This window comes from Tribolium castaneum, chromosome 2 (assembly GCF_031307605.1).
Source record: "Tribolium castaneum strain GA2 chromosome 2, icTriCast1.1, whole genome shotgun sequence".
Lineage (NCBI taxonomy): Eukaryota > Metazoa > Arthropoda > Insecta > Coleoptera > Tenebrionidae > Tribolium > Tribolium castaneum.
The window spans coordinates 15,146,126-16,275,585 of NC_087395.1; the positions used below are offsets into that span (position 1 = coordinate 15,146,126).

General features: G+C 34.1%; 96 protein-coding genes, 4 long non-coding RNA genes and 17 other non-coding genes across 232 annotated transcripts; 55 read left to right on the forward strand and 62 right to left on the reverse strand.

Moving 5' to 3' along the window:
* The first annotated feature begins 4,190 nt into the window (after window positions 1-4,190).
* Window positions 4,191-5,287, forward strand: LOC655957 (uroporphyrinogen-III synthase). The gene is made up of 3 exons (XM_962512.4): window positions 4,191-4,675; window positions 4,724-4,989; window positions 5,034-5,287. Exons 1-3 carry the CDS (start codon window positions 4,300-4,302, stop codon window positions 5,142-5,144), a joined length of 753 nt encoding a protein of 250 aa, XP_967605.1. The 5' UTR covers window positions 4,191-4,299; the 3' UTR covers window positions 5,145-5,287.
* mino (minotaur) lies at window positions 5,137-16,533 on the reverse strand. Of its 4 annotated transcripts, none has more exons than XM_008199419.3 (8): window positions 16,382-16,533; window positions 11,969-12,137; window positions 11,802-11,912; window positions 10,974-11,539; window positions 8,332-8,755; window positions 8,124-8,280; window positions 5,507-6,319; window positions 5,137-5,461 (listed from the first exon to the last, which is right to left on the reverse strand). In XM_008199419.3, exons 2-8 carry the CDS (start codon window positions 12,125-12,127, stop codon window positions 5,283-5,285), a joined length of 2,409 nt encoding a protein of 802 aa, XP_008197641.1. In that variant the 5' UTR covers window positions 12,128-12,137; window positions 16,382-16,533; the 3' UTR covers window positions 5,137-5,282. The 4 variants fall into 4 exon arrangements, with proteins under 4 accessions (XP_008197641.1, XP_008197640.1, XP_967684.1 ...); XM_008199418.3 differs by lacking the exon at window positions 16,382-16,533 and adding an exon at window positions 15,460-15,698; XM_962591.5 differs by lacking the exon at window positions 16,382-16,533 and adding an exon at window positions 12,185-12,402.
* LOC103314189 (uncharacterized) lies at window positions 15,834-16,208 on the forward strand. The gene is made up of 2 exons (XR_010333266.1): window positions 15,834-15,940; window positions 15,994-16,208. It is a non-coding gene; the product is annotated as an uncharacterized LOC103314189 (transcript).
* A 33-nt stretch (window positions 16,534-16,566) lies between the features above and the next one.
* On the reverse strand, window positions 16,567-21,419 carry Vha55 (Vacuolar H[+]-ATPase 55kD subunit). Its single transcript, XM_962751.5, has 5 exons — window positions 21,279-21,419; window positions 20,691-20,978; window positions 20,134-20,639; window positions 17,453-17,791; window positions 16,567-17,403 (listed from the first exon to the last, which is right to left on the reverse strand). The coding sequence occupies exons 1-5, from the start codon at window positions 21,367-21,369 to the stop codon at window positions 17,137-17,139; spliced, it is 1,491 nt and encodes a 496-aa protein (XP_967844.1). The 5' UTR covers window positions 21,370-21,419; the 3' UTR covers window positions 16,567-17,136.
* A 75-nt stretch (window positions 21,420-21,494) lies between these two features.
* l(3)87Df (lethal (3) 87Df) lies at window positions 21,495-22,280 on the forward strand. The gene is made up of 2 exons (XM_962830.4): window positions 21,495-21,819; window positions 21,904-22,280. Exons 1-2 carry the CDS (start codon window positions 21,766-21,768, stop codon window positions 22,216-22,218), a joined length of 369 nt encoding a protein of 122 aa, XP_967923.1. The 5' UTR covers window positions 21,495-21,765; the 3' UTR covers window positions 22,219-22,280.
* A 253-nt stretch (window positions 22,281-22,533) lies between these two features.
* LOC103314191 (uncharacterized) lies at window positions 22,534-26,517 on the forward strand. Of its 2 annotated transcripts, XM_008199421.3 has the most exons (3): window positions 22,534-25,533; window positions 25,583-25,774; window positions 25,866-26,183. In XM_008199421.3, exons 1-3 carry the CDS (start codon window positions 22,719-22,721, stop codon window positions 25,952-25,954), a joined length of 3,096 nt encoding a protein of 1,031 aa, XP_008197643.1. In that variant the 5' UTR covers window positions 22,534-22,718; the 3' UTR covers window positions 25,955-26,183. The 2 variants fall into 2 exon arrangements, with proteins under 2 accessions (XP_008197643.1, XP_008197642.1); XM_008199420.3 differs by having other exon boundaries at window positions 25,583-26,517.
* On the reverse strand, window positions 26,173-27,125 carry LOC656456 (xanthine dehydrogenase-like protein). The gene is made up of 4 exons (XM_962986.4): window positions 26,832-27,125; window positions 26,559-26,782; window positions 26,337-26,507; window positions 26,173-26,289 (listed from the first exon to the last, which is right to left on the reverse strand). The coding sequence occupies exons 1-4, from the start codon at window positions 27,106-27,108 to the stop codon at window positions 26,239-26,241; spliced, it is 723 nt and encodes a 240-aa protein (XP_968079.1). The 5' UTR covers window positions 27,109-27,125; the 3' UTR covers window positions 26,173-26,238.
* Window positions 27,126-27,987: 862 nt separating this feature from the next.
* Window positions 27,988-28,939, reverse strand: LOC658886 (xanthine dehydrogenase). Its single transcript, XM_965237.5, has 4 exons — window positions 28,648-28,939; window positions 28,374-28,597; window positions 28,152-28,322; window positions 27,988-28,104 (listed from the first exon to the last, which is right to left on the reverse strand). Exons 1-4 carry the CDS (start codon window positions 28,922-28,924, stop codon window positions 28,054-28,056), a joined length of 723 nt encoding a protein of 240 aa, XP_970330.2. The 5' UTR covers window positions 28,925-28,939; the 3' UTR covers window positions 27,988-28,053.
* A 5,486-nt stretch (window positions 28,940-34,425) lies between these two features.
* Window positions 34,426-48,559, reverse strand: ry (rosy). 6 transcript variants are annotated; one of them, XM_064355261.1, is made up of 10 exons: window positions 48,416-48,518; window positions 46,564-46,713; window positions 42,409-42,466; window positions 41,013-41,109; window positions 38,561-40,943; window positions 36,054-36,362; window positions 35,086-36,004; window positions 34,813-35,036; window positions 34,590-34,760; window positions 34,426-34,542 (listed from the first exon to the last, which is right to left on the reverse strand). In XM_064355261.1, the coding sequence occupies exons 1-10, from the start codon at window positions 48,467-48,469 to the stop codon at window positions 34,492-34,494; spliced, it is 4,416 nt and encodes a 1,471-aa protein (XP_064211331.1). In that variant the 5' UTR covers window positions 48,470-48,518; the 3' UTR covers window positions 34,426-34,491. The 6 variants fall into 6 exon arrangements, with proteins under 6 accessions (XP_064211331.1, XP_064211332.1, XP_015838749.2 ...); XM_064355262.1 differs by having other exon boundaries at window positions 46,564-46,724; window positions 48,416-48,495; XM_015983263.2 differs by lacking the exon at window positions 46,564-46,713 and having other exon boundaries at window positions 48,416-48,559.
* A 146-nt stretch (window positions 48,560-48,705) lies between these two features.
* LOC656875 (transport and Golgi organization protein 1) lies at window positions 48,706-54,655 on the reverse strand. Of its 2 annotated transcripts, none has more exons than XM_008199427.3 (7): window positions 54,478-54,655; window positions 52,654-54,405; window positions 50,935-52,099; window positions 49,772-49,873; window positions 49,533-49,723; window positions 49,056-49,487; window positions 48,706-48,996 (listed from the first exon to the last, which is right to left on the reverse strand). In XM_008199427.3, the coding sequence occupies exons 1-7, from the start codon at window positions 54,581-54,583 to the stop codon at window positions 48,926-48,928; spliced, it is 3,819 nt and encodes a 1,272-aa protein (XP_008197649.1). In that variant the 5' UTR covers window positions 54,584-54,655; the 3' UTR covers window positions 48,706-48,925. The 2 variants fall into 2 exon arrangements, with proteins under 2 accessions (XP_008197649.1, XP_008197648.1); XM_008199426.3 differs by having other exon boundaries at window positions 49,044-49,487; window positions 54,478-54,654.
* A 217-nt stretch (window positions 54,656-54,872) lies between these two features.
* LOC656964 (transformer-2 protein homolog beta) lies at window positions 54,873-61,145 on the forward strand. 7 transcript variants are annotated; one of them, XM_008199428.3, is made up of 8 exons: window positions 54,873-55,032; window positions 55,244-55,350; window positions 58,268-58,363; window positions 58,650-58,914; window positions 59,148-59,323; window positions 59,646-59,684; window positions 59,739-59,842; window positions 60,405-61,145. In XM_008199428.3, exons 1-8 carry the CDS (start codon window positions 55,018-55,020, stop codon window positions 60,428-60,430), a joined length of 828 nt encoding a protein of 275 aa, XP_008197650.1. In that variant the 5' UTR covers window positions 54,873-55,017; the 3' UTR covers window positions 60,431-61,145. The 7 variants fall into 7 exon arrangements, with proteins under 7 accessions (XP_008197650.1, XP_064216117.1, XP_008197653.1 ...); XM_064360047.1 differs by having other exon boundaries at window positions 61,059-61,145; XM_008199431.3 differs by having other exon boundaries at window positions 58,761-58,914.
* A 196-nt stretch (window positions 61,146-61,341) lies between these two features.
* LOC657044 (probable serine hydrolase) lies at window positions 61,342-62,505 on the forward strand (the record flags this gene model as incomplete). The annotated part of the gene is made up of 3 exons (XM_064354774.1): window positions 61,342-61,363; window positions 61,423-61,526; window positions 61,571-62,505. Coding segments are annotated over 3 exons (969 nt in total), but the record flags the coding sequence as incomplete, so codon positions are not given.
* A 2,067-nt stretch (window positions 62,506-64,572) lies between these two features.
* On the forward strand, window positions 64,573-74,374 carry LOC657123 (WAS/WASL-interacting protein family member 2). 4 transcript variants are annotated; one of them, XR_010333265.1, is made up of 7 exons: window positions 64,574-65,035; window positions 65,749-65,940; window positions 65,986-66,248; window positions 69,194-69,446; window positions 69,496-70,098; window positions 73,127-73,212; window positions 73,428-74,374. XR_010333265.1 is itself a non-coding variant. In XM_008199434.3 (6 exons), the coding sequence occupies exons 2-6, from the start codon at window positions 65,766-65,768 to the stop codon at window positions 73,505-73,507; spliced, it is 1,374 nt and encodes a 457-aa protein (XP_008197656.1). In that variant the 5' UTR covers window positions 64,573-65,035; window positions 65,756-65,765; the 3' UTR covers window positions 73,508-74,374. The 4 variants fall into 4 exon arrangements, 3 of the variants coding, with proteins under 3 accessions (XP_008197656.1, XP_008197658.1, XP_008197655.1); XM_008199434.3 differs by lacking the exon at window positions 73,127-73,212 and having other exon boundaries at window positions 64,573-65,035; window positions 65,756-65,940; XM_008199436.3 differs by having other exon boundaries at window positions 64,575-65,035; window positions 73,127-74,374.
* A 4,107-nt stretch (window positions 74,375-78,481) lies between these two features.
* Window positions 78,482-105,826, forward strand: LOC657211 (diacylglycerol lipase-beta). 2 transcript variants are annotated; one of them, XM_064354771.1, is made up of 11 exons: window positions 78,482-78,690; window positions 81,793-81,903; window positions 92,338-92,447; window positions 92,548-92,876; window positions 95,550-95,927; window positions 95,972-96,264; window positions 99,862-100,210; window positions 104,590-104,744; window positions 105,072-105,218; window positions 105,266-105,378; window positions 105,493-105,826. In XM_064354771.1, exons 3-11 carry the CDS (start codon window positions 92,353-92,355, stop codon window positions 105,662-105,664), a joined length of 2,031 nt encoding a protein of 676 aa, XP_064210841.1. In that variant the 5' UTR covers window positions 78,482-78,690; window positions 81,793-81,903; window positions 92,338-92,352; the 3' UTR covers window positions 105,665-105,826. The 2 variants fall into 2 exon arrangements, with proteins under 2 accessions (XP_064210841.1, XP_968775.1); XM_963682.5 differs by lacking the exon at window positions 81,793-81,903.
* A 2,437-nt stretch (window positions 105,827-108,263) lies between these two features.
* Window positions 108,264-115,011, forward strand: Miro (Mitochondrial Rho). 4 transcript variants are annotated; one of them, XM_015983210.2, is made up of 11 exons: window positions 108,264-108,475; window positions 108,606-109,013; window positions 109,060-109,212; window positions 109,265-109,593; window positions 111,508-111,836; window positions 111,888-112,018; window positions 112,070-112,285; window positions 112,339-112,535; window positions 112,583-112,621; window positions 114,521-114,592; window positions 114,824-115,011. In XM_015983210.2, the coding sequence occupies exons 2-11, from the start codon at window positions 108,612-108,614 to the stop codon at window positions 114,954-114,956; spliced, it is 2,001 nt and encodes a 666-aa protein (XP_015838696.1). In that variant the 5' UTR covers window positions 108,264-108,475; window positions 108,606-108,611; the 3' UTR covers window positions 114,957-115,011. The 4 variants fall into 4 exon arrangements, with proteins under 4 accessions (XP_015838696.1, XP_015838697.1, XP_008197659.1 ...); XM_015983211.2 differs by lacking the exon at window positions 114,521-114,592; XM_008199437.3 differs by lacking the exon at window positions 112,583-112,621 and having other exon boundaries at window positions 108,265-108,475.
* Window positions 115,012-115,304: 293 nt separating this feature from the next.
* Window positions 115,305-116,254, reverse strand: LOC657360 (small ribosomal subunit protein uS8A). The gene is made up of 3 exons (XM_963824.5): window positions 116,095-116,254; window positions 115,486-115,786; window positions 115,305-115,434 (listed from the first exon to the last, which is right to left on the reverse strand). Exons 2-3 carry the CDS (start codon window positions 115,782-115,784, stop codon window positions 115,341-115,343), a joined length of 393 nt encoding a protein of 130 aa, XP_968917.1. The 5' UTR covers window positions 115,785-115,786; window positions 116,095-116,254; the 3' UTR covers window positions 115,305-115,340.
* Window positions 116,255-116,680: 426 nt separating this feature from the next.
* On the forward strand, window positions 116,681-177,794 carry sdk (sidekick). Of its 6 annotated transcripts, XM_064355149.1 has the most exons (24): window positions 116,681-117,189; window positions 146,616-146,711; window positions 154,427-154,603; window positions 155,486-156,233; window positions 158,784-158,911; window positions 158,969-159,064; window positions 159,229-159,348; window positions 159,436-159,588; window positions 159,666-159,792; window positions 159,848-160,149; window positions 162,346-162,546; window positions 162,654-162,680; window positions 162,820-163,452; window positions 165,879-166,540; window positions 166,588-166,816; window positions 169,319-169,621; window positions 169,671-169,854; window positions 169,911-170,126; window positions 172,210-172,603; window positions 172,659-172,898; window positions 172,944-173,289; window positions 174,443-175,042; window positions 175,098-175,402; window positions 177,025-177,794. In XM_064355149.1, exons 1-24 carry the CDS (start codon window positions 117,069-117,071, stop codon window positions 177,259-177,261), a joined length of 6,645 nt encoding a protein of 2,214 aa, XP_064211219.1. In that variant the 5' UTR covers window positions 116,681-117,068; the 3' UTR covers window positions 177,262-177,794. The 6 variants fall into 6 exon arrangements, with proteins under 6 accessions (XP_064211219.1, XP_064211220.1, XP_015838693.1 ...); XM_064355150.1 differs by lacking the exon at window positions 158,969-159,064; XM_015983207.2 differs by lacking the exon at window positions 162,654-162,680 and having other exon boundaries at window positions 158,784-159,064; window positions 162,361-162,546; window positions 175,101-175,402.
* On the reverse strand, window positions 177,781-179,435 carry AIMP2 (aaRS-interacting multifunctional protein 2). 6 transcript variants are annotated; one of them, XM_064355159.1, is made up of 4 exons: window positions 179,299-179,435; window positions 178,487-178,651; window positions 178,207-178,435; window positions 177,781-178,161 (listed from the first exon to the last, which is right to left on the reverse strand). In XM_064355159.1, the coding sequence occupies exons 2-4, from the start codon at window positions 178,628-178,630 to the stop codon at window positions 177,800-177,802; spliced, it is 735 nt and encodes a 244-aa protein (XP_064211229.1). In that variant the 5' UTR covers window positions 178,631-178,651; window positions 179,299-179,435; the 3' UTR covers window positions 177,781-177,799. The 6 variants fall into 6 exon arrangements, with proteins under 6 accessions (XP_064211229.1, XP_008197665.1, XP_001811380.1 ...); XM_008199443.2 differs by lacking the exon at window positions 179,299-179,435 and adding an exon at window positions 178,921-179,279; XM_001811328.3 differs by lacking the exon at window positions 179,299-179,435 and adding an exon at window positions 178,939-179,277.
* On the forward strand, window positions 178,756-194,705 carry E(bx) (Enhancer of bithorax). 6 transcript variants are annotated; one of them, XM_015983206.2, is made up of 18 exons: window positions 178,756-178,841; window positions 181,442-181,724; window positions 183,156-183,364; window positions 183,419-186,376; window positions 186,426-186,561; window positions 186,626-186,873; window positions 186,929-186,985; window positions 187,098-187,379; window positions 188,758-189,224; window positions 189,275-189,752; window positions 189,863-190,125; window positions 190,488-190,683; window positions 191,190-191,472; window positions 192,585-192,774; window positions 192,829-193,250; window positions 193,302-193,497; window positions 193,929-194,013; window positions 194,066-194,705. In XM_015983206.2, the coding sequence occupies exons 2-18, from the start codon at window positions 181,447-181,449 to the stop codon at window positions 194,269-194,271; spliced, it is 6,954 nt and encodes a 2,317-aa protein (XP_015838692.1). In that variant the 5' UTR covers window positions 178,756-178,841; window positions 181,442-181,446; the 3' UTR covers window positions 194,272-194,705. The 6 variants fall into 6 exon arrangements, with proteins under 6 accessions (XP_015838692.1, XP_015838690.1, XP_015838691.1 ...); XM_015983204.2 differs by lacking the exon at window positions 178,756-178,841 and adding an exon at window positions 179,601-181,175; XM_015983205.2 differs by lacking the exon at window positions 178,756-178,841 and adding an exon at window positions 179,601-181,175 and having other exon boundaries at window positions 189,863-190,074.
* A 45-nt stretch (window positions 194,706-194,750) lies between these two features.
* On the reverse strand, window positions 194,751-198,012 carry LOC656992 (4-aminobutyrate aminotransferase, mitochondrial-like). The gene is made up of 4 exons (XM_961250.5): window positions 197,846-198,012; window positions 196,020-196,294; window positions 194,953-195,967; window positions 194,751-194,907 (listed from the first exon to the last, which is right to left on the reverse strand). Exons 1-4 carry the CDS (start codon window positions 197,898-197,900, stop codon window positions 194,789-194,791), a joined length of 1,464 nt encoding a protein of 487 aa, XP_966343.1. The 5' UTR covers window positions 197,901-198,012; the 3' UTR covers window positions 194,751-194,788.
* Window positions 198,013-198,227: 215 nt separating this feature from the next.
* On the reverse strand, window positions 198,228-200,123 carry LOC100142469 (4-aminobutyrate aminotransferase, mitochondrial-like). Its single transcript, XM_015983213.2, has 7 exons — window positions 199,976-200,123; window positions 199,806-199,924; window positions 199,587-199,754; window positions 199,460-199,540; window positions 198,755-199,416; window positions 198,438-198,706; window positions 198,228-198,394 (listed from the first exon to the last, which is right to left on the reverse strand). The coding sequence occupies exons 1-7, from the start codon at window positions 200,010-200,012 to the stop codon at window positions 198,255-198,257; spliced, it is 1,476 nt and encodes a 491-aa protein (XP_015838699.1). The 5' UTR covers window positions 200,013-200,123; the 3' UTR covers window positions 198,228-198,254.
* Window positions 200,124-200,873: 750 nt separating this feature from the next.
* On the reverse strand, window positions 200,874-202,834 carry LOC100142274 (4-aminobutyrate aminotransferase, mitochondrial). Its single transcript, XM_001811535.4, has 6 exons — window positions 202,580-202,834; window positions 202,367-202,534; window positions 202,228-202,308; window positions 201,518-202,179; window positions 201,205-201,473; window positions 200,874-201,157 (listed from the first exon to the last, which is right to left on the reverse strand). The coding sequence occupies exons 1-6, from the start codon at window positions 202,760-202,762 to the stop codon at window positions 201,036-201,038; spliced, it is 1,485 nt and encodes a 494-aa protein (XP_001811587.1). The 5' UTR covers window positions 202,763-202,834; the 3' UTR covers window positions 200,874-201,035.
* Window positions 202,835-203,895: 1,061 nt separating this feature from the next.
* Window positions 203,896-206,210, reverse strand: LOC100142071 (cullin-4A-like). Its single transcript, XM_064355152.1, has one exon. The coding sequence runs from the start codon at window positions 206,066-206,068 to the stop codon at window positions 203,921-203,923; it is 2,148 nt and encodes a 715-aa protein (XP_064211222.1). The 5' UTR covers window positions 206,069-206,210; the 3' UTR covers window positions 203,896-203,920.
* LOC100141861 (uncharacterized protein) lies at window positions 206,070-206,976 on the reverse strand. The gene is made up of 2 exons (XM_001811633.4): window positions 206,602-206,976; window positions 206,070-206,560 (listed from the first exon to the last, which is right to left on the reverse strand). Exons 1-2 carry the CDS (start codon window positions 206,777-206,779, stop codon window positions 206,070-206,072), a joined length of 669 nt encoding a protein of 222 aa, XP_001811685.2. The 5' UTR covers window positions 206,780-206,976.
* A 5,139-nt stretch (window positions 206,977-212,115) lies between these two features.
* On the forward strand, window positions 212,116-217,841 carry Doc (dorsocross). 5 transcript variants are annotated; one of them, XM_015983143.2, is made up of 5 exons: window positions 212,342-212,736; window positions 212,795-212,993; window positions 213,047-213,149; window positions 216,825-217,233; window positions 217,294-217,841. In XM_015983143.2, exons 2-5 carry the CDS (start codon window positions 212,960-212,962, stop codon window positions 217,690-217,692), a joined length of 945 nt encoding a protein of 314 aa, XP_015838629.1. In that variant the 5' UTR covers window positions 212,342-212,736; window positions 212,795-212,959; the 3' UTR covers window positions 217,693-217,841. The 5 variants fall into 5 exon arrangements, with proteins under 5 accessions (XP_064216115.1, XP_064216113.1, XP_064216114.1 ...); XM_064360045.1 differs by having other exon boundaries at window positions 212,116-212,736; window positions 212,896-212,993; window positions 216,825-217,841; XM_064360043.1 differs by having other exon boundaries at window positions 212,117-212,736; window positions 216,825-217,841.
* Window positions 216,655-226,839, reverse strand: LOC135265506 (uncharacterized). Of its 2 annotated transcripts, none has more exons than XR_010333232.1 (2): window positions 226,262-226,839; window positions 216,655-217,198 (listed from the first exon to the last, which is right to left on the reverse strand). It is a non-coding gene; the product is annotated as an uncharacterized LOC135265506 (long non-coding RNA). The 2 variants fall into 2 exon arrangements; XR_010333231.1 differs by lacking the exon at window positions 226,262-226,839 and adding an exon at window positions 221,979-222,280.
* Window positions 219,192-251,483, forward strand: Arms (Ankyrin repeat-rich membrane spanning). Of its 2 annotated transcripts, XM_015983238.2 has the most exons (19): window positions 219,192-219,436; window positions 230,263-230,510; window positions 230,794-231,612; window positions 235,540-236,020; window positions 236,076-236,586; window positions 238,846-239,341; window positions 239,401-239,601; window positions 239,672-239,686; window positions 242,615-242,824; window positions 242,876-243,285; window positions 243,335-243,513; window positions 245,303-245,565; window positions 245,615-245,788; window positions 245,839-245,968; window positions 247,046-247,125; window positions 247,307-247,312; window positions 247,369-247,531; window positions 248,044-248,229; window positions 250,611-251,483. In XM_015983238.2, the coding sequence occupies exons 2-19, from the start codon at window positions 230,274-230,276 to the stop codon at window positions 251,375-251,377; spliced, it is 5,328 nt and encodes a 1,775-aa protein (XP_015838724.1). In that variant the 5' UTR covers window positions 219,192-219,436; window positions 230,263-230,273; the 3' UTR covers window positions 251,378-251,483. The 2 variants fall into 2 exon arrangements, with proteins under 2 accessions (XP_015838724.1, XP_015838726.1); XM_015983240.2 differs by lacking the exon at window positions 239,672-239,686 and having other exon boundaries at window positions 219,195-219,436.
* Scgalpha (Sarcoglycan alpha) lies at window positions 251,383-255,709 on the reverse strand. Of its 3 annotated transcripts, XR_010333230.1 has the most exons (6): window positions 255,060-255,709; window positions 254,828-255,005; window positions 252,044-252,267; window positions 251,924-251,986; window positions 251,536-251,825; window positions 251,383-251,490 (listed from the first exon to the last, which is right to left on the reverse strand). XR_010333230.1 is itself a non-coding variant. In XM_064355156.1 (5 exons), the coding sequence occupies exons 1-5, from the start codon at window positions 255,605-255,607 to the stop codon at window positions 251,591-251,593; spliced, it is 1,248 nt and encodes a 415-aa protein (XP_064211226.1). In that variant the 5' UTR covers window positions 255,608-255,709; the 3' UTR covers window positions 251,383-251,590. The 3 variants fall into 3 exon arrangements, 2 of the variants coding, with proteins under 2 accessions (XP_064211226.1, XP_064211227.1); XM_064355156.1 differs by having other exon boundaries at window positions 251,383-251,825; XM_064355157.1 differs by lacking the exon at window positions 251,924-251,986 and having other exon boundaries at window positions 251,383-251,825; window positions 255,060-255,704.
* On the forward strand, window positions 254,286-269,023 carry Suv3 (Suv3 helicase). Its single transcript, XM_001811865.4, has 8 exons — window positions 254,286-254,556; window positions 257,304-257,621; window positions 257,672-258,063; window positions 258,109-258,220; window positions 258,267-258,488; window positions 264,555-264,777; window positions 264,827-265,641; window positions 268,702-269,023. Exons 2-8 carry the CDS (start codon window positions 257,327-257,329, stop codon window positions 268,869-268,871), a joined length of 2,229 nt encoding a protein of 742 aa, XP_001811917.1. The 5' UTR covers window positions 254,286-254,556; window positions 257,304-257,326; the 3' UTR covers window positions 268,872-269,023.
* LOC100141722 (octopamine receptor 1) lies at window positions 268,892-418,599 on the reverse strand. Its single transcript, XM_064355155.1, is given in 8 exon segments — window positions 268,892-275,361; window positions 275,363-275,837; window positions 281,553-281,644; window positions 282,113-282,296; window positions 289,076-289,304; window positions 289,351-289,636; window positions 327,297-327,335; window positions 418,358-418,599. Coding segments are annotated over 6 exon segments (1,413 nt in total). The 5' UTR covers window positions 289,625-289,636; window positions 327,297-327,335; window positions 418,358-418,599; the 3' UTR covers window positions 268,892-275,202.
* Window positions 388,894-419,289, forward strand: LOC103314209 (uncharacterized). The gene is made up of 6 exons (XM_064355154.1): window positions 388,894-389,025; window positions 392,529-392,720; window positions 399,820-400,035; window positions 414,044-414,398; window positions 414,586-415,123; window positions 419,095-419,289. The coding sequence occupies exons 2-6, from the start codon at window positions 392,536-392,538 to the stop codon at window positions 419,226-419,228; spliced, it is 1,428 nt and encodes a 475-aa protein (XP_064211224.1). The 5' UTR covers window positions 388,894-389,025; window positions 392,529-392,535; the 3' UTR covers window positions 419,229-419,289.
* A 3,412-nt stretch (window positions 419,290-422,701) lies between these two features.
* LOC100142416 (hypothetical protein) lies at window positions 422,702-451,775 on the reverse strand. The gene is made up of 9 exons (XM_008199463.3): window positions 451,636-451,775; window positions 444,338-444,511; window positions 437,073-437,205; window positions 435,159-435,474; window positions 431,302-431,761; window positions 428,717-428,870; window positions 428,452-428,661; window positions 428,220-428,399; window positions 422,702-424,057 (listed from the first exon to the last, which is right to left on the reverse strand). The coding sequence occupies exons 2-9, from the start codon at window positions 444,396-444,398 to the stop codon at window positions 422,797-422,799; spliced, it is 2,775 nt and encodes a 924-aa protein (XP_008197685.1). The 5' UTR covers window positions 444,399-444,511; window positions 451,636-451,775; the 3' UTR covers window positions 422,702-422,796.
* An 8,605-nt stretch (window positions 451,776-460,380) lies between these two features.
* LOC100142216 (uncharacterized protein) lies at window positions 460,381-472,793 on the reverse strand. The gene is made up of 19 exons (XM_008199466.3): window positions 472,659-472,793; window positions 472,411-472,541; window positions 472,246-472,362; window positions 471,926-472,194; window positions 470,583-470,712; window positions 470,394-470,533; window positions 470,069-470,338; window positions 469,230-469,667; window positions 468,965-469,181; window positions 468,716-468,914; window positions 467,696-468,667; window positions 465,592-465,766; window positions 465,250-465,538; window positions 464,958-465,200; window positions 464,566-464,910; window positions 464,200-464,515; window positions 461,420-461,697; window positions 461,206-461,369; window positions 460,381-461,154 (listed from the first exon to the last, which is right to left on the reverse strand). The coding sequence occupies exons 1-19, from the start codon at window positions 472,687-472,689 to the stop codon at window positions 460,422-460,424; spliced, it is 5,457 nt and encodes a 1,818-aa protein (XP_008197688.1). The 5' UTR covers window positions 472,690-472,793; the 3' UTR covers window positions 460,381-460,421.
* A 245-nt stretch (window positions 472,794-473,038) lies between these two features.
* LOC100142008 (mucin-4) lies at window positions 473,039-481,511 on the forward strand. The gene is made up of 12 exons (XM_008199467.3): window positions 473,039-473,241; window positions 473,293-473,510; window positions 473,561-474,060; window positions 475,195-475,367; window positions 475,415-475,525; window positions 475,575-475,717; window positions 475,767-475,995; window positions 476,040-476,214; window positions 476,266-476,456; window positions 476,509-480,756; window positions 480,801-480,923; window positions 480,972-481,511. The coding sequence occupies exons 1-12, from the start codon at window positions 473,158-473,160 to the stop codon at window positions 481,434-481,436; spliced, it is 6,660 nt and encodes a 2,219-aa protein (XP_008197689.1). The 5' UTR covers window positions 473,039-473,157; the 3' UTR covers window positions 481,437-481,511.
* Window positions 481,512-482,185: 674 nt separating this feature from the next.
* sud1 (sudestada1) lies at window positions 482,186-488,102 on the forward strand. Its single transcript, XM_001812146.4, has 5 exons — window positions 482,186-482,282; window positions 482,332-482,517; window positions 482,561-483,219; window positions 485,329-485,838; window positions 487,813-488,102. The coding sequence occupies exons 1-5, from the start codon at window positions 482,267-482,269 to the stop codon at window positions 488,074-488,076; spliced, it is 1,635 nt and encodes a 544-aa protein (XP_001812198.1). The 5' UTR covers window positions 482,186-482,266; the 3' UTR covers window positions 488,077-488,102.
* cwo (clockwork orange) lies at window positions 488,087-502,788 on the reverse strand. 2 transcript variants are annotated; one of them, XM_008199469.3, is made up of 7 exons: window positions 502,499-502,788; window positions 497,450-497,515; window positions 497,323-497,401; window positions 497,061-497,263; window positions 496,569-497,015; window positions 488,398-488,808; window positions 488,087-488,325 (listed from the first exon to the last, which is right to left on the reverse strand). In XM_008199469.3, exons 1-6 carry the CDS (start codon window positions 502,561-502,563, stop codon window positions 488,433-488,435), a joined length of 1,236 nt encoding a protein of 411 aa, XP_008197691.1. In that variant the 5' UTR covers window positions 502,564-502,788; the 3' UTR covers window positions 488,087-488,325; window positions 488,398-488,432. The 2 variants fall into 2 exon arrangements, with proteins under 2 accessions (XP_008197691.1, XP_008197690.1); XM_008199468.3 differs by having other exon boundaries at window positions 488,087-488,808.
* A 3,288-nt stretch (window positions 502,789-506,076) lies between these two features.
* On the forward strand, window positions 506,077-511,719 carry mor (moira). Its single transcript, XM_001812282.4, has 3 exons — window positions 506,077-506,907; window positions 506,956-507,189; window positions 509,101-511,719. Exons 1-3 carry the CDS (start codon window positions 506,791-506,793, stop codon window positions 511,597-511,599), a joined length of 2,850 nt encoding a protein of 949 aa, XP_001812334.1. The 5' UTR covers window positions 506,077-506,790; the 3' UTR covers window positions 511,600-511,719.
* Window positions 511,720-511,756: 37 nt separating this feature from the next.
* On the reverse strand, window positions 511,757-520,602 carry LOC100142080 (calcium homeostasis endoplasmic reticulum protein). 5 transcript variants are annotated; one of them, XM_064355204.1, is made up of 9 exons: window positions 520,447-520,602; window positions 520,289-520,320; window positions 520,039-520,160; window positions 519,597-519,987; window positions 516,718-516,789; window positions 515,578-516,394; window positions 512,845-512,978; window positions 512,357-512,716; window positions 511,757-512,306 (listed from the first exon to the last, which is right to left on the reverse strand). In XM_064355204.1, the coding sequence occupies exons 1-9, from the start codon at window positions 520,594-520,596 to the stop codon at window positions 512,009-512,011; spliced, it is 2,376 nt and encodes a 791-aa protein (XP_064211274.1). In that variant the 5' UTR covers window positions 520,597-520,602; the 3' UTR covers window positions 511,757-512,008. The 5 variants fall into 5 exon arrangements, with proteins under 5 accessions (XP_064211274.1, XP_064211273.1, XP_015838688.1 ...); XM_064355203.1 differs by having other exon boundaries at window positions 511,757-512,309; XM_015983202.2 differs by lacking the exon at window positions 520,289-520,320 and having other exon boundaries at window positions 511,757-512,309; window positions 520,447-520,553.
* A 10-nt stretch (window positions 520,603-520,612) lies between these two features.
* Window positions 520,613-521,671, forward strand: Theg (Testicular haploid expressed gene). Its single transcript, XM_001812379.4, has one exon. It carries the CDS (start codon window positions 520,679-520,681, stop codon window positions 521,579-521,581), a length of 903 nt encoding a protein of 300 aa, XP_001812431.3. The 5' UTR covers window positions 520,613-520,678; the 3' UTR covers window positions 521,582-521,671.
* On the reverse strand, window positions 521,583-533,114 carry AP-1gamma (Adaptor Protein complex 1, gamma subunit). Of its 2 annotated transcripts, none has more exons than XM_001812711.4 (12): window positions 532,972-533,114; window positions 532,316-532,377; window positions 531,940-532,270; window positions 531,655-531,893; window positions 531,531-531,607; window positions 528,356-528,997; window positions 524,858-525,204; window positions 524,574-524,808; window positions 524,252-524,525; window positions 524,040-524,203; window positions 522,085-522,177; window positions 521,583-522,035 (listed from the first exon to the last, which is right to left on the reverse strand). In XM_001812711.4, the coding sequence occupies exons 1-12, from the start codon at window positions 533,025-533,027 to the stop codon at window positions 521,934-521,936; spliced, it is 2,622 nt and encodes an 873-aa protein (XP_001812763.1). In that variant the 5' UTR covers window positions 533,028-533,114; the 3' UTR covers window positions 521,583-521,933. The 2 variants fall into 2 exon arrangements, with proteins under 2 accessions (XP_001812763.1, XP_008197694.1); XM_008199472.3 differs by lacking the exon at window positions 532,972-533,114 and adding an exon at window positions 532,430-532,953.
* Arfrp1 (ADP-ribosylation factor related protein 1) lies at window positions 533,100-533,991 on the reverse strand. Its single transcript, XM_001812421.4, has 5 exons — window positions 533,850-533,991; window positions 533,635-533,805; window positions 533,510-533,591; window positions 533,294-533,465; window positions 533,100-533,249 (listed from the first exon to the last, which is right to left on the reverse strand). Exons 1-5 carry the CDS (start codon window positions 533,940-533,942, stop codon window positions 533,159-533,161), a joined length of 609 nt encoding a protein of 202 aa, XP_001812473.1. The 5' UTR covers window positions 533,943-533,991; the 3' UTR covers window positions 533,100-533,158.
* A 247-nt stretch (window positions 533,992-534,238) lies between these two features.
* On the forward strand, window positions 534,239-535,498 carry LOC100142550 (leukocyte surface antigen CD53). The gene is made up of 4 exons (XM_001812464.4): window positions 534,239-534,380; window positions 534,432-534,620; window positions 534,672-534,842; window positions 534,978-535,498. The coding sequence occupies exons 1-4, from the start codon at window positions 534,324-534,326 to the stop codon at window positions 535,332-535,334; spliced, it is 774 nt and encodes a 257-aa protein (XP_001812516.2). The 5' UTR covers window positions 534,239-534,323; the 3' UTR covers window positions 535,335-535,498.
* On the reverse strand, window positions 534,432-545,669 carry Mi-2. 2 transcript variants are annotated; one of them, XM_001812504.4, is made up of 7 exons: window positions 545,487-545,669; window positions 544,962-545,044; window positions 544,785-544,910; window positions 542,221-542,508; window positions 541,852-542,166; window positions 536,605-541,519; window positions 534,432-536,039 (listed from the first exon to the last, which is right to left on the reverse strand). In XM_001812504.4, exons 1-7 carry the CDS (start codon window positions 545,521-545,523, stop codon window positions 535,903-535,905), a joined length of 5,901 nt encoding a protein of 1,966 aa, XP_001812556.1. In that variant the 5' UTR covers window positions 545,524-545,669; the 3' UTR covers window positions 534,432-535,902. The 2 variants fall into 2 exon arrangements, with proteins under 2 accessions (XP_001812556.1, XP_008197696.1); XM_008199474.3 differs by having other exon boundaries at window positions 544,785-544,919.
* Window positions 534,881-534,960, forward strand: TRNAL-UAG (transfer RNA leucine (anticodon UAG)). The gene has a single exon. It is a non-coding gene; the product is annotated as a tRNA-Leu (tRNA).
* A 136-nt stretch (window positions 545,670-545,805) lies between the features above and the next one.
* Window positions 545,806-546,758, reverse strand: LOC100142133 (macro domain-containing protein CT2219). Its single transcript, XM_001812546.4, has 3 exons — window positions 546,375-546,758; window positions 546,161-546,329; window positions 545,806-546,116 (listed from the first exon to the last, which is right to left on the reverse strand). Exons 1-3 carry the CDS (start codon window positions 546,741-546,743, stop codon window positions 545,824-545,826), a joined length of 831 nt encoding a protein of 276 aa, XP_001812598.4. The 5' UTR covers window positions 546,744-546,758; the 3' UTR covers window positions 545,806-545,823.
* A 305-nt stretch (window positions 546,759-547,063) lies between these two features.
* On the forward strand, window positions 547,064-557,467 carry LOC100141936 (fibroblast growth factor receptor 4). 8 transcript variants are annotated; one of them, XM_008199476.3, is made up of 16 exons: window positions 547,065-547,548; window positions 547,599-547,673; window positions 548,008-548,035; window positions 548,246-548,524; window positions 548,572-548,661; window positions 550,417-550,689; window positions 550,748-550,843; window positions 550,911-551,101; window positions 551,150-551,421; window positions 551,466-551,641; window positions 551,687-551,861; window positions 551,908-551,965; window positions 552,017-552,176; window positions 552,232-552,457; window positions 552,505-552,596; window positions 556,574-557,467. In XM_008199476.3, exons 2-16 carry the CDS (start codon window positions 547,608-547,610, stop codon window positions 557,254-557,256), a joined length of 2,865 nt encoding a protein of 954 aa, XP_008197698.1. In that variant the 5' UTR covers window positions 547,065-547,548; window positions 547,599-547,607; the 3' UTR covers window positions 557,257-557,467. The 8 variants fall into 8 exon arrangements, with proteins under 8 accessions (XP_064211269.1, XP_008197698.1, XP_064211270.1 ...); XM_064355199.1 differs by lacking the exon at window positions 548,572-548,661 and having other exon boundaries at window positions 547,064-547,673; XM_064355200.1 differs by lacking the exon at window positions 550,748-550,843 and having other exon boundaries at window positions 547,069-547,673; window positions 550,417-550,479.
* Window positions 557,468-565,282: 7,815 nt separating this feature from the next.
* On the reverse strand, window positions 565,283-654,586 carry EcR (Ecdysone receptor). 7 transcript variants are annotated; one of them, XM_008199411.3, is made up of 8 exons: window positions 654,405-654,584; window positions 632,277-632,415; window positions 597,091-597,600; window positions 573,631-574,058; window positions 573,436-573,570; window positions 573,226-573,378; window positions 569,450-569,672; window positions 565,283-565,693 (listed from the first exon to the last, which is right to left on the reverse strand). In XM_008199411.3, the coding sequence occupies exons 3-8, from the start codon at window positions 597,548-597,550 to the stop codon at window positions 565,443-565,445; spliced, it is 1,650 nt and encodes a 549-aa protein (XP_008197633.1). In that variant the 5' UTR covers window positions 597,551-597,600; window positions 632,277-632,415; window positions 654,405-654,584; the 3' UTR covers window positions 565,283-565,442.
* Mir11633 (microRNA mir-11633) lies at window positions 584,159-584,217 on the reverse strand. Its single transcript, NR_161873.1, has one exon. It is a non-coding gene; the product is annotated as a microRNA mir-11633 (primary transcript).
* On the forward strand, window positions 618,914-619,850 carry LOC103314194 (uncharacterized). Its single transcript, XR_010333017.1, has 2 exons — window positions 618,914-619,448; window positions 619,504-619,850. It is a non-coding gene; the product is annotated as an uncharacterized LOC103314194 (transcript).
* Window positions 654,587-668,207: 13,621 nt separating the features above from the next.
* On the reverse strand, window positions 668,208-668,291 carry TRNAL-CAG (transfer RNA leucine (anticodon CAG)). Its single transcript has one exon. It is a non-coding gene; the product is annotated as a tRNA-Leu (tRNA).
* Window positions 668,292-675,342: 7,051 nt separating this feature from the next.
* On the forward strand, window positions 675,343-702,381 carry Ptr (Patched-related). Of its 2 annotated transcripts, none has more exons than XM_008199482.3 (11): window positions 675,343-675,499; window positions 692,302-692,575; window positions 692,634-692,848; window positions 696,310-696,491; window positions 696,542-696,726; window positions 696,787-696,945; window positions 696,990-697,190; window positions 697,238-697,369; window positions 697,517-698,043; window positions 700,823-701,032; window positions 701,173-702,381. In XM_008199482.3, the coding sequence occupies exons 2-11, from the start codon at window positions 692,302-692,304 to the stop codon at window positions 702,235-702,237; spliced, it is 3,150 nt and encodes a 1,049-aa protein (XP_008197704.1). In that variant the 5' UTR covers window positions 675,343-675,499; the 3' UTR covers window positions 702,238-702,381. The 2 variants fall into 2 exon arrangements, with proteins under 2 accessions (XP_008197704.1, XP_008197703.1); XM_008199481.3 differs by lacking the exon at window positions 675,343-675,499 and adding an exon at window positions 679,514-679,801.
* LOC103314210 (general odorant-binding protein 72) lies at window positions 702,367-703,667 on the reverse strand. Its single transcript, XM_008199562.3, has 7 exons — window positions 703,541-703,667; window positions 703,413-703,488; window positions 703,307-703,359; window positions 703,220-703,255; window positions 703,061-703,175; window positions 702,943-703,013; window positions 702,367-702,892 (listed from the first exon to the last, which is right to left on the reverse strand). The coding sequence occupies exons 1-7, from the start codon at window positions 703,598-703,600 to the stop codon at window positions 702,875-702,877; spliced, it is 429 nt and encodes a 142-aa protein (XP_008197784.2). The 5' UTR covers window positions 703,601-703,667; the 3' UTR covers window positions 702,367-702,874.
* Window positions 703,668-705,090: 1,423 nt separating this feature from the next.
* Window positions 705,091-705,860, reverse strand: LOC103314196 (general odorant-binding protein 72). Its single transcript, XM_008199486.3, has 5 exons — window positions 705,709-705,860; window positions 705,586-705,661; window positions 705,440-705,528; window positions 705,202-705,387; window positions 705,091-705,148 (listed from the first exon to the last, which is right to left on the reverse strand). The coding sequence occupies exons 1-5, from the start codon at window positions 705,766-705,768 to the stop codon at window positions 705,131-705,133; spliced, it is 429 nt and encodes a 142-aa protein (XP_008197708.1). The 5' UTR covers window positions 705,769-705,860; the 3' UTR covers window positions 705,091-705,130.
* A 124-nt stretch (window positions 705,861-705,984) lies between these two features.
* LOC657827 (protein SCO1 homolog, mitochondrial) lies at window positions 705,985-707,357 on the reverse strand. The gene is made up of 5 exons (XM_964262.5): window positions 707,105-707,357; window positions 706,876-707,053; window positions 706,629-706,826; window positions 706,373-706,581; window positions 705,985-706,208 (listed from the first exon to the last, which is right to left on the reverse strand). The coding sequence occupies exons 1-5, from the start codon at window positions 707,183-707,185 to the stop codon at window positions 706,059-706,061; spliced, it is 816 nt and encodes a 271-aa protein (XP_969355.1). The 5' UTR covers window positions 707,186-707,357; the 3' UTR covers window positions 705,985-706,058.
* Window positions 707,358-707,414: 57 nt separating this feature from the next.
* Skp2 (S-phase kinase-associated protein 2) lies at window positions 707,415-709,395 on the reverse strand. The gene is made up of 7 exons (XM_008199483.3): window positions 709,147-709,395; window positions 708,783-709,099; window positions 708,512-708,735; window positions 708,176-708,459; window positions 707,999-708,126; window positions 707,792-707,951; window positions 707,415-707,745 (listed from the first exon to the last, which is right to left on the reverse strand). The coding sequence occupies exons 1-7, from the start codon at window positions 709,203-709,205 to the stop codon at window positions 707,553-707,555; spliced, it is 1,365 nt and encodes a 454-aa protein (XP_008197705.1). The 5' UTR covers window positions 709,206-709,395; the 3' UTR covers window positions 707,415-707,552.
* Window positions 709,396-709,526: 131 nt separating this feature from the next.
* On the forward strand, window positions 709,527-713,194 carry ppk23 (pickpocket 23). The gene is made up of 9 exons (XM_964403.3): window positions 709,527-709,920; window positions 709,964-710,164; window positions 710,213-710,357; window positions 710,402-710,547; window positions 710,591-710,693; window positions 710,752-711,164; window positions 711,210-711,310; window positions 712,675-712,937; window positions 712,986-713,194. Exons 1-9 carry the CDS (start codon window positions 709,754-709,756, stop codon window positions 713,064-713,066), a joined length of 1,620 nt encoding a protein of 539 aa, XP_969496.1. The 5' UTR covers window positions 709,527-709,753; the 3' UTR covers window positions 713,067-713,194.
* On the reverse strand, window positions 713,043-738,275 carry Pkcdelta (Protein kinase C delta). 5 transcript variants are annotated; one of them, XM_015983275.2, is made up of 13 exons: window positions 737,730-738,275; window positions 732,542-732,732; window positions 732,378-732,493; window positions 732,239-732,324; window positions 732,060-732,189; window positions 723,206-723,307; window positions 716,483-716,709; window positions 716,260-716,433; window positions 716,053-716,207; window positions 715,161-715,299; window positions 714,922-715,110; window positions 714,737-714,877; window positions 713,043-713,471 (listed from the first exon to the last, which is right to left on the reverse strand). In XM_015983275.2, the coding sequence occupies exons 1-13, from the start codon at window positions 737,814-737,816 to the stop codon at window positions 713,322-713,324; spliced, it is 1,887 nt and encodes a 628-aa protein (XP_015838761.1). In that variant the 5' UTR covers window positions 737,817-738,275; the 3' UTR covers window positions 713,043-713,321. The 5 variants fall into 5 exon arrangements, with proteins under 5 accessions (XP_015838761.1, XP_064211168.1, XP_015838762.1 ...); XM_064355098.1 differs by lacking the exon at window positions 737,730-738,275 and adding an exon at window positions 737,356-737,382; XM_015983276.2 differs by lacking the exon at window positions 723,206-723,307.
* TRNAA-AGC (transfer RNA alanine (anticodon AGC)) lies at window positions 717,057-717,129 on the reverse strand. The gene has a single exon. It is a non-coding gene; the product is annotated as a tRNA-Ala (tRNA).
* Window positions 717,201-717,273, reverse strand: TRNAA-AGC (transfer RNA alanine (anticodon AGC)). Its single transcript has one exon. It is a non-coding gene; the product is annotated as a tRNA-Ala (tRNA).
* TRNAA-AGC (transfer RNA alanine (anticodon AGC)) lies at window positions 717,345-717,417 on the reverse strand. The gene has a single exon. It is a non-coding gene; the product is annotated as a tRNA-Ala (tRNA).
* On the reverse strand, window positions 717,489-717,561 carry TRNAA-AGC (transfer RNA alanine (anticodon AGC)). Its single transcript has one exon. It is a non-coding gene; the product is annotated as a tRNA-Ala (tRNA).
* On the reverse strand, window positions 717,633-717,705 carry TRNAA-AGC (transfer RNA alanine (anticodon AGC)). The gene has a single exon. It is a non-coding gene; the product is annotated as a tRNA-Ala (tRNA).
* TRNAA-AGC (transfer RNA alanine (anticodon AGC)) lies at window positions 717,778-717,850 on the reverse strand. Its single transcript has one exon. It is a non-coding gene; the product is annotated as a tRNA-Ala (tRNA).
* On the reverse strand, window positions 717,922-717,994 carry TRNAA-AGC (transfer RNA alanine (anticodon AGC)). Its single transcript has one exon. It is a non-coding gene; the product is annotated as a tRNA-Ala (tRNA).
* On the reverse strand, window positions 718,950-719,022 carry TRNAA-AGC (transfer RNA alanine (anticodon AGC)). Its single transcript has one exon. It is a non-coding gene; the product is annotated as a tRNA-Ala (tRNA).
* On the reverse strand, window positions 720,004-720,076 carry TRNAA-AGC (transfer RNA alanine (anticodon AGC)). The gene has a single exon. It is a non-coding gene; the product is annotated as a tRNA-Ala (tRNA).
* Window positions 738,276-738,377: 102 nt separating the features above from the next.
* Window positions 738,378-740,045, forward strand: LOC658148 (large ribosomal subunit protein eL37). The gene is made up of 3 exons (XM_964557.5): window positions 738,378-738,537; window positions 738,721-738,856; window positions 739,769-740,045. Exons 1-3 carry the CDS (start codon window positions 738,535-738,537, stop codon window positions 739,900-739,902), a joined length of 273 nt encoding a protein of 90 aa, XP_969650.2. The 5' UTR covers window positions 738,378-738,534; the 3' UTR covers window positions 739,903-740,045.
* On the reverse strand, window positions 739,968-741,084 carry Nf-YB (Nuclear factor Y-box B). 3 transcript variants are annotated; one of them, XM_964632.4, is made up of 5 exons: window positions 740,830-741,084; window positions 740,632-740,783; window positions 740,356-740,553; window positions 740,238-740,307; window positions 739,968-740,153 (listed from the first exon to the last, which is right to left on the reverse strand). In XM_964632.4, the coding sequence occupies exons 1-5, from the start codon at window positions 740,915-740,917 to the stop codon at window positions 740,050-740,052; spliced, it is 612 nt and encodes a 203-aa protein (XP_969725.1). In that variant the 5' UTR covers window positions 740,918-741,084; the 3' UTR covers window positions 739,968-740,049. The 3 variants fall into 3 exon arrangements, with proteins under 3 accessions (XP_969725.1, XP_008197711.1, XP_008197712.1); XM_008199489.3 differs by having other exon boundaries at window positions 740,620-740,783; XM_008199490.3 differs by having other exon boundaries at window positions 739,968-740,186; window positions 740,620-740,783.
* Window positions 741,085-741,724: 640 nt separating this feature from the next.
* On the forward strand, window positions 741,725-743,329 carry LOC658303 (glucoside xylosyltransferase 2). Its single transcript, XM_964705.4, has 7 exons — window positions 741,725-741,986; window positions 742,038-742,185; window positions 742,238-742,369; window positions 742,418-742,610; window positions 742,656-742,805; window positions 742,855-743,027; window positions 743,076-743,329. Exons 1-7 carry the CDS (start codon window positions 741,817-741,819, stop codon window positions 743,220-743,222), a joined length of 1,113 nt encoding a protein of 370 aa, XP_969798.1. The 5' UTR covers window positions 741,725-741,816; the 3' UTR covers window positions 743,223-743,329.
* A 368-nt stretch (window positions 743,330-743,697) lies between these two features.
* 140up (upstream of RpII140) lies at window positions 743,698-744,894 on the forward strand. The gene is made up of 5 exons (XM_964768.4): window positions 743,698-743,932; window positions 743,981-744,146; window positions 744,196-744,284; window positions 744,333-744,466; window positions 744,514-744,894. Exons 1-5 carry the CDS (start codon window positions 743,763-743,765, stop codon window positions 744,741-744,743), a joined length of 789 nt encoding a protein of 262 aa, XP_969861.1. The 5' UTR covers window positions 743,698-743,762; the 3' UTR covers window positions 744,744-744,894.
* On the reverse strand, window positions 744,741-748,021 carry twf (twinfilin). Its single transcript, XM_964840.4, has 6 exons — window positions 747,844-748,021; window positions 747,678-747,755; window positions 747,357-747,631; window positions 747,072-747,309; window positions 746,763-747,025; window positions 744,741-745,058 (listed from the first exon to the last, which is right to left on the reverse strand). The coding sequence occupies exons 1-6, from the start codon at window positions 747,866-747,868 to the stop codon at window positions 744,903-744,905; spliced, it is 1,035 nt and encodes a 344-aa protein (XP_969933.1). The 5' UTR covers window positions 747,869-748,021; the 3' UTR covers window positions 744,741-744,902.
* Window positions 748,022-748,147: 126 nt separating this feature from the next.
* On the forward strand, window positions 748,148-755,411 carry LOC658526 (PR domain zinc finger protein 15). 4 transcript variants are annotated; one of them, XM_008199493.3, is made up of 8 exons: window positions 748,148-748,299; window positions 748,385-749,218; window positions 749,265-749,520; window positions 749,566-749,778; window positions 751,608-751,931; window positions 752,007-752,335; window positions 752,383-752,817; window positions 755,117-755,411. In XM_008199493.3, exons 2-8 carry the CDS (start codon window positions 748,385-748,387, stop codon window positions 755,246-755,248), a joined length of 2,523 nt encoding a protein of 840 aa, XP_008197715.1. In that variant the 5' UTR covers window positions 748,148-748,299; the 3' UTR covers window positions 755,249-755,411. The 4 variants fall into 4 exon arrangements, with proteins under 4 accessions (XP_008197715.1, XP_015838757.1, XP_008197714.1 ...); XM_015983271.2 differs by having other exon boundaries at window positions 749,569-749,778; window positions 751,995-752,335; XM_008199492.3 differs by having other exon boundaries at window positions 748,149-748,299; window positions 751,995-752,335.
* LOC107398616 (uncharacterized) lies at window positions 755,241-755,736 on the reverse strand. The gene is made up of 3 exons (XR_001575415.2): window positions 755,514-755,736; window positions 755,434-755,448; window positions 755,241-755,379 (listed from the first exon to the last, which is right to left on the reverse strand). It is a non-coding gene; the product is annotated as an uncharacterized LOC107398616 (long non-coding RNA).
* Window positions 755,737-755,750: 14 nt separating this feature from the next.
* On the forward strand, window positions 755,751-772,084 carry Nuak (Nuak family kinase). 4 transcript variants are annotated; one of them, XM_015983269.2, is made up of 14 exons: window positions 755,751-756,012; window positions 756,652-756,753; window positions 760,370-760,569; window positions 760,618-761,088; window positions 761,142-761,365; window positions 761,416-762,917; window positions 765,518-765,676; window positions 765,722-765,946; window positions 765,994-766,246; window positions 766,302-766,435; window positions 766,488-766,532; window positions 768,145-768,290; window positions 769,150-771,505; window positions 771,551-772,084. In XM_015983269.2, the coding sequence occupies exons 2-14, from the start codon at window positions 756,656-756,658 to the stop codon at window positions 771,639-771,641; spliced, it is 5,904 nt and encodes a 1,967-aa protein (XP_015838755.1). In that variant the 5' UTR covers window positions 755,751-756,012; window positions 756,652-756,655; the 3' UTR covers window positions 771,642-772,084. The 4 variants fall into 4 exon arrangements, with proteins under 4 accessions (XP_015838755.1, XP_015838756.1, XP_008197717.1 ...); XM_015983270.2 differs by having other exon boundaries at window positions 766,006-766,246; XM_064355015.1 differs by lacking the exon at window positions 755,751-756,012 and adding an exon at window positions 756,091-756,113.
* Window positions 772,085-773,355: 1,271 nt separating this feature from the next.
* Window positions 773,356-782,381, forward strand: iav (inactive). Of its 2 annotated transcripts, XM_064355016.1 has the most exons (12): window positions 773,357-773,691; window positions 773,736-774,494; window positions 776,546-776,704; window positions 776,750-776,996; window positions 777,042-777,147; window positions 777,195-777,346; window positions 777,392-777,608; window positions 778,773-779,126; window positions 779,170-779,890; window positions 779,939-780,224; window positions 782,061-782,177; window positions 782,222-782,381. In XM_064355016.1, the coding sequence occupies exons 1-12, from the start codon at window positions 773,553-773,555 to the stop codon at window positions 782,379-782,381; spliced, it is 3,417 nt and encodes a 1,138-aa protein (XP_064211086.1). In that variant the 5' UTR covers window positions 773,357-773,552. The 2 variants fall into 2 exon arrangements, with proteins under 2 accessions (XP_015838710.1, XP_064211086.1); XM_015983224.2 differs by having other exon boundaries at window positions 773,356-773,691; window positions 777,195-777,608.
* Window positions 777,409-783,149, reverse strand: LOC135265462 (uncharacterized). The gene is made up of 3 exons (XR_010333141.1): window positions 783,045-783,149; window positions 782,919-782,991; window positions 777,409-777,512 (listed from the first exon to the last, which is right to left on the reverse strand). It is a non-coding gene; the product is annotated as an uncharacterized LOC135265462 (long non-coding RNA).
* LOC103314198 (hypothetical protein) lies at window positions 782,361-783,057 on the forward strand. Its single transcript, XM_008199498.3, has 3 exons — window positions 782,361-782,554; window positions 782,599-782,746; window positions 782,794-783,057. The coding sequence occupies exons 1-3, from the start codon at window positions 782,449-782,451 to the stop codon at window positions 782,957-782,959; spliced, it is 420 nt and encodes a 139-aa protein (XP_008197720.1). The 5' UTR covers window positions 782,361-782,448; the 3' UTR covers window positions 782,960-783,057.
* Window positions 783,150-783,234: 85 nt separating the features above from the next.
* omd (oocyte maintenance defects) lies at window positions 783,235-791,841 on the forward strand. The gene is made up of 10 exons (XM_008199497.3): window positions 783,235-783,462; window positions 783,508-783,700; window positions 783,746-784,107; window positions 784,157-784,292; window positions 784,340-784,561; window positions 786,517-786,913; window positions 786,960-787,204; window positions 787,254-787,459; window positions 787,509-788,114; window positions 790,016-791,841. Exons 1-10 carry the CDS (start codon window positions 783,235-783,237, stop codon window positions 790,244-790,246), a joined length of 2,826 nt encoding a protein of 941 aa, XP_008197719.1. The 3' UTR covers window positions 790,247-791,841.
* Window positions 790,258-798,142, reverse strand: LOC658962 (uncharacterized protein). 3 transcript variants are annotated; one of them, XM_064355019.1, is made up of 7 exons: window positions 797,578-797,705; window positions 796,632-797,466; window positions 796,433-796,531; window positions 795,621-796,345; window positions 791,563-791,832; window positions 791,349-791,513; window positions 790,258-791,303 (listed from the first exon to the last, which is right to left on the reverse strand). In XM_064355019.1, exons 2-7 carry the CDS (start codon window positions 796,669-796,671, stop codon window positions 791,028-791,030), a joined length of 1,575 nt encoding a protein of 524 aa, XP_064211089.1. In that variant the 5' UTR covers window positions 796,672-797,466; window positions 797,578-797,705; the 3' UTR covers window positions 790,258-791,027. The 3 variants fall into 3 exon arrangements, with proteins under 3 accessions (XP_064211089.1, XP_064211090.1, XP_015838713.1); XM_064355020.1 differs by lacking the exons at window positions 796,632-797,466; window positions 797,578-797,705 and adding an exon at window positions 797,748-798,142; XM_015983227.2 differs by having other exon boundaries at window positions 796,632-797,716.
* On the forward strand, window positions 795,250-795,310 carry Mir3876 (microRNA mir-3876). Its single transcript, NR_038730.1, has one exon. It is a non-coding gene; the product is annotated as a microRNA mir-3876 (primary transcript).
* Window positions 798,143-799,832: 1,690 nt separating the features above from the next.
* Window positions 799,833-804,187, forward strand: LOC100142621 (uncharacterized). 2 transcript variants are annotated; one of them, XM_064355017.1, is made up of 6 exons: window positions 799,833-800,136; window positions 800,185-801,072; window positions 801,126-801,177; window positions 801,233-801,988; window positions 803,479-803,665; window positions 803,722-804,187. In XM_064355017.1, the coding sequence occupies exons 2-6, from the start codon at window positions 800,191-800,193 to the stop codon at window positions 804,041-804,043; spliced, it is 2,199 nt and encodes a 732-aa protein (XP_064211087.1). In that variant the 5' UTR covers window positions 799,833-800,136; window positions 800,185-800,190; the 3' UTR covers window positions 804,044-804,187. The 2 variants fall into 2 exon arrangements, with proteins under 2 accessions (XP_064211087.1, XP_008197723.1); XM_008199501.3 differs by having other exon boundaries at window positions 799,838-800,136; window positions 801,230-801,988.
* Window positions 804,188-804,221: 34 nt separating this feature from the next.
* Window positions 804,222-809,536, forward strand: Dgp-1. 2 transcript variants are annotated; one of them, XM_965523.5, is made up of 11 exons: window positions 804,222-804,300; window positions 804,518-804,780; window positions 804,825-805,005; window positions 805,373-805,567; window positions 805,618-805,781; window positions 805,830-806,068; window positions 807,658-807,802; window positions 807,852-808,034; window positions 808,082-808,217; window positions 808,271-808,575; window positions 809,255-809,536. In XM_965523.5, exons 2-11 carry the CDS (start codon window positions 804,604-804,606, stop codon window positions 809,465-809,467), a joined length of 1,938 nt encoding a protein of 645 aa, XP_970616.1. In that variant the 5' UTR covers window positions 804,222-804,300; window positions 804,518-804,603; the 3' UTR covers window positions 809,468-809,536. The 2 variants fall into 2 exon arrangements, with proteins under 2 accessions (XP_970616.1, XP_064211088.1); XM_064355018.1 differs by having other exon boundaries at window positions 804,247-804,300; window positions 804,505-804,780.
* On the reverse strand, window positions 809,520-810,183 carry LOC135265201 (protein YIPF3-like). Its single transcript, XM_064355023.1, has one exon. The coding sequence runs from the start codon at window positions 810,181-810,183 to the stop codon at window positions 809,572-809,574; it is 612 nt and encodes a 203-aa protein (XP_064211093.1). The 3' UTR covers window positions 809,520-809,571.
* On the reverse strand, window positions 809,520-810,446 carry LOC103314199 (uncharacterized protein). Its single transcript, XM_008199503.2, has one exon. It carries the CDS (start codon window positions 810,444-810,446, stop codon window positions 810,189-810,191), a length of 258 nt encoding a protein of 85 aa, XP_008197725.1. The 3' UTR covers window positions 809,520-810,188.
* MED9 (Mediator complex subunit 9) lies at window positions 809,520-813,358 on the reverse strand. Its single transcript, XM_015983232.2, has 3 exons — window positions 813,217-813,358; window positions 813,055-813,160; window positions 809,520-810,588 (listed from the first exon to the last, which is right to left on the reverse strand). Exons 1-3 carry the CDS (start codon window positions 813,315-813,317, stop codon window positions 810,451-810,453), a joined length of 345 nt encoding a protein of 114 aa, XP_015838718.2. The 5' UTR covers window positions 813,318-813,358; the 3' UTR covers window positions 809,520-810,450.
* Window positions 813,359-813,457: 99 nt separating this feature from the next.
* On the forward strand, window positions 813,458-817,442 carry Mrgn1 (Mahogunin ring finger 1). 2 transcript variants are annotated; one of them, XM_008199502.3, is made up of 9 exons: window positions 813,458-813,591; window positions 813,637-813,769; window positions 813,818-814,077; window positions 814,125-814,312; window positions 814,361-814,512; window positions 815,818-816,057; window positions 816,110-816,322; window positions 816,378-816,705; window positions 816,850-817,442. In XM_008199502.3, exons 1-9 carry the CDS (start codon window positions 813,509-813,511, stop codon window positions 817,104-817,106), a joined length of 1,854 nt encoding a protein of 617 aa, XP_008197724.1. In that variant the 5' UTR covers window positions 813,458-813,508; the 3' UTR covers window positions 817,107-817,442. The 2 variants fall into 2 exon arrangements, with proteins under 2 accessions (XP_008197724.1, XP_970810.1); XM_965717.5 differs by having other exon boundaries at window positions 813,462-813,596; window positions 813,651-813,769.
* Window positions 817,443-817,494: 52 nt separating this feature from the next.
* On the forward strand, window positions 817,495-818,880 carry RpL10 (Ribosomal protein L10). The gene is made up of 4 exons (XM_965782.5): window positions 817,495-817,610; window positions 817,734-817,762; window positions 817,814-818,119; window positions 818,510-818,880. The coding sequence occupies exons 2-4, from the start codon at window positions 817,740-817,742 to the stop codon at window positions 818,838-818,840; spliced, it is 660 nt and encodes a 219-aa protein (XP_970875.1). The 5' UTR covers window positions 817,495-817,610; window positions 817,734-817,739; the 3' UTR covers window positions 818,841-818,880.
* Window positions 818,834-828,027, reverse strand: LOC659540 (acylamino-acid-releasing enzyme). Of its 2 annotated transcripts, none has more exons than XM_015983225.2 (10): window positions 827,886-828,027; window positions 822,845-822,873; window positions 822,588-822,796; window positions 822,393-822,544; window positions 821,941-822,348; window positions 821,750-821,895; window positions 821,531-821,705; window positions 819,747-819,998; window positions 819,045-819,693; window positions 818,834-818,995 (listed from the first exon to the last, which is right to left on the reverse strand). In XM_015983225.2, the coding sequence occupies exons 2-10, from the start codon at window positions 822,854-822,856 to the stop codon at window positions 818,899-818,901; spliced, it is 2,100 nt and encodes a 699-aa protein (XP_015838711.1). In that variant the 5' UTR covers window positions 822,857-822,873; window positions 827,886-828,027; the 3' UTR covers window positions 818,834-818,898. The 2 variants fall into 2 exon arrangements, with proteins under 2 accessions (XP_015838711.1, XP_008197729.1); XM_008199507.3 differs by lacking the exon at window positions 827,886-828,027 and adding an exon at window positions 822,970-823,107.
* LOC659671 (uncharacterized protein) lies at window positions 823,082-839,837 on the forward strand. Of its 10 annotated transcripts, none has more exons than XM_015983230.2 (7): window positions 823,086-823,221; window positions 827,384-827,503; window positions 834,334-834,570; window positions 836,751-836,860; window positions 836,915-837,390; window positions 837,439-837,623; window positions 839,033-839,837. In XM_015983230.2, exons 2-7 carry the CDS (start codon window positions 827,423-827,425, stop codon window positions 839,141-839,143), a joined length of 1,200 nt encoding a protein of 399 aa, XP_015838716.1. In that variant the 5' UTR covers window positions 823,086-823,221; window positions 827,384-827,422; the 3' UTR covers window positions 839,144-839,837. The 10 variants fall into 10 exon arrangements, 9 of the variants coding, with proteins under 9 accessions (XP_008197735.1, XP_015838716.1, XP_971050.2 ...); XM_965957.4 differs by having other exon boundaries at window positions 823,156-823,454; XR_010333140.1 differs by lacking the exons at window positions 823,086-823,221; window positions 827,384-827,503 and adding exons at window positions 831,211-831,506; window positions 837,856-838,985.
* A 1,450-nt stretch (window positions 839,838-841,287) lies between these two features.
* On the forward strand, window positions 841,288-864,164 carry LOC135265353 (uncharacterized). The gene is made up of 11 exons (XM_064354775.1): window positions 841,288-841,447; window positions 841,498-841,583; window positions 841,640-841,828; window positions 841,879-842,049; window positions 844,464-844,682; window positions 844,735-844,796; window positions 860,057-860,129; window positions 862,685-862,873; window positions 862,921-863,100; window positions 863,152-863,562; window positions 863,612-864,164. The coding sequence occupies exons 2-11, from the start codon at window positions 841,521-841,523 to the stop codon at window positions 863,675-863,677; spliced, it is 1,623 nt and encodes a 540-aa protein (XP_064210845.1). The 5' UTR covers window positions 841,288-841,447; window positions 841,498-841,520; the 3' UTR covers window positions 863,678-864,164.
* Ubc2 (Ubiquitin conjugating enzyme 2) lies at window positions 845,475-849,940 on the reverse strand. Of its 2 annotated transcripts, none has more exons than XM_966080.5 (3): window positions 849,791-849,940; window positions 848,867-849,333; window positions 845,475-846,312 (listed from the first exon to the last, which is right to left on the reverse strand). In XM_966080.5, the coding sequence occupies exons 2-3, from the start codon at window positions 849,327-849,329 to the stop codon at window positions 846,215-846,217; spliced, it is 561 nt and encodes a 186-aa protein (XP_971173.1). In that variant the 5' UTR covers window positions 849,330-849,333; window positions 849,791-849,940; the 3' UTR covers window positions 845,475-846,214. The 2 variants fall into 2 exon arrangements, with proteins under 2 accessions (XP_971173.1, XP_015838774.1); XM_015983288.2 differs by lacking the exon at window positions 849,791-849,940 and adding an exon at window positions 849,413-849,708.
* LOC659876 (uncharacterized protein) lies at window positions 850,055-853,111 on the forward strand. The gene is made up of 6 exons (XM_966143.4): window positions 850,055-850,201; window positions 850,256-851,213; window positions 851,254-851,405; window positions 852,571-852,760; window positions 852,809-852,948; window positions 852,996-853,111. Exons 1-6 carry the CDS (start codon window positions 850,170-850,172, stop codon window positions 853,075-853,077), a joined length of 1,554 nt encoding a protein of 517 aa, XP_971236.1. The 5' UTR covers window positions 850,055-850,169; the 3' UTR covers window positions 853,078-853,111.
* Tsp29Fa (Tetraspanin 29Fa) lies at window positions 853,292-856,782 on the forward strand. Its single transcript, XM_966207.5, has 5 exons — window positions 853,292-853,492; window positions 855,818-856,006; window positions 856,056-856,232; window positions 856,275-856,505; window positions 856,555-856,782. The coding sequence occupies exons 1-5, from the start codon at window positions 853,421-853,423 to the stop codon at window positions 856,618-856,620; spliced, it is 735 nt and encodes a 244-aa protein (XP_971300.2). The 5' UTR covers window positions 853,292-853,420; the 3' UTR covers window positions 856,621-856,782.
* Window positions 864,165-893,042: 28,878 nt separating the features above from the next.
* Window positions 893,043-895,197, forward strand: LOC660066 (uncharacterized protein). Its single transcript, XM_008199514.3, has 2 exons — window positions 893,043-894,052; window positions 894,918-895,197. The coding sequence occupies exons 1-2, from the start codon at window positions 893,154-893,156 to the stop codon at window positions 895,102-895,104; spliced, it is 1,086 nt and encodes a 361-aa protein (XP_008197736.1). The 5' UTR covers window positions 893,043-893,153; the 3' UTR covers window positions 895,105-895,197.
* Window positions 895,198-895,254: 57 nt separating this feature from the next.
* On the forward strand, window positions 895,255-900,389 carry Sf3b1 (Splicing factor 3b subunit 1). Of its 3 annotated transcripts, XM_966391.5 has the most exons (7): window positions 895,255-895,399; window positions 895,454-895,722; window positions 895,772-895,898; window positions 896,541-896,620; window positions 896,734-896,922; window positions 896,971-900,087; window positions 900,140-900,389. In XM_966391.5, the coding sequence occupies exons 1-7, from the start codon at window positions 895,372-895,374 to the stop codon at window positions 900,296-900,298; spliced, it is 3,969 nt and encodes a 1,322-aa protein (XP_971484.2). In that variant the 5' UTR covers window positions 895,255-895,371; the 3' UTR covers window positions 900,299-900,389. The 3 variants fall into 3 exon arrangements, with proteins under 3 accessions (XP_971484.2, XP_064211210.1, XP_008197738.1); XM_064355140.1 differs by lacking the exons at window positions 895,255-895,399; window positions 895,454-895,722 and adding an exon at window positions 896,276-896,336 and having other exon boundaries at window positions 895,833-895,898; XM_008199516.3 differs by lacking the exons at window positions 895,255-895,399; window positions 895,454-895,722; window positions 895,772-895,898 and adding an exon at window positions 895,904-896,336.
* Window positions 900,390-901,314: 925 nt separating this feature from the next.
* LOC100142079 (uncharacterized) lies at window positions 901,315-903,168 on the forward strand. 2 transcript variants are annotated; one of them, XM_001815192.4, is made up of 4 exons: window positions 901,315-901,513; window positions 901,727-902,058; window positions 902,214-902,410; window positions 902,462-903,168. In XM_001815192.4, exons 1-4 carry the CDS (start codon window positions 901,440-901,442, stop codon window positions 902,876-902,878), a joined length of 1,020 nt encoding a protein of 339 aa, XP_001815244.2. In that variant the 5' UTR covers window positions 901,315-901,439; the 3' UTR covers window positions 902,879-903,168. The 2 variants fall into 2 exon arrangements, with proteins under 2 accessions (XP_001815244.2, XP_015838847.1); XM_015983361.2 differs by having other exon boundaries at window positions 901,501-901,642.
* On the reverse strand, window positions 903,057-904,751 carry LOC660194 (hsp70-binding protein 1). Its single transcript, XM_966448.5, has 2 exons — window positions 904,304-904,751; window positions 903,057-904,241 (listed from the first exon to the last, which is right to left on the reverse strand). The coding sequence occupies exon 2, from the start codon at window positions 904,143-904,145 to the stop codon at window positions 903,135-903,137; it is 1,011 nt and encodes a 336-aa protein (XP_971541.1). The 5' UTR covers window positions 904,146-904,241; window positions 904,304-904,751; the 3' UTR covers window positions 903,057-903,134.
* A 2,031-nt stretch (window positions 904,752-906,782) lies between these two features.
* Window positions 906,783-931,431, forward strand: corn (cornetto). Of its 2 annotated transcripts, none has more exons than XM_966557.5 (8): window positions 906,783-907,017; window positions 925,162-926,491; window positions 929,108-929,471; window positions 929,518-929,701; window positions 929,747-930,475; window positions 930,529-930,693; window positions 930,739-930,894; window positions 930,939-931,431. In XM_966557.5, exons 2-8 carry the CDS (start codon window positions 925,186-925,188, stop codon window positions 931,119-931,121), a joined length of 3,087 nt encoding a protein of 1,028 aa, XP_971650.1. In that variant the 5' UTR covers window positions 906,783-907,017; window positions 925,162-925,185; the 3' UTR covers window positions 931,122-931,431. The 2 variants fall into 2 exon arrangements, with proteins under 2 accessions (XP_971650.1, XP_015838832.1); XM_015983346.2 differs by lacking the exon at window positions 906,783-907,017 and adding an exon at window positions 924,877-925,019.
* Window positions 931,432-933,070: 1,639 nt separating this feature from the next.
* On the reverse strand, window positions 933,071-938,092 carry Bre1. The gene is made up of 8 exons (XM_966617.5): window positions 937,684-938,092; window positions 937,452-937,638; window positions 937,216-937,404; window positions 935,777-936,258; window positions 935,553-935,726; window positions 935,058-935,504; window positions 934,284-934,489; window positions 933,071-934,236 (listed from the first exon to the last, which is right to left on the reverse strand). Exons 1-8 carry the CDS (start codon window positions 937,831-937,833, stop codon window positions 933,141-933,143), a joined length of 2,931 nt encoding a protein of 976 aa, XP_971710.2. The 5' UTR covers window positions 937,834-938,092; the 3' UTR covers window positions 933,071-933,140.
* A 75-nt stretch (window positions 938,093-938,167) lies between these two features.
* Window positions 938,168-945,618, forward strand: LOC103314200 (zinc finger protein 91). Of its 2 annotated transcripts, XM_064355266.1 has the most exons (8): window positions 938,168-938,309; window positions 938,369-938,549; window positions 938,598-938,684; window positions 938,740-939,204; window positions 941,936-942,091; window positions 942,141-942,339; window positions 942,390-942,527; window positions 942,605-945,618. In XM_064355266.1, the coding sequence occupies exons 4-8, from the start codon at window positions 939,061-939,063 to the stop codon at window positions 945,409-945,411; spliced, it is 3,444 nt and encodes a 1,147-aa protein (XP_064211336.1). In that variant the 5' UTR covers window positions 938,168-938,309; window positions 938,369-938,549; window positions 938,598-938,684; window positions 938,740-939,060; the 3' UTR covers window positions 945,412-945,618. The 2 variants fall into 2 exon arrangements, with proteins under 2 accessions (XP_064211336.1, XP_064211337.1); XM_064355267.1 differs by lacking the exon at window positions 942,390-942,527 and having other exon boundaries at window positions 938,369-939,204.
* A 2,624-nt stretch (window positions 945,619-948,242) lies between these two features.
* LOC659063 (protein Tob1) lies at window positions 948,243-968,432 on the reverse strand. The gene is made up of 3 exons (XM_970761.4): window positions 968,291-968,432; window positions 953,571-954,465; window positions 948,243-949,389 (listed from the first exon to the last, which is right to left on the reverse strand). Exons 2-3 carry the CDS (start codon window positions 954,332-954,334, stop codon window positions 949,011-949,013), a joined length of 1,143 nt encoding a protein of 380 aa, XP_975854.1. The 5' UTR covers window positions 954,335-954,465; window positions 968,291-968,432; the 3' UTR covers window positions 948,243-949,010.
* Window positions 968,433-983,641: 15,209 nt separating this feature from the next.
* LOC107398605 (uncharacterized) lies at window positions 983,642-985,035 on the forward strand. Of its 3 annotated transcripts, XR_010332999.1 has the most exons (4): window positions 983,642-983,722; window positions 983,982-984,166; window positions 984,321-984,626; window positions 984,679-985,035. It is a non-coding gene; the product is annotated as an uncharacterized LOC107398605 (long non-coding RNA). The 3 variants fall into 3 exon arrangements; XR_001575403.2 differs by having other exon boundaries at window positions 984,321-985,035; XR_010332998.1 differs by having other exon boundaries at window positions 983,682-983,722; window positions 983,852-984,166; window positions 984,321-985,035.
* Window positions 985,036-1,018,290: 33,255 nt separating this feature from the next.
* LOC660622 (uncharacterized) lies at window positions 1,018,291-1,029,382 on the forward strand. Of its 2 annotated transcripts, none has more exons than XM_064354656.1 (16): window positions 1,018,291-1,018,438; window positions 1,018,491-1,018,558; window positions 1,018,607-1,018,685; window positions 1,018,728-1,018,894; window positions 1,018,941-1,019,037; window positions 1,019,081-1,019,251; window positions 1,019,302-1,019,528; window positions 1,023,775-1,023,895; window positions 1,023,943-1,024,072; window positions 1,024,124-1,024,565; window positions 1,024,612-1,024,900; window positions 1,025,167-1,025,312; window positions 1,025,369-1,025,628; window positions 1,027,707-1,028,085; window positions 1,028,136-1,028,440; window positions 1,029,154-1,029,382. In XM_064354656.1, the coding sequence occupies exons 1-16, from the start codon at window positions 1,018,409-1,018,411 to the stop codon at window positions 1,029,246-1,029,248; spliced, it is 3,006 nt and encodes a 1,001-aa protein (XP_064210726.1). In that variant the 5' UTR covers window positions 1,018,291-1,018,408; the 3' UTR covers window positions 1,029,249-1,029,382. The 2 variants fall into 2 exon arrangements, with proteins under 2 accessions (XP_064210726.1, XP_064210727.1); XM_064354657.1 differs by having other exon boundaries at window positions 1,025,396-1,025,628.
* On the reverse strand, window positions 1,019,544-1,019,616 carry TRNAA-AGC (transfer RNA alanine (anticodon AGC)). Its single transcript has one exon. It is a non-coding gene; the product is annotated as a tRNA-Ala (tRNA).
* Window positions 1,023,238-1,023,310, reverse strand: TRNAA-AGC (transfer RNA alanine (anticodon AGC)). Its single transcript has one exon. It is a non-coding gene; the product is annotated as a tRNA-Ala (tRNA).
* A 132-nt stretch (window positions 1,029,383-1,029,514) lies between the features above and the next one.
* On the forward strand, window positions 1,029,515-1,039,579 carry LOC659291 (armadillo segment polarity protein). Of its 6 annotated transcripts, none has more exons than XM_008199519.3 (7): window positions 1,029,515-1,029,639; window positions 1,029,980-1,030,033; window positions 1,033,617-1,035,241; window positions 1,037,888-1,038,200; window positions 1,038,253-1,038,404; window positions 1,038,549-1,038,645; window positions 1,038,818-1,039,579. In XM_008199519.3, the coding sequence occupies exons 2-7, from the start codon at window positions 1,030,000-1,030,002 to the stop codon at window positions 1,039,015-1,039,017; spliced, it is 2,421 nt and encodes an 806-aa protein (XP_008197741.1). In that variant the 5' UTR covers window positions 1,029,515-1,029,639; window positions 1,029,980-1,029,999; the 3' UTR covers window positions 1,039,018-1,039,579. The 6 variants fall into 6 exon arrangements, with proteins under 6 accessions (XP_008197741.1, XP_008197742.1, XP_015838814.1 ...); XM_064354658.1 differs by lacking the exon at window positions 1,029,515-1,029,639 and adding an exon at window positions 1,029,675-1,029,763; XM_015983327.2 differs by lacking the exon at window positions 1,029,515-1,029,639 and adding an exon at window positions 1,030,086-1,030,148 and having other exon boundaries at window positions 1,030,000-1,030,033.
* Window positions 1,039,580-1,040,767: 1,188 nt separating this feature from the next.
* Window positions 1,040,768-1,048,172, forward strand: arm2 (armadillo-2). Of its 2 annotated transcripts, NM_001170653.1 has the most exons (7): window positions 1,040,970-1,041,072; window positions 1,041,232-1,041,274; window positions 1,041,323-1,042,293; window positions 1,044,702-1,045,605; window positions 1,047,165-1,047,310; window positions 1,047,412-1,047,508; window positions 1,047,625-1,048,172. In NM_001170653.1, exons 2-7 carry the CDS (start codon window positions 1,041,241-1,041,243, stop codon window positions 1,047,843-1,047,845), a joined length of 2,373 nt encoding a protein of 790 aa, NP_001164124.1. In that variant the 5' UTR covers window positions 1,040,970-1,041,072; window positions 1,041,232-1,041,240; the 3' UTR covers window positions 1,047,846-1,048,172. The 2 variants fall into 2 exon arrangements, with proteins under 2 accessions (XP_015838639.1, NP_001164124.1); XM_015983153.2 differs by lacking the exon at window positions 1,047,412-1,047,508 and having other exon boundaries at window positions 1,040,768-1,041,072; window positions 1,047,625-1,047,859.
* Window positions 1,048,173-1,049,938: 1,766 nt separating this feature from the next.
* On the forward strand, window positions 1,049,939-1,062,345 carry LOC660740 (uncharacterized protein). The gene is made up of 8 exons (XM_966947.4): window positions 1,049,939-1,050,087; window positions 1,053,298-1,053,556; window positions 1,056,839-1,057,025; window positions 1,057,095-1,057,901; window positions 1,057,960-1,058,166; window positions 1,061,068-1,061,281; window positions 1,061,331-1,061,476; window positions 1,061,526-1,062,345. Exons 2-8 carry the CDS (start codon window positions 1,053,497-1,053,499, stop codon window positions 1,062,236-1,062,238), a joined length of 2,334 nt encoding a protein of 777 aa, XP_972040.2. The 5' UTR covers window positions 1,049,939-1,050,087; window positions 1,053,298-1,053,496; the 3' UTR covers window positions 1,062,239-1,062,345.
* LOC660794 (pyridoxine/pyridoxamine 5'-phosphate oxidase) lies at window positions 1,062,317-1,063,591 on the forward strand. Of its 2 annotated transcripts, none has more exons than XM_966998.4 (6): window positions 1,062,317-1,062,457; window positions 1,062,625-1,062,808; window positions 1,062,863-1,062,965; window positions 1,063,014-1,063,085; window positions 1,063,135-1,063,337; window positions 1,063,385-1,063,591. In XM_966998.4, exons 1-6 carry the CDS (start codon window positions 1,062,433-1,062,435, stop codon window positions 1,063,506-1,063,508), a joined length of 711 nt encoding a protein of 236 aa, XP_972091.2. In that variant the 5' UTR covers window positions 1,062,317-1,062,432; the 3' UTR covers window positions 1,063,509-1,063,591. The 2 variants fall into 2 exon arrangements, with proteins under 2 accessions (XP_972091.2, XP_015838748.1); XM_015983262.2 differs by lacking the exon at window positions 1,062,317-1,062,457 and adding an exon at window positions 1,062,535-1,062,557.
* On the reverse strand, window positions 1,063,526-1,064,817 carry LOC660847 (syntaxin-1A). 2 transcript variants are annotated; one of them, XM_008199522.3, is made up of 6 exons: window positions 1,064,664-1,064,817; window positions 1,064,554-1,064,607; window positions 1,064,008-1,064,496; window positions 1,063,824-1,063,961; window positions 1,063,675-1,063,779; window positions 1,063,526-1,063,628 (listed from the first exon to the last, which is right to left on the reverse strand). In XM_008199522.3, the coding sequence occupies exons 1-6, from the start codon at window positions 1,064,694-1,064,696 to the stop codon at window positions 1,063,560-1,063,562; spliced, it is 888 nt and encodes a 295-aa protein (XP_008197744.1). In that variant the 5' UTR covers window positions 1,064,697-1,064,817; the 3' UTR covers window positions 1,063,526-1,063,559. The 2 variants fall into 2 exon arrangements, with proteins under 2 accessions (XP_008197744.1, XP_008197745.1); XM_008199523.3 differs by having other exon boundaries at window positions 1,064,554-1,064,604; window positions 1,064,664-1,064,788.
* Window positions 1,064,818-1,065,773: 956 nt separating this feature from the next.
* On the forward strand, window positions 1,065,774-1,083,384 carry r (rudimentary). Its single transcript, XM_967097.4, has 9 exons — window positions 1,065,774-1,066,100; window positions 1,066,621-1,066,759; window positions 1,066,799-1,067,075; window positions 1,067,122-1,067,435; window positions 1,067,488-1,070,623; window positions 1,070,670-1,070,774; window positions 1,077,692-1,079,629; window positions 1,082,730-1,083,113; window positions 1,083,162-1,083,384. The coding sequence occupies exons 1-9, from the start codon at window positions 1,065,995-1,065,997 to the stop codon at window positions 1,083,357-1,083,359; spliced, it is 6,597 nt and encodes a 2,198-aa protein (XP_972190.1). The 5' UTR covers window positions 1,065,774-1,065,994; the 3' UTR covers window positions 1,083,360-1,083,384.
* Window positions 1,070,642-1,077,653, reverse strand: LOC103314202 (uncharacterized protein). The gene is made up of 3 exons (XM_008199526.3): window positions 1,077,325-1,077,653; window positions 1,073,109-1,074,807; window positions 1,070,642-1,071,395 (listed from the first exon to the last, which is right to left on the reverse strand). Exons 1-3 carry the CDS (start codon window positions 1,077,582-1,077,584, stop codon window positions 1,070,853-1,070,855), a joined length of 2,502 nt encoding a protein of 833 aa, XP_008197748.1. The 5' UTR covers window positions 1,077,585-1,077,653; the 3' UTR covers window positions 1,070,642-1,070,852.
* LOC103314201 (hypothetical protein) lies at window positions 1,083,375-1,088,250 on the reverse strand. The gene is made up of 3 exons (XM_008199525.3): window positions 1,087,956-1,088,250; window positions 1,083,798-1,083,939; window positions 1,083,375-1,083,641 (listed from the first exon to the last, which is right to left on the reverse strand). Exons 1-3 carry the CDS (start codon window positions 1,087,993-1,087,995, stop codon window positions 1,083,485-1,083,487), a joined length of 339 nt encoding a protein of 112 aa, XP_008197747.1. The 5' UTR covers window positions 1,087,996-1,088,250; the 3' UTR covers window positions 1,083,375-1,083,484.
* Window positions 1,088,251-1,091,323: 3,073 nt separating this feature from the next.
* sing (singles bar) lies at window positions 1,091,324-1,092,525 on the reverse strand. The gene is made up of 4 exons (XM_967199.4): window positions 1,092,227-1,092,525; window positions 1,091,999-1,092,181; window positions 1,091,811-1,091,951; window positions 1,091,324-1,091,551 (listed from the first exon to the last, which is right to left on the reverse strand). Exons 1-4 carry the CDS (start codon window positions 1,092,371-1,092,373, stop codon window positions 1,091,474-1,091,476), a joined length of 549 nt encoding a protein of 182 aa, XP_972292.1. The 5' UTR covers window positions 1,092,374-1,092,525; the 3' UTR covers window positions 1,091,324-1,091,473.
* A 2,793-nt stretch (window positions 1,092,526-1,095,318) lies between these two features.
* Window positions 1,095,319-1,097,175, reverse strand: LOC659624 (uncharacterized protein). 3 transcript variants are annotated; one of them, XM_008199527.3, is made up of 5 exons: window positions 1,096,984-1,097,175; window positions 1,096,483-1,096,607; window positions 1,096,141-1,096,323; window positions 1,095,974-1,096,096; window positions 1,095,319-1,095,926 (listed from the first exon to the last, which is right to left on the reverse strand). In XM_008199527.3, the coding sequence occupies exons 2-5, from the start codon at window positions 1,096,594-1,096,596 to the stop codon at window positions 1,095,852-1,095,854; spliced, it is 495 nt and encodes a 164-aa protein (XP_008197749.1). In that variant the 5' UTR covers window positions 1,096,597-1,096,607; window positions 1,096,984-1,097,175; the 3' UTR covers window positions 1,095,319-1,095,851. The 3 variants fall into 3 exon arrangements, with proteins under 3 accessions (XP_008197749.1, XP_008197750.1, XP_967142.1); XM_008199528.3 differs by lacking the exon at window positions 1,096,984-1,097,175 and adding an exon at window positions 1,096,891-1,096,981; XM_962049.3 differs by lacking the exon at window positions 1,096,984-1,097,175 and adding an exon at window positions 1,096,655-1,096,948.
* Window positions 1,097,176-1,100,746: 3,571 nt separating this feature from the next.
* On the reverse strand, window positions 1,100,747-1,116,388 carry LOC661069 (uncharacterized protein). Its single transcript, XM_967257.4, has 4 exons — window positions 1,116,101-1,116,388; window positions 1,101,496-1,101,663; window positions 1,101,242-1,101,355; window positions 1,100,747-1,101,194 (listed from the first exon to the last, which is right to left on the reverse strand). The coding sequence occupies exons 1-4, from the start codon at window positions 1,116,248-1,116,250 to the stop codon at window positions 1,101,111-1,101,113; spliced, it is 516 nt and encodes a 171-aa protein (XP_972350.2). The 5' UTR covers window positions 1,116,251-1,116,388; the 3' UTR covers window positions 1,100,747-1,101,110.
* Window positions 1,116,389-1,118,923: 2,535 nt separating this feature from the next.
* LOC661118 (uncharacterized protein) lies at window positions 1,118,924-1,127,632 on the forward strand. 2 transcript variants are annotated; one of them, XM_008199531.3, is made up of 3 exons: window positions 1,118,924-1,119,146; window positions 1,122,953-1,123,627; window positions 1,126,375-1,127,632. In XM_008199531.3, exons 2-3 carry the CDS (start codon window positions 1,122,966-1,122,968, stop codon window positions 1,127,564-1,127,566), a joined length of 1,854 nt encoding a protein of 617 aa, XP_008197753.1. In that variant the 5' UTR covers window positions 1,118,924-1,119,146; window positions 1,122,953-1,122,965; the 3' UTR covers window positions 1,127,567-1,127,632. The 2 variants fall into 2 exon arrangements, with proteins under 2 accessions (XP_008197753.1, XP_064211095.1); XM_064355025.1 differs by having other exon boundaries at window positions 1,122,957-1,123,627.
* Window positions 1,127,633-1,129,460: the final 1,828 nt, after the last annotated feature.

The following is a 1,129,460-nucleotide window of genomic DNA, read 5'->3' on the forward strand; positions in this document are numbered from 1 at the left end:
CCTGCAGAATGACTGATTATAAGTATAAAGAAAGCTAAAGAAAAATTTTTTTTAATTGCTGAAATGATTCAAAAACACATAAAAAACATAGTTGATTGCAACTTCCTTCTTAAATATTTTCGTTGAAGGGAGCTAAAGGATTACATGGATGGAACATATGAGTACACTTTGTTTAAGGCTAGACTTGAGCTAAGAATTTGTTTTTTCACTTTCAGAAGATTTTTTTCTGATAAAGACTGCGATGTGGTCGCATCCTTTAATAAGCGTATTTACAAAGAAAGTTTTGCGCCGTTTTCGTCGTAGCGAGCGAATATAATTATAATAGGTAATTAATAAATCGGCGTCTCAATTAGGTAAGAGCACTTAATTAACTCACTAATCGGATCGGGAAGAACGGACATGCTCCACTTCCGTTTTCCGGCCGTCGAGCCGCCCTGGGGATCAACAAAACACTATCAGGACGCTCTCCAACTTTTTTAAAAGCTTATTATCGGATCCCCTCCGGCAGCCTTTTATTTTTCCGTGTCCTTAACACTTTTTAAAACTGTATTATACTTTTTTATCTCGCAAATAAGAGGAAAAAACCGCTTTACTCCTTTTAAATTTAATCGAACAAACTCCGATATGACCCCACATTTAACCCAAAACTCGGCAAAACTATTACCAATCAAAGGGCCGAATATGAGGTTTCCGATCGGCTGAAGAGCGCGAATAAAGGGAAGGAAAATATATATGTAGCTGGTGGAAGACTGTGGGAATTAAAAATCTGCTGTTTTTCAAACAGAGAGGGTGGGATTGGCGGCGACTTGGCGATAGAAAGAGCCAGAAAATCGCTACTTAAGAATTTAAAATTCTTTTACGTAAAATCCGGCAAGTGTAGCACTTACAGGAAGGCGGATGGAGTCGGATCTATGAAATGGCATTTTAAGTTGGATTAGGTTCAAATTTAAAACACTGCCAATAATACGCAGCCAAAAGGAATGAATACCGGCAAATTTAACGGCTTTTTATCTGGCGGAAAACTTCTTTGCATGAGCGCTTCTTACTTCTTTCATTTCAATATAGATAAAAATTCCATTAGGGCTTACTCTTACTTGAGATGCAGTAAATGGTCGACGCCGGGAAGATATCAATCTCCAAACCGAAATTATAACATCTTCAAGATCCTAATCCGAAAATATAAATCCCGACAGCCACCAATTTACAAAGAAAGGAAACACAATTGACGCATTTCCGAGGCCGAGAATTTAAACTAAATACTGCATTATTATTGCAATAATTTCATTATTTAAGCAACATTGTACACAGAAAGTTTTTATGAAATTTATGAAACTGTAAACTACGAAAAAACAATAATCTTAATAAATTTAAACGTGAAATAAACATATAAATATCTGAGGGAACCGTGAGTGTGTTTTTGAAAAAGAAAACAAAAATACGAGTACTCGTGTAAATACAAAATTTCAAATTGTACATGCATTTTCTATTAAATTAACAATATTTATTTCTTATTTCTTATTTATTTTCATGTATTTTTTTATTACAGCAAAAATAATGATAATGAAAAAAATAATTAAACCGACTTTTTTCGTACCATTTTGAGGCACGTCAAAAATTACCAACCTACAGTTCAAAAGTGGTTTTTTTCGCGTTTAATATTTTTTAACAAACCTTTAGTCTGAAGTTGTTTTGCACTTTTTTCTTTTAATAAATTATAAAAGAAATATAAATCGAATTAAACAAAGTCTCATTGACTTTTGGCCACTTTTTACTGCAAACTTTGTGACCTCATAACCTTTGTGCCTTTTTTTTCTAAGTCTCGAACCTGAATAAGTCTTTTGCATCCATTTTTGCTTATTTAATGAAAATCATTTTTCATATGAACAAAGATGTCAAGTCAAAACCTTGCTTTGGATATTTGAGAGTACCTACTGTACGATTAGAATTAATTTTTAAGTGATTTTATAGTAACAAAGAATAAAAAATCACCTTTTTACCACCAAATAAACTTTTTGTAATATTTTTTTAACTAACATTTTTTTTTAATTTGTCACTTATCGTTCACTTTGTTGACTTGTAGGGAGTCTTTATTTGTTAATTATTACTACGAATTTAATTTTACTGATAAATAATAATTACACTTTCAACAGTAAAATTCTTAAAAATTAAGTGAAAAACAAGTTACTAACACTCCGCGAGTCAAGTAGTACCGGACCAAATTTTAGTTTTTCCTTTAAGACGTTTCATTTTTCATTTTGATGAATCACAATGTTTAGGATTAAACACCTATTAATAATCAACTAGGAATATTTGCACTTACCTGAGAAAAATTGTAAAAATTCTTCAAAATCTTCGTCTCGTGAATTTCTTTAAATGGCCAAAAACAAATGCACTATCAACAATAAATAATTAATAGAACACAAACTAAAAACGATTAGAAACACTTTACACACGTTCTTTAACGAAATTAATCCTAAATCTTTAGCACAACACGTTTTGAATTAGGATTTGACAGGACCATAAAAAACATAAAACATGACAGGTGGAATACCGGCGGAGGATTACAAGCGCGGGAATACTACCAACTTAACAGTACGCACTAAACACCCCGCTCAAACGTAGATCCCAGTGATTTTAATGTCTTCAGGTTATTTAAAAATGTCGAATCTATTGTTGGAAAATGTCTGAAATCGTATATTTATACAAAGGGTTTAGAGCAAACGAAAAAAGGTGTTTTTCATAGGTAGGCAAGCGTAAGTAGATTTGTAACTGCATGTTCCACTTTGTAAAATTATTAACAGAGCTTGCAGGAAAATGCGCAGGTTGGGTCTTTGTGTCTACGTTTTCAGATTTTGGAGGGCAGGTTGTTTAGATCGGGATATCTGGCGTCATCTTCCGCCTTCGAAATTGATTGGTGCAAATTTTCCGGTTCATTTGGGGCAATAACCCTAAAAACGTCCGTTGTGTAAAATATGTCCTGGGAATCCCCGTTTATGCATTTCTAATGGCGGCCATTTCTCCGGAAATGATGGAATGTTCTTTTGTCACCACAGGAGTGTTCATTTTCCGGTTGGATTGTTTCCCGATAAAAAAAGGGCGAGTGCAAAGAGCATGAAAACGGCCTCTCTGTGTGCTGCTCTGCTGCTACAGGAACAGGACCACTTTGTTACTTGTTTTGGGTCATTTAACAGATAAACGTTACCGAGTGGCCTTGTCTTAACGACACCTTACGGCCCTTAGCGCACTGCTTGCTTAAACGATACCTAAGACGGGCCCGATTTACGACCCTTCACGCAACAACGCCAATAAAAAACGCCTTGCCCTCACAATTATTATTACATTGCGGGAAAAATCAGATGTGTGTTTGGAAGAAGAGAGATTTTTATAAATGTGGGTTTGTAAGGAGAAGAAGTTGTGTCGGTTCAAAAGTAGTGTCTAAGCTCGGAACGATTCAATTTGCCGGTCCCTTGGCCACCGTCGGCGGCGAGCTCCTCATTAAACGCTCCATTACGCACCCAGAAACAAATTACTCTAAATGTCCTAGTTGAAAAATGGCTTTATGATAATATCGCAATTGATCAAAATGATGGAATGGTGCGAGAGCGGCGATCACATCGACTTTTTCCATTGCACTGATTCAAACGAATTAAATAAACGACTTGGGTTTTTTTCCATACAAAACGTATTGGTAATGTTTTAATCAATTTTTTTCTTTAAAAAAGTTTTTTTAACATACTATACCATTAATTTTTTTTAATAATAATTATTAATTTTTTATAGTCTTTAAACAAAGCAAAAGTTATTATACAATTATTTAAAATTTAAATTAATTAAGAGCAATTCTCATTAAATAAATTATAATAAAAAACTGACGTAGGCAACTGCCTATGCACAGGTGATATATTGGTTACATAACATTAACTTTTCAATTCTTTTTAATAATTAATTAATTAATTAAACTAGGCTAAAGAGGTAATAAGATATTATCAGTATTCGATTTTTTTATGTTAATTGTGATATGTGAAAGTGGTACCGAATGAAATAATGTTACGTCCCTTGAATTAAAAAAAATGTAATAATTTGAACGCACTGTTTGCAGTATTGCAAATTACTGTGTAACAAAAATCTTGCTTTCAAATCTGATTCAGAAACAGTTTATTTGAAATCACTTTTTGTAAACAAGCAATACAGCGTCACCAACCCAAACATTCATAGCAAACATTTGATAAAATGAAAAACACTATGAGTTAAAGTTTTTGATGAGTTTTAACAATTTGCTTATTAATTAAACGTGTTGCAATGACTGTGCTGAAAAATACAGTGCTTTTGCTCAAGTCTGACACGACTGACGACAAATATACGAAGTTATTGCAAGCCAGGAATTTTAAGGTTATGGCTGTCAAAACATTGGTCTTTGAATACAAAAATGCGGCTATTTTGCGAGAGAAATTGCTAAGCGCTGATAAATACAGTGGAATTTTGTTGTCTAGTCCCCGTTGTGTAAGTGCAGTAAGCCAGGCTTTGGAGAAAAGGCTGGTACAAGAGTTGTGGGGCCCCAAATCAAACTATACAGTAGGCGAAAGTACGTATAAAGAGGCTCTGGATAAGTTGGGGGTCGAGTGTCAGGGGAAGGAGAGTGGTAATGCCAAAAACTTGGCACAACTTATCATTCAAAGTATGTAATAAAATGGTTTTGTTTACCATTTTTATGTAATGCTCGTAGGTAAGGCACAATTTACGAAACCTTTTCTCTTCCCTCATGGAAACTTAAAGACTGATACTCTCAAGTTGGAACTAGGGAGGGAAAACCTGCAAATTGAGGGCGTACTTGTCTATGACACCCTTCCGAACCCAGATATTGCGCAAGAATTGTCCGAGTGCACAAACAATTTTACAGATATTCCTGAATTTGTGATATATTTTAGCCCCTCAGGCTTGCACAGTAGTATCGAATACTTGCGTAAATTGCTTACCGACCGGGGTGTAAAGGTATGTTGCAATATTTCACCCCAATTATTTAATTCTTTTTGTAGATTATTGCCATAGGACCTGTGACTGAATTAGCCCTGCAAGACCTAAACCTCACAGTGCATGCCGTGGCCAAGAGCCCCACCCCCGAGGAAGTAATAAAAACCCTCACGTGATAAAAATTTATTTCATTTATAATTATCACAGTTGATAAAAAGTTATGAGCAAGTCTAAACCTCACAAGAAACTAACATAAATCCTATAATACAAAACTTATCATTTTAGACACAATAAATAACAACACTTTGGTATACCTAAACAGATTGTCTAAATTTGTTGATCCTTTGATACAGCGTCTTGACAGCGTCGGAATTGTCTTGGCTTTCCTTCAGATAATAAAGTCTTAGTTTATTCTCGGTATGGCACTCCAGAACGTCCCACTTCTGGTACAGCTTCAGCGCGTTCTTGATCGGGTCCACGGACACACTCTCATCTGGAAAAAACCCTCAGAACCACCCACAACCGCAAAAATACCCACCATATTTCACCGTCCCCTCCGCTATTTGCAGCTTAATCTCACTTAAAATATCGCTAATCAGTTCGTTCTCAAGCAGAGACCTCCCAACCAACTTCTCCAACGTAAACGCAGACACTGCGTACGTCTCCACCAACGGCATTAGCAACCCCTGCATGAACCTCAGCCTCTCCACAGCCCCCTTTTCGTTGCTCAAAACGTACGGCTTTTCAGTCGCAGCCTCGTCCAAATCCTCGTCCTCAAACTCCTGCGCGATCTTCTTACTCCTCGCCACCTGCTCATCGTCCCGCACCTCCTCCACGAAAATCCGGTACTTCACGTTCAAATCGTCCAAACACCCGATCACCACGTGCTCCAAATTCTGACAAGGCTTGCACAATATAAACTCGTACTGCAGCACGTTGCACAAATCGAGTACTGTTTCGATTAACTCCAAGTGGGACACGGTGCCCGCTTTGGTGGCCACCATATTCAGCGAGATTGCAACGATCGACTCGAGTGCGTAATGCGTGACTAAAGTGTTGCTGTAATAAGTCAGTTCTATGACGTTCGGGAGGATTGCCATTGGTTTAATTATGTCTTCGCCGTTGATTTTCTCCTTGCGGACCAATCCTGGCCCTAGTAATTCTATCGCATAGTTGACAACATCAATTGAATCGCCGGTGAAACCCAAATCTTTTCTGGCGACATCTAGTTCATGTCGGAGGGAATCTAGCGCTGCCACTAGTTGTTCGATAGTGGCGCCCTCGCGGAATTTGGTCAACAGGAGGAATGCTAAGGCGTTTGTGGACATCACTGACGTCGATCTGGCACAATCTATTTATTTTTACAATTAGTAATTTATTATAAATAAATATATACTAGGCATTTTCTAGGTAAAATATTGTATTTAAACTTTGTTTTAGTTAATTTCCACTCAAGAAAATCCAAGAAGTAAAATATTGTGAATGCTTGGTAAAATAATTGCAATTTTTGACTTGAAGTTCTTTCTTAAAGAGGTTACAGATTGAATAAAGCTAATGGAGTATTTATTAAGGGGAAATAATAAGTGTAGTTGCCCTTCTTAATAGACAAAAGGATTTGCATTGATATATTTTTTTCTTAAAAATAAATAATATTTAGTACAGCCATTTCATTTAACGGAGGGACACTGCACAAATTCTTAGATTTTGTTTTCAGTTTTTATGAACAATATTAGTAGAAATGGATTTTTTTATAAGAACTTAGTACAAATCATAATTAGAACCACATTTGTAAAATGTAAAAGACGAGTACCTAGGAAAAAAGAATGCAAATTGATAACGGACGGGACACAAAAAAGACTTAACATTTTTATTTCATAATAAAATAACAATTATTATAAAATTCTGCAATTTAAAAGGAACTAATTAATTCTAACAAATATTTTTGAAGTAAAAGGTAGAACTTGTAGAAACTTTTGAAACCACGAAATCGAAGAACAAGGCAATGTGTAACGACTGGTGATTTGTTTACACATAACGGATGGGACAAAAAATACTCTGTGTAACAATAACTTAAAAAAATATTCAGGCAGATTTTAATTACACTAGTTTACATTTTTTCTTCTTTTACTAAGAGATAATTTGTACTGATTTTGTTTTCTCCTTACTTACCGATAACAGTGATAACTAAAAAACATGTCACATTTGTCTATCATGTCTAGTTTTTTTAACATAATCACTTAAAGTTTTTAAAATTTGTTTCTGGTGTCTTGTTTGGCATTCATTGTTAATAGTTATTAATAATACGAAAGTGAAAACACAAGCTTAAAGTTCGAGGGCTGTCATTATGCAACGAGCGTATGCGAGTTTCCCATATCGTGTTTTAAATTATAGTGTGCCAACAGCAAAAGTTACGAAGATAAAAAATATTACTAATTAATTTACTTACCAATTTCCATTTTCTAAACTACCAGAAATTAGAAAAACACACTTTAAAAATTATTCAACAGTTGTAGTCAGCAGTCAACAGTATTTTATGTTATCGCCTACAATCCAATGTATGTGAATTTTAAAACCCAATAAACTTCTTTAATTAATTTAAATGATTATCCTTTCCCATTTTAAATCCACAATAACAACAAAAAACTCTTTTATCGCAAAATACATTTAATATAAACCGAATCGAATTACTAAAATTATATTCAAAATTCGGAGTTAGGTTGCAGCTATACCTTTTTTCCTAAAAAATTATTAATCTTTTGTAATATTTGTTGTTTTCACATTGTTGTTGTTTTTTACTTTGTACTTCACTGTTATGTTAATTTATTTTCGTTCTGTATTTTCTCTTCTATTCATTTTATGAAGTGTTTTATTATTATTATTAATTTTTACCAAGCGGTTACGATTTTTACCTAGAAGTTACTATTTTTACCTAACAATTATTATTATTTTCACTTAGACTTTAAAGGCCGGTTACTAGAAAGCTTTGTCAAAATGTAATTCGTTGTTAAACAACGCCAATGGACCAAGCAAATCTGTTCAATTTGGTCCCGTGATCTAATTGCAGAATAATTTAATGACGCTTCTCAAAACCGACCATTAGTATATTTAGCGTTTATTTTTTTCCCTTAATAGTTTAATACTTGTGAAAAACTCACCATAAATAATGTGTTTGGAAATACTCTCGACTACACTCTTGTGTTCGTCTGACACCACGTCCGTGCCATACAGACTGGTGGTCGAGGGATTCGATTTGAGCATTTTCTTGAACCCGTTTTGTAACTTCTTCGAGGCGTTGAACGTCTTCACCAACTCCTAGCAATCGCAATGTATTAAAAGCCCAATTTTTGACCAACCTTAACTTACCCTGAGTGAGAAGGGTTGGTTAAAGTCGATGCGCATCATGCCATAGTCGCTGTTTAGCACGTGCCAGATGCCCTTAATGGCAGCTCCGAATGTTTCCATTTCTTTGGGTTGTCCTAATTGTTCGCGTACGAAATTTCCATCGACTAATTTCTCGTAATTGACACTGACTGGAACTAATAAAGCATCCTCGATGGTACCATCCATGAACGCTTCAACAATTACACTAAGAATTCCGTACTTGGGCATACAAGGTTTGCCGGTTCTTGTACGGCCGCCTTCGAGGAAAAATTCCATGTTATGGCCGGCTCGTAGACATTCGTTCATGTATGTGTGTAAGACGGCCTTGTAGAGGTGGTCTTTACGGCCCATGACCGGGTCGATGCGGCGCTTTATGAAGAAGGCGCCCAGCCCGCGCAAGAGGGACCTAAACCATAATGACATTAGAAAAATAAAACAATTTACGGGACGTAGACTAGGGCCCATTTCATTGCGTTCAATAAATGTATGGTCAAAGTGACTGAAATTAAGTATTCAGAATATTTTTCGAGAGGGTTTTAGGACCATGTTACCTAATTTATATTTTTTTAGTTCAATATTGATAACGGAATTTTCGAGAATTAAGCACTTTTTTGTACTAAACGATAGCGAAATAAGGTCAAAAGTTTTTGGATAAGGTCTTGTTTTTTAAATTGTACAAATAATTACCATATTACGTCGAAAATAATACTTATTATTTTTGCCCATTTCCCGAGTTTAACTGACATTAACGCGATTATTTTGCGAAGTTTGTCAAATCAAATGGAAAAATCACCCCACTGGGACACTTAAGAAAGTTTTTCCGCTAAACCCGACCATAAAATACTAAATTAAACCCAAAATGAAATGATTCATTGCTTTGTCGTGTATTTCGGTACGTTATTGAGACATAAAGGCATTTATTTCGCGAAATTCGGGCAAAAATAAGCAGAAAAATCACCTAATAAGGCCGAAAATGGTCTTAATTTTGTTTTCAAGGATTTGATTCTTGACTTGGAAACATGTGTTTTACGTAATTTCTGCTAAACCGAACCGAAATATCTCAAGTTATATCAACAATTTAATTATTTTTACCTTTTTCGTATATTTTTCCACCAAAAACGCATTTGTTTGGGTGCTTAAGAAGGGTTTTCTTGCTAAATCGGACTGAAAATGTATTAAATTTTGTCAAAAATATTCGTTTCGTTTCTGGAGCGTTTTATTATTAATTTTTTTGAACCAAAAATGGAAATAATTCGCGAAATTTCATAAAACTAGACCGAAAATTCATTTTTGTCTATTTTGTCTCTTTGGAGCGTTTAAGAACATGTGTCGTCTAACCGGGCTGAAAATCCACTAAGTTATGTCAAAAATGATATTTTTTGAGCGTTTTAGCACGTTATTTAAACAGAAACACAATAATTATTTCGCAAAATGTGTCACCAATCGTTCTACTCCTTAATTCGAGTGTTTAAGCAGAAATTTCTAGAAATAAAATTTTTTTACAAAATTTCGCTAAACCGGACGAAAAAAGTAACTAAATTAAATTTAAAATGAAACTATTTTTGTCTTCTTCGAGTGTTTTGGACGTTTAAACACGAGCACAATTACTTCCATAAACTTTCGTCAAAAATAAACCGAAAAATTTGATTTAAAATTGTGTTATTTTTGTCGTTTTGGAGTGCTTAAAAATTATATTTTTTCACTAAATTTGATTAAAATACTGTTACTTTTGTCGTTTTAGGCGCTTAAGAACATTTTTTCGCTTAACTGGACTGAACACCCACCAAATTAAAAAACAGAGATTATTCTTTCCTTTGTCTTTCAGTACGTTATTTAGCCAAAAACGCAAATATTTCACAAAATTTAAAAATAGTCGAATTCGACTTTTACCTTTTTCGAGTGTTTCTTGAGTTAGAAATGGCAAAAACGCATTACTTTGCAAAATTTCGTCAAAAATAATTCGGAAAGTCGTCTAAATAGAATAAAATGGTCTTAGTTTTGCCTTTTTCAAGCCTTTATAGCTAGAAAATTAAACTTATTTGACAAGAATCGCTAAATTATTAATTTTTTGTCTTCTTCGAGTAGTTTAGCATGATTTTTGACCAGAATCGCTATTATTTCGATAGAATCTTCATCAAAAATAAGCTGAAAAATCAGCTGACACTTTATTTAAAAGGGTTATATTTATCTTTCTGGACCATTTACGAATATTTTTTTCACTAGCAGGAATCGAAAGTTCGCAAAGTTATGTCAAATATAAGATTATTAATTTCTTTCCTTCGCGTTTTCAACAAAAATAATCGGAATACGTCTAATTGGGTCTTAAATTTGTTCTTTTAAGCGTTTAAGGGCATTTATTGCACTAAAAAAATTTTTTTCACGAAAAAACTTTTTTTTGGGTTTTAGGGAGTTTTCAAACAGCACCACCACTTTTGCGAGAAGTCTTTGTTAAAAATAAACCGAAAAATTTATTCAGTGTTGTCAATATATTTTTTAAACATTCAATGCCTCCAACTTAATATCAAAGCCATTATTATTAAAAAAATTGAACGCATGAGCCACTAATTTGTATTTCTACAAACTTTTATGGGAAACAACCTTAAATTCTATCTGAAGGAACTTACCCAAAAAACGGTATCCTCAAATTATCGCCAGCTGCCACGAGAGGTGACCGTACATTATTATTCAACAAAATAAAAGAAATTAAAATATAATCTAAATGTGACCTATGCAGCGGAAGGAATATCAAGGGAAGACTAGTTTTTCCTGCCTCTTTCAGCATATTTATCTGTCCAGGATGTGCAACCACACAGCTCAAAAAGCACGGCAACAACTTGTACAAAACCCACGACGTAAATCTTAGTAGAAAATCAGAAAGTGTGGACCTCATCCCGTACAATAATTTCTTGGCTCTTTTATGATTATTTTTCAGCAGTTCTTGGTAAAACTCATCATCGTTCCGCTCGGAATCTTGGTACTGCTGCAACGCCGTCTTCTCGATGGCCTTTTTCAGCCGGTCGTCCTTCAGGACGATTTCAGCCACTTGTGGGTAGTCAAATTTCCTCAGCTGATACACCTGGTTCAAGTGGGAGAAAGTCCGTTGCAGGAACCCATTCTTGTCCAGCGAGGGCGTATGGTCCAAAATGTTGTTCAACGCGAACTTTTCGGTTGTCTTATTGACCAACGATTCCTGAAAAAATAAGCGAGTTGATAAGTTCGCCCACGTTCCAATTTAGCCAATTGAACTATTTTGCAATTAATTTGGTCGTGTCAAGATAACAAGGACGACGCGAGATTAACCAAAAAATAACAAAATTACGTAAATTTATTTATTATTACCCGAGCGTCGAAACCACGCCACTCCATTCCTGACACAACTAAACTAAAAATAAACCCATCGGAACGAGCGCTTTCGGCGCGAATTTCGCACCAAAGCGCTCGAGAAAACTCACCCTGCTGGCACTGGTGCAGTAATCGCAGCTCAGGCCCATCAAGGGCCGGCTGGGCGGCAGCTCGACTTCTGCGACATTCTCCTTAATGTCGTAAAGGTGGCTGTCGCGCTCCTGCAACCAAATCAAATTAATTTCAATTCAGGAAATTTTTTGCCAAGGCAACAAACCTTAAGATCATCCTTAAGAAAATTCCTCCTCCGGAGTTCGTTACCTTTGGAAAACCGTTTCAGGTGTGAAATGGTTGTGAGAGATTCAGTCTGGTGGTTTTCTTTGGGCGAGAAACGACTAAAGCTATCGAAGATTCGATTGGTCACAATGTCCACCATTTTGTTCACCCTGAGGAAAAAAATTAAAGAAAAGAATTACATAACAATTGTTATCACCATTTCAGCAGCAAGATAAAATAGACGAAAAACAAAACAATGGTCAACTGCAACGACCCGTAGAATAAATTAAACAGATCCATCCTCTTCACGACGAACAGAAAAATAACGAAAATATTTAAATACGCGATGAGACTGAACAGGACAGGGAGAAGCATTTTTGAACGCGTCAGGTCACCACGACTTCGATCGACACACTGACGATTTTATTGCTTTAATCAAATATAAATTACTTCAGACCGATTAAAATACCGATAGGACATAAAAAGAAAAAAATATTTACTGACAGATAATCCCCACCGTTTCAAAACCCTAATCGGTTAAATTTTGATCGGCTTATCTGATCCCAGGTCGCGCCTACCTCAACGCACATTACGCACATCTTTATTGTTTTTAGAAAATAACACTGATGTCCTTAAATTACACTCTTTGTCGATGAGTAAACGAAAACTTTGTACGGTTATAGGTCAAAAATCACGTGAACGCCAGAAGATTTTGCAAAATGATTGAAACATTTGTGTATCATTTATATTCCATGGAAAAATCGCTTTACTTTCTCTAAAATCGCAACGTGCCATCCATAATAAAAATAAACAAACAATAATTGCCAGTCTGTTGCCCGATTTATTGGTCAATAAACGAGTTATTAGAAATGCTACTTTATGTAATTACAATGCATTACAATAAACGTAACATAATAGCGAAATATCGCGATAAAGTTTTGCCAGTCATGTGTAACAGTAGCCATCAAGGAAGGGAGAAGACAAACAATGTAACAATTTGATACCCTGAGTGTGATTACTGATTACTGATTAGGGAAAGTTAGCAATTAATAAATGCGGAAATTGTTTAATTAATTGCGGATAAATATGCAACTTGGGTTTCTATTGTTTTAATAAATTAAAAAACATACCAGAGTATTATATGAAACCATTAGTATCATAATCACCGTCCAAATTTGAATTTATTGTAACGAACTATACATTTAAAGCGTCTACTTAATTTTATTTTGACGCACTCGTGTTCGTGCGGAAAAACTATAAGAATTTGAAAAAATGGGAAAATTGTATGCTTTTATTTCATTCCTTGAAGTACAACAAGCAAAACGTGTTTACAAGATTCTTATTCTAGATGTGCATCATTATTTTTATCATTATGCCCCAACATAAATTTTCCAACAGCTGGTATCCTTATCGCTATCGGTCCAATATGATTAACGGCCGCTAAAAATTCAATATGTTCGTTAAAAACCAAAATTACAAAATAAAATCACAAAATGTAGACATGTTTTACTACCGAATTTGCAATTTTGATATTAGAAAAACAAACCAATTAAGTTGGCTGTGGAGTAGGTACAATAAAAAAATACAAATATTGAGATAAAATTTTATTTTTATGCTGAGATGAAACATGCTAGGGGCAAAGTCAAGAAGTCTCGTAATGAAATTATAGGGAATGACTCTTCGCGTTTGAAGAAACAAAAGTAAAACTGTTGAACTTGACTAACCTTGTCACACTTATCATGAATGAGTGATTTATTTAAATACAATAATCAGGGCCGTATTTAGAAACTTGAAGCGATTAGAATCTGCAAAAAGTCATTTCGTACCACGATGATAAAATTTTATCAATTCGATCAGAAAATTATTTATATTTTTAGATGTTGTCACTATCTAGGTAACTGTCTTAGTTAAGCCAATAAAAACAATACACTTTAACTTCCGTCATTCGATTTTCAATATTGAAAAACTGTTTTAATTACAAAAACAAGACGTGTTTTTTAGACTTTAATTCTTCAATTGTTTTATGGTCCCCACCATCGAACTTAAACTTTAACCTCATCCTTTGATACTTATACCAGTCTTAATTGGAATGCGTTTTTTACATAGAATGTTATTGTGAGAAAACTAGCAACAAGTAAGTAAATAGAAGTTAATTAAATTTTGTAACGATCGTAAAAATAAACAATACAAAAAAACACTTCTCGTTTTACCAGATGATAATAATCATTTTGCACCTAAAAACAAAAATACAACATGCGAATGAATATTTATAGTATAACTGTATGAATAAATAAACAAACGATAAAACTAAAGAAGTGTGTAATAACCACGTTACATGGCAGTGATTACAACAGCCAAACAAATTAAGGCAACCTTTCTTCCAAGAGTTCAAATCAAAAATAAATTATTTCGAACACGCAAGACGCAGGAAATCCATGGAGAAGTACTAAAAGACGACACAAATGACTGGCATCAAAGTTTAACTTCCGCAAGATTAATTTTTATCAAATGTATTAACAACACTACAAAGTACAGTAATTAAGTGGGTAATTATGTTAATTTCGTCTTCTTGACGCTAACTGTGGAATCCAAACAATATCAATAGTATTAATAGTTAAAGGACCGATAACTCTAAACATTTTGCTTCAATTATTCCACTGCGGAAACGTTTGACAATTTTTATAGCAAACACAAAACTGTTTCCACTACATGGCTTCGACAACCGTTAACAATTGCATTACGAAATAGGAGAAGACGTGTCATTAAGCGAGAAATAAGTTCAGGGTTAATAACAAAAATCAAACAAAATTGTAGTGTTGGTAAACACCACAAAACGGTCAATTACCTACTAGTTATTAAAGTTTTTCTTTGTTTGGCTAATCGAGGATTGTTTATGCTTCTGTCTGATAATGGTACTCGACTTGCACCTCGAAATTCATTACTTTCCACTTGAATCCAAGGAAAACTCTTGAAAATCTAAATATTCCTAATTTTCCGGGGCAAGGCTTTCGCCTTCGAACGAAACATTGAGCAAAAATTTGCCAACAGTGTTCGCATACAAATGATTTTATTGCAAGGTGTAATTTGTACCGAACTTTTCTCGGTGGTTAAATTCGCCCGTGTAAGGTTAAAATAATTTTTGAATTTATTATCGTGTTATAAAAATAGAGTCAACTCGTCGTAAATCAATGCCAGAGATAAGCAAACAGTGAGTACATTTCAACATAGCATTTGACAAAGAAAGGCTCCACTAATAATCATAAACAAATGGGTCAATTGCAAAATGAAGCTACAACAATGATGAACTTTAACAGTTGCGGGAAAAAACCGATTTTGATTGATTTAATTACCAGCCCGCCTTCGCTATTTACAATTTCCTCGCGCATTGAAGAAAAGAGTTGCGAAACAGTAAGGAGGTGAACGGACTAAATTCTTAACTGTTATTACTGGCACAAAAATTTGCATACTTTCACAACTTGTTACAAATTTTACCTGGAGAACCCCTCTGAAAAAAAGCTGGGGAAGGCCCAGTACATGAACCCCATCAGAATGACGCACTCGATAACCCCCTCCATGGCACCACCGCAAAATCACATCCGACAATTAAAAATCCGACCACGCACCGAGCCGACGTTACTTTAGTGAATATATTTAGCACAATCGAGACATATAGCCCATTCTTACTCGGGGGTAAAGCTCTCTTACGCACGTACTAATCGACAATGAAATTCTGTTTCTTTCACCGGTAGTCGCTGAATGCTTGGGGGAGCGCGGCTCAATGTACCGTTTTTAAAACAGAGGCGTACCAGCAGTTGCCCCTTCCCCGGTGCTGTTTTTGCCCGTATTGTTTTTATTCCGGACCTGTCCAATGAACTGCGTGTCATTTTGAGTGGCGTGATCCGCAAGAAAAAATTCGAAGAGTTACACTCGGTACGTAATTGGAAAACAAGGTCGCTCCGGGAGCTAGATAATGGTCAGCTAAATTCATAAATTACTCAATTAACTCCCAATTCAAACACAAAGCAGATGCGGGGCCGGCATATGTTGCAGCGACGCTTTTCGAGAAAAGTGGCCCAACTTGCGTGAAAGGTGCACCGCTGGACACGTCATGTGACGGGCGAATATCGGGCGGTGGCACCAGATTACATAAACAATAATCGATGCACGATTAAAATACAATTCGATTTTCAATTTATAAATAAACATAAGGCTATTTTTGAATAAAATGCAAAAAACATGAATATCCTGAAACATGTAAAACAACAAATGCAAACTGCGCTATTTACGTTCTAGAAAGCCAAAAACATGGCTTGGGCCCCTTTGGAAGCCGCCAACTTGTCGAATTGAACAAATGAGGTTATGGTATAAATTGAGGTTCAAATTGCGCAAATGTGTAAACAGATAATTAACTTACCACGATTAATTTGTGCTAATTGAGTTTGGCTTGAAATTTTCCACTATTTAATTCACAATAACCAAAATCTGTGCTAAAAATAATAACACCAACTCAAAATTAAAATTTGGCTCCGCCTACTCCGCCTGCGACATTTGAACTACCGGTCCCGGTTTGGAGCTACTGGGGTGCAGTCAAAGACAGTCTATTTGTACAGCATTTATTCAACAATATTTTACATAAAACACGTGACTTCATTCTAATAAAACAAGGCATAGAATATGACAAAATCTAAAACTGTAACATCATACATTTATTCACATTTTTTACACTAGTCTAGACATAAGGTTGTTTACTTATAGATATTAACACCGAAAGAGTTGTCGAATGCTAGCAATTTCCATTCACCGCGTAATGTACAACTAAAAATAAAAATACTGAAAGCTGGTTGGTGTATTGCTTTATACAACATTTATAACAAGAATTATAGTAATGGAATGTCGCGCTTCCACTTTGATTTCTTAGCAAAGAAAATGTGCTTCATATTTAACAAGGGTAATATCAATGCCTATCGTGGTACTTTACATATTGTCTTGTACTACTGTTTAAAATTATTGTTAAGGAGTAATAATTTCAATTTACAATATACAACAAATGAAGGAAAAATGAAGTACGATACGTTTTTTGGTATTTACAAAATTGCACCATAATGGCCCAAAGAAATGGCTAAAAATAAGTGGATTTTTAAAACAAACCTATCAGGATCGTAACAAAAACTAATGGCGTGAGTCCCTTGGGTAAAACTCGGCCAAGGTGGCTGCAGGAATACGCTTCAACATCTCCTTCGGGAAAATGCGGAGCAATTGCCAGCCAATGTCCAACGACTCGAAAACGGTGCGGTTCTCGTAACTTCCCTGCGTGATGAAATTCTTCTCGAACTTGGACAAGAACTCCAAATACAGGAGATCGTCAGGCGTGAGGGCCTCTTCACCCACGACGGCCTTCATGGCTTGCACGTCCTTACCGATGGCGTAGCAAGCATACTGGAGGAACAAGTCAGAAAAAATCGACAACACCTTCGAAACCCCTTACCAATTGATTGGAAACGTCGGAGTGGTCCTTCCTGGTCATTCCTTCGCCGATGGCAGATTTCATCAGACGCGACAAGGAGGGCAGCACGTTGATTGGCGGATAGATCTGTCTGTTGTGCAACTGACGGTCGACGTAGATTTGTCCTTCGGTAATGTAACCAGTCAAGTCGGGAATAGGATGGGTGATATCGTCGTTAGGCATAGTAAGGATAGGAATTTGGGTGATTGAGCCGTTTCTGCCCTCGACACGACCGGCGCGCTCGTAAATCGTGGCCAAATCGGTGTACATGTAACCGGGGAAACCACGACGGCCGGGCACCTCTTCACGGGCAGCGGATACCTGTGATTTTGCAGAAAAAAAAGCGAACGATGACGCATATGCAACTGAATTCAAACAAGTCTAATAACTAAATAGTACAATTTTCGTGAAATTAAAGTCATCAGAATTACTTTAGTAAAAACCCTGGATTTCTGGAGGTTACTTACAGACCTTACAGATAAAAAATGCATTTTATTTATCTGTATTTTATTTTATTTTATGTATTTTATTTAATTCATTTATCTTCAGGATTTCGGCAAAGGATGGAAAGATAAAAGTAAAATTTGCTTGTATTTTCTTTGCTGTAAAGGTAACACTTTTCAATAAAAACGTGTTTTTAGTTTTGAATGTTTGGCACTTTTAGATGACATAGTATGTAGAATAATCAAAATAAATCTGAGTTTTTTTAAAAAATTTCGTCTTATTTTGTCAATTTTGAAAAAACTTTACGTTCAAATTGAGATCCTCTAAAGTCTAAAGTTTTTTGGTATTATCTTAAATGCACTACTGTTTTTACGTATTAAAGTAACAAGAAGTTGAGGCAGAAATCTTTTTTACCGAGTCTTTTACATAGTTTCTTCTTGATTCCGTAAATTATTGTCATTAAATGCTTAAAATGAATCATAATACAGAACAAAGATTCAATTATCAAAGAGGCGTTTGATTACACTAAAAATGTTGCGAAATGTAAGACAAAGTTTTGAAAATCGATTGTACCATTGTATGTATGGAAGTTGGGGGGTGGACATTTTGAACAATACACTCGTTAAATTAAATTGTTTTTTTTATAACAACCTTTATTTCCTTTCACAACAATCTAGGTAATATTCTATAAAAGGAATCGGATAAAATTGAGAAAAACACCCTAGAGTTTTCCATTCGATCTCTCTTACTATTTGAATTTCTGAAAGGGTGGTTTTGTATCTTTAAAAAGAAGAAACATTATCCCAGATAATATTTCTAAATCAATTTATACCAAAAAAAAAATATGTTATAAGACATCTAAGATCTTACCATTAACTCTCTCAAACACTAAAATCTTTCACAACTCATAAATTAATTTTCTTTTCAGCAAAATTGTGTACTGAACTCACACAAACATCTGAAAATTTGTTAGAAAGCAGCTTTAAGAAAAAATATTAACTATTAACCATTTAAAAAAAATTTATTAGCACAATCATTTAAAACAAAGTTGCTTTTTAATTTGACCTTTCTCACAGTGTGAGATCGTAAGAAAGACAGTTAAAAAGCCAGTTAATAATTTAAGTACAGTTTAAACATATTCCTAATTTCCAATAATTATAGAAAAGTAGTTAAAACGGTTTCAGCTAGAATCCGAAAATTTAAAGGAAATTTATAACTCAAAATAAACTTGTTTACTAATATTTTTTTGAACTTTAAAAAGCTTAATTTTCTTTGAATTGAATGCTATAAAATAAAAAAATGCAAAAATTAATCACCCATGTCTCCATTAAAAAAATCAAGTTGGCTTTCTACGAAAAAACTTATGGGGCAAAAAAAATTTAAAAAAATAGTAAGGAGTCCTAGATTTAAAAGTTCATAAAGTTAGTCTAAACACCAATTAATATGACCTCAAACGATAAAACCTAAGAAATATTCGTAATTTCGCATTTAATAAATTATTTAGCAATTCTGCTTGTATACTGTTAATCTCTTACATTAGAGAGATTAGTTGTCTTTGGTTGTGCGGTTTTTCGTGAGTTTTGTTGAAATTTTAAAGCGTAAAAAAGATTTTATTTTTTATTACAAAGTCTTAATAAAACAATTGCGTAATCAAAGACTATAAGTATTGGATCATAGCGCATAGCGAACACATGTTGGGCTCAAAAAAATTGTAAATGTGAGATTAGAATTTTTCCACTGAAAGAAATCATGAAATACTTCGGTGATTCTACAAAACTGCAACTGAGATTAACAACTGCTGATACATTTAAGCATAAATTGTTCCAAAAGTTAGGCTTTTGATTGTCTTTTTACAAATTTTACAAAGTAAATGAACAAACAGTAGCAGTTCATTTTCACGGAAAAATCCGAATGGTTTCGAAGATTTAGCAACGAATATTTTATATCTATTAAATTAGTCTTCTTGTTGTTAATAACGTAATTTTTTAATGACATTTCGTTGCCGTTTGTAATAAAACTTATCAAATACCCACTTGGCTATTATTTATTTCCCGAGTACTTTTAGTCCTCAAAGGAATTACAGCCAGGCAAAAATCTAAGTTCAATTAGAAAATTTCTCAGCTGTCAACCACCATAATGCGGTGAAATTTAATCATTTTGCGGCCAATTTTATTAGTAGAACGATTTTTTTATACTGACAAGAAAAAATTAAAAATTACCTCACGCAAGGCCTCAGCGTACGAAGACATGTCGGTCAAGATCACAAGTACGTGTTTCTCGCATTGGTAGGCCATAAATTCGGCGGCTGTGAGGGCCAACCGTGGCGTAATAATTCTCTCAATGGTTGGATCATTGGCCAAGTTCAAGAACAAACATACATTCTCCATAGAGCCGTTCTCTTCGAAATCTTGTTTGAAAAATCGGGCAGTTTCCATATTAACACCCATAGCGGCGAAAACAATAGCGAAATTATCTTCATGGTCATCCAGTACGGACTTCCCGGGCACTTTAACAAGACCAGCTTGCCTACAAATTTGGGCGGCGATTTCGTTGTGCGGCAGACCGGCGGCAGAGAAAATCGGGATTTTCTGCCCTCGAGCGATCGAGTTCATAACATCAATGGCAGAAATACCGGTCTGGATCATTTCTTCAGGGTAGATACGCGACCAGGGGTTGATGGGCTGCCCCTGGATGTCCAGGAAGTCCTCGGCGAGGATTGGGGGACCTTAAGTGGGGAAATACGTGGTTATGGGGCGCTGGGAGGCCGTTTCGTTACCTTTGTCTATGGGCTTCCCCGAGCCGTTGAAGACGCGCCCCAGCATGTCCTCGGACACGGGCGTCCTCAGGATGTCGCCAGTGAACTCGCACACGGTGTGTTTGGCGTCGATCCCCGACGTGCCCTCGAAGACCTGGACGACGGCTTTGGAGCCGCTGACTTCCAGCACTTGCCCCGAACGTATGCTCCCATCGGACAGCTTGAGCTGGACGATTTCGTTGAATTTGGGGAACTTGACGTCGTCCAAAATAACCAACGGTCCATTTACACCAGTTACAGTTTTATAAGCTATAATAAAATTGGCAAAATTAGGCCTGAGAGGAGTGGCTGTCATGAGATTCGGTCACATGACAACCCAAACAGCTGATTTCGCCCCAAATCGGCCTAAAATAGACGCGCGGGTCCACCGCCTAGTAAATTTAGATCCCCCGTGTTTGTCTTAACAACATCTTCAGCGAAATCAAGGAAAGATTGCGAAAATTTTTGGTCATATGACCCGTTTTGTGTCGTCCATTACAACTCGAACCCACCCAATTTTCACGGTTTTTGGGCCGATTTCGCGCAAATTAAGCCAAAAAAAACACTTACTGAGTCTTGGTTGAGACACGAAATCACGGGAAACCGCCAAAACGTGCTCCCGAGCGGCCTGTTTTGAGGATATACTATTTTGATAAGACATCTTTCACAACACGTCTTCCACAGCCCAACCAAAATCAGCAACTGCACAAGTATTGGATTCACGTGTCGTCACGTGACGGCGAATTATGCGTACCCACCGAAAGGTGCCGCCCCAACTTGCAGGAATCTACAAACGAAAATCGAAAGTTCCACGCACAATTTGCCAATTTCCAAAATCTCCAACACCCAAATACGACAAGGTTCACGAATTGCGAACAAAACGGCGGATAATAACACAGGTCTGGCACAAAATTGGTGCTTTTCCCCAAAATTAAGAGCGGCCTCTATCCGGCCACAGCCTTACTAAGACATGAAGGACCTTAACCTAAAAACGCCGTCAGTAACGTGATTAATTCTAACAATTCTAAGCAACTATTTAGGCCTCTAGACAGGCAGAATGTCGAACGAAGGTACAGAAAACAGGGAGGAAATACCTGAGCCTGTAAACAAGGTACGTAAGTTTACAAAAACCGTAAACCCAACTTTCAATGCAATCGATTTGACGTTTGTAATGTGGCGCTATCTCTTGTTTTAGAGTTTGATGATTTTTGGGCGCGACGTTTCAAAAATTCCTTGTTTTCGGAACAGCATCCTGTATGGGATTTACGGAGGACTTGGGATGGGTTTAGCCCATTTCATGTTCAGGAGCCACCCTTTGGGTGCGTGCAATTTCGCGGTGTACAGCTTTTCCGGTGTTACGTTAATATACTGGATCCAGTGCCGGTACAAATATTCACAGATGAAGTTTCAAATGCTCCAAATGCAAGAATTGCTACGGAGACAGGCTATTTATGAGGGTACTGAAGTGGAGAAAGAACTGGAGGAGAGCGAAAAACCGAAAGTTACTTGAAACATTAGCTTAAATCCCAATTAGTGTAATAAATCTAGCCCCAATAAATTGTTTTATACGTTTTTTGTGTTTTATTGATTTTAAGCCTCTTTTTAATATCTGAATCCTAAATTATAAACACTATTTTAAAACACGCTTCCGATAGCAACGTATTTTAAAATGTTACAACAAAAAATGAATAACACTCATACGAACACCCCGGGTGTCAAGGTATGGTACTCGCATACGCTCGTTGCTTAACCACAGCCCTCGAACTTAAAGCTTGTGTTTTTGCACTCGTATTATTTATAACTAAATTCAAGTAGGTTTATGACTGTAGCTAAACAAAAAAAATACAATTCCTGACAGTAATGAGTTTTCAAATTTTTGTCGTGACTGAACTTTGGCGACCGCTTAAAATTATGTAATGGAAGTTGGAGCTTTCCACATCACCTAACTCATCGTAACTCATCATAAAGTCCATCGAGGCGAAGTGAAGCTTCAGATTACGATGCGTTATTATGCAGAAGCAACTTCAAAAGTTTGGATTTTTCGCTTCAAAAACTTTAGATGAAGAAGCAAGCAGAGTTAATGACAAATTGGTTAAGTACTTGTACAAGAAGGAAACTGGGGCTTCGTATAAACGGAAAATTAAAAGTGCCAACGATACTGACACCAGCCCGAAGCACACTCTCAGGCGACAGCCACCGGACGAGGACAAACATCGCAGGAAAAACTCTCCCGACTCTGTGAGGAGACACAGAAGGGACGCTTTCGCGAGCGAGACTGAAATTTTTTTCATATCACCGGAAGACATCAAAAAGCACCGCAAAAAAGCGACCAAACACCGCGAGAAATCACCGGAAATTTCGACCGAAGCGCGGAGACACCACAAAAATCATGACTACGACCCTGAGGCTGAAAAACGGAGGAGTCTGAAGCGGGACATTGATATTGCGAAACTGATCTCACCTCAGAAACACAACAAGGACAACGACTACCAGTGGTTGACTAAGAAAGAGATTGTTAAACTGATTGCTAACAACGATGCGAAAGAACTGCCGAAGAAGACGTCCACCACGTCGAATTTTTTGAAGAAATTTTTTCTGTTCGAGAAACACGATGAGTCCGATTTTTCCAAAGACAAGCCACGGAAGGTCAATCGCTACGCTGAAGACAACACCAACATGCTCTTCACGCCGTACAAGACCGGGGCCGATGGTCCAAAAAAAAACGAAAAAATCAGCAAACTGCACGAGAAGAAGCACAAGGAGGACCCGGTCGATGTTGTCTACACGCGTGAGGCTAAAAAACACCGAGATAAACACAAGTCGGAGGACGGCCGAAAACCAAAAATTAAAGATAACGGGAGTTTGGTGTTCGAAGAACTCAAAATTCTCCAAAAGGCGAAAGAGAGATTCCACACGACTGATAGTTTCGAGAGCAGCACAATAAGCTCGAAACCGAAACGTAAACACACCTCCAAAGAATGCGACTTAATTTTCGACGACCTGAAGACCCAAACTAACGAAAGTGGGAGTCAAGGGAGCGACAAAACGAAGCAAAAATCAAGGAAAGACGCACATAAGTCGATTACACCAAGCGTTGCCACCGAAAGTCAAGTGAGCAGTGTTGTAAGCTCGAAGAAAAAGCACAAAATCAATCAAGATCAAGAAACAAAGATACGCAAAAATGTAACTGAAACGATTCCCAAACTGGAGAAAAAGAAGAGTAAGATTAGAAGTCGGGAAAATAGCATGAGTTTGAGACCTAAACCCAGGGAAACAAGCCAAAGTCGTGGCCCAAGCACCGATCGAGGAGAGTCTTCAGATACCAGAAAAAAGATAATACCAGAGAAAAAGGAAAATATTTCGCGGACTAATCCTCTGCGTCACCAGACTTGTTTAGTCGGAAGGACTTTCCCGGTTGTTGATATATCGCCGTGGGTTGTCCGTGAGAATACTTTTCTCGAAAAGAAGAAAAAACACAAAGCTTTCAAGCGATATTACAAGTATCATAAAAATCTTGACCGGGATTGTGACCTAACTTCGAGTGGTACCAATCACGCTTACAGCGACAGTCACAAAATGTACCAAGGGACGTCTGAACACTCAATTGAGGATTCCTCGAGGAATCGGCGCAACAAGCGATCAAAATTCAAGGTTGAAACCCACATTTCTGCAATTGTTATTGACCCACAACCACAAAAAACCCACAAAGAGGCTGATAAGAAAATCCGAAAATCCAGAAAGTCGAAAATACCAGTTTTGAGCAACATTTGCAGGATGGCCGAAATGACAAGAGAAAAATCGTACACTCAAGGCGACGAAGAGGTGGAAGTTGTCGAAAAGACAAGGCTTTCAAGATCGCCATCGCGTGATCACCAAGTGGACAATATCGCCGTTGAGCGAAATAAGGAAAAAAAGACGAGTGAAAATGAGTACCACGACCATTCTCTCAGAAATAAGCACAGAGGGGACTCCAGGTCCTCAATGATGTCCAAGCAAAGTAAAAAATCGGGGCTCAAATCCCGCCGAACTCCCAGCAAGAGCCCCCTTCGCACTCACCGCAAACCGTCGAGTGCCAAGCTTCTAAAATCGAACGCTTCCAGTACCTGGAGCCGAAGCAGCAAACACTCGTGTAAGGGCTCGTTTAGTTCCAAGTCCGACACCAAAATCCGAAAACGGGGTAAAATAACCACGCCGAAAAAGAAATACAACACTTTGGCGCGGACCTCGGCCAGCAATAGCACGTGTGGCGACAAATCGATGGAGTCCTCAAAAACCGGGACGTTTTTCGGGACCAAAAGCTTCAAGGACGAGGAGAAGCTAAGTCGCTGGCAACGAAGCAAGCTTTACTCGGATTCTCTCCGGAAAAGTGTTATTAACAAGAAGAAATCGCCGGCGATTCCACCCCAAGTCATGGAAGTTAGGTATCTGAGTGTGAGCAACCAGAAGTTCCAGTCGGAGATGTCCGTTCCGGGAGTTGCCGAAACGAAAACTGAAGTTATAAGTATTGAAGACGTTCCCGACATGAGGGCGGATTTTTATGATGAGCTACCACATCCTTCCTTCGATGATAAAATTAAAGAGGTGCTAGAGTTGCCTTTCGACGAGATTTTGAACGAAAACGACAACTTTTTAAAGAAGGATTTTACACTGAAACTGGACAAATCCACGACTGATATAAGTTCGGACGATTTGTCTCTGCCAGAGAAACAAATCACCGATTGGTATTCCGAGTTTCCGAAGCGGGAGACCGGCAGTTTGAGTGAATTGTCGTGTCCGATAAACAACCACCAGGATGTGGATTTGGGGAGTCAAGACCACATTATGGGTAAGTGTGGCCATGTGGGTAATTTTCCCAGTTAATGGAAACTGTTTAGATTCTCTAAGTGCCCCCGGGTCTGAGGAAAGTGGCTATGCCACAATCAAGTCGCGCCAACTTTCGCGCACTTTTTTCCAAAGACCGTCGATAAAGGCGCTTTTTGAGCCGCCGCTCGAAACGACGTTCTGTGTCGAAGTGCAAATTGAGTCGAAAAGCTCAAGCGGTGGGCTTGAAATACGTTCCATCGAAAGTAAGTCGTTGCAAACATCGTTCGAATGTTGCCAAAAATCGGTTCAGATTAAACTGTCCGAAGAAGAGTTACTTGAAAAGCTCAATTTCAGCGAGACGAAGGAGGAAAAGGCTGAAGAAGACGGTTTCGTCGAGACTCTCAGTGAAGAGGAAGAAGAAGAAAAGACGGAAGAAGAGTTAGAAATAAAGAATGTAGAGAAAAAGTTGACTCTAGTGTTCCAAAAACTGGACTGTGTCAATATTGAGTCTGATTATTCAATCGCCAAGGAGGAGAATAGCGAGGAAATTGATGCTTTAGAAGTGTCTCGCGTTAAAACGCCAAAAAAGAAGACCAAATTTTGTCTGAATTTCTTGTCCTGCCTTAATTGCGTGTCTGACGATAAATAAATTTCTGTCACAAACGTACAAAACTCTTTATTCACAGTAAAAACCATAAAAATAAGACTAAAACTAGATAAATATCACTTAAACGTAGACGTTCCACGGTTTGAAACTTCCGGGTTCGGGATCCTTGAACTGGAACACAGTTGATATTTTTTGACCAATCAAATTAAAATCGTTACCTTTGAAGTAATGTTGTCCTGACAGGCCATACGTATCCTTGCAGCAGTGGCAGGTGAGTCTAACCTGAATTTGGTTGGTTCGTAACCATTTTCCCTCCTTGCGGCCTTTATGGCGTCTTTAATAGCGTACAGGACTGAACTACCCAAAAATAGGGGAGGTTCACCAACGGCCTAAAACCCATTTTTAGCACTTATTTCACTTTGATTTTTACCTAAACCAACCTTTGACGAGAAAACAGCCCTGGGGTTCGACACTCCCTTCAATAGAGAGACGTTAAACTCGCCCGGAATGTCCCCAAACCCGGGCAACTTATAAGTACCAGGCCCCCGTGTGTAGTTAGTTCCCGTGGGCGAATAGACTAGTTCCTCAAGCACGAACAGGCCGTACCCTTGCATGAAAGCCCCCTCGATTTGTCCAATATCAATGGCCGGGTTGAGACTCTCACCTGATTTCCATTTTTGAGTTTGGTTCAAGTCCAAAATTGTGTAACTTACCCAAATCCATGACAATGTCAATTCTTCGGACTTCGTGGTCCCCGGTCAGAGTGTCAATCTCGACCTCACAACACGCCACCCCGTACGTGAAATAATTGAACATGTTGCCTTCCCCCGTCTCCCAATTGTAGCCAATATCTGGGGTTTTGTAAAAACCGGTCGCACTTAAACTAACTCGGGAGAAGTAAGCCTTGCGGACCCACTGCTCCCAAGTTCCCTTGGGATTGGCTTCCTTGAACGGTCTTAGTCTCTCCTTGATCACTTTGCACGCTTCCATGACAGCTATCCCGTTCTGGTCTAAGCCGGAACTGGTAGTTTTTGAACAAAAACAACTTTTCAAAGAAGGATTTTACATCGAAACTTGACAAATCCATGTCTCATACAAATTGAACGAATTATTTTGGCCCGAAAAAAAATATCGATTGGTATTTCGGGTTTCCAAAACTGGAAAACGGAAATTTGAGTGAAGTATCGTGTTCTAGTTCGAAAACAACCATTGTGTTGTGGATTTAGAGAGCCAAGACCATATTATAAGTAATTCTCCGAGTGAATGGAACACTATTTAGATTCTCTAAGTGCCCCCGGATCTGAGGAACGTGGCTATGCCACAATCAAGTCGCGCCAACTTTCGCGCACTTTTTTCCAAGGACCGTCGATAAAGGCACTTTTTGAGCCGCCGCTCGAAACGACGTTCTGTGTCGAAGTGCAAATTGAGTCGAAAAGCTCAAGCGGTGGGCTTGAAATACGTTCCATCGAAAGTAAGTCGCTGCAAACATCGTTCGAATGTTGCCAAAAATCGGTTCAGATTAAACTGTCCGAAGAAGAGTTACTTGAAAAGCTCAATTTCAGCGAGACGAAGGAGGAAAAGGCTGAAGAAGACAGTTTCGTCCAGACTCTCAGTGAAGAGGAAGAAGAAGAAAAGACGGAAGAAGAGTTAGAAATAAAGAATGAAGAGAAAAAATTGACTCTAGTGTTCCAAAAACTGGACTGTGTCAATATTGAGTCTGATTATTCAATCGCCAAGGTGGAGAATATTGAGAAAATTGATGCTTTAGAAGTGTCTCGCGTTAAAACGCCAAAAAAGAAGACCAAATTTTGTCTGAATTTCTTGTCCTGCCTTAATTGCGTGTCTGACGATAAATAAATTTCTGTCACAAACGTACAAAACTCTTTATTCACAGTAAAAACCATAAAAATAAGACTAAAACTAGATAAATATCACTTAAACGTAGACGTTCCACGGTTTGAAACTTCCGGGTTCGGGATCCTTGAACTGGAACACAATTGATATTTTTTGACCAAACAAATTAAAATCGTTACCTTTGAAGTAATGTTGTCCTGACAGGCCATACGTATCCTTGCAGCAGTGGCAGGTGAGTCTAACCTGAATTTGGTTGGTTCGTAACCATTTTCCCTCCTTGCGGCCTTTATGGCGTCTTTAATAGCGTACAGGACTGAACTACCCAAAAATAGGGGAGGTTCACCAACGGCCTAAAACCCATTTTTAGCACTTATTTCTCTTTGATTTTTACCTAAACCAACCTTTGACGAGAAAACAGCCCTGGGGTTCGACACTCCCTTCAATAGAGAGACGTTAAACTCTCCCGGAATGTCCCCAAACCCGGGCAACTTATAAGTACCAGGCCCCCGGGTGTAGTTAGTTCCCGTGGGCGAATAGACTAGTTCCTCAAGCACGAACAGGCCGTAGCCTTGCATGAAAGCCCCCTCAATTTGTCCAATATCAATGGCCGGGTTGAGACTCTCGCCTGATTTTGCATTTTTGAGTTTGGTTCAAGTCCAAAATTGTGTAACTTACCCAAATCCATAACAATGTCAATTCTTCGGACTTCGTGGTCCCGGGTGAGAGTGTCAATCTCGACCTCACAACACGCCACCCCGTACGTGAAATAATTGAACATGTTGCCTTCCCCCGTCTCCCAATTGTAGCCAATATCTGGGGTTTTGTAAAAACCGGTCGCACTTAAACTAACTCGGGAGAAGTAAGCCTTGCGGACCCACTGCTCCCAAGTTCCCTTGGGATTGGCTTCCTTGAACGGTCTTAGTCTCTCCTTGACCACTTTGCACGCTTCCATGACAGCTATCCCGTTCTGGTCTAAGCCGGAACTGGTAGTTTTTGAACGAAAACAACTTTTCAAAGAAGGATTTTACATCGAAACTTGACAAATCCATGTCTCATATAAATTGGACGATTTATTTTGGCCCGAAAAAAAATATCGATTGGTATTTCGGGCTTCCAAAACTGGAAAACGGAAATTTGAGTGAAGTATCGTGTTCCAGTTCGAAAACAACCATTGTGTTGTGAATTTAGAGAGCCAAGACCATATTATTGTTGGGAATTACATTGTATTCAGACGCGAATTTGTGCCCTGCGAGTGCTTGTTGTTAGTGCGCATGTTCGGCTTCAGATGAAGATGAAGGATCCTCGAGAGAGAGTAAGAGTTGATGTGCAGTCGCCGACGTATAGACTCGCAACTCTCGGTTATTGTTTCCAATTCTTTCCTGCCCGTTCCATTAATATATTAACCGTATTATCAACCGTGTTTCAATACTACCTACCACTGCTCGACCACCACCACAACAGGTTATGGGCCCAGGTCGCAAGGGTAGTTTTAGTTCAGTTTTGTCTACAGTAACGTTCGAGTGAAACACGCGTTCGGGCGATTAAAAACTGGTTCGTGCGGTCAAAACCAGTGTGTCGGGTGATTCACAGACAAAAACGAGTGTCGTGAAAACAAGAATGGCAGACGGAATAAATTTGTCAGCAATAAACAAATTCGACGGAAACAACTACAAGCAGTGGCGGTTCCAGCTAAAATGCGCCCTAAAGGCAAAGGGGGTGTATTCAATAGCAATAGGCGAAATAGAGAAACCGTCAGCGAATAGGGTTGAAGAACTCAACACCTGGAACAAAAAGGACGCCATAGCAATGTGCGTAATAACATCTACGATGGAATTGTCTCAAATAACGATGATAGAAAGCTGCGATACGGCTAAAGAAATTCTCGACAAGTTGGATGCGATCTACGATATAAAGACGGAGACAAACAAGATGCTTATACACGAGGAGTTTCATCAGTACAAAATGTGTTTAAATGATTCCATTGCACAACACATTTCAAAAGTCGAGAATCTGGCAAGACGAATAAGAGAATCTGGCGACAATATAAGCGAAGTGGCCATAATTACAAAAATTCTTGGTACGCTGCCGGCGAAATACCGCAATTTTAGACAGGCATGGTTGTCTTTAGCGGAAGACAAACAAACACTTAGCAACCTGACATCAAGACTCATCGACGAAGAGCGTAATTTAACAACTGTGGAAACAACAGAAAACGCGTTGGTCACCACTACACGTGTCGTACCAAACAAGAAAACGATAAGAGGAAAACCACGCATTACGTGCTACAATTGTAATAAAAAAGGGCATATTTCAAGAGAGTGTCGTGCCCCACGAAAAACCCATGTGACTCAAGGTCACAGTGGAGCATTCTTAATCGAAGATGTCAACGAAATTGCTACCAAAATCCAAGAAGATGAAGCATGGATCCTGGACAGCGGCGCCTCGGCGCATATGACGTCACGACGCGACATGTTTTCAACAATACAAGAGGTCGATGAGTTCAGTGTGAAACTTGGCAATGGCAGCGAACTAAAAGTAAAAGGAAAGGGTACGATTGAAATCGAATGCTGGCTAGAAAACGAATGGATTAAAAACAAAATGACAGATGTTTGGTATATTCCAAATCTAAAGAGAAACCTCTTCTCGGAGGGTCAAATTACGAAAAAGGGAATGACAATTACAAAAGAGAATAACAAAGCCAAAATAGTTTGTGATGGTGTCGTAAAAGCCTGTGCAGTTCGGCAGTCAAATAATATTTATAAATTACTGATACGTTGTACAACAAAAACAAGCGAGGTTAATTTGACAGCGACAAGAAGTCTACAAACTTGGCATCAGCGCTTAGGACACATCAATATGAAAACAATCCAGGAGATGGCGAAGAGAGGCTTAATCGACGCACATGGAACAACTGATGACGAGGTCAATCAAATTTGCGAGGGTTGTCGGTATGGTAAGCAACACAAAATGCCATATCATAAAATCGAGAAAAGAAATTACAAAGCCGGTGAATTAATTCACACAGACGTGTGTGGTCCAATGTCAGTAGATTCCGTCGGCGGATGTCGATTCTTTATACTTTTCAAAGACGATTCGACGAATTTTAGAACCGTTTATTTCGTAAAACATAAATCAGATGCTCTCGATTGTTTCAAACAGTTCTATTATATGTGCAAAAATAAATTTGGTCACCCAATTAAAACCTTGCGTGCGGACAATGGCGGGGAATACGTGAATCAGGAATTTCATAAGTTCTTAAAAGATAGAGGCATAATTCTCGAAACCTGCGCCCCATATTGTCACGAACAAAACGGAAAAGCTGAACGCGAAAATCGGACTCTAGTTGAAAGCGCCCGATCTATGATCTTTACGAAGAATTTACCATTATATTTGTGGGCGGAAGCCGTAAACACGGCGGCATATATTTTGAATCGAACGACAAATTCGATCAACCAAGAAGTGACGCCATACGAACTTTGGACAAACAAGACACCTGATCTAAAACACATAAGAATCTTTGGTTCTGACGCGTACATGCACGTACCTGATAACTTAAGAAAGAAATTAGAGCCGAAAAGCAAGAAACTGATCCTTGTAGGGTATGATAATGACTCGACAAATTACAGACTGTTTGATCGAGCAACTCGAAAGATTAAAATCGCTAGAAATGTAACATTCGGCGAAGATAATGAACTGACTTTACCCAGAGCAAATAAGATTGTAATCACGGATGAAATTCACGACGATGAAAGAAATTTAGAGCATAATAACCAAAACGATCAAACTAAAGAACCCGAGGAAGAACCCGTACCAGAAACTGAAGATCGAAGAGGGTATAATCTGAGACCACGTGAAATTTTAAAAACACCAAACAATCTTGATGATTATGTGATAAACATAGTTGAGGGCGATACCCCAAATACATATGACGAAGCAATCACCAGTAGCGAATCCGAAGAGTGGAGAAATGCAATACAGGAGGAACTGGACGCTTTGAAGAAGAACGATACTTGGAATCTTGTCAACCTACCAGTTGATAAAAAGGCAATTGGATCTAAGTGGGTGTTCAAAATTAAAAGATCCCCCAATAATAAAAATATTCGTTATAAGGCACGATTATGTGCAAAAGGTTTTGCCCAGACCGAAGGCGTAGATTATAACGAAACGTATGCACCGACAACTCGATACGACACGATAAGAATTCTTTTGGCCGTCGCCGCAAGAGAAAATTATCAAATGATACAGTTCGACGTCAAAACAGCATTCCTTCACGGAGAATTAGAAGAAAACATTTACATGCAACCTCCTCCCGGGTTATCTGTGCCACCTAATTCTGTGTTAAAATTAAAAAAGTCATTGTACGGACTTAAGCAATCACCTCGCTGCTGGAACAGGAAATTCAACGAGTTCCTCGAACTTTTCGGACTTAAACAATGTGAAAGTGATAAATGTGTTTACACAGGAAAATTCAACGAACAATTAATGATCCTTCTACTGTATGTAGATGATGGTCTAATTTTGGCAAAGGACATGGACACTCTACACAAAATGGGCAACAAATTAAAAAGTGCGTTCGAAGTGACCATTTGTGAACCAGAATATTTTGTGGGACTGGAAATTAAAAGACAGAGTGATCCTAAAGTTGGTAAGAATTCGATCTTCATACATTTATCGAACTTTATCGATCGTATTATTGACCGTTTTAATATGAACGATGCGAGAACATGTAATACACCAGCTGATCCAAACGCGATATTGTCGCAATCCGATCCAAACGAACCCAAGAACAATGACGTGCTATTTCCTTACCGAGAAGCAATTGGATGTTTAATGTTCGCCGCAATTTCCGCGCGTCCCGATATTATGTACGCGGTAAATGTAGTGAGTCGTTACCAAAACAATCCAACAATCGCTCACGTAAACGCCGTGAAACGGATCTTCAAATATTTAAAAGGGACTAAGGAGCTGGGAATCCTCTACAACAACTCCGGTAAACTCATCGGATACTCGGATGCCGATTATGCGAACGACATCGATTCCAGGAAGTCGACAAGCGGCTTCGTTTTCAAACTGGGAGACGGCGCCATCACCTGGTGTAGCCGTCGTCAAAGGTGCATCTCCCTATCTACAACGGAGGCCGAGTACGTGGCAGCTTCGGAAGCTACCAAGGAAGCAGTGTGGATAAGTGGCCTCTTAAGTGAAGTGGGTGAAAAGTGCGGTGGTGTCGCTTTGTGCGTTGACAACCAATCAGCGATTAAGCTTGTTAAAAATCCAATGTTTCATAAACGCACTAAGCATATCGATGTCCGATATCACTTTGTACGTGAGAAATATGAAAATGGAGATATTGTCTTGAAATATGTACCATCGACTGAACAAGTCGCCGATGTGTTTACTAAAGCATTATGTTATGCGAAATTTAATGTTTTTGTTTTGAATTTGGGAATGTTGTTCATTAGTCCCACTGTGTAATTTTTGTTTGTTTGCTTCTTGTATTTTGTTCTGATGTACTCTAATTAACGTAAGTTGTTTAAAAAAAATTGTAACAAATTCCGGCAGAATACGGGGGAGTGTTGGGAATTACATTGTATTCAGACGCGAATTTGTGCCCTGCGAGTGCTTGTTGTTAGTGCGCATGTTCGGCTTCAGATGAAGATGAAGGATCCTCGAGAGAGAGTAAGAGTTGATGTGCAGTCGCCGACGTATAGACTCGCAACTCTCGGTTATTGTTTCCAATTCTTTCCTGCCCGTTCCATTAATATATTAACCGTATTATCAACCGTGTTTCAATACTACCTACCACTGCTCGACCACCACCACAACAATTATAAGTAATTCTCCGAGTGAATGGAACACTATTTAGATTCTCTAAGTGCCCCCGGATCTGAGGAACGTGGCTATGCCACAATCAAGTCGCGTCAGCTTTTGCGCACTTTTTTCCAAAGACCGTCGATAAAAGCGCTTTTTGAGCCGCCGCTCGAAACGACGTTCTGTGTCGAAGTGCAAATTGAGTCCAAAAGCTTAAGCGGTGGGCTTGAAATACGTTCCATCGAAAGTAAGTCGTTGCAAACATCGTTCGAATGTTGCCAAAAATCGGTTCAGATTAAACTGTCCGAAGAAGAGTTACTTGAAAAGCTCAATTTCAGCGAGACGAAGGAGGAAAAGGCTGAAGAAGACGGTTTCGTCGAGACTCTCAGTGAAGAGGAAGAAGAAGAAAAGACGGAAGAAGAGTTAGAAATAAAGAATGTAGAGAAAAAGTTGACTCTAGTGTTCCAAAAACTGGACTGTGTCAATATTGAGTCTGATTATTCAATCGCCAAGGGGGAGAGTATCGAGGAACTTGATGCTTTAGAAGTGTCTCGCGTTAAAACGCCAAAAAAGAAGACCAAATTTTGTCTGAATTTCTTGTCCTGCCTTAATTGCGTGTCTGACGATAAATAAATTTCTGTCACAAACGTACAAAACTCTTTATTCACAGTAAAAACCATAAAAATAAGACTAAAACTAGATAAATATCACTTAAACGTAGACGTTCCACGGTTTGAAACTTCCGGGTTCGGGATCCTTGAACTGGAACACAGTTGATATTTTTTGACCAATCAAATTAAAATCGTTACCTTTGAAGTAATGTTGTCCTGACAGGCCATACGTATCCTTGCAGCAGTGGCAGGTGAGTCTAACCTGAATTTGGTTGGTTCGTAACCATTTTCCCTCCTTGCGGCCTTTATGGCGTCTTTAATAGCGTACAGGACTGAACTGCCCAAAAATAGGGGAGGTTCACCAACGGCCTAAAACCCACTTTTGCACTATTTTTCTTTAAAAATTTTTGCTCAAACAAACCTTTGATGAGAAAACAGCCCTGGGGTTCGACACGCCCTTCAATAGAGAGACGTTAAACTCGCCCGGAATGTCCCCAAAACCAGGCAACTTATAAGTACCAGGCCCCCGTGTGTAGTTAGTTCCCGTGGGCGAATAGACTAGTTCCTCAAGCACGAACAGGCCGTACCCTTGCATGAAAGCCCCCTCGATTTGTCCAATATCAATGGCCGGGTTGAGACTCTCACCTGATTTGCATTTTTGAGTTTGGTTCAAGTCCAAAATTGTGTAACTTACCCAAATCCATGACAATGTCAATTCTTCGGACTTCGTGGTCCCCGGTCAGAGTGTCAATCTCGACCTCACAACACGCCACCCCGTACGTGAAATAATTGAACATGTTGCCTTCCCCCGTCTCCCAATTGTAGCCAATATCTGGGGTTTTGTAAAAACCGGTCGCACTTAAACTAACCCGGGAGAAGTAAGCCTTGCGGACCCACTGCTCCCAAGTTCCCTTGGGATTGGCTTCCTTGAACGGTCTTAGTCTCTCCTTGATCACTTTGCACGCTTCCATGACGGCCATCCCGTTGAGGTCTGAGCCGGAGCTGGCGGCTGTGGGCGAGGTGTTGGGCACTTTGTCAGTGGCGGTCTCAACAGTGTGGATTTTGTCGACCGGGATTTCGAGCATCCGACTCGCCACTTGTATCATTTTCGTGTACAACCCCTGGCCCATCTCGATACCTCCATGGGAGAGAAGCACCGACCCGTCGGCGTACACTATGAGCAAACAACCCGCCTGGTTCAGGTGCGGCGCCGTGAAGGCGATCCCATATTTTGTGGGAATCACGCTCAAGCCGCGCTTCTTGTACCGATTTTCCCGGTTAAACCGCTCGACTTCCTTGCGCTTTTCGTGGTAGTTTGACGACTGGATGCACTCGTGCCAGCACTTATCCAGCGTGCAGTTCACCAGTTTTTGGTTGTAGTGCGTGAAATCGCCTTCTTTGTACAAATTGAGCTCACTGAGCGTCACCGGGTCCTTTTGGAGGTAGTCGGCCACGTCCTGGAGGATGCACTCGGCGGCGTACATGCCTTGGGGGCCTCCAAAGCCCCGGAAGGCGGTGTTTGAGGGCAGGTTGGTCTTGCACATGAAGCCCTCCACCCGGACGACCGGGATTTTGTACGAGTTCTCAAAGTGTGTCATTGCACGTTCTAATACCTGAAACTCGGGGTCTAAAACCGCCCAAAATTTCGAAAAACAAACTTACTGAAGGCGATAAGTCGGTTGAGTATCCGCAGTTGTTGTAGAGTTTAATGTCGGCGCCGAGGATTTTGCCGTTGTCGTCAAACGCTACTTTGTACTTCATCAAGAAGGGGTGGCGACCCCCTGTCATGACGATGTCCTCGTCGCGGTCTAGCATGCACCGGATCGGGCGGTTTAATTTAACAGCGGCTATAGCGACAGGGATTGCCACCATCATGGCCTTGGACTCCTTGCCGCCGAAACCGCCCCCAAGGCGCTTCACTTTGGCGGCGATTTTGTTCTGCTGAATGCCCAGGACCTCAGCCAACATGGCCTAAAAAGCGATTGTTTTTACTGTATCTCGAAAAGTAACTCTAACTTTAAATTTAAAAAAAATATCGAAATTCTATTATTTCTAGTGTCATCCTAAAACAAATGTTTTGTGCAACAAATTTATACGTAAAAAAAAATTTAATATTAATTATCACTAGTTGCCTCTGCTTTTTTTCAGCTCTAGTGATTATAACATAGGTAACTCAATTTGGTATTTATTTATAAGCAGTACATAACTTTTAATAATTTACTTCTCAATTATCTTATTTTTTTCTTTTCTTGAGTGAAATCATTAAAAGCTGATTTCAAAAGTACCAACAGATTTTTTCTATCACCTCTAGTTTTTAAGCTAAGTTTTTACAGCTAACTCATGTTAGTATTTATTTAGAAATACCCGTAGGTGTACACAGCTTTTAGTCATTTACTTATTTTATTCCTACTGATTTTTTGCTGTTGAGTAATTGTTGGATGCTGATTTCAAAACTGCCAACAGATTTTTTTCTACCAGCATTAAGTAACTCATGTTAGCTGTTAGCCTGCGAGCTCTTAAATAGAAACTTGAGCTAATGACCAAATTTTGACGTCAAATTAAAAATCTACGCTCTAATAGTATGCAGGATGTTAAAAAAGAATGTAAAATATTTAAGGAAGTAATAGTATAAGCCAAAATAAACAAAAAAGTCTTAATAATTTTGGAATAATAGAGTATTATTTTTTTAAATATTTTAAACAAGAGCGGATCCATAATATAAAAGCCTAAAGAACAAATGTTTTTTTAGATAATCACATTAGAAGTCTTTTCAATAATGCACATTTATTAATAAATATATTATTTATTTCAAATGGTTTTTGACCATTTTTTGTTTAGCTTCAGCATAGGGAAAGGTATTTGGTGTTTTTAAGGCAATTATTCAAAAAATACAATTATAACGTATCGTAATGTTCTTAAACCGCTCATAAAAAACTAGTGACAGCTTGAGAAAATTAAATTAAAATCGAAAAGTTGCCGACAAATTGTATTTTTTTTTAGTGATAATCCACAAAACACCAAATAAGTACCTTTCCTTCTTTTGAAAATAAATTATGATGATCACTTATTAAAATACTAGCTATAGAAAGATTCTCGAAAATTAAAACAAGGACGTGATGTTGCTTAAGAAGTTCTTTTTTCGTCCAGAAATTTTTATTTTTATTAACATTGCCTGTTGTATTTTATGTTTTAGTTTCTTTAATTATTAAAAAGAGTGTATTGTTTTTATCAATGATAACAATTATTTCAAAAACTTAGCAAAATCTACTAAAAAAAAACATTATGATTAATAACTATGAACAAAAATTTGCGTTGCAACATTTTTTGTATAAAAAGTTTTTTTTGGCTTAAATTTTGTACAAATTTATTTAAATACTTTAACATTCCGACAGTAAAAGTTTCATTCAATAACTTCATCTACTCGTATCTAAAAATTTTTGGAAGCCCCCCCCCTCAATTATTTTCTGGATCCCTGCATTTAAACACCCTGTAGCACTGTTTACAATAAACCGGTATCGGTATTTTAGTCCATACTATTACCTGTCCTTAATATTTTACATTCTTTTTTTTAACAAGCGGTATAGTAGAATCAATTCCAACTACATTTGAACTTTTTAGTTTTTGATTAGTCAAAAAGTCAGCGACATTTTTAAATGCAAACCCATATTTTTTAGTTTATTCGAAAGATTTTTTAATTGTTGAATTGGCAATAACGTAAATTTAAAAACTCACTTAAATTTAAACAACCCAAGTATAAATGTTTTCCTACAATTCGTTTTGAAAAATTAGATAACAAATGAAGTAAACAGTAAAATAAATCATTAAAAACAAAGTTAGCAGGTCTGATTTTCCTACAATTCCACATTAAAGTAAGCATTTTTCGCAACTTTTATGAGCTGCTGCATCTTAAATAAAAAGCAATGATTTTTTTATATTATTTTTTTAGCGGTCAATAAGGCAACTATCTAGTATCCACTCCCAATAGCTTATCCCCGACTTCTGACACACCCGATATATTAGTGCAAGAGGCATATATTTGTCGAGAGGATTGTTGTTATATAAATGAAGAATTAACTTTTTTCTTGTTGAATTAATTTTTTTTGTTAAAAAATTAGGACTTCTTTTAAAAAAATACAATAGGAGATAAACTTTAAATCTTAAATACTTACTGCGACTTCGGTCGGATTCTGCGTCGAGGAATAAATCTCCATTTCGCAGTCCTCCTTCTTGGGCACAGCGAGCACACACTGCGTCTCAAGATAGAAATGTTCCTGTCCTCCCATCTGGCACTCACTCTCCAGAACATGGGGCGCCTCCCTCAAAACCTTCTCAATATCGCCCTTAACAATGAGCTTATGCCGCCCATTTCCATGATACGAATTATACTTAATAGCGTCCGGAATCGTGACAATAACTGGCTCAATATCCTCATACACCACCTTAACCTTCCTGGCAGCACTTTGCGCTGTACTCTGATCGACTGCCACAACCCCGCCAATGATCTGGCCCTGACTTGTCACCTTCTCGTTATAGAACACTCTCTCATCGTGCACTATAGACCCCATAGTGTTGTGCTTCTTATCAATGTCTTTAGCCGAGACGAAATAGTGCACCCCTTCCATTTCCAGCGCTTCCGACGGGTCAATCGAGAGGATTTTGGCGTGGGCTTTGGTGCTAGTGACGAAGGCTAGGTAGAGTTCGTTCTCGAAGTAGGGAATATCGTCCAGGTAGATGGCTTCACCTGTGGCTTGTTTGTAGGCCGACATGTGGACGATGGGTCGCTGGAGGGCGTCAGTTTTTTGCTGCGTGTGCGGTACTACTGTGAAGTACTGCGAGCTTTTGTACTCCTTCTCGTGGAAGCCTTCGATTCCGCTCAAGTCGCGCTGGTCGACTGTGACATGCGGGACGTATTTTTGCAACTCGAGGGAAATCGCCAGAAAGGCTTTGAAGAACAGGCTGAGGGTTAGGGACCTCCGGTACTGGATCATGCCGCCTGGGGCGCCGGGGTCCAACGGCAGGTCTTCCTGGAGGTAGTCGAAGGCCCGTTCTAGGGTCTGCCGGTTCCAGGGGAGTCCCTTCAGATTAGTGCGGGTTTTGAGCGCTGTGACCGTTTTAAAAGACACCCCACCGAAGGCGATGTTGATATCGGAGATAATATCAGTCTGGGGCTCGAAAGTCACGTTCACGGCGGCGTTTACGATGGCAATGTCGTCCTCACGCCGCCTGGCTTGCTTGTAGGCGTAGCAGTACCTGTCCCTGTGCGTGTAAGGGATGTGAATGGCCAGGAGGATTTCGTCAGGTAAGACGATGGTTTTGCGATAACCGGTGAAAAAGTGCGAGTCCAGGCGAACTTTGCGCACGCCCCCGTCCGCGCTTTGCAGCTCCAGGACCACTTCGTTGGCCATCAGAATCGGGAGCATGTCCGAAATTGGACTCCCCGTCATTATGTTGCTCCCAAGCGCGCCCACACTTCGGATCTGTTTGCCAGCAAACCAGTTCAACATCTTCGTTATAGTCCTAAAAACCCTAGTCTTCTCCTCCGGGAGTCGCTTCATCTCGTCAAGCAAATAACCCTGGACGTCCATCAGCGTGACCGAAGCCCCGACTCGCACGCCCTCCTCCGTGTTCTCAATCCGCGACAGCTCGGGGATCAGCACAGGCTGGACAATCACCGGGTACACCATGTGCTTGAACTTGACTTCGACCCCGACTTCGGTGTTCCCGACGACGATTTTGGCGTTAGGGTGTTGCTTTCGCAACTGTAGGAGGTCGCACAGTTTGGTGGGGCGGTACCAAGTCACCGCCTTGCCCTTTATAACGAGATACTGCCGGTCATACTCGTCTGAAAGCTTGAGTTCCGGGGGGAAAATGGGCTCTTGGGTGCAATCATAAGGCGTGAATTCGCTCGTTTTGAACAGGACCTCCTCGTCGGGGTCCTTCTCGTCGGTGTCCTCCTGCTGCAACTTGCAGCACTTTGAGCCCATGGCGCAGCCGTTGGGCTTGGTGGTGCCGCCTCCGTTGACTTCCCCGGAACCGTTGTCCATTTCCCCGGAGGCGCTTTCCTTCTCGCAGCTGTCGTCGCTGTCGTAGCCGTTGTCGGAGCCGTTTTCGTTGCCGTAGCCGTTGTCGGAGCCGGTGTCAGAGCACTCGGAGACGCTCTCCTGGCGAGTGGGGTTGTCCTGGCAGCAGCCGTTTCCGCCGCCGCAGCCGGTGCCTTCGTTGAGTTTGCTGTTGGCTTGCATGAGTTCCCACTCTTCGGTGAAGGTTTTGTAGCCTTCGATGATGGGTCTGTAGCCGGTGCAGCGGCAGAGGTTGCCTTGGAACGCGATCTCCATGTCGTTCATTGTGGGTTTTGGGGAGTTTCTCAGGAGGGTGTACATGGACATTACGATTCCTGGGGTGCAAAACCCGCATTGTGAGCCGTGAGCTTTAGCTATGCGTTCTTGGACTGGGTGGAGTCTGGTTCTGGTTGAACCGATTCCTTCGACGGTTGTGACGGCTTGGCCGTGGACTGAGCATACAGGGGCCAGACAGGCATTGACTGGGAGATGACTGTCTTATGTAAGGATTTTCCGGTTCAAAAATTTTTGACGATTGAAATTGTTAAATGAAAAAGGATACATCACTTTTTTGTTGATCCTGTCGTATTTTGAGACCATCACGGTGCAAGCACCGCATCCTCCTTCCCCGCAACCTAGTTTGGTTCCACATAGTCTGACTAGGCATAATTAAGGAATAATAACAAAAAAAAAGGAATAATAACAAAAAAAAAGGTACATATTTGTGTTTACGACAAAGTTGAAATGATGTTATTGGATCAAAGAACCAGTTATATCTGGCTCACTGAAGAGATAAAGTGATTACGCAACTAGTATTTTGAAAAATTTCCAAAAAACGTGTTTATCTCTGCCGTGGTCAAAGTATAGCATATTAAACAATGTCAATATTTTTCTTTTCTTTTGGCAAAAATACAATTTTTATGGAGTTTATCAAGCTGTGGTGCGTCTGATAGTTCATACATTTTTAAGGTCACATGATCCCAAATAAAGAGCCGCGATTTGCTCTTCCATTTTATTATTCTGTATTCTACACAATGTATGCAAAATGGCGCATAAGCTGTTCAGTACGCTATAGCGTTTGTTCCAACAAATCCTAGAAAAATTCCTTCTCAATTATTCTTAACAGTATTAAGAAAGTGGAGATTTTTTCTCTTAATTTCTTAAGTTATTTAATCGGTGATAACCAAGGAAGAGACGAAGTTCCTTTACTCTTCCACGTCAACGAAATTAAAAATTATTTAGAAAAATCAACAACATTACATTTTAAAACTGTTTTTTTTATATCCAGAAAACTAAAAAATTGACCTAGCAACATATTAAAAAAAATCCAATTACAATTGTAATTACTTCACAGCAATTAAAGAGAAGTACTGCGAAAACACTCATGTACTAATAATGGTACCAAAGTGTGTTGTATTGATAAATTCGTTAAAATGACAATGGATTTTTTATTAAATTTTTTAGAGGTTTCCTGAAACAATTTGTATACACCCTGTATAATCAAGCGGGTTTTTAAATCAAATACTCGTATAATCGGATAGTTAATTATGTAACGAGAAGAAATGTTAGAATTATGTTTATTATCACATATCAAATAATTGCATTGCTTTGAGAGATTAAGGCGATAAATTATATAGATGTAATCATCTTAATCTTTTAAGCTTTGTTATGACAATGAATGAATGAATGGAAAAATCATTCAAGAGAGGAAGCTTTTGAGTCTCTTGACAAACAAAATATGTAGCTGCTGGATATTCGGACCAGCCTGTACCGCAAATCGGTGCAAAATTATTAATATACTGCGTAATAATCGAAACCGAGTTTATCAGTTGCTATATTTAGAGGTTAATGGGAATTTTTATAACACAGCTGATTAGGCTATTTTGAAATAAAACATGCAAGATATGGAAATTATTTTTGGGCAAGTTACCGCCCCATTTATCATCATCAAAGGATACGCTTATTTCGCAGATAATAGAGAAGCGTCCACTCAGGGTCGACCTGGTTGTCGATTATCTAAAAAACAACAAACTTCTCTAAATAAAAGATAATGTATGATAAAGTTTGAACAATATTGTTAAAACTAGATCTGACAACCGGAAAGGTCAAAGTACAATTTAATGAGGCAATCTCGTAAAATTCCATGAAAACATTTACATATTTTGCCATAGGCGCATGCAAGGGGGGGAATCCGGGACACTTGCCCCCACCCCCGCTCGCCACCCAGATGATTTTTTTGAGATTTTTGAACCCACAAAGACTGACAAAAATCGGGATAAATATTTTCTACAATTAATTTTATTCAGCCCCCGTTGTGAAATTCTCTGATTATATCCAATTGCCAAATTCTTGATTTCGCAAAAATGTTTTTAATTAAATTTTGGACCCGTCAGTGCAGCCTAAAAACTTCCATAGACCTGACCTGACCGAAATTCCGCGGACGGCACTGTCAGTTGCATTTTGGGATTTTTGGGCCACCCATAAATTTATTTGTGTCATCGTGATATTAGTTTAAAAGACGCATTATCTCCGAGTCATTGTAACTGATTATTTATAAAGTGGGTTCAATAAAATCTGAGAAAAAATGATAGTCATTGGTGGAATGCCCGGCCGTTACATAATTTTTAAAAAATTGATATGAATTCGTAGAATTGTAAGGGATGCTTGGGAGGTCCGAATGGTTAGTGTGTGTGAGGGCTTTTAGGGCGAGTGTGAAAGATGGGAAACATGTGTTAAAGATGAATGCCGAATGTCTGGATTTTTAGAAAATAAGTTAGTCTGTAACTGGCTTTTGTAGAGTAAAGTAAAATTAAAAGGTCCTGTTGAGAAGATCGTAGTTTATTTACCCTATAATCCTGACGTAATAAATTATAAACTATAACAATTTATCAGAAGTGGGATCGTGAAAAAAAAAATTATTCGTGGAGACTTAGTTTGGTTTTATTAGTGTTAGTTTGTTAGTGGTCAAAGAAATAAAGGAAAATGACGGACGATAAGAATAAAGAAAGCCCGAAGGAAATCATCCCTCAATCAGGACAGGAATTTTTGAACTTAGAGACAATTTTACAATTAGTGAAGGCAGCGGTGAGCGAAGCGTTACAGGCTCAGACAGGGACAGTGGCGGCGGCGGCGGCGGCGGCGGCGGCGGTTGACCAGGAGGTAGCAGGGTCGCCAGACATACAGGAGTTGTCCAGAGATAAGGAGGCGTCGGGGACGCTGGGGTCGTCTGGAAACGGGGTGGTGTCGGAGACAAGTGGCCTGCAGAACAGTCTTCCGTTGGGCCGGGTGGAGGCGCCTGGGGCGTCGAGAAACATGGGGTATTGCGTAATGCCCGATTTAACGCAAAGTTTACGCGTATTCAATGGAAAAGGAGGTGCATCAGACGCATTACAGTGGTTACAGGACATCAAAACCATGGCGGGACGTCAATTTTGGGGTGATGCAATTTTGTTGGAGGTGGCGCGTCAACACCTCGTAGATAGCGCGTTGTTGTGGTATCGATATCACCAGGATACCTTAACAACGTGGGCAGCGTTTGAGATGCGATTCCGCGAAAATTATACGGATCGAAGAACGCTCGCCGAAAGGTTTAGAGAGATGTCGGAGAGAAAACAAAGAACCAGTGAAAGCGCGGAAGATTATTTTTACGCAAAAATGGCGATGTGTCGCGATTTAAAATTGTCGTTCGCGGAAACGAAAGAAATGCTGCTCACGGGGTTGAAGTCCAGGGAAGTTGCGAGATCTCTGCTGACTGTTCGACACGACGATGAGTGGCAGCTTCTTCGTGATTTGAGGAACAATGAACGGTTGGATTTAATTTCGGTTCCAGAGAGGCGTATTTTGCCAGAGAAGAGAAAGTGTTTTCGCTGTGGAGCAGAGGGCCACATTTCTAAAAACTGTAACACTCCGAGAGTGGAAAATAACACCAAATGTTTTCCGTGTTTTAAGTGCGGGAAAATGGGACACTTCGCGCGCGAGTGCCAAGTACCGGGTCGCGATTCGCGAGAAAGACAAGTAGTAGGGCGAAACGAAAATTCGCAACGGGGTGCTACTGCAAACGAAGTGGCGGCGCAAGTAAAGACAATAAATGCTCAGTCGGACAATCTAAAGTATTTTAAGGACGTGAAAATTAACGGGGTGGAAGTTAGGGGTTACGTGGACATGGGAGCGGAAGTTTGTGTCATCCGGGATGATTATGTACCCAAATTAAAACTTATGTGTGACTGGGACAAGAAGAAGGACGTTACGGGCTACGGCGGTGCAGTTACAAGTGTTTTAGGAGCCGCACAGGTGGATGTAGAAATCGACGGCATCAACGCCCAGATCGAACTCCTGGTGGTGCCGAGGGAAACCCAGGAGATTCCAGTGATAATCGGGCATCCATACACCGAACAGCCGCACATCGAAATTGTAAAAACACCTCACGAACTTATAATAAGAAAATGTGAAGAGAACGGTGCGAATAATGCTCCAAGAACGGTTTTGTGGGCGAGTGAGGCGTCTGTAATTCGAAATAACTTCCTGGGGCACATCACAGTCAGGACACAGACACCAGAAAGTACCCTTTGTGTCGAAGGTGGACTACGCGAGTCGGGAGAGTGGGTACCACGATGTGTAATAAGCACAGACAGGAACGGTGACACGGTGTTACCCATTTTAAATATAAGTGGAAAGGACATAAAAATTGTTGAAAATCAAAGTGTTGCGCGAGGGGACGTGTGTCGAGAATATACACATCGGCGAGATGTTAACACGGAACCTATTGACGCGTGTGAAATCAACACTGATTTGGCCGGGAAAGACGCGGAAAAAGTGTTGGAACTTATAAATGATTATCGAGATTTAGTGGCCCGAAATGTTAAGCAAATTGGATGTACGAATCTAGTAGAAATGGACATTGAATTAACAGACGATAAACCAGTTGTCTATCGACCGTATCGTATGTCGTTTTCCGAAAAAGAACAAGTGCGAAATATAGTGCGCGAATTGAAAGAGGCCGATATAATTGAAGAAACTGATTCTCCATTTGCAAGTCCGGTAATTCTCGTAAAGAAAAAGTCCGGGGAAGTGAGGATGTGTGTCGATTATCGAGCGCTCAATAAGAAAACAGTGAAACAGCACTACCCCTTGCCGTTAATCGACGATCAGCTGGATCGACTTCGGGGCCAAATCTACTTTACCTCAGTGGATTTGTCCATGGGATACCACCAGGTACCAATGTCGAGGGACGCGCGAGGTAAGACGGCTTTCATTACCCCTGATGGGGTCTACTGTTTTAAGAGAATGAGTTTTGGGTTAGCGAATGCGCCCTCGCAGTTTCAAAGATTAATAAACATAGTTCTTGGGAATTTGCGATATGACACTGCGATGGCGTATTTGGACGATATTATTATTCCGTCCAAAACTGTAGAGGAAGGATTAGCTAAGTTAAAATTGTTATTTAATAGATTTAGATACGCGAACTTGACGTTAAACTTGCGAAAATGTTTTTTCTTTATGACAAAAATTGATTATTTGGGTTTTACAATTTCAAAAGAGGGTATTGAACCGGGAAGGGATAAACTTAGGGCAGTGGCTGAGTTTCCGGTACCTACAGACGTACACAAGGTCAGATCGTTTTTGGGGTTGGCTAGTTATTTCAGGCGTTTTGTCCGGAATTTTGCAATTATTGCCCGTCCTCTCAGTGACTTATTAAAAAAAGGAGGTAGTTTTAAATGGGGGGTAATACAGCAAAACGCGTTCGAGTCGTTAAAGAAAGCGTTAATGAACAAACCAATCCTTTGCGTTTTCGACACGGGCGCCTATACAGAACTTCATACAGACGCGAGTTCAACGGGGTTAGGTGCCGTGCTTCTGCAGAAACAGAATGACGGAACATTGCGACCGGTGTCATTTTACAGCCGAAAAACGACACCCGAGGAAGCGAAATACCACAGCTATGAACTAGAATGCTTAGCAATTGTAGCGGCACTAGAGAAATTTCGCGTTTATTTGTTAGGGATTCATTTTGTAATTCGTACTGATTGTAACAGTTTAAAATTGTTGGCAAATAAAAAAGATATGCATCCAAGAATAGGGCGTTGGTTTATTAGGTTGTCAGAGTTTGATTATACCGTTGAGTACCACCGGGGCGAAAACAATAAAGTAGCAGACGCCCTTAGCCGAAATGCGGTAGAGGCTGGTCGGGCCGTGCCAGTGGGTGGACTTCCAGATGTCATGGGGATAAAGATAAATACGGATTGGGTAGCGGCATTACAGCGTACCTGCAATGAAACTAAAAGCGTTTTACAGAAATTAGAAGAGGGCGATCAGGCAACGCACTCTAAATTTACGTTATGCAATGGTCGTGTTTATCGGGTAAAAGATGGAAAGTGGCGATTGTATGTACCTGTCGATTTAAGATTTGATATAATTAGTAACGCTCATAGAGAACTTATGCATTTGGGAATAGATAAAACGTTGGACAAAATAAAAGAGAGCTACTATTTTCCAAAAATGCGGGAAGAGGTAGGAAAATATATCAATCGATGCATTAACTGTTTGTATAGTAAGACACCGCGGGGGAGGCAACCGGGAATGCTGCACCCGTTAGACAAAGGCAGTACTCCGTTTCAGGTGGTGCATATCGACCATTTGGGCCCTTTTCCGTCAAGTAAAACAGGAAACAAATACGTATGCGCTATTATAGACGGCTTTAGTAAGTACACAGTATTAAAAGCGCTGCCGGATGTAGGAGCCGAGGGAACTCTTAGTTTTTTGAAAGAATTCGTTTCTAATTATGGAAAGCCCAATAAAATAATTAGCGACAGAGGTACAGCGTTCATTTCGAAGTTGTTCGAAAAATTTTGCGGTGATTGTGAAATCCAACACGTAAAAATTGCAACAGCAAGTCCTAGATCGAATGGACAAGTGGAGAAAGTAAACGACGTGATAATAACATGCTTAAGTACAAGTACGGATGACATAGAAGGTAGTGATTGGGACGAAAAATTAAGCGAAGTACAATGGGCTATTAATAATGCAACCCATTCGGTCACTAAAAGAACGCCTTTTAGTTTGGTCCGGACATACACGCGAGACGGGTTCACTAATAATCCGTTAGCAGCCGAAATACGCGATTTAAATACACGCTTAAATACGGAAGAAGAGCAAAATTTAGTTGCGGATCGGCTGAAAAGAAATGCGGATCGTATGTGCGCGAATTTTAATAAATCGCGGCGTCAGGCTAGGGTTTTCAAGCAAGGGGATTTGGTGTTGGTACGGGCTGAGGTACCGTCGACCGGCCAAAGTCGTAAATTGAGCCCTAAGTATCGAGGACCCTATGAGATTGTTAAATTTATAGGGAATGATAGATATTTAGTGCAAGATATAGAAGGCGAACAACAAAGTAGTCGCTTCTATAAAGGAATTATTTCTGTAGACAGATTAAAATTAGTTAGTAATTTAGAGGAGTAATAATTAAGATAAAGTAGGTTGTACAAGTGTTAAGGGTAATGTTAAATTTTTATCGGAATTTTATTATTAGAAAAATTTGGGGACATAAGTAGAGTGTTTAGTTTCGTTATTTTAAGTTATGGTAAGTGTCATTAGGGGAATGAGTGATTAGATGGTTGGGATGTGTTCTCGAGGACGAGAACATTGTCAGGAAAGGCCGAGTTGATATGAATTCGTAGAATTGTAAGGGATGCTTGGGAGGTCCGAATGGTTAGTGTGTGTGAGGGCTTTTAGGGCGAGTGTGAAAGATGGGAAACATGTGTTAAAGATGAATGCCGAATGTCTGGATTTTTAGAAAATAAGTTAGTCTGTAACTGGCTTTTGTAGAGTAAAGTAAAATTAAAAGGTCCTGTTGAGAAGATCGTAGTTTATTTACCCTATAATCCTGACGTAATAAATTATAAACTATAACAAAATAGTTAAAGGCCTTCTGTGGAATCTTTCAGTAGCCGGAGTGCTGGAAAAACTTACCTTTTTTCCGTTAACGAAAAACACTAAAACGTTGACACTGCTCTCTTGCGACATCGTCTCTGGTTCATAGCAAGTAGACACTGTTTTTTCAACTAATACTCACATTGATAACCACTTTATTTTTAAATGCAGAAATCAAGAAGCAATCACGTGACCACGTGATAACGAAGCAATTTATTTTCAGGATAAAGAAATGCGTAAATTTGCGAAACAAAAAAACGTCATATTATTACTTGCAACAATCACGTGGTTGATTGATTATAAGCGAGACAGAAAGAAAATACCGAAACTTTTCCATAAACATTTTATTATACAACAGTACTTTATACAAGTTTATACATACTTTTTAAAAACAAATTCAAAAATGTTAGAGTAGACAGAATCTTGTCACGTATTACACCAGAGATTATTACAAAGCACTATTCACTTCAGTTCACCTACGCGACGAAAAATTTGGACCGCTGAAAATTTCAAACACAAAAACTAATAATAAAAACAACAGGTGAACCGCTAGACTTTCGACTGCTGTCTATTTATCTTCTCTAACGATTCGTTCGAATGTCCCGACCCTGAACTACCACCTTAAAAAAACCGGATAAAAACAACCCCTTCCGAGACACCACCTCACCTTTCATCATACTCCTCCCATTGGTCCTCCCCGGGGGAGGCCTTTTGTAATCCCGCCTATCATCCCCTCTGAACGGACTGTACCTGCGATGTGGAGGGGAAGTACCGTATTCGGAATCGGAAGGCGACGAACTGTTCCGATCGTAAGGCGAATATCCCCGACTACTCGGCGAATATCGGGAATTTAGTGGAGGGGACGACATCCTTCCTAGTGGAGGGGGGCGGTGATCACCCGGAAACATGTTAGGTGGCGGGGGCGGGATAAAAGGGGGGACACCCGGAAGTGGCGGCGGCATGAAGGGAACTCCGGGAGGGGGCGGCAAGAAGGGAGGAAGCCCTGGAAGGGGAGGAGATTTGGTAATGTGGTCACGCGTGCCAAATAAAAGAGGAGGGGAGGCCGGGGATTCGGGGATGTCCCCGTTTTGCTCAAGTGGCGATTGCAACCCTAATTAAAAATTAATCGCTATAATTTTCCAGGGGAAAAACTCACTTTTATCTCGTTCTTGTAACGTTAGTCTATGTCGCAGTTGTGCCGCCTCTTGTTTCGCTTCTTCGAGCTTCCGTTCAGCTTGTCGGGCACTCACCCAATTTTCGTGCGCTTTCTTCTCCAAAACCGAAATTTGACTCTTCAGTTCAATTTCTTGAGACATTATTTCTTGTTTAAGTGACTCGGTCTGGGCCCTAATATTTTTTTGTTGTTAAAGCTTTTAATACAGTGGTTAGACTCACTTGTAATTCTGTAATTGTTCCTGCATGAATTTAATTCGTTCGCTGGTTGAGGAAGCTTCTCCTTCTTTCTCGGCCCAAAGCGCCTCATGCTTGCTGATTTCCCTTCGAAAAAATCGAAAGCTCGTTACACCAAATGTCGAAAAATAAACAAATTGACTTTTTGGCTTTATGACACATTTGGTGAAATTGGAAGTTTCAAAGTAGTAAATATGAAAATGCTGAACGATAAGCCACGAAAAAAAGTAGCGAAGAGGAAATTCTACTCGGTTCCCAACCTGCCAACGAATGAGAGACAAGGCAAACAAAACGAAATGCTCGTGGTCACCCCAGAGGACCTAAAAAAATTGAGAAAAAACCTGGACAAAAGCAAAGGCGAGGCGATAAAGCCAAAACCCACCAAAGCCAGTTCAAAGAAACTCAGCGCCAAAGAACTGAACGAACTGTTAATGACGCCCGCGAAAAGCAAACCAGACAATGAACCAAAAACCGAAGACTATCAATGGCTCGTTAAAAAGAACATCATCGAACTAATCGACGCCGCAAAAAAGAAAACCGAGAAAATAACCGAAAGCAAAGCGCAAAACTTACCGAAAACAAAATCTGAAAACGTGAAACGTCGCCCCGTCCCCAAGACAAAATCCGAGGAACAAAAACCTCGAACTAAAGAACTGAAACACGAACTTTTACTGAAGAAAACCAACACTTTGAATTTGCCGCGGCGGGCCGCCAATTTCCCCAAAGAGAAGACTTCGTCCATGCACTACCACCCCTCGTTTGTCAACCGACCGCCAACCACCCTCCTGCACCCGGTCACCGACCGGAAAAAAACCGGAATGGCCAAACTGAAAGAACTCTTCCGGGTGTTCAAAACCGGACAAGAGGGCCCTCCCAAAGCTAGACGAAGCAAAAGACTCGAAAAAGTGTTCGAGCCCAGGGCAAGCCAACAACCGACTCAGAAAAAACCAGTGAAGAAAAGCAACAAGATTCCGGAGAAGGTTTCAAAAAAATCCAAACAAACGAAAGTCGAGGAAAGCAGTTCGGTGGTGAAGTCGGATCCGGACAAGAAAACAATCGGGGGAAATAGTCTCACAGTAAGGAGACGAAGGAACAGGACGTCGGGGAGCAAAATGTTAACAGGGATTGGTGTCTGAATAAATACTCACTTCTGCCATTGTGCTTCCCTGTCTTTGAAGTAGTTGGACAAGACCTCGAGTTTGGTCTGACTCTCGACGCGCAACTTGTCGGTTTCGTCGTATTTCTCTCTTAGGACCCGGAGCTCGTCTTCGGCGCTCTGTGCCTTCTTCTCAAAGGTTGATTTCAGGTCTTGTTCCTGTCGCAACTTTTGGCTGAACCGTTCATTCTCCGACTTGAGGACCTCCAGTTCGGCCTTGATGTCAGTCACTTCAAGTAGGTCGCGTAACGTCGATTCGTTGTTTTTGAGAGACTTGACTTGCTTTAAAGTGTCTTTAAGTTGGTCGTATTCCTTTGTTTTCAGTTCTAGTTTACGCTCAGTTTGGTCTAATTGATTTCTCAACTGTTTTATTTCCAGACTGTGGTCATTCTCCATCAGTTTGAGTTTGTTGCTAACTTGTTCGAATTTCTGCCTGTAGTTGGCTATTTCATTTTCCAGCGTACTCTGTTGAGTGTCCTTCTCTTCTTCGATTTTGAGAATATTCAGTAATAACTTATCCAACTCGGCTTGTAAATCTAAAACTTTCTTATTGCTCAATTCCAGCTCCAACCGAAGTTCGTGATTCTCGGTATTCGTAACAGCTAAAGTTTCGTTAACTGAATTAATGGTGGCTTGTTGCTCGACAAGTTGCCGTTGTAAATTCTCAACGTTGGCCTTAAGGACATCGCTACCGCCCTCGGAACTTAAAATTTCCGTCAGCATTCGATTCAGTTCCATTCCGACTTCGGTCGAATTTTCCAGTTCCTTCTCCAGCGACTGCACCTGTTCCTCGAGGGCATTTTTGACGTTTGTCACGGCCAAAAGGTCCTGTTTCAAGTTTTCAACGACTTCGCTTGGTACGCGATCATTGGTTTCGTAACCGGAATCAGTCGATAACTTTTCTTGTAAAATCTGGTTTTCTTTGATTATTATCAACAATTCTTTCTCGAGACTATTAATTTTAGCAATGAGCGGGCCTTCTCGTTTACTCTTATCAAGCGCAATGTAGCCAAACAAGAAAATAATAACAGAAATCGCTGTTGTTACCAAATAGAGGAGTATATTTGAGTTGAAGTTGAACAAGTCGAAACCGAACGCCTCCATGGCATCGTCACTTAGCTCATTTTTCGGACAAGAACCAGACTCACAAAACGATTCTACAAAAAAGCGCTCTTAGTGACACGAAAACACGCCAAAACTACTAAAATAATTGCGATTTTTTTAGAACGTGGCAGAATCGCAGCCAAATTTTAATTAAAGTAACTGTGCAACACAAATGTTAAATTCATAAGCGCCGGAATTACCACCTTTAGGTTCAAATTAATTGAATAAACATTAAGCTGAATTATGAAATGTGATGAGTGTTCATTCTTGGCGAATCCGGAAAAAACAAAAAAAGCTGATCTATGGACAGCATTATTACAACAGTGAGTCCTTTTATCGTTTAGGCATATTTTCAATTATGTAAATAAGAGTATTTTTCCATACGTTATGGAAATAAACCACTATCACAATCAAAAATAAGGCGAGAGATTAAAAAATCGCACAATAATTAATAGTATTTTTAGATAATAATGAATGTACAAACTCTAAACTGTCAAAACATTTACGTAACTTTCAATTATTCAATACGTAAATAGCGCGTTTTGCAGGGTTTTTGACTCTTATTTGAAATAAAAAATTGTTTACGTTTTGTTGTTAAAACACTTACCTTCACGCACTTTGGAAATTACATCATCACTTGGCATATGTTCTTCGGAAGGAATAAATTGTTCCATTATGCGTTCCTCCTCCGTGTTTTCTTGCGAACCCAACCCCATAAAAGCCAATATTCCCGAGAAAAACCCAGGATTGTCATTTTCTTCAACTTGACTATTCTCCGTCACTTCATCGATTTTCTCTTCACTATTTTGTGGTATTTCTTCAATCGTCTCTTCGCTAGTCTGCGGCCGAATTTCTTCAATTTTCTCTTCACTGTTTTGGGGCATTTTCTCTTCAATACTTTGGGGTGTTACTTCAATCGGCTCTTCGCTATTCTGCGGTTGAGTTTCTTCAATTTTCTCTTCAATATTTTGGACTGGGATTTCTTCAAGTTTCTGGAACTGTAGTTCTTTTTGCGTTTCTTCCAATGGTGTGTTCAATCCCAAATCAGTTTTTTCCGGTTCTGGAGCTACTTCTGCGTTCTGGACTGGTTCTGGATTTGGACTTCCGAAAAGTCCAAACGGTGGCAGTGTTGGGATTCCATCCATTGAAATTTTAGGCTCTTCTGGAACCGGTTCGACAGGGTTTGGAGTTACATCAACAATACTGTCATCAAAGGGTTGAGGCACTTCTATTTCTGGACTCAAAGTGGTGGCTTCAATACCAGGAGGAATTACTTCTTTCTTTGGACTTTCAAGGTTTTCTTCCGCTCCGGGAACATTTTTTTCTTCTTCAGTGAGTGCCAGAGGCTCGTTTGGAGCCAAAGTAGGGGCTTCAGTATTAGGAACTGTTTCTTCCTTTAGACTTTCCAAGTTTTCCTCCGCTTTAGAATCATGTTTTTCCTCTTCAATTGATGCAACAATAGTTTTAGGCTCTACAATTTCTGTTTTTGATTCTGTCACCACTTCTGGTGGTTCAGATTCTGGCATCTTTGACCCACTTTCTGCTCCTAATTGAATTTCTTCCTTCTGTTCTACATTTTCACTAGAAACGTTTTCCTTAATTTCAGCTGGAACTACAGTTTCTGGAGTTGATACATTTTCTTCATCTTCATCATCCTCATCATCATTTTCGTCATCTATGTCGATCTCGGCATCATCTTCTTCGGACTCTTCGTTTTCATCTGCACTTGAAGGTGCTTCTTTCTGTGACAAATTTTCTTCACTAATTGGTACTGGATCCGTTTGTATTTCTATTTGCTCCTTTGAAACTTCTTCACTTTTGGCTTGTTCTTCTATAGATTCGCTTAAATTATTTCCTTGATTTGTGCTTTCGACGTTCACTTCGTTTTTGGGAGATTCCTTTTGTCCAGCTTCTGGCTGTAAAGGCTCATTAGACAAAATGGTCCTCCCAATAAATTTGCTAGAGTCGTCTTGTGATGGTACAAGTGTTGATTGGATTGGGCTCTCGGTGGACGACGGACTGATATCATCTTGCGGATTTAGGTAAATGGTCGTACCATCAACAACTTCGTAAGGTTCCTGAACTTTGTTTGGTTCAACTTGTGAAGGCACTTCTTTTGAATCGGTCTCATTACTGAACTCGGTGTCGACTAAAAGAGTCGGCTTTTGAAGAACTTTCGTTTCTCGGACCATATGTTTGGGGACATATCCCCTTTTGCCATTAATCTCGCCCCCCCAAAGGTCTTCTCGAGAACCAGCTGATTTACTGTAAATCGTTATGTCGACGTTGGGGGCGAACGACAGGATCCTCGAGTCGGGACTAGAATACCTCAAAAGAGTCTTGGCAAGCGAAATGGGGACTAAAAACGTAAATATGTCAGTTTTTGACTGTCAAAATAAACTAGGTTAGGCGCTGATTTCCAACTTTTTACCTTTACATTCTTCGTCCACGCATAATCTCTTATCGGATATTTGGGCTTCTACTCTATACAAGCTTATTTTAATTATCACAAAAAATAATAACTTAAATCTATTCATTTTGTCATACTTTGACAAGTCGATCGCAAAGCCACATCACTCTTTTGAAAAGTGAAGCGCCCTCTATCCCTGCATAAAGATCCATTCGCGAATTATGCAGTAATAAAGCAAACAGCATCAATTCCTCTTTATTGCACAATAATTCTGGCTAATTGGAACTGATTGTTATGCTAATTTGTCGACAGAAACGCGAAAAATCGCAGTAAAATTCAAATTCCGCACACCGGAAACACTGGAAGGGGTAGCGATCTAGACCAATCAGGAGCGAGTAAACAGAAGAACTTCCGTGCGACAGCAGCGCCTCTTTGCCATTCGCCGCCATCATTCCACAAGTTTTGTTTGGCGTGTTTGTGGTCAAGTTGCGTTTAAGACTAAAAAACTCACTAGTTGTCCTATTTTCTTCCAATTTCCTAGTATTTATTTTATTTTTTACTATGAGTGATAGGGAGGTGAGTAATAATAGCTTAATTACCGTTTGGTTTTAAAAATAAACTGCTTCCTTGTGGTCGCGTCGGTTGCCGGCTTCGTTGCATCGCCGTCTCCGATTACATTTATTACGCTATTAAGTGCAATCTTGAGCTGGAATCTCGTTCAAATTTGTAATTAATTTGTGTTTATTTTGTGCAATAACTCTTTATTGAGGGAAGGTTCCGTTTCTAGGGGAGCCGCTCGCCCATTGATCGTAAAGCAATGATCGACCGAGACCACTCTCCACACGCGAGGCGGGAAGAGTCTCCAAGAAATCACAAGGCCAAGAGTTACTCAAGGTGAGGCTTATTTTTATTGTTGCCGAATTGTTAAGTAGTTGCAGAATTGAGTGGAATTTTAAGGACGACAGGCGAAAACTGAAAATATGTACAAGCAGGCTTTGCTTCTGTTTGAACAAAACGCTATTTTTTGATAAAGGGAAAACCGGATTTAATGCTGATATAGTGGCGGTCAGCTCGGTTTGCGTGTGCGTCATCAATTTCATTTTTTCATTACCAACACAAAGCTATAAAAAATTATCAAAAACAATGCAAATTTAAACAGCTAAGGGCTATCTAAGGGTGGTATCCTTGAACATTAATTTACATGTGCACTTCGACAACACCGTCAAGTGTCACGAATTTGTCAAACTGACATTGACAGTAAATTATAGACGTCGTCGCATGGTTGTCGAAAGTGTTATCGGTGTTAATCGCAAGTATTTTCTGTTCGTTTATTGTGTTTTGTGATTTGCGTTTCGTTAGGATTTTGATTCTGCGTTTATTAGTTCTTGTTTTGTGAAACTGTATTTTTGTAACAACTCATAATTTAAACACTTCGTAACCTCAAAAAATATTTGATAGTTTGTCACCGCTATGCCCCTGCTATGTAAACGTAGTGACAGAAATGTCAGATGACGCACACGCAAATGGAGCTGAGCGCTACCATAGTAAAGATTGCAACATTGTTGATTACCATGCAATTACGTATTTTCAACAAAAGAAACCATTTTGAAATAAGAATGTTTGATTTTTTTTTTCAAAAATTTGTCATATTTTAATTGTCCATTTTTATGGATTACCTATTATGTATTTTCGGTATTTTCTTAGTTAAAGCAAGGCCACATGACAATAAACAAATTTACCTTATTCGGAATTTGAATTGGAGGCGCCACTGGATTGGATAAAAAAGGCGGGAAGTACGCTTATGTTCATGTATATGTTGCATGAATTTTGGAGCTTTTCAGTTCACAATTAAGTGCTGCATTATTTGTAATGCAATAATAAATAAATATTTTATCTCTAGCGCAAGGTAAGAATATTGTCAGCTAAGGTACAACCAGAAAAACATGATTAAAGATTGCTAGATTGGAATCTCTTAAATCACAACACTAGGGAGCGCCCAATTAATTGTAATCCTAAGTTAAATTTATAAAAGGTTGAGAAACTAAGACCGTTTGAGATATTTTATTTAAGTCTAACAGAAATCTGGACCAGAGTCAGATTAAGTCAAATGAGCTCAGGTCATACACAGGTGCATTTTAACCACAACTTCCTTGATCACTGAAGGGAAACTTCTTTCATTGATCTAGGAAGTTTGTATGTAATAGTATGTAATTTTTTGTTTTCAAAATTTCTTCAAGATTCGTTTTTACATTCAAAAATCTCGGATCACCTCTACCCAAGGGTAGAGTTGTTTGCGTCTTTTCACGAGATACAGGCTGTCCCAGAACTCGACAAATTTTAACAACATTTAAAAAAACACCTACTTGCTTCTTATGGTATTCCAATATTCCATAAACCGTCTATTTAACGGACGAGACACTTGTACACATTTTTAGTTTCTATTTTCAATTTTTATGGACAGCATCAGTAGAAAAAAAAACTGAAAGTAAAATCTAAAAATTTGTGCAGTGTCTCGTCCGTTAAAATGGAATGGTTGAAATATGACCGACAAGGGAATTTATTTAAAAAAAGGGTTCAAAAGGCTCTGTCAGTTGCCTTGGTTAAATTAAATTTTATTATTTTGAAATTAGTCAACTTTAAAAATCACGGATTGTTTGAAGGGAACAATAGATGATTTGTTATTGGTAAGTTAGGAAGTAAGTTTTCAAATATGGATCGCTTGAAAGGTGAAATGCATATTTCTCATTTAGTCGTTTAACACCATCCTGTGATATTTGAGAGAATCTGGCTTTCAGTGCCTATTTTCTTGATGCGCACAGGAAGAACATAGATAGTGTCCCGTGCTGACATTTTTATGCTCCTAAATGCTCAGCTCCGTTTACACTACGACATTTTTTCTTCAGTGAGGTTTTTTTTATTAGAGTTTAAGAGGTTGAAAATGAAGACACAAAAATCAGTCGTATTGCACTTTTGTAACTTCAGTTTTTTGTGTTTAATCTCTAGTAATTTTCATTTTCTGACTAATATTGAATTTAATTTTTTTTTAATGTTAAAATTACCTCGGTTGTATAATGCCGTAATAATGTATCTTTATAAAAAAATTGAAAATTAAACAAAATTAAATTGCTTTTATTAGTCGTAATTTTATTTCTGTTTAGTATTAAACAAACATTTGTATATTTTTTACTCTCTCACATCCTTAAAGTGATACGAAAAGTATCATTTGGTAAACGGGATCCAGTATAAAATTATGTATGATATTACATAACCCAACAGAGTCAGAGCTATTTTTGACTCATTTTAATTATGTATTAATTAAGCGAGAAATTATATCTTTTGTTTGATTTTTTCACACAATATCAGTGGCCTTTTAATGTAGTGTTAAATAAAGCTGATTTTTCAATTTGCTTTTGATAAAAAGAAGTAAATAATAAATATATAACACTATGTTAGGTAATTCACTTCGTAGAAAATCATATATTTTAAAAAAGATATCGGTAGGTTTTTTCATAACGTAATAAGGATGAATGAATCAAAGATAACAAACGCTAACCTACATTAATTTTATCTGTGTGTTCTATAAGTGTTCTGTTTAATTTTACTTGCTTGTTGATTTTATTTTGTTTATTAGGAAACTTACATAACCATGAGAGTATACCAGGGTGAAACATATATTTTTATGAAAATGTCTTTTAATTTTAACTACTATTGCAGATATTAAAGGTTTTACTATTTTCTGGTGAAAATTTTTATTTTGGACTGTTTAATTTCAGTACATTCGTAAAATAAAACTATGTATTGTATATTTTAGGAGTCCAAGCCGGAGTAGAAAAATATCGTATCGAGATGGCGACAGAGACCGAGAAAGGCGCCGCGACGACCGAGACCGAGAAGATCGCAGATACAGGTAAGCTTAAAAAAGTATCCCTCCCGTGTGTACGTGGCACATGTCGCACATAATCGGACTAAAGCGTTGTCTGGGTTGGAGACGATTTTTTGTTTGAATCACAGCGAGCTTTCCTCAACTTTTACTTTAAATAATAAATGTACGTATGTTTTATTTTTTTTCTAATTCTTTTTTTGGCTTCACGTGAAACGTACCTCGAGTCGACGAATTTTGCACCAAAGTTTTTGACTGTCGTACGTATTTGGTACAACCATGTCATAGATCATTTTTTGATTTGGCCTTTCAGGTCGCGCAGTCGATCACGCTCAGACAGACGTTACAAGTCCTCGAGATATTCACGTAGTCACTCGCGTTCCCCCGGCGACCGGCGGTCGCTCTCACATAGCCCTATGTCTAGCCGCAGGCGCCATTTGGGGACCAGGGACAATCCAAAACCTTCGCGGTGTCTTGGCGTTTTCGGATTGAGCGTCTACACGACAGAGGACGAACTATATCACATCTTTTCCAAATATGGGCCGCTTGAAAGGGTGCAAGTTGTCATTGATGCAAAGGTAAAACACATACTTGTAAATAGTCAACACCACCCTGTGATATTTGAGAGAGTCTGGCTTTCAGTGCCTATTTTCTTGATGCGCACAGGAAGATTATAGATAGTGTCCCGTGCTGACATTTTTGATACTCCTCAATGCTCAGCTCCGTTTACACTACGACATTTTCTCTTCTTCTTTAATACGTTTCTTGTTTGGTGAAGCCTTGAAACTCATTTATTATTTGTTTTTGTTAGACTGGACGCTCACGAGGCTTCTCGTTTGTGTATTTTGAAAATACGGACGATGCGAAAGTAGCCAAAGATCAATGTTCTGGTATGAAAATAAACGGTAAAAATATTCGAGTCGATTATTCTATCACAGAAAGGGCGCACACACCGACGCCTGGAATATACATGGGAAAACCCACCTAGTAAGTATTCTTTCCTCGTTTAAATAACTAAGACAGTATTTTAATATTGTATTCTATGGTGCTACTTCTTTCTACTATTGTATGTAGGACAAAAAGTGTGTTGCAGAATTTTTCTAATATCCAAGAATCATTTCCACATGTTATGCGTATCCGTATCATGTTTTACTGATTCTTGGTAGAAAAAGCCGAAAGAATTTCAAGTTCGAGTAAGTTTGAAGGGAATAGAATTAGTGTCGTGAAGTGAAGACACTCGTAAAGGCTCCTTCTCACATTTTCATTGCAAATCCATTTCAGATGTGTGATTTTTGTCTCTTTTTTGCAGTAAATATAATGATCGTTACGATCGACGCCGGGATAGAGAGTAAGTTTAGCGATTTTTGCAAGTGATGTGGTTTTGAATTCGTTCTCTTTTAAGTGATTATTATGGCCGTGGTTCGCGCTACAGCCATAGACGTTCTCCATCGCCGTATTACAGGCGACGTCGTTACGACCGTTCGAGATCTCGCAGTTACTCGCCTCGTAAGTACCCTTTTAAAGTTTTGCCACGCCGGTGCAATTTTAAATTTAGCGATAAAGTGTTTGATTCTAAGACGGTTTAAAATTGCATTAAAATAACATTTTCGTTGATTTATTTTGGTATGTGGTGTTGCTTTGTTTTAATTCGTGTTTATTTTAATGTTAATTTCAGGTCGTTATTAAACTTCGTGGGGGCACTGCATTTATTGGAGAGATAAACCGTAGTTGTAACATTTCGGTGGAGTTTATGCCAGTATTGTAGATGTATATTTTTTACATTTGGTTTTTAATGTATGATGTTCCTGGTGTAATCTCCATGCGTTATTTTATTGGTTTATTTTTCATATTCGCGCGTTTGAGAGAATGTCGGCGGGTTTTAAGCGCCATCGTGGATTTTGTATAACTGATTCGAAACTTGATGCCAATCGAATGGTTGAAAGTTTTGATATGTAGTGTAGTTTTTGTTTGTTCTTTCTTGGTTTTCTTGAGTTCAATCTGTGACACTTAGATAAGCTCTAATAAATGATTGATATCAACACTAATATCGTTTTCTTTGTTTAAAAAGGGATAAGAACAAGAGGTTTGGGATGAATTATGAAGTTTATATAAGAAATAGAATTTTCTCAAGTTACCTTAAATCACTTCTCTGAAGCTTATTTCAATGAATCAGCTAAACACACGAAATGAATTGTGAAAATACATCCATCAAGAGAATTGAGAAATTTTTAACAACTCTCTTGAAGAATGAAAAATTGTTTTCTTTTTTTAAGTAGAAGACACCTCTCATTGAAAATCAGCTCTTAGTCCCACCAAGGCGATTTGCATTGTTCACTCAGACCGAAAATCTGCTCCCAATTAGATCAAAACTTGAAATTTGAAAATGTAGGAGTTTGGTACGTAGAACGCCAAATATACAAACTCAAGACTTTCTTATCTACTCTGTTCAACAGATTCACAGTAACAGTTTTCACTTAATCTATATGTATTTTTTGAATATTGTTAGACATAATGCATGTCACTGTATTCTTTCAGATTCATGTTAAACAGCTTATACTAACTTTTTTAGTCATTTACTAATGTGCACATTCAGTTGTTTTAGTATAAGGTGAATTGGATTTTTTTAGAGTTAAGCCTTCATCTACTCGTGGAGTAGAAATACATATAGATTTTCGCTGTAACCCTCCAGTTGCAGTTACATAAATTTTTTTTTCCTCAATAGGTACCCAGAGAATTTGAAGATTTGCAGCGAGTTGTACAAACGTCTTATTGTACCAATAGCAGTAATGAATAAATTGTCCAAACATAACTGTGTTTTTATTACTTAATCTCCCTTCTATTTAGATGTTGGAATGCAAATTCATGCTACATTGCACGATGTGGGCTTGGAACTTTGCCCGAATCGTCCAGCTATGACGTAAATAACCTCAATTTTTATTACATCATGTTTGTATATCATAAAATGTGAACTCCCAATTTCTCATCTAGATTATTGAAACAGTTAAAAATGTTCTCTCGGAACAATCGGCAAGTCTTGAAGCAAATTGTACCAAAATTGGAGATTTTACTTAGAAATAAATCAACAGTTAATTACCAGGAAATTAGGATCCCTGTACCGTGGGGCCACGTTGCAGGCAAGTGGTGGGGCCCCACAGACCGGCGGCCGATTCTCACCGTCCACGGGTGGCAGGTAAGTCACGGCCTTTTCTCCCCAAACTATCATTTTATTTCAAGGACAACTGCGGCTCATTTAACCGATTAGTCCCGCTTTTGAACAAAAATGTGGGCTTTCTGGCCATAGACTGGCCCGGCCATGGCCACTCCTCGCGAATTCCCAGCGGCCTCTATTGCCACTTCACAAATTACCTCATCCTGGTTCAGTATTTGGTCAATTACTTCAACTGGCCTAAAGTCTCCCTCCTTGGCCACTCCATGGGGGGCATAACGTCCTACGTTTACACCATGGTCTACCCCAAAAACGTCGACTTCCTCATTTGCCTCGACGGCGCCAAACCCATGATTTCCGAAGACAACATCCCCCGAATCGCCCGAAATATAACTAAGTTTTCGAGATACGAACAGTTCGAGCGGAGCAATGTGGAGCCCCCCAGCTACACGATGGAAGAAATCAAGGAAAAGGTCTGCGCCCCGAATAACAAATCCGTGGCGTACGAACACGCGCATCATTTGATCGAACGCAATGTTGCTCCCTCGAAAAATAATCCGGGGAAGTACTACTTTACGCGCGACCCGCGATTAAAGGCGGGGGAGTTGATGAATTGGCCGCAGGAGGAGTCGATGAGTCTTACGAAATCGATGACATGTCCGGTGTTTATCGGCAAAGCCATTAGTGGCTCGTATTACGAAGTTAAAAAGAATTTTTACGATGTGTTGGAAGTGCTTAAGAAAAGCAGTGTGGACTGCCAGTATCACAGGCTGGAGGGCACGCATCATTTCCATCTGAATAATCCCGAGACGTTGGCGGAGTTGATAACCAAGTTTATTGATAAGCACAATGTGGAGAGTCGGGAAATTGGAGGTATCAAGGAAGAGATGAGACAGATGGCGACCGCATAATGCGTTCTTTGTATTATCTGTTGATTTTTTTTATCTCTGTTGATCGGAGATTTTTTTATTTAAACTGAATAAATGCGTTTGTTGTGTGCTTACATTTCTATTTGCGAAACTTGGAAGACTTTTTGATATTAGATTAAAAATTTCCGATAGTTATTATACATAACCACTACAGTCCAACGTACTGTGGTAAAACCCCTGCAATAGTTTAAAACTACACAGTAAACACGAAACGTATGAAACATACACGGATTACTTATTTCTTCAAAAATGAAACATTGTCCCAGTTAAACGTTTTAAGAAAGTTTACGTATTATGGTTTTTTATGTTTTATGTTAACTGAATATAGTAATTTAAATGATGCTTTTAGCTTTTAAATTTTTATAAACACAATACAACTGCATGAAGTCTGTGTTGTGAATTTAGCTTAAGGATGATTTATGAATTTTATGATTTTATACCTATCTATTTCCACAATAATAAAGTACTGATAAGGATTGATTTATACGTACAGTTGACCGATCAGCAGATGTCTTGGTGTTGTTCCCGTGACCGCTACCATCGCCAGTAAACCATCATTATTGCATCGTAAACTTGAAAATACACTCGGGGAAATTTGGCGACTTTTGTAATCATAAATTCTCAATTGCGAATAAAATTATTATTTAATGAATTCGTGAATGTTTAAAAAAACTCATGGAAGTATTGTTGTTAACGTAAATATTTAATTAAGTGTTCAAAAAATGTTTAATTCTTGTAATAAAATTTAATGAATTTAAAAATAACGTTAATAAAATAAAAAAATATTAAAATTTCTTTATGTACTTGTATAGTGTCTGTCTAATTCAAAGGTGTATAGTGCTTTAAGCAAAAAATTCTGAATATTTTTTACTGACTTTATACAAAACGATATTTATTTAAATGTGTTAATTACAGTTAGCTATCCATAACTATGTGTAATTGTGTAGCACACTTAAGTATCGCGTGTTTTAAAATAACATAAGAAATAATAATTTGTCCATCAGCCACTTCATATTTATTTTTTTTTTATTTAATTAATTTTAATTAAACAATAAATACGAAAATGCTTACATTTTTACATTATAGTTTACTAACAAGGGTTTGTTATTTGCACCAGTAACATATCCATATAATATTGTTTTGTGCAAAAAGTCCATGCAAATTTTTCATTTAGAAGTTTTTCCTTAAAGCATTATGCACCGTTGATCTAGAAACAACAATATTTTGATTAATCAAATGTTAATATTTTTTATTTTATTTAATAGTTTTTTATATCGTTTTTGGTTGTTTAATTTTGGGAGAACAGCTAAATTTGTAGGATTCTACCCTGTTTTTTCATGTGGCCAATTGTTGGTGATCTGATATTTGGGTATTTTTGGGGTTTATTAAAATTAATGCGTTTTTGAGGGATTTTAGGTTTTTTCGGTTATTTATTTTTGCTAAATTGGTAGGATTCTATTCTGTTTTTTAAGACGTCAAACGCGATGGTCCAGAAGTAACATTTTACATGCAACTTATCAGACATTACCCACTATTGACACACACTGTATAATTTACAATGGGCAAAATACTTGAGACCGGATAACATCTGTGCCGGTTAAAAAAAAATCAAAGACAATATTTTTATTTGGTGGATTTATTTATGCATTACCGGCTGTTTTACGATGAAAAAGAAAAAAAAACAGTTTGGACCAACTAAAAAACGAAACACTGATTTATCGCAATTTACAACTGATGATAACCATGATGTTTTATAAATGCAATAAGCATAGTCCGTGACAAAGATAATAGTCATAAAATACAAAAATAGTAACAATAACAAATATTCATAATTATCCCAGTTGTTGACCCATAGAAAAGACGCGGTGCAATGACTCAAAAATATAACTAAACCGTTTTCAAAAATTCATCTGGTTATACCACAAAATAAAATGAATCATGAAACGTCGTGACTAATGCAGTGTCTACATAGCAGGAAATGTTGCAAAATTCCTTCAAACAGTTGTGATAAATTGATAAAATATCTATTTAACGACCGCAACGCATGGGGAAATCTCTTATTTAAAGAACTCCGGGTTGGTCTCTAAAAAATCCAACCAAGTGTGGGGCCGCTCCCCTTCTAAATTACCCACATTTGGCGTTTCACAAAGGGATGTACGGTGTAAACGGCAAATTATCACGCTCATTGCTAAATTTGTTTCGTAATTAGTTTTTTCCGCAAATTATCTAACTTTCGACAATTAGAAAATTCCTTCACTCAGTGTGGGACTATCTTATCTCCAGTGATAACACAAAGTGGATCAAGTGATTAGAAAAAAAGTAAGCCCTTTGATCACGGGTTTGTTCAATCAAGGAAGCTGTGGGATTGTTTAACCTAGTGCGCTGAATTATCCACAGAGCGCGCGCGCAACACATGTCAATCCTCCATATTTGATGATAGTGGTTTCCCAAAAACGTCTATCAGTGGAGAAAGTTTGAAAAAATAGAAACATTCCTCCAACTTGCCCGAAATAATGTGTTACAAACTGTATTTAGTGATAAAGTGATGTGAGATGTGGTGAAGGCCAGGCCACCAGCCTTATTTTATTTATTTATTGTCAGTAGGTAGGTTTTGTGGATACGTTGTCAACTTACCTATTAAGAGGTATTTACTTGAGATAAATAGGACGAAAAAGTAAACATTTCGTCTACGTGAACAGGCCAAATTATCTCCTGGATTCACTTGATCAATTTTATTTAGGGCACTGCGACTAGTGACAGACCTGGCAAATTTACCATAAATGGGGCCCCCAAATATGAATCGACAATTAATCACACCTTTGATTCACCACAACTAACAATAGATAAATTATCCTTAATTTTCAAAAAATTTGTTTAAATTTATAGTTGGCTGTGCCAAACGTCAGGTCAATTAATAATTTTTGGTTATGTTTTTCATTAATAAGGAAATGAGCTAAAACAGCAAAATTACTCCATTATTCGCATGCAGCTATTAATTACTGAAACTAATAAAAGAGTGCAGTTTGCCATTACTACAACCGTTCGTAGCGAATTGCACCTGCAAAAAATGATCTAGGTTTCTTCCGTGATTATTATATCGAATTAGGGCGATTGAAACGTCCTTGATTACGCTCCGACCGCCTTGTCCAATTTGCATAATCTATCGGTACCTTTGATTGAAAAAAGGGGCGGTTGTTGAACCAATCGTTACTTCATCATGCTAATGCGTGGTAAATGATTCAACCGAAAATAATTACATTAATGGGCGTACCATACATTAGCATGTCTAAGCAGCTGCGATTTAATTGGAATTCCAGTTTGTAGTTCAAGAAGCATGCCGGGGCCGCCGCCACCGCCGCCCCCTGGCATGATGCCGCCGCCGCCGCCGGCCCCGACATCCTTCCCCAAGGCGGGAAAGCCGGACGATCGGGCGGCGCTGCTAAAGTCGATCCAGAAAGGCACCAGGTTGAAGAAAACGGTGACGAATGACCGAAGTGCACCGGTGATAGGTCAGTGTGAAGAAAATTAGTTAGGGTTCTAAAGTCGCTTTTCAGGGGGGAAAACGAGCAATTCGAACAGTTCGAGTCCGTCAGGGGGCACCCCAGCGTCGACGCCGAATGGGCTAAATTTAGGCGGCTTGTTCGCTGGAGGCATGCCCAAGCTGAAGCCGACAGGGAAACTGCCAGCGAATAATGTTAACAATGGGAAAGTGGGGCTTCCGGTCAAGAATTCGAGTAGTTTGCAGAATGAGCTGAAAAAGCAAATGGCAAGTGATAACAAAAACCGGGGGCCGCCACCACCGGCTCCGGTCAGAAATGTAAGTGGAGACGATTATGTATCCTTGATTTTTGCGGCTATCGTTGCAAATTTCCGCTGTCCGTGACTTTTTCTTGACGCTCAGGACAAGATTAACTAATGGCATTTATCTACTGAACGTTTATCTTAAAATTAATAATTGTGAGTAAACACTTCAGTGTTTCGAGCAAGACTAAAAATTCTGTTTTTTATTGACTTGTTTGTGATTATAATCGAAAAGCACAACTTTGCCATTATAATAAATTAATGAAACTAGTCTTGTAAAACAATAAAGAGTCGAACAAACGACTGTGGTTTGCAAGTATGAAGTGGACATAATTTTTGCCAAGGACGATTGGAATAACAATATCCGATTGAAATCATTTCAAAATTTTATGTTGTTTTTTCATATTAATTGGTAATTTTATGGTTTTGCGGAACTTGATTTTTTGTTTGTCTTGGTAGAAAAATTGTTTCTGCAACAAAGTATAGTTCCTGTTTAATCAAAGAATTGCGTTAGGTTTTTTGTAACCATGCTTTCAAAATTTATGTTATGCGTTCGCCAAACGTATTATTTTTATTTTCATCTTTATTAAGTATGGTTGTCTTAAGTTTAATTTGCCAAGGTTGATTGGCCATAAATTTCGTAATCTTAGAACAACCTGGTTATCATTTTTCCAGTTTTAACGATCTAGTATGTGCAGATTACTCTAACAATGTTGGGAATGATAATATCGTTTTTTAAGTATTTCGTGAAAATTTGATGGATAAAGTATTTCTGTTTACGTAATTGGCAAGACAAAAATTGCGTAATTAGATTGTTACTGTTGTTAGATATTGCAACATGACCAGTAAAACGGTCACATATTTTTGTGCTTGTGTTGTAGCACTTAAAAATTGTTTGATTTTGTTGATTCAGCGAAATTGATTCAAAGTTTTTGCTAAATTTTTGACTAATTTCCTGAGATTAAAAATTCTTAATTTTTTAAAGGGTGCTTTTTTAATAAGCACACCGAAAAATTTAATGTTGATTTTTTCGAAATTTGTTTGACTGGAAAATTGTTATTTATTGAATATTATTTTTCTGAAAACAGTACCTTGTTTTTTCTGTCTGTACCTCTTGTTCGTAATAATCGAATTACGTATAATCCAGAAACTTTGTGTTTTTTTTTTTACATAATACACTGGTATTTATACTGCATCAGCTAGTATGTACTATCTGTTTCAAAACTGTTGCTAGCAAGTTTATTTGTGATGGAGGTTCGAATTCCATTTTTGGCACATTACTTTTTCTTGTTTTTCGTAAAATTTAATAAAAATACACAAATTGACACGGAGTGGACCAAGAAGTTAATTTAGTTCTGTTGTTTTGTCATTAATTTATTAGTTTTAAAGGACACTCTAATTTTTATCATCCCAGTTCAGCGGTTCTCAAAATTTGTGACTATAAGTTCAAAACAAATTTTTGGGAAAACTATTCATTTTCGATGTACACATATTTTACTTGTAATTTTTTTAACGGACGGGAGACTTTGCACATTTTTTTAGATTTTATTTTTAATTTTTATGAGCAATATCAATAAAAATTAATCTTTCTTTATAGGAACTTATGTATGAAAAATCTGATGAATGAAAATAATTCCAAAAAAATATTTAAGCAGGTTTTAATTATTAAAACTTTAACAGTATCAGAATTAGACAGTGGATATCAAAAATTTCTTGTTTCACGACGTAAGAAATGAGAGCGATATTTATATGCTTACAATAACGGATGTGACATCAAAATTTACGAAGATAAAAAATTTATATCACTAATCAATTTACTTACCGATTTCCATTAAACTACCAGCAGTTAGAAAAACACTTCAAATCCTATTCTACAGTTGCAAAATTGGTTGTAAAACATGAGCTGTCAACAGTATTTTATGTTATCGCTTACAAGGCAATGTATGTAAATTTTAGAACTCAATGAATTACTTCAATTTAAATGATTAACCTCTTCTATTTAAAATCTTCAATTTAAATAAACCGAATCGTGTATTTTGAAAGAAAGAAAGAAACTTTATATACTAAAATTATTTTGAAAATTTCGTGTTCAAGTTGCATTAAAACTGTTGATCGATTTGTTTTGCCATTCTTTATCTACCTTTAAATTTTTGCTTAACCATTCCCTAACTCCTGTATAAATTTATAGTATTGTTCACGGGTGTGATTTCATGTTTTATATAAAATTTTGACAAATATTTAATTAATGTAATCAAAATAATTTAGTCAAGATACTAAAAAATATCAGAATAACACTACTTGTATCTAATATTTCGTGGACTTACTGCAAAAAATGACTAGCAAAAATTAAGCCTTTTCACAAATTCAGTTTATAATGTTTTTTTTATTGTGTTTTTTTTGTTGGAAATATACGTATGATACACTTTTGAATAAGAAATATAAAAAATCACTGTATCTTATTCACGTTTTATTATTTTATTATATTATTTACTTTTCTTTACATTGGACAAGAAGAGTAACAAAACAAAGATTTTTAAACTTTGAATAAACTTTGTTATCATAATTTATTGTTTTCAAGTTTGTGGTTTGTTTATAACTTTTGAAAATAAACATCAAATAACTAAAATTAGTGAATCATATTGATATTATTTAGTGCATTTGTACTTTTATCTACGCTTTGATTTAATACGTAATTAATAATTGCTTAAACGACTTGATGACTTATCGAATTTTTTATCGTCTGCTTAATGGTTCAATTTTGTTATTATATGGGCAACCATTAAAGCACTTTATTACTTAAAATATGTCCATTTTATCAAGTAATTTACATATTTCATTGTAATTAAAATCTTTATTTAAATTTTGACACGCCATTCGCAGCTGATTTTTGCAATCAACATTTCCCACAAGTTGGATAATTCCATCCATTGTTTATTAAAATTTTTTCACATCGAATTGCAGACGCCCGAGGAAAACGGTACACGTCAACTGTCTGCATTAAAAGTCGGCTCAACGAACGGTTTACACCTAAATCAAAGTTCTCTCCACTCAAACCTCCAACAACAAAACAGCACTCTCCATCGAAAAGTCAAAAGTAACGCCAACCTAAGCACATTAGATAGTCCCGACTCGATAAACGGTTTCAACCAAACCAGCAAACCTGTGATCAGTCACGGAAAACCAAACCTAGCTCCAAAACCGCCAGTACTCAACGGTATGTCACCAAACTTACAATTTTTAAAGTATTGACGGAGAAATTTCAGCCAAACCAGTGGCCCCACCGAAGAAACTCGTCATCAACGGCAAGCCCGTCGGCCGCGCCCACAGCATGCGCAGCCCCCGGACGCCCTCGCCCCAGAGCCCCGACGCCAACGTCGCCATGAAGTTCGGCACAGTTCGCAACCTGTCGTCCGTCATCGGCCAATCTCTGGCTAACTCCACCGGAAACCTAAGTCCCAGGCAAAGGCCGGCGCTCAACGGCCGGCCGAACGCCCCCCCACCCTCCATACCGTCGCAACAACCGCCCCCACCTCCTCCCCATGGCAACCACCTGCCGCCGCCACCGTCGAAAACCGGTTCGGTTAAACCGCCGAACCATGCGCCGCCCCCACCTCCTTCCGTGTTACCTCAACCGCCCAACCATACGCCGCCGCTGCCGCCCCATCGGATGGTGCCGTCGAGGGCGCCGCCGGCGGTGCCGAACAATTTTGCGCCGCCGCCACCACCGAGAAATTCGTCGATGACGTCAAATAGGAAGATTGTGATGGATTTGGAAGAGAAATATAAGCATATGTTTAATGACCCCAGTACTTTTCCCAAACCGCCGCCCTATAGGAATGTTTTTAAATTTTACGGAAGCAAGCAAGGTTGGTATTTGAAGGAGGGAAGTAGTGTGTGGGCTTGGAACGGGATGGTGTGTATACAGAAATTTTTCTACAACTCTTGTGAAGTTTACAAAGATTTTATCGTTGTAGTTTTGCAAACGAATGGAATTATGCACTGTTGACAAAAAAAATAAAACTAATGGTTGTTACTTGTTAAGAATATTGAACTTTAATGGCTTACATCAAAAGTACGTAATTTTTCACAAAGTGACAGTTCAATCTGTCTGATCATTTCCGTATTATTCTCATTTATCGTGAGTCTGAATAAATAAGAGCGTGGTCAAGAGAGTGATCTGAAACTTTTATAACCTACGGTGGCGAGCAAATAATTTCGGGCAGCTTTTTCAAGACAGGTATTTAAAGTTTCTAATTTTTGTTATTGCCTATTTTCTAGTGAAAATTTCTGATCTTATGATATTTGGTTGAAAAAAATAATAATAATAAACGGAAAACGGCAGAGCCTGAAGATGACAAATTTTATGTTTTTATTCTTCGACATTGTCAAAATTTACGGTTTTTCAACTGTGTAAGAAAGTTTTGACTACTGTTTGGCATTTCAGTACGAAACGTCAGATTATTTTTTCAGTTTTAAGTCTTGTTGAGTCTAATTCGGAGAATAAAATATTGTATTCAACTGTAAATGTAAACCACTCGCTTTCTATAATTCAGACGTGGAATTAAACGTCTGATTTACACTCAAACTTTTTAAATAAATAACTATTCCATACTTATTGGAACATGGCTTATAAAATATCAAAGCATTCACCATTGTCTAGGGCATTTAAAAAATTGTTTGAATGTAACAGATGACAACATGATAAAATCTGTCTCATTTTAAAGAAAATTACCTTTCTGTTTTTTTTACAAACAGTTGTAGTTAGTTTTTTGAAAAATTTATAGTGGATTTGTTTTTATAAAATGCAACATAATTTTAATAATTTTGTCGAGTTAAGGTTGGTGTAACTTTTTACCTGGGAAAGTCTAATTCAAGTTATCTTTAAGTTATTTGAATTTATAAAAGTGCCTCTCTGAAAGCAAGAAACTGACAAACAACTCTCAGAAAGAGTGAGATGAGCAATAATTGCTAGATATTGTGAAGAAAGAGTACTTAATTTAGACAAAAAATTTACAAAATTTTGTGTTCATTGGGTTTTTTGAAAGTTTAAGTAAATCCTAAACAAAAATGCATTTTATTTTTATCCAACTGTACTTTCTAAATTATTTAGTAAGTACAAAAAAACACCAGGTAAGTACACGATTTCAAAAAAAAAAACGGATGATGCAAAGTTTATTACACGGTATTATTACACTAAAAAAAGAAAAGTTAAGACATTTTCTCTTTTACCATACGAAAAACAACATTTTATTCCACATAAAAATAAACTCAACGAAAATGGCGTGCTTTCTACTTTTTTGAGAGCTGAACTTAAAACCTTTCACGAGATTTTTCTAATGCGGACCGAAAAATAATTAAATTTCGTCGAGAATTACATTTTTTTACTTTTTTTACTAAATTGTTTAGCGAAATTTTGTTTGAAATGTACTGAAAACTAATCAAATTATCTAAAACATGAAAGACTTTTTTTAATTTATGGTGTTTAAACCTATAAGGTGTGTTTTTACGTAACTTTGCTAAATTGAACTGAGAATCGTTAAATTATATGAAAAATGACGTTATTTTGTTGTTTTTTTTGCATTATATTATTAAAATTTCATCCAAAAAATAATTAAATTTGGCCAAAAGTTAATTTTTTTTTGCTTTTTTTTCAGTATTTCAGCGTGTTTTTTAATTAGAAACAAAATTGTTTAGCGAAATTTTGTTTAAGATGTACAGAAAAGTAATCATATTAGCTAAAACATGCTAGATTTTTTTAATTTCTAGTGTTTAAACAGATACGTTTTTTTTTTTCACGAAATTTTGCCAAATTGCACGAAGTCGTTAAATTATAAGGAACATGACGTGATTTTGTTTTTTTTTGTGCACTATATTAACACAATTGCATCCAGAAAGTCAGTCACTTCGCCAAATTTCTTTAAATTTCTCGAAATTGATCGGAAATGGCATTTTTTACTCGAGCGTTTTCTTTTTATAAACTGAAAAGGGTTCCTTATGGTATTTTCAAAATTAAATACGCAATACGCTCGCGTTAGTAATTGTTGAAATTTGTTTTCAATGTATCTTTTTATAAATTTACCTATTATTTTTCACATGCTTTGTTCGCCTTATCCTGTTTGTGTGTTGATTATTTAATCTTTTTATTTACCAAGCGTAAGAAATCGTTTGTAAGTACGTTACTTAAAGGTGTTACCTCAGCCATTACCTAGTACCCTGTTGCTCCATATTTAAAACCGTTATGAATTTACCTTTTTCAAACCGGTTTTTCAATGTCTCGTCAATTTTTACTCTATTCTTTTGTTTTCTTTGTTTTGCGTTTCATAATTGTTTATTCGTCATACCACAATTAAATTTCTGTACCTGACTCGGCATTTAGCGTATTTCTTGGAGGTACTAATTGTCTCCATAATTACTTGTACGCCAATTGGTTTTTTCTGTTATAAAAGTACTAAAAATGCCGAAATCATTTTATTGCTTAGAGTTTGGACAGTACTTAGGTCGATAAAAAATGTTTTACATTACACATTTTTGTGTTGAATTTGTAATAAATCGGAATTGACAATTACTATTTTTAGTAAATCTTTGGTTTTATTTTTTGCAAAAGTATCAAGCGTCAAGTCATTCGATTATTTAAATGCGTCTTTTTGCCTCATTATCGCCAATTAACAGATAAAAGAAATTAAATGGCATGTAATTTAATACAATCAAGCATGTGTGCATGAAGTGTTCTTCACTTTTTTTATCGCATGAATTATAGGTGTTGCATTGAAATGACGTATCTTGGTTTATTATTGCAGACACAAATCAAGATGACACACCATCTCGTTTCAACCATAGTTGGGGTTTTTCGATTTTGTATATTTTTTCATTTTTGGCGTTTTCTATTTGCGACAGGCTCCAGTTGCTAAACGGACTTGCAGCTGCATGTTCACCATTGCCATTGCATGAATTCAGTCGACTACTAACAACATTATTTACTGGTGACTTTTGTTTAATTCGAACACTTTTTTATTTTTCTGTAAATACGTTTCATTTTCTTATTTCCATAATGTTACTTAATGGGAATGTTTTGTTTGTGTTGTTTTGTGCAATAGTTGTATATTGCTTCCTACGCTAACATAAGCTTATTGCGTAAAATGTGGCAAATGTGATTTTGTCGCTTTTTGCCGAAAAATAACGTTGTGAATTATTGTAGCTGCTAGCAAACAACAGGCGCCACAACCGCCCAACTTGCAAGCAACAACTCGAACTTGGGACGCCTCATCGGCCTGCTAGCACCAAATTTCCTAAAAAATTATTGTTGCTCAAGTGTGTGCAATTGTCATATCAGTAATTCGTTTCCGGTGGACTCCAAAATATAGCTTTATATATTATAATAAAATTACGACTGGATTGTTGAACAAAGTGCTTTATGTTTGAACAGGCAAGCTGTTGATATGTTGCGAAATGATTGAACAATATTGTTAGTCTCGTTGGCTGTGGATTTTTCTGTAGGGTGATTTTTGTTTTTCATTTTCCATTGTCGAGAGTTGTAGCAAGACTGCCTAGAACGAATGAGATATTTTTCTAGCAGTATTTCGAATTGGAAGAATTACCACGTATTGAAGACTTGACCGTACCTCCATTTACGTTTTCTAAGTGGTCAGGGATTCACTTTGATCGCAAATTCAAATAAAGGCACCGTATTAGTCAAGTGACCGGTTTAATGTATTTTTTATTAGTCATTTATTTGTTTAAAGTAACACTTGTTATAGTTTTCACGTATCTGTTAATAATTTAAAAAACCAAATCTAATATAGTAGGGTTTAAATCTAATAAACACTAAATTAGGTACTTATATCCTTAAGTATTGTGCTACTTTTGAGGCGAATATGACCGACGTTCAAACATATTTGCTCTTTTAGCATTTCATTTTTTATTAATTTATTTATCGTTTGTATTTTATTTGTAGCCTTATCTTCTTATTAGTATTTTTTATTATTTCGTATTTTACATACTTTTCTCTAGATTTTAAAATTGTTATTGCTAGTCACAATAATATCTTCCATTAGCAAATATTTCAGTCAGTGCCTAAATAATCTTTAAATGTATATACAGTTGTAAATATAATGTACAAAATTATAATAAAAGAGTAATATTCTACCGACGTATTTTATTTCACCTGCAGGGCCTATTCCATTACTAATAAAAATATTTGAGCGTACAATTTTTGCCTGGTCGTTGAAAATGAATTTCATTTCAACTGTATGGATGAGGAAAAAGCAGAACGCAAACATTTTGCTGCGTTGTTGCTTGTTATTTAAATTCATTCCTTGTTCTGGTCGCGAAACAAGTTCGGTTGGAACACAAGGGATAAATAAATGTTTGCTATATTTGTAACACAAGAAACATTTACATGCCGCCGCTTTCTACAAATAGACTGCTATTTGAGAATTCCTATTCTGTCTCCCGTAATAGAATAATTGAAAAAACTTTCGAGGATGTAATTACGGAAAAAATCTTGATTAAGATGTTTGTTATTTAAATACATTCTTGGAAGTTTTGGCATAAAACTATTGCATTAAACATTTTGTAAAAGCAAGGGACTTTACGTTGTCCAAAATTAGTAACAAAATATTGGTATTTTTTTATAACACCATTATTATCTTTATTTATTTATTTTATTTATTATATTATGTATCTTCATTATTTAAAGCGATTTTATTGCATATTTAATGCCATTTTATTTGGAATTGATAAAGTTTTGTTACATACAAGGTGTTTTTTTAAATCGAGCCACCCTGAATATATTAGAAAATAAATAAAAAATTTAAATATCCCGAGTGTACTTTTGAAAGTTGTAGCAACAACTCTTCAAAGCCGATTTTGTTAGGTATATACTAGCTGTTTCAAAACTTTAAAAACGTCTTTTACCGATTTATTGATTTTTTAATAAGATTGATAAAATTGTAAAATGGTTATTAGTGATTAGATCTCTCATTGAAAATATAAATTAGCTGTTATTTTTTTAAAGTGAATTGCTTGAATAATTTATAATAGCTAATAGGTATGTATGAAAAAAAGTATTTTTAAAAATACTTTATGTTTATCCAGAATCAATAATAACAACTAAAATGTACCAGTTTATTTAGGTACAAAAACAATTATGGTAATGAATTATGCAAACATTTTAATATGTTATGGTCTCTAGTTGTACATCTGTGTTTACCAAAAATGCATATATTGTGTTGTACAAATTATTTTTCTAGAAATAAGAGGTAGGGGAATGAAAGGTTATGAAAGGTCATCTTTGATCAAGAATTAAAGACGCTGTACATTCAGTTTTGGCGTTGCTGACTATATTATAATACAAACCGCTTATTAGAATAATAAGATATTATTAGAATTTTTCGAAGCAGAATACCGACGGAAATGCTTTTATAATAAATGTAAGATAAGCAAAAGCGAAAACGGTAGAGGATTTTATGTAACTTTGTTTTATTTTATTTTTTAAATAAAATATCTTATTCTTTCTCAACAGGTGCTGCTTATTTAATTAAAACGCAGATTCTCGCGAAGTGTTTTTTAGTTTAACAAGATTTTTTAATTTTGTACATCACAGGAAAATTAAAAATTCAAAGAATAACAGCGCTCATAAATTGGGACAGTAATCAAAAACAATTGTTTGCCTATTCTAAAAAAGACAAAGCAATTGAATTCCATTATTAATAAGAGGATTCATAATTGTGGTTACAAGAAATTTTTAATTACAAGTGAGTGATTGGCTATTGTTATATTACAGTACGTTCTGTCCTACATTACAATTAAATGGAAAATCTTGAAATTTTCTTAGAAAACAGCTGATTTCCAAATGGTTTGGCGGGTGACATTTACAAAATAATGAAACATGATTGGTCGGGAACAAATTAAACACTTGCAAACAGGTTTTAGGGTCGGACTTTGTCAAAGAACGAAATTTCGCTTTAGGTGCGAATACATTGGTCGATTCTGCTTAGTTTTTGTTTTTTTTTTTGACGAAAAGACACTATATATTACACAAAAACTAAGAATACTAGAAAAGTTTTTTTTTCACACAACTAATTAAAATCTACACTGTCAGTTTGGAAAAATTAATAATGACAATTATAATAAACAATTGGAAAACATTGCGATTTTGATACTTCTACGTAAATTATTTTTTTATTCAAATATCAAGACTGATACAAAGAAATTTAAAATTAAAAAATAATTTTTTATATAGAATTAGAGTTTGTTATTTTCAAAAATCAAAAGACAATCTAAAGAATTATAGAAAAGGGAAAGAGAAACACAACATTAGATTTTGAATAAAAAATCAATACACTAAGGGACTGAAAAGCTACGTTCTGTATTCTACATTACAATTTATTGGAAAATCCTGAAATTTTCTTAGAAAACAGCGGATTTCCGAATGGTTTGGCGGCTGACATTTACAAAATAATGAAACATGATTGGTCAGAAACAAAGAAAACACTTGGAAACAGGTTTTAGGGCCGGAATTTGTCAAAGAACGAAATTTCGCTTTAGGTGCAAATATATTGGTCGATTCTGCTTAGTTTTTTTTTTGATTTTGTAATGACGAAAACACTTTTTTTATTTATTATACAAAAAACTAAGAATCCTAGAAAAGTACAACTTTTACACAACTAATTAAAATCTACACTGTCGGTTTGGAAAAATTAATAATTACAATTATAATCAACAATCAAACAAACATTGCAATTTTTATTCAAATATCTGATACAATTTTTTTTTAATTCAAAAATTATTTAGTATATATAATTAGAGTATGTAACTTTCAAAAATTAAAAGAGAAACTAACGAATTATTAAAACGGAAAAGAGAAACACAACATTAGGGACTGAAAAGTTAAAAAAGTTAAAACTGAAATATAAAAAACTAAAAAACAGTAAGATTCAAATTCTGTATACCTAAGTGATTGAAAGAGTGATAATTGAAACTATGAAACTACAAAGTAAAAACATTAATATAAGACTGTAAAACCATGAAAAACTGAAAAATTGGGGAAATTATTAATATGAAATATGGGGAAATTAAGAAATTAAAAAGCTGAAACAGTGGAAGCTTGAGAAACAAAAAATCTTTAGATTAAAAATAACTTATAAATTATAAATCTGGTGTATCTATTGTTTTTAAACTAAATACACGTAGAAATAAAAAAATTGAAAAATGTGTTTTATTTTAAATTAGGAAGGTTAAACGCAACTAACTGCAGGATGTTTAAAACTCATTTACGATATAATTTAGGAATGATGGAGAAATAATCAACAATTGGAAAACATTGCAATTTTTATTCAAATATTAAGCCTGATATAAAAACAAATTAAAAGCAAAAAATTATTTAGTTTATAAAATTAGAGTACGTAATTTTCAAAAATTAAAAGAGAAACTAAAAACTATAGAAAAGGAAAAGAGAAACACAACATTAGATTTTGAATAAAAAACCAATACACTAATAGACTGAAGAGCTAAGAAACTTAAAACTGGAATATAAAAAACAGTGAGATTCAAATTCTGTAGATCTAAGTGACTGAAAGAGTGATAATTGAAAAACTATGAAACTGCAAAGTAAGAACATTAATAAGATAAGACTGTAAAACCATGAAAAACTGAAAAATTGGGGAAATTATTAATATAAACTATGGGGAAATGGGGAAATTAAGAAATTAAAACGCTGAAATAGTGGAAGCTTGAGAAACAAAAAATCTTTAGATTAAAAATAACTTACAAATTATAAATCTGGTGTCTCTATTGTTTTTAAACTAAATACACGTAGAAATAAAAAAAATTAAAAATGTGTTTTATTTTAAATTAGGAAGGTTAAACACAACTAACTGCAGGATGTTTAAAACTCATTTACGATACAATTTACGAATTTAGAAAAAAAAGGTGTTAAATATTTCGAGTTTTAAGAAAAGCTCTTAAAAATTGCGTGTTGGGAAAGTTTCCTAAAATCCGGTCTGTAATTATGCCTGGATTTCGGATTCACTATCTAATTACGCGGATTCAGATTATTAGCCCTCCTTCCGGAGATTCCCTCGGGACGAGCTGGTTTCGCTCCTCATCGCATTACATCAGGCCCTTCGATTTACCCTTCCCGTACCCACATCCTCAAATCATCAGTTCATCCCCGACCCTTCCAGGTAAAGGGGTATCTCTTTTCCCACACGGTGCGCAAGTAAAATCGCGCAACGCGTGCTAGCGGCCGGGGAAATTTTCAATTCATTTAGTGCTCCAAGAGTCGAACAGGTGGAATGTCGGAGTCCGGTTAGCTAAGAACCTCTTTCGAAATCGTTACTTTGTTATTAAATGGATTTTGTGTTTGTGTTCGACGATGTGACGCGATGATGTGCTTGAAAGCAGGACGAGTTCTCAAGGAATAAATAGTTCAGTCGTGGCAATTTGCATTTTACTAAAAGGTAGTTGTGCATTTTTACTTGAAAGTTGTTTGCGTTGTTGTCCTCCTTAATTTCAGGTGTGGTTTGTTATATTGAAATAATTATTTTGTCGGTGCACACTGATAGACACCGAATTTAGTTTTTTTTGTCACAAGTTAACTTTCTTTAATGTAACTCTCACCTGGGCGAGAAATCGGGCTTAACTGTATTATTATATAAAAATGATTCATCTGAAATTCACGTGGAATTATTTTTGTTGTGTAATCGTGTAATTATTGCTATTTTACCTTCTGATATAATACCACAAACAAAACGCGCCATTATCGACCAATTGATAAATCAAATATTTACGATTAATGATTTTTACCTTTGAATCTGTGGGGCGTTTGTTAATTATTCGTTATTACCTAACTTGAAAACTTTTCAGTTTAGTTATACTTTGTTCCATTTGTACAACAAATCAGAATTGGGTTAATTAACGCAAATGACAGTGTAGGATATTTTATGTCTATTAATATCACACTTCACACATAAATTCACTTGTCTAATAAATTGTCTAGGATTTATTTTTCCTTGTGAAAATTGCGAATTAAAAAATTTTTTTGCGTTGTATCTGATTGTTAAGTTCTAGAAGTAGTTAATAACACGAAGTGTTTTTTCTGTCAGATATTTATGAAAAGAATCTCTCATATTAAAGAAGACACGTTTTAATAATTTAAAATTAATGATTACAAACTTTATTGATTGCTGAGGTTTTTTTTGCTGAAAAATTACATATTTGTATTAATTTACAGTCGTAATGAATAATGTATCTTTCAGCTTGTTAAATCTGGTATGCATATCACTTTTGCAAAAAAAAAACATTTTTAATTCTGTTTTTTATTTACATTCGTTTGGTTTTAGTTTATAAAGTGATCGTTTTAAAAATAGGCGCTTTGAACGTGTCAAATGTTTTATAACTTATTACGAAAAGAATATTTTTTCTTAACCGGTTCAGGTATCCTTAAAGCTATTTTTAACATTTGATACTGGAAAAGTTATTGAAAAAAATGTAGACCAACCTACAAATAACTTGTTTCAGTTTTTTAAGCTAATTTATTGGTATTGGTATTAAAATAAGTAAATAATTGGAACAAATAATAGTTACTAATAATACAAGTGCAAAAACACAAGCTTAAAGTTCGAGGCTTGTCGTTATGCAACAAGCGTATGCGAGTGGCATACCGACAACTTTAAGCGTTTTCGTATCTTTTTTGTTGAACATTTTAATTTAAAACACGTTGCCATGGGAAGTGTGTTTTAAAATACTGAAAACACGTTACTATGGAAATGTATTTTAAAATAGTGTTTATAATATAGGTTTCAAGTATTAAAAAGAAGGCTTAAATTGTTACCAAAAAAAGAAAATTATTTATTGGTCGGATTTTCTAAGATCGATGTTACCATTCATTCATCGTTTTATTTTTTAGTTTTTTCTGTAACTTTTAATTTAGTTTTAAAGTCTAACCGGTTTATGGGTATTTTGGATAAGTTTTTTTTAAATTTTAGTCGAATTTGTTGCCTCGAAATTAAGAATCAAAAGATTCTACAAGGTGAGACTGCTGAAAGCATATTTTTACTGTATTTTGAAAATTAGTAATTTCAGTTACCACACAGAATTTAGCTTTGTTTTTGCTTAAAACATCATTTAATTTTTAGAAATTAATAAATAAATATTAATAATAATACATAGTTTTAATTTTATTAATATTAATTTAATTAATTAAATTTGAAAAATTCGAACAAGTATTGTATCGTTTAAAAAGTAAAATAAATGAATGAAAAAGCAAACTTTGAAATTTTTTATGAAAGAAATAGATAAGGAAACATAAACATAACTCTTCAACTCTTCAATTATCGTAAAAAATCGGTTTAAATTAAGTTTTTTTATTACAGGATTTGATTTGATCCTTTAAAAAAGTGGCGGTTTGAACGTGTCAAATGTTTTATAATTTATTACGAAGAGAATATTTTTTCTTAACTGGTTTAGAAGATATTCTTAAAAGCTATATTTAACATTTGAGACTGGAAAAAGTATTGAAAAAAATTTATTTATTGGCTGGATTTTCTAAGATGCATGTTACCATTTATTGTTTTATTAATTACTTTTTTCTGTACCTCCTAATTTAGGTTTAAAGTCTAACCGGTTTATGAGGATTTTAGATGTAAAATTTAAGTTAATAAACATCTTAATACCCATTTTTAATTTTATTAATATTAATTTTTAATGAATTAACATTTCTTGTTAGGGACTGTAGAAAAATTTTGGAAAAATTCAAACAAGTATTGTATCGTTTAAAAAGTAAAATAAATTAATGAAAAAGCAAACTTTGAAGTTTTTTATGAAAGAAATAAATCAGGAAACATAAACATAACTCTTCAACTCTTCAATTATCGAAAAAAATCGGTTTAAATTAAGTTTTTTATTACAGGATTTGATTTGATCCTTTTAAAAAGTGGCGGTTTGAACGTGTCATATGTTTTATAATTTACTACGAAGAGAATATTTTTTCTTAACTGGTTTAGGAGATATTCTTAAAGGCTATATTTAACATTTGAGACTGGAAAAAGTATTGAAAAAAAATTATTTATTGGCTGGATTTTCTAAGATGGATGTTACCATTTATTGTTTTATTAATTAGTTTTTTCTGTACCTTTTAATTTAGGTTTAAAGTCTAACTGGTTTATGAGTATCTTAGATGTAAAATTTAAATTAATAAATATTTTAATACCTATTATTATTTTTTTATGAATTAATATTTTTTGTTAGGGATTGTAGAAAAATTCCGAAAAAAATCGCACATGCATTGTATCGTCCAAAAAGTAGCACAAATGAATGAAAAAGAAAATTCCAAAGTTTTTTACTAAAGAAATAAAGGAAACATAAGCACAACTTTTCAATTATCGTAAAAGTGGTAACAATAAAAACCGAGATATAAAATAGGTCTTTTGATTAGTTCTAAAACGATACAATCTGTGAAAACAATCCAAGAACCTTTTTGTTCTAAGTAGCCACACAATAATTTAATCATAAAAAACAAACCTATTTCCCATTTCAGTTCATAGTGTATTTGAACTTTTCAGAGTGAAATAAAGCACAAATTGAGAGCTTGTGAATTCATCGACAAATTTTGAGCCAAAAAATGCAAGTGCGTTATTGCAAAATTCTACTAGGAACTGAAATGGGATTATAAGGTAAGGTAGGTTTTAAAAAATAGTAAGTTTAATTGATGCCATTGACTGTTACAGCGCCACTCCCGCCTTATTTAACATATAATTTCTTTTAAGGTGTGCATCGTCTTACATATCTCGAAATAAATTTGAATAACTCGAAGTTGAGACCACGTCTTTGACATTTTGGTAACACAAACAAGCCGTCCAACCTTCTGACCCATGCGAAACAGGTGTTATTTTTCCCGCTTTGAGCCTTTTAACCTTTCAAAATCCGCGATTTTCAAGATCATCCTAAGAAATTATTTGTCTTGTAAAGTAATAAAATTGCTCGTAATTAATTAAAATCGGCCACGTCTGAGTGAAGGTCTGTGTACTCGAGAATTAAATTTTGAATACTAATCGAGAGACGTCAACAAGAGATATTTGTTTACTTTCGCGAATTTTTAAAGGTTCATTGTATCCCGTAATTGGTGACCAAATACGGCGCAAAAAGAAAATCCTCCATTATCGCAATCAAGGACTCGCAACAATTATTCAATTAAACCCGCTTTGAAAATTAAGAAGACAGACCGAATGTAAACAACATGTCGCAATAATACCATATCTGGATTTTTATATAAAATTTTCGCTAATTTCATTATTTTCGTTAATAACACATTGTTTTGCGAATCTCACGGTCAAGTCTTCCATTGACGTCACACGCCGAATGCTTTTGTTAGTAGAGCAAGGTGAAGTGAATTTTTGCTCAATCTATAAAATTGTGAAGCTATAAATTACTGTGTCTGGATGAGGAAGGATCGTTATTCATGGCTAAGGCCGCTTAATATTTTGTTATGGGGCCGGAGTTTGTCCATGTGGGTGGACCGCCACCTACGCCGCGATACTCCGCTGAAACTCATCCCTTGTGACTTCGTCATGCATTCGTTCATACGGTCTGTTTGCGTCACTGGAAATCTAATTTGCGAATTTCCTCTGAAGCGCCCCAGACGTGTCTTCGGGGCCGTACTTGTGTTATTTTTGTTTCGTTTCGCTGCTTACTTGCCTTGACCAGTGGAGGATTCCGCTCTTGAGAGCCCAAGAGCCCGGCTGGTGGAAATAGTCACAAAGTTAGAGGTCAAAGCTCAAGGAGAGATTTCGTCTGTGATGTGGCTTGTGTGGGCCTGGAAACCCCATAAAGAGCTAATTTGATGATATGAAGGAGTTTGCCTTCGAGTACTGTGGCGAAATTGACTCGAATAGAAGTTAGAAGGATAGCGAGCAACAAATCCGACTTGTGGCTCTCCTCGAGAGTAGTTCGGGAGTTTTTAAGTTGATTAGTTCTGGACTAAATTAAATGGAAATGATTTTAAATATTTGGGTTTATTGAATGCAATTTTTGAACGTCGATCCAGAATTTTTACCAAAAGCGCAGCATGAAACGTTAATACGTTATGAATTAATAATTTCCGTGTTGTGGAAACAATAGGCTTTGTCGTCCAAACCTGATACAAAAAACACGCTATACAGTGCTACCAGCCGTAAAGTTTTGCTATAAAACCTTAAAAATCGCAAATCGGTATGTTTACATGACATTCTAATGTTACTAAAGTATTAATTATCTTCTCCATGCAACTGTTACAATGTTTTGTTTAATCATAATCTTCAGATTAGCAAACCGGTTCTGTGATTTTATTCTTAAATATTTTTCTTGATAGCGTTATTGTTCCACTAGGTTGACCACAGCTGAGATTTTAAAACGGGAAAAATTTAAATAAAAAAGGTAAAAGTATGTATTATTAACAATATCTATAGAAACCATCTCCTAAATACCCCTAGGGTCTTTCTTAATTTTTTATCTCTGCAAAATAATTGGCATATTCACGTGATATGTTGTTTTCAATCCATGCCTATTTTATTTATTTATTTATTTATTTTTGTTGTCTATTTTTTAAATACAGAATGTCTGGCGAGGAAGTTCAGTATTTTTTATTTTTTTGGAAACGTTTTTTTCTGGAATTCTTATTGATTTTTCTATTTAAAAATATATTTATCTATTTTTTTAAATAATTATTTAACAGTGCAAATTGCAAATTAAAGGGGGTGCCATAATTTTTTTCACAACTCTACAGTATACACTGGTTTGGCTCTGGTGCTACTAGAATTGGAAAGCCTGTTTGATTTAGAATTTTTTTCTTACTTAATTTTTTTTTGTAAAATATACCGCTTACGAGTAAAATAAAATGTGAAAGATGTAGTTAAAATATTTGCACTTTTTTTGATCAAAAATTAAAAAAATAACATTACTTGTAGGTACCATTTAGATTATTTTTCCTAGTAAATGACGACTATATACAGGGTGATTCTTTTAGGGCCTTTTAACTTTTAACTTCTAATAAAACTAGAGCTTTAAAATTTTTTAACCGATCCAAAGCGACCATTCCGAGTTCAACTAAATTATTTTCAAAATGGCTATGCTTCCGCAACTACGAGAAATTGGCTTCAATTTTGAAATTTTAAATAGTAACTAAAATTTCGAATTCACCTTCTTAAACTGAGTAAAATTTACCCAAGTTGTTGATTTTTTTTGCATTCGATAATTGAAGTTTCGAAGAGCCTTCTAGAATTTTCAAAATTGTCAACTGTCAAAATTCAAGGCTAGTATGATTTTTTCAAAATAGTTATCAAAAATCAGCTATAACTCAATTTTTTCAAATGGATCGACTTTATTTTCTTAACGGCAATCGTAAGAACAATAATATTTATGGTGATATTTATCAACTTATCCTATACCTATCTCTTACAGTTTTTGAAAAAAATTACAAAAAACGGATTTTACTTTTGGCTTGTGAAAAAAGTGGGCAAAACTATCCATTTTTATATTGATATGAATTTGTAAATCTAAAAAATTACTACGTCTACGTCTAAATCGGAAAAATAGTTATTTTAATGATAACATTTTCTTATCATAAACCGCAAAGTAGTAGGTGTTTCAAAACGTCCAGAAGAAAAGAATAAAAGAAAATAAACAGGGAAAAAGTAAACACTTGGTTATTAAATTAAATGAATTAAACAGTCGACGCTAGATGAAAAAAATTAATAAAAATAATTTTCGAAAATAAAATTTTAAGTTTTATTTAGGAGTGGTTCTGATTGACTGATTTAAGACAATTTTTGTGATCATGAAGATGATTGACAATTTTACTTTTTTGCAGTTATTATTTAAAAATTTCTACTTTTACGACTAGCGAAAAGTTGAACCAGGACATAGTTCAAATGTTACACCCTTGGAAATTATAGCCAAAAAGGGAAATATCTTAGATAAAACTGTCCATGTTGCATAAAACTATAACAACTGAAAAAAATACATTAGGTACAGTACAAACAAGACAAGTTATAAGAACACATAAAATTTGAATCTAAGAAATTTTTGACTTGCTTCATTTGTCTTCTCTGGTTAAATCAACCTCCCAGACATTATTTTTTAATCATAAAAGCAGTAAAATAAAATTGAAGTTTTTCATTATTTTCAGTACGAAAAATGCACCTTAAAATAGCTTGTGCCTTTAATTGTGATAAATTATAACTACAAGTCTGAAATTTTTCCAAATTGGTGACAAATTATCGGAAAATCGAACGGAAAGATATACCGGAATGATTGATTACTTCTTGATGAAGAGAGTGACAGGTTTTCAAGACATAATCAGGATCGAGCTTAATATAAACCCTCCAATTCATCAAATTAATGTGAAGTGTTATTTCTAAAACGGCAGACATTTCACTTTCAAGCTTTCATCTCTGGGAATGAAAAATAAATTCTGTTATAATTTTGAAAAATCATAAATGCTAGATTGAATTTAGATAATGAACAAAAGCACTAAAGCTTATCTAGTCTTGTCGTAAAATCAACGAACCCAATTCTGACGCCGAATGCTGACTATTCATTTTATTGTCAATAAAGTTAAATTATAAAGTACAACTATTCATAACTCTAGATAGGTATAAAATGAAAGTTGAAAATTTTATGAGCGTTCACAATGAAAATTCTAGAACGATACCCATATACGTTTTTTCCAACAAAATCGGACAATTATCATCAAACATAATCGTCAGAGCACATTGATTTCAATGTCAGAATCAAAATATGCATAATAAAGTTAAATTAAAGTACTTTTTCTTGTAGTTTCTTGACGTCAGTGCCATTAAATTAAAACTGGCTCGTACCCGTACGTAATTTTCAAATGTAGGAAATAGTCCAAAATAGAAGCGCATCCAATTAAGAGTGAAAGTTGTGTGTTATTGTTTCACCGGTTATTAGATTCCTGCAATGGCATTAAAAATGAACAGAAAATCACCGATTTTGTTAGTTAGAGCTGGCAAAGTGAAACAACGGTCAAATTTTCGCAATCAATCTCTTCAATTCCTGATTCGGAGGCGAAAAAGTGCGTCATGTTTTCAATTACAGTTATCTGAACCAGATTTGCATTTAGTGGAGTGAGTAAAGCGAATTCTGAGCCTTACATCAGCACTTTCTAAATTACAGAATTGCACTTATTGTTTTATCTCGACATTTCAGAGAAATTTCAACCTGTTTATTAAAGTCAATATCCTCGAGTTTTGTTTGATATTTGCTGACCTTAACATATGGCAAAACGACTGCTGGACTGATTTGAAACAAATTACAGCCGGCCACAGGTTAATTTCTTATTACCCTAATAACGATCTTGATTGAAGGAAATTGTGGCCGGCACGCAAGTAATAATATGCACAATAACAAAACTGGAAACAATTCATCGAAATTTCGGGACAAATGATCACAGCCAACCGTCTTGTGATTGAATGAAAGAAGGGAAAAAACGCACTATTCAAAGGCAATTGGACTTGGTGGGTCAACGGACTCAGGCCCACTTGCGTATCATTTTGTTTATTGACTCCTGAACGTCCTATAAAAGTCCGGATATGTACACAAGTTACAAAGACGGGAATTTAGCACGCCCACGAATGCGGAACAACCTTAAATCGAGGCGTGATGATTGAAGATGCAAATAAAAATGCCGGTGGCCTGGGGCTTCCGTCTGTGTGATAATGAAACTGTCTCTGATTACGAATGGGAGACAGTGGGTAGTGCGCCTGTTCTTTTGTCCGTTTATCATCAGAATCGAGTTACGAAATACATTTGCTCGTGGGCGTTCGGCAAAATATTGGAGCACAAAAATGAAAATTCAACAGCGATCAGATTTTCCGACACTCTTCCGGGGCTCAACTTTGACCTTTGGGGGATGGCTGTGCCATCCTGGGGCTGGAAAACACTTAGGTTTTTCTGGATCTATTGATTCAGTTCAAACGCATTTGCGAGCACATTAAAATTTTCCACCGCTCTTTTTAATTACCTCCATTTAATTATTTCCAACATTTAATAATAATTGTAGGTTTGTTGTTTAATTAATGTTAGTGGTCGCTTTATGGAATTATTTGTGTTGTTTCATTTTGTTGATCTCGCAAAAAATACATAAAAATATTTTTCTATCACGGGAGAACATTTTTGCTCACAACCTGTTGTGTACAATGTTTTTTTTATGTATTTATGAATTTTTAATAAAGCGACTTATACGGATTTTTTTTAAAAATGATTCACGAATTTTGTGCATTACTTTTGGTTTAGTCTGTATAGTGCAAAGCATGACATTATACTAAAAATGTTGAAAAAATTATACACGCAAAAATATTGGAAATTACAAGTTGCAATTTGAAGATGGCCACATAATCAGCTTTATGTGAAAAATCAGCTAAAATAAAGAAGAATGTGAATTGTTACTACACTGTTACATAATAATATCTCTCAAAAATGGACCAACATTTGAAATATATTAAAATGTTGTGTTTTGCGACAAAAGAATTTAATAAAATAATGTAGCTCTTGTTTACGGAAATCTAAAGATTAGGATATGAAACGACGTACAAATAAAACGTTCCCGTTCTCCATGGTTCCGTTAATGTCGCCAGAGAGCGCAGTTGTTTCACTACGGGAGTTTTCAGAGCAATCAATTTGAAAAAATGGTTGTATTTGTAAAACGGTTAAAACATAACAAACAAAAAATACAGGCAGATAGAGCATTAAATTCTCGATAGTAAGACATAAACATAATGCAAAAATTTTATCGTAAACTGTATTTAAAAAAATTTCAAACTTTTACCAAATTGCACTCGGTCCCATATTTTCCAAAACGCTGCGAATACGGTTACAGATACAAGAAAAATGTTAGGAAGAAAGTTTTAGAGAATTAAATTTCCTACAAAAAAGTCCGTGAGACCATATCCCAATGTTTAACCGTTTAGGCCCCAAAGTCGTTCAAAGACACTGAAGCGACGGATTTGCTTCATTTCGCCGGTGGTCAAGTATTTGAAAGTTAATTTATACCTAAACCGTTGAAGATAGAAATATGGTGTCGCGAACTTTTTTGTAGAAAATTTAATTCTCTACAACTCTGTTCCTTACACTTTTTTTGTATCTTTAACCGTATTCGCAGCGTACGCAAAAACATAAGGTCGAACGCGAATTGATAATTCTAAGCGATAATTTTTTGCGCACCGACGCATATTTATCAAAACGCTGGGAATACGGTTGAAGATACAAAAGAAGTTTAAGGAACAAAGTTGTAGAGAATTAAATTTTCTATAAAAAAGCTTGCAACATCATATTTCTATCTTCTACAGTTTATATATAAATTAACTTTCCGTTTCTTGACCACCAGTAACATGAAACGAATCCGTCGCTTCAGTATTTTTGAATGTCTTTAGGGTCTAAACCGTTGACGATAGAGATATGGTGTCGCGAACTTTTTTAAAGGAAATTTAATTCTCTACAAATTTCTTACTAACATTTTTCTTGTATCTTTAACCGTATTCGCAGCGTTTTGAAAAATACGGGATGAAGCGCAAATTTTAAATTTGAGTTTTTCTCGGTCTGTTAAGAGTGCAAAGCTCAAAATTTCTGCATTTTTTACGAGTAATTAATGAATTGGTTGTAAGCGCCCTCATTTTTACTCAGCTGTACTATTTTTTGGGTTCAGAAAATCCTGCGATTTTGTCCTCCTAAGTGATAGTCTTCCGTAGTTTCATCAAACATAAAAATCAGAAAATTAATTGATTTTGATTGATTACAAAAAAAGGGAAAACACTCTTTCGTTTTTCTCTTTTCTTATTTTTTATTTAGATATTTGTTGTGGACAACATCCGGTTTATTTCCGCTGATTTCGGCGTGTAGAAAAAACACAAACGGTGAAAACACTTTTATTACAATTTTATGTTAATTGTGGCTACAATTTAACCACAAAGCTCGCTTAATTGTCACCTTTCACTGTTATTTTTCCGAGAAAAATGATCAATTCTTGTAAACACTTGTAAAAATGAATTTAATTAATTCATTCACTGGTTTACGTACGAGAAAATTTAGATAATTTTTACGACTGTTCGTAAAACGTAGGTGTGTACATTTATTTTTTGAATGTGAAGTAATAAAAGTTGAAGGTAGTCCGATAGTTCTAAAAATAATTTCGGAAATAAACTTGTAGGAGGCTGGAGTAGTAAGATTTTCTGAACTAAATAAATTTATTCGCCGATTTTTCATTGGAATGTCATTTGTTTTGTAATGCAGCAGCCATGAGAGTTTAAATTGTTATTTCCAGTTAAAGAATGTCTGTGATGTAATACCAAGCATATATTCGAATCGTACGACTGATAAGCGAAAGTGAAACATAACAGAAGCATCAACGTTGAAATTTACGGAAATCGACTGAATTAATTAAAAAAAAAAAAAACAAAGTAGTGACATAAAAGTTACGCTAGATATTTTAGCAACACTTCCATGGTCAGGAATTGTTTTAAATGAGTTAAACACCCAAACAACTAATTAAAATGTATGAACTCTTCTTCCTTGGCATTACCAATTCAAATTACCCAACACGTATATTTTTCTAAGTCGATTTTTTCGACATTTTTGCCCTGTTTTAAGTGCTTGGAGCAAAAAGTGGCCCCATGTGCGTCAATGGAGGCACGGGATTTCCAAGCCAACCTGTTCTTGGGGCAGCTGGAGCCTATGAACTCCAGACAGGGATGGACCTTGAATTTTCGGTCACTTACGGAAGACACGGAAAAATTTCTCTCAATCATTTTGTAATTTCAGGCGAAATGTCAAATGTAAAGCCGAGACGTAATCAATTTTTTGGTGGGTAAAACCGATGATTTAGCGCAGATTTTCCAAAATTTAGTCATCCCGTGATGGGAGTAATTTAATTCTTGCGGTAATTAATCTGGGTATTGATTCAAGTTGATGAATAGTGTGTTTGTTATCCATTTGTCAGGGATCTGCGGTCTACAACTATAACTTGTTTGTGTTTGTTAACACATATTATGTTTCGAGTAAGGTTTTGCGGTACAAGCACAAAATCTGACCGCTAACATATGAATACTTTACTTGTTCGTATTTCCGGCCATTTTTCTATAGAAGATGTTAAATAAATGGAATTAGAACAGTGAAAACGTTGACAGAACTCTTAGAGGATTTTTTAACCATAAGAGAAATTTTTATGCAATTAGACCGAGATTCAAAAGAAATAAATAATATCTTAGATAAAATCAAAAAAGATATTTCAAATAAAGTTATGCAAATATAAAAAAGGTTTTTTTAAATCGGATAAAAGAAAAAAGAAAATTTTTTCGCCATTGCAAAAGGCGTACACGTAAAGGAGAAAAATTTTAAGATTCATTGATTAATAAAAGGATCAAATAATAGTTTAGACTACGGAGGACTATAACTTAGGAGACGAAACGAGATACACAATAGTACGGCAAAGTAAAAATGAGGGCGCTTCGAGCGTTATACCATCTCAGCGCCAAATCGTTCTAAATTAATTTAATTCCAACCATTTACTAATTACTTAGAAAAAAATGCATAAATGTTGAGCTTTGCACTGTTAACACACTAAGAAGATCTGACAGCTAAAATTTTCATAATAAACTTATTTAAAATTTAAAATATGCGCTTCGTCCGGTATTTTTCAAGACACTGCGAACACGCTTAAAGATACAAGAAAAATGTTAAGAAGAAAGTTGTAGAGAATTAAATTTTCTTTAAAAAAGTCCGCGAGACCATATCTCTGTCGCTAACGGTTTAGGCCCCAAAAATTTTCAAAGACCCTGAAGCCACGGATTTGCTTTGTTTTGCCGATGGTTAAGTTACGGAAAGTTAATTTATACCTAAACTGTAGAAGATTTCTACATGGTGTCGCAGACTTTTTTATGGGAAATTTAATTCTCTACAAATTTGTACCTCACATTTTTTTGTATCCTCAACCGTATTTCCAGCGTTTTGGTAGAAACTTTAGTGAATTCTTTCATTCTAGACCTTCTAGTGCATTCTTTTAATACAAATTTAAATGTTGAATTTATTCGCTTTTGAAGAGTATATAGTGTAGAGGTTTCAAGAGGATTTTTTATTTTGCATTTTTTTTATCAAACAAAATAAATAATTTTTCATTATTCTTGCAAACAGAAAATCTTTAATATTTGTTATTTATTTTATTTTATTTTTATGTTATTTATTTGTTGTTTATTCATTCTAATTTGAAAAAATGATAATCCGGGGAATCCCATGCAAAAATTGGTTGGGATTATGGAGGTTTTACTGTAATTTGTTTGCTCTTTTAATTAGTTTTGTATGCAGGTATTCAAAGTGAGCCTTCTGTAGAAGTATAATTTACTGTACTATCTCAAAAATGTATGTAATTTTTTCAGAATTTTTCTACAATTTATTATAACTAATAAATATTGAACAAAAAAATGGCCAAAAAATTGGTTGTTTCCTGCCTTAAGATGTAAACAATTGTTTTTTAACTGTTGTTAAACTGTTTCTTTTAATTAAGTTTAATAAAAAATTAAAATTGGTAATAACCGTTTAGTGTATCATTACAAAACGAATCGATTTAATGAATCGAAAATGGTTTTAATGTGTCATAAATAATATAAAGTTAACAATTATGGCCCCATAATTAGGTTATGGCGATGTTAACATTTAATTTTTTCTCTATTTGAAACCAGTTTATTTCCTAATTACGCTCAAATGAAAAAGTTAAATAATGGTTAAATAACACATTCTTAGAACCGCACATTTAATTAGTATAACTCAAATTAGCCTCACTTCTAGTGCTTCAATTCGATTTATCAATTTAGTTCAATTGCTACCATGAAAAGACATTAATTAACTTTTGCCAACCGAATTTTATGTAAATTTTTTGTGTCGGTGTAATTAATAAAGTTGTCGGGGAGCATTCCAGAACCCGGCCGAACGTAAAATGAGCAAAACTTTTCGTTTCGATATCAAATCGCTCGTAGTTTCCTTTCCCGGAAACTTCTTCGTGACGCATTGCAATATGCAAATAGTCGGAATGGATTTCTTATGTTGGGTAATTATTGACGTTGCAGGACCTCGAGCACGGTATGCCCGCTCTTCGCCTGTTCGGCAGGAAGTGGTTAGCCGCCTCGGACGACCTGGTTTTCCCCGGATTATTCGAAATTTTCGTCAGGACACTATGGTAATAAAAACTGTCCAAGTCCAATTCAGTTTTGAGTTCAAACCCAAATAAAATAAAATTTGGACAATTTTATCATCTGTGAACTGTCGATTTTTTTCAGGCTGATATTGATCGTGGTGGTGCACGTGAAATACTACGAAGACACTTGGGAGTGCACACGTGGGGGCGATTACGTCCGGACTTACATCATTGGCATGATGGCCCTCCTTAGCCTCGTCATAGTCGTCCTTGTGGCTCTAGTCAACCGGAGTGCCAAAGGATCAATCACGGATGAAGAGGCTCGGAAGCTAGTCCCGCCGATCCTACTCCTCAAACTGTTCCTTATCATTCCTGAAACAGTCCTCAATGTTTTCGGGACGATGTGGGCGTTCTGCAAGGACCTAGTCGTCTGTCCTTACGAAGGACACTTCTCCAGGACTGTCATTGAAGGTTTGTCCAACAATTTGTTCCTTTAACGCGAAAAGAATTATTTTTTGGTTAAGTAAATATTTTCCGAAAAACATAACTGTTATATCTTCGTTTTTAGTTGCTAGTTCTTTGAACATTTTTGGCTACATAAATTAATCGCTGTAATTTTTAAGTAAATCATTAACTGATAAATTTTACAGAACTCGAATTAGCAAACAGTCTAATTGTTTTTTTTTTAATTTTATTTTTTAATTATATTAAACTTATGAAACTTATTCCTTTTTAGAATTATAGTTGACGGACTTGGTGGTGTAAAATTTTTTTGAAAATTGTTTTTTTTTTAATTTAAACTATAAAAAGTATTATTTTCAATTTTATGGATAAAACAGTAATTTACACATTTAACTTAATTCTAACTGAGGCTATTTTCTTGTTTAAATCCTACCTAACATGATTGCAAATCTAAAGCTATTTTTCGAAATAAAACTTTGAAAGCGCGTTGCGCAAAATTTTGTTTTAGGCACATTGCCTCTTCATCCATTAACCTTTTTAATTATTAGTAAATAATTCTAAATTTTCTCTGTGTGTTTGAAGCTGTGTCGAGAAATAAACAGAAAATGTGTAAAAGCTTTTCGCAATTCATCGTCAGGAATAACATTTTTTAGAAACACTGACTGTTTGTTTAGCATTTCATTAATTGTGAAAATATCAGCTTAGAACTGTAAGAGGCACTTATCAGTTTATGAAAAGAGAAATTGCGCTACATAGGTAAGTATAGCACTAGTGGAACAGCGTTTAAATAGGCAAAATAACATACCTATATCCATTTCGAATTTCGACCAAGTTGAGGATATTTAGACTTAATTTAAAGGAAAATTCTTCAAATAAGACTTGAAAAAGTGGAAAATAATCATGTTTGATCTCATTAACAGCAGTCACCTAGTTGTAACTGTAGGGTGTAGGGAGATCATTAAAAAAACTGAATTTCTAGCTCAAAACACTCGAATAAATGTTAAAATACTAATTAAGAAATTTTTCAGCTTATTTTTGGTGACAGTTTTCAAAAAAATTAAAATTACACCATTTTCTACTCAATTTAATGATTTTTCGGCTTATTTTTGACAAATATCTGCCAAATAATTGCTCTTCCGGCTGATAAACGTGTATAAATAAAGCTGGAGAAAGTCAAAAATCGTATTATTCTTGACACCAATAATTTGTGTCGGAAATTCTCGAATTAATTATGCTTTTAAACGAAAAACTTGTTGCTTGTTGAAGTAGGTACTCGAGAAAAGGCAACACTTATAGTATTTTTGACACAATTTAGTGATTTTTCGGCCTATTTTTGACGAATGGTTGCAAAAATATTTGCGTTTTTGTCTGGAAACACTCCAGAAATACAGAAAAACGGCACAAAAACTTATTTTCGATCTCTTACTGTTGAGTGTTTTTTGACTTAGTTTAACGAAATATAAAAAATCCTGTGAAAACCACTTGAATAAGGCAAAAATATAATCAATACGCTGATTTTTCGGCTTTTTTGTAAAAAGCAAAATGGTTTCATTTATTTCGGTATAAAAAATTCTGCAAAAACCACTCGAATAAGGAAAAAATATAGTCATTACGCTGATTTTTCAGCTTTTTTGTGAAATGCAAAAAGTACACTATTTTAGACCAAATTAAGGACCGATTTATTGAAGCGTCAATAATTTAATTCACAATTAAATTGGTGATAAACTGATCACGTGACCTAATTAAACAAATGTGATTGGTTCATTTGCGTTGTTAACTTTTAACAACGAATTAAATTTTAACAAAGCTTTCCAGGAATCGGCCCTTAGTGATTATTAGATTTATTTTTGACGACTACGTATCTTCAGATAATTATGTTACAATTTATGGTATCTGTATAAAAACTTAAGAAAATTAAGAATGTTGTATGTATAATTTTCGATCTCATTGAATTTTTTTTTTGACCTAGTTTAACAAAGTTTTGCGAAAAATTTGAAGCTGCAGCTTAGAGACCGTTTAATAAACGTTAGAATAAAGACGAATAACACTAAGTTTCCGACAATTTTGTGGCGTTTTTTTATGAACATTTTTGAAACACATAATTACGTTCCTACATAAAATGATAAAACACTCGAAAAAGGCTCAAATTACATCAGTTCAATTTGTTTGGCTTCCATTTGCCGAATGTTTTTGCATAATACGAGTAACAGCGTTTCGGAGTAAAACGTCTTACAATACATTAGAAAATGGCAAAAATAATATGATTTTCGACCAGATCGAACGATTTTTTGGCATGTTAAAAAAATTCAAAATTTTAGCGCAAAAGTCCTTCTGTGCAGGACATTGGTTTGATAAATTATTAAAAAGTTTGCTCCTAGAAACTGTTATACTGTGTAATTTTTTAATGATCAAAAATTCGCACAAAAAATTGATTATTTATTGCTACTAAAATAACCACATAAAACAAAATCCAAACAGAAAAATGGCTTGCTTAAATTCCACTTTTTTAATAAATACAATTAGAAACAGAAACATCTTGTTCGATACAGTATTTGGAAGAATTTCTTTGCTTTTTTTTGTTTCAATTCTTCAACCTGAGACTAAGACGATGCATTCACTTAAACTTAGATATTTGTTATTTCTGTTCGGTTATTAGTTTTTCTGTGAACCCGCATTTTGCAGCTTTAGTCGTTTTCAATTGGGCTCTCTTCGGGCTGGCCATCTTCGGGCTGGCCCTAGTGTTCGACCCTTTGGGCTCTCGCCGGTACCACGAAGTCCAGGAGACCCCCAGCGCTGGGGAGTCCCTCCGCCACCGGAAAGTCACCAGTTTGTGGCAACGGCGGTTCCGATGGGCCTTCTGTTGGGTGAAATCGGACGAACACGGACACGAAGCCTTCCAGCAAGTCGCCGCTCTCCTCAGTGCTCTCTTCCGGAGCACAGACCTTGTCCCTTCTGACATCCTGGCCGGCTGTGTGCTCCTCAGAGTGAAGCAAAAGCGGGAAACGCGCGAAATGAGGCGAATTCAAATGCTGTCGGACGATGAGCCCAAATATAGCACAGGTTGGGGGAAATTTACAACTTTCAGGTTTAACGATTGCTTGCAGACTTGAATCGAATTTTCGCAATCGCTCCTCGTTGGATGAATCTGGAAAATGCACGGCATTTCCTGCGATTGTCAATGGCGGCCTATGGCTGGCCCTTTGTCATGTATAGGTATTGCGGGACTGGGCTGTTCCGCTTGATGCGGGAGGTTACGTGTTGTTCGTGTTTCCGACCGAAAAGGACTTTAGTAACGGACGATAATTGTTGTTTGTGTCACTTAGCAGGAGTCAAATACATGTCCAAAATCCGGGAGGATGACATCCTGTTTGCCTCGTTCAGAAACCACGTTTTCGAGGTACGTAAATTTTTATTTTTTTGCTGTTTGTTAATACAGTCGAACTTCTCTAACTCGAATCGTCAAGGGGAACGAATATTTGTTCGAATTAGAGAAATTTCGAGTTACAGAAACTGAAAATATTTTTTTATTAGAAATGAACATTATTAAAGATTTGTATGAACATACATATATATTTTCTTTCTCAATGCATATAACTTGTGATCAGATTTTGACGTACAGTTTTTTTGATACAATTGGTTTCATAAAATCGCTCGATTTTATTTAGTGAATTATAAACAATATCAGTTGTCATATTGGCAGAATTTCCAATTTCCTGAGCAAACTGTACCGTTGACGCTCTGTTTTTAATAATTCTAGATAATGTATTCGACGGAATTTCATATTTTTCAGCTATCTTTTTCTTTTTCACCCCACTGTCCACTTCTTTCAGGATCTCCAACTTTTTTTCAATAGTTAGACTCTTAAGTTTACGTTTAGATGCCATTTTTCTAGAAAATGTGCCAATTTTTGCGAAACTAAAACTTCACAAAAACAAGACAAGCTTTGACACGCATTCGAGGTTAGAATTGTGGGTATTCCAGGAAATGCATAACACTGCTCCAAATTACGACGAATATTTCCGAAAATAATTTCGAGTTAAAGAAGTTCGCGCATGCTTTGTTCATTAAAATAATTTTGAGTTAGAGAAATTTTCGAGTTAGAGAAATTTTAGAGTTAGAAAAGTTCGAGTTAAAGAAAGCTAAACACATGTAAATAAGATTGGCAATGCAAGGGAAAACAAAAATTTTCGAGTTAGAGAGAAATTCGAGTAAAAGAAGTTCGACTTAAAGAAGTTTGACTGTAAATGATTTTGTCAAAAAAAATTTTTTATAAAGTAATTTTTCTGTGAATTCTTTCCCGCTTTAGGGGATTTTGATTCTTAATAATCGCTTTACACTTTATCTCTCAGGTCAGCAAGTGCTTAAATAAATCATTTAATGATTTATCTATTTATTTAATAATATATTTAAGCACCGTTGTTTTACTACAGGGTGAGTGTACTAAAGTATTTTTTCATTATATCTCTGAAACCAAAAATCGCACATAATTCAGCGCTTGCTAGTAAATACTTTATGTTTTGCTCTAGGCCTGTGAACTTTTACTGAATTTTTCTACAATTTTTTAAATAATAAATATATTAAGTAACTATAAAAAATTGTTATTTCTTGTGTCATCTAAGCAATGCCATTTTTTTTGCCATCAAAGTGCGTCGTAAAAAACTGTCGCTAGTCCCAAAAAATAATCAATGAAGTAAAAATGAGACATTCAAATCAACGTAATTTTGGTGCTAGTAAGAACTTTATTAAAAAATTTTTGCCCCAAAACATCGTTTAAGCATCGTTGTTTTAAAAAAATCAGTAAGTAGAGATCATACAATTTCGTTTAATTAATATTTTCATATTTTTTATTTTATTGATGTTAGTATTTTTAATTAATTTTATTTATAAAGATGCGTAGACAATTCTAAAAAAAATGCATGTACAGGTATTTTTCTTATTATTTAATTAGTTTTTGAGATACAGAAAAATTTACTTACTTTTTGGAGACTCACGATATTTAAAAATCGGAAGATTTTGATTAACTAATTGATATTTTGATATTTTAATTTTACTAATTTTATTACTGACTTTTATTGGGAATTGTAGAACAATTCTGAAAAAATTACATGTATAGATAAAACAATAAAAATAATTAAACAATGATTGCTTACTAATTTTTACTATAATTTTGCGAGTAAAATAAAAGGAAATTAAGAATAACTACGATACTCGTAATTTTTGTTACAGTTTATTGTTGTAGTTTACTAACGGTGGCTCTTTCTTTTTAACATCAGTAATATTTATTCAATGTAATTCTAGTTTTCAGGTACTTTACTTAATTAAAACAGCTAGTCCATTTCTGGACGATTCGGCATAAAAAATGCCATCATCAGCTATCTATTTTTGCATAAAAACTATTAAATTAAGCTCACCATTGCATTATTTTTGTTCTTTTTCAAGGTTTTAGTGCGTTTTTCAAAATCAAAAAATACCATATTGGGTCGAATAAGACACTTTCTCTCCCTCTTTAATACGTTTCAGCACATTTTTAGCCTGAAACGTAATTTTTTAGCAAAATTCAGTGATCATTTTGAAGCTAAAAATTCATTTATTTTGCTAAATGTTCTGAAAAAATATCCAAAAACCTCAAATTTAATGTAAAGTTTACAGTCTGAAGTCACAAATACTTTGTTGGTTTAACTCTTCAACAAATTCGATATCGGATTATATTTATTATAAGTTAGTATATATTTTTTTAATTTGGTAAGATATTCTAAAAAGGCAGAAATGTGCTAATATTTTGTATTCCCACTGTCTAAAAAAAGTTTTTTTTTCAGTTCTTTTTCGGATTGAAATAAATGAGTCATTTAGTTTCGAATATTTTTTAATTCAAAAAGTTATCTAACTTTTCTAATAATTTATTTAATAATCAAGCTGATTGAACAATATTTATACCTTTTATTAAGATGTGGTTTTAGGTTTAATATTTAGCGCCTTCATGCATTATTTTCTTGTTTCTGTTTTCTTATTTATATTTACATCATATTTTACTTATTACTACTAATTTTTTTATAGAAAAATTGTGTCAGAACTGATTCGGGCTTGATTTCCCGCTTTAAAAGTGACGGTTTTACCACTTAAAAAACAAAATGCACTTTTTTTAATAAAATCCACATTATAAACTGTAGTTACTTTGCATAAATCAGTTCATAAGTCGACAAATTAAGTCGAAAATCACAAAACAATTTTATCAAAAAGCATTAACTTAAGGCAAAGAAGACATTCTTTTGGAATTTGCCAAGCTGCTATCTTGATTTTTCAATTCGAAAATGTCATATTTCGAGAAATTCTGAAAAAAAGTCAAAAACTTCAACTTCAAAAAACGTTTTTAACATTTTTATAAATTTCTTTTCTCAGAAACCCGAACCCGTAAGTATTTTTTATATTTTTTGGTTGAAAATATTAAAAAATATCCAAACTATCGTCAAATTTGCATCGTTTTTCAAGCATTTTTCCACAAAAACTTCTAAATTAAGCTCATCATTGCATTATCTTTGAAATTTTCAAGGGCTCAGTGCATTTTTCGGTCAGAAACTCACTTACTTTGTCCATAAATGTACTAATTGTTTTAAATAAAGGATCTGGAAGCCAGAATTGCATTGAATAACAACATATACTAGAAACTTGATCCAAAATTAAGGTGGCGCTCAGCGAAAATGTGCTGTTTTCGGTCAACTTTAACTTCATATATCTAATAAACTATAAAAGGTACGACTTTGATTTTTGTATATGTTACTGTTGGTATCCTTTACTAATCATTTACCAAATTTCATTAATGCACATAAACATACAATTTACATAAAAAAATTCACAAAATATCCTTGTTTTCAACACTCAAGTTGGATTTGGCGTTTGTCTTGTTTTTTTTATTTTGCCACCAGAATAAAAGAGTTTAACAAATAAGTTTATTAAATAACTGTTAGGTAAAGTAGTTAGTTTTAATTTGTCTGCCTAGTTGCCCTTCTGCGTGATCGCCGACCACAAAACCTCGAACATTGTGATAGCCATCCGCGGCTCGATTTCCCTCCGCGATATGTTCACGGACCTGACGGCAACCTCGGAGAAGTTCGAGGCCGAGGGCCTGCCCCCGGACACCATGGCCCACAAGGGGATGGTGTGTGGGGCCAACTACGTGGCCAGGAGGCTCAAAGAAGTGAACATTCTGGACAAGGCGCTCGAGAAGTACCCCGAATACGGACTGGTTCTGACGGGCCACAGTCTGGGTGCCGGCGTTGCTTGCCTTCTAGCTCTCAAAATCCGACATAAATATCCTGATCTCAAAGTGTACGCTTTTTCAACGCCAGGTGAGTTGGTCTATTTGTGGCGAGATTAAAGCGAAATTGAATATAAAAGATTCACGTTTCGGTGGCTTTTGTGCCAAGTGAGAAATGCAAAGTGGGGTTTCATTATCAAATATGAAAGTGTGCTTGAACGTTATTTAAAATGAAGGCGAATAAAAGTGATAATACAAAGGAAATGACGGCCGGAACGGCTTCAGCGTGGTTTCACTTTTTGTGGTAATTTTATTCAAATACGGGATTTTTTAGAGTTCAAGGAGATGCTCTTACTTTTTAACAAGTTTCTTAATTGAAACGAATTATAAAATTAAATTAGGAAAAAACAGTGTAGTCGTAAAAATGTCCATATAAAAATGTAAAAGTTATATTATCGTCTTCTCAGGGCTAAATGGACTAGCACTCACAACAGAAAAATGTGAATTATTAGACAGATATTTAGACCAAAATTTTTAAGTTCAGGAGCTTTCAGGGAACGGTGATAAACGCCATCTGTTTCATTTGATAAATTAATAAAAGTTGAAATTTTGTGGATACATTTTTCAGGCTTTCAGTTGAATCCTTCGTGTTTTTAAATTACTAACTGTGTTTGTATATTTTATTTTTTGGTTCGACTTGATTTAAATTTTTTAGCATTTAAAATACCTATTTCGGGTTTTTTGCACATTAGTTAACCGAACTTCCGCACTATTTACAAATGTCGTCGAAGTTGCATTGAATTTAATATTTATTTATTCGGTTTTGTTAAAGTAAATTAAATTAAAATATCTCGAATTATTTTTTTAAGGTTTGTTGTTTATTATTTTTCAAGATTATTATTTGGGTTTTAATTTTATATATTCGTATGATGGTGTTACATTTTCTGGTAGATTTTTCTCGTTGAGATTGAGAGCCGTAAAGTTTTATCACGACTTTGCGACGATCAGAACGAGAGAAAATGCGTTAAAAGATCGGTTTTATTTCATGAAAAATCATGCCGTAGAGGTAAAAAGCCGGAGAGTAATTTATAACTTTGCGATCGACTGAAGTGAACTGAAAGACGTTCATTTAATTGGCGAAGTAAATGGCGGGATAAAGTCAATAAATTAAAGCAATACTTTCAAAGGATCGAATGATTCGATTTTCGTCACTTCGGAGTGCACAACGTTTGCTTAAAACATTATGTTATTAGTAAAATCAATATTTGGTCATTGGTTTTTACATTTCGCAAGTCATTTTGCAATTTCAAATCGAAATAAAATAGTTGTGAGAAAAGTTTTGCACAGTTATTTAATTCCGACAAATTCGCTTCTTTTGCTGTTTTTGCCAAGGTTACGTTCATTCATTCTATCATTGATGAAAATACAAGCGATTCGAACACAGGAACAGAAACGTAATCAATTACTGATTATAACAACCATTCAGAAATGCTTTAAAACGAATTAAAGTTATCAGGAAATGGTCTGCATTCTTACCCACTGCGAGACTTTTATTAAAGTATTTGTGCTTGCTGTTGTTCCAACAAAGCATAACGTTTGCGTTAAAAGTTTTGCACATATTTTCTAAAATCAATATTTAATATTTGCCCGTATTTCCCCCTTTTCGGTTCTTCAAAACCGGTATTAATATAAACGAAAACAAATTTCATAAAACAGACAATGCCACAAGGCCAAGGTTGTGCTTTCTGAAAAAGAAAATACATTGTTCTCTTAGGAATTTTGTAATGTCTCTAATGAAATTTTAATTTGCATTTTTCTCAATTTCTCATTTCGCTTCACATTACGGTTACTTGCGAGAAATGGCTGTGTTTAAATAACAGTGAGCACAAGACAAATATAAATATTATAGGCAGATGGGGTAAGATTTACTACAGGTATTTACAATTTTTTTTTCAAAACGTTTCAAATATAATAAAGTAAGGGACAAAATTGTAGGGAATAAAATTTTCTTAAAAAAACCCTACTTGACCATCGGAAAAATTAAATGAATCCTTGGCTAATTGAGCGTTTGTGAACGTCTTTGGGCCTAACCGGTTTTTTGTAGGTAACTTAATTCTCCACAACTTTCTTTCTTACATTTTTCTTGTATCTTTAACCGTATCTGCAGCGTTTAAAAAATATGGAACGGAGCGCAAATTATTTTTTTCTCATGTCGTTAGTCGTGAAAATTTTAGTCGTCAGTTCTTCACAGCTTATAACAATTTGATGCTCAACATTCCTGTCATTTGTCCGAACAATAGTGAACTCGTTGAATTGAAATGAATTTGTAGGCGAGACGTTCGAAACGCCTTCGTCTAAATTTTTGGGTACAGAGAAACCGTTTTATTTTGGCTTTTTTTAGATTTTCCGATGCAATATATAAAAAAAACACGAAAGTTATGTTTTTTCAAATGGAACACCTTAAATTTCATTGCCTTTTTGGACATAACTTTTAATACTGATAATTTTGATTTAAACTTGTATTGGTTGATTTTGCTTCGTTTTTAAAATAATTTGATATTTTTGACGAAAACACGTTTTATATAAAAATTTATTACACAAAAACCAAGAATCGTAAAAAAGTAGGACTTTTAAAGGGCACTATTTTAAAGAGAAAAGTTGAAACTTAAATCAGTTCCAATTGTTTAGCGCATTGCAATTAGAATCGTAAAAAAATTAAGAAGTTTGTTGAAAGTTGAATAACTTGAAAAAGTTTTAAATGGAACACCCTATTTTCTGTTCCCGCTTGTTAAATTGTCTATCTAAAAACTTAAATGCCTAAAGTTAAAAACTAAAAAGAAATTTGACTTTAAAAGTTAATTTCAGCAGCAATGCACATTATTCACCATAAGACAAATACAAATGAAAATAGAAAATAATCACAAGTTTTCAGTCTAAAGCAATACTTGAGAAGAACGTAATACATAACTGATAATCTTCTCCAAATATGATATTAATCTTGAGGCAAAAAACTCAAGACTTGTTGATAAAAGTAACATAGTAACTCCACCAAGGACCATTTTTTGGAGTTTATAAAGGATTAAAAAATTTGGCAAAAATTTTAGTTATCTCACTTTTCGACTACTGGAACAATAGTTAATATTTTTTAATGATTAAAGTTTAATATTTTTTGAGTAATCCTAACCAGCAAGGGAAACTTAACTGATGTTTTTAGAGAGACAATTTAACGGTTTTTAGATCCAAAAATATTTTTTTAAGTTATTTAACTTGCAACAAACCTTTTAATTTTTTATATTCTTGACTGCAATATTAAGGTAAAAAAAATATATCCTTTAAGTTTGAACTTTCTTTTTCAAAGTGGTGACAATCCTACTTTTCTGAGATTCGTAGTTTTTATGTAATAATTAAAAAAAGTCTGTTTTTGTCAAAAAAATTAAATTATTTCAAAAACAAAACAAAATCGGCCAATAACAAACATCGGTGTTAAAAGCTACTTCCAAAGATGTAAAAAAATGTAGGTTGTTCCATTAAAAAAAACATAAGTTTTGTAGCTAATTTCGGAAAATCCTGCATATTTGTAAGAAATAATAAATAATTTTAGGTGAGTCAGGGATTTAGTATCTATGGCTTTCGTAAAAAAAAGATTAATTTTGTAACATTTAAAGGTCAATATTGGATTTTTTCACATCCTGCATCTAGTTCTCCGTATCTCAAATTCGTCAGAAGTCTTAATTTGAACCTTTTAGCACAATTTCTAAACCTTGCATTAACGGTATTTTCAATAGAATCTTGTTTGCAATGCAGTATTTATTAATTAGTAAAATACTCAAAACGAGCGCTGAAATAGCGATTTTAGCACTCTGGTTATACTGTGTGCGGAATCAGAAAAATGAATTATGCAATTCAGTTGATGTTATATTAATGCATGAAACAGATTTCTTATTAGAAGCAGTTCCGTCAGCTGCTTTAAAATTTATAGGACATGACTTAATCAATAATTTAATCGTTTTATTAGTAAACAAGCCAAACATTCTTTTATCATATTTTGCGAGAAAAATTGCTTAATAAAAATGCGTCCGCATTCGTAATGCTGGAGGCCTGGGCGAAAGTGGCATTCTAGTTCGGTTTTATTCTTCGATTGTCCATATGGCCACATTTTAATTACACGCTGCGATCATGAATCAGTAAAAGTAATTATTATAGTATTGGGTTTGTTATAAATGAACTTGGCGCAGATAATTAAACCGCTGGCGACAGTACCAGGGAAAGCGGAACACTTTTTCTTCAAATTTGTTATTAAACAAACTAGTCGGTGTATGCGTGACCGAAATGTCACAAGCCCCAATCGATATGTAAAACCTTGCCCAATTCGGAGAAATTTAACGATAATCCTCGGAGTTCATGCGCTAACTAGGTGGAGGCCACCTCTGCGTTTCCTTCGAGTTTTCCCACTGATTTGCATTTTTACAGCCGGCCTCCTGAGCCGTGATGCTGCAAGACTGACTGAAAACTTCGTCTTCACGGTGGGCGTCGGCGACGACTTCGTGATGCGCCTTGGAGTCGACAGCATCGAGAACCTGCGGACGGGCATAATCCAGACCCTCCACGCCAGCAGGCTGCCGAAGGTTAGCCAAGAAAGGCCTCACACCTTTCCAACAATAGAGAGCGCGTTAAATTCTAATAACTGGAATCGTAAATGTGGCTAAATTGTTGGGTACATTTCCGTGTTTACGCGTTTTTGATGATCGCGTCTGCGAGATAATAGCGCATTTGCGTGTTTTTGCGGCTTGAACGTTTTTTAATTGACTTAAGTGCCCCGTGTCTAATTAAAAAGAGAGAAAATTACCGTTTTTTGCACATCTTAATAAAGATTTATGTTGGTTTTGTGTTTATCTGGACGTCACACGGTTTACGTGTGAGTTATTTAATGACAGTTTGTTATGTAATTGCAGTACCGCATTCTGCTGAACGGGTTCGGGTACGCGCTCTTCGGGGTGCCGTCGCGGGACCTGGAGACCACCTGGAGGGACGAGATGGCCACGGCGCCGGGGCGGTCCCCACTCCTGAACCGGTCCATTCCCACGGTGGCGGCCTCGACGGTACTGCGCCCCCGAGTGACTTTCCAGAGCTTATTTTTTTGTTACAGGAAGCTGCGCTTTTGTCGCGGGATATTTGCGTGCGGAGGTTTTCCAAGACGCGGCTGTTCACCGCCGGCCGCATTTTGCACATAGTTAGTAGGAAAAAGACCAAAGCTGAAAGGTAATGCAAATTATTTATACCTGTTTTAAATGAGGTCAAGGATAGTTGTTTGTTGCGTTGTTAGTTGCATCATGCAATGGTATTTTTGAACGGTGTGATTTTTGATGGTTTTAGGAAAGCTGGGACCGGGGGACCAAGTTACGAAATGAGGTGGGCCACGGCTGAGGACTTTATGGAGCTTAAAGTTATGCCGAGGATGTTGCTAGACCACTTGCCAGAAAATGTTTATAAAACTCTAGACACTGTCCTTAGGGAACAAAGAGATGATGTTAGTGAGATCATTTAGGACGAAACCTCGATATTGTTGAATTTTCTTCTATACGTTTCTTAATAGCTTCTAAACATTCCCAATGAACACTTATTTTTTCGATTTTTTGTATCTGTTGATCGATTCTGTATTTATATATTTTTTATATTAAGATTATTGTAAATAAAACCTATTTCTCTATCTAGCGTTTTATTTATTCATTCAAATAAGTCCACTGGTATTGGACCTGACCTGACCTGTTCAGGTTCCGTGAGGCTTTTTTACTTTTTTTTATTATTTACGCATATTATTATTAAACCAAGAGATTTAAATTCCGGGTTATTTAAACTAACATTAGACAATTATTACTTCTGCATATAAAAGTACGACGAATCGTGGACAGAAAAGTCGATTCTAAAAGCAGAAAGATGAAAACATGAACATGCGGATAAATTAAACGACACCAATTGGGTGCAGTGTAACATATCTTGCTGACATTTTTTTCATTTTCAATACTACAACAAATATTTTGGAAGCTGATAGAATTAAAGCAATGATTTTGAATCTATAAAAACAGCCTGTTCTTTAAGTTTGAACTTTCTTCTTAGTTTTTATGTAATAAATTAAAAAACATGTTTTTGTCAAAAACATCAAATTATTTCAAAAACTACGCAAAATCGACCAATAAAAATTTGTGTTAAAAACAATGTGAAAAGCTACATCTAAAAAACACAGTATGTTTCATTTAAAAACCATAACTTTAGTGTTTTTTAATATTGTATATATAACGCATTATTTTTAAAATATGCAGCAGAAACGCAGCTATAAAAAAAAAAGAAAAAGTCGATAAGTTATGGAGGTGTTTCGGTTTTGGCCGTCAAAAATTCATTGTAGAATGTAGAACTTTTAGAGCATTTGCAGAAATTATAGATTATTTTCCGTCAACTGAATTGTCATGGATTAAAATTCATTTAAGAATTTAAATTTAGAAGAAGTTATAATGATCTACCGATTAAAGAACAAGAATTATGTATTTTATACAGGATGTTTCGCATATTTTACGAGGCCTGCGTCTGTAAAATGCCACCGACATTACACATTCCAATACGAACTGGATTACAATATACAAATTTTAAAAAATTGGATAGTCTTTTCTAGTTTGTTCTCCTTTTCGAAAAATTACAACGTTTTCAGTTAGTTAGCGTTTAAGATAAATAGATTAGAAGAATATGCCGTCACTTGATAATTGTTTATAAAAACATAAATTTATGACTATCAATTAAACAGTCATTAGTCTGACAACTGCTGTCATGGGTTTCCAAAAATTGAATAATTAAATATGTATTTTCGTATCTAGTGTTTTGTGACTTTTGTATATTTGGCTGCGAACATTAGGCGCAAGCCTCCTAAAGTTATGTCAAACAAAACACCTGTACATCACCAAATTTTTACTGATTTTAGTAGAATAACAGGTTTCAGATTTTTGTTTTGGGGTCCAAGAAAATTTAATTTAAAATGTAAGGTTCCGCACACATAATAAAACATAATAAAAGCACTGCTGCAAAGTTGCATGTTGTAATTGTAATACAGTTTTTTTATAAAGCAGTGCTTCATAGTAGGTATCTATCTGCCTTTGAATCACTTGCAAGAATTGTTGAGCGAAATGTTGGCCTTAGAAGTAGGTACTGAAAAATTTGTTTAGGAATATAAGTTGGAAATGGCGTAATTTTGACCAATTAAACAACGATTTTTGTCAAATTTTTGCAACCGAAAGTCAGTTATTGGATACATTGTTATTAAGTCGCTTGGAACTGTTTGAAATCACATTATTTAATTATTTTAAACTAAAAGAATGATTTTTGAATGTCTGTTGCATTAAAGTTTAAGCTTTCTATTTTCATTATTTTTAAAACGTCGTCGATAACATGAGTTTTTTTATTTAGAATGGGACGTTGTCTTTGCTGAATCACTCTGCATATCTAAATATATATTTGCAAATTATAAAGTGGTAAATAAATGCAAAGACATGCACTATCCAAATTACTGTTTTTTTACACAGAGAATGTGAGAAAAGTGTTTTAAATGCGGAAATAAACTACAATTCATTTAAATTCTTAATTGCACTAAAAAAACTAATAAATCCAGTTAGATATTCATTGTCAACTAAATTATTTCTAATTGGCTGGATTTATTTTAATGACTTAAGTCTTGTGTTTATTTTAGGTTTTTTGCTGGTTATTTCCCTGGGGTGCCTGAAATGGCTGAAATAAAAACAGAGCTACGCCACTGTGTTGGCAAAATTTGCATTCAATAAACGTGCCGCAAAGCGAGATTCTCTCCCAGCGTATAATAAGGCGAAGAAAACAGTTAATTATTCTATTCTGGACCATAAAAATTGAACCCATTCCAGAATTTTATTAATAGAAGTCGTAAAACTAAAAAAAGTTCAACAACTTTGCGGGAGTATTAGAGATGCGTTCGGTGCCACAATGCTCGACCCCCTAATTAAAACAAACAAATTTTGTTGTCAGGAAAAAACCTTCCCACTATGTTGGAGGTAACAATAACAAACAAGGCAATCTCCGCTTAATTGAATCCTCTTTGAAACAGACAATTCCTGTGAACTTGCGAGTAATTAAATTCCGTGCCAATCTCGCCACGCACGCGTCAAATTTGACATTTGTTCATTGAGGTTTGGGGTTTCGGTAAAATTGTTTACAAAAAGGGGCACAAGAGACACCCGTTTGTTTGGACTTTGAGTGCCCTTGCTTGTGTCGGTAAATTTACAGTAATGTGGGCGTCGGTTTGGGTGTGAGTGACAAAGTGTCCCAATCCGGCCCTGGTAAAAATGTGAGTATGGTTTTGCGGTTTGCTGTGATTTTATCAAGATAAGAGGCGAAAATCTTCCATTTATAAATTTGAACGTTATCTAATAACAACAGGCAAAGGCCAAATAGAGATGACATAACCTCATTTCCAGTCTAAGATGGTTGTTAAGATCCAGATGAAGCGCAACGTTCGCATCCTCCTAGTCGGGGACCGCGGCGTCGGCAAGACCTCGCTCATTCTCTCGCTGGTCAGTGAAGAGTTCCCGGAAAATGTGCCCAGCAAGGCGGAGGAAATTACCATCCCGGCCGACGTCACCCCCGAGCAAGTGCCCACGAATATCGTCGATTACTCGGCGGCTGAGCAAAGCGACGAGCAGCTGAACGAGCAAATTAAGAAAGCCAACGTTATTTGCGTGGTTTACGCCGTGGACGATGACGACAGCATTGACAGGATTTCCTCGCACTGGATGCCCCTCATCCGGCAAAACCACCCAGACAAGCCCTGCCCTGTGGTCCTCGTGGGCAACAAGATCGACCTGGTGGACTATTCCACGATTGACGTACGATTTCCACCAAAAACCCCCTTATCTGAAGTCATTATTTTAGGGCGTTTTCCAAGTCATGGACGAATTTTCCGAAATAGAAACATGTATAGAGTGTTCAGCTAAAACTTTGAAAAACATCTCGGAGATGTTTTACTATGCACAGAAGGCCGTGCTTCACCCAACGCCCCCTATTTACTCCGTGGAAAAGGCTGATGTAAGGTGGCGTTTGCCAGGCTTAGCCCACTTTACGTATTTTTTATTTGTAGCTGACTGACGCGTGCAAAAAGGCTTTAATTCGGATTTTTAAAATCTGCGATATTGATTGCGACGGACTTTTGAATGATATTGAACTGAATAATTTCCAAAGTCGGTGTTTTAATGCCCCTTTACAGCCCCAAGTCCTTGATGACGTCAAAGCCGTCTTGAGGAAAAACATCGACGATGGGGTTAGTCATAATTGTGTCACGTTGAAGGGCTTCTTGTATTTGCACACGCTGTTCATACAAAGGGGGCGAAATGAGACCACCTGGACAGTTTTAAGAAAGTTTGGTTACAACGACAACTTGAATATGTGTAAAGAATATCTGTTTCCAAAGTAAGTAAATTCTACTGATGCAAAAAAATGATTTTTTTTAATTAAAAAGAAATGTGCTTGAAAAAGGCATTAATATTTTCTGAGGAAAATTTTTGCAAAAATTTTTTATCACTTATTAAACGAGATCACAATGACGTTATTTCGAATCTTTATTAGAAAATTTTCACTTCATTAAAGTATACCTATTTGATGTAAAGTTATCTAACAATTCCAAATCGGTCATTATTTTTGTTTTACGATTCATAGTTTTGGAGGTAAATAGTATGTACTTGTGAAAATATGCTCGATTTTGTTTTTCTAAAATTAAATTAATAAAAAACAAAGAAATTAAATTGCTCTACATCGACTTATAAGCCCTTTTTATTAGGTAATTATTTATGTCTAGGCAAAATTTTGTGACAATGGAGTTAAAATTATTTTGCAAATAATTCGAATAAAACATCTTTGGCAGAATTTTTACTTAACCTGTCGTTAAAAAAATATATTTCAAGATTAGAATGACTTAATTTTTTTTTCAAAACTGTGCTTGTGTCCTTACTAACCACAAATAAAAAATTTAAATAAATTGATCTTAAAATATTTGTAGTCTCTTTTTACAAGTTATCAATTTCTGAGTAAAATTTTGTGGTAATCGAGTTAAAATTGTGCCAAGAATTTGAATAAAAAACTTGGTCGAAATGTTTACTTTATCTACTTACAAATAAAAAAATCATCAAGATCACAATAATCGGAAATTTACGTCAAAAATGTTTTTTTAAAATGCAATAATTGGTTGTAACAGATTGGTTCACTTTAATGTTGTTAAACAATTTTTTGTTGAAAATTTGTGAACATAATAAATATTCCTAAATAAACTAATAATCAAGACCATCTCAATCATTTTTAAATATTTTTTTAATATATTTCTAAATATAAAGTGTTTATAAAGTAATATAAAAAATTATACATTTTCCATAAATTTGAAGGCATTATTTTTAAAGGGGTAGTTTTTATTAAACAAAACGTTGAAATAGTGATTCGTTCTGATTCTTGGGTTTAAAAAATGTTCCACTTAAAAACAATTAAAAAAATATATTGGTAATGCTTACGTCAAAAATTATTATTTATTATTATAATAGAAATTATTATTTCGTTATAATATTGAACACCCCATTTATTTATTTATTTATTTGTATTTGTTAAATGGGATGTCTTATTTCTTAAATTTTAAAATAACATTAATAAAAACCTCAGTAAATGCATTTTTCAATAGACGTTTTTTTATAAACTAATCTGTTTGGCGAACTAATTATTTTCATTTTTAACGTAATATACTCTTATAGAACAACACTAAGAACATTAGTGTGTTTTATGTAACACTGGACATTGTAACAAAAGTCCTAAAAAATTAACATCCCACTAATTATGAATTCAGATGATTGCATGGTATTTTTACGTTTATGAAAGTTACTTGTTTTTCATAATAGGCGTTTTAAAATAAAAGAAATTGTGCTCTGAGAGCCAACATCTATTTTTTTTTGGGCTGCACCACATGAGTAGAAATTCAATGTTATTAGTATAACAACCAATTTCTGACAATTCTAATGGGCCCTATAAATTGTATCAATATAATGTTATAAAAACCAAGAAAAACTAAACTTTGATGCTTGAAAAAGGTAACATTAAAAAACTTGTATGTGTTTATCATAAAAAATAATTGACTAAAATTACCAAAATCCTTAAGAAACCATTGACATGTAAAAGTAATTTTCAAACGCCCATAAGAAAACCATTTAGCTTTAATTTGCGACCTACCTCAATAACGCGTGGTACTTTTAGAATTATAAATTGGTACAAAAAGTAAATATTGTCACCAGATGGCCAACTTATTAAATTTTTTTGCGGAAATTTGAATATGAATTTATTAAATTACAGTTTGAAGGTACCGTCTGGCTGTACCACGGAACTGTCCCATAAAGGGTACCAATTCCTGACCCACATATTTGAAAGGTTTGATAAAGACCGCGACCATGCGTTATCACCCTCTGAATACACTGAACTTTTCTCGACTTGTCCGACCCCTGCGTGGCCCCCCGATGTGAGTGCAATGGTCCCAACCAACGAAAAGGGTTGGATCACATACCAGGGTTATATGTGTCAATGGGCGCTCATGACTTTGGTAGACCTGCCCCGAACCTTCGAGTATTTAGCTTACTTAGGTTACAACATTTACGAGAATGAAAGTCAGGTATCAGCTGTACAAGGTATTACAGTTTCGTGTATTTTTGGAGTCAAGTTGTAATTAATGTTTTCAGTAACGAGAGAAAAGAAAATTGATTTGGCGAAAAAACAGTCGAGTCGAAATGTGTATCAGTGTCACGTGATTGGACCAATGGGGGCGGGGAAGTCCAGTTTCTGTCGGAGTTTTATTAGATCGCCTACTGAAGTAAGGACTGTTGTAATAATATTGTTTTATTGCCAATTTGTTGTCTTTTAGCAAAAAAGTCCCCACTTGGAAAATACAGGAACGCCCACTTGTACAGTTAATGTCGTGCAGGTCTACGGTCAGGAAAAAATAATGGTGCTACGTGACATTAATGTGAGGAACGTGTCTGACCCCTTATTGCCTCATGAGGTTCAGTGTGATGTTGCTTGTTTGGTCTATGACAACAATAATCCAAAGTCGTTTGAATATATCGCACGTATTTATATTGTAAGTACGTCAAAGGAATTTTGAGTTTGTTACTTTATTTTTATTTTATTTAGAAATATTTTGCCGAGAGTAAAATACCGGTTTTGGTAGTCGCATGTAAAAGCGATTTGGAGGAAGTAAAGCAGGAGTATTTATTACAACCGCTTACATTTTGTCAAAAATACAAAGTACTGCCACCTCAGAATTTTTCAGTTAAAGGGCACATGAGAAAGGATGTGTTTGTCAAGTTGGCAACAATGGCTGCTTTCCCGTAAGTATTTTGGGGGGGATGTTGGGTGATAATAAAATTGGGGTTAGTCGGTTTCAAGCAGCTTGGATTTTGTTCTACAAACACAGGTTGGTTGTTTAATTGAATTCTTAATTAAAAACATTGGCGTAATTTACGGCGTTTAAATGTTTAAAAATGTAAATTGTGGTCGTTTTAATTGGCTCATTATTTTTTGTTTAGTAAATGCAGCAAGTCATCCACACTTATTTTTTATTCATCGGTTTCTCAAAATTTCTGTGTTACTCTGACCTATCGTAATTTTGATTACGCACTTGTAGGTAGAACTTTGGCAACAGCATTTAGGAAAAATACAAAGCTATTAGAATTAAAGTGTTTATTGCAAGTGATAACGTAATCCACGTAATTAGTAGTTACTCGAGTATTCATCTCGAATTGCATTGATATCGTCATTTCTGAAAATAATAAAAAATATAGATTTGTTACAGAGCCGGACTTAGATACATTTTCCTTGAGACAAAAGGGTAAATGTTAAATAAAATATGTATTAAAAAATGTATAAAAAAATATAGTTTAGTGTGTTTTTTCCATCGTTGGTCAGTTAAAAAGCCATCATCCAATTCTAAAGAAATCATTGTTTATATTCTCTATCCTTTTTTTATGTAATTAGATTTCAAGTCTTTTTTTTAAATATTTGAACCTTAGATTAACAACACTATTTTAAAACAGGTTTCCGAAAGCCACGTGTTTTCACTATTTTAAAACACGCTTCCCATAGCAATGTGTTTTAAATTAATTAATGTTTTCACTTATTTAAATGTTTTTAAACGTGTTTTAAATTAAAATGTTTCGACAAAAAGTTTTTGAATAACACTTATGCGAAAACGCTTAAAGTTCTCGGGTGTCTAGGTATGCTTGCAACTCGCATACGCTCGTTGCATAACGACAGCCCTCGAACTTTTAAGTTTGTGTTTTTATGCTCGTATTATTAACTATAAATTTTCACCAAGAAGTTATTAAATTTGGTCGAGAATCATATTATTTGGCGTTTTTCGAGCGTTTTTGTAAATAAAAAATTGAACGAAGTTTGCATAACTAATATTTAATCACATTTTTGCGATAAGCGCGCCTCGTTTCTTAACAAAAAAATAAAAAATTGGCTGTACTTCAAATACAGCCAGAAAAATTATGCATGTCGCTCTGGATATTTTTTGTTTTATTTATAATAGAAACAACAAAACCTGATTTTGATTCCATTCCAAAAATACAACTTTGATATTAATTTTTTTTGTCAAGTGTTAAGATTTTCTGAAGAGGTAAAATCGGGAACAGCATCTCAAAGAAAACATATTTGCGTTTTCTACCACCCTATACGCAACACTTTTGAACCACTGTGTATAATTTTTTTTATTTGTAATCTGATGATTGAAATACAAACGAATGTATTTTTTATTATCGCAGGCTATTCAGATTTAACAGATTTAACTATCACTTCCTATTAACTTTTCATTTGCTAATGCACTCAGATTACGATTTCATATCCTTGAATATTTCCACGAGAGTGAGTAGTGACAATATTGATGGAATCTTTAAACAAAGGGAGAAAATTATTAATGAAAATGGAAGGAAATTCATTCAAGTTTTAATACCTGTTTGAAATTAATTAGTTAATTACCAATACTGTTACAATTAAGACTTTTATTAATTTATGTAATTAATTAATTTGTTGATTTTATCTTTAATAATATTCTTCAATAGATTTCATACAAGAAATTGAAATCTAAAATGGCCTTTTTTGTCTTAGAATTTCAGCAAATTTGTATTTGTATTTTTTACACTTCTATTTTTATTGTTTTCTGGTTGAACCTTCCAGGTTTGTAAAAGAGACACTGTCGTAGAGAAGTGTTTTAGTGTTTCCTCGTAGTCACTTTAGCCACCGATTAAGGGCTTAAATGGTTGCGATTGTCCATTATAATACAAGTTCTAAAAGTTTCTTTTATTTTTTGCAGTCCTTTACGCCGCATGGTTCATATGTTACTGTTGCGCCCACAACCATCAGAATGGTTTAATCAGTTTTACAGGTTGCTACAATTTATACATTTTCGAATGTTTTGTTTACTTACTAATCAGCAACCATTGTTATACTAATAAAATGAAAAAAAACCGTATTGTTGTGCTAGCTAGAATACATTTTTGATGCATTGTCCAATTAACAATTGTCGCATGTTGCTTGTTTTTCATTTCCAGCTTAGTGCATGTTTTTGTGTGAAAGTTTGCGATTTTAGTAATCCTCCTATTTGTGTTTTTCTTAGGAATTTGAGAGAATTCGGAATACTTCCTACGGATACGAGGACGTGGTGGAAGGCGGGATTGAGTCTAGCGGCAGTTACGGCAGTCGGTCTAATTGTCGCGAAAGTTTTGCATAGTTCTGATAAAGTCAGATAGTTTGAAAGGCACGAATATTTTCTTGTACCAAATAAAGGCGGAAATGATCAGTGAAGCATTTTGTTTATTTTAGTTTTGTGCGGATGCAAGAAACAAATTAGTTACAATAGTGTGCGTAATCATTTACAAGTACAAGTTTGTATAAATTGTTTGTGCAATTTTTCTCAAGTCAAAAGTTCGTTTGTGATTCAGTATTGATCTTAGTAAATCCAAGACTGTAAATAATAAAAATAGAGTGTATTTTTAGTAGCTTAGCGGTAAGGTTTTAATATCTTTTCCCTGTTTTTTAGATAGCAACTAATGTATTTTCTTTTAAATAAAAGTAAAGGCTTCCACAATAAAACCACGTTTTATAAAGTTGTAACTTTATTAAATAACTTTACTTTAAAAGAAAAATCCAAGGATTTTCCCTCCCAGATGTTTCCTTCTGGCTTCCTCGTGATCCATAATACCCCCGCTTGTGGTCAACACAACATATCTGACACAAACAAAGTAAATAAAACCCCACAATCGACCACCAAAGACTCACCCAAACTGACGTGACGGTAACAAATTGTTCGTCCACTTTTCAATATGTGTAATTGGAACGTCGAATCTTGGCGAAATAACTCCACACTTGTTCAGTCTACCGGTCAGATTCACCACAATTTTTCCGCTTCTGTGGTCGTCAACGATTTCAAATTCACCAATATACCCGTGCTTCATCATCACAGTTAAAAATTTGATGATGACTTTGGAGCACGGGCGGATCAAAACCTGCCGTTTGCCCCGTTTTTCGGCATTGTTGATGGACTTGAGCGCATCACTCAATACGTTCATCCGCACCATCTCTGCAACAAAAGTGAGGTTAGGCCACAAATACTCGCTCCTCCTAATCAAAAAAACTAAAAGAACGGAGTTAAATGTAGGTCTAGTCAAGTCCATGAAGCTGAAATTTAGTCAAAAACACCCAAATTTAATTCAAAACTGGGCTGGTAATGTCAATGTGAGTAACCTGTCACTTGGTGTCAACCAACACGATTTTTGGAGTTTTTACGCCAGAAAGGGCAATAATATGAATCGTGAGGGGTTCTACAAGATTTGGGGAGGATTTTAGACAAGTTTTAAACATTGGATGATTTCAGGAAACGTAGATTACCTGTGGTTTATTTTGTGTTTTCAGCAGAGCTGCTCACGCTCATGAAATACACACGAAAAGGAAGTGAAACCTGTATTACCGGCCGCGCGAGCGGTCTTTTCAGGCGCCAAACTTAAACAATTTATTCTGATTCGAAATAAACTTTTCAGTTGTGTGTTACTCGGGGCACTCATGTTGTCCCAATTCGTGAATAATTAATTACCTATTAAAAATTAAGAAAGTGCCGTGGAAAGTTACAACTTTTTTCATGTTTAAATATTCATAACTTTTCGAACTATGGAAGCAACAAAGCTCGCATGAATTATAAATTATGAAAAAAACGCACGCAATCAAGTTAAGTAGTTTTTAACATAGCAAAGAGAGGAGAATATTAATTTTCTTATCATTTTATTTAATATTAAGTGCTCTAACAACAATTTCTTTTGGGTTAAATGGCTGTGGTCATTTCGACATTTGATGTAAGTTGGCCATGCTGTGGTGTATCGATAAATTACCGATTTTTTATCAAACTGATAAGGAAGCCGTAGTTTTTCTGCTATTGGCGACCCTGCCGCCGTCCGCTGGCGCCACCTAGCGGGCGTTACAAACTAAGAGCGGGGATTATTTCCGTAAAAGTTTTGTTGTGTGTTTGTGCGGTGGTGTGCGTGCACGTCGTTAAATGTCTTCGTTCGAAAAGACGCGCACAACAAAAAGTTCAACTCGCAACTTTGGCAACTTACGCAGCGAAGTCTTTCGGTTAATGGTCGAAAAACCAGCGAAATGGTTTAGTACTTGTGCTCATTAGGAGAGAGGGGACGGCTATGTAAAAGTTAACGGTGCGTTTGTTGCTGCATCTACAGGTGGTATCGTGAGATGCCGATGCCGTTTTACGGTCCGTGGTGTTAAAAATGAAGTGAAAAAGTGCATCACGATGTAAAATCCAGTGAGTTTTCCAACTTTTCACCTGTTTTGTGAGACTGAACGAAACTGCTAAAATGTTGGTGAAGAGGTGCACCATGGAGGAGAAGGAGCGGAAAACACGACACATGTTTTTAGGGATTAAAACTTATTTATTTATTGTATGTTTAGCCAGTGTTCCTCACGATGCTTTAGCTGGTGAGTAGACTTTTATTGCTCTTTCTCTGGTGTTAAATCCATGTTACTATGGTTTTATTGCTGCACGTTCGTTTGTTATTGTTACCACTTGATTTCAATATGCCAATCGCTCTCTTTGTTGACTCATAATTATACAAAACTAATTGGCCTTAACTGAAGGCAATTATTAGTTTGGGTGAGATTTTGCCCAATCAAACAAACACCGTAATAATATGATCGAGAAGTTCCGTCTCTAGAAGCCTGTAGCTAAATATTTCGCATTGTTCTAGCTTCTAGCACTGCTGCTTACACATTTCTTAAATATTTAGAGAATTCTGCGAAATTATCAATATGGGTTCAATAAAAATACTTACCTTACCTGTCATGCCCGATTTTACCTGGACTTGGTCACGAAACTGATGCGGATTCCAAATAAGAAAGTATTTTTAAGTTGCCAGAAATAATTATGGTGGGTGTTGTAATAAGGCCAGAAAAAATAAAATTTCTTCTCATTTAAGGTAATTCTTGGTAATTGGCGACCTTGCCATAAGTCAGTGATACCTCACTGCACTGCCCCATTAAAAATGCAATTACGAGAGAATTGCATCGTCAAGTTTTTAATACTTTTGCGGAATGGTATTTAGATGGTTTTAATGCAGTGGTCTTATTGTCTTATTTGAGTTTAGTTTGGATAAATACCGAAAATGTCGTTTAATTATACAGAGTGTCCCAGCGAGTAGGTGAAGTCCATTGTTTACCTTTAAATGTTAGAATAGTAAAATGTTTCTAAAATTAGCTACAATACAAACTTATGTTTTTTTTAATGGAACACCCTATATCTTCTTGCATTTTTGGATGTAGCTTTAGTAGATACTAATGATTTTGACTTAAACTTTTATTGGTCGGTTTTGTTTAGTTTTTGAAATATCTTATTTTTTTAATAAGAACACACTTTCGCCACTTAAAAGAAGAATATTTAAACTTAAGCGACAATTTAGAAAAATGATGAAGTTGTTAAAAGTTGAATAGCTTGAAAACCTATTGGGACACCCTATTTTTTGTTTTTGCTTTTCAAGGATTATTATATTGTCAATCTACAAACATAAGTTTCAAATGCCTAAAGTTAATAATTAAAACGATATTTGTCTTGCTGTTACCACAGTAAACCATACCTTAACTATAGCAACTCCACCATGAATTATTTGTTGGAGGTTATACGGGGATTTAAAAATTTGCCATAAATATTAAAATTTTAATTATTTCACTGTAAAAAATAATGAAAACTGGCCTTAACAAAAGTTATTATTAGCTGAAAATTCCCCTTTTGTACTACTGAAACAATAGTTAATAATTTTTAATGATTTATTTAATGTTTATTTATATTTAATATATTCTGAGAAATCAGCAAGAGACACTTAACTGTTTTTAGATAGATAATTTAAAGGTCTTTAGATGCAAAAATAAAAAATAGGGTGTTTCATTTAAAATTTTTATGCCATTCAACTTTTAATAAACCTCTTAATTTTTGGATTTTCTCAGACAGTTACAAAAATATCTTTAAAGTGGTTAAGGACTCACTTATCTAAAAATATTATTACACTTATCTAAGAATCTTAGTTTTTGAGCAATACATTTTTAAAAAGAGCGAGTTTTTGTTAAAATAATTAAAATTATGTATTTCAAAGTTTAGGTCAAAATCATTAGTTTTAAAAACTGTATCAAAAAATGCAAAAACATAGGGTATTCCATTGAAATAAACATATGTTTGTATTGTAGCTCATATCCGAAACACTTTGTTTATTTGAAAATAATTTAATTTTGGGTAAGGTAGGGGGTTAGTATCTACGACTTAGGGAAAAAATGTTACTTTTCTAACATTTAAATGTGAATAATGGGCTTTACTTACTCGCTGGGACACTCTGTAGATACAGAAAAGAAAGTGTATTGCATAATAACAGTCAGCGGTACCGTACAGAAATTTAAACTTGCGTTCTAATTTTAATTATCACAAATCTGCGTTTAATCTATTTAACTCGTTTCTCGCCTTCACGCGGCTAAAAATAGAAATTGAAATTTTTTGCTTTGGTGTTATTTTTCGCGTAATATTTTAAGTTAATAAAAGTCACATGTAATAATGAAAATCTCCACATCAGCTAGCTGTCGTTTAAATCTTTTTAAATTGCTGGTGGAGGTGCTGACGGAATAGTTCGTCTTTTTGCCTCTGGTTTTATAGTCGACGTTCTTAGTTTCACCAGCGAAATTATAAATGAATCCTTTATAAAATAAATGCTTACGGGTTTTCATACAGGTTACATAGGAATATTAATTATAAACACAGTAGAACCTCGCTATAACGAAAATTCAAGGCACTATTTTTTAACCAATTGTGACTGATTTATCGAACTTCTAACTGTGCTCTTAATTAATAAGTAAAGAAAAAAACAAATAAAGACACATTTTTCCAGGCTACGAGTTATTTTCTGTGAGTCTTTGTGTGGACTTTGGTATTGCATTCTACTCCACTTACAAAGAAAATGAAATAAGGAAATTAAATTTTCAGGTACCCTTCTCATATGTATGTAAACGCAAACCACAGCAACACCATACTGATTGTCGCATAATCACAAGTTTAACCACAAACTACTGGCGAAGTAATTTCTTTAATTTAACACATTTACTAGAATCTTTAACAATATTTTACTGCTGAGTTTATTACAATCCTTCGTTTTTGTTTGAAGTAAGTTTTTATTCCTGGCGAGAATATTGACCCAGAAATTGCAATCTCACGAATTTGGAATCTTCCTTCGACCATAAACTAATTATATCGAATGTTAATTAAGGAATAATTTGAAGCTACGTTGCTCCTAATCGCTTAATGCACCTTATAAACAATTTATGACTATTACAAGAAAGTACTAGTTCTCTCAATCGTACTTTTCTTCCAAATTGGCGCTATTGGAATTGTTTGTTGATCTATTAATCATTAAAAAGTTAGCTTGTGTTTTACGGAATTAATTTTTCATACCTTTGCGTGCCACTATTAATATTTCTATTTATAAGTGTTTAAAAATTTCAGAAGCAAAAATAGCGACTGCAAAAAAAATGCAGTTATTTTACTATTACACATACAAGAACAATAAATAAACATGTTATTAAACAATTTTTCCAAGACTATTTTTCGTGCAATAATTTAATTTAGCTTTGAAACAAGTAGGTTATCGGGGCGAAATGTAGTGGCAGTGGATAAAACAAATCCGTTGTTTTACACAACGTTCTACATACAATTATGCAGATATGCATTTTGATTACAAAAACCCATTACGCTCCAAAGTTGAAAATTTAAATTACTTTACTAACATCGAACAAATCGAGTTAAATTGGTCGTCGATTGTTTTTATGTTTTGTTAATTTATGACGAAGTTCAGGGTGGTCGCCCTAAACAAATCACGCACATGGCTTAGTTCGTAATTTAAAATTTATTCGTTTAGCGATAAATAAAAATAAACGGTTAGGTATATGTGGAAGAGTAATTCCTGTTACAATCGACTTGACGTTGATAAGCTAACCTTGTCTGGGGTTATTTATTTGAAGTAGAGCAATATTTTTAATTTCGCAGATGTAGGATATCGTGGCGTGCTCCCGAATGTTTATTTTCCTTCGCTTGAGATTGGAGATATGCCGAAAATTAACGACATGTAAAATTTAAAGACATGGGACAGATATTCATGAATGGGCTTTTAATTGGAATGTGGCCAAAATTATCTTTATCTGGTCCTTGAACTATTATTTGTATTTTACCATTCTATTTACTTTTACAGGTAGTTGAGATAATATCGATCGAAAAATGCTTCAAAGTTGACATAGTAATAATTGCTTAAATATTTCATTACGAATTCTTTTTAGCTTTGCTTTTGTGAATTTCGAAACAATTTTAGTTTCACACCGAATCGATAATCAATTCACAAAGCGGAAAAATCGGGAACACCCAGAAGCATAGGTGGGCCGGAAATGAATTAAAACGGATGACAAAAGTACGAAACAATGCCCAAATGAAAGTAAGCTAATGGACAACTCGAAAACTTTTCTTTTATGATGGTTGAGTCACAACGGTGCGAGGTCACTTTTATTAAAGTAGTGCATGTTGGAGCAAGGACGGACAAGATGGCTTAATTGATTGAATTGGATTTTTAAAATTGAGCTCATTTCAGGTAAAATAAGCTTTTCGATCAAGTGTTTGAGACAGTTTCGTGATTAAAGTATCGAATAATCGTTTGAGATGGCCAAAGGATTGAAACGAAAAGCAAATTAACGTCAGATGCACTCCGGATTTTAAGTCGTCGAAAAGTGCATATGACCTTTGCATAATAAAAGCCAGTGATGTGTCAGACTGTGACGCTACATCCGCGTTATCTCGGGTAGTTAGCACAGCCTAAGAGCCGAGTAAGCGGCCACAAAGGAAATACCTGTAGCTTTGGAATGTGACCAGTCACCAAGTTAAATCCAACAAGGATTACTTTTCTCCCATCAAACGACGTTATCTTTTTTTATTACGATATTACCCATTTATTAGGCCAACTATGAAGGGCCCATAAATGTCCAGGATGTGGTTCATACATGAGGGGTTTATTTTTCCAATCGATTTGTTTGGTATTCAAACGTTTATTTTAAATTTGAACGGGTCCATGTGTTTTTCATATTTCATCAGCCTGAACACCTTTATTGCAAAAATACTCAGCTGGAAATAACCGTGTGGACTCATCGATTAAGCGCCTATTAAAAAACCGTATTAAATATTTTACAAGGGTGTTAAAGGCCAAATTGCGTATGCTAATAGAATTTTAACCCCGGCATTTGTGGTGGCGCAAACGTTACATTTTATTTTATTGTTAAGTACTCGAATAACAACAAGATTGACATCTTGATTCGAATTAGTTTCGTTACAGTTGAAATTTGGATTCATTGCTGGTGATTATTGCCGATAAAACATGGAAAATTAAACACAACTCACGGAAATCAGTCGTGTTGTGAGGCTTTTAATTGATTTTTCGTTACATTTTGAGCGAAATTCATATTTTGAAAGCAGATTAGAGATTGCCCAGTGCGTTTTTTCACACGAATTGACTGACAGAGTGATAGAAGAGCCATTTTTGTTTTTATTTGTATATTTTGCCAAAACCTGTGCAATACCTGTAATTTATTTTAATTATTATGTAGTCGGTTTTAGTAAAATCTGACTTTTGAATTATTAACTCAGCAATCAATAGATAGTGTTGTGGGCACGAAGCTTTTGGTTATTTATTTACAAGCTGTCGTACGATATAAGTTGACATCTTTGATCTCTTATCACTAATGCATATGCCCACTTATCAAGTGTCTATTTTTATGAATTTATTTATGGATCAGAGGAGAGTGGAAAAATCACAGAAGGGTCCCGATTTAATATTTACATTGGCTTGTGTGAATAAAATTTTCGGGTTATGTCGTAGGATTTTGCGGAAATATGGGTTCGTGCATATGCGCTTTATTTGTAAAGAAATTAATTGGGAATTTTTTGCTCATTGCTTTTAAAATTAGAGCCAACAAAGCTCGGATTTGCAGCAGATAATTTGCAGAGATTGGCAATTAATCCGGCTCAAAACGGCCATAATGAAGAAGTTAATTATGAAAATAAAAATTATTAAGGGTCATGCGAAACGGCCATAAAAATGAAAATTCCGCAGAGCGGTAAAAAATCGGGTCTTCGGGCAGCGAGGCGACGTTTGTCACGAAAATAACAACCTGCTGAAAATGAAATATAAAACGTGAATTTATTTCGGTTAAACTGACTGTACGAAGTTATCTGTTGAGTTTTCGGATAGATGCGCTTTTCTACATAAACGAATTTATCCAGATAATGGGTACGGTATAGATTCATACAACCATTTTCCGTAAAATGGAATTTCCTTATACAAATGTACTTCCACTCTACTGCTTTATAATACCTAACTTCTTTACACCGTCCAGACGAAATCGATCATACATCCGTTTTTCTTTCTTTCATTCTTTGGCTGGCAGGTAAATCAGGGGTCGGGTCGCCAGGTGCAAGTGAAAGAATTTCATCCTCTGGACCAAACGGTGGCAATTGTCTAAATGTATCCTCGGCGAATTTAATATAATTGAGACACGCCAGGTGAACATTTAGATTAATTTACTTAAGTTCAGTAATTTGAGTATATAGCCGGGATCGAATAAAATAAATCGATGCTAACTTACGGGCGCAATCAATTCGAACGTCTCGTTCGTCGAAAAAAAGTGCAAACAACTGAAAATAGCGTAAAGGTCAGCGGGAAATTAACAATTTATTGTTCTGCATGCGGGATGTGTAACAGTCACATCTAGCGCGCGAAATTAGTCGACCCTATATCCTCGCCCAACCCTTATTATTGTAATAATAAATTCGCCCTAAAAATTAAACCTTTCTTTCGCTGAAAAAATCTTTTGTTTGATGGAACGGTCTGTCGTTTACTCCCGGAATATAATAATTCACTTTCTTTTGTGTACTGTTATCTCTTAATTATCCATGATTTTAATTAAACTTTATCCCGGGAAGAACGTTTATTAAAAAAGGAAGAGTCCGATTATGTCGTTATTAAAAAAAGTTGCTAACGTATTAGTTCCCGGCGGTGGTAATGAGACAAAGCAATTACCCTAATGACCCTTTTCAACTATTTAAAATCCTAGAGGATTTTTGTAGTAGGGAAGTGCTTTCAACTGAATTATTTAACAACGTGAAAAAAATCGGCATCCCTATTTAATCCTTCTGATAAAATATGGAAAACTAGTTCTTGGATTTTGTAAAGCTTCGGTTAGTAACTTACACCCGTGCTTTGTTTTCATTAATCCGATTTGTAAAAGAGGACTATTGTAAAATTAGAATGGAAATTTAATATGTCTGCAAACGGGGAAATAACTCGTTGAACATAATTTGCGATTTTTCTAAACGTTCTATTATAACAATTCTCGAGTTTAATTAACCTCTGAGATACGCTTTTGAAGTTCACGATCATTACAAATTTAAATTAAGTCTCGCTATTTTTGCAACGACTGACTCATTTGGGAAACCTTTCGATTTTATTTATACAATAAACGGAGTAATTAAACGCTAAGTGAAAAATTGCGAAAGTCGAATTCTTCACTTACTGGCTGTAAATATTTACACACAGTGTCAATTGAATTGTTGCCTCGTCTGTATTTTTATTCGAACATCTGGACTGTATTTATTATGCTCTAGAAAATTGGGAAAATTGTGTTAAGTGAAGTGATGGTCGATTTACGAGTATCGGTGAAAAGGAGCTCAGATCTTGATTTAAACGAAAAGCTAATTTGGGAAATGAGAATTAACTCATCGACCGCATTTTATAATCGTTGCCACATCTTACCTAATACCTGCAAAAGTAAATATAATGTTAATTTTGCTGAAAATCGAGAGTACCCAAATGTTTTTTTTAACCAGTTGATAATTATTGACCAGGAATAGCATACGAAAATAACAATAATAATAAATTGAAAATAAAAGGTTCGAGCAACAATTGAATATTTTTGTTTAATTTGTTTTATTCCCGTTTTTGCGAATCTGGAGCGCGTAACAATTTATGTGTTAGTTCAGCATAATTGCGTTATTAATAATTATTTTAGATTGGTGGCAGAATATAATAAAAATAAATTATCTGAGTGGTTTATGGGGGAATTTTTAATGACCGTTACTCATGTTTATAGTTAAATGTGATTAATTTTGCGTTACATTTTGCTGAATTTTTGTCGGACAGGTCTGCAAATTTGAGCAACTGAATCTATTAAGCAATTGCCACCTCCTACTCGCTATTAACGTCCAGTGTCAACGACTTTTTGTGTTGTTAAAAACGAAACTTACAAGAGTTTGAATCTGTCCAAGACCGGGCGGGAATGACTCCCTTTCGCCCTGTTTTCCACTCTTATATATTGAAAGAGGAAAAGATTGGTCAACAGTAGGTCCACCTAGGAATTCGCTGCCACTTTATTGACCTCACTGGATGGAATTTGAAATTCTTTCCAATTTCGTATGATCAAACAAATTCCACGTTTTGGAATAAAACGCGGGTGTCACGATATGTCCATATTTTTTAAAAAAAGTGACACTGAGGGCTTTTATTATCGACGATTACGCTTGTGCTATCATTCCATTTGCCTTTTTTTGTATTGGTGCTTACAATAGGGCGTAATTAGTTCACTTCGCACCCCAACACAATAGTTTATTCAATTAATACTTAATTTGTCATGAATAGTCTATCACGAGGATATTGAAGTCTCATGTATGACTCCCTTAGCATGCGTGAATTAGTTATTTCAGTCGCAGGATCGAGGATCACGTCTCGCACATGACTCGATTCTTCCAATTTGAGTGGAAAATCTGGAGCTATTATCTAATTAATGCATTTTATTAAACAAGACCACAAGTGAGCGTGACGTTCGGTGGTTTACCGGAACAATAGAACGAGAGGATTGTGATCGTGTTTTGTCAGGCATCGTAAAGCCTACTCAGATCTAGCATACGCAGATGTTCACGTAGGGATGCACTTTCGCAGCTCGTAATTGGATTATTTTGCGATTCTGAGGGTAAATCTGGAGGTATCGTTTGTTGACTGTTAACATCCAGACGATTGACGAGCTTTGACTGGTAATTAATTCCTCAAACAGCGCTCGTTTCCTGTCGCTTTTTAATTACAAATATGTTATTAAGTAACATTATTGGTATAACCTGGAATGAGGGGCTCTCATGTTTACACGACGTTCATGTTTGTCATCTAAACAGAATTATGATGAAGACATTTCGAATGCTCCAGAAATACAGTTTGCAGTTGTGGCGCAACTCGAATACAAACATATCGTTCCCGTAGAGGACTGAAAGTTTCATGTACAGAAAACACTACTTGATCTATTTTGTAACAAATTAGCTCAAAAACAAGAGAGTTTTTCTCCCAGACGTCGCTCACGCGATACCAAGACTTGAAGGAAGCCAAGAATTCCGTAATTTTATATGGAGCTGTCATAAAGAATTAGCGAAGGTTGAGCGAAAAAAGTGAGGCTTCGTATACTCAAAATTTTGTGAAAACTTGTTTTCACATCTGTGGATTTTTCCAGTTGAATTTTAACACAATTAGTTTGGCTTCATAAAGTTCGTAAAAATTTACCAATTAATTTCGTTTTTAATTTTTTTTTAAATTCATAACATCACAATTAATTGCAATTGATTGAATAAAATATTAAAAGGGCTAGTTGTTTTTTAATATGCTACTCATTTTATTCGGACTACGGAGAACTATAACATAGGAGACGAAACGAGATACAAAAATCGCATTATTTTTGGAACCCAAAAAAAATCATTTTAAATTAATTTAAATCTAATCAGTTGATTAATTACTTGGAAAAAATGAAGAAATGTTTAGGCTGACAGTCTTAACTGACGACTAAAATTTTCATAAGAAACTTGAAAAAAAAATTACGCTTCGTCCCGTATTTTTCAAAACGCTGCCAATACGGTTAAAGATGCACGAAAAATGTTAAGACGAAATTTGTAGAGAATTAAATTTCCTTTAAAAAAGTCTGCGAGGCCATATCTCTGTTATCAACAGTTTAGGCCCCAAAGACGCTGAAGTAAGGGATTCGTTTCATTGTACCGGTGGTCGAATAATGGAAAGTTAATTTATACCTAAATTGCAGAAGATAAAAATAAGGTGTCGCCGAATTTTTTATAGAAAATTTAATTCTCTTTAGCTTTGTTCCTTATACTTTTTTTGTATCTTTAACCGTATTCCCAGCGTTTTGATAAATATGCGACGGTGTGCAAAGAATTATCACTTAGAATTATCAATTTGCGTTCCATCTTAAATTTTTGCATACGCTGCGAATACGGTTAAAGATACAAAAAAAATGTAAGGAACAAAGTTGTAGAGAATTAAATTTTCTACAAAAAAGTTTACTACATCATATTTGTGTCTTCAACGGTTTAGGTATAAATTAACTTTCCAATATTTGACCACTGGAAAATGAAGCAAGCCTGTCGCTTGAGCATTTTTGAACGACTTTGGTGCCTAAATGGTTGAAGATAGAGATATGGTCTCGCGAACTTTTTTGTAGGAAATTTAATTCTCTACAACTTTTTTTTTTACCTTTTTCTTGTATCTGCAACCGTATTCGCAGCGTTTTGAAAAATAAGTGGCATGTTGCAAATTGGTAAAAGTTTGAATTTTTTTAAATACATTTTACGTTAAAATTGACGGTTTTTAAAAGGTATGTATACGAGTTATAATGGTACTTAATGACGTTAAAAATAATTTTTGAAAAATGACCATTAATCGAAAATAAATTAAAATTAGGTACCCCAAGAAAGTTGTTGGTTGAATTAGGTTTTATTAATAATTATAATTATTGATCAAAAAATACTTTAGAACTTCTACTCCAAGAGGTTCGTTTCGGTTATTGCTATTTTTATTTTTACAAACTTATGTTGTCAAGTTTCAGTTATCGTTACCATATTTCTTTTTTTTAATTTGTCTTGTGCAAGGAAATTAGAGTATGTACATTAAAAATTGTGAAGAACTGGGCCAAGTTAATTAATTGTATTAATTGCATTAATTGAGGGTCGTGTTTGTCTGAAAGAGAATATTAAATGTGTTGGAATTCGGCCCAGTTGCGAGCTGCGAATCCATGGGCTTGAGGGTGCGAACAAAGTTTAGATTGCATTACTTCATTTACGAATTTGTGTAGTAAACCGAGTTGGATTTGATTTCGCCCTGGCATTAGTCCAAGTATTATTACCGTTCCGTTGCAATCTGCATGTGTTGATCACTTTTTGCCTTGAAGTTGGTTGGAATTCGTTACAGATCGTTGAACTACTTTAGTTGTAATTAAGTAATGGTAGCACGAAACCACCAACTAAGTAGCAGAGCATCACCGCGAGTGAATTATCGACGAGGAGACTATTTCATACGTGAAAATAAAATGCTAGACCAAAATGAAAAATGAACTTGCACCAGTATTGAATTGGTGCAAAGTTTGTCCATTTACTGAAATTAGCAAAGTGTCAGGTGTGTGCTCTGCTCAATCAATTAGGTCTGGACGCAAGTTAGACGCTTCATTATGGTAATTGCACGTTCTTAGGAATCCCTCATCTGTTGAATATGTAACTTTGTTGCGAAATATGTTTGAGAGTTGCAAGCTCGGAGATTCGATTCATTGTCAATGATGTAATGCATTTTCCTCGCGTTGAGTCGCTGGACCTGTTCCGGTGACATAACGCAACTTTTTGCCATTCGACCATATGAGTTCATCAGCAATCTCGTCTTGTTCTTCAGGTGAAAGAGAGAGGAGAGCAAGACCACTTTTTCAGTTAGAAGATTGCATTTTCAAGATGCTTGGGATCGAGTTCGGGGCTTATAAGGTTCGGTTCGGTCACCAAGCCACTGTAGAAAAGAAAAGTAAATGCAATTTTATGCTCGGATGCGTTGAATAGATAAAAGTCGACGTTGTACATATTACCTCAATGATAATAGAAGGTTTAGCTTCGATGCATGCTCTATTTCCGCTTTTTCAGCTCATTTTGGTCACGGATTTTTAAGCGTGGAGAAACCGTCACTATTTTAAACCTTCTCCTTTTTATTTAGAAATCAAAATTCATCACAAGTCTCGTCGCCACGTGAAAGAATGACCGTTGACGAATTTGTCGTTTAGTTCTATCATCATTCAAATCAAGAAAATTAGACGGAAGTGGGAGGGAAAGGGAGGCGCAGATGAATATTGTAATTTGGGAGCTTTGTGCATTACTAAGACATCAACTTGACTGCAATTTCCCTTTGATATGTACCTACATATGCATCACATATTGGTATTGGGACCACAGTTGAAAAATTACATTTCGGTGCTTGAGCTAAATAAACATACAGCCCGGCAAAATGGAAATTTTAAACTCTAGTCGGAAAATTAAACATCCATTATTAGTTTAATTGATCTTGCTAATGCGAAACATTTTTAACAATCCGCGTAATTATCACAATTATTTAAGTATTTGCAGTAATGGCACAACAAGAAAAGGCAATTAGGAGATCGAATAAAGCAGGCAAACCGTGTCAGCAATAAAATTTTCGCCTCAATTAGACAATAAAAAATTTAGTAATACAAGAACGTAAAAAATTAATGCCACTTAATGCACTCAATTACGGTGGCTTTCCACACCAAACCTGTGCGAAACGTTGACCCATTTATTAAATATGAATGCATCAGGTGTGTAATAAATGAGGCAATGTATTGACAAGATAAATGATAACAGTGATAATAAAATGATCAATATGGGAATGTGAAACCGAACTTTTTGATGAGCGAACATTAAACAAGTGATTATCGCGCAACATTACCAACATTCAAACGCCACAAAATATTTTTAATCCTGATAAAAAATAGCTAAATTGCGGAAAATTATTCCACGAGGGGGCTATTGTTTGGGTTAACCGATGCAAATTTCACACGTCTGGTGATTTCTTTGATAATAATGCTAATCCGGCGCTGTATTGTATCAGCCAAATAAAGCTTTCCATTTCCAAAAAAGCTCAGCCAAGAAATTATTGCCAGCTTTAGAATCATGCATTACAGCAATCGCGCGAAGTTATCTCCAGTGTGATCGTTAAAAGTGTGCAAAATATCTATAAATCATTTAGCAGTTTGTTCGTTTGTTGTATGAACTTTTGCGCCATTTGCATAATGCGGGGCGTTTTTGTTTGCAGTGATATGCAGAATGTAAATAAATTTTCGTTTTATTTTTCGGAAAAGTCAGCCAGATAAATGCAATTTCAAATTACAAATGGATAATTCGATTGTGGGGTATAACGTCCAGTCTTTATTAAATTAACTCAATGATGCGCTTTTTGTTGATAAAATGCCAATATCGGCCCGAATTAAATTCTGTTATTACGTTGCATTCGCCCGTTTTGATCTTTTTATCGATAAGGGGGCAATGAATTAATTGTTGGATAGCCTTGAAAGGTCAAACACTCCTCACCAGCGACCGCATCGGCCACAAGACTTCTTTTTCAACGGCTTATTTGTCGACAAATATGACAGGATGTGAGTAAATAGAGGCGATTTTATCTTACGTAAGGGAACTGTAACAAAAGTTGTGCTCTGTTTTATTAAAACTCTTCAGATTTGGAAGAAAGGTTCGTTTTAATATCGTTAAGTACAAACTCGGTCCTCTATTCAATTTGAATAAAAAGTATTGTATGAAAATGTGCCCCGTAACGTATATCCATTACGAATAAAATTTTCTCGAAAACTGATAACACTATTCACGAGTGTCATAATGGCCTTAACTACTAAAAACAACGGTCCTCATTTAACGCTGCGATAAATTTGAATGCCCATGTACCAGTGACAAGGTCAATGCGATCGTTAGAAACTCTAGGTTTTAACGGTTTTAAAATTAGTCACAGGTAACGTTGAGATGTCTCTATTTTTAGACTCAATCAAGATTTTTAATAAAAAATAAGTTTCCTGGAAATTGAAGCACTCGCCAGTTAATTCAAGTTTAATTATCATTATGGCCGCCTAAGTGAATTTAACAAGTTTTAGATTGAAGGTGTGTTGTGTCTATTTTTGTGTTTTCATGTAAGACCTCATTGTGTCTATTCTTAGACATAATTAAGCGATTTGTTATGTAATAAATTCGCGATAAAAATATTAATTTGAATGCAGCGTTCCGCGAAGACTTGCATCAATTGATATGCAATGTCACGCAAATGCGCACAAATTGCAAGGTAAGAATAATTGGCAGTGCTCAAACGTTATCTTGTCCCGAGATTTTCTTTTCCAAAGGTGGTAAACACAAGTCCAGCAGAGGAAATGGGTAATTTTCAGCAACGTATCTCGTGACAAGGAAGTCCTTTAGCTTAATTTTTGACCTTATTGGTCTTATCGTTGCCATCGGGGGAATTTCTGACCATGTTTATGCATACGTTACACCCAACTCCCACAATTGGCTGTTACGACCAGGTGTTCAAGCCGTTTGAATTGTTAAACAATTTGCAATTAGATAAATAAAGTGATCTGGTGTCCTGTTTATACTCACCCTACACATGGCAACCCTGCCAGGTGTGGGGCTACTTTTTCAGGGGTTGTAACGTGGCGGAATAGCTAATTTGAATGCTTTTTCTGAGCGGATCGAAGCTTTATTATAGTCGGCATAATATTGTTACTACTCCATTTATTGATTGAGGGGAAATTTGGACTATTCTTTTTCTCGTCGCTTTGATGTTACGAAATTATTACGCTAAAAGTAAAATTTAATTGGAAGTTTGCAAATTAAAAAAGTCAACTGACATCAAACGATTATTCATCTCTTGAATTAATTTTTTCACATTCAGACGTTATTGTGTCTGGTGCAATTTAGGCAAATGAATGTAAATTACCACTTGAACTTGCCAGTGTCAAAGTGCAATTGGGCTTGATTGGGGTAAAAAACGTAAAACAATCGTATACTGATTTCAATGACTAGAAAACCGTTGCTGATAGTAACATTCTGAGCTGGCTTGTTTGCAGTCATTTTACCGGAAATCCGCATATAACAAGGCAAGGTAAATTCATAGCATAATTTATCGTAGAGAATGCAATAATTTATTTTTATTTATATGTGAGATTGCTGTTTCGCATTGTTGTCACTACAGGATGGAAAAATGGGAATAGGGACGTTATCTTTGATAAAAACACCGTTTAATTGCGTTTGATAACCAAGATAAAGTTCTCGGAATAGAGATTCAGCCGTATCTTGATTGGAAAAAATGATCGTGGATATTTCTGTGTTTGTCCAATAAATCATCGCGGATTGCGGCTTTTCTAATTGTTTTTTATTACACTGCATCACCCAGCCTCCTCATTATTCCTCCCCGTACTTAAGGTGGGCGTAAATACTCCAGTCACACTTTGCAGAAAATGAAATTTCAATAAACACGTCTTTGCTGTAATAAAATTGCATTCGTATGAAAGCACACACGGTCGTAACTCAATTGCATGTTATCAGAATGTTCTCGTGGCTGTATTTAAATTTTTCCGGAGAACAAAGACTTGGGGTCAATCTGTATCAGTGTTATGGGCTCGAAGTTCACAAATAAAAAAATGGTTTGTTTCTTTTTGATAGATCGTCGCTCGTTTCCAGCCCAAACACCGAAATCTCTCGCCGAAACAGATGGAGTATCGTTAATTTAAACGTTAGTGTTAACGCTCTACCGGTTGCTAAAAATACCGCTGCTAAACTCGATCAGTTAATACCACTAAGTATCTTGTAAATATTGCACGCGCTGACTGAAACAATCTCGTGGGCTGAAAAAAGCTCGTGCTTCCATTAACTCTCCATAGGGGGAGTTTATAATTAATCAAGGAATAGAGGGAATAGAGCCGAAGTTTCTTGGAAGAATAGTTCAGGAGCTTTCGTAAATTCTCGATATGGGACAGCTGGTATAAATGACTGGATGATCTTTGTCATTTTTATTACGGTGATTCGGCTGTAGCGCCGCGAAGCCAACGCCAGTTTCCGATTATTTTACCTACATAAATTCTCCTTACATTATCAACTTCAAATTTTCTGAAAAATGCCGCGGAAGTAATTGAGGAAAAATGGGATTTTTCCACAAGTTTGTAAACAAATGCTCTTCCAAATTGAAATTTTAATAATGGAAACGCGTCAATACATTCTTTAACAATGCACTGCTTATTTGCTCACAAAGATAAGAAATCTTTAATAAGGAAAAGAATATTAAATTAATTTGCTTGCGACTGAAAGCTCACATTTTTTGCAGTTTCTTATCCAGTGATAAAACCATGTTGAGTCAAAGAACTACTAATTAAAGTAGGTCGATTTGTTTAGGTCGTGGAATAATTTTAACAAATTGCTTGTTGAAAAATAAAAAAAAACAATAATAATAAAAACACGCACTCCCTGAATTAACAGGTATCAGAAAGTGAATATCGTTTATTAATCAAATTAAAAATTCAATCCATCAATAAATTCATTCGGAAAATTACCAGCAATGCAATTTTGAAATAATGATTTTTTCCTATGATAAAACTACGAGCATAATCTCATAAGACCTCTAGAATTTATTAAAACATTTGCATATGATGCCAAGTGAAGCCAAATATTTACACAGTAGCAAAACCGATCGACTGATAGTAAAATAAACAAATATCCCAAAACTTCATAACACTTGTTCTCGTGTCAATTGTTACGGTTTATTGAAGCAGAAGTGAAATAAATATTGGGAGTAATACATCACGAGTTGTGCTATTTTTATTGGCATTTCTCGCTCGAAAATAACACTTTGAATGTGGATTATGGAGGAAATTAAATCAAATCAGATAACCCTCCCTGCTTGAAAATTAATTGCCCAAACAATTATCTCTTCATGGGGAAAATTAAGTGCGCAACGACGTGAAAATATACGTTGATAAAATAATAAAAAGTGGCGCTCAATGGACTAAATTAAACAAAATACAATAATTCACAAATTATTAAATAATATTGAAACGTGGATAATTGTATAATTGTTTGAACCATTTCACGATTGTGCGATTTTCGGACAATACGTATTTTGGGTTGTAATACCTGATCCATTGATTTGCTCCGAATTTGGTAACTTGTAACGCCGGTTAAAGTTGGTTTGGTGTTGTGGTTTTTTCCCGATAACAATCCAATTTTATCTCGTTAAAATTATTCCCCCGCACCAAATATTAACACGGCACAACACTAAAATGTCCTAAACAAACATCGACAGTAAAAGTATAAAGTCGTCGACATTATTTCAGATTTTTCTACATCCCTTTCCATTATTAACCGAGTTTCTGTGTTTGACCGTCTGCATGTTACAGTAAATCATTTAACTAACAAAATCCAGGGGAAAATAACCGTCCCGCTTAATAATAACAGATATCGGAGGGCATTCGAATCGATGGGTCACAAACCCGTGACGTGCTGTGGACTTTTAAATCATGAAATATTTATACGGGGGCAAAGACTTACATCATCGATATCGGTGCCAATTATTTATAGTTTTGTACCGCACATAATTGCGGGATTAATTCGGACGTTAATTAGGTTTACTATTGAATTCATAGCAAAAGCTTGTCATTGGATGCGGAACCATTGATTGACAATTACTTTAAACAGAACCCTTCGATGTGTTCTATAAACAAGCACAAATGGCCTCATATGCATAGAGAATTCCCATTTACATAATGCACCACTCATTATGCGCCGGAAAATTTGCTTTCGAAATTTTACAACCAAGCTGGGAGGAAAGTTTGTGGTTTCCGATCGCTGTCAGACAAGGATGCTTTAATGCTTATTTTTACACAAAAAAAGAGAGGAAATAACGGCCCTTGTGTATTTTTAATTCGCTTATTCAGCGGCTTGACACCCCATGATTAGCCACCCTCTGCACGTGCCCCCATAAAAAACGAACGGCCGGTGCATGAACTCTGCATTGATAGTGTTACCATATGTGATGCACTTGCGTTAAAAATAGGATGGGTTACGACATATCCGGTGTACATACACCCCCAGACTCCACTTACGACCCTTAAATAAAGTCGAAGGGATGACAATAGGTGATTTAGAGAGGTAGGGTGGATTTGTGGCTAAAGCCCTTGTATAAATTTCAGATATCCCGTCGTCAATTAAAATCTTTTTAAAAATTTATTTTCATTGCGACTATCGGGAGCGGTGAAAAATTCCATGTTTTGTTCCTCCTTGGGGGAATTATTCGCTTTGTGAAATAATGATGGCCTTTCCGGTGCGATCTTAAACCGTTTTTAGGTCGTAGAGATGAGTTCATTACGTTTTCGCGGAGTCTGTTTGAAAGTTTGTTCATATATAACACTTCAATTAAGTTTATCGTGTCTGTGGCGCGCTAGGTCCCGACTTAAAGAGTAATTTAATTTAATATTTTTCTAGGTAGAGCCGGGTTTAAAAACGTTTGATGGCCGAGTTTGTGAAATTCCTTTATTCCGCCCTAGATTACAATTGGCACCGACTCTTTGAAATGTAAATACACATTGCATGTGTAAATCTAATATGCATGATAACCATTGTCGATAACATCATTCCAATGACTTTTCTTCACTTTAACGGGAAAATTAACGTTCTTGCCGCGACTTGAAACGCACCTCGACGAACTTCCACATTTGCATATGAAATGCATTCGCAATTATAAATTTTAATTATAATAAATTGCGCTGAAACACACAATCGCAGGAGCGCTCATTCCGCCCCCATCGCACTTGTTTAAATAATAGCAGCGTTCGAAATTGGGTTAAATCAGACGGATACAAGGATCCGAATCCGTGTATACGTCAAACAGGATACAACATTGGGGAAATTTAAAACAATGCGGTTTTGTCTATGTCGAGCACAGTTTCTCGCGAGCTTTGATAAAATTCACTAAACTTTTCGCAATCGGGTCGTTGGTTGTACACACGAAGGAAATTAATCAGAATTACGGTAAAAAAAAAATTGACACAAATGTGAACACTTGGAGAATGTGATAGTAAAAGGTTAACGTGGAGAAGGGTAATCACCACAAACATTTGTTTACTTAAAAGGTTAACAAAAGTGGTAAAATGAGAAGCTACAAATGGAGTCACGTTGATTAGCTCGGAATACGAACAGAAAAGTTTGTTTTTCTGTGGAAAAATTTAAAAATAGAAATAGAATCGATGAACTGTTTTAGTTTGACCTGCAAAAGGTGTAAAGTTTTTTTGGTCGAGTCAATAAAAATGTCAGTCAGGTGACGGCGGACACCACTTGTGTTTGCAAAAATCCTGTTTTATACAGGCTGTTCCATCTGGTCGTGGTCGAATTGGTTCCCGTTAGTCTTTATAAGTATAATGTTGGTTTAAAAAACTTTAATTTCTTAATTTTTTTTCTCTCGTTTTTGTGGCCCATGTTTAATGAATTTCTCAATCCCAAAAAAAGTTATTGTAATTTGAAAACTATTAAACATAAGTATAGAGAATGCTAATACAGGTCGATGCAGAATTAAATTCTCTACGATTTAATGAAATAAAATGAGATTTCATTTGAGAAAAATAAGTTATAGTTAACTTAACTTAAGGCTAAACATTTGGGGTTTGTTATTCAATTTTAGAAATTTGAAAACACCGAATGAAAAATCTGGGCTTTGTCTTTCAAGTGAGCTAAAAAATATTTCCGAATTTTTAAAAATGACAGAGTTATCGATTTTTGAACTGGAAGGTGCAAATTGAAAATAAAATCTCTAAATGTTTCGTAAACGGCTAAATTTAGTTTAAGGGAAAGCTTATAAAAACTACCTTAAAATAACTCTAGTAATCCAAAAACGCATTAAAAAATGTAGCTTTCCATTTAAAATAAGGAAGATGATAGCGACCTCCGCTATAACCGGAAGTGTCATCACCTTGAAAATATTTTATTGAGCAGGACCCAAGAGATTATGGTCATATACAAATTTTCAGACCATTTTAAAAACTACCATTACTTCTAATGTGGGATTTAGACGGAACACCTATAGAATACACTTTGAAAATTTAAATCATTTATTATTATTTATTCCTTGGAATTAAATTGAAAGTAATGATTATTTGAAAACTGAAAGCTCAGTTTATGTCTTGGAATTTGTTATTTTTTTGTCATGAAAGCAAAGCTTTTGCAGGAAATAACAATTTCAAAAAAATCATCGCAAGATTTTATGAAATATGAGTATTTATGATTAATTAAAAAATTGTTTATTCTTTACTTTGTTAATTTTTTTCCGATTTATTAGTCTGTACTTAATTATTACATTTTGTTGCTTATTTAAAGTCACCTTAAATTATATTTTTTAAATACTTCTAACATGAACCGTTACATTATAATTGGCTACTGTGTAAGTAACTTCTCCTAAAAAAGAACAAGAGCGATGACTACTCACTTGAGATGTAGAAACGCGTAATCTCACCTTCGATCTTTGAACTTTTAAAGCCATAACCAGGAGGGGTCACTTTGAGAGGATAAATAAAAGCAACCATTTTGTAGAATTAGGTTTAATTAATAAGGATCTGTGCATTAATATTTTATTGGATGTAGTTTGTGCAAAATTTATTGCAATGTTTTCGAGCAGCACCGATGGAAGTTTATTTATTTCTCTGGAGTGCATTAAGCCGAAATTATGACGATAATTAAACACAATGCTTGAGCATTAGTATTAATCATGTCAGCTGTTGACTGTTATTCAAGTTATTGCTCGTGGTGATTGAAAATCCAATTTGAAATTGAAATCAGTTCGATTTTGAACTATTTACGTACTTAACGTGTTGAATAATGTAAATATTATCGAACTGTGTAAAGATTTTAATCATTGTTCCGGTGCATCTGGCGATCTAATGTTCGTTAATGATCGTGATGTTCTGTGATCAATACCAGACCGTTTAATCCTGTCTTATCAAGCGGCTTAAGATCGCATAACAATCAATTTCAGGCGAGGTTGCATGCATAAGTTTAATTTATTTCAAAGCTAGTTTGCCTAATTCATGCATTACTCCTGCACTTATTCGTTATTAGGAGCCGCAAAACTTTCATTACGTTCCACTTATTTGAGCTATTAAGCTGAAACAAAAAGCTCCATGTAAAGTCTAATTAAAAGTGGTAAATCCTTCTTTTAGCAACTTGTGGAAACTTACTTGGTGGTATATTAGGGCTGTATATCATGTTCGCTTGCGAATTAATGCGAGTTTGTTGCGATCGGGCGATAAAAGAAGTGTAAGTGGGGGCGGTAATCTTTGTGAATCTCTTAGCACTGGCCATAAGACGAAATTATGTACTTGTGGTGGAAACAATGCGGGAGTTCTCGACCAGCTTCTTTCTATTGTCTCGGTGTAACCGGATGTGTTGCGCCATTGTTCCTCCACTTTTCCCATCCATTTTGGAATAAATAATAGTCAAGTTACTTGGGTGTTTTCTTAACGATTTTTCAAATTTACCGACGCCAAACAAAATTAAATTTCATTCGTAATAATGAAATCAAATGTTTGCCAAAATAAATTGTGTGGAACAGATGGTGGTATCAATGTACGGTTCACACCATTTCGACAAATCGTTTAAATTTAGCCGTAGAAGCTTGCGACGGGATTAATAAGTTGGAAGTAATACTGGAATGTGTTCGTGAGAACCGTGTTTTGAGAATTTTCGATGGTTTTATTTCCGACTATATAAATAAATAGTAAATGTTTGCCTTAATTCGCTGTTTGAGCGCACGAAAAGTGGCGAACCGTCTAGTTTTGTTTTATTGTTTGCTGTAGATTAGCTGCAGACGGTTTATGACCCGAATGACGAATGACCAAGGACTACAATTTTAAAATAAGAAACAAAAATTAGATCATTAGAGATTTTTTTATCTAATGGTTTTATCGAAAATAAACAAAATGTTTAAAACACGATTATAATGCCGAGACATAAAATAACAAAAGAAAAAATGAATACTAATTTCGTATAATAGAATACATAGAAATGATTAATTTCTCTTTCTGTCAATAATCAGTTGAGTTGTTTTTGATGACTGAAAATAACGATACAGATTTAGATAAATACGACCCCAAGTTTGTATTTCTATTTTTGTGGTTGAATTTATTTATTTCAATATTATTATTTTTTAGTAATATTAATAAACTCGCTCTATACGTCCCTTTTTTTTAATGTTAAATTTTAATTAAACAAATAGATATTTCCTACAATTTGCAGAGGAGGAATAACAATGGTAAGATAACTTACTTAACTATCATTGAAATGTCTTAAAATATACATTAAAAATTTGATTTAAAGAATATGTAGTAGGTACAGGACGATTGGTGTATTTCTGAATTTTTCTTGGATAAAAATATTTATTTTAATTTTCACTAGGTCTGTAATTTTTTGGAAAGTAATCCACGAGTGCATTGTTGTCATTATGTTGACTCAATTTATTCTATTGTATTTTCGACTTCCATAAATAATTTCTCGGTTTCTTTGAGAAAAACTTCGCCAGAAAAGTTACTAGATAACAAAAAAACATTAATTTCGTCTTTCACTTGAAATTTTTTGACATATTGAAGGAAATTTCGCAAAATAAATGAGTTTTTGGCTTAAAATTAAGCAATTTTCGACGTACTCTTAGCTGTTTTAAAACTATAAAAACGCCAACGTCGCATTTTCTCTCAAAATTAGCTGTTATAAATTATTCAAGCAGTTCAAAAAAATAATAGCTAATATAATTTATAATTTCAATAAGAGATAATAATTTTTATAATTTTTTTTTGTTGATAACATTTTAAGTTTTTTTAATATCTAATTTTTGACAGTAACGTGTTTTCACTATTTTAAAACACGCTTCTCATAGCGTTTTAAATTAAAATGTTCCAATAAAAAAACATTTGAATGATACGTATGCGAAAACGCTTAAAGTTCTCGGGTGTCTAGGTGTGCAACTCGCATACGCTCGTTGCATAACGACAGCCCTCGAACTTTAGGCTTTTGTTTTTGCACTCGACTTTGCACGACTTTGCATTTTTATGATGTTGAAACAGTTAATAGCGGATTTTTTAACTTCTATTTTCACACTTTATATTACATTTGTCATTTTCTTGACTACTTAATTTGACCTGACGTGACCTTGCTCAAAGTGCAAAGCTTTAATCTCGTTGCGTCTTAGAAAACGAGCTTTTAATTAGAAGCACAACGAATATATTTAAACTTAACTCAATCCGAGAAAATTTTTCTCGAACCGCTCCGCACGTCTAATTATGATTTTGCATGTCTGCATAGCGTGAATGCAGTGATCTTAATAAACAAACAGATTTAAGACTTTAAAGTGCGGCTCGGGTTGTAAATAACTTACCGAAACAAGTCATAAATCCGTTACCCTCAACTCGCGTGGCGAGATTAACCGTTTTGTAAAATCGCGTTTTTTTAATCGAATTAAAAGCGGCGACGAAAAAAAGATGAGTTAATTTTACACTGTTCTTTGGCGCGTCTTGTCTTAATTTACTTTGAAGTTTTAGACAGTCGCTTGTCACTGTTGAGCCGACTTTTTCTTTCCATCAATTGTTAAAGTCGGTGTAAAGTGTGAAGTGCGATCAGTTTTCTTAATGTTCAGACTTGGAGTTAAAAGTTTCATTGATTATGATGGCCCGGAAATGTCGCTCCGATAGGGGATATTTTACCGACTGACACTGTGGGAATTGGGAAATTCAACCGTAATTATTCCCCGACAGCGCCGGAACACGAATTTTGATAACCAGACAGTTTGGTGACTTGTAGTGTATTTTTTTAACGGTTAAAACCTAGTTATGGAAAAATAATTTTGCATTTTTATCCCTCAGCTGTGCTCAACTCAAATTCAGTGTAATACCCCTTATCTCGAACTACTTTTCGCTACACTATTATTATAGTTATCTCTCGCTCTTCACCAGAGGGCATTATCCGTGCATTTAAATATAAATTGCAGCACAAACTTGGATGCGTCCCTTGGAATTCGTCGTGTGTTTCGGATAAATACAAGTCCGCACCAATAATTAGCCACAACGTGTTTAGCATTCCTTGATTTTGTTCCTTAAATATTGAAAAGTTTTGTCACTGCAGATATATTAGCGTTATTCAGAACTAAACGAGCGGTTGTAGCTCAACCTGCCAACCGTTTCGGTCCCCCATAAAAGAGTTTTTTGATTTACTTTTGAACGACTTTACAAGATCCGATTCGGTGTGTAAGCACCTGAAAAGAAGAACGGCCTTTTCATACTTGATGTAATAAAAGGCTAATGCAATTAGTGGACATTAAGTTGTTGTGCGGTTCTGTTAATTCTAATTTAACTCAATTGAAACGCGCTTTGTTTCAATTACGGGTGTTCGGATTGAATGTTTGGAGTGTTCTTTTAGCGGAATTATGGAAAGTCGGGGTCAAGCGCGTTAAATAAGTCTAAACGATAACAGAAATGTAGTTTTGATTTTATCGCAGCTTTTTATATAAGGTTGCGTGACCTTTGCTGGGGTTAATATAGTGGCTTAGGATCCCTTTAAACTGCCCTCAGACTTTGATTTTCCCGTAATTATTGGGAATACTTCAAGTGACATTCTTATGGAAATTGTTCGCGGTGCGTGTCGAAGCTTTTATAATAATAGCGTTGTAATTTAAGAAAATATTTTCTTTGTGCTTGGAATTGTTAATTAAGAATGTTGAGTGCAAGTAAATTTGTCGTTTGAGGAATTTTTATCGATTTGTAATTACCGCTGAGTCGGCTATCAATCACCATCGCCGAAACACGACTCAATAATTTGCAATGAAATTGTGACGTTCCAAAATCACTTTTTTCGGCTCAGTAATTTATGAAAACTTTTCAGCCTTAACCCTCCACATCCATTTGTAATGAGGCGGTTTTCCCTTTTTTCGCTCCACTATCCTGACAAAATTCTCACTTGGTTAGTACATTATTAATACAAGCGAAGACAGGACGGATGCCATTTTTCATTGAAACCGCTTCAGATTTAACTTGTCGAATCAAAAAAGTCCCTTCACTGTTTTACATACATGGATTTATGTTACCCGACACAGTCTACTGCTAACATAAAATTCGATTTAGGATAAAATGCTCCGTTTACATTGTATTTTTTTATTACGGTGCCACACGACAAATGGGGGTCTTTATTTTTACAACTATATCCTGTGCTCTTCGTTTTATCTAAAGCAGTTGTTTCGGAATTTTCACTCAAGTAAATAAATCTCACGGTTTATCATCGAACACGAAGGAAGTCCACACATAACATATGCAAGCCGCGTTCGTGATAACATTTTAATTAATCGAAGGAGAAACATAGCGTGTTTCTAATTATTGTCCCCATGAACACAAAATTTTACAATTGAAATTTATGTCCATCCTAGACTTTATATGTACGCTCACATCTTTGTAATATTTTTAGTCTTATTTATGTTCGAGGAGTGTGCTTATTTATTTATAAAATGCTAAAGTTTCTATTGCCAGTACACAAAATTACAAAGTTACGCCCGGAATGTCATTAAACGCGTCCGGAAAATTAAAAATAAATTAATTTTGTGTTATTTTAAGGCTCGTGTGTGTTGATAATTAATTTTTTGCTGGGAAATATTGTGTTTGCAAATAATGTGATAAGTCACGAGCGAAATGGAAATTATTTTACTTTGTTCCATACTCAATTTTGTGTTTGAGTGGAAGACGGCTAAGAGGATGAAATAAAATTTCTTGATTGAACAATACAAACCGCAAAACATTATACAGAATTGAAAACGGGAATTTAAATATTTAATTTTAATTTAATGAGGTTTGGTGAGATGTTTAATATTTTTAAGGTAAATAGAGGGTTAGGAAAAATCAATAGACGCGAAACACTTTTTATTATCGCGGTGAAAATCGTATTGATCACTCGTTTCATGTGTAATACTTGAAATGCATAAACAATTTATGTCGGGCAAATATTTTCATTACATAATTGCTCAACCATTACGAAAATTTGATTCGGGCGATAACACGTCGCATTTTCTGGTATTTTCAATCCCTGGTGTAATTTTCTGTTATCTGAGATTAGAAGCGTTCCTCCAGCTGATGAATAATTTCCCCAATCCCTCCTCGAAACACCCAATTTATCCCGGCTCTTTATCATTCCGCAGTTTATCCGAATTGCATCCCGTCTAGGATCTTTAAACGTTTTTCACGCGCATGATTACCCACATATGTTTGTAAGTTGCTTATTTATAGGGAGTGGAAGTCGTCTTTCTTGCGACTTTATTACACTAAACTCGTTACTTCATTGTGCACTTTACAAATAATTTTATAATTCGTCGAGGAACTTTAACACAATAAAAGAGATGCTTCATAAAAGCTGCACTGCGATAGCGCACTTTTATGCATTGTACAAACTTGCAGTGTTTTCAGCGATATATTCACAAAGTTGTGACAGAAAACACAAGACGTGACAAGAAAACGCTCTAATTGGAATCATCTCCAGCTTGCAGCGAATTTTCAGTTACACTTCTGGTTTGATAAGACATATCACGCGGCCTTGGCACCTGGCTTTATCGATTGTTAGTTGAACCTGTCACTATTCAAATGCGGATAACAATAGATAAAGTGCTTTGGCAAATATAAGAATAGTTAAAAAAGGAATAATGCGAGAGTCACGCCAAGCAGCACATTATGGTGCAAATTGGAAAAACTGGCTTCGAATCGAATCGGGCCCAAGTTTGAGGCAGAACGGCATTATTTAGCCGATGTATCTATTGTTAAGAGCGCATAATAATTAACAATAGATCCAGGTTGTCACAGAGGATAGGCGGGCATTGTTGGCACAAGGTATACTTGCACAGGTGGTGTGCGACAATGGCGAAAATTCACCGGAATCGAAGCGACTGTTGAAACTCGGAAAAAGCCCCAATGGAGCAAGCGTCCTTTAAATAGTCCAATAATGCGAGGAAAAAATTGTATATAAATAGTGTTTTTGTAGCGAATGGAATTGCAAATACAAATTAAAACACTACATCACGTTTACCTCTTTTGCACAAACACAATCGAATTTTAAATCAGGACTGATTAATCGGTTTAATTTGTACGCATAGAAATCTGTTGCTTTGCAAAATTTTTAAATTGAGTTCTTTCACCGAGAATAATCGCGCTTTAAAGATTCTGACGAGGGTTCGTCAAGAAAAAGTCATTTACTTACGACCCTAAATTACTACATGGATTACACTTAATTTATCACGATGTCAAATGCTTATGGCCAAGGATTTATCATTTTATTATGCTTACATGTCATAATGGCATTTTTGCGCCATAAATGTGGTAATCTCTTCAAATGACCCCAAACTGTTTGTTTTCTCTTCGAAGCCATAAAGTGATTTGTATCGCATCATTCATGCAGCAACAAAAGTGAATTTTTAAAAGCATTACACCAACTTTAACCTCAACTAATTTGGTAATAGGTGCGGAGCAACAAAAACAAGTAACAAGAGCTTTAGATTAATTCAAGTGAATTATAACTTTTCCAAAATTCTTTCAAAAAAAAAAAAAAAGATTGAACGAATCATGATGTACTTTCTTATTTTTGCCTAAATTGAGCAATTTTTTCTTAAGCGCTGCAGATCTTGTGAAAAAATAAGGTAAGTTAAAGAAATTACATATTATAATAAATTACTGAACAATACAAAATTAGAGCTTGTTTTGTGATTTTCTGAGTCCACAATCCTTGAAATAAGAATAGTTTTCTCATTGAAAAATAGTTTAAGTTGCCAAAATATTTTGAAAAATTAATTTTGAAATTTGAAAAAATTAAATTCAAGGAAATTATAAGTTTTCCAAAATTCTTTCAGAAAAAGTAAAGATTGAACGAATCAAGATATAATTTCTTATTTTTGCATAAATTGAGCAAATTTTTTATTAAGGGCAGCTGACCTTGTGAAAAAATAAGTTAAGTTAGAGAAACTACATATAATAATAAATTACTGAACAATACAAAATTAGAGCTTGTTTTGTGATTTTTCTGAGTTCACAATCGTTGAAGTAAGAAGATTTTTCTCTAACAAACTGACCTATTTAACCATATCTGGTCCTATAATTTTAGAGAAAAAGACCAATTTAATTAAAAAAATTAAATTGTTATAAATACAACAAACTTTTTTTAAGAACCGTAAAACCGATTCTTATTGCAAAGTAGGTTAAGTTGCCAAAATATTTTGAAAAATTAAATTTCGAACAGTTTCTGCGATTTTCTGATTTAATTAAAATTTTATTATTGCGACTTTTGTTACATATTCAACAGAATAAACAATTCTTTAAAAAACTGGAGTGCACAAAACAAGCCAAAATAACTCATTTCTGCATAAATTGAACTTTTTTTCGTTAAAGAATAAGTTTAGTCAAATGATGAATCATGTCGAAAAATACACGTAAATATGTGGACTTCATTTAACTGACAAGAGGACAATAATTTAAGTATTAAGTAACTTTACTAAAAAAACTCCGAATTTTTGCATAAATTAACATTTTTTATAAACGAATTTTCTTTAAATCGAACGAAATCCACTAAAAAAATGTTTTTTTTTCTGGTTTGTTAGCACTTTACTTATTTTTCTAACTTGGGTGGTGTACCTATTGAAAATTAAAAAAGTCGGCGCCCATGGTAGAAATGACTGCAAACGAGTAAAAAATAACTAAAATTAAAAATTTTCGTGATTCAATTTTGAAAGCTTAAAATTGGAGCTTGAAAAAAAAATTGAGTGATATTGCTCTGAGCGTCATTAGAACGTTGTTTTTGTTATTTATTTATTCAAATGTACATCGCCAATGTTTACTTACAATGTTTACGTTATTAATGAATTTATTAATTAATGAATCGAAACCTGCGAGCTACGGAAAGAATAATAATTAGCAAAGAAGTCATAAATAATTGGGACTCGTTATCAAAGTATAGTTCTGCAAATAGACGAGCTGAATTAATTGAAATTTGTTTTTTGACTTTTTTAAACGCGAATTTTCAACAATGGACTGGCGGTGCTCCAGTGTATCTACATTTATTCAAGTATGTTGTAATTGATAATAGTCTTAACAAGTTCCTCTTTGATGTGAAATGAAATATGTACCCGGAGTTTAAGCTGAGTTTATATTTCTTAACAAATCTTTTTCCGGGTCAGGGCGTAATTGTGACATCCCTTGCACGTCTTGCATTGTTTCACAATTCATTAAAACGCATTTGCGAACCCAGATTTCGATGAAGTTGTGAGCTTTTCATTTCGTCGATGGCATCCCGTAATTCAGAATTTCCAATTTAACTCTTAGCTTTTACAACTACATTCCCCCAGTTTAACATGTCACAAGCATTACATATGCAAATTTGAAATATGTAACTTTTATGGGCGACCGTCACAATTGCACAAGACGTATATACGGTGCGGAGTTTCGCTATAACGGGGAAAAACTATTAGATTTTATACTGACACCATGATGAGTTTCATTGTCGTAAAAAAAATATAAAACATTTACTATGGGTGCCGTGATCAGACTCGCATTCCGTGCCATTTGTCAGGGATAAAGCGGAAAAAATGGGTTCGGTGGTGTGTCGAGAAAAATTATACTTTGAGGAAAATTATTTGAAATAATCGAAGATTTGTCATGTTCCAACTTTCCGTTTGGTAGATTTCCTATGAATTGCTCGATTCAATTAGATTAATATATGAAAGTTTAAACCGATTTTTCTTGGCTTTTGTGCATCCAGCAACAAAGAGAGCAATTTTTCTAATATAAAGCGCTGGACAGGTTATTACGGCGTATTGCCTGCGACTTCCGCTGGACAGATCGATCAAGTATAATAACAATTGTTTTTTTTTCAGAAAATTCACTGCAAGCTCCAAGATTCACGACGTCGTCGGCTAGCAGTAGTATTATTAGATTAGGAACGACAAAAATTATCCAGTGCCAAGCCTTTGGTGAGTATTTTTCCGCAGAAAAATCTTCGTTTTGTCTTATGAAAATTTCATCGCGCTCGTCGGTGGGGTTATAAATGTTTGTTACGGAAGCTTTGCAATAAAGCTCATCTTTTACAGCACATATTCGCCGGGACATAATTTTTAAAATTCAACAACTAGCCCGCATTTGCCGTAATGGTGGCCCGAACTAATCCTGAAAACTTTATCGTTACATGAAATTGCGTCGGTACCGGCAATTTATAAAAGGTTAAAAGCTCCTATTCATGCAGCGCCATACTCATTTACACTGACTCTTTATACGTATACTTTTTTTCTTTGTCGCTTTATGCGGCGACGTTATAAAATATATGTGGGTTAAAAGAGAAAAAGGACTTTCAATACAGGGATTAGAAAACAAAGGCAAATGATGCAAATACAGCCGAATGTAAAAGTTGGACAGGTGTAAGTTTCAGGCAACTTCTTCCTCCACCAAGATTGATTGGTGTTCGATGCAAATACTTATTTATTCTTCCTCGGGACGCTTCGATGCCGAGTTTAGGCAAATTTTGAACGAATTTTGGCCGTTTGGGACGCCAACAACCGCGCTTCCGCAACAATCGATAAAAATAATCTTATTTCAACTAATCTGTTAATTTTCTATTTAAAGCGTTTTATTGATTTTATTGCCTTATCGAGTGGTGTAATTGGCTGTTATTTCTCCAACTAGGAACAAATATTGCGTCTTTGTTAACCAACAATTACGCTTATTATTATTTTGCATGTCGGATTCCATTAAACTTTCAAATCCGATTGGCGACAAATGATTCTTTATTGAAATGTCTCCAGAAAATATGTCTAATTTCCCTTGGTTTGGAACAATTTTCTTTTGTTCTTTGCGATATGAATTATTTAAAGAACTACCTATTGATTCTGGGGAAAACTGTTTCAATCAAATGCATTGTTGAACAAATATCGCGTTTTACATTTCCTGAATTACGTTTTGGACCAAATATATTTATGCAAAAAGGTTTCGCACAAAGCGGTTTATTTATGAATTAGCACAAATGTTATGTTATAGTGTTGAATGTAGTAATTTTATAAATGCTGCAAAAATGCTGCAAACTGAACAAATGTTTTGCCATTCAACAAGCACATTTTTACACAAAATTTCATTCACATGAGAGTATCATAAAAATCATTGGTTTCATCTTGGTTTTAATACGTAGATAATTAGCTACTTCTTTTATTCTATTTTTTATTTATAGTAATATTGAGGGTAATAAGTATTCCACTAAGTGCCAACATTATTTTTATTTGAAATCATCATCATAAATTAAAAATGTGTGCTTCATTGGTAAAAAAGACATTAGCGGAGTTTATTTATTCGGAAATAAAAATACAAGTATGAGCAATGAATAAATAAGTGAAATGTGATATTTTCTCGAAACTCGTCTAATTAAAAACCCTGAGCGTGGGAGGAGAAGCCACATTTGTCGATATGTTGCTGATAATTTTCGATAATTACTCTCAAAGAATCTAAATTTAGTCTATTTACGTACAATTTCCTTGAATGTATTTAAACACCAAACATCGATCGCAATGTCACAATTACTTTAAAAGTGGAAACTTTGCCATAAAAAGAAATAAATAAGAAATGGGGTAAACTTTTCGAAGCTAGGCATTAGTCGAGTGGATGTTGTTTTTTAATTACCGATGCAACAGCTGATTTATTTTGAAATGAAATGTTAAGGGTGCAACAGGAAGGACGATTTTTTCGACAGGAAGGGAAGTGTCTCGTTTTACATGTGGGAATTTTTGCGCCAACATTTTGGTGTTATAAAGTGAATTACAAGCGAATCAATAGTGCACCAACACTGGATTATTAAAATGTGTTAATAACGTTTTAATTAAGCAATCCAAAACAACACGTTATAAATATAAATGAAAAACCGAAAATAAAAGCGTTTTTTGTTAATACTGAACGCGGATTTACAAAGTTTTAATTTATTGAAAAACTGACAGTTATTAAATTCTACAAGCAGATATAAATCTGGGAAATTCGCCCCGTGCTGTATTCACTCGTAACTTACTGTTACAACTTGGCCCTAATAGTGCCTTAGATTGGAGATAATTTTATAATTAGTATTTTATTGTGTAACTAACAATGAAGGTAGATTAAATCTTATGAAATTTGTCGACAAAACCGCTACACTGACGCGTTTCTAACAAGCAGCCATAAAAGAAGCCTTGCAAGTGTCGTACTTCCGTACGATGTTAGTTAATATTGCCTGGACTTTGGTAAAAACTCTTGGGGCAACTAGGAACTATTCCGTGCTCTTGGTAGCAAAATTGTAATCATGCGTTAACGACAATAAAATCTGCGAGACGCAATGAGGCGTCGAATATCGAACGCAACCGTTAAAGTAATTGCCATGATAGGAAGTCTCTTTGATTTCCTGTTTGGTCTCCGAAGTACGTAATCTAGCGTCTTCGAAGACGCGAACTTATTAACCCCTCCTCGAGGACGGCTTCCAGACATGCTATTTCTGTCGCATCGACAGTCTCCAACGATATTATTAAAATCTAAATGTTTGCACTTGTACTATAAACATAATTTAAATAATCGTCGTAATACAGACCGGGGCGGTTTCGTCATGTAAATATTTGAACGTCTGATGTAGTTCTTGTAGAAACACCCAGCACGTGAACGAAGATAAAACACGGGAAGAAAGATGTGTTTACGCATATGGAGATTTTAATTAAAAGGATTTTTCTTTGGCTGGCAGATCATAAGGATAATATTTACAACCAGTTGCTATAAATAGGCGATTTTATTGGTTAATAATGCGCCAAGTCAATATTATAAATTCTTGGTGTAGTTACTAGTGTTTTAGTTAAATTGGGAAAGCGAGTAATGATGTTATAAATAAATCCACTGTTAAATTTAATTTCGTCTGTCACTTTGTCAAACTTACCGAGGCAATTATTCCCCGAAACGGATCGATAATCCCAAATAATTATTACGGTAAACTCGTAAAGAGTAAGTTATTTTTCTGATTGATTTTTGGGATGAAACTATTGTTGGGCCGATCTGTGCAAGAAACGGAAATTGCAGCTGTAGTCGGGTTCAAAGGAAATTATTCTGCCAATTAGACTGCGAGAGACCGTTGTATTGAAAATAAAATGAATTAGAGGCTAAAACAGCCGATAATTGCGTGTTTTCAATCAGATTACAGGCGCACAGAATTGAAATTAATAATTTGAACCGTTCAGTAGTGTTGAAAAAACGTGTATTATTGCGCCACAAACACGTCAATGTGCAAGACGTTAAAGTTGAGAGGTTTGGGACTGGAAGCGGTCTCAAGGGAGCTCACGCGAACTGGAGGAAGTGCAGACGAATGATGAAATTATATTTTCCCGTTGAGTACTTTATTAGACAGTACTGGCTATGTACATTTTCCTGACACTTGCTCGGTTGTAAAAATACCACCTTCGGAATATGGACAGGAGACTCTAAAGGCGACCCTCATTACCAACTTCCTCTAAGCTTCACGTTTCCGAGGTCCTTTGGAGGAAGTTCAGGACAACTAATAGCTTATTTTTCTGTTACTCCTACTCTTCTAGTTTTACACAAATTGATAAAAATCGCTTCCACAATTTTGATTTGCATGTGTAGTGAGACGAAATCATTGGATTGACCTTTTTACTATTTAAAAAATAAATTCGTCTGGAGCAAATGCAATTTTTCACTTTTGCATCTAACGGCATAGTGCTAAAAAATTTATAAAACCTGATATTTCGCTCCTTTAGGGACTAAAATATGCTCTCAAAATAGGTTTTTCTGTTGGGGAATGATGGCTCACATTTACTCCACAGCTCGAAATTAAAACTAGAACAGAGAAGGAATCGATGTTTTCCTCGTGTTAAAAAATAAATGTTTAACGATGTAATTATATTTTTTGCAAATCTTGTTGGTCTCTCGGTGAGTTTGAAGTTTTATAGCTTTTGGACAAGATTTAAATGTATTTTATAAAACAATAAAAGTACGAGTAATAAAATCAGAATCGTGGCTTTGTTGAGGATTTTTCCTTCTCTCGTTGCAACAAAAATGTCTTTATTTTTATTTATTCATGCACATATAAAATCCATGATTTATTGTTTCGTGTCGAAAAAAACCTGTAAATCAGGAAAATTGTCTGTAACTTTTAGTGTAATTATTTGAAAGCGGTTTATGAAATAAAGAAAACTTTTTGTGGCCAATTAACATCGCTGCCATTAATGAAAATAACTTTCGATTTCTTTTGTAAATACCCATTTGAACAAACTTCCGAACAAATATTTTTGTTTGTGTTTTATTAATACAAACAGTATTTTTTCCACGTTTCCGAAAATACACTTGTCTTATTAAAATTAATTAATTGTCATTTTTTCTATTCCCGGACCCGGACCCATCCACGTGTAAATAATCCAAAGAATATCATAATTACGACAGCTGTGGTGCACATTTAATCCAGGATATTTATTGTTATTGTTGAGTTAATTGTGGGTTTATTTATGAACTCGGCCCGATCTAATGAATAGTAAACAAACCCGAATCTTCAGGTGGGCGCCACTATTTACCTGTCATTTCTCGAATTCTTTTCATTCATTCTTCTCCCTAATCCCCCATAAAGCCACTCGATGAAGGCATTAAAAAAATCCTGATTTATGAATTTTTGAAGACGGAAGGTACTAGCCTCCAAGCCTGAAATATCAACAAAAGGAAGTTCACTCATGCTTATCAAGTTACTGAAGCAGTACACTTTCCTTGGGTCTTTTTCGGAGTCATTGGTGCACCACATTACACATAATATAACGGTCAAGTCGGTCGTTACACTTAACTAATTTTGAAACAAAACTTTGGGTTTTAAACGCCGACGCTTCATTATTTTTACCGAAACAGAGGAGAATGAGAGTAAGACGAGACGCAATTAAATCTCGTCCGCTTTTTTATTTGTGAACACAATTAAATGTGGTATTATGAATTCATACATTCTTCGGTTATCGTGCAACATCTGGACAATGAGCATTCTTCTATTGCGTGCAGGTATAATTAGGAGCCTTCCTGTCGCTTTTGCAAGCGTATACAGAGACGCGACAAAATAATTTTGCGTTAATTACGCGATCGACAAAGCGGAAAAAATGCAATATCGGAGGCAATTAGCTCATTTCTCGGCCTGGGAAACCGTATATGTGGAAAGTAACTCAATATTTCCGTGATTATGGCTGCCGTTCTTCATTCGATACTTGAGAGTTTTAATTCGTTGGAGAAATTTTCACGGAGCGTCACCGGAATCGATGTTCACGCACTTGTGTCAAGTTGTTGTCCGGATTTATGTGCCGTACTAATTATTCACTTTGACTAATCTGGAGTAATCACATTGCTTTAGTGGAACATGTCTCCATTGAACTTGGTCCATTAATAATAATAATAACAGGTAACAACCAATTTGAATAAATCAAATTTACATTAATGAAGCCAATGCATTAACAATTTTGCCCGTGTCCGAAGGGTTTATGGCCGTGATCTTAGACGCACATTATGCCAAAGGTGTCCTGAAATAATAATAATAAGAACGCCCTTGTCCCATCTAATATTTACAGATTTCACTGTTCAATTTGCTTCACTCTTAGTCTCAACGAACAGTTAAATTTTAAAGAGTCACTCTGTAATTTAATTCCTCCAGCACATAATAACAAAACTTTTAAAATAAAATTGGCCGGCTAATTTCGTCCGTCGTGTGTAATATAAAACTTTCGGGTAACCCGCCCGAGAAGTCCTGCAAAATTCAATTCTAATTGCTCGAATTTATATTTTAGCGAAAACAACCCGACATGTACTACTTGCCAAGTATACAGGATGCGGCAATTATATCGTCGACAATACTTTAATTAATTTTTTTATTTCTTAGTTCGGTATTTGGCAGATTTTAATTTTTTCTTTCTTGGAGTCTTGAAAATGAATGCCTGAAGTCGGTATCAACTTCTTTATTTCAAATGGAAAGCTATATATTTTAATGCGTTTTTGGATTACTAGGGTTATTTTGGTATAGTTTTCATAAGCTTTTCCTATACCTAAATTTAGCCGTTTACGAAATATTTAGGATTTTTGATTTTTTTTAATTTGCACCTTCCAGTTCAAAAATTGATAACTTTACCATTTTTTAAATTCTGGAAATATTTCTTAGCTTATTTTAAAGAGGAAGTTTATAACTTTCCTTTGGTGGTTTCAAATTTATAAAAAAGCATAACAAATCCTAAATGTTTAAAGTTAAGTTTTGAGAACTTTAAGCCCTCATAATTCATTTTTTTCAAATGAAATGTCATTTTGTTTCATTAAATCGTAGAGAATTTAATTCTGCATCGATCTGTATTAGCATTCCCTATACTTATGTTTAATAAAAATTTTCAAGTTACGATCTTTTTGTTGGAATTGAGAAATTCATTAGCCATACCTTTGCTCATAGGTTGCCACGGAAAAGAGAAAAAAATGTGACAAATTAAAGTCTTTTAAACCAACATTCAATTAAATTAATTTTGTTTTCACAGGACGGACAACATAGTTTTGAACAAAGATTCTCGTTTGTTTAATCAGAAATGTTTTTATGGCAAACTATGCAAAAATAGCTGTGGTTAGTAATAAATTTTCTACAATGTCAAAAAAACCAACATAACTTGAAAATTATCACAGATGGGTATAGGGAATGGTAATACAAATCGTTGCAAAATGAATTCTCCTTCATCTAGTAATATAAAAATTTTGACATCACATTTGAAAAAAATAAGTTATGGGTACTTGAAGTTGTTCAAACTTAACTTTTTGGGTTTGTTAACTTCTTTTCCAATTTTGAACACACTGGAGAACCGATAAAGGCCTTCTTTTTTAATTCTCCCAATGTGATTTTAAAATCTCTAAAACTAAGAGAGTTACCGATTTTTTAAGTGACAGGTGCAAATCCAAAAATTTTCAAAAAATTATAAATATCTCAAAAACGGTTAAATTTAAGTATAGGGACACGTGACAAAAACGGCCTTAAAATAATACAACTAATCCAAAAACGCAGTGAAAAACATAGCTTTCTATTTAAAATAAGAGAGTTAACATCGACTTACTGTATAATGTGTACCAACTTTTAATACATCTATCTAATGTGGAGTTTAGAAGGAACAGGCTGTAGATACCAATCATAATTACCTCATTTATGTTAAGTTTTCAGTTTGAAACGTTTCTCTCGATTCTACAGAGTGACCTGAAGTAAAAAAAAGTGTGGAATGTTTTATTTTTAATTTTTGGAGAGCTCGTAAAGCATTCGCTGTGTAGATGGCGCCTATAAATCGCGGATTCAGAAAACACCCGTTTGAATTTATTCTCGTAAATAGAAACAAACTCGGAGTGTTTGCCGTTGCAACAAATAGCCTCTACACTAGAATTTACTAGCATGAATCCGGTGCAAATATAAACTTAATCGATTCTGTATATTGCCGTTTTATAGTTTAATAAAGCCGACATTAACATAGTCGCAAACCTGCACGAAAAGCGGGTTATTGTCAATCTCTCATTTTTACGAATTGGCGTTGCACCTGCGTCAACAATACAGATATTTCACTTTTGCTAGTTATTTGTGAAATATGTGGTGGAAATCGGCACGAACGCGAGCTTAACTTACTTAAAATGTGTGTGTTTTTTCAATTTTCAGGCAATCCCTCGCCGCAGTTTAGGTGGCTGAAAGACTGGGTGCCAATAACTGAATTTTCAACCGATGCTTACTACAAAATCATCTCCGCTAGTCATAAGGATGAGGGCAGCTACAGGTGTATAGCAGCCAACAAAATCGGCTCAATACTCAGCGAGGAAATGAAGATTCTCGTAGCGTGTAAGTGCAGAAGTTGCATGATAGCTTTAGGGAGTGCGTTATTAACTGACACGGTTATAAAGCGATGAAGGCAGCATCCAAAAAACGTGTATTATAAACGTGGGCGCAAGAATGAAATGCACGAGTGAAAGAAAGGGCCACAGACCGCAAAAGCCCCATTTTTATGTCTTGGTCTCTTGGAATCAAGTAGCTCTTTTGTTACAAATCTCGCTATTGTCCGAAAGCTCACAATGTGTGTAAGAGGATAAGGTGATAACGTTGTAATTTGGGCTTCCAGTCACACCTTACACAAGGATTAGGATTATAATGTCAGCACTTTTTACAATTAGATAATCGATCTCTCCAATTGTCTGAAAACAAAGCGTGGCTAATTAGTTCTTGGCCAACAAAATCATTTGCACTTTTACTTTCACCAAACTTTTTATCGAGCTTCGGGACACAAATTGTTCACCTTGAATCAAGGAAAATTTACTTTGTCCGTGCTTTGTACACTGAACATAATGTCGAATAAATTACAGTAATTACGAGCGTTTACCTGGCTGTTACTACTGACAGTTGTTTTTCTTTATTGTCGGTTTTCATTTTTTGTAAAGTTTGATTCATGTCTGATATCCTAGATATCGTATCGATTCTAAATTTGAAACTTTTCGTGGTTTTTGCAAGAAACCATTTAATTCTCTCGTTATTTCCGTTAAATCTCATTTAATCTCGATGAGTTCATTGCCTCTTGAAAGAGCTTTATTTCAGGCTTAAAATATTTAAATTATTAGTTGTGAAGAGTATGCAATACCGTTGAGGAATTTCTCAAGATTTTGCATGATTTAAACAAATCACAAGAATTTCTGGCCGCTTTCACACGCCTGTTAAATTGTTGCTCCACAGACATGAAGGTTTTCGAAGACCAGACTGAAAAGAGCGAGTCCGTCGTCGAAGGGCAAGCTGCAATTTTAAATCTTCCGGAAATCGAGTCGAAGCCTAAGCCTGAGGTGACCTGGCACACCGAAAGCGGTCAATTACCATACGCTCAAAAATACGCCAAATCGAAATCCAACCAGCTTATCATCCTATCGACTGACAAGTCCGACCAGAAAGCGTACAGGGCGCGTGCAATAAACACCCAAGAGGGCAAGGAAGAGAACAGCGCTTTTATAAGACTGACCGTGCAAGAATCGAGCGATCACAAGGAAATCGCGCCGCAAATTATTGTCCCTCCCGAAGACGTGAAAATCGTCAGAGGGACAGCTCAGACAACTTTGGATTGCATCGCCAACGCCAGGCCGCTGCACGAATTGGAGACGTTGTGGTTCAAGGATGATATTTTGATAGAGAATGGGGGAATGTACTCGCTGAACGATATTTGGAACAGGAGTTTGACGTTAATTTCGGTTAACACCACCCAAAGTGGACAATATGAATGCCGTGTTAGGCTGAGATCGGAACGGTTTGATACTGTCACAGCTAAAGCGATTGTTACTGTACTTGAAAAACCGAGATTTGTGAGCGCCACAAGGGCCGAAACGTTGGGCGAGTACGGAACACCCATTAGCCTACCTTGCGATGTGGTTGGAATACCGAAACCCAATGTTACGTGGTATAAAAACAGCCAAGAGGTTGATCTGACCGACAAGAGGTGAGTGATTTATTATTACACGATGTCTTCCTAGTCACTAATAAAGTTCTAAAAAGTCGCTTATGATCCTCGCGTATTTCTATGAAATAGTACGTTTTGTTTTTGCTGAAATTACATCACAAAATTACCTGAGAGTCTAATGTTAATGCATGCTATTATCAATGTTTTATATCCCGTGAAAATATGTTTTCCGCTGGATGTTTTATTATTATAATGAAAAAAGAAAATGCAAAAATGAGGTAGATTTGTGAATGTTTCAAAATGAAAATGACAACATCGTGTTTTTATCCTTTGATGAAAGTTGGAAATTGTCTTTTTAAAGGAGAGTCAACAGTTACGTTGACCGAAACTGGAAGTGTGCTAATGCTTGATTATGATTTTTTTTATTTTAATATGTTTATTCACTCTTTGGTAATACATACTGCAATGGATTATTGCCCAAGGGCGAAAGGAATTTTTTCTCGCATTTTTCCAATATTTTTCTCTCAATAGGTATGCTTTACAAGTAGCAAATTTAAAATATTTCTCGACATTTTCAAAGAATGTTTTTATTATAAAAGAGTTATCTTAAAATCTAAAGTCAAAATAAGGGTTATTTATTTTTTGTTGTCTGCGCATGTGACCAATTGCATCAGTAATCTTATTATTACTTGAGAAATAAATAAATTTCACTCTTGATACACTACAGACTGAACCAAAAGTAACACATTTTTGTTGTGAATTAATTTTCAAAAAATCTTCGAACAGGTCGATTTTATTTTTTGAAGGCGCTACATTTCAACACCTTATAGTGATATTTCTGACCTCATTTTAACGTCATTTTTAATTTTTTTAAATGACAACTGGCTTTTTTCATTTGTGTCATTGATACATAGTACATATTTTTCTTTCTTTTTTTTTGGTAAGTGTAAGAAATTCAAAAAATTAAACCAAGAAAAAATTAAATTAAGAAGAAAATAAAATAAAAAAATTATAAGTTATTGTGCGTATTACACAAAGAGCTTTATCTTTTCGTTCTTACTTTATTTTATAAGGGTTGATTGTTTTTTGTTTATTTTTTGTGTTTCGGTTACCTATTACGTGTTTTCATGCTAAATTAAAATTATTAAATTAAATTAAATCTATATTTTTTTTACTTTTTTTCTACTTATTTTTTTTCTTATTGCCAGAAAAATAAAGATGTGTGCGTAGTGTAGTATCTAAAGCAGTAAATAAAAAATGTCGGTTGTCATTTAGAAAAATTAAGAATAACGTCACAACTCAACAAATCATATATGTCAATTTAATGTCAAAATGCAGCATTCAAAAAAGTAAAATTGACCTGTTCGATGATTTTTTTGAAAAGTGTCTAATAACAAAAACATGAATTCAATTTGTTATAAAATTTTGTGTTTTTTTTTTTTTGAAAAATTTATATTTGTTACACGAATTGAATATCATTAAAATCATCATTGAGATATCCAACTTTTTGGCGGTTTGACACACCTATACATTATCGACTATTTGCTAAAATTACAAGTTTTTCTTATTATTTCAAATTTTTGCTATTGTTAAGAATTCCTTGCCATAGACTGATTTAAAAGTACCGGATAATCTCCTATGACAAAAAATTGTTTAAGACTTTTTTCACGAGATATATAGCTCTTCAAAGTTAAATTTTTAAGATACGTTTTTTTATCTTCAAATCATATTTTCTGGACTTTATTTAGCGGAAACGACAGCTCTTGGAACATTAAGCAAATCCCTGTTGAAAAAAAATCAACAATTAATGTTTTATGGTGTACAAAACAATAAAAAAACTTACAAATTAGACAACAAATTAAATTCGGCTTCATAGGAAATAAAAGAGCGAAAAATCAAGACCGTCGTTAAGAAAAACAAATTAAAAAATATACATATTAAACATACCATATTAGCGTTAGTCTGACACTTTTTAATCACCCTGTAAAGGTTTTACTTGAATTGACTGGAACAGTCAAAAGAACAGTTTTATATAGTTTCTTTCATGTTCAAATATGATCTTTGCCAATGTATATCTTCTAACTTTGCTAATTTTTTGTATCTAAAGTAGCGCACTTAAAAAATTTGAAACTGATAAAGATTAATCAAGAAATTTAAAAAAATACATTATTTTAAAGTTTGAGCATAAAGCACTGTTGATAATTATTTTCTTTTAATTATTTAGTTGATTGTTGTTTTATTTTTGAAAACAATGCGTCAGTTATCCTTTCGTGTAACCCGCCATTTGAACAATTTTGTTTATCACATTTTAGATTTTTTACATTTTAATTCAATTTATATTCAATTATATTGTTATTATTGTTGTGTCCATTTGGAAAATGACAAATAATTATGTTTAAAATCGATACCATTATTTTTACCACAACACAAAGGTTTCTTGTTAATCAGCCAAACAATTAGTGCCAAAAATAAAACACATCCAATTTCAATTTCCCCCTTTTCTTAATAAAAAAATCATAAATCACGTTACACAAAACGGCTTTTGTCTATCCATTTCCCACCTCTTTATTCGAAAATTTCGCATTCCAGGTACGTCCTCGAAGAAGACAATTCATTACGTATTAAAAAGCTGTTAATAAACGACAGCGGCATGTTTCAATGTTTTGCCAAAAGCGAGGCAGGGGAAAGTTCAATTTCGACATGGTTAAAGGTGAAAAGTAAGTATTGGCATAAAACTCAAACCCGAAATAAAATTTTTCACCACTATCATGCAGAGCGGAGAAAAGTGAGAAGTTTAGCGGCTAGATATGCCAGATTGAGAAGTTCCGGCGAACGCCATAGCAAAAAGAATTTTGTTTTTGTGACACAATGTAAGGGCAACTGAATTGGAATGCCGACACTTTGCACTTGTAGTTTGAAGTTTTGTGGCATTGTATTGTTTGCACATTTTTTTTTTAATTTGTATAAAGCATGAAGTGATGAATTTTTTTTGCACCAATGCTAATACGTGATTCTGATAACATGTATATTGTAGCTGCGGGTCCCGTGATGGAATTAGGGCCTCAAAATGCCACAGTTCTCGATGGTAAAGACGCAACTTTAGCTTGCCGAGCTGTAGGAGCCCCAACACCCAATATCACCTGGTTTTACAAAGGTATGGTCGGTTTTATGTTGAATTAAAGTGAGGCTTTGTGACAAATAACGCCTTCTGCATGGTTGTGTGCATTACTAATGTTTTCAGGGGATCTTATTGAGACCTCAAGCCGCGTCCAAATTCTCGACACTGGAGACTTGCTAATAGCTGCTGTTAAGGAATCAGATGTTGGAATGTACACTTGTTTAAGAGCCAACGAAGCCGGCGAAGTACGAGGCTCTGCACATTTGGGAGTCTTGGGTCAGTAAAAACGCCTGCATGTTTCCGTCCCAAAATTAAAAATTCCTGCCCGGTTGTAACTCCGTTTTTGTTTACAGTTCGCACCCAAATCATCCAACCTCCGGTGGACACGCGGGTGCTCCTCGGGCATACGGCCACTCTTCAGTGTAAAATCTCCTCCGATCCTGCTGTCCCTTTCGACTTGCGGTGGTACAAAAATAAACAGTGCGTAGTTGTCGTTGTTTTAGCGCTCGGTTTGATTTTTGTTTTGTGTGTTTAGAGCTTTAAATCCGAAAGCGAGTTCAAGGATAAGTATTTTAAAGGATGGCACTTTGGAAATACAAGCAGTTCGAGCTGCGGATGTCGGTCTCTACACATGCTCGATTAAATCACCTGGTGGTAACGAAACTAGATCGGCTAAATTGAGCGTTATCGAACTACCATACGCCCCTACTAATGTTAAAGCCGAAAGACTGGATACGGCCTCGCAAAGGGCGGTTAATGTCAGTTGGATACCTGGATTCGATGGAAATAGTCCGATAAAACAATTTATTATACAAAAAAGAGAGTTGCCTGAACTTGGTATGTATGGCTTTTTTCAACGGAAAAGAACGAACTATGTTTTTGTGTTTCATTGGTGGTTTAAGGGCTCATGCGCTTGGTTTGTAGGTGTAAGGGCTTGCTTGGGACAGTTTTTAATATCAATCTTTTCCATTTATGCATGATTTGTAGGCATTTTAATCTTTAAAGTTTTTAAAGTTTTATTTAACATCAGGTTTGGGCTTTAGGTATATTTCTATAAAACTCTTCCGGTTGTTTAATAATGCAAGACTTGGGCAAAATAAATGTTATTTGGCAGATTTGATAATAGAAACTTATTAAGTAAATTAAAAACAATCTAGAAAGAGGTAAGTGCCTTGTTTTGTCTAGGGAAGACTTTGTTTAAAAAAAAAACTCCATAATTTCCATAAAAGTAACGCGTCTTGGTCAAAATAGAATTAGAAATAGATAGAATTCCTATGTATACAACACCGTTAGAAAAACCTTTAGAAAAAAAATAAGACCACATCAGCAACATACAGTAATTTTTTTATAAAAAAAAGATTTGAGTCTCTTACATCAGCATGGAGTTTTTGATAGTAGTTAATTTAAAAAAATTAAAATGCTTCATTTTTATTTTTATTTTTTTTGTATATGTTTTTGGAATTAATGGATTATTTCAATATTCATTATGAAATGTGTAATAGTCGTAAACAATAATAATGTACTATCAGAAGAGGTTTTTTTTTTACTGAATAAAACTCATTAACAGCTTAATACTACATTTTTCCACATTATTTTTGATGTTAATTTTATAAAAAGCTAAATTACGTCTGTGTATTATTCAATGTTTTTCGGAAATATTTAAACAAATTTTGAAAATTTTGAGGATTTAGAAATAACTGGTTTTGTCCAAATTTTGAGATTTTAAAATTAATAAAAAATAAACATTAAAAATATGCATTTACATAGAATAGATCCCAATATGTTTTTTTCACTAATTGAAATAAAGCAAAACACAAACGAAAAGGTCTTTATCTTTTGAATATTTTTTGTTAGCTTTAACAATACACTTGCCAAAAAAAAGCTACAACATCCAGTATTTTTGAATGAAGAAAGAAAAAAAACAATAAGTCTCCTTTACATCAGCATGGAGTTTTTAAAAAATGCTATTTTAACTAAGCACATTTTCATTTTTGTTATTTTGTGTTTATTTATTTATTTATTTTTTGAAATTAATTGAATTAATTGATTATCGTATTATTCATTATGAAATAATGTAATATCAGAATAGGTTTCTTTATTTAGAGAAACTCATTACCTTTTTTATTCCACATTATTTATGATGTAAATTTTATTAAAAAACAAACAGTAGATATAAAACATCTTGTTTACTAATTTTAGGGAACATGGGAAAGTTCTAATTTATTTACCAAATCTTAATTAAAGAAAATATTTTTGTTTAATGTTGAACAAATGAGTTTAAAAAATTAAGAAAGAGCAAAAATGTAGTAAATCCATACATGTTTACATGAGTAATTAATTACTTCATTACTTTCTCCCCCAACTATGGGTTTTTAGAATATTGGTAGTTTGGAGAAATGTTTCAAAAAAGTTTCAAGGAAATTAACTTAAATTTTGCAGTTTGAACATTGGACATTTTTTCAGAAATATTCAAACAAATTTTGAAAATAATTTGGATTTAGAAATAACTGCGGTTTTGCCCAATTTTTAAGATTTGATAATTAATATTAATAATAAGATGTCCATTTTTCTTATAATCTGCTGAATAGATCCCAATATGTTTTTTTTTCACTTATTTGATTAAAGTAAAACATAAACGAAAATGTCATTATCTTCTGAATATTTCTCGAATACGTGGTGAAGAGTGGTGTAGTCCCTTATGCCTTTACATTAAGGTCTGCCAAATATTTACCTTGTGTAATGTGTTTTTGATAGTTTTTAATTTGCGCAGTTTTAATTTAATTGCATTACGCAGTGTTTTTAACAATCGCTGAATTCAATTAAGAACCATGATATGGCCAAACCTTTTCTTTTCCGCACGACTAGGTCATAGCGAACACAAAAACATCGTTTGAAGCATGAGCATGTGGCTGGTGGTATTGTAAACCAATTTGTTATTTTTATTGTAAATACTGATTGGTGCATGCTCATCGAAAAGTCGATTTTTTCTCTAACCCGACCTTTATGAAAAACAGTTTTATTTTGTTCCATTAGTTCCTCCGATTTCAGGCCCAATTCCAGATCCTTTACTCAATTGGGTAACTGAACTCAGTAACGTATCAGCCGAACAAAGGTGGATTTTATTAACAAATTTAAAAGCAGCTGCTGCATATCAGTTCCGAGTTAGCGCCGTTAATAGTGTGGGAGAAGGAAGTCCGTCCGAACCCAGTAACCAAGTCATGTTACCTCAAGAAGGTTGGTGTTGTTTTATTAAAAGTGTTACTTTATCGTAAGCGATGACTATAAAACAGTTGTGATAAATGAAACGTACATTGTTTGTTGTATTAATTTTTATCGTGCAGGCAGCTCATATGAATTTCTATTTAAAGGTGGGATCAATGTTTTATGCATGTCGTCAGTTTTGTTACTGTCCGACTGTCTTTCTGTACATACACAATTTCCAAATCAATTTTTTTCACTTCAGCTCGGTTAAAGTGAATATTTTTATCAAACAATTCGTAATTTTAGCCCCTTCTGGACCTCCTGTTGGTTTCGTGGGTTCAGCCCGAAGTTCCTCCGAAATCATAACACAGTGGCAGCCACCTCTCGAAGAGCACCGTAACGGTCAAATCCTCGGTTACATAATCAGATACAAATTATTCGGTTACACCAACAGTCCTTGGATCGTTCAAAACATAACAAACGAAGCGCAAAGAAATTACTTAATTCAAGATTTAATAACTTGGAAAGATTACATCGTCCAGATCGCCGCCTACAACAACAAAGGCGTTGGGGTTTTCACCGAAGGCGCCCGAATTAAGACCAAGGAGGGCGTCCCCGAAGCCCCCCCTATAATTCAAACGGTGGTCCCCCTGAACTCCACCACAATCCAAATCACGTGGAAACCGCCAGATCCGCAAAAAATCAACGGAATCAACCAGGGATATAAAATCCAAGCGTGGCAAACCGACAAAAACGGCGACTTATTTGAAGCCAAAATGATAACAGTTCACCCGAATTTACTCGACCCGAACCAGGAACAAACGGCGCTTATGACGGGCCTAGAGAAGTTCACCGACTACAATGTTACGGTCCTGTGCTTCACCGACCCTGGTGATGGCGAAATCAGCGAGTTTGTCCCAGTGAAAACAAAAGAAGATGGTTAGTAAACATATTTTTTACTCTTTTACACGCAGGGCCGGATTATAGTTGTGGGGGCCTTTAATCATTCCACTTCTAGTTTTTTTAACTAAGATAAACACATATAAACAGTAAATAACTTAATAAAATTAAAAACAAAACTTATAAATAACGAATGAAAAAATAAAACAAAGTATCCTTTACGTATTCTAAAACTGAATTTTACAATTTATACAAAAAATTTATTAACAATATTGAAATTAGGATTCTTAACTAAAGAAAAAATATGACTCGTATTACACAAAACTAAAGTTTAATTAAAGTGTGTCCTAATTTTTTTGTGGTTTTTATTGTAAACGAAAAATTTTGTTAAACAAGTACTACTTGAGGTATTTCCGATCAGTATAATTTTTTGTGCGTATATTTATTTTACAGTAGTACCAGAAATCAGCGTTTTCACTGTGCATGGGATTTTTGTTCAGAATTTTTCTACATTTTCCTTCTACCAAAAATTATTCAAATAGTAAAAAAATATTATCTTTTAAATTGTCGCTTTAAAAAAGAGCTTCACTGTTGGCCTGAAGATGTGTGATGTTTAAAAAATAAAGATAGAAGTCTAATCATAATTTTTAATTATGTCTGATACCATTCTCTTTACGACAGGATATAAAAGAATATATTTCATAGACGTTTTTTGAAATTATTTTAAGTCTAAGTTTGATTTAAATTAATTCAACAAAACAGTAGTTTTCTTAAACTAAATAATAAAAAAAACAAAAACGTGTCTAATAAAACAAAAACAATTTTCTGTGTTACTGTGTGTTACTTATAATAAAATTTAAGAGATTGTAAGAATTTGTGACAAAAATCTGGATTTTGTTTCAGGTAATTTATACCTCTCTCAATTTTTTTTTTTTTTCAATCGGCATGTCCATATTTCGAGACCTGTTTGTCAAATTTTCCTAAACATGAATTCACAAATTAACAAAATTGTAAAACATGATAAAAAATACAGCATAAATTTTAGGATTTATGTGTTTATTTCGAGTTGAAGTAAACCTTCCTTAAATTGTTCCATGGCTTTTCCAAAATTGATATTTAAATTGTTACTAAAAAGAAACTTAATAACTATTTAAACATTGAACACATTGTCTAGGGCAAATTATTTGTAGAACATCTACATAATTTAGAAAGCTGCAACCAGAAAGAATTTCTTTTGAATAAGTGTATCCAATCTGTTAAATTGTAAATAAAAAATGTGTTTTTTTTATTCAATTTGAATCATACTTAGTTTTCGAAAAACGTCGATGAAATATTTTCTTTTATATCCTGTTGTAAAGGGATAGGTTTCAGGTTTATTTAAAAACTGAGATTAGAGTTGGACATTTTTATCTAACAAGCCATCTTCAGACCTAACTTGAGCGATGTTTAAATATTAGTTTATACGAAAAGTTTGTCAGAAATGTGTTGCTAATCTCAACATTTATTTAATAAAATAAAAATAAATAAACTATTAACTATTCTAGATAAATAAAAATAATGTAAAGAATAAAACTTTCTATAACAAAAATAAAAAATTAAAATAAACGCAATTTGGGACTAGCAATGTTTTTCTTCAGAATTTTTTGCTTAAAACACTGTTTGAATGACAATAGAAATTACAAAATTCCGATTCGTGTATTATTTCAGTGTTTTTAATTTTATTTTATTAATATATTTTTTTTTAATAATTAATTACCTGATCGGCCGCTTTATACGAGAAGTTGCGCAGTTTTGTGTACACTAAGTACCGTATCTCCTAAACCAAGAGAGATCCCATTTTGCGACTCATGGTGTAAAATCTATATACTTTAAGCTATTTTTTTTAATAAAAATAATTAAAAAAAATGGTCCAAGTTATTTAAATTCGAATTTGAAACTTCATTTCCTATTTTCTACACGAAAAAGATTTTAAATTTCGAATCTGATTTCAGAATTAGAAAACAGTGAATTTTCTAGTATGGTTTATATTTATAAAGCATCATCTTAAATATTTTGTTCCGCATTAGCTATTTGAATAACAGTTTCTCTTATACTTCGCCAATTTTTTAAAAGCCAATAACTTTGCAAATAAGTCTTATACAAAGAAATTATACTTTCTAGGAGAACAATTATTCCCGATACGATATGTGATATTATATGATATGATGTGATATTTTTTTCGTTGTCCGCCCCATTTTTGAAGTTTATTAGATTTATTTATAAGTCTGAATATGCTAAAATTTTTCTTTAATTTGTTTTCATCTAACAATTTTAATGGACAATCCGGTCCTGTTTACACGAAAAATTTGTTATTTTAATTTTTTTGGTGGGTTTAAAAAGCACGAAAACGTGCCCCTTTAGTAAAAAATAAAACAATTTTCAAACACTTTTTGGAAGTGTTAATTAATTAACTAAAACTTGAACAGTACCTGACGAAGTCAGCAACTTGCAATTCGACGACATTAGCGACCGCGCCGTTAAAGTCATCTGGCAGCCCCCCAAGCACATCAACGGCATCTTAACGGGGTACCAAATCCGGTACCAAATTCGCGACAAGCCCGACACTGTCAAAATCAAGAACCTCACAGCCGATACCCTCAGCCTCAAAGTAACCGACTTGCAAGCCACCACTCATTACAAATTTGAGGTCACGGCCTGGACTGCAATGGGGGCAGGCCCCCCTAAAGTGGCGATCATCCAGTCGGGGGTGGAGCCCGTCTTGCCCCATCCCCCCAACAAACTCGCCTTATCCAACATTGAGGCCTTCTCTGTAGTTTTGCAATTCACCCCCGGCTTTGACGGCAACTCCTCCATCACCAAGTGGACGGTGGAGGCCCAAACTGCGCGCAACGCCTCCTGGTTTGTCGTTTTCGAAATAAGCGATCCAGACGCAACTACGATTACTGTTACGGGACTTGTCCCTTTCACTGTCTATAAACTGCGGTTGATTGCGAATAATGTCGTGGGGGCTTCCGAGCCCTCCGAAGCCTCCAAGGAGTTCCAGACGATCCAAGCGCCCCCAGCACACCCCCCGAAGAACGTCACAGTGCGGGCCATGAGCGCGACTGAAGTGAGGGTTCGCTGGATTGTAAGTTTTAATTTGTTGGATTTTCGGATGTTTTACCGCTTTTGCAGCCTCTGCAGCAAATCGAATGGTTCGGGAACCCGCGAGGGTACTCGATTAGTTACGTGGAGGTGCGAACGGGGGAAAAACAGACGGCGACAATTGACGATCATACGGCCAATTCGCATGTGATTACCGGATTGGAGGAGTTTGCGTTGTATGAAGTGTCCATGCAGGCGTGCAATGACGTGGGGTGTTCCATGGACGGGCCCGTGGCTTTGGAGAGGACCAGGGAGTCAGGTAAGGGATTAAATGAATTGTTTCCGACTTTGGGATTAAATAATGTATGCGATGTTGAGGTGTAATTAGCGATTTTAACATGCGGAAGTGAGGTAATTCGGATGTAAAGTGAACGTAATCGGGGAGTAATTGGTTTAGGAAGATATACGTTTGAAAAATTAATATGCGAAAGGAATGGTGCGCGAATGCGGTTTGGAGTATTCGCCGAGAATGATTTAACGCGTTTCAAACACGGAAATGTGAACATTTAGTTTATTTTAACGTAATTACAGTGAATAAAAATTTGAGGTTTTTAGTTTCGTATTTTAATTACGTCCGCAGCGAGAATTTAAAAAATCTCGCTAGAGCACGGCGACAGTTTTTTATTATTAACACGTAAACAATAAATTATTTAAACAATTATTTAAAACCCGAATAATTCACAAAATTAAGAGGAAATACTTAGTTTGAACAAAAACAAACAACAAAAATAGGATGTAGAAAAAATTGTATATTACACTCCTTCGTTGTGCTCTAAAACCATTCGTGCCACAACAGAACGTCTTATAAAACTCGTAAAATAATATACTATTCCGCCTAAATATAATTTTTTTGATTTGTTTCTGTTATCAAAAAAAAAATTCGGCCGCACTCTGTGTATAACATGGTACATACTAACAAGGAGTACAAAAATAACCTTGTTCACTCATATTTTGATTTAATTGCTAATTAGTAATCACCCATCTGTGATAAATCCAATGTTAAACTTTATGCGTGCAATTGTATTACATTTACTTCTGTTTAGTTTGATTGCTTTAATCTCTGTTTTCTACACCTGTCTCGCGAAATAAAACATTGAAATATCTGATGTAAACATCGTAATTCTCAAAATTTCCTAAAACTACGTCTGTTTTGTTTCGTTTAGATTAAAAGATGATATATGACATCAATAAAATACTTTTTTATCGTTGTCCAATTTGATAAATTGTTGAAAATGTTTGTAAATAGTATTTCCAAAGAAATTGTGGGAAACAGTGTTTACTTATTCTTTCATCTGTTCATATTACATAAGGAAACTTTTTTATCTCTTACAGCGTATCTTGCGGTTTATATTTCTGGTACTTTTTACCTAATTTGAAGTAAAGTTTCTTAAGGTTGAACTATACTGAGAACGTCGGAAGAGGAGCTGCTCAAGCAGCACGTGAACGCATTTTCTTATTTTATTTATTTATTTTTTTTGGATTTATAAGTAAAGTAATAAATAAAATGCTTTCTTTACAATGGAATGTTGTTCCTAAATTGAGTCATTACCTCATAGGTCAGTTTGTACCTCACTTTAAGTATTTCTTACCAAGTTTAAACGGATTAAAAAGTCGATTAATTCATTTTTTCCTATTAAAAAAAAATGCGTTCAAATCGCATGAAAACAATATACTAACTTTATGGGGACCTTAGGAACAATATACATAAATTTGAATAAAAAGATTGTGTCATTTAAAAATAAAATGAAAAAAGAAACACATTTTTTGGCCATTTTATAATTTCTTCTTTTAAAAAATGGTACCCAATGTTTTGATAATTTTTTATGGGTCTTGTATATGACTTAATACTTTATATTTTATGCAGTTTGAACATTAGGTTTTTCTATAAAAACATTAAATTTATTGCGCTGTTATTAAATTATTAAATCACAGCTAAGATTGATACGACTTTAACATTACACAGCTGATTATCTGCAAGCTCCAAAAATGCTAAATATAAAAAGATGAAATATGAAAATAAAAAAAATACATAAAAGTTCAATATTTTCAACCATATTCGTAAAAGGTCATCTTATCGATAAAATTTTTCATCTCTTGTGTAATTTTTGTATGTGTCTTGTGTGGCATCCTAGTATTTAAGTATCTGTGTGCAGCCTTAAAACAGCGAAAAAAAATACTGTTTGATAATTTTTCTACTGATAAAAGCCCAGCTTTTGTATAGGTTTATTCAAATGATGATTAGTTTTCAAAAAAAAATTCTTGCTTCTTTTTCATTTTGCGTCGAACGTAACGATGCCGTGTGGCGGAAAATAATAGTGGCAACCGAGATATTTATAAAGAATGAAGTGCAAACAAAGAGTCGGTTCTAGCTGAAAGTTATTCACCTACTGCAGTTGTACCAGATTACGGAACATATTAATTGTTGTTCATTCGCACTGAAATACAATAACTCTTTTATTCCTAGTTGCATAAACAATGTTTCTCTGTTTTTATATAAATTGAATAAATATTTTACGAAATTATTGAATATCCGGGCCCATCACTGTTCATTGAAATTGTACTATCAATTATTACATTCGATCGCAGCGAAAAAATCCAACAATTTATTTATTAACGTCCACTGTCCACTCGAACTGATGAAGTGCGAATAGGCTGCAGCGCCATGAATACGTTACACTCCAATTTCACACCTAGTTTCCTCTCAAAAATCCAGTTTTTCATAAAAACAACGTTGTAAACCCCGCACAATTGCAATTTGCAGTACCATCGTTCGGGCCGTTAAACATCGAAGCGAACGCTACCTCTAGCACAACAATCGTAGTGAAATGGGGTGACGTCCCGAAAGAACACCAAAACGGCCTAATTGAAGGCTACAAAGTTTATTACGCCGCCGAATCAAAATCGCCCGTACAGTACAAGCTAATCGCCAGCAATTCCACTTTTACAACCACTTTGACCGAATTGCGGAAATTCGTCGTTTACCGCATCCAGGTCCTGGCGTACACACGGCTCGGCGACGGCGAGCCCAGCAAACCGGCCGTCAGCGTGCGAACCTTCGAAGATGGTGCGTTTCGTGTCAGTTATCCGGCCCGAAATTGAGTTGATTGTTTCAGTCCCGGGCCCCCCCTCGAATGTGTCATTCCCGGACGTTTCCGTCACTTCGGCCAGGATCATCTGGGACGTCCCGGAAGAACCCAACGGCGAAATCCTGGCGTACAAAGTCACATATCATATCGACAACGTGAACGTTAATAATAAATACTCGAAGGAATTTCCGCCGTCTGATAGAACGTTCAGGTGCGGCGATTCAAATGGATTTGAAATGTGTAATTGGCATTAATTGATGATTATAGGTTTACGCAGTTGGAGCCTGAGAAGTATTACATGTTTTCTGTGACTGCTCAGACCAGATTAGGTTGGGGCAAGACAGCTCATGCTTTGGTTTTTACAACGAATAATCGAGACACACCACAGTCACCATCTATGCCACAAATCAGTCGCAGTCAGGTACAGAGCAAGCAGATCACTTTCAGCTGGACACCGGGCAGAGACGGATTCGCACCGTTGAGGTAACAAGAAAATTTAACAAAACGGCCACTTTTTTGGAAGTTGGGATCAAGCATTTTTTGCTTAAATTATTATTTAATAGATTAAGTAATTTTCTCAAAAAGTTCTATTTCTTTGTAGGTGGAAAACCTTTAGTTGAATTTATTTGTTATTTAAAACATGAATGGTTTTTATGAAACTCAAAATTCTGGTTAAATCTGAACTAAAAAAACTCATCAATGTCTAAAAAATTCTAACAGATACTCAATTAGAAAGCTGAAAAACTTTCTTCTTTGAAGGGCTAGAATGATTAGAATCCAATCAAAGTTGACAATTTAATAAAACTTTACAATGTTGTTAATGAAGCAATGCAACAAGTTATTTTTTCCTGTTTTACATTGCTAAAGACTAGTCAAAAAGTCCCAAAAGACGTAACTGTGAAGTCATTGAATTGAATTTCTAAAAATTTTGAAAATTGTCGAGAACAAGGCGCGAAGAAACCTAAATATACTCTAAAATCTCAGTTAACCTCTAACCGCTTGGAAGCCCATCAATTGCATTAATATATGGAAAATCCGAAAAATTCGAAGAAATACCGCATGAGTAGTTTGAAAAATGTGAGGGAATGCAAATCCCTTATCCAAAAAAAAAATATATATATATAATCGGATGTTACACTTAAATAACAAGTTTACAAAGTCGATAATGAGAGATAATTTTTCTTTCTCGTTTTATAACATATAAGTCATAAGTACACCATAAATTTTAGGCATTTTTAGCTAAAAAAAATCAGTTACACCGAGCTTTTTAAATGGAAAATTACATAGATGTCTGAAAATTTTGTAAACTAAAAACAGCAATGAGCTCTGAGCTCTGAGTAATATTTGAACTTGAGAATCTCAAAAACTCAAAAATGACCAATTTGGAAAACTGTGGAAAACTGAATAACCAGAGGAAATACGAATCTTAATCGGACAACCTAGAGGAACTTTAATTAATCTGTGATTTTTCAAAAAAATCTACGGACAGGTCGATTTTAACTTTGAAAATTCTACATTTTGACACCACTGTAAAATTTGTAACGTCATTGGTTTTTAAGTAATGACGTCATTTTTTTTATGACAGCCGACATATTTGTTTATAGTTTTTCATAGTATTCTTCTGTATCTTTCAGGCAAGAATAAAAACATTGAAAAAAATAATTTAAAAAAATTCATAAACGAATGAAAATAAATAAAAAACTTCTTGATAATTATTAATTACACAGATTTTACCTTTTTTAATTTTCTTTTATTTTAAAAGGGGCGGTTGTTTTATTTTTCTTTTGAGAAAAATTATAGTAGTAAAAATATGTATTTTGTGCATAAAAGTTTACAGGGTCTTTATAGGCAATTTACGCAATGCACAACACAATGTAATAATAAGCCTATTTTTTATATAGTTTTATAACGCACTATTAGAAAAAGAACTGCAGTACTTATTATAAAATGTAAACATTAGAACTAGCAGTACTTATATCAATAAACCCAAACTTGAAACTTATCTTATCAGCAAAACCCACATAAAATTCTGATTTCATAAAATTATCTTATATAAATTCCTGAAAAAATAACTCGAAAATCTTAATAATAAACCTCCCGCTTCTGAACACTGTATTACTGTTTTATTTCTGAGGACGAATTCTTTACCTAAAATCTAGAAAAAACAAAATATACATATTTATTACAAGGCTGACAATGAGGTATTATATCAAGTGACTTTTTTCTCTGAGGTTTTGTAACACAGTATTAGCATTATTACTATTAACAATGAGCATTAGTTTGGAGCTAAAAAAAAATCAGTAAATCTAAACTTCGAAACATGGAAAATTCTAATCTTAAATTATGTTCCAATTTCTCAAAATTAGTCCATTTGGAATCTTACAAAAAACGTTGCTGAAAAAATCTGAAAAATTCGAAAAAAATACCAAAATTACACTGCATTTGCAGAAAAATTGAGACCATTGACAAATTTTACCTATATTTTCTCTAAAGCAATGTTGCAAAAACGAATATACGAAGCTATTTTTTGTGGCGTACAATTTTGCATGCAACCCATTTTTTCTAGATATTATACGGTCCAAAAAATGGAAAATGGGGGCCCTTGGCAGTCCCTTCCCGAACGTGTGGACCCTCAACTCACCTCATACACCGTCTCTGACCTCAAACCCTTCACTTCATACCGCTTCAGAATCCGCGCAACGAACGATATAGGTCCCAGCCCCTTCAGTCCCGAATCCATCGAAGTCCGCACTTATCCAGCAGCCCCCAGCAAAGGCGTCATGAACTTAAAAGTAGTTCCCATAACAACGACAAGTGTCGAAGTCTATTGGGACCCAGTTGAGGAGAAGTACTGGAACGGGGACGTCAAAACAGGGGGCTATAGAGTAGTCTTTCAACCCGTCTCTGACTATCCAACTGCACTGCAGGCAACACCCAAGGAGGAAATTTTCGGAATCAATGTAAATTGAGGCATAAATAATATTTAGCGATGATTAATTAATTGGTTGATTCCAGGCCAAAAAAATGGTTCTGAGCGAATTATTGCAAGACAAGAATTATGAGATAGTTGTGGTGCCGTTTAATTCGCAAGGGGAGGGCCCCGCAACGCCCCCTGTCACAGTGTATGTAGGGGAAGCCGTCCCAACTGGTGAACCAAGGGACTTGGAGGGCGAAGCTGTTTCCTCGACGGAAGTTCGCTTGAAATGGAAGCCGCCACAGCAGCAGCAACAAAACGGCGAATTGTTGGGATACAAGGTAGAAATTTCGTAAAATCGCACAATTATTTACACTTTGATTTAGATATTTTATTTGGTGACAAACTCGCCGCAAGATTTTGACGAGGGCCACAAGTTCGAGGAGGAAATCGAAGTGATTGCAGCTACGATGACCTCGCACAGCCTTGTCTTTCTCGACAAATACACCGAATATCGCATACAAATTCTGGCGTTTAACCCAGCAGGTGATGGACCACGATCGCGCCCCATCACAGTTAAGACCCTTCAAGGTCTCCCTGGTCCACCAGCCAATCTACGCTTTTCTGACATAACGATGAATAGCTTGCTCGTGTCGTGGGATCCCCCGAAAAAACGCAACGGTGACATAATCGGATACCTTGTCACGTATGAGACGACCGAGGAGAACGAACGTACGTAAAAATTTGTATCTACTTATAAGTATTAGCATTTGCTTAAAAGTATCAGTCTAAATTGACTGATAATTGACTGTAAAATTCGAACAAGCTAACGATCGTTAGTTAACAGCGATAGTTTTCAAGTTATTGACGTATTTACAAAGTTTATCTAGGAAAGAATTAACCGGTTTTTGTGAGCCTGGAATCACCTCCGAAATTAATAGAATTCTAAGTAGAATTGCTTGGAGAATCCGAAAATTTAAGGAGTTATCTTTAGAGTAATTTTCTTAATAGAAAAATTTCATATCTCAGCCAATGATTTCACTGTGTCTCTGATCAAAGACATGAAGCAAGGTTTGGACGCCACAACACGTGTGGATAAAAATTTAAATACAATTAAACGAATTTAAAAAGGTTAAACGTTTAATAAAATTCTTTTAAGTGCTTTACTCATCTCACATGCACTTTCGTTAACGAAGTTTTGTATGGTTTTACATCGTTCTTGTGAAATTGACTTTGAAGTTTAACAATTAATATTTTGTCGTGGAAAAATAATTTTTGGATTGAATTTCAGCTATAGGCTTAATATTCCTTACAACTTAGAAAATAATTTCTAATGTGAAAGCTCTTGATTTTGCGCACGTATAGAATTCTTTAGCATTATTAATTATTATTTTCTTTGAACGAACTTCGTTACAAACTAATCTTCTTACTGAACGCAAAAGTTAAAAGAAGCAAGGATGTCATTTTTTCATTAAAAAATGAAGTTTTGGAGGATGTTAACAGATTTTTTATAACAATAATTCAGATCAAAATTTGTGCGAATATGCGAAACTAGCTGACTTTTCGTAGTTTATTGAGAAATTTAATGGAAATAAATAAGTAATAAATAAATTTTAAATAATTGCAGAAAACAAAAGCAATTTATTTAGAAAAGAAATATGCATTTAAAAGTGGGGAATCTAACACAAAATAATATGTAATACGAAAATACTCTTCTTTTTAAATAATTTTTAGTTTGTCATATGTATTTTACACTTTGTAGTTTTATTATATTGTCCGATTTTCAATTTTTTGAAGTTGATCACCTTAACAAAAGTATATACTTTAATACTTAAAAAAAAATATGCCTAAGCGTGTGTTATTTGTTACTCATCGTTGCGTTTAGGTTTTAGTAAACAAGTCAAGCAGAAAGTGACGTCGACGGAACTCTTGCTACAAACTTTGGAGGAGGAAATCACTTACACGTTCACAGTGCGGGCACAAACCATCGATTATGGGCCCTCTATTTCGGATAACGTCACCACAGGGCCACAGGACGGCTCCCCAACGACGCCAAAAGAACTCACTTTGATTAAAACACCGTCAAGTGTGGAGCTGCACTGGGTCAATGGCTTGACCGGAAAGGGGCCAATTCTGGGCTACTATATCGAATCGAGGAAAAAAGATGACCAGAGGTGGCAAACAGTCACGAAATCGACAAACGGGCCTTTGCAAGAATTTACAGTTTCGTACCAAAGTCTCCTCCCCTCAACCTCTTACTATTTCAGAGTTTTTCCTTACAATAAATTCGGTATTAGTTGTCCCGCGTACACCAAAGACCCGGTCGTAACACCGTCAAAACTGTACTTGGAATATAGCTACTTACAGTATGAACCCTTCTACCGACAGACCTGGTTCATGGTCGCCCTGGCAGCGACCTCCATCATCATTATCATAATGATAATTGCGATTTTGTGCGTTAAGAGCAAAAGTTACAAATATAAACGTGAGTTTTGTGTTGTAACTGACGAAAATGATTTTTGTTAATCGTTAATTTACAGAAGAAGGTGCCCAAAATAGTATGGGCGAACTCATGGCAATGTCACGCGACGACATGACCGCTGACTATTACCGAACTCGCAACGGCACAAGTAACCTAAGCTCGACTCTTTCAAAACGTAGCACTTTATCCCGCAAGCCGGTCCATCAACAACCCCCTCCAATGTTGGGGAAATCCCCTCCGAGACCATCGCCGGCTTCAGTGCCCTACAACTCAGACGAGGAAAGTCTCAAGGGCTACGATGAGAATCCCGACGATAGCAGCGTGACCGAGAAGCCGTCAGAAATGAGCTCTTCTGAATCCCAGGTGACTGTCATTTGCGCTTTGTTTCATATTTCATCTCTTTTTTCTGCAGCAGAGTTAAAGCGCGCTCTATTACGCTCAAATTAATAGAAAAAGTAGCTTTTAACCGCATACTAAAACGAATTAGATGTTAATTAATTGATATTGATTCATTGATTTAGTTTAATTCTGATATAAAAAAATAATTTTGCACACAAGCCAAAATCATAGCTTGTTCGTTTTTTCAAATATCTTTATAAAATTTGCATGCAAAATTTTGAAAAAATGGAAAAAAGGCAAAAAAAATTCTTATTAAAATAATAATTTGCGTTAATGCTGCTGCAAGTAATAATCATATATACAGGCTGCTTCAGACAATTTTACGTGGCCTGCGCATATAGAAAACAACCAGTAATGTCTAGTATTTCTAGTAATGTCTAGTATTATCTAGTAATCGAAAAATTTGTACACAGTCATAATTCGTTTTTCCAAGTGAAAGTGTTTTTATAATTGTGGCACTTCCGGTTATCAACTTTGTTAATTTAATTGGAAAGCTGTTTTGTTTTTAGATAACTCCAGTTATATATGCGTTATACCTTGTTATTTGATTAGCTGTCTACACATTTCTTGTTCTTTTTCTTTTTTTCGAATATTCGTTATGTATAATTTTTATTCTATTATTCGTTTTTATTTTTTACTTATTTCCTTTATTAATTTTGTTGACTGCATTGTTATTACTTTGTTATATTTTCAATATTAATTCTTTATTTTGATTTTGTATTTCGTACTTTTCACAGTTTAAGCCGTTTTTTCAAAATATTTCACGTTTTTTGCAAACATTTGGATTTACAGATGTTTCTTCAAAAACTGGTAACTTTTTTAAGTATTTTGATATCATAATCGGGTACTATCATGGGCATTAATAAACTAAAAGCACTGCGAATTGTATTCATTTACGTTAGACTCAGTCTTTATAATAATTGAACAATAAAAGTATGAGCTGAACAAGTAAATGATTTCATTTATTATATAATATATTATTTATTGTACGTAACATAATTTATTAGTATTTGCTAAAAAAAAAACCTACTACAGATCGCCTACAGTTGGCTGCCCTAAGCAAAAAGACAGTATCCAACAGTTGTTTTAAAAATATTTTTTTTTGCGTATTGGGCCTTTTTTGACGCTTAGATTCATGTAAATACTCAATTATTTGTCTGAATCAATAAACAAAATTGTTTTTTTCATGAACATTATTTGCAATATGTGTACCGTGTTCCTTTTCGCAAGGTAAAACACCGTATCTACAAAATATGTTTGGAATGTTCACGTAAAAAATAACTCAAAAAAAACTATATTTTATAATCTGATTATCAGAAAATACATTTACACAATGATATAACTTTCAAACGAACTTTTAGTTGTTACTTAGATTTGCCACATCTCTGTCTTGGCTTTTACGTAAATTTATCTTCATAAATATTAATATTTATACTATAATTATTAATTAATTACTTTTGTACTGAAAACTGTTTGAAACTGTAAAGTGTCCGTAGGTGGTACGCATTGTGTACTGCACTATTGTATAATTGTACAGTTTGACAAATTCATACAATTCAATGCAAAAATAACCGTTTTCGTTGTAGGGTTCGGAAAGCGAAAACGACAGTGTCCTCTCGAATTCGCACTCGTTTGTGAACCACTACGCCAATGTGAACGAGCCATTGCGACCGTCCTGGAAGCGCCAAAAGCCGGTCAGGAATTTCTCGAGTCACACTGATTCGGAACCGGAAGGTTCGGCGAGTTTGAATGGAGGACAGATTATCATTAATAACATGGCGAGGTCAAGGGCGCCCCTACCCGGATTTTCGTCGTTTGTTTAATGATAGCTGAATTAAGAAAATTTGATAATGCCACTGTTACTTAAGTATCAGATTTTCGTGATCTAGGCAAAGACTTGACATTTTTGTACATATTTTTAATTCAAAGTCTATTAAGTGATTAGAGTCAGACTTACTATTTGTATATAAAACCTGTAGGACTTTTTACTGTAGATAACGTTTCAAAGCGCATCTATTCACATTACCATTCATTCCTATTTATATTTTTATATCTTGATATCTATTTATTAGCAATTCTCCCTCGACCATGAAGCTCAAGACGCGTTCGATTTTTTTTGACATGACGGTTTATTTAGCTTTTGATGTTATGGTCTACAGCTTTTTGATGTCGGCAATATACAGTGCGATATTTATGTTTTGTGGATATTCGCTCCAAAGAGTGTCTCAATGTATTGTTTTACGTTTAGTATCCCGAGAGCGTTATCAATGTACTGATAGTATTTACACTGCCTAAGTTTAATGTAATTAAGTGTAACAAAATTTTAAATAAATCTGTGATCCTCTAATTTAAACAAGCGTTTTATTGACAAGCTACACATCTTTGCATCCACTTTCCTAAATTAACATTAACTTCACTAGGATTGGTCGCCTGTTTGATGGCTGAGTAGGCGGCTAAGTCGGCAATACTGATTTGACTCCTGTCACCCAACCACTGACTCTTCCCCAACGACTTGTTCAAAACTTGCAACAAACTCGCCCTTTCAGTCTTGGTCTTAGACTTTACAATATTGTAACAAACATCAAGTAACGCATCGATTTCGTGAACATTATTACAAGTCTCGTAGTTCAAGTAGTCCGAAGTGACCCTAGCTAAGTACCTCAGAATATTGACTTCGCCAAAAATGCGCGAGTGTGCGACCACCAGTTCCGGATTAGCTCCAACTGGAAAAGTTTGTTACAAAAATACAAAATCGCTTGAATAATTACCATCTTTCCAAATGAGCTTTACGTTGATTTTCGGGACGTTTCCCGGCTTGAAACTTTCCAAGGTTTTGGTCAATTGTTGCGCATTTTCAGTCAAGGAACTTAGGCTAGAATGGGTGTAACTTTTTACAGATAGAAACATGTAGTTTTTCCACAACTTCTGGACGAGTTCTAGCGAATAAGGCGGGTTTGTTGGACTCGCGTTGATTATGACGTCGGGGAGACTCGGGGGCTGAAATCAATCGAGTGATTGGGGGGCTCCCTGTGGAACAATCGAACTTACAGGTCCTTGTTTGGGTTTGATGATTTGGCTCGTAACGGCCGCGTTTTTGGAAATTTGTAAGTTGTTCCTGATGTTGTCCATTTGTTTCTTCAAATCAGCAAGTTGCCGGAGGATTTCCTCTTGCCTCAGCTCCAACGCAGCCATCTCAGGCAAATTTTGGTTATTCTGTTTAGGAGAGCTTAAATAAGTACGTTTTAATCACACTTTGCAACATTGAGGATGGTTAAACTAAAATAATGCCCTCCCTCTGACTGTGTTTAAATAGTAACCTCGTTCGTTTTCACTTAAATTTTTGACAGTTGTTCACAAAAATTGATAACTGTGTGTCATGCAAGTGAATTAAGCAGAAATAATGGTGAGTTGGGGCTTTTAAACGCCTTTAAACCTACTTGTTAGTCGACTGAACAATTGAGTAAAATGCAGATATATTAAACCTTTAAAAACTGTTTAACCTGGTCGCAAATATCCACTTTTTTCGGGGCCGATGAAACGTGATCTGTTCGTTGTTCAACCATACCATTTCTTGCAGCGTGGATATTTTTCAATTTGTACATACAGTCAGGGAGCTGCACTGCAATGTCGTGGCGAACGACCTGTCTCGTGCGGTACATCTTCAACGGGCCGTTCATTTTACCAACAAATTCGCAATTTTAACAAAATATCGACTCGTTTTTATTAAAATCGTTCGGACAGTAAGGGGGCAAGTGTCAAGCAGGGGCGCACGTCACCCACACACCAAACCAGGCGCACAAAGCCAAGCTGCGACCATTTACCCACGTTTGGGCGATATATGCGACAGTGAGACACTTAACTGTAGTCAAATCCGGGCGGTGAGAGCGTTATTGGGGCCCGTGGCGGTTAAAATCGATAAGTGACGAGTCGCCTATGCTGGGTGCGTGGCCATCTTGTCGAATGTTGTCGGTGGTGTTTCCGGTTGACCGGAACTGGCGTTGTCATTTTGAAAATGTGAAAAAATTCGAAGTGTTTTTGGCAAAAACCGGTGTTTGGTGAATTGTGGGGTGTCTTCAGGGACGGGGTGTTTTTTTAAAAGGGGTAGCGCTTGTTTTGGTTGTTTTTAGCGGGCGCCATCTGGTGCGTCCGCGCCGAATTGTCGTCATAGTGCGCTTGGATTGGATGCAATGTCCGAGCGAGAAAATCAATTATCGACATAATTAAGTGTTTGTGGTGTCGAATTGTTGACGAATGGGCCTTTTGTGGCCTTCCGGTGGCTTCGTTTGAGCAAAAAGTGATAAGAACGTGGTGTCGGTGAAATTTTATTTGCAAGTTGTCATGGCGGCTGAAGCGTCAGCCAATGGGAGCGCGCCGATCGTCGGTTGTTAGGTGTTCTTTTTCGCTTGTGGGATACGCGTCATCCGAAGAATTAAGTGCGTCCTTCTGGTTAGAGGAAGGATTTGTTGGTTCGATTTGGGGCTGATTTGCGGCATTTGATGGCTTGAGCCGAGATGGGGCTTCAGTGAGTGGTCAATGGGCGCGTAAAATGTGTTTAATGTTGTTTGTCACGTGACGTAGCCGATTTAGTATGGCGAAAAGATCGACTGAACGACCATGAATCGTTTCGAGCAACATTTTTGACATTCGCATTTGTATACAAACGTTTGGGTGAGCTACCACGTGCATTATTGACAGTTGCACCTCGCGATGTCAACCCGAGGCCTAAAGAAGCGGGGGCGGCCCCCCAAAGTCCAAGTCGCCGAAAGAACCAAGAAATTCCAGTATCACCTCCTCAAAAAGCCGAAATATCTCCTGAATTACAACAAGGGCTCGGACTCGCAGTCCAGCACGCCCAACGCGTCGCGGGCGTCCTCCCCGCAGGGCAGCGACGCCGGCAGACGCAGCAGCAACCGCATCAGGGGCAAGGACGGGCACAGAGCGGGCCGCAGGGCCGGCTACTCGGGCTCCAACTACCAGCGCCGGGGGTACAACACGTCCGGGGCGGAGTACCACGACTCCGAGTACCACTACGGCTCCGATTTCGGCGACGATTCCAGTGATAACAAGAGCGAGATCGAGGATGAACTCGGACTCAGTGAAAGTGAATCGGACAACTCGGTCGGGGACCCCAGCAGTGATAGTGACTTCTCGTTGAGTAGTTATAGTACGATGAGCGGCACCCCGAGACGGGCCCTCACGGGGGCCTCGCGCCCCATCACGCCGGAGCCCCTGTGGCTGCAGAACCGCGACATACCCCCCTTGACACTCCCCAAGTCATCCGACGACTTGCTAGTACCTAGAGAACACGTCATGTCGATACTTAGTATTTACGAGGTTTTGAGACACTTCCGCAATTTAGTGCGGCTGTCGCCGTTTCGGTTTGAGGACTTTTGTGCGGCGATTATTTGCGAAGACCAGAGCAGTCTTCTGGCCGAAGTGCACATTATGCTGCTCAAAGCGCTGCTGAGGGAAGAGGACTCGCAACAGACACATTTCGGGCCACTGGACCAGAAAGACAGCGTCAATATCTCACTCTATCTAATCGACTATATTACATATCCGGAAGTTTTGCGGAGTTACGTAGAGAGCGACAAAAGTTTCGATCAGAAAGTTCTGCAAATTTTGACAAACTCTGATTATCCCTTTACCTCTTTGGACGACAGAATTGCAGTCTTGCAGTTCTTGACAGACCAGTTTTTAACAACTAATCCCGTCAGAGAGGATTTGCTGAGCGAAGGTAAAACAACAAAAATTACATAAGTTGCACAAGGTTTTGTAATCACTATTTTCATAAAAACATATCTTTGTTGAACCGTTATTGAAATCGTCCCAAAAATGACCGAGATAAGCCCATAAAGTGTGCACATTTGTAACTTGTTTGTATTACTTTTCAATTTTTTATAAAAAAATTAGCAACTTTAATGCTTTAGCGGCGTACAAATAATTCTATTATGACCGAAGTGGTAATAATTATAGAGTTTTAACAATATGGGTTTGTTCCAGTTCCCATGCACTATGATGACCATTGCCGGGTGTGCCACAAACTGGGCGACCTTTTGTGTTGCGAGACTTGCCCAGCGGTGTACCATCTGGAATGTGTGGATCCCCCCTTAGTCAATGTACCTGAAGAAGATTGGCAATGCGGAATTTGTCGTTCTCATAAAGTTTCCGGGGTTGTCGACTGTGTTTTAGACGTGGAAAAGCAAGGGCAGCTCTCTAGGCAAGAACATATTGGATACGACAGACACGGACGGAAATACTTTTTTTTATGTAGGAGGATTTTCGTGTAAGTTGATAAAATTTAATTAATAATTGTTAGATAGTATTTAATCGAACATAATTGCTATTGTGTGTGATCATAAAATCTTGTCTAGCTACAACACGATCTGTAGATCACATTTTGTACAAATAAGAACGCCAAACGTGCCAATTGTATAATCTGACTAACAAACACTTTATTTAAAAGCATCTTTAAAAGACTACAGCATCGAAATTTATGATGAGTATGTAATAATTTTAAAAAAAATTGTAATATCTTACACAAACTTTTACATAATTGCGCTGCTTGCAGAATAATCGAGAACAAATTAAACGTTTAAAAAAATTTATACAATACTTTCATTTTAAAAGAAGTCAGTCCTAATAACTTGATTATGAGTAAATATATTTCCAAGAAAAACAGGTCGATTAGGATCGCAAGGGAATTTAAAACCAAAGTTACATTGAAAGTTTCAGAATTTAAAATTTTAATAGCACGCTCTACTTTTTAAAACATTTTTGGAAAGAGGGAGGAACAAGTTTTGGGTCTAATCGCTTTTTTTTTGTAAGGGGTGGTTTTACTTTTGAAATTTTTAGTTCTAGCTTTTGGCTACACTTGTTTACGGTATATCTGTAGCCTCAAATGATTTTTTTGCTGTTAAGTAATTGTTGGACGCTGGATTTCAAAACTGCAAATAGATTTTTTCTATTAGCTCTAGTTTTCAAGATAAGGTAACTCATATTAGCATTTATGTAGAAAAATGCACATTGCTTTTTTAGTCATTAAAATTTCTGTTGGCTCTGTTGAGTAACTGTTGGATGCTGATTTCAAATCTGCCAAAGAATTTTTCCTACCAATGTTATCATCCAATTTAATTAAAACAAAAATAATTCAAAAGTAACATAAAATGCATCTAAGAATTTTTCTTCTTGTCGCCTGTCACCTTAAATCCACATCCTTCTTTGTTAAATTAAATTGGCTTAAATAAAATGTTACTAAGCCTTTAAAACGACTCCTAATGCATAAACCTATCAACAAAATTTGTTTATTTTACCACGAATGCGTAAGATTTTCAAAAATGTTTTAAAAAGTGAGAGAGTAAGGTCGTTAGCCATTAAGGGTTGAAACTTAAAATATGTTTTAAGTTGGTTTTGAACTCTTCTCTTATAAAAGCGTGCTGTGAAAGAACAACTGACAAATATTGGGCCTTTTTAGACGGGCCACAAAGGAAAAACTTACAATTTTTGGGCTTTTGTATAGGGCTTAATATGGAAATTAGATACTCAGTCAATATTCTCAATGCCTGAGTTGGAATAACTGTTGATTACTTTTGTTGTCATTTTTAAATTACGTATTTTGTTTTTTACGTTATTGTTTACCGGTTGTTTCATTTGATATACGAGAGCAGATAATTAATTTGCTGCTCATTTAAATATTTTTCGTATTTTTTATTTTTAGAGAAAATGACAATGGAGAGGTGCATTATTACACGACCAAGACGCAACTTGAAGAACTCCTCAAAGTGTTGGATAGTAACGACATGGAAGCGGCACTTTGTCGCGAATTGAATGAGTACAAAGAGGAAATCGTAAGACAAATGGATCTTACAGAAAAATTAACAAATCAGTTGAAAGGCAATAAGAAAACTTATCTAGATGCGGAAAATGGTCAGTGTGTTTATTCTAGATTACATAAATTTTAACACAAAATTTCGATTTCAGCTTTAATAATCAAAACAAATAAGGAAATTGAGGATAAACTGGAAGAAGAACGCAAAGAACGAGTGCGCCAGAACGCCGAAGACATGGTTGCGAAAATGCACGAAGAGAGTTCAGATGCGTTTCCGCCACCCGTGTCTGAGGAAACAGTTGAGACGCCTACTGACGCTAACCAGTCCACCACCTCTGTCGAAGAATCAGAAAAAAATGAAGCTACCGAAGATGAAGATAAAGATTCAAATAAGTCACGAACTAGCACTCCGGCTCCAAAAAACGTCAGTTTAGTCGACGATTTGCGTAAGCGAACATCTGCAGTTTTAAATCGAGACGACGATAAAAACGGCGATGCGTCTCGAATGACTCGACTCAAGTCCAGTCAAATCGCGAACGGAACTTACTTATTTAAACTCGGGATGGAAAACACGTTCAAGTCGTACGTCAATCAATTCACTACAAACGTTATAGCTTTAAACAAACCGCAAAGAAATGAAGAGAGGGATAAGAAGCGACATCTCTCGCATAAATTCTCTCTAACGCAAGCATCAGAATTTAAATGGGTGGGAGCTCTGAATGGCAACCGCACGATTTTGTTAAACACGTTACGACAGACGTTTTTACAACTCGAACAGTCGATTCAGGCGTCTTTTATGCACCCGAATTGGCAACTGTTGCGCAAACACTGGTTGAACATCGTCGGTGGATGTCAACAACCGAAAGATTTCGCGAGAGCTTTGATCGTACTACAGGCTTGTATCAAACCCGTGGTGTTCGCGAACGTTTGGCACGAACAACTGGGTCACATTAAATTATCGAGGATCACTGCTGTCGAACGTGAAGAACGAAAGAAAATAGAGAAACGCGAAAAGAAGGAACGTGAGGAGGAGGAGGAACGCAACCGGATGTTGATTAGTGGTTACGTGAAATACACGATGGGGTTCAAGCACCAATTGTGGAAACAGAAAGGGGAGGAGTATCGGATACACGGCCGTTGGGGTTGGTTGTGGTTATCCACTTCGAGGAATTTCAAACATGTCAATTGCAACGAGATGGGTTTAGCGGCAGGGCCTCTGAAATATATGGTGCAACTTGCCGATGAGAGCGATACCAAAGTTGTAGGTTTAGAGCCTGAGATGTATAAGTACGTTTTGAGTAAATATGGTAAAGATAATGAGACTAAAGACGATTGCGAGTTGAAAAATTTGAGAATTGTGCCTGCGCCCGATTGTTTCGACGAATTGGACGTTTCTAAAGCTTTGCAAACTAGTAGCCGTCTATTATTTCCGAAAGTTGCGAAAAAATCGAAATTGGATGACTTGTTGGGGAGACGCACTCAGTTGAAAACACTGGAGGAGCATAAAATATCGCAAACGAAAAGCGAGGACAATCAGAAAGAGGACGAGACGGTTGATGTTGAAGGAGACGACAATGATAACGATTCAACCTTAGGTTTAGATAAGCAATTGAATAATATGTTAGTCGGCAAAGTCACGTTACCAAATAACACGCCACAAACGAGCGCCAATCGTGAAGTACTCAATTCGATAGCTAAAAAAATACATTCGTTGCGTTTGCAATACACGGCGATTTCGAAGTTGGCGAAAGATTTTCAATGTTACTCGAAAGGTTGTAATTCGAGCGGTAGTACCAACATTGAGACAAATTGCTACTCACCGTTGTGTATGCAAAGGATTAAAGTACGACGCGAATTGTTGGCGCTTTTGCGTAAAGCGAATTTGGCAACGAATTCGAATGCCATGAAATTGACAAGTTCGCCGGTTCCAACGAATAAGAAACCGTCGATTTTGGAGCAGACGTTAAAAGCACCACAGCAAACACCAATCAAGGAGATACCAAGCGAGTTTGTGAGTCTTTTCAAGTCTGCGGCGAATTACGTCGACGAAATGGACGGTGTCTGCGTTCCGGGAGTTCCAGTTGTTAAAAAGGACGAAATCAAGGAGGAAATTGACGAAAAGAAAGAGGCGAAGAAGGTGGAAAGTGGCGTCGATATTGTTACTTCGGTTGAAAATGACAGTTTTGAGGAAAGTCCTCCAAGGAAGAAGTTTAAGTCGGAGGAGAGCGACGTCGATATGGATGATATGACAACCGATGATATCAACGAAATGATAGTGGGAGCTAAAACCCCCGTGGACAAGAAGAGTATAACTATAACGACCACCACAACGGCTACAGTCACCACACAACAGACTATCGTAGATGGGGTTGTTAAAAGTGTGTCGGCTAGTGAGAGTACCTCCGATACTGTTACAGTTTCCTCGAGTGTTAACGGAAGTACAATCCAGACAATGAATGCCAAGACATCGGTATACAGCGCCCAACAAAATCGCCGCTTTTGCGCCTTTAAAAACATGGTCAAACGGGAGGAGAAAACCGTCAAGACCGAACACGCAGAAGACGGTACCGAACGAATCTACAGTACCGTATCAACCGAAGGTAAAATTTACCTCAATCGGGTACCCAACCACGTGGAAACCAAGCGCAAGAAGCGCCAAGTAATCAAATACCCTGTGTGTTCGACTTATCGCACGAAAAAATGCAAAAGCTCGCTCTTGGTACTACCACAGCACGAGGTGCGAAAACTAGCGCGCCATGCGGGTCGTATCCACATTAACGGATACCATGCGTTAGCCAAACCCAACAATAGTGTATGGCCATACCCTTGTGCCCGTCCATTGTTTAAAACTTGCTGGGTTTATCGGACCGGAATCGTTAGATCATTGGCCGCTGTAGCGCTACAGTTGCGGATCTTGTGGTCATGTTTGAGGTGGGATGACATGCAGACGAAGCCTCCGAATACCGAAGGCAAGCACCAGGTGACCACCGAAACCGAGATTTTGTCGTTGGAGTTGTTGAAACATCGACATGTGGGCCAGTTTTTGGAAAAGACGCAGTATTTGCGCCGGAAGGTTGTTATACCCTTGGAGTTGCCCAAAACAGTCAGAGGTAAACGAATGTCTAAGTGGTGGTTGTAGTGTTTCATTGTTTCTTGTAGAAGTTACGTCGATTCGTAGCGGTTTGCGCAAACGTAAGCGTCCGGAGTCGCCCCAAAGCACCGACCCCCAGGTTAGCGAGGAGTGGGTGGACGAGGATAAATTGGAGCTTTGGGAGATCAAGCAGTACGGCGAAAGGTCGGTGTTTGTTTGTTGCTTGCATGAATTTTCACTAACTGCTTGCTCGTGTGTTATTATACAGGATAGAGAAGGCTAATGCACAAGTTATAACTAGGAGTCGGACTGGAAATCTGCCGCCGGCGAAAGCCGTCGTCGATTCAAGCGAGTTGAATAAAGTGACAGTTTCGGGTAAAGCAAGTGCTGAGGAGATTAAAGAAAAGATGGAGCAACAGTTGAGAATACAACGCGCCGCACATCAACAGAAGCGGGCGTTGGAGATCAGGAATTCGCCGGGGCAGATAATCAAAATGGTCGGAAGTACTGCACAAGGTGAGTGTTCGTTTTTTTGGTAAATTTGCGTCAAGTTTAATTATTTCTTCAAAAGCTGCCACTACTACAACTACAAAACCGAGCACCACAAACACTCCAATACAACCGAAAGGTAGGGTTTTAAGTGTTGGATGTGTGGTTACTCACGTGGCGCTTAGCATGATTTTTATTTCTATTGTAGTTTGATTTTAATGTTGATTTTTACTCTTGTTTGTTTTGTTTAGTGACGACAACGCCGGATGGACAAATGAAGATTGTGAAAAATATAGCCAATCAAGCCGTCGTTAGTGGTAAAACAACATTGACTTCTTTATTGACGTCAAATAGTAATAAACTAGTCGGTCGTCGGTTGCTGATGACTAAAGCAGCTGATGGGACGACACGAGTCGTCGCCAATGCAGCCAGTATCTTGCCCAAAAATATACAGAATACTCAACAATCGCTTATTAAAGTTCAAACAACCGGAGCTCAGTCAACTCTGCAGACGGTTCAGATTCAGCAGCCTGGTAAGTGATGTTACTTTTTGTTTTTGTTTTTTTTTTGTTATTTAGATTAGTTGCTTTTACCAAATACGTGGAATTTTTTTATTATTATATCTATTTTGTGTTATGATCAACTGTTAAAGATCCGTTAGATTAACATTACTATAAATACGAGTATAAATAAATAAGATGCTGGAGGAAGAGTTTAAGTAAAGATAAGCTTCCACCTTAGATACTTAAAATTTATGAAATATATATCATCTGATTACCTTGTATTAAGGTGATTTTCGGTACGAATTTAAGTTGTGACAAGTTTGAAGTTTTTAAATACAAATACTTCGTTACATTAATAAAAATATAGTGCTTTTTATGGCTTTTTATTTATTTATTTATTTTGAATGATTAACAGAAACACTAATAACACATAATGATGGCATTCTGTTAACGAACTTTTTTTTTTCGAAAAGTTATTTTCTATTCCGGGGTTCTGGCAACCTTATCAGTCTTATCACACATCTAAGAAAATCACGATTTCTAATAAAATAATTTTTTTTTACTTTTTACACGCCTGGCTGTATATTAAAAAGGTATCTTCTAACTTGTGGCCTCGTAAATTTTGGTGACAATGTGAACTGTTATTAGGGTAAGATTGTAAAGATTTCGTTGAGATATTCAAATACAGACATCAGTTTTTGTCAATTTTATTACGAAACTGTAAATAAGGGGCTTTAAAAAGGTTGACAACTGGTAAGTGATTTTCTTGTTGGCAAATTATACCATCTTCTAATAAATCACACATCTGATTTGCGTTTAAGTGAAAAAAAAAAAACACGATTATTTAACCAACCAAGTTAAAATTTGTAATTATATTTTGATTGATGATTCTCTTAGTGTAAAAACTTTATAGTTAAATTAACAGTTAGTATCACAATACTGATACGACTTTATTTATTAACAAAAAAAATTATAAAAACTGAAAGTGGTCTTTATCCATGTAGTTGTATAAAATTTCAAGAATTTAATTACATTAAAAGCTGCGATTTTCTTGGATGCGCGATAAGGTCGCCGGAGTCCTAAGGACTAAACAGAATGAGACGACCTCGCTTCTGTTTTTTTAAAGATGCTTTTCCAATCCTCGTTAATTTGTTTTTACAAAAAATTGCTTACAAAATAATAAATTTCGTACTATTGGTGTAGGCAGTTTTATTGATTTGGAATATTTATTTTACTATATATTGTTTTTTTTTCTCTATTTTTTGAAGTAGTGTTGTTTTTATTTAGTGTTATCTATTCTTTTTTCGCGTTGGAGAACGAGATTAGACATTTTGCGTTCAAAGTAAAGTAAAAATTGAAGCTGCTTTGTGTTGTTGGAAAGTGAACTGATTTTTCAATTATCACGCAGTCACCAGCACATCGACGCCGGTCAAACAGACCGAGACCCCACAAAGGGTGCAAATAATGCGAACGCCTGACGGTCGCATTACCGTGAAAGGTCTCTTACCCGGTCAACAATTGGTCCAATACCCGGATGGTAAACTCCAAGTGATGACCAGTGCCCAATTACAACAATCTGGATTAACCGTTAAAACACCAACACCTACTCAAACACCCGCCAAATCAACGATTAAACCGTCAACGAATACTCCCGTAGGTAAGATGGTTGTTCAGGGAAATCAACTGAAACCGGCTAATCAACAACAAACTGCGAGTCCGGTTAAAACGCAACAAGTCATCGTTAAAACACCCGGAACTCCGGTCGTTCAAAAAGTTGGCACTCCAAATACGGTCGTAGTAAGCGGCGGTCAAGTCATACAACAGCAAGTTGTTATTAGCGGAAATCAAGTTATCGGCACACCGTCTGGTCAACAGGTATTTGACCGTTTATGTTTCCTTTCGTTTTATTTACGCCAAATGTTTAGGTTATAACGAATCAGATTGTGGTTAACAATCAGAGTTTGGCTCAACAGATCGCTTCCGGTAAAGTACAAATGGCGACGATAAACGGCCAGCAAGTTTTAATCCGGCCAACCGGAAACAATCAAGCTCAAGTCGTAGCTCAGTTGACTCCGGGTAGCTTGACTCAGTTAAATTCAGGCCAGACTGTAGCCACACCAATCAAGCAAGCCGTATCACAACAGCAAACAACTGAGACTAAAACACCACAAACTACGGCTAAGACTCCGGTGGCGCGCGATAATGCAAATCAGACCGATCAAGCAACCATTGAACAACTCTTAGTGGGACAACCGCCCGGAACTGTTATCAAATGTGTAACAGCACAGGTGATACAAACTGACTACGGGCCGAGGATAGTTTTGCAGGGGTTGCAAGGGGCCGATTTTACGGCCCAGCAGTTGGCAGCAGTGCAGCAGCAAGTCAAGCAACAACTGCTAAAGGGTGAGTCATTTTACTGTTAATATAGTGCTAAGAAATTTTGACTCAAGTTGTAAATTATTTACAACTTATTTTCTCTGGAGCTTGTGTTAGTTTTCGTGATGTTTGTTTAGCGCAAGCTTCAACCGGGAAGCAGGGTGTTTTGGGACCGACTAAGATCTATCTTGCCGTGCAGCCGAGCAATTCCGAAGGACAATCCGAGGGTGTTTCGAGTCAACCGCCTCCGCTAGCTCCCGTCCAGCAGTCTGTCGTACAGTCGGCGGCGACTCCAGCCAAAGGACAACAATCGAACATCGTCAAACAGACTGTTTCAACAGTACAGCAGGTATGCAACGTAACCCCCAAGCCCAAGGTGATAGTGCAACCTGCTAATCAGGTACTTTTGACTTGAGATCAATTTTAACCAACCTTGTTGTCGCATGGTCTGGCCTTTGATTGATGTTTTATTAATATGTAAGTGCGTCTTTGTTTTACTCTTTCGTCTACATTTTTTCGACGGTGCTTTTGCATGTGTTAATTTAAGAAGAGATTAAAGTGTGAGAAGCATGTAACTTATTCTTGTTTTTGTGGTGGGTGTGAGGCGGCTTTGTTCATGGCTTCACATCATTTGTTTGTACTAACACGTGTTGGAATAAAAGACTGATGATGAAACAGCTTTTTGTTTACTTTATGGTCCTACAAAAGTATAGTGCACGGTCGGTGGAAATTTTTCTCACTAAGTCTTGACAATCCTTCCAGACGAACGAAAATGTGACAACTTCGGGTCGTCAAGTGCTTGTCAATGGGCAGCAGTCGCAAACTTCTGCTCTGCTTCAAGCCATGAAAGCGAATATGGAGTCTAATCAGAGTGTCACAACGTCGCCACAGCAGCAACAAACCGCTTCTAGTGATCAGAATAAGCAGTTTGTCGTCACGCCTGACTATATACAACAAAGTATGTTGCTATATCAACCATCTGTAATTGTGTACAATCCTAATTGTACCACTTACCCATTGCAAAACGACTTCGTCAATCGGTTTTAATTAACTTAAACAATCGAACAGTATTTAGAAGAGCAAGGGTTCCTACTCGATCAAAAGTTTCCCTATTGTGCGTATTTTATTTCTGTGATATTTTCGTGTTTTTGTTCCCTAAAAAAGACTGATTTTTATACATTTGTTCGTTTTCGCTTATTTCATGTGACGTTACCGGAAACTTTTGAGGTAAATAAATTATTATAATCTAGTTGCAACAATTTCCATGCGATGATGTAAGCTGTACCTAAATGTATCCGAAAAATTGTGTAATAAAACTGTTACAAAAAGCGACCAGGAGTTTCCTTGCCAAAAACCTTGCACTTCTTTATTTTCAAGTCGTTTTGCTTTGGGTCTCCTAGTTATTACCAGAACTTCCCTCTTTTATTTTGTATTTTTCATATTTTTTTGTCTGAATTTATGCAGCTATTAAAACTGCACTTAAACAAGAAAACCTTAATCCCGAGATCGAAGAGAAACTGTTGCAACTCCAACGATATCAAGAGAAACAAATGAAGCAAGAACCGGACATTCCCACGCCAGTAGCCAAAGTTAACACTCCATTACCGGTCAGTAACACGCGCTTTAACGTTTCGCGCAAACGGACCCCGAGTGCCAGCAGAAACGACGACAGCGACTGGGTCATGGAGACGCCGAAGCGCTCGAGGCCCAACAGAAACAGCGAAATTAAAAAAATTGACGATATACAGTAAGTACAATTTAATTAGTAAACGAATCAATTACTCAAGCAACAGCAACTAAGTATTAAAAAAATGCAGTAACAACGGAATATGTAAAACAGAAAACCGATCGGTTTTGCCGTGTTTGGTAAATTGTTTTAATTTTAGAGTCTTATTCTGCCTCAAAATGTTACAGTTTGGATTAAAACGGCTTATTTCGGACGATTCTTTGCTTCGAAACGCGGAAACTTTTATAAAACAGATTGAGAACGTCTTATACTGTCTCAAAACAACGATTTATCGTACAGTTTAACTAAAAACGGCTTATTTTGGACGATTCTTTGCTTAGAAATTGGTTAACTTTTATATAACAAACAGAACACGTTTCAATCTGTCTCAAAAGAACTATGTTATAGTTTGCATGAAAACGGCTTGTTTTAGACGTTTTTTTGCTTCGAAACGAGAAAACTGTTATTAAACAGACTAAACACGCTCTATATTCTGGCTCAAAAGAACGAATTAAGTTACAGTTTGGATGAAAACGGCTTATTTTGGGCAATTATTTGCTTGAAAACGAGTAAACTTTGATAAAAGAGAAGGAAACCGTCATATTTTGGCTGTAAATCTTGAACTAATAACCACAAAAATTTGCGTTTGCTAAAGATGCTTTATTTTTTCGACAATTTTTTGTAATAAATATTAATGAATTGAAAATACTAATATTCATAAAACAATAAACATTAATTATATTAACCGAAATTTTGAGGTTTCTCTGTCATGCGTGTGGTCATTCTTAAATGTTTTGTTTAAAAAATACGTAAAAAAAGTAGAAACGTAGCATTAGCGCTTTGTTAAAAAATAATAAGAATTTTTTTAGTTTCTTGGTCGTATCATAACAGTGCATCATTCTTCTACACGTTTCTTACAATATTATCAATATTTAAGATTTTAATAAAAAAAATATCAAGTAATTTTATGTTGGCGCAAATTCTAATTATGTAAAAATAGAAAAATTATTTTTAGTATAGTTGCCTCTGTCGCACACTTTGTGTCTTTTTTAGCCTTAAAAAATTAATTGCATTTGCTGCTCTATTTTGGTATTGTTAATTTAAGGGCGCGTGTGATTTATTTTTTATTTTAGTGAATCCAGCAAGGAGAAATTAATTTCGCCCCGCGCCCGCGTAAAATTAAAAGAGGCGGCTGAACCCGATCGAAAAGTAACCCAAAGAACAAAAATATTGGTCAGTTTATATCGCCAGAAGGAATTTCTCAAGAAAGACATTTTACGAAAGCGGGCCTTACTTGAAAAGGAATTACAATACGAGATTCAGGTAAATTGAATAAAAAAATTATCTTATTTTATATTGATTGTGTTGGGATTGTAGAAAGAAGTAGCAGAGGAATTAGCTGCCCGGACAAAGATCGAACGAACCAAACAAGATGAGGTTCGCACTGGTAGCAGTAAACGAAAATCGGCAGCGACGGCCACCACGGCGGTCATCCCTCAAGCCTCCAAAACTGCTCGTCACAAGAAGGGCCAAAAACAGACTCATGCCGTCCCATCGACGGCGGCACAAAGAAGTGGCATTAAAAAGGAAAAATTGTATTGCGTTTGTCGGACGCCGTACGACGAGACGAAGTTTTACGTCGGTTGCGATTTGTGTAATAATTGGTTCCACGGGGATTGTGTGGGAATCACCGAAGAGAGTAGTCGAACGCTGACTGAGTTTGTCTGTGAGGAGTGCAAGCAGGCCAAAGATACGGAAAAATTGTACTGTTTGTGTCAGCAGCCATACGACGACTCACAGTGAGTTGGCTTGGGTGAAGTTGAGTTCAGGCGTGATTCGTTTGTGTTTAGGTTTTATATCTGTTGCGACCGGTGTCAGGATTGGTTCCATGGCCGCTGTGTGGGGATTTTGCAGTCGGAAGCCGATAATATCGACGAGTATGTGTGTCCAAGGTGTCAGAGGAATTCGTCGGTGAATTTCGCAAATATGAAGGATTTGTCGCAGAAGGACTTTGAGGCGTTGAAAAAACTAATCAAACAATTACAGGTGAGGACTTTTTACTCTAGTTATAAAAACTGCTTACAAAAAATTCGAAATAATTGTTCCCATTTTAAATTTTTCATGGCAGTTATAGTGCATTCTATTTTGTTTACCTCAACACTTTTTTACCTGAACCGAAAACTTGTGCACCGTAGATTTCTGCACAATGTAAAACGTTTTCGTACAGCCTGGTTTCTTATAATGCTGTTGTCATTTGTAATATCGAAAACCATTTGAATTCAAAATAAAGGTAAAATATTTATTACTTTAGTAATCGTTCTTTTGTTATTTTTGTTTTTCATTCGTTATTATTATTTTTATGTTTTTTAATATTATAGGAACACATACTATTCTTATCGTATTACTTTAAAAAATATATTTATATTCATCTCTTTACATTTTTTAATAAAGGTTTATTATTATTTTTGTTTGTGTAGGCTCATAAAAGCGCTTGGCCGTTCATGGAGCCGGTGGATCCGACTGAAGCTCCCGATTATTACAAGGTGATTAAGGAGCCAATGGGTAGGTCCTTATGGTTTGGTTTTGGCGGTTTAGTGATTGTCGCTTGTTTCAGACCTCCAAAAAATTGAGAATAAAATCAATGATCAAAGTTACACAAAGTTGAGTGAGTTTATAGGGGACATGACGAAAATATTCGATAACTGTCGATACTACAATCCAAAGGAATCTCCGTTCTTCAAGTGTGCAGAGTCTTTAGAAGCTTATTTTGTGAATAAGATAAAATGCTTAAGAGATAAATTTATGGAGACCAACAAATGATTCGTTTCTTAAATGAGCTTTTTTAATTTTAGGCAATAAGTGCGTACACGGGATTTCAAGTTGATTGGTAATAGATCTCAGCGTAGGAATTGTGTGACCAACTTGAAATCTTGACTTTTTTGTATATAAGTTGTGAATATATGTACGAATGCGATTTAAGTTAGATTTAAATAGTTACGACATATTTTTAAAAGCTCTGTATTATTTATATTTAAATTAATAAACTTGTTTAAGTTTTTTAAATTATTTTCGGAGTTCATGATGTAGTGTATTTATATAAAACGTGGATATATAAAGCATCTATTCAGATATAGTTAGTGCCATTGTAGATATTGTGTTATTTAACAGAGTCTTCTTATGTTTGCACATATGAAATTTTTATATTTGGTCGGTATTATATCGACTTGTAACAGTAAATATAATATTTACATTAACTGCGTTTCATTCCCTAATCGCTGTTTTAGGCGAAAGAAGAGGACTGACGCAAGTATAATTTTTATTTTGTTTAATTATTACATTAGTTTTCCCTCAGGACCTGTCTGAAGCGCTCCAGGAACACATCGGCGTGGCGTTCCTGGAAAATGAGCGACGGTCTCAGCCTCAAAGAGTGATCCCCACAGCCCCCCATCAAAACACCTGAAACCGAAACATTACCCAGTCCTCAAGCAAACAAACACTAACCTTTCTGCTTCATTTTCGCAATAATACTGTCTCGCAAAGCGGGCGTGTGCGCATTCACGGCCAAAAACGTGCCACGTCCCCTGGTGGAGTTAATTTTTTCAGGAAATTCAGCCTCCAGTCTCAACAAGCCTTTCTTCAACTTATCCCCGACTTTATTAACATTATCCAGGAGATTCTCATTTTTGATAGTCTCAAGACACGCCTCCAACAGGGCGATTTTCCCCGGATCCCCCATCCAGGTATTGAAAATCCTGTAGGGCTGTTTGGGCCTCAAATCAACCGAATGGTAGTACCCCCCTGTCAGCATTTTTTTGCTGAAGGTGACGATATCAGGGGGCGATTCTAGATTGAAGTGTTCGTGTGCCCAGAACTTCCCTGTGGCCCCACACCCTGTCTGGACTTCGTCAATGAGATAACTGGCGCCGTATTTCTTGGCGATTTTCTGCAACTGTTGGAAGAATTCCGGCGAGGCCTCGTTGTCGCCCCCTTCCGACTGGATGGGCTCGATGACGATCCCCGCCACGGGTTTGCCCTTCTTATTGTAAGTCTGGATCAAGTCCTCGACCGCTGCGAGACACCTCTTGTCTTCGGCCGCGTTCTCGCGCGCGTGTTCCTCAAGGGGGTACTTGTACTGTGGGAAGGGGGCGATGGGCCAGTCGAACGAGGGCACGTCGAGCTTGTGGATGGCTTTGGAGTGCGTGGTGGCGAGGGCCCCCAAAGTGCGGCCGTGGAAGGCCCCATGGAAGGACAGCAGGGACAGGTCGGGGGCGCCGGGTGGCTTGTTACTAACGCAGCTCTCTTTCTCCAGGTCGGTGAAATCGACGTTTTCGCCTCGTTGGTGCCGGCGGTAGGCGATAAACATGGCTTTGTACGCGTTTTCGTTCGAACACGAGCCACACATCATTGTGGTGACGTTTGGGAGCCGGGGGGCCACTGAGAGTAATACGCTGCGGAGCTTTTTCGGCCAGTAATCGCCCGGGAATACGCCCAGGGCTGGCCGGTTGACTAGTGCTTTCTAAATTTTTTGAAAAACTATGATTAGGTATTTTTTTATTATTTGAACTAACCAAATTATCTTCATTTTGGAATACTTTGAGTAGGGATGGATGGTTGTATCCTATCGGGATTGACGCGATTTGGTTGTATGTGTCGAGGATTACGTTCCCGTCAACATCCACGATGTAGTTCCCGAGGGATTTGTTGTAATCGGCGAAAAACTGAACCGCTTCGCTCTGTTGGATGGCATTGAGTTCGGCGTGAAGTTTTCGGGAGTTCGGACCCGGAATTTCGGTTTTTAGCTGGGGCCCCGTCGGTTCGCCTTTGACGTAAGTCCTAACAGAGCCTACAAATTTTGTTTCCACTGAGCGGTTTTAACATATTTGCGTTATCTGTTGTGAAATAATAGAACAACAGATATGAAAACATTTTTATCGTGAACGTAAGTCAACTGTTTTTGCATTTTCTATTAAGGGAAAGAATTACTCCCACAAGTCATTTGCCGTCACATATTTTTAGGGGACACACGTTTTTTAAACTGATTCTTAATGGAGAATGTTCTGCTCACTGCAAATTCGAAGTTCGATAATCTGTTTTTGAAATCATGTTCGTCATAAGAAAAAGACGTTACTTTGTTCGTTTTAAGAGTTTGATGAGTTAACGATTGACAATTTCAAATTAAAACAAAAGCCAATTTATTTTTAAGGGTCCACTATTGGTCCAAAAGTATTTCATTTTTTCTTTAATACCCTAATGTTGAAAGGAAATAATGTTCAAAGAACACCCAATATTTTTTTCTGTTTTCAGGATTTTTTTCTGATTTAAATAAAGCACTGATAGCATTTTAACAGACTTTCGCCCCTACAGCCCGATTAGAAGAATGTATCCTGTAAGTTACTTTCAAAAACCTAACTTATAACGGTTGTAAAACTCCGAGAAAATTGACTGAAATTCGACCCTTTTTAGCGTTGGTATTCTCTTAAAAATATCCTTTATTTTTAAGAGAATTTAATTTTATCCTGTAAGTTACTTTCAAAAACCTAACTTACCTAACGGCTGTAAAACTCCGAGAAAATTGACTGAAATTCGACCCTTTTTAGCGTTGGTATTCTCTTAAAAATACAAACAATTTTACATTCAAACCTGTCCAAATATTGGAAAATGGTTTTCTTTTTTTGTGCTTACGTCGATGTTAAGTTAAAAATAATATCTGTTATGAAATAATCAGTAAAAACATCAAAACATTTTTATCGTGAACGAAAGTGAGTGTGATGCACTGATGAGTAAAGCACTTGCAATGGATTTTATTAAACGTTTAACCTTTTAAATTCGTTTAAATTGTATTTAAATTTTTATCCACACGTGTTTATGGCGTCCAAACATAGCTTCATGTCTTTGATTAGAGACACAGTGATAATAGAGCTGAAAATGTCAAATCACGAAAGTGCTCCTCATATCTTATTTAAACAAGATCAAAATATTTATTTAAAAATTGTGGCTATTTACCAAAATACGTAACCTTGATTTTAATAAAAGCAAATACATGTGGGATTATTTTTATAACTATCGAGTTATTTTTCTCTTTCGAATGTAGAGCGTACCACTAAATGAACATTATTATCCAATTTAATCCTGTTAAAATCATTTGTAAACATCTCTTATATAATTGAGCTGCATTACTTTGTTTATCAACATTTTTCTTTCTATTGTTGCTAACTTTTATTATTTAAGAATTTAAGACTTGATGATTCGTTAACCAATTAATGAATACACAAAAATTCGAGTCGTTTTATGATTTTAAACAATTTTTATCAGGATGATTACTGATTAGAAAATTGATTTGTCTTAAAAAAAATCTTAGATAATCGGCGTGACCACATATTTCTTGTTAACTTACTCGTTTTTGCGACATTTTGAAGGATGGGACTCACTGTTTTCGACCACAACTGCATGTTTACAACCGCTCTGCTCTCACCAAAATACGTGTTCACTCTCTTGTTACCTTGAGTTCAATAAAATAAAACGAATAGTTAAGCGGCTGGCTTTCAGCGGAAATATTTAATATGATATGATAAATGGTATCAAGATTTTCAATTGTGTTAATAAAGGTCAAGTTTAATTCTGCATTTGATAAACAGTTTTATCTAAATCTTCACACGATATTGGAAAAAGTTAAGTCACTAGAATTAAGTGACCAGCAGGATTTTACTGCTGGAATTTTTCGATTAAGAGAGATAACAGCCCTTGTAAAAGTCAAGGTCGCGATTTATCACAAGCGATTACAATAATTGTGGGTACTTTATTTCTTACAAACGTACACAATCATTATTAATTTCTTTCAATACTTCTCTGAACTTGTCTAAAAATATATCGACGTGGCTTTCGTCGAAAGTTAAAGCGGGCCGAAACCTAATGCCTTTGTAACCACAATTCCCAACCAGGACACCTGAAATCATTTTTCAGACAATTTCAGTTTTCACAAACCATACCTTTATTTAGCAGTTTCTTCATAAATTCATTTCTCATGTTTTCATCTTTGGCATCGAAGGCAAGAAGAGTTCCAACCCCTCGTACTGAATACACTAAATTAGGAAATTCACTTTCGAACTGGTGGAGACCACACTTGAGTCTTTTTCCGGCTTTTTGTACAGTCTCTAAAAGATTTTGCTCCCTCATGACTTTAATAATCACTTCAAGTAACATAAGTTTCCCCGGATCTCCCATCCAGGTGTTGAAAATACGATAAGGCACATCCGGCCTGCAATTAAATTCAAAAGGCGGAAACAAGTAAATAATTAAAAATTACGTCAACTCCTCCGAATGGAAGTAACCCCCAAGTTGAAATTTTTTCGCAAAAGTGATTACATCGGGCGGCGTCTCTAGGTCAAAATGTTCGTGAAACCAAAACTTCCCCGAGGCTCCGCCCCCCGTTTGCACTTCATCGAACAACAAATACGCGTTGTTCTTCTTCACGATTTTTTGTAATTGTTGGAAAAATTTCGGGGATGCTTCGTAATTCCCCGCTTCTGATTGTAAAGGCTCGACGACTACTCCAGCAACCGGTGTTCCTTTCTTCTCATACTTCGCCATCAAGTCCTCAACTTCGGCCAAACATTTCCTGTCTTCTTCCTTATTTTCCCGCATATTTTCCTCTAAAGGATACTTGTATATTGGAAAATGCGCAGCGGGCCAATCGATGGACGGGAGGTCAACCTTTTGGATAAATTTCGAGTGCGTTGCGGCCAAACAGGCAAAAGTCCGGCCGAGAAAAGCGTTGTGGAACGACAGTATTGTTAAGTTGGGACAACCTGGGGGTTTGTTAAGCACGGCGGAAGTTTTCTCTTCTTCGGTAAAGGGGCGGCCGCCTCGTTTTTTGAGCTGGTAGCTCACAAACATGTGTTTGAAGGCGTTTTCGTTGGCACACGCCCCGCACATCATGAGGTAGATTTTGGGCAAACAGGGCGCAATCTTAAACAAACAATTATTTGGTGCCAAATAAAGTCTTCCTTACTTGACTGAACACATTTTTCACTCTTTCGGGATAATCGTCTCCGGGGAATAACCCAAGAGCGGGTCTGTTAATTAAACGTTTCTGTAAATATTGTGTAAAACTTTGAAAGGCTTGACTCTGCACTCACAAGATTGTCGTCGTTTTTGAACACTTTGAGTAATTCGGGGTGGTTGTAGCCTAAGGGGGCTGCGGATATTTGGGTGTAGGTGTCCAAGATAACATTGCCGTCGGCGTCGACCAAATAATTTCCAATTGATTTTACGTAATTAATAAACAGCTGGATTGTTTCTGAATACTGAAAATTCGTCAAGCTTGTGTTTATTTTTAATAAGCTGGTGCTACTAACATGTATTTTGTGCAACTCTCCTTGGAGTTTTTTGGAATTGGGGCCAGGTATTGGCGTTTTGACAGAAGGGCCTTTGGGTTCTTCTACCGAAGAACAACATGTACGAGTTTGATACTTGTCTGAAGTTTAAACATTAAATTTCCAGAGATTTATCTCTGGTAAATACTCACTCAGTTTTATGCAGTTTTTAAAACGTCTGAATAACATTTTTGCGTCCGTTTTTTATTACAATAATCAATGTAAATTGTGTGTATATAAATGACAAATGTGCCAAATGCTAAATTAATTAATTAGTGTCAATCAGCGCAAACGACGTAATTAATAATTAATTTTTTAGCGATAACAAAAATTCAACATTCGATTATCACGTTTTCTGCAATGGTGAATGTTGGAGGTACAGTAAAATAAATTACATTGCGATTTGATTATAGTGGTATTTATCATGTCTACCTTCCTTATTTTATTGTTAGTTCAAAAGTCATCCAAAAATGAAATAGGTGGAGTGATAATAAAAATAAATTTTCTAAACACGTAGGGTAAGTGGATTCACCCTCCAATTGCTTTAAGATTTTCTTAATCTCATGTTAGTTAATTCTTTTTTTAAGGAAAAAAATTCGAAGAAAAAAAATAGTTTCAGTGATTTTTTATTTTTTAGCATAGTAATTAAGTTCATGAAATCGAAAATGTAGGCCATTTTTTGTTTACTTCTTTTTGAAACCTTCATAAAATGTATACCATTTATGAATTACTTCTTTGCTTTGCTTTAGCCTCGATAACAATTTATGGTATTGAGCAAATGAATTAAATAAAAAACAGATCAAGTTCGGGAAGGGGTTGTTTAATACAATTTTCGTTATTTTAATACTTTTTAAACATTATTTGAAAGGTAGAAAAATCTTATCTAAACGTGGTAAAAACACTAATTCCAACTGTTTTTTTAGTTATTTGTTTATTAATTTAAAAAAAAACATTTTTTAAATACTCCACAATGTTTATTTCTGCGTTTGGGCTGTATATTTTTTGTTTAGATAACGTCTCAAGGCGTAACCATGCAGTGTTATAATACCAATTTTTTTTTAATAAAAATGTCAGGTTTTTAGATTGTCTTAATTTATTATCACAATCACACTAACACACCTCATATATTTTTAAATTCACATAAAACACAATTATTACATCTCTTGGAAGACATGACGGAAGACATTCTCATTGTTACCAATCGACAAAATATTAGTTAATTTCCTTCAACACTTGTCTAAATTTATCCAAAAATATATTTGCGTGATGCTCTTGGAAAATTAAAGCTGGTCTCAATCGAACACTGTTGCTGCCACAGCCACCAGATTGGATACCTAACGACCAAACCAGTCACAAAAAACAAGTAACGTCAAATTATTACCCTTGGCTTTCAACTTCGTCAAGATCTCATCCCTCAACTTTGAATCCGTCGCATTCACTGCCAAAAACGTTCCTCGCCCCCTTGTTGAATTCAGCAAGTAACAAAACTCTTTCTCCAACTCCAGAAGCCCGATTTTCAGCAGTGTGCCCGTGTGCAGCACGTTATCTAGAAGTTTTTGCTCCTTAATAACCCTCAGGACCGTTTGCAAAATTATCAGTTTCCCGGGGTCACCCATCCAGGTGTTGAAAACGCGCGCCGGTTGTCTCGGCCTGTAATTTTTCGTTAAATAAAAACGATGGAATTTGCAACTTACGTCATTTCCGCCGTGTGGAAATAGCCCCCCAACTGCATTTTCTTGCTGAAAGTCACAATATCGGGGGGCGTCTCTAGGTTAAAATGTTCGTGGCACCAGAATTTCCCAGTGCAGCCCCCGCCAGTTTGGACCTCGTCAATCAACAAGTAGGCGTTATTCTTCTTTGCGATTTTTTGCAACTGTTGAAAAAATTGGGGCGAAGCCTCGTTGTCGCCCCCTTCAGACTGGATGGGCTCCACGATGATTCCCGCAACGGGAATGCCCTTCTTTTCGTACTTTTCGAACAACTCTTCAACTTCGGACAAGCACTTCTTGTCTTGTTCTTCGTTTTCGCGCTGGTTGTCTTCTAAAGGGTATTTGTACTGGGGGAACGTGGCAATGGGCCAATCGAACGACGGAATATCGATTTTGTGAATATATTTCGAATGGGTGGTGGAGAGGGAGCCCAAAGTGCGGCCGTGGAAGGCGTTTTTGAACGACATTATTGAGAGTTTGGGGGCACCTGGGGGCTGGTTTAGGACACACGAGGATTTTTCCTCCTCGCTGAAGTCAACGTCACCTCGTTTTTTGCGCTGATAAGCGATAAAAATGTTTTTGAAGGCGTTTTCGTTTGAACATGAGCCGCACATCATTGTTGTAATGTTTGGCAATTTTGGCGAAATCTGGAATTTTTATCTCACAAAAAAACCGGGTGATCGGAAACTTAATACCTCACTAAGAATTCCATTCAGGCGTTTGGGCCAATCTTCCCCCGGGAAAACACCAAGGGCCGGTCTGTTAATCAAACATTTCTGAAAATTGATTGTTTGAAAATCAACAGTTTTCCAGTAGAATTCGCTCAAAACGCACCATGTTGTGTTGGTCATTGAACACTTTCAGCAATTCCGGGTGGTTGTAGCCCAAAGGGAGGGACGAAATTTGGGTGTACGTATCCAGGAGGATATTGTCATCAGCGTCCACTAAGTAATTCCCGATTGATTTATCATAATTGGCAAACAATTGTATTGTTCCAACTTGCTAAAAATTCCGATTTTTATGTTATTTCACAAATGGTTTTGGCACCTGTAGTGATCCCAGTTCCTGCAAAAGTTGCTTTGATTTTGGCCCCGGAATGTCAGTTTTGACAACCGGCCCTTCCGGTTCTCCCTCCACGCAAGTCGAGGCTCCTCGTATTTTATTTTTGAAAAAAATGCAAGCCTCAGACTTACTCAATTTTAAATTACTCCTCAACGCTCTGGACCACATTTTCACCACACCTCAGATATTGACCCGCAATTCTGACACAAGCGCACTCAGAAGCCCAAATTCGAGCCGATTAAAGTGTTCAGTTTAATTAAATCAATTTTTTCATTTTGAAACTTGCATCCTCAATGTTGTAGACGAGTACAAAAAAAATAATAATTTTTAACCTGGGTTTTTATTGATTTTTTCTATATTTTCTTTTTCTTTTATTTCTTTTACTCGTATAATATTGTATCAAGAAAATTTTACACATAACTACAAACGAGCCAATGCCAAAATATCTTGAAAAAAACAAAGAATTCATTAAGAACAAAGAAGTAAGTCAGTCCGGCAGTCGAAAGGTCTTTGATACGCTTTGTTTTCTGCAAAAATCAGAACGTTACTGATGATTTCGCCTTAAATATTTTTACAAGGAAAAGTAGTTCTTAAAACCAGTTTGAACTACATTTTTGTATATTTTTAGGAATAAATATTTTTTGGTTCCAGATCAATGTTTCGAAAAGAAAATATCGAGAGAATTATTGATGCTCCAAGTGCAATAATTTAGCCATTTCATTTTAACGAACGGGACATTTTGCACAAATTTTTAGATTTTATTTTCAGTTTTTACGAACAATATCAGTAGAAATGAATTTTTCTTTATAGTACCAGAAAAAGTACTAAGAAGAAGAAATACACGTTGATGACGGACGGAACACAAAAAAGACCTCGCATTTTATGGTTGAACATTCGTGTTAAAAAACTGTTAATTTAAAAGGCACTAATTCTAACCCTAATTTTAAAGTAAAAGGTGGAACTTGTTGAAACTTTTGAAGTCACAAAACCGAAGAATAAGGCAATGAGCTACAACTTCTGATTAATTTATTTTTTATTTACACATGACGAACGGGACAAAAAAAATGTGTGTGAAGATAACTCTTCAAAAATCTTTAATGGTTGTATTACTTCGGTATTTTATGTTATCGTCTCATTTTAAGTGATTATCCTTTCTCAAACATTCTTTTGGTGCAAAATACATTAAATATAAACCGAACCGTGTATTTTGAAAGAGACTTAACATTACTAAAATCATTGCGAAATTTCGGGGTCAGGTTGCATTTTTCCTGGAATGCCTGTATTCTTGAAATAATACTCAGTTCAGAAAAAATAACAATTTATTAACTAGGCAATATAAATGTAAGTGGATTTGTTATCTTTATCCCTCTCCATGTACTCCCGTTCGATCAACAACTCGATCCTCTTTTTCAAATCGGTCTGATTGACTGGAATATCCAGCACCTTGTACAACTCCCTCACTAGCATATAGTGCTTTATAGTCTTTTTACTCTTCATAATCCTGACTATAGCCGCATCTATCTGAAACTGCCGATCCACCAAAACATTTTTCTCGGTTTCTTTCTCATCCTCCGGCGAGTCTTGCAACTGAATCTGGTTGATCTTCACCCTAAACAACTTATCGGTGAACTTATTGTTGAAAACGAAAACATCATCGTCTTCGATTTCCTTAGTTTTGGGCGTTTTGAGCAAAATTCTGGCCTTGCCATAAACCAGAGACAGGAGAGTTCGCTTCAACTCGCCTCCGTCCAAACTTGTGGCTTCTTGTATCTCCTTGAAAGCAATCTCTGGCGATGCATTGAACAGTAAAAGGACGACAGTTTGGAATAAGGACACTTGTAACTCCTTAACACCACATTCGAAACTTGCTTTCAGTAGACAGTGAGTCAGGCTTGGTTGCCAGAGGAGTTTCCTTCCACTGTGGTTACTCAAATAAAACTTCTGGAAGCTTTGCTGATACGTCACCAACTCACAAGGCAAATTGACCGCATAGTTGGGGTAGTTTGGCCAATAGCTGCTCGTCAAGACATTGACCGAAAACTCGGACGTGAACCCGTTCTCCTGATTCCTCACTTTCTGTTTAAACGAGTTATTTATACTCTTGCTCAAGTTGATATCCTGGAACATGCCTTCGATATTGGACGTGAAGGCGCTCCCACACTCGTCACGTAGCTTCGAAATCATGCTATTTTCAGCGTCTTGATTGGCCGACTTCCCCAGAAGCAATCTCTTGGCCAAAAGTTTCTTATAAAACGCCTCAAAAATATCCTTGCCTTGGACGTGTTTAAACAATTTTATCACTTTGGTCAAAACCACCTCCAGCTCCTCGTCGGTGATGTCCTTGCTGCGCAGCTTAACATCGAGGTATTTGGCCAAAAGTTGGGCACTTTTCGCGTGAAAACTATTGATGAAGTTCTTAAACGCAAGACGGACACACTCGTGGAACTCCTTCCGGTTCTCGAAGGACAACTCAATGATCTTGTCCAGATCGTCCTTGAAGTCGAGCAAATCCTGGATCATGTTCTTCTCGTTTTTGGCGTCGGTTATAGTTGTCCCTTTTTTGACAATGTAGTCTTTGAAGTAGCTGATCAGGTGTTTGGTACCGTTTGAGATTTTTTGGAACAGTTTGTAGATCAGGACCAGCTCGCTGTGCATGTTTTTATCAATCAGTTGGTCGAACCCTTTGTTCAGAATCTCGGTGATCTGCTTCTCGATGAGTTGGGTGTAAACGATATCCAAAAGTTGCGCTTCTGTGTTTTTATTCAAATAATTGGTAACGCGTTCCTGTTCTTGGGTAATTCGCTTGTTGACAAGCGACAAGTACTGGGGCACTTCCATGGTATTAATGTTCCTGGAAGCTTCATCCTCGTAAAAATCGTGAGTCGACTTCAGGAAATCAGAAGTGAAGATGTCCTCATAGACTTGGAGCACGTTCAGCATGTTTATTGTTGATTTTAGAACAGTTACATGATCGGTGGTGAGAGTGCGTCTTTCGTCCTCAACCTTCCGAAGAATTTCTTCAACTAGGTTTTTCCTAACCACAGGATTGAGAATCACGACACTGGTGAATAGCCCCAAGCTGATGCTTTGCACAGTGTTGTATTTGAAAAATTTGGGGGAGCGGTCATAGTACAGGAAAATGTTTTTAATAGTTTTGACGTGTTGGCAAAACTCTTTCCAAAACTGGTCGACCACAAACAACACGTTACTCACATTGGCAACGATAGATTCCAGTTTTTGGGTCAAGTAACTTTCAATCAGAACTTGAAGGTTGTACAACAAGGGGGCGTACTTGGCAGTGTACAACTCCTCGGCTATTCTGTACAGTTCTTCCAAATTCGTGTAGTTCGAAGTATTGAAGATTGTGACGATTTCTGCTTCGAGGTGTTGCCATTTCTTTTCGATGGTCTCCGGTGGGGTGGGCGTAAGCCCCCGGAAATTCCGGATTGTGATCACGTTTTTCTTCGTTGACATTTTACAAATGCTGGCAACTAGATGCGTCAGCGAATTGGATTTTTTTGAGCGAGGTCATGACTTCCAGCTTGAAGTCCATTTTTTGCAAAGGTGTGAGTTTTCGGATTGATGGGAGGAGCGACAGGAGAAACATTTCGTCTTCGTCGATGTCTTGTCTCGAGGGATGGGGGCTTTCTTCTTCGACGAAATCAGGAGGAAGATCGACGTCTTCCGACTTGATTGTAGTTTCTTCCAACTCTTCGTGTTTGATGGCTGGGTTTTTGTCATCTTCTGTTGTTGCCTCCTCAGTTAGGTTCAAATCAGAACTATCGTCCTTCCAACTCCCAACAAGTGTGTCTTCTTCACCGTCGAATTTAGCTTCCAAAAACCGCAACATGTCGAAATAAACATATTTTTTCCGCTTGGACCCGGTCACCAACTCTGACTGAAGCTCCCTCCTTTGCTTGGTGTAATAATCGCGCACCGACTTCCATTTCTTTTGAATAAACGCAACTGGACAATTTTTAGCATCGTTAAGTGAGTCATATACTTACTCTTCGATTTTTCATCAGCACTGTTTCCAACAGTGCGCGGATAAATCGCCTGACAAATTGCTTTCCAAGCTTTCACTTTCGCCGGTTTATCACTGTAACTAGGCAGATGCACATTCCACAAGCACGGTTGTTTTTGTACTTCTGTTATCAGTTTTTGCATTTTGAACGAAATCGACATAGTTTTTTGCGATTTTCTTGAGTAACCGAATTCCGTCGAGTTGTGCGTCGTGACCGACGGAACATAGCGGAAAAGCAGCTGAGGTCGCACGTGAGCGTTGGACGAAATCAATAGTGAACGGAAACGGGGGGAAATTCCGTTCTGCTTTCGGTCTGTTCCAGTGTGTGAGATTACATTTTACGTCTCTTCACGATAAAAATAATCAGTATGAGAGCTTGGGTAGTGAATCCTTGTTAGTTTATTGATGTATTATGGGTTGCAGAAATTTGTACAGTAAAATCATTAAGAATTGATATTAATGATAGTAGTGAAGCCGTTTTTATTAGTAAGAGCAAAATCCAATTAATTGATTTTAATTTGTTATAAATAGGAGGACGTGTTCTCTTTTAAACAGTCCTTGATGATATTTTTTTATTTATTTTTATTATAAATCATATAATATTTGAGATAACAGATAACATACACGGAATTTACATAATATGTAGTTGCTTTTTTCTTTGTAATACATGATATTAGAAGTCAGCAGGTCTGTTTAATTTTCAAACAAAAATTCATATCGTACGTGTTACGGCTAAACTAAAATAATTACTCGTAGGATAGGGAGGGGCAGCTTCGGACTACATTTTTTGGAACCTTTCAAAAAAATTTAAAATTGTTATTTTAGTTTAAACGGTTATACATTTGAAGAGACTATACAATTGACCTATTTACTACATTTGTAAAAAATGTATTAACTTAAATAATAATGCATTTGTCTGGATGTGCCCTACGGTGGGGCACATTTTTGACATAGGTGGGGTAGGTACGAACGGAAGCAAACTAAAAAAATATTTGTACAAAAAAAAATTACAAACCCATGTGCAGTTATTGTCACATGCAGTTTACAGATTTTAATGAAGGGAGTTAAACTAACTTTCATATTGCGTAACATCTCCAAATAATGTTGAGTATGAAAATGTACCTTAAGAAACTTAAATCACAAACTAGTTAACAAAAAATGCAATTATAGTGAGCTTTTAACTTTTTATCATAGACATTGTTCCGAACTACTTCACCCAAAAGATTTTAATTTCACAATATCTGGAGCAGTCCCACGTCCATAACGGCCCTACCCTACCCTATCCTACCTACTTTACCTGTTTTTTTTTTGATTTGCTGAATCTTATCAAGTTTTGCGAACTTGGGTTAGCTTTTCAGCTTAACGATAATGACATAAACTCCCTAAAGTCTAATTAAGAGGTTATTTTTACTTTCTGGAATCTACAAAAAATATCGCCAAAATTTATATTTTTTTAATTGAAATAGTATTTTGAAAGTTTAGTGTAGGTATTACTTTCGATTCGATTGTTTAAATTTATTAAACAAATGATACATTGATTTGGTATATTTAACATTTTACTTTAACAAAAGTATTACAATATATAAGTTAGTACAAACACACCATACTCTCTATTTGAATTAAACATCGACAAATGTAAAGTATAATAATTACGTCATTCGATGGTATTTATATTAGTTTAGGTTTTTTCGTTATAAGTACCTCTTCGTTCCAATTTCAGTCCCACAGCTCCCAGCTGTTAAAAATTAACAACTTTTCAAAGACTATAACCACGACTTCAGGCCATAAAACAACCAACAGACTTCAAATTTTAACACATCTTTAAATTCCAACGATATTACAGTAAAAGCTTTCTTTGTTAAGATTGAGAACAGACTTCCATATTTGTCTAAATACATTTTTGTGTTTTGTGCTTGCTACTGTTTTGGAAATAAACTCACTTTTTCTGTGTTTTACCACAAAAATTTTAGTTGAATTACAACATCGGTTACTCGCTGAAATAGCAAAATTTTACTCAGAAAAACCAACAGGAATGCCAATAATTTAATGGTACCAATATATTTTTCGACACAATCTTTTATAGTCACCCGATACTTTAATATAAATTAGGAATGTATTTATCCAAATGTATCAGGGCTTCTTTACATATTCAGTTTATTATCGGTGTTTTCCAACTGCTCATAAAAAAGACAAACGAGGTTCTACCTTATTTAACTTTAAAAAAAAACTATAAAGTACGTGGGATAATTTGAAAAAAAATACCTAGTTTGCAATATTTAAGCCTTTAATCCTTTAATGTAGTCCTTCAATTCTTGGGATACGTTAGCCTCACAGCAGGACTAAATTAATGTTAGAAATTCTAATGCCGCTTAAATTTTTTGTCGAAATTATCCACGATTAGCGTATGCAAATTGGGTCTGACGTGTTGAGCGGCTTCGCCCCCGGCTGTGGCGCTCGCACCCAATAAAAGCTCATCGAAAAGCTGCAGCAGGTACTCATCCTACAATAGCTCCCATAAACATTTTACCGGTATCGATGACATTTCCGGTAATGTCGTAGTCGTCTGCCAAAGCAACCACTTGACTTTTAGCTCGAAGTGTTAAAAAGCAGCGGGTGACAAGGCGCCTGCAAGTGCCCACCCTCTTTCTGTCTCGCCCAGAAACCCTTTTAAAAACTCTTGTCGCCACCAGGATTTGCACTATGAGACAATTACGACGTGAAAGTTCCACATTCTTCGACAGATAACTTGCGTGCGAGCGGACATTAGCTAATGATGCAACAACTGGCGCTAGACCAGACGACGAATTTCCATTTATCAATGTTTTAGACAAGCTTTTAAGAGTTACATGTTGTTGAAAATTTTATTAAAATTAAATTTAGTGAAGAAACAACCAGAATTAGCAAGTCCTACCTGGAATTGGCGCCTGACTTTGACTCAGACTTTTGCTAATCCTGATTCCGAGCTTAGCATTTCATTGACATTTAGTTCATATTTTCCGAAATTGTTACAGTTACAGTTGCTGTTGGTTTCTTGAAACAGTAGTTCATTGTTTTCGCCTGCGCCTGCAGTCTGCTTCAAGTAGTGCAAAAGGGCGCCACTCCGGTACCAGATTGCCACCCTCAAATGGCTCGGAAAAAGCACGCTAATTGCCGTGTTTATTTCGACGGCTTGTTTCGAAAACAAAGTCAATAAAGGAGCTGAGATAAATCATAATGGAAGGCAGACGCCAGTTTATGGTGCTCGAAAACCGATTTACATTGTTCGGGTTATCTCTGGAAAATATCTTTGGAACGGCACTCGCTGATAAAGACTGTGTACTCGACCGATTCTAATTGCTAAAATATTTCGCTAATATTTATTTATCGGACGGCCAAACAGGAAGCACAGAGATGTTACTGTAAATAAGAAGCGAATTTTAAACATAAACATCCCAGCGATATGTTTGCCCCTCGCCACGTATCGACATCGTTAAAGTGAAAATCGAGGGAAAAGAACGATTTTATCGGTGTTTGGACGGTATTAGCACCATCAATTTATCGTTAGCTTCAAGTGTTTGCTTATTACCAAGTATTACTCATTTGCACAAACACAGCATTATGAATAATAACAGAAATGGATAGTAGACAGATTAGAATATTTGGTCGTACCAAGAAATTCACAGGAACGCGACAAATGTTTTAGAAGCCTGATTATGGACTACGCAACTTTGTGCGAAGATTACATGTATCAACTCGTCAAATAATTAATTAAAATCATTATATAACGTTTTTATCTGTCTGACGATTTCATTTTTTCTCGCGTGTGATAACGATAACAGATTTTTTGCCTCAGATTTAGATTTAAATTTTTACTCCTCAATCTTATAGTATTATCCACTTTTCTGCTCATTTACTCATTTAGTTACATTTTTAACAATAAGTTATTAGATTAGAGATCGGCCGTTTTGTAGGAAGAGTTAAAAAAGAATTAAAAAATTAGGTAAAACTCGTAACTTAGGATCAAGATGTTTTTAGAAAACTTGTCAGAACAAAAAACAACGTAGATATTGTAAAAAATAAAAAAAATTACTACACAAAAATGCTATAGTCAAGTTAATTAAGTTTTTTGTTTGTTAAGAAATTAAATAAAATCCTCTAATTTTGCGGTAAAAATTTGTACTCGGGATTTTCGTAAAAAAATCAAATAGAAATTAATATAATAAATAATAATCTATCAGCGGTTTATAGAATAGTCGTTAATTTAATCCGGAATTAAATGCGTTATTAACTGATCACGTGACCAAGTTGAACCAATTTCATTGGTCTATTTGCGTTGTTAACTTTTAACAACGAATTAAAATTTAATGAAACTTTCTATAAACCGGTTCTTAGTATCGCGAGTTGTCATATTATTTTCCCTCACAGCCTGGAGTATTTTTAGAGAAATATACACTAAAAACTAAAAAAAACTCTTAGGATGCTTAATACATTCAAGATATAACAAGTCAGTTAAGCAAAATAGTACCTAATATTTTCATTTTAACAAAACGAGTTTATTTCGAATTTCAACAAAAGTTCTTAAAAACTGCGGGCGTGTAAAATCCGGTGAGGAATTCTCTAATTTTTCATTAGTTATTTGAGTGTGTAAAAGGACGATTTTTCATTTTCACTTCAATTTATAAAATCTTGTGTTTAACTCGTCAGGAAAACTGTTTTTTCCTATCTTGTTGTATCTCGTTGCATAAATAGCTGTTTTATTTTTGCCTCCATTCATTTGTATTTTTATAAAAAAAATGAATTAAGCCATTTGCATAAAATTTCGACATTGACCTCACCTGACCCAGTTTATTTATACAGAGGCTTTAATTGAATTTTTGATCAGAGTGGCCTGTTATTTTGAAATACCAAATTTGACATCGTCTTTGTCTAGTTATTGCCACAAGTCATTCGAATAGGAAATTTAATTGTAGGTACGATAAAAAATAAAAAAGCGACACTTTATTTCGTACGTCTATCAAATTATGAATTTGAAGAAAGTATTATTAAACAAAATATTAATCTATTTCAATGACTTCTTAATAATTCAAAAAGTTCTAACGTTTTTCTTATTCTTCTTGTTCTCGCCTCTCGTGTTTTACTTCTTCATCTCTCTTCTTCTAGAAATGACCTCCATCACTTTCTTCTCCAACAATTGTTCCTTTTTCATCTGTTCATCAGTAACTTATACTTTATTCTCTTATTTTATTTAAAATACAATCGTTCAATTAGAAAAAAAATTGAAAAATAATTATGTAAGTTAGAAGAGATACTATAAAATAGAAGATTAGAAAGAAGAAAGTGCATGTAAAAACTATATTTTTTATGTTTTTCTAGTTTTAATGTTTTAAATTTAACAAGTATTGGCCCAAATAAAATGTAATTATATTACTTAATTTTAAATTAATATTGGATTCATTTTGTTTGAATCTATAATTAATTTAATTTTTTTTTAATTGTAAAGTTTTCCACAACTATAATACGATTTTGTTCAAGAAAACGGTCTTCTGATGATCTACTGTAAAAATGAGCTTTATTGCTCTGTGGTATCCATTCAAGTCAGCTGCATTTTTCACTTAGTATATTATTCGAATTTTTTAGAAATTTACAAATTTTTTAACTATGATAATAAGAGAACTAAAAGGGCACCTTTTCCATTTTTTAATATATCAACAAGTGAGACTTCTTGATATTCTCTTTTATAAAAGTGAAGTTGATTTCTCTTTCATACTTTTTTTAGTTCTTTTTTCGAAAAAAAATTTTTTTAGTAAGACTAAAACATCACTTCTTATTCTGGCGTATTTTTTCTTCTCTTGTTGAATAAATTTAGGGTTAATTTTAAAACACTTGTCATGGAACAATGAATGAAAAAATAAAACGTTCCCTTCTGCGCGACAATTTCCTGTAATAATAATTAATTATCGAAAAACGCGCTAATCTACATAAAACAACACGACTAATCACCACTCTTCAATTGATACGATTTTGAAAGCGAAAACATAAATAAATACGAAATTAAATTGATAACCCACTAGTGATGACCCAGAGTGCCAACCAAATCCATTAATAACCAAAAACCGTCTTTTTCCACTAGGAAAAAGGGGTAAGTTGCAAACAAGATTACTCAGGTAGAAAAATTAATCTGTAATAATTCACCCCAGTGGGGGTTGTGATGATAACAACTTTGAAGAACTAGTGGTACCACCACCACGTGCTCATCCCCTCTCAAGTCAAAAACTAAACTTTTAAATGCGTATTTAAGGGGTGGGTGACAGTAATTTGCTCATTTCGGACGTTGGTGCTGTGTGAATTTTGAGTGCGAAATTATGGAAGGCCCAATGGTCAGTGTGTACAACAATGGTAAAAAATCGAAATTTTGGCAGTGACAATTGGAAAAAACGCAAATTTTGCAGATTTTTACCCGATTGAGAAGACCAAGGCCCAGTTGGCCAATAAGGAACTGTGGGACCAGTTTCACGACCTGCAGACGGAGATGATAATCACCAAAAGTGGGAGGTGAGTACAATTGTTGTTTTTTTAATCAGTGATTATCTCGGTGCAAGTCTAGTCTAGACTAGAGGAAAATTCCGGAAGAGTTATTTATTGGCACTTGACTTTGATAAAAATGAATAATTTTAAGCCCAGGTAAAGTGGAGATTTCTCGTCATAAATTTGCAAACCGCACTTGCATTCAACTTTCAAGTGGTTAATTGCGCCCTAAAAGCAGGTACTTGACTTTTCGCCCCGAACCCCCAATTTAAATATTTACGACACCCGAAGTTGTTTACCCGATTTTATTATTTTAGGTCGGACAGTAACGGGAAGTTATTATTTTGTTTAGGCCCCCGAATCAAATTGTTTACTCTAGTTTGATATTTCGCACTCGACATGTGGTAGCTCTCGATTCTTTTTAGCATTTCTTTGTCAATTGCTTTGATGACAGTCTTGTTTGTCTGATGGTTAGGGCGCCACAAAACTTGGCTTGATTTTCCAAATAACAAGCCTGGACAGATGCGCCCCCGCCTCTTTGTTTTCTTAATTATAATCCTCCGAAATCAGTCACATGGCACGTTTCCGGAAATACCGAATTGATTTTTGATTACGGTGATTTGGACGGCGTTTCCGGAAAAGTGTGAGAACTTTTCATTTCGGGCGGTGCTTTTGTATGTCTCGAGCGGTGCTTTTGACGGAGGCTTATCCGGGGTGGTCACTGTCTCAGTTTTGCGGTTCTGCGTAGCACAGTCTGGCGGTGGCTTTGGGGGCAAGTCGGGTGTTAAATGTTTGCATAATCCAACAGGCGCCTTTTTGTGGGGCTTTTATGCCTTTGCTCCCAATTGCAAGGCAACAATAAATTCGCTTCTCCCTTATTATTTTACTGATTAGGACCCCAAACTTAAGAATATCAATTTTTTTTTAATTCTATTTAAATTTTATATATTTATCAGTTGGTCAATTTTCATATGACAACCCGAAAATATAATATATTTATTTTTATATATCGATAAAAATTTTATTGGTTCAAACCTTAAAAACGATCCTAACAAACGTTAGTGATTTGTCTTATTTTGTTTACTAGAAAGGACCTTAAGCTGATAGATTTATTTTGACTTAATTTTAAAAAATGTAGAAATTATTTTTATTTTTATTATTTCATGCTTTTATTTAAAATTATTATTTTAAACTCGGCTCTGAATTATAATATTTGGTAGTCTTTTTTCTTCTTTCTTTAACTTTAACTTATTTTATGTTTTATGCTTTTCTCTCGGCTTTTTATGTTTTCTGAAACATTTTTTAAATACAAAGAATTTGGAAATATCGTGATGGCTGTAATCTATAATATCTAAGAAAGTGTCAAGAAATTTTGAGAAAAGAAAAAAGTCATTATAAGATCCCAAGAGGGTTTGTTTTTTGCAGTCGAAAGCTCTGTCCATGGACTGTGTTTGATGCAAAAATGAATAATAACGCGCTGAAAAAGTTACGTTTTAAATTGTGGTGCTTTTAAAATAGCTAAACGAAAACTGTTGTAAAAAAAAGTTAATTCAAGGTGATTATGCTGATGGCAACAAACATGTAATTTATGTGACGTTGATGATGATGATATTTTCACAAAATCATTAGTCGAAAAGTCGGTGGTTTTTGAAAATTCTGTCTTAAGAGACATGGATGCTTATAGTTATGCAAAGGGTAAAAAACGCAAGCGACAACTTATAACATGAAAATGTACTAATTAGAGCAAACTTTGAAAGTGTAACCTTAGCCACATTTTTTTTCAAAACATTGGGTCAATAGAGCACTGTTAGCAAATAATCGTTTAAAAAATTCTTAGAGAAATTTCTCGCGAAATTTTGTTAAGCATTCACCAATGGAATGGTATTTCCACTACCCATTTATTTTTTCACTTGTTCGAAAGTAGCATTTTGTAATGAAGGTTTTTTTGGGAATAAACATCTTTCGGAAAATTTTTGATTAAGCAAGAAATCATTTTTTTAATTGTTTTGTTTTAAATTATTTTTAAATTCACTGCTTGCTCTAATTGAGTTTATTTTCGATCTCTTGTTACTTATTAAAAAAAGTCTTATGGCCTGGTATATAAGCATCATTAATTAAATCCGCAATTAAATGCGTTCAAATTAATTATTTGAAAGTTGAGTGCACTTGATTTTATCGTTGTATACCTACAGGTGCGGAACAATTTTTTGCCGACTTTTAATATTTAAATTTTGTTACTTGTTAGAAAATGACGAGAGGTAAACTGTTACCCAAATTTTGTACACCAGATTTCCCGTTTTGCTTTAATTTCTACTGCTTTCCTCAAGATTTCTTCTAATTTTTTTAATGATTTCTCACGAATTCAATAATTACTGCAGGTTTTCTTGATTCATTCGCATGAAATACACTTTCGTAATTTGTGTAGTAATAAATATTAAACAGTTGGGTAAGGTGTTTATCTTATTAAAATCGACAGACAAGTTATTAAATGCAGAAATTTTAGTATCAATCGATAGCACTAGTTTACACGATTTATATACAGTAGTTATAAAATTTAATTAGGATTTACAATGTTTTATATCTTCTTATATATCTTATATTATATAAATGAACATTAAAGAGAACATAAACAAAATGAGTTTTGTTAGTTTGTTTTTTTATATCAGTTTCTTTCATAGTAGTGAATTTCCCATCTAATAATTCTATTAAAAAATAAACACTATGGATTTACTTTTGTAATTTTATCCTAATCTAGTGTTTTTGCTCAACTTTAACAATTTTTCATTCATTTTGACTTTGGTTTTGAGTAAGTCTTCCAGGTATTTGTCAAAAAACTCTAGACTGATCAAAACAAGCTTATAACACATTTCGTGTTTTGCATTTAGCATTTAAACTTTTTTTTTGGGCGAGTCACTGTCAGTTTTTTACTGAAAAATGTTTCTCAATTAATAAAAAAATATTTGTTTTATTTTTTTCACTCGTTTTAACAAATCTTGACAAAATATTTCTATTTTAAAATTTAGAAAGTCACTAAGAAGGTTTTTAAATTTATAGAAAATTTGGGACTTAATTTACCAATGATTTTCCACTTTATTTTGTTAAATACTCGATTTTTTTTTAAATTTTTTTCTGAAAATGAGATTTTACATTTCTGATGTTAATTTAGGATTTTTTTGCTTTTTTGCAGACTCTTCCAAAAGTAGAAGTGAACACCTCGAAAAGTACTCTGTGTTCTAATCTAAAACAATTACTGAAATCACATAATGCAATTTATTTGTGGAAGTTTATTTTAATTTACTGAGTTTCTCACAAAAAAATGCTCCAAAATTCACAGCAAATAATACGCTAGAGACCTATTTCAACATTTTCCTACTTCGTTTTGGCAAACAAATTTAACAACAAATTATTCGAGTATTGAAATCTGTTCCTAAATTGATTTCCCAGATTTTCCTTGATTTCTTCTGATGTTTCCTGACCTCCTCACGCTTTCCTGTGCAGTTTACCTCGGAAAAAATAAATAAAAGACGGGAAATTGAAAATAATCAATTTATTTATTTATTTCTGCTTTTTACATTACGAACGAACAATTTAAAGAAACGAGTGCCGACAAGCACAATTTTTTTAAATCATTAATCAGTTAATAAGTCAGAAACATTAGTTTATCCTTTGTGGTCCTGACGCATGTTTTTTTCTTTTATTCAGGCGCATGTTCCCGGCCTTAAACCTCAAAATCACCGACTTGGACCCATCCGCCGACTACTGCCTCTTCCTGGAGATGACCTTAGCCCACCACTGCCGCTTCAAATTCTCCTCTTCGGTGGGCTGGTCCCCCGCAGGCCACGAGGAGGCCCAGAGCCCCCACCGGATCTACATGCACCCGGAGTCGCCCTCTAAAGGCTCGCACTGGATGAACCAAGACATCTCGTTCTCGCGAGTCAAACTCACAAACACATGTTCGCCCCCTCAAGGCCAGTTGGTTTTATCATCCATGCACAAATACCAACCCCGCATTTTAATCGTCAAGGCTTCCACAGCCCAGGCTTTAGGCTGGGCCCCCACGAACGTTTTCACCTTTCCTGAAACACAGTTCATTGCAGTTACGGCCTATCAGGTTTGTTGTTTTTTGTGGTTGGTTGTTAAATCGTTAATTGTGTGCGTGTGTGTGTTACAGAATGAGAAAATTACAAAACTAAAAATCAACTACAACCCTTTTGCGAAGGGTTTTCGCGAAAATGGGAAATCGAGTGCGAAGCGGAAACAGTTAGTTTCCGAACATCCCGACTCTCCCAATAGTAAGAAAAGTGCAACTCCTTCGCCACCCCCACAATCGGAAGTTAATGAGCGCAAGGAGAATCTGACGTGTCAGCCTGCGGTGCCCTACGTGCCCTTTTATAGGTATTGTTACCGCCCTTATCCTGTTTATAATCAGTGGTGGAGTGGCCCTTTACCTATGTATTACCAATATCCGTTTGGGCTTCCTGAGTACGAATACTCGTTTTACCAAGAAGTCAAAAAGCCGAAAAAAATCACCGATTTCTCGATTAGTGCCATTATGAAAGATTGTAAGTAGTTCTAGGTTGCGTATTTACCAAGTCTGTGATATTAGATTGTAATAAATATGAAAATTTATCTAAACGTTTTTCCGTTCAGTTCGTGTGTTTACTGATTTCTAGAGCTTTTATTTTTATATTTAAGTGCAATAAATAATTATTCGCAAAACTGCCTTCAATTATCCCGACTTGTCCTTATCTGAATTATGGCACTCAATTGAGTGTCGTAAAATGCTCGTTTTAACCGGAATATTCCATGTTTGAAAGTTGGCGACAATGAAAGCTATTCCAGCAGTAATGCAACTTCACACCGAAGTAAAATTTCATTCAAAATACACATTGTATTTGAATTAAAGTAATTCATTGCGTTTTAAAATTCACATACATTGCCTTGTAGGCGATAATATAAAATACTGTTATCAGCTGACGTACTACAATTGTTGAATAATTTTTAGTGTTTTTCTAGTTTCTGTAAGTAAATTGATTAGTAGTATTACTTTATTATCTTCGCAAATTTTGCTGTCCTGTCCGTTATTGAAAAATATAAATGTTCTTATTTCTTACGTCGTGAAATAGAAGCAATAATTTTTAATTTCCACTGTTTAATTTTAATATTGTTAGAGTCTTTAATAAATTAAAACCGGTCTGAATAGATTTTTTAGAGGTATCTTCATACACAAGATTTTTTTGTCCCGTCCGTCATATGCAATCAAAAAGTAAATTAATCCAAAGTCGTTTATTGCCTTGTTCTTAGGTTTGCGGTGTCTTTTGCTCCATAAATAATTGTTAGAATTACTGTTTTTTTATTAACAGAATATTATAACGACTGTTCAACGATAAAAATGTGAGTTTTTTTGTGTCCCGTCCGTCATCAATTTTTTATTTCTTTTTCCGCTCGTACTTCAAATTTTGAAAATGTGGCAGTGACCCGTCCGTTAAAATGGAATGTCTATAAAGTGTTTTAGCCCGTTTTATTTGCATTTTTATTTTCACTTGTCGCTGGATTTACGATTAGATAAAAATGTTTAGCCGTGTGTCCGGTGCTAAGTGGTGAATTGGGTGCGTATCAGGAAGGAATTCCGGTCTCAGAGGGTGGTATTGTCCCTGTCTAGACTTCAGTCGGTGGCATACAATTTGCTTGTTTGTAACGAGAAATATGATAGCACTCGGCTAGCGCCGGCGCCAACTGTTAAAACCCGGTACATTAGGTTAATTGCATGTTTTCGGACCTTTTGACATCCCGACTAAACGAGATAAGGGCGTAGAAACGACCATGAAATCCGGGCGAGTGTGACTCATTGTTTCGTGTGATGAGTTTTTGACCAAATTTGGAAAAATTGCTCCACCACCTTGAGTCTTTCACGCATGAATGGCTCTCAACTATTATTTATTACTAGTTTTTACTCGTTAAAAAATGTAAGAAACGTGCTAATCATTGATTAACTTATTTAATATATTTTTTAACATATATTTTTTTCATGACATTCCGTGAATTGTGTTTTTTTAATTGTTTAAATTTTTTTTTGTGGTACGTTTTTATTGTCCACTGTATATCCTTGATTTGCGTCATGCTGTATATTTGCATTTTGACGTTTGTGCCATCAGCTGATCAAACATCATTTGTCATGAGTGGAAGTGTCCCTTTGGCATGTTTACAGTAACAAATTAGCAAAAATTTCGATAATGTAATTTCCAACAACGACACAAAAAACCACCATCACAGCCCGAGATTTGCCAAGAAGTCAATTTTAGCGTCTTAACTAGGTGAGTCAACATAACCTCAACATTCTAGCAAATGTGTTATTTTTATCACAATTTTCCTAATTATCGCTACTTGTTGAAAGATTTTCGGTGTATTTTTGTTTAGTTTCGCGGTTAGCACAAATTAAACGATGAAAGAAACAGTTATTGGTGTTTTATTGCTTTTCAACAATTGCGGTTTCAATATTTGCACAATTCTTAGTTTTAGTCATCGTTCAGCTTGCATAAAATTTTATTTGACGTGAATGGGGTTTGTAGGTGTTGTTGTTCCACCAGAGTGTAGTTTCGAGTTGATTTCATACTCAGAGGTGGTGTTTTACGTGATTTAATAAGTGCAGATGAAAAAGTACATACACGATGTGGTTCAGGTGATTTTGCTTTATTTTAAGTGCTGTTCGTAGGCAGCAGAGGTGCTTTTTTTACTCACTTAGATAAAGTGAAACGCAATACGCAATAACTTTAGTTAAATAATCATTAATTTGGAATTTTAATTAGTGTAGTTAGACAACCAGTTATACATTAGCACCCGCATTTGTATTTTTGCACCCCCTAATTTAGTCTTTTTAGAGTTATCTGGAAATATTTTTATGCAATGCACGTTAAGTAATTGAGTGCAATCTTATCGACATACTTTTTCATTTAGTCATGCTTTGTAATTCAGTTTAAAATTCATCACCAGCGTTCAATCTAAAATCTAATAATTTTTATTTTAGCATCGAGTTTTTTAAAATTCATTAGTTCCGTTTTTCGTGTTTTTAGTTTAATTAATCTGTGTTTTTTTTAATTTACTTTTTTAATTAAAATGTAATTTTGTCGAGTTAGCTTTTAATAGAGAATTAATTTTTAAGCGGCCAAACTATTTGCGAATAACTTTCATTATAACTTTATTCTGTCCTAAAAGTACGATTTGAATACGGGTTTCATTGAAATTCATTGATTTTCAATAACTTATCGCTTACAAATGAAACAGAATAATTCATTGGTTTTGTCGAAAGTTTATTTTAAAATTGATGATTTCTTGCTTAAAAATGAGCCAAATCGCTTGGAATTTTGCGAAATGGCTTATTTTAGACAGAAATGACGATTTACGTGTCCATTAGTTTTGTTGAAATCTCTTGATTTCCAGCGATTACTTTCATAAAAAAACTAAATTGCTTAAGAATAATAATACCTAAGTTTCTTAATACTACAGTTTTTTTTCAGGGTTGTTTAAAACACCGTGTTTTAAGTGTTTTAAACAACAGATTATTAAAACGTTTAAAACTTCGTTTAAAACATGTTTTTTATTTTCAATAGCTTTAGAATAATACATGTCTTTAATGCTACAGTTTTTGAATGTTTAAAACTTATTTGATTAAAACGTTTAAAACTTTGTTTAAAACATGTTTTTTTATTTTCAAATTATTGTTTACAAATTCCAACTAGACATCACAATGGTGTATTTTTTTTATATTAACATTTATTATTTTTTTCACATATTAATAAAAGACAAACAAAATGTTAATACATATTATTTACTATTAGAATGAAATAAAAATTAGATGGAAATTAAAATTAATCATTATTGATTAAATTTAATGATTTTTTTATGCTGTCCTAGCCTATTTCTTTCTTTAAAATAGCCAAATTTATGTTGGAACACCTTTTTCTTAAAAACACCTTTTATATTATTACGTTTAAAACAGTTTTAAACAAATAAAACGGTATAAAATAAAAAAACTGTTTAAGTAAAAAAGAAACGTGTTCCTAAAAACCCTGCAGTTATTCATGACTTGTTTTTCATTGAACTGGAATATAGAGTGTTCGGAAAAAGTATGGATTGAAAAAACTACTTTGTGATAATTTTTCAAAAATATATGTTTTCCAAAATTCGTTTTAGTTTTCGGCCAAGTTCGAAAAACATTTGTAGTGCGCTCTGATTTTGAAATAAAATTGGCAACATTGATATTCAAGATAATCTAATGTTACCAGTAATTCAGTTTTACCAACATATTTTCAAAGCTTAGTTCTTTATAGGCATTTAGATAACAAAGTATATTTCACAATCGTATCCATTGTATACTCTTGTATTGTATTTACTTTCTTTGAAATTAAATATTTATAAGATGTTTTTTACCGGTTTTTACGAAAATAGTTGCAGTCTGTGCAAATTATTTATTTACACAAATAAATATTTTCTCCAAACAACAAAAGGTCAACTAATGATGATTCAACAATTTTAGCAAAAGCACAATAACACCGTAAATGTCATCATTAGTGGCATTTATCCGACAAGCCGTATTCAAAAATTTGGCATTTCCGGCTCTTATCTATTGAGTTTCCTTCAGATACGTCAGAGATAAGGGAAAATTTGTATATTTTTATTAGTCAAAGTCGTGACAAGAATTAATGTCGCAAACTCAAAATGTATTATTTATCGACAGTCGTTAGGTATTCTGGTTTAAAAATAACATTTAGGTCATAAGAACAAATCTAAATATTAAATCATGAAGAGAATGAGACGTAGTTTTATTAAACCGAGCTCAAAATAGTGGCTAAAACTCACCAATTTTTGCATATTGCATCGTACGACACTGAACGCATCACTTATCAAGTTATCACAAACGTGTCTGGGTGGTAATCACAAGTTACCCAATGTGTACCCACCTAATTGATAAAGTTGATAAATAAAATCAATAACATCCGTTTACCTTTAATTTACTATGCAACCACGAGAAATAACTTACACGTCCCTAATGCCTCCATAATTTATTCCTATTTACTTGTTTATTTTTTTACGATTGCATTGATCTAATTAAACCTTTATCTCAATATTTGCCCACCGGCTAAAGCAGAAAAATCCTTATCACCGTGAATTACCTTTGCAAGGCATTAGTCTTATCTATCAGTGTTTAAAGCACATGAAACGATCCCAAAGTCGAAAAAACCGAGCCAAAACAGTAAAAATGTGGTCCACGTGTTGAAACCGATAATTGAAACGACTTTGCATCCCGAATATCTTAATAATTAGAGATCGGATGCTAATGTCAGTCGTCCGTCGCGCTTAGTGCAGAATGTCCCACCGGCGCGCCGTCTCCCGCGCCCACAGCGTCACCTACAGCCCCATCCCGAGCGTCTTCAGGGAGCTGAAGGGCCGATGGAGCTCGGACGTCGGCCAGCGGGCCGCAGAGGTAAACACATCAGTAAATCCTTGAACCAACTTCTTCGATTAAAAACCTCGCGATAAGCGGCGATAAATCGCCTCGATCGAGACCAATTCCAGTGTAAAATACGCGTTCGTACAATGAAACGGAAAAAATGATCGGTTAGCGGCACGTGATATGTCGAAAAGCGTCGAAAAATTGCCGCTTCTGGTGACGCCGCCCCGCAGGTACGGCTCCGTCTTTCCCTACTACGAGTTTTTGCGAGCGAAAGTGCAAGAACAACAGGTAATCGGAGGATTAGCGAGGGATTAAGGTGATCGATTGGGATGAGAGGATTCGAGGGACGATATTTAAACAAATCGGGGTTTTATTAGGTGCAGATGTTTGCTGGCGGTTTAAATTAGTTTATTGCTGCTTGTACACAGTACAATTAATTTATTGTTAAGTAACTATTAGAGATGAGAGGCGGTTCGCGCTACTTTATTTCAGTGGGACGTATGTAGAGCAGTGGTGTGAATAACATGTTTAAAACGGGGCGGCTTTTTCCGGCACAGGTATTTGGTTTTTTTCGTTCGATTTTTTTGTTTTGGGAAGTTGGTAATCATGACAAATTTATTTTCACGAAACGGTGAATGACTGATAATGACTAACTTGTTGTAATTTATGATATTTCTTTGTTGTTATTGTGAGGCATCTTTCTGTGTAATTTATTTATCATCTTAAGGTTATCCAAATTTTTGCAGATGTCTGACACACTAATTTATTCAGCAAACCTTACGTTATTTCTTACACAAATTACTCTAAAGTTGTTAGATAATTTCTAGGTACAAATTGTTTTGGTAGATTCGAGAAAATAATTTACATAAATCAAAAAAAAAACTCATGAATATGAACTATTTCGAGTGTTTTTTGTATTTTTCTAATATTACGACTATATTTTTAACACCGTATACCTACAGGGTGTATCAGAAATACGTGCGTTAATTTTAACAGGTAGCAGAGCTCAACAAATAAAACATTTTTTCAATTGTAATTTTTCACAAAAGCTTTTGCAAATTTATTTAAAATTTCGAAAAGATAACATACAAAAATAAAAATAAACAATTTAAGGCAACAACCAAAATTGTTGCTGTGAATACAAAACGATTATTAAACATTGAAGTAAATAGTAAAAATAATATTTAAGAATTTTGAAAAATGTTATACAGAAAAGTTAATGTATTTGATGAGTTTTTATTACGTGGTAAAATTAACACACGTATTTCTGATACACCCTGTATACATACTTGTATAACTTTTAAATGATAACAAAGTTACATTCAAAGAATGTGGAAAAAAATCGTAACAAAATAACAATCACAGTCAGCGTAACACTATAGATTTTATAGAGTTGTCCAATTTTATACATTGACTTTTTGAATTATTTTTTTTTCGTAGATACTCTCTGTTACACAGAAGGCTTGCAACAAATACTTCTTTCATGTGGAATAATCCTGTTTGTTTTTTTATACATATTTTTCCGAAAATGTATGTCATTAATTTCATTAGATTTTTGGTATAAAGAATGAAGGAAACCATTTAATTGCAATCTAGACAAAAATAAGAAATGGATAATAAATTACGCTAATCAGAACATGAATTTTTCTAATTTCATAAACTGAAAGTGACAAATTCTCGTATGATATAAGTTTGCATATTTCGCGCGATTCAGTAAAAAAATTGCTCAAATTATGCAAAAATAACCTTTGAAATGCTAACTATAAAATCGTAAGAAAATAGCATTTAGAACAAATACAAAATTTAATAAATGTTATTAGAAATTTTAACAATAATTTTCAAACAAATAATCTAACACTTCCAGCGTCCGCAAGATAGGGACTTGTCCGCTCAAGTTAACCCAGATCTGATCAGATGAAAAGCTACTAATCACTGACTTTGACAATACAGGGTGATTAAAAAATGTCGGACAAACTACCGTATGGTTATAAAAGACGTTTAATTAAGCACATAAATGACAAAAGATTTTTTTTCCAAGCAACTCTTTTATATATTTTTTAATTGCTTTCTTCAGCAATGGTATTGATTGTTGTTCTTTTGTTTCCTAAGATCTCGAATGTAATTTATTGAGGAATTTACAAGTATTTTAATTGTTTTGCACTTAATTACACATAGTTTTTTTTTCTAACATGATATTTGTTTAATGTTGCTGTCGTTTCTGCTAACTAAAGTCAAAAAAATACGATGTGAAGCATAAAAAAATAACTATGAAGAGCTTTATCTCGTGAAAAAAGGCTCAAACAATTTTTTGGCATAGGAACTTTTTATTTATAAGCCTTTATAAGCATTCGAGAGATTGTACGATATTTTTGCATCACCCTGTATTTATTTATGGCAACGTAATACCTATCCAATAATTAATTGGTAATTGTCCATAAATTATAATAAAATGCAATAAAAGTGGGCAATAAAATTTAAATGTTTATTTTTTAAATTTACTTTGGACTTTGTAGAGACAGTACTATTTATTTATTGTTAATTAAGCTAACATTTAAACTTTACTTTTGTGACATTTGTATTTAACATTTTTAAATAACTCAACAAACCTTTCGTTAGCGACGAGTTTCAGTTGCGAATGAAAAGAAAACCTTTGTTATCAACTAATCACGTATTTCGAAAATTGGTTTTTTGATATTATTGGCTGGTGACTGACGTATTTATCGTAGATTATGTCTTTGATGACAGCATACACAAGGCAAATGTAGCGACAAATTACATTCACTTTTTATAGCTAATTTAAGCCACAGATATTTATAGTAGTTGCGGTACTTTTCTATAAAACAATCCGCTTTGAAAATGTCTTTTAATATCTATATCCCGCGAAATCTTTCGTAGTTATTATTTATTACCAGCTAATACTTTTGATCCTTAAAATCAGGAGTAAAAACTGATCACTGATTCTACACCTAATCGCTTAAGACCTAGCTATTTTCAAACGATTTAATCCTTATTTTTTGTCTCAGAATAATCCGAGCCATGAATCGATTTTTTAACCAGATACTTAAACCCGATTTTTTTTGAAAATCACAATTTGCGAAACGTTTTGCAATTTCAATAAGGAAAATCTAGATTTTGCAATATTCTTGCGCGAAATTATCTGGAGTGGTTGGTGATAACACTATAAATGTGGTAACACTTTAATAAGCCCTGTAATAGTTTCGTTCGAAAAAAAGTGGAGTGTATTTAAATCATAGTTTTATGTAAATTACTTGTGTGTTAAAATGATTTTATCAATCACAAAAAGTGGCTTTTGCTCTAATTTCAGACTTTGGACTAGATAACTATTAATTAATAGACGTTACGTGAAAATATGGTTTGGAGAGTACCATTTTGTACTTTTAGTTGTTTCAGGCTAAGTAATGAAAAGGTGAATCGAACCGTTATTTTGTGAATCTCATAATTTTTTATTGAAATTTATTGCATTGTCGAGGAAATGAACCTCTTATTGCTACGCTTCGATAACGATTTTTTATTGTTTTCGATGGAAAATTTACGCAGATGTAGCTTTATTACAGTTTTGCCATGATGTAGATCTGGTAAATACAAGTTTAATAAACGATGTAGTGGTGTTGTTACCCTACATTTAGTCTCAACAATATCCAATTTTCTCAAATTAAAATAATCGTACCTGTCATCATTATTTTTCACCAAACTCGACTATTTTTTTCAAAAACTTGAACACACCTTGAGAACTGAATAATAACTACTTTAATGATGCAAGTAATGTCTCGACTCCTCAATGACCTTCATTTATTTGATCTGAGTTAGCACAGGAAGAAAATATTTTACGCCGTACAGTCCGCTTTTCATGTGATTTATTTGTAATTTTGTCACTCGTCTGTAAATTAATATGTAACCAAAATTTGAATAAAATCGCACTTATAACAATCCACCAATTTCCTGCTTTGTCCAGTTACGATGCAAAAACGTGTTCCTGTCCACATTGTTCCTTTTTTCAAAAAAGGATCAGCTGCAAATGTAGACCGCGACGCTTACAAGGTATTTCCTCATAGTTACGTTTTCCTTATCAATATTTTGATGATTTTCCAAAAAAATTTTAATCACTGCTTAAAGAGGTTTTTTGGGCTCGCCTTTCCTCCAGTTGACAACACGATAATGTGCCTTTATCAAAAATCGAAAATAATTTAAGTTCATTTATATGTTAAATAAGTGTATGACCATATTAACAATATAATCTGATTTTATCTATTTCACAATAAGTACTTGATTTCGATGGGATCTTCACAGTAGTGATTTTGATTTTGATTCTTCAGTTACGATATGAGTTTTTTCACATCATGAAGCGACGCGGCTTCCAGCACTATGTTTATGTGAGTAGTTTTGTCAATTTTTGCAATTTCTGGAGGACATTTAAATAATTTAGTATAATTAATTATTTCTCGTTCTGATTTTGTTTCCAAATTAATCGACTTTCCAAAATACGGGAAAAAAATTAACTACTTGAAATCTTCTTTTTGTAAGGGTTTAGTTATGCAAAGTCATAGTCGTAGTAAGAACAATAACATTATCAAGTGCCCTTTATCAGTTGTTGTTTCTATGGAATCTGCATATTCGGGGAATTCTGGAATCTTCATTTCCTTTAAACAATCTCAGCCACTGTTGTCTCTGCAAATATCGTAAATTGTGTCCCGATCTGTATCAGGACATCGATTTGACGTCAAAATACCCATTTTGAGTTCATTGTGTCAACAATTTTCGTCATTTCTGTTGATAATTTTTACAAACAACGAAATAGAAAGAAATTGCAGGTTCTGACTGCCTTTAATCAATTGAGAATTGATAATAGGCAGTCCGAAGTCTCTATCTTAATAGAACATCTAGAAGTACCAATAATGAATTACTACCTTTTCTATTACTTTTGTACTCTGAGAATGAGTCGTAATTATTTTAATGTGCCGTTTTTTAGTCTTGATAAAAGGGATTTGAGCATTAAAAAAGAAGTTTCACACACATAATTATAAATAATCTTATTTTTTTTCAAAACATTTACGCCCAGTTTACAGAAAATGTTTTTGTTAAAATTTGTTTCAATTTAATTCGTTATTAAAAGTTAACAACGCGAATTGACAAATCAAATTTGTTCACTTTGGTCACGTGATTACGCATTTAACTTAATGACTTAAGTACTTCCAACATTCTTTTTTCTCTTTTGGTTAATGTTTTTTTTTTTGGATTTTCTGGTAATAGTTCTAGTTTATTATTCAACAAGATGAGCAGTTTTGAGTAATTCAGGATGAATACATTATAGTTATTTTAAAAACGCCATAACTGTGACTATTCACCCTGTTTAGTTTGAAAAAAAGTTAACTGAATATTTTTTAATTCTCTTTCTTCATAATTGTTATTGTTTTCTTAAATGCGGAATATTTATTTCTGTTATCGCCACAGTGTTTTTTATTATTATGTTTTTAATACATTATCTTTGACAACTTGTCAAATAAGTATGTTTGCCATCGTTAATCGAAATTGTTTAATAAACATCTTTTACTATATTTTTTGCATCTTTGTGGCAATTTCGTTCTTACTTCTGCAACAGACTTCACTTACTTTGTTCCTTAACGTTATCAAAATACAAAAAAAAAAATAATTTAAAGATTAATTTTATAGAAATATTATTCGGAAGTAAAGTTACCGTTGGGGGCGCCACTGAGCTAGGTCGAAAACAGTAACCATAAATGGCGGGAAAATGTTTATTCGGATATTCTGAACGTTGTACGAATTTTGAGGCTTCACAATTATTACATTGCCTATGAGGAATGACTGTTGCAAGAAACGAATGTAAACAAATTAGAGATGACGAGGAAAACACGAATAACGATGACTTTTTGGTTCACTTTCTTTATTGGAAAATTATTACAAAGACATTGAAAAGCCTACCTTTTGGCATAATTTACGTTTAAGTGTATTAGCAGTTGTTAATCTGAATTGTAGTTTTGTTGATTTATCGAAATATTTCATGATTTTATCAGTGGAAAAATTCTAACCTAAAATTCACAAACTTCTTGAGCCCAACTTTGTGTTCGCTGTGATCCATTACTATAGTCTTTATTTAGACAACTGTTGGATAACACTTTGTAATAAAAATTTAAATCTTTTTCACTTTTTATCCACTTTCAAATTCCAACAATAAACACTTTATACCACGAAAAACCGCAGAACCAAAGTCAAAGCTAGTATTTACCACCACGTACTTTTAAAATGATTCCCTCTAATGTAAGGAATTATTACTATTCGGAAGTAAAATTACCGTTGGGGGCGTCACTGAGCTAGGTCGAAAACAGTAATCATAAATGGCGGGAAAATGTTTATTCGGATATTTTGAGCGTTGTACGAATTTTGGGGCTTCACAATTATTACATTGCCTATGCGGAATGATTATTGCATCTTTGATGCAAGAAACTTATGTTGACAAATGAGAAATGACGAGGAAAACACGAATAACGAATGACTGTTTGGTTCACTTTCTTTATTGGAAAATTATTACAAAGACATTGAAAAGCCTACCTTTTGGCATAATTTACTTTTAAATGTATCAGCAGTTGTTAATCTTTATTGTAGTTTTGTAGATTTACCGCAGCATTTCATGATTTTTTCAGTGGAAAATTCTAACCTAAAATTCATAACACTTCACTAATTTATTGGTTTCTTGAGCCAAACTTTGTGTTCGCTGTGATCCATTACTTATAATCTTTAATTAGACAACTGTTTGATAACACTTTGTAATCAAAATTTAAATATTTTTCACTTTTTATCCACTTTCAAGTTCCAACAATAAACACTTTATACCACGAAAAACTACAGAACCAAAGTCAACGCTAGTATTTACCACCACGTACTTTTAAAGTAATTCTTTCTATTGTAAGTAATTAACACTATACACGCAAAATTGTTGAACAATTCATTAAATGTCAGTTAAATGTGGCATTACGAAAATTTCTTTACTGTTTTCGACATAGTTCAAAAGTCATCACCAGAGGGCGTCTAGTTAATTTTATTTCCGAATACACGCAAAATTGTTAAACAATTTATTAGATGTCAATTAAATGTGGAATTACGAAAATTTCGCTACTGTTTTCGACATAGTTCAAAAGTCATCACCAGAGGGCGTCTAGTTAATTTTATTCTCGAAATTCGGAAATAAAATTAACTAGACGCCACTGTTAGTGACTTGTCTAGTTTTTATTCATTTTAAAAAATATTCCAGTATTGAAAATTTTTTATTGTTTCATCAAATGTTAGGAAGAAAGTTGTAGAGAATTAAATTTCCTATAAAAAAATCCGCGACACTATATTTGTTTTCTAGTTTATTTTTTTTTATTATTTATAATGGTAGTTGTCTTTGCACAATAATTGTTTGTCCTCAATTCAAAATGCAATTAAAAAAACGGTTTTATAGGGGTCTTGTAAACTTCGTGATTTTAACTAATTTTCTGTAATTTTTTCGAAAAACAGTTTGTGAGATTTTTTTGCATTCGTCTAAACTGTTCATCGTTTTTTTTATTTCTTAACAAGAGCTTCTCTCTTTAGCACGTTTCAAAGTCGCTCTTGTTTCCCACTATCTTAATTAAGAAATTGCAAACATAAACAAAGTCTTACATTTTCGGCCAGCCCCCTTCACAATGTCGGGCCCCTCAAGTAGCCCCAAACAGCGTCACAGCATCGCAGGCCCCCATCCAGCTGTCGAATCTTCTCGCCGTCGCCCATCATTTCTAACTCTTCATATTCCCGAAACGAACTGGAGAGGTTCTCTAAGTCAATTACATTTACCAACTTTCACCCTCACAGCACCCGAAGGCGGCGACCAAAGTAACAAAAAATTCAGCTTCGGACTTGGAATCAGACGACATTCGCATACCGTTAGTTAATGCATGAGTTCGATAAATTAACTCCGAAATAGCCCCCGAAATAACGCTTTGTTTTATGTTCATTCTAAATTTACAAACTTAATTCCGCTATAAAGTCGCCAAATTATTTTCGTACCGTAAGGTTGTGTTAACAATTATCATTGTAAAAGGTTTGTTCGTTGTTCGTTGCATTAATTTTGCCAAGTATGCGTTTTTTGCCACTAACACACGTAACAACATGGAGGTAGAATAATTGAGGGGTTTAGTGTTTTTGACTTGATTTTTTCTTTGACAGACGCTGCACCGCAGTGAGTCGATGGTGTCTTTATGTTTCCGGACACTGTCAGGATTCATCAACGAGGACAACCTCCAAGGCCTTAAAAACCTCCTCGAAAGCAAGCAAGTCCAAGTCGATGACCGCGACGAGAATGGCACTACGGCCCTTATGCTCGCCGCCACAAAGGGCCGTTCGGCCTTCGTCCGCGAGTTGCTGGCCTACGGCGCCGACGCCAACGCCGAGGACTGCGACTCCTGGACGGCCCTCCTGTGCGCCTCCAAGGAGGGGCACGCGGACATCGTCCTGCAACTGCTCGAGCACAACGCCAACATTGAGCACAGAGACATGGGCAACTGGACGTCTCTGATGTGGGCCACGTACAAGGGGCGCATAGACGTGGTGCACCTCCTGCTCGAGAAGGGGGCCGAGGTCAACGCCCACGGGAACTACCACATCTCGTCGCTGTTGTGGGCCGCAGGTCGGGGCTACACGGAGATAACCGAGGCTTTGATCAGCCACGGGGCGAAAGTCAACGTGGGGGACAAGTACGGGACGACGGCCCTGGTGTGGGCCTCCAGGAAGGGGTACACGGAGATTGTGGCGATGCTGCTGAAGGCGGGGGCGAATGTGGACACGGCTGGGATGTACTCCTGGACGGCGTTGTTGATGGCGACGCAAGGGAATTTTGTAGAAGTTGTGAACCTTCTCCTGGAGTATAAGCCCAATGTCAATGCGCTGGATAAGGATGGGTGCAGTGCGTTGACCATTGCGTGCAAGGAGGGCAATAATGAGATTGTTACGGCGCTAATCGCCGCCGGGGCTTATATCAATATACAGGTTAGTCAAATTTTAATTTAAGATTTTAAACTAGAAAGGTTTATTTTTAATAATAAAAAAAATGTTGAAGCGTTGTAACGTTGGTTGTGGCAACGTAATCGGGTTGTTGAAAGTTAAAAATTGTGTCTTATAGTCAGGTTAATTACAAATTTGAGATTTTTTTCGAATTTGAAATGTTGATATGAAAATTTTATACACAAATGTCATTCACTTTCGAGTGGCAACCGCTGGCGTAGCCAATATTTTATTCGGAAATAAAATTACCGTTGGGGGCGCCACTGAGCTAGGTCGAAAACAGTAACCATAAATGGCGGGAAAATGTTTATTCGGATATTTTGAGCGTTGTACGAATTTTGAGGCTTCACAATTATTGCATTGCTTATGCGGAATAACTATTGTATATTTGATGCAAGAAACTTATGTTGACAAATGAGAGATGACGAGGAAAACACGAATAACGAATGACTGTTTGGTTCACTTTCTTTATTGGAAAATTATTACAAAGACATTGAAAAGCCTACCTTTTGGCATAATTTACGTTTAAATGTATCAGCAGTTGTTAATCTTTATTGTAATTTTGTAGATTTACCGCAGCATTTCATGATTTTTTCAGTGGAAAATTCTAACCTAAAATTCACGCACTTCACTAATTTATTGGTTTCTTGAGCCAAACTTTGTGTTCGCTGTGATCCATTACTTATAATCTTTAATTAGACAACTGTTTGATAACACTTCGTAATCAAAATTTAAATATTTTTCACTTTTTATCCACATTCAAGTTCCAACAATAAACACTTTATACCACGAAAAACTACAGAACCAAAGTCAACTCTAATATTTACCACCACGTACTTTTAAAGGGATTCTTTCTATTGTAAGTAATTAACACTATACACGCAAAATTGTTGAACAATTCATTAAATGTCAGTTAAATGTGGAATTACGAAAATTTCTTTACTGTTTTCGACATAGTTCAAAAGTCATCACCAGAGGGCGTCTAGTTAATTTTATTTCCGAATAGTCACCCGATGTTTTTCTGTTTAAATTCCTACTTTTTTGTTTCACTGTAAATCCTATGACAAATTATTAGCAAAAAAGGCAATGGCGTATTTACATTTTGGTAAAAATGAACTTACTTTTGTGACATCTTCTGCAGTTCTGCTACAATAGCAAGACATAAAAAATAAATCAAAATAAAATTAATAAAAATAAAATACACTTATATTATTTCCAATACCTCACTCATTGTCAATGGCAATAAATTGAAAAAAAAAATAGATATTTATTGTTATGGCATCTTCTTTTGCTACAGTTTTTAGCAAGATATTAAAAATAAAACAAAGTCATTGAAAAAGTGGGCTGACTTTTCTGATATTTTCTGCTACAGTTTGTAGTAACTTCCATCACATCATGTTCTTAAATAATAATTAAATTAAAACCGATGAAATTACAGCAATGTGCTATTAAATTAGTTGAAAAAATTACAGATTTAAAAAAATATAAAAGGAAAAATTGCAGACTTACCCTTTAATCCGGATTGTTTTTTCTTTTTGTCAATAGATTACTATCAATGGCAAACCCTAACCGCGAACAATCACGTTCAGTCAATTTAAAAATTTTAAATGACAAAATTCTGATTTTATTTATGACTTTGCGTTCGCGATAATAGCAAGTAACAAACTGAATAAAATTAAACAGCATAACAAGAATTGTGTAAGAATGTGGATAAAACGTCACTAATAAAAAATATAATCTGTGAGATAATTCTAATTAACTATTGCAAAGTGGGAAACGAAGAGGTTTGTCTGATTGATTGATTTTTGTTACTTAACGTTTTTTTTGAGGCATCTGTCAGAAAAATATAACAGAAATGGAAGATCCAATTGCTGAAACTTTTGAGTAAATATTTGTAATTTCAGACAAAATATTCGGTATTCTATTAATAGAATAAAAAATTTATTTATTTATTTAGAATAAAAATTTTTAAAATGTAGAATAATGTAGACATTTATTTTGGCAATTATTTATTTAATTAGAGTAATATGACAAGTTTGGTTTAAATATTTTTGTATTTTGATGTAAATAAATGTTAATTTAAATTAACAATTTTTAAAAATAAGTGACTGCTAATTTGATAATGTTTATTAACGTATCTTTGCAAAAAATAAATATGTAATATGTATTAGGTAAAAAATAGTAGACATGATACAACAAATAAGAAACAAATGTGCAGGGTGTCCTTAGTTTTTGGCTCGGCACAAAAAATAGTTATTTCTTCTTGAATAAAAAACTGAATGAATAGCCTAAACGATGGAGAATTAATTACACTACAATATGATGTAAGACAGAAAAGACTTTCTTACCAGACACTTTGTATAAATAGATCAGTTTCAATTTTATTTCAGTGATTTTTACTGAACCATAAATCAGTTACGACAGTTTTTTAAAATATTAGCTTACGAAAATTTAAGATTTTTTTTCCAAAATAAAGCTAATTTTTCGAGAATTTTTCGAGGAGAATAATAATGTAAATAAATGTAAATGTAAATTTTTCAAAATGTAAGTTTTATTTTGGAGTAAAAAATCTTAAAATTTAGTAATTTTTGTTTGATTTAAAAAAAAATACGAAGATTTAAGATTTTTTTTTTCCAAAGTAAAGCTAATTTTTCGAGAAATTGTTTTACATTATTATTTTCCACAATCATGTACACCATAAATAACAACAGACACTGAGATTTTTTGCCTGCATTTGAAGAAACCAATGTATCTTTGTGGGGAAGTCCCGAATATTTATTATTGTTTTAATATTTGGACTAGTGAAGTGATTCACTAATCACTACAACGCTCTGAACTCGGAATTCGCTAATTTTGTAACACGCTGTCCTATTTTACATTCGTTTTTTAACAGCCTCTTATAGAACTTTGACTTTTAAACTGAAATATGAGGGATATTCTCTTTCCGATCTTCTTAGGTAGGCTCCTAAGATGCCATGATTTTTTGATACATATTTTTTTCACAAGTTAGCCTCACATTTTGTAACTTTATTTGAAAAAATAGAACAAAGACATCAATTTTCATTGTCAAGTTATGAATTTTCAAACCAAAGCATTTTTCAAAAAATCAAGAAATTAAGTAAAGAGCACATTTGTTTCATTTTTTTTACAATTCTAAATATTGACTGCTGTTGCTGAAGAAATTGTGCGGTAAGTGATACAGAAATATCGCGCCCAGGCTTAGGAATAAGCGTGAAAATAATCAGCAGCAAATTACAGAAAAAAAATCCCACTTTGTCGATTTACTCTTGATCGATTTGCAATCGGGACTTCAAATTTGAAATATAACATTATATAGATGATAATAATAAAATAGATAATAGTGGAAAGTAGGATACAGTGTCCGTTAAGAGATACGAGGTCGGTTAAATTAGAGCAAAGTTGCGCATTTTTATGCTGAACAATAATTATCTTCTAGAAAATTTGATGTGTTTTTTTTGTTTTTGAATTATTGAAAAAAAAAACGGTAATTTTTTTACAAGGAATCTACTTGTCATCGCGCTTAACTTTAACGCTTAACACTTAACTTTGATTTTTCTTATGGAAGGCATATTCGCTTTATCTATTTTTGAAATGTGTTTTTATTTGTGATCATAACGATGTATCACATGATATGATCGAATCTTACATGCTGATCAAAATTGAGAAAATGCAACATAAACACCCCGTATATTCCTATGATAACGACAAAAAGCAGCAGTTGACTGTATTGGTAACTCAAATTAAAAAAAAACTAGAAAGAGATATGTTTATTTTATTTTTTGCAATAAACTACCAAAATGTGAAGCTAACTTTAAAAGTTTTGTCTAGCCTTTGAGTGAATTTTGACAATAATTGTTAGAAAAAATGGACATTTAATTAGGTGCTTTCCAGGACCGTTTCGGCGATACCAACTTAATCCACGCCGTCAAAGGCGGCCATCGCGCATGCGTCGAATCCTTACTCAAGAAATACGCCGACGTCGACATCGCCGGCAAAGACCAAAAAACGGCAATTTACATGTCTGTCGAAAAAGGCAACATTGCCATCGTCAAACTCCTCCTCAGCGCAAACCCTGATCTCGAAATCGCAACCAAAGATGGCGACACTCCACTTTTGAAAGCCGTACGTTCACGTAACGCCGAAATCGTGCAATTACTCCTCGACAAAAAGGCAAAAGTTTCGGCGGCGGATAAAAAAGGCGATACAGCGTTACATATCGCCATGAGAGCACGATCTAAAGGAATTGTCGAGATTTTACTGCGTAACCCCAAACACAGTCAACTGCTTTACCGGCCGAACCGGGCCGGGGAAACCCCCTACAATATCGATATTAACCACCAGAAAACAATCCTCGGCCAGATTTTCGGCGCCAGTGAGTTGTGCCAACAATCTCAAGTTAAATAAATTCTTGTTGTGTGTGTTTTCAGGGCGGTTGAACACCAACGAAGACAATGAGAATATGTTAGGGTATGATTTGTACAGTAGCGCACTTGCTGATATTTTGAGCGAACCCTCGCTCTCGATGCCCATTACAGTAGGACTTTATGCGAAATGGGGGAGTGGTAAATCATTCCTCCTTAATAAATTGCGTGAGGAAATGAAGAATTTCGCACGGGAATGGGTGGACCCAGTGTTTCAGTTCACAAGTCTCATGTTTTTGGTTTTGTTGCATTTGTCGCTAATTGTGGGCACGATTGTCGGACTTTCGGTGCAAAGCTGGATCATTGGACTGTCAACAGCAGTAGCTTTTCTTCTAATTTCGTACATTTTTCTCGCTTTGGTTTGGTTCGCCAATAAGAGGTATGACTGGGACTGGCCTTACAATTTCAACGTGAAATTGACCCGAAAATTGAACAATATTAAGCTGATTTTGCAAGTTTTGTTCTGTAATCCACCAGGGGCGGTGCCCTATGATGGAGTTTCCGCCAATCCCATTAGGTGAGTGCTTTTAAACAGGGTGGCAAGCTAAGCAGCCAGGAAAGTTTAGTAAAGTGCTTCGATTAATAAAATGAATTATATGAAATTTCGGGCGAAGTTTAGCATTTGCACAACGTTCTCTTTAATAATTAAAGATTCCAAAGTTGCAAAGGAATTTTCCGTAAGGTGTTTGATTTTGTATTTTTTATTTCATTTGCAACTGTTTAGATTTTCTAAGAGTTCTACAAATTAATAATAATAATACAACATTGACATTTACACTTTGTAATTCCAACATCGATTGTTTGAACACTTATCATAACAATTATCTTGGTTAGTTAGATAACACGGTAAAATAACGAACCAACAAAAAAAAGTCTTGTGTAAATTATAATTGTGTTTATTAATTGTTATTTTTTATGCAAACGTGCGACAGAAATTGATAATTTAAGAGCTATGCAATTTTTTTGAGCAGCTCAAAGATTATATTTTGTAAACATTTTTTTGTATATTTAAACCTTTACAAATTATTTGCTACGCCAGAAAATAACTCCACAAGGAGAGTGTTTTTTAAAGATGATGTTTTTTTGACCTTTTATAACTTCTAACAAATGTATAAAATCTGGGTTATAGTAGAAGGCTGAAGTAAAATCTATAGATCAGCCCTAAGTACCTAATTCAAAAAATAGAAATCTGACAAGATTTTAGAACTCAAACAAATTTAAATAATTTTTTATTTTAATGTTATGTTATTTCTTGTAATGTGGTATTTTTATTAGGTGTATAACCAGTATAAGTAGTGAGATATGCCACTCAAGGCAAATATTTGTATACTAATTTTACACAATTTTAACCAAACAGTTTTATTTAAAAAGCCGAAAAATATTATGAAAAATTATCTATTAAATACCACAAAAATTACATAATATAAATAGAATTTTGTGACACAATTCTGTTAGTATACCATTTGAGATTTTTTTATTACTGTCTCGTTGACAATTATGATTTAAAGTGTCTTGTTCTGACCTGACTGTATACAAGGTAAGTCCTAAAAGTAATTTTTACTATATCTCAAAATTAATAGTTGCATAGAAATCAGCTATTGCTCTTTTTTTATTTTTTTATAATATACCTACATTATTTAATTAAAAGATTAAAATGTTTTCTTATTTCTGTTTAAATCGGTTGTTGCTACTCTTAGACAGGTGGAGAAACTAATTACTCATTACAAGTGTATATGTTGAATTCTGGTAAATGGTAATCTAAACTTTTTGAAGTTTCTTGTATAAATATGCTTGTACAATGCTCAGAAAATTACTACTACGTTGGAATTTGGCAAGAAACATTATAATATTTTTTGTAATGAGCTTCTGTGTCTTAGAGTTCTTTTAAAAGGACGCTCTTTATATTAAAAACAAAAAATGAAACATATTTTTCATTATGTAATTTTTTATAGCTTCCTAATCACTAAACTATCTGTTAATCCTGTATTTGAACAGAATTATAAATATATAACTTTAGCCTTATATGCGTTAATTAATTTAAATTTTCGGATATCTAGCGTTATTTTAAAACAAACGATGTTTAAAGGATATTTTGAGCAAAAAATATAATATAATATCAATATAAATTGAGCCCAAAGTAAGGTGTTTTTGAGTTTTTAATTTAAATTAATTGTTTTTGGAGATCTTCACATTTTTTACGAAATTTTTGCTAAAAAAACATTTAAACCCTGCTTTTTCCAAAATGATAAAATAAAAAATAATAAATTAAAATATTAATTATTATTTTATCCTAAATAATTTTATCCTATTATTTTTAAATTTTATCCTAAAAGTTTGTTTCAAAATAATTTCCTGTCAGTGGCTACAATATTTTCGTACAAGGTGTCGGGAATTTAGAATTTTTAAAATCAAAATTTTTAAGTTATGTTTACCTGCTAAATCCGAAGAGCGATCTCAGCAGTTGCAAGTCTTTATTTAGGATGATTAAATAATATGGCATCAAGTGTTCAAACAAATGATAACATAAGAAAAAAAATGCGATCATTTTTCAAGAGTATTTTTGTTTTGTTTTTGACATACGTATTTCTTTTAATTTTTTGAAATTACAATTGCACATTTTTTGACAAAAACTACGACATAAATTAAATCCAATGTTTATCAGCAGTTTTAAACTCAAAAACATGATCAAATGACCGCATTATCTTAAAAAAATAATTTTTGAATAGGCAATTTGTAATTTACACAAAAAATTTGTTCCAACTCGAAAAAATTTCAGATTTTATTTCACTGACCAGACCCGGGTCAGTAGTACGGCCGGAGGCGAAAACTCAGTTGTCCAAATGATCGGCTCCTTGTACGACGCCATAGAAAACGATTACGGAGCTTTAGCCACTCGCCTGTACCGAGCTTTCAAGCCAAAACCAGTGAAATCATCCTCGACTTGGAAGCTACGCAAATTGTGTTGCGTTCCATACGTTGCTGTTTTTGAGATAATTTTTCTCTGTGTATTAGTCGGAACTTGTGCCTTGACTGTGTACTTAGTCCACGTCAATTCTGATGATAATAACTCACACGAAATGGTCCGTTTTACTCTTCAAATTGTTTTAATCACGGACGCGCTTCTTTTGGGCGTCGCTGTCGTCGCCAATGTCTACACTTGGAGCAGATTGTTCAAATCTGTGCTGTTTTCGCAACGGCGTCATTTGCAGCGGACCATCGCCAGGCTGGAGACGCTGAAGTCGGAGGGGTTTTTGCAAGCTTTGAGACAGGAGGTAGTACGATGACCACTTGACCGAATTTACTAAATAACAGTTTTAATAAATAATTATAGGTGAACTTGATGAAGGATATGGTGAAGTGCTTGGACAGTCTGAGTTCGCAGCAGACTCGTCTGGTCATAGTGGTCGATGGTTTGGACAGTTGCGAGCAAGACAAAGTTTTGTTGATTTTAGACACTGTTCATATGTTGTTCTCAGACGCCAATAGCCCGTTCATTGTGATATTAGCAATAGATCCCCATGTTATAGCAAAGGTAAGTTGGTTGAAATCACGACACGATTTTGCAAAGTTTCTTTTTAATGCTTTTGTTTATATTCAAACAGGTGGCTTGGGAACAGGTCAGTTTAAAAAAATGAGTCCGGTCATTGTTTTTTATTCTTACCTAACCTGTGTCAATGTCTAGTCGTGTTGTGCTTTAACCTTTCGTTAATTTTCCAAATGGTAAAATTGTGCTCTTGTTCAAAAATATGACAATAGAAGAATCGCAAAACTCTTTTACAGGGTGAATACGAAATTATTTGCTTTCAGAAAAAATATTAGAGCAATATAAAGTGCTTTTATTGCTACAAAAGTGGGATTTTATGAGATATTTTTTTTACTATGAAATTGTTTTTCTGTTACTTTTAATTTTTAGTCTTTCTCGAAAAGTATTTTCACAGTATAAATTATCTAGGATAAATTGGAATAAGGGTTGGCTGTGATTTGTTTTTTGTTTCATGTTGTACGAACTGTAGTCAGAATCCGTGTTCACCGAATAATATTTTTTAATTTTTTCATTAAATTACAGCATTCTTAAACATTTTTTACTACAAAACTGTGAAAGGGCTAAAACAGTTCTATTAAAATAAGTAAATTATTGTAGTAATTTCAGCGTTTTATCACAGTCTTATTCTAAATAAGTTGGAAAAAATGTCGATAAAGGCGTATTCTGTCTTTTTTTTTAATGTTCAAGCTAGTTTTTTAATTAAATCGCACCAAAAAATTTTATCCGGAAATAATTCCTTTTTCAAGCATCGTTGCAATACAAAATTTCGTTGAAAATAACCTGAAAATAATTGTTTTCTTTTTTAAGGAGTTAGACATTTTTTAAAGCACTTTAGTTTTGAAATAAGCCAAAAAGTCATTAAATTTTGTCGAAACTTCATTGTAGTAAAGACAGTAAGTAACAAAATAAAGTGATTATCTTCTTTTTCTTTCCAAAAATATATTTTTAACTATAAAAGTTACAAATGTCTAAACAAACACAAAAATTTTGAGTCAGAAGATGCAGTTAGGGCAATAGAAAGAGAAAAGTGCTCACTTCTCATTTGTTATCTACTTATCTTTTCTTGCATCACAGTTTTTATTTGTGTTATTTTCGTCTCTGTTTCGAATGTTCAAACAGATTTTCGAGTTAAATTTTATTTTCCCTGGGAATTTACTATATTGGCTTGAAGCATTACTAAATTAAGTCAAAGATAACATTTCTTTTTTTTTTTGAGAATATTAGCAAATAATTCAATAATTGTATGTAATTTCTTCGAAAGCAAGCCGATAAATTACAAGTCGGGTCAAAAATAGTATTATTTTTACCTATTTTAGTATTATTGAAAAACAACTATTTATCGCTGTTTTAAATTGGTATTTTTAAAATCTCTCCACTGAAAAATTTTGAGTCATATTTAAAAAAATTCTTAGCCTTAGTGTAAAAAGGAATGAAAAGAATCCTCTAAAATAACAGTCAATAAATAAAGAAAAGAAAGAATTAGATAACAAAAATAAAAAATTAACAAGGAAAAAAACGCGAACATGAAGCAAAAGTGAAAAAAGAATTTCCTAAGGGTTTTTTGGATTTGTGGTGGCATTAAAGAAGTCAAACAAAAATCACTGACAAATATGCACATTTTTGAAAATTATTGATAATTTTGTAAAAAAAATAATTGCTGAAAGAGATTACAATTACAATTATTACTCAAATGTAGTTTCTGGTTTTTCCTCTCATTTTTTTATTTAATTGGTGGATGTAAAACAATAGGTTTTCGTTCATGCTACTGAAAACATATTAAAGCAGTATATTTCTTAAAAAATTAAAATATATACAACAATGTACTATTTGAGTACAGTATAAAAGATGAAGTAATAAATTAGTTTTTCTCACAGTGTGATAATTTTTTTTCCTGTACTCTTTTGTACAGAAGTTATGGAGCATGAGTTTAAATACACATTTTTTTAAATTTTTTGATTAAATTACAAGCCAAATAAAAAATACACATTTTTTTAGTATTGTAATTATTTATGATTAGTTTTTTCCAAAAGTAAACAGTTGAAGGTACCAAGAAAAAACAAATATGGTTGCTTTTTTGTTTATATTTTATAGAACGTTTTATAGAAAAAACTATGTAACTCTCTGTATATTCACTGCTGAGTGAAACTTTACATACTTGTATACAAAGCCGAGCAATTGTTTAATTGTGTTTACACTTGGGTGCCTTGTTTCTCGATTTTGAAAAACAAAATGAGAATTTATTATATAACGAGAAGGAAGAAGGAGAAGGTTTATGAGTTAGCTAAAAAAACTAAGTATAATTAATGAGCTTAGATACTCCTTTTTTTTAATTCATTGATAAAGTTGTAAGCTAATTAAAAAAATACACATTTTTTCAGTGTATTAATTATTTATCAATTAGTTTTTTTTTCCAAAAAGTAATGTTTTGGGTACCAAAAAAAACCAAATATCCTTGCGTTATTTTCTTTGTTCATATTTTTTTGAACATTTTATTGAAAAAACCATGTAACACTCTGTATAATATACTACTGACTGAAACTTTTAGGATACAGACTTGAATACAAAGGCGAGCGATTGTTTACGTGTGTTTATACTTGGGTGCCTCGTTCCACGATTTTGAAATCCTTTTTTTTTAATTTATTGATAAAGTTGTAAGCTAATTATAAAAAAATACAAATTTTTTAGTGTATTAATTATTTATCAATTAGTTTTTTCCAAAAAGTAAAGTTGTAGGTACCAAAAAAAAACACAAATATCCTTGCCTTATTTTTTTGTTCATATTTTATGGAACATTTTATTGAAAAAACCATGTAACACTCTGTATAATATACTGCTGACTGAAACTTTTAGGATACACACTTGAATACAAAGGCGAGCGATTGTTTACGTGTGTTTATACTTGGATGCCTTGTTTCTCCATTTTGAAAAACAGTTTTTGAACCAACAAGAGCCCAATTTTACTTTCTCTTGTAAAAACGCATTACCATATGTACACTTCCAGGCTGTTGAAATGAACACGCGCCGATTATTTAGCGAAAACAACATCGGCGGCCACAATTACTTAAGCAATATGGTGCACCTACCCTTCTATTTGCAAAATTCCGGGCTACGCAAAGTCAAAGTAGCTCAACAGACTGCGCAGGCGCATCGTAAACAAACGGGTGCTTGGACCGAAAACGAGGAGAGTCTTAGTAACTTCTTGGCACGTTCTGTATGTTTTCTAATTTAAAAAAAAAAACGAGAATTTAGAACTGAATTTTAGTCGTCGAGTCGCCGATTATCAAGCGAGAGTGCCCTCATGTCAAGTCAGGAGAAACTAAAACCCCCAGGCCGCAAAAACTCGCGCAAGCTCAAACTATCCGAATCGGTGGCGAGTTCAATCGGATCGAATTTGAACAAAATTGGCGGGGCTCAAGACTTGACCAAGATGCTGCTCACTGATGATTATTTCAGTGACGTGAATCCGCGCTCGATGAGGAGGCTCATGAACGTTGTTTATATCACGGGGAGGTTGTTGAAGGCGTTTCAGATTGATTTTAATTGGTATAGGTTGGCGTCGTGGATTAATATCACCGAGCAGTGGCCCTTTAGGACGTCGTGGATTATTTACCATTACGAGTTGTATGAGGATGGTTTAGATGACAATACTTCACTTAAGTCAATTTTTGATAAGTAGGTTTTCGTCAAATGAATTAATTAGGGGTTAATTAGTTTATTGTAGAATTCGACCCCACATTCCTACTGTTAAAGACACCGAACCTCTCCTCGAACTCGACAGAGACGAGAAGAAATTTGATATTTTCCTTACTTTTCATCGCTCAAGCTTGTTGGTTAGTGATTTGAAGATATTCCTCCCGTTTACGATTAACTTAGACCCGTATTTGAAAAAAGTGATTAAAGGTATGTGCATTTTTAATTGTTCACTGCGGTTAAGCGAAATTTATCGAAAAATTTTGGTTTAGCAATTAATTAAGTTCATAAGACAAAAACAAAACAATTTATTTCGACTTATATTTAAAATAATTGACTTTTTGTCGAAAAACGTGATAAGCCACGGGAAAAAGAGAAAACAATGTTATTTTAGATCTCGCAAAAAATAGCCTTCTCAGCTCCAAAACGTGTTTAAACAAACAAAAAAACATAATTTTCGATCTGATTTGCTTATTTTTCGATTCAGTTTTGAGGTAACATTTGAAATATGGAATAAAACACTCGAAAAGAGAGAAAATAATGAAAATAATGTTATTTCAACACAAATGCAGTGATTTTTCGATTCCATTTAGCGAAATCTTGCTAGACTTTTTTTAGCTCAAAATAGTGCTTAACCAAGCGTTACTTACTACACAATTTGTTATTTTTCGTACTTACTTTTGAGGAAATTCTTTAAAAGAATTACTGTGTTTCACTTCAAAAACATACTTAAGTTTTAAGAAAGGGAAAAACGCGAAAATTTTATCATTTTTAACATAAATTGTTTGAGGAAATAAATATCTTGAAATGTTGAAAATACGGTATAAAACACTCAAAAAGTGAGAAAATAATGTCGTTTTAAGACGACTGCAGTGACTTTTCGGTTCTGTTTAGCGAAACTTTACAAGAATTTTTTTAGCCTCAAAAAAGTGTCTAAACAAGCGTTACTTATTACATAATTTCTAATTTTTCACTTCAAAAACACACTTAAGTTTAAAAAAAGGGACGAAAGAGAAAATTACAATTTTTGACCTTAATTGGTTGGTGTTTCATCTTATTTCGAGAAAAAATAATTGTATTTCTGGCGGAAAATTTTGCTAAACCATTCGAAAGAGACAAATATATGTTATCTAATTAGTTTTTCTTGAAGAAATTATAATTTTGGCTGCAACACATCGTAAAATACTCAAAAAAGCAGTAAATTTTGATCTAATTCTGTGATTGTACAGTGTGGTCTAGCGAATAAAGTGTGCAAAAAACTGTGTTTTTGACTCAAAAATGTGTTAATACGTTTGAATAGAGTAAAAACAAAACCTTTTTTTTCAATTTTTCTAACTTATTTTTAATAAAATTTTTGGGAATAATTGTTTTTTGCTGAAAAAAAATGCCACATTTTCACTTAATTTAATATTTTGGTCTAGTTAGCGAAATCTCGCAAAAGAGTTAGCAGTTCAAAAAGGTGAGTAAACGCGAGTAGGTGAAAATAATACCATGTGTGACTTTTTGTTGACGAAATGTGTCAAAAAAAAATACCTATACTAGCTGAAAGTTGGCAAAAATATTCGAAAAAAGGAAAAATAACCTCATTTTTGACCTACATTTGTGGTTTTTTGGTTTTGGTTTAATGTGAAAAAACTTAACTTATTATTAGCTCAAAAATATACTGAAAGGCTCGAAATAAACAAAGTATTAAAATAACACCATTTTTTCTCTTTTGCATAAGGACGTTACTAAACGTTCTTGATTTTGTGGTTTTTTGTTTAATTTTTGACGAAATTTAGCGAATTTTTACGTTTCTCACTACAAGAGTCACTAATTGGTAATTTCTCGACCTGATTTAAACTTGAATTTTGAGTCAAAAACCCGCTTAAGCACCCAAAAAAGGCAATTACATTACTTTTTTTTGACATACTGCGGTGATATTTCTGATTTTGCCCAATATTTTCTGAAAAAGGAATGTGGTGACTCATTAAAAAAATATTTTCCGTAATTTTATTAGAAGAAACTCAGTCTTTGGATGACGATGGTTTACTGATGACAACCCCACGCAACTTATCCGTGCTTCCACCAACCATGCCATGGTCAAATCCAGCAAACCCAGAATGGATCTCACCCAGACCAGGTCTAACACGCCGCAATCGCCCATCTTCCAAACCCACAATGTACCAACAACCATCGGGACTTATTGGGTGGTCCCCCTACGAACCGGTGCAAGTTACCAACCCACAAATGATACCACTAGCACCAGTAACATCACTTGCGGTAAAAAATATTTCTAATCAATATTAAAATTAATAAATTGGTTTTATAGCCGGAAGTTTTTGAGAAACGGCTATCAACGTTAAGTGTGGATGGAGTGTGTAAATTGTTGGGTGTTACCGAAGATTTGAATTCGGCCGCAGTTCCTGATTATTGTAAAGTGATCAAACAGCATAATATTAGTGGGAAGGTTTTGCTACACTGTGATTTAGATGAATTGAAAAAGGTACAAAAACTTGGTTTTTGGAATATTATTTTGTGACTGTTGTTTTCCAGTTGTTGAATATGTCATTCGGAGATTGGGAAATGTTCAAAGTGATGTTAATTTCGTTACGGGAGCATGAAGTCAGTAATGTTTTCAGGCACGACGAGACGACGAAACGAGTGCCTAAACCCGAGCGTAAAAGTGAGTTTTTATTTGATTTGCGGTTTTTGTTATTTAATAACTAAATGGCACATATTTTATCAATAAAATCGAACACAAATACATAAAAAAACATGAATTAAATCAATAGTATCGATTGATTTTAGCAAGGAAAATACTATAGCCAGTATATTAGGCTTGACATTAACTGTGTTTAAACCTTTACCTGCTGAAGTTCATAAAGTAAACGCTTTGTGTGGAGATTGCAATTTGGTATCATCTTTATTCATACAAAAATGGAAAAGCAGTACATATTTTACGGATGTGTTAAGTAAACGCTTCTATTTGTAAAAAATAGACATAATTTATATTTTATCTGAACTTACTTATAATTACAAACTGTTTACAAGAGGGCAACGTAAAAATTAGACTCTATTAATAAGTTATTTAACGATATAAGGCTCTTGTAATCTAAACTATTTTCTCTAAATCGCAGGAAGTCAACTATAATTAAATAAAAATTAATTTTTAGTCCAATATTATTTTCTTTATTAAATTTTTATTATGATTACCCTAAACTGCAAGGATCCTTACAGCTAATCACTCAGGCAAGGCAAGCTTATTGTGTGATTTATTGCAGACAGGCTGTAGTCTTTCAGACGAACTGATCGGTATCGTAAATATTTTAAGGTCACCATTGTCAAAACATCTTATTGTGAGCGTAAACACCATTATCTGTTGTAAAACTTTATGGTGTACAAAGAAAATGTTTCTACAATAATTACATTTATTTTTGTGAATACGTGATTTTTTTATACGTAAGTTTTTTTTATAAATATACATGTACAGATTCCTGTACTACGAGAAAATTCCATACAGTAATGTAATAATTAATGTAAATCCTAAAATCAGATGAATTCATTCATGAACGAATAGTTTTTTAATTATTATCATATGTGCTTAAAAGATGACTAATAAATTTCCAATATTTATAAAATTAAAATATCTAAATTTTTTTGTTTGATTTGGTGCCATTTTTATTACAGTAGCATAATATAAAGCCTTAAAGCTATTTGTACTGATTAATGATTCAGTATAATTAAAAAAAAACATTTTCAGCTAGCGTCACTAAAAACAACCAGACTGAAAAAGACAGTAAAGAAATAAGCCAACGCAAACAGACCGTAATGGAAAAACAGGTACATAGTTTGTTTACTATTTTTGTCATAATTTTACCAGCGATAGATTGGATTTTTAAATACCATAAAATTACCAATATTAGTTAAAATAGTTGTCCGTCTATCCAGTCTATCGCTAGAAAAGTCGTTTAGTATACTTTTAATTAACAAACTTTTCGTAATTTGCTTCCGTGTTGTACAGTACCAGGTGAGTTGGCTTTCCGCGTGTATTTATTTAGTGGTTTGATTAATGCCGTCCTGTAGGTGACTCTCGAGGAGCAGATGATTTGCGGCGCCCTCCAGACCTTGAACGAGGAGGCTTGCGAAGACGTCCTTGAAGAAACGGAGGAGAAAGAAACGAAAATAACAATCGAACCCGACGTCCCCCAAACATCGGTGATCCCTCCCAGCCCCGACTCGAATCAAGGTGAATCTCTCGTTGCACGTAAACGAAGCACAGAAAAAATAAAGAAAGTCAGTTACGACGAAAGCGTAACGAAGCACGATGGTGCCGCACTTAAAAAGAAAACTAACACTGAGGCTTCCGCTAGTGGTGGGGGAATCAAGCGAGATTAAATTACGCGAAGCAATAAATCAGCAGTATTATTTTAAGGGCCATTTTACGTTAAGTTTTCTACCGACTTCTTCCAATTCTAGTCTTGGAAAATTGGATATTTCTTTTATATGCAGTTATTGAATTCACGGTTGCATGTTGCTAACTGTACCATCTTTTGTATCTACCTCTAGCACTATTTATTTATTTTGTAGATTGTGATTAATGCCATACCTACAATAAAGTATTTTATTACGGTGCATGTGTTTTGTTTCTTTTCGTGTGTTTGTGTTGTACATATGTTGTGAATTCAATAGCTGTGTATATTGCTGGTTGGTGGCGGGCTTGTGTGGCGTTAACACTGCTTAGTGGCTTCTTTTGTTTAGATTTTCCACGAGATTACCGCTCTCGAACGAACAGCTCGAGCGGCGTAGGTGAGACTGAGTTTGTTTTGTTACAATCCTCGCCAATAGGTCACATGCATTGGCAGCCTATAAGTATCTCAATCGGCGGCAACTCGGAGAGTCTGAGCGAGCACAGTTCCAGGTGCAGCTCGCAGCTGCCTTCACCCGGTAAGCCTATAACTTGATACAAAATCGCAGGATTTTCTGAAAAATGAGGGCGCTTAAGCCGTCTCGGCGCCAAATCGTTTTAAATTAATTTAAATCAAACCAATTCACTAATTATAGGAAAAAAATGCAGAAATGTTGAGTTTTACATTTTTAACAGACAGAAAAACTGACGACGGGACTTTGTCCCGTAGGTGACCAATTTTTTTATTGTTTAGGAAAAATACGAATTTTTTTCTTTTGCTCCAACAACGCGATAAAAAAGAACTTTTAACATTAACTTTGCAGCTCCTTTCAAATAAACGATGGGAACGCAGAAATAATTTTGGAAAATCTTTGGTTCAATTTAGAAAAAATGTATAGTGCGTGATTTTTTATATTTTCTAATTCAATTTTTTTTCTCTAATATATTTTTATAAATTACCTGATACACTTTACTAAAAAATATTTTTATTTAAAGCATGCAAAAATCTTCTGATTTTCATAGAAGTTACGAAAATATTTGTACTAAAATATTGCTTCCAACGATATTTTTTTTAATGAATGCTGAATAAAAAGCTGTAATTTTTGTAAAGAAAAAATGACGGACGGCACTAAGAACTTTGAACCCCGACGGTTGTAAGGGTAGAGACGGTCCTGTAGATTTTAAAACTAATGATTTCGACAACAAATTTATTTTATAGGTCGATTTTGCTTATTTTTTGAAATAGTTTAATTTTTGTTAATAAAAAAATGCTCTTTTTTAAAATGTACTTCTCAACAACTAAGATTTCTAGAAAAGTTGGGCTCTCATCACTTTGATGATGAATCTTCACACATAAATACTTAACAATTGATTAACGCATGGCAATTAGAAATGTAGAAAAATTATAAAATTTGTTAAAAAATGGAATAACTTGAAAAAGTTGAATGGAATATCCTATTTTTTCTTTCTGTTTTTTGAAGATTATTAAATTGTCTATTTAAAACATAAACTTTCATATGCCTAAAGTTAATTATTAAAGACTGAAAACTTTAAAATTTAATTTTAGCAACAATGTAAATTATTCATGAACATTTTGCCGTTACAAGTCTATCATTTGTTGGTGTTTATATAGCAGGGATTTAAAAATTTGCTATAAATATTAAAAAAATTTTCGCTGTAAACATTAAAGTTATTATTAGCTGAACATTTCATTTTTCGCCTACAGAAACAGTATTTAATAATTTTTAATGATTTTATTAATGTTTAAATTTAAATATCTTTTGTGTAATCAAGAGACACTGTTCTAAATATTCAAAATTTTTAAGTTATTCAACTTTTAACAAACCTCTTAATTTTTTTATTTTATTGAGTACAGTGAGGAAAAAAAATCCATCCTTAAAGTTAGAACATTCTTCTTTAAAGTGGTAAAAGCCACACTTTTCAGGGAATTTTAGTTTTTGAGCAATATATTTTTCAAAAGAGGGCGTTTTTGTTAAAAAAGATAAAACATTTTAAAAACTAAGACAAAAGTTTAGGTCATAATCATTGCTTTTAAAAGATACATCCAAAAATGCAAAAAAAAGGGGTGATCCATTTAAAAAGTTCGAAAACACCCTGTATATTTAAAAATAATTTTAGATAAGGCAGGGTGTTAGCATCTACGGTTTAGAGAAGAAAATAGCCCGAACCTCACTACCTCGCCCAAATAGGGCTGGCGATTATGATTTTGAGTAACCGATTAATCGAGTACTAAAAATAGAGGCGATTATAGATTATTCTGATTAATTTATTGAAGCATATTTGTGCAGACGACTAATTTTTTGTACAAATATTGTAACTTTGTCCGTATAAGTTTAATATGTCCTGCTCAAGCGTAATGGAAATTGATAATGATTGCTGATAATCACGTTTGAAAAAAGTTGTTGAAAATAATTTTCAAATTTATTTTCCCATGTGTGATATTCTAAAGACTAGTTTTTGACTAGTTTCTGTTACGTTTGTCATACTTAGAATACCTGTTTTGTCAGAATTTGGTGGTTTTGTTCTACAGACATCATCTAATAACTTTTACACAAAAAAACATCAGAATTACAGCAAAAATTACTGGTATATATTAAGTAGAAAATTACCACTATAATATTGATTTAAACGTGCGGACGGCTAACCACGACCATTATTTATTAATCAGTTAATCGGTTACGTCGACCGTTAAAAAAACACAATTATTTGTAAAATGTTTACCTACCTTTAGACACCTGATTCAAACTGGCAACAAAAACAAAATATGCGATATAGGTAAATACCATATAGGTATCTACGAGTATATGGATTTGTAAAATAAAAATAATAACGATTAATTGATTCTTTGATCAATTGATTAATCTATGAATCGAAAAATCAGTTACTACGGCTGTCTTAGTTACAGAACGCCGTTTCTCGAACGGAATCAAGCTATCGAATCTAAAATCGAGCGACGACGCTGCGAAAAAGGGCCGTCACGTGGTCATCAAAACCGACTGTGGCGACCCCTCGCACATAAGCGTGGTTTTCAACCAATCAGACACCAAAACTCCCCTCCTCCAGGAGTTCAACGCGAGACCAAGCTCGCTCCAATTGGTCAAAACTGACAAGCCGCAAAAGCCGGTCATGCGCAACCGCTCCAAGTCCATCGACTGTCAAAAGAAGAAGCTCCACCGCTTGAAAGAAAAGCTGCTGCACTCCAGCCCCGAACTGAACGAGAACGCGAGCGACAATGAGAGCACTCCGCTCGTTTCGGAAGTTTCAACACCGTCAAAGTCGGGCCAAAGCTCCGAAATTAACTCGAATAGCTTTCCTCTGTCTCCGGTTTCGCAGAAAAGTCTCTCGCCTGAGATCAAGCATCGGCAGACGCGAAGCGAACAAAATCTGACTGACACGACTGACGTCAGCCCTGTACTCTCATTCCATGACAACTACTTAAGCAATGTTGGTGGGGGCAGTAGTGGGGGGAATAGCCTGTCCCCTAGAGTAGCGCTGACGAGGACCATGTCCGAATGCACCTCGATTTCGGGGATGATCAGCTCCTGCAGCAATGTTAGTCTACGTAGCAGGAACTCGCAGAGTTCCGGACACCTCTCAAGGCAGAACGCGCTAGATTCCGAAGAAAATCTTGCCGATTGTTATTGTGATCCCAGTAGAGGAGGGTAAACACCTTTCTATTTTTGAACAGTATTTATTTCGAATAGAGCAATAGAGGTCTATTTATATTTTGTGATTGTTAACTAGACTTCCCTAATAAATCTGTTACATTTAATCTACACCTAACGTCAATTCCACCGGGTGACTAGAATTTTTTTAACAGTCACCCGGTACGTAGCTTCCAGCGCCCTCTACTTAACAGTACCACGTCCTTTCCTTCTGTCACAACTCTGGCCGGTACTTCGGGCGCACGTAGGGCGGGGGGTTGGGGCGGCAGTGCACCCCCCGGTTGATGGTGGAGGTGGGGCTGTTGGTGTGGCTCCTGGACAGCAGCATGGGGTCAGGTGACAGGGTCATTTCGCGGTTGTTCGACAAGCTGCGCAGTGATTGGGTGGCGCGGTGGATGGTCGCGTATTGGTTGAGTTCGTCGGGGGGCGTGTCCTCCATTCGTTTCGATCTGTCAAAAAAACAACAACTCAGGTTTTTTTCTACAACCAATTTGGGAAGCAATTAGTCAAACCACCCTTCACGCATGATTAAAGCCAAACCAGTTACCTGTAATAATCGACACAAATGTGATACAAGTTATAGAAAAAAGCTTCGCTCTCGGGGTCTTTTCTGTAATTCGTGTGATTTTTGTGTGTATTTTGAACGTAAATCGGGGGAAACACTCACATCCCTTCGTGGTGGAAGCACAGAATTAGGGAAAGCACCAAAGCGAGGAAAATCATCACGAACATGGGGACCAGGATTGTGAAGAGAAATTCGTGAAGGTAGCTTCTTTGAGGCACTTCGCTTTTTGTTACTGTCTCCCAGCGGTCCTCGTAGGCGTTCTCGACCGAGTTTAGGAGCTTTTCTTTGGACACGCTCTGGTGAAGCGCCGAGTTATTGTCGTCAATCTAAAAATTCAAGTAAGTTGGTCATGTCCTAATTTTTGTTTTATAAGGGTTTAGAAATATTCCCATCGCCAAATTATAAAACCTTTGATAATACAGGGTGTCCCAATTAAAATTTGCATCCCCTGAAATCTCCAATCTTGTAAAAGTTTGAGAAAAATGCTGATACGGGTCAATTTTAGCTAAGGGGGACCAAAATTTTATCTTAGTTTCAAAGTTATTTGTGCATTTCTCTTGAGCCCAGACCTACCCCTTCAAAAAATTTAAATGGCAAGAAAGGACTAGTGAGCGATCATTTTGAAGCTGCTTTCATTGTCTCTGCAGCCATGCCTTTTTTTTTAATTTTGTACAATTTGTTGTGGAGAATTTCGAAGTTTAAGTCTCATTAAAATTTTCAGTCTAAAATGCTCTCGCTTAGATTTTGGAGAAGTTTTTTGGTATAGATAGACTTAGAAATGCTATTTTATCTGGTTTACTGTTTATAAAAATCGATTGTACCATTTTTTTGGAAATTGGGGGTGGACATTTTACCAATACATAATACATTAGTTAAAATGACTTGTTTTCTCATAATTACTTTTATTTCCTCTCACAGCAATCCAATCAATGTTTTCTAAAAGAAATTGTTTAAAATTGAAAAAAAACATAGTATTTGCTATTTAAATTTTTCAAAGGAGTGGGTTTGTCACTTTAAAGTAACAACATTAGCGCAAATATGTACTATTTCTGATTTCGTTAATGGCAAAAAACGTTCAAATAAAATAAACGACAAAATAACCCACCGACAAAAAAGTCCCCGACAAAATAGCCTAGCGACAAAACAGTCCATTAATAAAATAGCTCATTCCAACCACAGTTGGACATTCATCGCATAAAAAATTATACGATTAACAAACCGACTAAAAAATTGTTTTAAATTTTAAATGGTGGAAACAAATAAATTAAAAATAAAAAAAGACAAAAATTTGTAGTTGTTTAGCTGTTTCCAAACTATGTAAACGCCAACGTCGCAGTTTCTGTCAAAATTAGTAATTATAAATTATTTATGCACTTCAAAAAATTTTATAGTTTTAAAAGTTTTAATAATCATTACTAACTATTTTACATTTTTATTAATTTATTTAAAAAAATAATTTGATGAAATGCGACGTTGGCATTTACATAGTTTTGAAACAGCAAAAAGTAAGTTAAAATTTCAAACAGATAAAAAATTAGTTGAATGAAAATTCAATTCTATTACGTAATCAAATAAAAACTAAAATTTACAATTTTGATAATGACGTTTATAAAAATTGTTCTTAATCACAATGTTTGAAAAGTTTGAAACATTTATAAATAAATTCATAAATAACATCTGTTAAATGTCTTAATTATTTAAAATTAAATTCAAATGATAAACAATTATAGGGCAGACTATGAGCACTTTTTTATATTTTATACATATTTGACAAAGCTGACTTAAATGTTTTTGTGAACATACCAAGAAACACTACCAGGCCTAATCGTTTGTCTAAATACTTTGCAAACATTTAGACTTATTTTTTTATTTTAGTTCATACTATTACCTTTTTAAATATTAGTGGTGGGCTGTTTTGTCAGTGCGCCTAAAATTTGAACCCCCTTTAAACTAAAATTTTTCAAAATTGTTGCAGCATTTTTTCCAAACTTGAACGAGAATGGAGATATCAGGGGGTGCAAATTTTAGTTGGGACAGCCTGTATACATTGGGACTGACAACGTTTGCGTTGCCATTTTCTAACTAAAAAAATGCGTTTTGAAAAGTCAATTTGAAGACCAAACAAATTCCCTATTCAATTTTTTTTTTTGCATTTCCCCTCCCCCCCTCATGATTTTCATGAGCCATTCACTGCGTCTCTCCTTGTCAGGTGCAAGTAAAATATCAGTAAAAATAAATTGCGGAGAACGTTTTTATGCACAAAAAGAGATAACTTTATGCACCAAAAAAATTATCAGGTGTTTGCGCGTTCGGTTAGTCAGTCGCAATCGGGCTTTCGAGTGAATTCAAACGTGTGAGTTTGAAATTAAATCATTATGGTCAATCATTCAAACGCCGAATTGAATGATATGATCCTAATGTACGAGCTAGTGGGAACATCTCCAACGAGTGCAGGCTTTCCAGAATTCAATCCGTGTAATTTTTTGTGGGCTCACATGAAACAACTAGTGTTCAAATGGTGCTCCAATTAATACCGTCAAGGAGCTGACCGTTCACAAGGGGATGTGTGCAAGTCAGCAAGATTTCCTACCCTGAAGGGTTCAAGCCTGCATTGCGTGAGAATGAATCACTAACCCTGATAAGTTTTTTGCCTTTACGGTGTTTACCTTCCATAGCTTTTTTGCATGATTGAATTAATAATTAATAATTAGTAATTAATTAATTAATTAATAATAATTAATACCGTAACCAGATACAGGCGGAGATAGGTTTTCAGTTTCAACTTATTTTTAATTTTTTAGTCAGAAATGACTCACTTAAGGTGATAATGATAAAAATTGTTCATTGGGACTGAATCGAATTTCAAAATTTGTATCACCAACTTACAAGTCTAAAGGAGCACCAGTCCATGTGAAACCCCGAATTTCGGAACAGCCTCTCGACTTTAGTTCGCTTAAAATCGCGAGGGCACGGGTACGCGGCCTTCCATAAGGGCCTAACTTCTTCCTGAAGTTCGGTCAACTCCGGCGAAAAGGCTGATTGGCTCCCTAGCCTTAAAACGACCCTAAAAATTTCACTTTAGTGAAATTTGCGTTCTAGTTATTTGTAATCGCTGTACCCTTCGCCCTCGGTCGGGTTTAGGGGCTTCCTGGCCCCCAGTTTAATCGCAGACGAGAGAAACGTAACGTAAAGATCATTCTCACTGTCCTTCCACAACACCTTCCTATAAATATCCTTCAGACTCTCCATTCGCTCAACCTCAAACATATTATCGACATTCAAGTTATCAATCTTCATATGCACTTCATATTTGGCGGGATTTAACTTCTCGGAGACGTGGATATTGATGTGCTCGTGCCTCGTTTCGTACGTTTTGCGGTTCAAAGCTATGATTTCCAGCTGGATATTTGCATTGTTGTGGCTCGGGGGTACCCCGAATAAGTAGCCACAGTGGTGCAGGGGGCTGAAGACGTAGTTTATCCATGAGGGTAGGTCAGGGGCGTTTAGGAGCGATGGTTGGTAAACAAATTGGTCGGTTTTGCCCTCGTACGTCCAGTTGAACATTGGGGGGTTTACGATGATTTCGAACACCTCGGTCATTAGGACATTTTCGTCTTTTGCTGAAACGACACTCAGAAAGGCAAAAATTAAGGGAAATAGGAGCATCTTTGGAAGCGAGTGGAAAATCGATAGATGAGAGGGTTTATTTTTAAAATTGGGCCAGTGGCGCCCCCGGTGGAGGCAAGCGCGGGATAGTTTACGATTTGAAAGAATTATAACAATTTTGGTTAAATAATACAGTATTTATTTTATTTTAACCGTTTAAGACAATCTTTAATGAGTTGTATTTTGAATTTTGGTCATTTCCACAAGCTCCCAAAGTAATGTTGGTAGTGCTCGGGAAATTCATAGATACACACCCTCCAGTTGCACTATTTAAAAATTCTATTTGGTACATACATATGTAATATAGAGTGTAATAGTTATTTAATCATTAAATAAAAAACATCTGTTTCGTCCTTTCAATGTTAATACGAATTCGTAAATTCTCAAATTCTGCAATCCCGAATATCGGTGAAGTCAGCACCATGAACATTACAGTCGACCGGACAAACCATTCTCGTTTTCTACAGCCAAGTTCACACCAGGAAAATTATCAAAATAATCGTAAATCATCAATAAATCGTAAAAAAATCATGTTCGGACAAACACCCCTTGGGACCTTAACGAATTTTTTAAATTTTTATTTCTCGATTTTGCAAACTGCTTTAAAAAATTCGTTAAAGTCCCCATGACCTTGTTTGTCCGGACTTGATTTTTTTACAGTCTAAGGCCCTATTGAAGGGCTTAATCTCCTACAAAAATAAAGAAAATTGTGGAATATAAAGGGGATGGAAAAAAATGTTTGCAAAATAGAGAAATTTTTTAAAAATTAAAAAAATTCGTTAAGGTCCCAAAGGGTGTTTGTTTGAGCATAATTTTTTTTAAAGTCGAGGGCCCTACCGAAGGGTTTAATTTCCTGCAAAAGTTAAGAAAATTGCGAAATATAAAGGGGGTAAAAAATAAAGTTTGGGAAATCGGGAAATCTTTAAGAATCTTTAAAAACTCATTAAGGTCCCAAGGGCTGTTTCTTTGAGCATGATTTTTTCACAGTCGAAAGTCCTATCAAAGGGCTTAATCTCCTGCAAAAATAAACAAAATTTCGGAATAAACAGGGGGTGAAAAAAATTAAATTTGCAAAATAGAGAAACTTTATAAGAATAAAAAAAATCTTTAAGGTCCCAGGAGGTGTTTGGTTGAGCATAATTTTTTTACAGTCGAAGGCCCTACTGAAGGGCTTTATCTCCTGCATAAATAAAGAAATTTGCGGAATATAAAGGGGGTGAAAAAAAATAAAGTTTGCAAAATAGAGAAACTTTATAAAAATTAAAAAAAGTCGTTAAGGTCCCAAGGGGTGTTTTTTTGAGAATGGTTGTTTTACAGTCGAAGGCCCTACCGATGGGCTTAATCTCCTGCAAAAATAAAGAAAATTGCGGGATATAAAGGGGGTGAAATTGAATTTGAGAATAAAAAATGCAGAAATAAAATGCAGTTAAGTTTTAATTTGTATTAGAAACACATTAGAATGTCCAGGAGATGTTTTGCAAATGTGATATGCAAGTCAACGTAGCAGCTTATTGATGTTTTTATAATGATTTACGATTACTTTGATAATTTTCCTGGTGTGAACTCGGCTGTAGAAAACGAGAATGGTGGGGAAATGGTGCTCCATGCGCACAGCGATTGTCTGGTCGACTGTAATTTTCATCGTGCCACCACCATTTTTCAGGGATGACAGTTATCTAACCTTAAATTTTTTCAGTTAACCTTGCTTTTATACGCAACATGTTGCAAAACGGGCGACGCCTCGGAGCCCTCTGTACCGCGGTCCAAAATTTATCGTTAAATCGGAACCTTTTGGCCCGACATAATTTAAAATTATCGCAACGACGGTTTAAAAAAAACGATAGTTCCATATCATCCCTGTTCATTCCTGTGCCTGTGAAACCAAACCCTGACGATATAAATGTGGGGGCCGAACTGACTGGCAATTTAAACAAAGCCGATTTGCTCAAGGTCCTCAATAAGTTCTACCAAAAGAAGGAAATCAAGCAATTACTTACGGAAAATGGGCTTGATAGTTAGTAACAATCCGACCTTAAGTTGTCTAAGTAAAAAGAATTTTTCTAGACTATCTGCAACACCAAGCGTACGTTAGCTTCCGGCGGTACTGTCTCGAAGCGCAGACTTTACCTGTCGATTTGCACGTTGTTGTGAGCGATGTTTTACAAGGAGCTGGGAACATTACCGATATTTTCCCGTATTTTTTACGCCACGCCAAGCAAATGTTCCCACATTTGGAATGCATGGACGATTTAAGAAAAATCTCGGATCTGCGAACCCCAGCTAACTGGTACCCCGAGGCCAGGGCTTTGAACCGCAAAATTATTTTTCATGCGGGCCCCACTAACTCGGGCAAGACATTTCACGCGTTAGAGAGTTTCATTACTGCCAAATCGGGGGTTTACTGTGGCCCCCTTAAACTACTAGCCGCCGAAGTGTACAAAAAAAGTAATTCAAGGGTAGGTGTCCAATTTTATTGAATAAATTCGAGTGCTGGGTTTTAGGGCACTCCGTGTGATTTGGTAACGGGCGAAGAACGGAAATACGCTGACTCGTCCGGACAGCCCTCGACTCATGTTTCTTGCACTGTGGAAATGGCTTCGCTAACTGCACCTTGTAATTATTTGGTTTGATTTTTTGTGGTCGTTTAATAAATTTTTAGATGAGGTTGCGGTTATTGATGAAATTCAGATGGTGAGGGATCATCAGAGGGGGTGGGCGTGGACTAGGGCCTTTTTGGGGCTGGTCGCTGAGGAGATACACCTGTGTGGGGAGGCTGGTGCCATTGATTTGATAAGCCAGTTGTGTTTGACGACAAATGAGGATATTGAAGTGAGGCATTATAAAAGACTGACTGATTTAAAAGTAGAAGACACAGCTCTAGGTAAGTGCTTTAAAAATAAAAGCCATTTATAAAATTTTTCTAAAAATTAGCGCTTTTTTGTGTGAATCAAAAACGATTTCCATATTACACAGATTATTTCTAATTATTTTTTTCTCTAAGACTGTGGCCTGAGTGTTGGTACAGTCTGTACTCAGTAGTTCACTCTATAATCACACTATCATTACAAATTATAAAGAAATAAAATAATATGGATTATAGTTAAGGTTTTTAACAATTTTACTTTTCAAAAAATTCCATAAAAAACATTTTTATCATTTCTTAGCTTAATTGATTTGTTAATGAAATTTACCTTATTCTTATTATTACGAGTATATACGAAAGCATTACCTCTTTATTTTTTTATAATTATAATAAATATGAATTAAGTACCCAATATCTCAGGGAGAGAAGAAGCTTAATTTTTTCGACGGCTTCATTTGAAAATATCGTTTTGCACCTTCCAAATATTCCATCACAGAACGTTATTTCTACCTGTTTCTTCCTATGGAGAGAGGAAAACACCATACTGTCATGGGGTATTTGGAGGTTGGCTACTTTTGCTATTTCGCTGACTAATTTTTTTGAACAATATACGAGAAAAATTGGTGAAATTTGGCGCACGCAAGTTGGTTGTTACTAACCCAGCAATACTTGGTATATTTTAATTTAGTTGAGGAAAACAGTGGCTTAGCTGGAAGATTATTTATTTATTTTCATTCATTTTTGTTGCTTCTTTTTCTGCGGATATTAACATACACTTGCGCTTAATCTTAAGTTTGTTCGTAAAGCTAAATGAACGGGAATTAAGGCGACTTCAGAATTGCTTCAATTATGTTTATTACAATTTACAATAAAGGTGGATGTGAGTGTTTTACTGCTTTATTGTTTTTATTATTCCTACTCACGAAGGAAATAAAAAAAGGCGAATAATTGCTTTAAATTGCTAGATTTAGAAAATGTAGAAGCAATGTTGGCACAAAATTCAGGTCTACTAGTTACAGTTATTATTATTATAGTCAATAAAACGAAAAATAATTATTTTTTATTTTAGTAATTATAATTTTTGTAATAATAATAATAATTATAGAAAAATAATTATTTTTTGTATATTTTTTTAATTATTTTTTAAGTGTAGGAATTTAATTACACTACAGGGTATGTCAATAGTGGGTTACTTTTGCAAAATAGAGAAACTTTATAAAAATAAAAAAAATTGTTAAGGTCCTAAGGGGTGTTTGTCCGAACATAATTTTTTTACAGTCGAAGGCCCTATCGTTGAAGAATCTTTAAAAATTCATTAAGGTTTCAAGGGGTGCTTGTCCGAACATGATTTTTTTACAGTCGAAGGCCCTATCGAAGGGCTTAATCTTCTGCAAAAATAAACAAAATCGCAGTATATAAAGTGGGTGAAAAAAAATAAAGTTTGCGAAATCGGGAAATCTTAAAGAATCTTTAAAAATTCATTAAGGTTCCAAGGGGTGCTTGTCCGAACATGATTTTTTTACAGTTGAAGGCCCTATCGTTGGGTTTAATCTCCTACAAAAATAAAGAAAATTGCAGTATATATACTGTGTGGGTGAAAAAAAAAAGTTTGCAAAATGGAGAAACTTTATAAAAATTAAAAAAATTTGTTAAGGTCCCAAGGGGTGTTTGTCCGAATATGATTTTTTTACGGTTGAAGGCCCTATCCGAGGGCTTAATCTCCTGCAAAAATAAAGAAAATCGCAGTATATAAAGTGGGTGAAAAAAAAAAAGTTTGCGAAATCGGAAAATCTTAAAGAATTTTTAGAAATTCATTAAGGTTTTAAGGGGTGTTTGTCCGAACATGATTTTTTTACAGTCGAAGGCCCTATCGTTGGGTTTAATCTCCTACAAAAATAAAGAAAATTGCAGTATATATACTGTGTGGGTGAAAAAAAAAAGTTTGCAAAATAGAGAAACTTTATAAAAATTAAAAAAATTTGTTAAGGTCCCAAGGGGTGTTTGTCCGAACATGATTTTTTTACGGTTGAAGGCCCTATTCGAGGGCTTAATTTCCTGCAAAAATAAAGAAAATCGCAGTATATAAAGTGGGTGAAAAAAAAATAAAGTTTGCGAAATCGGAAAATCTTAAAGAATCTTTAAAAATTCATTAAGGTTCCAAGGGGTGCTTGTCCGAACATGATTTTTTTACAGTCGAAGGCCCTATTGAAGGGCTTAATCTCCTGCAAAAATAAAGAAAATTGCAGTATATAAAGTGAATGAAAAAAATAAAGTCTGCAAAATAGAGAAACTTTGTAAAATTAAAAAAATTCGTTAAGGTCCCAAGGGGTGTTTGTCCGAACATGATTTTTTTACGGTTGAAGGCCCTATCCGAGGGCTTAATCTCCTGCAAAAATAAAGAAAATTGCAGTATATAAAGTGGGTGAAAAAAAATAAAGTTTGCGAAATCGGGAAATCTTAAAGAATCTTTAGAAATTCATTAAGTTCCAAGGGGTGCTTGTCCGAACATGATTTTTTTACAGTCGAAGGCCCTATTGAAGGGCTTAATCATCTGCAAAAATAAAGAAAATTGCAGTATATAAAGTGAATGAAAAAAATAAAGTCTGCAAAATAGAGAAACTTTGTAAAATTAAAAAAAATCGTTAAGGTCCCAAGGGGTGTTTGTCCGAATATGATTTTTTTACGGTTGAAGGCCCTATCCGAGGGCTTAATCTCCTGCAAAAATAAAGAAAATCGCAGTATATAAAGTGGGTGAAAAAAAAAGTTTGCGAAATCGGAAAATCTTAAAGAATCTTTAGAAATTCATTAAGGTTTCAAGGGGTGTTTGTCCGAACATGATTTTTTTACAGTTGAAGGCCCTATCGTTGGGTTTAATCTCCTACAAAAATAAAGAAAATTGCAGTATATATACTGTGTGGGTGAAAAAAAAAAGTTTGCAAAATGGAGAAACTTTATAAAAATTAAAAAAATTTGTTAAGGTCCCAAGGGGTGTTTGTCCGAACATGATTTTTTTACGGTTGAAGGCCCTATCCGAGGGCTTAATCTCCTGCAAAAATAAAGAAAATCGCAGTATATAAAGTGGGTGAAAAAAAAAATAAAGTTTGCGAAATCGGAAAATCTTAAAGAATCTTTAAAAATTCATTAAGGTTTCAAGGGGTGTTTCTCCGAACATGATTTTTTTACAGTCGAAGGCCCTATCGAAGGGCTTAATCTTCTGCAAAAATAAACAAAATCGCAGTATATAAAGTGGGTGAAAAAAAATAAAGTTTGCGAAATCGGGAAATCTTAAAGAATCTTTAAAAATTCATTAAGGTTTCAAGGGGTGCTTGTCCGAACATGATTTTTTTACAGTCGAAGGCCCTATCGAAGGGCTTAATCTTCTGCAAAAATAAAGAAAATTGCAGGATATAAAGTGAATGAAAAAAATAAAGTCTGCAAAATAGAGAAACTTTGTAAAATTAAAAAAATTCGTTTAGGTCCCAAGGGGTTTTTGTCCGAATATGATTTTTTTACAGTCGAAGGCCTTATCGGAGGGCTTAATTTCCTGCAAAAATAAAGAAAATCGCAGTATATAAAGTGGGTGAAAAAAAATAAAGTTTGCGAAATCGGGAAATCTTAAAGAATGTTTAAAAATTCATTAAGGTTCCAAGGGGTGCTTGTCCGAACATGATTTTTTTACAGTCGAAGGCCCTATTGAAGGGCTTAATCTTCTGCAAAAATAAAGAAAACTGCAGTATATAAAGTGAATGAAAAAAATAAAGTCTGCAAAATAGAGAAACTTTGTAAAATTAAAAAAATTCGTTAAGGTCCCAAGGGGTGTTTGTCCGAATATGATTTTTTTACGGTTGAAGGCCCTATCCGAGGGCTTAATCTCCTGCAAAAATAAAGAAAATCGCAGTATATAAAGTGGGTGAAAAAAAAAAGTTTGCGAAATCGGAAAATCTTAAAGAATTTTTAGAAATTCATTAAGGTTTTAAGGGGTGTTTGTCCGAACATGATTTTTTTACAGTCGAAGGCCCTATCGTTGGGTTTAATCTCCTACAAAAATAAAGAAAATTGCAGTATATATACTGTGTGGGTGAAAAAAAAAAGTTTGCAAAATAGAGAAACTTTATAAAAATTAAAAAAATTTGTTAAGGTCCCAAGGGGTGTTTGTCCGAACATGATTTTTTTACGGTTGAAGGCCCTATTCGAGGGCTTAATTTCCTGCAAAAATAAAGAAAATCGCAGTATATAAAGTGGGTGAAAAAAAATAAAGTTTGCGAAATCGGAAAATCTTAAAGAATCTTTAAAAATTCATTAAGGTTCCAAGGGGTGCTTGTCCGAACATGATTTTTTTACAGTCGAAGGCCCTATTGAAGGGCTTAATCTCCTGCAAAAATAAAGAAAATTGCAGTATATAAAGTGAATGAAAAAAATAAAGTCTGCAAAATAGAGAAACTTTGTAAAATTAAAAAAATTCGTTAAGGTCCCAAGGGGTGTTTGTCCGAACATGATTTTTTTACGGTTGAAGGCCCTATCCGAGGGCTTAATGTCCTGCAAAAATAAAGAAAATCGCAGTATATAAAGTGGGTGAAAAAAAATAAAGTTTGCGAAATCGGAAAATCTTAAAGAATCTTTAGAAATTCATTAAGGTTCCAAGGGGTACTTGTCCGAACATGATTTTTTTACAATCGAAGGCCTCATCGCAGGGCTTAATTTCCTGCAAAGTTTGAAAAACGTTTGGTGTGTCGAATTTTTAAAACTGTGTTTTTGTTAGTCATGCCAAGAAAATCTAACAAGAACTAGCTTTTTTCTTCTCCGATCCTTCTATTCTCTTTTTTTTTCTTCACTAGCTCTTTTTTTATAGCTCTTCTTATCTAGTACTTTTCTTCTCTAGCTTTTCACTTTCCTAATTCTTGCCTTCTCTAACTCTTTTCCCCAGATCTTCTCTACTCTAGCTCTTTTCTTCCCCAGTTCTTCTCTTCTCTAGCTCTTTTTTTTCCCAGTTCTTCTCTTCTCTGGCTCTTTCCTTCTCACTTAATTGTACTGAGCTGTATTTTAGTTTCAATTCATTCCAGATTTTGCTTGCTTGGACCTCATAATAACCTTTTTAAATCAGAATAACATCTGGACCGAAAAAAATCACATTTTTTATCGTTTTTTCTAACATAGGTATTTTCATTAAGCTCATCTTGCATGTATTATTTCTACATTTTCTGGCGTAAAATTAAAGCATTTATTAGATAAATAACATGCTTGTTTTTTGTACCTAATTTTGTAAAAGTTTTTATCCAGCATTTAAACACCGTCACAGTTTTTAATTTTGTTCTTTAATTTTGTTTACTTGTTCATTTATTTGTATTGTTCAATGTATGAATCCGTAATTTTTACTAAAAATTTCCAACGTAATCCAATTAGCCAATTGTTAACAAAACAGGCTAAACTTTTACTCAAAACAAAAATACTACAACATTTTTACACATTTTTGTCGTAGAAGACAAAAACTTTAGTCTAGTTTTTTTAATTCTTTTTTCATTTGCTCTTCTGTAGTTTACGTACGATTTACGTACATCAGTAGGTAATACGTAATTCTAATTATTCAAATTATTTGTCAGTTGCGATCGTGATTACGATAAATTTATTGATAGATTGATAGATGTCTGTTTTTATCTGTTGGTAATTGTTTTTACAAATCAAATAATGGTAACACCTGAAGTCATGTTGAATTGTTAAGTGTTCCCAAAAATTAAATCCAGTGTTTTTTTCTTCTTTTTTTGTATGTGAAAAATTGAGAACTAATAGTTTGCTCCACAAAGTACAAAAATATTACATTTTTTCCTTAACAGTAATTATTTTAGCAATAATAGTAGAGTAAAACAGATAATTATTTCCGTCAAATAAATTTTACTCGTATTTGTTGGTTGAAACTTTTATCTTTTTGTTGTTTATTTACCAGTTTGTTCAAATAAATAAGTGTATATGTATGGGAGAAATGAGTCATACACACATTCAGTGTGTGTGCAGACATTAAATTATAAAATTAAACTTTATCATTTTTTTTATTTGTAAAAACGAAATCGCAGTTCCAACACTTGCTTTCAGGCAGTTTGGACAACGTGATGCCGGGCGACTGCATCGTCTGCTTCAGCAAAAACGACATTTACTCAGTCTCACGCGGCATCGAAGCGACCGGTAAAGAAGTCGCCGTGATATACGGGGGCCTCCCTCCCGGCACCAAGCTGGCCCAAGCCGCCAAATTCAACGACCCGGAAAACAGTTGCAAAATTTTGGTCGCCACCGACGCCATCGGAATGGGCCTCAACTTGTAAATACCCCCCTTTTGATATTTATAAAAATAATTGTGCCCCCTACAGGAGCATCCGCCGCGTTATCTTCTACTCACTCATCAAACCCACGATGAACGAAAAGGGCGAGAAGGAAATGGACACGATTTCAGTCTCAGCCGCCCTGCAAATCGCCGGAAGGGCTGGCAGATACGGAACGCAATGGGAGCAAGGTTTCGTCACAACCTTCAAGCCTGAAGACTTGAAAACATTGAAGACGTTGCTGGAGTCGCTCCCCGAGCCCATAACCCAGGCGGGGCTCCACCCCACGGCCGAGCAAATCGAGCTCTACGCCTACCACTTGCCCAACTCAACCCTTAGCAATTTGATGGACATTTTCGTTAGTTTATCAACGGTTGATGATTCCCTATATTTTATGTGTAACGTGGAGGACTTTAAATTTTTGGCCGATATGATCCAGCACGTCCCCTTGCCACTGCGGGCCCGTTATGTCTTTTGTTGCGCCCCCATTAGCAAGAAAATGCCGTTTGTGTGCACAATGTTTCTGAAATTCACTCGGCAGTACAGCAAGAATGAACCGATTACTTTCGACTGGCTTTGTCGTAATATTGGGTGGCCCTTGCAGCCCCCGAAGACAATCATTGATCTCGTGCATCTGGAGGCTGTGTTCGATGTGCTGGATTTGTATCTGTGGTTGAGTTACCGCTTCATGGATTTGTTTAACGAGCCTGATTTGGTGCGAGATATGCAGAAGGAGTTGGACGTGATTATTCAACAGGGGGTGGTCCAGTTGACGAGGTTGCTGCGGAATTCCGAGACGGGGGCCCGGGGCGCCGATGAGGAGCAGTTTGCGTTGAATAGGCAAAAGCAGTCGTATTTGAGAGGTATTTATTGACTTTGTTACAAATATTTATCTACATCAGGGTTGGGCATAATCAGATTATATTGTAATGAATATAACAATATTGTTGTTATTTTCGTCACTGGTAATCTACCTCTGCATAACACATATTTTTGATTTTTACAAAAGTTTTCCGAAATCTATCTAAATTACACTAGAAATTAATTTATTTATTGTGACTTGTGTTTAACTAAATTTTTTAAACGAGCAAATTATTTTTACTTCCTGCGTTATTAGGTGTAGGGTTTCTGGTCAAGACTTTACTTTTTCGCAATAAGAATTTTTGGTAAATCTGGCCTTACTTGAGACAAAAAAAAGTGTTCAAAAATCGAAATAAATTGAAGGGTTTTTCTCATAATGTGGAAACTTTATTCTTTGTTTAATTAACAGTTTTATGTCATATATTTAAAACCGAGACATTTGGGCTTGTCTGTATCAAATCAGAAAATAAACATAAAACAGGACAAAAATAAAAATATAAACCTGTGGTAGGTTTTAGGTAAATGAGGAAAATTGGTCACTTTGCTGTACTATGTTACAAATTATTTAAATTGAAAAGTCGTCGGTTATTTAAATAGCAGTGTGTCCGGTTATAACGAACCTAGAAAATGTATCAAAATCAGATTGTTATATCCGAGGTTGGTTTTAAGTGGAAAATTAAAAAAATGTCTTTAGCAGTAATTTTTACTTTACATATGAAATAAAACGAAGTAAATAAGCATTGTAAAAAAACAATTATTCAGAGTGATTCAAAAGTGTCGAATCAACTTTCATACGGAGATGAAAGAAGTTAAACTAAGCATAAAAATTATCAGATTTTTGTTTCAAGAAATTTTTTCTAATTTTTTGTTTTTGTTTTATTTTTTTCCTTTGGATTCGTGTTCATTTGTTGCTCTTTTCTTTCCCATGTTTCCATTTGCTAGTTTGGTAAATATTTAATATCGCAATGTCAGCTATTTCCGAAAAATATGATCTGAAATGCTTAAATCTTAACATAAAAATCTAAGTTTAAAGAGATATGTTTTGTAAAAAAAAGACTCAAATAATTTTTTGTCATTTGAATTTTAACTTCATTGAATGGGTGTGTAAGGAGTGGTAGTAGTGCTCAAAATAACTCAACTTATACTATCCGAATATTTATAGTTTCTGACATATACAGTGAAGATTTTATTTTGCTGAACATAGTCGTTTTTATGGAATTGTTTGTCTGCATTGACATGGACTTTTTAAAACGAAACATAGGATAATATAATGAATAATTATGTGTGTTATGTAATGTTCAGCGAAATAAACTCTATCATATAATACAGAAGATCTAAGAACTCTAGTAATGCATTGATATGATTTTTTTTTAAATAAACATAGGATTAATAGTGCTGTGAGTTTTGGTCGGCGATTAAATTTGGCATCAACAAAAATTTTAAATAAATATGATCTCTGGGCTTTGTTCTTCAAAACCTATTACATTAAGTTAAAATTAGCAAAAACAACCACTGAAAAACGAGTCCGTCCTTCCATATAAAAATATAAACATTTTGTATCGTTTTTTTTACAAAAATACCACCAAATTTTATTCTCTTAAATGTCACCGCCAATTAGTCATGTAAACTTTACAATAAAGTTTTTAACTTTTTGTCTGTTTCATTATAATTATAATATAATAAACTAATTTTTTACGAAATTGCTTTTGAAATGTCGAACAATCTTTCAAAATTCTTCCGAAATTATTATTGTTATCTTTTTCTAATACTATTAGCGCATTTTTCAGTTGATAACTCACTTTTCTCACGTAATTTTGCGTAAATAAAGACCAAAAGATTACTAATGAAAGTAGAAAATTACTTTACTTCTGAGTTTTTCAAATGTTTTATCACATTTTTTACATTTTCGTTAAATATATCTAAATTTTAGCAAAGAAACTCATTTATTTCCTACATTTTTTGTCAGAATACAAAAAACTACATTGAATTGACGTTCTTTTAACCTGTTTGAAGTATTTTAACTTATTTTTGAGCGGAAAACTTACTTTACTTGCGAAATTTTGTAAAAACACACCGGAAATTTATCTAATTACATTGAAAATTACGTTATTTTAAATCTAAACACTTATTTTATTCTCCGAAATTTTTCATTTTCTTCTGCGAAAATACCACTGAATTTCATTCCCTCAAATGTTACTGCGTTTTTGATACGAATTTTTAAACACAAAGTGGAGGTTGTCTTCTCTATACAATCTCAAAAAGTAGGTAAAAACATTTGGGTAAAGCAAGGTGATTTATTTTGACTTCTTTTGAGCTCTACTATCATAAAATATTTGCACAACTAGCAAATTCATACTGTAATTAAGATAAAAACACACGTTTTCACTGGTTAAAATGTTTTCAGTTAGTTATTTAATACTTTGTTCATCAGTTAATTTTCTACTTTGTCATTATCAGCAACAACATATTCCTCAAAATTCCGTGAAAAGTTTGTTAAAAACGGAAAAGTGCATCACATTTTAAGTCCATTCAGATTCGTTGTGTTCGAAAGTTCGTTGTAAGCGAGTTTGCTATAACTGGGTTCGTTATAACCAGTCTCCACTGTAATTACAATGTAACAGAATACTTTATAGGTCTATGTTACGATGACCTACAGTGTAAATTTCGTAAATATTATAACTGTAAGTAAAGAATATAATTTATTATTTACTTATAACAAGAATAAGACAATAAATTTGAAATTTTTACCACGAATGCACGAATAATTACAAAGTTTAAAAAAAACTTTAATGTTGGGATGTGTTACTGCAACCAACAAAAGTGGGATATTCTGTATTAAACAATAAGGAAATTAATCGGTCCTTAAAAACTATATACCTATTTTTGAAGAATAATACTTTTAACACGAAATGTATCTCAAATAATTTTCGAAGATTGTTAATGTATCAAATTACTTTAGATTAATCTGTAATTAGTTATAATACTTTAGTAACCTGTGTAATTACAAATTACATAGTTAATGTATAACTATTTTTGTCCAAACCTGGTCTAATGTTTTACAGAGTCGAAGGCGCTGCTTGGGAGGGGTAGGTTGACTGAGAGGCTGCTGGCGCAGGGGATTTTGACGCCGCACATGTTGCACGAGCTGAAGAAGGAGTGGAAGGGCGGGGATGAAGAGGGCGATGGTGATGACGAGCCGAAGAAGCCGACGAGGAGGAAACGGAAGAAGTAGGGTCCGAAATATACAAAATCTATTTTTACAAACATCTATTTATGCTAGAGAGAAAATTGTACATTGATTTGTGCTTAATTACGTTCGGAACATTGAATTTGAACGGGTTGTTAAGCCACTGTTACAATAAAATATAAAAATAGATACAAAAACATGGTTTATTTTTTCAGTTATTTACAGGGCTAAGCGATGGGTCTACAAAGGTAAAAAACTCAATATCGACTATGTACAAAAATATTAATATCTTAGGTTTACATTCAAATTTGTACTAAATCTTCAATCATAACGTGAAGAGGGATTCAAACAATTCGTTAAAATTCCAAGTACGCATTTTTTGCTTCATTTTTTGTGGCTGCAGTGATTTTTTGCGCTATTTTTTGTTGAGACGGAAATTTTTTGCGCCATTTTTTGCTACCCCAAGCGATTTTTTGTGCCATTTTTTGTGATCGAAAATCAAAAAAAAATTAATGGAAAATTTTACGATTTTTAAATTTTGGCAAATTTTCTACAAATTATTTTTTATGCTATTTTTTGCTGCATTTTTTGTGACTGCAAAGATTTTTTGCGCCATTTTTTGTTGAGTCGGAAATTTTTTGCGGCATTTTTTGCTACCCCAAGCGATTTTTTGTGCCATTTTTTGTGATCGAAAATCAAAAAAAATTTTACGATTTTTAAATTTAGGCAAATTTTCTACAAGTCATTTTTTGTGCAATTTTTTGCTTCATTTTTTGTGACAGCAGCAATTTTTTGCTCCATTTTTTGTTTAGACGGAAATTTTTTGCGGCATTTTTTGCTACCCCAACCGATTTTTTGTGCCATTTTTTGTGATCGAAAATCAAAAAAAAAAAAAATGGAAAATTTTTCGATTTTTAAATTTATGCAATTTTCTACAAGTTATTTTTTGTGCAATTTTTTGCTTCATTTTTTGTGGCTGCAGCAATTTTTTGCGCGATTTTTTGTTGAGACGGATATTTTTTGCGGCATTTTTTTGCTACCCCAAGCGATTTTTTGTGCCATTTTTTGTGATCGCTGTTAATTTTTTGTTTATTTTTTTGCAAACAAATTATTTCCACAAAAAATCCAACAAAAAATAAATGGCATATTTTACGATTTTTAAATTTTGGTACCAAAATTAAGCAATATTTGCCCCACTTTCATCTTCTGTTATGTTTTGTGGAATTGTTTGTTAATACCTACCATTTTTTGCTTCATTTTTTGTGACTGCAGCGATTTTTTGCTTCATTTTTTGTTGCCACAAGCGTTTTTTTGCTCCATTTTTTGCTAAGGCGAGCGAGTTTTTGCGTCATTTTTATAAAATAATAGAATTTATTTCCAACAGATTTCTTGGTCTATAGTGGACCATATAATAAATGAACGAGTAGTCCTGACAAATATAACAATATAATATATAAAAAGAAATACTAAAGAAGAACAAAATTGACAAAAATTGAGACAGTCAATATACAAAACATTATAAATTACGAAGAAAAATATTCTAGTAGTTTGATCTTTACAGTTTTAGTTTGGAAATTATTGAAGAAAATATCTAAATCTATTGTAATATTATTATATAATTTAAAACATTTAAAAATAAAAAACATTTCTGTCCACATCCCATTTTTTACTCCATTTTTTGTAGAGACCAGCAATCACAGTTGATTTTTTGTTCATTTTTTTGCAAACTAAATATTTCCAAAAAAAATCCAACAAAAAATAAATGGCGTATTTTACGATTTTTTAATTTAGGTGAAGATTGGGACAAAAAAAGTTTTTTTTGTGGAATTGTTTGTTTACTTACACAAGCAATTAAAAAAATCGTGGTTAATTTTTTTAATTTTTAACTGAACATTTCCACAAAAAATTAACAATTGTAGTTGTTGACAACGTTTTACAACTGATGGACAATAATTAGGTCCATTTTGTGAATTTGCTTTTGGTAATGAAATTTTCGCGTTAACTGTACAAATAGGATTTTTCCCGACGAAAGATAAATATTTACTAACGCCATAATCATCTATCCGTGAATATTATCACGATTTTCACTACTTCCTAAGCTACTAAATTCACACGTCTACGTTACATTTTTATTTTGTTAAAGTACACACCGAAGGAATTCAATATCCTAGAGGAAACGTTTTAGTTGTACCTCATAAAATTTTATGAAGATTCGCTTGGTTATGGAGGGTGAGATCCAACTCCCCCATAAATAGTTTACGGTTATTCCAGGACTAAACATGGGATTAATCGTCCTTTGCGGAAAAATTAAATCAAATGTCCAGACATTACACATTTTCAAGGGAAAATTCGTCATTTTGTAATTTCAGAACAGTGAGAAAGGAAAGCCTAAGTTACATGCTTATGTTTACCACTTGTATTAAAAAGTTTAACGTTTTTGCTTTTCCCCAAATTGTTTTCAAAATATCGGTACAGCCTGTATACAAATCTAATATTTACAGAATCATATCACAATTTTTCATTCCAAGGAGATATTTTCAAATGAGATTTCCTCAAAATTTATTGAAAACAATGTCACACGATTGCACACTTCATCTCCACATACTTTACTTATTTTAAAAATTTAAATCAACAATGTGTCAAACTTGGACGTGCTTTCCATAGTCATAGCTCACAAGCCCGTTCTGTACATTTTCTTCGTTTTATACACCGAACATAGTGAGCATATAAATGCCACGAATAAACCCAATCCGACATTCGTATTATTTTTATTATAAGAATTTTATTACTTCCTTTCGGATGAGCACACAAAACAATAAAAAATTTGACAACGCTTCCGCTGCAAAATGTAGTTGCAAGCCCAATTTTCGGCATGACCGATTCAATTAAAAACACTTCTCGTTGCCGTTTTGTCGTAAATAAATCACATGATAATAGACAGAGAGTGAATTGAATTCTGCTGCGAATTTTCCAATTACATCACAACACATTTAACAACTAGGTAATTAATGCTTATTAAAAGCGTGATAAACAAAACTGAAAGCTGCCACGAAACGAATAAATAAAATTAGCTAAAAGCAAAATCCAATTTTTAATTAAACGGAAATTTTGTCGGAATCACTTGCAGGTTGAATGTTTGAGGAATGTTTTTTTGTTTTTCTTTTAATTTTTCTGTGGTGAGTTCTTATCTCTTTATACAAGGTGAATCATTTTTTTATTTCTTAAATTCTATAGATATGCAACCAATAATACTGATTGTAACTGACCAGATCGGTAATCGTTAAAAAATTAATTTAACCCTCAATATATTGTCCTAGGAAGTGTTAAGTTTGTCTTAACAGTTTTGCTAAAATTTTATTATGGACTATTATAATTTAAAAAAATTAGGTTAATTCAATTAAATCAAACGAAGTGTCCAAGTGGTAAGTGCAATGAGTATTTTTGGTTGCATCTTAAGACATGTCAGAAGTAACCCACTATTGAATCACCCTGTAGCGCTTATAAGAGTAGTTATAAATTCATTTTATTATTTTTCTTTTTAACGGTATTAGTGGGTTAAATCGGGATACCTTCTTTCATACAAGTCAGTAAAGTGTTCTACACTTTTCCTTAATTTCTTATTATACTCCTACATGTTTGAAGTTATTGTTAAGTAATTAATGTTTTTGTTTTATTTATTATTTTTTGTATGTGTTTGTTTTCCTCATATTTCTGCTGCCCATTATAGATTAACGTCTGTCGGGAATAAATGAATTATTTATTTGTAATATTTATTTACAAACACGAACATATGAGTAAAACAGACAAAAAATGATCTAATTACGTCGAAAATTACCAGAATTTGAATGAAAAGCTCTCTCTATTTTGCGAAATTTTCTTCCAATACGACAAAAAATTTACGAATTTTCTAACGAATTCTCAAATTTAGCTCTCATTTTACAAAAGAAAATCTAATCTTTTTTGTGTAATTTCCATAAATAAACACAAACGCGAAAAAACATTCAAGCAATTATTGTTTTGGCGTTTTGCAAAAGCACGTTTATAAACCGAAACTGAAACATTTTCCGGGTAATTTTACTGAAACGAATTAAAAAACTTGTTTTGTATAACACATCAAAAAATCAGAAATAAAAATTACTAAAACTACCGTAGTTTTACCTAGATAATTATTTTTGAAAACATAGGGACGGTTTATAGAAGCGTCTTTAATTTAATCCTTAATTAAATGCGCGACTAACAGATCACCTGACCAAATTGAGCCAATTTGATTGGTCCATTCGGGTTGTTAACTTTTAACAACGAACCTTAGAGTCGGGTTACATAAAGTGAAATTAAAATTTAATTCAAAGTTAAACTAATTCGAATTAAGTTGCCAAGTTAATCGCGATTTTTTTTAAACTAAATTTTTTTAGTTGCAATTAAAATGTTCTGTAAACCGGCCCTTAGAGCGTCATTAATTTAATCCGCAATTAAATGCATGATTACATGACCAAATTGAACCAACTTGATTGGTTATTCGTGTTGTTAATTTTTAACAACGAATTAAAATTTAATGGCCCTTTCTATAGATCGGTTCTTAGTCAAAAAATCATTAGATTAGATCTAAATTAGCATACGACTTTTTAGCCGGTTTGAAATTATTTCTTGAAAACACGGCAAAAATCACGTAATTACGTCTATAACTTTTATGTGACTTATAATTTTGAGCTAAAAACTTTTATTATGGAGAATTTCCCCAGAAAAGGTCGAAAATGACATAGTAATGAGCCGCATTCAAATACTTCGGCACATAATATTCAGTTAAAAAGTCATTTTTTCATCAAGAAAGTCAATTATTTTGTAAAAGTTCGTTAAAAAATGATAAAAACTAGGAGGAAATTGACGTTCTTTTGGCCAGTTTAAAGTGATATTTAGCTTATTTTTTGTGAGACATTCACACGCCTAAGAGTCATAAAATTACACCGAAGATTACGTTACGTTATTGTAAGATAAACACTTAATTATTTTCCGAAATTGTTTTTTTATATTTAAGTACAGTTTATAAGTGAGAAACTACCAAACAGTCATGTAATTAGTTATATCTTTGCCTTTTTCAAAGACTTTTCAGAACCCATACTTTTCGCGCGTAATTTTGCTTAAAGAGACCAAAAGATACCATTGACGGTAGAAAATTACGTTGCTTTGTGTTTTATAAGTGTTTTACTACATTTTTCGTCTTTTTTTTATTTATCTTTCTTGTTATTAACAACCGAACTCGTTCTATTGGTAAAGTTTCGTTAAAATTATAAAAACTCGCAAAAAATCATGCTTTTTGATCTCTTTAGAGTGATTTAATAGCTCGATTTTGAATGAAACTCACTTTACTTGCGTAATTGTGTTAAAATATGTCCAAAAAACATCTAATTACGTCGAACCTTATATTATTATAAGCTAAACTCTTACTTATTTTTCGAGTTTCTAAAAAATCGAAAAATTTCCAGTGAAGTTCGAAATTGACGGCATTTTAATGTTTATTCATTTTAATTTCTATATTGATTGTAAGAGTGAAACTAATTTTTTTTTGATAAGCCGAACAATAGATTAATTAATTCAAAATTATCTTCGCTTTTTTTTTCAAATAATATTATACTCATTTTTCGGAAAATAATTTACTTTTCTTGCAAGAAAGACCAATGGAGTATTTTGGGATATTTTTGAGCTTTTTCGTTAGATGTATCTAATTTTTAACCAAGATTCTCATTTATTAAAATTTAACCAAAAATATTTTGGCCCTAATTAGAGTGATTTAATTCTTTTTTTTTTTAACTAGAAACACATTTTTTTTGAAAATTTATTAACAAATACCATACAATCATTAATAACATCGAAAATTACGTCATTTTGGGCTAAAAACTCGAATAGATCCTGAAATTTTGTCAAGAAGTTATCAAATGAACGTTGGCTCTTTAGTGTGATTTTTCGTTAGAACATGTCAGAGCTAAAAACTCACTTCTTGCAAAATTTTTCGCTAATAGGGCATGAAATTTTTGTTAACATCATTTAACATAACCTAGATTCTTCATTTATTTCCGTTTAATTAAAAAACAGATTTTATGTAACTTAAAATCTTGTGTAAATTGATTGATTTCAAGCTGGAATTATAAATCAATCGGTGAACTTTCAAGAGCATAGACTGTTTAACAAACATAAATTAATATGTGTATTGGAAAATTGGATTTTCAACTGAAATAATTCATTTATGAATCGCAGTCATAATTGCGTATTAATTACCATTTCCAAACAATGTCAATTACCGTAATTTGCTTCATATTTTATTTTGAGTTATTTTAACTGTGTACTTACCAATCCCTCTTCACCTTATTCGTAACAAAACCCGTCAACGCGCGACCATTCGCTCGCTCAATAATCGCAAGCATTCGCCCGCCGTCCGCGAATAAATTACAATAGTACAATATAAATAACAACTATAAAATACTGTGACTAGAATCGAACGTGTCCGGCGCCGGCCCTCACTTGTGCTGAAAGGCGAAGTCGGCCCTTCGTGTCTTTGAAAAATGCTTAACAGTCAGTCGCCAGAAGGCTATCCTGAAGTCGGGGCTGTAGAAGGCGTAGATGAAGGGGTTGATGGCCGAGTTGAACCAGCCCAGCCACGTCAAGTAGGACATGATCAGCGAGTTGACCTGGTTGCTGGGAATGAACGGCGTCAGCAGGTAGAAAATGAAGAAGGGCAGCCAGCAGGCGATGAAGCCGCCCATGACGATGCTGAGCGTCTGTGCCGTCTTGGTCTCGCGGCGGAAGGAGGAGACGCGCGTCGCGGGCTCGAAGTTGAGGGACTCGGGCCGGGAGCGCTGTGGCGTGAACGGCTGCGGCCGGTAGAGGCTGGCGGAGCGCTGCGCCGTCAGAGGCTCGTGATTGAAGGAGTAGTTCAACGGCGAGCGGAGCGAACGAGTGCCGAGAGATTTACGCTGCTCGTGGTTGAGGCTCTGGTTGAGGGGCTCCGCCGACTGCCCGCTGCAACAGGGACAAGTGCGGTCATTCGGTGGAGGTGAGGGCGAAGTCATGCCATGCGAGAGACACATTTTTTTTCTTTTTCTTTATTATAATAATTTAGTACACTGTCCAGTACCAAAATCTTACTTTAAACGTGTTTTATTGGAGGGATTTTCAAAACTTCTGAAAGTGGCAATTTTAAAAGATGTTTTATTAACTTCACCTATGAGCACTGAGCACTCCTTGTTCTTTAAAGGAGAGGAAAAATGTAAAAATTTGTTACATACTTGTTGACTTGTGGTCAACACAAACGCTTGTGAAACTGATTTATTTTACTACACAAAAAAAATTAAATAAATTATGTTTCCTGTTTGTATGAGTAGAAAAAGCATAATATACGGTTTCTCAAAACTGGCGAATTCCGAGTTCAGAGCATTGTAGAGAATCATTTCAGTAGTCCAAATATACAGATTTGTCTACGAGTAATAAATAATGAGTCTGAAAAAATTTTTGAAGCAACTAACATTACATTTCTTAGATAACGTGGATAATAAAATATTTGGTTTACTTATTACATTAAACATTAAAATTGTTTTTATCTTTTTGTGACTTTCAGCACGTTTTTGACTGAAAATGGACATAATATCTCCAAAAATCACCAAATTTGTGTATTTTCTAGTCAAAAATAGTGGACGTGCGCAAATCTTACTGTATTCGCAGTGGCCATGATTTTTATTAATATGTTTTTCGGGACTTTACTAAACAAACTCAGTTGACTAAAAATTTTTAGACATAAATTAAATATTTTCGTTTAATTTTTTTATAATTTAAGAAGTAAGTCATCTAAGGATTCAACGCTAAAGTTTGAAGTAATCTTTCACATTTACGTTCATCTCTTTTTCTCTTAAAACAAAAGGTATTTTTCCTTTGTTAGGATGTGCTTTTACGTTTAGAATTTGCCGCCTTTACGTACTTTTACCTTTTGCCGCTTTATTTTCTTTATTTCTGTCAGTTTTATGCTCTTATTTTTGTTTACGTGTCGTTTTACATACCTTTTTTACACTTGTTTTCATAGAAAAATTGTTACCGTGATCCGGGTTCGAACCCGCGACCTCCCCCGTCGTAAGTGGCGCTTATACCACTGGGCCACCGGGCCCCAGGTACTGACCGGCTTTTGCAGATATTTTAACACAAACTTTTTAAATAAATCAACATTACAAACTATATAATTGCAAAAATTCACCTAAAACGCAAATACATTCAGTTCAAAAGTGGGCGAATTAGCTCGAGAAAACATTTTCTTCCACTTTTTTTCAATTTAATTCTCAAAATTTTCACCAGATTTCATCAAAAGCTATCGGGCGTATAAGTTGATTTTACAATTTTAAAATTGTTTTTACTTTTTTGTGACTTTCAGAACGTTTTTGACCGAAAATGGACATAATTTCTCTAAAAATCACCAAATTGGTGTATTTTCTAGTCAAAAATAGTGGACGTGCGCAAATCCTACTGGATTCGCAGTGGCTATTTTTTATTAATATGTTTTTCGGGACTCTACTAATCAAACTCAGTTAAATAAAAATTTTTAGGCATAAATTAAATATTTTCGTTTATTTTTGTTATAATTTATGAAGTAAGTCAACTGAGGATTCAACTAAAGTTTGAAGTTATGTTTCACCTCTACGTTCATCTCTTTTTCTCTCAAAACAAAAGGTAGTTTCCCTTTATTAGGATGTGCTCTTACGTTTACAATTTGGCGCCTTTACGTACTTTTACCTTTTGCCGCATTATTTTCTTATTTCTGTCAGTTTTATGCTCCGCTTTACGTTTATATGTCTATTTGTTCTCCCAATCTCTTATTTTTGCTTATGTGTTGTTTCACATACCTTTTCTACACTTTTTTTCATAGAAAAATTGTTACACCTGATCCGGGTTCGAACCCGCGACCTCCCCCGTCGTAAGTGGCGCTTATACCACTGGGCCACCGGGCCCCAAGTACTGACCGTCTTTTACAGATATTTTAACACAAACTTTTTAAATAAATCAACATTACAAACTATATAATTGCAATAATTCACCTAAAACGCAAATACATTCAGTTCAAAAGTCGGCGAATTAGCTCGAGAAAACATTTTCTTCCACTTTTTGTCAATTTAATTCTCTAATTTTTCACCAGATTTCATCAAAAGATACCGGGCGTATAAGTTGATTCTACAATTTTAAAATTGTTTTTACTTTTTTGTGACTTTCAGAACGTTTTTGACCGAAAATGGACATAATTTCTCTAAAAATCACCAAACTTGTGTATTTTCTAGTTAAAAATAAATGATTATTTTTTTTATCATTTATTTCATAAATGATTATTTCTAAGAATTTGAGGAAAAACAAGGTTGTCCTATAGTAAAGTATTCAAAAGAAAAAATATCTAACAAGCAAATTAACTTCTGGAAATCTTTTAATAGAATTATTTGATCCTACGATAATCTAACTCTCTCTCCAATACAAAGTCTAGATTCAATGGGTTTTTGTTCCAATAATCCGCACATAAACTGGATTGAAAAAGAAAAGAAGTCGTATTATTGTGGTTATATATTTATATCAAACTGCGACGATAAAAATGGTGGAGGCGCCGGGATACTACATATTATAATTCAAGAAATGTTTGTTTAACTGTAAAGTATCTGTAGACAAATTAAATGTAAAAACTTTGATACAAATCGATAGCCCTTGAAATAAAAACACACCCGCGAGCACTCTTTCTTTATTTAAAGGAGGAAAAAATTTGAGGTGGTCTACACCAATTATTGTTGTGTAACATTTGTAAAAAGCATGGCCTCCTAGATGTATTGAGACAACTTCGTTGTTCAGGCCTGGCGCATCGCTAAGTTCGGCTGATTCTCCACTGGCGCTGCATTTAGCGGACTGACGTTTATTTGACAAATACCAATTTTGAGGTTAAAGACTAATAAATTTGAAAGATGTAAATGTGCATTCGTGAAATACGTAGGAAATGTGAGGATAATTCTAAAGTTGTGCCCTGAATGAACGTTTGGATAGTGTAACTCTTGCAGGAAATCATTTTACGATCATTAGGATTTTTTATTTTCAGCTTCAGAAGATATACAAATTATTTTAGGGTGAATTGGTGGTTCGTCATCGTTTATAAATATTAAAGAAAACGATGTTTCAAAATACCTTTCATTTATTAGGCATACTATATGGTTTTACCAATGGTTTAGGTAGAATGCATTACAAATCTGTGATTTTTAAGACATGGCTTAAGTTTTCTGAAAGGTATTTGCAACCTTTTAACCAGCAGATATTTGCAATACATTGTTTAGGCAAATGAAACTATTTTGCACACACATATTTTCAAAACCTGCTATTGTTAATTTAATTTTAGTAAAATGTACAAAGACAGTCGTTTTTTTCAAATGAAATGGTTTGAAAAGCTCGATCCAGCGTTCCTCTGCTGCGTTACTCTCTGCTGGAGTATCTCTGGACCGTCCGTTCCAAAGACTAGCGGCTAGCCCCTGCCGGTCTACAAATGTTCGCTCAGTCGAAATGTTGCGAGCGGGGTCGAAACAGTACGAACGGAGACCATAACGGACTTCTCATTTCAGCTGGGCATATTGGAATAGTGGTTTTTATGGAAATATGTTGCGCGTGGCTGGGGCTTCGCCCCAGTTAACTAAAAGGAAACAAACCCCACGACCAATTAAACTCGAAAACGTGGAACTCGAAACGTGGAATAGTGTTTTTTTATGGAGCTAGGGTGGCGTACAGTTCATAAACATAAACAACACTATTCCACGTTTCGAGTTCCACGTTTTCGAGTTTAATTGGTCGTGGGGTTTGTTTCCTTTTAGTTAACTGGGGCGAAGCCCCAGCCACGCGCAACATATTTCCATAAAAACCACTAAACCAATATGCCCAGCTGAAATGAGAAGTCCGTTATGGTCTCCGTTCGTACTGTTCCGACCTCGCTCGCAACATTTCGACTGAGCGAACATTTGTAGACCGGCAGGGGCTAGCCGCTAGTGTTCCAAAGTCCCTGCCATAGATTATAGATATTTATAGTTCCTGTCTGGACCTCTGCTCACTCTCACGCACCGCTCGTGAATCACCAAACTCCCGAAAAAAATCTACTACTTTATTAATTTTTTTGAGTTTTTGTATTTAGAATTCATCAATTACATTGTAAGCTCTTTTTCACCTTCTCTTCTGCTGATTGTACTTGTTAAATTCAATTTTTTGTCGGATCTAACCTCACAAATGCTATTTGTCAGATAAACGTCAGTGCGCTAAATAGGGCGCCATCTACGGTCTCGAAAAAACCGCTGAAGCTTATCGATGCGCCAGGCCTGAACAACGAAGTTGTCTCCATACATCAAGGACGCCATGGTAAAAAGGATGGCTTGTAAAACTAATTTATTAATCATTAATGTAACATTAACAGCAATTACTTCGCGAAAATTCTGCACAAATAAGCCGAAAAATGGTCAAATTTACTCAAAAATAGTGTTATTATTTTTTGCGTTATAGATGCGTTTATAATAAAAAAACTCAACTACTTCGCAGAATTTTGTCAAAACTTCTCAAAAAATCATCGAATTGGTTAAACCGTGATGTTTTAAATGCACTTTTCGAGCCTGTAAACACGTTTTTGAGCTCAGAATCTCAAGTTTTACAAGGTTTCCCTAAAGCGGCACGTAAAATCACTGTTACATACTCCTAGACGAGAAATGGAAATCAAATTATTTTCCCATTTTTCTAGCTTCTTAGCATGTTATTCGGCCCAAGCAGAAATACAATTATTTTCAGAAATGTTATTTAAAACAGTTCCTACTTTCCTAAACAGAAAAATACTTCTTGCTATTACGAATTATATTATTTTTATTTAACGCCACGATGTTTGTTTTAAGGTTATCTTTTTATTATTTTTCATTAATTTGATACTTTAAACTGTTGTTTGAGTCTCGGGTAAAGCCTAAGCTAATTAGGAAGCTTCAAAAAGATCGACTTTTAGTGATTTTGTTCCTTTTGTTGGCAAAATTACGCCTTTTCGCCATAAATCATGGGTGTAATTGCGTTTAGATAACAAAAGCGATTATTTAGGATAGCAAACTAACTCAAAATTTGTAACTATGATGATAACAGAGTTTGATACCTTATCACGTTGAGATTCATCCACAAAATGCAAAAATTTTATACGTTAATTAACTGTCACCCAAAAATTTGCTGCGGTCCTATTTATTAACAAAAAATAATTAATAATTAATTTGTTAATATTTAATAATAATAATTAATTATAATAATAATTAACATCGTAAATTTTGGAATGAAAATATTTTGATTTTTGAATATTTTTTGGAAAATTATTTGAAAAAAACTCGCTTGTATTATACAGAGTGGACCATTGTTTTGTAACTTTTGGACCCAATTTTTTTAAACTGAAGAGTGATAAATGTAACAACATTCTAGAAAATAGTTAATTGCTCTTCACATTTTCTACGAGTAAATATGGTTGTAAGTTGTTCCGATAATCAAGATTTTTATTTATTTTTGTACAACTTCATAGGAAGAAATAATGCATTATAAGAATTATTTTTGAAACTTTCATCCATCGCATGACTTTCGCCTTGTTTTAATTTTACACCGACTTGCAAAACAAAACTTGAACCAAATAAAATAAAAAAGAACATTTACCATGCATCACTTATCTGACGAAAATACCTGGGACATCTCAAGTTTTGGTCCTCACATTCAGAGGAAACTCGATCAATGTCAGACTCTTCCTTAACGCTGATGACGAGTTTTTGGCTTTTCTGTAAAAAAAAACGCATTTAGGTAATCCAATCACGATGTTAAATCTAAACGGGTAATTAAATTTTCCACCGAGTTGCGGACTCGATTTAAACTTTATATCGAATATATTAATGGAGTTACATTATTTCATTGACCTGCGGTCCAATCCTGGCCACGGTGGAAGCATCATAAAAGACATTTGCGCGGTAATATCTGGCCATGATACGCAATTCAATAGAGATTTGTTCGCAAACTGTATTAACCACATCATACGTTCGAAATTGCGTTAAACACCACTCAGATAAAGACAAGCAGAAAAACAATCGTTACGTAATTACACACCCACCCAGTCGATATTAAAATAGTGTCTAATAAAAACTCCCATAAATCTTCGTCCGATGACGCATTTGTCGAGTAGACTAATCCGCGCACTTTATCACCGCCTGTATTAAATAAACCATCGCTCAAGTCTTAATTTCTGAACTCACCCTCGAATGGGTGTCGATGTGTGCGAGCTGGTCGTGCCTCTGGGCCACCACACAGGATATCCGCACGTAGACGTAGAGCATGACCATCATGGGTATGAAGAACGAGCCCATCGCTGAAAAGATCACATAGCCCGTGTTCTTATTGTACCTGCAGTTCTTCTCCTCGTGCCTTCCTGGCTCGTACCTGCAACAAAGCGAGAACTATAATTGGGCGCTCAATTAATTAGGTCTTTTCAGACGGAACAATAAGCAGGCGCTGTTGAAATGCTTTTAGGGGATTAGGGGTTGTAAAATCGCCGCTTCGCTATTGTTTTGATACTAAAGTGGTGCGCTCTTTACTTATTATTGGAATTTATGACGTTGTAAAAATACGTGGACTCGAGGGAGAGAGAATGACACTTTTACCTTTTATTTTCTTTAGTGTGGTTGTAATAGGGGATTTTTTATTGTTGAAAGGGTGAGTAAAAACAGCATTAAAGCGGGGTTTCAGATTTGCAAAATGGGGAGAAATAAACGAAATGGGCCGTAGGCAGCGACTTTTGTGTTCTGGCATTATCTACAAAAGTACAACACGTGCGAGAAATAAAAAATAATTAGCATGTATAATTACTTTTTCGGCATGAAAAATAAGACGCACGCATTGTGTATTGTGTTATTATAATTAATAGAAAACTAATAAATCTTCGCCCACTGAAATTAAGATCAGCAGCGTCGATAATTTTTTTTGTGGACACTTGTGTTCATAAATCATTTTGGGAATAAAAACTGATACATCCGAAAGCTTTAAACCTATTTCAAAAATATAACCATGAAATATGAGGACACTAGGTTAAAAAATAAAATAACACAAATCCTTACAGAGAAATCGGAAATAAATTGTGTTTTTGAAAGGCAGCTGAAAAATATTGTATGTAACTCAGTTGCGTTTAACATTATTTTAGAACATTTGAGCATGTTTTTTATCTAAAAACACAAGTCATTAGTACGTATAATTTTTCAAAAATATATAGACTAAAGCGGAAATCACTGAATAGGGCCGTAAAAATAGTCAAAAGTACTAATATTTTACAATTTTTCAGTGTTTCTGCACGTTTTTATTGTAACGTTAGCAATTATGTGGTAAAATTTTGTGAAAAATCATTCGAAAAATTATTAATTTAAGCCAAAAAATGATAGAACTGTGTGCTTCTTCAACCGTCTAAGTTCATTTTTGAGCTAATAACATTTTTTGTAATATGTTGCTAAACTCGTCTGAAAAATAATTCAATTTTGTCATTTTTGTTTTAGCACATTTTTACGCAAGCAATTTATATGAAGCTATTTCATCAAAAATTATCAAAAAAAACACGAGATTATGTAAAGAATTTTATTAATTTTGCGTATTTTCAGAGTTTAAGAATATTTTATTCAGTCAGACACCCAACTATTTCACGAAATTTTGTAAAAAAAATAATATGTAAAATAGCCGAATTGGCTTGAAAATTTATTACAGCACCTTTTTGGAGCTAAAAAGTCGTAATGTTTTCCGAAATTTCACTAACTCTGTCGAAAAATCACTTTAATTTAGTATTTACATGTTTTCCAACTTGTTGGTTGGTTTTGCTAGGATTTAAAAAATAAAAAAGTGGCCATAAATATTTCACTCTGCATATTATGTAACTAACGAGAAAACAGCTGTAATTTACAATTTCATAAACTATAGCTTCAATGATGTATGTATTAAAAATAAAGGTATACCAGAGTTTTTTATACTATTTTTATTTTTTTTTTAATTTATTTGTCTACATTTCGGGAGCAAAAAAAGGATAAAATAAAAACATCACGCCAAAAATTATTTTAGTTATAAACCAAATCGCTAAAAATAAGTTTAAAAATACATTAAGACTGCAAAATATAACAAAAATTTTTGGCAAAATTTGTTGAAATAAATTTATTGAAAGCTTTTTTGGTATTCTAGCTTAAGTATTAGTTAAGTAATTATAAAAACGCCAACGTCTCATTTTACTAAATTAATTTTTTAAATAAAGTTGATAAAAATGTAAAATAATTATTAATGATTGAAAATTGTTTTCTTTTTTGTAAAATTTTGACTTATTTCGACGGAATCTCTTGAGCTAAATCATTGGCTAAACGCTAAATCATTCGCAAAGTTCGTTAATTAGCCATTCCAGGCATAGTGCAATCTGGCACAGAAATTTTCAAAACACATTTAGTATATTGTAAAATTTCTATCAAAATATATTTTTTGTTGTGGATTTAAAATATAAGAGTATATTTAAAATATTTATTATCCAGAATAATTTTTTTTAGAGTTATTTTCATAATACGAATACAAATACATAATATGATATAATACAAATTTTGTCCCGTCCGTCATGTGAAAAAAAAGTAAACTAATAAGAAGTTGCTACAAATTGTTGGAATTAGTGCCTTTTAAATTAATAGGATTTTATAACAATTAATCAGCGATAAAAATGTGAGGTCTTTTTTGGGTCCCGTCCGTCATCAATTTGTATTTCTGTTTCCTGATACTCGTAATTGTAGGTTGCAAATAATTTGACTAGTACTAAAAATAATTCACATCTACTGATAATAATGTACATAAAAATTGAGAATAAAATCTAAAAACTTGTGCAGTGTCCCGTCCGTTAAAATAGAATAGCTTTAATACACTGTTCAGAAGAAAGATATTTTCCATTTTATTATGCTTTGAAAAGCTTAAAAATGCAGTGCGGGGTCAACAAACAAAAAATGAAAATACACTGGGTGTTGCGTTAAAGCAATCAAATGAGGGAGCAATCGTTCGTTCTGCATTAAATATTCAGTGCTTTTTTGGACTTATTATTAATGCATTAGCTTTGAGTCGGCTCACAGCCCTTTCTTATTCTATTAGTCACATCCTGACAGTGATATACCTAATTTCATTATTTTGATATTTGGCTGACTTTGTAATTTGAACGAGATGTGCTTACGCCATGACATTGACACACATAAACTCATTATTGGCATTCATCTGAAACTTTAGAGCTGGTGTAATTTAATTTTGTTTCAAAATCATGTTCCTGCATTCATTATATTAATTTCTAGACAAAAAAATTACGAACCTAGCAGACGGTGAAAATATATGCTTTGTAAAGGAGAATATTAATCTTTGTACAAGTGTTTACACACTTTCTAACTTTTTAATTCGATTATTTAATGTTTTTGATTGTAATTAGGAAGTAAACAATTTTTTGTAATTACAGGTTCGTTAAAAGCGCTTAACTAACCCTTCTCATATTAATTGTCATACCATTGTGTTATCATTTGGTAGTTTAGGGTTAGTTTCTGTCAATAGATCTCCAAATTAGGCCGTAAGGCAGGCCTCACGAGTTTTCCTAAAGATATGGCTATCTGGCGTAATTAAAACACGTAATAGAGGGAACGTTGATGTTGGTATTGATAAACGATGGTAATGTGCATACATTACCTTAAGTAAAGTTATTTGCTACGTTAATTCCATTCAAACTGTTTCAATGAAAGGTAATATTCGCGTGTTCACTGCGACGTGGTTGAAATGCTGATTAAAAATTATTTCAAACGGAACTAAAAATAGAACAATGTGATTAATATCGGGAAATGGCTTCAGTGGAAGTATGTTTTCTAAAAATAGCAGCATAGACGCGTTACCACAAAAATCGGCAGCGAAATAATTCTGAAATCTACTTTTGCAAAAGCAAACGAGGAAAGCTTTATAACTGGATAATGGTGACCAATGGCACGATTTGACCTTTACCTATGTTCCGGCAAGTTCAAATCCATTGGGAAAACCGGAAAATTCCGGGTGCGTTGGAGGCTATTAACGCATTCATAAAGCATAAAACACTAACTGTAAAATTGCTCCAGGTGAAGGAAAAAATAAATTCGTTGGATTAAGTCAATTTTTCTGTTAATTTATTTTCAACAAAGTTTCTGCACTTGCTGCATATTAAATTACTGCAATTTTCACTAGTTAGCTTGCGTATTTTACATAATACAACTTTAGACAATGGACCTCCTGTTTGGTTAGCGGGCTCCATTTAATCAGTGCACTAGCGTTACAAAAGCCAAATCCTGTACGACGGCAGTGAAAAACAAAAAGTTACAACATGGCCAAAATTTTATACAAAGACTCAAGAACACACATTTTGGACAATTATTTTCTGGTTTTGAATCCTGCAAGTATTATTTAACGAATTATTTTTTAAATTGTAAAAACATTAATTAAAGTAGAACAGCCATTGCATTTTAACGGACGGGACACTGCACAAATTTTTAGATTTTATTTTTAGTTTTTGTCAGCAGTATTACTAGAAATATTTTTTTTAAGGGAACGTAGTATCGTTCAAACTGTTTGCAACCTACATTTGGAGCCACATTTTTTAAATACGCACAGGAAAAAAATACAAGTTGATGACGGACGGGACACAAAAAAAGTCCTCACATTTTTATCGTTGATCAATCTTTTTAATTCTGTTAATTTAAATTATCAGAAAATACCATTTTCCACCTTCCAAATATTTCACGAAAGTACGTCATTTCCTCCCGAGGGAGAAAAATTTTTTATATTACGTTTTAAGAATTAATTAAATACAGTAGACACCTACCTCCAAATAGAAGCAAATTGGTCTTGTTATTTTATTCAAGAAATTCTTCAGAGAAAAACTTGATAAAAGTATGGAAAAGATCCAAGCATTGAAGAAAAAATTGGTAATAAAATATGCCTGTTTTCCAATATTTCAAGATTTTTACTATATTTTTAATAATAAATACGAAGCTATCTAAACAGCCGTTGCTTAATGAACTTTTTTTTTATTACGAAAATATCGATTCGGATAAGGTTACGAGAAATGTAATAACTAATAATATATCTTAAAATAAAGGAGAATCCTGTAAAATTTTAATCTTTTTTATTATAAAATTCAAATTGTTATAAACTTTGTGTGCACCAAAACAAAAAAAATCAACAGATTTTCTGGAACGCCTGCATACTTTTACACCACACACTTTCTTTAAAAGACCGGTTAGAAACCATATTTTGGATTTTTCTTTGTAGAATAACAGTTGTGAATAATTGTGAAAACAAAACAAAATTTGGGCTACGTTCCAGGAAGTTCGCGCCGTTCAGAACTCCGGAAAGTTCCGGGTAGATTCGCTGTTATTAGAGTCAGCACAAAACACCTTTATTTTTGCAGTTACAGAAACCAATCAACAAAAAATCCTTACCCAATTGTTTTAAACAAGTATTTGCAAATTTGTCAACAAAAGTTTTAAAAACAAAAAATCCACCACCTCATAAGACTTTAATTTGATAACTCGTTGAGCGCAATCCCGGAATAATGTGCCTTGCACAAGTTCGTGTTTATGTAGAACAATGCAAAAGTGGGGCTTAGATTCAAAACCTCGTCTAACAAATGCAAGCTTTCTGCCCCAAAGTTCGGCTCATTATATGAAACGGCTCGAAATTTATAAACCCGTAGAACTTCAACGTAATAAATGACGACACGTTTCACCATGTTGTCCCACGACCATATTTTTGCGACTGTTTTTAATAAATACTAATAAACTGATAGGTAAATAAGTGTCATTTTCCATTACCTAGCATTTACTATTTTTACCTAACAATTATTATTTTCACCTAGAGTTTGTTTTTGGGGAGTAATAAAGCGATCAGTAATAAACCCGATATTGATTAATAAAAAATAATAAATGGTCAATATTTGCACTCATTTGCACAGTAAAAAATTTAAGTTACAAGAAAACCACGTTCAGTACTTTTTGCATAGTTTAAATAAACGCTCAGAAGCTAGGGATTCTAGACTCTCTAGTTTTGGAATGCTATTATTTACTGCGCATTTACTATTTTTACTGTGCATTTATTTTTTTTAATGTGCAGTTATTATTTTCACTGTGCATTTATTATTTTTATTGTGCAGTTATTATTTTCACTGTACCATTTATTATTTTTAATGTGCAGTTATTATTTTCACTTTGCATCTATCATCTTTACTCTGCATTTATTATTTTTACTGTGCATTTAATATTCGACTGTGCATTTATTATAGTACTGTGAATTTACTATTTTTACTGTCCATTTATTATTTTGCTGCGCATTTATTATTTTTACTGTGCATTTATTATTTGACTGTGCATTTATTAGAGTACTGTGCATTTATTATTATACTGTTTATTTATTATTTTTACTGTGCATTTATTATTTTTAATGTGCAGTTATTATTTTCACTGTGCATTTATTATTTTTAATTTCCATCTATCATTTTTACTCTGCATTTATTATTTTTACTTTGCATCTATCATCTTTACTCTGCATTTATTATTTTTACTGTGCATTTATTATTTGACTGTGCATTTATTAGAGTACTGTGCATTTATTATTTTACTGTGCATTTATTATTTTACTGTGTATTTATTATTTTTACTGTGTATTTATTATTTTACTGTTTATTTATTATTTTTACTGTGTATTTATTATTTTACTGTGCATTTATTATTTTACTGTGCAATTATTATTTTTACTGTGTATTTATTATTTTACTGTTTATTTATTATTTTTACTGTGCATTTATAATTTTTTTGTTGGTAACATTTTAAGCCTTCTTCTTAATATCTGAATTCTAGATTATAAACACAATTTTAAAACACGTTTCCAATAGTAACGTGTTTAAACAAATTTAACAGACGCTTCTCATAGCATCGTGCTTTAAATTAAAATGTTCCAACAAAAAAAGTTCTCTGGTGTCTCGCATACGCTCGTTGCATAATTTTCGCGTTCGTATTAATAATATTATACTATACTGTGCATTTATCATTATTACTGAACAAAAATACTTATCATGCATTTAATTTAATTTGTCACCTTTGTTTACGATTTATACTTAGAATGTTTACTTAGCGTTTAATTTTTTCCGTTTATTTATCACTCACCATCCAAACATGGGCGGACAGGTGATAAGCGCCGAGCTCATCCACACCACCAGGATCATGGTGAAGGCCAACCTCTTGGAGCGCCTTCGCCTGGAGTAGCTCAGGGGCTGAGTCACGGCCAGGTATCGGTCCACGCTGATGGCACACAGGCTCAGGATCGATGCCGTGCACAGGAGGATATCGAGCGAGACCCAGATGTCGCACAGCACCCAGCCGAGCTCCCAGGCACCTGGGGGAAAGGGTTAAATGGGGTTGGAGCGGTTGTTGGGGTTTACCCATGAGGGTGTTGGCGACGGCCGGAGGCATCACAAAGACGCCGACGAGCCAATCGGCGATTGCCAGCGACATGACGAAGCAGTTGGTTACTGTGCGTAATCGCTTTGTTGTTATCACAGCCAGAATAACGAGAGTGTTGCCGATGATCACCACGACGATGACCACGCTGAGGAGGCCGGCGAGGGCCAGCTTTTGGATGTGGGTGGTGGAGTCCTCCACGCTGGAGTTGGTCGTCAATGGGGGGTCGCGCAGGCTAGACGACTCGTTCGACATTCTTAGTCATTTCTGGAACAAACAAGCAAAAAATTGGACAAAGGAGAAAAAGTTGAATTAACATACAAGGACTAAGGTCGAAGACACGAAACTGGTCTATTTTATGTAATGCAACAAAAATATTGCGTAAACTGCAGAAAAACGAGGCATAGATTAAAATGACTGCGTTTACTTTAAAATCACCTAAAATTGGTTATTTTATCACTCGGCCTTTTTGTTTAATAATGACTTAATTTTATTCCTACTATATTTTTCGCCCGATTTAAATATGAAACTACTAGACTGATAATAGCACAAGCTTATCCCCAAAACATATCCCTTTTAACTAAATAAAGAAATTCTGTAAATGTGGAGTTGACTTTGGTCACATCTGTTCCTGAAATCTTCCTACATCTACTTCGAGAAAATATGGATCGGGTTCACCACTTAAAATTGAGTTACTACGAGTGGTAAACTGTTTTTTTTTTAGTAGAAATAATTTTTGTATGTTTTTATTTACTTGATGTTGTGCCATATGTAAAATTATATTGTCTAAACCAGTGGTTCGTAGCTTTTTATCTGATCAGGTCTGGCTTGACTTGAGCGGACAAGTCTCTATCTTGCGGACGCTGTAAGTGTTTGATTTTTTGTTTGGAAATTTCTAATGCTATTTTCACGATTTCCTAGTTAGGTTAAAAAAACTATCAAAATAAGCTCATAAAAGGTTATTTTTTGCATAATTTGAGTTCTGTATAAAAAATAACATAGGGAATAAGGAATTATTACTGAAACGCCCGAAATATACAAACTTCGAACTTATCTGTGTATCGATAAAGAGTCTTAATAATATTAACAATACATTTTTTTGTAACGAATTACTCTATTTTGCGATTCCTGGTACCATAGTTCAACAGGAAAAGACCATTTATTTAAAAAATACAAATTAAGAAATTACACTCGAACAAAATACGCTAAAAAATACAAAAGGAAATAGAAATTCTTATTAAATAAATCACGGTTCTATTTAACTTATGTCCTAACATAGCCCACCACATATCTTATCTATGGTAGGTACTTAATACAACACAGAGAAAGGCCAATCACTAAAAAGGCTAGTTTGAAATAACTCCGTTAAAAAATTTACAAATTTTGCATAAATTAACTTTTTTTTTACATATAGAAGATCTCTAAGACGGTCACTAGCAGTGGTAAATGCGCCACTTTTGGATCAAGTCAGACAATTTTGTTATTAAAAAAATTATAAATAATTAAGTTAGACGTTTTTTGACAAAATTTAGGGAAACAAATGAGTTTCTAGCTTAAAAATGGACAAAGATTCACTAAATTTTAGACGAAATTTGGCTGAAAGGTTTTAAAAAGGTAAAAAATGTTTTTTTTCGATTGGATCTGGTATTTTTTGGTTTAGAAATTCACGGAATACGTGAGTTCTGACCGAAAAATGCAATGAAACCTTGAAAAAGTTCAAAAATAATGCAACGGTGAGCTTACTTTAATAGTTTTTTCGCAAAAATACTTGGAAAACAGTGCAAATTTGACGATAATTTGGATATTTCACATCATTTTCGACTAAAAAACTATTACAAAAAGACACAAATTCGGAGTTTTTGCGGTAGATTTGTGATGAAATTACGCAAAAATTCCGGATTTCTGAGAGATAAACTTTTAGGTTTCAGATTGAAAAAGTGCTGAGGCGCGCTTTCGATTCAATTTCGTATTTTTTGATTTTGAATTTTGCGGTATAAGTGAGTTCTAACCACAAAATGCAATGAAACCTTAAAAAAGTTCAAAAATAATGCAATAGTGAGCTTAATTCAGTAGTTTTTTTGCAAAAATACTTGAAAACGGCGCAAATTTGAAGGTAATTTGGGTATTATATATCATTCTTGAGTAAAAACTCTTACAAAAATACACAAATTTGGAGTTTTTGCGGAAGATTTGTGATGAAATTAGGCAAAAATTCCGGCTTTTTCAAACATAAACTTTCAGGTTTCAGATTGAAAAAGTGCTGAAGGGCGCATTGAAAAGGGTGAAAAATGTTTTCTCGATTTAATGCAATGAATCCTTTAAAAAGTTCACAATAATCCAATAGTGAACCTAATTCAGTAGTTTTTGTGCAAAAATGCTTGGGAAACGGCGCAAATATGACGATAATTTGGATATTTCATATCACTTTTGACTAAAGAACATTATAAAAATAGACAAGTTCGGATTTTTTTTTTGGTAGATTTGTGATGAAATTAAGCAAAACCAAAAATTCCGAGTTTCTGAGACATAAACGTTCAGGTTTCAAATTGAAAAAGTGCTGAAAGGCGCTTTAAAAATGGGGAAAATGATTTTTTTGATTCAATTTGGTATTTTCTGATTTGGAATGTTGCGGAAATATGTGAGTTCTGACCGAAAAATGCAATGAAACCTTAAAAAAACTTCACAAATAATCCTGTAGTGAGCTTAGTTCAGTAGTTTTTGGGCAAAAAAAAAACAGCGCAAATTTGACGATAATTTGGATATTTTATATCATTCTTGATTAATAAATCCTACAAAAATACACAAATTTGGAGTTTTTGTGGAAGATTTATAATGAAATTAAGCAAAAATTCCGGGTTTCTGCAACAAAAACTTGCAGAAAATCATAATAAGACGTTATTTTAAAATTGTGGTTTGATTTTTTATTCAGAATTTCTCGAAATACTTATGTGAATTTCGAACTGAATCATCAACTTACAGGCTTGGAAAATTCCAAAGTAATGTCTTTTTCACCTTAATTTGGTGTTTTTTGAAAAAAATGTGGCGAATAATTAGACTGTCAAATAAAAAATAAGTGCTAAAACGCTAAAAGAAAATGTTTTTTTTCGTTTTTTTTTTTTAGTTTACTGTTTAGAATTTTACGTTTTTTGTCTTAATTTGGCGGCGTACGAACTAAACGAAAAAAAAGTAGAATTAAGTAAAATATGACGAAAACATTGGGATTGTTTAAATAAAAAAATTTAAGAACATAAGAGCAGTGAAAAACAAAGAACCAGTAGAAAAAAAAATGTAGCAAAAGGTAGGCACTTAAGATAAAGGCGCTAAATTGTAAACGTAACCACTTAGTTTATTAAACAATAAATACCGTTCAATCAACTTGAAAATAAAACTGAAGAAGAGAAGAACTGAAGAATAAAACTTTTTTTAAACTTTGTTTTTTAAAGAGTAGCAATACAAGACATTAATTTCTGTCTAATTTTCAAGAAAAAATACCAATGTAATGTACTACAAATTTATATTTATTTACGTATTTTGCGAATTTAAGCGATGTTCTTTAGTCTGTTAATTTTTGTCAACAGGTAGTTCGACTTATAGAGGTTCCACTGTATAAAGATTTTTATTTGTGTAAATCAGCAGGTGAAAATATTTTTTTACTGTCTAAACGTTTGAACAAAAAGTAGATGTTCCTTTTGCAACAATAAATGACTTGAAATTGTTTTTTTAATAAGAAAAGTAATAAAATTAATAAAAGTAATAATAAAAATTTTAATAAAAAGACAATGTGAAGCACTGATTAATGCATCTTGCATAAAATAATTGTGAAAAGTGACTTTGAGAACACCCTGATCTTGATTATTTTTACAATTTGAAGAGGTGTCAAAAAACTTTGTCACCGTGAGAGTATTTCGGAGCTCGAGGTCAAAGTTCCTCACAGTCCCTAATTGATCTTTTTTTAATATTTAAAAAGTTTTCGTATTTATTTTGCACGCGGGAATGGCAACAGCTCAAACTTTGGAAATGTATCCTTCATTATAATTTCCAGTAGCATATCTGGCGGCTAAAATGAAATTTAATCTCTCCACACAATTAATAATAATTCTCGCCTCAACTCAAAAACTGTTAGTTGGATTAGCCACTACACGTGAACTCTGGTTAAATAATTACACACTTTAGCGGGGATTGCACTGAGTTATTATGCAAAGCCGTTCAACGCTTAGGAAAACAGCTGCTCATTATAATTCCAACTCAATCAAAGTTTATATGCAGGTAAGTACGAAGCTAGAGAACCTGAACGCAATTTAGAGGAAGAAAATTCCGGATGGCGCACTAATGATGAATGTTGAAGGAGTTGAAACAATACCCACTTTTCCAGGTAGTGATTAAAAAGCAATCGAGCTGTTTTCCTTAAAATGCAAAGTGCTGTTGATCAGTTTTGGATCGAACAACGCGCTTGTGCTTGTTTTGCATAACCCTTGATGCCCGTAAATAACGAGTGGCACAGCCGACAGATTTTATTTGCATTTTTTACACTCCAAACTTACTAAAACAATGAAAGCTCCACTTTGAATGGCAAAATTCATAATCTGCGATTGGTAAACGATTCGAGAACAATCCCAAAAATGCGATTATTTCCGGCGCAATTTAATAAGGAGCTTCATTGCCCGCTTTCCCCGAAATTGGCGTCATTTCATTCAACACAGCTGATTATTATCAAGCCGACAATAAATTTAATTACCCTAAAGAACCCGGGTCATGCATATGGTGCAGACATGTGTGTTATAAATTTTCCCGTTACACACATTGAAATTTTAAAAATAATGCCAAAATCAATGCAAGGGACTAAGGTAAGGGAAGTAATAACAAGGATTCAGTCGAGTCTTCAGTAAATCGTCTCTCTAATGACATTCGTCTTGAAGAAATCCGGAAAATGTATATTTCTGACGTTTGCGTGCCTTCGGATTACGACGCATTTTTCATTTAAACATTGGGACCTTCAAGAAGGATTTTACAGCGATTTTTTCAACGAATGTGGTTGCTGCTGCAATTTCTCTTATTGTTTCTTTGAGTTTAAATCTTTCTTTGCTATTCAGTGACGGATCTTGATAACTACTGTTTTTTTTAACAAGAGAGAGTTTATACTAATTTGTTTTCTGCTTACTGACTCGTTATAACTCTAAAATATACAGGGTGTTCTGTCTAAATACCACATTGGAAGCATTGAATCAATAATGATAGTCATCTGAAAATTTGTATACAACTATAATTTCTTAGGCCCTGCTCAATAAAAATATTGTCAAGATGGTGACACTTCCGGTTATACCGGAAGTCGCTATCAACTTTCTTATTTTAAATGGAAAGCTATATTTTTTAATGCGTTTTTGGATTACTAGAATTATTTTAAGCTAGTTTTCATAAGCTTCCCCTATATCTAACTTTAGCCGTTTACGAAATATTTAAGGTTTTTAATTTTTTTTTGGATTTGCACCTTCCAGTTCAAAAATCGAAAACTCTGCTATTTTTAAAAATTCGGAATTAATTTTTAGCTCATTTAAAAGAGGAAGCCCAGGTCTTTCTTTTGGTGTTTTCAAATTTCTAAAAAAGAATAACATACCCCAAATTTTTAAAGTTAAGTTTGTAGAACTTTAAGCACCCATAAGTCTATTTTTTCAAATGAAATTCCACAAGTTTTATTTCATTAAAGCGTAGAGAATTTAATTCTGTATCGATCCGTATTAACATTTCCTATACTTATGTCTAATAGTTTTCAAGTTAGAATAACTTTTTGTTAGAATTGAAAAATTCATTAGCCATAGGCTAATTTTTTTTCATAGATTGCCACGGAAACGAGAGAAAAAATATGAGAAATTAAAGTTTTTTAAACCAACATTCAATGAATTTATTTAGTTTTCACATACAATTTTGAACAGAGTTTGTCGTTTGTTTAATCAAAAATGTTTTTGTCGCAAACTATGGAAAAATAGCTGTAGTTAGTAAGAAATTTTTTGCAATGTCAAAAAAACCAACATAACTTAAAAATTATCACAGATAGGTATAGGGAATGCTAATACAGATCAATGCAGAAAAAAATTCTCCTTCATCTAGTAAAATAAAAATTGGGACATCCCATTTGAAAAAATTAAGTTATGGTTACTTGAAGTTGTCCAAACTTAACCTTAAAATTTTTGGGTTTATTAACTTCTTTTCCAATTTCGAACTCACTGAAGAACAGATATAGGCCTTCTTTTTTAATTCTCCAAATATGATTTCGAAATCTCTGAAACTAAGAGAGTTACCGATTTTTTAAGTGACAGGTGCAAATCCAAAAATTTTTAAAAAATCTTAAATATCTCGAAAACGATTAAACTTAGGTATAGGGAAAGCTGATAAAAACGGCCTTAGAATAACTAAACTAATCCAAAAACGCACTAAAAAACATAGCGTTCCATTTAAAATAAGAAAGTTGATAGCGACTTCCGGTATAACCGGAAGTGCCGCCATCTTGAAAATATTTTCATTGAATAGAACGCAATAGATCATGACTGGATACCAATTTTCAAGTAAATATCTTTACTACAACTTTTATTACTTCTAATGTGGTTTTTAGACGGAACACCTTGTATAATAAATATTTAAAAAACTAGACGTTCCATTTTTTTTCGACTTCAATTTCAGTATTCTACCGATGCGCATTGGTTTCACCTATTGGTACAAAACGTTGTAAATTAGTGTAATTTGAAGTTAAAAAACTTTTTAACGAATTAAATCCCAACGAAAATGTATGTGTGTTGTGCTGTCTTTCTTTATAATTTCCAGATTAGATGAAATAGAAATAAATTTGGTAAAATCGCTAGTTCTGTTATCGCCTTTGGAACTTACCTCTAGTTAGAATTCGAACTTTTCCGTCTATAAATCTCCCGAAAGCTCTTAAACTCACTTTCGAATTGATAAGTCTCTGTAGTAATGTTGCAAAAATAAAATTTCAAGAGGTTGCTACATAAAATATTGTCGAAATTGAAAATACTTTGGCCATATATTATGGAAACTTCTGGACACTGTAATTTATGGCGTCCTAAAAAATGTAAAGCGCTTCTTGAAAACACTCCCTCTGAAATTTTTATGAAACGGAGAAACTTAATTTTTTCGCACACCGTCGTTAACAGCAATAAAAGGCCTAGATTACCCTAATAGTTTCCTTGTTAACAAGCATTGCGTGCCGGGGCTTATCGCAGGACTTGCCAGAACCTTGTAACAGTTTTGTAAAAGGTGGATTTGGGACGCGGCACATTTCGTATTCATTTTGTTTCCTTTCATATGTCGCTACTTCTTCATATTCCCGACGCGGCCGAATTTTTTTCTAATCGGACATTTACATTTCAGACACGGAAGTGGCTCACGCCCTTCCTGCTTTTTCTCCTTTACTTTGTATCACGCGTGAGATTAGATCATTCTTAATGCAGTGATATTTCACAATTGTGACACGAACGAGCCACACACAGAGAAGTTGTAAAAAATGCACAAAAGGGGAAAATCAATCAGGTGCATAAATTTGCACAAGCTGATCGGTGTAGTTGGAAAGTGGGCTTGAACGGGAGAAGTTTAATCAAAGTTGCGAGATTTACTAGGAACCATTAACCAGATATGGATTTTTGCGGAAAATGAGAGACATAATAATTTTTAATTTTTTTTTAATTTCTAATAACTTTATTGTAACTAGAAATTTTCTGGGATCTTTCACTTCACAGCTTTTAACACGTAACGATTCACAAGGTTTTTAATTTGACAAATGCCGTTTTTTCAGATTGAGTGATCTCGTAATGAACAATTCCAATATTTAGTAATGAATGCAGTTTTTGTCTATTTACATGATTTATTTACTTATCTCGGAGCAGTTATGCGTTTATTGATTTGTAAACTGAATGCGAATTATCCAAATATTTGCAAATTTATCTCTATTTCGTGACTGCTGATAGCAACTTTATTTAAAACGTACGATAAATTTGGAAAATTGTTTTAGATAAAAGTATAAAAATCAATGCGTTCTCATTTTATTTATTCGATTTTTTGCAAAATTATTTTTATTATACTTATAAGAACCAATCAATCCACAATATAAATGCCACTTATTACGTAAGTTAAAATTGAAAATAATAGTTTTATTGATTGTACTTTGTGTTTAGATTAAAAAGTTATTAGTACTTCCTAGTATCCTAATATGTAAACGAATGTGTACGTATGATATTCACAAGTTTACCAGTTAATGATTTTATGTAATTTTTCACTTAAATTATTTTACATCTGATCTGATAATTGCATGAATTACTGAATGTGGCTTCAAACTGGAGCTGTTTTTCTCAGAAAACAACAATTAACAAAAAATAATTTAAAAAAATGTAAAAGGACTCAGCCCTAAATAAATAATTATCATCAAAGTTTTAGTTTAGTTTTTTTTCAGATGTGAAAGTTAAACCCATAAAGAAGCACGTAACTTATAATAACTCACCTTTATGAATAAAATTTTCCAAGTTCGAGCAAGTATTTGCTGCTTGATTACGAAAAAATAATAAAAGGATGTAAAAATATCTCATCCCTGAATAAAAACCACGAAAGTTTCAGTTTATTCAGTTCTTTTTCAAGAATAAAAGTAGAAATCTCACAAGTACAAGAAATCTGTACTCATCTTTTATGAATAAACATTTCAATTTGTTATCTGCTTGATTAACACATCAATCCACTGATTATAAGCCTTGCTCTTGATTTAACAAATATAATAAAACAAATTTTTATTTTTTATTTTTATTTTATATTTCTCTTTGAACTTTGAAAGCAGGGTTATAACCATATGACAAAATACAGAATACAAAAAAAATTGTTGCAGATTTAGCGTTTTAAGACAATTTTGTAACAAAATTATTTCATTTAATATTTGTTTAAGCAATTATAAATTCTTATTCATTCTTCTTACATATTTCACTTATTAATTGTCTTGGTTAAGAAAATTTGTGACAAGATTCAACATGACGATAACGAACGTGGCTCTGGGTAAACAACTATGTTACTGTGATTAATGAATTTCATCTACATATACTCCCATTAAAATACGGTTATGCAAACAAACTACTCGAAACATTTAAACCAAACAGTTAACTGAGGGGCCCAATCTCCATTTGATAAAAAAATTTTGCAATTTCTAACGCAGAATTTAAAACTAAAGTTACTTATTTAGTAAAAATGTTAATCTCCAGTCTATTTTTTACATAGAAAATTGCAGTAGAATTAAATTGAGCAAAATCATCCGTTTCGTTTTTTCTTATTTTTGTTTATTTCTTTCATTATTTCAAATATTTTTGCCAACAATTTTTGCAAAAAATGGTCTTTGTACTTTTGAATTTATCAAAGACATGATAATGCTAACTCATCCATCACATGTTTAAATTTTGAAAAGAAAACTTTGTTAAAACGTGAGAGGCTTTTCTCGTTTCCTGAAAAGTTAATAAAGCTTGAACTACACCGCTCTACTCGTCTTAAAAATGCTATAATTTGTAATAATTTAAAACCTCGATAATATTCCATTCCCCCACCAGACTACCCATTTTACGGCGATTTATAATTTATAAACCACAGCCAAAATATTCGAATATTTTATTATATTTCAGCATAATCCTTTTCTCGTTTATTATACGTGGGAATTAACCGCGCTCCAAAATTCGGCATTTCGATCACGCTTCAACCAAATATATTATTTAGGTCGTGTCTCATTGTTGCTAAAAGTGAAAAAACCGAAGCTCATATTACGTTCTAATTTAGTTAAGGCTCTGTCTCTGAACACGGAAAGCAGTGGCGTCTCGCAGTGGCTGATACACAACCAAGTGATGTATTTTTTTATTGTAACTCAAAAGCAGAAACATGAAAGTACATCTCGTTAATATGTAGGTAAAAATGTAGTTACTTTGCGGAATTTTTTCTACGGAGAAAAATGTACTAGTTGAGGTGATTTAGCCCGTTTTGTAAGTGAGAAACTAGATTTTTTTGTGGAAAAAAAGTATAAATAAGTAGGTATTTGGTATCTTTTAATTATTTTTGCTTTTTTCAAATGCCTAAGCTAAAATCCAACTTTTCTAGAGATATTTTTGCTCAAAACAAACAAGAAATTGTCTATGAAACTATTTTCCAGCATTTTACTTAAATTTCAGTTCAAAACTCAGTTTGCCTAAGCTAGGCCAAAAGTAACTAATGAAATGACATTGTTTTGAACCTTTTCCTTAGAGTTAATAATAATAATACTTTTAACAATATACAACGAATAAAGAAAAGAACCCAATTTTTCTTTAACCAAGTGAATATCGTTTCCATTAAATGAGAACCATTATTTTACGAAATTCTCCCGAAATTTTCTAAATTTTTTTTAAACTAAAAGCTCACTTTCCCACATAAAATATTGTTCAAACAAACCGAAAATTTATTTGTAAAAGCCTTTAACTTAATTATTTTATTTTTAAGTATAGGTGGTCAAGAGCTAAAAAGTGCAGTTTACTGCTAATAAGGAAAAAATTTAGAATGAAGATCGAAGAATTAAATAATTTTGAAGTGAAAACGCCCTTATTTTGAGGAATTTTTCATTTATAAAGATAATAGTTTTTATTAAGTGGCATTATTTTGATTCATTTTATTATATTCAAGGGGTTTAAATTACATTATTTACCTCCTTTCCTTTATATTAAAAAAAAACACACTTATTATGCAAAATTTTTCTAGGTAAACTACTAAATTAGATAAAAATTGAGTTTAGAGATTTTTTGCAAAAATAAACCAAAAAATCATGTAATAATACGCAGAAACTTAGGTGATTTTGAGCTAAAAACTTTTTATTTTATGAAATTTTTCTTTAACAAGGAGAAACATAAATTCCATCAAATGATGAGAACCATATTCTTTTTCAAAATTACCTCGAAAAATATTGGATTTTTTTATAAGTTAAAAACACCTCTTCCTTCCCGAGAAAATGTTCAAACAAACCAAAAAAATATTTGTAAATGCCTTTTCGGACATTTTAGTTAATACGTTCTTTCAGCCAACAACTCAAATACTAATTCTTCGCTCAAACAGGCCAGGACATTACAAATGAGCCCCTTCGATAAGTTTATCTTATTTTTAAGAGAGAAACGTATTTATTCTTCATAATTTCGTTCAAGAAATTAGTAACTTAAATCGGAATTGATGTTCCATGTTCCATGTTCCATGTTCCATGTTCCATGTTCCATGTTCCATGTTCCATGTTTTATGTTTTATGTTTTATGTTTTATGTTTTATGTTTTATGTTTTATGTTTTATGTTTTATGTTTTATGTTTTATGTTTTATGTGTTTTGTTTTATGTTTGTTTTATGTTTTATGTTTTATGTTTTATGTTTTATGTTTTATGTTTTATGTTTTATGTTTTATGTTTTATGTTTTATGTTTTATGTTTTATGTTTTATGTTTTATGTTTTATGTTTTATGTTTTATGTTTTATGTTTTATGTTTTATGTTTTATGTTTTATGTTTTATGTTTTATGTTTTATGTTTTATGTTTTATGTTTTATGTTTTATGTTTTATGTTTTATGTTTTATGTTTTATGTTTTATGTTTTATGTTTTATGTTTTATGTTTTATGTTTTATGTTTTATGTTTTATGTTTTATGTTTTATGTTTTATGTTTTATGTTTTATGTTTTATGTTTTATGTTTTATGTTTTATGTTTTATGTTTTATGTTTTATGTTTTATGTTTTATGTTTTATGTTTTATGTTTTATGTTTTATGTTTTATGTTTTATGTTTTATGTTTTATGTTTTATGTTTTATGTTTTATGTTTTATGTTTTATGTTTTATGTTTTATGTTTTATGTTTTATGTTTTATGTTTTATGTTTTATGTTTTATGTTTTATGTTTTGTTTTATGTTTTATGTTTTATGTTTTATGTTTTATGTTTATGTTTATGTTTTATGTTTATTTAGAATATGAATATACTTTTAAAACAATATTGGTGATTTAGAGCTAAAAATCTTTTATTTTCTGCAGTTTACCGCTAATAAGGAAAAAAAATTCGAATGAATGTCGAAGAATAGTGATCTGTTCTATAACATACATTTGTTAAAATGCGCCAATCACCTAATTACATCGAAAATTAGGTGGTTTTGACTAAGAACTAACGTATTTTGTGGAACTTCTCTCTACTAAAGAGAAAAAAATTAATGAAAACGTTGTGTTACCCTGTTTGATTACATTCTGAGAGTTTATAATTAAATTCGATAGATTTATAATAGATTAGATAGTGTTCGAAATTCATCTAAACATACCGAACAACCACGTAGTTTTTCCTTCTTAAATTGCCTGCTTTTTTCAGTAAGAAACACACTTTTCCCGCAAAATTTTGTTCAAATACATAAAAAAATATAAAATTAAATTAATAAAAAACGTTATTATTGTATTTTTTAATTTTAGCATAATTTATTGGAGTTATTACTATTACTTTAGAAAGGGGATTCAGGTAGCGAGCCGCCACTGTTGTAAAGTAAATTCATTAGGTTCGTTTCCAGCGTCCCACGGAATACGATTAAAACTTGATGCAGCATTGTTGGGCCGCTTTTTTAATAAAAAAACGCTGAAACGCGGCGGAAAAATGCAGCCACTTTCGCCAAACTTCGAAGCCTATGAATACAGGGTGAAGGCTAGAGATTATTCCAATATTAGATACGTCGCGCAGTGTTGTTTCCGACAAACAACTTTTTGCGGCAACAGAAATTCACCTGACCATTGAACCATTTCGGTCATTATTAATTCTTCCGTCGCCACACTTCATTTAATGAATCGATTCAATGATGGACAAGACGATTAAACGTCATTTCCGTTCGGTTGACGGCAACTTTACTGATGAGTTCCGGACGTTAATTAATCCGAATAACGAGTCGGACGATTGGCCTATTCCGACATTCGGGGTGCTCCCAAAATGCCGACTTGACACCGCACCGAATTTGCCAAATTGTTCCGCGGTCGGAACCGATTATTTGCAAACTCACTTAAGATGTGGTTTTAAAGTAAACGTTTGCGTATGGGTTTTGTTATTTCAGTTTCCAGTCTATTCGGCTTCCTTCCGGTGGCGGTAGTTTTCATTTCCTTTGACTGATGCACGGACTGCTTTCCTTTCAGACGTCTGCACACGCTATAATATTTTCTTCTAGTTTTTCAACTCAGTGTGCAAAGAACAAATTAAAAAACATAGATTATTCATAATGGGCCCAATTTAAAATTAACCCGGTTTTACGCCCCCTGGAGGTCACTTTACATGAAATTTTCAGCGATGAATTACCTCATCCCTCTAAGCAAGTGGATTTTTTTTGTTAATTAATTTTTAATTTCGGCCTTAAAAATGAAGACTCGGTAATAACGCGTATAGATGGAAGTACAGACAAAATTCAAAAAGCGTTACTTGTAAATTAATGGTTAGATTTAATTAAACGTCTTTATAACTCCTGTGACGGGGTTTAAAGCTATGCCCCTTTACTTATTGCTGTCATAAATTTGCGTGAAGCTGTGGTTGTCCCTAAATTTATACCTACTGTCGAAACGTTATTATAAAATTTGCTGCTTCTATTTTTAGCCAGTGACAAATGTGTCAAGTGCTAGAAATAGACACAATTAAAATAATAAATAAATAAACAGTGTTCGGTTACTTCCTTGGAAAGTTACTGAAAGAGTCAAGATCCGGTAACGTGTCGTGAAATGAAGGAATATTTTATAAATTCTTTAAACACACTAAGGATATAATGTATTATGCACTGCTCTAGGTGTGCAAATTTAAAGTGAAAAGGGAAACCATTATTTATTCAACGAGTTATAAAAGTTTTCTTTGCCGGCGCTTTGGTTCTTTGGAAATTGATGGACGACCTGGACAGAAATAATATCGGAAAACTTAAAAGAATGATGCACTTCTGACAATTTCAATTTTAAAAGTACTAGTTTTACAAAAACTAGGGAATTTGGAAAGGGATTATAAAAATATCGTTTTATTATGCTTTCAAACCATTTATTTATTTTTGTTTTAAAGTATTTTAACACTAAATAAAGATTAAAAAGAAAAAAAATAATGCAAAAATATATACAGGGTGTCCCAGCTAATTGATAAAGCCCAACATTTACTTTTAAATGATAGAACAGTAATATTTTTTTCCCTAAGTCGTGGATACTAATCCCCTGCTTTACCTAATTTTTTGTTCAAATGTACAGGGTGTTTCCGAAATTAGCTAAAATGCAATCTTATGTTTGTTTAAATGGAACACCTATATTCGTTAACATTTTTGGATGTAACTTTTAAAACAAATGATTTTGACCTAAACTTTTATTGGATGATTTTGCTTAGTTTTTGGAATATTTTAATAAAAAAAAACACTAAAGAAACTAAGATTTTTAGAAAAGTGGAACTTTCACCATTTCAGTGAGAAATGTTCAGCAACAATGCAGATTATTCATGAACTTACCATTACCACAGAAAATCATCATAGTATACAAGAATTTAAAAATTCGCTATAAATATTGAAATTTTAATTATTTTACTCTAAAAAAAATTACGAATAATGACCTAAGAGTAACATAAAAGTTATTATTGGCTGAAAATTGAAAAATGAAACAATAGTTCATAATGCTTTAATGCATTAATGCTTTCTTTAATGTTTCAAGTTAAAAAAACGCAACTGTTATTGTTCTTTTTTTGTTGGTAACATTTTACTTTAAAACACGTTGCTATGGAAAACGTGTTTTAAAATAGTGTTTATAATCGATATTATCTATATAATCTATATTTTGTTACCAATTAAAAAAGTTATTATTGGCTGAAAATTTCATTTTTCGACTACTGAAACAATAGTTAATAATTTTTAATGCTTATTTTAAAGATTAAAATTAAAAATCCTTTGATAATCAGGAAGAGACACAACTGTTATTGTTTATAGAGAGAAAATTTAAAGGTCTTTTAGATGAAAAAATAAAAAAAAATTTGACTGAAATTATATAATATAAAAAATAATATAAAAAATATACGGTGTTTCATTAAAAAAAACATCAGTTTGTATTGTAGCTCCTTTCCTAAAATCCCCGTATATTTGAAAATAATTTAAGGTGAGGCAGTATCTACAATGTGTTCAAAAATCATTGTACATCAGGACACCTATGAAATTTAAACGTAATGTGCCGCTTAATTTAAATTGTGAATGCCGTCAAAGTGACAGATCCGTCAAAATGATGCAAAAAGGCTTCGAATCTAAAAACTATGAAAAGTACATAACAAAAATCGCGGAAACATAAAATACAAATGAAGACAAACCCTAGACTTTGCCGAAAAAAGTGAGTAAAAATTAAAATTTTTTACAGAAATGACAATAGTCATTTGAACAAAGCGGCACACTGAATTTAAATTCCATAGTCGACTTGAAGAACAACCATTTTTGAACACATTGTACTATCTATCTAAGAAAAAATTATTCTCTTTCTAACATTTAAAGGTTTAAAGGACTTTAACTACTCGCTGGGACACCCTGTATTACCAAAAAGGACTCGATGTGTTGTCTAAATTATTTCGGTGGAATTATATTTAAATCAGTGAACAATTTTACCCACACTTGTCTTATCTAAAATATTTATTTTATCTCTGTCTAATTGTACTACAAAAATGAAAATATTTATTTGGAATTTTAGATCTTATTGTTTTCAAATCTCACAAATCAGTGACGTCAAAAATCCAATAATCTCCAAGTTCTCTAGCCTTGCGTGATCCACCTCTTAAAAAGATTCCCCGAACTATTTTCCGCCTAAACCCATGCAAACAACTTCCATCAAAGTTATTTTTAACCGTCATTTATAAAAACCAAAGTTAACAAAAGGTTTTGTCGTTGCAAAGTGACGTTTCATTTGAATATCCTCTCGGTTTAATTTGTCCTTTCATGAATATGTAGTTATTTGCATTATCGACTGGTGCAATTCCTTTGAACTGTTCAAATTCATTTTGCCTTTTGGTTGAAATTCATATTACGATCGAAAATAATAACAGATTAGATGAAAAACCGTCCCGCTGTTTGGATTATTTTTTAAGAGGATGAAAAAACAAACAGATCTGTTTATTTGAAACGAATTTATCTTTCCTTGAGACTGCAGACAATTTTTTCAGTCGTAATTATTTCTAGTTACTCGCCCTGGCCTCTCACATAGCATTATTGCTTATATTTTTATATTACACAATTTATTGCGGTCGGAAACTGTCGTACATTATTGTGCTTTTATTTTCAAATTTCGTTTCCACAAATTGCGTCTTTATCGCCCGTTTTACGACTCCTGTCCGCCCGTAAATTTTGTTTTTGAAGTTGGCGCCAATTATCGCCGTGAGAAGCTGTCGGGGGTTCCCCTGTCAATTTTTGCGTCTCTACGTTTTAATATTCATAGCTGTATTAACGCTTAAATAAGTCGACATGCACCACCTAAATCCTCTTCCAAGCTGGAAAAATCAATTTCCGCCACCTCAAACTTCTTAACCCCACATTAATTATAATGGAATTTGTCACACTGGGGGAAATACGCATTTTCGGGTGGAAAAATGAGATGCTTTTAGAAGAGAACACGCGATTTTGCATGCCTTCTATACAGACACGTTTCAATTAATTTACGTTTGTAATTTCTCCAAGGCTTCGCGGGGTTAATGAGATTGGGGTGGTTAACGTGTAATTCGTTGTTTAGGGCTGTAGTAAGTTTCTTAATTATTGGGAAAATAAGAAGTGGGACAAAAACCTGCAAAGCCAATTTAAAACGTTTGCTTCGGACTGCATGTCACTGCGAATTAGGGTAGCCGCTTGGAATAAACAATTGCCAAGTTTTAAATGGTATTTAAGAAAAGTGTAATGTTGCGACAGTAGTTGAATGGTGTAATGAATAACGTGGGTAATTGTTGGAATGACATGTCGTTGGTTTTAACAAGCCGAAAGTCGTTTATTTCAAATAAAAAGACTTGGCAGCTGTGTGATGAACGTTTAGGAGCTGGAATAAAGGCCAAATAAACGGGCAGAATGGTCAGAAACGGCCTTGTTTTTATGCTACCGCTATTACGGTCAATTCCTGTTCGCACGAAAAAGTCAGGCGTGATTTTTTGACCAGCATCCACACGTTTACAGTGGAAAAATGAAAAATTACAATTATGTTAAACACTTTCTTCTGTTGTATTTTTTAATTGAAATACAGAGTGTTTTAAAAATGACGAATCAAGGACAATAAAATGCTATTTTCACCGCAACGCAAGGGTGGTTTTTTGGCCCGAAAATTTTAATTTTTCCAATAGTGTATTGTTTATTTTCTGACAGTGTTTGTGGTAAAGTCTTTATAACATTCTAGCAGCTCTGTTTACACATGTTGTTGAAATATCTTGCAATAAATACTCGACCTGTAGATTATTTTATGTAAAGTGTTTTTTTTGAAAAAAATGTCATTCAATATCAATACGCAAATTTATAGACAAGACAATAAAACAAATTCGGTAACAGTTTGTTGGAAATTTGGAGGATGAAAAAAAAATCGAAAAAATACCAATATTCTTTACTTTTTAGCAAGAAAACAATTAAATCTCGCTGTCTAGTTGGACCGCATTCGGTGAAATAGTCGAAAATGTGTCAACTTCAATCTAAAACTGAGCTCGTTTCAAAATTTATTGCCAATCTTCAACTTATAGGATTGTAATCCTCCGCAAAATAAATGTTTGATGTATAAACAGCCTTTTTCGTTTAACTTGGTAGAGAGAACTCATTTTTGCGCATAACAATGATATGATAACCTGCAGCATATTTCTATCAATAAATGATAACAAATCACAAAAATATTTCAAACATCTAACAACAATTACAGATTTATCCTAACTGTAAATTAAAATTTAAAAATTTTCGCACTAAAAATAGTCAGACAGATAGACCAGAGATTAATTACAAACTGAAAACAAACTAAAGTAAACTAAAAAATCAATAAAGCCAAAAAAAAACAAATTTTAAAGTTTGAAAAATTTAGTAGATTTAAACTAACAAAAAACTATTACTAAATTTCTGAAAAATTAAACTCAAAAATCGAAAAAGCCAAAAAAATCAAATTTAAAAGTTTGAAAAGCTTAATAGGTTTAAACTAACAAAAAAATATTTATCAGATTCTGAAAACTTAACGAAAAAATTAGAATACCATTAAGAGTAGTAATAAAGCGATTTTTAATAAATCCGATTTTCATCAGTATAAAATGATAAATGATCAGTATATAATTAATTTTTGTACAGTCAATCATATATGCTTGGTATCTAATTCTGTTGGCTAGTATTTACTCAGCATTTATTATTTTTACTGTGCATCTATTATTTTTACTATGCATTTATTGTTTTACTGTGCATTTAATATTTTTACTGAACAAAAATACTTCTCATTTAAATAAAATACTGTAAATTTAATTTGTGCTTTACTGTCAATCAATAATCATACACAATATATGTATTACCAACTTAAAAACATAAAACCCAAAACGTAAATTAAAATTTAAAAAAATTTACGAGACTTAAACCATATATGTACTCGAAATTTTACAGAGATAAGAAACAAATTTGAAAGTCTGAAAAACCTAGTAAGTAGATTTAAACTAAGAAAAACAATCATTAGATCCTAAAAAAAATAAGAAATACTATACTTCTTAAAATCACAAACACTCGAACTTAATTTTGGAAATTCAATAAATTAAATATGCCAAAACCTTAGATGAAAATTTTTAAATTCGAATTTAGAACCCCTGTTTCTCTGGATTCTAACACTCTAAAATTTTTAATTATTAAATTATTTAAATATAAAATATTATTTTTTTTATATTTTTCAATATTATTATTATTTAAATATTATTTGCAATTAAATTATTAAACACCTTATTAATTATTAAATTTTTATTTAATTTGCCAGTCAAGATACAGATTTGTGATATGTAGTTATATTTCAAAGTTTTAAATGTGTAAGTACAGTACACAACACACAACATTGTTTTCTGCAATCTGTATTCTCTAGGTACATAACAGTGCTCTAGTACTAATTCACAAATAAACTTAAACCTATATAACTAGGGAAATTTCTAAAATCAAAATTTAAAACTCGTAGGACTCGAAATAAAAATGAAAAACTTATAAAACCAAAAAAAAATCTAAATAGGTACTTAAAATTCTGAAGAAATGTAATATAAACCTGAACTAAAAACACTTTCGAAACACCAAACAACTCCAAAAATTACCCAAAAAAAGCGAAATCTCTAGAAACCTCAAACTAAAAATTCATAGGTATTAGAAGTTAATGAGAAGTTCAAAGCGTAAAATTAAATAAACGTAAAAATAAAAATAAAAAATAATAATAAATAATAGAAAATGAAAAACTTGAAATCTTGAGTAACTACAGTTCAAGATGAAAGTTATGCAATTTATATTTTGCGATTTATGGTCGAGGTCAGATTTTGTGGATTTAATTAAAAATATTGTCATTACACTGTTATTTATTAGACTTATTACAGATACGAGTTTTTAATATTTCGTTTTTATTTTACAGTTTTTTTTAGTTTCAGTTTTTTAGTTTTTTTAATTTAAATTTTATTACTCGAATTACATTTCAGTGAACAATTTTAACAAAAACACACCATTAGTGTTCAACAAAATATTCGATAAAATATAAAATTCAATGCAACTTTTACGTCATTTCTAAAAGTCCAGAAATTTGGATAATAAATGTGCTGAAAGATTAAAGATAATCCCGAAACAACTATAAAAAAATTCTAAAAATTTAAAGTAAACTAGAACCAAAAAATATAAATGGAGTCAAACACAATTAAATTGAGAAGCCGAAAAATTATTTCTGGAAACAAAAATATGTATTGAAAATTCATAAAAATCTAAAGTTTTTAAATAATTTCCATTGTGTTTATCACAAATAATTTGGTCTACCTAATAACATCTCGTGAATTTGAAATTTTGAATTTCAATTCGCTCTAGAATATTTTTCGAAAATTCGGATTTTTTTACAATGTTATTTATAATGAAAAACATATTGCTTTAAATTAAAATCAGTTGCTGTGAATGCATTCAGATGCAGGTACCGATTCCACTAATTAAACTTGTCCGTCAAAAGCCCAAAGAATCAAAAATTTTCCAAACGCCATATTTCCTGTCGTAAACCCAATCCTCGTGACAAAATAAGAGAATTTTCATTATCTACTAGCCCATTTTACGAGTGTATGTTTACAATGCTGAAACCAGCGCGGTAAAAAGGGAAATTAAAAATGATTACCGGGGAGTATAAATAAACGAGCAGTTAAAAACGGCAAAGTAATTTCCTGAAATAGTGTATCGCAAAATTCGTCAATAACTTTTTTCACCGTTCCGTGTGACACAGCTTTCGCGAAAATGTCATCTGAAAATTGCAATCCGTGAAATTTATCTTTATGACAACAACGAGCAGGTACGAAATAAAGTATAGATAAAAATAAAAACCGATAAGTATCGCAACTACTTTAAAATAACATATTACCCGGTACCACACAATGCTGTTATTGTCCATAACTTAGCTTTATAGCTGTCATGGAACTATTGGCGCGCATCAATAACAATAAATTTTTACCTTATTGCATTTGCGTAGAATTTTTGCAACAAAGTAAGAGGCATTGAGCCGGAACAGGGCTCCAAGGCCGATCGCTTCCCCGATTCGAAAACCAAAATTCGCCTTATCTTATCATCACGTACACTCCATGCCTAATGATCGGACTTGAACTACTCGCACAAAACTCGCGGATCACCGGCTGGTTCGAACGATTCGGTTCAACTGAACCGATCTTGAGCGCAAATATGATATTGAGTAACTCGATGATTACTGACAGAGAATAGTGCGTACAAGGTTGCCCGACGCAACCCCAGCAGATAAAAACTTATGCAAATTGGGGAATCTTAGACGAATTGCCCCGGTCTGCTGTCTCTCCAAACATGGCTCTGGAAGCATAACAGACCGGACCGCTCCAGGTGCAAGATCGCTCCTGTTTTTCGGCAGAATTTATAGTGCAGTCGAACACGGGCAATTTGAGTAAACGCAGTGGGTGTCACATGCGGTAAACATACATAAACTACAACTATCATTAAAATTCATTCTGCATGTAAACTGAAATTTCTCGCGCAAACACGTGTTAAATATCGAAAAGTTTGTTATAGAACGACAATAAGGAGAGGTATTAAATTCCGGTTAGATCACTGTCACCGACACCACATCCACTTCCTATATGGAGTGGTCTCCTTTTGTGTTTTTTACTCATGAACCTCTCACCCACTTCAATTTCTTTTTTCCTTCCGTTGTGATAAAATATTTGCTCGATGTCGCTGAATTCGCACCTTTTATTTTATGTCAGTTTTATCGGTTTATAGACTTATCATAAATTTTGCTTCATCCATTAAATTTGTAAGGGATGTTTGATTTGTAGGTGCGAAACCTCTAAAATCTCGCGATTTGGATAGGAATCTGTCACTGCTAAAATATGGATTTAACATTGTGAATGCGTATTTTATTAAATTATTGGCAATTTACGTTTTTTGTCTGCTTACAGAATAAAAAATAAAACATTTAGTTTACAATAATTATATAAATGAATTTTCTTGCCAAGCTGTTTTATCTTTGCTCCAGCTTTTTTAAGATAAATGGACTCTACTATTCTTTTACGCAAATTATAAAATTAAAAAAAACTAGTAACAACACTCTTTTATTGAAAATTACTCCCAAATCCAAATTTTTCAACAATTTTTTATTAAGTTAATGCACCGTGTCTTACTACCGTCACACACAAAATAAAGCTTCAAAAGCAGTAAGATTTACAAAAAAAAAAATTGGCACAAGAAATTTTTGTATAAACTTTTTTTACAATGGCAAGATTAAAGCCAAAAACTGGTTTTGTATAATACGCCGCCAAGTTTGGTTAAATACCACCAAATCTGGACTTTGATGCGATGATTCTGTGAAACTATTTCAAAAAATTTATTATCTGTTGTTTGAAGTGAAATTAAAAAAAAGATTGATTTTTTATAAAAATGAGTTGAAAAATTTTAATTTACTGACTGGGGGTTTATTGTCTTTGATTGTCACATTTCTAAAAATACAATGTGTTCAAAAATGGCTATTCATCAAGTCACCTATGAAATATTAACGTAACGTACCGCTTAATTTAAATTGTGAATGCCGCCAAAGTAACAAATGCGTCAAAATAATGGAAAAAGGCTAATTCAAAAACAAAAATATACAACAACAAAAATCACGGAAATATAAAACGCACAAACTTAAAAAACTGCCGAAAATGCCGAAAAATGCAAAAAAATGAGTAAAAAATTAATTCAAAGATTTGACAGAAAGACTATAATAGTCATTTGGACGAGGCGGCACACGGAATTTGAATTCCATAGTCAACTTGATGAACAACCATTTTTAAACACATTGTACTTTAGAATTGCAAAAATCTGCCTTTGTTAGATTTTTACGAGATTTTTAAATATTTTCGCTCGTTCAGTGTCAAAATTACGATTTCTCCTTTGAGTCACTTCATTGATATTTTTGGTATATATTTAATTTTTTATCTTGAGTCAAAGATTTATATAGTAATTATTTTCTTTCTTATAACAACCATACCTGAGCTCCAGCAATTTAGAAATAGTTACAATAAATATTCCAATTGATCCCAGTCGATTTTTCACTTGTTTTTTAACCGAAATTTTGTTAAGAAGAACCCAAAAAACACATTCGGTCAAAATGGTGTTATTTTCACGTTTCAATGTTTTTGCGAGATTTTGCTAAAATTAACCGAAAAATCACAAAGTTAAATAACAAATTACATTATTTTTGCCTCTTTCTTGCAAACGTAGTTACTTACTTCGCAAAATTTTGATGAATACAACCCAAAAAATCACCAAACTACGCCAAAAATGTTTTAAATATGTTTTTTTCTTATATTTTCTTGTAATTTGTTCGAAGTACTCTGATAAAGTTTGGTGGAAAATCATTGAATTAGATCGAAATTGACTTTATTTTAATTTTTGTTTCACGCGATTTCCTTCGTTTTTTTGGCACCACATTCACATTTTTAGTCAAAATACACTAATAAAATCGGAACTACAATTAGAAATTTGTGGTATGTAGTCCGTTTTACTTGATCTAGTTCGTTTTTAAGCAAAATTTTGTTTGGAATAAGCCGAAAGTACAAAAATGTTTTATTTATTCGAACATTTAAGCAAGTTTGAGAACTAAAATCTTATCAGGATTTTGATAAGATTTCAGTTAACGGACTGATAATTATTAATTAAATTAAATTCAAAATTACATTATTGTAAGTAATACTTTTCCGTGCCTTTTGGCTCATTTTCAGTCAGAAATCAATGAATTCCAAAACTACATTTGGTAAAAATGGTGTTATTTTCACATTTCAGTGTTTTCACAACATTTTACTAGGACGAACCGAAAAATCACAAAAGTATAAGTACGATATTATTGTACATTATTTTTGTCTCTTTCTTGCTCTTAAATACAAATGCAAAATTTCGATGAACACAACTCAAAAATTTACCAAACTACATAAAAAATGTTTTAAGCCTTTTTTAAATTTGTTTTTTCTTTTAATTTATTTCGAAGAACTCTGATAAAGTTGAGTGAAAAATCATTAAACTAGATATTTAGCCTGTATTTTAAATATTTAGCCTGTTTCACTTGATCTAGTTTGTTTTTAGGCGAAATTTTGTCAAAAATATACCGAAAAACCAAATTTTTTACCAAAACGGTATTATCTTGAAGTTTTTTGAATTTTTAAGTACGTTTGAAAACTAAAATCTCATCAGCATTTTCATGAGATTTCAGTACACCAGACTGTAAAACCATTAATAAATTAAATCAGTAATTACATTATTGTTATAACGTATCTTGTCCAAGCCCTTGTGGCTCATTTTTGGCCAGAAACCAATGATTTTGCAAAATTTCCTTAAAAACAAGTTCAAAAACCATTAAATTAAGACGAAAATTGTTACTCTTAACTTTATTTTTCGACCGTCTAAGCACGTTTTTCAGCTAAAAATTTAGTTTTTCCGCAATATTTTGGTAAACTGGGCTGAAAATTATTTAATTATTACCCTATGTTTTTACGCAACTTAAATTCTAACATGTCAGAAAACCTATTGCATTCTTGGAAAAATTTGAATGATAATTTTTTAACTCTCAAGTCTGGTTAATTTAATTTAATATTTCTGGGATGGCGACACTAAAATCTAGACTTTACACCCTAAAGTAATAAGGTTTTTATTGATGTTCCGAATCTTACCGATGTTTACATTAAAATTTTCGAATCTTCTTAAAAGAATTCTGAAACTGTCCATACGTAGTAATTCGGAAGTAAAATTACCGTTGGGGGCGCCACTGAGCTAGGTCGAAAACAGTAACCATAAATGGCGGGAAAATGTTTATTCGGATATTTTGAGCGTTGTACGAATTTTGAGGCTTCACAATTATTACATTGCCTATGCGGAATGATTATTGCATCTTTGATGCAAGAAACTTATGTTGACAAATGAGAGATGACGAGGAAAACACGAATAACGAATGACTGTTTGGTTCACTTTCTTTATTGGAAAATTATTACAAAGACATTGAAAAGCCTACCTTTTGGCATAATTTACGTTTAAATGTATCAGCAGTTGTTAATCTTTATTGTAGTTTTGTAGATTTACCGCAGCATTTCATGATTTTTTCAGTGTAAAATTCTAACCTAAAATTCATAACACTTCACTAATTTATTGGTTTCTTGAGCCAAACTTTGTGTTCGCTGTGATCCATTACTTATAATCTTTAATTAGACAACTGTTTGATAACACTTTGTAATCAAAATTTAAATATTTTTCACTTTTTATCCACTTTCAAGTTCCAACAATAAACACTTTATATCACGAAAAACTCCAGAACCAAAGTCAACGCTAGTATTTACCACCACGTACTTTTAAAGTAATTCTTTCTATTGTAAGTAATTAACACTATACACGCAAAATTATTGAACAATTCATTAAATGTCAGTTAAATGTGGCATTACGAAAATTTCTTTAATGTTTTCGACATAGTTCAAAAGTCATCACCAGAGGGCGTCTAGTTAATTTTATTTCCGAATAGCAAGCGTCATTTTGATTCCGTTGAAAGAAAATTGAGAACAAAATAAATATAATACTCCTTGAGACAGGACATATAACTAAAAATTGATACCAGTATGTTTCGTATTATATCACTGAACATAAAGTTAACTCATTTAAAAGTTTGTCGAATTTTCTGCTGAAATATCTCTTGTATAAATCCCCAGCTATTTAAATCCCTATTTTCAAGCAAGTGGTTGCGGAAGTGCAGCAGCATATGCAAGGAATTGAATTTTGCGGCCGGCCGTAACTCCAATTTAGATAAAACGCTCCATAAACCATTTAAATTCGTAATAAAAATGAAATTATGTGAAATGAAGAGTATAAAGCAAGAAGTTCATGCCCGACCGTCGGCGACAAATAAATTCCTCTGCAGGTGGAACGACGAAACGGCGAAATAAACCCACCGTCCTGTTTATTTTACTCCAACTCCCGGAATTATTCCCCAAATAAAAAACAAGCCCGGATTCCGTGCGTAACCGAACAATTTCTTCATATTTTTTATGGTTCGCGAAATCGTGCCCCCGTAAAGTGGCCACATATCATCCGGCGGCGTTTTGATTTAAATTTGGGGGTAAAAATATTTTCTTTCACAATAATATACGCTTATCCGGGGTCGGCGAAAAACCCGTTGAAATATCATTTTAAATTCGGAATCGCGGCGTGCTATGAGGGTCTAAACCCATTTCCGATCATAAAAGTACCATAACAGCGCTTATCGCCGATTGAATGAAACAAATACAAGCTCGGTGGAAAAATAACGTCTTCGAACAGGTAGGGAAAGCGCATAAACGAGTAATAATCGGGAGATCGAAAATAATGACGCGAAAAGTCGGGGAAAGCGGACAAAAACTGGGGCACGATATATAAGCCACTAATTGCGAGATTAGGGCGGGAAAATAGAGGGAAGACAGATTGGGGAGACTTTGTGGCGAAGAGGAAGTTACTAATAGGAGACTTAAAGAAGCGACGACAGCATAACGAATAGGTGCTACAACAAAAACGGATTTTTAAATGGTAGATGTCTCGGAAATCGAAACTCATTTTTAGATAAATCTTGTCAATATTTGTACCAAATTGTCGGCAAATGAAAGTTCGCAGGTTTATCGGCCTCTCAAAGACCTGAAACTGACATCAATCAATTTTTTATCGGACGAATAAAATATTTACACAGTCATAAACGAAGCGTTTGAAAATAAAAGCTGGGATTAAGCGAGATTAGAGCTTCCGTGGGTGAACGCAATTAGTGGTTGATTATGACAATTATGGACTATTATCGAAATTGATCGAAGGTAAATTTTGCCCACATGTTATGTAACGAAAAAAAGTAATAAAGACTGTCGACAAACATACTTATTGATTTATTAGGTTATCTAATTTTTCTTGGTAAAATAATCAACATTTTATGTAGTTACCTACATACATTTCTGAAAATAATTATACCAATAACCCAGAATTAATCTTTCAACGAAGCGTGGGCCTGTTTTTTTTCCTCCAATAACTATTCAAGTATTTTAGTTTTAATTTATTGTAAAATTATTATAACATAATCTAAATAGGAGTCCTAATTTTAGATCTAGAGTCTCTAGAACCTCAAGAAAAATTTAAAGTATAGAACGAATAAGCCCATGATAAAGAATAATCTAGAAAATTTTTGTACAAATCTTGATAAGATACAGAGTGGAATATAAAATAAAATTTGGAGACTGTAGAAAAAATTTTGGAAAAAAGTTAATTTTAAATAATTTTGAGTAGTCTAGAAAATAGCTTTCAAAGAACGATTTGGAAATGGGTTTATAAAAAAAATGTAAAGAAGAGTCTCGATTTCAGATCTAGAGACGTCTTTATAAAAGATTCAGAAAAGAATTATTTATAAGAAAAAAAATAAGAATACACAACTAATGCTAAAAAATAATCTCAAAGAGTGCTAAAGAAAACTACTGTAAAGGAGTTTTCAACCCAAGCAGATTGGAATCAAAAAGAAAATTTGGAGAATGGAGAAAAAAGGTAAAAGGGTTTATAAAAAAAAATGCATACAGTCTACAAAATAATTCTAAAGAAGTTCTAAAAATGTTCTAAAAAGAAGAGTCCAGATTTTTGATTTAGAGTCGGTTTTAGAAAAGAATCAGAAAAGAATCTTAAGAAAAGTACAGAAACAATGCAAAAAATTGATTTAGAAAAACTGTAAACAAAACTATAGAAGAGTTTTGAACAGACGCCAGAGTAGTTTTAGAGAACGTGGAGGAAGAATTTAGAGAAGAATTTATAAACGAATCTAAATATGGATTTATAACGTAATCTAAAGAAGAGTCGAGATTTCAGGTTTACGACTTTAAAAATGCTCAGAGTAGAACCTCAAGAAAAATTTAGAGAGGAGGATGAAGGCTAAGATAAGGCTAAGAGTGGAATCTAAAAAAGAATTTGGAGACTGTAGAAAAAATGTAAAAGGGTTTATAAAGTAGGTAATTTTGAATACAGTCTACAAAGTAATTCTAAAGAAGTTCTAAAAATGGATTTATAAATGATCTAAAAAGGAGAGTCTAGATTTTAGATCTAGAGTCGGTTTTAGAAAAGAATTAGAGAAGAATCTTAAGAAAAATTTTGAGAAAAGTACAAAAACAACGCAAAAAAATAATTTAGAACCTCAAGCAAGAATTAGAGGGGATAATGCAAATCTAGTAAAATTTTATACAAATCTGTTGAAGAATTTTGAAAAATATTGAAAATGGAATCTAAAAGAGCATTTTGAGACTCTAGAAAAAATATTGAAAAAGAGTTTAAAAAATAATTTTGAGTAGAGTCCAGAAAACAGCTTCTAATAAAAAAGGATTTGGAGATGGATTTATAAAATAATGTAAAGAAGAATCCCGATTTCAGATCTACAGACGTCTTTACAAAAGATTCAGAGAAGAATTATGAGAAAAAAATAAGAACAAAGAAAAAATAGTACATAACTAATGCTAAAAAATAATCTGGATAAATGCTAAAGGAAATTGTAAAGTAATTTTGAAACGGAGCAGATTATATTTTAAAAGATAATTTGGAGAATGTAAATAAATAAAAGAATTTTAAATACAGACTACAAAATAATTATAAAGAAGTTTTAAAGATGGATTTATAACATAATCTAAAGAAGAGTCCAGATTTAGAAGTAGACTCGGTTTTAGAAAAAAAAATCAGAAAAGAATCATAACAAAAAAATGGAGAGAAGTACAGAAACAATGCTCAAAAATAATTTGGAGAAATTGTAAACGAATTGTAAAAAAGGAATCTAAAAGAGGTTTTGGGGAATGAATAAAAAGAAGCAGGATTTATAAGAAGAATTTATAAAAATCAAAACATTTAGATCTACAGACGGTTTTTAAAAGACAATCAGGATAGAACCTCAAGAACAATTTAGAGAAGAATATGAAGATAATGGTAAAAAATAATATTGAAATTTTTTATAAAAATTTGTAGAAGAATTTTGAGTGGAATCTAAAATAAAATTTGGAAACAGTGAAAAAATATTGAAAAAATACTAAGAAATAATTTTGAGTAGAGTCTAGAAAATATCTTCTAAAGAAACGGCTTATTTAGAAAAGAATCAGAGAAAAATATTATATTAAGAAAAATCTAGAAAGGAATACAAAAACAACTAAAGAATAATCTGGTAGAATTCTAAACGAAATCTATAAAAAATCTATAAAAGAAGATTTGAGATGTTTGTGTATTATGTATTTTATTTACGTTATTTTTTGTTAATAGTGTTGTGTGCAACAAATAAAATAAAACAAATAAATGTCTGTTTCTGTTTCTTATTACAGTGTGAAAATACGACCTTTTATTCAATTTACATTTCTATTTTGGTGGTATTCTTTCAATGAATGTTTTCTTCAGTTCTTTACTGGAATTTATTCAACCTTTTTTAGTTAGTATACAATGAGTTAATTAATTACGAACATTTTACTTCAGTTGTTGAGCAGCATATTTAAGATCGGCAACAGACTAGACTTTGTAAAAAGTAAAAGCACTAAAATACTAACATACTATAACACAAAACGCTTTGTGTTCAATATTAAAAAAAAATTAAAATTGAATTTTTTACTAAGCTATTACCTCTTCTTAGAAGCTAACAATATACGTGTGTATTTGAATTTGCGAAAAAGAACGTGAACCAACTTTATTTTTATTTTTTTCATTAGAATTCTTTTATTTAGCCTTCTTTCGTTAGTAATGTATTCAAATGCTCCTGACAATTTATTTCACATTCTGTTACGATGAGATCGTTCATTTCGCTCATTCAAATTCAAATTCCATATTGCAGTTTCTTACTAAATCTGGAGCGGATTTAAATAAAAAATTTCAAATGTGATTCTCTTCACGAAAAATCGGATAAATCATCAATCAGTACCTCCCAACATTCCATATGAAAATTCCAATAGATAGCGACATGCCGCTGAAACCAAACATTTTTCTCGCAAAATTGCTCCAATTTATTACGAATTCTCGAAATCTGGTCAATTATTATTACATATTCAGATGTGTTTTGCTAAAAAAATTAATTATGACAAATAGTAATAAAATAATAGACTGCGACGATAAGCGGCACTGTTTGAAAGTAATTAATTATATTCCCAAGATAAATAAACACGTTACAGACAAAACACACAATAGGCCCGTAAAAACAGATTAATTGGCCAGGAAATGGAATAAAAATAGACAAAATCACAAAGTCATTGCCATTGAACGAAGAATTCAGTTTCAGATAATGCTCAACAAAAATGTTTTTGTTTAAGCTCATGTCAAAACATAGACAATCGTACAAACACCCCATCCATATGGCGGCACTCAAGCGATATTTCAAATTTGCAGCAATTAATTTCTACCAATATTTACAGTTATTATCGCTTGCACAAACAGAGACACCATGCCTTTGTGGTTGTGATAACACATTTCAGGTGCGTCACTACATCATTTAAGTATGAAAAATGGGTAGTTTACACTAAACGAAAATCGAAGCCTGGCTTCATTTTCGTGCACTCCGGGACTGCGAAATAAATATCATCGAGTCTAAACGACTTAGGGCAAATTGCCAACGCGGATTACCTCTGACCCGCTTTATTTTTTTCATTTCAATTGTCATCCGTCTTGATCAATACTAATGGAAGACTGAGGTAATCCCGAAAAACTTAATCTTATTTACTCGGGAGATAATTATGAAGATGCAACGACGCATAGAATCGTCTAAGCTCGTTCCGGGAAATAAATCCGGCATCAAGCGGCAAATGGCAGTGAATATCACGGTGAAATAAATCCAAATGTACGAAGTAATCACACATTTTTTCAGTTGTTTCCGTTATCTCCCGGAAAATTGAACGAAATTGATATCTTTGCCATTTCAAAAATCATTACTGCACAAGTGAGTAAAGGTGGGGAATGCTGCAAGAGACATTAGCACTAACGAATGCGTTAAGTGGCTCAAAAAGAGTTTTAATGATCGTCGAGTTTGCTTTTCCTTCGCTCATTATTTATAAAGGAAAGATCAGAATTGGAATGAAAGTGATGAGATGAGCTAAGCGGTTTTATTAAATTACACTCATTTATTATTCTTCACTGAATATTCGAAAATTCTTGTGTTAAAAATTGCGAAAAATGCTTTATGAGGATTACAATTCAATTAGGAAATTTTGAATAAAGACTCGGCAAATTGTCCCGGTTGGAATTCATGATTCCGAACACAATTTTCACGCGATTTAATTAATCCAATTACCGGGAAACATTTACATTAAATCAAGAGCTTTACACCAAACTCGACAAGTTTAACGTTATTCTTCTCAAAGAACAATGTAATTGTTTGATCGTTATCGCTTTTCAGGATTTACTTTCGCATTTACCTTGATTTCGCAATGCGCTGCCTAATCGCCTAAAATATTGCATTATTTCAAAGCATTTAAATTAATTGGAGTCCAATTATTATTTAATTAATTGTTGCCTATTTTTTCAATGAGGACTCTTACTAAAAAATATGTTATTTCGCTTTTGTTCGATTGGGGTCGAGAAGATCTAGAAATTATCAATAGTTTTTAAGTTATTGTTTTTTTTTCAGTATTTGGAATTATTTGCAAATTTCTACAAAACTATTAATTGGAGAACAATGATCCTTCTTGGAAAAAATAGATTATTAAAAGAGCTTTCTAATGATAAAACACTTAATAGCGTTACGTTTATTAGTTCTAGAGTTATTGCTTAATGAATGTCAAAAACATGTTAAAATATTCACACTCACTTTTCAAACGTCGATTACTGCAAAGCTATTTAAAAAAGTTGAACAATGTTGACGTAAGCCTATGTAAAATGATCCGGGAAATTGACTGGCGCCGAGAAAATGGCCAAATTTACGATAGTTTTTAAGTTATGATTTTTTCGATATTTGTTTTGTTTGCAATTTTTTCGAAAACTATTTATCGGAGAACGATAAACTTTACTGATAAAACATAGGATATTAAAAGAGCTTTCTAACGCTAAAAAATTTAATAGCGTTACGTCTATTAGTTCTAAAGTTATTGTTATTGTCCGATGAATGTCAAAAACATATTGAAATATTCAGATACTCACTTTTCCAACATCAATTACGGCCAAACCATTTAAAAAAGTTGAATTATCTTGATGTAAACCTATGTAAAATTATCCGAGAAATCGATTGGCGTCGAGAAAATGGCCAAAATCTCAATAGTTTTTAAGTTATAATTTTTTTTCAATTTTTGTTTTGTTTGCAATTTTCTAGAAAACTATTTATCAGACAACAATGACGCTTTTTGGAAAAAATACATTGTTAGAAGAGCTTTCTAACGTTAAAAAAAAATATAGCGTTGCGTCTATTAGTTCTAAAGTTATTGTTATTGTCCGATGAATGTCAAAAACATGTTGAAATATTCAGACTCTCACTTTTCCAACATCAATTACGGCAAAACCATTTAAAAAAGTTAAATTATCTTAATGTAAACCTATGTGAAATTATCCGAAAAATCGATTGGCGTCGAGAAAATGGCCAAAATCTCAATAATTTTTAAGTTATATTTTTTTTTCAATTTTTGTTTTGTTTGCAATTTTCTAGAAAACTATTAATCAGACAACAATGACGCTTTTGGAAAAAATACATTGTTAGAAGAGCTTTCTAATGTTAAAAAAAATATAGCGTTACGTCTATTAGTTCTAGAGTTATTGCTCGATGAATGTCAAAAACATGTTTAAAATTATCCGAAAAATCGATTGGCGTCGAGAAAATGGCCAAAATCTCAATAGTTTTTAAGTTATTTTTTTTTCAATTTTTGTTTTGTTTGCAATTTTCTAGAAAACTATTAATCAGACAACAATGACGCTTTTGGAAAAAATACATTGTTAGAAGAGCTTTCTAATGTTAAAAAAAATATAGCGTTACGTCTATTAGTTCTAGAGTTATTGCTCGATGAATGTCAAAAACATGTTGAAATATTCAGACTCTCACTTTTCCAACATCAATTACGGCAAAACCATTTAAAAAAGTTGAATTATCTTAATGTAAACCTATGTAAAATTATCCGAGAAATCGATTGGCGTCGAGAAAATGGCCAAAATCTCAATAGTTTTTAAGTTATATTTTTTTTTTAATTTTTGTTTTGTTTGCAATTTTCTAGAAAACTATTAATCAGACAACAATGATGCTTTCTGTAAAAAATACACTGTGAGAAAAGTTTTCTAACGTGAAAAAAAAATTATAGCGTTAAGTCTATTAGTTCTAGAGTTTTTGCCCGATGAATGTCAAAAACATATTGAAATATTCATGGACTCACTTTTCCAACATCAATTACGGCAAAACCATTTAAAAAAGTTGAATTATCTTGATGTAAACCTATGTAAAATTATCCGAGAAATCGATTGGCGTCGAGAAAACGGCCAAAATCTCAATAGTTTTTAAGTTATTTTTTTTTTTCAATTTTTGTTTTGTTTGCAATTTTCTAGAAAACTATTAATCAGACAACAATGATGCTTTCTGTAAAAAATACACTGTGAGAAAAGTTTTCTAACGTGAAAAAAAAAATTATAGCGTTAAGTCTATTAGTTCTAGAGTTTTTGCCCGATGAATGTCAAAAACATATTGAAATATTCATGGACTCACTTTTCCAACATCAATTACGGCAAAACCATTTAAAAAAGTTGAATTATCTTGATGTAAACCTATGTAAAATTATCCGAGAAATCGATTGGCGTCGAGAAAACGGCCAAAATCTCAATAGTTTTTAAGTTATATTTTTTTTTCAATTTTTGTTTTGTTTGCAATTTTCTAGAAAACTATTAATCAGACAACAATGATGCTTTCTGTAAAAAATACACTGTGAGAAAAGTTTTCTAACGTGAAAAAAAAATTATAGCGTTAAGTCTATTAGTTCTAGAGTTATTGCCCGATGAATGTCAAAAACATATTGAAATATTCATGGACTCACTTTTCCAACATCAATTACGGCCAAACCATTTAAAAAAGTTGAATTATCTTGATGTAAACCTATGTAAAATTATCCGAGAAATTGATTGGCGTCGAGAAAATGGCCAAAATCTCAATAATTTTTAAGTTATAATTTTTTTTCAATTTTTGTTTTGTTTGCAATTTTCTAGAAAACTATTTATCAGACAACAATGACGCTTTTTGGAAAAAATACATTGTTAGAAGAGCTTTCTAAGGTTAAAAAAAATTATAGCGTTACGTCTATTAGTTCTAAAGTTATTGCTCGATGAATGTCAAAAACATGTTGAAATATTCAGACTCTCACTTTTCCAACATCAATTACGGCAAAACCATTTAAAAAAGTTGAATTATCTTAATGTAAACCTATGTAAAATTATCCGAGAAATCGATTGGCGTCGAGAAAATGGCCAAAATCTCAATAGTTTTTAAGTTATATTTTTTTTTTAATTTTTGTTTTGTTTGCAATTTTCTAGAAAACTATTAATCAGACAACAATGATGCTTTCTGTAAAAAATACACTGTGAGAAAAGTTTTCTAACGTGAAAAAAAAATTATAGCGTTAAGTCTATTAGTTCTAGAGTTTTTGCCCGATGAATGTCAAAAACATATTGAAATATTCATGGACTCACTTTTCCAACATCAATTACGGCAAAACCATTTAAAAAAGTTGAATTATCTTGATGTAAACCTATGTAAAATTATCCGAGAAATCGATTGGCGTCGAGAAAACGGCCAAAATCTCAATAGTTTTTAAGTTATATTTTTTTTTCAATTTTTGTTTTGTTTGCAATTTTCTAGAAAACTATTAATCAGACAACAATGATGCTTTCTGTAAAAAATACCCTGTGAGAAAAGTTTTCTAACGTGAAAAAAAAAATTATAGCGTTAAGTCTATTAGTTCTAGAGTTATTGCCCGATGAATGTCAAAAACATATTGAAATATTCATGGACTCACTTTTCCAACATCAATTACGGCAAAACCATTTAAAAAAGTTGAATTATCTTGATGTAAACCTATGTAAAATTATCCGAGAAATCGATTGGCGTCGAGAAAACGGCCAAAATCTCAATAGTTTTTAAGTTATATTTTTTTTTCAATTTTTGTTTTGTTTGCAATTTTCTAGAAAACTATTAATCAGACAACAATGATGCTTTCTGTAAAAAATACCCTGTGAGAAAAGTTTTCTAACGTGAAAAAAAAATTATAGCGTTAAGTCTATTAGTTCTAGAGTTATTGCCCGATGAATGTCAAAAACATATTGAAATATTCATGGACTCACTTTTCCAACATCAATTACGGCAAAACCATTTAAAAAAGTTGAATTATCTTGATGTAAACCTATGTAAAATTATCCGAGAAATCGATTGGCGTCGAGAAAACGGCCAAAATCTCAATAGTTTTTAAGTTATATTTTTTTTTCAATTTTTGTTTTGTTTGCAATTTTCTAGAAAACTATTAATCAGACAACAATGATGCTTTCTGTAAAAAATACCCTGTGAGAAAAGTTTTCTAACGTGAAAAAAAAAATTATAGCGTTAAGTCTATTAGTTCTAGAGTTATTGCCCGATGAATGTCAAAAACATATTGAAATATTCATGGACTCACTTTTCCAACATCAATTACGGCAAAACCATTTAAAAAAGTTGAATTATCTTGATGTAAACCTATGTAAAATTATCCGAGAAATCGATTGGCGTCGAGAAAACGGCCAAAATCTCAATAGTTTTTAAGTTATATTTTTTTTTCAATTTTTGTTTTGTTTGCAATTTTCTAGAAAACTATTAATCAGACAACAATGATGCTTTCTGTAAAAAATACACTGTGAGAAAAGTTTTCTAACGTGAAAAAAAAATTATAGCGTTAAGTCTATTAGTTCTAGAGTTATTGCCCGATGAATGTCAAAAACATATTGAAATATTCATGGACTCACTTTTCCAACATCAATTACGGCCAAACCATTTAAAAAAGTTGAATTATCTTGATGTAAACCTATGTAAAATTATCCGAGAAATTGATTGTCGTCGAGAAAATGGCCAAAATCTCTATAATTTTTAAGTTATAATGTTTTTTCAATTTTTGTTTTGTTTGCAATTTTCTAGAAAACTATTTATCAGACAACAATGACGCTTTTTGGAAAAAATACATTGTTAGAAGAGCTTTCTAACGTTAAAAAAGTTATAGCGTTATGTCTATTAGTTCTAGAGTTATTGCCTGATGAATGTCAAAAACATGTTGAAATATTCAGACACTCACTTTTCCAACATCAATTACGGCAAAACCATTTAAAAATGTCGAATTATCTTAAAGTAAACCTATGTAAAATTATCCGAGAAATCGATTGGCGTTGAGAAAATGGCCAAAATTTCAATGGTTTTTCAGTTATAATTTTTTTCAATTTTTGTTTTGTTTGCAATTTTCTAGAAAACTATTTATCAAACAATGACGCTTTTTGGAAAAAATACATTGTTAGAAGAGCTTTCTAACGTTAAAAAAATTATAGCGTTACGTCTATTAGTTCTAGAGTTATTGCTCGATGAATGTTAAAAACATGTTGAAATATTCAGACTCTCACTTTTCCAACATCAATTACAGCAAAGCCATTTAAAAAAATTGAACTATTTTGGTGTAAGCCTATGTAAAATTATCCGTGAAATCGATTGGCGTTGAGAAAATGTCCGAATTCTCAATACTGTTTAAGTTATGATTTTTTTTATTTTTCTTGTGTCTGTTATTTTGTCAAAAACTATTACTCGAAGAATAATGATTATTTTTGGAAAAAATAGAATGTCAAAAGAGTTTTCTATCGATAAAAAACTTAGTAGCGTTACGTCTATTAGTTCTGGAATTATTGCCCGATGATTGTCAAAAACATGTTGAAATATTCACTCACACACTTTTCAAACGTCAATTACGGCAAAACTATTCAAAAAAGTTGAACTATTTTGATGTAAGCCTATGTAAAATGATCCGGGAAATCGATTGGCGTCAAGAAAATAACCAAAAATAAATTATCAAAAAAACTTAATTTTTTTATTAGCTGTCTCCGGAAAAGAGACCTCATTATTGTTATTTCCTAATTTTTCTTGAACAAAAAACGAGATTCTGAAATGGCCCTTTGTTTACATCTTGTTTATTACTCTAATTTGGAAGTACATCCACTTGAACCAAATTCCTGTGCCTTTAATTCGCTCCCTTTTTATTTCCATTGCCTAGAATAAAATTGACACCTCCCTGGTCTAGATCTGTGCCTCCGAAATTTAATTAGACAAGTAGCACTTTGCTTACTTGAGCTTACTTCCAATGTGACAGTTGGTAATGCAATTCCTAGACCCTTATCGCATGAGTTATTGCCGCACCGACTTTAATTAAATGATGTAACGAAATCACAGAACAGACAAATTCATTTCGGGCTAATAAAGGCAATATGATAGTGTCCTTTTATTGATGCATTGATAAAAGCGCCTCGCATCCAAGATACATTAGCTTTTAACAGTATAAACACTACAAACTATCGCTCCACTCTAAAGTGAACACAGGGCAAACAAGGCGACCCAACACGACCAAAAATAAAAATTTTAAACCACTGATTGGATTAACCATTCGGCATTTTGAATGATGCATGTCGCGAACGATCGGCCAAATTAGCAGATAATGCCAAAAGTAACAGGAAAAATGCTTTCAGACTCGAGTGCCTCTGATTCCCTTATCGCTAATGGGACGGCGTGCGTTGGCGGGAAAACTCCCAAATAATTCGAATCAGCGCCTAATTACATCATTCCAATTAAGCATTTGTCAGTGGATGGATCCGTGTGGGGGTGAAATTTAATTCACGACAGGAGAATGACAGCTTGAGGCGGTTATGGACAACTGTTGCAAACTAAATCCAAACTTGACTTGTTTCAATTTTCGCAAAAAGACGCCTTTCCTTGGGCTATTATTTGATCACCGTGTCTCGCATTATCGTTTAGTTTGTTTCTGGAAAAAAATCGGGCGCCGTATTTCGAGCGTAAATTGAAAAAAACAGATATTACTTCGCGGAATTCAATATTTTGTCGTGTTCATGTTATGGATATAATGTTAGCCTTGAAGTGACAGTTCTGAATGAATTCTTCCCGTGTTTTACGTATCGCTGTTCAACCGTATCCAGTTTGAAATTCAATTAATATTACATAAATGGGCAAAAAATACTTACATTTCTTTTCGGCGATTAGATTTAATCGGATTCCCGAGGCTGGAACAGAAACAACACATTAATTTGGCTGAAAGATTTTTTACAGGGGTTTGTTTCATTTTTGCTAGAGCTTAATCGGGTTTAAGGCGGGATTATGCGGTCGTCTTTATGAACCAAATTTGCAGTTTATAATCCGACGATTGGAACTTTGTTCAATATCCAGTGCGCACTATCTGCAGTCTCTGCAGCTGCAAAGTTCCGATTACCATTAGTTATATTTTTATGCAAAACGATCCCCGATTTTCCCTCCAATTTTTACGAAGAACTACCTTATAAATTATATTATAAAAATATTGCAAAATGGGGGAATGACGTACTTTCATGGCCTATTTAAAGGATGGAAAATGATATTTTCTGATGAAGCTGGTCTCCAAAAAATTGGTTTTCTTCCGTCTTATTATTATGCCTTGTTATTATAAATTTAATCCTTTTGAATCAAGATATTATAATAAGAAAAATCATGTATCATATAAACTGTGTATAACAAAGAGGGCTGTGGGATATTAAGATATCATTTCAATCATTTAAAAACACATTGTATACAATATACAATGTGTTTTTAAATGATTCTCATCTACTCAACTTTGAAGTTGGTTTACATGTAAAAAAATTTGTGCCGCTTTGCTCAATTGAATCCTCTGTCAGTTCAGAAATTCAATTATTTTTTTTTTAAATTCGTTAAATTGCTACACCGTGCAAAAATTTTTTTTATTATCGAAGCTTATTTCCGAATTGGAGACTTAATAAATAGAGAATGCTTTGATGTCTAAATGCCTATCATTAGTTATATAAAGTGGCATTTTCTGATTTTAGTTGAGAAATTCACAGATGACTAGATGAGAATCATTTAAAAATACATTGTATAATATTAAGATATATGATATATTATATTAAAGTATCTATATTTATCGATAAAAATATGGGTATTAATACTTGTAATACTAGTTTTTTTTTGTTAAATATAACATATCTAATTTATTCAGAGAGATCATAAAGTTTTGTATTTACTTATAGTTATGTACCTAATGTTTTTGCAAAAAATGCTCGAACCCGTCGATTTTTTATTTTAAATCGTCATCGTTACACAACAAATTTTGTTAGTGACTTAATTTATTTTTGAAATATATCATCCTCAATTATTTGGGTTGCCAATCCTCAACTGTTTTTGGTTTTTATTACAATTTTTCAGTTTCCTATTCAACAGTTATTGCAGAATAAATAAAATCTTGTACGATATTTTTTTTCTTTGTAGTTTTTTTCCATTAAAGTTTTAACCAACCACTGATTCTAACGATCTTGTAATATTTCTTGATAAAACCTTACTTCATTATATATCGATACTACGCTAAGATTTTTGATCTAATCAAAAAAAATCTAAATGATAATAAAATATATTAATTTTTGAAAAGACATTTTAGAACTTTATAAGAAAACAAAAAACTGAAATCATTTTTGTGTCTAGTATACGTACAGATAGCAAAACACAAAAAAAAATATTTTACGAAATTAAAAAAATCATTAAAAAAATTATACCTACGGCAAAAAACTGAAAGCAGCGTTTAAATTTCCATATTCATACTAATTTTATTGAAACGCGGATTTCATTACAGTTATTTAATTACTAGGTATAACAATGGAAAAAATCGAGTTATTGGAAAAAATATTTTCCAATGGATTTAATATCAAATTTTCAGTTCAGGAGCTTTTAGGGGTCTTTAAAAAATTTCAACAAATAATGAATTTTTTATTTAAATTTAGACTTTTATGCATTTCAAATGGACTTTCTCAAGTTTTTAGAACGAATTTAATTGTGTTTGGGTTTGAGTTTATTTAATTTTTTTAGATTGTAGTATTATGTTGATAAAAACGAAAGTACAGTGATGTGTTTTTAAAAATAAGAATCGAAAATAAAACAAAAATGAGAGTAAATAAGAAACCGAAACTAAAAAATGAAAATGCTACACAAATAACTGAAAAACCCGTCTAGATACAATTCGATTTTACGTGATATTAAAACTCTATCAGAATTATTAGATTCAGAATGTTTGAAATATTTTTTCGATAGAAACAGGCTGTTTAATAATAAAATAGTAACGTAATGTGAGCACAAATAAGCTTCTCGCTACAAAAATTTAAAAAATTGGAGAAAAACTTATTTTGCGGAAGATTATTGAAGCAACGTTTTCTTTGTACCCCATAAAATTTTATAATGATAATCCCAAACCGCAAGGACTCTTCAAACTAATCACTCAGGCAAGCTTATTGTGTGATTTATTGCAAACAGACAATTTTATTGTGAGGGTTGCTATCTTAAACACTATTATCTGTTGTAAAACTTTATGGTGTACAAAGCAAACGTTCCAACCATGAATATTTTGAAGAGTGGAAATATATTTTATATATTTTTTTTGAAGTGAGGTTAAAGTTAATATACTTTTTAAGTTCGTCAGCTTTTCAGAAAATTGCCACATCTTTGGCTTAAAGATATGTAATTGTTTCGTTAATAAAGATTAAAGAACAACAGCCAAAAAACTGCGGTACCTCTTTTAATCATTCATTTTGTGTTTTTATTTATTATTTAAAAAAAATAGAAAGACGCATTGTTAGTAGCCCAGATTTACTCAACAGACACACTGTATACACGAAACTAATAACAGCAGTATTGTGCACAAGTGCACCCTTTGAGCGAACCGATATTAAAGCCAGGATACGTTACAAGTTGTTTGAAAAGTTGTGTGTCCGAAGATTTTCAACAACTTGGAGCAATAATTCAGAATAGAAAGTACAAAATAATGATTTATTCTTCTTAATCGCCTGGCCATCGGTGCGAAAAAGGGTTAACATTAAATTGGTTTGAGCGGTTTTCCGTTCGATTTTCCGCCTGAATTAGCGAATCAGGGCGAGCGAAATGACCAGAAATTTCTTACGTAAATTCATTCGATTGGGGGTCATTATTGCACATTCCCATCGATTTCTAATTAAAAACCGTCATCGTCCGAATTAATTTCGCAAAGTTTTGTAACCAATTTAAAGTTGGCGGAGTTTTATTGGTGATTTGTTGAAGGCTGCGTCATACATTGCAAAATGATCACGTCGTGAGCGAAACCTGTAAACAACATTATCGCCCTTAAGGTAAATTCAACTCCACGTATCCAAATATACAGCCAAGATTGATATGATAGAGCTCAATCCGTGCCGGCATATGTATGTAAATACCTTTAATCTCGAGCACGTAATTTAAGATTCGATATGCAGCAGCAGGGCGGCAGGAAATGCAAACTCGAATGAAAAATTTCAGATTTTGCAAGTTAATCTCTGGTAATTAAAATTAGGCAGTTCACAGTCACGTTAATCATGTTTGTAATTTTTGGTGGCAGGCGCGAAATTTCCTGCAATTAATTCTGCGAAAACTTAATTTTGCTGCCGCGTGATGAAGAGCCCCAGTGATAAACAACTAGCCATTTGTAAAATATTCGTCCAACTGTCCAAAAATTTTAGTTTCGGTTTCAAAGTACAAATTTGTATCTATTTGGAGATAAGAAACAATAACAGAGCTTGAAAGTTTTGGAAAGCACTTCGGTATTTAAAGTTATTTTATTAGGGAACTTTTATTAGCTAAATGGCGCTCCCGCCGAGCCGGTTAGCAGGAGGTAACTATTTATCAGCGAGTTTACTGTTTTAATAAAATCATTCACAAAAGTAAGCACATAAAATCTACGAAATCCGAAAGTGAAGCAGTTTCATAAATAATTTATTATTCTAATTTCCAAGTTTCGTGAAATGTGAAAGTTTTACATAAACGACGTAAATGACAGGATAAATCCACTTAAAAGACCTTCCTCTGCATACCTAATTGGGCAGATGTTTGTGTTTGGGGAAAAATTATTCAAATCAAGATGTAAACATTCGGTGATTGATGAAAAAACCCCGGAAATGAGAATTTTTCATTTCCGATTGGCGGTCAAACTTTTCGCAAAAATTAGGTCTTAGGTTATTTTTCCGATTAGGAGCGAAACAATGCCCTTGATTAAAATGTAATGCGATTAGGGTGTAATTTCCCTTGCGCTGATGAATACGGTTGGCTAATTTTTTGTGTTGTTGAATTCCAGCGTCAGCTTATGATATACGATCCAGTGAAACACTTGAAACGCCGAAAAGTTTCCTGAGAATGGCCTTTTTTTATTATTATTAGCTAGGATAACTCGCAATTGCACCGTACTCGTGGTTATTTATACGTTTTTGCGGTGTTTCCTCGGATTTAGTATAAACGAGAATTTATGGTCGAGTCCACCGCTCTAAAATATTGAACTAGAAGGGATTAAAGGCTGCGCGATCCCATTGAAACCGACTAGAAAATGACCCCAAAACAGTGGGAAAACTCCTCCACCGCCGAATTTTACTCAAGGAGATTAAAGGAAAGGAAACTGAGTTAAATCGTGACGCCCTTATTGTCTTTTCTCATTAAATAAACATTGCTTTTCGACTAACGGCCCGTTATTTCCCCAATAATCATGTCTCATTCGCGAGCACTCAAAGGGCGTTTTGACGACGTTATTACCGAACAAACTTTTACAAGACTTTATATTGCACACTTTCATTCGGGAACGCATTTATAACAGCAAATATTTTGCCCGAAAATTGTCTCGGCGTAATTACAACTGAGCCCCTAGTATATAACCATTCAAAACCACACGCTCCCAAATGTAACGATTTTTAAGCTATCTGCTATAATAACCACCTTTCTGAGTCAAAAACGTGCTGAAAGTTACAAAAAAGGTAAAAACAATTTTAAAATTGTAGAATCAACTTATACGCCCGGTATCTTTTGATGAAATCTGGTGAAAAATTAGAGAATTAAATTGAAAAAAAGTGGAAGAAATGTTTTCTCGAGCTAATTCGCCGACTTTTGAACTGAATGTATTTGCGTTTTAGGTGAATTATTGCAATTATATAGTTGCAATGTTGATTTATTTAAAAATTTTGTGTTAAAATATCTGCAAAAGAGGGTCAGTACTTGGGGCCCCGGTGGCCCAGTGGGTATAAGCGTCACTTACGACGGGGGAGGTCGGGGTTCGAACCCGGATCAGGTGTAACAATTTTTCTATGAAAAAAAAGTGTAGAAAAGGTAAGTGAAACAACACATAAGCAAAAATAGGAGATTGAGAGAACAAATAGACGTATAAACGTAAAGCGGAGCATAAAACTGACAGAAATAAGAAAATAATGCGGCAAAAGGTAGAAGTACGTAAAGGCGCCAAATTCTAAACGTAAGAGCACATCCTAATAAAGGGAAAATACCTTTTGTTTTGAGAGAAAAAGAGATGAACGTAAAGGTGAACCATAACTTCAAACTTTAGTTGAATCCTTAGATGACTTACTTCTTAAGTTAAAAAAAAATAAACCAAAATATTTCATTTATCTCAAAATTTTTTAGTTAACTGAGTTTGTTTAGTAAAGTCCCGAAAAACATTACTAATAAAAATCATGGCCACTGTGAATCCAGTAGGATTTGCGCACGTGCACTATTTTTGACTAGAAAATACACAAATTTGGTTATTTTTGGAGAAATTATGTCCATTTTCGGTCAAAAACGTGCTGAAAGTCACAAAAAAAAGTAAAAATAATTTTAAAATTGTAGAATCAATATATACGCCCGGTATCTTTTGATGAAATTTGGTGAAAAATTAGAGAATTAAATTGAAGAAAAGTAGAAGAAAATGTTTTCTCGAGCTAATTCGCCGACTTTTGAACTGAATGTATTTGCGTTTTAGGTGAATTATTGCAATTATATAGTTTGTAATGTTGATTTATTTAAAAAGTTTGTGTTAAAATATCTGCAAAAGACAGTTAGTACTTGGGGCCCTGGTGGCCCAGTGGTATAAGCACCACTTACGACGCGGGGAGGTCGCGGGTTCGAACCCGGATCAGGTGTAACAATTTTTCTATGAAAAAAAGTGTAGAAAAGGTAAGTGAAACAACACGTAAGCAAAAATAAGAGATTGAGAGAACAAATAGACGTATAAACGTAAAGCGGAGCATAAAACTGACAGAAATAAGAAAATAATGCGGCAAAAGGTAAAAGTACGTAAAGGCGTTAAATTGTAATCGTAAGAGCACATTTTAATAAAGGGAAAATACCTTTTGTTTTGAGAGAAAAAGACATGAACGTAAAGGTGAAACATAACTTCAAGCTTTAGCGTTGAATCCTTAGATGAATTACTTTTTAAATTAAAAATTAACTAATAACTATAATTTTATAATGATATAACTCAGTCAAATTGTAGTACTACTAGGGAAAACACAATACTTTCCTCTTCAGATCGAAATTATTTTGGTTAAATTAGATAAAATCCCAGCAATTCGGCGTCTTGGCCTTTTCGCAATCTTTTTGTCCGCTTTATTGTGATTGGAGGCGATGCCTCAATAGAAAATCAAACCGCGCCACCCGGATTAAATCGATACCATCCTTATCCTGCAGGACGTGATAACGTCCATCGAATATTTAACCCACCTGAATCAACATTCGTGTTCATTTTCGTCCCAATTTGCTCAAATCCCGAATTTCGAATGCGCCGGAAACGCCCCGGAACGATAAATCGCGGTATTGTCGTATTTCATCCCGGAATCTCCGAATTCTGATCTGTGTTTATACGACATCACATGCCATCTCTTTGTTTTGCCGTTTCGGGACCACCCAAAATGTGCATGTGAGTAAATGTTGTGTTTTAATCAAAGTTCGGAATTTCGCAGAGATAATCTCGCAAAAGAGCCGAACTTGGGCGGCATTAGCATTCCATGTTTTAATAACTAAATCAACTTGGAAAGTTTTTCGGTGATTAAATTTTTTCGGCCCATGACGGCGCTGTTATTAGCTTTGACAGTGGAGACGAATCGGGCTGCGTGTTTCGATAGTAATTAGTCAAAGTGTACTAATTAATATTAATAGAAATCGGCGGGTAAAAATAGTTTTGCGTCTGCACAGTCACGTGTGGAGGCGTTTAACGACTCGGGGGAATTGAACACACCTGGGATAGTTAAAAGCAATTGAATTTACCATCGACCCACAGAGAAAGGAACAATAAATAAAGCTAATGTTCGAGCAATTAAACAAATATAACACGTACGTCTCTTATTAGCCAATTACACGGGATCGTGCACATGCATTAACAAATTGTGGCCGTTTTTTGCCTCATAACACCGTTTTCCAATAAACTAATTGAACTGTATTTTGCATACGCCTGTATTAATAAAATTACGCGCATAGAAGAGCGAAAATCAACACGTTACATTTGAACACGGATTTGCTACAATAAACACACGACTTTATCTCTGCATGTTTATTTAATGTAATATAAATAAATTCAATTGGAGGAGAATGAAACAAAGTAACAGCACATTTGTGGAAATAAAACAACGCAAAGGCGGAGAGTTATTGAGTTGTGTGGAGATTTACGGTGCAGTGGAAATAAAAATTTTAAACTCTTGGACCATAACTTGGAATCTGAAACTGATTAAATCAAATCTTTGTTTAGTTTAGCTCGCTCATAAAAGTTTTGCTCTCAAAATTTATCTCATGTAGCTAAGCCAAAGGAATTAAGCTATCGATTTTTTGAGTTACAAAGTTAATTACAACACATTTTATCTTTGTATCAATCCCATTATGCGGCAGTTGACTCAGCAGAAATTATTATTATTTTGTAACCGCAGAAAAGCATTACGAGCTTGAGCTTTCCGGAACGCTTGTGATCGCAAAATCAGGTTGGCAACAATGCAGATGAGAAATTGGCGCTTTTCTGTCATGGTTATTAATATAATTCTTTTTACATCTAATAGCTAAGAGTTCGAAAGGTCTATTTAAATCTTCAGGATTGTCAGCTGTGAAATTGCAACTCTACTATGATTTTTTTTAAATCATGATTAATAATGATTATAAAATAATGATTATAAAACAGTTTTTTCAAATGAAATGACCTTGTTTTTTCAATGCCAATCAAAAGAGCATCAATTTTTGTTGACTTTTATAAACATCTTCTATATCTAACTCTTACAGTTTTTGAAATAACCGCAAAAAACTAAATTTTAGCTTACTATTTTCATTTTTAATCAAGTAAACTGTCGAAAAATACGATAGAATTGTGCTATTGTTAAAAGAAATGTTCGATTTGTCTACCATTTTCATTAAAAAAAGTTCAAAATTTGATGGCAGACTGACTTTACTTTACATAATTCACTAAGTTATAATAAACCATATTTAAATATTATTATTTTACTGCTTATTCGATAATGAACTAGCTAAAAACTTAATAAAATGTTGAAGTTTTACAATTGTTGACCAATTTGGCAAGGTTTATTTGATTACCTACGAAAATTACGAAGTAAAAACCGTTTTTTGTGATTTTTTTCAAAAACTGTAATAGGCATAAGACGTATTGATAAAAGTCACCAAAAATATCAATGTCCTTTCCATTGCCGTTAAGAAAATAAAGTCAAAACTGAGTTCTAGCAGTTTTTGATAACCATTTTGAAAAAATCATACTAGCTATGAATTTTGACAGTTGACAATTTTGAAAATTCTAGAAAACTCTTCAAACCTTCGGTTATCGAATGCAAAGGGTTCAAGATCTGTGATATCTTAGAAAAACTCTTGCAAATAATAATTTTAACAAAAAAATTGATATATGCCTAAACCATGACAGATAAGTACCAACAACTTAGGTAAATTTTACTCAGCTTAAGAAGGTGAATTCAAATATGCAATAAAAATGTTTGGTTACTATTTATATTTACAATTTCTAACTTGGCGGCAATTTTTTGTAGTTTCGGCAGCTCAGTCATTTTGAAAATAATTTAGTTGAACTCAGAATGGTCACTTTAAAGCGTAAACAAAGTTTTAGAGCTCTAGCTATATTAGAAGTTAAAAAGTTTCTAATGTAGATCCTAAAAGAATCACCCTGTATACTTTTGCCAGCTGACGGACTAGATATAACTGCTGAATAATTTTTGAAGAGTGTTTTACTAGTTTCTGGTAGTTTAGAAAATGGAAATCGGTAAGTAAATTGATTAGTAATATTAATTTTTTATCTTCGTAAATTTTGCAGTCCCGTCCGTTATTGCAAACATATGCTGCTCTTATTTCTTACGTCGTTAGTAAACAAGACCAAGAATTTTTAGTTTCCACTGTCTTATTGTGATATTGTTAAAGTCTTTAATAATTAAAACCTGTCTGAATAGATTTTTTTAAGTTATTTTCATACACAAGATTTTTTGTCCCGTCCGTAAAAAAAAGTAAATTAATCATAAGTTGTTACACATTGCCTTGTTCTTCGGTTTCGTAGTTTCAAAATAATTGTTAGTGTTAGTGCCTTTAAAATTAACTGAATTGAAAACATGAGAGATTTTTTTTGTGTCCTGTCCGTCATTAATGGTACAGTGAAACCTTCCTTAATGGACACCTCTTTACAACGGACATTTTTGTAGAAGCTTAGCACAACGTACTTTAAAATTTACATCTCCCATTAGTGGACACCTCTCTACAACGGACAATTAAAAATTTCTCATCGATGTCCGTTGTTGAGAGAATTTACGGTATTTCTTTTTTCCGCTCGTATTTCAAATTTTACAAATGTGGCTCCGATTGTAAATTGTAAACATTTTGACTGGTACTAAGTTTCTATAAAGAAAAATTCTACTACTGATAGTGTTCATAAAATTGAAAATAAAATCTAAAAATTTGGGTAAAGTGTAGGTAAAGTTAAAACGGAATCGCCGGCTGACTAAGGAATATTGACATAGACGCCAACTTAGACAAATGCTGTCATTGATCAAAAAAATGCTATTTTTTGATAATTCTTTGCCAGAATAAAAGTGTTGTTTTCAAATTTGTACAGAATTCGTCTTATATTTTATTCAGAAAATTCAAGGCCGCAATTGAATAACGAATTACAATATTGATTATTAATTAGTTAAAATTATTTGCGGAGCGGCGAACATGTTGCTCCCATCAATCGGGTATTGGAACATGCATTTGTAATGAATGTTCAAGTACGTTTAATGAATAAGACTCGTGAAATCAACTATTTCTAGAGCAATCAAATAACTCAAAACGCCAAATTCCCGGTTATGCAGGACGATTTATGGCCAATTTATTCCGAAGGCTTGACATGAACACATCACTCCGGCATTTGGCGAACAAAGACTGGAACAGTGAGACGATAAACACTACAAGCGAAATTAGAATGAAAACGAGCCGCTCGTGAACAAAACAAATCGGAATTACCTACGATTTCAGGGAGAGAAAAATGATCTAGCGGATCTATAACACGTTTCCGTTTTCTTTCACTAGTAACACTCATCTTCATTACCAAGTGAGGATTTCTCCCGAGTGTTTTTACCATTTGGCTCAGGGGGACGCTAAATTACTCGACTGATTCGCTTCCTATATATTACCGGAAGCGCAATCTCGGGTAAATGATGTATAAGTTATGAGCCAGATGACATTAGAAACACCGATGCCAAAAATACTACGGGAAAATTATTAATCCGGTCCATTAGGACCCCAGTCTAAATAAAAAGTTAAGTGGCGCAGTTAAAGAGAAATACGGCCAACACAAAACGAACAAAAGTTTAATAGGGTCAGAAGATAGAGTAAAATTTCCAGTTTTCTTATCTCAAGACATGTGACTGTTTCTAATTTTCAACTAACCTTGTTTTTGAAGGGGTGAAAGTGTTATTTCCGCGACTATTAGTAGGAACAGGATGGGGATTTTGTTGAAATACCGGTGATGATGATTTAAACAACGCACACAAAGGTGTACCTAAATTTATCATTGGGGTGGGCCAAGCCCATGTTAAATATTCACATATTTAGGGTTTGCTCTAACTAATTTCTCGGTCAGTAAATGCAGACATGCGTCTAAGACGATTTAAAAATAGTTCTCAAAGATGTGAAATCGTGCACGGAGAGTTGTTTATTTTGTTTGAAAAATTTTAATAACCGATTTGTTATCCTTAACAATGTGATGAAAGACAAATACCAAAAGCAACAAGAGCACGTTCCGACTCTAATTACGTTTTAGGCAGGGGGTTATCCGGACATAAACTCATTTTTAATTGTATACAGCGGTGGTCTGCCGGAAATTTGATAAAGTTTTATTAATATCAGAGCTGTTTGGAGGCACACACTAACCATAAATATTTATCTTTTTGTAAGTTTTGTAGAAAACATCAAGGACTACACAAACTATACAGGAAGCAGAGGAAGTAAAGTTATAAAAACAACAATTTAAAAAACTTTGGGGCTATTCTGCGTAAAAAATCACCGAAAATAGGTTCAGAAAAATGTGTTGGGATTTCATTTATAGAAATTATTTCAATATATATACATTGAGGTTTTTGTTTTAATAACAATATTAATCCTAAGTTCAATCAATGTATTACTAGAATTCGTAGATCATCTGGTAAAGTTATCTTAAAGTTTATTTCGCTGAACATGAGTTAACGCACATAACAATATTAATTGTATGATCTACGGAGAACTATAACTTAGGAGACGATTTTCTGAACCCAAAAGAAATAGTACGAGAGAGTAAAAATGAGGGCGCTTCAAGCATTATACCGTTTCGGTGCCAACTGCCAACTCATTTTAAATTAATTTAAATCCAACCAATTCACTAATTACTTGGAAAAAATGCAGAAATGTTGAGCTTTGCACTCTTAACAGACTGAGAAAAACTAACGTCCAAAATTATTATAAGAAACATGAGAAAAAAATTATTTAAAATTTAAAATTTGTGCTTTATCCCGTATTTTTCAAAACGCTGGGAATACAGTTAAAGATACAAGAAAAGCATTAGAAAGAAATTTGTAGAGAATTAAATTTTCTTTAAAAAAGTCCGCGACACCATATCCCTACCGTTAACGGTTTAGGCCACAAAGATGTTCAAAGACGCTGAAGCCATGGATTTGTTTCGTTTTACCGATGGTCAAGTAACGAAAACTTAATTTATACCTAAACTGTTAAAGATGGAAATATGGTGTCGCGGACTTTTTTATAGGAAATTTATTTCTCTACAACTTTGTTCCTTACACTTTTTTTGTATCTTTAACCGTATTCCCAGCGTTTTGATAAATCTGCGACGGTGCGGAAAGAATTATTGCTTAGAATTATCAATTTGCATTCCGCCTTATATTTTTGCGAACACTACAAATACGGTTAAAGATATAAAAAAAGTGTCAGGAACAAAGTTGTAGAGAATTAAATTTTCTACAAAAAAGTCCGCGACACCATATTTCTATTTTTAACGGTTTAGGTATAAATTAACTTTGCAATACTTGATCACCAGCAAAATGAAGCAAATTCGTCGCTTTGGCGTCTTTGAACGGCTTTAGGGCCTAAATAGTTGAAGATAGGAATACAGTTTTGCTGACTTTTTTGTAGGAAATTCAATTCTCTACAACTTTCTCTTATATATTTTTCTTGCAACTGTAATTATATTCGCAGCGTCTTGAGAAATATGGGGCATAGTGCAAATTGGTAAAAGTTTTTTTTTTTTTTTAATATAGTTTACGATAAAATTTTTGCATTGTATTTATGTCTTACTATTAAGAATTTAATGCTCTATCTACCTGTTTTTTTATTTGCTGTGTTAACCGTTACACAAATACAACATTTTTTTAAATTAGTTGCTCTGAAAACTTAGATAGTAATGGAACAACTGCGGTCTCTGGCGACGTTAACGGAACTATCGAGAACGGGAACGTTTTATTTGTATATCCTAACCTTTAGATATCCGTAGTATGATCCTATGTTCAGTTTCAAAAAATCCATGTCAATGTATTGTAAACAGTTCCATAGAAAATGTTCAGAAAAATAAAATCTTCACTGTAGAGGTTGAAACTACGTTCATTTATTAAACTGATTAATTAATTAATCAACGAAATAAATATTTGAAGACTTTTTTGTGGTCAGGAGATCATAAATTTGGATAATTGAAAACGTGCTTTGTTATACAAAACGCAAAAATGTGCTAGAATATTGTTGCTTACAACCTGCAGCTCAAAAGACAGAGCGTTCAAATATCCAGCCAGGATCATGTAAACAAAGCACCAAAATGAATTATTTATTAAAAGCCTCGCTAATATCCGTTCGCCTTTCACAAATAAACAACTTAGCGGAAAATCTGTTTTTCGTTTTAGTTTTTGTGTAAATTTGTCCGAGTGTTGACACTGTGTCAGAAATGTGCAGTAATTAGAGGTAAAGTAAACACAAAGTGCCACAATAGAGGACGATAATGCTGTTTATCCGTCCCAACTTTCGGCTATTTCATCTTTATCAAGGTATCCAAGTGCCTCCTTGTTTGATAGCGTAGCTGTCAACTCTGCAATTTCGGGAACGGTTCCAAATGAAAGTCTATAACTTTGCTCCGAAGACAACTAATAAGACGTAAACTTTGCTAACAGGATCGAATGTCAAGATTGTGTCGTGACACAAAACCGCAAAACTTAGCCCGGGGAACATCTCATTGATGAAGAATCGTTTACCTCGAGTTTCACGTGAATTATTAACACTCTGATTGATGGCAAATGTTTTAATTTGTTCGGATGAATTTTTCAAGCTGAATGTTTCCCTGATTATTTCCCGTTTTTCGTTATTGATCCGCATTTCCTTGCTCAGCTCTATTGTTGCAGTTTAATTTATTTGTCCAAATAGTAGTTCACTGTAAGGTATAATTTTCAACAACACAAAACTAATGATTCATTTCTTATTCACATTTTAGACAGGGTGATATTCATAAAAAGTAGAACAGGCTTATACTTTTTGAAGTATATACTTTTGTAGTAGGTAAATGCTTATATTTATGTTATAGTATTTGCATATGCTTAAAATCATAAAAAATAAGTATCTACGTGTAAAGAAATACATAGTGTACCATTAAAAAAAATGAATTATTCAACTTTTTGCGTTTTGGCACACCCTGTACATTATTTCCGGGTTTCAAGTAAAAATCGACTATTTGCTAAAACTACAGGATATTCTGAGTTTTTTTGTTGCAAATTTATCGGAAAATATTCATAGGCAACTTTGCAATGATTTTTCAAAAATAGGTCTTTTTTATAACGAAAGGTTTAATAATTTCGGAACGATAAGAGATTACCCATAATAGTATATATAAAGTTACATAATTTTTTTGCGTAGAATCTAAATGTGCAAAAATATATAGGCTGTGCCATTTAAAAAAAATATAACTTTGGTTCCCCACCCTGTATACAACCGGGTATATCACCGTTCACGATTGTTTTAAATTCGGACTATCTATGAAAATCTGACATTTTATTTGGCAGTACTGTGAGTTGTCATAAGAAATTTATTTTGGGTAATTCGGATGTAAAATTACCGTTGGGGGCGCCACTGAGCTAGGTCGAAAACAGTAACCATAAATGGCGGGAAAATGTTTATTCGGATATTTTGAGCGTTGTACGAATTTTGGGGCTTCACAATTATTACATTGCCTATGCGGAATGATTATTGCATCTTTGATGCAAGAAACTTATGTTGACAAATGAGAGATGACGAGGAAAACACGAATAACGAATGACTGTTTGGTTCACTTTCTTTATTGGAAAATTATTACAAAGACATTGAAAAGCCTACCTTTTGGCATAATTTACGTTTAAATGTATCAGCAGTTGTTAATCTTTATTGTAGTTTTGTAGATTTACCGCAGCATTTCATGATTTTTTCAGTGGAAAATTCTAACCTAAAATTCATAACACTTCACTAATTTATTGGTTTCTTGAGCCAAACTTTGTGTTCGCTGTGATCCATTACTTATAATCTTTAATTAGACAACTGTTTGATAACACTTTGTAATCAAAATTTAAATATTTTTCACTTTTTATCCACTTTCAAGTTCCAACAATAAACACTTTATACCACGAAAAACTACAGAACCAAAGTCAACGCTAGTATTTACCACCACGTACTTTTAAAGTAATTCTTTCTATTGTAAGTAATTAACACTATACACGCAAAATTGTTGAACAATTCATTAAATGTCAGTTAAATGTGGCATTACGAAAATTTCTTTACTGTTTTCGACATAGTTCAAAAGTCATCACCAGAGGGCGTCTAGTTAATTTTATTTCCGAATAATTGATGACAACCAAGGACTGTTGTCAGTTTGCTTCGTTTTTTGAATAAATAATTGAATACGTTTTTATTGTTATTCTACTCATTATCACTAGGTAAAAAAGTCGGGTCTGTCTGTTTTGCATCCTTCAAAGCATCTTTTGAACACACAACAGAAATTATTTTCGACATTTTAAATTAATAAGCAGTAGAACTGACAACACAGCGAATTTTTGACAAGACAACGTCATAAAGACAGTACCTGACAGGACCTGAGGCCAACCTAACAAAAATATATCTACGCCTGCTGAGAATTTAAAACAATCGTGAACGGATAATAATAAAAATATTTTTAATTTGTTGATTTTAAGAACCAAAAAGTAATAAAAACCGATTACGCATTCCTGGGTCACCCTGTATAAGAATAAGCATGTTTTTATGAATATCGATTCAAGTATTTACTTTATAGGTTTTATAGGCTGAACTGATACTTTTAAGTATTTACTAATTTTTATGACTATCACCCATTAATTGGGATCTGAGTTGGGACACTCTGTATTTATCGATTTAAAATTTCGCACACATGCTCATGCGGATCGTGCTTTTAATCTCTACTTAGTAAGTTTAAGTTGAACTTTGTTCCAGCTTGTTACGCGTACGCTGCTCCAATTTTGCATAAAGCGAGAAAAGTGTAATTAAAAGCACTGCCTTAAAAAATGTAACCGAACGTCTCAGCATTCCGTATCGATCCCCCGCGCCCATTTGGCTTTTTTGGACGGTTTGTTATAAGTCGTAAGTTCTTCCGACAATGGATTGTTTAACAAAGGGCGTTTGCCGGAAAGCATGATCCTTGGCAGTTCGCACCAATCCAAGACGTAATTCAAACTTTCCATTTATCTGAAATAGTTTCAATCTCTTTGCAAGTATATTACGCTTCCGGATGTAGTCCCGTCGGTGTAAATTACAGCACATCGCCGACCGAATATCGCACAAGAGGAAAATCTACAACTTTTCATTTAGTGGCGCTTTTTCCTCCTTTCATTTGATTTTATGAAAGACGGAACGAAAGAATACCGAACACTAACTCAATTTCCAATCGGAGAAATCACTAGTTCTTGTCGAGCTTTGACGGCTGTCCGCGAATATTGCCAGAAATGCTTTATCATGTATACAATCCAGTTTTTGTCCCATTCAAGCCATGGCATTGACAAGTCACCCACCAATCACTCGTGATGGATTTCCAGACGAAATATTTCGGGACAACGCGTTCACTCAGATTAAATTAAAACGCTCCCAATCCACTCAAAAGTGGACACAGCTAAATGACCAAAATCCGAGTGACTTAATGAAAGTGAAAATGCCCAGCATGAAATTAGATAAATAAGAAAATTATAAATGATTTAATTGCCTTAGAGTGATACACAATTCACAAGCATAGTCATCAATTACATCGAAATAAAGTAAGTTAAATAAACTAATAAATGCAAATTACAAGTTACATTTACAAAATTGTACGTTACAATGGACACAATTTACTAACACTAATTAAAATCTGATGAATATGACTGACATTGTTAATACAATATAATGGGGACTTTAAAAGTTTTTCATCTTTAATAATTTTTGAAAAAACAGGTTCGGGAAGTGTAGCAATCTTGGTGGGTAACATGTTAAAATAAGTTAGGCCATAATAATTTGAAGTATTTCTGCTCGTAATGGTGCGAGTGTAATTCAAAAGGATTTTATTATTTTTTCGTGTGATTTTCATGATGGATTCTATAGGAACTTATATCTTTTTTAAGGCATAAACATAATACATTGCTGGAACTGTTAGTTAATTTTTCAAAAGATTTTTTGACATCGTCTCGATCTTTTAATCCCTCTATCGCACGTATGGCTTTACGTTGGATTTAAAAAATTCACCTGATGTGGCTAGTATGAGCCCAAATAAAAATTACTAAGAGAAGCAGAAACAGAGTAAAGTACAACATTTTTATTATATCCAGGTTTACAGACAATTTCAAAAATTATACATTTTTGACTAATTTAGTGTTAATTACGTCTATATGGTTATCCCAAGATATATCTGCGTAGTTTTACGGGGTATACTTGCGGTAAGATCGTTAATAAAGAATAAAAATAACAAGGGTCCCATAATAGACCCTTGTGGAACACCAATATTAAATAACTAATTTAATAATGATAGTGATGTATTTAGAACTCCAATTCTGGATAATTTCTGCTTAATAAATTAAAATTAACACAATCAAACGCTTTCAAAAGATCACAGAATGTTATACCGTAACAAATTTTACAAATTAAGTCATTTTATTACTCGCCATTACATCAGAGCTGTTTTTCCTGAAACCATATTAAGCTTCTGATAACATGAAATGAGACTTCAAGTATTTCGAAAATTGCAAGAATAATACTTTTTTAAATATTTTGCCTAGAATTGGGAAATCGGTCTATAGTTACCATATTTATTTTATTGTTATTTATTTATTAATATAGTAAGAGGCTATAATATTATACTAAGTATGGATACAGTTAAATATTTCAGAACGGTTTAACAGAGAACCTTAAAATTTGGGAAACAGTTAAGTGTTCAAATTCTATCATTCGAGAGCATTTTCAAATTTTTATCGTCATTTATTTTGAAAATACAAGGCTTGATTTTTTTAATGGCACGAAGGGTCAAATTTAATCGTTTTTAAAAGAGAATTTTTTTCTGAATTCAATGATCTAGCATAATACCCATCGTTATTTTCATTAAAAAGTAAAAAAAAAATAAAATTCAAAAATTTTCTGGAATAATAAAACTAAGTTAGCTTTCAAAATACTGTTATTAGCGATATCTGTCACTTAAAAAAATTAAACTTGTATAATAATAATGGTACATTTAAGTAAAAGTGAGCGAAAAAAATTCTCATGTTGGTTTATTATGGAGACAGAAAGCCAAAAAGTTTATGGAAATCATTTTGAACATTTTTTATAGCATAAAAATCAAATATTTTATGTTTAATTTTTTTACTTTAAACGTGTTCTTTTTCAGTTAAAAATATTATTTCAACAATTATTTTTAACTTTTACTTATTTTTGGGTCAACATTTAAACAGCAAAGAGCTAACGACAGATAAAGACAACATTTTCAGGGCTAACAAAATTTTACATTTTTCAAAATTTTCGAATTCTTTTTTAAGTTCGATTAAATTAAGGTATGCCTGTGTTATACCATAGAACTCAGAAAAAAATGCTCTTCTAAAAAATATTAAATTTGACCCTTGTTGCTATTTAAAAAAAATCAAGTTAGCCTTGTATCCGAAACAAATGGCGTTAGAAATTTAATAAACATCTGAAACGGTAGAATTTGTATACTCTTAAGCATACATCAAGTTTCAGTAAGTTTTGATGAATAGTTTTTATAACATTTAACTGTATCCATACTTTTTAGCGACCCTGTATATTTAATCATAATAATAATATATTCAACCCATATGTTTTCTTAGTTGGCTTATTATTAAAAGCACCGATTACATGTCTCATGGCAACGAAGCTTATTTATTTTAAATTGAAAAAATTTTTAATATTAATTTAAACATTATTAAAACGTAAAATAAAATCCAAAAATTTTCGGGTATAATAAACTAAGTTAGTTTTGAAAATACTGTTATTATCGATATCTGTAACTTGTATATTAGCCAAAAACTAAACTTGGGTGCAATAATTAGTTAAATAATGGTACATTTAAGTAAAACTAAGTAAAGAAATTCTCATGTTGGTTTATCATGGGGACAGAAAGCCAAAAAATTAGTGGAAATCATTTTGAACATCATTTGTAGTATAAGAAAAATATATTTTGTGTTTAAATTTTTTAATTAAACCGTGTTCTTTTTCAGCTAAAAATATTATTTCAACAATTATTTTTAACATTTACTTACTTTTGGGTCAACGTTTAAACAGCAAAGAGCTAACGACAGATAAAGACAACATTTTCAGGGCTAACAAAATTTTACATTTTTCAAAATTTTCGAATTCTTTTTTAAGTTCGATTAAATTAAGGTATGCCTGTGTTATATCATAGAACTCAGAAAAAAATGCTCTTCTAAAAAACATTAAATTTGACCCTTGTTGCTATTTAAAAAAAATCAAGATAGCCTTGTATCCGAAACAAATGGAGATAGAAATTTAATAAACATCTGAAACGGTAGAATTTGTATACTCTTAAGCACACATCAAGTTTTACTAAGTTTTGATGAATAGTATTTATAATATTTAACTGTATCCATACTTTTTAGCGACCCTGTATATTTAATCATAATAATAATATATTCAACCCATATGTTTTCTTAGTTGGCTTATTATTAAAAGCACCGATTACATGTCCCATGGCAACAAAGCTTATTTATTTTAAATTGAAAGAATTTTTAATATTAATTTAAACATTTAAATAATTGTTAATATTATAGTTTTTATTTCTCCCGAGAGTTTTTTCAGAAAAAGCAATATTTGCCTCGTTTATTAATAACGTTGTGTTGGATAAAAAATCGTGACATAGTCGCCGCCGAAGCCTTGAAACCAAATTTTTCTGCCTACTCATGACCCAGGTCATTGCCTTTGTGAAAAAGGGCCGCGCCGGCAAACAAACGGAACTAAATCACCTTGGACGTAATGCGGAAAATTTGCGATAATTATTTAAAAAGCTCAAATCCGGAGAGCTTGCAGAGACATTGCGCCACATGTTACTCCCTAACTTAGTGCAAGAATGGCTTATAAAGTAGGTAAATATGGGGGAACTTTGCAAAAGCGACTTTTATTGTTTTTGAGAGTAAAACAAAGGAAATACGTTTTTTTATCTCATCTGCAACGCTCTCAGTAAGTAAATTTCTCGTCCAAATAAAAATGACGTTATAAAGAAGATAAAGCAGAAAAAGAGCACATTTTAATTAAAATCATTTCGCTATGTTTGCTTTTTGAATAATAAAAAACTGAAAATGTCACAAGAGCGTGACATTATCGCGCAAGATGTTAACCCCGAGCTGAGCTTGAACCAATTGCACTCGGAGCAGCGATCAAAGCTGTCCCGGCTCTCATGTGCTCGAGGAAATGAAATGTTCGGCCAAGTCGCGAAAAATAACAAGTCATCAAACTTTGAAATTACTCGAGAATTTAACAATCTCAGGTAATTATTTCTTTTATTATTCGGCGGAAATGAGCGTCACCTCCCAGCATCAGTGTCATTTTCGCTTCCGCGAGATGATGGCAAATAAACAATCATGTTTCGGCGGATTTTTCTCGTGAATATTCAACGCGACAATTTCCCAATTAAAACCCTGATGCTTTGCCATTACGTTCTGATTGTTCCTCGCAAACCTATGCATATTTACAAATTTAATTAACGTCAAAAATACTGATTTGCGACTGTTCTATTCAGGCGAGACAAGCGTTCCGCTAAATTGTGGCTAATGATGCGCCCACATCTCTCGGATTAAGAGACGAACGAATCGAAAAATTCTGTGCTGAATATTCCGTACACATACGTGGCAAAAAATCATTCGTTCAATGTCTTGGAGCAAATTCCCCCGATTGGGTTAATGAAAAGGCTGAAATTTTATATTCGCCTGAAAAAGATATTAACGCGCGGGAAAAGTGCTCGGATTTAATTAAAAAATCTTCAGAAGACGTATTAACGACGCCATTAGTGGTTTAAGTTAAATTTTGTATCAACTTAACACAATAAACGAGATTAAACGGTCGTAAAAGGAAAAGCGGGCTTTATTTTTATTTTATGTACCATTCAGTGAAATTGAGACAAAACTGTGAAAAAAAATTGTAAGTAATGAACTGAAACCAAGTTTTTGAAACAGTTATAATAATTTAGAATATAATTATACTCGTAGTTATAATTTTTTTGTGTAATCTATAAAAGTTTTCTCGTTTCTAAGCCAGGAATTGTTTCCTGCCAAGGTAAGCTGTTTTCAGCTACTTTTAACAAAGTTATCAGTTTTTTTTTTAAGCAATAAATTGACCAAAATAAATTGTTTTCATCTAAATTAATGCATAATCTGTTGTTTTGAGCAAAAATAAGGCTTTCTCCGTTTGGCCAATAAGAGTTTTTTTGTTTCAAAGCAAAGAATTGTCTGTGAATCGATGTTTTCGGTAAAAAAAAACGTTTTCAGAAAATTCTTAAAATGTTATCAGGTTTTTAAGCAAGACATTGTCCAAGATTAACAATTTTATTCCAAACTTTGGGCCGATCGCAGTGTTAATCAGTTTTTAACTGCGTCTAAAATAATAATAATAGTATAATTATAAAATAAAAATAGTATAATAATAGTAATAATTATAATATTAAGATTAATAATAATATTTGTAATAATAAAGAAAAACACATTTCGAATAATATAAGCTGTTTTTGAAAACTTTTTAGAAAACAGTCTCGTATGGTAGCGCTCAGCTCCATTTGCGTGTGCGTCATCTGACATTTCTGTCACTACGTTTACATAGCAGGGGCATAGCGGTGACAAACTATCAAATATTTTTTGAGGTTACGAAGTGTTTAAATTATGAGTTGTTACAAAAAATACAGATTCACAAAACAAGAACTAATAAACGCAGAATCAAAAACCTAACGAAACGCAAATCACAAAGCACAATAAACGAACAGAAAATACTTGCGATTAACACCGATAACACTTTCGACAACCATGCAACGACGTCTATAATTTACTGTCAATGTCAGTTTGACAAATTCGTGACACTTGCGGTTGTTGTCGAAGTGCACATGTAAATTAATGTTCAAGGATACCACCCTTAGATAGCCCTTAGCTGTTTAAATTTGCATTGTTTTTGATAATTTTTTATAGCTTTGTGTTGGTAATGAAAAAATGAAATTGATGACGCACACGCAAATCGAGCTGACCGCCACTATACTCAGCAAAAAATTGCCAAAAATCGATGTGAAAATATTTCAACATGTTTTTGACATAAATCGGGCAATAACTTCAGAAAAATAGACGCAACACAATTTATTGTTAGAAAGTTTTTTGATAACTTTTTTTCATTGTTCTTCGATTATAAGTTTTCGAAAAAATTGCACATAAAACAACATTAAAAAATATATAATTTGAAAACTATTGAGAATTTGGAGATTTTCTCGAAGCCAGTCGAATTCATGGATCATTTTACAAAAGTTTACATTGAAATAATTCCACTTTTTTGAATATTTTTGCCGTGTTCTGACTCAAGCGAATGAATTATGTTACAGTTTGGATGAAAACGGCTTACTTGGATGATTCTTTGCTGCAAAACGCAAATTTTCTCGCAAAATATTAATCAAAAAACGTATCTTTTTTGAAAAAAAAACTATAAAACTATAAAATTTTCGACGAAAATAAACCTAATACTAGCTATTTCATAATTATAAAAATGCCATTGTCGCATTTTCTCTCAAAACTAGCTGATATAAATTATTGATGCACTTCAAAAAATAGTACTTACCTAATGTAATTTAAACTTTCAATGAGATAACTGTTTTACAATTTTCTCAATTTTATTTAAAAAAATAATTCGGTAAAATACGACAGCGGTTTTATAGTTTTGAAACAGCTAATAATAGGAAAATACTTATTGAGTACCGGAGTTATGGTTTTGCTGAATGAATAAAGTTAAAAACATGATAAAATATTCATACACTAACATTCAAACATCAATTGCGGCAAAACTATTAAAAAAAATAAAATTAGTTTAATGTCTGTTTATGTAGAAGGATCTGGGAAATCGATTGGCGTTAAGAAAATTGCTAACTTCTTCATAGTTTTTAAATTATAATCAATTCTTTTTTTTGTTGGTAACTTTTAAGCCTTCTTTTTAATATCTTAATCCTAAATTATAAAAACTATTTTAAAACACGTTTTCACTATTTTAAAACACGCTTCTTTAGCAACGTGTTTTAAATTAAATTAAAAATGTTTTATTTAAATGTTTAAATTAAATGTTTCAACAAACAAAAATTGAATAACACTCATAGGAAAACGCTTAAGGTTTGAGGGCTGTCATTATGCAACGAGCGTATGCGAGTGTTTTCGCTCTCTTATTATTAATAACTATTTTATTTTTTGTCAGAACAATATCTTTTTAGAAAAAACAAATTATTAAAAGAACGTTCCTACTATAATAAATTTAATTCCGCTAGGTCTAATAATTTTAGAGTTATTGAACAGTGTGTCTCAAAAACATGTGCAAAGTATATTGTCTAAAAAAAATATAACTGATTTATTTTTAGGATGCAACAGTTTAGACATCATTGAAGAACAATGATTTTTTTCAGAAAAATAGATTGTCAAAAGAGTTTTCTAATGATAATAAACATAATGGTTTACTGCTAACAGTTGTATGTCAAAAAAATTCGAAAAACTAAAAACTAAAACAGCCAAAACTATTCGAAAAGTGAAACTGTTGTGATGCAAACTTATGTAAAAAAATCAAATTTTACGTAATTGCGGTTAAAGAACCGCCTAATTTTTATAGTGTGTTAATTATTTCTTATGCATTTGTTTGCATTTTTCTCAAAAACTATTAAGCTAAACATTTCTGCATTTTTTTCAAGTAATTAGTTAGTTGGTTGAACTTATAATGTAACCGAATTTTCAGCGAAAACTGAAAGTTTTATGAGCAAAGTTTGTGCGAAGTTTGAAAAACCTTTAAGTATTATTTATTTTATCTTAATTTTCGGTAGTGGTTTCAAGTTATCTCGACTAAGATTTTCAGTTAATATCTGAAGATTTCTAAAATGAATCAAATTAAATAAGTTTCATGAACATACTGAAGAAATTAAAAATCCTTAACGGACTGGTACAATTCAGGCTGAAATTAGGTGCATCTAAATAGCCGATTTATCATTCCGTAAGAGGATGTGTCCGTGCTCCCCAAAGACTTCGGCAAATCTCTCACAATAATTAATAGCTTGGCGCAACCCAATTTTCTGATAGAAAATCTTCTCGGTCATGAATCCAATAATTTTCCCTTTTAATATCCGACAGTTTCAATTCGTCGCAAAACCCCGATAAGAATCGTCATAAGGTCCCCGCCGACATTAAAATACAAGATACCGTTACAGGCACGTTTATTAAGAAATCAATAAAACAATTTAGTAGTCCGTTGGCCTCTCGACAAAAATAATTTACCACCCCATTCATCGGCTGTAAGTTAGCCTAATTTGATCACGAAAGTGGAAGTCATCATCGCGTTTTATTAATGCATTGTAGGTTATATCCTCGCCCACGAACCGTCGTTATTTTTCGCAAAATACTGTAATTTCACACCTTGTGAAAAATGCGCTTGTACTCACGCCTTGTCTTAGATTAATAAGTGTGACGTCAAGGGGTGTATATCGGTTTCCGAGCAACCTGTTTCTGACGCTCCGTATAACAATTTATTAATTAGAGGCTCGCACAAATCGGTTAATTATAATTAAACGCGGCTATTGACTGGGGAGGTGACTGGCCCGTGAAAGGATCCTCAGTTTTCCCTTTCTGATTCTGCAACTGTGTCAAAGTTCCAAACTGTAATTTATGCCGAACTCAATCTAATTTATAAAACAACTTGGCAAGGGGAAGGTCAGGCCAAGGCGGGCAGGTTCAGTCACAAGGGACAAGCGCAAAATTCCGATTTTCATCGGGATTTTTCCCAGTAAAACTAATTAAACTAATCACATTTACCACGCCTCTAAATGCGTAATTTGGTCCAATTTTGTCTCGGGTTTGGGACTCCATTGTCTTAGTCACAAATTAACTGAGATTTTCCTTCGAACTTTACTTCTTTTCATGGTTGGAACCAAAATTTTCTATTTCAGATTTATTAAAACAAATTTAGAAGCTAGTGGTTCTTATTTTATTATACCCCAAATAGTTTTCGAAATAGGTATTTATTGGACTATTTCAAAACACCTCTGTGCCCCTTGGTGCTTCAATTTAAGTTTATACAGCGGGGAAGAAGGAGTTAAAGGTTAGTAATTTTTCATGAAAAAAGTTTAATTGATTGTATCAATTGTAATATTCAAATGGATTATAAAATTATAAAGTATAAATGCTATTTCCAAAGGTATCAGTTGTTTATTGAATTACCATTACTTTTGTTATAAAGAAATTAAAGAACTGAAATAATCAGATATTTAAAAAAACATATTAAGAAAATTTCTTTAATTTGTTTAAAAACGCTTCTGCTATGTAATACGACTACTTTACAGTTTTATATTGTACCTACTTTGTGTACAAAAAACTAAACCTTTCTCATTAAAATAACAAGTTATTGAAGCTACATAAGTGTAAAAAAATTTTCAAAAATGTGATTTTTGTCAGCAGATATCTCAAAAACGTTTGAGATACAAGAAAACAAAAAACACCATCTTGTAGGAAATTTTATGGGTTATTCATTACTTGTTTTATTATCGTAACACGCATTTACCGTTTTCTAGATATAGACGAAAACCATAATTGAAAGGACACCTTATTGGTTTTCATTTTTATTGCAAGATATGAGTCTGCTAAAAGTACTACATTTTTGCTCTACCTCAAAAACTAATAATTACACAGAATGATATCAATGTTAGCTAATGAATGCTTATTATACAAATGATTTTTTTTTTCAGATTTTTTCGATAATTATTAGCTGTTTCAAAATTAGAAAACGCCAACGTCGCATTTTACCGAATTATTTTTTTAAATAAGATAAAATTTTAAAATATTATTAATGATTAGATCTCTCATTGAAAGTGTAAATTACATTTGCTATTATTTTTTTGAAGTTTTTTTTAAGAGCTGATTTTACGAGAAAATGCGACGTTGGCGTTTTCATAGTTTTGAAACACGTAATACACATCTTGATCTTTCTCGCATAAATTTAAAAAATAATAAAAAGATTAACTAAAAATAAAAAAAATATAATTCAATAAAATAGAAAATATTTTGGCAATTGAACATAATTGACTTAATCTTATTGTTCTTAACTTATTATTTTATATGCTGCAATTATTTTTTAATTTTTTTTCTATAATTAACATGAAAACGCTTAATATGACGCCTAAATACAAAAAAAATAAAAAAAAACAGAACGGAAGAACAGAAAGATAAAGCTCTTTGTGTAATACTTCCAATAACTTTTATAACTTTTTTATTTTTTTAATTTTTTTTTGCTTTTTTTGAATTTATAAAATATTTTTCCCAATAACTTTTATGACTTTTTCTATTTTCTTTTTTATTTTTTTTTGCTTTTTTTTAATCTCAGATACCACCTAGAAAGATAAAAATGTGTACTTTCTGGAACACGAATTAAAAAAGACAGTTGTCATTAAAAAAATTAAAAATCAACCTGTTCGAGGATTTTTTTGAAAAATAACTCATCACAAAAACATCTATTGTGTGCGTTACTTTTAGTTTAGTCTGCATTATTATTCCTTATATCATTCAAAAATAAACGATACTTAAATATTTTTTGTGCAAAAAACTAAAAAAAATCTCAGAGAAAAAAAATTAAGAATTTAATAAAAGAATTAATTTAATAGCAAACGCTGTTTTTTGTTTGATTATTACTATTTTATTAGTTTTTGAGATATTATGCTGTAGGCAAAAAATACTTTTACAGACTTTTATTTATCTAGTACAAAGCCTTGTAGTCAAAATTTTTTTTCCGACCATGCATCCCAATCTAATTATAAGTTCTTTTTTTCAGCATTCATTGAGTAAACTCGTAAAAGTTGGGAATTTCCAAAGGGAATTTAAATATATCTTAACTCAAAAATTTGAAACCGTTCGACAAATATTGCTGCCTTGTAGCATCGATAATTTGGAACTACATTGTACAGTGTTACTAAAAAATAGTGTAAAAATTTTTAGTGATTAAAAATTATTGTCTAAATATTCAAAGAAATATGAAATGAAACCATTTACTAAAAATATTATTTAATTAATACATTTTAATTAGTGCCCAGATCAAGCAAATTTAAACATTAGAGGTACGACAATGTTGATAACTTAATTTAAAAATTCTCAGGTCAATTTGACTACAAATTTAATTAAACGCTTGGTATACGAACAATAGGTACAAAAACTAATTTTTATGTTTTCACCTCATAATTGGATTAAGAAAAAAAATGTTTATTTTATTAATTATGTTTGTCTTTCGTGTCGTATCGTAAATATTAATTTTCCAATTTTCGGAGTTGTTTTTTCATATTTAGCAATTATTTAATCACTTATACAAATTTAATTTGCCCAGTGTTTGATTCTTCCAACACTTCTGCAAATTCTAAAACGAAGGGAAAGAAAAAGAGCCTTGTATTTTCATAAGTAATAAAAATTAATGTTTGTTGGAGCAAACTTCTGTGGACATCTAAAAATTTCCCTTGTCACTGCAATAATTTATATTCATTAGCCGTATTTCCCAACAAAACCCAGTAATTACTTTTACATAACGATAGTCCAGTTCATTTGTTTAAAATAATTTCACGTGGGCCATCAACTTGATTCCATTTATCAAAAATAATGATTGCAATAGAATTTAGCTTGGGTTTTTACAACGGTTAGTTCTAGCCCGGCAATAATGGAGTTATCGATTGATTTTTTAATCCAAAACTCGAAACAGATTTCGATGACATTTTCGAGCGAAAAACCGCGTCCATTAAACTAAAATCAGAACGCCAAACCCCCAACAACATATTTTTCTAACGCTTGATCAAATCCTCGGACGTAAAACATCTGTGCCGATCGACGTTCTTTCGCGCGTGAAATTCAGCGGCAACGCGTTGAAAAATTTTGTCTTAAAATGACAAGTCGAAGCTTTTACGGCCGGGATTTGGCAAATCCCAAATAATATCCCAGGAATTGTGCTTAGATGACAAAACTACCTCCACGACCATCAATTACCTGAGCTTTCGGCCAACGTCAGCGCCAAAGCTCGTATTTATAATATTTTAAGCACCATCAACTCCTGTGGCAATTGTGAATAGCATCTGCGCCAAATAGGAATCCATAAATACGCAGCTGGCACAAGGTGACCCGGCTTTAGGGCTGATATTTAATTTTCAGTGCTGTGTACCGGAGCCGGAATAAAATATTTGTGGTTTCAAGCTGCTACGACCTGACGAGCACTAAATTTCTTACAACCCAATTACATAGTTATAGTGCAAAGCTCGGTTCAGGCGCAAAAATCGTCTTTGTGACGGCACCTTTTCAATCTTTTGATGTTGATAATGGGATTAGGTGCTCGACCGAAAGCATTAACGGCTTGCAAACAAAGCATTTGCGAATTAATGCGTTTAGTTTCAATTTCAAAATTAACTGCCGTCAAGGTGGGTTAGAGTCGTTGGACCCGAGGATATGCGTGCTATCGGTCAAAGACACTGGGGCGAGCCTAATGGAGTTTTCATTTATTCCGAACACATCCAGAATTTTTAATCAAAGTTAATAGTTTTGATGGGATTATGACAGGGCTGGAGGTGTGGACGGCGTCGGAAAACTAATGACATGAAGTTGTTCATTAAGCAGATATTTGGTAAATTTTACGTTTGGCTGGACTATACGGAGGACTATAAGTTAGGATACAGAAGCGCAGAATTTTGTGAACCCAAAAATAGTAAGGCAGAGTAAAAATGAGGGCGCTTCGAGCGTTATACCGTCTCCGACACCTAATCATTTTAATTACTTGGAAAAAATGCAGAACTAAAATTTTTATAAGAAGCATGGGAAAAAATTATTTAAAATTTGCGCTTTGTTCCGTTTTTTCCAAGACGCTGGGAATACGGTTAAAGATACAAGAAAAACGTTAGGAAGTAATTTGTAGAGAATTGAATTTTCTTGAAAAAAGTCCGCGACACCATAACATTATTGTCAATGGTTTAGGCCCCAAAGACGTTCAAAACGCTCAAGTGACCGATTCGTTTATTTACCGGTGGACAAGTAACGGAAAGTTGATTTTTATCTAAACTGTAGAAGATAGAAATATGGTGTCGCGGACTTTTTTATAGAAAATTTAATTCTCTACAACTGTGTATAATGCATATTTTTTGTATCTTTAACCGTATTCCCAGCGTTTTGATAAATATGCGACGGTGAGTAAAGAATTATCGCTTAGAATTATCAATTTGAGTTTTAGCTTATATTACGAATGCAGTTGAAGATACAAAAAAATTGTAAGAAACAAAGTTGTAGAGAATTAAATTTTGTATAAAAAAGTCTGCGACACGATATTTCGATCTTCAATGGTTTAGTTATAAATCAACTTTTTAATACTTGACCACCGGCAATATGAAGCAAATCCGTTGCTTGAAGGTCTTTGAACGACTTTGTCTTTGTTTCGCGGACTTTTTTGTAGGAAATTTCATTTTCTACAACTTTCTTCTTTACATTTTTCTTGCATCTGTAACCCTTTTCGCAGCGTTTTGAAAAATATGAAGCAGAGTGCAAATTTTTTTGAATATAGTTTACGATAAAATTTTTGCAATATTTTTATGTCTTACTATTGAGAATTTAATGCTCAATCTGCCTGTATTTTTTTGTTTGCTGTTTTAACCGTTATACAAATACAAATTTTTTTTCAAATTCATATCTCGGAAAACTTAGTAATGGAGCAACTGCGCTCTCTGGCGTCATTAACGGAATTATCAAGGACGGTAACGTTTTATTTGTACGTCGTTTCCTATCCTAACCTTTCGATATCCGTAGTCTGGAGATAATTATTCTGTTTTTTGAACGTTTGAAGGAATGAGATATTTGGTTACACCCTTGATTTCCCCCATGTAATGGAGTTAAAATAAGGATCTATGAATGATTGTAGTCCCGTAATAGGCTGTCAAATCGTATTTGTCTTTGCCGTTTCGCCTAATGTTAAACGATTCCGGGTGACGTTACAAAAGAGCCAATTTAGAGGAGAATTTATGTCTGGCACTTTGCTAATCATTATGTTTGCAGGATAATCGGTTCAGGAAATTGTAGAAAACATAGCAGTTTAGAAAAGTGCGAAACGATTGTTTGAAAAAAGTTGTTGTTTATTAGTTAACAATATTTTTGCGTAATAATATGTTAGCCAAAAATCTACAAAATATAAAATTAATGAGCAAGAAGAGTTTTAAACAAGGGCGTCTAAATGTATTGAGTAAACTAATATTTCTGATAAATGGGAGTAGAAAAGTTAAAACTTGTCAATTCTATAATTTCGTAATTGTAAAATCACTATTATCCAACATTAAGTCATTAAAATAAAGCCAACATAAAAAAAGAAATGATGCACTTTAAAGTGGGACTGATTTTTTTTTTAATATTTTACCTTATATAACATTTAGCAAAATTTTTGAAAACCAGTACAATTAAATAAAATTATAATAAATTAATAGTTAATTCCAAAGGATCATCATTTAATGCAAAAAAATTGTGGTACATTTCTAGTGGTAGCATTTTTTTCCTGAAAAAATACCTTCTACATAAATTGTTTATGCTGCTCGACAATTGTAAAACAAAAACAAAAATTAAAAAACAAAACATACTTGGATCTTTACCACAAGTTAGGAGATTTCTGAGTAGATGTGATTATACTTATTGTGGAAAATGTTTCTTTTCCTGTTTTAACTCTGTGTCTATTCATATGTTTGAAGAAAAATTGACATTATTCTGCCTAAATCTGAACCACAAGTGTTACCAGAGCTCACTAAAAATTTTTTGATTCAAATAAGACCGCCCAGAAAAAAACAAGGAAGTGTTCTGATCGACACGACCGAAGAATTGAGACAAAATTTCTCTGCTGAAAATCTAATGTTGGTTTCTAAAGTAATATGAGGAAAAAAGTCAAAAAAGTAATAGCTGAAATAATATATTTTTATATTCATATTTTATATTATATATTTTTCTAGTTTGTAGGATGATATTAAAGTAATTCTTAATTTGCTATGTTGGTGAAAATATTCTTATCATATCTTTAAAAACGAATAGGATGTTTAATATTTTTCACAGTTTATCGACTTATATTTTTTGAGAAATCGCTCTGAGAAGAAATCAAGAAACGATATAATGTCGGAAGCTGTGAACCTTTTATTTAGCTCTATAAATGTAGAAGCAATGATTTTGGATAATTCAGAACTGGAAAAGGTATAGTAGTAGTTTCTCTCGCCACGACTTTATTTAAAAAAAAACTAATCCCATAATTTTAAGACAAACGAAATTTTGACAAAGTGTTTGTTTAAAATGTCATGTTTATTGCAGTTTTGAAAACACTAGCTGTTTTTTTTTAAACGAACAGTTTAACCAGAGTTTTGCAAAATGTTTGTTAATTTTTTACCCAAATTGTAGTGTCAAATGATTATAAAATACGACCTTATTACGAGTTTTCAAGCTTGTTTTTTTAGTAAGATAATGTTGGACGATACAAACTTTTTTTTGAATCTAGATGTATTTTAAATTTTGATAAAATAGCTTTACCTCCCTCTTTCTCGAGTCACAAATTATTATTGAGAAAATTAGGGGTAAAATGGACCCTAGGGTTAAGTTCTCTCCTCGTAAAAAGATATAGGATACTGTTTTAAATCTTGCCGTAAGGCGCCAAACGACCAATAAAAGTTTTATTAAAATTTTATAGCCACTCATCGACTCATCCTTTACCTCCACGTAAGATTTCTTTACAAAGTATAACAAATAAATTTTCCTTGGATTTAAGTTCTGTTCAATTCTTGGATAAAAATCGTATTAACCAATAACAAAGTGCACGCTGCGGGCACATTATTAAACATAAAATATGAGTGGCGGTTATGGAAAACAAACAGTGAGGGGATGGGCAATTTGCACGATTGGCAATAATTTAAACTAAACCCTCATCCCTCACCGGCCTCCCCCAGTGCGTTGTAAATAAATTTAAATAATGCACACGCTGAGGAACAGAAAATTTCGACGTTGCAAGTTTAATAAAAGTAGAAAATAAAGTTGTCTGGAGAGAGATTTGATATACACGAGTAGTGGAAGCAGCACACTATCAAAGAGCTCAAAGGCTTATTTTGTTTTGAGTTTGGATCTGTTAAAGTTCCCAGATAAATTCAGCCCAAGTCGGTCGAAGATAAACTCGAAAACTAAGTGTCGGTTATTAAATTTCGAATTTTCTTTATTACCTTCCAGTCGGGCTTTATTGAAGGCGAATAATTGGTTCGTAATCTAATTTGGAAATCTCCCGTACATAAATAACATTTGAACGAAAACAGGGAAAATTAGAATTCCAGTCCGGTCAGCCGTCCCAGAATCCGATGAGCTTTCGCTGGAATGCACCCCGGATTGAAAACATCTCGAGACCATTAAATGCTAGTCATCTGCTTCCCAGCGTGGGAGACAATTTAGCGCAATATTTTATTAAGCCAGTGTTTATGTGTGACATAATTGGGTACTTTTATTGCCTGTAAAATATCGGTCGATAAACAAGTTGATTCAGCCACGACCCTCGGGCATATTATGTTTACAGTGTGTTTACAGCGACTTTTTCATACAGACCGCCACAATGAAACTCTCACGTGATTGATTACAAGATTATAACTCGTCTCGATGATTAACATCGATGCAAATTTTCCAATTACATGCGAAGCATTTGCATTTCTTTTGCGTTAATTAAAAAATTCCAAAGGAACAGAAAACAGATTTCCTATCGAGTCACGAGGCATCAATAACACCGGAGTCTATTTCTTGAACTCCGCTTCGAAGGGATGAGCAGCTGGAGTTGCTCAACTCGAATTGAAATGCACCAACTGTTGCCCAAATGGGATTTGCCAATTCGACATTGTAAAAGCCATAATTGAACAATGCTACCAGTGTATGGTTTACAAGATAAACAGATGGATACGGCAACGCTCACTTGAGGCTCATGCGCGATTTTCGGGCGAAATCAGTCATGTGAGAGAGCAGTGAAACTTTGAGGGAATCTAATTAATTACCGAACTTTTCTATAATTAATTCCCGCCAGCGTAAATAAACTTGTTATTGACTTGGAGTAACCTCTTCAAAACGGACACTAATAGATCACTTATTTTCACACTTTGCTGCCGTTTCGAGCTGGGAAAACATGCTTTTTTAGCAAAGTCAATTCGTATTTTTGTGCCTTTTTTTCCTACTGGTATGAGTATAAATAGTGGAACATATTGATATTTCAGAAAAATCGTCATGTCACGAATTAATGCGCTTAATTCTGTAACATCCTGTGCACTCGAGTTGAGATAATTGTCTAGATACACTAGCTAACTTAAATCTACTGAGGACTATAAGTTAGGAAGCGAAACGAGATCGCACGATTTTCTGAACCCAAAAAGTAGTACGATAGAGTAAACGTGAGGGCGCTTGGAGCGTTATAATGTCTCGGTACCAAATGGTTTTAAATGAATTTAAGTCCAACCAATTAACTAATTGTTTGAAAAGAATGCAGAAATGTTGAGTTTTGCACTCTTAACAGACTGAGAAAAACTGACAATTAAAATTTTCATGAAAAATATGAGAAAAAAATCATTTTATGTTTGAAATTTGCGCTTTATACCGTATTTTTCAAGACGCTGCGAATACGGTTAAAGATACAAGAAAAATGAAATTAAGAAATTTGTAGAGAATTAAATTTTCTTTAAAAAAGTCCGCGAGACCATATCTTTATTGTCAACGGTTTAGGCCCCAAAGACGTTCAAAGACACTCAAGCGAACGATTCGATTCATTTTACCGGTGGTTAAGTAACGAAAAGTTAATTTCTATCTAAACTGTAGAAGATAGAAATATGGTGTCGCGGACTTTTTTGTAGCAAATTTAATTCTCTACAACTTTGTTCTTTACATTTTTCTTATATCTTCAACCGTATTCTCAGCGTTTTGATAAATATGCGACGGTGCGCATAGAATTATTGTTTAGAATTATCAATTTGCGTTCCACCTCATATTTATGCGAATGCTGCAAATACGGTTGAAGATACAAAAAAACTGTAATAAACAAAGTTGTAGAGAATTAAATTTTCTACAAAAAAGTCCGCGACATTATATTTCTATTTTCAACGGTTTAGGTAGAAATTAACTTTTCAATATTGACCACCGCAAAATGAAGTAAACCCGTCGCTTGAACGTCTTTGAATGACTTTGGAGCCTAAATGGTTGAAGTTAAGGATATGCTCTCGCGTACTTTTTTGTAGAAAATTTAATTCTATACAACTTTCTTTCAAACATTTTTTGTGCATCTGTTACCGTATTCGCAGCGTTTTGAAAAATATGGAGCAAAGTACAAATTGGTAAAAGTTTGAAATTTTTTTAAATATAGTTCACAATAAAATTTTTGCATTATGTTTATGTCTTATTATCGAAAATTTAATGCTATATCCGCCTGTATTTTTTTGTTTGTTATGTTTTAACCGTTATACAAATACAACCACTTTTTTAAATTCATTGCCCTAAAAACTTGGTAATGGAACAACTCCGCTCTCTGGCGGCAATAACGGAACCATCGAGATTAGGAACATTTTATTTGAACGTCGTTCCTTGTCCTAACCTTTAGATCTCCGTACTTTAATCTAGAAACAAACGGCCAATTCGGTAAATGTCCCCATAAAGCATTATCTGATTTATTTTTTTCGGGAGATTGAACAAATTTCCGTGACATTTTTCCAATCGAAAATGCGAAATTAAAGAGAATCGCAGTACATATGTAAATGATGGCATCAATATTCGTTTTTTGAGGATTTCCCCGATTGCGCTCGTCTTGTGCAATATATGGAGCATTTGTAGTGATATTTTATTCAGCCTGGGAAGTTATTTGCAATTCTGTGGGCGTTCAACGGTTACAATTTAATGAGATCGTTCAGTTGTAAATAATATTATTTTCACGATATTGAATTCTCTCCCCATCTCCGAAATTAAACCGGAATTTTTCTTCACAAAACGCATGAAATTAAATGTGGAGGTCCCACACTGGGGGATCATACGTTATTGAGTTACAAGGCAATTTAATTTATATTTTTGTCCTGTCCAAGACAGATTTCGTTACAGGCATATGTTATAGCGTTCCGAGTATCTGTAAAAAATGCAGGATTGTAGTTTCCCGTTCAACAGTTTGTTTTCTTGGTAATAAAGCAGGGGTCGGCGGCCATTAGCCTGGCTGTCAGCATCAGCTGTCATTATTCAGAATTTCTTGCTGAACTTGAATGTGTTTTCTGTGTGCGTTTTCTTCGCGAATTGTTTGAACAGTTGTGAAACTTTTTTTAATCAAACTCGCTAGACGCTGCTAATTTCGGATCTGCATGCTGATTAATGCTATTTAAAACAAACGAATCACACAAACTTTTTCAGTAAATATGTAATGAAATGGACCGTCAGTTCATTTCTGTAAAATCTCATAAAAAGTTCCAAATTGGTTTTACCTAATTCCAGTAAGGTAAACCCTTCTCCAAATGGAAATATTTGTTCATTTATTTTGAGTTTATTTCAGACAATTATTGAATTTGGACTTGGTTTTAAACCCGAATATTTCACAGAGTAGAATAAAACAGTTGATTCAATTCAATGGTATAAACAAATTTGGACTTTTTCAAAAAAATAATGAGACTTTTCCTTATTTTCCCCGAAATTCAATACGTACAAATAATACTTTTTCCGACTAAGGAGATCAAAGTGTACATCCAGTTCATTCGGGAAATACGAGGAAAAAGAAGTAGAAAATGAGGCACAGCTTTATCTTGTAAGTACATTATTAGCATATAAAATGTATTCTTCAGATTTATGAAACGAATTAATACCTGGAAGAGAAAATGCAATGGAGCCGCGAGAAAATCTCAAACAAAGCGTGTCTCAGTATCAGAAAAAGGATTAAGAGCGCCCTGTAATAGAATAAAAATCCAATAAGGAAAAATTGGGTTTTGATAAATCAATCTGAGTATTTTTGGCGTCTTTTGGGTGTTTGCTCGCGTGACTGCGCCAATTTCTAACAAAAGTCTCCGACGTTATTAAAGTTAGTCTAAAAAAATACTGAAAGGCAATCAATTGCCTTTGTATCTAATACAAGGTTTCGGAGCATTTCGGTGGCTTGAAACAGACAAACGGCTGCGGTTTCAATTCGTTCTAGTGAGCACAAATAAAGCAAATCGCTTCCTCGGCTCGCAAAAAAACGAAAATTGTAATTAGACGGCACGCTCGGGTGCATAATTAACCCATTGTTCAAAATTAATTTAATCAATATTTTCTCCGCCCTGTATCTTATTTCACGGCTTGCTTCGCAATGGCAACTTGAGCCATTATTTGGAGACAGATAGTCCGAACAGTAAATTTCGCGAGGTGAGATTTCACGGCGCGTTATAAATACAATCATTTTTTAAAATGACAAGCTGTTCCATTAGCCCGTTGTGATCGCGAGGGTTCAACAAATCACACCGAAAAACTGCAATTTTTCGAGTATTTTTTTAGCGAAAAAAGAAAAGGGGGAAATAGTGAGGGCGGTAATCAACGAGGGAGATTTTACAAGGATGGGCTTTTGTGATTTACGGTAGTGTTTTAATTTTATGTTCTTGAGTAAAGTTACATAATAGGTAGTCAAGTACCGGAGTTATAAAGGCTGTTATTAGAGCATTGCGTTCACTTTTAGAGGCCAGTAAAGAGGGCTCGGGCTGCAATAACCAGCGCACACTAAGAGAGGGGCTTTAATAATATCAAGATAGACATTAATGTGCAATATTGATCATGAACAGCAAAAAGGCTTGAAATTGCAATCAAAATTAAATAGAAAAATTTCTAGATAATAATAATGTTCAATTTTCTGTTTGCCGTAACAAAAGGTCAATAAAAGGATAACAAAATAATGTTTTATCACAGGCATTTTGAACAATTTAACACAATACGTAATAATAGAGTGGGTGTATTTTGATCATGTTTCTAAAAGCTTTGAACTTTAGCTTTACAAACTTTTTGTGTTATTTATTATAAAGCTTATACAAAAATATTCACTGCAAATACACATTGTTGTACTTTATTCAATTTCTCTTAAAATTACTCACTCTAATGGTGTAATGTAAAATATAAAAAAAAAATCTCAAAAAAACACAAGCGTAGAGTAAAAATTAAATAATAAATTAAACAAAGGTTGGTTTCTGTTCTAGTCTGCCAAAAGTATATTTTTATTACGTGTATCTTAAAAGAGAATATTTCCCTATCCTTGTGAATTTTTCCATAATTTTTCTATATTCCATAAACAGAGTGAACTAAAAGTAACGCACAAAATTCATATTTTTGTTGTTAGTCATTTTCCAAAAAAATCCTCTAACAGGTGGATTTTATTTTTTTAATGCTTCATTTTGACATCATAATGACATTTATGAAGTTATTCTTAATTTTTTTAAATGACAACCAACATTTCTGTTTGCTGTTTATGATAGTACATATCTTTATCTTTCTGGAATAAGAAAAAAAAATAAAAAATAAAAAAATATTGACAAATAATCATATAACCAGCTTTATCTTTTTATAAAATAAAGTAAGAACGAAAACATAAAGCTTTTTGTGTAATAACTTTTACAACTTTGTTTACTTTCTACTTTTTTAAATGTTTTTTGCTTTAATTTTTTGAATTCTTTTATACTACCACAAAGATAAAAATGTATACTATCTAAATCTCAGTTGTCATCAAAAAAAATAAAAATGACGTAAAACATGTCACTGTGGTGTCAAAATGTAGCATTTAAAAAAATAAAATTAATTTGTTCAATGATTTTTTTGAAAAATAAACCATAACAAGGATATAAATTTTGTGCGTTACTTTGAGTTTTTTTTAATTAGTGAACATTTTTATTTCTTGTCATTTTTGAACAAGCGATGATGTTGTTTAGTGTAAAAGAATATGTAAAACAAAACATCATTAAAACATAATTTGTTTGTTTTACAAAGATAGTCTAGTTAAAGTCATAAAATTTTGATTAAGTAGGTAATATTTTAATTTTATTAATATTTTTTATTAAGGAATTGTAAAAAGAACTGAAAGAAAAAATTAATATCAAAAGTGACTGAGCCACTTTTACTTTTTGAAATATCCCACCTTGTACAGTCACGTTCAAAAAGAATGACACGCTAAATATTTTTGCTCATAATTTTCACCAAACAGCTTCATTTACAAACTGTCCAACTATTTTACACAATATTCAACTAGTTTATAAACAAGCCAAACGTACATATTAACTGTATTAAATCAAAAAGATTTGTGGCTGTGGTTTTAGAGGTGTTTTTTTATCCTGACTGTACAAAAATAATTTCAGCAGACTCACCCTGTATTTTGAAGTTGCTGCAAAAAATTAAAGAGTTGCAGTGTAAAAATTATTCCCAATGCGAATTAAATCAAAGTTAAATTTAATTCACCGTTTCTTATGATAAATCTCAAGCTTAATTGTTTTTCAATTTGGACTTCGTAAATTTGTTCCCCGACAGCTGAAAGTTGAAATTAATGTTTTTTTTCTCTAATTTCAATTTAATTAAAGGAGTTGTCTCAAAGGATTAATAAGGACATTTCGTTTTTACAATCTAACAAGCCGAAGAATAAAAGTTTCATCACTGTAAATTAAGCGAGTTTTGTAAAATAGCTTTTCACGGCATATTTGCAGCAGGAATTCCAAAATAAACCGATTGTGTTTGCAGTAAAAACAATTTATGTTTCGAATTACGATTGCTATTTTTATAGATTAATTACGTAATGAAATAGAAGTGTTAAAATGATACTACTCCGAATTGTTTGGAAATGCGGAGAAATTTAAAACATTGTTGTCTAAAAATAAACCCAATAAATGGAAAGCATGATTACGAATATATTTTCCCACTCTTCATGTTAATTAAACGAAAAGGAATAGTTTTTGTTTCATTACCGCTTCTACGAATTTTTCCTTGACATTTTCAAATTAATTTCAAGTTCTAAAGAATCATATCGAGTCCTCTAATAATTCCGTGTCAGTGAAACAAAACAGTTTGTATTTCTATTACAATAAATTACAGCTGAAGTGTTATTTCCGTTCGCAGCAAAATACGACTTCTCATGAATTATTAAAATAGAGTAATGACCCGAATTCACTCAATAAATAAATAATAAATTTATCAAAGACCTGCTCACTGTCTTGAAAATATTTCCATAACCCTTATTTTTAATTTTAATTCCGCAACAGCCGGCAGCGTCTCTTTCGCACTTTTTCGCCTCGAAACAATATTATTTCGCTTACTTTGACTCGAAAACGAAAATATCCACACGATTATTTCGAAACACCACGAGAGCCAATTACCGTTGCGCCATTGAAGTCGTTCACGCTAGCGTGAGCTGCTTGTGCTTTCCATGTCCGTCCTGGTTATCCGGAAAGAACGTCGAAAGCTTCTTTTGATCGAGACGAGTTGAGTGGTCGCACGCATCGCACAAAAGCCCCCGCGTTTGATGTTCAATGTACACATACACACAGTCGTAAATCACAAACCGAAAAACAATTCAAACAAACATCACTGACATTTATCGGGGATTTCATGAAATATGTATCAACTTCTGGACTGGATTTCGCAGATTAGCGCCCAATTCCGGCCAAATTTTTCAAAAGCTCTCATTTAACTTGCTCTCTTGTCTGTCTGTCTGTTTCATATTTTCGGAGCCAAATTTGAAGGGGTTCCCGTTGTCCGAATGAATTGAAATTTGGCACACTTACGTAATCTGCGTGACAATGCAATCCTATGGAGTTATTTAACTCCATGGTTAAATAAATTTTATAAATATAGCTTTTATAAATTTTAAAGTCCTAATTTGTAAGCAAAAATATTCTCCTCTGATGGAAAAAGATTATTTTTTTCCTTTTAGTGCATTTTTTAAATAAATGCTTTTTTCAATATGAAAGTGCATGTCTTAAAGGCCAGGATGTGCCTGGCTAAGTGGGTCGTCCGCCGCCGTTACAAGAAGGCGTGCATAAAAATAACTTTACATTGCATTTGCAAATATGTTGACTCGTCTTGATAATAACAGTAAAAGTTCATGCATTCGGGGCAGACTGTTGTTTACCTTCTCCCTTAGTTTTCGTTACATTTGAATTTTTATCGAATTTATTTCAAACGCAGCAAATAATAAAAAGGATGTAATTGAAGCAGATAAACGACACAAAAATTGATTTTGTGCCAAACCAACCTTGTTCATAGTTTAATTGAACGGTGATTCCAACTCGTGTGATTTATTGATTTAACTAACGAGAAGGAGTCATTAATTTCAGGTTTCTTCAGTTGATTGGATTTTTAATGAAATAAAACGCTGCAACTCCGGCAAACATATTCTGCATGCAGTCACTTTTTCTCGTCATTTTGTTAAGCAAACTGAGATGCCACGTTCAACTTTCAACCGCAATGGTTTATGATAGTTAAAACAAACTTTGCTTGAAATTATGATTACGATCGTTAAATTTAACACAAAGTGCTGGACTTAATATTTGAGGGATTTAAAATAATTATCTAGAAGTGGCTCGCAATTTTATTGTTTCGGATGCTTCGTAATTATTAGAAGAAGTGATACAATTCAGTGGAATTCATGAATTGAAAATTAGTTGGTTCTAGAGAATTACCTTCGCTTTAATTAAGCGGATTTATGAGTCAAACTTGCGTGCATTACTTTATTGATCATTAGAGACCGAACTTTTAGGAAGCTGAAAACCTTATTTAGGTGCCAAAATTTTTGCTAATTCCATTACAAAAACAAACAAACACGAATGATTTGTTAAAAACTTAAAATTATCTATTACAAAAAATGCCATAAAGAACTTAATTAACTGTTGGACCAAAATATTGTTCTAAATTTGTTGTAAAAGATCTACTGCTTATAATTTTTTACGCTAATTATTAAAACTTTAGAGTGAGAAAGTAAGCCATTTTTCAAAGTGGATTGGCTAAAATAATATGGGCTTGTGAATATCTTCAGAAAAACAGAAACACTAATAAACTGAAAAATGACGTTCTGAATAAAAAATCAATACACTAAGAAACTGAAAAGCTAAAAAAAAAGAAAAACCGGTAAGTATAAAAAAACAGATTAAAATTCTGTAGATCTAACAGATTGAAAGAGTAATAAATTAAAAAGAAATTGGAAAGACAGTAGAACTACGAAAAACTGAAAAAAATAGGAAATGATTATGAAATATAGGAAATTAAGAAACTAAAAAGCTAAAATACAGAGTATGTGTGATTTTTAAACCCAAGTGTAATAGAAAACTCGAAGTTTTCTTAAAAAACAGCGAAATTCCAGATGGTTTGTTTTATGGTTGGGAGTGCGATATACAAGTAGGAGGTGATTTTAAAATTGGTATTGGTCAAGTTCTCATTCCTGGGACAAATGAGACTCCATTGAACCGGTTTAAGGCCGATCTTCCTAACAGAACGGAATTTTGCCTTAGATGCGAATAAAATAATTTAATTTTTTGTGACTAAACACACTTTTTGTTAAATTTATTACACAAAAACTAAGAGTTCTAGAAAAGTAAGACTTACACACAAATAACTAAAATCAACACTGTCGGTTTGGAAAAATTAATAACTAGGATTATAATAATTAAAATAAATAAAATTTTAAAAGCAAAATTAACAAGCAGCGTAGGTACACTGCAATTATGACACTTCTGCGTAAATAATTTTTTAATTCCAAAATCGAAAAATTTGTAAGACACAAAAAATGTTTGAAATTATAAAATAATTTAATAATGAAACACTGACAATGGAACTAGAACGATGAAAAACTAAGAACATAATGAACTAAAAACTATTGAGAAGAAATTCTGAAGAAACTAAGCGACTGAAAAGTTCAAAAATATAGTACTGGAAAAGAAAAACATTAAAAAATTGAAATAATAAATTTTGAATAAAAAACTTATACACTAAGAGACTGAAAAGCAAAAAAACTTAAAAACTGGAATACAAAAAAATTACAAACATAGGAATAAAATTCTGTGGATCTAGGTGACTGAGTGATAATTAAAAAACTATGAAACTACAAAGTAAAAACATTTATAAGATAAGATAGTAAAATCGAAAACCGAAAAATTGAGGGAATACATAATATTAAATACTAGGTATGACAAAATTAAGAAACAAAAAATCTTTAGATGTAAAATAAAATAGCTATGAGATGGAAAAACTAGGTGTAATAATTTTAAACTAAACAATAATAAAAAATGAAACAAATATCTTATTTTAAATTAGGAAGGTTAAATACGTAAGCTACAACAATTGTATCTGGGAATTTAGGAAAAATAGGGTGTCAGATATTTCCATTTTTTACAAGAAAATTTTATTTCGAATTTTGGGAAAAGCCCTTAAAAGTTTCTTAAAATCCGGTCTCTGTTGACCATTAGTTAACGTCGGGACGGTTTACATTTCACTTTTACTTACATTGTGTCAAAATGCGAATCGATTAATATTTATGATTAACACTTGAGCTAATGTGGAGCTAATCCGCATTCGATACAAATTACAATGAGAGATGAGTTTTATTTGAGCAGTTCGCCGAAAAGCTAATATTTGGAATTCTTTTTATAGCGAAATCGATAGCGGGGCTGTTTTTTCAGAATGGAACTTCCAGTTTGATTTATGCGTAGGTCACAGGTGGTGCCTGTATGAATAAATGGTTTCTTAATTTCTCCAAAGCATAATTTAGCATAAATGGAAAAATTTAAAATGTCCACTGCAAAGAATCCGAAAGCAATTAAGTTTAATGACCAGAAAGGCACGCAAATTATGAAAGCTAAATGGTTTGTTCCTCAAGTAGAATATGATCCGTATAGGAAAGTGGATTTGTTGCTAATCTGCGCAAAAATGGACTAAGCTCCGGCAAAAGCTGACAAATAGTTGGATGCATGCCTGCGCATGAAGAGCAACACCGGATTAAATTACCTTTGAACTTTTGTTGCGATTAAGGAATAAGGCATTTAGTGAATTACCGAAATTAGAATTCTTTGTGTGGTTTAGCGCGGCTCCTTTCAATTACGTTTATTGTTCGTTGGTGATTCTTCGTTTTGTTCTGAAACTGTCATTGAAAAGCACTAATCCACTCGCGATGTGCATTAATGAGATTAAATTTGTTGCCTGTAGTGAATTAATGAATTTATTGGATGTCTTGTTTCGGGATAAAGGTGCGCCCCATTATTCTCCACAGACAAACAATGCACTTTGGAAATATAAACACGAAAATACGGGAAACGTTTGCCGCTTCGCTGCTGAATATATCCAATGATTAAAATACGGGGATGAGCAGGTAAATTTGCATTTTGCCGGGGGTTTGCACCGTTTATTGCCCTCACCTGTTATACCAAACACTGGAAATAATTTTTATAACGAGGGTTTTATCGCAGAAAACGGAAAATGTTAGTGGTTCGGTCGTTTAACAAACGCAGCACTAGTAGCTTTCTTTTCGTTAAAAAATAACTTCCCGATTATTCTGTTGTGTATGTAACATAAATTAAGATTAACATCTTTACGAGCTGATAAGGAATTATCAGTGAGTTATTTCAGGTTTTTGCTTTTAATGGTCACAAGAGAATCGTTTTCTATTCGAATTTTATTTACGATAGACACGCTAAAAGTTAGAAAGACACTGCAGTTACTGACCCTACAACTATTGTGGGAAATTTGTTTTTGTTTGTTTCGATTTATGGTACGTAAACAACTTTGTAATTAATTAATTACTGCTACATGGTAAAAATAGAAGCCGCTAGACCGACTTCAGAGCGAATCAATGACTCTGGAACACTTAATTCAGTCCTGATTAAGTTTTTAGAAGAAGTGTTGGTCAGCGCAGAAATTTTGACGGTTTGGTACATTTTTTAGATAATAAAACTGCTTACAACATTTTTTACCATTCGATGAAACCAATTTGTATAAGTATTCGTAAAATAATTAACCCTAAGCCTGATACTGAAGTGGAAAAATTAGAACGTCAAATTTTTTGAATATTCATTATAAAGTATCAGAATTTGTTAATTTTTTAACATCAAAAATGTTACAGACTGCTTCCTCTTTCGTAGTATCAGGGTCAGTTTATCTTAATGAAGACTAGTATTAAACTAATAACATATTTTTATCCCAAAAAACCTTAATACCTCTCTTGAAAACGTTTACCATTAAACCATTAAAGCACAATTAAAATTAATTGCACTGTTAAAAGTTAACAACTCGAATAGACCAATCAAATTGGTTCAATTTGGTCATGTGATCAGTTAATCACGCATTTAATTGCGGATTAAATTAATGACGCTTCTATAAACCGTTCCTTGATCATTTAAGGTTGCCAGGTTTTATTAAAATAATTTTACCACAAACAAAACAAAAGTTGTTTGGGTTTAATCTACATTCACTTGACGGTATTTAAAAAGTTTAACAATTAGTTTATCACTGTAACAACAAATGACAAACAAGAAACCAGAAACAAATTTTCAAAAATTGTAATAAACATATAAAAAAACTAGACGTGATAAACAAATGTGTTAGGTATTTTAGTAACCGAATTATCTTTCGGTGAAAGAAAAAAAATTAAACTATACTGTGCAATTGTTCATTAAAAATCGATGACTCACTACACTAGAAATAAATACAGAGTGATGAAAAATTACTGATTCAGAAGACAACTGAGAGATTTTTTTTTTGGTTGTTTGCAACAATCGTATACAAGGTGAGTTTACTTAAAATATTTTTTCCCAAAACCGTCACGAAAATAAAACTTTTCTTGGTTACTTGGAGTCAAAGAAACCAGGTTTCTTTGACAAACCAAGAAAACACTTTCGTGCCTTGTCAAGAAAATATGTACTTTATCTGACCCATGTGAAAAAAATACAAATTTCAGTAACAATTTATTTATGGAACAGTTTTATTTACTGCTTTTCAATATTGAAATTAAATGTACAATAACTATTATTAGAGAAATTAATACTTGGCAAATTAGTCACTTGTTCAGACGTTGTAAAAATTATTTTAAATTTTTTAGTTATTTAGTTTCATTTTAATCGGTTTCGGGAAAAATCGTATACATGACACATCAAAAAAGTGTCTTACGAGGCCAATAGAAAGTTCCACCTTCTTGACTTGTTATGCAATATGTATTACTATATCACAAAAACTAATAGTGACCCAGAAATCAATGTTAATTTGCTATTCTCACTATTAAACAGTTTCAATTAATTTATAGCCTTCATTAACAAATTGGTTTATTAAACAACTATATTAAATGTGTGATTATTAGATTTTGAGATACACATTTGGCCGACTCACTTTGTATACAGGGTGTCCATTTTTCTAACTCCTCCATGGGGATCTCAGTTATAAGTTATAAGACTTATAAGAGATACGAGGTCGGTAAAATTAAGACGAAGTTGCGCAATTTTATTCCCAACAATTATCTGTATGGAAATTTGATATGTTATTTTTGGTTTTTGGATTATTGAGAAAAATAAAAAATTATTAGTAACTTTTGTTTTTATTTTTTTCAAGCGAAAACCAAGAGAACAAAACGTTTTCAAGAAAGACAGTATTTAAGCAATTTTTTACAAGAAATTTAAATGTCAACGTCTTTTCCAAGGCGTTCTTGATGTCAGAGTTACAAGACTTAATTTTGGTTTTTCTCATGGACGCCATATTTGATATTTGTATTTTTGAAAAATCTTTTTGTTCCTGATTACAATGATGTATCACATGATATGATCGAATCTTACACGCTGATTAAAATATTAAGAATAAAGCGTTTTTGCAAAGAGTGCTTTGGAGAAAACGTCAAAAATGTTGTTTAACAATGTAAATTTTGACAGTTCTATTAAATATGCGAATAACTTTCTCTTGTTTTGTTTTACGAAAAATAAAATTCTAGCTTACAAAGTTTTTAAATACTTAAGCTTGACGAAAATGTGAACGTTCTAGATCCAAATTCAATTAAACTTCCAAAATCTACTTTGTTTCAAAATAAAATGGTTGGCGTTTTTTCCAAAGCACTCTTAGCGAAAATGTTTTTTTTGCTATTTTAATCTGCACGTCAGATTCGATCATATCGTAATCAGAAATTAAAACATTTTTCAAAAATACAAAAACCCGAATCTTGCTTCCATAAAAAAACAAAGTTGATATCAAGGCACCTTGGAACATACGATGTCAGATTTACATTCCTTGTAAAAAATTACTTGAAGAACGTCCTAGTTAAAAATGTCTGGTTCTTCGGTTTTCGCTTGAAAAAATTAATTAAAACGAAAATTATAAATTCCCGTTTATTTCCAATAATTTGAAAATTAAAAATAACAAAATTTTTTGCAGTTAATTTTTTAGCATAAAAATGCGCAACTTTGCCCTAATTTAACTGATCTCGTATCTCTTATAGTAGCTCGAAAGACGGACAGCCTGTATATGGACAAATATTTATTTGAATGCAAGTTCTACATCAAATTTAAAATTGCCAACTCGACGAGTTCTTTTGTTTCACATTCCAATGTGGGCGCTTTAAGCAAAAACCCGAACACAAAATGTGGAATGCGATGTTTGACAATTTGTAATAATATTCGGCGCTTGTTTAATTTTGCACCCACGCACTCACCTTCGCAAAATCATCCAGATTACCAAAAATAAATTAACATTCGTAACATTTGATTAATAAGCACGCAACAGCCTCACCATCATTACCACCTGTCATGATGTCATTTTAATGGCAGGTAAGTGGCAACACCGTGGGTGGCACCTGGAGAGTTATTGTAGCTAATGATAATAAATCTCCGCCAATCAAACTCTCGCCGAAAGCAAAAGTTATAACTAAATATTTTGCGCCGTCTTCCACTGATAAAGTTTCCAATTTAACTTTAGTTGGTAAAAAATTTGCTCGTCGAGATTTGAATCTTTGCCTTAATAATCATCCGAGTTATGAAGTAAAACACAAAGAGCTCACGCCCGGGCTTTGAACGAAAAGCATCAAATCTTAAAAATTCAAACAAATAACGCAAATTGAATGGAAATAAATCGGGACGGAATTGATTCATTTAATTTATTCACTCCAGTGGGTTCATTTCATTTAATTTCATTAAAAATTCATTTCAAAGTACGCGCGCGTGTTTGCAAGTAATTAAATTTTTTGCATCGGAAATTTAAAATATAAAATTCAGCCCCCGACACAGACGCACAGACTTCTGCAAATTGAGACGCGATTAATTATGAATTGCTACAGCAGGTGTAATTAAAGCAAAGACGATTTCTTAATAAACCGAATGATTTTTAAGCATTGCAGCAATTAATTGGTCTAATGATTCGAGTCTGAAATTCGACAATCATGTCTAAAAATAGTGACAACGATTGGCGCATTTTATTACAATTTTTTCCATTTGTGGAACTTTTGATGAGTTTATTTTGACAAAAGTAACGAGCGCTTTTTGATTGAATCGAGTATTTTCGAACACACGGCGTCCTGTGGGAAATCTGTATCACTGTGGCATTGTTGATTTAAAGAATCGAAGTCGGAATAAATTAGCCCCACTATGGCCCGAAACTTGAATAACAATTTAATAGTAATTTGCGTCACATTACCCAAAATCCTGCACAATCTGTGTTTGCCTCTCCAAGAAAACTAACCCACTGGAAAGTGTCTTAGTTGTACATTTTCACAGATTTCACTGCTCGTGTGAAAATTTTACACACTTTTGAAACTTCGCCCATTGTTGGAAGACGCGTAAGCTTCAGGATACGCGCGGCGTCCGTTCTATGGAAGAGTTCGACGGCGACTGAGCGTCCTCGGCGTCTAAATAGCATGAATAATGTCGGCTATGTACTGCCACATTGATACGCTTATGGGCAGATAGCACCTGTTCGAAAATTTTAGCCGGGAAATTTTCCGTTGCCATAACGCTGGAGGACGTCGACGATAAATTTACGGCTTAAGACCACCCAAGAGTTTTGTTTTTTGATAGTGCGGAATATTAATTACGAGGAAATTAAACCATTCATGAATAAAAATGCTAGAGAAACGTAATAGAGTCTTCTTAATGATTTCAATAAACAACTCGTTTCAAGCATCCACTTTTTCCTCTTTAATTTAAATTAAAGGGAAATACCGCAGCTTTTAATTCGATTAAGTTGAAATTGAATCTTTGATCTCTATCGCATTTCGCATTAAAGAGTGACTGCACTAACAAAGGGCGAATTTTATTTCGCGAGATATTGCGTATGAAGTCCGCTTGCGTATTAATAATTTCGCGAATTAAATTATTCAACAAGCTTCTCTACACGAATTACGAAATTTTATGCATCAATGAGCGAACGTTTCGCGATCTCTGGCTCATTCCAACTCGAGACAAAAATGCACTTTAATCAAGTGAGACCCATTAAGAGCTTTGTCAAAATGTCAATAAAAATTACGTGACTAGGAATAAATAACTACCATCAGCTGAAAGCCGGAAAAAATTGTTTTAATAATTGATGGTAAAACTCGCAACGCACAACAACACCAAAAACAACAAGATGTGCTAATGATATAAAGCGATAAAGTAAATTTCAGCGTGGCAAAACCACAACACACGCTGTTCTTTAACGTTAAAAGCGCGTATTTTATGATAATTAAACTAGCAAAACGTTGTAGTGGACGTTTTTTAGCGGCAGCACTGAGCTAAAACTAAGTTTATTCGCCTGGGGTAGTGGAAATGTCGCGATCTATATTGAATAAAATTAAACTGAAGGAATAAATGCCGACATTAACTTTATCGAGTTTCGGGACGGTATTTTGAAAACAAACAAAATAGACGTTTGGATAATTCTAGGTAATCATAAATTAGAAATTGGAGTGGCTTTTAAGGTATAAAAATCAATAATTTAATTCTTAGTTTTTATATAAAATTACAAAAAACTGCTAAACTGCCATAGATATTTATTTTCCCGGCGCATCCACCATTTTTAATTATTACTTATTTTTTAAAAAAATTATACTCAAGTGGCTATTATGGATAAACACTAAAACATTGTACAAAAATATGTACAATTTTAACAGATGTTTCAAAAATTATAGCTTAAAAATGTGTTTGATTTAAATTTCAGAATTTAAATTATTTCCGACATTGTTATCTCACATTTCACGATAGCTTTTTCATATCTAGATTTTGTAAAAGCTTTCACTAAAACATGCATTGAAACAAATTGTACAACAAAAGGCTTAGCGACTGTCAGGTCATTGATAGTAAAAATTGGTGGATGCGCCAGGATACCCGTATTTATTTCAAGATAAAGAGAACAATGAGTACAATAAAAATTAGAGCAAATATCACCAATTCAAAACAGTAATATGCTGCATATTGAAATTACGTATAATAAACCATTGCTGAAATAGGTAAAGATTGTTATTTGCACAATTATCAAAAAAGAGAATTTCGGATTATGTGTTTTGTGATTCAGCTTTTGATTTATAATCAACAAATCTTGTGTTTTTAACGGTAACAGGTATAAAAAGTTTGCGTTTTTCAGATTTGTTAATTAACTTCCCAAACCCAAAAAAAAATAAAAATAAAAATACTAATATAATATTGAGTACAAAAATTTAGAGATTTCACCAATGGTTCATTTAATGATCACAAGAAAATCGTTTTCTATATGAATTTTATTTACAATAGACCCGCTAAAAGTTACAGAGGTACTGTACTGTAGACCTACTGCAGGAAATTTCTTTTTGTGGTTTTTATCTTTCGTTAACTTAGTAATTAATAATTACTGCTAAGTAATTAGAAGCCACTAGACCGACATCAGGGTGACTCTGGAACACTTAATTCTACTCTGATTGCGTTTAAAAGAGGAACATTAAAAAGATGTTGCAAGCAAAAAAGTCCTCAATTTTGGCAAAATTTTAAAATAAAAAATTATTGCACAGTCTTTTAGAAATTGCAAAGTTTGCAACAGTGGAAATAGAAGATAAATACTTCTATTTAGCTACTGAACATTAAATTAATACATTTTTTATGAAACAAAAGGTTTAGCAACTAGCAATTCTGGTAGTAAAAATGGTGGATGCGCCGGGATACTAGTATTTATTTCAAGATAAATAAAACAAAGTTCGGAGTCGCATTTTGTGAATGAGGTTTTCAAGCCCATTGTTTGCAAATAATATTATGGAATTAATTAAAATTTTAATAACATTTATTAATAAAAGTTTAGGAACCGGAAATGTTTTGTTGAAAACGGAAAATAAACAAAGTAAGGTCTGTACCAATTGGTTTCAGTTTCAGAAAATTATAATTCTGGCAGAACATTCTGTTGATGTAGAATCAACAATTCTTGTCTATATTTACGGTAACAGACACAAAAGTCCATGTTTTTTCAGATTTGTTAATTATAATTAATTTTTAAAATTCAAAAAAATAAATAAAAACACTAATATAATACTTCATCAATGGTTCATTTAATTTAATCTTTTTCTATTTGAATCTTATTTACGATAGGAACTATGGTAGGAAATTTATTTTTATTTGTTTTGGTTTATCTTATGTCAACAACTTGGTAATTAATTAACTACTGCTATGTAAAAAAAATATAAGCCACTAAACCATCATCGGGGTGAACCAATGACTTTGGAACTCTTAATTCTGTTCCGATTACAATACGTTTTTAGAAAGAATGAAAACAAAAAAAGATGTTGCATAATTGTAACACGTTTCACAAATAAAAGATATAGCCCTCTCTTTTAAAAATTACTAGCTTTAATGCAGCAGAAGTGGAAACATTACTTTTTAGCGAGTGACCATTAAATTAGTAGTAAAAATGGTGGATGCGCCGGGATACCGTATTTATTTCTAGATAAATAAAACAATGAGTACAATAAAAATTAGAGCAAATATCACCAATTCAAAACAGTAATATGCTGCATATTGAAATCACGTATAATAAACGATTGCTGAAATAGGTAAAGATTGTTATTTGCACAATTATCAGAAAAGAGAATTTCGGATTATGTGTTTTGTGATTCAGCTTTTGATTTATAATCAACAAATCTTGTATTTTTAACGGTAACAGGTATAAAAAGTTTGCGTTTTTCAGATTTGTTAATTAACTTCCCAAATCCAAAAAAAAATAAAAATAAAAATACTAATATAATATTGAGTACAAAAATTTAGAGATTTCACCAATGGTTCATTTAATGATCACAAGAAAATCGTTTTCTATATGAATTTTATTTACAATAGACCCGCTAAAAGTTACAGAGGTACTGCAATCGCTGACTGTAGACCTGCTGCAGGAAATTTCTTTTTGTGGTTTTTATCTTTCGTTAACTTAGTAATTAATTAATTACTGCTAAGTAATTAGAAGCCACTAGACCGACATCAGGGTGACTCTGGAACACTTAATTCTACTCTGATTGCGATTAAAAGAGGAACATTAAAAAAATGTTGCAAGCAAAAAAGTCCACAATTTTGGCAAAATTTTGAAATAAAAAATTATTGCACAGTCTTTTAGAAATTGCAAAGTTTGCAACAGTGGAAATAGAAGATAAACGCTTCTGTTTAGCTACTGAACATTAAATTAATACATTTTCTATGAAACAAACACTTTAGCGACTAAGCAATTCTGGTAGTAAAAATGGTGGATGCGCCGGGATACTAGTATTTATTTCTAGATAAATAAAACAGAGTTCGGAGTCGCATTTTGTGATTGAGGTTTTCAAGCCCATTGTTTGCAAATAATATTATGGAATTAATTCAAATTTTAATAACATTTATTAATAAAAGTTTAGGAACCGGAAATGTTTTTTTGAAAACGGAAAATAAACAAAGTAAGGTCTGTACCAATTGGTTTCAGTTTCAAAAAATTATAATTCTGGCAGAACATTCTGTTGATTTAGAATCAACAATTCTTGTCTATATTTACGGTAACAGGCACAAAAGTTCATGTTTTTTCAGATTTGTTAATTATAATAATATCCCAAATTCAAAAAAATAAATAAAAACACTAATATAATACTTCATCAATGGTTCATTTAATTTAATCTTTTTCTATTTGAATTTTATTTACGATAGGAACTATGGTAGGAAATTTATTTTTGTTTGTTTTGGTTTATCTTACGTCAACAACTTGGTAATTAATTAACTACTGCTATGTAAAAAAAATATAAGCCACTAAACCATCATCGGGGTGAACCAATGACTTTGGAACTCTTAATTCTGTTCCGATTACAATACGTTTTTAGAAAGAATGAAAACAAAAAAAGATGTTGCATAATTGTAACACGTTTCACAAATAAAAGATATAGCCCTCTCTTTTAAAAATTACTAGCTTTAATGCAGCAGAAGTGGAAACATTACTTTTTAGCGAGTGACCATTAAATTAGTAGTAAAATTGGTGGATGCGCCAGGATACCCGTATTTATTTCAAGATAAAGAGAACAATGAGTACAATAAAAATTAGAGCAAATATCACCAATTCAAAACAGTAATATGCTGCATATTGAAATTACGTATAATAAACCATTGCTGAAATAGGTAAAGATTGTTATTTGCACAATTATCAAAAAAGAGAATTTCGGATTATGTGTTTTGTGATTCAGCTTTTGATTTATAATCAACAAATCTTGTGTTTTTAACGGTAACAGGTATAAAAAGTTTGCGTTTTTCAGATTTGTTAATTAACTTCCCAAACCCAAAAAAAAATAAAAATAAAAATACTAATATAATATTGAGTACAAAAATTTAGAGATTTCACCAATGGTTCATTTAATGATCACAAGAAAATCGTTTTCTATATGAATTTTATTTACAATAGACCCGCTAAAAGTTACAGAGGTACTGCAATCGCTGACTGTAGACCTGCTGCAGGAAATTTCTTTTTGTGGTTTTTATCTTTCGTTAACTTAGTAATTAATTAATTACTGCTAAGTAATTAGAAGCCACTAGACCGACATCAGGGTGACTCTGGAACACTTAATTCTACTCTGATTGCGATTAAAAGAGGAACATTAAAAAAATGTTGCAAGCAAAAAAGTCCACAATTTTGGCAAAATTTTGAAATAAAAAATTATTGCACAGTCTTTTAGAAATTGCAAAGTTTGCAACAGTGGAAATAGAAGATAAACGCTTCTGTTTAGCTACTGAACATTAAATTAATACATTTTCTATGAAACAAACACTTTAGCGACTAAGCAATTCTGGTAGTAAAAATGGTGGATGCGCCGGGATACTAGTATTTATTTCTAGATAAATAAAACAGAGTTCGGAGTCGCATTTTGTGATTGAGGTTTTCAAGCCCATTGTTTGCAAATAATATTATGGAATTAATTCAAATTTTAATAACATTTATTAATAAAAGTTTAGGAACCGGAAATGTTTTTTTGAAAACGGAAAATAAACAAAGTAAGGTCTGTACCAATTGGTTTCAGTTTCAAAAAATTATAATTCTGGCAGAACATTCTGTTGATTTAGAATCAACAATTCTTGTCTATATTTACGGTAACAGGCACAAAAGTTCATGTTTTTTCAGATTTGTTAATTATAATAATATCCCAAATTCAAAAAAATAAATAAAAACACTAATATAATACTTCATCAATGGTTCATTTAATTTAATCTTTTTCTATTTGAATTTTATTTACGATAGGAACTATGGTAGGAAATTTATTTTTGTTTGTTTTGGTTTATCTTACGTCAACAACTTGGTAATTAATTAACTACTGCTATGTAAAAAAAATATAAGCCACTAAACCATCATCGGGGTGAACCAATGACTTTGGAACTCTTAATTCTGTTCCGATTACAATACGTTTTTAGAAAGAATGAAAACAAAAAAAGATGTTGCATAATTGTAACACGTTTCACAAATAAAAGATATAGCCCTCTCTTTTAAAAATTACTAGCTTTAATGCAGCAGAAGTGGAAACATTACTTTTTAGCGAGTGACCATTAAATTAGTAGTAAAATTGGTGGATGCGCCAGGATACCCGTATTTATTTCAAGATAAAGAGAACAATGAGTACAATAAAAATTAGAGCAAATATCACCAATTCAAAACAGTAATATGCTGCATATTGAAATTACGTATAATAAACCATTGCTGAAATAGGTAAAGATTGTTATTTGCACAATTATCAAAAAAGAGAATTTCGGATTATGTGTTTTGTGATTCAGCTTTTGATTTATAATCAACAAATCTTGTGTTTTTAACGGTAACAGGTATAAAAAGTTTGCGTTTTTCAGATTTGTTAATTAACTTCCCAAACCCAAAAAAAAAAAAAAATAAAAATACTAATATAATATTGAGTACAAAAATTTAGAGATTTCACCAATGGTTCATTTAATGATCACAAGAAAATCGTTTTCTATATGAATTTTATTTACAATAGACCCGCTAAAAGTTACAGAGGTACTGCAATCGCTGACTGTAGACCTGCTGCAGGAAATTTCTTTTTGTGGTTTTTATCTTTCGTTAACTTAGTAATTAATTAATTACTGCTAAGTAATTAGAAGCCACTAGACCGACATCAGGGTGACTCTGGAACACTTAATTCTACTCTGATTGCGATTAAAAGAGGAACATTAAAAAAATGTTGCAAGCAAAAAAGTCCACAATTTTGGCAAAATTTTAAAATAAAAAATTATTGCACAGTCTTTTAGAAATTGCAAAGTTTGCAACAGTGGAAATAGAAGATAAATACTTCTATTTAGCTACTGAACATTAAATTAATACATTTTTTATGAAACAAAAGGTTTAGCAACTAGCAATTCTGGTAGTAAAAATGGTGGATGCGCCGGGATACTAGTATTTATTTCAAGATAAATAAAACAAAGTTCGGAGTCGCATTTTGTGAATGAGGTTTTCAAGCCCATTGTTTGCAAATAATATTATGGAATTAATTAAAATTTTAATAACATTTATTAATAAAAGTTTAGGAACCGGAAATGTTTTGTTGAAAACGGAAAATAAACAAAGTAAGGTCTGTACCAATTGGTTTCAGTTTCAGAAAATCATAATTCTGGCAGAACATTCTGTTGATTTAGAATCAACAATTCTTGTCTATATTTACGGTAACAGACACAAAAGTCCATGTTTTTTCAGATTTGTTAATTATAATTAATTTTAAAAATTCAAAAAAATAAATAAAAACACTAATATAATACTTCATCAATGGTTCATTTAATTTAATCTTTTTCTATTTGAATCTTATTTACGATAGGAACTATGGTAGGAAATTTATTTTTATTTGTTTTGGTTTATCTTATGTCAACAACTTGGTAATTTAACTACTGCTATGTAAAAAAAATATAAGCCACTAAACCATCATCGGGGTGAACCAATGACTTTGGAACTCTCAATTCTGTTCCGATTACAATACGTTTTTAGAAAGAATGAAAACAAAAAAAGATGTGGCATAATTGTAACACGTTTCACAAATAAAAAATATAGCCCTCTCTTTTAAAAATTACTAGCTTTAATGCAGCAGAAGTGGAAACATTACTTTTTAGCGAGTGACCATTAAATTAGTAGTAAAAATGGTGGATGCGCCGGGATACCGTATTTATTTCTAGATAAATAAAACAATGAGTACAATAAAAATTAGAGCAAATATCACCAATTCAAAACAGTAATATGCTGCATATTGAAATTACGTATAATAAACGATTGCTGAAATAGGTAAAGATTGTTATTTGCACAATTATCAAAAAAGAGAATTTCGGATTATGTGTTTTGTGATTCAGCTTTTGATTTATAATCAACAAATCTTGTATTTTTAACGGTAACAGGTATAAAAAGTTTGCGTTTTTCAGATTTGTTAATTAACTTTCCAAACCCAAAAAAAAATAAAAATAAAAATACTAATATAATATTGAGTACAAAAATTTACAGATTTCACCAATGGTTCATTTAATGGTCACAAGAAAATCGTTTTCTATATGAATTTTATTTACAATAGACCCGCTAAAAGTTACAGAGGTACTGTACTGTAGACCTACTGCAGGAAATTTCTTTTTGTGGTTTTTATCTTTCGTTAACTTAGTAATTAATAATTACTGCTAAGTAATTAGAAGCCACTAGACCGACATCAGGGTGACTCTGGAACACTTAATTCTACTCTGATTGCGATTAAAAAGCAACATTAAGAAGATGTTGCAAGCAAAAAAGTCTTCAATTTTGGCAAAATTTTAAAATAAAAAATTGTTGCCCAGTCTTTTACAAATTACAAAGTTTGCAACAGTGGAAATAGGAGATAAACACTTCTATTTAGCTACTGAACATTAAATTAATACATTTTCTATGAAACAAAAACTTTAGCGACTAAGCAATTCTGGTAGTAAAAATGGTGGATGCGCCAGGATACTAGTATTTATTTCTAGATAAATAAAACAAAGTTCGGAGTCGCATTTTGTGATTGAAGTTTTCAAGCCCATTGTTTGCAAATAATAATATGGAATTAATTAAAATTTTAATAACATTTATTAATAAAAGTTTAGGAACCGGAAATGTTTTGTTGAAAACGGAAAATAGACAAAGTAAGGTCTGTACCAATTGGTTTCAGTTTCAGAAAATTATAATTCTGGCAGAACATTCTGTTGATTTAGAATCAACAATTCTTGTCTATATTTACGGTAACAGGCACAAAAGTTCATGTTTTTTCAGATTTGTTAATTATAATAATCTTCCAAATTCAAAAAAATAAATAAAAACACTAATATAATACTTCATCAATGGTTCATTAAATTTAATCTTTTTCTATTTGAATTTTATTTACGATAGGAACTATGGTAGGAAATTTATTTTTGTTTGTTTTGGTTTATCTTACGTCAACAACTTGGTAATTAATTAACTACTGCTATGTAAAAAAAATATAAGCCACTAAACCATCATCGGGGTGAACCAATGACTTTGGAACTCTTAATTCTGTTCCGATTACAATACGTTTTTTGAAAGAATGAAAACATTAAAAAGATGTTGCATAATTGTAACACGTTTCACAAATAAAAGTTATAGCCCTCTCTTTTAAAAATTACTAACTTTAATGTAGCAGAAGTAGAAACATTACTTTTTAGCGAGTGACCATTAAATTAGTAGTAAAAATGGTGGATGCGCCGGGATACCGTATTTATTTCTAGATAAATAAAACAATGAGTCAAGCTCAAATTACTAATTATTATTAAAAAAAGAGAAGTTCGAATTACGCGTTTTGTTAATTGACCTTTTGAGGCCCATTATTTTCAAATAATTTTATGGAATTAATTATAATTTTAATAAAATATTTACCAATAAAAGTCCATGACGCGAAAAGGTTTTGCTGGAAAATAATTACATTGAAATTAACATTTAGCAAAGTAAGGTCAGTAACAACTCAACACTAATTGGTTTCATTTTCGTAGAATTTTAATTTTGGCAATTTATAATCAACAAATCTCGTTTAAATCAACAACACGGATAAAAAGCTTGGCGTTTTTTCAGATTTGTTAATTACAATAATTGCCCAAATTCAAAAAACCAAATTGAATAAAAAAAAATCTGTTTAAAGAGCTTCACAGAGTTCATCAAACTACAGTCCTGTCAAAAGTGTTTTTCACAATATAAATTAATCATTTTCGGTTGACGGGAAACACGGGACTTTATTTATCGTTACTTATTCTGTTATGTCACGTGTATTATTTTCGGCATTGTTGTCGTGTTGCGAAAAAGTCATTTATAACGAAACAGCGTTCAAAAAAGTGGGTTGGATGCGCGGTCACGCGCCTCATTAAAGTTGCATCTTTCGTAAGAAATGTAATCTTCTTAGATGTATTCAATCAATTAAACTTTTCAGCTCGGTTCCGATAAAGCGATTAATTGCGAAGTACCCTCTTAACCGATAATATCAATGGCAATTACAAATTGACTCGGCCTCACAATAATACGTGAGACCGAATTTGTGTGCTTTGGGGATGATCAGAATCATTAATTCACTAAAATGGGGAAACGTAATATCTTAGTCCTACATAGTCAATTAATCAACGAGTTAAAGTCCAATGCTGGCTGGGTGTTATTATTGTGTGCCTAAATTGTTTAGATTTGGTCAATATTTATCCCACGCTATTACACTCTGGAGCCAAACACAGACACCATTAATTATTTTTGCGCAAAATGGACGGAATTAAAAAAATATTAAGAAGGTTTTACGCGCTTTTGATGCGGTTGAAATGACGTTATCTACTCAAATGTTCCATTTATCGTTCCATTACAACTTATCAATCTCTGGCTCCCCAAATCATTACCGAATAAATTCGGCGCGGGATATCTGATATTTTACCATTTAGAACGCACGGTTTTTGCATTCCCAACTTTTCACCTCTTATCGTCATAATTACACATTTCACCAACGTAGTATTTCTAACAAAACTAGTATTACTTCATATTTGATGTTTATCTTTTCAAATTTTCTATCTTCTAAAAGAATAGTTGAAAAATGCACCAGATTTCGCTCAAAATGAACCTCCCTTTTCTGTTCTAATTTATTTCGCTAAATGTAAAACTGGATTGTAATTATTTTCTGCTCTCAACAAAACATTTTCGCTTGTTAATAAATGTTTGATTAAAATTATAATTAATTCCATAACATTTGCAAAAACAAGCCTCAAAAGCTCCGTCATGAAACGTGCAATCAAAACTTCTCATTTTTTGGGAACATGAGTTACATTTTTTTCTTTTTTAGTCTGTAAACTTTTATTAAAATATATACCACAATACATAATTAATAACAAGTAAGCAATGAATTTCATCTCAATGTAATACTGGTTGCTTCAAAAAAAAATTCAGGCTTATTATTACTCGTAGACCCCCCTATATAGTTTGTAATGTTGATTTATTTAAAATGTTTGTGTTATATATCTGCAAAAGACCTGGGGCCTGGTGGCTCAGTGGTATAAGCGCCACTTACGACGGAGGAGGTCGGGTGTTCGCACCCGGATCAGGGTGAAAATTTTTCTATGAAAAAAAGTGTAGAATAGGTAAGTGAAACAACACGTAAGCAAAAATAAGAGATTGAGAAAACACAGACGTATAAACGTAAAGCGGAGCATAAAACTGACAGATATAAGAAAATAATGCGGCAAAAAGTAAAAGTAGGTAAAGGCGCCAAATTGTAATCGTAAGAGCACATCTTAATAAAGGGAAAATATACCTTTTGTTTTGAGAGAAAAAGAGATGAACGTGGAGGTGAAACATATCTTCAAACTTTAGTTAAATCCTTAGATAACTTACTTCTTAAATTATAAAAAAAATTAAACGAAAATATTTAATTTATCTTTAAAAATTTTTAGTTAACTGAGTTTGTTTAGTAAAGTCCCGAAAAACATTGTTAATAAAAATCATGGCCACTGCGAATCCGGCAGGATTTGCGCACGTCCACTATTTTTGACTAGAAAATACACAGATTTGGTGATTTTTGGAGAAATTATGTCCATTTTCGGTCAAAACCGTGCTGAAAGTCACAAAAAAGGTAAAAACAATTCTAAAATTGTAGAATCAACTTATACGCCCGGTATCTTTTGATGAAATCTAGTGAAAAATTAAAGAATTAAATTGAAAAAAAAGTGGAAGAAAATGTTTTCTCGAGCTAATTCGTCGACTTTTGAACTGAATGTATTTGCGTTTTGGGTAAATTATTGCAATTATATAGTTTGTAATGTTGATTTATTTAAAAAGTTTGTGTTAAAATATCTGCAAAAGACGGTCAGTACTTGGGGCCCGGTGGCCAAGTGGTATAGCGCCACTTTCGACGCGGGAGGTCGGGTGTTCGCACCCGGATCAGGGTGACAATTTTTCTATGAAAAAAAGTGTAGAAAAGGTAAGTGAAACAACACGTAAAGAAGAATGGGAGATTGAGAGAACAAATAGACGTATAAACGTAAAGCGGAGCATAAAACTGACAAAAATAAGAAAATAATGCGGCAAAAGGTAAAAGTACGCAAAGGCGCTAAATTGTAATCGCAAGAGCACATTCTAATAAAGGGAAAATACCTTTTGTTTTGAGAGAAAAAGAGATGAACGTGGAGGTGAAACATAACTTCAAACTTTAGTTAAATCCTTTGATAACTTACTTCTTAAATTATAAAAAAAATTAAACGAAAATATTTAATTTATCTTTAAAAATTTTTAGTTAACTGAGTTTGTTTAGTAAAGTCCCGAAAAACATTGTTAATAAAAATCATGGCCACTGCGAATCCGGTAGGATTTGCACACGTCCACTAATTTTGACTAGAAAATACACAACTTTGGTGGTTTTTGGAGAAATTATGTCCATTTTCGGTCAAAAACTTGCTGAAAGTCAAAAAAGGTAAAAACAATTTTAAAATTGTAGAACCAACTTATGCGCTCAATATCTTTTGATTCAATCTGGTGAAAAATTAGAGAATTAAATTGAAAAAAAGTGGACGAAAATGTTTTCTCGAGCTAATTCGCCGACTCTTGAACTAAATATATTTGCGTTTTAAGTGAATTATATAGAATAATATTTTAATGCCAAATTTGTGATTAATTATTTGATGTTGTTTCCTCGACCTGTTTAGAAATAATTCTAATAATGAATGTATAATTAAAATTACTTCCATAATATCATTTGCCAAAAATTGTGTTTGTCCGATTTTCAAAATTCAAATTAAATGTTTACGTCTACATGGGCGCAGTTCACGTAATTACAACCGGATTTTATTAAAAATCCCGGCGCATAAAACGCATCAAATAAAATCGTTGTGAGGTGTGCAGTAAACAAACTCGTTTGTTTGTGTGATTTATTTCATTCACTGTTCACATAAATTTAGTTCATACTTTCATCGTGACTAATTGGCTAAAAGCACACATTATTAAACTGTATATTTTAATCTGAAACAGTTTTATCACTCACATGACACTCGTTATAATAAGGTTTCATTATAATTAATGGCTCAAATCTGGAATTTGGCCAGTTTGCATGACAAACTACTCCTTGCACCGAAAATTGCGACAAATCACAAATTCAGCTTAATTATTCGAGTGTTGGAGGAGCGGCTCATATTTTCGCAGAACTGAAAGAATTTCCAACAAACCTGATATCTTTTGTTCGTTTATTTTACAAACTTCTGGCTACGAAAGTTGTTTCGTATTCAGTCCGTATCTTGATATTTTAGTAACTTTTTCATTAATTATAGAAAAAGTTTTCCGCAATTTTATCCTTCGTAAATAAAATGAATATTGGGTGAGATAGATAAGGTTCGAATTTGCAAATTTAATTCTTGAGAAAACTGTAAAAACTATGCCACACAAAGTCACTGATTGAATTTCCCCTCGGAAATGTTGTTGTTCCGCGTAAAAACAAATTAAATTTCCCATCTAATAAAATAATTGCTTGTTTCTCTGCTAATAGCGTTTAATCCAATTTAACAAAAAGGTACCCTAGCCCTAGCCTCGTCCTAATCCGCCCTTATCTACTCCCAGGATTAATATAATCACGTCGGTGGGTGTCACGTCTCTACTTGTCATTATTTTTGTTGTCGCACATTTTTTTCTCTCTTGAATGTTAATAAATGAAGCAGTGCCCGTCAATATCCAGCTCCAGCTCTTGAGTGGTCTCATTAAGGTAAAGTAGATTAATTTCGCTAAAACCGCATCACGTCCTGTCAACCGAAATCACAAAGCATTAAAAGTTTTACGCGTCTAATCCGCATTTGGCCAACAATAAGGTCCTGCACTCGACAACTTGTCGACGAAGATGCGAATTAAAAAGTTTTGTCCCAACATTGTGCCAAATGGAATTCGGATTCAACCGACTCGATCAATTTAAGTTTTGTGCGCTTCATACATTAACATCACTAAAGTCTCAAACACGAGATGAGATGAAACGGATTTTTGGGATTGCGGCTCCTAATTAGGCAAAGAATCGATGGAGATAAAGCGGAAACACAGACATACATTGCCAGGTGTAGAGTTATTTTTTCATTCAATTTTATTTATTATACAAATAAATACGTTACATTTTTTAATCAACGAGGAGGTTAAAATTAAAATGCTGATATTTAAAGGACAGACGTTAAAAATTACGAGGTATCGTATTATATTATTTATGGAAGTTGAGAGTATAAAGTATGGCTTTCACAAATAATACAGGCGGAAATCAAGTTCGATTTTATGATGCATTTATGATCGTAATTCCAAGTCTTAAAAATTTACGGCTTTGGTTTTGCGGAAGTACTCGTAAAAATGACGTAAAGTTAAATTGCTGCCAAAATTGGTAATTGATTTTTTTTCATTTGCGACGTTGTGCCTAACACATTTTAATCTTTATCATTGATTTAACCAATCAGTGTCATTTATTAGTTATTACATTGCATTAAAATACAAAATATTATCGCACTGTTGCCCTGCTGGTTCGGTATATATTTTTTATATTCTACTATAATGTACGCTCTGACTTGTTAGATAAAATATTTGTAAGTCTTATTATTTATTTGCCTTCATAAATAAACACTAATTTTTAATTTATTCTTGGAGTATTAAATGTTATCCCGGCGCCTCCACCATTTTTATCAAATAAAGATCAAAGGATTCACGATAAAGTAAACATAAATGTTGCATTCAACGTAATGAAAACCACAAATATTTTTATGATTGAAGGATCAATGACTTCATATAAGTGTAAATAACAAAGAAATTATAGTTTTCTATATACCAAGAGAATTATAAATTATAATAAGGGTCTTAAAAGTACACTAACTCAGTTTATTCTTGAGTGAAAATGTTGAACAAATAGAACATTTCTTTTATTAATAGCACAACTGTATCGTATTTTCAAAAGTTTACTGGATTAAAAATGAAAATAAGTATTAAGTTAAAATTCCGTTGTTTGTTTGTGATTATTTCAAAAACTGTAAGAGATATATATAGTAGATGTTGATAAACGTTTCTATCTTTTGATTGCCATTGAAAAAAACAGTGTCATTCTGTTTGAAAAAACTGTAATAATCATTTTTTTTTCAAAGTCCCTTCGAGCCTTTGGTTATCAAATGCCAAGACAACCATTCATTTATTGTAAAGGGTTCAAGAGCTACGATATTTGGAATAATTAACTGCAAATAAAACTTTTCTTAAAAAACTGAAATATATTTTTATATTTTTCCCTAATTTACGCTTCTAAGAATGATTCTATATAAATTATATTGCAAGGTTTCATTATTTACGTGCTTCTACTATTAATAGAAACGAATTTTTAATTTATTCTTCTACTTTAATAAGTGTTCTCCCGGCGCCTCCACCATTTTTATCGAGTAAAGATACAAATCTAAATAAGGAATCCACGATTAAATTAACATAAATAAAGGATCAATGACTTCCGGTAGGTATAAACAACGAGTAAAAAATATTAAATAATGTAGTAAAAAAACTAACTAGTTTTATATTAATAATAATCAACGATGTTCTTGTTTTGAGCGAGTGTTTGTCCAGAATGCTGCCTGAATTTAATCATCACTGACATTTATAAAGCGTTGCGTCAGACTGATAAATTTGCCATCGTATAATTGTCTCAGTCAACTTAGCCATTGCCTAAATGGTGATTACAATTAATTATTATTAAAAATTAAGCTTACTAAAAGTAACTAAAACAATAAATAAAACTTTCATTAAATTCAAAAGCTTAAAGAGTCCAGCTTTTTAGATAATCCTTTCAAAATCAAAAATGTTTCAATTTCTTTTTTCCAAACTTTTATATTCCTAGCTTCCAATTTTTACTTCCGCATTCACGTAGTTTACCTAACTAAAGATCCAAGTTTATAATTAACATCATCCAGGCGTACAAAGCAGCTCTAATGAAATCGAAATAAAATAATCAAAGTGTTTACAGCGGACTTGTATTTTTCCAGCCTTTGTACATTTTCTGTAATTACTATTCTGTTTTATGTAATTAGGGCCTAAAATGTCCCGGCGCATCCACCATTTGAAAACTTCCGATTTTAATCAATGAAAATTCGATTTCATTGTAAATTGTTTAGGCAATTTCCCATTAACATCTTCAATTATAAAGACTAATTAACATCATCTCAGTTGATAAAAAAACTTGTGAGAAAAAAAAACTGAATTCTCAACTTTTTTCCCATGTATAAAAAACTGTATCAGATCTTGCTCCACCTCCCCTTTCTCTCGCATTTTTCTAACTCCTTAATTTTTTGTAAAGCAAGTGTTTTTTTACTTTAGCTTAATTTATCAGTTAATTAATGTAATGAAAAATCCGTTAAATTCCTGGCGCATCCTTCATTTTAGATACTGAAATGAATAATGAGTTATTTGTTGCAAGCTTACTATGCAAAATATTAAATTTGATTGAAATAATTTTGTTATTATTCGATGGCTTATTGATAAAAAATTTCATGAAAAATTATTACCTCCAAATGGCTCCATGAAAAACACTCCAACTTTCCAGACAATCTAATAAAACACAAAAATGTTTCAACCCTTTTATCGCGTAATTGGGAGATAGCCGTGAATCTCGTACCCGTATTTACATTCAACAGCTCTAAATTTATAACTGGAAAAAAACCCAAACAAAACGGAACGATGCATTAATATAATGCAAAAAATTCTGCGACACGAAATCAAAAATTGCAGCAAACGTTTGCAAACACTCTGCAACTTTAATGACTTCAATTCATTACCAAATTAATACGAGTTTGTACAACTTGCACGTAGTGCAATGTCTCAAACTGTTAGATATAATTTAAATTAAGGCGTTTACCAGAAAACTTACTAATGCACAATTTGCGCAATTAAGTATAATATCAAGAAGATATTGTCTCGAAACACAAGCAAAAAGTGCAAGCAAGGACTGGGGAAGTGGAGATGTGTTTTCCCAGTCACGTCGTACTTAAACTAGTTAGAACTTTAAAATTGTGCGAAATTTCTCGACGAGATCATAAAAATTCATAGAACACTAACTCAACTCGTCCGATAATTTAAAATTAAACACAGTTAACATAAAATAACAATTTACAGCAGAATTATAAAAGGCGTAACCAAAGTAAAAAAAAAATTTTTCTGTAAAAAGTTTAACTATTTTCGTTATTATAATTTTTTCGATTTTTGCGTTTGCAGGTCCAAGATGTCTTACGGTTACGTCCCCCAGTACGTAACGGAGGAGCCGGAGTCCGAGAGCGAGTGTCCCTCTGACGACCAAATCATGCAACACGTTACATCCGACGTTACCGAACTGTACCGGAGGAAACATCAAACCGTAAACCATCACCGGAACTCTGCCGGAACATATTATCACACGCACGTGCCCAAGTAAGTAGTTACGGCCACAACCGAAACTTTTCTGATGGAAATTTGAGCACTTGACTGTTTGCAACGACAAGACAGAAAGAAAATTACGAGGGAAAGCGCATGAAAGGGCCAAATAAAACGGTCACTTTATTACATAACATTGGAGGCAAATTATTTCATCCAAAGTAAATATAATTTAGAGAGAGGCAAACTTCTGCCGAGGACAAGAATGTTAAATCCTTTCAGAAACTCAAACCGGAACGCAAATTAATTAAAAACTTTTAATCTCTTAATAACAATACACGTACAAATAACTAATCTTCATTTCCATTGCAAACACGGCCCGGTTTGCACTATACAGCCATCTGATAAACGTTAAACCGCAAATTTTTAACGTTTTCCTGAAATTAAAACATAATCTCACGACTGGTTTTGTGAAATGTGATAATTACACAATGTTGGTGACATGCGAATTTACGAATTGGAAAACATGAGTGAACACAAGTTGGCAGAGCTGAGCTGTGTGTGGGCAAGACATTTTTTTAGTTACGCCTCCTAATAAATCACCCTAATTCGATTGAGAGCACAGTTTCGGAACTAAACTGACCATCTGTGACAATAACAATGCTTTTAGTCCGTTTGACTGTTTCGAATGGGTTTCTATTAGGGTTTATGGCGGAGACGTTAAATTAAACGCAAACATAGTCAAAAGGCAAATTTCGATCATTATAAAAAAATAAAAAAAATTATGATGTACCTTTAAAAAAACTACGTTTTTTTTTAAACATCCCACTAAATGTGCCTAAAAAACAGATCAGAGTTGCCCGTTTCACTCACTTATTTCCTTTCTAAATTTAACCCATATTTATTTTACAAAATAATTCACATACGACTAGCAACTTATTGGTAGTAAGAATTGGTGGATGCGCCGGGATAGCAGTATTTATTTCTAGATAAAATTTCTAGTAAAATAAAAGTTACACAAAATATTACCAATTCAAAAATACCACTACTACGCTGTAAACAACTTATTCGAATTAGTAAAATATTCTCATGCAGATGTAAAAATTGTTATTTGCACAATTATCAAAAAAATGATTATACAAATTATAATTATAATTTTAATAAAACGTTTATTAATAACATTCAAGCAAGCGAAAATGTTTTGTTGGAAACAGAAAATAAGCAAAGTAAGGTCAGAAACAACTAATTTCATTTTCAAAAAATTTTAACAGAACATTCCGCTGATTTATAATCAACAATTCTTGTTTATAGTAACAATAATAGGTATAAAAAGTTCACGTTTTTCAAATTTTATAATTATAATAATTTCCCAAATTAAAAAAATAAATAAAATACTACTGTCATTTTGAGTAAAAATTTCTGTTTAAAAAGCTTCTCAGACTTCATCTGTGACAATAACAATGCTTTTAGTCCGTTTGACTGTTTCGGATAGGTTTCAGTTAGGGTTTATGGCGGAGACGTTAAATTAAACGCAAACATAGTCAAAAGGCAAGTTTCGATCATTATAAAAAATAAAAAAAATTATGATGTACCTTTAAAAAAACTACGTTTTTTTTCGAAACGTCCCACTAAATGTGCCTAAAAAACAGATCAAAGTTGCCCGTTTCACTCACTTATTTCCTTTCTAAATTTAACACATATTTATTTTACAAAATAATTCACATATGATTAGCAACTTATTGGTAGTAAAAATTGGTGGATGCGCCGGGATAGCAGTATTTATTTCTAGATAAAATTTCTAGTAAAATAAAAGTTACACAAAATATTACCAATTTAAAAATACCACTACTACGCTGTAAACAACTTATTCGAATTAGTAAAATATTCTCATGCAGATGTAAAAATTGTTATTTGCACAATTATCAAAAAAATGACAAGTTCGGATTATACAAATTATAATTATAATTTTAATAAAACGTTTATTAATAACATTCAAGCAAGCGAAAATGTTTTGTTGGAAACAGAAAATAAGAAAAGTAAGGTCAGAAACAACTAATTTCATTTTCAAAAAATTTTAACAGAACATTCCGCTGATTTATAATCAACATTTCTTGTTTATAGTAACAATAATAGGTATAAAAAGTTCACGTTTTTCAAATTTTACAATTATAATAACTTCCCAAATAAAAAAAAATAAATACAATACTACTGTAATATTGAGTAAAAATTTCTGTTTAACAAGCTTCACAGACTTCATCTGTGACAATAACAATGCTTTTAGTCCGTTTGACTGTTTCGGATAGGTTTCTATTAGGGTTTATGGCGGAGACGTTAAATTAGACGCAAACATAGTCAAAAGGCAAATTTCGATCATTAAAAAAATCAAACAAGTAGAATTTAAGATCAGTTAAAAGTAAAAATACGCCCACCTTATTCATGCCTAAAGTGATTCTGAAGCTGATATAAGATAATTAAAATTCGTACACCCACGAAGAATTTTATACACTGGTATAAACCCATCAAAGGAGCTTTTCAAAGTTCAAAGTTCATTATTTTAAAATTTGTGGACTAGTACAAGATAATTCTTTTCCTTTTTCTTTTGCTCCATTTTTACGGAATAAACACGGATGAAAAATGTACAACGTGCATCCAAGTTGGAGAATAATTGCTTGCAAGGTTGAGTCAAACAAATCAAGAGATTACATTGTTCGAAGTTTTTGTTTCGAATCGATTTTCAAGTCAATCCAAGATATTTTAAATATATTTTTTTGTTGATAACATTTTAAAACTTCTTTTTAATACGTGAATATAAACACTATTTTAAAAATTTTAAAACACGTTTCCATAGCAACGTGTTTTCACTATTTTAAAACAAGCTTCCCATAGCAACGCGTTTTAAATTAATGTTTTTACTACTTTAAAACACGTCTGAAATGTACAAACAAAAAAAATTTTGAATAACACTTGTGTTTTCGCTTTCGTGTTATTAATAACTATAAATTTAAATTTTGAGTAATGACACGTCCTCCACAAAACACATTATGAAAGATTTTAACATAAATGAATATTTGGTCCGTGCCCATTAAAGCATGCATAAAATTGTCGTCGGACGGCCAATATTAAACCCTCCTTCCTGCGACAAGAATTTCGTAATTCTTGCGAGCCGTTCGAGTGCATTTGCTTTTTGTCTCACTGTTGTCATTGTTTTCGTCGAGGAATTCAGCGTGCTTTTTTCCGCTTGACGGAAACAAACCTACTTTAAAGTTTGCAATTTTCACGAAGGTCTGTTCTCAACTATGTTTCGGGACCGCGCTTGGAGTGAGAGAAGGGAGTTCCGGTTTTTGTACCGGCTACTGTCAGAGTTCGGTTTCAGTTCGGTGTAATAACAATTCGAGCACTAGGTAAAAGAGCTTTCCAATAGAGAGAAAGCGATGGTTTTTCTTTTTACGGCGGCCGCCGCTTGCAGCCGTTCCGTACGATAAATTCACGATTAAATGCACTCGGGGTGACTTTGGAAACAGGGGCAATTTTCTAATTGTTAATTGGATTTTCGACTGAGGCACAGTGGTTTATTATCCATAAGGTGCACCAAATTAATATAAAGCCAAATATTTAGTTTCGATCGTCGTGTTATCAACACTTCAAATTTACTAGAAGCTATAAGTAAAGCTTTTCGATACATTCAGTGTGACCAGAACTCGTGATTTTGAATTTAATATTTTTGTGGAAAATTGCAGGTAAAAATTCGAATATTTGGTTTATTTTTCATTATCTTCGGTTACAACAAATTAACTCGTCTTAAAAATACTTTTTATAAATCAAGTACTTATGTGTTTCCGCAAACAAAATTTGTTTTCTTGATAGTTGATACACTTATGTAGTAAATAAAATAAAATTAGGTTGAAACTGGTGTTACTTTTGCCTTTTACGGCCATTTAACCACGTTTTTAAAACACAATATTCTTTGTAAAAATCTTCGTAAATTAAAAACATCATTAAATAAAGTTGAAAAAGACGCTTTTTTACGTTTTCAGCCAAAAACTGAATAATTTCAAATTGAATTTTGCAACTAAATCAGAAACAAATGAGTCTTCTGTAATTTTCTCAAAAACTGAATTATTTTAAAAGTAAGAATGTGACTTAGTTTTCATTATTTTGTAAAAATAAGTTTGGCAAAAAATACGTCAAAAATCACTAAATTAGTTTTATTTTTGTCCCTTTTTGAGCATTTAATCACTTTTTATTGCAAGATTTCAAGGCCGAAAAGTCACCAAATCGAATTGAAAATGACAATATTTTTGCCTTTTTCGAGCATACTGTCAACTTTTTTTTAATTAGAAAACCAAGAAACTATAACCAAAAAATTTGTTAAAAATAATTAATAAAATTAACAAGTCAGTTTTGTTTTTAGAGACTTCACTGAATCGAGTCATAGAAGCCATTAAACTATTGGTCTAACTGACAATGTGCAGCATTTTTTTTTAGTTAGTAACCTTATTATTTATTTTGCAATATTTCGATAAAAACAATAATCAATAAATTAAAGGTCGCAGCTAATCTTGCTTTAGTCTGTTTCGCTCGATTTTTGATTTTAAGATTTTTTTAAAACGCCGCAAAAACAATAAAATAGAATTGATGTATGTTTCTTTGATAATTTCACTTATGGTATATGGCTTTATATTTCAAAGAATTTTGTCAAAAATAGATAGAAGACCAAAACAAATTTTGTTAAAACAGACGGAAAAATCGCCAAACTAAGTCCATATTTACAATATTTGTTAAACACTGAACTACCACCAAATCTGAATGAGAATGACCATATTTTAGCCTTTGTTGAGCATTTTGCAAACGCAAGTACATCCCGAAAGTTAGTCAGATATAAGCCGAAAAATGAACAAATTAGCTAAAAAAGTATGTCTGTTTATTTTGCAAGATTTCACCACAGTCCTAAAAATACTAAATTGAATCGAAAATGACAATATTATTTTTGCTATTTTCATGTTCCTAGCAACTCTTTTAGTTAGAAAGGTAATTGTTTTGCAATATTTCATTACAAGCAAGCCGATAAGTTACCAAATCAAACCAAAAATTATGTTAAATTTGCCATTTTGAGCCTTTTATGATGTACCTTTAAAAAAACTACGTTTTTTTTCGAAACATCCCACTAAATGTGCCTAAAGAAAAGAACACAGTTGCCAGTTTCACTCAATTATTTCCTTTCTCAATTTGACACATTTATTTTACAAAGTAATTCACATGCCACTACCAACTTATGGATAGTAAAAATTGGTGGATGCGCCGGGATAGCAGTATTTATTTCTAGATAAACGTTCCGGTTATACATTTTGTGATTGAGCTTTTAAGGCTCACTGTTTTCAAATAATATTATAAATTTAATTATAACAAAACAAAACATATATTAATAACATTATAGCAAGCAAAAAAAATGTTTTGTTCGAAACAGAAAATAAGCAAAGTAAGGACAGATACAACTGATTTCATTTTCAGAAAAATTTAATTTTGGCAGAACATTCCGTTAATTTATAATCAATAATTCTTGTTTATGTTAACAGTACTAGGTTAAAAAAGTTCACCTTTTTCAGATTAATTATGATAATTCCACAAATTTAAAAAAATTAATCAAAATACTAATGTAATAGTGAGTAAAAATTTGTGTTAAACACAGATTTCATCAATGGTTCACTTAATGATCACAAGAGTATGTTCTCTATTTGAATTTTATTTTAAACTTGCCTTTTTGCGTCTTTATTTAAGTACCTTTTCAAACATTCTAAAATTCTACCAAAAGTTCCTAAGAAACAGATCACAGTTGAAGTTATTTTAGCTAGTTTTACTCGCTTACTTCCTCCCTCCCTTACTTCCTCCCTTACAAATTCAAAACTCGCCAAAAAATCACAAAAATAAATAAATTGAAGTGAATGTTATTCTGATTCTTTTATATAATTTAGCTCCTTTTAGACGCAGTTTAGTCAAAAATAGGCCAATAAAAAATAAAAATTTCTCTAAAATAGATCCCAAGATCACCAAACTAAAGGGCATAGGTTACATATATTTCAATAAATAATACTTCTGTGCCCTTTTTGTGTTTTTCAGCCAAAAACACGCAAAATTTCACGCAAATTAGGCTACAAGTTAACATTACGAGCATTTTTTGAGATAAAAATTCAGTTATTTGCTTAGTTAAATTTTTATCCATCTCTAAACTCTAAAATCCTTGATTATGTTATTCTCTAACTTCTATTACTATGCCATTGCTCAATTACTGTAAAAATCACAGTTAAATTCGTAAGTATTCCGTCAATATATTTTTTTGTCCTCCAATGATAATTTTCTTTTTCCATTTTTCTTCCTTCTATTTTACGTATAAGTTCTCTCAAGCACAGAATAAAATAATTTGGATCCAATTCAATTACCTAATCCAACACGAGATGTGACAGAAACTCTTGCACTCGCTTTCTTTCACGTTTTAGGAGAACTTTTTTTACGATACCAAGGTCAAAATAAAAATGTTATGTAAACTCAAGATATTTTCGAATAAAATTTTTGAAACAAGTAGCAAGACATAGGTCAAAATTGACTTACATTATCCCTGAAATTACATTTTCAAACAAATGGGAACACTGTTACCCTTATTATTTTAACATAGGCAGTAAGAGAATCGCAAATTAGACAGGTTTGTTAAGCGTAACAGAGTAACAGAGATATTTACAGAATACCACCATAAACGTACAGTGTTAGGAAGTTTTAAAGCAAATTTGATAAAATGTTCAAAATAAGTGTAATTCTAGCAGCTTTTTGAGCTCATATCTAATGATTTTTTTACAGTGTCGTGCAATTCAGGTTAAAATCTGCATTTTCTTTTTGTTAATTATTTCATTTTCTATACTAGTAGTGATTTTCTGTTACTTCCTCGGGTATTCCCTAGCAAAAAATTGAATGTGTGCATCGAAAATGATTAGGCAGAATTTAGAATAGAATAGAAAGTGACCAACCAAAAAACCAAAATCGTTAAATATAAACTGAAAAATTAATCTCCTGGTCAGCTGAAATAAATCTCCGTGCAAGAATTCAGTTCGTTTTGAGGTCGTCCTTTTAGCCCTTAAGCCATTATAAATGTCCTTTTATCTCCTTGTAGCTGTTACGAACAACAAACCCGAATCCCGGCGACTTGTGCGTGCAACCTGCCGCCGCTTGATCCCAGATACTGCTATTATAAAGCGGTTCCTCAAGCCCAGGAAGGGATATTCAGAAGTTCTACAACTGTCTCACCGAATTTGCGGACTTGTCAGGACACGAAAGCCGCCTCAACGGCCACGTTCAAGAAATACCCGGTCACGGCAAGGACACCAAGGTGGGCGTTTTTTTTTCAGCTTTGTTTTGTTGCAAATAATAATAATCTCTCGACCGTTCATGCATTTTAAAAGTAAGTTATTGTTGGGCGTTTGTGGCTAATGCCAGTCGGTAAATCATGAGGGCAAATCCGGTAAAATTTCATGCATTATTTAGTTTTGTATTAGAATAAAAGAAAGAAGGAAATAATCGAGTATTGCTTAATGTTTCTCTAATCTTCCGGATTGCTCTCCGAGATGAAATCGTCAGCAAAAGTCGATCTAACGCTCTTGAGATTTGATCGGGGAGTGCTTTCGAGGCAAATCAGCTTCTAATGGTAAATAATGTGCGCCGGTTGGATGGTTATTATTGTTAAAATCGTCGGCAGCTTTGAGATGCTGATGGAGATTATGACAATTATAGGGAACAGTGTTCGAACTGAGCTAGTTTCGCCGGAAGAGAGTATTAGGTGATAGTTGCACAGGTGAACAGGTGCTCCATTATTCAGTCGGTTGAGTAGGTTGTTGACGAAATTATCGGTATTGCTAATTGCGTGATCTGTTTTCAATGACTTGGTAAATTGAGTAATTATAAATTGTAGAATGTGAGATCGTAAATAGGTCATAATGAGCCAATAATACAATTTTATAAATTACTTTCCGTGGGCTTTACGTGTTTACTGAATTAACGCACAATGTGGAGAGATTAGTTCTGCGAATGCGTAGCAAAAAATAACTTGAGCACACAGGCCTTGACTACCTGACACAATAATCAATTAAAATATAGAATAGATTATCCAAACATTTTCATTAAAGTGGACTAAAAATATCTCGAGGGTTTTTGACTGAAATTATGTTTGCCGACAGCTGGCAATTGAAATGATATTTAAACATCAAAGAATTAACCACATTTTAATACCTATCAGCGCTTTACAACAAATCTAAACCAGCCACAGAAAATTCAAATTCAGGTTATTATTAAAAAGTGAAACCTCCGAACAACGGACACCTCTTCACAGCGGACATTTTTATGGAAATGTAACAAAAATTGTAAGAAATGTAAGAAAATATCTCTAAGGAACCGTCTGATGTATAGCGGATAAAAAAATCAATTACCATATTAAAAAAACAATTATAAAGTTCTCGCATACGCTCGTTGCATAACGACAGCCCTCGAACTTTAAGCTTGTGTTTTCGCTCTCGTATTATTAATAACTATAGTGGCGGTCAGCTCGATTTGCGTGTGCGTCATCAATTTCATTTTTTCATTACCAACACAAAGCTATAAAAAATTATTAAAAACAATGCAAATTTAAACAGCTAAGGGCTATCTAAGGGTGGTAACCTTGAACATTAATTTACATGTGCACTTCGACAACACCGTCAAGTGTCACCAATTTGTCAAACTGACATTGACAGTAAATTATAGACGTCGTCACATGGTTGTCGAAAGTGTTATCGGTGTTAATCGCAAGTATTTTCTGTTTGTTTATTGTGTTTTGTGATTTGCGTTTCGTTAGGTTTTTGATTCTGCGTTTATTAGTTCTTGTTTTGTGAAACTGTATTTTTTGTAACAACTCATAATTTAAACACTTCGTAACCTCAAAAAATATATGATAGTTCGTCACCGCTATGCCCCTGCTATGTAAACGTAGTGACAGAAATGTCAGATGACGCACACGCAAACGGAGCTGAGCGCTACCATATAAATTTAAATTTTTTGTAATGACAAATTGAAGATTTTAAGTAAAAAAATCTTGAAATTATTTTGATTTTACTTTAAAATGATTTTTAGTTATAATATATAACTAACAATAAAAATATCAATAAAAATAAGAAAATATTTATTCTGTCACGAATCTTAGAGATATTAAAATGGTCAAAAAATTGGAAGAATGTAAGTTATACAAAACATAACATGAGACCGAAAATATACTCAATTAGAGCAAGCCTTGAAAGTGAAGTGTAATTTTAGTGTAAAACCAACATAAGACAGCATAACTTCAAATGTGTAAGTAAAAGGCTAAAATGTGGCTAGAGTGTAAATAAATGGCTGAAATGTGGCTAAAGCTCTGCAGACACAGCTTGCTCTAATTGAGTATATTTTCGATCTCATGTTATTTAACTTAAGTAACTAAAGAGTTTCTGCGTACGAGTAAAACTTTTTTTTTGTAAAAAATACAACCATTTCTTTATTAAAAAAAACATTAAAATTGCCCACCTCCCATTAGTGGACACCTCTCTACAACGGACAATTAAAGATTTCTCATTGGTGTTCATTGTTGACAGGTTTCACTGTAATAAAAGTAATCAGAATAAAATTCAGTTTGGTTACAGTGAATGATTTTTAAATGTTTCTGCTTTCAAATGTGTTGATTAAGGCAATAAATACAGTAATTTAAAAAGAAACTTTTTGAAAGACATATTTGAGTCTGTTATGGAGGAACTGAATTAGTCAATTATTTGTTATCTAATTTTTTAACAGTTAGGCTTGTTATGTGTATCACTTTGCGTGTTTGAGTTTCTAAATAACATATTATTGATTTATTAAGTCTTTTATAGTGCGTATAAAGTGTTTAAAATTATGAAAGAATAAAACAGCAGTTACAAAATAATATAATGAAACTAAAGAATCCATTTGAATTAAGCGGCGAAAAACAAATATTAAAAATGTTTCATTTAACTAAACTTTTGGCTCGCTACTTTAATTCAACTTCTAGAACCTTTGATGAGAGCAAATTTCTAAGCTTACCTTTAATTTAAAACTCGACGATAAATAGGTACACATTTATAAAAAAACTATGTATTTAAGTATTTATTACGTTTCTGGAAGATGACTGAGAAGTAAATTGAGTAAAACAAATTGGGTTTTTTGAAGGTTGTTGATGTACAGAAAAAAATATTTAAAAAAAATTACTTACATACATGGTATAAACCAACAATGTTTAATTATTTTGTATAATTCATAAAGCATAAGTAACTTTTTCCTAGTTTTGTTTCTCCCCTTTCATACTGCTAAGATTATTTTATTTTTTCACTATTCCTTCTCGGCATCTTTTTGGTTAAAAGGACACAAACTTGCGACTTATTTCAATCATCAAAAATTAATTAAAAAATAATTACAATTGAAATATGAACATAACAAAAAAACAATTGTTTTTTGTAAAAAATTTCGTTGGAAAAAACGCTGCTTTTAATGATACAGAATCTTCTTGAGATCGTCGAAGAAGGTTTTAATAAAAATATATATTTTCCTAATAACTCAATGATTCAAGTAAAAATAAGTCTTCCTCTAGTCTGAAATTATTCATTACTGACAAACGCCAATACTTAAAATTTTTCAAGATATATTCGACCAAATTACTTAAGAATTATCATTTTCCAGTCACATCCCACGAAAAATCTTGCCTCAAAATAGACGAGATGTTTGAAAAAGCAATTACCGAATCGTTAAACTCCGCTGATAGTTTTTTCGTGTGCAAGCCTTGACAAAATCTCCTTTCACGCCGTCTCATTCGATCTAAATTTAGCTTCAGGTGTCTGTACAAAACTTTTCAAGTACCAACTCAACAATTGGCCCTTTTCGCGTGACACAACGATCGCTTTTCCGAATATAACGATTGATGAAGTAAACCATCAAAGGTGAAATTTCTCCGATCGTTTCCTTTTTACAAGTCATCGCTTTTCATCTTCTCGCGAACTCCTCGCCACAGTGGACTTTCCGCGTGCGACTTTTCCACCCTCGTTAATTTATCTCTCATTTCACGTCTGACACTCCGCCGGGACAACGTTGGTCGTGACTTGTTTATTTATTCAGGTGCGTGGAAGGGTCGCTGAGATACAACATTACAGCTTAATTCGGGATCTTCATACACGCCAAACACTCGCACAACAAGTTGCCAGACTCGGGGAAGCCCCATCTTAGATAATTATGCCAAAAACGTAACACTAATCCGAAGCGATTTTTAATTGCGCTTGTTAATAAATCGTCGAGTTTAATTGCTTGCGACGCTGATTCAATTGTGTTTTCCGGGCGACGGCGGTTATTCCGGTTACCGGAGCTTCCGGACGTCACGAGTCCGGTTTTCACGTCGTCTAATGCCGCATATTGGATCAGTTATTCGAGTGGAAGTTTCGTGTTTGCCGCAGGCGTCGAAGAAAACGCATTTGTGACACTTTCGACAATATAAACTCGGGACTTCTTTACACTCGAGCTTGGAAGTATTGCGTATTTGTTGCTTATAGTCAAGTATACCCTCCACATAATAACGATGCTGCATATTGGCGTACCTAGTTTGAATATTCAAGTAACTTTAATTGCGTGGCTTCGCAATTTTTAATAGAAAATTTCCGAGAAATCTTGTAACGAAGGAAGTAACAAAGTGGAAAAAATATGCAAGGGAGTTTTGTGTCATTTGTCAGTGATTGCTAAGTTTTCGCGGGAAAGAAGTCAGTAAGGACTTGTACAGAATTTATCTTCAAAGCTATAATAGTAGAGTATAAAAAGTTACTTGTAAGAACAGATCGGATTGTAGTCGGAATGTAAACGGGGAACGTTTTGCACTTATTTTTATTAATTCTGTAAATATTCTGAATCCAAGATTTATCATGAAAGCATAGTCGAATACTGGGGTGCTGAAAACCGAGAGATTTGAATAAAAATTCTGTTTTTTATGGTCTGCTTTTTAAAATTTTACCAATTATTATCCTGGTCCAGAAATAGAAAGTCATTTTGGAGTATTTAAAAACAAGAGCTTTTATTTGTTTAATATTTTTACCGGTCGCCACCCCGACCGGTGAATTTTTTGCATATGCCAATGCTTTCTCCAGAAGTAAAAAATCCATTTTGGGGTGTCTCAAAACAAAGAATGCTCTAAGGTTTTTTTAGGTGCTTTTAATGTAATTTAGTTTGATTTTGGATAATTTTCAACAGTTTTCCCATGTGCTCATTTTCTGGTGGTCTATTGATTTCCGAGTATTTATTGACGCATAAAAAATTATGATTTTTGAAGGAATTTTACAACATTAGTTTGTAAGGCGCCAAATATACCTCCTTGAATTGGTGTTATTTTTCTCTTTTTTTTTGCATGCGTCAATTGGTCTGGTCCAGAAATAAAAAGACATTTTGGAGTGTCTAAAAACACGGTATGTTGTAAGTTTTTTAGAATGCTCGTGAGATAATTTTTCATGATTTTGGGTGATTTTCAACGGTTTTTTCATATGTCCAATTTTTAGTGGTCTACACATATTGGGTACTTTTTGGGTGGATAAAAATTAATACTTTTTGAGAGGTTTTAGACCTTTTTTGTTTTTTGTTGAGTTTTGGGAAAACAGCTAAATTTGTAAGATTCTACCTTGTTTTTTAAGACGCCAAATGTCCTGGTCCATTTTGGGGTGTTTATAAACAAGGCATTTTGTAAGTTTTTTAGATTTTTTTTAGATGTTTACTTTAGGGAAAACACTAAATTTGTAAGATTTTACCCTGTTTTTCGTGTGCCCAATTTTTGATGGTCTACACATATTTAGGTAATTTGGGGTGGATAAAAATTTTGACAGGTTTTACGCCTTTTTCAATTGTTTACTTTTGGGAAAACAGCTAAATTCGTAAGATTCTGTCTTGTTTTTCAAGACGCTAATTGTCTTGGTCCAGAAGTAAAAATCGATTTTGAGGTGTGTAAAAACAAGGTATTTTGTTAGTTTTTTAGGGCCTTCTTGAGGTAATTTTGCATTATTTTGTGAGATTTTAACGGTTTTTTCGTGTGCCCAATTTTTGGTGGTCTCAAAAATTAATGCTTTTTGAGAGGTTTCAGGCCTTTTTCGGTTGTTTGCTTTTGGGTAAACAGTTAAATTTGTAAGATTCTGCCTTGTTTTTTAAGACGCCAAATGTCCTGGTCCAGAAGTAACTTTTTATACTCTACTTATAATAACCAGATGCGTACAATTACCTCCGTGCATAATTAAAACACTTCCCTCTTGTACAAGGCTAATATTGCCGCTTATAAAATGTTACGTCCCAGCCAAACGTGTTCAATGTTGGAGTTATAATTTCAAATATTAGTACGTTTCAAGCTTTCTGCCGCTTAAAAGTGTTTATGAAGATATCAAATTTAAAAAATTAACTTCAAAGTTTCTCTCTAACTTGTGCTGCTTTTAAACTTCGTTACTTTAATGAAACGTTCACTTTTAAGGTTACAAGTCAGTCGCTGGAAATAAAACAAACAAACTAAAAGTCCGTCTAGAATAAAGAAGCGATCGTTAACCTGCTAATGTTTTTTCTCAATGCATTTTCACAAGTGTTTGATTGTGTTCGTTCAGTTCTTTAAAACGGATAGTTTCCTGTAATGACTTCCAATTACTTTAAAGACGAAGACTGCGTGTAATCCCCTTAATGCGATTTATTTCAAACCGTTAAGTGTCTGATTAGCCGCTCGATTACGTTTTTTTAGCGTTAGTTGTTCGAAAAGACCCACAAACGGAATTATTTTTATTATTGCACACAGTAGTGGACTAATTTATTTGACGTTTGATAAAATATTTAAATAAAATGCGAAAACAACACTAAAATGCCAAAATTACACAAACAACAAACCAACAATACATTAATTGTTTAAATTTGGTATTCAATTAATAGGCTTAGTATGAAAATTTTCAAAGTTATTGTAAACATATGTTCACCATTGAACTAATTAATCGAAGCTTCGGGTGTATTAAAAGCCATACAACATGTAATTCTAGTTGAATGACAGGTTGATTATCAAATCCAATTCATATAAACAAGTGTGAAACGTTGATGTTATTCATGAAAATAAATGGTATATTATAATTCTGATTAAAACTATCAAAACAATAAAAAATCTGTTGCAGCTTTCATTTTGTAACATTTTAGGAACCAAAAAAATTACTTTATTTTAAGCTTATAACACACCTATTTTGCGGGATTTCTCACTAATAGGCGAAAAATTTCGACCAGTTTTTTTAATTGAGAGACTACTTCTTTGCGAAATTATTCTAACATTTTTGTCAAAAAATGAATCTTGTTATTACTTATTATTTATTTCACTTATTTGGCCTAAATTCGCTAGAATCGGTCTTTTTTGATAAATTCATCATTTTTCAGTAACAACACGCTAACAATCACATAATTACGTCCAACGTAATTAAAACGTCCAACTCCACTTGAAGATAAAAATAAATGTAATTTTTTTACGCGATTTTATTTTTAAAGGTTTTTATTTTTTTTGAGCAACCGTAATAATTGTTGTTCTTTTATTTCCGACGTTTTAATTTCTTGTTAAATTTGCTAGTTTGTTGAAAGTTTTGCACACCAACAAGTTTCAGTCGGTAATTATTTTATAATATTTTGCTATCTGCAGTAATTGCTAAGTAAGGGCCAGTTTCATAATCATTTTAAAGTTACTTTAACTTTTAAAAGTAACTAAGTTATAAAATCCGTTTTAAAATACATTTTTTCTACCTTGGTTTCACAAATTGTTCATTGTGAAATTATTAATATTAATTAATAATTAATTAAAAATTAAATAAAAAATTAATAAAATTAATATTGATTTTAAAGCCCGGATAATCTCGCTTTAATTCGTTAAAGTAGTTTTAACAAGCGTCAAATTTTTCAGAGTTGCACAAAATGAAAATGTTCACTGATTCTTTTAGCTTAATTTCTTTGTCTGATTAAGAATATGTATCGCAAAGACCAAAAATTTGTAGAAAATAGTATAGATTTCTAAGTTGTTTCTTACACTGAGGTTTTATGCACCGGGTACTTTATTAATAACAGTGGTAGATTTTGGGGGTATTTCAAAATCATCTGTACGATATTTCGCTTTATTTTAAGAAGGACCGATGGTTTCAAATTCGTTTAACACATTTAATTTTTTATTTCTGAAATTAGTTAGTACATATGTTACAATGAGTTTTATTAGGTAAGTACCTTTTTGGTAGTACAGATTAACAGATTTCTTCTTCTTTTGAAAAATTTCAAATTATTTTCATAACGTGATAAAGTTGAATAACGTAATTTTTAAAACGAAAAATTCGTAACCCAAGCGTACGCAAACATAAAAAAGCTCTACCAGCTTTAACAAAGCCTCTTTCACTAAAGTTGATATATTTTTCTTTTATGAAACGGAACAACTTTAAAGAAACTTTAATTAACTAAAGGCACTTTAAATATTATGAAACTGGGCCTACATTCAAAAATATAAATGATCTGAACGTCCAAAAAAGCTATATCTTGCGAAAGACGGGTCAAACAATTTTTTTGTCATGGGAACTTCAACTTAGCCAGGAAATTGTCCGAGAACTCGAGACTTTTGAATCACCCGACATTGTTTCTATTTTTAAATTCAACTGCTGTAATGTAACTTTTTCTGATAAATTTGCTTAAAGTGTAGAAAGTACACATATAATGACAACCGATTGGCTAATTCAGATAACCTTGTGTGTGAAAGCTGGAATATAATTAACAGTCATCGAAAAAAATTTAAAACCAACAACATTGAATTAGTCGTTAAAAACAATAAAGTGATCAGTGAACCGTTGGATGTCTGTAACTTCTTTAAAGATTATTTTACTGATGGTGTCCAATATACCCAAAGAAGTGAGTCAGTTTTATCACAAAATTACTCCAAATCTACTTCAACTGTTGTAAAAAGTTTCTATTTGGCACCTTCATCACCGGAGGAAGTGATTTCAATCATAAATAAAACATGTAACAAAAAAACACCTGGCATTGATGAAATACCTGGGACCTTACTAATTGCTGTCAGAGATCTAATATCTTCCCCATTATCCCATTTAATCAATGAGTCCTTTTCAAAAGGTGTTTTTTCTGAAGCTTTAAAAACTTCAAAAGTTGTCCCAATATATAAAAATAAAGGTTCCAAAAGTGAAGTCTCATGCTATAGACCAATTTCAGTCCAAAATCAATTTCATAAAATCTTTGAGAGAATATTCTCTGATCGCTTGGTAAGGTTTTTGGAATGTACAAATTTGATCTCTTCTAGTCAGCATGGTTTTAGAAAAGGTAAATCTACAATGACTGCTATAAATGAAACAGTTTCTGCGTTATATGATTCATTAAATAATAAGCAACAAACAGTTGGGCTTTTTTATGATCTGACGAAAGCTTTTGACTCTGTGAATCACGGTCTTTTGTTAGAAAAGCTGCACCATTGTGGTATTCGTGGAATTTCAAATAATTGGATTAAAACTTATTTACATAAAAGAAGACAAATTGTTGCTCTGAATGATCATATGTGCGAACCAGCGTATGTTGAATTGGGTGTGCCGCAGGGATCGGTTTTGGGTCCCATTCTTTTTTTAATTTTTATTAATGATTTACCACCTTTGTTAGTTACAAATCCAAAATCTAATAAATTAATTATTTATGCAGATGAAACAAATGCAATATTAACTAACAACAATCATGAAGACTTGGTTGAATGTGGAAATTACGTGTCTACAACTATAAATAACTGGTGTTTGAAAAATGGGCTGGTATTAAATCTGAAGAAAACCTATTTGGTTAAATTTTTGCCTAAAAATGTGACGCCTGATTACAGTGTTCTAATTAAACTATGTGGAATGTCAATAAAAAATGTAAATGAAATTAATTTTCTTGGGATAACGTTGGACTCTAAATTAACATGGGAAGGTCATATAAATAAATTGTGTAATAAGTTAAGTGGAATTTGTTTTTTAATAAGAAATTTAAAGCCCACTGTGTCTGGTGACACTCTTAAAATGTTATATTTTGGGCTTGTCCAGTCTGTACTTACTTATGGAATTATTTTTTGGGGGTCCAGTAGCTTTTTGAATAATCTATTTGTAGTACAAAAACGTATTCTAAGATGTATGAATAGTTCGGAGGCAGTAGTAGCTCACTGTCGTCCTATCTTTCGAAAACTAGGTATTATGACCCTCCCATCTTTATATATATTTCACTTACTTTTGTTTATTCGACAACATGTAAGCACTCTTAATAAACGAAGCGATATTCACGCGTACAATACAAGGACAAAAAACCACATTGAGTTGCCACATTCTAGGTTGGCTATTGGTCAACATGATCCTACATATGCTGGAATCAAATTGTACAACAGCTGGGAACAAAAAATTAAGGAATCTAAGTCTTTTAATATATTTCGCAGTCGCCTGTCATTCTTCTTACAAGACAAAGCTTTTTAGTATTGAGGAATACCTCAATTATTCCAAATTCCCTACAAATTTCATATATCTACAAATTAATGAATTAAAAAATGGTCCGAACTACAATGTAAAGTTGGATAGCACTAATTTTGAGGAGATCTTACAAGAAGTTAGTGAGCGTGAAAAAAGGAAACGTAACATCATTGTATACGGTGTAAGTGAGCAACCCAAAGAGGTCACCAATAAGGATCAACGTATAATTCAAGACAAAGATTTTATCAGCACTCTTTTACATACCATCAAGCCAAATTTACAAACAGATAATATTTAGGTTCATAGATTAGGACGTTATTCTGGAGAAGGTGTGCGTCCACGAGCAGTTAAAGTGGTTCTTAATAATGAGGATGAAGTTAAAGCCGTAGTTTTCAATGCTAAAGAACTGAAAAATCACGCTAATTATCGCAATATTTCACTATCTATGGACAAAACACCTAGACAAATTGCTTACTACAAACAACTTCAACAGGAATTAAACGACCGCACTAGCAAAGGCGAAAGTAATTTGAAAATTAAATATGTTAATGGATCTCCCAAAATTATTTCTTTAAACCATTATGTCACCCAATTGCATTTCTTGTTTATATCAAAATGTTCGAGGATTAAGAGCCAAAACAAATGAGGTTTTCCAATACATGTCGTCTTCGTGTTATGACATTGTTGCTGTAAGTGAAACTTGGTTATCTAAGGATATATATAGTACTGAGCTGTTTCCCAATAATTTTTCCGTCTTTCGGTGTGATAGGAATTTTTCCGCTTTAAATGTTAAAAGGGGAGGTGGAGTGGCAATAATTGTAAATAATAATATCGTTTCATCCAAACTTGACTTAACAGTCATCAACAACACTGTTCCTTCCATTGACTTAGTTGGGGTTTCCCTAACATTTAACAATAACTCAAAACTAACGGTTTTTGTTCTATATATACCCCCTTCAGTGTCATTTCACGATTTTCAAATGTTTCTTGATACATTCACTAATATATGCGCTGACATTAACCACAACTACATAATATTAGGTGATTTTAATACTCCTTCGTTTATTTTTGATCTCAACAATAGATTTGCTTCTATTCTCTCTACATTTAGCAATATGCTAAATGTTAATCAGCTTAATACTATTTCTAACAGTTACAATAATTCCATACTAGATCTTGTTTTTTCTAACTTCAGGTGTCTTCTAAGTAGATCTATGTCTCCACTTGTTCTAGAAGATAATTTTCACCCGGCGTTGCACATCGAGCTTTTTCTACAAAATAAAACGTTAACAAATTTCCCGCTATGCAATTCTGATACGTTTAATTTTAGAAAGGCAAATTTTATTCTACTGTATCAATCCCTTTATTCTATTGACTGGTCTTTTTTAAATAATTATAGTGACATCGAAAAAGCATGTTCCCTGTTTTATGACACACTAAACATCATCTTTGCATTACATGTGCCGAAGTACTCATCTCAAAAAAACGGCAAATATCACTATCCTTCATGGTTTAATGGTGAGATTATCAACTGTCTCCGTAAGAAGAATTTTTACTTCAAGAAGTACAAAAAAACTAAAAGGGATGATATTCTTAACCTCTTCAAACACTATCGTTCTTGCTCCAAATCACTAATATCCTCTGCCCACAAAACGTATATCCGTGTAACTCAAGAATCTTTAACAAACAACCCTAAAAATTTCTGGAAATTTGTTCAACAAAAGAAAAGTGCAACCAAGATCCCAGGTCTTATGAAGTACAATAATCAAGAATTACATGACCCGCTCTCCATAGTCAATGCTTTCAGTAACTATTTCAGTAGTGTGTATAATCAGTCCAAGCAGACTGTAAACAAAAACGATGCTTCCTCACCGATTAATAACATCACGGTCTCTATAGATAACATTACTGAAGAAGAAATTTTCCAAGCGTTAGTACGGTCAAAAGATTCGTTTACCTCTGGTGTTGATGGCATTCCAAGTTTCCTCGTCAAAGACTGTGCTCATATTTTTGTCAAACCTCTTTTTTATTTATTCAATCTTATTGTTAAAACCTCTACTTTTCCTGCAGTTTGGAAAAAATCTATTATTTGCCCGGTATTTAAAAAAGGTGATATTTCTGATGTTCATAACTATAGACCCATCGCACTGCTATCTAACTTTGCCAAAATTTTTGAGACTGTATTATACAGAAGAATTTACCCAAACATCAAACACATTATAACGCCTACTCAGCATGGTTTTATGGAGAAACGGTCTACCGTGACAAATTTGTTACATTTCACTCAAGATGTCGCTGTAGAGCTAGATGTAAATGGGCAAGTCGACGTAGTGTACACGGACTTTCAGAAGGCGTTTGACCAAATGGATTATTTTATACTTCTCGATAAATTACGGCACATAGGTTTCAGTAGCTTCCTGCTTGATCTCTTAACTTCCTATCTTGTTAATCGTGAACACTTTGTTAGATACAGGAACTGTTTATCTTCTAGCTTCGTACTAGCAAGGCTCAAATTTAGGTCCTTTACTTTTTCTATTATTTATAAACGATATTACTGCAGCAGTAACTTGTAACAGTCTTCTATTTGCTGATGACCTTAAGCTTTATAATATCATAAAAACCGATAATGATTGTCAAGTCTTGCAGAATAACATCAACAATCTCCTCCAGTGGTGCGAAGCTAATAGGCTAAACCTAAATATATCTAAATGCTTTATTATGTCTTACACAAATAGGAAAATTCCGATCATGTATAGTTATAATGTTAGTGGTCACATTTTACAAAGAACAGACACATTTAAAGATCTAGGAGTTACCTTTGATAACAAACTTTTATTTGTGAATCATATTACAAATATTATTAATAGCGCGTATAAAACTTTAGGATTTATTTATCGCAACTGTAGAGAGTTTACTAATTTAAGAGCCTTAAAAGTCTTATTTTTTGCCCTTGTACGCTCCAAGTTAGAATATTGTGCAATTATTTGGTCACCTATATATGCCACACACATAAATGGTATTGAATCAGTCCAAAGAAAATTTTTGAAACTGTTATGGTATATTTCTTTTAAAAATTACCCCGATAGGGGATGTGACCAACTAGTGCTTTTAAGGACATTTAATATCAATTCTCTAGAAGTTAGGAGAATTATCTCAAGTATTGCATTTTTACATAAATTACTAAACAACAAGATTGACTGTATTGCTCTTGTTAATAAGATAATTTTTCTGGTTCCTAGAATTAACTCACGGCATCCCATGACTTTTTACAGTTGCTGTTGTAATACGAATGTTCTATTAAAATCACCTTTATATGTAATGTGTAGTAATTTTAACAAAATTAGCAGTAGTTGTGATATTCATTTTCATTCATTTAATTACATTAAAAATCATATAATTAGTTACTTTAGTGGCTAGGTAAAATTTAATTTTAGTTCTTGTTTCTTAATTTATTATTATAGTATTATTATTGGTTTGTTTTAGTTTATTTAAATTATTAGTTTTTGCTTGCAGCACGATCATTAAGTTTAAGTTTATTTTCTGTAATTGGGTGTTTCACCTGTTGAAAATAAAATAAATATTATTATATTATTATATTATTATTATATATTGACGAGTCCGATAAGAAGGTGCATGGCATGCTCCATGACTGATGACTTGAGGGACAATTACATATTATTATTATTATTATTACTAATCCTTGTAAGCGTTCGCATTTTTAAGTACCGGTAGTTCCCTTTATCCTTTTCTCTCGATTGAGCAAAATATTTGTGTAATGGGTCGGAGTGTACTAGTTCAAGCATATTTAATAAGCTCTCTCGGTTCGATTTGCAGATATTATCGCGGCGTCGGCAGCCAAGTGTGTAAACGTCCTTCAGCCCTTTGTCTTCCGGTAACGTGTCAGCCCGATCCTGCAGCAGCGTGCCATCGTCCTCGAAAAGCGGCTCCAACGCCCACAGAAATTCAGCATTATCGCGGTCAAGAAGCTGCCTACGCAATTAACGACTACGTCATGAGAACGACGGCGGTCAAGAGAACAGACACCCGTCCTGTCGATTCCGAAGGAGACGTTCATTCCAGATTGAACGACCTGGAAAATTTCCTCACCAGATTCGACGACCAGGCCGAAGACGACGGCGACGTCGAGATCGCCGGCGTCAGCGAAATATCGAAGATTTTGAAGCCGAAGGTGACACTAATTGGCAAAAGCACGCCACCACATAAATGCGTTTTTTTTGCCTAGAATTGTCACAACCCCCACTAAACATCCAGATATCTAAATCACCCGATCCCCAGCGCAAAATATTTCGCGTTACACTATCGCTCCTGCCATGTCATCTAAATAACCCCGCATAAAATAAATTTATTTCGCTCAGGTCCCGGCATCGGTCAAGGCCAAACACCAGGACAAAATTATCAAACTAAGGGCTGTTAAAACGAACGTAACTGAAACAATCACAACCCCCGAGAAAGTAAGTAAATTAGAAGTAACGGAAGCGCCCGAAGAACCCCTAAACGTACTGTTACAAAAACTGAATAAAGACAGTCCTAAGCCGAAAGAAGCGAAAAGCGAGAACGAAGTGAAACGCGAGTCGAAGTTTAAAACGGTAATGGGGAAAAATCGGCAGTTTTGCATCGAACAGAAACCGCCACTGGACGATAACTCGGCCCTGGAGTTGCACAAATCGAAGAGTTACATCGTGAGTCTGATTGACAAAGCTTTGAGTCGGGAGCTGGGCACTGTTCCTGGCGACAAGTGTACGAGAAAAGAGTTTATGACAATGAATCCGAAGAAGGCGATCGATTTGGTCAATCGACACAGGTCCGCGAGTCAAGGTGCAGAAAAATCGATCAATCTCGACGTCACACAGGCGAGTTCTTCCAAGAAGGACGATCAGTGTGTTTGCAAAAACGGTACGATTTACACACAACGGATCATTTTAAATTTATAAAGAGAGGCCGTGTTTCATTTGTTATTCTTAAATTAGCCACTCGGGAACGATCGAGTAAGAAAAGAGAGTTTGAAATGATATTTACTTTTACGCTGACGCTTCACTTTTGAGATCAACGCATAAAAAATGTCTAACATAATAAGATCAGGAAACCGGCCTTTGCGGCTTTGTTTACTTTCTGCCAATCAGGCTTATGCCGAGGAAAAGCGAGAGGTGGGCGAAATCCATTCTAGTAGGAGACGGCAAAATAATGTTCAAGGAAAATAACACGAACGTGTGGGCTTACCGTCTATTAAAGAAATTAAAAAAATAATAAAATTTAATTTCTCATAGTCAAAAATATACTTAGTTTCGAAAGATTGATATAAAAAATAAGTATAGGAATTTAATTAATAATTATAAGACATCCAAAAAATTAAAAATCAGATGTTGTGAATTAAATGTACGCTCGTTTTGCATGATTTATCAACATGAAGAAAATTAGCCCGATATTTCGTCAATTTTTTGTGTTAATTTTTTTTCCTTCAAAAAACAAGAAATGGTCAAACTGTAAACACATTACAGTTACCCGAAACTAAGTTATTATTTTATCCAAAAACGTACAAAAGATACGGTTCATTGCTGTCTTCATCTTAAAAATGTTATTCTAAATAAACAAAATGTTCAAATGTTCCTTTGCTACCTGACTATCATTGTTAACTGAATTTGTTAGTTACATTACCGTCATATAATCTTTGCTGTATTCGTCGGACATGACCACGGTTAGAGATAACCGAAATTCCATCAGAAACATGACTGTCTAACCGTAACATAACCATGGTTATATACGCTAAATATAACCGTAGATAGATAACCGTTATATAAACTGGGTCTAACATAACCAATGGTTAAGTTTGTGTACTGCGGTTATACAATATGTGCTAGAATGATTTTCGTCAAGTCGTCTGTGAATTTCTCATGTAAAATCAGAGATGCCGCTTTATAGACTTATATATACTATATATACTGTACTAATGACAGGCATTTAGACACTAAACATTACCATTCTTCATATGTTAAGTCTCCAATTAGGAAATAAGCTTCGATAATAAACGTCTTTTCCAGCACAGTGTAACAATTTAGTTGCATTTTAACGAAATTTTTAGAAGAAATTAATTGACAATTTGTGAAGTTCACAACTGACAGTTTTGACATTTATTGACAGAGAATTCAATTGGGCATAGCGGCACAATTTTTTTTACATGTAAACCAATTTCAAAGTTAACTAGATCAAATTAACTTGATCATTGTATAACGTACTATAGGCACAATGGGTTCAAAAATGGTTGTTCGTCAAGTCACCTATGAAATTTGAACGTAATGTGCCGCTTAATTTAAATTGTGAATGCCTTCAAAGTCAAAAAAAGGCGTCAAATCCAAAAACGAAAGAATTCACAACAACAAAAATCAAGGAAATATAAAACTCAAATCAAAAAAAAAACCTGCACTTGAACCAACTTTGCCGAAAAATGCAAAAAAGTGAGTGAAAAGCTAATTCAAAGAATTGCCAGAGAAGCTACAATAGTCATTTGGACGAAGCGGCAAATTGAATTTGAATTTCATAGTCAGCTTGATGAACAAACATTTTTGAACACATTGTATAATCGCCAATAATTCAGTCAAATTGTACTTCTTATGTCCAGTTTCTGGAAACATATGTAACGGAGAGATAAAAAAACCTCAACTAAAACATAGCAACGCCATTCAGATACGCGCTACCTTGGCAACTATCGGAGAGACAAAACTAACTGAAAAAATCGGGCCTTGATAAGTTAAATGTTGACGAAACAAAAAATTTACTTACTTCATTGTTTTTTGGCAAGACAACAAAATTGAATGTTTGTCTTTTTATTATTAAAATTTGTTATTGCAGAACATTTAATATTTTGTTTTTGCCAATTCGAATTAAAACATCTATCAAACCGGTGAAAAAACTGTCGGTGATACTACTACCCAAAAAAAGAAAGCTGAAAAAATTAAATTTAGTTGAAAATTTTCTTCTCGGTGATAACCGAAAGAGTAGTCGTACTTTAAAACGATTTTTTATACCTAAACTGTTGTTATTATTAATGAGAGATATTATGGTCTCGCGAATTTTTTAAAAGAAATTAATTGACAATTTGTGAAGTTCACAACTGACAGTTTTGACATTTATTGACAGAGAATTCAACTGAGCATAGCGGCACAATTTTTTTTACATGTACACCAATTTCAAAGTTAACTAGATCAAAATCATTTAAAAAACACATTGTATAACGTACTATAGGTACAATGTGTTCAAAAATGGTTGTTCGTCAAGTCACCTATGAAATTTGAACATAATGTGCCGCTTAATTTAAATTGTGAATGCCTTCAAAGTCAAAAAAAGGCGTCAAATCCAAAAACGAAAGAATTCACAACAACAAAAATCAAGGAAATATAAAACACAAATAAAAAAAACCTGCACTTGAACCAACTTTGCCGAAAAATGCAAAAAAGTGAGTGAAAAGCTAATTCAAACAATTGCCAGAGAAGCTACAATAGTCATTTGAACGAAGCGGCAAATTGAATTTGCGTTTCATAGTCAGCTTGATGAACAAACATTTTTGAACACATTGTATAATCGCAGTATAATTCAGTCAAATTGTACTTCTTATGTCCAGTTTCTGGAAACATATGTAACGGAGAGATAAAAAAACCTCAGCTAAAACATCGGAGAGATAAAACTAACTGAAGAAATCGGGCCTTGATAAGTTAAGTGTTGACGAAACAAAAATTAGTTACAAAAAATTTACTTACTTCATTGTTTTTTGGCAAGACAACAAAATTGAATGTTTGATTTTTTTATTATTAAAATTTGTTATTGCAGATCATTTAATATTTTGTTATTGCCAATTCGAATTAAAACATCTATCAAACTGGTGAAAAAACTGTCGGTGACACTACTACCAAAAAAACGAAAGCTGAAAGAATTAAATTTAGCTGAAAATATTCTTCTCGGTGATAAGTCGTACTTTAGTCGTACTTGAAAACGATTTTTAATACCTAAACCATTATTATTAATGAGAGATATTATCGTCTCGCTGATTTTTTTAAAAGAAATTTAGTTCTTTTCAGCCGCTAGCTGAATGATGTAACTTTGTCTCCTACTATTAGAATTTAATGCTTTACCACCTACCTGCGATTCTGCAGATTCTGCTTCCATCACCTGCAGGACATGGAGATTCCAACAGTCACGCACTTCATATTTTCACACGAATTTTTATCGTCATTTATTAATAATTTTTTGAGAGAACCGTCCGTAATCCATCACGCACTTACAACAACTGGTAAACAAGGCATGTGTCTGAGAGCAAAAAAGTGGTGAAAATTGATAAGCGCTCGCAAAAAACGGAGCATTGTAATGAGAAGCGATGAAAACGAATCAAGGTTATTTTCAGTGCGCTGTAAATAATAATTATTCCCCAGTTAAATGCCCTCATAACTTTCTGCATAAAACAATTTTTAGGGGAGACCTATGTTCTTGCAGTTACGAAATTATTTAACAAAATAAAAAAAATTAATATTACATAACAATTTGTTAGTTTAAAAAAATCTAATGTAAAATGTAAAAATTGGTTTGAACAAGGAGAAAAAAATGTCCTTTAATCGTGGTCCCGAACCGCGGTCGCAACAAAGAAAATTTAAATCCACGTATTAAATTCGCAGTGTAGTGTGAAAAGCGCCGGTTGGTAAACTCACGGAGAGAGAATTGTAATTCGTCCCCGGAACTAAGTTTGCGTGTATTCTTACCGGACTCAGTAGCAAACTTCATTTAAAATACATAGTTGTTGAACCGGAATTCGAAGTTCATAAGTGCGCCGTGCGGCAGCAGAGACAGCGAATTTCCGAAAATTAATCAAATCCATTTTTCAGAGGAGCCGTTGTACTTGAAGCAACTGAAACAACTCCGCTGGAGTCACCTGAGACACATTCAGCGCGAAGCCAAACGTCTCGCCGACCTGGAACGCTTCCTCGACTCGTTCAGCGAAGGGGAGAGTCCGCCGTAAAAGTTTGATATAATTTTTATTTACAAAATTTATACAATAAACAGCAGTCGTGTAAAAAATCCATCGTTGTTCCGGGCGCAGACGCAAACAATTTACGAAAAGTGTCGCGGAAATATTTTTTCCGCGGCTGATTTATGGCATTGAAAACAATCCCTACCTCTCGTCGGGCTTGGGAAGCACTTCCCCGAACGGAAATCTTCGGCGATTCACAGGGGAACGCGGAAAATGACATCGAGGCGATACCGAGCCAGTGAGGAACTTATAGGCCGTCTATGGTTACAAAGCGATCGTCCCTCGACACATTTACCACAAATACAAAGCTTATTTCGCGAAGAAACTCGCACAAAAAATAAATCGGGCCGAATTTTTTTGATCAGAAATTAAGGCTAAAGGGAACGACAAAGTGCGTCAGTATTTGTCGTATTTGTAATCTAATTTTAAATCGAAAAATGGAATTGAGCATTTTAAACAATTAGAATTTGCGCCAACTTGACACTTTTTTGGAAAAAAATTATTTGATATTTTTTTGTTAAAATTTTGAAGAAATATTTATAATATTGTAAAAAAGATGCACTGTGATGATACGAATAGAAGGCGACCAAGAAACTAGAAAAAATATGATTAGTTTTGAAAGAAATGCAAATATTCATTTTACTTTAAAAACATTTGCAGCCGAAAAACTCCCATAGTCAAGTGCGAGCTAAGAGGAAAAGAGGGCAAAATAAACCTCGATCAACTAAGACTGGCAGATGTGTAAGATGATATTTCTGTATCTGCTGGTATTTATGTACAGAATTATCGTATTAATAATTCTTTGAACTGAGTTTAGTGATGTTTTTTTCTTTTTGAACTAATGTTTATTTGTTACTTTTGTTAGTAATTTTTATGTGTTCCTTTTTCATTGCTCAAAAATGGAAAAATGGTTAAATGATCAAAAGTTTAGAACACGTCAAAATCTACTTTTTATTTTGGAAAATAATAGGTTAAAATTTAATTTGATTATTTTTAGTAAAAAATCAATTTATAATGAAGGTTTTTAATAATGGAGATTAAGAAAGCTGAGAAGACAGCAAGTAATGGCAAATAAAGTTTAATTCGTATTTTTGTGCAATTAAATTCTCTGAAATACATAAAAATCTCTCTGAAGATTTTGGAACTACAAACAAAGCCCAAGTACATCTGCTTCCTATTCCAAGAAAAAGCTTAACAAAAAACTGAAAGGGATTGAACAAATCGACGAAACAAATAGAAACTACTCCAGAATTCAGCGTTTGCTATTAAATGCTTTTTTTTCTGTATGAAAAAACTCGCACGTGAATTTCTGTCAAATTTTTTTGCACATAACATCATCGTCTGTTTTAGAACGACAGTTTGGTCAATTAATGTTTTCGTATTTTAATTTTATTAAAATACACCTATTAATATTTTCAATTCATTGATAACATTTACTATAGGGAATTGTAAATAAAAAATCGGATGTATAGAGATACAGAAAAAAATACATAGTTCTATAACATCTGAAAAAAAAATGTATAAAAAAAGGCAGACAAAACTAATCCTTCTAACTTCTAGATATTGGGGTTAAATTTTTAACTAATAGATACAAAATTTAATGTAGGAAGTAAGAACTTAAAAAAACACCTGTTGAAAAAAATCAACAATTAATGCCTTATGATGTACAAAACAATTAATGGTGCGTTTACATCTGAGATTTCTCTCTAGACATTTATGTCAAGTGTCGGACAAAAAATTTCCATAACTGTTTACATTCCCATAGAAATTTCTAGCAATTTCTTTCATGGAATTCTGTCAAACCTTTTTCAAAATATATTTTCAGCACTAAATATACGTTTTTTAACAAATTTTTCTAGTCTTTCATTCTGACTTTGTGTCACAAGATAATCACAAAAGTAAACTACTCGTCAATTCTCGCAGTTTCTGTGAGACACGTCAGAACTTTCAAATCCGTAGTACATCTGTCACTAAAAAATTTCTGACAAATTTTGCCGATACTTGGAATATTTGTGATAGGTAAAGTCCGTCTTTATTCGGAAATAAAATTAACTAGACGCCCTCTGGTGATGACTTTTGAACTATGTCGAAAACAGTAAAGAAATTTTCGTAATTCCACATTTAACTGACATTTAATGAATTGTTCAACAATTTTGCGTGTATATTGTTAATTACTTACAATAGAAAGAATCCCTTTAAAAGTACGTGGTGGTAAATATTAGCGTTGACTTGGGTTCTGCAGTTATTCGTGGTATAAAGTGTTTATTGTTGGAACTTGAAAGTGGATAAAAAGTGAAAAATATTTAAATTTTGATTACAAAGTGTTATCAAACAGTTGTCTAATTAAAGATTATAAGTTTATAAGTAATGGATCACAGCGAACACAAAGTTTGGCTCAAGAAACCAATAAATTAGTGAAGTGTGTGAATTTTAGGTTAGAATTTTCCACTGAAAAAATCATGAAATGCTGCGGTAAATCTACAAAACTACAATAAAGATTAACAACTGCTGATACATTTAAACGTAAATTATGCCAAAAGGTAGGCTTTTCAATGTCTTTGTAATAATTTTCCAATAAACAAAGTAAACCAAACAGTCATTCGTTATTCGTGTTTTCCTCGTCATCTCTCATTTTTCAACATAAGTTTCTTGCATCGAAGATACAATAATCATTCCGCATAGGCAATGCAATAATTGTGAAGCCCCAAAATTCGTACAACGCTCAAAATATCCGAATAAACATTTTCCCGCCATTTATGGTTACTGTTTTCGACCTAGCTCAGTGGCGCCCCCAACGGTAATTTTATTTCCGAATTACATTATGAGTATGACACTTCAGTGCCTGACATAAATAACAGGTAATAAGTGTCCAGCTGTAACTGCACCATAAGAAACTTGCAAATTTGACAATAAATTAAATTCAACATCATAGGAAACAAAAGAGCAAAAGAAAAACAAATATGTCAAAATTATGTTGCTTGAAAAAAACTCTGACTTTATTTTTGTGTTTAACTGAACGTCTTTTACCATCATACGAGAGTTTGTCCGTCACTTTTGGATCACACTGTATATATCACTGAAAATATCGTGCTGGTAGCTAATATGTAAGTAGTGCCTTTTACACTAAGATGATTGTGGTAGGACACAAAATTTTACGAAATTCGCGTTTCGATAACTTTCCTGTTATCGAATTTTGAAAACAAAAATACATTTGTTATCAGCAAGTAATGAAGATTCGTCGCCCTACCTTGGTTTTTCAAAATATTTTTGATTTAAAAAAATTTTTCCAAAATAAGTCAAAAATAAAAAAGTGTTACGTCGGCGCAAATTTAATTACGATTCTATTATCAAAACTTTTCGCGAATGTATAAAAAGATAATAGAAAAATAAATTACGCGTCTCTGACGGCTTAGAAACACACTAAAACGTGTTCCCTTTAACTATAATGAAAGCCCATCAAGTACTGATATAGTTTTTATTTTACAAAATTTATACAATTAACAACAGTCGTATAAAAACATATTTACAGTCATTAAATAAAATAAATATATTACATCTAGCTGGAGTCTTTCAAGGGGATATACTTCCTTTGCGGATTAGTTTCGAAAACCGGTAAATCAACGTAAATCGCTTTGGGTTTTTTCGAGGCGTCTACGACTAGGTCGTCTTGCGTCGCCTCCAGTTTCATCTCGAGGATGTTTTTACGCACATGGACGTCATCACGGGCCCTCCGACTCCCTGCACTCGTCGTTTCCGCCCTTGGAGTCGTGGTTTTCTTCCTGATTTTTTGTATATGGGTGTAGGGAGTGGTCGAGGCTTTGCTCGTGCTTGCCTCTTCGAAGGCCGGTGGCGGGTCGAACTGTTTATTATCAAGGTTTCTTTTCGCGCTCTGCCGCGGCGTTTTCGTCGTGCTCTCCTCCTCCTCCTCCTCCACCACCTCCCCCTCCTCCTCCTCGTAGGTCAAGGGCACGTACTTGGGCTTCTCCCTCGGGGTGATTATATCGCTGATGAACTTGGGGGTGTAGGTGCTGACCAGGGGGAGGATCGTCTCCCTGGCGTACTTCTCCGCTTGTTCGAACATCTTGGCGAGACGCTGTGGCAGGAACTGGACGGTCGTGGCGATCACTTCCAGAGGGTTCTCCTCCGTTTTGATCGCCTTCGAGCCGTCCTCACGTTTCCACTTGGCTTCTTTGGGCTTGGGTGACGGTATCGAAGGGATCCACTCGTTCTGGTCCTCCACGTCGTAGAAGTTGTACGAGATTTCCTTGTTGGTGCTCGTGAGACGCGACAGAAAGTCGTTCTTCACGGCCGGTTCCAGTTTGAAAGCGCCGAAGTTGCGCGAAGTTGTGGGCCCTAGAATGGGCTCCGTGATTTCGGGTTTGTCTCGGTCAGGGTCGTGTGAGCGGCCGATTTTGTTCGGGTGGGGCTTCAAAATCGGCTCGACTATCTCCTTAATCGGGCTTTCTTTGCCCTTGTCTGGCTTAACAACTTTGGTGTTGAACGCGCGACTTGACTCAGCTTCCTCGATGTCGGAAACTCTGTTGTCTTCATCGCGTTTCCAGTCGATCGAATTTCCGCTTTTCGCTTTTTTGTACTCTTTTTCCAAGTCTTCGGGGCCGATGCGCACCACCGGAGTCGGGATGAAGTTCTTCACTTTTGTTGCGTTCAAGGGAAGGTTCAGAGGGTTGGGGTCGTGGACACGATCCTCTGCCTCCTTCTTGGGGTAATGTCCGGGCAAGTTGCACTCGCCGGGGTACAGGGGCAGGGTCACCGGCACCCCCGAGTCCAGGATTAGGTTTTTCTTGCACACAGACGACCTGGAACAACAAGTTTCGCAAAATATTGAGTGAAAATCTACCGACTACTATACGAGTAGCTTAGACGAGGATTTTCTGAACCCAAAAAATAGTACAGCAGAGTAAAACAAATTGTTTAATAAATATAAATTGAAATATTTAAATTATCTTTCTTTCTAAAAAAAGAACATTGTTCTCCGACTAATAGTTTTCGAAAAAATTGCAAATAAAAGCAAAATAAAAAAATCATAACAAAAAAACAATCTAAATAGTTCCACTTTTGCTAATAATTTAGAAAATAATTTATGTATTTATTAAATATACAGGCTGGGCTAATATACGCAACCCAGCTAAAAATTTTGATAAGAGTATACAAATGGGATAACATATTCACTTCCAAAAATTTTTTAAGCATTACACAAAAGTGAAAAAAAGAACCGAAAGTGACCCAGAACCAGCACTCCAGGTGGGATATTGGTAATACTACCAATGTTACTAAGGACACATTAAACCCCTCAAGTATCAACGTCAAAATTTTAATTCAGAAATAAAATTAACTCGACGCCCTCTGGTGATGACTTTTGAACTATGTCGAAAACAGTAAAAATTCCACATTTAACTGACATTTAATGAATTGTTCAACAATTTTGCGTGTATAGTGTTAATTACTTACAATAGAAAGAATCACTTTAAAAGTATGTGGTGGTAAAAACTAACGTTGACTTTGGTTCTGTAATTTTTCGTGGTATAAATTGTTTATTGTTGGAACTTGAAAGTGAATAAAAAGTGAAAGAAGTGAAAAAATATTTAAATTTTGATTACAAAGTGTTATCAAACAGTTGTCTAATTAAAGATTATAAGTAATGGATCACAGCGAACACAAAGTTTGGCTCAAGAAACCAATGAATTAGTGAAGTGTGTGAATTTTAGGTTAGAATTTTCCACTGAAAAAATCATGAAATGCTGCGGTAAATCTACAAAACTACAATAAAGATTAACAACTGCTGATACATTTAAACGTAAATTATGCCAAAAGGTAGGCTTTTCAATGTCTTTGTAATAATTTTCCAATAAAGAAAGTGAACCAAACAGTCATTCGTTATTCGTGTTTTCCTCGTCATCTCTCATTTGTCAACATAAGTTTCTTGCATCAAAGATGCAATAATCATTCCGCATAGGCAATGTAATAATTGTGAAGCCCCAAAATTCGTACAACGCTCAAAATATCCGAATAAACATTTTCCCGCCATTTATGGTTACTGTTTTCGACCTAGCTCAGTGGCGCCCCCAACGGTAATTTTACTTCCGAATAAAAAACTTTGACGAGTAAAAAATTTCGGACACTTTTGTCATTTCATTGTCAAAAAGGATAGGGAATTACACACGTTTATGTCAGTAAGATGTCAAAAATGTCCGAAATTTTTTGATTGCCACTGTACCTAAAGAACTAAAAAATAATAATAAGCAAATTTTTGAGAGTTTTTATTTCATTTTTGGGTAAACTATAGTATGTTATTTATAACTGACAACCTAAAAAACAATTATTATTAATTAATGCAACAAGTAGACGAAAATAATTTTTAGTTGCTGTTGACATTTCCTACAAAGGCTGGATTTTACACTCGTCAGATAAACCCCGGATAAGTTATTCTAGAGTTCCTATATTGAGATAGAAATCAGTGGTGTTACACTTGAAATTTGGCAAAAAGTCAAATAAATTTGTCAAAAAATGTTTCCATTTTTCGTCGACTAACTGCGTTTAGAAATGGTTTAGACTGGCAGTCGTCGTCAATTCACTGTTTTTTTATATTAACTCCAAATTTTAAAAGAGATTTCTTTGCAAGTACAAGAATTTTACGTCTAAACTCTTTATCATAAACATTTTTTCCTTAACTTTAAGAAATGGTAATCATCGATTAAAGAGAGAGAAATTGAACCTTTCCTGACAAGTTTTACGTTTATTATTAACAAGCATTTGGAAAAGTGGATTGTCTAAATAATGTTATGTACAAAATCTATGAGATTTTGGGAATTCGTCTATGCATTTACAAAATACGTAGCTACTTGAACCCAAAATTGGGTCCAATTTTTAGGAAAGTTGAACCTGTAGCTGCTTGGCCGCCTTTAGCATCTACGTGAACTTTAGATTCTGTTTCATATTATAAAGTTATTAGGAATTCACGATTTTGTTACGTTTTTCATACGAGAACACCTTCAATATAATTTTTTAGAAAATTTAAAAAGACAACAGGAAATATGAAGGGTTTCTTGATGACCAATTTTTGGGACGAGATGTTTAAAAATTGTGGCTGAATAAAAAGCATTTTTAGCATTGAAGTATGTTTTAAGTTATGTATTTAATATTAAAATAAATATCGAAAATTTTCAGAAATGTGAACATTAATATTGGTAGGTATTCAATTATTTTCTTTTTTTTAAATAGTAATCCCAAAATTTCTACGTTTTCTACGTCCCTGGTTAAATTTGACGTAAAATTATGTCATTTTTTGCATTTGACAAAAATTATTACCTTGAAATTATTTTCGACATAAACCTCTGACATAAATTCGGAAGTAAAGTTACAGTTGGGGGCGCCACTGAGCTAGGTCGAAAACAGTAACCATAAATGGCGGGAAAATGTTTATTCGTATATTTTGAGCGTTGTACGAATTTTGAGGCATCACACTTATTACATTGCCAATGCGGAATGACAATTGTATCTTTGGTGGAAGAAACGAATGTTGACAAATTATAGTGGCGGTCAGCTCGATTTGCGTGTGCGTCATCAATTTCATTTTTTCATTACCAACACAAAGCTATAAAAAATTATCAAATACAATGCAAATTTAAACAGCTAAGGGCTATCTAAGGGTGGTATCCTTGAACATTAATTTACATGTGCACTTCGACAACACCGTCAAGTGTCACGAATTTGTCAAACTGACATTGACAGTAAATTATAGACGTCGTCGAAAGTGTTATCGGTGTTAATCGCAAGTATTTTCTGTTCGTTTATTGTGTTTTGTGATTTGCGTTTCGTTAGGTTTTTGATTTTGCGTTTATTAGTTCTTGTTTTCTGAATCTGTATTTTTTGTAACAACTCATAATTTAAACACTTCGTAACCTCAAAAATTATTTGATAGTTTGTCACCGCTATGCCCCTGCTATGTAAACTTAGTGACAGAAATGTCAGATGACGCACACGCAAACGGAGCTGAGCGCTACCATAGAAATGCCGAGGAAAACACGAATAACGAATGACTTTTTGGTTCACTTTCTTTATTGGAAAATTATTACAAAGACATTGAAAAGCCTACCTTTTGGCATAATTTACGTTTAAGTGTATTAGCAGTTGTTAATCTTAATTGTAGTTTTGTTGATTTATCGAAGTATTTCATGATTTTATCAGTGGAAAAATTCTAACCTAAAATTCAAAAACTTCACTAATTTATTAGTTTCTTCAGCCCAGTTTTGTGTTCGCTGTGATCCATTACTATAGTCTTCAATTAGACAACTGTTTGATAACACTTTGTAATGAAAATTTAAATCTTTTTCACTTTTTATCCACTTTCAAGTTCCAACAATAAACACTTTATACCACGAAAAACAGCAGAACCAAAGTCAAAGCTAGTATTTACCACCACGTACTTTTAAAGTGATTCTCTCTAATGTAAGCAATTAACACTATACACGAAAAATTGTTAAACAATTTATTAGATGTCAATTAAATGTGGAATTACGAAAATTTCGTTACTGTTTTCGACATAGTTCAAAAGTCGTCACCAAAGGGCGTCTAGTTAATTTTATTTCCGAATTACTAACAAAAAAGGATAGAAATATATACCTTATCCACATAATACAAAATTGGCTCGGTTTGACGTTTAGTGTCCCAACTCTCGTAGTACAATTACTATAGTTACAATTGTTACAACAAGGTATATTTCAAAATTTATCCCCAGGATGCAATTGTGAAATCCACCCTAAATAAAAAATAGGGTAATCCTACTATTGAGAATGTAATGCTCTATCTGCCTGTATTTTTTTATTTGATGTGTGTTAATCGTTATACAAATACAAGCATTTTTTCAAGCTCATTAGACGGTTATGGAACAACTGCGCTGTCTGGCCACATTACGAAACTATCGAGGACGGGAAGGTTTAGATATCAATAAGAAAAACTCACGTTTTGCCGAAACTATCACTGATGGTGATCTTGTCCATCCTCCACTGGGTCAGCCCAGACGACAACCAGCCGCTGTACGCAGTGTACAGAATCTGGACGCTTGTGGGTTCCGATAAAATTGGGTGCGGGACCAAAATCCGCGAAATGGATTCTCCCAACTTCATCTCTTCGTCTTCTTTCCTAATTTCATTATTAATTTATTGTTGTTTAAAAAAATAATGTTGTGCCAAACCTAGTCATCATAAACGTCTCGTTAAAGGCCGAGTCCCCGATTAGAGTGATTTGAATTTTCCCGTAAGAGACGATCGGGACCGGACTATTGGACGTTTCAATTTTGACATGATACTGGTGGGCGCAGAAGGGCTCTTCATCTCGTGTGATTAGGTATAATTGTCCTCGACCTTTCGACCTGTCAGCGTAATAGCCCATATTGCCGCAGTTTCTTGAAATTAAAACAGGAACATAACTTGTTTGTTTTAAATTTTGATCGTGTTTACCTCTCATCGGTGCACGGAAAACACTTCCCCGAAAGGAAATCTTCGTACGATTCGCAAGGGAATGCCGGGAAATGGCACCGAGGCGAAACTGAGTCAGTAAAGAACTTATAGGCTCGTCTATGGTTACAAAGCGATCGTCCCTCAACGGCAGACGCTAAAAACCCAACGCGTTCACCACAAATGCCAAGCTTGCGTATTTGTTACAATGGTGTAAATTTAAAGCAAAATTACAATGGCTTAACAACAAACTGATTCAAAAAAACATTACAAAATTTGTTTCCTTATTCAACAGTGAATTGAAATCGTGTTAAAAAAAACGAATACCTTAACATTAAATGAATAATTTTGGTAATTCGTATTCGTTGGTTAATCTACTCGTCCTAAGCAATGTGGCGAGAAAATAAAATTAGAAATATACCTAACTGAAAAAATAATTACAAGTATGGCTCAAAGAAACGGAATCGTAATCTCATTTGTTGAAAAGGAAAAAACCTGTGGTGAATTTTTTCTTTAAAGGTTTTTTTCTAAGAAAACTACAGAACAAGTTAATTAAGGGTAACCACAAAATCTCTGGTTTAAAGTCGACAATTTGCTCTAAAACATTCCAAAATAGTTATTTAATAACCCAATTTGTTAATGTGTTAATAATAATACTAATTTACAGTAAGCTGTTGCCTTCGATTTTTTTGATAACTAATTTTTGAGGTATAGGTAACTCAAGTTAGCATTTCTTTAAAAAGGACACAACTTTAAGAAATTTCTTTGCTGTTGTGGAATCATTGCTAGATGGTGATTTCAAAACAGCAAACAGTAATTTTTTTCTATCAGCTCTAGTTTTCGAAAAATTTAGTAATTCATATTATTATTAATTTAGAAAAACAGCTTTTTAAGTCATTTACTTTTTCGTTGCCTCATATTTTTTTGCTGATGTTGAGTAACTGTTGGGCGCTGATTTCAAAACTGCCAACAGATTTTTTCTACCAGCTCTAGTTTTTGAGATATAGATAACTCATATTAGCACTTTCTGTACTTTTCATAAAGTCTAAAATGAAAACTCGAGCTAACGGCCAATTTTGGACGTTAATTTGAAATCTAAACTCCTACAGTATATTGAAGGAACTGTTAAATTTACGAAAACAGACAAAAAGTAAATTTTGGAAACCAGTGTAATCGATAGAAATGAGTTGATTACATCATATTTTCGAGTTAAATTCCCGGGAATTATTAAAAATACGAGAGTATTTTTAGACATTTATGATGGTATTATACGAAATAATTGTGTCCATGTCGAAAAGCTCCACATATTAACAATAAATATTTACTCCTGGTATATTTAGTTATTCGTTAATTTGGACCTTTGATCTTTTAGTAGTCGTTTGAAATAAAATTTTCTCTATTGAGATTAAAAAACATCTTTAATCTTCTTTAATCCTTTTTAACAGCATTTTAAATCTCGCAACGTTTGTAGCTTGAAGCATCTAACATATGAGTAATATAAATTTGACATCACAACTCTGCTATTAATTTTGGTAAAATAAATCATAAAAAGAGATAAAGTTCCAAATAAAAAACAAGGTTCCGAGTAACAATAAAACGTGAATGGCGCCAACGTTATGTGACAAGGGGTTAAATAATTGCATTATGCTAAAATAAATAATAATCGCTTTGATCACTACTTAGAAAATCAGTTCAAAATTATCTCTGCCTTAATGTATTTTTTATACTATCATTCATTAAAATTTGTTAAACTTTGAAAAAATAAATAAATATAATATATTATAATATAAAAATATAAAAAATATGTAAATAACTCCCGTAGCATCATTATGACCCAAGACAACAATTTTCGTACTTGTTTCGCCAAAAATCTCTTTAATTAGTTAGTTTAATTAAATTTTAAAGGAAGGAAAAGTTGCTCTCCCTTAATGCAAATTTCTGACGATGTGATCGTTAGTTATTCAATAAAGATTCGATATTAAGTAAAATAGAAACACGTTGCAACAGCGCAGATACTATATTGAAAGTTTTTTTAGAAACTATAAATTTGTGCCAAATAACTATGAAGAGCTGTTTCTGCACAACCCTTGCACTCACCATCTTCACTAAGACCGATTACGTGCATGTTTTTTCAGTGTGTTAATAGTAGTTAAAAAACTTGATGGAAACAAAATTAAAAAATGAAATGTTTGTTAAGGTATTCAATTTTTTCAAAATAACAGCCAACGCTTTATTAACTTTAATAATATTGAAGTGATCCTTTCGTAAGTGTACAATTTCGCCGACCAGCGTTGTTTCTTGTTATTAATTACGCTTTAATTACACCTTGAACATGGTTGTTGGCTTGTAGGTGAACCTTACAGCACTTGCCCAACTTCCGCAAAATAGTGGATTATCTGTGCATAAATCACGAAACTGGCAAAAAATCGCTAAACTAGCGAACTTTTCTCGGAAGTAATTAATTAAGTAAAAATTTGTTATGATGCGGAAAACGGGAATAAATCACTTTTTAATTAAGTATCTGGCTCCGAAGTTTCCCGTTGATTGGAAATTGCCCGACCTCTGTCTGGCCCGGAAGCCCAACTTACACCAAATGATATCGCTGACAGCCCCCACAAACAAATTGCTGCACCCTTTCTGCATGCGTCCGCCGTTGGGGTAGAAGTCGACGTGGCCCATGGGCTGATACGACCCCAGCCCCCCTAGGATGAGGTTCTCCCCATTGCTGTGGATAACGTCGACGAAGTCGGCGTCGCTCTGGTCCAGCCTCGCCCTCGGGTCCTGCGACTCGAAGAGGGGCCCCGCGGGGTCCAGCCCCGTGATGCGGCTCAGGTTGCCCAACTCGGCCCCGGCGAAGCCCGCCACGTGTGCCCCCAGGCTGAAGCCCACCAGATGGGTGGTGCGCAATGACAAGCCGTTATTATCTACTAATCCTCGGAGGAGCATCGCCAGTTGCTTGCCGACGAGGCGAGTGTTTGCGGTGGCTTTAACGTAATTAGGCAGGATTGCCCCCTTCTCCCAATCCACGCAAATCACGTTAACCTCCTCCTGCGATACGAATCGATGCGGTTACGAGGAGGAACACGCGAGGGTTGAAAATATTCAAGCCCTTCTTTCCGCGAGAGGAAAGCAATAAAAATTAATTTTAATTTACAAAGTTTTATATTATTTTATTTTTTAATAATTATTAGGCAAACTGAACGAAAAGTAACACACAAAATTGATATTTTTGTTAAGAACCAGTTGTAAAAAATAATGGAAACAGGTCGATTTCATTTTTTAAGAGCTACATTTTGATACCATAGAGACATTTATTATGACATTTGACGTAATTTTTTATTTGTTTAAATAACCAAGATTTTTATTCACTCTTTGCGATTAAAGGATAAAGGTGCATAGTTAGCAATAGTTACTTCAATGTAAAATTCTATGTGAACAGCGAAAAGATTATTTATTTAACAAACTGGTCTTGTTTATTATTATTATCTATTTATCATGTCGTTCGTTCGATACATTTTATTCTGTCGATTAAGCCAAAACTCAAAAATAGCCACAAATGTGCAGATGCAATGCCAAGAAATGAAGTCAAAAATGTTTCTCTGTGTCTTTGTCCTTTGTTGTGACTGTAAAGTCTAAAAGGATTTTTAAATTTGTTTTCAGAGTAATTTTTTATTTTGAAAGAAAATGTTAATACGCTTTAAAAAAATTGTTATTCTGTTATAGAAAATTTGTTATGTTTATTTTTTATCTTATATTATTCGGAAGTAAAATTACCGTTGGGGGCGTCACTGAGCTAGGTCGAAAACAGTAACCATAAATGGCGGGAAAATGTTTATTCGGATATTTTGAGCGTTGTACGAATTTTGGAGCTTCACAATTATTGCATTGCCTATGCGGAATAATTATTGCATCTTTGATGCAAGAAACTTATGTTGACAAATGAGAGATGACGAGGAAAACACGAATAACGAATGACTGTTTGGTTCACTTTCTTTATTGGAAAATTATTACAAAGACATTGAAAAGCCTACCTTTTGGCATAATTTACGTTTAAATGTATCAACAGTTGTTAATCTTTATTGTAGTTTTGTAGATTTACCGTAGCATTTCATGATTTTTTCAGTGGAAAATTCTAACCTAAAATTCATAACACTTCACTAATTTATTGGTTTCTTGAGCCAAACTTTGTGTTCGCTGTGATCCATTACTTATAATCTTTAATTAGACAACTGTTTGATAACACTTTGTAATCAAAATTTAAATATTTTTCACTTTTTATCCACTTTCAAGTTCCAACAATAAACACTTTATACCACGAAAAACTACAGAACCAAAGTCAACGTTAGGATTTACCACCACGTACTTTTAAAGTAATTCTTTCTATTGTAAGTAATTAACACTATACACGCAAAATTGTTGAACAATTCATTAAATGTCAGTTAAATGTGGCATTACGAAAATTTCTTTACTGTTTTCGACATAGTTCAAAAGTCATCACCAGAGGGTGTCTAGTTAATTTTATTTCCGAATAATAAAAAATGTTTCAGTAAAGAGATTGGTAATTTTCGTCTAATATTTTCGTAAAAAAATATATTAAGAACTTAGAGAAATAAATAAAATACTCGGTGTTTCACATAATTCTACGAGGCCTGCGCCTGTAAAATGTCAGCGACGATACGAACTCAATTACAAACTTTGAAAAATTGCAGTCTTTGATGGTACACCCTGTATTTTTTACATTTTTCGTTTAAGCTAACGAGTTCCGCCTTTCAGGACCTTCTTAGTTAGTCTTGGACTAAACATTCAAGTTCCTTTGTTGTTTTTATTTCAGTTGGGTTCGGTATATTTTTTTGTTCAAATTTTCGAAAGAAAAATATTTTCTATGGATTACTTTACTGATTATGTATAAACACTTGTCAAAGAATAACCTAAAGAATAAATTTAAAAATTGTGAAATTTGCCAGATGTTACTATTTTATGACAAATTTGAGTCATGAACCTGCCAGGCCATGGATAGAATCAAGCATTTATGCCGATATCTGCGCTAAACTACTTGCAAAATTTTCAAATATGACATTTCGTTTAATAAAATTGATCCTCAAGAAGGGAAACGCACAAATTATTTTAATTTTTCTAGTCGGCTACACAATATGTTTGCAACATAATATTTTGTTTTAAATTAACAAATAAAATGTCTTCTAAAAACCCAAACTATGTGTGTTAATTACTATTATTTTTTAAAGTAAGAATTAAGTTTGATATGAACATTTTTTTAAAGTCGTACTTTTTACGACAAAAGGCTTTATCTTTTTGTTCCTGCCTTATTTTATGAAGGAAAATGTTTTTTATATACATATTTCTCTAAATAATAATCATAAAAACACTAAATAAAAGGCCTGAACATAAAAAAACAATTACTCTACATAAAATAAAGCAAGAACAAAAAGATTTGTATAAATTTATCAATAACTTATTTTATTCTTTGTTTAATTTTATGACTTTCTTTTTTATAATTACCAAAAAGATAAAAATGTGTAGATTCAAAAGTAGCAAAAAATCATTATTTAAAAATCAAAGATGACGTTAAAACTCTAAAATGCATGACATTATAAAAGTCATTATTAATATCAAAAGGTAGCATTAAAAAAAACAAAATCAGGTATTTCATTTCTATGCATGTGAATCGTGATTAGTACTTATTTCAAAACTTTTAAACTATAAAAAATGGCAACAGCGCACTTACATTTTTTTATTTATATTATGTTTACGTGCAATTCTCTTTAAATTACATTCTAGTAACAAATTTAGTGGCAAAAAAACCCATTATTTAAAATATAAAAAAAATTGTCAAAAGAGAAGAAAAAGAGATTAGAATCTACCAAAAGAACATATTACACCAGCAAAAAAATTGCTCATTTTATTTTATCCACATTTGAAAACCGAAAACTGATTCTTCTGCAAAAATTTCTACGAAATTCGAATGCGAAGGTCGTTTTTTGATTTGAAATTGCCTTCATTTTGGAAACGACAATTTTGGGAAAAATTCTGAAAATCTAAAATTGGACAAATTTTGTGTTTATGTTCTCATAACTTTCTTCTGAATAAAGCTAGAACCGCAAAAAGTTCTTGAATGGATGTAGATTCTAACGTATACGAGTGTAGCTCCAATTGTTACAAAAAAGCAGAAGAAATTACAATTTTCTTGTAACATGTCGAGTTCGAGATTCTTTTATTTTAAATGGAACCTAACTGAGATGAAATGAAGCTAAAATAGTTCCTCGGCCAGAGACAAGCTTCGGCTCGTACACGCTGACCTCGGATGTTATTCCTTGATATTTAAATAACAAACCATATAACTCAAACCACAAACGTATTTCTATTACTTTCCTCTCACGATTTATAAAGAAGTGCTCGAATGAGAGTCACTTTATGGTCTAAGACTTACCACCGCCATAAGGGCGCTGCGCATTTCGTAGACCCATATGTGGCTGCAGTCGCTGCCGAAGCCGTGGATGAGGACCTTCGTGGGTAGGCTTTTATTAAAGCCTTGCTTGGCCCATTCGAAGGCTTCTTTAATGGACGAAAAAGGAACTTCAGCTGGGCTTGTGCCGCTGCGGCGACGGCCGTGTCCAGGGTAGAGCAGAAACTTGGTGTCGATTTCCTCCGGCTTGCTTGGCAACATGTCCAAGTAACCGAAAGGACCGGAGGCTTCAAAACACCCCAACTCGCCATAACAAACCGAGGAGTCCTCGCGTTTGATTCTGGAAACGACTCGGGTTTATGATCGTCGATGCACTTCAGTGAGTTTGTTAGTACGGAACGATTCACTCCTTGACTCAATTTTAATGAGCAAAGCAAAACCAACTTTATTGGTTTGATGTCACTGATGTGCATTGAACTAACGCAAAAAATTGTAAGCCAATAGTTTCTTTATTTGTTTGTTAAAGATACAATCTCTGTTCAGACAATGCATTTCCGATAAATAACATTTCCACAAAGCCCAGACAAATCCCTCATAAGAATATTGTGGCAGTTTTTGATTTCACAGGATCATAGATTTTCCGGGTTATTTTTTTTTAATTTCAATCGAAAACTAATACTCAAAAGAAATCAAAACAACATTTTGTTGTTTTGAATAAATTATGACAAAATTTCGACCAAAAAATTTTCCAGTACGAATCAATTCAATCAACTGAAATATCTGATTCTTTTTAGAAAAAAATGAGTTTTTCAAAAAATACTTAGCTATTGTAAGATCTAAATACTCTTGCTGTATCACCTTATAGATCGTCGTAATTAAATAGTACCTAGGTACTCACGAAATATTTCTGAGGTTATTTCTCAGTTATTACTACCATGGCTGAAAGCTATTGATTATATCGAATTATTCTGTATTGAAGTTGAATTATTGAATTATTAATAAACCACAGCAAACTGCATTAATAGTTAATTCTAAACAAAATATTGAAGAAAATTTGTCCACTTGATAAATTTGAACGAATCAAAGACTCGTCTCCTTGATGTTTGTAGAAAAACAGCGAATTTTTGAATTACCTTACAAATCATACATAAAGTGAACAAAAACCAATGCAAGTGATTTTTACATTTCACGTACAAACAAATTCAAGTAGAAATTTTGTAAGACAATTGAATGAATAACAGATAAAAATCGCTGAAACCTGATTTATACATTCAACTATAAAGTAGAGAATGTAATAATTAAATAATTAGCTGACAGAATTTTAAAAAATTACAAGGAATGTACAGAACAAGAGAACTGCCACTCAGACACAATTAGCGGCAACAATTTCACCACAAAGGTGTGCATTTTTGCTAAAAATAAACTAAATAACTCCACAAAATTACAATGCTGGCTTTGTCTTTAGAGCCAACCTTCGTTAGTTTTAAATTCGAAAAACCGTGAACAAAATAATATTCCCAACGTTCTGATAAAAAATCTTAAAAAAGCGATGTATTGTAAATTGTATTTGATGTTTTCATTAAAAATGTTGTTGGTCACACGTTCTTTAAAATTTTTAATTAATTTGGAAACAATCAAAATACAAAATTAACATATAGATTGAACAAAAAGCCACATACACACACAAGTGTTGCAACAATTTCACCTTCAAGGCAAAATCCAGCCTCGTTTTAATTTTTCACTGAGCTCATTTTAATTAAATCTTTCTTCATTCACGCAAAAGAAAAATGCGTTCGCTCGTGACTATAAACCACCATTCTATCTTTGCCATTCAAGTCATTTCCTTAGCTTTGGAGAAAAAATCGTAGTGCAATCGAGCCGACACCATTTGAATAATGAAAACAGTATACAAAGCAACGATAAAAGCAAAATACAAACCTGGCATTAATTTTCTTAAGCTCCTGTCTTTTCTGCCATTCATTTATAGATGTAACAACGGATTTGTAGATTTCAGCGTCGTTGAGCTCGTCTAATGCTTCCAGGGACGGGCTGAGCCAGGGCACCGGTGTTCCTTCAATAAACCGAATGCAAATTATTCGAGCAATTTGTTAACCGACATGTCGCAACGTTAATTAAAATTTCGGTTGTAATTATGTACGGTACGTTAACTCCCATGGCATAAAAAATATGTTTGTTAAAGAAGCCTTGATTTGCCGCTGGCGCAAGACTTTGCAATTCTGATGCATTAGGGAAATGGGTTGAACGAAAGAGCGAAAAATAACTATTTGGCATTACGTTGTTAGCAAATCCACCCGCATGACCCAGTGTTTTTAACACTAAATCTACTTTTAAGTGGAGTGACGCCCCCGCGGATCCACCCAATCCTCATTTAGAAATTGTGGAAATGGGTCTCAAAATCCATAAAATACGCAGTAGAGAATAGAAAGTTTTCAGATAAAATCTAATACGATTATAAATATGCACTTGCTGCACGATATTGACAGATTTCTTACTTATTTGTATTTTATTAGTCAAGGTTAGCAACGAGCCTTTGACAACCTCTTGGAAATAATTGCGTAATTTATCTTTGTTAGCCTCTATAGGCACACAATACCTCCATTAAGCAAACCTTTGATATGAGTTGCAGTGGTGCAAGGTTCCACTTAATTTACTTCATGTTGAAATAATTTAGAGTTAGGAAGAACTAACTTTAAGTAAAAGTTATGTACGAGCGAATTTACTACTTAAAATAAATGCAATAACATTGACATGTTGACACAATTTGATCTATTGATGTTAATGGAAATGTTGACGGCAATAAAAGTCAGGTGTTTGTATACAGCGTGTTGAGGAATGGTTTAGCAAAAATTTAAAGGTAAATAGAGAATGGCAAGACAAATAGATTAAGCAAAGTTTATACAGGGTCGCTAAAAAGTATGGATACAGTTAAATATTATAAAAACTATTCATCAAAACTTATTAAAATTTGGTATATGCTTAAGAGTATATAAATTGTATCGTTTCAGATGTTTATTAAATTTCTATTTCCATTTGTTCCTCAGATACAAGGCTAACTTGATTTTTTTAAATAGCAACAAAGGTTAAATTTAATATTTTTAAGAAAATTTTTTTTTCTGAGTTCTATGGTATAACACATGCATATCTTAATAAACTTTAAAAAAAATCGAAAATTTTGAAAAATGTAAAATTTTATTAGGCTTGGAAATGTTCTTTATCTATCGTTAGATTATTAACCAAAAAATAAGTAAAAGTTGAAAACAATTATTAAAATAACACTTTTAACTGAAAAAGAATACGCTTTAATTAAGAAATGTTAAACACGGAATACTTGATTTTTAAGCTACAAACGATGTTCAAACTGATTTCCACTAACTTCTTGCCTTTCTGTCTCCGTGATAACCCAACATGAGATTTTTTTTCGCTCAATTTTACTTAAATGTACTATTATTAAACTAATTATTTAATTTTTGGTTAATATACAAGTGACAGATTCGTTAATAACAGTATTTTCAAAGGTAACTTAGTAACTTAGTTTCTGGAAAAAAGAAAATATTTGAATTTTTATTTTTTTACATTTTAATAATAGTAAAGGTGGGTATTATGTTAAATCATTGAATTCAGAAAAAAATGCTCTTTTAAAAATGATTAAATTTGACCCTTCGTGCCATTTAAAAAAAATCAAGTTAGCCTTTAATTTTTAAAATAAATGACGATACAAATTTGAGAAAGCTCTCAGACTGTTCCCCAAATTTCAAGGTTTTCAGTTAAACCGTTCTGAAAATATTTAACTATATCCATAGCGACTCTGTATAAATCAAAAAATTTTCCCAAAAAATCGTTCTGAAATTAATGTCCCAAATTTTGAGAACCGCTGAACTAGAATTATAAAAACTAACGTAAATTTTAATATTACTGACAAAACAGCGAAGGTGAATTAAATTAAAATGTTAACCGCAATTTTGAAAAATTCTCAAAACGCCAATGCGCCACTATCTTCATTTCTCCAACAGTGGCTCTCAACAGGTGGGTTAATAAGAATTTCTGAAAAAAGTAGGCACTTTTTGGAATATAAAATTAGGGTTTTTAACTCATTTGATCATAACAAATTCACATAAGAAATATCGCTAAGCCATTCCCTAACGCCCTGTATAATATTTGACCAACAGTTTACCCCAATTTGCACCAATATTGAAAAAATCAAAAAAGCAAACATTAATCGCTCTAGTTCCCACATTTGTGTAAAAAATAAATTTTCCCCACAGTGCTAACAAATAGCAAAAGGCGCTGTTTAATTAACTGTCGATCCTGATTCAAAAATTGCTAACATGAAACTTAAACACGAAGATGATGTTGCTACAATTCCTAACTACTTCCTTTAATCCGTTACAAAATTGCTAAATCATGTTAACAAATTAATTAATAATATCTTTCAAAGTCTATGTAAATGAAATCGTAGGCTCCGTGGGGGCACTAAAGTTTATATTTTGAGTAAACTAGAAATTACGGTCTAAATATTAATTAATAAGCTTGTTTTTACACCGAAACCGAAGGCTATAGCGTTTGTGGTGGGAAAAGTATCCGCAAATAAGGTGTTTAATTAGCGGAGATTTTTTAATTTTGGGTCGTTTATTCCAATTTAGAATAATTCTCACTGTACGATGCGGTAATAGAGAAATCTAAATCAATTAAAAAATTAATTATATAAACGGTCGTTTATGGGTTATATCAGATTGAATCAAATAAAGTACAGGTTTTACCACTGCACTCGATTCAAATAATTCCGAATCGAAAATTGCAAAACTGTTGCTGTTATTTTTTCAACACCCAATTAATTTTGCTTTAATCACTAGTGGATAACATTCTTACCACTGATGCTTGAAATTGTCTAAAAAATATTTATTCGCTGGCTAAAAATTATCGCAATTTCTTGAGCGTCATTCAGTTATTTATTAGTGTAATATTTTTAAATTTTATTTTGCATTTTGAAAAAAGTAAAGCACTCAAAAACATAAAACCCAAAAGAATCAGAACCTCGTTACAGTAAAATTTTCTAGTTTCCTATTTTTAGGCCCGTTTTAACAATTTAGCACGGCATTTGTCAGCTGTGATATAACGCATTTGCCACTTTTGCATAATTCGAAGAAACATCTGTTTGTAAAAATTTTGTTGCTTTCTCGTGACCAACATTTCTGTGAGACACTTATACAAAAAAAAAATCGTAAGATTTCAAAATCTAACATCGGTTTTGGAGCTAATTTAATTAAAGTTAAAAAAATCTCCCCACAAATCCCCGTCTGCTGATTGCTCCTTACAATATTTGCTTAATGAATTTCTTCCTTGTTTAGATTTTTGTTCTACATTGCAAGCTTCGTCGCGTGTTAATGAAGAGTAAACACAGACAGTGAAAAAATTCAAGCAAGCGTCTTTGCTCGGCAAATTTTCTACTTTCTTTTTAAACGAATACTAATAAAAGCAATTAGCGCTGAATCTTTGCATAATAGCTGTTATTTCCTTTTTCGCCGTCTGAGCTAAAATCATGGCCAAAGGTCACTGGTTTAAGTGATTAATCATGTCTTGGAAAGTTCAGACTGCACACTAAACGTAAATCCCTGTTCGGCTCGAACAAGCAAAAATTCGGAAACTTTCTATTTGCTAATTATATTATTAGTAGCACGTTCTAATTGCTGTGTCCAATATTTAGCAATATCTGCGCATATTGCGGAAGCTCCTTCCGGTGATTCCTAATTATCGTGAACGGTTTAATGACACTTTGACACGCTTTTGGTCAAGCTCCTTCGCAATTTAACTGATTTTGGTGTGTAGAAAGTGATGAGTACAGGTGTCACATCAACTAAACAAACGGAAAGTACAAGACCGAACTGAATTTCAATCAATAGCCGGCGACTCAATTCAGGGAGGGCTTTAAAGGAGATCAAGGGTGAAAAATTGAATTTCCGGTCGCGATGAAAATTTTCGCCGCCAATCGATAACTGACCGCACAAGAACCTCAATGAAATTTTTACTTTTTTTTTAATATCCATGCCATGAAAATTTTATTAGGCCATAAATCGGATATCAATTTTTATTAGTAATAAGTTTGGAAGCATAAAAAATTAATATTCTTAACCGTGAAATTGTACGAAGCAACCCAGATTCGAATTATGCAGAGATTCAGATGAGTGCGTGCCACCTGTTGGTGTGTGGCGGATTTACGGTCCTTGATACCCTCTCAAGGACCGGCTTCAAGAATTTTGCTTCCACAAAGGAGATGATTAAAAGGAAAGGAACACTTTGCAATTATTCATGGAAAAGAAAGCGGTTATTGGAAGAAAACATCTTAGATAAAAAATAATTGCTCGTTGTTAAAGCGGTGAAAAATCATCTAATTACAAAAATTACTATATACTTTAAAACATTACAATTGATACACCTATTATTTCTACCTAAGTAAAAGCTACGAATATTTATAAACAATTCTTTTAGTTTTTAATTACTTTTTCCGTCCACCATAATCTTTAGACTTCGAGAGTCCAATTACTTCAAAGTCGAGCCTAAACGGCCCTTTGGACAGTAAACCTGTTGGCCACGGTCATTAAGACCCTTATAATTCCCTTGGTATATAAATAACTATTAAATAATGATACTCCAGAGCAGTGCTGCCGAATATTATTAGGTATTTTCGTTAATAACACGAAATTAACCCAAAAGTTTAGCGGACAAACAATTTTGCACCAGAACAAGACTTTTAAATCCATCAAAAATAGTAAAAATCACACTAAACAGCAATGTAATTACAAACGATGTCCATTGTCTATTAAACACGTGTCAAAAGTCACAACATACTGTAATTATAAACTCATTAACTTATTCAAACCAAGCAATTAATAAAAGTGACGAAAACAGAAATAAAATATTCTGCGACACAATTAATTTAACCACAAAAAATTTTACGTATAATATTTATTTTCGATTTTATTATGTATTTGCATGATAAATTCTGTTCGTACATAACATAGATTTTATGTTAAAATTTTAGTTGAAATTACTAAAAAACGTTATGAAAAAAATAACAATTTTTATTTCACATCCACTGATTTTTCCCAGTCCGTAAGAATTAATGAGTGCGGTTATTAAATTGAAAAAAATTCGGACAATTATTAGCAATTTTTTATTTCAAGTCGACGTTATATAATTTTTGTGGAAAAATGATGAATCCAATTATTGGTTGCGGGATTTCATTGTGTAATAATGAATAAATGACAAATATAATCCAAAATCTGATAAACTTTGCTTTCTGCGAAAATCAGGATAATTTTACGAGTTATTCGCTTTAAAACGAGTCAATGCCAAAATATTTTGAGATAATCAAGAAAATTTATAGCCTCAAACCCTAATTAGTTATCGGTTCACTATTTTTTATCGTCAGAGATCCTTTTATTTTAAAGATTTTTACAAAAGCAAAAATCATAAAAATCGCTGCACGAGTTGACAAATAAGATACGTACTTATATTTGTTGTCAAGTCCATTATTTTTAAGCTTATTTTAGTTTTTTTCTATAAAAGAAAAGTAATTTTTTTTCGAAAAATTGTTTTAAAAACTTGCTTGCACAAACTAAAGCGACTAAACGAAGCTCAATTAAAAAGGGACTTTCAAAAATAACTTCAAGATTCATTTTCATTTTCTGTTTGTATTTTTTTAACCAAATCCTTTTCTTTTTACAAAATATGTAATTCCGCGTACTACGGAAGTCCTTATTATACAGACAGAACCAAAAAGTATTGCACAAAATTCATATTTTTCTTATTAGTCATTTTTCAAAAAAATCCTGGAACTAGTTGATTTTATTTCTTTCTTTAAATGCTACATTCTGACATTATAATGATAATTCTATTTAATTCTTATTTATTTATTATGTCATTCCTAATTTTTTTAATGACAACCGAGATATTTGTTTACTGCTTTTAATACTTATTCTAAACATCTTTATCTTTCTGTTAATAAGGAAAATATACGTAAAATAAAAATAAATAAATTTTTAATAAAATAAAAATACTACTATTGACAATTAAATAGGCTTTATCTTTTTGTTCTTGACTTATTTTATAAGCGGCTATTGTTCTTTATATTTTTTTGTATAACTAGCATGGAAACACCTAATATGACACCTACACACAAAAAATAAACAAGAAGCGATCATCCCTTATAAAATAAAGTGAGAACGATAAGTCTTTGTGTAATATACTCTTAATAATTCTTATAATTTTTTTATTTTACTTTCTTCTTCTTTTATTTATTTTTTGGTTTATATATTTGAAGAGAGCTAAAAATGTGTACTACATGAATCAAAAATGTCAGTTGTTATTTAAAAAAATTAAAAATAACGTCATTACTCAAAAACAAGTGACGCCAGAAACGTCATTATGTAAAAATATAACATTTAAAAAAACAAAATCGACCTGTTCGAAGATTTTTTTACTATTTTTTTTTTAAATAAAGATATGAATTTTATGCGTAATTTTTGGTTCAGTCTGTATACAGAGTGTTCCAAAACGCAATTCAAACCATTGTATCTTCGTGGGCAAGCCCCGAATCTTTAATTTTTTTATATGGTATATGGCCTACTGAAGTAATTCTCTACAATGCTCTGAACTCGGAATGTGCCAGTTTTAAGGCACTTGGTACTATATTAAGTTAATCAAACTTAATAAACCCAGATTTTACTACAAGAACAATTTAAGAAAAATTACATTAAACACGTTAAAATTCAACAAAATTTTGCCATCTTTGATAACCACAAATAGAATAGAGAATAGAAGTATTAAAACCCCTTTTTGGTCACGTAAATGAAAAGCACTCTGAATTGCATTTCTCCATTGATAAGATGTTTATTACTACGATTTATTTTATGACACTCCTTTCATACAAACAAACAATTTGGCTTTCACTGTATCGCTGAATTTTTAAGAAAATCGCACTTGACTTCAATTAAGAGTCGGTTTTGTAATAGGAAAATTTTCCCAATGCTTGGATAAGAAACGTAGCTTTTGTAATGAATTTTGGCCAAGGCCTTCAACCGTTTAGGAGTGATTCCTGTATGTCATGTTTTTTTGTGCTTGCGCCACAAGTGTTGCAAAATTTGGGCATTTTTCGGACGCATCCTCGGCGGTCTAGTTTCACTTACCAGCGCAAAAAAATCCGATCAGAACCCACACACATGTCTGAACGTACATGTAGGACGGCATCGTTCATCACAAAAGTTTTTCACAATCATTGGTCTAGATTTAAGCAATCACTAATTCTCATCACAAAGCACTGCACTGAAACTCGATGAGCCAACTCATGGTAATGGATTCCCCTGCAACAAAACGTCAATTTTCATTGTTGTGATATAATTCCACGATGACTTCCTTGAAGTGAACGTACGAAATGTGGTACAACTAATACGTTTCAGAGTTTCACTTCTTAAACTTGAAATTGATTGTTTCATCGAAAACGGCCTGGAGTGTCATCACATGACCCACTTCAGGCCCCGAGCCGAATCAGGTGTTAGGAAAAATTTTAGTGATTATCCTCTTTGCGAATTAGCGTGACCTATGACCCGAATTGGCAGCTGTTTGATGGGCCGTTAAGTTTTTTTTTTTCTCACTCTCTCGCTAATTCGGATTTATTAATGAAAGGGAAATGCACGAAACTGATCTAATAGTAGGTTTATGTTTCAAACAATTTTCGCGAAACGCTTGACCTAGAAAAGTGTATCAATGCACTTTTGATGGTTCTCACCTGGTTAAAATTAGGCACGACTTTCTTGATTCGACATGCACTCAACTTTACAAATTGTGTTGCGATTCAATAAACAGAAATGAATAAATCAGATCAAGCTCATTCCAACATTTCGAAATCTATCTATGTTGATAGATTTCGAAATGTTGGAATGAGCACCAAAACAAAGCTTACCTATTCATTTTTTTCTGTTCTTAATTAGGAGCATTAAAATCGTGCTGAACTTGTAACACTTAACAACTTAATTTAGATTACTTATTGTCATACAAAACTCAGCTTAATTACCGTCTACTTAGGTACTTAAACTGCGTTTAAAAGTGATGTTAATACACTTTGACATAAGATTAATATTAAAGTCTTTATACTTAATTAAAATAATTACTTAATTAGAATATTTAAATTGCGCTTAGTTTAATTTGGAATTCGCTTAATAATTGTCAAACTAATTTTTACTTCTTTTTGTACTGTGCCCTTTTTATGACTAAGGAAAAGAACAAAAAATTTACAAACTTAATTAAAACATCGAATAAATTTTGTATTTTGCTTAGATAATTCTAAAACAAAAAAATATGTATGACATCTATTAAAAATAAATCAAAAACAAAGAAACAAAAATAATGAATTAATGATTCATGTTATTTGATTTTTTTAGTTTAACTATTTGCTACGGATATCTAAAGGTTAGGATATGAAACGACGTACAAATAAAACGTTCCCGTCTTCGATAGTTCCGTTAATGTTGCCAGAGAGCGCAGTTGCGCCATTACCATAAGACATAAATGTGAAAAAATTGTATTTGTGTAATGGTTAACACACGGCAAACAAAAAAAAAACAAGCACATAAAGCACTAAATTCTGAATAGTGAATCATAAACATAATGCAAAAATTTTATCATTAACAATATTAAAAAAAAAAATGTAACTTTTACCAATTTGCACTCGGCCCCATATCTTTCAAAACGCTGCGAAAACCGTTACAGATGCCAGAAAAATGTTAAGAAGAAAGTTGTAGAGAATTAAATTTCCTACAAAAAAGTCCGCGAGACCATATCCCTATCTTCAACCATTTAGGCCCCAAAATTGTTTAAAGATGCTCAAGTGACGGATTTGCTTCATTTTGCCGGTGGTCAAGTATTGGAAAGTTAATTTAATCCTAAGTCGTTGAAGATAAAAATATGGTGTTGAGAACTTTTTTGTAGAAAATTTAATTCTCTACTCCTCTTCACACTTTTTTGTATCTTCAACCATATTCGCAGCGTTCGCAAAAATATAAGGTGGAACGCAATTTGATAATTCTAAGCGGTAATTCTTTGCGCACCGTCGCATATTTATCAAAACGCTGGAAATACGGTTAAAGATACAAAAAAACTGTAATGAACAAAGTTGTAGAGAATTAAATTTCCTATAAAAAAGTCCTCGACACCATATCTCTATCTTCTACAGTTTAGGTATAAATTAACTTTCGTTACTTGACCACTGGTAAAATGAAACAAATCCGTGGCTTCAGCGCCTTTCAACGTCTTTGGGGCCTAAACCGTTAATAATAGAGATATGGTCTACAGACCTTTTTAAAGGAAATTTAATTTTCTACAAATTTCTTCCTTACATCTTTCTTGTATCTCTAACCGTATTCGAAGCGTCTTAAAAAATATGAGACAAAGTGTAAATTTTAAATTCTAAATAGTTTTTTTTTCATGTGTCTTATGAAAATTTTAATCATCAGTCTATGAGTGCAAAGCTCTACAGTAATTAGTGAATTGGCTGGAATCAAATTACTTTATAATAATTTGGCGCCAAGACAGTATAACGCTCGAAGCGCCCTCATTTTTACTCTGCCGTACTATATTTTTGGGTTCAAAAAATCTTGTTTCGCCTCCTAACTTATAGTCCTCTGTAAATTTTGCGAAGGAAAGGAAAACGATGTAAAGGAAATTTATTACTACTGATGTAACAAAAAAATAATATAAGCAGTTAGTTCTAACTCAGCTAACAGTTGCGTAGCTTGTAGTTTATAGTTTATCACGATTTATTATTTGTACCTAGCTAGTTGGATTAATTTCAGGTATGAGAGAAATACAAACAAAAATGCCAGAAAATCCAATTCCTTCAGTTGGTATAAATTTCAGTTCAGTAAGATTTAAATATGCAACTCAGCTGAAAAGATTACTTTTCTCCTTTGATGCAAACTCTGAATCTGCAAAGGCAACAAATAAACAAAGCAAACCACAATTTATTACGCCCTGTGTTTGACGTGTGTACTAACATTTCATGACTTTTACTTTCTCAACGTAAATAAAAGACGAAAATGCCATTATTTACAGTAACAGCTATTACCATGATTTAAAGCAAGAATAATAAATGCCGACAATTAGAATTTTTACAACCTTTCAAAAGCAGTATGAGATCATTTCATAAATATCAAGGAATCGCTCATGCGAGAAGCTAATCCTAATTTAGTTACTCTGCAATTTTATCTCCTCCACTTAGTTGTAAAACTTAGATTGTGCTAATTTCATAAACTTGGTAAAAACTCAACTCCAGTGTCGCCTTAATTAAACACACAACTTTTTCACAAAAAACCCAATCTTTTTCCAATATTAGTTTTACTTCTCTTAATTAATAAAATTAGGTTATTATTACTACTTTCGTAGGTGATATCAATTTAAAATTCTAATTAAGTGTAGCACAATCTCTTTACATTCACAATTTAGCATAAAGGCCTCAAATTTTGACTAAAAATGATTTAATTATCAAGTTGCGGTAACGAGTGTCTAATCAGCTACTTGTGGCCTATAATTCCTAATTGTTGGGGTAAATTACGTAAAAATGGGCTCGATCATCAATGAAATTACGCTTAAATTGCATTGGTGGAGTCGGCGACTTATTAATTTAGCAGAGAATGTCCATGAGGTATGAAATTGCCCCCAAGTGCACCTGAAAGTCTGTAATCGTTTTCGGTTTCTCGTTCGTGCAACAGTCGGTGATTACTGGGAATGGTTCTGTAATACGTATCATAAAAATAAATTCTAAGACATGAGGAACGCTCCTAGACTGTTAATTCGCGTTTCATTTCAGGTGTATCATGTCAACAATCGTCATAATTTCATATTTTAATTAGCTGTCTGGTGCACTAAGTGAAACGCATATCGCTGTTAATTGTGCAAACCGAAACCTATAATTTAGTGTTGCTTCGATCAAAATTCCATTAAAGCAGCATCATTTATCACATGGACTTATTTATTTAGAGAGGTGGTGAATTCGCACATCATTTTATTGTGTGAGGCGTTATTACACGTGTGATGGGAAAATTTGCAGTGGATTGCACAAATTCGAGCTAACTGTCCAGTCAGTAGCAAATACAAAATGTAATTTATCGTGTAGTACCGTAAGTACGGTCAAAATAATTTCATAATTCAGTCTACCGTAAATGAATTCAGTTGTCAAACGATATGTTATGTGGTTGGCGACAAGATTAGAACTGTAAAGCCTGCACTTAATGAGAGGTTAGCAGGAAAGGTTTTTAATAGTTGAGAAATTACAGTGCTTCCTTCATGCGGTAATTTAAATATAAAAACACAGCTTTTCCCATGAAAATTGTTAAAGGATACAACTGTCAAGAAACAGAAAATGTAGCTCTGTTTTCGATCTGTGAAGCACTTAAATAATTAAAGAATATTTCCACCAAGCAAATTAAAATTTTAATCCTTAGTTAAACAAATCTGAATTTCAGACAAAGTTTGAAAAAATTTAAATGCATAGAGAAACATATGGTGTAAAAATATAAATATAAAACACCTGCACATTATGCATGTTAATTTTTTTGCAAACGTTGATTTCTGTGTGATTATGAGCTTGTGAAATATAGTAAAAAATACTGATAGCAGTCTCAATAGGGTTTTGATATAATTTTTATCACCAGATTAGCAAACAAATTTAAATAACCTTTACTATCAAACATACTAATACTGATACTAACTTGTAAATTGATTACAACAATCCAGTGTTCTCAAGAAATATTTGCAACAATTGTTAAAGCTTCTAGTGTCTTAATAAAAATTTATCAAAATTCTTAAAATACAAAGCTCTTTTATTTGTTAAACAATACAACTTTCAAAAACTTTAAAAACATGCAACATTTTATGAAGTCTTTAATCTAATAGGAGGGTAATCTCTTTAAAAATAAACCGTTTAAATATTAATAAAAGTAGGTAATTAAAAATATACAAGGTGACTGTATATTGTGTCGAATAAGCTCTTGAGTAGTGATAAAATACATTCAGTTAATTTACAGATTTAAGATTTTTTTTCAAGCAACTTATTTTTATTTTTTTTTATTTCTTAATTTGTTTTCCTCAGCAACGGTATCGATTGTTGCTCTTTTGTATTCTATGATGTCGAATTTAATTTAACAGTTGAATGTGCAAGTTTTTAAGTGTTTTGTACATCACAGAACATTAATTGGTGTTTTTTCACGAGTATCTGTGTTTAATATTGCAAGAGTGTTCGTTTCCGCTAACTTAAGTCAAAAAAATTTAATCTGAAGCATCAAAAATTTAACTTAAACATTTAATTTTGAAAATTTATCTCTTGTGAAAAAAGACTTAAACAATTTTTTGTCTTAATTTTTTGTTTTAATAACACCTCTCAAAAGATTGTTTGACATTAATATATTTGTTTAAAAAGAAAAAAAAGGTTCTGTAAATGAAAAAATAACTGAATATTTTGAAACTGAATCATATTCGCCATTTTTTAATGAATTAATGTTTAACTAAAACAACGAACAAAAATGGAGCAAAACATCTCGAAATAATTTAAATCGTCAAATTCTTGGGTTTATTTCGATCAAAAAACATAATGTTAAACTATTACTTGCTTACGATGAGTCGTAAAAACAAGCCACAATACCTGGAAATACCAAAAAATCACTTTATTATAGTACTTATTTATTTCTGGATTTACTCCCATATTTATATTTTATTATAAATAAATATTATAAAATACTCTTATTCAACCAAAATTCACACATCAGACAAATATAATTATTTCTTTTTTTTTTTATTAAATGCATTATTTTATTTTTTGTTTTTTTTATTATTTCACAATTTCCCCAGATGTTTTTTTTAATTTTAAAATACTGTTTTCAAACTTTGTAACGAAATTCACATACCAAAAATATTTATTTTAATTTTTTTTTTGTTATTTATTTCACGATTTACCCCCATATGTTTTAATTTTAAAATACTGTTTTTAAATTGTGTAACCGAAATTCACACACCAAAAAAACCATACATAATTTATTATTTCTTTTTTTAAATAAAAAATATTAATTTTAATTTTGTCTTGTTTTTTCATTACTTATTTCACGAGTTACTCCCTTATTTTTTTTAATCTTCAAATCCTGTTTTTCAACTGTGTAACAGGAATTCACACACCACAAAAACAATACATAATTATTTCTTTTTTTAATAGAATATTAATTTTAGAACACACCAAGTAACCGTAAATGGTGTACCGCTTCGAAAATTGTTAAAATTTGTAAATTTTGTTCAAAATAAAAGAGGCAAAACGGTATTTTTATGGTTTATTTATATTTACAGTAACTTATATAAAAACCACTATGTGAAATTAAATTTAAAACCGCAATAGACTTTAAATATCAACTAGATTGACTCACGTCAGTGTGTTAGAAAGTTCACAATTTATTATATTCTAAAGAAGCAGTCTTCTTAGAATTGAATCAAAAGATTTCATAACAGTAAATTATTGCAAAAATCGTTAATCCACCTGGATACCGTTGAAGAAATTGACCTCAAACTCGGCTTAACCTTTAAACTCCAACATGACATAATGATTACATAAACCCGAAATTTACACTAATCTCCCGAGCTCCTTTTTTGATGAATGCAATTTTAATCAAACCCTCCACTTTTACATAATCCAAATTGGTCGATAACCCTCACCGATAAATAAATAATGACCCATTACACGCTTCCTTTACCGTCCTCGCCACTTGTATTATTAATCGGCTATTAGTATAATTAAATTCCATAATTCTTGGAGAAATTGCAAATATAATAACTTTCACTCGGACATCCAGGAAACGGGATTTTTCATCGGTGCATCCTCGCGGAACAATCACCAGTGTCAAGGCAAACCCCGAATGTCGAAATCCATTGTATAACTCTGTTATTGTTACAAAGCACGTAAAAATCACCACTTTCTAGTCAGAACACGGGCCCGAATCGATTAACACCCTGTATGCACATCGGCTATTTTATGTAACGAAAATAACGGCGGTGCGATCGCTGCACCGATATTACGCAATTATTTGGCAATAATAAGGCATGTGCACAACGGTTATTGCAGGAAATTCATGAAGGTGTGTTTGCAGCAATTGACCCGAAGCCTTTTCAGGACACTCGGAGCTTAACGACATCGTTTGCCCGATAGGGGCGTCCCCTAATAGAATAATCGCCTCTAAACTATTCTCTAGCAAATTTTGCATAAGCAATCAATGCGGACAATTTCAGGAAAATATTTTTCAGGTCAAACGTTTTAATTATAACATCCTTGTTGATTAATTGGTTTAATTGAAAAAAGTTAGTGTAATAAAATCAGAGGATTGTGAATTGGTTCATAGTTGCATGTCGCAAGCCCGTGGTGCAAGAGAGCATCGAACTTGTAAAATCGGCTTTTTACCTTGAGTGTGTGAGTGAGTATCCGAAAAGCACTACACGTGTGTTTGTGTTTTGGAGGCAAAGTGACGTGCAACGGCCACAATTCACTGCATTAGACTGGCGATCTAAAGTAGCTGCTTGAAAACCGCTGTGGTAGAGAGTGGTATTTCAGTAACCTACTAAATGTTATACCAGTTTCCAATCCGAGTCTAAGTAGTGACCTCAATGCGACTGCAGGTGAGCATCGCAGGACTTGTCGATATTGTCACAACTGGATCGGGACAGTTAAATAAATCGGAAAATTTGCATAAGAAAAAGCGACGTCAAACAATTTATTAACACTCTCGTGGTGCTTATCAGTAATGACGGCTAATACGGCCGTAACTTTCTATTTTACGCACGTTTCGTGTGCTAAAATCAAGCGACACTCTATTATCTTGTTTCAATATTTCACTCGGATTCTGAAAGGCGGGTTTGCCAACCTCGGAGGGATTTTTCATCGTCTAGACGCGAGAAAGCTGTAAATTACCAATAGGTGATGGCAGGAGTTTCCCGCTTACGTCACGGGATAGCAATGTCTGTCGTAACAGTTTTTTACAATGGAAAATGGAAATTTCCGGCTCTTTTTCATTGTTGCGTCCTTAATGTGGGACCTAGAAATGTAAGGAAGTGTCTTTGTTATGACAATTAAATAAATCTTCCGCAAGAGATTTTTACCACGGAAAATTTCACTGAGTGAGGAGTTCATAAAGGTCGCAATGTCAAGTTCGTGCACCTGTAAATTTTACTGTTGTGCATGAAAATGAACAGAAAACGGGGTTTTTACCTATCACTTGTAAAAGCTTAGGTTTATTATTATTTCATAGAAAGTACGCTTTTAATGCCCAAACAGTAAAAGTGAAGTACCGATACTAAGTAATGATCTGGTCGATATCACCTTATAGTGAAATTGAACGCTAAATTCAATTTATAAAATAAAATATGTTAATCATGTGTTAAAACGCTTTCTCAACGAGATACGAATTCATGAGTTTAAAGCTGTAATTGCGCCTTATTCCCAACTTAGCCAGTCAGCATGAGCTCAAAAAAATCTTAAAGATTTTCATCGTTCTATCGCAACTTTACAACTTTTGACGGACTTGAAGATGTATAGACCGTACAAATGAGTCAAGAACTATTACCAATAGGCAAGAAAAAAACTAATCCAAAGTACGTAAGTGCGCTAAAAGATTTGGGTACTTTTTTTAAAGCAGCATATCTAGCAGTTTTTGAATTTAAAAAAATCGGAAAAAATTAAAATTCAACAAAAATCAAAATTTATACAAATTGCTTACATATAATGGTAAAAATAGTAAAAAAAATCTTTTTATTAAAGATATTGATAAATAACGAATTTTAAATAACGTTGTCTAACAGTCGTGATCGCAATAGAATTTGATCAACAATAAAAATAAATTATTTTTGAAACTGTTTTCTAGGAAATAATTCCCAGTGTTAGCACATCTACAAATTGTAATTTTTTTGATCAATTTTAATTTTTTTTATTCAAAAAAACTGCTAAAGTCTGATAGTAAATTTAAAAATAATTATTCATCGTTTTGTTAGGAAACGATTATTTGGTGTAAAACATAGAAACTTTAAAAAATAATGAAAACTCAAGAAGTCAACAAAATAAGTTTGTAACTCCAGATTTTTTAAACAACGGCTTAAAATTTTTTTTTTAAGATTTTTCCCGTAATATACACATGCTTCTCAACAACGTACCACTGAGTTGGTGCGCTAGTTTTTGAGCAGCCTGTAGATCTGACAACAGTGTATATTAGTTTTCTAGGAAGGTTTAAAAAATATATAGTTATTTTTATTATTGTGGATAAAATTCTATTGCGATCACGATTGTTACATAACTTTGCCACATATCATGACTCAAATGCGTGAACACGTTATTTTCTTTTAAAAAATACATTATTTTCAAGTTGATTGTAAATTTTATGCTTTTTGCATTTTAAAGTTTTTTTTCCATATCAATAAAGATTTCGAATAAAATATAGGTATTCATAAAGTGAAAACGTATAGATTTTAAAACTAACAAAAACAAACATAAAATTTTAATAGAAAAAGAAACAATTCTTCTTTTAAATAAAATGTTCGAACCTGCGTCTTATGACAATGAATACCTAAGGACCCAATCTTCTCCATTATGAAAAAATAGAAGGACCATTATTTTTCAAATCAATCAATTTTTCAAAGATTTTGCTTAATTTTGTGGTTTTAGAGATGTAAGATCACTCGATTAAATTTGGCTAGTTTAATTTTAATTTACATTCTGAACCCCACCATTGAGATTTTTCTCCGAATTTTTCGATTATTTTCAATTTAACAGTGAAATAAAGGCTTTGAACAGTGAATCATTTTTATAAATTGTGTCCTGAACTCAAGCCTAAATCTAGGACTCTCAACAAAAAAAAAGCATTTTAAAGCTCTAAAAACAAATACTTTGTGCACCGGCACTAAAAATACCAAACTATTTCTTCCAAGTTTTCAAAATCTGTTTGTACCAACGTTTGCATGAAAAAAATATAGAATTTGTAAAATTTAAACGTCCAAAATAATAGTCGTAATCCAAATTATCATTTTTTCGCTATTATGAATGAAATAGTGATTTAGTGGTTGAAATTTTTCCTTCCAATAATAATTAATATGCGGGAGCTAATAATAATTTTTTCCACTGAAGATAAAACCAGATTCCTTGACACAATTCTCTCACTTTCAAGGTTCAATATCTTTGAATAACCCCCCATTTTTTAGTTAGATAAATACCGATTTCTCTGCTTTCTGAAAATAAAAGATACCCGCAACAAAGCTCAAAATCAGGGAGAATTTATGAAGCAATTGCGATAATACCCATAATATCGACAGCTTTAGGCACTTTCGAAGTGTGAAATGAAATAATAGTCATAATCCTTGAAACAACAAACTACTAAGTAATTCTTTAATCACGCATGCATTGCATACATTGTCGTTATTAAACTTTCTAATTGTTTGTATACTTCACAAAAAATCGGAAGATTATTACTTGAATTAAAGACACAAATAACAACGATTACAGTACGTGAAGTGTTCCGGCTTCCTAAAAATTAAACCAACAGTCAAATTAAAGATTCCGTTCGACATTGTATGTTAATTTTATTGTGCGGTAAGTAAAGCAGTGCCTGGAAATCGGTCATTTACAGCGGCCACAAAACATTTAAAACCAAGACCTCCCACCTCCAAAACTACTCAAATATTAATAAATAAATCGCAAACAGAAACTTGAGTGAAAATGAAAAGTCAATCAGCATAAAAACCCAATCGTCTCGGATTGAATGCTTAATAAAATGTATTCTAATGTCTGAGATGTTCATTCATGGAATTGTGAAAACGTGTAAGCGTCGCCGAACCGCATAAATTAAAAAATCCTTCATTCAAACCGTGTATTTAATTTAAATAATAAATCCGACAATAAACTTTCCCAAACTCAGATAAGTGTCTTTTGAGACGTAAGAACCCTTCAGCCGTCCGATAAATTTTTGATATGCTCTCTCCGGAGTGCCGCTTCAGTTCAGATTCCGCAAAAAATATAAATTTATTGTTTGCGCCGCGAGCGTCTCATGAAACTTTAACACAAACCGAAACAATATTGCATCAAGCCGAATAACAGTAAAAATTATTTACATAGATGCAAGGCTGCACACGCCTGCTAATTAACGTGAGATCATTTTGAATCGGGCCGGAACAATGCGTAAGCATTGTTATCACTTAAACTAACCGATCGCCCCGAGCTTACTGGCAAATTAAAAAGTGAAATTGCGATAAAAACCTGCTCAAAATCGTCGCAAACTCTTCCACTTCGGACGCCATTACCTTGTCGATCTATTCAAGTTTCAGCGCCTTGCAGTTCACAAAAAGCCAAGGATTTATGGTAATTAGTAAAAGTGCATATTTGTAGCAAGCGATTATTGAATAAAACACATTCACTTGCATTAATGCGTCTGTAAAATTTCTAGAAACAATGCGAAAGCCAAATTAACGCAGACCCTAATGATGTGAGCTGTGCCTACATGTGCAGACTTGACCTCCTACAAATTTTTCTAGTTTAATTGAGGAAAATGGAACAAACGGTATTGTTAATAACATCAATTATGCAAAATCATCTTGGTTAAGGTGTGAGGCGATATCACGAAAAAATCATCAAACAACGAAGAGATTTCCCGACGCTGGCACATTTACACACTAGTTACGTAACCATTTTTAAACGGTCTTTAACTGTACTGGGCAAATTAGAATCTTAAATCGACCTGAGTTTGTATAATTAAAGCAGTAACCTGAAAAGGCATTTCCTGGACTATAAATTGGCCATTATTTCAGTTGACACTAAAATGTCCGTCAGGATTATGGCACAAGTCGTTTGCTCGTAATTAATTAGTATTTAGTGTGTGAACGACACATATTCCATACTATTATGATAGCTTAAGATCTGGGACTATAACATGTTACATGATAAAACCGAACCATAAGTCCGCTGAAAATTTTGTTTCAATAAAAACATCGTTATTGACATTTACTTTCTTTTTCAGAATTAATTCCGAAAAGAGACAATGAAATTTCTAATTGAATTCTATTAAAAATGCTTAGCATAAAATATAGGAAAAAGTTAGGTTTTTATGTTGTGTAGTTTATTTTACAAATGTTGCAAGTATGCGATCATGGAAAAAATGTGAATTTTCCGGGCCTACCGGAAAAGATATTTTTATGCAAAATAATTTTCAAGCTTTGCAAGAGAAATTGTGTAAAGCCCTCCCTAAATCTTGTATGTGTCACTTCAACATGTAGTCGCATTACATCCTTGTAAGAAAACCAATTTTACACTAGCTTTCTCGCCACTTATTCTCAAAGGTCTAAATCACTCGCACCAATCTTTCTTTTAGAATTACAAATGTGTCGGCGAGATCAAACTGCTTCAGTATACCATTAACACTTTTTTACCAAACCTACGAAAACACCAGAGAAAGTGTGCATTTTTATTGATAAAAGATGTTCCGAATGTAACACATCAACCCTTGATTGTATCTCGGCGCTAAGCACACAGTATCTTATATTCTTTACTTCCTTTATCCGCTCGTATTTCCGGCGTTCAGTGTCAAATATTTTTACACCGTCACTTACAACATTTTAAAAAAGCCACCATGGAAGTAACTCTTCCTTTCGCTTCTTTTATAAATGGGGCTAAACCCGTGCATACAAACCGGCTTTCAATGAACATTCACTCTTTACCCGTATGTACCACATTTTCATTATTTTGCTTTGAGACACTTTCTCTGAAATGCACAAATTTCGTACACAAAAATGTGGAATAAGAATGCAAATTTTCCAGCGTAAAAACTGACCCACTTCGGACTGCATTAATCCGCGAATAATAGCAATTATATAACGCGCCGGTGATTAAATCTAAATTAATTAATGTAACTTTCCAAATTTTGTAGGTGCACACAATTCCAACTCATTAGCATATAAAAATGCCAATATGAAAAGATGCAATAATTGCGGCAACGAAAAATGCTCATTTGGTAATTGCACATTTTGTAGCCCGATTACACCACTAACCACGTAGTTACACGTAAGAGGTTTTCGTTTCAGTGGAAATAAGCCACCTATGTAACTTGAAATAAGTAACCGTGATCTACTTTCGTTTTTTGTTATGAGATACGACTATACAAAGACTTGTTCAAGACCAATTGTCTTAAAGAGTTGGGACAGGTTTATTAAATTAGCAGGTGAGATTTTTTAAAATAAGATACGATTAAAATTGCAAAATAATGCTCGACTTAACCGCAACTAAAATAAAACTGTTTTTACGGTTCGGTAGTGAGTCGGCATTTAACTGTTGAAAAATATTTCTCAACTGAATGAATAAATAAATAAACAGCACCGTTTTAGCAACTTTTGTGTGAAAAAATCAGTATCCGTTTGAGCTCATATAGCAAGCTGGTAAAGTTTTTTTTAGAACAGCCGTAGATACTAATCACTTGCCTTACGAAAAATTATTTTTAATTATTATCAGGTATATGTACACACATGTGTCTTAGAAAAAAGCTGCAATACAAACTTGTGTTTTGGACGTAGCTTTAAATACTGATGAATTTGACATAAACTTTTCAATTCAGCTTAGCTTTTGAAACTTTTTTTTACGAAAACACTCTCTTTCTAAAATTTGTTACACAAAAACTAAGAATCCCAGAAAGGTAGGATTTTGTCCAATTTAAAAAGGAAAGTTTTCTTGAATCTTAAAGAATTAAATTCCCTACAAAAAAGTTCGCGAAACCATATGCCTATCTTCAACCATTTAAGCCCCAAAAAACTGAAAAAACTGAAATCGACCGTATTTCGTATAATATTACCAAAACTACGAATTGTGGTACAAAAATGAGAAAAGATTTTGAATCCTCAGACAATTTTACGTCAGATACACGTATTTTTGACCTATATTTTTAGTTATTGTGATCTTGATTAATTTTTTATTGGCAGATAATCAAATCAAAATTTTGACAAGTTGTTTTATTCATTTTATTATTTGCACAATTTTGAATCGATTATTACTAAATTTTGCACAGAATACAGATAATTGATTGGTAAAAAGGACTACTAGTCATTTTTCGAGTAGATCTCTTTCCATTTTTTTTATTTTTTGGTAGATTAGAAAAATGGAAATTGACCGTATTTCGTCTAATATCTCCAAAACTGCGAATCTTAGAACAAAAATGAGGACAAATTTGGAATCCTCAGACAATTTTACTTTAGATAGACATATTTATGACCTATATGTGTGGTTATTGTGATCTTGGTTAATTTTTTATTGGCAGAAAAGCAAATCAAAATTTTGAACAAGTTGTTTTATTCGAATTATCTGCACAATTTTAAATCGATTGTTACTAAATTTAGCACAGAAACAGATAATTAATTTGTAACAGGACTACAAGTCGTTTTTCGAGTAGATCAATTTCCATTTTTTTTTAATTTTTTTTGGTAGATTAGAAAAATGGAAATTTACCGTATTTCGTCTAATATCTCCAAATCTGCAAATTTTAGAACATAAATGAGAACAAATTTGGAATACTCAGACAATTTACGTTAGATAGACATATTTTTGATCTATATTTTTTGCTTATTGTGATGTTGATGACTTTTTATTGATAGATAAATAAATTAAAATTTTTACCACGTTGTTTTATTCGGATTGTATGCATAATTTTAATTCGATCTTTAATAAATTTTACACAGAAACAGATAATTAATTAACAAATGAGGGCTACAAGCTGTTTTTACAAGTAAATAAAGGAAAAAAGAAGTAGTTTGTTAAAAGTTGAAAAAGCTGATGAAAAATCTAATTTTTTGTTTTTGCTTCTTAAAGATAATTAAATTATATCTTTCTAACAACAAAGTTTCAAATGTCTTCAGTTATAACTGAAAAAATATGTGACCTTAAATGCTAATTTTAGTGACAATGCAGTGACCACTGTTAGGTACCATATAATCCACCAGGGATAAGTTAATCAAGTTTTTATGAGAATTGAATATACACCATAAATACAAAAATTTGAGTTATTTCGATGTAGTAAATAATGATAAATAATGGCCTAAACGGGACATAAAAGCTGTTATTAGCTATATATTTCGATTACTGAAACAATAGTTAATACTTTTTTTAATGTTGAAAGGTAAATAAATACCTTTTGAATAAGCAATCAGTAAGACACTTAACTGCTAATGATTTTTTGAGAACATTTTAACTTATTTAACTTGCGACATATTTCTTCATTTTTTTATCTTCTTGACAGCGTTGAGCTAAAAAAAGTTCGAACTTTTTTTCAGTGGATTCTCAGTTTTTGTATAAAAGCGTACTTTCGCCAAAAATTAAATTATTTCGAAAGCTACATTTAATAAGGAAAAAAGGGTGTTCCATTTAAAATAATTTAGTCAAAAATAGGCTTGAGTCATTCGCTGGTGCACCCTGTATAAAATGCATTTCTTCCGCGTTGAGGATTTGCCGTTGAAAGTTTCCCAGCGAATGCACTCTTCAATATAATAAAATATTGCATGCGGTACAATAGCCGTAAGAGTATAATAAAACAATTATTTTCATTTTCACAACAATGTTCACATTGTGGTGCAGCTTTTGCTTCCTCGAGTTATCAATAGATATGTCGTGGTTGCAACAATGGGTAATAAGACGGAAATTGCACCACAGAACTAATTACTCATCTAACTCCCAATATTAATTTTTCTCTTGCCCAATGGGACTTGTAATAATTAATTTCCTATCGTGAAAGTTATCAATTAAAACAAAATTGCAGTAATACGAATAAGGTCCGGCCTAAATCTAACAATTAAAGAGAAATTTTAACGACGACACACCAAGCTTTTCTGTAATTATTAATTTTCGCACCGCCTGGGGGTTTACCAGAAATGTGCCAAAAGTCGAAAAAATCAGGTTTATGGCTCGAAAGCTCGCTTTCTCTCAACCGCCGGTTTATCTCTGAAAACGCCAAGTCCCTCAATCAAGTTCACTGTAATTAACCGATAATTTAAGGCGAAGTAACAATGAAAGTTGAACCAATTAAGTAACAAATTATGAATAGGACGCTAATAAATGGAATTGAAAGAAAGTGCCACCTTCAATACGGTCACAATTTCACTTTCTTTCATAATTGCTGCGGGAAAATGAAAGAAGGGGGTCGAAAAATTCGTTTATTGGCAACTTTACAAACTTAAAAATTAATTGGTCTTCAACAAATTTTTAATATCTGTAAGTCTCGACTTGATTTCCGGTTGATTATCGCCGGAAATGTCGACCAAGGCCTGGTCGAACATTTCACGCAGTTTTTGGAACTCCTCCGCGTGGTTTTTCTGCTTGAGTTTGTTACCCATGCAGAACACGACGTTGAGCGACTCCTTGCGGAGCCGCGTGTGTTTCGATATTCCCAAAGCGTATTTAATCGCAATTATGATTTTATCGACGATTCTGCCCAACTTTTTCTTATCGTCTGCGGCCAATTCCTCGTTTAATAAGATCAGTTTATCGACGTAATTGTACAGTGCTGACACTACACTGACTTGCACGGAGCGTGTAATACACGGTAAGCACTTAACGCAATGCTCGACGAACATTTCCCCGTATTTATCTTGGGTGAGTTTGCTTTTTGCAGGCCATGTTTTACCCAAAGTTTCGTAAGCCGTTTCTTTCAATTTAATGCTATTCTCGCGTTTCTTCACCATTTCCTCCGACGAAATATCTTCGTCTTCTTCCTTCACCGAGTTGTCATCGGTCAAGATCGACTGAATTATTGCATAGACCTCGTCGAACTTGTCCACTTCTAGAGCCGATAAAACGTCCCCTAAAGACCCCAACGCTTTTATTTTATACCCGATCTCGTCTTTACGACTCTCTTTAATCACAGCGTCTATTATCAAGTCGACGTTAACACCTTCATCCTCCTTGATTGAATCCCTGTAGTGCGTTTATTAAAAAACCGAGATTTTTCACGCGCAAACATCTCACCTGCAATTTGAACAAATACTAGCGAGCGCTTTTAACAATTTATCTTTCCCATTCCATGTCCGTCCTGATAAACCATTCAATAGAATATTTATAAGGGCATTCCTATGTTTGGCATCCATCGTCGTACCTAATTTGCTTGCCACCGTCGAAACGGCACTCGCCGCCTGATTCGACCGAATTAAATGTGAAATTAAAGCATTTTTTTATTACTGACCTGGGCCTTCATCGTCCACGAAGGTGATTCTAACGCCGTTTTCAGGATATCGCAGATGACTTCGATATTTTGCCGGATTCCGGTTTCCGTGCCCGGACTATGTTCCGACCAAATTTCCGTCCACACCTCAAGAGTGCTTTCCGTCTCCGGCGTTTTCTCGCAATGCATTGCAAAAAACACCAGGGGCAGAATCACCTCCGAGTGCGATTTTAGCACTTCCTGGTTGTGGATTCCGATCGACTGAATTGTGTAAGCGCATGCCGAACGGATCGAATCGTCTAAAATGCAAACAGAAATTAACAAATAAACAGAAAAAAAATTTGGCTTTAAGCAAAATACCTTACCAACATGCTAATAATTAACGCAAATTCTATGACAAATTTCTTTCACAGAAATCCACGACACTTTTACATTTTTAATAATTTCGTGATCCAAGAAAATACAAAAATAAAATAACACGATTTTCGACAGATTCGGTATTTTTTGCGTAATTTTTAACAAACTTCGCAAAATAATAAGCTCTCTGGTTGAAAAACGTGCTTACTTAAAAAAAAGGTACAAATAATACCATTTTCGACCCAATACGACAATTTTTAGGTTTATTTTTAACGAAATTTTGTGAAATAATTGCGTTTTTGGATGAAAACGTGCGAACCAATATTCGAATGTTGATAAAAGACGTTCAGCTAGGCATAAAAATAAATCTTTTACCGAGCAACTTAATTTCTACTTTTTTTTCTCTCATAGCACTTCTTTTGTTTCAATCAATGTTGTTGTCCGAATTTGTTAAATAAATATATCTCGTGAAAAATTCCTTAAAAAAATTCTGTTATAAGAACTGTTAACTCTGGTGGATAGCTACGAAATAACAAGATTTCGCAAATAAATGCGTTTTCATTTCATAATCGCGCTTACATTCTCCAGAATGTAAAAACTGCTCAATTTTTAAACTGAGTTGGTAATTTTTCGGTAAACAAATGCGTTCTGGCTGAAAAATGTGCTAAACTCTCGAAAAACGACAGTCCATGACTGATTTGATGGACAATATTAAAACTAAAATTAAAACAAAAATAATTATATTTTTTTAAATATATATTGTATACAAATTGGCGCATAAGCTCTTCAGTACGTTATAGCACACGCTCCAACAAACTCTAAAAAAATAATAAAAAAACTCCCTCTTAATAGCAGTATTAAGAAGTAAAGTGATTTTTATTTTTCTCTTAATTTCTTAACATATTTCTAACCGGTAATATAATCAAAAAAGAGACCAAAAATTCTTTACTTTTTCACGTCAAAAAAAAACTGAAAATTATTTATTATAATTCGAGGAATCGATTAGCATCAAGGACATCGCCTAATTCCCAATAGTTTTTTGGTTATATATTTTTTTAATTTTACCTATTTTTGCTTTTATGAACAATTTGCGAGTCTCAGTCGGAGAACAATGATCTTTTTTGAAAAAAAAAACAGATAATTAAAAGAGCTTTCCAAAGATAATAAGCTTTATATTCTAGCTTAGAGGAACTAAGTAAGCTCTGGTTTAGAAGGAAATTTATTATTATAATTACTATTATTATTATTTCTAACATTATAGTAAAAAATCCACAGTTACACAAGAATAACTACTCAAAAACAATTAAAATAGAAGTCCGGCAAAAACATCCAAGTACTGACGATGTTGTCAATTTTACCAAACAGTCTTGTGGTGATAAACTACAACAATGATGATTTTTTTATTACATTTTCAGAGGATTCCTAAAACATTTCCTATAAGGCACTAGAGAGTTTAGGTGTTATTTTATATACACCTTGTATTTAAAATATCCAAATTCTGAATCTAGTTTTTAGAAAAAAATACAGTCAAACCAAACCAAAAACCACAAACCAAAAAAATATTTTATTTTTTAAACAAAATTTAGCTAAGTTTCAAACCAAAATATACAGTTTTCATTGGAGCCCGGACTTGTGGCTCTCTAAAGGCCGTTATACTGACATTCGACACACTTTACCACAGCCTCCTTCAAGGACGGAGAACTTCGTTTATAAAAACAAAACGAAATTCAACAACAAATGTGTAATTTTTTACGTTTCACTGCCACACGATGTAAAAAACACGATGTAAAGAAACATTAACACATTTAAGTAAAAAGCGCATCAAAAATCAATTGTTGGCGTTATAAAAATTTGATTTTGTAACCGTAATTTTCGTAACCGAAAGTTTTTATTTTATGAAGGGCTGTCAAGCTTGGAATAATCCAACTCTGAATAAAACAGTCGCAAATACCCTCATTTTGCTTGAAAATGAAACAAACACAAAAACTGCGTCAAATTAAGCACAAATTGTTTTTTCGTGTTGTCTCTAATAACTTAAATGGCGTTTTTCTCGCATAATTAATTACGCAATTTTGTTACGTCTTCGTAATTTGTTCGCTACAAATTGGTTAAATTAAGCGAAAAATCATTAGAAAATCAAAAACCTTATTAAATAAACCAATTACCACCCAATTACACACTTTTCACACACAAAAAAACACTGATAAATTAATGACGCTTAAATGACATTTCTGGCTCACAGTCGACTACGTTATTTTTCCGTGCCATCTTAGTCTTGTGTAAATGGTCGAATTTAGTATTAAAAATTAATAAAAACCAACAACAAAGTATTAAAGTTAATTAAAGACTCGATTAATAAAATTCTAAACAATTGTTTTTCATTAAATAAAAAAATTCTTCGATTTTTCGTTTGGTCAAAAATAAATGCAAAAAGGCATAAATACCTTCACGCTCAAAGTACCAATGCTGCAACTTGGCAAACAACTTCTCCAAACTTGATTCTTTGGCCGTTGAAACCAAATGCCCAATAGCACTTGCATAATGCTTCCTTATTGCGGCATTTCGATCAGTTAACCCATTTACAAGTGCTGCTAACAACTTCCCAGTATAGGGTTGCAAATCCTGTCCCATCTGCACCACCAAAAGTGTCACAAAATGCGTACATGCAATCCTCGTCCCCAACCCAACCGAACCCTTCAACAATTCAACAATTTTCGGAACCAACTCCTCCAAAATCGACGCATCGGCGTACTGTAGACTCTAAAACCCCCCAAATAAATAAAACAAACACAACCCCCCAGATTTAATACTTTCGAAACTGTTTCCGTAGTGAAATGCGATTTGGCAAAAGAAGCCCTCGCACTGTCCACAGCCTCCTGGGCCTGGCTTTGCGCCCCCAACATGGTGCTCAAATACGACAGTTTCGTCGATTCCAACTCGCCCGTGGCTTGCAAAAGCGCCGGAATTAACTTTGGCAAGAACGGTTTCAGCTGCGAGCCGGCCGAACCGACGAGTTCTGAAATAGTCTGAAGACTTATCAGGCGAATTTCAGCGACCGGGTTCGTGATCCCGTTATTCAGCAGCGGAGGCAGAATAGCCTCGACCATTTTAACCCCGGCTTTGCCCTGCCCCACGTCACACCCTCGGATACACAACTGCAAAAAACCATCAACTCTGAGCAAAACCAAGCCGAATTATTTACTTTGCTCAAAACTCTGGCGGTTTTATTTGCTGTGAGTCTCGTGGCTTCGTGGTGGTCGTCCATGACACGGAACAGTTTGCTCCAGAGTTCGTCCATCGAGTTGACACAGTCGTGAATCGAGCGGTTTCCCGCCCCTTTTAGGAAATCCTGCAAGGCGAGACAACACGACTGGCGCACTCGATACTGGCCTGAATTTAAATTTTCCAAAAGATCGGCTAGAATTTGGTCGTAATATTGGTCCAACTGAAACAAAACGATAGAGAAAAAAACTCACTTCGAACACACTGATTACAGTTTTCTGCGGCTCTGAAACCAACACCCTCCAAATGTTGTGCATGGACGCTTGAATATTGGGGGTTGGGTCAAATTGGTATCTGTACAATTTTGGGATGATTAAAGGTAGGTGTGCTTTTAGGTCTTCGCCGCAGCGTTCGGCTATTGACGAGAAGCCGAAAGCTGCGCCTTTTTTCGAACACCAGATTGCGTTGTGGTTTGCAAGATGCATAAATTGGTAAATCAAGTCGGGTTTGTTTAAATCGGATGCCAATGAGCACAGTTCTTTGTACGTTGTTAAGTTACCCCTAAAATTAAATGTTACCCCCAAATTTTTATTATTTTTTTGACAATTCAATACCCAGTTGGAGCTGTACCTAACTGGCCCTCTTCAAACAATTTTGTATCGTCTGTGACTTGGGTCACTTGGCGAGTACCCGAAGTCAATTGTTTTACCAGTGCTGTGAGTAATTCCTCTGATTTGTACGTGTCGTAGACGACACATAAACCCTTAGAGGCGGCGTCTTGTACAATATCTGAAACCCTTTACTGATGAAAATACCGTAAAAACAGTGCCGGACTCTTCCAAATTTAAACAAAAAAAGCAGTACTCCATCCAATTAAATAATTATTATTAGGACTGTACCGTAGCTTTACTTTTTCTGCAAAAAGCAGAAAAATTTTACGAGACCAGTAAATGCCCAAATATTTTAAGAAAATTTATTGAGGCCACGAATTCTGCACCTGAGACCCACCACAGCCAAATCTATTTTGTTCAAAAAATAAATAGGTACGGCATTATTTACAAAAATTATAGATATTTAAATTTTTTAAGTCTAGCGTAATGTCAGAGCAATTTATTTCAGCTTTTTGCATAAAAAAGAATTTTAGAGGTTTTGAGCATTAAAGTATTAAGTCCATTTTGTGCCCTAAGCCAAATAAAAACAAATAATTCTTTATTAACCTGTTAGATCCACTTAGAACAAAAAATTCCATAACAAAATAATTGGACAATAAGAACAATAAGAATCCAAATTTCCGCAAAACTGAGTAAGTAAAGTTGTAGCAAATTATTTAAATAATTACGCCACAATTAATGAATAAGCAAGGAAAAAGAAATAATTCTCAAAATTGAAAACTAAGGTGAAAAAAGACGTAAAACACAAATCAATAAGTTACAATGCTCTAAATTTTTCAATTTATTAACCCATTCAGAGCACTTCCAAGTGGTAATTTTGAAAATATAAATTGACTTTTTGTGAATTCGGAGTCACCAGAAGTCCGACGAAATCGACACCGTCTTGTGTAAAACTGTCCAAAAAAATTTATATGCCAAGCGTTTTTATCTGAGGCGGATAGTTCTCGAGTATTCACTTTGAGATTAAAAAAAGTAGAAACTATGATTTTGATTAACTTAGTTCTCGCTGTTTGATAGACAATTAAACGCCAATTATTCCAGTGATTCTTTTAATTCTGAGATAAATTATAGTGTTCAATAAAACACATTTAATATCACCTAAGAAACCTTTGAGAAAAATTTCTTTATACGTATTTAGCTCATAATAGATAAGATTTATTGCACAATAATAATCCAAATTTCTGAGAGACCGGAATTGTAAAGCAAGAAAAAGAAAGTATTTTGTTAACAATATTTACAAAAACTTCCAAAATTCTTTAAATTTCTATACACGTATCTTTAACAGGAGCTTATCACCACACTCTTAGAACTATCAGAAAATAATCGCAGATTATTGTAACCGACGCATCAAAATCTTCCAAAAAATAGAATATTCGAAACCCATTCTAAAATATAAGAATATTTCGTAAAAATATTTTGTACCAATAAAAGTGGTTTCATTTCGTATCTTTGGTTAAACTCCCTCTCCCTTAAAGTCCCTCTAGTTGACTGGTGGCAAAAAAATTCCAAATAGTTCGCCTTTTGCAGTTAGCTCCCGATTATATTTGAAAGGATTTAAAAAAAGGACTCTTCATGCATTTTTCAACAAACAAAACAAAAAAAAGCAAAAAATAAGAAAACCAAAAAATTCAGAGCAATTTTGTTATCAAACACCAAACAAAATGTAAAAAAATAAAATAGAAAATACAAACTGCTGTCTTTCAAGACAGTATATTCATGCATAAAAAACAGCCCTTTCACACACTGAATCTAAAAATAACTAATTTTTTGTAAATATTTTGTGAAAGTACAAGTAGGATTATATTTTAACGGAAAAAAATCATTTTTAAAAGTTATCAAACCTCAATCTTTAATAAAAGAGCCACTTAATTAAATTTATGATGAATATTACAAAACTGAAAATAAAACAATTACAGAACTTACAGCAACTGGTATTCCCAGGCAATTGTTTTCAGTTATCAAAAATCTCAACAAGTTCGTAACCACCTTGCCAAATTTTTACTTAATTCGCCTTAACACTTTTGGGAAGAGTCCGACTTCCACTTACCGTTATTTTCGCACAGCAAATCCATGAACGTATTTTGCAACATTTGTAACTTCTTCGTAATCGGTTCCCTCTCCCCACACCCTTTCAAAATCGCCAACAACCAAATACACGACGCTTGCTTCGAATTCGGATGCGGCATTTTCGCCAACTTCAGCAACTCATCCAACAAACAATCCAAATTATCATCAACCATAGCTTCACTCGTATTCGGAACATAATCCTTCGGAAGCGTCGTCCACGCATTTCGCGCCTCCGGCGACCACACACTCTGACAACACATCACCAACGACTCCCCGATCGTAAAATGCACCTCCACGTCTTTGGTGTCCTTCGACGTGTTAACAAGCCCTTGGATTATCTCCTTAGTGTGCGGGAACTTCTCCCCCACACACATCAGTCCGAGGGACTTGGCGGCCTTTTCCCGAATTTTCGCCGACAATTTCGTGTTGTTCATCACGTCCATTAAGCGATTAACGACGTCCATTTTCGTTATGATATCGTTAGCTGGGCGTTTGGCGTCGGGACTGCCTATTTCTTTGGGCTTACCGTCATCGAGAGGTAATGCAGATTTCTGTACTATCAAACCGAGACTACTACAAGCAGCGCCAACCAGTTGCGGGTTCTGGTGCTTCAAAAACGTAACTAGTGTTGAGACTGTTTTTTTGTGCACGTCACGACTGACTGAATTATACGTCAGTGCGAACTGTACACAAGCACCAAGCGCTAAAAGGGCCCCATGTTGGGCCTCCAGATTTTTACTTTCGGATTGTTTTAACAAAAAATTAATGGCACTTTCAAACTCCTTTGAATCGGGACTAAGTACAAGGGAGTAAAGCGTGGAAGCGTATTCTCGGACTTCTTCCTTGGTCGAGTTCAACTGATCTCGGACCCATTGTGTGTCTTTGAACAACACTGAACTTAATTGGGGGACGCAACCGATTATTTCAACCATGCAACTTAGGGGCTCTACAGCTGGAAGTGCGTTAATTGTGCCACATACTTATTTTTTCTACGACTTACAAGGATTTGCTAGTAGCAATTGCTTGACTAGTGAAGTGTACTGAAGGATTGGATTAGTTTCGATTGACTTGTTTGGGTCGTAAAGACCTTGAAGGTACTCTCGAATGACCGGCGTGTGCTCACACGGGTGGTTCAGAATATCACGAGTTAGAGGGACTTCCAAATTTCGGACCAAGCAAAGTCGCAAATAAATAATCAACTACAAATAATAAAGCAATGCAAAAAACTCTTTGATTGTAATTCTCAAACCTCAACGTATGTTCGTAGGTTGAACGGTAGAAAGTGGTTTCCAACCGAAAACCTTTTTGCGGTGTCTTTGACTAAACTTTCGGCCTCGCTGTGGACATAACTCACAATTTCCGGAAACTGCGGTGTGATAATTTTATTCTTTTTCGATAAATCTATTTCTGTCTTTCGTGACGTTCCATAAAGCGCCTTAAAAGCTTCAGCAGACACGTCATCTTTGCTAAATAAATATTTCCCAACCAACTCACAACTCAAATTTTCTACTTACCTATCACCCGTCAATAATAGTAACAAATACTTGGACGGGACGTGTTCAGGTGGAAAAATCGTAGCTAGAGTTCTGACCGCCACAAACCTCACCATTGACTCTTCGGAACTCATCCGAAATTTGATCAAAGCGAAGAGGATATTCAAGCGACCGTCTTTATCGGCTTCCTCCAAACAAACATCGAACTTGTATGCCAGAATTAGATTAAGGAGGCCTTCACGAATTTGCAATTTTAAGTCGGGATTGGCTGATTCCAAATTTTTGAAAAACATCTCCAAAAGGTTGATATCGTGGTAAACGATTTTCGGGAATCTCTGTGCTAGGGCCCCTATCAAGACATAGGCTTGGCCTTGGTGCGTCTCTTCGCCTTCCTTGATCAGTTTTTGGAGGCCTGACAACAGCACGGGGGCCACTTTGCTCAAGGGGCCCTCGTCAGCGCTGGAGAAAATAATTAAACAGTTGGTAATGGAACGAATAAAAAAAAATATATTTTCAGGTGTTTAAGTTTAGCTATTAATAATACGAGACCGAGTTATGCAACGAGCGTATGCGAGTGCTATGGGAAATGTGTATTAAAATAGTGTTTATAATCTAGGATTCAGATATTAAAAAGAAGGCTTAAAATGTTACCAACAAAAAAAAATAAATAAAAAAAAAATCACGCCATGTGTTGACTTCATCCTCTACATTTAAAGAAAAAAATTATAAAAAGAACAAAGAGTAAACTTTAACTTGTACAAAATACTGACAAGAAAAAACCACTACTAACGTAATAAACTTTTTTATCGGACGCTGTTATTACGAAATAGAGTTGGAAAAATGAGCTATAATTTACTCACTATCTGACGAGATTCATGGTGAAGTTCAGGGCCAAAGTCTTGAGCCTGGTGTTGGTGTTACTGCCGTACAACGAGTCAAAAATCAGCTGAATGGAAGCGGGAAATGCGAAAGCCTTTCCTGTGATTCGGCACAAATAAGTCAAAAGTTTAAGCCTTATCCTGGTACTAGCAGCTGATTTGATCTGATCCTCTTTTAGATTTTTCGATTGTGAACCTAAAAACATGGTAAATAGGGGCATAACGACACTTAGGGAGCCCCAATCTACAGAGCTAAAAAAACACATTTAATAAGAAAAAATAAACGACAAAGGAGCAAATCAATTACCCGACGACTTTTTTCAATTCCATGTCGGCTAAATTAGCTACAGTGAAACGCGTATCGGCGGCTGCTACCACGAGGTGAATTAAAATATCCTCGTCTTTGAAAACACCATGTGCTAGAAATCGTACGATTCCCAGTTTGATCTACAAATTAGTTTCTGATTGATGAAGGGAAAAAAATTCGAATGTGTACCTCTTCCAGTTCTTCTGGTTTCAAGGGGTTGTTTAAAGTTATGCGTTTAAAGGAGTGAAGGCTCATGCAAGGGGGCACAGGGAGGGATACTGATCTTTGCTCATTTTCAGGCGTTTGAGGTGAAAGCGCCCTACAATTCAAGTCTGACTTGATATCTTAATTAAGTTTACGTTGGACTAAAATCAGGAGGGGACAGTGGGCAAAAGTCGAAGAGAAACAAAAAAAATACCAAAAAATATAAGAGAAAATAGCATTTTTTAGCAATTTATTTAAACTCTACGAATAGTGCGAATACGATTAAAGACATAAAAAACATTAAGAAAAAGATACATAATTAAGTTTACACAATTCTCTACAAATAAATTACTTTTCCTTGTATTTTACAAGTGGGTAAGTAATATTTTAATAATTAAGGTATTTTAGATGTTGCAAATCGTAAATAATGGCTTGAAAATATTTGTAGTTAGAAATACCAAAGACTTTAGATTTGATAACGTTAAAGATATCAAAAATTTATGTAAATATTTTGTTGTTAAATAAAAATTAGAACATGCTATTTGCTCCAACAAATAAATTAAAAAAAAACAAATAAATAAACAACTAAACTACACTACAAAAAGGAGATTTTAATAAATGCATAGCTAATTTTAGTGACTTGAAAGTGTAGAATTTAGCACTTAAACTGCAAAGTTTTCGGGCTTTAAAGATATTAATTTGTTTTTTTTTCAAGCCAATGCAATCATGAATTAATTTTTTAATTTTCAAACAATTACAGATTTTAACATTTGGAGAAAAAATCAGAAATAAATTTCTTAAATAACCACTTTGTATTTATTTCAAATTACAATCAACTTTTCGTACACATATTTGTCGATAGTTAACCGTAATTAACACATTTAAAAAATTAAGATTGTGAACTTTTCATAAAAAAAATATTCAACACAATTTTTTGTAATTTTTGAAAATTTTTATGACCCAATGTATTTTTTTTTATTTGATTTAAACCTATTATTAAGTTTCATAAGAACAAAAACTATTAAGTTTTTTTAAAACGTTAAAACTCAAATACTATTATTTAAAAAGAGATAAGACCTGACCTGTGAGGTAATGCTTTAATATCTAATGGTAAAAAACGATCTTTAAGTTTTTTTTTTTTTGTTTGAACTGTTTCTATTTAAGGGAGTTCAGTGTTGTTTCAACCTTAAGGAAACTGGATTCTCTAAAACTTTGCTAGTTTTTTGCTATTTTTGGTACTGTATTCGTAACTTTTTTAAAAAATATAGAAAGAAGCGTCAAATTTTCGCCCCCTAGTTTTAGTCCTCCGTATGTTTCATCATAATTACCCATAAGGCAAGAGAAGCATATCCAAGAGCATGTCAAGCAAATGTTTGGCAATTTGCGGCTTCTCATTCAAGCCAAACAAAGTCGCCACCTTCTCAGGCTCAGTCGGGACCTTAACTTTACCCAACACCAGTACAACCAACAAAAGAATGCTGTCCAAATGAGCAACAGGTTTCTGCTCCAACGCATTCAAAATGACTGGGACAAGTTCGGCCTGTCTGTCAGCACTCAGTCGTGGGAACCCCAGTTTAATATAAATAATTGTAAAATTCTAATTTTGGAAAAACATGAGTGAGGGGGCGTTTCAGTAATACAACCATACCGTGACAAATGAGGTAGATGCCGGGTCTTGATACTGTTTGATCAAATCTTCCACAGGCAGCTGGATTTGAGGCCGCGTTTTCACCCGTTTATTTACATGTATTAGCAGCTCCATCACCTTAAAATCAACAGTCAGTGCTGCATTTTTGATGAGTCATTATATTACTTTCTTGCGAACGCTTTCCTCAGGGGATGCCAGTTTTAGTAAAACGGGGGTCAGGAACTTAGAAAGGAGGTTTTGGAGCTGCTCGTCACTATCAGCTGAGCCCAAACGCAAAAACACCCGCTCCAGGAGCACTAAAACACAAGTAACAAAAACATTACAAAAAATATTTAAAAAATGTGTGTTTACGTTATTAACACAGCGCACACATGCTTTTAATACGTAATTTGTTTTTTATTTAAAATACTCACTCAATTCATTTGCAGAGTCCGCCATGGCCATATTTATTTATTTGGCAGCTCCTGTCAAACAAATGTAGCAAAAAATCCCTAACACAAAAATTCGAAAACGTTGCAAAATTACAACATTCATTAAAATTACAACGTGTGAACGTGGCAAATACTCAACTAGTTCATAAAAATGTAATTAATTGGATGTGTGAAATAACATTTTCGGCCACAAGAATGTCGGGAGCGGGCACGAGTGCACAATAACACGATTTTCTTTAAATTTTAAAATTTAAAGAGCTTTCAAGTTTCAATTAAATCACGTTAAATCGTTCTTTGGCTATTTTTTGATAATTATTATATTTTTTTTTGAAAAATTGTCGGGGTAGCCAACCGCACCCTACCAAACTTCCCTATCGCGGGGCCATGACACAGAATTCCCGCGTTGACATTGAGACGCTAAGTTTGTGATCGATGTGTTTTAAATAAGTTTTCGGGCTCTCTATGTTAGTAAGGCTTTAAAATGAACGAAATAGTGTCCCAAGTGCAAAGCGGGAGCTTTGATCTCATTGAATTATTTAACGAAAGAACAAATGAGATTGCTGAGGTTTTTTTGCACTTGTGGTGTAAACTCTTACTAAAAGCGGTTGTCTTCCAGATAAAGGCTGCGGTTAAGAGGCTAACAAGTACTCTACCTAGAGATAAGTGCATTGATGTTTTCGTAACGAAACTTGTACCGGCTATGTTTGCCAAAAATGTAGATGACTGGATTAGAGACGAGCTGATTGAGCTTGGCTCTCATTTCGTCCAGTTTGTTACTGTTTCCACGTTAGATACCAAAGACCAAGAGGAAGTCTTCGCTGCGATTGACAACACGTGAGTCAGTTACACGAGAAATGAGCTAGTCACAATGTAACGAATTTAAGGTACATTAAAGTTGTCGGCCAGTTGCGAGACAGTAACTACCCGCATTGGGACCAACTGTGGGAGTTTTTGATTAAGTTAAGCAACGAGAAGCTCCACTCGAGGCAAGGCACCGGTAACAAACTGCTGAAAGAGGTGGAGGTTGCGTTCCGAAACTCCTCCTCAACCGAGCAGAGACTGAAAGCGTACGACTGTTGGAAGGAATTGATAAACAACAGTAGCCTAAACATGGAGTACATGTGCAGCGCCAAACAGCTCAAATTACTGGTGACCCCCATGAAGGCCAAATTTTCGAGAACCCCAACCGTTATCATAAAGCGTTGCGACACCTACATCTATTTGTTGGAGAAGTTGCAAGACAAGGCCACTTTATGTCTGAAGGAGTTTCTAGAGTTTTGCTTTGGACCGTTTGATGAGAAAAATGACTCGGAACGGACGAGGCAAGGGAGGAGCGTCCCGGAAGTTTGCTGCAAAAGTACCAAAGTTTTGCTTGAGATTATTGGTAAGGGTATTGTACTCGTAGTAGTTAAATTGTGCTTGTTAACAGATCTTATACAAATAAGGGATACACAAGCATAAAAACTATAACACAGCTTACTTAATACAACAAAAGCTATGAAAAAATAAAAGACTTATTTTAATAAAACAAAAACTATGATTTTGAAAGATCTAAAACTAATTGAAACTAGCATTCGGAAATAAAATTACCGTTGGGGGCGCCACTGAGCTAGGTCGAAAACAGTAACCATAAATGGCGGGAAAATGTTTATTCGGATATTTTGAGCGTTGTACGAATTTTGAGGCTTCACAATTATTGCATTGCCTATGCGGAATAATTATTGTATATTTGATGCAAGAAACTTATGTTGACAAATGAGAGATGACGAGGAAAACACGAATAACGAATGACTGTTTGGTTCACTTTCTTTATTGGAAAATTATTACAAAGACATTGAAAAGCCTACCTTTTGGCATAATTTACGTTTAAGTGTATTAGCAGTTGTTAATCTTAATTGTAGTTTTGTTGATTTATCGAAGTATTTCATGATTTTATCAGTGGAAAAATTCTAACCTAAAATTCACAAACTTCACTAATTTATTGGTTTCTTGAGCCCAACTTTGTGTTCGCTGTGATCCATTACTATAGTCTTTAATTAAACAACTGTTTGATAACACTTTGTAATGAAAATTTAAATCTTTTTCACTTTTTATCCACTCTCAAATCCCAACAACAAACACTTTATACCATGAAAAACCGCAGAACCAAAGTCAGTGGTAATATTTACCACCACGTACTTTTAAAGTGATTTTCTCCAATGTAAGCAATTAACACTATACACGCAAAATTGTTAAACAATTTATTAATGTCAATTAAATGTGGAATTACGAAAATTCCGTTACTGTTTTCGACATAGTTCAAAAGTCATCACCAGAGGGCGTCTAGTTAATTTTATTTCCGAATTGCAACAAAGTCGAACATCATTCAAGGTCAGACAAAACACATGATTCTAACTAGCGATTGATCAGCTCAGACAAAGCGCCTGAATCAAAACGTTGAATCCTGAGTGAGCCAGAACCAGCACTATTTAACTACTCATTGTATTTTGGGAGGGTGAGGTTAATTCACGCATTCTAGGCCACTCGCACGATCCCGCGGCAAAGTGCCTGAAAAGTGACGAGTTCCAGCTGTTCAAGCCTTTAATCACGAATGAGAATTTTCCCAGTTTTGCCGAAATTTTAATAAATTCTGTCATGGAATGCTGTACTTTGCTTCATCACTGTCAGCAGAACAAGATCATCAATCGTGTTGTAAGAAACTCGGCGAAAACGTGGACTTGTCTCATGCTCTTTTGCAGATTATTCAGTGCCTTTGGCAGTCACTTCTTCGGCTGATTCACCAGAGTAGCGACGAAGTTAAGAAGAAATGTTGCGCCCAAATCAATAGTCTATTAAACAAAGTGCTGAGGGTAACGGCAGTGATTTCGTTAGTTTGGCGATAAAACCAATTATTTGCAGCACTCCGGTCAGAGCGAATTCTTATACCTGGTGCTAGGGAACATAGTGGAGTTGCTAGTCCGTGACAAGCTCGTGGACGAGTTCAAAGACATTGTGTTCGCAATTGCGGTGCATCTGCTCTGGATGATCAATTTTCAGACTTGGTAAAAGTGCACCAATTGGTTGTTGCTCGCTAACTGTGGGAATTTTCAGCGCTTTTTTGGAATTCTACATTTTGAAATTCGTCAACTCCTGCCTGGACTCGGACAACTCCAGCAGATTTCACAAACTCGTCTCGAATTATTTCAAAAACAACTCCGAATGCCAAAACCCGAACCAACTGAGCAGTGTTTGGTGCAAGTGTAATATTTCAGTCACACCGGAGAATTCCCGTTCGTTAACGTGGCCCGTCCGTTATCTCCACGAGCTGAAAGACTCAAAAGTATTATTTTGGGCGTTGGGAACCAGTCTAATTTTTTATTCCAGACCGTCACATCCAAGTGGATCAAAATATTCGTCGGTTGCAAGTCGGAAATTATGAAAAATTTCGTGATCCAAGGACTTGTGACGCTTTTCTTGGATAATCCGACTCTTGGCTCGAATGTAGTGCAATTTTTAGAACACATTTCGGCGGCCGAAACCAACCCCAACAAAGATTTCGGTAATTCGAGCAAAATTTTGCGAAATTTGCTTTACTTGGGTTTTGTTTCAGTGACTAAATTTATGAGACTTGTTGAGTTGATCGTCACTTCGCCCAGCTTGTCCAAGAGCGATGTGAAAAAGCTTAGCTCGACTATTCTGTGTTACTGCCACCAAAACTTGTACTTTTATAAGTCTGATGGTAACGATGAAGCAATTGACAAGTTGTGTAGTTGCGTGGAAAACATTGTTACAATTCACAAGGTGGGTGTTTTTTGTTTTCGAACAATTTTTTGATTTTGTTTTGGTTGTTTAGGAATATTCGGTTCTGGCCGAATTGGCCACGCATTTGAAAAACGGCCATACGAAAAATTTGGAAAAGTTCGCCAAGCGTTTGATTCCATTCCTAGAAGCGCTCATGTTAAATGACGACAATTCCATTGCTAATAATACGAGAAAATTAATTGGGCTGTTGGAACTAAAAGAAAACGGACGGGAACCTATGATATCTGCAACAAGATCTTTGCGGATAATGAACATGACGAATGCGAGCCCAAAACTGGGGACCAAAGCCGGCAATTTTAGGACTTCGCCCCTGGCGTCCAAAGGTAAAGGGGCTTCGCCCAAGGTCAAGAAAGAACCAGTTTTGTCCATAAACGAAGACAAGTCTTCCGATTATGTCCCAATTGACACAAAAGTCAGCCTCAATGTGGACAATCTCAACAAGCATCAGAAAGAGATGTTGAGGAGAAGACGAGATGACATACCTGCATTGTATGAAGACTTGACTCGAAGTCAAACTCCAGACATGTTCAGGTCGAATGATGAAACCGAAACACAGACTTTTGATGCTTTGGAAGAAATTAAGGAAGAAAAGTCCTTGAATTCGCTCGCTTCTGAATTAAGCAGTCTGTTTGATAGAGAGAAGAAGACTGAACCAACGCCTCCAGACACAGTGGATAAAAAAATAGAATCTCGTCGTAAAACGACACCGAAAAAACTACGGGCCGAGATTTACAACGCTGTACAAAAACAACTGGAGCAATCGCAAACAACGGAAGTAAATCAAAACGTCGTTCGCAGTATTGAAGATAATTTCAAGGTGGTGGACGAAAGCGTCCAAAACACCGAAGATACACCCGTTCGTAAAAGCCAGCGTGTCAACAGACGCGAACTTGATTTCTTACCAACTACATCCAGCACACAAAATGAGGAAGAGAGCGTGAAAGCTGAAGTAAGTTTGGAAGATCTGCTAGCACGAGTGGACAAAAGAGTCGAAGATTCGCGAAAAAATGAAGAAGTCGCCGATGACAATCAAAAGAAAGTCCCGGTTATAACGATTCAGAAATTCGTTCAGAGTTCTGCTAGGACTCGGAAAAATCCTAAACCGATGAATAAACCCAGTTTTAAGATCAAGCTGAAGAAACGGACCGCTCTCGTCGAAAAAAAACAACAAACAAAAACCGAAAATACTGAAAGCGTTTACGACTTTAAAGCCGACGAGGACACTCCGTCAGATAAGGCGAAAAATAAGGTGAAGAGAGGGAAAAGGAAGATCTACCTAGACGGTAGCGATTATAGTACCAAGAAACGTAGAAGAGTAGCGAAAAAACAAGTAAGTCACGTCACGGCGGAAACATCCCCGGACCAGAACAGTAACACTCCGACTCCGGGCCCGACAGCTAGATGCCCAACTCCGGTTTCGACAAGTAGATGTCCAACTCCAACTCCGGTTACGAACAATAGGAGTTCGAGAAGATGTCCGACACCACTTCCGACAAACAGTGCTTTAGAAAGTGAAAATTCCGTTCCGACAAGCCCCAGTCCGGATTCAACCATTAAAAGTTCGGTTTCGAGGAGAAGATGTCCGACTCCGGTTTCAATGATAAGTTCCGTTCCAACAACTTGTCCGGCCCCGGAGCCGAAAAACACGAGTCCGACTCCGGTTTCGACAAGTGCTGAACCCACTCCGGTTTCAACCGGTAAAAGAAGAAGATGCCCGACTCCGGTTCAGACAACTAGTTCCACCCCGGAGCCGGCTACTGTTTTGACCAATAAAAGTTCCGGTCTGAGAAGAAGACCTACGACTCCGGTTCCGGATAATAAAAATTCTGATCCATCAATTAGTCCGACTCCGGAGACGATAATTACCGTTCCGACTCCGGTTTCGACCAGTAAAAGTACCGGTATAAGAAAGAGATCTACGACTCCGGTTCCGAATAGTGAAAACGCAATTCCGTCAAGTGATTCGACTCCGGAGCTGGAAAAAACCACTTCGATAAATACTGATCCCACTCCGGTTTTGACCAGTAAAAGTTCCGTTTCAAAAAGAAGACCTACGACTCCGGTGCCGTCAAGTAGTTCGCTTCCGGAGCCGAAAAATACCAGTCCGACAAATTCTAATCCCACTCCGGTTGCGACCAGTAAAAGTTCTGTTTTAAGAAAAAGGCCCCCGACTCCGGTTCCGCCAATTAGTTCGGCTCCGGAGCCGGAAAATACCAGTCCGACAAATTCTAATCCTACTCCGGTTGCGAGCAGTAAAAGTACCGGTTTAAAAAAGAGATCTACGACTCCGGTTCCGAATAGTGAAAACGCAATTCCGTCAAGTGATTCGACTCCGGAGCTGGAAAAAACCACTTCGATAAATTCTGATGCCACTCCGGCTTTAACCAGTAAAAGTTCCGTTTCAAGAAGAAGACCTTCGACTCCGGTGCCGTCAAGTAGTTCGCTTCCGGAGCCGAAAAATACCAGTCCGGCTCCGGGTTCTACAGCTTCTAACCCCACTCCAGTTTCGACCAAAAAAAGGTCCATTTTAAAAAGAAGATATACGACTTCGGTTCCGTCAACTAGTTCGACCCCGGAGCCAAAAAACACCAGTCCGACAAATTCTAATCCCACTCCGGTTGTGACCAGTAAAGGTCCCGTTTTAAGAAAAAGGCCCCCGACTCCGGTTCCGCAAATAAGTTCGGCTCCGGATCCAGATAATACTAGTCCGACAAATTCTAATCCTACTCCGGTTGCGAGCAGTAAAAGTACCGGTTTAAGAAAGAGATCTACGACTCCGGTTCCGAATAGTGAAAACGCAATTACGTCAAGTGATTCGACTCCGGAGCTGGAAAAAACCACTTCGATAAATTCTGATGCCACTCCGGCTTTGACCAGTAAAAGTTCCGTTTCAAGAAGAAGACCTACGACTCCGGTGCCGTCAAGTAGTTCGCTTCCGGAACCGAAAAATACCAGTCCGTTTCCGGGTTCTACAAGTTCTAACCCCACTCCAGTTTCGACCAAAAAAAGTTCCATTTTAAAAAGAAGATTTACGACTTCGGTTCCGACAACTAGTTTGACTCCGGAGCCGGAAAATACCAGTCCGACAATCTCTAATCCCACTCCGGTTGCGACCAGTAAAGGTTCCGTTTTAAGAAAAAGACCTACGACTCCGGTTCCGAATAGTAAAAACTCCGTTTCGTCAAATAGTTCGACTCCGGAGCCGAAAAATACCAGTCCGACTCCAGCTCCGACAAATTCTAGTCCGAGTCCGGTGTCGAACAGTAAAAGAAGGTGTACGACTCCGGTTCCGAATGATAAAAATTCTGTTTCGCCAACTAGTCTGACCCCAGATTCGACCAGTTCAGTTCCGACAAGTAGTAGTCCGTCTCCGCTTGGGCCAGATGATGTCAAAACTCTTTCAGTGATAATAACACCATTGGATCAAAAGAAAGAATCAAAGGAAAATACTGAAACCGGTAAAACCCAGGCCCCATTGCACAGACGTAGTCGTAAGCAATCTTTCGAAACTCTCAGATGTTCCGAAGACGTGATTGAGAGTTCGCAAGCGACTCAGAATAACCATTTCACGAGATTCCAGTCTCGATCTCGCCAAAATCGAACTTTGAAACAACAAACGATTGACGAAATCCTCGCAACTCCCAACAAACCCAAGCAACTGGTCACCATATCGGTGATATTACCGAAGGAAACGCCCAAAAAAGCTCGCCAATCGCTGCCTGAAGTCATTACGCAAAACACCGACCCGGTCGTGCGCCTCGAGCGCAGCCAATCGCTGGACAACTCCGAGCAAAAAACCACCGAAATGGCCAGTGACACTGAAACACTGACCCTAGAGTCGGTTACAACCGACGAGAAAATCCAAGACACTGACACGTTGACTTTAACCCCGGTTAAACCGCCAACCCCTGACGACTTGCCCGGATCGCCGGTCACGTGTGACACTCCGGACCGCACCAGCGAACTGCTGAACAACACTTTGGACATCTCCCCCATTAGTTCCGAACAGGAGGCTCCGCCAACGCCCGCCCCGATCCCGAACAGACGGACGGCCCGCTTGCTACGCATGGCCAACTCGAGCCTGCAGATCGCGAACTCGGACCGGAAATGGTTCGGTAAAAAGCCTCCGTCGCCCAGCGTGTGCAAGATGAAGCTGCGCAAAGAGGAGACTTTGGACCTCCTGACGTTTTCGCGGGAAGTACCGAGTCCGATGACGGTCCCAGCCAGCGGGATTTTGAAGCGCAAGAGCGAGGACGATAGCGGGGCCCCCGTTGCGAAGGTGGGTGACCAAGGTTTGAAAAAAAAATTAAAGTGTGGTTTTAGCGCAAACGGGTGAATTTCTCCGACCCGGCGATCACCGAAAGGAAGATTTTTATCCGGGATTCCGAAGAGTTTGAGGATCAGAATCAGACTGAGAATAATACTGATGAAGAAGAGTCGGAAGAGGTTGTGTCGTCTATTGTTATTATTGATGGTTTTAATGTTCTGTTTCAGAAGCCGGAAACGAGTGTTCTTGAGATTGAAGAATTGATTTTAAATTGTAAAGAGTTCTGTGATTCTAATTTCGAAGATAGTGCTAAAGGCAAGCAAGCACTTAAGCTTCTTATGCAAAATTTGAAGGTTCCTGATGTTGTGGACGTGATTTCGTCCCCGTTGGTGGACTCTCTGGTTAATGCGGTTGATGACCGGTTGGCTACTCCGATAAAGGAGGCGCAAAACAACGCAGTTGTTAAACAGGAAATAACTCAAGAGCAAATTGAAGAGCACGTTGTTAAACTTGATTGTGATAATATGAAAAATCTTATTAAGAATTATTTGACGAATTTGGAGGACCAGGAGAGGAATAGGTTTTTAATTGATTTGATGAGTTTAGCCAGCAATGAGCTTCCTGTCAACAAGGAGTTTGTCAATTCTCACGCGGCTATTTTACAGAATTTTGTTAAGAGAATGACTGAGTAATTGTTAGTTATTAGTATTATCACAGTTTACGTTGTATTATCAATATCTGTACCTTATTAAAATTTTGTATATCTAGCTTTAACTCTTTGTCCCCATCACGTTCCTGTTGAATTTTCCTTGATTAGTTAAGTAAAAGTTACACTTGGTTCAGTTTTAAAATGTTTGCTTTTAATTATTATCTATCTTTTTCAAAAAAGATCATTGGTCTCCGATTACGGAGACGAAACGATATATAAAAGGGCAGAGTACCTAAAAAAATAGTACGGCTGAGTAAGACTGAGGGCGCTTCGAACGTTATACTGTCTCCGCGTTAAATCTTTTATTCTCCAATTTATTCCTTTTATCTTAAGACGAACAACTGCGTTTAAAATTAAAGATGAATAAAATTTTTATAACAACACCAATGTTGCTAACACCAATGAATAAAAAAAATAACAATTTATCATTTTGATTTAGATTTGAGGTGGGTTTACCAAGATCGAATTAAAATTTACCAAAATCAGAATTAAACTAATTGGAATCTGTGTTGGAATTAAATTACCATTTAGTTTTAGCTTAAAATGTTCAAATTAAAATTTAATTGCCATTTAAAAACGCCTCATAAAATAAATGAGCATTTTATTAATAAAAACCGCTTCGTGCGGTATAACTACTTTTTTTGGTGGACATAACTCGTCTTTACCCACTTTTACCACTGCTTTTATGGCTATTATGCTCATTAATAATAATAATTAATAAATAAAAAAATTAAATTCTTAGGCAGCCAGCAATACACGACATTCTGTATGCCCTTGGCTACATAACCTATTTCTTTATTTTCTTCACAAAAAATGGGGGAAGAAGCAGGTCAGTTTTACTGTTTTTGTAAATTAATGAAATAGCGGTAGCATTTTAGGCGCCAAGCGGAAACTGTCGGCTTCCATCTCCAGCGATGGGGACGAAGACGACTTCCGCAAACTTTTCCAGTTTGAAGAAGAAGCCGAAGAAGGAGAATCGGATAGTGAACCAGAATTTGACTGTGATAAGTGGGATAACGACTGTAGAGTCATCACACTGAAATCTGCCAAAAGTGTAGCTGGCTGTAAGTAACTTAAGCCACTTTTTGTCTCTTCACTTAAGTGTAGACCATTTAATGCCCACGTGTAGCAGAGACCCTGAGGAGAACCCCAGCAAAAGAATCAAAGTGTCGCCGGAAGTTAGGCCACATTTACTGGACACGAGTTACAAAGACGAATTTAAAGCCAATTGGACACGGAATAAAGAATTCCAGTTGGATAACACTGAACTCATTGTACAGCCGTTTAAAGTTTGTGTTGTCAATAATTTCCTCGAAAATCCCAGTTTTCTGGATGAGATAAGGCAAGAATTTAACGAAATTGATTGGAACGTGAGGAGTTTGGACTTGTATGAGTTCTTCCAATCGAAAGATTTGAAACATTTGACTGACCTCCCAAATATCAATTTATTGTATAAACTGCTACAAAGCGATGTCATGAACTGGGTCGCCGAAATCACAGGACTAAAATTAACCCACATATCGGCAACTTGTAGTTTTTACTCGAATACTGACTACCTATTGGTTCATGACGATCAAAGGGAGGACCGAATGGTGGCTTTTATTTTATACCTGACCGGAAAAAACGGCTGGCTTGAGAATAAAGGCGGCGCCCTGCAGTTATTAAACAAAGACAATGAGGGCCAACCTGCCGAAATCGCCAGAAATATTTATCCCGCCAATAACCAGTTTGTGTTCTTCCCCGTCACCAGTGACTCCTACCATCAGGTAAACCATGCTTAAAAGATTCTATAAAATCACAACTGTGACTGTAATGGGGTTTTGTCGCTTTACCTACTGCTTTAAATAAAATGTGGAAATATTTCAAAATTCGAAGAATGACAAAAGGGGGCAATGTAATGCAAAGTCAGTCCCAAAAGTTTAAGCGCAGATTTACATAAGAGTGGCAAAGTGCTTTCGAGGCAACCGTCTCATCATCAATGCCTTATAATTGTTGTAAAAATAGAAATTATAAGAAAAAAAACGGCAAAACAAAAAAATAAAAAGTAAGTTTTCTTGGAGTCTTGGAGTAAATGATGATTCCATCGAATTGAAGAATTGAAGAATTTACAAGAAATGAAGTATGAAATTACGCTCTTGTTGCTAGAACTACGTTGCTCCAATAATTTTTCATGCAATTCATTATTTTTCTTAAGATAAAATACTGAGGTGTCTTATACAAAGTGTTCAAAAACCGGCTTGAAAAGCATGTGTAGATTACAGAAAAAAAATCTTGAAAAAATTCCTTAAGTCATATTTTAAAAAGTCTGGAGCTACAAATTTATTTTGTTAACCTCTTCAGGTTTCATTATTTTTTTATGTTTGTATCTTTCACGCACTAAGTAATCGTTCCATAACAAAACGATGGATAAATATTTTTAAATTGACTTTAGCAGTTTTTTAATTAAGAAAAAATAAATTCATAAAAAATATCACAATTTCTTTTTTTTTTATTGCCATTCATTAATTTTATAACAATCAGATTTGGTGTTTATTTTACTTATTGTACGAGTATATTTTGTTTTTTATAAATATTGCGTCTGAGTAGACAATTTTCCACCTTTAACTACCATTTTTTTATATAAACATGTTATAAATAGTTTCTTTTGCAATTAAAAGACATTGAAGCAGCGAAAGATATTATTTTATAAATCTTTCTAAGACAGCTTTCCAGTAAATAATTTAATTGCAAAATTATTGAAATTGAGGAGTAACTACAATGTTCCATTTTTTAAATCACTACGATTTAGGGTCTTAATAACTGTAAAAGTAACTGTACTTTTCTTTTTCTAACATAGTAAAAAGAAAAAAATAATAAATTGAGATCTTAGAACATAAGGATTTACTCGTAATTCTGATTTTCAGCAGTTTTTTTATACGTGGGGAGAGAAAGCCGCGAACGATGGTCTTTTTAATATAAACTAAGAGTACTGCCGGCGGTCAATTAACCAATGGCTTTTTGTAATGACAAATAAATGTTTCTTAATTTTTCCAACATTTAATAATAAATCATTTATTTCCAGACAATCAGGTTCCGTTGTCCATAATCTTAGTCTTTATAATTATTGTAATCGTAAAAATACCTATAAAAATTCTAATAATAAGGAAAACCTTATTTTTTTATACATAACTATTTAAAAAATTTTCACTCGTTTACGTTAATTAACCAATGAAAGTAATAATTTGTAGTTGCCAAATTATTGGAACAAAGAAGTAACTGTAATTGTAATAAACCTAATAACAAAACTAATTATAATAATTGTAATTGATAAGATTATGGCCAGTTGTAATAATTATTATGATTTTAATAAATAAATGCGTAAAATAGCAACCTAAAAAATTTCAGCCACTGAAAGTTATGAAGAAAAGCCATCCCAACATTTAACTGCAACTACATATTCAGGGGCATTGCAGCAAACGTTACTTTTTTCCAATAATAGACATGTAGTTTTACTATAATCTTGCCATGACACTTGATTTACGTTATTACCAAAAATTTGCATATTGTCTCAAGGGTGCAGGCCTTTTATCAATCTAGGAGGCCGTGACTGTAAAGGACAGTGCTGTAAACTAACACTGCTCGCGTTAAAATTTCAAAGAGATAACTATGTGACAAAATTTAATTATAATTTTTTTATGGATTTTCGAAAGCAAACTGTAGAACTTATTTTCTTAAAAAGCTAAAAAAATCATTCTTTAAACAAAAAATAATAAATAACTTTATTCACAAATGAATTTTTGTGATTTATTTGAAAACAGGTGAAACCCCCATTCATAAATTTGAAGCGTTTGTTATAAACTTTAACATTGTTTTTCTTTAAAAACCGTGGGTTGCAGGTGGCCGAGGTCACGTCCCTTGAAGACACGAGACTTAGCATCAACGGGTGGTTCCACACCGACAAACCCTCAACGTTCACCACCCCCAAGTACAAGCCATACCCAGACGGGTTATTTGGCGAGAAGCAAAACCCGCCCATTGAATTCGACAGTGAGTTGGCGTTGTGGCTCACTGAGGGGTATCTGGAGTGCGATATAATCAAGGAAATTCAGGAATATTTCGAGGACCATTCGGAAATCTCGCTCAAGAATTTCTTCAAAGTGGAGCCGTTTAATGAATTGAAGTTGATTTTAACCTCTGATTTGAGTTGGGTGAGGATTGGGCCGCCCAATAGGCATTGCTACGAAGTTGCGAAAATTAAGGACTTGCCAGTGGTCCTCGACCGGTTTTTAATGCTGTTTCAAAGTAAACAAATGTTTGATTTGTTGAAGCGGTTCACAGGGATCGAGTTTAAGGCGAGCTCGACTGTGAAATTCGAGCTACAAAAGTGGACACACGGCTGCTATTCTGTAAGTTATTTAGTAAGCTGTGTTATTTAATTTGGAAAATTATTATTAACAATAATAAACAGCAAGGAAATTCTAAAGAAGGCTGCTGTTATGTTTTTGCTTATTTTTTAAATAAAATTTTGCCTTTTTAGGGCATTTTTAGTACCAAATTAATTCGATAAATTACTTAATTACGTCGAGAATTGTTGTATTTTAAGCACATTTTCGAGCTAAACAAAAGTTTTTTATGCGATTTTACCAAACCGTATAAAAAAACAATAAATTAGAAATGAATATTTTTGCCATGTATTGCATTTTGGATATGTTTTTTAACCAAAATTACAATTATTTCGTGAACCTTTCCTCGAAACTTCATTATAGTTAAAACAAATTCAATGAAAAAAATTCATCAATGGTGTAATTTTTGCTTTTTTCGGGTGTGTAAGCACATTTCTGAGCTAAAACCTCAGCCGTTTTGCAAGATTTCTCTAAAAACACAAATGAAGTCGAATGTTATAATATTAATTTTGCTTTTTTCCGATTATTTCACGAAATTTTGCCAAAAATAAACCCAAAATTCGGTAAATAGTCGAAAATTGTGCCTCCTTGCGCGTGCAAAACCTCAAATTGTTTGCCAGATTTCGTTAAATTTGACTGAAATTAGGTCGGAAATAGTACAATTTTTGTTTGCGCACGTTTTTCAAATAGAAACGCATTTATTGTTCGAGATTTTTCAAAAATAACAAATGGGGTTTATTTTGGAAATAAATTCTATCTTTTATAAAATTATTAAATTAGTTCAAAAATTTTAGCTTTTTTCAAAGTTTTAAATTTTTTTTAGTCAGAAACACAATAATTTCACGAATTGTGCCAAGAATAGTTTGAAACAGTAGTGAAGAAGTCAAAAATGACTCTTTTTCCCTTTTTTCCTAGTGTATAAGCATAAACTTTTGCTGAATTATGTTGGTAGTGATATTATTTTAACGAAAAACAGGTTGTTATTATTGCATGTTTTGCGGATATTTTACTCAATTTGCGTAAAAAAATCACTCAATTGGGTTACAAATGTGTGTTTAAAAAAAACACCTAATTAGTCGTTTTGTCTTTTTCGGGCTTAAAACACGTTTTTGAAATAAAACTGTCTTCTTGTAACATTTCACTAAAAGTATTGGTTCCAAAAATCACTAAAGTGAATCAAAAATGGCGTAATTTTTGCCTTTTAAGTCTTTGCGAACTGAACTTTGGTGAATGGGGAATTATATACAGAGTGAGTTTAAAGTAACGCATAAAATTCATATTTTTATTATTGTCATTAAAAAAGCAAAAAAAAACATCATCTTTTATGAAATAAGGCAAAATAAAAAAGATAAAGCCTTATTTTATGTGTAAGTTAATAAGTTTTTTTACTTTATTTTCTCATTTTTTGAAATTCTATTTTTTCATTATTTTTATTGCTATCAGAAATATAAAATATAAATAAAGTAATAAATAAAGAAATAAAGAAAATAAATAAAAATAAAGAAATATAAATAAGTATACTATCAAAAACAGTAAACAAAAACAAAAGACGCCACAAATGTTACCACGGTGTCAAAATGAATGTGGCTTTCACATTTTTTACTTAAAAATCAGTTCTTTTACGAAATTCTGGTCAAAAAGTCAATCAAAAAAATATCTAAGAAAAAACTTTGTTTGCAAGAGCTTTTGTCAAAACCCCTAAATTGAGTCAATAAAATAATTTGTTGCTTCTTCCGAGGGTTTTTGCATGCTTTTCAGTTAGAAACGCTATCTTTTCATAACATTCTCGGCAAAATAGGTCTAAAAATTATTAAATGGGCCGAACATTTTGACGTTGAGATTCATTTATAAAAACTAACCATAAAAAGATAATTCATGAAAAATTCCTTCAAAACTAATTTTATAGTTTTCTTGTAGTTAATTTTATTTATGACAAGCTTTTTTTGGTTTATTGTAGGAAGTTAATAATTGTTTCAGTTGTTGGGCGATTATGACTGGTATGAGAAGAAACAGCTAGACTTGGTGATGCATTTTGGTTGCAAATGCAACAGCGATGTGATTGGAGGTAGAATAATGTATGTAACCACGGATGAAGAAGTACAAGACGCGCTCATAACCCTAGAACCTGAGGAGAACAACTTGAACATAATCTACAGGGACACAGCCAGGTTTACCAAATATTTCAGTAAGCAAAGCAAATGCGACCGCTTCTACACCCTCATTTGTTCTTATACGGAATAAAAGGCGCCAGTTTTTATTAAACAATAGTCCTTTATTATTTTTATAAAAGTTATACACAGAAGTACGTTAAAATACTATGAATTAACAATGAATATATTGGTAGAATGGTTTAGTAGTTGCAACTTGTTCCACAGTAATACCAACCGTGAATACTGTTCCTTCAACACAATACTGTCGAAACTGTAATCAACTGAAGGACTAAAAACTCATATTGCACGCTCTGCAACCACCAACTTAAAAAAGTAACATCTAAAAAATAACAAAACTCCCTTAATTTTTAGACTATATAAACCTTATATCAGTCTTAAAAATTTTCCTGACCTTCACAGCCTTTTTACCCTCGTCATTCTCGCTCCTCAATTCCAGTTGTACTTCCCGTTGACATAATTCGGTTGAAAGTTGACGTTGATGGTGACCGGATGCAGGACAACGTTGTGCATGCCGGGAACCACCTCGAGTATGTCGTAGTTGCGCAAAAACGGCAACAGAGTTTTGTAGTCTATCGTCAGAGGGACATAGTAGGATCCTTTTGCGTGTAAAACGAATATCGGAACGTTGAAATTCTTGTCCAGGGAGGTTCGAGGCGAGTAGGGCCGTAGCTCGTTGCGCGGAATGGGCTCGATCTTCAGGTGGTTGAGCGAGGACGTGCTCTCCGTGGGGGAAGTCCGCGACGGCTCGTGCTCTGAGATTCGAGTCAACAATTCGCTGCTAGGCGGGGAACTACGGCTGGAACTGAGTTTGCAATAATTAAAACCAGAGTAATTTGTTTTCGTCAAGTCAAATTAAATTGTGCAATTATGCATTATTTTGATTACTATTTACGAGCACTTGAGTGGAAAAACAAGGCGGGTGATAATAGGCCTAATAATAACACCTGCCTGGCACAGACGTCCTTTTTTAAGAGGTATTGTGCTTATCTGTTCCCACTATTTTTTGCAGGTGTTTTCAAGTTGTTTTTCTGATAGCGTACAACTGGTAGTTACATAAGAATTATTTGACGCTTTCAGTTGAATATTGAAATATAGAACTATGTTTGGTACATTTTTAAAAAGAATTGCTGAGAATCAAAAATAAGCGTTTGGAAATAATAATACATATGTCCAAAAAATCGTCACAACAGCACCAGTTTCAAAGTTTCAAAACAATTTTTACAATACAACACTACAAATGAACTGTTCTAGACATGACATTAATTAATGCAAAAAACAAAACAAAATCTACAATTTATTGTCCAAAATGGTGCATAAGTTATTGTTTCCGACCAGAATATGCCGTTTCCAGTCACTTTTCAAAAGGTTTTCCCATTTTTAAGCAAGGTGTCGTCGAAAATCAACTGTTTACAGTTTAATCTCTCTTAACGGACATTTCCTATAAGCGGACCCTTCTAACAAATAAACATTTTTGTTAGCTCCGTTTTGAGCTAAGTTAAGTAACATATGGTTTCTCTTTTAAGCGGACTCTCCAATAAAGGGACGCGGACTATGCAATTTCAATCCTTGAAAACAAAATCTCTCCTTTAAGCGGACAGTATGCCATGCGCGCGTCTGTTTTTAATTATTATTATAACATATCGGCAGAAAAATTTGCGCGGGTCGTACATATTTTATTAGCTTCAATGTTTAATTGGTTCAGATTCAATAAATATAATAATATAGATAATAAATTTATTCGATAAAAAAATGAATGAGTATCGAAACTGAAGTTAATGGTTTTATATAAAAGTGTATAATTTTATACCAACTTCTCGTATAAAGACATTTGTAGGAAGATCAGAAAATTACTACAACGTTGAAATTTAGCACAAAATATTATAGCATTTTTTTGTAATGAGTCTCTGAGTCTTATTAGAGTACTTTTAAAAGAACGCCTTTTATCTCAAAAATAAAAAGTGGATTAAATTATATATAGTTTCCTAATCACTAAATCATCTATAAAAAATAACTTCAGGATTATATGGGATAATTATTAAAAAAAACACTAATTAAGTCACAAATAGTGTTAAGCAATTCAATTATTAGAAAAGTAAGCCAAAAAGATCACTAAATTAGTTGAAAAATTAAGTTATTTTTGTCTTTTTCGGACGTTTCTAAAGTAATACTGTATTTTTGCGAGATTTCGCTAATGTTAATAAATGAATTACAAAATAAGTCGAAAATAATATAATTGTTAGGTCTTATTCGCTCACGGTTTTCGTCAAGAAAGGGCGAAGAAATAAGCCGAATACTTTTATTTTTTTAAGATATTGTATTTTTTGGGGCGCATAAGCTTATTTCTGACCTGAAAATTCGGAAGCTTTTGTTAAAATAACAAAGTAAGTTCGTAAGTTTTAATACGTTTTTAGTCAAAAACACAATAATTTCACGAAATTTTTGTTAAAATTAGAGCGAAAAATTCGTTGCAATTTCAGCAAATTCAAATTTTTTGTTTTTTTTTTGAAATTACAATTCGGAAGTAAAATTACCGTTGGGGGCGCCACTGAGCTAGGTCGAAAACAGTAACCATAAATGGCGGGAAAATGTTTATTCGGATATTTTGAGCGTTGTGCGAATTTTGGTGCTTCACAATTATTACATTGCCTATGCGGAATGATTATTGCATCTTTGATGCAAGAAACTTATGTTGACAAATGAGAGATGACGAGGAAAACACGAATAACGAATGACTGTTTGGTTCACTTTCTTTATTGGAAAATTATTACAAAGACATTGAAAAGTCTACCTTTTGGCATAATTTACGTTTAAATATATCAGCAGTTGTTAATCTTTATTGTAGTTTTGTAGATTTACCGCAGTATTTCATGATTTTTTCAGTGGAAAATTCTAACCTAAAATTCATAACACTTCACTAATTTATTGGTTTCTTGAGCCAAACTTTGTGTTCGCTGTGATCCATTACTTATAATCTTTAATTAGACAACTGTTTGATAACACTTTGTAATCAAAATTTAAATATTTTTCACTTTTTATCCACTTTCAAGTTCCAACAATAAACACTTTATACCACGAAAAACTACAGAACCAAAGTCAACGCTAGTATTTACCACCACGTACTTTTAAAGTAATTCTTTCTATTGTAAGTAATTAACACTATACACGCAAAATTGTTGAACAATTCATTAAATGTCAGTTAAACGTGGCCCTAGAATAACACTTTTATAGAAGCGGAACATAATGGTTGGCAATGAATTCCTAACTGGAGCCATCTAGCCGCATCATCACGTACTAAAAATGGCGCGAATTTAAATTTATCCCGATTACTTTGTATTTTTTAAATTTTTGCTCACGTCAAAATGATGTCAAAACCTTATCAAATACAATTATTATGAAAATTTTCTAATTGTATTTGAAAAGGTGGATGCACAGACAGCCCAGATGGAAGAATTTTACCCAACATGACACGATCTAAACACATTTAATATTAAAGATATTTATTAAATTCATTTAGTTTACAAAACTAATAGTCGTCACCGAATCGATGATAAAGACATACTTGCAATCAGCCAAATTGGGAGTCTCCTCGCAGTGTGACTCACTTTTGGGAAAAACGCACCTGTCTACGAAAACCTTCTGGAGCTCATTACTACGTTATATTCTTGGAGATCATGTTGTTCCTAACCGATAGTAGGCAATAGTCTAACCCAAACACGATACCTTGAACCACTATCTTAACAAAACTTTGAAAAATTAACGTGATATAAAAAAACTCAAATTTTGCTGACGTTTGTGAAATTTTTACTTGTCAGCCGCGCATCGGTACCACGTTTTTCTTCAATAATATGAAATTTTAAATCCGCCAATAGGATTTCTTTTTCCCGTAAAACACTAAGGCCATCTATCCGCATCATCAGTAAAACCTATTTCAGTGAGGGTTCGATTTGGCTATATCAGTTCGGGATGCCTGAACGTGGCATTACGAAAATTTCTTTACTGTTTTCGACATAGTTCAAAAGTCATCACCAGAGGGCGTCTAGTTAATTTTATTTCCGAATACTACGAGTTGTCTTTTTCGGACGTTTCTAAAGTAACAGTGTATTTTTGCGAGATTTCGCTAATGTTGTGCCGAATAAATTACTAAATAAGTCGAAAATAATATAATTTTTAGGTCTTATTCGTGCACGTTTTTCATCAAGAAAGGCAATTATTACACGAGATCTCAAAACTAAGCCGAATACTTCTATTTTTTTAAGATATTGTATTTTTTGGAGCGCATAAGCTTATTTCTGATCTGAAAATTCGGGAGCTTTTGTTAAAATAACAAAGTAAGTTCGTAAGTTTTAATATGTTTTTAGGCAGAAACACAATAATTTCACGAAATTTTTGTCAAAATTAGAGCGAAAAATCGTTGGAATTCCAGCAAATTCAAATTTTTTTAGTTTTTTTTTTTTAATTACAGTACTACGAGTTATCTTATGTACTCGTATTTTTACACTTTTTATTGTCTTTTGTATGAAATATAGTAAAGATTATTGGCTATAATGTGCGAGTAGAGTAAATATAGACGTAAGAGAGAACCGTCTTTTACAGTAAAATTATTTCACCTCAAAAAGTCTACGCTTAAGAGATTTTTTTACGTTTTTTTTTTTTTTTTAGTTAAAAGAACAATATTACACTCATCGGAGCGAAAAAAATTAAACGAAGTGTGGAACAAGAGTCGTTCCTGATTTTTTAAAGGCAAAATTATAAACTCTATCAAGTCGTCTCTATTTTTGAATTGCTAACTTCCAAGACAGCTATGGTTTTATTGTAATTTTTTAACTTTTTTGTGTGGCTTATTTCGATTAAAAGTTGTCTGTACATATTTACATTATTTTATGTAAAAATAGCATTTTTGATAAGAATTGTCGGTTTAGTGACAAAATCCTTGAAATAAATAAAACAATTGCTCTAAGGAATTGAAATTTGTTTAATAAAAAGTTGTGTCAATCAGATAACTTCTGGTACAACCGACAAAAAAATATATAAAAAAATAGCCAGAATAAAACACACTATTAATCAGTTTTTCCCACATTTAAGTAAAAAATAGAACATAATTCACAGAATTTTCTGTTACACATTTTGGTATTTTTTATCGTTTATAAATTAAAATTTATTATTTCTGGTATAGTAGGTATGATCCTTATGAACAAAATAACGAAAAAACCTTGAAAACAAACGAATTATTTACTCTTAACTCTTACTTGTCAAGGAAAACCACCATATCCGGTTGCAGTTACCGAAAATTTATAAAAAATGCTCCTAATTTTATTGCCAACTAAAACAGTGTTTACTCATCACTTTGTATTTGATGACTTTACAAAACTTAATTCTAAGGAAATTTTCGTAAAAATTAATTGCCAAGGAGAACGTTTTTATAAAAAAATATTCGTGAGGGTTTCGCTGGGACTATACACATTTTTCTATTTTAGTTGAAATTATTCGCCGTCGTAAATCAGTCACGTGACCAATTTTCGAAGTCGTGGTTGGATGGCATCGCTATAAGGAAACAGTCATAAATTTGCCGATTTATTGCTTGAAAGACTTTTATGTCACGTTGTAGTACAGCTCACGTTTTATCATGATCGAGCCACTTTTACCTACTCAAGTGATTTTCACTGAATTTTTCGAAAACAAACAAACGGAAATGGCTCCGTTATTCATGCAAATATTTTTCGCAAATGACACGCTACTACTGTTACCTATAAATTTTTCATCGAACGATTTTATTTCCATAATTAAACAACACATTTGTACGTAATGGTGAGGACGACTGGGTTATAAAAGTAAAAACTGTTTTATGGCTTATTCTTTTAAATTGCTTTCGATCAATTTCTGCTCTTGACCCTTGGAAATTAACATTTATGGAAATCTCGGGCGAATCGGAATCGTACGTGTGAACTTTGATTTGTTTTCGAATTTTGGTAAACGGTCTGAATATGCGATTTATGAGTGATATAAGAGAGGTAATTTAGGTATTTATGCCAGTGGACAATGTGAGTTCTAGGTTAAACTCGCTTCGCTCGCGATAGGAGACAAAATCTCAGGACTTTCTGAGCCCAAAAAAATAGCATGTTTCATTTTACCTGTGGTCAAGTAACGGAAAGTTAATTTATACCTAAACCGTCAGGACTTTTTTATAGGTAATTTAATTCTCTACAACTTTGTCCCTTACACTTTTTTCGTATCTTCAACCGTATTCCCAGCGTTTTGATAAATATGGGACGGTGCGCAAAGAATTATCAATTTGCGTTCTACCTTATATTTTTGCGAACGCTGCGAAAACGGTTGAAGATACAAAAAAATTGTAAGGAACAAAGTTGTAGAGAATTAAATTTTCTACAAAAAAGTCTGCGACACCATATTTCTATATTCAACGGTTTAGGTATAAATTAAGTCTCCAATACTAAACCACCGGCAAAAAGATGCAAATCCGTCACTTGAGCGTCTTTGAGGCCTAAATGGTTGAAGATATGCATATAGTCTCGCGGACTTTTTTGTATGAAATTTAATTCTGTGCAACTTTCTTCTTAACATTTTTCTTGCATCTGTAACCGTATTCTCAACGTTTCGAAAAACGTGAGGCAGAGTTCAAGTTGGTAAAAGTTCTAATTTTTTTTAAATATAGATTACGATAAAATTTTTGCATTATCTTTATGTCTTACTATTAAGAATTTAATGCTCTATCTGCCTGTATTTTTATGTTTGCTGTGTGTTAACCGTTGTAGAAATACAACAATTTTTCAAATTCATTTTCTGAAAACTTAGAGAGTAATGGAACAACTGCGCTCTCTGGTGATATTAACGGAACTATCGAGGACGGGAACATTTTAGTTGTACATCGTTTCATATCCTAACCTTTAGACATCCGTAGTCTGGACTTATATCTAGCCATAAACACATTACTATTTTTTTTTGTTAGTAACATTTAAGTCTTTTTTTTTAATATCTGAATCCTAGATTATAAACACTATTTTAACAATTTTAATAAAATGTTTCTGAATAACACTTATGCGAAAGCGTTTAAAGTTCTCGTATGTCTATGTATGCAACTCGCATACGCTCGTTGCATAACGACATAATAGCTAAATTAGGTCGAGAATGGTTCTATTTTTTAATAACGTTTTTGAGTTAAAAAAACACTTATCAGGTCACAAACTGTGTTAAGCAACTCAGTTACTTGAAAACTAAGCCAAAGAGATCACCGAATTAGTTAAAAAATTAAGTTATATTTCTGCCTTCTTCAAACGCTTCTAAAATAACACCGTCTTTCCGCGAGATTTCGCCAATGTTTTGCCGTATGAGTCACAAAATTAAATTTGAAAAATCAAGAAGTGGCTTAAAAATAGCGCAATTTTTAATTTTTCTAAAGTTTAAACGGCCCCAAAAAGTCGAAAATAATATCATTATTTCACCAAGTAAGACAATTATTGCCAAAATCTCAAAATTAAATTAAAATTTAAGAAACTTTTTTTAACGTATAAGCTTATTTATTCCAAATAAACATAGAACTGCATTATTCCAGAAAAGTATAAATCATTACTATTGTAAATTTTTTTAATGAATTATCAGAGGAAATCAAAAGTTCGGCAAATGTTAGTGTCTTTATAAAATAAGGAGAAAAGTTACTACTGGAAAATATATACAATATATAATTTTCAAGAATTTTTCCAAAATTTGTAGATTTTAAGTGCTACTTCGGTTGTCATTTTAATGTATGTATTTATGAGGTCTCTACACATGTTTTTTTACTACATCTAGAGTTACCTGAATAATAATAATAATAATAATAATAATAATAGTAATAATAATAATAAAATTATTATTACGTACTAAAAATTCGCGAGCTTTTGTTAAAATAACAAAGTGAGATCAAAAATGGCATTACTTTTGTTTTTTTCTTAAGTTTTAGTAGGTTTTTTGTCAGAAAAACAATAATTTCACGAAATTTTTGTCAAAACTAGATCAAAAAGTACGTTGGAATGCCATCAAGTTCAAAGCGTTTGATTTTTTTGAATTTTATGTTGTCATGGTTTGAAAATCGTGAAGAGTTATTAGTTGTTTGGCCGGTACAGAAGGCCTTTGGGTTCTGTAAATTGCTTTGGGACTTATCATCGTTACTTCAAGATCTGAGGTAAAAAACCAACAAAGAACTAATACTGCATAGATTTGTATTTAAAAATATTTTCTTTAGCCACTTTTCAGTGTTTTTTGTATGGTATAGTAAAGATTACACTATGTAACAAATTTAAATTTTTTGTTTGTTTATGGGAATTTTTACTTAGGACTGTTAGTTAAGTTGGAAAAATAGAAAATAAATGACAAAGTGAGGTCAAAAATGACATCACTTTTGTTTTTTTTTCGTACGTACTCAGTCAGAAAATAGTTATTTTGAGATTGAGATTGTTTGGTTTTTGTTAAATTTTTTAAATTAATTGCTCTGAAAACTCAGCTGGTAGCGCTCTCTGGCGACATTAACGGAACTATCTAGATCGTGAGCGTCTTATCTGTTCTATTTACCTCTGGTTTTCGACGCTGTTGACGGACGCCCTGCGCCCGTTCTCCATCTTCTGCCTCTTGATCCCTTCGCTCAAATCCTGACTGAAACGCATTTTTATGTTGTTTTTATACTTGTAAGAGACCCCATTTCCGTTACATTCTGCATGTTTGTCATAGTTTTCAGTATCATTCAGACTAACTGTGAACGGACCATTATTGTTGTTCGGCTCAGTCTTGGGCGTCTGGTAGTCAGGGACTTGCACCTGTGGACTGCCGCCTTCTTGCAAGTTCCTTGTTTCCAAAACGGGCTGATTGGCGGCCGCCGGGGGCTGCGCCATCCGCGACAAGCTCTCGCAGTGCTTCTGCAGGTGGTTGAGGATGCGGACGCAAATCCCCTCGCGGGGGAAGTGGCCCTCCACCTCCACCATGAAGCGCATGGCCTCGGACATGCACTCCTGGTAGCCCATGCTGCAAGGCCGTTTTTTAACCCGTCTTTGGGGCGCTCCAACTCACCGGTAGTGCTCCGAGGGGCTGCCGTGCTCCTGCTGGAGGTACTTCATGTGCTTGATGGCCATCTCGATGATCTCGGTCTTCTCGATGCGACCTCGGCCTTTTTTTAAATATTCCGTCGGGATGAGACGAGACAAATCGGCGAGGCAATTATTCATGCGGTCTCGACGTCGCTTTTCGATTATTCGGTGCGACATCGGGTCTTGCTAATCGGACAGAAAGGTCGTTTAAATTTGATTTAATTGAATTTTGCTGAGGAAGTTACCCTTGTCACTTTGTTTTTCTTGTAAGGACCGTATTCGGAGTCGTCCTCGCTACAGGTCGCCGTGGAAAAATTTAAATTTCTGAAATTCAGATTCTAAGAGGATTATAATTGTAAAGTCGGAACTTACGTCTCGCAACATTGGTAAACACCTCGTTCATCTTTGGGTCGGCCTAATTCATCATTCGAATTGCACCTATCGAAAAAACATTTATCAGCACAATTTTTTAGACGTGTCACACATATCATTCTTTAGCTGCTCAGATGGGTTGAATCACCCTTTTTTTCATTTGGTTGCTCAAAGATTCTGTTTGGTTCAGTAAACAAAAATATTTTGTTACAGATTTTTACGCTAGACTTGATATATTTGTGAAATTTTAATGTTCAAAATTAAAAATAAATTGACACCTTAAAAAAAACAAAAATTTTTTTAAATGTTTATTTGAAGTGGAAAAGTGAATTTCATACTTTCAGTACTTATTTAAGTTGCACATTTCCACACTAATATTGACAGTTTGAAATTCCTCATCGAATTTTTCAAAATCTTGTGTTTAGCTCGGCAGAAAAACAGATTTTTCACTTTTCCTATCTCGTCGCACAAATAGTTATTTCTATTTGTTCAACCTATTTGGACGTTTTGTTTGGAAAAAAGTTCTTTAATCTTTTTGTTGCATGTTCAGATTTATTGATTAATTTTTGTACTATGCTCCGTTTAAAAAAAAAACGGGGGTTTCCCTGTACTTTGTAGTTATTTTTTTACAAATGTGTACAGAAAGGTATATTATACTATAAGGGATCTCCGAAACTAAGGACTTCAAGAAAAAATGCATCCCCCTATTTTCTATTTCAAAAAATATCAATTTATGTGTCTAATGTCTTTCTTTCAACTTCTAAAGATAATAATAATAATCTTAATTATCCAACGAGATCATCAATTACAGGACAAAATAAATATTGTAATGTTACAAAAAAAAGAAATTATTAATGTAGGTATTTTTACAAATAAAAATAACGAAAATTAACATAAATTTAATAAAACAAAGAATAGATTTAATCTAATTTAATTCCATTTAAGATTGGTGAACGACGCAAAATATTGGTTTTAGGTGTTGGGAGCCGGAAGATAATTTCATATTTCAGATTTTTTCAGATTTCGCAAAATTATCAACTTTTGTTTATACCTACTTGTAAGTCGAAGATGAAAGTCGAAAGCGAAATAAAGCGAAAGGGCGAAATTTGCTTTAGCTATCCCCTAATATGCACATAAAAATGCTCTTCTTCGTATACTTTAAATACCGCAAAAAATGTTAAATAGTGTAACAAAAATCAATCAAAATAAATCAAACCTTGTTTGTACCTATCCAGCAGTTAGTTATCTAAACGGACTATTTTTTTAAATTATTTATTATTGTTTTATTGGCTATTATTGATATGTCGTTTATTTTTATTCAGCTTGTCACCGACAGAATCCCTCTTAGACCAGACTTCTGGTACGATTAAAATTAAATTATATTTTATCTCTCCGTTAGTTGCTAAGGTAGTGCGTGCCTAATAATTGGCGTTGCTATGTTTTAACGGCCCGTTAAATATGTTTCCAGAAACTGGCCCTTAAACTTATTAAGGGCCGGTTTACAGAAAGTGGAATTAAAAAGATTTTTAACTCTGAATTAAACTAATTCGAATTAAGTTGCAATTTCAAAGGCATTGACAGATCTTAAGTTAATCTTGAATTAAAATATAAATACAAATTTAAATATAAATATAAAATATATATAAATAAAATAAATATAAGCATTTTGCTGATCAATATTAAAACATAGGACTATCTTCACTTAATTTTCGAGTACTTAATAGGCATTTATCACAATTTTAAAAATTCTTTTCACTGTTAATTGTCGAATCCATTTAATGTTTTCCTCTTGTCAGATGAATGAATGTAAAATTTTTAAATCCAACATTTTTATTAATACTTATTCCATAAAACATTTAATATTTTTTTACAAAAATGTATATCCTCCAAACCAGTGGTTTCCAACCTTTTTTCATCTTGCAAACCTTTTCTAAAATCCGAGAGAAATTGGCGAACTCCTTGTATAGATAAGAAAACAATAAAATTTGATCGGACATTTAGTTTTTTTATTTCAAAATTAATAACAGAGTGCACTAAATATTGTATAAGGCTTGTTTTTAAACAGACATGTTAAATAATTTTAACGTTGACACCATAGTCAATTCATTCGTAGGAATTTTAGTAAAGAAAGTCAGGTCCAAAGTTTAATCAAGTGTTAACAAAAAAACTCTAAATGAAAATCTAAGAAAACAGGGGCAATTTAATGCAAATGTGGAGACAAAAAGTGTAAATAAAATGCAAAATAATCATGATGCAAATGCACTACAAGGAATAGAAAAAAAATATTTTTTTTCTAAACTAAAACAGCTGAAGAAAAATTTAAAACTTGCTCCAACTTCAAGCCCATTTCAGTTCAAATAAATTACAGAAAACTGAGAGCCAACCTTCATAATATTTAATTATTGTACTTATCCATCGACGTTTCGGTAGAAACATCCTTTTTCATAAAATTTTTTGTACGAAAAGCTTATTTTTGCCCGTAATATTGTACAATATTATGTCTGTTCTTATTGATAAGCATTAAGTTCTGTTTTTACACGCACAAGATTGTAATATCTGTCTTCAGGTGTTCGATAATAACGCGTTCAACAAACAGTCTATCTAGATTCCATAAAAATCAAAATTTTGATGATTCTTCAACATAAAAACGTAACTATTCTTTTAAACATTTTTTTTTTAAAGAAAACTGTTAAATTCATTTAAATTTATTATTTTGTTATCACTGGTAAAGACTGCTCTAAACTAACGAAGATATATTTTAAGATAAGATTTATTCGCTAAAATCCTTTTATTGTCAAGGCGAGTTGAATATGTTCAATAAGCAGTAAACTCTAGTTTAATAATCTCTTTAATAAAGTAGGCAAACTAATTAAACGTGCGAAGTTCTTATTTTTCATTCAATTATTTCATCTATGCAGTTGGGCCATCATCAGAATCCTCCAACATTTAAACATAAAATTAATCCTTCATAGTGAATATTTTACAAAAATTCTCTTCATAAATGCCCTTCTGTGCAGAACTTTTCGGTTATTTATTTTTTTCTTCCCAAAGAATAAAACAAAAAATTACATGATATTCAATATTTTAAGAATACTACGAACGTAACACTAAGGCAGTATAAACATTCCCAAGTTTGATTTTAATTTAATTCGCAACTGACTTATCATTTGTCAGTGCAAAATAAATGACAACTTGATTTGAATTAGTTAAATATTGAATAAAATTTCAATTTCGCTTCCTGTAGACCGGTCGTACAAGTATTTCTTTTTTTTTTGTTTCAAATTTTTGTTTTTTACAAATAGAATTCAGAGGGAGATTTTGTCTTTAATTTAAAATTTGTGTATCTAACGAAAGTATGTTGAGATTTTTTTTTTAAATATAAAAAAATAAAAACATTGCAAACTCTAGCAATTAACTAAAGTAAAGAATTATTACGAAGTGGACAAATAGAAACGAACTCAGTGCGATCGAGTCCCGCTGGTGTAACTTATTACTTATTAGTTATTATCGCCGCCAATTTTCAAGTAATTAACCAGGAAAAATATTTACAAACTATCAACCCGATAAAAAAATTGCTGTCAAACTTGCGTGCGTTATTTGTGCAAACCCAACAAAATACGTACAGAAATAGCCGCGATTTGAATGCCCCTCACGCAATTAATTCCAATGCAAGGCTTTTAGTTACGTAAATATTGCTTTACAGTTTAAAAAATGCACATTTGCGATGCACTCCTTCCATGGCGCCGCCGCGAAAAATTCGTATTCAAACAAATAGGAAATTCCGGTTCGTCTTGTTTATATTTACGCGACGTGAGTGAAAAACGTAGGTGTGACCTTGCCATGAACTCGAACCAAAATTAAAATGCCGACACGTTCCCGAATCAATTCGAAAAAAATCGCGAATCCTGAAAACCCGAGTCGTTGTCCTTCAAGGCCGCCCAAGGCTGTCCGGGGGACTTTCCTACGCCGAAATCGCCACCACGTGATTCGTTAACGATAATAGATGTCAATCAACGATAAAAAAGCGCTTATTTATTGATCGTTTGACATCTCGTGATGCTCACGTGACCCAACGTCAAACGATAAAATTTCCACGAGCGCCGTTGACGCATCTTCGATTTTTATGACCCGAAATGGACGATATTGTGAAATTCTCTCCGATATCGGGAAAAAACCGGCGCGAGTGCGCATTTCCGCGGAAATTCGGCACGAAAACGTGACTGCGATCAGCCGTACGAAAATCTCGCACGGTTACGTCACAGCGCCACTTTCACCCGGCAAATGCAAAAATCCAGCCTTATCGCAGATTTGGGCAATAAACGCAATCAGCGCGGCTAATAGCCTAGAACTTGAAGACTGTTCTGGTATTTGGACTATCATGTCAGCGAAAACGGGGCTAAAAATGGAACAAATATTTATCTTTAGGCATCGAATTACTGGCACATTTAAGCACCTGTCGCGAATCTCTCGCAAAAATTTTTGATCATGGAACTGCAATTACGAGAGAGACTAAACATGCCAACAATTTCCTTTTAAATGTTGTGCACGTTGTTTCAATTTCTTATATAATGGGAGTGATTATTTATTTTATTGCTTCTGTTTGGACTAATGCCACCGATAAGGTGTGTCTGTGATTGGTGTTGGCGCGAATAATTTTCGAAAAAACGGACCATATGGCGCAAAAATGTGGGTCATCCGTCCGTAGCAATTGAATTAATTGAGCTACCAATTTTCTTAATGAGGTAATAGAGTCGTCTGTTGCAACAAAGGTAAAAAGTGTTGATTGTAGTCCACGTGCGCTGGCTAAGCTGAAATTTGATTAGGCCTTGCAGCGCGTAATCCGGCCCTGTCCGAAGGGGTGTTTATTTTTTGGCCGATGTGTTAATTGCTATCACGTGCGCGTCCGAAAATACGCCGACTTCCTGCATAAATAATATTGCGTCGAGTGTGCGGCGTGGGGTCCGGTGCCCCCTTGGATGTGTGCGATAATTGAATGGACTTGCACAAACTGGTTTGATTGCGAATTTGCGTCGTTCGGCGAGAACTCACCCTTCGTACTTGACCCTTTGAATGTTGGCCGAGTTTTCCTCCCAGTAAGCCTGCGTCATGTCCATTTTCCTGGGGACGGTTCAGCAGCACATAGCACTTTTCCGGAAATTCGGTGGAGATTTGAGACAGGTGTCGTCGCAGGCGGCGATCGCAAAGGCGCTTCACTTTCATCTACTCCTCGGCCACTGATACCGACCGACGAACACGCTAGAGTACACGTGAGCGGAGGATTTAATCCAAGACAAGGAAAAATCGGTGCGCTGCCTCCGACTCTACGTGACGGCGAACACATACTGGCGCTCGCCGGATTTTCGACGATAAGCGCGGATTTTCGCCGGAATACTCCGGGAGAAGACTGCGACGCAGGGGCGTGCGGACTGACGCAGGACTTGGGTGGAAAATACGAGAAACCAACTCGAAATATTTACACTACACAATTTTTTAAAAATTATGTTCAATTAAAGTCCGGGACATTTTATCACCACCAGGACCGCACTAGGTCCTTTCGACGGCTGGGTGCATATCATATTTTACCGGCTCTACTTTTAAATTCTAACGTTCTTCTGTTCTTGGACCGAGAATTGCATTATTTTCACTTTTTCGAGCAGTTAAAAAAGCCAGACTCAGTTTTTTGCCGAAAATTTGTGAATGGAGAATGAGAAATATTTGGTGTTTATTAATTAATGTTTTACAACACTGTTTAGCTAGAAATTAAAAACGTTGAAAAATCGTCGAATTGTATCGAAAATGGTGTTGCTTTGAGTTTTTATTTTTTTCTGCGAGATTTTGTTGAAAGGGAACAAACAATTACTAAACTAATAAGTAAATATTTTCAATCTTTTTTTTCCTTTTTCGACAATTTTAGCACGTGCTTTAACCAGAAACTTTAAATTTGAATAGTTTTGTTCATAATAAATCGAAATTTTGCCTTTTTCTCAAAAATCATCTGAAAGGTTACTAAATTTGATCGGAAAACAACCATTCGAGCAGGAAAGAGAAATTCATGACGGACGGGACACAAAAAAAACTCACATTTTCATCGTTGAAAAATTGTTATAAAATTAATTCCAACAATTATTTTTTAAATAAAAGGTGGAACTTCTTGAAACTTTTGAAATCACGAAATCGAAGAGTAAAGCAATTTTTATTTACACATGACGGGTAGGACTCTAAAAAATTCATTCGACTGGTTTTAATTATTAAAGACTTTAACAATCTCAAAATTATACAGTAGTAATAAAAAATTATTGGTCTTGTTTCACAACATAAGAAATAAAAGCAACAATAATATGTTTGCAATAACGGACGGGACAGCAAAATTTACGAAGATAAAAAAGTAATATAATCAATTTAAATGATTATCTTTTCCTAATTTAAATCTACAACAAAAAAACTGTTTTGTCGCAAAATACATTCAATATAAACCGAATCGTGTAGGTATTTCGAAAGGAATTTTACACAAAGTATTTTGAAAATTTCGGTGTTAGGTTGCATTATTGTTGAAATGGCTTAAGGCAGAATGTCAAATCAAAAATTAAAAATCAGTTATAAAAACCTCGCCAAATTTAATCAAAAATACTCTAAAAAATCACCGAATCGTTTCGAGAATAGTGTTATTTTTTGGTTTTTATTTTTTTTTTTTCTGCGAGAATTTATAAAAATAGAACGAATAATTAGGTACTAAACTAATAAGTAAAGATTTTCAATATTTTTTCATTTTTCGACCGTTTTAGCACGTTTTTTATTCAGAAACGCGATTATTTTGAATAATTTTGTTTATAATAAGCGTAAAAGTCAAAGTAATGTTTAATTGTTTTGCCTTTTTCACAAAAATCCGCTAAATTTGATCCGAAAAGTAAGTAAGTACTACATTTATTTTGTTTGTAAACAACGTTTCTGACTCAAAATGTGCTAAATTTTGAGTCAGAAACGTTGTTTACCAAATTTTCGCGAAAAATTAGCTGAAAAATCTCAAAATTACCTACTTCAAAAAAAGAGCTTTTCATCACTAATAAAAAATAAAAATATTTTTAATCAGAATTTTGCTAAATCTGGCTGAAAAATGAATAAATTAAATCGAAAATGATACAATTTTACCATTTCTACGTTATATAACACGGTTTTTTTTCCAGGAACGCAATTATTCCGATAACTGTATCACCGAGGTTTGAAAAATCACATAACTGTATCAAAAATTTTGACTCGGCTTTATATTTGAACAGCTTGTTTGTCCAAAAATGCTAATAATATTTTGCAAAATTTTGATAAAATAAAATCAATTAAACGCCAAACCTTAAAAAAAATTTCAAAAATCTTTGTATTTAATAGAATAGGGTGTACTTTTTAGCGTTTATAGACCCATTTGCAATAAAATCTCAGTTAAAGTTACCATTTTCAAAATGGATTGTATTAAATTTTTAGCCCTTTTCTTATTGACCACCTAAAGTTTTTTTTTTGTGGATCCTTTTTGCCTCTCCGTCCATATATTTCACGGTCCGTAGAGCCGGCTCTGTATTATAATAAATAATAAATAATTTTTGTGATCCAATTTTTGAAAACATTTTATTTTGGGGTGAAATAACTTCTAAACGCTTGATTTTTTTGTAAAAGAAAAATCTCTGTTAGAACTGAACTCTACTGACAATATTTCAAACAAGATGCTCTATTTCATGAAGAAAAAATATTATGAAAAGTGATAAAAAATGATCCTTTTTTTAACTGATTGTTTTTTTAACGAATCACCCTGGATGTTAGAAAACAAACAAAAAAACTAGTAAATCCGAAAACAGGTCAATTTTTATTTACAGGGGACACCTGTTAGTGTCCTTTCGAAATTTGTAGCACCTACCTCTTTTGTATTAAAAAATTAAAAACAACACCTTCACAATTCGAAATACCTCAAATGAAAGGTATTTTGACAAGGAATTTAGGCTTTTTTAGTGTTTTTTTTTTTTAGTTGAGCTAGACCTAAAAACTAGGAAAATTTTTCTAATAAAGTCGCGAACTTAAATATCAGTCAACACAGGACACACAAGAAAGTTAACGCCAGATAGGGGAATGGTAAAATATAATAAAAAAAAATAAAGCTAATGTAAAAAAAATATTATAAACTATATTAATTATAAAATCATTTACCAATTTCAGCAAAACTATTCTGTAAAACTATAAATATGATTTTTTTCTGATGTTAGCTTATAAAAAAAAATGGCTTCTCAACGTTTCTGCGCTTTCTCCATCCATGAATGAACTATTCACAGTTACGTAAGTTTTAATTATAATTTAAAACAATCTAGAGACGAGGCGGTCTAATAATAATACTCTAAGCGCTCGTTTTTATTTTTAAGCTTTTTTCTGAACCGAATACCTAGTATAGGCGTCAGCTTTGTTAATTTGTAACTTTTACCCAAGTGACGTTAATAGAAGCAAAAATTTGGTTTGTATATCCTATGCTAGTAAGCTAGTATGTTCTCATTTTTGGTGCTTCATTACTTCAATATTGTGTATAAACATGTCGTGATAACGGAATTAGGAAAAAGGGAGGAGAATTGAATTAGATCACAAAGAGGTAAGTTTTTGTAACTGTTTTTTTTTCCTTGCCAAAAAATTTCAGTGCACGCCACTGCTGCGAGCTCATTCGTGCACCGGAACGTAACGCGGGGATTGTTTGTTTGTTTGCACATGAGCCAAACCAGAGATCACGTTCAAAGTAACGTGGAGACCCACGTGATCCCTACCTATTACACCTATCAGAGCGAAACTTTTGGCCACGGGGGCGAGGTACCCGAGCCCCAAAACTGGCAGTTTCGCCCCCGTTTGAGGCCCAGCATAAGCCCGTCGAGCTTCAGACAACGCGAAGACCCGATTTTTTTCGGAAATGCCTCAGCTGCGGTCACGTTTCACGTGAGCTGTTAGGTAACGCCAGGAAAATTCACGACCGCTCATTTCACACGTTTCGGCTTACATAAGTTGTTTTGATCTGTTATTTCCCTACATGTGAACGTTTCCAGTCCATGACAGTGAACGTGCATCGGCCCGTGAAGCGTGGGCACGTGTTGCAAACACGCTCACGCTCGAAATTCAAATTTCCCGCCCCGGATAACGTATTACTGGTTGCCCATACTTCGCATTTTGACAATTGACATTATTGTGATATTCAAGCGTCGGTTTATTTCGCTAAATTTACGCTATTTATTTGTATATTTCTGTAAAGTTTACCAAAGTAATGTACAATTTAGTTAAGTCTCAGTAATACGGTAGTTTCGTAAGTCGGGAATTATTCTTCTGTGGGCAAAATGATGGGCTACGGCCCCAAAAAGGACGGCGGTCCTAACGTGAAATACTTCGAATCGCCGGAAACCCTCGCGGCCCTCGAGCTTGTGAGGCAGTGGCTGCAGAAGAATGGCAAAAAGGTGAGGTTCTGAGCGCTGTGAGTGCCCCCATCATTGTGGTTGTTTCAGTATTTTCAAGCCGAACCTGTCACTAATAAGAGTCTCTCCATGTTGGTTTTGCAATTGATGCAATTCCAGGAGGACTTTTTGGGCAAAAATGTGCAAAAGCCGCCCATGATCCGCATCCCGGTGCGGTATTTTATGGATTTTAAGCCCGGGGGCGCCTTGTGCCACATGCTGTTGGCGGCGTACAAGTTCAAGAGCGAGCACAATTGGCGCCGGTTTGAGATACCAACAGGCAAAGTGAGTATCCTGTCTTAAAACTTTGGCGTAAAATAGTATTTTCCATAATTATTTCTTTTTCTGTACGGTGGAACCTACAAATTTTGGTTTGAAACTCAGCTAAATTTGTAACCCTATTTTGCTAATTGATCATCTTATGACCAAAAATATCGGTCATAAATATGTCTGTCTAACGTAAAATTGTCGAAGGATTCCAAATCTGTCCTCATTTTTCTTCTACGATTTGTAGTTTTGGAGATATTAGATGATTTCCATTTTTCTAGTTAGCAAAAATTTAAAAAAGTAGAAATAGATCTATTCGTAACAACGACTTGTAGCCCTCTTTACTAATGAATTATCTGTTTTTGAGGAAAATTTTGTAACAATCCAGTCAAAATTGTGCAATTAATCCGGATAAAATAACTTGGTTAAAATTTTAATTTACTTATCTGTCAATAAAAAAATACTAAGATCGCAATAACCAAAAATATAGGTCATAAATATGTCTGTTCTGATAAATCTGTTCTGATTTTTGTTTTACGATTCGTAGTTTCGGAGATATTAACTGATGTATGGTGATTTCCATTTTTTTAGTTACCAAAAATAAAAAAATAGAAATACTAGATCTGGTCGTAAAAACGACTTGTAACCCTCTTTGCTAATTAATTACCTATTCCTGTGCAAAATTTAGTAACAATAGATTCAAAATTGTGCAAATAATTTGAATAAAACAAGTTGGTGAAATTTTTTATTTACTTATCTGGCAATAAAAAAATCATCAAGATCACAATAACCAAAAATACAGGTAAAAATTACGTCTAGCTGACGTAAAATTGTCTGAGGATTCCCAGTCTCTCCTGATTTTTGTTCTATGATTGGTAGTTTTGGAGATATTAGACAATATACGGTCGATTTCCATTTTTACAAGCTACCAAAAATAAAAAAAAATCTATCTAATCTAAAATTGTCTGAGGATTCCGAATCTCTCCTCATTTTTGTTCTATGATTCGTGGTTTGGAAGATATTTTAGATGATATCCGGTCGATTTCTATGTTTCCAATCTACAAAAAATAAAATAAAAAGAATTAAAACTACTCGTAAAAATGACTTGTAGCCCTCTTTACTAATCAACTATCTAGTCCTGCACAAAATTTAGTGAAAATCTAATGAAAATTCTGAAAATAATCCGAACAAAACAACTTGGTCAAAATTTTGATTTACTTTTCTGCAAATAAAAAAATCATCAAGATCACAATAACCAAAAATATCGGTCAAAAATATGACCATCTAACGTAAAATTGTCTGAGGATTCCAAATTTTTCCTCATTTTTGTTCTACGATTCGTAGTTTTGAAGATATTTTAGACGATATACGGCGGATTTCCATTTTTCCAGTCTACCAAAAATAAAAACAAATAAAATAAATCTACTTTTAAAAACGACTTGTAGCCCTCTTTACTAATTAATTACCTATTCTTGCACAAAATTTAGTAACAATCGGGTCAAAATTCTGAATATAAATCGAATAAAACAACTTAATCAAAATTTTGATTTACTTATCTGCCAATAAAAAAATAATCAAGGTCACAATAATCAAAAATATAGGTCAAAAATATGCCTCTCTTACGTAAAATTGACTGAGGATTCCGTATCTGTCCTCACGTTTGTTTTATAATTCGTAGTTTTGGATGTTTTAATTTTTCCAGTTTGCCAAAAATTACGAAAAAGTGATCTACACGTAAAACGACTCGGAGCCCCATTTACTAATTAATTATTTGTTCCTGAGCAAACTAATTAGAATTTAATGCTCTATCTGCCTGTATTTTTTTTGTTTCTATTATGCTAACCGTTACACAAATAAATCATTTTTTCAAATTCATTGCTCTGAAAACTTAGATGGTAATGGAACATTTTATTTGTTTTTTGATAACAGAGCACGGGCAAGCTGGAGCGCGTGTTCGAGATGTTGAAGTGCATGGAGAAGGTCTTGGTCCAGAACCGCTTCTACACCGTTCCGTCTGTCTACATCCGGCCCGAAATCGACAAGAATCTCGCCGCCAAATTACGCGAAATCGTGTGCCGCAAAATGGCTCAAGTGGCGGAAACTGAAGAAATGGCCACGCACATTTGCTACCCCCCTGTGGACCCGGTGGAGGAGGAATACGGCCGTCCGGTCTTCAAACGCGACAAGATGGTTATGATGCATTGGTACTACTTCCCGAATTCGTACGACGGTTGGATCAATTTAGACATTTCCGGCGAGGGTTTAAGCAACGACGTGCCGAGTCCCAGGACGGAAGCGTGGCGAGTCTCGTGTTCTTGGTTGCTGGAAACCGACCATTACAACGAGTGGATGTCCGAAGAAGACTACGAAGTGAACGAATTGGGCCAGAAGAAGATTCATCCGTTGCGGATGTCCGTCGAGGATGTTATGAACCCGTCGAACGACGACAGGTCGAAGAAGAAACAGAAGCGGAAACGCTCGCCTTCGCCACCGTCCAAAGGCGGGAAGCGCAAAAGTGGCCGAAGCCCCGCCATCGGCAAGAAGCAGAGACCTGAGGACATGGAAACTGAAGATTTGACGAAAGATATGGAGGAACCGACGCCCGAACCGAACATTGTCGAGGTTAACTCGTCGATGGCCAATCAGAACAGTAAGAAAGACCACGAATTGCAGCCCTTGAAGGGTGGCTCAGTCACCGATCTTGAGGAAAACGAAGAGCGAGGCGAAGATTCGCAAAATGGTAAAAACAGTGATAGTAATACCCAGGATGATGGGCAGGAGGATAATGTTACTGAACAAACCCACCATATTATCATACCATCGTATTCGGCATGGTTTGACTATAACGCGATACACGAAGTGGAAAAACGAGCCCTTGCTGAGTTTTTCAATGGGCGGAATAAATCGAAAACGCCCGAAATTTACCTCGCCTACCGCAACTTCATGATCGATACGTACCGATTAAACCCGACTGAATATATCACAAGTACGGCCTGCCGTCGAAATCTAGCCGGCGATGTTTGTGCCATTATGCGCGTCCATGCGTTCCTCGAACAATGGGGTTTGATCAACTATCAAGTCGACACTGACTCGAGACCCACACCCATGGGACCACCACCCACGTCCCATTTCCATATTCTATCAGACACACCGTCGGGCCTCCAACCGGTAAACCCCCCAAAAACCCAACAACCAAGCGCGGCAAAAACCTTACTAGACCTAGACCGCTCTCAGGACATCAAAAAAGGGGACGGCAGCGAACAAATGAATAATTTCGGCCTGAAGTTGGACCAATATGCCAAGAAACCGGCCGCCTTGAGAAACAAAAGCGCAGCGTCCTTGACTCGAGACTGGACCGAACAAGAGACACTTCTACTATTGGAAGGTTTAGAAATGTATAAAGACGATTGGAATAAAGTTTGCGAACACGTCGGCTCAAGGACACAAGACGAGTGCATTTTGCACTTCCTGCGTTTGCCGATTGAAGACCCGTATCTGGAAGACCCAGACGCTGGGGGCGCCTTAGGCCCTCTGGCCTACCAGCCAATCCCGTTCAGCAAAGCCGGAAACCCCATCATGTCAACTGTTGCGTTCCTCGCCTCCATTGTCGACCCGCGCGTGGCTGCGGCCGCCGCCAAGTCAGCAATGATCGAATTCGCCAACATCAAGGACGAAGTCCCAGCTGCCGTGATGGACGCGCATTTGAAAAACGTGGAAGCGAGCTCGACCGAAGGCAAATACGACCCAGCTGCGAACTTGGCCATGACCGGAATCGCCGGAACCGCACCCGAGAAGGAAGAAGAAGAGAAAATCAAGAAAGAACCCGAGAATAAAGAAGAAGAGAAAAGCGAAGAAAAGAAACCCGAGCCGGAAAAAGAAGAGAAGGAGGACAAGCCGGTCAAGAGCGAAACACCAAGCGAACCCGTCAAGACCGAAAAGCCGGAGGAACCGGAGCGGAAGCCCGAACGGACTGTGAAAGACAGCGAGATGCAGAGCGCGGCGGCGGCGGCTCTGGCTGCCGCCGCCGTCAAAGCCAAGCATCTGGCGGCGGTTGAGGAGCGCAAGATCAAGTCGCTGGTTGCGTTGTTGGTCGAAACGCAAATGAAGAAGTTGGAGATTAAGTTGAGGCACTTTGAGGAGTTGGAGACGACGATGGAGCGCGAACGCGAGGGTTTGGAGTATCAGAGGCAACAGTTGATCACGGAACGGCAACAGTTTCATTTAGAACAGTTGAAAGCGGCCGAGTTTAGGGCCCGCCAGCAGGCGCATCAGAGGCTGCAAGCGGATCAGGGCCAGTGGGCGATGCAACAGCCGCAAATGACGCATTCAGCGCCGCCCAACGAGGGGGCCCCGACTAACACGCCCACGCCCCCGAGTCCACAAGCGGCGGCCGTGGCGTCGCCGGCAGCCCCCCATCATCTAGCATAAGTAGGCTAAGTCTTAATGAAGGTATTAAAATCGTAACTTTGATTTATTCGCTTTATATTGGGTTTTTATTTTTATGTAGGTCACAAATCTGTGGTTCTTGTATTAAACTGTCGAAACATGGGTGTTTGTTTTATTCACTCATACAGTAAAACCAAAATTGTTTGGAACAATTTATTCTCATATAATACAATGAATGTGGACTTAATTAAAAATAGGATTTTTATTTAGTCGACGTAGATTTGTACATTACAATTATTTACATACCTTTCTTTACAATACGTGAGAATCACTTGCGCAACATAACAGTCAAAGAGGTACCGGAACATTACGTTTGATTAAAGTAAAGTAAAAAATGATGCTCTAACACGGAAAATACGGTACGAAAACGCAGTCAAAATAATGAAAGACCCTAGTAGTCAAGTAACTTACTCTCATTGGCTCTCTCCTCGGCCCGCGCCTTCATTCGCGTAATGAACGCGGCCCCCTTATTTTTCCTAAAGTTTTCATACGGATCGTTCAAATTACACCCTACACCTTTGAACTGATCTTGCCGATCGCGCACGTCCCCCCCGGAGATGGGGGCGTCGATGCCCTGCTCGTTGGCCCCCAAGCCGCTCCCGCCCCACCCCATTTTCCGCAACATCTGGTGTCCCTTATTGGTCGAGTCGATTTCCTGTTTCTCGTTCCGCACGAAACTCGGTGGTGCACTGCTGCAAGTAAAGTGAGTGGTCGTTTCGTTTGAAAATGCCAGTTGTACCTGAAACTTAGGGTTGGCGGCGGGGATGGCGAGCGCCTGACTGGCGACCTGGAGGGCGATCTGGAGACGCTCCTCCGCCTCCGGCCACCGCTCCGCGAGTGCCTCCTGCGCGGCGTGCGCGGACTCCTGGACCTGGAGCGCGACTTGGACCGGGACTTCGAGCGGCGCCTTTGCGGCGAGGGCGATTTGCTCGTGTACCGTCGTTTGGGCGGCGACGGCTCCTTCTCCATTGGCAGGACTATGGGGCTTGGGCTTCTGGACTTCTCGCGGAGGCCGGCGGCGATTTGCTCCTCCTTTTGCCGTTTCGCATTGTTCTTTGCCTTGTAGTATTCATACAAACCTAGCTTTTCCCAACCTTCACTGTTTTTACAACGCACATTGTTTATAAGAGAAACGACACGTCAGCATAATTAGTTATAAAGTATAGTATTTTTTGTATTGTGAATGTCAATTGAGACAATAATGTGACCTAATTGTCAATGTTTTACCTGTCTCGGGGCCGTTCGTGGCTGGGTAGTGAATAAAAGGCTTCCACAGCGGCCAGGAGACGATCGCTAGGGGGCGCTGGTGGTGGCAACCTAATATCTTTAGGATCTAACGGTTTATATGATGTATCTTCCAACTAGAATAAGTGTGTCAAAAACTATTACATGGTCGGAAACACTCACAAAATCTAGTTTTTAATTAATTTGTACATCTGAGACATCGAACAAAGTGGACACTCGGTTTCGCACTACACTTTCAACAGCTTCGAGGATCCATCAACGTCAAATGTCTCACTTTTCAAGCACGACAAACATTAATCCAAAACCGCAACTAATTCGAATATATTTTTTGAAACCAAGACTTAAAAATGTTTATGACAAAATCATTAGTAATATTAAATACGGCCTCCTGAAGCAATACGACATGTGGTGCCAACTAGTGAGGAAATCATAAGTGACGTTAATACAGCTCGGAAAAAAGATCTAATCAGAATTTTGTTAATGCAGTTAACAATAAGGAATAATTTGCTTAGAAATTCCCAACAGAGGTAAATTTATAAAAGATTTGGAATATATTTTTTTACTTACTTCACGCAGTACTGAAAGAATTAGTAACTGTATTCTATATCCGTTAGAAATTTTGAAAATACCAACTACAAATGTTTATTTTTGCGCCGACTAAAAAACCTAATACATAATATATACATAATAATATGAGGTCGAAAATATACTTTACATTATTTATTATTTTATGCTGTGTAAAATCAGCATAAAATAAGATAAGCTCAAAAGTGTAGCCGTAAATAAGCGGCTAAATTCTGGCTTCCTCAAATACAGCGTGCTCTAATTCAGAACATTCCGATCTCATGGTATTTGTTTCTTTTCTCACCCTGTATAGTAACATTGTTCGTTTTTTTCTGAAAAGATTGTACTATTTTGTCTTATTAAATATCACTAAACAAATAATTGGAAAAAGATGGCGTCTATATTATTAAATTCTTCTTAAAAAGTGGCTTTGTTTTAATTGTTTATCTTTTACAATAAGGAAGTTACGAATATTTAAACATTTCGCTTGAAATTATTTGCTCAAGAAATAAGCTTAAAAATGCGGCAACTCAGCAGAGATTATATTTTTTATTGGTGACGTTTTATCCATATCCTTACACAATCATTAGTGTCTCGTTTAATTTTAATCTGTTTGTTCTTTGCTAGTGTGCATAAAATCACAAATCAATAAAATAATCGATAAAACTTTCAAATTCTTTGGTTAGTATGTGCTACTGAAATGGATTTCTCAGGATGAAAAGGAGGAAACAATCTGGACTAAGGGGTTAGTCTTCAGTTCTTTTTAGAAAAAATTATATTAAGCAACGGCTTATACAAGGTGCTCAAAAACTGGCGTGGTACGTTATTGAGAAGCAAGTGCAGATTACGGGAAAAATGTTGAAAAAATTCCTAAAGTATATTTTAAAAAATCTGGAGCTACAAACTTATTGTGTTAACTTCTTTAGTTTTCATATTTTTTTTATATTTTTATGTTTTATACGAGGTAATCGTTCCGTAACAAAACGATGAATAATTATTTTAAAATTTACTATCAGACTTTAGCAGTTTTTTTAATTTAAAAAAATTAAAATTCATCAAAAAAATCACAATTTGTAGATGTGTCAACACTGGGAATTATTTCAAAAATAATTTATTTTTATTGTTGCTCAAATTCTATTGCGATCATGACTGTTAGACAACGTTGCCACATATCATTTACCTAAAATTAGTTATTTATGAATAACTTTAATACAAAGAATTTTTTTACTATTTTTACCTTTATATGTAACCAGTTCTCTACCACACACCATTGAGTCGGTGTGCGCCAGTTTTTGAGCACGCTGTAGAAGCGATGTTCGTAATCGATGAGGTGTTTAAAATAAGATAAGTGCATTTTACTTTTATTGTCCATTTCCCAGTGAGATGTAGAATATGTGATTGGAATTATTATTGAGATTTGTATTACTGTGTTTTAAATTTATTTTTAATGTCTTGCTACAAACGATAACAGAAGAAGAGACCATAAAGGTAGGTACAAAATAAAGATGTTTCCAAAAAATTTTAAACAATGAAAGGCCATCAGGATTTACTATTACTCTGAGCTTCTCACATACAGGCATCGATTGTTTAGTCGAAGTCCAAGAATATATAAACGTCTTTAAGCAAAATATTTATGAAAGAAGAGATAACACTGACAAGAAAAATAAAGAAAACAAAAAATATGTAACGTTATTATCGTTAATAATGGTGACGACTTTTCCACTAATGTCAGCTTCAGTTAAATGTAACTTCTGAAAATGGTAAAATTGCTTATGTACCATAATTTGCATTATTTCTATAACTACAGCTGAGTGTGGAAGATTGTCACATTTTTAAGAAACACGATGGCAAAAGATCGTGTCATGCTTTTAAAAATAAAAAAACAGTTAATAAAAAGTTGTGGTAATTTAACTAGTTGCATTTAATTTAATAAATAGTATTCCTGGCTAAATTCTAAAAACTATCGCCCATAGCGAATTGTTCAATTTACTGTGAGTTTTTTTTTTTCAAACCCCCACCGGTTACCGTCATTTCATTTCCTCAATAGTTGGCCCCACATTGAATATAAAATCATGGAGAATAATTTTTGAGTCATTGGTCATATTCCGCACAAACCCATCCAAATGACAAAAACCTGCACAAAACCCATACCTTGATCAGCGGCACCATGAGTCCAGCCGGCAGGTCGTAGTAGGGCGCCGTCGGCACCAGCTCCTCCACGACGGGGGGTTCGGGATTCGGGGCGAACCCGGGAGGCGGTTTGGAAAAATCGGGGAAAACACCAGGAGGCGGGAAATAACCGGGAGGTGGTTGCGAGAACGGATTATCCATTCCATTCGTGGGTAAATTGGGGGACTGGCCGAGCGGGGGCGGCGGATGCGTCGTGATATTCGGGGGCGGAATCGAGGGATTTATCGGAAGAAAATCATTCGTCGGTTGATTTGGGGGCGGCTGATGGAAACTCGGATTGGTCGCTTGATTCTGACTGCTGTTTTGCTGGCTGAGATTTTGGATGGTTTGCTGAAGACTCGCTTGGATGGGGTCAAGTGGAATTATGTTCGTGTTCTGCATCGGGGGCGGCTGCTGTTGTGGCGGCGGCGGCGGCTGCTGTTCGATGTTCTGCTTCTGCTGTTGTAAATCGGCAATCTGTTGCATGGCGTGACACACGAATGCTTGATGTTGCGCCTGGTAGTTGTCATAAGTTTGTTTCGTCTGTTGTGCTAAAGATCCGATTTCCGACGCGTATTTCATCATCAGCTGAGACTGATACTGCTGATAACTTTGGGTCGGTTGGCGCATTTTTTCGACGGTGTTCGGGTCCAAATAATTGGCTTTCGATTCCCACAATTTTAGTAATTTTTCTAACTTTGCTCGTTGGTCTTCTGTCGCGCTTATGTGGGCGTTGCAAAACATTGGAACCACTACAGATTCTAAAGCTTCCTTGAGCTCATTTGCGTTTTTTCTCGCACTAAAATAGTTATTAATAATACGAGTGCGAAAACACAAGCTTAAAGTTCCAGGGCTGTCGTTATGCAACGAGCGTATGCGAGTCGCAAACTAGACACCCGAAAACTTTAAGCGTTTTCGTATTAGTGGTATTCAAAATGTTTTTGTTGGAGCATTTCAATTTAAAACACGTTGCTATGGGAAGCGTGTTTTTAAAAAGTGGTAACACATTGCTATGGAAAACGTTTTACAATAGTATTTATAATCTAGGATTCAGATATTAAAAAGAAGGCTTAAAATGTTACCAACAAAAAAATTGGCACAAAAAAATATTAATGCACTTACCAGTGGTGCAAGAGGTCGTTGACTAAATAAATGACGTGGAGTTTTTGCGAAAACACGGACGCTTCTATTACTCTACAAGCGAACAAGTTTTAATAAAGCACTAACATAAAAGAGGAAAGTAACTAAATGGGGGCTAGTGCTTTAATATGGGCTAGTAACAGTTTTCGAAAACAAATTTATTTAAATTTAAAGACACTACGAACGACTATATTCTATTGCATTAACTTGCCCTAAGTCTAATTGAGTCTATTTCGTCAATCCGTCACGATGTGTCCCCAATATTAGACTTTGTTTTTTCCTCACTATCAAAAATTTCCTAAGGCCATAAATTATTTTAGTTTATTGATAAAAATTATGTCTAAATACCGTAACTATATGTTTAATTTATAGAATATACGTTTAATTTTTTTAATCAAGTTTATTTTGGTCAAGAAATTTGAATATGAGCCATAACCCATCAGTCATAACATGTAATAGGGGTAAGAAAGCTGCTACGGCCTCTATTATAATTTCGTTTTCATATAAAATAACTTTATTGGAAAACTTAAGAAGATAATTGAAAAAAAAAAGAAAACTAAAGAAAAGAACCAAACAAATAACTAATACTATGAAAATGAAGATTATATCCACTTTAATTCAAACAGTGAACCAGTTGCCATAATAGATAAACACAAGACAAACATTTTTTATTATCGTTATTTTCTTAAAAAATAATTAAATTCATATCTATAGCCCATATTTGTTCTATATATCTGTACCTGAAAGCAAAAGCCCAAGTGTATTCTTCTTTTCAAAAATAAGGTAAATAAATAATAAAATAAAAATAAATAAATAATGATTAAAAGTTTATATTTGATATAAAACAAAAAAAATTTTGACGAGACTAAATTTTTGCCGATATTTTCCGAACGGTTAGTCGTAGCGACTTGATTCTTACAAATTTGGATTCCGCCGGTCATTTTACGTTAGAAACACTCAATTCTAAGGGAATAATTATGAAAAGTTGGAAAATAATGAAGAAAGTTTGGTTTCAAAAAATTTTGACGAGGCTACATTTTTTACTATATTTTCCGAACGGTTAGTCGTAGCGACTTGATTCTTGCAAATTTGTATTCTGCCGGTCATTTTACGTTAGAAACACTCAATTCTAAGGGAATAATTATGAAAAGTTGGAAAATAATGAAGAAAGTTTGGTTTCAAAAAATTTTGACGAGGCTAAATTTTTGACTATATTTTCCGAACGGTTAGTCGTAGCAACTTGATTCTTGCAAATTTGTATTCTGCCGGTCATTTTACGTTAGAAACACTCAATTCTAAGGGAATAACTATGAAAAGTTGGAAAATAATGAAGAAAGTTTGGTTTCAAAAAATTTTGACGAGGCTACATTTTTGACTATATTTTCCGAACGGTTAGTCGTAGCGACTAGATTCTTGCAAATTTGTATTCTGCCGGTCATTTTACGTTAGAAACACTCAATTCTAAGGGAATAACTATGAAAAGTTGGAAAATAATCAAGAAAGTTTGGTTTCAAAAAATTTTGACGAGGCTAAATTTTTGACGATATTTTCCGAACGGTTAGTCGTAGCGAGTTGATTCTTACAAATCTGGATTCCGCCGGTCATTTTACGTTAGAAACACTTAATTCTAGGGGAATAACTATGAAAAGTTGGAAAATAATGAAGAAAGTTTGGTTTCGACAAATTGTGACGAGATTAAATTTTTGCCGATATTTTCCTAACGGTTAGTCGTAGCGACTTGATTCTTGCAAGTTTGGATTCCGCCGGTCATTTTACGTTAGAAAAGCTCAGTTCTAAAGACATAACCTCGAAAAGTTGGAAAATAATGAAAAAAGTTTGGTTTCGACAAATTTTGACGAGGCTAAATTTTTGATAATAATAATAATAATAATAATAATAATAATAATAATAATAATAAGTATTATTCGAAGATAATTTTAATTTTTTCACTTACAACAACTGGGCTAATTTTATTAGAAATTACAAAAATCCTCCTCTTAATGTGTATTTAATGAAATTAAAAGGCTTTTTAGACTTTTGGAACATTTATTTGAATTTGAATGTAACTTCACCTTGTTACAAGAAAAAAATTGAGGATGGAAGGTAACTTAAATTATCAGAAGTTATTTGGTTTCAGTTAAGAAAAGCAGAAATTATATATTTTTAAACAAATTCTACAGAAACTTTCAAATGTGTCAAATTAAGAAGAAAACCAAGAAAGTCTTTAAATTTGCCTCAATTACTCCTCCAACTTAGAAATCAGCGCAAATCCATCAGTAAAGCAAAATACTTGATGACTGAGCTTAATTGGACACCAGAGGAATATCAAGACTTTTACAGAAATCTTCCTTATATCCAAAATGCTCAAGATTTTTCGGAAGACAATTAACCCATTTACAACAAAAAAATCCATAACAAAATAAAAAATAATAACGAAATAAATAATAGCGGGTATTTTGTAATGAAACCGTTAAAATTTAAAGGCAGTTAATTATTGTTATAGCAATTCTTAGATTTCCGATTTTAACCAGTGTTGAATTTTAACAGCCAGTTAAAAAAGTTACAGAATACACGCTAATGTTAGGTAAAATTGTGACATTGGCTATTAAATACGAATTTTTATTTATTTTAAGTTAGTCCTGAATATTGAGGTACAGATTTAGCGCCTAAATTGCAATTTTGTTTAATGCTCAATTCTGATAATATGAGATTATTACTTTGCTCTCTAAAACTATGCCTGATTATGATTAGTGTTACGTTAATAAAAAGTTGTTTTCTAAATATTTTTTTTTAATTTTTGCTCCAATAAGAAAATGGTAGCCCCTATTTAGTAACTTTCCTCTGAGAATACCGGCACTTACTTTGTTAGTAAACAGTGGACTATGCAATAAGCCTGCTCCTTGCTGTTTGCATGTTGCAGAAACCAAGACTTGCCGTTGCTTATACTGTCCTTCGTGCAACTCTCAATAATGGGTTGCAAAATATTGTAAATGTCCTCTAAAATTATATCACAAGCTTCCGCCTCCTTCTGCAAAGCTGCGGCTTCACACTTGGCCACCACAGCCTCAGCCTGGGCCTGCTGCTGTTGCAGCAACACCGTATGCTGCGCCGACAGATTCTGCTCACTTTGCTTGATCTGCTCCCTCAAACTGTCTTGCTGCATTGAGATTTGTTCAATCTCGGAATTGTGCATCGTGGATGGCGAGTTCCAGTTATTCGGACTGTTCTCCAAAATCCCCTGCTGCTTTAGCACTAAAACGATCACAATGCGGCGCAAGTTGCACGAAAGTCGCAATCAAATACCTGCTTGCTCCGTGGTGACTTTATACTGATAGTAATTGTAATACTCTCCTCCATACAGAAACTGGAACTTGGGGTTGCCTTTCTGCTTGTTTTTGGTCATCTGTTCGAACTCGGGCCCATTTCTAGCAACAAATTGGGCGAGTTTGTCGATAATATTTCTTAATTCAGTATCTAACAACAAACATAACCTCAATCGTCTCGCATTTGCAAGGGAAGAAAACCGGCGTTTTCGCGAAGTTGGGGCACCTACCTTGGGGCGGCTGCGGCAAATCCATTGCAATCCTAAGTTAAAGCATACTTTATCTCAGAAAACTCATTAATTCGGGAAATATGGGATTATTTGAAAATTGACAAAACGCTCTCGAATGTAGGAACACTGACACGCAGTTCGGCCAACGTAACACTCACCACTTGTTGGGCAAACGACCTCAAAACTAGCACTTTTCCAATTAAAACGGCCCCAAATTTGATACGCTCGGTTAATAGAACACTTATCAATAGATTTTGGGTAAAAATAATCAAGTTTTTGCGTGTTTTTGCAAAACTTTGCCGGGTCATGTTGGCGCCTTGCGGCGCGCAATTTGAATCACCTTGGAGATCAAGTCAAAATTCCTTCAGTCATTTCATCAAAATCATCATCATGTTAAAATTAGATATAATCGTCCACCCCTCATTCTCCGAACCTAAAGTAACCGCGTCCGAGCCTACAACCAAGGCCCCCAAGCAGTGGAAATGGCCCTGGCGGATAAACATGCTCAGCGTGCCCCGAATCCGGGTGCCGAAGTACGCGCCTCCGGTCCCCAAACCGCCCAAAACACCGGAACGCCTGGACCCCGGAATCGAATTCCGCAGCGACCACCTCTCCAGGCCCCCACTCAGGCTGCTTAACGTGAACCTGACCACGTACAAGCGGGGCCCCAAATACGCCAAAAACCTGACCAAACTGATCGACAAATCGTGGGGCTCCATATACAACTACTACCGCAAACAACTCAGAGACAGGCGCTTGAAGCGACTGAGGCGCAAGTTGGAGAAACTCAAAGCAAAGAAACCGAAAGGCAAGTCGTTGGAAAAAATCCAAGCCATGAAGCAAGAACACTGGAACCGCATGGCGCAACCCAAGAAGATCCCGCTTCCTGAGAAAATCCCCAAGAAGTGGAAGCCGCTCGACGACCTCCTGGCCAACATCGACGTGCTCGCCGCCCCCAAGGAGTACCACATCGTGCCCCCGAGAGTCCTGGGGGTGGTGAACCCCAAGGCCCTGACGTACGAAATCACCGAGGCCATCCAGAAGCTGTACCACATTCCTGACCGACTTAAGAAACAGCCCGAGGGGTTACCGCTCGGGTATGTGAAGAGGTCAGCTCTGAGGGCGAAGTGCAACGAGAGAATTGACAAACTGGCCCTGCCTTCGTTCAGTGCACGCGAGGCTAAGAAACACGACGAGGACAAGTACGACCCTTGGGTCATCTCGCCCAACGCTCTGAAGTACAAACCCACGGCTAGGATACTGGAACTGGCAAAGCCGTCTGAAAGAGAGTAGCTAGGTATTTACAATTTATTGATCTAAAGTTATGGACGCAAATAACATTGTGTAACAAAACAAGCAATTAAATTATTCTCGCATGAAAAAGGGTATAAATAAAAAGTACACCTACTCAGATAATAAAGATAAAATAACAGTAAGGGGTCTAATGAAAAAATCCTAGTGTGCCTAAAATAATTAAGTACTCAATATTAAAAACAATTATTTACAGTGTCTCACTAAAAAATAACTAAATCTAATTATAGAAAATATTACATTTCAGTATACAGTCTACGATAAAAAATAGACTTGTATGTATATTTATAAATATGTAACAGGATGAGAAATTCACAGATTAGCCAGTTTTCCGTCAATCCCAAATCTCCGTCGGGAAATTGTTCACTTCCGTCTGAATCTGCACAGGGTTGCCGTCAACGGTGTAAGACAACCTTATTCGCATTTTTAAAGTGCTCTAAAAATTTCACATTACTTGAGGCAATCACTAAATAATAACGCATTACCCTATTGGGATTTGTTACCCTCAACACTTGCGTTATTTGCCCGTTTGGACCCATCACAGTCCCAGAGGGGGACATCATTTGTAGTTGGAATGTCTAAAATAGTAGTGCAAAGGAGGTAGAATTTTTTTAACAGAAAGCGAAGGCAAGGGAAATAAAGCAGCACTCACTCTGAATCACTTCGTAGTGAATTTCATACTAAAGCACCAAAGTTAATTTTTTTTACGAAAATTGAATTAAGAACAAGCATTTGAGTGTAGAAAAAAATATTATAGAAGTTGTGTAAAATAATATTTATTAACATTAATTATAGCATAAATGATAGAGGATTAAATACTCTACAGTGTGATGCTTTGATGTTATTCCAGTTTTTAAGGTATCGCTGTGAGACAAAAAAACAATTTCATTATGTTATGGCCACGTTTTCTACATCACAAAATTCCTTTAAATTTTATGGTAATCAGTTTTAAACAATTAACATTTTCATACTGAATAATTTATGCCCCGCTTTGTGATAATAATTAGTGATAATTCCTTGACAACAGACAAAGGTCCGCAATGGAAAAATTAACGTCCGGTTTTCCGTAAAGTAATAATGGTTTATTCACCGAGTTTTTTGACGAATTATTACCTACTCTACTTCTTTATTATGAAAATTTTTATTATGATTTTGCAGACGTGAAATATAGAAAGAGGTATAGAAAGAAAAAAGATAAAGCCCTAACAAAATTTAAACAAACTAAACTTGATGTTCATTGGGAAACATATCGCCGGCTTCGTAACTTTTATGTTTCTGAAATTAAAAAAGAAAAAGCGGTTTTTCTAAATCAATGTTGTGGAAAAACATTATTATTCTTATTTGATTTAAAATCTCGTGAAAACACATTTTCCCTCGCATTTAAATTTAAATTAATGATTATTTTTTATGTTTTTAATTCTAGTAGTTAATTTTTATTTACAAAATACATACAATAAAGATTTTTTTCTTTTCAATTACCTACCATTAATGAAATATATAACTTAAATAATAAACTCATGTTGAGAAGAATCTGAGTATTTTCGAAAACCACTCTGATGAAGCCGCTACCAAAAGTAAATAAACCACAACATTATAGTGTTTATATTTTTTAATTTATACTTTATTTATTAATAAATAAAAATTAATTAATATTAATAAAAAAATATATTATTTATTAATAATTATAAAATTATTAAAAATTAATTATTTATTTTTTATTTATACATACTTTTGTGAATATTCATAACATTCTTCCTTCTTCACAATCGGGGTTTAAAAAAGGTTCAGTTGTTCATGTTGTCATTTATAAAAATATCGAAAACCATTTGAAGTCAAAACCAGTTAACTTATTTAAAAATCGGATAAAGTTAAAATATTTATTACTTTAGTGATTGTTCTTTTCAATGTGTTTCATATTTGTATTATTATTTCTATTAATTTTTTACTATGCTTCTATATTATTACTAAGAATACTACTTTTTCTGTTTGCATTTATCCTAGTCTTAGTTATTTTTGGGTTGTTTTGTTTTGTTCTGAGAGAGGAGAGATTTCGCCTTCTCACATTTGTTTAATAAAGGTTTTTATTATTATTATTATTAAGTACCAAAAACTTAATCCAAAAATATAATCGTTGAGGGTGCATGTCTTTTATCACAACTCAAGAGACGGTCCGAACTTATGAAAACAAGCCAATAATTTGGAAAAAAGTTTCTTCAAAATGGGTTTTTAGCGTCAAACCATTAAACTGTAGAGTATTTTAATCTTATATCGCTATTAATTTATTTTTTTACTCAAGTAAAATTATTTAATTTTTGTGAGAGCCCAAAGCTCCGTATACAATGTAAAAAAAATAACTGTATTTTGCAACCGACGTTAAACACGTTGTGAATTCACCAACTCTACTTAGTTTTGACGCACAACTGGTCCAATTTTTACTCACCTTAGGAACTGCCGCTTGGAATAAGAAATCGGTCATTGCCGATAACGTCAGATTTGTCGCGACCATATTTATCGTCAAAGTGTTACTATCTGGCACTTTCTCCAACGAGAAGCACATTTTCAGCCCATCTTTATCGTACGCCGTGATGGTAGGCACGTCTTTTTCTTCAATCAAACAATTAACAATTCTCAAACACTCAAGTGTGAACTCACCATTAACACCCGTCTTAGTGTTGGACAACAAATCTCCTCCAATAAAATTCGAGTTCTGATTGATAACAATAGGCAAACTCCCGTTATTATTTTCCACGATCAGTCCCAGATTCGTGTCAGTAGGCGGCAGAGTTTGTAAGGCTGGCGTGTCAATATTATCCATTTCGTTAAACAAATCGAGTAGATCTACTTTGTTACTAGTCGTCGTGGGGGCAGGCTGTGGGGGCGCGGGCGCCGTGCCCCCGAAATCAACCAGTAAATCTAACAAAGCGTTCTAAAATCCAACAATTAGCCGAGCAAAAAACCGGGCTGTGAGACAAACCGAATCACTATTGACGTGTTGGGGGCTCTCCTCGGGCGTTTTCGAGTCGTTTTCGATATCGCCGTTGGTGTGCGTCTCCCCCGTTTGCCGCACCACCTCCATGGGGGGCATCCGCTCCAAAAGCGACGGTCTTAAGTGCGAATACTTGCCGAAAAACTGCGAAAATTCTACACCTCTCTGCTGCAACTCTATGTGCAAGCTCGAGCAGAACGAGCTGACGATTTGTTGGATTTTGCTGCAAAAACTGTGTCACAAAAGTGGGGTTTCGTAAAGAAAAGTCTTACTTTGTAGTGACTGTAAACCTAGTACTTAGCTTAGTGAGCGACATCAAAGCATATTGTTTGGTCACGGTTGTGTTTTGCGGTGACCAGAGTAATTTTTGATAAAGTTCGATCACTTGTTCTTCGGTTGGGGGTGTTATTCCAGAGTCGTCGTCGATCGATGCTTGTAAAAGCTGATCTCCGTATTCGCCAATAGCCCAGACGGCTACTTGAATCAAGGGCTGTTTGTCCATCAAGTCCTCGGATAAAGCTTTGTATAGTTGCAAGGTCATATAAGATTGCTGATTAGTGCTCTCTGAGATTAATTGAATCGTTGAAGAAATAACGTCATCACGCACGTAGTTCCCAGCCTGTAATAACGGTGTCAATTAGGGTCGAAACTTGACGTGAGACGTGCATAATGGAATATTTGGTCTCGTGGGGGAAGATAATTATGATGCAAAAAACGAATATCGATTCTAGCTCGTCTTAACTCAAACAAATTGGAACAATAACACGATAATTAAAATTTGTTTTAAAACTACGCGAAAACAGAGTAATTATTTTTTTGTCGCAAACGCAAATACAACACTTTTCTAATTATTTTTAATGGTCGAAGAATGCGAATAACACATTTCTTGATACTTCCTGTTACTTAACACATTTTTTTTTCCTTTATTGTGTTTCCAAGAGCCGGATTTAGACACAATTTCACCTGACGTAAAAGGATAAAAATGTCTCAACAAGTCTATTATTGGCTCTGTGTTTGCCTTCAAGTTGGCCAAAACTTGAGACTGCTCGAAACTAACTTTTATATTTTAGAAAATCTGAGCGTAAGTTGACAGAACTAGATTTTCATAAATCTTTGTCCTTTTCGCATGTGTTTGAGATGGTTTGACCAATAAACTTTTTTTGTTTTTTTTTAGCTGTTTTACCCCGTTTTTATTATTATGCGACATGAGAAAATAATAAAAAAAAAATAAATTCAGTCTTTTCGCCAGTCTTGTTAAATTGGGCTGAAAAATAACTGAATTAGATCCAAAACCAGAAACATAGACAATAATTTTGCAAATTTCATCGGGAGTAAGCCAAATTCGGGCGAAAATGGAGTTATCTTTATCTTCTTCGAGCATTTAGACATGTTTGTCAGCCAGATAATTAAAAATTCACGAAATTTCGTCAAGACACAAGACATCGCCGAATTACGTCCAAAATAGAGCTTTTTTAGCCAAAAAATTTATCGCAAAATGACCACATTAGTTCGAAAACAGAAAAAAAAATTATTTGACCTGCAAGCATGTGCTTGAGACAAAAGTTTTTTAGTCCAATCTTGCAAAGCCGGCCTCAAAAATCACTAAATTGGATTGAAAATAAGGCGCTTCCATTCAAAAACACAAAATTTCGACAAATTTGATCAAAAATAAGCCGAAAAAACCACCTCATTGGGTCGAAAATGGTATTATTTTCGCTTTCTTGGAGCATTTAAGCACAATTTCAGCAAGAAATGTGTTTGTTAAGCTCAATTTCGTCAAAATAAACTTAAAAAATGCCAAATTAATTCGAAAAAAAAAACTAGAAAGAAATTTTTCGAGTGTTTGAGTACGTTTTTTAAAAAAAATTCAGTCTTTTGGCACAGTACTGCTCAATTGACCTCTGGAAAATCTCTAAACTAGATCGAAAATCAAGTATTTTCATTCAGACACACGAAATTTCCACGAAAACAAGCCGAAAACCGCTGAATTGGGTAAAAAATAGTGTTTTTGTCTTTTCTCGAGCATCATACACAGTTTTTCGCAAAACTTTGTCAAAAATTACTCAACAAGTAGCCAAACTTCGTCGAAAATGAACATTTTTCTTCATGAGTATTCGCACAATTTTTCATCCACAAATGCAATTTCGCCAAAAATAAATCGAAAAATCACCAAATTAGTTCAAAAAGAAAAACTTTTCGGACGTTAAAGCACATTTTTGAGATTAATTAGACCTAGAATGAGGCGTTTTCATTCAGAAACTCAATTATTTCATAAAATTTCATCAAAAGTAAGCTGAAAAATCGCCGAATTCGGTTAAAAATAGTGTTATCTTTACTTTTTTCAAGCATTGAAATACGTTTTTTTAGCCAAACTTCGTGAAAAGTTACGCAAAACATCGCCAAACTGGACCTTGTTTTTAGCCCGAAAATCACATTAGTCCGAAAAGAGAAAGGAAAAACAAAATTATGCGAGCTCTAGTAGTTTCGCCGTAATCGGCTTTTAAACATTGGAGAAAAAGTAATAACTGCAAAGATTTTTTTGCGTTTTTCCCGGACATTGTAAGACTTGGAGCAAAATTCAAAAAAACATCAGATAACGCTTGAAATTATTTATTTTCTCGACAAAACCTAGAGCCGCTCTTGGTAACGGTTCCGACAGCAGAAGCATTTAAACTTTTACATTAAAAAATCATAACTCAAAAACTGAAACTTGTAGAGCAAAATGGTTTGTTTTAGTGAATTCTACGGTTTTTTTTCCGTATTATACAGAGTGGTTTACAACTCATTCCCCAGCGAAAATCTTTTATTAAATGAAGTGATTTTGTGCCATTCAACGTGGAATTCGCACACAAGGGAATTAAATTTTATTTTCGAAACGAGATAAATTTAAATAAAATATAATGCAAGTACTCGAAATAATTTGACTGCAATCAAGCAAATTTAAAAAAAACACGGTCTGAAAAATCACGAAATTCAATTGAATATGAGACGTTTTCATTCAAAAAAACACTATTTCGCCAAATTTTGTCAAATATAAGCCGAAAAATCACCTCACTGAATCGAGAATGGTGTCATATTTTTGCCTTCTTCAAACATTTAAGCACGTTTTCAGCCAGAAATGCAATTGTTAAACTCAACTTCTTCAAAAAAAAAAACAAACAAAAAAATATCAAATTAGTTCGAAGAATGAGAAAAAAAGCTTTTGAGCGTTTATAAGCATGTTTTTGAAATAAAAATTCAGTTTCTAGGCACTGTGTATCAAAAGCACCCTGTAAATTGGATCGAAAATTAGGCGCATTCATTCAAAAACACAATTATTTTGCAAAATTTCATCAAAAATAAGCAAAAAAGATACAAATTTAGGTCGAGTATTTCAGCCACTCAGATATTTGGTAAATTTTCCTCAAAAATTAGTAATTACCCGGAAAATTGCAACAAAAAAAATCGTATTTTCACCTTTTCGAGCGCTTAATATTAAATTAGGTCAGAAGTTAAACAACAATTACATAGTTTCTCAACGATGTTTACGTTGAGTCTCGTCTTACTTAATTATGTAAACAATTGTTTCAATACTTTCTTTATATAAAGAGTTAAGATTAATTTATTGTTTTAAATAAATAACGATAGATTAGTAACAACTAATAAAAGACATAACTTAGTAATTTATTTGTTTTTTTCTTAAACTGTTCTGTTTATTTTAATTTGCGTAGTTCAACCACCGTGATAATAACACAGTTTTTCCACATTATTCTTAGTAAATTTCTACTCACCCCAACCAGTACTTTGAGCAGCGTATCCAAATGCCACCTCTTATTCGGCGCAAACCTCTCGGCCGCCATCACAATACTCGACGAACAATGGGCCTTAAATTCCGGATCAGCTTTTTCCAAAAACGTAATCAACTCCTTCATCATCGTCCTAATATTCTGCGAATTGACCAAAGCGAAAGACAACTCCATCGCCCTCCTCCTGATCGAAATATCCGGGTCTTTCAAGCACTCAAGAATCGTCGACCTGTGTCTCTGGACGGCCGAAGTATCGACATGCACGGTCCTCAACAACGTGTTCAAAGCCACATAACGAATATTCTTATCATTATTTAACAAAAACCGGCCTAGAATATTAACAGCAAGGACTCGTAAACCACCTTCTGATTTTATATCCATTATCGAGAGCACAGTCTCGTAGAGAATAGTGTTGCCGACGTTTTTACTCGTCTCGGTGTTTGTTGCGACTTGGGCGAGAATATCGTTCATTGCCTCGGAAGCGTCGGCATCATTGCGACCCAAAACTCGCAACAGTTTTAAGATTTTCACTTGGAGGAATGGATCGCTAACGCCGGACACGTCATGGTCCGGGGAATAACCGGCCAAGATTAGGTTTTTGAGGATGCGGACGAGGTTCGGCACGATCTGAAAACCAACAAGTGGTCGTCAAATTTTTATTTTAACAAAACAATCCCATTTAAGTAGTAAAGTACAATTGCTTAGATACTAGGAAGCGACACGACGTAAAAATAACTCGTACCCGTTAGTTCTATTAAATTTCAAGAGCAATGAAATGAAAAAATGTCTGTATTTAAATAACGGCGAGCAAAAAGTGATAAAAGTAATACAAAAAATAACACAAACTATTAAAAAAATGCGTTAAAGACACCAAAAAATTTTAAGAGAAAATGTTGTTAAGGATTCAATTTTCTTCATTCTTTAAAACAAAGTTGGTAAAACCATACCATCTCCAACTGTTTAACTTTAAATTCCTAAATTCGTCGCTTGAACGGTTTAAACGTCTTTAGGAGCTAAATCTATAAAGATTTGTAGAAAATTTAATTATCCACAACTTCTTACATCTTTCTTGTATTTCCATGGTTCTTTTTTTAAATTTTGGATGATAATTTTAAGTCAGTCTTTCTTAGTTTATTAATCACCATTCCTATCATTTCCCAAACGATTAGTAACTAGATAAATTTAATTTAAAATAATTTGAAACCAAAGATTCTAAATTTTTGAGTAGGGAAATTTGAGTTATTTTGTAACTGATTTCGCCTCCTAGTATTTACTTAGATCTTCATAAACAAAAAAAAATCTAAACTTGTGGTTAGTTTAATACCTAGCTAGATCTGAACGCGTTATTTACACAAACAAAGCTAAGTCTTACGGTTCTTTGCTTTATTTCGAACTGAAAAAGAAAACAAATCAAATCAAAATTTATTTCCAAACGAAATAAAATTCATATAAAAATACGCAATTATTCTTGGATTTATTTTTCATGGTCAATAAAGATTTTATTGTTTTAAAGTTAATTTCATCTAGCAACAAAAACATAACAAGGTTATTTTGTGGTCAAATAATAAGATGAATTATTTTATTTTTACAATTCCATTAAAATGAAAATTACTTGATTATAACTGAAGCAGGATCTTTTCAGATAAGGGGTTGCTGACTAGTGACTACATTTCTTTTTAATAAATTTTTTACCTTTTGGAGCGTTTAAACTTTGCGTCTTTGCGCGATTTTTTTTCTCCAGAAACACAGTTATCAATTTATCATGCAAATTTTCTCAAATAAAAAAACGATAAAAATCCTTCATTAGGACGTTAAACCAACTCATACTTTGCAAAATTATAATAATAAAATTAGATAAAAATAAAATTATTTATAATAATAAATTTATAATATAATAATAACGGATAAGTTGTACGGTTCAGTGAGATACGTAATTATTTCATCAACAATAAATTTTAAAAAATCACTAAATTTGTTAAGAAATACTATTATAATAATAATAAGTGAAGCGTGCATCTTTAGTGAGATTTCGCTAAACCCAAACGAAAAAATATCTAAATGAGATAATGGCATAACTTTTGCTTTTTTCCTGAGTTTGAATATTTTTCTCTACAAGAACAGCAATTATTTCATGAAAATAAAGCGAGACATTGCGTTACTTCTTGGTTTCTTCAAACGTTGACTTGTGTTCTGTCCATGTGACCATAAAAAAATATTTAAATTGAATTAACAAAAACACAGTTTAAAAACCTGACTAACCAAATGTTTAAACGTTTAAAACTTTTAAAAACTTCAGAAAAATTTGTGTTGTTTTTTCAAAACACCTTTAATACCTAATACGCTGTCTGTACCTTTGCAGTAATTATCTGATTGTGTTTTTGTTAATTACGGTTTATGCTTTTTCGCACAATTTGTTCAGTTTTATTATTCACTTAATCACTTGTCAGTTGTTGTTCCAAATCAGTTGTATAAAATCAGATTTTAAAAAAAATCAATCATTTTATTTAATACCACTTTTTCGCATCGAGATCTAAAGGCAAATTTTAAACGAAAAAATTATTTTGGTAAGAGGATTAAGAATTGTTTTGGACGTTACAGCAGTTATTATTATTGTATGTTTTTTTCGTAAAATAATTCTAAACAGAGCCGAAAATTGAGTACTTTATTGCGTTGAACATGACATTCAGTGTTGGTGTCTTCTACGTTTCGTCGAAAATACGAGGAAACCGCCAGTTGGATCGGTTACTATTTTATCTATTTAAACGATGTTTTAACACTAATGTAGCGCATCCTTTTACAACTGGTTAAACTGATAAGATTAACATATTTTACATATTCAACCGCATTTGCATTATGTATTTTTTTAATTTCATTTAACGAATGATTTGAATTGAATAAATGCACTGTTTATTGGGATAAACAATCATTGCGAGAAGTTTTAATCATGTACAGAACTTATAAGGCAGACAGTGGAGAAAGATTGACCTCATTTACCGACAATATTTTATAGTGACCCGATATAAAAAAAATGTCAATCGAAACAAAAATCAATGATAAATCGTTTCTTCTTTATCATTTGAGAACCAACTTTCGTCTGTTTAATTTTTGCTTTATTATTATTATTATTTTTATTTTTATTATTTATTATTTAATGACTTACTTTTTTGAAGTGGTTTAAGGTGTCTGGGCTATTCTCGCACATTTCCGTAATGAGCGTAACCCCCGTGATTAGCACACCTGAAAAAATTAATCAAAAACCCAACTTTGAGTAAAAAAAAGCGCACCATGGTTTTTCTCAGATAGTAGACTCCTGGTGGCTGGTAAAAATATCTCCATGAGTTCAGGCACACGTTTAATAATTCGGAAAGCGCACAGAGCTGCTTTTTTCCTAATATAAGCGTTAGGCGACTTCATTAGCCGCTCCACTTCCCCCGCAAGATCACGTGCCATTTCTGGCGAAGCAATCGCCCCTAACGTGCACAGCGCCAACCCCACAACAAACTGAGTCGTGGAATTCAGGTCACTGAAAACAAATCATTACCCCGTTTCCCAAACCAGAAAAAACCCACTTTTTGAGACAGTTCGTGATCAGCAAATGCACGTCCTGCCGCTCGTCCAGGAGCAGCATCGCCCCCAAGTACCCAATCCGCTTATCCGTAAACCGCGAACTCGCGATCAGCTTCAGGCACTCCAGCTGCCCGAAATGGGCCGGGTAGCCCAGCATGTGGATGTAGAGCAGCTTGGCGATGTTGCGACACCGCCACACGGAGTCCTCCTCGCGGAACGTCGACCTGATGTAGGCGCACTCCTTGTTCACGACGCTGCGCTCCTCGGCGGCCGTCCTAGCCGCCCGGATTTGCCTGATCAGGTCCCGCAGCCGCATGGGGGTGGGCATTCGCACTGAAACGAGACGTTAGGGGGGCGCAGCCAATTTGGGGCAGTTACCTCGCTCGATGGCCTCGTTGACCGCCTGCTTGATTGTGGCCATGTTAAAGGCCGGATTGAACCTGAAACGAGTGGCTTAGGCACGGTTCGGCCAACGTGGGGGTTGTTATTTACCCGTGCTCTGAGGCATTCATCTTTAGCACAGCGACACACAAAACGTTAATCGAGGAGCAAACAACACATAAACATGGGGCGTTTTCGGGGAAAACGCACGTTCAGGGGAGTTATTTACAATGTTCACCTGTAATTTTCACACCTCACTTTCTTTGACAGATGCCGGGAAATTGGGAAAATGGGCGCAAAACGAACCGATTTCGCACTCACCGCTAACACAAACTCGGTCTAAATTAAAAAAGCGATTTAAGAACGGTTTTTTCGGTGTTAGACCATCTCACTGCAACTTTTTTGACAAGTAGACATTTGCAATATGGCCGGCTTGTGACGTCACACCTGTCGACGTCTCAAATAACCCTAATAAAGGATTTAAGACTCAAATTAACTGATTCATTAAAACGGAATTTAATTAATCATTTATTGGTGTTTTCCCCGTGTGACTGCGTCGGTACATGACGACACAAAACAGAAATGCCCCCACAATGACAAGCGGTACGGCCCCACAAAAGCTGCTCATTTTTCCAAAAAACGGAAGCTTTTACCTTCGGTTCAACTCTGGGGGTAAAACGCTCCACTCGCTCTCGTAGTACGGGTACATTTCGCCCCACGCCTTGACCAGTACCGTAAACACCTGCTAAGAGAGTGATAACTAGAGATAAGACCCCGCACAGTTATTTTATCTATTTATTAGGTTTGTTGATTTACAGATTAGGAATAGTGTCGTAAAAATCAATTTTCTTCGTGGTTGCGTGCCGGTCGTATGAAACTGTTGCGCTTGATGCAGTCCACCAGCCACTTAATGCCCTCGTCGACGCCGTCGCTGCAAAAACAACTGCACTCAGGTCGCAAAAACGCGCTTTTTACCCCGTCAAGGCAGAGATGGGCATCACCATGCAGTCGCGCTTGCCTATCAAATGGGCGTTCTTGTTAAATATGGGCTTAACCTCCCGCACTCCCATGCACTCAGGGATATCCTGCTTATTTGCCAAAACGAGCAACGGAACGCCACGCAGGTTCTCATTGGCTATCATCTTATCTGAAACGCCATAATCACAAAAGAAGGGCTAAGTTGCCACGCACCGAAAGTTTCCTTCGAGTCGTCGATCCTGTCCCTGTCCGACGAGTCCACGATGTAAATAATCGCGTGCGACTCTGCGTAATACTAAAACCAGCCCCAATCAGTCTATAACTAGCCCCCAACTCACTTTGTCCCACAGCGACTGGAGCTCGCTCTGGCCGCCCAAGTCCCAGAAGTTCAGTCTTATGCCGGCAATCTCGATTTTACCAATGTTTAGGCCCACGGTCGTGGTTATTTTGCTGGGGTGAATCCCCGTGTAATTTTTCGTAAGTTTGGTTTTTGCCGCCTCCAGGTAAGTCTAGAATTGGGCGTTAGGTTGGCAGCACTTCGGGGCATATTTACCGTTTTTCCGGCGTTGTCGAGGCCGAGGATCAGGACACAATACTCGTCTTTTTGCACCAGGTATTTGTAAAAGCCGTGCAAAAGGGTGTACATGGTTTCTGGTTGCAATTAAGCCCATTAATGAGCAAATCAAAACAAAACCGTCGCCATTTTGACACCTTGCATTGTTGTGACAGGGGCGCCAACTGCAGTTTGAATGTTGGGTCACCTAACAATAGGGGCAAGATGACCCATGGCTATTTATAGAAATTACAATAAAATTGATGTATTGGAGCGATTTTCATGCAATGAGGCTGATTTCTGACCTTAGCGATGCACTCCCTTGTCATGTCTTGCTGATTTAGGGCTCGGGCTGCGATTAATTTCACTTTAAGTGGGTCCGCTCCTGTCCCATTCTTCGCGTAGCTGTTCGCTTGAAACTTACCATGGCTTGTGGCAGCTTAAATTGCTAATTTTCTGTGTTATTTGTTCGTGATGGCTTCACTCAAAGTGAAAGAATTGTTGTGTTTGCTGTACTCAGCCTTGTTATTTGTGAGTATCCCACTTTGTTGGTTTTGCTTAATTTAAGGCCTCCAAAATTAGATTTCAGGTGTGTTATTAATAGGGTTTTCTGTTGTTCTTCTCTATAAAGTGATACATCATTTTAAATTCATCCCTTCGAGTGCGATTGGCCCTTTCATTATCTATTTTTTGCTCGGGTTTGTTCACCTTTTCCTCACCTGGTTGGGAGTTAAAGGGCCGTCTCGCGAGCATGACGTCCACATTATTTTGGTAACTAATCTAACACAACCCTCGCATTATAAATAAACCCGAAAATTCCAGTTTATGGTCATTACTGTAATTTTACTGGTTGCGGAATGTGCAGTGGGAGTCTGGTCGATAATCCTCTGGGATGAAGTCGACATCGAATCGCTACATTTGATGCAGAAATCCTTCAACGATTTACTCAACAACGATTACGATAAGAAAGATTGGGCCCGAATGGAGTCGGAGGTAATTTTAAACCCGGCTTTTCGGATTGTTTGGTCACCGGCAGCGTGGCCGAGCGGTCTAAGGCGCTGGTTTTAGGCACCAGTCCGAAAGGGCGTGGGTTCGAATCCCACCGCTGTCACACTTTTTTTTTTTCAGTTAAAGTGCTGCGGATTCGATGGGGCTAAAGCGTACGAGAAAAAGAACGTTTTGCCGCTCTCTTGCTGCAACAGCGGGCTGCAAAATTCCACCTGTACGGAAATATACCAAATGGGGTGTCAGAAACCGCTGGCCAGCTACGCGAAGATTTTATTGATTGATGCCGCCATCATGGGTTTCTCCTGTTGCGTTTTTCAAGCTCTGGGCGTGTTTCTCTTTTACACGTTTTTCCGAACTTTGAAAGTCGAACGTTCGGCTAGGGTCCAGAGGAGGCTTGCCATGCAGAGGAGGGTGTCTCAGGAGAACGGGAGTGCTAACCCCACTCCGTCGTCTCCACCGCCCCCAGCTTCGGCTTGACGAGATTTTATATAAGTTTACAATTTTATAGCGTTTTTTAAGCACAATGTGCCTTATTTACCTAACAGAATATGTACTTAATTTGCACCTTATGACGTTTTTATTTTGTATTTTTTATATTTTATTTTGTTTTTTGGATAAATAAAACCACCACTTTAAATGTGTTTACTATTTTGCTTATTTAAGGAATGCTGGAGAATAAACATACCAGTTAAAAAATCCTACCCCACTTCACAAAAAGTGGACATTTGTATATACTATTGCTAAAAACTACAGAAGATACACAAAACAGGTCACCCTGCGTCCTCATCCGCAGCTTAAGAAGCACATAACCTAAACAATTCGTTTTAACAATAAAATAAATATTTCGGAAGTTAAAATACTTTTTGTAGAATCGTTTACTCCATATGCTAAAAGAATAAAATCAATGGGGACACAGACTGTTCAAAAAAATAAATAATAAATGCAATTTTGACGCTAAGTAATTCACTAATCAAAAACACCAACAGCCAGACATTTTGGAGCTTCTTCTGAGCAAAATAATACACTGAAAACAGTTTCATCGCTTTTACGATGGGAAACCCGTTGGTGGTTGCCCGGGCACTGAATATTGGGGTCTAAAGTTGGCAAAGTTGGCCGCCGCGGCCGCAAAGCCAGGCAGACTGCCCGCGTTGAAACCGGGCGGGAACTGACTCATCACTTGTGCTGTAACAATACAAAATTATCAAATAGAACATTTTTTCCACCATGTACTTTTTTTTTAAATAACATCGTTTCACTCTGTGGGTATAAGTACTTATCACCTTCTAAACCATTTTTACCATAAGAACGTTTCGAACGTAGCGAGTAATGAAATTTATTGAAAGGAATTTTATACGTCATACACAAGCATCAGCAGGCCTGTAGTAAATTGTTAAGTTACCACATATGAATCTAAATAACTATTAGTTGCTTCAAAGGTATAGAAATGCCAACGTCGCATTTTTCTAAAAGTTAGTTATAAATTATTCATGCACTTCAAACAATTAATAGCAAATGTAATTTGTAGTTTCAATGAGAGATCTAATCATTGATAACATTTTCACAATTTTATCAACAGCTGATATATTCCATATGTTGGTAACCAGACGTTGATTTTTTTATTGCACGTAAACATTGCAGGTTCTTGTATTGTAATGTAGACAAACACAAATAAAATATTTCACATAAAACTACCACCACAGCTATACCAAATTTTAAACAGAAAAATATCTCATATAAAAATACTGACCTGTTGTCTGGCTATTACTCGAGGACGTGGCCGCCAACCTCGACAGAATGCTCCTCTCGGACATCTGCAACCTCTGCGCCACCGGCGGAATCCTCGCCAAAGTGGCCGGCAACCTCGACACATCCGACTTCATATCACTCAACAACTCCTCCAGTTGATTCAACACTTTATGCAAAACGGCATTAGCCGGCTTATTCCCAGCCAAACTCTCCTTGCTCAAGTGTTGATGCGACTCGGCCAAGCACTCAACTTCGGCGAATCTCGCATTCAACGACATGGCCGGATGATTTGGATCCTGAGTCAGATTCAAATACGCCGCTCTTCGCAACTGCTCCTCAATCACTAGCGCTTGCTCCAGTAACTTGAACCGACGAGCTAGGAATTTGTTCTTGATTTCGAGGAAATTGCCTTTACCCACGTCCATTTTGAAGGGTTCGTTGATGACGGCAAAACGGGCATCGGCTTGGATGTCTTGCCAGCGGCCGTAACCGTGGGTTACTATCCCAGAGAGCAGCCAGTAGTCGTGACGGCGGTGCCAGATTTCGTACTCACGGCCCGGAGTCGCCGCTTTTTCCTCGTTCAGCCACAAAGTGTGCAGTTCGGTGAAACCGCCATCGGCGATGTTGAACATGAAGCGTTTCTTTGCCTCGTCGACGTCAATCACCTCTTTCTCCTTCTTCTCCTTCGGCTTTTCCTTCTCCTTGTCTTTATCCTTGTCCTCTGGGGTGGTTTCCGCAGCTTCGTCCTCCTTCTTCTCGGCCGGTTTTGGCTTATCCTCCTTCTTTTCCCCTTCTTCAACCTTGGTTTCCTTCACTTCATCTTCTTCTTTCGGGGCTGGTTCTTTAGTGGCACTCTCAGCTTCTTCCTTCTCCCCGGTTTCTTCCTTCTTTTCCGCCGGTTCTGCAGTGGGCTCTTCAGTCTTAACCTCCGGCGTTTGCTCGGTTTCACTGCTTTCAGGCGGCTTTACTGTCTCACTCTCTTTCTCTTTGACCGATTCTTCAGGCGTATTCTCCTTCTCCTTTTCTTTCTCTTTTTCTTCGCCATCGGTCTTCACTTCCTTATCCTTCTCTTCACTCTCTTCCTTCCCTTTCTCTGGTTCTTCCTTAACCGGTGCCGGGCTAGCGGCGGCACTAGTCGCCGGTGTAGCACTAGTACTAGTAGTAGCACTTTTGGGTGTTTCGGCTTCGTTGGACTTATTCTGGTCCATGATAGTCTTTTTGATAACTTCCGGCATGCTATACTCCCCATTAATATGTTCAAACTCTTGTACTTTCTTACGTATCAAAGACATGACCCCAATTCTGGTCAAAACATGTTGTCGACTTAAACCTTCCCTTGGAACTCCATCGGCGAACGTATCGGCATTATCAGCCCCAGGTTCACACAAATGTCGCATAAACAACGACACATAAGCTTTGAAGTTCTTCTCCGATTTGCCACGCAAATCTCTGACCAGCCATTGCGAATTGAAGGCGTCTTGTGGAGGCATACCATACCGCATAATAGCGTTAAGGAATGCCTTTCTTTGCCGGGCATTAAACCCAAGAACTTCGATATTGCCTCCAACGCGGGCAAGGAGTGGCGGTAGTGGCCTATCACGTTCGTCTTTACGTTCCATTCGTCGCCGACTTCGCCGATTGAGATCGCCTTCATTCTTCTCATCGAAATCGTCATCTTCCTTATCTTCGTCAGACCCAGCCGAGAAGTCCGAGTTATAATCGGAGAGATTCTCCTGCCACGTGGAGTCTTCACGTGTGTCAGTTGTCATGCCACCATCGTTGTAATTGACTTGTTTTCGGACACGTTTGCCTTTACCCAACGTCCGGGCGATATCTTCCTGTTGCTGTTCGTAGTGGTGACGCAAAAGTTTGATCCAATAAGCCGGGTCTGTATTTTCCGCCTCTTGTTTAATGATCTCAGTATCGACTTCTTCCTCATTATCGCCTTCTTTAGTCACGTAACTCGCCACTTTGAACGAACTCAAATACTCATTGGCCCAGTTTTCCTTCTGCTCAATACCCTCCTTAGTACGATCGAGCAATTCATTAACTGCTTTATCGTCATAATGAATCGCTTCGTCTTCCTTCCCTTCATCCTCCTTGAACAGCTCCTCCGTACCAAACCGTAGAATATCGTCCAATTCTTGCTTGGTAAAGTTCGCTCCTTTGCCCCCCATCCCCGGCCTTACGACCAAGTGAGTCAACATCATCTTCCTCTTGGCCACCTGTGTGACCCTCTCTTCCACACTATTCCTCGTCACAAACCGATAAATCATGACTTTGTTCGCCTGACCGATACGATGGGCCCGCGAAAAGGCCTGAATATCATTATGGGGATTCCAATCCGAGTCGTAAATAATTACAGTATCAGCCGTCGCTAAATTAATACCCAAACCACCGGCTCGAGTCGACAACAAAAACACGAATTGCTGCGCCCCAGGTGCGTTGAACCGATCAATAGCCTCCTGTCGCGAACTTCCAGTAATCGCACCGTCAATACGCTCGTACTTGTAACCTTCACCCTCGAGGAAGTCTTCCAAAATGTCCAACATCTTGGTCATTTGTGAGAAAATCAAGACACGATGGCCTTGTTCCCGCAAAATTCGCAACATTTTCGCTAGCAAAACTAATTTACCGGAAGCTTTAATCAAACTTTGGATGTCGTAACCACCAGTTGGACCAATCGGGGCTTCTTCCGCCGCGACGGGGAATAAGTAAGGGTGGTTGCAACATTTCTTCAAATCCATCATAATGTTTAGGAGTGAGACGGACTGGCCGCCTCCTTTCGGGTTCAAAGCTTCGAAATTACGGGTCAAAATGTACTTGTAGTACTTCTTTTGCATTGGTGATAACTCAACACGGACGATAAACTCGGACTTTGACGGCATGTTTTTCAAAACATCAGCCTTTAAACGTCGCAACATGTGCGGTCCTAAGAGCTCGTGTAGTTTCTTTACTTGTTCCTCTTTCGAAATATCGGCGAATTCGTTCTGGAAGGTGGCAAGATCGTTGAATTTCTGACTGTTGAGGAAGTTCAGCAAATGGAATAACTCTTCGAGGTTGTTTTGGAGCGGGGTTCCGGTCAGTAGGAGTTTGTATTGAATGTTGTAGCTGTTTAACAGACGGAAAAACTTCGATTGGTTGCTTTTTAGTCTGTGGGCTTCGTCGACTACGAGCACGGCCCATTCGATTGAGCCGAGACAAGTGGCATCGATTGAAATCAATTCGTAGCTTGTGAGTAAAACGTTGAATTTTATCGAACTGGCTTTGACACGGGATATGCGGCCGCTCTTGCTCACGTTTTCTTCGAAGCTGAATTCGTTCTCCCGGATGACCGCTCGAGAGTCTTTGTCGCCGACGTAGGTGATGACGTAAAAATCGGGGGCCCACGTCTCGAACTCTCGCTCCCAGTTGATGATGGTCGACAAGGGTACGCTGACCAAGAACGGGCCTTTGCAGTGCCCTTCCTTGTACAAGGAATACAGGAAGGTGATGGTTTGGATGGTTTTGCCCAAACCCATCTCATCGGCTAAAATTGTATCGATGCCTTGGCCCCACGAGTATCTCAACCAGTTGAGACCTTCGAGTTGGTAATTGTGCAATTGCATGCCGCTTTCGTCCAAGTAACTCGGTTGTTTATCGAGTTTTTTCTTCAAATCAGTGATTGGTTTTTCTGGTGGCGGGGTGTAACGTCGGGCAGTGGTTCGGTCTTCGTCATCCAACAATTCCCGCGTTTTTGATTTCTTCCCTTTTTTCCCTTTACCTTTGCTACTGACGTTTTGTTGCGTGCAGGCCGCTCGCAGGTCCATGTAATACTCAATCGCCTGTTTCAGGCCGACAATTTCGTCGCTTTCTTCCTCCCAAGTGGCTTGATCGTACGATAACTCCCTCCATTTGACCAAATAGAGGGTACGACCGTCTCTCATTTGCCGATGGTTGATGATACGGTGCACCACCAGCCATTCGGGTTTAATACCATAACGGTAGAAGCGCTCCTCGAGCTCGGCATCCTTATAGTCACACCCTAGACTCAGTAAACGTTTTGAACGCTGGTCCATTTCATCCAAACTCTCCTCCAGTTTCGGTGGTTCCTCCATGTCGTACTTTCGGACGAAATTTCGATACAACAACGGATGGTTTACTTCGATTTGAAGCTCAGACACCCAACTGCAATGCCAATGGGAGTAATCCATCCACTTGACGAAAAACTCGCGATGTCGCTTCCGTTTTTTATTTTTCCCGTTCTGGTCTTTATCGGCTTCGTTTCCGTTCGAATTTTGATCCTCAACCCACCTCCAGGTGAACAACTTCGCGATTTTCCCCTTCAAAGGTGCACAACTACACCTGGGGCATTTCCAATCCCCGTCGGGAATCTCGACCAATGGGGGATTCAAACAATGCGTGTGATACGCCGACGGGCAGGAATCACAACAGAGCAACTCTCCGCCGTCTTTACAAATCCTGCAAAACTCCTGATGCTCGTCGTCGTCCTGCTCAGCAGGACCCTCGTTTTCGCAGTGAGGACAGCTCCATTTTCCTTCAGGAGTGTCCTCAAGCTCTGGATCGAGACATACCAAATGGTACGCTCTCGGACAGGTGTCACAAAGGATAATTTCGCCCCCTTGTTGGCACACCTCACAGTAGTCTTGGTGCTCGTAGTGTTCTTCTTCCGGTTTACCACCGGCTTTCTTGCCCTTCTTCTTCTTAGCTTTGTTACCGAATTTCGTTTTGGCCTTTCGGCGGGGTTGTGGTGGGCCATCGTCGGCGTTTTCGGAAGGACCGGCTTCTTCGCCGGCTGCGGGGGCGGCGGCGGCGGCAGCATTGGCTTTACGTTCGTCGGCCTCTTGCAACATTTGCTCGAATTCGGCGTCGGAGTCGCGGTCTGAACCGGCGCCGCTGCCATCGCCTTCCTCTTCCTGAAAGAAATTAAATTTTTAATCCAGACGCGATAATATTCACGAATTCGTTATTAAAACAACACATTATGGCACTGACCGTATCAATTACTTAGGTATTAAAATATTCTATCCGTTTTGTAAGCATAGGCTCACTGCATAACTATTTGCTGATAAAAACCTTGAGACATTCAATAGTTACGTGTTTACAGAACCGCGAAACCAATTTTTTGATTATTAAATTATGAAAAACAAGTCGTATTGCAAAAATAAGTTTATGCACAAGGTTGTAATTAATTAGTTCGTAATATTTTAGAGTAGTTAATACGTAACACAATATTTTTTCCACTGACCGAACTTCCGCGTTTCCTCTTCCCCAGCTTGATCTTCAAGGTGGGCACCTTGGACGCCTTCTTCGAAGACTTCTTCCCTCTCCCACTCCTCTTCTTCTTATTCTTCCCATCGTCATCGTCGTCGTCTTCATCATCGTCGTCAAAAGCTTCCGACTCCGGCTTTTCCTTCCTGGGTCGTCCTGGCCTCGGATACGAATCAGACTCTGCCGATGACCCAACATTTGCATCATTGTTATCCGATTGCAAATTCGGATTGATATTTGAAAATTCTCGCCACTTTGCCGCAACTAACATCATTAGTTTCGACATAGGAACCTAAAATCGTAAATTTTAGGTTTAAACCACGAACTTGGAAAAATTGTTACGCACTTTTGGATTCTCTTTAGTAAGTAAGGGGCGCACATGTTGTTGAAAGAGTTTGTAAGTCGTGAGATTCTGGAAATCGGACTCGGTGTACTCAAGCTCAACGTCGGTTAGGCCAAAAGTTGAGCACACTTCTTCAATTGTGGGCATTCCACTTCCGGTTGCAGTGTTCTCAGCTGGAGTTGAAGGCGTTGATGGGTGTTTGGTCGAGCTGCGCGATTTGCGACCCTTCTTGCTGGTGGCATAGTCCGAGTCGCCGGCCCCGTTATCCTCATCCAGGATGAAATCACTCTCCTGTATAATTTAATTTGATGATTATAACATGAGTGTCCAAAAAAATTTAGATAAAAAAGGTGTATTTTCAGTTTAAGGGCCGATTTATAAAAAAATAAAAAGTTAACAACCAAATTTGTTCAATTTGTCCACGTGATCACGCATTTAATTGCGGATTAAATTAATGACGCTTCGAGATTTAAACCGAGTGAAGAGATTTTATAAGAATGGGGTCATTTTTGGCGGTGTTTGAATATTTTTACTAGCACATTCCTGTTCAATAAAAAAGTAAGCGGTTCACACTCGTTACCTATTTCTAGCGATCAGCAATTAAAAAAAAAACGTAAAAACTTTGTTAACTTTTATTTTATTGATACAACAGTTCTCACAGATGATCTAATACGAGCACTCGTTCATAAAGAATTAATTTTTGCATAACAGACATTGCAATATTCGTAAAACCAATAAAAAATTGTAATTGAATTCGCTCCATCAACGAATGTTTCTTTACTTTCGTTCTTGAAAAAGTTATCAAATAAGGAAGTTAAATTCGTTTGTGAACCCTGTAGTTAAGATTAATGTTTGGTAGTTTTTTAAGATCCATCTTTATTAATAATTCTTAACAGTTTTTATCATACTTTGACGAGCGTTTCGGCATTAAAATGCCACCATCAGCTAATCTATTATTATAATTACACAAGAAAAATACTTCACATTATCTCTACCAATAGACGATTAACTCTATTATATATAAGTAGGTAGACATTATTTTTATAGAAATTTAGTCAGTCTAAATACATCAGAATATATCCGGAAAACACTGAAGAGTCGAGAGTATACAGACAGAAAATACCGCCACTTATGTGAGAGTATGAATTTTTTACTAAAATTTTTGGGTTTTTTAATTTATTCACAGGATAAAAATTTTATATTCGTTTTTTACATTAAGACATTAAAATGTGCTTTGATCAGTTACTATTTTAATCGGAAGGACAAACAAAAACTTTCTGCAAAACGTAAATCATTTTGTTGAAAGAAACTTGGGAATAAAGTACAGAGCAGATGAAAACTCCGTTTACATTGCTTTTTTTGACGAATTTTCTAACGCTAAAGTGGGGGTTGCACCCTCTTACCTCAGAAACTAAATATTTAAGTAAGACAGGTTGAGTTATTTTAACTTCTTTTGACCTCTACTATTATCATTCATCTCTTTAAATATGTCCGTATTTTATATTTTCATTTTTATTATTAAAGTGGAACCTGTTTAATGTTTAATACTAATTTTTTTATTTATTGTATAATTGACAGACACATTATTTGATGGAAGGAAGTCTTATTTAGTTAATTCTGGCTTTGTCAGAAAAATTCCTAAAGCAGCAAATAAAATTTTTATTTAACAAAATTTAATAATTGTTATTATGGTTATGGTTATTAATAAGCGTTATTTTATTGTGCATCTGTTTAAAAATTTTGTTTTTTTTTTAATTTAAAAATTTCTCGAGATTCAAGAAGTCTGGAGAATTTCCAGCCGAGGATTCTGCGGTCTCAAGAAAAAAAAAAAGTCGAGACATCAGAAACCCTAAGTTTAACTTTTATAGCCTGCCTGTATAAGCAGTTGTGTTGGCTGTAACAGATTAAAAAATTCAAACACTGTTCACGTTCTGAGCTAATCTCAAAATAAACAAAAAATGAAGTAACTGCTTCCAATAAAATTAAAAATAAGTGGGCAACTATGTGTACAGACTATGTAATAAATACATTCGAAAAATATAGAATCATCAAGAATAAACGTTAAATATACATAGAACATCGATCAATACTATTAAACGATAGAAAGAAAACGTGAAAAATAATTCAGAGCAAAAGAAAAAAAAAGTACATGTGAAGCGTACACTAAATAAGCAGGAAGACAATTCGTCCCTGTTACTGCAATTCGTCGAATTTCAAACATGTTCAACTTTTCAGTTACTGTTTATTCCTGAGTTGTCAACCCAGATCTAAGTCGTAAATTAAATCGTTTTATGACTAAGCGGAGACCAATTTAGCAACGTAGAGAAGCTGGATTTGATTATTATAATTTACAGGTTTTTTTGGAGTAATTAAGGTTCTCGAAAAACATGATTCTGCGATTAAAAAAAACAATAGAAACAAACTACTTTCAGTCCATTTTTTTTTAAATTCCTTAATTAAAAATGAAAACGTATTTTAAATTAGCATTCAGGGAAAAAGACACCCCTTCTCGTCTAATAGCATTTGCACTTTTTTGTTGAAAATTGCAATTGGCTAAAAAATCTTACGTCTCCACTGTCATTTCTCCGTTTCTTCTTTTTCTTCTTGCCCTTCTTCTCCTCGCCTCTTGCTTTCCGCTTTTTCCCCTTTTTCTTCTTTCGTGCATCCTCCGGTTCGTAGTCATCATCCTCGTCCTGTAACTTCTAATTTAGCCAAATAAAAATACCTTGAATTAAAAATATTACTCCATGCTTGATTGGGGCTTCGTCGGACTCGGGCTCGTTGTCGACGGGATCCCCCGCAGCTTCCTCCTGAGCCTCCTCCTCCCCTAATTACCAAAAATAAAATCATGTGTACGCCATGTGGACAGTGGTCAGCGTGATCATAACAAAATTTTGGAGGGAAAATATGAAATTTCTAACCCCAAAACCTCCGAGACATTTATCGCGGAAACCTTTAATTTACAATCTGCCAATCTCTTTGTTTGATGGCCTCCATTTTGTTAAGGGTCAGGATATGCCCGCGCGCTGTCACAAAAATAATGAAAACCTGCGTCCCCCTTTCCCCGCGCCTAATATAACTGATTACCAGGTTATAATTATTCGTCTTTGCGGCCCTCTGGGCCCCCAGCCGCGCGCCCGGGGCCCGCGGGGGGCCCGCAGAGCCGGACCGAACGGTGTTTGGCTTAATTTCGGCACTTAAAAGTAAAACACATGAATATCAAGTCGGCTTAGATTCGCACCTATGCACCGGACGGAAAACAAACTTACCGGCGTAAGAGTCCTCGACCTCTTCGTCGGAAGCCATCACGCGGGCCACTCAACGACAATTGCACTAATTGTTCACTTTTTATTCAGGAAAATCCACAAGAAACAAACTTTACACGGCTTTTCTTGGATAGTTGTTCTTTCCCTCACTTCACTCTTATCCCCTTTCCTAGACAATGCTGCCAACGGCGCATGTGTCACAGAATTCTCGAACGAAATAACCAACACTCGTCGCGTCTCTCTCGCTCTTATTAGTTTTTCCCCCAAAATCACACCTGACTTTGATTTTTTTTTAATAGAGGAAGAAAAAAATAAAAAACAATTAAGTAACACCAAACATTTATTTCAAAGGAAAATACGACTGCAAAACCCCCTCATAAATCACATGATCCTGGTCCAGAAAAATACAAAAAACGACTCTCTCAACCTCGCTGTTTTTTTCCAAAAATTTGCGCACTTCCGAGGCGGCTACATGTGCCGCAGGCTCGTTGGGGTAGTCGTAAATCCCGGTGGAAATGCACGGGAACGCCACAGTTTGCAGTTTCCTCTCTGCCATGATTTTAAGACAGTTTCGGTAGCACTGTTGCAAAAGGCCCGGTTTTTCGCCCCTGGGCCCCACCGTGTGGATCACATCTGCAAGAAAGCGTGAGTCTTCAGCCACCAATGGGCAAACGTACATTTCGCTGGTAGTTTATAGCCCCCAGTTATGACAGCGTCTCCGGTGGGGCACCCATTGAGAGTCTTGCATTCGGCGAGCAAATTGGGGCCAGCGGCCCGGTGGATGGCCCCGTCGACGCCGCCGCCGCCCAGGAGGGACGTGTTGGCGGCGTTCACAATCGCATCAATCTGGAAAATAAATGTACTTTCGGGTGAATTTAAATAATTAAGTACCTCTAAAGTTGTGATGTCGCCCTGGAAAATCGAAACCTTCTTACAGAGAGAGCTATTGAGGGAACTGTCGATTTGGAAGTCGGTCTTTGAAGGGATTTGTGGGGCGAGGGTCGCTTTTTTGGCGTATTCCTCCCAAGTTGGGATGTCTGATATTTGTTTGTATTGCTTTCCGGCGTAGAATTTTCTTTTGGCGTCCAGGGGCATAGACAGAAATTTTTCTTTGTCTTCCTTCCAACCGGCCATTTTTACACTTGCAACACTTGCAAAAGTACGAGTCTTCACCCCAACGGTTATCGCCGTTAGGATTTTTTCACAACAAAACATTTTACAGGTTAGGTTCCCCTTATTCGTAGGCAACCAACAATACATTTTAATACAAAAAAAAAATAAACGCGCGATTGAATTGAATTTATTGTTAATTGCGTTAATATATCATGAGTTTCCACTAAAAACATTACGATTCTTTTTGTAAAAAACACTTGTTTGAAAAAGGGCGCGTTTTCGCATGAAAGGGCCGTTTAGGTAGTGTTTGTTCACTTGATATGTTTACATGATAAGATTATGGATGTAGTCATCTAATGATTACAAAATAAATAGAGGTAAATTATGCTAGCGCCACGGTTGGTCTAATACACACACTTCGCCCTTATTTGCGTAAATAGACTAATTCTTTTAGGGTGAAACCCACAAACCTTATCACAACGATAAGCGCCCTGATACTGCAATAACAAAGTTGTCGGTTCGAGGCTTAGTTTAATTTATCTCCGAAGCGCATTTCGCACGTTAATTGACCAAGCGTGAGCTAATCGCGGAAACTTGTGTTATTTTGATTTGTGTGTGATTAATTCAACACTTAGTTTGAGGATTATATAATTTTTTCGAGTGTGTGTCCGATTCTAAATGGTTTTCGCATCCGTGAATATTGGGCAAGACACATGATTTGATTAGAAATTATAAATCGATAAGATAGCATTGAAAGTTTGTCAAATAAGATGATCGCATGTTCGAGAATAGTTTTTCTCATAAGCCATCTGTGCAATGTGAATCCTAGTCAAAGTTTTCAATTTACCTATAAATCTCCTCAAATTCCTAAACAGTGGTTCTAGACGATTTTATTTTATTTTTATCATGGACTCTTAGACGGGAGTTGTTAGGGTCCAGTCTTTTCCGGAAGGTATTTGCCTCAGCCCACAATTACAAGTCCTCTGTATTTTTGGCTTTTAGCGGTAAAAAATGTGTTTGTTGAAAGTGATATTTGTTATGGTCATGGTAAACCAATTGGAAGCCATCCAAAACAAGGTAGCTATTAATTCATTTCCTTTGCACATAATGTATAACAGCGCGAATCAATCACTAACTTTAAATAACATGCCATCACGAATTTAAATTTCGTTCCGCGGATTAAAAATTGCCCATTTTCAAGCATAAGCAAACAATCGATTATGTAATTATGCTGATTGGTGGAGTTATTCACGCGGGGAAGCACTCGGAAAGCAATGAGGCGCAATATGATTGACTGATAGATCCGATATGAACCGCCGCATTATATCAAATGGAAATAATTATTTTAAAAATATGCCGCCATATGGCGCGCGATAAATCCTATTAATTCAGCAAATTTATTATTTTACAGGCAACGGCTGATAACACCTCAGCGACAGGTAAGAATTTCTCGAATTCATAATCTCTTAAAACCAATATAAATTTATCACGTTTTCAAAATATTTATCTTTTATACATGTACGTACACAGAATTTTCGCACTTATTAACGACGTTCACACGTCTATCAAAGGTCGAACTGACCACTAAAACAAACAGAATTAAATAAGCAAACACCTCGTTTCATGTATTTCAAGGAATTATTTTTTAGAAATAATTAACAATAACACCTCTGCCCCCGCGCTCGAATGTGATGCTCTAAAGGCGACAGGATGCCTGGATGGAACGAATCTTAATCTAAGTCTAACTTATTGGCACCCCACTAAAAAACCCATGAAATGGCTAGTTAACACTGTAGGATCAAACAGCTATTGTAACCAAGCTAGAATTATCAATAATTTTTTAATTGTTGACACGAGCTATATTAATTCTTCCTGTATTTACAATATTTCAACGATTGAGCCAGACGTTCCGCATTTTCTGATAAAAGGTAAATATTTATAAGGTGTCCTGTTTGTGTTAATTTCTGAATCGTAGACTCGAGTTTCAAAGAAATGGACGTGGCAAATTGCCCCAAAAAAACGGAATTTTGCGTCAGTGTCGGCGATACTTTTAGCACGAGTCTAGGTATACACATGTGACATTTTTTTGTATTGCTATCTATATTTTGAAATTAAGTAGCGTCTCGGCTATTCAACAAATGTCCCAAAAAATTCCAGTTCAAATTTTCATTTATTTTGAAAAAAAAAATGCAAAATTGGAGTGATCCTAACCGTTATTCACTGAATGTAAATAAGGATATCTAAAGGTTAGGATACGAAACGAAGTACAAATAAAACGTTCCCGTTCCCGATAGTTCCGTTAATGCCGCCAGAAAGCGCAGTTGTTGCATTACCATCGTTTTCAGAGCGATAAATTTGAAAAAAATGGTTGAATTTCGAAAACAGTTAACACAACAAATAAGAAAAATAGAGACAGAGAGAGCATTAAATTCTCAATAGTAAAATTTTTATCGTTTCATCGTAAACTATATTTAATTTTTTTTTTAACTTTTACCAATTTGCACTCTGACTCATATTTTTCAAAACGCTGCAAATACGGTTACAGATGCAAGAAAAATGTTAGGGAAAAAAGTTGTAGAGAATTAAATTTCCTACAAAAAAGTCTGCGACACCATATTCCTATCTTCAACCATTTAGGCCCCAAAGTCGTTCAAAGACGCTCAAGTGGCGCATTTACTTCACTTCACCGGTGCTCGAGTGTTGGAAAGTTAATTTATACCTAAACCGTTGCAGATAGAAATATGCTGTCACATACTTTTTTGTAGAAAATTTAATCCTCTACAATTTTGTTCCTTACATTTTTTTTATATCATCAACCGTATTCGTAGCGTTCGCAAAAATATAAAGTAGTACGCAAATTGATAATTTTTTGCGCACCGTCGTATATTTATCAAAACGCTGGGAATACGGTTAAAGATACAAAAAAAGTGTAAAGAACAAAGTTGTAGAGAATTAAATTTCCTACAAAAAAGTCTGCGACACCATATTCCTATCTTCAACCATTTAGGTCCCAAAGTCGTTCAAAGACGCTCAAGTGACGCATTTACTTTACTTCACCGGTGGTCGAGTATTGGAAAGTTAATTTATACCTAAACCGTTGAAGATAGAAATATGGTGTCGCGGACTTTTTTGTAGAAAATTTAATCCTCTACAATTTTGTTCTTTACATTTTTTTTATATCTTCAACCGTATTCGTAGCGTTCGCAAAAATATAAAGTAGTACGCAAACTGATAATTTTTTGCGCACCGTCGTATATTTATCAAAACGTTGGGAATACGGTTGAAGATACAAAACAAGTGTAAAGAACAAAGTTGTAGAGAATTAAATTTCCTATAAAAAAGTCTGCAACACCATATTTCTATCTTCAACGGTTTAGGTATAAATTAAGTTTTCGTTACTTGACCACCAGTAAAATTAAAAAATACGTGCTTCAACGTCTTTGAACGTCTTTAGGGCCTAAACCGGTAAGAATAAAGATGTGGTCACGGACTTTTTTTTAAAGAAATTTAACCCTCTACAAATTTCATCCAAACATTGTTCTTGTATCTTCAACCGTATTTCCAGCGTCATAAAAAATACGGGAGAAAGCGCAAATTTTTAATAAATAAATAAAGAAATATTTTTTTTCTCACAAGTCATGAGTTTTCCTCATTTCTGCACTTTTTTCCAAGTAATTAGTGAATTGGTTGAATTTAACTGAATTTAAAACGATTTGACGCAAAAATCCTGCGATTTTGTACTTCGTTTCGTCTCCTAAATTATAGTCCTCCGTATATGTGAAACATAAAAATAAACAAACATCACCTAAGTTTTTTTTAGGAATATTTAACACAACCACCCTTCCGCCTCCACTCGTATGTGAATTAAAAGCGACAGGATGTGGTAATGGAACTAATATTACTCTTAATTTAGCTTGGAACCACCTGTTACCTGAAATGCCAAGTAATTGGGTAGTTCGTAGGATAGAACCACCAAACTGTCCTAAAGTTAGAGTATTCAATAATTCATTAAGTATTGATACCGCCTATATTAATTCTTCTTGTATTTATGACATTACAACAGTCGGTAAAGAATTCATTTCACATATAGAAGGTAACTTTCCCATAACGCGAGCTCTGATAATCCCAGTTTCATTGTTATGTAATCCTAGGATCGGTATTCAAAGAAATGGGCATGGAGTCATGTCCCAAGAAAAAAGAAACGTGTATCACTATCAATAGCAATGATAATTTTAATATAAGCTCAGGTATCCATCCATTATCATAACATACATTTCCATGCCATTCAGTATAAATCAATGCCACCTGTTTTAGGAGAAAAGTGTCCCTACTTACACAACTATTCCATAAATGCGATGGTGAACAACAGAACGAACATCCCGTACATTTATTTGAACGTAAGTTTGGATCTTGTTGATGCAAACAGCGACAAAATCGAGATCCATGTGAAGTCAAGACATAGGAACAGTTGCGGATTCATGTATGACAACTTCCACGACGCCGATGTGAGTCTCCAGTCAAATAAAACCCAAAATCACTTTTTAAAACTTCAGCACGAAATTATCATACCGAAGGCATTGCCGGTTAGCGACATTACACCCGAGTGCGAGCTTGAGATCTTGATGTCCTTCCCCAACGCTGATTCCTGCACCGTCTCATACAAAGTACCAGAAATCCCAGGTTTCTGCTACGAGATGCTCAACCCAACTTCGAAAATTTTAAGCGTGGAGCCACTTTACGACAACCAGTTTAAAATTCTCTGGGACCCTGGCACCAAAGCCAGGAACAACCAGTCCTATTACCTGAAAAAAGTCAACTTTTTTTAGTAAGTAAGCCGGGGTTTTGAAGCTAGTTAAGTGGGAGTTTCAGCTTAGCTACGGAAACGCCTTCGATGCCCAGTGAAGTCGAGTTTGTTGGAAAACCAGACCTGGAGGCACACACAGCTACGGTGGTTATGAAGCTTTTTGAGAATGACAATTACACGCTGCAGGGGATTTTCACCAATAATTACACCTGTTTACACCAAGCCGAATTTTACTTCACAGGTAACGGTTTTCCGAAACTCAACTCTCGTTTATGATTTACGTTAGCTCCTCCTCGCCGAAGCTTACATCTGGTGTTTTTTACCCTTCTGACCAGCGTTCTAGTCGTGATGACTTTCCTGCATAAGCGTATTTTGCGGTATGCGAAAAAGTTGCTAGGGCTGGTAATCCCAAGATACAGGAACATAACTCACCGAGAGAATTTTGATTTACAACCGTTGCAGTAAGTAGTATTGTAGCAAAAATCATCTTCTATTATTTTTTCACAGAAGTGGGAACCTTGTTCACATGAGCATCAACACTCAATACACTCCAATCGAATTTTTGGTGAGTGAATTTTTAGATAATAATTGCCAGTTTTTTATATTTGTGTTACAGAGAGGCGATTTCGACGAATTCGAATTCCCCCGGAACAAGATAATCATTAAGGAAATCCTCGGAACTGGAGCTTTTGGCCGAGTGTATTCAGCCAAAGCTCTGGGAATTGGCGGAAGTGAGGGTTACCAAATGGTGGCGGTTAAAACGTTAGGGGAAGGAGGTGGTTAACTAATAATAAATTTTGTCCCCAATTCAATTTTTATGATTACACTTAGAGCAAATAACAAGAGAGGCAGCCGATGATTTCAAGTCGGAAATTGAGATATTCAAAAAAATTGGTAAGCACCCCAATATTGTGTCGCTCCTGGGTTGTTGTACTGTGGAAGCACCCTGTATGATGATAATGGAGTTGGTGCCGTGTGGCGACCTCAAGAAATATCTTGTGGAGTTGCGGGAACAATGGTTTGCGGAAAAAAATAAACAAGTGTTTTTTCCCCCAGAGTACGTATGAAAAAATCAAAAATTTTAATTTAATAAATTAAAAATAGGAACGACAATAGTGATGGGGCATATATTGAACCATCGAGCCCTACCAGTGTTAATTCTATAACCACAAGCAGGTTACCATCGACTTCCGAAAGTAAGTTAAAAGATAGTAATTGAAAATGATCAATTTTATCGAGAATTTATGGAAAAATAGATTAGATAGCAGTGGCACCACTGGGGCCACTGGTTTTTCCAAAACAAACAGTCAAATAAATAAGACTGTTAGGTTCAAGTTTAATCTTACTTACGCAGCTTCTAAAATTGATTACTTACAATTATTATTATCTAATCTTATCAAAGAAAAAATATTTTTTGATATCAATTTATTTAATCCCTTACGAAACAATTTTTACAGAAATTTTCATTGACTGATTTTTACACTAATCATGCTGCTATCACAGACAAACGAGTGGCTTATTTTATATCAATTTAATTTATATTTTAATTTTAATGATTAATGATTTAATAATGCTTTGAACTTGTCTTTTAATATGCGTAGAAAGTATACAGGGTCTCTCAAAATTGATGCTTGTGTTGTATTCCTAGAAGGAAAACGCAAAGTTGCTACAATTTTGCTTGAATCCCAGTCTACGACCTAATTCATTTTGACGCCAAAGTTATTTTTCCCTAGAATTAACAAGTAGAAAATAAAATAGAAAATTGTAAAATAAATATTTGAATGAATAGCTAATTTTAAACATCCTGCGCCAAATTTGTTTCAAATTTAATTAAAAAATTGTATAAGTTGAAGTTTAACAAAACAAATCTTATTAGCTGATTCATTTTCGTCATACTATATTGTTGTATGTGCGTAGTAAATACATGAAATATTTTTGATATGAGGTATTTTATTAGATAACATTTGCAAATTTTTTTTGAACATCCGCCTGATAGTTTTATCTAAACCATTCAATAACCCTCAATATTTTCGAAAGCCAAAAATAACACGTCGAGAAAATGGCCAAATTCTCAAAGGTTTTTGAGTTATGATTTTTTTCAATTTTTGTTTTTTTTTTTTGTAATTTTCTCGAAAATTATTAATCGGAAAACAATGATTCATTTTCAAAAAAATAGAACAATAAAAACTTTATAGCGTTACGTCTATAGCTTCTGGACTTATGGCCCGATGAATATCAAAAACATACTGATATACTCACACACATTCAAACGTTGATTACGGCAAATCTATTCGAAAAAGTAAAACAACGTTGATGTAAACCAATGTAGAAAGGCTTGAGAAATCGATTGGCGTCGAGAAAATTGCCAAATTTTTAATACTTTTTAAGTTATGATTTTTTTTTCAATGTTTGCTTTGTTTTCTTTTTTTTCCTCGAAAACTATTTATCGGAGAACAATCATTTAAAAAAATTATAAAAAAAATTCAACAATAATAAATTTAATGGAGTTTCGTGTAAAATTATTGCCCGATGAATGTTAAAAACATGTTGAAATATTCACATTCATTTTTCAAGAGTCGACTGCGACAAATACCGGGTGCTCAAAAACCGGCGCACCAACTCAATGGAGTGTGGTAAAGAGTTCCTCACATAAAAAGGTAAAAATAGTAAAAAAAATCTTTGCATTAAAGTTATTGATAAATAACGAAATTTAAATAAATGATATGTGGCAACGTTGTCTAACAGTCGTGATCGCAAAAGAATTTGATCAACAATAAAAATAAATTATTTTTGAAACGGTTTCCTAGGAAATAATTTCCAGTGTTGGCACATCTACAAACTGTGATTTTTTTGATAAATTATAATTTTTTTAAATTAAAAAAACTGCTAAAGTCTGATGGGAAATTTAAAAATAGTTATTCATCGTTGTGTTGGGAAACGATTACTTAGTGTGAAACAGAAACATTAAAAAATAATGAAAACTGAAAAAGTTAACAAAATAAGTTTGTAGCTCCAGATTTTTTAAAATATGACTTTAGAAATTTTTTCAAGATTTTTCCTGTGATCTACACATGCTTCTCAACAACGTACCACTGAGTTGGTGCGCCAGTTTTTGAGCACCCTGTATAGAACTATTGTTGAAATGATCTTTTTTTACATTATTTTATATAACTTAAAAAGTATTATTATTATTATTATTATTATTATTATTATTATTATTATTATTATTATACAGGGTTATTCATATTTGTGAGACAAAAAATAAACCTCAAAAAGGACCTATAAAATGATGCTAATTGAGATTATAAGTCGTGTCCTATCGAAACTGGTAAGAATTTTACAGCCCTGGGAAGTAGGGGTATGGAAAGACGTTTTTGCACCATAACTTTGGAATCATTTGACCAAATATTACAAAACTTGGTAGACTTACTAAAGAGAACATGCCTTTTAATCTGGTAATTATGAAAACCGGATACATCCACCCAGTTTCCGGTTGCAGCATTTCCGGGTCACATTTTTTGTGTTTTTCTAATTTTTTGCCCTCTTAACACTACTTTTTTATTGCCTAAATCGATAGAGTAATCAATTGCGAATAAAAAAGGTATAACCTTTTACACCGCTAAAATGCACCATTTAATAGTTATTTTAATTTAAACAGAGGCATGCACTTGACCAAAATCAAAAAAGTATAAATTTTGAGCAGACGATATCCGTAGCAACGAAAGTGCATCTGCACTCAAAGCGCTGTCAAGTCCTGTCAGACACTTGTCAACTTTAACTTTGGACAATTTGGGGCTCTAATTGAAAATATTTAATAAAAGGGTTTAGTTCAGTCTCTTAATCTAACCTACAATAAATTTAAACCAATCTGGTAGCATTTTTCACTGATTAATTCACCGAAAATTCACAAAAAAAGTCTTAGTCGGTACCTGATTATTTGTTCCTTTTATTTTATATATACCTTTTTTATTCGCAATTGATTACTCTATCGATTCAGGCAATAAAAAAGTAGTGTTAAGAGGGCAAAAAATTAGAAAAACACAAAAAATGTGACCCGGAAATGCTGCAACCGGAAACTGGATGGATGTATCCGGTTTTCATAATTACCAGATTAAAAGGCATGTTCTCTTTAGTAAGTCTACCAAGTTTTGTAATATTTGGTCAAATGATTCCAAAGTTATGGTGCAAAAACGTCTTTCCATACCCCTACTTCCCAGGGCTGTAAAATTCTTATCAGTTTCGATAGGACACGACTTATAATCTCAATTAGCATCATTTTATAGGTCCTTTTTGAGGTTCATTTTTTGTCGCACAAATATGAATAACCCTGTATAAAGTTATTATAAAATACTGTGGACAGATGTATAGACTTCCTACTCGTAACCTATATTACAAAATCGATTAACAAATATTTTTTTATTTATTCTTTTCTTCGAATATTTCTGAGATAAAGCTTAATATATTTGTGCAAGAACTGTAAAAATAAATGTGTTATAAACAAAAGTTTACTCAGTGAATCACTATTAAGCAAATACTGGGCGAGTCTGCCAAAAGTATGTTTTTACTGTACTCAGAAACCATGATAATCACTTAAGATTCAAAGTTTGCTATTAAATACCCATGTATCTTACTACAATTTCTTACAACAAACATTATTTCTTTAATACTGAGTCGCTGATAATAATTTTTATTTCCTTATTATAGCTTCTGATATATTCTGAAACATTGATGCTTATGTATTGTTTTGTGAAAAAATTACGTAAAAGAATAGTCGCTAGCCCTAAAGGAATTCAACTTAAAAAAAACTTTATTTTAAATTCGTAATTAATATGAGATTTACAAACAAATAGCAACTAAATTTATTTGAACACTGTAAAAATAAAAAAAACACACATTTGAAGAAGCTATCAGTTGAAAATACTTTGCCTACTTTCTTCAATCTTCTAATTTTTTAAAAAATTGAAGAAATCAAAACACCATTTTTTTACTTCTTATCTGGAACTACTTTCTGCAATTCCTGCTTAAAATAAAATTTGGATTTAATTTTACGATTTTCAGATGTGTAATAATTCTGTTTCTTCCTTAATTTTATGATTTAATAATAATTCATGTAGTGAGTAGCTGACAAATAATATTTTCTAGCTCAAGCCCTTAAAAAATATTCTTCTTTTAGCTGTCTTTACGAATCTGGAGGACCCCATGACGCCCCTCCTCGAGCATAACCAGCAGGCCCTTCAGAAGGTTTTGGACCACAAGGAGCTCCAGAACTTCGCCCTGCAAATCGCGCGGGGAATGGCCCATCTGGAGAAGATCTCCATCACCCACCGCGACCTCGCCGCTCGCAACATCCTAATCAACGAGTTCAAAACTTTGAAAATCTCCGACTTCGGACTGTCCCGAACCGGGGTGTACATCAACCAAAGGACGAAAAAACTCCCCCTGCGCTGGATGGCTCTGGAAGCCATCACCGAGCAGAAGTACGACAGTAGAAGTGACGTTTGGTCTTTCGGTGTAGTGTTGTGGGAGATTGGCACACTTGGTGCGTTCCCGTACGAAAAAGTGCCCGATTCGATGATTCTGCACTTCCTGCAGATGGGGCGGAGGCTGGAAAGGCCGGAGATCTGCACTGATGAACTTTATTCGCTGATGAGGCAGTGCTGGGCCACGGACCCGAGTCAAAGGCCCACGTTTAGAGAACTGGAGAGTGCGCTGGATGTTAAGGCGAAGAAGGTTTACGTGAACTTTGACCAACTTAATCCGTCTTATGTTTTTCCGCCGAGTGATGCGCGTGTGGTGAAAGGGGTGCCCATTGTTATTAATCCGAGGATAATTCAGGAGGAAGAAGAGGGAACTTGATGATAATAAAATTATCGTGATGTGTGATATTTCAAAATTAAACGCACTTTGTTTATTTATTTCGTAAAGTTAAGGCACCCACTCGTATTTGCCATTTTTCACGCGAAAAAAGACGAATTTCTGTTGAAAATAAATAATTTATTGTGCTTTGTTTTTTCTATGAAAAAATACATGTTTTCCATTATTAATAAATTGATTTTCATTTTAACAATTATTTTATTTACAAAATAAAACAGCTACTTCTTTTTAAAAATTCACTAGCCACATTGTTGTCGGAACATACCTAAGTGTCGTGCATTTTAATTAAGTTTAGTATTTTGTAAATCTATTTTTTACAATTGTCCAACAAACGCGTGTTTAGACATTCAATTCAGTAATCATTACGTTTTTTCACTTTTTTTACTGTTTTAGATTTAAAAAGTAGATAAAAACTCACGTCAACAGTTTAAAAAAAAATATAAAACACCCTGCCTATCTGTAAAATTGATGTAAAACTGTATTATTTACTCTCTTTAGAAGTTTGTTCTATTATAGGCCTCTTTAGAACAACGTTTTTTTAAGAACTTTACACTGTTTTATAAAAGAAAAAAGTTTGCATACTTACAATTTAAAAATCAAATATTTCAGACGTTGTTATTGATGGAACAAACGAATTATAACTACTTAAGATGTTACACTTTATTTTTTAAGGATTTTGATTTGTTTATAATTTTCTGAAACTTCACAATAAATAAAATTATTTTTAAAAATAAGCCAATGCAATTAAAACAAATTAAAAAAACAAAATTAAACCTTTTGCGATTTCATTAATTGATGATTATATTTTTAGATAATTTCAGTCCTTTCTGGAAAACTGTCCAAATCTACATACTTCAGTTTCATTTAAACACAAAATCATTTGTAGTTGACAATAAAACTAAATGTTTCAAGAAAGTAATTTTCAAAAAACTTAAAATATCTGGGTCTACAAAAATAAAGTCTTTATACAGGGTGCTCAAAAACTGGCGCACCAACTCAGTGGTACGTTGTTGAGAAGCAAGTGTAGATCACGGGAAAAATCTTAAAAAAATTCCTAATGTTTATTTTAAAAAATCTGGAACAAACTTATTTTGCTAACTTTCTCAATTTTTATTATTTTTTAATGTTTCTATGTTTCGCATCAAGTAATTGTTCCCTAACAAAACGATGAATAATTATTTTTAAATTTACTATCAGATCTTAGCAGTTTTTTTAATTTAAAAAAATTAAATTCATCAAAAAATCACAGTTTGTAGATGTGGCAACGCTGGGAACTATTTCCTAGGAAACCGTTTCAAAAATAATTATTTTTATTGTTGATCAAATTCTATTGCGATCACGACTGATAGGCAACGTTGCCACATATCATTTATTTAAAATTCGTTATTGATCAATAACTTTAACACAAAGAAATTTTTTACTATTTTTACCTTTATGTGTAAGCAATTCTCTACCACACTCCGTTGAGTTGGTGCGCAGATTTTTGAGCACCCGGTATTTGCTACTTGACGTCGGTATTTTATTGGTTTAGAAATTCTTGTTCCATAAAATGTTGTGTCATCGCAATCCTTAGATAATTCTTTCACGTTTTAATAAAAGATTCTTCGTGACATTCTTGACATATTGTATAACTGTTTTAAATTTTACAATAACTGAATTAGAAAGTGAAAAAAGTTAAAATGAAGACAAAAATTAAAATATTTTTTCAGAAGCAAGTAGACAAATAATTAAAATATACAAATATAGATATAAAGTGGATATTTAATTCGTTGTTAAAAGTTAACAACGCGAGCGGACCAACCAAATTGCTTCAATTTGGTCACGTGATCAGTTAATCACGCATTTAATTGCAGGTTATATAATAAAAAGATATACAGACTGATCCAGAAATACTGAGTCTGTTGGCAACACTGGACCTAAATTTTTAAGGATACCAATGGAGTACGCTTTCAGTTAACAACAATTTAACATTCTTGTGGGGTTGTACGTCAAATAATTGTCAAGAAATTTCGAATTCGGTTGCAATGTTACAAATTACGAGCACTAATACTTTCAAATGTGTTGCCAACAGACTCAGTATTTTTGGATCAGTCTGTAATATAAAGATATAATAAAAAGACATTAAGAACCGGTTTATAGAAGCGTCATTAATTTAATTCGCAATTAAAAAAAAAATTAGCTGATCACGTGACTAAATTTATGTAATTTGGTTGCTCCATTCGCCATGATAACTTTTAACAACGATTTAAATTTTAACAAAGCTTTCTATAAACTAACCCTAAACTTGATAAATAATTTTATTGCGAAATTTATCAAAATGGACAATTCTGTAAAAATGGTGGAGGCGCCGGGTTCATCTTACATAAAATAACTTTAATAAAAAATTAAATTAAATATAAAAAACTAAAAAGGATAAAATTCTGTTCGCATCTTCCCCTATTCTAAATAACTCAGCCGAAAATAAGACAATAATTACATAAATTAAGACAACTACGAACAATTTAATGGTTTCAGTTTATTACCACATTTTGCTTCCAAAAAAACTTGGTACAAAATTACTGAAAATTTAATCTGCATCTAATAAAAAATAAACCAAATCATGCCCTGACTTTCTTCCATCAATTAGTAGATATTTCTTAAACTTTTAAATCTGTTAATAAGGTTTATGCCTTGCGATTAAAACAAGCAATGATTCAATAAGAGAAATGATTGTCCGTTCCAAAAATCAAACGGAAATTCCAAAATAAAGCAATTTAGCTGTTATCTGCAATTTTTACGAAAAATTTTAATAACAATGTAATGTAAATATTTGTGCAAGAAAGAGTAGCCGAAGTTCATCTATTTATATTGAAATTGTTTTCCTTATTGAAATGAAATACCTACCTGGGAGCTACGCTACGCTGGCAAAGAAAGGAGTGAAGGTAAAATAAAACACAGAAAATCTATTAATTTAATGTTTACTGCACAAAATATATTCATCGAACATGTTCGAACAACACTCGATTTACAGGTCAACTGTGATTTAAGGCATCCACGCTCGAAGCAGTCATGACTTGAAATAAAAACAACAAATAGTCTTCTGTACATTAAATAACGCTTAAGTCAATAATATAAAACAGCAGGTGCATGGAATCGACTCCCGTGCCCGAACCGTGCAAATTTCTTATACTTTTAACTAAAGGTAACTAAATTTTGTATCTTAACTCGTGTTAGTTGCAATTCGGGCACGGGAGCCGCCTCCACCGGAGAATCATGACTGTTTCGAGCAAACTACCGTTTTTAAATTTTCGGGGTTGCTCCAACCTAACTGACAAAAATGGGCAATTCGTCAGAACGGTTGCTATTAAAACGTATAATACTGCCACTCAGTATGCTCAGTATAAAAGTAACACATATTTTATTAATAGTAATCATCTCGATATACAGTACTTAATTAATGATATATAAAAAAAAGTAAATTAGTAAAATTTGTACATATTGCACGTTTCAATAAGTCTAAATATTATATAGTTCACTCGTAGTAGGAATGGACTCTTTTGTGTGCGAGCAGGCGCGAGAACGCGGCCGCCCTGCTCGACAAAAGACGCGAAACACAAAAAGATGCAAACTTATAATTGGTATGAAACCTGATTTGAAACCAGTTATTTACAATTATCATACATACTTAAGGATTCCTAATGAAATCGTCGCTATGAACCGAGAGATTGACGGAGTCGTCCAATTTAATCTGCTGGCTAGAATCACACCGGTCCGAATTTCCATGCTACTTTGTCATGTAAAACACTGATAGATAACTCAAGTAAAAAATCCCGGCCGGGACCTATCGTAACATGTACACAATAATAATCCATGCAGTCGCTACACATTTAATATCGTTATGAAAAAATCTATCGTAGTTGAAGTGAATGGCAGTCGAACAAATTTGGCAGTGACTCAACGTTTACACACATTAGAAAAATTATTATTTGTGCCTGATTTGAATTGATCCGAAACAAACGGACTGCATGGACGCAGACATCGAGTGAGACACTAGGTATGTGATTATCATGATGATGGATGAGTGAGAGACAGAGCCACTGTTGGCAGTGAGAAACTAAAGGAGCCAACCGTTACGAATATTATAACAAGAAGTTCCTGAAACTTTGTACCATTAAAATTTTTACACTTTTGTACGCTTCTCCACTACTAGCTAGAATTTTCTCGAAGGCCTTTACGTTTAATCACCAATTAAAATCACGGCCTCTCGCGAAGCGGTCATTTTAACGCGGCACCGATCAGCCACGAAGAAGGGACTGGAACCACCAACGGACCCACGCCGCAGCCACCAAAGAACACATCAAGAATAAGCCAAGTTCTAATTTTCCAAATACGCAAAAAAAATACAATTTTTCTTTGAATAGATAAATTACCACTTTGTAAAAGACCGTTGTGAGTAATTTTTTTGCAATAATTTTTACTTGAATTAGAAATTTAATTATAAAAACGGTACCAAAAGTTATTCACAAACACAACACGTACAGAATAATTAAAACATACTCATCTTCATGAAAATAAATAAATAAATAAATAAATAAAAATTTGGGGGTAACTTAACTTGTGTTAGTTTTTTAACTTTCAAAACACAGCAAGTAGAGAACAAACTCATGTACTAGTTGATGTAATGAGTCCTTAATATTGTTTTATCCTTGACTTTTTAAACCGTTTTTAAAAATTTTGAGATTCTGTGTCAGTTGGTGACATACAAAGAATGAAACAAAGTGATTTTTATTTAAAATATTTTTCTTCAGAAAATAATAATAATTATTATTGATAAAAGAAAAAGTGCGATTAATGATATGTGCACGTTTTGAAAATAAAATTCTGAGTTGTGGAAACTGTTTTAAAATTCAACTACAGAGTGATTCAAAAGTGTCGGACAATCTCTCGGGTGAGTTCCATTGACAAAATTTTTTAAACCTTTTTTCACGGTATTAAACTCTTCAAAGTTAAATTTTTAAGTTAAGTATTATTTTTTTGATACATTCCAGTTGGAAAAAATCACCAGTTTGTGTCTTATAATCTATAAAATATTAAAAAACTTGCAATTTCGGAAATAAATTAAATTCAACATCATAGGATACAAAAGAGCAACTATCGACACCGTTGCTAAGTAGAACAAATTTAAAAATATATATCAAAAATTAAGTTGCTTGGAAAAAATCTGACTTCATTTTTTTGTTTAACTGAACATCATTTATCACCACCTGAGTGTTTGTCCGGTACTTCTAAATCACCCTGTATATTCTTAAATTTCATTATCAACAACATTAAAGGCATAAAATGTGGACGCAAAATACGAAAACAATTTTTGCGAAATATTCTTAGTAAATACTTCAAATGCAAAAACTAGAAGTAAAATTTATTTTTGATAATTTGGCATCATATAAGGTAATTAAAAATACCTACAGGGTTAGTCAATTATGGTTTTTCTGAAATTTTCTTAGATGCAATTAATAATACTATTATTATTAATTAATTATTAATATTATTATTAATTATTAACTCCAGCGGTCCGGACGTGTAATTGTTCAAAAATTACAGAATAAATCCATGATTGTATTGTCAACTTTGTCTTGACAATTTCGTTAAAATTTCATTACGAGCTATAAACTGTTTCAAATCTATAAAAACGCCACCCTTGCATTTTACCGAATTATTTTTTTTTAAGATTGAAAAAATTGTAAAATAGTTATTAATGATTGAATATAAATTGAAAAAAAATTTCACTGAACGTGTAAATTACAGTAACTGTTATTTTTTTGAAGTGCATAAATAATTTATAACAGTTAATTTTGAGAGGAAATGCGACGTTGGTATTTTTATAATTTTGAAACAGCTTATAAAAAAACAATTACGATTCAATTAATTAATCAAGTGATAATAATAAGTGTAAGTAGTACGTATTTTTGGTTGAATCTAAGAAAATTTCAGAAATAAACTACAATTAGTTCACCAGTATTAGTCTATAGAACGTTATAATTGCAATTAAATTTTAATTCAGGATTGCCTTAAGGTTTGTCTGTGCAAAATACATAAATGGCAACTTACTTCGAATTAGTTTAATTCCGAATTAAATTTTAATTTAGCTTTCTGTAAGGCGCGTTATTTCAATTGTGAGTTAGGCTTATAGTCAACCTAAACATTTCTACCACTTCTGAGACTTGAAATAAATTAGTTTAATTCTATCTTAAATCCTTCCTGCGGTCTGAATTAGAAAAAGTCTAAGTTAACTCAAGGCCCAGGTGGTTTCAAAGATAGAAATATGTTTTTTGACTTAATTTAAAGTTTATATTTAACTCAACATTGACATAACGGGCCTAAGCCTCATTAGTTTAATCCGCAAATTGAACCAATCAGCGCATTAAATTTTAAGTGAGCTTTCTATAATCCCACCCGACTATTCAAATATTTTTTTCGTATTTTATCACAGAAAAACATCATAAAACAATCAAAACTTCGCAATTGTTTGGATTTTTAATCGCTGTAATCACAATTTGTGTCTTTGACGGGGTTTAAAACATAACTTAAAAAATATGATCAAATATACATAAAATTTTACAATAACTCAGTGGATCAATTAATCCATACACAATAAAATAACGAAATAAACCTTAAAAGCATCACACTGTATGCTACCGAAATAATAAATCGGTGTGAAAACAATGTCATGAGATAATTCTCACATTCGCCGAATAAGAAATTTATTAAACAACCTCCTGCGGTTCAATTGCACTTTTGAAATCGGTTGAAAAACCGAAAACTGACAAGACCTTTATGTCAGGATTTAATTAACCGATTTGCTCGTTCCCACAACAAATAACAGCTTGGTGAAACACAAAAGAAACGTGACAGGTTCGTGATTATGCGATAATGTTTGAGTATTTGTACGCTATGTATTAGCATAATTCCAAATTGATAAAAGTAATAATTTTTTCAACAGCGTGATATTCCGTGACGTTGTGTGTTTGTTACATAAAATAAAAGTGTAATAAACGAAACAATCTGTTTAGCATCCAAAATCAATAAAAAGGAGTTAAACAATCTTTTTTTGATCGTGATGTGTTGCGTATTAATAGATGCGGGTTCAGGGCCGTTCATAGCACCTTGCACTTTGGAACGCAATGCTGAAATGATAAGATAGGTTGGTGGGTCCAGTCAGGATGGTTGACTCCCGGTGTTAACTAAACCGTGTGCTTGGTGGCAAGGCAATAGATGGCGCGCGCAAATAAACAATAACTCTGTGTCCAACAAAAATACATCTGTCTCTGAATGTTATGAAAATATGTTTCTATCTACAGTTGATGAAAAATATGTCGTTATAATACGAGCGCATCTAGCAGCAGAATACGAATGCAGAAACTATACAGTACAGTATAAAAATGAGTAGGCTACAACTACACATCGAAGAGTTAAACATCAATAGTTTGTAAAGGCAGGATAGTCTGTTGTATAGTGTGGTTATACGTATGTATGACAGGATGCCCGGATAAAATGGCACGAGTCCTCGTTCACTGTCAGATCCGAATCACTTCACGTTTCACTATTTGGGATTATAGCGGACGGCTGCTTCTTTGTTACGATTATTGTTGAAGTAATTCTGCCTCCTTTGCCGTAGATTGGTGCTTTAGACGTCTAAACGATTCGTTTGGTAATTTGAAATAAATTAAATTGCACTTTTTCATAATTTCAGATCATTCCAGTCGGCCTAACTCTACTGGCATTGTAATTGTCATAATTTGCACCTGCCCTCAGTCGTATGATCCGTATTCAAGTGAAGGCACCTCTGTTAAGTCAGTCCGGTCCAGTCTTACCAATTAAGTAAGCAAATTGCCAAGATAAAGTGTTTTACAAAAGTCGCAGAGTTTATACAGGCATTTATAAAATCTACATAATAGTTTGATTCATCGAGTAATATTCTCTATGTAATTATCTAAATAAATCTATGCTCAGTAATAACATTTTCTCTAGATGCCGTCCAACATTCGTTTAATAATTAATTAATAAAAAAAATTTACATTATTTCACAGCCAACTTTCGGTGGTGAGCCGATCCACTGCCATTATTAAGTCGTATTCGAAATCCGCCCTCCAAACAGCAGCAAACATCCACCTGTCGGTACGTCACCTCTACTATGTCTTCAGGTCGACGTCCCAGATCTCCGCCAGGAACGGCGGCAGTTTCTTGTTTTTCAGTTTTAGCGAGAAGCACATCTCGGAATTTTGGTTGCCTAACGTCCGCAATTCGGTTAGTACTGAGAGGAGTTTCGCGAATATCGTGCCCGGCTTGGGCTTCCTCCGGTTGTCCACGTACGCGCGCAGCGCCTCCAAGTAGATCTCCTGGATCTTCTCCACCTTCCAGCCCTCGATCAGCGCCGGACGCTCTGGAACAAACAACACACAAGCTCTTGACACGCTCATAAATAAATCAAGGCCTAAATAAAACATTGGAAACTTCTAAATATTTAGAATCGACGGCCAAACAATCGCACGTCTCGAGGTAACGCATAAAAATTCGCATTATTCAATGCTACGACGGCTTGGATTTCGCAAAGATTGGCAAAACAAATCAGTGCAGAATAGACAATTGAGGACAACGGTGGGCGACTTCCTTCACAACATCACCCATTTTTTCAACTTAGAAGTGCAAACAAAAATATCATGTTTAAACCTCAATAAATGTTTTCTCAAATATTGCTCGCGGTTTTTACTGGTCTACCTGTTCAAAACATTTATTTTAGGCAAATTCAGCCATAAATAATTTTACAAAGCACGGAATGTTTGCTTTGTCTCGCTGTTTGTCTTTCAAAAATCGCTGAAAACAATTTATTTTTGAATTCAGCGTTTCACACCAATTATTTAGTGAATTATTTTTAATGTTACGATGTGGGATTTGTTGGCGTTATTATTTATAACTGAAGATAAAAAAGTACGCAAAAAATGGTTTGACTTGCGTAGACATAACGTTTCAAAATAATAATAATATCTGTTTAGATAAGTACCTTTCACTAAAAGACCTACATCTTTTACATCGGTCAGTTTTTCTTATTGAAGAAATGTTAGAAAAACTGTAAAACTGTAAATTTTTCCAAGAGATTGTATTTAATACATCAAATCGATAATAGAGCAGGGCACAATAAAAGCCAAAAATTTTAAATATACAAATAAACAAATATAAAACTTAGAAACAAAAATTGACGAACAAGAAACACAAGTTTTTCTACGTATTATTTTTATTCTCCTGGAACACTAAAATACAAGTAACTTTTTGAAAAGAAATGTAACCAAGACATATTGTTACAAATTGTATTTTATTTTTTACTGCATAATTACATCTAGGAAGCTGAATCTAGAACAGATGTTCAATGAAATTAAAAAAACAAAAGTAATTACCATATTGTTGTCCTGTGTAGGTTGTGTAAAGTTCGAACAGCTGTCAATTTTTTAATCTTTTTATATTGTTTTTAAATTGTTACTAATCTTGCATGCAACGAAAAAATGTGAATCTTGTACTGAATTGTTTTGTAATGACTAATATGTTAATAAAAAAATTCCGAATACTTCAATTATTTATTTTGGCAAGTTGGTAAGTAGTTTTAGTCAGCAACTGATTTCTATAGCTTTGATTGACTATTCGTAACTTGTCAAATAACGTAATTTTATATCTATATTTTTAATATTAAAATTTAATTTTTTTTAAAAAATACAAAAAAATTATTGGAGATTTGCACTAAAATTTGAAATTTTACAATTTCAGATAAGACCTAATATTAAAAAAAAACACAATTTGTTAATTTTGACCCACAATGCGTTTCGACCACAAAGTGGTTATCCTCAGAGGAAATTTAAAATTCTGTTTTTGAGTAATAGTGTGTGTTATTTCAAAGTGGTCCTGAAAATAATAAAAAACAAGCATCAAAAACTAAACTAAATTATCAAAACCACTTTGTTTCAAATTGATTTTTTATAAAATCGAAATGTGTATTAAATTAATTAGATATTAAAACCAGTTCCAAAAGACTGATTTTATGACAGGAAGTCAGTCTATGTCGATCGGTAAATATAAAAACTCATTTTTGAATGTATCTATTAAATATTAATAAACAAGTATACCTACTTTAATGACGACCATTTCCATACTTAAATGAGTGTTTTAATAACGTTGTTACGGACGCAAAATACAAAATATTATATTTCTATGAATCTAGACGGCTACGGTTATCTAAAAGTTAGGATAAAACGACGTACAAATAAAACGTTCCCGTCCTTGATAGTTTCGTTAATGTTGCCAGAGAGCGCTGTTGTTCCATTACTGTCTAAGTTGTTACAGCAATGGATTTGAAAAAATGGTTGTATTTGTATAACAGTTAATACACAAAAAATAAAAAAATACAGACAGATAGAACATTAAATTCTCAATAATAAGACATAAATATAATGCAAAAATTTTATCGCAGAATATATTAAAAAAAAAAAAATAATAACTTTTACCAATTTGCACCCTGTCTCATATTTTTCAAAACTCTGCAAATACGGTTACAGACACAAGAAAAATGTTGGAAAAAAAGTTGTAAAGAATTAAATTTCCTACAAAAACCTCAGCGAATCCATATCTCCATCTTCAACCATTTAGGCCCCAAAGTCGTTAAAAGACGCACAAGTGACGGATTTGCTTCATTTTGCCGGTAGTCAAGTGTTGGAAAGTTAAATTATACCTAAACCGTTGAAGATAGAAATATGGTGTCGCGGACTTTTTTGTAGAAAATTTAATCCTCTACAATTCTGTTCCTTACATTTTTTTTGTATCTTCAACCGTATTCGTAGCGTTCGCAAAAATATAAAGTGGAACGCAAATTGATAATTTTTTGCACACCGTCGTATATTTATCAAAACGCTGGAAATATGGTTGACGGTATAAAAAAAGTGTCAGGAACAAAGTTGTGGAGAATTAAATTTTCTGTAAAAAAAAACCGCAACAGATTATATAAAAATTAACTTTCTGTCTTTGAAGGTCTTTACGGCCAAAACCGTTAATCTTGCAATTGTTTTTTCTCATATTCCTTGTGAAAATTTACGTCGTCACTTTTTCTCAGTCTGCTAAAAGTGCAAAGCTCAATATTTCTGCATTTTTTTCCAAATAATAATTAGTGAATTGGTTAAATTTAAATTAATTTGAAAAGATTTGGCTCCGAGACGGTATATTTTTTGCACCCACAAAAATGACCAAATTTGTTACAGATTTAGCAACAAATATTGATTTATTCCAATGCCAGTCCAATTACCAATTTCCCCACCAGAACATAAATAAACAAAGTGTAAAAATGCTTAATAGAGAATATGGCAGACGATTTCAAAAGTGAATAAATTATGCTTGTTCAGTATAATTTATTGAAAACAAATTATTCATTGCTTTAAGAATTTCATAACTATTTACATGAAACAGCGATTTATCAACTTATCAACGCACAAAAAAGTTACGTGAAATAAACACCGAATTGTTTTAACCATCTTAAAACTTTGGCATTATTAATTTCCGCCCCCGTCACGCGAAAAATCGCTTTCTATTGAAAATTTTCATCCGATCGTAAAGTTTCACATAAAATTCGTATCTCCACGCAATCATCTCGGCTTTTCTGCATCACAGGAGCGCCTTTTACGCCGATTAGCGAGCGTTCGAATTGAGCGACAATTAACATCGCGGCGCAATTGTCTAGCTCCATTATCATCCCGCTGAATAGAGCCGATCGCTCACCTTTGCTGCCTATTCCCAACAAAAGACTTCCATCTCATACACGCGTTTTTTCGCGATGTTGCCAATTACACGGTCGAGTCATAATTCATTGAAAAGTCGCCAAATTCTCGAGTGCGAGAACATCAATATAGATGGTAACCTTCGGCACTTCACCGTGACTGTAATGTTTTTTCCAAGGTTTTCGACGATACACGTGGATTTACAAATAGCCGAAACGACTACTCATACAACCCACTTTCAATTATTCCTATTTTTGTAATCGCCGACCGACGGCGGAATTGCTTAATGAAAATAAAAATGATTGAATGGAAAATAATTGCGAGATTATCTCGCTGACAATGGTTGCAATCAGTGAGTGGGAAAAATAGTTTTGCGATCGAAAAACTACCTGAGAATATTACGATGGCTGTGAGTAAGGCGTATTCGGCGTTGTCCACCTTCATCGAATACATGGTTCTGCAGAAATGCAAGAGATCTTCGATGGTTTCCCCCATGCCAGCCAAATTGTAGCTGTCTCTTGAATACGGTTGGTTGTTTACGAAGAGGATGGAATCCGTTTGTACGTCGTAACGGCGCGCCATCCTGAACATCATCACTTCGCTGGAACATGCCTGGAAATGGACAATTTGTCACGTTTAATAGGCGCCCAAAGTGAAATATACGCACACAACATGTGTTTTGCTAGTTTCGGGGACATGTTAGAATGCAAAGACATTCGTAAATTACTTCCAGATAAAATTATACGACCTGGTTGATTTCATAACTAAGCAAAAATTTTCTAATTTTCAAACAATTTCATGTCCCTTTCAGGGTCAGATTTTTAGCATCCAAACCTTAATAAAAATATTTAAAACGTTAATTCTGAAATACAATCGAACCTAACGACATTTATTGAACTTTTTTTAAATCAAATAAATGTACAGAGTAACAGGCTGCATTGTAGTTAAAAAAATTTCAAAATTTGAAATTCTGTTTCATAAGTTAATTATATTTTCATCTTGAATTCACAGCTTCAAACCCCAAAATGTGTGTTCTTTTAAACATAAAATTAGAAATTAAACCTAAATGAAATTCCAAATTTCTCACTAGAACGAAACTCACAAAAATTTTTGTTTTAAACTTTATAAGCTTTTACTTTAGACTTTGAAAAAATTAAGAAAGACAGTGCAAAAAACCATTTGATAAAAAGAGAAAAAATAACAACATAAATGTTGTCGACGTGATTTGAAAAAAAAATCATAAAGCCCTAAGAAATAATAATTTATACTCTGTTCACCATTTTTTTAAAGACCGAAAGTTTTTTAGATAAGGTTTTGTTTTCTGCAAAAGCAACGAAAATGGCTATCGGGACCACACTTGAATAAAATAAGCGATGAACATATTTTGACAAAAAAAATCAAGCTTTATTTTCGGCAAAAAGTGGCAAGAAATTTTGAGAAACCAAGAAATAAGAACGCCTTAAAGAGTGAAAAATTACATTCAAAATTGTATTATTAATCCCGAAATATTGTTTAAAACGTTAACCCTATAAGTTTCAAATTTTAATTTCGCCCTTGAAAGTTAGAATTTTAACAAAAAAAAACAGTTATACCTTTTAAAATTAATTTTTTTTTATTATGTACTTTTTTGTTTTACAAAATCTGGACTTAAATAAAATGATTTACCAACAGTCCAACACATCCTAGACTAATACAAAGTGTATCAAAATTTGCGAATTCCCAGTAAAATGCCTTACAGAGAATCACTTCAGTGGTTCCAATATTGAAACAAAATAAAAAATCGGGGATTCCCCACAAAGATACATTGATTTGAAGATCTACTTTTTACTTCAAATGCACTATTTATTGTTATTTACCGTGTAAATGAGTGTGGAGATTAATAATGTATAACAATTTCTCGAAAAAATAGCTTTATTTTGCAGAAAAAAATCTAAAATTTTTGTAATTTTTCTTAAAAAAGAAACGACAAATTACAAAAATTCATGAATTTTTTGCTATATAAAGTAAGGCTAATTTTTTGAAAAATTGTTTTACAATATTATTCCCCACAATATTCTACACCATAAATAGCAATAAACACTGAAACTATTAGTCTGCATTTGAAAAAAAAAAAAACGCTATGCAAACAATGATCTTCAAACCAATATACCTTTGCGGGGAAGCCCCGAGTTTATTTTAATTTTATTTCTATATTTGGATTAATGAAGTGATTCTCTACAGCGCTCTGAACTTGATATTCGACAATTTTTAGACACTCTGTATAATAAAGAGCAAATAACAAATCCCAAATACCTACTTGAGATAATTTAGCAAGTGTTTAGTTAATTCCTAAACGATTTTTTTTGTTGTTAATTAATTCTACAAGTGAATTCTCCTTTTGAATTCGCAATTCTGAATTCAGTTACAATTGCTCACTTATTTTTTTATTTACCTATTTATAGTGACAAAATCAAAACACTGAATTAAGTATTATAAAGTTTATATTTTACAAAGTTTTCAGAATTTCACCTTTTGCAACTCAAGTGTGCAAGAATATATTCAAACTTCTAAAAAAAAATATCAAAGTCAAATTAATATAATTCGCGTAGATATTAAAATTATTAAAAAAATCAGCACTATACCAAAAATAAAACTTAAAAACTTAAAAACAATATTTTTGTTGTTAATTAATTCTACAAGTGAATTCATCTTTTGAATTCGCAATTCTGAGTTTAGTTACGATTTATTACTTATTTTTTTATTTACTTATTTAAAGTGACAAAATCAAAACACTTAAGTAAGTATTATAACGTACATATTTCACAAAGTTTTCAAAATTTCACCTTTTGCAACTCTAGTGTACAAGAATATATTTAAACTTCTAAAAAATATATCAAAGTCAAATTTATATAATTCGCATAAATATTACAATTATTAAAAAAATCAGCACTATACCAAAAATAAAACTTAAAAACAATATTTTTGTTGTTAATTAATTCTACAAGTGAATTCTCCTTTTGAATTCGCAATTTTGACTTCAGTTACAATTTCTTATTTTTTTATTTTCATATTTAAAGAGACAAAATCAAAACAATTATTAAGTATTATAACGTACATATTTCACAAAGTTTTCAAAATTTTACCTTTTGCAACTCAAGTGTGCAAGAATATGTTTAAACTTCTAAAAAAAAATATCAAAGTCAAATTTATATAATATAAATATTAAAATTAATTAAAAAATCAGCACTATACCAAAAATAAAACATAAAAACTTCAAACTCAAAATTTTAATTTATGTAAATTTGTATTGTTGTATATTGTTTATAAAGAGTGAAAGTTTAAGTTTTCAGTGGGAATTCTATGGAATGTTTTACATTAGGAAAGCAAACTCGAGTAGAAAATTTTAAAATAAACCATGACATCATAACTTTGAACTTAACATTAAAACAAAACAGCACGATCTAAACTTTAAAAATTTTACCTTTTGCAACTCAAGTGTGCAAGAATATATTCAAACTTCTAAAAAAAAATATCAAAGTCAAATTAATATAATTCGCGTAAATATCAAAATTATTAAAAAAATCAGCACTATACCAAAAATAAAACTTAAAAACTTAAAAACAATATTTTTGTTGTTAATTAACTCTACAAGTGAATTCTTCTTTTGAATTCGCAATTCTGAGTTTAGTTACGATTTAATACTTATTTTTTTATTTACTTATTTAAAGTGACAAAATCAAAACACTTAGTGAAAGTTTAAGTTTTAAGTGTGAAATCTATGGAATGTTTTACATTAGGAAAGCAAACTCGAGTAGAAAATTTTAAAATAAACCATGACATCATAACTTTGAACTTAACATTAAAACAAAACAGCACGATCTAAACTTTAAAACACCCAGTTTTAAATTCTTGGTTATGAAAATAAAATTTTGAATCTTAACACCTGCAACCTCAAAAACAGAGTGAAAATTCTGAAATTCTGGTTTTAATTAAATATCTTAAATATTTTCTCTTGTCATTATTATCAGCAAATAATTCGGTAATAATTCAACTAGATATTTTCTCGAGTAATAAATTAACAGTGTTCTAACCAATAAAGTGTTTTTGTAATTCAAAAATTGCAAGTTTCAATAAAAAGTAAATAAAAAGTCCCGTCTGTGCTTTTGATCACGGATTAGCAACTTACTTTCAAGAGAGCGATCTGGTCTTCCCTTAAGAGTTTGTCAAAGCCTGGTAACCGCTTGGCAAACTCAACGATAAGTTGCACCGTCAAGATGGTAATTTCCGTGATATGCCTAAACCGAACATCACACTGATCTTCGCCATCCATCGGCTGGTTCTGTAATCAATGACCACAAGTTAAAAAAACGTTTCGATAAAATCGTAATTTTATTACAATGATCCGTTTAACGTCTTCCTCAGACGGATGTTCGTACTCATTCTGGAAATAAACCAGTCGATGTATGAGCTCCTCTTGCTCCGGCGAAATTCCTTTACTTCCATTACACAATGTCTTTTCCGAATCTGACAACTGCGAAGCGAAAGCACATTGAAGAAATTGAAGATCTCTTGCTGATCTACAATTACTTACTTCTGGTTCAACCTTGATGACGTCCGGCGAGCCGTTCGTAGTGCTATTCGGCTTATCTTTCTCTTTTTGGGCTTTCTTCTCCTTTCGCTTGACGGCGCACTGTACTTCCGGCACGACACATTCCGGCCTCATCCCGACGCTGAGGCACTTTTTCAACCGACACTCCTGACACTTTCGTCTCATATACATGTCTATCTCGCAATTGTTGCCGTATTTGCATTGATACACCGCGTTCTTCGTTATGCTGCGCCGGAAGAAGCCCTTGCAGCCCTCGCAGGTGAGGGCGTTGTAGTGGTAACCGGAGGCCCTGTCGCCGCACACCAGACACAGCTCCTCCTGCTGCCGCGGCGTCGGGCCCTTTTTCTTCTTCGAGTCGCAACTGTCAGCGCTGTAGCCGTTCAAGCTGCTCGGGGACAGGTCCTCGCGTCCTTTAACAAAACAGAACGCATTTTACAACAACAGCCAGTGCGTGAGGTTTATTCAAAACGCTAGGCTGACTCATGGTACGTGATTTTCGGACGGAATTCAAGGACAGGAGGATGCGAGCAACTGGTCAAACCTGAATCGCGATGAAGATTTGATAAACAATAGAAAAAATCGAGGGTACTTATTGAAAAAGAAAGTCATCGTGGAAAAATTACGTAATGCGACCTTTGAAATCGCTTGAGCAATTTTAATTTTTTAGCCCGCAATCGGTTTATTACAATGTAATATCCCGAATTTTTTTTGCTTTATTACTTTATAATTTGTAACTGGTTTTGTCATTGGTAACTGAATAAAGTGGCGGCATTGGGCAACTTTTGGTCATTTTTCCTTGAATCTTCCATCGCTGAATGTCCCGTATAATTTACTTATTGTTTTTATTTTTATCACAAAAATACAAAAGTTGTGATTAGCAAGAGCGTCCAAACATTGGACCCTTTAAAAAATTCTACGTTTAATTACAGTAGCAGATTTTTGATTTGGAAAAAAATTGTAATTAAACCGCAGCAAAAAGTGTCTTTTAGAAAATTTAAAAACAAAAATACAAATTTGGTACCGCTACTAGATTTTGAAAGTGCAGAGGGTAGAAAAAAGTCACAAAAATAACAACTCAAAGCAGTTCAAAGGGTGTCTAGTTGATCCGCATTTGGAGGAAAAAGTCGAAAATGTAACTATGTACTTTAATATGAAGAACATTTATAGCCAATCTACTTGTAATCCACCACAAAAAAGTTTTGCAGTATAATGTACATACGATGTTTTTCTTCCAAATTTTGGAGCAAGAGGAAGCATAAGTAATAAAATCGCAAAAATGTATAATTAAATCTAATAATAATTATAACAGATTTAAAATTATCATGTAATATGTAAGATCGAAATATATACGAGAATTATGATTTTTAAACTAAAAACACTTGAATAACTAGACCAGAAACAACAAACTACAAAGTGAAAAAAGTAAACCAACTAACCATAAAATCTAAACTTAAAAATTTATAAAGCCAAAGAAATAATTCAAATTCTCTAAACCGAAATAAACTCAAACTAAAAAAAAAGATATCAGATAAGATATATTAAAAAAATTACGCACAAAAATATAAATTATAATAAAAATAATTTTTATACTTGCAAGTTGTGGTAAAAATAATACGATTTCAAGAATTTTTATTGTAAAGTTTTTCGAGATTTAAAAATATGTACGTTTTCCCAAATTTGTGTGCCTATCGTTGAAATTTTAAACGTTTGATGGAATTAAAACTTTTTAGCTTAATACAGGGTGAGTCAATAGTGGGTTATTTCTTGTTAAAAACATGAATTCGATCAACATTGGTTTTTTATCTTTTAAATAATAATAGTCGATAATGAAATTTTAGCAAAACTGTCAAGACAAACTTGACAATATCTAAAACAATGTAATCGTTAATTTTGAATTTTTTAAACGATTACATATCTGGTGAGCTGGAATCAAAATTATTGATTACATGTTACAAAAAAAAAAAACAAAAATAACCCACTATTGACTCACCCTGTATAATTTTAACAAAAACACAACATTGTTGTGGTTTCAATTTCTGGAATTGTATTCTGTGTTAGATCCAAAATTCAACGAGTCATAAATTTAACGTGTTCAAAATTTTGGAAAACTTAATCTAAAACTAAGAAAATAGGTACAACCAACACTCTTATATTGAAAATCAAATTGAAAATCTGAAAAAATACGACATATTTGAAAAACCAAAATTCAAGATGTAATTTTTACACTATATCTGCGAATTTATGGTTAAAATAATAGTATACTGAGATCACATGCGCAATTTTAAAAAATAAATAAAAATATATGATTTTTTTACATGGTTCTATTAATTTTTAAGTTCTTTGAGTTCACTATATTATACTGTAAACGTTTTTGAGAATGATTACACTCTAAATAGTATATTAAAGTATAAGTGAATATTGAAGTCTTTAAAACACGCGCTATTTTTCGTGCACTCCAGTTACTCCGTCGTGCTCAAAAAATCGAGTGGATAACACCACGAATAATTTACGTTATTTTTTTTACATTTTTTTTAAAGTTAGATTTACACAAGTTGCAGCGTTTTTTAAAGTACCTAAGCAAAACAGATTACCATAAAAAATATTTTGGTTGAAAATACGAGCTTTAGATATTTTGAGATATTGAAGTGTTTGAATAGGTATTTAAAATTCTGAAAAATAAATAAATACATAAATTCGACCAAAAAAATTAACATAGACAAACACAATTAAATTAAAAATACAAAAAATTACTCGTTAAAATATGAATAAAGTGCATACAAAATCCATAGTCTTTTTTAAAACAATTCGGATTTTGTTTTGATTCTAGTGCAAAAGCTCTAAGGTTAAGGTGGTAAAAAGCAAAGCTGACGACAGACAAGAATTTTTTCAAATGCAAATCTGGTTTTGATTAATTGTTAGTTAGTTTCTGTCTGTCACCATCAATTGACTTTCACTGATAATGAAACTACTAACTAGTTGCCGGCTTTGATATGGGTTTTGACCTTTTTGACCACAAAGCAATTTGACATTTCCTTTTTTTATTTGTAAAGTATTACAAAGTTATAAAATATACATTTTGACACACGGATACGTTGTTGCCAACACTGTAGGAAGATAAATGCGAATGATAATAACTTTTGGAAATATGAATATGCCCTTGAAACACTCCCCCAAACTATTTTAAGAAAGAGCAAAGGTGCGAATTGACCAAAAAGTGCGAACTTAATTTGAATAAATAACCAATTAAAAAATACCGAAAGATCTCATCGCACATTTAACAAAATTAAAGTTGTCCTTGGTTAGTTAGTACAGTGGGTGTCCCGAACCCATTGGCTAAAATTTTCGTGCGAATCTAGACTTGACATATAACCCTGCAAGAATGTCAATGCCGAAACAGTCCAAGCAGAACCGAAATGCCATCTAACAGGAATGATATTCTTCAGCGCGTCATTGTAAATGCTAAAACCTGCCAATAAACAAACACGAAAAACGGCGGAAGCATTTGAATAAATTCGCAAACACTCCCAAGATTCCTGCTCAGCACCTGCACCTGAATTCATTTCAATATTTGCATCTCTGATCGGTTTTCGCCAATTTCAATACGCATAGGGGAATAAAGCTCCCATCAGACACAATAGCGATTCGAATCGTGCGTTGGTATTTATTTGAAAATGTCGCTTTTTAACTTCGAATAAATGCGTCATCTGTTCTGTTGTTGCAGTCGGATTCAACGACCCAGAGTCGCGGTTGCGAACGCGGCTCAAGACGTGATCACGAAACGTGTGGAAGTTTCGCAACAAGTCAAGGCCGCTCACTGCCTCCGGTCATCCTGCAAACACCGGAGCCCCCTCTAGATCGCCTGCAGTTGAGGCCAACAACACATTGATCTACATACACACTCATGGCGGTATTATTGGGCGCACGCGACCCAATAATCAAAATTTAAACTCGCAAAAAATACTATTTCTTGGTACAGTCACGAGAAGAAAGAATGTCACCCCTAGAAATCAGCGGCTAGCAGGGACCGAAGTCAATCAAACCGCAGCAATGAAGCTTTTGAACCATAAAAGCATGATTTCGTGTTTTTACTTTTATAATATTTACTCAAATTAAATAATAATTAGAATTAAATTAAATTAAAGTGTACGTAAATTAGATGAGGAATTATTTAACCTGTTAGCTTTTACTTTTCTAATTAAATAATATATTTTTTTGTAAACAACGTAATTACTTGTTTAGGTGTGCAGCCTATTAAAACGGTCGATTTATTGAACACGAATTAAACTTTAATAGAGAACTAAACCGATTTGAATTTAGTTTTCATTTAGTTTGCAAGACCAAATGTTAAATTAATCGGAAATTAAAATTTGATTGTAATTAAAGACCGATTTTAATTTAATTCGCAATTAAATGAATGATTAACTGATCACGTGACCAAATTGAGCAAATTCGATTGGTCTATTGCTATTCCCGTTGTTAACTTTTAACAACGCATTAAAATTTAATGATGCTTTCTGTAACCGGCCCTTATTAATGTTGTGTAAACAGATCCTTCAAATTTTATTAGAAATTTCAGATAATTTAATATTAATAAAACAAAACAAAGGCAATAAAACATTTCTATTTTCTAACGTAACACATTAAAGGTCGGTTTACATACGTTTTAATCGTAATTAAAATTTAATTCACGATTAACTTGATGTTTGTCAAAGCAATATAAATAGCAGCTTTATTTATTGCCCTTAAAATTGCCCTTAAAAAGCAAAAAATAATGACAAAAAAAATCCAATCAGTGACGGAGTTCATAATTACAGTCAAACTTCTTTAAGTCGAACTTCTTTTACTCGAATTTCTCTCTAACTCGAAAATTTTTGTTTCCCCTTGCATTGCCAATCTTATTTACATGTGTTTAGCTTTCTTTAACTCGAACTTCTCTAACTCGAAAATTTCTCTAACTCAAAATTATTTTAATGAACAAAGCATGCGCGAACTTCTTTAACTCGAAATTATTTTCGGAAATTTTCGTCGTAATTCGGAGCAGTGTTATGCATCTCCTGGAATACCCACAATTCTAACCTCGAATGCGTGTCAAAGCTTGACTTGTTTTTGTGAAGTTTTAGTTTCGCAAAAATTGGCACATTTTCTAGAAAAATGGCATCTAAACGTAAACTTAAGAGTATAACTATTGAAAAAAAGTTGGAGATCCTGAAAGAAGTGGACAGTGGGGTAAAAAAGAAAAAGATAGCTGAAAAATATGAAATTCCGTCGAGTACATTATCTAGAATTATTAAAAACAGAGCGTCAACGGTACAGTTTGCTCAGGAAATTGGAAATTCTGCCAATATGACAACTGATATTGTTTATAATTCACTAAATAAAATCGAGCGATTTTATGAAACCAATTGTATCAAAAAAACTGTACGTCAAAATCTGATCACAAGTTATATGCATTGAGAAAGAAAATATATATGTATGTTCATACAAATCTTTAATAATGTTCATTTCTAATAAAAAAATATTTTCAGTTTCTGTAACTCGAAATTTCTCTAATTCGAACAAATATTCGTTCCCCTTGACGATTCGAGTTAGAGAAGTTCGACTGTATATGGCCTTAATCCGATAGTGTTTACAAAAAAAATTAACCAATCAAATCACTTTAATTTGGTCACGTGATCAGTTAATTACGCATTTAATCGGAGATTAAATTAATGACGCTTTTATAAACCGAGCCTAGAAAAATTTTAATGGCATTTTTTTATTTATTTATTTTGTTATAGTTACCTATTAGCTGTTCCAAAACTATAAAAACGCCAAAATTAGCTGTTGTAAATTACGCATGCACTTCAAAAAAATAATAGCTAATATAATTTGTAGTTTCAATGAAAGATCTAATCATTAATAACTATTTTACAACTTTATCGATTTTATTAAAAAAAAAAATAATTTGGTAAAATGCAACGTTGAAGTTTTTATAGTTTTAAAACATCTATTTATGAATATTATATTTTTAGTTTGAAATTACCCACTGAAAAAATCACTGTAAAATTACATCATTTGTATATATCTGTTTTTAGTATTTTTAAAGAAAGTTTTATGTTACAAAAATTATTACATACCCGTATTAAGTAGTGTCCTACATTGAAAAAGTGTTTTTATTATGTAAATTTACATTTTGATTATAATTTATTACAAACAATTTGTGAAATTACATTTTTCATTTAAAAATACATCAAAAAATTATTATTAGGTACGAAGTACGACGTAATTTAATCGCGATTCCAAGCAAGCGTAGTGAGTGACGTTTCAACAATTTTATGTTAAAAAGGTTAAAAATGGTTTCTGGTGTATTTCTTACGTTTTGGAAGAAACTAAGCATTTTTTGTATTGTTACATTCTTAGTGAATGTAAAAACATGAGAAAATGTTACTTGAATAATAGACAAAATGTAGTACTTGATAAAAATAACAGCTTATTAAAAGAAAAAGAATCAATCTGTAAGTTACAATGTTATACCTACCTATAGGTCTATTAGATATGAGGAGAATCTCTGATAAATCTTAAAGGTGAAACAACATTTTACATAATTTGAAACACACTATATTTTTTTGTCCGTGAATAGGTTCATAAATGTAAAGGTTAAGTTAAAGAAGTCTGGACCTTGAAATAAATATCAAATAAGTTAGAACCGAATGTCCGGACTTCTTCATTTTAACCTTTTACAGCATATGTCATTGATTTTAACATAATTACATAATTTATGTAACATTGCATAAAAATAAAATTTTACATACCGCTATGTAATTTTTCAGTATTTATCGTAGGTAACAAATAACCAATGTATTTTAATAAAGTTCTGTGTTTTTGCGTAAATATTTTTTACTGTGTAGAAGTGACATTCTTTTTGATGGTGACTGTACTTAATGAACCGAAAGCTCACGTCTCTAGTAATTCGCAATCGCATTCATGCAAAATCCCAAAAGGCCTCATTACCGCCCTTATCAATAGACAAGCCGCAGTAAGCGTGTCATTAATCACCGCTCTCGCTTAATCAATCAGAGGTGAGCCCCGCGTTTATGTTTATGTCGTCGACATGAGTCGGGGGCCAAGGAACGTCCTTCTCTTTTTCTGCGAAACTTAAACAAGTTAGCGACCGGAATAGCTAATTCGCTACTACAACAATAGTCGATGACTGGTCACTGTCCAAACAGAAAAAAAACTGTGCAAAATTGTCAACAATCTTGCAGGAACCGGATTTCGTGATGGGCCCCAAAGAGGCGGCTGTACCGCCTCTCAGTGCACTGACACAGATCGAAAGCACCCGGGGCCATCACCGAAAGTAGAGAAAGTCGTCGCCGTACACACGAATTTCCGTTGAAAATGCGCTTGACTCTCATTTTCTCGTGGCATTTCAAATAGATCCAGCAATGACCGTGACACGACTTCACCCATCGACCAGATGACGCGGTTACGTCATCTCGCCGATGGGTGAAAATATGGGTGGTGGTCGGGCAAAACAACACAATTAGACAAAACGCCAAATTATAGCCCCTTTGGTTCGGTATTTTGAGGAGTTTTCATTTCCCGGAGCGAAAGTCCGGCTGCAAGTTGCGCAATTGCGTGGATAGATAGGTACGCCATTATAGAGAGGATTGCGCCGTGATTTATATCTAAACTTTAATTACACCAATGGCCTTCAACCTGAACTTAAACACACTCATTGTTCACATCCGCTCGGTGCAACCAGCGCGCTATAAAGTCGGTTCAATTTTTTCCAAAGACGAAATCTCGGCCTGATGGACGTATTGAAATGCAATGCACACGTAACTCGCCTTCTCACGATTGTGCTGTCGAGCGTGATGGCCACTAAACACGCTTTTGTCAATGCTACTAACAACGAAAAATGAAAAGTTCATGCATGGTAATGGAACGGTGGGCATCACATCGTGTTGGAGTCCTCCGACCGACGAAAATCATTACGACATGCCGTGTATTGTCCACGACACGACAGCAAAAAACAAATTTAATAATAATGTTCAAGGTGAATTATTTCTTCCGTCGGAGTTGTGACAGGAGCCGCATCAAAGCGCCAATTACAAGTGTAACTATAGGAACGTTTCGGATGATTTCTCAGATGAAAATTGGAAGTCTTCGCGGCCTTCAACGCTTCGATAAGCCACGCGTTTCAGGCGACCTTACAAACGACAAAAAATAGCAAGTTCAAGAATTACACTGCCCAGCTCCGAAATAAACTCACAAACAAACAAAAAATCTCACCTATTTTATTTTACATTACACCCAGTTTGTGTTTTATTTTGATACTTTACGCAGTTTTGCAAAAAAAAAGGTTGAATTTTAACATATACGGTAAGTTGGGGAATGTTTGGCCATTGGGAAAATTCGCCCAGTGTGAATATTTTAATTTCCAGCTAACAGATGGCCATTAATAGTATAGCACTCGCTCCATAAAAGATTGAATGAATTCCTATTTGGTATTTAATTAAAAAAGAAAAGCTATGGTGTAAAAAAACTAAAACCAAAACAAAGTTTTGGATAAAAAAACCCAACAAAAAGTAAAAAATTAATATAATCCAAAATTTTCAAGATATTTCCACTTCTCAAAAATTACATAGATGGACACACTCTTAGGGCCGGTTTACAGAAAGTGAAATTAAGATTTAATTCTAAATTAAACTAATTCGAATTAAGTTGCCATTTAAAATACATTGACAAATGTCAAGTTAATCGCGATTAAAATTTAATTGCAATTAAAATATTCTGTAAACCGGCTCTTAGTTTTAGGGAAAGTTGGACCAGAGATATCCTAGAGATATCCAAACTCCATAGATCGTCTTTATTGAAAAAACGTTATTCAAACGCAAAATAAGAATAATTCTAAAAAGCAAAATCAAAGACTTCCAAACTGATGTCGTCGGAGTCGTAAATAAGAATTTTTTTATTTTATAAGAAAGTGACTTCTAATTAAAAGTAAACGAACAGAAATTTGTAAAATGCAAATTATTGTAAAACCCGCACAAATTGTTACTGTATTAACCTCCAATTTCTAGAACTGCTTATAGGTAGATAAATTTTACTTATCGGTGTCATAATTTCGATCAAAATGCCAATCAGATCATCTCTATCTTAGGATCTGTCAAACCAATTCAATTTATTTAACGAGAACTCGTTAGAAAATCTCCGGATCTCAAACATTTTTCTCTGTGAACTCTATGATTTATTTTTTATAGCTTTGTGTAGGTTTTTTTTCATAGTCGATGTCATTCATAACCGATATTTCCAGTGTTTTTTAAATTGTTAACATTAAAAAAAAGAATTTTTAATTTTTAATCCCAAATGATTCAACAAAATAAATATACAAATGTACCTAATAAATTAACAAAAATAGGTACAAAAAAAGATAAAATTCTCCCGGACTTATCCTTACCATCTACATAAAAATTCGAAAAAGTTTTTAGTTTAATAAAGTTTTCACTTTATTATTACCCACTTAAAAAGTATCATTAGTAAATGTAGCTTCTAAAACTACGAATTGAAAACGGTTAAAGTAAAAGAAATTTTCAAACTTGCTTCTACAAAAAAAGACCGAAAGCAATTTTATTATTTATTAGTGCATTTTGTAACTCAAGTTTAAAGCTCGTTTCATAAACAGAAACGTTGGGTGAGAACTTCTTGGGTATGGACAACCTATAGATAGGTATTTGTAAACAAAAAAAAATTTTTAAAGACTGCTTTATTGCAACAAAAATTTCAAATATAAAGTAAGCAAGTAAATATGAATCTTGATACGGCCATCTTTATTTTAAAAGCCTCCAATAAATGAGTAAACAAAAACGCATCTTGTGTGATGGTCAAAGCAATAAAAAAGTAATAAGTGCACCCTTTCTTTGCTTCGAAGAAGCAAAGGCATAATAAGCCCTTTGTGAGAAAATCTGTTATTTTTAGTGTGCAAATTTTCAATTGTTTGTTTCCCCTTGTCGAAATTAGTGTCCTAATTTGAATAGTGTGGCCAGATGTGGTTTGCGACATATTGCAAAATTTGCCCTAATAGTCCGGTGTGCACCTGCCGGAGTAGAGGTCGAGCAATGTCATGGTCAGGGCCAACCAGATCAACATCTGCAATATGCAACTGCACTACAATTAACCACAGAAGTGCAAAGAGTACGACTGTGGCCTCGGCTGTTGCAGTGATTTGAACGAAAGCAGGAAAATAAAGCTTGGAGAAATGTGCGCACCATCAAAACATAATATTTGGGTCGTGTTATTTGTTCCAATAGTCGTTTTTACGCAATGTTGCACCGTTTGCATTTACGCCATCGTTATGATATAATTAGAGTTAGGATTCGCTTTTCTTTGAGAAAGTCCGGCTCATTCTCGATTCTTGTGCAACGACGTCGTCGGCGATCTTGACTGGAAAGTAGTGACACGAATACGTGTTTTTAACTAGGACATACGCTCCGGAGTAAGATATGATGGCGTGAAAACTGAAATTGAGTTTCATCGCCCGGAGGCGCTCGTCGCTTGCGCGAGCGTTGAAGTCTCCGGCCGAAATGGTTACCTGATGCGGAGCTGGTGTCGGACTTGGCTAGATGGTGGTTGCTGGCGATGATGGTGTGGCCGGGGAGGCCGTAGCCGTTCTGGATGATGGTGAGGCCGCGGGGGTGGTTCTGCGCGTTCAGGTCCAGGTCCCAGAACTCCAGGTCGACGTCGCCGATGTCGGTCGACGCCAGCGAGTTGGCGGGGCTCATGACCAGCGCCGACGACGACGTCACCTCCGAGCTGCTCTCCTCTGGAGCGACCCTCGCCGACCATCTGCGTTTCATCTCGCACCGGCCGTTCAAATCACCACACGTGTCATTAATTTATTTGGACGAAAGTCGAAACAACATCAGCGCAACAACTCACTCGACTAATGTTGCTCTTTGGTTGTACAGACGGGCGGGGGGCCGGCTTGTGACGTCACAACAGGTTGTTACCTTGTCTTCGCCCCCTCCACATTCCACCAGCTTATACCTGGGCTCCACTGTCACGGCCATCTACGTTCACTAGCTCGCATCTATGGGCCACCAATTTTAGACTCTTTGTGAAAGTCGGATTGTTGCACAAGCCGGTTGCGACATTAGCCACGGAAAACCCTTTCGGGCGGCCATTTTGCGCCGCCACTCAACCATGTCAAGCTCAAATATTATCTCTCGTCTTAACCTTGCCGGGCTTTTCGGTGACTTCCGGTTAAAGCCTTGTTACCATTGTTCTGGTGGTGATTCCTGCGACGTTGCCGCGCCGCTCAAATGACCCCAATATCGGATATCGGGATCAATTAGCACCGGCTGGGTAGCCTTGACCCAGTGCCGGAAGAGGGTAACAACCCCTGGTGGTGCCCTAATTGTTTCGCTTTCACTCGCCAACCAACCCGAAACCGTAGCGCGAAACAAAAACAGATTTTGTTTTCGTTACAAACAACTTCATTAAAAATTCTTCACCAGGTGTGAACGCTCTTTTAATAATTCGCATTTTAATTCGACTCAAAAGTGGGAATATTTATTTCAAGGTCTGTAGAGCATTCATTAACCTTTAAAGGTTACTAAAATGGACTGCTCGCTCGAAATTTCTGGACACGCAAAAGGAAAACTATGTATATAGGAAAGTGACATAACGACAGAAAATTAAAGAAAAAACTAGAACTAGACTCGTCGCTAATCAATTAAAGCACTAAACCAGTTCGCGCACACAATGAAGATTAATTAGCTACAAGCAAAGTGCACGATTTTTGCATTTGCACACAATCGGATTTTACTTTTTGCTCTTGACTAAGAGGACTCAAAGGTGACTCAATTCCAACACCAACTGCAATCAGGATGCAACTGACGTCAAGTTTTCGAAAAATAATGACCCTTTCACAAATTATTGCCGTCTTATCGCCTGGAATTTGGTATTTAAATATAAATGCAAACGACGCAGACACTTATCCTCACACTATCAAAATTTATTTAAGGTGAAAAATTGTTATTGTCTGAATATGGAAAATATCGATTAAGTAAAACAATTGTATATTTAGAGTTTTTTTCACACAAAAACACAGAAAAAACGTGCTGTTTCGGCATTTTAACGACATTCTTGCACGCACTTTCCGGCGAATGATTCTCCTCGCATGACTTTTGGTGATATTTTGTTCTAATGCCATCCTCGAGTAATTTGTTCCGAATTGTTGTAAACAGTCGAGATCAACCGTGGTTAGCTCAAAACACTAAAACCATACCTATCAATTTGAAACAAATGTTAGGTGCACCTAAACAACTTTTTTCACTTAAATAATGAATCAGCTAACATTAATGATTCACAATTTCCAAGAAAACTATAAATTGTACGTAAAAGTAAAAAACGGAAACATTTTCATTGATTACCACTGCTAACAACCTATATTTAATTAGAACTTCTAAAAGGTTCGGCTATTTTTACCAAATAAAGCAACAGCAAAAAATTAGGAAAATACTTAAATCTCAAGACTAACTATCCAGCAAAAGTTTTAGAAAAGTTTTTTCAGGACTTATATATTATCTGAGAAATGTTCTAATTTAAAAAAAAATAATTCAATCCAAAGGTAATGTAAGAAGAGAAAAATACAAAAAATATTAAATAAATAAATAAAAAAATATTTTTATTTATAATTCAACTCAATGAATAACAATAAAACTGCTTTATTAAAATTATATCAAAGAGAATTTTTTTAAGAAAGAAAAAACGAGAAAAAGTTTAAAAAATATTTAATAATAGTAATAGTTTCTTCGAATATGAAAAATTAAACAGTCAGATCACATCGAACTCTGTAATATGTCTTGAAGATTAAAAAATTTGTTCTAGTTATGAGTTTTACAGTTTGGTGGTAAAATATTAAGGGAAAACGTGCACTTTAGATTTAACTGCAATTTTCTACATACGCACATACATAATTTACACAATAATATTATCAATATTCAAATTCTGCGCCAGTTGGCGACCAGCATAACATACATATTAAAATAAGACAAATTAGAATAAAATAAATACGAGAAAATACAAAAAATGTCTTTCAACTTAACCACTGCTGCAACATTTAAACAATGTGTTAAAATTAGAAAAAACAAGGTACCTAACCGGTAAAACTCGTTCGGACAATAAATTGTGTGAACTTATTTTATGAGTAACTCACATTAATTTAAAAAGTGAGTTTAAAAGCGAAATTATTTTGTTCCTAAGCATTTAAAAGTGTGAATAAGTCGGTGGCCAAGTGTCTTTCCTGGGCCTTTTGAATGTTCCAAACCCATTGGCCTTGTCAGTTTGACATTTGTTTACGCTTGCAGGTTACTAAACTGTATAAATTAAAAATCCCCGACCTGTTCCTTGTAAAAAAATCGCCTCGGCGCAAAATCTCGTGTAATTTGTGAGCAACAAAGTAATGACCTTAACGTCCACAAGCAAATTATTTAAGTTAACCACTTCCGGGTATTGTTATTCCGAAACCGAGATGAATAATTAATCTCGTGAACCTTTCCGATCATTTATATAATTGGTTTCGGCGCAGGTTATCCTCGTTAGATAATAAAAACCCTATCAGCAAATTTAATTAAAAAAATCTCCTTCGTCACGATTGTCTCTGGTAATTTCTTGCGATGAGGTAGCGCAATTATTGAAATGAACAGTTATCCAGACAAACACAATAGTTGTCGTTAAAATTCTCGTCGGCAAACATCCGGAATAAGTTTAAAGTCGATTTTACTTGTATGTTTTCATGATATTCAAATCGAATTGTTTCGATAAAGAAAGTAGGTTTCGCGAATTTTTTCCGTTTATTTATTAGCACCGATCGACCCAAATAACTGTAACTTTTCGGCGAAACCAACGGTGAAGGACCATCTACCTGGACCTGCCTAACGGTAGAAGGGCCGCAAAAATGTCGCCTCGACCGTACTTTTATTTTCAACTCGACGATGGTGAGGTCGCGCTCTGATGGAGCAAGGCGCCGGTTTCATGGCGGACGTGACGTCACACCAAGGATATGGACGACTCCTCGGGAGCGGTTCCGGGAGTCCGGCCCTGACCCGAAGGGCGGCCGATTTTAAGACAGGTCAGGACTCGCGATTATTGGCCAATAACCTCGGTTAAAGATAGAAACAAGACCAGGACAGCGGGAATCGAACGAGTGGAAGTGGTCAGAGATGGTTCTAATTTACTAAACCAGTTCTCTGACCATGTCAAGTGACGCTTCGCTGGCTTCACTATCGCGCGATGTTGCCACTTGGACACTTTTCTAGCCCTTCCTTTGAAAACCACCAACGTAGACAGATTCTAACAAGTGACGCAACGAGAAATATAAACCAGATCACTTCTTGGAATTATTCATGGAAAAAATGCAAACGCTTCGAAAAAACAGAGTGACCTCTAACATATCACATTCTTCCGACACTTAAGAAGATTCGGTTTCGGAAAAATCCGGGGTTTAACCACCGGTTTCAAGGTGGAGCGCTTTCACCCGTTTTCCGGGGGAATGTCAATGTCATTCATAGTCCGGGCGCTCCGGACGAAAATGGGGTCGAAACGCCTCCGCTCGTGACATCTATCCCGTGGCTCCGTAACCCGTTTGGTTCGCCCGGCGCGGCGCAGATGGCGCCACTGGACGTATCCAAAGCACACTTTCACTAATCAAGATTAATTGCGATTGGTGGGATTAAATCAGAGGGAAGTTTGTCCCCATTCAATCGTTGGCGCCGCTTTATGGCCGAAATTAATTACGACTCGAATGAGACACGCATTCCGTCGTTTGATTAAATTATTGTTAATTGAAACCGATGGGAGAAAAACCAACCGGTAGAAGAGTGCACAATTATTGCGTCGTATTTGTATTATTATTAGAAGCGTGGTTAAAAGCGCGGTTGATAAACCTGCAAGTTCAAGGTTGGGTTTGTGATTAAATTCGGTAACGTTTGTTGGATTTTTGGCACACACGCGGGTCTAACCTTGGCCGGGCTGAAATAGTACCGGGAGGAAAAATCTTGTACCTGTTTTCGCGATTTTGTTACGAAACTGCTAAACAAACACTTCGGAAAGTGACGACGGAGAAAGTTTGATACAAATTAGCGAAGAATACGCCACTTTGTACCTCCTAACAATGGATTTATTATAAGTTAAACACCCAATTACCACTAATAAATAGTTAAACGCAGTATCAATATCTTATACAATACCTGTATTTTAATCGACGAGTTAATTGCTGTGACCTGTATCGTGGAAGAATTAGTTGCTTAACCTTGTTATTCTGACTTTAACCACACTGACATTTTTTTTAAATTACTATTTTACAACACTGTTATTTGTTCGTTTCCACGTTTTTAGCAAGTTGCGTCAAGGACGAAATATCCTTATTTATGGCAAATTTGCGAATTTCTGAAAGGACAATGCAATTAACAGCGTTATTGCAACGCGGAAATGGACACAATGAATCGCCAAATTTGTTAATTAAACTCAAACTAATTCAATTGGAGGAAATGTGTTAATGTTACTAGCGAATGCGGCGATTTCAATGATGGTAAACGTGTTTAGGCGAGTAACCTTTCATTCATTATTGAAGCAACCAGCAAAAAGCAAACATTTTTATAATTCCAATTTCCGGAATCCAACAATCGAGATTATTATTAAAATTAAGAAACCCGAAAAAAACGTTACTAGAAATTGTCAACTAAAACGAAACGAAAAAAATTCGTAACAAAAAACATAAAACAAATTATTCCGAATTTTTTATTTTCATTAAATGAGTCAAATGTCAGATAAAAAAATGGAAAATGCCAAATTAACGTGGTATAAGGTATTCTCAGAGAATCTGGCACGTCTTTAAACCGAGGACCCTTGAAAATTTATTTAAACAAATCAAATGTCATAGTATGGTAATTTTCGACATTTTCAATGTTTTTAAACGAAGAATCGGCAAAAATAATTTCTTTAAACGAGACAAGTGCAAGAATATGATGTAAACACTATTCTCAATCAACTATTTAAACGAGGTAATGTTCAAGATAGATTTAGAGTGAAGCCTGATTATTTGAGAAAAAGAAAAACAATGTAACTAGCAAAAAATTACCACGAACAATAATTAATTATTTGCTTCGCAAAGATAAAAAAATATCAGAAAGAAAGTTGTAGAAAATTAATTAAATTGCTTCTCAAAGACGTAACCACTGTTCCAACGGCTTTAAACCATCGATGACAAAAAGACATTCAATTCTCTAGAATTCCAATTTTTTACTATATTTAAATAACCATATTCGTAACTTTTAGAAAAATATAAAGCGAAGCAAAAAAAACTATACCTACTCTTTAATTTTTCATTACTGTTGTCGACAAAATTTTTATTCAAATTCTTGCCGAAATGCACAATGTGTTTTTAAATGATTCTCATCTAGTTAACTTTGAAATTGGTTTACATGTAAAAAATTTAAGCCGCTCTGCTCAAATGAATACACTTTTTTTTAAAACTTTAAAATTTAGCAAACAGCTAAAAATATTTATCTTCTCTCATCAAACTTTTTTTATTTTCTATTATCATTTATTTTATTTATTAATTTTTAATTAATAATTCAGTGATGTACCCACCTTTATTTTTATTAAAATGTGAAAAGTAAAAGGTATATTATTTTTCTTGATCTTTGTTCGATTAATTATGGTCTAGATTCCTGCTAGTTAATCGTGCTAGTTTATCCACCCACTCCAATCACTTCACTTAAAAAAACCTCCTCCATTACCCATCTCACTTAATTTCCCTCATCAGTCTCCCTTTCGCGGAAAATTATCCCTCCTCTAATCCAGAAAATTACTGTTTTCCCCCCGTTGTTGGCCGATCCCGTCAATATTTACCTCGCTTTCCTTTCATGAAAATAGGTCACACGAGTCCGGGCTCAAGGCCGTTAAGCGGGAGAGGGTTACAGGAATAAAGTCCGTTTCCGGGCCATTGAGCCAATCCCGCTTCCGTTGGTTTTGTCTCGGTTCTCAATCCGAAATCTACGATTCTCATCACACAAGAACATGCAAAGTTATGCGAATAATAAAAACGTACGATGCAAGCAAGACACGTAGATAGCTCGTAGGTCCTCTGCTGGATTTTATGCATTGCATCCGCGTCTTGCGACGGATGTGCGGACTTACGCGTTTGATATTGCAATTGTTCGTTTAGATAAGTTGGCGGAGAGGGCCAGCACCGACATACAAATGGACATTTTACCGACTTTTTTCCGAAAACAAGAACGCAACGGACGCCTGGTCGCCCCCATCTGTGCTAATCACCCGCATCGCCGACAAGACGCTACCAAGGGCTCTGGTCGTTAAAACAGACATAAAGTCGCTTAATACAGCATTTTCTACTTAGGGCGATAAGGCCACCCTTGAGCCAGTCAGCGGAACACAATTTCAAATCGGTTCAAATTAAAAGCACAGTATTTTATTTTTATTTAAACGACAAGTATTTTTGATCAGAAAAAATAATAAATGCCCAGTAAAATAGTAAATGCACAGTAAAAATAATAAATGCCCAGTAAAATAATAAATGCACAGTAAAAATAATAATGGCACAGTAAAAATAGTAAATGCACAGTAAAAATAATAAATGCCTAGTAAAATAGCAAATGCAAAGTAAAAATAATAATTGCGCAGTAAAAATAGTAAATGCACAGTAAAAATAATAATTGCACAGTCAAAATAGGAAATGCACAGTAAAAATAATAAATGCCCAGTAAAAATAATAACTGCACAATAAAACTAATAAATGCCCAGTAAAATAATAAATGCACAGTAAGAATAGTAAATGCACAGTCAAAATAATAATTGCACAGTAACAATAGTAAATGCACAGTAAAAATAATAAATGCACAGCAAAATAATAAATGCACAGTAAAAATAGTAAATGCACAGTTAAAATGATAGATGCAAAGTAAAAATAATAATTGCGCAGTAAAAATAGTAAATGCACAGTAAAAATAATAAATGCTGTTAAAATGATAGATGCAAAGTAAAAATTATAAATGCACAGTAAAAATAATTAATGCACAGTAAAAATAATAAATGCCCAGTAAAATAATAAATGCACAGTAAAAATAGAAAATGCACAGTCAAAATAATAAATACCCAGTAAAATAATAACTGCATAGTAAAACTAGTAAATGCCCAGTAAAATAATAAATAAACAGTAAAAATAGTAAATGCATAGTAAAAATAATTAATGCACAGTGAAAATAATAAATGCCCAGTAAAATAATAAATGCACAGTAAAAATAGTAAATGCACAGTCAAAATAATAATTGCACAGTAACAATAGTAAATGCACAGTAAAAATAATAAATGCACAGCAAAATAATAAATGCACAGTAAAAATAGTAAATGCACAGTTAAAATGATAGATGCAAAGTAAAAATAATAATTGCGCAGTAAAAATAGTAAATGCACAGTAAAAATAATAAATGCTGTTAAAATGATAGATGCAAAGTAAAAATTATAAATGCACAGTAAAATAATAAATGCGCAGTAAAAATAATAAATGCACAGTAAAAATTCCACCTTTTGATTTTTTCGTTTTCGAGTTTAATCGTTCGGGGCTATGTTTCCTTTTAGTTCGCTGGGGCGAAGCCCCAGCCTGCAAACTAGCTACTGAGCGTTTATTATTTAAACTCTGCAAACTGAAAGTAGATACTGTGCATATACGATTTTTTTACTGGGCAAATTTTAATAAAATACTTTGCGTGGTTTACTTGTCATTTAAATTTTTACTGTGCAAAAATGAATTAAATACTGATCATTTATTATTTTTTACTGATCAAAATCATTTATTACTGATCGCTTTATTTAAAATTGAGTAAAACTGTGCTTTTTTTTCGATGGTAATAAATTTCAGACAGAGAAAGGGTTGGCAGTTCATCGCTTATGCGTGGTGAATCATCGGTATGGGCGTTCGTTCCGAAATGTCTTGTTTATTTTCAGAGTTTGAGCAGACAATCGATTTATTTGTCAACAGTGACCCAGTGGCGTAACGCCAGCTTTGCACGCCTGCGAAAGTGATTAATTCCTGAAGGATTAAAACCAGAATTTATGGATGATTTCGTGAGAATTTAGCACATTTTTTCCATTCTTTCGCTGGGCCAAAAGTAAAAATAAATCACGGCGTATTAATAGCCGTTGAAATTTTCCGAAATGTAATTTTTAGTAGCGAGCCCTTGAGCCCGAGTGTCGGGGCGCCAAAAGTTTCCGTGTCACGGCAGGTAAATGTGTTCACACGCACTGGAGGAAACCATTTGATATCTCCTGTAAAAAGAAGAAGTTCGCTTCAATTGGAATAACTGTTGACCCAACGGAAAGCTCGCTTCGAGGATAATTTATCGCAGTGCTCAATTACGCTTGATAAAATTTTGTGATCGATCTAATGGGTGTATCTGGGCGTCTCCGCGTCCGGTGAATAATAAATTTGGCACAACGTCCGATTCGAAAAGACGCGAAATGTCAAGGCGTTTGAAAAATCTCTTCGCCACATAAAAATGTATTTATGGAATCGTCATTGATGCTGACACTAAAACAAATTGCCACGTCCTCTAAAAATGTATACGGCTGTCGGTGGAAAAAAGCGACGTGTTTTGATGTTGTGCTCAAAATTAACATTTCTCATTTCAAGCCAAACCGCCTGATCTCCGATTTGATACTATCGGCCGGTCTGTAGATAACAGTCAATAACCGGCGGATTCGCCTTTATTGTTTCCAAGAAAGCACCCGAGAAATAATTTTCGCTTAAACGTTTTATCCTGACCGTCGCATAAATCAAGACGTGTCAGCTTTATGCAGCTTGCAGTTTTTTTCGTGTATTTTTAGACTATTTTTGCATTTTTCCTTTGGAGTCCGAGCCAGAAATTTTTACTCTGTTTTTAGATTTTTTGTGTTAACTCCATGTTTATGTCTTCGTTGACGTTCGCATATAAATAAAGCGCTTATTTTTCTTGCGGATCATTTGTGGTTCTTTTTTCCCGACCACAAGACGGACTGTTACTTTGTATAACACAAGAACCCGCATGAGTTTTAATTGCGAAAAAATGCACACACCACCTGGAGTTTGACATTTCGATCGCCGTAAAACTCCAATCACGAACAATGACAAGCGGATCAGTTCGGGGCATGCACCCGGATTAGTCCGGGACCGAAATTTACAAATGCGTCGCGAGCTGGAATCGCTGAAAGCTGTCGCTATTTGTATCGAACATAAACAAAAATAAGATGATCGATAATGTAAGCACTGCATTCAAAAACAAAACTGTTAAAACGCCAGGATATTTGGTAAACAAGTTTCAACAAAATGATGTTGCCAATGTTTCATATCCGAATAATGTCATTTTTCAAATTTTGCGGCATAATAGCAATAACGAAACCTGCTCCTTACGTCTTTAATCCTTTACCAACTGTGAGTTAATTGGTCGCAATTATTTTTTATTAATTCATTAATTAAATTGTCATCGTTTGGTTATTTACATTCTATAAGTACTGATATTAGCTATCGCCGAAACTTATCTTGTCGTAGTTTTATCTCGCCATTAAACGGGATCATTAACCTATTCTCGCAATTTTTCTAGGCTCAAGTTCAGATTCCATATTTAGATAAGTAAATAGCACAACCTCAAATAGAAACCGCTTCAATTTTGTTAGATATCTACACTTAACATAAATTTATTCGAAAATTTGAATATTTAAAAATTTCAATCATTATTGTTTTCACTGTAATGATATGATGATTTGAAAGTGACAACACGTGAATTCAAATAGAGAAATGCTTCTGACGTGCGAAATAAGGTCACTGTACTGTTATCATTATCAGCGATTGTCACTGGACCACCTACCTGCTGTACGCTGTTATTTAGCGATTTTTGCAAAAACCCATTGTACTGTTATGGAAAATTTTCAACAGTAGATCGTTTACCTAGTTACATATTAACTTAAAGTTCCATTTATTGTAACAATTAACTTCACGCTTGTAAGCCAACATTTATTGTTGCTTGACGACTTTTGCTACTTTCCTAATCTAGCATCTTGCGTAATTCATTCAATAAAGACAATTAGCAACAGCACTTGTTTTCAAAAATCGAATGAGTTGCAACAATCAATAAACTAACGTGTTTACAAAAAAATCACATTACAAAAGTACTCGTTTCCGTACAATTTTTTACAAAAAGCAAATTGTAAAATTGAAAGTAAATATTAAACAATATCAACACTAAATTGTTTAGAATTGTCAACAACACAGTAGTGGTTTGCGTCCTAAAATCCTATTTTTTATCATGTTGGTATTTGACTAATTCTAGTGATAACACTGGTTAGCATTTAAATTATTTCATGATATTTTCCTCAAACACTACTTATATTCTCTTTCAAACCTTTAAGCTGTCCGTTTTCATAATAATTTTTCCTTTCTTCTAATTATTATTAAGTATTACCCAATATTTTATACAGAAAGCCTAAATTTGTGACTTACTTGAATCCAAAAAATGCAAATTCGCAGTTGCCATTTTTTGTAAGGATTGTCATATAGTACAAGATTGCTAAAAAGTATAGAAGTATAGATACAATTAAATATTCTAAAAACTATTCATCCAAACTTATTGTAATTTGGTAATTTTTTATCTTCATTTGATCGAAGAGTACAAGGCTAACTTGATTTTTTAAATGACAAAACAAGTCAAATTTAACATTTTTAAAAAGAGCATTTTTTATTTTTGAGTTCTATGGTGTAGCACATGCATACCTTATTTTGACCGAAACTTAAAAAAATATAGAACAAATAAAATTTTGAAAAATGTAAAATTTAGTTAGCCTTGAAAATGTTGTCTTTATCTATCGTTGGTTCTTTGCCGCTTGAACTTTAACCAAAAAATAAATAAAAGGTAGTAATAATTGTTAAAATAACACTTTTAACCGAAAAAAAACACATTTTGATAAATAAGCTCAATCACGAAATAATACATCATTTTTATGTTAAAAAAGATGATTTCCATTGACTCCTTGGCCTTCTGTCACAATAACCAACCAACATGAGAATTTTTTTGCTCAGTTTTACTTAAATGTACTATTATTAAACTAAATTATTGCACACAAGTTTAATTTTCGGCTATATATCAAGATCGCTAATATCAGTATTTTCAAAGCTAACTTTTCCAGAAATCCAAAATTACATTTTTTTCACTTTTTAATAAAAATAAAAGTGGGTATATGTTACACCAAAGAATTCATAAGAACAATTCTGTTTTCAAAAAACTATTAAATCTGACTCTTCGTACCATTCAAAAAAATCAAGTTAGCCTTGCATTTTCAAAATAAATGATAGTAGAAAATTAAAAAAATCTCAGATAATAGAATTTAAACACTTTTAACTGAGTCCTACATTTCAAAAAGCTACGATATAATGATCTGAAAATACAATGTGTTTTTAAATGATTCTCATCTAGTTATCTGTGAATTTCTCATGTAAAATCAGAAAATGCCGCTTCATGTAACTAATGATATGCATTTACACATTTTTGCCATTTATTAAATCCCCAATTCGGAAATAAGCTTCAATAATGAAAGTGTTTTCTTGCACGGTGTAACAATTTAGTTGCATTTTAACAAAATTTTTAAAAGAAATTAATTGAAATTTTAAACTGACAGATTTGACATTTTTTGACAGAGAACTTAATTTAATAATTGAGCAGAGGGGCACACATTTTTTTACATGTAAACCAATTTCAAAGTTACCTAGATGAGAATCATTTAAAAACACATTGTATTTAGCCATACTTTTAAGCGACCCTGTGTTTCTATCACACTTTTTCAGAAAAAATGAATTATTTTTACAATTGACTGCTGGAGCAGTTCAAAAAAAGTGAAATATTTTTGAACTTTTAAACTGGTTTTTAAAATGTGAATCATTATTGGCCCAATGCGCTACAGCGTCAAATTTCAATTCAATCAAGCACTGATTTTGCACTAAACTGGCATTTGCAATAAACATCATTTAATTAATAAATTAATTAACGTAGTAAATTTCTTGTTGAAAAAAGCTCGGCATCCATCAAATGCTAATTTAATTTTTCTCGAAACCCGATATATTCGCATCAATTTCGTCGAAAACTCGTTTAATTAAATAAAGTCGAAACCCGATGCTCCAGTTGAGTCGTCTTTAATAATTCGGTTTTGAAAAGAGTCGATGTTGAAAGATGAAAGTGTAGAAAGACACAATATTCTCACGATAATAGAGAAATCGGCTTGTTGCCGGCAATTATCTCGTCTATTGCATTATTCCAATTCAGAGCAGTCTATAATTTTTTTGTCAGAAAACGTATCAGATTCCTGCGGTGTGTTCTGCCGCTGGACCGCGTTTCCTACACAAGTGATTCTCCTTACCGATCTTTCCGTTGGGGCTGTAGGGGTCGTAGCTGCCGGAGGACATGGGTGAGGAGTAGCCGTTGCTGATGACGGTGTACGGGTGCGAGGGGGGCCCCGGCGAGGGGGTCAGGGGCGGCACGTTGCCGCTGGGCGAGCTCAGCCAGTCGTCGGTTCTCTGCCTTTTGCTAGCACTAACACCACCACCGATCGAACTGAACGGTCCACTAGAAGACAGTCCGTTGCTGGGCACGTTGTTGGTGAGGCCGTTCAACGACGAGCCGCTCGCCAGAGTCGTCACCAGGCCGTTGCTGGCGCAGAGGAGGTTCGAGCCGGCCCCGGCAGGCAGGCCGTTGCTGCCGGTGGCGCAGGGCGAGTGCAGCTGGGGCTCCGATTTAACAAGCAGCACGTCATCTTCACGGTAAATCATCTCGTGCTTGATGTCCATGCTGCCCAAATTACCGCTACATATGGCTGTCATTAACTGGGATTACCGGGGGGGCGGATCCAAGCGAGACATACTAACAACAACTGCAACAAAAAACCAAATTGGCGCTGCGATCCAATAAACAAGACGATAGATTGCTTGTTAAAGGGGTTGCGCTTTCGCTGCCCCCGTGGGAAGTCTTGGAAAGCTATTGACCTGGATCGGGATGAAAAACTGACTCGCGCTATATTACGTTGCGTGAAGCCAAAGGGGAGAAGTCAACATTTCCGACACGATTAATGGAATTTTCGAGCATCCTTAATCGAAGACGACCGGGTGAAAAATTCTATTGTTTTTATTTATTAAATTCATTAAACAGCGGTCAGAACAAGAAAAAGCAATCAAGACAACATATTTGGTGAACTCCATTAGCCGCGACAAAAAGCCGCACGTAGGCGAAGCTTATTAGGAAAGTCCCACCTCAACGTACAAAAATTTTGCCATCAGTTATTTATCTAAGAACGGTGTCAGTGTCCACTGGCATAAACACGCCATTATCAGTTTTTTACATGCGGTCATGGTCAAATGGGTCACTATTTCGTAACCGTGATTTATATGCGGATTTGAAAACATCAGTGATTGTGCTAACAGTTCGCACGATTTTGGCAACGGGATGATATAATTTTTTCTACAAGTGTGGCGACATTTGATAACAGAAACAGGAACTTTGGACGCGTGCAGATCAAGTGTACTCATTTTTTAGCGTGACCTCTCTGAAAGCGAAATCTTGAACTTGCCAAAATGAAAACGAAACAATGACATTCTTGCTTTAAATATATTCAGTCTCCTTTGGCCCAAAAATTGGAAATATGGGTCGCTATTGAATGCTGAATCACTTTACAATGCTTCGATTTGGTTGCTTGTTTTTTCTACTCCAGCTATTATTACCTATTAATTAATTAAAAAAAATACTAAAACGGCCGAAATTCCCAGAAATCAATAAGGTTATTGCCTTGTTTAATGTCCTCCAAACGTAGATTGTTTCAAAAAATTTCCGGAATTGTTAGAGAAATCGTAAAAGACCGTGGAGTAACCAGAACAATGCAAAGACATAATTAGTGCTTGATTATTATTTTTACAACAGAATTAAATTATTGTAAATGAGGTATACTGTTCAAGTTGTAAACAAGTGAATAAATAAGAGTTTGTTATAAGCTTTTTAATTTTTACTGATGAATTATGAAAATAAGTTCTGGCGAAAACAATGAAACATAAACATCAAAAAGTCCAACATTTTTTAATACATTATTTAGAAAAAATGTGTGAGATAATGAAATTTTCAATTATTTAGTAAATTCAAATCAATTTCGTTTTCAGAAAATGCGCTCTTGAAAATTATTTGAAATAAATAAAAGTCGTAATCTCTGGAAAAAATAATATACAGACTGAACCAAAAGTATCGCATATAATTCATAACTTAGTCATTTTACAAAAAAATCCTTGAACAAGTTGATTTTATCTTTTTAGATGCTACATTTTGACATCATTTCTTTCTTTATTTATTTATTTTATTTATTCGGTTTTGAGTTGTGTCGTAAATCTTATTTTTTTACCTTAAATTAAATTTTATTTTTTTCTTGTTCATCGGTGAACATTTTGGACATATTGACATATGAAGTGATGCTAAAGTTATTTACGCAATTTGTTTGACTGCTGGCGAAACTGTCATGGACAACTAGATCAAAATCTATTTTTAGGATAATAAAAAAATTATCAAATAAAGAAACATTGACAATTAAACATAATAAGCTTTTTTTTATTCTTAACTTATTTTACCTATAAGCGGCTATTATTTTGTATATATTTTTTTAATTAGCATGATAACATTGAAGATGACAACTCTAAACACAAAAAAAATAAAGCTCCTAATAACGCAATAGTTTTTATAACTTTTTTATTTTACTATCTTCTTTTTTATTTTTTGGTTTTTTATTTTTTTATACTTACAGAAAAAAAATGTATACTATTTACACATATGAAAAATGACTGTTATCATTAAAAAAAAAATAAAAAAATGTCATCACTCAAAAACGCATGATACAAAAAAAAAACAAAAAACCATCACCCCTTATAAAATAAAGAAAAAACGAAAAAATAAGGCTCCTAATAACGCAATAGTTTTTATAACTTTTTTATTTTACTATCTTTTTTATTTTTTTGTTTTGTTTTTATATTTTTTATACTTACATAAAGATAAAAATGTATACTATATAATGTATACTAAGGTATGAATTTTGTGCGTTACTTTTGGTCCATTCTGAATATTACTGAAGACCTAAACACTGAAAAATGAAGTTACAAAGTGAAATTGTCTACAGCATGTGTCAATTAAGTGTAAAAAAAATGCAAAACTTCTACACCTTTTGTAACAAAATACAAAATGTATTCCTATAATTCTATGGCTCCAGGGCTATATATTGAACATTTTGAAAATTTGCCATACCTTTTTAGTTGTTCTAAACCATTAATTTGTTAATTTTGTATACTTACATCTAGAGAAAAAAAATTGTGCAAAATAAAAAATCCACAATTTAAAAACAAATAACTGAAACTTAAAAACTGGGCAAAATTAGACTACATCCAGTTATTTTTCGACAAAATTCCAAAATCTTAAATAAAAATGATTTAACTCAATACGAAAACAGTTGTTTTTCTTCAGAAAACTGTTTTCAAAAAAAGTGTTCCTGCTGTATCTCCTTTTTTAAAATAAAAAGCAAAATTTTAAAAAGCTATGTTAATAATCTTGCTTTCATTCAACAAGCTCTAAAAATGCAATTTACACTATTTAGACATCAAAAACCCATCAACTAGATCTGAAAACGCAAAATTTCGTCATTTATGAAGTGCTTACAAACCATTATGAGCTTCAAGTAAAAACAGCAATAGGGAAGCTTCATTGTCAAAGATAACCTCAGGAAACTTAGAAACGCTAGGTAATAAAAAATTTCTAGTGAATACCAAAGTAGACCAAGTGGTGCATTCGGAATATTTAGAAATCTGGTGGAAATGTCCAGATTTTCCTGCAGCGATGCAATTAGTCTGTCGTTTTTTCCTTGTTACATCAATTAGGTGTCCGAAGTGAAAAAATCGTACGCAATTTCCACCGAAGCCAATTAATTGGCTTAGAACGGCGCAGCACACACGTAGTGTTATTAATTACTATCGAAGTATGTTAACGGGTCAAGCAGTGAGAGTTGCCACATTCCCCAGATTATCTAGGCGTTCTAAGCGCGGACTCTATCCAGCTAATAATCGGTTTGTTTAGCTCGCAGCAGCAGCACATTTAATTGATTCAAGCGGCTGCTTCTCCATTTTTCGCCCGTTTCGTTATCATCACCCGCCGCCGTCGATTTCCAGGTAATAATAATCCTGCGGGGGTCGTCTAGACGGCGCGAGGAGGAGTGCACTAACCAGGACACAAGGTCGTGGAACTGGGAAAGTGAAATCCTCGCCGACGCATAAAAAGTGTACCGACGGCCCTGCGCCGCGATGGATGCAACCGACCATAGGATCTGGCCGCCGCCGACACCGCCCCCGACCAGACGCGGGTTTTCGGCGGCGGGATCGATACCACCAGACACAACATACGCACTCCCGCCGCCCCTAGAACATCTACAAGGGTGCCGCTCCCGCATTATTACACGTAGGGATGGGTGGCGGTAAAAATGCACGAGAGGAAGCCGACTAAACGAATTTTTTGACTTTCGAAAGGAAATGCCTCGGTAGAAATCGACAGTGACGAAAGATACGCGACAGGCAATTTTGTAGATATTTTTTAATAAGGAAAATACGTGTTTATTTGAATACCTGTATAACTACCCAACGAAATAAATGGCTGTGTCTAAACCTATTTACATTTGGTTTTAACACTTCACTTTTACTTGAACAATTAATAACAGTTATTGATAACAACTTAGGCAAGCTGAACTCATATACCATTTCAAACAAGACATAATCCCTTGAAAAAACTAATATCGATGACGGAATTTCTAACTTGGGAGCTTTGAGAGGAAACGTGTAATTTCATTTCTCATTTTTGCTGTCATTTAACAATGTTATGGTTATGACCAGATTGCACGCAATTATTTCATAAAATAGGAAAAAATATAACTATTGTTGCATTTTTTTTTATGAGAAAATTTGTTTTTATAAAAATCAAGTGCAGAATAATTTTTACAGTTCTCCAACTTCATTACACCACGTTTAGTGAAAAATTGCTTGAAACACTCTCTCTCTGATATTTTATCAACATTTTCTAAAAAATAAATATAAAAAATAAAAATAAATTTTTACGCTGTGTTAAATTAAAATGTACAGTCAGAGTCATAAAGAATGACTCGGCGAACGCTGGGTTTATAGGGGTGTCATTCGTTATGATCGTGACTATACTTTGTTTTCAATCTTCATATTTAATAAAAAACGAAACGTATGCAAAGCTTTAATCGTAGGTACAATAGCTTAATTTTTATATTAGTTCTAACAAATTATATATTTTTGAAAACATATTCCCTACAAATAAAACAAGGCCAGTTGGTTTTCTTGTTAAAGACACACGTAAATTATCTTCTACACTAATAAAAGAGATTTCTTTTCTATTAGGTAAGCACTTAAGCAATTATTCGAAAAAAATAAATAAATATACATCGCTACTGGAGATGTAACATCTAACACTTTCATACGCCAAAACATTAGTAAAACCACAAAATTTTGTAAAAAAGCAAAAAAAAACGTCCTTTTCTCTATCCTAATAACGGATTGTCTGAGTTTTGATTAATTCCAAGTGATTTAACTCGTTTCAATTTTTAGGAAACTAAAAAATTTTGTCAAATCAGAGCATAAATTCTCCGAAATAAATCCAAACTAAGCTCTTACAGTATTTTCAGCGAAGTAATACGTTTTTAAATAAAAAACATACCAACTTGTTTCGAAAAAATTCGGTGAAAAACCAAAATATCGCCGATTTCTATCTAAATCACAATATTTCAGTCGAAATAAGCAACTTATTGGCATATTTTTAATATGAAACTTGTAACGATAAAATTTTTAGTCAAATTTAGTACGTTTTTGAGACAGCAAAAGACTACAGTTGACAGAATTCAGCAAAATAAGCTCAAAAATTGTCATAATAACGCTATTTGAACAAATTCCAATTGCTTTAACACATTTTTGATGATCACTGAAAACAATATTCCATCGAAAAAAGCAAGAAAATTATCGTATTAGATCTGAATAAGCCTTTTCACTCAATTGCGTTTAATTTAGCACATTTTTGAGAACAAAGTCAAATCGACAGATTTTCTCGAAGTAAATGTAAAAAATGGTCGTTTCAGCCCTAATCAAATATTTTAGCCAAAAATTTACGTTTTAGCACGTTTTTGAGTCGGAAACTCACTAAAGCTCTGAACTCAAAAAAAACTGTCTAAAGACAGGTAGTGAAAATAATATCTAATAAAAGCTGTATAAGCCCAAAACTGTCAAATTATAAGAGAAAAAAGTTAAGACTATTATTGTAATTGTTGATTGATTTATTCGTGTAGATATAGACTAGTTGAGAAATAAGATTGTTCAGACACCACGTTTAAATAAAATCTGTTTAGAAATAAAATAATAATTTAAACGAGCAACAAAAAAATTAAAAACCTTGATTAAACAATAATTAATATATACTAATAAAAATGTTAGTTTTTTTAATTGCGGAACAAAATTTACATTTCTGCACCATTTTCGATCCAAAAATCGTATGTTTCCTATTAATTACTACGGTTTTAATCTACTTGCGAGTAAAGTGTCATGAAAGTGTCAGAAGTTTTTGTAGAAAAATTTCACAGTTGGTTACGAAAAATTGCTATTTCAAAATATCAATTAAATTTAATAAATATTACTTAATCGAAACTGGTAAAACCATCCTTAGCATCAATCCGTATGCTGGTACTTTGTTGTCTCAATTTATAAAAGTAAGGTCAAAGCAAATAACGCCAACACAAAAACCGCAGCGAAAATGACGATGTAATTTTCCAAATTGAGGACCAATTTCTGTTAAATGAAACTTCACAATAGCAAGACGAAAATTGCTTTATCCCGCCAACAAACAAGTCTTGATCTTTAAAAAGTTTCAAAAGAAAACAATAAAACTCGACCATACTGGACAACAGCAAGCAACTTTTTAATTATCTGTGACGAAAACAAAATTCAAACACATGCCCCAGATTTGATATTTGTTGTGGAACGTGTTTATGAAAGCAAGTTTTAGTGATTTAACTATTGGCAATCATACAGATAGGAGTTGCTCGTTTATGTCTAGACACACCTAACGCATTTCCTTAGCCTCTCGTAAAAGTTATTTCGCCGATAAAACCTCCAGCGGTTGTGGTATTTGAATGAGCACATGCCAATCAAAAAGAAATTTGGCAAATCGATCGAAAAGTTAGATAGGACTACTATTTATGGCGAAACGCATTAGTGAAATCACACTTTTTAGTCGTAATTAGAATTTCAAAGCAAAACTGTTTCCATATCAGTATGCAAGAGTGCACATTTTTCACATCGTCGACTGAACTCTGCCACTGCACAACTCCACAGGGTGTACCAGAAATTAATTGCTAATTTTACCACATAATAAAAGTAATCAAATACAACAACTTTTCTACAGGCTGTTCCGTCTAAACCCCACATTAAAGGTCGGTTTATAGAAGCGTTATTAATTTAATTGGTCCATTCGCGTTGTTAACTTTTAACAACGGATTAAAATTTAATCAAGCTATCTATAAACCGGTCCTAGAAGTATAGGGAGTTCTAATAATGAGAGTCATATGAAAGTTTGTGTACAACCATATTCTTTTAGGTTCTGCTTAATGAAAATATTTTCAAGATGGCAGCACTTCAGGTTATACCGAAAGTCACTATCAACTTCCTTATTTTAAATAAAAAGCTCTAATTTTTAATGCGTTTTTGGATTACTGGAATTATTTTAAGCTTTCCCTATCCCTAAATTTTGCCGTTTACGAAATATTTACGGTTTTTAATTTTTTTGGTTTGCACCTTCCAGTTCAAAAATTAATAACTCTGCCATTTTTAAAAATCTCAAAATATTTTTCAGCTCTAGATTTTAAGTCTAGATCTTTCCTTTAGTGTTTTCAAATTTCTAAAAAAGAATAACAAACTCCAAATTTTTAAAGTTAAGTTTGCAGAACTTTAAGCACCCATAACTCATTTTTTTCAAATGAAATGCCAAAAATTTTATTTCACTAAATGGTAGAGAATTTAATTTTGCATCGATCTGTATTAACATTCCCTATGCTTATGTTTAATAGTTTTCAAGTTACAATAACTTTTTGTTGGGGTTGAGAAATTCATTAGCCATAGGTCTATTATCACACTTTGTCATGGAAACAAATGAAAAAATGTGAGAAATTAAAGTTTCTTAAACCAATATTCAATGAATTTATTTTGTTTTTGAAGGATGGATAACACAGTTTTTAACAAAGTTTATAGTTTAAGTTCAATCAGAAATATTTTTATGATAAACTATGCAAAAATAGCTGTGGTTAGTAAGAAATTTCCTACAATGACAAAAAAACAACATAACTTGAAATTTATCACAGATAGGTATAGGGAATCGTAATACAGATCGATGCAGAACAAGATTCTTCTCCATCTAGTAAAAAAAAATTGGAACATCCCATTTGAAAAAATTAAGTTATGGGTACTTGAAATTGTCCAAACTTAACTTTAAAATTTTTGGGTTTATTAACTTCATTTTAAATTTTGAACACATTGAAAAACAGATATAGGCCTTCTTTTTTAATTTTCCAAATATGATTTCGAAATCTCTAAAACTAAGCGAGTTACCGATTTTTTAAGTGACAGGAGCAAATCCAAAAATTTTCCAAAAATCTTAAATACCTCAAAAATGGTTAAACTTAGGTAAAAGAAAGCTGCTAAAAACTGTCTTAAAATAACTCAACTAATCCAAAAACGCAGTGAAAAACATAGCTTTCTATTTAAAATAAGAAAGTTAATAGCGACTTCCGGTATAACCGGAAGTGCTGCCATCTTGAAAATATTTTCGTTGGACAGAACTCAACAGATTATGACTGAGTACCAACTTTCAGATAAATATATTTATTAAAACTTTCAACACTTTTAATGTGAGGTTTAGACAGAACAGCCTGTATATAAAGTTTTGCAAAATTCTTATTTATAATTTATACTGTTTTCCTCCTTTCTTTTGTGCAGACGAACCGGTCTGTGTTTAATAATTTCTATTCATAGCAACAATTTTCATTGTTTAAATTGTCCGTTTCTATTATTTTTATTTTTATTTTATTTATTATCTGTTAAAATTAAGACACGTATTTCTGATACTCCCTATATTTTCGTCTATCCGAGCTTTCGCGACAATATTGCCAATATCACCCAACCGATAATGGCTTTCGTCTGAAAAAACCGCCCCGAAGTGGTGTAATTTCAGCCCGTGTTCTATTCTTCAGTTACACCACGATCCATTTAATGTTAGTGCTTTTGTCTTGGTGGAGGACTTATCAACCCCGCCCCTACCTCGTATATAGGTCGTAGCCTTCAACGGGGTTCAGAGGTCACGCCGAGCTGATTCAGCTGCACCCAGTAGAAAGGGTGAGAGGGATCCGGTACAAAGCGTCGGCGACTCGGGATCGATATTGCGACGCTCTGTGAATGGGGTGGCATTCTCAACGACCTCAACACTACACAAGAAATCGCGATTTCCCACTTTGGAAATAACGAAAATCGGAAAGGGGGTCGGGAATGGCAAGGGGTGAAACACTCCCCGCGAGATTTATGCCAGGGCCGCGAATGACCTCGTTTTGCCTGATGTTTTCGCAGGTTTATTAATAGGTTTACTGCTGGAACTAGGACGGATAGGTATGCGCATATTGAAGCAAGAATCGCAAATCGAGTTTCATGAATTGATCCGAAAATAATAACACTAACAGGGGAACACACAATCTCTGTCTTCAATGAAAACAGGACATAGCTACTCCCTGTGTGAGCTGCACCCCAACGGGATAATTTACATACTTTACACTATCGATTTTATTTAAAAAGTTGCGACGTGTACGTGATATTTGTATTCACCCCAAAATTTTAGGTATGCGTATATGTTACTGAAAGGTGCATGTTTTAGAGTATGAAAAATTTTTGAATAAAGTCTCTGGCTTTCATAGTCAGAACATACAATAATTATTACACAAAGAAAATTACTTTTTTTTAATTTATTTAAAATACTGTTAGATAGTCTCCTACATTTTACTTAATTTAATCAAGAGAAGTGTGAGAACATAAATTTTCAAACTTTTGTGATTTTTCGGCTATTTTCGCCGAAATATAAAATAATATCGTTTCCAGCCGAATAAAGCTAAAATCGGCTAAAACGCTCGAAAGAAAAAAAAATTTTACTTTGATAATTTCTTGATCTGTTTTCTAAAGTCTTATTCACAAAAAAAGCTCAGAATTTAATTCAAAAACTTGTTTTAATAAAAAGCTAAATAATAACATTATTATTTAAATTTATTATTTTAATTCTGCCAAATTTCGTGAATTTGTGGCCTATTTTTGGAAGACAGATGTTATTAGCTGAGAAAATTAATGATTTTACGGTCTCTTTTAGCGACACCTCACTCACAAAAAAAAATGAGAATTTAATTCAAACTTGCTTATAGATTTGTAAAAAGTAAAAAAAACTTAATTTTCGACGATACTTTACATACTCATCCAAATTTTGCACAATTCTTTGTTTTTTCGGCTTATTTTTGTCGAAATTTTGAAAAATAACAGCTGTTCTAAACGTGCTGAAACGATAAAAAAAACATGCAAATATCTTTATTTTTCTGTTATTTATTTTCGGTTATTTCGAAATATCACAGTCAAAAAACTGGAAAATTTAATATAAAAATTTGTTTAAAACGCCGAAAAAAATAAAAACAGCATAATTTTCGAACAAATTTCGTGATTTTTTTGACGTATTTTTTCCGAAATTTTATAAAATAATATAGTTCCCAGCTGAATAACGGTAAAACCGGCTAAAACGCTCAAAAAAAACAAAATCATGTTTTCTAAAGTCTTATTCACAAAAAAACACTAGATTTAATTCAATTAATAAAAAAAGCAAAAATAACTTTATTTTCGTCAAAATTTCTAATTTGTGGTTTATTTTTAAAAGATATTATTCTTACTAGCTGAAAAACGTGTTAAAACGCTTAAAAAATTATGATTTTGCGGTCTCTTATAACGTTACTCGCAAAAAACTTGAGAATTTAATTCAAACTTAAGCTAAAAATAAAATCAATTTTGCATTCTTTTGGCGAAATTTTGCACAATTCTGTGTGTTTATTAGCTCATGTTTGTCGAAATTTTGAAAAATTAATATAGCCGTTTTAAATGGAACTTTTCGGCCTTTTCGAAAGATCGTTTCCAGATGAACAACGCCAAAACCGAGTAAAAAAAAAGCTCAAAAAAAAAGAAAAAAATATGCTATATTGATAATTTCTTTATCTGGTTTCTAAAGTCTTATTCACAAAAATTTAATTCAAAAACTTAGCTTAAAAAAAAAGGTAAAAACAATATTATTTTGGACTAAATTTCGCAAATTTGTGACTTATTTTTGAAAGATGATAATGTTACTAGTTAAAGAACGTGTTAAAATGCTTAAAAAAATGATGATTTTACGGTCTCTTTTAACCACACCTCACTCAGAACAAAAACTTGAGAACTGAATTAATTCAAACTTGCTAAAATGTTTAGAAAAGATTAAAATAACACAATTTTTGATTAAGTTTTGCATACTTTTGCCGAAATTTTGCGCAATAACTAGCTAAAAACAACTGAAATTGCAAGAGAAATCAAAATTTTCGCTCAAATATTGTAGTTATTCGGGTTATGTTAGCCAAAATTTCGTCCTAAAACGAGCTCAATAAAGTAATCCCAAATAAGATAACAATGATTTTGAATGTAATTTGGTGATTTTTCAGCTAGTTTTGATACAATTCTTTGAAAAAAACTTAGCTGTTACCACAAAACCTTGCTTAAACGCTCGAAAAATGTAGATAAATCTGACATTTTATACCCAATTTATAGATTTGCGACTTGTTTTCAAAAAAATTTTTGAAACAATGAAAAAAACATCATTTTTGACTTTATTTGCCGATTTTTCCACCTGATCTAGCAAACATTTGCGAAGAAAACTAAACTTTCAGACTAAAAACTATACTAAAGTGCTCAAAAAAACTAAATATTTTAATTCAGCAATTCTTATCCAGATTTTAAACAATAAATAAGAAATCAAATTACGTTCCCTGACAAGTATACAGAAGAAAGGCTACTAAATGTTCACATAAAGAAAAAATACACGATTTTAAAGTTAATTATGAAACCATTTGGAGATTATTTCAGTTTTCAAAACTACAACACTATAAAAACCCAAAAATATCTCAATTTTTTCATCAATTTGCTACATTCTCAGCTTGTTTTAAAAAAGTAAGGGTCCAAGATACTCTTTCAAAAAACTCAAAATTCTTTTTAAAGTATGAACCATCAACATTGACTAGTTGCGTCTTCAGCCTTCGGCTCAAAATGAAAGAGTTCCTATTCAAACTCGTTGTTTCAAATGAAAAACAGGAGTAATTTCATTAATGTCTCCTTTCTGCGAGTGCTTCCGCCCACCGCGTTCAAAGCCCGAAGAACTCGTTTCGTCGTTTCGAACAAAAGCGACCAACATCGTGGCGCAGCTATCTAAAGAGGGGAAACAGTTTTGGCGTCGCGACGGCGCGTTGCAATAAGAATATTCAGGTCAGAGACTGCACTGAGGGGGTGGCTGATAAGTTAGCGGAGGTGGGGTGTCTGCCAGAATCGATCAAGATCGGTGTGTGCCACAGATTAAAAATGCATAGGAATTGGTGCAGAGGTTACGAGGCTGCGACGCATGGCAGTTGCAACTGCATCCCTGCCAAGGGCGCGCGAAATGGGTCACTACTGACAAAAGGCCGGACTCCATGGAAACCCCAGAAAAATAGGTGATAAAATTGAGAAACTCTCGCTTTCGGCTCGTTATTGACCCACTTTGCCGAAAGCGGCTCCGGGGTGGGTGGCCACTGGCGTGGGAGTGTGCATACGTATCGACGTTTCCTCCACTGTTGTAGTGAAGCAGTCAACAGCATCGTAAATTATTCTTCTGTGACAAGTTTTATTTCATTATGTCAGAGTTATAGCAATAACGTTCGCCTGAATGAAAATGCAGATTTGCGAACTTTCTTGCAATGGTCAAAACCAGGGGTTACAGCCAGTCATGACCTATGCCAAGCCATGTGAGGTCATCCGTCTCATTTGTGCGGCTTCCATCCATACGAACGAGCGAACACTCCTGCAATTACCGAACATTGCGTCATAACTGAGTCAGTGGGCCAATTTCGGCCGCCATATGGGGCATGGGGGCGCCCCCATGAAACAGCCCCACGTTCCCATGCATCGCATGTGCAGGCACGCCTAATTGGCTGCTTTTTGCTCTATTTCTAGACGGGTCGTCTCCATCACAACACGCCGTCCTTGTCCGTTTTTAACTTTCATTAACACTAATTACGATGGCCGACTTGTCGAGGTTAAATTCATAAATTACAAGACGTTTTTAAGTAAAAGCAGTGCCCACGCGATGCAAAACATTAAAAGAATCGGGCAAATATTAAACCGGAGAGGCACCCGCCAAACAAAAAGGTTCATTAGGAGGAAAGATGGAAACGTATTTTTTAATTTTAACTTAATGAGACGAGGAGACTTGAATTAAATTAATGAAAACGCGAGTAAATATGACGATGAAAAAGGCCCCACTTGGAGCAAAAGGCCGTTGTGAGGTGTACGATCCAGGTTGGTGTATCGTGAAGAAACTTTCAAACTGGGCAACGCTCTTGCAAATAACAATTCGTGTTTCGCGTGTGGATGGCATATCAGATGGAACAGAAACACACTGGATCGGCTTGGAATAACAACTACAAACTCAAATTCGAGGAGAGATTATGGCTGTTCTTGAAAAACTACCGAAAATCGCAATAAAAAAACTTCTGTACGAATATTTATTACTTCCTCCCTTCCAAAATAACTAGCCCGTTTCCACATTTTAATTTTGTCTTTTTAACAACGCAAATAAATAGTTTTGGAAACTTGGAGTTTAACTAATAGTTTCCGCTAACAACGTCGAATTCTCGTGGTATTTTTAAGTTATTCTCGTGTATTTTTTAAGATTTAAGGCAGGGATTGCCTGGTATGTAATAGCATAATGAAAAGAAAACAGTGAAACGTTTTTTATTAGCACCCAAAGAAAGAATACAAATCAGAATCAAAAGCATTATTGACCCCAAACTAGTTCAAACTTCCATAATAATGATAAAAACCTTTAAGTTATGCTGTCTCCACTGGAATCTTTCGACCCAAATATTTTGCATTTTAATGCGGTTTTAATTCTTTTTTACATTTTTCTGTTTTATTTTGTGTGAAATGACGACGGTGACATACTTCTTGTCCGGTTAATGGAGGTGTCCTCTTAAGAAAAATAATAAACTTTATACACACAAACTGAAAAGAATGTATTCAAGTAGTAATAGCATGATAATATTTTGTACAATAACAATACAATATCAATAAAAAAAAACATTTTTCTTCAAAATGTGTTATATCTTGTTCACCAATATTCGAAAATTCGAATTCGAATGTATATGGAAACAAATTCAAAACTTCAGATGTCTTAATAAAGATTTGATTTTTCAATGTCTCTGCAAATTCCGTAATTTTCATCCTGACAATGGATTCGGAAAGCAGAATATTTTTATTACGCGCTTTTATAAACTAATTATAAGTTAATTGGTCTATTTTCAATCCTTATTTCTTCAAAAAATTTCTCTCTTCACAAAGGTGTCCACTTCCATACCATTTCTTCACCAATTATTCATCTTTGTTTTTAACAATATTTGCTGCTTGGGTTTTCTTATTTCACCTTTCTTTGTAAATTTCGTTCACTCAGTTTGTTTTGAGTAAACCAATCCATTTTTTTGTTTAATGTTGACATAGATAATCTATTTTAGTTTAATTTTTTCATGATAACGCTGTATAAAAATAATGAATACATAATAGGCACCGCAGTCTATTTATTATTACAACAATGTGTTCAAGAATTTTATTTTGTCTTTTTTAACAACTTTAGAAACAAATCAATAGTTGAAAATTGAAGTTTAACTAACAATTCCCACTATTCTCGGCTGATTTTAGTGGTATTTTTAAGTTATTCTCGTGTATTTTTTTAAGATTTGAGGCAAGAATTACCTGATATGTATAACAGAATAAAAAGTACAGTGAAACGTTTTTTATTAGCACCCAAGAAAAAAATACAAATCAGGATCAAAAGTATTATTGACTCAAACTAGTCAAAACTCCCATAATGATAAAAACGTTTAAATTATATCTTTCGACCAAATATTTTGCATTTTAAGTCGTTTTTTAATCTTTTTTACATTTTTATATTGTGTTTTTGTGAAATGACGTTTCGTGATCGGGAACATAATTAGATTTTAAAATTAGCACCACAAAAAGAATAACAAAATTATTTTTTCAAAACATAGTTTTCAATAATTTTTAATAATTGCAATTTTTTTCCCGAAGTGACTACCAGTAACCAAAAGATAGGACACCCCTGTTATAAAATATTTTTCTCTCTTTATTGCTTAGATTCTGACTTCATTCTAGGTACATTTTTAGAAAAAAAAAACAGTTTCTGATTAAGAAACAGCAAAATTGTGACCACTTTTGAACTATAAATTAATCAAAATGTTTTCTTTTCAAATCCAGTGTTTTTGAGATTCTCTTAAAAATGCAAAGTTAAATCTATTCTTTGATTAGTTTTAATTTTGAATTGCAAGAAACCCAAAAATTTCTGGTTACACTGTTCATTTCTTGCTCTTTTTTGAGTAATTTTGTAAATATGTATTTGGTCCATCATAGTTTTCGATTATCTCCAATAATTTGAATTTAAACTTATGAAAATGTAACCCCACAACAATATTTGTCTTTCCACATATGACCCCAATACGTAACCAAAAGATTGGACACCCCTGTTTCGAAAAAATTCTCTTTAATGCTAAGATATTTTTTATCAATTGTAATATACATTACATAGGTATACAATACACCAATAAACCAAAACAATTCCGACTTCACTATACATAAAAAAGTTTCTGATTGAGAAACACAAAAAAAAATTCAATTTTATTTTCTAGTTTTAATTTTGAATTACAACAAACCAAGAAATTTCAAATTTCTCTGTTCATTTTTATATTTTTTTCGGAAATTTACAAATATTGAAATGTTGATTCGTTCATGTCGCTTCTAAGCTACTGTGCCCAAAGCTCTTTTACACCAAGTCACACCTTCGCATAGGACGGTCCATATGATTGCAATGTACTCGTAGCTGTTTTGAAAAACTGACAAATTCTCAATTCTCATATTTAACATTCATGAGTAGGAAATATTTCGAATCAAATTTCTCCCTTTCCCAGCCCGTCGCCCCCATCCAGACCGCTTCTAATTTAATTCCGAATCTCAATCGACATTCCTCGTCTCCCACGCCCAAAAAACCAAGAAAAACACCTTTGAAATAACACCAGATCTGTACAAAATTGCGCCTTGTTTGAAAAACATTCCCGGTGCGTGTGTATATTGGACATCATTCAACATCAATTTCTAATCGCTGCGCTGCGCCGCGCCGCCATTGCAAGTGCATCGAAATTGTTTATTTAAAGAGGGGTCTTTGATGAAACACCAGACTCGACGTTCCGTGGCAATGATTAAGGGGGCGAGACCGGCTAGACGCGGTGTTTTTGAACGCAGTAGCAACAGCAGCCACTTTACTAAATGAAGATGGCCTTGGCTCTAAACCGGCGATGCAGTTATGCATTTGACGCGGCCGCTGCATAGGTCAAAGATTCCCCGCCATTACCAAGAACGTCCGACTTGAAATATGGCGATAATTTTACCATTGGCAACTCGTAAAAGTACATATTTCAAGCCAAATGGGCGGGCCGGCGGAGGAAACACCGTTCTTGCTCTTTGGATTCCTCAACAAAGAGGCTCAGCTCATTGACAAATAGTAACACAAGAAATTAATGAATAGACGGAGAAAGAAGAAAGTTTTCTTATTGGGCTGAAATGAGGTCTAGGTTCACCTCCATCAGAACTACAGTGGAGCCCGGGTATAACGAACCCGCTTATCACGAACTTCCGGCACCGAAAATCCTTCCATCTTTTTACCGGTTATAACGAACTAGATTTGACTTAGAATCTGTTGCAATTTTACGTTTACAATGAAACTTTTCATTGTAAACATATTTTACAATAATAGAGCTCAAAAAAGTCAAAATATATCAAGTTCTTTTATACGAACATTTACTACTTTTGTAGATATAGCGGTTGTAACTTCCACTTTGTAATCCAAAAATTCGTCAAAAAACGCAATATCAACTAGGTTTACGTTTTTTTGAGTATTTTTTTTTCCAAAGTTTACATGTCCAATAAGTGGTGCTTTGAAAAAATTAAATTCGGTGGTTATCTTTGGCAAAAAAATCTATGCAAATTTTTAACATTTTCACTATTTTTCATGGCAGGATTTGTTTGTCTGTGGCTGTTTCTGTTAATTTTATCTCAATGTAATAGATTTTGAAGAACTATAAACTATAAGCTCAGAGATTTGTTTAAAATTATAGGAGACACAAGATCAGTTAAATTAGAGCCCATTTTTATGCTGAACAATTATCTGGAAAAACATTTGATGTATCATTTTTAGTTTTAGAATTATTGTAAATAAACGAAAATTTGTAATTTTTATTTTTATTTTTTCAAACAAAAATCAAAAGAACTAAACGTTTTTAACTAGGGCGTTTTTTAGGCACTTTTTACAAGAAATCTAAATCTGTCATCGTATATTCCAAGGCGTTCTTGATAATAGAGCTACAAGACCTAACTTTGGCTTTTCTTATGGAAGCCATATTCGCTTTTTGTATTTTTGAAAAGTGTTTTTCTTTGTGACTACAGCGATGTATCACATAATACGATCGAATTTTACGTGCTGACCAAAATGGAGAAAAAATCATTTTTGCGAAGAGTGCTTTGGAAAAAACGCAAACTATTTTGTTTTTAAACAAACTAGATTTTGAATTTTGAAAATCATTAAATTTGGATCTAGAAGGCTCACATTTCCGCCATTCTTAGATACTTATTTTAAAATTAAACAACATCCCAGAAAAAGTTATAAAATTCTGCTCTCATATTTAATAGAACTGTCAAAATTTAGTTTGTTAAACAAAATTTTTGGCGTTTTTTTTCCATAGCACTCCTGGCAAATACACTTTTTTCTTATTTTTAATCAGCATGTAAGATTCGATCATATCACGTGATACATTGATGTAATCAGAAACAAAAAAACTTTTCAAAAGTATCAAAGATGGCGTCTATAAGAAAAACCTAAGTTGAGTGTTCTATCAAGAACGCCTTGGAGAAAGCGATGACAAATTTAGATTCGTTGTAAAAAAATAAAAACGAAAAATTACAAATTTTTGTTTTTCTCAATAATTCAGAAACTAAAAATGACACATCAAATTTTCTTACACATAATTGATCATCACAAAAATATGCAACTCTGCCCTAATTTAACCGACCTCGTATCCTTATAACTGAGATCCATTGTAAAGCTCTAAAAACGGACACCCTGTATAATTCACAAAATATACTACTTATTAGATGTTTCAAAACTATAAAAACGCCAATGTCGCATTTTCTCTCAAAATTAGGCGTTTTTATAGTTTTGAAACAACTAATACATATTACTGTTCCGCAAAAGAATACTTTTTACAGTAGATATTTATTTATTTCGTCTTTTTTTTAATTCACCGCTTATAACGAATCTCGGATATAAAGAACTAATTTTGATGCATTTTTTGAGTTTGTTATAACCGGACATCAGTGTTTAAAAGTAGAAAAAAAATTTGAAAAATCTTTGCTTTCTTCTATTTACAAAAAAAAACATTTTGGCGTACTTTGAATTCAATTAACTCTCACTTACTGCATAATAATTAATACGTAATAGTATAAAACAAAAAATTAATGAATAGACAAAGAAAAAAAAAGGAAAAACTTAATGAACTCAAATGAGGTCTAGGTTGTCATGTTGGTTTGCATTATTTGTTAGTGTCAGACGTCCATACACATTTGCCTTTCCAAAAAAACAAAATTTTGAAAATCTCAGCAAAAAATGAAATCAAAAATTAGTTCCGATGACACCATTTTGTTGCAATTGGCTTAAAATACTGATTGATAAATCCGTGTGATACAAAAAGTCAAATACTTTTTTTAAAATTTCGGCCCACAAGACCTCTTTGTTTGCCTTAATGATCGATGGGAAGTAATAGGTGCAGTGGAAAGAGCGAGTGTTTCTTACTGGATCGGAATGAGGTCTAGGTTCGTCTGTTGAATTGTTACTTACAATCCCGGGTGTCGCATCGAACATCATCATGGGTGTATAAACAACCGATTCATTCATTTAAGTAATCCGATGCACATCCAACGCGACATACAAACACAAACACACTCGTAGATAAATAACATCAATTGAGACCGACGACATAAAAACACAACCATAAATATGTCGTGCAATTACCGACAACATAGACTGGATGTAGTTGGTGTTTCAATTGCATCGACTGTGTTACGCACGCACTCACACGAGACTCTGCTGCTTTTGGTTGCCTCCATGCCTGAATAGATATGCCCTCGAAAGCATGTATGCATATGGTCTCAAGGACACCGCTAGGCGCGTCCTCTCAGGATAAATACGGCCCTAATTGGCCCAATCCTGGAGGACGAGAGGACGATTGCCTTATGAATGGGGCAAATGAGGGAATCGCGAAAAACGCGCTTTTGGTCTAGCGTCTGCGGCCGCCTGTATTTATTTGTAGACGTTATCCATGTGTAAATGTATTTTGCAGCCAGACTGAAGTAAACACGACTATGCAGGGCAATGCATCAATCCAAGGTTAGTGTAAATAAACGAGGCCTGCACTGTGCCATGCGTTATCTTTGTTTAATGCATCGGCTCATGGGGAACTATCGCTCTCCTCCGGATACATATTTATTAGTGGGTCGGGAGAACGGCTCCCGGATTAGGCACCGGAAAAATGCACCGCGTCTTCGGCGCACAAATAAATGGTCAATGTTTGCGATTTAATTTATTTTTATTTGGCTTGGCACTGTACAATTTTTGACCTATTTTCATTACGACAATATTTATCAGATGCAATCTACAGGAGATAGCAAAAGTCAATTTATTCTACCGTAATTAGAGTGCTGAAAAGTTGACACAAACATTTCAACTGCTTTTCTGGGGTAAATGTTTTTCAAACCTGAACAATTATTGACAATTTGCTTCACTTTTTTCACAAATACGAATAAAAACAAAAAACATTAAAAAACAAAATTCAGTTTTCGGGCCAGTACGTCCTCATAAAGTGATGGTGTAAATTATTTTTTTTATACCATATGTACAGGGTGATTCTTTTAAGGCCTACATTGAAATTTTTTAACTTCTAATATACCCAGAGCTTTAAAATTTTGTGTACAATCCAAATCGACCAAACTGAATTCAACTAAATTGTTTTCAAAATGGCTAAACTTCCGGAACCATAAAAAATGGGCGCCACGTTTAAAATTTTCATTTTTATTTTTTCAAGCCAAAAACAAAAGAACTAAATGTTTTTAACTAGTACGTTTTTTAAGCACTTCGTATATTCCAAGGCGTTCTTGATGATAAAGCTACAACACTTAACTTCGAATCTTACGTGCTGACCAAAATGTAGAACAAAGCATTTTTGCGAAAAGTGCTTTGGAAAAAACGCCAACTATTTTATTTTTAAACAAACTAGTTTTTGAAAACCGTTGAATTTGGATCTAGAAGGTTCGCAAAGCAAAACCAGACAAACTTATAAAATTCTGCTCCCATATTTAATAGAACTGTCAAAATTTAGTTTGTTAAACAAAATTTTTGGCGTTTTTTCCATAGCACTCCTGGCAATAAAACTTTTTTCTTATTTTTAATGTAAGATTCGATCATATCACGTGATACATTGATGTAATCAGGAACAATAAGACTGAGCTTCCGGAACCATAAAAAATGGGCGCCAAGTGTAAAATTTTAAATAGAAACCATACATGTTTATTGCGGATTTGAATTCAACTTCTCAAGCTGAGTAAAATTTACCCAAGTTGATAGTACTTGTCTGTCATAGTTTTTGACATAATGTCAATTTTCTTGGTTAAAATTTTCATTTGCAAAGGTTTATCTAAGATATCACAGCCCTTGAACCCTTTGCAGTAAGTGAATATAATTTTTTTGCATTAGATCACCGAAGGTTTGAAGAGTTTTCTAGAATTTTCAAAATTGCCAACTGTCAAAATTCATGGCTAATATGATTTTTTAAAAATGGTTTTCAAAAATCTGCTATATCTCAGTTTTTTTCAAATGGAACGATTGTATGCAAAATCTTAAGCTCTAACTATTATTAGAAGTTAAAAAGTTTCTAATGTAAGCCCTATAAAAAAGTCAGCCTGTATATTTGATGTAAGTTGTTTCATGAGCAAGTCAACGGTAAGTTGACTTTAACGTATTTTGCTCAAACATGCAACAGAGATAATTGAAATTTTATCACTTTTTACAGTTTATTAAAAAGAAACCATGCCTTGCTAATTTGTTGTGAATAATATTTTAAAAGAGCAGATCTGGAAAAATAAAAGTCTGAGACATAAAATTAAAATATGTTGCAAAGGATGTTTTAGCTACTACCTTTTACCTTATTTAAAATAACAAAATGTAAATTTCTTCCAACGATAGACTAGTAGTATCTAAATTTTTGAGCCAACCGTATGATTTTAAAAAGACGCGAAATGTGTTAATTCGGAAAAAATTGACTGAGAAAATAAAAAAGTATCTTGGAGATTGATTAAACTCTGATACAGAGTGAATCTGACGAAAATTGAACGCTTCGCATCTCCGGAGTTATTCCGAGAAAACAACTTTACCTAATACACAAGTTAATTCTGTCCTTGCGCTAAAAATAACAAAAGCTCAAATAACTTGTTTTCAAAATATTTACCCTTTCCTGCACTTATCATCAACACAATATTAATATTAAACATAATATTAAAGCAACACATCTTTCACTTTCATTATTCTAAATTGCTACACCAACGAAATGTCAAATTTATTAACTCGGATGAGTGTAATCATTTAAAGCCCTGATAATGTTAAAACACCACCATCAAGTGAGCTGTGTTTCTAATAAACGCACCAAATACCATCAATTAACGTCCCAGCGAATAAAAAATTATCCCTCGGCCGAGAATGCCTTTGTCTTGAATAAATGAACCTAATTAAGTGTGTTTTCCAGTCCAATTTACAAAATTCCCGGTCTTTTGATGTTTATCGATTGGCAAAACGTAAACAATTGAGTCGTGTTATTTTACTGTTGACACTTTGCGTCGGTGGTTCACATTGTCAATGGTAACCGAGTTGACAGTCAAGAAACGTCAAATTTTCCAGAAATGAACAAAATCGAGCAGCTCATAGGGAAATTATTTGGGATAATTGCCGAAATACCACCAGTTAGGCGGTTTCTAGCCAACTTTAAACCCGAGCGACCCATGAAGTATCCTTACACCTTCACTGCGAAAATGGTACAATTTCCGTTTAGGTATTTGTATACAAATAACAGATTTATCAGATATTATCCACACGCCGTTGTCTTATCGATGCCTGTTTTCTATTATTTTCACCGCTTGGGTGAGTTCCCGGGTTCATTCAGTGCGGAGAACTTGATAAAAAATATCCATTTCAGCAAACTCGCCGGAGAATAAACAGAAATGGGCCGAAATCCGGCGAAAGGAACGAGAAGAGGTCCACTATCACTAAGACTTGCTCCGTTTTCCCTTTACATTAGCGCGGTAATAATAATCAAATAAAGTGGAATGTAAACAAGTTTTTGCCTCCCCCAAAACTACCTAAATTCTGTTACTTCTGGAACTAATAAAAGCCAGCTTCATAATAAAATAGATCAACAATCCTGAAGGGGCAGCACAAAGACAACATTGTAAATTCATTGAAAACGTCGAGCAAACACACAGAAGCACTTAACACGATTTGCCCCTTTCAAAGCTCCTAAAATAAAACTTTTTTTCCGTCTAAGTCGTGGTTATTTATTCGCAGGATCCAGCGGATATAAATATTAGACTCACGTTTACGTTTCGAAACAAAATGTTGCAAGATGCGCGTGTTTATACATAGGGGGAGACACTCCGGATGCATTCCCAGCGATAAGATACGAGGGAGTCGCTTGTGATAAAGTGCAGACGACGAAAATGTCGACGTCAAAGACGGAAAAGTCGTGATAGGGTTTCGGTTTCGAACGCAAACAGCGGAAACTTTTTTCCTACTGACGTGAAATTCGCACGTAAGGTCAAACAACTCGACGATGAAGAATGCAATGTTGTGCGATGTTGACTTGTCAATTACTTGAGCTCAAACTCGGACGATTGATGAGTAGACATAAGAAAGCCTCATTATCATATAATATGATTTACATGTAACATAAATTGGAAAACATTGATGGATCGTTGGAGCACTTCCCGCAAGGCGGACGACTACAGCTGCGATCGCAAAGAAAGAAACTTGCAATAAATAAATGTACAGCAAAATTGCAACACTATTCAGAAATACAACATAGTCAAAATTTCATCCACTAGAATCAGTCTTACCAGGGGCGTATCCAGCTCAAAATAAAAGGTGGACAGTTTAAAATTTAATATCTCACTAACGACATTAACTAAGTAGTTAATATATTCATAATTCAGCCAGAAATTAATTTTTTGAAAAATTATTTATAAATTCTAATTTGTCAAATTTTGACGTCCGGCTAAAATTTCGTAGTACAGTTAATTTTCGATCTAATGTTATTATGACTTCTCACACGAAGATGTTGCAAGTATCTTTACTAAGTTTCTTTCAAAAAGTTGAAAGACAATTAGTTTCTTAAAAGTTTTTTCTTTCAAATATTTTTAAGGTTAAAAGGTGGGGCAGCTGCCCCACCGTGCCCCACCCTACCCTAGATACGTCCTTGAATCTTACAATAAGATGATTTTCGATTTGAAAAAATTTTCGACTTTGTTCTCAGTCTTTAGAACACAAAAATTAAAAATAGTCCATGTTTTATTATCATTTATCAGCCAGAATCGACTGTAAGAGTTAAGAATTTAAAAAATATACAGGCTGTTCCGTCTAAACACCCCACATTTGAAGTATTGGGAGTTCTAATAATGATAGTTTGATAGTCATCTGAAAATTAGTATAAAAATTTTGAAATCCTTTTTGGCTCATTTGAACAGAAGGTTTAGATCTTTTCTTTGTGTTTTCAAGTTTCTAAAAAAAGTTAACAAAACCCAAACACTCCTATATCTCAAAACTTTCAAATAAAAAGCCACAATTTTTATTTGACTAAATGGTAGAAAATTTAATTCTGCATCGATCCGTATTAACATTATGTTTAATAGTTTTCAAGTTATACGAACTTTTTGTTGGTATTACAAAATTTAGCTCTAATTTTGTTCAACCGAAAAGGAAAGCAGAACAGAACTTATCGTCTAATCAGTGAGAAATGTTTCTTTTTTTTAAGCTGAGCAAAAATCTGTAGCTAGTAAAAATTTCCGGCAATGTCAAAAAAAAACGACATTACTTGAAAATTATGTCAGATAGATAAAGGGAATGCTAATACAGATCGTCGCAGAACTAAATTTTCTTCCACCAAGCGAAATAAAATTTCCATTTGAAAAAATTGACATTGAAATTTTGGAATTTGTAAACTTTTTTCTAATTTTGAAAACACTGAAGTAAAGACATAGGCACTCTTTTTTGATTTTCCTAATAGGATTTCTGACACTAACAAAAATGGCAGAATTACCGATTTTTGAAGTGAAAGGTAAAAATCCAAAACTTTTCAAAAAAATCCTGAATATCTAAAAAACGGATAATCTGAGGTATAAGGTAAGCTAATAAAAACAAATATTTCTATTTAAAATAAGAATGTTGAAAATATTTTCATTCAACAAAGCGCAACGAGTTATGGTTGTACACCAATTTTCAGACAAATATCATTTTCAGAACTTTCAATACTTTTGTTAGTAATTTCGTTAGTATTCTCAAATTTCAAAAACAAACAATATTTATCAGATTCTTTTAGCTCGAGAAGTTTAGTAGGTTTAGTAATTCTTCCTGTATTTATTTATTGCTTATAAGCAATTTTCCAAAAGTCTTAATTTTGATTATAATACAAGTTTTACTTATTACTAAAGAAATATTTTTACTTTGTACTCCAGTGAGCATAGTTTGGATGTCGTAAAACTAAAAACACATTTCTAGATCGTCAACAACAAGTCCCTTATCAGTTTTTTCTGCGAAAAAAGCACGAACTGATTCGAATTCTCCAAATTTTGTTGTTGTTGTTTGGAAACACATGAAAATATAACAAAATAAAAAAGCTCATATCTCTATTAACTTATATGAATGTATTTTTCACTACTAAACCGACTTGTAAGAAGAAGCATCCTCAGGTCCCTAGAAAACTAGAAGAAATGGTGAATTTAAAGTATTTTTGTCGGAAACTTCTTGTTTCGTGGTTATTAAAAAAAATTCATTTCCATAACAAGTGTGCTTTTATCGGTCACTAAATAAAAAAATCCGTTTTTAAAACAATATCTGTCAGCAAATTAATAAAACAATTAACAATAATTAACCACAGTTACACGACGAAATTATTTATTTTTGTAATTTTGTTGTAATTGCAAAAATTTCACATTTAGCCACGAAAGTTTTTTTCTTCTACTTTTCTACTAAGCAAAAGTAGTTCAACAAAGAGAACTTTAATGCTTAACTACTTTTAGTAAATTTTTTGAAGTTGTATTGGCAGTGCTGGGCTGGGTCATCAGTCACAACTGAGGAAATAATTAATAAACTAAACTAAACTAAACAAAAACAAAGAAAAATAAAAAGTAAAAAAAATAGTATATTACACTCGTTTTATAAGACTTAATTGTGGCACTCCTTCGTCGTGCTCCAAAACCATTCGTGCCACAATGGCACGTCTTATAAAACTCGTATAATAATATTCTATTGTTTGTTTTCTCAAATTTTAAACAGTCAATGACAAAGAGATGTTTGCAAATTTAAATAAAATTTTCCCTTGGGCCCTTCAATTTTTCCTCCACCTCCCAATCCAGTGTGTCGCTATTATCGCAGCCATCTGTGTCGTTTTGGGCATTTCGGCAGCGTCCAAACCACAAAGGAATATGTGGGTTAGCCGTATAAATAAATCAGAGCGTCGGGACGCTTGGTTTTTTCAGCGTGGAGCACGCTTTCCAGATTTAGACGGACCTCCCAACTGCCCACCCATAATTTACGCCACAGTTGGCGCTCTGCGAACGTTTTGTTTACGCCGGAATGATTAACAGACGGAGTCGAATGACAGTGCGGCACTGCCCCGACCTACGCCAACAACCGTGAAGATGAGCGATATAAAAATAGTAATGCTTTCGATTGAGCGAAGGAGGAGACCCTCAAGAGGGCGATGGAACCCTAGAGAGGAGCGCTTCACTGGCAGGACGCCCGATTCTGAATGCGACCGGGCTATTTATAAATTAGCTGCACTTTATACATTCCAGATGCATGCCATAATGAGGTTACAAGGACCGGTCTTGACTTTGTCGATTTTACGAGACGAAATCACAGTCTGAGAGACGAGCCATAAATGGAAACCTTTGAAAAAACGCGACGTCACTGCGCGTAAAAGGATTTGGTAGAAAGGCTTCTTAAAGACGTGTCTATTATTCCGAATCCTCTGAATTATTAAAATTTTATGTTTCCATTAACATACGAAACGGTTCGTTGCTTGCAAGGATGGTCCCGACATCGATCGCTTCATTATTGCCCTTTGTTCCTTCAAACTGGAGCAAAGTCATATCCTCCCGCTTCCGCCGAAATAAATAAATAAACACGGTTATGTCGCATGATGTTTTCAATCGCATCGCGATGCAATTATTGGCGCATGGAGGATGCAAAACCGATTTATTTTTAGCGACTAGCAGGCCACTGCACCATCTGTCTCGTTTAACTTGAACTTCGCCGATAAATATTGTATTTAACACGAATCATAAATAAATATACGAGATGTTTAATTTGTTTTTAACCGATCGAACCCTTGAATCAAGCCAGACGTGTGTAAATAAGCAAGAGATAAGAGGACGACAGAGCCGAGTTACATTTCCTGGCGAAATTTTTAATTAGATCCGTTTATTATGTTAGTAGTGGTATGGGCTGGTCTTATTTCCTCCGACTTATCAGCTTGTTTATTGTAATGTGGGTTATCGCGCTGACCTGTCCTAATAAATATCAAATAACAACTCTATTTTTGTTCTTCTCCGACTGAACGAAATCGGACGATAACACCAAACACTTCCCACATTCCTCTTCCAGAAACTGGGATTGTTCAAAGGACACCTGGCACACAACTACCTTCTTTTTTTTAAATGAACATCTTTCACCATTTCTTGAGGATGAATGAAAGCGTTAATAGCCAGACCTACGAAATGTTAATAACATTTTTGCAAAAAAAAACACATGAAGCAATTAAATGTTTATTTAAAAAAAAAACAAGTAGAAATTGAACAAGTACGTTTATTTTGTAACGTGTGACCTATTTAAAAACCACTTTTATTCTTAACACTGTCAAAATTTCGGATTTTTCTTCTGTGTAAGACAGTTTTGACAACTGTTTGGAATTTCTCAATACAAAACGTAGATTATTTTTAACAAATTAAAACAATTTTTAGCCTTGTTGAGTCAAATTCAAAGAATAAAATAATGTATTCAACTCGTTTTCGTGTAAATCGGTTCAATTATCTCAACTCGTGGTTTGATGAGATAAAACGTCTGATTTATACTCAAACTCGTTAAATAATAGTATATTAAAAAACAAGTTTCATAAGACCAGTCTTAAAGCACGAATTCAGTTTCAAAAACGAGTGGCCTTAGCCACGAGCTTTTTGAAAGAATGAGTCTTATGAGACGAGTTTTGTAAAATATTTTTTGTAATTTGTCCCTTTTTTGGCGTTTTTAAACAAAAATTGTTATTTCAGTCGATTTAGAAATTTTTGTGACAGTTGGTAATAACTCAATTTTGAAAGTGAAAAATTGATTTAAAATGTTTGTTTTATCAAAATTTTGTCAAAAAACAAGAGTTTGGATGACGCTGGAGGTAATTTGGATGAACGCCCCCTGAAATTTGTGAAATTCGCAAAAATACGGTCCCGAATTTGCTTCTTGCCAACCTAAAAATTTTCGTAAAATGTTCTGTCAAATAATGATTATTATGACACTTGATGACGTTGAGTGCTTTAAGATGCCTACTAAAGCATCAAAATGGCGGCAAATAAATCACTTGATATTTAACAAAATTAAAACAAAAAAAACAGGAATAATATCTGGAAACCTATTATTTTGACAAAAAGAAAAACTTTTGGCTTTAATGACGACTCGAATTCCCACTGGCATACTTTTAACGAGACTGTCAGAATTCTGGCGTTTTATTGTTCCAAATATATTGTTTGATTTTTTAAATCTTTCAATGACCACTAATGAAGATTTCTAAAATAACTTTTTATGCCAAAAAGACACATTGATCTTTAAATCAGAGCTATTTGGTGGCCAAGACATAAACATTAATGTCAGAATTATATACTGAATCATATTATTTCAAAAGTTTTGCTGTGTGACAAAAAACATACTTTTTTTTAATAAAAATCCCTTGGGGATATAATTTTTTAGTCGGTGGTAATAAACGTATTTGCAAAACATATTTAGTAGTGTTTGCTGCCCCATCATGTATCCCCAGCAAATTCAACCGTAGGTATAGCATTCCAATTGGTATAAGGGTATAATATAACCCTCAGTTGGTATAAGGTTATAATATAACCTTCAATTGGTATAAGGTTATAATATATAATTGGTATAAGGTTATAATATAACCAATTGGAATGCTTCATATTATGAAGAGTCCCTTTGTACAGAAGTAATTTGCATTTATTATTATTGTGGTATCTCTGTTTGCGAACCGTTCCAGTGCCCATCATTATTAGAGTCAAAATATTTTACTGGGGCCATATAACCTTATTCGACTGGGAAAACAATACTTTGTAAAAGATCGCTTGTTTTTTTCTTATTACTCATTTTCGAGAATTTCAGAATCTCCAAGGCATACAGCAAATTAAGATACATTACTGAATATGACATTTTTTAAGCCACTAACTTCTGACCCACAGAGCTTCCTGCTTTTTTTGAGCAGCAGTGAGTAAAGTTTTTTTGCCTTGTTAAAGTCAGTAGATATTTTGGAAAGTAACATTCTGTTATTCATTTATGTCTACCTTATAAAAACCAAGTCCTGTTTTTTAATCCATCTGTGACAACCTTCTCAAGAACCAGTGATCGTCTAGGACTTTTTTCTTTAATAATAATCGTACCTTGTTCAACATACAGCGAGTTAAAGTATGTTTTAGCAAAAATTTAAAGGTAGATGGAGAATCATTCTGGAAATTTTAAAGTCTCAAATTTTGAAAACCGCTGAACAAAAATTATAACAATTAGCATAAATTTTAATATTATTGTCAAAACAGCAGAGACAAATTAACTTCTTAGCCCACTAGATTTTTACTAATTTTGTTATTGTTTTACGAAAAAAAAATTTTATTTGCCTCGACCGGGATTCGAACCTCCCACACAAAGGAATATGTTAGCCACAATTTTGAAAAATTTTCAAAACGCCTATGCGCCACCATCTCCATTTTGTTTAATGAAAAAAATAACTGCTTATAAATTTCCATAAGCCACACAGTGGTTCTTAACAGGTGAGTTAGTAAAAATTTCTGACGAAAGTACGCACTTTCGGAAAAATAAAATAAAAGGTTTTTAACTCGTCTATCATTTCACATACGAAATATTGCAAAACTATTCCCTAACACCCTGTATACTTGAATAATCTGTGCCACTTATCAGTTTTTTCGCAACTTGTGCCATTGAATTTCCTCCAGGGTGAGTACTCCAAAGAAATTATTTTACTTTTATTTGAACTGTCATTCCTATTTCATTTTAATAATTTAAAATAAATGAATGTTTTGGCAAAAACTTGACAGTCAAAGCCCATTTTGGTGTTAAATTTCTAAACGACCAGAAATTTATTTATCCACTTATAATTTTTTTCAGATAAGTGATTGAATGATTGAAAATTACACAAAAGACTATTTATTTAGAGAACTGCATAAGTTTGAATCCATGCAAATTATGAATAAAGTGTTGTTGCAAAAAAACTACTATGGTTCGATAATTAAAAATATAAAAAAGATTTAAACATTTGTTAGGGCTCGTATTATTTTTGGATTTAGCAAAAAATAAAGTATTAGCTCAAAAATGCCCCAAACAACCCAATAACTTGGCCCCCGAATTCCGAAAAGTTGTGAAAGTGCGGCCGCTGTTTGACTTGGAAATGGTGAAAAACGCAAAGTTCGATTGGTTTATTTTTACCAAGCGACGTTATTGACCCCGAAATCGTGGCATAAACTAGTTAAATTCGCCGGCACGGAGCGATCGCTATTGAAATGGAAATTGATTGGCCTAGAAGACGGGCGAACTATTTTACTTATTGAATCTGTTTCCTGCGGCGCGTGGGCCGAACAGAACCTCAGCAGGTGAGTTGTGTGCAGGAATCCACCACCCACTCTTTGGCGTATGACCAAATCGATCGGATCAATCCCCCCGTTAAAACGACATTACTTGTTCTCGAATGATTTACGTCAGTTTTTTAATGATGCCGTCGGATTAGATGTCGCCATGCTGTTATTAATTCGCAATATTAAATCATTTCCTGTCAGAAAAAAAATACGATGGCGCTACCAACTCAATTACAATTTCCACCACGAGCCTATTCGACAAAAATTAATTTTCGTTTGATTAAAAACAGTTGCGGAGATGAAAAAATGCCGTGACACGGCCAAATAAACGGTATCAAAAGGAAGTCGCGCTGAAGACCACCCTTGGTGTTAGCCGAGCGAAACAATTAATTGCGCGAACGTTTCAAGTATGAATCTAATTAAAAGAGGGGTGACATTTGAGAAAGTTATTGAGAGTTCAAGGACGAGAGGGTGGGACTTTTATGGGGTGATAATAAAGTTACGGTCAGGTGTGATACATGGACGCTTAAAATACCCACAATAACGAAATCCATTGATCCGCCCACGGGACACCCGAAATAAGTTATTGGCCAGGGAAAATAGGTGACCCCATTCATTTAACCAAGATATTATGACTTATAACCAAATCATTTTTAGAGCTATAGCAATTTTTTATTATCTTTATTATTTGTTGTTTGTTATTATTTATGTTATAAACCATTTTTTACAGAAAAAATAAACATGACTTTAGGGATAAATTTTAGCAATTTTTTTTTGGTGGAGACACGTTTCTGGCCCTTTAAAAAAATCAACAGAAACAAATTATCGTTCCATTTTTTTAACTGTGAGACAGAGATTATGTACATTAGACAAGTTATTGTTATTAGTTATTAACTTATTACACAAAAATTGAAAATTCCTAATTCGGCTGTGTAATTAAAAAACATAAAAAAATGTTTAGATTTTTCTTATTTTTGCTTATACAAACTTTTGTACAGAAATTCGTAATTTTTTTGATGATTTTTTACCAAACCTTCAGATTAAAAACCAACATTAACCATCGAAAAACGAAAAAATAAAACCTTCCAGACTTTTGAACGGTTTTTCCGTTTATTTTTATTTGTGTCAATAAAACGTTAAAGCGGCAAAATAATTTAATTTTTGATTCAATACGTAATAAATTTTCAGGTAAGGTTTAGAAAAAATTCGTAACAAACTCGGCTAATTAAAAAAATAGTTATTTATTTAATAAGTAAATCGGACGTTTTATTTCACGAATAGATTATCAAAACACGATGAAAACGAGTGGTTCATTATCCACGAGGTGAAATAAATAAACCGATTTACATGAAAACGAGTTGAATGCAACATTTTTTCACTTATTCTTCGAATTAGACTCAAAAAGCCTTAATATTACTTTAAATTTGTTAAAAATAATGTAACATTTCGTATTGAGAAATGCCAAACAGTTGTAAAAACTGCCTTACACAGAAGAAAAATGACAGTGTCGAGGAATATATATATTAGCTGTTTCAAAACTATAAAAACGACAACGCCGCATTTTCTCTCAAAATTTGCAGTTACAAGTTATTCATACACTTCAAAAAAATAACTAATGTAATTTATACTTTCAGTAAGAGATCTAATCATTAATAACTATTTTACAATTTTATCAATCTTATTTGAAAATGAAATAGTTCGGTAAAATGCGACGTTGACGTTTTTATAGTTTTGAAACAGCTAATAGTTGCGTTTCTGATTGATCATCGTACTATAGCTCCCGAAAATTTTAATAATTAAATGACTTTATATTCAAGATTAATAACATCTTGTGAAAAATTGAGTTCTTAGTTAAAAATTTGTTTTCAAAAAAATCATTTTTGAGTAATTTTTGGCAACATGTTAGGGCATAATTGCATTTTAAAAAATGTGCATCAACACACAAAAACACAAAATTAACTTATTCAGAAATCTTTCAGCTTATTTTTGATTAAATTCCGCAAATTAATTGCGGTTTTGAATGAAAAATGTATCAACAAAATGCAAGCAATTAAGTGACTTCACGTTCAGATTTAATAAAGCTCGTAAAAAACTGGGTTTTCAGCTCAAAAAGATATATTTTGCATATATTTAAAGATATATTTTTTTGCAATATATAAAGATATATTTTTGCAAAAGAGTCGTTTTCATTCAATTCTACGTTTTTTAAGATAACTTTTGACCAAATAATTGAGATTTTTGATCAGAAATGTGCATAAAAACAAAAAAAAGGAAAAAATATAACACCATTATTCCGACTTTTTAGCATATTTTTGACGATTTTCGCAAAATAATTGCGTGTTTTCAAAGCACAAACACTGCAAAAACTGCTTCTCCAGTTATTTATTGAAAAACTTTCAATATACTAAACTAAAATACTAATAAAACACCAAAATAATAAAACTTCTACCAATTCTACCCGTCCTAATTAGCGAAATAATATTTTATTTAAGAAAAAATCATGCACTTGATATTTATCGTATATTTTTTATTAAATCTGAAAAAACTTCAAACACTTGTGATTTTCCAAAAACCCTAGTGTCTGTTTTCGTAACTTGTTTAATAAATAATTTAATTACCAAAGATATATAAAAAAATCTAGTCAATTAAACAATGTACTGAATCGCATGGTGACCTCATTTTGTAAACTGGCTCAATTCAAGATAATTTTTATTATTGAACTAACCTTCATCCATCAAAAAAACAAAGCAAAAGTCTACAATTTTTCAATATAAACAATTTAACTCTGTACGAAGGTGCCCATAAAATTATAATAATTTCCAAACTGAAATAAAAAGCCAAGTCATTAACCCATTTGCAGTCACTGTCATTGTCGGGCCACTGACAGACTACTTGCCCTTGACCTGTCCAGTCACACTGCCTCCATCCATCACAAAATTCGTAATAAGCTCAAAAACTTGTCTCTAAATCAGTCTGTTATTATCATTGTTATCGTTAATCCGGCAGAAGGGCCGCATTGAGGTCTCGGCTCTCTCGTCCGAGAAAGAGGCTAGAAAAATGCACGAGAGGCTGGCGTCCTTGTTACTGGGTCAAACGCTGTCCTCGTTTTCACTGGCGGTCCAAAGCAAGTTGTGCAAGTCTAAAATCGGCCAACGAAAGTGAACATATCATTGTCCACTTGGATTACTCAATAATGCGTAAACACATGTCGGGGACGTCTACCGCTCCAAGAAAGGGACGCTGTCCCCCACGTGCCTAAGTGGGCCACAATAATAATTGCAGACGAAGGGCAAAAGCGAATATGCAAGCGAGTATTTTCCTCTTGAATCGAATATCAGTGACCCTCGTACTATTGATTTTAATTATCGAACCGAATGTTTATTTAAAACGGTCATAAATAATACAATCAGAATTGTTTACTTCCAATCACGGCGCTTTGTGCGGCCCCATTGTCCAGACAATTAATGTAGGACCTGATATTCGACTTAATCAAGCAATTATTCAAACAAACACGGGGGAAAAATTCCCGCAGACATGAGCAAAAGTTATTAAAACGATCGTTTATTTATTTATTTAAGCTAATGTTTCCATGTCATTTCGGCTATAAACAACATAAATGTACTCAGCGAGCCAAGCTCCAAAATAAATCTGACATTAGTGCTTAAAGTTCACTTTCGGCACAATAATTGACTCATACATCAAACAGCCGATTTTTCAAATGAACTGTGAACACAGCCAGCTATACAAAAATCCTTACTTTCTAAAAAGACCTGTTCCAACAGTTTTAATTAAAAACCTTTTACGCGCCAGTCCTACTTTTCATAATTCTGCATAAATTGGCAAGTGGCTTGAAAAATGCTTGAAATTACGTTCGGTATTTTTTCCAGTCAGAAATAAATTGCTATTGTCACAACCAATTTTCAACTTTAATAAAAATAAGATGACGTGTGGCGATTTTTTGCCGACTGAATAATTACCGATCAAGGTTGGGAGGTTGTTAGCACAACCACATCATAAAATTATTTGAAGAAAACAAATTTAATTTTTTGTTTATCGCCGGTTTCTATCATTTGAGAAAGTGTCAATGATTCTAGATCGAACACGGAGCAGGAAATTTCCACTAATTGGTGCAATAATTCCCTTGAAATTTCGATGATTCAAGGATCGTTTTCGTTCTCTCAAGACAATAATAACGATTAAGGCGAGGTATCTTAAATAAATAAAATTCAAATCAACTTTTCCGTCCCGATAAAGCTTTATTTGCTAACGATAACTTCTGACATTACTTGGACGTTTCATCACCAGAAACAACGCTCAGTGTCACGATTATCTTTTCCTCATACTCAAAACCAATGCGTATTTTTGGCAACTTGAAGCCGCCTCACCTTGATTGGAGATTAACGCTTATCTGGGATCTTCCAGACGGTTTAAATAAACAACCAAAAATCAAGACTATCTCCAGGACAATTATGCAAATTTATGCACGATGATTTAAGTTCGAAAAAACAATGGACATTGAAGTCTTCAAGTTGCCAATCCAATTATTATCACTTCTTGTTGTTATCTCTGGTCTTGGCCCACTTTTTATTTTTCGGGCCGCTTCTATTGTCTGGTAATAATTTTAAAAGCGCTATAAATAATCAGAGGCCGGCTCTGGGCGAGTTTTTCCCCGTGCTAATCGTTTTGGGCCGGACCTACGCGAACGTAAATCATGGTGTGAACTTCCCCTTTATCAAGCCAGCGCTACTAGGTCATGATTTGCATGAATTGGAGCTGATAAGAGCGTTCGAACTGATGTCATCAGCAATTTGGGCAAATTAGCTGTCACGGAGGGTTTGATTCTTACCTGTTTTGGTGACGATGATACACAACCTCTTGAACAACAACGAATCACAAAAATTAAGCGCTAACGACTACTAAACACTATCTGGTGGGTCTCGAGGGGATGGTTCCACTCAGGTCAGCTTTCCATCATGCAAGGCACCCTGCAACGAAAACACGATTATAACTAAACTCGTAAATATTTAAACATGCATACTATCAAACAGCGATAACCAGTCGCTCTTCCCCGACACAAAATCGAAAAAAACACTGGAATTAATTTCGCAGCCTGGCAGTGAAAACAAGCGCATTTTGGGTCAGCGCTCGATTATCAGATAAAGCTGATAACGCGCCGCTGTACAGCATCGTCCCCAAGCAGAGCACTGAGGCGCGCCCGGAGCGTTGCCCACCCAAACCATAAAAGAGCAAGTTTGAGTGTTTGTATTGTGGTAGTCCGGTGGACTACGGAAAATAGGTGACCCCATTCATTTAACCAACATATTATTACTTATTACCAAATCATTTTTAAAGCTATAGTAATTTTTTATTATTTTTATTTATTATTTGTTATATATTTGTTATAAACCATTTTTATATAGAAAAAATAAACATGACTTTAGGGATAGATTTTAGCATTTTTTTGGTGAAGTTTCTGGCCCTTTAAAAAATCACCAGCAACAAATTATCGTTTCATTTTCTTAACTGCGAGACAGAGATTATCTACATTGGGCAAGTTATTACACAAAAATTGAAAATTCCTAATTAGACTGTGTAATTAAAAAAACACATTAAAAATTATCAGATAAAGCTGATAACGCGCCGCTGTACAGCATCGTCCCCAAGCAGAGCGCTGAGGCGCGCCCGGAGCGTTGCCCACCCAAACCATAAAAGAACAAGTTTAAGTGTTTGTATTGTGGTAGTCCGGTGGACTACGGAAAATAGGTGACCCCATTCATTTAACCAACATATTATTACTTATTACCAAATCATTTTTAAAGCTATAGTAGTTTTTTATTATTTTTATTTATTATTTGTTATATATTTGTTATAAACCATTTTTATATAGAAAAAATAAACATGACTTTAGGGATAGATTTTAGCATTTTTTTGGTGAAGTTTCTGGCCCTTTAAAAAAATCACCAGCAACAAATTATCGTTTCATTTTCTTAACTGCGAGACAGAGATTATCTACATTAGGCAAGTTATTACACAAAAATTAAAAATTCCTAATTAGACTGTGTAATTAAAAAAACACATTAAAAATTATCAGATAAAGCTGATAACGCGCCGCTGTACAGCATCGTCCCCAAGCGGAGAGCTGAGGCGCGCCCGGAGCGTTGCCCACCCAAACCATAAAAGAACAAGTTTGAGTGTTTGTATTGTGGTAGTCCGGTGGACTACGGAAAATAGGTGACCCCATTCATTTAACCAACATATTATTACTTATTACCTAATCATTTTTAAAGCTATAGTAATTTTTTATTTTTTTTATTTATTATTTGTTACATCTTTGTTATAAACCATTTTTATATAAAAAAAATAAACATGACTTTAGGGATAGATTTTAGCATTTTTTTGGTGAAGTTTCTGGCCCTTCAAAAAAATCACCAGCAACAAATTATCGTTTCATTTTCTTAACTGCGAGACAGAGATTATCTACATTAGGCAAGTTATTACACAAAAATTGAAAATTCCTAATTAGACTGTGTAATTAAAAAAACACATTAAAAATTATCAGATAAAGCTGATAACGCGCCGCTGTACAGCATCGTCCCCAAGCGGAGCGCTGAGGCGCGCCCGGAGCGTTGCCCACCCAAACCATAAAAGAACAAGTTTGAGTGTTTGTATGTTGGTAGTCCGGTGGACTACGAAAAATAGGTGACCCCATTCATTCAACCAACATATTATTACTTATTACCAAATCATTTTTAAAGCTATAGTAATTTTTTATTATTTTTATTTATTATTTGTTATATATTTGTTATAAACCATTTTTATATAGAAAAAATAAACATGACTTTAGGGATAGATTTTAGCATTTTTTTTGGTAAAGTTTCTGGCCCTTTAAAAAAATCACCAGCTACAAATTATCGTTTCATTTTCTTAACTGCGAGACAGAGATTATCTACATTAGGCAAGTTATTACACAAAAATTGAAAATTCCTAATTAGACTGTGTAATTAAAAAAACACATTAAAAATTATCAGATAAAGCTGATAATGCGCCGCTGTACAGCATCGTCCCCAAGCGGAGCGCTGAGGCGCGCCCGGAGCGTTGCCCACCCAAACCATAAAAGAACAAGTTTGACTGTTTGTATTGTGGTAGTCCGGTGGACTACGGAAAATAGGTGACCCCATTTATTTAACCAAGATATTATTACTTATTATCAAATCATCTTTAAAACTATAGTAATTTTTTATTATTTTTATTTATTATTTGTTATATATTTGTTATAAACCATTTTTATATAGAAAAAATAAACATGACTTTAGGGATAGATTTTAGCATTTTTTTGGTGAAGTTTCTGGCCCTTTAAAAAAAATCACCAGCAACAAATTATCGTTTCATTTTCTTAACTGCGAGACAGAGATTATCTACATTAGGCAAGTTATTACACAAAAATTGAAAATTCCTAATTAGACTGTGTAATTAAAAAAACACATTAAAAATTATCAGATAAAGCTGATAACGCGCCGCTGTACAGCATCGTCCCCAAGCAGAGCGCTGAGGCGCGCCCGGAGCGTTACCCACCCAAACCATAAAAGAACAAGTTTGAGTGTTTGTATTGTGGTAGTCCGGTGGACTACGGAAAATAGGTGACCCCATTCATTTAACCAACATATTATTACTTATTACCAAATCATTTTTAAAGCTATAGTAATTTTTTATTATTATTATTTATTATTTGTTATATATTTGTTATAAACCATTTTTATATAGAAAAAATAAACATGACTTTAGGGATAGATTTTAGCATTTTTTTTGGTGAAGTTTCTGGCCCTTTAAAAAAATCACCAGCAACAAATTATCGTTTCATTTTCTTAACTGCGAGACAGAGATTATCTACATTAGGTAAGTTATTACACAAAAATTGAAAATTCCTAATTAGACTGTGTAATTAAAAAAAACACATTAAAAATTATCAGATAAAGCTGATAACGCGCCGCTGTACAGCATCGTCCCCAAGCGGAGCGCTGAGGCGCGCCCGGAGCGTTGCCCACCCAAACCATAAAAGAACAAGTTTGAGTGTTTGTATTGTGGTAGTCCGGTGGAACGAACGATCGTTAACGCTAACTGGGACGGTGTTTCGATCGAGGTCATGCGGGTGTCGTTGATATTTTACGGGTTTCACGTAATGCGGGTTCTTAATTTTTTCCAACATCCGAATATTTCAGCTACAACGTTAACACGGGCGCTTTATTAAGATTACGTTTCTAGATCGTGAACAAAGCCACACGGAACACGACGATCAATTCCGGGGCAACATGCGTGCAAAACAACCACCTCCAAAAGCGAAATAAAGGGACACAGCAAAAGAAATGGTCAATGGCCTTAACAAATCTACGTCCAGTTACCCAGATTTTGAACAAATAAACACCAATTTTCCTCATTATCGGCTATTACAGCGGCTGAGTCATGTGACTTCCAAAACGGACAGTTAGATAAATAAAATGTGAGAGAGCGTATTTTTGTGTGTAACGGCTGAAAATAGTGCTAGAGTTGAATTTTTCGCAATTCAAGTCCAGGGCTTTTCATTGCCAACCTAATACAGATAAGTGATGTTTGTTATGTGGTAATTGCAGGGTCGAGCGCCTCGACCTGGTCACGCTTCAGCGAGTTTTCAGCTTACGGCTCGATTACACCCTGAAATCCCCGAGTTGTAGAGGCACCTTACTCATGATTCTGGAAACCGTCAGTGCGTATGCCTCCGTTTGACGTGCATTAAAACAGGATGTAATTATCTTATTACATCAGTTGATTAAACCGAGCTCTCTTTTGATGTTTTTGAGACGTCTTTACATATTAATGACCTCCATCTACCTTGTGTAATGTCTGCGAGACAAATTGGATGCTTTAGTCAACATACAAGCCCTCCTCGAGACCTAGAGGTGTGTCTATAATTAAGGATATCGTTTCGTTACAATGAGGGTAGGATCAGGAATGTCTTCTCTAATTATAAATGCAATTTTAATGCTAGGAGGGAATATTTAATTAGGACCAGACGGCATTTCATTAAATATGAACAACGAACGGTTTGTACACGTTATTAATCAAAAAAGACTGAATCTTGGATGGGACTCAGGCGAAAAAATTGGCAATTAGCGACTTTGACCAAGTGAGTGTGAAGTCATTTACGTCCATCAGGAAACACAGAGTTGGAACAAAGCCACAAAAATGATCTAAACTACCTAAATCAAATTCAAAATTAAAACACAACTGGGTAGAAAATTGGGAAATAATAACGGCTTTCGCAAGTCGGAAATGGCTTTTTATAACGACTTCACTAATCAAAATATTTTCAAAATAGACTTGCTAGTGAAGTGTGAGTTTCCATCAAAAGCATATTACACAGGTTTTTTCCCAGAAACAATGTAGACCAAGATTTTAAAAAAATCTAACTGAAAAAAAATTCAAAAAATCTTCTAGTCTACAGGCTGTTCCACCTAAACGCCACATTAAAAGTATTTACTGTTCTAATAAAGTCATAATGCATTGAGTTCTGCGCAATGAAAATATTTTCAAGATGGCAGCACTTCCGGTTAGACCGGAAGACGCTATTAACTTTCTTATTTTAAATGGAAAGCTATATTTTTCACTGCGTTTTTGGATTAACTGAGTTATTTTAAAAAAGTTTTTATCAGCTCTTCCTAAACCTAAGTTTAACCGTTTTTGAGATATTTAGGATTTTTTGAAAATTTTTGGATTTGCACCTATCACTTAAAAAATCGGTAACTCGCTTAGTTTTAGAGATTTCGAAATTATATTCGAAAAATTAATAAAGAAAGATTATATCTGTTCTTTAGTGTGTTTAGTAATAAACCCAAAAAATTTAAGGTTAAGTTTGGACAATTTCAAGTACCCATAACTTAATTTTTTCAACTGGGATGTACCAATTTTTATTTTACTAGATGGAAGAGAATTTTGTTTTGCATCGATCTGTATTAGTATTCCCTGTACCTATCTGACAATTTTCAAGTTCTGTTCCTTTTTTGTCATTGTAGAAAATTTCTTACTAACCACAGCTATTTATGCATAGTTTGTCATAAAAATGTTCCTGTTTAAACTTAAACAATAAACTCTGTTCAATTGTATTGTCCGTCCTTTGAAAACAAAATAAATTCATTGAATGATAAAAGTTGAATGATAAAAAACTTTAATTTTTCACATTTTTTCTCTGGTTTCCATGGCAACCCATGAGAAAAAGCCTATGGCTTTTTGAAAACTATTGAACATATGTATAGGGAATTTAATACAGATCGATGCAGAATTCAGTTCTCTACCATTTAGTGAAATAAAACTTTTAACATATTATTAAAAAAAAAGTTATGGATGCCTAAAGTTCTGCAAATTTAACTTTAAAAATTTAGAGTTTGTTATTCATTTTTAGAAATTTAAAAACACCAAAGAATAGATCTAGGCTTCCTCTTTCAAATAAGCTGAAAAATATTTCCCAATTTTAAAAAATGGAGAAGTTATCCAATTTTGAACTAGAAGGTGCAATTCAAAAAAAATTAAAAAACCCTAAATAACTCGCAAACGGCTAAATTTAGGTATTGGGAGAGCTTATGAAAAATTTAAAGAAGTTGATAGCGATTTTTGTAAGAAGTTTTTCACTGCTAATAAAAAAATCTTCAAAAATATAGAAAAATTAACTACAGGTCAAACGTGACAATTCCTGGACTGGAGCTAGAAGAAAGAAAAACAAACCAAAAAAGAAAGTTTAGCCAGTTTTTTTATTTTTATTACTAATCAAAATAAAAGTTACAACAGTTACAACAATTTCTTATTTATTTATTCGCTATTACTTTTGACTATCGTTTTCCAAGGAAGAAGGAAGAAAACTTCTTTTACGTGAAGTCTTGGACTAGCTAGCTTCTTGGTCTGTTACCATCTTCATCCTAAAAGTCGTCTCGGAAAAAAGACATTGTAAATATTTTGAAAACTTCTGGTTATTTGGGATATTATCACTCTTTGCAAAAATAAACCAAGCGAAATGATGTAAAAACTTTGCACTTTACTTTTTGAATTTGACTTCGCAAAATGAAAAAAAGTTTCTTGGTGAACCTGGTGTTCTAAAATCGGTAGTGTAATGGTTTGTGTTCAGCGTGTGTTCTCCTATGCCCAGCTGCATGTTGTGTCTAGTTACCGAACAATTTTGGCATGCTCGCAGTTCAGTCTAATGCACCCAATGTTGTGTCTTTCGGCATGCACACGTAATGCAACAAAGCCCCCCGGTCTATTTCTAGTGTGAAAAGAATGCGAATAGCTTTAGCGACCGAATTAAAACTTTCGTCCTCATAATAAGCAGTGCGACAATCTAATCTAATTTCGTTGACCCAAATTTTTTAATGGCAAGCAAGATAAAGCCGCCGTCGTTTTCGATAAGTTTTCGAGGCCCATGGGCCGGTGATAGCGCACCCACGGATGTGTCGTCGGTGCATTTGGTGTCACCCAGGGCGCCTCACATCTGTTACACAATTCGTCCTTGCTCCGTCCCACGTTTTCGTTAACATTCATTACGATCTGTACTGCAGAGGTCACTGAAAAAAATTCCATTTTTTTCCAATTTAGATTTTATTCATGGTGGCGGACGTCCGCGGCATCAAGGCCAATGTCGAAGGGGGGAAATTTTAGGGTTCAAGTTGGACTCGTGTTCGTCGTTATTTGAGGATCGATATTGCGGCGAAGTCGTTCGCATGTAAATAATGTAGAATGGAATCGATAAAGCGGCAATGCCCCTGTTACACGTAGAACAATTGACATAATTTCGACGCCCGCCTAAGGTCAGACACGGAATATCCAAGCCCTAGATAAAAATTCAGGAAGTTTTCGAATCACTTGATCGGAAAACCGACAACGCAACAATTCACTCGTGCGAACCACGTGATTAACAGATTCTTGTTGCAAAAGAATTTGCAATAATTGCCATTAAGCATGACATCAGGTTACAAGAAAATAAAACAAATTGGTAAATCATCGTGAAATCAAGAGAAAATTCTCGCATTTCTGCGATTCCTCAAATCCGACACTGTGAAGCATTTTCCGGCCCTCTGAGCTGATTGCCACTGGCCGAAGAGGGTTTTCCGCTTTGCGTATCAACAATCGACCGTAAAGATAACTCGAGATGTTACAACGGTTCGCTCCCATCACCTTCCTTATTATTCCCGTTCTGATGGCCTTTATTAATTCACAAGGGAAACATTTCTATTTCCACTCCGCACTTACTTCGCTCATTTCTTTCAACAATCTTTGCAAAACAGCCAAATTGTGCCTGACATTTGTCAGATTAATGCGAGATCATCTCTGAACGTTTCCATCAATTTCTCGTCTTTCTTTCACTGTTTTTTTCGCACATGGTAATCATTAAGATTGACAGAAACAGTCACTTCTCTTTGTTTCCGGAAGCTTAAATGTAATAAAAAATAAAAAAAATGTTTTTCTATTAGAGGAGAATATTTTTGCTTACAAATTAGGATTTTAAAATTTATAAAAGCTTTGTGGACAGTGCTCAATTTAAGAAAGTAATGTTATGACTTATGACCGTTCCCAAAGCTTTTATAAATTTTGAAATCCTGATTTTTAGGCAAAAATATTCTCCTCTGATAGAAAAACATTTTTTTTTTACTTTTTAGAGCATCTTTTAAATAAAAGCTTTCTTCTAAGAAAAAATATTTTTTTATTTTCTTATTTATTGCTTTTTAGTCTTTACTTATTCTAAGCGTCTTTTTCCTTAAGATTCAGTATTGCCGTATTATTGTAACACCATTATTTTGCTGATTTGTGCAAACTTATTTAACTGTTAGCTGTTAGCATTGAAAGCACATCTAACCTGTTCTGTGTCTATACTCTATCGTCCAAGATAAATTAATTTAAAAAAAATAGCGACATTTGTTTGTAACGAAACGTAATGAAAATAATTAGGTATTAATATATTTCCCAATGACCAACATACCGTTAATGTTGATATACGTTATGGTATGTACACATCGAAAACCCATTTGTAAATATAACCTACAACTTCAAAACCCCATTTAACCCCTTTAGAGGGTATTTAACCACATAGGATTGCACTGTCACGCAGATTACGTAAGTATGCAAAATTTCAATTCATTGGGATAACGGGAACCCTTTCAAAGTTGGCTCCAAAAATTTGAAACAGACATACGGACAACAAAGCAAGTCAAATAAAAATCTCTTGCAAAATTCGTTCTCGATTTCATTTTCACCACAATTTTTTAAACACTCGGCTTAATTTCAATCGAATTCTAACACATAATTAAGAAATTTAACTCATTGCTCAACATGTAATAATTTTTAATTTGAGATTTCTAACGTATCGCTTAATCGAGTTGGTTACGAGCAAAATATTTTTCTGTTTTCCCAAGTCTTCAAAACTAACTTTCCTCCAACTTCAGCCCTAAATATTTTGACAACCGATTTCCGAACTTTTCTACTGATAAAACATTTCTCACAATTCTTGCAACAGTTATAGTTCGCTACATTGGGCTAATTGTTTATCCAGAGTCTCCAGACACAATTCAAGTGCTACAAAACAATTAGGGGGTGTCTTATATCCCGTATCAGATCCTCTTCCTTCCGTTAACTTATTCTTGTTCTCAAAGGATCAAGCACGAATTGTCCTTCCATCTAAAAATAACCGCTCGTGCTTCTGACTTCCTCTGCCCGTTCCAATCGCCTTTTCGAATGAATGAACCAAAACTACGCGTATAATGAATTAATCCCTCATTGATCTTAGACCAAAAATAAAAATAGTATCGAGCGGTCAAGGGTCAGAGTACCTCCAGTGCCGCCATTCGTCACCGCTTGACCGCTGTTAGACGTTATTCAAGAGTGCGTGCACGCAATTTCTTCGCCCACACATCCGTCCAAACAAACATACGACATCGAATTACTTCCCGAGAAATTGATCGGAAAGTTAAATCGCAAGAGCCTCAAGATGCAGTCAAATATTGACAAAAGCGTCGGAAACCTCTAATAGACGCGTCGAATTCCTGAACAATCAAGAAAAAGACAGATTATTACGTAACTACGAGTTCCATCTGCGAGTGTTTACCGACGCTATATTTAGAACGTTTCTAAAACGGAACTCAAACGGAATGCACATTTAAAAATACGAAGACCCATTAGCGTCATCATCGTGAGGAATAACACGGAAAGAAGTGGAACTGGGCTGCGAGCCGAGAATTTGGGGCCGGATTACGTAAGATGAGACATAGGGAAATACCGAGATAAATAACAGGGGAGATTACAACCGCTCGGCTTCGCCTCGAGTGACCACAGACTCAGCAACTCGCTAAATCCTCTTTTGGCTAACATCGATAGAGTATTATTTTCCGTTTGAATAACTTTCTGGTAGAATGAGTGTCCTGACATTTGAATTATATTCCCCGTATCAATAACTTTGACAATAACAAATTATAATCAATATCGTAACTGACAACAGAATGAAAGCTTTTTAGATAATCATCCTAAAACCCTGCATTAAAAAATTAACTTTGACCTTAGGATATCTATGCACAAAGAATTTTTCACATTTTTGCCCAAAAATGTAGCCGACATTTGTCATCTTGCTCTTAAAAAAGTCACGTAACTCCTGAGCCATAAAACAAACTTTTAAACAAAAAATAAACTTTGGATTTATGAATTGTAGACTGAATAACTTTGCTCATATTTTAAACAAAGTGCTTGCAATTTAATTAAATAAGCACCCACTTTCGCTTTCTGATGAAATATTTGAATTTTTTGTCTTCAAACTTTCAAAGTCAGACGTTGTGGCCATTACGAGTCAATGAAAATTAATAAAAAGAAGGATAATATTTATTTTGCCGCCATTCGCCTGAAATATCTCGAGCTAATATTGCTTTTTTAAACAGTCTGCTACATTTAGGTTATTAAAATATTGATTTGATCCGATCGTAATCCAATGCTTTTATTTGTCTTGTAAAAACCGTGCTTTAGATACATCATAAAGAACGTTTTTTTTAAACATTTATCCAACTATTCGGAAGTAAAATTACCGTTGGGGGCGCCACTGAGCTAGGTCGAAAACAGTAACCATAAATGGCGGGAAAATGTTTATTCGGATATTTTGAGCGTTGTACGAATTTTGGGGCTTCACAATTATTACATTGCCTATGCGGAATGATTATTGCATCTTTGATGCAAGAAACTTATGTTGACAAATGAGAGATGACGAGGAAAACACGAATAACGAATGACTGTTTGGTTCACTTTCTTTATTGGAAAATTATTACAAAGACATTGAAAAGCCTACCTTTTGGCATAATTTACGTTTAAATGTATCAGCAGTTGTTAATCTTTATTGTAGTTTTGCAGATTTACCGCATTTCATGATTTTTTCAGTGAAAAATTCTAACCTAAAATTCATAACACTTCACTAATTTATTGGTTTCTTGAGCCAAACTTTGTGCTCGCTGTGATCCATTACTTATAATCTTTAATTAGACAACTGTTTGATAATGATAACATTTTGTAATCAAAATTTAAATATTTTTCACTTTTTATCCACTTTCAAGTTCCAACAATAAACACTTTATACCACGAAAAACTACAGAACCACAGTCAACGCTAGTATTTACCACCACGTACTTTTAAAGTAATTCTTTCTATTGTAAATAATTAACACTATACACGCAAAATTGTTGAACATTCATTAAATGTCAGTTAAATGTGGCATTACGAAAATTTCTTTACTGTTTTCGACATAGTTCAAAAGTCATCACCAGAGGGCGTCTAGTTAATTTTATTTCCGAATAAGAAAATTCAAATAAGAATTACACTCTGAATTCAGCATGCAAAACTGAAAAACTTAAAAAAGCTCCTGGGTAATCTGCAAACATAGTATAGTGTTGAGGTTTTGTCCACTGTGTCTCATAAAATACAGCCTGAATCAAAAGTAACACACAAAAATCATAAAATTGTTATTAGACATTCAAAAAAAAAATCCACGAACAGCTCGATTTTATTTTTTAAAATGCTACATTTTGACATCATAGTGACATTATAATATCATTTTTTTTAAGTTGTAACGTTATTCTTAATTTTTTTAAATGGCAACCAAAATTTTTATTCACAGTTTATGATAGTACACATCTTTATCTTTCTGGTAATAAGAAAATAAAAATAAAAAAAAATATTTAATAAAATTAAAAAATATATTGTTAATTAAACATATTGGGCTTTATCTTTTCGTCTTTGTTCAAGACTAAACAATTGTTTTTTATAAATGTTATTTGCATAATTAACATGAAAACACATGATATGACACATAAACACACAAAAAAAATAAAAAACAATCATCCCTTATAAAATAAAGCAAGAACGAAAAGATCTTTGTGTAATAATATTCTTAACGACTTAATTAACTTTTTTTTGCTTTATTTTTTTGATTTTTTTATAACATGAGATCGAAATTGTTCTGTATTAGAGCAAGCTATGCCTAGGGAAAATTTAGACACAATTTAGGCGTTTATTTACGGTCGCACTTTTTGAATTATGTTGTCCTATGATGGTTTTACACAGCATAAGACGTGGCTAAAGTTACACTTCACTTTCAAAGCTTGCTCTAATTGACTACATTTTCGATCTCATGTTACTTACCAGACAGATAAAATGTGTACTATCTAAAGCACTGATGAAAAATGTCAGTTGTCATTTAAAAAAATTAAAAATACCGTCATACCCACAACCATTTACAAAAATAAAATCGAACTGTTCGAGATTTTTTTGAAAAATGACTCATACAGAAGATATAATTTTGTGTGTTACTTTGGTTCACTCTGTATAAGTAGTAGAAGAATTATTGTTTATTTTTTCCTCAGTGACCTCTTTGTGCCGTATTTTTTCACTCCCAGAATACATAAAAAAAAACTATAGAAAATGTGTTTTTTTTACTTTTTTTACTTCACATAGTCTTTCGGCAACATTCTTCGTATGAGGATGTTCTTAATTTTTTTCTCATCTCTCCATTACAAGCAATAAGTTCACTTTCAATACGCTTTTTGGGAGACAGACAACAAGAGGGGATAATAAGCAAACAAAGAATAGAGTAAAAAATGTATTCAATATTAGAAATCGATTTGATGATACATATCACCCTGGAATTATTTCTTTTAATAAACTTGTCCGTTTGAGACATCTGAGCTTGTTTATAAATATACAAAGTATCAAAGCCTTACGATACAAGATAAAACCAGATAATCGTAAAACAACAGAATCAAATAACATTACAAAAGTTAAAGTGTTTCATCCTAGCTTTCCTACAATTAGCTGTGTGTATCGCTGATTGACTTGATATTATCAGTGGCGCCGAATGACTTATCAGCCACACCCTGTATAATCACCTCCCCCATTCCTCAGTGAATTTTTCGGTGCGTTCCAATGCACTTTCGCTGAGGAACGGATCGAAATACCCCACGCATGTGCGTTAGCTCCCCTTGTGATGATAAAACGTGGAAGAAGCGTGGGCGTGGATGGAGTACGCAGAGGATAAAACGATGCGTACGAGTGACAGGGACGAGGAAGAGGGAGAGAGGCCAAAAACGGTCCGGCTGCAGGCCTCGCTGCACCATCTGACCCACTTTCCCGGATCAGAGGAGGAGGAGGAGGATTGAATTGAAACACGGCGACGACGCCGTGAATTCCACCCCAGGAAGAAATTCGAACCGCGTTCCACATTCCCTCTTAATCGGATCGGAATATCAAATCTAGTCCAGCTAATGCTATTTTCGTTATAATTGGGTAATTTACCACCCCACGATCCAGCGTAAACAATGTCGTTATAAATTAGACCGCCCACAGGACGACGATCGTGGAACGAGGTCTCTGGTGCCCTTGTTATTTCCTACTAGGACAAGGAGAATTGTTTTCGTCGACCAACTTCCAAACGAACTTACAAGCAATAAAAGGGGAATTTTTCGCCGCATAACCGTTTGACAATAATCCACAAGATCCCTTTATTTTTAAAGAGTTTTATGCCGCACTTTCAAATTATACTTCAGTTCAAGTTTTGTTCGGTTGAAACGATTCTCGTAAAATTGTCACATTTTGCACCAGATGGGCACACAATTTGTGTACAAAAACACCTAAAATGTAATTACTAATCTATTTCAGCACTGAAACGAGCCCCTAGTGCGGTTTTGTCCACGAGGTTGGCAATAATGGTAGCAATGACCAGGAAATGTCAAATGTCAGACAATAAACCTAGCAATATTACAAATTACTCCCTGGGTAATCCAAGCCATCTTGCCTATTTATAGTAATAATAGCTTAGGTTAGGACTAATAAACAGATTTTTTTTCAAATAAAATTCAAAATAAATAACAAAAATAATATAAACGAAACAAAACAACCAAATTACGATTACAAAAACATCACTAGGTATTATTGAACATTCATTATACATTGAAATCCAAATAAATGATATACCTAATTGGACTACTTCTATCGCTCTATCTGTTCATTTAATTGCAATAATTTTTACTAAATGCGTAATATGTGACAAAAATAATTAACAAACGAATAAATTACAACCCTGCCAACCTCCAATTACTTCAGTCCAGCGTAATAGTCGTAACAACAACAATACAGTTTATTACAGAGATGGTCAAAAAAATGTAATTTTTATCACAAATATGATTTGGTACAGTCAGTGGTAAAAAATGTTTCCTGTCCTGTACAACATTACTTTTGCCGTGTTCTGTACATAATACTCAGTTCAATAATGTCAAACTGACATTTCATTTAAAAAGTTCATCAAGTACAACATATCCTATAAAATGTTTAGCTACAGTAAAATGCCAGAAAAATTCAAAAAACGTTTATGTTGTAGTAAATTTGTTTTGACTTGACATTTTCTTAAAACATTAAACGATTCGCTTCAAGTTAAATACCAACATTTATCACATTATCACTAAAAATGAGATCAATTACCATAAAAAATGCTTAAGTGCTCCTTACGAAATTTATTAATGAATTATCCCAGAAAAAATCTAATAAACTTGATCATTAGATAATTAAGGTTCGTTTCAAAGTGTACACCCGATAACAACAAACAAAACCTACTTAAAATCCTTGTCCTTCGGGAAAATTTTGCGAAAAAAATTAGCACATAATGTTGTTTGTAGATAAAAAAATCGCACTTTATGCCAAGATAATGTTTGAGATAGTGTGACCCAGATGTGGATTTATTTACATGAAACATCCATCTTTCATTCATAAAAAATGTAAGTCTGATTTCTGGAGAACTGTTTAATTTTGGTGCCATGCCGAATCTGGATCAGTTTGTACTTATTCATTAATAATTTATTATCGATCATATCCTTCATCCTTGGGAAAATTACGGTTTGGCAACGGAATACTTTATGATCTGTGTCACTTTTTACTAAAATAAATATATAAAAGTCATGTTCTCAAAACACAGAATGAGGTCAAATGAGGTAAGTGTTGAACAAAGAAAAAATAGTAACAATAACAGCCCCCGCTGTAATTACGTTTGTCGATCAGCGGTCTGTTAATAACCCACGTAGAAAAAACCCAAGATTCCCATATAAATAAAGAACACGAACGTAGCGTCTCCTTATAGCTCCACTTTTATGAATCCTCGTCGTTTTTCACGGCGTAAAATTTTAATGGCTTATTGATTACAAGTTTAATAAAGCTTGCATCTGGTAAAAAATTTCTTCACTGTATCGCTACCGATTCCCACGGTTCACTAATAAAACGCGCTTTTTGTGATGGAAATTAGAAATCGGTGGAGATGGCTCTCCCCTTTCTCGAGCGAAGTTTCCAGACATGGGCTGTCTCTCGGTATTCAATGAAAGTATTCCCATTAATGCGGCCATATATGGGCCCAAATTTAACCGATCGCCATTAACCAGCAGCCAACAAGGCCGCTCGCCGGACTCTATGCTCTCAAATCGCGAAAAATACACGTTCACGTGATCGACTCATGGCCGCTTCACCTTCCCATTAATCTTCCACTACCAAAATAGAAGCCTACATGCGCGAAAATTTTTCCCGACAAGCAAATGAATGGACATGAATAAAATCCGGCACACTAAATGGGGCTCTTTCCTCCATTATCAAGTGACCTCGGCTTGACATCTGCCAATCGCGTTCGATCGCAGACGACTTGATTTATTTTTAGGTTACTGGGCACGGGCCCCACGAGTTTTAACATAACAATTATGAAATTATCGAACACTGACCCAAAACAAATGGATTGAATGCGCTGCGGGTCATAAATAATCGTTATGAATTTGACAAAATTTATATTTAGAAAGCGGCTAAATTTACGCTTGACACTTTTCCAATATAAACGCAATTATTAAATATTGGAAATTCCTCGTATACATGAATCAGAATCACATTTAGGACACACTTGCGTGGGCCCGTGTCCATCAATTAGAGAAAACATTGTGGTTCAGATCAAAGTTTCCGAACTTTGCAAGCTCCGCACATTAATTTCAATTTTAGAGCTTTTATCGTCTTGTTTACCTATCATTTAAATTTAGTTTCGAAAAATCTCAAACTCCACTTCTATTTTTACGTTTCTCACGATACAAATGACAATGGAACGAGTCTCGGCGGCCGTCTCTTCAAAGCACTTATCAAAACGAAATCCCGAAGTGCTCCATTTTAACATTTCTGGCAGATACAGCCGAACGACTCTTATATTTGTATACAGAAAAGTCAGCATTATTATTCACGTCGCGGATTGCAGGGGAGGTAAAATATGCGAGTAATTGCAACGTCTTATTAAAATTGCAACGAAAAACGAGTGAAATAGTGCAGCTAATTTGCGAGTAAAGAGAAAACGGATTTTGCTGCTGCACGCTTTGATAATCTGCAGATTTCGTTACTTTTATATTTACATAATTAAGTCTTCACGGAATGGCCAGCGAAGCCCCATTTCCACGACGCAGCAGTGACAGTGGCACACCTTATATGTACAGTCGGAGGGAAAAAGAATGTACCCCTCCCCACTCCGCACCAATTGACTTACGTAATGACAAGTGAGCGCCACAGTATGCGGTTTATATTAGTTTATAAAGCTTTAAAAACAATTTTATGTCACGCTGGGACCGACAAGATCATTACCAATATGTCATAAAGTTACGTCGTTTGCTACCTACTGCAGTCACAAGCGCTGATGAATTAGCAAATGTACGAAAATGCGTCAGTGAACATCGTTTCAATAACAAAGCCCACGCCTCATGCCAATAGCCGCGCTCGAAAAAAATCATTACTGACTAAAATGTGGGTGAATTGTGCCTCATAAACCAAAGTTCTAACTTGACACATTTTCTCTGAGACCTGGCCAAAAATTGTCCGGTAAAAAACGCAATAAACTGTCGTTGACGGTTCAAAGTGTGTGTTCTATTCTGGTAGCTGGGTCCGGTCCTGCTTCATTCACTACCACCGCCCAAAAACAATCTATGGTGTTCATCCTTGACGAGTCGACCTAGAACCCAAGGGGGAAAGAGCCGAACATCCGGCGAAACACAATACTGCCAACCATATGTATGTGTACTTGTTACGTAAGTCGCGAGGGCTCAATAAAAACTAGGGTTAATGTCAAGGTTGGCCCCGCGTTTATTTACTCGAATCTCTTGTTTACACGTTTTTTATCAGCGATTTGAATGAAACTTTTTTTTCAGTCGGCACGGGATGATGATTTCCGGTTGCATCTAGCGACGTCTGTTGCGTTTCCTTCCGCTGGATGCGGCCCTGGCAGCGGCCAAGGAATAAACAGGTCGTTTATAAATAGAAACGTGCGGTCGATATTTGTGATAGGCTTAGCCACTGTCCTATTTATTGCACGTTCTTATGTCATCGTACGACTGATTTTTCTACCGGGCGCTAGAGGGCGGCCCCAAACACCGTGAAAAAAAACTATAGCGACTTTCGCCTAACAAATGGGAAAGCGTCAATTATTACACCAACATGCTGTACTAACTCAACTGAATATGTACGCCGAGCGCAATTTCATCTAACGGATGTTCAAACGATTTTTTGCTCGTTTCATGGCGAGAACGATGGAAAAATCACGGCGAGGCGCTGATCACAGGCGCCGAATGACTTCCAGACGGTGGGAACGGTTCCTCCAGGTCAAGGGTGTTTCCCTGAACTTGGAACAACTTCTGCCGAATTTCAGGCGAGCTTTTTCAGTGGGCTTTTCCTCACTACGGTTTTACGCTATCGACCCATGACCTTCGCAAATGTACACATAGTCATTGCGCGAAATGATAAAAATGCCATTTATCATTTGCTTACATACGCATGTTAAACACAACGATTTTTTATTTGCACGATTTTTAAAAGCAAAGAAAGGGGCGATCATGTAATTAAATACAGTCTGTTTCAGAAATAAGTGACACCCCCCTTTAAAAAATAGCATAAATGCTACACTATCAATATTTTTAAAATATCACATCTTTCAGCACATTACAATCAACAAAAAAAGTATTCAACAGTTCAAACAACCAGTTACACCCTCGGTTGAAACAGTGACTAGTATTATAGTCTCAGCTTCACCTTGCACCAAATAAATATTTCGAGTGAACTAAGAGTGCATTCAAAGCTGTGAATACTTCTTTCTTCGACTTCACATTCATTTGCTAAATGCCAAAGATCTGCTAAAAACTAAGCACATTCAATGCTCAATACAAATCAAAGTAAAAATTAAAAAGTATGAATAGCTACTATAACTTTTAGATAACGACAAAAAGATATCTATTTCTCGCAGAAAAGTGACTCTTTTTCTGGGAATAAATTTGCCAACCTTGAGCTCTTTTATCTCAGTAAACACAAAGCCAGTAGCTATACTACTGGCTTGGAGTAAACAGAGCCAGATGTTTAAATGTCTACAAAGTAGCACCCAAATAATTCTTTAATAAAAATTTGATAATCGCAAAAAAAACGTGCATTTTATAGGCAAACAATTTCTCCAATCATTTTCAACAAGTAGAAAATCTTTAATACAGTAAAACCCCGCTATATAGTGAAGGATAGTGTTACTAGAGCTTGGTTGTAAAGATTCATTGAAAAATAAATCTTCCAAATTTTAGATATATAAGCTAATCTTACTCGAAGCCTACAAGACTTTATTTACAAAAAGTCCTTTATTGTTATTAATATATTGTTATTATTTCTAAAAAGGAAATAATTATAATGGTACATAATTTATTGTTGTCTATGTATGTTAATTGAAAATTTTCTGTAGAGTATGGAAAAAAAGAAAAGTTTCCATAGAGGAATCATGCTACAGTAAAAGGTACAGTCACGATCACCCCTACAAACTGGCCTTGATAGCAAAAGTCCGACAAAAATCTTGTAGGTCCACAATATCCAGCTAGTTTATAAAGTAGCCAAACCTATACATAAACCATATCACAATCGTAAAGATTTGTAGCTGCGGTTTCAAAAGTGACACCAGACATATCGTTTTAAGGCAATGTTAGGAATATTAGGAAAATTTGAAGTCAAGGATAATCATTAATCACTATGTTAGGTTCATGTGGTGTTTGGGATTGAAATTGATTATAGAGCAAAAAATAAGAAATAAACTGTTTATTCACAAAATAAAAAAAAACATTTAACTATTGGTAGGTATAGCGAACGCTATGCTGTTATGCTTGACTCTGGTTAGTTGCAGTAAAAACCATTAACATAATTGGGCTCATTGTAATTACATAACGATCAGATCGCTTGGATTTATGGTCTTTTTGAAGTACTTTTTTCTAAAAACCATAAAGTTAGACCCACTTTGATTTAACTAGTCCGAAAAGATATGTAAAGGTTTCGTTTCCACAACGGGCCCAAAATCAACAGATTAGGAGACAAAGTAATTTTAGAGATTTGTTTGGATACGAAATGTTATCTTATTTGCACCCGTGCAAAAAAATTCGCACATAAAATTCCAAATCCAAATCCCCGTATCTTATCAACTCAAGGCCAAGGTCCTTAACAGTTTAGTCACCCCAAATTATTTATAAAGTGCGATTAGAAAAATTACACGTGACAAACAAAAATCGCATGTCCCCATTCACTCCCAACGAATATAAATAGCCTGTCAAATAGAAAATTGATGAGTGATGTTTTAGGAAAAAGCCAACAAACGATTCAGTTTCAAAATCAATTCTTCTGGTCAAAAAATTCAAACCTGAAAATGTTAAACGCTCCACCCACGCGCGAAGACGAGCCTCACCATAGAAAACAAACAAAAAGACGGCGCCTCCTACGACCATTAATCGAATATTTTTACAATGTAGCATCACGTTCTCGACACCAGAAAAAACCTGAACCAAACCTGATGGCCTCGATTCCTTCACTAGGTGGCAACGTGGTGTATAAATTTCTCGCATCCTCCACAACTCCGGGCCCGAAATTAGTAAAACCCTCAAGTTGCGTAAACAACACGGTGACATGTTTACAAGAGGTTTCACCTTGAGAGAAGCGGAATAAAACGCCACAAATACATCACTCTCGCCTTCTTCGCCGACTTTATCATTATTTCGATTGAGGAAAATACGGAATAAAGCGCCGGAGACGGAAAACTTGCCCACTTTGTCACATCCGAATTTCTCAACACTGGCGCAATGGACGACTTTCTTTTCGCCAATCGATTCTTAACACCGATTTTGAATGGCGGGGGTGAATGCGCCAATTCAGGGCTCGATGCAAGGTCGCCATAATTTCACTGAATCGCACCAAATATGGCAAAAGCGGAAAATTGGTGATGGATAAGAGGAAACGCAAATGATTAATTAGTTTATTCGAATCCGGCCCACAACGTGGACAAAATTGTCAAGACTTCCCGCTGACAGGAATGATAAAATAATTTTCATAAAATTTGAATATTTCAGTTCGGGTGTGACAAACAGGATTTCTAGGTGGGCCACCATACTCCCCATCGAGGCAAACTATTGCAACAATTAAATAGTTATTACGCCCAATGTCAGAGTATTATTTAAAAAATTAAAATTGGACAAAGTGTCTACTCATTTCCTTAATACATTAGCGTTTCAAGGACAATCAATTTAATTTCGGTGATGGTACCAAACAGCGGCGGAGCCATAATTCGAATTAGCTGAATATGAAATGCCCCAATAATTAATTCATTTAACTCTCCCAGCGTTTTGATTAATTGTTTACGAAGTTTTGTTCAACGTATTGTCAGGCAGAACACTTTGAATACTTTTTAAAAAAATAAAAATAATAATGTGGCATTTTTTAAGTTATATACTGTACTACATCCAAAAAAGCAATTATTATGAAAAACTTGACTTTAGAAATCACTATGATTTCAGTCAAAATTACAATACGATTGTGTTATAAGAAATGAATTTTTTTTCTAAGTTATATGGTCTAACACATACACACTGTATTATAATCAAAACTTAAAAAAATACCCAACTAATAAAATTTTGGTAGCCATAGAAATGATGTCTCGATCTATCGGCTTGAACTTTGACCAAAAAATTAGTAAAAGTTAATAATAATTATTAAAAAAACACATTTAACTGAAAAAAAACGCAATTTAATAAAATAAAAAGAACTTAAACACGAAATACGTAAATTTTGAGCTTCAAAAGATGTTTAAAATCATTTCCATTGACTTCTTGGCTTTCTGCCTTACAACCAATCACATACAAGTTTAATTTCTGGATAATATATAAGTGACAGATCACTAATAACACTATTTTGAAGGCAAACTTGGTTTTACTTTTCCAGAAATCCGAAAATAAATTATTTTTTTACCTTTTAATAATCTAATATGCTACAACACTGAAATAGGAAAAAATCGACTTAGCCTTGGATTTTCAAAATAAAAAAATAAACGAGCTTAACCTGGTAGATCCAAATATTTTTTCAGCCGTTTTAATGCACTTTTTCTCTCAAAATTATCTAAATTTACCTAAAAAAAATTTTTGAATATTACAATTTTTCGGTGGAAATTTCTTGGTGCATGGATAATCAAAAATGCATTAGAAAATACTGCCTAATATTAAAATTACAACTTTTTAAAATTACGGCGGCTAAAGTTTTGTTGTTTATGAATTTCAATACAATCATACAATCTTGTGTTTCTACTTTTTTTTTCATTTTAACACTGAATTATTATAATAATAGACTAAAAACTTTTGATTGTTCTCGCTTGGTTTTCACATCTTTGACAAAAACACACGCTTTTTCAAAATTATTTACACAAAAATTAAGAATACATAGGTACTACTTTTATTAATATTTGAAAAACATGACAGAACCAGAAACATGACGGAGAATACTACCAACCTAATAGTAACAACCCTTTAAAAGATATATTTCAGTAATTTTAATGTTTTTAGGGCAACTCAGTGGAAAATCAACACACAAAAGTTCAGTTCAATTTAGCAAAAATATAATAATTTTAATATCGCTAATAACATTATTTTGTCCGATTATGTTTTAGGAGTTGCACCCCCTTAAACAACCCCCTTTCTGCGCCTCTGGAGCTAAAAACTGCGCTAAATATGAATGGAGTTTAATTAGGGCGCGCATAATCAAAATTAATTCCAGGGTTGAAATCGCAATTAATTTTATTTCCTGACTGGTGCAAAATTTAAGCGAATGAATCAAGTGGTCCATGGGTTTTGCCGCGATCTTGATACGAGTGACATTTTTTTTTCTCTTTGAAAACAAACAAACCAAGTTGATTGTACAATTTGCGAATTATGCATCAATTAAAGCAGATCAAAGCCGGCTTGGTGTGGTCAATTTCAAGATCATAGTGTGCAACGGTGGCATCGTTGTGGATGCAACCTAACTTTCTGCCATGCAACCACATGACCGACTTGATAAATATTCAGAACGGCGACCTACTAAAAAAACTCCGTGTTTTGGGCCTTACCTCGTCGCCTGTCGATTTTTAATCCATAGAATGAAGAATTTCTTCACACTGAACTGCTTCACTAGCTATGCACTCGGCGGATGCACACTGAGTACATGTAAATAAATCGGTTTATAGGAGAGAAATCGACACGCAACCGACGTAAACTACACAGAACGACAAACTGACTTTGCTCCTGCGCAAGTTCCGCCACTGTCGAGCAATGGTGGACGCGCGTGCGCACGAGAAACCACCAAACATCAACAAGACTCGATCTCGTTCAACAGCGACTTTTTTCAGTGGGGAGCTGAAAAAATGAATCACCGGAGGATTCGAATCCACCTGTAAAAAATTGGACCTATCTGACAGTTGTGACAGGTGATTGTCATGACGATAAGTAGCCATGGCCGTGACAGTCTAGTCATCCTTGGAATCTTCACTTATGACCGCATTTCTTCCGTTTCAATGACTCAATTGTCACTTGGTGTCTTACAAACTATGATTTTGTTTATTTTTATTGTTGCATAATTAAAGGATTATTGAACTTTGGTAACCACATGATTTAGACCGCAAATGTCAGCTTCTTGCTTTGAAATATCAAATTGGTACTAATAAGTAGACAGTTGTCGGACAACTGGCTTTTTTCGAATTAAAATCAGAAAGACCTGAATAATGCGGTTGCAAAACAAGTATTGATTTTTACACCCTTTTAATATGTTTTTAAACGTTGCTTTTTCTATTCGTCGCTGAAGCAAATCGTTAGTCTTCAGGAAATTAAAATTCACTTTAAATCCCTATGGAATATAGACAGAATTTTAATTCTGTTTCGTTCACAATCCCACTATTAAAATTTGTTGCTTCCTTATGCTGGAATAAATTATTGCTTTTCATTTGCGCCACCACTCGTATAATTTTTAACTAATGGGAATGCCGCAGTCTACATGAAACATTGATTAAAAGTCGAAAAAAATCAGTCTCAACGCAACTACAGAATGATTTGCGCTAATTTATTTAAACTCTTCCCCAACGAAAACAGTTTGCATTTTTTAGAGATTTTATTTATTGACTCTAGATTCAAAGTCCGATAAATCATACTTTTTTTACAGATAAGTTGATCCGTTTGGAAACAAATAATTAGGTAAATAGAAAAGATCAATATCTTTTAAGCAAGTCCTTGTCTAATTAAAAATAATTCTAAACAAATATGTAACAACTTCTCTGATTTTCCGCCTCAGAAAATTTGGATTTCCCAGTTTAGTAAACATTTGGTAGTAAAACAGTTATAACAGGGTAGGCTACCTTTATTTTTTTTAAGCGATTTAATAAAAAATGCCAAATTCTAATTCAAATTTCAATTTTTGTCATTGTTCTATAACTGGCATTGTGCCATTATATGAAAATTTTTCGTAATATTTTTGGTTTGTTTTAAGAAAATATTCTACAAACGTCTCTGAATCAAAGATTCGTAAAACGGAACAAGCAAGTCCCAAACAAAAAAATACGTTTTACAAAAAGTTTGCATACAGGACCTGTCACTACAGGGTGAGTCAATAGTAAATTATGAATTTCTATAAATATGCAACCAATAATACTGATTCAAGCTGACCAGATCAGTAATCGTTAAAAAATTAAATTTAATTCTCGATTACATTATTCTGGGTAGTGTCAAGTTTGTCTTGACAGTTTTGCTAAAATTGCAATATGGATTATTATTATTTAAGTATCAAGTGGTAAATGCAATTAGTATTTTTGGTTGCATCTTAGAACATGTCAGAAATAACCCACTATTGACTCACCCTGTAGGTATGTACTTTTAAAGTTTTTAAGTCGGTACGTTTAAAATTTTTTTGATCGTCGTTGAAAAATATTTTGCAACAAAAATTCTACAAAAATCTGTACTTTTATTTACAGTGAATTACTTTTATGACGTATCGTCATCAAGATCTAAATAAAAACCTTTCGTTTGACCTAAATATTCAAATTATCAAAATCTCTATACAAAACATTCAAATTAAAGAAAAAGTTAAAATTGCAGAAGGTATTACTCCAAATAAATAACAGTTTATTCGCTCGTAGAGTAGTACTGTTTCGGTAATTAATTTATTAGGTATTTATAATATTTTTGCAATTTTTTTTCACCAGGTAATAAAAAAAATTAAAACTATGTTAAAGATAATCTTTACATGAGTAAATGCAGCTGCGTTCATGTAAACAAAATTCATCTAATTCATCTTCGAAACCGTTTCGAAACAACTCAAAAGCGAGTATAAATGGCAAAAAAAGGCAAAAACTACACTAGTATTTTTGATCCACTAAGGCATGTAAGTATTCAGCTCATTTTCATCGATATTTTATGCCAAATAATTTTGTTTCTGAATAAAAAACTGTGCTAACACCCATAAAAGAAATATTAAATAATGTAATTTTCGATTCAGATCGAAAGTATAATCTTCCAGAAAAACAAATTTTAAAATAAAAGTCTTCTGTAGCTCAGTTATTAGTAAAGTTAGATTTTTCATATTTTGTAGACGTTATTTATACTCTGGAATGCGTTTTATGAAAATATTTTTATTAGCTAAACATTTGGAAGTTATAAAAAATAAACCGATTTGCCTCTAAAGCCATTTTTGCTCAAAAACATAATGCTATTTTGTTCTTATTAAAAGACTTCAATATGCGATTAATTTGCATACAAATTTTAATAAAATAACAAATTGCCTTCAAAGTCTCCAAAAACCCCGTAACTTCATTTGGAATCTTAAATAAAACTCTTTTGCTACCACTTGAAAGTTGGTGTAACACTTTTGAATCACTCTATTTAAGGTTTAATAATAATAATTTAAGGATTTTGTTAAACACTACAAAATTTTACGCCTTCAAGCAATTGAAATGAACCGTTTTATCTCAATTTTAGTGATGTAGTAACGAATTTAACATTAAAAAATAAAAAAAGATCATTATGTGTATAATGTGTATAATTCCAGTTTTCCGTGCTCCCAACTTCCCCTTTCTAAAATTAAAACAAAATAGAAACAAAATTGTTAACACATTGACTTTGAATAGCTTGTAAAATTAAAAAAAATTAACTACATTTTTGTGTAACACATCTACCTAGTAAGAGCCACCTTAATCTCTAACCCGTCTCATCAATATCTAAATATTGAAAGCTTGTCAATTATACTGAGCGTCTCTATAGGCCTTATTAAGCATCTTCAGAGACAGAATTGGGTTAATGATTGAGTAAGTAGGTCGCAAATTTAGCTCTTCTTCGTCGCTGTAATCAATAATCTTAAAAAATGTTGTGATACTCTCTTTATAAATAAATGATCAGATACATTCACCAAGTCATTTTTCCTGAAACGATGTTTTTGCCTCAAACAAGCCACCACCACTTTATGTAAAACGTTACGATCTGTTTTCCCCAAAATGATAAAAGTTTTATTTTGATGTTATCAAAGGAAGTGGGTTTCCATGACAGTTACGATTTTCAATTGGCACCCTTTCGAGGGAGAGAGAAGCAAAACTGGGGTAAAGTCAGCGAAATGCAGATTGGGGAAAAATTCAGCGTGTTTTTGTCACATTGAGAAACTGATTTTTATTTACTGTGACACCCATTTTTGGGTCCCAGTATTTTATTTTATTACGTAATAGTCACCACAATGTGGGCGCCCACCGATCAACCATCCCATATAAGTGTTTATTAAGTTGACATTTCTTCAAGAAAATCGCTAATCTTGTTATCTCATCATCTCTAGTTTTGAGAAAAACGGAAAAAATTTAAAACACTTTTGATGCTCATGATTACGTCAATTAAAATCAAATTTACAACACAGTATAAAGTGTGTATAACTCTAATAAAAGTTTTATGAACTAGTATGCGTAGGAGCACAATAGTTTTATGCTCGCTATTGAAATTATTTACAACTATTGCAAATATTTACAATTTTACTACAAACACCGACCGGATTAATGGATGCTCCAATTATTTCGTGTTCGATTGTAATAAAAACAATAACACAATTTTCGTGACGACACGGGCGTTAAAAATAGACTAATAAGAAGATAATTGAATTTCTAAATGTTCCCATAGTGAATTATGCAACATGAGCATATCCTCTACTACACAATTCTGTATAATTTCCATTCCGACCACACTCTATTATAATTAACAAAACAAGTCACAAATAATTAATTGATGCATGCTAGATGTACACAGCGATAACGTTTTCTTCGTTTTTGAATCATAATTCTGTGAAGCAACTGTTGCAAAACCCGTGGTCAAAATTGCAAACAAATTGCCTAAACAAAAATTTCTCGTAACAGTGAGAGTCTACTCCGAGAGAACCATTTTTTTCTAGTTAAATATTTATCTTAAATGTAAACCCATAGTTTTTATAATAATAATGTTTATTGGTGTTAACAATGCAAGTATTTTACAAAAAAAAAACAGAAACATTCAAAAAAAACATTAAAAAAACGATTTATGTTATGTATAGGCTGTTCCAACAATCTGAAAAAGCTCCATAACTTATTTATTATTAGAGTTATTAACTTTTTTTTCTTTTTTAGATTATAGCAGCTTTTCTGTTGCATATTTCTAAAATAAGTATTGCGGTTTACATACAAAGTGTCCCAACATTAAAAAAACTCTAAAGTTATGTTTTTTTAAATGGGACACACTAAATTTTATTGCATTGTTGGACGTAGCTTTTAATACTGATAATTTTAATCTAAACATATATTAAACTATTCTGCTTAATTCTTGAAATAATTTGATTTTTTTACAAAAAAACTTTTTATTTAAAAATTTATTACACAAAAATGAAGAATCGCAAAAAAGTAGAACTTCCACCACTTTAAATGAAAAAGTTCACGCTTAAATCTATTTCATTTGTTTAGTCCATTACAATTAAAAACATAAAAAAATCAAGAAGTTTGCTAAAAGTTGAATAACTTGAAAAAGTTAAATGAAAATCTCTATTTTTGTTCCTGCTTCTCAAAGTTTTTAAAATTGTCTATCTAAAAACGTAAAGTTTCAAGCCTAAAGTTAACAACTGTAAAGGTATTTCACGTTAAAAGTAAATTTCAACAACAATGCACATTATTCGTAGGCATTATTGCAAAAATAAAAAATTAAATGTTCTATTTAAAATTTTGAAGTTATTCAACTTGTAACAAACCTCAATTTTTATCTTCTTGATTGCAGTAAACTAAAAAAATAATATATCCTTTAAAAGCTTGAACTTTCTTCTTTAAAGTGGTAAAAGTTCAATTTTTATAAAATTCTTAGTTTTTATGCAATAATTTTTTAAAAAGCAAGTTTCCGTCAAAAAATCAGACTATTTCAAAAACAAAACAAAATCGACCAATAACAACTTAACTTGAAAACATCGGTGTTAAAAGTTACATCCAAGAATATAAAAAATATAGATTGTTCCATTTAAAAAAAACATAAGTTGTAGCTAAATTTGGGAACATCCTGTATACTTGAAAATAATTTTGAGTGAATCAGGGAGTTAGTATGTACAGCTTTCATAAAAAAATATTAATTTTCTAACATTTAAAGGTCTATAATGGACTTTTTCACATCACTAGGACGCTCTGTATACAATAAATAAAAAATTAATTAAATAAATAATATAGAATCCAGGAAATACAGAAATTGTAAAACTGCATTGGACTAAAATTTTGTAATGCAACTGTTTCCCTACGACACTTATAAATGGAAACTCTGAGGTCGTAAGCAGAAAACCGTACTGCCATCTCACAGAGAATGGAATGTTTATTTATATTTGAATTAATTTGATTTAAAAAAAATGAACGGTGGTTGAATAATAGTTTTTGTTAGACATTGTATAAGAACATATATCAGTTACTAAACAGATGTTTACATAGGTTTGTTATTTATTAAATTATTAGTTATCTATAACGAAATTTAAAAAATATTTTGTTCAGTAATAAATAATAGTTCGGCTACTTAGTTAAAAAACAGATATGTTATTTATCAAATTTATATATTGTTTGGGAACATTTATGGATTACTATTAAATTTTTCTTCGTCAAACTTATCTATCAATCAGCTATACTCAGTGTAGCAGGAACATGAAAGTGTTTATGTTGGCAGTTTCGTGCAGTTTCCTGCGTGAAAACTGGGGTCCCCTGAAAAAACCCATCACAGCCAACTCGTTTTCTGTATGTCCTTTCTGTTTCTCTGACCTTGAAATGTTGCCAAGCTCGGCGCGCAAAAAAAGTTGGCTGCATGCATAACCAGCCGCTCAGCGAGTCTCATTACGTCCCTGCAGGAATCCTGCGAGTTGAAAAAGGACGAAACGTCTCGCTCCGATTTTTATCCGAAGCCTTTGTGCACTTCGTGACGCGAACGGTAATTTTTTTTCTGAAAAATCGCCTCGTTTTGCTGAGATTTGTGCAGAAAACGCGTGCAACGTTGCCACATCCACCGACAGCATTCCTGCCTTACTGCAACTAATTCCTGAAGCGCGGCCACTAGATTCATTATTGGCCAACGCGAAACAAAATAAAATTCCCTAAGGGGGCTTTTTTGCAACGGCGGAAATTCCATTGGCACCACTGTGTCAAATTTCACCCGTAATAAAGTCGGGGATAATTACGGCATCTTGAATGCGTTGTCGTGACAACGGTGAACTTGAAACACCATCAATTACCATTTTTTATCGACGATTTACTTAAATGTGGCGGCTGCTGGGGCGGGGGGCGCAGGCGGTGCTGATTGCACTGCAATCGCTGTTGCAGGATTTTCAAGGCCGCTGGCTGCTGCAGGATGCAGAATCCGACTAATAAATTTTCAGGTACGAAATTTAGATGTCTGAGTCCGCTGAAAATAATGCATAAAGTTCGCTGGATATGGCCGTGTTATGACTGCCTCAAATCTGGTCGGGACTTAATTCGAGGACTTTTAAAACAAGTCACAAGGATTGCGCATTTAAACAAGTTTATTAATAATTAAGCTTACTTTTATAACTTCTTATAAGCTCACCGAGCCATCAACATACATATTTATTGAATTGCTTTATGCGCCGAGTTTAGTTTCAGGTTTTATTTCACGAAAGTGTTTCCTTTTCATGGCTAAAGCCATGTTCTAATTTTAGTATGAAGAATAAAACAAATCTGGTGGACAATAAACGTAAAGAAATAAAAAGCTGTAAATGTATGAGGTAATTACAGTCGTAATTTCAACTCGGATGGTGTCATAAAATTAAAAAAAGTTTATTTCCCGTCTGAATTAAATTATTAAGTATGGATGTTTCCACAATATAAATTATTGCCAGCTTTTTGCATTTTGTGGATAACACATTACGTTTTTAAGCAAATAATAGAACTTTACGAAAACTCGATCAACAAAACTAGTTTCCGACTAAAGTTTGCAGCATCTACGAATGTTTTCAACGTAGATATATGTATCATAAAGACGACATTTTCAGAGACTTTCCACAAATGTCATAATCGCAGACTTTTATAAAAATATGTGAAGAGTTTGAGTTTCTTATCTAATGTAATCTGAGACTAGAAAATATACGCCAGCTACTTGCTCAGCTATAAAAATCACATCTGACATGATTCAATTTTTCTTTGATAAATTACATACTCACCTACAGCAGTTTATTTCGGAAATGTTAATAAATAAAAAAAACAAAAGTACTAAAAAAACTCAACATAAATGATAAATGAAGAAAAGTTACAGTTTTAAAGGATTAATTGAAGGTTTTATTTTTCACGTAACTGTGGCCCTGATGATAGGGCAAAGCCATGAAAACTTTTTTGTTTTACACTTTGTTTTATTAAAATGTTTACGTAGATTCGAATTTACACTTCACAAGATCTTATAAAAGCTCTGTTAAAATTTAATTCGTTGGACTAATCAAATTACTTCAATTTGGGCACGTGATCAGTTAATTACGCATTAAATTGCGAATTAAATTCATAAAGAGCTTCTTTAACCCGTCCCTATTTACCTATTCCTAGTTTTTTTCTAAAAGCAATTTCGAAAAAATTCTTGTTTTTTTAAAACGATTTAACATTAATCTATCCTTTAATAAATCCATTCTCTAGACTTTAGATGGTAGTGATGGTCTGTCTGATTGGTGTTTTCATAACAATAACAACGGAAATGGAACCGATAATGAAAACGAAACAGAAAACTTTTAATCTCCACTCATGAGAAAAAATTCTTTAAAAATGCCGAAAATTAAGTAAATTTTCCACTAATTGAACACAAACCAATATTTTTTTTTGAAAATTTGCATAATTTTCCCTGAAGCAACAGAGAAAAATCTGGATTTTCTCAATTCAGTAGGTGGTGCTGGCATCGACAAAACTTTATTTTTTATTTATTAAATAATGCAAATCATGATTATCTTTTTTGAAACATACTTGTTAAGCTCCCAAAATGGTACACAATTTAAAAAATAAAAAAAATATTTTGAATAACATCTGTTTATTTCTCAAAAATTACCATTTGCCTGATAAACCTAAACACAGATTTGAATAATTTGGATTAAATTACGTTGGAAAAACCAAGCTTAAAGTCAATTTGTAGTCTAATTTGACCAATAGAAACTTGAATTAATTTATTTAAAACTTATCAAAACCTGCTTCATTTATTTATATTACCTGATATTGTAAAAAATATTATTTGTATATTGTTTAGAATGTGAAATTTATCAACAAATCCGTACTAAACAGCACATTACAAACAACATTTAATTTAATGCTTTTTTAAATTTGATTATGAAACTGGCCCGAAACTGACGAAGTAAGAATTTTCATTAGTTTATTAGAAAACATGGTAAAACCAGCGTAGTTTATTATTGACGTATCTTGTAAAAATCACAATTTGTATTTGTATAAATTATTGTACGTCAGATAAACGTAAGTTTATTTCACAAAATGTTGTTTAATTACGTAAATTACCAATTATAAAAATTAGCAGGAACATGTAACAACTCAAAATAAATAAGTAATTTATACATAAAAAAGGACCAAAGAATATTTTTTAACGTAAACTTACTTAAAATCGTCCGCTAATCTAGTCCAGAAAAATTATGAATAGACAAATTTACGTCAAAAAAATTTGACCACAAAATTTTTGAATTTGTTTATTTGAAGGTTTTGGTAAAATCGGCTTCATTTGTTTATTGACCAAAAAACACTAATTAAACATATGGATTATTTCACGTAATGGAAACATAAATTTAGGTAAAATAGTAAATTTAGTATAAAATTTTATGAATTCTGATCCACAAATCATCCGTTTCCAAGTTTAAAACCACGTCACGTACTGGAAATCCTCTAACACTTAATTAGAGGCTAACGAGTGAATAAAATGCACTAAAAACGACAGAATTATTTTCGTTTTACTTTGAACGCACCTGATTTAACGACCTTGCCAGAATTTCCAGACCGTTTGATCGGTCTTAGGAAATTAGTTCTAATGTGTTTAAATGTCAAGCGACAGTCTGAGAAGTTTTCTGAAACCCTATAATGTGGTTAGGCGAGTAACCTTATTCAAACTTTTCGAAAAAGAGTAGTAAATCACTTACCTGCTGTGCATAAATTATAGACCGAAATTCAAACAGCTGTTTACCTTCAACCGAACTTTTAATTTTATGAATTACTGCAAGTCCCGGCTGAAAAATAACACCCAAGCTCTGAAGCGGCGAATATTTGAGGCATCTCTGAAGCAGTTTCGAGTGTCCTTGTATGATTTAATAAAATTTACATTTACAGAAATAGAATTGATCTTGTCTGGAGCGCACACTTGGTGGTAATTACTTTTGCTCTTTGTTTGTTGTAGTCGCAGAAACTAGCTAGCTGTCATCCCCAAAAAGGCAACATAAAAATAAACCTGCTTCAAGAACAATAACGCAGGACATAAAAAATCAATTCCCTGTAATTCGGCAACTGGCATTTAGCTGAATTATTGTGATATACTCTGAAAGCAAATCATAAACTGCTGTAACATGTGGTAGTAAAAACAGCGACGTGACCATCTAAGGAAAACAAATTAGCATTTGTCGTGTGTTAAAAATCAGGTTTTTCACCTGGAAACTTTCATTGTTTGTTTTATTAAAGCTCTGACATCCGAGTCGCGCGAATAAAAGCAATCGGAACGAAGCCCACGAAGTGTGGTTTCTGTATCTTTGGAAATAATGCAGGCCTTTATTTATTAAATTGGTAGAATTCGTAATGAAAAACATCGCTTTGAGTTTATTTTCGCGTAAAAACAGCCACTTCGCGTTCACTTTTACCCTCTTTGCTTTCATTTCTATAATGGAATCTTTTTGGTCGATAAAACATAAAATTGCCTCCGGAGTGACTACATTGTTGCCAGTTGCTCGTTTAGGTGTTATTTATTCGATCTCCTCCTAATTTGCAAATAACAGTTTATAATTGACCCTCCACACAAGGATCTATTTTCGTACACAAACACCTGAAAAAATTTCAAACGACGTAATTGGTGAATTACTGACGTACGGTGTAAAGGTATGGGGCCGTTGTAACAATTACGATAAATCACTGCAAGCCGCCAGATTGACACCAAGTGGCGAGAAATGAGATTTTTCTGGGTCACTTAATCGTGCGAGAATGAAAAATATCTGATTTGAAAGACTAGGCATTAATTCAAAAATAATGCGGGCTTGTTCCAAGAGGTGCCCCTATTTTTAAAATTAAGTGGAATGTAAAATTAACCTTCGAAGGTTGCACATTATGTTTTACACTTTCCGCCTACATCGTGCCTCTTTTCATTATTTTCATTTAATTGTAGTAGGTATATAAAAAATTATTACTAGTTGTTACGTTTTTTTTTAACTCGTGAGGAGACTAAGCTATTCAATTTGTGTAAGTAATGACTTAATGAGAGAAAATTTTCGTCTCTATTTACTTTCCCAATATCATTATTTGTCAATTATTATTGTTTTTCTCTTTCTTCAAACACACATATCGAAAGCAAATACATACAAACAATTTTCCTCTCACTTATCTTATCAGACGTCAGTGATTGGTCGATATCACAATGCCCAAAACCTACGTCGCTTATTAGTTATGTTGTTGTTATGATATTATTGTATTTTTTGGTGTTTGGTATTGGAAAATACGTAGAAATATACTTCTCTTCTGTTGTTCTATAATAAGTGAAAATTATACAATGTGTTTTTAAATGATTCTCTTCTGTGAATTTCTCAGAAAATGCCGCTTCATAGAACTAATGATATGCATTTAAACATTGAATATTACAATTTTCCTTTTATTAAGACTCGAATTTGGAAATAAGCTTTGATAATAAAAGCGTTTTCTTGCACAGTGTAACAATTTAGTTGCATTTTAATAATTTTTTTTAAAGAAATTAATTGAATTTCATAACTGACAGATGTGACATTTATTGACAGAGGATTCAATTGAGTAGAGCGGCACATTTTTTTTACATATAAATCAATTTCAAAGTGAACTAGATAAGAATCATTAAAAAACATTGTATAGATATACTTTATTAAATTATTCAGTTGCTCGTAAAATGAGAAAAAAACGTCGTCTGTCCCTCAAAAAAATTTTTGGATCCAAATTATTTAAAATTAATTGCTAAGAAGGCACATTTTGCGTTAAAAAGATTTTTGTACATATTAAACAAATACATACAATAAAACTTTTATAATCCGAACCAATGAATATAACAAGTTGAGTATATGAATTATGAATGTGTATTTATTTAAAAAAAATACGGGGCTTATCTCTTCAAAGATTGTTTTAACTTTGAATTAAACTAAGACAGCAATAAACATTTGTCATTACTCATTCATTAGTATTTAGAAAAAGGCTTTTTTTCTGTCTAGGTTATAACATTGTAAACGTTTTTTGAATAAAAATTACGTAAACGTATATGTTTTATTTTACATTTTTAAAACAATAAATACTAAGAACTCGTAGCTGTTCTGAACAAATATTTAAAAAATTCATATCAAATATTAATAGATAAAAATCAGCATTTGCCATCAGAAACGAAGTTGTTTCTGTAGGTATACATATTTTTTAAATAGTTTATTTAATGCGTCAAATAAACATTAAATAGGTTTCTATTTCTATTTTATTATATTTAATAAAAACTTAAAAAAACGTTTAAATTAAATAAAAATAATGACATACAACAATAAAGGACTAATGAATACTAATGTAAAAGACGTTTATTAATTTTTTTTAACAGTATGTACAGATGATTTAAAAAATTATACGACATACGTGACTATTTTGGGTTACTATACTATTTCGTCTACTTTATGGATAATTTTAGAGGAAAAACTATGACCACTTATGTATGCACTAGAATTCGGTGCACTTGCATACAGTTCAGTCTACAAGCGTGGGCGGATTAAACAGGTTCTACTGTACCATGGCAATAAATTAAATTCCTCATTAAATTGGTTTTTGCCAACTTAATTTTAAAGTCACAGACCACCTCAACGAGAAACTTAAATCTTATTAAAAAAAAAACAATTCGGGAAAATGCCACGTTGGCGTTTTTACAACTAATATTCCAATCTAAAGAAAAGGTTTTTACTGTTAATTAAGAAATGTGTTCACATAATTTTTAATCGAAAAACAAACTGTTTGTTTAATTCTTGTCAAATAAAGAAATCTTGGGTACGCTGTTTCCTGAATTTACATATTTGTTTTTCCTGTTGTGGTAATAACTGTCATAAACAACAAAAAACTGTAACCAGATTTATAGGTAAAATAAATCACGACCAATTTTTCAGTAAAATCGATAAATGGCAAACTCCTGTTTAATATTCTGATTGCAGTATAATTATAAAGCTAGTTTTAAAACAATAAAATTCCGGTCAGTGAACTAAATAAATCTACCTACATTTACATATTTTTACCTTTACGTCTAGAGGGTGATTGTAATGTAAACCTGTCTATTACCAAGTGCGACAATTACGACATTATTTTTTGTGTTTTTAATTATTGAGGCTCAAGTCCATAAGATTTTTTTCCAAGAAAGACTTGAGATTCGTTTACAAAAGTAGAACATTCGAACAGATATTTCTTTTCTGTGGGTTTTACCCGCCGTTTGAGTCTTCAGCATAATTCAGTGCCACCCAAATTGGGTTTATTTGAATCGGCCTCTCCCTTCTCCTTAGTTCGTTAATTTATTGGCATGTAAAACATAAAATATGTACCACAAATGCACCCGAATAATGAAACGTATCTCGAGCGTGAGTCTAGTCGATTTAAATCTAGTGAAATGCAAATTTATACGCCGCTAACCTGTCAGCTATTTGTCACGAGCCAACGCCAAAATAAATAGAATTTTAAGTAACTTTAATGCAATTTAATAAAATATGCGCGACGACTGATGACCTACTCGAGCAACTACTCTGCGCAATTTTTCTCTTTCAACTTTGAAATTTTGAAAATGTGGCCATGATGGGGCTTGCGAAAGGCGCGTAACCTTCAGTCTAATGATCGTGAAGTAAGAATGCAGGTTATTGTTTATAGAACGGATGAAGCGTATAAATTGTAGCTTACAGACTTCATAAACCTTGGTAGGTTGGGTAGGTCGATCAGGTCGTGTATCGTGATAAAGGCCCGTCGGGAACACTCTCCGATCGTGACTTTCATTAAATCTGACGTCATACAAACCCCAAAAAAGACTACGACACAATGTGTTTTTAACAAGCCTTGTCTATCACCACGCAAAAATCGATCAATCTTCAAGATTAAGCGAAACAAACAACGATTCAATTAATTAAAATAGGAATTGATGAATAATGATGGAAAAAAAGCGCCTGTCAGGAGTGGGATTCGAACCCACGCCCACAGAAGTGGACTGCGACCTGAACGCAGCGCCTTGGACCGCTCGGCCATCCTGACGTTGCTCCCAATCCCGCACCGCTCGCAATTCAAGCCCACGGCCACAACGCAACACTTTAATCCCTTTCAACACCACAATAGCCGAGCCATGCTTTAAAATGGTTCAAATTTCGATTATTAATCAAATACTTTAACTCTGGGGCACCACAATTACAAAAAACACGTCAAATCAATATTGATGTATGCAACCCACAATGCGCGCGTGCACGCAACAGTGACGAATGTTGTGGAATTCCTGGAAGGGAAAGTAGCGTGGATTCGGGGTTATTGTCGCAGGATTTCGGCAATGGTCTTGGCTAGACGGCGGCAATGACATTGACCTGCCTGCCGACGCCCCCGACGCTGCATCATTGATTACAAACTAACACCAGACGTACCTCGCCCGGCCCTCCTGTATCCTGTACAATTCACCGCCCCCACGTCCTTGCTCGAGGACGCGGCGCTCTTATCAATGATCGCGGAACACAGACGTCTAGAGCGCTTTCAATATTTATGACAAAGGTTTTACGTCGACGCTTAGAAAGCTACGTTTGAGGAGGGTTTTTGAGGCGTCTGGGTGCAATGCACCACTATTGTACTGCTTATTTGCTGTACGTGCTACCACAATAAACAATTATGGGTTTAGAATACTGGCAATTGCCAATTTGGATTACTCAAACCCCAAAATTTTAAGGTGGTATTTAATTTCCATGATTAATGCGCAAAAAATGCAAAAGAATCGAACACATTTTTGTGAATTGTATACTTTATGTAAATAATGACACAATTTTTGCCCACACACGCATTCATTATCATAATTTTAACAAAAATAACAAAATACAAGCGTCAAAGTAACACAATGATCGTGGCCAAAATTAGGGGTTTAATTCTCTGTTTTTTTTTCAAAAATTAAGTAAATTTTGCGGTTAAGTACATATTTATAAACTGTTTAAACATATTAATGAGTTGCGCACGCTATAATGAATGTTTATAAATAAGGCTGTCTGAAAAAAAAACGGAATCTTTGGTGGTTATAATTATGTAAAATGTAGGAGTATTTATTTTAATTTGTAACACACATGTTCACTTTTTTCTAAAGATAAACTCATAATTTTATATGTATTAATATTAAATACTTACCTACGTAATTATTATTAATTATTATTATTATTTATTAATATTGATACTCGATAGCAACATTTTTTATTTGTTAAGTAGGCAACCAACATTTCACCTAATAATAATAATATTAATGATTATTGAATAATAATTCTTTGTTGTTAACATTTTTTATCGTTTTCTCTCTTTATCTAATTATTAATTTTTTAATTGTATGTGATCTACTGTATGGGATATTCAAATATTAAAAATTTTTAGGAGAAGCTAAAAAAAGATTTCACGTGCATCTAAATATACCAACATAATTTAAGTAAAAAAAATACTTATTTTTTTTATTAGTAGTAAATAACTCGTTTTGTTTTAAAAAGAAGTTGTAAATAAATATATAAATAATTAAACAAAACTATAAAATCAACAAAAAAATGCTGTTTTAAGCTCTTCAGGATTTCAATTTTTTTTCTAGTGTATTGTTCGTCCATTTGTTAATTATTTCAGGCCAAAAATATCGATTTTTATTAAATCATGTAATAAATAATAGTACATGTTTTTTAGGATTTTTTTTGTATCCAGTTTTTACTTTTTTTCAGCTAATTGTTTTCTTATTGTATTGTGTTTTTATTCAAAATCTAATTATGTTTCAATTTATTAGTGTGTCTTATTTTCAGTGTTACAGTTTTTTCAATTGCAGTGTTCGCCAATTGTTAACTTTGACTTTTTTAAAATATTTTTTTTAAGTATGATAATTGTAATAATTAATTTTTCCACACCGACAATGTAAATTTTAATTATATGTGTGTAAGTCCTACTTTTCTAGGATCCTTAACTTTTGTGTAATAAACTAATAAATTTAAAAAAATGTATTTTTGTCAAAAAAAATCAAAACATTTCAAAAACTAAGCAGAATCGACCATTTTATTTGCTCGTGTTTTATTTGTTCCTGGTGTGAGTAATTTGTCCAATAAAAATATAAAAATCACCTCCAACTTGTTTATCTGGTGCACAAAAAATTGCAAGATGATTGAAGCTTTTGTCATTGGAGCGATATTGCACTCCCAACTGGAAAACAAACCAATCATAAGGCGATTAAAACTGAGCAAAAAATTGCTTGATTATTTTGTAAATGTCGGCCAAACCATCTGGAATTCCGCTGTTTTCTAAGGAAATTTCAAGTCTTCTATTACACTTGGGTTCAAAAATCGTGCATAAACTGTGGATTGATTTGATTTAATAAAGATTGATTCTCGCAATTAGTTCGTGTTCTACTAACTCAAACATTTCGCAAGGTTTCCAACAAAAACTCAGTTGATTCGCAAGATTTCTTTACAAAATTAAAAAATAGACCAAATTAATTAATGGCTATTTAATTATTAGGTACTTAATATTTTTTTGGATAAGATTAACAGTTTCTCTTCATTTTCAGAAATTAGAATTACCTGTATCTGTTCTGGAAAATCAAGTTCTTGACTGATTCTGTAAAATTTTGGAAACTGTAGAGAGGATTTGACATAATCATATATATTCTTGTTTTAATAGATAACTAGTTTTCAAAATAAATTGTCTGTTCAAAAGAAAAATTCAGTTGGATTTCAAGAGATTTTTATTTTTTTTTAAATTAAACACAACTCATTACTACAATTTAGGCAAAATTGAATATAGTTACTTCTAATTTTGCAGAACTAGTTGTCAACTAATTAAAAACATTAGTTTTAAAAATTACGACTACCAATTTTTATAATCAAATATATTATTTGATTCACGTAGAATTTTTTTGTTGAAGAATAATAAAAGCTTTTCAAAATGAACAACATCTAACAACTTTATTTAGCTGCAAAAATGTAATAATAATAGTAATAATATTGCAACAACATACTTAAAGATTCAATTTTATTTATTATTTAGAAGAAAAGTGAATCAAGTCACATGTATAAGTATTTTTATTTATCCTTGTTATCTCTAATTAGCATCTCCAGACTCAATAATATTATTATAATCAGCAAAACTTTAATTAAAGTCTTCTGAATGATTAAATTTTATGACGTCCTTGCATTTTCCAGTATCTTTTGTAATTTCCTTCCAACATAAAGCCGTTTTATCATCAAGTTTAGTACAAAAAAAACTCAATGGCTTTATCTAGGTGGTTTTACAAGTTTCGGGAACGTTCTCTTTGAAATTTTTGCCCGTCCGTCACAAAGCCATCAATAAATCCCCCCCTTCGTCCTTCCACCCCTTCAAAACGCTCCAAAACCTCCAAAAACCCGTTCCCCCATAAAGGTGTTCAAAACGGCACCCATGCAGCTGGCTTTTATTACAGAGTAGGTGCGGGCGTTTTTCCAGTCACGCTACCCCATCCATTTGCATCTAATTCCGATAGCGTCCTGTTTTTAATGCGAAAACATTAATTCTCAATTTTCGATCGCATGATTTCGCGTCGAAAATATCACCCAAGTGTCGTAATGATGCCACCGTATGGCGTGGATTATAAACAGAAGTGCCCCAACCTACCCTAACGTTTATAATCATATAAAAAGCGTATCGTGCCAGTTCGAGGACAACACACATATCCAGGTGAATGACGTCTGGCGTCGCGACGCCCGAACGCCCTTGGGAATGCGACGTCATGGTCATTGCCTTGTTGCGCTCTACCCCTACCCCTGTTCTTTGTCTATACGGCTGCTTGGCTTTTATTAATTTTATTCTGCACCACTCACGTGGAGACAATGGAAATGAGCCACTTCGCACGGAAAACTGCACACGTTTTCCGATATTTCTTTGTCCGTTGTGGCAAAAGCAAAGAAATTAAATTTGCCGCGTTAAGAATCGTGCAGAATTCTAAATAATGCTCGAGGTGGAGGCAACAGATGTCGCTGACAGGAAGAAGTGTTCAAATGTTGCAACTTTTTTAAATACTTGAGAAATACACCTAATTTACAATTTCTAGAAACCTTTATTAAACCAACTGAAAATCTCGATACACTTTCTGTGTTCGGTGTTATATTTCACAAATATTTACCGAGCTTTCTGTAAATGTGAAAGGTGACATGCAGTAAGACACAGTTTTGTGTGGATAAATATTGATCCAATAAACGAACTTTTGGTGGGCAAATATTTATGCTCCAAATTATAAACATGCAATAAATTAGTTAAAATAAACACTACGCTCATTTAAAATTCTTTTATATCAGTGGAGTAAATGTAAAAAATACTAATTAATCGGTCAAAAATTGACTGAATTGTTATCGCTGACCTGTAAAATATTGATTACTTATTTGTGTTGTTGCATTTAATTCTCATTTCAGTGATAAACCTATCCATTGATGAGCAATAAAAATGTTTACAACTCAGCTGTTATTTATAATTTTGCTCGCTATCAAATGTCATTTCAACTAGGACATAAGGTGCGTTTTTGGAGTCAAAAGGTTAGTGAATGGTTGGCAATTTTCTTCTAAATAAATGAGTAGATAGGCAATTATTTTTTTTATTTTTTACTGTAACTATGTAACAGAGGGTTTTTCCCTTAAATTAGTCAGTAGGGTTGTCTATTCAACTACAATTTTTCGTCGAAAAAGTTTGCAGCTTGGCAAAGTTGAAAATTGGGTTCAAAAATTAGAAATATTGATTTTGTAACTTGATGTTTTAAAAAAGACGAGTCATAAATGGATCCGTGAATTGTCAACATAAACCCCATTTCTAAATTATAAAAACGTTAATGGCTCGTTAGAGTACATTTCAAAATATGGGTTTAAGATTAATTGATTTTCTAATGGTTTTGTGGTTTACTAAATGACATTGCACAAGCAAAGTTAATAACCTTTTTTTAGATTCATTTTCCCACATTAATTATGTAGTACACAATAAAACAATGTTAAAAATAAATCAAAATAACACTTTTGGCTTTGCTCTAGATGATTTAAAAAATTGGGTTAACAAATCATTATTAACTTTTTTTTAACTTTTTTCAAAATAAAATTAATTATTAATATAATTTTCGTACAAAATAGACTCTGCTTTCTCTTTATTTAAACTTAATTTTAAGAATTTGACAAATGACTTAAGCCCTTGTTTATTTTCCAGAAAAAAATGTTTAGTTCCACGTATAATTTACGTCAGAATTAAACTAATTCAAGTCAATTGCGAATTAAAGTTTAGTTGCCATTAACACGTTCTATAAGTTTTCTGTTATATTTCTGTAACCAAAATTATTTATTTAATTCAAACAGAAAAAAATCGCAAAGTTATTTGAATTTTTTTAGTTCTGCTACCAAGTTTTTTTGATAATTATTGATAACTTTTAAATTAAATGAAAATGTTTACTGTTCTCCAAAACTAAATCAGGTAACATAATTTTTGTTTAAAATAGGCTAAATTTATTTTAAACTTGATTTTATGTAAAACAACAATATTTTAAATAATTTATAAACAATTGTAAAATTTCTAACTTATATATTTTTATTTTCTGAAATTTTTTAAATTCAATAATTATTCAGATCTAGTAATTATTGTTATTAAATACTAGTTCCTACTTATTTACGCTTATGTAGTAACAACTTAAACGATTTTTTTAGGTTTGGCATCGAAACAAATTAGATTTGAATCAGTTTATGTTAGATTTATGTAGAAATTATTATTTTCAAACATTGATGGATAAAGACAAACATAAAAATTGATGATAACTTTCTATGGTTGTTAAATTTTTCATTAAAAAAATACATTTTTATTTAACTTGACATGTGTTACAATTTAATGCGAATTGGTTTAAATCTGAATTAAATTTTAATTTCGCATTATATTTATTTTGAAACTACATCTAGTTTGCAGTACGATAATTTACGACCATGCCTGCTTGTTTTATTGAGAAGTCATTTTCAGTTTGTTTGACCGTACCTGACTGTACCATTTGTGATTTCTAAAATAGAAATTTCCAGTGAAGTCATAAAAGACTATACTATTTATAAAACACACTGTATACATATAATTTCACCAAAATATTATTTGTTTTAGTATTTATTTATCCTTCGACAAGTCTAAAGATCTAAAGTTTGTTATTTTTCCAGCTTTATTTACACAGAATTTGGAAACTGGAAGTTTCTAAAATTAAGATAAAAAACGTATCTTTTTTGTTCTAAACCAATGATGGTTTATTTTTGTTATTCAAAGCTTTGCAAAATCCACTCAATCTAGCTCCGCTTCTAAAGATTCCTTTGAAAGTACCAAGGAATGTTCTAAGAAAAGACAAAATTGTGCCTTGAGTCTAAGATTATTTCCTTATACAAATTTTTTGCCTTCGCTTCAGGCACAAAAGTTTTCTGAGTACAATTTATCCCAGTTTCCAGGTAGGAGCCCCATTTTGGCAGGTGCAACATCGCACCTTCGTAGCTACTTGAAATATCTGAAGAAAGTGTTAAGTAACAGCAATGCTATTACATAAAAACTTGTGGAATTCAACAATCTCTCAGAAACTCCAAATTGACGTCAGATTTTCAGTAGTGGTTTTCCAGTCCACGATGGTTTCAAAGATCAGGATAAATGTTACTTAAGACCATGTGATTGCACAAACGTTAAATGAACTCATTATCTGACGTTGGAGGAGAAAGTATTGCCGATTACTACCTTGGGTTTTTACTTATTGTAACTCCCTTTAATAATTAGTAATTCCCCGTTTTTTGGCGTAGTTAAGACGCAGTTAATTTTGCTGATTACTGGAAACTATTGTTTAGATGGCCTTCGCGACCTTTGGTGATAACAAAACGGTCACTTTTGCGTCAAGACACGGAAACGCTCGTTCAGCATTCAAGAAAATCAATCAGACGATTTTTCAAGTTTTCCGGTTTAGTGTATCATAATGTCCCAACAGTTGGTGAAAGATACACTACTTTACTGGTGGAGCATAAAATCGGCTGAGCCATATGGCACTTTACAGTAACGCAGCACAATTAATTAAAATTATTAATAATAGTACAGAGCCGTCCCTTTTGTTTGATAAAATCGCAATTAGTAATAAAGCAGTGAATCATGAGAGATAGAAATCACAAAATGAAAAATTCGTGGTCGAAATCATCATTGTGATTTGGTGCGGCTTCACGGTCAGGGCAGCTGTTCGTGGAATTCCAAGGGTAAGTAGGGTGGTCAGGTGGTAAACACAGGTAGAATTTCTCGAGATGCCTTCGCACCGTCTTTATGTAACCAGGATAACATGTTGTGTTTGTAAATTTAATCCAAAAACTTTCACTGATGATATAATAAACGTTCGCTGGAACTCCGGAGATTTCGTGACTACGTCACAGCACAACAATTTTATTTAGATTAAAAAAACACACATTCAAAACAAGAACTTTCTTCAGCGCTAATGCCACTCTTAGAAATGATGGTCCATTCTAGTTTCGAACGGTTCGTTGACTGGGGAAATTTGTTGATTCTTATATAATCATCACATCTTATCATAGCACAATCGCGTTTCCGCATTTTCGGTGATTTACCGGAGAGCAAATACTTTTGTGAAAAAATCGCATGGCCGCTGCAATTAGCCAAACGGAAAATGGAGATGTGCTCCATTACGCTCATTTTTTTCGCTACAACGCTCGTAATTGGGACCAAATGAGAAATGGATATTTAATGCCGAATTAATTTTAATCTGATAACCGTGGATAACTCCGATTTTGCGTTGTAAACGTCACAAAGACGTATGATTAATTCATTAAAATTCAGGCCACGTACTGCAGATGGCTTTGGCACTTATTTTATATGTTTTTATGCGACCGTTTGGTTACTAAAACGGTGAAATAGTCACGGTTGCATTGATTACAAGAACAATTAAATTATCTACTGGGTGATTCATCTTAACATTGAAATATGTCACCCCGTAGTGACTTACTTTGTTTCAAATTTTCCAAGTAATAAAAATGTAGAATTAAGACCCAACACAATTTTATTTTCTTGCGGTCTGTTTCAACAGCTTAAAAGTATCGTATTAGACAATATGCGCCTATTATGAAATTCTGAGTCACTTAATTATTGCCAATAACTCCATTTGTAGAGGTGATTGTTTATGTTTCTTTTACAATAAAAATTCATTATTAATTTCAAACCATGTTGACATTGCGTTTCATGAAATTACTCTAATGGACTTACAAGTACCTTCCTAATAAACGAATAATGAAAAACATAAGTTAATTTCCCAAGCAATTTTTATTTAATTTATTTATTGTTTAAACATTTACATGATGTGCTCCTTGTTTTTCAAAACAAACCTGGAAAATATTCTTTTGTTTCTGGATATCTTAATCTGGTAATCTGATTAGTGATTATTTAGTCGCACGTATTCAATAATTACAGTAGAACTTCGTTATAACGAATATCCAAAAGATATTCAGAATTTGTTCGTTATAACCGCGATCGCCGTTGAGTTTGAAACAGGTACAGGAAATAAAATATTAATCTATTTTAATAAGAAAGATACATAATTACACAGTTATACATGTGATAATTAGGCAAATATTCTACTAAATTACTTATTTTTTATACTTAACATTTTATCTTTTTCGGGTTATTTATCACTTTTGGAATCATTTACAAATGTCGGAATTGTTTATTGGTTCCTAGAACAAGCAGAACTTAACACAAATGGACGTGCGTACGTTATAACCGAGTCGTAGACCGCTTTTTCAAAATATTGGACGTCCATTTGTTCGTTAAAACCGAATCAATTTGTTACTAAATATAGCACTTTAAAACGGGACTTTCAATTTTGTTCGTTATATCCGAGAGTTCGTTAAAAGACGGATTCGTTATAAGTAAGTTCCACTGTACATACATTATTTCAATCAAACGGACTTGTGATAAAAGTAGCCCTTGACGTTAAATTAAACTGGCAACATTGAATATAACAATCGTGTCTTTATTTCTCAATGTTGCCAATATAATTTCAAAGCCTATATCAAAAGAACTGTAATCAAAAGCACGGTACAGCACTATAACAAATTAGAAAAAGTAATAATAATTTGTCACTGATAAATTAAAGGAAATTTTAATTTAAAAAATGTGATAAAAAAAATTCGTGACTTCGTGCTATTATATTACTTTTTCTTTAATTACTTGTATATTTCCACTCTATACAGCGTGTTAGAGAATGGTTTAGTAAAAATTTAAGGCTAGATAGAGAATGGCAAAACAAATCGATTAAGCAAAGTTTATATAAATCAAAAAATGCATAGTTTTCTCAAAAAATCGTTCCCAAATTTTGAGAACCGCTGAAATAGAATTATAAAAATTATAGCGTAAATATGAATATTATTGACAAAACAGAGACGTATATTAACTTCTTGGCCCACTTCGTTATTCTTCTATTTCAATTTGTGTTTTGTTATTAAATTTTACGAAAAAAAACCAAAACTTTTTTTTGCCAGAACCGGGGTTCGAATGTCCCATACAAAGGAACATGTTAGTCACAATTTTGAAAAATTCTCAGAACGCCCATGAGTCACTGTGTCCATTTGCTTATGGAAAAAATCAAGTGCTAATAAACTGATAATAAGTGGCTCTCAACAGGTGGGTTGGTAACAATTTCTGAAGAAAGAACGCATTTTTTATAATATTCTAGAATTTTATAGAATCCTATTATAGGATTAAATTGGAGAACAATTTTACAAGCAATTTTTCTAAGATTGTTGATCTGTTTTAAGATGCTTTGCATTCGTTGTTCAAAATAAAATGTATAATTTTAATTTTTTTAAACAAAATTTTTCATTCGAGCTGTAGGTATCAACTTTTTTTGAGTTTATTTTTTCTATCATAAGTCAAATAACTTTAAAAAATAAAATTTAGTTTAGTAAAAACGAAAATAAAGCAATAAATTTTTCTAAGATCATGTCAACAATATTAAAAAAAAATAAAAATAAAACTAATTTGGCACAATAAATTAAGGCTTTAAAAATTAATTTCTCTTTTTATTGTCACTACTATCTCCATTCCAAAATAAGTCTTCTATTTGGATTTAATTCAATAATATAATAAATGATGGCTGAAACAGAGAATAATTCATTTCAGGTCTGAAACTTTTTAATATTTTTAGAATCTGATTTCAAAAAATAAAACATTTGCATCCATTAGTTTTTTTTAGAAATTCATTTTGTAATAAGATATTTATTCTCCGACAAAATCGTAATGGACACAACCATCAGTATATTCTATAATACAGATGAATAAAAAACACAGGAGTGAATTATTAAAAAATAAGTTTACGAAATTTGCAGCAATTAGCAAATGTCTTATTATATTAATGAGTAAAATGATTGACATTATCTGTTGTTTATACGATGAGGCTTGCATTTTTAAAAAAGAAAATTCTACAATTCAACAATTTCACGATAAAATCGTGCAACTTTTAGGAAATTTTTATAAGTAATTTGATTCAGCAAGTGCTCATTTCCATACGTTATGCTTTGTGAAGAAAGTTTAAAATAATTCCATTGTAATTTTAAGTAAAAGTGAACTGTGGGCATCTAATTAACTTAATATTCTACATTGCGACTAAACGATGACTTGTTGTAAAAACTCACTGACTACGACGCTAGACAAGCCAAACGAATGAATTTGTCGGACGTTTCGTCTAAAACATAGAAAAATTAGAAACGCTCCGTGTCCAATAAATTCATCTTCAAACAGATTTTGAGCAATAATTCAAACCTAAAATAGCATTGCGCTGTAATGGCTCCTAACTCTTTGTGACATCTTCATTGTAATAATAAGCATAATTTTCTTCATTGTTATTTAATGAGCCTCGGAGTTTCATCAGCTTTCTCGTTCATTTTTATTCTCTCTCGAACCGAGCAGATGGGTCAGGCGCTAAAGTGGATTTAGGTAACACCGAAAATTCCGATTTTAATTAAGCGAGTTTCTAAGTTGAATGAATATGTATACAAGTCGTAAGTTCCTTTTAACAAAATTTTCGGCGGTAATTATGACACAAAGTGAGCGGCGTTTGATGGGCAAACTTTCAGTCTCGCCAATCCTTGAACCCGATTTTGAAAATTAGCATCAACTAATCAATGCAAACGCGCAATTAAAACCCTCTCTGCGTATCGCACATCCTGCCTTATCGCACAATAGTGTGGGCTTCGGAGTCTTCATGACCCGGAGCTGTTATCACAGGAGCAAGTAGCCGTAATAAGGAAGGATGTATCAGAATCGGCGGCCAAGTGGGGCACAAACAGCACTCGGTGCAGAAAGCAAGACCCACTCAGTCCACTGCGGGCTCTCAGACACTGCCGTGCAGACGATTCGAAACGCCGAGTGAAAGACGGACACGGAAGTGCTCAGTGCAGAAAAGCGACCACCCCGAGAAATGTTCGGCTGAAAACGAGTGGCAAGTGCGGGTTTCAGTGCTGTCTCTGGATTTTTTTGGAATAAATTCGCACAAGGTTCGTATTTTCCCCCGGAATTCCAAGCCGAAAATACACGGCACTCGCTCCAATTCCAAAAATTCAACAAGTTGCTCCAAAAATAACACTTATCGCCGACCCTTGCCCCCGTATTTATAATTGAAAATTTCCAAGTTGCGCATTCAAATTTCCATTCGGTCCACGTTTTGTTTCGCAAAAACTGCCAATAAAGGAAAGTCGATTGCAAGAACGATTCCTGAACCGTGTCCGCTTATCACAATTTCTACAGAGTGGACCAGAAAATTGCGTCCGGCGCATTTCCGTCGAAATAAATCTAATTACGACCGGTGATTGAAAGCGTTGTTATCGTCAGGTTTGCAGCATTGTCAAAATAATTAATTCATTTCAACGAAACTGAATTTCTCCCAGCTTAAGGTCACAAAAACACGTGTCACGATCTGCTACAATTTTTGCCGATCAAATAATTATTGCAATTACGAAATGTATGAAAAGATAATTGTACAAGCGTAGACGTTTGATACAGATATTTAATTCTGTGTGAAAGTTGAGTCAGGCTTTGGCCAATTGACCAATTTTTGTTGGTGATTTTACCGTATTAGAGGAAATAGCCAATAAATACTCTAATTAAAAATGAGGAAATCGGGAAGCAATGATCCGTGATAATTTACTGTGAGAACGCTCGATAGGTGTGCAAGTGTGTGTTTCTATTGTCGTGATCATTTCTGAATATTGCTCTAAATAGATCGAAACAGAACAATTCCCGTACATTGAACTTGAGATAAATTTGTGAGCGCAATAAATAAATTTAGATTAGAATATCCTACATGTGGAAGATACTCTAGCAATGCGATATTAACCATAAACTGTTTTTACACTCTATAAATAACAATTACCGCAAGATTTAAATTCTGCACATGCACTTGTTGTTCGTGTGTAGGTGCAAAAGTATGAAATATGCAACACGATGTTACAAATCAGGAAATAGATTTCAAGAGTCATCAGTGTATAACTATAATTATGAAGAACGGTAACCTGAATTTTTACCAAGAAAGTTTTATTTCCGAATTGTTTTGCATAGCGCAAAAATAAAAATAAATGTGTGTCGGAAAATAAAACAAGATTTCGGTATTCGAGTGAATGGAGATATTGCAGGCTGTATGTGTGTAATTTAATTAACTGCGACTGAAAATAAGCATAAAGTTGTAATTGCGTTTGATTAGGTAGGTGAACAGCAATCCAAAAACTGGTTGAACTTAATCTCCAGTTTTTCAATAAATTATGAAAAAATTAAAAAATGAGCAGAATTTTTGATTTAGTTGATGACTGGAGTACCAGCTTCAAAAAAAATATGAAGTCATTAAAGTCACAGAAAAAAATTTGAAGAGATAAAAAATTATAAACTGAGATTTCAAGTTTTAATACATAGTAGCTACCAAAGCCAAACTAAACAATTTATATCAAGGGAGCCCCTTTAAACAATGTCCTACAACCCCAAAATTTGCTCTGTTAAATGATTATTGAAAAAACGACTGCAAGCCAAGTTTTCTAAAATTTTGATACGCATTTTTTAAGATTGAATAATATACAATGTGTTTTAAAATGATTCTCATCTAGAGAAAAATTTGTGCCGCTCTACTCAACTGAATCTTCTGCAAATAAATGTCAAATATGTCAAATTTCGTTGAAATTAAACTAAACTGTTACACTATGCAAAAAAACATTTTTATTATCGAAGCTTATTTCCGAATTCGAAACTTAATAAATAAAGAATGGTAATATTCGATATCTAAATGCCTATCATTCGTTCAATGAAGCGGCATTTTCTGATTTTACTTGAGAAATTCACAAACGACTAGATGACAATCATTTAAAAACACGTTGTACATTTTTAGGTAACTTTTGGAGACTAATAATTCCACAAAAAACGTTCTTAGAAAAAGAAAAATACAGATAGTTCAATTTATTCTTAATGTATAATCTATTAAGTATGTAAAGTATTAAAAAAGTATGTAAAATAGATCGGGTACAATTTATTTTCTTTTTTTTTAATAATGAAGCAAACAATTTGAAAAATTCGTTATCAAACTAAAAAGGTGTTTAAAATTCTTTCCGATTGCACACTTTCGTATAATAAACAATCAAATATTAGGAGAATTGTTAATTAATACCTAACTGTATTCAGGAGCGGGTCCACAAATTAATTTTGGGGAAGGGCCTTCCAAAAAAATTTTTAGAATGGTGACATACGTCGGTATATTAAAATATTATATGAATTATAATAATATAATTCAAGCCCAAAAAAAGATTTTTTTCTCCAAAAAAAAATAAAATTACAATGCAATTTTTTGTAATAAAAGAACCTATACCTATTATGTGCATTTTTCAATATTGTTTTTTTGCTAGTAAATATTGCCAAGTTTTTTAAATAATTACTTCTCACTGACAAAAACAACACTCTTTTTAATATATAAAAAAAGGTACAACATAAAATACAACAGGCAGTGTTAATTTACATACAGTTGTTTAAGTAAGTTTAAGTAATAAAAAATTGTGGAACTTCTAAACAACTCCCTTGTTTTACTTTTCGAGAATCTTCCTATAATATTTTATTAAATGGTAATAATTTATTTTCAGTATAAGAAAAAGTATTTTGTATTTTTTGGACTATCATTTAAAAAAAATACAATTTTCTGGCAACGTTTCAATTTTAATTTAATCTTCTTCAGGCCGTAAATTATTTTTTATAAACGAATTGAAGAAGATTAAATTAAAATCGAAACGTGCCCAAAAAATTGTGGTTTTTGAGCGATAGCCTAAACTAAATAAAATGATAACAAACACATTAGAAATAAATAATTTATTTATTAATTTATTAATAAATGTGCATTACGAAGACTTCTAATGTTATGATTTAAAAAACATTGGTTCATTAAGCTTTTATAACATGGGATCGAAAATATACTCAATTAGAGCAAGCCTTGAAAGTGAAGTGTAACTTTAGTCACATCATATGCTGTGTAAAACTAACATAAGTCAAAAGAGCGGCCGCACATAAAAGTGTGCCTAAAGTATAAATACACGGCTAAAACATGGCTAAAGTTCTGCAGACACAGCTTGCTCTGAGTAGATTTTCGATCTCATGTTATTATTTATATAAAAAAAATATCCCCCTGGACGCGCCATTAAACTGTATTCATACTTTGCAAATAAATTGTTTATTTCATTTTAAGAGTCCGTGCCTGTGAAAAACAGAACAATTATTTTAGTTGGAAATTTATGTAAAAACCGTCGGAACTTCTAATTTTGGTTTATTTGTGTTTTGATTAGCGTGTGCCATAATCCTGGTTTTGATCAATATAAGAATGTTCCAGAAAATCGTTCAATATCGCCCATTCTCTGATTAACACCTTTGGAACTTGAGGTAACGGTCACGGAGCAATAAAGCCTTTTAAAATACCTGCCTCTAGTTTCAATGAAACATTAAAAAACAAAAGGTTAGAGCAGCGATAGTGCTTTATCTTTTCAAGTATGTATTCCACTTGCAGGAAACTATTAAAATGAACCTTTTATTAAAAAATGGAAATGGTGAAATAATCGAAAGCTACTCACCAGTAACAAAATAAAAATTAATAAAAGTTTCGCAAGTTGCAGTTTCGGGGTCGACCATTAGTTCCATTACTTGTAGTAGAGACTGTAATAAATAATTTGAACTAGACAATTTACATCCGAAACATAGACAATTATTTTCTTAATTTATCGATTCACTTGGGCTTGTTGTAATACAAGTTGAACAAACTTTGCGGCCGCAACGGAAGCATTTTCAATTGGTATGTCATTATTTCCAATTCGAGCAATAAACGAACGTTAATTAAATAATATCTGACATCACAATCCACTGTCATAAACTAGATGTGAAGTTACGTGTTTAGACACTTTCAATGGAGTGCTAAACGGAGCGCAACATTTCTGATTATTGCAATTGCTTTTCGAAAATCGGGGAACATCCCAATTGGGCAATTAGCGCGCTTTTCACTTTCTCAAACCCGATTACCAAACAAAATCGTAATTTTTAATACTGCAAGAACAATTTTACGATTTTTGATAATTTGTGAATGAGGATGTTCTGTTTGTGGGGGTTTGGGTCCGGAGGTGGCGCGTGAAACCAGAATGCAATGTCATTTCGCTTTCGAATAACTGCAATTAGATCAGTATTGACGGCAAAAGTGATTGTTTGCAGCAAAATCGGAAAAAATGTCCATTACAAGGCGATCGAGTTTCCACTCAACATTTATAATTCCCCAAACCGTAGATATGGTAATCGGTGACAATTAGAAAGGCCTGTTAGCGCACTCGTTTTTATCGAATTTCCTCGGAATGGGTTTGATGCACCCGTGCCTCAAAAATCCGACATCCGTTAAAGCACCTACGTCCTTTTATTTCACCGCGGCTTACAGTTACACGTAAAAACGAAAAAGGGACGAACTCATTATCCCAACGGTATCTAAATCCAACGCTCCATTTTTCCAGCTCACGACTTTTTTATTCCGGCTCGGAAGCGCGTGTTCGTCGCTTGACGCTCTATTAAAGTCTCTGAAGTTGTCCGGTCCTCGCAGACGACCACGTGAATATTTCGACAAATCCCGCCTCGAGATGTGGGTTACCGGGCCGAAATAACCTGACATTTTTGCATTAGGTATTCTTCGAGTCCAGTCGAGTGATTTATCTGATGCTTTTTAACCTACTTCTGACGAATTCGCGAAAATGCGTAGAGAGACCAGATGGTCGCTTTTATGGTAGAGAGTGAAATGTGTTGACGCTCGAAAATTGATTTCTAATAGATGCAGCAACGGGTTAATTAATACAAGTGCTGTTTTATTACCCGCGATTATGTCACTGAGAAAAGTGCAATCACGACCACAAAGCGATTTTTAGCACAATCCAAACGACAGAAATCTGCTTCAATGTCGAAAATTTACGACACAATTCCACAAATGATTCTATTTAATACTAGTTACTAATTGTAAATGGTGGTCTAGTCCAGTTAGCGTCTTCTGTAGTTCTGTTATTATTAAAAATTAACAAAATTTTTTAAATGGCATTGTTATTTTTTGTGCTCATTTGAATACCCTTTTAGCTTCTTATATATTCCTAAAAAATCTCGAATTGGTTTAAAGTTCACTATTAAAAAAATAAATAAAAAACAAAAAAATCATATTACACCTTCAGTTTTAAAAATTATTAAAAAATGCAAACAATGCATTCTTGATAACATTATTACTAGGTGTGTGTTGAACAAGGTCTAACAGAATTGTTATTAAGTTTGATTGATCTAAATTACTACAGGGTGTTCACAACTTACTTCCAACCTTTCTAAACTTTAGACCTTTTTGCTTTTTTTAAATGGGAACCCCTGTTTATTTTAACATCGTTGGATGAGAAAGTAAAAAACGAATATTCTTTTTAATTACAACTCTAACGTAAATCCTTACATATTTGGAGTTATTTGCCAAAAACGTTAACCATATTCGATTTTTAATCAAAACAAGTTTTTACCAAATAATACTTCTAGTGTACCACGATTTATGTTAGGGTGTAATTAGATAATAATAAAAAATATTTGTTTTCTAATTCCGCAACAAATGATGAAATAAACAAGAGTTTCTATTTAAAATAACAAAGATAAAAAGTTCCAAAAGTTAAAAAAATTAAAGTAATTTATGAACACCTGTAGTAATTCTGATCAATTAAATTTAATTATTAAGAGATCCTGTTCAACACGTACAGTCACGATCAAAAAGAATGATACCCTAATCAACCGGGCATGATAGCAAAAGTCCAGCTAAAATTTTTTAGTCAGTATAGTTTATAAATTGTCAGCTAGTTTGCAGCAACGTATACATTGACTGTATCATATTGAAGAGTTTTGTGGCTGCAGTTTTAGGGGTGTCATTCTTTTTGATTGTAACTGTACCTAGTCATAATATTATCAAAAAAGCATAGTTTGTTTTTTATTAATTTTCAAAACTAAAGATGTAAAACCGATTTTTTTTTTGGTTTTTATTTTTTTTTAACAGTAATCTCTGAACCAATTTTAAAAAAAAAATCATGTAAGAAGCTAAATGGATATCCTAAACAATCACAAAAAACAACAGCCTAGTCATAATGTTATCAAAAAAGCACAGTTTGTTTTTTATTAATTTTCAAAACTAAAGATGAAAGACCGATTTTTTTTGGTTTTTATTTTTTTTGACAGTAATCTCTGAACCAATTTGAAAAAAAAATCATGTAAGAAGCTAAACGGATATCCTAAACAATCACAAAAAACAACAGCATGTTATTAAAAAAAATATTTTTATGTGGTCATTTTTTCTTTGCGACACTCTTCTTAATCAAAATAGTAAATAATGTTTACAAAATTTAAAAGTCTAACTTTACTAATAACTATATTATCTACGTATTTAGTAAAAGAAGATTAACTTCAAATTTTTGAAATTATTCTTAATTTTTTTGAAGTCTGTTTAGTTTGAGTAAATTTTGCACAATGTTAATTTTATAAATCTCCGTTAAATCAGATTCATTTCTGCTTGAATATGCTTAACAATTCTGTTTAATCATATTAATTTCTATTCATTTGCTGTCGTTTATTATCTTTAATTAATTAAATTTTCACTTACTAATCCTTTCATCGCTGATATGTACCTAGGAATAATTTCTAATAATTACTCTTTAATTTTGTTAAATTTTACTTAATTTTCTAAGCCCTTTCATTACTACTCAGTTCTTCATTTTATTTATTTTTTTCCATTTTATTCAGTTTCACTCAGTATCTATATTAATTTTTGGAAAATATGTGTAATATGATAAAATGACCAAACGTGAAATAATGTAGAAATACGGTAATTTATCTCTTGAATAAGAAACTAGAACAATTCTATTGCAACTAAGGCTACGCAATATTGCATAAAAAGTGCAACAAAAGTGAATAACGGTTGCTTTTTTTTTATAACAAATAAACCTAATCTTTTGTTTACCACAGGAAACCAAAAAAAGTAATTGAAAAACAAATTTTTAAGCATAAATTATTAATATAACTTCAAAGTTTTGTAGAAATCAATGCCTTCTTCAATTTTTTTTTAATAATAATTTACCCAATTCATAACAATATCCTCCTGAAAAGTTTAATTATTAAATATTATGTGTCTTACTTGCCGTATTATAAATAATTTATTTTTATTTATTTAACGTGTGAATTTCAACATCCTTAGCTAATTATAGTTTCCGTTTTGCAAAACCCTTGCAAGTGCAGTATTTCATTTTAATATTCGTTTAATTAAATAAAAACCTGCTTAATTATGTCATGTGCACGTTTCATTTAAAATGTAATATGGAATGTAGAAATAGTCCAAATTTTGGCACGCCATTCAATTAAAAAACAAATTACATATCATGCATAACAACTTGCATAATTTTCATTTCATACTCTATTGAGAGTACAGCACGTGTTTCGAAACACTTATTTCCATTTGCAAAAACCTTACATTACACGTTTTAGTGCCGCAATTACGGTGTTTATGCTTTTCCAGAAAAGGAGGAAAATAAATGGTAAACGGAACTGAATTTTTATTCAAGCTCACATACGGTTCCTGCACTTGTGCAACTACTCTCCAATGATTTTTTTGGTCTATTGTTGAGTAACAATAACATTATTTAAACAATAAGAATTGAACCGAAAGGTAAAGATCAAAAGAAAGGCTTTACATTCACTTATCTCCACTGTGGTTGTAAATTTGCATAATTATAATAATTTCGAAACGGAGAATTATTCCAATTCGTTACAAACCGCAAAAGTTCATTCAGTTGACATCATCCACTTTTTTTCCGAGAATCTAGCGGTTTGAATGTGCCAATCTCTTGATAAGTGGTTACAGGGAAAATGCACTAACCTTGGGAAAGTGGTTGGTTTTGTAGGGCACAACCTAGGAAAATTTTCCAACAGTTCACCTAACTAAAAATATAAATAAATGTTCAAGTGCTCCATTTGATGAGGCACTCGCTCTAGAAGCTCTCACATTAATAAATAATAACAGGATTTTTTCTTTAATTTGATTTAAATCTGATTGATTGCGTGCACTTTATGATGCATTGGTTTATTGTCCTTGTTACTCCTTCAGCGCATCTTGTTAGTAACGTAACAATGGCGTGTAAATCGTTTTTTTAAACAGTCCTAATTGTTACGTGTCGTAACGTAACATTTATTAGTGTTGTTATCACGTTTCACTTCTTCGAAAATCCAACACGAGACACCCGGAAAAAACAAACCGTTGCTCCAGTGTGTAACAGAATCCAGATTTCACTTTCGTTCGGTAATATTTTGACATTCTATCTATAAGCGTGCGTCTATTTCCTCGAAGTCTCGGAAATTGTTGCATAATCAGCTTCCCAACCGAAGTCCATTGCGCCACAAGGTGTTGGTCAGACCGTCAAATATTAATTTAGCGTGATTAAAATTCTGAGCAGTTTTAATTTCGCCATGGGCTGAATTTTGAAATAATCGATGAAAATTCAACGCAGGTGATGTCCTCGGCTTACTTCTCGATTCGATTCGAGTAAACAATAATATCGATCAGAGTTTTCTTGTTTGTGTGAGAAAATCGTCGAGTGTGGGTTAGTAGGTCTAGGAAATCGGTATGGGATGGCAGCGCATCGCTGATTCATTGAGTATGCTAATCTCAGGGAAATAAGCCGCGATAGCACGCGAATTGCAGATTATTGGCTCAGAGCTTGTAACAGATTTATGCGAAAGCATTAAGCAGGATTTGATTGGGATTGCAAGTGCCAAGGTCGGGGGGTTCGCAGTGAACGACCGACCGAAAGTTGCCAAATTTTGGGCGAACGCACATTCTAAATCATTCAATTGAGTTCACCTACGGATATTTAAAGGACAATAGGGGCCAGAGTATTACAAAGATTAATGTGGAAAACAAGCCAAGAAAACATCGCTATTTAATTAAAAATAAACCCAATTTGCTTTTTTGTTCTTTTGGTGCACTTTTGCTGCCAGTGTCATTTAACTTTCAAATAAAAAAAAATTAAAAAAACAAAAAAAATTAAAGACCTCAATTCCAATACCATCAAGTTTGCCAACAAGTATATTCGAAACTCAAAATTAGTTTTGCACAAAATTCAGTTTAAGAAAATATAAGTACTCGTGTATAGAGAAGCTACAACAAAACTTTAATTCATACAAGTAGTTCAGATAAGGCATTCCCACCAAATGTCGTGTCATTAACAATCAAAGAATCTGTAAGATTTTATACAGTACCTGGCAAATTATAAATAGATCTTTTTCTACAACAACCATTTTCTTAATAGTTCCGATAAAATAAAATGATTTTCGACAATTACTCGTTTGGTTGAAACTGACGTTTTTTTTCAGCTCGTTTAAAATACCTTCTATTAAAAAAGCTTCATCACTTGGTAATACACCAAGCATCAGTTTTTTTGAAGAGTATTAATTTTGACGATCCCTTGCTTATAAACAATCCAAATTGCCTGGGAATGGCTTAGACCAGTTTATTTTGACTAGAAACCTCATTTCGTGACGGTGACTTTCAATAATTCCTTGCTAATAACTAGCCTGAAAATAGTTCAAATTGCTGAAAATACGTTCTCTGAAAACAATGATTTTTTGCATTTGATTCTCTGAAAAATGTGGATTTCCGATGATTCTTCGTTTAAAAAGACACCAAATGGCTTTGGAAGGATAAAATCGCCGTAATTTTAATTCTTAAAATCGCCCTGGTTTCGTTGAAATAAAATAATTTTTGGTGATTTTTAGAACCTTAGTTTTGGTTGAAAACGATTATTATTTGTACTGCTCTCATTTTGCCATGATTTCTTATAAAAAAAGAACCAAATCGCTTGAAAACGATGAATTTTTTACTACAGTCTGTCTATAAGTGAATGTAGGATCGTAGTAGGCATTAAAAGTTTACCGTTTCCTTCCAGAAAAAACAAACAATGTTAGTATATTAAAAATTTGGTTTTACTGGTCGCCTGAGTAGATAAAAATTGATACTTTTCAGAAATTTCATAAAAATAAAATAATTAAATGCGACAAATTCAAATTCCAGAAACACCTGAGATCCTAAACATTCCGTATATTCTAAACTGTCTTATCGTCTTATTTTGGTTGAAAACCCAATAGAAAATATTTTAGCAGATATTTGTCTTAAATATTATCTGTCAGTTGCTAAAGAAGTACATATCTCTCCAATTAAATATGTTTCCAGAATCTGGTCCTTAGACTAAAATAATAATTAAAAAGAATAAAATTTATTGTTTTTTAACATATGAACATTTTTAATTAAATATTGCAAAACTAGCGTTCTTCTACAGCACACTTCATATTATAATTATCTCATAACAAAAATTGATTTGTAATTGAAGTTTATTTTTGTCTGTTCATTGATAAATGAAATACCTATTTATCTACTGAGATCTACTACGCTATGATACAGCAAAATAAATTTTTTTAATTGACTTTTATTATTTTTTGATCAGTTCAGGCTACAAAGAGCAAAGGTTTAATAGAGAAAGCATTTCCAAGCTAAAAAATTTTTATTAGTTCAAAAATTTTTGTAAAATAAGATATGCATGTGTTACATCACAGAACTTAGAAAAAATGCTCTTCTTAAAAACAATAAATTTGACCCTTCTTGCCATTAAAAAAGAATCAAGTGAGCCTTGTATCCCCAAAACAAATGAAGATAGAATTTTATTTTCAATAAGTTTTGATGAATAGTTTTCATAATATTTAACTGTATCCACACTTTTTAGCGATCCTGTATAAAAGGACGATTTACACTCGTTTCATCATTTCTGTTTAAATCGCTTGTTACTACTCTTATAAAATAGGTGGAGACAGATAATTATACATACATTACAAGTGTCGATGTTGAATTATTTTGAATGCTAATCTAATTTTTTTATCATTTTATTAACATTAACACCATTTGAACGTGAGTGAAATTATTCGGTGAAAAAATTAATGAAGAGTTTATAATTTTATTTCAATTTCTATTCTAAATGCACTTAAATAAAGATTACAATATTTTTTGTAATGTCTCTCTCAGTCTTATAGAGTCCTTTTGAAAAGAAGCCAAGTAACCCAAAAATAAAAAATGGAACATATTTTTTATCAATATTTTATATCTTCCTAATCAATAAATCATCTGTTGATCCTATATTTGGCCAAAATTTCAACAAAAAAATAACTTCAGGGTTATATGAGTTAATTACTTCCACTCTTGAACCACGATTGTTGTAACATTTTGGACGAACAACAGTTATTTGAGGCTTTGTGCTTTCCCAAAGAAATGGAAACTCATTCAGAAAATAGAGTTCTTTAAAAAATTAAGAGTTTTTAAGAATGGTGTACACATGTTACGACCCCTTTTCAAGAGTACATGATAGTATAATTTGAATAAACATTGTTAAAAAATAACGAAAATTATTGATAACACATTGTTAATCTCTAATGGAATAATAATTATTATTAAATATAAGTGTCGCTGGATTTTAGGATCTTTTATTGGAACTTTTTAAAAAAATTATAAAATGCATTTTTCGAGCACCGATAGATCTTCAGGCCAAACCTCTTTTTTATTAACCAAGAATACCTTCCACATTTTTTCTACAACGGTATTTTTTTAATGAAAAATTTTGGTCATTTCTAATTGATCTCATATAACACTAAAAACAATTTTACAAAAAAAAAAAATTTAATAAAATTCTAAACAAAAGGATTCGATCTATATGTGAAAAGCAAAAACCGTAATGCTTAAAAAATAATGACTACTATTACTACTATTATTTGGCTATGACATTAGGTTTTTTATAGATAATAAGCAGGTATGCTAAAATGTTCAAATAATCCATTATAATTCGTTCAGTAACTGAAAAAAAAATAAAAACGATTAAAAAATAGTTAAATTGTAGTTACAATTGGACCACTTGGTGGCACAAATGGTTGACTTTGAAGCTAGTTTTAATGCATGTTTAAATAATCTCAACTTTCCTTGAATTTTAATTTAAAAAATAATTCCTGTTTATTTAAGAAAGCACTCTTACGACACAAATTCATTAATTAGATTTGTCATTTCTTGCCCTAAAATAATCGTTTCTAATTTAATACAGTTTCACTTGCATCTGTAATTATTTTTTAGAGTGCAAATGTTTCATAATTTGAAAAATGTAATTTTCGTAGCTTTGGAACACGGCGGTCGCTAAGCGTAAAATGATAATAATTAGCGTCTATTGTCATTTTTGTGAAATTTTCATTATCTGATTTTCAAATTGTCTTAATTGATTGTCCCGACGTCGAGCAGGCGAGAAAAAGCTCCGCCAACTATTACGAAACAAGTTTTATAACCACTTAAAGGAAAGTTCGCGTGCTACAGTGTACCAGTTTTGTAACATTCCGCTGATTACACTTAATTAAACCCCCTATCTTTCAGATGGTCGGGCTAAAAATCGTCGACGAACTGCTCAACAAATCCTTCTACAAGCTGGGCCTGGTGGTGGGCCGCCACCCCGGCTACTTCCTCGTCATCCCCGTCCTGCTCACCCTCCTCGGCATGACCGGCTTCCAGCGGATCCACACCAACATCGACCCCGAGTACCTCTTCAGCCCCGTCAACGGCGAGGGCAAGATCGAGCGCGCCATCGTCGAGAGCTTCTTCAAAGTCAACTACACCACGCGGTTCAACGTCGCCAGGATAACGAGAGCAGGTATGAGAAGAAAATCGTGGGAGCCGCAGTGGCCCACTGACCCGCCGATCGTTTCCAGGTCGCTTCGGAAGAGTTATTGTTACGTCGAAGGATGGCAACAAGAACCTCCTCCGGACGGTCATCTGGAAGGAGCTGAGGCTTCTGGACAACATCATCCAGAACATGACAGTGTACCACGATTTCCAGTACTTTACTTATAGGGATATTTGTGCCAAATGGATGTCGGAGTGCTTCCAGAACGACATCCTCAACCTCGACTACATCATGGATGAGGTAAAGCGATTACTCTCGGTTTCCAAGCCAGAGACCGAATCAAGGCCAGTTAAGGTGCATCGGCGCTTTCGCGCGAGGTCGCAGGTTGTGGCCTTATTACAGTGATGGAACCTTGGCCGGAAGCAATGCCAAAAACCCAATTTGAACGAAATGTAAATAAACAGTTGGTGTTGTTCAGAAATCGAAAATAAATTTCGTTTTTTTTTGATAGATGATGTGTGACCTACTGGCAAATTGTGTCAGTAGGCACAGTGAAAATTTTAAGTACCTTTGATTACACTCGTAACTCACTTTTATGGAAAAAGTAAATGTTTTTTATTTGGAATTTAGGTGGTCTAGGTCGAGGCAAACTGCTGGATATTGTTGGGTAATGATAATGAATAATCAGATTGAAAAATATTTAAGAAATGAAACAAATATTCTTGACCCTGTCTGTATTTATTCGAGATACTACCATTACCAAAATAATGTGTGGAAAATGTTTGGCTTTAACTGAATACTTTATCGCTGTTTAATTTAAGCAGTGGCACATTTACATATGGGCTAAATAGGCTATAGGCCATAACTAGGGGCGGCAAAAATATCTTAATTGTTATTAAAAAAAATACCTAGTAATTTTTTTTAAATTAATTGATAGGATTTTTATTTTTCGACGTATTTTGTTACTTCGTAAGTTCTTAATTGTTTGGTTAATACATTTTAAGAACTTTTTAATAGTTTCAATATTCACTTTACAGAAAATTGACGATGAGAAAAAAAACATGAGTAGTAAACAATACTTAAAAATGTCTTTGAAAAAAGTCAACGGCAACGTAATATTAAAAAAGTCATAAAAATTACTACGTTTATGGAAAAACAAATACTTTTAAATAAATATACTATTGACTGATTATTTACTTTTTTATAATATTTAAAAAATTTAAAAATTTTTGGAACTATTTTGCATTTTTAGAAACCTAGAAAACTGCTAGAAAAGGATTTGCTGTTTCATTTAAATAAACTGTTAAGGAGTTAAAAACATTACCGAATTTGAAAGAAAATCAACTAAGAAAAAGAATGAAGTTACAAGCACATACAAATTTACTGATTTGTTTTTATTAGATTCCATGCTCAAAAATTGCTAGAATTTGTTTGATGTTAGATTTTTTATATAAGAGGAGGAATTTTTTTTTTATTTTTGAAGTTTCTTAAATGTTTAGAGTTTTATTGGTATTTGGCGTTTGAAGTCATTAAATAATAGGGACTTACTTTTCATCACTTCATGGCTGTTGAAACACTAATTAGTTAAAAAGTCGATAATTTATTAAAAACTTGTTACATGAAAAATATATATACCTACCAAAGAGCTGTTTTAATTAATCTTATTATTAATGGAAATGCAATTAGAATTATTTAAAACATTAATTAAATGATCACAGTTATACTTTTCTCATTCTTGTCGGGAGGGTAGTTTTATTTTTTACAGTTTTTTGTGGCTTTTTATATTTTTTTGAAACTCTTATTAAAAAAAAATGTAAACCTTTGAATTTAATTTTAAGTTATACATTTTCGTACCAAAAAATTTTTATGCATTTGATTAAAAAAACATGGAATGCAATGATTTAGTAAAAAATGTCAGTAATGAATTATTATAATAAAATAAAGAATAAAATTTTATTAGAGGTTTTTATTTTTTAAGGATAAATTTAAATTTAAATAAATTTTTACTTTTATATTTCGTTGATTTGTGCCATTTAAGACGCTCATGAATTTAAATTAATTGTATTGGAAAAAAATCTAACTCGTTTTCATTATGAATATGTTGCAATAATCAAGTACATTTGCATCAAATGCAACAAATGAATGGTTTCCACTACCTAATAAATTGTATTTCGAAAACGATTACATAGAATTTTTTACTATTTATTCCAGAATGTTTTTTTTTCTATTAATGTTATATTAATGTTCTCGTTTGTTTAATAAGAATCGCACTGTGGGTATTTTTAAACCTAAGTTAATAAATGTTTTCTTCAATTACAAATGAAAAAAATAACAGGATTTTTGTTTTTGGTTAAACATATCTTGCAAAAGTAGACGAAAAACCAATAAATCTCGGACTGCTAATAACATGAATTTGCGCAGTTTGGTAAACTTGAGAATAAAAAATTACGAGTATAATTTGGTTATTAAACTTCCACGTTATAGTGGCGTTTAGTCTGGAACCTCAATTTTTGTAATTGTAATTTTTGTTTAAAAAGAAAACTACCTTTCTGGGAAAAGTGCAAGGTGTGAATTCCCGTGGCAGGAGATGCAGCTACAAAAATTTATTAAGTTTATACTTAAAACGTCTAAGTTGTTTATTCTATTCTGAATTAAAAAGTACAAGTGTTTAAATATTTAGTGAGCAAAAAACGCATGGTTGAAGAAAAAAGTTTTATTACGGACACAGAACTAATTAAAAAAACTAGAACTATTATTACAAAATAAAACAATACATACGTAAGACTAATTATTATTTAAATCGGGGTTAAACTCTGCGAACTGTCTTACGGAAGTAGAATTTATGAATTATAAAAATTACTGAATTTGTTATTTGAGGTCACGTATATGCTTTTAGAAATTTTTAGAATGTATAAAATCTCTGTACATAATCTTATGTGTTCAATTTAGTTATAAATATTTTGATTATTAAATACTTTCTTTCGATTGGATATTATTCGAGTACCTAACAGTTTTTTCTTCTTCAAAAAATAAAACGCCTAGTATTGGCTGAATTTGCAACCAAATCGTGTTAAATCATATTTATAACACTTTTATTTTGCCTGTTTTTCACACCTAATAATTAAAAATACAAGACATTATTTCTTTTATAATTAAAATTTTTTTGTCCAAAAAATTTGCAAGCCCATTACCCCGAAAGAATAACGGGTATTTCCACAACTTTTACATTTTACTCATTTTAGCCTTTCATTTGACCAATGCTGGATTTTTCACTTGAAGAAATTTAATATTACGTATAGAACGTAGTTCCAGAAGTTCCCCATGATGACAAATTAATGCTTTCACTTACGTTTGACAATAGGATTCACAACTGTGTATAATTACAGCAACAATTTTGTATCACATTTGTAATTATGAATTTTTAAATGCATCCACTTAGCGATTTTGTCCTACTAATTATTTATGCACACGTACACGAAAATAAAAAATAACCCAAAATATAAATTACTGTTTACTGCTTAACTTAATTAAACTTTATAACTAGGCAAACGTGCGAGCATACCTCACCTTTACGTAATTATCAAAAACCCAGAAACTTTTACATATAATTGCAAACTTTCTCCAAGGCGACTGGAAAAAAATGTGTCATACACACTGCTCACACGTCTAGTCCAACAAAATTGACTCATTACAAGTTGATTCAATTAGATTTAATTTACCCCACTGTGCTTCAAACCAAAAATAAAACATTCGCCTTTTAGGTCGAAACCGGGGCCCTGAACCTGACCTTCCCCCTCATGTTCAACCCTGTGACTTGGGACGCTCACGCGTTCCCAGTTTTCTTCGGCGGGACGCAAGTCAGCGAAGACGGACTCATAATAAGTGTGCCTTCGGTCCAGCTGGTCTATTTCGGAAACGCAGACAGCAAAAAGCTGGACGAAATGTAGGTTTCTCTCCCCTGATTGTTTTTTTATGGATAATGTTTGATGTTAGGGGCTCAGCTTGGGAGGACGCGTTTTTGGACACCGTGGGCAAGGCCCAGGACGACGGGCTGTTCAAACACATCAGAGTCGCTCGGTTTGCCTCCAGGACGCTCGACCACGAGCTGGAGAAAAACACCAGATCTGTTATTCCGTATTTCACGTCCACCTTCCTGGTCATGGCGATTTTTTCAATTGGTAATTTTATTAAAACTGAAGGGTTTTGAGTACGGAATTAATGTTTTTGTGGGGTTTTAGTGACTTGTATGATGACTGATTGGGTCCGCTCTAAGCCGTGGTTAGGCCTTTTGGGGAATTTAAGTGCGGCGATGGCAACTTTGTGCGCTTTCGGCGTCTGCATGTATGCCGGAGTTGACTTCATCGGAATCAACTTAGCAGCACCTTTTCTAATGATTGGTGGGTTAAAAGTGTGCCAAAGCAATTTTTAGTGTGGTTTGTAGGCATAGGTATTGACGATACTTTCGTCATGTTGGCGGCGTGGCGCCGGACTTCGATCAAAACTCCGGTCCCGGAACGAATGGCCCTGATGTTGAGCGAGGCTGCGGTCTCGATTACCATAACCTCAGTCACCGATTTCTTCAGTTTCTGGATCGGGATTTTCAGCCCGTTCCCTTCAGTCACAATCTTCTGCATCTACTCAGGTTTGTGTCCAATTCTCGTTGTTCAAATAACAAATAATGTGTCTTAGGAGCCGCCACTTGCTTCCTCTTCGTGTGGCACTTGACCTTTTTCGCCGCTTGTGTCGCAATTTCAGGCTATTGTGAGCAGAAGAATCTCCACTCGATCGCCTGTGTGAAAGTGCAACCGTTATCAAAGTCACGTAAGTTTTCGGGTGACCTATCGTTGCGTAAAGCTCACCGGAACAATCCGGAAGCTTTCTTCTTCCGGTCACGCGTTACGCAACCGCTTATTAATTATAGCAAATCGCGAGAAAGTGGCGCTTGTTGGTAACAAAATCGTTTTCCAGAGCACAGATGGTGGCTTTACCGCGCCTTCTGCTCCGGGGGGGTGGACCCGGACGACATGGACAACCCGCTGGACAACCAGGAGCACGGCATGATGGTGTTCTTCCGGGACTATTTCGCGACGTTCCTCAATAACGGTCTAGTCAAAGTTGTTATTATCCTCATCTTCGGGGTTTATTTATTGGGGGCGGGGTACGGGGTCACGCAGATTGAGGAAGGACTGGAGCGGAGAAAAGTCGCGAAAAATGATTCTTACGCAATCGAATTCTTCGACCGAGAAGACGACTATTATCGCGAATTTCCCTATCGAATACAGGTTGTTGTTGCCGGCGAGTATGATTATTCCGACCCGGAAATACAGAGACAAGTCGAGAATCTAACCCAGACTTTCGAAAACACTTCCTATGTGTCCAATACGCTGTACACGGAGTCGTGGCTGAGGAGCTTCGTACAGTACGCCGAACGAAACGAGGACTTTTTGAACGTTTCGATCAAGACGAAAGAAGGGTTTCTGACGGCTCTAAAAGAGGTAAATTGCAATATTTTTGCCTGAATTTAATTCCTTCATGTTTAACTTTTTTTAAATATTTGACATTTATTGTTAACAATATTTATTATAATATTTAAAAAAGGAAACTGCCCTTGACGCTGTTTGCTAAGTTTCGGATACATTTTCCGTCAATCTGAAATATCGTGAATAAAATTCATTTTTCGAGCAACTCTGTGCATGACCTCACTACTATTTTATAAAATAGCTGATTATGCTGGCGTTTGTTTTTTTGAGATAACTTCTTTAATTTCAATGTAATCGCCGTTTGAAAGTTGAATAATTAATATTTCCCGATAAAATGTTCCATTAATTCGGAGATAATAATTGATTTTTCGAGTAAATATAGGTATCTCCTCATTTCTACGTTACAGATTTTGAAAAGATGATTACGATGGTGCTTGTAATAACTTCCTTACTTTCAACGTAATCGCCGCTTGAAAGTTGGAGAATTAATTTTATTATTTCGAAATAGTCGTTTGAACTAAAAATACTAAAAGATTCGGTTATATCTTCTAGCAATTCAAAGTTATTTTTATTAAAATAATTGAAATTAATTGTTTTTTTTTTGTTGGTAACATTTTAATATTTGAATCCTAGATTATAAACACTATTTTAAAACACATTCCCCATAGCAACGTGTTTTAAATTTAATTAAAACATTGAAATTAAAAATTTAAAATAAATAAAAAAAAACTAATATAAAACACGTTTCATTCTAAAGATTAAAAAAAAAATAATAACACTCATGCGAAAACGATTAAATTTCTCAAATGTCTATGCAATAAGCGTTAGCGGTCTTCTAACTTTAACCTTGTGTTTTCGCACTTGTATTATTAATAACTATTTCGAGCAGCTGTAAGTCACCTCCTCTATGTTATAGATTTTTAAACGCTGATTAGTGATAGGGTGTAATTTTGTCTCGTGTTTAAAAGTTAAAAAAATGTTTTCATTATTTTTTCGTAATAGTCGTTTGAACAAAGGTAACCAGTTCGAAATTATTTTTAATACAATAACTAAAAATAATAGATTTTTCGAGCAACTGTATGCATGCCTGATATTTAATGATGATTTTTTTAGTTTATTAGTTTTTAGTTAAAAATTAATTTGATTATTTCGTGGTAACTCTTTAAATCAAAGAAATCGAAAAAGGTTTGACGATGTCTCCGAACATTTCGAAGTTATTATGGCACTTCAAAATCGAAAAAATCACCAATTTGTATCTTATGGTGTATAAAACATTTAACAAACTAGGAAATTCGACAATATCTAAATTAACTAAGCACTGGAAGCAAAAAGAAAGAACTATTATTTTTATAAAGTCGTTTGCTAAAGAAAAATAACAAATACTTGGCTAAAAATAAAAAAGTATTGGTTGAAAACAAAATTTGAATGCTTGGCTGAACGTCCTTTCTCACGTTTCGAAAGTTAGTTTCACTTTTGAATTTTTGCATAACCCTGTACATCTCCATCTATTCGAAGTTACCAACTTCGTTTGAAAGTTGAAAAATTAATATTTACTTATCATTATTTTTTCGTTCTCGCCGCTTGAAGAAAAAAGCAACTAATTGGTTTTTGAAAATTCTAGACGCGTTCTTATCAATAAAAAATCATTAGAAATGACGATTAATAATATAATTAATAAAAAGTTATTAAATTATTAAAAAGTCTTTCGGAGTTTAGAAAACGGCTCTCTAAAATCTCGAAGTCTGTCTGCTTGGAAATAGAGCTGAACCAAAAGTAACGGTATATTTTTGTTATTTGTCGTATCTCAACAAATAAATGCTACATTTTGACATTATGGCATATATGATGTATGATGTCATTCGTCTTTGAGTTATGACACCATTAATTATTTTTTAATGACAACAAACATTTTTGTTCACTGTTTTAGATAATACTTTATCTTTCTGATACAACAAAATAAAAAAAATATAATAAATATTTAATTTAATTAAATAATCAAATAAAAAAAAAATATTGACAAGTAAAATGAGCTTTACCTTCTTGTTCCTGATTTATTACATAAGTAGCAGTTGTTTTTATTATTTTTTTTAAATAAGGGAGGAAGCAAAAGATAAACTTTTTTAATAAACTTGTGATTTTATTTTTTTAGTTTTATTTTTTGAGCTGTTTATCTATTTTTATCTAAAGAACTAATCTAAAATGTCCGTTCTCCTTAAAAAATTCCAATTCCCAAATTTAACACTGTACTGTCACTACTAAAAGCATACTAGTCAGCTATTCTAACTGGATAACAAGTAATAATAATAACTAATAATGAACAGAAGTTTAGTGTAACAATTTTTTATTTAACCAATAAATACAAATTATTGTTGAAATAACTAACTAACAATATTTCGTTGGTGAAACCGATCTTTAAAAAAATAAAATCGATCTCTTCGAGGATTTTTTTGAGAAATAATGCCCATAACAAAAATATGAATTTTGTGCGTTACTTTTGGTTTAGTCTGTATACACAATCGCACAATTTCCTGAAAATTACTCGTCATCATACAGTAGTAATAATGATGCAATATGTAATTGGAAAATTGTAAAAAAACTATGTCATCATGTTTATTTACCTAACAGTTACTACGATCCTCTTTCTTCCGCATTACTATTAAATTTTCTCTGTTTGAAAATGTATTTTATTGACCTTCAAAGAATCAATAAATTCGATTTTTCTCAACATTTTCCCCATGTTTTCAGACATTTAGCTTCCGCAAAACAAAATAAAGTAATTTTCGCCCCATTTCAGTTCTGGCTAGCCCCCACTAGCCCCTTTTCCCTCGACGTAAAATTCAACGACGCCGGCGATTCCATAATTGGCATGCGCTTCCTCATCCAAGCCGTCAACATCTCCGGCACCGAGCACGAGAAAGAAATGGTGCGAGCTTTGCGAAAAATCTGCAAAGAGTCACCACTCAACGTCAGCGTCTTCCACCCTTACTTCGTCTTCTTCGACCAGGTAAACCTCCAAACCCAACCCAATAACTGACCCACGATTTACAGTGTTGTTAAGTATTCAAATACATTTATTTTTTGTAATTCAAATATAATTTAATTACAATTGTCCCCGAAATTTAAATTTAAATCGTCGATTTACAGTTCGAGCTGGTCCGGCCCTTATCCATCCAGAACATGATAGTGGGGGCCGGGATAATGATGCTGGTCTCGTTTATCTTCATCCCGAACATTTTGTGCTCCTTGTGGGTGGCCTTCAGCATCCTGTCCATCGAAGCGGGAGTGGTGGGCTACATGGCCCTGTGGCACGTCAACCTCGACTCAATCTCCATGATCAACCTCATAATGTGCATAGGGTTCAGTGTTGATTTCACGGCCCACATTTGCTACGCTTACATGTCTTCAACCGCGAAGACACCAGATGAGAAGGTGAGAGAGTGTCTTTACGCCCTGGGACTCCCGATTTTCCAAGGGGCTGTTAGCACGATCCTGGGGATGATTGCGCTCCTCCTGGCAAACAACTACATCTTTGCCGTTTTCTTCAAAATGGTGTTTCTGGTGGTGTTCTGCGGGGCCATGCACGGCCTGCTGCTCCTCCCCGTGCTTCTATCCCTCTTCGGGCCCGGATCGTGCATTTCGGGCAAAAAAACCGAAGACATCAAAATGTCCAACGTTGAGAAAGCGCTACCGCACCCTTACTGCATCCCCCACCCGCAATTCACCCTCAACGGGAGCAACCTGGGCAACAACCTCAAGTGCCAGAAGCTGGAGACTTTGGAGAAATACACGAAGAAGCCGTTCAAGAACTACGACATGGAGAAGGACCTGGGGCTGGGCACCTCCGAGGAGAACTCGAGCCAGTCGTCGAGCCACTCGAACAAGAAGCCCCCCGTGGAGGAGGAGATGATGGAGAGGAGGTACCGGGAGGCCTGGAGGCGGAATTCCGACACGCTGAGCCAGTTTCACACGTCGCAGGTTCTGGATATCTTCGGGAACGACTCGGAGCGAGAGTACTACCGCAGGTTGGAGGAGAACAGGAGGAGGTTTTATGAGAATAATCCAGAGACGAGGAGGGTCAACGACCAGAGGCACAGGAGGAGGTATTCGCCCCCAGAGCAGAGATATTACAGGAATCAGGGGCTGGCGAGGTCGAGCTCCTACCACAATATCGTTCATCCGAGGTACATCCAAGAGCTGAGATTTCCGTGACTTTTGTGACTTTTAGTGTGATAAGTTCCGAACTGTTGATAAAGCTGTCGTGCTGTTGTGCTCAATGATCTAGTTTAAGTGTACAGATACGATTTTGTATAAATTATTTTTGCATTAATACGAAATAAATAAGACTAAGAATGATGGGATCTTTATTGTGCTTCGCATACTTTAGTCAGTTATTGGTTAACCCAAATTAAATCAAGTATTTTTGCATAAAAATGATATATACACGTAACTTAAAATTAGTAGTAATTTAAACATTTAAATTTATGTCCACGAATTCATATTATTGATTTATTAAGAGTTCCTACATGTTTTGTAACCATATCAACAAAATTTTTAATTCACAAATTTATTAATATACGATTATTTTAAATTAGACATTTTTTTATTAAAATATACAGTGGAGTCCTGATATAACGAACAAACTGTATTTGTGTTTTCGTCTCCAAATTTTTAATTTTTCACTGACTTTTTTCGGGCTTTATTAAATAGTTTTAACTAAAATGCTGTTCCCCTAACTATGAAAAACTGTATATTTATTTTCAATTCCTGTGCCTAAGTATCAACCAAGTTTTTTGTAAGTCGTTAGCCCAATAGAAAGAACACTTTTGATTCAATTTCTGTTTGATGCTCAGGGGAGAAAGTACTTCTGAAAAAAAATTAGGTCTTAATGTGGCGCGAGTTTGTCGAATATTTTACTTCAGGATTGGATTCGTACAAACATTTGGAGATTTCGTACGCAGCGACACACTTGTCGTCCAGAGTTTTGGCTTAAATAACAATTAGTTTGCAACACATGACAAATTGTATAAATTACCGGAGTCTTTGCACAAATTCGCGGCCTCAATTGAGGCAGTTTTGAGTGCCGTGGGTAAGTTTTTCTCGGCCAAAGTTATGGCATAGTCCCGATTAAAAACGTTTTCTTTTGTGATCTGAAACTTGTTTTAAGAAAAAATAATTGGGTGCGCCTTCTCACCAATTTGTTTGAATTGAGGGCGCAGTGCATGTAACACTAAAAATTGTTCAAAGGATTAGTAGTTTTATTCGATGTAAAATACAATACCATTGCAGTGCGGTCGATATTCCAGTCTCCATGATGCATTTTCTCAATATCCTCTAGTAACAATCAATAAAATTGTAAATGTGCGTATTAAAAATTAATGTCCTACCATTTGTGGCTTTACTTTTCGGCTGACACATATTCCTAACGAGCTTCACTGCGGCTTTTAACTGAGCCTCAGACATCTAAATAGTTTTAACTCACTCACAAATTTAAATAAAAATGATTAGGTCTCACCGCAGCTTCCGATAATTCGAAAAAAATTAAACATAGACACAAGTGTGGAAAATACTTCATCTCTAAAAAGTTTACGAGTATGACACTGAATTCCTGTATTGATTTTGTGGAAAAAGTCTGTTTAATAAATAGCTAGACTGGAGGAAATTTGTAATTAAAAATGCTACTCCATTGTGATTAAAATCCTCCTTGTACATCTATTTGTACGTAATTAAGTGGATAAATACATGTGAAGAGGCACGATATCTCCTGCTTAAGTCCAATAAATGGAAAAATTTTCAAATCGTAATTAGCGAATTTCTATTCGTCACTTCCTTTTATGTGCATAGATATAAGAACATTTTTTTTAATCCGACTACAAATGTTAATATACCATTTTTTTATTTTAATAATAATGCTAATAATTTTGCTAAACTATTAGAAATAGGTAAAGTGGTTATAAACATTATTACAAACAAACAAGTCCCAGAATTTTTTTAACAACTTAATTTAATACCTTTGCCCATCATGCCACCATGTAAAGTTCTCCTTATTAAGTTCATGTATGTACTTAAAAAATACCCCTGGTTAACTGCAGTATTTAATGATTGATCGTTTAATTAACCTTAAGAACTGATACAAATGACACTGTGACCTACTGGTATTTAGTCAAAACTTTATTTAGAACATTTCTGTATTATTAATATATTCCGATTCCGCGTTATAACTTATTTATTCATTTATCTGTGACCTTTTAAGTGAGCTAAAACCTTTCAACTGGTTAAAAAATATGGCAAAATAATAAACAACACTAAATAAATTATTGTTTTTATGCCGTCTTCATAAATATACTATGGCTTAAAAAATAAAGTGAACGAATTCATTATTACATTCAAAATTTTCCCTCACTCTCCTTTTTAATTCAAACCTTTTAAAAACCTACTTTCGTATTGTTTTTTTTATTTTTAAGTAAAAAAAAAATGCTATGGCATTTTAAAAAATACGTAATATAATGTGCATCTTACCTTTTTAATCACATAGAGCCTTCGAAAAATAATTTAAAAAAAATAATTTTGGCACTGTTAGCTTGTGATTAGGTAGGCAACTCACTATACATTTTACACTGTACGGTTACGAGATTTTTTAGGTCTGTCCGTTTTGTTTTAAATAACAGGATATACGGACTATAATAAAACTCCAACGTATATTTAATGTTTGTTTCAAATTGCTGTAGATAATTGTGCATACGTAATCTGAGTCTAGGTTGGTGCGACTGATTATTGGATTATTGTTTTCGTGATGGCAGCAATGCACTTAAAAATTCCTTGGTGATTGTTGTCAAAAGTGTATTTAACATTAATAAAAATTACTAACAGCTGTGCTAACAGTGAACAGTGGTATCAAATGTGAGGAATTATTAATTGGTGAGTTAACCTCGTAATTTTGCTGTATTATCTAGCCACAGATATTGCTAAATTTTTTCTGTAAAAGTTCATTTTCGAGTTAACAAAAATGCATATTTTAAAACGCTGAGGGGGAGAATAAGGTATAAAAAAAAATAAATAGACATATAGAGAGTGACACCAATTTATTAAGACTTAAATAATTTCCTTACGGTAAGAAGTATTTCTAAAACGTAAAACAACAAAATCAATGTGAGTAATATTTTGGTGATAGTTTACCTCGGGATTATCCAGGTACATACAGTGGGCTATTTCGTAGGCAGCCTCACACTTGTCTGAAGTTGTTTTCACAGCGTCTTTGCAATTATTTACCGAAGCGATAGCAGGATCTCTCACACTTTCAGGAGCCTGAGCTTTCAAAGTTGCAATACCGGCCTCCCAATCAAAACTGTTATCTTTTCCGATCTGAAACCCAACATTTGTCTAGCTATCAGTAGCAAAATCGTTGGAAAAATACCAGTTTGTACATATTTAAAATGCACCACATGTAACATTTGCCGTTTTTGTCCAAGTCCCAGTTGCCCGTGTGCATTGCCTCAATTTGTTCTAGAATTATTAATTTTTCCCGTTATTCTTTATAATGAAAAAATTTATTCGTGTTACCGTTGGTGGCTTTGGTTTTTGGTTGGCACACATTTCGCACAAGCTTCAGGGCAGCTTTCATTTGGGCTTCACTCATCTAGTTTAACATTTTTAATTTAAGCTCGTGTTACCGTTACTACTTACCGCACAATAGACATGATAAAAGCTTAGAGTTGCAACTAAGAGCAACAAAATAGCTTTCATTCTTGTCTATTCACTAGCACTAAATTGCCAATAAAGTAACCGAACACGGAAATCCCATTCTTTTATAAGTTGAATATTCTGCGTACCGAACACTAATTTGCATTTACCCCTTTAATTATTATTTACCAATTTTTCATCTGAATGAATATAAATTTCGAACCAAAAAAAACGAAGGATCTTTAAGCGATATTTATATAGCGTAATAATACACATGTGTCGTTCTAAATCTATAATTTGTTTGCGCTAAAAATCGTAATACAAGTTCAGAGGAAATCCTCTATAAGGTGACATTAGAACCAGCTTTTAACATTCATTTGTGCATATTTTAACATATTCACTTTGATGGAGGCCGCAATTTCTATTGCGCTCTTGTTCTGCCCGTAGTAGTCCACGAATTGGCCGTCAGGGTCCACCAGATACATTATAATCGTGTGGTCGACCTAAAATTCGCAAAAAATAGTGGACGGAGTCTCAGCTTTCAATTCGATTTCCGAAATCAAGTGGGCAAGCTTATCTGTCAGTCACAGTGTTACCAATTCAAATTTCGAATTCACAGCCACTTATCAGAAATCAATTGAAAGCACGGTTAAAGACACAAACATACAATATAGTCACTGTCTTTGTCTTTGGGGCCCGCACTGAAGTAAACACGGTAGGCCTTGCACGCCCTTGCCACCTGTTCCACTGTCCCCGTGAGTCCCAAAAGTCGGGGGCTGAACTCCGCACAGTACTTGCCGACCACGGCAGGAGAGTCTCTTTGGGGGTCAACCGAAATAAATATCGGTTGGACTCGCGGCACATCCTTTGTGGAATCTAATAAACACAACTTTGCCTCCGTGTTGTAAATAACTAATTACTACCTAAGTCGTTAATTACAGCCGCCATTTTTTCCAACTCGTCGGGGCAAATATCAGGACAGTGTGTGAAACCAAAGTAGATTAACATCCACTGCCCCAGAAAATCGTCGCTTTTGCGCGTCTTACCCTCAGAGTCCACTAGTTCGAAGTAGCCCCCAATTTTGGCCTTACCCAGCATTCGTTTCCTCTCCCTCATTAATGCTTCAAACATATTAAAATTGTTTAGGGCCCCCCTTGATTCGATAATTACCATCCTCTTTCTCTTTCTTAAGGTAGTACATAAATGCAAGTAAACCGCCCCCTAGAACCCCCGTTATTGCTAAGTTGCGCCATGAGATGGGGCCTATGCCCTTGGCGGCCTCCTTTTGCTTGGGTTTGGGGCGCGAACTGTTACTCAAACCCCGGTATTGCAAGTTTTTGGAAAAAATCTAAAATGTGGCAAATGAGTCCGAGACTGAAAACAACCCCGGACGTCTTACAAACGTGGGTTTTGAACTAAGTAGCTTCGAGTTTGGCCTTAAAAAGGACTTAATTACTGTAGTTACACAAAGTGTGGTCATGACGTTTGAGGTTAAGTTCGCCGATCAATGTTTCCGCCTATGAACCACTCAGGACCAACAGATTTTCATGCAATCGTCTGGATTTGTTCACCTTTTCGCTGGAAATCATGTATTTTCGGGTTTAAATCCGATTTTTCGGAACTTCTAGGTTATATTCTAGTTACTTTTGCCCCACGTGGTGGTACCACGAACTTGCGTTTCACCCGCCATAATTAAAATAATAGAACAGTTTTGCTTTATTTTTTATTGTAACTCCAGTAAAAATACAGTTAAATTAATGTTATCCTCAAAAAGGCACTTATTGATCCCACAAAAGTTAGGCAAACTTAAAAATTACATCACAATGCGCTGTATAAATAAAAAGACACTAATCTTTAATCCTCATGTTCCAAATTTTTGATTTTTTCACTCCGACTGCCGGTCTCGCGATCGAGCTAAACTTGAATTTATTTATATTGACGTTGGCTCCTAAACCGTTCTTGATGACTTTAAACTCTTCTTCGTTTATGTAACTGCCATGGACATCTAAATACGTCAAACTTTTCATTTTCTTCAAAACGCTGCAAAAACGTGTTACAAACTTTACACTTTATTATTTCGACTCACAGGAGCGAGCGGTAAGGGATGAGGTAACATCGCGATAACGACAAGAAATTTAATTCATCTAACACAGTTAATTTCTTCACGGCATCGCCTGTTATTGACGTACAGTCTGATAAGTCCAGTTCGCGTAAATTGGGACAATTTGTAACGATCTGAACCACATCTAAAAATTAATTATTAGCTAATTATCGAGTCTCGGTTTCGTCTTACTTTGGTCATCTAATAATTTCCTACATCCTGAGAAATTGAATCGGTCCAAAGTTGGAGGCAAATTCTCGCACACCAGGTCAATACTAACCGCATTTAAGTAGGTCCAAGACAGGTTTAGCTCGCGTATTCTGTAAAATAAATTAATTATTTTAATTCTAAGCGAATGTGAACTCATACTTTCTACAATTTGTTAATAAATATCTCAACCCCTCAACACCAATCCCTGAGGCCATGGCCAAGTTAAGAACCTCAAGTTCTCTATTGGCCGAAAGGGCCACAAGAACATTATCATCAATTGGAACACTTTCTAAGCTTAGTTTTTTCAGTCTTCTACATTGGTTAAAAATTGTTACGAGGCTTGAGGGTGATACTGAGGCCATTGTGAGATCTAAATACATCAAGCGGCAACGATAATCGGGCAGAGATGCCTTAACATTTGGCAAAATAGGAGGGTCCTGAACCTAAAACTTTTTTGTTAAGTAAAATGTTTAAAACCTCTTCATTCATCAATACTCTTGTTTTGGACATTCGTAAAATAATCACTTGTCTGCTCAAAATAATGCCCATGGCCCCCTTATCCAGCGACCTGTTGGAAATGTCCATTCGTGTCCACAAGCTCTCATCCTCCACCAATTGACTAAACCTTCTACACACCAGAGCTACATTGCCTAGTTGAGTTTTGGATAATTTTTGGAATATATGTAAGATCACTTCGTCCGACAAAAAATCGAAATAATCTAAAACCAATCGTTAAAACCTCCCAGGGCCACGACTACCCCCTTACTTATGTTCCTACTATTACAAGACTTTTTCTCCTCCTGCACCACAATATCGTCCAACTCCCCCATGGAGAGCTTCTGGAGCGTGTTCTCGGGCAGGGAGGCTTCCAAAATCGCAATTTGCTCGACTTTAGTCGTAGGGGTATCGCCAGCAGCCCCCGACATGACATTGTGACGTTTCAGTTCTTTTTCAAGAGCAAATTCCGAATCGCTGACTAGTCGCTCCACTCCCGAGTCGTAAACGGAGTGCAAAATGAGCTCGTTTTTGCTTAAAGTCCACCGGTTTGTGTCAGATAAGGGCACGTCGTACCGGGCCTTTTTACTGCAAGGAAGGCTCGCAAAAACTCCAGACTTGAATTGTGCACTCACCAAACTGGAGATCTGTCCATGTCGACGTCCGCAGACGACAATATCCTCTGTGTATCCATAATTGAAGCAATTTAGATGAAGAACTTTGATTTAATCACAGCATTTTAACACATTAAACAAAAAATTCACGCGCCCCCCGTCCACTGACGTTCGGGTACCAACATTGCGCACCAATGTCACCAAAAGGGCGAATATTAAATTCCATAAACATGATTTTTGAAGCAATTTTGTGTAATTAAGTGACCAATACGTTAATACTACTTTCGTTTTTGTTTAGTTTTTACATTTTGCGTTCCACAAGCCAGAAATTTGGGGACGGTATTGTGGGTTGCATAACAACTTTTTAGCGCAATGGTTTGGCGCGAATTACAAACAAAAACATTGTCCTGGCACTGTGCCTATCATAATACACTAAATTTAAATATTTACGGTTAGACAGTAATGAATGCCATTACAAGCTTCTCTTTGTGTGCCTCTAATAGTGCAATTGGAATAATCTCTCTCTGAATCTGTTTCTATTATCTGTTTGTATTATTTTTCTATTCATGTTTGACTAAATTATCGATGTCTTTCGTGACACGCGATGGTGTAATCTGGAACGTTTAAAATGCGCTTCAGGCTGGAAAAGGGGCCGAAAAAGCGTTTGCAAAATTTGTACAAGCTGCACAAAAATTTGGGCACTAGCTGGCAGGTCCAAACGAAACTATTTTTTGAGCATTCGACGCTACATGGAGTTCGATACATTGCCGAATACGGCCGTCCTTTTTTGGAAAGGTAATTTCCAAATTTTCTAACCGGGGAATAACCCAGTTTTAAGATTTATGTGGTTTTCGTGTGTGGGAATTGGGGCCGTTGCCACGGCTGTCATTATAGTGAGTCTATGGGACAAGTTCCAGACAAACCCAACCATCACAGGCCTCGACACTGATTTCCACAACTGGAAAGTGCCATTTCCGGCCATTACGGTGTGTCAGGAAAAGCCCTACAATTTGTCACGAATTGAGGAATATTTTGAAGAGTACTTGAATTAAAACAACGTGGAATTGATTTAACAATTTTATTTAAGCAAATATTCGGACCCGTCTTTGGGCTACTCTGTCGGACTTTTGACCGAACTCACCAAACTCTCGTTTGATTCGATCCGGGAGCTCACATTTAAAATCAAGCCTTCGGCTTCCAACACCTTCGACTTGAAGGAAGTTGCTTTCGAGGTAATTTGACTCAGTTGTGACGATTCACGAAATATTTTTAACAGCTAATGAACCGTTGCGAGGAAATTTTCGAAAGCTGTGAATTCAAGTCGTACAAAAGCAACTGTTGCGAGGACTTTTTCCCAGTTTTTACCGAAAAGGGGTTTTGCTACACTTTCAATTCCCGACACTACGAGAAAAAACTCCCTTGGTAGTCACACAATCGTTGAATTTTTTCCCAATTCTTGTTTTAGGAACGATACAGTTGTGCCCGATTTTCAAATGCGGTACATCAAAGAAACCGACCTTGCGTGGTCTCTGAAATTTACAGTCAAAGACACTTCAGTTAACATGCCTGTACGAATATAAACAAACGCAAATTGATTATTTCTTCAAATTATTATTTTTTTAATAGATTTACATACTTAATTCGGACGAACAAGCCGGCTTGGACATTCAGCCCCAACATATTTGGGACTACAAAATCAACAAAATCTCGTTTTCAGTCAAACAAACTTACACCACCGAAGACACGAAACAATTATCAATTAAACAGCGGCACTGCGTTTTTTCAGACGAATTGAAATTGCAAACTGATAACATTTACACCTACACGGCCTGTACCAGGCAGTGCCGAATGGACAATTCGATGCGTTTGTGCAAATGTGTACCATTTTTTTACCCTCAGATCGGTGGCTATAAACATTGCTCCCTTTTGCAACTTTCTTGCATTTGGGAAAATCTGGACAGTATCAAGTCAGTGGACCGTTGCTTTTGCAACTTGGGGTGTTCTAACACGGTTTATGAAGTGGAAAAATTAACAGAAGCGTAGGTTTTTCAACATTTGTTTATTTTTTTATTGACTTAATGTAGAACCGGAGATTCTGGTCGCAATGAGTTGGAGGCCAGGTTTGTTTCCTGGCCCATGGTTCGCTACAAACGCGAAGTTTTGTTCGGATGGGTCGATTTGTTGGGTAATTTAATTATACACAGTGTCATAAAAATTTGAACTTTTTGAGGCAACTTGTCACAAATGGTGGACTATTAGCGATTAATAAATGAATAAAATTTGAAGAATTTTAATCAAGTGGTAAGGGAGTTTTTAACATTTAAATTCCTTTACCAGCAAGTGTTATTCTTCCAATTTTTTGCTTTTCTGACTATCTTTTTATGTGTTTTTTTTTAAATTCGTGTAGGTATAAGTGTTCTAAAAGCGCAATTAGGCCTGGAGACAGCAAACCAAAATTACTAACAATTTAAGCAGTTTTGGTAGAGGCATGATTTTTCGACTACAAATTGTTATCAGTCATAGACTGGAGAAGGCCCAGGACAGCGCGAAAGAGAAAGCATGCCTTGAAAAAAACAAATGAAGTCCAAAATGGTTGTCTTCGGAGTATAGCTACAATTTAATTACTAGAAAAAATTTTGTCCAACAGGTGGGTTTAAAGGTCGTTTCTTATCACTCTGGACTGTTTACCATCGAAATTGGTCATTTGGACTGTTTCTTTTTGGTTTTTCTTGGTATGGGAGAAATGGGCAAAAACGCATATCTAAACCTGACCCATCAAACCTCTATTTCGAAACACAACGCGTTTCAACCGTAATGTGGTCAATGTATACAGTGTATATTTTCACCTGAGGATGACCACTTTGTGGGTGAAACACGTTGTCCTTCCAAATAAAAGTTTTGGTGTGTCAGGTTTAAGCTGTGTTTTTGCTCATTTCTTCCATACCTTGGAAATCCAACAAATAGCAGTCCAAATGACCTAATTCGATGGTAAACAGCCAGAAGTGAAGTACGACGACCTTCAAACTCAACCATTGGTCAGAATTTTTCTTGTACTTGAATTATTGCCATAATCCGAAAATGACCATTTTGGACTTCATTTGTTTTTTTAAGTCTGTTTTCTTTTCTACTTTCTCCTAAACCTTCTCTAATCAATGACTGATAACATCTTCAAACAAATAGCGATTTCACTAAATAAAAAAACATCTATTCGTTTCCCAAAAATTGTGCTACTTTAAAGTTTGTTTAATTATTGGTAATTTTTTTTGTCGTACTCTAGGCATATTTGTGTTTTCATAACACTTAAAACTAAACGAATTAAAAAATCACTTTAAAAATTGTCAGAAAAGCAAAAAATTGGAAGAACAACACTTGCTGGTAAAAGAGTTTAAGTGTTAAAAACTCCTTAACCACTTGATCAAAAACGTTCAAATTTTAATCATTTAATAGCTGCTAATAGTCTAACATTTGTGCCAAGTTTTGTTAAAAAATTCCTATTCCTTCTTGGTGTTGCAATTTTTATGGATTACTTAACCGAAATATTCTTTCAAGTGTCTTTTGGTGGAATTGCTGGGTTATTTCTGGGCTTCAGTCTATTATCAGGGGTCGAAATTTTGTACTATTTCACAATCAGGGCTTGCTGCATGGTAGTGCGTGAAAAACGCGAACTGGAGAAAATTCAGTTTGAGCAAAAAACGAAATTGCCCGAAGATTACGATTTGAGTTTAATGCCCTATTGTTGTTTTGACCCGTTTCCGGGAAATGGAATAAATCAAGTGGCAAAGAGCTACTACCACGAAAATTTGTACCAAAACGTAATTAATGTTGTGTTGCATGTATTAGTGTTATTTTTGCGTTTGTAGAAAATTGCGCCTTTGGGGAAGGGGAAGTGGAACCCGTCCGAGAAAATTTTGCCTCCGTTCGGTATAGAATTTATTAATTAAGTAATTCTCACCTGGCACAAGTCACATTGATACAATACTTGGACAAAAATACTTTTCGTGTGTCTAAAATAAGTACAAATACCATTATATAAAAAGAGAAAGGTACACAATAAAACTCTACAAAATCATTCGATGGTGGCACTTTCATTCCGAAAGTCTTGGGGCGAAATTCAATCACATAGGAACATTAATCAACCACCAGATTATGTCTCTTAACGAGACGAACCGACTTTGCTAATTTTTGCACAAGCTGGCTCACTTGTCCGTAGCGTTGGGGTTGGTGTAACTGAAACCTTGAAACTGGGTCTGATCCATCGATTGCAAAATGTTTTGTTCGATTGGGGTCAATTTGGCTTTTTCGGCCGTGAAAGTTTTGTCAAAGTACTGCGTATCTAACGGGTGTTGCTGCAAAAATAATTTTTGATTAAGTAACGACTACGGAGGACTATGAGTTAGGAGACGGAACTAGATACAAAATTGTGGAATTTTTTGTACCAAAAAAATAGCGTTATACCGTCTCGGCGCCAGATCGTTTTAAATTAATTTCAATCCAACCAATTCACTAATTACTTAAAAAAGTGCAGAAATGTTGAGCTTAAATAAAATGACGACTAAAATTTTTATAAGAAACATGAGAAAATAATTATTTAAATTAAAAATTTTCACATCGTCTTGAATTTTTCAAAACCCTGAGAATACAGTTTAAGACAAAAAAAATGTTAGAAAAAAATTCGTAGAGAATTAAATTTCCTTTAAAAAAGTTCGCGAGACCATATCTCCATCGTCAACGGTTTAGGCCCCAAAGACGTTCAAAGACGCTGAAGCGACAGATTTATTTTATTTTACCGCTGGTGAAGTAACGAAAAGTTAATTTATACCTAAACATTAGAAGATAGAAATATTGTGTGCCGGACTTTTTTCTAGGAAATTTAATTTTCTACAACTTTGTTCCTTACACTTTTTTTGTATCTTCAACCGTATTCCCAGCGTTTTGATAAATATGCGACGGTGCGCAAAAATTTATCGTTTAGAACTATCAATTTGCGTTCTACCTTATCTTCTGCGAATGCTGCGAATACGGTTGAAGATACAAAAAAATTGTAAGGAACAAAGTTGTAGAAAATTAAATTTTCTACAAAAAAGTCTGCGAGACTAAGTTTCTATCTTCAACGGTTTAGGTATAAATTAACTTTTCAATACTTGACCACCGGCTAAATAAAGCAAATCCGTCGCTTCAGTGTCTTTGAACGACTTTGGGGCCTAAATGGTTGAACATTGGAATATGGTCTCGCGGACTTTTTTGTAGGAAATTTAATTCTTTACAACTTCTTTCTTAGCATTTTTCTTGTATCTGTAACCGTATTTGCAGCGTTTTGAAAAATATGGAGTAGAGTGCATATTGGTAAAAGTTTGAAATTTTTTCAACTATAGTTTACGATAAAATGTTTGCAATATGTTTATGTCGTACTATTGTGAATTTTTTTTCGTTTGCTATGTGTTAACCATTTTACAAGAACAACCATTTTTTCACAAATTCATTGTTCTGAAAATAAACGGTAATGGAACAACTGCGCTCTCTGGCGGTATTAACGGAACTATGGAAGTCAGGAACGTTTTATTTGTACGTCGTTTCATATCCTAACCTTTAGATATCCGTAGTAACGACTTACCAAATTGGGTTTAAAGGGAGGTTCTAAAAGCCTGGCCTCGAGTTTGTCCCACTGGATGGGCTTGAAAAACGGCTGGTCTTGGATATCACCAGCTGGGCAAAACCTATTTCCTAATCGTTTGTTTCCGTCTTTTTCCAAAAACTAGTCAAGAGTTATTAAAAGAAATTAAGAAATTTAATTGTTACCAGTTGTAGAACAGCGCTCGCTTCTTGTGACAAAAACCGGGGAATCACTGGTTTCTCGTTACAAATGGACCAGAATAATTCGTCTTCGTCACAGCCACTGAAAGGTGACTGACCTAGCAACATTTCGTACAAAAGTACACCGAATGACCACCAATCAACACACTGGTTGTAGTGTTGTCCTTTAATTATCTGAAATTTTTTAAGTAAAAAAAAATATTTGGACTAATTCACTCAGCTACTTCAGGTGCCATATAATCAGGAGTGCCACAAAACGTATCGGCCATTCGGTCCAAAAATATCTGAAGCTTGCACATGCCAAAATCTGCTATCCTCACATGACCGTCAAAGTCCAACAAAATATTGTCGAGTTTTAAGTCCCTAAAAATCGTTATCAAATTATTTTCGGTTCACTTTGATAAAAAAACATTGTGGTGCAAATGACTAAGGTGTTACCATAACAACTCATAAAAGGTAATGCCAAAGTTCGCTATTTGCACCACAATGGTTTTTATGAAAGTGAACCGAATATAGGAAAAATGGTGGATGCGCCGGTTCTCTTCATTTTGATTACGCAATACTTTAAATACAAATTCAGTTTTCTAAAAATATAAAGTGAAGTGTTTTGAATGTTTGTATTTATTTTCTTTCAATTTTTCATCGCTGTTTTATGACTTTTTTCGCTTCACGTGTTTCCCGAACCGATTAATCGTCAACACGTTCTATATTAATATTTGTCAAAGGTAAATATTTTTGGCGCCTCATCAATGGTTTTGATGGATTAACGAAAAGTAAATCTGGAGTTCGCCGAAATAATTTATGGGGTTTCACCTGAATTTGACGCGCGATTTGTGTTTACAAATGATTGACTGAAATATCGACTGAAACTCCTCTCCGACGTTGATTTGCGTGATTTATTCCAACTGGATTTATTTATAATTAGAGCGGGAAATGTGAACAGGTAATAAGCGAAATATCAAAATTCGGGCCGACGAACTGTCGTGACCTCTCCATAAATCTGGTAAAAATACACAAGAGTCCAAGAAATCTTATGCAATTCGCTAATTTTAGGAAATTTATTGAGTGCTAGAGCGCGATTTTTATGTTGTTTAAAATTAACTGCGGTCGAATTACCTGTAAACAATGCCTTTGTTGTGGAGAAATTTCAGGCCTGAAACGATTTCAGCGCCGTAGAAGCGGGCCTGGGCTTCGGGAAATCGGCCCGACTTTTGGATGTGAAACATGAGGTCGCCGCCGTTTAGATACTCCATCACGAAGAATAAATGTGACTAATAATTTGGGCAAAATTATTTTTTCGATCAGAAAGTGCGCTATTTTTACCTCGGTTTGGAAGGTGCATAATAAATGGCATAAATATGGATGTTTCGTTGCCAAAGCCAGGACTTTTCTTTCAATTAGGGTGCACTCAACGTCGTCGTCTTCCAAAACGACGTCTTTTTTCAGGCACTTTATGGCATAATAATATTCGGTGTTTTTCAGCTCTGCCAAGAGAACCTGAAATTTTTTGTTGGCACGATACCATGCTAGTTTTTGGTTATTGTACCTTTCCGAAGCTTCCTTTGCCCAGAACCTTGAGGAAATTGAAGTCTTCGACACCGTATTTTCTAAATCGTGGAATTGTCGTAGCTGGTGGTGTTATTCTGCCACTTTTCTGGAAGCTGGCAAAAGTGCTGGAGTGGGAATACTCTTCCAAGACTTCGTTTGAGTCTAGAGCTAGGGCAGGGTTGTTTGCGGGGTTGGAAGTCGGGGAGTCCCGGGTTTCGGTTGATCCTAATGTAATAAAAATGTTAGAGGACAAATTCGAATTGCTTTATTTATTTAGAACAAGTGACCGATTTTTTAACAGGTGGACAAATAAAAATAAAACATCATTATTACGACGTTTACATACTCGCGAATGTTAAAATGAAACTAGGACACATTCGTTTTCTAGGACAGCTTAACTACAATAATTGCAAAATAATTAGTTTTTCCTTAAAATAAAAAATAGCAATTGTGTTAATAGGTCAGTATTTAGTTGAGACTGGGTTTCTGATTTTTGTAGTGATTAGTGCGCGATGATGAGTTCCGGCTCTATTTTTGTGGCGTATTAGAATTACTTTTGATGAAAAAAAAACTGGAGGCGCCGGGTATCGATCCCGGTACCTCTCGCATGCTAAGCGAGCGCTCTCCCATCTGAGCTACGCCCCCGGTACTTTATCAAATGTCAGTAAAACAGGTCCAGGTCGTTGGACCTACTTTTTGAAAATTTTGAAAAAAATTGGAGGCGCCGGGTATCGATCCCGGTACCTCTCGCATGCTAAGCGAGCGCTCTTCCATCTGAGCTACGCCCCCTGTACTTTATCAAATGTCAGTAGAACAAGTCCGGGTCGTTGGACCTACTTTTTGAAAATTTTGAAAAAAATTGGAGGCGCCGGGTATCGATCCCGGTACCTCTCGCATGCTAAGCGAGCGCTCTTCCATCTGAGCTACGCCCCCTGTACTTTATCAAATGTCAGTAAAACAGGTCCAGGTCGTTGGACCTACTTTTTGAAAATTTTGAAAAAAATTGGAGGCGCCGGGTATCGATCCCGGTACCTCTCGCATGCTAAGCGAGCGCTCTCCCATCTGAGCTACGCCCCCTGTATTTTATCAAATGTCACTAGAACAGGTCCAGGTCGTAGGACCTACTTTTTAAAAATTTTGAAAAAAATTGGAGGCGCCGGGTATCGATCCCGGTACCTCTCGCATGCTAAGCGAGCGCTCTTCCATCTGAGCTACGCCCCCGGTACTTTATCAAATGTCACCAGAACAGGTCCGGGTCGTTGGACCTACTTTTTCGAAAATTTTTAAAAAAAGTGGAGGCGCCGGGTATCGATCCCGGTACCTCTCGCATGCTAAGCGAGCGCTCTCCCATCTGAGCTACGCCCCCGGTACTTTATCAAATGTCAGTAAAACAGGTCCAGGTCGTTGGACCTACTTTTTGAAAATTTTGAAAAAAATTGGAGGCGCCGGGTATCGATCCCGGTACCTCTCGCATGCTAAGCGAGCGCTCTACCATCTGAGCTACGCCCCCCGTACTTTATCACTTGCCTCATTGAAAAATCAAAAAAATTCGGCCTAAATTTATAGGACCAGTTTCATAATGTCTCAGGCGTGGTCACTTTCACTTGGAACGAAACTGTGCTACAGAGAGTGAGAGTCCGTTATTTGAAATCTAGATTAAAAGTGAAATGAGTAACAGAAACCTTGACCTGGAATATTTAGTCAAAATGGAAAAAATTAGGTACTCAAAACAACAACAAAAAATGCAAAAAATTTCTGTTAAAAGAGGAAATTTTTTTAATGGGAAAGATTATTGAGTGGCAACCTTTTTTAATTCTTGAATTTTTCTAAACATTTTACGGTCAACTTATGGTAACTAACTTATAAATGATGTGGGATTGCACCAGGCTCCATTGGGCCCTTTTTACTCTTTGTGGAATACTTATTATCAAATTATTAATAAACTCTTGAGGTATTGCCTTCCAAATTGCTTCCATTTCAGTTAAATGCAAATTTCTTAAAATTGTTTAATATACAATTCAATTGTTGAGCAGTGTATTTTGGTATAGAAGCTGTCAGTTTTTAAATTTTATTGCTGTTATAAAATTAATATTACTTTTTTTTGGATTTAGAAGTCGGAGATAAACCTACCTATTTGGTTTTATTTACAGTCTCATTATTAAATACTTATTATTAACATTGTGATAATGTTTTTCATGTATTATTACCAGAAACACTGTAAGATTATTTCTAAACAACTGTTTGGATTTTCAAATTAGTGGAAAAATGGTTTAAACAAACATAAAATGCAACACACTTACGTGTACTTTGGTGGTACAAATGGTGGATGCGCCGGGTTTTTACGTGTTTGATGGTTGAACCTACTTTTTTTTAAATACGATACATTCAGGCAATACCAGAGTTTTATTTTTTTTCTAAATTTTGTTCAAAAATTTATTTCTACTTTTTTATTTTTTTCAAAATATTGGAGGCGCCGGGTATCGATCCCGGTACCTCTCGCATGCTAAGCGAGCGCTCTACCATCTGAGCTACGCCCCCCGTACTTTATCACTTGTCTCATTGAAAAATCAAAAAAATTCGGCCTAAATTTATAGGACCAGTTTCATAATGTCTCAGGCGTGGTCACTTTCACTTGGGACGAAACTGTGCTACAGAGAGTGAGAGTCCGTTATTTGAAATCTAGATTAAAAGTAAAGCAATAGAAACCTTGACCTTGAATATTTAGTCAAAATGGATAAAATTAGGTACTCAAATCAACAACAAAAAAATGCAAAAAAATCTGTTAAAAGAGGATTTTTTTTTACTGGAAACGATTATTGGGTGGCAAACTTTTTTAACTCTTCAATTTTCCTAAACATTTTTACAGTGAACTTATGGTAACTAGCTTATAAATCGTGTGAGATCCTTCCAGGCTCTATTGGGCCCTTACTAGTCTTTGTGGAATACTTATTATCAAATTATTAATAAACTCCTGAAGTATTGCTTTCCAAGTTGCTTCTCTCTTTCAGTTAAATGCTCTGAAAATTGTGTAATATCCAATTCCGTTGTTGAGCAGTTATTTTGGTATAGAAACTGTTCAGTTTTTAATTTTTATTGTTGTTATAAATATAATATTACTTTACTTTTTTTTAATTTACTAGTCGGAGATATACCTACCTATTTGGTTTAACTCACATTATTACATACTTATTATCAACATTGTGATAATATTTTGTATGTATTATTTTCAGAAACACTTTAAATTATTTCTAAACAGCTGTTCGGATTTTAAAATTCGTGGAAAAATGGTTTAAACAAACATAAAATGCAAGATACTCTTGTTACGTGTATGTACACAGGTGGTATAAATGGTGGATGCGCCGGGTTTTTACATGTTTGATGGTTGATACCTAACCATTTTTTTTTTTATAAAATACGATACAGTCATGCAAACGAGAGTTTTATTATTATTATTATTTTTAATATTTTGTTCAAAAATTAATGGAACTGTTTTTCTATTTTTTATTTTTTTCAAAATATTGGAGGCGCCGGGTATCGATCCCGGTACCTCTCGCATGCTAAGCGAGCGCTCTACCATCTGAGCTACGCCCCCTGGTACTTTATCATGGGTGGGAAAAAAATCGATGGTATATTTGACCCACTTATGGGTCTCTTTTAAAAAGGAGCGCTTCCCTAGAACAACTTTCGTTGTTAAAAAAAAACTTTTAAGACCCAAAATCCAAAACGAGTCCATACTTCCATATTGGACACATATTTTAATTAATGTAATCGTTCGTTCACTCGATTAGCGAGGTTGATTGTACTTTTAAGCTGTCATAAAACGAATCTGGTTACAATAATTGTGTAGCTGCCAGCTTACATGAATACTCGTACGTCATCGCTATTACACCCACGAAAAACTGTTAAGCCTATAAATACAATAGTGAAAAAGGTAGATTTAGAACAAAAAATACCAGAAAATTCGCCTGAACTCACCCGAAAATTTGGCTGTTACAATGTAAATTAAATCTAAATATAATTTCTAATAATAAACGGTTTTTCACATGACTTGCTGTATTTTAAAACGATAAAAAATACACGATTATGTACCTTTTGAGTGGTACTGACCAGAGACAAAAAAATGGTCAGAGTATATTACCATTGTGACGCGTGTTCCTCTAAAAATACTTGGTATTAAGTGCCAAATAATGTACGATGGAACAGATCCTCGTCTGTTTAACCACCGAGGCGGCCCCTGATTTATTTTTATCTTTTTACACCTATCTAGAAAATTAGCAAAGACAATAACACGAATTATGCGTTCTGAGTATAGTATTTATGAAAAAGCGAGCCAAAATTCCGCTGTATTGTCTGCGAGAATAATACCTGAGTGCTCGGTAAATACAATCGTATAAATAAAATGCTACTGCTGAGCGTGCCAAGAGCATTATGGCCACGTTTAATGTCATGTAGTTTTAATAAACGTATTTAAAGGATTCAGGAAATCCAAATCTATTTCAGCCGATAAAACGCCACCTTCCTGTTTATTTTTTAACTTTTAATACCAGGTATTGCTGCTTCCGCGCCCGTTTAACCTCCGCAAACTCCCCGATTAAAAAAATGTTTTGAGTCGGATCCAATTTACTGAATCATAATATTTCCAAAACAAAGGCGTTTTGTCTGAGATTTACACATCTGTTATTTAAAAAAAAACGGAATTTTTTGGAGTCGCTGTACTTGTATCGGCGAAACACGTGTCTCGTTACGATTATCATCTATTTCTAAGCCGTAATTTATTTTTAAAACTATTTTGTAAGCCAAAATCGCATGCGTTCATCTTTGTAAACGTCAAAATGATAGCTCAGATTGTTATAATTGGCAGAAATTACCTAATCACGATTCAAAAGTGTAATTTGTTAAAGTGTCACAAATAGTGCAGAAAATTGTTTTAAATAGAATTTTTGTTTACTCGCTAGTACTTTCAAAACTAGAAACGTCAATCATAGTCAACCGTGAATGACGTCCAATTCGCACCAATGAAATCTTCGAAAATAATCAATCAGAAAAATAGACTTGTGAATGAAGCGGAAAATATTCACTTCATTCAAGTATTTTTTTTTATTTTATTTTAGGTAAGAAATAATAAGACATTTAAATTATTATTTGTTCCTAAAATAACAACACGTCCTTGCCCTTGCTTTGGAAGAGTTGAAGTGGATTTTTTCGTGACATTTTTATACTACTACTCAATAAAAATTGGCACAAGCACAGTCAATATTCCGTGGTATTAATGCAACAATTCTTTACAGGAAAATTACGGAAGATTGCTAAAATTAGAGGTCGGATTATCGTAGCTAAAAAAAAGGTTGATACACCCATTATTAAAATCCGTTTCTAATAATCTAGAAATAAACATGAAAAACAGATGTCGTGATGTAAAAAATGTCACGATGAAAGATTTTTAAGGTCGACAAATAGCTCTGTTTTAAATTAAAAAATATATAATTTAGTTCGATAAGTTGTTTTTATTTATGAAAGCTGCATCAACTATTATTTTAAGAAAATACTTTTTAGATTCAACACATTTGTCAGTTACAAATAACAGACGGTGTTTTTCAAAAACACTTCCTGGGTTATAAATCCAGATGTTCTACCGTCATGAACCTTGTTAGAGAACCTAATTATGTCATTTCCGAGTTTTTAACTCCTAAAATATACAGAGTCGTTAAAAAGAATGGATATAGTTAAATATTTTCAGAACGGTTTAACAGAAAACCTTGAAATTTGGGGACGAGCTTTTTCAAATTTTTATCATTTATTTTGAAAATTCAAGGCTAACTTGATTTTTTTTAAGTGGCACCAAGGGTCAGATTTAATCATTTTTAAAAGTGCATTTTTTTCTGAATTCAATGATGTAACATGATACTCACCTTTACTTTTATTAAAATGTAAAAAAATAAAAATTCAAAAATTTTCTGGAATCGTAAAACTAAGTTAGCTTTGAAAATACTGTCATTAACGATATCTGTCACTTGTATATTAGCCAAAAATTAAACTTGGGTGCAATAATTGATTTAATAATGGGACATTTAAGTAAAACTGAGCGAAAAAAATTCTCATGTTGGTTTATCATGGAGACAGAAAGCCAAAAAGTTGGTGGAAATCACTTTGAACATCGTTTGTAGCATAAAAATCAAGTATTCCGTGTTTAAAATTACTTAATTAAAACGTGTTCTTTTTCAGTTAAAAGTGTTATTTTGACAATTATTTTTAACTTTTACTTATTTTTTGGTTAATGAGCTAACGATAGATAAAGACAACATTTGCAAGGCTAATAAAATTTTACATTTTTCAAAATTTTCGATTTTTTTAAAGTTTAAATTAAACCAAGGTATGCATGTGTTATACCATAGAACTGCTTTTCTCAAAAATATTAAAATTGACCCTTGCTGCTATTAAAAAAAAATCAAGTTAGCGTTGTATCCGAAGAACAAATGGAGATAGAAATTTAATAAACATCTGAAACGATTGAATTTATATAATCTTAAGCATATACCAAATTTTACCAAGTTTTGATGAATAGTTTTTATAATATTTAACTGTATCCATACTTTTTAGCGACTCTGTATGTATTTCGTTTAAGGAATTTTGCAAAATTTAATAATTATAACAAAAACTTTCTAATTAGGAAAACAAAATACATCAATGTTTTTTAATTTTTTTTAGTTTTTTAATTTCTTACCTTTTCGCACGGATTCGATGGCCTCGACAATGAGTTTTTGATTAACTCCGCACAGATTGGCAGTCAGTTTCTCGCATTTCTTATGACAGTTTACATCACAGTCTGTATACAGAACGAAACGGGTCAGAATTACAAGAATTTGTTAAATCAACGTTTTGCCAGTTTATTGCACTTTCCAGAACCCATAGTGCGTGAAATTAGTTTCACTTTGCCTTTTCTATTTTTAGGGTGTTTTCTAGTATTGTGATAAATGGCATTTCGAGCCCAGTGTGATAATTAATGAGAGATAAATCGCATAAATCTGCAATGTTCTTATTTAAGTCGTGATTCACATCCATGTGGTCTCGCATGCGTTCAAACATTATTATTCTAGATAATTAGGCTGTTTATTTTTAGACCTAAATTGCGCTTAATGCCAGTCAATAATATCGAATTCGCAACGAAGAAAAAAATAGATAGATCGCTCTAAAGTGCCCTTCACACTGACAATAAAACCAAAACAATGACAGAGTTTGTTAAATTTAACCACGCCAAGGCCGTCAAACAGTTAAAATTAAATGCGAATGACACAGTATTACGATTTATTATGCATGTATTTCCTGTCATTGACGTCTCCACGGTTAATTTCAGTTAGTTTCGGTTAGTTTCTCGTAACAGAGTAAAGGTTAAAACTGCCTAACCCTTATTTCTACTGCCAGGGACGCCCGAATCAAAGCCAGAGTCATTGGAAGACGTACTTGCACCAACTTTGTTATTGCCATACACCACATTGACGTCATATTCATCGTCAGATGACGACGTCTCTTCACTCGACGTTGTTTCTTCTTCACTTTCTTCGTCTTCTTCTTCTTCTTCGCTCTCGGACTTTTCGACCGGGGGCGGCGGATGTCGCGGTCGCGGATAATGTCTATGGCGGATTACTTTCGGAGTCGCGTAAATTTCAACAGGACATTCATCGAATTGTTCGGGTTTTTTAAACGGGTGCATAAATTGGGACAAACGGTTGGACTGGAGAGGGACGAAGGCGGGTTCCAGCTCGGGTTCGGGTTCCGGCTCCGGCTCGGGCTCCGGGGGCGGGATAAACACCTCCAAATCCGGGTCATCTTTATTAGCCTTGTTGACCAATGAACGCTTTGACGGCATTGCCTTGGCTGGGATTAACTCGTCGTCCTTTTCTTCCGGTTTTTGGGGTGGACTTAACGGTTTCCGGGCTGAAGTGTAGACGCTTTCGCGGGGTCCAATCGCAGCCCAGAAGTTTTCTTCTTCATTCTCCTTCGTTTCTTCGATTTTTTGGGCACTGCTTGATTTTTTCAGTTCGTCTGGAGCTGGACTTTTCTTCGTTTCTTCAATAATTTTAACGCTGGTTGATTTTTTCAGTGGCTCTCCTACTGTTTTCTTCAAGCTTGGTTTAAGTGTTTTGGGACTTTCTGGGGCTTTGGCGGCATCTTGACTTGTTGGTTGTTTATTATCAAGCTTTGAGGGAATTTTGCTCTGCTGACCTAACTCATCATCTGATTTTTCTTTCTTTGAACTGGTTTTACCAACGATAGAACTACTTTTGACTTCAACTTTGTCACTTTTTTCAACACTTAAATCTTTCTTCAACTGGATTGATGATTTTTCATCTTCTTTTGGTTTGTCTACTTTGTTGTTGTTTATCTTCTCAAGACTCGAATTTTTCTTCAATTGAGGTTCAACTTTCTTCACAACGGTTGATTTTTCGTCTTCTTTTGGTTTTTCAACTTTGTTAATTTTTACCTTTTCAAGACTCGAATCTTTCTTCAATAGGGTTTCAACTTTCTTCACAGCCGTTGATTTTTCATCTTCTTTCGATTTTTCTACTTTGTCGTTGTTTATCTTTTCAAGACTCGAATTTTTCTTCAATTGAGATTCAACTTTCTTCACAGCCGTTGATTTTTCATCTTCTTTTGGTTTGTCTACTTTATTGTTGTTTATCTTTTCAACACTCAAATCTTTCTTCAACTGGGTTTCAACTTTCTTCACAGCCGTTGATTTTTCATCTTCTTTTGGTTTTTCTACTTTGTCGATGTTTATCTTTTCATGACTCGAATTTTTCTTCAATTGAGGTTCAACTTTCTTCACAGCCGTTGATTTTTCATCTTCTTTTGGTATCTCTACTTTGTTGTTGTTTATCTTTTCAACACTCAAATCTTTCTTCAATTGAGGTTCAACTTTCTTCACAGCCATTGATTTTTCATCTTCTTTTGGTATCTCTACTTTGTCATTGTTTATCTTTTCAAGACTCGAATTTTTCTTCAATTGAGGTTCAACTTTCTTCACAACCGTTGGTTTATCTTCTTTAGGTTTTTCAACTTTGTCGATGTTTATCTTTTCAAGACTCAAATTTTTCTTCAATTGAGGTTCAACTTTCTTCATAGCCGTTGATTTTTCATCTTCTTTTGGTCTTTCTACTTTGTCGTTTATCTTTTCAAGACTCAGATTTTTCTTCAATTCAGGTTCAATCTTCTTCACAGTCGTTGATTCCTCATGTTCTTTAAGTTTTACTACATTGCCGCTTGTAATCTTCTCGATACTCGAATCTTTCTTCAGTTGAGATTCAGCTTTCTTCGCAGCCGTTGATTTTTCATCTTCCTTTTTCACTTTGTCGAGACTCAATTCTTTCTTTAACGGAGCTTCCACTTTCTTTGCAGATGTTGATTTTTCATCTTCTTTTGGTTTTCCTACTTCGTTTTTCTTCATTTCCATATCTGGAACACTAGAAGATTGTTTCAATTGTTGACCAGAAGTTTGATCTTGATTTGCTCTTTCCTGTGCAACTTCTTTAGACACCACAACTTTATCATCACTGTCAGTTTTTCTGATCTGAACAGGTTCCTTATCTTCTTTCTTCGAAATTGTCTTTACCACTACAACTTTCTTCATTTCTTCCGCACTGTCACTTTTCTTCACTTCGGCTTCACTCTTGTTAACAGCTTCTTCCAAAATGTTGCCAAGGTGCGCATTGCTGTTCTTCCTCAAAATATTCGACACCAAAGGTTCCTTGGCCTTCGGCACGTGCACCTTTTCCTCAACTTTGGTTTGAGGCTTCTTCATCGATGTCCGTTTCGTGTCAATCTCCTCAACAATCACGTTAAACTTAAACTTGTTACCCTTTTTCGGCTTCGGCGACTCCACCACTTCAATCTCGTCCACAACCACCTTCAAGGCTGGTTTCTCTTCCACATCAACCGTTGCAGTAATAATAGGCTTAGGCTTAATTTTGATATTTTCAATCTCAACCTGGGAAATGTCACGAATCGCCTCTTGGTACGCCTTCTCAGTCTCAGGACTAACATCGACAATGTCGCTCCCCACGCTGCTGCTGGTGGAAGTCCGGCGGATTTTCTTCTGAGTTGGTCTTCGCTGAAGCTGCGATTTGTTGCCGTCAGGTTCGGTGAGGACCACTTTCTCGTTGGACTTCTTCTTGGTCAGTTTCTTCCGCCGCTTGACGCTTCCACGCGTGTCAGAAAGCTCGGCGTTTCGCCGGTTCAGAAGCTCAACTTCGTTGGTCAAATCGCCGGAGTTGCGTCTTAGGTCTTTGAGGAGGTTTTCGCTTGCAAATTGCCGACTTTGGCGTCTTTGTATTTCGATGGGCTGGCCAGGGTTTAGCTCTTCGTCGATTTGGTCGGTGGTTATGGCTTGGCAGATGTCGTGAAAGCTCGGCGTTTTTTGCACGTTTGTTTTCTTCGACGCCCGTCTACTCACCTTCTTCTCGGGCGCTTTGAAGATGTCCTCCCGACTGCGAATCAAAAACTTCTCCTTGAGGAGCTCACCGGGTGTCTTTTTGGGCTTCTTCTCCTCGGTTTTCAGTTCTTCTGGCTCGAAGTTGTCCCTCCAACTCCTGGTGTTTGCACCGTTGTCGGGTGCTATCATGTCACAGTGGACGGTGTGGAGGCGAACCGTTGGCCTGTCCCTTCGGATGGTTTTGTTGGGCTTTGCTTCCTTCTCTGAGCTCCGTGGACTGTCTAGAGTGTCGCTGGGACTTGGCGATTTCCTCTCAACTTTGTCTTGTACGGGCTTAGGCCGCTCATACTTCCTGTACTTGTTCACGGAAACGTCGATATCAGCTGTGTTTATTTTGATGGGCTTGGCCACTATAACTTTGGGCGAGGTGTGCCCTCGCAACTTGGGCGAATTGTACCGCCTTAAGGGCGACTGGTTCTCGGTGATGGTCGCGAGCAGGGGCTTGTACCCGCGAAAATTGCGCGGCTTGAGCAGGGAAGGAGGCGGCCTCGTGAAATTTGAGGCCAGCAAAGAGGAATGATTGGAATAAGGACCGGGTATATATGAGCCCGTGTAACTACTAGTAGGACTCATATATATTCCAAGTTCCGAATAGTACGGCATTTCGGTATAATTAATCGACCAATTAGACAAAAACACGTGATCAATACAATTCAGACGGGAGCCAATTTATTTGCTACCTGTTTGATGCGTCCATTCCACGTGCACTTGCGAGTAAATAAAAATCGCCCGCTTCACACAAACTCAAATTCCGGGGCGACTCCCGCACCTAGAAGCGCCGAATGCTAAACTGGCAGATTTCTTAGCCGTGATGCCAAACAATTCCTATTTTTATCGTGGAAATTGTGACGTTGGAAAGCTCGCCACACTTTATTAGCTCGAACACCTGTATGTCCGCATACAAAGACGGGATTTGTCAAAAGGGAGCCCGCTGACGTCAGTTTACTTTGGACACTTTCCGATTAAAGCAAATCAAAGGGAATATCGATGTGATGATCGATCGGTGCAATAATTTTAGAAGCGATCGGAACGTTCAGGTGATATTTGCCCCCTGATTTATGACTTGGGGGCCTTGAATTTATGTAAGCACGCACCTGTTTCCGTTTTTTCAAATTAATGTCTTTATGGGGAGTGGAGATAATACTTGGCGAAAGCCAAATGACGCTTTTACAAATAAAATTAGACTTCTTTTCTTGGTTCGGGTAAAACTTTTGCTTTCGTGGCGAAATTTTTGAAGCTGAGTAAGTGGCTTGTAGGTAGTAGTTAAGTGATGAACAAGAAAAATGAACCGTGTTGCAACGAGAACTACTAATAGCGCGGGCTTGCAAATGTCTTGCACACCTGACGGAGTTTGTTAAGGTTTTGTGGGTCATTATTTCATTGCCAATATCAGATATGGCTATTATTACAGTTACCAGGAATTAGACAGCACGGCGTTACAATATTGTTTACAAAAATTTTGAAGTAGTGTAAAAATGTAAAAATAATCAGTCAGGACATTTGCTTTCTCGCACTTTGTCACTGTTATTTTGGAACAAGTGCTGAGTGATTTGCTGCATCGTCACTATTATGAGTTGACAAAATTTCGACGATCTTCCTGATAAAACAACTCTGGTTTAAGGTCCGTTATAAATCGGTTTTTTCTCGAAATAACTGAATGTTTACTTTCCTGTTTATTTATTGGGTGACAACAAACGTAGCAAATCGTGCCATAGGCATAGAAATGTAAAAAATGAGAAATACTAAGCTTTATCTCATTGTAATTTAGAGTGTAATTATTTTTTACACGTTTATGCAAAAATGAAACAATGCATTTTAAAGTACTTACCAGTTACTATATAATTAAAAAGAAAATCCCATAAAAGGTTGACTTTACTACATACAGGGTCGCTAAAAAGTATGGATACAGTTAAATATTATAAAAACTATTCATCAAAATTTATTAAAATTTGGTATATGCTTAAGAGTATATAAATTGTATCGTTTCAGATGTTTAATTAATTTCTATCTCCATTTGTTCTTCAGATACAAGGCTAACTTGATTTTTTTCAAATGGCACAAGGGTTAAATATTTTTGAGAAGAGCATTTTTTTCTGAGTTCTATGGTATAACACGTGAATACCTTAATTTAATCGAAACTTAAAAAAAACGAAAATTTTGAAAACTGTAAAATTTTATTACCTTTGGTAATGTTGTCTTTATCTATCGTTAGCTCATTAACTAAAAAATAAGTAAAAGTTAAAAATAATTGTTAAAATAACACTTTTAACTGAAAAAGAACACGTTTTAATTAGGAAATTTTAAACACGGGATACTTGATTTTTATGCTACAAACGATGTTCAAACTGATTTCCACTAACTTCTTGGCTTTCTGTCTCCATGATAAACCAACATGAATTTTTTTTTCGCTCAGTTTTACTTAAATGTACCATTATTAAACTAATTATTGCACCTAAGTTTAATTTTTGGCTAATATACAAGTGACAGATATCATTAATAACAGTATTTTCAAAGCTAACTTAGTTTTACGAGTCCAGAAAATTTTTGAATTTGTATTTTTTTTACATTTTAATAAAAGTAAAGGTAGGTATCATGTTACATCATTGAATTCAGAAAAAAATGCTCTTTTAAAAATGATTAAATTTGACCCTTCGTGCCATTTAAAAAAATCAAGTTAGCCTTGAATTTTCAAAATAAATTACGATAAAAATTTGAAAAAGCTTTCAGATGATAGAATTTAAACACTTTTAACTGTTCCCCAAATTTCAAGGTTTACTGTTAAACCGTTCTGAAATATTTAACTGTATCCATACTTTTTATCGATTCTATCGCTTTTGTTTAAAAACAAAAGAATTTGGTTTTGTTTATAAGTGTTATTCTAGAAAACTTTGACACAATACCGTTTGGATATTAATCTTTTTCGTCGTTAAATAATATACTGTAACTAATATAAATAAACTATAATTACTATTTTTTTATACACATGTAATCCTTTTTATTGTTACCAAGTAACTAATGAATAATTTATTATACATATTACTTACTAAGTGGAAAACATTATCTCTATATAGTGGCGGTCAGCTCGATTTGCGTGTGCGTCATCAATTTCATTTTTTCATTACCAACACAAAGCTATAAAAAATTATCAAAAACAATGCAAATTTAAACAGCTAAGGGCTATCTAAGGGTGGTATCCTTGAACATTAATTTACATGTGCACTTCGACAACACCGTCAAGTGTCACGAATTTGTCAAACTGACATTGACAGTAAATTATAGACGTCGTCGCATGGTTGTCGAAAGTGTTATCGGTGTTAATCGCAAGTATTTTCTGTTCGTTTATTGTGTTTTGTGATTTGCGTTTCGTTAGGTTTTTGATTCTGCGTTTATTAGTTCTTGTTTTGTAAATCTGTATTTTTTGTAACAACTCATAATTTAAACACTTCGTAACCTCAAAAAATATTTGATAGTTTGTCACCGCTATGCCCCTGCTATGTAAACGTAGTGACAGAAATGTCAGATGACGCACACGCAAATGGAGCTGAGCGCTACCATAATTCATTTCAAAATAAATCATTAACTTTTTGAAATTATTTTTGATGAAGAAAAAGAATTTGAGTTGTCAAAAAAATACAATTATTTTAATGACAAACTTTTCTCGTGAAGAACAAAAAAAATCACAGAAATGAAATTAACAAGGTCTTCAAGATAACTTTCAAAGCAACATTTATCAGTATATCTTACTACAGTTTTAAAATCAAATAATTATAACGTGATTTATAAAGGAGAAGGTAAAATTGAATGTGAACTGCCACATTTTAATACTTTCAATGTTTATCGTAAACACATTGAACATAAAAAAAATTAATGTTGAAGAAGTCTTTATTATTTCATACTTTTTAAATACAAAATAGATGTTTAATATACAAAATAAAAAGTAGTAGTAATAGAGGGCTAGTAAAGGTTTAATTTATTTTTAAAATACAGTGCGTTCAAAAAATCTTTAGATCAACTCTTGCTGTGAAATTTTAAACGTATGTTGATTTCTTACGATTACTGCCTATCTTGGAAAGTCTATGCGCATGCACAAAAAATCTACCCACTTTGATAACTTGAATTTTGCGAATGTTATTTAAGAATTCTTGTATTTATTTGATGATTTTATTTAAGGGTAAGTATGTAATACTCTTTTGCTGTGCATTTATTATTTTACTGTGGATTTATTATTTTACTGTGCATTTAATTTCTACCGATATCTAATTTATATTTTTTTTATAATAAACAATGAAACAACAGGTAAATAATAGCCAATTGTGTATCTTTATAATTTTATTATATATTTTATATATTATTATATATTTTGTATATCATTATCATAAAATTTGAATCAGAGGAGGAAAAACGGGTATTTAAGAGGGACATGTTAGTAAAGCAATCAACACATGGATAATAACATTATGGTTTTAATTTTACTGATTTTTTGTTATAGATGTGAATAAACTGCGATCTAAACTTTTGACTTATGTAATAGCTGTGCGGTTATTATTTTTTCGCTGGCTTAGGGCTCGGCCAGTCTGGAGACGCTAATTTAAACAGAAACTGATGCACTTTTCCAAACATAAACTATTTATTTTGTAACATCTAGCAGTGCCAAAATAAGTTAAAACAATTATCTAGTAACATCAAAGAGCAATGTGATGAAAGGAATGTCTGTTCCGCTGCCACAGTTACAATTATAAACAGTGGCTGAAAATATCAATGAAGAATAAATTAAACTGATTTGTACTACGTTTCACGTTTTTATTGAAATTACAAAAATATTTGAATAATGCGTCACCCGCCATTAATACGAGGTGCCAAAAATTTTGTGATCTATTGTTTGCGTCTGCAGTTTTTGTAGACGCCAGGTTTTGTTACGCAAAGTAAAAATAACACACGACTTTTAGTGATTTATAATGATTAAAAAACTTGAAATGTAATTTGTTGTTGAATTAATTTCGTACGGCGCCCACAGTGTTTGTGTTAGGCAACCAACAATACAACTGGCAAAACATTACATTTTTCTCCAATTAAAATACTCTACACTTACCTTCACATTTTAGGCCTTGTTTGTAGATCCCGTACAACAACGAGCCACAATGATCACAAAATGTAGGAGACATAAAAGTATGGATTTTGAACCTGTGCGGCAGATCAATTTTGAACCTTTCTCTCAAATACTAGAAAAAAATTAATTAAAATTAATAAAATTAGGTCTTTTTGACCTACTATTGTACTTTCGGATTCTCGTCCTGATTCCGGACACTTCCCTAGCAATTTATCGTGGCATCGTTTATGTACAGCAGTTTGACAAGCTAAAACACCAGTGTATTTATTATTTATTTTCGCGGTTGAGTGTTTCACTAACCTTGACATTGGTACCCCTGTTTGCAAAACCCCCAAAGGAAGTCTTTACAAAAGGCGCAAAAAGTCGGTTGCCGGAAAAACTTGGCAAGGAATTTGTGTCCTTTCACCTCATGTACCCTTCAACATTAAAATTACATAATTTGGTTTAGGTTTTGTAACAACTACCTTTGATGCTTCACCGCACCTCTTCGCCTTGTAATTTCCCTGCCTCGCGTCCTTTGGAAGTCATCTTCGTCCGATTCAATCGAACTGTTGCTCTTCAGCAGCGAAGTTGTTGAGTTGGAGCCAAGTGAGCCTTCGTAGTTTCTGTGAACCATGATTGCTTTCGGTGTTTGCCGCGACGGCCGAGATTTTCCCTACACATAAAAGTGAATTTGAATAATGTTATGCACAAGCATTTATCTTGATAACGAAAGGTTTTACTATGCTGTGTGATAAGTTTAATGACAATTACAGGCTATTTGTACAAGAGATTACACGCAAATAAACCTAGAAATATGCCCACGAGATTATTATATTTCGGGGATTAACATCTCTTAATTAGGTATGATTGTTTAATAAATTTGACTCATTCCACACTGTTTTTGGTGGTTATCTACCAGTGGGCGACTGAAAGTTTATTCAAAACAAAAGCATTATCTCGTGATCCCAAATTACGAGTACTGCTTATTTTCGGATTGCTAAAAATGCTGAAATTTATAAATAGCGCTTATTAAAATATTCTCATCCAGTTTCGGGCTGTGGTAATTTACCAAATGGGTTTCTGGAATTAGATCTGAATACACTGCCCAACAATTAATGTGGTCATGGGGAAAAATATAGCAGATGATAACAAGAAAATAAAAAAGGGCGCCCCTCCAATTTTTTAATAACTATATTGACGAAAGTTAAATCTTCTGCAGGCGATAACAGAAAAACAGAGAAGGGCGCGCTTTCAATTTTTTGATATGTTAATGTTCAAGACCAAGGCTTTCTGAGAGCTAACGTTCTTTGTTATTATATGAGAATGTGTCATGGCACTTCTTTTAAAACCTACAACAATTTTTATTTAATTTAATTTATTATTTTTGAGTAAACTGCATAAATCACGAAGATTATTTATTTATTAATTAAATAAATTTATTATTAATTGAATAAAGATCGGATTTTTAGGAAAATATAAATTTTATTTATGTGTCAAAAAAGGTTGCAAAAAACAGAAATTAGATATTAAAATCTGATAATTTAGAATATTTTTTTTATTAATCCCTACTGAAGGAAAAATAAAAACATAATTTTTATTGCAATAAATTCTATTTAAAAAACTTTACATTCTCTATTACTCAAAAAGAATTTTTCCGTTCACAAACTATGTGGAAATACATACTAGCACAGACTAAAATCAGGCATTTCTAATAATTATCAACATTTTTTCATTTAATTCATGTTTTTATTTTCAGTAGATTTTTATAGGTATTCAAAGATTTGTCACTAACTAATTTGTCCACAACTGTTGCAAGTCCTTTTTACAAAAATTTACACTTTATTTACAACAAGCTTCAACAAGTGACTACAAGGCCTACAGCTTCTTATTTTGTGAGTCATTTTTTAAAGCGGTTTAAAGCCTTAACTAAAATAATACAAGAGCTTGTAAACCCCTAAAGATAATTTAATATACAACTAGAGTATTTACAACTGCGAAGAAGAAAAAATATAAATTCAAAAACTGACAAAGTAACTTTAATGCTGAGAAGCTGAAAGGTCGAAACACAAAAAATTGAAAAATAGGGAGTTTTAAGTTCTAAAGAACTAAGCGACTGAAAAACTGAGAAACAATAAAAAACTAAAGAAAGAGAAACACTAATAAATTGAAACACATTCTAAATAAAAAAATAAATACACTAAGGTCTAACTGCACCGGTATGGCTTAAAATTTAAGCTCTGTTTAAGCCTGTCAAGTGAACTGCACTGTAAATAAGTGCAACTTAAAATCGTATAAAGCTTGGTTTAAACTAAACCGTACCTTGGGTACCGCTTAAATTGCGCATAACGCAAAAAAATGAGTTTGATTGCAAAAAAAAAAACATTTTCAGCGGAATAAAATTCAATACTCACCTAAAGATGAGATAAATAGACAGAAAATGGTCAAATTTTAGCCAAATAACAATAAAGTTATGCGATTTTTTAATCGTTTTTATTTTTGTTTACTAAATAACAAAGAAACATCCGCAGCAGCACTGAACTGTTTTTTTAATTTCAATTCTTTCAACTGAATATTTAATTTCACGGACTTTGACATCAATTTGACTTCATCCGACATTAGCTCAAATTCTTTTTTTCTTCTTTGCGAATTCTAAATAGTTGCTTTTTTCAAGCAATAATACTACTTTGAAACTGGTGTGAACTTTTAGGCGTCTTCTATATTACACTCTTTTCCCAAATAATTTTGGATTAGCAGAATGATTCAAACTCGTAGTTTGTCCAATTCCAATTTTGAATTTTGAAATTTTTGTAATGTACTAGATGGTAGCTCAAGATGAAAATTTTATGATAATGCTTTCTGGTCTTCGAAATCGAAAGTTCTTTGTTTTTTTATTGAAATCATGGATTGGTGTCGTAGAATAAGCTTTTTTTTGGTCTGAAAAATTATTACGTTTGCACCTAACTTTTTGTTGGTACATTACCATATCTAAACAAGAAAGCTTACACATTTGGCTCTATTTCTGGCTTCAGTCATCCTTTCAGCAAAACTTTTTTTTGAATAAAATTGGTTCAAGGTAAAAAACTTAAATAAATACTCACTAATTTTAATTTTATTAAATTATTTTACTCTTGATAACAAAACAAAAAGAAAATCCGCAACATTTTCACGTATTTATAAATTATTGAGAACTAATTGACAGACATTTGGCGGATTTAATTAACTAACAGATAAAATGTCACGGTGCAGCTCGACTTATTTAAATTCCACTTATATCTGTAAGCCTAGTTTTGTTAAGCGTTATTCATAAGCCGAACCGGTGCAGTTAGGCCAAGAGACTTAAAAGATGAAAAACCGAAAAACTGAAATATTTACAAACAATTATAAAAATAGTAAAATTGAAATTTTGTAGAACACATTGACCGAAAAAGTGATAAAAAATGTAGAACTGCAAAGTGAGAAAATCAAATAAAATCATAAGATGAAACTATGAAACTAATAAAAAAATATTTTAATAAAAAAATTGAAAAAATATCCTATTTAAATTCGGAAGGGTGAACACAACTTGAGGATGTTTTAAACACAAATACAACTCAATTTAGAGGAATCTACGAAAAATAAAAAAGTGTCAATCATTTACATTTTTAACAAAACAAATTTATTTCGAGTTTCAAAAAAGCCCTTAAAATTGCGAGTTATTAGGGCAGTTTCCTAAAATGCGGTTTTTAGAAATTAATTAACAGTTGATGTTTAAAAACGTGTATAATGTGGCAAAATTGCCGAAATAATATATTCAGAATATCCAGTTGTATTGTTGAGCAATATATTTTGACTTTTTCCGGATTTTAATTCGGAATGTTTTGACATGTAGTGAGCGTATGTTTTTTATCAAGCAATATTCACAGATTGTTTAGATAACCACGAACCACGCTGCAGCCGATCACCTCTAAAAACCAGAAAATTCTAGATATAACTTTTAGATTTATTGAGAGGCATAAGCAGTGTTTCAATTTAACACAATGTTTTCCAATTAAAAATTGTTTTATTGTATACGTAGCCAACAGTCTATGTTATATCTCTTCTCACACTTGGCTTGTTAAATAATTAACTTCCAAATTATAAAAAATAAAGTGAATTATTTCGTATTTTAATTTGTGAAATATAATAATATAAGTATGTATTTGAAACTTAAATTGTTAACGTAATTTTCGTTAAGATGGGCAGGTCATATACAGAGTGAGTCTGTTAAAAATATTTTTTACTACACATATCTCAAAAACTAATAACCACAAAAGAATCAGCGTTTTCTGTTATATACTATGATATTATTATTTTTCTTATGCTTCTGTGAATTTTTTTCAGAATTTTTCTACATTTCCTTATAATTAAAATTCTACATATTACTTATTAGCTATGAGTGATCTATTTTGCGTTGTTTTTTATATTTTTTAGACTACATCCCAAGCTTCAATAAGTAAATATGTAAACAAATTCACTTGTGACTTCGAAATTTAAGTTGCCAATAAATATACTCGTAATGAGGGGGTAAATAAAAAATAATGTGAAAGTTGTAAAAAAACGTGGCCCCCGTACAAAGTTTGCGGAATTGCGTGAAAAACATCATGCAAACGCAACAGCTAAAGTACTTTACAACCTGATATTTAGTTAAGTTTCTCACTTGAAATTCGTAGAAAATCAGTGCTTGGAAACTGATTTCTTGTCAATATTTTCTTTATTTCCTCATTAAAGACACATTATAGCGTTATTTTGGTTGTCGTTGATTCATCCCAATGGCCAATAAAAATCGTTATAGTCCATTTAAAAAATCGCAAACAATGCCCACTTGGCCAGTGCTAAATAAACTCACAATGCGCAAAAACAAATACAGGATAAATCTGTCAATAAAGAGTGACGAAAGGCAAATAAATACGAAAATAGCTGCAAAAATACAATTTACAATGTTATTGATGGCGATTAGAAAAATGAGCGAGAAACAGACCACTCGTATTTTATAAATACGACATTTCAACAAGTACTATCAGTAATGCATTCTGAAATTGCGTCGGCGGAAATCATATTTTGTGTAAATTCATTTCAGTCGCGATTTATGCCGCTTTATATTCTCCCGAATCGAATAAAAATTCCAAAAATAACCACACAAACAATATTTTTCTCTAATATTATATTAAGTAAAGTATCACTTGGCGTCGTAAAATTTTAGCACAAATTTGACATTCAGAAATTGGCGCAGAATTGCGTGTATTTATAAAATCGGGGGTGATTGGGCGACTTTACTCACCCATCGCACCATTCTACAGAATTTTCAAGATCACTCAGTCACGAAATGGACAAATTGAACGTTACATCAGGCGTTCTTATTTAAATCTTGTTAGTCTTGGTTCGAAGTAGATTTAATCTGGCCGAGGGCTTCCCTGACCTTAATCATAATTTTCATGAATGAAATTATTCCAGCTAAAGCAAATAATTTCATTCGGATTGATGTCTTCGTAAACAGCGGAGGAGCGCCTGTTACATAATGTGGGTGAACCCCCGGCAATAAACGCCTATTTTTTGTTTCGCGCTGTTTTGACAAGCTCTGTTTATTATCATTTTCGGTGGAAAATAAACATGACACGAAACTATTTCCACACGGATGTTTTGCGAATTTCTTACTTCGGCATGCTTGCGGGGCCCCCTTCGTCCACTGCCCGAGTTCGCGGAAGTGAGTTTCTTGTAGTGAGATCCTCCGGTGAACATCATCTTCTTGCTCCTTTAGACTGTCTTATCACAATGAATCAGTTTTGTCTTGGTTTTTGTACTTTTCGTCATTTTACTCCGCAGCGCGCCTTTTCCGAAATAATGAGCACTTTATAAAAATAACCCGTTAGTCACATATTTCCAAACTCAAAACCGGGGTCACAGTCACTCAATTGGGCGCAAACAAGTGCACTACTGGCCCGTTATTTGATACATAGAATTCGGCGCTTTATTACACACACATTCTTGGGGAAGTGTTTGCGAATCGGCGGACACACAATCATTTATTTTCAAAACACAATGCATAGCGGGGGACACACCAGCGACCCTGGGAGCAGCATTTGGGCCACTTGAACGCGAAACTTGGATTAAAATTAGACCGAACTTTTAAATTTTATTAGAAGTGACTTAGTTTCACCATTAGTAGTTCATTTTGACTCAAGTATGCGCTATATGTTTACACCACGACGTCGTGGCTGGCTTTTTATTTTTAGACAACTTATTGGGTTCAGTTTAACACTGGTTCGGAAAACACGCAATTGCTAAACCAAACCGAGCCAAACGATGTGATAAGAATGCACAAAACTGGCTGAAAGTAGCAAGGGGGCCGGAACCACCTATTTGCAGTCCCAAATTTGAACCATTCGAATCGCGCGCCAGCGCTGTTCGCACAGCCGGCAAGGCAGGCATCCACCTCCTTTCAGTTTTCCGAATCGGAAAGATGGTAGGTTCACGTAAAATTTCCACAATTTCGTTAAAAATCTCAATCATCGGCCACCCAAATTTAAGATTATTACGTTTTTTGTGAATTGTGACTCCTTGGAAGTGCTGGTGTATTGATATTTTCCCAAAATTTTCGTTTCGTGTGAAAGTTAGGTTATGTGTAACGTTGTTTGGTTGATTTCAGACAAAGGGTACCTCCAGTTTTGGTAAACGTCGTAATAAGACACATACGTTGTGTCGCAGATGTGGTAGGTCCTCGTACCACATCCAGAAGTCCAAGTGCGCCCAGTGTGGGTACCCTTCGGCCAAGCTGCGATCATGTAAGTCCCCCGTTTTTTTGGGTCTGTTTAATGGTGTTTTTCTACTTTGATTTCATACTGAGGCCATTACGATAATCAAATGAATCAAATACGAACCTTTAGAGGCTCTTGCACCATTCCTGATATGATACTAAATCTAAGGGGGATGAAAGGTTTAGTGAGTCTAAGATATCTTTGTAACTACAACCTTATGAAATTATTTGGCAAACATGCCCGTTTAATTCATTAATTAGAGAAATAGCTCTAACAAAATTGAAACAAATTAAGTTTGATGTTCATTAGGAAGCATATCGCCAGCTTCTTAACTTTTGTGTGTCTGAAATTAAAAAAGGAAAAGCCGCTTTTCTAATTCAGATTAATAACAATGTTTTGGAAAACACAACACACAGTGTGTGAAACAACTGATATTAATATAATTATTTTTTACTTTGCTTTTATATTATTAAGAATACCAGTTTTCTGTTCACATTATTTGAAAAATCATAATTTCCTGTTTACTCTTGTTATGATTTTCTCTTTGCGTTTATTCTAATTTTAGTTATTCTTGGGCTTATATTTTATAGTTTTGTTTTGAGAGAGGTTAAGTTGAATAGCTTTAGTTAAACTTCGCCTCCACATTTATTGTTTAATGGCTTTTATTATTATAATCTGTAGCTGCTTTGAACACCTTTTGAGTAATGTACGAACATAGCTTCAAAGTAATTCTCCTTGGGCCAATTTTCAAATTTAGCTTATTTGCTCCCGTTTTTGTTGAGGGGTATTTTGCAAATTTTGGGCACTTTCAAACGAGTACACCAATGGCAAGATAGGCAACTGCCACAAATTTTCCTGAATTAATTTTATTGGTAAAAAAGTAGAAAAAACAATATGGTATCTGTTTATTCAACACGTATCATAATAAACTATTTTTAGACAATTGGTCCATTAAGGCTAAGAGGAGGAAGACCACTGGAACCGGAAGGCTCCGCCACTTGAAAATCGTGCGCAGACGTTTCCGCAATGGGTTCCGTGAGGGTGGCAAACCAGCCCCCAAGAAGACCACGTAGTTGTTATAGTTTATAACAAATAAATTTGTGTAAAAAAATGTTTTTGTTTGAGTAAGTAAAACCCCTTCTTAAAATACCGTTTATTAATAAAAATATGCAACTTATCACTATATACAGAAAAAAATAAATTATAACGAAATTTACAGCTTAGTTAATTTGGAATTGGTGAATGTTAGTGTCCTGATATGTGTAAATAACCGTTTCAGTGCCCCCTGGTTCCGCAGCTATAACGTTTCGTGTGACTGTTGAGTCTGAAAAATATCACCATTACTCATTTTTACACACTAGAAAAAATCTTAATAAGCATGAAAATGTAGCCACACATTTAGCCTTACTGTAACTCTCGTCAGAGGTTTCGTCAAAGGCCATTTCGCTCGGTTGGAGATTCTTATCGCTCTTAGCGGCCTAAAACCCAATTAATTCCCTAGCTGTAGCCACAACCACGTAACAAACCTCTCGGTATTTGAGGAGGTACAGCTTCAAAGGCTCGACATAATTGTCAAACCCTAACGAACTCATTGCGTATAAAATATCCTCCCCGTTGATAGTCTTCCGTTTCTCCATATAACACCGATCACTGGCCTCGCTGGTGATAAAACTGATGAACTCAGACACGCATTCCTGCACACACTCGCGGGCGTCCTTCGCGATCTGAAACCGCCCAAGAACCGAAATTACGCACCAAAACGCCGAAACTTTGCCACAAGCAATGCGTACTTTATTATTTACCTTTCCCGTTTCTGGAATTGCTTTCTTCATGATCTTTGCGACGTTTGCGATCGGCAAAAACCTGTCTTGCTCGCGGAGCGGCGCCCCGACTTTGTCAATGGGGTCGTGGTTTGAGTCGTCCGTGTTTTCGGCCGTGAGCTGCTCCGTTTCGTCTACAAACCCCAAATGAGGCGGAAAAGCGCAAAACTTTCCACTCACCATCCATTTCTTCCACTTGGACCATGTAGTGCTGGTCTGAGAGCGCAAATGTGTGTGTGATGTCATCTGACAGTTCTGTCTTTTCCATGTCAGCGAGGGCAACGTTTACACTCAATTGGACCGAAATAGTGGCTCACAAAAACACGCACTTTTGACAAAAAATATAATTTGATCGATTTTGGAACGTAAACAGCGTTCGTGGGGCTGTGGGCTTTTGCTCTTTCTTGGCATGCGCGGAGGGCGCGTATTGTTGGTTGCATACACCATCATTAAAAGTTGGCGAATTAGCTCCATAAAGCATTTTTTGCCACTTTTTTCAATTTCATTCTCTAATTTTTCAACAGATTTCATCAAAAGATACCGGGCGTATAAGTTGATTCCACAATTTTTAAATTGTTTTTACCTTTTTTGTGACTTTTAGCACGTTTTTGACCGAAAATGGACATCATTTCTCCAAAACTCACAAAATCTATTTTTATGCTCAGCAGTTTTATGCTCCGCTTTACGTTTATACTTCTATGTGTTCTCTCAATCTCTTATTTTTGTTTACATGTTGTTTTACTTACCTTCTCTTCACATTTTTTTTGATAGAAAAATTGTCACCCTGATCCGGGTGCGAACACCCGACCTCCCCCGTCGAAAGTGGCGCTTATACCACTGGGCCACCGGGCCCCAGGTACCGACCGTCTTTGGCAGATATTTTAACACAAACTTTTTAAACAAATCAACATTACAAACTATATAATTGCAATAATTTACCTAAAACGCAAATATATTCAGTTCAAAAGTCGGCGAATTAGCTCGAGAAAACGTTTTCTTCCACTTTTTTTCAATTTAATTCTCACCAGAGCCTGAAAAAAATTTTGAATTCAAGTATGGCGCCGGCTGAAATGGTGGCAAAGTGAAATTCCCTACAAGTGGTAATGTCAATGTCAGATGAGCAAGTAAACAATTATTTAAAAATGGTTTTAAATCCGTAATTTTACGATGAAATTGTATACATGCCTCCGAATAGGTGTGTCGTTTTCGGTCCTTTTGGTAGTATTCTATTTCTACAGCATCAAGATACTCAATAACAAAGATGACGTGAGTGTGGAAGAGTCTCATAAAGTAACAAAAAGTCTTGAGGTAACAACAGACCGGATCGAGTTTAAACGGTAATTACTTGTTCCCTGGCCGTTGTTTTTATTAATTTATTGTTTCGTTAGAAATGACATTGTCCTGGCTGTGGTTGCGTGTGGAGACAGGCTTCAAGAAACCCTGAATATGCTCAAATCTGCTCTAATATTTAGCAAAGAGAAGCTGAATTTTATCGTTTTTGCCGAGGATAACTTAATAGAGAGTTTCAATCAAAAAGTGGGCTTGAATACGTTAATATAGAGACTTTAATTTAGCTCGTTTATTTCAGTTAAGCGAATGGAAAACTTTAACAAACCATGCGTTTACGTACAAAGTTATGGCTTTGACGTTTCCTGTGAAGGACGCAGAGGAGTGGAAGAGGCTTTTTAAGCCTTGTGCAGCCCAGAGATTATTTCTACCTGTTGTCCTCTACTCAATATTTTCCACATTTTATGAAATTATTTTTTAGAATATTTTAAAAGACGTAGATTCCTTATTGTACATGGATACAGATACGTTGTTTTTGACGCCAGTCGAGAACATTTGGAGCTATTTCCACAAGATGAATTCTAGTCAGATGGCTGCGTTGGCCCCAGAACATGAGGACCCAAACGTTGGGTGGTACAACCGTTTTGCCAAACACCCATTTTACGGAAAATTGGGTACAATTGTGTGACTTTTTTGCACTTTGTAATCCCCAATTTCAGGCGTAAATTCCGGCGTGATGTTAATGAATTTGACCAGAATGAGGGCGTTCCAGTGGAGTGAGTACGTAGTCCCCATTTATAGAAAATACAAATTGAAGATAACGTGGGGCGACCAGGACATAATCAATATAATTTTCCACTACCACCCTGGTATATGACCATTTTTGGTGCGATTTTATAAAATTGTGATTCGTTTTAGGGAAATTGTATTTATATTCGTGTAGGTTTAATTTCCGACCTGACCACTGCATGTACATGAGTGTTTGTAAGCCGGCGGAAAAGTTCGGAGTGGCTGTGGTCCATGGTTCTCGCGGGTTTTTCCACTCAGAGAAACAGCCGGTTTTTCAAGCAATTTATAGAGCTTTTGAAGAGGTTGTTACTACCGATTACAGGAATCTGTAATTGAAAACGCAGTTTTAGTTCCGTCTAGGGGGTGATGTATTCAAGGATTTTTACCAACCGCTTGAAGCCTTTTTGGAACAAGTTCAGAACACGAACTGTGGCCATATTAAAGACATTTTTCTCAAAAACGTGCGACTTTACATTAACATGGAAGACACCAGTTAGTAAGCCAGAGTTTGTTAATGCAACGAAGCTGTCCATCAATGCAGGATATTTTATTTACAAGTGGAGTTTATACTTTTATAAGCTGAATAAATAATTATTGAGCCCTCCACTTGAATTTTCTGGTGATTAGATCTCTCACTGAAAGTATAAATTACATTAGCTATTTTTTTGAAGTGCGTGAATAATTTATAACATAATTTTGAAAGAAAATGAAACGTTATCGTTTTCCTAGTTCTGAAACAGCTAATAGAAATATTTGCATTTACCTGAGAAAAACTAAAAATTCTTTAAAATCTTCGTCTCCTGAATTGATCAACAATAAATAATATCCGTAGAACACAAAGTAAAAACGGTTATTAACACTATAAACGTCGTTAATCCTAAATCTTTAGCACAAAACCAAAAATAAGTTGGACCATTTTTAAATTTTGTTTAAACCAAGATTGGGATGGCGATTTTTTTAGGTTGGTGCACCTGTTTACGCCTTTTTTATGTAGGGAATTTGAAGGTTATGTAACCTAACCTATTTTTTTTTGAAAAATGTTGCGAAAAGTGTTAAAGCCCACAACGTTGTGTGCTCTTTGGCCGCTTGATTTTCTCAATGACAATGATAAGTTGAGGCAAGACACTCCCACCGAGCAAAAAGTTGATTTATCAACTTTGCCGGAAGAGACAGGTTGGGACCGTCTGAAGCGGGTTTTTGAGGCCGAGTCGGTACGAAACCATTGGGCTCCATGTAGTTAATTGTTCAATTGTAGTGACTTTGGTGAGGTCAGCAAGGAATTACTCACTGTTTTACACGTCGGGGGCATGAGTTTGTTCGTGGGGGGCATTTACGGGGGCGTTGTGCACAGTAGGGTGGCCTATGTGAATTTTATGAAGAACAACCAAGCCACGGCTTTTACTGATCATCTCGAGGCCAAGGTATGGCGGCTCTGGCTGTTTTTAAGCGAATTAATTTTGTCCAGTGCAGAAAAAATTGCAAGATGCGGTTACGAAAAGTTTCGGGAAGGGGGCCTGGATGTGGTCGTGGAGGCTTGCCTCGTTCACGATGTCTTTTACGTAAGGAAGATTGGATTGTTGTTGGTATTTTTCCTTGTTATTTATTAGGGCAATTTCAACTGGAATTTCTGTATACCGGGGGAAATCGGGAATTCTGGAATACGTTGTTGCGGGGTTATTTAGTGGTACCTTGTATAAGTGGAATATGGGTCCGAGGGGCTGGGTAGTCGGGGGCGGATTAGGTATTTTCTCAACTAGCCAAGCCTTGGTTAATTTATTTTTGATCCAGGGGCAGTGTTGGGTTTAATAGCAGGCGGTGCCACTTTAGGTTTGTTAAGTTTGACAGGGATGTCGATGGATGAGGTCAGGTACTGGCAGTACCACTGGCAACGAGAGCGGCAAAACTACACAAATAAGGGTATAGCTGAGTACCTTGCCAAGGAAGAAGATGAAGTTGTCCAGCACCACAATAAGAGAGTCGGAAATTCGGGAAAAACATTAGAAAATGTGGCCGAGTAATTGTGATAACTGTATTCATGTAACACGAAAGCGACTGATAGTTAATACTACTTAATGATTTATACAATGAGCTTCAAATACAAAAATATTTGTTTGAAAAAGCTAGTTGAGCGCATGTTAACCGAATAAATAATTTATATAAAGCATACAACCGCCGTTTCAATTGTCCACGTTTTGAGACTTTGTCATTCGTTTTGGTCCTCGGTTTGGTGGCCCTTTCGGTTTGGCAAATTTCGGACGGTGCAAATTTTTTGTTGGGTGTATCTCCTCGTACAGGAACTCTTCGGTCAACTCAGACCCTGAATCAATTTCCAACTGAAATTTTTCCGTTATCAGATGAGTAAAATACTACGAGCGGAACAACAAATTGAACATTTTCTATTCTGTTTCTACTTCGTTAATTACTTATCAACATCAAATTTTTATTAATACTGCTAAAATAATTGTTTATTCAAAAGATTTTTCTCTTCTCATAATAGATCAAGAAAACAATGGAAATTTTTAAAACTAGGGACTTTGTCACAGATCATGAAGAAAACTAAAAGCACTTCGAGTATAAACCGGATGAAGAAATAACATCTAGTAATGGTTATCGTGTTTTTTATTTTATTTGCTTTAAGTTTTTTGTTCGAAAAATAACAATTTTTCTGCAATACAACTCTGTGTTGTCAAAAACATAACAAAGAAGGCATAATAAAATTGTCAGTAAAAATAAAAGAAAAAATTAAAACTGAATAATCAGTGGGGTAGAAAATACCAACGTCATGCATCCTAGTGTTAAAAATGCAAGAAAAATGTAAGAAAATTAAATTTTCTACAAAAAAATCTGTAATAAATTCTTGAGACCCAAAAAAACTTTCAAAACCTATACATTGGATTGCTTCGTATCTTACTGGTCGTAGTCAAATAGTTTTTATTTGTGGTCTACTCGTATTTTCTACCAAATTTGGTGATTTTTTTAATAAAGACAGAAAGAAAAGCTTGATTTTTGGTTGAAAAACGTGTTTAAATCCTCAGAACTTTAAAAAATAACGTCCTTTTTGACATAATTCTGTAATTTATTGGTTTATTTTATAAGAGGTTTGGCGTAATAATTGAGTTTTTGCTGAATAAACGCTTAGAAAAAATAAATTCTTGGTCATTTTCGACCAAATTTGGTCATTTTTTTGTTCTAGCTTAATAAAAACAGGCTAAAAAGCTTGAGTTTTGGGGTAAAGGCGTGTTAAAGTCTTCAGAACTTGCAAGGAAATGTTTTTTTTGACATAATTATGATTTATTGGCTTGTTTTTTTTAAATGTTGCACAATAATTAAGTTTTTGCTGAATGAACGCTTAAAAAAATACATTTTTAGTCATTTTCGACCAAATTTGGTAATCTTTTCATTCTTATTTAAGAAAAACGGGGAGAAACTTGAGTTTTAGTTTTAAAATGTGCTTAAATAATCAAAACTTGGAAAAATAACGTCCTTTTTGACGTAATTCTGTAATTTTTGGCCATTATTGGCTTACTTTTTTAAAAATATTGGACAACAATTAAGTTTTTGCTAAATAAATTCTTAGAAAAAATAAATTTTTGGTAATTTTCGACCAAATTTGGTAATTTTTAGGTTCTAGTTTAATAAAGAAAAAGAAAAACTTGTTTTTTATCACCAGTAGGTGTCTCATTTATTGTTTTTAAATATGTGTAAAAAATGTCATATTGTCTATTTATTTATTGAATATTGTAAAGTGCCCTTTACAATATACGTTTGAAGACAGAGATAATTGCAGTATTTCGAAAAATATGGAATTGTGCTCAAACTCTCAAAAGTTGGAAATTTTTTAATGGCGTTTTCAACAAACATTTTTTATCTTCCTAATCAGTGAGACTTTAAAGCCCCATCTGCTTGTAATTTGTTTGCCTTAAAAACAGCTATTTCTTTATTTCAGTGCTCTTAAAATTAGCAAAACCAGAGCTGTTTTATTCGTATGTCGTCTCGCATCCTAGTGTTAGGTACCACCGTAGTACTAACCAACTTACCTTTTTTACAATTTCCAAGCCCAGACTCGTAATGGTGTCAGTTAATGGATTCTTACAACTAGAATACAACATTCGTTCTTTAATCGGGCAGTTGTATCCCGGCATTGAATAAATAAATACTATATTTTCCATGTAATCACCCTCGTGTGTGTGCTTAAATTTGTACAAGTGATATCTACCACTATCTGCAGGAACTTTAGAAGGAAGTTTCTCAATGCTGAGCTTCTCAGCAGTGACTAAATGAATCGTCTCCTCTTCAATATCTAAAATTCACCAATCAAAACCCCAACATTTGGCCTCAAAACTAACTTATTTTGAACTGTAAATAATCGTACGACCCCCGTGCCATATCCACAACCGCCTGCCTTGCGGCCTCCGTCAAAGGAAACGCGACCCCACTTAACGTCTGCTGCTTACTGTCCACACTGATGTCGGTATGCACCACAGTCCTCCTGATTTCTTGCAGCTCCTCCTCTCTCGTTGTCAAGGGGGCAGGCGCACTCACTGCCTTTTTATGCTTCTGGTACCCGTTCAAAGTTATATCACTCTAACACAAAAACTAGTGAAAAAAATCAAACTTGAATGGTTCTGTACCGTGACAGTGCCGTGCAACTCCTCCTTAATCTGCGACGTTCCGAACTCCTGCTTCAGCGTGGCTTTGGTGGACGCATACAGCATTTTTTGCCTCACGGGGGCCGTGTCAGGCGACCAACTTATAAAAAGCCACTCGTAACCAGACGAGTTCTTCGAATCCAGTCTATACAGGAGGTAGCAAGGCTGGTTTTCCTCAATTAGTGGTGTTATACAGGCGTCAAAGTCTTTGTCCCAACTGTGCTTCACTTCTTTGTGGCTGGCAAGGGTCAGTTGTTCTGGAACGTGAGCGTTGTATCGCAGTTAAAACTAGCGTTTGTTTACCATTTTCAATGGAAATTTTCACGATTCGAACCTTGCCGTCCCTGCATTTTCCCAGAAACTTTTTCAGTTCGTCATTGGCTGCACATGAGAGAAAAAACGTTACTTAAGTGTTACGTTCGGCGAAAACTGAGCCAAACAACGGTTTAGTGGTTTCGCTTCAAATTACCTTTAATTCCCGTTTGATGAGACATTTTTTCTCACAAAAATAAATTAACAAAGTGCCACAAAACCAAAATTATCCCCGCCCACTAATTTTGACAAGTAACTTTGACAGACCCACTTCTAGTTATTTTAAGCCTAACCTGTTTTCTGAAAATACTTAAAAGAATTAACAATTTATTAAATGTAGTGTTGTCTGTAGCAAACTGGTTACAATAACACGAACTCGAAATTTTAAATTCTGGGATAATAATCCCATATTTTGTGTTTTTTTGGACATTTTTTTTGGGTTGCCGGCCCTGCTAATTCGATTTGTTATTAACTGTCAAAAATATCAGTCTGTCAATCAACTCAAAATGGTTTGGTGCAGTGTTCCTAATTATTGCAATTTTTTTGCAACAATAAGACGATAATAGTGAGATAAAATGTGAAAACGGGCACTACATTGGGGGTTCGTTGCAGCGTAAGTGAAAAGTCGGTCACTCTTTGGTCGTTTTTTCGCCCCTGTCTTTGTCTCATTTTTCGCAAAAAGCCCTTTTCAATTTTAGATGATTGCGATGGAGAACAACAACACGATGACCTTTGTTTGTGCGGAATTATCATCGACCATGTTCCAGAAGCTGTACGACCAAAAGAAATCGAATCGATTTTGCGATTTGACTCTGCACGTAAACAATAAGATCGTAAAAGCGCACCGTAACGTACTAGCATGCAGTTCCCCGTATTTCGATTCGATCCTCAAGCATCACAAGATAATTAGAGAACAGTTGATTATAAAATGTTTAGATAGCGAAATTTTTAACACGATTTTAAACTACATGTACACTGGTGAGATCACCATAGAACACTCGAACGTAGAGGAGCTCCTCAAGCTAGCCGACCATTTCATCATAACTAAAGTAATTGAATACTGCATAGAGTTTCTGGGGACTAAGCTGAACCTGGACAACTGTCTGTTCACCTATTTTCTAACGCAGCGTTTCAAGTTGAAACACTTGGGGAACATCGTTGAGAACTGGATAATGAGCCACATTGACGACGTTTGCGACGGCGAGGAAATAATCGGGCTGAACGTCACCGAACTGCAGGAATTTTTCAAAAACAAAAGCTTTGTCCTTTCCACTGCAAGAGCTTTAAATGTGCTTTCTCAATGGGTTTTGCACAACGTTGAAAAACGCGAATCACACTTTGATAAGTTGGTCAGATGTTTCCACACGAACTCGCTCGAACCTGCCGAGGTTTTCAAACATTTGGACACCTGTATTCTGTACAGCAAAAGCGAGCTGTGCATGTACCGGTTTCTGGACTATTTGCTGCAAAATAATTGGATGCTGTCCAATTTCAAGTCGAGATATGACAATCTCCATGTTAAATACGGCCAGGTAGTTTGGTAACAATTAAAAAAATTGGTTTGTAGTTTAATTTTAGATGATTTCGTGTAATAAAAACGAGGAAGAAGACTCAAAGTCGGACAAAATCGTCGTGTCCGAGAAAACCGACTCAAGCTCGCTGCAGAACAGCTTCAGTTCAGTGTTAGTCAAGGCGAAATTGCGCAACAAGAAGCAACTTATCTTGAAAAGACTGATGTTATTTGGTTTAAAACCTAGTCTAAGAATGGCAGCTTTAAAAATGTTGACTTCGAAAAAGAAGGTTTTGCCTTTGGCCGATTCGGGACAGGAAGAAGGTAAAAGGGGGGTCACAACTACAGGAAATTAGTTGTCGGTTTTAGAAGAAGACAATGATGAAAAGATGGACATCAAATGCCCGATTTGTTTCACAACAATCAATGATAGTCTGCTGCTAGAGCAGCATTTGGCGTTAAGTCATGCCAAAGATGTGACCTACAAGTGCGGGATTTGTTCTTTTGTGTGTCAGTACCACGGCGATTATTTGAACCACATGAAGAGCCACTTTTCGGGGCCGCCCTATAAGTGCGACTACTGTAAGTTGGGAAAAATTTTGGTTTGATTTTTTTTTAATTAATAAAATGTTGTTGGCAACAGAATGAAATTTGCTAAAACCACTAAATATTTCGTGTAAACCAGTTTCAACTACATTGTTTCATTTTTACACAATTTGAACGCGTTTTGTTAAGTCGAATTGTCTCAGGTGATCACCCGAAAAGGGCTCCTAAATGGTGAATAATACTCAAGATTAAGAAAGAAATTTTAAAAACTTGAAACATTTATTATAGTGGTGTTAAATAAAATTGTTTTGAAAATATGCCAGTTTATGACTGTAATAAGAAGAACTTTTTAGTTGATAAAAGAAGGAATTAAATAATAATAAAAAAGTTTAAATAGGTAAAAAATTGCGTTTGTAGCTAAGTACCGTTATCGAAAGAGGGGAATGCAATAATATTTTTGAACTAATTTAGTGATTTCTCGTCCCAGTTTAATAAAATCTCGCGAAATAGATCAGAAACATGTTTCTAAAAAAATACAAAAATTACAAGATGTTAGATTTGGTGATTATTGGATAATTTGTACTCAAATTTCGCGGAAACCTGTAGGTATATCGGACTGTAAAATGTGCATAAACGAATACCATCTTTTTTATTTCCTATTCTATGGAAATAGCAAAATATTGTTATTTTCGATGTAATTTTGGAAGACTTCGGTCGGGTTTAGGAACAATTTATTCTCGAAAAAAATGTTTTTAATTCAAAAATTGCTCCATTTTTGGACATTGCAAAAAAATGAAGAATTATTGTTTAAACAATACTTAAAAAAACAATTGACAGTTGCCTCTTGTATTAAAACATCCTGAATATGTTTTTGATACATTGTTTAAATATTTTAACATTTAAAGGTTGATACTGGTAAATTCTTATGCTTGATGTGAAAATGTGTCTAAATCTAGCTCTCACTTTTTGTGTTATTTTTTTTGCTGCTCTTGGCTGGTATATCTGACACTCGTAAGAGATAATAAATATTAAAAATAATTTTTCAGAACATACATTTTTTTAATTGACTGTATGTAGTAGTTGCAGAATGGAAGTTTTTGTCAATTTTTTATTGTTAAGAAGCGAATTGTTTATTTGTTTGATAACAGAATTAATTCTATAAAAATAAATTGTTTTTTGTAACATTTAATAATTTAATTTAATAATTTAATTTAATGTGAAAATTTTGAGAGCAGTGTTTTGAAATGTGTTTTTGTTTAAGTCATGTATCCTTAATTCAGGAGTTCCCACAGTTTCTTTACATCACGTCTAATTTTTCTACATAAATAAAAAAATATTATGCATTTTTGAAATTATGTATTATTATTATTATTATTATTATTATTATTATTATTATTATTATTATTCTAAACATTTTAATTTCAAATATTAGATGACATCTACGAGTATTCCGAGTTTCTTACTTTCTTTATTCTTAAGTTTTTCCAAAAAATTACGTCTGGGAGTAACTAACATGTCTCTGAGGAGAGGCAGTAAAACTCACAGAAAAATTGCAAAAATCGAATGGTTTTTAAAATAAGTAAAAATGACTGCTGTGTAGATTTTTTTGAACTTTCGAAATAAATAATAAAATAAATAAAAATAAAATAATAAAAATTAATAAAAAATGACAACAATATTGTAAACGCCAAAAATCATGTCGATCTGTATTATTAATTGAATCAAAATTGTTTTTTTATTTTATTATCCGGTTTTAATGCGTATTTATTGCTTAAAAGCAGTTTTTCGCTTGTTACATTAGTATTCTTTGATAATTTTTTGATTATATAATTTATTTACTAAGTGAAGTATGAAGGAAAACAAAGTTTTCTTCTGGATAGGTGACACCACAGCTGATCAAATTTCCAAGCTAATCTCCCATCGTGCCCAACACTTGGAAGAGTCCGTTTACCAGTGCACCTTTTGCTCTTTCAAATGCCGCCTCAAGCAAAACTTCGTCTCCCATTTAAAAATCCACACCCCCGAGAAGAACTTCAAATGCGACCACTGCACAAAATCCTTCCGTTTCAAGCAAAACCTCGAAACGCACATGCTGACACACACCACCGACAAAAACCTAACGTGCGAATCGTGCGGTTTCCACACGAAATTCCTCAGCCACATGATCGCCCACAAACGCATCCACGCAGGTATTTCTCCCCGTCTTAATCGAATTATTTCAGTTTTTTAACACCACTGTAAATTCGTGATAGTTTTTTCTCCAGGGGACATCTACCGCTGTTCGTACCCCCATTGTAAGTACTCAACGGCGAAAAAGAACCAATTGGCAAGTCATGCCAAGAGCCACAATGGGGTCAGGCCGCATTCGTGCGGGATTTGCGGGAGGGGCTTCATGGAGAAGTCGCACTTGGTGCGACACGAGCGCATCCACTTGGAGGAGAAGCCCTTCAAGTGCTCGAACTGCGATTACGCGAGCTCGAGGCGGGATAAACTGAAGGAGCATTTTACAAGACACCATGGAGAGAACGCCTCGGCGAAGGTGCCCTACAAGGCCCGACCAATGCGCAACAACTCCACACGGCCCAAGTCACAAGTATGCAATTCCAGTATTAAGAAATGTGTCTCCAATTTTTATTACAGGCTTCGCAGGAAGCCACCACCACTACGAATAACAACAATAATAATAACAACGTAAATTTCACGCAAACTAATAGTAGTAGCACTAGTAGTACAGGGACCGGAGTAACCCAACCAATAGGCAACGAAATACAAGACTTGATCATGCATCACCAGAATCATTCAGCCACGTCTTCTGCTACGAATTTATCGGCCATTAATTCGAATTATCACCATTTCGGCGATCCCACCGATTTTCATCATCATAACCACGCACATAATATACATAATCAGATTTTGGCGTCTGGACATAATCAAAGATCGGCCACACAACATCATAATAACAATATTGTTAATCATCATATGTTGGCAAGGTCTAATCATTCCACGGCCACGTCCACCGCTGCTGCTGTCGCTGCTGCTATGATGCTTGACCCAAGGTTTCACCACAATACTTCCGTAAGTAAATATGCAGTGACTTCTAAAATGTGGTATTGTTTTTACCACAGTTTTTTATCAATTATTGCTGATTTGAGTCGCTAACGGCAAGTTTGTGTTTATAACTGGTCTAACTTTATATACATATAAAACGCCAACGTCGCATTTTACCGAATTATTTTTTTAAGATCTGAAGCTAATTGGAACTAGTGGTCATTGTCTATTTAAAAAAAAATAGGAAGGCGTTTCTGATGCAGTTTTCTAAAAAAATAATTTTTGGCCTATATTTTTTATGCTACTTTCAAGGTGTACATTTTCCCTTAAAATATTACAAGTGCATACTAAGGTTCAAATTAATGCCATGTAATATAAAGAAAAACAGAATAAAATGAAATTTTTAAGTGAACAAGATAAAACTTCTTTTTTTGCTTTTTTCCTTTTAGGGCCGAATCCGTAAATTAATGCCCCAAAATTTTTTAGACAAGCTATGAAACATTTACTGTCGGTATGTTAAAATATTTAAATAAATTTGAAAAAAAATTAACCCGAAAAATGTTTTATCAAAAAAATGTTACAATGCAATTTTATATTTTTTAAAATAAAACACCCCATAATAATAATAGATAATAATAAATAATCCGATCTCATTGACAAAAAGAAACGCTTTTTTAAGGAATATAAAAAAAACTACATAATAAATTACAACAAAAAAATTCTGGACGTAAAAAGAATTTCTAAACAAAAATTAGAACTTCCTTGTTTAACATTTTGATAATCTTCCTACAATATTTTATTAAGTAGTAATAATTTATTTATTTATTAATAAATGTGCATAAAAAACTTTTTATTATTTAAAAACCATTTGTTTATTAGGCTTTTATTTTATTTATAAAAAAATTAAAACTGAACTTTAGGGGGGACCTGGACCTGGACCCTCTCTTGTTTACTTATTATGCTTTTGTAAAGTTATTTTAGAGATGTGATCACCCATGAACAGTTATTCTTTCAGTTTTTTTTATACTTTAAAGAAACCATATTTAATTTCAAACAGTGCAACCTCCAAATAATGCAACTGTTAACATGTTTTTGCAAAAAACCCTTTCTGTATTTGTGAATTTAATAAAAAATCTCTAACTGATAATGTTAGTAACTCAACCATTTTTAAAGTTTCACAAAACGCGAGAAGTTTTTCGCGTTTCCTGAAAACTTATTAAACCTGGATTTACATTTTGGAACTACAGTCTTTCCAACTCTATTTCAGAAAGGTTCAAATTTATTTTAAAGTAGTTAGGTAGGCATCATTATTTGCAAATAAGAAAGTAAAATTTGTAATTGCAAGGAAAATTTTTTGAAATGCGTTTGATATTTTCTGACTAATCTGAAATAAAATTGATCCTTTCTGAAATTATTCTGATGCGTTCTGACCTACAATTGGAGAAAGTGTAAGCCTCTGAAATGGTTTCTTTACAATTTTATAAAAAACAACGTTCAAATCTCATTTAAGAAACATGTAAACAAACATAAATACGGTGGTGGGAATATTTTTTTTTAACTTTTGAAGTTTTATCATTAAAATTTGTTGAGTATTTCACAGGTTCATATCAACAAAAGGTCAGAGGTACTGAAAACGTTCTGCTTTACGCATTGCATTAAAAAATAATGTCGTAAACGATTAAATATAACTACAATTCGATGCTTTAATATTTTTTATTCTTCGACACTGTCAAAATTTACGGTTTTTCTCCTGTGTAAGGAAGTTTTGACAACTGTTTGGCATTTCTCAGTACGAAACGTCAGATTATTTTTAACAAATTTAAAGCAATTTTAAGCCTTGCTGAGTCTATTTCGAAGAATAAAATGTTGTATTTAACTCGTTTTTGTGTAAATCGGTTCATTTATTTCGCCTCGTGGATGATAAACCACTCGTTTTCACTCGTGGTTTAAAAATCCACTCGTGAAATAAAGCGTCCGATTTACACTCAAACTCATTAAATAAATAACTATTAAAACTTTTAAGGTATGCTGTGAAACTAAAAACCAATTTAAAAAATATGCCAAGTTATTGGCATCCTTTGAATACGATAAAATTCCTCTAATTTTTATACTTCAAAAAGTATGAATTATATAACTTTGATGATTATTTGATCGATATTTTTGTCTTGAAGCGATGTAATTAGTTAGCCTTTTAGTTATTTTTTGCCAATACGACCACTGTTGGGATTTGTAGCGACAAGTATTAATTTGAACAGTGTCCTCCTCCCACATGTTCTCACCTGCCAAACGCAATTCTTTTGAATGAAATATTTGCCCGTGTTTCAAGGTGCCCTACCACCCAACCACAACCCCGGTCTCAATGGCAATGGCTGCTGTTCAATCATCACAACAGATCCAAGCTTCGGGCCAACACTCCGAATATCCTCCTTCTCTCCAGAACTGCATGACACTATTCTAGTCTGAATAATTGTGATTCCTATTTTGTTATCTAGTATTTAATCGGCATTTGTTGATGTTGTAACTTTTTTGTTGACTTATTAGCGAATTTCTGTTGATTTGTTTTCATAGTTTTTATATTATTATAATGCACTAAAAGGTAATAAACAGTAATGTGTATCGTCTTTGAGCGTTTTACTCGTCTACCTTGTCATTAGCGCACTGCCAATAAGAAAAATGATACGATTAAAAATAGAATCCGAAAATTAGAAATAGAAACGTCTTACAAAAATAGGTGAAATTAGGGGACCTCCAGTCAAAGGAAAACTGTGAGTCATCCGTGAAAGCAGTGCGTGAAAAAGCGGCTTCTTTGATGTTGCGTCACGCTTATCAGCTCCTTATCTCACCATAAACACAACACTGTTATCACTGGTTATAAAAACGCACCAATGTTTAACAAACATTTGAATATTTTCCATGTTTTGGTCGTTTTTTTCAAAGTGGGACGAGTTCGCGCCAAAATTCAAACGCAACATTCCAATGTCGTGTAGGGACCTATTTTTAAACCGAAGAAACATGGCGGCGAGCAGACATATCGGGCTATTTAAAATGTTAAAAAAACTCTTTTTCCATTGATAATAATAATGTGAATGCGAAATTCGTGCGCCTCCAAGTGCTGCGAACCGAAAAAACCGTGTTGTGCGTAAATTCGAGTGAAATCCGGCGATTGTGGTGCCCGCTCTTGGCAATTTCAAATCTACGGGGTGTTTCGATGAATTAAGGCGGGTAAGACGAAAAGTCAAGGGTGTAGCGATCGCAGTGTTGACGTTTATCGCGTCAAATGTCTAGGTTAGGGGCGGTTTTTCCGCCACCGGTTTTTCGTTCCGGTGCGTGCCAATGGGGGAATAAACCATTCGGCGATTTTTTTCGCAAATGATTTTATCCCATTTCCAAATTCCATGTGTGACGAGTGTACCCCGTGTACGTGCGGAGCACGCCCACATGTGGTACACTCGCGGCAACAACACGTGGGCTAATGTGGGTTTTTGACTTTTCTTCGGCAATGAAATCATGAATTATTCATTGCGCGACTGATGGCCGTATATGGAGGCGATTATTCATGAAATCCAAGCCCAAGGAAAGCGAAAGTTCGGCCAAAAATTGGGCCCAGAGGGGCTCCCCCGTTTTGCTTCACGTCGCGCGCTCGCGAGTTATTTAGTTAAAGACAAGTAGACAAGGATAAGTTAAATTTGTTGAATAAAAATAACCGAGTAAACTATTCAAACCTGCCATCCGATGGGCTTAAAATAGCTGTCCCGTCTTGAGTTTATGTGCGCTCTTATCCTTTTCTATCGCGTCTCCGGACCCCCTTTCTGCTTTTTTCGATCATTCATTTTTAACACGGTCCATTGATTTTTTTTTCAGCAAAATGGTTGTCGGAGACCCGAGTATAAATAATATAATGAGCGGCATTGAGAATGCCGGCGGAGTTAAACAACACAATCACAAAAAGAAATTGAAACAGAGGTGAGTATGCCGTTTCACGGTGCGCTGCACAGCCCTTCCTTGGCAATTAAGACAATTGTACTCCGTGAATGACAGAGATTACGATGTTTTTGGCGATTTGGCACGGAAATTCATATTGGACAACCTCCAATTTTTAATAGCAGTTAATAACATTGCCACTTTCTATATTTTGCAGTTAGACGCCGACTTTAATTACCCTTTTTTAATTGTCTACGACATCTCGTGAGATGGAAATTTTGGTGGTATTGGAAGCTTTTGGGAGCGTTTTATTGGTTAAACAAATCGGGAAAATAGAGATTTGGCCAGCTGAACTGTGTTTAATACACATAAACATTGGATTTTTATTGTTTGATTCGGAACAGTTGCTGTAAAAATTCTTTTGTTTTGAAATGAAAGGAATTTAAATTCGGACGGACCGCAGACTAAACGCGGAGAATTCACTTGATGGGAAGTATTTTTCTTCAGTGTTATTAGAGCGTCTGGATTGCGACAGTTTTGTTTTTGCAACATTCGGGTGCAGTAAATTTCATCTTATATTACTGACATTTACAGCGTTATTACAGATTTTATGGTTCTTGTTTTGCTTTTTTAATGTAAGCGTACGTACTTGATAAAAAATTATTAAGCCAGTTAAACAGCATTTTTTTTATACATAAATATGATTTGTCTTCCTTTAAAACTTATTTGAGTTTTTTTTGTTATTCAGAAAATACAAAAAAATAAATACCTATTGAAAAATATAAATAAAAGTGCGAAGACCTATACTGGTATTTTATTTGACGAAACAGGTTTCTAGTTTCTTTTTTCTAAACAAAGCATTTGGGAACAGAACCGAAGACAATGACTTTTTTAAAAAGCTCTATTAAAATTCTTTAAAAATATCAGTTCTAAACTCTTTAAGGCTTTCGACTAAGTAAGAAAAAATTTCTGTATTTTTTTAAATATTGTGGTGTCCCAATATAAAAAAACACTAAAGTTATGTTTTTTCAAGTAGAACAGCCTATATTTTTTGCATTTTTGATGTAGCTTTTCACACTGACGTTTTAATAAATTGTTTATAAATTGTTATTGGTCGATTTTTAAAATAACTACATAAAAACTATGAATCCTAGAATCCTAGACTTTCACTACTTTAAAGAAGAGAGTTCAAACTTAAAGGATGTATTGTTTTTAGTTCACTGAAATTAAGAAGATAAAATAATGAAGAGGTTTGTTGAAAGTTGAATAACTTAAATATTTTAAATGTAAGTTAAATGGAAAACCCTATTTTTTATTTTTGCATCTGAAAGACCTTTAAACTATCTGTCTAAAAACAATAATAGTTAAGTGTCTCTTGCAAATTACTCAAAATGTATTTAATTTTAAACATTAAAAAAATTATTAAGTATTGTTTCAGTAGTTGAAAAGTGACATTTTTTGCTAATAGTAACTTTTTTATGGCGATATTTTTTTTCTAGGATTCTTATGGGCTGGTTTGAAGTTTGGTTGTAAAGTTGTGCCTAGGTTGTAGTTGTATAGCAGCAACCAATGACATTGCTATAACAGTAACGCCGGTTGTAACTCAACTTGAAATTAGGACCTTAGTTTTTGTTTGTATTTTTTTAAAAAAGCGTGTTCAAAAAATTGTGAAACGTTTATTGAAAAGTTACAACACTTATTTCTGATATACTGGTATATATCACAATATTTTTTAAATATGTAGTAGAAACGCAGTTATAATACAGGGTGTTTCACATAACTTTACGAGGCTTACGCCTTACGTTAAATAAACGTTAAATAAATTGATAAGCGCTGTATTTTATAAACTGTTGACTTTGGACAAAAACCCAGAATCAAGCCAATTTTGTTTTTAAGTGTGTATTCTGTAAGATTTTCCAACTCCAAAATTAATTATTCTATTCCTTTCGCTAAACAATCCAAGCGCGCTAGTCAAAATTCTTTATATTTTTCTTTAGATATAAAAAATAAACATTTTTTTATTTAATTTATGAAAACCCATGACAGTAGTTGTCAAACTAATCACCGTTTTATTAATAGCACAGTTAATAGTCATAAATTTTTGTTTTTTAGAAACAGTTATCATGTGTTTTATCAAGAAACGAAATGAATATGATTGTAATGTATCTATCTTAGTCACTAACTACCCAAAAACATTGTAATTTTTCGAAGGGGTGAACAAACTAGAGAAGGCCATCTAATTTTTCAAAATTTGTAATCAAGTTTCTTCCGGAATATTTATTCTTGGTGGCATTTTACAGGCGCAGGTCTCATAAAATTAAGTGAAACACCCTTTATAGTCAATATCTAATAAATTAATAATAAACAAGTAATGGACCTTTTTTAGATAAAGTATTAATTGAAAGAGATACAATGAACACAATACAATAAAGTGAAGAAATATTGAATATTAGATAATAATGCCAGTAAGATAAATGTCACTTTATCACTGTTTTTATAGATTGTTACGGAATTCAAATAGGGAGGTTAGGGAGGACACTATTCAATTAGACTTATGTGTGGATGTTTTTTTTTCTTTTTCCTTTTGATACAATTTCATTAAATGTTCATTTATTGTAAACAAATAGTATTTACTATTTAGCATTTGTATTAGGATCTGGAATAAGCTACTGTGCCAAAATATCTATATAGCGAACTAGATGTACAGCTGGCGCATTCGTAAACTGGCCCATAGTTAAAATTTACAATTTAACATATTTCTTCTGTTTCAAGTAGTTTTTTTTCTGGTAAATGTGGCCAGAATATGACCTCATGTCGTGCTTTCCGGGCGATTTTAGTAAACGTAATTCGGATTCGGAAGTGGAGTACGCACTTTTGAAAGTTGAAGCCAAAAGCCATTGACATTTGTCCGACTAAAAACAAATGCATCTACTGCGTATCAATCCTCGTAGTGAAATGCGCAGATTGTATTCCGACACTTGCACATTTATCCAAGTGCAGACAAACGTAATATAATTGTAAATTTGAATAACATTTTGTAAATTTATGTGGAGATCATCTGAGTAAACACAGTGTTTGTCCGCACATGTGTTTGATAATAATTCAAATGACAAGATTTTGTTTCCTTTATTTTTATGTCTTATCAGAATTTGTCGCAGCAGTTGTGAGAATAATGACTAAGACATACTTCCTATATTGTCATCAAATGACTAAATATTTACTGTTGTAATCATTCTAAAAATATTCTTCGGGAACATTTCAATTGCAAAACTTTACGTAAGCAAGGACCAAGGGTATTCTTAGCAGGCTTCACTCAAATGCATTCTGAAATTGTTTGTGGAAAGCGTGTTTGCCCAACCAAACAGGTCGAATAAATTATTGAGAACACAATCTGATTTTTTATTAATTCCACGAACCCAAAAACGGACCGCAGACTAAACGCTGGTTTTATGGATCTGCATTACTTGACACAGAATGAGAAAGTTGTAGGAAGTTCAGTTTGCCAAATTTTTTTATAAATAAAGCTTGATACGATACATACCGTTTGTTTCAATTTTCCGAGAAAAAGTCGAGTTAATTTTAGATTTATTAAGACCAACATTTCCATCAAGGTGTCGTACCATATTTGTACGGCTATTTATTGCAAAACATTTTTAAGGTTCGATATAATAAAGAAACTGGGTCAAGGCACGTTCGGCAAAGTGCAATTAGGAATAAACAAAGAGACTGGTCAAGAAGTAGCAATAAAAACAATCAAAAAATCCAAAATCGAATCGGAGGCCGACCTAGTCCGGATAAGGCGCGAAATTCAAATCATGTCTTCGGTGCAACATCCTAATATTATCCACATTTACGAAGGTAACACAATAGTTTATAAATAGTACTTTCGATTAATTGTCGTTGCAGTGTTTGAAAATAGGGAAAAAATGGTGCTAGTGATGGAATATGCGGCAGGGGGCGAGCTTTACGATTATTTGTCGGAGCGCAAGATTTTAGACGAGAACGAAGCCAGGCGAATATTTCGACAGATCGCCACTGCGTGTTACTATTGCCACAAACATAAAATTTGCCATAGGGATTTGAAACTGGAAAATATTCTTTTGGACGAAAACAATAATGCTAAGATTGCCGATTTCGGACTGTCAAATGTTTTTGACGATCAAAGACTGTTAAGCACTTTCTGTGGTTCCCCTCTATACGCTTCTCCCGAAATTGTCAAAGGGACGCCCTACCATGGACCAGAAGTCGACTGTTGGTCGTTAGGTGTACTTTTATATACTCTAGTCTACGGTGCCATGCCTTTTGATGGAAGCAATTTTAAACGTTTAGTTAGGCAAATTTCGCAAGGAGATTACTTCGAGCCAGCCAAACCCAGTCGTAAGAAATTGCCCAGAGAATATTGCAACAAGAGACTAATTTTGCGCTTTTAGCCGCCTCTCCTCTCATTAGGGAAATGTTAACCGTGAATCCTAAAAATAGAGCAGATATAGAAAAAATTTGTACCCACTGGTGGGTGAACGAGAATTACGACGTTAGCTGTTTAGAGATCTCAGAAGAATTAGCCAATCAAACTCCCGTAAGATTAGATTTGTTATTATCATTGGCTCCTCCGCCACCTCAGCTTGAAAGTGACAAACTTGTGGTTACTGGAGATGTAAGTAGTGCCAATTTTTGGGACTTTTGACTGATTTTTGACTCTTTAAGGTTGCTGAAGAGATGAAGACTGAAGTTGCACCGCCCACACGATCCCAATCTGTAGGTAGTTTAATGGAATTAACTCATCCCGCTGAACGAAGGATCAAAGAACTTTTAACCGAAGAAAAAGCTTCACCTAAACGTAAACTAGAAAATACTGTTAGTACGGATCGAGTCAAGGATGGCCTTAAGAGAAAGGATAAGATAATCAAAGAGAATACTGTTGCTGATATTACCCTCCACGGTGCAATTAAGGAAAATGCTTCTTTGGAAGATGCAAGTATGTCTGAGCCAATCCCATTGGATAAGAGTCTAACTCAAACAATAACACGTGACATGGACGTTGAAACAAACGAAGAACCAGTTGATCCGTCGTTACAAGGAGCCGCTTGTAGTGAGATAATCGAAGAGGCAAAGAAAACAACGGAAAAGAAGCCCAAAACAAAGAAAACTCTATCAACTAGTGTCAGCAATAAAGCATTGGAAGGCATAAATGAAATTCCTAGTCAAGAAAACGTAAACAATGTAGATAAAGAAAACAAGGACGTTGTTGCTCAACCTGAAAAAACCGAGAAACCGGAATCCAAAATCGCGAAGAAGAAAACAGTCAAGAAGAAGGTCTTAACCGATAAGAACGAAACAGTTAAGCCCAAAGAACCATCGCCACCCCCAGCCCCACCCGTCGAAGAAAAACCAAAAGAACCCGAAGAAAAACCCACCAAACCAATCGAACGGAGAAAATCGCGTATTTTCGAAGCGGCCGAAAAATTCCAAAACATGATTTCATCCCCCACCGAGTCCAAACCCACCCCCGTGGAAAAGCCAAAGAAAATCGTAATCCCCGGCGTCAGCGTTGACGGTTTCAAGAAGGAGTTTGAACGCAAAGCAAGCCTCACATCAACATCTCCCCCAAAACTGAAAGGCACCCCCTCGAAGAAAATCCTCATCGATCAACAAAAACCCCCCGAAGCTGACAAGGAGGAGCCCAAACCAGACCCCGAAACACCAAAGCCTGTGATCGACGATGAGCGCAAAGAGCGCGTGCGCAATGCCGTTAGTATTATCTCAAGTGCCTTAGACAAGGAAGGAGCGCGGAAATCAAAATCTCGGCCGTGTTGCGTCCGGAAGCCCCCGGTGCCGTTCGGGGTTGGCGGCCGCTCGGCTTCGGGCAACATCGGGCTGCTGGCGTCCCCCCTGTCGCCCCCATTGGGCCCCAAGCCGTTCGTCCGGCCCCAGTTTGATAGCAAAGCCGAGGTGAAGAAGGTGGAGGAGAAGCCGGAGGTTGAAGAGGAGAATAAGACCTCCTCGGCGGAGATTACGCTCAAATCGGCCACGTTGCCGAGGAGGAAGACCACCAAAGCGGAAATTCAGCTCAATTATCCCATGCCTAAGCCAGCTACCATGGAGTTTAAGACTGAAATGGCTCATAATGTGACGGCGCCGCCCAAGTTGGCGACGCAGAGGAGTGAGGTTGTGGTGCCGGTGACGGCGCCATCTGTCGGGAACTTAAGGTAATTAGTGGGAGAGGGGTGGCACTAACTTTTTCACAAGTGAGAAGTTTACGTTTGGGTCATTTCTTGTAATAAAATGCAATCTAACATTCGTTTACAGTATTCCATAATCATTTGAACACTAATTTCGCCTTTCACTGTGATGAAATTTATTATGTAAGTATCTGAGAGTCAAAAATTGGATTAATCTTTCGAGAGTCTTTGTTTATGCGGACTTTTTTTTGTTATTTATTTCATATTCCGATCTATGACAGTTCAACGTAGTTTTAAAGAAGTTATTGGCTTGAAGAACTTCACCTAAAGATTATGAGCCCTAACAACTAAATGCTGTAGTTAGTAGAAATTTAATGATATGGTGTAGAAGCCAAGGTAATGTGTTTGCTACAAAAACCAATTTTGCTTGCATTGAACGTACATATTTCATATTTAGAAAAAAATCTTAAATCCGAAAAGTAAATCTTGGCAAGTAAATGTTCCACCTGGCTAAGCCAGGATGCACTTCGATGTCATTGATTTCTAGACACTTGTTATTATTTATCAATAGATCTTGAAAAAATGATGGTTATAATTTAATTTTATAGAAAACAATTCAAGAAGAGCGAGAAATGTTACCAAGAGTTCCCAAAAATTTGTAAAAAAGCGAAAAAAAAATAATTTGCGGCATTTCTCATGAAACGAACGCAGAAATTTTGCAAAAAATGAGTCCATAAATCTGGACTAAGTTTTTATAAAGTGGAAAATTAAGTACATATTTTGTACACAGATTACACTGGTCTGCCACGAAATCCTTTAAAAAAAATTAGTCTGAATATGAAAAAATATGAAAACCCACTTTTAGTTTTTTGTTATCACATAGATTTTTTAATGATTTTTTAATTTGTCAAAACTTTTTTTGGAGTTACGCTACTTTAATAAATTATTTAAATCGTATCTGTACGGACATATAAAAATGATTTCAGTTGATGGGATGATAAAAAATTTGAGAACTACTCGGACATCATTCGAGCATTTTTTTTCTTATAAAGGTCTAAAGTATGGCCTTTCAAAAAAATTTTTTGGCTCTCATGACATAGGTGTACGGGAAATAGTCAAGAAGATCGTCAGAAGCAATGATACCACATTTTTCGTGGTACTTTAATAGAAAATCTGAAAAAACAATACAAAAAAAAAGATATTAATGTGTAACTAGAAACATTTTTTTAATAAATATAACATTTGTTGTAAATTATTGTCGCTATCATTGGATGATATTCATAAAAAGTAGTACTCGTACATGCTTAAAATTATAGATAATTATATATATTTTTAAGATGGGTGCTAAAAGTAATGCTCATCCAACGAGAAATCTTATAGGATATTCAAACAAAGAAAGTTAAAAATAAAAAATTAAAATTAAAAGAAAACAAAAAAACTATCAGAAATTCAACAAAAACAAAACATTTTCTTTCATAGCAAATAAACCAAATAGATAAACATTTTAAAGAGGGCTTTATTTATTTATCGGTATTTATAAAATTTTAAATTTTCACTTTGTAGTAATAAGTAGATGCTAAAACTTACGTAGTATTAGCATATGCTTAAAAATAGTAAAGAAATAAGTTTCTACTTACTGTGTTATGATGTGACAACTTCTTTTGCGTGAGAGAGTTTGATTTCACAATTATAAGAAAATTTCGATTTTATGTAATGAGCATAATAGAGACAGTTTAAATTTATCTGATACCACAATTCTTTTTATGAATGTCTCGTATGTAAATGTAAAAAAAGCATCAAGTAAATTCAATCTGAATATAAATCATTTCGATAAAACTGTAAAAAAAATTTTCAATTAAATTTCGTTCATTTTACAATTCTTATTTATTCTTTGTGGAATTAAATTGAATCCAAAAAATATCTTCAATTCTTCGTTCACTTTTGAAGTTTGCGAAATCCATGGCCGTTGGAAAAACTAGTTTTGTTTAAAAAAATTAGGTGGGATAGACTGTATCTCTTTCTTTTGTTCTACATTTATAGTTTGTTTGGTTCTTGTTTTAATTTATTACGTTCATTGTTTAGTTTTATTTATCTTTTTTATAGGTCTACGTTTTTATGTTTAGATCTGTTTTTGTCTGTCGCTTGTTGAGAACCCAGAATTACTAGATTAGCTTTGAACATTTGGTTATTAAAAATTTCTAAGGTCTTATTTTAAGTTTTCTTATTTTGTATACTTACCTGCATTGTTTTCAAATATTAATACTAACATTATGAAAAATATTTTATAAATATCAATTAGTCGAAATTTTATGATTTCTCGTGCGATCATTCGTTAAAAAAAGAAGCAATAGATTGCAAAAAGAATGTTTCCGTGTCTAGATTTTTTTTACATAAGGTGAACAAAACGGCATAGCAGTACTAAAAAAATGCCTAGGCGAGAAAAGAATTATTCTTTCTTCAAAGACCGTGATGGTCCGAACATTTAGTCGTTAGGGCTTGTGTTACTATCTTGTAATTATTTATTATTTGGTAGTTTTTTTGACATAATTTTTTTCCTTGTTTTTGTTGGATTGAAATATCCTTAGTTATTATTTTCGCTCGTTTTTCCAAAAACGCTTTAATTTTAGATCATCATCGCTGGAACCCGAATCGAAGGGCTCCCCCAAAGAGCGAATCATCCCGATTTCCTTCGAACAGCAAGACACAAAGGAGGCCGTCCAATCGCCCCCTACCAAACCACCAATGCCGCGACCTCTCCAAAGCCAAAAATCGACAACATCGCAAAGGTACAACCCACAATTCGGTCACAACTCATTAATTATTTTCCCCAGATCCAACAGCTTGTCACGACAGTCCACTCAAGACTCCGACACTGAAACAACATCCGGCGAACCGATTAAAAAATCCCCGAGAGAATACATCATCCCGATTGCGGTCGAAGGCGGTGGTTATGTGACCCCACGCGCTGGTAGCGTGGAACCGAGTGACACAGCGAGTACAACAAGCACCATGACAAACAAATCGAGGAACAAGTTTGGCAAAGCCAGGAGATTAAAGTAACGAAACGATCCCTTTTGCCCAACTTTGTAATAAATTGATTTAGCTCCTTGTTTAGTGATCGGGACTCGGAAGACGAGACCTCCTTCCCCAGCTTGTATCGCCACAGTTCGTTCGGGAAAGACAGCGACAATGAGGATTCGCGAAAGGATGCGTTCCATTTGCACAGGCTGAGGAGTACAAGACCGAAGAGGACCATTTTGGAGCACAACGATTCGCTCAGTTCTGGCGAGGAGGACGACGATGACGGGTTTGAGATTTTAACAGCCGAACACTTATTCTCCAATTTGTTATCAAGGGTACGCCACAAAACCGCAATTTTATTGTTTTTTTCTTATCATTAATGATATGTAGGTAAGGGATTTGACCCAGAAATTGAATGTTGAAGATGGGGGCAGGCCTGGATTCCCCAGCAGTCGGTTATTGAGCCATTTTGACCATGGCACCAACTTCTGGAATTTTCACAACCGGCTAGACCCCTTGTCCAGGTATGTAGCAGTGTTACCAACAGTTTGAAAATAATAATTTTGCAATCGCAAGCTCGCAATATAAGTATACGTGTGTAAGGGAAACTAAAACGTATAAGTAAGTTGCTTGTTCGATGGATTTACTGCAACCGTTTTGTAGTGTTGTTGCATTTCATCGAAATTAGTTTTGCACTTGTTTTTGCATGTATTCTCTCGCCCTGGTTAGATTTATTGTTCCAATGAAACATACCTTGAGCCAATAAAACAATTTTCTGTGGTTTATGCGGATTTTTGGCTTGTTTGTAGCAAAATGTAGCGTAAGAAATGTTCACATTTTCACAGGTCTTATTGTGGTATTAAAGAAGTTTTCCGTACACTAGTTGGCTAGAAATAAAAACAATTGCTGTTTAAGTCCTCTCACATCTGTGGACCGGCTTGAGATTGCCATTTCAATTTTTGGGAGAAAATAGTCTGAAAATTATGCCTATCAAATTACAGATAATTATTTGAAAAAATAAAAAATCAGAAATAATAAAAATCCACATCTCGACTGCTTTTATTATTACTTAATTAAAATATTGAAAGTATATCTGAAATACTTTGTAAATTATATTATGAACTTTTAGAAAACAGTCTTAAATTTAACTCAAAAAGATAATACTTTAAGAACTGATCCAATTCAACTTAAGGGTTTTTACTTAGATAAAATTTAATTTTTTGTCTGTTGTCGGGAATTTAACCATTGATTATGTACACTATTGGGACGTACTTTTCAATTCTGACGTTAAAATTTTGATATCAGGACGAATTTCCATTTCAGAGCTTGTGAAAAGTGTATATTTGTAGAATTTGGACATACTTTTGTACAAAATTAGCAAATTCTGGGCTCCTAATTTGTTTGGAAATTTTCTGTGGCATAATAACTAAAAAAATAATAAAATAATTTCATTTCGGTTCGAAATAGGTCGAATATACGAATATGCCTTAGAATTTACATGTAATAACTAATAATGGAAAAACTTTATCAACGTATAAATTTAATAAGAGTTATTAACTGATTCTGAAAACAACAGCAAAAAAATTCTGAGGCAATAGATTCATTACTAATGCTACTGATCTTCTTGAATTTGATATCAATTACAATTTACAATATCTTAATTTACTGAAACGTTTTTAAGAAAGTGCTGTAAAGTTTTAGAGAAAATATCATTTTTATGAAATTTTTTTTTTTCGAAAAAATACCACTTTAGCGGATTAAATAATGGCATTCTTCATTTATGTTACAGAGTAGAGAATTTTTTCAAAGAGTAATAAAATACACTTTTCATTACGTTTTAAAAATTCGTAATTTCTGTACATGTTGGCGAATAGGTAGAGAGCACCCTTTAAAGGCCATTTTTTAGGGTAACTCACCTTTTTTCGGCATTTGTAGTTTTGTTTAGCTATAAATCCAGTTTTTGAGAATTCTTCTGGTTGTGGTTTTATTTAAAAAACAATAAAAGGTTACAAGTAATACGTATGGATTATATCAATTATAGATACTGGTATGTCTTTTGAACTGTGCAAAAGTCTAGCAGTTAATGGACTTGTTTTTAAAATTATTATTTGCAGTTTAACACGAATAATTTTCAATCTGTTATCTCTTAGAAAGCCACTATCTCATGCCTTTCGGAGATACGAAAATTTAGTGATTTTGCTTTTGCACATGTATTTTGAAAATAATTTTTCAGGCATTCAACGTTGGGCCGGAGCCTGAGCCGCGAACGCAGCAACGAGACCTCAGCTACGCCTTGGCGCCGTAGCGTGAGTCGTGACTTAGCCTCAGATATCGAAAGTGTCTTCAAAGACCCAAACTCGACAGCGACGCGCCCCCGAGGTAAAATTTTCTAAATCGTATTTGGTAGTTTTGTGTTGTGACACGGAATTTTTCACTGTTCTCTGTAGAGAGATTTTTGTGCCCGTGTAGAATAGGGGATTTTTGCATACTCCTGTTTTTGTATTTTGTTTTTGTAATCTGTTAATTTTGTGTAATTTTTTTACAATAACTTTTTTTTAGTTGTAATTATGTATCGGCATATTTTGATGTATTGACTAATTCGTCCTAGCAGTATTGTGTAAGACACCACTAACAAGACAATTTTTTAATAAATATTTTTTGAAACTATCCTCACTTATTGATTTAGCGCGAGTCAAGGTAAGTTAATTGGGGAACTGACAAGTGGTGGAGGTTTTTGCACAATACTGTACAAACGTAGTGTAACCCACGTAGTGAAAACCCGAGGATGATACATCAGGATATGCCAGGGCAATGGGAAGCATGGCCGTGACAGTGTTGTGGTTGCAGCGCGAGTGCGTGTGACGGTGCATGTGCCCTGCGGACCAGCCACACAGAAGGGCACCCACTAACTGCCTGGCTACCTGCTGCAACACAGACTCGGTAGGCTGCATGCACTAATTCATCACCATTCTATCACCTAACACACACCCAATCATACGTTTTATCTCACACCAGAGTTCGTTCATTCATCGGGAATCAGTTGTGTTACCACGCATGTGCTACCCAATGCGTCGTTTTATTTTTGTTCACTAATTTTTTTCGTTTCGTGTTTTATTTCAAGCAGCCGCAGATGTTTTGTGCCAAAAAGTCACTAACTGAAACGGTAGGTAGTGTATTGTTGCTTTTGAACGACCGAATGACGCAAGTGCAAGTGTTTGATTACGATTCGTCGTTTCAGATAAAAAAGCGAAGAAAGAAAACCTTAATTTAGCAGATTTAGATCTTAAAAAAATTAAATTAAGCGATGAAGACGCTTTAGCTTTGTCGTACCTAACACCTGGCTTGTCACGACGGATTCAAAAACACTTACTGTCACAACTCGCGCCATCTGAAGCCCAAAAACTGCAACGGACCCTGTCCTCAAACGGAAGTAACAACTACGAAGACAACCACAAATTTGCACGCCGATCAGTTGACCGATTGTCTTCAACATTACCTCATCGCTACTCTGTAGAAAATAACTTAAACGAACCGAACTACAAATCGGGCCTTCCGGTGAAGCTTCGCGATGACAACAGATCGGCTAGTGTGGCCTATGATAATGACTTTGGCTACAAAAGACCCAAAGCGGTTCGTTCCGTCTCACTCAGAGAGCCCAAAAACTATTTGCCAAACAAAGACAAAAGTCCCGATTCGAGCCTTTCGGAAAGCTTGTCACGAAGCGACGTAACCGACAGCTACACCACGTCCCTATCACGTCCTTCCTCCTACTCGAAATATTCAGACTTGTCGAATAAATACTTAACACCAAAGACTGAAATTAAAAAACCGTCCTCAACGCCTCGAAGAATCTCGAGGTTTTTACGACCTGATTTCTTCGACCCACCCAAAGAAGAAAACGTGCTAGTCAAGGAAAAGAAAGAGCGGGAAATGGAAACGCAAAAGGTTTTGAAAGAGATTCGGGACAAAAGAAAGTGTCGACTGAATGCCAGGCGGGAAAGGTCCGCCTCACGTGAGAAAAGCACCGATTTCGAGGACGAGAAAAAGGATTCGAACAAATTGTCAACTCCTGACGAAGGTCCGAAAGAGACCAACCGCTTATTGAGCAAAGTTTCGAACAACATTAAAAACCTTGAAAATAACGTCAAGACGCTCCATGACTACGTCAATGTAACGGTCCCGAAAGACAACAAAGAAATCGAAGGAAATAAAGGAGTTCATGATTATGTCAACGTTAAAGTCACAAAGCCTGAAGAGCCCCCCGTTGTGAAAAAAACCCGAATTTCGAAACTTGTCCGCCCAAAAAGCTACCCGACCGAGAGTGTTATTGAAAAAGAGAAAGAGAAGAAGGTTTCACCGGAAAAAGAATCAAAAATTAGCCGGTTACGTAAAGGTTTCACGCGTCAAGGCTCAAAAGAACGGGACAAAACAAAAGAAGATAAAAACGAGACTAACAAAAGCATAAATGAGGAAGAAAAAGGCCACAAGAATAAGCTGCTTCAGTCGATTGAAAAGAAACTGGAGAAGTTCCGCTCGTCGTCGAAAGACCCCGAGGAGGCCAAAGCCCTGAAGGAGAAAAAATCCGGCGTTGAGAGCGCCATCAAGCGGCTCCGGGAGCAAAGTCTCCCCCGGAATTTGGACCACTGCACGGAGTCTGGCCTTATTAAAAGGGCCGTTTCGGTCGAAGACGTGTCAAATTTGAGTAAGCCGTTGCAAGCGTCGCGCAAAAGTGTGACAAAAATTTTGGGTTTGTTCAAAAAATACGAGGAACAAGAGAACAAAAAGAACGACAAAATCGTGAAAAAGAAAAAGTTCAAGGAGAGTCCGAATCGTGACGAAGCTGTGATTGAAACTAGTCAAGAGCCGAAAAAGCCCGAACGTCCCCGGTCCCTCCTCCTGGACAAAATGAAGCAGTTTCAACCCCCTGACAACAAAGCTAGCAAAGCGTCGCGCTTGCCAGTCAATTCATTTAGACGTAGTTTGAATTTAGAAGTCGATGTTCCTAAAAAAACCGAAGCGAAACGCAACAGCGAACCTCGCAGTGCAGCTGAAGAGAGTCGGGAGAATCGCAATTCGGTGGCGACCGACGATAGTTCGGCGCTGTTGTCGCCGGATGATAACGTGAGCGACTCGTGGTCGGTGTGCTCCGACTACCACAACCAGGACTTGCACTCGCCGGTGTCACCCAATGGGGTTTTGTGCTCCGGCGACGAGAGCGAGTCGGTGATTGACCGGATCCGACGCAAGAGTTTCTATACGAGGTTCAACGAGAAGAAACGAACTCGCAAGCCGAGTCTGACCCGGAATTACAAAGATCTCGACTTGTACAAAAACACGGATTATGGGTCTTTGGACCGTAGATCGAGTTATGACTATAAAGCGCCAACTCGTCGATCGTCGTACGTGTCGACTCTCCAGGATCCGGTCAAGCGGGATTATAAGAATTATGCTCGAAGTTCGTCGCTTTTGAACGACTATGTCAACGTCCCGAGTCGCTACCAGACTTACAACGCGAGGGTAAGTCGGCCAACTACGGTTTTCTCCGACGACGAAACGACTTTGGATGAGCTGCTTTCAGCTGCGAAATCTCGAAAGTAAGTTTGTGGGGTGGCAGGAGTTGGGTTTATTGTTTTTTGTAGGTACAGTACCCCGGTTCCATCCATAAATAGAGGCTCTGTTTCTCCCGTTAATGGACCTACGTCTTCCGTTAATTCCCCTGAACCTGTTTAAATTATTTCTCTCAAACAATGTGATCACTAGTATACAAAACGCAGACTCAAAGATTCATGTTAGAGTTAGAGCGTAGTCATATCAATTTTTCTGTTAAATTAAGGTTTTTAACTAACGAAAGTATTGCAGTCTTATTTATTTATTTACTAGAGAAATGTAGATACATAAAAGTGTATTATTTATATGTAAATGTTGTTTGCTTTTTTATTTATTGTTAGAAGATTAGTTCACTTCGAGTTTTTCTAGTAGGTATTTTGTAACTTATTATTTAACAAAAATTGGATTGAAAGCGTTATAAAACACTATTGTAGCAATTGTTCAAGTTTACATAATTTTAATTCAGTTGACTCTCTAAGACAAATGCATAAGATTAAGTTGAGTTCGTGTGAATTGTTAGAATTGTATGTTGAATTTGGTGATTTTATAAAAAATATATTTCAAAATTAACTAGTTTCTTTAACCCTTCCAGTGGCCCTTCACATAAAATCTGTTCCTTTCCTTCCTAAAGTAATATCTTCAATTTAATAAAAATCTCATTTTTTTCAAAATAAATAATCTTCATCATTATTAGATGATGTTTTTTCGGCATGTTTTAACAAAATTTCGCTCGGAAAACGAGCTAAATTACTCTTAAACATCTCTGAAACGTTAAATCCATTTATAATTTCACAAAATAAGTGAGTTATTTTATTAAAAACAAGAGAAATCTACTAAAAAAGCTTAAACTCAAAGCTCCTGGACCTGTTCCAGCGAAATTATGGCAACGAGTTAGTTTTTAGTAGAAAATTAAAACTTAAGTAAAAACAAAAGTAGGTAACGGTTTTTTATTCTTCATTGGTAATCATTTGAGCACAACTTCGACAGAAAAGTGACAATTTTGAAGTATTATTTACGCAGTTTCGCCAAAAAAAAGTTTTTCATTTATAAAACAAACTGATTAATCCAGCGAAATAGATAAAAAAACGTCATTTTCAGTGTCAACATTGCAATTACAGGGTAATTTCGAAAAATAAGTTTAAGTTTTTTCGTTCAAAGTAAGATAGTTTTTGAGGCAATTGAGTAATTTTTCAACTTGTTCTAATGTAGTTTTGCGGAAAAAGTAACTTTCTTGATTACAAAACGAGATAAATCAATCTTCAACACGCCAAGAGAACATCAATTGCGATATAATTTGGTAATTTTTGACGAAATTTTGCAAAATAAATGATGTTCTCACTCAAAACAAAATAAAAAAACGACAAAGGTCATAACGTAATTTTTGATGGCCTGTTGTAAAATTATGCGAAATATGTCAATTTTTGGTTGAAAATCGTTCTACAACCTTCAAACATAAGTCCTAACATAGTTTTTAAATTTCTTAGATAATTAATTTCTCTCTATCTTTTAGTTTAAAAATTTGCTTTAGTGTTTAAAAAAAAACACAAATAATGATTTTAAACTAATTACCTGTGTGGTTTTTGCCGTTTTTAAGAATACTTTATAAATGAATTAGTTTCTTATTACTCATAAAATGAGCTAAATTAAGTGAAGTAGATAAAAATTACACCTTACTTGGATTTTTTTGCAGTACTATGCAAGAATTTTCACAAAATTAGTAAGTTTTTAGTTAAAAATACTGCTTAATTACGTGATTTTCTGGATTTTTTGGAACTGCCTGTTTGACTTTATTCCACCATAATTGATTTGATGATTTTTTAAAGTATTTACCAGTTGCTCTTATTTCCAAAACTTGGGATTCCCCGGTCTTTTTCCGCAACACTGATCGATTCAAACCCCCATTTCAAGTTGTTTTGGCCAATTACGATTTCCTTGGCGCCATCTAGCCCTCTGCAAAACCCGTACCACCCGGTACCAACCCACCTTGACATAATTCACTCACCCTGACCTATTATTGATCACAACTGTTTTGAAATGGGTGCAAAAGTGTGCAAACCGTGTAAAAAGCGCAAAGCCAACACCTTCCAAGGGGGCTCCATCCTCGACCGGGTCATCAGCCAAGCCTCAAACCAAGACCAGTGCCTCCTTTACAAATTAGCAAATTACAAGAAAGGTAAACCACGGTCCACACCTTCCTTTGTCTCATGTGACTCCTAGGCGGCGAACTGATCGACGCGTACAACCAAGGGGGCCAAGCCGAGGTGGAAAAATTAATACGCGAGCAATTCGGCCAGTTGATGTACCAGGAAGGCAAAGGCCAGATAATCAACCGCTCGGAGTATCTCAGGTGGAAATTTCGCGACCACGAGCAGGTCATTCTCCCAATCGAGGCCTCCTTGAGCCGATACGACCCCCTGGCCAAGTGGAACGACCACGAGGCGTGCTGGCAGATGCAGTTCAGGGGGTCTTTAGGCGAGTCTTTGCTGCACGTCCTCATAATTTGCGACACGAAAATTCACACAAGACTGGCGCGGACTCTGATCAAGTGTTTCCCGAAGCTGGCCCTCGACGTTGTCGAGGGCGAGGAGTATCTAGGGGCGAGTGCTTTGCACCTAGCGATCGCTTACAACAACAATGAGCTAGTCCAGGACTTGGTCGAAGCTGGTGCTAACGTGAACCAGCGCGCCATTGGGAGCTTTTTCCTCCCGAGGGACCAACAACGCCAAAAACCCGCAAAACACACCGACTACGAGGGGCTCGCCTACTTGGGGGAATACCCTCTGGCCTGGGCCGCGTGTTGCGCCAACGAAAGCGTCTACAATCTGTTGCTGGACAGTGGGGCGCACCCCGACTATCAGGACAATTTTGGAAACATGATCTTGCACATGGTGGTGGTTTGCGACAAGTTGGACATGTTCGGCTACGCCTTGAGACACCCGAAACTACCGGCAAGCAACGGAATTGTGAATAAAGCAGGTAGTCCAGTCTAATTAGGCAAATCGGTGGAAAAAAGATCATAGAGAATTGGGTTTTTTTTAAACGCTTTCTTTACACTTCGTTAGACATACAGGGTGGTCCAGCCCAGACTTTATTAATAAACTTAGAGACTTGATATTTTATGGTTGTTATTTATATTCTCGTACGCATTTCAGGAAAATATTTTTGATTATACAGAGTGTCTCAAAAAACCCAACTGAAGTGATCGTAACTAAAACGGCTACCTATTGCCAGTAAGTGTTACGTTTCCATAACATTATAAATTATGACTGGGATGTAAATATAACTTTATCAGCATCATTTAAAGTAGCAATTACCTAACATTTACCAATATATGTTACTTTATTGGGAAGTGATTAAATAGTTACTGTAAACGACCTTAAAGTTAATACAATTTTAAAGTTTCAATAGAAGGTAACCGCAACTAAGTGTTGTTACTATTATGTTACTTGAAAGTCATTGCCACAAAGTGACAGTTTTAGGAGTTTTAGTGACTCTTGGGGAACTTGCTATATTCCCATAAAGTTGTGTCACTTATAACTAATAATTGTAGTGCCAACAACGTCCCTGCTACTTGTAAAATATAACTTTATTGTGTAGAGTAACTATTTGGTATTTATTACCACAGCTCTGCTGGATTTTTCTATAATATTATTTATACTATCGGAATTAATTTTTTGGACGTTTCATAGTTTAATGTAAATCCTTTTATTTTATGAACAATTTCACTTGTGTTAGTCTTATAACAATAACTCTTTGGACCTGTTGATACCCAGTTCTTACCTAATTCATCGGTCCAATCTCCCAATAGACATCCCGTTTTAACAGTGTTTTTAGCATTATCTATATATACAATGCTATCTGTATCATAATATATTACACTTTCTCTTAATCTGTCTAACATTTCGTACACATTTTGTACAATCTTAGCCTTGCATTTGCAGTTGCAAAAGCAGCTATGAATATATTGGTACTGAAATCATTTTCTACATAGCAACCTTTATACTTGTAATCAATTTGTAACATATTTTCGTTTAATTCATTGATATGTGTATTATAAGTCTATCATCTAATAAAATTTCGTAAAATTTTTTAACATCTATAACATACTCTGTTGCTCCCATATTTTGTCTCTGACCAAATTTACTCCATAAGTTTACTAAACAAGGTTTTGCTACTGCCCTCTTACCAGGATTGTTTTCTATTTCACCTAGTTCTATATCTAGTTTTTCTTTTACCACTTTTCTATATTCATCTTCTTTTCATCTCACCCTCGGGGACTTTTCATATACTGCGTGGAATTTTTAACTGGAATAAATTCCCGAAACAGTTCAACTTTTCTTTTTCTTTTTCAGTAGCATGAATTTCTAACATTTTGCAACATTTCTAGTGATTTGCCTACTTTCAACTTATAAAAATTGGTTTTCATTTTTTTATCGCGTAGGTTTTGAAAATATTCAGAAAACAAAGAGTGCATTGTATTCCTTTACATGAGGTGACACTTGACATACCGTTACATTTGAAAAAAAAATAGGTGGCTGGGCATTTTTGAAAACAGATAAACAAAAACCGCATGCACCAAATGATGTGCAAAGAAAATCAAAAATCGACCTGTTTCAAGATTTTTTACAAAAATTACTTATATCCAAGTTACAAATTTTATTTTAGTAAATAATTCCACACTGCTTTAATTTTTTATAACTTGGGCATTGCCAATATTTAGAAAACAAATAGTGCGTTGTACCGCTTTCGAAGTGCTCTTTTACACGACATATCGTTACGTTTGAAAAAAAACAGTTGGGAGGTGGCTGTGCAGTTTTGATAGCAGATAAACAAAAACTATATCCACCAAATGATGGGCAATAAAAAACAAAAAGCGACCTGTTCCTGGAATTTTTACAAAATTTGCCTAAATCCAAGTTATGTATTTTATTCTAGTTCAAAATTCCACACTGTATGTTAAAAAATTCCAAATCTCAAAGGATTTTTCCACCGATCGCCTTATTTTTGTCTAATTCAACTGGGCAAAGGTCTAACTCCCCTAACGCTGGCTTGTAAGCTGGGTCGGGCTGAGGTTTTCCGCGAAATGTTGGAGCTTTCAGCCAAGGAGTTTTGGAGGTATAGTAACATCACCTGCTCGGCGTATTTTTTGAACGCTTTGGATACGCTGCTACCGGACGGGCGCACAAGTAATTATTTGCACGAATTTGACCGCAATAAACCCACAATTTTAGACTGGAATTCGGCCCTTTTCATTATTTTAAACGGAACCAAGGAAGAGCATTTAGCCATGCTTGACGGTGGGATTATCCAACGACTGTTGGAGGAAAAATGGAAAACATTCGCACGGAACCAATTTTTGAAACGGCTTCTTATCCTCGTTGTGCATTTGTTGTTTCTGTCTTTGGCGGTTTACTTGCGACCAGACGACCCAGACGAGTCTCTTCTCACCTGGTCTGATGATGTTACACTGATAGCTAGGTAACAAACCGCTGGTTTAATCACTCTTGACTAAACCATCCCCAGATATGTGTGTGAAGTGGGCACGATTTTGGGCGTCCTCAGTTATCTGGTTTTGCAACAAGGGGACGAAATCCGTAATCAGGGACTTACTGCGTTCTTGAAACAACAAGTAATAATCTAATTCCGGTGAAACTTAAATTTTATTTAAAATTTCAGCTGAATTCACCCCCGAAATTAATTTTCCTCATTTCGAATTTCCTAATTTTGGCGTGCATTCCATGCAGGTTGTATGGCGATAAGGAAACCGAGGAGGCTATTCTGTGTTTTGCGGTACCTGGGTCTTGGTTTCTTCTCATGTTTTTTGCAGGGTACAGCTTTCTGTATTACCGACTTTCTTTGATTTGTAGTTTTAGGGCCGTTCGTTTGACTGGTCCTTTTGTCACAATGATTTACAGCATGATTACCGGCGATATGTTGACTTTTGGCATCATTTACACCGTTTTCTTATTTGGTTTTTCGCAGTCGTTCTATTTCCTGTATAAGGGATTCCCCGGGGTCAAAACTTCCTTATACAACACGTACATGTCGACTTGGATGGCCTTATTCCAAATTACTTTGGGCAATTATGAAGTACTTTACCGAAATTTTATACCCAGTGTCATAAAAATTGCAACACCAAGAAGGAATATAAAAGTATGGATACGCTTAAATATTTTCAGAACGGTTTAACAGAAAACCTTGAAATTTGGGGAACAGTTAAAAGTATTTAAATTCTATCATCTGAGAGCTTTATCAAATTTTTATCGTCATTTATTTTAAAAATTCAAAGCTAACTTGATTTTTATTAAATGGGACGAAGGGTCAAATTTAATCATTTTTAAAAGAGCATTTTTTTCTGAATTCAATGATGTAACATGATACCCACTTTTACTTTTATTATGATGTAAAAAAATAAAAATTCAAAAATTTTCTGGAATAGTAAAACTAAGTTAGCTTTGAAAATACTGTTATTAGCGATATCTGTCACACGTATATTATCAAAAATTAAACTTAGGTGCAATAATTAGTTTAATAATGGTACATTTAAGTAAAACTGAGCGAAAAAAATTCTCATGTTGGTTTATCATGAAGACTGAAAGCTAAAAAGCTAGTGGAAATCAGTTTGAACATCGTTTGTAGCATAAAATCAAGTATTCCGTGTTTAAAATTTCTTAATTAAAACGTGTTCTTTTTTAGTTAAAAGTGTTATTTTAACAATTATTTTTAACTTTTACTTATTTTTTGGCTAATGAGCTAACGATAGATAAAGACAACATTTCCAAGGCTAATAAAATTTTACATTTTTCAAAATTTTCGATTTTTTTTAAGTTTTGATTAAATTAAGGTATGCATGTGTTATACCATAGAACTCAGAAAAAATGCTCTTCTCAAAAATATAAAATTTGACCCTTGTTGCTATTTAAAAAAAATCAAGTTAGCCTTGTATCCGAAGAACAACTGGAGATAGAAATTTAATAAACATCTGAAACGATACAATTCACATATTTTTAAGCATATACGAAATTTTAATAAGATTTGATGAATAGTTTTTATAATATTTAACTGTATCCATACTTTTTAGCGACACTGTATATTAAAAAAAACTAGGCATGATATTTTAGTTATCAGGAGTAAGCAGTAAACAAAATCAGTATAAATTATCTCTTGGTAAAAGAAAATTTTTTTTGTAAATTAGTTCTTGGTGTTGCAATTTTAATGAAAGTGAGTATATTTTGATTAATTCTGGAATTGTAGTATTCTGAGTTGAGTGCCACCACATACCCAGCGGTCAGCAAAACAGTCTTTGCCATCTTCATGGTGTTCGTCCCAATTTTGCTGCTCAACATGTTAATCGCCATGATGGGCAACACTTACGCCCATGTAATCGAGCAAAGCGAGAAAGAATGGGTCAAACAATGGGCAAAAATCGTCATCGCCCTGGAACGGGCAATCCCACAATCCGACGCCCAACATTACTTACAAGAGTACAGTATTTCGCTGGGGCCCAGTGAACAGGACCCCAGTACCGAAAAACGCGGAGTTTTGGTCATAAAATCAAAGAGTAAAACGCGGGCAAAACAACGAAAAGGGGCCGTGGCCAATTGGAAGGTAATTATCCCCAAATTAAGGGTTGTGGTAATGTTTTTTGTAGCGGGTGGGCAAAGTAACGATAAACGCGCTCAAAAAACGCGGCTTAACCGGTGAAGAAATGCGCTGCTTGATGTGGGGCCGCGAGTCTATTAATACACCGGTCAAAACAAAGAAGCCTGTGAAGGACCCACTGCTGGACCCGCAAGGGCCGAATTTAACGGGTGGCTTCGGCGATGCTTTAACCACTGCTTTGGATGTGATGACGTTCACGCACGATTTGGATATTGTGGGGGCTTCCCAGGGCCTGAATTTGGCCACGAACCCTAAACCCGTCCCTCCCACAACAACAGCGAGTGCCGTGACTGTGAATAACCAGATAAATTCGGCTCTGAACGCGCAGCAAAAGGCCGTAGCTGGGGCTGGAGTTGGTGCTTTGGCTATGATAGGCACAGTGACCCAACTCACCGACTCTCAAGGCTACATTATGCAAAACAGTGTGAAAAAAGAAGAAAAAATTGTCGCAACTTTGGAGGACCCTTTCAGGGAACTTGTCATAAACGCTAATGACAGTAACTGCGACCCGGAAAAATTAAAAATGCTTGCGCTATCGGCCGCCAATTTGAAAGACGTTGAAGAGTTATCGGTGGCCAAGCCACAAACGAAAAGTGTTAAGAGTCTAGCGGGGATTTTCGCCGGGACTGAGACTTTTGTGAGGAAAGTTGAAGAAACAATAAAGAAGAAATATGCGGCTTTGGATCCAAGTGATAGTGAAGGTTTTGGCGGTAATTGTCTCAAAAAATTTTGGATCAAACGGTCAAAATGTGTTTTAGAACCTCCACTATTAGGGAAAATATCCAGGACTAGAAGGGCCAAATCGGCAAACTTGCGCAACTCTTCAGCGCGATCTAAAGCTTCAGATAAGAAAAAACTGGTCGCGGGGTCACAGTCAAGCTCCACTGATACGGTCAATAACGAAATTAATGAAAAGAATATCGAAAATTCTGACTTAGACTATGCCGAAGAGAGGATCAAGCTGGTGAAAGAGTCGTTAAAGCAGGTGGTTGACGTTGCGCAAATTCGGCCGATTAACATCGATGTGGCCCTCGAGGAGCAAGTGTAAGCCCCCACTTTTTTACTTGAAATTACTTCAAATTACAATAATTACCCGAACGAGTGATTAAATGTGAAATGAAGTGCAAATGAAGTGAAATGAACAGCAACGAATTATTACTGCTTCTATTACTATAAAAGAAAAATAATAAGCAAAATGGTTTCTTTGCAGTTGAGTGTTGTTTCTAAATTAAACTATTATTTTAAGAGTCAGTTATTACCTTATTTTAAATATTTGTAGCTGACTTTTAGCGTGTTAAATTTTGAAGGTTTAATTTTTTTATGAAAAAACTTAAGTTCATGAAAAAATAACTTATTTTCGGCTTATGGGTAACGCTTAACAAAGCTAGGCTTATAAATATGAGTGAAGTTCAAATAAATCGAGCTGCACCGTGATATTTTATCTGTTAGTTAATTTAATCCTTTAGTTATCAAAAGTTTTCAAGTACCTGAAAATGTTGCGTATTTTTTTTAATTTTTGCTATTAAGAGTACAATAGTTCGACGAATTTAAAATTACTGAATACTTGCTTAAGTTTTTAACTATAAACTAGTTCAACATAGTATAAGCGCATGAACGCAAAATTTGAAATTTGATTTTTAATAAAAGTAATAAACAAAATGCTTTCTTTACAATTGGAAGTTGCTCCTAAATTGGATCGTTATTTTAAGTAATTGTAACCATGTTAAAAAGTCGATTAATTTATTCTTCTATTAAAAAAATTTACGTCCAAATCGCATGAAAAAAATACGGTTACTTTCTGAGGACCTTGGCAACAATATACACAAATTAGAAAAAAGTTAGTTCATTTAAAACTGAAATGAAAAAACTTTATTTTTTTTTGTAATTTATTTTATTTAATTCAAAAATACTGTACCAAATTTTTTGTTAATTTTTTTATGGGTCTTGTATATGACTTATTCGCATACTGTATTTTTTCATGCCATTTGAACGTTAGATTTTTCCATAAAAGAATTAAAATTATTACGCTGTTTACCTCGTTATAACTTGGTAACAAATATTTAAATCCAGATAAAAACTGGTCTGTGAGGTAACAAGTTCATCTAAGAACAACTTCTAATTGTAAAAAAAGATTCTGTTTATTATTTTTCTTAAAGCGCTGCTATGAACGTTTATTTGGTTAACTGATAAATCTACCAAATTACTTTCAAAATATTCTCAATTTTTAAGCGACAACAAGATCGGGAAATCTTTGTACGATACCGAAGTATTTTATTTCGTTAAAAATGTTTTTTTTAAACAAACGAACTCATTTTTTCATTATACAAATAAAGAATCTCATAGATCCGTTTTCAAAATGTGCATTTTTAATGTTAAGTGCTATTTAAGCGGCACCCAAGCCGTACGGTTTATTCAGACAATTTTAAGCTGCACTTATTTCCAGTACAGTTCGATTTACGCACTTAAGCTGAGCTTTTAGTTTAAGCCACACCGGTGCAGTTAGGCCTAAGTACATACACAATATGTGAAACATAAATTCAAAAAAAGTTAGTCCTGTTTCCTAAAAGAATAAAATGCACAACATATATTTTTTTAACAATGCAAGTTTTTTCATAATACAAAATGATTTTTTCTAACGGAGTTCGCTGTAGAATTTTTTATTTATGGCCTGATTCCAAAAATTAAACAAAATTAATTAAATGGCTTATAATGTAGTATAAGCTGATGCTTTTAAAATTTTTCTAATACTGATTTAATTTACGAACAACGTCCAATTGCTGAGACAAGATTGTGTATTATTTCTTAAAAAATATTTTTTTCACTTGAAATTTCGTTTGTATGATTTGATTTTTTAAGATCATGAAAAATCGCTCTCTTTAGGTCGGTCACAATTTCGGAAACGATGCGAGTGCAGGGCTCCGGGGACGGGGCCGAAGTCCAGTCATCCAACGTCAAACCAAAGCGCAAAAAACGGAGCAAAACAGCCAAAAACAACAAGTAATCCCTGCTTGAGTAACGAGCGTTTTGTAACAGTTTTTTAGGGTTGCGCCCGCGGTTGAACCGAGACCTTGTCGGTCAGCTAACGACCACTTCGATTCCGACGATTCTGAATCACCTGACCCTTTAGAACCTTGGAGTACAAAAAAAATCGCAAATATGAACAAAATTCTAGCTTGGGAGAACGACCAAGACAGCATGTAATCTTTCAAACCTGTCAAATAAATTCTATTTTTTTGCCTGTTCAAAATTCCTGTGTTTTATTGCAAAAATGGCACCCGTTATGGGGGTTGGGGCCCTTGCCTTCATGAAGGAGCAGTTTGAGAAGGATTTGAAACATTTTAAAGTTTACGATACGTACACTCCGGACTTTAATAGTGAGTTTTGGGGTTTTGGGCGGTTTTTGAGTGACTCCTTGCAGAAACTTTACTGACGAGTAAGTTTTACTCAAAATATGAGGGTCAGAATAGTGATGATGTGGCGGACCCCATACTTATGGAAAAAATCAAGAAAGTTAAATATGGCACACCGAGGGACAGGCATCCCTGGCCCTCCACAGAAAACCAATGGTTTAATTAATTATGACCAAGTTTATCGTTACTTGGGTGTGTTGTAGTTATGGGTGGTTCCATGAACCCCTAGTACCCATCGTTTGGGATGATAACAGATACTACCACCCCCGCAAATCATCAGATTTTATCAGACACGAGTTACAATTAAAAATGGATGAATCAGCCTTACCTAAAGTGAAATTTGCTGGAATTCCCTTCAAAGTCCAGTGATCCAAAATGTGTGCTCCCACCCAAAAAGTCACCTAAAACACTCCCTGAATTATCAAGAAACGTAATTCAAATAAAAATAACTCACTTTTTGTAATGTAGGGACGCATTTTTGTGTTTTTAATGCACATTTTAGGTTAAAAAAATCAAATTTGAAAAATTGCACTGGCGCCCTCTGGACGCAAATTCCCACAACTAACTATTCTAACCCCAAAAATGTTGCAAAAAAGTGTTTTTTATTTACCATTGTGTTTTTATAACTAAAGTGCGGTGTGAAAATGTTGTCACACGCCACTGTGATTCGTAACGCCCCCCAACAAGACCTACTAAACGAGTTGCACACTTTCATAAAGGGGGCCCTCAAGTTGGAGCGCTGCAACTTGCTCGATCTCACAAAAACGGCTTTAAGACTCTTGAAAAACATACCGGCAGCTCGCACGGCTTTATTTGAGTTTTTCAGTAACGTCTTCAGCGAAGCTGCGGCCAATTACATCCAAGCTGTGGAGGTGATTTTCCCTAAATTAATTCCCAGTCTTACTGATTAATTCTAGAATGAGCTCAAAACGGGCGAGGTCGCCACGCAGTCAGAAACGGACGAAGCCGTCGTGTCGGAAATTCACACCGTTTTGAGCAACTTTATAAGTGATAACCCCACGGCCTGGGCCCCCATTGTGAGCACCTGGTCGTTGGATTTGCTGGGGGAGGTGTCGACGAAATTTGCGGGGCGGGCGCACATTTCGACGAGTATGTCTCTAACAAAATTTTCAATTGTTACTCGAAATTTTCTAGATTTAAATGAAACTCTCCAACTTTGGATGAACTGCAGAGCCACCAAAATCCTGGTCGATATCAACACGAAATGTCTCTCGAGTCTCATGCACTCGGATACTGAAACTTGCATCAACGCGCTTTTGGACACTTCGGTCAAACATTCGCCTAATTTTGACTGGGTTGTGGCTCATGTTGGGAGCTGTTTTCCCTACACTGTCATTACGAGAGTGTTGTCGTGCGGTTTGAAAGACTTTTGCCAAATCAAGTCGTACGAACAGGGGAGTAATTCGCCAAAGTTGCGCTCAGTTGTGGGGATTTTGGGCCACTTGGCTGGGAGCCACAGCAAGGACATTAGGTCGGCTATTTTGGAGATGTTTCAAGTAAGGGGGTTAATTTTCAGGGGTAAAAATACGATTAAATTGCTTCCAGTGGAGCACTAAACAGGAGAGTCAAGACAGTGACGCAAATAAATTGCAGAAGAAAGCCACAGTGCCTTTTATATTGCAGTTGTCTTTTCTGTCTTCAACGTTGTTTTCGTCCATTTGTAACGATATGAAGCACATACGTAAGGCAAGAAGTAGGGGAAATGTGATGGTTTAACTGTTGGTTTAGTTTCAGTTGAGACAATTTACAAACTGTGTTCTTTTGTTGAAGACTGGTGTCGGTATTTTGGCTCAAATGAGATTTTAGAAGATCTTTTACTGACTCTAATACTAAGCTGTGATAATGGCGGTATTCAGATCGTTAATTTATTGCTAGATTGCATATCAGTTGATGCCAAACCCAATGACGCAACAACGCAAGCAATTAAAGAAAAATCGCTTGAAATATTACGTGAGTATCATTTTTTTTTCCGCAAATTTAACGAAATATTAAATGCGATTAAAAAAATACAATATGGGTTCTATTTTTAGTGAGAGTACTAGCAAATTCATTCGTGGTAATCTTAATAGAAGATGTTGCCAGTTTCGGATTTTAACTTTGAAAAAAGTTTAATTAAAAAAAATCATAACTGTTCTCTATTTTTTAGCAAGAAAAGATGTATTATTGGACTGCATTTGAGTCGAAGATGTGATAGTTTTATTACCATAAAGTTAATCGAAATTTATATTTATGTGTTTAAAAATTTGTTAACTAAAATAATCAAATAGACAGAATCAAATTACAAGTTTATTGGAATTGTAAAAAATATACTTTTTGGAAAATCAACAATAATATAACAAATTAAAACCCGAACTTAATTCGGAAAACTCAAAAAACTAAGCAGGGTCAAACCATACTTGGAAATTAAGTTTTTCAGTTTTACGCTTAGTCTTGTTTTTAATTTTTTTATCAAGAGCTTATTGAAGATTTATTTTCCTCATTAATTTAATTTTAACGAAGTCTACATTATTGTAAATTAGTTAAACCAAAAAACTTAAAATACTTAAACAAATTTAAAACAAAAACAAAAATCTTGAAAAACCGAACAACTCCAAAAATAAATCATAAAAAATCGAAAATCTAAAAAATTCTAGATATGAGAGAATTGTAACTGAGACTTATAATAAGGAGTTAGAAAAATAAAAAACTCAACATCTGTAAAAACTATAATTCAAGATGTTTTTATACATTTTTTATTGTTCTATTCATTGTCAAAGGTAGTTGGCAGTTTAAGTTTCGAAAAAAATGTCATTAAGAAATGAAGTCATAAAAAGACCACTGTTCTCTTTTTTTAGCATGAAAGCAATTAAATAAGTCTAGTTGGACGACATTTATGTAATGTAACACTTCTATTGCGATGAAGTTAAAATCTTATGTGAGTTTAAAAAAAAGTGTGTAATAAAATATTAGATAGACAAATTACAAACTGAAACCACAAGTTTATTCCCAAAAATAATAACGCATATTTAAAAATAAAGACTAATAACTTATTAGACTTATTAGACATCTAAAAAAGTTTGAAAAATATAAATAGTCTTCAACATAAAAAACATTCGACAAATTGTAAATAAAATAAAAGTGTGAATACCTTAATCATAGACAATTACTTAAAAATTTTAAATTTGAACTTAATCCATAATTGAAATCTTAGGTTTTTCAGCTTTAGGCTTATTTTTATTTTTACATTTTTTATCAAGAGCTTACTGCAAATTAAATTTTTTTTCTTAAAATAACTTTAACAAAGACTCAACATTAAATTAGTTTTCCTTTTTTGCAGTCTGTATTCTGTAAAACTTAAACCTAAATCCAAGGAAAACACGATGGATTCGAATAAAAAACCTGACAAAACAGATTTAAAATTTTAAAAAGCTCATATAAATTTGAAATAAAACAAAACAAGTGGAAAAACCGAACAACTCCAAAATTAAAGTATAAAAATATATTTTTTTTTAACTAAAAATTTTTCGGTGTCTAACTGAAACTTATTAATGGGTAGTTTAAAACCAAAACATAGAAAAATTTAAATTCAGAATAAAATGTTTACATTTTTTATTCGAGATTTGTTATTGTGTTTATTTATTTTTACAGATTTTTTAGTTTTAATTCTATACTTTATTTCATTTTAACTTTATTATTTATATTCTTATTTCTGCGAATGATTTCTTTGGCATCGCCTGAAAAATTGATTTTAAATTAGTAAAATCTTTTTTCAGTAATACGGTTTATTTTTCATCGTTATAATAAAAGAACTGCTGAAATATTCTGTTCTACAGACGTCTGTTTGACTTGGGCACAGCACTGTACATATTTTTTTATTCATAATAAAAAAATAATTATTGTAGTGTCAAGTAATTATTTTTTTACAGAAAATGTGATCTATAGAATTGACGAAAACGTCCGAAACGACAAACGCATCGAACTGCTCACATCCTGCTCCCACGACTTGGACGAAGTCCACAAAAACCTCCTCAGTGTGAAAGAGACCCGATCTCAAGTTGCGGCCCAAATAGTTATTTTTTTGGGCCACAACAACCCCTCACTCCTGATTCGTTCGGTCAATTTCATGTTCCAAAATTCCCAAACTGTAGAACACTTGAGTTTATTGGTAAAAATTTTAACACATGAACTTGTAAACAAGACCACTTGGCCGTATTCTGAAAAAGGGGGCTATTTCTCCGTCGTGCTTGAGCAGGTTTTGAGCAGAAACGTGCGCCAGAAACAGGACATGGGCCAGACTTGGACCAACTTATTGACTTTATTGAAGTGAGTTTAAATTTACGTGTGTGGGACCGATTTAATTGTGATTTAGGTGGGAAAAAAGTGGCCGCGTTCCGCTACTAAACTCCCAAATTATATCAAAAGCAATTCTGAGCAATTTAGTCAAATTTTCGGCGATTTTTGGGAGCGAGACGGCCCACGTGCATATCATTTCGGAGATTTTGAGCCAGTTGGAGATTCCGGTTGGTAATAATTTGGATAACTTGCCGGTTGATGTTGTCCTGAATTTGACTCAATCGACGGTGAACTATTTTTTTATTTGTTGCAACGAGGAAGGTACAAGTCACACTTTTTGCGTGTTTTTTATTTAAATAAATTAATTTAGGCACTTCCAAGAAGACGAAAGGTTTTAAACGTATCAACGGTCTTTTACGCCGCTTGTGCACCCATTCAAAGGTGGCAAGAGTTCTAGCTTTGCGCGAATTGCTGGAGCGCGCCTTATTTCGCAAAGACAATGTTTTGTTCGGTGCCAAAAACGCCCAACATGACGAGAGTTCAGAGAAATTGTTGCTGAAACAAAACAAAAAAATCGTAAGGGAATCAATCAATTTTTCGCAGTTTTCAAGTGCGATTATTTCAGAACAAAACAATTCCATTGACGAAACATTCGTCGGTGTTTAACGGTGGGATTATCGGCCGTGGCAAGAGAAAACTTCTTCCACCAAACGATTTACCTCCCGAAGTCGTTGCCTCCAACACTTCCGAGCTAATCAACGCAATAAAATCCTGCTGTTCGCTGCCGGAAGACGTCGATTCGAAATTCTCAGACATATCTCTCGAAAGTGTGACTTTGGTGTCGCTTTTGTTGGTCCAGTTTGTCAGTCCTGACGTGATGTATAACGGGCTTCCATGGCCCGATGAGGAATTTTCCAAAGTTACAATCGAGCGAGACCTGTTTATTAGACGCTTATTTGGCAATGCGCCTGTTTTGTGGGACTTGTTGAGCTTTGTAGCTGTGTACAGACCGGCCTTTTGCTACTGCTCTGTTTTAATTCGGGCCCTAACGGCCACTCTGATCCACCAATGGAAGAGCACAGGCGAGCAGAGCAAATCACACGTGACTGAGAATTACAAGGCTTTAATGAATACGACTGTTAAAGTTATTGATGTGATGGCTTTGGGGCAGCTTCTGCCGCCCCCTTTGTCCAGTATTAGGGACGTTCTGCCTAGTTTGAAGTGTTTCGAGGTGAGTTGGAACCGAAGTAAAGCGCTCCGATTGATAGTGCATACATTATTTTTTCTAAGACCCAAAGCTATATTTTCAAAATTTATTAAACTTATGAATTATATAAGACGCTTACCAGAAGACAGAACCGTAAAACATCAGAATCAAAATAAGCAATTTACCATTTTTAACAACTTTATATTTGTGTCTTTTCAATCAATAAATTCCAAGTGGAATTTTTACCGGTTTTAGCACATTTTACATACAATAATAAACAGTGTATGGCAGTTGTGGTTTGTTTAATGATTTTACTGTCTGTGTACATTTTCGAGTGGATTTTTACTGATTTTGATTGTAAACTATTGCGATTTTTAAATTTAATATTCAACAAAATGTTGTCTTGTTGCATTTTCATTCGTCACTGTATTATCTTAATGAAAAATCTGAATTTGTAAATAAAAATAAGAACTCTATGTATATTTTTTATCTTTCTGATAAATACATAAAAATTATACTTTAAAAAATAAATGAAATACAAATATAATTATAAAAAAAATGAAATAAAATGAATGGTGGATAATTACATTTATACAATGGCTCAAAATTGGCAAATTCCGACTTCAAAGGATTGTAGAAAATCACTACAGTAATTTAAATATGGAAAAAATAAGGGTTCGTGGCTTTCCTACACTATTTTGAAGATGAGTCTTTAAATTACGTTTTTTTTAAATTCAGGCGAAAAGTTTCATTTATGAATAAATTTATTTATTTATTTATTTTCATTTATTGTGTAGATGATTGTTGAGAATAATAATGTAAAACAATTGTTTAAAAAATGATCTTTATTTTGATGTAAAAAAATCTTCTAATTTTTATAATACCGTTTTATTTTTATTTTTTAGTTTTATTTAATTTTTTTCTCCTTTATAAAGATAACTTTCGACAAAATTTTCCACTATCATCTACACCAGTGTGTGCTGTCATGATAATTATATTAAGAAAGAATATTTAAAAAATTCACTTTTTACAAAAGGCAAGTGTAATTCTTTTTTGTTTTATTATTTTTTTAATTGTTTGTTATATTTTTCATTATTACCAGAAAGATAGAGGAATGGACTATCAAAAACAATTATTGCAAATTAAAAATGATGTATTTTTTCCGATAATTTCTTCAGTGAACTATAACAATGATTTAATTTTATGCGTTATTTATTACACTCACGCTGTTTTTAATACTTGAACGTAATTCGAAAAGAGGCCAAAGTTTTTAATTTTTAACCATATTGTTGTTTTTTTATCAAGAGTTTATTGAATATTATAATTTTTTTCTTAATATAACTTTAACGAAGACTCAATAGACTCATAAATTGAAACGAAAACAAAAAAACGTGTAAAACCGAATAATTTTAAAAATAAATCATAAAATGTAAAATCTTGGGAAAACTCAAAATCAGAGAATTATAATTGAAACTTAATGCGAGTTAAAAAATCAAAACTGTATAGAAAAATAAAAAAACTCGAAATTTTTAAAAACCATATTCAAGGAAAATTTTTATATTGTCGTATATTTTTGGTCATAGTTAATTTTTTTTTGGTTAGAAATATTGTCATATGGGTTTCTGCTATCTCCAGATTTTAAAGTTTTTCACTGATTTATTGTACAGTGTTTTCATTCTAAAGATTTATTTTTAGTTTAAGAATTTTATTGCTTTAACCTCAGCTGCATGTAAAAGTTAAACATGAAATATCACAAATAACTAATAAATACGAGTACCAAAAACCAAACAATTGGAAATTGAAACAAAATATGGCTATAGTACAAAAATAATTGACGAATCAAATTTCTATGGTAGCAGAAAAAATTATTATTCAGTCGGAGAGCTTTAGTTTGGAACCGTTTGATTGGTTTTGGTTGATTTCAGATTGTTGCAATTTTGAAAGATTGCATTTGGTGTTATATGAGGGACCACATACCGTCCCCAGCTTTGTTTGTTTGTGACCAGAACGGTATACATTGGAGGGACCCCACATTATCAAGGCCAACTGAGGTGTATACCAACACTTTAAGGATTATTATGCAGAGGAATATCGAGGCTTTGGGACACATGTATGCACAGATGTTTATTAATATACCGAAACATGAAGGCGAATAAATGAGACGGTAAAAAATTGGGTATTTTATTCAAGTATAGAAATGTAAATTGACACTTATCCTCGTTAAGTTTTACAAATTTACATAATATCACACGATAAGGTACCTTTAACGACGAAATGCGGCGCCTACTTCACCAATCAACAATTGAGTTGGCAACACTGATCTGAAACAATCTACTGTCTCTAATAATTCAGTGTTGCCAACTTAATTTTAAAATCACAGGTCTACGGAGAAGTAAATGCTAGGAGGCGAAACGAGATACAAAATGAGTCGACCTTTTGCCTCCTGAAGTACTATTTTGATAAAGTTTGCCAAAAGCAAGTCCAAAAATTGAAGAATTGGGTAGAAAATTGTGCTTTGCTTTTTCTGAGCATTTAAGCATTTTTTTGGACACTTTGTTTCAATATTTTGACAATATTTTGAAGTGCTAGAATTGATAACTCTTGGAAATTTTTATTAAATTAATTTCTAATACTTTGTATCTGCCTGTAATTTTATTTGTCTTGTGTTCACTGTTATTTAAGTACAGCCATTATTTTACTTCAAGAGCTCGGAACAACTGAGACGCGTTATTTTTCCGTTGTGTCACATCCTAGTATTTAGGAATCCGTTCACAGAAATTTTGCTTACAGGCACCGAAAAAAATTGGGCTAAATAAATCTTAAAAACCCAGGGTGTTATGTAAACAAATCAATGTTTATTATTTACGTAACATTCTGTAAACTTACCAAAAAATAAACCAAAATGCAAAATAAGTAACAAGCGATACAAAAAAAAATTCAGAACTCGTGCAAATTGCAGTGGAGCTTCTTAAATTGTTTGTCACTCAAAAATTGCCATCTCCGTCCCATAATTTGGCTGATTTCCTGCTCTACTAACTCGTACGAGCGGCTGTTGATTTTAAGCCAGGTGTAGAACTCGTCGCTCCAGTCGGGATTTTGCGGCCAATCACAACGTATTATCACAGCGTTTCCTCTAATAAACAGACACTTCAAATTTTTACCGGTGTAGGCCAGCAGCAGAGCCGTTGCGGTCGAAATTCGTTCAGTAACAATCTGGAACATTTTTCACTAAAGTGACACCCAAACTCCGCAACTTACTAAAGTATTCAAGTGGAGACATTGCCGCACGAGCAGCATCAAACTACTGTCAACGCGCTCGTAAAACGACTTGTTTCGGTGGAACCGCGGAATATTTTTGTGGCCAAAGACTCGGAGCGTGTCTTTGTAGAACTCAATCGCAGTCATTAAGGCATCCTCTCTCAGCTGAAACAAGTTGGAAGAAAAAATAAATTATTAAAGAATAGAATTGTACCATAATGTGGGGCGAATCGTACAGGACTGTACTGACAGGAGCCCCCTGTTGCCAAATCAGCGGTTTTTCTTTGAGACTTTCGATCTGTAAGTGGACTCTCAATTCGGGATTATTTTTTCGGGCCAGTTTCCACGTCTTGAAGTCCACTGGTTTCATGTTGATGTCGTTGGGGGTGTACCTGTTTTGTAAAATATGAATGTGTCTTATTTTCGTGTGGCTGAGAAGCTCGATTATGTCGTCGCCCAAGTTTTGCGGACTGATGTACAAAACCTAGAATTTTTATTTAGTGATAATGATAATAATTATTACGGAATTCGGAAGTAAAATTACCGTTGGGGGCGCCACTGAGCTAGGTCGAAAACAGTAACCATAAATGGCGGGAAAATGTTTATTCGGATATTTTGAGCGTTGTACGAATTTTGGGGCTTCACAATTATTACATTGCCTATGCGGAATGATTATTGTATCTTTGATGCAAGAAACTTATGTTGACAAATGAGAGATGACGAGGAAAATACGAATAACGAATGACTGTTTGGTTCACTTTCTTTATTGGAAAATTATTATAAAGACATTGAAAAGCCTACCTTTTGGCATAATTTACGTTTAAATGTATCAGCAGTTGTTAATCTTTATTGTAATTTTGTAGATTTACCGCAGCATTTCATGATTTTTTCAGTGGAAAATTCTAACCTAAAATTCATAACACTTCACTAATTTATTGGTTTCTTGAGCCAAACTTTGTGTTCGCTGTGATCCATTATTTATAATCTTTAATTAGACAACTGTTTGATAACACTTTGTAATCAAAATTTAAATATTTTTCACTTTTTATCCACTTTCAAGTTCCAACAATAAACACATTATACCATGAAAAACTAAGTCAACGCTAGTATTTACCACCACGTACTTTTAAAGTAATTCTTTCTATTGTAAGTAATTAACACTATACACGCAAAATTGTTGAATAATTCATTAAATGTCAGTTAAATGTGGCATTACGAAAATTTCTTTACTGTTTTCGACATAGTTCAAAAGTCATCACCAGAGGGCGTCTAGTTAATTTTATTTCCGAATACTAGATTAGGATTCGAAACGATCTACAAATAAAATAGTTCGGTTAATGTCGCCAGAGAGCGCTCTATTAGCTAAGTTTTCAGAGCAGCAAATTTAAAAAAATGGCTATATTTTGATAACGGTTAGCACAAGGCAACCAAACAAATACAGGTAGATAGTCTCAATAGTAAGAGATAAAAATAATGCAAAAATTCTACCGTAAACTCTATTAAAAAAAATTCAAACTTTGCCTCATATTTTTCAAAACGCTGCGGATACGTTTACGAAGAAAGTTGTAGAGAATTAAATTTCTTACAAAAAAGTTTAGGCCTCAAAGCTGTTCAAGCAATGGATTCCTTCATTTTACCGATGGTCAAAATACAGATAATTTAATTTAATTCTAAACCGTTGAAGATATATTTTTGTAGGAAATTAATTCTTTACACCTTTTTTTTACTTTTTTTGTATCTTTAACCATATTTTCTGCATCCTCAAAAATATAACGCGGAACGCAAATTGATAATAATTGCTTATAACTTTTTGCAATCGTACTCGTATTACTCTTTTTAAAAATTCTATTGTAATTTTTGAAATGGCTGCATTTGTTCCACTCAGGCTCTCCTGAATATACTTCAACAGTAATATCAAAACTTAATGATGTGAAGAAACATACAATGTTATTTTTTTTAAATCTAAAATTTGGATTCTTTAACTTTACTTTTTTCTTTGTGTGTTTTATTTGTGAAGTTCATTTAAAGTTTTTCAAAAAAAATGTATTAGAGTTAAAGAACAAATCTAATTACTACCAGTCACTAAGGATTTCCCAAACAATTAAACACCTGATGCTGTACTTCATCTAGCACTTAATTCCTCCTTTTGTTGTAACTATCTTTAAGAAAGCTGATTCCAATTTGCCAATAAAGTGGTAAAAAAGCGTCTGATGGAGACCTTATTAAATAACTTTGTGAGAGAAATGAAGATTCAGAAATAACAGATTATCAGGGTTTTGTTAAGTCTTGAAGTGCCAATTGTGCCAATGAGCAAAGTGAAATTAATGTACATACTAGGTAATTTAATCAAAGGTGATTATTTGAGCACGAACATTTTTTTGAAAAATTACACTAATTACTCACAAGCAGATGGTTAAAGGATTATTTCAAATGCTTTAACTTTGTAGAATAGAAGAATACGTAAGTAAATAAACATCTTATTTTACAGTCAGATAAGTCTTTTAAAGTCAGAAAGGGCCGATTTCGTAAATAAATTTAAATCTCCATCAAAATTTTGTTTCATAATCGCTTTACATGTACATTTAAAATAAAAACTAATGTCCTTTTAAGTTTTGGTTAATTTTCCAATTGATTTTTAAATTTGTTAAATCAACATAAACGGGCAAAACATAGTTCAATGTAGCAGTTCGTCTTGATAATAAAGATGATAATGGGTGGTTGTTATGAAGACAAAAAAAACAATATTAGAAAAAAAATACTTTCAAATTTACGTGTTGGCTTTTTTCAAAGACTTAAAAACGCAAAACATACAATGATTAGAAGATTAATGAAGAGAACAGTTTAGAAAACGAAGATTTTTTTGAAGAAAACACAAATGCTAATGTTTGAACAATTTTAATTACAAAGCATTTTGCTTTAATAAACATTTGTTATTCAATTTTTATTTCCAATACTAGAAGCTTCATCTTTTTGATATTCTCGGTATCCTGCAATTTTTTTCTGTAAGCAGACTCTTACTTTTTTTAATTCTTCCTCTCTTCTACCTTTGTTGTTTCTGTATTTTGTTAGTTTTAAATTTCTGCTTTCAATATTCCATACATGTTTATTCCTGCAGCTATTTTTATGGCTTTGTTATATAAATTGTTGAATTTGGTTTTAATCTGCTCCAAATTTCTATGGCATCAATTTTTTAAACCAAAAGGGGCTAATATTTTTGCAAATTTTTATCCTGAAAAATGTATAAGTACCACCACCCTGTCTTACCTTTTGATATAAACTAACTTTATCATTCGATAAGATATTTCTTCAAGCAATTAAAGCTCTTTTTGAAAAAATTGGTTACACGATTCCTTTTTTGCTTGTCCTGCATTACAATAATCTTTTTAAATCCAAAAAAATTTAACCCGTCTATTTACTAGTAATTTTTTTAAATCAAAATAAAGGTATTTTTGACGCACCTAAAAATTCTGCCGCTCTAGGCAATAGCCCATTTAGCCCATATGTTTCGAATGCTAAGAATAGAAGAATACTAAGTAAGTAAATATCTTATTCTACAGTAAGACAAATGAGTAGAAATATATATTAAAAGAAATACTAAATATTTCATAATAGTTAAAAATTTTATTTTTGAAGTAAAGATATATTTCAAAGTACTTATAAACGAATGACTATGATGGTGCTTAACTTAACAGAAATTATTAAAGTAGTCGACACTTTAATTTTATCTGCAAGAATTGCAAAGGAAAAGTAAGAGTTTTAATTATAGAAAATTAATATATATTTACATAATCAGAGATAAAGATAGTACAAACACTTTATTCAAAACAATTTAAAAAAATACCATTATTAATTACAAATTAGACGCTGGGAATACACTTGAAGGTACAAAAAAAATTTTTCATTTCGTTTTATTTTACCACTTACTACCAAGTTGACTAGACCAGTGGTAAAATGAGAAAAAACCTTTGCCTGAGTATCACTAAATGTTTTTGGGACATAAACGGTTGAAGATAGAGATATGGGTTTGGGGGCTTTTTAAAGGAAACTTCATTTTCTACATCTTACTTCCTAACATTTTTCATAAATCTTAAACCATATTCGCAGCGTTTTGAAAAATGTGGGACGAAGCGCAAATTTTAAACAATTTTTTCTCACTCAAATTTTTTTCTAAGTTATTAGTGAATTGCTTGAATTTAAACTAAATTTTTTTACGATTTGGTACCTCGTTTCGTCTCCCAACCTCGTAAAAATAATCATGGGGGCACCCTTTACCTGCAAATTGAGAAAAACCCCGACGTGAAACAGCTCATACTGCACCCTCGTCGTGTTAATCACTGACAAGGTGTTCAGCGTCATGCAGCAGCTCTCACAAACTTCGTCTAGCAAAAACTGCGCTTCCTTGGGGTCCAACATCAAATCAATCAATTCCAGTCGCTTCAGTTTCTTCAAATTGGACATCAGACGCTTTAGTGCCGCTAACAGCTTGCCCCCGGTTCCGAAAAGTCGGATCCTCTCGGTATCGTCCCTGTTGGTCATATTGCACGGGAAGGTGAACTTCAGAGTGTGGATGTTCTTGCCGACCCCAAACTCCGGGTTGTCGTTGTTCTGCGACTGTTCCGTGCACCAGGACACCATGTTCATGAACTCGTACAGGTTGTAGAAGTTCAGCATGGGCTCGAACGTCAGTTTGCGGAAGTTGCGGCCGACCTGCGAGAGGCAGTTCTGCGTCCGCAAGTGGTCCAGGACGTACTGCCAGCCGGAGTAGTAGTTGAATCGGCCACGGGTCAGAGTGTTGTCTTCTAGGACGAACTGCGACCACACGTAGGGCAGGTGGAAGGCCCTGTACCAGGACTTGCACACCAGACTCGCGTAGTATTTCTCGCGGATTGACAGGTAGGAGAAGATTTTCTCCAGGAGGAGGTCGGGGAGTTCGGACCATTGGGAGTACTGTCGGTCCTCGTCTCTCTGCTCTTCGTCCTCCAGGTCGATGTAAACGGCTACAAAATGCGAGGGAAGTGTGAAAACGCCCCGATGAGGGTGCATGATGGGGTGAGATTAGTGCGAGTGCTGATGATTTGAAATACCTTTCGAGCCCGTGTTTTTGGACTTGTACATTTCGGTCCATAACTCGTGAGAGAATTTGTGGTGTTTGTCGCGTTTGTAAAATGTGTTCGATACAGTACCTAAAATCATTCGGCGTTAAGGGGAAGAGCCAGGTCAAACGAGAGTCGTTTGAAGTGGCTCTTTGGGCAAAACAACAGTTTTCTATCGGAAAATATCTACCTTCGTCATTGTCATCAACTTTCCAACAGCCTTTTTGCATTCTGTTTTTCGGTTTGTAAATATTAGACGTGCACGCCGCCGGTCTTATATAATTTAAAATTTGGTACAAAACATCCACTCTTAAAATAACTGCGCTAAAATTAAACGCGGAGTAATGCGTATTTGATGAATATCGCGCAAAATTAATCGACAACACCCGGAAAAGTGGACTGAGGTGACGACTAATATTTTACGTTAAATAAGTATTTTACCACGAATAATACGGTACAAAATGGGGCTTTAATCTTTATTCATCTTTATAACACTGCTAACTCTAGGTTCAGTTGAGAAAAATACGTCAATGTTTATAAAATCTTTACCAAAAAATTGTAAAATTGGATCGAAAATGGTGTTATTTTTGCCTTTCTCGAGCACTGAAAGATTTGAAAACTTAAATATCTGTATTTAAAAAATTATTTTATTTCTACGTTTTTTTACGCAGTTATTTCATTTGATCAAAAATGAAAAAAAAAATAGTCGAAAATGGTGATTTTATGCTTTTTATGGAAAAAGTTTCTAGGACCTAATATAATGTTACTTCTGGACTATGACATTCTTAAAAATCAAAGTTGAATCTTACAAATTTAGCTCTTTTCCCAAAAGTTAACAACCGAAAAAGGCTTAAAACCCTTCAAAAAGCATTAATTTTTATTTACTCTAAAAGTATCCAAATATCTATAGTCCACCAAAAATTGGGCACACAAAAAAAACTATTTTGGCCTCCAGTACTGTAAAACGTGAATGACAGTTGCCCATTCATGAAAGGTAACTTGACCTTTAAACACGATGCTGTAAACTGGTAGCAAACAATTAGGTAAAGTAACCACAAAACACTGGACGATTAGACATGTTTAAGATACAAACCGTGCTTACCATAATTAAGTTCGTATAACGAAATACTTGTTACCTATAATTATTTAATTCAATCGACCATGGTGTATATTTAATTAGTGAAAATATAAATCCCCCCGGAACAGCGCCACCTATACATACGTTTGGGAACCACAAATTTTACATTTTTTTTTCACATTTTTTATTTTGCACCAATCTTTAAACGTACTATATTGCGCCTCGTACCTTGTCTTCGATTTTTCAGGCAATAATTGTTTTGTAGCACCCTCTGCAAGTTGCCTTATTTCCGGAGGTGTAGCGGTGAAACTATCACTTTCACCACTGTCGCTCATCTTGGTTGATAATGGTTGATAGATATAAACGTGATTTGTGATATAATTAAATTTGAAATCGTCGCTTGATTTTCACAAATTTAACAACTGTCAAACTGTTTCAGTTGTTTAACATGGCGGCCAAAGCCTACTATGTTTAAGTGACTTTGAGTTTTTATTTATTTTATAAAGAATAATATTAAATGCTTGTCGGCCAAAAAGTTTTATACAAATCTCATGCGTTAAGTCATTTTACAGCGCTTCAACTAATAAGGCACTCGCCTTTCAGGCTCGTGCCTCAAACAAAGTTGTCGCACTGTAAAATGTGACTTACCACATTCGAGTGTAAATAGCTATTGAAATCTCCCAAAATAGTGCAAAATTACCTCAAGAACGCCTTAAAAAACTAACAAAATACCTTATTTTTAAGCACTTTAAATTAAATGGTTTTTTATTTCTGGACAAAGCCATTTGGCGCATGCAAAAAAAAGGGAAAAATAACACCAGGACATTTAGCGTTTTAAAAACAGGGTAGAATCTTACAAATTTAGCAGTTTCTCCAAAAGTAAAATCATCATTTTTTGTTTAGTACGTTGTTGAACCAGAAATGCGACTGTTTTGAGAAATTCCATTAAAATAAGCCGAAAAGACAAAATAACATCGAATTTTGCTTTTTTCAGGAGTGCTACCTCCGTTTTTAGGTAATTATTACTCAAAATATTCAAAAAACTAGTCGAAAAATTACTTATAAATTGTATCGCCCACTATATAATTTTTTGCCCGTCAGTTATTTTAGCCCATTCGCAGTCAGATTTGCAGTTGGTTATAGTGAAAATTTTAATAAAACTTAATCGAAAAAATGTTTGCATTTTTACTACACTTAGACACATTATTAATATAAAATTGCAGCGAAATTTTGTTAAACTGGGCTGAAAAATTAATAAATTGGATTTGCCTATTATTAGGACGTTTATTAGATAGGTATCTAAAAACTAATTTATTCGCCATTTCCGTCCAAAAGAGGCAACATAACATTTACATTTTGTTTTGTTTTTTTCAGCCGTTTTACCTTTGTTTTTTTAGAACTGTAATTATTTCGAAATTTCTTAAAAATTAACCAAAAAAATAACCAAATTATTTGATCACGCAGTATATTATTTTACGTGTCAGTTGTTTAGCATATTTTCATTGTGAGATTTAGACAAAAAGTACTCAAAAATTAGTTCAAAAATGGAGAAATATTGTGCAACATTTTTCGTGTGTATAAATTTTAAAAATAATTTGTTCAAAAATTCATAAAAAAATGGTGCAATTTTTGGGCGTTTTTTAAGTGTTTAAATACATTATTGAGATAAAACCATTAGTTTTTGCAAAAAACATTTTAAAAACGCATTTATTCGCCATTTTAATCAAAAATTACTCAGAAAATTACTGAAGTAATAAGCTAATGAGTAATAACTCAACAATTATTTTGTCCGATTCTGTAAAAAATAAACAAAACATTCCGGAATTGTATGGAAAATGTTGTTAGTTTTGCTTTTGACGAGCAATCATCGTACACATTTTGGTATCAAATAATCAATTATTTAATTAGTTTCTTCAAAAACGAAAAAATCGTTAAATTGGATCTAAAATATTGTCATTTTTGCGTATTTTGTGAGCTTAAATACGCATCATAATTTAAAACTAATTGTTCCGAGAGATTTTGTTAAACCAGAAAGAGAAATTAGTAAATTCTAATTAAATCACACTTTTTTCTTAATGGTTTTTCAACTATTGAGCCAGAAAGGTAATTATTCTCAAAATTATTGCATTAATTTTGATTTGTTAAATAGTATTAGTTTTTATGGTGGTTATTTAAGATTCTTCTCTTGATTAATTACCAGAGGCATTTATTTCTATTTTATTAATTAATTTGTACAGCCAGCTCTGTAATCATTATGAATAATAGCTTTATTTATGTTTTGATTAAATAATTGGTATATTTAATAACCAATACAATTTTTGATAAAAAAAACAACTTTTATGGTTTTATTGAAATCACTACTTGGCGCCGAATTTCAAATCAAGTGCTGGATCGTCTATACTAGAGATTTTCGCATCGTGCGGTTGGCGTTCGAAGCAACCAACAGCCATTTTTCAAATTTGCATCATAACAGCATAACGGATCGTTTCTTAAATGTGATTATTAGTGTTAATATTCGAAGATGTGATTAATTAGTGACAAATTAGTGTTCCATTTAAGTTGTATTTAAGCACAATTTAACGTAACGCACGTGGTCAGGCCCACTTTCACAAAAAACGTGAGCTTATCAATCTGTGATAATTTTTTCGTCTAACCCTGTTTTTAGCTGGAAATGGGCGATAAAATGGATTTTGCTGGCAAAAATCCATTCACTGACTCCCCCCTTAATAGTTCATTACCAGGCGTTGTTACGTTTTCGTCTGGTGATAATTTTATTGAGCCTTCAAAGTTTTTCCAAACTGAGGACTTTGGCAAAGAATCTTTGGGCATTATCGACCCAAATAACCCCGACTTTCGCCGCGACTCGCTGGCGCTGTGGCGCGACTCCCCAATTTGCCAGCTTCTGGCCGGAAATGAGTTCCCCCAAAGTGAGGACTTTGGTAAAGAGTCCTTGGGGATTCTTGACCCGAGCACTGTGCGGCTGTGTCGCGACTCGATTGACTTTCTGCGGGATGATTCGGGAAGGGAGTCCTTGGGAATACTTAATTTGAACAACTTGGATATCGGGAGAGAATCGCTGGGGATAACAAACATAAAAACTTATGATTTCGTCGTCCCGAACGGTTTGCCTGAAATTCAAACCAGTGCTTGTGATACACCAGAGTTGACAAAACGGAGCCCCACTTTCGACTCAGTGTTCAACAATGCGTTCCTAAACGTGCCGAAGTGCTCAGTCAGTTCGAGCGTTTCGTCCAGAAATCCGTCCTTTCATTCGGCCAGTTTGGAGAGCTTGCCATCACGAATTTTTTCGTCAACTAGCAGTAAGACGGACGTTATGAATGAGCCCTTTAAAGACACCGCTGATTTTTTCAACAAACTTTTTAACAAGACACCTTCACCTTTGCGGCTTCCGTCCCATCGCAGAAATAATTCACTTCCGGTAACTTTGGAGTCTAAAATTAACGAGTACGAAAATTACGAAAAGGTCACGCACAACAAGAGTGAAAACGTTTGTGAAAAGGCTGAGGAAAAAGGGAACGACGTCGAGGAGCTGGTGCGTAATTTGACTATCTGTAGATAGTGAAAAATAATTAAAATAATTTTTAGGATGATTCCGTCTTTCTTGAAAAAATCCTCACAATGTCTAGAGCAGAATTAGGTAATATTTCTCGTTAAAATCATTATTTTTTCCGCATAATTTCGTTATTTAGAAGACGTTGACAATTATATGCTGGACTCGATTCAAGAACCTGAAGAAATGGTCAGAGTCATTGATGATTTGGAAGAACCTGTCAAATGCGACAAAGAAACTGTCTTCAAAACTGTCGATAAAATGTTCCTTTCGGCTCCAAATTGCGAAAACTTGAATACATCGAGAGCTTCCAACAGGAGCAACAATTCGAAATCAAGGGAAGCCCTTGACATGATTTCTACCCTATCTGATATTCTATCAACTGACAAACCAAGCGAGAAACAAAAATGCGAAGGCCAGAACCTCCTTACAAGCCTCGCCGAAATACTTCTTTCCAGTGCTAGCACGCGCTCACGATCGTGCGCTTTGGAGGATTCTGGCAATTCTTCAATAGAGAGTGAAGCAGTTCCAGTTTTGGAAACAGCCGAATGTTACGAAGTCCTGGATTTGCGCAAGAAAAGTTCCTCCGAGAGCGACTTAAACCGCAAGGAATCGTTCGAAAATTGCGCCCCTTTGGACCTGTCTATGAAATCGAAATCATCATTGGGAAAAACGTTCGAAAGTCCGAAAATCTTGCCACCGAAATTTAAAAATCAAAAATCTGTTGTTGCTTTCAGTGTTAATAAAAGTGCGGGGAGTAATTATTCAAATTCCAGTAATGATAGCAAAAATTTGAGCGATCCGACGAAGAAATTCAGACCGAAGAAGGCCGATGAGAAGGTGGTGAAAAGGGGGCCCTTGAGGGCTGTGCTCCCTGTTGATAACATGGCTCGGAAAAGTAAGCAAGCTTTGAATTAAGTTGGTAACTTTAGGCGCTGTTGCCTTCACCAGAAACGAACAGTAAAAGTTCCAATAGTGGTCGAAAATATAAAATTTTCGGTCCGGTTTAGCGTGCGTAATTTTTTAAGAAAAGTAAAAATAACATAATTTTTGCCTTGTTTTTAAAGAAATCTCGTGAAATAATTACTTTTATGTCTGAAAAACGAGTCAAAACGCTCCAAGAAGCTAGAAATAATGCAATTATTCTTCCAGTTTCAAGATATTTTTTTATGTTTTAGACGTAACTAATTTTTGTGGTTTATCTTATTTTTGACATAGTTTTGTTCAAAGTGATTTACGTTTATTGAACTAACAAATCAATTTCATTTTATTTTCGTGTACTGTAGGGTGCAAAATAAATTAAGTGAAATGAGCTAAGTAGCAGCAACTTTGATTCAGTCTTTTGTTTGATACAGTTTTAGCAAAATCTCGTTAAAAAATGTTAGTTTTTTTCTCAAAAAACTGCCTAAAAGTTGATACAAATAATATTATTTTTGCTCTATTTTTTTGTCTTTTTTTTCTGAAAAATGAGGTAAAACGCTTGAGATATTACTATTCGCTTACTTTATTTAAAAAACTTTTTCAAAAACACACAGTTTTTACAGCAAAAATTTGCTTGAACGGTTCCTAAATACCCCAAAATGACAAATTCAACAGTTTTTTAGCCAAACTTGGGGTAGATTAATTGTGTCTCGAGCTAATGCTTAATACATTAATAAAAAAAATAAGGATACTCAGTTTACGTATTTTTCGGTGCGGTGGAGTGAAGTTGCAAACAAAAACAAATAACATTATTTTTAACTTTTATTTCCTTATTTTTTCGGGAATTTTGAAAAGTTATGAATAAAGTGAGTTAAATGCTTCTACTTGTATGTAATAGTAAAAGATATACGTAATTTATAAAGAAATAAAACTACAGCAAAAGCTTTTGCTACATTTTATCATAATACCTATTGAGTTTCTGCTTTGACACTTATAAGAGACAAAAATTATGTAAATACTGATCTAATTTAATACTTTTTGAGCATACTTGGGTTTTTAGCTGACACATTTTTTAGACGTTGTGTTACTTTTTACTTTAATTAGTAATTTTTAGTTCAAGTTATCGAAATTTCGCAAAAATGTGGAGTTTTATGTCGAAAGTGCTTAATAATATTTTTCGAAAAATACAAAAAGTGTACGATTTTCAATATGATCTGGCGATTTTTGTTTTACTTTTGACCAAATTTCTCATATTATTGAGTTTCTAGCAAAAAAGCTGCCAAAGCATCTGAAGCAGGCGAAAACATTTTAAATTTGAATTAAAGGTAAAAAATTTTTTGGCAATTTTAAAAAAGTCTTCGAAAGAATTGCGTTTCTTACAGAAAAAAATGTTAAACTACTTAAAAATCATAGACAAAACCGGCAAATGTAATCAAATTTTGATGTAAGTTTCAATCGTTTCATCAGGTGGGCCACTTAAAGTAACCCCTACAAGACCTGAGTCAAAAACTTTAAAGTACAAACTGAAGAAAACCAGTACTCCAATCAATGAGTCAAATTTGAAACCTATGGCACAGTCAACACCAGAAGGGCAGAGTTCTTCTCGTCATGTCATGTCACCTTTAGCCAGACCAGAGAAGTCACTTCCAAAGAGGTTTTTTTATATATTTTTTAAAAATTTCATTTCTTAATGATTATTAATTTTTTCAGTCCAACTCTAGTGAAACAAAAACTAAATTACTCCGGAACTGGTCTGCCAGTTAAAAATGAAACTAAAATTAAATCTAATTCTTTTACAAGGAGGGTCTCCAGCGATAATTTGAAGAGAAACCAAAATACTGAAAGACCATTGGTCAGGAGCTACAGTGTAGGAGAGAAAACGGGACTTCCCAGGAAAACAGCCGAATTGAAGAAGCCGATAAAGCGACAATCATTACCCGGCAAGACTGATAACGTGTTAAAAGAAAATAATATAAGGAGTGTTAACAGACTTTCAGTTGGTAAAAAAAGTGGAAAAGAAAATCTGTATTAATCGTGTTGTGTTATTACGTAATCTTGCAATTTATTGTGATATACCGTGGCTGCTCGTAGGCTAATCGATATTTTATATTTTCACAAGAATTAAGTATTTTTATGCTGTGTTTTATGGTTTTTATTAAATAAATGATTTGAAAAATTGGGATTTTATTGATAGCATTTTTTAGGTTGGCATTGCCAGCTGTTCAAAAAATTTTGACGTAACATATGTGACTGACATTTCGTGGTCACAAATTTAGCAGTTTTTTAAATGTAAATATTTATATTTTCATATTTAACCTTAACCGTTTTTTCCTAACAAATAATGGGCAAAATTTCAACTACGCTTCAAGATTTATCACGCAACGTTCACAAAACCGGAGCTTTCCGGTGTTATATAAAATTGCACCATATGCAGCGACTTTAAATAATCCCATTATTTGTTTATATCGCGCAACACTCCACATAGCACTTCAGTTGGTTGTTTCAGAGCGTCAGGAATGCAAATCAGAAGAGTAAACACGAATTACTCTGGTTGCAAATTTTGGACGCTAATGCTCGCGCGATAAGAGAAACATGAGTGACAGTAAAGAAACATTGAGTTCGTTTGTGGACAAATCGGCGAAAACCACCGACTTTGACAAAGTCCTAGGCCGCAACATTCTGGTGGCCCCAACCGAGGAGCAGTTCGAGTTGCTACTCCAGCGGCTGAAGCAGCAGCTGGGCGAAGGCCGGGGCGAAGTCATTCTGGAGGTTGTGCCCCCTTTTTGGGTCTTATTACTGAGAGCTTATTGCAGATTGGGGGCTCGGAGGACGGGAGCGAAAACGGCCTGCTTGAGGACGAGCTGGAGGCGGCTGTCGCGACCCTGCAGTCCTTGGCCACTACTTTAGAATGCAGTTGTGTTAAGTTGAGGGAGCGGAAGGACGTCAGAGGGATCATAGCCCAGTATTTGATCCGGCGGGTCTTAGGGCAGTCAGGTATAAAAGTTCGGACAAAAAAGCAGAAATAAGAGTAAAAAACCTGGTCAAGCGGGCTGTGGAACGCGAATCAACCAATCAAATTTGTTCAATTAGGTCACGTGATCTATATTTCATTGCAGATTAACTTAATGACGCTTCTATAAACCGACCCTATAAGTTTTGATTTTTGATAAAACAAGCCTATTATTATTATTATTATTATTATTATTATTATTATTATTATTATCATTATTATTATTATTATTATAAGTAACTTATTTTTTTATTCAACATACTGATTTATACAAAACATGCGTTCATAAAATTTTCACAACTCTCTTGATTCCGTGTTTATTTATAAATGATTATTGAACAAATTGTGCAGACTTTTTGGAGATTCGTGTGGCCGTGGTCGGTAATGTAGATGCCGGTAAATCGACGCTGTTGGGTGTCCTCACCCATGGGGAGCTGGACAATGGGCGAGGGCACGCGAGACAGAAGCTCTTCAGGCATAAGCACGAGATGGAGTCGGGACGGACGAGTTCTGTTGGCAACGATATTCTGGGTTTCGACGAAGAGGGTAATTTTCACCCCAAAACTCGATTTTTGTAACTTAAATAAATAATTCAGGCAATGTGGTGAATAAGCCAGAGCATGGAGCGCTCGATTGGGTGAAAATCTGCGAGAAGAGCTCAAAGGTGATAACATTTATCGATTTGGCGGGACATGAGCGTTATTTGAAGACTACGGTGTTTGGTATGACTGGGCATGCGCCCGATTTTGGGATGTTGATGGTAAATGGTTATATTTTTTTATACTTTTTGTGAAGAAAAAATTGTTAGGTGGGTGCGAATGCTGGTATTATTGGCATGACTAAGGAGCATCTAGGATTGGCTCTGGCACTGTCAGTTCCTGTGTTTGTGGTGGTTACGAAAATTGATATGTGTCCGGCTAATGTGCTACAAGACAATTTGAAAATGTTGATCAAGATTTTAAAATCGCCAGGTTGTCGAAAGGTCCCTGTGATGGTTAAAACGACCGATGATGTCATCTTAAGTGCTACCAACTTCGTATCAGAACGGTATATTTTTTATTTTTGTTCACCATGTTTTCGCATCAGGTTTAACAAATTTAAAAAATTATAGTAGTTAATTAAAGAATTAAAAGAAAACATTTAGTTCAAATAACTCGATATTTTTAGAAAAAAAAACACTTATTCAAAAATTATTTCTGTACTCCAAAAGTTTAAGAACTTCTAAAAAACCAAATAAACTATCCTTCAAAATGTACAAGATTCACAGTTTATAAAATAAATAATGGATTTTTTTGTCGTAATTTAAATTAAGAATATAAAAAAATATTTTTACGGTGAAAATGATTTAACACAATTTTGTAAAATCGCTCTAAGAAAAAAAGATTTCATTATTATTTTATACACGAAACACTTCAGTGAAAAATGAGACTCCGTCTCTTAAAATTATAAATAATAATTAAATTATTAATTGTTAAAACGAAAAGATTTAGATATTAATAATGCACCTAAATATAGTACTTGTCATTCAACAGTTTATAAGATAGTCTTATCTTATAAAAATTATCTGAATTAATTCATAGCCCCTTTTTTTGGAAATAATGTAATAACGAAGAACAAAAATTTTGGTTGTAAAATACAACTAGACACTGTACTAATAGAACACGGAAGAAAACTTATAAGAAGTATCCATGTTGCTTTTGTAAATCATAAAAAAATTGCTTGTGATTCTGTTCCTCACTCTTAGTTAATTGAAATTTTGAAAATATATATACAAAACATTAAAAAAATTATTCCCATTTTTAACTTATACATATGAGCTTTTGGAAAGCAACCTTAGATTTAATTCTAAAAGACAAAAGTTTAAAAACAGATTCAGCTCAAAGTAATAAAAGAAACATTTTTATTTCAGCCTTTTTGAGCTTCTTGTGATTTTATTTAATTATAAATCAACTTTTTGCTATTATGGCTTCTTGTTATGGCTTAATGTTACATAACAATTTTTTAGATATTGGTATTTCATTTTAAATAGACTAGTGCAAAATTGTAACAAATTAATAATTTAATTTTCTGACTGAAAAAATAAGAAAAAAATTGAAAGCCTACCAATTTTGAAAAGTACCATTCAGAATGATCTTTTGAAAGGTTTTTTTTATTAGAGAAAATGGTTTTGTGCATTTACTCAATTGAACAATTTATTTTCTTTTCTTAAAAATTACTTAGTGATGACATTTTTTTGTGCTCAAAATTTTTCTCATTAAATTTAAGTAATCCCAACATAAATGAAATATTTTTTGTTAAAACTTAATTAGTGAAACTTTAAAAGGAAAACCTTTATAGGTCTTTTATGGATAAAAAACTTAGTATTGGGTTGAAAACACTAATATTTTTTTCAAAGACAGGTTTTATTTTTGCACTTCAAGATCAAGTAATTAATGATAAATGCAATCAAACATTATAATAATGATCTTCACAGTTTGTGTGAAATGCAACATAAAATAATACTCATATATCTCTTCTTTTTTTTTGTTAATTCAACAAATGAGACTTTTGGAGAAAATGCAAATTTTTCTATCCAAAACATTGTGAATGAATTGTTAGTAGATTCAAAACAACAATTTTGGAAAATAAATTTTTAGCCTGTGCCCCATTTTTCAAGTCTCCAACGTTTCCGGAGAAAATCTGGAATTATTAAAGACATTTCTTAATTTATTGACCACAAGAATGGAATATCACGAGAACGAACCAGCGGAGTTCCAAATTGACGACACTTACTCAGTTCCGGTAAAACCGCGTGATTCGTTCTAAGTTTGTCATTAATTATTTTTGTTAGGGTGTCGGAACTGTGGTTTCAGGAACCACACTGAAAGGAGTGATTCGTTTAAATGACACCTTGATGTTAGGCCCAGATCCCTTGGGCCACTTCCAACAAATCGCCGTTAAAAGTATTCATAGGAAACGAATGGCCGTTAAGGAAGTGCGTGCGGGCCAGACGGCGAGTTTCGCGTTAAAAAAAGTAAAAAAAAATGTGTAAACCCCCGCAAATTAATTTCTGTTTCGTAGATTAAACGATCTCAAATTCGTAAAGGCATGGTCATGGTTTCCCCCTCTCTAAACCCGCAAGCTTGCTGGGAATTCGAGGGCGAAATTCTCGTCTTGCATCACCCCACCACTATCAGTTCACGTTATCAAGCCATGGGTAAACCCCCACAATTCGTGTTATTATCACACTACTAACCAATCACATTACAGTTCATTGCGGAAGCATCCGACAAACTGCGAGTATCGTCCGAATGTCTAAAGATTGTCTCAGAACAGGCGATAAAGCAATAATTCACTTCCGTTTTATCAAACACCCGGAGTACATGACTCCGGGTCAAAGAATGGTGTTCCGTGAAGGTCGCACTAAAGCAGTTGGCAACATTGTGCGAATTATAACGCAAACAACGCCCACGCATCCCAATACAAGGACGAAACAAAACAAGCAACAAAGATACGGCGGGGGAAACACACAAACCAACCACGTGACCAAAAACGTTCAGTCCGGTTTACAAGAGGTAACGCTAAGCACACTTATAAATCGTAAACGCTTGGTAAAATAATAAATGCTGTTTGTAAAACGGTTAACACATAGCAAACATAAAAAGTATAGGAACTCTAGTTATAGTGGCGGTCAGCTCGATTTGCGTGTGCGTCATCAATTTCATTTTTTCATTACCAACACAAAGCTGTAAAAAAATTGTCAAAAACAATGCAAATTTAAACAACTAAGGGGTATCTAAGGGTGGTATCCTTGAACATTAATTTACATGTGCACTTCGACAACACCGTCAAGTGTCACGAATTTGTCAGCCTGACATTGACAGTAAATTATAGACGTCGTCGCATGGTTGTCGAAAGTGTTATCGGTGTTAATCGCAAGTATTTTCCGTTCCTTTATTGTGTTTTGTGATTTGCGTTTCGTTAGGTTTTTGATTCTGCGTTTATTAGTTCTTGTTTTGTGAATAATATATTTTTTGTATTTTTTTAATTTAAACACTTCGTAACCTCAAAAAATATTTGATAGTTTGTCAGCGCTATGCCCCTGCTATGTAAACGTAGTGACAGAAATGTCAGATGACGCACACGCAAATAGAGCTGAGCGCTACCATAAGTATAGTGTTTTCTAAGTCGTATCATTTTTTTTTTCTTAGCAAATTTAGATAATTTAACTTTTGAACAACTGGTGTTTTTTAGTTTTCAGAGATTGGTACCGCCGTTGGGGAGACAACGTTTGAGGGAAGTACCGATAAGCGTGAGCACAGTGGCCAAAAATCCGGCTCGAGGAAAGGTCGAGGTAGGCGCGGAGGTCGTGGTAAAAACAATAATGCCAACTCAAACACCGCAAAACCTCTCACTGAGACTAACATCAATTCGATTTCAAACCTCAATTCGACAAAAGTGCAATAATCGCGCAAATTCTTTCGTTTTTAACTAAGTCCGAGTGAGAAAAAGGCAGAAATAAAGTAATTTATTTTATTAGAGTTTTTATGTAACAATCCTTTGTTAATTTCCTACGAGATAAAAGTCCGATGCATGTAGGCAAAATGTAGAAAAATCACAAACAAGATATTACAAATCGAGATAAGCGAACAAATCAATAGTCGTGCCGCTGGTACGAACAAAGTCCCCAAAACAACCAAGGCAATTCGCAGCGTGCTTAGCCCGCCAAAGACGATCAAACACACGAAGAAGAAAAAATTGCTGGCTTCCTCAAACAGTAAAAACGAAACAAACAGTGTGAAAATGTGGCCGTATAAGCCGTACCCGATTAGAGAGGTCATTTCCGATAGAGTGATACACGAACGCCCGATTTTGCACACGAAAAACGCCAACAGCGGCATAGTTAAGCTGTAAATAACGACGGTTTCGGTCGGCGAGCGAAACGTATTGCGTGGTTTAAACGAGTAGCCATAATTTAGCAAAGCAGCCAATAGAACAAGGGCCAAGACCGGCCCTTGCAAATCAACGTAAACCTTCTGATACTTTTTGGAAACCGGCGGCACGAACGCGGCAAAAACCCGAAAAATCACATCGTGTGGCGGCACGAGGAACAACGACTTGAATTTTTGGGCGCAACTTTTCGGACTTTTCTCCGGGGAGCCGACGAAAATCACGGTCGCCATGGCGTCTATTTCATTTTGTGTTTGAACTCGTCACTGGCTTGCTTGATCTGTCCTTGCAAATTCTGGGCGATTCGCTTCATCAAAGCGCGGAACTCCTCGGGCGATAGCCGCTTGTCAAGACCCCGCTCCTCGATGAGATTCTTGCCGTGGTAGACAGCTCGCACTACGACCTGCGCCGCTTTGCGCATAGGGTACGATTCGCTCAGTCTTTGCACCAACTGTTCGTTGTTTGCAAGCAAGCGGATCAGGAGGCGAAACACCATGCTGTTATTTGGGGACTTCAAACGAGTACATGTAGCGGTATTTGCGCAGGAGCTCTTGCTTGAGTTTCAGCTGCGTCTTGAGGGCCTCCAAGTGGTCCAGTTGCTGCTCTTTGCTGTACTCAATCCCGGGCAATAGCCGGATCTGCAAGGGGTTGGTAGTCTAAGATTCGAATTACGGTCGTTCTGCACTCATCTGTTTAACGGATGAAGCTTATTTTATCAAAAATGCGAGTAGGTAAAGTCCATTATTTATCTTTAATTGTTAGAAAAGTAATTGGTTCAGAATTCTTGTCTCCGGTTTGCCTATGGCATCAGGAAATTCCAACATACTTGGGCTTTTGAGGAAGGAGTATAAATAAAGTTTTTCAAGTTTTTTCACTTTGAATCATTCTAGGTTCATTTTCAACAATGTAATATTATTTAACAAACACAAATTTAAAAGTGTTGAAATTAGACAATCGAATTTTGCATGATTGTGTAAAGTATTGAAAATTAACAAGAAAAAATGAAAACTTAAAAAAATAAAGATCAAATAATTGAAAGTGGACGTGAGGCGACCATGCTATATAAAAATCAAATTAACAAAACTTGGACTTTATTTATATCACAAAATAGTTACTTCCAAGTCCCACTGATGAAATAATCTTCCGTCGTGACATACATAATGTTACCGTAAGTCGCACAAGTCTCTTTTAAAAGTCCCTTTTTTAATGTAGCTAAAGATTATAATAGCATCCATCGACAGTTCTAGAAATTGAATCTTCTTATAGTTTCAAGGCTGCAATATTTGACAAATAATTTTCCGAACAAGGACAGTCATGGGAATCTACTGGTTATTTTGTACTGGTTTGTTATGTCAATTTTTTTTTATTTTGTCTTTATTCATTTGCTGTATATTTCTTCTTGTTTGAAAGGTTTAAGTGGAAGAGCAGAGAACAGCAACTTTGCTGTTCATTTGAAACCACCTGTTTATTCGTACATATAACGGGTTTTTATTATTATTATTTTTCCTTAAGTTGTAGATACTAATCACCTGCCTCATCTAAAACTACTTTCAAATATACAGAGTAATTCAAAAGTACTCGTACAATCTCTCGGGTGCTGATAAAGGACATCAAACTGAATTAAAAGTTCCTATGACAAAAAATTGTTTGAGTCTTTTTTCACGAGATAGCTACAGCTCTTCAAAGTTAAATTTTTAAGTTAATTTTTTGATGCTTCGGACCATATTTTTTTGACCTTAATTAGCAGAAACGACATCTCTTGCAACATTAAACAAATACCTGTTGAAAAAAATTAACAAATAATGTCTAATTATGTGCAAAACAATAAAAAAACTTGTAAATTCGACAATATCTTAAATTCAACATATTAGGAAACAAAAGAGAAACAATCGATACCGTTGCTAAGGAATACAAACTTAAAAATATATAAAAAAATCTGACTTCATTTTTGTGCTTAACTGAACGTCTTTTATCACCATACGAGTGTTTGTCGAACATTTTTGAATCATCCTGTATAGGATATTTCCGAAATTAGCTACAATACAAACTTATTTTTTTAAGAATGTTCAAAGTTAAATTGGTTAACGCATGCAATTAGGAACGTAGAAAAATTATGAAGTTTGTTAAAAGTTGAATAACATAATAAAAGTTTTTGTTTTTATTTTTCAAAGATTATTAAATTGTCTACTTAAAAACAAAGTTTCAAATGCCTAACCTTTATAATTAAACAAATATTTGACTTTAAAATTTAATTTCATCAACAATGCAGATTATTCATGAGGATTACTGTTACCATAACCTTAGCAACTTCACCACGGATCATTTGTTGGAGTTTAAACAGGGATTTAAAAATTCGCCATAGATAAGAAAATTTTAGTTATTTTACTGTGAAAAATAACTGAAAAATAATAAAGTTATTATTAGCTGAAAATTTTACTCTTCGACTATTGAAACAATTGTGAATAATTTTTAATGACTTTTTTTAATGTTTTAAGTTAAGTATAATCTTTTGAGTAATCAGCACTTAACTGTTAATGTTCTTTAATAGACAATTTAAAGGTCTTTTAGATGCAAAAATAAAAAATACGGTATTTCATTTAAGTTTAAAGTTATTCAAATTTTAACAAGCCTCTTAACTTTTTTTATTTTCTTGATTGCAGTGAGCTAAAAAATAATTATATCCTTAAAGTTTTCTAACGTGGAACCATAACTTTTTTCATTATAGTGTAATTTGTAACATATTTTGCTCAATACTGAAGTCGTATTTGCTATTTCCCGCTTCAATTATCTGATTGTTTTCTCAAAAACTACAATATTACAACCCCACCTCATTTTCTCAAACAAGTGGACTGAGGTTGTTTTTCCCCTGTAGCCTTCAGTTGTAAAATACTGAAAAAAGGCTAAAATTCGACGCTTTTTAGCCCCCTTTACCATGGCCTGGAACATTTTTTTTAGGAAACCTATTCGCGATACAATCCTTTGGACTTTGGATATTATCTCTGATAAAAAGATATTTTCATCCGGTAACCAGAAGATAGTACAGTATGATCCTAATTCGTATCCCCTACTATGGGTATGAAGTGATTAGGGTGGAAGAAAGTTACCTCGGCTCTGGCTTGGTCCAAACGTTTTTGCAACTCGAGCACCTTCTGGGAACAGTCTTGCGACTCTCGTGCCTTGGCGGTGTTATCGTGGTGGTCTTTCTCAACACTGAATGATTATGCAAGACATTACGATTTTGCCTGTCACTAATTTTATCAACAAACCTGCGTATTATTTCGTAGATAATGGGCAAGATCTCGATATTCAAATTTTCCACCGTGACATTCCTCTCTGACTCCTGGTTGTGCTCGTCAGATTCCATCATAGCAAGGCATTTCCTGAATTTTCATTGAATTTTCTTTCCCACATGAATTTTCTGACACATTCACTCAGGGATTTTGTGTCCCTGGTGTTGGCGACGACGCCTCAAATGTCACAAGTGTCAATAATAATGTCAAACTAAAAACAACAATAATTTCTGATTTTGGAAAAACTTGGCAATTTCAAGCCCGCAGAATGGGTTCGTTGGCTAGCAGACAACACGCAGGGGTCGAGGAAGTGGACGTGGTGTCAAACCACGCGTACAAGTACCCGCCCAGGTCTGGTATGTCGCTTTGCTTTTTTCCGTACCAATTACCTTGAAGGCGTTTTTCTGAAGGGAACTACTTCGGGAGCCACTTTATAATGGGGGGCGAGCGCTTCGACACCCCCCAGCCCGAGTCTTACCTCTTCGGCGAGAACTCCGATTTGAATTTCCTGGGCAGTAGACCAACCCCTGTAAGTAGCCATTATGCGGTTGTTTCGCCCCCACAGTGCCGTTTCTAGTTTCCCTACCCCCCGCCCCAGCCTAATGAGCCCACAAAAACGCTCAAAAGTCTGGTGAACATCCGGAAAGAGTCGCTGCGGTTTGTCCGCGCCCCTGCTGATTATTCCAAACCGGCGGAAAAGAACGAGCGGGACATCAGGGATATTGAGCTGGGCAAGAGCTCGACGTTTAATATCGAGTTCACGTTCGATTGTGACGTCAGGTGTGCAATAACAATCTACTATTTTTGTACCGAGGAGTTTACACCAAGTGGAGTCACGTAAGTTGGGTTTTTGTCATGGGTTTGCAATTTTATGGGGTTTGAAGGTACTTGCCGCGTGACCCTAACACGACCTCCGAGACTTTTCATTACAAACGCGGTGCGAACCAACAGTTTTGCCAAATGACTCACGTTTTTGATCCCTCGAAGTACACAGAAGAGGAGTTGTTGTATGATGTTGACCGGGAGATTATTCCAATTGCCATTCACTGTGTGGCGGAGGAAGGCGCTGAGGGTTGGTTTGACCCGTTTTTGAATTTAATTTTTGAATTGATTGTTCCAGAAATGAGACAATCACACACAACTATCGCCACAGCCGAAAAATTGTCCGACGGTACTTATGTTTTAAAAGCTCTCAAACAGAAATTATTCGTTGACGGTCTTTGCTACCTCCTGCAGGAAATATACGGCATTGAGAACAAAAATAACGACAAGGTGATTGATTATTTACATGCCCTACTGGGCATAAATACACAGTGAAATCTCTCTTAACGGACACCTATAAGCGGAACTCTCTCACAAACGGACAATTTTGTTGGCACTAAGCCACAATAAATAATACACATAACTTTAAAACCTCTTCTGAGGCCAGAATCTAAATCAGTTTACTATTGAATAAAACATGTATTCTTTTTTTTCTGACGAATTGTCATAATTAACATGCTGTCTGCTTGAAGGCGAGATTTTGTGTTCAAGGATCTGATTTGCATTGTCTGCGTCCGTTTATTGGAGCGTCCGCTTAAAAGAAAAGCAATTCCATTTAAAGTAAATTAGCTCAAAACGGGGTCAACAAAATTGTCCGTCTGTCACAGAAGTCCGCTTATAGGAGTTGTCCGTTAAGGGGGATTTCACTGCATTAATTACACTAGTTTACAACGTTTTTTACCAATAGATAAAACCAATGTTTATCTGTAGAATAATTAGTCCTGATACCGAAGTCAAAAAAAAATTAGAACGGCAAGTTTTTTTAATATTCATTATAAAGTATCAGTATTTGACGATTTTTGCAACTTCAAAAATGTTACAGAATGCTTTTTCTTTTGTACTATCAAGGTCAGTTTATCGTAATGTAGACTAGTAGTAAACGAATAACATATTTTTATCCTAAAAATATTTTTTTTCATAAGACTTTAAATCTTGATGGAAACATTTACCATGTTCATTGCTTAAGCGTCTCAGGTTTTGTTAGAAAAAATTAAACTTAAAATAAAAAACGTTGTTTAAAGCAAATAAAATATTTAAGAATTTGTTAATCACACAAATAATGAATGCCAAAGACACCACAAAAAAGATGGATTCAGAGCTTTTGAAAAATTAATTATGACACAGATTTTTTCTTTTTTTTTTGTACTGATTAGTGTCAGTGCAAAACCTTGGTATTCCCCTTTTCATAAGACTTTAAATCTTGATGACAACGTTAACCATTTGATCGCTTAAGTTTTTCAGGTTTTATTTGGATAATTTTACCGCAAACAAAAAAAAGTTGTTTGGGCTTAATCTACATTCACTTGATAATATTTTACAGCAAATTAAATGTTTAACAGTTAGTTTATTACAGAAACAACGAATGCCAAACTAAACACCAGAAACAAATTTTCAAAACTTTCAATGAATATACTAGAAAAACTAGATAGGAAAATAGTTAACAGTGAGTAAGCAGAAAAAAAAATTGTAAACTAGTGTTGTTAATTAGATTACAAACTGCCCAGCACATTGCGTATTAAATACCACGTTTTCTAGCAATCCGGCGACGACGAGACTGAAGATAACGGTTCGGAATGCGTTATTTGCATGTGCGACGTTCGAGACACTCTGATCCTACCTTGCCGCCACCTGTGTTTGTGTAATTCATGCGCTGACTCGCTCCGTTATCAAGCAAATAATTGCCCGATTTGTCGCGCCCCCTTCCGGGCGCTTTTACAAATTCGGGCATTGCAAAAGTGCGCCAACCCGAATCTGGCTCAAATCAATCCACCAGACGTAATAAATTTATTTTTATTTCGTGCAAGACAAACTAACTGCACAATTTTAGGGAAGTTGCGATAATATCCCGCCAGGTTACGAGGCAGTTTCGCTGATTGAGGCCTTGAACGGTCCGTGTATTCCCCGACAGCCCCCATCGGCAATGCCCGACTTGGTCGAGACTCCCGAAAGTGAGCATGCCATTCAAGCTGCCCAGATTTTAAACCGCAGTGCTGATCGCACGCCACTGAAGAGCAAGGGGTCGGACCCTACGACTCCTGAGGTTTGTTCCAAATTATAGGTTTCTGTAAGTTTGCTGTGATTTGGTTTTTTTTTAGTATGGGGTTTTGATGACGACTCGTGTGGAGGAGGACACTAAGGAGACCCCCAAATGTCCCCTCCTTGAGCAGAAAATTTCAAGTCCGCGTCTGAAGCACCGCATCCACGATGCAGTTAAACACGTTAATGAGAAGTCTGAAAAAGATGAAAATGGTGATGAAGACAGTGATGCTGAAAAACTGTCTCCTTTGTTGCAAAACAGCGAAAATCTGAGAAATGGGAGTTTGGCGTTGAATATGGTGGATGTGGTTGAGCCTATTGATGATACAGACACGGATCATGAAGATATTGCTTCAAGGCCGGCTTCGGAAAAAACAAAAACATATCGTAAGTGACTTATGAAATTTTATTTTTCGTTTTTAAATGGAAGAGTCAAGTTTATTTGCAAGCTTGACACTTAATCAGGGTTGGTTTTAAATAAAATTTTAATCTCTCTGTTTTAAGTTTGCGGCATAAATTAATTTTTTTAAGGGAGCAATGGTGAAGAGCGAGGAGACGAGTCTGATTATTACACTCCTGAAGAGCCAGCCCCGACTCCTGGGCCACTATACGAGAGTACTGGTGCTACTAGTTCTGTTGAAAGTACTCCGCAAAAATTACCGGGGACGCCGATGTCGCATGCTAGTGCTAGAAGTAGTGGGGATAGCTATACTAGCGGGTCAAGCACTAGACATTTGTTGGCTGTTGTGGCTCATAATGGGTTAAATGAAAGAGCTGTACATATTTAATTATGTACATTTTAATTTTATTGGTAATTACGGGCACACAATTATTTTATTTGTATTATTTGAGCACGGTTTTACCAGTTTGTGACTTGACATTAGGTAACGAGATTCATTTTTTTAACCAAAATACTCATTTGTGATAAATTGAGGCATTTAAACGTCCCAAATCAATGGATTTTAATGCGGAAATATCGAATTTTTCATTTATGTATATATTGTGCAGTTGTACCTACAATTTAGTCTTAATTAACTCTACAGGTTTGGATAATCAAGTAATTTATATTTTAAAGGTGATATTGGTTTTGTATATAATTTGTTAAAATATATGTCTATCAAATAGTTTTATACTTATTTTCCCCCTTACAATAACAATTTTTTTTGTAAAAAATATGTGGAGCTGAAACGATTTGAATAGTTGGGGATTTATTGTTTTCGTTTCTTTTCGCTTTAGGTTGGCACAGCTGGTTGTCAACCTCTTCATTGTTGTCCTCGTCTCACGTCTACTTCGTAAGTAAATTTCTGCTAATATTTTAGTCATCTTCCACTATTTCGCCACAAATTTGCTACCAATTGATTCATTGTTTCGTATTCTTTACGAATTGAATAATAAATTTGGTTATTTCGTTGCAGATCAAGATGGGTAGACGTCCAGCGAGATGGTAGGTTACTTTCCCATAACCAAACATTTCTGCTCACAGTTTTTTTTCCAGTTATCGCTACTGCAAAAACAAGCCGTACCCCAAATCGCGTTTCTGTCGCGGTGTCCCCGACCCGAAAATCCGTATTTTCGACTTGGGCAAGAAGAAAGCAACAGTGGACGACTTCCCACTGTGCGTCCATTTAGTCTCCGATGAGTACGAACAGTTGAGTTCGGAGGCTCTTGAAGCTGGGCGTATTTGCGCCAACAAGTACCTCGTCAAGAACTGCGGTAAAGACCAGTTCCACATTCGCATGAGACTCCATCCGTTCCACGTTATCCGCATCAACAAGATGTTGTCATGTGCTGGAGCCGATAGGTGCGTTGATGATTCACGTCGTGACTTGCATTATTACAAGCTTGCTTATTTTGCATTGGTTGTCTGCCTTTTTCGTGTTTTCCGAGTCAAATTTGAAAGGGTTCTTGTACGAATGAACTGAAATTTTGCATACTTACGTTATCTGCAGTCTGGTGTTTTGCAGGATAATTGTTATTGTTTTTGAGATATTGTGATGTTCTTGGTCTGTTCGCTTTAATTCATTATTTGGTTAATAGTTTTATAATTCAAGTAATGAAATACTAAGAAAAAACAGCAGTTTGACGAGAAAATCGTTTTGGGTGTGAAAATGTTTGATATTTTGAACATTATTTTTTCTTTTTTAGTGCATTTTTTAAATAAGTTTGTTTTTATTTTGTTTTTGGTGTTTAGGCTCCAGACTGGGATGAGAGGAGCCTTCGGGAAGCCCCAAGGCACCGTCGCGCGAGTCAACATTGGCCAGCCGATCATGAGTGTGCGATCTAGCGACAGGTTCAAGGCCCAAGTCATTGAGGCCCTGCGTCGTGCGAAGTTCAAGTTCCCCGGACGCCAGAAAATCTACGTTTCGAAGAAGTTTGGTTTTACGAAATATGACCGCGAAGTGTACGATAAGTTGAAGGAGCAAGGAAGGCTGGCCCCTGACGGTTGCAATGTTCGCTACAGGCCCGAACACGGCCCCCTTGACGCATGGAAAAAGGTACAAGAAGAACTACTAACTGTTTGATTTGTACGTTTTTATTTCTGAATAAAAAATACACGGTAAATATTTTTTTCACTTAAACCTAGAGATGTTCCTGGAACCATAGCAATGAATTTATCAAGTTGTCCATTTCGTTAGGAATTTGGGCTAGGGGGTGATTATCTTCGTATAAATTCATCCTGAAACACAATATCAGAAAAAAAAAACAAAGTCGTGTTAGTTACACACTTAATTTTAACCCCGTTTGCTTTCAATCTGTGGTAGTACTCCAGACTTTGGTGTGGGGGCACCCGCAAGTCCTTGCACCCCACTTGCAGCATAGTGGGCGCTTTGACGTTGTGCGCATGCTCGATGGGCGAAGCCTTGCGCATGGCAAGTAGCGCGTCTTGGCTAGGTTTCCCAACCTGGGTGTACTCGAAGCCAACTTCGACGTAACACCAGTCGGGAATGTCCGAGATGATGCTCATCGAGGCGACATCAATGACCGGATTGCGGGCCACCACAGCCTTGAACATGTCCGGGTACTTCCCACTCAAATACGTGACGAGGAAGCCGCCATGGGAACCCCCGAAAAGCACCACACCGCCAGGGTTCAACCACGCGTACTTCTGCAGTGCGGTTTGGGTGGCGAGAATGCAGTCGGAGACGTCCGATTGGCCGATCTTGCCCGGGAGGAAGTTGACGCTGTCTTGTCCGGCCCCGATTGAGCCCCGATAATTGACGAAGACGATCCCGAATCCGAGCGAGAGGAATAGCGAGGATTCGAGGGAGAAATTGTTGGCGAAAGCGCTGTGGGGGCCACCGTGCGGCCAAACCACCAGATTCACTGATTTTGCAGGGGCGGTTTTGGGGCCCAAGTAAATGGCAGAGAAAGTTTCTGAAATGAGGTTTTAGTATCATTGTGATTTTTTGTGGAGGAAATAAACGTACTGACGCTATCGCTTCCGTCTTGAACCAAGTCAAGGTACTCGTAAATGCAGTTTTCTAAGCCCTCTGGAGTGGAACTGGTGGTGAGTTCGGTCCAGTTTAGGGGCACTTCGGACTCTTTTGGGGGCAGTTTACAGATTGCGAGTTTGTCCTGCATTAGGTAATTTCGTCGGCTGACCAGAATAACGTCGTTGCAGACATCCAAAACGATTTGGCTTCCGTCTTCGTAAATCAATTCCGTGATTTTACCAGAGTCTAAAATATTTTTTTTAATTTGCAATAATTATGGAAGTCCAAAACTCGAAGGCGAAACACAAAAGTAAGAAGTAAGGATTAGGATTTGGTAATTGTTCTTGGGAAAGTTCCGTGAAAGAAGCATTTTTTATTCCTTTTTCCAAATTTAGACCAATACTATTGAATGGAATGAGATGTGAATGTATTTGTTTTGAGTAAAATTTTAAACAAGGTCGAAACAAATGTTAAAAACGTGGTTTTCTAAAAAATAAAATTTTTTAAAGTCGGAAAAATAGGGAATGTTCTTAAATAAAAAAAATTGTTGTTAACATGAAGGATGCGCCGGAGTACGTTTTTTTTTAACCATTTATTCAGCAAAACTGACTGACATCTAAAAACTATTTTCATTATTTCGTGGAAATATTACTTTTGACGTTAATTTGATCTCAGTACTTAAATAAATACAGACTGATCCAGAAATATTTAAATAATATTTAAAAAATGATTTGTTTATTGTAAGAGTTTTGTCTCGTTATAAATAAAATTTTTGCGACATTTAGAGTGTTTTAAATTACGAATTATATACAGCTGTTCACTATTAGTGAAAAAATTCTAATGAGGAAGAGACATCAAAATAATATTGTAAGGAACGAAACTGAAGAAAATTAAAAAAAAATTAATACAAAATTCATTAATTTTATATCAAGAATCAACAAAATTAACACAGACTGGCGATGACCATTCAAAAAAAGAATTAAAGAAATTTAAAAAAATGTAAATGATTCATAATGAAGAAAATGAGAAAAGAATAAGTGAAAATATAAATATAAAAAATAGAGAATTAAAAATCTGAATCAAGGGTTGAATAAGTGTCACAATTGAGAGTTAGAGATAACTAAAAGCAAACACATTGATACATAAAAATAATAAAAATGAAAAACAAAAAATAAAAAAATGTGTTAATTGAAAGACAAATCTTGCTGGTGAGTATAACAACGTAGTGATGTCAAAATTTTTTCGTAAGAGGTACATTAAAAAAATAAAATGCAAAAGTTGGAAGAATAAAAAAATACATTATTTAATAATAATTTAAATAGAAATGAAAAGTGTAGAACTCGAGTAAACAAAAAAGTACTGATAATTTTATTTTGCTTTTTATAATAGACAACATAACAATAAACACACAAGAATAAGTGGAAAAAGAAATAATCAAATCACTTGAAAAAATTTTAAACAATAAAGTTAACTAAATTATCCAAGACACAAGACAAAGGTCATTAAAAAAAAACTTGAGAGACAAAACACAAATTGATAACTGTATTTTTTATGTTGTTTTTAGTAAAAATGTTTGTATTTAACATAATACAATTTTTCATTTATATTATCCTCACTCTTACTTAAATACAGCACTTGTTTATTTCGTTGCTCTTAATCGAAATCTACTTTTGTCTATTGAGTAAGGAAAATGCGAATTTTTACAATTTCACGTTAAGTGTTGATTTTTCACAATTGCTATTACAAAATTTTTTTTCGAAATATTCGCAATTACTTACCAATGTCGATGACGTAAGTGTTGATAGTATTTTTCTGATTAGTTGAGACGACTAATCTATTCCCACTCGCAAAGCAACGTTTAATAAACCCATTATTATACAACCCATAGAAATTCCTGTCATTATCTGTTCTAATTTCGGTTTTTACAAAATCTAACACCGCTGTTGGCACCATCTGTTAAAACACAGTCAAACAAATCCCCACACATTTTTACCCACCTTGCTATCCAACGGCAGGGGGGCTTTCATAAGCGCCATAGCCGAATGATGCGGCCCCCCTGCGTCCCTCTGCAACCAGATTAAATTCTTACCATCTGGAGTAAAAATCGGACATTTCACGGCCTTATTATTCAAAGGAAAAGGCACTAAAAGTGAAAATTAAAACCAAAATCACCAACAAACAAGAGTACCATAATTTCCTGCAAAATCTAGCGTAAATATCGTACTGGGCCTGTTGGTGCAATAAATGAGCCCCAGTTTCCGGGGCTCTGTCTTGTACGCCACCCCCACCACGAAGGCCCCATCTGGCGAATAGCCCACTTGCGCTGGACACACGTCCTCTGGGAGACCAGACAGTATTTCAACTTCGTCTTTTTCCAAGTGATACTCGGCAATAACTGAGCGTTTTTTCCCAACTAGCTGTTCGCCCCAGTCTTGTCGGTACAGAAACTCCTCCCCTTTCGGAGCTTTCGGGGAGTCGTCGCTTTTGGGCTTTTTGGCACAGCGCTTGTAGAAAGGCTCAGATTTGGGAATTTTCAATTCAGCGATGTAGAGCAGTTTGGTTTCGTCTGGTGACCACTCAAACGAGCGAAATTCGCCTAAAATTCATTTTTCTGTTGAAATACCTTCGGGGGGCGCTTACCATCAGTGTAGACGTCCCCGTGGATGTCTAAGGCGTTCAAATCAACGATTTTTGTCAAATTCTGGTTCTGCCACACTTCAATGAACTGTTTGTCGTTGGAGGTGCGCAAAACGGCTTTGTATTTTTCAGACGGTGAGATTGTTGAGAGTTGTCTGCAGAATCAATTAGGAGAAGAACCGAAACGTACGCTCTTACTCATTAGTGATGTCAAACGGCAATGACTCGTATTTTTTGCTCAAGTTGGGGGAAATCCCGATGGTTCTCACAAATTTGGTGTTTTCGCCGCGTTCCAAGTTCCTCTGCGACCACACACTGTGGACAACGCTCTGATTGTTGATTAGTTTAGCCCCAACTAGGGACGGAACCAGGCTCAGGGACCTGTATATTTTCACCACTTTGTCCACCTTTAATTGGCTACTTTAGGAGCGATTAATTATCGGCTAATTACTCACGTTCGCTGACATTATTTTCCCGTAATGGACTAAAAATAAACACAAGTTATTATTTTTAAAAGTGAGGTTGGGATTTTATTGTAATTGAAAGTACGAAACGATGGGAATGTGAGTGACTCTCGTACGTTTAATTTAGCATGTTGCTTCGGTTCGTGGTGTGAAACGGGTGGGGTTAATTCAGAAAATTGCAAAAAAGTGTGAAAAACGAAACCGCTGAGTTAGCTCCGTTGGGTTTGTGGCATTGCGCGTTGACAGTTCTATTTGGGGGATTTTGCGAATTTTTTCAAATGTTGGCAGTTGTGGATCGCGAACCGAAAAAGAAATGTCGTCACAAATTTACACATGTGTAGAATTTTGCATATAACTTGCAATATTTCGTAAGTTGCCCTGTGATAAGATAAAATAGTGTCTCGTCCTTGTCAAGAAATTATCATGTGTTGTGTTTTCTTTTGATGTGTGTGTGATAAGAATTCGTAAATCTCTTTGTAATCGTTACACCCCTCAACGTCTCGAGAGGTCGATCGAAGTAATTGATTTTGTCTGGATTTGCGTTACGAGCCGATAATGATTATGAAACAGGAGGAAATTAGATGAACCGTAAGAATTGCGAGTGAGTATTAGGTGGTTTTTGATTTTGGCAGGTCGCCAGGTATCGCCGAGCACACCCACTAACACCTGCTCGCTCGAAGCGATTATGGCATTTATTTGGGCGTCTTTGGGCCCCAACAAGCGCCGGGACGCGGTGTGGCGGCCGGGGCGGCGCCCCACAGCCCCAACTCGCCCCACAACCCGACAATTCTGCTCGAATTTTTACCACTTCCAAATTTAAAATAGATTCTATTTTTGATAGCACAGACAGCCTGTTTGTTATGCCGATTAGCTCGGTGCATATCACTGCTGATTTCGCGTTAATTTTTGCGATAAATAAAGGTCAGTTCATAATTTCCCTATCGGGGGGCACTTTTCTTATCTACAACCTGGCGACGTCCTGTGGTGGCTTTCATTTCCGTTTATGCGAAAAAATCGTGATAATTGTAGAACATGCTCAGTGATTGGCTAGACGAGCAAAAAATCGCTCCTTGACCAGTTCAGAAGACTATAAATTGTCACGAAAGTACCCAAAGCACATTACGTTTTTTATGATGGTTTTAATAGCCATGTGATACAATCTACGATTCGACTAAATGAGCTACAAAATGCAAATTTCTTGAGAATACGGTATTACTTTGTCTTTTATTGTTAGTTACAAAAGATACGTTGAAGCTCTTTCTTTAATCAAATGTAAATTCCATGTCTGTTTACAGTAAACTTGGTAAAAAACAAACGAATTCCGTTTGTGATTGTTATGAGGACAGCCAAATTGAAATAAATCATTGTAGGAAAACAGTGTTTTTTACTTGAGAACTATTGACTTTGCATCAATAAATAATAACTAAATAAATCATTAAAGGGTTTTAACCTTTACTCTGCTTTAGAAAACCAATACAGCTTATAAATATTTGAAAAGCTAACGAGAATTTAACAAATAAAAAGTATGATGTCATAATAATATTTTTTTAATGGCATGCTGTTATTTTTTTTTGTTCTGGATAGGATACGTTTTCAGCTTTTTACGTGTCCCTAAAGTTTCTACAAATCGGTTCAGGGATAATTGTTAAAAAAGTAAAAACCAAAAAAAATCGGTTTTACACCTTTAGTTTTAAAAAATTAGTAAAAAATAGAAACAATACTTTTTTGATGACATTTTTACTAGGTACGTGTTGATCAAAGTCTAACAGACCTATTAATTAAGTTTAATTGATCTGAATCACTAAAAGGTGTTTACAATTTATTTACAAACTTTTTAAACTTTTAGGATTTACGTTAGATTTATGGTAATAAAAAATGTTCCTTATTGAATTTCGCATTGAATTATATAAAAATGAGCAGGGTTGGAGTCATGTTCGACTTTTATTCATTCAATTTGTCATTAAAATCCTTGACAAAACTGGTTTTTATCAAATAACTCCGAATGTGATAGGATTTACGTTAGGGCCTAATATGAAAAAATGTTCGTTTTCTAATTCCCTATCGAATGATATAAAAATAAACAGGGGTTGCCTTTTGAAATAAGCAAAATAAAAGGCTCTAAAATTTAAAAAGGTTGGAAATAAATTGTAAACACCCTGTAGTAACTTAACTTAGATCAATCAAACTTATTTAATAAGTCTGCTAGAACATGGACAACACGTACCTAGTAATAATGTCACAAAAAATGCACTGTTTCTATTTTTCTATTAATTTTTAAAACTACAGGTGAAAAACCGATTTTTTTTATTTTTATTTTTTAACAGTAATCCCTGAACCGATTTGAAAAAAACTTTAAAGACATGTATGAACAAAAAAAAATAATAGCTTGCCATTAAAATTTTTTATCATATGACGTCACACTTTTTTGGAACATTTTGTATAATCAAAAATATTATCCTGAAATGCATCCTAGAGTATAAATAACGTCTACAAAATATCAAAAGTCCAAGTTTTGTAATAACGGAGCTACAGAAGACGGGGGCTGGGCTGGACCATCTGTATTGTAAACACCCTGTAGTAGTTCAGGTCAATCAAACTTAATTAATAAGTCTGTTACACCTTGTTTAACACGTACATAGTAATAATGTCGTCAAAAAAGCACAAATTTTTATTTTTAATAGTTCTTGAAACAGTGTGAAAGCGATTTTTTGTGTTTTATGTTTTTAATAATAATTATTTTTTTCAAATTATTATTATTATTATTATTATTATTATTATTATTATTAATTAATATTTAGGGACATGCAAGAAGCTAAAAATGAGCACAAAAAATAATTGCATGTCATTGAGAAAATATTATTATGACGTCATAGTTTTGTTGAGGCACTCTGTAATCAAAAATATTTTTCTGAGCTTTAAACTGAGCTACAAAAGACGGCATCTGGGCTGGATTACCCTGTAGAAGGGTTTTAACTTGAAACTCTAACATGGGAATAAAAAAATTGATTAAAAAATTTGATTATCTTTTCGTTGTTTTACCAACTTTTGTATTGATATCAAGAATTTTACAATATTTAATTTTTTGTGAATGGTATGGAATCCAAAACAAAACAGAACAATAGGAGTTATTTTTTAATTGGGTAAACGTAAAATTCATTTCAAATTCTTTTGCTCAATCAAGATTCTGAAAAAAAATCACCTGCTTAGATTATTAGTTTTATCTGTTTGATCTTTGATTAAATCCAATTTTTAATTTCTGACATTGTGTTGAATGGATTTTTACTGTTTTTTTTTTTAAATTATAACACAGAAGAAAATATGGAACTAAGCGTTTTCGCTTAGACTTTGTATTTTAATCAAATAAAACTGTGTTACAATTTTTGGATTTTTTATTTTTTTAGTTAAGTACTTTTTTATTAACTACTATAAACTATAAAAAATTTACTACAATCTAAAGAGTGCACATATTTACATTAAATTAAATTTTTATCGACGAACATGCTCAAGTTGTTTACAGCACATTATTTTTCACTATTTTTAATTTATTATTTTTTTTTCTTAAATGGAAATTATTCTAAACAAAACACTGACATGTAAACCGCAGGAGAGCGACGTACAAAATTGAAAAATCACGGGAAATCATCCTAAAAAAATTAAGGAAGATTTTGGGGAAATTCAGAGGAAATCTTGAGCAAATCCGGAGTACAAAATTGTGATGTGCTGTTTATTCCTCGCAAAAACCTTAGGTTCTATTCTCCCCCAATTCTATAAGACTATTAAAATTAAAATTTACAAAAATTAAAGGAAAATGTATTGCTTATTGAGTTATTGCAATAAAATAAATAATTTGATTAGTTGATAAAGTTGTGATAAATCTGATGTTTACAAATAGGTACTTTTAAAGTTATTGATAATTGAAAACAAACTTAAAAAAAGTGCTAGAAGTTTGTAATAATCTGCTACAAATTGCTGTGGACTCCAAAATTTTTTGTGTATCAGGATATGCATCTAAACGAATTGGTTTTAATCACTTGGCTCTCAAAATTTATCTCTGTAACTTAGTGCTGTTCTCGTGCACTGGACCTTAACACTTTGAAACAGATAATAACGAAATGTCGTTATTACATTTGATTTTTTCAAGAGGAACCCAATAACTGAATGGAAAAAGCAACAGTTGCAAAAATTACCATTTTCCGTCAAAACCCAAAGTTCTATTAACTATAACTATTTTATATTAATGCTTTAAAATATATAAACAAAATGTGAACTTAACAAAAATAACCACAATTTTTCAGAACATCACTTTGTGTTTATTATTTTTGAGTTTGCCGTAGAATCGTTGGCTTGAACTAAACATTTTTAATCTCGGCGCCAGTTAACGATCCGCGAATTTGGCAATAAACACGTTTTTACCATTTTGGTAAACATTGGTAATTTGTTGAGGAAATTGTCCAGTATTGTCCCCGCTTTCTAACCCCTCTAACCGGCCCGTTGTGTTTGTCTCCTGCGAGGTTTTTGTGTGTTGTCCAGGTCTGGTGTCGGTGTTGTCCTCTCCGGTAACTCCTCGCCATGGACGGCGTTGGCGGCCGACGACGTATCGCAGCCAAGTCGTCTGCAGAGGACCAAGCGCTTGACCAAATCGCCAAAGAGGTAACGTATTGTTACACATATTGTATTATTTATACTCCGAGCTATTCGGAGCGATGGAACGGATATAGGTGAGGATGCAAACAAGACGACCCCCGGAATGAAAATAAAGCGCTATATTTGTAACGAGAGCGAACGCGTTTGTCGGGGCTGCACTTTTCGGCTGCGTTTCCAACTCGGAAACGGATTTATTTCCGGTGTTTTTTACCCCGGGGTTATTTTCGTGAAGGGTTATTTCGGGGGACTTCCGCAATGTCTGGATCCGGTAAACGAAACGCGGCGCAAATAAATGGACGGATTAAAGTGCGGATGCAATGAGTTTTATATTCTTATAACGCTATCGTTAAATATTGTATATTATTATTTGGTAGTTAATGGTACTTACCTACCGGAGGGCACTGTTATTTGTCTTGTAAAACTGATTCTTGGCATAAATACTCACTATAATCTTATCTATGTGGTCTACTGTTTTGTGTTGTTTGTTAAAAAGATAATGAGATTGGTGTTTGTTTGACAAAAGGGGTTTTGGAGATCTTATTGTCTTGTCTATCGTCTGACCGATAATAACAATTCTGTGGTAATTATTGGAATATTTTTATATTTGGAAGAATAATTACGTAAAAACCTATGTATCAGTCACTGTAATGTCACAACACGTATTTTAAAAATTTACGTGCGAATTCGATCTAAAAATACTGTCGACTAGGTATTTGTTTTTTCAAGGATAATATTTAAATGAAAACAGTTTGTATTTTTGTTTTTATTTTTTTATCACCACGTAGGTGGAAATTTTCAACCAAATAAAATTGCTATTTATACTAAAAGCCATCACATTAAAGACTTTTTTTATCTTCTAAAAATTGAATGGGGGAAATTTTATTTACAATTTTTATACGCTACTAAGACAAAGAATGATGCATTAACTTTGTGATTTTGTAGCAATATCTGTTGTTTTTCAACTATCTGGACAGCTGGTATTAGTATTATCTAAGAAAATTTCATAATTAGTCGATTATATTAATCCTAAAAATTCAGGAAAATTATGAGTTTGCTTTTACATAATTAATTTTTGCTTGATTGAGTTGAAAGAATTACAGGGTGTCTCAAAATTAACGAATTCCGAGTTTAGATTATTATAGAGAATCGCTTCATTAGTCCAAATATAGAAACAAAAAAGATTCGGAATTTTTCCATAAAGATAGATTGGTTTAAAAATGCATTTTAGGTGCACTTTGAATTGCGTTTTCTTCAAATGCAGGCTTAAATTTAAGTGTTTATTGTTGTTTATTATGTAGATTGTGGAAAATAATTATGTTAAACAATTTCTCGAAAAATTAGCTTCATTTTGGAGTAAAAAAATCTAAAATTTTTGTAATTTTTCTTAAAAATATAACAATTACAAAAATTTAAGATTTTTCAAAAACTTAGCTTTATTTTGGAGTAAAAAAATCTTAAAATTTTGTAATTTTGTAATTGAGAAATTGTTTTCAATCCATAATCATTTATACCATAAACAAGAATAAACACTGTAATATTTAGCCAACATTTGAAGAAAACGCAATTTAAAGAGTATTTTTCAAAGCAATGTATCTTTGTTAGGAAGTCCCGAGTCTTTATTTGACTTCGTCAATTTTGAGACACGCTGTATTTTTGTTTGCAATTTTCTATTACTTTATAAAAAAATTTGGATGTTGGTCAATTATTATATATTTATTTTTTTTTTTAATTGTTTTATTTAATTTAATAATAATTAATATTTATCATTGGAAGGTTTGGTGAAATAGCTGTAAGCTAGATTTCGCCTTCTCACTCGGTTTTTATTTATATTTTTTATTATATGTGTGTAAATATGTAATTTATTAAATGAATATAATTATTCTTATTAATTTAAAACTTTCTCCACTAATGAATAAATAAAAACTAGCTCAATTGACGATACTTTGCCACAAATTACTTTCCAGAATGAAGGTAATAATTGTCCGTAGTCGTTACCTATTTTTTTTCATTATAAGAAAAGGACTACTTACAACTATGTTATTTATAAGTGTTCCCATGCTAAATATTTAAAATATAAATTATGCATAAAAAACAAGAACTCCTTAAAAATTAAGGCAAAAGCAGAAAGATAAAGCATTTATTCAATTTTTTGAACAATTCATTTTTTTTAAGGTTAAAGTCTGTTAAACTGATTTCTATTTATTAATTGTTATTTAGTAAACGTAAACAAATCATTGTAGTTTTTTTCAGTGAAGTGAGAACAAATCATCGATTAAGACACGAGTTAATCATTTCCGTTTATTAACTAGATAAAAACGTGTAAGGAATATCTTAAAAAAACATTTCAACATCAGTTAAGAAAAGGATGAAGAAGGACTTAATAAAATTTATGCATTTCTGTTCGTCTTTTCGTTGAGTTGGAGTCGTTTTCTGACGTTGTTGGAATATTATTAAGTGTTTCCATGCTAATTATTTAAAATATAAATTATGTGTAAAAAACAAGAACTCCTTAATAATTGAGGCAAAAGCAGAAAGATAAAGCTTTTTTTTCAGTCACACAATATATGTTTTTTTAAGGTTAAAGTCACTCCTGAATTAAGCACAAAATAGCAGTTTTGCATGTTTTAGGTGCCTAATCACATAAATACAAAATTTGATGATTTAGCTAAATTATTTATTTTTTATTTTATTTTGTTTTATTATTTATTTGTTGTAAAGGTACAATTATTTATTTGGCTGAAGTATTTTACCAGCAATAAGTTATCATTTTTTACGGATCTGACGTTTCAAAAGCAATCTTGGAAACTTCAGTGAATAACCCTGTATAATCTACTATTCTTTGAAATGAGCTAAAACTGTTGTACATTTTATTTATTGATAATCTATTTTGCTTATTTAAAGCACGCAGTAGTTGTGTTTACTTCCAATGATTTTTTATTATCATGACAATTAATTCCATGCCAACGAAAGGTATATCTACTGATCTCACATTACATTATTTCCAATTTTTGTAATTTTAATTGAGTATTTATGATTTCAAAGTGTACCAATAAAAAATACCGTAAAGTATTCGTGGATAACTGGTCTTTAAAACACTTGCTTTATTTCGAGCACTCCGGCCACACCGTCGTGCTCGAAAAGTCGCGCATGTTTTAAAGACCTCAATATCCATTTATACTTTAATATACTTACTATTATTTTATTTATAAGTTACATTGTTTTTTTTCCATTTACAGCCATTATTTAGTGTTTATTATAAAATTATAAAAAGTATGCAATAAGACGTTCGCAACTTTGGATAAAACGAACTGATTTTGTCTATCTTTTGAGGTCTTTATAACCGAAGTAAGGTGGGTTATCACGTCTTTATGTGAAATTTTTCCAATTAGGCACACTTTATGTATAACTGCGGTTGGTGGGATTTGGCGAAAGTTGGTTTTGGGTCTCGACAAATAAATAAATGACGTCAAATTGTGTTTATTATTATTATTACGCCACGTTTTGCACACACATCAAAGATCGATTTTTCACCCATTTAAAAATACCCTTCAAACGCTTTCGGCCACCTCCACTCTGATAATTCCTCAACTTTGGTCGATTCCGTCGGTATTTTTGGGCGAATGAACTCGCCGTCTCTTATGAGGGGTTTCGCTCGTAGGTATTTATGTATGAATAGTTCTTGCCGGCAGTCTTATGTCGCCGACACCGCCGACATCATGAAACTTTTCTTGTGAAAGGAAAATCTCGGTTAATTTTCACGCGTGTTTATCACCACCGGCAAATATTTATTCAGCGTCAAGTCGGCAGTACTCTCATGGTTTTATTCGGTATTGTGAGGTGTCGCGTTTTCGAAAAAATCTTCAGGACGATGGTCGTCGCACCGGAAGCCGTCGTGCCCTCGAAATGGGGCTATCAAATCGGGCGGACGCCCTCCCTAAGCGATTGCTTGTGCGAGAACGCTCCAGCTCACGTCCTGTTCGTGACGACCGTTTCAATGTGCAAGAAAAATGTAAGTTGTCGAGCGGTGATTCATGTGCGGGGGTGACGAGAATTATCGTTTTCCGACATTTTGTGTAAATAATCAGCAAATTGATTTATTCGGTTCAAGTCCGTAACTGAATTAAAAACTGCGATAAGGTCACAATTTGCAATTATAACGGATGATTTCATTATTATCGCTTCCATTAGTGCAAACCCACGAGAGTGTAATAAAATCTAATCGCCGTTCGGGGAATTTGTAAATTTTCTTTAATGGACGATTCTGCTTTTGAAGTTTGTCATCTGGAACTTTTTTAAATATGGGAGTGATTAAGTAAACAACTTTCCTTTTTAAGTTTTTTATTCACGAAAGTTATGGGTCTGAAATGTGAAAAATGTAATATGTATGAGACTAGTTATGGAACGACTTGTGAATAAAACAAAAATTTATTACGTTTTTGTGAAAATTTGTGGTGAAAGCTAACAAAATGTGTTTTTTGGTTTTTAATGAGCTTGTACGACACAGACCCTAATAAACACAATCTTTATCTTAAATGTTAAATATTAAACAACCATTGTTTTTCCAGGGTAAATAAATAAAGATTATAATGACTTTTTTTACTTTATTTGTAAGTCAATTAGTGCAAATTGTGTTTTTGTGTGTGACTCGATATTTGTTGATTTTTTCCATTGATTTTTTTGTCATAAAGGTATGTGGGTATTGCACTTACTGTTGTATTATGGATTGTGGCTAAAATAATATTTTAACAAATATTTATTCAAGGCCTTCATATCATAAGACCTTGCAATATTATCGTTGATTTTGGAATTTAACGTACTCATGACGTACTCATGCGGGTATTAGGTATAGTCACTGTCACAAAAAATGTTCCTAAAACAGTTCTATACTACAGACTCTAAAAATGTTTTTAAACAACTTCTTGTCATTTTAGTTATGTTTGGCAATGCAAATCATTTTTTTCTACTTTGGTTTCACAAATTGTTTATTGTAGCGAAAGCGAAAGTAGTTAAACAAAGAGAACTTTTGTGCAACTCCTTTTAGTAAATTTTTAGGAGTTGTATTGGCAGTGTTGGGCTGGGTCATCAGTTTAATTTTATGTGTGTTTGAACAGATTTTGATAAGTTAAACTAAACAAAAGTAGAAAGTAGAAAAAAATAGTATATTACACTCCTTCGTCGTGCTCCAAAACCATAGAACAATGGAACGTCTTATAAAATTCGTGTAATTGAACAGATTTTGATAAGTTAAACTAAACAAAAGTAGAAGGTAGAAAAAAATAGTATATTACACTCCTTCGTCGTGCTCCAAAACCATAGAACAATAGGACGTCTTATAAAATTCGTATAATAATTAATAATATACTATTGTTAGATTGTGACAAAGATTGTAACACAAAAACTATTACTGCCTAATTAAAGAAGTAAAGTAATCGAAAATAACAAAAATACTATATTGTGTTCTGACTGAAATTTTTTTTGCAATGCTTTGTAGTGAATAAAAAACATAATATTAAATTAATAATGGGATTAGTTTAAAACAAAGTAGCTACTCGTACTGAACTTAATGGCTTAACTAAACTAACTAGATGGCTAACTGATCTCTATTTAATAATTGTTATTTAGTAAACGTAAACAAATCATTGTAGATTGGTTCAGTAAAGACAAATCATCGATTAAGACACGAGTTAATCATTTCCGTTTATTATACAAGATAAAAACGTGTAAGTTATATCTTAAAAAAACATCAGTTAAGAAAAGGATGAGGAAGGACTTGATAAAATTTATGCATTTCTGTTCGCCTTTTCGTTGAGTTGGAGTCGTTTTCTGACCTTTCTGGAACATTATGGTCAATTTTTCAACCAAAAGAATGAAAATAAAATGGAGATAAAACCGGATAAACAGAAGTAAAATTTCACCACTACAATTCTTTACTATGTTTATAAATAATATTCCCAACATCCTACCGCACCATAAACAATGATGCAACAATGTAACGAAAATAAAAATAAATTTGTTGCCGCTCATGAAGTTAACATTTATGGTGAAAGAAACACATTTCAAATGAAACTTGTGCGTTTATTTATTTATGTTTTCCCTGAAATGCGGTGAAATGATGGCATGGAATGCTCATTCCATCATCCAGCGGAATTCTTTTGTAATGTATTGACACAGTTCAAACGCGGTATTCTTTATTTAAGGATGATATCATTTCTCTTTGAGTCATGGTTTCGCGAGATGGTAGCTCCATCGCCATTCGAAATTTACCAACGGGTTCGAATTTATGATTCACTCACACTTGTCGTAAATGGAAGGGCTCAGTTATAATTTTTTACATAGGAGGGGAAGGCATATTTTTGTGCCTTTTTTCACCCCCAAAAACATAGTAGTTTTTATCGCAAAAAAATACCAGAGTTTGAGACTTGTTCCTTGTTCTAATTTAATTGCCGTTCAGGTACGTGTTTATCACAGTTCCCTGTAGAAGTACGCGATTAATCAACAGCGAGGCACGCCTCAAAGGTGCCTTTATTTGATCCATCACCGGTAAATTGTAAAAAGTGTCACACTTATCAGCTGATAAAATACATTAGCGATAAGAAAAACCGTTTTGTGAATAATGGAAGTCGTACAGTTTGTTGTAAAAACCCCGAAAACTGTGTAAAATGGGCGACAATTCGGTGACAATCGATGGGGTGACGAAATCGGAAACTTCGACCGATCCGAGAGTTGCGACAGATTCAAATAATGTCATCCACGAATTAATGCAAAGTTACAGCAATGAAGTAGAAGGGTATTTGGTGGGTGTGAGTTTTATAAGTCTAATACTGGGCGTTTTGCAGGCGGAAGCACGTTTGTGGGCCAAAAGACAGGCCCGAGCTGAAGCTAGAGAGATACGTATGCGCGAACTGGAGAGGCAACAGAAAGAACAAGAGGAAAATGCCGACCGACAATTCGATATGTTGGCAGAACCGATGGCCAGGACTGCGAGGACGGTTACTGCAGGGAGCAGGTATCTCTCCAGCAGGAGGAGCTCCGAGGACTCGCTGGAGGACGGGGGCAGTCTCAGGGATTTGCGGGTAAAAATAATTAAATAACACATTTTTTCTACATCCGGAAATGCCAACGATATATTGGATTCCGAAAAACGTTAAAACCACCAGAAACACGTGTTTGATGTTGGTACAGCGCAGTTAACGTATTAACCAATAAGACATAATTCTGTCTATTTTAACAATTTTTAGGATACTTAACTAGTCTTTAAATATTCTGAACAAAATATAAGGGCGTCCTTAAAACATTTTATTTCTCTTTTAAAGTAACTTTTGACAAATTGCAAAGAATTAACTTTTAGACACTATATCGTTTAACACAGTTTCGAAATATTATGTAACCATTGTCTGAAGATGGGAACGGTCATTCCCGAAACGTTACTTTAACTCTATGAATAAACAATAAAACCGTATTTCTTTTCAATTATTCCCAATCTCTCTACGAATACATCAACAAGTATAAAAAAGGAGGAACATTTTTTTTATAATCTCACTAAGACTTAAACAAAATTTTAACAATATAAGTAATTTTTTTTTGTTCTTGTTATTTTTTACTCAAAGAGTACAATGTGGAGAAAATATTTTAGTCCTAAGAATTGTGCCACTTTTTGAAAGCACCAAAAATCTTATTTTTTTAAGGACACATAAGACAGGGTGATTCAAAAGTACCGTACAATTTGTCGGGTGCTGATGAAAGATATCATACTGAATTAAAACTTCATTTTATTCTTTTTTTTACGAGAAATTGCTAATCTAAGTTAAATTTTTAAGTAAATTTTTTAATCTTCAGATCATATTTTTATGGATTTAGTTAGCTCTTGAAACATTAAACAAATACTGGTTAAAAAAAATCAACAATTAATGTCTAATGATGTGTAAAACAAGTTAAAAATTTGTAAATTTGACCATAAATTAATTTCGGCATCCTAGGAAACAAAAGAGCAACAATATTTAAAAAAGCTGACTTTATTTTTGTGGTCAACTGAACGTTAAATTATATATTATAGTATATTGAAAAAATAACATACCACCTTTCCAAGATGTTTATTTCTATGTCATACACTATATTTTTTAACTACTCTCCTAATTACTTATTTTGAAAACGGGTTATAGGTAGGAGTAAGAATTATTAAAATTAAAATCTCTAGCAGTCTGAAATAATTTTCAAATTTCCACCCTTACTTCTTTTTTTAAATCATCAATTTTGTTACGTGTATATTGGGAAAAATGTAAAAAAATAATTTTACCTTTTGTATCAGTGTTGTAAGACGCTCTTCTGAAAAAAATGTATATTTTTTTTTTAAACAAACTACACCTTTTTCAAATTATTTTCAGAAAAGGTTAATTATAATTCAGTGAAGCAAGTTTGATTAAAGAAAACATCTCTTCAGATCAGTTAATACGTACTGCTAATAGTATTTCATAAAAAAGTAATAGAATTTTAGATAAGTAACTTTGATTTAAAAAAAAACATTTTTTCTGTAATTCAGAAATTCTATTTATTTCAGAAAGTGTAAGTTGTAATTATTGATTCTTCACTTTTTTCGACTGTATTTCAGAAAAGATCTGTGTAGTAAAAATTTAAAACAACATTACATGTCTGAGTAAAATTAAATGCGTAAACTACATACTTTTCAATTAATAAAGTTGTTACTTAAGATAAGTAAAAAAATGTAATTAAAATCAAGAACGATAGGTTTGATTTCTATGGTATTTTGTAATTTAAAGTTCTAAACTCAAAAGATTAAAAATTGTATATCTGAATTACATTTCTGAAATACATCTGAAAAACGTGTATAAGATTTTTTTCTTAAATACAACATTAGAATTAGAATTTTTTGAGGAATGTACAGAGCTTTCATTTTCACACTATGAAGGTTTCGCCCTCAGTAATGTCACAGTTGATTTGATTAGTTAATAATTATTATATTTGCATATTTTTTGGATCTTGTGTGTTAATTAAAGTAACACCTTTTTGTTAAAAGTTCTTATTTTGTCGGTAGTAAAAATGGAAATTTTGTAATAGTTAACTGGTAATTATTGCTTTTTTGTAAATTATTTGTTGGTTATTTGAACCGGAAATTGGAATTCTCTGACAATAATTAAGAGTCATCAAATTTAGTACAAGACTTGAAATTTGCAAAACTAAGCAGTAATTACATTCATGCGTATCAGATGTCAACAAACGACAAATTTGATTGTTTCAGAACGAACTAAAAGAGTATGAGGAGAAGTTTCGTAAGGCGATGATCGCCAACGCCCAACTCGATAACGACAAAACGTCTCTCACATATCAACTGGAACTGCTTAAGGATAGGTAAATACTAATTCGACCAACAAGGCAACAACAGTTGATTGATTGTTTGAGCAGGTTAGAAGAACTAGAAGAGGAGCATTCGCAGTTGAAGCGAGAGCACCGGGAAAAGTGCCGCGACTTCGACCAATTAAAACGGTTGTGCGCAAAATTAAAAGATGATTTGGCTGTGACTCGGGCTGAACTCGAAGAACGCGATCAGTTGATAAGCGAGAAGGGTTTAGTCATCGTCGGCGAGGACTCGATCAACGAAGAGGAACAAAGGAACGGCGATGTCAGTCTTAGTAGTATAGGTACACCGAAAAAGGCTTTAGTTAGTGTAGAAAATGCCCAGCTGTTGCAAAGCGCGGGCGAAGGCAGTCTGGACGTGCGATTAGCGAAATTGATGAAAGAAAAAGGCGAACTGCAGGATCAAATTAGCCATTTAAAATTAGAATTAGAAGAGGAGCGAAGCAAGCGGAAAAAATCGAGTGCGGGCGGCACGTTGAACGGGCCGTCGTCGGACCCCGACTTGGACGAAATAGACATTCAAAGTACGAAACAAACCTCTAAATAATTTTTCCCTAACGCAATTATTGCAGGAGAGGCGAGTAAACAGCTCGGGGATTACAAATTCCGGGCGCAAAAGGCCGAGCAAGACGTCGCCACCTTGCAGGCGACCGTTGCTCGGCTCGAGAGCCAAGTCATTAGGTACAAGGCTGCGGCCGAAGTCTCGGAGAAGGCCGAGGAGGCCCTAAAGGCCGAAAAACGCAAGCTGCAAAGAGAGGTAATTAGCGCATGCGACTGATGCACCTAGCAAACCCACGCTTCTTTTATTGATTTGGCATGAATTTCTTACTTGCAGGCTTCTTTAACTGACTCCACTGATGATGTTTCAGACAGTATCTAGAGGTAGTAGGTGCTTGCGCTAACACTATTGTTTGCTTTTATTTTCACGGAATGAATAAACTTGTTCTGTTTTGTCACGATTTTTATTTCACAAAGGTGAGGTGTATTAGGTTGACAACTTGAATCAGAGGTTAGTGCTGGTGGAAGCCTCAAATGCGGCCTTGATACGACAGCGGGAACGGCTTTTGTTCCGACAAGCCCTAGGAGCCCTGTAGTTGTCTTGACCTAGCTCGTTGTAATGTAGCACTTTTCATTACGTAATCATTAACACACATCTAACCACATTTCAGTCTGTACAGTAACAATAAATAAACACTTAATTTACCCGTTTGTTGTTTTTGCACCCCTTATACAGGGTTATTCTTTTTTGGGGCCTACATTTTAATTTCTAGCTTTTTTCATTCCATAGCTAGAGCTTTAAAATTTTGTATATGATTCAAATCGGCCATTCTTAGTTCAATTAAATTATTTTCAAAATGGCTGAGCTTTTTTGATTTTCAAAAAACGGCTGTAACCCAGTTTTTTCAAATGAAACGACTCTATTTTATTAACGGCAATCGAAATAACATCAACATTTATGGTGACTTTTATCAACACGTCGTATACCTATCTTTTTTTGAAGTAATCACAAATACGAATTTTACTTAATTTACGTAATTTTCATCGTTAATCAAGTAGGCCTTGCAAAATGGCCAACTTTTACATTTTATTTAGTTTTTAGCTAGTATATTATCAGATAAGCAGTAAAACAATAATATTTAATTATTTATACTATAATGTGATGAAATATGTAAACTAACTCAGTTAGTCTGCCAACAAATTTTGAATTTCTTGATGAAAATGTTGGACAAATCAAACATTTCTTTTAATAATAATAATTTGGTTGAAGTCAGCCAATTTGGATCGTATACAAAATTTTTAAACTAGCTATTTTAGAAGTTAAAAAGCTTCTAATGTAGGTCATAAAAGAATCAGCCTGTAGATAACAAAAGAATGCGGAAATAAAACGTCAAGAGTGTTGTGCAAATTAAATTTTACAGACACTGACACTCTTGATTTTTGGATTAAAATGACACAGGCGTGCAAACGTTGCAAAAACTGATATAATAAGTTTGTCATAGTCTTTATTTACACTAGTTTTGACACTTTTGTTATCTAGCTACTTGTAAAATTGCCCTAGATAACGTTTTTACTGCATTTGGGTTGTACATAATAAATTTGTCGGTTTCAAGGCTTTTGAGTGCGAGTGTTTGCGTGTGTTGCGTAAAGTAATTTTGTTAATTTTAGGCACGGGAGGCGCAGAGTCGGGCCGAGGAATTGGAAACATCAAACACACACTTACTGAAACGTTTAGATAAATTGAAGAATGCGAAATCAGCGTTACTGAAAGAACTTTGACAATCATCGAGTAGTTAGTCGGATGTCGGAAGGAACGTGCAGTGAGTTGTGAAACGGAACCAGCCTAATAGTCATAATTTCATGAAAAATTAATTTTAATTTAACTCTTTTAACAAATTTTAACACATGAATTCGTCATTTTAAAGTGTTGTTTATTTATTTGAGTTTTAAACCTTGTGTAAATCTGTTTTGTCAAATTATTTTGTATTTATTTGATAGAGATAAGATTCTATTTTGTACATATGTAGGTTTGTAAAAATTATCTCAGGATCGTTATATCCGTACCAATTGCTTGCGAAATTGCAATATCTACCAGCAACAAAATTGCTTCTTGTACTATATCAGGTGATACTAATACTTAACTTAGCTAAAAAATCAATATGTAGCTCAATTTATACAAAAGTTAGAAATAGATGTATTCTGTAACAAGTTTTGTTAGCTCTCTGGAACAAGCTCAACAATGTGGCGATGTTTTAGCCACCTTGAAGGAATTACCAAACGTCGTGTGATGCGATTTTTACAAAGCAAGCTAACACTAGAAATTTGTACATATGAAATATGTGATTTTGTGTATATTCTTTTGGTAAAAGGTATTTCAAGAAATAAACTAACCGCTCCTGCGGGCGCAGCAGGGGTTGAGTCAAGCCAAATTCACTAAACCTCTCACGCGCGCAGCAGCGAATTTATAAAGTAACAGGCGCTTTATTGCCCTAACCTACGGTTATCTAAAGGTTAGGATACGAAACGACGAGCAAAAACGTTCCCATCTTCGGTATTACCGTCAAGTTTTCAGAGCAATGAATTGGGAAAAAATGGTTCTGTTTGTATAACGGTTAACACATATAATTCTCAATAGTAAACCATAAACATAATGCAAAAATTGTATCGTAAACTATATTTAAAAAATTTCAAACTTTTACCAGTTTGCACTCTGCCAAATATTTTTCGAAACGCTGCGAATACAGATGCAAGAAAAATGTTAGGAAGAAAGTTGTAGGGTATTAAATTTCCTACAAAAAAGTTCGCAAGACCATAGATCTATCTTCATCCATTTAGGCCCTAAAGACGTTCAAAGACACTCAAGCTACAGATTTGCTTCATTTTGCCGGTGGTCAAGTTAATTTATACCTAAACCATTGAAGATAGAAATATGGTGTCGCGGACTTTTTTGTAGAAAATTTAATTCTCTACAACTTTGTTCCTTACACTTTTTTTGTATCTTCAACCGTATTCGCAGCGTTCGCAAAAATATAAGGAAGCGATATTTCCTTAACAAAATTTCAGAGAATTAAATTTCCTATAAAAACGTCCGCGATATTATATTTCTATCTTCTACAGTTTAGTTATAAAATAACTTTCGGTTACTTGACCACTGTTAAAATGATACGAATCCGTTGCTTCAACCTCTTTGGGGCCTAAACCGTTGATAATAGAGATATTGTTTGCTGCACTTTTTTAAAAGAAATTTAATTCTACAAATTTTTTCCTAACATTTTTCTTGTATTACCAGCGTTTCGAAAAATCGGGGCAAAGATCAAATTTTAATCAATTTATTTTTTGCTGTTTCTTATGAAAATTTTAGTCATCTTTTCTCAGTCTGTTAAGAGTGCAAAGCTCAACATTTCTGCATTTTTTTAATTAACTAATTAATCTAAAACGATTGGGCGCCGAGACTATATGCCGTACTATAATTTTGAGTTCAGAAAATTCAATTTTGTAACTGGTTTCGTCTCCTAAGTTATAGTCCTCCGTATCCTAACCCTTCTATAGCAATCAATCGCAAATCCTGAAACGAATTTTCAAAATTTTGAATTGCATGACGGGCCAAAAAACTAGTTTTTGTGTAAATTCATTCTTTTAACAGGTATTTAACGACTTATAAGTAACCAACGCTTATTTATAATCAAAATTTGGAAACCTGAAACGAATTTTGAAAATTTTGACAGTTGTCACGTGGGCCGTTTCGACCAATCACAGCCTGATTTTTCGCATGATACCGTTTCTTAACCTTAATTCCATGACGTCATTACTCAAATTAGGCCCCAAATCAAAAAATTGGTATTTTTAGAGCCTGTAAAGTTTATTTTGGTGTGTTGGCCCACCTGCCGTCAATATTTTGAACCGGCGGTACACAAATCCAGTGGTGGGGGCATCTCGCTTGTGATTGGCGGAATCTCGTTTCAGGCATTTCAGGTATCACGTTTGCATTTCTTATTGTGGTTGTCCTGAAAGAGGACGAAGCGAAGCGAGGAAAGTGTTAATGAAGTGTTTGTTGACAATACCACGTCTGTTCACCTTACGAAGGTAAGGCTTCGTTCGTCTGTGTTCCCCTCGCTCATGTCTTGCAATTCCAGATTTTCCAATAAATTTTATCAAAATGGTGTCTGGAGGAATGACGTGTGTTAAATATTTGCTGTTTGTGTTCAACCTCTTGTTTTTCGTGAGTAAACATTGGGAAATTCCGCCCGATTTTCACCGGTTTTCGCTTTGTGACAGGTCTCAGGTGTTGTGATTTTGGCGATTGGGGCTGTTATTTACGTGGTGTATGGGCACTATTACAATTTCGTTTATGACAGCTTCCAGTCGGCGCCCCTTGTGTTGATGATCGTGGGGGTTATCATTTTCCTCGTTTCGTTCTTCGGCTGCTGTGGGGCGTGCAAGGAGAACCACTGTATGATCATCACGGTGGGTTTCTCCTCCAAATGCTCTTTAAATATTGATTGCTATTGTTCCAGTTCTCCGTGTTGTTGCTAGTGATATTTACGATGGAGATAGGCACTGGCATTGCAGGCTATGTTAGGAGGAACGAAGTTGAGGTCATGTTGGAGAACAAACTCAACTCGACAATGTACGAATATTACAGCAATGAGAAAATTAAAGAAACGTGGGACATTGTCCAACATGAGGTAAAACACGTCTATTTTATGTCGTTTGATCAAAATCCCAGCCTGTGAGCCCCAAATTAAGTTTGCAACACTGCGAGTTAAGTCACAGGCGCCTCTGATTGGAAATGAATTGAATTTTGTATGGAGATAACAAACAGATAACAGCTTGGGCTGAGGCGCTACGTAATGACTCATTTCATCAAATGACGCCTACGCGGTAAATTGATAAATTCTGCGCTAGATATGAAAGGATTTGCTGAAATAATTATGATTCAGCTGTATGATTATTTTAACATCTTTTAACGTCTCATTATCTTACAAATATTTCATCAGCCACTTAAGTTACTTTCGTATTATTATTATTATTAATAAAATATTTGTTAAGTGAATAGTTCACATTTTTTTGCGCTACAGCATTTGAAAGTTTGGAATTTCAATTGTATCATTTATTAGATTTAATGGTGTAATTTTTGCCGTGGGTTGATAAGTGCTTAACAAGATTCTGTGAGAGAAACAGGAAACGGATTTACGTTAAACTAATTACATGTCGAGGACTGAAACTGGAGCAAATGTTACGAAATTTCTTTTTACTTGATGCTGTAAAAACCACTTGACAACGTAAACCAATTTAAAAAATTCTATTAATAGAAATTTTATTACACATTAAAGTTCTCCATTTGGGTAAATTAATTTTATTTAATGTTAATCACGTTTAGTTGCATCAAGGTTTATTGTATAATGTGTACAAATAAGTCTTATCGTTTTTTGTTATTATTTTGTTTGAATTAATACTAACCACTCCTAAAGAGAACAAATAAAAAAATAACTTTCACCTTTGATGCAGGTTTTGGGTTTTTATGTGTTTTGTTTTACAGTTTTTCTTTATTATTATTTGTGTGTGTATGTAATTGCTACAAAATTCCGTTTTCTTGTAATTGAAATACACGTATTCTTCGCAATAGATTCCCCTATTAAGTTCGATTGACGTTCATAATTTATATTTCATGTTGCAATAACTATTTCAGTGACAGAAATAACACAACCATTATTGTGTATCTTTTGTGCTAAATAAGTAAAACTTTATCATTACAGATAGTACGTAGTCTACTATTAGGTATGTGCGTAGTGTAATTTCCGTCAGGTCAAGGATATTTGTGTTTTTATCAATAATAACAGAAGACAACTTGTTGATAAAAATCTTCAATATGACAGCAAAATTTTCAAATTTCAGTATTTTTTTGGGGGGAAAAACAGTTTAATCTGTAATTTAATTAATTAAAATATTTACCCCACATTAGAAGTATTGGAAGTTCTAATAATGATCTGAAAATTTGTATACAACCATAATTTGTTAGGTCCTTATCAATGAAAATATTTGTACTACGGCAGTATTTATACCGAAAGTCGTTATCAACTACTGATTTTAAGTGGAAAGCTGAAAGCTATATTTTCTACTGCATTTTTGGATTACTGGAGTTATTTTAAGAGAGTTTTTATCAGCTATCCCTATACCGAAATATAGTCATTTTCCAAATATTTAAGGCTTTAAAAAAATCATTTGCACGTTTAACTTCAAAAATCGATAACTCTGCCGTTTTTAAAAATTGTAAAGCCCTTTTTGGCTTATTTGAAAGAGAAGGCTTAGATCTTTTCTTTGAATTTTTTAAATTTTGAACTTGTCGTTTGTTCAATAAGAAATATTTCTTTATCAAACTGTGCAAGAATATCTGTGGTTAGCAAGCAATTTCCGGCAATGTTAAAGAAAACCAACATAACTTTAAAATTATCACAGATAGGTAGGTACAGAGAATACTAACATAGATCGTTGCAGAATTTATTTTTTTCCAACTAGTGAAATAAAAATTGGGGCATTTCATTTGAAAAAATTGACTTATAAGTTGTAGAATTTTTTTCCAGTTTTGTGAACACACTGAAAGATATAGGTATCCTTTTTATTGTGTAAATACAATTTCTAAATTATAGTCCTCCACAGGCATGACTAATTTGGATGCTTTAAAGACAAAAATGTTCATTTCTAGACAAGTGATAACAATGCTGTTGCGTTATTATTAACTGGCACACTTGTTTTTATCTGTAGGTATTTACATTCAACACTTTATAAAGTAAATAAAGTTTTTATCTTTATTTCCACCTGAACAACTGAATTCAGTCATGAGATAAAAATGTGTTAAGAGCAACATTACATTTTTTTGTTAAAATTTATACTAAATTAAATTAAAAATAATCCTAAGAATTTGCCGCTTTTCAGTGACATAATAGCAAAAATTGCTGATTAAATTGCTTCGCCTATGCATTTTTGCAATTTTACTACGCGCACGTACTTGTTGATAAAGATAAAAATAAATTGGTGCAGTCATAGGTCATGACTGCCAATAAAGTTGAATTTGTGACCTGCATGACGACAAAAATTCCAGGCCAAATGTTGCGGGATGAATGGCTACGAAGATTGGGATAAGGTGAACCACAATGGCAGCCTCCCGCACACCTGCTGTCCCGATACCCCCGACGATGGTTCCTGTACTCAAAAATCGACCAACATTTACAAAGACTCTTGTTTCGTAATACTCAAGGAAGTTTTCACCAAGTACGGTTCAATTATTGGCGGTGTGGGGATTGGAATCGCCGTTTGTCAGGTATTGGGTGGATTGGGGTGGTTCTGTGGGTGTTTAATGCGATTTTTTTTAGCTCATGGGGGTTATTTTCGCCTGTTGCTTGGCGCGTTCCATCCGCCAGGGGTATGCAACAGTGTAAGCATTGTAATCTCACTTAAAGTTTTTATGTTTTTATTTATCGTATTGTTGTATTTTTGAGATTAGTTTATTACTCAAGTTTTTTAAATAATGGGTCTGATGTTCTCGAATACAATCTTGAATCACTTTCACTTCTGACTGATTTATCGCACTTTTCTCAACTTTGCTGAAAGATACTATTTTTTCTACAGCTTTTCGTATAGGTAAGTTTTTAAAATATGGCATCTATAATCGAGTATTGTTTGAACAAATTCTATTGTACATTAAGAAGAAAAATAACAAAATGTATTTTTCTGAGCCAAATTTCGTACGAGGGGAGTCAATAAATAACTTTCTATGGATTTTTGATAAGAAAAATATTTATTTGTATGTCTTATGCTCTTTGTATGTAAGATATTGAACTGAATTTTTACAATAGAGGCTACTAGAGAGACACTTAAGTTAGCGAAATGTGTATTTATCTCTGTTTGTTGTAAAGGTTTGGTTATCCTTTCTATATTGTGACTGTGACAGTATATCGTCTAGAATCTATAAACCACAGTTGAGCTCTATGTCTAGTTGTACACTCAGTGATAAATACCTATTAATTATTGATGTTATATTATTATAATTGTAATAAAGTTGATGAAAATTTGCTGGTTGTTTTATTGGAGGTGTTGCAATAAAAGTCTCGTGTCGGTTACATACTAAAACTTTATTGTTACAATTAAAACTAAACAGTACTCGACTCCTAGAAGAATAGTCCATATTCTCTTAATTTAGTAAAAAAAGTATACTTTACACAAGCGGATTGGGAAGGAAACTGCACCAATATGACATTTCCATTCAAATTGAAACAGTTTGTAGTTTGCTGAGGCAACCTACATGTTATATTAATTGCACAAATTGCAGGAACCTATCTGCAAAAAATTCCAGTACACAATAAATTACACATAAAAAAACCGGCATGATATGAACAAGATCTTGTAATAACGTTAATACTTTTGTCCCGCCATGTTTTAACCTAATGAAAGAGAAAAAACATTTATTGTCCAAAACTTTAATTAAAAAAATCACCAGGAACTCAACACTTAGTGCCTAAAATACACTGACTACTAAAAATCATCAAAAAATTATTCTGTTTGGCCACTGAGGGTAATTTCCACCACGATAAAAAAATCACCGATTTTACGTTTGCTCATTCATAATTATAACTACGTTATTATGTATTACCAGAAGAGTATATTTTTAGACAGTAATTTCGTATCCTACTCTTTATGTAACTAAACATGTAGTGGATGATTCAATAAACATAACACATGAACACTGAAGACAAAAACAATGAAATAAATCATGATAGAGTTGATGAAAAGACCATATTTTGCCATTATGGCGAAGGGGAGCAACATCGACGGAAGTGCTAACACATAATTCAATCACGTAGCGTAACGTTTGGTCCACAACCGGGCGATGCGATCGTGCTCTTCGCGGTTCTGGAGATACTGTGTCGCTATACTTCCCACCAACGGATCAGCTGAAACACCAAAGAAAAATCAAAAACGAGACAAAATTTCAGTCCTTAAAAAAGCTGCTAGGTTGCCGCCATTTGGTCAATGTTCTCATCAATAACTACGATGTTTTTTTCCTTAATAAACAAATTGGTTATTAAGTTACTGCAACTATTACAAAATGCATGTTATGTAACATTTTTCTTTTAATACTTATTATAATAAATGCCGAGTCATACTCTTGACCTATTTATTGTGATTTCTATAGACTATAGAAAAACGAAACAAAGAGTACAAAAAATTTTAAAGATTGACCGAGGACAGTCACCTTCATAGTTATTTATGTGTGATACAACACGTGTTTGTTTATCATTTTTTACCATTCCTTATTGTTCCTCTCAATTAATAAGTTGTTCTTCGAGCTATTGCTATACATAAAATGCTTATACAAGGCGTGTTGAATCAAAACTCACTCAATCCTTTTTTTTTTTTTTCAAAAATGAACTGCAACTCAAGGCTTCATCACTTGAAGGCTTGAGACTTGACGCTATTATAAAAATTACAAATTCGGAAGTGGATATTGAAAAAAACAATTTTTTAAGAAAAGTTAGAAGAAATAAATTTCTACGTATTCAAAGTCGAAATAAAGGACTGAAGAAAATACGAAACACTGGAGTAAAAATGAAAAATGTAACAAAACGAAAAGTTTATGAAAATTTCACTGACCCTAAAAGACCTGATATTCAAGTCAATCAAATTAATTTATTATCAGCTAAGAACCATGCGATCATTTGAATTATAATTAGAATAGGCGGTTTATTTTCTTTGAAACTGATAAACTTGTGCAAACTGAGGGAAAAGTGCATTCTAATTAAATATTAGCGTTCTAAACTTTATTATCTGACTCGTCAGATTAACTATGACAATCAGCGTTTTCATACAAGTTAAAGCACATTCTAATTATAAATTCAAAGGATCACATGGGGTATGTACGTAAAAAAAAGTTAACGTAAAAAAAAGAAGCAAAAACATTTCAAGACATCAAAAGTATGTGGGACTTCCCTGGTCCTTATTAGGGTTTTTACTCTACTTGAGAGGCACCCCATCAATTATGGTATTACCTATTTATATTATAAATTAATGTTTAACACTTTTTTATTTTTACCCTTATCTTGACTTTAATTCCAAAAATTGCTTACATAGAATTGAAAATAACTAGAATTATTTTTACAAGATATGATAAAGTAGAGAATTAAATTAAAACTTTATTCTCATTTATAATAACATCGAAAACCATTTGAAGTCAAGGGCAGTAAACTTATTTAAAAAAAAACAGATCAAGTTGAAATATTTATTACCTTAGTAAATGTTCTTTTGCTGTTTTGTTTTTCATTTTTTGTGTTACTTCTATTAATATTATTATTTTTTACTTTGTTTTTAATTTACTAAGACTACTACTTCTTCTTGTACTTTCTTTCATTTCTTTAAAAAAAATATATCATTTTCTGTTTATTCTATGTATGATTTTCTCTTTACATTTATTTTAGTTAATGAATATTTAATGCACAAATTAAAAAATCCAACATGTTCACAACATTTGTAGATCTTGAGCACCTTTCTGACATTTGTTGTCTTCCATTGTAAGAGCTCCTCGTAAATGAGACAAGGTCTCTTATTCAAGAAATGCAACATAAAGAAAAACACAAAAGCATTAAAGGAGAAAACTGACAACATAATATTCAATATTCAAAGTGTAAAGGTAAACCTAAAGAGTACTTACTGAGGGAAGTTAATAAGATTTACAAATTTGACCGAAAAGAAATGTAATAAGCAACTGTAAGGCAACTTTGGATGTTCTGTCACGCCATAAAAAATCTGGATACTTTTGTGCGTCCAGTTAATATTATTTACGAAAAACAAAAATCTAGACACTTTAAAAAACAAAGTACCTATTATTTGCGTTCTACTGATATCCCACTTATAAACAAATGGTAAACTATGGCCTTGGCCCGTGCTATTTTTGTTTACTTTTTTATCGAATTCCGAAGCAAACAAAGAAGTTTTTCAATTATGTACAAATTTGAAGCTTGTGGAAAATGCGAGTTCGGAACTGCAGCACCGTAATTTGCATAAAAACTTGTCCACAGCAGAAATAAATTCGCAAGTCTAAAAATAGCTTGCAAGATAATCGTAATTAATATTGTTCAGAGGGATTACCAGTACGAATGGCAACAAAAAGACAACGATTAACCTCGATCCGCTTCATTAATCGACGTAACTGTATTTCACATTGATTGATATGTTAAATCAGCAACTTTTTGAGTTCAAGGATGCAATTTATTTGGCAAAAATTTCTCCAACTTTCATCAAAATCTTTCACAGGAAATTAGCATAATTTACATTCATCGCGTGCCTTTAAAAATATTCAAAACATGCCGGTGACTACGCCGGTCTAATATTTGTCTGCTCGCTGCGGGTCTACGAACTATTTGGCACGTTTTTAATCCAACAAGAATTTTAAAAATAAATGCGATTCATTGTTTTACTTGTTGCGATTACGATTAAGAGAAATTGACCCACCTGGGTTGCAGTCGGTGAGTAGGGAGCAGATAGATAAGAGGACCTTGGAGATGGTGAGGGCGGGCGACCAGTTGTCTTTCAAAATATCCAAACAGATGACGCCCTGACTGTTGATATTGCAGTGGTAGATCCTCGTCCTGAACGTGACTTTAGGTGGCTTGAAGGGGTACTCTGGCGAGAAGTGGATGTCCAGGAAGAAGACGCCGCCCTCGTAGACGGACCCCGGGGGGCCCAGGATCGTGGACACCCACTCGTAGAAGTTCTCCCCTTTGGGGCCCGCACTGCAGTTCGGCGGCGGGTCTAACGTGATTTCTGCTAGTTCTTTTTGGATTCTTTTCGCTGATGTGCCCAAGGCCTTTGACATTTTCTGGTTAGGCTTTGATTCTTTTGTTTCCTTTTGATCACCGACTGCTGCTTGACCGCCTCGACCACGGCCTGATCCGCTAGACCCAGCTGAAGACATCGAGCTAAACAAAACAAAAAATCACCTCTTTGTTCCTCCCGGCGCTCGCCGGGGGCTGACGGGCGACCGTGCGAGAGAGTCACCTCAAGCAACAATGGGGTTCAATGTCTGATTGCGATCGCCGGGACAGGTAACCGATTATTGCGACCCTTCTCAAAACCAAAATTGATTCCTGTCAGCTAAGTCGGCCATTTTGATTTCAAGCATTACACAAGCCGTAAATTTCCATTAAATTGGGAAAAACGGGACGGAATTCAATAATTATCGATTAAAACACAACGCCGAACCCGAAATTACTGTAATTTCGATACGATATCGCTTTTATTGGGCGATATTTACGGCACAAGTTGACGATTTTTTTCAGCGCCTACTCGGCTAATACGCGCATAAACGGCCCTAATCGAGTTTCAGGAACGTGAAACTGGCATTGAACGGGAAATTTCAGCAGCAATTACACTTACTTGTATTAATTTTTGCACTAAAAACTGAAAACAATTCACTCCCTTTTTGCTAATATCGGCTCATGGCGTACTCGCTGAGCACTCAGGCCTGCCACCATACTACCGGAAATATGCAAAAACTGCACAGCCCAAAAACCTGAATTTCGATTATTTGCAACAAAACCGCCCTGTGCCACACCCCCAGGGCGTCGGTCGCCAACACCTCGCCGAAAATTACCAAAAAATTGCGGATTATTTTTTAAAAAATTCAAAATCCTTTGCACCCATCTAGGGGCATGAAGAGTGCGCGTGTTGTCTACCTGTTGTTGTGACAGCGAGCTAACCTCAAAGTCGTGTGATTTATATTTTTTAATTTTACCTCTTTACAAGTTACAGCAAAATGGGGAAGCGCCAGCACCAGAAAGACAAAATGTAGACCTGTCCAAAATCAGTTTCAAGTGCGTAATTAACGCAATTTTGTTTAAGGTACTTGACGTACACAGAGTGGACCACTCTTTACGGGGGCAAAAAATCGGGTTATACGACCGCGGAGGAGGACTATTTTAAGCGGCTCCCGTTTGACCACTGCTGCCTGTCGTTGCAACCGTGGGAAATACCCTACTGTGACTTGGACGGCAATATTTTTGATTTGGAGCCTTTGCTCCCCTTTTTGAAGAAGTTCAAGATAAACCCAGTCACGGGAAAGCCTCTGGATTTCAAGTCGTTGGTGCAGTTGAATTTCCACAAAAATGAAGAAGGCGAGTTTGAGTGCCCCGTCCTTTACAAACAATTCACCAAAAGCTCCCACATTGTGGCGATTGCCACCACTGGAAACGTGTACTTGATGGAAGCAGTGGAACAGCTTAATATTAAGAACAAAAACTGGAAGGACTTAATCAGTGATACGCCCTTCGAACGCAAGGATATCATCATGTTACAGGACCCACTAGACTTAAATAAGTTCAACATTTCCAACTTCCACCACGTCAAAAACAATTTACGAATCGAAACCGAGGAGGAAATCAAGGAGAAGAACGACCCTCAAGGCCACTTGAAAAACGTGAACCCTGAAACAAAATACACCCTTGAGGAGCTAAAACGGGACTACAAAGAGCCAACAATTGAAATAAACAAAGTCGAAGTTAAGGAAAAGGCGGACAAGTTCAACGCTGCCCATTATTCAACGGGGGCTGTGGCTGCGAGTTTCACCTCAACAGCGATGGTCCCCCGATTGGTGCACGAAGCCGCAGTGAAGCACGAAGATGAGGTGCGATACGACAGAGTCAAGAAAAAAGGCTATGTGAGGTTAATCACGAACTTGGGGCCCCTCAACTTGGAGATTTACTGCGACGAAGTGCCACGTGCTTCGGAGAATTTTATCAGGCATTGTGCGAGTGGCTATTACAACGGGACGAAATTTCACAGATCTATTCGGAATTTTATGGTAGGGACCCATCATGGGGGCTAAAACTAACGAAATGTAGGTTCAAGGGGGCGACCCGACGGGGACAGGGACTGGGGGCGAATCCATTTGGGGGAAGAAATTCGTTGATGAATTCAGGCCCAATTTGCAACATGTGGGGCGAGGGGTCTTGTCTATGGCCAACAGTGGGAAAAACACAAATGGGTCACAGTTGTATGTTTTACGCAGCCTTTGACTTTGAAGTTAAGTTGGCAACAATGGCAACAGTCAAATGTTAACTTTAATAGTCAATTGTCGTTTGAAATGTCAAAGTGACAAAAAAACTCATTTATGTCATAACTAGGGAGGACTATAAGTTAGGAGATGAAATCGCAGGATTTTCTGAACCTAAAAAATAGTACGGTGGACTAAAAATGAGGGCGCTTTGAGCGTTATACTGTCTCGGCGCCAAATCGTTTTAAATTAATTTAAATTCAACCAATGTTGAGCTTTGCACCCTTAAGTCTGAGAAAAACTGACGACTAAAATGTTTGTGATTTTTTTTTAAATCTGCGCTTTGTCTCGTATTTTTCAAGACGCTGCAAATACGGTTGAAGATACAAAAAAAGTGTAAGGAACAAAATTGTAGAGAATTAAATTTTTTACAAAAAAGTCCACGACACCATATTTCTATTTTAAACGGTTTGGTTATAAACTAACTTTTCAATACTTGACCACTGGCAAAATGAAGCAAATTCGTCGCTTGAGCGTCTTTGGGCGATTTTGGGGCCTAAATGGTTGAAGATAGGGATATAGTCCCGCGGACTTTTTTGTAGGAAATTTAATTGTCTACAATTATCTTTCTAACATTTTTCTTGCATCTGTAACCGTATTTGCAGAGTTGTCAAAAATATGAGTCAGAGTGCAAGTTGGTAAAAGTTTTTATTTTAATATAGTTTAAGATAAAATTTTTGCATTACGTTTATGTCCTACTATTGCGAATTTAATGCTCTATCTGCCTGTATTTTTTTGTTTGTCATGTGTTAACCGTTATGCAAACACAACCATTTTTTCAAATTCATTGCACTGAAAATTTAGACGGTAATGGAACATCTGCGCTCTCTGGCGACATTAACGGAACTATCGAATACAGGAACGTTTTATTTGTATGTCGTTTCATATCCTAACTTGTTTATATCCGTAGCCATAACTTTATTTTTTACAAAAAAAATGAGTAAATTTTCCCCATACTTTTTCCAAACTTTTAATGATTTAATGAATACACAAACTGAAGTATTTTTCATGATATAACGGGAAATGCCAACGTCCAGTTTTGCCAACTTAATTTCAAACTCAGCCACTGAGCAATAATCAAAAATTTAATTGTTTTTTTTTTTAGTTTCATAACATACAGGTCGTGCAAGCACTTGAATAATAAGCACACGATTTTTGGTCGTTTAGTTGGTGGCATGGAGACTTTAAACGAAATGGAAAAAATTGAAGTGGACAATAAGGATAAGCCCATTGAGGATATTGTGCTTATAAGGGCGCAAGTTTTTGTGAATCCATTTGAAGAGGCGGACGAACAAGTGATTGTCTTATTCTGTTGTAATGTGTTATTTTTGGTCAATTTTTAGTTGGCGAAAGAACGCGAAGAGGAATTGAAAAGACAGAAGGAGGAAGAAGAGGCGAAGAGACGTAAAGCGGAAGCTCAAAAAACCCTAAAAGTGTATAAAAGTGGTGTTGGGAAATATATCAATCCTGATAACGTGAAAAGGTGCCTTAATTACGTATTGGTAACACTTATTATCTGTTTTATTGTAGTTCAACCCTTGATGAGAGTGACTTGACAGAACCGCAACAGAAGAAGAAGAAAAAAATGAAATTTACGTTTAATGATTGGTAATTTGTGTAAATAAATAAATAAAATTTTAAGTATTTGGTTTGTTTTTCGCATGGCGGCCAACCTTGCAACTGCAAAATAGTGTTTTTCTTTGTTTTTGTATTGCTCGGCTAATTCCACGCTCATTCTAAATACGGTACAATCACAATCACATGATCTATCCGCCCAGATAAGTCCCACGCTTCTGCGTACACTCCAACACGTCCATAACTTATCTGTCTTGCTAGAATTGTTATTCAGAGAAACCCTCATAGTTATTGAGCTTGTGCAGTAGAAAAGCGAGCACTGTGTACGTAATAAAAGTTGTCATTAGCCGGTTTTTCACATTTTGATCGATTTCGAGCCAATGATGGATTGCAACAGCATTTTGCGCAAATATTCCCGATATTTACTTATTGTTTTCAATTTTCTGTTTGTGGTAAGTTTGATAAATTTTCTTATCTCTGATTGCTCGTCATCCAGTTAATCTTTTTTTAAAGCATTATTTCATGTTTGTTTGGCGATAAACAATGTTTTAAAATGATTTAGAACGCTCCTGAACGGGTTAAAATGTATTTCTTTTTGTATATTTGCTTTTCACAGCCGGTATATGAGTCAGAGTACAGTGTGTGACAGATTTAATTACGCTGCGGAAATGTTCGTCTGTGACCTTGAAGACCTGTCAAAATGTTTTGCTACATTCTAATTATATTTGTCTGTTTTGTACTCAGCCGTAATGTTGTGCAAGATATTTGCCAAAACATCAAGTATTAACGTTACCAGAACTTATTCACGAATCTGCTTATCTCATTAATTTATTATACAGAGTGTTTATAAGTTGTGTCTGTATGAATTTATCGAAAGCAACCACTTTAACAAAAAGTGTGCTTTGAGGGCTTAGGCGGCTGAGTGCTAAATTTAAGATGGCGCCATCTATCGATAATTTTTCACTTTACAAAATAATACCGTCCTAATATTTTTGAGTAAAACAGAGTACCCGAACCGTTTATTTTGCTTTAAACCAATAAATGGTATAATAAATACATGTTGGTCAAGATTTTATAAGTTTTTGTCTGTAAACATGTTCAGCAGTGACGAAAGTTATGCAACCCTCTCGAATATTTTTCTTATAAAATGTAATAACTAATTAATAAAGAAAAATTAAATCAAATATTTTAGTTTTTTTATAATTACACACAAAAGCTTTGCTGTCTTAGATTATAAAAGGGGGTTCTTTTTAGCATCGAAACACTTAATATGAAGCTTAAACACAAAAAATATAGTAAAATAAAACCAGAATTATGTGAAATTATCAATTAATTTTAACTTTTTTGTTTTATTTTTTTTAACTTTTTATTTTTTTATACTCACCAGAACGATAAAGAAGAATGCTAACAAAAACAATAACCAAAAAGTGTAAAGTTATTAAAAAATTATCATGACGTTTTTTCCCAAGACCAATGGCCAAATTTTGAAATAATATGTCAAAAATTGGTATTTATAGCTTTTTTATAGAAATGTGAGAAGTTGGGGATATTTTAGATAAACGTATCATTTAGACATATGTAAATACAGGGTGTAAGCAGAATAAGTACATAAATTTTAACCAGTGGTTGAACTCATCAAGACAAACATTTTTTCTATGTATCATTTTATCAAAATCGTATTTTTTAAAGTCATTTTTTCCTCCTACAAATTGACGTGCCTTTTAAGATATGCTCCAGCAAAAAAAAGTAATGATAAATAATAGTCGCAACCAATAGTAACCGTTTGTTTTTTGTTTTTTGTCGACTAGTAACTTACTGACTTTGCAACAATGGTTAGGGACATTTAATGGGTTGGTATCGCTATCGTTGAGATGGAAACTATTTTTTTACGATGAGTGTCAATTCCTGTCAAATTTTTGATTGTTTTGATCAATTTTTTTTGAGAGATTTCATTACAAAAAATAGTGTACCTTACTTGTTTGGAAAGCAAGTTCCCACATTCGCACTTCATGCAGCACTCGCTGTGCTCGTGGAGCAAACAAAGTGTCCATGTGGGAAATTGCATCTTCCAAACTCGGATAAACTAATAAGTTTTGAAAAAAAAGTTATTAAATTGTGCGTCTTGACGAGTTCTATTACCGGTTAAAATTAATGTACTTATTTCATTTACAGCCTGTATAAATAACAGTAATAATAAATGTGTCAGTGAGAATTTTACAAACATCTCATAAACAACCAATGGACAAAACTATGCATTGTTATTTCTTGATTGTAAAGAGAGTAGTAATTGTTATTTTATTACACAACTCAAAACAAATGACTCAGATTTCTCTAATTTTATTTTCCTTTTTTGTTTAACTGTAGTTATCACCACGTTATCGTGTAATATTGATTTCACTCTATTTCGTATTTTTTGAACTATACTAACGTACTAATCAGAAGTAGTTATTACCAAAAGTGCCTAATTTCGAACAATGAACCAATGAACAATAAAAGCAAGTTACGCAATACAGTGAAACCTCTATACCTCGAAAAACTTGTTTTTGGACTCATCTTTAAGAGAACAATTAGGGAGATAACAGCAGTTCAAGCATTACTTTCCTGGTGACTAATTTCGCTTATCTCACACATTCTCACAATGACACCCATCTGATAACATGTGTTATAAAACTTAAAACAATAAATAATTGAAAGTCGTGGCTTTAGAAAAAATAAATATTTAGCCAAATGTTTGATGCACTTTTCCACAAAGTCGTGCTAATTTATCTCAATTTCAGCTAACTGGAGTGGTAATTTTATCAGTCGGCGCCTCTGTGAAGGCCTACTACAATGAATACAACACTTTCCTCGACGATAAATACATCTATGCCTCCGACCTTCTAATCATAATCGGCGTGATTATTTTCATCATTGCATTTTTCGGATGCTGTGGAGCGCTCAAGGAAAATGCATGCATGACCCAAACTGTAATCGCAAATCGATTAAATTCCACACGAACTGACGATTTTTTTCAAGTTTTCGACCATGCTCATTGTTATTTTCATTCTTGAGCTGATTGTGGGCATCGGGGGCTTGGTCTTGCGCCACCAAACGGACGAAATGATCGACAAAGCCCTGACTAGCACTTTGCAAAGATACAATACTCCAAATAACACTGAAATCACCAAGCTGTGGGATACTGTTCAAGAGAATGTAAGTTTGCGATTCGAAGCCGTTTTTATTTGTTAAAATTAGTTCGATTGTTGCGGAGTTAAAAAGTACACTGATTGGGAGAATGTCACTTCGACCCATGGACAACTCCCGTTGACTTGCTGCAACTTCCCTCCCGGGAGTTTCGGGAACGCGACTTGCAGTGGGACGAGTCAGGGAATTCACAAAGAGGGCTGTTTGGAAGTTTTCAGTGATTATATTGAAGGGCATGCCACTACGGTTGAAAGTGTTGGACTGACTTTTGCCATCATACAGGTAGATAAAATATGTAGGTTTGAATTTTCAAATTAATTATTTTTTCCAGTTGCTTGGTATCATATTGTCCTGTTACCTAGCCAAGCAGATCCGAAGTGATTACGAAACGGTTTAATCCCTTCCTTGTATTAAATACAAGCAATAAAGTTAGTTAACCCTGAATATTAAACTATTGTTATTTTTTCTCTGTAGAGATATCCTATTGTAATAATCATTAATTTAAATCGCACTTTCTGACTGTCGAGTGTAGAATTTTTTTAATAAATGTTCAAACCTTTTCTTTGTTTTTTTTACATTCGAAGAAATAAATACCAATGAGTATTTCTTTTTATATAAAATGTATATCCAGAAGAAACAAATTGTTACAGTTAAATGAAACAAGTGCCAAAGTTAGCTGATTTAACTAGTTCCACATTAGCGATTGTTTTTTCGACTAATATTAGTCAATGAAAAGAAAACAAGTGCAAAAAGCGATCATACTGGTAGTTTTTTGAGCAAGAAATTGTTGAAAATCACGTCTTTAATTAAATTAAATAAATGTCAAGATAACGCAAATTAAAGAATTGATATCTCGTTTTTGGGCAAGGGGATAATTAAATACTGGATTATTTAACACATTGCTGGAATAAGGCAATTTTTTGAAATCGTTAAAAGTTCAAAGAAGTTACTGTCATAATTAAGGCGAATTTGGGTTTCTAGGCCAAAAACAAACTTAATTAAATAAGTGGTATAACAAGACGGTTTAAGCAACCATTTCCATCAAAAGATATGGCTTTTTCTGGGCACCAAATCGCTAAAAAACAGCTTACTTGAATAAATTCAGCGAAAAAATTACTCTCGGTCGGTTTGGCATCTTTTGAGTCGAAAAATAATTAGATAAACCACGGAGGTTTAAGGTATTCCCGAGCGTTTGGCTTAAAATTATTTCCAATCGAAAAAAAAACTTTAACTCAGGGTTGAAAACCTTGAAAAATACTTTGTAATATTGTGAAATTTATTACTTCAAGAATGTATTGCACAATTCCCTGTGAGAATTTCAAGAATGCGACTGAGACACTAATGACCGGTTTATTAATTTAATCTGCAATTAAATGCGTGATTAACTCACCACGTGACCAAAATGAAGCAATTTGATTGGTCCATTCGCGGTGTTACCTTTTAACAACGCATTGAATTTTAACAGAGCTTTTAACCGGCCCTAAGGACCGGTTTATAGAAGCGTCATTAATTTAATTCGCGATTAAATGCGTGATTGACTGGTCATGTGACCAAATTGAACAAACGTGATTGGTCCATTCGCGTTGTTAACTTTTAACAACGAATTAAATTTTAACAAAGCTTTCTATAAACCGGCCCTAAGGTTTCTGACAATTTAATTTCGAATTATTAAGGTGCGCTTCATTTTCCCTACCTTACTATTTTAATGAATACTTTTAAAAATACAAAGTATACAGAACGTGTTCAAAATTGTTACACAAAAAAAATTCAGTACTTTTATTGATTTTGTTGGTTAAAAAACAAGTACAAGTGTAAGGGAATTTTGAGATTAGAGGACGAAAAAAGGCAGAAAGATATAAATCAGGTCCTCATACCTTTAGAACTATAATAGTGATGACAGTATTTATCCGCAATCGTCACAAAAGTGACCTTACGTATATCACTTAAAAAAATTCTGTTGTGCTTAAGTGTTTTTACTCTTGGCATAAGTTTTACAAATGTTGTCTTCTTCTCTGCTTCAGTAATTTCTGGAGAGGTACAGGTATATTTAATATTTTATCTGAATTATTTGCCTCACTGCGTTCGTGAATATTTTAAATTTTTTTTAATTTGCTGCTTAAACGTTCATCAGATTTATTCCTAATCATATAGTCTACGATATATATTATTGACGAGTAAAAAATTCTATTTTTTTCTACAGCAGAATTGTCGGATTGTGAAAAATTAAATTCATTTCTAAAGTGCTTGAATAGAAAATGGGTTGGAAACTTATTAAACATCATCCATTTTGTACATCCTTTCGTATTCTTATTATTAATGTTATCGTTGAAAATCAGAGAAATACATTTAGACTATTTCTGTATCAGATAGAAAAACACGTAGGTTTTACTTGGAAAAAACAAATTAATTATTTTTTTTAGCCACACAGAATTATTAAATTAATTATGAAGTATATTCTTACATAAATTACTCGACAATAAGATAATTTGCGCTATTCTGTCACTTTTTATTGTATCGATTGTAGTATTTACTAATTTTCTTTAAAATAATCGTTGTAAGTAATAATGGCAGCGTTTACTAAATTAGCAGTAGTTGTGATGTTCATTTTTATTCTTTTAATTTTATAAAAAAAAATTTGTATTTCATTTTTTGGGCTTAGGTTAAATTTAATGGTAGGCTAAATTTAATCTGTATTGTTAGTTTTTTACTTTTTTTCTAACCTTTTTATTGTTTATAGTTTTTAGTATAAATGCAGCACGTTTCTTTTATTTTATTTTCTGTAATTGGGTGATTCACCTGTTGAATATAAATGAATTATAACGCCACTGCTTGATGGACAATAAAAAGGTGAAATTAATTATTATTATATTGCACTGTGTGCTTAGGAAATTTGTCACACACTCAGATATTCAACCATTAGTTCGATCGGTCGGATTTTTTTAATGATAGAGCTCATTTTTTTTTCTTACTTTAGTTTAGAGAATTTGATCAAACATTTTTGAAAAAGAAGAGCAGAAAGCCGAAAAAAAAAGAGATAAATGTATTGTTGTGAATGCAATAAAATAAATAACTACATAATTATTTAATTATTTGTCATGCAAAGTGAGGCTGTTAAAAGTATATTAATTTTTTGTAACTTAAGCAGTATCCAATATAAATTGTGAATAAATATTTAACTTTTTTACTTTATTTTTATATACTTATCAGAAAGATAAATAAGTATACTGTACTATCAAAAACAATAAACAAAAATGTCTGATTATTAAAAAAAAAATGGCGTCGAAAAATTTGTCGAAAACCAATGACGTCATAAATGTTGCCGTGTCAAAACGTGGCATTTAGCAAATAAAATAGACAGGTTTACAACTTATAACGATTTAAATAATATTTTTTGCGAGATTTATGCTGAAATCAATTTAGTCGCACTTCCTGCAGTCGAGGTAGTATTTTAAACAAACGTTCGAACCGTTTGTTGTTATTTTCCTTGCATTATCATTACTTGTAATAATGGCCGGTGTAAAAATTCAAGGCCGCACATAAACAAATTTCCAACCGAACGAAAATGTTGATGTAACGCTCAATCGCACCATTCGACCAGCGCCTGTAGTAAAATGTGTTCCAGTTTTAATAATAGTCGCGTTGTACGTGCTCGCAGGTGAAAAGATTAAAGTATGTCCACGTCTGCGGATTGTGTTGACACGATAATGTTATCAGTTGATCCCAAATAACTTTATCGAAACACCTTCACGAAACCAGTCCTCTGTGTGCGAGACCTGTGTGAAAGTGAAATTTCGAAGAAAGTGTCCAGTTAAGTGTCACGTGCTGAGCAAATAACTCAAAATGAATCTCAGCTGGAGTAATAGAGTTATTAAATATGTGCTCTTCGTTTTCAACCTGCTGTTTGTGGTAAGTGGCGCATATGCGGGAGGTTCGCCGTGGAACTGGCTCGGAAAGTGGCCTTTGCGGGCCGAGGGCCGAAAGTGTGCGCACTTTCGCGTTCCAGGAAATCAGATAAGCAAAACAATAGATGAGATATTAAAACACTACGTACGATCTGAAACCTGCACGGATGGAAAATTAGTCGAGTAAAAATGGTACTTCTGGGCCTGGACATTTGGCGGCTTAAAAGACAAGGCAGAACCTTGGCAAAAGCAAACAACCGGAAAAGGCCCAAAACCTCGCAAAAAGCATTAATTTTTATTCACCCCAAAAGTACCTAAATATCGATAGACCAAATTTAGTGTTTTCCCAAAAGTACCAAAAAAACTGCCGAAAATCATTCAAAATCGAAAGTAATTACATTAAAAGCACCCAAAAAACCCTTCAGCATTCCCTGTTTTTAGACACCCTAAAATGACTATTTTTGGACCAAGCCATAAAATAAAAGCTTAAATACCTCAAAGCTTAAAGCTTAAATAAAAAAATGGCTTTTTTATTTCTGAACCAAGTATTGTGTATATTGTTAATATTAGTTTAATGTTCTAAATCTAAATACAGAAACTTTTAGTTAACACAAACCTGCATCTAGCGAAAAATATACAATCTGGTGAAACCAGCTCAGGACCGAAGCATGCAGCTCTGTAAACATAAGGCCCCTCAAATTTAAAAAAAATACGAATTTACTGTAAAAAACAATTTTTTCTGTTACAGAAATTGTTCGTATTCTGATTAACCAAACTGTAAATTTTTAGCTAATTTTTTAGTTTGCATATTTAATTGAATACTAGACATAATATTATCCTTATTGACATCCTAAATATTACGCTTTTTTGTGCGGGCTCGAATTGTTTCGAGTTCCGTCCTGGAACTTATGACAAGGGTGGCAGGTCAAAATTTGGTTGAATAATTTACGGTTGGGTTTCTTTTCAATAGAGGATATCGGTTACTTTTTACACAATAGGCTAATTTTATGGTCACCAAATAATCTTACATGATAAGGAGTACTTTACATTGTCTAAAAAACACCTAAGTAACGATGCGAACGTAAAATTTGTCTTTTTTATTTTGTGATATTGATTTTTTATGTTTTGTAAATAATGAAGTTTAAATTGAGCCAGTTTATAGACATATTGGCTGTTTCAACACTATTAAAACGCCAGCGTCGCATTTTCTCTCAAAATAAGTTGGTCTAAATAATTTATGCATTTCAAAAAATTGACAGCTAATGCAGTTTATAGTTTCAATGAGAGATATAATCATTAATAACTATTTTACATTTTTATCAACCTCATTTTAAAAAATAATTCGGTAAAATGCGACGTTGGCGTTTTTATAGTTTTGAAACAGCTAATAGATGTAAATATTATCTGTTCACGATTGTTTTAAATTCTCAGTAGGCGTAGATATATTTTTGTTAGGTTGCCCTCAGGTCCTATCAAGTACTGTCTTTATGACGTTGTATTGTCAAAAATTCGCTGTGTTGTCAGTTCTACTGCTTATTAATTTAAAATGCCGAAAGTAATTTCTGTTGATAAGAAAGCGTGTATAGAAAGATGCTTTGAAGAATGCAAGAAAGACAGACCGGACTTTTTAACTAATGATAATGAGTAGAATAACAATAAAAACGTATTCAATTATTTATTTAAAAAACAAAGCAAAATGACAACAGTCCTTGTTTGTTATCAATTATAACCCAAAATAAATTTCTTATGTCAACTCACAGTACTGCCCAATAAAATGTCAGATTTTCATAGACAGTCCAAATTTAAAACAATTATGAACGGTATATAGAATCTAAATTCCACAGCAAGAGTTGATCTAAAACTTTTTGAACGCACCGTACTATGAACTCAAAAGGGATATAAATTACATTAGGTATTATTTTTTTGAAGTGCATGAATAATTAATAACAGAGTCTGTGATAACAGCTAATTTTGAGAGTAAATACGAAAAAACGGACAATATGTAAGAATTATTGGTTTTACTGGTTGCCTAAGTAGATAAAAATTGGTACTTTTAAATTTCATAGAAATAAAATAAATAAAAGCGGCTAATTCCAATCAGTCTGTACAAAAGTGTAACGATTTAATCTCACAAATTAAGAAAATAAAAAATCGATTTTGGTAAGTAGTGTTACAAAAACAAATTACAAAAAAACTAATTTTACGTTCGCATAGTTACTTATAGGTGTAATAATAATTTTTTCAGACAATGTAAATTCGTAATATTTAGGACGTGAATGAGGTTGCGATAATATTATGTCTAGTATTCAATTAGATATGCAAACTAAAAAATTAACTAAAAATTTACATTTTTATAACAGAAAAAATAGTTTTTCATAGTAAATTCGTTTTTTTTTAAAGAGTAAACCGATGTTTCAGCGTATTTTTTGAGAGGTTGTTTGCTTTTGGGCCAATAGTTAAACTTGTAAGATTCTGCCTTGTTTTTTAAGACGCTAAATGTCCAGGCTTAGAAGTAATGTTTTATACTCTACTAAAATTAATTTTCCGCTTTATTTTCAGATCAGTGGGATTATTATGATTGCAGTGGGAGTTTCCGTCAAGTCATACTATACAGAATATGATGTATTTTTAAACGACAGTTACTTCTCTTTACCCAATCTGTTGATAGCCATCGGGTCCTTAATTTTCTTCATTTCGTTCTTCGGCTGTTGCGGGGCTGTGAGGGAAAGTTGGTTTATGATATTCATTGTAAGTTTTCCAAAAGTTTATTCGTGTTTTTTCTAATTTTCCTTCAGTTTTCGATTTTGTTGTCGATTATCTTCATCATGGAATTTTCTGCCGGAATCGCTGGATATGTCTTAAGAGACAAAACAACCTCATTTTTAACAGAGGAGTTATCAAATTCTATGAAACTGTACCAATTTAATGAGAAGCCTAATCCCACCACAGTTATGTGGGACACAATTCAATACCAAGTAAGTTTTTTTGTATAATTTTTTCACATTTGTGATTTGAGACAATTTTAGTTTGAATGCTGCGGTGCTACCAAACCGGACGATTGGGCAAAATACGTTCCCACTCCTTCAACAATTTCATCAACGGTTCCAAGTTCTAGTGAAACACCACCATACTCGTCAAGTAGTCCTGAAACAACACCAACATCTACAACAAATTCTACAAGCGAAAGTACTCCATCTGCTACAACAATTGCCGAAAAAAAACGTCGAGCTGTTGCACAACCGGGCACAGAAAGTGGAGACCTCCCTGCAAGCTGCTGCCGGAGCAACAACGGGGCCACGGGAACAATAAAATGCAACCTAAATGATAACTCTTCTGCGACTTACTACAGTCGGGGCTGCGTCGAGGGCTTCGGAGACTATCTGAAAGACCATGCTGTAACGTTGGGAGGCGTCGGGATTGCGATTGCATTTATACAGGTATGAGACCCGACATTGGCAGCTGTGTTTAAAACGGTGTTTTTTCCAGCTTTTTGGCGTAATCTTGGCCTGCCATTTGACCAAGCAGCTGAAACATGGTTTTTACAGTACGTAAATTGTGCATAATTAACAAGATATATTTTCGAAAGGAATTAATGTTTTATTGATTTATTGTTACTTATTTGAAATATAGCTACTAAACATAGTTGTTTCTATTTTTGCTAACAATGTTGGACTTAGTATTTTTTACTGAGCTAGCTCATTGTGTGAGTATCTTATTGTTTGCCATTTGCTGAATTTTGGGTTTTGCAAAATTCACAACTTTGTTTATTATTGTTGCGTCATTGTGAAAATATTAGGGTTACTCTAAACAGATCTTTTATTACTTGTTGTTTCACAAAAATAGAATTTATTGCGTAGTATTTAAACACATGGCTCCCTAGTAAAAGTGTTGCAGCTTCTTTGAGTATTAAGGGCCTAACGAACAAATTGTCTTGTCACACCCATCTAAAAAAATTGTATTGAACTTGTTCCTAATTGTGTAAGTGTATCTATTCTATACATATTGTTATACGACTTTTGAATAAAAATTACGTCACTAATGCAGAATTTTATTTTACAGTGTGGCCGCGTAATGCTTTCAATTACCTATTGTATTTTTAGAATTCGATAATGGTTGTTAAATTCATCATTATTTATTCCTCAAAAACTATTATATGAATTAAAGCATGGCCCTAACAATTGGGTGTAAAACAGTAGTACTTTCCAACTTAATTTTCATAACTCCAAAGTAATCCCCGTAATTTCTAATAATTCCAAAAAGAATTCCTGGGTAATGCTGCTAGTTCACAAATAATTCCAGTAATTCCAAGAAGGTTTCACCGAAATTCCATTTTATGTAATAATTGCGAGTAATTCAAGATAAATTTCTACAGTATTTTACAAATAATTTCATAATTTTAAAAATAATTTTAGTAATCCAAGCAATTCCGTTATAATTCCCAAAAGTTTGTGTACAAGTAACTTCAGAGTTATCGCTCCTCCTTATTGGAAATTTAATGAATGATGCGTAATAAAAATACGTTCTCTACTGCAGTTCACACCAGGAAAATTATCAAAATAATCGTAAATCATTATAAAAACATCAATAAGCTGTTACGCTGACTTGCATGTCACATTTGTATAACATCTCCTGACCATTCTAATGTCTTTCTATCACAAATTAAAACTTAACTGTATTTAATTTCTGCATTTTTTATTCTCCTATTCAAGCAATGCAAACTGATTTTTTTTCACTCCCTTTATATCCTGCAATTTTCTTTATTTTTGCAGGAGATTAAGCTCTCCGAAAGGGCCTTCGACTGTAAAAAACTCATGTTCGGACAAACACCCCTTGGGATGAGGTAGACAATGAATATTAGGAAATAAAAGGGAATAAAGGAATTATTGACTTGTGAAATAAAAAAAATGCAACACTAAAATAAAATGCACTTACCTTCGTATAGCTTCTTCGTTGGCTACTGTTTGTAGCAAGACATTAAAAATAAATTAAAAACAAAACCATTAAAAAATCTTTATTTGCATGAAAATTACGACATAATTTTACGACTGTAAAAACAATCAGCAATATTTATTATATTTAAAGATTGCTCTAATTAGTCAAATTAGATAATAACTAATTTGTCCAGCAAGAACCACGTGGAGGTTTAGAGCATACTTGCCAGGAATAAAGGAAATGAGGATTAAGTAAACAATGATTATTGGAAAATAAAAAGGGATAAAGGAATTATTGGTTTGTGAAATAAAAAAATACAACACAAAAATACAATACACCTACATTCGTATAGCTTCTGCGTTGGCTACTGTTTGTAGCAAAACAACAAAAATAAATTAAAAACAACACCAATAAAAAAAATTATTTGCATGAAAGTTTCAACAAGCGACTTTTATCAATATTATACAAAGTATAAAGAATACACAATACATTCTAATATATGACACTCAAATATTTAAATTCAACACCTCACAAGGTAAAAATACGAAAAATATACACCTACCTTCTTCATATGGCTTCTGATGATTATTTGAAAATGAAGGGAATAAAAGAATTATTGGTTTGTGAAATGAAAAAATAGTACACAAAAATCAAAGTTTTTTCACTTGGCGTTAAATAAATGCTCTTACCTTTATACTGCATCTGCTACGATTTGTAGCAAAACCTAAAAAATAAATTAAAAACACAACCAACAAAAAAATTAATTTGTAGGAAAGTTACAACAAGCGACATTAATAAATATTATACAGAATAAAGGATACACAATACGGTATAATATATGGCACACAAGCTATTAAATTCAACACATCACAAGATAAAACGCAAAAAAATGCACCTACCTTCACATGGCTTCTGCGTTGGCTACTGTTTGTAGCAAGACATTAAAAAATAAAAACAACACCAATAAAAAATCTTTATTTGCATGAAAGTTACAACAAGCAACGTTCGTCAATATTAAACAAAATAAAAAATACACAATACGTTTTAATATGTGGCAATTCAAATTCAAAACTTCAGTAAATAAATACACCTACCTTCATATCGCTTCCACGTTGGCTACCGTTTGTAGCATTAAAAAAATAATAATAATAATAATAATAATAATAATAATGAAACCAAAAAAAAAATGTTTATTTGCTTTAAATTTTAAGAAAGCCACTTTCATTCATTGAAATTAAAGGCAAAATTAATACGTGGCAATAAATTGTTTGAGTGTTTTATTTTATTTATAGTTACTGTATTTAAAATGAGTCACTCAAACTATGACTTTTCAACACCGCATTTAGAGCCGGTGTACACAACATTGTAATTGCAATTAAATTTTAAGGAATTATTGGTTTGTGAAATAAAAAGGCAACAACACGGAAATAAAATGGACGTACCTTCATATCGCTTCCACGTTGGCTACCGTTTGTAGCATTAAAAAAAATAATAATAATAACAATGAAACCAAAAAAAAATGCTTATTTGCTTTAAATTTTGAGCAAGCCACTTTCATTTATTGAAATTAAAGGCAAAATTAATACGTGGCAATAAATTGTTTGAGTGTTTTATTTTATTTATAGTTACTGTATTTAAAATGAGTCACTCAAACTATGACTTTTCAACACCGCATTTAGAGCCGGTGTACACAACATTGTAATTGCAATTAAATTTTAAGGAATTATTGGTTTGTGAAATAAAAAGACAACAACACAGAAATAAAATGGACGTACCTTCACATCGCTTCCACGTTGGCTACCGTTTGTAGCATAAAAAATAATAATAATAATAATAATAATGAAACCAAAAAAAAATGTTTATTTGCTTTAAATTTTGAGCAAGCCACTTTCATTCATTGAAATTAAAGGCAAAATTAATACGTGGCAATAAATTGTTTGAGTGTTTTATTTTATTTATAGTTACTGTATTTAAAATGAGTCACTCAAACTATGACTTTTCAACACCGCATTTAGAGCCGGTGTACACAACATTGTAATTGCAATTAAATTTTAAGGAATTATTGGTTTGTGAAATTAAAAGACAACAACACAGAAATAAAATGGACGTACCTTCATATCGCTTCCACGTTGGCTACCGTTTGTAGCATAAAAAATAATAATAATAATAATAATGAAACCAAAAAAAATGTTTACTTGGTTTAAATTTTGAGCAAGCCACTTTCATTTATTGAAATTAAAGGCAAAATTAATACGTGGCAATAAATTGTTTGAGTGTTTTATTTTATTTAAATGAGTCACTCAAACTATGACTTTTCAACACCGCATTTAGAGCCGGTGTACACAATATTGTAATTGCAATTAAATTTTAAGGAATTATTGGTTTGTGAAATAAAAAGACAACAACACAGAAATAAAATGGACGTACCTTCATATCGCTTCCACGTTGGCTACCGTTTGTAGCATAAAAAATAATAATAATAATAATAATGAAACCAAAAAAAATGTTTACTTGGTTTAAATTTTGAGCAAGCCACTTTCATTTATTGAAATTAAAGGCAAAATTAATACGTGGCAATAAATTGTTTGAGTGTTTTATTTTATTTATAGTTACTGTATTTAAAATGAGTCACTCAAACTATGACTTTTCAACACCGCATTTAGAGCCGGTGTACACAACATTGTAATTGCAATTAAATTTTAAGGAATTATTGGTTTGTGAAATAAAAAGACAACAACACAGAAATAAAATGGACGTACCTTCATATCGCTTCCACGTTGGCTACCGTTTGTAGCATAAAAAATAATAATAATAATAATAATAATGAAACCAAAAAAAAATGTTTATTTGCTTTAAATTTTGAGCAAGCCACTTTCATTCATTGAAATTAAAGGCAAAATTAATACGTGGCAATAAATTGTTTGAGTGTTTTATTTTATTTATAGTTACTGTATTTAAAATGAGTCACTCAAACTATGACTTTTCAACACCGCATTTAGAGCCGGTGTACACAACATTGTAATTGCAATTAAATTTTAAGGAATTATTGGTTTGTGAAATTAAAAGACAACAACACAGAAATAAAATGGACGTACCTTCATATCGCTTCCACGTTGGCTACCGTTTGTAGCATAAAAAATAATAATAATAATAATAATGAAACCAAAAAAAATGTTTACTTGGTTTAAATTTTGAGCAAGCCACTTTCATTTATTGAAATTAAAGGCAAAATTAATACGTGGCAATAAATTGTTTGAGTGTTTTATTTTATTTAAATGAGTCACTCAAACTATGACTTTTCAACACCGCATTTAGAGCCGGTGTACACAATATTGTAATTGCAATTAAATTTTAAGGAATTATTGGTTTGTGAAATAAAAAGACAACAACACAGAAATAAAATGGACGTACCTTCATATCGCTTCCACGTTGGCTACCGTTTGTAGCATAAAAAATAATAATAATAATAATAATGAAACCAAAAAAAATGTTTACTTGGTTTAAATTTTGAGCAAGCCACTTTCATTTATTGAAATTAAAGGCAAAATTAATACGTGGCAATAAATTGTTTGAGTGTTTTATTTTATTTATAGTTACTGTATTTAAAATGAGTCACTCAAACTATGACTTTTCAACACCGCATTTAGAGCCGGTGTACACAACATTGTAATTGCAATTAAATTTTAAGGAATTATTGGTTTGTGAAATTAAAAGACAACAACACAGAAATAAAATGGACGTACCTTCATATCGCTTCCACGTTGGCTACCGTTTGTAGCATAAAAAATAATAATAATAATAATAATGAAACCAAAAAAAATGTTTACTTGGTTTAAATTTTGAGCAAGCCACTTTCATTTATTGAAATTAAAGGCAAAATTAATACGTGGCAATAAATTGTTTGAGTGTTTTATTTTATTTAAATGAGTCACTCAAACTATGACTTTTCAACACCGCATTTAGAGCCGGTGTACACAACATTGTAATTGCAATTAAATTTTAAGGAATTATTGGTTTGTGAAATTAAAAGACAACAACACAGAAATAAAATGGACGTACCTTCATATCGCTTCCACGTTGGCTACCGTTTGTAGCATAAAAAATAATAATAATAATAATAATGAAACCAAAAAAAATGTTTACTTGGTTTAAATTTTGAGCAAGCCACTTTCATTTATTGAAATTAAAGGCAAAATTAATACGTGGCAATAAATTGTTTGAGTGTTTTATTTTATTTATAGTTACTGTATTTAAAATGAGTCACTCAAACTATGACTTTTCAACACCGCATTTAGAGCCGGTGTACACAACATTGTAATTGCAATTAAATTTTAAGGAATTATTGGTTTGTGAAATTAAAAGACAACAACACAGAAATAAAATGGACGTACCTTCATATCGCTTCCACGTTGGCTACCGTTTGTAGCATAAAAAATAATAATAATAATAATAATGAAACCAAAAAAAATGTTTACTTGGTTTAAATTTTGAGCAAGCCACTTTCATTTATTGAAATTAAAGGCAAAATTAATACGTGGCAATAAATTGTTTGAGTGTTTTATTTTATTTATAGTTACTGTATTTAAAATGAGTCACTCAAACTATGACTTTTCAACACCGCATTTAGAGCCGGTGTACACAACATTGTAATTGCAATTAAATTTTAAGGAATTATTGGTTTGTGAAATAAAAAGACAACAACACAGAAATAAAATGGACGTACCTTCATATCGCTTCCACGTTGGCTACCGTTTGTAGCATAAAAAATAATAATAATAATAATAATGAAACCAAAAAAAATGTTTACTTGGTTTAAATTTTGAGCAAGCCACTTTCATTTATTGAAATTAAAGGCAAAATTAATACGTGGCAATAAATTGTTTGAGTGTTTTATTTTATTTATAGTTACTGTATTTAAAATGAGTCACTCAAACTATGACTTTTCAACACCGCATTTAGAGCCGGTGTACACAACATTGTAATTGCAATTAAATTTTAAGGAATTATTGGTTTGTGAAATAAAAAGACAACAACACAGAAATAAAATGGACGTACCTTCATATCGCTTCCACGTTGGCTACCGTTTGTAGCATAAAAAATAATAATAATAATAATAATAATGAAACCAAAAAAAATGTTTATTTGCTTTAAATTTTGAGCAAGCCACTTTCATTCATTGAAATTAAAGGCAAAATTAATACGTGGCAATAAATTGTTTGAGTGTTTTATTTTATTTATAGTTACTGTATTTAAAATGAGTCACTCAAACTATGACTTTTCAACACCGCATTTAGAGCCGGTGTACACAACATTGTAATTGCAATTAAATTTTAAGGAATTATTGGTTTGTGAAATAAAAAGACAACACAGAAATAAAATGGACGTACCTTCATATCGCTTCCACGTTGGCTACCGTTTGTAGCATAAAAATAATAATAATAATAATAATTAAACCAAAAAAAAAATGTTTATTTGCTTTAAATTTTGAGCAAGCCACTTTCATTCATTGAAATTAAAGGCAAAATTAATACGTGGCAATAAATTGTTTGAGTGTTTTATTTTATTTATAGTTACTGTATTTAAAATGAGTCACTCAAACTATGACTTTTCAACACCGCATTTAGAGCCGGTGTACACAACATTGTAATTGCAATTAAATTTTAAGGAATTATTGGTTTGTGAAATAAAAAGACAACAACACAGAAATAAAATGGACGTACCTTCATATCGCTTCCACGTTGGCTACCGTTTGTAGCATAAAAAATAATAATAATAATAATAATAATGAAACCAAAAAAAAATGTTTATTTGCTTTAAATTTTGAGCAAGCCACTTTCATTCATTGAAATTAAAGGCAAAATTAATACGTGGCAATAAATTGTTTGAGTGTTTTATTTTATTTATAGTTACTGTATTTAAAATGAGTCACTCAAACTATGACTTTTCAACACCGCATTTAGAGCCGGTGTACACAACATTGTAATTGCAATTAAATTTTAAGGAATTATTGGTTTGTGAAATAAAAAGACAACAACACAGAAATAAAATGGACGTACCTTCATATCGCTTCCACGTTGGCTACCGTTTGTAGCATAAAAAATAATAATAATAATAATAATAATGAAACCAAAAAAAAATGTTTATTTGCTTTAAATTTTGAGCAAGCCACTTTCATTCATTGAAATTAAAGGCAAAATTAATACGTGGCAATAAATTGTTTGAGTGTTTTATTTTATTTATAGTTACTGTATTTAAAATGAGTCACTCAAACTATGACTTTTCAACACCGCATTTAGAGCCGGTGTACACAACATTGTAATTGCAATTAAATTTTAAGGAATTATTGGTTTGTGAAATAAAAAGACAACACAGAAATAAAATGGACGTACCTTCATATCGCTTCCACGTTGGCTACCGTTTGTAGCATAAAAAATAATAATAATAATAATAATAATGAAACCAAAAAAAATGTTTATTTGCTTTAAATTTTGAGCAAGCCACTTTCATTCATTGAAATTAAAGGCAAAATTAATACGTGGCAATAAATTGTTTGAGTGTTTTATTTTGTTTATAGTTACTGTATTTAAAATGAGTCACTCAAACTATGACTTTTCAACACCGCATTTAGAGCCGGTGTACACAACATTGTAATTGCAATTAAATTTTAAGGAATTATTGGTTTGTGAAATAAAAAGACAACACAGAAATAAAATGGACGTACCTTCATATCGCTTCCACGTTGGCTACCGTTTGTAGCATAAAAAATAATAATAATAATAATAATAATGAAACCAAAAAAAATGTTTATTTGCTTTAAATTTTGAGCAAGCCACTTTCATTCATTGAAATTAAAGGCAAAATTAATACGTGGCAATAAATTGTTTGAGTGTTTTATTTTGTTTATAGTTACTGTATTTAAAATGAGTCACTCAAACTATGACTTTTCAACACCGCATTTAGAGCCGGTGTACACAACATTGTAATTGCAATTAAATTTTAAGGAATTATTGGTTTGTGAAATAAAAAGACAACACAGAAATAAAATGGACGTACCTTCATATCGCTTCCACGTTGGCTACCGTTTGTAGCATAAAAAATAATAATAATAATAATAATGAAACCAAAAAAAATGTTTATTTGCTTTAAATTTTGAGCAAGCCACTTTCATTCATTGAAATTAAAGGCAAAATTAATACGTGGCAATAAATTGTTTGAGTGTTTTATTTTATTTATAGTTACTGTATTTAAAATGAGTCACTCAAACTATGACTTTTCAACACCGCATTTAGAGCCGGTGTACACAACATTGTAATTGCAATTAAATTTTAAGGAATTATTGGTTTGTGAAATAAAAAGACAACAACACAGAAATAAAATGGACGTACCTTCATATCGCTTCCACGTTGGCTACCGTTTGTAGCATAAAAAATAATAATAATAATAATAATGAAACCAAAAAAAAATGTTTATTTGCTTTAAATTTTGAGCAAGCCACTTTCATTCATTGAAATTAAAGGCAAAATTAATACGTGGCAATAAATTGTTTGAGTGTTTTATTTTGTTTATAGTTACTGTATTTAAAATGAGTCACTCAAACTATGACTTTTCAACACCGCATTTAGAGCCGGTGTACACAACATTGTAATTGCAATTAAGTTTTAAGGAATTATTGGTTTGTGAAATAAAAAGACAACAACACAGAAATAAAATGGACGTACCTTCATATCGCTTCCACGTTGGCTACCGTTTGTAGCATAAAAAATAATAATAATAATAATAATAATGAAACCAAAAAAAAATGTTTATTTGCTTTAAATTTTGAGCAAGCCACTTTCATTCATTGAAATTAAAGGCAAAATTAATACGTGGCAATAAATTGTTTGAGTGTTTTATTTTATTTATAGTTACTGTATTTAAAATGAGTCACTCAAACTATGACTTTTCAACACCGCATTTAGAGCCGGTGTACACAACATTGTAATTGCAATTAAATTTTAAGGAATTATTGGTTTGTGAAATTAAAAGACAACAACACAGAAATAAAATGGACGTACCTTCATATCGCTTCCACGTTGGCTACCGTTTGTAGCATAAAAAATAATAATAATAATAATAATAATAATGAAACCAAAAAAAAATGTTTATTTGCTTTAAATTTTGAGCAAGCCACTTTCATTCATTGAAATTAAAGGCAAAATTAATACGTGGCAATAAATTGTTTGAGTGTTTTATTTTGTTTATAGTTACTGTATTTAAAATGAGTCACTCAAACTATGACTTTTCAACACCGCATTTAGAGCCGGTGTACACAACATTGTAATTGCAATTAAGTTTTAAGGAATTATTGGTTTGTGAAATAAAAAGACAACAACACAGAAATAAAATGGACGTACCTTCATATCGCTTCCACGTTGGCTACCGTTTGTAGCATAAAAAATAATAATAATAATAATAATAATAATGAAACCAAAAAAAAATGTTTATTTGCTTTAAATTTTGAGCAAGCCACTTTCATTTATTGAAATTAAAGGCAAAATTAATACGTGGCAATAAATTGTTTGAGTGTTTTATTTTATTTAAATGAGTCACTCAAACTATGACTTTTCAACACCGCATTTAGAGCCGGTGTACACAATATTGTAATTGCAATTAAATTTTAAGGAATTATTGGTTTGTGAAATAAAAAGACAACAACACAGAAATAAAATGGACGTACCTTCATATCGCTTCCACGTTGGCTACCGTTTGTAGCATAAAAAATAATAATAATAATAATAATGAAACCAAAAAAAATGTTTACTTGGTTTAAATTTTGAGCAAGCCACTTTCATTCATTGAAATTAAAGGCAAAATTAATACGTGGCAATAAATTGTTTGAGTGTTTTATTTTATTTATAGTTACTGTATTTAAAATGAGTCACTCAAACTATGACTTTTCAACACCGCATTTAGAGCCGGTGTACACAACATTGTAATTGCAATTAAGTTTTAAGGAATTATTGGTTTGTGAAATTAAAAGACAACAACACAGAAATAAAATGGACGTACCTTCATATCGCTTCCACGTTGGCTACCGTTTGTAGCATAAAAAATAATAATAATAATAATAATGAAACCAAAAAAAATGTTTACTTGGTTTAAATTTTGAGCAAGCCACTTTCATTTATTGAAATTAAAGGCAAAATTAATACGTGGCAATAAATTGTTTGAGTGTTTTATTTTATTTATAGTTACTGTATTTAAAATGAGTCACTCAAACTATGACTTTTCAACACCGCATTTAGAGCCGGTGTACACAACATTGTAATTGCAATTAAATTTTAAGGAATTATTGGTTTGTGAAATAAAAAGACAACAACACAGAAATAAAATGGACGTACCTTCATATCGCTTCCACGTTGGCTACCGTTTGTAGCATAAAAAATAATAATAATAATAATAATAATAATGAAACCAAAAAAAAATGTTTATTTGCTTTAAATTTTGAGCAAGCCACTTTCATTCATTGAAATTAAAGGCAAAATTAATACGTGGCAATAAATTGTTTGAGTGTTTTATTTTATTTATAGTTACTGTATTTAAAATGAGTCACTCAAACTATGACTTTTCAACACCGCATTTAGAGCCGGTGTACACAACATTGTAATTGCAATTAAATTTTAAGGAATTATTGGTTTGTGAAATTAAAAGACAACAACACAGAAATAAAATGGACGTACCTTCATATCGCTTCCACGTTGGCTACCGTTTGTAGCATAAAAAATAATAATAATAATAATAATGAAACCAAAAAAAATGTTTACTTGGTTTAAATTTTGAGCAAGCCACTTTCATTTATTGAAATTAAAGGCAAAATTAATACGTGGCAATAAATTGTTTGAGTGTTTTATTTTATTTAAATGAGTCACTCAAACTATGACTTTTCAACACCGCATTTAGAGCCGGTGTACACAATATTGTAATTGCAATTAAATTTTAAGGAATTATTGGTTTGTGAAATAAAAAGACAACAACACAGAAATAAAATGGACGTACCTTCATATCGCTTCCACGTTGGCTACCGTTTGTAGCATAAAAAATAATAATAATAATAATAATAATGAAACCAAAAAAAATGTTTATTTGCTTTAAATTTTGAGCAAGCCACTTTCATTCATTGAAATTAAAGGCAAAATTAATACGTGGCAATAAATTGTTTGAGTGTTTTATTTTATTTATAGTTACTGTATTTAAAATGAGTCACTCAAACTATGACTTTTCAACACCGCATTTAGAGCCGGTGTACACAACATTGTAATTGCAATTAAATTTTAAGGAATTATTGGTTTGTGAAATAAAAAGACAACACAGAAATAAAATGGACGTACCTTCATATCGCTTCCACGTTGGCTACCGTTTGTAGCATAAAAATAATAATAATAATAATAATTAAACCAAAAAAAAAATGTTTATTTGCTTTAAATTTTGAGCAAGCCACTTTCATTCATTGAAATTAAAGGCAAAATTAATACGTGGCAATAAATTGTTTGAGTGTTTTATTTTATTTATAGTTACTGTATTTAAAATGAGTCACTCAAACTATGACTTTTCAACACCGCATTTAGAGCCGGTGTACACAACATTGTAATTGCAATTAAATTTTAAGGAATTATTGGTTTGTGAAATAAAAAGACAACAACACAGAAATAAAATGGACGTACCTTCATATCGCTTCCACGTTGGCTACCGTTTGTAGCATAAAAAATAATAATAATAATAATAATAATGAAACCAAAAAAAAATGTTTATTTGCTTTAAATTTTGAGCAAGCCACTTTCATTCATTGAAATTAAAGGCAAAATTAATACGTGGCAATAAATTGTTTGAGTGTTTTATTTTATTTATAGTTACTGTATTTAAAATGAGTCACTCAAACTATGACTTTTCAACACCGCATTTAGAGCCGGTGTACACAACATTGTAATTGCAATTAAATTTTAAGGAATTATTGGTTTGTGAAATAAAAAGACAACACAGAAATAAAATGGACGTACCTTCATATCGCTTCCACGTTGGCTACCGTTTGTAGCATAAAAAATAATAATAATAATAATAATAATGAAACCAAAAAAAATGTTTATTTGCTTTAAATTTTGAGCAAGCCACTTTCATTCATTGAAATTAAAGGCAAAATTAATACGTGGCAATAAATTGTTTGAGTGTTTTATTTTGTTTATAGTTACTGTATTTAAAATGAGTCACTCAAACTATGACTTTTCAACACCGCATTTAGAGCCGGTGTACACAACATTGTAATTGCAATTAAATTTTAAGGAATTATTGGTTTGTGAAATAAAAAGACAACACAGAAATAAAATGGACGTACCTTCATATCGCTTCCACGTTGGCTACCGTTTGTAGCATAAAAAATAATAATAATAATAATAATGAAACCAAAAAAAATGTTTATTTGCTTTAAATTTTGAGCAAGCCACTTTCATTCATTGAAATTAAAGGCAAAATTAATACGTGGCAATAAATTGTTTGAGTGTTTTATTTTATTTATAGTTACTGTATTTAAAATGAGTCACTCAAACTATGACTTTTCAACACCGCATTTAGAGCCGGTGTACACAACATTGTAATTGCAATTAAATTTTAAGGAATTATTGGTTTGTGAAATAAAAAGACAACAACACAGAAATAAAATGGACGTACCTTCATATCGCTTCCACGTTGGCTACCGTTTGTAGCATAAAAAATAATAATAATAATAATAATGAAACCAAAAAAAAATGTTTATTTGCTTTAAATTTTGAGCAAGCCACTTTCATTCATTGAAATTAAAGGCAAAATTAATACGTGGCAATAAATTGTTTGAGTGTTTTATTTTGTTTATAGTTACTGTATTTAAAATGAGTCACTCAAACTATGACTTTTCAACACCGCATTTAGAGCCGGTGTACACAACATTGTAATTGCAATTAAGTTTTAAGGAATTATTGGTTTGTGAAATAAAAAGACAACAACACAGAAATAAAATGGACGTACCTTCATATCGCTTCCACGTTGGCTACCGTTTGTAGCATAAAAAATAATAATAATAATAATAATAATGAAACCAAAAAAAAATGTTTATTTGCTTTAAATTTTGAGCAAGCCACTTTCATTCATTGAAATTAAAGGCAAAATTAATACGTGGCAATAAATTGTTTGAGTGTTTTATTTTATTTATAGTTACTGTATTTAAAATGAGTCACTCAAACTATGACTTTTCAACACCGCATTTAGAGCCGGTGTACACAACATTGTAATTGCAATTAAATTTTAAGGAATTATTGGTTTGTGAAATAAAAAGACAACAACACAGAAATAAAATGGACGTACCTTCATATCGCTTCCACGTTGGCTACCGTTTGTAGCATAAAAAATAATAATAATAATAATAATAATAATGAAACCAAAAAAAAATGTTTATTTGCTTTAAATTTTGAGCAAGCCACTTTCATTCATTGAAATTAAAGGCAAAATTAATACGTGGCAATAAATTGTTTGAGTGTTTTATTTTATTTATAGTTACTGTATTTAAAATGAGTCACTCAAACTATGACTTTTCAACACCGCATTTAGAGCCGGTGTACACAACATTGTAATTGCAATTAAATTTTAAGGAATTATTGGTTTGTGAAATAAAAAGACAACACAGAAATAAAATGGACGTACCTTCATATCGCTTCCACGTTGGCTACCGTTTGTAGCATAAAAAATAATAATAATAATAATAATAATAATGAAACCAAAAAAAAATGTTTATTTGCTTTAAATTTTGAGCAAGCCACTTTCATTCATTGAAATTAAAGGCAAAATTAATACGTGGCAATAAATTGTTTGAGTGTTTTATTTTATTTATAGTTACTGTATTTAAAATGAGTCACTCAAACTATGACTTTTCAACACCGCATTTAGAGCCGGTGTACACAACATTGTAATTGCAATTAAATTTTAAGGAATTATTGGTTTGTGAAATAAAAAGACAACAACACAGAAATAAAATGGACGTACCTTCATATCGCTTCCACGTTGGCTACCGTTTGTAGCATAAAAAATAATAATAATAATAATAATAATAATGAAACCAAAAAAAAATGTTTATTTGCTTTAAATTTTGAGCAAGCCACTTTCATTCATTGAAATTAAAGGCAAAATTAATACGTGGCAATAAATTGTTTGAGTGTTTTATTTTATTTATAGTTACTGTATTTAAAATGAGTCACTCAAACTATGACTTTTCAACACCGCATTTAGAGCCGGTGTACACAACATTGTAATTGCAATTAAATTTTAAGGAATTATTGGTTTGTGAAATAAAAAGACAACAACACAGAAATAAAATGGACGTACCTTCATATCGCTTCCACGTTGGCTACCGTTTGTAGCATAAAAAATAATAATAATAATAATAATAATGAAACCAAAAAAAATGTTTATTTGCTTTAAATTTTGAGCAAGCCACTTTCATTCATTGAAATTAAAGGCAAAATTAATACGTGGCAATAAATTGTTTGAGTGTTTTATTTTGTTTATAGTTACTGTATTTAAAATGAGTCACTCAAACTATGACTTTTCAACACCGCATTTAGAGCCGGTGTACACAACATTGTAATTGCAATTAAATTTTAAGGAATTATTGGTTTGTGAAATAAAAAGACAACAACACAGAAATAAAATGGACGTACCTTCATATCGCTTCCACGTTGGCTACCGTTTGTAGCATAAAAAATAATAATAATAATAATAATAATGAAACCAAAAAAAATGTTTATTTGCTTTAAATTTTGAGCAAGCCACTTTCATTCATTGAAATTAAAGGCAAAATTAATACGTGGCAATAAATTGTTTGAGTGTTTTATTTTATTTATAGTTACTGTATTTAAAATGAGTCACTCAAACTATGACTTTTCAACACCGCATTTAGAGCCGGTGTACACAACATTGTAATTGCAATTAAATTTTAAGGAATTATTGGTTTGTGAAATAAAAAGACAACAACACAGAAATAAAATGGACGTACCTTCATATCGCTTCCACGTTGGCTACCGTTTGTAGCATAAAAAATAATAATAATAATAATAATAATGAAACCAAAAAAAATGTTTATTTGCTTTAAATTTTGAGCAAGCCACTTTCATTCATTGAAATTAAAGGCAAAATTAATACGTGGCAATAAATTGTTTGAGTGTTTTATTTTATTTATAGTTACTGTATTTAAAATGAGTCACTCAAACTATGACTTTTCAACACCGCATTTAGAGCCGGTGTACACAACATTGTAATTGCAATTAAATTTTAAGGAATTATTGGTTTGTGAAATAAAAAGACAACAACACAGAAATAAAATGGACGTACCTTCATATCGCTTCCACGTTGGCTACCGTTTGTAGCATAAAAAATAATAATAATAATAATAATAATGAAACCAAAAAAAATGTTTATTTGCTTTAAATTTTGAGCAAGCCACTTTCATTCATTGAAATTAAAGGCAAAATTAATACGTGGCAATAAATTGTTTGAGTGTTTTATTTTATTTATAGTTACTGTATTTAAAATGAGTCACTCAAACTATGACTTTTCAACACCGCATTTAGAGCCGGTGTACACAACATTGTAATTGCAATTAAATTTTAAGGAATTATTGGTTTGTGAAATAAAAAGACAACACAGAAATAAAATGGACGTACCTTCATATCGCTTCCACGTTGGCTACCGTTTGTAGCATAAAAAATAATAATAATAATAATAATAATAATGAAACCAAAAAAAAATGTTTATTTGCTTTAAATTTTGAGCAAGCCACTTTCATTCATTGAAATTAAAGGCAAAATTAATACGTGGCAATAAATTGTTTGAGTGTTTTATTTTATTTATAGTTACTGTATTTAAAATGAGTCACTCAAACTATGACTTTTCAACACCGCATTTAGAGCCGGTGTACACAACATTGTAATTGCAATTAAATTTTAAGGAATTATTGGTTTGTGAAATAAAAAGACAACAACACAGAAATAAAATGGACGTACCTTCATATCGCTTCCACGTTGGCTACCGTTTGTAGCATAAAAAATAATAATAATAATAATAATAATAATGAAACCAAAAAAAAATGTTTATTTGCTTTAAATTTTGAGCAAGCCACTTTCATTCATTGAAATTAAAGGCAAAATTAATACGTGGCAATAAATTGTTTGAGTGTTTTATTTTATTTATAGTTACTGTATTTAAAATGAGTCACTCAAACTATGACTTTTCAACACCGCATTTAGAGCCGGTGTACACAACATTGTAATTGCAATTAAATTTTAAGGAATTATTGGTTTGTGAAATAAAAAGACAACAACACAGAAATAAAATGGACGTACCTTCATATCGCTTCCACGTTGGCTACCGTTTGTAGCATAAAAAATAATAATAATAATAATAATAATGAAACCAAAAAAAATGTTTATTTGCTTTAAATTTTGAGCAAGCCACTTTCATTCATTGAAATTAAAGGCAAAATTAATACGTGGCAATAAATTGTTTGAGTGTTTTATTTTGTTTATAGTTACTGTATTTAAAATGAGTCACTCAAACTATGACTTTTCAACACCGCATTTAGAGCCGGTGTACACAACATTGTAATTGCAATTAAATTTTAAGGAATTATTGGTTTGTGAAATAAAAAGACAACAACACAGAAATAAAATGGACGTACCTTCATATCGCTTCCACGTTGGCTACCGTTTGTAGCATAAAAAATAATAATAATAATAATAATAATGAAACCAAAAAAAATGTTTATTTGCTTTAAATTTTGAGCAAGCCACTTTCATTCATTGAAATTAAAGGCAAAATTAATACGTGGCAATAAATTGTTTGAGTGTTTTATTTTATTTATAGTTACTGTATTTAAAATGAGTCACTCAAACTATGACTTTTCAACACCGCATTTAGAGCCGGTGTACACAACATTGTAATTGCAATTAAATTTTAAGGAATTATTGGTTTGTGAAATAAAAAGACAACAACACAGAAATAAAATGGACGTACCTTCATATCGCTTCCACGTTGGCTACCGTTTGTAGCATAAAAAATAATAATAATAATAATAATAATGAAACCAAAAAAAATGTTTATTTGCTTTAAATTTTGAGCAAGCCACTTTCATTCATTGAAATTAAAGGCAAAATTAATACGTGGCAATAAATTGTTTGAGTGTTTTATTTTATTTATAGTTACTGTATTTAAAATGAGTCACTCAAACTATGACTTTTCAACACCGCATTTAGAGCCGGTGTACACAACATTGTAATTGCAATTAAATTTTAAGGAATTATTGGTTTGTGAAATAAAAAGACAACAACACAGAAATAAAATGGACGTACCTTCATATCGCTTCCACGTTGGCTACCGTTTGTAGCATAAAAAATAATAATAATAATAATAATAATGAAACCAAAAAAAATGTTTATTTGCTTTAAATTTTGAGCAAGCCACTTTCATTCATTGAAATTAAAGGCAAAATTAATACGTGGCAATAAATTGTTTGAGTGTTTTATTTTATTTATAGTTACTGTATTTAAAATGAGTCACTCAAACTATGACTTTTCAACACCGCATTTAGAGCCGGTGTACACAACATTGTAATTGCAATTAAATTTTAAGGAATTATTGGTTTGTGAAATAAAAAGACAACACAGAAATAAAATGGACGTACCTTCATATCGCTTCCACGTTGGCTACCGTTTGTAGCATAAAAATAATAATAATAATAATAATTAAACCAAAAAAAAAATGTTTATTTGCTTTAAATTTTGAGCAAGCCACTTTCATTCATTGAAATTAAAGGCAAAATTAATACGTGGCAATAAATTGTTTGAGTGTTTTATTTTGTTTATAGTTACTGTATTTAAAATGAGTCACTCAAACTATGACTTTTCAACACCGCATTTAGAGCCGGTGTACACAACATTGTAATTGCAATTAAATTTTAAGGAATTATTGGTTTGTGAAATAAAAAGACAACAACACAGAAATAAAATGGACGTACCTTCATATCGCTTCCACGTTGGCTACCGTTTGTAGCATAAAAAATAATAATAATAATAATAATAATGAAACCAAAAAAAATGTTTATTTGCTTTAAATTTTGAGCAAGCCACTTTCATTCATTGAAATTAAAGGCAAAATTAATACGTGGCAATAAATTGTTTGAGTGTTTTATTTTATTTATAGTTACTGTATTTAAAATGAGTCACTCAAACTATGACTTTTCAACACCGCATTTAGAGCCGGTGTACACAACATTGTAATTGCAATTAAATTTTAAGGAATTATTGGTTTGTGAAATAAAAAGACAACACAGAAATAAAATGGACGTACCTTCATATCGCTTCCACGTTGGCTACCGTTTGTAGCATAAAAATAATAATAATAATAATAATTAAACCAAAAAAAAAATGTTTATTTGCTTTAAATTTTGAGCAAGCCACTTTCATTCATTGAAATTAAAGGCAAAATTAATACGTGGCAATAAATTGTTTGAGTGTTTTATTTTATTTATAGTTACTGTATTTAAAATGAGTCACTCAAACTATGACTTTTCAACACCGCATTTAGAGCCGGTGTACACAACATTGTAATTGCAATTAAATTTTAAGGAATTATTGGTTTGTGAAATAAAAAGACAACAACACAGAAATAAAATGGACGTACCTTCATATCGCTTCCACGTTGGCTACCGTTTGTAGCATAAAAAATAATAATAATAATAATAATAATGAAACCAAAAAAAAATGTTTATTTGCTTTAAATTTTGAGCAAGCCACTTTCATTCATTGAAATTAAAGGCAAAATTAATACGTGGCAATAAATTGTTTGAGTGTTTTATTTTATTTATAGTTACTGTATTTAAAATGAGTCACTCAAACTATGACTTTTCAACACCGCATTTAGAGCCGGTGTACACAACATTGTAATTGCAATTAAATTTTAAGGAATTATTGGTTTGTGAAATAAAAAGACAACAACACAGAAATAAAATGGACGTACCTTCATATCGCTTCCACGTTGGCTACCGTTTGTAGCATAAAAAATAATAATAATAATAATAATAATGAAACCAAAAAAAAATGTTTATTTGCTTTAAATTTTGAGCAAGCCACTTTCATTCATTGAAATTAAAGGCAAAATTAATACGTGGCAATAAATTGTTTGAGTGTTTTATTTTATTTATAGTTACTGTATTTAAAATGAGTCACTCAAACTATGACTTTTCAACACCGCATTTAGAGCCGGTGTACACAACATTGTAATTGCAATTAAATTTTAAGGAATTATTGGTTTGTGAAATAAAAAGACAACACAGAAATAAAATGGACGTACCTTCATATCGCTTCCACGTTGGCTACCGTTTGTAGCATAAAAAATAATAATAATAATAATAATAATGAAACCAAAAAAAATGTTTATTTGCTTTAAATTTTGAGCAAGCCACTTTCATTCATTGAAATTAAAGGCAAAATTAATACGTGGCAATAAATTGTTTGAGTGTTTTATTTTGTTTATAGTTACTGTATTTAAAATGAGTCACTCAAACTATGACTTTTCAACACCGCATTTAGAGCCGGTGTACACAACATTGTAATTGCAATTAAATTTTAAGGAATTATTGGTTTGTGAAATAAAAAGACAACACAGAAATAAAATGGACGTACCTTCATATCGCTTCCACGTTGGCTACCGTTTGTAGCATAAAAAATAATAATAATAATAATAATGAAACCAAAAAAAATGTTTATTTGCTTTAAATTTTGAGCAAGCCACTTTCATTCATTGAAATTAAAGGCAAAATTAATACGTGGCAATAAATTGTTTGAGTGTTTTATTTTATTTATAGTTACTGTATTTAAAATGAGTCACTCAAACTATGACTTTTCAACACCGCATTTAGAGCCGGTGTACACAACATTGTAATTGCAATTAAATTTTAAGGAATTATTGGTTTGTGAAATAAAAAGACAACAACACAGAAATAAAATGGACGTACCTTCATATCGCTTCCACGTTGGCTACCGTTTGTAGCATAAAAAATAATAATAATAATAATAATGAAACCAAAAAAAAATGTTTATTTGCTTTAAATTTTGAGCAAGCCACTTTCATTCATTGAAATTAAAGGCAAAATTAATACGTGGCAATAAATTGTTTGAGTGTTTTATTTTGTTTATAGTTACTGTATTTAAAATGAGTCACTCAAACTATGACTTTTCAACACCGCATTTAGAGCCGGTGTACACAACATTGTAATTGCAATTAAGTTTTAAGGAATTATTGGTTTGTGAAATAAAAAGACAACAACACAGAAATAAAATGGACGTACCTTCATATCGCTTCCACGTTGGCTACCGTTTGTAGCATAAAAAATAATAATAATAATAATAATAATAATGAAACCAAAAAAAAATGTTTATTTGCTTTAAATTTTGAGCAAGCCACTTTCATTCATTGAAATTAAAGGCAAAATTAATACGTGGCAATAAATTGTTTGAGTGTTTTATTTTATTTATAGTTACTGTATTTAAAATGAGTCACTCAAACTATGACTTTTCAACACCGCATTTAGAGCCGGTGTACACAACATTGTAATTGCAATTAAATTTTAAGGAATTATTGGTTTGTGAAATAAAAAGACAACAACACAGAAATAAAATGGACGTACCTTCATATCGCTTCCACGTTGGCTACCGTTTGTAGCATAAAAAATAATAATAATAATAATAATAATAATGAAACCAAAAAAAAATGTTTATTTGCTTTAAATTTTGAGCAAGCCACTTTCATTCATTGAAATTAAAGGCAAAATTAATACGTGGCAATAAATTGTTTGAGTGTTTTATTTTATTTATAGTTACTGTATTTAAAATGAGTCACTCAAACTATGACTTTTCAACACCGCATTTAGAGCCGGTGTACACAACATTGTAATTGCAATTAAATTTTAAGGAATTATTGGTTTGTGAAATAAAAAGACAACACAGAAATAAAATGGACGTACCTTCATATCGCTTCCACGTTGGCTACCGTTTGTAGCATAAAAAATAATAATAATAATAATAATAATGAAACCAAAAAAAATGTTTATTTGCTTTAAATTTTGAGCAAGCCACTTTCATTCATTGAAATTAAAGGCAAAATTAATACGTGGCAATAAATTGTTTGAGTGTTTTATTTTGTTTATAGTTACTGTATTTAAAATGAGTCACTCAAACTATGACTTTTCAACACCGCATTTAGAGCCGGTGTACACAACATTGTAATTGCAATTAAATTTTAAGGAATTATTGGTTTGTGAAATAAAAAGACAACAACACAGAAATAAAATGGACGTACCTTCATATCGCTTCCACGTTGGCTACCGTTTGTAGCATAAAAAATAATAATAATAATAATAATAATGAAACCAAAAAAAATGTTTATTTGCTTTAAATTTTGAGCAAGCCACTTTCATTCATTGAAATTAAAGGCAAAATTAATACGTGGCAATAAATTGTTTGAGTGTTTTATTTTATTTATAGTTACTGTATTTAAAATGAGTCACTCAAACTATGACTTTTCAACACCGCATTTAGAGCCGGTGTACACAACATTGTAATTGCAATTAAATTTTAAGGAATTATTGGTTTGTGAAATAAAAAGACAACACAGAAATAAAATGGACGTACCTTCATATCGCTTCCACGTTGGCTACCGTTTGTAGCATAAAAATAATAATAATAATAATAATTAAACCAAAAAAAAAATGTTTATTTGCTTTAAATTTTGAGCAAGCCACTTTCATTCATTGAAATTAAAGGCAAAATTAATACGTGGCAATAAATTGTTTGAGTGTTTTATTTTGTTTATAGTTACTGTATTTAAAATGAGTCACTCAAACTATGACTTTTCAACACCGCATTTAGAGCCGGTGTACACAACATTGTAATTGCAATTAAGTTTTAAGGAATTATTGGTTTGTGAAATAAAAAGACAACAACACAGAAATAAAATGGACGTACCTTCATATCGCTTCCACGTTGGCTACCGTTTGTAGCATAAAAAATAATAATAATAATAATAATAATAATGAAACCAAAAAAAAATGTTTATTTGCTTTAAATTTTGAGCAAGCCACTTTCATTCATTGAAATTAAAGGCAAAATTAATACGTGGCAATAAATTGTTTGAGTGTTTTATTTTGTTTATAGTTACTGTATTTAAAATGAGTCACTCAAACTATGACTTTTCAACACCGCATTTAGAGCCGGTGTACACAACATTGTAATTGCAATTAAATTTTAAGGAATTATTGGTTTGTGAAATAAAAAGACAACAACACAGAAATAAAATGGACGTACCTTCATATCGCTTCCACGTTGGCTACCGTTTGTAGCATAAAAAATAATAATAATAATAATAATAATGAAACCAAAAAAAAATGTTTATTTGCTTTAAATTTTGAGCAAGCCACTTTCATTTATTGAAATTAAAGGCAAAATTAATACGTGGCAATAAATTGTTTGAGTGTTTTATTTTATTTAAATGAGTCACTCAAACTATGACTTTTCAACACCGCATTTAGAGCCGGTGTACACAATATTGTAATTGCAATTAAATTTTAAGGAATTATTGGTTTGTGAAATAAAAAGACAACAACACAGAAATAAAATGGACGTACCTTCATATCGCTTCCACGTTGGCTACCGTTTGTAGCATAAAAAATAATAATAATAATAATAATGAAACCAAAAAAAATGTTTACTTGGTTTAAATTTTGAGCAAGCCACTTTCATTCATTGAAATTAAAGGCAAAATTAATACGTGGCAATAAATTGTTTGAGTGTTTTATTTTATTTATAGTTACTGTATTTAAAATGAGTCACTCAAACTATGACTTTTCAACACCGCATTTAGAGCCGGTGTACACAACATTGTAATTGCAATTAAGTTTTAAGGAATTATTGGTTTGTGAAATTAAAAGACAACAACACAGAAATAAAATGGACGTACCTTCATATCGCTTCCACGTTGGCTACCGTTTGTAGCATAAAAAATAATAATAATAATAATAATGAAACCAAAAAAAATGTTTACTTGGTTTAAATTTTGAGCAAGCCACTTTCATTTATTGAAATTAAAGGCAAAATTAATACGTGGCAATAAATTGTTTGAGTGTTTTATTTTATTTATAGTTACTGTATTTAAAATGAGTCACTCAAACTATGACTTTTCAACACCGCATTTAGAGCCGGTGTACACAACATTGTAATTGCAATTAAATTTTAAGGAATTATTGGTTTGTGAAATAAAAAGACAACAACACAGAAATAAAATGGACGTACCTTCATATCGCTTCCACGTTGGCTACCGTTTGTAGCATAAAAAATAATAATAATAATAATAATAATAATGAAACCAAAAAAAAATGTTTATTTGCTTTAAATTTTGAGCAAGCCACTTTCATTCATTGAAATTAAAGGCAAAATTAATACGTGGCAATAAATTGTTTGAGTGTTTTATTTTATTTATAGTTACTGTATTTAAAATGAGTCACTCAAACTATGACTTTTCAACACCGCATTTAGAGCCGGTGTACACAACATTGTAATTGCAATTAAATTTTAAGGAATTATTGGTTTGTGAAATAAAAAGACAACAACACAGAAATAAAATGGACGTACCTTCATATCGCTTCCACGTTGGCTACCGTTTGTAGCATAAAAAATAATAATAATAATAATAATGAAACCAAAAAAAATGTTTACTTGGTTTAAATTTTGAGCAAGCCACTTTCATTTATTGAAATTAAAGGCAAAATTAATACGTGGCAATAAATTGTTTGAGTGTTTTATTTTATTTATAGTTACTGTATTTAAAATGAGTCACTCAAACTATGACTTTTCAACACCGCATTTAGAGCCGGTGTACACAACATTGTAATTGCAATTAAATTTTAAGGAATTATTGGTTTGTGAAATTAAAAGACAACAACACAGAAATAAAATGGACGTACCTTCATATCGCTTCCACGTTGGCTACCGTTTGTAGCATAAAAAATAATAATAATAATAATAATGAAACCAAAAAAAATGTTTACTTGGTTTAAATTTTGAGCAAGCCACTTTCATTTATTGAAATTAAAGGCAAAATTAATACGTGGCAATAAATTGTTTGAGTGTTTTATTTTATTTAAATGAGTCACTCAAACTATGACTTTTCAACACCGCATTTAGAGCCGGTGTACACAATATTGTAATTGCAATTAAATTTTAAGGAATTATTGGTTTGTGAAATAAAAAGACAACAACACAGAAATAAAATGGACGTACCTTCATATCGCTTCCACGTTGGCTACCGTTTGTAGCATAAAAAATAATAATAATAATAATAATGAAACCAAAAAAAATGTTTACTTGGTTTAAATTTTGAGCAAGCCACTTTCATTTATTGAAATTAAAGGCAAAATTAATACGTGGCAATAAATTGTTTGAGTGTTTTATTTTATTTATAGTTACTGTATTTAAAATGAGTCACTCAAACTATGACTTTTCAACACCGCATTTAGAGCCGGTGTACACAACATTGTAATTGCAATTAAATTTTAAGGAATTATTGGTTTGTGAAATAAAAAGACAACAACACAGAAATAAAATGGACGTACCTTCATATCGCTTCCACGTTGGCTACCGTTTGTAGCATAAAAAATAATAATAATAATAATAATAATGAAACCAAAAAAAATGTTTATTTGCTTTAAATTTTGAGCAAGCCACTTTCATTCATTGAAATTAAAGGCAAAATTAATACGTGGCAATAAATTGTTTGAGTGTTTTATTTTATTTATAGTTACTGTATTTAAAATGAGTCACTCAAACTATGACTTTTCAACACCGCATTTAGAGCCGGTGTACACAACATTGTAATTGCAATTAAATTTTAAGGAATTATTGGTTTGTGAAATAAAAAGACAACACAGAAATAAAATGGACGTACCTTCATATCGCTTCCACGTTGGCTACCGTTTGTAGCATAAAAATAATAATAATAATAATAATTAAACCAAAAAAAAAATGTTTATTTGCTTTAAATTTTGAGCAAGCCACTTTCATTCATTGAAATTAAAGGCAAAATTAATACGTGGCAATAAATTGTTTGAGTGTTTTATTTTATTTATAGTTACTGTATTTAAAATGAGTCACTCAAACTATGACTTTTCAACACCGCATTTAGAGCCGGTGTACACAACATTGTAATTGCAATTAAATTTTAAGGAATTATTGGTTTGTGAAATAAAAAGACAACAACACAGAAATAAAATGGACGTACCTTCATATCGCTTCCACGTTGGCTACCGTTTGTAGCATAAAAAATAATAATAATAATAATAATAATGAAACCAAAAAAAAATGTTTATTTGCTTTAAATTTTGAGCAAGCCACTTTCATTCATTGAAATTAAAGGCAAAATTAATACGTGGCAATAAATTGTTTGAGTGTTTTATTTTATTTATAGTTACTGTATTTAAAATGAGTCACTCAAACTATGACTTTTCAACACCGCATTTAGAGCCGGTGTACACAACATTGTAATTGCAATTAAATTTTAAGGAATTATTGGTTTGTGAAATAAAAAGACAACAACACAGAAATAAAATGGACGTACCTTCATATCGCTTCCACGTTGGCTACCGTTTGTAGCATAAAAAATAATAATAATAATAATAATAATGAAACCAAAAAAAAATGTTTATTTGCTTTAAATTTTGAGCAAGCCACTTTCATTCATTGAAATTAAAGGCAAAATTAATACGTGGCAATAAATTGTTTGAGTGTTTTATTTTATTTATAGTTACTGTATTTAAAATGAGTCACTCAAACTATGACTTTTCAACACCGCATTTAGAGCCGGTGTACACAACATTGTAATTGCAATTAAATTTTAAGGAATTATTGGTTTGTGAAATAAAAAGACAACACAGAAATAAAATGGACGTACCTTCATATCGCTTCCACGTTGGCTACCGTTTGTAGCATAAAAAATAATAATAATAATAATAATAATGAAACCAAAAAAAATGTTTATTTGCTTTAAATTTTGAGCAAGCCACTTTCATTCATTGAAATTAAAGGCAAAATTAATACGTGGCAATAAATTGTTTGAGTGTTTTATTTTGTTTATAGTTACTGTATTTAAAATGAGTCACTCAAACTATGACTTTTCAACACCGCATTTAGAGCCGGTGTACACAACATTGTAATTGCAATTAAATTTTAAGGAATTATTGGTTTGTGAAATAAAAAGACAACACAGAAATAAAATGGACGTACCTTCATATCGCTTCCACGTTGGCTACCGTTTGTAGCATAAAAAATAATAATAATAATAATAATGAAACCAAAAAAAATGTTTATTTGCTTTAAATTTTGAGCAAGCCACTTTCATTCATTGAAATTAAAGGCAAAATTAATACGTGGCAATAAATTGTTTGAGTGTTTTATTTTATTTATAGTTACTGTATTTAAAATGAGTCACTCAAACTATGACTTTTCAACACCGCATTTAGAGCCGGTGTACACAACATTGTAATTGCAATTAAATTTTAAGGAATTATTGGTTTGTGAAATAAAAAGACAACAACACAGAAATAAAATGGACGTACCTTCATATCGCTTCCACGTTGGCTACCGTTTGTAGCATAAAAAATAATAATAATAATAATAATAATGAAACCAAAAAAAAATGTTTATTTGCTTTAAATTTTGAGCAAGCCACTTTCATTCATTGAAATTAAAGGCAAAATTAATACGTGGCAATAAATTGTTTGAGTGTTTTATTTTATTTATAGTTACTGTATTTAAAATGAGTCACTCAAACTATGACTTTTCAACACCGCATTTAGAGCCGGTGTGCACAACATTGTATTTGCAATTAAATTTGTCACTCAAACGCGATCACTAGTCACCGAATTTAAAATTTAAACCGGAAAATTTAGATTTTCTTGAGCACACGTCCGTTCGCGACAACGGCAAGTAACAAACTGAATAAATTGAACGAAAATATTTAAATATACCGCCTTACCTTGCTTCGTCTCGCTTCCCGCTCCCGCTCCCGCTCCCCACCTGACCCGTGCCGCTGCTCGCTGTCGACTGAAGCGCTCTCGCCGCCTGCGCCGCACACCTAACCTCGGCACACGTCACGGATGTGACGTCACACAAATCTAAAACAGTTCATCACCAGAAATATTCACTTGTACAATCCGTCAAATTTAGAAACATTCATACACAGAATTATTCAAAATAGAACAGCATTGATCTAGAAAAATTAATTGTGACAAATGTATTTGCCTATAAACGTCTAAAATTATAAAAGTTTCGCATGCAGTTAATGGAAAAATAAAAATGCATGTTTTTATTTAAACAGAAACTGGCAATGTGAAATTTTGGTGCGAAAATTAGTGGTATCTCAATGCGTATAGTCACAAATTGTTTGTTTGGTTTGTTTTGTTAAAAATTCCGTAGGTTCGAAATGTAGGGTTATGTTGTTAGATGGAAATGGCAAAATTTACACTTTTATGAATTCTGTCTCTATTTCTGCCCTTTTAGAGCGTTATGGTAGGATATTTGGGGCCGAAATCTCTACCTTTATCATGTGCTATTGCCAGATAGAGACAAAAGTTCAAAAAGTAGGGTTAGGGTTATTATGCTCTCTTCTGAAGTGTTAAATTGTAACTTTAATGGATTTTGTGTGCTTTTCTGCACTTTTAGAGCGTTATTAATTATTGTTGAATATGTTTAAGGGCAGACAAAACTACCTTGAGTCAACGACATAAACTTCAGTGAGATTTATTGAAAAATGAACTTCTCGTGTCAACCTTTTCATGAAAAGGATGTTTAATCGTTTATAAAGGGCGTGTTAACGTGTGTTGTTAAGTTTACCACGTAATAAAACATAAAGTACAACTTTTCTATAAAACCATTTTGCAAAATTCTTATTCATTATTTTCACTATTTTTCTCCTTTTTTTTGTCCAAACGAGCTGGTGATGTGAAATTTCAGTACGAAAATTAGTGGTAACGCCACAAATTGTATTAATTTTAAGTCTCCAGAAAATTCGGTTTTAAAAGTAGGGTTATGTTATCAACAGGAAACGTTAAAATTTAAACTTTTAATAAATTCTGTGTCCGTTTCTGCTCTTTTAGAGCGTTATTAATTATTATTGAATGTGTTCAAGGGCAGATAAATCTACATTGAGTCAACGACATAAACTTCAGTGCGATTTATTTAAATATATATATATATAGGACAAAAATGAACTTTTCGTGTTAAACATTACCATGAAAAAGGGTGTTTAATCGTTCATAAAGGGCCTGTTAACGTGTGTTAAGTTTACTAGGTAATAAAACATAAACTACAACAACTTTTCGATAAAAGCATTTTGCAAAATTCTTATTCATTATTTTTACTATTTTCCTCCTTTTCTATAATTGATTCGCACTTCGGGGGCCATTCTGAATACTGTTTCCACCTTTTTTTTTTCAAAGAGTATTTGATTGTTATGTACTGATACACTCACAACTTCTTTTTTTATTTCACTTTGGGACACTGTTAGGAGCTACCACCAGAAACAGCTTCCAAAGCATTCGTTAAAAACATTTTTTTATTGCATTCCATTCGTAAGAAAGTGAGGTTAAAAATTTGACAACTTGCGCACTGAAGTAGCTACCGCGCAAGCTACCGAAATACTTAATAACCGAATATGTAACAAAATTCGACAAATACAAAAAGGTGGCCACAGTTTATATCTATTTGATAACATTAAACCAGTTACACCCAAAATACACTAATTAATTAAAAACAGTCATTAAATTGAATCTTTTATGAAATTATTTAATAATAATGGTGTTGGGGACTTTTCACTTGTGACACCAGTGTTGCCTTGCCCAGTGCTGCCCTTGCCACTAGCAAGTGTCAGTGTGGTGTCAGTGTGAGTTTGTTTGGCGTTATTAATCGTTTATTTGTGCAATAGTTTAGCAAAAACAGTCAGGATGGGCAAAGGCTTCAACAACTACATGTGTAAGAAGTTCTTCCACCCCGCTTCGCGGGACAACCTGAAGCGGGTGTGGATGGCGGAGCAGAAGGCCGAGGCCTACAAGAAGAAGCAGGAGGAGCTGCGCCAGCAGTACGAGAAGGAGCAGGACTTGCACGACAATAAGGCGATGCTGAGCAAGGAGAGCAAAGACAAGTTGAGCATCAACTTCATGTACGAGCCCCCGCCCGGGGCGCGCAAGGAGCGCGAGCGCGAGGACAACGAGCCGGAGTACAAGTTCGAGTGGCAGCGTAAATACAACGCCCCCCGTGAGAGCTACTGTAAGGGCGATCAAGAGATTAGGGACCAGCCGTTCGGGATACAAGTGCGGAACGTCAGGTGCATCAAGTGCCACAAATGGGGGCACATTAACACGGATAAGGAGTGCCCCATGTACAGTTTGTCGACCAGTGTGGCCAGGTCGCTCGAGTCGGCCTCGATTTTGGACCAGAAGTCGTTGGTTGAGCAAATGAGGGAGGATGGGCTTGCGATTAAAAAGCAGTATTTGAGCAATACGGGGACTGCTAATTATGATTTGATTATTAACGAGGATGCTGATGAGAATTCGGTTGTGACTTTTATTAAGTCGTTGACGAAGAAGCAGAAGAAGGCGTTGTTGAAGAAGTTGGAGAAGATTGAAAAGGGGGGGAGAGATAAGAAGAACAAGAAACGAAGGGATTCAGATGAGGCTTCCTCAGATGAAGACAGGAAGAAAGCAGGGAAGAGGAAGTTCAGGAGGAGGAATCAGAGTACGAGCTCTGAGGAGGAATCGGAAGATGATAAGAAGAAACACAAGAAGAAGGAAAAGTCGTCAGAGTTTAAACTAATGTCCAAAGAGGAGAAAAAGGCATTGATTAAGTAAGTTTCGACTTTAAAACTGAGGACAATGTACTCTACTTTTTAGTCGAATATCAATTTTTTGTACGAAAATTTTCATTTGCAGTAGTTCATTTAAAAAATCACAACTCTTGAAACTTTTACAATAAATAAATAATTATATTAGTATTCGATAACCAAAGGTTCAAAGGGTCTTTTCAAATTTTCAGGATTGTCAAATGTCAAATTGCAAGACTACTATGATTTTTTGAAATTGATCAAAAAGTAATTATAACAGTTTTTTCAAATTTTTGAATGGTAATCAAAAGGATATCGATTTTTATGGAGACTTTTATCAATATCTCCTATATCTATCTCTTATACTTTTTAAAATAATCTCAAAAAAAAAAGACCAAAAGCTCATTGTTTTCAATTTTAATCGAGTAAACTTTCGAAAAATACGATAAAGTTGTGCTATTAAATAAAAGTACTGCTTATTTGATAATAAATCAACTAAAAACTAAATAAAAGTTGGACAGTTGTTGACCATTTTGCAAGGTCTACTTGATTAACTATGAAAATTACGAAGTAAAATCCGTGTTTTTTTTTGTAATTATTTCTAAAAATGTAGGAAATGGGTATAGGACGTGTTCATAAAAGTCACCATAAATATTGATGTTCGATTGCTGTTAAGAAAAAAGGATCGTTCCATTTGAAAGACTGAGTTATAGCCATATTTTGCCAAAATCATACTAGCCTTGAATTTTGACAAATGACAATTTTACAAAAATTCAAAAATCCCTAAATCGATTAAAATAATATTTTTTATTTAAAAACGACAAAAAGGGGGCAATTACAAAAAATAGTACAAAGATCTTTTAATTTACTATTAATTAATTGATTACAGGAAACTGGAAATTGTGGAGAAAGCAATCAGTAAAAGGAACGAAAAGAATGGGCGAAGAAGTTCCGATGAGGACAGGTCAAGGAGGGACAAAAAGCACTCACGGCATAACAATGATGACTACAGACGGGACAGGAAGCGAAAATCTGATGATTCCTATTATGAAAATAGCAAAAGAAGACGCTCTTAAGTTTTTGTTGTACATTTCTTAGAATTGTTGTGATTATAGGGATTATCATGATACTTGTAATAATTTAGAAAACGTAATATATTTTTAAACGTATTCCACCGAATTTTATTTATAAATCCCGCCAACTTTAGCGACAGGCTGGCTATTGGTCCATTTTCGCGCAGGCGCTTAATGAGTCGCCATTTTGTAACGCAAGCTTGTCATTGATTTTCCTTGAAAGTGTTTTGAAACGAAATAAGCCAAAGCAACAAGCATTGGTGCTAGAAAATGGAACAGATACCAAGGACTCATGAAGGTACGCTGTTTTTTGCACCCAAAAGCCCGTTTCATGACTTTTTTGCGTCTCTAGACATCGAGGCCCAAATTCGTGAAATCCAGTCTAAAAAGAAGGAAATTCCGGTGGAAGAGGAGCGAAACGAGAAGGGTGTAGGTTTAGGCGAGAGTGGCTATTTTGATAGTGAGATCTACGATGGGGGCGGCGGTAAGGGTAAATACGAGGGTTATGTGACCTCGATCGCCGCCAACGATGAAGCCGATGAAGAGGACGACGATGTGGGTTATAGTCAGAAACGGACCGGACTGGGGGCCCCTGTGGCGCTCCTCAATGATGTCGCTCAGGTGAGATTTGTGTTATTTAAGTTTTGTGGTAGTTAACTGAGTTGTTTAGAGCGACAAGGATTTTGATCCGTTTGCTGACAAGAGGAGGCCCACGATTGCCGATCGAGAGGACGAGTACAGGCAAAAGAGGCGTCGGATGATTATTTCACCCGAACGTGTTGATCCGTTCGCTGACGGTGAGTAGTTGATTTCGTCCAAGTATTTATAGCTCGTTTTTCCACTTGTTTATGTTTTATATGAAATTTGAGATAATGCTGTTGCTGTCGCTTATCTCAAGTTTTGTATGTTATTGGGGTATATGAAAGATAGCGAATGGATGCATGAGTGAGCAAAAATACTCGAGAAAGTAGGCATTAAATAAAAATCAGTACAAAGAAACTAATTTGTTCTGTATTGGATTCCAACATTTAGGGGTGTCTTCCTAGAGAAGTAATCGCCGCGATTTTAATGGATCACTTCCGTAAAATGTAACGTTGGTAAACGAAAATCGAACAAGAGTGAAAGAGTGTATGCAATGTATAGAAAATTATTAATTACCCCAGCCTATTTCTAGGTTCGATTTGACCAGTTGTTTTGCGAGAAACTGCCTGATTTGTGATGGAGCACAATCACACGTACGTATCAAGATTTGTTCGCCAAATTCACTCCCTTTCAATCCCCAATATTCGAAAAATAATCAGTTTGAGTGAATTGTGGTGCAACCAAATCTTTCAATCATTCAATAAAGAACAGATACTAAATAGAAAAGTCTGACCATTTTTTGCCAACAAGTGCTTCCGTTTACTAATTGGCGTTTTTCAACGCTGTTATGTTTACAGGTGGCAAAACACCAGACATCAATGCCCGCGGTTACACCCAGATTATGAAAGAGCAGATGCTCAAAGGAGAAGAAAACGAGGTCAGTATCAAAAATTTATCACCTAGCCAATTTTTTTTCGTAATTATGTCCGGCAATGGAGTCCTTTGTTAACTCAAAGTTGATTTCTTTGACCACTTGTAATTTAATTTCAGTTGAGGAAAAAAATTCTGGAAAAATCCAAAGACGGTTCACTCAAATCAACAAACGGTGAGGTAAAGAGCGCACCTAAGAAACGGGGGCGCTGGGACCAAACCGTAGACGAAGTCGTCGTCCCCAGCAAAAAGAAAACTCTCTCCGTAACGACCAACAGTGCAGCTGCTACCCCCATCTGGGATGCTGACGTAACAATCCCAATTTTTTAAAACCAATTATTAATAAAAAAATTACAGAAAACTCCAGCCGACCACCGCTGGGACGAAACCCCCGGCCACAAAGGCAGTGAAACGCCGGGCGCCACCCCCGGCCAATCCACCCGTATCTGGGACGCGACCCCCGGGGCTGCAACTCCAGGTCGCGAAACGCCCGCTCATGACAAGAGTGCCAGTCGTCGAAACCGCTGGGATGAAACACCCAAAACCGAGCGTGAAACTCCGGGACATTCGAGCGGCTGGGCTGAAACCCCGCGCACCGACCGAACCGGAGCCGACTTGATTCACGAAACACCGACTCCGGGAGCGTCCAAACGCCGCTCCCGTTGGGATGAAACTCCCTCTGTTCAGACACCGTCGGCGCACATGACTCCGGGTGCTATGACGCCGCAAACGCCGCACGGAACGCCAAGCCATGCCACTCCGATGCTGACTCCGGGCGGGTCAACTCCGGTCGGAGTCAAGGCGATGGCCATGGCGACGCCCACTCCGGGACACTTGGCGTCCATGACTCCGGAACAACTCCAGGCCTATCGATGGGAGCGGGAGATTGACGAGAGGAATAGGCCGTATTCGGATGAGGAATTGGATGCGATGTTTCCGCCGGGGTACAAGATTTTGGCACCTCCGGCTGGGTATATACCCATCAGGACGCCAGCAAGGAAATTGACAGCCACGCCCACACCCATGGTTAATACTCCCCAGGGATTTTTCATCCAACAGGAAGATAAGACAGCCAAATATCTGGATAATCAACCAAAAGGGCAGAATTTGCCGTTCATGAAACCAGAAGATGCGCAATATTTTGATAAATTATTGGTCGATGTTGATGAAGAAGCTTTGAGTCCTGAGGAACAGAAAGAACGGAAAATAATGAAACTACTCCTAAAGATCAAAAACGGGACCCCTCCCATGCGAAAAGCCGCCTTGAGGCAAATCACAGACAAGGCTCGAGAATTCGGTGCAGGGCCCCTTTTTAACCAAATTTTGCCCCTTTTAATGAGTCCAACTCTGGAGGACCAAGAACGTCACTTGTTAGTCAAAGTCATAGACCGAATTTTGTACAAATTGGACGATTTAGTCCGTCCCTACGTCCACAAAATATTGGTGGTGATCGAACCGTTGCTCATCGACGAAGATTACTACGCGCGTGTGGAAGGCCGTGAGATTATCTCAAATTTGGCCAAAGCCGCCGGATTGGCAACCATGATTTCGACCATGCGGCCCGATATTGACAATATAGACGAATACGTCCGAAATACAACCGCTCGTGCGTTTGCCGTCGTCGCTTCAGCTCTGGGAATCCCCTCGTTGTTGCCGTTTTTGAAAGCCGTCTGTCGGTCGAAAAAATCGTGGCAGGCCCGGCATACTGGTATTAAAATCGTCCAACAAATCGCAATATTGATGGGGTGCGCTATTTTACCGCATTTGAAATCATTGGTTGAGATTATCGAGCACGGTTTGGTCGACGAACAGCAAAAAGTTCGAACGATTACGGCGTTAGGTATCGCGGCGTTAGCCGAGGCTGCGACACCGTACGGTATTGAGAGTTTCGATTCGGTGCTTAAACCACTGTGGAAGGGCATTAGGACCCATCGCGGGAAGGGTTTAGCTGCGTTTTTGAAAGCTATTGGTTATTTGATTCCGCTGATGGACGCCGAGTATGCCAATTATTACACAAGAGAAGTAATGTTGATTTTGATTCGGGAGTTTCAATCGCCTGACGAAGAAATGAAGAAGATTGTGCTCAAAGTGGTCAAGCAGTGTTGTTCGACTGACGGTGTCGAGCCTCAGTACATCAAAGAGGAGATTCTCCCACAGTTCTTTAAACATTTCTGGAATCACAGGATGGCGCTGGACCGGCGAAATTACCGCCAGTTGGTCGACACGACTGTCGAAATCGCAAATAAAGTCGGAGCTTCTGAAATTATCAACCGGATTGTGGACGATTTGAAAGACGAAAACGAACAGTACCGGAAAATGGTCATGGAAAGTATCGAGAAGATCATGGGCAATTTAGGAGCGGCCGACGTTGACTCGCGATTGGAGGAGCAATTGATTGATGGCATTTTGTACGCGTTCCAGGAGCAAACCACCGAGGATGTGGTCATGTTGAACGGTTTCGGCACCATCGTCAACCAGCTGGGCAAAAGAGTCAAGGCTTACTTGCCCCAAATTTGCGGTACCATTCTTTGGAGACTGAACAACAAGTCGGCCAAGGTCCGCCAACAGGCCGCCGATTTGATCTCGCGGATCGCAGTCGTGATGAAGACGTGTCAGGAGGAGAAACTCATGGGGCACTTGGGCGTCGTATTGTATGAATATTTGGGCGAGGAGTACCCGGAGGTTCTGGGCTCGATTTTGGGCGCCTTGAAGGCCATAGTCAACGTGATCGGGATGACGAAAATGACGCCACCGATTAAAGACTTGCTGCCACGTCTGACCCCGATTTTGAAGAATCGGCACGAGAAAGTACAAGAGAACTGCATCGATTTAGTCGGCCGGATTGCCGATAGGGGGCCGGAGTATGTCTCCGCGCGCGAATGGATGCGTATTTGTTTCGAGTTGCTCGAGTTGTTGAAGGCGCACAAGAAGGCGATTCGGCGCGCGACGGTCAACACTTTTGGTTACATTGCTAAGGCTATAGGCCCACATGACGTACTCGCCACGCTTTTGAATAATTTGAAAGTGCAAGAGCGTCAAAATCGCGTTTGCACGACTGTGGCTATAGCTATAGTTGCCGAGACCTGTTCGCCGTTTACTGTTTTACCGGCTTTGATGAATGAGTATAGAGTGCCGGAACTTAACGTCCAGAATGGTGTCTTGAAGTCGCTTTCGTTCCTGTTTGAGTACATTGGTGAGATGGGGAAGGATTATATTTACGCTGTGGCCCCCCTGCTTGAGGATGCGTTGATGGACAGGGATTTGGTGCACAGACAGACGGCGTGTGCGGCTATTAAACACATGGCCTTGGGTGTGTACGGGTTTGGGTGCGAAGACGCCTTGATTCATCTTTTGAATTACGTGTGGCCGAATATTTTCGAGACGTCGCCGCATTTAGTGCAGGCATTTATGGACGCGATTGAAGGCATGAGGGTGGCTTTGGGGCCGATTAAGATTTTGCAGTATACGTTACAGGTGGGTTGGATAAAAGGTGGTATAGAACTGTTATTAATTGAGTGTGTTTTAGGGGTTGTTCCACCCTGCTAGAAAAGTGAGGGATGTTTATTGGAAGATTTACAATTCTTTGTATATTGGAGGACAAGATGCGCTGGTTGCGGGGTATCCCCGCATTGCGAATGACCCCAAAAATCAGTACATTAGATACGATATGGATTATGTTTTGTAACTTAATGTAGTAGTGGCTTGTAAGGATATTGCACTTTTTTTAATTAATTAATGTTATTCCAATGAAGAAATAAATATGTTTGAGTCCCAAATATATTTTATATAGCTTTGTTCATTACTTAGCTGAAAATAATATATTGGCAACACCGAGTTGTTGGCATTCTTGTTTAAAGTTGATAATCGGAAGTAAAATTACCGTTGGGGGCGCCACTGAGCTAGGTCGAAAACAGTAACCATAAATGGCGGGAAAATGTTTATTCGGATATTTTGAGCGTTGTACGAATTTTGGGGCTTCACAATTATTACATTGCCTATGCGGAATGATTATTGCATCTTTGATGCAAGAAACTTATGTTGACAAATGAGAGATGACGAGGAAAACACGAATAACGAATGACTGTTTGGTTCACTTTCTTTATTGGAAAATTATTACAAAGACATTGAAAAACCTACCTTTTGGCATAATTTACGTTTAAATGTATCAGCAGTTGTTAATCTTTATTGTAGTTTTACCGCAGCATTTCATGATTTTTTCAGTGGAAAATTCTAACCTAAAATTTAAAACACTTCACTAATATATTGGTTTCTTGAGCCAAACTTTGTGTTCGCTGTGATCCATTACTTATAATCTTTAATTAGACAACTGTTTGATAACACTTTGTAATCAAAATTTAAATATTTTTCACTTTTTATCCACTTTCAAATTCCAACAATAAACACTTTATACCACGAAAAACTACAGAACCAAAGTCAACGCTAGTATTTACCACCACGTACTTTTAAAGTAATTCTTTCTATTGTAAGTAATTAACACTATACACGCAAAATTGTTGAACAATTCATTAAATGTCAGTTAAATGTGGCATTACGAAAATTTCTTTACTCTTTTCGACATAGTTCAAAAGTCATCACCAGAGGGCGTCTAGTTAATTTTATTTCCGAAATCAAGGTTTCCAAATCAAGACAAGAATCAGTTTTTTTCATAGACACCCGGTATATTTTCCCTCCAGCTATTTTGCGCATGCGCCGCAGTCAAAAAATGTCAATCGATCCGCCATTCTTGGCCTTTTCCAATTTATTTATAAACAAAGGGAATATTATGTGAACTAGTTAATTATTTCTCCTCCAAAATTGGCTGGTTTATGATGACCGAGGTCGTAAAAGTAACCGACGAAAACAACAACGAGAACAAGTTACTGATCGACTCCTTCGATAGGTGAGGGTGAGCCGTCACTTGTTGCATGCACTTCCTTCCCAACCCCTTCAAGCGTTCGGCTCCCTTTTGCCCGAATCCCAGTCCCAATTAAGCCTGATAGTGGGAAAATCAATGCTTTATCAGATGCGGGTAAGCGTGAATAAAACACCCGCATAGTTACACATTTCATTGATTATTTGATAGAGACTGAAATGATTTAATCGCGCTTTTCAGCGAGCCCGGCTACTACTGCCAAGTGATCCGTTCGATGCTGACTCCCGGCCACGAGACCGAACTCGTCTACTGGCTCAAAAGCTTCGGCTTGATCCCCAACACCCAAATTTGCAACAACGCGAACATAAATGAAGATTGCAACAAGATAATGGAGTGGACGCCGGTCAAAACCATCGACTACTACCAGTGGAAGTGCCGGAATTGCAGCGGGAAGAAAAGCATCAGGGAGAACTCGGTGTTTCAAGATGTTAAGTGTAATTTCAAGAACTCTATCAGGATTTTGCTGGGGTGGTGCAAAGGGTACGACGCTGAATTGATGGCCAACATCTTAGGTGAGATTCGGGACGATTTATTTTACTCAACTTGTAACAATTTATTCCTCTTGTTGTTTGCGCAACAGATTTTGGATGATTGAGGTAAACTTGAAATGTCTTAAAGTCACACAATTCGAATTGTAAACATAATAACAAACGATTTGTTTATTTAGGTGTTAAATCACGTACTGTCAAGGTTCTCTACAACGCGGTTTCGGCAACAGCACGAAAACACCTAAAGTCGCAACAAAATAAAAAGGTTGGGGGCCCTGGAATCATTGTTTTAGTTGATACGTATCCCGAAGGTTGCACAAACAGCTCAAGGCCAAACCAAGCCAATAGACCCATACTGTGCATTGCTGAAATAAAGGTAGTGCTACCAACTGAAATTAATAGTCCAGTTTCCAATTGATATTTTTAGGACATTCCCCCCAATTATTGGTTCGAGGCCTTAAACCGGTACCATCGCAACAACGTGCAGCAAATAATGGACGTGAAAGAGCACATTTTGACGGTGATTCAAGACGTCGTCGTCCCTGGTTCCATTCTGGTCTCGCGACAAGACTCCACTCTGTGTTCGTTTTTTGATTTGCAAAAATTGTCCCACATTTACCCCACCATAGTGAGCGTTGAAGGCCTCGCACGTCACAATTCAGCCAATCAGGAAATCCTAGCCAACTTGGAAATTATCTGGAAGTTGGCGTTGAATGTGTGCGAGGAAGCCCAGTTTTTTAATTATGAACAAGTGCCGAATTTTTTCATCAGCCAAATGTGGCATTCGCGATTTGGTAACGAATCGTTTGAAACGCTCCTGAATCGTCTCGCCGACTTGCAATAACGGATATTTTTCGAAGCAATAATTGTGTTTATGTTTAGGTGCTTGTAGTTGATATTATCTGATATTTTACATCACGTCTTGTTCCGGTTTTTGAGAGAAATTGTTGCAAACAATTAAGTTTATGTAAAATTTTAAGCATGTTATGATATTAGTGTTAGGTGTCGTGAGTTGGAACAACTTTTTATAATATTATATAAAAGCGTATATTTTTGCAAAAGTACAACTTAATTATGTGAAATAAATACAATGACACGTTTTATTTCTGTGCAAATAAAGTATTGTAGATGGTATCACACAACTCTTCTTCATTGGAATATTCCTCCTTTCCCTTGATTTGTGATAAATAATTTTCGAGGGTTTCCTTAGCATTCACTTTATTTTGTCTGCTTTCGTTAATGGCGGCTGAGTTGTCTTCAATCAACTTCTGGAGGAGGCCTAGGACGTGTTCGTCACTTGTCTTAGGTGTTGAGAGTAAGGAAAATAGAACTGGAATGTAACCCACAAAAACAAGGCGGCTTTTAAAATCAGCCTGTGAGCTGCACAACGCCCTCAAGAGGAAACAAATTTTTGTGTTGATTTTCTCCTCATTTCGTTTGAGGGCTTCCAGGAACACCTGGACCCCCTTATATTGTATAAACTGGGCGCAAGCCCCCGTATTTTGCCTCACTATGCAACTAATGGCATACAATGCCTTCACCACCACTGACACCTCCGGATCCTGCTCCACAATCTCCACAAGTATCGGCATAATCCCACTTTCGAGCACCACTCGTTGGCAGTAGGCGTTATTCTGGCACAACTCCGCCAACAAATTGCACACTTGTGCCCTCACTTTGGGGCTTTTGCACTTGAGGCACGGCGACACGATCACGAAGCCCCCAATTTTGTGAAAATCGTTCGCAGTGTCGATGTCACAGACAAAGTCGGAGATCGTGTCAAGGGCTGTTGTGTATTCGCTGTCGTCATCGCCGGCGTTGAGCGTGTCCACTTTTTCGAGAATTTTGATTTGTTTGAGTAACACTTCGATCACGTCGACTGTGAGCGAGTTGAGGGCTTCCTCGAGGAATTTCCGGCGAGCTTCTTCCATGGGCTGGAAGGTGGACTCGCGGGGGGCGTCCTCCAGCTTGGTGGCCTCCATGGCGAATTTAAGGAGCCCCTGGAGGTTCGTGGGCTGACGCGGCTGGGGCACGTCGCCCGTTGGAGGCTGAGGGGGCGGCGCGCAAATTGCGCCCGCAATCTGGGGCTGATTTTCCTGGTTACTGGTCATTTTGACTCACTTTCAGCACTACAACCACTGTCAGTGCGTGAGCACAATGCTGGGATTTATATTTGAGTGAAGAATCGCGAAAATGTCTCGAACGTTCTGGAGTTTGAGGTTATGATCGCTTGTCAATGTCAAAATTGCAATGTTGGTTGCATACATACCCATTGACTTTGCAACAATGAGGGGCCCCCAGTTAATAATTTTCTATGGTGGAATAAACCCACAATTGGTAACAATAACGGTTTCTAAATTGTTTAATAATTAGCAAAGATGGAAAAAAAGGGCAAAAAGGCCCAGGTCTAGCTGTATTGATTGGGCTGTCACAAAGCTTCCACTCCTAGACGCGATCCCACTACTGAACGACACGGGGACTTTTGGCTGCTGGGTTTCCCCCCTGGCCCGGTTCGCCCCTCCTTAGCTGACCTGGACATCCCGGACTCCTCCGGGATGTCCATATCGATGCCGATCTTAGTGCGGACATCCAGTCAACGTGAATCGCTTTGCAACAGGACTCCCAACCTCAAACCATCCACTGAACCCGACCTCCAAGAAGCTGGATTACAGGAGTGCGCCACGCTCCCAGTCGACAGAATCACTGCTATATCGTCAATATAAGCTACACTTTTGGGACCAAAACTGTAAAAATTTTGAATTAAAAACATGCAAATAAGAGATTTGATGCTTAAGGAAGCGATTTTGAGGAAAATAACTACGATTTTATTACTGTCTGGGCTTAAATTGGTGAATTCTTTGTTGGCGGCGACCTTCAAATAATTTTGTTAAATATTTCTATTTCTGATGTTGACTGAAATATTTTAGAGAAGGAATTTGGAGATGAGGTCTGTGTCGTTTACCTTAAACCGTAAAATAAGCTGTCTGGCCTTGCCATTTAATTTTAAACCAAGAAAAGTAATTGAATAACCGTGTTTACACGAAAATAGAGACGATACAAGGGATTACCTTTTACCATGACTTTTAAAGCTAGAGTTTCAGCTTGATGTCTGTTATTAAATAACGTGGAATATAAGTCAACCATTCTGTTTGCAATAATATGAGAGAATCATAAATCTTTTGACCTGTACATAATAGCAAAAATTTTAATAAAAAACAAAAAAAAAGGTATTGAATGAATTTCTCGATATCCCGAATCCTTTTGACGAAACCTAGGCCGAAATTGCCTTTCCAAGTTGGACTTTTTACCCCACCGATCACAATTTGAGTATTGTCACATTTTTTTACGTATTAAAATAGGTAGGTATGTATTTTTGAATACTGTAGTCTTTATTAACACACTATTTTCATTCAAAACTTAAGTTTTTTTCATTCAAATTAAGTTTTCTAACAGTTATTTTTAATAACGTAGAGGTGAATTTGATGTTTGCTAAAAAATATTAAGTATAACAAAAAAATTAAAACTTGAAAGTTATTTAGGTATATCTGAGGGTATATCTTCCAAAACTATTTAGAATAAGTTTGCGCACAGACATATCTGTTGATACATTTGTTCTTATTTTTTTTAAATATAATTAAACAATTGTACAATGTGTGTTAGAATGATTCTCATCTAGTAGTCTGTGTGATGAAAAATCAGAAATGCCGCTTTATAGTATTAATTTAGACATGGAATATTTACTAAGCCTACAAGTCGGAAATAAACTTCGATAATAAAAGTGTTTTCTTACACAGTGTAACAATTTAGTTGCATTTTACCATTTTTTTAAAATTAATTAATTGACAATTTATGATTTCACAAGTGACAGTTTTGACATTTATTGACAAATCAATTGAGCAGAACGACATAAATTTTTTGACATGTAAACCAATTTCAAAGTTAACTAGATGAGAATCATTTAAAAACACATTGTATATTTATTTTATTCATTTGTTTAATAAAAAACTTCCAGATTTTGTCACAATGTTTCATGTTACAAAACTTTCCTATCATATTTTTAAGCTTAAATAGATTTAGTGATAGTTGCACCTTGAGCCCACTTGTAATTTCTTTCCAAAATTACGTTAATTCAGCGAACCTAATATGGAATTACAGATAAATACAAGAACAAATTGACAATTCAGCAAATGTTGCGAAACAACACTCTAATTAATTAAATAAAAAAATAGCTACAATAAAACTCGATAGGCGAGCAAAGTATTTTATACTTTGGCTTTTATTCTTAAATTCTGAAAGAGCACCTGGAGAAGTTTAATGGAAATTAGTCTTATTAATTAATCTTGGCGTTTCTAAGGCAAAATGGGGAAAATAAATTACGTTTTTTGTTGGTTTCGCGTGCTTTATGCACGAATTTCTATTCCAGATGAGAGATTGGATCAAATGAGCGAAATAAATTTTGACATAATACATATTGATTACAATTTTTTCTATACTTTAACTACGGTTGCCATTAAATAAATAACTGATGATTACAAAGTAAATTAGCACAGCTGCGTTTCCATTACTTATATTCACTACTTCTCTGGCTATAAATAGTCGCAGTTGAAAAAATTCAAACTACCCCAAGAAGGACACCCTCCGAAGGGTGGCTTTGATCAGAAAAGGACACCCTTCAACAACGTGTACAATCAATACAAAAATTCAACCGTACGCTTGCGCTTGTTGATTCTCCGTACTTCCAGTTTAGTTGAAAGCAGGAGAGTTTGTGATACAGGGGTCGTACGACTTTCCCACCCAAAAGCTCTAGCTGCTGCTGGAGTTGGTAGCGGCTGTTGGCTCCACTACTCACCAACAACAAACGAGTGGAGTGGAACAGTTCGTTGTAGTCGTTAGTGCTCGTGGTTTGTGTTGTCGCGTTGTGTTATTATTTTTGTTTTAATTATTTTTGGGCTCCAAATACACCCCAGGCAAGGGCAGTGAAGGGTGAGCATTTTTACAATAATTAGTCAAAAAAATTGTACTAATTACTTGCGCGTTAATCGATCGCGTTGTCTGACCTTTTACATTATTTTTCAGTTCAATACACATTACGAAAAATTTTTGTATGTTTTTACACAGTCACGTCATAAATTGCCCCACTGATAACTGCGAATTTTTGTGTCATTTTTTAAACATGATAATCAGAAATGATAAACTCAGATGAGATAAATCAGCTCACACAACTGTGGGCTCCTTGTTATTTATTTTACATTTTTCTTTGTTTTCTTCTTTATGTTCACATAAAAAATGATGAGGCTACATTTGATACGGTTGTGACATTATGTAAATCACCAGGGGATGGAGAGATCCATCAAAATTGGAGCTTTATGGCCTTAGAGACGCCTGGTAACCGTTTGGTAGTCTGGGGGTAGTGACGCAAACATTGGTTTAATTAAGTTCGACTTGTCTGATTTAGATAATTGGATGATCAAGAGAATTTTTAAATTTTTTGTTCCAACAAACTGTGGGAATAATTAAGAAAATTGCTCTATCCTGAAGCGGTTAGGTATGTTTTTATTTTAATAACGGACTTATAATTCATTGAGGGGAAAATATTAAATTGTGATTATCATTAATTAGCATTTATTTGTTGTAAATGACTCTAATTTTATTGTCCTTTGTTTACAAATATCCGAAGATAAAAGTAAATTGTTTTTCAATGTCGCTCAAGTATTGTTGTGCACTGGGGCCACGTGAAATTTCCGTTTTTTTGTTTTATTTGTGCTAAGTGCTACCGATATTGTTTGAATATATTGACGTCAATTCGGTAGGTATTGATTATCCACAGCCGCTGTAACTATTATTTACCCTCCCGTTCGGCGGATGAATTTTTATCGTTACTTTCATAAAAAAAAACAAATAAATTTGAAGTCTTGACACCATAAATTTTATTCTTCAATTATCTGGCAATAAAAAACAAGTCTAGTACCATCTTTAATCTTCAGTTATCTCTACAATTGTTTGTTTTATTAAATTTATGTTATTTTTCGTTATTTTTATTTGTAGGAATACCTGCATTTATAATTTCCTATTTTTTGTAACATTACAATATTTATTTTTGTCCTGTAACTGAGATGTTCAGTACTATTCGGAAGTAAAATTACCGTTGGGGGCGCCACTGAGCTAGGTCGAAAACAGTAACCATAAATGGCGGGAAAATGTTTATTCGGATATTTTGAGCGTTGTACGAATTTTGGGGCTTCACAATTATTACATTGCCTATGCGGAATGATTATTGCGTCTTTGATGCAAGAAACTTATGTTGACAAATGAGAGATGACGAGGAAAACACGAATAACGAATGACTGTTTGGTTCACTTTCTTTATTGGAAAATTATTACAAAGACATTGAAAAGCCTACCTTTTGGCATAATTTACGTTTAAATGTATCAGCAGTTGTTAATCTTAATTGTAGTTTTGTAGATTTACCGCAGCATTTCATGATTTTTTTCTATGGAAAATTCTAACCTAAAATTCATAACACTTCACTAATTTATTGGTTTCTTGAGCCAAACTTTGTGTTCGCTGTGATCCATTACTTATAATCTTTAATTAGACAACTGTTTGATAACACTTTGTAATCAAAATTTAAATATTTTTCACTTTTTATCCACTTTCAAGTTCCAACAATAAACACATTATACCATGAAAAACTCCTGACCAAAGTCAACGCTAGTATTTACCACCACGTACTTTTAAAGTAATTCTGTCTATTGTAAGTAATTAACACTATACACGCAAAATTGTTGAACAATTCATTAAATGTCAGTTAAATGTGGCATTACGAAAATGTCTTTACTGTTTTCGACATAGTTCAAAAGTCATCACCAGAGGGCGTCTAGTTAATTTTATTTCCGAATAACGAAATAAGTTCTATATAATAATAATAACTATAGAATAACGTAGTTATAACATTGTAAAATTTTGTTTGAAACATAAATAAATAAAAGATAGTATAAAATGCAAATTGGAGGAATGAAGTACAGAATTTATTTCTTTAATTTTATAAGGACTAAAACGTGGACGTAAGTTTTTTCAAATTAGAAGGTTTTTAATTTTTAGCCCGTTAATATCTAATATTAATAATGCGTTTTTTCCTCTGTTTTTTTTAATTTACTCCTTTATAACTTATAGTCCGAAAACTCGTGGTAAAAAAATTGTGTTTTCTCTAAGCTCTATGTTTGAAAACAGATTATTTTTAATGTAAATAAACAAAATAAATATCTTACCCAAGTTAGCGTTTTAGCGAACAGGACACTAAGGGTGGAAGCCCTTAAAAGTTTTTATTTTTTGTATTTGTATTTCCTCCATCAGGAAGTGGTCATAAATTAATTAAATTTTTACACTATTTTTTAAGAGTGACGTAAATATTTTATAAATTTTTTAGTTGTTTTTAAATGGAAACACAAGAGCCAGAATCACTATTTTAATATTTTTGTTTAATAAAAACCTCCCCTTTAAAAATATTGTCACCAACTTCCCGTTAGTGACAATATTGTCTTCAAATTTATGTAAAATACGTACAATAAAATGTCAGTTGTAAATTTATAATTTTTTTTGTAATATTTTACATTTAAATTAATTTGTAGACTTGTAGAGAAAAAATTATTGATGGACTTATCTTGTTATTGCACTGAACAAAGGTTCACAAGTTTTCGGTGTTATAACAAAATTGTTTAATAACATCTAAATAAACAAGTATATTGCAAAACCAATTATTACATTTGAAAGAGAGGATTTTATTACATACGTTGCAATATTTTTCTTAAATTTTTCTAAAATTGGACTTAATTCGTTATCGCATTGAACACCCGATGATCTCGTTGGACAATAAAGATTATTATTATTATTATTATTACATTCGTTTAATACCCGTTAAAAATTGTCAAAAACCTACTTTAGCTGTCGAAAAGATTTTTGTTAATTTTTTAACCAATGGCAAGGCATTACCGAATTTTAGTTTTTGATTTAATCATTGCTAAAATTCCGTAAGAGAAAAGCCTTTGTTTCGCTAATGCTATTAGCACAGTAATAAAATCATGGAAGGAATTTCGCTCTATGTGTTATACCTTCAGAAATTCTGCATAAAGTCTGGAACATTTGCAAATGACTAGTTTACGACTTTCAAAGCCATCCCAACCCTCAACCCTCATAAAACTATTTGAAAGGTCTGAATTTGCTTCCAGGTATAAATAAGCCAAGGACTTTTGCAACTTTTTGACTTTCAATTCAAATTATTTAAGTCCACATAATTCACCTACAGTTTCGTCGACTGTTAAAATTATCACCACAAAAGGTTATTTCCCTGTGCAAACATTACAAAACTAAAACTATGACATTCCACTAACCTTCTAATCCTCCTAAAGCCCTAATTAGGCATTTGTTACGGCACTGTTGGCTCAACCAGAGAAGCGATGCCCAAATGTCATGCCGGTTGCTCTCCTAAATTATTTTGATTATACGCTATGAGGAGCATTCCAATTTTTTTCACTCGTTTACTAAAACAAAACCTTTATTTGGTCAAGTTCTTAACTGTATTTCGATTTCATTGAACCATTAGCGTGGCATGCAAAGGGGCGTAAAAGACCACGAACGGCAATTAAAAAATAGGACTAAAAACCTAATTGTTTATTTAAGCTTCGCTTAACTCGTTCTCTGAAGATAACTGTACGTCAGACCAAAGCTAATGCCAAAGCGGTTTCCCTGCAATGAATTCGGGGGCACTGGGGTCACATATTGATTACTCTTATTTTTCTGGCCGAGGGCAAGGTCATGTGCCCCTGGAATAAATAAGTCATGACGGTATGGATGAATGAGCCGTAAAATCTAACTGTTGCCATGTGCGTGCATTACCCATTGGGGAGGAATTAAAAGGGCTCTATTTTATCATCACACGTGTTCGAAAGGCGAGCTTTGTAAACCGAAGCAACCCCGACATATGCAAGGGTCCGGAGTCCAAATATTGGGTGTAGATGGGGAGATTTGGTGCTTTTGAGGCGACCTTCCAAGGCAGGCGAGTCTGTGTGCCTTCGGCAAGAAAGGTTGATGGCTTGGCACACATACCTGAACTTTTGATTTTAATTAAGTGAAATAACAAACTCGGGTTTGCGTTGTAATGAAATTTTGCATCAGAATTATGGGAACACTACAACAATCATCTTCCTTGTTTCGTCACCGGAACTTGGGATAAACAGCCGAGAATTATTATGCAGAATGGCCGTGCGATTCATAAACAAGCTATCAAACACGGAAATAGATTCAGTTGAATGACCCAATGAAGGATTACTGCACCTGTGGTATTGTAAAACACGTGGTTGGAAAATAATCGATACTGGGGAAGGGTTAGGGATCGCCAGGGAAGGTGTGGATATCCGCTGGTTGTTTTTAGAATATCATAAAGCTGCAAGCTTTCCGCTGTGCTAATGGAAGGAAATGGTCCAAGATCCAATTTTAAAATTTAACAAAGCAATTTGTTATTACAAAACACCAACAAATTTTAAAGATTAGGCATATTTATCCAACATTTTCTGGAACGTTTGTATATGCATGCTTCAACACTATTTCCACAACTATTTTCAGTTGTGACGTATTTTATATTTAGGCATTTATTTTTGTATTGGAATTTGTTTTAGCAAGATTGGTAAATTATAACAAAACTTGGGAGTAGTTAATATTCAAAAATAATAATAATAATAAATAATAAAACAAAAGTTGTGAAAAAAGCTTTGCAATTAATTAGAAAGGAACGAAAATGTGTAGAATGCGACTTTATGGTGCAAAAATATTTTATGGCGAAGATTCAAATCCTTTCGTCAAAAATTAGCCAACGGTACTTGGTAATTAGTGGAGAATTTATTGGAAAAAGCTCGTGCTGAAACACGAATAAATTTACTCTTATTGCATGTCGTTAAGTGAATTTTATGTAAGTTTAATTTTGGCATAACACTCGTAATTTATTTATTTCAGTTATTCAGGATATTTAATTTTATGATGTCACGCGAATTTAATCGTTTCTGACGGAGAATAACTCTCGTAATTATGAAAACAAGGTGTGACAGACATTTCGTTGGCTAGTTACTCAAAGGATTGAAGAAGTTAAATGATCCACAATTTCACACTCAAAGAAAAGAAAAATGCGAGTACAGTAAAATATTTCTGTAATAATTTCAATTAATTTAACTAAAAAAATAAAAAAATGACTTGTTTTATTTTTATTCACACATTTTCTTTTCCACAAGTTGTTTTAAAATACTGGCGTTTGAAGTTTCCTCATGAAAATTTTACAATGAAATTTGGGTTACAAACCAAACCAAACGATTCTCTCTGTTGTCTTCTAAATACAGGGTGTATCAGAAATACGTGCCTTAATTTTAACGGGTTACAGAGCTCAACAAATAAAACATCTTTTCTATGTGTAATTCTTTTTAATTTTTGTTTAATTTCACTAAAACGTGTACCCGTCTATGAGTAAAAAAATTGAAGAGCCGATTTATTTTACGTTGTGATAGAAACAGACAATTTGAACATTTTAAAACAACAATGGAAATTGATGTTATAAATACAAACTAATTATTAAACACTGACCGGATCGTTTGCACTAGAAATTTTCATTGTTTTCGAAATTTTGTTTCATATACTCTGTTGGAATGTGTAAAAAAACAAATTGGGATAGACATCAGTAGTGTTACACTTCAAATTTGGTGAAAACTTAAATAAATTTGTCAAAAAATGTTTCCATTTTTTGTCAAAAATGTTTCCATTTTTTGTCAACTAACTGCGTTTAGAAATAGTTTAGACTGGCAGTCGTCAATTCATTGTTTTTCTTGATATGAACTTCAAATTTTAAAAGAGATTTCTTTGTAAGTACAAGAATTTTAGGTCTAAACTCTTCATCATAAACATTTTTCCCTTAACTTTAAGAAATGGTAATCATCGATGAAAGAGAGAAAAACTGAACCTTTCCTGCCAAGTTTTACGTTTTTTATTAACAAACATTTGGAAAAGTGGATTGTCTAAATAATATTATGTACAAAATCTATGAAATTTTGGGAATTTATCTAGGCATTTACAAAATACGTAAGTACTTGTATCAAAAATTGGACTAATTTTTAAGAAAGTTGAACCTGTCGCTGCTTGGCCGCCTTTAGCATTTACGTGAACTTTAGATTCTGTTTCAAATTATAAAGTTATTGGAATTCACGATTTTGTTACGTTTTTTACACGAGAAGACCTTCAATATAATTTTTTGGGAAATTTAAAAAGACGACGGGAACTATGAAAGATTCTTGATGACCAATTTTTGGTACGAGATGTTTAACTAAAAATTATGATTGAAAGAAAAGCTTTTTAGCATTGAAGTATGTTTTAAGTTATGTATTTAATATTAAAATAAATATCGAAAAATTTCAAAAATGTGAACATTAATATTTGTCGCTATTCAATTATTTTCTTTTTTTAAGTAGTAATCCCAAAATTCCTACGTTTTCTACGTCCCTGGTTAAATTTGAAGTAAAATTATGTCATTTTATGCATTTGACAAAACTTATAACCTTGACATTATTTTCGACATAAACCTCTGGCATAAGTTACTAACAAAAATTTTAATAAAAAAGAATAGAAATATATACCTTATCCACTAATATAAAATTGGCTCGTTCAGTGACCCAACTCTCCCAATAAAGAAATTCTAGTTTGCACCAAAAAAAGGAGGAAAACAGTGAAAATTATAAATACCAATTTTGCAAAATGTTACATAAAAAGTTGTTGTATTTTTGAGTTTTATTAAGTGTTAAATTAACACATGTATTTCTGATCCAGCCTGTATATTTTGAGTTCGTTGGGTCTAATGTGGTCGGTACCTGCTGCGAAATATCCCATTTTTTATTGCCCGCCTGTTATAAATTTCAAGTTTTCGGCATATAGAGTGCAAATTAAAGTTTTGTATTGGAATGGTTTGCATGTTACCAGAACCATTACATTTCGACTTATTCTCGTTACTTGTGCTACAATAATGACAATGTAACAAGAAAATTATGTAATTTGCATCATTCAATCTGCATAGAATTACCATTTAAACTGAATAATGAAAAAGGTTAAAAATAATCCATGCTCATTTTTTCCTTAAGTGGATTTGCTATAAATACAAATAATGAATAATTCGCTCCATGACGTGTTATTATGTGGGAAGTCTCAGTTATCCACTCCAGGTCATCATCCTACTCGATCCTCTGCTCTTCAAGGGAATAAATAACGCTCAAGCTGTGTCAAATTTCATTATTACTAAATAATTATCTGTGGGTATAATCACCGAGGGATTAAACAGGATTAGTCTGCGCCAAGTCCCAGATTACACGGGTAATTTCCCCAAAAAGGTGCACGATTTGGAAAGCGAAAACGCTTTATCTCGAAATTATTCAAGTCGCAAGTACGTGATGAAACTGAACGATCCGTTCGGTTAAATAAACTTTTAATGGAATTCAAAAGACCTGTTTATGTCGAATTTAATCAAAAGCGTGCTTATGTAACTGAATCACTTTTCATCGGTTGCACGGCCGAAAAATTTGTTATAATTGGATGCAGTGTCTGGAATTTTAATTGTGGAATTTAATTAGATTAGGAGATGGTCGCAGCAATTCACTTTCTCTTGTTTCCTAGTGGTAAAATGCCAAATTGCGCGTTCATGCTTCTGACATTTAAGTGCAGTTTTATTGGGATTGTTGCGTTCTATTAATTGCCACCTGGACGGATTCCAAGGCTCGGCGAAAACCATCGTGGAGACATTTGCAAAAACTGGTTACAAAGTGACAAATCGTGGCAGTTTCGCACAAACGGCCATAAGGAAGTCGATAGAATCTAAACTGACTCGCTTTTGGAGCGATTTTGTCGCAAGAATGTAACAAGACGAAAAATGCGGTGCATCTGCAAGTCGGGTATTTCTGGACGGATGGCCTGGAGGACATTCCCGGTGCGTTTTCCTTGCTTTATTTATAATTCCAGTCTGCATTTTTTCCTCAAATTTCGCGAGGTCGCCTCATTTGAGACCAAAGACGGCGGTTTTAAGGCCGTGATTAGCGGCGACCTTGATTAGATCATCTTAACTGTTCCCGAGTTTCGGCAACGGACCATTTAGGCATGTTGGCGAGCTGGCTCTCTTATATGGACCGAGAGCACAATCCTTATGGTCAATGCCGTCTTGTTGCCTGCAAGACTCTGTGACTCACTGCATATGTCGAAACGTCTGTCTGCCAAGTGCTCTTCCACTTTTCTCTTTTAATCTGGTTTACACACGGGTTTCTAATTTTTATTATTTAATTTGCATGTAATCACTTTATTACATATTATTTGAAAAATGGAGCTCTTATTGTTTCAAACTAACTTAACTTTCTGTAGTAAACATCAAGTTGCGAAATTGTTGGGGAAATTTTTCTCATGGCTTAAATGCCACCAAATTTGTACGTAATTACGACTTTTGTTCTATTGTGTGACTAGGAATGGGCTGAGATGATTGATTGTTTAATGATATTCAAATTAGAGCACGGTTTTTGCATAACAGCCACTTCATTGTGCTTTCTTTTCACCATATGTGTCACAAACTACCAACTGGGAGCACAGAGATAAACACGGAATGGAATCCCGGCTAATTCTGGACTGTTTATTACACCAGCGTTGCTTTGTAGCAAATGTCGCGAGATTTAATGAAATAAATTAGCAAACGTAAAAAGCACAAAAAATGAACCGAACTGTCTTTCTCCGATTTTAGTAAATTGATTTTAAATAAAAAAATCAGAAAAATGTTTTTTTAGAAAATTGCTTTAGTTTAAAAAATGCACTAAAAAGTAAAAAAGTATGTACAGGGTGCTGCATTTTGGATGTCCGAATAGGGGATCTCTGAAACTAAGAGGTTTAGAGAAAAACGAGTGACACATTCTCGGGTTCGTTTTTTGAGAAAATAATTTTGGTCAAAACCGCATCCCGCTATCGTTTTTTGTTTTCGACTTATAAACAAAAGTTTACTGAAATATTAAAAAATTCATAACTTCCTTATTATAAAAGATATACATTTGAAACAAAGACATTATATACATTAGACACTTTTTTAGGGATATTTTAATAATGTTATCAGCGATTTTTTTCAAGCATTCGTTTAACTGTAATAACATGAAGTTGTATTTTTTTAAATAGGAATCATAGTTGGCTATGACATTTTCAAAAAGTTAATTTTTTTCTAAACTGAAAACAATATAAATACAGTTTGATATTTTATATACTTTTGATAAAAAATATATTTAAAATATTTGAAATTAGTTGGCCATGGAAAAAATATTTCATATAAAAGGTGTGAATAAACTAGAAATTTTGTGAACGGTTATTAAAGTAAAAAATGTGAAATTATAAAAATAAGCTATGTTAAAGTTATTTTCAGTTGAACAAATATACGATCGTCGCAGATTTAAATTATATAAAAAATGTGCAGAAAATTGAAAACGATTGTCACTACCATTTGATGAAACTTTTTTATAATTTAGTGAAGTGCATTGGAGGTGAAGTTGATGTTATGTATTTTTTTACCGCAGATGCGATTTGATTTTGGTGTTTGAATTGACATTTTTTGTAAAATAAAATTTTATTGACAGGCAATCATACAATTATAAGATTTTTTTTGTCATTTCATGTTTAAAATTAGAAAATAGAATGGCAATGTAAGCTTGCCATTTTAAATCTAACAACAAATAATGTTTATTAAATGCAAAAATTTGATCTAATAATAATTTATTATGCTGTTTTTGAATTAATTAGTGTTTAATTTTTTTTAAAATCATAAATACTTGTTAGGTAATACAATTTTCATAATTTTAATTGAAAATTCAAAATTTTTTCATGGCCTACTATAAAAAAACGAAATGTTATGTTTTTTCCTACACACAAATAGACATATCAAATCATTACAAAATAAGCTTTACGAAAATGTCATAGCCAACTATGATTCCTATTTAAAAAAATAAAACTTTATGTTATAACAGCTAAACGAATGATTAAAAAAATAGTTGATAGCATTATTAAATTCTTTGTAAAAAAGTGCCTTTATAATGTCTTTGTTTCGTTTATAATAGGGAAGATATGAATAAGATTTCGCTAAAATGTCAACTTTTGTTTATAAGTCGAAAACAAAAGATGATAGCGAGATGCGGTTTTGACCAAAATTATTTTCTCAAAAAACGGACCTTAGAATGTATAACTCGTTTTTCTCTAAACGTACTCGGACATCCAAAATGCATCACCCTGTACACATCGAAAACCCATTTGTAAACGAAAAACTAAAACTTCAAAACCCCATTTAACCCCTTTAGGGGGTATTTTACTACATAGGATTGCATTGTCACGCAGATTACGTAAGTATGAAAAATTTCAATTCATTGGGACAACGGGAACCCTTTCGAATTTGGCTCCAAAAATATGAAACAGACAGACAGACAACAAAGCAAGTTAAATAAAAGCTTTTAAAAAAGGGATTAGTTTCTAGGTCTTCTTCATAAGAATACTTCAATATTCAGACTTAATTTTGCATTAAATAGATGGTTAAGTACTAACATTTGAACGATTACTGTGTTGTTTCAAGAGTTCAAAATACCGCATCATAACACGGAAAGCACCTAAACCGCAACATACTGGAATGTGATAATTTAGTTAAAATGCCGCAAGTGCACGTTTCTGCCTGAAAATAGTCTTTAGGCAGTTTAGAACATTAAAGAAAAGCGTTCTCCACATCTGCAGTATGTACAAGGTGGTGGCTATTTACTTGCATGCATGACAGACATATGGAGGTAACCGCCAAATAAATAACCTTCTGCTGTATCAGTGGCTCGAAAGCGATTGCTTGTTTTCTTTGAAATGTTCAACATGCATACATTTAAAAACGGAACTAATTTTAACACACTTAAGATAATCTATCGGCTCACAAAGAGAAAATATGACGCAATAGGAAACCTGTCCATAATAAAAGCCTCTAAATACCTTTAAAGCAACACATATTTTCTGGATCAAATCTAGTTCCTTGGTTTCATAAAGTCAAGGAACTGGAAAAGTATTTTAGGTCAATTTGTTTCACTTGATTAATTTAATAATTAGAAAAATGTAGAAGGAAACGGCGCAGCGAGTGTTCTTTTTACAGAAAAATATTAAACGAAATTGTAAACAGCAATTAAGGAATTGCTTGCGGAATTAGTTGGATAATTGGTTGAGTAAACGGTCACTAATGAATTATTAACAATGATCATAATTGTTGGATTATTATTGTTATTATTGTATGTGGAGGAAAAGTGCACTTTCCATTTTTCGTGATTTAATTTGCTGATGTGATGAATCATTCTTGCACTTGAATCCAATCTGTTATTTATTCCATATCGAGCTAGGAAAGGTCGCAATTTTAGAGAAGCACCTTGGCCAATAGACATGACCCACTAAAGTAAATACAAACTGATCATAATTTAATTTTTGTCTGATATAACCTTTGGCCTTAACCTAGGCAAAAATCTAAGTGCTTTTGTCTGGCAGACACAAGGACGCCTCCCGACGCCTCGCCGGCGTCGCCGTCCCAAATTCCAGCAAATAAACTCTCGTATCAATTAACCCTGCGATAAAAGTTTAGTTTTTGCGGTTTCTCGCTCCGGAAACGCAAAAATATTATAATCGCAGAATTTGTATTATCTCAGAGGCGTCCGTTACCCAACTTTCTAAACCTTGCAGGAATAAGGAAATGTTCTAGTCCTCCAAGTCTTGTAATTTCAGATTGAACACGCTATCGCTCGCTATCGGCGTTGATGGATAGACTCCCGAGCTCTATTAAAATTAGAATCTACAGTTAGTTAACGAACGGCATATTGTTTTATTGGCGGCTCTATTCTCTCATAATTCGCTTACTGCGGCAATAAAACGATCGTTTCCATCGATAAGGGTATTAAAGCGTCAAGACGTGATGCTGAAGAGCTCTGGATGTGAATTAAACGTAATTTTTTGTGTTGATAGCCAGCATCCGGTGATACATAATCACTTTATCGCAGCAACAGCTGCATGTACTTTTAATTTTTTCCATGGCAGATGAATGAACACGCTCGCTTTTACGCGCTTTCTTTGTGATCTTTTTAATGTCGTACAGAGCGAGGTAAATATTTTCACGATGGATTGCTTAATCTCACTAGAATTATTACTACAAGAAGGTTCAATAATTTGAAAATTGATTTGAAGCCACAAAAAGTACTGTTTCAGCTATGACTTTCGAGCTTAATATCTCAGTTATTTGTCAACGGATTGTTATGAAATTTAGAATGCACATATGTTAGGAGGTGGTCTTTCAATTAGGGGCAAAAAAATGACCTCAAGTTGAAAAATGAAATTTTAAAACACATTTCTTTTATTTAAAATTAAGCCAAATTACCGTTGGATAATTAAACCCCGAAAAATAAATGGCCACACAAAAAATTAACCAAATCGCTCGGCTGATCCAAGAAAAAAATTAAATTGTGTTGTTAAAAACTTAATCCAAATTTTGATAGTAATTTGGGCAGTTACCTATTGAAACAATTGATGAAGCATTTCTATGCGGCATTTTGTGTACCACTGAAAAAAACTGTCAAAAGTGTGCGCGCTGTAAGAAAGTAAAATTGCTTTAATTTGGTGAAATTACTTTAAAAACCAAAAACAGTGGCTGAAATTTCTGTGTTGTTGAAAAAGGAATCAATATTAAAAAAGTGTCGTTGGACTTTTTGTGAAATGTTATTTATGAAATTTAAAGTTCAAAAAATCGTCAATAATTTAAAGACACAGGAAGCGTACCTGAACTAAATCCAGTGAGGACAAAACACGTCACTGGAAACGAAGCAATCGTTGGGGCTGTAATTCAAGCTTTTGAAGAGAATCCAATCAGCAGTGTACGAAACATTTCTAAAGTCCTGAATGTTCAAGTGTCTAGAATTTTTCAGTTGTTGTTCAGTCTTTCATTCCTTTTTGAAAGAATTAAAGCATTCAGCACCAGAAGAAAGTCAAAAATATTGTTTTTTAACTTTGCATGGGTGAGAGATAATTGTGAAATGTCCCTTGCGTGACTTACGTTTCTGCAAGTAGGATTGACCAAAAGGACTAGGCACACTTCTTATGGGAATTTAAGGACCACTCAAATTGGAAATTTTTTATATCAATCGATGCATCTCAAAAAGCTGATCAAATCATATCATTGCGCCAAACGTGTAACTTAATTAGGAACGCCAGAAATCGCGATTGAATTTAAATTATTCCTATTGTTGGAGATATTAACTCCTGTCCGCTTAAATCCCTATTTCCATAAAAGTGTCTGTTCCCTATACCTGACCCCCAATCCAGTAATTGTAGTAATACCGCAGTGTTGTAAATCTCGAAGATTTACAAGCTCTTTGTACTCACCCAAAAGCCGCCCCAATGCTTTTCTTATGGGACAAATCTTCACTTTGATTGCAATTTCCCGCGTTCCTAATTAAGCTACACGTTTGGCGCAATGATATGATTTGTTCAGTTTTTTATGACGCATCGATTGATATAAAAATTACTCAATTTGAGTGGTCCTTAAATTCCCATAAGTGTGCCTAGTCCTTTAATTGTAGTGCTCATTTGTCTCATAGAGATCTACGCTTTTGCATCTGTACCCACGTTTAACAGTTTGTTTCTCATTTTTCTCGCGAAACAGACGTCTTCCACGAACGAGTTTTTTCTGACAGCATGTTTCACTGACGATAAATTTTTAATATTCGGAAATAAAATTAACTAGACGCCCTCTGGTGATGACTTTTGAACTATGTCGAAAACAGTAATGAAATTTTCGTAATGCCACGTTTAACTGACATTTAATGAATTGTTCAACAATTTTGCGTGTATAGTGTTAATTACTTACAATAGAAAGAATTACTTTAAAAGTACGTGGTGGTAAATACTAGCGTTGACTTTGGTTCTGTAGTTTTTCGTGGTATAAAGTATTTATTGTTGGAACTTGAAAGTGGATAAAAAGTGAAAAATATTTAAATTTTGATTACAAAGTGTTATCAAACAGTTGTCTAATTAAAGATTATAAGTAATGGATCACAGCGAACACAAAGTTTGGCCCAAGAAACCTATAAATTAGTGAAGTGTTATGAATTTTAGGTTAGAATTTTCCACTGAAAAAATCATGAAATGCTGCGGTAAATCCACAAAACTACAATAAGGATTAACAACTGCTGATATATTTAAACGTAAATTATGCCAAAAGGTAGGCTTTTCAATGTCTTTGTAATAATTTTCCAATAAAGAAAGTGAACCAAACAGTCATTCGTTATTCGTGTTTTCCTCGTCATCTCTCATTTGTCAACATAAGTTTCTTGCATCAAAGATGCAATAATCATTCCGCATAGGCAATGTAATAATTGTGAAGCACCAAAATTCGCACAACGCTCAAAATATCCGAATAAACATTTTCCCGCCATTTATGGTTACTGTTTTCGACCTAGCTCAGTGGCGCCCCCAACGGTAATTTTACTTCCGAATAAGTCTTAAAAGGCTTAACATTTTAAAAAGGCATGTAAAAATTATGTTTTTAAGACTTGAGTTGTTGCATTAATTGGATTTTAATCTTTATCTTCTAAAATATCTGCATTTTAAATTTCATAAAAATCCGTTGACAAATATCTAACATATCAGGCTCGAAAGTCTTAGCTGAGATTAATACAAAAAAGGTTTATTATTTACTCCAACAAAGAGAAGAGGTTTCTTTTGAAATTTGCATTAAAAACTGCTTTGTTTAATCTATTGTTATTTTATGCAATTAGCGATAGTAAACACTAGTACTATCACTGCTACTTTAAAACGTGTTTGTTTTTCATAACATTGTAGAACAGTTAGTAAATTAACGTAATTTAAAAAAATATTTAAAAAAATATTTAAAAAAATATTTCAAAATTTTCCTCTTCCACCACTTTTGGTTCCTTTCCTTGCGAACGCAAGCCTTATTCAATCACAGTTTGAGAAACTGCAGTGAATAGGCAATTTCTTGCAGATCTAGCGATTAAATAATGCACAATTTAATGACATTTGCAATTACAATAGAAGATCGGGTTCACGATTGACCGATGAAAGAGATTAGTTGGGCGCTATCCTTAGAAAGTAAAATGTCGGGCTATTACTTTTCACGGCTTAGAGCAGATTAACGTTGGAGATAATTAAAAAAATCGATTTTGAAGTGTTCACTGAACGGAATAGGTGATCCTTTTAGTAAGTGATATTTCTAATGCGCTTTGCCTAATTAAAACACCAGAAAAAGTAAAGTACGTAACTAATTGAGGTATACATAAATATCAGAAAAGGAAATTTATGGTGGATTTATGCCCGCATAAAATAAAAAGTTACTCGCTTTCTACAAATTAATTTTATGTGTCTCATTTACAAAATAAATAAATTTTGCGACACAATGTTTGCAGTGCGCAGAGAGAGTATAAATAAACGTAACACAATCTCCACCTCTCATGTTTTGCTGCAGATAACATACATTTCAACAAACATCAAAACAACCGTACTTCCACTTATATTCATAGAATCCACGGTGACATTTCCTCGTTCCAATTCATTAATCTTTGAAATGACACAATTGATGCCGTCCTTTTTTGTTCGAGCTTAAAATATTTTCATGTCAGGGAATGTGCACGGAACGGATTTCCACCGTCTATGAATTTGCGTCACAATCTGATTAAATGATACAATTTGCGTGATTCCTATTTCAGGGTTACGATCATGCCTATTGATTCACATGGCAATGTCAGTGCTGTTTTCTCACGAATTTATTCATTTTTAATACCTGATTTCGGCCGGTGATAAGAACATTTTCGAAAACGTGTTAACCTTCACATTTTTCATTTTCATAAAAATTGTCCAACAAGATCATAAATGTAAACCCACAAAAATAGTGACTGTGCGCCAAACAAGGGCACAAACGAAATAAATTCAACTTTTAACGATCACCTTCAATTTTTTTCAATTGCTGTGAAGCTTTCCGGAAACTTTTCTCATTAAAGAGCGTCAATAAGATATGGAGTTCTCCATATTTGAGTGAAGTTTATCCTACAGAGAGTTTAGAGTTTCAAAGAGGGGAGGGAGGTTATAGACAGTTTCCAACTTTTTTAATGTACTATTTTTCATAACAACTGTTTGTCAGTTGAGTGACTCGGAATAATTGTATGCAATAAAACACCAAACCGTATATTTTAAATTTTGTTACAAACAAGTAAACGGAATCATGTAAAGCTTAATATGTGTGTAATTAAAGCGTAATAGATTCAAATGATACACCTAATTACGAATACTAATAGATATTGCGTAGGTTTGTTTTCCATTTAACGTGTTATTTAAAGATTTGCATTTTAAATAATGCAAATGTAACGGTAGCAAATTATTTTTTTGGCACAATTACATTTAGCATAAATTTACGTAATTTTCTTATTAATAATTAATAAATAGAATGAAACGTTTTCACAAAAACAAAAACGAACTTACGCTGGACTAAGTGCTCTTTAACTATTGACAAAATGTTTACAAAGAAAGGAGGTAAGATAGAACGTAATAAAAAAGTCAAGTAGGTATCAAAAATTTTACATTTTAGGCCACTTCTGAATAAAAAAAAACTTTTGAATTGTATTCGGTTGTGACTTGAGCGATTTCGCCAGAAACATAATTTTCTAATTTTTGAAATATGTAGTTTTTTTTGAATGCATTAAAATCAAAGGCATCCTCGGAGACATGTTATTAATTTTATTTAACAATATCTCCAAACATTAGTTAAGACTTATTTTTTTTCTCAATGTTTTTGATATATGACGGAAGTTATTTAATTGTTTGGTAAATAACTAATTAACAAACGAATAAAAAAATTAAGAAACAAAAACTAGCAAAAAAATTCCTTAAATTATGAGATCCGGAAAGATAAAATAAACACAAGTGTTAATTAAACTTAAGTCTCTTCTACTCATTGTTTTTTTGAACATTTAGTCCGGTTTATAGAAGCGTCATAATTTTAATCCACAATTAGATGCGTGATTATCTCATCACGTGACCAAATTGAACGAATTTAATTTGTTTACTGGCGTTGTTAGAAGCGTCATTATGTTAATCTGCAATTAAATGCGTGTTTTTGAACATTTAGGACCGGTTTATAGAAGCGTCATTAGTTTGATCCGCAATTAAATGCGTGATTATCTAATCACATGACCAAATTCAACGTATTTAACTGGTTTATTCGCGTTGTTAATTTGTAACAACGAATTAAAATTTAATGAATCTTTCTGTTTCTTGAAGCGTCATTATGTTAATCTGCAATTAAATGCTTGATTAACTGATCACTTGACCAAACTGAAAAAATGATTGATCCATTCGCGTTGTTAACTTTTAACAACGAATTAAATGTTCCATAAACCGGCCCTTAGGGTTTATAAAAGCGTCATTAAGTTAATCTGTAATTAAATGCGTCATTAACTGATCACGTGACCAAACTGAACAAATTTGATTAGTCCATTCGCGTTGTTAACATTTAACAACGAATTAAATTTTACAAAAGTTTTCTATAAGCCGGCCCTTAATTTTCCAAAATTTTTACAAATAAACGTAGTGCTAGAATCGCAAAAAAATAAAAACTAACCACATCCTGAATTAAGTGGCTAAAATTTTATCGTGAAAACAGACATTTCTTATCAAATTGTTTATTTGACAGCCTTATCAATGCAATATAATTTCAAGTTTGTAATAAATATTTCACACATTTCTTTTAAACATTAACACATGTGTGTGTGCGTTTTTTTAAGTGTGTAAAAATTTAAATTCAGTTTCAAAAAAAAATGTTGAAAACATTGGAAATTCTGTTTCTTGAACTGAGATAGCAATGAAAAAATGAACTACTTTTTAAGGTACCTAATACAACACTGGTAAATCACATCTCCTCATAAGGTCACACAATTGCAGTTATCCTTCAAAAGTGCTGGCACGCTCTACTCATAGAAAAATCCATTTGAAATCTTTTATTTATAGATCTCTCCCGGCTTGTTGCAGAATGAATAACTAAACCGCCTCACCATGGAAGCTGAATCGCCTCCTCTCCATTCAACCATTGCAACTCACACCGAAACCATCACCGAAGAGGATCCACTCAACAGAAGACTGAACAGCAGCGACGAAGCCGACAGTTCCATCACCGGCTTCAACAGTCTGGCCAACGTCACCGTCATCGAGCAGCCGGTGGTGGTGTGTGAAGGCAGTGACAGTGGTGTCGAAGTTGTCGAAACAAACGATTTATACCAACGTGCTTTAAGTTCAAACAGCGGCAACTCGCACGATTTTGACGCCCTGAGATCGTGCGACTCCTCAATCATCAGCTGCTGCTCCAACTACGAGGACGCCTACAACCTCCTAGTGCGGAGGAACTCCACCCTGATCGAGGACTACACCAGGAATGGGGACGTGACAAGCGAGAACGGCAGCGAGAGTTCTTCAGTGACCGGAAGCTCGTCCTCCAGAAACTCAAAACGGACGAACCTTGCCAACAAAAAGAAAGTCAACCTGCAGGACAACAAGACGAAGGAGCGCTCCAGGTCCAAGCCTCCGGTGCCCAGACGAGGCGAAAACCCGATCCGGGTCAAATCAATCGACAGACTCCAAGGGAAAACCACCAAGAAGCTGCTGCCGCTCGACTTGTCCAAGAAAGACACGAAACGGCCGTCCTCAGGCCGCAAAACCCCAAGTGTCACGCCCACAGATGACGGCAGATGGCCCTCGATTAACAGCAAACCGGCCCCCTTAATGGCCAGGTCTCTCCGGGGCACCATGGAGACCCCAAAAACCAAGCAAGAGACCAAAACTATCGAAAAATACGCAACTCTTCCGCGACGAAGAAAAGAAAAATCAAACGAAGAAGTCAGAAAAATCAGTCGTGACGAAATCACGCGACTGGCAACCCCGAAGACCAAGCCAGGGTCTCGTGAAGTGACACCGTCCAAAAACTTCCTAACAAAGAAAAAGCAAAAAGTCAAAATTTACCATGAAACGGCCATACAAACTGCCCTGACGATGACCGACGTTACGAAGGCTCTCGCCGGCCTAAACGTGAGCCCTATGAGCCCCAAGGACGCGGAAAAGTGCGATAAGAGCGAACAGGCCGACTTGAGCGTCAAAGAAATCGAGCTGCTTGGGGCACAACTCAAAGATTTGAAAGACAAATATGAAGCGCTCGGGAGAGAGCATAAATCACAAAGTGAGAAACTCTTACAAACTGAGGGTAAGTTACGAGAGGAGATCGTGGAGAAAGAGGGCTTGAGAGAGGAGCTGAAGACGAACCAGGAGCGCATTTTGGCGATTCTCGGCGAGAACAACCCGAGTGATGATGGTAAGTCGAGCCGCTATAAATAAACAAATCGAGGGGACAAGTTCAAATCAATAATAGAATGATTACACAAAGTACACAGACAGCCAAGGACGGGTTAGCCTCATTAAAGCGTAATACCGTTTTATTATTACTTGACGTCTTAATGTTTGATGCTATTTCCGGAAATCATTGTTGCGCCGCTTTTATTTATCGGGTAATTTATGACAATGTTATGAAGGAGCGGTGTTTATTAAATTTTTGTGCGAAAAAGGGGAGAGTTGTAATGCGAGATAATGACGCTCGGGATTTTTCTTAGCGACAATTTTAACAATTTCGACGACTGGCGTGTTTTAATCGAATAATTAAAAGTAAAACTTGCTTCAGTAGTTGCAAAAATTATAAATTAATTAAATGTTATTTGTTTCAAGGTCTTCTTGTAATTTTCCAGTTCATAATACGAGATGAATACAAGTGAAACTTACGAAGAAAAAACCTTTTTTAGTATTTATCCCAACAAAATAACTAAACCACGTCTAGTTTTTTTAATATACAGGATGCTTCTTTTAGAACCTACATTAAAAACATTTTAATTTCTAATATAGCTAGAGGTTTAAAATTTTGTACACAATCCAAATCGATAATTCTGAATTCAACTAAATTATTTTCGAAATGGCAGAGCTCCCGGAACTACAAAAAATTGTCGCCAAGTTTGAAACTAAATAGTAACCAAACGTTTTTATTGCATATTTGAATTCACCTTCTCAAGCTGAGTAAAATTTACTTAAGTTGTTGGTACTTACCTGTCATAGTTTTGGACATATGTCATATTTTTGTTAAAATTTTCATTTGCAAGGGTTTATCTAAGATACCACAGTCCTTGAACCCTTTGCGATAAGTGAATATTTTTTTTGCATTTGATAATCGAAGGTTTGAATAGTTTTCTAGAATTTTTGAAATTGTCAATTATCAAGATCCATGGCTAGTATGATTTTTTCAAAATGGTTTTCAAAAAACTGCTATAACTCAGTTTTTTCAAATAGAACGACCCTATTTTTTAACGGAAATCGAAAGAACATCGAAATTTATGATGACTTTTATCAATACGTCCTATACCTATCTCTTACAGTTTTTGAAAAAAATCACAAAATCGGATTTTATTTCGTAATTTTTATAGTTAATCAAGTAGATCTTGTAAAACAACAATTGTCAAACTTCAATATTTTATTTAGTTTTTAGCTGGTTCTTTATCGAATAAGCAACAAAACAATAATAGTTTAATTATAGTTTATTATAACTTAGTGAACTATGTAAAGTAACTCAGTCAGTCTGCCATCGAATTTTGAACTTCTTGAATGAAAATGGTAAACAAATAGGAATTTTTTTTATTAAAAGCACAATTTTATCGTATTTTTCTAAAGTTTACTTGATTAAAAATGAAAATAATGAGCGATAATTCTGTTTTTTGCGTTTATTTCAAATACTGTAAAAGATAGATATAGAAGATGTTAACAAAAGTCTGCATAAAAATTGATGTTCTGTTGACTGTAATTGAAAAAATAGGCCCATTCCATTTGTATAAACTGTTTTATAATCATTTTTAATCATAATTTTCAGAAAATCATAGTAGCCTTGGAATTTGACACTTGGCAATTGTAAAAACTTAAGAAGAACCTTTGAATCTTTGGCTATCAAATGCAAAAAGAACTATTCACTTATTATAAAGGGTTCACGACCTGTGATATTCTAAATAAACCACTGCAAATAAAAATAGGTAGTTACTATTTAAAATTTCAAAGTTGGCGCCAATTTCTCGTACTATAAAAGTATAAAAATAAAAATATGTTAGCCGATTACTGCTGGTTACAATAAGAGAAAATCAGGGCAAAAAAAGAAACAATTTGTGTCATTTTTAATTTTTCATAAGTTTTGAATCAATATTTTTTGTGGTGTCTTTGGCATTCGTTTTTGACGTGATTAAGAAATTTTTAAACGTTTTATTTGCTTTAAAATATTATCAGGTGAATGTAGATTAAGTCCAAACAACTTTTTCTATGTTTATGTTTAAAATATCCTAACAAAACCTGAGAAGCTTATACAATGAACATGGTGAAAGTTTGCATCAAAATTTAAAGTCTTATGAAGAGAGTTATTAAGATTTTTGGGATAACAATATGTTATTCGTTTACTACTAGTCTACATTAGTGTAACTGACCCTGATAGTACAAAAGAAGAAGCAGTTTGTAAGAATTTTGATGTTGCAAAAATTGCTAAATACTGACACTTTAAAATGAATATTTAAAAAACTTGACGTCCAAATTTTTTTTCGACTTCAGTATCAGTCTTATTATTATTATTCTACAGATACACATTGGTTTCATCTATTGGTAAAAAACGTTGTAAACTAGTGTAATCAGAATAAAGGATTGTTCACTGAAATAAGATCGAACTGTTTTATGATTTCGAAGTAAAAAATACGGTACACATTATTAAAAAAAAAAATACTGTCGTTATTTTATATTTTGAAATTACAAAATTGATTATTTTTGCACTTGAGTACAACGTATAGCTTCTAAAATACTCAATGCGAGTCTACAGAGAGTAGCAGACTGTCTTATTTACAAAACGTGATTTTTCCAGATGCAAATGTCTCTAGTGATAGCCTTCTGGTGCTAGAATCCCGTTTCCAAAACGTCAGCCAGGTTGTGATCCGCCAAGAGGAAGAAATCTCCAAACTCAACTCCTACTGTCGCTCGCTTCAAATCGACCTCGAGAAAAGCCTAGCCTCCCAGAAAATCCTCGTCCAACAACAACAAGAACTGGAAGCCGAAAGCATAGAACTCCAAGAGTTCATGCAAGCCGAAAAAACCACCCTTTCCGATGCACTAAAAGACGCAGAAACCGAAATTGCAAAACACCAAAAAATGCTGGAAAAGAAGGACAAGGAACTGAACGAGAAAATCGAGGAGTGTAAACGTGTGACGAAACTGAACGAACAGAGATGGTAACAAATAAAAAATTGCGAATTTTGCACTCAATTTTCCTTCCAGGCAGGAGAATTTGAGTTTACAGGCACGCATGGGCGCCCTCGAGGCCAAAAGTAGGGACTTACTGGTGCACCAAGGCAGTTCGGTGTCGGGGACTGCGGTGGCTTTGTCAGCGCTGATCGGGCGCTTGGAGGGGCTTGTCGATGAACTCGTTACGTCTTACAGTATTTCGGACCAGGAGTTGGAGGTTTGTACCCAAGTCCCCAAAATCTGTGATAACCCCCGGTTTCAGGACGTTATCTTCCATAACGAAGCTTACAGTAACAGTAGTAGCAGTCCGGACGCTACCCCGGAGAAGAGCCGGAAATTCCTCGGGGATAAAACCCCGTCTCCGAAAAAAGGTTCCTCGTTCGTTTCCGCTGTCATAAACGCCATCAAAAACGCCGCGGCTCAGAGTCCTTTTGCGGGCCACAAGGACATAAGCAAGGACAATCTGTGCACGGAGAATTCCAGCTCCGAGCTGCTGGACTCTGAAACTGAGCCTTCGCTGATGATGGAGCATGTGCTGGAGGACGTGGTGGTCCCTGACGGTCACACCCATAACATGATTTCGTCATGTCATAGCATTTTAAGCACGCAAAGTGATAGTTTTGTTGATATGTCTAGGAGTAATTATTCGACCGAAATGCCTTTATGTGAAATATTCCCGTCGTTTTCCCTGGTTGACCAGGTTATAGACGTCGATAATTTGGTCACGCGGCTGTTGAAAGTCATAAGAATAATCCAACTGGAAAACGAAGACTGCACTAACGAACTGCAGGAGCAGAGAGACAGGCTTTCCGAACAAGTCGACAAGCAAAAAGAGACGAACAAACTCGTAAGCAAGCAACTGAAAGACTGGGAAATACTCGGAGCGCGGCTAAAGACTGAAGTTAAAGAACTGATGCACCAGTTGAGCAAGAAAAACAACGAAATGGACAGCATTAAGTGCGAACTTAATAGGCAAAGAGAGGAAGTCGAGGTGACTCAAAAATTTGGCGTTTGAAAAATTTATGACTTAAGTAATTTTTCTAGAAACTGAACCAAGATGTGTGCGAACTGTCAACGGCCCTAGCCAAGGCCGAGCTTGAGATGAAGATGCGAGACGAAGAAATATCCGAAGCGCTCAAAAACTGGGAAGAAAACAACGAAATACCACCTCCTGAAGTAATCGCGCGACTAAACGCGGCTCAGACTGAAGTAAGTCGCACAATTCCCACTTTGTGGTTTAACCCGCCGTTGCAGGTCCCTCTTTTGAAAGAGAAACTATCGCAAAAAGAACGACATTTGAGTGAGCTCACTCAAGAATTCCTCGCCAGTAGACAAGTCCTGACTGAAAGCTTGAAAGAAGCGGTAAACGAGGCGAAAAAGCAGTACGAAGCGATTGACAATGCTTTAGAGGTACGAATTCTTGTGTTGTGACTGAGGTAAAAAGTGTGTTCCAGGTTCTCCACAACAATCAAAACGTGGTGCAACAGTGCACACCGTTGGCCGAGCTGCAGAGGGAATTGGAAAATACGAACTTCCAAAGTGCGTCCGCAATGCCGTTGGCGGCACCAGCCGATTGCAACGCAAATGCGGCTCTTTTGCAAGCGATTGCTAATTTACAGATCAACACCACTGCCTAAGATTGTGAAAGTCACAATGATAGTGATGCCATTGATTTTGACTATGATTTGTACATAAATCGGTTTTTATTTAAGTTTTTCCTAGAGATTTAAAAGGCTGAATTATGCCATTCTACGTCCAAGTGTACGAATTTTAACAGTAGGAGGAGTCGTTCCAGACTGTTGGACCCGTTGCAGTTAAACAGACACTAAGGCTTTCTTCACTTTTACAAAATTTTTACGTCATTTGTTTGAAATCGGTGCTTTTGATAAATCCATATTTTTAGATTGTACTATTATGCCATTGTTGTAAATAAATAAATTACGTAGACCTGTTGTTCCGTAATTGTTTTATCTGACAATATTAATACCCCCGCAAACATTTCAGGGACCAAAAAATTAATGTTAATTAAAATTAATCACGTCCCAAATAAGTTTATTTGCGAACTCAATCGCTTGAAATTTGTTGAAATAACTCAAGAATAAATTAAATCACTAATTAGTGTAGTGACATTATGTAAGATTATAATAAACAAATAAAATAAGCAATATTACCGTACACCCAGGAACAAAATAAATGACACCCCGAGCGTATTAATAAAATTAACATTTCATCCAAAATTCCAACGTTCTTACATCCAAAGTCTGATAAAAATCACTAAATATTTATTGTAAAGTGTCTGATTTAGGTAAAACCTAAAGTAATAAAAGGGTTTAGGGAAAGCGAAATTAAATTTAATCCGGGATTAAACTAATTAATGCAAAAAACTGAAAGTTGCCATTTATTTATTGGCATAACCAAATATCAAGTTAATAATCACGAATAACAATTCAATTTTTTTTCTTTTTTAACGGTCGTTTAAGCAAAAAACGGATTATTTTGGAGAATTTCGTTCGAAATAAACCAGGAAATCAATCGCCATTTGGGCAAAGAAATACACAAACATCAACAGCATTTTATAATGAATTAAAATTAAGCAATTTTTACGTTTATTGTGATAAATCATAATTTTGTAAAATTTCACTAAGCCGGGCTGAAAATATCAATAAATTAGATCGAAAGTGAAATGATTTTAGCGCTTATGTTACCACTTTTTTGACTGAAAAACACAATTATTTAAAATTTAGCTAATAAGACTTCGTAAAAAAAGTCACAGAATTGGATCGAAAATAGTGTTATTTTTGACTTTTTCGGATGCTTAAGCACGTTTTTAAGATAAAAATTGAAAATTTTTGTTGAAATAGATTGAAAATATATGCCTTTTCGAGCATTCAAACACGCATTTGGAGTCACAACTCAGTTTTTTTTTAATAAGGTAAAGTAAATTACGTCAATTAAGCACCGTTTGTTTTATGTCACTAAAAATATTGAAAAAAAATATGTTTTTTCAGTGACCTTAAGGCCGATTTAATGTTTAACCACAATTAAATTCTTACTCGCGATTATTAACAGGATAATGCAAAATAAATGGTTACTTAAGTGGAATTAGTTTAATCCTCAATTAAATTTTAATTTCGCTAAACCGGCTCTGACATTAATTGTATTAGTATTAATTGTAGAAAAATTCTGAAAAAGTTCACATGCATAAAGCAAAAATTAGGTATTTAAAAGCAAATCAACTGACAAAAAATGGTAACAATAAAATAGTCAGACAATTAATATTTGGTAATTTTTAACAAATTCTGGAAGAGGGTAAGGTTGGAACGGATTTTAAGAAATGTTAATTTTATGACAGTCGTCATAACTTCATCCCTTCAAATTAGACTCGAAACAATTGAGGTGAGACATTGGTTTTGCCCTTGAATATACTTTTTTTGTTTATTTTTCTCGTCATTTGTAATTCAGACTTAAATCAGTGGGTTTCTAAATTAACGAAGAAATCTTTTGATTAACGAAAATATGCATTAAAATAACAATAAAAATTGGAATATATCGGATAGGAAGAGGTTGGAGGTAATAAACACCCAACTACTACCAAGACTTTTTATTACAAATGTTCTGCTGCAAAGCGCTGGAAAAATCTTAACTCTAAACGTACCTTAATTCGACAAAAACAGGCGATGATAGTCGTTGGCGCCAAACGCGCAGTTGCACTTTGGACACTTCCTCTGCCTCGTCTCGTATCTCGTCTTGAGACAATCGTAGCAAAAAACGTGGAAACATTTGGATAAAACCGCATCTTTCCTCTTGACTTTGCACGAGGGACAAGTCAGTGTCTCCTTATATTCGCGAATTTCCTCCATCATGACCTCATCAAGTGTGGTTCCCGCCAGCTCCATCTTCTTCATCCTTTCAGCCTTTCGCTTCAACTGAGCGATCTCCTCTTGGAGTCGTTTGGTCTTGTAGGCTTCCGCCTCCAGAGAGCTTGTTTTTTCGGCAACCACTTGCTGCGCCTCCTTCATCTGCGAGTGGTATTTCTCGAGATGGAGCTTCAAATCGGCCGCTGATTGCGCACTTTCAATGGCCTTTCTCTTGTGCATCTCCATCGCTTGCTGCCTCAACGCCAGCTCCTTCTCAACCGTGGCTAGAGTGTTCTGGAGAATCCGCTCCTTCTCCTCCAACTTCCGCACAACCAAATTGGCAGCCTCGACTTGAGTCGTCAAAGTGCTGACTTGCTCCTTCAACACGTCCTTCTCCTCCCTTGCCAGTTTATGGAGCTGGTTTGATTTGATCCTCTCTGACATTAACTTGAAGTTTGCGTCGTCCTTCTCACGCAACTGTTGGATCAAGCGTGAGTTTTGCTCCTGCATGTCTTCAAACGCTTGTCCTGTCACTTCCATCTCGTTCAAAAGCGCCTCTTCTTCGTGCGACCCAACGAACGGTCGCATTTGGTGCAAGACGTTGTGACCGCCCCAGTTACCGTCCGACGGTTTTTGCGACGCTACTTGCTTTTGCAACTCGTATTTTTGCTCCTCCAGTTGTTTGATTTTTTTGAGGGCTTCGTCCTCGGCGAGTTTTCTCTTGTCGTCTCTTTTACTGTCTTGCATTTTTTTTATTTGTTGCCGGATATCTTCTAATTCAGTACGAAGCTTTTTTTCGGCTGCCATTAGTTGGACTTTGTCGCGTTGTTCTTTGCTGACACCTTTGTACATATCGAGGAGGAGTTTCATCTCTTTTTGCTCGTTCAGTGCTTTCCTAAATGTAAAAATAACAACACTTTAACTATTTTTTATTTAACTTACTTCAGTTGATTTTTAAGATCGCGCACCATTTCACTTTCGGCAATTTTCGCGTCTTTGGCCCTTTGTGCCTCACGATGGTCCTTTTCAGTCTTAACAGTTGGTTCCTTCTTCACAGCGCCCTTTTCCTGCTTAACCCCCGCGTCTTTTTTAGCAGAGGGTGAGTTGCCCGAATTCGAGGCTTTGTCCCCATCTCCTTCTTCAGTTTGCTAAAAGAGAAATTACAATAGCGACAAATTATAAAAAAATGTTTTTTAAGAAAAAAGTTTTTACTTAAAACATGCACTAAAAAGTAAAAAATAATGTTTTCTACTGTGGTTTCACAAACTGTTGACTGTGAAATTGAAAGTAAAGAATTTAATTTATTGTCGATTTTGAAAGTTTTTTAATTGCTTTGTAGATCATTGTTGTTTTTTTCAACAGGTATTTGTTTATTAAAAACTAAAGTCGAAAAAATATGATCTGAAACACCAAAAACTTAACTTTGTGAATAACTTAACTCTTGTGAAAAAAGCTCAAACAATTTAATTTTTTGTCATAGGAACTTTACCAGCACCCGAGAGATTGTCCAGTGCATTTGAATCACCCTGTATACAAATCAAAAATCTCTTTTTAACCTAATCTAAAACTCTAACACCTCCTCATTTAAGCCCGTTAATGGGTAATTAACTACATAGGATTGCTTTATCACGCAGTTTACGTAAGTATGCAAAATCTCAATACATTCGGACAATAGAAACGCTTTCAAATTTGGTCGAATAAAAGCTTTCAAAATACCTCTGACTCGTCTTCCTCCTTCTTCACCGCCGGTGCAGAAGTCGGTTCCTCCTTGACCTGCGCCCCCGATTCGCTACTTGACGCATCTTCCTCCTGCTTCACCTCCTTCTTGATGTTTTCTTTACTATCCTGGCTGGCGCCCTGCATTTGGGCAAGTTTAGCGTTCAGATCTTCAATTTCTTTCTTTAGTTTCGGTATTTCGGCGTTTGCTTCCTTATACTTTCTCTTGTAGCGGTGCACTTCCCCTTTCAATTGTTGCGTGTTGTTTTGGAGTGATGTGATCAAGTGTCGCATTTCCCGATTTATGGGACCTGTTTGTTCGTTGGCGGCTAGATTCTGCTCAAATTCGATTCGTAACATTTCGTATTCTTTGCGCAGTTGAGCTAGGAAGTCTTCAAGTTGCATAACCTCCTGTCTGAGCTTCTTCTGAGCGATGAGTTCCTCACTCTGGAGAGAAGAATTAATCTAACAGGCAAATAAATGATAAATACTGACTTCCATCATTTCAATGTTTCTCAGATGGGCATTTTTGCTGGTTTGTAGCTGTTGTCTGGCCTCGTCTAACTGTGTTTTCAACTGCATTGATTCGTTGTAAAGTACCGAAAACTGTGATTGGAGACACTTATATTCGGTTGTTTCCACAATAACACTTTCGGGGAGTTGTCGTATCTGGAATAAAAATCATCACAATGGTTCAAACACAGGAAAATCAAACTAACATCCATTTTCAACTTTTCAACTTCTTTCAACGTCTCGCGATGAGTTTGGTGCAACTTATCCAACTCTGCTAGTCGAGTGTTTGCCAATTCGGTCAACTCCTCAACTTCCTTAGTCAAGTCCTCAAGTTTGGCTTGAGACACATTAGACTGAACGATTTGTTTCTGTTGGGGTCCCTTTTCCGGATCTCCATGCAACTGGTGATAAGTTTTCAATTTTTCGATAGCTTCAGCTAAATGTGTCTCAAGTTTGTCGTTTCGATTGCGAACTTTCTCCAACTCGTATTGAAGATCGTCAATTTGGTTTTTTAATTCGGCAATTTCTGTTTCTTTCGCCGTGACTGAGTCTTGCAATTCGGCAACTTTGAGGCTATTTGAGTGATATTTTTCATGGAGAGATGTATTGAGGGCTTGCAAATTGCGGTTCTCAGCCTGGAGCTGGACGTTGGTTTGGCAAATGACTTCATCCACACTCGGTGCATCCTCTAAAAGACAGGTTTTGAAATTAGGTTGGCAACATAAACTGTACCTAATAATAACAATACTCTACCAACAAAAAAAAACCTATGATTTCAATTTTTTAGCACTCCCTACCAGTCCATCAAAGTTTTGTGAGAAACATTATTTTTAAGATATAATATCGTTACATAAAGAAGGGTCAAGAAATAACTTAAACGTTTTCAAAAATTTTAGAAACCATCTTTAAAAGACAAATTAATAATTTTCTGAATGATAACAACTTTATTTACGAAAATCAGTTTAAAAGTGATAAATCTACTGTTGATGTTATCCTACATCTAACTGGCATTATCTCAAAAGGTTTTGGAAAAAAAAATATGTTGTAGCAATATTTAGCGAACTACAGAAGGCTTTTGATTGTGTTGGCCACAAAAAGTTGCTGTCTAAATTCTCTAACAACTTTGTATTTACCAATAAAAAACATTCAACTTATGCTAAGCACAGTGCTAAGTTACTTAAATGATCGATAAAAATATGTAAAGGTATAAACTATTTGATGGAGAAAAAAATAACAAGAGAAGTACCACAAAGTTCTGTATTAAAGACAGTTCTTTTAATTTATTATCTGTATTATTATCATCATTCTACTTCAGTGTTGCCAACTTAATTTCAGTTACACTTGGTATAGTCCAACTCGTCCACTGAGTAATTGGTAAAAACACTCCGCATGGAAAAGTAGTACCGTAACAAATTTGTTTTTTCTTTAAAATATTTCATCTCTCAAATCTTATTAATTAACTAAAAATATGTGCTTTTTACGGAGGACAATTCAAGATAAATATTTAAGTTGTGAATTCGAATTTGACAAAACCACAAATGTTGGACGCAAAATCGGCGGAGGATTACGCAAATATGGCCAACTTAACAAACAGTACCCTGTTATACTTTAGATATTTAAAAAAATATGGGAAACCGATACTTACGGCCTTCTAGCTCGCCTTTAAGCGCTAAAGTAATTTTCTCGTTCCTTTGCATCAGCCGGTCAAAGGCTTGTATGACCTTCGCCACAGCCCTCCGCGACACCTGCACCCTATTAGCCAACTTATCGTTCAACTCCTCCTTATCCCACGTTGAAAGTTGCATCAAAAACGAAGTTGTGGCCTCACTCTCATCTGCAACCAAACCCTCAGCACCACTCTGCAACACCCCAGCCCCCTACTTTTATTCTCCGACTCGTCAGCGGTCTCGGCATCAAACCGTTGCAACAAAATCCTAATATCCTCATTCAACTGGTTCCAATACCTATTAACAACGTTCAACATGGCATCGTCCTGTGTCTGCCTCTTCTCCAACTGCTCGATTCTTTGCCGCAACTCTTGCTCCGTCCTGTACCGTTGCTCAATTCTCTAAAATCAGCAAATAGACTCAAACTCGCCACACGAAACCCTCACCTGGGCCAGTTTCTTGTTCTGGAACTGCAACACCTTGATGTCCATCTCCTCGAGCGTGGACACCGGCCCGATGAGATGGGGCTCGAAGTGGATCTTCTTGATGGGAGGCGGGCCCCCGCTCGTGCTCTCCTCGGCGTGTCTTTTGGACATTTTGGGGTTACAATCGCGGTAGCACGTCTTTTATACCAAAAACACGACTAGGGGGTTAGAAACAAACACTGATTGAAATTTGCAATAAGAATCAAGGTTATTTCTCAAAGTTGCGATTTTTTCCCCAAATTAAAGACGGGACACTTTATCTAAAACAAACCACACACTTTAATCACATTTATTAATTAAAAAATTAATTAATTTTGGCTCGTTTTTGGTTATCGATCTCAGGGCAAACAACCGTAACCTGTTGGCAGCACTGCGCATGCGCCATGTTTGTCTATTTTCCTGCATTTAATTTGCAAATTTTGGCTTAATTTCGCCCTTTGAAGCCCCAAAACCCTTGATATCCTTTTTTTCCGCTCCCGGGGGGGCGTATTTATTTACTTTACTTTTGTAGAATCGGTTTTCATGTCGGAGCTTCCCGTACTAGATCAAGGACGTCACTGGGTTTTCAACTGAACTTTTGCAAAATGGTCATTGGCCTTTCCTTGACCGGGAAATTACCCTAACGAGAAAAATTTGATGATTTCAGGGGATGCCCATGAAGTATTTTGAGTTACGATGATATTTGATACCGGCTTTTGAAGTATCAAAGCCCTGACTAACTTCGTTATTTGCATTTCAATCCGGGCTAAAAGTGCTAAAGTCGGCTCAATTTTGCCGGGAACTGCTCAAATGACGCGTCCTGGAGGCAGTTCCGGGGCTTGGGGACGGTATTCGGTTTTTGCGGAAGGTGCATTTAGATCAGTTCAGTTTTACAGGGGGTTGCATTTCGCAAGAAGTGTTTGAAGGAGTTTCGTGGTGCTGATGAATCGATAAAAACGAGTTTAATCGGTGCGTAGTCTCGGGTGAGTTAAAGGTGAAAGCGGAGTACCAGAGGAGTGTTTGTGGGTTTGAATCTAGGAACAAGGGCGGGTCAAGCCCCATGTGTGCTTTCCTTGGTGCTGGAAGAGGAATTTTCCTTGGGTGAAGAGTACTGAGTGCGGCGAAAAGGCACACGCTGCTGTTCTTCCCACCATTGGCAGCTGAGCGACCAGCGTTCCGTTGAATATCCCGTCATGAGTGGGGAGTTGATAGTCATGGCGTACCCGTTCCAGGCAGTCAGCGTTCGTAGAAACATGTCCCCGTTTTAGCATGTGTGCCGAATCCGGGGTGAAAAGTTGGTGAAAATCGCGGGGAAAGGGTCGAGGTCCTGTTTGAGAGTGCGGTTTTGAGGGGATCACGATGGCGGACTCGCGGCTGGTTAATTTCATTACGTGCTGCAGACTGTGCTTGTCGGACAGTGTGGACGATCTAAAGTCGGTTTTTGATGAAAGTGTAGACGATCGGGGGTTACAGCAGAAGATTTCGGCCTGTTTGGGAGTGGAGGTGAGTCGATTCGGCCTTGTTGCGTCTAGGAATTCGCGGATAATTGACTAATCATCGAAGAATTGACTGGAAGGTGGGTGGGAGCTGTAAGGCGATTCTTCCGTAAGGAATGCACGGAGTTTGGACCTTAAGCCCCACAACCCAGATTCGGACTTTCTTTATCTCCAATATGGAGGAGTTCTCCTCTATCGCCTTATCTGCGCTTTACGACTCTTCCAAAGACGCCGTCTTTGAGGGGCTTTAGAGGCGAGCCGGGTTTTGAGGCTCCATATTCTCCGCAAGGCCACATCATCATTCCTGCGTGTGTGGTGTGATCGCTGTATCAACAAGGGAAAGATTGTTAAATAAACGCTTTGTTAGGCTCACTGCGGAGTATCCGTGATCAATAAACCACAAGGTTTGCTTCGCATTTTAAGCAAAAACGATTTTATAGGAGTTCAAGTGGCTGGGTATTAGCCATTTGCTTAATAATGCAAGATCATGGCGTGATGGCTGTTAGGTGTCTTGTTTTCTTCGAATTGAACAACCCTTCCCAGTAGGTGGCTAAGCTATCATTAGGCAAATTATTACTTGCTTCGGAAAGGGGAATTTTTAGATACGTCTTGCTTGTTGGGTTTGAAGGAAAGTCCCAGGCTTGGAGACGAGAGAAGTTGATCGGATTAATCAATAGTTCAGTTTTTGAACTCGGAATTTATACTTAGGTGGTGTCAACTGATTTTTATCTAGTTTGAACTTGAAACATTGCATAATCATTGAAGAAACCCCTAGAAATGGCTTAAGATAATGTAATTTATTCTTTCGATCAATTAGTCTAAATTTAGGAAACAGCATAATAAAATGTTACGTGTTGTTTACATCTGTTGTAGCGCACATTCCAAAGTCTCAAAAGTAAGATTTAGGAGTTGCAGCTTATTATTGCACGTTTTTATCTTTTGGTCCATTTCTTGATAATTTGTACCACTAGTTCATAATTTTTATTATTTTATGGAAGAAGTAGAATAAAAATTGACTTTGCTGAACTTGTATTTCAAAAGTTAAGGCACAGCCTTGAGGATTATTTTTTAGGATGATGAATGATCTTTATCATAAGGTAGAAATGTGTCATACGCTTTCGCAATTAAATGTAAGAATACCTGAGCATAATTTTGATTAAGATTATTTGAGATTATAATTTAGAAAAATGTGGAGTATTTATTTTACCAAACCATTTACCAATTTGTTTGTTTGAATTATTAAAATTTTGGGACAATTTGATTATTGGAAGAAAAAATTATTGAATTATTTGAGAAAGAAATGATAAGGGGTGAAACCTCATAGGTCATTAACCAATTAATATTACAAAAGAGGCGTTAACGAATCTTTTTTTTCTTTTATTTTTACCCCATCAATGAACCTTTTTTCTCTTTAAAAAGGATGTTCCAAAGCAATAGGTGTTATTTAAAATGTTATGGAATAGGTGTACTGAGTAAGAAGAAAGCTTACGTAATTAATTATTAATTAGGTTTTTTGCTCAATTTTTTATGATAGTTGACTTTTTTTCACTTTTTAAATTGAAATGATATCACACAGTAGCTAGGTATGTGTAAAACTTAAAATTTATTTAATATTGATTCGGATTTTTTCTTCTGCAGTCTTAATAATTGATTTTTTTGTAGAAAATATTAATATTTCCCTGCTATTTACTATTATGGTCTTTATTTTACATTGTTTTTTATTTTCTGACAAGATTAAATGATAATACTAGGTGATCATAAAACTTATAACGTAGGACCGGTTTATAGAAGCGTCATTAATTTAATCTGCGATTGAATGTGTGATTAAATGATCAGGTGACCAAATTGAAGCATTTTGATTGGTCTATTCGCGTTGTTAACTTTTAACAACGAATTAAAATTTAATGGAGCTTTCTATAAACCGGCTCGTAATGTAATAAATATCACCCTTATTGTATCGATTTGAGGGTATATTTGGTATTGTTGGTTGCGGCAAAAAATCAGAAATACCCTTTTAGTGAAGTACTCTGTGTATCATACACTTATCTTGGAAAGGAGGTAGTAGGTACTTGTATTATTTTTGGAGTTATTAAAGTCTTCATCTTCTTTATTCGATTTTTTAGTTTTTGAAATTTACAGTAATTATTATCTTATTAAAGCATATTTTTAAATTGAAAAAACAATTTATATATGCCGTATTATTTTACAATAATTAAAAAACGATTTCCATTGTTTAAGCAAAGGTATTTGTTTTCCTGCAAAATTCCGTATAATTTTTTTCCCTTTTTATAAAACAGTTTAATAATAATATATTGAAGGTAATGGAAGGGTTACTTTTAAGAATATTATTTAAAAAAATATTTTATTTATTTTTAACTAACTACAGTTTCTGACTAACGATGGAAATTAAATGAATACACATCGAGAACACCTATTTTGAGATTTAGACTAATGGACTATTTTTAGTAGGTTACTTGAAAGGAGTTGCTTACTTTCGTTTTTACTACAATGTATATTTTTCGTCCACTTAATGTACCTTCTAGTCTAGTTTTTTAAATATGTATTAGTACTTTTGTAATTTTGAGTTTTCTTCAAATAAAAGATTTCTTTGTATGATACAGTAAATCATACGTTTATTGCTCGAAAGATTTGCTAATAAACCAAATACTTGCCAATATAAAATTTTAATTGATAACTTAGGCCAAACATTAAATAACACTTGATTTATATTACAACAGATAACATCCGACGATAAACTCTCCACGATGGTCTGCCTCCAGTGTATCGAAAAAATCAACAATTGGCAGTCCTACAAACTCACATGTTGCGAGAATCAAAACAAACTAGAACAATGGATAAACACGTCCAATCCCGAGCTATCCCTCTCAGACATGGTAAACTCCACCCTTCCCGCTTACACTTTTCAAACAAATAAATTTATAGAACATCCAAATCAAGGAAGAACCCATCGATAACGACATCCTCACACCGGAAGTCGTCATGAACGGCGAGATCCCCGTCAAAAACGAGCCCATGGAAGAAGAATACAACGAACTCCCGCCACCCCTAACCCCCCAAGCCGATGACATGATCGACGTCGAACTCGTCACAAACTCCCCATCTTCCCTAACCACCGGCACCGGTAAGTCCACCTAAATGTCGAGCATGCTTTGGAGGTGTTTTTTTACGCAGATGAGCCAGGTAACGCATACGATCCAAAAAAATGTAGCTTTTGCGGCAAGTTGTTCAGCTCGTCGGGCAACCGCAAGAAACACGAACGGAAAATGCATGGCCCTAGAAAAACCCACTCGGTTACCCAATCCGACAACGGTAAGTCGATTAGTTGCATGTTGGTGTAACAACAAGCGAAAAGAACCGACGCATTTTGCATACGAAACTTTCCGCAGGTTCGTTGAGTCAGGACGAGGAGAGGTCGCAAAGCTCGGTCGATTCCCAGCCCCCGAGCGAACCGCCACCGAAGGAACCCACAAGCGAGGAGAAAAAAATCCTGTTTGCTGCAGGTCTTAAACTGCTGCAGCGCAACTCCACCCCGCCCATAGCCTTCGAAAATTTGTCGAAAATTGAAAATAGCTACATCGAGAAATGCAAGGCTATGGTGACCATGCACAACACCCTCAAGTGTGCGTGCCACAACGTCACGCATCCGAACCTGAAGGGGCTGCTGTCCCACTTGCGTTCGCTGCGGATTTGGTTCCCGGTTTTCACTTGTTACCACTGTATGATCACGTTCACGGACAGATCGACGGGCACAAAGCACTATCTCCGGTGTCCAAAGTCGAATTTAGAAACTCTGATTAAATTATCCAATTTGAAGAAGCGGAGCGAAGTCAAGACGCGACTTTACCAGAACTACAAATGCACGATTTGTCGCTTCATGTACACTTTCCACGAGGATTTCTGCACTCATGTTGACGAAGACCACAGCCATATCAGCCTACCGTACACTTGCTCCTGCGGGCGCGTGTTCACCTCCCTGGAGGACTACAAGGACCATGCTTACATCAGCTGTCTGGTCGAGTTCTACTGTGATGTTTGTTTTGTTACTGTTAAGACTTTGGACGCGTTCCAAAAACACGCCGCTGAGGTGCATGACAATTCGGAGGGTTTTGTTCTACTCCAGGAGGATAATTACAAGAGGAGGAAGAGCTCTCCCGGAGCGACGCAGACGAGGCAGAGTGTTAAGCGGGAGCATACGGACGAGCGTAATATTATTTCGGGGAAGAGGAGGACGTCCTACAAGCCCCCGATTATCGACCCTGAGGACGATGAGGACACTAAGGTACTTAACCCGTTGTTCAAGCACAAGTTGGGAGGGACGGTTTGTCCGATCTGCAACAAGGAATACTCGACTAATAACAACATGTGGCGGCACTACAAGACCCACGTTCAGGATAAGAAGGAAGAGGAGTTTGATGACTCGATTTATTGTTGTCCCGACTGTGGCGGGATGTTCAGTACCGCCGAATGGGAGAAGCACAAGGGGATGCACAAGAAGAAAACGTGCAAAGAGTGCGGGAAGATCTTCCAGTTCCAGTCGGAGCTGGACCAGCACAGGAGCGTCCACCTCAATTTGAAACTGTACAGAGACTCGAAAACGCAAAACTACAAGAGCACGATGGCTAGCCCCACCAACGAGCTCAATAACATTGTTATGATGTGCGAGATTTGTGATAGAATGTTCACCTCGAAGGAGCAGTTGAAAGAACACAAACTGACTCACGAGACCATGCCCGTGCTGGAATCGAGCGTGCCCACAAACGGCGAAGAGAACAAAACGAAGAAGTACCGTTGCAAGATCTGTGATAAGCAATATGCAGGTTATGGCGGTCTGTGGGACCACAACAGGAAGAAGCATCCGGACCACAAGTCGCCCCAAAGTCACGAGTTCCCAAAGAAATGCGAATACTGCGATAAGATTTTCTACACGGGTGGTTCGTACTTCATGCATCGACAGATGCATGAGCGGAACAACCAGAAGAAATTGGAAGCGCCGCAGCTCCAACCGGCCACCAATGACGAGGAGCCGAACGAAGAAGACCCCGAAGAGTCCTACCATACGTGCAAACGCTGCTTTAAGGTGTTCTCAAACCGGTGCAACCTCAAGAACCATATGAAGAGTCACGGCATTAGCACCAGCCCCAGCACGAAGAGCCCCAAAAAGGGGGCGAAGAAAGTCTGGTGTGACATTTGCCACTGTGCTTTCGAAAACACAGCAAGCTTGGAGAGACACAAGTCTGAGGACCACGCCGATGATGGAATGCCGGCGCTTTCGGACGACCAAAGCGAAGTCGACTTGAAGACCCCCTTCGTCTTCACGTGCGACGTTTGCGTGCAAACCTTCACCACGAAAATCGCCCTGAAGAAGCACAAGGAGAAGCACGCACGTGAGGTGCGACCCGTGATGAAGAACAAACCGCTGGTGTATTGCAAGTACTGCAAAATATCCTTCGCCAATCCCTTCCAGCTGACCAACCACATGAACGAGGAGCACATGGAGGACTGCAAGCCGCCCCCGAAGAAGGAGAAGACCAAGCAGTTCGTGTGCAAGATCTGCGGCAAGAACTTCACGACGGCCTCCGCCTTGTACGCGCACCAAGGGTGGCACAAGCGCGGCAAATTCGAGAGTGAGGACAAGCCGGAGTCGCCGGTGCCTCGGATTAAGGAGGAACCAAAGACAGAGACGCACTTCGAGTGCCGGACGTGCAACGCAGTGCTGCCGAATGACACGGCGCTGCAGATACATATCCTGGAGAAGCACCGGAATGTGAACGCGACGGTGCTGCCGGCCAGGTGTACGATGTGCAACCTGGATTTCAACTCGCAGGATGAGTACGACCAGCATAAGCGGTTCCATGCCATGGTTGAGAAGCAACCCAAGGCGAAAACCTGGGCTTGTACGCAGTGCCCGGCCGGGTTCAGTCGGGCGGATATGTTGAAGATGCATGTTAAGCAGTTTCATAAGGAGGTGAAGGAGTACCGGTGCCATCACTGTGACCGGGTGTTCGAAAAGGGGAATTCGTTGAGTATTCATTTGAAGGTGCATGAGAAGCAGAAGTTGGTGTCAGGGGGGAAGGCGTCTCCGGTGCCGGTTAGTAAGAGCACGAAGGCTTTGTACTCGTGTTCGATTTGTAATAAAGGGTTTGATTTGCCCAAAGATCTGAGGATGCACACCATACAGGCGCATCCGTTCTGACGTATATTGTATAAGTAGGATTTTATATAAGTTTATGATCAGTTGTTGATTTAAGATAATTATTTTTTGCACTTTATTTAACTTCAAACTGTTATTGGTAACGATTGTTTCTCATTGTCTGTGCCTAAGAACTGTAAATATATTTAGATTAAAACATGATGTAGGATGTAGGTATTTTTTACAATAAATATGTCTGTTTACAATGGATTGCCCTTTTTTCTTCAAATTGTTTTGAGTTAACATTTGTTTCGGAAATAAGAGAAAAGGGAAAAGCACAAGAACAGTAAAATAAAGAAAGTTAAAAGAATACTAGAATGTGGTTTTATTTCACTAACCAGGTGTATAATTGGTTGTATACCCTTAACATTGTAATTTCCATCAGTTTTTACTTTTTACCCCAAGGCTCTTTTTCAATTTAAGTTTTCTTATAGCGAATTTGAAGCCCGTTTTAGTTTTTAGAGCGATTATGATTTTGCCACTTAACAAAGGTGGTACCAAAAATATTAATTCTTTGTTGAATGTATTAAGAAAAGAACCTACCGAATTAAACTTATTTTATTTCCCAAACTCTCTTATATATTTGAAAACGTATAAAGCATGTAGTCAAACACAATAAAGGCTTTTTGTTAGCAAATTAACATATCATTCTGTTTTTTACCAAGAAAAAAACTGTGATCATCTTAGTCTCATCCTTGATTTGTAATTAGTTTTCGTTTAATTGGATAATGCAAATGGGAACTGAACTTGGACTGTGTGAAAACAATAATTTATTTACTAATGATTTTCGATTTGGTTTCCGCGCTGTTGCTTATTGATTTGAACCTTTGACTTTTCACCTTTGGAATCCGAATTTCTGGTTTATATCGATACAGCCTGCAGTAGGTATGTTGCATAAGAGCAAACATCATTTGTAGATAATCCAAAATCCCATGTAAATCCCGTAGCAATTAATTTTCCGTACGCTGCAGGTTGCAGTAGTTCCGAGGCAAAGTTTGTTCTTTTAATTAGTTCGCGTAGTAACAGCATTTCGGTTAATGCAAACGTTGGTTTGGGATTAAGTCGTAAAATATGTCCCGTTTTGTATCGATTAGCACTTTCTGTGCTAGACCGTGGCCTTGTAAGCCTTGACCCAGCTATAACAGGGCCAAATCGATTCACCGGTTGTGTCTATGTTAGATTTCGAGTGATAAGCGAGAAAATGTAACGATCTGATTGTTTACGTCGTCAGAATTGGATCAAATAGAAAATATTTATGGAACGGGCAAATATTTACCCGAGAAAGTGCGTCAAGTTCAAGATTGTGGGCAGACGGGATTAAAAAGCCAAGATAATTAATGCACAAACATTTTAATATAAACTTAAAAATCGTACAACAATATGAAAAATTATAGACTATTATACACATATTACTTATTTTATAACGGGATGGAAAAATCCGTTCTCAATATATATGAAATATAGATACCTACGACTTAGTCACAATTAATAATTTAAATAGAGATGTAGTAACAAACTAACACAGATAAGTGACATACATACAGAAATAGGCCTGCACAGGCATCCGGCCTGGTCTAGGGCCAAGTCTATGTCCTGTCGCAAGATTTCCTAGTCTATTATCTACTACAGTAGTAAAAAAGAGCCATCACATTCCTTTTGGGCATCAGTCCCTACTTGTAATATTGTATCTTATAAAGAAACACAAGTGGTCACAAGTCTTTGAACGCCACCTCTGGGTCTTGAACTCGCCACCTGATGAAAGCTGATAGATCGGAAATTAATAATTGCGACCACTTGTCCGTAAATTCAACTATAAAATGCCTACTACAGTGTATATACGGTTACAAGATACACGAATTATAAACAACAAGTAACTAGGATTATATACAGATCTTAGATAAAATGCAAATACGTACAAGCAAGTATATAAAATAATTGAGTAATCTATAAATATGAATCATGTACATTGTGTAGCTTGCGACTAGTCGATGTTAAGATATTACATTAGTGCTTTGGATGAATTAATAAAATAATATCTTAAGATGCTAGTGACTCACAGGTAACGCATACACCGTTGACGACTGCCTACAACCGTCTGAAAAGGCAAAACTTATCCCGTATTCAAAAATTTCAGCGTCAAAACGCCCCTTTTTGAAAGCTTAAAAAAATAGTTTTTATCACGTGTGGAGGGAAAATCTAACTAGTAACTTGTTCAAGTGTTATCCCAATTTCACTACTAACTTATCAATTGTGCTAAACCTCTCGCGTATTTATACTAAAATAATTTTTATTAGTCGAGTCGGATGTTGCAAGATTGCCTGCACCTTTCAGATCTAGTCACTTCTTTATATCACGTGGAAAGACTAAAGCATCGACAATCACATTTTTTCCATTGTCAGGTATTTCATTTGGTTGGTATTCGTTTGCGAGATGAGTGAAAAAATAAATTCATTGTTAGTAACCGGAATACTAACACTCCACAATATTTCACAATGATTTGTACTTGTTCTCTCCTCCATCGTCTCCCTCTCTCGCCACCAAACTGACCCGAACTGTTTGCTAGAGCCACTGTACAATTTTCAAACTAGCTACTCTAACAAACATCACTGTAATCGCACCATTTTTACAAAGAAGCGTATTTGTAGTATTGTTTAATGCCAATATTCCGGAAGACACAAATCTATTACTTGTGAATAAGTTTGATTTTCGTTGAGAGACGTGAGTCTACTTAATAACAAATTAGCTAGAGATAGAATCAAAATTGATCTAGAATGATATTCCTAACAAGTTCAGGTACGCAGACAAAAGTAACAAAGTGCAATCAAACTATCAGCTCATAACAAAATATATATTATTATTAACTTCAACAATTTATACAAATAAAAATAAACATCAGTGGAAATAAAAAAACACAAAAAAACAAGCAGTACAAAATAGTAACAATTTATCTCGTTTAAATTTGAGAATAAAGGAAGCATCTAGGACCCACATCAAAACTTGGGCTGCAGCATGCAATACTGAACGGATTTCGTCCTAAAGCACGCTTCACACGACGACCCGCGTCACAATTCCCGCTATCACAATTTTTGAGAACAGATCACATTATTGCGCCAATCTAGGGACTTTGGTCAAGTGAAGTATGCTTGGACCGCGGTCGAACCTGCAGTTCGCGGCCACAAATGCGGACCGCGGCGGCGTGAAACGAGCACAAAACTGAGAAAACTCCTGGTTTGTAGGACCCGATATGATATGCCAACACTTATTGAATACATTATACATGAATTTCTGGGACTAGATGTCAGCTTGAGCTTTTCATACAAAAATAAAAAAATACATACAATATAAAAAATTTAGAAAACACTCTACTCTACAAGAATACTGTAAACACCATTTATATAAAGTAAGAAACATCTAATTACGCTACGCTACGATTTATAAAAAAATCTATCAAGTATCAAGCTGGGATCTTTCTCTTATAATATATAAGATTAATAATTTATGATTATTCCTAGGGGTGCAGAGGCGGGGCCCCCGGGCTAGGGGCCGCGCGGGGCGCCGCCGCTTAAGTAACAGCAGGTAACCCGAAGCGTCTAGGAGGACCCTCAGTTGGCCACCAGGAGGTGCTGGTACTGGCCGGTGGTGGGGTAGGGCCAGTTGTCGACCAGCTTGCCGCTGTCCTGGGGGGTGGCGGGCGCGGAGGGCGGCGCCCCCACGGCCCCGCCGTTGGGGTAGTAGGGGCCCAGGGGCGAGTGCTCGAACGGCAGCTTGCCGGAGTACAGGTCGGGGCTCAGGAACTGGTTGGAAGACTCGAACATGGAACGATGGGGGAACTGCGGGCCGTAGGGGCCGTGCGGGAAGTAGTAAGCGGAGGGGTCGGGCGACAGGGCGCGACCGCTCGGTGAATGGTGAGGGGGCTGCTGGTGGAGCTGCTGCTGCATGGCGCGCTGCTTGATGTAATTGGAGAATTCGGTTGGAGACATTCTGGAAACGAAAAGGCATTATTAGAGACGGAATTTCTTCAACACGGATTAAGCGGATTTCGATCGCACTTCACCAGACTATTGTTCGACACAACTATGGAAGGGTTTACGCAAAGCCTTATCTATTGTAATTTTAAACAATGTAATTACTGTGTATGCTGGGTACATTATCTAATTATTTTTTAATCACATAACGTAGATAATAATAAAGAATTCGTTTTGGTGCTGAAATGACCATTAAAGTTCTCATTTCAGTTCGATTTTTGAGTTTTGAGGGACGACCAAATCCGAGGATTTTTGATAAAATTAAGAAAAAAATCCAAAATTAAAAAAAGTCTCGAATTCCCAATAAAAATTGAAATTGGTTAAAAAATATGTACCTATTCAGCTCGTGAAAAACATGAAGTAGGAACTCCTTTTTTCAACAATTTGTTGAGTAATGACATAAGTCAAAGTTTCCAAATTAAAAAATTTCATATGAATCTATTGCCATCCCTACGATTTAAAATCACAATCATTTAAAAGCACGTTTATACAACGTTTAAAAATGACTAGATTTTCTAAAACGAAAATATTACAAATAAATGTAGTACTTCCTTCATGTTTAAAGAAATTTTTAAAAAATGGGTCTTAACGAGGGTCAAATACACCAACCATAACAAAAAAATACCAAGAGTTGTATTTTTCCAATGATTCTAAATTTTTCTAAAAAAAATCTCGTAAAATTCCAAAAATATCGTAAGTACTCGATATCGTTTTTGTACTGACTTTCGTATAGAATTTTTTTTTCAAAAGGCCTGCAAATACTGGTGACCTCTTTAGATAGTTATGTTTCCAAATTTAACTATAGCCAGTTCGTATGATGAATTTTAAATTTGTACAAATATTTTAAGGAGCGATAGCAGAGCTCAAAAAAAGTCAAAATAACTCAATTTGGCTCATCCGAATGTTTACTGAGATATGGAGGGTTTTACTCGGCAAACAAAATTATTAATTTGTGTTAATTTTTACTGCGCATCTTAAATATCACCAATAAAAATTGTAATGTAATTGTGATCTCTGAGGATGAAAAAAAAATACAAAAAATATAAAATATAAAAAAAAATGAAAAATAAAAAAGACAAAAATTTTGCATGTTTTTTTTTTCGTCGGAGATACCATCGAATTTGATTCCTTCAAATACCACCGACTAATAGCCATGTAAGCTTGAGAATAAAGTACTTAAAAGACGCAAATATTGTTTACATTGCATATTTTTGACGAATTTTTAGACGATAAAGTGTACAGCGTTTTAGGGAATGGTTTAACAAAAATTTAAAGGTAGATAGAGAATGGCAAAAAAAATCGATTAAGCAAAATTTGTGTAAATCAAAAATGCATAGTTTTCCCAAAAAATCGTTCTGAAATAAAAGCCCCAAATTTTGAGAACCGCTGAAAAAGGATTATAAAAATTATCGTAAATTTTAATACTATATACAAAACAGCAAAGGAATCAACTTCTTGGTCCACTACGTTATTTTTTTATTTCAATTTCTGTTATTAAATTTTACAAAAAAAAAACAAAAATTTTTTGCCAGGACCGAGAATCGAACCTCATGCTAGCCACAATTTTGAAAAATTTTCGAATCGCCCTTGCACCACCAACTCCAAAAAATTATCGTAAGCCACACAGTGGCTCTCAACAGGCGGGTTAATAATTTTTTTTAAGAAAGTACGCAACTCGTCTGATTATGACAAATTCACATACGAACTATTGCTAAGCCATTCCCTAACACCCTGTATATTGGACCCTCTATTATCATCACTTGAATCCCTTGTACAACCTCAAATACACCTTGTATATCATAGAGTGTGATGTAAAAACAAAGCAGATGGAAATTCGATATTTCGGAAAGTTTTTCGGTCAACGTAACGAAAAATTTTAACTTATCATATCATCAAATATCAAGAACAGCTAGATTGTTGCTGAATCTCAGACGATAATGTTCGTGGAAAAAAAGACACTGTTTCAAATCCAAGGAAAAATAGTGTGTCTTAATGTAATATTGATATAACGATATGTAATCGTATATCAAAAATAACTTGTTTATGTTTGTTTTAATAATGTTGCTCGGAATTTTATTTTGAGTTCAACAAGATAAAATTTAAAGCCGAACCCCAGAATACTTTTTTATTAATGTTTGAAAATTCAATTGTTTTGCTCCATTTAATTGTTCATTGTAGTTTTTATTCAAGTTACAAAGGAAATCTTGCCGTAATTTTTATTCCATAGGCACTGCTGTGAAATGGCCCCATTAAAAAAATGAAATAAAATGTGTAACATTTTATGTTGCCTTAACATATTTCTTTTCATGATGTATAACTTGACACAATTTTTGCATAAAAGATTCAAAACGAAACAATAACATGGAACAGGTTTTTGTGTTAAAAGATCAGCGCTCACTTGATGATATAATATTTCCTTTTTCTTGTATTTCTCCGAATTTCCACAACAATGGAGAAAAAACAGGATTTGCGTCAACACAAAAGAACGTAATAAAACAATAATTTCTCCCGATATTTGGCGAATTGTGTCCTCCGCTGACGAGGGTTATATCCTCCACTTCCAATTAATTTCCTCCTACTGGGGCAGTGTATCTCTTTGAAAAATGATTTCAATTACGTGAATTACCTAAATTTCATTAGGCTTATTAAGCGCCTCCTATTAATCAGATGATTTAATGGAGTTACAGTGTTGCGTAGATTTTCGACTGATATAAGAGGGTTATTTGTAAGTAAATGGAATGGCTGGCAATAATGAAGAGAGACAGGTGTCAAGAGACGTCAGGGCCATCAACGGAATTAATTGAATTGACCAAATACGAGACCGCTGTTACATTTAGGAAAAAATGGATCAATATCAATTACAGGCGTAGAACACTGTCGAGCTATTTCTGTATTAAGTGAAATGTAACAAACTGATCTTGCCGTTTGCCGCAATAGAACAGGATTTCCGTACAAATGGCAAAAATGCGGAGTAATTTAGTAGTTTACTTTTATTTGCCAAATAAATAATAGTGTTTGCAGCAAGACCGAAAATAACTTGGCATCGATCGGGTGGAGGTCTAATAAACATCATTAAATTACTATTTGAGTGCGTCTCCATGGCACGCATTTTTGCATTTTTCAAAATTAATTTAACTTTTTTAATTAACTCCAGCCTTGTCGAATTTGCACCGTTGTTTATTAAAGACCTTCGCCAAAATTCAGCTCGTGCTCGCTGATGGCTTAAACCCCTGAACATGTCATCTCATTAATAATTAAAAAATGGCATGCATTTTAATCACGCGGCTTTTGGGGAGTTTATTTTCGTCTGGCATTAACATGAATAATTACAAGTTTATTACGGAGTTTAATTACGGTTACGGGCCGTCCGGCCAGCGACATTCAATTTAAGATAAACTCCACTGGAACGGAAACAAAACACGCGACTTTTGCCAAAATATTGTCTCACATAACATTGCTACCAAAAAGCAAACAATTGCGTGGAGTGTAACGTGCGATGATTATTTATTTATGACACCGTGTTGCAAGTCGTAAACCCAAAAAATGCCATCACGTGATTTTATGGCATCGTAAAAATCAAATATTTACCTACTTTTTAAATTTTGAGGCGGGGCCCCAAAACAATCGGCGCTCTTTTGAGCCCAATTGTGGCCATTTGGGTAAACGCGAGCCCAATTCGCCAAAGCTTTCGGGGAACTCAAGGTAACTCCGGCTACGTCGTAAACATGTTTATTAAGATTACGTTATAATGAATAGCAAATTTATTATGCCGTAATCAGGTGCGAAATAAATTAACTCTAAGGCCGAACAATAGTCACTGAAGTTCTTTAAGACATGTGGAAGATTTAACTAAAATAAAAAGCGACTATTTCTTTCTGTTAAAGTACAGTCACGATAAAAAAGAATGACACCCCTACCAACCGAGCCGGATAAAAATCTATTAGGTCATAAATTTCAACAGCTAGCTTACACAATATTCAGATAGTTTATCAACAAGCTAACCGTACACGAAAAGGTTTGTGGTGTCATTCTTTTTGATCGTGACTGTACCTAATAGTAAATTATGATGTATTTACTTAGAGTAGGTAGAGTGGTAAAAATTTGTGAGCTTTGCGGGTAAAGATTGTGAATGCTTACCGATTGGCTCTTTTGCTGCTGGTCTTGAGTTTGGTGCTTCCGAACTTGGTTTGAGCAAAGGTGGCTGTGGTGAAGGTGAGTGGCGTGGTGGTCCTGGGTATGAAGGCCGGGACCGGCGAAGGCGACCCTTTGTACGAGTTCCCGAGCGAAGTGGGCGAAGGTGCTGCCGAGGGCGAAGTCAAGTGGTTGATGGTGGAGGTGATGGGCTGGTTGGGCTGCGTGGGGGCGACGGGGGCCAGCTGCGCGCCCACGGCGGCCGACTGGCCGGCGGCGGCGAAGGGCGTGATGGACTTGGGGGAGAGGCTCAGGTTGCTCAGACTGCAGCTGACGGACTCGATGGGCCTGAAGCACTGCGCCTCGGGGTTGAAGGTCTTGGTGACCTCGCGGTCGGCGGAGTTCTCGTCCTGGGGGTCGCTCTTGTCGCTGAAGAGCACCTTGACGGCGCCCTTCTCGCCGATGCGGTAGCTCACCTCGCCGGGGTCCACCCACACGGCCAGCTCCTGGGGCAGGTTCTCCAGGATGTCCTGGATGGGCACGCCGCTCTCGCGGGCCGCGCGCTCCAGCACCTTGTCGATGGGGTCCCCGGTCTTCAGGCACCGGAACGCCGACCCCTTGAACGGCTTCTCCGGGTACCAGTGGCCTTGGAATTTGTCTTTTAAAGCTTTCTCCAGCTCTTCGCCGAAGATGTTCACTCGTCGGCGGGGAAGTTTGTTGTACAGGTACGATATTACGAAATTCAAAGCGACTTGTACTTCTATATGCATTGTGTGAGGATTCTCTGTTTCGTTTCTTCGGTCGAGTAGGACTTAATAAAACATTGATTTTATTTCACTCTACTAGAAATTTTTACAACGTTCCGTTATTTTTCTTGCTTTCAGAAATTAAGGTACGTGATCTGAAACACAAAAAATGCACATTAATCAAGCGCGTCCATTGAGACCAACCAACGAAAAGCAGTGGCGCACCGACTACACCGTAACAATTTCATTTTTCGAGCCAACAAGATAAAAATTTTAAACGGCACAAATGTTCGACCCACTTGCTTTATTTTTTAAATATGGTTGGAGCACAGTTATAGACTTAGAAAGAATTTTTAACAACATTCCCAGACAAAATAATTAAATAGACTGAATTACCATAAATTAAGGTGTAATTTAAATAAAAAATTGTAATTTTATCATCAACATTCAATATTTCTTTAGTGTCACGACATTATTTTCGTTACGAAATGTTTTCATCTTCTGTGGCAAGATAAATGTTTGTATGACTGTTCCCAGAACAATTTAATCTAAATTGTTTTATGTATTAAACAAAATACCTTAATTCGGAAGTAAAATTACCGTTGGGGGCGCCACTGAGCTAGGTCGAAAACAGTAACCATAAATGGCGGGAAAATGTTTATTCGGTTATTTTGAGCGTTGAACGAATTTTGGGGCTTCACAATTATTACATTGCCTATGCGGAATGATTATTGCATCTTTGATGCAAGAAACTTATGTTGACAAATGAGAGATGACGAGGAAAACACGAATAACGAATGACTGTTTGGTTCACTTTCTTTATTGGAAAATTATTACAAAGACATTGAAAAGCCTACCTTTTGGCATAATTTATGCTTAAATGTATCAGCAGTTGTTAATCTTTATTGTAGTTTTGTAGATTTACCGCAGCATTTCATGATTTTTTCAGTGGAAAATTCTAACCCAAAATTCATAACACTTCACTAATTTATTGGTTTCTTGAGCCAAACTTTGTGTTCGCTGTGATCCATTACTTATAATCTTTAATTAGACAACTGTTTGATAACACTTTGTAATCAAAATTTAAATATTTTTCACTTTTTATCCACTTTCAAGTTCCAACAATAAACACTTTATACCACGAAAAACTACAGAATCAAAGTCAACGCTAGTATTTACCACCACGTAATTTTAAAGTAATTCTTTCTATTGTAAGTAATTAATACTATACACGCAAAATTGTTGAACAATTCATTAAATGTCAGTTAAATGTGGCATTACGAAAATTTCTTTACTGTTTTCGACATAGTTCAAAAGTCATCACCAGAGGGCGTCTAGTTAATTTTATTTCCGAATTGGATATCCTTTCTTAAAAAAATATTTCAGAAAGTTTAAACATCCAGGCATTGGTAATGTACAGGGTGAGTCAATAGTGGGTTATTTCTGACATGTCCTAAGATGCAACCAGAAATACGAATTGCACTTCCCACTTGGATACTGCGTTTGATTTTTAAAAACATTAATTGAATTAACATTGGTTTTTTATCTTTTAAATAATAATAGTCCATAATAAAATTTTAGCAGAATGTCAAGACAATACCCAGAATAATGTAATCCTGGATTCATTTTGAGTTTTTTTAGGATTACCGATCTGGTCAACTGGAATTAGTATTATTGGTTACATATTTAAAAAAAAAACAGAAATAACCCACTATTGACTCACCCTGTATACATTTAATTTTTTTTTGATAATTTCTTGTTTAGACGTAAAAATAAAGATAAAAAAGTCATTTTCAATAATTGCTTACGAAATTAGCAAAAAAAATTAATTAAACGCACTTTTACAATTTGAAAATTATTTGCCCACTCCTAGTAAGTGATCCTTTTGTTGACAAAATTATACCAAATTTTTTGCCATAAACTACACGTCTGGTTTGCATTTAAATAAAAAAGATACTTACAGCTGAGCCAAAATTTGTGAGTGTGCATTTTTAGGCAGAATTTCAACTTGTGCATAACTTTTTTACATAAATTAACAGTTAATGCCACGGTGTTATTTATTAATAAAACATTTAAATAAAATTTCGTCAGTTTTATATAACTAGAAGATTTTGCTGTGCATATACAACTTAAAGTTAAATAAAAAATGTCATCAGAATTTCGAAAACTAATTTTTTTTTGCAAATACGGGTGTTGTCGGGCTGGTCGGACTGGGGAACCGTTCTTGTGACTTTATTACTTGAAAGGCGTGTTATTTTTAGTCATTTTTGAATTTGGTCGTTTCAAAGGAAATTTTTCCGCTGCAGCTCCCCCGGGAGTGCTTCGGCCAAAAAATTTATGTACGCTCCTGCCTGTAGCTAATGCAACTCAACTGACGGAAACCATCAAATGCTCAACAAGAGGAAGTGCTTAAATTATAAAATAAGTCGTTCTGTGTCGCTTTATTACATCAAGAAATTTATAATTCATGTTATAATTTATGTATGGTGTTTTGTGTTACAAGGTTTCCTTATCTCGAGTAGTCATTTTTAAATAAATAATGGAAGCCGTAAAGTGGGTCAAAAATGCGCGTCGAAGCGCGACTTTTGCAATTTGAATTATATTTCTGTCGGTAAGACGATCCCGGGGTTATTTTCGATTTTCGGCTGGACATCGTGTCAAAAGCAGCGATTTACGAAATATATGTCAGAGTGTGTTTGGGTGCGACCTAGTTTTATATTCGTCATTCGTTGCGTGTTATTGATCGCAACTTGTAACGTCTACGCAAGACTTCTAAAGCTTTCGGCCAGATAACAAGATCCCGGCGTTTTTTGCAATAATTTCCAAGTCGCGCTAAACAAAACTTGGGACCTGCCCCAACTGCTTACATAATAATGCCACCGTTGCCTTTGAAATTGTCGAATCGATTCTACGCCCGGGAAAAGCAAAGCGAATTTAATTTGAAAGCTCAAAAGCACTTCCGACATTTATCATAGAAAAAGAACGAGCACTTCCACTTCCGGTGTTCCAGCTTTGTGATCAATCATTCAAAAGCGTAATTGAAAGGTTAAACAAGATGCACAGTGACTATCACTCGCATTTAAACAATCTAAAAGGAGCATTCCTCGAGTCATGCAAATTTATTTAGAGAGTATTGATTTTCCGTACAATGCGTAGGCGTACGATAAAATTTTCCACTTGGCAACATCTGATTGCAGCGAGATGATTTGTTCAATGGAGCAACAAAGCAGTTTATTTAACTCGTCCCAAAAAACGTGATTAAAACAATTATTTTCCGGCCGATCGACGCTGAGAACTCCTTCCAGCATTGTTTGGTAAAAATTGCAAAAGCATTGTTTCCGAATTCAGTAATTAGCAACCTTGTCCTTGGTTTGGCCGCAACGCAATCTGTTTTTCGTATGTGGTGTTCTAAATAACGTTATGGCACCGTTCCATTGCATTTTAATGACAACTGCAATGCTAGAATGAGGCCAAATAGTCATTCCCTCTGTCATCACAACAGTTCGGAACGCGATAGATACAGATATCAGAGTGTAACGAACAGGCATGTCTCAATTTAACGCCAAAATTTCGCGACACGGAAACTCACAGAACGTCGAAAAAATTCAATGCAGCGAATAACAGCGTAATTGCGAGGAAGTTACTCTATTAGAGAACAGGGACGGCTCCAATGCCAGCGACGGGGCCGCGCATTTTTTCACCCGGATGAGTACACCCCAGGCTTTCCCTCATTAAGTCCGCTTCCGATACGATTTTATCGCCTAGCTTTCATCCACAGCTAATTAAAATATTAATTTCAAGATTTCTCGCAATTTTGGATTTTTACGCGGCAGTGAACTCGATTACAAGCAAAAGGAAAATTCGGAAACGCCGTGTTTACGACGAATATTCAGTGTAGGTGTCTCCACATTTGGGCGCGCTGAGTGATTTGACCAAATTAGAATTTTGGGTGAAAATGAAAACAGCTGCGCGCGGCTATGTAATCACTCGTAATGCACTACAATTAACACCTAATAAACCCATTACGTCTTTTCCTCGTGAAAGTAAGGTGTTACAAATTGGTACCTTCCGAGATTTTTTGCTCGGATGGGTTTTCCAATTCCGAACAAAATCAAGTGTTTGGAAACCTCGACGAGCGCACACTTGAACTTTTGACAAAAACGCGGCCTCGAAGATTTATAATTCAGGAAATCACTCGTTGTAATTAGCGTTAAGTTGATTTGGAATTTACCTTTGGTTTTCAGAAGAAAACAGACTTTAATAGCTTTCGAGAAGGTTTGGAAAAAATTGGCAAGTTCCTGGAGTTTGAATCAATTATCAATTTTTCACAAAACTTGTTTTACTATTAAAGGATTGAAAATCTTTCGCAAATCCTTCCTGCTTTAGAAATATTTTGTGTAAGATCCTCGTTTAAATTTTTGATACCAGCTTTTTTATTCATTTCCAGGTTTTTCGAAACCTCATTCCCCATCTCACTTAATTTTGTCTTCATTGTTTGTTGATTTCTCAAGTATATTCTCGTAGTTTCCAAATTGCTGACTTTTGGTTTCTTCTGTATTGTTTTTTGTTTTTATTCCTCGGATCTCTTACTATTTTTTTTATTTATTTTTGCTTTTGTTCCTCGGATTTCTTATTATTTTCAGTTTCTTTTCCTTATCTGATTATTTCAATTACGCACTTTTTAAACGTATTTTTCTCAGGTCTCATTTCTAATCTTTTAATTCTTGACTCTCTTCTTCGTAGTTATTGTTTTATATTTTCCTTTCTCACCGTGTTCTTCAGGAATCTTTTTAAATAATCTTTTCTTCACTTAGCTTCGATTGCAGTAAAAAAACTTACAAAAATTTTCCAGGTTATTCAATCCTCATTTCCTGTTTAAATTAAATTTGTCTTCATTTTTGAATTTCTCAAATATTCTCTCGTAGTTTTGCCTTTTTAAATTGTTGATTCTTGGTTTCTTCTGTCATTTTTTTATTAATTTTTATTTTTATTCCCCAGATCTTTTATTATTTGCAGTTTCTGTCATTTTTTTTATTTATTTTTGTTTTTATTCTTCAGATCTCTTACTATTTTCAATTTCTTTTCCTTGTCTCATTATTTTCATTACGCACTTTTTAAACGTATCTTTCTCAGTTCTTCTTTCCAATCTTTTAATTCTTGACTCTCTTCGTAGTTTTGTTTATTGTCACACTTATTGTTTTCTTAGCTTCGAATTCAGTAAAAAATTTACAAAAACTTTCCAGGTTATTCAATCCTCATTTCCTGTTTCAATTAATTTTGTCTTAATTTTTGAATTTCTCAAATATTCTCTCGTAGTTTTGTTTTTTTTAAATTGTTGATTCTTGGTTTCTTCTGTCATTTTTTTATTAATTTTTATTTTTATTCCCCAGATCTTTTATTATTTGCAGTTTCTGTCATTTTTTTTTATTTATTTTTGTTTTTATTCTTCAGATCTCTTACTATTTTCAATTTCTTTTCCTTGTCTCATTATTTTCATTACGCACTTTTTAAACGTATCTTTCTCAGTTCTTCTTTCCAATCTTTTAATTCTTGACTCTCTTCGTAGTTTTGTTTATTGTCACACTTATTGTTTTCTTAGCTTCGAATTCAGTAAAAAACTTACAAAAACTTTCCAGGTTACTCAATCCTCATTTCCTGTTTCAATTAATTTTGTCTTAATTTTTGAATTTCTCAAATATTCTCTCGTAGTTTTGTTTTTTTTTAAATTGTTGATTCTTGGTTTCTTCTGACATTTTTTATTTATTTTTGTTTTTATTCCTAGGATCTCTTACTATTTTCAGTTTCTTTTCCTTTTTTCATTATTTCAATTACGCACTTTTTAAACGTATCTTTCTCAGTTCTCATTTCTAATCTTTTAATTCCTGACTCTCTTCTTCGTAGTTATTGTTTTATATTTTCCTTTCTCACGTGTTCTTCAGGATTTTTTTTAAATAATTTATTTTTCTTCACTTAGCTTCGATTGCAGTAAAATACTTACAAAAACTTTCCAGGTTATTTAATCCTCATTTCCTGTTTCAATTAATTTTGTCTCAAATATTCTCTCGTAGTTTTGGTTTTTTAAATTGTTGATTCTTGGTTTCTTCTGTCATTTTTGATTTTATTCCAAAAACTTTTTCGCATTATTATTACTGCTCTTATCATTATTGTCTAGACCTTATTATGTCGCCTATTGACAAAGTTTCGAAAACCTCATGTTATTAGCATCGCCATAAATAAAAAGTTATAACGATTTTTTAAATTTGCAATTGTTCAAATGCCGCAGGAAAAATATATTTATGCGATAAGCATAAACGTCGAATAAATAGAATGTTGTGGTACCAAAGTACACCTTTCATTCGGAAATAATTGAATTTCGTTAAAATAAAAAATTCTTTTGTTGTTGCGGTTAGAATAAACCGCCGGTAGCTTACATAACGCCCCAAAACGGCAATAATTTGCCACTCATACTCACAAAGTGTTACGAAACGTGTACTTAGCAACATATATCTTAACAAAAACCGATAAAAACGAAGTACTAGTAGCACACGCGCAGTTTGTGGAATTGTTCAGTATTGACACGGATAACGTATTAATTAAAAAACCATACAATTATGTAGAATTCCCGGTAACACGTGCGCAAGGCAACTCAATAGCTTCTGCGGTTGTGAGAAATCTTATATAAGTGAATTTCTTTAAATATGATTCTCAAATGCCGGTATCGATTTATATAAGCCGAGCTTTTGTGAAGCTTCGCGCAACAGGAAGGGTTAGCGAATGGCTAATTTCCTAATTGTGAATAGTTAATGGATTCGGTTGAGGAAAAAGTCCTTGTTTGAGGTTCGGATTGTTCTTCTGTAGCGTAAAGTCTCATGATTGTGGCAAACTGCGTATTAGCGGCTTTGTGCAGCCTTTCCCACTTTGAATTCATACGGATTCACCCAGTGTGTCCACCTTGACCCGTATTGTTATTGTTTCTTTGAATATTTAATCGGAATTGATTCGGTTTCGTGATCTTTTCCAGCCTGGCAACGAATATTACGTCCCCGATCGATGGCTCGCACGTGCTTCCAATTAACATAACTGCGTCGATTGTGCTCTTATGCAAAAAGATGCGTATTTTTGTGCGCGCACCGAAGGCTGCCGATTTAAAAATAAAGCAAGTGGAAACATACTACAGTAGTAACCTATTGATTGAGAAAATTCGCGGCTACGTCACGACGAAAATAAGCCTTTACCAAATCTGTACCTGAGACGCGTCGACATTCACTTCGTGAATCATTGCGGCTTTTTGCCAAAAATAATGTCATAACATTTTCATTTTTGCGATGTTTATTTGCGGCCGAATGACTGTTTGTTTTCGTTCCCGGACCGGGCGATTCGAAATTTTTCCAAGTTTGCTCATGTTAATTAGCTCGGTGTGAAGTTTTTTTAATTAAAAATAAACTAAAGCAACAACAAAGACGATGTCTCTGAATCAGGTAGCTTAATTCAAACTTTATAATTGTGCGAAAAAAGTGCAATTAAAGCCTTTATCTGGCAATTATTAAGGAGCTCGAGGCGGATTAAAAATTGTGATTAAAGAAAGGCGAGGGCGCGGGGGCGAACTCCCTCCTGGTTCAACAGTAATAATAATCATGGTAATAGCACTTTTCCGCCCGATCTGCGTTTTTAATTGGGGCATTAAGGACAAAACTGGCGTCCCACGTACTTCACTTTTGTGTATTTAGAGAAATAAACACAAGTTTTTACAAAAAGGTGTGTCGGTTCATCGACAATTTTTTAAACAAATTTTTGATCAGTTTTTTTTATTTTTCGACACTGTCAAAATTTCCGATTTTTCTCCTGTGTAAGGCAGTTTTGACAACTGTATGGCATTTCTCAATACGAAACGTCAGATTATTTTTAACAGATGTAAAGCAATTTTAAGCCTTGTTGAGTCAAAGTCGGAGAATAAAATGTTGTATTCAACTCGTTTACGAGTTTACGTGTGTAAATCAGTTCATTTCATAATTGACTATCCACTCTTGAAATAAAACGTCCGATTTACACTTAAACTCGTTAAATAATAGTATATTAAAAAACAAGTTTCATAAGACCAGCCTTAAAGGACGAATTTAGTTTCAAAAACGAGTTTTTTGAAAAAATGAGTCTTTTAAGGTCTGATGAAACGTGTTTTTAATACTATTTTTTTGCAATTTGCCCCCTTTTTGCCGTCTTTTAAACAAAACATGTTATTTTAGTCGATGTAGGGATTTTTTTGACAGTTGGCAATCTCTCAGTTTTGAAAATAAAAAATTGATTTAAAATTTTTGTTTTATCAAAGTTTTGTCAAAAAACAAGAGTTTGGATGACAATGGAGGTAATCTTGCATGAACGCCGCCTGAAATTTGTGAAATTAGCAAAAATACGGTTCTGAACTTGCTTCTTGCCAACCTAAAAATTTTCTTAAAATGTTCCGACAAATAATGACTGTCATAATAGTTCTTCCATTCTTGAATTTTTATTAGTTTACTTAGCTTTTTAATTCTTCTTTCCCTTTTCTCATTTTTTTCATAGGATATTCTTTATTATTTTTTCTTGTTTATTTATTTTACTTTTTTACTTGACATCGCACTTGATGACGTGGAGTACTTTAAGATGCCTATTAAAGCATCAAAATGAAAGCAGATTACAAAAATAACTATTAAACACAGTTCATCTATTCTTGAATTTTTATTAGCTTACTTAGCTTTTAAATTTTTTTCCCTTTTCTCATTTTTTTCTTAGCATATTCTTTATTATTTTTTCTTGTTTGTTTATTTTACTATTTTCGCAATCGAAACAATGACTGACCATTATGACATCGCACTTGATGACGTTGCGTGTTTTAAGATAACCATTAAAGCATCAAAATGGCGGCCAATTACTATAATAACTATTAAACACAGTTCATCCATTCTTGAATTGTTATTAGTTTACTTAGCTTTTTAATTCTTTTTTCTCTTTTCTCATTTTTTTTAGCATATTCTTGTCTGTTTATTTTACTTTTTGGATTCAGTTTCATATTTTCGTTATCGAAATAATTTAAAAACATGCACGTTTACATTGTTGTAAACACAATTTTACACTAGAATTGAATGTATTTGACATTTTGTAAGTAAAAAGTAAGTATCAGTTTTCGAACTTCCTTCCAAAACTGCAGAATTTTGGTCATTTTAGGAACTATTACCTATAATTAGACAAGAAAATACGTAATAACTTTTACTTGCTAAACTTACTAGTTACTAACACAACGCTAAAAATAATATTCCCTTAGGCACAAAGTGGAAAACTTCAGTGTGAGCGTAATTTAAAACTAATGTAAAATTCATAGTGACTGTTAGTAACTTATAGTTACGTCAATTAACGTGTTGTATTATTGATTCGGGAGTAGATAGAGTTAGGAACATAATTTTTAATTTTGTGTCATTACTTGTCATTATTTTTCATGTAATTTTAAACTGTATTTTTTTAACTGTGGGGTGAAAGTATGGGAGTAGAATTAGAACTTTGTGCAGTTGCTCCGCCCCTGGCCGGCAGGTATTTTCCGCCTCCGCTGAAAGGAAATTTTATTTCACGTTTTCTTTGGGCTGGATCTATTTATATCGTGTTTATACAGAAAGTAATGAATTAGCGAAAGTCTTATAAATGCAAGCACTCGATACGTGAAAGCTCAATCTAAGATCAATTTCAGTTTTAAGAGCTTTTAGTGTAAATATGTTTGTTGATCGTGGTAGTGTCTACGGTAACCGGGCGTTGGCAGCATTACTATCGATCTGGCAGTACGACCCCGTTTTAGAACGTTCACTTGAGCTTTATGTGCTTTTATAGCTTATATAAATATCAAAGCACAATTTTGCAACATGGTCGCCATCAGCTGATATTGTACCACGCTGAAATATTCGCAGGTTATTTATACAGACGGTTCCAGCTTTTCTAAAAATACAATTAGGCAAGACCCGAAATATTCGAGACGCGACAGCCAAATCACTTGAAAAACAACACAAAACATTATTTATAGTGTCAAATCGGTCTTGGATTATTAATAGACAAATCCGGTGTTTGAAATTCACTGGAAGCGGTCCAGACGGGCCCTTGCATAATGACTCGGACGGAAAAAATTGCTCGAAAGCATGAAATCATGAATAGTCAGTGCATGGCGGTTCGATTTGACGCCAAATCACCGCCTGATGTTACAATAACGGACGGTTCCACCTTTCGGATGAAAGGAAAATTGGAAAACAGTTAGGATTTGCAAAAGGTCACGGCGTACTGAACTGAGAAAACGCACCGATTTGACTCCAACAAGGGTGAACATCCCGAAAAATTATCTAAGCCAGCGGACCATTATCCTGGGGATTTATTAGGTTAGGTTACGTTCCACATATTGCGCGTTTGGAGGTCATACCATTTAAAGAATCTAATCTTAAACTGGTGTATGTCGGTCGTGCGGCTGCATTCGCACCATAAACAAAGACAATGAGATCGGATCAACAATAGATAACGCACGGCCGGGCAAAAATCTTTCGACCTTTCTTTAAATCTGATACAGGGTGATTATAATTGCACAATTTCAAAACACTGGCAAGGCATTCGGAAGTGAAACTTTCCAGGTTAGTAGCACTGGCTGCTGTTGAGAATAAATTTTTCGAATTTGATGTCAAAGTAAAAATTTTGGAATTTTTAGTACAGTGGAGTCCCCTTATAAAGAATTCCGAAAATGCATCAAAATCACTTCTTTATATCCGAAGTTCGCTATAAGCGGTAAATAAAAAAAAGGTTTTTTTAGCAGTTATTTTTACTTTATTGTTTTGTAATTAATATAAAACCTAACATTTCGCTTTTTCTTTTTAGTAGGCCATGAAAAATTTTTGGATTTTTAATTAAAACTATGAAAAATGTGTTATCCAACAAGTATTTATAGGATAATAATTTTTTAAGCGATTAATAAAAAATATTTGTTTTTAGATTTAAAATGGCAAGCTTACATTGTCATTGTATTTTCTAATTAAACATTGAATGTCGGAAGAAAAATTGTATTAATTGTATGATTGCCTGTTTTTTTATGTAATTAAAATCTGCGACGATCGTATACATTTGTATACGATTTGTATTTGTATTTGTTCAATTGAAAATAACTTTAACATTTAGCTTATTTTTATAATTTCATATTTTTTACTTTAATAACCAAAATTTCTAGATTATTCATGTGAAATAATTTTTCCATGGCCAACTACTTTCAAATATTTTAAATATATTTTTTATCAAAAGTATATAAAAACATCAAACTGTATTTATATTGTTTTCAGTTCAGAAAAAAATAAGCCTTTCTAAAATCTCATAGCCAACTAGGATTCCTATTTAAAAAAATACAATTTCATGTTATTACAGCTAAACGAAAGGTTAAAAAAATCACTGATAACAATATTAAATTCTCGGTAAAAAAGTGCCGGTATAACGTCTTTGTTTCAAACGTGTATCTTTTATAATAAGAAAGATATGATTTTTTTTAATATTTCGCTAAAATGTCAACTTTTGTTTATAAGTCGAAAACGAAAGACGAGCGGGAAGCGGTTTTGGCCAAAATTATTTTCTCAAAAAACGCGAGAATGTGTCACTTGTTTTTCTCTAAACTTCTTAGTTTCGAAGATTCCCTATTCGGACATTCAAAATGCCGCACTCTGTACACTGTTTTACAAAAAAAACTTTCAAAACAATCTGGTCTCTATGTTTAGTTCTTCAAAATCTATTACATTGAGAAAAAATTAACAAAAACAGCAACAGAAAAACAAGTCCTCCCATAAAAAATTATAAAAATGTAAAAATTTTGCACCAATTTTTTTGGCGGAGATACTAATAAATTTGATTTCCTTATATGTCACCGCCTATTAGTTATGTGAACTTTGAAAAAAAGTCCCCAAAAGTCGCAAATCTAGTTGATATAGCATTTTGACGAATTTTTGGAGGTTGAAGTGGAGGTTGCACCCTTTATATCTCAAAAACTAGTAGAAGTACTAAAAGTTCGGATAAAGCAAATTGATTTATTTTGACTTCCTTTGAGCTCTACTTTCATAAAATATTTGCACAACAGTAACTTTGTATAAAAACACATGTTTTATTGGGTAAAATGTTTTTAGTTAGAATTCAATAATCTGTTCATCAGTTAACACTTCTCTTGCTGCTTTGTTATTATCAACCCCGACAGATTCCACAAAATTCGGTGAAAAATGAAAACTGCATCAAATTTAGTTCGTTATATGCGGAAATTCGTTATAATCGGACTCCACTGTAATAAAAAACAGCTGCACAACCAACAATTAAAGATTTTAATTAAACTGTGGTCAAACCAAAATTGGCGTACAAACTCTTATTGACTACAGATTTTTACTGAATCGAAAGTGAAGTTGTAAAATGAAATAATCAGAATTAAATTAACATTAACAATTCAACACAGAATTTAAATTTGGTTTTGGCACCAGCCTAACTAATGTAAATTAATTCCGACAACAAGATATTGAAATAATAACGTTTCAAGTAAAGTGATCTGAGTGAAATCCGTTTAAAAGTCTCGAAATGAATTTCATTCAAGTCAGTCAAATGGTGTGCATTTATCAGGAGCCGTTCAATCTGTAATTATGTCATCGAAGATAAAGTGAAGAATGGTGAAAGCATGGTGTTATCGCCTCAATCGCGCCACGGATTAAACTCTGGCAAGCGTTCTAGAATTCTCTTCGCCCCTTTCCAATCATCCAATTGCGAACATCGCCCACACATGCAGTAACACCAGGAAGAAGACCCGGAAGTTTCTTAATTGTTTAACGACCCCAAACCTTGGAAATATTCAAGAGAGAATTTCAAGACCTTGACCGAACTTTCTTATCACTTCGATTTTTCCACTCGTAAACAATTTCGGTTTTACAATTCGCGCTGACATACTGCCAGTTTCGCGTGAATCATTAGCGGCCGAAAATAAATTTTTGCTCGTGATATAATCATTGATAGTAGTAGTAGAGGCATGCGTGCCTTATATGAAACGAAAACCATCACGGAAAGGTTAATGGGGGTCCCGTGATATGAAAGCAAACTACTATAAGATGAAAATACGCAAATCATACGTCCATTCTGTCGTCCTTATCGTCCGTCTTTGTTTTTTCCACGCGTCCAATGTACAATGCATGTGCACGCTATTTGTCCATTAATCTAAACGTCCTACAAATGATTCCACATAATCAGCAAGGTCGCATTACGTCACAGAGTCACGTGGCCGCCTCTTAGCAGATAACACGCGATTTTTACGGAGCGTCGCGACGCTCCCAACTGCTGTCGACGGCCACTCTATGCCAAAGTTGAACTTTCCAGCCCCGATATGGGGGCAATCCCCGAGATAACACAACAAATTTATCAAAGGCGTTATTTCGGTCGAAACGGCATTGTGTCCTTATTTGCCAAATGTGCCAACTTTTGGCCTATAAACACGCGCTGGCCCACTGCCAAAATTCCACCGAAATCGTATGCGGGCGACTTTACGCAAGAAATTGCTAATTACAAGGTGAAGCGCTCAATAATAGAATACAAGGTTCGGCCGGAACACTGCAATTGACCCAATTCGTCCACAGGGCCCATTTTCCCCAATCAGCGATTTTCAAGTTGAACGAACCGCGCTGCAATTTTGCGCTGATAACAACAAATTTACATAAAATTGTAATCACGTGAGTAAATTTGGGCGACACTTGCAAAACTTATCTTATCGTTTGATAACTGAATGCACGAACTACGTGACTGGTGGCCAAAAACGATCCCAGCTGAGGAGGATCCCCAAACCCGCGACTATTGTTTCAGAAGAAATAGGCGTTTTTTCAGATCGTTTGGCCCGAAAATCGGCCGAATTGGGGTTTTGGAGCTTGCGGTGCCGATGCCTTCGGCAGGAGGGCTGGGGATCGGGGGTATGTCGGTTGTACTCACCAGAAGCGTATAAAACGATGAGAAAATATAACTTCTAAGTAATAAAATAAACAAACTATACAAATATCAGATATAAAAGTAGAAAAATATAAAAGTTGTGGACTAGTAGGATCACTTAGTAGCACTCGCGTTCGCGCTCGGCGCAGCACAATGACGAAGATTTCCACCGTCGTCGATATATAACTCGGTTCTCGCTATACCGGCGGACGTCACCAGTGACGTCACAGATTTGTTGCCACGGTAACGGTTTGTTTAGTTCCACGGCGTCCCGGTCGGCTGTTGCGTCATCGGTGCACAAATCTTCCGCACATTACCCCGGGAGACCTATTTAAAAACAACCCCAGCGACATCTAGCAGGGGGCGCCGCTGGCGGAGACGTCGGTTTGAGTTATCCGGGAAAAGCGGCTGATGGGCTCCGAACGACAGGGAGATTGGGAAAAGTGGTGGTTGGAGAAAAGTTGAGATTTTTATTCCTTTGGAAGACATTCGGGAGCTTGGCGCGGTTTATATTCGCTGAGTTCCTGATAACTTTTCCTGCGATACTGCCAAATTTTTACGCACTTGCCAAGTTTTTAAAACATATCGGGAATTTTTCGGATTTTACTAACGAAACAGAAAATACTAAAATAAAAAATTTGGACGTACGTTCCATTTGCGTTCGAAAATAAACTTACATAAATAGGGTCCCTCGAAAGTATGGCACAGTGTACAGTTAGTTACCTGTTAAAATTTTTATTAATAAAATTGTATGATGCTTACAAAGGTTTTCATTGTACCGTTTTCAATATTTTATCGAACGTTTTGTTTTTTTGTTCAAATTGTGTTTTTTTTAATAGGACCTCGCCTTTTGACATTTTACCACAACACCTTTTTTTCAAAAAAGTTAGGTATTTATCTACTTCTAATTTAGAACAGCAGTTTTACAAACATAAAGAACTTACTAATTACAAAAAACAAATTATAAAGGAACAATAAAAAAATACTCTTTTCTTGATTTTGCCGACGCAAACTTATTTTGAATACTTACTATGTAATAATAAAATAGTGCGAAATAAACTTAAAACAAATTTTAACAATTTACACAATGTTAAATAATAATCATGTAAACACAGTTTGAATATACCAATTTACACCTATGTAAGCATGTACGATTTATAAAAAGAGAAATTGCCACAATTTTTAACCAATTCATGATTGTTCAGCATATTTTTGACGCAATTTGTTAAAATAATTGTGTTTAATGTAATAACTAAAGCACATTACTTTAGTAAAGGTTTGAAAATGGAAAATAGAAAAATTCTATCGTTTTTTGACTTTAAGTATGTAATTTGGTGTTGTGGTATTTGCGGTTTAATGAAATCTCAGGTTAAAACAAAGATTTCTAGTTCAAAAATTAGTAAAGGAACTTGAAGATGGCAAAAAAATAAGTATATAATATGTCTATCGATCGAACTTGAAGATTTTTTGGGTAATTGTGTATGGATTTTTTTTTAATTTTTTAAAATAGTGGTATTTACCATGGTGTTTACTTAAAAGAATTCTCAAAAAATGCAAAAACCACACAATTTTTGGTGCAATTCAGGACTTTTTCTTTCTTTCTTCTTTCTTCTCAGTTTTGTTTTGTTGTTACGTTTTTGGATGAAAAATATTGCAATAATACGTTTTAATTAGTTTTTAATTCAAAAACGTAAATAGATACCCGAAAAAGGTATAAATAAAATTATGTTCGATCCAATTCTGGTTTTTTTAGGGCGTTTTACGTAGTTTTGCAAACTTGTATAAACGCTCGAAAATTGCAAATGTAACACCATTTACGGTGCAATTTGTTGATTTTTCAATTTATTTTTGAGGAACTTTCTGCATTAAAACAGAATAGTTAGCTTTTAGTTCAAAAACGTGACCTATTGACGCTTGAAAATCTGAGGTAAAAACAAAAATTATTAGTTCATAAACCTATAAAGGCCCTCGAAGAAGACAAAATCAGGTATGTATTTTGGAACATTTGCGGATTTTACTTAAAAAATTTCTCAAAAAACGCAAAAATAGTACCTTTTTTAAGCTCTTCAAGAATTTTTCTTTTTATTTGCAACAAACTTTCCTGAGATAATACGTTTTTGGATGAAAAATGTGGCAATAATACCTATAATTATTAGTTTTTAAATCAAAAACGAGAATAGACACTCAAAAAAAGCATAAATAAAATTATTTTCGATCCTGTTCTGGGCTTTTTGGGCGTTTTTTACTTAGTTTTGCAAAATACTGGAGTTTTAAAATTAACAAACTTGTGTAAACGCTCAAAAATTGCAAAAATAACACTATTTACGGTGCAATTTGGTGGTTTTCCAATTTATTTTTGAGAAATTTTTGCCCGATAATAGCGTTTTTGCATAAAAACTGTTGAATAATTAGATTTTAGATAAAAACCGTAAACCTATTGACGCTCAAAAATTTCATGTAAAAAAATTGTTAGTTCAAATACATGTAAAGGCACTCGAAAAAGACAAAAAATTATTTAGGTATTTTCGAAAAATAGTGCATTTTACTTTAGGCAGGTCTCAAAAAACGCAAAAATAATATCATTTTTGGCGCCATTCAGGGAGTTTTCTTTTTATTTGCAACAAATTTTCGTGAGATAATTACGTTTTTGGATGAAAAATGTGGTAATAATTCGAGTACCTACAATTAGTTTTTAATTCAAAAACGTGAATAAACACTCGAAAAAGACATAAATACAACAATTTTAGGTCCAATTCTGGCCTTTTTTAGGCGTTTTTACAAAGAGTCTTGAGATCAACAAACCTTTAAAAACGCTCAAAAATCACAAAAATTACAACATTTCCTGTGCAATTTGGTTTTTCAATTTATTTTTGAGGTATTTTTGTCTTTTAGTTCAAAAGTTCAAATATTTTCGAGGCAATTCTGTAATTAATTGTGCAATTTTTACAAAACTTTGTACAATTTGTACAAAAAATGTACAATAACTTGGTGCAATTCGGCATTTTTTCTTCTTATATTTGACACATTTCTGTGAGATAATTATTGCGGTTTTGGATGAAAAATATGACAATAATATGTTTTGAATTAAAAAACTTGAATAAACCACGTTTATGAACTTTTGTAAAAATTGCTCGTTGATAAAAATGTGCCAATGATCAGCAAAATTCTTATAATAATTTTATTTTCGAAAAGTTAAAAAAATGTTAGCTTTGACAAAAATTTATTTACTTCATGTATTTCCTAATAAAAATGGAGACCTCGTTATGCAATAAACAAGCAATAAAATACTGGTTGAAACAAATATATGGGAAATTAATATTCAGCTGTACTTCTTGTGACCCCGTATAATGTAAACAATAAACTTCATTGAAATTAAAGTTATACAGTAAGGATTTTATTTCGCTCAACATCATAACATAACACACATAACACTATTAATGGTGCTATCCTATGTTCCGTTTGAAAAATTTCATCAGTGTTCAGCAAAATCAAATCTCCACTGTATATTACTTTGTATTGTCAAACTGAAAAGAAATAGATTTGAAAAAATCAGAAACAACAGATTAGAGAATTTTAATCGAACCAGATTTTACAGTGTATTTGAATTTTTAATAAAGAGTGATTAGCAATTACGTTTGATTGGTTTCATTAAATTGCATTTTAACCTTTTGTATCGACATTATTATCGCCACTGATAATGCATTTTTCAACGGAAAATCTAGAACTCTTAAACAATGTTTACTATTCTTTATTCTTCATGAAATGTGACGCAACAGTTAATTAAACTACAGACAAAAATTATATTAAAAATATGCGCTTTTTTAGGCTGGAAGGATTGACCTCTTGTGGTGGTTATACAAATTAAGTTGTTATTTGATTCAACTCATCGTTTCATAAATATAATTTTGAGGACTTTTCCAGATCGTTTCTGGACTAGTGTTACTTTCGCAAAACTAAAAAAATGGTTATATTATACAGCGTGCTCAAAAACTGGCGCACCAACTCAATGGTGTGTGGTAGAGAACTGGTTACATATAAAGGTAAAAATAGTAAAAAAATTCTTTGTATTAAAGTTATTGATAAATAACGGATTTTAGATAAATGATATGTGGCAACGTTGTCTAACAGTCATGATCGCAATAGAATTTGAGCAACAATAAAAATAAATTATTTTTGAAACGGTTTCCTAGGAAATAATTCCCAGTGTTGGCACATCTACACATTGCGATTTTTTGGATGAATTTTATTTTTTTTAAATTAAAAAAATTGCTAAAATCTAATAGTAAATTTAAAAACAATTATTTATCGTTTTGTTACGGAACGATTACCTGGTATGAAACATGAAAACATAAAAAAATAATGAAAACTAAAGAAGTTAACACAATAAGTTTGTAGCTCCAGATTTTTTAAAATATGACTTTAGGAATTTTTTCAACATTTTTCCCGTAGTCTGCACTTGCTTCTCAATAACGTACCACTGAGTTGGTGCGCCAGTTTTTGAGCACCCTGTATAAATATCAATGTGCTATTGTTTTTTTTAAATGACATAAATAACCAAATAAAAATGTTTAGATCAACTTGTAATTCTCCAAACAAAGGTTTCATTTTTTTTTATTTTTTCTGTCGCTTATTGCGCTTAGCACACAACCCTTCGTAATTCCCGAGCCCTAGTTAAGTATCCTTTCAACCGTCTTTTATTCGCCCGGATTATCCTTTATTTTATTAAAGTATCCTGGAACAAAATTATGTTTGTAAAGCAACACTAATTCGCTGTTTTAGAGTTTTAACATTTTTCGCGTGAAAAAATTTGCATGTTGTCCGCTGACGGGATCGAAACACACTGCTGTTTTCCTAAATTAAAGGTTTCCTGTGAGCTGATATTTTCGCTCATAACAATTTAATCCAGCTCCTCATAAATCGTGAGCTATTTGTGGAATACTAAAAACGAGAAAAAATAAATTTTTACACAAATTACAGAAAGGACACTAGAAAAAATATTTGGCACGGGATGGGTCCAAGTTTGCGATTATGTACGAACAATTTGACGATTTATTGTAATGAAAACGGGTCTGTTTTTGTTGTTACAGAAATAGAAGCGGAGCTGTCATTAGTGGCACAGTTACTCGTCAAAACAAACAAGATCGAATTAATGATTCATTGAGGGGATTTTTTGATAAAATTGGAAACGTAATTATAACGGATCAAAGGGAGTGCAAGAACAACTCGCAACTTTTCCTCCCGTTTTAATCAGCGATAATCCAGACGGAAAAATACGCTTTTTACTACCGACTTCTTCACGAGAGTACGCAGTTTTCGCGTCTATAAAAAGCTCAGTCAGGCCGCCCACGCAGGGTGTAACTGTCGCTCATATTGATTCACGATTTCGTACTCCATTAAAACCAAACTTATCTCAACTAATAATCGAAATAAATCTGCCTATAACATCATGTAACAAATTGTACAGTTTTTCACGGATTTGGCTCGGAGCTTTATTGATTAAAAGCTCTTCTATTTCCATATTCGCCGGTGGGTTGTTGCCAAGTTTGGAAGTTCTCTTTGTCTTTTAGCTCGTTTTTCTTCCACATTGTTTCGTAATTTAGTTTATGAACGGTACCAGAAAAGGTTAAGCAAGTTTTGTACTAATTTCAAACTTTTACAAAGATTTTAATTTATACAATGCAGTCGGTGCAAGGCATGAAATCAAATCCCAACAATACGATTATGTTCCAGGGTGGAAAAATCCAGCCAAGGAATTTTCTACCTTAATTACCTGTCGTTGAGTGCTTTTAATGATATTGCGGAGGTAGAGGGTAAATGAATATTCATTACGTCAAATCCCATTGTCAATATGTTAATTGCGTCACTGCCGCAGGCGACGGGGTGGTCATTTATTGAAAGGAATCTTAATTAAGAATAGTTTTTCTAATTGCAAAAAGGGAAATCCAAATTACGAAATAATTTGTATTTCTCCAAACCTGATATTTTTTGCACTATCTGCACCTTCTCCTTCAAAAATTGCTATATTGAACATTTAAAAAAAATAAAGTTTTGGCCGTTTCTTTGTTGTTTTTGAATTGCAAGAAAATGTTTTTTAACCTAACTTTGGGGAAGTACGTACCTATAATTATTTTATATTTTTTCAAATGAAATATAACAATTTTTTAATAATTAGAGGAAAAATTTCATATTTTAAGTAGAAAGCTATAATTTTTATGCGTTTTTGAATTACTAGAGTTATTTTAACGTATTTTTCATAAGCTTGCCCTATACCTAAATTTAGCCGCTTACGAAATATTTACGGTTTTTAATTTTTTTTTGGATTTGCATCTTCCAGTTCAAACATCGATAACTCTGCCATTTTTTAAAATTTTGAAATATTTTTTATCTTATTTGAAAGAAGAAGTCTAGATCTATCTTTTGGTGTTTATAAATTTCTAAAAAAGAATAACAAACTCCAAATTTTTAAAGTTAAGTTTGCAGAACTTTAAGCACCCATAACTTATTTTTTTCAAATGCCAAAAGTTTTGTTTCATTAAATGGTAGAGAATTTAATTCTGTATCGATCTGTATTAACATTCTCTATACTTATGTTTAATCGTTTTTAAGTTACAATAACTTTTTGTTGGGATTGAGAAATTCATTAGCCATAGGTATATTCTTATACTCGCCATGGAAACGAATGAAAAAATGTGAGAAATTAATGTTTTTTTAACCAACATTCAATGAATTTATTTTGTTTTTAGCGAATGAACACAATTTTGAACAGAATTTATCGTTTAACTATAATTGGAAATATTTTTACGACAAACTATGCAAAAATAGCTGTGGTTAGTAAGAAATTTCCTACAATGACAAAAAACAACATAACTTGAAAATTATCACAGATAGGTATAGGGAATACTAATACCGATCGATGCAGAACGAAATTCTCCTCCATCTAGTAAAATATAAAATTAGGACATCCCATTTGAAAAAATTAAGTTATGGGTACTTGAAATTGTCCAAACTTAACCTTAAAATTTTTGGGTTTATTAACTTCATTTTCAATTTTGAACACACTGAAGAACAGATATAGGCCTTCTTTTTTAATTCTCCAAATATGGTTTCAAAATCTCTAAAACTAAGTGTGTTACCAATTTTTTAAGTGACAGGTGCAAATCCAAAAATTTTCAAAAAATCTTAAATATCTCAAAAAACGTTTAAACTTGGGTATAGGGAAAGCTGATAAAAACTCCTTTAAAACAACCCAACTAATCCAAAAACGTAGTGAAAAACATAACTTTCAATTTAAAATAAAATAAATAATAAAATAAAACAAGCAAGTTATCTTTTTGTTTTTTTATTATTGTGAAGTACTTACCTATCAAAAGTTGAACACATTTTGCGATATATTTTTATTACACGGTATCTGAGTGGTGTAATTCTTTTTTTATTTGAAAGGCCCTTTATTTTTAAACAATTTTTGTATCTTACAAAATTTTCATATCGACCTTGGTTTTGGAATAAAGAAAATTTATGCAGAAGTGTCAATATTCGGACGCTCGTCAATTATGTTTGGTTTTAAAAATGTATTTAATTATTTAAGTTCATTATCTAATTATTACTTTATTTATTACAATCGTAATTATTATTTTTTTCATAATGACAGTGAAGATTTTAATTAGTTGTGTTAGGAAAAAATCCAACACGATTTTATAAATTTTTAGATATTATAATTTTTTGTGAAAAAATATCATTTTTGGTTTAAGTTAATAACCAATCACATTATTGTTGTCTACCATACACGTACATAAATAAACTAAAACCAAAATAAAAAATAATAATTTAAAAACCAATAATAATAAATGGCCGAATGTCTGAAATTTTGACACGTCGATATGAACTATTTTTTTGCTCCAAAACCGAAGCCGATACAAAAATTTTATAAGTTACAAAAATTGTTACACAAGAATGGGTCTTTTGAATAAAAGAAGTATTACACCAATCGGACAACGTTCAACAAAAATATGTGTTAAAATGTAAATTGTTGATTGGTGAGTACTTTACAACCATGAAACAAGAAAAGCAATAGTACCAAAACATGTGATATTGATGGCAAATTACTTGTACCAAATTTATTGAAATCGTTTATTTAATTAAAAAGTTATTTAAGAAAATCAGAAATAATTTCAAACTTTGTTATTATTTTTTTCTCTAAAACTAAACTATGGATGAATATTTCAGAGAGAATATGACAAATTTGTAAAAGTGCTTTATATCAACTGCTAATAAAATTACCGTACAATCGGTACCACCTCTGTACGTAGACCATATTCATTTATGTATTGCCTGAGTTCCAATTGTTATCCACATCCTACGTGTAAATACAAGTTTATCGACAGTTTGCATACAGTGAAAAATAAAATAAGCAAGAACAATAAAACAATAACACATATATTATCATTTTAAAGAGCAACTTGCAACTCTTGCACATTGGCGTTTTAGCACAGCAACGCATTTTAAACCTTCACGCTGATGAAAATTTTTCATTTTTTCACGTGGTTCCTTGTTTTGAATGAACGCACACACCGTGACGTCATTCCAGGCCTTGTCGCTCACGAATGTGTCAATTTTGAGCGAAATTTTCATTGCGCATTTACAATATTTTTAACTTGACAAATAATGCTCAACTTTTGGACTATTTTCAACCGGAGACATTTCGGGCTGAAAACAGACCCATTTTTCCGGACTGAATCATTACACATTATGCCTACGCTCAATTAGCCTCAGATAAATATTTGCCAAAATGCGACCTTTACTCAAACATCATAAAAATTAAAATGGAACAGCACGTCGCTGGATTGTCCTCAGAGTGGACACGCTAATTGGGTTCTAGTATTTTTTGCCACGCCTGGCCATGAGGCCAATAATAAGACCATTGTTTCACTCATTATTTCGCGACATTGCTTTTCGAGTTATTTGATTAGCGAGTCAATTGGTATCAGAAAGTCTTGGCTTCCCCGCAGGATTCCTTCGCATTGTGAAATTTAATTTGGTCGAGGGCCAGATTTTTTCGAGCACATGTAGGTACACCTTCATTTGTACTTGCAGTCGTTATTTATAGAAAAAGCGGATACTAATGGCTCTCCTAATATATGAAGGGTTTTAAGTCCCTCGTAAAATTGGACAGTTATCAAAAACAAATTAAAATAGTTGCGAACAAGGCGATTTCGCTAAAAAGGCGGTGACCTAGGCCTGAGATCACGCGACAGATTACTAGGTCACCACCTAATCATATTTTATTTTGCCGCAATTGATTAAACTCCGTAATTTAGTCAATCGATACGAAACAAATTAGTTTCCAACCTAACAATACAAATCGGTTACCCAACAAGTTTTTCTATTTATTTGTACACGGTTGCGTGATTCCCAACTCAAATTTGATGCATTTATCGCAAATGAACTATTTTCCAAACTGGTGTGATGTTGTCACCTCCAAAGAAAATTCCTTGTTAGAGAGAGGTGTCACTGAACCTTAGATTTAAGCAATAAATTTACTTAAAAGCTTCTTTGTACTAGATTCTCTAAAAATAAAAGCAAAATAACATGCAAACAAGTTCCACTTTTAAAAATGAATTAGACAACTCGGAAATAAGTTATGCGGACGTCAATTCTTAATGTTGTTTATTGGACTGGTGGCAACACTGCCTGAACCCGGATTTTAACACAAAATGAAAATGTTTAAAGAGATTGATACAAATTTCCAACGAACATATTTTTAGTCTGTTTGATTTCGTATTTTTAACTCGGATTAAGCGAACTCAGCTCAGAAATAACAAAATAGATCGGTTATTATGACTAACAGTGATGAAAAATGTAATCAGAATCGATCTTTTGTTGTCATTTTCTTAGTCACTAAGTGTCACGATAAAAAAATAAATTGTAATGACTGGTTTTGATAAGGACTGGAGAAACACAGGGTGACCCAACTAAACTTTCTCGGTTAACGTACGACTGAAACAGTCAACCCCCAACTTCCTAATGTAAAGTAAAAATACCTAAAAAATGACTTAATTTTTTTCTCGAAATACAGGGTGACCCAGGGGTGTGCAATCGGTCTATAACTTTTTTGTTATTTGAAATATTGCCATGCCGTTTTCACTATTCGATAGATCGACTTAAAGTACACATATTAAAAATATTTTTATTGTACACAGGGTGTTGTATACAAGGTGGTGAACCAAAATTCATTTTTTTAAATGGGACACCGTAGATATTTTTGCATAATTGGATTCTACGCAAAAAAATAATGTAACTTTATATGAACTATTATAGGTCTATCTCTTTTCGTTTCGGAATTGTTCAACTTTTCGTTATAAATAATACCAATTTAATACCAATCAAAAAATCAAAAATTAAAAATCTAAAAATCAAAAATAAAAAAAAATCAAGCAAATTTTCTTTTTTTATTTATTTTATTATTAATTCTTGATGAGCAAAAAATCAAAAATCAAAAAAAAAATCAAAAATCTAAAAATCAAAAATCAAAAAATAAAAAAATCAATATCAAACAAATGTTCTTTTTTATTTATTTTATTACTAATTCTTAATGAGTAAAATTCATTTATGTATCAAGTAATAATTAGATTACTAATGTAATTGGTCATATTAGTACATACCAAAAAATAAATTACCATTTGACTTAACAGATTCTAGGATAAGAAATTTTCTTGTAATAAAATCATTTTTTTGAAAAATTAAAAAAAATATTTTAAACTTGCTATGCAAATCCCATGCCTTTAGAAAGCTTAACAAAGATGCTATCAATAAATGAAATCAAATACAGGGTGTTCCATTTGAAAAAAATGAATTATTCAGCTTTTTGTGTTTTGGCACACTCTGTATATTATCTGCGTGCTTTAACTAAAATTCGTAAAATTTGCTAAGACTACAAGGTATTCCGAATTTTTCTGTTGCAAATTTGCCGGAAAATATTCATAGGCGACTTTGCAGTGATTTTTCAAAAATTGGTCTTTTTTAAACGAAAAGTTGAATAATTTCAAAACGAAAAAAGATAGACCTATAATAGTTTATATAAAGTGACATTATTTTTTTGCGTAGATTCCAATTATGCAAAAATATATAGGGTGTTCCAATAAAAAAATATAACTTTGGTTCACCACCCAGTATACAACATCCTGTGCATAATAAAACTATTTTTAGTTTGTAGACTTTAAGTCGATCTATCGTGTAATAAAAACGGCATAGCAATATTTCAATTACCAAAAAAGTTATAGACCCATTACACACCCCTGGGTTACCCTGTATGTAGTATTCAATTTTTGAAAACACTGTAGATGTTTTGTTTGCTGCCGTTTATTTTAGTCATCTATCAGACACGATAAAAAATAATAAATTGTTGGTGAATGATTGTTTTTGATAAAGATATGAGAGGTACAGTGTGATCCAGCTCTGCCGATATTTTAGAGATTAAGAAAACAATTGACTATAAGTAAAATTTGGAACAGAAAAAGTATTTGCCAAAAAATTTGTGTTTCTCTAAAAATAAAACCCATAAATTTAATTAAATTCGAAAATTAAATTAAAAGATCTGAAAATATCTGAATTTCAAAGAGAGTTACAAACTTAAATTTAACTAAAGCTATGATATGAGTATGATAAGTTTGTATTTTTTTATTTTCTAAACGGATGATGATTTATAATTTCATTTTTTTTAATAAAAAAGCAAAATTATTACATTGAATAATTCTTATGGAAATGGGACGCGTTCATTTACTCTTGACAGCTGGAAAAATATTTAAAATTGTATTTCGCAGAGGATAATTTTATTCAACTGACAGTTCAAATTGGTATCAATCAATCAACCAGCCGAATATATATTTGTCACGACAACTTAAACTGAAGAATATTAATCAAGGGAAAAATTTGTTATTCGATTTCTGAATTATTCGAAAATAACAGCAAGAAAACAGCTGGAACATTTCAAACCGCTGATAATTTTTATAAACGATAAACCAGACATGCTGATGCCAATTGACTTTTCATGTTATCAATGGCTGTGCTAGTCATAACAACAAAGGGTTACTAGTGGTGCTTATCAGAAAATTAATTTCGGATCTACATAAAAGAACAAAGTTTGGTGGATTTAAAAATTTTTGATTGTACAAAAATGGGTTTGTCCAACAGTGGAAACCTGTTGTCAGGCTGTAAAACCTTTGTAAGAGAGTAAATATTGACGGTATTGATGTTAATTAGTGCTAATCTGAGTGAGATTATAAAAATTAAAAAAAATAAATTCCGCGTGGAAAACTCGTGTTAAACATTATGAAACATCAATCGAGCATATAACGTGACAAGTATTTGGCAAATCAACAGAGGTACAAACATAAAAATATAAAATTAAACAAACAGCCAGAATGTATTTCACCTTATGGCTGTAAAAATAATTTTGCAGCGAGTCTAAAATAATAATTCGTGTTGTAGCTAATTTGAATCAGCAATTAATTTTACGTCCAGGTTTAAAAAATATCGACAATAACAAACACGTAAAATTTTACTGCCAGTTCCAGGATTATGTCCTGAATAATTACCTGTCTGATCATTTAATTAATATTTTACGCATAAAAATCATTAATTATCTTAAGATATCGATTTCGGATTTTGATGCAATGTTGTTTCATTAACAGAGACAAAAGTTCAGCCCACGTCGTGTTTCCACATTGCGTCAAACAATAAGTAATTTTTGTACCGCATAAATGCCAAATCTAATCTACGCAGTGATAAAGCGCTTTATCAAAAAAGTCATAACATTATTGTCGCTTTTGCACTCAAGGCCAAGTTCATGTACTTGCAAATTTTGCCAAAAATTTTAATTCGTTTCGAAAACACAACCAACCTTGAAAGTAATAAGCATTTATTTAATAACACATACACACTGTCAAGGTCCCCAAACACCGCATGATGGGTTTCCTTTCATGTTGCAACGTCACAATGTTGACAAAATCAACGTGACGACGAGCAAATTTTCATTTTGGTGGAAAATCCTCCAGGGCAAATGTTTGCCAATTGGTAAATTTTTATCAGGACATGCTGCAGATGAGTGATCTACGACCGAGATTTATGAAATGCGAAAGTTGACTTTAAAATATTATGGTTATTGTTTATGACTTGAGCTACATGTTTTCTGACGAAGACACGTGTCTAAACAAAACGTGATTACTGATTAGATGTTTAGTCCTTTTCACAAATAAGGTTTCTTCATCCGGGCTCACAGGACACTGCTAAATAATAATTACTGTCTCCAACTAACTTGGGGAATTTATCTGCAGGATTTCGATTAACACGGGAACGGGCGCAAAGAGTGTCATTTTAGCACGACTTATTTAATAAAAGCGTTGGTTAGTCGCTAAAACACAAGTTAAATAAGTGTGAGACAATATCTATAAATTGCAGTTTTCCTTGTCTTGGGAGTAATTGTCTACTGTCTATGTTTAAATGAGACCAAACGCAACAGGTTTTGCTGGAAATTGAGTCGTTTGGAATCTTATTTGCTTCTAAAATTTATATTTCGCTAATAAACAAAGTAATAATCATAAATTTGTCCCAAATCAATAGGAAAAAACAGCTGTCTCGACTTAAATTTGTTATTGTCTGTCGACTTGAAAACTTGTAAGATGAAGCGCCTTTTTGGTCCAGCATTAATAATAAATATTTTCGTTAGAGTAACACAAAAACTTGAATAAATTTTATACAGAGTGTTCCGTCTAAATTCATAATCTGTTGAGTTCTACTCAATGAAAATATTTTCAAGATGGCAGCACCGGATATGCCGAAAGTCACTATTAACTTTCTTATTTTAAACGGAAAGCGATGTTTTTCACTGTATTTTTGGATTAGGTGAGTTATTTTAAGGGCGTTTTTATCAGCTTTCCCTATACCTAAGTTTAACCGTTTTTGAGATATTTAGGATTTTTGGAAAATTTTTGGATTTGCTCCTGTCACTTAAAAAATCGGTAACTCGCTTAGTTTTAGAGATTTTAAAATCATATTTGGAGAATTAAAAAAGAAGCCTATATCTGTTCCTCAGTGTGTTCAAAATTGAAAATAAAGTTAATAAACCCAAAAATTTTAAGGTTAAGTTTGGACAATTTCAAGCACCCATAACTTAATTTTTTCAAATGGGATGTCCCAATTTTTATTTTACTAGATGGAGGAGATTTTTTTCTGCATCGACCTGTATTAGTATTCCCTATACCTGTATTAGTATTCCCTATATTTATCTGTGATAATTTTCAAGGTATGTTGTTTTTTTTGTCGTTGTAGGAAATTTCTTACTAACCACAGCTATTTTTACATAGTTTGTGATAAAAATATTTCTGATTAAACTTAAACGAAGAACTCTATTCAAAATTGTGTTATCCATCCTCTAAAAACAAACTAAATTCATTGAATGTTGGATTAAAAAACTTTAATTTCTCACATTTTTTCATTCGTTTTCATGGCAAAGTATGAGAATAGACTTAAGGCTAATAAATTTCTCAATCCCAACAAAAAGTTAATGTAACTTGAAAACTATTAAACATAATTATCGGGAATATTAGTACAGATCGATGCAGAATTAAATTTTCTACCATTTAGTAAAATAAAATTTTTGGCATTTTATTAGAAAAAAATAAGTTATGGGTGCTTAAAGTTGTGCAAACTTAACTTTAAACATTTGGGATTTGTTATTTTTTTTAGATATTTGAAAACACCAAAGGAAAGATCTAGGCTTCCTCTTTCAATTGAGCTGAAAAATATTTCCAAATTTTTAAAATTGGCAGAGTTATCGATTTTTGAATTGGAAGGTGCAAATCCAAAAAAAAAATAACTAAAAACCATAAATATTTCTTAAACGGCTAAATTTAGGTATAGGGAAACCTTATGAAAACTACCTTAAAATAACTCAAGTAATATAAAAACGCATTAAGAAATATAGCTTTCCATTTAAAATAAGGAAGTTGATAGCGACTTCCGGTATAACCGAAAGTGCTGCCATCTTGAAAATATTTTCATTGAGCAGTACCTAATAGATTATGGTTGCACACAAATTTTTAGATGACTATCATTATTGGAACTCCCTATACTTCTAATGTGGGATATTAATAAAATATGTATATTTGTGAAAAAATCAAGAATTTCTAATCATGTTTGGCCCACTTTATTCACATGTCAACAATATCTACAATGTTTTTCGTTCGTTGTTTGTTAGTTAGTTTATTAAATTTTAAAATATTCACATCTGAAATTTGGACTTACATTGTTTTCTAACGGAAGTGGAATATCTATAGCCCAGATAGCGAAACAGTTAAATACAAAAGCTGTAACATTATCTCTCGATTTTTGTTTTATTCCAATTAGAATCATTAATCAAAACATTGGTAGTATTATTTTCAAGTAGGTACTTGTTTTTATTTATTGTTTTCTGATAATTTATATATTTTTTACAATAATAAGAGTAAACTTACGAGCAATTTATTCTTTGATGTTAAACCAATCGAAATTAATATTGATTTTTATTTACAGACAATAACTTAGTTGAATTGTTAATTAGCCACTCATTGTAGAAATATTTAAGAAATGCAACTGTCAAAGTCCTGTGTGAGGACATTAAACGTATCACAAGAATAATAAATAAAATGTTTTTACCTTACAGGTACAGTTTTTTAGGTATATTATACCATTGTTTCCGGTGAGAGAAATCAAATTTCTCTCACAAGTGAGATAAAGCTGTCAGTTCTACTCACAAGTGAGCAAATCTGAGGAAAAGTGGGGAAAACAATGAGACTGTTTACTTCATAACTATAGCAACACAGGTCTTGGATTTTTTACAATGCACCTGTAAGATAAAACGTCGTTTATCACACGTGATCGAAATGCCATTATAAAGCTCGTCAGAAGTGTCCCACTCACATATAATGACGCATTTCTGTCACTAATAATGTTATAATATAATATGATATATACTATTTATCTTACAGGTGTAGTTTTTTAGGTACATTATACTATTGTTTTTGGTGACAGAAATCAAATTTTACTCACGAGTGAGTAAATCTGGGAAAAATTGGGGGAAACGATGAGACTGTTTATTTCATAACTATGGCAACCACAGGTCACTATGAAAACTGATACATAGAATAATGCTAATGTTACAGGCGAATATGTACTTGAATATCTTGAATTTTTTTACAATGGAGCTGTAAGATAAAATATCGTATATCACACGTGATCGTAATGCCATTATAAAGCTCGTGAGAAGTGTCCCACTCACATATAATGACGCATTTCTGTCACTAATAATGTTATAATATAATATGATATATACTATTTATCTTACAGGTGTAATTTTTTAGGTACATTATATTATTGTTTTCGGTGATAGAAATCAAATTTCACTCACGAGTGAATAAATCTGGGAAAAATTGGGGGAAACAATGAGACTGTTTATTTCATAACTATAGCAACCACAGGTCACTACGAAAACTGATACATAGAACCATTCTAATGTTACAGGGGAATATGTACTTGAATATCTTGAATTTTTTTACAATGGAGCTGTAAGATAAAATATCGTATATCACACGTGATCGTAATGCCATTATAAAGCTCGTGAGAAGTGTGCCACGAGTGCGCAAGCGCAGTCGCACATAATAATGCATTTCTATCACTTATAAGTTATAATATAAATATACTATCTAATTACTGTTTGATTTTGTTTGTTCAGTTATTTGATTGTTTATTGATATAATTTATTATTCTTTTATAGATTTGACGCCGCTTTTGATCCTTTGTCCCCTCACGCTTTTACTTCCCATTTCAACCCTCATTCAATACCAACTATTTAAAATTTAAATTTAATAACGAAATCATCCGCAGTTTTCAATTTCGGCCGATATTGCGTTCGATAAAAGCAATGAATCAAAGGCCAATCTCACCCTTAGCCTTGAAGAATGGCAAGGGGCGCAAACAATTCCACTTAGAACGCGTAATTACATCCCTTGTTAAACGTCAAGATATGAAGCTGAATTTCTCGCGCAAAGGTCGCCTTTTACCCTTTCAAACTACAAGCAATGAAAATTATACCTCTCGTCATCGCCCCTTATCAATATGACTTTAATCTCGCCTCGTCTGAGCACAAAAATTATCTCTCCTTCCAATTTTTCAAACGCAATTAATAAACTTTTTGAATATTAATTTTTGATTTTCTTGCAAGTTGCTAGTTGGAGCAACTAATTATCCTCTCGGCAGGATAGAGGTCATGAGGTTTTGGTGGATTAATTAGCCGGCTTTCAGTTGAAATTCGCAACCAAGCAAGGTAAAAATTGAATGAGTAGACAAAATGACTCAGGGATTCGTTCCTTGACGTACGAGGAGCTGTATTTATTTTTTCTCATGCTGACGTCGCGAATACTTGGCATCATCTCGGCTTAATTCGATTAGCGAATTCTTGAAACAAAGCGATTTTTTGCAAAATGCCACCAATTCCTTCCCAACGTTGCCGAGTTCTTGAGTAAATGTTTGTTTTTTTCCCGGTGTCGTTTTATGACACTTCTTTTTATACACCCTGCGTCATTCGTGTCGCTCTAAACGAGGATAATTATTGTTTTCGCTTACGCATAGCGTCTGCTTTCGACATTAGCTCCGTTTTCTTTTACGTTAATTAAATCATTGCCATCGGAGCCAAAATCTGGGCGAAATAAAACTCGTTAGTGTGTTTGTAAACACGGGTGTTTTACGGTTATGGCATCACTTACTCGTAATTTCGGAAAATATTTGGCAAAAGGCTAAATCCCAGTCGATTTCAACACGCATTATCGCCGTTTAGCAGCGTTATTGATTGGTGTCTCAGGACAGTGATATTTTTTCCGGATATTTGAACGCCTCCGTGTCTGCCGTTTTTAAAATAACTCTGGGAGAAATTTCGGGGGGAGAGCAGCTGTGTGCCACTTTGAGCGGAAAGCTGATATAAGGGAGCAATGAGCAATATTTTGATTAATTACCTGCTTACGGCCATTATGGAAACCAGTTCGAACATAAAAATAGCAGAAGCAGGTCAGATGAGCAAATTACGATCAAGCTCGAATGCTTTATATTGTTTCAAATTGAACAAATTCGCTAGCAACATCCCTTAATACCGTTATAGTTCACAAGAGGGTAATATTGTTAACCGCGTACACTGCTGAGAGTGTAATGCCATGTACACCGCACTGTTTTTAATCGGGAAAGCGTTTCATTTTAATCAAATGAGTTACAGCAATAAGACGAGTTTAGTTAAATGAGATTAGGTACTTGCTATCGATTTTATTTCTAACTTTTATCTTGACGCCCTATTGGGGATGAGCAGACACAACAAAGTTTTGCTTTCGCTAATTTGAAAACACTATTGACGTAAACTTTTATTACTTTGGCAATTTAAGTAGCTATACAAGTTGTTGGGGCCGGGGAATAACACAATATGACTTTGTTATTATATCGCGGAAGCTTAAATGTTATGTCACAATTTTGATAAGAGCAAAATGGCTTTATGGGGCATCTCTTCCAAGGAGAGAATTGCTTTCTTAAAAATTAACGTCTTAATGAATATTGTGTTTTTATTTAGTCTTAGCGCTCGATTGCAACTTTGGTTATGATTACGTAACACAAAAAATTCCAAATTAAAGTTTTAAATATTACTTTGCCAAGATAACATATCACATAACCAAATCTTTTAGTATCACTGTATCAACAGTTCGATAAAATAATACAAAACTTCATTGTAATAAATAATAATAAATACAATGATTGATATAAAAAAAGTGATTATTGATTAATCTCCTTTGAAACATTTTTCAATCTATTCTACCTTTTCTTACCGTTTTCCCGTCATTGTCATTTTGAATTTAGGGGAAAGCGTAAAGCTTTCGGAAAAGCTTGAAGTTACAGGATTACAAATCAGAGAATAAAGTGGTTGTGGACACACTGATATTTTTTATTCTACACAAACGGTCGAAGAAGAAACAATGTGTGTGACAGAGGGATTATTGTGATATAATGCAAAACTTCTATTTATTTTTTTCTCTGTTTTTGAAACACAGCTTTTCGCAAACGTTGACGTTTTTACCATTTACCAATCGGTTCAATTTTTTCTTGAAATCATAAAAATCGTTTCTACACAATTTGGTACGTCACACTCTATTATTAACACTTTATATTATACAATGTGTTTTTAAATTATTCCCCTCAAGTCGTCTGTGAATTTCCCATGTAAAATAAAAAATGCCGCTTTATAGAACTAATGACAGGCATTTAGACACCGAATATTACCATTCTTCATTCATTAAGTCTCCATTTCGGAAACTTCGACTGTAAAAGTGATTTCTTACAAAGTGTAACATTTTAACTAGATTTTTAAAATTAATTAATTGACAATTTGTGAATTTCACAACGGTCAGTTTTGACATTTATTGACATTGAATTCAATTGGCAGAGAGCGGCACAATTTTTTTACACGTAACTCAATTTCAAAGTTAACTAGATGAGAATCATTTAAAAACACATTGTACTTTTCAGTAGGACACTTTTGACGAACAAAAAAAAAATAAAAATTCTTGGTAGAGGTGGAGAACAGAGATCCATTTTTTTGAAAGAGGGGTTTACAAAAATTAAAATTTTGATTTTCAACTTAGTATTTTGATAAGTTGATGATAGACGTTCATCTATTTTTTTAACAGTTCTATTTTATTATTATAATGTGGGGATTCATTTCCCAAAGATATTGATCAATCCTCACACGGAGTCACGTATACTTGTAATTTCTTCGTTTTTAAGTATTCTACCGTTTTTGTTGCTTTGTTATACATTCAAAACAAAGATCATTAAATCAGGTCACCACATAACCAAGATAACTAAGCCTTGATAATAAGTTCGGTATCTTGTATTTACCACAACAAAAATACCTCAATGTACTTCGTAGAAGTACGTGTAGATTTTTTTTTTGTATTCTTATTTACCTAAGCGAGACTATATCGTGGGTTTAGAGGTAAAAATTATTAGCTAACATTGTCATGTTTTTGAGACATGTACGAAATAATAAAAATTATTAGGTATAAAAAACCAAAATAATTCAAGAAGTTACTACATAAATATTAAAAGAGTAACTGCTACTTAACAATAAGTGAACGTAATGCTAAAAAATCGCAGTATAAAATCAATAAAAACGCTCGTGTGTACTTAATGAATTTACCCTTTAAATATTTTTTCTACTGTATTAATTAATGAACATAATAATTTTCATTTTACAATGTTTTAGCAATTTTATATAGTTAACATAAACTCGAAACGTCGACTTAAAATATTTTTTTTACAAGTCCGGACTTTTTCAACTAATTCCTTATTTCAACCTCTATCTGTTTTATATTTTCATAGGCATATTTTGTTTGTGTAGTTAGGAAGCCTATGGTACCAAAGTTTCAATTTTTCTGGGACAAGTCCTTGCAAAACTTTATCAAGTCATTTTTTGTTAATTTTACAGATTGGACTCAGAATGACAGAGATTTTTTATATATTTTTAAGATTCTATTTCAACCACTGGCCTACATCATCCTTTTTTCTGTTTTTAATTGTTTGGACAGAAAGTTCTCTTAAATTACTAAATTGGCCGAATTTAAGTTCCACTACTTAAAATGTTTTTTTTAACTTTGTTTCTTCTTTTTTTAATTTAAAAGTTTGAAAATGTATTTCCAGTCGCTCATCCTAAAACAAATATGTTTTTTTTCTTATGTATATAGAATTTAATATTTTGTAAAATGAACAGCTTTTGTACTTTAACAATAAAATGTATAAGTGATGCTAATTAATATTTTTACTTAAAATGCACTTAATGATTTTTACCTCTATACCCACGATATCATTACAATTTTTTTTTATTTTTGTTTCACACAATATTTGGTAACATAGAAGTGGACTTCAATGAAAATCAGCGATAAATTTGAGTCATTATTTAAGGACTATTTGATGATAATTGATAAGTGAAAGTTTGGGGGTCACATCTGTACTTTACTGTGGTTGAAAATTTTTTTTTTAAATTAAATTTGGAATTAAATTATAACAAGTGCAACATCTACAAGAAGAGAACTAACATGTTATTCCTCTAGCTTCATCAGTTATTATCCAAAATTGTTACATAAAAAGCTCAACCACTTTTACACCATAGTACGTATTAGACGAAAGCACAATTGAAAAATCGTTTTTGTGAAATCAATTTTATTTTTAGCTTAAACTGAGACAAAAAAAGTGCCACATCTCAGTTTTATTAGTCACATTCCTGCTCTACTTTGCTGGTTATTGATTAAAGATAGAACAATAAAACTGAATTTGGTTTAACGCGTTTGCCTTCTCAAGTAGAAATTTCTCCAAAAATGATGATGTTAACAGTTAACATAATTAGCCCTAGTCTCAAATAGTTTACAAGTAGATTTGACTGAGCCAAAATAATAGGTATAAAAAAAAATTCATATTATGTTTGTAGTAGCAACCAGAATACTCGTATAAATCACCATTTCTCTGCTATTTTTCCACGTTGGCTAGCCTTTCTTTTCTCCACGTTTTCTTTTGAAAGAAATTAGTGCAAGAACGTCATCAGAAACGTGAGTAACACAATATATGTCACGTTTTTATTAGTTTGAAGGAAATTACCCAGACATGACAAGGCGTATTTATTTTGGTTTCTTAAAAAAGCATCTTCAATCACACAATAATAGCGATGTGAAACATTTGCACCGTCACTTGAGTATTTATACAGTGTAATCACTAAAATTAAAACTGTTGTTTCTGCAATATTGAGGAAAATAAATGAAAAAAAACATGAAAAATGTTCCTCTTGTCCAATTTGTAGCAATACCGTCTCCAGCTCAACCATATTTCAGCTTCACTTTCACATATTTCTCGTCGTTTACTATAAAAATCCTCCGACTTCGTTTCGTGTATTTGTCCCCGCATTCTCGTGCGCTTTAAACGAAAATCCAAAATTCGAACGTAATTCATCCGGAGGCCATTGTTGCTCTCCGGTATTTATCTGTGTTTTATGGCATTAATTGCGGGCCTGGATTATAAATCAGGCCATTCGGAGAGTTCTAATCCCTCCTCACGGTGAGTTTGAAAAATAGGCCACAAAACGGAAGAAAATCGATTTGGCCTTGGTGGATTTCGGGATGTGATAAACGAGGGTCGATGTCGGAGATGAGCACAGTGGAGCTTCCCGGCGGGTGAATCGATTCGCTTTGGGCGGCGGCGTTGGCGGCACAAGCACTGGGACTATAGCCTGGGCCAATATGACCCACTTCCCGATTTAACCCCACCCTGGATACGTCCTAGTCCCGGTAATGAAAAGCCGAATTTCAGCGACACCGCCGCCCGAAAATTTTTACACAAGCTGGAGTTTTTACGGATGTAGAGACTTGTCTGATGAAATGAAAAGTATTTGCGAGTGTAACAATGTTGCTGCGTTTGATACGAGCTACATGAGTGAAATACAGATGGATAAAGCTCGTTTCGAGACTATAAAAACGCCTACGCCATTAAACAAACTTTATAGGGAGAAAAAAGAAGAGGAGTTGTCTTATTTTGCTGCAAGTTGGAGCAACACGGAATTGCTTGAACGGATACAACATTTCGAATCACGTATTTTCTGTCGCAAATTGATGCACTTGGTCAAGGCCAAAACAGCACTTTGTTACCATTTTTTGCACAAACAATCATTTCTAAATCGTCTGTATCGTTATAAAATAAGGACCTACGTGTATTTGGTTAATGACGTTAACACAAGACACTGTTACCTACCATTCGAAACCTGTTAATTTTAACACGTAACAGAGCTCAACAAATAAAACTTTTTTTCTATATGTAATTTTTTATTAAAAGTTTTGCAAATTTACTTAAACTTTGGAAAAGATAACATATTGATAGTTATACCTGTCTATGGGTACAAAAACAAAAGCAACGAGCTACTTTTGTTCATATATAGAAATAGGTCAAATAGATAACTTAAACAATTTACAACAAGAATGAAAATTGTTGCTATAAATATCAATAGAAATCCTTTGCACAAATGAAAAGCAGAAAACAGTGAAAATAATAAATAAAAATTTTGGAAAAAGTTGTACTTGATGAGTTTTATTACGGTATTTTCTTATTTTAAATGGGAAAATATTTTTTTACTACGTTTTCAGGTAACTGTAGTTATTTCAAGGAAATTTTTATTTTATTTTATCTCTATAGCTATATTTTGCAGTTTTAGAAATTTTAAGGATTTTTTGAAAATTTTAGATTTTGTACCTCTCACTTAAAAAATCGGTATTTCTGCCATTCTTAGCATTTTAGAAATCATATTTAGACAATCAAAAAAGAAAGTCCACCTTTTTCATTCAAAATGTCCAAACTTAGAAAAAAAGTTTACGAACTCTTAAAATTTTAACCTTATTTTTGGACAATTTTTACAAGCTATAAGTCTTTTTTCAAATGAAAATTTCCAGTTTTTATTTCACTTAGTAGAAGAAAATTTAATTCTTCAACGATCTGTGTTAGCATTCCCTACACCAATCTGTGATAATTTTCAAGTTAGGTGGGTTTTCTTTGACATTGCCGAAAATTTATCATTAGTCACAGACAAAGAAACATTTTTCATTGAATAAACAATTACTTCTGATCAAAATTTTGCCTTCCTTTCCGTTAAAACAAAATAAACTCATTAAATTTAAATTTGAAAAATTATGATTTCTTATATTTTACTCACGTTTCCATGGCAACTTATACAAAAAAAGCTATGGCTAATGAATTTTTTAATGCCACCGCCAACAAAAAATTCCTATAACAGTAAAACTATTAACCATATAAACAAGTATATACAATGTGTTTTTAAATGATTCTCATCTAGTCGTCTGTGAATTTCTCATGTAAAATCAGAAAATGCCGCTTCATAGAACTAATGATAGGCATTTAGACATGGAATATTACCATTCTCCATTTATTAAGTCTCGAATTCGGAAATAAAAGTGTTTTCTTGCACATTGTAACAATTTAGTCACTTTAACGAAATTTTTTAAAGAAATTAATTAAATTTTACAGCTGACAAATTTGACCTTTATTGACACAGGATTCAATTGAGTAAAGCGGCACAAATTTTTTTACATGTAAACCAATTTCAAAGTTAACTAGATGAGAATTATTTAAAAACACATTGTTGAATGTTAATACAAATCGATGCAGAAATTAATTCTTAATCATTTAGTGAAATAAAAATGTTCATTTGAAAATTTTAAGTTATAATTGTTTGAAATTCTGTGAACTTGACCTTAAAAATTTGATTTTTTTATTTTTTAGAAATTTGAAAACACTAAAGCAAAGATTTAAACATTCTCTTTCAAATAAAACACAAAGGATCCCAAAATTTTTAAAACCGGCAGAGTTCTCAATTTTTGAAAATAAAGATGCAAATCCAAAAAAATTTCAAAAAACTTTAAATATTTTGAAAACGACTAAATTTAGGTATAGAGAAAGCTAATAAAAACTCCCTTAGAATAACCTGGGTAATCCAAAAATGCACTAAAAAACAGAGCTTTTCATTTAAAATATGTTGTATGCAAATTGTCAGATGACTATCATTATTAAAACTTCCAATACTTCTAATATAGAATTTAGACGGAACCTGTATAGGGTGTTCCAAGTTTCATGGCCAAGGCAAAAATAAATATTTTTAGTCAAGTTAAAAAATTAATTAATTAATTAATCAATTACGCTTTTATTTCATACTTGGATATTGTTCAAAATTTTTAAGGTAATGCTGGGAGACAAATTAAAAACCATTTTTTGAGAAAAAAAAACAAATTATAGGCGTATGTTCCATAAGGTAAAATTCCTTTAATTTTTAGAGCCGTTAATTGCAGAAATAGAATTATGCGAAAGTTGATAGCTTATGAGTAATTAACGTTTTAATATTGAAGATACAAAAGCTCCAGTAATTTATGGCAGGCTTTGTGGTAATTGGTGATCAGATCGGAATTCCTTGACACCACTGACAACAGAAATTTTGAACAATATTAAAGTATCAGATTGTAACGTAATTATTAATTTATTATTTTACTCGACTAGAATTACATATTTTTGCCTCGGCCATAAAACTTGTAACAGTATATGTTTATCAAAAACTGCCAGATAAGTACGCTTTACTTCGTTTAAGAATGGGTTTTGAAAATGATTTAGTTGAATAAAAAATGGTTGATTTGGGGTGCGAACAAAATTTCAAAGCTGTATCTACAAACTTAAAAGTTTCAGTTGTAGGCCGAAAAGAATCACCCTGTATAGACTCGACTTTTTCTATTTTCAGTTCAGCACCTCGATTTTGTGGCTTCTTCGAGCTCGTGAATCAGATGTAATCTTTCCGTGAAAGAAATCCCGTTTTTGTTCGTGCTTCGAGAAATAACGCCATCATTTTTGGGTAAAATACCGAAAATTGCTGATGATCGCATGCTAAGTTTTTCCATTAGGAAGGACATCGTTGTTCTCCAGCTCGAGGAAATCGTATATTGATATCCTTGAGCAACTCAATTTCTGATATTTCACGGCATTTGTAGCGTGAGAATCATCAATAAAGCTAAATCTACAAAGATTTCGATCAGATACATGAATTTATTGGTAAACGGCTGTTTCAGCGGTTTGTAAATTGGAAAAAGTATCTTTCAGCAATCTTAATTTACATTTTTCCGCAATTTGTGACGCTTTATTCGATTCGAGCTAGTTTGGCATAGTTAGCATAAAATTATTCAAGTTAGTTTAATTACCCGACTGCAAGTAAGTTTCAAAACAATTTCTACCAGATGTAGGATTTTATCGCTTCCAAGTTTATTAGCCATATAAAGACCGTGAAACGGCACATTACGAAAATATGATTGAAGCTAAATATTGCACCAACAGCTAATTCGAATTAGGGTTTTTCTTGCTCCAAACAGGAAAAAACGCCGCTATCAATTGGAATTGTTCAGTTAATTGATTAACACAATTACGCTATTTGCGTTATTTATAGAGCTAATAGGCGTAAGCAGTTTGTACCGGCTTTTTTGGCTTTTAATGTACCAGATCATGCATGTTCTACTGCGACGTACAAATTTTTTAACCATTTTCTGGACTTTGACCCATCAACTGCCCACCCAAAGGGGTCTTATCACCACTTTTCAATAACAAATCGAACGTTCAAATTAAAAACCTTGAGAGAATTTTTAACGATAACAAAGTAACACATTATTCAAAATATAATAAATCAAATATTTAATTTACACGCGTATTTTGCCAAGAATAACAGCGATGTAGGACAGACTACCTAAAATACACCAAACATTAAAAATTAAGCCATGCTTCAATTATGGATTATACAGGGTTGCCAAAAAGTGTGGATACAGTTGAATATTTTCAAAACGGTTTAACAGAGAACCTTGAAATTTTGGAAACAGTTCTATCATCTGAGCGCTCTTTCAAATTTATATAGACATTTATTTTGAAAGAACAAGGCTAACTAGATTTTTTTTTAAATGGCACGAAGGGACAAATTTAATAACTTTTTAAAAAGCAATTTTTTCTGAATTCATTGATGTAACAAAATATCCACCTTTATTTTTATTAAAAGGAAAAAAATAAAAATTAAAAAATTTTATTCTGAATTTCTGGAAAAGTAAATCTAAGTTAGCTTTGAAAATACTGTCATTTGCGATCTGTCACTTATATAATAGCCAAATATTAAATTTGTATGCAATAATTAGTGTAACAATGGTACATTTAGGTAAAACTGACCGGAAAAAATTCTCATGTTGATTGTTCAAGGCGGTAGAAAGCCAATAAGTTTTGTGATTTGATGAGTTTGTGATGAGTTTTGTGTTTTTTTTTATCAAAAAGGTGTTCTTTTTCAGGGAAATTGGTTATTTTAACAATTATTTTTAACTTTTACTTATTTTTTGGTCAATGTTTAAGCGGCAATAAAGGCTAACAAAACTTTATATTTTTCAAAATTTTATTAGTTCGAATTTTTTCAAGTTTCTATTAAATTAAGTTATGCATGTGTTACACCATAGAAGTCAGTAAAGAATGCTCTTCTCAAAAATATTAAATTTGACCCTTGTTGCCATTGAAAAAAATCAAGTTGGCCTTGAATTTTAGGAACAAATGGAGATATCCTAATTACTATCCATACTTGACGTGTTTAAGGTCAGTGTATTCAGATAAGATGAACGAATAAATCATTATTAATATAATAATAATAATAATAATAATAATAATAATATTATTATTATTATTATTATTATTATTATTATTATTATTATTATTATTATTATTAAGTTTATATTTAAGTGAACGGTTTTTATAATATTTAAATGTATCCATACTTTTTAGCGTCCCTGTATAAATTTCAGATAAACAGTCGAGTCTACGCTCGAAATGTACTAAAATTTCCTAATCTTTTTTTATTTATTTTCCTTGACAGTCCCTGAGGGTGGTTAATTTTTTTTTTCTCAGACAAAGTAGCATGAGAACTTTTTTAATGTTTTGTAGAAATGGCAGCTGTTATAGTTATAAAAATTAAAAAGTTTAAAAAACGTTTTGAGAAATACTACTTAGAAAGAAGTCAGGTCAGGTCAAGTCCTGCAATTCTTGGACCATTCATTTCTGTCTTAAAATACTACTTTGTTCCAAAATAAGAATTTGATTGCACTTTAAAAAGCGTTTTTTGAAAAATCCAATGCGTGCTGAAATGTCTTGATGTAAAAGAAAATTACCGTAAATAAGTCGATTATTAAATGTTATATCAAATGTTAATGTTAATAGAGGTGTCGATAAGGCCTCCCCGTAAAAAGAGGAGGCAGAATAAATTAAGATAGCGGGGTTATGGCCGTTTAAAATTGTTATCGTAGACCCAATTATTCCACCGAATCAGATTAAAAATTGTATTTTTTTCCAAGCGAAATGAGAATAATAGTGCGTTGTTTGTTTCCCAACAGTAATTTCACTATTCTGACATGCGGTGGTCGCCACGTGTTTTCTGATTTATTACCATTTACATTGATGTCATTAAGGAAATTACACGTGCATATCGTTCTATTACAACCCATTTGACTGTCATACATAACACATCTATTCACTGCAGTATTTCCGTTAGATTTTCATTTTTCTCGCGTGAAACAAACTGATGCTTAAATAAAATATTTGCCGACACGAGCGCCCTTGAGTTACTTTACTTTTAATTAAAATATTTAGCAAACTTGTTGTAAACAAACTATGGGACATATTAACTGGGAGGAAATTAAACCGTTTCCGACGATTAATTTGTTGATAATTTACAAATCCTGCAAGCCCGGAGGCTCGATTGCAAAATCACCGAAGTGTGTAGTTGGACGTTGCTTCCGCCCAGGACTGTACTCAAAAATTGACCAGGCGGGGGTGTACATAATTATTCGAGACTTGTTGACTTTTGTTTGAAATGAATTATGCAGCACAGTATACATATTGATAAACGCGTTTTTCGACAAGAAAAACGCACAGTTCCTGTAAAAATGCAGCTGGAGAATTTAAAATGTGGCGTGTTAGGGCGCCATTTGCGTGCCGGGTTCTTACTTTCGACCTGATATTATTGCGTTATTAAATTTTCATGTAATATTTAAATTTCATTTTTCTGAAACCGTTTTAAACGGAGAGGAAAATCGAATCGCATGTCCAAGTCCGAGAGCGCTAATTACGTGCTGTTTATTGCCCGGAGTGTGCCATTATCACTTGAAATGCTCTGTAATGAAATAATAACTTATTTGGTACAATGCAAAAAGGAGAATTGTGTTAGGCATAATCAAGTGTGGTATTTATATTGTGCTCACTTTTACGATGAAGATATATGAGACGGCATAAATTGACTAAATTGAGCTCCAAGACGACCTTTATGGACAGAAAGTTCCAGTTATTTCGGGACGCTGTCAACAGGACAGGCTTTTGCGATTTTTTTAAAAAAATTTCACAGCAAATAATTAATTCGAGCTAGATCTTCGAATCTCTGATTGCCATATTTACATTCCTCCTTCGATCCTTGCGTATCCTTGAATTCCCCAGCTGCCGCCCCATCTTGACGTCGGGATAAATGGGTCATCCGCGTCAGCCTGGGGGCAGAAGGAGGTGGCGGCGTGGCCGGTGCAGGTGCAGTGGGAGATGTCTTAATGTGGCGGCAGCAGCAGGAAGCTATGGCCGGTTATCCTGCAGGAGGATGCACTGGAGCACGAAGCTTTGACGTCACCATCGGGCGTTGAAATGTCAGAGTTCGTCGTGTAGCGCGTCTAGCAATCGATATAGCGCCAACACAACACCCCGGGCTCTCGTGCCAGCTCCAGCCGCCACCGAAGTTCCAGAAATGCCCCGTTTTAAAACAACCACCCACCAGCCTATCGTCTTCTTTTCGTTAATTACTCTCCGGCCTCGCGTAAAACCACCTCGCGGTGCGCTGCTTCCAAGGCGATGAAACGCAGAGTACTTCAATAATCTGTTTCAATTACGCCGGCATGAATGTTGGCTTTAATTAAATGGCAGTGGTGGGCGAAAGCAAGAAATAATTAGCAAAAATTATAAAAAAATTTCAAAACAATTTCAAGTTATTTAAATTAAATACCCGCTTGTTATTTTACCCTATTTTCGAATAGCTGTAAGGTTAGAGTTAAAGAAACAATGTTTAAAAGTCACCGAAGGTAAAAAAACACCGGAAGATATCTTCCTTAACATTACACAGAAAAGGACGCAGACGTCAATTTAAAAAAAAATTGAAATACTTGGGTTAACGGCTAATAAAACGTTTATTATTATTCCCCTTTCAGTACTCCTTTTGGCTTAACGCACACTTATTTTAATAACACGGCTCCTACTTGGAAAGCACTTATACTGAGTGGTTTTAATCGAAATACGCCTTATCATCAATATTTTCAATTGTCTTATACTGTTTTTGATTGTCATTTTTATTCTTATTTGGAAAGACTGGTCAAAATTTCCAGGGCGGCAAATCAGAAGAGTGAAATGATTGGAAATTCACTTAATATTTTATTTGACGAGTTTATTGGTCGATTAAGATGAGGAACTTGATAGTATGAAAACAGTAATTTTATAAATTATATTTTTGAAAATTCAAAACAAAATATAATACGAGTAGAATCATAGAAATAGTATATTGTTATACGAGTTTTATAAGACGTCCTATTGTGTCACGAATGGCTTTGGAGCACGACGAAGGAGGGCTCCAATAGAATGAGTGCCAAAATTAAGTGTTATAAGACAAGTGTATTTTACAGTTTTTTCTACTTTCTATTTTCATTGATCGCTGTTCAAACTATTTCCTCTTAACAATGAAAGAAAAAGTTATAACAAAAAATTGGACTTAGCGGCCAAAAAAAAAGCGAAAAAGCACGACAAATAGGGTTAACGAATGACAAAAGATGAAATGCAGAATAGCACAAGGAGAAAGTATTTATAATACAAATTAACGAGAAAAAAATCTGTTAACGACAACAGAAAAGTTTACAGAAACGATAGAAAACGATAGAAAACTTGAACAAAATTAATAAAATAAGATTAAATACGCTGTTTTCTTCTGTCGTGCATTTTTTTTGCTTAGTTTGTTTTTGTCGTGCTAACGCTGGCGTGAATAAAATTTATAGTTGTTCTAGATTTAGACTTCTGTATGTGCTTTCTGTTGTCAAAAGAAATTTTTTTGTACATTTTTTAAATAGTGTCATTTAACAATATTTCCTTCAAGCACACAAAAAATTGTATTTGAATTAAATGTCCAAAATTAGAAATTTCAGATCATCAGACACCACTCTGAAATTGTCAAATGAAAGTTAAATTTACGATTTTAAAAAAAAGTATACCGAGAGATCGATAATGTACCAAATTAAAGCAAGCTTTGAAAGGGAAGTGTAACTTTAGCCACATTTCTTTTCAAAACATCGTATTGCAAAAGACAGTAGAGTTGACAAGGGAGCTGTCCAGAAATATTGTTTTTAGCTTAGCTGTTTAAAAAATTCGTAGAGAAATTTCTCCCGAAATTCTGCTAGACATCATTCACCAAATGAATACTTCCACCCCCAATTTATTTTTTCACTTGTTATTCTGTTCTGTCAACTTTTAACATGGCATGTGGCTAAAATTCCGCAGGCACGGCCTGCTCTAATTCAGTTTATTTTCGATCTCATGATAGAATCAATTATACAGGGTCGCTAAAAAGTATGGATACAGCTGAATATATTTAGAACGATTTAATAGAGCATCATGAAATTTGGAATTCATTTAAAAGTGTTAAAGTGTATCATCTGAGATTCTTTTTCAATTTTCTACCATCATTTATTTTGAAAATACAAAGCTAACTTGTTTTTTTAAATAGCACGAAGGGTTAAATATAATAGTTTTTAAAAGAGCATTTTTTTCTGAATTCGGTGTTGTAACAGTTACTCACTTTTATTTTTATTAATAGGTACAAAAAAGTAAAAATTCAAAAATTTAATTCTAGATTTCTGGAAAAGTAAAACGAAGTTAGCTTTAAAACTATTGTTATTAGCAATCAGTCATTTGTATATTAGCCAAAAACTTAACTTGAGTGCAATAATTAATTTAACAATGCCGAGCGTCTAGAAATTTTCATCATGTCGACAAAAAACTAAGAAGCCAGTGAAAATTATTGAACATCTTTTGTAGAATAAAAATCATGTATTTTGTGTTTAAGTTTTTTTATTAAAATGTGTTCTTTTTCACTTAAAAATGTTATTTTAACAATTATTCATTTCCAAGGCTAACAAAATTTTACATTTTCCAAAATTTTATTAGTTCGATATAATTTTTTTAAAGTTTCAATTAAAACAAGATATTCATGTGTTACACCATAAAGCTAAAAAAATGCTCTTCGTGAAAATATAAATTTTTAACCCTGCTTGCGTTTTCAATAAATCAAGTTGGCCTTGTATCCCCAAAATAAATGGAGACAGAAATTTGATGACCATCTCAGACAATAGAATTTACATACTTTAAAGTATATACCAGATTTCAATAAGCTTTGATGAATAGTTTTTACAATATTTAACTGTATCCATACTTTCTGGCGAGCCTGTATATGTTATTCAATAATTTTTAATTTTATTTAAAGGGAGTTTAATCCTAATCAATTTTGTAATTTAAACAGAGCTTTGAACATGACGTGGGTCATATTTCACACATTTAAAAAATTTATAGAATTTATAAATACGTAATTGTTTACCGGATAAAATAAATAAAACATTCATTTAGATATATTTTAATTTATTATGGCTATAAAAGTAATTTTTTATTCAACCAACAGTATTTATATTATTTTTAAAAACTTTGAGTGAAAAACGAAAACGACTTCGTTAAAGAAACACGTTTATTATGTCTTTCGTGTTTTAGAAAAAAGTTCATAAAGTATTGTTTCTAACAAATTAAAATGACTTTAGATAAGGGATAACTTTTGGTGAGTCTGAAATGACATCATATGATTTTATCAAAAGATGTTATTTTTTTTTAAACCAGTTGATATATTTTATGTCATATTTTTGACTTTTTTTTCCAATTTGGTAACAGGATTTTATATTCCAATGAGGAATGGTATTTTTTGTAAAATATATTCAAAAAGTTTATGGTGGTGTGTTTACCTACAATTTGAATATTTATTGTTTATTTATCGAGGCTTGTGTTATTTTGGAGGAATTATGGTTTAATGTTAATATTAGATTAACTATTACATTATCAATATTATTGGTAAATATCGAACAATGAATGACTAAGCAGAAGAATCATAATTATATTTTCATTACTTTTTCGTCCTTTGACGCATCATATTTTATTTAAAGCAAGTAAAGATTTTCGTTTCACTTCCCACGATATGTCATAAACGTCCTTCATTAAAATTTAATAAGCTATACATGAAAAAACACAGTTAAAATAGGTCAATGAAAATAACTCATGTATAAAATGTGTATGATTTGCTGGCACAGAAAATCATAATTCATTACTTCTCGCTATCAGCTAGTTACCACCAGACTTCGATTAAAAATTTATCTTGTACGTTGTGAATATTTTAAAGTAAAAGTATTTCGCCTGGCTTTAATCTCTGCATGTTGACATCGTTGTTCACGTAGAAAATTAAACTTTGATTAACTCTAGCCTACTCCATTATAAAAACTTTTCGTTGAGGAGAAATTAAACATTGAAAAAAATCATTAAAAGCTAATCTAGTCCCTTCGACTTTCATCTACTCCGAGATGATTAAACTTTTATTCTAATTTATTCTACGTTGTTTATTTAGTTTCCACTCGAAAAACTCAATCTCCTTATTGCACAATTGCATTAAGTAAAAACATGAACTCACAAAGAAGAGGATACTCGGCTATATTTAGCCGCTCCCAGAGGACTTTCCTCCTCACATAGACATGCCAGTGTCTTGTTTTGACCTCACGTGGCTTCATTAACAGCGATGTGAAACTCGTACCATAATTAATAATAAGTCCGTGAAATATGGCCAAAGTCTGCGGGTTTTTGCCCACTTTCAACGGTTATTTTCCCGGGCACGTAATCCTTTACATTTTTATTGAATGAAAAGTTTAAAGACTCCGGTCAGAGAACTAATAACAACCCTCACCTTCTCCTGTCTCACCTCATTAACCTTAGCCAGTGGTCGATGGCGACAAACGTGCACTCGCTCTATTTTTAAAAGACAGTGCAGTTGTATTTTGTTAACTCAAAGGACGGTTTAAGCTTCCTTAATTATTAGTTAGTTCAGGTTGGCCTGATGGCGCATAAAAATCGCCTCATTAAGTTAATGGAGTGCGTCAGCACTTCTTGCAAAATTAAGGAAAAAACTAACACAAAGGGCAAAAACAAACACATGGTTTTAATTAAATAGGATTATTAGCGGAGGGACATTTCTCTTTGAGCCCGTTTGTCGATTATTATCACAATGTAATTAAAGTAGAAGTTGGATGGAGAGTATTGATCCAGCCCGGACTTATCCTTTATCTTAACTCTTATATCAATATTTGAGGGCGATTCGGTTTGACTCAATCTAGATGTAAATTTAGATAATTCACAAAACTTTGATGTTTCCAATCCAAGTAGGTCATTCTCGGAAAAAACGCAACATTCCGCCCCAACTCCCCATTAATTAAGGCGATGAAGACGAAACATTTCTATTTACCAATTGAGGATCAAAACTAATTAGTGGAGACGATTTTTGTAAAGTTGCAACGGCAGACAACTCAATATCTCACGCTCAAGCTGAGTCGATCGTGCCCAGGATTTGAACTTTTCACATTTGACCTTCTGCTAATTTGATGTGCGTTTTGCCAACGTAAATCGACACGAAATGCAGTTATCAAGGAATTTAATTGACAAAATTGCTGTTTAATTCAAATTGGTTCATTTTTCATAAATGGTGGATGCGCCGGGCGAGGTCATTAATTATTTAAGAATAAATTTATTACGACCACTGCTATAAATAACTGGTAGGTCGTGAAATGCTATTTTGGGGGTTGCAAAGGGCAAGGTAATCTATGCGGAAAAACAAAAGTCTTATGAATAATGGAATAATAACAAACGCCAAAAAAATGCTCCAACACTGGTGTTTTACGTTAACTATAATTACACTTCAATTTAATTTATTATTCTCTTTTTTTCTGTCATACAAATATATACAGGGTGTTCCGTCTAAACCCCATATTAGAAGTATTGAAAGTTCTGATAAAGATATTTATCTGAAAGTTGGTACTCAGTCATAATCCGTTGAGTTCTTGTCAATGAAAATATCTTCAAGATGGCAGCACTTCCGCTATGTTTTTCACTAAATTTTGGGATTAGTTGAGTTATTTTAAAGGAGTTTTTATCAGCTTTCCCTATACCTAAGTTTAACTGTTTTTGAGATAGTTAGGATTTTTTGAAAATTTTTGGATTTGCACCTGTCACTTCAAAAATTCGTAACTCGCTTTAGTTTTAGAAGTTATATTTAGAGAACTAAAAACAAAGGCCTATATCTGTTCTTCAGTGTGTTCAAAATTGAAAATTAAGTTAATAAACTCAAAAATTTTAAGGTTAAGTTTGGACACTTTCAAGTACCCATACCTTAATTTTTTTAAATGTGATGTCCCAATTTTTATTTTACTAGATGGAGGAAAATTTTGTTCTGCATCGATCTGTACTAGTATTCCCTATACCTACCTGTGATAATTTTTAAGTTATGTTGGTTTTTTTGTCATTGTAGGAAATTTCTTACTAACAGTTATTTTTGCATAGTTTGTGATAAAAATATTTCTGATTAAACTTAAATGACAAACTCTGTTTAAAATTGTGTTATCCTTCCCCTAAAAACAAAATAAATTCATTGAATGTTGGTTTGAAAAACTTTAATTTCTCACATTTTTTCATTTATTTCCATGGCAAAGTATGAGAATAGACCTATGGCTAATGAATTTCTCAATCCCAAAAAAAAGTTATTGTAACTTGAAAAGTAATAAACATAAGTATAGGGAATGTTAATACAGATCGATGCAGAATTTAATTCTCTACAATTTAGTGAAATAAAACTTTTGGCATTTCATTAAAAAATGAGTTATGGGTGGTTAAAGTTCTGCAAACTTAATTTTAAAATTTTGGAGTTTGTTATTCTTTTTGAAAACACCAAAGATAAGTTCTGGGCTTCCTCTTTCAAATGAGCTGAAAAATAATTCAAAATTTTTAAAACTGGCAGCGTTATCGTTTTTTGATCTGAAAGGTGCAAATTCAAAAAAAAAAAAAATTAAAAACTAAATATTTCGTAAACGGCTAAATTTAGGTATATGGAAAACTTAAAATAACAGCCTGTATATACACAGAACGTTTAAAATTTTATTTAAAAAATGATAAAAATGTCCTTGTTTATTGAATCTCCCCCTTGTTATGATCCCTGTATAACACGAGGGTTCATAAAATTTTCCCCAATTGCAAATAACTGTTTTGTTTGTGAGTTTCTTGTTCGGGTTGAGGAGAGGGCAACTCAGCGTATGCGGAAAACCGAAAAATGTTATGAATAATGTAATAAGAGTGCAGACAAAAAACGTAATTGAATTTTTCGTCTCGGGTGGAGCAAATGTCAGAGGAAATGTTTTTAACAATGCTGGTTCCAGTTGGTTACTGATTATTGATTGCTCGTCTGATTGGCGATGCATTTTCTCGAAATTTTCATAAATGGGTGCAATAAGCGTGATTGGGCAATTTTCTTTTCTTCAGTAATCGTTAATGATGTTAAATCTGCGAGTCGTCGCAAGATTGTTTTTGCTGGTTGATAGATGTATTTTGAGGACTCTAATGAAATAAAGATTGAGGAGGGAAATAGAAGTTAAGAGAAAAATATTATTAAAGTCGGTCTTTCAAGAGAAACTTTCTCGACGGTCTGTGATAGATGATGGAAAAACACCCGCTTCATTTATGATTATTATCTTGTTCTTTTACCTAAATTGATGTCTTTCTGTAAGGTGTCTCATTAAAAGAGGCTTTACGTGGAGAACTAATCATTTATGAAAGAAACTGCGGTTGAGTTTATTCAAAAACACTCCGCTGGAAATAACACAAGTTTTATTTCTCTGTTTTTCGGAAATAATTGGATTATGTTTTTCGCTCGACAGCAGTTTGTGACACGAGTGCTGAATGGGCACTGAGCGAACTAAAAGTCCGGTCTAAACATTTTTTTCAAATATACAGGGTGATTTTTAGAGCCGACATTAAAAACTAATCGACCATTCCAAATTCAGCTAAATTATTTTCAAAATGGCTGAGCTTCCGGAACTACGAGAAATTGGCGCCAAAATTTACCTAAATTGTTGATACTTATCGGTCATAGTTTTTGACATATGTCAATTTTTTTAGTTGAAATTTTCATTTGCAAGAGTTTATTTAAAATATGACAGCTCTTGAATCATTTGCGACAAGTGAATATTGTTTTTGCATATGCTAACCAAAGTTTCGAAGAGCCTTCTAGATTTTTCAAAAAATTGTCAACTGTCAAAACTCAAAGCTAGTATGATTTTTTCAAAATGGTTATCAAAAATCAGTTATAACTCAGTTTTTTCAAATGGATCGACGCTATTTTCTTAACGGCAATCGAAACAACAATAAAATTTATGGCAATTTTTATTAACATGTCCTATACCTATCTCTTACAGTTAAAAAAAATCGCAAAAAACGTATTTTACTTCGTAATTTTTATAGTTAATCAAGTAGAATCAAGTAGGTCTTGCAAAATGCTCAACAATTATCAAACTTCAACATTCTATTTAGTTTTTAGCTGGTTCAATATCGCATAAGCAGCAAAATAATAATATTTCATTATGCTTTATGTTAACTTACTGAATTATGTAAAATAACTCAGTCAGTTTCCCATCGAATTTTTTACTTTTTGAGTAAAAATGGAGGACAAATCTAACATTTCTTTTAATCAATGGCACAGTTTTATCGTATTTTTCGAAAGCATACTCGATTAAAAATAAAAATAGTGAGCTAGTATTCGGTTTTTTTGCTATTATTTCAAAAACTGTAAGAGATAGATATAGTACATGTTAATAAAAGTTAATTAATGTTTTTTTGATTGCTATTAAAAAACAGGGTCATTCCTTCAAAAAAACTGTTTTATAATGATTATTTTCAAAAAATCATAGTAACCTTGCAATTTGACAGTTGACAATTCTAAAGATTTAAGAAGACCCTTTAAACCTTTGGCTCTTTTTACTTTGTAACAATGGCTAGGAACATTTAATAGATTGGTATCGCTACCGGAAACGATACTTTTTTTATGATAAGTGACAGTTCATGTCAATTTGATGATTGTTTCAGCGAAAAGAACTAAATTATCAAAGAAAAATATTTTTAATTTTTTTGAGATATTTGTTACAAAAATATTGTACCTAACTTCTTTGTAAAGCAATTTCTCACATTCGCACCTCATGCAGCACTCGCTGCGCTCGTGCAGCAAACAAAATGCTCATGTGGATAATTGCACTTTCCAAACTCGTTAGGTAAATATCTATAGTTGAACTCAGAATGGTCAATTTAGATCGTATACAAAAATTGTAGAGCTCTACCTATATTAGAAGTTAAAAATTTTGTAATCAGCCTGTATTTTATGGAATTGTCACTCAAGGACCCAAGTTTGTAGCAAACCGTAAATCCGACCACGGGAATTCCGCTTCTATTACCCCGTTAATCCCAGTTTTACACCAAGCGCTCTTAAATTTAAGTCAATGTTTTCCTTGGATGCACCTACAATGCACTTCCAGTTTATTTGTCAACACAACTTTATAGCCAGTGTAGTAAAGCAGTTTAAATTGGGTCACAACTTTTATTGGTGCCGTTTCCCAGCTAAACTGAAAGTTATTTGTTTTCTGATTTTTTGCATTCGGAATATTTCTGATATGCTGTCACGTATTCGCGCAACGAGTTTGGTGCGGGAATAGGTTGTTCCAATATTACGTGGCTGGAGTGCTGGGATTTGGAGATGTGGTAAAAAGAGGGATGTGATTGATAGGGTTGCACTTGTGTTATCTCACTGTCGTAAATCTGCGATAAACGCAAATCTTGAAATTATCAAACAGTTTTTAAGCGGGAGAGTTGAGAGCATAATTTTAAGTTTGAAGGGAGTTATCGGAGGTAATTTGCTCTCGAAATGTTTTTCCTAGTGCCAACTTCGTAAATTGACCATTTGCTGAATGGAAGTTTAAATTACATTTGTTATACTTAGCGGCTGCTTTTTGCCACAGACTAGCGTAATTTTATTTTCCTGGAAAAAGGACTTGACATTTCGAGGTTTCTTTGAAGTTCAAAATCGTTAGCGTGTGCAAGACTACAATATACTTTCTCAACACTCTGTATGTGACGAAAATAAAACATCCAACTTTGGAGTCAACGGGCGCAGTAAAAAAATCATAAAACAACCTCCGTTTAGCATAGAAAGGCGAGATTAAAGGCACTAGGATTAACGGTATAATAGAAGAGATTTCAAAGCTTTAGCGTTACAAAAGAAGAGGTTAAAGGGATAATTGAAACAATGGAGGAAGCCATTCTAGAGATCGTCAAGCTTAAGCGTGGACATCTCGAACAATCGCTGATGGACCACCATAAGTCTCGTAATGTGCATAAAAACCCCTATTATAATTCGAGGCGGTTAGAGCAGAGAGATAAAATCCATCGAACGAGGTAAAGGTGAATTCTTGCAGAAAATCGGAATGTATGGCTTTAATAAAAAAGAACAGTTATGGAGGTGGCAGTGAGGAGCTGAGACAGATGTCTCTGGAGCTCGAACACGGCTTTAGATTAGAACTCGGGACGAATCAAGTTTTAACACCGACAATGTTTTAAGAATTGAAATGAAATTATACTTTCTCCATTTAAGAAACCAAAAATTTTAATTGTTTAAGTTTTATTTTCAATTAAAAATTTCTTAATTTCAATTTAAATCAGTCAAATAACACATTAAGCGGGGTCGAAATTCGGAGCAGGGTTGTTTCCCGTCAAAATTTCATTCAAACGACTGATTTTAATTTCCTGATAACTTATCCTCGTTTGTACTCGTATAACGAGAACTGGATCACATTTCACTAATTCCAATAATTCAATAAACCAGATTTTTTCGCAGAGAATAAAAACGTTCAATCTCAAAACCAATAATTTATGATTAAATGTCTCGATCTGTAGTAATAAAAAAAATAATATTCCAGCTTACATTTTACCAACAGAAACTACGAAAAAATTAAAATTTGTTAAAAAAAACTGATAGTGATAATGATATACCACAAGATCTTTCACAAAATATTAGAAATATACTGACAGAGATCTGTTGATAATTCATTTGCTGAATATATTGATGAAACTACTTCATTAGTTGGTTTACAAGAATTGCGTTAGTCAAATAGAAAAAATTAAATATAAAAAGTCTGAACTTACTGGGGGAACAAGAAGGAAAATTGTCGGAAAATTGCTTAAAAAAACAAAAAAAAATGGAAAAACTTAATAAGATTAAAACTGAAAAACAAGAAACAATTTGACTATTGCGAAATAAAGTTAGAACAAAGTGAAAAATTAAGATAAAAAGACGAAAGAAAAAGATATGTAAGAGAAGAAAACATTATAACAAAAAAAATTGAAAATAAGATATCGCAAGCTCATTCTAAGCTTTAAAAAACTAGATACAAAAAAATATTGTTTATGTTATAAATTATGTTATAAATTGAAATCTTCCCAAGTTATCGGTTTTGGTCAATTTTTTTTTAAATTTAATAATAATAATAATAATAATAATAATAATAATAATAATAATAATAATAATAATAATAATTTAATTTAATGATAAATAATAAATTTAAAAATAATTCTTCCTCATTGTGTTCGGGAACAATTATTTAGTATAAAACATAAAAACATTAAAATTAAAAAATTATGAAAACTGAAGAAGTTAACAAAATAAATATGAAGCCTCAGGTTTTTTTAAATATGTCTAGAAATTTTTCAAAATCTTTTGATTTTTTTTCCCTAATCTATTATACAGGCTGAGTTGATAGTAAGTTACTTCATGTTCTAAGATGCAACCAAAAATACTAATTGCACCCACCACTTGGATACTTTGTTAGATTTTTAAAAATATTAATTAAATCAACACTGGTTTTTTATCTTTTAAATAATAATACATAATAAATTTTAACAAAACTGTCAAGACAAACTTGACACTATCCAGAAAAATGTAAGCTTGCATTAAATAAAATTTTTTAACGATTACCAATCTAGTCACCTGGAATTTTATTATTATTGGTTGCATATTTATAGAAATTCAGTAATAACCTACTATTGACTCACCTTGTACATGCTTCTGAACGAAGTAGCATTGAATTTGTGCGTAGTTTTTGAGCACTCTGTATTAATTAATTGAAACCAAACCAAATCAAAACCAAACAAAAAAAAATTTGCTACACCTTGAGTTACATTTACTGGGATTTAAAATTTATTAATTAACAATTTCTGACGATATTTTATTACATATTTCTTGCACAAAACAACAAAGTTTGATTAAGAATGAGTACATTGCTTAATTTTATAATTTTAAAGAATTATTATAGAAAAAAGTATAGAAAAAATTATTCTGTTTCTTTGTTACTATGTGATTATTGGTTTTTGAGATACCTACAGTAAAATACTTGTAGCGGCTCACCTTTTATAGTTTCCCCCTTACTGCTTTTTTCAAAAATGTTTGATGCATTTTTTTCAAAAACTGTGCATATTAATCTTTACGATAAATCAAAGAAGAACATAATCCCCGACTGATTTTTTATAAAATCAAAAGGGAGATCGAACATATTGAACCAATGTGAAGAAAGTTTTATTTTTACAGGTTACTAAAAAACCAAGGTCAGACCATTTATCTACCACAGAAAATTTTTACGTTAATAAATCTTTCAGAAATTATACGCATAACATGTTAAAAATAGGTCTTTGAAAAAACACCTTGAGTTTAATGTATCAAAGAGCCTTCAGAAATAATGCGAGAAGAGATACAACAATAAAGAAATCAACGAAAAGTGTCTCTAAAGGCGATTTAAGCCACTGACAAAAATTAAAAAAAAATTGAAAGACAACGTCCACACAAAACATAAACACGATTATGTGGCACGTGTAGTAAAAATCGTTACGGGCGACACGCCATCTATAAATACATAAAGCATTGTTTCGTAAATTATTAGCGACAGCCCCCTTGTGGATTGTAAAAAATTACCGTTCTTTGCGGAAGCTAGAATTACATCACAGCGAGATTGACAGCACAAAGACGTTCGAAATTTAAAAATGAATGGGAAATCAAATTGGGATCTTCCCACACGACGCATTGATTGATTGAATCAGCCCAGTTCTAGTTCCGAAGATCTGCCTCCAAAACAAACACTTCCAGCTTTTGCAGGGGCGCATTTACCAGCCATGTGGATACGTTATTACTATTATAAACTGTTTCTGATTTTTTCTGAGTATTTTTGTGAGCCAATAGATCACGATCGGGGTGTTGGTCGAGGTAATTTGGAGTTGTGCGATTTCGCCGAGTAAGAATATTGGGGTAGATTCATCCGCAATAGCGAAGGAAAGGCGCTCGTGCGCGCACAGCTCCATCGACCGGGCCAGGCCAGCCCTGACCTCGACCCACTAGAACATAAAGGGTCAAAACTTGGGCTAAATTCTGCCACCACCGCCGCCGCCGCCACTTCACCCACTTACGTCACGATTTTTTACTGCCGGGACTGTATCTTTTCATGGCTTAATCATGCCGAAATTTGTAGCCGACAAACGCAGGCCTGAATTAATTCCAACTGGTTTTTCGAAAAGTGCGCGCACGAGGGCTTTTCATTATTGTAATTGTTGCAGAAAACGAGCGGAAACTTTAATCACAAAGTGTTTGTTCTGTATAATCAAAGTATTGTTCTGGCCCAAAGTTATTAAAACTTCATTGAGCTTAAATAGTGTATAAACGACAAAAATACCTCGGCCGAGATATTGATTCTCTACTATCCTTCGTGAAACTTTAATCAAATCTGCCAAGTTCGGACAAAAACTGTGTGAACCTGAAAATTAACGTCCCAAAATAACGTGCCATCAATTTTGAAAAAGAGGAAAATCACTAGTTTTTGTTGAACATACGATACTTCAAATAACACAGGAAAACTGTTCAAATTTTTTGTTTGTTTTAACCATTTATGTGTATGTATGTGAACATAAATTTTGGATCAAACACTAAATTAACAAAACTAATTTACAAAATCTCACTTTTTGTTAGTTGCTGCAAATTTAACAGTTGTTTTTATGTACTGTTGGAGCGTAGATTTCAAATTCGACGTCCAAAATTAGCCATAAGCTCAAGTTTCTATTTTAGAGTTTATTTATGAAAAGTGCGGAAAGTGCTAATATGAGTCACGTATATCTCAAGAACTAGAGTTGGTAGAAAAAATATGTTGGCAATTTTGAATAAAGTGTCCAACTCTCAACAACAGCACAAAAATCTGAGGCAACAGGCAAGGACATGACTAAAAGTTGTGTCATTTTTTTAAATAAATGCTGACTTGAGTTACCTATTAGCTGTTTCAAAACTTTAAAAACCTCGTATTTTACTGAATTATTTTTTTAAATAAAATTGCTAAAATTGTAAAATTTAAATTAAATTAAATTACATTAACTATTATTTTTTGAAGTGCATTAATAATTTTTATTCTTTGACACTGTCAAAATTTACGGTTTTTCTCCTGTGTAAAGAAGCTTTGACAACCGTTTGGCATTTCTCAGTACGAAACGTCAAATTATTTTTAACAAATTTAAAGCAATTTTAAGCCTTGCTGAGTCTATTTTGAAGAATAAAATGTTGTATTCAACTCGTTTTTGTGTAAATCGGTTCATTTATTTCGCCTCGTGGATGATAAACCACGAGTGAAAACGTGTCAAAATAGACTCAGCAAGGCTTAAAATTGCTTTAAATTTGTTAAAAATAATTTGACGTTTCGTACTGAGAAATGGAAAAATCCACTCGTGAAATAAAGCGTCCGATTTACACTCAAACTCATTAAATAAATAACTAATAATAGTTAATTTTAAACTACACTTTTTTTAACTTTATTTCAGATAACGTCAATTGTCAAATTAGTAACATGTATTTCAGAAAAGGTCAACTGTAATTTATTGTAGCAATTTTGATTTTATACAACATTACTTGTAATTCAGACTACTAAGAGAATTTCAGAAAATATTAATAGAATTTCAGATAAGTAACTTCAATATAAGAAAACATTTTTTCGAATTCAGAAGTTGTAAATTGTATTTCAGAAAAAATAAGTTATAATTACAATTTACTAATCTGAATTACATTACACAATTTCTGAAATACAGCTGACAGATATAAATTACAATTATCGTCTTCTGAAAAAAAACTTACGATTCTGAATTACATTTAATACTTTCTGAAATACAGTTTATTAATTTCAAATACAAATAACACTTTCTGAAATAACTGTTTCTGAAATATAGTTGAAAAAGATGTAGAGCTGATAGAAAAAATCTACTGGCCATTTTGAAATCAGGATTCGACAATTACTTAACAGCAACAAAAAAAATTGAGGTCAATAAAAACTGACAGACGCAATTTACATGTGTGCCAGGGCGGCAAAAATATCTTTATTTTGATTAAAAAAATAGTTAATAAATCTAGGAGATTGCATTTTTTCAAATCAACTGCGATGAGATTATTAGTTTAAATTGTATTTTATTATTTAATTGTTTGGTTAATGAGTTTTAAGAAGTTTTTGTTAGTTTTAATTAATATTATAAAAAATTAGGGTGAGTAATGGTAGAAAAAGCTTGAGAAGTATACAATACAGAAAAATGTCTTTGAAAAAAGTCAGCGACAACGTAATATTATTATAGAGAAAAGTATAAGAATGACCCATTTTGAAAAAACAAAAACTTTTTAAATAAAAGATTTTTTTTAATAGATAATCTAAAAAACAAAGAAGACATTTAAAAATCTAGAGCATTTTTCACCGAAAATTTTCAAATTTCGCTTATATTCTGACACTTTCGTGGGATTAAACCAAGTTCAATAAACTCGTCCATTATTAAACCGAATTTATGATAGAGACAAGGGCGGATCTAAGGGGCCATGCCCCCTCAAACGTCAATTTAAAATTTTTGTTATTGTAAAAGCCTAATGAACAAATCTTATTTTAAATAATCACTTTAAAGTCTTTTTAATGCACATCAATTATTTGTTTCTAATGTGTTTATGTCCATTTTGTTTAGTTTCAGTATAAGTAAAGGTGCTTGAAGTTTTTTGTCAATAAAACAAAATTAATTTTCTGAAAAGGGTTCGATTTTAACTGATTATTCTTCAACCCATTTATAAAAAGCAATTGACGGCCTGAAGAAGTTTAAATTAAACTCGAAACGTTGGCAGAAAATTGTATTCTTTTGAGTGATAATCCAAAAAACACGAAATCCTTTTCTTTATAATAAAAATAAATTATTGTCACTTAATAAAATATCATGGGAAAAATTTCGAAAAGTAAAACAAGGAAGTTGCTTAGAAGTTTAGTTCACGTCCAAAAATTTTTATTAGTTAACTGTATGTAAATTAATATTGCTTGTTGTATTTTATGTTGTAGTTTTTTTTAATTATTAACGGTTATTAAAAAAAAGTGTTGTTTTTGTCAATGAGAACTAATTATTTCGAAAACTTAACAAAATCTACTAGTAAAAAAATACGATTAACAACAACGTGTATCAAAAAAGGCACAAGATATATAGGGTGTTTTATGTAAAAAAAATATAAATTTGCATTGTAACATTTTTTGGATAAAAAGCTATTTTCTCCTTAATTTTTTTTCAAATGTATTTCAATACTTTAACATATCGACAATAAAACTTTCATTCAATAGTGTCACCATTATAAAAAAAAATTAAACCCATTTACCTAAAATTAATTTCTGGATCCGTCCCTGGTTAGAGACATTACAAAAATAACATCTAGGTTTTTAAATTTAATTTTTAGAACTATTTTGAACTATTTTGCTTTTTTAGAGAACTTGTGTGCTAGGACTGGATGTGCTAGTTCATTCATATAAACTGATTAAAAAATTAACGTTATTACCATATTTTTGAGAAAATTAACCAATAAATTTATTGTTATGAGATTATAATGCTCAAAGACTGACAGAATCTGTTTGATGTTAGAATAATTAGACTTTTTTAACTATTATGGAGCAAAATCCCTAACATTTTTCGAGTAGTTTATACCAATTAAAAGTGTGATTTGTAAGTACATTACAAATTAGTTAAATGCAACAAATTTCCAAGTACTACAAAAAATGTTCCCCTCTCAATAAAAATTGTCCTTTTTCGAGGATTGTAAGTTTTTCCTTATTTTCTGAATTAACCAAGAAATATTTTTTTGAAGATATGTTATCATAGGCAGGGGCGGCCAAAATTAAGTAGCCCGGGACGGCATTGAACCTAAATACGCCACTGGCCACAGATATACCGTAAACTAGTAAAATTCTTTCTTTTTGTTGAAGGAAAAACGGTTTGCATTACAAGCTACTGTTAAATGAAAAAAAATTTACTTTAAATTTAATTTGATGTTTTCCACTGAAAGCTTCCAAATTTCGCTCAAACCCTGACACTCTCGTGGGATTAAACCAAGTCCAACAAACTCGTCCATTATTAAACCGAATTTATGATAGAGAATTCGGAAAATTCGCTGGAAGACCCAACGCCATCCACTTAATTTCTTGAATTTCCTTTCATTTAGTATTCTGCAGCATGCGACAAAAGTTATGCTCGAATCCCTTGACTGAGTCGAGATTAGCACGTGCAGCCAATAATCACACATTGACGTTACTTTACTGAATGTTTATACCAACAATTTCAAACTAAAGACTCGGTTGGGTGCGGTATGCGGTTAAGTAAATTCAAAGCTGGGAAAACAAGAGTGATTGTAACGCCAGTTTCTGCAATTTTCTGCTAAATGACGTTTGATCGTGTGCGCCAGCATTGACGTCAATCTAAAAGGCGTCGATATTTGAGTTTGCAGGACGTGAAGTGTGTTTGCCGTATGAATGGGACCGAATTTCTACCCCAATTGCGTGTCTGATAAAATCTTGCTTACACGACTCGGTATACAATTACCCGGTCTAATGTTTTTTTAATCAAAGAAAGAGCGTCCTAATTTGCATTCTGGTATTGGAATTGTGTTTCAAAGCTTGTTATTTTGGAATTGAACGCACGTTACAAACCCCCTGACGGCCTGTGAAATGCCCATCGGGGGGCACTTCCAAACACCTGGCTACAAAAGATAAAAATTGTTTTGTATGGGGAGGAAAAATCCGATATTTGGTTTTATTCCGGATAATACTGAGATAATTATGCTCTCTCGTTTCATATTTATAATAGAGAGGATAATGTCCATCGATCCGCGGGTTATATCCGGGACTTTTGCATTTTATGGAGAATAGACAGCTACATAATAACCAATGAAAAATGTAGTGAAAGAGTCTTAAAATAAATATCGATTTTCAAGCTTCGGACTGCCAATGCAGTTTTGGCTGAATATCTGTTTCAAAGTCAATTGAGCAAAGAGAGCAGTATTACACTAAAAGTAAGGTTAATTGCTCCAAAAATTTTACGAAGAAGATTACGGAGGATTATAACTTAGGAGACGAAATTGCAGGATTTTCTGAACACAAAAGCGTTATACAGGGTGATTAAGAAATTTCTTTAAAGACAATAAATCACAGAATTATCCATTATTTTTGCAAGTTCTGATGATTTAAACACGTTTCTAAACCAAAAGCAAGTTCTTGTAGTTTTTAATAAACTAGAACGAACAAATTAACAAATTTGGTCGAAAAGACCAAAAATTTAATAAAAGTGTTTATTCAGCACAAACTCAATTATTGCACAAAGTTTCTTAAAAAATAAGCCAATACATCACAGAATAATGTCAAAAATGACATTATTTTTTCAAGTTCTAAAGAATTAATCATGTTTTTAGATCAAAAATCAAGTTTTTCTTCATGTTTTTATTAAACTAGCACAAAAAAATCATAAAACTTGGTCGAAAATGACCAAAAATTTAACTTTTCTAAGCGTTTATTTAGCAAAAACTTAATCATTGCGAAAAATTTCTTAAGCTAATAAATCACAGAATTATGTCAAAAATTACATTATTTTTGCAAATTCTGAGGATTTAAACTCGTTATTAGACCAAAAATTAGGTTTTTCTTCCTGTTTTTATTAAACGAGAACAAAAAAGATCACCAAATTTGGCCGAAAATGATCAAAAATTTATTTTTTCTAAGCGTTTATTTATCAAAAGTTTAATTATTGCGCAAAATTTCTTAAAAAGTAAGCCAATAAAACACAGAATTATGTCAAAAATAACATTATTTTTGCAAGTTCTAAAAATTTAAGCACGTTTTTAGACAAAAAATCAAGTTTTTCTTCTTGTTTTTATTAAACCAGTACAAAAAAATCAACAAATTTGGTCAAAAATAACCAAAAAGTTACCTTTTCTAAACGTTTATTTAGCAAAAACTCAAATATTGCGCAAAATTTCTTAAAAAGTAAGCCAATAAATCACAGAATATAATATCAAAAATGACATTATTTTTGCAAGTTCTGAAGATTTAATCACGTTTTTAGGCCAAAAATCAAAATTTTCTTCTTGTTTTTATTAAACTAGTGCAAAAAAATTACCAAATTTGGTCGAAAATGACCAAAAATTTTCCTTTTCTAAGCGTTTATTTAGCAAAATACTCAATTATTGTGCAAAATTTCTTAAAAAATGAGCCAATAAATCATAGAATTAAGTCAAAAATTACAATATTTTTACAAGTTCTAAAGATTTAATCACGTTTTTTAGACCAAAAAACAAGTTTTTCTTCTTGTTTTTATTAAACTAGAACAAAATAATACCAAATTTGATCAAAAATAACCAAAGATTTACCTTTTCTAAGCGGTTATTCAGCAGAAACTCAATTATTTCCCAAAATTTCTTAAAAAGTATGGCAATAAATCACAATATTTTTGCAAGTTCTGAGGACTTAAACATATTTTTAAACCAAAGATAAAGTTTTTCTTCCCGTTTTTATTAAACTAGAACAAAAAAAATACCAAATTTGATCAAAATGACCTTTCCTAAGCGTTTATTCAGCAAAAACTCAATTATTGTGCAAAATTTCTTAAAAAGTATGGCAATACATCACAGAATTATGTCAAAAATGACATTATTTTCGCAAGTTCTGAAGATTTAAATACGTTTTTAGATCAAAAATCAAATTTTCGTTCTTGATTCTATTAAACTTGAACGAAACAAATCACCAAATTTTCACAAAAAGTCCGCGACAAAATAATTCTATCCTGAGTGATTCCAATACTTGACCACCGACAAAATAAAGCAAATCCGTCGCTTGAAGATGGGGATATGGTTTTAAGACTGTTTTGTAGAAAATTTAACTCTCTACAACTTTCTTCCTAACATTTTTCTTGCATCTGTAACCGTATTCGCAACGTTTTGAAAAATATGGAGCACATTGCAAATAGGTGAAAGTTTGATTTATTTTAATATAGTTTACCACAAAATTTTTGCATTATAGTTATCTCTTACTATTGAGAAGTTAAGACTATATCTGGCTGTATTTTTCGTTTGCTATGTGTTAACCGTTATAAAAATACAACTTTTTTTATGATTTTTTCAAATTCACTGCTCTAAAAATTTAGAAGGTAATGGAGACTGGAAACGTTTTATTTGTACGTCGTTTCAAATCCTAACCTTTAGATAAAATCTTTTGATCTTTAGAATGGATCCAGATCCCCGAAAAAGGGATTCGAATCCGCACAAGAAATCGCTCTATCAACCCATCTGCTGTAGTTGCAATGTGTCAAACTTGTCATTTTCAGTACGAAATGTCTGTGTTAGTGAGTGGAGCCAAAATTGTAGTAATGATTTTGAACGGTAAAAACCAAAGTAAATTTAAAACCACAGGTGAGCACTTTACAACTCTTCCGCATTTTGCACTGTTTGAATTTGTTACAACTAGTTTTTAATTAGAGCGGAACAAACTAACCTGTCGCAAACGCTGAATAAATAATGCTTATCATTAGTGTGTTGAATATTTAAAACAAGGTTCAGCATTGTCCCGGCGCATCCACCAGAAATGTATAAATAAGTTTTAAAGCCATAAAACGGCTCTAATACGCTTTGCAAGTTGGAACTTTTGATATAGAGTATAATTTACCGGAATTTATTCGAGTCGCGAGTTATTTTAAGCACCAAAATTGAAAACTACCCGTTTTAACAAAGTTTGAAACATTGAAAAGTAACTAAGGTCAGAACTGACATTGTCATGGCAAAATAAATACAATTTTTGAGTGTTTTGGGTCTAAAAGTCCCAACCAAAATACGATAGAATCCTGTAGGAAATTTGTAGTATTTCGCATATAATGCGTAGAGGTATGCCCAATGCTGATAATGTGAGTATCTGACAGCGAAATTCTAACTGAAAATATCTTTTCTGGCTTGCAGAAATTTAGACACGACGCATCGAAAACTGACAAGCACACTTTAGGCAACTTAGATTTGTTAAATTTACGGTAATTTGGCAAAATCGGGGTGCGACTAAACCTCACCAACGAGTCTAGTTTTAGTTCACCTCCTGATAAGTTTAAGAACAAGCTAGAAAAGGAAGCGGCTTCCGGAGACAATCGACTCCCAGAGAAAGTAAGCTAATTTAATTACCGTGATTTTGCACCGTTTAATTAGACCAAATTAAGACACTCGTTCCAAAGACTCAACTTGGGGGAATCCAAGTTGTGCAAAGATTATGCTCAGACTAAAACAACTCGTAAACCGACGACAGCGAGAGTAGACCCAACAATCGACGATTTTTTACTGCCACCGGGAAAACGAAACTCAAGAGAATTCAGCTCGTAAGTGCGATTTTTGTGCCAAAGTTTCGGCAAATTTGCGTTTCAGGAGCAGATCAACGTTTCAGTTAAGTAGCGCAGGTGACGCCGGAAATTTCCCGTTTAAGGTTACCCCCAGTGGGAATTTAAAAGTCAATTCGCAGCAGGTAACGACCAAAGTCCATAAAACTAGCTTAGCACTGATTTCAGGTCGTTTTCGAGTCGAAAAAGCTCAGTGTTTTAGTGGCAAACCCGGAACGCACCCAAATCAAGATATACTCGGACGAGTCCAGCGATAAAATACCGAAAAAAATGGCCTACGGTTCCGGGGAATTCACCCGGAATTCGGCCATGGACGCCATCTTGAGCCAAGTGACTGGGGTATTAATAAAATTCGATAAATTGGCCAAATCTGAGTGAATTTTTCCAAGGGCGAGATTTCCGGTCTGGGCTCCATTATCGGGGACACCCCCGCCCGGAGCATGAATAAGGTATCATCCGAGTACGAAAGCAAACAAACTTCGGAAATCTTGGACCCGGAGTTGAACCTCTGCCGGCTGGGGTACACCGGAAGCGAGCCGATCGACTGGAACAAGGTCACCCTTCCCGAGAAGAAAGACCTGTATTTGGAATTGTGTAAACGTATCACCAATAAAAGGTGGGTAAAAAAAAGTGGAGGCGCCGGGTATCGATCCCGGTACCTCTCGCATGCTAAGCGAGCGCTCTACCATCTGAGCTACGCCCCCGGTTAATCGATAAAAACGCTTTTTGAAAATTCCGATTGGGTTTGATCTAAATTCGGTACAATAGATGGGTGTGGAAAGGTCAATATGTGTGTCGAGATCAAACACGGCGACCACCTGACGACTTTCACGCGCTTGTACGCGCGGAATGATAAAACAGTTTGATCGAAATCTTGCGTGTATTACACACGCTATTAGGCTTTTGGGTTTAGGGTGGAGATAATTTCCGGAATACAAGGCGGTTTCAGCTAGGAAAAGGGTGTAAATATTACGTTGTGCTGGGTTTTGTTGCGATGTTGTATGTCAAGGAGCGTCTCATTTCTTGACGTTGACGTGCGTGCACAAACAGACGAGTTCAAATTGCTTTTTGAGGCAAATGCAACTACTATTTTTTTTTGGGCTATTTATAGTGAATTGCCGATTATAAAGCGGCAACATTTGCAAAAAGTACGATTTTCGATACATTAATCCTTTGCAATTCACTTCCAAAATGCTAAGTTTATTGTTCTTTCTTTCTCACTACAAAAAAAACCGATGTATTGTTGCAGAATGCGTTTACTTTTTCTACTTATTCATATCTGGCTATTTTGTTTTTAATTGAACATATACAGGGTGAATCAGAAATACGTGTCTTAATTTTAACAGGTAACAGGGCTCAACAAATAAAACATTTATTTGTAATTTTTCAATAAAAAGAAAAAAAGATAACATACTGAAACGTGTACCCGCCTATGGGTATACTATTTCCAGCCAATAATTAAGTGAAAAACACTCCTCGATTCAAGTACGAGTAGTATCAGACCAAATTTTAGTTTTTCCTTTAAAACGTTTAATTTTTCGTTTTGATGAATCACAATGTTTAGGATTAAGTCCCTGTTAATAATCAACTAGGAATATTTGCACTTACCTGAGTAAACTTCTTCGTCTGATGAATGTCTTCAAGTGGCCAAAAACAAATCCACTATCAACAGTAAATAATTAGTAGAACACAAACTATAAACGATTATTAACACTTTACAAACGTTTTTAAACGAAATTAATACTTAATTTTTAGCACAACACGTTTTGAATTCGGATTTGACAGGACCACATAACATGACAGGTGCCAAATCGGCGGAGGATTACAAGCGCGGGAAAACTACCAACCTAACAATACGCACTAAATACCCCCCTCATACGTAGATCTCAGTGAATTTAATGTTTCTAGGTTATTTAAAAAAGTTGAAATTATCGCTGGAAAATGTATATAAACATAAAAAGCCAGACTATTTTTGTTAATAACTAATTATTTATTAAACACTGACTGGCTCATTTGCACATAAGAAAAGAGGGAAACAGTGAAAATTATAAATAAGAATTTTGCAAAACTTTATACAGAAAAGTTGTTGTAATTGATTATTTTGTTGTATTTTATTACGTGGTAAAATTAACACACGTATTTCTAATACACCCAGGTGGATTCAAAAGTGACGAACAAACTCCCTAATAGTGGTAAAAGACGTTCAGTTAAGCACAAAAATGGAGTCATATTTTTTTAAGAAATTTACTTTTTTATTTTTTATTTGTTCAACGGGTTTTTGTTTAATGTTGAAAGAGCGTTTCCGCTAACTAAAGTCAAAAAAATTGATCTAATGCAATAAAAACCTAACTTAAAATTTAAAAATTTAACTTGAAAAGTTACTAGTTACACCTAGTTCGTGAAAAAAAGACTTCTATTCTTTATTACCATCCGAGAGATTAGGTGATATTAATAATAAAAATAAGCATTTCAAAATAAACATTTACCTAGTAGTTTTTACTGAAAAGTAAAATTTCATTGGCTTTATACTTAAATAAAATTTTATTTCGGATTTAATCACTTCACAAGAGAAATAAAGTACATACATACTAAAATATTCTGCATTTAATTATTTATTAATTATGCTATTGCAGAATGGCTGATGATTTCTCATCTGAAAATGCATCTTTACTTAAAAAAACAGTTACAGTTAAACTATCAAAAAAAATTCTATTATCTTAAACAAGTCATGTGCGCTCCTTAAAATAAGCAATTGATAATTAAAATGAATTGATAAACATACACTGATGAAAAAAATTAACAATTTAAAGTCCGCAATAAAAAAACAGATAAAAATGTAACTGACAATAAAAAAATTAAGCGAAGTGCCTCTGAAAAAATACTTTTGGACATTATGCAAGGTGAATATTATCAAAAATTGCTACCGCCATGTCTCAGATCTTCATTTATTAACACTTTTATTTCAGTAACGGATAAAACAAAAAAAAAAGTTTTTAGGTTGCAAAAGAAAAAATCATAAAATAATGTGAATGAACTTTAAGGATGTAGACTTTTTCCAATAAATGTAAAAAAATTCTTATTTTATTTTAAAGAACAAATTATTACAAACTGTTTAAGAAAATACACATTGTTCTATAATATAATTATAGCTTCTGTTAAACGGCCGTCTCTATAATTTTATAAGTTTACTAAACTTTTAGTAACAGTTTACATTTAGTAGACTTATATTAGAGAAGCATTTGCTTAATTTTGTGAATTATTTTTATTAATGCAAGCCTTATCTTATGCTAATCAAAATTATACATATACTTATTTATCCTTATTTTTGTTGATACATATTCAAGAAATTGTCACAATGTCAGACATCTAATTGTAAAAATTAAAACTGCCATTAACTCCTCTTAAAATTACCTTCTTACTTACTTCTTGACAAAATAATTTTTTATACTAGGAGTAGTAAAAGCAGGTCTTCTTTTGAGACTAGGTATTTTATTTTATTAAAAATGTTAAGTGTTATATCATTCATAGACTGTAAAGCAACAACAAGAAATTTTGTATCTTCATTTTTGGATTTGTTTAGGAAAAAGGTTTTTATCTACTGAAAAAGTAAAGACCAGTTCCTCCTTTAGACCCGATTGTATGTCAATTAATGGACAAGTGTGACAGATTCCACAGAATCTATCTCAAAAATAAAAAAATGCGGATTCTCAGTTTTTCAAAATATGTTTAAAAAAAAGTCTTTTTATAACGTGGTAAAAAAATAAAAACATCAGGCTTCTTTGAGACTACGTTCAATTTTATTTCTCCAAATTTTTTTTTAATTTTTGACTGATTATTATGTATCTTGAAAACAATAAAATGCAAATCCTCAATTTTTTGAAGGAAGAAAGCATTGTTATCAGAAACAAAAAAGGAAGACGTTGCTCTCTTTGAAACGATGATTTATTTCTTTATTTTCAAGATTCTTAAATCTTTGGCAAAATATACAAGTGATTTTTTTAAATGAGACAACGTAGATATCCCTATTTTATTAAACATTAGATTTATTTTATAACGTCATAAATTATATTATATTTAATTAACAATCCATTTATTTTCCAAATTCCATTCTGTAGAATTTTGTCTTTAATTTCAAAACCATTCTGAGTTTTATTATTTCGACTAATTTTGCAATTTTTTAATTACAAAAAATTCATTTGAGATAATCCAAAAAATATAATAATAATAATTGTGATTATCATTTTGATTACCAGATATATGTTTGAACTCCGTCTAAAATTCGAGTAGTACTTGAAAAATCGTGACAAAACTTTCAAAAGATCAAGTGGAGGCGCCGGGTATCGATCCCGGTACCTCTCGCATGCTAAGCGAGCGCTCTACCATCTGAGCTACGCCCCCCATACACACCAAAAGTCAATACCAAAAAAACCGCCGAAATGTGCTCCAGTTTCGAAGTTATTTCATTAAGAAACACTAAATGGGTGTTGGCTAAATGCCCGCAGCAATTCCGACCAGTTCCTGCCGAAAAACTTTCACTCGGGTTATGGTTTCAGCACGCGATGCAGATTTCAGTTATTTTTAGATCATGCCTGATAAAGCCATTAAAAATTCACTCTTTCAGACCGCCACCTACGCATTTTCATCTATAACAAATTCAGTTTTGGCGTGAAAAGGTCGCCACCCCCGCTTAAACCGCTGTAGGAATTTATCTTATAAACAAATCTTGAAAATGCTCAGCTCGGACATTAAAAAATCCCAAGGGTGGAATATGTGGCTGAATAAACGCAACGTTACGGCAAACACACACTGCTGTGCCCTATTTTTCAATGCGGTTAATTTTTATTTTTTGTAATTTGTGGCAGAAATGCGGACTGTAAGGTGCACATTGGGCGAGAAGAATTTAGCTGTCACCTCGTTGTCTTGCAGTGTTACTCTGAGCTTTTCGACGGCTACATTGCAATAAAGAAGGTGGAAATTCCGGCTGTAAGTCCCGAAATAATTGAAAACAATTTTTCCGAAAGCACTTTCAGGAAAAATGCAGTGCGGCTTCGTTCGCTTTCATTTACGACTGGATGGTGAGCGAGGACCAGTCTTATAAATACCTGACTCGGGAGAATGTGCTCGATATTTTCAATTCAGCGAAATATTTGAAAATTAAAGGTTTACAACACAATGACGACAACACCTCCGCTTCTAATCAATTTTTATTAGATTTGGTCGAGCAGTGCTGGGCGTTTGTCGACAATTGCGAGGTTTTCAACGAAGACACGGCTTTTCTTCTGTACGTGAACGCGAAACAGAAGCGCCTTGAAGAAGTCCACGAGTTGATGGTGCCGCGTATCCAGGACTTCTTCCTGATTTTGGTCAGTTCGCAGGACTGGCTCGAACTGGGAGTGGAGGACGTTAAGAATTTGCTCAGCTCGAACTATATCAGGATCAACTGCGAGATGGAGGTGTTCATGTCCGCAGTCAGGTGGCTCAAGTACGACTGGGCCAACAGGGATAAGTACAAGTATGAAGTGCTCAAGTGCGTCAGATTCGGAAACATAGCCGCTTGGCAACTTGTTGATATCAAGCGCAATCCCGAAAATCCCGAATTTATGGAGTTAGCCAAAGACCCAGCCATTTGCAAGCTCATCGATGACGGGCTGGCGTAAGTCGGAAAAAGCGCTGATGGGTAAACAATTTCCATACTTTAGGTTTGTGATCATCAAGCACTGGTACGACCACGACAACGACGACTTCCAGCACTGGAACTCGGTCCTGGGGCTGCAGGAGCCGCCGGCCAGGAACTGGAGCGGGCTGGACAAGACGTACTTCACGTACCGCGAGTTCTTGATCTACTTGGACCAGTACCGCCGGAATCAGTTGATTGAGAAGAGCAAGCCTCGCATGAACCACGAGAAGAAACTGGGGGCGCCTTCCGGCACGGTGATGTCGCCGGAGGAGCCGGTGCCCAGCATGGAAGATTTTTTGTCGAAGAAGAAAGTAAGTCCGCAGCGAAAAAAGCTGAGCAAAACTCCGTGGTAGTCACAATTATGTGTTTAAAATTCCATGTATTACTTTGCATGTATAAATTTTTCTAAAAGCAAGTTTTGATTTTTCTTTCCGGACCAAGCAGCAGATTTGGTAAGAATTTTGAAGCGTATATTTGAACAGCAGTGGTAAAAGTTGCTCAAGTTTTGACTATATGCCAAACTCTTACCATTTGCTGGTACCTCATCAAAAGTACGCCCTAACTGGCCCACTTTCAGGCGTTACGAATGCAACGCAAGCCGGTGATTGTCCAGAGGGTGGAAGTCAGGCAAGGAGTGCATTTTGACAATTTCGAAGACGATGAAGTTAGGAATGTGCAAAGGATGTTTACGCCGTCTCAGAACTCGCTAGCTTTGACGTCCCTGTAAGGTCGTACCACTCAGTATACAATTCGTGATATAATTAATCATTTTCATAAAGCAATCGATTGAGTACGTCTTTTCTCAGTCCGCAGCCTAAAAAACTGCTCGTAGAGTCGACACTGTTCCAAGCCGAAAGGGAAACGATTTTAGTTTTTGGCGGGATTAATCCGTACGCAAATTATGGTGAGCCGAGAAATACGGGAAATAATATTTTTCGGTACTTACCGGACTCCAATATGTGGGAACATGTCGGTACTATGCCCGAACCGAGGAACCATCACGGGGTCGGCTACCTCAAGGGGAGGATTTATTTAGCAGGTGGTTCCCGTTTTCTAGTTTCTTTCGTTCTTTATCTATAGTAAACTTTTTTAATTATTGTAGTTGTTTTATTTTCCTGTCTTTTTTCTTCCTATTTTTTTCACAATTCCTTTATTTCTCTTTTACTTTTTTCGCTTTTTAACTTCTTCTATAAATAAAAATTCACTTCTACTGATGCTGTTCATAAAAAATGAAAATAAAGTATAAAAATTTGTGCAAAATGTTCCGAACCTTAAAATGGATTGACTGTTCTATCACCTCTAGTGACTTTTTCCCGAACAATTTATTTCTTGTATTTTCTTTTCATTATTTTCCTTCTAGGATTGTTTATAATACATATTTAGCTTTCCCCTGTTGTTTTTTCATTTATTTATTTTTCTGCTTTTTTGGTGCTTCTCCTGTGATCTCTAACGTTTTTTTATTGCCTGCATTATTTTCTCCATTCGTTTTTTTACCTTTTACATTGTTTTTCTTCCTTTTAATCTTACGATTTGCCTCCGGAATTGCTTTAATTTTTAATTCTAATCATTTTTCACCCTTCCTATCTTCAAAATATACTAAACTTCCTTTCTCAATGTTTTACTTTTCCCTTTTCTCCCAATTAAGTCGTTTTCTATATTTTTATTCCTATCTCTTTCATTTAGTTTACTTTTTCTTTTATATTCTCTTTTTCATTCTTTATTTATTTCTCTGATAATTTTGTCTCCCTGTTATTACATTTCCTTTTATCCTATAATACATTTTCTCCTCCTTTTTAATTATTGTGTATTTTTTAGTTTTTTCTTTTTCCTTTCCCTAGATTGTCTTCCCCAAATCTTTTTTCTTTCTACTTGATGCATGTTTTTTTTTCTTATTCTATGTTGCTTATCTTTTCTGCAATGCATTTATCGTGAAAATTTGATTGTTTTTCGTTTTTTTTCCATTTTACATTCACCTTTATATATTTTTTCCGTCTTATTCCATCATATGTAATCTTTTTTACCTTTTCTACACCGCTTTTTGTTTTTCTTTTTATCCGTATTTTACTAATTTTTCATCACTTTATAATAGATTTTTTGTTTCCCATTGTTTGCCTTCTATTATACATTTCTGTTCTTCTTTTTTTCTTGTATGGACTGTCTTTCCCATTCCTCTTTTCTTAAATTTTGCATTATCCTTTTTCCATTTAGCCTGCGAGACTGCCAGATACTTAAAAAATCTCTTTGTATTTTTTTTCACCTTTACTATCTTTAATATTTATTAATTATTAAAGTACTAAATTTTCCCACATTTTTTCCCAAATATTACAATTTTTCTTTCGCCTTTTATGCACACTTACAACTTTATTCACAATTAATTTCTTTCATTTTTTTATCTCTTATACTTTTGAGTTTTTTTTTTTGTTGATTTTGCTATCTTTTTTTCTATTTCTATAATGTTCTCTTTTTTCCTTTTCCTCTTCTAACTTTCGTCTAAGATTATAATGTCTGTTTCACTCTTCATTCTTATTTTTTCTTCCTTGCCTTTTCTAGAATACTTTTCATAGTGTTATTTTCGTCCTGCATTCCATGGTCATCCTGTTTTTTTCTAGTTACCCTAATACCAATTATTTTTCTTTTACATTTACTATACGCTGTTTCTTGTTTTTTAATGTTTAGATTTTTTTAGTCTTAGTTCCTTTATCATATTTTTTGATTCTGTTTCTTTGCTTTCTATTCTATTTTTTCCTTTCTTTAATACTTCCGTACTTTTAACTTACTTTTTTGCCTTCCCAAACCCCTTTAATCTTCTAATGTTTTTTCCTTCACTTTCTTTCCCTATTGTTGTTTTTTTACTTTTTCCCCTTTATTTCCTTTTTCTTGGATTATCATCTTTCTCACTTTCCTTTTTTCTTTCTGCATTCTTATTCGTTTTATTTTACAATTCTTCAAGGTGCTTTTATTGTTTTCTATTATTTTGTTTTACTCTTCTTTTACTTTTTTATCTCTTCTTCTCCTTTTTTTTTGCTTCAAGTAACGTTAAACTACCTTGCTCCAGGTACTTCCTGAATATAGATTTTTCCTTCTCAGTTGTACCCTTCTTAAAAAGAAAATTTTTAGGCGGTACCGACCCCAGACCCGACGACTTGCGCGGCAAATCTCGAGTAGTTGACACAGTTTGGAGCTTCGACCCCACAACCCGAGCCTGGTTCAGCGAAACCAGTCTTGGTATGAAACGTCGAAATTTTGGACTGGTGGTACTCCAAAAAAACATGTATGTGATTGGAGGTTGCAACGATAAGTTCGAATCGTTGAATTCTGTCGAAAAATTCGACCCCAGAGAAGGCGTTTGGAAGTTTATGGCACCCATGCATTACGCCAGGGCCGGACTTGCCTGTGCCAAGTACCGGAATTTCATTTGGGCGGCCGGTGGTACCGCCGACCTAAAACGAAACCTTATGCTAGATGTTGTGGAAAGTTACGACGTGAGGAGTAACCAGTCAGTAACTATCAGGTTTATGATGGGTTTTGTTCAAAATTTGGTTCAAGATGGACCAAAATTAAGAAACTCATTTCGCCACGATGTTTCGGTTGTTTGTTTGTCATGGCAGATAATCTGTATTTGATCGGTGGTACCGGTCAGAAACAGAAAGAGTTTAAATCAACGACCAGTGTTGGGCTTGTGGATGTTTGGGATACTTCGAATATGTCGTGGCGGACCATCATGGGCATGACTATACCACGACATGGTCATGCTGTTGCGTATGTTGGTACCCAGATTTTTATCATGGGTGGTGTCACAACCATTTATATGAGATGTCTATCCAACATTGAGTGTTTTTGTTGGAAGCGAGGTAAGTGAAAACTAAATGAGAAAGTGGGTGTCAGTTTATGAGGGAAAATCATAAAAAGCTGGTTACTCGGGAGAAATAATATACCTCAAGAGCTTGTCTGTTCTCTCTTATTTCACTTCATGAATTTTTAAATGAAATTGGAGAATAACTCGGAATAAAGAATTTATGAATTACAATACCTAAAAAGGCAGAAAATAATTAACTTGAGAGCTTAAATTATGGAAAACACCCGATAGCAAGAACAGACTTGTGTGGGCGCAAGAAATAATTTGTCGTCGTGTACAGAATCCAACAAAGTTGGGAGTAATTCTGATTTAAGATAATATAATTCAGAGTCGAGCGTTTTGTCACACCATTTCCATACTTAACTTTCTAAAACTCATTCCAAGTCGTAAGTTTATTATTCACGTTTTTCACATATGAATGCAAATGCGGGGACTTTCATACAAAAGCGTGCAAAGTTTTTAAAAATCTCCACATTCTCAATGAAACAAACAACTTCTATTTTCCCCATTTACAGTGCGCCAAGTTTGCGTTGGCTTAATCCAAAATCCATACTACATTATGTAAACTTTGTTTTCGTCTCACATTACCCAAACAAAGCTTAATACCGCTTCCGTAGTGAATAAATTATTAAGCTTCATAGTCTAGCCTGATAAAATGGCAACGTCGCACTGTGTGAAAAGAAAATTGCAACAGTGTTAATTTTTTAGGTGCTTGGATAAGGGGCATTGCCGATTTACCGGTGACCTTATCAGGTCACGCTGCTATCACTCTTCCTCCCGCCATGCTAATTTCAAACGAATAAGTGATAAAAACAGGAAACAATATTTGATGAATTAAAGATTCCTGTCGTGGGCGTTGAATGAGTGCGGCATCTGATTGGGAGATGGCGCCGCGCTACTTGAAGTACTTTTACACCATAACCATAGTTTAGCTTTAGAAATTATAAATTTAGCGTTTTTTTATACTCTAATGTTGTATTTAAAAATGTTATACACGACCGTACATTTGCTGCTTTTTTGATACATGAAATAAAGATTTTTACCTTAAAATCAATGATTTTTCCCTTTGACATTTCAGCATCTTGTAAACAGGTCTGCCAGCCAATCTGATATTTGTGATTGGGTGCGGTGTTGTTGTGTTCGTTATCGTATATTATCGTAATTTAAAGGGAAAAAGTGATTTTGTGGCGCAAGGTAAGTTATTTCGGTGTAAAATTATCAATTTCATTCATTTGTAAGTGTGAGAGTGAGTTTTTTGTGTGGTTTGGCCAAGTTTTAAAAATGTCGATGAACTGTGTATGACAACATGGATCTCTTTGTGAGTGGGTGATTCTGATTCTGATTTAGTCCGATGTCTGATCGGTTTGTGATTGCAATCTTTGGAAATTGTGATCGTTACACAAACGAAGCGTCTGGTGTTTAATTAAATGTTTCGGTTTGAAAGCACGTAACGATTCCTCATCCGGCAATTCCTTGTCACTGCTCGAAATTCCAATGAGATTGGTCATGAGATTCAGAGAATTCCATGTTTCAGGTGTGGTGTGGTAATTCGCCATGAGTTACTTACAGTCCAACCCGAATAGACCCAGTAAGTTGCATTCTTGTATTTTAATTGTTTGGTGTTAATTAATTATAATCAGTGTGTGAAGGTTTCGTAAACACTTATTGAGAGAGGTTTCCAGTTTGATAAACATCCTTCAAATGTAAGTTTATTCGGTTACAGTCAAAGGTTACAATGAGAATTCCCTTTAAAAACCATTCCAGATGGTGTGTTTATAATTGGATTGTTAGAAGAAGTTTATTTCCTCTGCAATAATTCATTGTTTGATTATTTTCCACTTTTTCTTGTGGAGGTTTCGGTATCTATGACCCCAGTTGTGACTAAGAGCCTATTATTCATACAAATCATACATTCTCATAAAAAAATTAAGAAAAAATTTGTGTATAATACATGGGCTTTCTTTACTCGTTCTAGAGAAATAATCTTTAAGGAAGTACCATACTATTATATTTTATTACAATTTAATAAGCATATTTATTCCATTATTAGTTAGTACAAGATCTTCTCTTACATAGAAATAAAGAGTTCTTAGAGTATATTCAACATTTAGCAAGTATTTGACCCTTTTTTTGACTAGATATCAGTCTAATAAGCCTACAGAACATGATTGTATGAAAATATTGGAGTCGTTTTCCTAAAGTGAAAACTTTTTCTGTGTATTTGGTGATCTTTCCGAAAGTAATTTTGCTGCTATCTCGTATTTTTAGTATCTTTTATTTACATGTATTCGTTCTCCTGAGTAACTTTTTAACCATATATTAGATACGTGGTTAGTATTGGTATGATTCAATGTTTAAATAAAATACAGATATGTTGATAACGATAAGCAATATACCTGAGTAACGGTTTTGTACGCTAACATTGAAAGAAGCAAGTGTTTAACTGTTTAAATTGCAATTGAATTTTCTTACTAACTCTACAAAGTAGGTACAATTTATTTTTGAATTATTACTTATTTGGTTACAGTAGCATAGTTTATTTTAGTTTATTCTTATATTCTAGTTTATTCCTATGAAGTTACAAAATTGATTTATCGTGTATGCCAAAAGTTGCGGACAGGCACTTACGGCTGAACTATCCGAAGAGGAACTGTTCAAGCAAACGCGTAAACGCAAAATTTGTAAGTTCAAATTGCTTGAAAAAAATATGTTAACTTTCTGAGAACTTTAGCAACAATATACATCCATTTGAAAAAAATTGTTAGTATCATTTAAAAATAAAATGAAAAAACCTCAATTTTTAGTCATTTTATTTTTTTAATAAAAAATGGTACTATATTTTTTGATAATTTTTTTTGTGGGTATTTTATGACTTACTTGTAATACTGTATTTTTTCATACTATTTGAACTTTAGGTTTTTCCATAAAAGCATTAAGATTATTACGCTGTTTACCCCGTTATAACTTGGTTACAAATATTTAAATCGAGATAAGAACTGGTCCATGAGTAATATGTTAACCTAGGAACAACATCCAATTGTAAAAAAAAACAATTTTGTTTATTATTTTTCTTAAAAAAATTTCTCAAATTAGTGCATTCGCACGGCCACGTGGACCGTGAGTCCAGTATAGTTCAACCTTAAGAGCTATACAAAAATAAAATTAAATAAAAAGCGATACAAAAATTCACAAAACCTTTCGTTTTGTAAACAAAAGTTGAAATAAAAAACAAAAAGTGACAACGTCGTAAGAGAATACTTTATTGTTACTTATTTAGAAAAATTGTAACCAAAAGTATTATCATAGTAATATTTGTTATTGACTGCACCTTTAAAATTGTGTTTTTAACTCATTTCAAAAACCAAGTGAAATGTTTTCTTACAATTTTTTTGAAAAAAGTTGGATAATAAATCAAGTAAACATTAAAATATACCATTTTTTGTTAGTAACAATTTTACGCCTTCTTTTTAACATTTGAATTCTAGATTACACTATTTTAAAACACGCTTTCTAAAGCAACGTGTTTTAAATTAAAATGTTCCAACAAAAAAATTGAATAACTTTGGCAGCTGTTTGGAAATAAACGGCCAAGTTTTATAGTTATTAATAATACGAGTACAAAAACACAAGCTTAATGTTCTCTGGTGTTTAGGTATGCAACTCGCATACGCTCGTTGCATAACGACAGCTCTCGAACATTAAGCTTGTGTTTTTGTACTCGTATTATTAATAACTATAAAACTTCATTTTGTTCATTTCCAAACTGCTACAAAACATTTAAAAAATCCCATGCTACTTTGTCTGAGTGAAAAAAAAATCAACCACACTCAGGGATTATCAAGTAAAATAACTAAAAAAAGATTAGGAAATTTTAGTACATTTCGAGCGTAGACTCGTCTGTTTGTCTGAAATTTATACAGGGACGCTAAAAAATATGGATAAAGTTAAATATTATAAAAACTATTCATCAAAACTTATTGAAATTTATTGTTTATAATTTATAAAAACAAAGTTAACGGGTCTGCTGTTCCTACAATCCCATATTAAACCATGCATTTTTGTAACTTTTATGTTACGATATAAATATAAATAATAAATACTTTTGTAACTTATCTTCAATAAGAAGCAGTAATTTTTTTTATTATTTGTTTAGTGGTCACTGATCAGTAAGGCCCAATAGTGTGTCTGCGACTTTTGATGTACCCGATTTTGCTTTTTATTTTTGCTTTACTTTTAAGGATCTCATTTTATTTTGCTGACCATCACATAACAAAATACAATACTAGTATAAAAAATAATAATCGTATTTTCAATTTAATTTCTTTTTATTCCTTTAGTTAATTACTGGTATTATTTTAGAATATAAATTTTTATTTTTCTAGAGGTGAAGAAAATTTCAATTGTTTTCTATTTTTTATAAAAGCGGCACTCATTTTTGATTTTCAATTTTGAACAGCAATTTATTCTTATTAGTTATTAACTTATTACTTAGGGCCATTTTCATAACCATAATAAGGATTATTAAATTAAATGTTGCTTATAAAGTGCTCGTTTTTACGATTTGTTGACAAACTTTACACATTTTAATAATTTAATTTAATGCTCTTTTAAATTCGGTTATGAAACTGGCCCGTCATCATAAAAATAAGTAAGACTTCTGATAACTAGTCCATCAAATTCAAATTATACGGGGTTAAATAACTAAGAATCTTTTTTTATTGTTTAAAATTGAATTTTAAAGTCAATGCCAAGGGTTGCGAAAGAGAAGAATAGAATTTTCGCCTGAGACATGTGCTTATCTAAAGCTAAAGTGCTACTTATAACAGTCCTTATCGGGATATTACCAGCGTTATTAAATATAATTATGTATGAGATTCGTTTATTTTTGTTTCCTCATGCAAATAGGGGATTATCCCGACCATCAGCACATGTTGAAATTCCCTTTGTTGGTTTCGCACGAACACGTAATAATGACCACGTCACTTCCAACCCATGAACAACTCGCAAACAAATGTACTAGGGGATTGCATCCTCTTTAATAATCCACTTATACTTTGTAATCGTGAGTTCCCATTAATAAACTCCCAAGTTTTTACCCCCTTCATTACTATGTATTCAAGCTGGATTTTCTCTCATGTAAGTCTCAAAGTGACACAGTTATTTTTGTCCAGTCTCGCAGAGCCACTATCAGGGGGGCCCCGGTGATTTACCCATGCCGCCCGCGAAAGAACAGACCCTCATGTGGCAACAAAACTCGTACATGGGCGACTCCGGCATCCACTCCGGAGCCGCCACCCAGGTACCATCCCTGAGCGGGAAGGAAGAAGACATGGACCTCTTTGACTTGGATCAAGGATACTCCCAAGGCTTCACCCAGGATCAGGTCGACGAAATGAACAACCAGCTCAACCAGACGCGCTCGCAGAGGGTCAGAGCTGCCATGTTTCCGGAGACTTTGGACGAAGGGATCGAAATCCCCTCGACTCAGTTCGATCCCAGCCACCAGACGGCCGTTCAAAGGCTCTCCGAGCCGAGTCAAATGCTCAAACATGCAGTCGTCAATCTAATCAATTATCAAGACGACGCGGATTTGGCGACTCGTGCCATCCCCGAGCTGATCAAACTATTGAACGACGAAGACCAAGTGGTTGTTTCGCAAGCCGCGATGATGGTCCACCAGCTCTCCAAGAAAGAGGCTTCGAGGCACGCGATCATGAACAGTCCGCAAATGGTGGCAGCGCTAGTGAGGGCCATTTCCAACTCGAATGACCTGGAAACGACCAAAGGTGCAGTCGGCACCTTGCACAAATTATCGCACCATCGGCAAGGTCTCCTGGCCATCTTCAAAAGCGGGGGAATTCCAGCATTGGTCAAACTGCTGAGCTCCCCGGTTGAAAGTGTGCTCTTTTACGCCATCACCACCTTGCACAATTTATTGCTTCACCAAGACGGCTCCAAAATGGCCGTCCGCTTAGCCGGAGGCTTGCAAAAAATGGTCGCGTTGTTGCAACGAAACAACGTCAAGTTCTTGGCAATTGTGACCGACTGTTTGCAAATCCTGGCGTACGGCAACCAGGAGAGCAAACTGATTATTCTGGCATCGCAAGGTCCCATCGAACTCGTGAGAATCATGCGGTCGTACGACTACGAGAAGTTGCTCTGGACGACGTCCCGAGTCTTGAAAGTCCTATCCGTGTGTCCGAGCAACAAGCCGGCCATCGTCGAAGCCGGCGGCATGCAAGCCCTGGCCATGCACCTGGGGAACCCCAGCGGCCGCCTCGTGCAGAACTGCCTCTGGACCTTGCGTAACCTCTCCGATGCCGCGACCAAAGTCGACGGTCTCGAAGGCTTGCTCAGTTCCCTGGTGCAGGTTTTGAACTCGCAAGACGTCCACGTCGTTACTTGCGCTTCTGGTATTTTGTCTAACCTGACGTGTAACAACCAACGCAACAAAGTCACCGTTTGCCAAGTCGGTGGTGTTGATGCCCTTGTGCGCACAATTGTGAGCGCTGGGGATCGTGAGGAGATCACAGAACCGGCCGTTTGCGCTTTGCGACATCTCACGTCGAGACATGTGGAGTCGGAAATGGCGCAAAATGCAGTCAGGTTGAATTACGGTATTCAAGTTATCGTGAAGTTGTTGAATCCGCCATCGCGTTGGCCGCTAGTCAAGGCCGTTATCGGGCTTATCAGGAATTTAGCGCTGTGTCCGGCCAATCATGCACCACTAAGGGAGCATGGGGCGATACATCATTTGGTGCAGCTGCTGATGAGGGCCTTCCAGGACACACAGAGGGTAAGACATTGCAGTTACTTATTGTATCTGTTACGGCTAGTGTGTAAACTTGGCTAGTTTGTAAACTAGTCAGACCATTCGCTATTTTAATAGAAAACACAGTTTCAACTAAAATAGCGGCTAGTTTACAAATTAGCCAAGAATCTTTGCTATTTTACTGGAAAGATAAAATAACTGAATAGTTTATAGATTATTCTAAGACATTCTGGCTAGGTAATATGAATACCATACTTTATCGTAATACAAAATATCCAATTTATATAAGTTTATTTGTTTATTTAAATTACGGACACAATCATATTTGAGACTTTTAATAAACACCGGTTTTTTTTCTTAATTCTTCTTGTGCTACGACAGCATTTTCGATCTTAAGGGTGGGTATACAATATTTAACGGTTCTATTTTGTTTTCACTTATTAAACTTTTTTATTCTCATTATTATTCTGTAACTTACTTCGTATAGTACTTACGCCTGTTTTATATAATTATTGATTTGAAGTTTTTGCTAATAAATGAGAGCTTTGAGCTTTAAACTAGAACCATTTCTGGTCTAGATAACTTGACCTCAGGATTTCTTTTCAATTTCTACTTTTGAAGATTTACATATTACACACAATAAAAAATTAAAATTGAATTTTTAATATATTATGGTTCAGTATTTTATTTGCTTCTCTTTTTTGTAAGATTTTTGGACTTCAAGGGCAAGCTTGTAGAAGTATTTTTTTGAAACTGTTTGTAATATTCGGAATTATTTATGAAGAATTGCAATTAGATAATTTTTTCATTACAATTAATGAAGCCTCTAACTTACAGTTAGAATCTTAGGGTGTTATAGAAGTTAATTTTAGCATCAACTATGTTGAATAGTTTTTCTTCTTGGAAGGTAAATTTTCATTCTATCTGTCAAGTAAATTAGCCAAGAATTTTGGCTAGTTTACTAACTAGCCAAGGTTACACATTAGCCATAACATAACTACCTTTTCGGATTAAATGAGAAACAAATTCGTTTTATTATTGGGTGTTTGAGCTTGTGAGAGCCAAAAACTCTCCAATAACATTCTGAATTAAACAAAACTATTATGTTTATTAAGGGTAGTCTAACTCTCCGATGAGATTTCAAATATGCCCCTTAGATTTGCTCTTACCGATAACCAGGAATACATTTTTTCGGTTTTTAGGTCTAAGGGCTGTTGGGTCATGAAAAGTCTTAACTTAACGAAAATAAAACAGTGATGAAAACACAGTTTCTATATCAAAACGCATGTTGTAAATCGGAAGCCGATATCATAAGGTCCAAGGTTTTAAAAATTCAGTCGCAACGTCCAAATTGATAGACGACAAATAAATTAAGATAGAAGATAGTGACACTAAAGTTTTCGAGAAAATTTTATTAGCTGCTCCATTCGGGCAAACGACATACTTAATAAACAATTATTAATTTTAATACTGGTAATTCACTTAAACGTCTTAAAGACCCTTTGATAGACGATATAAACTTTTTAGCAAAATAGAAAATTTAAAATTGTTGGTAACTTGGAAATTCTAGATGTTCCATTGTGAACCATCTAAATTTCTTAGTAACATTAAGGATTAAGAACATGTATGAGCCCAGTTTCCGTTTGATTGGCCCAAGTTTTACAAATACAAAAAATTTATAAATAATGTTAGATAATATAGATTTTTCTTATAAAAATTAAAAAAAGCAGTGTATACATGTTCATATCCTAACATGTATGTCATGGCGAATAAGTCTTCATAAACTTAATACCTATATTTTACTGTTTGGAATAAACATAGCCACATTTATGACGTCGTTATTATTTTTTGAGTAATTTTGTTTGCTGTTTTTCTTTATTTTTTTTAGTTATTTTTGGAAAACTAAAAGTGTATATATTATGCAAAACAGTAGAAAAATGTAGGTTGTCATTAGTTTTATTTACACAAAACATTTTTTCCTGTTTAAAAAAACTGAAAAACAATAGTGCATATTTTTTTTAATTGAAACACCTTGGTAGATTTTACATTTTTACACTCACAAAATAGTCAATTTTTCAGAAATTGTACAACTTTTGAAGATACGAACTGGGTATAATATTCATTACATTATGTTACGTTCAGCAAATTCAGATATTTTTATTTGTTTACATTTACTTTGACAACTAAATAAATATTTTTTATAAACATTAAAAATAGTTAAGCGCCATACAGTTTTGGATTTTCAGTTCGTATAAAAAATTAGTTTGATTTTAGTCCATTTAGAAGAAAAATGTTGTCTAAATCTAAATTCAAAAGCAGTTTTTTTTAATAACATCGTGTCACATTTTTATTTTTTTGGTGAAATTATCTAGCGCCCTTTTAAAACTGCGTAAATAAGGTACTGGATGCTGTCTTGAATTATGATAAATATCAAAAAATATATTTTAATTCAAAAAGTGTCCAAATCAAATTTTTGCCAGGAGCAGACTGCCCTTAATACAAAGTTATTTTGTGACTACTCTTCGTCTCTTCTCGGTTTTGTGCGTAATTAGGCTCCGCCCATGTGGGTACTTATCGCTTTATACACCCTAAAGATGTGAAATTAATTTGTATTAATTAACTGTTTAGCACCGTATTAGGGTATGTATCAAGTTGTTTTTTTTTTAACAGAGGTCGAGTGTGGCGAGCGGCGGCAGCCAGCAAGCCTCGAGTTACGCCGATGGCGTACGAATGGAGGAGATCGTCGAAGGGACAGTGGGGGCGTTGCACATATTGGCTCGGGAATCCCACAACAGGGCCATTATACGCCAACAAATGGTTATACCAATATTTGTTCAGTTGCTTTTTAACGATATTGAAAATATCCAACGTGTGGCAGCTGGGGTGTTGTGCGAATTGGCGGCTGATAAAGAAGGGGCGGAAATGATCGAGCAAGAGGGCGCCACATCGCCACTAACCGAATTGCTTCATTCCCGAAACGAAGGTTCATACATACTTTTTCCTAATTGTTGAATTTTAATTGTAAATTATTGAAGGGGTGGCTACGTACGCTGCCGCAGTATTATTTAGGATGAGCGAGGACAAGCCACAAGACTACAAAAAACGGCTCAGTATGGAACTGACAAATTCGCTGTTCCGGGAGGAGAATTTGTGGAATCCGGATCTGGGCATCGATCCTGATTTACAGGTATTTTTTTGTTTTGTTATTGCTTTTTCAAAATTTAAAGGTAAGTTCACTGGTCGTAGAATTTACTGTTTTTTTTTTGGTTTGCTTGAAGCCTGACTTTTGGCAATTTTTGTTTTGTTTGCATTTTGTCACTGATCATTCTAGGACATTTTGAGTCCTGACCAAGCATATGATACAATGTATGCCCAAGGACCCCCTAGTGTGCACAGCAATCACGGTGGACGGCCGTACCAACAGCAAGGTAATTGACACGCACATTTCACACTAATTCACTAAAAACACTAATCACCGAAAGCGAGACAATAACAGACAAGTCAGCTAACATATGGGTAATAATTTTGCATGCAGTTGTTTGGTTGAACGCATGCTCTTTGGATGTTATGGAAATTGTACTGATTTTGTGGTTTCGCTAGGGTATGACCAGATACCAATAGATATGCAAGGGCTAGAGATTGGGTCGCACGCTGGCGGGAACGGGTCGACGTACAGCCAGATTGAAGCCATGGATGTAGCCAATGGCGACCCCGACATCAACTTTGACCCAATTAATCAATTACCTGCACCTCCCCAAGACAACAATCAAGTTGCAGCATGGTACGATACCGATTTATAATACCTTCCTCGATGTCTTTTGTTTGATGAAATTAGACATTTTCATTTTATTTTTCTTGATAATCCCAAATGCGACACTAGGAAGTTTCGTTGTTAAAATACTATAGTGTACCTATTTATAATTTATTAGCAAGTATGTATAAAATATCATATACGTGTATAAGTTTCGGTTGTATAATATTGAGTCTGATTTGTTTAAAATAAAAAAATACATTTTATGCTGTCTGATTATTATCAAAGAGCTAAAACACAATGCTGATTTTTGACTGATGTGTTATGGTTGTCGTTTACAAAAATATCTAAATGTGATTGTACAAAATAAATCGTCATGTACCGTTTTCTTTTTTATTAATAAAAGTGTTGGTATATTATTTGTTTTTTATTTTGTTGTGAGTGCTGCTGCTACTATTGCCGTTTTATGTAACGTCAAAGGTGTAGTGTTAACATTGTGTTTTAATTCTTATCATATTTAAACAATTTCATGAACAGGGTAGAACTTTTTAAGGCACTGCCTTTGAAATGTATGCATGTCTTTGTAGGAAGGAATAAACTTTCTCATTGTATCTTGACGTTCTATTTGTTGACCTGACCTGACATCCTCACAACTGTGTATTTTGTATTAGCTGTTTCAAAACTACAAAAACGCCAACGTCGCGTTTTACCGAATATTTTTTTTAAATAAGAGTGATAAAAATGATTAGATCTCTTACATTACTTAAGTGCATGAATGGTTAATAATACGAGTGCGAAGGTTCGAGGGCTGTTATGCAACGAGCGTAAGCGAGTGCTTACCTAGACACCCGAGAACTTTAAGCGTTTTAGCGTCTTATTAAATTTTTTTGTTGAATATTTTTATTTAAAACACGTTGCTATGGGAAGCGTGTTTTAAAAAAGTGGAAACTAGTATATTAAAGAACAAATTTTCATTTGGCGCACGAATCCCAAGTTAGAAAACGAGCCGTAGGCGAGTGCATTTCCGTCTATGCCCTATCTGGCGAGTGCACTTTTCAAGGCTATGTCGAAATCAGTAACAAACTTTTCGTAATTCCACATTTAATGAATAGTTTAACAATTTTGCGTGTATAGTCTTAATTATTCACATTAGAGAGAATCACTTTAAAAATATGTGATGGTAAATACTAGCTTTGACTTTGGTTCTGCGGTTTTTTGTGGTATAAAGTGTTTATTGTTGGATTTTGAAAGTGGATAAAAAGTGAAAAAGATTTAAATTTTGATTACAAAGTGTTATTAAACAGTTGTATAATTAAAGACTATAAGTGATTACTGCGAACACATGTTGAAGCCCAAGAAACCAATAAATTAGTGAAGTGTGTGAATTTTAGTTTAGAATTTTTTCATTGAAAAAATCATGAAATACTTCGGTAAATCTACAATTAAGATTAACAACTGTTGATACATTTAAGCATAACTTGTTACAAAAGGTAGGCTTTTTAATGTCTTTGTAATAATTCTCCAATAAAGAAAGTGAACCAAACAGTCATTCGTTATTCGTGTTTTCATTGTCAACATTCGTTTCTTGCACTAAAGATACAATAGTCATTACGCATACGCAATAATTGTGAAACCTCAAAGTTCGTACAACGCTCAAAATATCCGAATTAACATTTTCCCGCCATTTATGGCATTGTTTTAATACATGACGTAGACAAACGACCGAAACCGACTAAAAATGGTTGGTTGCACGCCAGAAACAGCATATCGGTATGTCAACAACTGTCACAAACCCGCATCACGCAGCCAAAACACAAATAATAACTTTATTTTTAAACCCCATAACCAATAAAAATTTGGATCGAACAGTTGGGCTTAGTAATTCAATTAGTTCGATTTCCCTAATGCTCAGTTTTGTGGAAGCCTTACTTAAGTTATCTTCCGTGTAAACAAGCTTGGATTTGTATCGTGTAAGCGCCATTTTATAACCTTGTTTGTTATGATAGTGGTGTGGAAACATGGACGCGTTTTTAAACTAATTAAACCAGTGTTTATTAATTAAACAAGTGGAGTTTTTTGTTGGATTAGTGTCTTACTGTGCGCTGTAAGTACAAAAAGCCGATAAATTTGGCAAAATTGTTCCAAAACACGATACCCAGTCCCATCCTCTTATCTCTTTGTGAGTGGGTGCATCTCTGTTTCGGAATGCACCTGTTTTATGAATTACAGTCCGCTTATCACTTATCACTGTGTTCCAATCTAGGCAATCGCCATGAGCTACATGCAACAGAACCAGAACAGACCCCGTAAGTATAAAATTTTGTCGTAATTGGTTGAGTTAAGTGTTGCCCCAGTGCCGCAAGGGCACTTCCAACGTGCTTCAGCCGACCTGCCCATGATGTCCGCCAAAGAGCAGACCCAAATGTGGCACCAGAACTCCTACATGGGGGACTCTGGCATCCACTCCGGGGCTTCCACCCAGGTCCCCTCGATCACGGGCAAGGACGAAGAGATGGACTTGTTCGACTTGGACACCCACCGATTCACGCAAAACCACGACGAGATCGCCCAACCGGGGGCCCAGACCGTCCCTGCGACCATCTTCCCCGAAGCCCTCGACGAGGGGATCGAAATCTCCTCCCCGCAGTTCCAGCAATGCGTCCCGGAGCCCCCCAACGACCTGGAGAAGCAAAACGCCGTCAACTTGATGGACTACCAGGACGAGGCCGATCTGGTCACTCGCACAATCCCCCAGTTGACCAAACTGCTAACTGACGAGGACCAAGTGGTGGTCTCACACGCCGCTATGATGGTCAATAAGCTGTCGAACAAGGAGTCGTTCCGGCATGCCATTATGAGCAGCCCCGAAATGCTGCTCGCTCTCGTCCGTGCCATTTCCAATTCGAATGATTTGGAGACCACCAAAAGTGCCATCGGGGCTGTTCATAAGTTGTCGCAGCACAGGCAAGGCTCACTGGCGATACTCAAGTGTGGGGGTGTGCCTGTTTTGGTGCAGCTTCTGAGCTCGCAAGTCGAAAGTGTGCTGTTTTTTGCCATCACTACTTTGCATAATCTGCTGCTGCATCAGGAGGAGGCCAAGGTGGCGGTGAGGCATGCTGGGGGGCTCCAGAAGTTGGTGTCGCTTTTGAGGAGGAATAATGTGAATTTCTTGACGATTGTTACGGATTGTTTGCAAATTTTGGCGTATGGGAATCAGGAGAGTAAGCTGATTATTTTGGCGTCGCAAGGGTCCACTGAGCTTGTGAGGATTATGAGGACGTATGATTATGAGAGGTTGCTGTGGACAACCTCTAGAGTCTTAAAGGTATGTAAAAAAATGAAAAATACTCATTCTTTTAAATAGTGATGCATTATTATGAGGACAAAAAATGTAAACCTTTCCACATGTTTATTTTTATCTGTCTGCTTTTGGCAAGTGTTCTGAAGATTTTTTCTTCTCGTAATAAATAATATCTATGTGTGCTAAGCAGAAAAAATGAATGAAGGGCAATAAATTGTACGGGGGTTTACTGCTCCCAAAAAATAAATACTTGTTGCTTTGTAAGAACAAATAAATAATTGCGCTAACGATATTGTTTTGAACTTAATTAAAAATGTTTTATATTTATCTCAAATTTACGCCAAAAATTTATTAGTCTTATTACACCTATTTTTAATTTTGTGTACTACCAAAATATTAGGCACTCAAAATCACAACACTCACTAGTCACTGAAGTTTGTTCTATATTTTGAAAATATTAGTCAGCGAAAATAATTATTTATTTAATAAGTTTATGAGGCGTCCGTTCGTGACAAGAGCAAGTGACAAACTGAATAAGCTCATTAAATGATGGATTAGTAATTATTGTGTAAGAATATAGATAAGTCCTCATCAACAAAAAATATTATAACTATTTGAGTATTTGCCAACAAAGAGATTTGAGTTTTGCTACGACAATTTTTAGAATTAATTGTGGGGTCTTAGTTTATTAATAATTTTTTAGGGCTGGATTTTGGATCTATGAACATTACTATGAAGAATCTCTAAAACCCATTTTCGAGCTTATATTTTCCTAAATTAATTTGGTATAAATATAAGTTGACGTTTTAGCGAATTCTTTTAAAAATTATTTTTTTTTTAAATATTCACATTTCACCTTTTTGACATAGTAGACACAAACTTTACAAACAATTGGTATCATTTGTATCATAATGTAATAATATTTGAATACATTTTCAAAATTTCAACGACTAAACTTGTTAATAAAATGCAATGCTCTGTATACAGAGAGTGACAAAATTATGGAAGAGCTCGAACAATTTTCTTTTAAAAAAAATCTCAGCTTGTTTTAAAATTTTTATACCTTTATTCTCCGAGTAATGACGTCTTCGACAATAATCGACATTTTAAATGGAAACTATTTTTATCTGTCTTAGGGCAGGTTTATAGAAAGCTTTGTTAAAATTTAATTCGTTGTTAATAGTTAACACCGCCAATGGACCCATCACATTTGTTCCATTTGGTCACATGATCAGTTAATCACGCATTTAATTGCGAATTAAATTAATGATGCTTCTATAAACCGGTCCTTAGTGTTAGATAACAAAGTTTTCGAATAAAATTTACTCAAAAATGAAAAACGTAAATTTTAACAAGTTTTTTGACTAAAGATGATTATAGTAGTTTATTGATTTGGTTATTTGGACTAATACCGGGTGTTCAAAAACCGGCGAACCAACTCAATGGTATATGGTAGAATATTAAGGTAAAAGTAGTAAAAAATTGTTTGTATTAAAGTTATCGATAAATAACGACTTTTTAATTAATGTATGTGGCAGCGTTGTTGTAAAATCCTAATCGCAATAGAATAAATTATTTTAGAAGGTTTCCTAGGAACTACTTTCCACCTAGAAGTTATTGTGATTTTTTAATGGATTTAATTTTTTTTAATTAAAAAAACTGCTAAAGTCGGATAGTAAATTTAAAAATAATTATTCATTATTGTGTTAGGTAACGATTTCTTAGTGTGAAACATATAAACATTAAAAAATATTGAAAACTGAAGAAGTTAACAAAATAAGTTTGTAGCTCCGTATTTTTTAAAATATGACTAGGATTTTTTTTAAGACTTTTCCTATAATTCACACATGCTTCAAATGGTGCTACGGTTTTTAAGCTGCTGTGTAGTAATAGCAAAGGAATAGTTTTACCAGTTTTATTTACTTAGATTCCGATGTTTTTAATTAAAATTTTATTTTAAACTCTATCAGATAAAATAATGATCAGTATCATCTTTGCGAATTGTGATAAAATATGTAATCGATTAAAAAAATTAAAAATAAAGACAATACCGACGACTCAATTTATAGTTGTTTTTTTTTAAATTGACGTATCGTCTCATCTTCTGGAATTTGGTAGCTTCTTTTTATTAATATACTTTCTTTCAATTCTATATTGAAATCATATTCTATAAAAAAAAATATCTTCCACTACACCTTGCTCATAAAAGACATTTGGTTCTTTTTCTTTTTAATATGACATACCACTATGTCTTAAAAACGTAGACTTTATTTCATCAAAGCATATTTCGTAGTTATTACATCTACAAAAAATATTTGAAATGTACTAATTCATTGGCTACTAAGTTCAAAGCCCAAAAATAAAATAATAGCTTAGTTAGTTAATTATCTCTTCGTGTTGCATAAGCTTTAGAATTTTTTGCATCCTTTCAGGTGTTATCGGTTTGCTCTAGCAACAAGCCGGTGATAATCGAATCTGGCGGTTTGCTAGCCCTCGGCAAACACCTCCGCAGTCCCAGTCTTCGTCTCGTACGAAACTGTTTGTGGACTCTTCGTAATTTATCGGACGCCGCAACAAAAGTGAGCGGTTTAGACGAACTACTCGTATCTTTGGTTGAATCACTCAATTCGAAAGATATCCAAGTAGTAACATGTGCCGCGGGAATCCTTTCCAATCTAACGTGCAATAACGAATGGAACAAAAAAGTCGTCTACGAAATGGGCGGCATTGACGCTCTTATTCGCACCGTTCTCATCGCCGAAAATCGTGAAGAAATCACCGAACCTCTGATCTGCACTTTAAGACACCTTACTTCAAAAAGCGGCTTCTCTGACCGCGCCAGAAGAGACATTATTGAAAATAACGGCGTCCAAGTGATTATCAAATTGTTAAACACGCCATGTAGTTGGCCCTTGGTTAAAGCCTTGATCGGGCTTTTGCGTAACTTGGCCCTTTATCCCAGCAATGTGGGCCCTTTGAGAGAATGTGGGGCCGTTCATCACTTGATCCAACTGTTGATGCGCGGCTTTCAAGACATTCAGAAGAGGGGAAGTGGGCCTCAAAAGTCCTCAAATGGGGTCCGAATGGAGGACATCGTCGAAGGTACAGTCAACACGTTGCACATTTTATCACGTGACCCTTTCACACGGTCCATAATTCGTCAACAAATGGTTATCCCGATTTTTATCCAATTGTTGTACAACGAAGTGGAGAATGTGCAACGTGCCGCCGCTGCGGTGCTCAGCGAGCTTGTGGTCGATAAGGAAGGGGCCGATGCTATCGAGCAGGAGGGGGCGGCCACGGTTTTGAACGAGTTGCTTCAATCGCGCAATGAAGGTAAATTAAATACACAGTATTTTAAAATTTAAACGACAAGTAAAAATAAATACTGTAAAATAATAAATGCGCAGTAAAATAATAAATGCATAGTAAAATGATAAATGCACAGTGAAATAATAAATGCACAGTGAAATAATAAATGCACAGTAAAATAATAAATGCACCGTAAGAATAATAAATGCGCAGTAAAATAATAAATGCACAGTGAAATAATAAATGCACAGTAAAATAATAAATGCACAGTGAAATAATAAATGCACAGTAGAAATAATAAATGCACAGTAGAAATAATAAATGCACAGTAAAAATAATAAATGCACAGTAGAAATAATAAATGCACAGTCAAATGATAGATGCAAAGTAAAAATAATAAATGCCCAGTAAAATAATAAACTCACTGCAGAATTAATAAATGCACAGTAAAAATAATAAATGCACAGTAAAATAATAAAACCACAGTGAAATAATAAATGCACAGAAAGAATAATAAGCGCACAGTAAAAATAATAAATGCGCGGTAAATACATCACATTTCAAAACTGGGGACACTAGAATCTCACGTTTCGAATTTAATAGTTGAGGTGTATGTTTCCTTTTAGTTAGCTGGGGCAGACCTCCAACCTGCAGGCCAGCTACCGAGCGTTTATTATTTTAACTGTGCAAACTGAAATTAGATATTGTACATATACGATTTTTTTATTGGGTACTTTATAGTGAACAAATTTTAATAAAACACTGTACGTACTTTACTTTTCAATTAAATTTTTTACTGTGTAAGGTATTATGCAGGGTGATATATTTTTGATTATACGTAGTGTTTCAAAAAAAGCACGTCAATAATAATTTTTTTATTGATAAGGTATTGTAGTGCTCATTCTGATGCCCTTCTAGCTTCTTACATGCCCCTACAGATTTTTTAAATCAGTTCAAGAATTACTGTTAAAAAATAAAAACCAAAAAAGTTGGTTTTACACCTTTAGTTTAAAAAATTAATAAAAATATTTTGGCAAATAATTCCGAAAGTGTTAGGATTTGTAGTATAAAAAATGTTCGTTTTTTAATTCTGCATTGAATGATAATAAATGTCTTTAATGTTTTAGAAGATTGAAAATAAATTGTAAACACCCTGTAGTAAGTCAGATCAACTAAATTTAATTAATAAGTCTCTTAAACCTCGTTCATTATGTACCTAGTAATAATAATTTCATCAAAAGCAGTTTCTATTTTTAATTCAATTTTAAAACTAAAGGCGTAAAACCGATTTTTTTGGTAAGTATTTTTTAAAGTAATCCCAAAACCGATTTAAAAACTTTAGGGACATATAAGAAGCTAAAAAGGGACATAAAAGAAGCTATTAATTTTTTTTTATCTTGACGTCATACTTTTTTTGGACACTGTATAATCAAAAATATTTTCCTGAAATACGTCCTACAGTATAAATAACGACTACTAAAAACTGCTGCCAAAATTAATTAAATACTGATCATTCATCATTTTACTGATGAAAATCGGATTGATTTCTGATCGCTTTATTATTTTTTTGTTTTGTTTCTAAGGGGTTGCCTCGTATGCAGCGGCAATTTTGTTCAGACTGAACGAAGAGAAGTCGCAGAATAGCTCGAAGCGGTCGCCGAACGCGATGAATTCGCTGTTCCAAGAGGACAGTTTGTGGACGCCCGACTTCGAGATTGCCGAATTGCAAGTAAGCGTTACGTTGGTCACGTTTTATTTAATTTTTTATAGCTTGTTTGGTGTAGTTGCACTCTTTTTATTTTTGTTTTGCATTTTTCTTGGTTATTTTAGGAAATTTTGAGTTCTGATCAAACCTACAGTAGTGTGTATAATCAAGAGACAAGCGGTGTGCACAACAATCACGGTAGTCAGCCTTTTCAGCAGCAAGGTAATTAGAGAGAAACGAACAGTGTTCACATTTAATTTCGTGTTAGTTGCATGGGCCTGCGTTAGACTAGTTTTGGGTCGTTTTTTAAATTTGTTTTCTTACTGGTGTTTTTCTAGGATTTAACCAGGTACCAGTAGAGATGTCCGGACTGGAGATTGGCACACACGATAGCGGTAATAGTTCTAGTTATTCAGCGTTGTTAGAAGCCATGGAAGTCACAATGGCTGATACAGAATCCGATTTAAACTTTAATAATATCAATCAATTGCCTTCCACACCACAAGATAATCAAGCGACAGAATGGTACGATAATAATATTTTAAAAACCGAGTTTTAATTTGTGATAATCAATTATTGCATGCTTTGTAGACATTGCAAAACAGGTGGCAATATTTTCATTTTTTCGTATTTGTTTTTGTTGTATTCCTATTACTTTAGGTTAAGGAACGTTTAGTTGTATCACGACCGTATAAGCCATTTATCTTAGATTGGTAGCAATAACGTGTATTGTTAGAAATACTTAACTAGAGCGTCATTATTTATTTTTAATACGTAACATAATTTTATAATTATCGTATATTTACCTATGTTAAAAGTCCCAAGCACTGCCTTTTATTTAGTATATGTTCGTATCTTTACAATAAATATATACTCCAGATTGAGATTACTTTCAGCTTCCTAACATGTAACCTCACATTAACATCCTATTCAAAAAATGTGCGGTAAAAACACCAGCGTAAAAACCATTTCACATGATTCAATTATTATTAACTCACTCCACTACTTGTCGTGTATCAAATTTCGTAAAATATGTTGCCACAAGTGATTGCATATTCCGTTTCAATCCTTCAGCACATATTTTTTTAACTAAATCATTTTATCAAGGGGATGCAAAATAAAATAGAATTCTGTTTTTATACAGAAAGTCCAAATTTGTATGCCAAAAAAATGCAAATGCACATTTAAATCTATTTCAAATTCGAAACTGGCCTGCAAGGGCTATAAATTAAACAACACCTTTCTAACCATTAAGTTTTATAAATATTTTTCGACAAAGGCAATGACTTAAGAATGACGAACTGCTTGAATAGAATTACGTATTTTTTATGGAATTGCAATAAAAGAATTAAAAATTCGAAACTTTTTTTTAAATCGATCACATTTTTGTGGCATCTTATCGTTTACCAACCATATTTTTACCACTTGGTCGCTTCTTTTTTACTCATACTGTATTCAAGATACGTTTAAAATAACCCATACATTTAAATTCATATTTTTGTTAAGGGTCATTAAAAGAATCTGGAACAATTTGGTTTTATTTTTCTAAATACTACATTTTTACAGCATAGGGTTTTTAAGCAATTTTTATTTTTTTTTAAAATAATGGTAACCGACATTTTTGTTTACAGTTATTAATGGTACATTCTTTTTTTGGTAGTATTAAGTTACTTTTTTTATTATACACAAAAGGTATTATTTTCTTGTTATTGTCTTATTTTATAACAATCAACTGTTTTTGACATATTTTTTCAATAATAAAAATGAACACACTTATTAATATGAAATCTAGTTACAAAAATAAATAAAAACAATCTTAAAGTAAAACCAACAGAATCAGTAACTTATTTAGTCTTTGTTAAATCCATTGTTTTTTATTTTTTTATACACATATACGTTCACCAGACATTTGTTTAAAAAATAAAAAGTGTGAAAATGTAGTACTTTACCAAAATTTACAGTTATTAATGGTACATTCTGGGATTATCTTGTTATTGTCTTATTTTATAACAATTAATTGTTCTTTACATATTTTTTCAATAATAAGCATGAACGCACACTTATTACTATGAAACCTAATTACAAAAATAAATAAAAACAATCATCTCTCATAACGTAAAACCAAGAGAATCAATAACTTATTTAGTCTTCTAAATTCATTGTTTTTTTATTTTTTTTATACTCATACGTTCACCAGACATTTGTTTAAAAAATAAAAAGTGAAATAGTGAAAAAATGTAGTACAAATTTACAAAAATAAAACCGACCTGTTTGGAGATTTTTATAAAATAAGCCATACTTTAAACTCACCCTAAATAATACCTTATTTGTCCGATAAAGAAGAGTTGAGGGGGCGTAAAAACATGAATACTTAAGTATGTACTTGAGGTGTTTGAGGTAAGTGCAGTTATATTAAAAAAAAAAAAATTGAAAAATTTTTAGAAAATGTTCTCTAGTTTTCTTCGCACTTGACCGGCTAGAATAAAGGGGTGCGCATCCGAGCACGACCGTCAAGTTCAAGTAGGGCATCGCCAAATAACGGTTTCCCAAATTTCGATCAAAGCTGAAAATTTCCTCGTTGAGATTTGATCAGAAACGGTCTTTTCCGTGATACCTGAAGCAGAAATAGTGGGGCAAGTGATCATATTTGGAGAATGGTGTCGCGAGCCCGCGAAGACTGGTGAAAGAGTGCATTTCTGTTGAGCCAGCTGTTGGTGATGTCTGGACGAAACGGTAAATTACAGTGCGTGCTCGAGGTGACTTTTAAGTACACGTGATTTGGACTTTATTGGAAAAAAAAGGTAAGTGCCAATTAGGACCCATTAAGAAATTACCACTAATTCAAAAACAAAGGTTTTTGAACTCGTTCGGGGGCCCCTGATTTATTTTATTTACGCTGGCACCGAACCTGCCGAGTTATTTTTAGCAACTTAAAAAATAAGTGAATAAAACGAGGTGAATGAATTTTTCTCTCGTTTAAAAGAGAGTTATGCATTAATTGAATTAATTTATTGCAACCTTGTACTTACAGTATCACCGGTATGTAGCAGGTGAATACAATCGATTCGATTGTAAAAGTCGATCATTTTAAGTAAATTAAATTGCAGAGAAAGTCTTAGATAATATTCACTTTTAATGACAAAATCGCGTTTTAACGCCTGGGTTTCCACAAAATGAAAAAATTATTTGGCTGAATTGAGACATCATAATTGTATAATTCGAGAAAGTAATTTAATTTATAGATTTCTCGAGCTCGATCAGGCATAACCAAGCGATTGTGGGGAAAATTAGCCTCAAGAGTGCAATTTTTTCGTACGTCAATTAAAGTGCTCGTAGTAGTAGCAGCGCTCATCAGAGCGTTTAATGTGAGATAATTCCCCCGTATTGTGTGGGTCAGGAAGGCATTAAGCTCTAGTCTGGCACGATCGGTAATTATTGTTCTAACGGTGTTTGTCCCACTTCTATTGACACACTAAACAGCGTTGTATGATTTATCTAGCGGAAATAGTAGTCAAAAGTGTATAGAAACAGAATGTGAAATCCCGAGATGGAAAAAACATAAACAAAAATTGGGTGAAAGTTGCAATTAGAATTTTTGATTAAAGTGTTGCAAATTATGTGTTTTTTCTGCTTCATAGAGTAACAATATGTAATTCTTACACAACTTAACAGCCATGTAAATTAGTTTAGTTTTAATTAATCGAATGAGAGAGTGCAGTTTCCCAGACTCATCGGTTTTTTACGACAAATTTAACTCTTTTCTCCTCGTTAAAAATTGAGCTTGTGGAAGAAAAAATAGAAATGTTTTCATGACTCACGTTTTCTCGTTTTGGCTAATTTGTAGTGTGTCCAAGGCGGAATGGATTTTCACTAATTTGTCAATTAGAATTTTACAATAATAGAAAATCGAAGTGACCTTTTATTTAATTGGAGTTGCATTCGTTTCATAATTTTTAATTGGGCAACAAAACTGATTATTTAGTGAATTGATCTGAAACTGGGATTGAAACTATTCTGTACCTTTACAGATACAGTTGTCTATTTTTATATTTACACTTACTTGATATTTTAATTAGGGATAACGGTTTAGCCTACGACTGTAAAAAATAGTTATGTAAATTATCAATTAATTAATAACACGAGACATGAAGACATTTCCTCAATTAAAAATTGTCAGACTCCTGTTTACTCTAGAGCAGTGGTTCCCAACTTTTTCACCTTGCGAACCCCTTCTAACATCCGACAGAAATTAGCAAACCCCTTGTACAGCTTTAAAAAGACGATAAAATTTTATAGGACATTTATTTTCTTTATTGCACATTTTGAATTAGATGAATGTTAATGAATACAAATTTAAAAAAAAAACGAATAATTTAATACCTATTTTTTTATATTTTTTTAAATTAGGAACAGATTACACTAAATACTTTTGCAAGTTTTAACGTTGGCTCCATAGCCAATACATTCGGAGGAGTTTTAGTAAAAGAAGTTGGGTCCAGTGTTTGATTTATTTATTAAGAATGTCATTCATGCTAGCAAAAAAATTCTATATGAAAAACACAGAAATAAGATCAAATTTCGTCTCAGATAACAGTTTTTGATGTAAATGTGAAGAAAAAAATGCTTACTTAACTCTGCAATTTTCTATTTTCAATACGAAAATGCAAAATAATCATGTGAGACAGAAAACAATTAAATGATACGAAGGAATAAAAAAGTGCCAATTTTATTTTTAAACTAAGTATCAAGAAAAATTTGGAACTTGCTCTAACTTCAAGCCCATTTCAGTTCAAATAAATTGCTGAAAACTGATAGCCAATCTTCATAACATATAATTGTTGCTTTCTTCGACAAATAAGTTTTTTTGCAGTAGAAGCTTCTTTTTTCATGAAAATTTTTGTACGAAAAGTTGATTTTTGTTCATAATATTATAATAAAATATTATTATGTCTGTTCCTATTAATAGGCATTGAGTTCTGTTTTCAAAGACACAAAGTGGTAATAACTGTCTTCAGGTGTTCCATAAAAACGCGTTCAACAAACTGAAATATATCTAGAATCCGTAAAAGTCTACATTTTGATGAATCTTTAAAATGAAAACATAAGTAATTTAAAAAAAAAAATTTAGGTCACTATCAAAAATTATTTATGTCCTACAGAGACATTGGCTGCCAATTATATTGTCTGTTAAATTTATTTAAATTTATTATTCTGTAGTTTTTTACGTTAGCCATTTTATAAAATTCCGCCATTACAATACTTTTTTTGGCAACTTCGCGAACCACCGGTTGGGAAACACTGCTCTCGCAAAAGTAATTATTTGTTTGATCTAAAATAATTGTGTTTTTGCAAAATTAAAAAAATATAAAATTCTAAGAGTTTATTACATAATAATTGCCAAGCTCTGTAAATGGCCTATAAAGATTAAAACACTGTTACTTTACTGTTTCTAATAAAATTGTTTTTCTTTGTTTTCCAACAGTTGATGAACTGTTACGATAATTGCTTATTTCTGGCACAGTTTGTTAGAATAAATTCCAATTTTTTAGTTTAAAGAAATGCATGAATACTGAAAATGACTCCACCCTTAAAAATTCCAACATAACTTCACTCAATTATTCAATAACGGGGCATTTTAACATTTAAAGTAATGCCAGCTCTTGTAATGCATAAAACATGATCAATTACACAACTCGTACCAGTTCATGTTTTTATTGTACATTGTTGTAACAATATTGAAATTTGGACAAGAAACTTTGGGGTCACTGTCGGAAACAATTGTCTTCCGTTTGAAAAATGCCGAGAAACCCGATCGTTGTGGCGAAGTCGGAAGAGCGCGGAAAATATCAAATTGTCCTCAATTACACGGCGTTGCATTGTTGTGTCACTTTTGCCACATTTCTTCTGTAGAAAAATCAAAATTCCGCGATAATGACTAGAAAGCCGTTCCTAAAAAGACAATAATTTCTACAATATCAGCAGGATTCCATTAATGAATCGATTTTTTGCAGGAGAAAGTCTTGAAGGAGAAAAAATCTTGGAGTGAAACCGAAGACACCGTGATGTGAGAACAAACATCTTCTATTAATTAAAAATCAAGTGAAGAAATCCGCGAACGGGAACATTTAGTACAGTTACATAAAAACAACGCGACAGAATATTTCGAATTGTGTTTTTCGTGGCGATGAATTGTACGTGAAGTGAGTTGCAATGACGGTCACAATGGAAAAAAGGAACCACCATCACAGAAAAAGCTCGTGGGACTCGAAGGTGGGTGCTGATTGGACAAATTTGAATACAATCGCCCTTCAGTGGCGGAACAAATAGGGCTTACAACATGGGTTTCGATCTGGGGTTATTATTCGGAAGCGTCATGAATTATTCAGGGCACTTCTCATGTTTTGTAATTGTTGAAGATGATTGTTATGGGACTAAAAAACAATTGGTTTGTACAGCGAAATTAAGATATTCACAGCGATTAAAATCTGAAAGTCGATCATTATTTCGTCTTGTTTTAGACAAGTTTAATACGAGTTTTTTTGTAATTTAATTAATGTAGTAATATATTTATTTTATTGAAAAGTTGGTAAAAATTGCAAAAGAAACCATGTCAACGACTTTTCTGCTTGTCTTCTAGTTTTACAAAATGTTAATAGGTATCTGTTATGCTAATTGCCTAATTCAAGTGTCACGTGGCTAGAAATATCAGATTTACATATTTATTAAAATTTCCGGTGAAAGCAGACACGAAATTACTTTGTGCATGTTTTCTGCAGGTGCAAAAAGACACAAGGAACTAATTATTATACAGTGTAATTGTTTTACTCCAGTTTAAGAATAATTTATATGTTTGAGATCGATTTGTTTTCTCTAGAAATGCGCTTTTTGTTGATAATTATCACTCATTTCCTTCTTCTGATTTATAGGCTCACATTGAAAATAAATACATAATACAGAGTGTACACAAATTGCGAATAAGCTTGTCAGTACGCTATAGTACACGTTCCAACAAACTCTAGGAAAATAATGAAAAAATTATTACGTACTTACTTTTAGCAATATTAAAAAGTAAAATGGAGTTTTTTTTCTCTTAATTTCTTAAAATCTTTTTAATCGGTGATAGAACTAAGAAAGAGTTTCTCTACTTTCAAGCCAAAAAAAACTGAAAATTGTTTCAAATAATCATCGTCATTAAATTTTCAAAATTGTGATTTTTACGTCTAGAAAGCTAAAAAATTGATCTGGCAACATAGTAAAAAAATTCCTTAGTTACAATTATAACTTTTCCACAACAATTAAAATAAAGGACGATGGATTTTTTATTAAAAGTCGTGCACTTTCTTAGTGTCCATTGTGGTGCAAATAATCTTTATGATCTTTATAATTTTTTATGAGTAGTCATGGTAACACACTAGTCATTGGAATTTTCTTTACTGGAACTCTAATATAGGAACTCTAATTTGCACCATACAATGTTTGTTAAGTAAGTGAACCGATTTTACATTTTTTAAGGTTTCCTGAAATGTTTACTATAAGGCACCAAAGCACTTATGCGCTATTTTGTATGCACCCTGTATAGAAGGTGAGTGCTAAAAGTATTCTTTACTATATTTAAAAAATTATTAATAATTATCACACGCTAGGCGTGTATTTTTTTAGAATTATTTTCGAAATTTTTCTAGGATTTCTTATAAGTACTAATTAAAAATTAAAGTATTTTGTAATATCGAGTGTCATTTTAAAATATAAACGTTGCTTAAAGACTGTTTTAAGCAAAACTACTTGCTTTCTTCAAAATTAAGTTTATTCGAATTTTTAATTTTTATTTACTTTTTAACGGATTTTTACACAAAATATTTATAATACAAAAAAATTTAAAGAAAAAGTATTTCCAGACTAATACCCTATATAATCCGGAAATTACTTTGTAAAAATCAAAACAGAAAAATCAGGTGGACTCAATTTTTATTTTTTTTATATGTATTCTTAGATATCAATCGGTTATTTTAAATTTTTACCCTACAATTTTATACAGCGTGTCTCAGCTAACATAGCAAAAAACTTTCTGTGGTAGAAGCGCACGAAAAAATAATATTTTTTCATTAAATAAATATAATTGCTATTTATGAAAAAAAAAATTGCCACTTTAGTTGAAAATGTTTAATTTGTTACTAAGTACCTAATAATTAATTTCACACTGACAAGTTATGGTTGAACTGTATGAACCAAAATTAAAATTATCTCTTTAAGATCAATCGAACAAATTGAAAAAAATCTGTTTTGTTTGAATTAAAAAAGTTAATAACGCAAATAGTCTAATCAAATTGGTTCAATTTGGTCAGGTGATCAGTTAATCACGCATTTAATTGCGGATTAAATTAATAACGGTCCTTAGTTATAAATGAAGCAAAAGTGACAGGTATACGTGGCTTATGCTATTTTAAGGATCTTGTCATTTTAAAATCTTAAAAATTATATTTATGAAACTAGGAATCTTATCCCGGAAATAAAAAAATATCTTCAATCAAGTACGACGTTTATTGTTAACTATTAATTCCTTATTATTTTTTTTATTATTAATTAGAGCTGAGGGTCTGCTAAAAATGATTTTTCGCTCAACTGTTTTTACGAAGTAATTTGGAAACGAGAAAATTTAACAATTTGTCAGCTTTTAGAAATTGTGCCATTACACGAATACCTTGAATAATTTGTACATACAAATTTTGTCCTACAAAGATAATGCAACACAATTTTCAATACATTCATATTATGAAACGAATTTTCCTTCAAACATTTTTTCACGTACCTACGCGAAATTTGCATTCGCCAACATGTTAAAATTCGCGTCACAAATGAATTACTTTATGATTGTTTCAATTTTTACCATGACATTGCACGCTAAATTTAAAACCAAAATCATACTTGGTGAACCAATTAATGCACAACAAGTAGGAAATGCTTTTTCTAGACGACCTAAGGTCATTTACATGCTTACATAGACAATTAAGTAATATTTAACCCTGAAATTGGAATAACGGCTCTTCCAAGGTCGCTCTATATTGATACGTTCTAATAAAATAACAATATGTGATTATTTTATAAGAAATTGAAAGGGTTATAAAAAATGCAAGAGAAAATATAGTCAATTTGTTTTACCTCGATTTTCTTAAACTGTGGTATTTGCTGTACGAGCCTGACATTTAAAGATTGCATACGATTGTTCCTAATGGAGATAAACCCGCAATTAGAAAGTCTCTTGTTCTTATTCTCGATTCAAAATATTTTGGGGAAACAATCAAAGTTCAATGACGACTGCATTTTGCTCTCGAAACAAGGCCACTTTTTCGGCAATTAAACTATCGGAGTGTAATAATTGCACTTTATTTCAAATTTCTCCACAGAATTTATGACCAAAACCTTGAAAAACTTCCTGAAGAGTCGTTGACTGTTTTCGGCGGTTTAGTAGGTCAATGTGTTAAACAACACTCATCACTTAAACACCGTTAGGCAGCCGCCTCATTTGCATAGTAAAATCCACGAATGCGTTTCCAGATGTCGGTTAGTACCATAAGCACCGGCCCAAGGCACTTCCGGCGGTCCCCCAGCTCGATCTTGTCCTCCGACTCCGACATCCGTTTCACGCGCAAAAAACTGACGTCGCAGTACCGATGCGGCTGTTGCATTCTTGCGACTTTCCTCCTCCTGCTGCTAATTGCCGCAGCAGCGGTTTATATCGGCTGTAAGTACGACCCGGAGCGTCCTTGACTGACTCTCCAAGTGGAAGAAATGTCACTTCTTTGTTCCCCAGATACGTATTTCATGCCCGAGGCGGCCCCCGAGCAAGTCTTCCGGGGGACTTTCCGGGTGATCAAGGGCGATTTTTTCACACCTGACTTGACGGACACCAACACGACGAAATTCAAGAACCGGTCGCGGAGCTACACCGAGCGACTCAACCTGCTGTTCCGGAGGAGTCCCGTGGGACACGGGTTCATGGGCACGGAGGTGCTCGCCCTGGACGGGACCGAGGGCAAGGACTTGATCGTCCACTTCAACGTGCACATCGACCCCACGTACACCATCGTGCAAGCCAGGGACGTGGAGAAGATCTTGGCCAAGGAAATAACTCTGGACGAGTCCCTTTTCTTCCAGAATTTGACGATTGATGCGAGCAGTCTCGAAGTTAAATCCGTCGACTTGCTGCTGGACAGCACCACGACCTCCTCGCCGTCGACCGAGCCCCAGAGGGTGACCCAGACGCCGGCGCCGCCGCGCAAGTGCTTTCCGCTGCAGCTGAAGTACTGCACCAAGTTGCCCTACAACGTGACCACGTACCCCAACCTGATGGGGCACCGCAACGTGATCGAAGTCAAAGACAACGTGATCACGTTCCGGGAGCTGGTCGATGCCGAGTGTTACCGGCACGCTTACGACTTTATTTGCCAGATTTTGCAGCCGTCTTGCGTTTCGGGGGAAGGACAGGACGAAATGATTCTTCCGTGTCGCAGTTTTTGTCGCGAGTTTATGGCAGGTTGTGGTGCGCGTCTGTCGGAAAAAATGAAAGAATCGCTCGATTGTAGCCAGTTTCCGGAATATAGCTGTGCAGCAAAGCCGGGTACGACCGCTACGAGAGTGGAGTAAGAGTTGGTTAGTAACGGAGGTTTTTTGTTTAGGTTGTGTGGAGGAATTGCAGGCACGTGCGCTGTCGCCACGTGTTTGTGACGGTGTGATCGATTGTCAGGATTTGTCGGATGAGAGGTCGTGCACTTATTGTCCGAAGGATTATATTCATTGTGGGAGTGGGAGGAGTTGTATTAGGGAGAGTCAGAGGTGCGACGGGAGGCAAGATTGTCCCGATGGCAGCGATGAACGAGCCTGTTGTAAGGAATTTTTACTTTTTTTCGTTTTTATTCGTAACATCACAAAGCTCAAACAACTGATTGTTCTGTAAGTATCATACCAAAGTATTTCAGGAGATTTTGTCTAAACAAAGTTACTAAAAAGATGAACAAAAAAGTGAAACACATTCATACATAAAAAGGCATTAAAAAATATTTTATGCCTTTGTTTTTTTTTATTTAGTCATTTATGATTGCAGTTGATTCTAAGTGCTTTTACCTTTTTTTAAGTTAAGTTTAGTTTACTTAAGTTGAGCAATTTAATGATTCTTGAAAAAATAAAGCTTGTATTGTGAAGTCATTTCGAGAGAACAAGAAAATTCAATAAGTCTAAGTCTCTAACGAGTGTTTATCAGTATACTTTTTATCACCCGTCAAAGGCTTTTTTAATAATCTTTATTTTTTCCAAAAATCAGGAAAATAACTACACGAAGTAAAAAATAATGTTTGTGTGTGATATTTTAAGAAAACTTTTGAAAATTATTAAGGCCCTATTATTTTTTTTACAATCAAATATTCTTTTGATAACCTTTGTTTTGTATTGTCATGTAATTTTGATAAATAAGAGATTTTATAAAGGTCCAATAGAGTGCTTGTCGGTTTACAATTTTTTTACCAACAAAGGCCTTTTTGGTAAACTTTGATTTTGCAAAAATCAGCAAAATCGTTACACGGCATAGCACTTAAGAAAATGTATATTTTGAAAACATTTTGAGAAAACACGAGATTTTTTAAGACCCTTAGCAACGATAATCAGATTACCATTTCTTTAGACTCAAACGCTCTTTTAGTTTAGTTTTCTGCAAAACTCAAAAAATTGAGTACTACGTGGCTTACACACTTAAAAAAAATAAATCTTGTATTGAGAGGAAGAAGAAAGAAGAAGAAAAAAAACTGTAAAAAACAAGTCTACTATAGAAGACACTTAAAACAAAAAGTTTTGTATTTTTAAGAAAGTAGAAGGAACTAGAAGATTTCTTAAAACCCTAAGGAATGCTTATCAGTTTACATTTTTTTATCTTTAAATGCGTTTTTGATAAACTTTGTTTTTGCAATATTCAGGAAAATTACTATACGGGATAGCACTTGAAAAAATAAAGTTTATATTGTGGAAACATTTCGAGAAAACAACAAAATTCACTAAGGCTCTAAGCCGTGATTGTTGGTTTACAATTTTTTTACAATCAGAAGCTCTTTTAATAAGCTTTGTTTTCTGCAAACATTCGGTAAAGTGCTACATAGGATAACGTTTGTATTGTAAAAATGTTTTGAAAAAAACGATATTTTTAAGTCCCTAATAAGAAATATGTAATTATCGGTTTACAATTTTTTTACGGTCAAACGCTTTTTTGAGAATCTGTGTTTTCTACAGAAATCAAGAAAAGCACTACATGACATGACGGTTAAATTTGTGAAAAGCAAGATAATTCATTGATAGTCGGTTCATTGTTTTTTACTATAGAACGCTTTTTTGATAAGCTTTGTTTTCTATTAAAACCAAGACAATTTCTGCGTGGGATAACACTTTTGTATTGTCAAGCAATTTTGAGTAAAGAAAAAAATTCACAAAGGCCCTAAAGAATGTTTATCAGTTTACAATTTTTTTACATTTTTTTAAGTAAGATGGGTTCTGATTTCTTGATCAATTTTTTGTCGGGACCCGAGAATTCTCGCTTGGAAATTGTCAAGAATTCTCCATCCTTGGAGAAATTTCTAGAATTAAAAAAAAATCAGAAAATTTTTAGTTATATGCGAAATAAAATTATTAATAATTTTGTTATTAATTGTTAATAATCATCACTATTTGTTATTTGTTCCATTTTGATTTAATTAATATTTGAAATAATATAGACATTTTTTTAACAAAACTGAAACTAATAAAATTATTTGATCATTCGGCACATAATTAAAAAAATGAATAAAGATAATAGAGATCAAGGGAAATCATAACTCACTTTACCTTCATTTCAGAAAAATTTACGGTGGTTTCCGTTTGTCATGTTTTCTATGTGAGGACATTTTTTTCTGTGGTTGTTTTTGCTTTTAATTCAATTTCTTTAAAGCAACTTAATAGGTTTTGACGATTTAGCTTTAGAACTCATATTTATTTACAATTTTTTATGGCAAAATTTGAGAGAGCGCCAGTGCTCAGAATTTATTTATTTATCTAATGTATTCACCAAAAACCTCTACATTTCAGAAACTATAAACATTCAGATAAAGTATGTTATTATTTTTTTTTGAAGCCTACTAAATATTTGCGCAATATTTGCACAACTATCAAAGTCTCCCTGTAGAATTTATCTCTCGATTCCTCGAGTTTCTCCACACTTTTTTCTCAAATAAGACCTGATCTCTTGAGAATTCTCGCTTCGAGAAATCTCGAATAGAAACCCTATTTTGAAGAGCTTTGTTTTTTGCAAAAATCTGGAAAATCGCTACATGGACACTTAAAAAAAATAAGTTTTTATTTTTAAGAAAAATAATTGATTTATGATTTATTAGTATAAAATTAAATGCAAATTTATATAATTTTTACGTTAACAATAGATGTTGAATCATTTTTATGACACAGTGTGTAACAAATTATACTGATGGTTTTGTAAATCAGCAAAACAAAAACTTTACGCCCATCTCCGGAAATATCAGTTTGCAAATGTGTTTTCTCCTTAATGTTATTTAAATACCTCAATGATTATTAAATATGCACAAAAGTTCATTAATAATGGTTGCAATTATGAACAAATCCTAGAAAATCACTTCGTGGGGGCGCCAAGTTAGGAAAACACCTCATCAATCTCTCCCATTTTCCATGTCATTGTCTCACATCCCGCACACTGATCATTACCCAATCCCATTATTTAATAATTTATGTAATTTCAGTGAGCCTAACCCCGAGTATAGAAACGGTCCGAAAAGTCGAAATCGTGACGCCACACCTCACGCGTTACCATTCCGAAGGCTTCGTGGCTTTCAACGAAAAGGGCGAAATCGGCAAACTATGCACCGAAAACCTGAACCACAGTCTTCCGGTTAACAAAACAACCGAAGTCCTGCACACCGTCGCCTCCTCTTTGTGCAAAACCCTCTCCTACCAGTAAAAAACCAATTAGGCGATCCGCCACACGCTAATTGATTCATTCCAGAAACATTTTATCCGTCCAAGTGGAAAAAGACCTGGAAAGTAACATATCCTACGTCAGCATGAAAGACCCGCTAGCGCCGGAAATCAGTTTCGTGAGGTCGCCCTGTTTCAGCAAACAAGTTCTCAAAGTCGCCTGCTCTAATTTAGGTATTAATTCGTTAATTATCAATTAATTACTGAATTAATTAATTTCCAGAGTGTGGCATCCAGAGTGCGTTTGGAACTTTGCCCAAAATGGCGGCTCATGGCGACTGGCCTTGGCATGTGGCCCTTTTTAAAGAGGACGTCCATATTTGCGACGGCACTTTGATTTCGGCAGACTGGGTTATAACCACGACTTCGTGTTTCCAAGGGCAACCGAAAGCCGAGTGGACCGCTCGGTTCGGTTCGGTTCGGTTGCTAAGCACCTCGCCATGGGAACAAGAGCGCAGGATTGTGGGAATGGTCAAGTCACCGGTCGAAGGTAGCACTGTTGCAATGGTGAAACTTGACCAAAATGTAATTTACAACGACTTTGTGCGTCCGATTTGTCTCCCGGATGATAGTCTGGTGTTGCAACCTGAGGCCAACCTGGACTGCAACACCCTAGGCTGGGCCAGGAACAGGGAGCAGTTGCAAAGGGTTCAAGTCAAGGTCACACCAATGGAAAAGTGCGAAAATGTCAGTATTTCGACCGTTAATAGTCTTTGTACGGAGACTTTTTACGGGAAGGACGATTGCAATGAGGAGGAGTTTGCCGGAAGTCCGATGGTTTGTCATAATTCGAACACCAAAACTTGGACTTTGGTGGGTGTTACGAACTGGAGGATTGCCTGCTCGAGTAATAGTGTTCAAAGGCCGCGAATGTACGATAAAATCACGTCGAATATTAACTGGATTAGGGAGACCATGAAGGCGGCGAAAACGTGAAAATTATGTGCCAATTAACTGCGAGAGACTGACGGAGCGTGAGCGACCTGTGTGTAGATATTTTGTTGTTTCATATTTTAACACTGAAAATATATACTTTTTTATTACTTGTTTTATTCCTGCCAAGTTGGCAACCTTGTAATCATTATGGGAATGAATAGACAATGTCGGGTCAGTTGTCTGCGTGATAACAAATGAAAGGTCTTCATTGTTTTTGCCGTAAGAACTTGATTTCATTTATTGTTGTGTGCTTTTAAATTAATTTAATGTGGTTACGGCTATGTTTTCTCTATTTCTAATAAAACGAAATATTTGTAATGTAATATACAACTTTATATACAGAAAAGCATAAAATCTAGCATCAACACATCAATTCTGTCTTTCAGTGGCCGCGTTTCGCAAAACTCAAAAAAATATCTTTTGCTCTTTTTCCAAAATGAGTCATTCGGATGTATCATTTATCGAAGTTAAAGACCCAACAAAGCCTTCAGTTTTGTTTCACGAGTGGATTCAAGAAGCCAAAAAGTTCGGGGGGAAAATATCTTTAATGAATTTAGCAACAGCTTCAAAGTAAGTTAAGTTGGGTGAAACTAAGCCAAAAAATTAATAAGTGTGTTTTTTTAGAAATGGAAAAGTGAGTAACAGAACGGTTGTAATTCGAGAAATAATGCCTGATGCATCGCTGGCTTTCGCTGCTCAAGCGTACAGCAACAAAATAAAAGACATTGTGAGTTTACATAAAATTTTGATTAATTTTTTATTGCCGCAATTTCAGAACGAGAACCCGCAAGTCGCCGCAACAATTCTTATACCGTATGTTAAAAACGGTAAAAATGTTATTAAACAAGTAAGATTTATTAAAAATGTTGAGATTAAATGTTTACATGCTATCACAGATAAGATTGTCTGGGACTGCGGAAAAATTGTCACAAGAACAATGCAGGGCTTATTTCGAAAAAGAAAGCCTGTCTTCGAAAATACGGGCCTGGGTTTGCCAAAAATGCGGCCCAGTTGACTGGAAAGACTTGAAGAGTGAACACGACCAACTTCTGAAGGAAGTTGTTGAAAATAAAAAAGTTATTGAAATGCCCGAGACCCAGTAATAAAATTTTTGGTTGAAGTTGTTGGGCTTAAGTGTTTTTTCAGAGTTGCCCACAAGATCGTTCCGTACGAGTTCGATTTTTACTTTTCGGAGGGCGAAGCAATCGCTGATCGAGTTTTGTTCAAACTGGTCGGTGCTAAGTGGGATTGCCAACGAATAATGACGTAGGGTTCAAGTGAATATCATTTGTAATAAAAATGTCTATTAAAAAGTGTTTCGTTACTTCAATAAAATAACCAAAAGAATGATGACCAAGACAATGATTGCCAGAATAACCCAAAGTTTCCTCTAGAATAAAACCAATGAACAATTGTCTAATTTTTTAATCCCTTACCTTCATATACTTCCTCTTCGACCTCCTCACAGCCGCCAAATCCACAGCCCCGATGTGATCAGTCGCCGATTGCGCCTGATAGTCAATCCTGTCGATCAGTTCTTGCTAAAACACTCGTAAAAAACCGCACAAATCCGGGGTTTGTTTACCTGACTGTCGATCAGGATGGACATTTCCACGAACAAATCCCGGACTTCGATCAACAAGCGCTCAATCTGCAACAGCGTCTGGTGTCGTTCCTCCACATCGGCCAAAATTCGCTTCGCTTCTGCCGTCTCAGCCAAAATCTGCAACAAACTGTTAAAAGCTCATAAACTCGCCCAGAACTCGCACATTTTCGGTAAAAACTTGAATATCGGTGCCTTCCTCGAGCAGTCGTGCGACTTCATCGTCGGTTGCTTGAAAGTACCCCCTGGCCTGCAACTGCGACTTGATTATGGCCTTTTGGGCCGATTTGTAGTTTTCTAAAAGTTGGTTATTGTCGAGGAACGCTTTCTCGAAGCGTTTTTTCGAGGTGTTGTACTGGATTGTTTTTATTCTCTTCTCTGTTGACTCGGACTTGATTTCGCTCAACTCTTTGTCGACTTCTTTCAGTTTGGGGACGAGTTGTTGCGCTATACTTTTGTTGTTTTGGAAGAACGAGTTTAATTTCTCGTCCACGTCCTTCTGGTTGTATTTCAAATCCTCAAGTCGGCGTAAATAAACCCTGATGTCCTGGTTGTTGCTTTCGATTTGTTCAATCCATTGCGCTATGACTCCGGCACGTTCGAAGGTTTGGCGCAATTTTTTATTCTCGTCTTCGGTGTCATTTTGGGTGGAATTCTGTTTGTTTAAGGTGTTGATAACCGAACGAAAGTGGGTTTAGGGAATTGTACTCACGTTTTCTATTTCTATTGTGGTGTTTTGAGCTTTTTCATTTTTCCGACTCTTCTGCTAAAATTTGGCAAAGCTTTACAAGTAAAATAAAGTTTGTACAAGCGGTAATTCACCTGTTTGAGTTCATTGAGTCTATCTTTAACCATTGCGGTGTATTTTTACGATAATGAAACATTCTTATCAGCACCGCGCAATTCAAGGATCTCCAATGAAATCACCGATACCTGGGCGCCATACAACATACAAGTTTTTACTCCTACATTCAAACAGGAGATCCAGGTCATTAGGAATAATATAAATAAATAATGAGTTTGCTGTATATAATAATTATGTATTTACTGGAATGTCCTGAGTTGCACATATTCAAAATATTTTGTGAACAATAAACAGTATAATTAGTCATCTATACAGCGTGCTCAAAAACTGGCACACCAACTCAATGGTGTGTGGTAGAGAATTGGTTACATATAAAGGTAAAAATAGTAAAAAAATTTTTGTATTAAAGTTATTGATAAATAACGGATTTTAGATAAATGATATGTGGCAACGTTGTCTAACAGTCATGATCGCAATAGAATTTGAGCAACAATAAAAATAAATTATTTTTGAAACGGTTTCCTAGGAAATAATTCCCAGTGTTGGCACATCTACACATTGTAATTTTTTTGATGAATTTTAATTTTTTTAAATTAAAAAAACTGCTAAAATGTGATAGTAAATTTAAAAATTATTATTCATCGTTTTGTTACGGAACGATTACCTGGTACGAAACATGAAAACATAAAAAAATAATGAAAACTAAAGAAGTTAACACAATAAGTTTGTAGCTCCAGACTTTTTAAAATATGACTTTAGGAATTTTTTCAACATTTTTCCCGTAATCTGCACTTGCTTCTCAATAACGTACCACTGAGTTGGTGCGCCAGTTTTTGAGCAGCCCTGTACATAACGATGTCCAGTACTCCAGTATATGATCAATTGATCATGTATGCGGAAAAAATGGTTTTGAAAAATTAATTAATGGAGTTCCAAAACATTTAATTAAAAAAAAAAGAAAAACCTCTCCTCTTTTTTGCCACCTTGATTCAATTAATTAAGCGAACATTAGGGCAGTACCAATTGAGTACCAAAATGTTTGTCTTTCTTTTGGTGCACTTTCGTGTTGTGGTCCAGGTAAAGTTCGGCAAATCTAATACTCTAAAGTCCTCTCAGGCCTGCTATCATCGGCATGGTGAGGGAACCGGTCAGTAAATAATTCATTTCCTGAACAAACACAGTCGCGAAAAGACGTCTCTGGTGTTTGGCTTCTGTGATTACGGCAAATTCGAGTGTCATGTTTCATTATTGCTAATTCAATTTGAAAAAAAAAACCGTAGTGCCATTTTACGGTCTCTGGTACCCCGTGGTACTGCTTTAATTAATCCAAGTTTCCGAGACTTTAAAAATGACTAAAAGTGACGAAAGACACACTTGTTTTCTTCTCCTCGAGGATGGGACTGTACTACCGGGTGAATCGTTTGGGGCTCGAAACCAAATCGATGGGGAAGTTGGTAAGAACACGTGGTTCTGGGTTGGTTATGTTTTCGGAACGAATAATAGAGCATTGACAACCAGTAACACGTTTATCAATGCCGGGTGTTGTTGTCGTACCCGGAGCTAATTGTTTAGACTAACTGGAACACGAGCACTTCAGTCCGTGTGGGATAACTTTGCAAAATGGATTCAAAATATTTCAAACAACAAGTACCGAAAAAAATAATCATTTTTTAATCAAAAATCAATAACAAACATTTTAGAAACTGTTAATGCGTTTTTAAACGAAACACATTTTAATAGCTGGAAAATTTTGTTCGCATTGATTACAAACAATCACCGGTCAAGAAAGTCAGGTCGTTCCTTTATCAGTACCATAATACTGAGATAAAATTTTTACCTTTTCGTTATCAATTTTTCAATAAAATTTTTCGTCTGGTATCACTGACCCACAGTTCAATCAATTAACCCGTCTGTAAATATTAGATCTGCTTCAAGGTTGCTTTGCTGTAATAAAATTTCTATTTGGAAATGTAGTTTTCCAGACTGGGATGGTCGGTTACCCCGAATCCCTAACCGACCCCAGCTACCATGCCCAGATCCTGGTCCTCACATACCCCCTCGTGGGTAATTACGGTGTCCCCAAAGCGGTCGAAGACCCGCACGGGTTGCCCTAGTAAGTAAAAACAGTCCCTTTTATTTTAATCCCGTTCAGTTTTTTCGAATCGCACCGGATTTGGGCCGCTGGTCTCGTCGTGGGTGAACACTGCGACAATCCGAGCCATTGGCACAACTTCAGGACACTTTCCGACTGGATGAAGTCGGAAAATGTCCCCGGGATCCAAGGGATTGACACTAGGGCCTTGACCAAGAAAATTCGCGAAAAGGGGACGATTTTGGGCCGGATTGTTTATAGTTTGCCCATTGTGACCGAAAATTTGAAAATTGTTGACCCCAATTTGAGGAATTTGGTCGAGGAAGTGTCAGTTAAGGTACTCAGCTGGGAGTTGTCGACTTTGGTATTCAATTTTTTTGTAGAAAATTGTGACGTATAATTCCGGGGGGAGTCCCAGGATTTGTGCCGTTGATTGCGGCTTGAAATACAATCAAATTCGCTGTTTGGTTAATAGAGGGGCTCGGGTTGATTTGGTACCATGGGACCACAAACTCAATATCAACGACTATGATGGTCTTTTTCTCAGCAATGGTCCTGGGGACCCAACCATGTGCCAGGTCACTATCAATAACATCAAAGACGTGATTAAGGGACCAACAATTAAACCGATTTTTGGTATTTGTCTCGGTCACCAACTCCTTTCAGTGGCCATTGGGTGCAAAAGCTACAAAATGAAGTAAAGTGGTACCATCCCGTGGTAAATTTTCACTAAATTAACGTTTCCACAGGTATGGTAATCGTGGTCACAACCAACCATGCACCCATCATGGTACCAACCGGTGTTACATGACCTCGCAAAACCACGGTTTTGCCATCAATACGGAGACACTTCCCAACGACTGGGAAATCCTCTTCACGAATGCTAACGACAAGACCAACGAAGGAATAATTCACTCAAAACTGCCGTTTTTCAGCGTACAGTTCCACCCCGAACACACAGCTGGGCCCCAGGACCTTGAATGCCTCTTCGACGTGTTCCTGGACCTGGTTAAGAACCCCAACCAGACAGCTAAGACTCTCCTTACCCAAAAACTAACCTATTCGGGCACCCCTCAGTTGCCCGAACGCCCCAAAAAAGTGCTAATAATAGGTTCCGGGGGCCTTTCCATCGGCCAAGCGGGCGAGTTTGACTATTCCGGCTCCCAGGCCATTAAAGCCCTTCGTGAGGAAAACATCCAAACTGTTTTGATCAACCCCAACATCGCCACAGTCCAAACCTCCAAAGGTTTAGCCGACAAAGTCTACTTCTTGCCTCTAGTACCCGACTACGTGGAGCAAGTCATTCGAGTCGAGCGCCCCGGAGGCGTGCTGTTAACCTTCGGGGGGCAAACGGGCCTCAACTGTGGGGTCGAGCTCCAAAAAGCCGGCATCTTCGACAAGTACAACATCCAAATTCTGGGGACCCCCATCCAGGCTATAATCGATACGGAAGACCGGAAGATCTTCACCGAACGTATTGCCGCCATTGGGGAGAAGGTGGCCCCCAGCATGGCGGCGCACTCCGTGGAGGAGGCTCTGGAGGCGGCCGAGCAACTGGGGTACCCGGTCATGGCCCGCGCTGCCTTTTCCCTAGGCGGACTTGGGTCGGGCTTCGCCAATAGTAAGGACGAACTTAAGACTTTGGCCGTCCAGGCTTTGGCCCACTCGAGTCAATTGATCATCGACAAGTCGCTCAAAGGCTGGAAGGAGGTGGAGTACGAGGTGGTGCGGGACGCCTTCGACAACTGCATCACGGTGTGCAACATGGAGAACGTCGACCCTTTGGGGATACACACCGGGGAGTCGATTGTGGTCGCCCCCAGCCAGACCCTTTCGAACCGGGAGTACAACATGCTGCGCACCACCGCCATTAAGGTGATTCGGCACTTCGGGGTCATCGGCGAGTGCAACATCCAGTACGCCGTCAATCCCAACTCCGAGGAGTTCTACATCATCGAGGTTAATGCTAGGTTATCGCGAAGCTCGGCCCTGGCCAGTAAAGCCACAGGGTACCCCCTAGCCTACATCGCGGCCAAGCTGGCCTTGGGGGTACCCCTCCCTGAGATCAATAATTCCGTGACTGGGGTCACAACTGCGTGTTTTGAGCCAAGTCTTGACTACTGCGTCGTCAAAATCCCCCGCTGGGACTTGCACAAGTTCTCCCGCGTCAGTACCAAAATCGGAAGTTCGATGAAAAGTGTGGGGGAGGTGATGGCAATCGGGCGCAAGTTCGAAGAAGCGTTCCAGAAGGCCTTGCGCATGGTTGACGAGAACGTGATGGGGTTTGACCCCTATCTCAAGGACGTTAACGACGAGGAGTTGAAGGAACCCACCGACAAGAGGATGTTTGTGGTGGCGGCGGCCCTCAAGAAAGGCTATTCGGTCGATAGGCTGTACGACTTGACCAAAATCGACCGCTGGTTTTTGGAGAAGATGAAGAAGATCGTCGACTGGACCACGTTCCTCGAAACCATAGACCAGCTGCACTTGTCGCATGATATTTTACTGAAGGCCAAACAAATCGGGTTCTCCGATAAACAGATTGCGACAGCAGTCAAGAGTACCGAACTGGCCATCAGGAAGCAACGCGAGGAGTTCGGGATCAAGCCATACGTCAAGCAGATAGACACAGTGGCGGCGGAATGGCCCGCCACCACCAACTACCTCTACCTAACCTACAACGCCTTTGAGCACGACTTGACCTTCGAGGAAAAACACACCATGGTCATAGGATCGGGGGTTTACCGCATCGGGAGCTCCGTGGAGTTCGACTGGTGCGCAGTCGGGTGCCTCCGGGAGTTGCGCCGCTTGGGCCGCAAGACAATCATGATCAACTACAACCCCGAAACCGTCAGCACCGACTACGACATGTCGGACCGCCTCTACTTTGAAGAAATCTCCTTTGAAGTGGTCATGGACATCTACAACATCGAGGACCCTGTCGGGATCATACTGTCAATGGGCGGCCAACTCCCCAACAACATCGCCATCGACCTCCACCGGCAGCAAGCCCGCATCTTGGGCACGTCCCCCGACTCCATCGACGGCGCCGAGAACCGCTTCAAATTCTCGCGGATGTTGGACCGGATCGGGATCATGCAGCCGCGTTGGAAGGAACTCACTAACCTCAAATCGGCGATCGAGTTCTGCGAAGAAGTGGGGTACCCGTGCCTGGTGCGCCCCTCCTACGTGCTCAGCGGCGCCGCCATGAACGTTGCCCACTCCAACCAGGACTTGGAGACGTACCTGAACGCCGCTAGCGACGTCTCCAAGGAGCACCCAGTCGTCATCTCGAAGTTCATCCTCGAGTCGAAGGAGATCGACGTCGATGCGGTGGCCTGCGACGGCGTTATCCTCTGCATGGCGGTGTCGGAGCACGTGGAGAACGCCGGGGTGCACTCCGGGGACGCCACACTCGTTACCCCGCCGCAGGACATCAACGACGAGACTCTGGGCAAGATCACGCAGATCTGCAAGGCCATTGCGGCCTCGCTGGAGGTGACTGGGCCCTTCAACATGCAACTGATCGCCAAGGACAATGATCTGAAAGTGATCGAGTGTAACGTGCGCGTTTCGCGTTCCTTCCCCTTTGTTTCCAAAACCCTAGACCATGATTTTGTGGCGATGGCCACTCGGGTGATGGTTGGGGAGCTGGTCCAGCCCGTGGATGTGCTCTCGGGGTGCGGCAAAGTGGGGGTTAAGGTGCCCCAGTTTTCGTTTTCGCGGCTCGCGGGCGCCGATTTTATGCTGGGGGTGGAGATGGCGTCCACTGGGGAGGTGGCCTGTTTTGGGGATAATCGGTACGAGGCGTACTTGAAGGCCATGATGAGTACTGGGTTTAGCGTCCCCGAAAAATCGATTCTGCTGTCAATTGGGAGTTTCAAGGTACGGTTAAAGACACACTGGTTTAGAAAAATAACTTTATTTGTAGCATAAAATGGAGCTGCTGCCCAGCATGAGAGTGTTGCAAAAGATGGGGTACAAGTTGTATGCAAGTTTGGGCACCGCTGACTTTTACAACGAGCATGGAGTTAAGGTAAGTTCAGTATACATAGCATACAATAACGCGGAAAACAATACACACTGTCAAGTCTATCGACGGTAAATCTTCCCGTTATCGTATTTCAACGGTGTCGGAAAACCCGACTATGCTCCTCCGCACGGTCGATTCCACCGACCTCCGGTCTTCGTTCTGACAGGTGCTGTTCCGCAGCAGGACACTCGTTCGTGTTTTTAGATTGCTGGGGTGCTTTTTCAACTTGGAGAAGTTTTGTGGGGTTCCGGAGGTGTTGTTGTACGATTTGTTCAAGTTGTTTAGGTTGATGTTGTTTCCTTTGACTTGTTGGGTCATTTCCCAGCTGAACTGGGCCGAATTCCGCTTTGGTGTGGACGGTGGGAACTCAAACGACTCAGAGACTGATATTTTCTTCGACGTTTCCTCTTCTTTGGTCACTTGTTCAAGTAGCTCGCGCGCATCGGCTTGGAGACCAAAGTCTTCAAGGATTTTTCCGAGGTAGTACGCTTGTTTTAAGTAGAATAGAGCTTGTCTTTGGCTGGCCAAGCGGCGGCTTTTTCGGGCCATTTCGATGAAGTGTCGTATGAAGAACATGAGGATTTCACGGATTTTCAAGCGGTCGAACTGTTGCTCACATTGAAGCTGTAAAAAAATCTATATTATATTCCTGACTTACTGAGCTATCAAGGCACAGCCTAAACAGCTGGGTATAGAAAGTTAAGATTTTCACTGTAATTTGGTTTTATAATCTACTAAGAAAGGATTTTAAGAAAGGGGTTTATCTGACGTTTGTAAAACCCACCCCAAGTGTGTTAAATGGGGTGTTAAAGTTAAATTAAAATCCGTAATTTAAAAAAATATATTAATGTTATACCCATGAAAATTTGTATTTAGGCTTTAGGGTAAAAATGAAGAAACACGTGTCTCAGGATTTTCGAAAAATCAACCCCTATGCTGAAATTTAAATTAAAATTCGTAATTTCAAAAATTATATTTATGAAAATTGGTACTTGGGTTTTCGGCTAAAGATGGAAAATGCAGGTTTAAAATTTTTGGAAATTGGAAATTTGGAAATTTGGAAATTCCATCCCTAAGGGGGTTAAATATAAAATTCCCTCATTTTTTAACTTATATCCATGAAAATTCGCATTTTAGCTATCGGTGAAAAATGAAGAAACACGTGTATTATAATTTTTAAAAATTTTACCAAGGGGATTAAACGTAAAAATCCTTCGTTGTTATAATAATTATAATAATATAATCATGAAAATTAAAATTCTAAGATTTCGGTTAAAATTCCACCCCTAAGGGAGTTAAATAAAATGTGTTCAAAAATGGTTGTTCATCACGTAGTCTATGTAATTCGAATTCAATGTGCCGCTTCGTTCAAATACAAATAATACTAATTGTACAATGTGTTCTTAAATGATTCTCATCTAGTTAACGTTGAAATTGGTTTACTATAAAAAAATTGTGCCGCTCTACTCAATAGAATTCTCTGTCAATAAATGTCAAAACTGTCAGTCCCAAATTGTGAATTATTTAATTTAAAAAAATATATTTAAATGCAACTAAATTGTCACACTGTGCAAGAAAACATTTTTATTGTCGAAGCTTATTTCTGAATTTGGAGACTTAATAAATGGAGAATGGTAATATTCGGTGTCTAAATGCCTGTCATTAATTCTATAAAGCCGCATTTCTGATTTTACCAGTTTATTTTATCAGAAATTCACAGACGACTTGATGAGTACTGTCATCTCGCTCTCAAATTTTTTAATTAATTTTTTACTCCCTTTTTTATATTTTCCGGCAAAGTTGTTTCAAGTGTAGGATTTATCTTGATATATGTCTTATATTTCTGTGACTTTTCTTGTTGTGTATCTTTCGTTTTGAGATTTAAAGCCTTTTTGCATTATTCTGACGGATCTGCCATATTGACGGCATTCACAATTTAAACTAAGTGGCACACTACGTTCAAATTCCATAGGTGATTTGATGAACAGAAATCCGTAATTTTTTTGAAGTTCTAAAAGATAAGTGTAATTCAAAATTTTCAGAAATTCCACCTCCAAAGGAGTTAAAGACAAAAATCCAACTTTTTTGAAGTTATATTCATGAGAACATGTATTTCAGGATTTGTGAAAATTACACCCACAAGGGGTTTAAATAAGGATAACAGAAAATAAAAGTGTGATTGCAATTACAAAAACTACCAAAAGCAAAATTATGTGTTCCTACTTTTAATTGTTACTAAGTTTTGCTTTATTTTTCTGCATTTTAAAATAGTTGTGCGAAGCCTCGGGCGACTGCTAGTCCCCAATAATTTTTCAATCACAATTAAATCAAACAAACCTCATAATCGATCGAATCCACCGACCCTCGCCTTTCCATTTTGAGATTCTCCTCACGCTGCTCTTGCTCCCTCCGTTTCTGCATCACAAGTTTCCGCATTTGCTTCTCCTTCTCGATTTTCCACTTGATCTCCCGCCGATAATTGGCATCGCCTTCGACCTTAACCATTTGCCGATTTTTCGGTATCAGATTAGGCGGCCGCACTATTCGTGGATTGACCATTAGAGACGTATCGGCCGTGAGCAGTCTATACAACTCTTTAAAATCAAAGTGTGGGTAAAACTTCGGGTTCGTGTATTTCAAATTCCTCAAAGCACCCAGAAAATAAATAGCGGGTGATTCCAACACATCGTGCAAGATTTTCTGGGCATGTCTCAAATGCTTGTTCGGGACGTTCAAAAACATGTTCTTCTTCTTGATGAAGAAATCGGGCAGTTCGCCCACTGACAGCTTCTGCATGAAGTTTCGGATCACGATCGCGAGCTTGGTCCCGAGCCTGTGCTCGGGCCAGTCCCTGGGGTTCGACTCACATTCCCAGTACATGTGGGTGCGGAAGTGGTCGACTAAAAGCCCATCATATTGTTTATTAACGGGTTCAATGAACGATTTGTAGATTGTTAGCAGGAACAGGAAGGCCCGTATTTGTGTGTGCGACATGTGCGTGTCCAGGTATCGCTGGGCTTTGGGAAAAGCGATTTCCCACTCGATTTCACTGTCGGGGTTTTCGCCCCGCTTGGGGATGTAGCCCCGGGGGACGAGGGCGCAGCTCAAGCCCCGAATTTCGTTGATCATGTTCAGCTTAGGCCACTTGTACTCTTCGCCGAACTTGTCCCACATTGTGGGCCTTTCAGCCCGGTTGTGGAACTCAAAAGTGAACTCAATCGGCCACTGGATGGCCACCGAAGGCACAATCTCGCACGGCAACACGGCAAAATCCTCATTGACGTCCTGCAAGTTGCAGAAAATCTTCCCCGGAATGGCCTTCGCCAGGGCTATTTCGCTCGCGTCGAAGCCCAACGCCAGACCCAACGAGTTCGGAAAAACCGCATTCTGGATGTACTTCATGAACCCATTTGAGGAAATATAAGACACCACGTCGTACAACTCCTTCGCTTCGTCCACTTTCCGACCCGCCTCCTCCTCCTCGTCCGAATCATCGGACGTTTCTTCGTACTTCCGGATCCGCTTTTGCGTGAAGCACGTTTTGGGCAAAGTGTCCCGCCTTTCGCAACTTGTGATGTCTAGGGGTTTTGGGGTATTTACACTAGCAATCGTCGAGTATTCGTAGATTTCTGAATCGTCGGTTTGGGTCGAAGGCCCGGGTTTGGGGTCCTTCTTGTCCAGGGCCGGCTCGGGCTCGATTGTGCGCGCCTGGCTGGGGGCACATTTTAATTTGACGAAACCGAAATGTTCCTCGGACTTTTCGACGACGACTTGGTAGCCGGGCTTGTCGATGGCACTGTACTGAGGGGTGTTCTTTGTCTCCAAGACTTCGATGTTGTCGTTCACCACGAAGTATCGGCGAGGTACCAAAGGTTCAATTTTGTTTTTATTGGGGCCGTGCATTCGGCGAAATTTTACGTTTTTGTGGACGTTTTCGAAAATCACGTCAGGGATCACACACTCGATGGTCTCGTCGCGGAGCAGGGTCGGGTTGAGTTCTTTCTCGATGGTTGAGTGCGTGAATTTTTGCTTTTCTCTGCAAGCAATGATTAGTGGTTTGAGAGTTTTAAGAAAAATTTCGTGGTGTGATAATGCTGGAATTTGTCAGTCATTTGCGGTGACAGGAATCTGATAAATTTTTATTGACTTAAAGATACGAAAAATGCATAAGGAATGCGCTTAGTTAAATTACTTTTTATAATTGTAATTGTCACCCAACTCTTGTTAAATGATAAGTTCAAGTAGCAAAAAAATAAGCCGTTTCTTGTAATTGCCTTTATCTCGTACACATCTTCATCGTGAGTAATGTAAGTACATGTTTACCGCTATTTTTTAAGTGTAGTTTATTTTCGGCTTGATTTAACAATTTACATTTAAAGATAATGAGCAGACAAACTGAGTTATCTCATTATGTGATGTTATCACAGTGAAATGAAGAGATTTTGTTGTTAAAATTGTGAATTTGAAGCAAGATTATTATCGTAAGTCAACGTAATCAAAATGCACCCTCTTGAAGCTTATCTTTTTACTGCTGTACATAACTAAATACTTGGGTTTTTTCAAATTTCGATTAAATCATGTGGTTTGGAATGATTATGTATTTTTAAATAGAGATAATAATTCCAAATGGTTTATTTTTAGATAACACAATTTATAAAGTGGGTCAAAAGTATCAAATATTTACATTGTTAATATCTCATTGTAATGACTGTATTTAAGGGTGGTTGAAATCACAGTGTTAAAATGACAATCTTTCGTCAAAAAATATACCAAAGTATTTCGAAGTAGCAGTTTTACCCGTTTGAGCATTTATTTATTAGGAAAGTTTTTTTCAGAAAAATGCGATGCACTTGCTTAATTATTTAAGCCAACAAGTCAAAGCCTTTGTAAGATCAGTTCTGAAATTTTTTGTTAACCATGTGATTTAAATCAACAGACCTAATCTACAGACTGAACCAAAAAAACACCCAAAATTCATATTCTTGTTACGAATTATTTATCAAAAAAATCCTCGAACAGGTCGATTTTAATTTTTTTAAGTGCTAGATTTTGACACCAGAATGACATTTCTGACGACATTCGTTTTTGAGTAATGACTAATGACGTCATTTTTAAGTTTTTAAATAACAACTGACGTGTTTTAGATAGTACACATTTTTATCTTTCTGGTAAGTATAAAGAAATTAAAAAATAAAACGAAACAATTAAAAAGAAAAAAATAGAATAAAAAACTTATACAAGTTATTGAAAGTGTTACACAAAGAGCTTTATCTTTTTTCGGTTTTGCTTTATTTTAAAATGGGAGATTGTTTTTTGTTAATTTTTTTGTGTTTAGTTGTCACCTTAAGTGTTTTCGTTCTAATTATTCAAAAAAAATACAAAAAAATTGCCGTTTATAAATTAAATCTAAGAACTAAAGACTAATATTTTAAATTTTATTTTAAAATTTGCAATAAAACGGAAATGTAACTCAAGCTGCAAAAAATTCTCTTTGTAAACGATCTTTAGTGCCTAGAAAAACTTAAATGAAACACATACCTTCCTCATAACATAACTCCAAACAAACAAGTTATACAGAGTGGATCAGAAATACGTTTGTTAATTTTACCACGTAAGAAAACTCATCAAGTACAATTTTTCTATACACATAACATATTGCAAAATTCTTATTCATTATTTTCATGATCTTTATTGTTTTCGTACAAACGAGCCGGTCAGTGTTTAATAATTAGTTTGTATTCATAACAACAATTTTCATTGTTGTTTTAAATTGTTCAAATTCTCCGATAGAACAAAAATATTTTTTTTTGTTTTGGTACACATTTCTATATGTTCTTTGTTCCAATTTTTAAGTAAATTTGCGAAACATTTATTGAAAAATTACAAATAGGAAAAACGTTTTATGTGTTGAACTCTGTTACCTGTTAAAATTAACACACGTATTTCTGATACACCCGGTATTTTGCGGAAAACAAAGGCAGTCATACAGAAAAGAAGGTATGTTTTTAAAAATTAAATCTAACACAGAATAATATAGTTATGAATGCGTATATTGGGTAAATATTTACGATTTCGAAAATATTAAGAAGGTTTTCATGATTTTTGATGCCATTATTTTTGTTATTGGTATTTTGATATTGAATTTTCTAAAGTTGGTCACCTTTTTGTTACGGTTTTGGATATTGAGACAGTGCCTGAAAAAATACTGAAATGAAAGTATGAATGATGTCATTACTTCTCATTGCTAATTTTTTAACTCATTTTTCGGTATTGACAAAACTTTTCTAGGTCAAGTCAATTAATTTTCCCAAAAACTAAATCACGATGCACTTGACCTACCGTATCACCCCACATCCTAGTATTTTTCACCCGAGACTTAAAATAGCTTTTGATTGAAAATAGTTGACCCGATTCAATCACCTCGGGTCAGCTTCCTTATTGCAGCCATAAATTAAATAAATTAGTCTCGCCACTTGCGAAAAATGCGAAAAATGTCCCCGATAAGATAATTTCCAGCAAAGTCACTTGACCTTCCGATAACACAAAGACTCACCTTTCGTAGTTTTCAAAAAACATGACCGACATCAACAAATTATTCAGCACAAAAATCTGCGGCGACTCGAGCAACTCCTTCTTCATCTTGGCCACTTCCACTTGGTCGTAGCTCTTCTGCGACATGGCACCCCCGTCATTCTCCTGACTCATGATCGAGTCCCAGTCCAAATGACTTGGCCGCGCTTTGGTGGACACTCTCCCCTTGGGGCTTTCGGACTTGTGCGAACTGCAATTGCCCATCTCAACCGCGAGCCGCATATTAGTACTCCCGATACTTTAAACTTGCATTTTATCTCTGGCACTTGACGGAGATTAGATTAAAAAACTATCAACCTGCCGAAACTATGAATCTTTATTGTTATTAGGTCGAGTCGGTACAATGGACTTTCGAGAACATTGATGCCATAACGAGCCAAGGGGAGCTCAAGCACTTGGCGGAGTTTTTGTCAAAGAAACAGTTTGACTTGGTTATCAACCTCCCCATGCGCAATGGCGGCGCTCGGAGAGTGTCCTCCTTCATGACCCACGGGTACAGGACCCGGCGCCTGGCCATCGACTACTCCATCCCGCTCGTGACCGACGTCAAATGCACCAAACTCCTGGTGGAGGCTCTGAGACGCATTGGGACCGCGCCCCCCATGAAAACCCACACTGACTGCATGTCTTCGCGCCGTTTGGTCAAACTACCGGGCCTTATTGACACCCACGTCCACGTGCGTGAACCCGGGGCCACCCACAAGGAGGACTACGCCTCCTGCACGGCCGCAGCCCTCGCTGGCGGCGTCACCATGATTTGCGCGATGCCCAACACTAACCCGGCCGTCACCAACCAGGAAACCCTAACCCTTGTGGAGAACCTGGCGCGGAAAAACGCCCGGTGTGACTATGCCATCTACATGGGGGCCTCCTCAGACAACTACTCCGCGATCCCGGAGCTCGCCCCCCAGGTCGCAGGCCTCAAAATGTACCTCAATGAGACCTTCACCACGTTGAGACTTAACGATCTCAACACCTGGACCAAGCACTTGGCTAATTGGCCGAAAAAAGCCCCGATTTGTGTGCATGCCGAGGGGCAAACCACGGCCGCTGTTATCCTGATGGCGAGTTTGCAAAACCGGCCAATCCACATCTGTCACGTGGCCCGGAAAGAGGAAATCTTGATCATCAAAGCGGCCAAGGAAAAAGGCTTGAACATAACCTGTGAGGTTTGCCCCCACCACCTTTTTCTCTCGACTGAAGATGTCAAAACCTTGGGGGTGTGTAAAAGTCAGGTTCGGCCTGTTCTAATGTCACCAGAGGACCAACAAGCCCTTTGGGATAACTTACACGTGATTGACTGCTTTGCCACCGACCATGCCCCCCACACTTTGGAGGAGAAGACCAGTTCGAGCCCTCCCCCAGGCTTCCCCGGGCTGGAGACAATCCTCCCGTTGCTCCTGAACGCCGTTAACGAGAACAAACTGACTATTGACGACATCGTCACCAAGTTCTACCGCAACCCCAAGAAGATTTTCAATTTGCCGGACCAACCAAACACTTACGTTGAAATCGACCTGGACGAGGAGTGGACGATTCCAGAGGCTACCACTTACAGTAAGGCTAAGTGGACCCCGTTCGCTGGCCGCAAGGTCAAGGGAGCCGTCCACCGCGTGGTGCTCCGTGGAGAGGTGGCTTTCGTCGACGGCCAGATCCTGGTGCAGCCCGGGTTTGGGCAAAACGTGCGCACGTGGGACAAAAAGACCTTCGACGAGGTCATAGCCCCTCCCACCGTCACCACTGGGGAGTACAACGACGGGCAGACCAACGAGATTTTCAAGAAGTTGCTGTCAGGGGGTGGCAAAGTGCACTTCTCTGCCACCAACGAGCTGCACGTGGACAGCCGGCTGGGGGTGACCTCGCCCACGCCCGTGGGGCCCCGGATCCGCACTGGTAGTTTCTCCCAAATGGAGCAGATGCATCACAGTCTTGCCAACAAGCATATTCTTTCGGTGGATATGTTTACGAAAGACCAGCTCAATGATATTTTCAACTTGGCGCAAACTTTTCGCGTTAATGTCAGTAAGGAGCGGGCTGTTGATCATATCTTGAAGGGGAAAGTCATGGCGTCGATTTTCTACGAGGTTAGCACTCGGACCAGTTGCAGTTTCGCGGCTGCCATGCAGAGGTTGGGCGGTGGGGTGATTTATATGGACGAGACGAGTTCGTCGGTGAAGAAAGGGGAGACTTTGGAGGACTCGGTTGCTGTGATGGCGGGGTATGCCGATGTGGTGGTGTTGAGGCATCCGACGCCTGGCTCGGTTATGGTGAGTATTAAGTACACAGTGTTGGATTTTAGTCCACTCAAAAATAAATATTTCTAGTTAAGTAAAAAAAATACCCTGATATTGTCCATTTTTTTAAATATGACTGTGAGGCACTAAAAACCAATTAAAAAAATAATGGCATGTTTTCGTTTAATTTTTATAGTGGTAATCCGTGGTACGTGGAATAATAATTGATAAGTTTTGAGTAATTAATATTTTAATATTGTAAATCTCAAAGCTGAAATAATTTATGGCAGGCTTGGTGATAATTCCTTGACAATAAAAAAGTCCGCAATGGAAACATGAGTTAACGACCGCTTTATATTCCGTGTATACGACACAAATATCATTGGAGACATTTTTCTATTGTCAAGGAATTTAGTATCTGGTCAGGTCATGCTATATTATTTACCATAGAAGAGTTACTAGACAATTCAGATAAAAATTTAAAGAAAAACACAATTTAAAAGGCGCTTGACAGAAAAAATAGTATTGCATCTGCTACAACCCCTTATCGTGGTACTCGTGCACTGTAACCAATGGCGCACCCAGGGGGAAGGCCAAGGGGCCTGGTCCCCCAAGCTCTAATTAGTGGCTTAAATTTTATTTTTTTTTATAAAAAAAATTAAAAAAGAGACATGCGTCGCTTAGGTACGTAACTGCGTCTGGTTTTTGTTATTGCGAGAAATACTCAGACATGTTTTCTTGAAACTTGCTGCAAAATTTATCAATTCTCGTCAGTTCACGGATGCATTTAGTCTAGCTGTCAAGCACTTAGCCCGTGAATATTACTTTTATGTGAGTTGTTTATTTGTACAAAGCATTTTTTTCATTTTTTAAGATAAAACACTCTTAGGGTTAGAAATAAGTAAATCTAAAAAAATGTTTCTTATTTACAAATATGGCAGAAAAACGGAAATGAGAAAATGCCTGATTTTATAACAAGATAATATAAAGTCAACAACTAGTACTACAACTAGCAGTAGAATTACTAATACAAGTAGTTCAAGTGTTCTTGGTACGGTGACTGGAATTATTATATTTATTATAAACATTTGGAGTTTAAGAAAAAGACGTTTAAACGTTATACTCTTTGAAGATTTTTTTATCGTGATTTTTTTAATTCTTACATAAGTTTGTATTTTTTATATATACCAATTTAGTTGTTTTTAGTTTGAAATACATATCCTTTTACCATGCCATATATTATAAAAAAATGGCCCCCTCCAAAAAAATTCTGAGTGCGCCACTGATTGTAACACTCGTTACAGCATAGATCTAAGTACAATGTTTGTACAGTTACAAAAAAGGTCATACTTCTTGTTCTTGTTGGATTTTCTTGGCGAGTTTATATTCTCACCTAAGGATGACCACTTTGTGGTTGAAACGCATAGTGTTTCAAATAAAGGGTTTGGTGTGTCGAGTTTTGAAACTTTGTTTTATTTATTTTTATTTTAAAAAGATCATACCATAAATATGTATATCAGTTTTTTATTTTTTTTTCATAGTTTGAACATGGTCTAAAAATTTAAAGTTCAGTTTTTTTTAAACAATTGTTAAATTGTTGTCCTGTTAATCTGAGCTACTAACTCAGTAGTTATTACGTTTTCAATGGAAACGAATAAAAAATAAATTCCCATTTTCTTATTTCCGTGTGAATATCGTTTTTATTTCTTATACAGGTGTGCCAAAAGTGGCGCATCAACGATACATCATTATAGATCACAGACTAGATAAAGTAATCAAGTATAAGCCACGAAAAAATGTTTAAAAAATTTATCGATTTGAAATCTATGTTAATCATCAGAACATCTTAAAATGGCAACAACGGTTAACAAAAAAAACTAACAATTAATCTAAACTTGACAAATTTCTCGAAAACATCAATCATTAAATTCTGTAAGTTTTGACCAATGTCCAAAGATAACATTATTAAACCATGCTGTTTTAAAAGTAATAGGTTATTTCGATTTTGTTAATTTGTTGTATCTTATTGTTTTATTCGCTATATTTTATTCTATTCTATTCTATTTTATCCATGTTATTTAACTACGCATTATTGCGAAAACAGCTTGAATACGACAGATAATACATTACCGAAAAATTGAAAAGGACAAAAAAATGTGTCATTCTAAAGAAAATCCAACTATACGTTTTTTTTTTAAACTGTAACATTTGTTTTTTTTGTCGCACTGTTTTTTGTAATTTTTATGCTGAAGGTTACCATCTTTGTGAACTGCATATTGCCCTGATATTCCTGATGGTCATGTTTTTATTTTTCGGGGAATCAATGGTTCCTCATTAGTACCTATTATAGACAGTTCTGTTGGAGTGAGGGATAATTCTTATAAAATAATTTTGTAAAACTGAAAATATCAGTCACTATCAATATAAAGGTTTGCCGATATAAATTATTTAACATAAAAGTTACTTTTTCATATTTGTATTATTATTTCTATTAATGTTATTATTTTTTACTTTACTTCTGTATAGTATTATTAAGAATAGTATTTTTTCGAGCACGACGTCGTAGCCGGAGCAAGTGTTTTGAAGACAAGTTATTTACGAATACTTTACGTTATTTTTTTTATTAGTACACTTAATAAAAATTTTAACAGAAATAATCTAACGTGGGATCAGTATACCTTTCGTTGTCATGGAATTGATTGTCATTATAAAAAAAAATTCATTCAAAAGTTGTTATTTATCTTCACGTTTCTTGGGTTATTGATGTTGCCACGGTCACTCAAAAAACGCGTTTTTTTGAAAGTTGATTTAAACACGCTGCTGTAGATTACCAATAAAAAAATATAGATATAATGTTTTGTTTATTATGTTTACGACTCTTTTTGCATTAGCTAGACTTTGCCTCCTCACTTTTTTCTTTCCTTTTTTACGCCCTTAGGCTTTTGTCATTAATATTGTTACTATTACTACGATTATTACTATAATTCGGATAAAGATTAAAAAACTACAATTTACAATGTGTGCGTTAGAAAAAATGCACAATCTCTCATTGTGATAATCACTCGCTACTGCGTGGCTCGTCTCACAAATCACATTATTATTTTCGGTCCGATTTTAACCGACTCGGTTACAGCGGGCGTCCCACCACTGCCGCAAGCCCCTCATCAACGCCGGCGACGGAGTCGGCGAGCACCCCAGCCAAGCCCTCCTCGATATTTTCACAATTCGAGAGGAGATCGGCACTGTGAACGGCCTCACCATTACCCTAGTTGGTGATTTGAAAAACGGGCGCACTGTTCATTCCCTTGCACGTTTGCTGACACTGTACAACGTGCAGCTGCGTTACGTAAGCCCCCCGAGCTTGAAAATGCCGAGTCATATCACCAGCTTCGTGGCCTCCAAAGGCATACCCCAGAACGAGCACAGTACCCTTGAGGAGGTACTGCCGGACACGGACGTACTGTACATGACTCGCATCCAGAGAGAACGGTTTAGCTCACAAGAGGAGTACGACAAGGTGGGTTAACCCCGGCTTAGGGTATTTTTGTTTAATTGATTATTTCAGGCCTGTGGCCACTTTATCGTAACTCCGCAACTGATGACGAGGGCGAAGAGGAAAATGGTGGTGCTTCACCCCCTGCCCAGGGTGTTCGAAATCAGCCCGGAGTTTGACACGGACCCCCGGGCGGCCTATTTCAGGCAGGCGGAGTGCGGGATGTATGTCAGAATGGCGCTCCTAGCCATGGTTTTAGGGAAGTGTTAAACGAAATAAAGGAAGTTAAGTAAAATACGGATTTATTACACCGTCAGTCTTTTCGTATAAATTAAGACCATATTTATGATTAGAGAGATGATAAATTATGTACAATTGAGCTACATTTTGATCGGTTAGACTATCACTTGGGATGAGGATGGTTCAGGTTCTTGCATTTTGTCGGCGAAAGAGGCTTCGTCCTCACGGATGGCACGGCCCATTCCGAGCCTCGGGATCCTGATTTTTAATACTTTCTTTGGTTTGCGTTGTTGTTGCAGGTTGATTAGTTTCCTGAAATGCCAGAAATACCAGATAACTCTTTTTTTAAGTGGCGATAAGATTAATCTTACGAACATAAGCGATTTATTGGAGAACTAATTTTATTATTATTATTATTATTGCACCGATTGTGAAACAAAAGGCATTTTTTTTTCATAAATTACTTACTGTTGTCTGCAGTCTATGAAAATGGCCACTCCAAAGAGCAAGGTAATGGTAAGTATCGCTGAAATCACGAAGATCACCACTGTTCCGATTTCGTTTGATTCCTCAATTATTTCCGGAACACTGGTAGATTGACTAGAATTATCTGGAAAAAAAAGGAATGTTAGGGTTTTCAATTAGCGCAATTGTTGCCAAACAAAGAATAACTGTGTTACGTAAACACAAACAACCCAGAAAAGGAATGTCGCGGCTCATCAAGGCCTGCATATTAAGTTTATGGCAACCTGAATTATCTTGCGAAATATTTTTAATGGTAATAAAGTTTATCACAAAGCTACTTGGCTAATTATTTTATGGGATTAAGATGTGGGCCAACTAGGTCTGGAATGGTAATGTATACAAGAAAATTTGATTATATTTGAGGTGTTATTTTTAGTTTTTGAATTACTGGAACAAAAACGGAAACTTGTATTTTTCGTTTTTAATTTTTCAAGCGAAAACCAAAAGAACTAGACGTTTTAAATTAGAACATTCTTGAGGTATTTTTTTACAAGGGATCTAAATCTGTCATCCCATTTTGCAACGCGTTCTCGATGCCAGAGTTACAACACTCAACTTTGTTTTTTCTTATGGAAGCCATATTCGTTTTTTGTATTTTTGAAAAGTGTTTTTATTCCTGATTATAACGATGTATTACATTATATGATCGAATCTTACACGCTGATCAAAGTGGAGAAAAAAGCAATTTTGTGAAGAGTGCTTTGGAAAAAAACGCCAACAAGTTTAATTGAATTTGAGTCTAGAACGTTTACATTTCCGTCAATTATTTACTTAAAACTAAATGACAGAAGTTTATTTTTTGCATAACAAAACAAGACAAAATTATAAAAATTCTGCTTGCATATTTAATACAAGTGTCAAAATTTAGTTTGTTAAACAAAATTTTTGGCGTTTTTTCCAAAACACTCTTTGCAAAAAACGCCTTTTTCTTAATTTTAATCGGCAAGTAAGATGCGATCATATCATGTGATAAATCTTTGTAATCAGGAACATAAAGACTTCAAAAATACAAGTATCAAATATGGCATCCGTAAGAAAAACCAAAGTTGAGTGTTGTAACTCTGACATCAAGAACACCTTGAAAAAGGCGATGACAGATTTAGATTTCTTATTGAAAAGTACCTGAAGAATGTCGTACTTAAAAACGTCTAGTTCCTTTAGTTTTCGCTTAAAAAAATAAAAACGAAAATAATAATTTTTTTGTATTTGTCAATAATTCAAAAACTAGAAATGACAACAATTTTCTTTCAGATAATTGTTCAGCATAAAAATGCGTAACTTTGCCCTTATTTAACCGACTTCGTGTCTCTTATAATAACTGAGATCCCTATGGTGGAGCTCGAAAAACGGACACCTGTATACAGAGTTGCTAAAAAATATGGATACAGTTAAATATTATAAAAACTATTCATCAAAACTTATTGAAATCTACTGTATGATTAAGAGAATATAAATTCTAGCGTTTCGGATGTTTATTAAATTTCTATCTCCAGTTGTTCTTCAGATACAAGGCTAACTTGATTTTTTTTTAATTGCAACAAGGGTCAAATTTCTGAGTTCTATGTTATAACAATTGCATTTTTAAAAATGTAAAAAAAAATTTTTTTCAATAAAAGTAAAGTAAATAAAAATAAAGGTATGCTACATAACTGTATTCAGAAAAAAATGCTTTTTTATAAAAGTATTAAGTTTAACTCTTCGTGCCATTAAAAAAATCAAGTTTAGCCTTGTATTTTCAAAATAAATGACGATATACAGGGTGAGTCTGAATGCCTTCATCTGTAAACTGGAGAGTCTTCAGACTATTTCGCAACGTAAATTCCATTTTGGGCAATACGCCCACATGAGAGCAAAAATGCTATGCACAAAAGATGAGTACGCCACTGGTGACTACATTTAAAAACATCGAGAAATGAAAAACTAATCGCGTACAACACAAAAAAGGTGCAAAAACTTGTGTTATCGCCGGTACGCCCCTACTACGGTGCAGATTTGTGAGTCAGCGGATCATGATCATGAAAAATCACACAAATCCTGAAATGACCGATATGGTCCAGTGTTACGGAAGTGCAGATGGTGTTGTTTTAAGGGTTCACACCCTGTACCGCGAAAAATGTCCGGCGCGATCTGTTTTGTTTCCGTTTGTTTTGTGTGAAATGTAAATAAGGACCTCGAACGTCGTCTTCTTGAGGCCGTGGAAAAAATTCCGTCAACAAGTACCCGCCAGTTGACTCGTCAGCTGCAGATTTTTCAGAGCAAGGGTTGCAACCTTGTACCAAGTCGCAGGGCGGACTTTGTGAACAAATTTTTGTAAATGTAAGTGCCTCTCTTTTTAAAGCGTTTTTGCGGCCGTTCATGTTTTGATTTATCAGAACCTTCACAAGCGCCCCGTTAGGGATGGAATTAAGGAAAATATTATTTTACGCGTTTGCAGTTTTGAACTACAGTTTCGGTTCTACACATTTTGAAGACACTCCAGTTTACAGATTATGAAGCAATTAGAGTCACCTGTATATTTGAAAGAGCGCTCAGATGATAGAATTTAGACATTAACTGTTTCCAAAATTTCAAGGTTCTCTGTTAAACCTTTCTGAAAATATTTAACTGTATCCACACTTCTATGAAATGATGAAATTGACATCATTTTGTAGGTCCATTTTGAGGTTCATTTATTGTTTCATAAATACGAATAACCTGTATGTAAGATGTGCTAAAACTGGCGAAAGCCAGATTTTACTTTACTTATAAAAACTGATAGTTATCATTGAAGAGGCAAATTTCACTAGTCTATGAAAGCACGCAAATGAGTACTTTAATGGCATTAGAATCACAACGAGTCTCGAATTTCGCACAGAGAATTATTACAATGTGTAGATTTCCCCGAAACGCTGGTTAACCCAAATGAAATAATGCTTTAATATAACAATAAAATTGTTTTCGTTCGCGCTTAAATACTTCTCGGTAGTCATTCCAGTAAATAATATGTAAAATGATTTTTGCTCCAAGTACGTCATATCTGCAATTGGCATTTATCATGTTTGATTAATTTTTATTGAATAAATTGACGAACGTGATTTTGTTCCACTGACACAACCACGATTCGGTAAATATTTGGTTTTATATTTCCGCTAAGTTACAAAAATAGTTTCGCTTCAACAAACGAGTTGTCTTAGTGAAAACATCACTTGTTCTCAATTAACCGTTAATGTGATAAAGAAACCGCAACAACTGGGCAATTTCGACTTCCTGTGAACACTGTTTTAGTGTCAAAAACGTTCACTTTGTTTGTATTATTTTATTAGATTTGGGCTAATCTCCCTATAATTTATCACTTTCAAATTCTTCCTAGTAATTCGGTAAATACGAGCGGTTTTAGCGGTTTTACCATATTTTTATCAGCATACCTAAACTCACGATAAGAACTGCAAGAATTCAAACAATAACACGTTGTAGTAATAAAAAATTCACAAATAGCCACAATTATAAACCGATTAAAAATGGGGGAAACCCATCATTTTCCCCAATTGTGAATTCCTAGCTCTGTTAAGCGAGAAATTGTCCATTTCCAACTGTAGGTCACTCGGAACGATTTTCATTGTAATCGTGAGCAAAAAGTAGATTATTTCTACCTACGCGACAAATAATAAGTTCGTGCACAACAAACAAAAAGCACCGAATTTATCAAAAATGACCTTGTGTTCAAACATTATGATTAACTTGTTTCATCAAACGGAATATTTTCCTGGAGACGGTAAAGATTATGTCATTTATTGTTGTTTATCGCCGGGTCAAAAGGCAAGATTTGCCAAATAATTGTTCTGAAGTAGTAAAAATGCGCAGTTGGTGATATGCATCTGCAGCGATTAGATTACGAAATTTGAATACGGAAGCGTTGCCAAATTTTGGAAACTAAGCAATTTGTGCACATCGGAAAAGAAAGTGGGACAATAGCAATAATCTACAGTTGAGCTGGTCTAGTAGGTCATTGCTTTATTTGCGGTTCGTTTTGTGAACTTATTGATGAGTAACCATCACACCATCTGATAACTGATAACGCAGAGCTTGGCCCACGAAAAGTTCGAGGGCTGTTTTTTGACTCACCTTCCATCCACCCTAGGTCATTTTCTTTGACAAAATCCATATTGGCACCACTTATTCACCGCACAATTAACGACTAAAACGATCGAGAGGAATTTGTGGAATTGTTCTTTTTTATCTCTTCGCATGCACACACAATAAACTGATAAACATTTGGTTGGTGTTGAACAATTCAAAAACATAACACAAACATTTACAAAAGCGTGTGTTCGCTGGGGGGAGTCTGAGACCAGAGTGGGGCGTTTAGCTGGTACGATTGGTACGGAAAGCTGATTTCCGTTCTTTTGAAGATCTTCTACCTGCTTGAGTGCGAGAAGAAATGGGCGGCATGTCGTGGACTCAAGTTGGGAAATTTTGTGATTAATTATTCGGCGAATTCTGATTGTTTTGATTCGAGGGAAATGATAGCGACATTTGCAGAAGAAGCAATTTTATAAAAGCAAAATGCATAACTAATAATGAGATAGTAAACTGGTTATAACGGATGCTTGCAGGTTAAAAAAATGCATACCATGTGTTACAACCAATACAAGTCAAAATTAATTAGAAATTATATTTCTGCTTTGGTTGTTTTATTAATGTGAGAAGTACAAATCACGTGGTGAAAGGTTTGAAAGGCTAGCTAATTCCAGCTTTTTATTTACTGTTATTATTTATTAGTGCAGTCGTAATGGCTTCACTTCATTAAAAAATTCCATAAAATTAGTTTTGCGGTTTTTTATTGTAATCATAGGAGTATAGTGGTTGGTTACGCAATTTTCAACAAAATCACTAAACCAGAAAAAATACATAAACTGTAAGAAAGTAGTTGTAATTGCAATATCATGAAAGTTAATATTTTATTATTTCCTTTTATGCAAGTAATGGATTAAGTAAAAAGTGTTTCGTTAGAGTTTGTGAACACAAACATTTGTTCGTTTCAAATGAAATTTTATACACAATGCAACACCGCAACTGTGTTTTTTAAAGTGTATTGGTTACAAAAATATGATATTTGTATAAAAGCTGACTCTTCTGATAAGTTTTTTCGAGTCAAGAGACAGTATTTTATTTAAAAAAATATAATAAAAGGGATAAATAAAAGTAAGAGAATTTTTCTATTCACAAGACAGAATTGTCTATAACTTCTTTAAATTGTTATAAATCAAATAGAATAATTTCGGTCTCATCAATGCTAAACTTCTAGGTTTTTTGTTTAATTTAAACAATTTAATTTACATTGTTTTTTTTTGGCAGATTTGGTTTTTTGCTTTTGGCTGCTAAACGGCCTAACTTTGGAAGAATATCGTTTGCGTTAGAAAGATTTATTCGTGTTAAATTGGAATACCCTTTACAAATAAATTAGCGATTTGGTTTCCATTACGTATAAGGAAGTTTATTTTTTTTAAACATTAATTTTATCACGTAAAAATAACTACGTGCTGCAGTGCATTGTTCTAAAAAAACAACAATCAAATTTTCCACACATGATAGTATACAGGGTGATCCAGGGGTGTGTGATCGGTCTATGACTTTTTTGCTATTTGAAATATGGCCAAGCCGTTTTCTTCATCCGATCGATCGACTTAAAGTCCACTAAAAATATTTTTATTATACACAGGGTGGTAAACCAAAGTTATATTTTTTTAAATAGAACACCCTATGTATTTTTGCATAAATGGATTTTACTCAAAAAAATAATGTAACTTTGTATAAACTATCATTGGTCTATCTCTCTTCGTTTCGGAATTATTCAATTTTTTATTATAAAAAAGACCAACATTTGAAAAATCACTGCAAAGTCGCTTATGAATATTTTCCGATAAATTTGCAAGAGAAAAACTTAGAATATTTTGTAGTTTTAGCAAATAGTCGAGTTAAAGCACGCAGATAATATACAGGGTGTGCCAAAACGCAAAAACTTAAATAACATATTTTTTTCAAATGGAAACCATGAATTTTTTTGTATGTATCGATAGCATTTTTGATCAGCTTTCTAGCGTTGCTTTAAAATACTTATTAAGCTTTTTCAAAAAAATATATTTTATTACAAAAAAATGTGTTATCCTAGAATCTGATAAGTCAAATGGTAGTTTAATTTTTGACATGTACTAATGTGAGTAATTACATTAGTAATATAATTATTACATGATACATAAATGAATTTTACTCATCAAAAATTATTAATAAAATAATAACAATTAAAAAAAAATTGTACACTTGAAGAAATATTTCTAATTTGCTATACAAACCGCATATCTTTAGAAGGCTTATGAAAAAATGCTATCGATACGTGTTCAATTTGAAAAAAATGAGTTATTCAACTTTTTGCGTTTTTTGGCACACCTGTATATTATCTGCGTGTTTCAAATAAAAATCGACTATTGCTTAAATTACAAGATATTCCAAGTTTTTCTGTTGCAAATTTGTCGGAAAACATTATAGTCGACTTCGCAATTTTTCCAAAATTGGTCTTTTTTATAACGAAAAGTTAAATAATTCCGAAACGAAAAGAGATAGACTTATGTAAAGTTACATTATTTTTTTACGTAGAATCTAATTATTCAAAAATATATAGGGTGTTCAATTAAAAAAAATGTAATTTTGGTTCACTACCCTGTATACAGACTTTAAGTCTATTTATCAGATAATGAAAACAGAATGGCAATATTTCAAGTAACAAAAAAGTTATAGACCGATTACGCACTCCTGGGTCACCCTGTATGTAGTGCTACATAAATTACTCACTATCGCAGTTTTGTTTTTTCTTTAAATTCTGTTTTATTAATTATTTCTTTAACGTTCAGTTACCTCGTAATATAATATTTTTCGATTTACTAAATGAAATGGCAAACATAATAATAAACCTTGAAATTGTGAACATCAGAATTTCTTGCTGGAGGCAGGAAGTTTAACATTAAATAGACTTTACTATTTACGTTATCGATAAAGATAAATTATGTACTTTATTTAAACTTCATCATTGTCAACAGAATTTGATTAATTTAATTCAAGAAACTTAACCAGCGATGATTAATTTCAAATTTTCAAAATCATGACAACAATCAATATTACGTATCTTGTTTCGGATGATTAGATTACACCACTTTAAACCTCCATCCATCACATTTTGACGCAAAAATGTCTTTCACTGCATTCATTGAGAATTTAACTTTCGGTTTACGCAACGATATCCATAATTTTTTAATCACAAACGTGGATTTTAAACGTAGAAGGAACGACGTGATGTGACAACGAAACTCAGACACAAATCATTTTCATTAGCCGGATTTAGGAAAACCACAATCGATCACCAAAAATGGCAGGTTCCGATAAATAAGATCGATGTTTGAGTCAATATCCGCATTAAAACAAAATTGGGAACAAAACTGAAATTTTTGTAATAATTTATTGTTAATTGTTTACAGTTGTAATCGTTCCAAAAATACAATTCCAAGATTTTCCGGTTTGCGAAAACAACCTCTAGACTCGATTGTGCGCTAATCCCTCTTGATTTACTTTGTTATTGTTACATTTTTCCCTTATCTGTATCCTTTGTAGTACTTGTAACATTTGTAGGCATCGTAACCGTGGATAGCCCCAACCAAACCACCAATCATCTGCAAAACAATTCATTAATTCGAAATTCCAGTTATGGCATCCTTGGAAGACGCACGTTTGTGTTAATTTCATGGAAAGGTTTAACCTTCAGTGAGATAACAGTCGCACAAGCATCGATGATGAATGCTAATCGAAATCGCGATATAAATGCAACAATTATTTCTTATCTACTGTGCTTCAAATTTGACCAATTTTTATTGTCTTAATCCAAATCGGATGTTGCGACATTTTATCGATTTGGATTAGCTGTTTACTTACATAGGCGGCACTCATGGCAGGGTAGGCTTGGAAATAGGGGACGGTTACATACATCGGTTTCAAAAACATGTTAACAATGTAACCCAAGTACGAGCAAGTTGAGAGGTAACTAAAACAGGCCGTGGCATTAAAAACCGTTTCCTGAAACAAAGTGTTACTATTTTTGCCGCAAAATCGGTAAAACTTACAAATAACGACTGTCTGACTAAACTGCACGTTTTTTCCGAAATCACGTAGCAAAATAACAGGAGGGTTGTGGTCATAATGCACCAAGCGACTGCTGTTAGAAATGACTGATAAGAGGGGCCCATTGTCCCTGAGAAATCTAGTCCATAGTTAAGGGCCAAACTTTGGCAGAAAGACCCCAAAAACTAACCCAAATGAATGATTATTTCGTCACTTGTAACATTTCTTACCAATTCGAGGATTTTCAACACTCCCGGTTCGCTCCTCAAAAATTGTAAATTCAAGCAAGTGCAGCAGTTGCAACAGCAACAGTTTATTCCCCGGGATTTTGCACTCGGACGCACTGTAATTACCGTGGGACCTCTTGATGGTATCATTTTGTAATTATTTGAGAAAAAATTGTAATAGTGAAAGTGACGAGACAACGTCGCGGTGTATTTTAAAGTCGGGAAGAGCAACGCTCTCGGTGTGGGGTGAGAGGCGGTTATTTTTGGGTTTCCGGATATTTTTATAATGGTGTAAATAATACCGAAAAGGAAATAGTTGTCTGGCTCAACAATTTTCTGCATTTCTTATCACTTGGTTTAAAAAAATTGTGATGGATGTTTCATTGTTTGACAAAATTAATATTTAACGGTAATTGATTGTTATGAAGGACCGGAAATGGGGAAATGATAGCGACTGTTCGTATTTTTGATCTTTGTAGCCGGATATTTCATATTAAAAATTTTTTACTAATGCGATTATTTTTTTTTCTTCTGATAAGACGTCTCTTATGTTTATTTTCAATAAAGCTAGTAATTAAACTAGACTAAACAATAAATGTATTTTAAATAAATTTATAAATAGAGCCAGAATACCAGTGCCCCAGTTCTGAAATATAAACATTATAATATGGTCTGTATACTTTAATGTTCAGTTAAAATTTTTCACAGAACAATTTCTATTGATAAATTACAATAATTAACTATCCTTCTTACCGTGATGGTTATGCAACTATACAAACCATGCTTAAATGACTCAAGGCAATGTTTTTTGCCTTAATATCCTTAGAATAAAAGAATAATAATAAGACTATTTTAATTACAAGCAACCACGTTCTAATTTATGCAACCAACAATACACTACACTTCTAATTTTCTACCTTTAATTCTCACAATAACTATTATAATCAATTAATTAATCATATCAAAGGTTTAATTTTTTTCATTAGTTAAAGTCAAGTAAGCTGTCACGATTTTTTAATTTTTGTTTCAAAATATTCATCGAAGCCTTTATTTTCAAATGCCGATTTCAACGAAACAATAAACAAAACGACGTCGATTTGAAAAAACATTTTTCAAAGGCAGTTACGTTTAAACAAGCGGAGCTTGGAGAAAAAAATCTGACATCAACGTAATCAGCGCGTCAGAATCTATGAAATCTTTAAACCAAAATAATACACCCAAAAACACCAATTTTTTATGGTCTTGTATTGTGAATGTGTTCGAGGATTTTCTTTGTTTTTATTGCAAAATTGAGAGACAAAATTTAAATGTTTTGAGCTATAAGTACCGTATAAAATGGTCCGGGAAGTCGATTGATGTCGAGAAAACCGCAAAATTTGAAATGGTTTTTATATTTTCATGTGTCTATGTTTGCTTGTGATTCAACTTCGAAAAAAATCAAGTTTTAGAAAAAAAAGTAGGACACCTTATTTTTTGTGTGATTCTCCTCCCTAGGTGTATAAAGACCAAAGCGACCAAAAAGGATAAACTGAAAGCACTTACTGGTTTAGAAACCTAAAAACCGCAGATCTCTTAATATTCATACATAAACCAGCCGAAGATTTTCTATATTTTTACGTTTACGTTTTAATTATTTTGAATTAAAAAAAATTTTTTGCAAAAATTCGGCAGCTATACAGGGTGTCCGTTTTTTTAACTCCACCATGGGGATCTCAGTTATTATAAGAGATACGAGGTTTGTTAAATTAGGGCAAAGTTGTGCATTTTTATGCTGCACAATTATCTGAAAGAAAATTTGATGTCATTTTTAGTTTTTGAATTATTCACAAAAATAAAAAAATTGTATTTTTTGTTTTAATTTTTTTAGAAAAAAACAAAAGAACTAGACGTTTCTAAGGCACTTTTTTTACAAGTACCTAATCTAAATCTGTCATAGGCTTTTTCATGGCGTTCTTGATGTTAGAGTTACAACACTCAACTTTGGTTTTTCTTATGGACGCCATATTTGATACTTGTTTTTTTTTAAGTCTTTTTGTTCCTGGTTACAATGATGTCACACGATATAATCGAGTCTTACATGCTAAGAAAAAATAGAGCTTTGTAAATAAACGTCAAAAATTTTGTTTAACAAACTAAATTTTCACAGTTCTATTAAATATGAGAGCAGAATTTTTATAACTTTGTTTTATTCTGTTTTGCGAAGAATAAAATTCTAGTTTATCATGTCTTTTAGTTTTGGTGGAAATGGAAACCTTCAAATCTAGTTTGTTTAAAAACAAAATTGTTGAAATTTTTTCCGAAACACTCTTTGCAACGATGCTTTTTTCTCCATTTTGATCAGCATGTGAGATTCGATCATATCATGTGATACATCATTGTAATCAAAAAGGAAAACACTTTTCAAAAAACAAGTATCAAATATGGCGTCCATAAGAAAAACCAAAGTTGAATGTTGTAACTCTGTCATCAAGAACGTTTTCGAAAATACGATATTTCTTGTAAAAAGAACGTTTTAGTTAAAGACGTCTAGTTCTTTTGGTTTTCGCTTGAAAAAATAAAAACGAAAATTAAAAATTTCCGTTTTTTTCAATTAATTCAAAAAGTGTAAATGCCACTTTAAATTTTCTTGCAGATAATTGTTTAGCATAAAAATGCGTAACTTTGCGATAATTTAACCAACCTCGTATCTCTTGTAATAACTGAGATCTCCATGGTGGAGCTCGAAAAATGGACACCCTGTACAGAGTGAATCAATAGTGGGTTACATCTGATTTTTTTAATATTAATAATTAATAACAGATGCCAGCTGACTAGATCGGCAATCGTTAAAATATTTAAAATTAATCAATAATCCACGATTACATTGTTTTGGGTAGCGTCAAGTTTGTCTCGACAGTTTTGCTAAAATTTCACTGTGGACTATAATAATTTAAAAGATAAAAAACCAGTGTTGATTGATTTATTGTTTTTAAAAATCAAACGAAGTATGCAAGTGATAAGTGCAATTAGTATTTTTGGTTGCATCTGAACTAACCCACTGTTGACTCACCTTGTGACGCATCTTTTTTGCCAGAATTGTAAATAAAGCTCGCACAATCCTTTATATAATTTTATTTTTAAATAGTTGTACAATCACAAATATCCTATACAAAAATTAAATAGAACTCCAGTACATTCAACACTTATAAAATTCTAAATATCTCCATAAAATATGTATAAACGTTCACAATAAACCTATTACAAAAGTGCTAAGGCATACAATTTTAGGCACATTAATAGACATCAATGGCAGCTTACAACCTTGTCAGATGAATATTTCCTACTCCTGTTACATCTGACAAGAAATGCTTAGTAGAGAGCTCTGTATACAATATCCTTACAACTATTGTTTACAAACGTTAGTCTCTAATCCTAGTAGCAAGTGACTTCAAGGGTTCGTCCTAGAAATGTAAGACACCCCTCACACAATAAATAAATACTGATACTACACTATTAAATTATTGCTCTTTGCCTTGCGTTTTAAGTGGCTCAAAAAATAATCCTAAATACTGGCAATAAATTACATAAACATTTAAAGCTAACGTAGATGTGGTGCAACGAACCATGAAAAACAATCAACTTCAACAACTTACAACCCCCTGTAGCTCCTCAGGGCAAACACCGTGCTCAGCAAATACAACGCCGAGAGCACAAGCCCGATAATCTACAACCAGCAAATTAAAAACTCACACCCACGAACCACTTACTTACCGCAGCTGCAAAATACGGCTCGTAGTCGCGCCCGTAGCTGCTTTTCCAGTGATTTACTTCAATGATGAACGTCAGACTGGCAGCGAGATAGAGCACAAAGGCGAAACCGTGGTAAACCACTTCCTGCAACAGCGATAAGATCGCGCCAAATGCAAAATCCGACTCACATAGATGGTCTTGGAAATGATCGACGCCGTCGAAATGGAGATCAGGCACGAGAGCAGCAGCAGGAATGTCCCGACCAGGAACGTGACCGCCATCAGCAGGAAGAAGGTCTTGGGGGCCTGGCTCACGTGCAGGTAGTCGGGGTAGTAGAAGCTGACCAGGCCCACGACCACGATCCCCAGGAGCTGAAAATTTGAGTGAGTCAGTGATTGTCCTTCGGCGCGCTTTCTCCAGCGACCTAGGCCGCTTTTACCATATGGGCATCTGAATGCATAATGAAAACAGTTTTGTTTTTCTGCGCCGTCTGACGTCAAAACCTATTTTCGGCGGCGGTTTCTACTCACCATTTGCAATAGTTTCAAAATTCCAGGCCATGTTTTCAAATATCCCGTATTTATGATGATTGCGGAGGTCGTTGTGGTGGTTGTGGTCCTTGTAACCGTGACCGTGTGCGACATTTTCGCTAGTCCTGGAAGATTCGCTCGATTAGTGAAACCCGATACCGCTTCGGCTTACCCTCTCAAGAGTTATTTATAAGACTGGTTATTCCTGCGATAAATAGGTTATCGGCAAGTTTGTTTATTTGCGCTCGCTGACAAATAAATCGAATATTTTGAAACCGTTTTACGACTAATAAAAGTCCCACTGCGTTAATTAGCGCCGTCCCGGCCAACCGATAAACCAATTAACAATTCATACAAATAAATAATTAAATCCACGATCGTACGTTAGGCGCGTCCACTATTACTCACCGGGCACGGATCAATATTTGCGCGTTTTCACACAAAGATAGTGTTAACACTTATCAATGCGCGACTGAGTTTTATTTTTAATGAGTGACTTACCTGTTGGAGTTTTGTTTATGGTAAGGTGGGTGTAACCGACCGATCGAACTAACGAAAGCCCACGAATGTCTGGAAACAAACTGAATTCTGGTCGTAGCACCAACGCCGATCCATTTTCATTGCTCGCCTACGAAGTGGGATCGGCCGATGGGATTTATTTCGGTTATTATTGGGAAATTTTTATCGAAAAATTGGAGCATAATTAAAATTTGGTGGATGCGCAGGGTTAATTTAAACCACCGAAGAAATCGTTGGCGTTTAGTTGGCGCACGGTGTGCAAATATTGAATTTGTCGCTTTTCTCATACATTGTCGTGTGTTTATTCATGGTTATTATTAGACGTCCCGTTTCTGAAAATTTTTCAACGGTGATTGTTAGCCTTTAATCGAGTGAGATAACACCTGTGATGTCATTCTTGTAAGGCTAAATATGTCGAATGGTGTAAGAATTTCAATGTCGTCATTGGTCGGCAAATTATTACTTTATTGTTGGCGGCAATAAATAATTTTCATTTAGTTTTCTTCAAGTGCATTCTGTGGGTGAGCTATGAAGGATAATGAAACGCCTCAATGAAAGTTTATTCGAGGATTTGTGTTTTACTGGTCATATACACTTATTTTGCTTGTTACACCATGTTAGCCAGCATGTTACTCTGCTAAAAGTATTTTTACTGTATCTTAAAAATTATTAATTATTAATCAGTAATCACACAGAAATTAGCATTTGCTATTAATATTAAATACTTTACTTTTCTTCAGTACGTGTAAATTTTCTCAGAACATTTGTATAATCCTTGTAATAATTATTATTATTAATTAATTTTAATGATGTTTTTAAACAAATAATACTCGAATGTTGTTTTTTACGTAAAATAAATAAAACAAATTGTCGTTATTCTATCGTAATCAATTCGTAGTTAATTTTAATGACAACTTAACTAGTAATTAATTCATTCGGTGCAGAATATTTCTACGATCCTTATAATAATTTATTATTATTATTAATTAATTTTAATGATATTTTTAAATAAACATTTCTGGAATGTTGTTTTGTACGTCAAATTTGTAAAAAAGTGTTATCCTAATGTAATTAATTCGTAGTTAATTTGAATGAGAACTTATCATTAGTAATTAATTAGCTCGGTATTAATTAATTAATTAATAATTAATTAAAATGTCATTATAATTACAAGTAAGTACAATTTATCTCAAGTCAGTTTGTACCTCTCCTTTTAAATAGTTGTAACCGAGTTTAAACGGGTTAAAAACAATAAAAACTCGACTGATTTATTTTTGCATAAAAAAAAATTTACGTACAAATCGTATAAAAAAATACAGTAACTTTCTGAAAATGTCATTAGAAATGGTAAAATAGTAGTAGGATATAAAATGTTACTTCTAGACTAGGGCATGTGGCGTCTTAAAAATCAAGGTTGAATCTTACAAAGCATTAATTTTTATGCACCCTAAAAGTACGCAAATATATATAGACCACCAAAAATTGGGCACACGAAAAAAAACATTAAAAATCATCCAAAAAGTATCTCAAGAGCACTCTAAAAAAACTTACAATATACCAATTGGCGCAAGCAAAAAAAAGAGAAAAACAACACCAAACCAAAAAGGTATAAATTAGACAGAAAAAATTAATCTTCTTCCAAAAGTGAACAACCAAAAAATACTCGAAAATCAGTAGACCACCAGAAAATGGACACATGCGAAAATTGTTGAAAATCATCCAAAATCAAACATAATTACATTAAAAGCACAAAAAAAAAATACTTTCAGCATTCCTGGAGAAAGCCAACTGGCACACGCCGGTCGGAATGGCGACCGGTAATAATATTAAACAAATAAAAGCTCTTGTTTTTAAATTCCTCAAAATGGCTTTTTTGTTTCTGGGCCAGGATAATAATTGGTAATATTTAAAAAAAACAGACCGTATAAAAAACCAAAGTTCTTATTCAATCCTCGGTTTGCAACACTCCAATATTTACAGAGTTATTGCCATAGACACTTAAAAAAACGCGAATTTTTGAAAGTTGGATTTAAACATGCTGCTGCGTGCTTGAAATAGGCGAAATAGATAAAAGTAATAAAAAAAGTATTTTTTTCAACGATTTCATATTAAGTAATAGTTAATATTATAATTATAGGTAAAGTATGAAATTATAGAAAAATTCTGGAAAAATTTGTGGGCATAGAAAAAACTATTTAGTATCAAACGCTGCTTTATGTACGGCTTATTATGTTAGTAAAAATATACTTTTAGCATACTCTCCCTGTATATATTTTAAAATTTGTAATCTTATCGAGTCATCTTTATTTATTTTAACACTTACCATTAATTGTATTTTTATTTATTAAATTTTAAATCTATTATACATATTGTTTCATCTGGGATTCTCTTATCAATAAATAAAAATTACCTTTTAGTAATAAAATGTAATTATTTCAGTTTCATACGCTCATTGGTTGATTCACCGTATTTTGAAAATCTTGTTTTATGTTTGAAAGTTGTATAGTAGGTAGTACAATAGCAATTTTTTTTATTTCTAGAAGCGATAAAGTTAATATAATACATTTTATCAAAACGTTTACAATTAGTTGCCATCCCTGTCTTCCTTTAAGTAATGATTTCTTAGACAGAATTTGTTTATCAAATACTAACTTGACAAAAATATATTCAGCGAATTGGAAAATTATTACTGACCATTAGAATACTTTTACTTATTTATATTTTTTTACAAAATTTATAGAATCTTAAAATTATGTTCAGGGTGTTTTAGAAACACAAACTTATGTTTTTTTAAACAAAACACCTTATATTTTTGCCATCGTAGAATATAGCTTTCCACAGTGACAATTTTTTTTTTGAGGCTAGCGACATCTGTTTAATATTTTTTTACAAAACAACATTTAAACATCATTTCTTTCAAAATGTAGATAGAAATATTAGTACTTTTTTGAAAAATATGTGACGGGGCGCAAATTCTCATATTTGTCGTAAAAATTTTAGTCGTCAGCTTTTCTTAACTTATCAAGAATCTGAAATATGAATCTGAAATTTTTTTGAATGTAACCAATAAATAATACTTTGATAATATTTTTAATTAATTGATATTTTTAATTCTGTAGTAAAAAAAGTCTAGTGATTAATTATTTCACTTTGCCCGTAATTATAAGAATCTGTAGAAAAATTGTGAAAAAAGTTACATGCATAGAGGAAAAATTAAGCATTCGGTGGCAAACGATCATTTCTGTCTGTCTGATTCTGTAGATTTAGGTATTACCAACCATTTGGGTTTAAATTGCCTTTGGTGTTCCGCCGGCAGCACGCTGCTGGTTGGAAAGTTTAGGAATTTTTCTAGGAAATTTAATTCTCAACAACTTTGTTGTACCTTTAACTTTATTCACACTTTTTTTTGAAAAATATGGGACGGAGCGCAAATTCTCATATTTGTCATAAAAATTGTAATCGTCAGCTTTTCTCAGCTTATAAAAAATCTGAAATTTTCTTGAATGTAACCAATACTTTGATAATATTTTTAATTCTGTTGATTATTGGATATTAAGATTTAGTAGTTATATTAAATAACGGCATCTACTAATTCATTAATCGTTGTCATGAAGTAAAAATTACAGGCATTTGTTTCAGTAAAAATCTATAACGCGTGTACATAAATGAATTTATTCCGTGACTGCGCTCAATGTTTTCGATCAATTTAATTAACGAGTGCTTTAATTCTCATTCCAAACGCACATTTTATAAAAACAATTATTTATTTCAATCTAAAATTTACACAGTAATTGTACAATATTTAGATAAAATTTGAAAACTTAAATACGTATAAAGAACCAGCGTCTCGCACGCTGGAGCTTTACAACCTTATAAAAATTTAAGTGAATTATTATCGTGACAATTGCTGTGAAGGCACTAGAGGAAACATGTTAATACACTTAGTGTACAATAAATTACTTGATATAAAAGTGAAAGAGTAAAAATTAAAAAAGAAGTGATGAATATGACATGACTAACAACAACTAAACAGTTTTCGAATAAAAAATTCCTCTTCGTTATTACATGAACCTAAGCTAAAATGCGACCTCGACTCGTCAGTTCTTCCTTCAGTTTGTCCTGTTTCCTTTGTATTCGATGTAGAGGAGATACGTTGCGAATCCGTAAACCAGGGCGTTGAAAATGCCGAAAACCTACAACCAACAAATACTATTTTTTTAGTTATTTTTTCAAGTCTTACCCCCGCAGCTATGTTGGCGCCCCTGTGCCAGTGCGGCCCCCCGGGCCATATCGAGAGCTGGACAATAAACGCAATGACGTAAGCCCCCGTGCAGATCGCCGTGTTGACCAACTCCTGCAATGAGCTCACCGTTAACGCGCTCCTCTTGGCGCGACTATAAACAAATCTGTTCGCATTTCGCTGTTTACGTTTATTTATACACGAAATGCGACCAGAGCTGTCCTTTGATGTCCCGAAATTCGGGAAATACGCACTGTGAGTATCCAGTGGATGGGCAAGTTGAGCGCCTCCCGAATGCCCAGAAAGTAGACGAACACCCAAATCAGGGTGCCGATGAAGCTCGTCGTCGCGACGAAGAGGAAAAAATGTGTTCCTGAAAGCCATGCTGGTGACGCTAGTGACATACATAGGATACCTAATATCTGAAAAAAAAGACATAAAAGTTAATTCAAGGTTGTTGATAAATAATACCTATAAATAACCGAAGTCGCTGCAAAAACGCATTTGAACGTAGGTACGTGGATTTAATTGCATACGTGCATTTTTCCACCTACTAATATGGAAACTATCAATGTAAGGGCTTGGAGCGGAAGTAGTGATAGTGGCGATAAATTAATAATTCGGAACAGCAATGGCACAACTTTCCACAAAATAATGTGTGAAATAGCACATTTGGAACAGCTAATTACATATAAATGAGGCAATTTCATGACCGATCGATGATGTAAGGCATGATTGTATCAATATTTTGTACACTTCCACTTTTATGAATATTTGCCATTATTTACTGTAAATTTATTCAAGGTCATGGGCTTGTAGCTGTAAATCTGATACCTGCATTAAAAATAACATTATAGTAGTTTTTACATTTTTATTCCTTTCTATCGTCATTTCAAATGAAGTGATGGCATTTAGCTAAAGTTGTTCACAATTCTCTTCATAATTATAAAATCAAAAACAGAAACAGGAAAAAACATTAACAACAAAACTGTTGTCGTTGCATACAAATATTTTTTTCCAGCTGGGTGTCACCAGTTATCACTGTAATCTAGTGTGTGATCTGTCAACAGCGTCAGCAGCGTCAAGCCCGAATAAGTAACAAAATTAACAAAAAAGTTTGAACAAATTTTGATAAGTTAAACTAAACAAAAACAAAAGTAAAAAAATCTATTATACTCGTTTTATAAGACTTATTTATAGCACTCATTCTGTTGAAGTACTCCTTCGTCGTGCTCCAAAACCATTCGTGCCACAATAGAACGTATAACAATATACTATTTTTACAGTTACACAAATTAGTCCTCAAATGTAACAGAACGAATCAAGATGGTTTTTTTTCTTTCCATGTGATTTCTATTTTTCCTTGTTTTTTGCCAGAACAGTAACAAAGCGCTCAAAAGTTTTTTTTGAGAACCAAAATTTATAGGAAATTTATTCAAGGTCATGGGCTTGTAGCTGTAAATTTGATACCTGCATTAAAAATAACTAGTAGTTTTACATTTTTATTCCCCACCATCGTCATCTTTAATGAAGTGCTGTCATTTAGTTAAAATTGTTTATTATTTTCTTCATTATTATAAAATTAAAAACAGAAAACAGGAAAAAACGATAACAAGAAAACTGTTGTCGAAGCATACAAATATTTAATTTTTTTCCAGCTGGGTGTCACCAGTTATCACTGTAATCTAGTGTGTGATCTGTCAACAGCGTCAGCAGCGTCAAGCCCGAATAAGTGACAAAATTAAGAGGAAATAGTTTGAACATTTTGATAAGTTAAACTGAACATAAACAAAAAGTAGAAAAAATAGTATATTACAGTCGTTTTATGTAGCACTCATTCTATTGAAGCACTCCTTCGTCGTGCTCCAAAACCATTCGTGCCACAATAGAACGTATAATAATATACTATTTTTACAGTTACACAAATTACTCCTCAAATGTAGCAGAACGAATCAAGATGTTTTTTTTTCTTTCCATGTGATTTCTATTTTTCTATGTTTTTTGCCAGAACAGTAACAAAGCGCTCAAAATTTTTTTTTGAGAACCAAAATTTATTGGAAATTTATTCAAGGTCATGGGCTTGTAGCTGTAAATCTGATACCTGCATTAAAAATAACTAGTAGTTTTACATTTTTATTCCCCACCATCGTCATCTTTAATGAAGTGCTGTCATTTAGTTAAAATTGTTCATTATTTTCTTTATTATTATAAAATTAAAAACAGAAAACAGGAAAAAACGATAACAAGAAAACTGTTGTCGAGGCATACAAATATTTAATTTTTTTCCAGCTGGGTGTCACCAGTTATCACTGTAATCTAGTGTGTGATCTGTCAACAGCGTCAGCAGCGTCAAGCCCGAATAAGTGTCAAAATTAAGAGGTTTGAACATTTTAATAAGTTAAACTAAACATAAACAAAAAGTAGAAAAAATAGTATATTACAGTCGTTTTATGTAGCACTCATTCTATTGAAGCACTCCTTCGTCGTGCTCCAAAACCATTCGTGCCACAATAGAACGTATAATAATATACTATTTTTACAGTTACACAAATTAGTCCTCAAATGTAGTAGAACGAATCAAGATGTTTTTTTTTCTTTCCATGTGATTTCTATTTTTGTGATGTTTTTTGCCAAAACAGTAACAGAGCGCTCAAAAAATTTTTGACAACCAAAATTTATTGTAAATTTATTCGAGGTCATGAGCTTGTAGCTGTAAATCTGATACCTGCATTAAAAATATCTAGTATTTTTACATTTTTATTCCCCACCATCGTTATCTCTAATAAAGTGCTGTCATTTAGCTAAAATTGTTCACTATTCTCTTCATTATTATTTAAAATTAAAAAAGAAAATAAAAGAAAAAACGATAACAGGAAAACTGTTGTCGTTGCATACAAATATTTCATGTTTTTTTTTCCAAAATCCGGAACGAAATGGATCGGTTGGGAACAGAATGAATTTTAATTTCCAAAATCATAAACTTTTAAGGAAAGATATGCTAGTTTTGTAATTTGAGATATTTTATTGAATAATTAATAATTGACAGGAACTTGTAAACGGGCTCTAGCTATGTGGACTTGTTTCTACCTTACAGGCGATTTTCTTCATAGTTGGAGTCACAAGAAGTAAGAATGAAAGTTATAAATCAGCTTTACAACGGAAATTGTAACACTAATTGTCGTGTCAAGTTATATGAAATATCTTTACAACTTCATAATCGTATTTATTTCAAGTTCAGTTTAAGAAACTGTTACAGCCACCACTGATCGAAAGTAAAAAGTAATAATTATGGCACACATCATAATTTTATATTGATCGAAAACTGTAAAATTTTAACTTAATTATAGATCTGGCTAAGTAGTATGACTAGCTAGTACCCGTAGATACTGCTATTTAGAACCGTTATACAATCAATTAAGATCAGTTAGAAACTTAGAAGGCCATTTGTCTTTATCGATGGAATTAATTTTCTCTCTTGTTCGTTTTTTTCTTCTAACAAACGCAAGACCAGTTTATTTCTCGTATTGTCAACAAGACTCCACCATTGTATTGAACATAATTCAAGTTGCTTTATCTAATCTTACTTTTACTATCATTGTAACACTTTTCTTTTCCAACAAACCAACTAAAATAAATTTGCCCAATTTTACAATTAATTCACCAAAACGCAGCCATTTGGCAATGAACATTTTCGTATTAATAATAATAATTCTCCTCGGTTTTATTTATAAAATTTCAAGTGGCGACAGTTTGGCAAGCTAATTGGATGGAACGGTTTGGGTCCGGGTTCACATGTCCCAAATAAAAATTTCATAATCGGAGATTCTCACACAATGGGAATTTTCGATCTGCATTATTGAAGCTTTGAAAAGTGAATCGCTTTGATGTTTTCTACAGAGGTACGAAATTGGATGATTACTGTTATATAGTACAGTGATTCATTTCTTTCACTTTAAATATTAAAAAAAAAAATTAACAATTTTTGACCGTCTATAATAATAGTGCGTTATTTGAACATCGTTTTTTTTTATTAGATAGCTACCACTCGATTTTTTAACAAAGTGGCCTGTGATTTTGAAATTAAGTTGATAATATAATAATAATTATAATAATAATAATAAATAAATAAATAATAATAATTTGAAATTTATTGTCTAAACTCTAAGAGAAACATAAAAAGTGTATTCTTCTTCAACTTTTCTGATTTCAAATATGACGACAGGTCAGGTCAGGTCAGAAATTTTGTACTGTTTAGAAAAATTATTTTTTAGTTAAACAAATTAGTCCCCAAATGTAGCAGAACGAATCAAGATGGTTTTTGCAAGTCCTTTATATGTGATTTTTATTTTTTTGATGTTTTTCTCTAAAACATTAACAGAGCTCTCAAAAAAATTTTTGACAACCAAAATTTGCAAAATATGTCAAAACTGGCTTCTCTTATAGTTTTAATAAACTAAGAAAAAGTAAACGTTTAAAGAAAGTTATACAGCCTGTTCTATCTAAACCTCACATTAGGAGTATTGAAAGTTCTAATACAAATATTTGTTTGAAAGTTAATACTCAGCCAATAGTCCGTTAATTTCTGTTCAATGAAAATTTTTTCACTGGTTATACCGGAAGTCGTTATCAACTATTTTATTTTAAATGAAAAGCTATATTTTTTAATGGGTTTTTGGATTAGTTGAGTTATTTTAACGCCGTTTTTATCAGCTTTTTTACACCTAAGTTTAACCGTTTTCGAGATATTTAAGATTTTTTGAAAATTTTTGGACTTGCACCTGTCACTCAAAAAAATCGGTAACTCGCTTAATTTTAAAGATTTTCAAATTATATTTGGAGAGTTAAAAAAGAAGGTCTATATCTGTTCTTCAGTGTGTTCAAAATTGAAAATGAAGTTAATAAACCCAAAAATTTTAAAGTTAAGTATAGACACTTTCAAGTACCTATAACTTATTTTTTTCAAATGGGATGCCCAAATTTTTATTTTACTAGATGGAGGAAAATTTTTTTCTGCATCGATCTGTTTTAGTATTCCCTATTCCTATCTGAGATAATTTTCAAGTTATGTTGGTTTTTTTGAAATTGTATGAAATTTCTTACCAACCACAGCTAGTTTTGCATAGTGTGTCATAAAAATATTTCTGATTAAACTTAAACGATAAACTCAGTTCAAAATTGTGTTATCCATCCCCTAAAAACAAAATAAATTCATTGAATATTGGTTTAAAAAACTTTAATTTCTCACATTTTTTTATTCGCTTCCATGGCAAAGTATGAGAATAGACCTATGGCTAATGAATTTCTCATTCATTACAAAAAGTTATTGTAACTTGAAAACTATTAAACATAAGTATAGGGAATGCTAATACAAATCGATGCAGAATCAAATTCTCTACGATTTCATGAAATAAAACTTGTGATATTTCATTTGAAAAAATTGAGTTATGGGTGCTTAAAGTTCTGAAAACTTAACTTTAAACAATTGGGGGTTTGTTTTTTTTTAATTTGAAAACACCAAAGGAATGATCCTTTTTCAAATCAGCTAAAAAAAATTTCAAAACTTCTAAAAATGACAGAGATCGATTTTTAAACTGAGAGGTGCAAATCCAAAAAAAATTAATAAAATACCCTAAATATTTCTTAAACGGCAAAATTTTGGTATAGGGAAAGCTACCTTAAAAGAACTCTAGTAATCCAAAAACGCATTAAAAAATATAGCTTACCAATTAAAATAAGGAAGTTGATAACGACTTCCGATATAACCGGAAGTGACACCATTTTGAAAATATTTTCATTGAGTTGGACCTAAGAAATTATGGTTGTATTCAAATTTTCAGATAACTATATATCATTATAAGATCTACTAATACTCCTAATGTGGGGTTTAGACAGAACACCCTGTAAATTAATATTAAATACGAAATTTACTTAAAAAAATGTGATGTAATATATCAAAAAAATTTATCATATTCGTGAACTATAGGCCAAAAAGTATCAAATTTTACTCAAATTGTTCAAAGGACAAAAGTTGTGTTGAGTAGTGTAATTGGAACTGTCGATGTTAAAACTTAATTCTCAAGTTGTGATGTTTGAGTTACTTGACAACAAAAGACAAATAAGTAACAGTCAGTCTCATCAGGCAAAGTTGCCAACTAAATTTCAAAGTTACGTACACTTATAACAAATTTTAATTTGCATTAGAAAGGAATGAGCAATTGGATAGTTAATTGCTGAACATCAATGAAAATTCATTCACGATTATTATCTATTTCTCAATGCACCCCATCTCCACCCACACCCTCCAACGTGTGAGAGTAATTTCGTCACTAGTTGTGTGTAGTTCATCACCCAAAGCGACCTTCTAATTAATCGTATGCACCACCTACGCCTCATGTGGCTCAGTAGGTGGAAGGTAGGTTCAAATGGAGGCAGTAGTGACATAACGCAAAAAGCAAAAACAAATATGGGCATGAAGGCATGACGATAACACCGCCACACCCACACCACATGTCATCGATGAAACATCGAAACTTGGCCAAAACAAATACAGACTGTCTCGGCGAAAACCTCCAGTTAATTTGACTCGCATTTCCGCTCATTATTACAATGAAACTTCCGACTCGGTTGTATGTACTAGCGTAACGAGAGAGCCGCACCTGCAGTCCAATGGGGGTCATCCACCTTGGGACCACATCCCAGGCTGCATTTATCACAAAAACACCTGTTTCTGGTCATGAATCTGCCATCCCTCGGGCACTCCAACCACGGGTTAATTGCGAAAATTGCAAATGCCCAATGGGTCACTCGTATGGAGATGCTAAATGGTACAGTTAGCCACATATGCCTCGCGAGGTGACCAGACTCCGTGAATCCATTCAACGACTTCTTGGAGGGGTCCCGTTATTGAAATTATTAATTCTGGTCATAAAGTGACCAAGTAACCGAGAAGGTAACGGAATGGTAATGCAGTTCCGCGCCGGGTCGCCAAAAAGAGCCTTCAGAGCTCGTTTCTAACACACCACATAAAATGTTTCATGTGTTCCATGATAAAAAATTATACAGGGTGTTACGTCTAAACCCCACATTAGAAGCATTGGGAGTTCTAATAATGATAGTCATCTGAAAATTTGTATACAACTATAATCTCTTAGGTCCTGCTTAATGAAAATATTTTCAAGTTGGCGACATTTCCGGTTATATCGGAAGTCGCTATCGACTTCCTTATTTTAAGTGGGAAGCTATATTTTTTGGATTACTAAAGTTATTTTAAGATGGTTTACATAAGCTTTCCCTATACCTAAATTTAGCCGTTTACGATTTAATATTCAGGGTTTTTATTTTTTTTTTTGGATTTGCACCTTCTAATTCAAAAATCGATAACACTGCCATTTTTAAAAATTTTGAAATATTTTTTATCTCATTTGAAAGAAAAAGCCTAGATCTTCCCATTGGTGTTTTCAAATTTTTATTTCACTAAATGATAGAGAATTTAATTCTGCATCGATTTGTATTAACATTCCCTATACTTATGTTTAATAGTTTTCAAGTTACAATAACTTTTTGTTGAGATTGAGAAATTCATTAGCCATAGGTGGCCATGGAAACGAGAGAAAAAATGTGAGAAGTTAAAGTTTTTTAAACCAACATTCAATGAATTTATTTTGTTTTTACAAGACGGATAACACAATTTTGAGCAGAATTTGTCGTTTTTTTAATCAGAAATGTTTATTTGGCAAACTATGCCAAAAAAACTGTGGTTAGTAAGGAATTTCTTATACAAAGTCAAAAAAATCAACACAACTTGAAAATTATCACAGATAGGTATAGGAAATGCTAATACAGATCGGGGCAGAAAAAAATTCTCTTCCATCTAGTAAAATAAAAATTGGGACATCCCATTTGAAAAAATTAAGTTACGTGTACTTGAAGTTGTCCAAATTTAACCTTAAAATTTTTAGGTTTGTTAACTTTTTTTCCCAATTTTAAACGCACTGAAGAAAAGATATAGACCTTCTTTTTTAATTCTCCAAATATGATTTCGAAATCTTTAAAACTAAGAGAGTTCCCGATTTTTTAAGTGACAGTTGCAAATCCAAAAATTTTCAAAAAATCCCAAATATCTCAAAAACGGTTAAACTTAGGTATAGGGAAAGCTGATAAAAACTTCCTTAAAATAACCCACATAACCCAGCTATGTGAAAAACATAGCTTTCCATTTAAAATAAGAAAATTAATAGCGACTTCCGGTATAACCGCAAGTGCTGCCATCTTGAAAATATTTTCATTGAGCAGAACTTGAACGAATTATGGCTGAGTACCAACTTTCAGATAAATATCTTTAATAAAACCTTCAATACTTCCAATGAGGGGTTTAGGCTGAACAGCCTAAAGCCATATTATGGAATAAAGTTAATATTTTTTAGCAGAACATTTTATGAAAAAATCTTTGAGCTTATTTTTTGAGTGTTCTTTACATTTTTTTTATTTGAGCCACCACGGTCCGCTGTAGTATGAATTATTATGACGTCCTAGATGTTTTTTAAAGGGGTCAGTGGTAAAAAAATTATAATCGAAAAAAAACACTTATAACAAAATTGTCTTGTCAATCTTTATCCCGACACAATAGCATGAATTTTATTCTAAACTTTCGTTATAAATTTTTCAATTAGACGTGTTCTAGTTGTGTAGTTCTCAAATTAACAATCATAACTTTGTTTTTTTTATTTATTAAAATATTTTTTTTGTGGTATTCTGTGGTTAACTCGTTTTATTTTTAATTAAAATGAAGGTAGCATCACGAAGCTGCGTTTGAACCGTTTGGTCACTTATGACGGTCTTGATGTATGTAGGTATTTAAATGATAATTCAGCTTAATTAACTTCTTAATAACATGGGCAAGGTTGACTACTTATTAAATATGTACTAGTGAATAGGAATGATAACTGTTGTCAAATTGTGACGTAATGTGGAATGTGGTGGGCTCTAAACTCACATACCCACTCTAAAAACCCAATAAGTCCACACATTGCAGTCTTATTACGCATGTATGCTTTTTTTGGAAAGGCCAGTTGCACGTTCTAAATTCGCCGAATGATTACAAAATGACTAGAGAACCGAAAGATGTGTACCATCACTTATTTAAATCTCTGCTAAAATGGCTTGCAATGTAAATGAATAATTTAAAAGATTTGAAAATTTTTGCTCAACCTTACTCAACAATAACTTAATTGAAGGTGGTATAAACAAATAATTTGAAAGAGAAATTTTCCGATTGAAGAAACAATAAGTAACTAAAGCGAAAAAAAACAAAGACAAATTTCTGAAGCGTTGAGAAGCTATAGGGAAAATGTGTTCGTTATGGAACAGCTCATCTAGTGTTTTCCATTACGTCACATCCTACAAGTTTACAAAATAATGCAAAGTTCATCCATTTGGTGCAAATAGACCAGAAAACGGAGATTTCGTTTTTAAATTTCCAGTAGACTAACTGTAACCTTTTTTCACAGCACAACCACAGCTGGCAAATTTATTTGTTATAATTTACTTAATTAGAAAAAAATCAGGTAAGTTTTAATGATGTTACATTATGCAGTAAAAGAAAATATAAAATTAACAAACATTGGAAAAAATCAAAAACCAATAGAAAATATTTACGTACGCACAACTCACTAATATTTTTCTGTTGAACTAGAAATTTTCTAGTGGCTGATGTATTCTTTTAGACAAAAATCAAAATGACACTATTACAAAAATTTGGAACTGAAGACTTTTTTACAATTTTTTTGTAATAGGATTTAAACTTTGGTAAATCTGATTTTGGTCAATTTCGCTAATTGTGCTTCGTTTATGAGGCAGTAATACTTTATGGTGCCATAAATCATTTTTAACCGAAAGCTGTTAATCTTGTAAGTGATAATTTTTGCGTAATTTCTGCAACAAGACTCTCTCGTGAGATCTCCAGCGAAGAATTTTATCGAAAGCTAGCCAGCGTTTGTTTTCGTCGGCACAATTATGGAAATGTGAGCCATCGAACAAGCCCAGAAGGTCAGTAAAAGACATTGTTTTTTTCCGTGCCTATTTCCAACCACGAAGCGATTTGCTCCCATCATTAACCGTTCACATCTAGGTATTACTGCATACAAATTCTTTATTACTGATAATTATTTCAACAATGCACGACAAGGACGTCCACAGGTATGTTGTCTCCAAACGCCCATTTAAGGTGTGTTAGACGTCATTTTCAACATTAGCTCCGCTGCATAATCGACACAAAAATAGATTTTATTAGCAGCGAAAACAATTTCATCCAAAAGTGGAGAGAAAAAGCTGTCGCTTTCACGTTAGGTCATTTATGTGGGTCGTAGAAAATGGCATGTCGAAATTTTTTGATTAAATGACCTCAAAAATTTTGATTAACGCCGATCGAAAGGAAAAATAAAAGAAAAAGTTGATACACTGATTCCACATTAGCGCAATTAACTGTTACTAAAACAGGAAGCAAGGAATTTTTATTGATGTGCCGATATTGGACTACTTCTCAGCAGATGGCTCAGACAATAAAAGTTTTATTAGTTCAGCTATTTTCAAGATTTGTTTATTGAAACAGCTTACGGATATGGTGGGCCCCACATTTATCAACAGGAAGGCGCTATTGTTCGCTCCCTGCATTTTCACACCCAAATTAATATGAAAAAGATATTTATTTGGCGAAATCAAACCCGGAAATTAAGAAACCTCGAACTCGAAAAAGAAATACATTTTACTATTCATACAGGGAGCTCAAAAACTGGCGCACCAACTCAGTGGTAAACATTATTGAAAAGCAAGTATAGATTACGGGAAAAATCTTGAAAAAAATCCGAAAGTTATATTTAAAAAAAATCTGGAGCTGCATAAAAATTGCATAAAAATAAAATAGAATAAAGTATAAAAAAATATAAAAAGAAAAATTCATCAATGAGCCAATTTTGTACTATGTGGATAAGGTATATATTTCTATCCTTTAACTTATTTTTAAATTTTTTTAACTTATGACAGAGGTTTATGTCGAAAATAATTTCAAGGTTATAATTTTTGTCAAATACATGAAATGACATAATTTTACGTCAAATTTTACCAGGGACGTAGGAAACGTAGGAATTTTGGGATTACTATTTAAAAAAGAAAATAATTGAATACCTACGAATATTAATGTTCACATTTCTGAAATTTTTCGGTATTTATTTTAATATTAAATACACAACTTAAAACATACTTTAGTGCTAAAAATGCTTTTCTTTCAGTCACAATTTTTAGTTAAACATCTCGTCCCAAAAATTGGTCATCAAGAACCCTTCATATTTCCCGTCGTCTTTTTAAATTTTCCAAAAAATTATATTGAAGGTCTTCTCTTGTGAAAAACGTAACAAAATCGTGAATTCCAACAACTTTATAATTTGAAACAGAATCTAAAGTTCACGTAGATGCTAAAGGCGGCCAAGCAGCGACAGGTTCAACTTTCCTAAAAATTAGAACCAATTTTGGGTTCAAGTACCTACGTATTTTGTAAATGCATAGACAAATTCCCAAAATCTCATAGATTTTGTACATAACATTATTTAAACAATCCACTTTTCCAAATGCTTGTTAATAATAAACGTAAAACTTGACAGGAAAGGTTCAATTTCTCTCTCTCTTTCATCGATGATTACCATTTCTTAAAGTTAAGGGAAAAATGTTTACGATGAAGAGTTTAGACGTAAAAGTCTTGTACTTACAAAGAAATTTCAAAAATAATTCATTTCTATCGTTGATCAAATTCTATGCAGTCACGATTGTTAGACGACGTTACCACATATCATTTATTTAAAATTCGTTTTTTATCAGTAGATATTTTTTTACTACTTTTACCGTTATAAGGCATTTCTCTACCACATACAATTGAGTTGGTGCGCCGATTTTTGAGCACCCCTGTATACAGTGGAATCCAGTTATAACGAACTCCGAAAATGCATCAAAATCACTTCGATATATCCAAAGTTTGCTATAAGCGGTAGATAAAACAATATATATTTTTAGCAGTTATTTTTACTTTACACATGAAATAAGACGAAACATGTATCTTTTGGAAAACAGTAATATGTATACTGTGTGAATTTTATAATTGTGTAAATATTGTAAAGCTCAAGAAGAGTGAAAATAACTCAACTTGCATTAACCGAATATTCATTGTTTCTGAGATATAGTGAGTTTTAGTCGGTGAATAAATTTGGGGCCAACAAAAATTTTAAATCAATTTGGTCTCTAAACTTAGTTTTTCAAAATCTATTACACTGAGTGAAAATTAGCAAAAAAAGCAACAGAAAAATAAGTCCTTCCACAAAAAAAATATAAAATTTTGTACCGATTTTTTTTTTTGGTGATGATACAACTGAATTTCATTTCCTCAAATGTCACCGACTTTTCTTGACTTATTCATGTAAACTTTGAAAAAAAAAGTAGTCAAAAGACGCAAACTTAGTTGATATTGCGTTTTTGACGAATTTTTAAAGTGGAGGTTGGACCCTCTATATCTGAAAAACTATTAAAAGTAGTAAAAGTTCGGATAAAGGAAGTGGATTTATTTATTTTGACATTCTTTGAGCTCTACTATTATAAAATATTTGCACAACAATGAAATTTGCAGTGTAATGATATTTACAAACACACGTTTTTATCATTAAAAATTATTTTAGTTAGTAATTCAATAATCTATTCATCAGTTAACACTTCTTTTGCTGCTTTGCATTATCAAGCCCAACATATTCCTCAAAATTCGGCGAAAAGTTCGTTATAAACGTTTATAAACGGAAAATTGCGTCATATTTATATCCTAAGCGTGCTCGTTATAACCGAACTCCACTGTAAGTTTTTTCTAGTTGAGTAAAAAAAATTAATAGCGCATCTAAACGACAGGGGATTAAATATGTACAATTTGATGCTTTGATACTGTTTTTGATTTTGATTTTTTTTGTTTTTGATTTTTGAAAGGATGACACTAAGTAAATTATGTTTCCCATATGATAAAATTTCTTTATACTTTAAAAAATTTAAACATCAAAGCACAAACTGGCGTATTTCATTCTCTAGCGTTCACGCTATTAAATTGTTTTTTTTATTCAACTAGAAATATTTATTTTGCGGGGGCTACAAAATATGAGACATCCTGTATTATTCATTGTAAAATTTATTTCCCTTTTTTGTTGTTTCTTTTAAATTAAATTAACAATATTAACATGCATACACCATTATAAAAGCATAGCTTCGTATCTGTTTCAAATTGTTAGCCATGTTCAAGGTTAAAAGTGCTCTTATTGTATTGCTATTTATATTTTAATTTGAAAATAATGAAAATACAAGTCACTTGTGTAAAGAGGGTCAAGGTTACGTTGTAAATAATTGTAATCAAAATATGAGTAAACCATGGAGTAAAGTTGTAAAAATTGTTCAAGTTTTCACATTAATTTACTTTTGAATTAATTTGGTGTACAACAGGCGACAGTTGAGTTTGATAGATGCCACGTAGTTTTAGTCCCTTGTGCCAACTTTTCCTACTCTAATTTTAAATGTGTTCTATGTTCTGTTGTCATCCAAACTGTTGTGGAATCAGATTATGTCTAGAAATCTAGTGCTTCAATTCCATGTGGAGCACTCGACATTCCGTACTTTTTTCATTAATAATTAATTTATGAAAGTAGGTAATTCAGTCGGTGACAGCTTCACATTTGTTGATATTTTCCTTTATTCTTCTCCACGCCGTAACTTTCGATTGGATGAATCTATGATGACAGTCAGAAGTAGAACAATCGATGCTTCTCAAACCGGACAGCCTCTGCATTATTAATTAATTTACCTTAACGACTTTGGGCCCTATTAACCCAACTCTTGTTCATTTAAAAATGAGTTGTGCTATCGGGTTCAAGGTAATTAAACAAATCATTTTTGAATAATTGATCCGATCGATTTGACGCCAATTTTCCGTTATAACAACGTCTAAATTTACTTCTTCCGGTGTTATCCGCTTTCATTTTGGCACCGCAGTTACACAAGAGGCGCTTGGGCCGCATCCAGAAAACTATAAATAGAACAGTCCTCCATCCCAATTATTGCCTTATTATTTCACACAACAAGAATGAAACAATTAGCGGACACGTAATTTTAATTAGCACAGGAGCGTCACTATTCCTTATAGCAGGTGAAATGCTGCAGCAGATGAACTTTTCCATCCAAATATTTATAAAGTCAACAATGAGACACTTTAACGACTTTAGCTAACCTGCGGTGTGGGGCACAAGGTCGCAGTTTGAAAATTGCAGATAATTCGCTGTGCACTTGCGTTGTTTTTGCAAGTACAGTCACGAACAAAAAGAATGGTACCCCTACAACAAACAAGTTATTTTACAAACTGTGCAGCTAGTTTACACAATATAAGAAAGCCAAACGTACACATTACCCGAATCACATCGAGATAATTTGTGGCTGCGCTTTAGGGGTGTCATTCTTTTTGGTCGTGACTGTACGACTTTCACTGAGGAAAGGTGTGTGAGACGGCCACCCGAGCATTCAAATCTTGGTTTGATCGCACACTTATTTATAAATTTGATGCTTGATGCACAGATTTGGCAACTGTAAAAGTAACGGAATAGCGGAAGTGAAAAAATTTGTCGCAAAACAAAGCGCGGAAATGGTGGATCTGTGCCCGAAAAAAATGTGATCTGTACCAGTCCTCAAGTGCCCATTTATATTCGGAGTTTTTCCGTCTCGTCGGACGACTCTTGGAATTTTAAAAGCGCGTCCGAGCCGGATTTTGGAATTAAAATTAGAAATCGGGGTCGCACTTACAAGTTCGGCAATTTTGAGTAATCCGGGTGTCGTTTTGAAGTAATCCACATTGAGTTTAATCCAGGCTAGAGGTTGGTCACTGGTTTGCGGTTTGTTTGCCGCATTGTTGTTGGGTGCTTCCTGCACGTTCACTACCGTTTCTGTCATCATTAGACAGAAGAGTTTTTTTTATTTTTTCGGAAAAGTGGTAACTCGAGGGTTTTCTTTTAACACCTGTTAACACTACACGAGCACAACAATTTCTAGTTATAATAATCCAAGTTGGCGCGCGACGATCTCTCGGATTCCAGAGAGTACGCTGAAGGTGGGGCTAAAGCTCGCACGAACTGGGTCTCCGCACATGTCTCAGGTGCTCAACAGACGAGGGACAGAAATAAATCGGGGTTTGGTCTTTTCCGGCGTTTATCGGAGATTTTGGAAAAGTTGTTGGGTGGAATTTTTACGATTTTTTCTACTTTAGTGGGCCTTAAAAATTTAAAATAGCACATTGTCCGTATCATATTGCATGAGAAAAAAATCTTCGACAAAATCGTATTAACTTAACTAAACCTGAACTAAAAATATTCGTCGAACATAAATCATTTATGATTTACTTTATATGGTCATTATGTACAGGATTATCATTTATTATTTATGTTGATAGAAGAGCTGCAACTTTCAATACACTGCAACGAATCGATCGACTACGAATTGTTTTTTATTGTTTTGTCAATATAACTAACTTAGTAATTGTAAAAATAAAACATACGAGTACTTTTCTTTGGTATTTAAATACGTGGCGTATAAACTTAAATCATGAATCAATATTTTTGGGTCGAGTATTATCCAGAGAAATTTTATTCATAGATCTAATTCTAATCTTGTAGGAGTATAGGATGTTGGTGGGATTTGTGTTAAATGTCTTCTAAGAATGCATCTCGAAAATACATCGAGAAAACTGGAAAATTTAAAGTTTTTTTGTATTTACTCGGCAACAAAACATTGTAATAGTGCTGATTGCATTTTATCAATAGTACGAGCTTTAACAACTAAATGTTTGCACGAAATTTCGTTGTACTTGGAATTATCACACTGGTTCTATTGCAACAGCACTTTTATAATTTGTTTAAATTTATGTGATTCTAAAAAACTACGTAATTTTTTGTTTGATTTTCAATCAGTTATCACAAAAGTTGGTTTGGCAACTTAATGTATTATGAATTAGTATTATTTAAAAGTTAAAAAACTATTTTTGTTGTTATTAATAATTAAAAAATGAAGTGGTTAGTGTAATAAATATTTCTGGTTGCATCTAAGGATTTTTCAGAAATAGTTCACAATTAATTTACAGAGTGCAGGCGTCACAAAATTTAAAAAATAAATATAGAATTAGTATTTCCATTTACAATCTAAAATTATTTCTAAAATCTATTAAAAATTGCTAAATTATAATAATTATGATTATAATAATTTTTTTCGGGCATCTAATTTTTTCAATGTTTTTTTTTACTTTCGTTTTATTACTTTGTGAATTTTTATATAATAGATGTTTTAAAACTACATAAACGCTAACGCCGCATTTTCTTTCAAAATTAATATTATTATTATACATATATTATTTTTATATATTTTTTATATTATTATTATTACTATTATTATTATAATATTATTAGTAATAATATTATTAATAATAACAATATGTTATCTATTATAAATTAATAAATTATAATGCATTTTAAAAAATACAATCTAATGTAATTTATAGTTACTTTCAATGAGAGATATAATCATTAATAACTATTTTACAATCATCTTAGTTTTATTAAAAAAAAAAACGATTTAGTAAAATGCGACTTCGGCTTTTTATACTTTTGAAACAACTAATACTTACTTTTATTTATGCATAGTATACTTTGTATTTTTAGATTTTGATTTAGATTTAGATCACTGTTTTTTATTTTTTAAACAATAATAATCTATTATAAAATTGTAGAAAAACTGTCAAGACAAACTTGACAATATTCAGAACAATATAATCTTGGATTAAATTTATTTTTTTTAACGAATACCAATCTGGTCAGCTGGAAGCGGTATTATTGGTTGCATACTTATTGAAATTCAGAAATCATCCTCTATTGACTCACTCTCTATATGTTGTTTTATTGGATATGTTTTCTTTTTGAATTTAAAATTTTAAATTAAAGACGACTTATGAAAGTTTTAAAAAAAATTCATTTTTGAAACATGAAAAAAAAATTTTTTTTTCTGCAACAATATATTTTTGTAGGTTTTTTTCGAAGTATGGAATGTCAATATAAATAAAAAACAGATTTTTCTATACGGTTTTACTGTAGATAACCAAGAAAAACAGAAAACAAGTTTTCCAAACATTTATTTTGGTTTTCTAAGTTTTAAGTTGAAAGTTGACCAGCCTGTGTAGGTGGTATCAAATAGTGCTTTTTTCCTATAATCAGAAGCTTGTTTTGCTCTAACTAAATTAATATCTTTGTTTACTAAAGAAAATTTATCCATTTTGTTATTTTTAACTAAAAATGTTTTCAAAAATACTAATATTAAGAAAGCGTTTAAGTTATTATTATTTCCACCCACATGATACAAGATGTATCAGAAATACGTGTTTTAGTTTTAACAGGTAACAGAGCTCAACGACATATTTTCTATTTGCAATTTTTCAAAAAAAAAATGTGTACTAAAAAAATGTAAGCGCTGAGTATATGCAGACAACCAGACAAAGCGGTGTATTTAGTGTAGCAGATGTTGTATTGTTGGTTGCATATAATAATTCCTTTGTCGAAAAATATAGCCCAGGAACATTTTTCCCACCCGGCAGTAGGTCGTTTATTGCATCAACCGTGGACGTAGAATAATCAATCCGTCCATTTCTTCTATCTCATCCGTTCATTGTTACAGAACGTTCCAAAACGGATACAGATGGCCTACAGATCTCCTCTATATTTTCTAGTTAAATTCCATATAAAGTGTGTCCAGAAATAAAAATGTGAAAGGCAAAGTGTGCTTGATTTACTTATCGACTATTCCTGATATGGTAAGCAAAATAAGATTTGTTTGTATTGGATAGAGGTTAGGAAACGGATGTTATTTACTATTCGTGATAAAGTAAGTGGCGCTTATCACGAAATAGGTAAACCAATGATACACAAACAAAAAGAATCAAAACACGCCACAAAAGAAAATTTGACCTAGAGCTGCTGGTACGCATAATTGATTGAAAATAGGATGTCCTAGATGCGCTCTGATAACAACTTTTTAAATTTATACAGATTTATTTTGCTTTGTTTTTAATCAGACAGTTAATTGGTGCTTCCATTTGTTTCTTTGTTGCAAAATTAGAAAAAACAGTAATTTCTCCTTTTAGTGTCAATTCACTGGAAAAAATCACATTTGTTACCTTCCGGGTGAATTAATACATAATCGCGAACAAAAGAGCGCTTCACTTTCTTTTGTTTTATTGAAATGCAGGTGAGAGGGTATAATCGGGCGGTTGAACTTTTATTTCGAGGTCAGAATTGATTGAATTACAATCCTGGCATTTTATTGTTATTGCAGCTTTAATTTGTGCGCTTTGGCCAATTAGCCGACAAATATTTTTGTTGCCATGGGAAAACATGCAAGTGGGCTGAGGATAATTTGACAGATTGCTGATGGGACACTCTGTATGAAAAATTAAACTTTGTTTTTTTTTTCAAATTGCATATTTACCTACAGGTCCTACTAAAAATGAAATCAAACTTTCTGTTTTCAGAAAATATAATTGTTATAAAAAATCTAATTGTTTTTTATTTCAAAAAGGATCCAAAATCACTTCAAAGTAACTAGTAATAACTGTATAATAGTTATAATGATACTATCTTTTAAGACCGTTTTAGCTCGTTTTTATGACCAGAAACACAAATTGTTTTTTAATTTCGTTAATCATGAAAAACATTTATAAAATTAGACCAAAAAATTTTGTTAATTTATTTGTTTAGAGCGTTTAGGCGTGTTACTGAAATAAAATTTTTTTTCAAATAATTTTGTTAAACTTGGTTAACAAATCACCAAATAATTCGTGTTATTTTGGTCTAATTTTTATTCTGTTATGAACATTTTGACCGTTTTTTGCAAATGTCCTCAAACATAAATCTAGAATTTTTGCTTTTTTATTTGGTTTAGCACTTTTGTCACATAGAAACACAATTATTTTGCAAAAAAATTGTAAAAATAAGCTGAAAATTTAGCATATTAGTATTAAACTGGTGCCTTTTCGGGGAGTTTAGGCACTTTAGGCACGTATTTGAGATAAACTTATTTTAAAAAACCGGCTGTCAAAAACCTCCAAATTAAATCGGTACTGATGTTACTTTGAAAAAAATCACTAGAAATAAACAAAGAAAAAAATTAACGGACAAAATTTAATCTTTGTTATTAGTCTTTAAAAAAAAATGACAAACAGGTCGATTTTATATTTTTAAATGCTACATTTTGATATTATAGTGACATTTACGATGCTATTTTTTTTGAGTTGTGACGTCATTTTTAATTTTTTAAATGATAGCCGACAAAAAAAAAATAAAATTAAAATGATAAAGTAAATTTAATAAAATAAAAGTATATATCGACAGTTAAACCTAATGGGCTTCATCTGTTTGTTCTTGAATTATTTTATAAGCGCCAATTGTTTTTTGTATTTTTTTCTTGTATAATTAGCATGAAAACTCATAAATCTAATTTTAATTCGAGATTAACTTAACATTTTAAATGGTAACTCTACTCGAATTAGTTTAATTCTGAATTAAATCTTAATTTTGCTTTTTGTAAACTGACCCTTAATATGACACCTAAAAACAAAAAAAATTAACAACAAACAATCATCTTTTAAAAAGTAAAGCAAAAACGAAAAGATAAAGCTTTTTGTGTAATACTTTTAATAGTCTCAATAATGTACAATAACTTTTATAAATTTTTTATTTTATTTTTTGTTTTTTAAATTTGGGTTGCTTCATTTTTTTGAATTTGTATATACGTACAAGATAGATAAAAATGTATAATAAAGTACGAATTAAAAATGACCTCAAAAACGAATGACATTCTGTCACAATAAAATTATAAAAAACGGGTTTTCATTTCTTCTTTCTGAGTTTTGTGTTTTGAGGCTTATAATTTTTTTTTCTACTTTGGTTTCATAAATTGTTGATTTTGAAACCGAAAGCAGTTTCACAAAGAGAACTTTTAGGCAACTTCTTTTAGTAAATTTTTAGAAGTTGTATTGTGATCTGTCAACAGCGTCAAGTCGTTTATTTATAAAGCCCGAAAAATTAACAAATTAAGAGGAAATTGTTAATTGAACAGATTTTGATAAGTTAAACTAAACAAAATTTAACAACAGAAATAGAAAGTAGAAAATATAGTATACTACACTCGTTTTATAAGACTTAATTGTAGCACTCCATCGTCGTGCTCCAAAACCATTCGTGCCATAATAGAACATCTTATAAAACTCGTATAATAATACAGGGTGCTCAAAAACTGGCGCACCAACTCAGTGGTACGTTATTGAGAAGCAAGTGCAGATTACGGGAAAAATGTTGAAAAAATTCCTAAAGTCATATTTTAAAAAATCTGGAGCTACAAACTTATTGTGTTAACTTCTTTAGTTTTCATTATTTTTTTATGTTTTTATGTTTCATACCAGGTAATCGTCCCATAACAAAACAATGAATAATTATTTTTAAATTTATTATCAGATTTTAGCAGTTTTTTTAATTTAAAAAAATTAAAATTTATCAAAAAAATCACAATGTGTAGATGTGTCAACACTCTGGGAATTATTTCCTAGGAAACCGTTTCAAAAATAATTTATTTTTATTGTTGCTCAAATTCTATTGCGATTATGACTGTTAGACAACGTTGCCACATATCATTTACCTAAAATTAGTTATTTATCAATAACTTTAATACAAAGAATTTTTTTACTATTTTTACCTTTATATGTAACCAGTTCTCTACCACACACCATTGAGTTGGTGCGCCATTTTTTGAGCACGCTGTATATTTGTCTACGGCTTGACTATTTTTGCCACATTACTATAATTTAGACCAGCATTTTAATATATTTTTTTGAATTTTGTTTTGTGTTTATTTTTGTTGATTTAAGACCAGAAATTGCAAAGTTGGTTTATTTTTTAATGAAAAGTAGCAAATCTTCAGAGCTTTTATAATATTTTCATTATAAATTTACATTTTTAAAACTAAAAAGTAAAATAATGAAAATACAGTTAAATTTTTGTTATTTCAAGAGATTTTTACATCACTTTACTATTGATAGTGGTCGTAATACCTTACTGATTTAGTAAAGGAAGTTAAAAAAATTGCACAAAGCGTTTAAAAAATTCGGAAATCACAATGTACTGTCTATTGTCAAATTATTTTTGAAGCGAATTTTCTCTCGTTTATTCCACTTACGAGAGCTATTTTTGTCCGGATTTGGCACCACAGTTGTTAGCCACCGGTACCTCATTACATCGTAAAAGTAATAAGAATTCAGCACGGTATTGCCTTTGTAATAATTATCCATCTAACGGCATTACACGAACGGTTCCAGCATGAAACACCGATTTTAGTGAAGCTTGCAACAATAGCGTCCACTTTTCACATCGTTGAGCAAATGAAGCCTGTCGAGTGTCCTTTTTCCGCGGAATTTTATTCTCACATCACAGTTTCGTAATCCGATGTTACTCATAATTTAATTGTGTGTAATCGTTCCATTTAGCTGTGTTTATTCAGGTCGATATTAAATCAATGTGGCGTGTAAGTCAGTGAAAGGATCTCCTTGTAATGGCTTTCTTTTTCCAGGTAGCTTGCCATAATGACACGAACGAAGGAAAAAATCCTCCACGACAACAAACCCCTGAACTCGACTTTCTACCACCACAAGTCGCACCAAACCACGCTGCTCAAAGGGCTGAACTCGCTGTGGGAAAAGGGCGAGCTGCTGGACGTCACCCTGATCATCGAAGGGCAGCTTTTCAAGGCCCACAAGGCTGTTCTATCGGCATGCAGCGATTATTTCCGTGCCATGTTCACAAATAACATGCTAGAGTCCAGACAGGATGAGATCTGTCTCAATGGAATCACCGCTGTCGGGTTCCATCAAATACTCGAATACGCTTACACGTCCAGGATTATGCTTAATTTAGGGAATATACAGGATGTTCTGGAGGCGGCGTCGCATATTCAAATGGAACCGGTTATCCAGGCCTGCTCCAAGTACCTACTCTCGCAGATTGACATCGACAATTGCATTGATATTGCGACAATAGCCGAGATTTACTCGTTGGAAAAATTAAGATTGATGGTTTATAGATTTATGAGCGAGCATTTGTTGGAGTTTTCAAATTCTAAAGAGTTTTATAGACTGACGCCGCAACAGTTGGAAAATCTTCTAGCGCTTGATTTTCCGGTTGATTGTTCCGAAGCCGACGTTTTGAGGATCGTTTTGGCCTGGTTTTTCCACGTCGATACCTCCAAGTAATTGTTTTTACAATTTTATTTTTTTAAATAATTCATAATGAAACCAGATATTGTTTTATTATGAAAATCAACACTGATTTTTTCGGTTAATTAAGAAAATCACAAACATGGCTTGTTGTCTGCTTCGTTTGGAAGTCTTTTGTTTTGAGCTTGTCAATAAGAAAAACTTTTATGAGCTTAAATTTTAGTTAAACCGGTAAATCGAGTCAGTACTGCCATTATTTTGCGTCTTTCTAGCCTTTTAGCCCATTTTTAGCAAAAATGCAGGTGTTTAAGGAGATTTGGTCAAAAATAAAGTAAAAAGGTTTTGGAACATCTTCTCTGTATTTAGGAAAATTTATAAAAATAACTTTTTGTCTTCGTTAAAATACAAATCGAATTGGTTTTGCTAAGTAGTAAGTAGTATTTTTAAGAATTATTAAAAAATTTAAAAATAATTCAGTTTTGTGAGATTTAATTAAGATGGACTAAAAAAATCGCTCAAAGGTTGCGTTATTTTCTTTGTGTTTTTTTCAAGTGTACGATTTGATTTTCAACTAAAAACTCAGGTTTTGGCGAAATTCTGTCAACAATGAAGTGACAAACTTTGGAACATAATTAGTTAATTATTAATTTTATTGCAAAAAATCTAAAAGCATCCACTCCCTTGTGTAAATTTTTAAAAGTTCGTCTGTGTAAATTGCTCTTTAAAGGGCAAAATTATCACACTAGAGAATTTCATCCAAATTACAAAACTAACTTTTCTTTTCTTGAAAAGTGATTTTCCTAAATGCTTTTTTTACATGATTGTCTCGAGTTTTTAGCCAATAACGTATTATATCCTTTTGCAGAATTTCTAAAAAAATAACGACAAAATAAAGTAATTTAGAATCCAAGTATACGTTTTTATATTGGGTGAAAAATGATATTATTTTATTGTTGTTGTGTTTAAAATAATCTAAATATAGCTGATTTTGGTCAAAATGGTTATATTTGAGTTCTTTTTGAATAATAACTTTTATATTTTGTGCCTATACTTATCTAAGATAAGTATAAGATAAGATACCTCTCCTATTATTTTTATTTTGCTGATGTTTAGTTTGTAAAACGTTAACAATACTTCTCAAGAATAAAAGGCTAAGAAGTAATGCGTCAGAAAAAAGTAATTTTTTTATCGCTTTTTTTTCTGGGATTGGTTTTTAAATTCACCAACTCTTCTTATTTTGCTAGCAGTGCATTTCATAAATAAATATGTAAATTAATTAACTAATGCATTAATCAGTATAAAAATGAATGCTTGGTAGAATTCTCATTTATTTTCAAGAATAATCTTGCTACATTAAGCAATTTGTATAGTTTTTATTATTTTTTTCTATAGAAAATGTTATACTATTTCTTTATAAACTCTTTTGAGTAGATGAAATAGCAGTTTAACCGTAGATAAATAGCTATTAATAATACGAGTGCGAAAACAAAAGCAAAACTTTAAGCATTTTCACATAAGTGTTAATCAAATTTTTTTTTGTTGAAACATTTTAATTTAAAACACGTTGCTATGAGAAGCGTGTTTTAAAATAGTGAAAACACGTTGCTATCGGAAACGTGTTTTAAAATAGTGTTTATAATCTAGGATTCAGATATTAAAAATCTTAGTTATATTAATATTAAAATCCAGATATTAAAAAAAGTTACCAACAAAAAAACGTTTTAAATATACTGTATTCAATCAAATTTACAAATTCTAACTTTTGAATTTGAAGGGTTAACAGTAACTTATTTCTCTTATACTTGAAGTCTTGCTATAAGAAAAGTTGTATTTACAACTATAAAGGTCGTTTATTTACTCGTTAAATAAGAAATACGTCATGTAAATACAACAGTTTCATTTCCTTTGTGTCCACTTTCTAATGTAAATATCTGAAATTTTCCAGTGTAAGTCGTTCTTTATATGGACAAATTGTTAATTTGTGATTTCTGTATAATCATATTCATTATTAATGTTTTTTTAATTTTTTTAAGATTCAACGTGATTTTATTTCTCACCAGTGACACAAAATAAAAAAAAACTTTAAATAAAGTTATGTTAACAACTTTGGTTAACAACTAGGTTTTGCCGAGGATTTCGCTAAACTAAATAAAAAAAATGTTAAATTTTTCTTCAGAAATTTTTCATTTTTTTTTTTTTTTAATGAAAATTTTCAGAACTAGCGCGAAAAAAACTGCATTTTTGAGAGTTAGAGTACGTTTTTAAGCTTAAAATTCGGAAAGAGTTTGCTGAACCACTTCGAAAAAGCACTGATATTAGGTCAAACGTTAATTTTTGGATTTTATGACATGTTTCAGCCAGAAACGTAAAAATTTAAACAAAATTAATGCGAAAAATTGCCGAATTTTGGTCGAAATGGTGTTAAATTTACCTCTTTCTAGAGCTTGAACTTGTTTTTGACCCAAAAATTAGAATGAGAAATTTATTTTGAGGAAGTTGATCAATTCAAAAGTTTTGCATTAAAACATAAATTTTTAATAAAAATGAGCAACTTTGCAACTGAAATTTAAACTCACAAAGGGGTTTGTAAAAAAAATAACAAGTCTTGGAATAATAACACACTGTACTGGTGAAAAAAATGTGGGTATTTTTTACTTTTTCTGCAGTCATATTATTATTACGTTAAAAATTCTAGACAAAGCAACTGGTGTAACGTAGAAACAACCACTATACTTCTTACGAAACGCACACATTAATATTCCATTATTTATTTTTCCAGAAGGGATCTACGAATTTCCTATGCCATGCGAATAATTCATTACATTCACTTCAAAGAAATTTCCCGTCGAAAATTGGATAGTATCTTGAATAAGATCTTTCAGGACCGCAACTGCGAATGGGAACTTTACAAAGTGATTTTATCAGAAGCTTACATTCAAACTAACTCAAATAAAATTACATCCAACTCAAATTTACTCAACTCGCGTGGGATGGAATTAGCGGTATTAAAAATCGGGGGCTTCGGAATCAGCGGAATAACCAACGAAATCACTTATTGCTTCTCAAGCGAAAGAAAATGGAAGCATTTGACCACAATCCCCCACCTGGAGCAATGCAACTTCGGCACGGCGGTCCTCAACAACGAGCTCTACATCGTCGGGGGCTGCTTCAACCAGTCCCTCCAGGAGAACATCCACCCCTTCGGCTTCAAGTACAGCCCCCGGTACGACAAGTGGTCCACCATGTCCCCCATGAAGATCGAGCGATGCCGCTTCTCGCTGAACGTCCTCAGCAACATGCTGTACGCAGTGGGGGGCGCCAGCGAGGTGGACGAGTACGGCACCAGCACGTGCGAGTGCTACGACCCCGTGCTGGACATGTGGTACATGATAGCCCCCTTGCCGGCGCACATCACGCAGCACGCGGGCGCGAGCTACGAGCACAACCTCAGTTTGAAGCTCTTCGTCAGCGGGGGCATGGACCGCGACTCCATCCAGTCCGCCATGTACTGCTACGCGGTGAGCGAGGACAGGTGGCAGCCCTGCGCCCCCCTGTTGCGGGCGCGGGCCGACCACGTCATGCTCTCCATCGGGGACTTCCTGTACGTGTGCGGGGGCTGGACCGAGGGCCCCGAGGGGCGGTCGAGGGTTCTGGTCGACACGATTGACGTTTATGACATCAAGAATGATCGCTGGGAGGTCGTCACCACCGTGCCAACACCCCGGTATCATGCGGGGATTGTGTGTGTGGAGCATAAGATTTACTTCATTGGGGGGTTTTATAGCGACGATATGTTTGATAAAAGTACAGCGGCCATAGAGTTTTACGATATTGAGAGCGATTCCTGGACGACGGAGGAGAAGTATCCGCAGGATATATGGGAACATACGTGTGCCTCGTTGTTTATCCCCAAGTGGAGGGACGATATGCAGGACATGCAGGTCATTGCCAAAACGGAAAGCACGGTTTAAGTCTTTGGATTTTCTTATTTTTATATGTTTGGATTTTGAGATAATATATTTATTTTGTAAATTAAAGACATTTTTGGCTTCTTGATCCCTCCAGTTTCAAGTATTAAGATTTAAGGGGAACACGTAGTGTGTTTCTAACCCGAAAGATGGCGCGGAATTATTTTTCTATTATCGTTTTGACCGTTCACTTTTTTGTTATTTTTGAAAAAAAAAATTTCATAATAAAATACTTTTTTAATAACCAAGGTAGGGCGACATATCTCCATTTTTCGCTGATTACAAATAATAAGAATAATAATAATAATAAAAGCCTTTATTAAAGAAAATAAAAATGTGAGGAAGCAAAGTCTAAGCTAATGCTATTCTGTTTAACCTCTCTCAAAACAAAACATATTTTCAAATATAAATTATATTAACTAAAACTAGAAAACATAATATATGTGATAATACCTAATACTAATAAAAGAAAATAAAACGGACTGTTTATAAAAAAGTGTAGTATCTCAGGTGAATTTGTCGTAATTAATTATTTTATTTTTCTAAAATTTTTGCCAAGTACCAATTTTGATCTACCCCGCCACCCCGGCAACCAGTAAGACCAATTTTTTCATATTCCAACATTGTTCGTTGTTTCTTGAAAGAAAACAGATTGTATATTTTTTAAGTAATGTTAAAAGAAAAGAGACAAGTAGATATCTGAGTGGGACCATCTGAGTACTGTTGAAACAATGTAAAAGATAATAACAAAAAATGAAAACAAAAGCAGAACAATAATTTATTACTGAAATAATAAAAAAAATAACTTTATTTATTGTTAATGTATTTTGGTTTTTAAAATTCGATCACGAGAAAAAATCGCAACTTCAAGTAACCAACAAAAAAAAATTTGTATTTAATGAAAATTAGAGATTCAAAAGTTTGATTTAACTCCAAGATCTAGAAGTTCTTTAATAATGAATGATTTTCCTCTCTTTTATACATTTTTAAATTACATAATAAACAAACTATTACATATTAACACAGATATTAATAAACAATTTTTTTGTATCTAAAAAAGTAACAATCAGAAATCTATCTGCATTTGATAAAAATGCTTTATTATTTTCTCAATGCATATGAATAATTTTTTCAGATTTTTTTCTACAGTTTGTTATAAATGTTACAATAATAATTGAACTTCTTAGTGGATGAAGGGGGCTATGTAACTTTTTTTTTAATTTATCTTTTACAAATATGAATTATTATTTTAGTAATAACTTTTAGTTAAAATGCGCTTAACATATTAATTAATTTGAATTGCATGATAATAAAAACTTAATTTAAAGTAGGTATTATTTATTGCATATTAGTTGACTTACGGCCATACGTGCATAGGCTAAAAATAAAATAACCTTTAGTATTTTTTTTTTATTATTTTTCTTTTTATTCAAAAATTATCATTTATATCACAGATACAATAGTGACATACACGTTTAAATTATTTCTAAGTGAAACTGCCTATTTTCTTGTTTAACAAGAAATAAAAAAATAAACAAAAAGAAAAAGAAAAGAAAGAACTTCTATACAGATTTACTATCTATCCACAACTCAAATCTTAAGATTTCTTAATTTATTGTCCTTCTAACACCTCTGTCCTTACCATATTTAACTATGTACCAACGTTTGTTTACTTATAATGCTGTTAATTGCGCATTTCAAATCTCTTTAAACAGTTTTCGCAAAGAAGTTATATTTTTTTAAGTAAGCGGACAAACAGCATATAAAATATTAATAAAAATCAATTGTTTTTCTTTTTCACTATTATTTACTTTATTCTCGTTTTTTTCTTGTTTTGATTTCATTTTGTTTAGCACATTATTTTTTGTTGTTTAAGCATGATTATAATTATTTTATT

Bases quoted from the DNA above. Each gene is read 5' to 3' on its own strand.
- LOC655957 (XM_962512.4), top strand. From the start codon at position 4,300: ATGACTGTGCTGAAAAATACAGTGCTTTTGCTCAAGTCTGACACGACT. The intron at 4,676-4,723 runs GTATGTAATAAA...TAATGCTCGTAG, and splicing joins GGCACAACTTATCATTCAAA to GTAAGGCACAATTTACGAAA. The intron at 4,990-5,033 runs GTATGTTGCAAT...TTCTTTTTGTAG, and splicing joins TTACCGACCGGGGTGTAAAG to ATTATTGCCATAGGACCTGT.
- mino (XM_962591.5), bottom strand. From the start codon at position 12,342: ATGCTTCTCCCTGTCCTGTTCAGTCTCATCGCGTATTTAAATATTTTC. The intron at 11,913-11,968 runs GTTTGTTGCCTT...ATTTGGTTGCAG, and splicing joins TTCTTAAGGATGATCTTAAG to GAGCGCGACAGCCACCTTTA. The intron at 8,756-10,973 runs GTAAGTTCCTTC...ATTATGGTTTAG, and splicing joins TTGAGGATACCGTTTTTTGG to GTCCCTCTTGCGCGGGCTGG.
- Vha55 (XM_962751.5), bottom strand. From the start codon at position 21,369: ATGTCTTATCAAAATAGTATATCCTCAAAACAGGCCGCTCGGGAGCAC. The intron at 20,640-20,690 runs GTAACGAAACGG...TCCCCACTTAAG, and splicing joins GGGGAAGCCCATAGACAAAG to GTCCCCCAATCCTCGCCGAG. The intron at 17,404-17,452 runs GTAAGGGGTTTC...TTGTTCCTCCAG, and splicing joins CCGACGTTTCCAATCAATTG to TATGCTTGCTACGCCATCGG.
- LOC103314191 (XM_008199420.3), top strand. From the start codon at position 22,719: ATGCAGAAGCAACTTCAAAAGTTTGGATTTTTCGCTTCAAAAACTTTA. The intron at 25,534-25,582 runs GTAAGTGTGGCC...GAAACTGTTTAG, and splicing joins GAGTCAAGACCACATTATGG to ATTCTCTAAGTGCCCCCGGG.
- LOC656456 (XM_962986.4), bottom strand. From the start codon at position 27,108: ATGGAAGCGTGCAAAGTGATCAAGGAGAGACTAAGACCGTTCAAGGAA. The intron at 26,783-26,831 runs GTAAGTTACACA...AATGGAAATCAG, and splicing joins TGACATTGTCATGGATTTGG to GTGAGAGTCTCAACCCGGCC. The intron at 26,508-26,558 runs GTTGGTTTAGGT...AATGGGTTTTAG, and splicing joins GGGCTGTTTTCTCGTCAAAG to GCCGTTGGTGAACCTCCCCT.
- LOC658886 (XM_965237.5), bottom strand. From the start codon at position 28,924: ATGGAAGCGTGCAAAGTGGTCAAGGAGAGACTAAGACCGTTCAAGGAA. The intron at 28,598-28,647 runs GTAAGTTACACA...ATGCAAAATCAG, and splicing joins TGACATTGTTATGGATTTGG to GCGAGAGTCTCAACCCGGCC. The intron at 28,105-28,151 runs GTAACGATTTTA...ATTGTGTTCCAG, and splicing joins AGGACAACATTACTTCAAAG to TTCAAGGATCCCGAACCCGG.
- ry (XM_064355261.1), bottom strand. From the start codon at position 48,469: ATGTCGCAAGAGAGCAGTGTCAACGTTTTAGTGTTTTTCGTTAACGGA. The intron at 41,110-42,408 runs GTATCCTTTGAT...AATTATGCCTAG, and splicing joins CTATTATCTGCGAAATAAGC to TCAGACTATGTGGAACCAAA. The intron at 40,944-41,012 runs GTATCCTTTTTC...TACATAAGACAG, and splicing joins AGGATCAACAAAAAAGTGAT to TCATCTCCCAGTCAATGCCT.
- LOC656875 (XM_008199426.3), bottom strand. From the start codon at position 54,583: ATGAATAGATTTAAGTTATTATTTTTTGTGATAATTAAAATAAGCTTG. The intron at 54,406-54,477 runs GTAAAAAGTTGG...TTACGTTTTTAG, and splicing joins CGTGGACGAAGAATGTAAAG to TCCCCATTTCGCTTGCCAAG. The intron at 49,724-49,771 runs GTGAGTCTAACC...AAAAAATATTAG, and splicing joins GAACAATTACAGAATTACAA to GGCCCAGACCGAGTCACTTA.
- LOC656964 (XM_008199428.3), top strand. The intron at 58,915-59,147 runs GTAAAACACATA...TGTTTTTGTTAG, and splicing joins AAGTTGTCATTGATGCAAAG to ACTGGACGCTCACGAGGCTT. The intron at 59,324-59,645 runs GTAAGTATTCTT...TCTTTTTTGCAG, and splicing joins TACATGGGAAAACCCACCTA to TAAATATAATGATCGTTACG.
- LOC657123 (XM_008199434.3), top strand. From the start codon at position 65,766: ATGCCGGGGCCGCCGCCACCGCCGCCCCCTGGCATGATGCCGCCGCCG. The intron at 65,941-65,985 runs GTCAGTGTGAAG...GTCGCTTTTCAG, and splicing joins CCGAAGTGCACCGGTGATAG to GGGGGAAAACGAGCAATTCG. The intron at 70,099-73,427 runs GTTGGTATTTGA...GAATTATTGTAG, and splicing joins ATTTTACGGAAGCAAGCAAG to CTGCTAGCAAACAACAGGCG.
- LOC657211 (XM_064354771.1), top strand. From the start codon at position 92,353: ATGCCCGCTCTTCGCCTGTTCGGCAGGAAGTGGTTAGCCGCCTCGGAC. The intron at 92,448-92,547 runs GTAATAAAAACT...GATTTTTTTCAG, and splicing joins ATTTTCGTCAGGACACTATG to GCTGATATTGATCGTGGTGG. The intron at 104,745-105,071 runs GTTAGCCAAGAA...ATGTAATTGCAG, and splicing joins ACGCCAGCAGGCTGCCGAAG to TACCGCATTCTGCTGAACGG.
- Miro (XM_015983210.2), top strand. From the start codon at position 108,612: ATGGTTGTTAAGATCCAGATGAAGCGCAACGTTCGCATCCTCCTAGTC. The intron at 109,014-109,059 runs GTACGATTTCCA...TCATTATTTTAG, and splicing joins TGGACTATTCCACGATTGAC to GGCGTTTTCCAAGTCATGGA. The intron at 112,536-112,582 runs GTAAGTATTTTG...AATTGGGGTTAG, and splicing joins GCAACAATGGCTGCTTTCCC to TCGGTTTCAAGCAGCTTGGA.
- LOC657360 (XM_963824.5), bottom strand. From the start codon at position 115,784: ATGGTGCGGATGAACGTATTGAGTGATGCGCTCAAGTCCATCAACAAT. The intron at 115,435-115,485 runs GTGAGTCTTTGG...TGTTTGTGTCAG, and splicing joins TTACCGTCACGTCAGTTTGG to ATATGTTGTGTTGACCACAA.
- sdk (XM_015983207.2), top strand. From the start codon at position 117,069: ATGTTGGTGAAGAGGTGCACCATGGAGGAGAAGGAGCGGAAAACACGA. The intron at 169,622-169,670 runs GTGCGTTTCGTG...TGATTGTTTCAG, and splicing joins CGTGCGAACCTTCGAAGATG to TCCCGGGCCCCCCCTCGAAT. The intron at 173,290-174,442 runs GTACGTAAAAAT...CGTTGCGTTTAG, and splicing joins GACGACCGAGGAGAACGAAC to GTTTTAGTAAACAAGTCAAG.
- AIMP2 (XM_008199443.2), bottom strand. From the start codon at position 179,115: ATGAACGGCCCGTTGAAGATGTACCGCACGAGACAGGTCGTTCGCCAC. The intron at 178,652-178,920 runs GTTTAATATATC...TCTCCTAAACAG, and splicing joins AGGTTAAACAGTTTTTAAAG to AATAACCAAAATTTGCCTGA. The intron at 178,162-178,206 runs GTAATTATTCAA...AAACTTTTCCAG, and splicing joins AAAGCTCATTTGGAAAGATG to TTGGAGCTAATCCGGAACTG.
- LOC656992 (XM_961250.5), bottom strand. From the start codon at position 197,900: ATGCAGTTGTGGTCGAAAACAGTGAGTCCCATCCTTCAAAATGTCGCA. The intron at 196,295-197,845 runs GTAAGTTAACAA...CAAAATTTGTAG, and splicing joins TCAAAATGTCGCAAAAACGA to GCTCTGTTAGGACTTACGTC. The intron at 194,908-194,952 runs GTTAGTGTTTGT...TTTCGGTTTCAG, and splicing joins TGCGAAAATGAAGCAGAAAG to GTGTTTTGATGGGGGGCTGT.
- LOC100142469 (XM_015983213.2), bottom strand. From the start codon at position 200,012: ATGTTATTCAGACGTTTTAAAAACTGCATAAAACTGA. The intron at 199,541-199,586 runs GTGAGTGCAGAG...CAATATTTACAG, and splicing joins TCAAAAACGACGACAATCTT to AAACGTTTAATTAACAGACC. The intron at 199,417-199,459 runs GTAAGGAAGACT...TGTTTGTTTAAG, and splicing joins TGAAAAATGTGTTCAGTCAA to ATTGCGCCCTGTTTGCCCAA.
- LOC100142274 (XM_001811535.4), bottom strand. From the start codon at position 202,762: ATGTGGTCCAGAGCGTTGAGGAGTAATTTAAAATTGAGTAAGTCTGAG. The intron at 202,535-202,579 runs GTGCCAAAACCA...CGGAATTTTTAG, and splicing joins AGGAACTGGGATCACTACAG to CAAGTTGGAACAATACAATT. The intron at 202,180-202,227 runs GTATTAAGTTTC...TAAAAATTCCAG, and splicing joins TGAATGGAATTCTTAGTGAG to ATTTCGCCAAAATTGCCAAA.
- LOC100142071 (XM_064355152.1), bottom strand. From the start codon at position 206,068: ATGTCAACGAAGAAAAACGTGATCACAATCCGGAATTTCCGGGGGCTT.
- LOC100141861 (XM_001811633.4), bottom strand. From the start codon at position 206,779: ATGTCGATTTCGTTCAAAATGCAAAAACTGATAACAGAAGTACAAAAA. The intron at 206,561-206,601 runs GTAAGTATATGA...AAAATTGTCCAG, and splicing joins TGCTGATGAAAAATCGAAGA to TTGCGTTTATTCAAAAGAAA.
- Doc (XM_064360045.1), top strand. From the start codon at position 212,960: ATGGAAGGCCCAATGGTCAGTGTGTACAACAATG. The intron at 212,994-213,046 runs GTAAAAAATCGA...CAAATTTTGCAG, and splicing joins GGTCAGTGTGTACAACAATG to ATTTTTACCCGATTGAGAAG. The intron at 213,150-216,824 runs GTGAGTACAATT...TCTTTTATTCAG, and splicing joins ATAATCACCAAAAGTGGGAG to GCGCATGTTCCCGGCCTTAA.
- Arms (XM_015983238.2), top strand. From the start codon at position 230,274: ATGTCGGGCCCCTCAAGTAGCCCCAAACAGCGTCACAGCATCGCAGGC. The intron at 243,286-243,334 runs GTAGGTTTTCGT...AGTTTATTGTAG, and splicing joins CTTAAGTCAATTTTTGATAA to AATTCGACCCCACATTCCTA. The intron at 245,969-247,045 runs GTGAGTTTTTAT...AAACATTTTCAG, and splicing joins GCCTAAACCCGAGCGTAAAA to CTAGCGTCACTAAAAACAAC.
- Scgalpha (XM_064355156.1), bottom strand. From the start codon at position 255,607: ATGCTCCTATTTCCCTTAATTTTTGCCTTTCTGAGTGTCGTTTCAGCA. The intron at 251,987-252,043 runs GTGAGTGTTTCC...CACGAATTACAG, and splicing joins TGCTTCCACCACGAAGGGAT to AAAAGACCCCGAGAGCGAAG. The intron at 251,826-251,923 runs GTAACTGGTTTG...TTTTTTTGACAG, and splicing joins ATTTGTGTCGATTATTACAG to ATCGAAACGAATGGAGGACA.
- Suv3 (XM_001811865.4), top strand. From the start codon at position 257,327: ATGTTGCAAAACGGGCGACGCCTCGGAGCCCTCTGTACCGCGGTCCAA. The intron at 258,064-258,108 runs GTAGGTGTCCAA...GCTGGGTTTTAG, and splicing joins ACAAAAAAAGTAATTCAAGG to GGCACTCCGTGTGATTTGGT. The intron at 264,778-264,826 runs GTAAATACCCCC...TGCCCCCTACAG, and splicing joins ATCGGAATGGGCCTCAACTT to GAGCATCCGCCGCGTTATCT.
- LOC103314209 (XM_064355154.1), top strand. From the start codon at position 392,536: ATGTCTTACGGTTACGTCCCCCAGTACGTAACGGAGGAGCCGGAGTCC. The intron at 392,721-399,819 runs GTAAGTAGTTAC...ATCTCCTTGTAG, and splicing joins TATCACACGCACGTGCCCAA to CTGTTACGAACAACAAACCC. The intron at 414,399-414,585 runs GTGACACTAATT...TATTTCGCTCAG, and splicing joins CGAAGATTTTGAAGCCGAAG to GTCCCGGCATCGGTCAAGGC.
- LOC100142416 (XM_008199463.3), bottom strand. From the start codon at position 444,398: ATGCCGTCCTACATGTACGTTCAGACATGTGTGTGGGTTCTGATCGGA. The intron at 431,762-435,158 runs GTAAGTCTTAGA...TTCGTATCGCAG, and splicing joins GCAGCGCCCTTATGGCGGTG to GAGGAGGTTAACGTGATTTG. The intron at 424,058-428,219 runs GTGAGTTTTTCT...TTGTTGTTCCAG, and splicing joins AGTGATAGTTTCGGCAAAAC to GTCGTCTGTGTGCAAGAAAA.
- LOC100142216 (XM_008199466.3), bottom strand. From the start codon at position 472,689: ATGGCCATGGCGGACTCTGCAAATGAATTGA. The intron at 470,713-471,925 runs GTAATTATGATG...CTTGAATTGTAG, and splicing joins ATGCTTCTCTTGCCTTATGG to GGCGCTTTCACCTCAAACGC. The intron at 469,668-470,068 runs GTGAGTAAATTA...TATTTTCTCCAG, and splicing joins ACCATGAATCTCGTCAGATA to CGCTGACGAGGGCCCCTTGA.
- LOC100142008 (XM_008199467.3), top strand. From the start codon at position 473,158: ATGAACGAAATAGTGTCCCAAGTGCAAAGCGGGAGCTTTGATCTCATT. The intron at 475,996-476,039 runs GTATTATTTTGG...TTTTTATTCCAG, and splicing joins ACGAGCTGAAAGACTCAAAA to ACCGTCACATCCAAGTGGAT. The intron at 476,215-476,265 runs GTAATTCGAGCA...GTTTTGTTTCAG, and splicing joins CAACCCCAACAAAGATTTCG to TGACTAAATTTATGAGACTT.
- sud1 (XM_001812146.4), top strand. The intron at 483,220-485,328 runs GTAAACCATGCT...CGTGGGTTGCAG, and splicing joins CCAGTGACTCCTACCATCAG to GTGGCCGAGGTCACGTCCCT. The intron at 485,839-487,812 runs GTAAGTTATTTA...TAATTGTTTCAG, and splicing joins GGACACACGGCTGCTATTCT to TTGTTGGGCGATTATGACTG.
- cwo (XM_008199469.3), bottom strand. From the start codon at position 502,563: ATGGACATGACGCAGGCTTACTGGGAGGAAAACTCGGCCAACATTCAA. The intron at 497,016-497,060 runs GTGAGTTGGAGC...ACGGCCTTGCAG, and splicing joins AGCCCCTCGGAGCACTACCG to CATGGGCTACCAGGAGTGCA. The intron at 488,809-496,568 runs GTAAATAGAACA...TTGCAAACTCAG, and splicing joins AACAGCGTCGAAAACCAGAG to TTCCAGCCGTAGTTCCCCGC.
- mor (XM_001812282.4), top strand. From the start codon at position 506,791: ATGATGGGCTACGGCCCCAAAAAGGACGGCGGTCCTAACGTGAAATAC. The intron at 506,908-506,955 runs GTGAGGTTCTGA...TGGTTGTTTCAG, and splicing joins TGCAGAAGAATGGCAAAAAG to TATTTTCAAGCCGAACCTGT. The intron at 507,190-509,100 runs GTGAGTATCCTG...TTTTGATAACAG, and splicing joins TTGAGATACCAACAGGCAAA to AGCACGGGCAAGCTGGAGCG.
- LOC100142080 (XM_064355203.1), bottom strand. From the start codon at position 520,596: ATGACCCGGCAAAGTTTTGCAAAAACACGCAAAAACTTGATTATTTTT. The intron at 520,161-520,288 runs GTAGGTGCCCCA...ATTTGTTGCTAG, and splicing joins TTTGCCGCAGCCGCCCCAAG to AAATGGGCCCGAGTTCGAAC. The intron at 516,790-519,596 runs GTAAGTGCCGGT...GTTCGCTTGTAG, and splicing joins GTCCACTGTTTACTAACAAA to AGTAATAGAAGCGTCCGTGT.
- Theg (XM_001812379.4), top strand. From the start codon at position 520,679: ATGTTAAAATTAGATATAATCGTCCACCCCTCATTCTCCGAACCTAAA.
- AP-1gamma (XM_001812711.4), bottom strand. From the start codon at position 533,027: ATGTACCCGTACTACGAGAGCGAGTGGAGCGTTTTACCCCCAGAGTTG. The intron at 524,526-524,573 runs GTTTGTCTCACA...GTTGGATTTTAG, and splicing joins AACACGTCAATAGTGATTCG to AACGCTTTGTTAGATTTACT. The intron at 522,178-524,039 runs GTGAGTAAAAAT...CTACTATTTTAG, and splicing joins TCCAAGCGGCAGTTCCTAAG to ACATTCCAACTACAAATGAT.
- Arfrp1 (XM_001812421.4), bottom strand. From the start codon at position 533,942: ATGTACACCCTTTTGCACGGCTTTTACAAATACCTGGTGCAAAAAGAC. The intron at 533,806-533,849 runs GTAAATATGCCC...GCCCAATTCTAG, and splicing joins TCGACAACGCCGGAAAAACG to ACTTACCTGGAGGCGGCAAA. The intron at 533,592-533,634 runs GTGAGTTGGGGG...GGCTGGTTTTAG, and splicing joins TCCAGTCGCTGTGGGACAAA to TATTACGCAGAGTCGCACGC.
- LOC100142550 (XM_001812464.4), top strand. From the start codon at position 534,324: ATGGCTTCACTCAAAGTGAAAGAATTGTTGTGTTTGCTGTACTCAGCC. The intron at 534,621-534,671 runs GTAACTAATCTA...CGAAAATTCCAG, and splicing joins ATGACGTCCACATTATTTTG to TTTATGGTCATTACTGTAAT. The intron at 534,843-534,977 runs GTAATTTTAAAC...TTTTTTTTTCAG, and splicing joins GGGCCCGAATGGAGTCGGAG to TTAAAGTGCTGCGGATTCGA.
- Mi-2 (XM_008199474.3), bottom strand. From the start codon at position 545,523: ATGGCTTCCGACGAAGAGGTCGAGGACTCTTACGCCG. The intron at 541,520-541,851 runs GTCAGTGGAAAA...AATTTCTTTCAG, and splicing joins AGAGGAAACGCGGAAGTTCG to GAAGAGGAAGGCGATGGCAG. The intron at 536,040-536,604 runs GTCAGTATTTTT...GTATTGTTACAG, and splicing joins GAGTAATAGCCAGACAACAG to CACAAGTGATGAGTCAGTTC.
- LOC100142133 (XM_001812546.4), bottom strand. From the start codon at position 546,743: ATGTATTGTTGGTTGCCTACGAATAAGGGGAACCTAACCTGTAAAATG. The intron at 546,330-546,374 runs GTACTTAATTAT...TTTATTTTCCAG, and splicing joins GCGACATCACAACTTTAGAG to ATTGATGCGATTGTGAACGC. The intron at 546,117-546,160 runs GTACGTTTGCCC...GCTTTCTTGCAG, and splicing joins CTATAAACTACCAGCGAAAT to ATGTGATCCACACGGTGGGG.
- LOC100141936 (XM_008199476.3), top strand. From the start codon at position 547,608: ATGTGTTTGTTGAAAGTGATATTTGTTATGGTCATGGTAAACCAATTG. The intron at 548,036-548,245 runs GTAAGAATTTCT...ATTATTTTTTAG, and splicing joins TGATAACACCTCAGCGACAG to AAATAATTAACAATAACACC. The intron at 550,844-550,910 runs GTATCCATCCAT...CACCTGTTTTAG, and splicing joins TAATTTTAATATAAGCTCAG to GAGAAAAGTGTCCCTACTTA.
- EcR (XM_008199408.3), bottom strand. From the start codon at position 597,550: ATGACAGCCATATGTAGCGGTAATTTGGGCAGCATGGACATCAAGCAC. The intron at 573,379-573,435 runs GTAATAAAATTA...CATTGATTACAG, and splicing joins AAGACGTTAAACGGATCATT to AACCAGCCGATGGATGGCGA. The intron at 569,673-573,225 runs GTAAGTTGCTAA...GTCCATTTCCAG, and splicing joins ACCAGATCGCTCTCTTGAAA to GCATGTTCCAGCGAAGTGAT.
- Ptr (XM_008199482.3), top strand. From the start codon at position 692,302: ATGGTCGGGCTAAAAATCGTCGACGAACTGCTCAACAAATCCTTCTAC. The intron at 696,492-696,541 runs GTAGGTTTCTCT...GTTTGATGTTAG, and splicing joins AGCAAAAAGCTGGACGAAAT to GGGCTCAGCTTGGGAGGACG. The intron at 697,191-697,237 runs GTTTGTGTCCAA...AATGTGTCTTAG, and splicing joins AATCTTCTGCATCTACTCAG to GAGCCGCCACTTGCTTCCTC.
- LOC103314210 (XM_008199562.3), bottom strand. From the start codon at position 703,600: ATGAAGTATTTTCCACACTTGTGTCTATGTTTAATTTTTTTCGAATTA. The intron at 703,489-703,540 runs GTGAGACCTAAT...AAAACTATTTAG, and splicing joins TCGAATTATCGGAAGCTGCG to ATGTCTGAGGCTCAGTTAAA. The intron at 703,176-703,219 runs GTGAGAAGGCGC...AACAAGTTTCAG, and splicing joins CCCTCAATTCAAACAAATTG to ATCACAAAAGAAAACGTTTT.
- LOC103314196 (XM_008199486.3), bottom strand. From the start codon at position 705,768: ATGAAAGCTATTTTGTTGCTCTTAGTTGCAACTCTAAGCTTTTATCAT. The intron at 705,529-705,585 runs GTAACACGAATA...TAATAATTCTAG, and splicing joins AAAAACCAAAGCCACCAACG to AACAAATTGAGGCAATGCAC. The intron at 705,388-705,439 runs GTATTTTTCCAA...GTTGGGTTTCAG, and splicing joins TTTTAAATATGTACAAACTG to ATCGGAAAAGATAACAGTTT.
- LOC657827 (XM_964262.5), bottom strand. From the start codon at position 707,185: ATGACCACACTTTGTGTAACTACAGTAATTAAGTCCTTTTTAAGGCCA. The intron at 706,827-706,875 runs GTAATTATCGAA...ATATGTTTGAAG, and splicing joins TAAGAAAGAGAAAGAGGATG to CATTAATGAGGGAGAGGAAA. The intron at 706,582-706,628 runs GTAGTAATTAGT...TGTGTTTATTAG, and splicing joins GGCTGTAATTAACGACTTAG to ATTCCACAAAGGATGTGCCG.
- Skp2 (XM_008199483.3), bottom strand. From the start codon at position 709,205: ATGGATACACAGAGGATATTGTCGTCTGCGGACGTCGACATGGACAGA. The intron at 708,736-708,782 runs GTAAGGGGGTAG...GATTGGTTTTAG, and splicing joins TTGTAATAGTAGGAACATAA to ATTATTTCGATTTTTTGTCG. The intron at 708,460-708,511 runs GTATTGATGAAT...AAAAAGTTTTAG, and splicing joins TACGAATGTCCAAAACAAGA to GTTCAGGACCCTCCTATTTT.
- ppk23 (XM_964403.3), top strand. From the start codon at position 709,754: ATGCGCTTCAGGCTGGAAAAGGGGCCGAAAAAGCGTTTGCAAAATTTG. The intron at 710,165-710,212 runs GTACTTGAATTA...ATTTTATTTAAG, and splicing joins ATTGAGGAATATTTTGAAGA to CAAATATTCGGACCCGTCTT. The intron at 711,311-712,674 runs GTAATTTAATTA...TATTCTTTCAAG, and splicing joins CGGATGGGTCGATTTGTTGG to TGTCTTTTGGTGGAATTGCT.
- Pkcdelta (XM_008199487.3), bottom strand. From the start codon at position 727,573: ATGCCGTACTATTCGGAACTTGGAATATATATGAGTCCTACTAGTAGT. The intron at 716,434-716,482 runs GTACAATAACCA...AAAAAATTTCAG, and splicing joins GCAAAGGAAGCTTCGGAAAG to GTTCTCTTGGCAGAGCTGAA. The intron at 713,472-714,736 runs GTAAGTCGTTAC...TTATTTTTGCAG, and splicing joins CTCCCTTTAAACCCAATTTG to CAACACCCGTTAGATACGCA.
- LOC658148 (XM_964557.5), top strand. The intron at 738,857-739,768 runs GTAAGTCCCCCG...AACTATTTTTAG, and splicing joins TTCGGCCAAGCTGCGATCAT to ACAATTGGTCCATTAAGGCT.
- Nf-YB (XM_008199489.3), bottom strand. From the start codon at position 740,917: ATGGAAAAGACAGAACTGTCAGATGACATCACACACACATTTGCGCTC. The intron at 740,784-740,829 runs GTGAGTGGAAAG...TGGGGTTTGTAG, and splicing joins CCAAGTGGAAGAAATGGATG to ACGAAACGGAGCAGCTCACG. The intron at 740,154-740,237 runs GTAAGGCTAAAT...GATATTTTTCAG, and splicing joins AACCTCTGACGAGAGTTACA to ACTCAACAGTCACACGAAAC.
- LOC658303 (XM_964705.4), top strand. From the start codon at position 741,817: ATGAAATTGTATACATGCCTCCGAATAGGTGTGTCGTTTTCGGTCCTT. The intron at 742,186-742,237 runs GTGGGCTTGAAT...CGTTTATTTCAG, and splicing joins TAGAGAGTTTCAATCAAAAA to TTAAGCGAATGGAAAACTTT. The intron at 742,370-742,417 runs GTTGTCCTCTAC...ATTATTTTTTAG, and splicing joins CCCAGAGATTATTTCTACCT to AATATTTTAAAAGACGTAGA.
- 140up (XM_964768.4), top strand. From the start codon at position 743,763: ATGTTGCGAAAAGTGTTAAAGCCCACAACGTTGTGTGCTCTTTGGCCG. The intron at 744,147-744,195 runs GTATGGCGGCTC...TGTCCAGTGCAG, and splicing joins CTGATCATCTCGAGGCCAAG to AAAAAATTGCAAGATGCGGT. The intron at 744,467-744,513 runs GTATTTTCTCAA...TTTTTGATCCAG, and splicing joins GGTAGTCGGGGGCGGATTAG to GGGCAGTGTTGGGTTTAATA.
- twf (XM_964840.4), bottom strand. From the start codon at position 747,868: ATGTCTCATCAAACGGGAATTAAAG. The intron at 747,632-747,677 runs GTAAACAAACGC...CTCACGTTCCAG, and splicing joins GAAAATTTCCATTGAAAATG to AACAACTGACCCTTGCCAGC. The intron at 747,310-747,356 runs GTACAGAACCAT...TTTTTGTGTTAG, and splicing joins AGTTGCACGGCACTGTCACG to AGTGATATAACTTTGAACGG.
- LOC658526 (XM_008199492.3), top strand. From the start codon at position 748,385: ATGATTGCGATGGAGAACAACAACACGATGACCTTTGTTTGTGCGGAA. The intron at 749,219-749,264 runs GTAGTTTGGTAA...GTTTAATTTTAG, and splicing joins TCCATGTTAAATACGGCCAG to ATGATTTCGTGTAATAAAAA. The intron at 751,932-751,994 runs GTATTTCTCCCC...AATTCGTGATAG, and splicing joins CCACAAACGCATCCACGCAG to TTTTTTCTCCAGGGGACATC.
- Nuak (XM_015983269.2), top strand. From the start codon at position 756,656: ATGGTTGTCGGAGACCCGAGTATAAATAATATAATGAGCGGCATTGAG. The intron at 756,754-760,369 runs GTGAGTATGCCG...AACATTTTTAAG, and splicing joins AAAAAGAAATTGAAACAGAG to GTTCGATATAATAAAGAAAC. The intron at 766,436-766,487 runs GTATGTAGCAGT...TGCAATCGCAAG, and splicing joins CGGCTAGACCCCTTGTCCAG to CTCGCAATATAAGTATACGT.
- iav (XM_015983224.2), top strand. From the start codon at position 773,553: ATGGGTGCAAAAGTGTGCAAACCGTGTAAAAAGCGCAAAGCCAACACC. The intron at 777,609-778,772 runs GTACTTTACCGA...CTGGAATTGTAG, and splicing joins TTACTTTGGGCAATTATGAA to TATTCTGAGTTGAGTGCCAC. The intron at 779,891-779,938 runs GTAATTGTCTCA...AATGTGTTTTAG, and splicing joins TGATAGTGAAGGTTTTGGCG to AACCTCCACTATTAGGGAAA.
- LOC103314198 (XM_008199498.3), top strand. From the start codon at position 782,449: ATGGCACCCGTTATGGGGGTTGGGGCCCTTGCCTTCATGAAGGAGCAG. The intron at 782,555-782,598 runs GTGAGTTTTGGG...GACTCCTTGCAG, and splicing joins GTACACTCCGGACTTTAATA to AAACTTTACTGACGAGTAAG. The intron at 782,747-782,793 runs GTTTAATTAATT...GGTGTGTTGTAG, and splicing joins CCCTCCACAGAAAACCAATG to TTATGGGTGGTTCCATGAAC.
- omd (XM_008199497.3), top strand. From the start codon at position 783,235: ATGTTGTCACACGCCACTGTGATTCGTAACGCCCCCCAACAAGACCTA. The intron at 783,701-783,745 runs GTATGTCTCTAA...GAAATTTTCTAG, and splicing joins GCGGGCGCACATTTCGACGA to ATTTAAATGAAACTCTCCAA. The intron at 786,914-786,959 runs GTGAGTTTAAAT...ATTGTGATTTAG, and splicing joins AACTTATTGACTTTATTGAA to GTGGGAAAAAAGTGGCCGCG.
- LOC658962 (XM_015983227.2), bottom strand. From the start codon at position 796,671: ATGCAAAAAGGCTGTTGGAAAGTTGATGACAATGACGAAG. The intron at 796,346-796,432 runs GTATTTCAAATC...CGCATTTTGTAG, and splicing joins CAAAAACACGGGCTCGAAAG to CCGTTTACATCGACCTGGAG. The intron at 791,833-795,620 runs GTAAAGGGTGCC...TAAAAATTCTAG, and splicing joins GGGTTTTTCTCAATTTGCAG to GTTTTGTACATCAGTCCGCA.
- LOC100142621 (XM_008199501.3), top strand. From the start codon at position 800,191: ATGGGCGATAAAATGGATTTTGCTGGCAAAAATCCATTCACTGACTCC. The intron at 801,073-801,125 runs GTGCGTAATTTG...AATAATTTTTAG, and splicing joins GGAACGACGTCGAGGAGCTG to GATGATTCCGTCTTTCTTGA. The intron at 801,178-801,229 runs GTAATATTTCTC...TTCGTTATTTAG, and splicing joins AATGTCTAGAGCAGAATTAG to AAGACGTTGACAATTATATG.
- Dgp-1 (XM_965523.5), top strand. From the start codon at position 804,604: ATGAGTGACAGTAAAGAAACATTGAGTTCGTTTGTGGACAAATCGGCG. The intron at 805,006-805,372 runs GTATAAAAGTTC...CAAATTGTGCAG, and splicing joins GCGGGTCTTAGGGCAGTCAG to ACTTTTTGGAGATTCGTGTG. The intron at 805,568-805,617 runs GTAATTTTCACC...TAAATAATTCAG, and splicing joins TCTGGGTTTCGACGAAGAGG to GCAATGTGGTGAATAAGCCA.
- LOC135265201 (XM_064355023.1), bottom strand. From the start codon at position 810,183: ATGGCGACCGTGATTTTCGTCGGCTCCCCGGAGAAAAGTCCGAAAAGT.
- LOC103314199 (XM_008199503.2), bottom strand. From the start codon at position 810,446: ATGGTGTTTCGCCTCCTGATCCGCTTGCTTGCAAACAACGAACAGTTG.
- MED9 (XM_015983232.2), bottom strand. From the start codon at position 813,317: ATGATGGAATCTGACGAGCACAACCAGGAGTCAGAGAGGAATGTCACG. The intron at 813,161-813,216 runs GTTTGTTGATAA...ATAATCATTCAG, and splicing joins ATCTACGAAATAATACGCAG to TGTTGAGAAAGACCACCACG. The intron at 810,589-813,054 runs GTAACTTTCTTC...AACCCCTTGCAG, and splicing joins TGGACCAAGCCAGAGCCGAG to ATCCGGCTATTGCCCGGGAT.
- Mrgn1 (XM_008199502.3), top strand. From the start codon at position 813,509: ATGGGTTCGTTGGCTAGCAGACAACACGCAGGGGTCGAGGAAGTGGAC. The intron at 814,313-814,360 runs GTTGGTTTGACC...TGATTGTTCCAG, and splicing joins GGCGGAGGAAGGCGCTGAGG to AAATGAGACAATCACACACA. The intron at 816,706-816,849 runs GTAAGTGACTTA...AATTTTTTTAAG, and splicing joins GGAAAAAACAAAAACATATC to GGAGCAATGGTGAAGAGCGA.
- RpL10 (XM_965782.5), top strand. From the start codon at position 817,740: ATGGGTAGACGTCCAGCGAGATG. The intron at 817,763-817,813 runs GTAGGTTACTTT...TTTTTTTTCCAG, and splicing joins GGTAGACGTCCAGCGAGATG to TTATCGCTACTGCAAAAACA. The intron at 818,120-818,509 runs GTGCGTTGATGA...TTTGGTGTTTAG, and splicing joins TCATGTGCTGGAGCCGATAG to GCTCCAGACTGGGATGAGAG.
- LOC659540 (XM_015983225.2), bottom strand. The intron at 822,349-822,392 runs GTAAGCGCCCCC...AATGAATTTTAG, and splicing joins CGGGGACGTCTACACTGATG to GCGAATTTCGCTCGTTTGAG. The intron at 819,694-819,746 runs GTACGTTTATTT...ACCTCATTTCAG, and splicing joins AGACGGAAGCGATAGCGTCA to AAACTTTCTCTGCCATTTAC.
- LOC659671 (XM_015983228.2), top strand. From the start codon at position 831,312: ATGGTTTTATTCGGTATTGTGAGGTGTCGCGTTTTCGAAAAAATCTTC. The intron at 834,571-836,750 runs GTAAAAATAATT...TGATTGTTTCAG, and splicing joins GCAGTCTCAGGGATTTGCGG to AACGAACTAAAAGAGTATGA. The intron at 837,391-837,438 runs GTACGAAACAAA...CAATTATTGCAG, and splicing joins GGACGAAATAGACATTCAAA to GAGAGGCGAGTAAACAGCTC.
- LOC135265353 (XM_064354775.1), top strand. From the start codon at position 841,521: ATGGTGTCTGGAGGAATGACGTGTGTTAAATATTTGCTGTTTGTGTTC. The intron at 844,797-860,056 runs GTAAGCATTGTA...GCTGAGCAAATA, and splicing joins CGCCAGGGGTATGCAACAGT to ACTCAAAATGAATCTCAGCT. The intron at 863,563-863,611 runs GTATGAGACCCG...TGTTTTTTCCAG, and splicing joins TTGCGATTGCATTTATACAG to CTTTTTGGCGTAATCTTGGC.
- Ubc2 (XM_966080.5), bottom strand. From the start codon at position 849,329: ATGTCTTCAGCTGGGTCTAGCGGATCAGGCCGTGGTCGAGGCGGTCAA. The intron at 846,313-848,866 runs GTGGGTCAATTT...TTGGTGTTTCAG, and splicing joins ACTCACCGACTGCAACCCAG to CTGATCCGTTGGTGGGAAGT.
- LOC659876 (XM_966143.4), top strand. From the start codon at position 850,170: ATGGGGAAGCGCCAGCACCAGAAAGACAAAAT. The intron at 851,214-851,253 runs GTAGGGACCCAT...AACGAAATGTAG, and splicing joins GATCTATTCGGAATTTTATG to GTTCAAGGGGGCGACCCGAC. The intron at 852,949-852,995 runs GTGCCTTAATTA...GTTTTATTGTAG, and splicing joins AATCCTGATAACGTGAAAAG to TTCAACCCTTGATGAGAGTG.
- Tsp29Fa (XM_966207.5), top strand. From the start codon at position 853,421: ATGATGGATTGCAACAGCATTTTGCGCAAATATTCCCGATATTTACTT. The intron at 853,493-855,817 runs GTAAGTTTGATA...TCTCAATTTCAG, and splicing joins TTTTCAATTTTCTGTTTGTG to CTAACTGGAGTGGTAATTTT. The intron at 856,233-856,274 runs GTAAGTTTGCGA...TGTTAAAATTAG, and splicing joins GGGATACTGTTCAAGAGAAT to TTCGATTGTTGCGGAGTTAA.
- LOC660066 (XM_008199514.3), top strand. From the start codon at position 893,154: ATGGGCAAAGGCTTCAACAACTACATGTGTAAGAAGTTCTTCCACCCC. The intron at 894,053-894,917 runs GTAAGTTTCGAC...AATTGATTACAG, and splicing joins GAGAAAAAGGCATTGATTAA to GAAACTGGAAATTGTGGAGA.
- Sf3b1 (XM_966391.5), top strand. From the start codon at position 895,372: ATGGAACAGATACCAAGGACTCATGAAG. The intron at 895,723-895,771 runs GTGAGATTTGTG...TGAGTTGTTTAG, and splicing joins TCCTCAATGATGTCGCTCAG to AGCGACAAGGATTTTGATCC. The intron at 896,621-896,733 runs GTCAGTATCAAA...ATTTAATTTCAG, and splicing joins TCAAAGGAGAAGAAAACGAG to TTGAGGAAAAAAATTCTGGA.
- LOC100142079 (XM_001815192.4), top strand. From the start codon at position 901,440: ATGATGACCGAGGTCGTAAAAGTAACCGACGAAAACAACAACGAGAAC. The intron at 901,514-901,726 runs GTGAGGGTGAGC...CGCGCTTTTCAG, and splicing joins CTGATCGACTCCTTCGATAG to CGAGCCCGGCTACTACTGCC. The intron at 902,059-902,213 runs GTGAGATTCGGG...TTGTTTATTTAG, and splicing joins ATTGATGGCCAACATCTTAG to GTGTTAAATCACGTACTGTC.
- LOC660194 (XM_966448.5), bottom strand. From the start codon at position 904,145: ATGACCAGTAACCAGGAAAATCAGCCCCAGATTGCGGGCGCAATTTGC.
- corn (XM_966557.5), top strand. From the start codon at position 925,186: ATGGAAGCTGAATCGCCTCCTCTCCATTCAACCATTGCAACTCACACC. The intron at 930,476-930,528 runs GTGACTCAAAAA...TAATTTTTCTAG, and splicing joins GGCAAAGAGAGGAAGTCGAG to AAACTGAACCAAGATGTGTG. The intron at 930,694-930,738 runs GTAAGTCGCACA...CCGCCGTTGCAG, and splicing joins TAAACGCGGCTCAGACTGAA to GTCCCTCTTTTGAAAGAGAA.
- Bre1 (XM_966617.5), bottom strand. From the start codon at position 937,833: ATGTCCAAAAGACACGCCGAGGAGAGCACGAGCGGGGGCCCGCCTCCC. The intron at 937,405-937,451 runs GTAGGGGGCTGG...GTTTGGTTGCAG, and splicing joins TGACGAGTCGGAGAATAAAA to ATGAGAGTGAGGCCACAACT. The intron at 935,505-935,552 runs GTCAGTATTTAT...TCTTCTCTCCAG, and splicing joins GAAACATTGAAATGATGGAA to AGTGAGGAACTCATCGCTCA.
- LOC103314200 (XM_064355266.1), top strand. From the start codon at position 939,061: ATGGCGGACTCGCGGCTGGTTAATTTCATTACGTGCTGCAGACTGTGC. The intron at 939,205-941,935 runs GTGAGTCGATTC...ATATTACAACAG, and splicing joins CGGCCTGTTTGGGAGTGGAG to ATAACATCCGACGATAAACT. The intron at 942,092-942,140 runs GTAAACTCCACC...ATAAATTTATAG, and splicing joins AGCTATCCCTCTCAGACATG to AACATCCAAATCAAGGAAGA.
- LOC659063 (XM_970761.4), bottom strand. From the start codon at position 954,334: ATGCATATAGAAGTACAAGTCGCTTTGAATTTCGTAATATCGTACCTG. The intron at 949,390-953,570 runs GTAAGCATTCAC...TTTCGTTTCCAG, and splicing joins AGCAGCAAAAGAGCCAATCG to AATGTCTCCAACCGAATTCT.
- LOC660622 (XM_064354656.1), top strand. From the start codon at position 1,018,409: ATGCGTAGAGGTATGCCCAATGCTGATAAT. The intron at 1,018,895-1,018,940 runs GTAAGTGCGATT...TTTGCGTTTCAG, and splicing joins AACTCAAGAGAATTCAGCTC to GAGCAGATCAACGTTTCAGT. The intron at 1,023,896-1,023,942 runs GTAAGTCCCGAA...AAGCACTTTCAG, and splicing joins AGAAGGTGGAAATTCCGGCT to GAAAAATGCAGTGCGGCTTC.
- LOC659291 (XM_008199519.3), top strand. From the start codon at position 1,030,000: ATGAGTTACTTACAGTCCAACCCGAATAGACCCA. The intron at 1,030,034-1,033,616 runs GTAAGTTGCATT...ATTTTTGTCCAG, and splicing joins GTCCAACCCGAATAGACCCA to TCTCGCAGAGCCACTATCAG. The intron at 1,038,201-1,038,252 runs GTTCATACATAC...AAATTATTGAAG, and splicing joins GCTTCATTCCCGAAACGAAG to GGGTGGCTACGTACGCTGCC.
- arm2 (NM_001170653.1), top strand. From the start codon at position 1,041,241: ATGAGCTACATGCAACAGAACCAGAACAGACCCC. The intron at 1,041,275-1,041,322 runs GTAAGTATAAAA...GTGTTGCCCCAG, and splicing joins ACAGAACCAGAACAGACCCC to TGCCGCAAGGGCACTTCCAA. The intron at 1,047,311-1,047,411 runs GTAAGCGTTACG...TGGTTATTTTAG, and splicing joins TCGAGATTGCCGAATTGCAA to GAAATTTTGAGTTCTGATCA.
- LOC660740 (XM_966947.4), top strand. From the start codon at position 1,053,497: ATGACGGTCACAATGGAAAAAAGGAACCACCATCACAGAAAAAGCTCG. The intron at 1,057,902-1,057,959 runs GTACGACCGCTA...TTTTTTGTTTAG, and splicing joins TAGCTGTGCAGCAAAGCCGG to GTTGTGTGGAGGAATTGCAG. The intron at 1,061,282-1,061,330 runs GTAAAAAACCAA...GATTCATTCCAG, and splicing joins TGCAAAACCCTCTCCTACCA to AAACATTTTATCCGTCCAAG.
- LOC660794 (XM_966998.4), top strand. From the start codon at position 1,062,433: ATGAAAGGTCTTCATTGTTTTTGCC. The intron at 1,062,809-1,062,862 runs GTAAGTTAAGTT...GTGTTTTTTTAG, and splicing joins AATTTAGCAACAGCTTCAAA to AAATGGAAAAGTGAGTAACA. The intron at 1,062,966-1,063,013 runs GTGAGTTTACAT...CCGCAATTTCAG, and splicing joins GCAACAAAATAAAAGACATT to AACGAGAACCCGCAAGTCGC.
- LOC660847 (XM_008199522.3), bottom strand. From the start codon at position 1,064,696: ATGGTTAAAGATAGACTCAATGAACTCAAACAG. The intron at 1,063,962-1,064,007 runs GTGCGAGTTCTG...AGTTTGTTGCAG, and splicing joins TTCAAGTTTTTACCGAAAAT to ATTTTGGCTGAGACGGCAGA. The intron at 1,063,780-1,063,823 runs GTAAACAAACCC...CGAGTGTTTTAG, and splicing joins CCATCCTGATCGACAGTCAG to CAAGAACTGATCGACAGGAT.
- r (XM_967097.4), top strand. From the start codon at position 1,065,995: ATGACTAAAAGTGACGAAAGACACACTTGTTTTCTTCTCCTCGAGGAT. The intron at 1,070,775-1,077,691 runs GTAAGTTCAGTA...TATTGTTATTAG, and splicing joins ACAACGAGCATGGAGTTAAG to GTCGAGTCGGTACAATGGAC. The intron at 1,083,114-1,083,161 runs GTGGGTTAACCC...TGATTATTTCAG, and splicing joins CACAAGAGGAGTACGACAAG to GCCTGTGGCCACTTTATCGT.
- LOC103314202 (XM_008199526.3), bottom strand. From the start codon at position 1,077,584: ATGCGGCTCGCGGTTGAGATGGGCAATTGCAGTTCGCACAAGTCCGAA. The intron at 1,074,808-1,077,324 runs GTGAGTCTTTGT...CATTGCTTGCAG, and splicing joins TTTTTTGAAAACTACGAAAG to AGAAAAGCAAAAATTCACGC. The intron at 1,071,396-1,073,108 runs GTTTGTTTGATT...ATTTTTTTACAG, and splicing joins TGGATTCGATCGATTATGAG to CTTCAATGTGAGCAACAGTT.
- LOC103314201 (XM_008199525.3), bottom strand. From the start codon at position 1,087,995: ATGGATTTTGTCAAAGAAAATGACCTAGGGTGGATGGAAG. The intron at 1,083,940-1,087,955 runs GTGAGTCAAAAA...TTTTTTTTCCAG, and splicing joins TGACCTAGGGTGGATGGAAG to ATAATTCTAGTCAATCTACC. The intron at 1,083,642-1,083,797 runs GTAAGTAATTTA...CTGGCATTTCAG, and splicing joins TTCATAGACTGCAGACAACA to GAAACTAATCAACCTGCAAC.
- sing (XM_967199.4), bottom strand. From the start codon at position 1,092,373: ATGATACCATCAAGAGGTCCCACGGTAATTACAGTGCGTCCGAGTGCA. The intron at 1,092,182-1,092,226 runs GTAAGAAATGTT...CATTTGGGTTAG, and splicing joins TGTTGAAAATCCTCGAATTG to TTTTTGGGGTCTTTCTGCCA. The intron at 1,091,952-1,091,998 runs GTAAGTTTTACC...ACTTTGTTTCAG, and splicing joins TAGTCAGACAGTCGTTATTT to GAAACGGTTTTTAATGCCAC.
- LOC659624 (XM_008199527.3), bottom strand. From the start codon at position 1,096,596: ATGTCGCACACGGTCACGGTTACAAGGACCACAACCACCACAACGACC. The intron at 1,096,324-1,096,482 runs GTGAGTAGAAAC...TCAAATTTTCAG, and splicing joins TTTTGAAACTATTGCAAATG to CTCCTGGGGATCGTGGTCGT. The intron at 1,095,927-1,095,973 runs GTAAGTAAGTGG...TGCTGGTTGTAG, and splicing joins AGCCGTATTTTGCAGCTGCG to ATTATCGGGCTTGTGCTCTC.
- LOC661069 (XM_967257.4), bottom strand. From the start codon at position 1,116,250: ATGATGACAGAAACGGTAGTGAACGTGCAGGAAGCACCCAACAACAAT. The intron at 1,101,664-1,116,100 runs GTAAGTGCGACC...CTTTTTTTTCAG, and splicing joins TACTCAAAATTGCCGAACTT to ATATTAGGTATCCTATGTAT. The intron at 1,101,356-1,101,495 runs GTGCGTATTTCC...AGCTCATTGCAG, and splicing joins CCATCCACTGGATACTCACA to GAGTTGGTCAACACGGCGAT.
- LOC661118 (XM_064355025.1), top strand. The intron at 1,123,628-1,126,374 runs GTAATTGTTTTT...TTATTTTTCCAG, and splicing joins TTCCACGTCGATACCTCCAA to AAGGGATCTACGAATTTCCT.